At 38.4% G+C, this 1,153,433-nt stretch overlaps 1 protein-coding gene, 1 long non-coding RNA gene and 1 pseudogene across 16 annotated transcripts; 2 read left to right on the top strand and 1 right to left on the bottom strand.

Moving 5' to 3' along the window:
• The first annotated feature begins 83,350 nt into the window (after positions 1-83,350).
• Positions 83,351-115,885, top strand: LOC126066972 (uncharacterized). Of its 2 annotated transcripts, none has more exons than XR_007515296.1 (3): positions 83,351-83,460; positions 83,830-83,935; positions 115,698-115,885. It is a non-coding gene; the product is annotated as an uncharacterized LOC126066972 (long non-coding RNA). The 2 variants fall into 2 exon arrangements; XR_007515295.1 differs by lacking the exon at positions 115,698-115,885 and adding an exon at positions 101,805-101,883.
• A 262-nt stretch (positions 115,886-116,147) lies between these two features.
• Positions 116,148-668,878, bottom strand: CHRM3 (cholinergic receptor muscarinic 3). 14 transcript variants are annotated; one of them, XM_049868501.1, is made up of 6 exons: positions 668,125-668,878; positions 513,238-513,345; positions 426,302-426,364; positions 387,672-387,774; positions 124,625-124,736; positions 116,148-119,302 (listed from the first exon to the last, which is right to left on the bottom strand). In XM_049868501.1, exon 6 carries the CDS (start codon positions 119,281-119,283, stop codon positions 117,511-117,513), a length of 1,773 nt encoding a protein of 590 aa, XP_049724458.1. In that variant the 5' UTR covers positions 119,284-119,302; positions 124,625-124,736; positions 387,672-387,774; positions 426,302-426,364; positions 513,238-513,345; positions 668,125-668,878; the 3' UTR covers positions 116,148-117,510. The 14 variants fall into 14 exon arrangements, 10 of the variants coding, with proteins under 10 accessions (XP_049724458.1, XP_049724459.1, XP_049724461.1 ...); XM_049868502.1 differs by lacking the exon at positions 124,625-124,736 and adding an exon at positions 167,607-167,786; XM_049868504.1 differs by lacking the exon at positions 124,625-124,736 and adding an exon at positions 384,069-384,139.
• LOC126066971 (60S ribosomal protein L36a-like) lies at positions 285,409-285,740 on the top strand (annotated as a pseudogene).
• Positions 668,879-1,153,433: the final 484,555 nt, after the last annotated feature.

Consider the following 1,153,433-nt stretch of genomic DNA (forward strand, 5'->3'; position numbering starts at 1 on the left):
ATGGTATATTTGATATTCTTCGCCAACACCACAATTCAAAAGCATCAATTCTTCTTCTGTCTTCTTTAGTCATCATCCAGCTCTGGCATGCATAAGAAGCAGTCGAAAACTCCTTGGCTTGGGTCAGGTGCACCTTACTCTTCAAGGTGACATCTTTGCTTTTCAACACTTTAAAGAGGTCCTCTGCAGATTTGTTCAACGCAGTGTGGCTTTTGATTTCTTGACTGCTGCTTCCATAGTTGTCGATTGTGGATCCAAGTAGAATGAAATCCTCGAGAACTTCAGTCTTTTCTGTTTATCATAATGTTGCTTGATGGTCCAGTTGTGAGAATTTTTGTTTTCTTCACGTTGAGGTGTAATCCATACTGAAAGCTGTAGTCTTTGATCTTCATCAGTAAGTGCTTCAAGTTCTCTTCATTTTCATCAAGCAAGGTTGTGTTATTTGCATAACACAGGTTGTTAATGAGTCTTCCTCCACTCTTGATGCCTCATTCTTCTTCATGTAGTCCAGCTTCTCAGGTTATTTGCTCAGCATACAGATTGAATAGGTATGGTGAAATGATACAACCTTGACACACAACTTTCCTGACTTTAAACTACGCAGTATCCCCTTTTTCTGTTCAAATGACTGCCTTTTGATCCATGTACAGGTTCCTTATGAACACAATTAAGTGTTGTGGAATTCCCACTCTTTGAAATGTTACCCATGATTGTTATGATCCACACAGTGGAATGCCTTTGCATAGGCAATAAAGCACAGGTAAACATCTTTCTGATAGTCTTTGCTTTCAGCCAGGATCCATCTGACATCAGCAATGATACCCCTGGTTCCATTTCTTCTTCTGATTCCAGCCTGAATTTCTGGCAGTTTCCTGTTGTTATACTGCTGCCGCTGCTTTTGAATGATCTTCAGCAACATTTTACTTGCGTGTGATATTAATGACATTGTTCGTTAATTTCTGCATTCAGCTGGATCACCCTTCTTGGGAATAGGCATAAATATGGATCTCTTCCAGTCCATTGGCCAGGTAGGTATTTTCCAAATTTCTTCATATAGATGAATGAACACTTCCAGTGCTGCATCCATTTGTTGAAACATTTCAATTGGTATTCTGTCAATTCCTGGAGACTTTTTTTTCATCAATGCCGTCAGCGCAGCTTTGGGACTTATTCTTTCAGTACAGTCAGCTCCTGGTCATATGCTACCTCCTTGAAAGGGTTGAGCATTGACTAATTCTTTTTGGTATAGTGACTCTGTGTATTCCTTCCATCTTCTTTTGATGCTTCCTGCATCGTTTAATATTTTCCCCGTAGAATCCTTCACTACTGCAACTCCAGGCTTGAATCTTTTTCTTCAGTTCTTTCAGCTTGAGAAATGCTGAATGTGTTCTTCCCTTTTGGTTTTCTACCTCCAGGTCTTTGCGCATGTCTTTATAATACTTTGTCTTCTTGAGCAGCCCTTCGAAATCTTCTGTTTAGCTCTTTTACTTGATCATTTCTTCCTTTCACTTTTGTTACTCGAGGTTTAAGAGCAAGTTTCAGAGCCTCTTCTGACATCCATTTAGGTCTTTTCTTTCTTCCTTGTCTTTTTAACGACCTCTTGCTTTCTTCATAAATGACGTCCTTGATGTCATTCCACAACTCATCAGGTCATTCATGTTCAATGCATCAAATCTGTCCTTGAGATGGTCTCTAAATTAAGGTGGAATATACTTAAGTTCGTGCTTTGGCTCTTGTGGACTCGTTCTAATTTTCTTCAGCTTTAACTTCAACTTACATAGGAACAATTGATGGTCTGTTCCAGAGTCAGCCCCTGGCCTTGTTCTGACTGATGATATTGAGCTTTTCCAATGTGTCTTTCCATAGATATAGCCAATTTGACTCCTGTATATTCCATTTGGTGAGGTCCACATGTATAGACACCATTTATGTTGGTGAAAAGAAGAATTTGCAATGAAGTCATAGGTCTTGCAAAATTCTATCATGTGATCTCTGGCATCATTTCTATCACCAAGGCCATATTTTCCAACTACCAATCCTTCTTTGTTTCCAACTTTTGAATTCTAATCACCAGTAATTATCAATGCATCCTGATTGCATGTTCCATCGATTTCAGACTGCAGCAGCTGATAAAAATTTTCAATTTCTTCATCTTTGGCCTTAGTGGTTGGTGCGTAAATTTGAATAATAGTCGTATTAACTGGTCTTCCTTGTAGGTGTATTGATATTATCCTATCACTGACAGCGTCGTACTTCAGGATAGATTTTGAAATGTTCGTTTTGACTGCGGATGCAATGCCATTCCTCTTCAAGTGGTCATTCCTGGCGTAGTAGTCCATATGATTGTCCAATTCAAAATGGCCAATACCACTTCATTTTGACTCACTAATGCCTAGGATATCAATGTTTATGTGTTCCATTTCATTTTTGACGATTCCCAATTTCCCTAGATTCATGCTTTGCACATTCCACATTTTGGTTATTAACGTGTGTTTGCAGCTGTTCCGTCTCGTTTCGAGTGGTGCCACATCAGCAAATGAAGGTCCCAAAAGCTTGACTCCTTACAAGCCATTCATGTCAACTCACTTTGAGGAGTCAACTCTTCCCCCCAGTCGAATTTTGAGTACCTTCCAACCTGAGGGGCTCATCTTCCGGCACAATATCAGACATTCATATTCATAATAGCATATTCAGACATGCTATTCATAAGGTTTTCACTGGCTAATTCTTTTCAGAAGTAGACCACCAGGTCCTTCTTGCTAGTCTGTCTTAGTCTGGAAATTCAGCTGAAACTTGTCCACCATGGGTGATCCTGCTGGTATTTGAATACCAATGGCATAGCTTCCAGCATCGCAGCAACACGCAAGGCCCCACAGTACAACAAACTGACAGATGTGTGAAAGATAAATGAATAGTTCTAGTAAATAGATAAATAAAATGTAGTATATCTGTACAATGCAACACTATTTGGCAATAAAAAGGAATGGAGTACTGATACCTGCTATAGCATGAATGAACCTTGAAAATACCTAAAGAAAAGAAGCCAGGCACAAAGAGTCACATATTGTATGATTCCGTTTATATGTAATGTCCAGAATAGGCAGATTTATAGACAGGAAATAGACAAGGGGTTGTCTCGGGCTGGGGTAGCGGTGCGATGAGACAGTTAGAGAGTATTAAGACAAAAATCATATTAAGCCAATAACATAAATCGACTGAAATTTATTTAATATACAATTGCAAATTGAGGTAACATTTCAACTAGGAAGTAAAAAATGTTCCAAAGATGAGAGAACGGCTAAAGGTTCTCATACCCCATTTTATCATCATTGTCATGGAAAAAGGGCCAGAATAGAACTGATAAACAATTTGTGGTCAGGAAGGATTTTATACAGCCTTGTCTTGAAGAACAATTAAAATATTACTGACTTACCCTAAAACATAGCTGTAAAAAAAAAAAAAAAAAAAAACCCGTTTGGGTCTAGTTGATTCCGACTCATAGCAACCATATAGGACAGAGTAGAACTACTCCATAGGGTTCCTGAGGAGCGGCTGGTGAATTTGAACTGCCGACCTTTTGGTTAGCAGCTGTAGCTCGCAGTAGCTCTTAACCTCTGCACGACCAGGGCTAGGTGTAGTCTGACTGGATTCTTCAAAAGAGCACATACTCAAGGCAAAGTTTTACTAGTTTATCAAGACCATTGTTTGACTCAAAGATGATTTTTAGAAACCAGTTTCTTCAAGGTGCAAGGTTCAAGAGGACATCCAAGAAGCAGACTGCCACACCTTTCTCCTGCAGAGTGGCTGGTGGGCTTGAACTGCTGACTTTTCAGTTAGCAGCCAAGCACTCAACCGCTGTACCACCAGGGCTCCTTCCAGGAGCTGTAGGGAACATAAAATATCTTAGTCCCTAGCAAGGAATCTGTGCTGAATTAGTTATTTAACTTTCTTCTTCATTGGTCTGGAAGAGATATTGACCATAAGAAAGAAGGGAAAAAAGCAGTCTTGGGAACTAAATTCAAACCCAAGTTTTAACTGTTTTCTAATCCCCTAATCTGTTTTTTTTTTTTTTTTTTAATCTGTACTCAGTAGTGGTTAATAATTTCAAGTGTGTTTACAAATAGTTTTAGGGAAACTGTGGTTGCAAGAAATCAGAGCCTACTCAAAACCCACTGCTGTCCAGTCGATGCTGACTCATAAAAAAAAAAAAAAATGACTCATAGGGACCCCATATTACAGGGCTGTAAATCTCTATGGAAGGAGACTGTCACAGCTTTCTCCCCCAGAGCCGCTGGCAGTTTCAAAGTGCCGACCTTTTGGTTAGCAGCCAAGCGCTTTAACCACTAAGCCACTTGGGTTTCTTAAATCCTACTCAAGGAAGAGGTAAAGGATACAGTGGCATTGGAATGGGCTTCCAAGGACAAGAAACAAAGAACCCTGGGCTGTATACAGTGTTTTAAAAGTCATCAGACAGCTACTCTGTCTGTCTGACTGTCTCCCTTAACTGTCTCTTGCCTCTACTTCTCTCTGTGTATCTGCTGCAATCTTCTGACTTCTCTGCTTACTAAACGACATGTGTATGACCTAAAATAGCTGAGCAAGGCCAGGCTCTACATAATTTTTCAGTTCAAGTACTCAGCACTATTTGACTCATTCCAGCTAAGGATTGCTTCATCAATGTCCAGAGTCCACCTTAAGCTGAGGCCAGGAGAGAAGGGTCATAAGATCTGTCATGGCTATAGAGGCCTGCAAAGGTAGGCAGATGGGGTTGTGATGGTTCAGGGATAGAATTCTTGCCTTGCATGTGGGAGATCAGGTTCACTTCTCAGCTGACGCCTCTCTTGCACAGACACCACCCGTATCTCAGTGGAGGTTTGCATGTTGCTATAATGCTGAACACCTATCAACAGAGCTGCCAGACTAAGACAGACTAGGAAGAAAGGCCTGGAGATCTACTTCTGAAAATCAGCTAATGAAAACCCTATGAATCACATCGGTCTGATCCACAATCGATCATCAGAATGGTGCAGGACCAGGCAGAATTGTAAATGGCATCACCATGAGTCAGGGGCCAACTGGACAGCGGCAAACAAACAACAACAGCATGATAGGCAGCATAATCTCCCTCCCCCCCAAGAGATTCACACTCTAATCCTTGGAAACTGTAAATATGTTATGTTACGTGGCAAGAGGAGATTAAGATTGCATATGGAATTAAAGTTGCTAATCAACTTACCTTAAAATAAAAAGGTTATCCTGGACTATCATAGTGGCCCCAATGTAATCACAATGGCTCTTATTCTTGAAGGAGAGAGGCAGGAGAGTGAGAGTTAGAGAGTGAAATGTGCAGACAGAAGCAGAGGACAAAGTACTGCAAGGAAGAGGTCATGAGCTAAGGTATGCGAGCAGCCTGTAGAATCTGGAAAAGGCAGCAGAACGGATGTTCCCTTAGAGCCTCCAGAAGAAACAGCCCTGTGGACAACTTGATTTTAGAATGTCTTATCTCTAGAACTGTAAGATAATACATTTGTGTTATAGCCACCAAGTTTGTGGTAAACAATAGGCAGCATTACAAAATTATTAACAGTGTTTTATAAAACAAAATCTCCATGTTGCATGGATTTACCTCTCAGTCACTGCTGTAGAGTCGATTCCAAATCAGTTACCCTGTAGGACAGAGTAGAACCGACCCATAGGGTTTCCAAGGCTGTAATCCTTTTTTTTTTAATCCTTACAGAAGTAGACTGCCCACATCTTTCTCCCTTGGAGTGGCTGGTGGGTTTCGAACCACCAGCCTTTTGGTTAGCAGCAGAGCGCTTTAACCACTGCACACCAGGGCTCGAGGTTTACCTCAGAAGAACTTTAAATTTAGCCTTCAGGCCATGCTCATTAGTGAATTTTACACAGGAGAAAGTATTGTTAAGAGAATATTGGGAAAATGTGCTACTTATCTCATCTTCCCATGCTGGGCACCAGAATCTTGATGGCAACTGTTCATCTGGAGTACAGCTGATTCATACATCTATATAAAATAACACATAAATTTAGTACATTAAAATCTAGGACAAATTGAGACTGAGTTAGCCATACTAACTGGTCTACTTAACAGTTAAAGAATAAATAATATACTGCCAGGTGCCAGGGAGTTGATTCCTACTCATAGTGACCCCATGTGACATGGTGGAACTACTTCAGGGTTGTCTTGGCTGTAATCTTAATGGAAGCAAACTACCAGGTCTTTCTCCTGAGGAGCTGCTAGGTGCGTTGGAACAACCAATCTTTCAGTTAGCAGCCAAGTATTTAAACAGTTGGGCCAATGGTGTCACTAGGGGTGTGTGTGTGTGTGTATGTGTGTGTGTGTGTGTAGACCACACCTTCTGACACTGTCAGAGGGGGTGACACCAAAATGATCCCAGGGTCCTTGGTGGCAGTGGTGTCACTAGGGTTGGTGTCACCCATCACCCAGTGTGGTAACTCTTCAACCCCCTCTCAGCCACCAGTCACTAGGCTTGATATTACCCAGTGTGGGTAACTCCTCACCTTCTACCCCCCTTCACCAGCTAGTCAGGGTGTGTGGGCAGCAGGGTGAGGCTACCTTGGGGGAAGTGATGCCACTGACCAGGGCTCCTTAAATAATACATAGCCTTTGCTAAAGTTAGCTCCCAGTGGATTTGAACTGCCACCCTCTTGGTTAGCAGCCATAGCACTTAACCACTACACCACCAGGGTTTCTAGTCCTTTATTAAAAGTTTATAGTCCACTCTAATTCTCTTACCTTGGGTCTTAATTTCTCCCTATATGGTGATGACTCTATCTCTGCTCTCAGCCCTAACTGTAACAAATCCAAAAATCCACTTGCCTACTTAAAATTTTCTCTAGGATCACTCAAAGACATCTCAAATTCAACATGCCCAAAATAACTCACCAACTGTGCCCTACTTTGCCCCAACATCATGCTCTAACTTTTATTCCCTGACTTACAGGGTTGTCAGTGAGTTAGAAGTAGGAAAATCATACTAAATGCATTTTTTTCCTAGATTGTATTTATTTTGTTTTTGTTGTTAAAAATATATACAGCAAAATATACACCAATTCAACAGTTTCTATATATACAATTTAGTAACATTGATTACTTTCTTCTAGCTGTGTAACCTCTTACCCTCCTTTCCTGAGTTGTTCCCCCATCATTAATATAAACTCACTATCCCCTGAGGTTCCTGTCTAATCTTTTGAATTGCTGTCGTCAATTTGTTCCTGTATGGATAGTTCTTAAAAAAAGCACAATGCTCAAGGAAGGTATTTTTTACTAGCTAAGCTAAACTATTGTTTGGTTTTAAGAAGATCCAAGGGGATATTTTTGGTTTAAGGTTTAAAGATTATTTGGGGGCAATAGTTTCAGGGGTTAATACAGCCTTCACAGCTCCAGAAAGTCTAGAGTCCATGAGAATTTGAAATTCTGTTCTGCATTTTCCCTTTTTTGATCAGGATTCTTCTATGGAATCTTTGATCAAAATGTTCGTAACGGTAGCTGGGCAGCATCTAATTCTTCTGATCTCATGGCAAAGGAGGCAGTTGTTCATGGAGGCGATTAGCCACTCATTCTGTATCCTCCTACTATTCCTCACTCTCATTCTTCTTCCGTTGCTCCAGGTGACTAGAGACCAATGATATCTTGGATGGCTGCTTGCAAGCTTTTAAAATCCCAGGCACTATGCAACAAAGTAGGAGATACAGTATAATCACTGAACAAGTTATTAGGCCAATTAACTGCGATGTTTCACTAAACCATGACCTCAAACCCCCAAACCAAGGAACCAAATCTCATGAGGTGTTTGGTTGTACATAAGCAGTCTCAGCAGCTACTTTTTTTTCCCCCCTTTTTGTCATTCTTCTAAATATATCTATCATGCAACTTTTGCCAGCTCAACTTTTTAAGGTGTACAACTTATTGACATCAATTATAATAATCGGCTGTGCAAACTTACCCTTAATCAATGTGATTTTCCATCACCATTAGCCCTCTTTTTCCCTCTCCCTCTCACCCCTGGTAACCACTAATAAACTTTGGTCCCTGTATATTTGCCTTTTCTTGTTTTTTTTTTTTGTATAAGCAAGGTCATATAATATTTGTCCTTTTGTGATTGGCTTATTTCATTCAGCATAATGTCTTCAAGCTCCATCCATACTGTAGCATGTATCAAGACCTCATTTCTCCTACTGGCTGAGTAATATTCCATTGTATGTATGTACCCCATTTTGTTTATCATTCATTTGTTGATGGGCTTTTAGGTTGTAACCATCCTTTGGCTATTGTGAATAGTACTGCAGTGAACATTGGTGTACAAGACTCTTTTTGAGTCTCTGCTTTCAAATCTTTTGGGTACATAGCTAGGAGTGGAATTTCTGGGTTGTATAGTAGCTGTATTTTTAGTTTTTTTGAGGAACCACCACACTGTTTTCCACAATGGCTGTACCATTTTGCATTCCCACCAGCAATGGATAAGGGTTCCAGTTTCCCTGTGTCCTTAGGAAGAAAAGTTTCCCTGTTCCCATAGGAAGAAAAGACTACATAGTCATATAGTGTAAAAGTAAGTGGCACAGAGTAAAGTGTAACAGAATTTTAGAGAGAGGAGTGATGAGTGCTTGGTGGGGTGACGGGAGAAGATCAAATGAAGACTTGGAACCTCACATTTCCTCCTCACTTTTTTTTGCAGTTCAGGACCAACAGCACTTTTTCAGCCCTTTTTTTTTTTAGGGCAAGGCCGTGAACTATTTATTTAGCATCATTTTTTTCATAGACTGGGAGCCTGCCATATGACCTTAGTTTGAAGTGAGTCTAAACCTTATAATTTCTATCGATTATAATTGTTTTTGCGTTTAGTTGGTATCTGGTCATAATGAATATAGACAGATACAGAATTTCAATTTTTGGAAACTGCATGAATCTTTACTGCAGCAAATAGATGACAAGTATTTCCCCTAAAAGCTAGTTTGGGTCTGACTGAGACTAGAAGGACCCTGGTGGTCATGGCCCCCAGACCTTCTGTTGGCCCAGGACAGGAACCATTCCCAAAGCTAACTCTTCAGACAGGGATTGGACTGGACAATGGGCTGGAGAGGGATGCTGGTGAGGAGTGAGCTTCTTGGATCAGGTGGACACTTGAGACTATGTTGGCATCTCCTGCCTGAAGGGGAGATGAGAGGGTAGAGGGAGTTAGAAGCTGGTGAAATGGACAAGAGAGAGTGGAGGCAGGGAGTGGGCTGTCTTATTAGGGGGAGGGCAATTGGGAGTATGTAGCAAGGTATGTATAGGTTTTTGTGTGAGAAACTGACTTGATTTGTAAACTTCCACTTAAAGCACAATAAAAATTTTTTAAAAAGCTAGTTTGGTAATTTCCCTAGTTGAAAAATACATAATAATAATGTTTGCATTCAAAGAGATTTACAGACATACTATTTCATTCAATTTAAGTCTTAAATACTGTAGCGAGTGAAACTGAAACTACCCAAGGAGACTAAGTCAGGCATTCTCACGTCTGTAATATATTTTTAAAAAGTCTTTTAGAAGGTGGACTTGATACTTTTATGAAATAGTTAAAAAGTGCTGTTAGTAGTGGTTATTAAAATATTATACTAAAAGTGTAAATTTCCCATAAGTGTGAGAAACAGTTTTGGTTCTGCTATCAGTGCTCCATATGACCATGTTTATTTAACATATACTGCTACAGTTTCCCTGATTATTTCTGAAAAGAAAGTACCCAGACAAATTTGAGGCTCCATGTAAAATCTTCCAGAGGTAAGTGAATTGATGTAAAAAAATTCAGGGACAACTAAGAATGTGACATACAGACACAAAAGCAGAGACGCTTTACAAACGAGAAAGCCCTTTTGGGGACATGATTTGCAGGAGGGCAGTGAGGAGGCTTATGAATGTCGTGGGAGGCAGTTCTGAGCATAAAGGTCAACGAGAAACAAGGAATGGAGTTCGGGAGTGGGCGAGGAGACAAAGCGTGCAGTCAGAGGATGGGCTTGGGCAGAGCAGGGAGCAAGCCCAGTGTAGGAGGGTGGAGGGTCAGAATGTGTGCAGATGCCAACTGAGTAGCCAAATCTGTAGAAAGCAGGAGGATGCCAAGAAAATGAAGCAAATAAGAAAGCAGCAAAACAATGAGGAGATTATTGGAGCAGGTGATCTGCAAAGGTGGGCAGTGGGGATGAGGTGATGAGTAGGTCACAATGCTATTGTTAGCCGCCGTGGACTCATGGTGACCCCACGCACAATGGCACAAAACATTGCCCGGTCCTGCACCATCCCCATGGTCGTTTGTGGATCTGGCTGCTGGGATTTACAGAGTTTTCACTTGCTAATTTTTGGAAGTAGAACACCAGGCCTTTCTTCCTAGTCTGCCTTAGTCTGGAAGCTCTGCCGAAACCTGTTCAGCATCATAGCAACATGCAAGCCTCTACTGACAGGTGGCTGGTGGCTGTGCATGGGGGCATTGGCCAGGAAAGCTTACAAACATGGAGCGTGCACATTGATTTAGTAAGGTGAATTCTGTATGTTCTTTAGAGAAAATAGCTATAGGGTTTAAGAAGAGCATAAAGTAATTTGTAAAGCTGAAAAAAAAATCACAAACTTTGCAAACGAGAAACATAAGAAGTATTTTTTTATGTCAGTTATAGGCTGGATAAAGTTGAGGGATTTACTATAGACCAAAAAGAAGCTATATTAAACGAAGAAAAAATTTGTACTGATGAATGAAGAAAATAAGGTCCCATGTACACTAATTTACCATTTAGCAAGTTTTCAGTATAGAAAATTTATGAATTGGACTAAAACTAATAAGATGGTCATTATTTTGCATGTCTGTATAGCACACATCTAGGCTTATAAAATACCAGCATTGGAATATTAAATATATTTTGGACTTGAAATAAAAAAGACTACATTATAGTTTTGTGTTCTTAATAAGAACTAGCATAAATAAGCATTCTTTATAGTTTCATCCGGAGGACTGCATGCAGGTAATTCATATTTGACACCTCAAATGCAGCCACCTAGGTGGATAAGCAAAGAAGTAAATATTAACTCCTTCCCCGAAATTATTTGCTTATGAGGAACGAGGCTTAAAATATTGAAATCGTCTGCATTTTTCTATTGTGCTTTAGAAAGTAAGTTTCAGAATCTATGGGGTTGAAAAAAAAATTGACTGGCAACAAGTGGAAGAGTTCTTTCCTGGAAAGAAAAAAAAAGTATGCTGTAATGTATGACATTTATAAAATACTTTTGTTTTTTTAAGATGCTAGAAAACTTGCGTTCAGCTGATAGGTTTAACTGTCTTTGCAGGCATTGTAATGTGTCGATAATTTGGGGAAAAAAGATCACGGAAACTGTTGAAATGAGACAAACTTTTAAACACAAAGAATATTATTGTAAATTCTTGAAGCACTTTTTTAGGAAGGAGCTAAGTGTTTTACAATCATTTCAGTTAGCTCTTGTCGCAGGAGTTTAGCAGTCGCTATCTTTGTGTTACCGATGGAGATGTTGAGGCAAACTCACGGCTACTGATCTTATGCAAGGTCACCGGATAAATCAGTTTTAGTTGGAGGCTAGACTTCTAACCTCAGAGCCACTGTGTGCAGCCTGTCTCCTGAGCTACTGTGCCATTAATTGGTCCTTTAAATACTTTAGGTTTTCACATCTGGTTTAAAAATTCAATGTGATGAAAGCATGAAGATGGACTCACGCACGCATACACACACACGTACATGCACACATACATACACATACAATTTATCTACTTCGCAGCATCGATTCATGCAGAGTAAAAATCTGGAAGCCTTCGAATCCAGCCCAAAATATGAATCTTTCCTTGAATATAGCAGACACTACTGTCTATCTAAAATACTCTTTGTGCCCTACTTATGATGTACGCTTACTGGTATTAATGACTTATGTGTACTACTGGTTTACCTTTACCGAAAGGGCCTTCCCTATCCCTATCCTTCAGGGCAACTTCCTACTTAATTTCTTATCAACTGCAATATCACTTCTTATGTAAAGAAATCATCTCCACCCCCAACCTCTCCAAACAGAGTCCATCACTTTGTCCTCTATGATCTATTGCAGCACATAGAAAATTGCTTTACGGTGATTTGGCTGTTTATCTACCCACCCTATACTCTCCCCCATTGTGTCATTTGCAGCTTTGATCTCTGGATCTGGCTTTATTTTCTACCCTCTTCTGCTCCCAATTACCTCTGATAGGACACATCTCCCCTTCTCCACCACCAAGATCAACACAAGGTCTGACTGCTAGGCTAGCACTTTGCCCAAACCAGCTTGGCCTCCTGAGAAAGGAGGATTGGAACATTGTCCTCTAAATTGCTGGTTTCAGGAAACCTACCACATACCCTTGGCACATAAATTTGTCATGATGCATCCACCTCTGACCCTGAGAAATACGGCACAGACAGAATCCTAATATTTGATGCCCGATATGTTGTCTAACTTATTAAATACTTGGTTGGAACTGCTTGGTTGCTGTTCACGAACATAAGATCCCGGTTTCATTCCTACTCCCCACAACAAAAAGTTTCATGGTATTCAGCAAACCACTGTGTAACTGTGGTTTTTTTTTTAGTAAACACTCAGAGCTCATCATTTGTGCAGAAGCCACAAAGCATGGTGTTTCCATGGTCTTACTCATCTGCAGAGGCAGAGGCAGGGGTACTCTGCATTTGGTTGGAATAGTCCAAAGAGCCTTTTGCAAAACAGACTTTTGCTTGAAAGTGGATGTACTTGTTTGAAGGGAGTGTACACACCCTTTCTAATTCTTGGTTTCCCCTAAAGTGGGGATAGGAATTAATAAGAAAGACAGAGGGAGAATTGATGCATTCCGGTTGAGGTGTTAGCAAAGAAATAACCATTGGATTAGCTGAAAACACAGCCAAGATTTTTAAAGACAATGTAGTTTGTTTAGATGCACTTAACACAAGCCACAGTCTTTTCAATTGCTTCACATGCATGGGAAAGCTGGACAAGGAGAAAAGAAGACAGCAGAAGAATTGATGCATTCAAATTATAATGCTGGTGAAGAATATTCAGTATATCATGGACTGCCTGAAGAACTAACAAATCAGTCTTAGAAGAAATACAACCAGAATGCTCTCTAGAAGTAAGGATGGCAAGACTTTGGCTTGCTTACTTTGGACATGTCATCAGGAAAGATTAATTGCTAGAAAAGGACAAATGTTTGGTAAATACAGGGTCAGTGAAAAAGTGGGACGCCTTCAATGAGATGGATTGGCACAAGATCCTCAACAATGGACTCAAACATACTGACAATCACGAAAATGGCACGGGACTGGGCAACATTTCATTCTGTTACACATAGGGTCGCCAGGAGTTGGAGCCAACTCAATAACAAATAACAACAACAATAGCAGAGTTGCTTGGCATGAGACTATCACTTTCCAGAAGGGGTAACACCACCAGGCAGTACAACTGTACCATCTTAGCTTTAAAAAGGGGACATAGATCTTCAGTCAAGAGTCAGCAAAACTGTTTCTGGGCAACTTCAGAGCATGTTGATCATGAGGAGACTTGAGGCTCTGCTTTTAGCCTTCACTGAACCCAAAACCATCCACTGGGTTGGGTGGGAACCCCAAACCATAAGCAAAATGATGTCTTCTGGCTATCATACAAGGTCTGCCTTTAAATCTTTACTGAAGTGTATTGTTGGAAGTTGAGATGTTGCATAGACAAAGCCCTGGTAAGTTATAGCCCGGCTATAACTCAACCCCGTGCGCTACCTGTACTTGATAGTATACAAATGGGAGCCCGGTATTAGAATGCACATTACAGACACACACACAAAAAGCTAACTTCCCTCCCTGCACCAACCAACAACTTGAAGAAGATGATGTGCCCTATCATGTACTTCCTGTTTTTGGCATTGTACCTGGTGTTTCTATGATTTCACCGTTTCTAAAGGAAGCATTCACTGCTAGGTAAAGTTGCAAGTACTGCCTCCAGGTCTGAGAATCTCCTGTTGCACAGCACCATCCTCAGTTCTCGGAATCGTGACCAAGTATGGCACCCATCTAGAGAAATTTCAGAGCATAAATCAAAGGGTTTTCTCACACTGGAAGTACAATTGCTGATTAACCCAATCAAGATTCATAGCTGATGATCCTCGGAAGTAGTATATTTGTTCTAGTATGTGATTTTCAGATACTTTTTATTAAAAAGTATCAGAATACCCAATTAAAAGTAGCTTAAACTCTTAACAAAAGGTGGAAAGGAGTCACTGTATAATTGGTTAAACAGAGGCAGAGCGTTTTTTTTTTTTTTTTTTTTATCAAGGACTTACGTGGATTCTGTGTTCCCATGCTGCCATCTTTGACCCATCCCCTCATATCCCCAAGATGATTGTTACACTGCTAGGCATCACATGAAGACATGGCAATCAGTGACCTTTCAAAACAAATGTTTTTGTTTTTGTTTTCCATGTATCTTTTTGGGGGGGTTGGGAGGAGGAAATCCTTCCTAAAAAATTCCCAAGCAATCTCCCGCCAGGTCACATTGATCATGATTGGATCTCATGCTTTGGCCCAACCTACAAGAAGAATATAATACCCATACTTAGTCAGAATGGAGGAAGGAATATGGGTGATAGAGTAGGAGGAGAGGGGGATGGCTTCTTTGAAGGCAACCAACAGTATCTGCCCATCCTCCAAGAACACACAGTCATGAATCAATGGTGGAAATTCATGGTTTCTTCAGTGTCTCCCAGTGGACCCCCGTGTTCTTGGTTTGCACTATCAGAGAGCTTTGGCTAACATTTTTTGACATTAATTACTTGTTTCTTACCTCCTCTTATTCTGATCTGATTTCTGTCTAGCTTTAAACTCTAGACTCCATACTCACCCCAATCTTGCCTTTGTCTACTGCCATTTGATGTTTGAGCTAATTTCTCTAGTGTTTGACTCACAGCTCTTTCTCACACACTTACAGCTTAGATTTACACATCGGACTTCTCCTCCTCCAGACTACCTTGATAAGTGATTTAGGTTGCTGGAGACCCCACCAGCAGCTCTGGCTGTGCAACCAGCAGGTGAGTTTTACATGCCCTCCCATCTCCCACAGTGTCAGCAGGGAACAGGCACTGTCAAAATGGGACAACAGTTCTTACTGATGGGGAACATCATGGAAAATCAGCTAGAAACTGTCCTCCCTCCTACTACCATCTAGGATAGAAGTTAGGAAGGTAATATTTAGGAAACAGAAGGATTCCAAATGTTATAATAAGAAAAGCTGTTAAAACAAGAAACTCACAATGATATAAAAGCAGACTACTGCTCTTTTGCTACCCCTTCTCTCAAAACAAAAAGGTCCCACGTATTGTATCATTCCATTTATACAAAATTCCAGAATAGGCAAATTTACATATACAGAGAGTAGTTTAGTGGTTGTCAGGGTCTATAGGGGAGGGGAATTGGGCAGAAATGTGGAGTGATTGTTAACGAGTATGGATTTCTTTTTGTAGTGATGAAAATATTCTAAAATTGATTGTGGTGATGATTGCACGACTAAAACTATTGTACACATAATTGTGCATTTTAAGTGGGTGAATTGTATAGTATGTCAATTATATCTAAATAAGGCTGCTATTTTTGGAAAAATAATTTACCTGAAGTTGAAAAAAAAAGGTCATATGGATTCTGGTGGTACTGCTGCTTCCTACCCCACTTTGGCAGCCCGCCAATTCCTGACCAGTCACTAAAGAAGAAATGAAGAATTGTCTGCACTCTTGTGCAACAGAAGAATTTCTGCTCCTCCACATTCAAACCAAGGAGTCCTGAAGGCACAATGGTTAAGTGCTTGGCTTCTAATCATAAGGTCAGCGGTTCAAACCCACCAGCAGCTTCCTGGGAGAAAAGACCTGGCAATCTGATCTTGTAAAGATTACAGCCTAGGATATATTAAAAAAAAAAAAAAAAAGCAGGATATACTATGGGGCAATTCTACTTGTCTCATAGGGTCACTATGAGTCGGAATTTACTCGATGGCACACAACGACGTGTTCAAACCAAGGTCTGTACATCACTTGATTGAATAGGAAAACATAATATTCATTGAGTCAACATTCTCTGTCTTGAGCACACTCCATTGCCCCATAGATCTTTGGTTGCTACCGACGTGATTTCCAGGATAAAATAGAAACCTCCATAATTAATCCTTAATTCCTGGACTAAGTCAATGAGTTTCCATCATTAACACTGAAATACACTCCATAAAGTGTTTAGTTTGTGGCATATTAACAAGGTCGGTACACTGGGAGCTTTTTCAACCTATAACAGATCAGGAAAAATATCACCTTAATAAACGAGAATCATTTTTCCTTGTTTGAAACTGAATGTTCCGATCTAGTTTTTGTTTGTGATTATCATGGTAACCTAACTATGCGGAGAAGTTTATATCTTTTTCCTAACATATGGTATTATCTTTAATATATAAAGGGAACATGTTATAGTAAGAGTCTCACAAGCCTTCCAGTCTTTTCAACAATTACCACTAGGCGAATGCCTCTGGAGAGCCAGATCTTTTACTCTCCAAGCTTCAGAGTTTAAATTGTTCTTCTGGTAGTTCTAACCCCCTTTATACTATAATATAAAATTGCTAAAGTGTTCACTGGATAGAATAGATCCTTCACTGTATACAGCAGGTTCTTTAATTTTTTTATATTCTCTATTAAGTTACAATAATTACAAATTATTTACTTATTGTATATATATATACTTTTGATCCCAAACTTAGGGAGGGTAGATGTTGAAAAGTAACATTTAATATTTTGCTTAATTTTATCTTCCTTAAGTATTTAATTTGAAAAATAAGAGATATGGAAAAAAGGTAATGTCTTAATTACCTAGTGCTGCTGTAACACAATTACTACCTGTGGATGACTTTAAGAAATAGGAATTAATTTTCTCTGAGGTCAGTGTCATGGATTGAATTATGTCCCCCAAAAAATGTGTGTATCAGTTTGGTTAGGCCATGATTTCCGGCATTGTGTGACTGTCCTCCATTTTGTGGTTGTAACTTTATGTTAAGAGGATTAGGCTGAGATTGTAAAACCACCCTTACCCAGGTCACATCCCTGATCTAATGTAAAGGGAGCTTCCCTGGGGTGTGGCCTGTACCACCTTTTATCTCTCAAGAGATAAAAAAGAAAGGAAAGCAAGCAGAGATTTGGGGACGTCACACCACCAAGAAAGCAGCACTGGAAGCAGAGTGTGTCCTTTGGACCTAGGGTCCCTGCGCCTGAGAAGTTCCTAGACTAGGGGAAGGTTGATGACAAGGAATCTTCCTCCGGAGCCAACAGAGAAAGCCTTCCCCTGGAGATGACACCTTGAATTTGGACTTGTAGCTACTAGACTGTGAGAAATAAATTTCTCTTTGTTAAAGCCATCCATTTGTGGTATCTCTGTTACAGCAGCACTAGGTGACTAAGACAGCCAGGAAGGTAAAAATCTAAATTTAGGGCCTGTCTCTAGGGGTAGGTCCTTTCTATCAGTAGCCCTGGAAGTTCCTTGTAGTTCCTTGGCTTTCATTGGTATTCCTTGGTGTTCCTTGGAGTTTTTCTTCCTGTGCTTATCTCTGTGTCTAATCTGCTCTTTTTATAACTTGGAAGTGATTAGATTTAGAACCAACCCTACTTTGGTATGGTCTAATTAACATAAAAAAGGAGACTGTATTTCTAAGCTGGATTGCATCCATAGGAATAGTAAATAAGATTCCAACACGTATTTTGGGGTGACACAATTTAACACATAACATTCCACCCTCTGCCCCCTGCAATATCCATGTTCTTCCCATGTAAAAAACACATTCAGTCTATCACATCATCCCAAAAGTCTTAACCCATATCAGTATTAAGTCTTAGTCCAAAATTTCATCTTCCAAATCATCTAAGTCAGGTATGGGTGAGACTTTGGGCATTTTCCATCCTGGGGCAAAATTCATCTCCATCTGTGGACCTGTGAAACCTAGAATACCAGTTATCTGTTTTGAAAATACAGTGGTGAACCAGGTACAAGGCAGACATTCCATTCTAAAAGGAAGAAATTGGAGATGAAGAAGGGTCATGAGTACTAAACAAGTCCAGAACCCAGCAGGGAAAATCATATTAGCTCTCAAGGCTTGAAAATAATCCTCTGTTTTCCAGGCACATATGGGCAATTGTCCCTGCCTCCAGACTCTGGACACTGGCCAGCTCTTAGGATTTACGGTGTAGCTATCTAGGGCCTAGACATTAGTCCCAACTTCCAGGCCCACTGCAATGGCTATCTCATCCTCTCGGCCTCTTTATCCTGGCACATTGGCATGGCAACCTCACTCCCTCAACTCTGGGCAGTGGCCCCATCTTTATGGTCCACCAGAATGGCTGCCCTACCTTTTGAAACCTAAGGGGTGGTAGCTGTACCCTTCAAAACTAAGGATGTGGTGGCCCTGCCACCTGTGTCCGTTTGACAGTTCAGCTGGTCTCAGAATTGTTCCTGGGGTGGCCTCTTCCTTTTCTTGGAAGACAAAAAATATTCTTAAGCAAGTTGCTCCATTTAACCATTTCCTGTCTGCATAATTCCAGGAGGCAGGCAGCTTTCCTTCATTTCATCTTGTCTCTGTTCCTTTCAGGCTAAACTGACAGAATTTCTGCTGAGGTTGTTGATTAGATCCATTGGTCATAGGCCTAAATTGTTTAGCAAAGATTGTATAGGTACACCTTTCGTGTCAGTTTCAGAACACACTCTCTTAGGTTTCACAACAGAATTTTCCAAATCTTTGAGTTCTAGTTTCTTTTTGGCATGGTTTATGTCTTAGTCTATCTCTTTCTGCATTTTATTATAAGTGGCAAGGAGAAATCACACCACCCCTTAAAGATCTTGCTTAGAAACCTCCTAAGTGAAACATCCAAGTTCATCACTGACAAGTTCAAACTTCCACCAAATATTCAAACATAATTCAGAACAAGTTACTTGCTACTTTATAACAAGGATTACCTTTCCTCCAGTGTCCAGTAACATGTTATCATTTCCCTTTAAAACCTCACCAGAAATACACCTAGTGTCCACATTTCTAGCAACATTCTCTACTGCTCTCAATTCTTCCTGAGTCCTCATCAGAATCACTACTAATATCAATAATTCCACCAACAGTCTTTTCAAGGTAATGTAGGCTCTTAAAATGAAGTGAATCAAAAACCTCAAAAACATTTGAGGTTGTTACTTTGTTATAACAGTGGAGTTTACTTACACTGGCCAGAATTGCTCTGTCTAATATGGGAGCTATTAGCCCCATGTAGCTATGTAAATTTAAATTATACTAATTAAATTAAATACAATTGAAGTGATGTCACCAAAATGGCAGAATAAGAAGCTCCATGCTCTCATCTTCCAAAGAAACATCAAAAGCAGGTACAGAGATGGTCCAAGATGGTGGCTTAGTCACACACACCATGCCGTCCCCTTACAGCAAAGAAAAAAGAAACCAAGTGAAACAGATACAAATGACAACCTGGGAACCCAGAACAGCAAACAGAAGGTTGAAGTATTAGATCTGAACACTGGAGGGAAGGAGAAACTGAAGGAAAACAGCGAAAGAGGAGAGTTATGTGGGACACCATCAAGAAGAATAATTTACGTGTAATACGGATTCCAGAGGAGAAGGGGGAAAAAAGCACAAAGAAGAATTTTGAAGGCTTATTAGCAGAAAACTTCCCAGCCTGGCACAATGTGGCCATCTTGAAACAGAGTGGGCAGCATTGCCAGGTAAGGAGCACAGGAAGGCAACTTCACAGAATCCCGAGTAGGATACAGTGACACTGTGTAGATAAACCAGAGCAAAGCAAGGTGAGTAGAACATGAACTGGATCCAAGAAGGGAAAGCACAGTAAGGCAGGCAAGAGCCCTAGGGATCCAGGCAAACATAGAGCAGGGAGGGAGCCAGAAAATAGGGACAGAACTACTTAGCAGTGGTCCCTAATCATTTGGACGGGTGGCATTGGTGGAGTAGGGGACGCTTGGAGTGGCAGCTAGAGATCCTCCCCTTTCAGACTCTGGACAGCCCCCCCCGCCCCTGCATTTAGTCTGGGCTAGGTCCCAATTGCTGGCTGCACTCTTCAGAGAGTGCCCTGTCGCCCACGCAAGAGACTGGAGGAATACACTTCACCTCTCATCTCCCCCACCCTTCCGGTTATCAGTGGTGGGTCCCTCTCCCTCTTCCTGGCAATCCACAGTGTGTGCTTCTGCACTGTTGGATCTGCAATCAGAGAATTGTACCTGCTCCACCCATCCCCACACTGCCCCACTAGTCCAGTGATGGCCAACCTGCACTCCTGCCACGAGACCAGTGACTGATAGCATGAGACCCTCCTCCCCTGCCCTGCTGCCCTGTCTGCCAGTGACTGGTGGTATGAGTTCCCATGACACCCATGCAGTGACCAGTGACCCATGCACCCTCACCCCAACCACCTGACAACTGGCATGCACACACAGCACCCAACCTAGCAACCAGCAAGAGTGCTGTCTGTACCCACACCCTGGTGACTGGATGGACAGGCATATCACCTCATCAGTAAGGACAATCATATCCTGACAGGCACCATCGGTAGCTCTCCCAAATGACAAGCAGAAGAACTTAGTGCCTACATCCAGCATCCTCCTGGCTGCAACATCGCACATCCCACACCCAAGCAATTCCTGCAGGCCATCTGCCTTTGCACTGAAACCCCATAATACACCACAACCTGCTGAGACTCCAATTTGTGCATGCACAGAGGACCTACCCCATCCATTTGGGTAGCAATCCCGCACTGCAGATACGGAGACATCCTGCCCTGACCTCTGGGGAATGCACTAACTTCTAGCACCAAGCCAAAAGGGCCTTATGATTCCACAAAGGCTGTGGAGGGACCCTGACCACCCAACATCTGTCATACAATATCAGGGAAAGAGCCTGCTCCCCCATCTCCACTCAATTTGGTAAGGGAAGACATAGGAAGACATAGGTCTGACCATAGAGAATTTGCATGTGGGTAAGACCCACCATACCCACTGTTGTTGTTGTTGTTAGGTGCCATCGAGTTGGTTCCAACTCATAGTGACCCTTTGTGAGGAAGAATGAAACACTGCCCAGTCCTGTGCCATCTTTACAATCATTGTTATGCTTGAGCTCATTGTTGCAGCCACTGTGTCAATCCGCCTCTTTGAAGGCCTTCCTTTTTTCCACTGACCCTGTAACATACCCACTAGTGAGAGAAAATCACAACTAGCTAACAGATACCTCCAAAGTCACACATAGAACAGAGACACAAAACAACAACAATTAAAATAATACAAAGGAAGAAAGACATTCTAAACAGAAAGAGTAGACAACAAAGTTTCAGACACATCAAAACAAATTTTAAAAAATCAGCACAAAAGAAGCATACAATAAATAAATATATAAAGAAAGAAATGAACACTTTAATGCCTTGGAGACAACAGACAATACAGCAAATCATATAAAGAAACAGGATAAGATGGTTTAAACAAGTGAGCAAAATAAAGAGATAGGAAACCTTCCTGAGGAAGAAATGGTAACAGAACTACCTGATAAGGAATTCAAAAGACTTAAACACAGGCTCCTCAAAGAGATCAATGAAAACAGAGAAAAACCTGGAAGAATTCAGGAAAACAATACAAGAACAAAGCAACAAAACTGATAGACAATTAGAAACCATACAAAAAGAACAACTAGAAATCCAGCAGATTAAGAATAGAATATCAGAAATAGATAACTTAATGGAAGGACATAGAATTGAGTCAATGGAAGAAACGATGAATAGAGGAAAATTCCCTTGACAATAATTTGTTTGAAGAACAATCAAAAAAAAAAAAAGAAGAACGAAAAAATATGAAGAAAGCATAATAGTTACTTGGAACGCTATCAAGAGGAATAATTTATGCACATTAGGAATTCCGGAAGAGGAGGGCAGAAAAAGCACAGAGAGAATTTTTTTAACTTTTTTTTAAATTGTGCTTTAAGTGAAAGTTTACAAACCAAGTCAGTCCCTCATACAAAAACTTATATACACTTTGTTGTATACTCATAGTTGCTCTCTAATGAGACAGCACACTCCTTCCCCCCACTGTCTGTTTTTGTGTCCATTTGGTCAGTTTCTGACCCCCTCTGCCCCCTCATCTCCCTTCTAGACAGGAGATGCCCACATAATCTCATGTGTTTACTTGGTCCAAGATGTTCACTCATCACCAGTATCATTTTCTATCCCATAACCCAGTCCAGTCCCTATCTGAAGAGTTGGCTTTGGGAATGGCTCCAGTCTTGGGCTAACAGAAGGTCCAGGACCATAACCTCTGGGGTCCCTCCAGCCTCAGTCAGACCATTAAGTCTGGTCTTTTTACTAGAATTTGATGTCTGCATCCGACTGTTCTCCTGCTCTGTCAGGAATTCTCTGTTGCACTCCCTGTCAGTCTTTGGCCATTTTTTTAAAAAATAATTTTTATTGTGCTTTAAGTGAAAGTTTACAAATCAAGTCAGTCTCACACAAAAACCCATATACACCTTGCTACACATTCCCAGTTACTCTCCCCCTGATGAGACAACCTGCTCTCTCCCTCTACTCTTTTCTTTTCGTGTCCTTTTCGCCAGCTTCTAACCCTCTCCACCCTCTCATCTCCCCTCCAGGCAGGAGATGCCAACATAGTCTCAAGTGCCCACCTGATCCAAGAAGCTCACTCCTCACCAGCATCCCTCTCCAACCCATTGTCCAGTCCAATCCCTGTCTGAAGAGTTGGCTTTGGGAATGGTTCCTGTCCTGGGCCAGCAGAAGGTCTGGGGGCATGACCACTGGGGTCCTTCTAGTCTCAGTCAGACCATTAAGTCTGGTCTTATGAGAATTTGGGGTCTGCAGCCCACTACTCTCCTGCTCCCTCAGGGGTTCCACACAGATAATTTTTGAAGATTTATTGGCAGAAAACTTCCCTACTATCATGAAAGACAAGAAGGTTTCCATCCTAGAAGCTCAGAAAACTCCATACAGGATAGACCTCTCTGAAAAAGTCATCAAAACATATCAAAATCAAGCTTTACACAACCAAAGACAAAGAAAGAATTCTGAGATCAACTTCTGAAAAGTGAAATATCACCTACAAAGGGGCACCAATAAGACAAAGCATCACCCATGATACCAACCCAGTTAAAAATTCACAAAAGTAAAATAAAGCTGCAAAACTGAAAACAGGGAACCACAGATGTTAATCTGTAAATGACAATAATGTCAAAACAAAAAGGTGGAATAAGTGATGTAGTCATAGAACTTCCATATGGAGAAGAAAGCAAGGTGTTACTAAGATATAACAGACTTCTAAACATAGGACGATAAAAAAAATTTCAGAGTAACAGCAAAGGAAATTGATAAATTACTCACCAAAAGGAAAACCTGGTGGTGTAGTGGTTAAGTGCTACAGCTGCTAACCAAAGGGTCGGCAGTTTGAATCCACCAGGTGCTCCTTGGAAACTCTATGGGGCAGCTCTACTCTGTCCTATAGGGTCACTATGAGTCGGAACCAACTCAACGGCGCTGGGTTTGGCTTGTTTTTTTTTGGTTTACTCACCAAAATAAAAAAGAACATAAAAAAGACTCAGTAAACATGAAATCAACAACAAAGGATAGGAAAAGAAAACCCATAAATAAAAAGAACTCACCACAGAAAATTAAATGGAACAGAGAAACTGTTTACATCATACACATACACTGAAAAAAAAAAAAAAAGCATTAAAAATGGCAGCATTATATTTATACCTATCCATAATCACAGTGAATGTAAATGGTTTAAATGCACCAGTCAAGAGACAGTGGCAGAATGGATTTAAAAAAAAAAAAGTCTATCAATATATTGCCTACAGAGACACAATTCAGACATAAAGACTATAGGTTAAAAATCAAAGGACACAAAAAAATATTATCAAGCAAACAGTAATCAAAAGAGAGCAGGATTGGCAATAATAATCCCTGAGGAAATAACCCTTAAGTCAAAATCCATTTAAGAGACAAAGAAGAGCATTATATACTGATTAAAGGGTCAAACAACAAAGAGGACATACACATAATAAATATCTGTGCACCCAATGACAGAACTCCAAAATACATAAAACAAACTCTAACAGAACTGAAAAGAGAAATAGACAATTCTACTAAAATTGTTGTTCTTAGGTGCCATCACGTGCGTTCTGCATCATACCGAAAAAAACCAAACCCAGTGCTGTCGAGTCGATTCCGACTCATTGCGGCCCTATAGGGCAGAGTAGAACTGCACCATAGAGTTTCCAAGGAGCGCCTGGCAGATTTGAACTGCCGATCCTTTGGTTAGCAACCATAGCACTTAACCACTAAGCCACCAGGGTTTCCTCTGCATCATAGTGGCCCCTTTATACAAGAGAAGGAAACACTGTCTGGTCCTGCACCATGCTTACAATCATTGTTGCTATATTTGATTCCATTGTTGCAGTCACTGTGCCAATCCATCCCATTGAGGGTCTTCTTCTTTTTCACTGACCCTCCACTTTACCAAGCATAATGTCCTTCTCCAGGACTGGTCCCTCCTGATAGCATGTCCAAAGCACATAAAATGAAATCTCACCAACCTTACTTCTAAGGAACATTCTGATCATACTTCTTCCAAGACAGATTTGTTCTATCTTTTGTCAGTCCTTGGTATAGTCAATATTCTTCACCAACACCATAATTCAAAGGCATCAATTCTTCTTTGGTCTTCCTTATTCATCATCCAGCTTTTGAACTCATATGAGGCGATTAAAAGTACCATGGCTTGAGTCAGGCACACCTTAGACCTGAAAGTGACATTTTTGTTTTTTAATACTTTAAAAAAGGTCTTTTGTGGAACATTTGCCCAAAGCAATAAATCATTTGAGTTCTGAGGATCCAAGGAAAATAAAATTTGACTGTGGATCCAAGGAAAACAAAAGCTTTGAAAACTTCAGTCTTTTCTCTGTTTATCATGATGTTGCTTATTGGTCCATTTGTAAGGATTTTTGTTTTCTTTATGTTGAAGTGTAGCTTTTGATCTTCATCAGTAACTGCTTAAAGTTCTCTTTGCTTACTGCAAGCAAGGTTGTGCCACCTGTTAATGAGTCTTCCTCCAATCCTGAGGCCCCGTTCTTCTTCATACAATCCACCTTCTTGGATTATTTGTTCAGCATGCAGATTGAATAAGTATGGTGAAAGTATACAACCCTGACACACACCTTTCCTGATTTTAAATCACATAGTATACCCTTGTTGTGTTCATACAACTACCTCTTGGTCCATGGACAGGCTTCTCATGAGCACAATTAAGTGTTCTGAAATTCCCATTATTCACAATGTTATCCATAATTTGTTATGATCCACACAGTTGAATACCGTTGTATAGTCAATAAAACACAGGTAAACATCTTTCTGGTATTCTCCACTTTCATCCAAGACCCATCTGATATCAGCGATGATATCCCTTATTCCACCTCCTCTTCTGAATCTGGCTTGAATTTCTAGCAGTTTCCTGTTGCAACTGCTTTTGAATGATCTTCAGCAAAATTTTGCTTTTGTGTAATATTAATGATATTGTACAATAATTTCTGCATTCTGTTGAATCATCTGTCCTCTGAATGAGCATAAATATGGATTTCTTCCTGTCAGTTGGCCAGGTAGCAGTCTTCCAAATGTCTTGGCATAGATGAGTGAGCACCCCAGCACTACATCTGTTTGTTAAAACATCTCAATTGGTATCCAGTCTGTAATGAGTTGAATTGTGTCCCCCCCAAAATGTGTGTCTACTTGGCTAGGCCATGATTCCCTGTATTGTGTGATTGTCAACCATTTTGTCATTTGATATGATTTTCCTATGTGTTTGAAATCCTGCCTCTAAGATGTTAATGTGGCAAGATTAGAGCAGTTATGTTAATGAGGCAGAACTCAATCTACAAGATTAGGTTGTATCTTGAGTCAATATCTTTTGAGATATAAAAGAGAGGAGCGAGCAGAGAGACGGAGGACCTCATACCACCAAGAAAGCAGCATAAGAGCGTTCGCATCCTTTGAACTCAAGGTTCCTGTGCTGAGAAGCTCCTTGACCAGTGGAAGGTTCGTGAGAAGGACCTTCACTCAGAACTGATAGAGATAGGAAGGCTTTGCCTAGAGCTACCATCCTGAATTTGGACTTCTAGCCTTCTAAACTGTGAGAGAATAAATTCCTCTTTGTCAAAGCCATCCAGTTGTGGTATTTCTGCTATAGCAGCACTAGATAACTAAGACACTGTCAACTCCTGGAGACTTGTTTATCACCAGTGCCTTCAGTGCAACTTGATCTTCTTCCTACAATACCATGGTTCTTTTGATTATATGCTACCTCCTGAAATAGCTGAACATTGACCAGTTCTTTTTGGTACAGTGACTGTGCATTCCTTCCATCTTCTTTTGATGCTTCCGGTAAAGTTCAATGTTTTGCCCATAGAATCCTTCAATATTCCAACTCGAGGTTTCTCATTTCGAGTCGTGTCACAACAGCAAATGAAGATACCAAAAGCTTTATTCCATCCCTGTCATTAAGGTTGACTCTGCTTTGAGAAGGCACTTCTTCCCCAGTCATATTTTAAGTGCCATCCAATCTGAGGGACTCATCTTCTGGCACTATATCAGACAATGGCCCTCTGCTATTCATATGGCTTTCCCTGGCCAATTTTTTCAGAAGCAAACCATCAGGTCCTTCTTCCTAGTCCGTCATAGTCTGGAAGCTCCACTAAAACTTGTCCTTCATGGCTTACCTTGCCGGTATTTGAAATACTGGTGGCATAGCTTCCAGTATTACAGCAACATACGGACCACCACAGTATGAAAAACTGAAAGACAAGTGGTAGTCTACATAAATAGTAGGAAACTTTAACACACCACTTGCAATGATGGACCCAACAACTAGAAAGATACTCAACAAAGTTACAGAATATCTAAATAGCACAATAAACCAACTCGACCTCATAGACATACAGAACACACCACTAACAGCAGCACAGTACACAATCTTCTCCAACGCACATGGATCAGTCTCCAGAATAGACTATATTTTAGGCTACAAAGCAAGCCTCAGTAGATTAAAAGACAATGAAATAATACAAAGCATCTGCTGTGATCATAACACTATAAAACTGGAAATCAGCTACAGAAAGAACAAGGAAAAAAATTAAATGCATGGAAACTGAATAACACCTAACTTAAAAGCTACTGGGTAATAGAAGAAATTAAGAAATTCTTAGAATCAAATGGGAATGAAAAGACAGCATACGCAAATCTTTAGTACGAAGCAAAAGCAGTGCTCAGGGGAGAACTTAACAGCAGTAAGTGCACGTATCAAAAAAGAAGAAAGGCCAAAATCAGCTGCTTAAACCCATAACTTGAACAAATAAAAAAGGGCACCAAAAGAAGTCCACAGTCAACAGAAAAAAGGAAATAAAGATCAGAGCAGAAATAAATAAAACAGAAACCTGAAAAGCAATAAAAAGAATCAACAATCAAGTCTAGAAGTTGGTTCTTTGAGAAGATCAATAAAATTGACAAACCTCTGGCCAAACCAAAAAAAAGAAAAAAATGAGAAGATGCAAATAACCAAAATGAGAAATGAGATGGGTGACATTACAACAGAACCAAATGAGATAAAAAGAATCATGACACAATATTATGAAAAATTGTATTCCAATAAATTTGAAAACCTAGAAGAAATAGACAAATTTCTAGAAACACATTACCTACTTTAACTAACACAAATGGGGGTAGAAAATTTGAATAGACCTGTAACAAAAGAAGAAATTGAAGAGGTCATAAAAAAAATTCCCAACAAAAAAAAAAGCCATGGCCAGATGACTTCACTGGAAAATTCTACCAAATATTCAGTGAAGAGTTGACAACAATTCTCCTCAAACTATTCCACAACATAGAAAAGGAAAGAATACTCTCTAGTTCGTTCTACAAAGCCAGCATAACCATGATACAAAAGTCAGGTAAAGACACTACAAAAGGAGAAAATTACAGGCCAATATTTTTTCTTACCCCTCACGAATATAGGCACAAAAATTCTCAACAAAATTCTTGCCACAGAATTCAACAGCATAACAACAACAAAAAATCATAACCAAGTGGGATTCATACCGGTGATGTAAGAATAATTCAACATTAGAAAATCCATCATAATTTACCACCTGAATTAAACAAAGCAAGAGAATCACATGATCATCTTAATTGAGGAAGAAAAGGCATTTGATAAAATCCAATACCCTTTCCTAATAAAAACTCTCAGCAAAAGAGGCATAGAAAGGAAATTCCTCAACGTAATTAAAAGCATATATGCAAAATTAACAGCCAACGTTATTTTCAATGTAGAAAGATCGACAGCATTCCTTTTGAGAACGGGAAGGAGACAAGGATGCACTTTATAACCACTCTTATTCAATATTGTACTGGAAGTCCTAGCTAGAGCAATAAGGCAAGAAAGGGAAATAAAGGTATCCAAATTGGAAAAAAAAGAAGTAAAACTATCCCTATTCGCAAATGACACAATCTTATTTGTAGAAAATCCAAGAGCTTCCACGAGAAAGTTACTGGAACTAATGGGAGGATTCAACAAAGTGTCAGGGTACAAGACAATACACAAAAATCAGTTGAGTTCCTCTACACTAACAAGGAGGACTCCAAAAAGGAAATCAAGAAAACAATACCATTTACAATAGCCCCCAAAAGGGTAAAATACCTAGGAATAAACTTAACCAGGGGCTTAAATGATTTACCATATTTTTATCCAAATAATGCGTGCCTTCTGCATTTTTTGCTTGATGTGTCCACCCTCCATGAGGCACCCTCACAAGCACCACCATGTTGCTGCGAAAAAGTTAGCACAGAGTACTTACAAAAATTCCTTGCAGGAGGAGGGAGAGGCTCGCAAACAAACGCAGAGGTGGGTGTTGTTTGGATAAAATATGATATACAAGGAAAACTGTACAACGGTACTGGAAGAAACTAAAAGAGATCTACATAAATGGAAAAACATTCCATGCTCATGGATTGGAAGACTTAACATTGTGAAAATGTCATTACTACCAAAAGTGATCTATACATATAATGCAATCTTGATCCAAATCCCAACAGCATTCTTTAATGAAATAGAAAAACTACTCTCCAAGTTTATATGGAAAGGAAAAAAAAAAAATTTTTTTTTTTTTTTTTTTTTATGGAAAGGAAGGAGGCCCCAAATATCTAAAGCAATACTAAAGATGATGGACAAAGTAGGAGGCCTCACACTTCCCAAATTCAAAACTTTCTTTACAGACACAGTAGTCAAAACAGCCTGGTACCAGTTCAATGAGGGACGCATGGACCAATGGAATAAAATTTAGAACTCAGAAGTAAATCCATGCATCTATGGGCAGCTGATCTTTGATGAAAGGTCAAAGTCCATTCAATAGGGAAGAGATAGTCTCTTTAATAAATGATGCTGGCAAAACTGGATATCCATATGCAGAAAAAAGAGTTAGGATCCATATCTCACACCATGCACAAAAACTAACTCAAAATAGACCGAAGACCTAAATGCTAAATGTTAAAGGTAAAACTATAAAGTTCGTAAACTGTAGATAACATAGGGTCAAAGCTAGAGAACCAATTTTTGGCATAAATAGTCTATCAAAAAAAAAAAAAACTAAAAATGCATGAGCAACAGAAGATAAATTAAATAACTGGGATCTCCTAAAAATTAAATATTTACGCTCATTAAAAGATTTTACCAAGAGAGTAAAAACAGAACTTACAGATTGGGAAAAAAATCTTTAGCAATGACATATCTGATAAAGGTCTAATCTCTAAAATATATAGAAAACTTCAACAACTCGACAACAAAAAGACAAAGAATCCAATCAAAAAACGGACAAAAGACATGAACAGACACTTCATCAATGAGGACACTGAGGCAGCCAACAAATACATGAAAAGATACTTGTGATCATTAGCTGTTAAAATCCATCGCTGTTGAGTAGAATCTGACTCATAGCAACCCTATAGGATGGAGTAGAACTGCCCCATAGAATTTTCAAGGAATGCCTGGTGGATTTGAACTGCCAACCTTTTGGTTAGCAGCTGTAGCACTTAACCACTTGGGCACCAGGGTTTCCCTCATTAGCTGTATGAGAGATGCAAATCAAAAGTACAATGAGACACCACCTCACCTCTGAAAAAATGGCAATGATTTTTAAAAAAAGGAAAAACCAAACAAACAGAAAACAACAAATACTGGCAAGGTTGCGGTGGGACTGGAACTCATATATTGCTGGTAGATTGTAAAATGGTACAACCACTATGGAAAACAGCATAGCGCTTCCTCAGAAAGTTAGAAATAGAAAAACCTTATGATCCAGCAATCCCACTCCTAGGTATATATTCTAGAGCTATAAGAGCCATGACACAAATAGATATATACACACCTATGTTTTTTGTAGCATTATTCACAATAGCAAAAGTGGAAACAACCCGAATGTCTATTGATCCATGAATGGATAAACAACTTTTGGTACATACATACAATAGAATAGTACTCTATGATAAAGAATAATGAGGAGTCCGTGAAACATCTCATAACATGGATGAATCTGGAGGACATTATGCTGAGTAAGAAATAAGTCAATCGCAAAAAGACAAATATTGTATGATTCCACTATCATAAAAAGTCAAGAACGGACATACACACGGAAAACAAAATTCTTTGATGGTTACAAGGGATGGGAGGAAAAAGGAGGAAGAACCACTTTCTAGATAGTAGACACTTGTTACTTTTGATGATGGAAAAGATAAGCCAAAATACGTCACCACAACCTAAGGTAAAAAAAAAAAGGTAAATAAGGCACTAAGAAATACATGAGAAAAAGGGACGGTTTTGGTACATGCTGTAACATACACAACTTTGCAACAACAGTAAAACAACCAAAAATATGTGCGTGGTTATGTAGGTAGATATTGATGCTTATATGTGTATAGGAAGGCATATGCCAGTAAATCACATGCATGTATAGGTGTATCTTAGGCATATGTATACACACATTTGTGCGTTTTCCATACATACCTACATATATAAAAAACCACATGGGGGTTCAGTTAAGGAGTCTTCCTAGACATTTCCAAGCAATTCATGGGATTGGATTACTGGATCAAAAGTCTCTGGACCTTAGTTTCGGAAGACAAGTCAGTTGGCATAACATAGCTCACAAAGATAATGCTCTACATATTGGTCTGGTGAGTAGTGTCTGGGGTCTTAAAAGCTTGAGAGTGGCCATCTAAAATACAACTATTGGTCTCTACTCATGTGGAGTAAAAGACAATGAAGAAAATCAAAGGCTCAAAGAAGAAACTGGTCCACAGGACTAACAGTCCACACAAACCACAACCTCTTCTAACCTGAGACCAGAAGAAATAGACGGCGCTCTGCTACCACTACCAAGCGTTCTGACCAGGGACACAATAGAAGGTGCTGGTTAGAGGGGTAGAAAAATGTAGAACGAAAGTCAAATTCCTACAAAAGTCAGACCTGTTAGACTGATAGAGATTAGAGGAACCCCCAAGATTATTGCCCTAAGATACACTTTGAACTTGAAATTGAAGCTGTTTCTGCAAGTCACCTTTCAGTCAAATAAAAGATTGGCTTATAAGATAAACAATATCACCCATGAGTAATGTGCTTCCTTAAGCAATTAACTGTATGAGACCAAACAGTTCACAGTTACCTAAAAGCAACGATGAGAAGGCAAGGAGGGGAAGGGAAGCTAGGTCAATGGGAACAGAACAAACAGAATGGAACTAACGAGAATGCTGACGTATTATGAAAACTGTGACCAATGACACAGAAGAATTTGTATAAAAATTGTTAAAGGGGAACCTAATTTGCTGTGTAAACTTTCATCCAAAACACAGTAAAACATTATTAAAAAGAAAAAAAAAAAGCAAGTAGAAACAGTAAGAATTAACCTTCTCAGAGCTCTGGTAAGCTGTGAAAGGTTCACAGCAACCAAGCCAACACTGAATCAAGAAAAAGGTGATGTCAAGAAAACAATGGGAAAGTTTTGTGGCCTTTTATTATGGACTATGCTTCCCCCCCTCCCTTTTCCTCTCTCCCCCACTCCCCTCTGGCTTGACAGCTAACTTGAAGCTGTGGCCTGTGTTTCCAGTTTGCTAGTCATTAGTTCTGAAAGGAGCAGACCATACTTTATGCACAAATTACTGTGTTTTGTCTGCTTGAGTCTGTCAGGTCCAAAGATCCATATTTTTGCCCATTCCAAAGAAAGGTGATCAGATGGATTGCAGAAATTACTGAATAATATTATTAACATCACATGCTAATGAATTTTTTTTATTTTTTACTGTTAGATGAATATAATTTTTTTTTATTTATTTTGCCTTAGGTGAAAGTTTACGAATCAAGTCAGTCTCTCATACAAAAAGTTATACACACCTTGCTGTGTTCTTCTAGCTGCTCTGCTCTTAATGACATAGCACACTCCTCTCCACCCTGTATTCACCGTGTCCATTCAACCAGCTCCTGTCTCCCCCTTCCTTCTCATCTCACCACCAGACAGGAGTTGCCCACATAGTCTGAAGTGTCTACTTGAGCCAAGAAGCTCACTCCTTACCAGTATCATTTGCTATCTTATAGTCCAGTCCAATCCCTGTCTGAAGAGTTGACTTCGGGAATGATTCCAATCTTGGGCTAACAAAGGGTCCGGGACGATGACTGTCAGGGTCCCTCTGGTCTCAATCAGACCAGTAAGCCTGGCCTTTTTAAAAGAATTTGAGATCTGCACCCCACTGTTCTCCTGCTTCATCAAGGATTCTCTGTTGTACTCCCTGTCAGGGCAGTGATTGGTGGTAACCGGGCACTGTCTAGTTCTTCCAGTCTCAGGCTGGTGGAGTCTCTGGTTTATGTGGTCTTTTCTGTCCCTTGGGCTCATCTTCACCTTATGTCTTTGCTGTCCTCCATTCTCCTTTGTTCCAGGTAGGTCGAAACCAATTTATGCATCTCAGATGGCCACTTGCTATGCTAGCAAAATTTTGCTGAAGATAATTAAATAACTACTGAAGCTGTACATTGATGGGGAACTGCCAGCAGTTCAAGCCAGATTCAGAAGAGGTCATGGAGAGGAACCCCCAACACTGTCATCCTGAGATACCCTTTAAACTTTCAGCTGAAACTACTCCTGGAGGTCACCTTTCAGCTAAATAACAGATTGGCTCATAAAATAAACAGTATCACCGGTAAGTACTGTGTTCCTTTAAAAAGTCATCTACATGAGACAAAATAGTCAACATTTACTCTAAAGGAGAGAAGGTAATGGAGTGTAGGGAAACTAGATTAATGGAAATGGAACAACCAGAATGGAAATAATGAGAATGTTGACAAATTATGAAAAATGTAACCAATGTCACTGAACATTTTGTGTAGAAATTGTTAAATGGGAACCTAATTTGCTGTGTAAACTTTCACCAAAAATACAATGATTTTTTTTTTAGTTTTTATTGTGCTTTAAGTGAAAGTTTACAAATCAAGTCAGTTTCTCATACAAAACCTTATATACACCTTGCTATAGACTCCTAGTTGCTCTTCCCCTAATGAGACAGCACATTCCTTCTCTCCACCCTGTGTTTCCGTGTCCATTCAGGCAGCTTCTGTCCCTCTTGGCCTTCTCATCTCCCCTTCAGACAGGAGCTACCCAGATAGTCTCATGTGTCTACTTGATCCAAGAAGCTCATTCCTCACCAGTATCATTTTCTGTCTTGTAGTCCAGTCTAATCCTTGTCTGAAGAGTTGTCTTTGAGAATGGTTCCTGTCTTGGGCTAACAGAAGGTCTGATCTTTTTATGAGAATTTGGGGTCTGCAACCCACTGCTCTCCTGCTCCTTCAGGGATTCTCTGTTGTGCTCCCTGTCATGGCAGTCATTGGTTGTAGCTAGGCATCACCTAGTTCTTCTGGTCTCAGGCTGATGTAGTCTTTGGTTTATGTGGCCCATTCTGACTCTTGGGCTCATACTTACCTTGCGTCTTTGGTGTTCTTCATTCTCCAGGTGGGTTGAGACCAATTGTTGCATCTTAGATGGCCTCTTGCTAGCATTTAAGACTCCAGACGCCGCTTTCCAAAATGGGATGCAGAATGTTTTCTTAATAGTTTTTTTTTTTTTATTTCAATTGACCTGGATGTCCCCTGAAACTGTGGTCCCCAAACCCCCACCCCTGCTACTCTGGCCTTCAAAGAGTTCGGTTTATTCAGGAAACTTCTCTGCTTTTGGTATAGTCCAGTTGTGCTGACTTCTCTTGTCAAAAACACAATAAAATATCATATAAAAAAAGAAGAGTCATAGAATGAGGGATATCATTGCTAATGTCAGATGGATCCTGGCTGAAAGCAGAGAAAACCAGAAAGATGTTTGCCTGTGTTTTATTGACTATGTAAAGGCATTTGGCTGTGTAGATCATAACAAATTATGAATAATATGAAGAATTGGAATTTCAGAACACTTAATTGTGTTCATACGGAAGCTGTACATGTCTCAGGAGGCAGTCATTCAAATTGAGCAAGGGGGTAAGTGCATGGTTAAAAATTGGAAACGGTTTGAAGCAAGGTTGTATCATTTCACCTCACTTATTCAGTCTCTTTGCTGAACAATTAGTTCAAGAAGCCTGACTATATGAAGAAGAATGCAGCAACAGGATTGAAGGAAGACTCATTATCAACCTGAGATATGCAGCTAACACAATCTTGCTTGCTGAAAGTAAAGACAACTGGAATATTTACTGATGAAACTAAAAGATTACAGCCTTCAGTATGGATTACACTTAGACAAAGAGAAAACAAAAATCCTCCTACGGGACTGATAATATCATGATAAATGAAGAAGTAATTGAACTTGTCAGGAATTTCATTCTACTTGGATCAAAAATCAACGCCCATGAAAACAGCAACCAAGAAATCAAACTACATGTTGCATTGGGCAAATCTGCTGCAAAAGAATTATTAAAAAGCAAAAATGTTACTTCGATGACTAAGGAATATCTGATCCAAGCCATGGTCTTTTTCAATCTCCTCATATGCATATGAAAGTTGGACACTGAAAAACGAAGACGGAAGAATTGATGCGTTTGAACTCTGGTATTGGTGAAGAATATTGACTACATCATGGATTACCAGACTAACAAACAAATCAGTCTTAGAAAAAATGCAAACAGAATGTTCCTTAGACTTGAGGATGGTGAGCTTTGGCTTATTTATTTTGGACTACTACATCAGGAAAGACCAACTCGTAGTAAAGTACATCACTTTTGGTCAAGTCGAAAGCCAACAAAAACGAGGGAAACAGTCGATGAGATGGATTGACACAACAGCCACAGCTATGGACTCAAACGCACCAACAATCATGAAGATAAAGCAGAAGTAGGTAAAATTTTGCTCTGTTAAGCCGTCATGAGTCAGAGCTAATATTATGGCAACTAACAACAGCAAAAGGAGCCTTGGTGGCACAATGGTTAAAGCACTCGACTGCTAACTGAAAGGTGGGTGCTTCAAACCCACCAGCCACTCCACAGGAGAAAAGACCTGGTGATATGCTCCTGTAAAGATTACAGCCCAGGAAACCCAATGGGGCGGTTCTACTCTGTCCTATAGGGTCTCTATGAGTTGCAATGGAATCAATAGCACACAAAACAACAACAGATCTTGATATCAAGACCACATTTTAGAAGGCTCACATTCTGAAATAATTGTAGTAACACCTTTGATATTGACATTGTATACGCTGGGTTTCCAGATTACGAAAGCCTGATGTAGGATGTGTTACTCAGATCATCTAGGTAAAGCTTTCCATACCGGTCCTTACATTTTCTTAATTTTAAAATAATCAGATCTCCACCTAAGGGGGCCTCTTGGAGGATACTTTTGTTAAAGAGAAAACATGAGGAATTTTGAAAATTTGTCTTGTGGACTATAGACTTAGTAATTACATGAAAAGATAGAAGTAGAAATCACCAGAAAATGGGTTCTTCAGATGCTAACCAAAAGGCCAGCAGTTCCAAATCACCAGCCACTCTCCTTGGAAACCCTATGGGGCAGTTCTACTCTGTCTTCCAGGGCCTCTATGAGTTGGAATTGACTTGACGGCAATGAATTTGGTTTGTTTTTAACCTCTAGCAAGTTTAACAAGTGTAGGTGAAGTGGGCACTGAATGAAAACATGGTAATTTATAAAGCTTTTGAAGTTACTGCTAAAATTCTGTAAATGGAACTTGGAGTTAAAAAAAAAAAACAAAACTCTTTGCCATCAAGTCAGTTCTGCCTCATAGCAACCATACAGAACAGAGTAGAACTGCCCCATAGAGTTTCCAAGAAGCGCTTGGCAGATTTGAACTGCTGACACTTTGGTTAGCAGCCGTAGCACTTAGCCACTATGCCACCACGGATTCCAGAACTTGGAGTAGCACAGCCTTATTTTAATAGCAAAAATGCTATCATTCCTGCCCTCAACAATAAAATCTGAGTGGATTCTTTCTTAATACCATGGTTACTCTAGGTTCTAAGTTCTAGAAGCAAACACTTAGGCCATGGAATGGCTCTCTCTCTCATATTCCTCATATGCTCCTCTTTTGTTTAGATTATGTGTTAGAAGAGCTGTTTGTAAAGAATCAGAGAGTAAATCAGTCTTTGTGGGTCATAATGGTCTCTGTTGAAATTACTCAACTCCGCCATTGTAGTGTCAAAACATAAACAATTCATGGATGAATAAGAGCAGCTGCATTCCAATATTTACAAAAACAGATTGATGACTGAAAGGTTGGAGGTTTGAGTCCACCCTGAAGTGCCACAGAAGAAAAGTCTGGTGATTTATCATATTTTCACACAAATAACACGCACCTTCTATGTTTGCCAGCTATGCCTTCTCCCCGTGACACACCCTAACAAGATTAGCATACCGCGTTTACGAGAATACCTCTGGGAGGAGGGCGAAGGCAACAAACAAACTTGAAGGTGTACATTTTTTGCATAAAAATATGGCACTTCCAAAAAATCAGTCATCAAAAACCCTATGGAGCATAGCTCTACCCTGACAGACATAAGGTCACCATGAGTCGGAGTCGACTCGATAGCAACTAGGTTTTTTTTTTAAATTTTATTTTTTATTGTACTTTGGATGAAGGTTTACAGAACTAGCTTCTCATTGAACAGTTAGTATACATATTGTTTTATGACATTGGTTACCAACCCCATGATGTGTCAACACTCTCCTTTCTTGACCTTGGGTTCCCTGTTACCAGCTTTCCTTTCCCCTCCTGCCTTCTAGTCCTTGCCCCTGGACTGGGGTGCCCTTTAATCTCTTTGTTTTATGGGCCTGCCTAATCTTTGGTTGAAGGGTGAACTTCAGGAGTGACTTCATTACTGAGCCAAAAGGGTGTTTGGGGGCCATACTCTTGGGGTTTCTCCAGTCTCTGTCCGGCCAGTAAGTCTGGTCTTTTTTGTGAGTTAGAATTTTGTTCTACATTTTTCTCTAGCTCTGTCTAGGACCTTCTATTGTAATCCCTGTCAGAGGGGTCATTAGGGGTAGCCGGGCACCATCTAGCTGTACTGGACTCAGATTGGTGGAGGCTGTGGTAGATGTGGTCAATTAGTCCTCTGGACTAATCTTTCCCTTGTATCTGTAGTTTTCTTTATCCTCCCTTCAATGGAAATTAGTTTTGATTTTACAAAAACAGGCAACTCACTTGCCGGCCATACCTTGCTGACTCCTGGTTTAGATGAAGAACCAGAAATTCTGAGCTAGGTTTGAAACCCTCACAAAATTCTCTGTGGTATCCACCAACAGATATGCACAGTACTCTGGAGAGCAGCCCTCTCTCTGGCTCTCACACTTGGCCAGAACTTTCACAACTGCCCACTTTCCCTCCCACTCTTAAATGTTTCCGACATTTTTTTTCCCTCTTAGGACCTTATGTGAAGATGTATTCACAAAGCCAAGTCAGAACTTCTCTCTCTCCCAGGCTAAAAAGACAGGGTGTGAAAACCCATGTTTGAGATTTTGGGGAATTTCAAAGTGGCCAGTGGGATTGAATACAGAATTTAGAAGAAATAAATGATTCATCAGAATTTCACACTGAGTAGAAGAAAGAAGCTTTCAATGTCATGTATTAGGCACAGTCCTGAGATTGTTTACAATTTTTTACCTTCTTCAATTTGGATTCAAGAGCTTTTTATACACGTTAGCAAAAAGAGCAGATTTAATGAATTAAAAAAAAAATAGGCTATTAATAAGTTTAAGATTTGGAATGGAAGATTTTAGTGCTTTTTTTAGTCACCTTTAAGAAAACACAAAGCACTATGTATCAAAAATACACATATCATTTATTCCCAAAATGCATTTTCTAGGACTGTATCTGAAGCAAATCAGGTAATTGTTCAAAGATGTATGTGAAATGATATCCATTAAAGAGTGTTTTAATTTGATAAATTGGAAATAACATAAACGTCCAAAAATTGTGGCTTGTTGAAATACCTCCGGGCCCACTCTTATATTAAGTGACTATAGCACCCTTAGGAGCCCTGGTGGAACAGCGGTTAAGCACTCAGCTGCTAACCTAAATGTCAGCGGTTCAAGTCCACCAGCTGCTCCAAAGGAGAGAAGACCTGCTCTCTGCTCCTGTAAAGATTACAGCCTAGTTATCGGTATGGGGAAGTTCTACTCTGTCATATAGGGTTGCTATGAGTTGGAATTGACTTGACAGCACACAACAAGAACAGCAAAATAGCAGCCTGGACAACAGTGGATACCTCCGTGTCTATTCATGTGGGAATATGTTTATGCTGTATTTCCTTATCGGTAAATCCAAACCTAAACCAAACTGGTTTAATCAAAATAGATTTTCTTAAGTCCTGAGAAGCCTAGCTGTCAATCTGGCTTTGGGCACAGATGGATCCAGAGACTCATGTCTGGATCTAATTTTGCTGTCTGTCTCGATCCATCTTGGAGAGATGCCCCTGTCTGTGTTAGTGTCACCCCCACTCCCTCACTTTCCATGTGATGACCTGCAGCAAGTCTGGGCCTCCATCCTCCTATCTCCAAGGCCAGAGAATAACCAGCTTCTCCTTTTCAATTGTGTCAGCAAAAGACTTGAGCCTGATTCTCACAGGGTAAAAATCAGAACGTGTTCCCATTGCTGAAACAATTATTGTAGCTAGAGAGGTGGGTGAAGTTTGGGTTACATGCTTCCATTGGAGCTCGGGTGAGGTCAATGACACCCGGTCACAGGCCTGAGTGTGGAGAAGAAGTGACTGTCAACAGGAAAATGGAGGTGCTGCTACCAACCAAGAGAGAGGGGAATGGAGCTTAGGGAGGGGGAAATAAATAAATAAATAACAGCAATCCATTAAAATACCCAAGTAAAAGAAATACACACAAAAAAATCAGTTGCTGTTGCATGGATTCTGACTCAGGGCAACATCGTGTGTGCAGAGTAGAATCGAGGCTAGGAGGGTTTTTAATGGCTGATTTTTCAGAAGTAGATAGCCAGACCTGTCTTCCAAGGTATCTCTGAGTGGACTCAAACAGCCAACCTTTCATTTCCAGCTTAACACGGTATCATTTGCACTACCCAGGGACTCCAAAATAAGTTGGCTATACGTTATTATACACAGGAAGACACCATTAAAGGAAAGAAACATAAATGCCCTGAGGGCATGATCTTTGATGATCTGTTTCACCACCACATCCTTCGATGAGTCAGTCTATCAATGCATGAATGATGGAGAACACACGCACACAGAGCACACTATGCTAGGCTTCTTCTATTTTCTCCTCTAGAGCCACTTTCACCCCTCTCCACCCTGTTCTGCTGACTATGTCAGTGGCTCTCCTTGCCTTCTGGCTTCCAGTTGATTTGATCAGTGGAGAGCAATGGTGGAAGCTGGGAGAGAGGGGAAAGGTGTTGTCCCAGTACTTATTCCTGCCCACTCTTGATGGGATCACCACAGGCTGCCTGGGTCCCACCTCAGGATCACATCTCCTGACATAAAGCCCTCCCATGGTGTGCTCTTCTCTCTATCTTCCTCTTCACACCCCTCCTTTCCTCTTAAACTCCCCCCTCATTCACTCCTTCTCTCTCTCCCCAGGAAAACTGCCCCCTTTCTTGCCCACTCAGGGCCAGGAAGGTGTTGGAATCCTGCTCTTACCACACTTGAAAAATTACACTACCTTGTATGGTTTCCCTACACTATGCCACAGTGCTGACAATTTTCTAATAAACTTGCCTCAAAATACTTATTTTCAAAGTACTTTCTTATTATAAATGTGTGTCGGGATTTTGACACGGAACATGTCAAAATGTTAACATTTGCTATTTCTAGATGGCTGGATTTTACATGATAATTTATCTTTTTGTCTTTACTTTGGTGTATTTTCCAGCATTTTTACATTGAAAATAGACTGTATGTGTACTTTTTAAGTTTAAAAACTAAGAGTGCAAAGTATGCCCCCATATATTATTTCCTATCTTCATTTTATAGATAGAAATATCTAGAGCAGCTAAACAGTAGACAAAGGGCTAGTCTGTTGAAGACGTTTTTCAGTACAGTTCTTTTGGCACCCTGAAACAACGTCTTAGTTTAGTAAACCAACGTTACTACTCTAGTAAAACAAGTATTAAATAAAAATTAACATTAAATTGTACAATTTTTGTGGAAGAGACAGACTTACGGACCAGTTGAGACCAGATGACTCCCTGAGACTACTGCCCTGAGATACGCCATAAACCTTACACCAAAACTAACCCCTGAGGGTACCTTTTAGCTAAATAACAGATTGGCTCATAAAAAAAAGAATATTACCGGTGAGTACTGCATGCCTTTAAAAAATCATCTATATGAGATCAAATGGTCAACAATTACTCTAAAACAAGGATGAAAGGGTAAGGGGACAGGGAAATCAGATTACTGGAAGGGAATCATCTAGAAGGGAATTAATGAGAATGTTAAAACATCGTGAAAAGTGTAACCAATGTCTCTGAGCAATATGTGTAGTAATTGTTAAACGGGAACCTAACTTGCTGTGTAAATTTTTATTGAAAATACAATAAAATATTATTTAAAAAAATTGAGTTCTACATTTTTTGGTTTATAGAATATACCAAAATTAACTTATACCTATTCTGCAGATCAATACCAGACAGTGCACTTGAGTACATTTTATGCAATAATTTTACATAGTCTATCAAGCCTATTGATATCCAGAAACACTGGTCTTAGTAGTCCCTATAATTCCTTCTTCACCCTACTTCCTGCTAAGTTTGTGTATTCTGCACCAAAACCCAAAACCCACTGCTGATGAGTCGATTCTGACTCCTAGTGACCCTATAGGACAGAGCAGAACCATCCCATAGAGTTTCCAAGGAGCACCTGCTGACCTCTTGGTTAGCAGCTGTAGCACTTAACCGCTATGCCACCAGGGTTTCCAAACACAGTCAGTATAAATTTAGTGGACCACTGTGGTGAGCACCATATGTCCAGACTAATGACAGGTTAGAAAATATATCATGAAATAACTCAGTTCAAACCTGAGCCACTGTTTTGGGCTTTGGCCTGATTTAAGGACTATCAGAGTTTGACTTGGTAGCAGCATGAAACAGGGATCTAAAAATACTAAATATCATCAGCTGAGAGCTAGACAGTTGAAGAGCTCGGCCAATTCAATGTACCATCTGCAGACTAAAAGATTGATATTCTTCGTTTAGCTATCTAATGGTGCTCCTCTTATGAAACCAAAATGATAATGTTAGAATTCATGTAAAACCATATAGCATAGAAGTTAAGAACTAGAGTCTGGGGCCACTCACTTTCTGATTCTGTATTTGCGCTTCTGAAATAACATGAAATTTAAACACCACTAACAAATTCTACGTATAATAGTTCTAAAAAGGACTTGAAAAGAAAGGTGAAATTAATTTTAATACTTAAATATTTATACGATACAATAAAAAACACCATGGGTAGAGTCGATATTTTTCATTTCTGATATTGTGCCAAGGCTCTAACTGGTAATCATTATGTTTGTTTTCTCCACTGTTGTATCAGTTAGGAAAAACCAAAGACTGTGTTAAAGGTGAAGTCCTCTCTTGTTTCCATAACAAGAAGACCAGAGGAAAAAAACATTAGCATTATCTGGAGCACAGAGATGTGGTCTGAGCCTTGGTTTCTCAAAACAAGCTTGTGATTTACTGAGGACGGATGTGCTCCCTCTCAGGGGAAATTATACGGGTGCAAGGAAAGCAGGATAAGGAAAGGGCAGCAGCGAGGCCAAGATGCGGGTTCAAGAATTTCAGCCCAGTCCTCTATGGAGCTCTGGACCACAGGCGGTTTCAGAGTCATCCCACCACAGGTAAGGGGGTTTGCCTTTTGTTTCCAGTATCAGTCAGCCATTAGCTATAGGCTGTAACCTTCCAGTCATTTCCAGGTGAGCCTAGGTATATTTTCAGAAAATGAGTGCAGCTGTGAGCTGGTAACAGCCAGCAGTCACAGCAGGTACAGGGTGGTGCCCCGGTCCACTGAAGGGGACCCAGACTGATACCAATGGTGTCTAATACAGCCCTACCCTGTACCACTCAGATTCACTTGCAAGCCACTCAGTATTCTCATTCAGGCACAGATTCTCCAGGATTCAGGTTGATCACAATTTCCGGAGAAACTAAAAAGAGGAGTGCAATAAGTTTCCATTCCATAACTGATGTTTGTGATCTTCTTTGTCCACCACCCGTTCCACGTGCCCCTTACACTTGGTAAACACTTCCACTGAGGGTTGGGTGCACTGGCTGGGTAAAGGGAGCCTGGGCTGGGCACCAACGGTGTCCATTACAGACGCTGTCAAGGATCAAGGTTCTTTCCATCCTTTTATTTCACTATTGTTAGTGTGTTGAATTTTGTCCTCATACTAGTGTCCTCATGGACCTAAGAGATCTGCTACAACTCTAGACCTCAGTGTTTTGCACAGGCAGGATCAGAGACTGGGGAGGGATTAGCTTTCCTTTGACCAGGAAAAAAAAAATCTTTTTGCAGAAGTTTCCCCACAGCAGATTTCTTACTTTTCACATGTCAGAAGTGGGTCACATGGCCACTCCTACCCACAACAGAGACAGAGACAGCGACTCGTTGCTGCTAAGTAAATTCCAACTCATAGTGACCCTAGAGGACAGAGTAGAACTGCCCCATAGTGTTTCCAAGGAGCAGCTGGTAGATTGGAACTGCCGACCTTCTGGTTAGCAGCTGAACTCTTAACCACTATGCCACCAGGGCTCCAGAGAAAGCAAGACTGTAGCAAAAAGAGAATACACCCTATTAGCAAGGACTGCGCTGGGGATGTTGCTGCTGAGTAAGGAACCACCAATGTCTTCTTCTTTAGCTACGTATCTATACATAAGCTTCTTTCCATCTATCACTTTGAAAGTCGCTGCTCAGTCTTCCCTGATGTGTACTTACCCTGCCCCTAGAGAGACAAACCACAAATCTCATCCAATTTCTGCTTTTAGCTTGAAGCCCAGTTTCTGTGGGGATAAGCATTTCCCTCTATCAGGCCTGGAGTTAGCTTAATGACTGACCGAGAGCTAAAAGACCAAGTTGTCTGCTACAAACACACTCAAAATAAAATGCTGGAGAAAATAAGATACCCAAAGTGAAGTGTTTCTGAAAGGGGAAGACAGGAAACCACTCTCTGATTACCTTTAAGATTTTATCAGTCGTTTTTTTTTTTTAATCAATTTGATTTTGATGTGCCTTGGTGTGGTTTTCTTCATGATTCTTGTGCTTTGAGATCATTCAGTTTCTTGGGCATGACAGTTTATAATTTTTATGAGATTTGGAAAATTTTTGGCCATCAAATTTTCAAACTCTTTTGTGTCTTTGTCTCTGTTATCCCTTCCAGGGACTCAAACTACAGATATGTTAAGGCACTTGAAATTGTCCCAGGTATTACTAATTTCTTTTAATTTTATGAAATTCTTTTTCCCCTCCATGTTTTATAACCATGTTGGAATGTTTCTCTCACTATGTCTTAAAGTTTACAAACATTTTCTTTGCAATGTAAAATCTGCCATTAATCCCATCAAGTGTATTTTTCATCCTAGACATTGTAGTTTTCGTCTCTAAAAGCTTGATTTGAGCCTAGTGCTGTCTGGGCACCACAGAGTATCTAAGGCATTAATAAATTCATGGATGGCGAAGTTGGGAGCTATGTAAATAATCACTCCCAGAATGATCATATCTTGTAAAGAGTGAGAAGGAATTCTATCACAAAGGAATAAGCTAGAGAGTTGTGCTGCCACTTGACATAGTTAACCCTGACTGCCGAGGGTTATCCAAGACAAATTCAGAAGAGGACATGGAAAGAGAGATGTCATTACTGATGTCAGATAGATCCTGGCTGAAAGCAGAGACTAACAGAAAGATGTTTACCTGTGTTTTATTGACTATGCAAAGGCATTCAACTGTGCGGATCATAACAAATTATGGATAACACTGCAAAGAATGGGAATTTCAGAACACTTAATTGTGCTCATGAGGAACCTGTACATAGGCCAAGAGGCAGTCATTGGAACAGAGCAAGGGGATACTGCGTGGTTTAAAACCAAGAAAGGTGTGTGGCAGGGCTGTATCATTTCCCCATACTTATTCGATCTGTATGCTGAGCAAATAATCCAAGAATCTGGACTATATGAAGAAGAATGTGGCATCAGGATTGGTGGAAGACTCGTTAACAATCAGCGATATGCAGATGACACAACCTTGCTTGCTGAAAGTGAAGAAGACTTGAAGCACTTACTGATGAAGATCGAAGGCCACAGCCTTCAGTATGGATTGCACCTCAACATAAAAAAAAAAAACAAATATCCTCATAACTGGCCCAGTAAGCAACATTACGATAAATGGAAAAAAGATTAAAATTTTCTAGAATTTCATTTTACTTGGATCCACAACCAACAGCCATGGAAGCAGCATTCAAGACATCAAAGGACACATTGCATTAGCAAATCGGCTGCAAAAGACCTCTTTATAGTGTTAAAAAGCACAGATGTCACTTTAAGAATTAAGGTATGCCGACCCAAGCCATGATATTTTCAATTGCCTCATATGCATGCGAAAGCTGAGCCATGAATAGGGAAGACTGAAGAAGAATTGATGATTTTGAATTATGATGTTGGTGAAGAATATTGAACAGACCATGGACTGCCAGAACCACGAAAAAATCTATCTTGGAATAAATACAGCCAGAGTGCTCCTTGGAAGTGAGGATGGGAGACTGTGTCTCACTTTCTATGGACATATTATCAGAAGGGACCAGTCCCTGGAGAATGACATCATGCTTGGTATAAGGTCAACGAAAAAGAGGAAGACCCTCAATGTGGTGGATTGACACAGTGGCTGCAACAATGGGCTCAAACATGACAATGATTATGAGGATGGCTTAGGACGGGGTAGTGTTTTGTTCTCTCATATATAGGGTTGCTATGAGTTGGAACCAACTTGTTGGCACCTGACAACAACAACTACAGGAAAAAGAGTACTGGTGGCACAGTTAAAGTGCTTGGCTGCTATCTGATGGAGGTTCAAACCCTCCAGCTGCTCCAAGGGAGAAAGATGTGGCAATATGCTTCAGTAAAGATTACAGCCTTGGAAACCCTATAGGACAGCTCTACTCTGTCCTATAGGGTCAGTATTAGTTGGAATTGACTCAATGGTCATGGGTTTATGGTTCTATAGAACTAGATTTTGAACATAAAATTGTGAAGTGCAGATGGGAATGGATGCAGTTTACAACCAATTAGGTTTTTTTATTTGATTTTATTTTACATATAACTTAAGTTTGCTAGGCCATAAATCTTTACCTTGTAAAATTTTTAACAGCTAGATACTGGACTATTCACTTTTTTTTTTTTTTCACTATTATCATTTGTTAAATAGCTTTAATGCACCTGTCACTATATTTAAAAAAAAAATATATTAAGGGCTATGGAAAACACAAATACTGCTTTTCAGTCAGTCTTCAAATAGTTAGCAAAACCCAACATACCTATAGGATAGGGTCAGAAAATAATTCAAAGCAAAACAAGTGCTGTAGGTGTTCAACATTTAAAATTTGGTCAACTGAAATGACTAGTAGTCCTGGCTTATGACGTATTCGAGTTAAGACAAACTACACTTAAGACCGTCTTTTTTTTTTTTATACCTTATCATCATTAGTTATATAGGTTACTATTAGTAATATAGATTCTTAGTAATATACATACAATGTTGCAGCACATAATTTGCTGATGTTATTATTCTCAGATGTTCACATGCAGATACTCAATATTATGATTTACTATTTGAAACACCATGGTATAGCAGGCTATGGCCTGGTCCACAAAGAAGTCTGTATCAGTGCCTGTGTAGGGAGTTGTGATGAATAGAAAGTTGTGCAATGTTCAACTCTAACAACATACAACAATTGAATTACTCTTGCACCCAACAAAAACACTGGCAGGGTAGTGGTTAAAGAACGATGGCTGTTAACCAAAAGGTCAGCAGTTTGACTCCACCACGCTTTCTTTGGAAACCTCATGGGGCAGTTCTACTCTGTCCTATGTGGTCGCTATAAGTTGGAATCGACTCAATGGCGACGGGTTTGATTTCCGGTTTTTTGTGCACCCAACAGCCATTACAACTCTGACTTCATTGTTATGGCACTGGCGCCAACTGCATTGTAATATTCTTCAGTGTGTCTGGAACACTGTATCGTCTTGGTAGGAAGTTACAGGAAAATGCATACAGGGGATTTGGAAAAAATTGCTGAGTTACATGAACACACTGTAAGCATTTGATCAGGATAATGTAATGGAAGAGATCAGTGTAAAACTCATCTTTATGGCAAGAATGCTGAAATTAGAACCTGATACTGCCAATGTGGAACAGCTCGTAGATCATGAAGAAGGGAAATTTAACAGATCAAGACTTAAAGGATTTTGAAGAGGAAAGAAATGCTGAAAAGGAAATAATTAATGAGAAAGAGGAAGAAGAGAAGTTTAAAAAAAATTTACAGTAAGAGGATTAGCTAAAGCTTTTTCTAAACTAAATCAGGGTTTCAGTTGCTTGAAAATATACACCCAAATGCTGATCGCTTTGCTAAATAGGCAGACTCAGGAAGCAGTGAGATGTTACCACAAAATACATGAAGAAAAAGAGAAAGGTCAGCTTTTCGAACCCACCAGCTGCATTATGGGAGAAAAGACCTGGTGAGCTGCTTCCATAAAGATTACAGCCAAGGGAAACTTATGGGGCAGCTCTACTCTGTCCTATAGGGTCACCTGTGAGTCGAAATCCACTTGAAGGCAGTGGGTTTGGCTTGGTTTGGTTTCATCTTTATGGAAGTGAACTGCCATGTCTTTCTTCTGCAGAGAAGCTCGCATGTTTGAACCACTGACCTTTTTGTTAGCTAACAGCCGAGCTCTTTAACCACTTTGTCACCAGGATATATACATATATAACCAAATCCACTGCTGTTGAGTCAATTCTGACTAATAGTGACCCTACAGGACACAGTAGAACTGCCCCATAGGGTCTCCAAGGAGTAGCTTGTGGATTTGAACCACTCTTAGCCACTGAGCCTCCAGGGCTCCATATATATATATATATATAAACATGAATGTTAACTGAGGTGTGGTGTCATTGGGTGATAACTGGAGATTAGCACCATTTCCTAAAGTTATAAGAATAATGTTTCTGAGTCCGTTTGGCCAATGTCTAACAGTTTTCTGAAATGGAAATTGGTATAACTAAGAAAAATGAATTCATAAGCAGTTAAATAGTGAAATATGTAGCCTAATATACGGTGTTAGTGCCAAACACTCATGCTATACATTGCAGAATCTGGTTGTGGTTCCCTTCAGAATGTTCTTATTACTGAAAATAAGAAAAGGCTGTAGGATGAGTACAGAATGCCTTGGTGGCTCAGTGATTAAGAGCTTGGCTGCTGTCTTAGTCATCTAGTGCTGCTATAACAGAAATACCACTAGTGAATGTCTTTAACAAAGAGAAATTATTTTCTCATAGTTTTTTTTAGTAGGCTAGAAGTCCAAATTCAGGGCTTCAGATCCAGGGGAAGGCTTTCCCCATCAGCTCTGGGGGAAGGTCCTTGTTATCAGTCTTCCCTTGGCTGGGAGCATCTCAGCACAGGAACCTCAGGTCCAAAGGGTGCGCTCTGCTCCACGCACTGCTTTCTTGGCGGTATGAGGTCACCTACTCTCTCCTCGCTTCTCTTTAATCTCTTGTAAGATAAAAGGTGGTGCACGCCATACCTCAGGGAAACTCCCTTTACACTGGATCAGGGATATGACCTTAATTTTTTTTTTTTTTTTAAGGGTGTTACATTCCCATCCTAATTCTCTTTAACATAAAATTACAATCACAAAATGGAGGACAACCACACAATACTGGGAATCATGGCCTAACCAACTAGACACATATTTTGGGGGGACACAATTTAATCCGTGACAGCTGCTAACCAAAAGGTTGGCAGTTTGAATTCACCAGCCGCTCTTTGGAAACCTTACAGGGCAGTTCTACTGTGTCCTATAGGGTGGCTCTGAGTCGGAATCGACTTGATGGCAACGAGTTTTTTTTTTTTTTTGACCCAATTTTTAGCTTTTAGCTGGTAAAAGACCTGTAAGAATCTAGAAGAATGGGATATATAATTTATTATAATGTTTTTACAAGTTCCTATACCAAAACCAAAAAACTAAACCCAGTGCCCTTGAGTTGATTCGGACTCATAGCAACCCTACAGGACAGAGTAGAACTGCCCCATAGAGTTTCCAAGGAGCTCCTGGAGGATTTGAACTGCCGACCCTTTGGTTAGCAGCTGTAACACTTAACCACTACTCCACCAGGGTTTCCCAAGTTCCTATAGTGTTGCATAATCATGTGCAGCGTTTTTATTATTTTAGAGATTCCCTGCTGAGATTTTTTTTAACACCTGACAACTCAGCACGAATCCCAGCTATATGGTGGTGACTGCTGCCACCTATAGGCCGGGAAGGTGAAGTGACAGCCTCTTTTAACCAAAGTTAAGCAGAGGCTTTGAACCTGTCTGCCTTGAAATGTTCTATAAAAAGCCACCTTCAAGCAAAGGCTGAAAGAATTTCAGATGAAATAGCAAAGCTTCTAGAAGAGCATAAAAATGACTAATCACGTTTTCTGCCAACATCGCCCCTTGAGAGGATATCGCATACACAGTTGAAGAGAAATTCTAACGTACATTTCAAAACCAGACACACGTCTGATAATCGTGACAGTCTCTCCCCCTGAAAAGGAACAAAGTTAATCTTTTCTTTATTCACAGCTCTACTGCCTACTCCTTTCCTACGTCTACCCTGGAAGTATGAGAGGAGAATTCTATTTTGAAATAAAAATTTGCATTCACACTGATAAAAAAATACATATGTATTATATATATATATATCATAATGACATGTGCAAAGAGCTGGAGATGCAAAACCAAAGGGGAGGAACACATTCGGCATTTCTCAAGCTGAAAGAACTGAAGAAAAAATTTAAGCCTTGAGTTGCAATAGTGAAAGATTCCATGGGGAAAATAGTAAATGAGGCAGGAAGCATCAAAAGAAGATGGAAGGAATACACGGAGTCATTATATCAAAAAGAATTAGTCGATGTTCAACCATTTCAAGAAGTGGCATATGATCAAGAACCGATGGTACTGAAGGAAGAAGTCCAAGCTGCTCTGAATGCATTGGCGAAAAACAAGGCTCCAGGAATTGATGGAATATCAACTGAGATGTTTCAACAAACAGATGCAGCGCTGGAGGTGCTCACTCGTCTATGCCAAGAAATATGGAAGACAGCTTCCTGGCCAACTGACTGGAAGAGATCCGTATTTATGCCTAGTCCCAAGAAAGGTGATCCAAACAAATGTGGAAATTATAGAACAATATCATTAATATCACACGCAAGCAAAATTTTGCTGAACATCATTCAAAAATGGCTGCAGCAATATATCGACAGGGAACTGCCAGAAATTCAGGCTGGTTTCAGAAGAGGACTTGGAACCAGGGATATCATTGCTGATGTCAGATGGATCCTGGCTGAAAGCAGAGAATACCAGAAGGATGTTTACCTGTGTTTTATTGACTATGCAAAAGCATTCGACTGTGTGGATCATAACAAATTATGGATAATATTGTGAAGAATGGGAATTCCAGAACACTTGATTGTGCTCATGAGGAACCTTTACATAGATCAAGAGGTGGTTGTTCCGACAGAACAAGGGGATACTCATTGGTTTAAAGTCAGGAAAGGTGTGTGTCAGGGTTGTATTCTTTCACCATACCTATTCAATCTGTATGCTGAGCAAATAACACGAGAAGCTGGGCTACATGAAGAAGAACGGGGCATCAAGATTGGAGGAAGACTCATTGACAACCTGCATTATGCAGATGACACAACCTTGCTTGCTGAAAGTGAAGAAGACTTGAAGCACTTACCAATGAATATCAAAGACCACAGCCTTCAGTATGGATTACACCTCAACATAAAGAAAACAAAAATCCTTACAACTGGACCAATGACCAACATCATGATAAACGGAGAAGAGATTGAAGTTCTCAAGGATTTCATTTTACTTGGATCCACAATCAACAGCCATGGAAGCAGCAGTCAAGAAATCAAAAGACGCATCGCATTGGGCAAATCTGCTGCAAAGGACCTCTTCAAAGTGTTGAAGAGCAAAGATGTCACCCTGAAGACTAAGGTGCACCTGACCCAAGCCATGGTATTTTCAATCACATCATATGCGTGTGAAAGCTGGACAACGAATAACGAAGACCGAAGAAGAGTTGATGCCTTTGAATTGTGCTGTTGGCGAAGAATATTGAATATACCATGGACTGCCAAAAGAACGAACAAATCTGTCTTAGAAAAAGTACAACCAGAATGCTCCTTAGAAACAAGGATGGCGAGACTGCGTCTTACATGCTTTGGACATGTCGTCAGGAGGGATCAGTCCCTGGAGAAGGACATCATGCTTGGCAGAGTACAGGGTCAGCGGAAAAGAGGAAGACCCTCAACGAGGTGGATTGACATAGTGGCTGCAACAATGAGCTCAAGCGTAACAACGATTGTAAGGATGGCACAGGACCGGGCAGTGTTTCGTTCTGTTGTGCATAGGGTCGCTATGAGTTGGAACTGACTCGATGGCACCTAACAACAACAACAGCATATATATGAGAGAGTTAAGGACATATATCAAGTATGTATAGTGACTGTCATTTCTGAGTGTTAGAATTATGTATTATTTCTATTAACTTGCTTCCTTTTGCTTATTAATATGTTGAAAGAATTCTACAATGAACATGTGTTACTTGTATAGGGATTTCTTACAACTTGAAAAGTGAACTTTGAACATCAATGTCCCCATAACATAAACCATTTCATGTATTGTTTGGAAAAGAAAATTACTAATGCTTCACATAGTCTTAAAACAAACCTATTATTTTAAATATATTATTAAAAAAATTTATGTTATTTTTTTACAAAAAGCTTAGAAAAGTATATACAGCACTGTCTCATTGCATTACTGTTAACTACTTTTCATGGACTGCTGTGATAGTCTCGGATTTTAAAACCGTGGTGCTGTAGTGATTAAGAGTTTGGATGCTAACAAAGATGTCAGCAGTTCGAATCCACCAAGCGCTACTTGGAAACCATATGGGGCAGTTCTACTCTGTCCTATAGGGTCACTATGAGTCAGAATCGAATTGACGGCAATGGGTTTGGTTTTGGCTTTTTCTGCCCCTAATTTGTACTCTGAATTTGATTTTTCCGTCATTATCCTTTGTTAAAAGGACAGTCATTTGTAACAGATCACTCTGGTTTCCCTAGAATCTGAGAAAAATAAGTGATTTAGGCAAGCCTATAAAACCAGAAATAGAAGAAATGCAATTCTAACCCAGGTCAGTGTGGATCCAACGCCTGTGTCCTTAAAGACTAGGTTATACTGCTTTTCCACAATGCTCAGCCCAGGCCTGCCAGTTTTGCTACAGTCCATCTCCACTTCCTCGAAGTAAAATGCACCTACTCATTGCTCTCAGGGCGGTGGTGGTTTAGTTGTAGAATTCTCGCCTCCCATGTGGGAGACCCAGGTTCAGTTCCCACGATGCAAGCAGTACAGAGCCACCACTCACCTGCCAGTGGAGGCCTGTGTTGCTATGATGCTGAACAGGTTTCAGTGGAGCGTCCAGATTTAGACAGACTAGTAAGATATTCCTGGTGATCTATTTCCAAAAATCAGCCAGTCAATATCCAGTCATGATGATGATATGGGACTGGCCAGCATTTAGTTGTATTGTGCATGGGACCACCATGAGTTAGGGGTGTCTACAGGGCAACTAACAGCAACATTCAACAACACTCTAAAACACATTAGCTTGTCCAAAACCAATCCATATAAAGATGCTTATGGCTGACAAGGAAACCCTGGTGGCATAGTTGTTGAGAGCTACAGCTGCTAACCAAAAGGTCGGCAGTTTGAATCTACCAGCTGCTCCTTGGAAACCCTATGGGGCAGTTCTACTCTGTCCTGTAGGGTTGCTATGAGTCAGCATCGACTCGACAGCAGTGAGTTTTTTTGTTTTATGGCTGACAATTACTTAATCTAGGAAGATAATCTTTCTAGGACTCTGACAGACCTGTTTCTGATCCTAATTCAACTACTCAGCTTGCTTCCTTTTCCCTTTATCTCTTCAGAGATAAAAGGTGGTGCAGGCCACACCCCAGGGAAACTCTCTTTATATTGGATCAGGGATGTGGCCTGGTAAGGGTGTTACAATCCCACCCTAATCTTCTTTAACGTAAAATCACAGTCACAAAATGGAGGACAAACACAGAATACTGGGAATCATGATCTTGATAAGATTACTTATCTTCTCCAAGTCTCAGCTTTCTCATCTGTGTAATAGAGGTAGGATATCTATCTACTGAATAAAATGCCTGGTGCATAATAGTGATTATTTTATTGTTATTAACTTATTCAGGAACGTTTATTTAAACAAAGCCTCTTGGAGGTTTAATGGAAAAAGTGAATTTCTGATGGTGATATGTGGGAAGAGGTGTAGGGTAGTTGGAACTGTATTTCCTTCTAATCTTCAAGCTGGCTCTGCATTTAATGGATTCTTTGCCATTCTGCTTACACACTCAAAAATTTGTGCATAATAATTAACAAAGGAAAACAAAAAAACAACCAAAAGATGTCTTATCTGACCTGCTAGATGACTGTAGATATTTTCTGCACTTAGTTGAAGAATAAACTCTAATTAAGAGCTAAGTAGAGCTCAAAAACCTGCAAGGTGGAAAATAATGAGGGCCTAATCCTAGGAAACCCTGGTGGTATAGTGGTTAAGTGCTACGGCTGCTAACCTAAAGGTCAGCAGTTCAAATCCACCAGGCGCTCCTTGGAAACTCTATGGGCAGTTCTACTCCATCCTACAGGGTCGCTATGAGTTGGAATTGACTTGATGGCAATGGGTTTGGTTTCTTGGTGTTAAGATCCATAGGAGTAAAGTCACTACAAGATTTCCCTTTTCACCACTGTCTTAGTTATCTAGTGCTGCTATAACAGAAATATCACAAGTGGTTGGCTTTAACAAAGAGAAGTTTATTTTCTCACAGTAAAGTAGGCTGAAAGTCCAAATTCAGGGTGTCAGCTCCAGGGGAAGGCTTTCTCTCTGTGTTGGCTCTGGGGGAAGTTCTTGTCCTCAATCTTCCCCTGGTCAAGGAGCTTCTCAGGTGCTGGGATCCTGGGTCCAAATGATGCGTTCTAAGCCTGGCACTGCTTTCTTGGTGGTATGAGGTCCCCACTCTCTGCTTGCTTCCTTTTCCTTTCATCTCTTCAGAGATAAAAGGTGGTACAGGCCACACTCCAGGGAAACTCCCTTTATATTGGATCAGGGATGTGACCTGGTAACGGCGTTACAATTCCACCCTAATCTTCTTTAACATAAAATTACAATGACAAAATGGAGGACAACCACAGAATACTGGGAATCATGGCCTAACCAAGTTAATGCACGCATTTTGGGGGGAACATAGTTCAATCCATGACAACCACTTTGGGATAGCTGCTAAAAACTGAAGGGACTGATTTTGAGTCTTTGATAGAGCAAGAAACAAGTCAGATGTTTGTAGAACCTGAGGCTTCCTTGGCCTCTGCCTGCCTCTTCTATTCCCAGCTTTAGTTTTGGGCCTGTCCAGTCCCAGAGCTGATGAGAATGAAGCTTGGGTGTACAGTAGGGCCTCGTCTCTGAACACAGGTATCTGGCCTCGGTTTGGATGCCCTAAGACGGGTATCCTTTATCTGTGGAGCTGTAGTGCCCTATACAGAACCTGTAATTTGTGTCAGATGGTTGAGCTTCTACCCTGGTTCCTGGAAAACTTCCCTTGCCCTCAAGTTATTTGATTGAGGTCTTAGCATCTGCTAGCTCCTGCTGTTCTTCTCCATTGGGCTGGGCTATACTCTCTTTCTGTGTTCTATGCCTCCTGCAAGAGGAACTTTCCTAGAGCCTAAAGGAAGCCATCCATTATACATGACTAGTGCTTGGAGATTGCTCCAGCCATACCGTAAAGCTCCAAACTGCTTTGAAAATGATGGCCTGCCCTGAGTTTGGTGTATATCTTTGGGTTCTGGCCTTAGAATTAGTGATCCTTGCTGAGGAGCCAAAGGTCCTTGGGTGGCTCAAGAGTTTTGCACTTGACTATTAACCTAAGGCTGGGGGTTCAAACCCACCCAGCAGTGCCTTGGAAGAAAGGCTTGGAGATTTGTTTCCATAAAGATTACAGCCAAGAAAATCCTATGGAGCACAGCTCTGCTCTGTAACACATGGGGTCGCAATGATTTGGAATCGACTTATTGGCAATGGGTTGCTTGGGAGCCAGTTCTATCATCGGGTTAGTTTTCTCAGTTGCAACCTTATCTATTATGGTTTTCTCTGTTTTCCCTACTTAGTAGGTGCCTGAAGAGTTGAACCTGAGTTCCCGTCACTTGTAGTGACCAGGAGTGTTTGTTATCCATTTATATTCTTATTCTTATGACTCCATTCATTTTAATTTCTTCCAGTGTGCTTGAGTGTATAAAGCTACACCTCGGTGTTAATGAGAGATATATCCCGAGGCATTCTCAAGCCCCAACTTTGGAAACCACTTTGATACTTCACAGGAGGTATTATTTACACAAGACAAAATAGGAACCAACAATAACAAACTTGGGCTGAGTACAGGTGCTAGGTCTCTGTGTAGGTCTCCCAGCTAACCAAATGAGCCTTGCACACCAACTTCAGAATATTTGGAAATCACAACTGTGCAACTAAGAGCATGCAGGATGACTCTCTGTGTCCTTTCAGACCACTAAAACCCACTGCTGTTGAGTCCACTCTGATTCATAACTTCTCTGTAGGATGGAGTAGAACTGCCCTATAGGGTTTCCTAGGATGAAATCTTGACAAAAGCAGACTGCCACATCTTTCTCCTCTGGGGCGGCTGGTGGGTTCGAAACTCCTACTTTTCTGTTAGCAGCCAGGTGCTTAACCACTGTGGCTCCTTTTAAAACCACTAAACCTGTTGCCATTGAGTTGATTCTGACTCATAGCCCCTTAAATCAACATTTGCCATGTGTTTACATTTCGCTTTAGAGTTCTATTTTATATCTAAAAGAAGATAATTGAATTCATTCCCTTAAGTGTTTATCACCATTATTTGAATCCTGAGCAACGCATATGCAAAGATTTTGATTTACTACCTTTATGTGCAGTTTCTAGACTGAGGTTCCTCAGAGCAAAAATATTCCTACTATTTAGCATGTACAAAAATCTAGTGATTAAGAATACTGGTAATTTCCATTCTTTACACATGAAGTTACAAGGAGCCCTGGTGGCACTATGGTTAAAGCGCTTGGCTGCTAAGCAAAAGATGGGCAGTTTGAACTCACCAGCGCACTCTGACAGAGAAGGATGTGGCAGTCTGCTTCTGTAAAGATTGCAGCCTTAGAAACCCTATTGGGCAGTCCTACTCTGACCTGTAGAGTTGCTAGGAATCGGAATTGATTCGACAGCAACGGGTTACATATGAAGTTGTGGTTAAAAGGACCAAAGTGAACTCTCTTTGATGCTGTAGAAACAGTGTTATCAAGATGGCAGAGGAGGGCCCTGAGCAGGGAACAAATAGTAGTGATTTCAGTAGCTCTTCCAATTCTTAATTCTGGGGTTCTTTAGGAGCTTATCATGCCAACGGCTTTTGTTTGTTTTCCATCTTATGAGTTTTCATTTACTTCTAAGTCAAGCACAGAGGCTATATTCTTCTCTGAAATGATTTCCTTGAATTACATTCTACATTGTAGAAAGGCTTTGTAATGTTTCTACTATCTTATTAGAAGTTTCCATGTTAGGAATGTGGAAAATGTTCCATTTTTAAAAATCCAGTTTTAATAATGTGCTTCATAGTAACTTTCATAATATAGAAATGAGTCTAGATTTTTATTTTCTACTTCTATGCCTTCTGACTTCTCATAGATAGTTAAAAGCCACTTAAAATATTTCTGGCTAAATATCACCTCTTTAGGTACGTTCAGAATCTGAACATGAAATGAATAACTTTGGCCAGAGATGTAGAAAGAAAGAAGACTGAATTTAATGAAAAGTATCTGGGTTCCTACTAAACCCATTGCCATCTAGTCAATTCCAACTCATGGCAACCCCCATGTGTGTCAGAGTAGAACTACACCACACCCGTGATATTGTACTAGGTGGCTCGGGATGCAAATTTAATCATTTGTTCATTCTTCATTTATTGAGCACCTATGATGTGCCAGGCCGTGGTCCTAGGTCCTGCCTACACTGGTGGATATATCAGGCTTATAATCAACTGGATAATTAAAAAATACAATTAAATTATGGACTATTTATTATGTGTAAGCACTACAATTAATGCTTTATATGGATTGTTCTTTAATCCTCAAAAATCGTTGTTACCACTTCTTTTACAGACTTGAGAGAGAAGTTATGGAGCATACATGAGGCTACACAGTAAGTGGCAAAACCGGGCCTTGAATACTGACCGTATCATTTCAGAGGGCTGCTGAATAAAGGAGACAAGATGAGCCCTCCCTTCAATTGACTTGTTATCTAAAGAAGAAATAAAATAAGAAATAAGAAGGCCAGTATGCAAGGTATTTTCTGAGCTACCTAGACATTCCTGTGGATTAGTGAGTAGTAACTGGGAAAATGGAAAAGGAGGTGGGAGGGGGCAGATATTTGAAGCCTGGATCTATGACAACTCAATCTCTGGGAACAACGCAAGGATCAACTTGCTTTCTCTGCCCAACAGTGCGTGCACCATACGCATTATCCAGAGCATTACTTGCAATTTATTTCTCCTCCTCAACATGTTGCCTTTCAGAATTCTGAAGTGCCTCAGGGAGCAAAATCTCTACGGACTCGGTAAGGATCAGAGAATTGGGCTGTGGGAAACTTATACTGACCATCTGGAGAGCTCTATAAAGCACTGGATTCAAACAATGAGAAGGCCATTTTCTTTTTATGTGTCTCTTTTTTCTCCCTCAATTGAAAAGTCTGAGGCTGAAGACCAAAATGATGAATGGCGGGACCTAACATGCTTCATGTTTGTGCTGAAGACAAGAAATTAGAGTCATTCATCAGAGAGTAGAGGAGTGTCTTTCTTTCATGAGATGGTCTGGTCTGTCTATCTGACAGGAAAAGGGCACTGGAGTAGATTTTATTTATGTCCCTCATGTAAAAACATCACCTGACACCCTTCCACAGAAGCTACCAAGCTTCCTAGATGCCTCAAGAGATAACACTCCACCTGCTACAGTGGATTTGATCTTCCATTTTTATTTTTTTCCTAATGTGAGCAGACATTTCTTTTCAAGTCAAAATGTATTTTGTCCCTGACTTACTTAGTAGCCCATGAACTACAGGGCATAAACCTCTCAACACTAAAAGGAAATTGCACACTTTATTCAGTTCAACAAAACAAGATGGCAAGTTAAATAAACACAGAGCCTTCTATTATCCTTGAGATAAGTTGTTAAAATAAACAAAACAAAAGTGGGAAACCTGAATAAACTAAGTTTCCATTTATCACCAGAGCATAAGATGGATTTGGGGTTGATTATTCCAGCATTTCCCAACAGGTGAAGTTGAAGAATTTTTTCCCATATTTTTATGGTGTTGCCTGGTGGTCATATTGTCCATATGGCTGATGTTTGACACAGTAATAAGCAATGACCTTGCCTCACCTTTTTCATTCTTTTACTTAGAATTTCGGTTAAACTGTATTTAAATAATAGCCAGAGATTTCCTTCTGAGCCACTTCTAGTCCCTTTTATGAGTTATTCACCTTGCCCTTCAATTAGTTGTTCATGGAGGAGAATAATATATAAACTACTTATTACCAAGCACACACCAACATATCTTTTATGTACTTGCTTACCAGGTAGCAAATCATTTTGTTAGAATTCCTTATAAAAAGCTCAAATTCTAAATCTTAATTTTACATGTGCTTTAAGAAGATAGAGGGAAGTAGCTCTGTAAACCTTAAAGACATTAAGGGTGAAATGGTCAACCCAACTTTACTTAGTAAACATGGCTTTGGACAGACTGAGGAGGCCCTCAAATAATCTATCTCAGGAGAGGAGTTTGGAAGGATACCCAGTTTAAACCCCAAGGGGTCATTTTCTGAGTGCCATGATTCAAAAGAGGAACATAGTTATAACTTTGCTTTTAATTTGATATGAAGAGTTTTGGAAATGTAAAAGGAAGGAGAGAAGGTGTCACATTTCCTTTTTGCATAAGGAAGTGGAATTTCAGGAGTGCCAAAGATAAAATATTAAATCATTTTGAGATGCATTTGGATGGGCTCTTTAAAGGTGGCTGTCCTGGGAGCTATATCACAGAGGCTTTATCTTTTGTAGACAAGACAGCTTTTAAAACATTAGGGTTCTATCACTTTGCGAAACAGTTTGGTGGTTCCTAAAATGTTAAGCATGGTGTTACCACAGAGGCAACAATCCCACTTCTACCCAGACACAAGAGAAATGAAGCATATATCCACATAAAAACTGGTGCGTGGATATTCATAGCAGCATAATTCAAAACAACCAAAAAGTGTTAACAACCCAAGTGTCCGTCAACTGATAAATGAAGAGTATAGTATATGGATACAATGGAATATTACCCAGCCATAAAAGGAATGAAGTACGGTTATGTTACAACATGGATAGACCATGAAGACGTTGTTACGTGAAAGAAGCCAGTCACAAAATACCATATAATGTATGATTTCTTTTATATAAAGTGTCTACAAAATGTAAATTTATGGAGAAAGAAAGTAGATTAGTGCTTGCCTGGGGTTGGTGAGGGTGGATGTGTTGGCTGGGGAGAAATGGAGAGTGGTTGCTAATGGATACAGGATTTCTTTTGGGGGTGATGAAATCATTCTAAAATTGATTATGGTGATGGTTGCACAACTCAGTGAATATGCTAATAACCACTGAACTGTACGATTTAAATTGGTGAATGGTGTGTTATGTGAATTATATCTTAACAATGCTGTTAAAAAGTCGTCTGATAAAGAAACCAGAACTATTTTGGAGATAATGTTCATTTGTTAATTAGTGACATTATACAACAAGAAATACAAGGTCTGATTTTGCATTAGTACTAAGAAAATAATTCGCAAGAAATCTTTAAATGCTATTTCTCTATCTCTAGCTCCTAACAAGCCACAGTGCAATTTTCATTAGGTTGAAGAACTTAAAAGTCTATGCACTGTAATGTTAAATCACTGTGTGAGCTGTTGCTGGGGGCAGAAGGCTATTAATAGCCAATTTCATTTTTTTTTAAATGTATTCAGTATATTTTATTGCTGTAAAATATGTATACAACACATTTGCCAGTTCAACGCTTCTCAGGTGTGCAACTTAGTGATATCAATTACATTAATCCAATTGTACAACCATTACCATTAATTTGTGCTGAATTTCCCATCCCCATAAACAGAAACTCACTGCTTCCCAAACAATGGTTCCCACTCTTCAATTTCATTTCTTGACTACTAACTGAAAGGTTGGCATGGTTTGAATACACCTAGAGGTGCCTTGGAAGAAAGACCTCGTGATTTACTTCTGAAAACGCTATGGAGCACAATTCTCTGATACACACGGGGTCTCCATGAGTTGGAGTTGACTCGATGGCAACCGGTTTTAATCAGAATTCCCTTTTTGGGATTTCTTATATGCTTACATTTTTGATTGAGAATTAGGAATTTAGTGCTACGTCAGTTAATGACTACAGGGATTGAAAAGAACAAAGGCAATATGATGACTGCATGAGCTAGCTACTCTCTACAAGCTGTTGCATATCACATGTCCGTTAGAAAATATCCTAATACTATTTTCAAGAAAACTTACAGATAAGTCCTCCCACCCTTGAAATACAGTCATAAAAGTTTTAATTTTAAATTGCAAGTCGTTTTTATTCCTGACATTATAAGACAAAATATCAACTACCAGCCTTTCTTACCTGGGGTTCCAGGAGATAATTAAACCCTAATGGCCAAAGGCATCCTTAGCATTTAGAATGTTCTAGTCACATACCATCCTTGGAAGAGCTAAGAAAATAGTCACTCAAATAATTTTCTGCATTCTCTGCTTCAGATAAAGAACTTTGGTTGAAAAAAAATAGTTTTGTTTGCTTTCTGAGATGTGATCATGTAAATCCCAACTTTTCTAAAAGAGTAAGTTAATTTTTCTAATACATCATACAGTATACCAAAAATAAAAGGCACACAGTTCAGATTAGAATATCATCTTCTGAGCTTTAAATCCAAGTATGACAAATTAAACAGCCAACATTACCTCATTTTTTTAAGTTACTGTAGAAAAATTAGATATTAGCAGCTTTCAGAATTATCATGCAATACAGTCAATAAAATTCTATATTGCACAGTATACTAACATAATTGATCTCTGTTCTTTCCAAAGATCACATCCTTTAGAGTATCAACAGAAAAAAAAAAAGAAAGGGTAAAATTCACCAAGCACGCTCTTTTCTCAGAAAAACAGATTCATTTTAGGCCATCTTTTTTTAGGTTAAAATTAATTGTTCTGTGGAAACATTATTGAGATACAGCCATAAAAAGCTTAGTTTGCACATGTAATTATTGGTTTGTAAATTAAGTCCTGTCGTTAAGCTTTCATATCCTAGATTCTAATATCCTGAAAGACCTACCTTCTAACAGTGACATGAAGCTCTTTAATGTTCATAAATCTCATATTTGGAAATCGCCAAGAGAAAAAGTAAGCCTCAGAGACCATCTGAATTCAGCATTCTGGCGATGGATAAAGGCTCTCTGAAGCCTCTGCTTGTGTATGGGTTGGGCAGCAGAGCTGGCTTCTTGTTTTCAATTAATTGGTAAATAACATTACAGTCTGGGCTGCTCCAAGTGCAGCCAAGATTGTTTGAGTGTTGCTTCTCAGGGAGGAAGCAAAGCTAATCAAAGCTGTCGGCATAATTCTTCTCTGTTCAGTGTCAAAAAGAGGGACTTGTTTATTTCAAATCTCTGTGCTCAATAAATTTTCTTTTGTAAGGCCATCTCAAAACATTATTAAAATTGCTGAATATAATACAGTACTGCTTAGCTAAATTTTTTGAGCACTCACTATTTAAAAAGGACCAGCCAAGAATCTGTATACTAAGGTGAGTTCTCCTTTCAAGGTAGGTGACCATGAACCATGAACGACATTGGGCAAGGCACATCATTTCTCTGAGCCTTAACTGCCTTGTCTGTATAGTGGGAGGATTTGACAAGATGATTCCTAAGGTTGTTTTTGGGTTAAAGAGCATTTTGAAAAAAAAAAAAAAATGCACGATAACAAAGCTTGCTCTTTTCCACCACCCCCCAAAACGCTGATTTACTCCAAGTTCTATCTTTTTACACCATAGAAGTTATAAAGGAAAAGCATAGGTATATGATTATATTGCTTAAATTTTTCTTTGTAATCTGTAACCGAATATTGAAATTTATATACTTTTTTGCCATCAAGTTTTCTTATCCCAAGCCACAGGACTAATAAGCCACACAATTTTGTACTAATATCAGGAATAGGGAGCCCTGTTAGCATAATGGTTAAAAACTTGGCTGCTAACCAGAAGGTCGGCAGTTCATACTAAATAGACAATAGATAAGTGGTAACTTTGGTGAAGGGTAAGACAGTACACAATACTGGGGAAGCCAACACAACTTGATGAAGGCAAGGTCATGGAACCTCCATAGACACATCCAAACTCCCTGAGGGACTAAATTACCAGGCTGAGGGCTCTGGGAACCACGGTCTCAGGGGCCATCTAGCTCAATTCACGTTAACATAGCTTATAAAGAAAATGTTCTCCATTTTACTTTGGAGAGTAGCATCTGGGGGTATTAAAAGCTTATGAGTGGCCATCTAAAATGCTCCACTGGTCTCACCCCTTCTGGAGCAAGGGAGAATGAAAAAAAAAAAAGAAGACACAAGAGAAAGATTAGTTCAAAGGACTAATGGACCACAACTACCACAGCCTCCACCAGACTGAGTTCAGCACAAATAGATGGTGCCTGGTTACTACCACCAACTGCTCTGACAGGGATCACAGTAGAGGGCCCCAGAAAGAGATGGAGAAAATTGTAGAACAAAATTCTAACTCACAGAATAAGACTAGGCTTACTGGCCTGACAGAGACTGGAGAAACCCCGAGAGTATGGCCCCTGGACATCTTTTTAGCTCAGTAATGAAGTTAGTCCTGAGAGCCATCCTTCAGCCAAACAGTAGAAAGGCCCATAAATCAAAACAAGACTTAAAGGGACACACCAGCCCACGGGCAAGGACTAGAAGGCAGGAGGTGACAGAAAAGCTGGTAATAGGAAAATCAAGGTCCAGAATGGAGAGTGTTGACATGTCATGGGGTTGGTATCCAATATCACAAAACAATATTTGTACTAATTGTTATAATTGTTTAATGAGAAATTAGTTTGTTCTGTGAACCATTTAAAGTACAGTTAAAAAAAAAAAAAAAGAAATGTAGGCAGTTTGAATCCATCAGGCACTCCTTGGAAACCCTATGGGGGCATTTCTTCTCTGTCCTAAAGAGTTGCTACGAGTTGGAACCCATAACACATAACAACAACAATTAGGAATAGGGACTCATTTTCTAGGTGAGATGGAGTGAGAGTGTTTTCTTTCCTACAAATCTGTAGGCTTCTGAATCCCCAATTCCTGGTGATGATGTTGGAAGAGATGGGTAGGGGTGGGGGTCTACCTGACTAGTGTGGGCTCCCAGGGTCAGAGTGCAGGGTGTCTTTTTCCTGGAAGTACAGGTAATACCACTGCTGGGGGAGTGTGTAGCAGCAAGAGCAGGGCAATAGCAGGTCAGCCAAAGGGAGGGGATTCAAGAGTTTACCCAAGAGGATAAGAGGACCCCCTGAGGTTCAGAGTGGAGAACCACATCACAGAGGTCAAAATGTACAAGAGAAGTCAAAGCAGTACGGCGATCCTGGGGAAATACCTGGAACCAGGTAGGTCCTGACTGAGGGATGCTGTGGGAGGGCAATCGAAGGGCCAGGTCATTAAGCAGCATGTTTATGGCGACTTCCTACCCATGCTGTTAATTTCAAATAGTATTCTCAAAGCCATCTGATCTTGTGTTCCAAGTCCACTCTTTCAGCAGTATTTGGCACCTGTTATTTGCAGTGGTTAAGAGCTCGACCATGAACCCAAAGGTTGGCAGTTCGAATCTACCAGCCACTCCTTAGAAACTCTATGGGGCAGTTCTACTTTGTCCTATAGGGTCACTGTGAGTCAGAATTGACTTGATGGCAACGGGTTTATTTGCCAGAATAAGGAGCCCTGGTGGCACAGTGGTTGAAACTTGGCTGCTAACTGAAAGGAGGAAGATGTGACAGTGTGCTTTTGTGAAGATTACAGCCTTGGAAACCCTATGGGGCAGTTCTACTCTGTCCTATAGGATCGCTATGAGTCAGAACCTACTTCACAGAAATTTTTTTTTTTTTGGCCAGGTGCTGGCCTGGGGCCAGTGATCTAAGCAGAACGTAGGTATACATTCTGCTCCTGGAGAGCTGACTGTCTCTGTCAGTTGAGGGAGCCCAACAACAATTAATACAGAGTGCTGAACGTTATAGGAAGAATTTCAAATAACTAAAATCATCATCTTGTCTCTCAAAATTTTTAAGGCTACTTTTCAGCGTTCTGACTTTGGTCTCTTTTTAGGACGTAAAGAACTTTTGCGAAACTCCCTGGATGAAAAGAAAATCCAGTGCTTTGGAAATATTAGGCAATGTGTGCTAGATCTGGACTAGGCTAAAGGTGAGGTTTTCCACCTTGGCAGACCTCAGCCGAGATCTCTATTAGGTCTTCCGTTGCTTCATTTACATTCCTACTGACCTGTGAGCAGACAACCTGATACCTATCAAATCCTATCACCAGGAAGGAGCACCGGAGCACCATGATTGAAAATATTTCTAACCATACATTACATCTAATTGTCAAGAGATATTTTATTTAGACAGGTAGACAGATGATGATAGGTGGATGGAGGGAGAGAGGAAGGGATTGGAGAGTTGGATACATACTTTTATGTATCTGCATGCGTCTCACAGACCATCTTCCAGTTAATGGATTACCTTATATTTGTTTCTTGTAGGGAATTTTCATTAGTTTCCAAATGAAATTGAAGAATAAAAGCAAATAAGCATTTCTTAAGGAAATTCTCTAAGGTTATAAAACTTGTTCCTAAAGCTTTTACAGCAAAACTTAAAATAGGGCAGTGTCATGTCAGTGCAGTCAAGTACTGCCATCTGGTGGCGACATGAGAAAAATGGCATGATGCCACAGGGCTTCAGGCTTTTTTGTTTCAACCTCACATCTTTCACAGGCTTTCAGTTAGGTCAATACCAAATTCTGTAAGATCCTTTTTTTTTTTTTTTTGTAATTTCTAGTGGAAATAATTGTTTTGTCATTTCACACTATGTACAAGGAGACCTCTTTCCAAGCGCCATATCTCAGTGACTATTCACCCAGCACCTGAGTCAGGCCCAGTATTCCACGGCAGAAAGTAGAGAGGAGGTCGGTGTACTCAGCATTTGGGGTGGGACAATGTTGAGAATAGCTGATCTACCTTACAGCTTTACATGTCTGCTTAATGAAAATAGTATATACAACCAAAGCCTATCAAGATGTTTAGGGAAACTTTCTGATTACAGAAACAAAACAATTTAGAAAACTTTAAAATGATCATTCAAAGTATCTATTTTCTTCTAAATTTAGATATACAGTTTTTCCAAAAATGGAGCAGTCCTGTATTTCCAGTTGCTTTTTCCCTTAATATCGTAACATGAGTACTTCTCCATGTCATTAGAAGTTTTCTGAAAATATTTTATGGATACATAGCATTTTAAAATATATTTTGTACATAAATTATATACATTTCCATTCCATTGTTGAAATTTATTGCCAGGAAATGTTTTAAATTTTAACCTAAAGCTTTTCTTTTAAATTTATTTTAACGAGGACTCCTCTTGGAAACTAAAATTCTTACATAAGTAGGGACCAGGTGGTTGTACCCACCAGAGAGAGACAAGGCATGTGCTATTAACACAGTAAACTACACAGTGAGCTAATTAACTGGGGATTAGCGAATTTCACCCAAAGGGATACGTACTGATGCATAATTGATCAGGCATTTCTAGAAATGAAATTGATGAGCAGCTTACTAAGAAAAGTAATTCTAGATGCATTTATAGATTCTAGATGTAGTTGTTGCTATAGTGAGGAATCTTGGTCTCACACTTCTTTACAAGACCTAAGGCAGTGGTTACACCTGTGGATTACACTTCAACATAAGGAAAACAAAAATCTTCACAACTAGACCAATAAGCAACATCCTGATAAATGGAGAAAAGATCGAAGCTGTCAAGGATTTCATCTTACTTGAATCCACAATCAACACCCATGCAAGCAACAGTCAAGAAATCAAAAGACTCATTGCATTGGGCAAATCTGCTGCAAAAGACATCTTTGATGTGTTGAAAAGCAAAGACGTCACCTTGAGGACTAAGGTGTGCCTGACCCAAGCCATGGTGTTTCTCAAACACCTCCTATGTATGTGAAATCCAGACGATGAATAAGGAAGAATGAAGAAGAATTGATACCTTTGAATTGTGGTGTTGGAGAAGAATATTGAATATACCATGGACTGCCAAAAGAACGAACAAAAATATCTTGGAAGAAGTACTTTATGCTCCTTAGAAGCAAGGAAGGCGAGACTACGTCTCACATACTTTGGATATGTTACCAGGAGTGACCAGTCCCTAGAGAATGACATCATGCTTGGTAGAGGGTCAGTGAAAAAGAGGGAGACCCAAAATGAGATGGATTGACACAATGGCTGCAACATAACAGTGGCTTAAGCATAACAACAGTTGTGAGGATGACACAGGATCAGGCAGTGTTTCATTCTCTTGTACGTGGGGTCACTGAGTCAGAACTGACTCGATGGCACCTAACAACAACAACAACAAGGCAGTGATGGACTCAGAGCCCCTAGAACGAAGGAGGCCCGGAGCCCTTTGCAGGACCTCCCTGCAGTATGATAGCAAATGTGTGCTTTGAATCTTCTTCCCCAGCTTTCCCCAGAGGAGCCGAAGGCGCTTACCAGCATGACCATACTCTGGCCAAAAGAAAAAACACACCCTTTCTGAGAACATTTCTATACCGGTTCTGAACATATGCTGATTCCTTCAGGTCTGAAATGCTATGTGGTCCATCAGTTAGAGCAGGGACTTTTGGAGGTTTGCTGATAATGTCTTGGCCCACGTTCAACAGAGTTCGGTAGGACCATGGACTCATCCTGTGTTTATTTCCCCAATTTCAGGATATATAATGGTAGAGATATATTTAGCTACCAGCAGAATTCAGATGGATCATGGTGAATGATGGTAGATTTTCACACACTTAATTGGGCAACAATGGCAACTATAGCTGTTGTTCTGTATGTGATGTTTCTAAAAAAAAAAACCAGTTGCCATCAGGTTAACTCTGACTCATAGCACCCCACGTGCGTCAGAGTAGAACTCTACTCCATAGGGTTTTCAATGGCTGATTTTTTTTTTATTAATTTTTATTAAGCTTCAAGTGAACATTTACCATTCCAATCAGTCTGTCACATGTAAGTTTACATACATCTTACTCCCTTCTCCCACTTGCTCTCCCCCTACTGAGTCAGCCCTTTCAGTCTCTCGTTTCGTGACAATTTTGCCATCTTCCCTCTCTCTCTATCTTCCCATCCCCCCTCCAGTCAAGAGTTGCCAACACACTCTCCAGTGTCCACCTGATTTAATTAGCTCACTCTTCATCAGCATGTCTCTCCCCACCGCTGACCAGTCCCTTTCATGCCTGATGAGTTGTCTTCGGGGATGGCTCCTGTCCTGTGCCAACAGAAGGTCTGGGGAGCATGGCCGCCGGGATTCCTCTAGTCGCAGTCAGACCATTAAGTTTGGTCTTTTTATGAGAATTTGGGGTCTGCATTCCACTGATCTCCTGCTCCCTCAGGGGTTCTCTGTTGTGCTCTCTGTCAGGGCAGACATCGATTGTGGCCGGGCACCAACTAGTTCTTCTGGTCTCAGGATGATGTAGGTCTCTGGTTCATGTGGCCCTTTCTGTCTCTTGGGCTCTTAGTTGTCGTGTGACCTTGGTGTTCTTCATTCTCCTTTGATCCAGGTAGGTTGAGACCAATTGATGCATCTTAGATGGCCGCTTGTTAGCCTTTAGGACCCCAGACGCCACATTTCAAAGTGGGATGCAGAATGTTTTCATAATAGAATTATTTTGCCAATTGACATAGAAGTCCCCTCAAACCATGTTCCCCAGACCCCCGCCCTTGCTCCGCTGACTTTTGAAGCATTCAGTTTATCCCGGAAACCTCTTTGCTTTTAGTCCAGTCCAATTGGGCTGACCTTCCTTGTATTGAGTGTTGTCTTTCCCTTCACCCAAAGCAGTTCTTATCTACTGATTGATCAATAAAAAGCCCTCTCCCTCCCTCCCTCCCCCCTTCGTAACCACAAAAGTATGTGTTCTTCTCAGTTTTTTCTATTTCTCAAGATCTTATAATAGCGGTCTTATACAATATTTGTCCTTTTGCAACTGACTCATTTCGCTCAGCATAATGCCTTCCAGGTTCCTCCATGTTATGAAATGTTTCAGAGATTCGTCACTGTTCTTTATCGATGTGCACTATTCCATTGTGTGAATATACCACAATTTATTTACCCATTCATCCGTTGATGGACACCTTGGTTGCTTCCAACTTTTTGCTATTGTAAACAGAGCTGCAATAAACATGGGTGTGCATATATCTTTTGTGTGCAGGCTCTTGTATCTCTAGGGTATATTCCGAGGAGTGGGATTTCTGGGTTGTATGGTAGTTCTATTTCTAACTGTTTAAGATAACGCCAGATGGATCTCCAAAGTGGTTGTACCATTTTACATTCCCACCAGCAGTGTATGAGAGTTCCAATCTCTCCGCAGCCTCTCCAACATTTATTATTTTGTGTTTTTTGGATTAATGCCAGCCACATCGTAGTTTTAATTTGCATTTCTCTAATGGCTAATGATCGAGAGCATTTTCTCATGTATGTGTTGGCTGCCTGAATATCTTCTTTAGTGAAATGTGTGTTCATATCCTTTGCCCACTTCTTGATTGGGTTGTTTGTCTTTTTGTGGTTGAGTTTTGACAGAATCATGTAGATTTTAGAGATCAGGCGCTGGTCGGAGATGTCATAGCTGAAAATTCTTTCCCAGTCTGTAGGTGGTCTTTTTACTCTTTTGGTGAAGTCTTTAGATGAGCATAGGTGTTTGATTTTTAGGAGCTCCCAGTTATCTGGTTTCTCTTCATCATTTTTGGTAATGTTTTGTATTCTGTTTATGCCCTGTATTAGGGCTCCTAGGGTTGTCCCTATTTTTTCTTCCATGATCTTTATCGTTTTAGTCTTTATGTTTAGGTCTTTGATCCACTTGGAGTTAGTTTTTGTGCATGGCATGAGGTATGGGTCCTGTTTCATTCTTTTGCAAATGGATATCCAGTTATGCCAGCACCATTTGTTAAAAAGACTATCATTTCCCCAATTGACTGACACTGGTCCTTTGTCAAATATCAGCTGCTCATACATGGATGGATTTATATCTGGGTTCTCAATTCTGTTCCATTGGTCTATGTGCCTGTTGTTGTACCAGTACCAGGCTGTTTTGACTACTGTAGCTGTATAATAGGTTCTGAAATCAGGTAGAGTGAGGCCTCCCACTTTCTTCTTCTTTTTCAGTAATGCTTTGCTTATCCGGGTGTTCTTTCCCTTCCATATGAAATTAGTGACTTGTTTCTCTATCCCCTTAAAATATGACATTGGTATTTGGATTGGAAGTGCGTTATATGTATAGATGTCTTTTGGTAGAATAGACATTTTTACTATGTTAAGTCTTCCTATCCATGAGCAGGGTATGTTTTTCCACTTCAGTATGTCCTTTTGAATTTCTTGTAGCAGAGTTTTATGGTTTTCTTTGTATAGGTCTTTTACATCCTTGGTAAGATTTATTCCTAAGTATTTTATCTTCTTGGGGGCTACTGTGAATGGTATTGATTTGGTTATTTCCTCTTCAGTGTTCTTTTTGTTGATGTAGAAGAATCCAAGTGATTTTTGTATGTTTATTTTATAACCTGAGACTCTGCCAAACTCTTCTATTAGTTTCAGTAGTTTTCTGGAGGATTCCTTAGGGTTTTCTGTGTATACGATCATGTCATCTGCAAATAGTGATAGCTTTACTTCCTCCTTGCCAATCCGGATACCCTTTATTTCTTTGTGTAGCCTAATTGCCCTGGCTAGGACTTCAAGTACGATGTTGAATAAGAGCGGTGATAAAGGGCATCCTTGTGTGGTTCCCGTTCTCAAGGGAAATGCTTTCAGGTTCTCTCCATTTAGAGTGATATTGGCTGTTGGCTTTGCATAGATGCCCTTTATTATGTTGAGGAATTTTCCTTCAATTCCTATTTTGGTAAGAGTTTTTATCATAAATGGGTGTTGAACTTTGTCAAATGCCTTTTCTGCATCTATTGATAAGATCATGTGGTTTTTATCTTTTGTTTTATTTATGTGATGGATTACATTAATGGTTTTTCTGATATTAAACCAGCCTTGCATACCTGGTATAAATCCCACTTGATCAGGGTGAATTATTTTTTTGATGTGTTGTTGGATTCTATTGGCTAGAATTTTGTTGAGGATTTTTGCATCAATGTTCATGAGGGATATAGGTCTATAATTTGCTTTTTTTGTAATGTCTTTACCTGGTTTTGGTATCAGGGAGATGGTAGCTTCATAGAATGAGTTGGGTAGTATTCCGTCTTTTTCTATGCTTTGAAATACCTTCAGTAGTAGTGGTGTTAAGTCTTCTCTGAAGGTTTGGTAGAACTCTGCAGTGAAGCCGTCCGGGCCAGGACTTTTTTTTGTTGGAAGTTTTTTGATTACCGCTTCAATCTCTTTTTTTGTTATGGGTCTATTTAGTTGTTCTACTTCTGAATGTGTTAGTTTAGGTAGGTAGTGTTTTTCCAAGAATTTATCCATTTCTTCTAGGTTTTCAAATTTGTTAGAGTACAATTTTTCATAGTAATCTGAAATGATTCTTTTAATTTCATTTGGCTCTGTTGTGATGTGGTCCTTCTCGTTTCTTATTCGGGTTATTTGTTTCCTTTCCTGTTTTTCTTTAGTCAGTCTAGCCAATGGTTTATCAATTTGGTTAATTTTTTCAAAGAACCAGCTTTTGGCTTTGTTAATTCTTTCAATTGTTTTTCTGTTCTCTAATTCATTTAGTTCAGCTCTAATTTTTATTATTTGTTTTCTTCTGGTGTCTGATGGGTTCTTTTGTTGCTCACTTTCTATTTGTTCAAGTTGTAGGGACAGTTCTCCGATTCTGGCTCTGTCTTCTTTTTGTATGTGTGCATTTATCGATATAAATTGGCCTCTGAGCACTGCTTTTGCTGTGTCCCAGAGGTTTTGATAGGAAGTATTTTCATTCTCGTTGCATTCTATGAATTTCCTTATTCCCTCCTTGATGTCTTCTATAACCCAGTCTTTTTTCAGGAGGGTATTGTTCATTTTCCAAATATTTGATTTCTTTTCCCTAGTTTTTCTGTTATTGATTTCTAGTTTCATTGCCTTGTGGTCTGAGAAGATGCTTTGTAATATTTCGATGTTTTGGACTCTGCAAAGATTTGTTTTATGACCTAATATGTGGTCTATTCTAGAGAATGTTCCATGTGCACTAGAAAAAAAAGTATATTTTGCAGCAGTTGGGTGGAGAGTTCTGCATAAGTCAATGAGGTCAAGTTGGTTGATTGTTGTAAGTAGGTCTTCTGTGTCTCTATTGAGCTTCTTACTGGATGTCCCGTCCTTCTCCGAAAGTGGTGTGTTGAAGTCTCCTACTATAATTGTGGAGGTATCTATCTCACGTTTCAATTCTGTTAAAATTTGATTTATGTATCTTGCAGCCCTGTCATTGGGTGCATAAATATTTAATATGGTTATGTCTTCCTGATCAATTGTCCCTTTTATCATTATATAGTGTCCTTCTTTATCCTTTGTGGTGGATTTAAGTCTAAAGTCTATTTTGTCAGAAATTAATATTGCTACTCCTCTTCTTTTTTGCTTATTGTTTGCTTGATATATTTTTTTCCATCCTTTGAGTTTTAGTTTGTGTCTCTAAGTCTAAGGTGTGTCTCTTGTAGGCAGCATATAGATGGATCGTGTTTCTTTATCCAGTCCGTGACTCCCTGTCTCTTTATTGGTGCATTTAGTCCATTTACATTCAGGGTAGTTATAGATAAATAAGTTTTTAGTGCTGTCATTTTGACGCCTTTTCATGTGTGTTGTTGGCCGTTTCATTTTTCCACATACTTTTTTGTGCTGAGACGTTTTTCTTAGTAGATTGTGAGATCCTCATTTTCATAATGTTTAACTTTATGTTAGTTGAGTCGTTACGTTTTTCTTGGCTTTTTTCTTGAGTTATGGAGTTGATATTTCTTTTTGTGGTTACCTTATTATTTACCCCTATTTTTCTAAGTAAAAACCTAACTTGTATCGTTCTATATCGCCTTGTATCACTCTCCATCTGGCAGTTCAATGCCTCCTATATTTAGTCCCTCTTTTTGATTATTGTGATCTTTTACCTATTGACTTCCATGATTCCCTGTTATGTGTATTATTTTATTTATTTATTTATTTTTTAGAATTAATCTTAATTTGTTGGTTTTTGTGCTTTCTCTATTTGAGTTGATATCAGGACGTTCTGTTTTGTGACCTTGTATTGTGCTGGTACCTGATATTATTGGTCATCTGACCAAACAATCTCCTTTAGCATTTCTTGTAGCCTTGGTTTGGTTTTTGCAAATTCTCTAAACTTGTGTTTATCTGTAAATATCTTAATTTCTCCCTCATATTTCAGAGAGAGTTTTGCTGGATATATGATCCTTGGTTGGCAGTTTTTCTCCTTCAGTGCTCTGTATACGTCGTCCCATTCCCTTCTTGCCTGCATGGTTTCTGCTGAGTAGTCTGAACTTATTCTTATTGATTCTCCCTTGAAGGAAACCTTTCTTTTCCCCCTGGCTGCTTTTAAAATTTTCTGTTTATCTTTGGTTTTGGCAAGTTTGATGATAATATGTCTTGGTGTTTTTCTTTTTGGATCGATCTTAAATGGGGTTCGATAAGCATCTTGGATAGATATCCTTTCATCTTTCATGATGTCAGGGAAGTTTTGTGTCAGGAGTTCTTCAACTATTTTCTCTGTGTTTTCTGTCCCCCCTCCCTGTTCTGGGACTCCAATCACTCGCAAGTTATCCTTCTTGATAGAGTCCCACATGATTCTTAGGGTTTCTTCATTTTTTTTAATTCTTTTATCTGATTTTTATTCAGCTATGTTGGAGTTGATTCCCTGGTCCTCCAGATGTCCCAGTCTACATTCTAATTGCTCGAGTCTGCTCCTCTGACTTCCTATTGCGTTGTCTAATTCTGTAATTTTATTGTTAATCTTTTGGATTTCTACATGCTGTCTCTCTATGGATTCTTGCAACTTATTAATTTTTCCACTATGTTCTTGAATAACCTTTTTGAGTTCTTCAACAGTTTTATCAGTGTGTTCCTTGGCTTTTTCTGCAGTTAGCCTAATTTCATTTGTGATATCTTTAAGCATTCTGTAAATTAGTTTTTTATATTCTGTATCTGATAATTCCAGTATTGTATCTTCATTTGGGAAAGATTTTGATTCTTTTGTTTGGGGGGTTGGAGAAGCTGTCATGGTCTGCTTCTTTATGTGGTTTGATATGGACTGCTGTCTCCGAGACATCACTGGGAAACTAGTTTTTCCAGAAAATCCACTAAAAAAAAAAAAAAAAACGCAGTCAGATCCCTATCAGAGTTCTCCCTCTGGCTCCGGGTATTCGGATGTTAATGGAGATGTCTGGGGAGGGTGGGGGAGGGATCAGAGAGCTAGGAGTGTAGCACCTCAGAATATAGCCAGAGTTGTTTGTCTTACTTGGAATGACTCTTATGTCTGAGATTTCCGCGGGGCACGTCGCCTATATGTACTGGCTGTGTGGAGATTGCCCCTTGGGGGGTCTGGCCAGCTGGCGTCACGGTCAGATCCTCCGCTGTCAGCCCCACCCTCAAGGTTAAGGCTCCCCTACTGGGATGCCGCTCTCCCCGCTCCAAGACCAGCCACTGTGTCCTGGGGACTTCTTCCACCGGCTGCGCCACCACGCCACCCGCGCGAACCGGCTGGGACCGCCCAGGGGTCAATTCAGGGGGATGGAGCTGTACCCCACACTCACGCCCCACCTGCGCATGCCAAAATCCTGGTGGGATGGCTCCCCAGCTGGGATGCTGCTCTCCCCGCTCCAAGACCAGTCACTGCCTCCTGGGGACTTCTCCCTCCGGCCCGCCGCGCCGCTCGAGCGAACTGGGTGGGCGCTGCCCACGCAAACGGCTGGGCCCCCCCCGGGTCAATTTAGGGGAATGTAGCTGGTCCCCGCACTCGCACCACGCCCACTCCCCACCAAAATTCCAGCGGGACGGCTCCCTGGCTGGGACGCTGCTCTCCCCGCTCCAAGACCAGTCACTGCCTCCTGGGGACTTCTCCCACCAGCTGCGCCGCCACGCCGCCTACGCCAACCGGCTGGGCTCCCTCCCAGGATGAGTTTGGGGGCAAGGGCTGGGCCCCTTGTCTGTGCCGTCTGTCCCCCTGGGCTCTGCCCCAAATCGGGCTCCAAAGGTCACCTGACTGGTACGCTGGCTCCTGGCTCTGAAAACAATCGCTGTCTCCCTGTATTTGTTCGTTCTCCGTCTCTAAAGCTGTGTTTGTTGTTCAGAGTTCGTAGATTGTTATGTATGTGATCGATTCACTTGTTTTTCCGAGTCTTTGTTGCAAGAGGGATCTGAGGTAGCGTCCACCTAGTCCGCCATCTTGGCCCCGCCCCCTGATTTTTTTTTTTAAGTAGATTGCCAAGCCTTTCTTCCAAGGCACCTCTGGGTGGATTCCAACCTGCAAATTTTTGGTTAGCGCCCGAGCCTGCTAACCTTTTACACCACTCAGGTACTCTATGACAGCAAATCAATACAGGGTTTGCACCCAATAGACCATTATTATTCTAGCAAATATTTTCTTTTCCATTCTCATTAGTAAGGAAAATCAGAGGAAATTTGTACTTACATGGATGGGATAATAGTACCTTTTTCTTTTCTTTTTTTCCATAACTTTTTTTTAAATTGTACTTTAGATGAAGGGTTACAGACAAACTAGCTTCTCATTAAGCAGTTAGTACACATATTGTTTTGTGACATTGGTTACCAACTCCGTGACATGTCAACACTCTCCCTTCTTGCCCTTGGGTTCCTTATTACCAGCTTTACTGTCCCCTCCTGCCTTCTCATCCATGCCCCTGGCCAGGTGTGCCCCTTTCATCTCGTTTTGTTTTATTCTTTGGCTGAAGGTGAACCCCAGTAGTGACTTCATTACTGAGCTAAAGTGGTGTCCAGAGGCCGTATTCTCAGCCTTTCTCCAGCCTCTGTCAGGTCAGTAAGTCTGGTCTTTTTTTGTGAGTTAGAATTTTGTTCTACATTTTTCTCCAGCTTTGTCCAGGACCCTTTATTGTGTTTCCTGTCAGAGCAGTCAGTGGTGGTAGCCGGGCACCATCTCACTGTGCTGGATTCAGTCTGGTGGAGGCTGTAGTAATAGTGCCCTTTACTATGTTGTCCCAGCATTGTGTCAGGTCTCCTGCTTGTCATAATACAGATAGTATTGATAGATGGGAGCTTGATCGTCTTGATATTACACAGAACATGTGCTGGCCCATTACACTGATGACATAATGCAAAATGAACTTTATTGGTGAAAAGTAGAAGTACCTAGATGCCTTGCTAAGCCATAGGAGTACCAGAAGGGGGAGATTAACCCTGTGAAAATGTAGGGAACCGCAATATTAGCAAAGCTTCCAGGAGTTCAAATGCCTGAGGAAAGTTAAAATCGTCCTTCTAAAGTGAAAGACAAGTTGCTGCACCTTGCCTTATCCAGCACCAAGAAGGATGCCTTAGCTTCCTAGAGCTACCATAATGAAATACCACAAACTAGATGGCTTTGAAAAAGAGAAATTTATTGTATTGCAGTTCTGGAGGCTAGTGGTCCAGATTCAGAGTGTCAACAGGGCCATACACTCTCTCTTCACTTTGGGAGACCCTTCCTTGTCTGTTCTAACTCCTGGTGGCCCTGAGTGTTTCTTGGTGATCCTTGGCTTTTAGATGCATTTCAAATGGTGACTCTTCCTGCGTGACCTCTTTGTTTGTTATCCCCTTTTATAAGACATCACTCAGAAGGGACTAGGATCCACTCTACTCTGGTATGATCTTATTAAATTAACAGATCACATCTCCAAAGAAAGACCCTACATCCAAACAAGGTCACATTCACCAGTACAGGGGTTAGAGCTTCAAACATATCTTTTGGGGGACACGATTCAATCTATAACAAAGGAGAACATTTAGTGGGCCTCTTTGGATTCTGGAGGCCACTATTATCACAACCCAATAAAGACCAGGCTCAGATGCTTCAGAGAAGAAGTTTAAAGTCACTAACCAGGTTAAAACCCACATCTAGATAAGTGGCTAGGAGAAACGTTAAATGGAGGATTGAAAAGGCATCTGTGATTACCAAATTAAGCTTTATGATCAGCTACAGAAGCAATTACTTGAAGTGCTTACTGATGAAGATCAAAGATTACAGCCTTTAGTGTTACACCACAACATAAAGAAAACAAAAATTCTCACAACTGGCCCAATAAGCAACATCATGATAAACGGAGAAAAGCTTGAAGTTGTGGAGGATGTCATTTTACTTGGATCCACAGTCAACACCTATGGGAACAGCAGTCAAGAATTCAAAAGACATATTGCATTGGGCAAAGCTACTGCAAAAGATCTCTTTAAAGTGTTAAAAAGCAAAGATGTCACCTTGAAGACTAAGGTGCGCCTGACCCAAGCCACGGTGTTTTCAATCGCCTCATATGTATGTGAAAGCTGAACAATGAATAAGGAAGGCTGAAGAAGAATCGATGCCTTTGAATTATGGTGTTGTCAAAGAATATTGAATATGCCATGGACTACCAGAAGAATGAACAAATCTGTCTTGGAACCATAGCCAGAATGCTCCTTGGAAGTAAGGATAGCAAGACTTGGTCTCATGTACTTTGGACATGTTACCAAAAGGAACAAGTCTCTGGAGAAAGGCATTATCCCTGGTAAAGTAAAGGGTCAGTGAAAAAGAGGGAGACCCTCAACGAGATGGATTGACACAGTGGCTACAACAATGAGCTCAAGCATAACAATGATTGTGAGGATGGCGCAGGACTGGGCAGTGTTTAGGTCTGTTGTACATAGGGTTGCTATGAGTCTGAACCAACTCAATGGCACCTGACAACAGCAACAACATAAAAGCAGAGGTCACCATAAGTCAGGACTGGGCGATGGTACGTATATAGGAGCAAGGATAGCAAATTTTATTTTGTTTCATTTCTCTCCCTGCCCCTCACCTCATGTTATAGGGATGACATTGGTGCTGGCTAACATTTTAGTTTTAGGAGGAATAATGACTGAAATGAATTGGAATTATCCTAGGATGATATTGTAACTGGTGGAACTTCACGAGTTCCTGTGTTGAAGCGTAAACCTCGAGCCTCAATGAAGCACGAGGTTGGTTGCTGGCTTGTGAAAGGAGTGAACTCTGCTGATCAACTCTGAAACTATTCTTCTCAAGTTTCTCCCACCTGCTCTTTGCCCTGGACTCTGAACTGTATGGGCTCCCTTGCTTCTCAGTTCAGCTATTAGGGAGTTCCAGCAGGAGGTCAGAAGGAGAATGGGGTTAGGGAATTTGGCTTCCTGGCTCCCTCTATGGGTCACCTCAGAATGGCTATGTCTTGCCTTTGAAAAATCAGTGTTCCTCAAGGCAGTTTCCTTTGCGGGCCACTCTCTTTCCAGGGTCTGGTAACTACGCTTTTTCTTCATCTCTTTAGGTTTAGGGATGTTAGCAGACCAACTGTGACTAGGCTCAGGTAATTTCATATCCCTTTGTCTTCCCTGAATCCTGCCCATACTTTCTAAAATGGTACCTTTACTAAAAACTAAGCGCTTCTCAAATTATCCTAATTTGAAAATGCTTCATTTTTTTTTTCGTAGTCTAGCTGATACTTTTAACATGTCTCCAAACAAGATTGGCAACTGGGATTAAGAGGCAGTAAAGTCAGAAGAAGAAAAAAAAAAAAAAAAGATGTCTAAAAATGAAAATTAAAATGAAGATGCCTTATAGTTTTACCTGTATTCTAGTGAGATTACAATAAAGTGCACACATCTATTTCTGTTATTCTCAATGCAGCCACAACCCGAAAGGCATTTATGCTCGGCTGCTAACTGAAAGTTTGGAGGTTTGAGTCTACCCACTGGCATCTCGGAAGAAAGGCTTCTGAAAAAACCAACTGTTGAAAAGCTTATGGAGCATGGTTCTACTCTGACACACATGGGGTCACCAGGAGTCAGAGTCAATGCAGCAGCAACTGTTTTTACTTCATTACCGTCCAAAAAAGATAATTGGAATGTTTGGCTTCCTCTTAGGGTATAGAGAACTGCGAGAGAATGTCACTCCCACCCTACAGAGAAAAGTCCCATAATCTACAAATTCATAATTTTCAAGCTCATTAGAGTGCTGAGGTCACCAGACACTAAGTGGACTCAACTCCGATGAGTGGAAAGCCCTCTGAGGAGAAATGGAGCACACAACCTTCGGCAGAGTACAGAAGGAAGAGGTGGCCCTCATATAGGTGGGTGAGAAGAAAACAAGGAGCCCTTGTAGTGCAGTGGTTAAATGCTTGGCTGCTAACCAAAACGTTGGAGGTTCAAACCCGCCAGCAGCTCTGTGTGAAAAAAGACCGAGTGATCTGCTCCTGTAAAGATTACAGCCTAGGGTTATCTTTTAACTAGACCAATAAGCAACATCATAAATGGAGAAAATATTGAAGTTGTCAGGGATTTCATTTTACTTGGATCCACAATCGATGCCCATGGAAGCAGCAGTCAAGAAATCAAAGGATGCACTGCACTGGGAAAATCTGTTGGAAAAGACCTCTTTAAAGTGCTGAAAAGGCGAAGATGTCACTTTGAGGACTAAGGTGTGCCTGACTCAAGCCATGACATTTTCAATTGCCTCTTATGCATGTGAAAGCTAGACAATGAATAAGGAAGACCGAAGAAGAATTTATTTATGAATTACAGTGTTGGTGAAGAATATTGAATATACCGTGGACTGCCCTGGTGGTATAGTAGTTAAGAGCTACAGCTGCTAACCAATAGGTTGGCAGTTCAAATCCACCAGGCACTCCTTGGAAACCCTGTGTGGCAGTTTCACTCTGTCCTATGAGTAACTGTGAGTCAGAATCAACTTGATGGCAATGGGTTTGGTTTTTTAGTTTATGGACTGCCAGAAGAACCAACAAATCCATCTTGGAAGAAGTACAGCCAGAGTGCTCCTTGGAAGCAAGGCTGGCGAGACTTCCTCTCACATACTTTGGATGTATTATCGGGAGGGACCAGTCCCCGGAGAAGGACTTTGTGCTTGGTAGGGTAGAGCGGTCAGCAAAAAAGAGGGAGACCCTTGGTGAGATGGATTGACACATTAGCATCAACAAGGGGCTCAAACATAGCAACAATTGTAAGGACGGCGCGGGACTGGGCAGTGTTTTGCCCTGTTGTACGTAGGGTCGCTATGAGTTGGAACTGACTTGAGGGCACCTAACAACAACAAGGACAACAATCTTTATAGAAGCATATTGCCAGGCCTTTCTTCTGAGGTGTTGCTGCGTGGGTTCGAATCACCAAACTTTAGTTTAGTCATCAAGGGCAAACTGAGACTATCTCAACTCTCCACACTAATGGCCTGACAGAAGAGGTTCACCCACTTCTAAATGTAAATAGCAGTTACCTCAGTCTTGCTCTTCTATATAATTATATGCCAATAAAATTTGAAGTTTAGATGAAATAGACAAGTTCTTTGAAAGATTAAAAAAAAAACTGACACACTAATGGCTAGTGAATTTTTCATACTCAAAGAAATGACCAAAAAATGTCTATTTCTTCCCCCTCTCTAATCTTAGCAAGATATTTTACTTTATTTTTATAATTACAAGTGGCTTATTGTCACAGTAACTTTAATATTATCCTTCAGGAATCCAAAACTCCTACTAATATTCTTTGTTGAAGCCTATTTCCATTTTTCAAAGAGAGATGAGGATGCTGCTTTCAAGATGAAGACTCAAGTGTCATTGCTATGTAAGGAGAAGACTCATAGATGTTGAAGTTTTCTCCAACAGAGAGAAATGTTGTGGCAGACATGGCTCACTGTTCAGAAAAACTGATGTCTCTTCTTCCCAGGTACCTTGTTTTAGGCATGACTGTCATGGATTGAATTGTGTCCCCCAAAATATCTGTCAACATGGCTAGGCCATGATTCCCAGTATTGTGTGATTGTCCACCATTTCATCATCTAACAGAGTTTTCCTATGTGTTGTGAATCCTGTCTCTGTGATGTTAATGAGGTGGGATTAGCAGCAGTTATTTTAACAAAGCAGAACTCAATCTACAAGATTAGGTTGTGGTTTAAGTCAATCTCTTTTGAGATATAAAAGAGAGAAGCAGGCAGAGAGACATAGGGACCTCATACCACCAAGAAGGCAGCTCCAGGAGCAGAGCACTTCCTTTGGATCCCGGGTCTAGGTGCTGAGAAGCTCCTTGACCGGGGGAAGATTGATGACAAGGACCTTCCCCCAGAGCCAATGGAGGGAGAAAGCCTTTCCCTGGAACTGGCACCCTGAATTCAGACTTCTAGCCTCCTAGACTATGAGAGAATAAATTTCTCTTTGTTAAAGTCATCTACTAGTGGTATTTCTGTTATAGCAGCACTAGATGACTAAGACAAGGACCAAGTAAATTATCTCTGATATTTACAATAAAGTCCACATGACAAAGTGAGTACCAGCCAATGGAATGCGAGTGGAAGTGATGTGTGTCGCTTCTGGGATATGACTTTAAGATGTGCCTGTGCCTTCTCCATGCTCTCTTCATCATTTTGCTTCCTGAATTCTGACAATCACAAGACCCTAGAGGTTGATGCAGTAGTTCCTAGGTGGTACAAATGGTTAAACGCTGGGCTACTAACCAAAATGTTGGCAGCTCAAGTCCACACAGAGGCACCTTGGAAGAAAGACTTGGCAATTTACTTCCAAAAGGTCACAGCTTATGAAAACCCTATGGAGCATAATTCTACTCTGAAACACATGAGGTTGCCATGAGTCAGAATCAACTTAACAGCAACTTTTTTTTAAGAGGTTGGTACAAATACAAAATGAACAAAATCTTTGTCTCTGAATTACGCTGTGGAAGAAAATTGCCTGTCGACAGAAATATCTGCCTGGACTATTATGTGAATGGGCAATAAAATTCTACTATTTAAGTGAAGGAAATGTGGGGGCCTATTACTTCTAGCAACCAGCATAGCATTAATGTAACTACTATAGATGTTGGAGGAGGCCATATGGAATATTATTGTTGTTAGGTGCTGTTGAGTCGGTTCTGACTCATAGTGACCTTATGTACAACAGAATGAAACACTGCCTGGTCCTGCACCATCCTCACAATCATTGCTATGTTCGAGCCCATCCTTGCAGCCACTGTGTCAATCCATTTCATTGAGGGTCTTCCTCATTTTTGGTGACTCTCTACCAAGCATGATGTCCTTTCCCATGGACTAGTCCCTCCTGATAACATGTCCAAAGTACCAGAGATGAAGTATTGCCATCCTTACTCCCATGGAGCACTCTGGCTGTACTTCTTCCAAGACAGAATATTACTAATGTCAAGTGATTTACAGAAAAGAAAATATTTCCATGGATAATTCTTCTTATCTAGATGTGACTGAGGCTGCTAGTTTCTCTTCACCTATCACTCTCTTCTTCTATAGTAATAAGATGTCTGATTTTAGCTGGGTGCATGATGGCGAAGAATAATGACACATATTCCACCCTCGTTTGTGTGTCATGGCTGTGTCTATGTGGCCAGTTTTAGCCAATAGGATATAAGCAACAGAAACAACTTGAGAGATCTAGTGGGTCCTTCCTTAAGAGATAGAGGCTTTGTGCAGTGTGCCCTTTTCTTTTTGTCCTTCATTCTGCTCTCTGTAATGTGGATGTAATGGCTGGCATGCTAGCTACCACCCTGAACCATGAGGACAAGTGCCCTAGGAATGGTAGAGCGGTGGGTTAGAAGGAACCTGGGACTGTGAGGACTCGATGAATTACTTACCTTCAGACTTACACATAAGAGAAAAATTAAATTAATTTTGTATAAATCGTACTATAGTTTGGGCTCTCTGTTATTTGTAGCCATGTTGAATTTTAATCAAGATACTTGATCTTAAAGGATAAATAGGAGTTTGCCATGATCCAAAACTTTGAAAAGACATTGTAGGAAGAACAAACCATATTTGCTTAAGCCTCATTTCTTTAAAAAAAAAAAAAGGTTTTGTTTTTCTTATTTTGCTAAGAAGTGTAGTTTAAGAAACAAGTGAGCCATCCTTAGAGTTTCGAGAAGTGCAGTAAGGAAGCCCTACAGCTAGAGATGTGAAGTCGCAGAGTCGTACTGATTGAGTACTGACATTACAACATTAACAGATTCAAAATAATTTTTACTTTATTTTGACACTGCTAAATGTAGAGAGAAAAAATGAGGGTATCAGTTACTTGAGGGGTTTAAAGTGTGTATTTATGTTGCACTCATATTCTATGTGGGTCCTGGAAAAATGCAAAGGGGAATGAGAAACAGCATGTATCATCAAGGTATCTTCAGAACCAGAGAACAATAATTATTGCCACCAGCGAGAATAATCGATTTGCTGAAAGTGCGTTGGGGAGGGAACAAATGAAGAGATGGAGGATTTTTAAAACAAAAACCAGGACACATAGGCTTGATTTCAAACAGGACAGTGGAACACAACATATCAAGTCTGCACACTTGTTGAAAACCCAGGGCCTATATGGCCACATTTGCTTCTATGGAGGAAGTACCATTTAAGTAGGTATTAAAGGAAATCATCCGACAGACAGTGACGGAGTGGGGAGGTGGGAATCTCAGGGACAACAAATCACAAGACCAAATTCAAGGAGGAGTGAAGGACAGAAGGCAGAGTTGTTGTGCTGATTGCCTGCATGGGCTTCGGCAGAGGGAAACTGATAGACAGGCACTCACAGGGAGCCAGGAGAATGCTGTCAGGGCATGAAAGCCGCCCATTGTCTGCTTGACATTTACGCCAGCTTCAGAAAGGTCACCTTGCTATGAGGTAGATTTGGTATATTGTATAAATGTTTTCAAAGTTGCTTTAAGGGTAGATGGGACACCATTTTAGGACTAAGTATTCTCAAAATCTACCTTTCTTTTTATAGTACTTATTGGCTTGCTCCACTGGGCACTACTGGTTTCTCCCCAACATTCTATAACCTGAAGTCAGTAAGGTCAGGTAAGAGCTCCTCAAACTCTGACTGCAGAGGGATTACATAGGGTGCTTAAGGATGCTGACACAGAGGTGTGAGGTGAAGCACAGACATACACATATAACACCCTCTAGGTGGATTTTATGCTCAGCTGGGTTTGGGAACCCTAATTCCTTCGTGGCACTTGGAATTAGCTAACATGTTTGAGAGGGTGTGTGGGTATGATCATCCACTGTAAATTTTGCTACAAAGTTGGTCAGATAAGTAAATTGTTGATATGAATTATGGAATTATGGAAAACTGAAAATTTATAGTAAAATTTCTCTCTTCTGCTTATTTTAATTCTCTTATTTCTTTTCTTGGATATAAATGTAACTCAATGAAACCGAAAAAAGATGTCTTCTCCTGTGCAAATCTACTAGGTTTTCAGAGAAAGAAGAAAAGATGAAGAGAAAAAAGGGAGGGAAATCATCATTTAATCTCTACCTGCTACTGTGCCAGGTAATTTAAACTTCACTACATACTTTATTTATTGCAAAGTAGCGAATATTTTTTCAATTTTATGTAAAAGGTACCCAAAGATTAAAGTAGTTGAAAATACATTGCTGAAAGACCTAGAATATCCAAAATAATCTTAAAAGAACAAAATTGGAGAATTGATGTCACTTGATTTCAAGAAAATACTTACTAGAAAAGTGTAATTATTAAGACATGACATGTAGATGAATCTATTTCTGAACAGAGGCCAGAAATAGATCCACATTTATACATCAATTGTTTTTGACAAAGACACCAAGACAATCCACTGGGGAGACAGGAAGTCATATGTTTTGTACTCTTTTGTATCTGACCTCTTCTGCATAACATGGTGCTTTTGAGATTCATTCATTTTGTTGCATTTATCAGCGGTTTGCTCCCTTTATTGCTGAGTGGTGCTTGGTTATACAGTATATCACAGTTACTTATCCATTCTCGTGTTGGCAGATACTTGGGTTGTTGTCAGCTTGGAGTGGTTAGTAATAAAGCTGTGTTGAACATTCTGGTAAAAGTCACCTTGTTTTATTTCTCTTGGGTAAATAAATATTGCGGAGTGGAACTGTTGGATTATAGAGTTGGTATATGTTTAGTTTTGTAAGAAACTACTGAAGTCACTGTACCATTTACACTCCCACAAGCAATATTGGAGGGCTCCTGTTGCTGCCCATCCTAGCTGACATTTGGTGGTGGTGTTTTTTTTTTAATTGTTAGCCATCCTAGTGTTGAATATGGCATCTCTTTGTAGTTTTGATTTGAGTTTCCCTGATGATGAATGTTGAGTACGATTTTAGTGTTTACTTTGTGAAAGGTCTTTTCAAATTATTTACTTATTTTTATATCAGGTCATTTTCTTTGTTATTGAAGTGTATATCTACATCTTTATGTCTCTCATCTGTCTGTCCACCCATCCACCCACCCCCCTACCCATCCACCCATCTATTTATCTGTCCGTCCGTTCGTCCGTTCATCCATCTATCATCTGTCTTTCTTCAGAATTCAAGTTCTTTATCAAATATATATAACTCAACTATTTTCTTCCAGTCTATGGCTTGCCAATGTATTTTATTAATAATGTATTTTGATGGATGGATATTTTCAGTTTTGATGAAATCTAATTTATCATTTTATTCTTTATGGTTTGTGCTTTTGTGACTTGTATAAGAAACCTCTTCTTACCCCTAAGGTCATAAAGATAGTCTATGTTTTCTTCTAAAAACTATAATTTTAGCTTTTAAATTTAGTTTATAGTTCATAGCAAATTAATTTTTGTGTATGATGTGTGGTAGGGAGATTCTTTTTTTTTTTTTTTTTTTTTGATGCAGATGATGTACCTGAAGCCTGGAAATTTTTTTAAACTACTTAAAAAAAAATCTTTGTAACCACCACCCAAATCAAGAAGTAGAACATTTCTATCACTCCCTAAATTTCCCTTGTGCCCCTTTACAATCCATTTTCCAAATTCCTGTTGTATCATTCAGGGTTCCACCAGAGGAACAGAACCTGTAGTGTGTGCATGTATAAACAGATAGACACTTTGGTAGGTAGGTAGGTGGATCTAGATGTAGATCTATATATAAAGATTTAGTGGAAGGAACTGGCTTCCATGACTGTGGGGAGCTGGCTAGGCAAGCCTGGAATTCTTAAGGCAAGCCACCAGGAAGGGCTGTCTGGAAGCTTTTAGGCAGGAGCTGAAGCTGCAGTCCACAAGTGGAATTTCTTCTTCCTCAGGGAAACCTCAGTTCTGCTCTTAAGGTCTTTCAATGGACTTGATCAGACTCATGAAAGATGATCTCATTCACTTTTAAAATCAAAGAATTGTAGATGTTAATCACAACCACAGAATACCTTTATATCAACATCTTGATTAGTGTTTGAATAACTGGTAAAATGGTGTAGTGGTTAAGTGCTATGGCTGCTAACCAAAAGGTTGGCAGTTTGAATCCACTAGGCACTCCTTGGAAACTCAATGGGGCAGTTGTACTCTGTCCTACAGGGTCACTGTAAGTTGGAAATGAATAGATGGCAACGGGTTTGGTTTTGTTTTTTTTTGTATAGCCCAGTGGTTAAGAGATATGGCTGCTAACAAAAAGGTTGGCAGTTCAAATCTACAAGCCACTCCTTGGAAAACCTATGAGGCAGTTATACTCTGTTCTATAGGATCTCTATGAGTCAGAATTGACTCAACGGCAAGTTTGGTTTTTTTGTTTGTTTTACAGCCTAATCAAGTTGATATTCCTAGGAGTGGGATTGTTGGATTGCATATTTCTATTTCTAGCTTTATAAGAAGGTTCCATGTCATTTTCCATCGTGGTTGTACCATTTTACATTCCTGTTAGCAATGCATAAGTGTTCCAGTCTCTCTGCAACCTCTCCAACATTTTTATGTCCTGTTTTTTTCATTAGTGCCGGTAATGTCAGGGTGAGATGGTCTCTCATTGTAGTTTTAATTTGCATTTCTCTAACAGCTAATGATAGCGAGCAGTTCTTAAAGTACCCGTGAACCACCTGAATGGCTTCTTTGGTGAAGTGTCTGTTCATATTCTTTGCCCATTTTTTAATTGGGCTATTTGTCTTTTTGTAGTTGAGATATTGAAGTATTCAATAGATTTTAGAGATGAGACCCTTGTCAGATATGTCATAGCCAAAATTTTTTTCCCACTCTGTATGTTCTCTTTCTACTCTTTTGGTGTAGTCTTCGATGAGCATAAGTGTTTAATTTTTAGGAGTTCCCAGTAATCCAGTTTATCTTCTAGTGTTTATGCATTGTTAGTCATGGTTGCAGCATTTCATATATTAGGTCAAGTTGGTTAATTATGTTGCTGTAATTTTCCATATGGAAAGCCTGGTGGCATAGTGGTTAAAAGCTATGGCTGGTAACCAAAAGGTTGGCAGTTTCAGTCTACCAGGTGCTCCTTGGAAACCGAACTGGGCAGTTCTACTCTGTCCTATAGGGTTGCTATGAGTTGGAATTAACTCAATGGCAGCAGGTAAATCTTCCATATATTTACTGTTTTTTTGCCTACTTATTCTATCAGTTGGAGAGTTGTTTTAAAATTTTCAACTATATTTATGAATGTGTCTACTTCTATTGTTTTGAAGCTATTTTATTGTGTGCACATAAAGTTAGGATTTTTGTATCATCCTGTTGAATTTACTTTTTTATTCCAACAAAATATTCCTCTTTATTTGTATCTGGTATTACTTCTTTGCTATAAGTCTACTTTGTTTCATAGTTATATAATTGCATGGCTTTCTTTTGGTTAATGTACGCAGAGTATATCTTTTTCTATATTTTTATTTTCAACCTTTGTCAATCTGTATGTGCTACTTGTAAACAGCATGTAATTGAGTCTTACTTTTTATTTCTATCTGATAATCTTTGCTGTTAATTAGTCCATTTATATTTAATATAATTGCTGATTTAATTTTATTTATGTCTACCACCTTAAGAATTTATTATATTTGATCCATCTGTTTCTTATTCCTTTATTTCTTCTTTTATTTTTTTTTTGGATTAATTATTCTTATGAGTTGGAATTGACTTGATGGCAACTGACGACAGCAACAACAAAGATTTTAGTAATATCTGTATCATCTCTATCCACAATAAAATTATTATTATTTGTTTGGTGGCTATGCTTGAGATTTGCTTTTCCTGTTTTTAATTTTTTTTTGGATGAATTATTTTTAGAATTCATTTTTTTCTGTATTAGCTTTTAGTTCTCTATATATACGTATAAACCAAACCTATTGCTGTCAAGTCGATTTTTACTCATAAAGACACATAATTATTTTAATTTGATTGGTGGCTACCCTAGTGATTCAATATTTTACACAGACTTAAAAAATTTATAATAACCAAAAAAAAAAAAAAAACCTTTTGGCATTGAGTCAATTCCGACTCAGAGCAACCATACAGGACAGAGCAGAACTGTCCTATAGAGTTTCCATTGAGCACCTGGTGGATTTGAACTGGCAGCCTTTTGGTTACCAGCCATAGCACTTAAGCACTACACCACCAGGTTTTCCTGACTTATAATAGCGTAGCTTAAATTAGTACTTTTACCTCTTCTAAGCAACCCTCAAACCCTACGGCTTATTAAATTCATTTCCCTCTCCTGCCCTTTGAACTTGTACTGTCACATGTTTTACTCTTGCATATGTTTTAAAGTCCACACAATATTATTATGATTATTTTTTAAAGTTAATATTTACTCATATTCATCTATATGCTCGATATTTTGGTCCTCTTCATTCCTTTCTTCAATTCTCTGCTTTCAACTAGAAAAAAGTTTCTGCAGCCTAAGGAATTCCAGTTCTTGTCACGCTGAGCTACTGGCGATTTGATCTCCAGGTTTTGTGGGACATAGTTTTCCACTGTGGATCACTGTTTAGAAAACCCTGATTCATAACAAAAAAATGAGTCTAATGGTGGGCATTTTAGGCAATCTAGGACACTATTGGATAAGTATTTTGAATTAAGTAGGAATTTAATCACTTATCAAATCACTTTGGTATGGTTAATAGGCTGCTTTATCTACGTGTACAGTAGTCAAATATATTGGTCATGGTTTGTTTTAATAGTAATTAAATTAATAGTTTTGTTTAAGGTTTGATACCTTTAACCCTTATATAAATATTGATTTATTTAGCTGCCTTTGTTTGGTGATCTTAAATAGGGTACATGGCTTACAGCAGATACTCAATAAATATTTGCAGAATGAATGACCATGAAAAGGGGTTTTAAAATTAACAGTAAGTAAATGTGGCAACCTAAAGATAAATATAAGCACATTTCATCACTTGTCAGTTCCTCAAACACCATTTTGATAAGCAAGGGTTCCTGATAGGCAAAACTGACATCCACTACAATAGCCAAATGTTGAGTAAAGATGAAACATTAGCCCTAAACCACATATTTTCTGGTTATGACTGCAAAGGAGATGTTGGAGAAAAACTTTGAACATGTAAGATTTTAGCTTTCTGTATCATGACAAAAATCCTTCTATTTGATTTTGATTGATCAGAAGTGCATCAATATTACATAATTAGAAGCCATTGTTGTTGTTGTTAGTTGCTGTCGAGTAGATTCTTACTCAGGGAGGCCCCATATGTACAGAGCAGAATTGCTCCATAGGGTTTTCAAAGCTGTGACCTTTCAGAAGCAGATCGTCAGGACTTCCCTCTTGAGGTGCCTCTGGGTTGGTATGAATGCCATGAACACCCAACCTCTTGACTAGTAGTTGAACACTTACTTAGCCATTTGTGCCACTCAGGTATCTAGAAAAAATTTGAAACCCCAAACTAACTGCTATCAAAATGGAAATGAGTATATTTACAGAAAATGATCACAGATAAATAATGTCATAAATTGAAATCTCTGAAGGAAAAAATTATATTTAGAAAACTTGTAATTGTCAGAGGTACTCTTCATTTACACTTGCGTTTACATTCAGATAATAGTGTGTCATGTTAAGATATAGTTCGTTTCATTGATCTAAGCTAGATTTTCAAAATTCAATCCAGGGTGCCATCTTTATGGTAAACACAAATATATAATGTGACTTATTAATATAGAGATGCATAAAACACAAAGGTGTACTCATTTATTACTGTACTAAAGGACAGTTTCTTGACTTCAAATAGCTTTTCTTTTATTAAGTTAATTCATTTGGTTTTCCACTGAGTACAAAATTATGTAAAGAGAATTTTTTTTCTGAAAACGTTAGCTTTACTTTAACTTCAAAAATAACTATCTTTTGTTTGAGGAATTTATTATCCCTCAACTCTAGTGGCAAAATGACTCAAATTCAAGCCTCAAATATCATATTTCGTTAAATCTAAGTCATCATCAGTTAAAAGAATATTTTATATGCCATGATAAAAGAAAGAATCCTCCAATTCTTTAACCTAATGCTTCTTTTGTTTTAAACAAACTTTTTATTTTAGACAGCTTTAGATGTATAAAACCCAATGCTTTTCAACCACTAAAATTGTTATTGTACATTTAGTGAAAGAGCTCTTGGAGACTTTAGAGATGGATTTTTACTATGCACCCTCCTTATGCGTAAATGGAGCCCTGGTGGTACAGTGGTTACGAGCTTGACTGCTAACCAAAAAATCAGCAGCTCCAATCCACCAGCTGCTCCTTGGAAACCCTATGGGGCAGTTCTACTCTGTCTTATAGGGTCGCTATGAGTTGGAATTGACTCGACGTCAATGGGTCCAGTCTTTGGTTCCATGCATAAATAAAAGAGAAAATACAAGCAAAATAAATTGTTGAAGACATTCCCAAAGCTTGTCTATCTTCAGTGTCCAACTTTTCTGGACCACAGTCACTGATGTCCATTTTTTATTTTCTCTGCTCTCTGTGCTGCCTTGGTGTTGCAACAACTCTAAACTGCATGTCCCACTCTCATTGCTGAGATTTTCTTCCCAGTTTATACTCATTCTGCAAGCTTTACTGTTAGCCCTTTCTTGATTTTATCAGGTGTCAAAAAAGATTTCAGTCAACTAGAACACTTACTCCTTTCTCCAATGGTCCTTGAATGCTTTGGTGGCTTAGACATCAGGTGGTTGCCATTATTCAAGCAGGCCAACTCACATTCACAGGCAATGATAACCAGGTCACAGCTGGCACCTGGCCAACAGCATTTTTAAGATTCAAGACAATTTTAGGTATGTGTGAAGCTGTGAAAAAATATGAATCATAGAATTAATTCAATACAATAATTCATTCTTCATCTCATTCAATACAATCAAAAAGACAGCCCCTACCTAGATTGGGCTGAGGAAAATGTAAAACAATGAAACACACATATAATTTTATAATCTTATTTTAATATTAGGGAGGGAAGTGATTTAAATGAAAGTTTTCATACATTTTGAAATCATAGAATCTTTTACAATAAAGAAAAAGGCATCATTTTGCACTAGCTGAAACCCAGCACCATGCAGTCAGGGGCAGACAGGGCTTGCAGGGCAAGTGACTGAGACCTAGAAAGATTAATGTAAGCCAAGAGCACTTGATGATGAAGGGTGCAGCCAGCAGGGTAAGCCTACATATTTGTTGTCAGATGAGGACAAGGGTCAACTATGGGTATTACACAGACAAACAGCAAGGGGTCAGAACCCAGACAGAAATTTGCTAGCCTTGGATCAGAAGCTAGACAGTGAGACCGGTCAACAGGCGTGGGGACTCAGTGGTGGACACTAATCAAATGCCTTCTGAAACCGAGGCTTCTATATCTCATGCCCAGGGCACAGCCAGTTCCAATTCTATGACTCAGCACTCTCAAGTCTCATCTCCATTTGCACAGAGCATTTTGTCCCCACCAGACTTCGTTAGTAGGCCTTCCCATCAGTCCCAACTAGGGTTATACTGAATTCGAGTATTACCTAAAGAACACTGCATGGTATGTGTGGAGGAAGTGAAAGGGAGAAATGACAGAAATGGGTTAAAAAAACACCCAAACTCACTGCCGTGGAGTCGATTCCAATTCATGACGACCCTATAGGACAGAGTAGAACGGCCCCATAGAGTTTCCAAGGAGTGCCTGGAGGATTTGAACTGCCCACCCTTTGGTTAGCAGCCATAGCACTTAACCACTAAGCCACCAGGGTTCAAGAAAGCTAAAAAGATCCACTAACAAATAATGTATGATTTCTTTATGGAAGAAGTGCTAAAAGCCACTTTGGGATTTAGAGTCAGAGAGACCAATATTTGTATTCTAGGTCAACCATTTTATAATTGTGTGATTCTTCTGCAAATAACTTCTCTGAGCTTTGATTTCCCTTAAGTAGATTGTAGAAGGAAACCCAACAGTGTAGTGAATAAGCACTTTGCTGCTAACAGAAAGGTCAGTGGTTCGAATCCACCAGCCACTGTGCAGGAGTGCAGGAGAAAGACGTGGCAGTCTGCTTCCATAAAGATTACAGCCTTGGAAACCCTATGGAGCAGTTCTACTCTGTCCTATAGGGTTGCTGTGAATCAGAATCAGCTCGAGGGCAATGGGTTTTTTTTTTTTTTTTTTTAAGGATTGTAGAGGAAATTTCTTAGCATAGGATCTTGCCCAAAGCAAGCATTCAACAAAATGATCATTAGACTATATATATATCATTGATTCAAGTATACCTATGCATTTTTGAGGATTCTTCTATGAAAAAACTGGGGCTTATGCTAAGATGAACTTCTAAGGATTTAGGAGGCTCAAATGGCCTTTGAGAATATACTGGGCATCCAAACCTAATGTCACGTGTTATTTGAATTATCTAAGAAATCTATATACATTTATGTTATAAATCAGACAGCTACTGTGTAACCTAGGTTTGTAATGCAATATTCATATATAAAGTCAACTTCGTAATTAAATAGGTATTTTTAAATTATTATTCCCTGGGTTGGTCAGAAAAAGTATGCAACGGGATTGTATTCTTTCACCATACTCATTAAATCTGTATGCTGAGCAAATTATCTGAGCAGCTGGATTATGTGAAGAACACAGCATCAGGACTGGCGGAGGACTCATTAACAACCTTCGATATGCAGATGACACTACCTTGCTTGCTGAAAGTGAAGAGGACTTGAAACACTTATGGATGAAATCAAAGACCACAGCCTTCAATATGGGTTACTACACCTGAGTATAGAGAAGACAATAATGCTCGCAACTGGCCCAATAAGCAACATCATGATAAACAGAAAAAAAAGATTGAAATTCTCAAGGATTTCATTTTACTTGGATTAACAATCAACAGCCATGGAAGCAGCAGTCAAGAAATCAAAAAACGCATTGCATTGGGCAAATCTGCTGCAAAAGACCTCTTTAAAGTGTTAAAAAGCAAAGATGTCACTTCGATGACTAAGGTGTACCTGACCCATGCCATGGTATTTTCAATTGCCTCATATGCATGTGAACGCTGGGCAATGAGTAAGGAAAACTGAAGAATTGGTACCTTTGAGTCATGGTGTTGTCAAAGAATATTGACTATACCATGTACTGCCAGAAGAATGAACAAATCTGTCTTAGAAGAATTACAGCCAGAATGCTCCTTAGAAGTGAGGATGGAGAGACTTTGTCTCACGTACTTTGGACATGTTATCAAGAGGGATCACACTCCAGAGAAGGACATAACCCTTGGTAAAAGAGAGGGTCAGTGAAAAAGAGGGAGACCCTTAATAAGATAGATTGACACAGTGGCTGCAACAAGGGGCTCAAACATAGCAACCATTGCGAGGATGGTGCAGGACTTGGCAGTGTTATGTTCTGTTGTACATAGGGCCACTGGGAGCTGGAAACAACTTGACAGCACCTAACAACAGCAACAACATTCCTGGGTAGCACAGATGGTTAGGTGCTTGGCTACTAACTTATAGATTGACAGTTTGAATCGACCTAGAGTTTCCTAGGAAGAAAGGCCTGGCAATCTTCCACCGAGTCAATTCTGACTCATAGCAACCCTATAGGACAGAGTAGAACTGACCTATAGGTTTTCCAAGGAGCAGCTGGTGGATTTGAGCTGCTGACTTTTTGGTTAGCAGCCTGAGCTCTTAACCACTGAGCCACCAGGGCTCCAGAAGATCGTAGACATTGACAATCCTATGGAGCACAGTTCTACTCTGACACATATCTGGTTGCCTCAAGTCAAAATTGATTAGATCATTATTTTCTTACACAGGCTGAGAAGACCCCATCTGCCCTTAAGTTCCTCTTTCATATCCAGATGATGGCGTTTCTTGAGTTCCATCCTTAGCAATAAATATTAAAGACTTCTCTTTTAAAGTGCAGATATCTGTCTTTCTCGGGCAGATGGGGGAATGAATGACATATTACCAATTATGTAGTAAGTAGAATAATGGTCTCCCAAAGACATCCATGTCTTTACCCCTGGAATTTGTGACTGTTACCTTACATATCATATGGGAATTTACAGATGTTATTAAGTCAAGGATCTTGAAATAGGGATATTATCCTGGCTTATCTGGGTGCTATGAGTTGGACTTGACTCGAGGGCAATGGGTTTGGTTTGGTTTTTATCTGGGTGGGTCCAAGGTAACACAAAGATTCTAATAAAAAAAGAAGGGAAGCAGGTGAGTCAGAGGCAGAGAAGGAGATGTGAAAGGCAGAAGCAGAGGTTGGAGTGAGGTGACTGCTGGCTTTGAAAATGGTGGCCTCCATAAACAGGAAAGGCAAAGAAACAAACTCTCCCTAAAAGCCTACAGGAGGAACACAATCCTGCTGACTTCATTTTAGCAGAGTGAGGCTCATTTTGGATTTCTGACCTTCAGAACTGTGAGTCAAAGAAAAAAAAATTCTGTTGTTTTAAGCCATGAAACTTGTGGTAATTAATTAGAGCAATAATAGGGAACTAATTCACCACTCATACTTTGTTATGAAGTAATTTGGTAGATGCTTTCTTCCAGCTCAGTACACATCTGGAAAAAGAAGTATGTGGGAAAAAAGGCAGAAGAAGAAGAAAAAAAGGAGAAGGAGAAGAAAGAAAAAGCAGTGTGTGAATATGAACTTGACTTATTTTTACATTTTTTTCTTGTCTAGTAATGATGACATAAAACTACCAGATTAAATGTATGTATATATAGACATATGACATCTTACTTTGATTTTAGGGGTTTCTCTTATCCACGAGACCAAAAATTAATTGTAAAAACCCAACCCCAAACTGCAAGAGTATCAACTTGTTTTTTCACCAGGAACTGCTCTGCAGCATTGTCAATTTGTCTTTTCCACTAGAAAAGGGTAGTCAATAACAAACCCATTAATTTGTGATGTAATGAAAAAGACTGTGCTTCCTTAATTTTAATTTCAAGAGGTCTCATAGCTACAAATGGATAAAGAGCCAACGTTTCAGGAGCTGCTTCCTAATGCTAACTCAGTAACCGTTAAATACTTGGTCACCGTGGAAACTTGTATTCAGCAAGAAAAAAATATTTAAGCTTCTGTGAAATCTCCAATCCTTGGGAGTGTTTTTTATCCTTGAAAGGAGATGCACACATGCTCCTTCAATTCGCAAACTGTTTATTAAATCACGAAATAATCAACTATTATATTATTGTTTTAGGTGATTCAAAGGTTTATTTTTTAAACAATTGTTACTAGCCTACTTGGAGCCTTTTATTTTAAAAAACAAAATGATCTTCTTGCATGCATATCAAATAAATCTTATGTTTTAATCTCTTTGTGTTTTGATTATTTTTCACCAAATGAAACAAAGAAGACAAGAGCAAGCCTTAAAAAAAGAAAAGAAAAGAAAAGAAAGGGCCCATTTCAAACGATGAGGGTTAAGCAGCATCCTCATCTGGGCTAAGCCCCGCTTGAAAGGATCCATCTTGGCTGATGTATCCTTTTTATTTCATTTTGGGTTTCAAGGCATTAAAATTATAGCTTTTCTTTGTTCATGGAAAAACAAATTTTAATTGAATGGACTTTACTTTTTCAGATAGAAGAAAAAAATGTGTGATTCACACGCATTCCTCTACAAACAAGCAAGTCTAGGAATGTTGAGTCAATGGTAATGAAATACTTGGAAGATCAAGTCTCAGCTGGATGGGAAGTGTGGTCAATACCCTAGATGACTGAGTTTGGGGAGATTTCATTGTGACGCATTTCTGGAATCTGCTGCCTGAAGTTATGGCGTTGCAGTTGTTGTTAGGTACTTTCAAGACCTTCTGACTCACAGTTACCTTACTTACAACAGAAGGAAACACTGCCCTGTCCTGTGCCATCCTCACAGTCATAACTATGCTTCAGCCCATCCTTGTAGACACTGTGTTAGTCCATCTTGAGGGTCTTCCTCTCTTTCCTTGACCGTTTACTTTACCAAGCATGTTGTCCTTCTCCAGAGCCTGGTCCTTCCTGATAACATGTCCAAAGTATGTGAAATGAAGTCTTGTTGTCCCCGCTTCTCGGAAGCATCCTGGCTGTACTTCTTCCAAGACATTTTTTGTTTTTTCTGGCAGTTCATGGTATATTCAATATTCTTCACCAACATCATAATTCAAAGGTGTCAATTCTTCTTCAGTTTTTCTTATTCATTGTCCAGCTTTCACATGCATATGAGGCGATTGAAAATACTGTGGTTTGGATCAGGCACACCTTAGTCTTCAAAGGGACATCTTTGCTTTTTAACACTTTAAAGAGGTCTTTTGTAGCACATTTGCCCAATGCAATGAATCTTTTGATTTCTTGTGTGCTGCTTCCACAGATGCTGACTGTGGATCCAAGTAAAATGAAATCCTTGACAAGTTCAATTTTTTCTCTGTTTATCACGAAGTTGCTTATTGGTCCTTTTGTGAGAATTTTTTTTTTTTTTTTTATGTGGAGGTACAATCCATACAGATGGCTATAGTCTTTGATCTTCATCAATAAGTGTTTTGAGTCCTCTTCACTTTTAGCAAGCAAGGTTGTGTCATCTTCATATCTCAGGTTGTTAATGAGTCTTCCCCCAATCCTGATGCCATGTTCTCCATATAGTCCAGCTTCTCAGAGTATTTGCTCAGCATACAGACGGTAAAAGGATACAACCCTGGCACACATCTTTTCTAATTTTAAACCATGCAGTATCCCCTTGTTCTGTTCAAATGAGGTCTATGTACAGGTCCTTCATGAGCACAATTAAGTATTCTGGAATTCCTGTTCTTTGCATTGTTATCCATAATTTGTTATGATCCCCACACTTGAATACCTTTGCATAGTTAATAAAACACAGATAAACACCTTTCTGATATTCTCTGCTTTTTGCCAAGATCCATCTGACACCAGCAATGATATTCCTCTTTCCACATCCTCTTCTGAATCAGGCTTGAATTTCTGGCAGTTCCCTGTTGATACAGTGCTGCAATCAATTTTTAACTATCTTCAGCAAAATTTTACTTGTGTGCTATATTAATGATATTGTTTGATACTTGCTGCATTCTGTTGCACCACCTTTGGAATGGGCACCACTATGGATCTCTTCCAGCCAGTTGGCCAGGTAGCTGTCTTCCAAATTTCCAGGAGAAGGGAATTATCCTTTGGAGTGGGTCCTTATAAACATAAGAGGAAAGTGTGGAATACGACTGGTGTTTACAGTGATTACTATTGGTTTAGATGTTGAACTAGCAGCAAGCTAGAATGGCTGTCAGGCAGGAAAAATAAAGCAACAATTTGGTGACTTACTGAATAGTATAAAGTTTAAAGGATGAAAGGAAAAAGTAGTATCAAAACAGAAGTTTAAACAATGTTGTAAAAGGGAATAACTTCAGGTTTTTATGGCTGATATAGAAACAACTACATCAAATAATATATACTTATGTTTATACGAACTGGCATTAATATATGATAACAAATGACTCTATATGAACATTTTATACAGTGATACAGAAATCTTCCATATATGAACACATTTCAACATAAAATCTTGAAATGAATATAAAACTTTGTTTGGAGAGCCTAAACATATATACAGAGCATTAAAAAATTCATATCATTATCAAATAAATGATACTAAATATCTCCTAAGCTTTCAATGGAGCCCTGGTAGTGCAGTGGTTAAGAGCTACAGCTGCCAACGAAAGTTCAGCAGTTTGAATGCACCAGCCACTCCTTGGAAACCCAATGGAGCAGTTCTTTTCTGTTCTATAGGGTTGCTATGAGTCAGAATAGACTGGATGGCAATGGTTTTTTTTTTTTTTTAATACCTTTCGGTGTAAAGAACTGTTATTTCTGGGGCTCTGGAAATAAGAACAAAAATATTGGAAATCATAGCACATTCTGCAAAGAAAGGCCTTGACTTGCAGAGCAGAGAGAATTTATTTCACTGACTAGTGTGAGGGGTCTGAATTTCTTATTAAATTCCTTCATGAAGAATTATTGATCGTGTACTAGATAGAAAGCTACATATATTGAAAAAAATATTTCAGACCAATTGAATCGTTAAAGCATGAAAATAGGCTGTAGGGTTTTATTCATTTGACAAATATAGCATGAGTACCTGCCAAATGTCAAAGCACTTTTCTAGGTTCTGTACATATCAGGGAAAAGAAAAGAAAACAAAACATGAAAAACAAACGAGAACCCAGCCCTTATGGAGCTTACGTTTTAGTGAGGGGAGATAGGCAATAAACACATTTATAAATGTTTCAGAAGTTAGTAAGTTCTGTGGAGAAAATAAAATAAGGTAAATAAGTTGACAGTGGGACGGGAAGATCAGAAAGGACTTGGGAAGGCTGCTCTGATTAGTTGATATCTGAGCAGAGCATAGATGACACGCCATAAAGAAGTCACATGGACATCTGGGAGAGACCTGTTCTAGCTAGGAATCACTGTAAGCCCAAAAGCATGTTTCTGTACCCAGCTTCGTTTGTAACTAAGGAATCGCCTCTGTGCTTTTCCTCTCCTGTTGGTGATATTTTGGACTACTATGGCCCCAGCTTAAATTACTACCCTCCTAAAAAAAAAAAAAAAAAAAGAAAAACCCACACCCGTTGCCATGTAGTAGATTCCGACTCATAGTGACCCTATAGGACAGAGTAGAACTGCCCCTTAGGGTTTCCAAGGAGCACCTGGTAGATTCGAACTACTGACCTTTTGGTTTGCAGGCATAGCTCTTAACTACTACACCACCAGGGTCCCCAAGTCATCCTAAATCTGTTTCTCCTGTCTCCTGTTGGCTGGCATGGAATCCTGGACTCCAGAAAGTTAACATTCCTGCTGTGCTCTCTATCTTTCAAACCTCCTCTCAGAAAAAGATGAAAAAAGAGAGGGCAGGACATATATAACCAATACCTGAAGTATTGCTTCAACTATGAATGGGGAGCACTTGGGACAGACTTCTGGAGACCTTCCCTTTATTAGTAGTAAGATGAATTTGATAACAAAAAAAAAAAAAAGTAAGATTAATTTGATATCTCTTTTAAAATGTTATACAGCTAAACCAAACCAAACCCACTGCTGATGAATTGATTCCAACTCATAGCAACTCCACAGGACAGAGTAGAACTGCCCCATAGACTTTCCAAGGCTGTAATTCTTTACAGAAGCAGACTGGCCCATCTGTCTCCCACTGATCAGCTGGTGGGTTAGAACTGCGGACCTTTCGGTTACCAGCTGAGTGCCTTAACCACAGTGCCACTATAAAAAAAAAAAGCCACTAGGGCTCCCTTATTACACAGCATAAGGATAAAACTAGGGACCTTTCAGAAAGTTCTGCACTTCCCAGCGGAATACTTGTCATCAGAGTGAATCTGGAGAAGTGCCTGGGGCTGTGGGTACCAGCACTAGGAGAAATATGGTTATTTGTGGTGGTGGGAGGGGGGATCTACTCTGTAAAGAAGCTGGAAGCCTCTATCACACGGTAAACTTTATTGGTTGAGCTGAAATGGTGGAGGACTGCTGAATCAGGAAAAAACAAATAACAACAATACAAAGGTAGTTGGCTTCAAGCTGAAGTAGAAGGGACCTTCTACTTCAGACTTCAGGAAAATGTGGCTGCCATTGCCAATGTGAAGATTAGCCAAGATATTGATGGAGAGCACCCAAGTTCAGCGAGGGTTGAAGCCAGTCAATGATGGCCTGGAAATATACTTCAGCAAAATTAATAGGGCGGAAAGCAGTGGGAATGATATTTCCAAGGGCACGGAGGCAGATATTCTTGGGTAAAACCCAAGAGAAGTTTGAAAATTTCCAGAAAAAAATTTCTTTTTCAGGTTCCTGGCTATTACTTTTGAAAGTTATGATTTTTGTAGATCAGGAGTTAAGATTTTAGCTCTGTTCATTTTGCATCAGCCCTTCCTTGAAGGCAGTACTTGTAAAAATCTATAGTTCCTGTGTGCAGGATTTGGCCAGGGTTGGGTTGGTGGTTATGGTGGTGGTGAGAGAGAAGATACCTCTTAATATCTCAAAATCACATTTTTTTTTACCAATGTGTGATGTTACTGTGTATTTAAAATACTATAGTCTTATTTATTGGTACAGTTCATTTCGTCATGGGCTTCCTACCTTTCGTCTGTCTTCTAGTTATCCAGGGATGGATTACCCAATAAGCATGGGCTTACTTGTGCTTACATACTAATCTGTAGGGCACAATTTCACCTGTAGATGTGGTGAAAAACGGGTGAAATTGTGCCCTACAGATTAGTAAGGAATCATAATTAAGCCCCTGTGTACCATGCTTACTTTATGCCTGTGCGTACCTTGCTTACTGGTTAATCTACCTCTGTACTTACTGGTTGTATAAGGCAGACACAGTATCTCCTAACACATGAAATTAGCCAGAGTTTGAAAAATAAATTTTATTCAAGTCAATTGTTGGTTTATTAGAAGTAGATGTTGCACAGTTTTCTGTTGGCTGCTTGTCATGTAGGCGGTGAGGTTTGATGAACCAGATACTGAGCCTGAGTGTATCATGAGGGCTAGTTAGGTTAGAAACAGAGCTCCAGTTCAGAAAGGACAGAGCTAAGGCTTGCTAGGATTACTAATTCCTTCCAACCTCAGTGATGCCCTTGGACGTGCATTATAAAGAATAGCTGAGGTCATCAGGGAGATTTAATAACCCTTTCATGCCTGGCTGTACATATAGTGACCATGAATTTCTTCAGCCTCTGGGGTTTATTGAGAAGCTGCTGTACCATTGACAGTGCACGCAGCCACAAGGCAGGGGCCTTTATGACTGTTTGAAACCAAAGAAATGGGCATATGCCACAAATTACTGTTTTTACAGGGTATTGTATGATGTGTCTGAATTTGTGGTAGGAAAAAGAGAAATTTTGAAAATTTTTGTTATACATATGTACCAGTAGACCTCACTGGGGAGTCTGGGATATAATTGGTGGTACTTCATATGTACCGCTCAACACTTATGATAGGCTTGTTGGAGGGGGGCAAGACAAAAAAAATCCATACTACCTACCAAAAATTCAGAAACACTCAATGATTTAGAATGATTCCATTAATGAAAACACATGGTCTCAACAAAAAACAGAAAATAACTGGGTCACCAAAGTGTTAAAGTAGTAAGTGGTATAAGGAGAAAGGAGAGTTGTCTTCACATATTCAGAGAATTGTCATATGGCTTAGAGAGTTTATTACTCTGTCTTCTTCTAGACCAGTGCTTTTTAAGGATTTTTGCTCATGTACACCCAAGAATTGAGCCCTAGTGGTGTAGTGGTCAAGAGCTATGGCTGCTAACCAAAAGGTTGGCAGTTTGATTCCACCAGCAGCTCCTTGGAAACCATATGGGGCTGCTCTACTCTGTCCTATATGGTCCTTGTGAGTCGGAATCTACTCAACAGCAACAGGCTAGGTTTTTGGTTTTGGTATATGCCTTTTGCATATTTTTAATTTATCCTCTAAACAAATTTATCATAAGTTTGATAGCTCAAAGGGCGTAATTTCCTGCACATACTATGTTGTCTTTCTTTGTTAGATATATTTTTATCAAAACCTTGCAGTGCAGATTTGCTCATTCATTTATGGAAAATGTACACGATATAAGCCAATTGGCAAAGCCAGTCCTCATTGTCAAACTAATCAGCCAAATTATATTTACTTTCTGCGAGGGGAAAAAAAAAAAACTGACCTAATTCTTAAATTTAAAGAAAAGTGCTAATATGTGCTCTTACGACAACCATCTCAATCCTGAATTTTAATTCATAAAAAGATGAGTGGATGGATGAACAGATGGATGGATAGTTATATAGGTATATAGATAGATATGTGGGTAGATTAATCAATTGATAGAGGCATGGAGCATTGCCATGAATTTGGTCTCTGGATGAAATTAGGCGCTGCTCTCCTCAGTATTTCTTACTGAAACTCTATTTGCTTTTCTGTCACAGGACATTCTTTCATCAACTATGCACTTTAAAACTGTCTTTTTGTTTGTTGCCTGGACTTTTCGCACACTGGAGAAATGGAGCATTGTAAGTAAGATTCAGGCTGGGGGAAAGTATGTCATGTAGAATAGGAAAAAGGTGATTGTAAAGGAGGAAATTATCTTTTCAAGCAGGTCATCTTTGGGAAAGAGTGCCTATGGAAGCTGAGGGTATGGAAAACAACTTCCTTAAACTGACCATGCTCTAGTACCTTCTAGTCAGTCCTTATGTGTTCCTAGGGTACTCATAGCCCATTTTGAAAACCAACACCTTAGAAGGCAAGGATAGAACCAGTGGAAAAAGTATAAAAAAATAGAAAACTCTCTACACACAAATAGAGTGCTTCATGAAATGAGTTTTTTGTTGTTGGACTTATTTACACAGAATCTGGATGGTCAGTTGTCAAGGATGCTGAAGGTGAGATCCTTGCATTGAATATAAAGTTGACTGCAGATTACCTAAAGAGTCCTTTCCAGCTCAAGAATCTATGATATTCTAGTCAGGGTTGCCCAAACCTTGTAGTGCATTAGGATCTTAATCTTATTTTAGAATCCCAAAAGAAGCAAGAAATCCATTATCTCTTAATAAACAATGGGTATTTATTTTCTTTTCATTTATCTCTATCTCTCTTCACACACTGGTTCTACCTTGTGACATCACCTACAGTTTGGCACCTGTTACCTAACACAATGGGATGCAATTTGCTTAATAATACACAAATTGTTTTTACTTCAGAAGCAGGGAGGTCTTAAATTGGGCAAGAAGGCACACACAAAGTTTATATACTTGGTCCCAACAAGGCAAGACTTATTTCTGGGTTGAGAGACAAGTAGGGCAGAAGAAGAGGATTGGGGTAGTGTGGGCAGAAAGAGCAGAGCAGAAAGGATGGTATCTTCACTCAGTTCTCCCATTTCCATAGTGAAAGCCAATAGGTGTGTACTGTTTGTTTCTCACAATCAAAGAGGGAATAGAATTTTGGCAAGCTTTTTATCTGGTTTTCTGTGGAAGTCACTATTAAGTCTGATCTTGCAGCTGGTTGGGGTGTGGATTGGTATGGGAGGTGGGAGGTGTGTGGGGAGTCCTCTTATATCTTATCATTACCACCAACCCCACAATGACTCCCAGGACTAATTTAACAACTAAAGATAATGTCACTGATTCCATGGCAAGGGTGGGAATGATTTTACACAATGGTTATCTAGGGAAATATTTACTTCCGGCCTAGTGGCAAGGACTGGCCTTTTTATATTGTTCTGAACTTAACCTCAGAGGAGGCCCTTCCCTGAGAAGTCACAGTTAAAAGAACTCGCTGCAGATGATAGGTAGTACTGGAATTCCTTAATCTTCCCTGTTAATTGAAGGCCTTCCTCTGTATTTAGTCTAAGCACACACTGATTCTTTCCATTGCAAGCTAATATGGCAGCACCATGATGTAGTTAACAATCTACCCCTTGTAGAGAAAATCAGGTAAAGCAGCCAGGATTCCAAAGGTACACTGTGTTCCCGAACCCAGGGTGTGGGAGTTGTGTCAAGGGCCAGGTGTTCGGATCCATGGGCCAAGAATTTAATAAAATAGAATATTATGAAATCTACAAGAAGCTGAAGCAAAATTAGGACAAAAGGGCAACGGGTAAAAATGCCACAGAACGACCACAAGTAGACCAAGGAATTTCCACTTCAAAACAGCAGGTAGCTGCCCTCTCTTCATAAATTTGTAAATGCCTGAGACAACAGGATATGTTTTAGAATGAAAGAAAAAAAAAGTGCTATGGATATATAGTTTTCCAAACTCTTATATTTGTGGAGAATAACTTAGGAAAAAGATAATGCATACTGATAGCTGAAGTAATGATAATTTTTTCAATTGCATTTTTAAAAACAATGCTGGATAGTTTAAAAATACTATTATTTTCATTGGAAATTGATGACTATTTTTAGGAAACAGAAAACATCTGTTTCAAGGGTGAAATATACCCAGTTCGGTCAAATAAAAAAAAAAAATTGGTGAAGAAGATTTAAATAAATTGATTGGTTAATTAAGCAGAAATGACTAGTCCCATTTTCTTACTGAAACATAATTTAAGACTCCACAATTGTATCAACCAATTCACTCAGCTTGCATTTTTATAAGATTTAAAATTTTTTACTTGTATTTTACAAGTTTTATAGTACTGCTTTAGTTTCAAGTAACAGATACTTGAGCTAAAACAGTTTAAAACAAAAAATTAAATTTATTCAGTAAATATTGGGGATACACAAAAATATCTCAACAACCAAGCTTGGAAAAGTGTGGAAATGCATTTGGGTCTCAGGGAAACTGGGGTATGGCAACCCTCTCTTATCTTTGTTTCTCTCTGTGATCAGATTCATTTCACCTTTTCCTTCCAGACTAGCCTCAGATGCGCCTCTGTTCACATGGTTAAAACATGGATGCTGAGAGCGCCAGTTTCACAGTCTTAGCCACCTGGGAAGACAATGGCCCCACAGTCTCTATGTAATGAATTCAAAATTCTATGGGAAATATCTTGATTTGTTCAGTCAAATGCCAATCCTCAAATCAATGAAATGTGGCCAAGAGAGCAGAGTCATATTTTACAAGTTGCTTCTCCATAGTCACCAGCATGTCACCACGTCTGTCAGTTTGTCACACTGTGGTAGCTTGGTGTTGCCTTGATACTGGAAGATTACCACTGGTATTTCAAATGCCAACAGGGTCATCCTCGGTGGACAGGTTTCACCTGAGCTTCCAGACTAAGGCAGAGTAGGAAGAAGGACCTGGCAGTCTACTTCTGAAAAAACTGGCTAGTGAAAACCTTATGAATAACAGCAGAACACCATCTGATAAAGTGCTGGAAGGTGAGCCCCTCAGGTTGGAAGGCACTCAAAACACAACTGAGGAGGGGCTGCCTCCTCACAGTACAGTCAACCTTAATGTTATGGATGGAGTCAAGCTTTCAGGACCTCATTTGCTGATGTGGCACAAGCCAAAATGAGAAGAAACAGCTGCAAACATCCATTAATAATTGGAAGGTGGAATGTATGAAGTATGAATTTAGGAAAATTGGAAATAGTCAAAAATGAAATGGAGTTGGTGCCTGGCCACAATCGATGACTCCCCTGTGAGGGAGCACAATCGATGACTCCCCTGTGAGGGAGCACAATAGAGAACCCCTGAGGGAGCAGGAGATCAGTGGGATGCAGACCCCAAATTCTCATAAAAAGACCATACTTAATGGTCTGGCTGTGACTAGAGGAATCCCGGCGGGCATGGTCCCCAAACCTTCTGTTGGCACAGGACGGGAACCATCCCCGAAGACAATTCATCAGACATGAAGCAGACTGGACAGTTGGTGGGAGAGAGATGCTGATGAAGAGTGAGCTAATTATATCAGGTGGACACTGGAGACTGTGTTGGCATCTCCTGTCTGGAGGGGGGATGGGAGGAGAGAGAGAGTTGGAGGCTGGCAAAGTTTTCACGAAAGGAGAGACTGGAAGGGCTGACTCACTAGGGGGAGAGCAAGTGGGAGTAAGGAGTAAGATGTATATTAACTTATATGTGACAGACTGACTTGATTTGTAAACGTTCACTTGAAGCTCAATAAAAGTTAATAATAAAAAAAATGAAATGGAATGCATAAACATTGATATCCTAGGCATTAATGAGCTGAAATGGACTGGTATTGGCCATTTCGAATCAGACAATTATATAGTCTACTATGCCAGGAATGATAACTTGAAGAGGCGTGGCGTTGTGTTCATTGTTAAGAAGAACATTTCAAGACCTATCCTGAAGCATGATGTCTCCTGAAGCATGATGTCTCCTAAAGCCCATTGCCATCCAGTCGATTCCAACTCACAGAGACCCTATACAATGTCTCAGTGATAGGAAAACATTCATATGCTAACAAGGAAGACCAGTTAACAGGACTGTTGTTCATATATATGTACCAGCACCAACCACTAATACCAAAGATGAAGAAACTGAAGACTTTACCAACTTCTTCAGTCTGAAATTGATCAAACATACAATCAAGAAGCATGGATAATTACTGTGATTGGAATGTAAAAGTTAGAAACAAAGAAGGATTTGTAGTTGAAAAATACGGCCTTGGTGATAGAAATGATGCTAGAGATTACATGACAGAATTTTGCCAAACCAATGACTTCTTCATTGCAAATACCTTTTTTCAACAACATAAATGTCAGCTATTCACATGGACCTTGCCAGATGGAGCACACAGGCATTAAATCAACTACATCCATGAAAAGAGATGATGGAGAAGCTCAATATCATCAGTCAGAATAAGGCCAGGGTCTGCCCGTGGAACAGATCATCAATTGCTTATCTGCAACCTCAAGTTAAAGTTGAAGAAAATTAAAAAAAGTCCTTGAGGGCATAAGTACTACCTCGACTATAAAAAAAAAAAATTATTATCTCCCCTGAATTTAGAGACTATGCCAAGAATAGATTTGACCCATTGAACACTAATGGCCGAAGACCAAATGAGTTGTGAAATGACATCAGGGACATCATACACAAAGAAAACAAGGGGTAATTAAAAAGACAGGAAAGAAAGAAAAGACCAGAATGGATGTCAGAAGAGACTCTGAAACTTGCTTTTGAACATAGAATAGCTAAAATGAAAGGGAGAAATGATGAAGTAAAAGAGTTGAACTGAAGATTTCAAAGGGCAGCTCCAGAAGACAAAGTAAAGTATTGAAATGAGCAAAGACCTGGAGATAGAAAACTAAACATGCTTGGCATTTCTCGAGCTGAAAGAACTGAAGAAAAAATTCAAGACTTGAGTTGCAGTATTGAAGGATTCTATGGGGAAAATATTAAATGATGCAGGAAGCATTGAGAGAAGATGGAAGGAATACACAGAGTCATTTTACCAAAAAGAATTGGTTGACATTCAACCATTTCAGGAGGTAGCATATGATCAGGAATCGATGGTACTGAAGGAAGAGGTCCAAGCTGCACTGAAGGCATTGGCAAAAAGCCAAGTCTCCAGGAATTGACAGAATACCATTCGAGATGTCTCAACAAAAGGATGCGGCACTGGAAGCGCTCACTAGTCTATGCCAAGAAATTTGGAAGAGAACTACCTGGCCAACGGACTGGAAGAGATCCATATTTATACCCATTCCAAAGAAATGAGATCCAATACAATGTGGAAACTATTGAACAATATTATTAATATCACGCACAAGTAAAATTTTGCTGAAGAGCATTCAAAAGTTGTTGCAGCAGTACATCGACAGGGAATGGCCCAAAATTCAAGCTGGGTTCAGAAGAGGATGTGGAACAAGGGGTATCATTGCTGATGTCAGATGGATCCTGGCTGAAAGCAGAGAATAACAGAAAGATGTTTACCTGTGTTTTATTGACTATGCAAAAGCATTTGACTGTGTGGATCATAAAAAATTTTGGGTAGAATTGCAAAGAATGAGAATTCCAGAACACTTGATTGCGCTCAGGGGGAACCTGTACTTAGACCAAGAGGCAGTCGTTGGAACAGAACAAGGGGATACTGCGTGGTTTAAAGCCAGGAAAGTTGTGTGTCAGGGTTGTATCCTTTCACCATACTTATTGATTCTGTATGCTAAGCAAATAATCAGAGAAGCTGGACTATATGAAGAAGAATGGGGCATCAGGATTGGAGGAAGACTCATTAATAACCTGTGTGTGTTATGCAGATGACACAACCTTACTTGCTGAAAACAAACTTGAAGCACTTACTGATGAAGATCAGACTACAGCCTTCAGTATGGATTACACCTCAACATAAAGAAAACAAAAATTCTCACAACTGGACAGATAAGCAACATCACAATAAATGCAGAAAAGATTGAAGTTGTCAAACCCCCCAAAAACCAAACTCACTGCCATCCAGTCAGTTCTGACTCAGAGCGATCCTGTACGACAGAGTAGAACTGCCTCATAGAGTTTCCAAGGAGCGCCTGGTGGATTTGAACAGCTTACTTTTTGGTTAGCAGCCATAGCTCTTAACCATTACAAAAAGATTTCATTTTACTTGGATCCAAAATCAACGACAATGGAAGCAGCGGTCAAGAAATCAAAGGAGGCATTGCATTGGGCAAATCTGCTGCAAAAGACCTCTTTAAAGTGTTAAAAAGCAAAGATGTCACTTTAAGGACTAAGGTGAGCCTGATCCAAGCCATGGTGTTTTCAATCATCTCATATGCATGTGAAAGCTGAAGAATTGATGCTTTTGAACTATGGTGTTGTCGAAGAATGTTGAATATACCATGGACTGCCAGAAGAAGAACAAATCTGTCTTGGAAGAAGTACAACCAGAATGCTCCTTAGAAGCAAGGATGGCAAGTCTTCGTCTCATGTATTTTGGACATGTTATCAGGAGGGACCAGTCCCTGGAGAAGGACATCATGCTCGGTAAAGTAAAGGGTCAACGAAAAAGAGGAAGAGCCTCAACGAGATGGACTGACACAGTGGTTGCAACAATGGGTTCAAACACAGCAACAATTTGAGGATGGCACAGGACCGGGCAGTGTTTTGTTGTTTTGTATAGGGTTGCTATGAGTTGTAATTGACTGGATGGCCCCTAAAAACAACAAGAAGTCACCATTTCAACAAGGAAGTAGCATTCCCTCCAAAAGATATTTATCAGCTCCCACCAAAGCACCTTTCTGTTAAAAATCCACTGATATCTAGTTGATCTTTTCGACAATGACATATTGTTATGCTTTCTTAATTTTCTATACTATAAGCCATTGTTTTTTTGATAGCTACATTTTATATTAAATAAATTCATGTAGCAAGTTATGGAAGACCTTAACATAATGGAAACCTTTTCTTGTTTCAATCTCAGTATAAGTTCCGTATAAATATGCCTATTATCATAGGGTAGTGAGAACAACAGCTCATTTTCTGGTGACCTGCATTGATCTAAATGGCGATCATAATCCGATGAAATGGTAAAGCAGAGAGGAGTTGCCCCAGGCTTCTGAGGGCATATGTCCAGATTGGAAGCTGAGACTGAAGATTTAATGACAAACAGTTGGGCAAAGCACAAAAAAGCGGTGAGGGAGAAAGGGAGAAAGGGAGGGGAGAAGAGAGGGAGACAAAGAGAGGAAGAAAAAGGTGGAAAGAAAAAGAAAGAGACAGATAGACAAGCCAACAGACCAACGGACAGACAGACAAATAGATAGCTAGATGGTAGAGTGATAGAATGATAGGGTGACAGACAGATCTTGTTCTTTATTTGCCAGCTGAAAATCAGGAAGTCTCAGCAGAGAGAAGCAGGGGATTGGTTACTGTGTATGCAGGATATGAAAGACTAAAATAGCCATAAAGTAGCCAAGCATGCCGTTAAAAACTTTTTTCATCATTCTTGCCCAGAGTAACTTCAGTTTGTCCATGTCCTTACGACACTTGCAGTAATTTTAAACTCCGTGCAATGAAAATATGAAGTTTGATTTTTTTCTCCCCTCCACAGGTAAACACTTTCTGATGGATCCAAAAGAAAAGCAATTCTTAAAAAGGAAAAGCTAAGCATTTCTTTAAAAAAGAGAAAAATAAAACTCATTTTCAACGTATGTATCTAGAGATACCTATTTTTTTTCACGTGCGTTCCTGGAGTACGCACTACATGTGGTACAAACGGTTAAGTGCTTTGCTACTATCTGAAAGGATGGTAGTTCAAATCCATCCAGACAGAGGCATTTTGGAAGAAAGACCTAGGGATATACTTCTGAAAAATCACAACCATTGAAAGCCCTATGGATCACAGTTCTACTCTGACATTCGCGGGGTCCCGTGAGTTGGAATCAACTTGATGGCAACTGGTTTGGTTTTTCTGGTTTTATGTAGGTAAAGTTTATCCATGCTTACAATTAGTGTTTGGGGATTATAATGGCAGCAGTTGTTGAAGGGAGCTCTACTGTCTGTAGAAGAGAAAGGGAAATCAGTACAAAAGTCAGTCTGTGTCAAACTTTGCACAGACCATCACCCTCTGAGATTTATCCTTTCAATGTACTTTAACCCTATTAAAAAAAAAAACAAAACCCTATTACAGAACAAAAAAACTGCCATCGTGTTAGAGACATTGGATTAAAATGAAAGCAAACCACATTCTTTGTTTAACAATAATTTTATTTTCTTATTTCACTGTCAAACTTAGGAGATAATATTCACCACAAAGTTGCAGGCATCATTTGATAGTACAGACCATTGACTTGTTTTCAGAAGAAAGAATGAAAATGTCATATGACATATCTGAAATAACTATGGAGGAAGTACTGGCTACTAGGTAGTAAAAAAAGGTAAAACTCAGTGCCTTTGGCAAGGCGTGGACACTATTTTAAACAAAGCATTGATACACGTCCTTTGCTTACAAAGCAAATATATACTCATCTCATTTTGGACAGTGGTTTGTCTATACACCCTCATGGATAGGAAGGATGTGAGCATCTAAACGTTTCATAGAAATTTCCCTGAAAGCTTCCTGCCGTGAGAAATCAATGTGAAATCAATGATATCTCCAGCGGGGAAGCTCATTTTAATTTTAATTATTCCTCAAGTCTGCACCAAATTAGTGACAGGTTCCATGTGTGAGAAAAAGAAAGCCATTGTTCAAAATGTTCGCTTCGTATAGCTCTAAGCACAGGCCCAAGAGAAGTTTCTCTGAAGTGTTGTACTGAGGAGACTGAAAATGACCACGTACTTGATGAGGAATGAATATAAGAAAGGGCTTTTGTTTCATTGCTTGCAGAACAGGTGAATGGATACTCTCTTAACTTTCCATGCCAAGCAAAACTACATGCAAGGATGTTTTAAGCCAAACTACAGATCTCAGCTTGTGCAAACACCTTATGTTTATGGACTCTCCAGGCCCTCCCAATACTTCTCTGCTCAGGCCAGCAGGGACAACCAGGTAGAGTTTCTCCTTGCTGATCAATAGTAAAAAGTTTCCATTAATTTTACAGAGTAAAACTTTTTTTTTTCCTTTTCTGGACTCTAAATTACATATTTACTACTTCATATATATTTAAAATATTTCCCCTTATTACTTAGCACTATTTTATTAGGTGAGCATCCTACTTATAAGCCATGTTTCCATTAGGTTTTTTTTCTGGCTGAATGACTCCTGACTACAGTAGCAGCAGTATACACACTGTATTACACAGTAGTACATGTTGAAGTGTACATATTTTTGACACATATTTCTTATGTTAATTAATGAGGAGGCTATTAAACATTCAACAATATTGGAGTCCCTGGGTGGCACAAATGGTTATGCATTGGACTACTAGCTACGAAGTTGGTGTTGGTGGTTCGAACGCACCCAGAGGCACCTTGGAAGATAGGCCTGGTGATTTGCTCCTGAAAAGTCACATCCTTGAAAACTCTATGAGCACTGTTCTATTTTGCATGCAGGGGTCACCATGAGCCAGAATTGACTTGATGGCAACTAACAACAACAACTGGCGCTGACATCGTGCCAACCCCAGGGTACAGAGAGATGAATAAGACTCATTTTTTATCTTTAAGAACTTACATAATACAGGATAAAATAGCTTGAGATTTGGTATGTGAACTACGGATTTGCTAAGTATTTTGGACTTCATGAAGTAATAATAATAAACATTTATAATTTGTAGATAATCTTTTAAGTTTAAAATAGAGTTGTTATGTGCCATTAAGTAGATTCTGGTCCATGTGGCAGAGCAGAATTTCCCCTTAGGGTTTTCTGGGCTATAATCTTTACAGGAGCAGATTGCCAGGTCTTTCTCCCATGGAGCAGCTAGGTGGCCTCAAAGTGCTAACCTTTCAGTTTGCAGCCTAGTGATTAACCATTGTGCCACCAGGGCTCCTTCTTGGGCTAATGGATTCTAATTTGGGCAAGGAAAGTTTTATTAACACTTTGTTGCAATTGAGAGTATGGCCTCCTTTTCTGTTTACCTTTTACGTAGAATGTCTTGTGCAACTAAGGTGTAAGTAACTGGCTCTCTGGGTGATTATTTGGGGTGGTCCCAGCCCAGGCCAAGTTGGTAGGGTCAGAACTCTGTGATGAGTTTCTGTGGTTCCACTGGAGCGACCACAGGTTTAAAAAAAACAGGTTTACTGTTGTACGAAAACCTTTGGATGTCCCCTTCCATGTATCCAAGTACATCATTGTCTACATGCGTGAGGCTGTGAATGTAATGTACATTGTAATGCAATAATACTAACATTTTCCCATTTTCAAGACAGCCAACAAAACATCGTGCAGCTATAGACTTACACTGAATATAGTCATTTTATGGACTTGCTCTTCATTATTCATTTTCATTATCTCAACACAAGCCTCCTTTCTCAGCCAGTAGCACTGGAGCCAGAAAAAGAAAATGGAATTCTCCAGTTCTAAAGAGCCCTAGGTTGCCGTCCCTGGAACCTGTCTCTTAGGTTTGGAATACATTTCCTGACATAGCACTAATGCTGGTAGAGTCTGGATATTTATAAAATAGAGTCTTGGAAACAAAAGAAGAAAGAGTTTGACTTACATTTGTAGAGGGGATATGGTGACATTGTCCTTGAGCCTGTTTGGGGCTGAAACTGACACTGTTTAACCAAGTTTGTTGCCCTTTACGTTTGAGAAAAATACTTTTTCAGAGGAGGTAGTAGAAGTTGGGTTGCTTAGGATGAAGAAAGAATATTTGTTTTGAGTGCTGTACTCTGTACTAAGTCCTATTACAAGAGATGCCATTGTAAAAGCAAAGCGAACACCCCTATTCAGCAACTCTTAATAAGGGTGTCAGATCTCAAGTGATTGCTTCCAGATCAGAGTGGTATTTGAAACAATTCTTGGGTTACCAATGAATTGTGAGCATTCCTTAGATTTTGTTGTGTTGAAATATAACAGATAAATAATTTTTTTTCTAAATTTTATTTATCTTGTTGTTGAGAATACACACAGCAAAACATACACCAATTCAACAGTTTCTACCCATACAATTTAGTGACATTGATTACATTCTTTGAGTTGTGCAACCATTCTCACCCTCCTTTTCTGAATTGTTCCTCCCTCATTAACATAAACTCACTGCCCCCTAAGGTTCCTATCTAATCAGTCAGTAGGAGAAATGAGGTCTTGATACATGCTACGGTATGGGTGAAGCTTGAAGACATTCTGCCGAGTAAAATAAGCCAATCACAAAGGGACAAATATTGTATGACCTCATTTATATAAAAAGGCAAATTTATAGATGCCAAAGTTTATTTGTGGTTACCACGGTGGGACCTCATTTATATAAAAAGACAAGAAAAGGCAAATTTATAGATGCCAAAGTTTATTAGTGGTTACCACGGGGGGAGGCGAGGGGGAGGAGAAAACTCGCATTGATTAAGGGTAGGGTTGCACAGGTGATTATTATAACTGCCATCAATAAATTGTATACCTGTAAAAAGTTGAATTGGCAAAAGTTGTGTGGTAGATATATTTACAACAACAACAACAAAAAGAAGAGTAGCTGCTGAGGCCGCTTATGTACATGCAAACACCTCATGGGACTTGGTTCCTTGGTATGGGGGTTTAGGGTCATGGTTTCATGGAACCTCCCAGTTAAATGACATAATAATGTGTTCGCTGCTTCTGTTCTACCTTGTAGTTTGTTTCGTAGTGCTTGGGGTCTTAAGAGCTTGCAAGTGGCCACCCAAGGCACAACAATTTCTCTCTATTCACCTGGAGCAAAAGAGGAGGAAGGAGAGTGAGGAATAGGAGGAGAATATGGAATGCATGGCTAATTGCCTCCATGAATAATTGCCTCCTCTGCCATGCACCAGAATAGCTGGATGATGCCTTGTTGTCATTACTGAACATTTTGATCAAAGATTCCATAGAAGCATTCTGATCAAAAGGGGGAAAAATGTACAACAGAATTTAAAATCCTCATGGACTTTAGACTTTCTGGAGCCATGGAGGCTGGCTACACACCTGAAACTATTACCCTGAGATAATCTTTAAACCTTAAACCAAAAGTATTCCCTGAAGTCATCGTTAAACCAAGCAACAGTTTAGCAATAGTTTAGAAAGTTTAAGGTAAAGTGATATGCATACTTGAAGACATATAACTAGATGGTGAAAGAACTGGGTCAGAACTCAGGGAGGCTGTTCTAAGCCCAGTGCTTCTTTGACCAGCCTGTGATTTTTTTCACTTGTCCTCTGAAGTTACTAATGACAGACTGTCTAATTTGTCACTGTATGCCCTCATTTTTGAATCATCTATATTTAGGCAAGTATAGGACACCCACATGATCCCAGGGCTCCTTCTTTATCTCACTATGACCTACGTCAGGCTTCTCCACTAAGCATCACTCTTCCACCCTTGCGGCAGAACTGAGGCTGCTGACTTTGCATCAGAGTTCTGCCCTCCTACTTCCCTCGCTTATGCAAAGGGGTGCCCACTCCTCTTGGAGCCATGAGACTTGCACATCTGCAACACAGGAGGTGAACAGAGAAAACCAACAGACCTTCTAGCTCTTTAGCCACTGCAGCTTCTAATGCTTATGTTTTTTTCTTTGTTAGCGTCTAGGACTATTGTAAGCGAGTCAACAGAATTGGAACTTATTTTGAGAGCCAAGGTAGGGCTTTAGAGGCAAAGGGTGATTCACGTAGGAGATAGGCAGAGGAGAGCAAGGCCAGGGGATATAGGGGGCAAGCAGCTCACATCCCCACTCCTTCTGGCAAAACCTGGAAAACAAAGAATGGATGACTGATGTGTGTATGTGCGTGAGAGAGAGAGAAAGAGAAAGATAGAAAGGGAGAGGGAGGGAGAGAAAGACTCTACATGCGTGGTTTATTTCAGCTTTGATTATTTTGCTCTTTCAATTAAAGAAAATAATCTTGAAAGCTCTGAAAACCTCATTCATATGGAATAAAACCATTTGATTCCCAATTGGGAATAAAGACTTTTTGATCTTACGTAAATACCGAGCACCTTCTTCAGTCCCAGGGAGAAATCCATATATAACTAGTGTCTAGTCATAAACACTTGCTACCTCATCAATACAATTTTAAATTCTTTACATTCAAAAGAATCTGTTTTGCTTATTTTCCTTCTGTGAAAATGACCCAAGTGTTGGACAAAACTTTCTATAAACACAATCAATAGTCCTATTAGCCAATACTATTTAAAAGCAACTTTCATTCCTAAGAGGCTTAAAAACACCCTATAATAAAACCAGAAACACAAAAGGAGAGCCAGAAATCTTGGTTTGTTTCTTTTCTGCCATTGTCAGGATCATACAAGGACAAGGGTCAGGAGATAATTATGCTTATGTAGAAATTTTATGTAGAATTGTGGCCCCGCCAAAGCTCAGGGTTTCTCCATTTCTCAAACTTAATTCTCTCTAATGGTTTTTAAAAAATGCAGCAAGCAGTCCGTCCTTTTGGGAGGGAGGGAGGGCAAGAGTCTCAGAAAGGATGGGAATTACTGAAGTACCGGGAGACCGTTAATAAGCATTCACATATTTATTAGTGCCAGGCCAACTTGAATAATAAAATATAGATAGAGCAGTTGCTTACTAGACGTTTCGCAGGTGGATAACATACCATTCTTTAGTTTGTTATACACTTTAGAAAAGAGTCTCTGGTTTTTATTGTTCTTTGGTTGAATGTGGGCCAAAAAAAAAAAACTTAATTTCGCAAATTTGCTTGTTTTCCTTGTAACGTGATTTCAAACACAATGGTGGAGGGTTCTTTTGTTCAGTTCGCATCAGGTTTAACTAAAGACTGGTTTTTAAATTTGTGTTGATGTTACAGTTGGCTTTCTACTACCTAGAAAGTAGACGCTCGCTGATGCCAAGGGGATGACTTTTTTTTTTCCTCTTCTTAGCCACATGAAAGCTCAATATGCTCTATTCATCGTTCAAGTGGACCTTGAAGGTCACTTTAAAAGGACACCACGGCTGAAGACTGAAGAGTAATATTTATCAACATTAAATAAACACTTGGTGAAGTATGCATAAATATTTCTTCATATAAACATAACACGAAATTAAATAGTTCAGATACACAGACACCACTGAGTACACTTCCACTGTTGTCAAGGTCATCTGTAAACACCACCTCACACTGAATACAAAAGCAGCTTTTACCCCAGCTCTGGGTTCAGACACCAAGGCCCTGTACAAAGGCAAGGGTGTCTCTGCAGCCCTCCCACCTCCCTCCCCACCCCCTCCCCGCACAGCCCCAGCGAAAAGAAAAGAAAGAATCTCAACAACTACAGCAGCAACGATGACATAACAGCAGCATCCCAGCCCCTCCCCCCCAAGTACAACATGGATCATTTTGGTCAGTTCAAAGGATAACACAAAATTATTTTCCAAAACGTCAGGAAATCAAAGTGTAGTCCTTTCTTCAAAGGCCATGTCACTTCACAAACCCCACCTACTCCTGGGTGAACACCAGAAAGCAGTGGCCATGGCTCTGCTACAAAGGTTTAAGCCCTTTTTTCTTTTAGAAGGTTCCAGGTAGCAAGACCTCGAATACCGTGTTCTCCTTTATCCCCTGCTCACAATTTTTCTTTCGTCTTGCCATATATATTGCTGTGTAATGACATTCAAACGTGACACTATTATTAAGTTTCAAGCGGTGTAGGTAACAGAAATTTTGTTTTGAAACATATTCAGATTTGGACTATTAAATTCAAACACGTGGCTGTGATTCTTTGAGCTTAGCAGGGCCCCGCTTTAGCTTTGTTGAGGAAGACATCAACAAAGGAGCTTGCTTACACTCGGGTTCTGGTCATACCACAGTGCTGAACCTGGCTTTTGAGCCTGTCTGCTCTACAGAGACCTCCCAGGAAGGCCTGGCTGCTCTGTATAGAAAACTCCCCAGGGTGGTTTGTTGACAACACCTCCAGTTTCAAAAACATAAAACTGGGTTTATTTCACTTTTATGTCATATTAGGATCCTAGAGAACTTCAGTTACCAAAGGACTGGAAGCATATACTGCAGTGATAATTTGTCAGTTCAGTGTTCCCAGTATATTATATACACTATGTGTGTGCGTGCGAAACTCACACATATATATATACTTATGTATTTTTATTTGTACGAAACTTGAACTGCACAAAACAGTACTTTGCAAGAATCAAGTCCACAAAGAGAGTTTAACAACACACCAAAGAGAAGACAGGAAGCTGTATTGGGACATGAAGTTTCAGCTTTGCAACGCAGGAAATAATTTCAGAACCATGGATCCACTAGCCTGCTGGGTTCCACGTGGGGTCTGGACCAACACTTTGGGGATCCTTGGAAAGAAGGTGGCCACTGGGCCAGCTAGCTATGCTCATCTGAGATTCCAGAGCTCATGTGAATGAAAAGACCCAGGCAGGTCAATTTGGGTGTATCATTGCTGTGAAGCAATTTTTTTTCTTCCTCTTTAAGGAAAAAACACTTAAAGTCTATTTCATAATAAATGTCTTTATATTCAGTAGTATGTAATTTTTTTGCTGAATTTGTATTTGACTTTTTATATTAAAATTGGTTTATTCAAAGGATCGGTAAACAGGCAGCTTCTTTCACATCTGGGTGATAACACTGTTTTATCACCACCAGAAATCACCCCCACCCTCGCCTTACTCCTTCCTAAGGTGTGTGGGTTTGTGTGTGCGTTTGGTCACTGCTATTGTTAAAACCGAGTTCTACAAGGCCTGCTCGGGCACACGCTTGTGGAAAATGACGGACTGTCTTTGCTGGTACTGCTGCTTGCGCCTCTTCCTCTTGTCACATTGGCACAGCAGCAGCATCTTGAACGTGGTTCTGAATGTCTTGTTGCACAGTGCATAGCACACCGGGTTCACGGTGCTGTTGATGTAGCACAGCCAGTAGCCTAGGTTCCAATAGGCTTTGGGGATGCAGCTGTCACAGAAGGTGTTCACCAGAACCATGATGTTGTACGGGGTCCAGGTGATGATGAAGGCAAGTAAGATCGCACTGAGGGTCTGGGCTGCCTTCTTCTCCTTGATGAGGGACATTCTTTTCCGTTTAGTGATCTGACTCCTGGTCTTCAGAGCGAACCTCTTGGCCAGAGTCGCTTCTTTGAAGGACAGAGGTAGAGTGGCCGTGGTCTTTCCCACTGAGGAGCTGTCATCAGAGGTCTTGGCTGTGTCCACGGCTGACTCTAACTGGATGGGAAGCTTAGAGAAGCTTTTCTGGAAACTGCCTCCATCCTCCATGCTCTTCTGGGCCTGCAGCTTGCTGGCTTTCCTCTCCAAGTCTGCCTTCACCAGCTCCTCCTCAGGCACCTGCAGGTTGTCTGATGAGGGTAATTTGGTGGAGTTGAGGATGGTGCTGTGACCTGGAAGCTTGAGCACGATAGAGTAGATGGCTCTTGTCTCGGAGCCAATGTCCTCCTCATCGGAAGAGGCGGAGTTTTCCAGGGAGGCAGCAGCGTCATTGTTGTTCCAGCTGTCACTGCTGCTGTGGTCTTGGTCCATCTGTTCAGCACTGGGCTTCCAGCTCTTGGTTGTGAACCAGAAGTGGCAGCGGCCGTACTTCCTCTTGGCTGAGCGTTTCATGCTTTGCTGTTGAAGCTCATAGCTGCTGCAGCTTCGAGAGCTGCCTGTGGGGTGGACAAAGTTTTCTGTCTCTGCTTCTGTCCCAGAGGCTTGCAGCCCAGCAAGCTCTTTGGTACGTTTTTCAGTTTCCTTATAGATCCTCCAATATAAAATAGTCATAATGGTGACAGGCATATAAAAGGCAGCAATGGCCGTGCCAAAGGTAATGGTGGGCTCACTGAGGAACTGAATGAAACACTCCCCTGGGGGCACAGTCCTCTTCCCAACAAAGTATTGCCAGAACAAGATGGCGGGAGCCCAAAGGATAAAAGAGATGACCCAAGCCAAACCGATCATCACACCGGCTCTTTTTGTGGTTCGTTTGGCTCGGTACGTGAGTGGCCTTGTGATAGAAAAGTACCTGTCAAAGCTAATGACCAGAAGATTCATGACTGAGGCATTGCTAGCCACATAGTCAATGGAAAGCCAGAGGTCACAGGCCAAGTTCCCTAAAGCCCATCGATTCATAATGATGTAGGTAGTAAACAGATTCATTGAAATGACCCCAATAATCAGGTCTGCACAGGCCAGGCTTAAGAGGAAGTAGTTATTGACTGTCTTCAGTTGCTTGTTGACCTTAAATGACACTATGACTAGGATGTTGCCAATGATGGTCACCAAGGCCAGGGAGCCCGTTAAGAATGCAATGAAGACCACTTGCCAGACGGTGTGGCCTCCCAGAGGGTCACTGGTGGTGACATTTGGAGAGGAGAAATTCCCAGCTGCCCGAGAAATGTTGTAGCTGCCAAAATGAGTGACTGTTCCTGGGGGCAGTCCTGTGTCCGAGGGGCCATGTATCCAGGAAGAGCTGATGTTCGGAAACAAAGGCGAGGCTGTACTATTGTTGTGCAAGGTCATTGTGACTCTCTGACATAGTCTGGGGAAAGAGAGAAAAGAAGGAGTTAGCGAAGTTTTGGCCTTAATTTGAAGTGTCCTTTACATTGCATACTTTAAAAGGCATGGAAAATCTGTTATAGGGTGCTGATCTCTAAGACGCCCCAAATAATCAAGTCCATTCTCTAATTTATTATAAAATTGAAGAGAGTAGGGCAAGCAGAAATGAATTTGTTCAAAGTAGCATAATTAGTTTGTGGCAAACATTGGATATGTACAGTGCTTCTTTCACATTTTCATAATGCTGTGATCAAGCAAAATCTTCCTAATTTTGTAAAGGAGGAAATATTAGATACTTATACGATACTTATCTAATACAGCTTTATCATCACACTACGTTCTACATTAATTTTATGCATTAGTATTTTATCCATCCAGGTATTTACCTATTCTAGGTTTCAGACCTACCCAACTGTAAAGCAGTATCAGCCATGTAAGCCTCACTGGAACGAGCAATGCCAACTCAGATCAAGGGGAAAAATGAGTGCAAATCAATTTACATTAAAGCACAGATGCAAATTCTCTTTAAAACAAATGATAAAACAAACCCAATAAGAACTCCTTAAAACAAGGATACAAAAGTAATGCACTGATTCCCTGTAATGGCTGGTAATATAACTGTCTACAAGACATGCTTGGTAACACGCAGAAGAACTGCTACCAGAGTATTTTGGAGTGTTTGAACAGGTTTGATTATTGCTTATATTTAGATATTTTAACTCTAGTAATGAAAAAAAGTAATTTTTACTTTTAGCACATTACACATACACATACAGTTGAACACAAACAGCAACAAAACTGCCATTAGTCCTTTCAAATACTTGATGCCAAAATGTAGAAACAACTAAGAAGCATTACAGTTAATGTGTCACCAGCGAGACCCCATGGTGTCACTGCCAGCCTTGGCGTGACCGTACCATCCTCTTGGTGTTGTTGGGTTGTGCTTCCAGGAGACTACTGGCCCAGGAATTCTCACATCACCAATTGCTGTGAGCTCTATTTAGTAAATTATTCCATAAGGAGTACCATTCTACATAGCAAAAATCTAATTAGAATAATCCTGTTGTTTTTATGCTCTTGGTTAAAAACCATCTACAATTGCAAATTTTTACGTATAAATATGTATACACATGCACACGACAAGGGTCTTAGCTGAAGCCTTCAGATGTTGCATGCTATAGACTCTCTTGCAGCAGTGCAGGCAAATTCACAAGGAGCTTTTGGAAAGGCCTTATGTGTGATTGGAAGATGCTGGTATCCGAAAGGTCTAGGCTCAAACCTAAGTTCGACCACTTGCTGGAGGTGGACTCTTGGGTATTTTTAAACCTCTTTTGAGCCTAGTTTCCTCACTGGAAAAATGGGAATGGAAACTTTCTGTATACTGGAATAAATTATTGATAAGTTCCTCCTAGAATTCAATAAGTGGTCAAAGAAACTTTGTTTCATCAAAATGTTTTAATATATGTATTTAGGACAGCGCTAGCACATTCTAAGTGCTATATAAGTGTTTGCTATTATTAGTTATTATTCTTTTATCAAACAGTGAACTTACTTTGCTTTGGCTACCAGGTTGCTGGATGCTAAATTTAAATTTAGTGAATAGTAAATGATAACAGAGAATATTTATTGGATACTTAGTGTGTGGTACACATTGTGAAAATGCTTTCTATGTATAATGTCACTGAATCTTTAAAATTATCCATATGTGACAGGAAATTGGGACACAGAAAGTTAAGTAATTTGCTAAGGGCCCCAGTTAACAAGTGGGGGAGGGGAGGCAGAGATTCAAACCCATCAATCTGACCCCAGAGCCCCCATTTTTAACTGTAATGTTACATGGCTTTTCCACGAACTCTTTTCAGGTGTTGGATACCACTAAACCCAGTCCCATTGCCGTCGAGTCTATTTTGACTCATGGTGAACCCATATAACAGGGTAGAACTGCTCCTCAGGGTTTCCAAGGCTGTAATTTTTGCAAAAGTGGACTGCCACATCTTTCTCCTGGGAAGGGGCTGGTGGGGTTGAACTGCTAAACTTTTGGCTAGCAGCCGAGCGTTTAACTACTGTGCTACCAGGGCTCCTTTGGATATAACTAGCCTTTCCTAATTGGTTTAAAAATAATTATGCACCTGTTTACATTGGAATTGGCGTATATTTAAAAGTTAACGAGATACCCTTTCTCACATAAAAGACTGGCAACAATTTAAATGATTTAATACATCCAGTGTTAATGGTGATGTGAGGGAAATAGTCGACTTCATGGTCTTGGTTCAAGTGTAAATTGGCATTTGAAAGGCAATTTAGCAGCACACAAACACACCAAAATAAAACCACCACTTGCCTGTCAGTTTGTCATACAGTGGTGGCTTGTGCGCTGCACTGATGCTGAGTCACCAATAGTGGGCAGATTTTACCAGAGCTTCCAAATTAAGACAGACTAAGAAGAAGGACCTGGTGATCTACTTTTGGAAAAAAACTGGCCAGTGAAAACCTTACAAATAGCAATCATTTGATATAATGCTGGAAGATGAGCCTCTCAGGTTGAACCCACCCACTGCCTTTGAGTCGATTCCGACTCATAGTGACCCTATAGGACAGAGTAGAACTGCCCCGTAGAGTTTCCAAGGAGTGCCTGGAGGATTCGAACTGCCAACCTTTTGATTAGCAGCCATAGCACTTAACCACTACACCACCAGGGTTAAAGGCACACAAAATATGATTGAGGAAGAGCAGTCTCCTCAAAGCAGAGTTGGCCATAATGATATGGATGGAGTAAAGCTTTCAAGACCTTCATTTGCTGATGTGGTACAACTCAAAATGGAAAGAAACAGCTACAAACATCCATTAACAATTGGGAATGTATAAAGTAGGAATCTAGGATAATTGGAAGTCATCAAAAATGAAATGGAACCCGTAAAGATTGATATTCTAGGCATTAGTGGGTTGAAATGGACTGGTATTGGCCATTTTGAATTGGACAATCACGTGGTCTACTATGTCAGGAATGATAGCTTGAATAGGAATGGCATTGAATTCATCGTCCAAAAGAACATTTCAAAATCTATCCTGAAGTATAATGGTGTCAGCGATAGGATACTAGCCATACTCCAAAAAGGAAGACTAGTTGATACGATTATTATTAAAATTTGCACACCAACCAGTAAGGCCAAAAAAAAAAAGATGAAGAAATTAAAGATTTTTACCAACTTCTTCCCATCAGAAATTGATCAAACATGCAATGGAGATGCATTAATAATGTGAAAATTGGACACAAAGAAGGAGGATCAGTAGTTGGAAAATACAGCCTTGACGACAGAAATGATGCCAGAGATTGCATGACAGAATTTTCCAAGAGCAACAACTTATTCATTGCAAATACCTTTTTTTCCAACAACACAGAGACTATACACGGAGACTTTGCAGGATGGGATACCCAGGAATCCATTTGACTACATCTGTGGAGACGATGGAAAAGCTCAATATCATCAGTCAGAATAAGGCCAGGGGCCAAGTGTGGAACAGACCATCAACTGCTCATATGCAAGTTCAAGGTGAAGTTGAAGAAAATTAGAACAAGTCCACGAGAGCTAGAGTATCACCTTGAGTATTTCCCACCTGATTTTAGAGACCATCTCAAGGATAGATTTGACACATTGAACACTAGTGACTGAAGACCAGATGAATTGTGGAATGACATCAACGACATCATACATTAAGAAAGAAAAAGTTCATTAAAAGAGGTGAAAGACAGAAAAGACCAAAATGGATGTTAGAAGAGACTCTGAAACTTGCTCTTGAACGTAGAGTATCTAAAGCAAATGGAAGAAATGATGAAGTAAAAGAGCTGAACAGAAGATTTCAAAGGATGGCTGGAGAAGACAAGGAAATATGCAGATACCTGGAGTTAGAAAACCAAAAGCAAAGAACAAGGCTGGCATTTCTCAAGCTGAAAGAACTGAAGAAAAAATTCAAGCCTTGAGTTGCAATACTGAGGGATTCTATGGGCAAAAAACTGAATGAGGAAGGAAGGATCAAAAGAAGAAGAAAACGATAAAGAACAATGATGAATCCAGGAAACATCTCACAACATGGATGAATCTGGAGGGCATTATGCTGAGTGAAATAAGTCAATCACAAAAGGACAAATATTATGTGAGACCACTACTATAAAAACCCGAGAAAAGGTTTACATGTAGAAGAAAAACAGTCTTAGATAGTGTCTTAGTCATCTAGTGCTGCTGTAACAAAAATACCACAAGTGGGTGGCTTTAACAAAGAGAAATTTATTTCCTCACAGTACAGTAGGCTAGAAGTATAAATCCAGGGTGTTGGCTCCAGGGGAAGCTTTTCTTTCTCTGTCGGCTCTGGAGAAAGGTCCTTGTCCTCAATCTTCTTCCCCTGGTCAAGGAGCTTCTCAGGTACAGGGACCCTGGGTCCAAAGGATACACTCTGCTTCTGATGCTGCTTTCTTGGTGGTATGAGGTCCCCCTCTCTGCTCGCTTCCCTTTCCTTTTTATCTCTTGAGAGATAAAAGGTGGTGCAGGCCACACCTCAGGGAAACTTCCTTTACATTGGATCAGAGATGTGACCTGGGTAAGCGTGGTGTTACAATCCCACCCTAATCCTCTTTAACATAAAATTACAACCACAAAATGGAGGACAACCACACAATACTGGGAATCATGGCCTAACCAAGTTGACACATATTTTTGGGGGACACAATTTAATCCATGACAGATGGTTAAGAGGGACGGGTGGGGTGGGGAAGTAAAATCACTAACTAGATAGCAGAAAAGTGTTAACTTTGGTGAAGGGAAAGACAACATACCATATAGGGGAAGTCAGCACAACTTTACCAAGGCAAAGTCATAGAAGCCTCTTAGACACATCCAAACACCTTGAGGGACTGAGTTACTGAGGCTGAGGGCTGGGGACCATAGTATTGGGGGACATCTAGGTCAGCTGGCATAACACAGTTCATAAAGAAAATGTTCTACATCCTACTCTGGGGAGTAGCGTCTGAGGCTTTAAGAGTTTGTGAGCAGCCATCTAAGACATATCTATTGGTCCCATCCCAACCGAAGCAAAGTAGAATGAAGAAAACCAAAGATACAAAGAAAATATTAGTTCAGAGGACTAATGGACCACATGAACTACACTTCCCTCAGCCTGAGCCCAGATGAACTAGATGGTGCCTGGCTATCACCACGGACCTCTCTGACAGGGATCACAATAGAGGGTCTCAGGCAAAGAGGAAGAAAAATGTAGAACAAAATTCAAATTCAGAAAAAAATATCAGACTTACTGGTCTGACACAGACTGGAGGAATCCCCAAGACTATGGCCCCTGGGACACCCTGCTAACTCAGAACTGAAGCCACTCTGGACGTCCACCTTTCAGTCAATGTTCAGACAGGCCTATAAGACAAATAACACATGTGAGGAATGTGCTTCTTAGTTCCATCAAATACATGACACCAATGGGCAACACCTGCGCAGGGTGGAAAGGGAAAGAGGGAGAGTACTGACACATTGTGGGGATTGCAACCAATGTCACAAAATTTTTTTTAGGGGGGGAATCACAAATTAAAATTAAAAAAAAAAAGATGGAAGGAGTCCACAGAGTTACTCTACCAAAAACATTCTGTTGACGTTCAACCATTTCAGGAGGTAGTGTATGATTAAAAATGAATAGTACTGAAGGAAGAAGTACAAGCTGCACTGAAGGCATTGGCAAGAAACAAAGCTCCAGGAATTGATACAATACCGATTGAGATGTTTCAACAAAGGGATGCCAAGTTGGAAGTGCACATGTGTCTATGTCAAGAAATTTAGAAGACAGCTCCCTAGCTGACTGACTAGAAGAGATCCACATGTGTGCCCATTCCAAAGAAAGGTGATCCAACAAAGTGCGGAAATTATTAAACAATATCATAGGAAAGTAAAATTTTGCTGAAGATAATTCAAAACATTGCAGCAGTATATCCACAGGGAAATGCCATAAATTCAAGCCAGATTCAGAAGTGGTCGTGAAACGAGAGGTATCATTGCTCATGTCAGATGGACCTTGGCAGAAAGCAGAGAATACCAGAAAGATGTGTACCTGTGTTTTATTGACTATGTATAGGCATTCGACTGTGTGGATCATAACAAATTATGGATAACGGCGCAAAGAATGGGAACTCCAGAACACTTAATTGTGCTCATGTGGAACCTGTACATAGACGAAGAGGCAGTCGTTCGAATACAAGGGGATACTGTGTGGTTTAAAGTCAAGAAAGGTGTGTGTGAGGGTTGTATCATTTCACCATACTTATTCAATCTGTATGCAGAGCAAAAAATCTGAGAAGCTGGACTATAGGAAGAAGGATAGAGCATCCGGATTGGAGGGAGACTCTTTAACAACCTGCGATATCACTTTGAGGACTAAGGTGTGCCTAACTCAAATCACGGTATTTTCAATTGCCTCATATGCATGTGAAAGCTGGACAATGAATGAGGAAGACCAAAGAAGAATTGATGCATTTGAATTATGGAGTTGGTGAAGAACATTGAATGTACCATGGACAGCCAGAAGACCCAACAAATATGGCTTGGAAGAAGTACAGCCAGAATGCTCCTTAGAAGTGAGGATGGCTAGACTTCGTCTCAGGTACTTTGGAGAGTGCTACATACTGTTTGGGATACTCAGTTGCACTTGGTTGATAAAAACATGGTTTCTTCCAAGATATTTATATTTATAAGATCCATCTGTCCTTTCTCTTTCCACCCAGGTCCCAGTTTACAATACTTCCAAAGGTATTTGCCCTGATACCTCCCTCATCCCCACCTGCAACTATGTAGATGGATTAGAACAGACTCGTCTTCAGTCAGGCATGTCGGTTCAACCTCCTATCTCTGAGGTTAATAACCACTATACTATTAGTCAGAATTGACTCGATGGCAGTGGGTTTTTTTTTTTTTTTAATTGGGGAATCTAGGATGCCTCTCCAATGTCTACTACTGTAGATGCTCAGATAAGTGCTACTTTTGTCTTCTTTACATGGTCACCCTTATTCAAGTATTGCCCTTTTTCTTGTACCAGATCCTTGATAATTTCTTATATACTCTCTGAATAGCCTTTACCTTCCCAACATTTACTTTACTCCAAATATTCCTAGACACAGTAGCTAAGTTTCCTTTTCCATTGTTTGAATTTTGTGGCAGCTCTTTTATGGATAGGAAAGAATGTGAGAGACAGAGAGTGTGTGATGATTGTGATTTTGAAGCCCTACATCTAGTCGTTCCTGAAGCCAGTTATGTAAGCCAACAGATTTCCTTTGTTGCTGGGAGACTTGAGACAGGTTTCTGTCACCTGCAACTGAAAGAATGCTGACTAACATACTTGTCATCATCAATATCAATACACTATTGAGGCAAAGCCAACATGGTGCCCTAGACAGACACATCATGCCATCCCTCTTGTCACAAAGACCCAAAAAACTAAGAAAAACAAACACAAACATCAATCCTGGAACCCTAAGCATCAAATGAAGGGATAAAGAAATAGGTCAAACACTGACTAGAAGAAACTGAAGGAAAACAGATAATGAGGAGAGATAATGAATGGAGGTTCTCTACCAACTAACATGGTACAGCGTCACCATTTTGGAGCATAGCCATCAATGACCCTGGACAGGGAGTACAAGAAGGCAACTTCGCAGAGCTCCCGACAGGAGACAGCACACCCATAACCAGAGAAACACGTTTTCCCACACCTCACCCTTCTGCTCCATACTCCACCTCCACCCCTCCCGATAGGCCTAGCTGAGCCATCTTAGCTAGAGAGCTACTGGCGTGCTGCCAGCCTGGCTCTGCTCTACTCCTGCTTGCCAACTCCTGCCATGCCATTTTTTCCCCCTTTCCTCTTTTTCTATATCCCTTACTTCTAGCCCATACCTCATCTCTATCCCTTCCTGCTGGGCCATGCTGTGCTGCTCTGGCTGGACAATGCTAGACAGACATCGGCCCACCATCAGCCTGGGTCCATCCTACTCTCACCCTCCCCACCTGCCATGCCTTTTCTTTCTCTTTTTTTCCCTTTCTTTTTCTTTATCCTGCCCACCTAGCCCCGTATCCTACCTCTACCCCTTCCCACTGAGCTATGCCATGCCACTGCAGGTAGAGAGCTACTGGCCTGCTGCCAGCCCAGGTCCTCCCGCTAGCTCCCGCTGTGCTATTTTATTTTTATTTCACTTATTTTTCCCTTTCCTCCTTTTCTTTCTCCCTCCCACCTAGCCCAGTATCCTACCTCTATCCACTCCCAATGGGCCACACTGTGCTGCCTTGGCTAGAGAGGCAACAGCCCACTGTCACCCTGGGTCCACCCCACCCCCACCTGATGGTTCTCACTGTGCCATTTTTTTCTTTTCTTTTTCCCTTTTCTACCTTTTTTTCTCCCTCCCACCTAGCTCTGTATGCCACCTCTACCCCTTCCTACCAAGCCTCATTGCACCACTGCACGTAGAGAGCTGCTGGCCCACTGCTGCCGTAGGTCCCACCTGCCCCCACCTGCCAGCCCTGTCATGCCATTTTTTATCTTATTTATTTTCTTTCCCTTCCACGTAGCCCCAACGCCACCTCCCCACCTTCGCAAGTCCCCAGGTCCGCCCTACCCCCACCCACTGGCTGTTCCCCCTTTTTTTCTTTCTCTTTTCTTTCCTTTGTTCCCCCCACTGAGCTCCATACTCCATCCCCCTTCCTGCCAGTCCTTGCCACACCACCATGGCTAGAGGGTCCCTGGCTCAGGTCCATTGCTGCACCAGGCCTGCACTGCCCTTCCCCTCCTGCCACTCAACCAGCTGCTGAATAGAGGAAAGCATGCCTATACCACACTCCCTGTCCAACACCCCACTTATCTGGTGAGGGGCTATGAAAGCTCCCACACTCCTGGACCAATATTAGGAGGCAGACAATGCCCACCCAGTCTGCCCTAAGCAACCTTGCAAAACCAGTGTACAGCAAAGTAGGCTCACCCCGCCTGCTGCTGCCCTGCTTACTCAGACAGGGTGGTGAGAGTTATCATGTCTACAGATGAGCAAGCAGCAAAGCACGCCTGTCTCACCCACCCTGACATGTGAAAACAAAACAAAGAAGCAGGATGAAACAAACAAACATAAAGTCAATAAATAATGAAAATAATACCTTAGTGTCTCAAAGACAGAAGACAATATCAAAACATATTACAAAGCAGGACAAGATGGCTCTAGAAAGTGACCAAAATAATCAAATGAACTTCTGGTAGAAGAAAAGGCAGTGGAACTACCTGGCATGAAATTCAAAAGACTAATATTTAGGGTTCTCTAACAGATTAGGAAAGAGATCAAGGAAAACACAGACAAATCCAAGGAAAAAAAAAGACAAAATCATGGAAAACACAGATAAACCAATAGAATTCAGGAAAATAATTCAAAAACAACACATCAAAATAAACAAACGATTAGAGAGCATACAAAAACAGCAACTAGAAATCCAAGAGATAACAAAATTTCAGAAATGGACAATTTAATAGAAGGGTTTAGGAGCCAATTTGAAACAATGGAAGACAGAATTAATGAGATTGAAGACAAATCCATGGATGTCACTTTGAGGAAAAATCAGAGAAAAGAATGAAGAAAACCTAAGAATTACGTGGAACACAATTAAAAGCAAAAATCTGCATGAAATCGGAATGCCAAAACAGGAGGAGAAATAGGAAAACACAGAGAAGATTGTTGAAAATTTGCTGGCATAAAACTTCCCAAATATTATGAAAGACAAAAACTGACCATCCAAGAAGCTCAACAAACCCCACATAGGATAGACCTCAAAAGAAAGTCACCAAGACATATCATAATCACACTTGCCAAAACCAAAGACAAAGAAAGAATCCTGAGAGCAGCTTGAGGAAAACAAAAAGCCACTTACAAAAATGAAACAATAAGACTAAGCTTATTACTTGGCAGAAACCATGCAGGCAAGAAGGGAATGGGATGACATATATAAAATCTCAAAAGAAAAAAATAAACTGCCAACCAAAAATAATATATTCTGCAAAACTCTCTCTCAAACACAATGGTGAAATTAGGACATTTCCAGATAAACAGAAGTTAAAGGAATCTGTAAAAAAAAAAAAAAAAAAACTTGCAAGAAATACTAGAGTCATTTGTTTAGAGAACCAATAACATTAGATAACAACCAGAGTCTAGGACACAGGATAGATAGCATCAGCCAGATACCAACCTAGGAAAAGAACTCTCGGTAATAAAACAAAGCTAAAAGACTTAAAACAGGGAAACAGAGACATCAACCTTAAATGATAAGAACATCAAAAAAATAAAAGGGGGAATAAATGAACTTTAAAATGGAGACAAAGTCAAGGCGATATCAAATAATAAAAAAACTGGTTCAAACTTAGGAAGATAAAGATAAATTTCAAAGGAACTACAAAGAAAGTTAAAAAACCTACTCATCAGAATGAAAAAGAAGAAAAACACGAAGTCTCAGCAAACATAAATTCTGTAATAACAAAAGAAAAGAAAATCCACAAACAAAAGGAACTCAGCATAGAAAAGTAAGAGGATCAGAGGAAACATCAGCACCACACACACACACAAAAGGCACAACAATATGAGAGCAATAAACTCAAATCTACTGATAATCACACAGAACGTAAAAGGCTTAAATTTACCTGTAAAGAGACAGAGAGTGGAAGAATGCATAAAAAAGAATGACCCATCCATGTGCTGTCTACAAGAAACACATTTTAGAAACAAAGACATAAATACATTAAAAATAAAATAATGGAAAAAAAAATCATGCAAACAGTAACCAAAAAAGGGCATAAATGGTAATACTAATCTCAGATAAAATAGAATTTAAGGTAAAATCAACCATAAATATAAGGAAGGACATTATATAATGATTAAAGGGACAATCCACCAAGAACATATAACCTTAATAAATATGTACACACCCAATAACAGGGCTCTAAAATACATAAAACCAACTAACAGCACTGAAAAGAGAAATCGAAATAGGAGCGGTCAACACACAACTCTTGGTGAAGGACAGAATATCTAGACAGAAACTCAACAAAGATACAGAAGATCTAAAGGCCAAAATCAACCAACTTGACCTCATATATAGAACACTTCTCCCAACAGCAGCAAAATATACATTCTTTCCCAATGCACATGGAACATTCTCCAGAATAGATTATATTTTAGGCCACAAAGCAACCCTCAATAAAATCTAAAACATTGATATAATACAAAGCATTATCTCAGATCACAACACCATAAATGTAGAAATCAATAACTGGAAGAGCAAGGAAAAAAGAATCAAATACATGGAAATTGAACAACATCTTGCTTAAAAACAACTGAGTAAGAGGGGGGAAAAAAAAAAAGAATTAAAAAAATCCCTAGAATCAAATGACAGTGAAATCACATCATACCAAAACTGTTGGAACACAACAAACACAGTTCTCAGCGGTCAATTTACAGCAAAAAATGCACACATCAAAAAATAAGAACAAGTCAAAATCAAAATGTTAGCCCTACAACTTGATCAAATAGAAAGAGAACAGCAAAAGAAGCCCACAATCACCAGAAGAATGGAAATAATAAAAATTATAGCAGAAATAAATGAAATAGAGAAAAGAAAAATGATAGAATCAACAAGACCAAAAGTGGTTTTTTGGAAAGGCCAATAAAATTGACAAACCATTGGCCAAGCTTACAAAAGCAAAAGAGGAGAGGAAACGAGAAATGAGATGGGGGACATTATAACAGACCAAACTGAAATGAAAAATGATCTTAACAGAATACTGTGAAAAACTGTACTCCAACAAACTTGAGAACCTAGAAGAAATGGACAGATTTCTAGACACACACTTCCTACCTAAGCTAACACAAGCTGAGATAGAAAATCTGAACAGACCCATAACAAGAGAAGAGATTGAAGAGATAATTTAAAAACTCCCAGCAAAAAAAAAAAAAAAAGCTCTGGTCCAGTTGACTTCACTGAAGAATTCTACCAAACATTCAGAGAAGAGCTCACATCAGTACTACTCAAACTATTTCAGAGCATAGAAAAGGAAGGAATACTCCCAAATTCACTCTATGAAGGAAGTATAATTCTGATACCAAAGCAAGGCAAAGACACCACAAAAAAAAAAAAAAAGAAGAAAATTACAGACCAATATCTCTTATGAATATAGATGCAAAACTTCTCAACAAAATCCTAGCCAATAGAATTCAGCATCATATAAAAATAATAATAATAATACACATTACCAAGTGGGATTCATACCAGGTATGCAAGGTTGGTTCAACATGAGAAAATTGATCAACATAATCTACCACACAAACAGAACAAAAGAAAAGAATCACATGATCATCTCAATCGACAGAGAAAAGGCATTTGATAAAGTCCAACAACCATTCCTGATAAAAACTCTCAATAAAATAGGAAGGAAAGGAAATTTCTCAGCATAATAAAGGGCATCTATACAAAACCAACAGCCAACATCATTCTTACTGGAGACAAGTTGAAAGCTTTCACCTAAGAACAGGAATAAGATACTTTATCACCACTCTTATTTAACATTGTGCTGGAAGTCCTAGCTAGAGCAAAAACACAAGAAAAAGAAATAAAGGGCATCCAAATATTGGAAAGGAGAAGTAAAACTATCCTTATTCACAGATGATATGATCGTATATGTAGAGAATCCCAAAGCTTCCACAAAAAAACTACTAGAATTAATAGAAAGATTCAGCAGAGTAGCAGGATACAAGATCAACATACAAAATCAGTTGGATTGCCGTGATGGTTAAGATTGTGTGTCAACTTGGCTGGGCCATGATTCTCAGTGTTTATAGGTGATCACTCCCATGATAGAATCTGCTGTGAGTAGCCAATCAGTTGAAAGGGAGTTTCCTTGGGGTTGTGACCTGCATCCATATACAAGCAGATGTTCTGGCTTTTTTGCTCACTCCTGCAGCTGTCTCCTGTTCATCTAACATCCGGTTCTTGATAGATAAGCTATCAGCTTATCTGCCAATCTTGGGATTCGTTGATCTTCACAGGCTGTGAGCAGAAGCCCCACTTTTCAACCTGCTGATCTTGGGTTTGCCAGCCCCTGCAGCCACGTGAATCAGAAGCTTTGTGGTCTTGCCTGCCAATCTTGGGATTCATCTATCTTCACAGCCTGTGAGCAAGAGCCCTGCTCTCTGGCCTGCTGGTCTTGGGCTTGACAGCCCCTGCAGCTACGTGAATCAAGAGAAGCCTCTATCCTGATCCATGGACTTGGGACGTTCCAGCCTCTACAATTGCATGAGCCTTGATATAAATCTCTATCTCTATATATTTTATGCTTTATTGGTTTTGCTTCTCTAGAGAGCCCAGCCTAAGACAATTGCTGTACACCAACAAAGAGAACTGTGAAAAGGAAATTAGGAGAAAAATACAACTTATAATTGCCATTAAAAAGCTAAAATACTTAGGAATAAATCTCACCAGGGACTTAAAAAGACTATACAAAGAAAACTACGAAACACTATTGCAATAAACCAAAAGAGACTTACATAAATGGAAAAACATACCATGCTCATGGATAGGAAGACTCAACATTGTGAAAATGTCAATCCTACCCAAAGTGATCTACATATATAATGCAATCCCTACCCAAATACCAACAGCATTCTTTAATGAGAAGGAAAAACTAATTATTAACTTTAAATGGAAAGAAAAGAGTCTCTGAAAAAGCAAAGCATTACTGAAGAAAAAAGCAAAGTAGGAGGCCTCACACTACCTGATCTTAGAACCTACTATACAGTCATGGTAGTCAAAACAAGCTAGTACTGGCACAAGAACAGAAACATAGACGAATGAAATAGAATTGACAACCCAGATGTAAATCCATCCACCTATGGTCAGCTAAGCTTTGACAAAGGACCGAAGTCCATTAAATGGAGAAAAAGATAGTCTTTTAATAAAGCATGTCGGTGCAACTATGCCCATGTATAAAAAAAATGTAACAGGACCCCTATCTCATACCATACACAACAACTAACTCAAAATGGATAAAAGACCTTAATATAAAACCTAAACAATAAAGATCATGGAAGAAAAAATAGGGACAACACTAGGGGCCCTGATACATGGCATAAATACAATACAACCCATAACTAACAATGCACAAACACAGAAGAGAAACTATACAACTGGGAGCTCCTTAAAATTAAATGCTTACAACTCGTTGAAGGAAACCCTGGTGGCGCAGTGATTAAGAGCGATGGCTGTTAACCAAAAAAGGTCCACAGTTCAAATCCACCAAGTGCTCCTTGGAAACACTATGGGGCAGTTCTACTCTGTCCTATAGGGTCACTATGAGTCAGAATCAACTCGATGGCAACAGGTTTTTTTTTTGCTCATTAAAAGGCTTCACCAAAAGAGTAAAAAAGAGGACCTACAGACTGGGAAAAAAAAAATTTGGCTATGACAAAATCTCTAAAATCTATAGAATGCTTCAACACCTCAACAACAAAAAGACAAATAACCCAAAGTTAAAAAATGGGCAAAGGAATCGAACAGACCCTTCACCAAAGAGGACATTCAGGTGGCTAACAGACACGTGAGGAAAGGTTCACGATCCTTACCCATTATAGAAATGCAAATCAAAACTACAATGAGATACCATCTCACCCCAGCATTACTGACATTAATCAAAAAACAGAAAATAACAAATGTTGAAGAGGTTGTGGGAAGACTGGAACTCTTAGGTGCTGCTGATGGGAATGTAAAAATGTTACAACCGCTATGGAAAACGATATGGCACCTCCTTAAAAAGCTAGAACTAGAAGTACTATACAATCCAGCAATCCCATCCCTACGAATACATCTTAGAGAAATAAGAGCCATCAAATGAACAGACACATGCACACCCATGTTCACTGCAGCATTATTCACAATAGCATAAAGATGGAAACAACCTAAGTGTCCATCAACAGATGAATAGATAAAAAATTATGGTACATACACACAATGGAATACTATGCAACAATAAAGAACAATGATGAATCTGTGAAACATCTTGCAACGTGGACGAATCTGGAAGGCATTATGCTGAATGAAATAAGTCAATCACAAAAGGACAAATATTGTATGAGACCAACATTATAAAAACTCAAGAAAAGGTTTACACACAGAAAAAAAAAAATCTCAGATGGTTAGTAGGGAAGGGAGGGGTTGGGAGGTGAAATCTCTAATTAGATAGTAGACAAGTGTTAACTTTGTTGAAGGGAAAGACAACACAAAATATAGGGAAGGTTAGCACAACTTGGTCCAAGGCAAAGTCATAAAAGCTTCCTAGACACATCCAAATACCTTGAGGGACTGAGTTACTGGGGCTAAAGGCTAGGGACCATGGTATAGGGGGACATCTAGGTCAGCTGGTATAACAGTTGATGAAGAAAATGTTCTACATCCTACTTTGGTGAGTAGCATTTGGGGTCCTAAAAGCTTATGGTGAGACGATCTAAGATATATCTATTGGTCCCAGCACTTTTGGAACAAAGGATAATGTAGAAAACCAAAGGCTCAAGGAAAATATTAGTCCAAAGGACTAATGGACAACATGAATCACAGTCTCCACCAGCCTGAGCCCAGGAGAACTAGATGGTGCCTTGCTACCACCACTGACTGGTTTGAGAAGGATTACAGTACAGGGTCCAGGGCAGGGCAGGGAAAAAAATGTAGAACACAATTCAAGTTCACACAAAAAGACCAGACTTACTGGTCTGACAGAGACTAGAGGAACCCCTGAGACTATGGACCCCGGACACCCTGCTAACTCAGAGCTGAAGCCACTACCAAAGTCCAACTTTCAGCCAAGATTAGACAGGCCTATGAAACAAACAATAACACACCTGAGGAATATGGTTCTTAGTTCAATCAAGTATATGAGATACCAATGGGCAACACCTGGCCAAAAGCAAAGGCAAGAAGGTGGGAAGGGATGGGAAAACTGGATGAATGGACACTGAGAATCCAGAGTGGATATGGAAATGGGGAGAGTGCTGACACATTTTGAGGACTGAAATTAATGTCATAAAACAATTTGCACATTATATTTTTGAATGAAAAAATAATTTGTGTTGTAAACTTTCAATTAAAACACAATAGAATAAAATCAATACACTATTATTGAACATCTATTGGCTTCACGTTATTGCTACCGGTGCTGTTGAATTCACTGAGTCATAAACTCTGCCTTCTGTGAACTTAACTCCTCCTAGGTGGGGGATGAGACACGAATAAAATATTTGAAAAAACACAAATTTATTTTGGCAACGTCAAATGCTCCCTGTGGGAACTCACATTCTACTTGTACAAATTCAAAGGCAACTTAATGTGTGCAGTTGAGTGACATTAGTGAAAAATATAAGTAAAAAAATTGGAAATAAACTAAAGTCAATTTTTTTTCTTTCAGTTCATTTCATTCTGTGAATCCATAAGGCACCATAAAATGTTCAATATTACAGTCCAATTATGCTTTGTTGAAATATAAAAGCTGAAAGAAACTCAAATTGAAGAAAGATGCCTACGGATAAATCTAGCTCTCTATATTGGGCCCTTTCACTCCTGGAGTCTAGGGGCTTCTTGACTAATCATTAGAAAATCTTTGGATCACCAATGGCCAGACAGGTAATCTTTGGCCTGTATTCTTGGTATATCTACCATCGTTCTTGTTATAATTCAACATCTAATACCTTCTTGAAAGTCTCAGAGGTGTGCTTATTCTTATTTTCAAAATAGTCTCTGCCCTTCATACAATGGATGTAGATTTTGAGCTAGCAAAAGTTCTAAAGCACAAAAGAAGCATTGAGCACCAGTCAGCAGTGATGGAAAATTTGGCAATGGATACCAGTGATGGTTGTGTGACATGATTAACGTAATTGGTGTCACTGAACTGTACATATAAAAAATGTTGAATGTTATATATATATTTATCACAAAAATTTTAGAAGCATTAAAGGACAACGGCCTATAGTCACTTGTGTTACAGGTTGAATTGTGTCCTACCCAAATTCAGGTTGAAGTCCTAAGCCCTAATATTTGTGAACAAGACCTTGTTTGGAAATAGGATTTTTGAAGATGTTATCCACTAAATTAACATGAGGACAGACCAGAGGAGGGTGGGTCCTATTCCAACACTAGTTATTGCTGTTAGTTGCCAGGGAGTCAATTTTGACTCACAGCAGCTCCATGGGACAAAGTAGAACTGTCCCATAGGGTTTACTAGGCTGTAATCTTCAAAGAAGCAGATGGCCATGTCTTTCTTCTGAGGAGCCACTGGCTGGGTTATAATCATCAAACTTTCAGTCAGCAGTTGAGTGCTTAACCACTGCACCACTGGGGCTCAGTATGAGTGGTCTACTATAAGAGAGGAGAGGAGACACAGAAAGACAGATAGAGGAAGGAGGGTCAGGTGAAGACGCATTTATAAGCCAAGTACTATCTGAGGCTACTAGGAGCTCTTCCCCTGAACCAACAGTGAGAGAGAGAGCACGGCCTGGCCAATACACCGATTTGGGTTTCTAGCCTCCAGAACCGTGAAACAATAAATCTGTGTTCTCAGAAGCCACCCAGTTTGTGGTATTTTGTTACAACAGCCCTAGGAAATTAATTCACTTGCCTACACATCTGATGCAACAAACAAAAGACAATAATTAAGAAGTTAATAGTTAATAACCAGGCCACTCCAGATGACTAGACTCGGGTTCCAACTGCTAATAACCTCATGTATGAAAACAAAAAGAGGAAGTGAATCTGGTAGATGAACCTGACAATGAGAAAAAGAAAGCCTTTTGAGTAGGAAGCAGGAATTATGAGCAAAGCGCATGACTAAACCCGTTACTGCTTGTCTAGGAAATCACGGGCGCGCATCCGACGCTACGATGAATGAAATAAACGTACGCCACTTCGACTGATGAATACGCTGCTCTCATCATCATCGTTAAAAACTCTTCATTGGAAAGCAACAAAGTGCAGTGAAGAAAACATGGTCCTTGGAATCAGGCTGACCTGGAATTGAATCTGAGTTGGCCCAGAAGATGTACTGTTTGTTGTCAGCTACTGTGGAGACCCCCCACCCCCAGACACAACGGGATCAGACTGTTGTGATCCATAGTGTTTTTGGCAGTAGATTGCCAGGCCTTTCTTCCTAGTCTGTCTTAGTCTGGCAGCTTCACTGAAACTTGTTCAGGATTATAGTAACAAGCAAACTTCCACTGATGGACGGGGGCGCTGTGTATGAGGTTCACCGGTCAAGAATTGAACCCAGGCCTCCCACATAAAAAAAAAAAAAAAAGATTTTTGAGGGTATAAATTCTACCACTGAGCCACCACTGTCGTCAGAAGATGTATGAACTTGTCAAATTGCCTGGCTTCTCCGAGATGACATTTCTTCGTTTATAAAACTGGAATACCACCACCTACTCTGTAGGTTATGGAGAAGGTAAGAAGCTTCATGGTGTGGTGGGCTGATACTTTGACGTACTAACTGATTTGCCTCCCTCCCCCGTATGCTAGCTTCTTGTGTTCTCAGAGTTGAGCAGTTACTGCAGAAATGCCGAAAGAAACCAGTCCACACTCCAGTTTTGCTTTTTAAAATAGACCTTAAAGACCCTGGTAGAGATAAGAGCTTTAGAAATAATATCTTTTGAGATGTAAATGCTTAGGAGTTTTGAGTATTAAGAAATGGTGTACTGGCCTAAACATGAGGCAAATAGAAAGATTCTCCCCACCCCACCCAGACTAAATAAATTGATATCGCTATATAATCACTATAAAAAGGTGATTTGCCACTACCAATTAACAATGAAAATGTATATACACCATGACTCAGCAATGTAACTTCTAAATATTTACTTTCTAAAAAGTCTACAAACATAGATGAGGAAATAATGAACAAGGATGTCTGCTGAAGCATTTATGTTATGACAAAAAGTAGGAAAATCTAAAAGTCCATCAGTTGGGGAAAGGATAAAAAAGTATGATAATATACACAGGGAAGTATTATACAGCAGATAAAAGTAATGACAGAAAGAGAGTGCGAGAGAGGGTGCGCATGGGAGACTGTGTGAGCCAGAGAGCCCCCTGGTGGCATAGTGGTTAAGAGCTACGGCTGCTAAAAAAAAAAAGGTCAGCAGCTAGAATCCACCAGCTTTTCCTTGGAAACCCCATGGCACAGTACTATTCTGTCCTGTAGGCTCGCTATGAGTCAGAACTGACTCAATGGTAATGAGTTTGTGGGGCGATGAACATAACTTAGGTAACACTAAAACACATAAAACAATAGATACATTTTATGTAAATATATATTTAAAATAATCATTAAAATACAGAAAGATGCATTAACCAGTCACCAGCTGCCCTGGAGTTGACTCCTACTCATGGCTACATGGCAACATCAAGTGTGTCAGAATAGAACTCCACTCCACAGGGTTTCCAGTGACTGATATTTTGGAAGTAGATCTCCAAGCTACAGCTCAGGGGTCACTATGAGTTGAAATCAACTCCACAGTAACTTTTTTTTTTCCTTAGAGGAGAGAGTCGCTGCCTGGCATGCCTCTTCATGACCCACCATGTCTGCCTTCTCCACAGCCCAGGTGAGGCACGCATCTGGTCCTCCCCAACGTGGTCACACCAGTCTGTACCAGTAAACGGGTGTCCCTGTGTGGGCAGGAAACAAGGTTTACCTCCCCTGCTTCATTCAGCTACATGTACTGAGACATTTTCTACAAGCTTCTCCATGGCCCTTGTGCCACAGTGCCAAAATCACCTCATTAAAAGGATCCTTGCTCTTTAGAGGCTCAACAAGGGAGGTCTTTGGATGCGGTTCTTTCTTGACACAAAGAACCGCATCCGAAGAAACTGATGAGCAGGTCATAAAGAACTGAAAATAGAATACCTACAAAAATGCTTACTAGAAATGAATGTCACTCTTCATGCATCTGTCATTTCATAGGTAATATGTAACTTTCTAAGGACCAGGGCTTCCAGGGTAGACCCAACTGAAATGAATAATAAACCTGAGCTAAAAGCCCTCAGTTTAAGGTGCTTTTCTGAGGAAAAGTTATCATTTCTATGCTTAATACGGTTTTCTCATCGTGACGCAACATCCTATTTTCTATGTTGAATTATACTGTGAGGAGACCTAAAGGGAGTCTCTCTTTTTAATGCTCAGGAAGAAATGGGTAGTGGGAACAGAGGCCGCTTCTGAGCCTCCTGAATTTAGCACTTTGTAAGTAATCTCTCCCCTCAAAAAAAAACCCAAACCCGTTGCTGTTGCGTCAATTCCGACTCATAGCAACCCTATAGGACAGAGTAGAACTACCCCATAGAGTTTCCAAGGAGCACCTGGTGAATTCAAACAGCCAACCTTTTTGTTAGCAGCCGTAGCTCTTAACCACTACACCGCCAGGGTTTCCTTACATAATCCCAAGCATGGGATTCTCAGATTATAGCCCGGAGAAGGGTGAATGGGATGGTCGGGCAGGAACAGAACAGGGGCAGGTGGCTGGCTCTTGTCTGGGATCCAGAGCAGCTGGTTTCTTTGTCAGGTGCTACTGCTCCAAAATGATTAAAAATCCTGGAAATTGGGGCCTGTGGAAGATGGGTGGACTCTTCAGGGCATTGCTATTAAGTGTCCCAGCTCCAGATGTCAGCCAAGGAGTACAAGACTGAACGTAATCCCGCGGGTGGCCGTCCACACAGGCGACTTTGAAAGCACTGATGGATGCTAGGGGAGGGCCTTGAAAGTACTTCAACCTTAACCTTCCATGTTTGAAGATGTGGGTTAGTTACATCTGTGTTATGTATAGGTTGGCTCTTGATTTCATTTCTAAGTACATATTTTTCCAGACCACTTTCACTACATTACCTTTAGGAACAGATACAGAATGGATCCCCTCAAGTTTTTTAAAAATGCAAGTCAGGAATCCATTAGCTCATTCAACACCAGAATACAAAAGAAAAGAAATAAAATTGAATATCACGTATCTGAATGCATACCACCTAATGAGACTATGGTTTCAGTAGGCTTTGGTTTTACACACACACACACACACACACACTCTCATGTATACAGTCACAATGCAGAATGTATTTCAGTGCCTATTTTGACCTCTTTTCTTAATATTTAAAAGAAGAGGGTGGAACAGAAAATACAAAAAAAAAAAAAAAACAAAGAATTTGAGAGGATTGAGTTTAGGGGAAAGTGAAGGATAATTACGGAAAATTTACCCCTCCCTCCTAGTTTTTTTTTTTATGGAATAAAAGCTTTCCAGGGTTGTAAATCTGTAAAATATATAGATGTTCTTATCTTGTGCTGTTGAGGTGATTCTGACTCATAACGACCCCATGTGTTACACAGCAGAACTGCTCCATAGGATTTTTTGGGCTGTAGTCTTTATGGAAGCAGATCGCCAGGCCTTTTCTTCCCTGGTGCAGCTGGGTGAGTTGGAACTACCAACCTTTCAGTTACTAGCCAGGTGAAAACTGTTTATACCACCCAAGGGACCTAAAATGCATAGATAAAAACCAAAAGACCAAACCCACTGCCGCTGAGGAGATTCCAACTCATAGCGACCCTATAGGACAGAGTAGAACTTTCCGTACAGTTTCCAAGGAGTGCCTGGTGGATTTGAACTGCCCACCTCTGGTTAACAGCCATAGCTCTTAACCACTACACCACCAGGGCTCCCCAAATGTACAGGTAGCCTTTTAAAATAAAAAAGTGTAAATATCCACTGTGAAAACATATGTGGTAGTACTTACAAGAATCTAAAATGCCAATACAAAAGGGAGGTATTTTCGTTTTAATGAATTCCAGGAAGACAAGTTAAATTTTATTCCCTCTAAGTCACACTGGTGGTACCCATTGTGAAAAAAAGGATCGAGGGCTCTCAAATTCTAAACTACCTAAGCTGATTAAAAACGCGTAAGTTACTTTGTTTTCCAGAAATCTAAATTAATTCTACTTTTTTTTTTTTGTAAATCACTAAGGGAGAGGGTGAAATTCTTGGCAGTTTCCAATAATATTTTTTTCTTAAGGCGACTATTATGCTTTTTCCCTATTTGGAATCCAGTATCCATAATTTTTCAGGGCTTGTTTTGAGTCTCTTTTCCACTGCCCTCTTGCTAAGACTGTCTCTGTTTTCTGTCGTAATTCATTACCGCATCAACAGCTAAAATGATTTTCCAAAGGTTATTTCGTGATCGGTGAAAGGAAATACCAGGATCGGCCACTAGATGGCAAAGCAGACTCGGAGAACAACCTCTATGCGACCAGGCGGCAAAGCAGCAGCCTGTCTTCCCAAGCTGGTGACTGGGAGCTTCAGCTTAGCTCAGTCATGCAGTCCCTGGAGCGTATCAAAGAGGGTCAATAAAGCCTTTGCCATCAAATGTGTCTTCAAAGGGAATCAAACTTTTTCAAACCTGCTCAGTCAGAATCAAACTTGGTGAACTTGGCTCTTGCTATTCATTTCAAGCGACAAGGAGGAACAATGTGCCCTAATATGGTGCAATTGCTCACGTTGTGAATAGAACGTTGCAGAACGCCAAAACGGGAATGAAATCCCATTTAAAAGAGAGAAAGCTTGTTTTTAAAAAGTGGAAGCATCATGCTGCCTCCCTTCATTACTCTCTTTCATAGGTTTTATTCATTTCGACGACAGCAATGAAAGATGCTCGGAAACGTAGTTGCAGGAGTACTGCCTATGGAGAGCAGTTGCTGCTAAAATAACGGTTTTACCTCAAAAACCAAAAATCTAAATAGGATTAATGATCATCTGCATTAGCACTCCCGAGCCTAAAACGGTTTGTTATTAGAATTTCTCAAGAAATGGCAGGAAGTAAACAAATGTAAAACAATTAAAAACCAATTAGGCCATTTGCCGAGAAAGGGACCAGCTCACCGTCCCTGAAGTTAGTCATTTCTGAGGGAGAAAGAGGGAAAGAGTGGAGACAGAGTCCGTTCTACTGAAAATCTGAATGATCTAAGACTTTTTTATTATTTTCCTTCATTCCGAAGATTTATTTATTGCCATTTCTTTTGAATACTGTGCTTTTGTAATGGAGGATAAGGAATGATGCCTTTAAAATAACATTCTAGCTAATATACCTGTAGAAACAATTCTGGTTAAAAATCTTCTAGAGAAAACAGTCGTGCGGATTAAATATTTCTAACATGCCAGTTTATATACCGAAAGGACACCTGGTGAAGAAAGTTCTTTTGGCTTAATACTAAAGCTTTTTGGATTAAGTTACCTGAGTTATGGTTTTTCAAGGTCCACGTTTATCAGAGTACCTACTTTTATATCTGGGCCTATATCCCCATCTGATTTCCTTTTAAACGTCAATCTGCTCCCCCCACTTCATACATACAACTGTATGTTTGCAAAAGAAAGTAGAAGTGATGGGGGAAGCATGCAGAAAACAGCGTTTAACAGGCACGACCATAAAAAAAAAAATAAAAAAATTATTATTATTATTTTTTTTTTTTAGTGCGTGAGAATCAGGGAACTTTACAGGCTTGCCACATGGTCAAACGACCTAAGCGCTTCGGTCCTGGTTCCTCATCTATAAAACGGGGAATACCTGAGGAGTAGATAGAGCTTACTCAAAACAGTGTAGCCTGGCTGGTACGCACTGTATTTTCACGCAAATAACGCACACCTTCTATGTTTCTTTGCTAACCGTGCCTTCCCCCCATCAAGGTATTTTCACAAGTACTGCTGTGCCAATTTTTTCCTTTTACATGCTGCTGTAAAAAAATTAGCATAACACACAAAAATACCTGGTGGGGGGAGGGCGCAGTTGGCAAACATAGAAGGTGTGCATTATTTGCATAAAAATAAGGTAGCAATTTCTCAAAAAGGTAAGATTAATTTAAATTTTCTATGATTGATTGATTTTATAGAATAGCCTTTGTCATAGTTAACAAAAGCTAATATTTATTGAGTGTAAACCACAGGTTCTCCACTGGGGTGACTCTGCCCTCGAGGGGACAGTTGGCAATGTCTGGAAACATTTTTGGTTGTCACAACTTGGGGAGAATGTAATACTGGCATCCAGCAGATAGTGGCCTGGCATGCTGCTGAACAGCCTGCAAACACAGGGCAGTGCCCACAGCAACAAATTATCTGGCCTAAAAGGTAATAGTTCTGAGTTTGAGAAACCCAGGTGTAAAAAGAGATAATGGTTAGAGGTCCAGAAAAATGTGGCAGCTTTCAGTTTTCCAGAAAAATATGGAAAATGTCCTCATACTTATTAACCAGGCAAACTTTTAGTCTCTTCAAGAATCAGCTCTGACTTCGTTACTCTGTAAATCGTATTCTTTGCCCTCCCCCAAATGAGTCTCATAATCATTTCTTCAAACTTTCAATCATAATTTCAGATAATAATTGAGTTTGAGTGTTTAGACTGAGGATATAGTCCTTGCTCTCAAGGAATCACTTTTTGTGACACCATCAAGTAGTCAAAATAAGTGCAAGAGAAGGTCATTAAGTCCAAAAAGGAAATGCATACAAAATTCAGTAGTGTGAATAATTAGCTTGGCTTGATTTGGTGAGGATGTGGCAAAGGAGAGGATATTTTGTGAATTTTGAGGAATAAGACTTTGCCAAGAGAAAAGAGAGCACACCATTCCAAGTAGAGGGAATAGTCCCTGCCAAGGCCACTCCTTAGTGCTCCCAGAGCGCCTCGTATGCATTTGTGTTAGAGCACACAGTATTTCTATTTGTTTCTCCCATCACTCCATGGGCCCCTTGAAGGAAGGTTCCCTTTTCTCCTACTAACTCATACTCTAAGATTCAGTATAATTTCTTTTCTAGTAATGGACTCAGAAGGATTTCCTCCACTCTGTCCTTATTGAGATTACAGTTCTGGAAGGGGAGAACTGGTAATAGAAGTGCTCAAGGAGACAAAGTTGGAGAAAAGGTGGCAGAAGTAGGGGTCATATTTGATAAGTACTAACTTGAATGGCCACCACTCGTCTGTCAGTCTGTCGTCCTGTGGTGGCTTGTGTGTTGCTATGATGCCGGAAGCTCTGCCACTGGTATTTCAAGTACCAGCAGGGCCACCCCTGGTGGACAGGTTTCAGTGACGCTTCCAACTAAGACAGGCTAGGAAGAAAGGCTTGTTGATCTACTTCTGAAAATTAACCAATGAAAACTCCATGGATCACAACAGAATATTGTCCCATATGCTGCTGGAAGATGAGCCCTCAAGGTCAGAAGGCACAGTGGCCACAACAATGGACTGGAGCACATCAAGGATCATGAAGTTGACACAAGGCCAAAGTTCGTTCTGTTATACATGGGGTAGCATTGAGTTGGAGCTAACTCAAGGTCACCTAACAACATCAGGAGACAAGAGAGACAGTGTACAGTTGTTGAAGCAGCACAGACCCTGGGGTCTGGCAGGCAGACTTGCACGTGAGGTCTACAAAGTACCTTCTGGGTGTCTGTGGAGAAATGGACTAACCTTACACACTTTGGATAAAGGGGGATCTGACGTGGGGATAAACATATCATGTAATTGTTTTGAGGGTTAGAGGAAATAAGCTACATAAAGAACACAATGCATGGTGCATATCCCTTTCATGATTATGAATTCTAATTTTAATAACTTGATGAAGGCAACTAACAACAAAAACAACTTGGAAAGGATGGCACAAAGGAGTGAGAGCTCCAGAGGCAGGTGTATGGAAGGCTAAGAAGCTACTTGGAGGAAACTCAGGCACTGGGACTTATCCAAGAAAAGAAACAGTTCAGTGGAATCTGTTTTTCAAGACAGGAAGGAGGTATAACCTGGAAAGAGGAGTATTCCCTAGATAACTGGTCAGTGATCTAGCAACACCTTCGGTTACTTTCTATCACCACAGGGCAAGCAAGGGGAATTCACAAAGAACCCTGTCATTGTCACATCTCTTAGAATGGTCATCTGGTCATGGACCCAACACAGTTGAAGCTTTCTGAGGAAAACAGCATCACATATATGCACACATTACTTTGTAATCACGCTTGTCTGCCCTGAATTTACTCTTGGCCTTACACATGTAACCCATGTCACATGCCCCCCAGGGCACTGAGGGTTTTGAGAGGCGCTAGACAGCCTGTGGTTGGGTCCTAGTCCACCATTGACAAGCTGTGCGACCTCAGGTTATCAAAGCTCTGAGGTCCTCGGCATCCTCATCAGAAAATTAAAAATACAAATACCCATATGGTTGTTAAGAGGATTAAGTGAGATAATACATGATGCATCAGACACACTGCCATCGCTCAGTAGGTGAGCCCTCCCCTTGCCTGCTTCCTACATACAGCCAGGGTGGGGTCCCCTGGGATATGCCAGCAAGGTGGCCACAGCGAGGTGTCCTTGGCACTGGCAGGCACCTGTGCCCTTCCGTGGTTAAATATTTGAAACATCACTCCTTGCATATATATGTATTTTCATTTTACCGTTAGGTTTCAAGTCTTTTTAGGACAGTATCAAAGTGTTTTTTTTTTTTTCCCCCTTTCTTTCTTAGTTTCCCATTCTGCCTGAGAATCCCTAACTGGGTTAAAATAAAATAGTTCCTTAGTAGATAAAATATTTAGTGGATCAATATTTGATTCATAAAACCAAAACCAAACCCATTGCCATCGAGTTGATTCCGACTCATAGAGACCCTAGAGGGCAGAGTAGAACTGCCTCAGACGGTTTCCAAGGAGTCCCGGGTAGATTCGAACTGCCGACCTTTTGGTTAGCAACCACTAAGCCACCAGGGTTTCCATTTATCTGATGCACAGGGTTATTAATAATATGATCTAATTTTCCTTACAAAATCAAATTAGCCAAGAAAAAGACATAAGAATTGTGATACCTCTCAACACCTTGAAAACTAAAAACTTTTAAGATCAAAATGAATTCTATGGAAAAGAGAGAAATGGCAGAGGAGAAGGTAATGATGCTAAGTGGAAAAATACCACCAGAAATAGGAACAACGGAACTAGCAAGATGACTTCAGGATATTTAGTAAAGTATTTTATAAATGCTGAGGAGATACATTTTAAGAGATAAAAGAGTATTGTGGAGAGCACACGGAAACTATGGAAATGAAAATGAGACTTTGCAGTTTTATTTTGATTTCTACTGTGCTTTAGGAAGCTCTGGTGGCGCGGTGGTTAAGAGCTTGGCTGCTAACCAAAAAGTCGGCAGTTGAAATCCACCAGGCACTCCTTGGAAGCCCTAAGGAGCAGTGCTACTCTGTCCTGGAGGGTCGCTATGAGTTGGAATTGACTCGATGGCAATGGGTTTGGGTTTTTTTTTTTTTTTTGGCTTATTGTCCTTTCAGGGATGTGCTTTTTAACTTCTTTTTTTTATGATTTAAAGACAAACATCACAGTGACCTGAGAGCCCTGCAGGTTTTGTTGTCACTGTTTCCTTTATACTACTGTTACCACTAAGTGGTTAAATAACTTGTCCAAAGTCACACAGCTAATGTGGACCCAAGACGCCAACACAGGCTCCCAAGTCTTTTCCTCACCACTATCCTAGTAAGCAGATCTGTCATGAACAAGCAAACTTTTCAAACAATAGCTAAGTGTATAAGCAAAAACCCAGTCCTCTTGCCCTTGCCTCTCTCATTCCCAGGCCCCAGAGGTAACCGCTAGCAAAAGTTTATTTAGTAAGTAAATATTTGGATATGCCCTTCCAGAATTAGTTCTTTTGCAAAATTGTATGTGTGTTTTTTTAAGCTCTCACTATGTGCAGGCATTGTTCTCTGTGTTCACAACATATTAAGTCATTTAATCCTCACAAAAATCCTGTGAGTTGAGTCTATTATCTAATCGCCAGATAAGAAAGCTGACGCACAGAGACGTTAAGTGACTGGGCCAGGGTCACACAGTTACTAGGTAGCTGAGTAAGATTGAACCAAGGCAATTTGACTCAAGATTTTTGCATTTAACTACCCAATGTATATTATGTTCTCAAACTTCCTTTTTAAATTTAACAATATGCCATAGACACCTTTCTCATTCAGTGCAAATAAATCTATATGTCACACCTACTTTAAAAGGAGCCTAAAAACATAAGGAGTGTCCAGAATTCAGCAATTGGCATGTAATGTCCTAGGCTCAAATAGAATTTTAAGGGTAGGAAAGTACATGAGAAACTGTTTGGTGAAGACTCTTTTAGTGAAATGTTTCAGCGCTCAGCATCAGGGAGGCCAATGCAAATCTCTAAGATACTTGAAGAAATAAAAAAGCTGGTGTCCAGACTCATTTTCTCCACTAACTCTCCTATAATTTTAGTAATGAGTTAATGCCTCAGTTTACCAGTGTTTAAAGGAACTAGTCATTGAATATCTGTGAATTCTACACATCATGAAATTCTGTAGAAAATCAAACAAACGAATAAACGTGAAAGATGGCTCAGGAGCATAAATGACTTTTCTTAAAAAATTAAACTTCAAAGGCATTTGCAGATTTCTATTAAAAAACAAAGCAAATTAAATTCTTTAAACTTGATACACAGAGAAAAGATGGTAATTATATTGAAGGCGCTACCTATGAAAAGGAAACAATAAATTCAGAAATGGTTAGGATCAAAATAAAATCATAATAAAAAGTCTATTTTGGCACAGTTTGTATAACTACTAGAAAACAATGATCTCTTGTTTTGAATTTCCTGAAACCAAATGGAAACGAAAGCTCACATCACTGTTAATTCTGGCTTTACGGAATTAAAAACAAAGAGGCCGAGAAAGTTGAACCGGTCAAATAAAACAGTGCAAATCTTTATTTAAAAACACGAGAGGAATATGAATGAAAAAATTAAACACTGCAAGTATGAAATCAATACATAAGAAAGGATTTATTCAGGCAGAAGAGGAGAAATTATATTGAGGCTTATGAATAAAAACAAATGAAAAATGACTGCAGGTCAAATGTTGAGGTTTGGTGCCTGGAGTTATTTTCCGAAGTCCCCATCAAATTGCACCACCTCTGGGATATACTGCATGTGCTGCCTGGGACGCACCTGGGGATCTTGGCATGGAAGGTACCTTGCCCTGATAAGACAGATACATCATGTCCCTCCACCTGCCCCTCAGCAACCTGAGAGCAAGAAATGGGGCTCATATGGATATAAGCCAGTGGACCAGCTGGAGCCAGATTCACCTGGCTGTAAACTGTGTGCATGTAAGTTAGCTGGGCAGGCTAGTTTACCCTCTGAGGCTTGTATTTCCATTTCCTGGGGTGATGCAAATGGTTAACACACTTAGCTGCTAACCCAAAAGGTGCCTCAGAAGAAAGGCCTGGGAATCTACTTCAGAAAAATCAGCAGTTGAAAACCCTATGGAGCACAGTTCTACTCTGACACATATGGGGTTGTCTTCAGTCAGAAATCACACGACAGTAACTGGTTTTTTGGGATAATACATGTAAAAACATACATGTAAAGCATATAATTCAGTGACTGAGATATGATGGAGTCTCCATCTGTGGTAAATATTATTACCATTTCTTGCCAATGATAGAGCATCAGACACTTTCTAGAATTAACATGCCACAATGGAGTGGCCATGGTTCTCGGAAGGAATTCTTCTAGTAATTGTCAACTCCCAGATTCACATGATTTTTAAGTCTTCCTGACGCCAGTGACAGATTGAACATACCATGTCATACTAATATTTGAAGCTGCAGTGCACAGTGCTATGTATATTGTTAAATTGCTATATATCAGGGAGCACACTATGGCCCTGGTAGAACCAACTCTGTATAATAATCGTTATTATCCATCATATATTAAGCCTACTATGTGCCTATGAAATGTACGTTCATTAGATTAAATCCTTAAAAGAACTCCATAAAATACACATTGTTCTCAATATTTTATATATGTGGAAATTGAGGCTCAGACACATTAAGAAACTTGCCCAATGCATATAACAATTAGTTAAGGAGTATTTCTGGAATTATGGACTCTGTATGTCTGACTTTAATAAAACTCTTTTCACTAAAACACACTCACCGTTTTTTTTTTTTTTTTTTTTTTTATGGTGGGTTCTCTTGAGTTTGGCATGAATCAAATGGTTGTTGTTAGGTTCATACATGCCTACTTCTGAAATCAACACAGATTTGAATTCTCTTTACTCAGCAATAGATGAACCAGGACACAGGTCACAAAGGGATTCAAGATTAAAGGCCCTTCCTGAATTTGAATTTATACTCCTGGTTGCAAGCTTTGTCTTTCTCATTTTTACCACCATTTTTTTTTTTTATTTATTAAGTGTGATGCCTTTGGCAGGACTGCCATTTAGAATTTGCTAAATTTCTGACAGGGGTGACCAGCCTAGGCTCAGCACATCCCCAGCCCAAAAGCAGTAGTCGGGATTGACTGGCTCCAATATCACACTCCTTGAATGATCCAAAAAGTGGATGAATCAGCTTATAGTTACCAGGGGACAACGGAGATGTTGAAGCACCTCATTGCTCTCAGTTGCTGTACAGCTTGGCTGGAATCGGCCTGTACAAGCCACTGTGAGAGTGTGTTACAGACTGAATTGTGTCTCCCCCAAAATATGTGTTAGAATCCTAACCTCTACACCTGTAGATGTAATCCTGTTTGGAAATAGGTTTTTTTTTCTGTTATTAATTAGATTATACCCCAGGTGGGCTCTATATCTAATCATTTCTGAGTTAAAGAGCAGATCAGACACGGAGACACACACACATTGGAAGGGGAAAGGAGACAGAAGAGATGTGAGGATCTTCTACGAGACAAAGAATGCCTGGGACCACCTACAAGGAAGGGGTCTACACTGCCGAGGCCCTGATTTGGACTTTTAACCTCCAGAACTGTGAGAAAATACATTTCTGTTCTTAAAAGCCACCACTCATGGTATTCTGCTACAACAGCATTAGGAAAATAAGGGAGTCCCTGGGTGGTGCAGATGGTTAACTGAAAGGTTAGTGGTTCAAGTCCACTCAGAGGCACCTCAGAAAAAAGGCCTGGCCATCTACTTCTGAAAAATCAGAGTCCTGCCCTGAAGTGATGAGCTAAGTCCACTGAGCAGGCTTTACGTGAGAGAGGGAACTGAGATCCAGGTTTTTTCATTCCTTCTTTTGACACTAGCAAATTAGAGCAGCTGGCCGTGGGAAACTACTAATGAAGATTAACTGCTGAGGGAAGCTGATTGACACGTTTGTTGGCTTCTCCACGGAGGCTCTGACGATTACACTGGAACTATAGAAGGTATCTGACCCTGCCTTATCTAGTCTATCTTTTGTTGCCATTTTTATTGACATACAAGTGTTGGCATCAGAACATATGTGTCTCCAGAGAAAAACAACACAATGACGATCAAAAGTACCACATCAGCAACAACAAAACCTCTCAAGTATAAAAACAGGCTATGGGAGAAAAGGTCTTTTATAAAAATTTATATTTCAATATATTCCAATCAGGGGCAAATACAGATTTTTGTGGGGACTGACGGTTATACAATTCTGTGCTCTCCTTTAACAAAAGTAATATAAAATTACGAATATTAAATATCATAGCTTCCCTTGCCCCCAGGGGCACATGCAAATGAGGAGCCTTGAAGTGTTAGCTTTATAGTTTCACTCCTGATTTCAGTAAAAATTGAGATGACCTAGCTATTGTTGAAATGTTGAAAGTTAAAAAAAAAAAAAAAACTAGATAATTAAAGATGTACATATACTCATATTGGAGGCCTGGAACCCTGGTGACATAGCGGTTAGGAGCTATGGCTGCCAACTAAAAGGTTGGCAATTCAAGTCTACCAGCTGCTTCTTGGAAACCCTATAGGGCAGTTCTACTCTGTCCTACAGGGTTGCTTTAAGTTGAAATTGACTCCACACCAATGAGCATATGTATATATGTGTATGTGTTTGTGTATTTATATTCATATATTTAGAGATAATGAAATTCTCTTCAAAAACATCTCAACAAAAATATGCATATAGCATGGCTGGAAATTCTGATGCTGTAAGGAAATAAATTGAACTTTCTCAGGTGTAATGAATTCCAATCAGGGATATATTACCTGTGGGATACACTGTTTCCCACCTACTTTTTCTGCTCTGGGTTTCTTGGGACTCCACTTTTTCCTATGAAAGTATCCCCGAGCAGGGACCTGTTGAACAGTGAAAGGGGAAAGAAACGTTCATTGAAGCAAAATAGCTGGGGCATCAGGCTTAAAAGCGAGGTACTGCATCCAGGAAGAATGATTGGGTAAAAATTTTGTCTCTTTTGGCTTTTGCACAGCTAGATAAGCCTTGTAAGCATATTTATGGTTTCTTGTGTGATAGCTGGGGAGCCCTGGTAGGGGGTTTTGTGTGTGTGTTTTGTATTTGGAAAACCAGAGGTGCCCAATGTACACCTCAATGGAAAAGTGCCCCACAATACTTTCTGCCACCTGGGGTCCAGTGGGACAGACGAGCGCACATCAATCATGGTGCCCGAGAAACTCCTGAGTTTTGTGGTAACATGTATTCCCACATAATATTTCTCAAAACCCATATTAAACCACACCGGTTGCCGTCGAGTAGATTCCAACTCATAGTGACCCTGTAGGACAGAGTAGAACTGCCCCATAGGGTTTCCAAGAAGCGGCTGACCTTTTGGTTAACAGCTGTAGTTCTTAACCATTGCATCACCAGAGCATGAGTCAGCATGCTTCTATTAATGAAAACACATGGTGTCCAAAAAAATCCAATCAGAAAATTACTAGGTCTTGAAAGGGATAAGCGAGGTAGGCACAGACTTACTTGTATTTACTTACTAGTCTGTAGTGCACAATTTCACCTGTTTTTCATATCAGCGATGTGGTGAAACCTAAGTGAAATTATGCACTACAAATTAGTAAGTAAATACAATTAAGCCCCTGAGTACTTTGCTTACAGTAAGCCTGTGTGTACCTTGCTTACTGGTTAATCTGCCCCTGATTCCAGTGAATTAGGTTTCTGAACTTTTATTAGCTTTTAAAATTGTTTGACATTCTGCATCCCACTTTGAAATGTGGCGTCTGGGGTCTTAAATGCTAACAAGTGGCCATCTAAGATGCATCAATTGGTCTCAACCCACCTCGATCAAAGGAGAATGAAGAACACCAAGGCCACACGATAACTAAGAGCCCAAGAGACAGAAAAAGCCACATGAACCAGAGACCTACATCATCCTGAGACCAGAAGAACTAGTTGGTGCCCGGCCACAACCGATCACTGCCCTGACAGGGAGAACAACAGAGAACCCCTGAGGGAGCAGGAGATCAGTGGGAATTCTCACAAAAAGACCATACTTAATGGTCTGACTGAGACTAGAGGAATCCCGGTGGTCATGGTCCCCAAACCTTCTGTTGGCCCAGGACAAGAACCATTCCCGAAGACAACTCATCAGACATGAAAGGGACTGGACAATGGGTAGCAGAGAGATGCTGATGAAGAGTGAGTTATTTACATCAGGTGGACACTTGAGACTGTGTTGGCATCTCCTGTCTGGAGGGGGGATGGGAGGATAGAGAGAGTTGGAAGCTGGCAAAATTGTCACGAAAGGAGAGACTGGAAGGGCTGACTCATTAGGGGGAGAGCAAGTGGGTGTACGGAGTAAGGTGTATATAAACTTATATGTGACAGTCTGACTTGATTTGTAAACGTTCACTTGAAGCTCAATAAAAGTTAAAAAAAAAAAAAAATTGTTTGAGTCAAGACTTCCAACCAGTTTGTTCCAGGTTGAGCTCCTACTGAGAATATGCATTTGCAACAAGTTCCCCTGCTGAGAACTTGCATTTCCACCCCAGAGATACTGAATAGGAATCTACCTCTGAACAAGATCCTCAGGTGATTCTTACCTATCACTTGGGAACTTGTGAGACATGCAAAGTCTCAGCAGGGGTTCCAATTGGAAGGAATCAATTCAAAGCCCTGGTATGAGAACCCATGAGTTCCCACTGCTTGCCATCAAATTACACTCAAACAAGAAAAAAGAGGGAAGAGAGAATTCCCTTGGCTGGCAACCTGATGTAGATGCACAGCCAGAAAAAAGGGGCCAATTTGTAAACGCAGGGAACATCAAGGAGTTGAGAGCCACAGACGCAGTTGTTCAATGAGAGAACAAAGAGATCAGGACATGCAAACATGACTTTGGGCATGGGGGTGGAGGGGGGGATTTGGTTCTTCTGAGAATGATAAAGAAGAACAAAGAAGAGGTCACTCTGATAAAATCCTATGTCCCAGTAATGTTTATAGGAAAATTGTCCCCTTGCCTTTGGCACAATGTTGTTCCTAGAGAGGCACAGCTGTGCTCTTCGGAAACCGACTGGAATGTAATTAGCAACTGTCTTGACAAATGGTACCATACCCAGTTGCAGGCAGGTGTCTGCTGTGGTTCCTGAAGGAATGTTGGGTTCAGTCAACTTAAAATGCTTAATTAGAGATCTGGAAATGAATGTTAATAACATTTTCACACGGTATTAGATTTGCGACTACTGCCAGCTCAAGCAGACTTTGGAAATAGATGGACCTGCCTACAATGATGCAATTTATTTTAGGAAAACCTCTGACCAGATGTTATGTTAACCATGGCCACTGAAGATAGAAGACTCACAGAAGGACTGAGTTTAAACTGATTCCAGGAAATATTTAAATAAGATATGATAATAAGCCAGAAGAGCTAGCCCTGAGAAAATGTTTCCATGGGAACGTCTATTTTTTCTCCCCTGTGATATTTCAAAGTAGAATACATACCCGTCGGGGTTGGAAGCCCTCAGCGCACATATCAGAAAGTAGTATCAGTGGTTTTTAGCATCTCTCCTTTCCTGTGGTGGTCATCTGCCACTCAAGATCTACTTCTGTCCTGTTGACAACTGGAATCCAGAACTCTCCTTCCTTGTTTCAAAAGATTTGGATATGGGAAAAAGATGAAATTCAAGACTTGACCTCAACCAGCATCAGGAGTCATTCTAAATCTTCCTTGTGCCCTCAAAAGTATCATCATCGCGTGACTTACTCTGGCTTGAAATAATAAACAATGCACACTTACGAGAAATCAGAAGGCAGCTGAGGCAATACTAAATATTTTAATGGAACTTTGCTGATCACTTAGAAACAGTTACAAGATCATTTAGGAATAGCTTCCGAGAGCATTTTAATTAGCATTCCCCTCAACAGGCTAGTAAGGAATCAGAGAGGGGTTGGTTTCCATTTTTCAGATCACAGAAGGAGAAGACCTCATGAAAAATTTTAACTAGTGCATCTGGCTCAGTTAGAGTTTTAGATGAGAACGGCCTTTCACTCTATAATGCATCTAATCTAATCCGAAGCTGAAGATATCCTATGGGGCCTTTAGAGGAAAAGCCACGGCAGGTGTTGGGTTTATGAAGATTAACTGCTTAGTCACTGTACTTGGGAAGCACGGAGCAGGTGTGCCCTTTGCTTAAGGAAAGCACAAGGCACTGGCTGGAGTGCCTGTCGTGGAAGTAATTGTTTGGTACCAAAGTTTTCACCAAATACACCCATCTGCTGCTAAAAATATACTGAGGGCTTTAGCAGGAAAAAAAAAAAAAAAAAAATTAGTGATATTACTCTCAAGGTGAAAAAAATGATCGCAAATAACTGTCAACAAATCCATCAATTTAACTAATCACTATTTACTTGATGTAGATCAGTCTCCTAGGCCAGTGGTTCTCAGCTTGTGGTCCCTGGACCAGTAGCATCAGCGTCACCTGACAACTTGTTAGAAACGCAGTTTCCGGAGCCCCACCCAAGACCTGCATTATCAGAAGTTCTGGGGGTACGGCTTAACAATCTGTGGTCTAACAGGCCCTTCAGGTGGTTCCGATGCATGCTGAGTTTGAGACCCACTGTCGTAGATGAGTATCACGTGTCTTTCATCTTCCCTGTTTGCAAAATCAACACAAACTGGTAGCCCAGGCAGTTTGTCAGGTGTGGTATATATCATTTATTTTCAATTTCTTTTAAGATGCTTGCCTGTTAAAATTTTGTCAATGGTCTTAAAAACTATCAGCAGGGGTTTCTCCCGGTCCCCTCCTGTACCCCCAATTCTTATCAATCAGATTCTAAACAGATTGTAAGCACATTGGCGATAAGAAGGAACCAAGAACGGTGCCATGATTTATACCTTCTATCCATTTTTTTTTCTTTTATCCATAAAACGGAGCTCTGGAGGCGCAGTGGTTAAATGCTGGGCTCCTAACCGAAAGGTTGGTGGTCTCAACGTACCAGTTGCTCCATGGGAGAAAAATGTGGCAGCCTGCTTCAGTAAAGACCATAGCAGTGAAAACCCTAGGGGGCACTTCTGTCCTATAAAGTGCTGTAAGTCAGAATCGACCCGGCGGCAATGGGTGTCCATAAAACATTTGTTGATGGGGGCAACCAAAGCACAGTATTGTTTATCAGCCATTTAACAAGAATTCACTGTACACCTTTCTTATGAATTCAGCATGCTAAGGCTTTAAGGAATATTTAGCAAACTTCAAGACAGGCTTTTTAGCTCTAAGAATTATGGCACAACTGAAAGAATGAAAGAATCAGAACTATTTAAGTTGTAAACAGGCTTCCATTTTGGTTTCTCTCACAACGCCTAGTGCAGCCAAGGGCCAGGACAGACCTTCAGTAACCCCCTGTAGAATGACCTCCTGGGAAGAGTAAAACTGGCCAGGAAGCACTATCCACTCACTGAGTTTAATCTACATGTCTGGTGCATTAAAACTAGAGCAACTTAAAAAAAAAAAAAAAATGAAACTACTTCAAGATGCTTGTGGCAAGCTAACTGCTTTTCTTACCCTTTTCTGTCCATTTTCACAAGAAAGGGGAACCAAATCAGTCTCAAAAAAGCATCACTAACAAACCTAAGAGGCAGTTAGCGCAACTTTCAAGTGTTAGCAGAACGTTAACAGGTAAGTTTGGCTGTCCTCTTGGGAACAGCCCTCTTATCAAATCAGGGCTGATGTTTTCAGGTATCATGCTGACAAGGCTCTCTTTTCACGTAATAAACGTATTTCCCTTGGAACTCAGTGTTCTTCAGTGTTTAAGATTAGTCTGTTTTCATTTGCATTAGAACAATTTTAAGAGGAGAGGTACATTTTCAGCAGTACTCACTGTAAAACAAATGAAAACCTAAAGATTGGAGGTGAGAATGAATATAGATTTAGATATCGGAGCTTCTAGACAAAGATGAACTAGGAAGAAAGGCCTGGCAATCTACTTCTGAAAATTAGCCAGTGGAAACCCTATGATCACAATAGTATGCTCTGCAACCCATCATCAGGATACTGCAGGACCTTGCAGCATTTCCTTCTGTTGTGCGTGGGGCCACCATGAGACTGGGGGGGGGGTTGGGGGTGAGAGTGGGGGGTGGGAGGTAGGGGGTGGGATGGGGGACAACTTCAGCAGCTAACAACAACAAAAAGATGTTTGAAGTCAGGTGGAGACAACGCAGATGTAGTAGGTAGGAAACATTTCATTCCTAGTTCCTTTACTTACATCTCCATTTCATTAATTCATTCATATATTCCACGAATAAGAATTGAGTGTGTACATATTCATTAAAGGTAATGGTTAAGAGCACACACTCAGAGCTAGGCTGCATGGGTTCAAAAGCACATTCTAGGCTTTTTACCTTCGGGCAAGTTACTTAATTGCTCTGTGCCTCGGTTTCCTCATCTGTAAAACATGGAGTAATAAGAGCACCTGAATGAGGGGTTATAATGAGGATTAAGCAACACACTTAGAATGCCTGAGGACCAAAGCAAAAAAAAAAAAAGGGAAGCCACGCACAGGGTTGGTGGGGGAGCACTGTGGGCACAGAGAAGACACTTCTTGATAAAACAGCTGGTTCCATATGTTATGATGATGAGTCAGGAGGAGGGGCATTTATTCTATTGAATCACTTTTTAAATGCTGTTATTTGTATATTTCAACAGAACCTAGACTAGACTGGGTGGAAATGGGCGTGGAAGTCTCCTGAACCACAAAGAAAATATCCCATGTACGGAGAAATACTTAGACACATATTTCTTAACTCCCTGGAACAAGATGACTCTGAATCTTGAAAATAATTCTTTCAATGCAGAAGGGTCCTGAAATGGGGAGTCTCTCTGGATATAAATCACACCCACCAGTAAATCTGAATGAATTCACCATAGGTTTATTGAACACTCACTATGTGCTGTGCAGTCATTGTGCCCTACACCAGGGGCTGCAGGGACCCTACCTACTTTCCATCAGCTCACATCCCAAGATGAAAACACTAGGCCATGTGGTCTTGTAGTATCAGTCGCATAGTATTACCAAGGTATGTACATCTGAGGTTATAACTTAGCATAATTTCTATTCTTTCTTCAAATTTGCCATGCCAGTTATTGTTCCCATGCTCCTTGGCGACTGAGTCATTCTCAATTTTTCCTAATTAGTGATATCAACCATTTTGTCGCACTGTGGTAGCTTACATGTTGCTGTGATGCTGGAAGCTAGGCCATTGGTATTTCAAATACCAGCAGGGTCACCCATGGTGGACAGGTTTCAGTGGAGCTTCCAGATTTAGACAGACTAGAAGGAAAGGCCCGGCAACCTACATCCAAAACGTAGCCAGTGAAAACCCTATGAATCACAACAGAACACTGTTTGATACAGCGCTGGAAGAAGAGCTCCGTAGGTTGGAAGGCACTTCAAGTACACAGTGGCTGCACAAATGGACTTGAGTACACCAGTGATGGTGAACACGGCAGAAAACCAGGCAACATTTTTGTTCTGTTCTATATCAGGTCGCTGTGAGTCAGCTGACGCTAAGGCAGCTAATGATAACTAGTGATGTCAAAGGCTTCTGTACCTCAGTTTCCTCACCTGTAAAGTGGGGATGATGCTAGCACCTACCTCAGATGATTGCGACGGGATTAAATGAATTAACTGATGTACTTCAACCGTGTCTGGCATAGAGTCAGACTCAATGTGCCCAAAGATTACTGTTACTACTACTAGTATCACCAGGAAACCTCTTAATTCAAAACAAAACAGAATAAAACAGAACAAAAACTAACAATGAAGCTCCAGGAATAGCACTCTGGAGCAGTTCTACCACTAGTTAGCACATTACTTTGGGCAAGGAGTTTACTCCCTGTAGACCTCAGCAGTACAATGAGGACATTAGAAACGTTGAGTTCTTTTCCAGTTGTAACTTTGTAGAACTCTGAGTTTCTAAATTCCTCAGTTTAAGTCCCTGTACTTCATCACAGGTCAAATTCCCTTCTGTTTTGCAAGGAAATAACCATACAAAGGCTTGGAATTACAGTGGGGGAGGGGGCCTAACAAGAGGTTCTTTGCATTCAAAAGAAATTCAAAGATAAGGTTTTCTTCCAATGGTGAAACTTGAGCTCAAACAACTTACTTTAAATAGTTATTCGAAGGGCAAGTGAAGCAGATGGTTGAGAGTGAGCTCCGTGCTCATAAAACATGAGAAACTCTGGTGGATGTCATCTCTGGCCCAGTGAGGCCCTGATGGTTACCCGAATGACAGTCCAGGTATATTTGTAGATGCAGCCCAATCAGTTTGTCTTTCCGTTTTATTTTTTTCCCATTTCCTCGATTTTTTTTCCCCTTTAACTGTCTTTTCCCCTCTCTGCTTCCACTTGTTAGGCCCATTGGCGGCAGCTTTAGCCAGCACTAACTCCTGGTCCAGGAGTTGCTATTCTTTTATCTAGCAGTTGCCTGCTGTTGTCATTACTATTTTACCCTCTGCTCCCTCATCTGAAAAATAGGATTGCTGCTATGTTTCCTCTTCTGAAGAATATCACACAAATTAATAGCAACACAGATGCCTGAAATTGTCCATTATATTTTCATGGCCTCCAGAACCAGATATAACTCTGAGTATGTCTAATGCTGTTATTATGACTGGAAGGGAGGAGATTCTTATTGAAACAAAGCAACCAGACACCAAGAGATGCGAGCATGCATCTGGCTTCATGTTGAGCCAGCAAGGACTTCGCTAAGGGGATTGCAGGGGGTGATGGGTGGAGTGGGTGGGGGGCAGAAGGAAGAGGGCATTTTTCTCTCTTCTGCTTGAACAGAGTCCCTGGGTGGTGCAAACTTAACGGGCTTGGCTGCTAACCGAAAGATTAGCGGTTCAAGTCCACCCAGAGGCACCTCGGAAGAAAGGCCTGACGGTCTACTTCTGAATCATCAGTTATTGAAAACCCTGTGGAGCACAGTTCCACTCTCACACACCATGAGTCGGAGTCAATGCGATCGCAACTGATTTTTTTTTTCCTGCTTCTGCTGACATGCTCCTGGACCAGCCAGTTCATCCGGGAGCCCGATTTTCAATTAGATGACTCATGGCTGGCTTGCCTGAGGATTTTTCAGAACGAAAAAAATGAAACCTGACAGTGTTATGGATGTCTTAGTAAACACAAGCAATGTAAAGCGGGTTTCTGAGACAGCACATAAATATAAAAACAAAATTGAGGAAACCTGGAAAGCATAGCCAGGTTCTAAAGATGCAGGGGGGCTGTTCTGGCTGCGATGTCCAAAGCAATGGTTCTCTAGTGTGGTCCAGCAGCAGTAGCAGCGTCACCTGGGAACTCCTTAGAAATGCACGTTCTTGGGCCCTGCCCCAGACCTGCTGAACTCTTGGGGTGGGGCCAGCAACCTGTATTGTAACAAGCCCTCAGGTGAGTCTGATGCAGGCTGCAGTTTAGAGCCCCAGGGTTAAAGAAGTCTGTAACCCTTGTCTGTACTGCTCCTCTGCACTTCCTTGACCTGGAAAGTCCCGCCTCCCCTTCACTGTCACCTGGTCAACCCCAGGTAGATGCTGGGATGCCCCTCCTCCTCAGACTAAGTCAGGTGTCCTAACGGTCGGGCATAGAGTACCCAGCGTACATCCTCACAGGGCAACGATGAATGCAAACTGCATTTTAACTGGCGGTCTGACTCCCTGCCTCCTTGGTACCCGTGAGAGTCCATGGGTGGTACAAATGGTTAACGAAATTGTCTGCTAATTGAAAGGTTGGAGGTTCGAGTCCACCCGGAGGCACCTCAGGAGAAAGCATTGGTGATCTACTTCTGTAAATTTACACTCACACACACGGGGTTGTCATGAGTTGGAGTCAACTCCAAGGCAGCTGGTGATTTTTACTACTTGTGTTCATGTCAAGGGCAGACGCCTGTCTTAATCATCTCATTTCCCTTATGTCTAACGCACAGCCTGGCAGGGGCAGTGGACGGTTGGACATGGGGGTGCGGAGGAAAAAGAAGAGAGCTATTTTATGGAAATCTTATGATATAAAAATACTGAAAAGAGAGTCATCATATAACATTTTCTGTTAAAGAGAAATTTTCTGGGTTTTCCCTTCATGGGAAGAAGCATGGAACAGTTAGTTGAGCTCCCGGTTTGATTTCTTTCACAAAACTGCGTAGCTTTAGGCAATTCAACTCGCCCCTCTTAGCCTTCCTCTCTTCATCTATAAAATGGAGAGATTAGCTTTCTGCACAGCTCTGAAAGTTAGAGCGAATGTACAATAGCATCTAGTACATAATAGGTGCCAAATAAATGGCATCTGATGTTATTATCCAGAAGGTAGAGTTTATTTGCTAGTTACTTGAAAGCAATTTCTTTCTTTTTTTTAAGAAAAGGAATGTGGCTCCCACAAAACTCCCAACTTCCTCCAGAATGTTAAAGAGAAACAGCAGGGTGTTTCAGAATATAAACCTTTCCTATTAGGTTCTGAAGGAATGACTGTAATAGAATCTGTAACTGAAATCTAAATTACCTGAGAGTGTCTTATATAGATTAAAACTATAAGCAAACTCAGTAACTGTGTGTTTTTATGTCCGTGTTTCTGAGCCATAAACAGATGGGGGTAGGGAGGAGAGGAGAGAGATAGAAAGGGGCAGGGAGTGAGAGAGAGAAGGGTTTGGAGAGGGAGGGAGGAAGGGAGTGTGTGTGTGTGTATGTGTGTATGTGTGTGGGGGGGGGCAATTTTAACATAAATGTGCTTCATTTTCTGTAAACCCTTCTAATGGTGCAATTTTCCAGACATCTTGCACTTGCCCTCTCTGTTGAAAATATCAACTATGACTCATGGAAGGTGAAAACAAGATGATGTTTATGTCTTTCCCTAAGAGCTGTTCAATAAGTAAATGACTTCTTTCAAATGTGCTTTCTTTGTGAAAACTTTTTGGCGAACCTGCAAGCTAAGCTCATAGAACCCAGAGTCATGAAGCACGCGCTGAATAAACACTCCTGGGAACTGATTGTTGGCATAACCGAAACACAAATACGTATATATATATATATATACCCACTGCTGTCGAGTTGATTGTGACTCATAGCGACCCGATAGGACAGAGTAGAACTACCCATAGGTTTCCAAGGAGTGCCTGGCGGATTCAAACTGCAGACCTCTTGGTTAGCAGCTGTAGCACTTAACCACTACACCACCAGGGTTTCCAAATGTGTATATATATATGTATATATATATATATATACACGAGGGCACTGAGTTTTGGGATATATATACACATGCATCTATTATACACCAAATGTAGAATAACCTCAATAAAAACCTTCTTGGCTTCCTAGTTTCTTCTCTTTAACCCTGTCCCCACTGGCATGCTGATTGGCTAGGGTTGAGCTGATCAAGCCAGGTTCCATGATGTTCTCTCTCCTAGGAATGTTTACTTGGGAGTGAAAGGCAGTTGGTCAGTGTGAGGAGGCTAGACCCATGCACAGTGGTGATGTACACTCTGGGCAATGGGTGTCATCTTCTGTCCACCATCTACAAAGAGATGTAGACTGAGTTGGTCTCAGAGTGAGAAGACTAAGGCACAGCTGAAGATAGAGTCTTGTTCTGGTTCCAAATGGCCTCCAGATACCAGCTAGGGTCCCGCACAAGCCTGAATCTCTTCTGTCCCTCAGGTTTCCTGAGATACCTTATCTCAATATCCCCAATTATTCTGTTGGCTTACATTACCCTCCAGCTGGTTTCTCTAACTGATAACCACATGACCTACAACAATAAATGCATGCCAGTATTTTAACATCTAGGAATCAGATCAATGTTAAGGGTGTGGGGCTCTTTATCTCTGTGCATTACTCTGATTTGAGTTAAGCATGAAAATCAAGAAAAAAACAAGCCCATTGCCGTCAAGTCGATCTGACTCATGGCCACCCTACGTGTTGCAAAGTAGAACTGAGCTCTATAAGATTTTCTCGGCTGTAATATTTATGGAAGGAGAGTGGTGCCAAGGGTTAAGCCCTGGACTACTAACTGGAAAGTTGGTGGTTTGAACCCTCCCAGGGCCCAGTGGCATCTCAAAAGAAAGGCCTGGTGATGTGCTTCCAAAAGGTCAGAGCAATGAAAACCCTACAGAGCACAGCTTGACTCTGCAACACACAGGGTCACCATGAGTTAGAACCAACTCAAAGGCAACTGTCTCTCTCTTTTTTTTCAATCTTTACAGAGACAGGTCGTTAGGCCTTTCTTCTGCAGTGCCATTGTAAAATGAAGCTCATTATTTAAATAATTCCTATCTAATGAGCTAATGGTATTAAGATGAAAAAAAAAAGGGTAGAAACTGAGCAAATACCGCTTTCACCAGTATTTTGGTTTCGAATAATAAACTACCAAAAAGAACCAAAAACCCAACCCAGTGCCATGGAGTCGATTCTGACTCGTAACAAGCCTATAGGACAGGGTAGAACCACCCCACAGAGTTTCCAAGGAGCGCCTGGCGGATTCGAACTGCCGACCCTTTGCTTAGCAGCTGTAGTACTTAACTACTATGCCACCAGGGTTTCCAATGATGGAACTATTCAGCATGCTACTAATAGAAAGGTATGGAAATCAGCATTTTGATGCCCCCTAGCTCCAACAGGATTAAGAAGTAGTCAAGTATTGGAGATACTATATAATTCTACAACATTGTGTAAAACTACCTCCAAGAGTAGCAATAAGAGCTCTGATTTGGAGGTGAGGAGAGTGATTTAATCGTAAATCACTGTACTTTAATTCATTGATACTGTCTTAGAAGAACACTGGAGAAACCATGTTACCTGCCATCAAGTCAATTGGTTCTGACTCATAGTGACCCTATATGACAGAGTGGATCTGCCGCATAGGAGTTCCTAGGCTGTAATCTTTACAGGGGAGCCCTGGTGGTGCAGTGGTTAGGAATTTGCCTGCTAAGCAAAAGGTCAGCAGTTGGAATCCACCAACGACCCCTTGGAAACTCTATGGAACACTTCTACTCTATCCCATAGTATCACTATGAGTCGGAATCAACTTGATGGCAATGGGAATCTTTATGGGAGCAGATTGCCAGGTCCTTTCTCCCGAAGAGCAGATGGTGGGTTTGAACCATCGACTTTTTGGTTAGTAGCCAAGCTTTTGACCATTACACCATGAGGGCTCCTTGGAGAAACCATAAGAAGTGTTACATAGAAAAATATTAACTTTCAATTAATTTTGACTAATTGCTATTCATTCCACCCAATATGCTAAATCAACACCAGGATAAGACGACCAACAATTTAAGGCGGACTGAATGCAAAGTAGCAAGGGCAACACGATATTGTCTTATGATATAGCCCCTTTGATCATCATTGTCAATATTAGCCCAATTCCATAGGTCCTCCTTACTTTATGATCCTATAGAACAGGGGTTGGCTATGGAACAAATCTGGCACGCTGCCTAGTTTTGTAAGCTTGTGAGCTAAGAATGGTTTTTACATTGTTAGGTGGTTGGAAAAGAAATCAAAAGAATATCATTTTGTGATACATGGAGACTAGATGAAATTCAAGTTATAGTATACACAAATAAGTGCCCACAAATAATGACTATAGAGATGCTTGTTTATTTACATATTGTCTAGGGCTGCTTTAGCACAACAGAGTTGAATGGTCGCTACCAAGACCCTATGGTGACAAAGCCTAACGTATCTACTATCTGATCCTTTACAGAAAATGTTTGCTGACCCCTGCCATAGAATCATGTTCATTGGGGTTTTTTTTTTTTTTTTAATTGTGGTTTAAGTGAAAGTTTACAAATCAAGTCAGTCTCTCATACAAAAACTCATATACACCTTGCTACGCACTCCTAGCTCCTCTCCCCATAATGAGATAGCACACTCCTCTCTACCCTGTATTCCCCGTGTCCATTCAGACAGCTTCTGTCCCCCTCTGCCTTCTCATCTTGCCTCCACATAGTCTCATGTATCTACTTGAGCCAAGAAGTTCACTCCTCACCAGTATCATTTTCTGTCTTATAGTCCAGTCCAATTCCTGTCTAAAGAGTTGGCTTTGGGAATGGTTCCAGTTTTGGGCTAACAAAGGGTCCAAGGACCATGACTTCCGGGGTCCCTCTTATCTCAGGTAGACCATTAAGTCTGGTCTTTTTATGAGAATTTGAGATCTGCATCCCACTGCTTTCCTGCTCCATCAGGGATTCTCTGTTGTATTCCCTGTCAGGGCAGTCATTGGCGGTAACCGGGCACCATCTAGCTCTTTTGGTCTCAGGCTGATGTATTTTCTGTCTCTTGGGCCCATCTTTACCTTATGCCTTTTGTGTTCTTCATTCTCCTTTGCTCCAGGTGGGTTGAGACCAATTGATGCATCTTGGATGGCTGCTTGCTAGCGTTTAAGATTTTGGGGTCATTTTTGAGAAACTCATCTACTCTCTAGTCTTGTTTATTGCTGTTGGGCACCATCGAGTCGATTCTGACCCATAGAGGCCCCATGTGACAGAGTAGAACTGCTCCATGGGGTTTTCCAGGCTGTAATCTTTATGCAAGTAGGACGCCAGGTCTTTTTCCCCATGAAGCTGCTGGGTGGGTTCAAACCTCCAACCTTTCCATTAGCAACCAAGCACTTAACCTTTGTGTTACCAGGGCTGCTTTTTTCAAGTCTTACTGGTCCTGAAGGGCAGAAATCACATCTGCCTTGTTTGTGATGTTTACCTAGCACTTAACTTGGTGCTTGGCACATAGCTGCGTTCAAATATATTTGTTGAATGATTGACTCCTCATAAATTATCTTGTGGGTGTACAAAAGGAGGAGATACAAAAAGATTTAATAGACTGACCCTGCCTTTAGGTTTAAATTTAACTAGGGGCTTTGAAAAAAAAAAAGTATGTATATATATATGAAATTAAAGTTGCAAGGAATCTATGCAGAGGAAGCCTACCCACAGTGAAGCAGAAACAGACTATCTGTTTTGAATATATGATCCGTTCCATATATTAATGGTACCTTTGGAAAGTCACTTATCTTTCTGATCCTCAGTTTCCTCCTCTATAAAATGGGTATAGTAGCTACCTATTTGGGTTATTGTGAGGAAAAATAATATGAAGTATTAAATAAATGACATTCCTCACCAACTAAGAGTTCACTGATCACCACAGAGAGCAAACCCACGAGAGAGAGAGAGAGAGAAAGAGGGAGAGGGCATGATCGTTATGAGCAGAGAGGCTGCACTGAGCCGTGAAGAGGAGGAGGGACTTCAGCTCATGGATGGGAGAGGGAAGGCAGGGAAAGGAGGAGCTTGGCACATGCAGAGGAAAACCAGACAACGGTGGTAGCTGTGGAGGCTTCACGGATAAGGACATGTAAAAAAGACTAGAGAGGTAGAGAAAGACCAAACTGTGCAGGGCCCACAAGCCTGGTTTAGGCATTTGACTTGCACTTAATAATAATAAAGATTTGCTGAACAGGTTTCAATGGGATGTGTTAGGTGCTGTGATGGTGAATTTTATGTGTCCACCTGGTGAGGTTACAGTGCCCACTTGTTTGGTCAAACACTAGTCTAGATGCAGTTACGCTGTGGTTACAGGTGGTAAAATCAGCTGGCCTTAAGTAAATCAAATTACCTCCCATCATGTGGATGGGTCTCCTCCAAACAGTTGAAGGCCTTATGGGCAATAAGGGAGTCTTCCCTAGAGTGTATTCTGTCTCCAGACTATAAACAGACGTCTTGCCAGAACTCCTTCACTCTTTCTGTCTCTGGACCTACAGATTTCGGGAAACAAGACTGCAGGAATCTCCAGCCTGTTGCCTGACCTATGGGTTGTGGAATTGCCAGCCCCCCACGATCGCATGAGCCGAATCCTTCAAATAAATTACTTTATCTCTTTCCCATCTATAGCTCTCATTCTCTATATATAGAGATCCCTGAGTGGCACAAATGGTTTGCACTTGACTGCTGACTGAGAAGACGGCTGTTCAAACCCAGCCAGTGGATCTGTGGAAGAAAGTCTTGGCAGCCAAGAAAACGCTATGGAGTATAGCTCTACTCTGTAACACATGGGGCTGCCATGAAACTGAATCGACTGAATGGCAATAGGCCTGGGCTCTTTCTCTATATACCTTCCTAGTTCTGTTTCTCTAGAGAACCCTAAGAGAGGTGCAAAGCAGTGCTTAGAAAGTTTTCTTTCATATTTTCCTATTACCAGAGTGGGCTCTTAGCTTCTTCACAATTCTAGCCTTGGATACGCCTAAAGCCTACAAACATGTGTTACGACCTGATTGCACTTTCTGGCACCGTCATGACTTTCAGAACTATTTGGGGATCCCATGAATAGTTGTGCTTCCCCAGCAGTTCCTGTATCGGGGTCATTTCAAAAATATTTTCTGGAGATATTCTTCTCTGGCCCTAACTTCTGCAAGCAGTTTATGAAGAAAAAAATAATAACTGGAGGATTTTTCTGCCAAACTCTTAAGCTGAACGAGAGAAACTTTGACTAAAACATTGTCTTATGCAGGTGGCTTTATGCTCTCAGGGGTTCAGAGTTTGCTGGGTTTTGAGGTCTGTTCGTGACATCTATCACAGCATGTCAATTACTTGGAAAAACATACCCACTATGCTAAAAATACTCGGCAGTCTAGCATGACTGCAGGCTGTCAGAATGCCTTATTCTGATTTCTATACTTCCTGCTGATATTTGGACATATTCACAAGTGTAATGTTTACCACTATTTTGTTCTTCTTTATAAAAGTAGATGGCAGTGGACTGAGGCTTAAGGGCGGGTGCCTCGGAAAAGGATTTGTGCTGTATTCTGCCATTTCTCAGCTGTTCTGGATAAGTCATTTAGCCCCAACTGCTCCTTGGGAAGGTGATTTGGGGTTCAGCCTGTTTCACGCATGAGGTCGGTTAGTTTCTTTTGGGAGGAGGGCCACTTCTTACCTTAGCTTCTCCTCCTCTTGGCGTGGGCTGTCCCTGCATGTCTGCTAGCTATATGTTGGAGCCATGATTTGTCATAGAGTACCAAGGCTGGAAGGTAGCTCTGGAATATGCCAACCCATCACCTTGTTTTACAGAGATGAAGACTGAGGCCTCTAGGCTTTTAAGCGGATGTGTTCAAAACTGAAAAACAGCAGAAGACGAAAGTGCAGGTTATCTGACTACAGGATGGTTATGCTGTGACCACACAGTGTTGCTACCTTTCTAGACATTCAAGTCTTGCCTTGTTCTAGTGTATCAAAGAGTAGCTTCAAGTTGGGGGAGACTGGGCCACATCTATATGGTGAACCCCATCAGATCAATGTGACTAGTATGCGTGTGTCGGGGTAGGGGCGATTTACTAAAATTATCGGGACAAACACGGACTGTTTTTTATTTCTATTTTCAGAATTCGGTCAAGTGTTAAAAATAATTAGAGGATACAGCGTGTTTATAAATAGGGGCATATTTGTGGCCGAAAAGTTTTTTCCACTCTTAGACCAGTTAAAATGTTCTGGCACCCTCATATTTGGCCAATATTTGACAACATTGTCTTCTACTAACGAGGAGAGGAGAAACTGTCCCAGGTTAAGGTGGTTATTTAGGGTCTAAAGAATCAGCATTAGAGCTTCTGAATCCCTTTTATGCCAGAGAGCTATCTAGCCCCTATTAACTGCAATGACCTACACGAAATACAACAGGAAGATATTACGAATGAACAAACCAATTAAAAGCAGGGGAAAAAGAAATAAGCCACTGGTCATGTATTTGGATTCAAGTTTGCTCAAGTACTTATTCTCAAACAAACTCTACATAAGACACAGAAAATAATATCATAACACTAGAGGCTAGTCTATGGTGCTGCTCAGCCATCCTGCAATCTTTCAAACCCATATATCCTCTTTCTCTGTAATACTCCACCACTCCTCTGCCAGTTTGTCATGCTGTGGTGGCTTGCATGTTGTTATGATGCTGAAAGCTATGTGTCTTAGTTTTCTAGTGATGCTATAACAGAAATACCACAAGCAGGTGGCTTTAACACAAAGACATTTATTTTCTCACAGGAGGCTAGGAGTTAGAATTCAGGGCACTGGCCTTAGGGGAAAGCTTTCTTTCTCTGTCAGCTCTGGGGGAAGGTTCTTGTCTTTTCAGCTTTTTCTCTGGTTCCTTGAAGAGCTCTGTGTGGCTTAGCATCAATCTTCCCCCATCTCTGCTTCTCTTCCTTGCTTGCTTAGTCTATTTTATATCTCAGAAGAGATTCACTTAAGACACATCCTACACTAACCTTATCTCATTAACATAAAAAGGCAATCCATTCCCAAATGGGATTATAACCACAGGCATAGAGATGAGGATTTATAACATGTATTTGGGGGGGACACAATTCAATCCATAAGATTCCACCCTTTGGCTTCCAAAAGTTCGTGTCCTTCCCACAATGCAAAATATACTCCCCCCAACACATCATCACATCACATCATCCCAAAAGTCACCAAACTCCAATCATCGGCTCCAAGTTCAAAATCTCATCTTCTAAATGATCTAAATCAAATATGGGTGAGACTTTAGGCATATTCCATCCTGGGGCAAAATTTTTCCTCATCTGTGAACCTGTGAAATCTGGACTACAAGTTATCTGTTTCCAAAGTACAATGGCGGAACAGTTATAAGGTAGACATTTCTATTACAAACGGGAGAAATTGGAGGGAAAGAAGGAATAACAGGCACCAAGCAAGCCCAAAACCCAGCAGAACCATTTACATTAGCTCTCAAGGCTTGAAAATAATCCTCTGTTCTTTGGGACCATCTGGGCAATGCCTTGACCTTCCGGACATGTTGGCCATGCTCTCTGGATTCTAGGTGGAGATCCCTCAGCCCTGGGCTCAGCCTTCCAGGCTCAGTGGGATGGCCGCTCTGCTCCTTTGGCTTTGAGTGGACTCATTCTCCTAGTCCATCAGGGTGGCAACCTCATCCCCTCAGCCCTGGCAGGCTCCATTCTTTTGCCCCTTGCACATGGCAGCCCTACCCCCTCAGCTTTGGGCAGTGGCCCCATCCTCTTGGCCAAACTGAATGGCAGCCCCACACTCTGGAACCCAATTGGTGAAGATCTGACTCTTTGAAACCTAGGAGGCTGTGGCTCTGCCCATTGACACCCCAGAGGTTGTGGCCCTATACTTGGAGACCACAGAGGCTGTGCCCCCCCCACCCCCACCCCCATCCCCGCCACCTTTCAGACTGAGGCAGCTTTGCTTCTCATATTCCTTCCAACAGTTCTGCTGATCTCTGAGCTGTTCGAGGGATGGTTCTTTTCTTCTCTTGCAGGACAACAGTTGTAGCTCTTTTGGCATGTTTTCTGCTCGTAGAATTCCAAGAGGCAGACAGCGTTCCTTTTTTCTTTCTTTCTCTGTCCTCTTCTTTCTAAGCAGATGGGTTTTCTGCTGTGGTAGTTGGTTAGATCCATCAGTCACAGGCTTAGAAAAAAGATTGTGTAGCCATGTCCCTGGTGAACATTTTAGGACACGTATCCTTAGTTTGTATAACAGAATTTTCCAAATCTTTAAGTTTTGTTTTCATTTTGCATAGTTCATTTTTAAGTCCATCTCTTTTCTCTCACATTTTACTGTAAGTGGCAAGGAGAAATTACATGGCCCCTTTAAGATCTTGCTTAAAAATCCCTCAGCTAAATATCCAACTTAATCACTTACAAGTTCTATTTTCTACCAAACATTTGAGCATAATTCAGACAAGTTCTTTGGCACTGCACAAAAAGCCTCACCCTTCCTCCATTGTCCATTCACATGTTCATCATTTTCTTTTAAAGCCTCACCAGGAGCACATTTAACATCCACGGTTCTAGCAACATTCTGTCACTAGCACTGTATGTATTCTCTAAAACAACAGAGACTTTCTCTATAGCTCTCCTTACTTTCTTCTGAGCCCTCTCCAGAATCACCTTTGATGTCCATAATTTTATCAACAGTTTCTTCAAGGCAATCTAGGCTTTACTATTAGGCACCTTAAAACTCTTCCAGCATCCACCCCTTACCCAATTCCAAAACTGTTTCCACTTTTCAGGTATCTGTTAGAGTAGCACCCCACTCGTGGTACCAAATTCGGTCTTAGTTATCTAGTACTGCTATAACAGAAATACCACAAGTGGGTGGCTTTAACAAACAGAAATTTATTTTCTCACAGTTTAGGGTGCTGGCTCTAGGGGAAAGCTTTCTCTGTCGGCTCTGCAGGAAGATCTTTTTCTCTTCAGTTTGTTTCCTGGTTCCCTGAAGAGCTCTGTGTGGCTTAGCATCAATTTTCCCCCATCTCTGCTTCTCTGGCTTGCTTGTTTAATCTCCTTTATATCTCAAAAGAGATCAATTTAAGACACACCCTATGATAATCTTGTCCTATTAACATAACAAAGACAACCCATTCCCAAATGGGATTATAACCACAGGCATAGAGATTAGAATTTACAACACGTATTTTTGGGGGACACTATTCAACCCATAACACCCATAACACTATGCCACTGGTATTGTAAATACCAGCAGGGTCACCCCTGGAGGACATGTTTCAATGGAGCTTCCAGGCTAAGACTAGGATGAAAGGCCTGGCAACAGACTTGAAAATTGTCTAATAAAAACCCTGTGGGTTACAACAGAATATTGTTCAATATAGTGAAGATAAGCCTTCTAGATTAGAAGGCAACAGTGGACTCAACAATAGTGGTGATCATGAGGATGGCATGGGGCTGAGGAGCCTTTTGTTCTGTTGTACACGCAGTCAAATGAGTCAGAGCTGACTCAATGGCAGCTAACAACACAATACATAATATGTGTTTAAATAAATGCCATTATAATGCTCACTTTCCACTTCCGTGATCATGTATCTTGCTTGCAAGCTTGGGTTGATTCCACAATTCTAATTTAGCAAAACCCACCGGAAACATATCTCAAAGCAGGAATACTGTTAGGGGTGGGTCCAACATGATACCTTAGATTAAATGGGCAGCACAGTCACTGTGAGAATCGATAATACAGAGAAATAAAGAACAAAGTTGCCTCTGTAGTTTATCATTTTTTATCGCTGCTCAGTAGAAGTAAGTCTAGCTTTCATGTATGCCTCAAGTGAAAACTAATGAATGTTGTTTGAGACAAAAAGAGGATAAACAGGCCCAACACCTGCACGTGCTCACCTATTTAATGCACAGTGAGAAAGTAGGAAAAGCAGGGTCTCCTGGAGAAGTTCGTTTTGGGACAGCTTTTAATTTGAAGGAAGGTGGCGAACAAGGTTGACAGCTACTCTAGAAGCATAACCACAGCGTGAATGCTCATGGCAGAACACAGAGGAGGCCCTTTTTTTCCTTCCCAGAACACCAGGTGAAGTTTCGGGGAAAAATATTCGGAGAACAAACAAACCATAAAACCAACCCACAAAACTCTGAATCTGCTCACCTCTGAGACTGAGCCGTCTTGTCAGCTGATCCATTTTATGTTTGAATTGTTCGCCTGTCCCACAGGAAGGACTGGTGTCATATGTCTGCACATTGCTGACACTCAACAAACAATATTAATCCTTATCATATATATGACTTAATCGAAGGCCTGCACAGGAAACTAACAGACAAGGTTTCATCTGTCCTCCCTGCCTGGAAGGTGTAATTCTCCTTATTTGAACACCTGTAACCTACCTGGGAAACGGAAGGCTGCTCAGTGCTCCACTTCTTGCCTCTCTTCACTTCCCTATGTATTAACATGTGACCATTTAGAGATGTGGCTTCTCGGTCTGTTTCCTTCTGTCAGCATTGCACACAATGCCTATTCTTTCTCTCTTTAGATAATAAACTCCTTGTGTACACAGACTGTGCCATTTCTGCACTGAGAACCTTTCCAGGAGCACCTCCTAGAATGTGCTTTAATCCTATTTAGCTTCAAGTACCAAGGAATGACTCACTAACAAGAACTGCAGAACAGCCCCCAAACTTAATGGACACATGGAAGTTGAAACAATAAGCCCCAAAAGACCTGTTCTGAACAGGAGACAATGTACCAAAACCCCCAAATCAATGAGTTGAAAGTGACTCCAAGCCCTAGTTCCCTTCATAGTATCTCCCATTCTTTCCTGCTGACTTAAACCTCTGGCATGCTAATAATCAAATAATGAATGATCCAATCAACTAATAGTCACCAAACACCCACATAACGTATAGAGCAGAGAACAAAGCGTAAAAAGAAATTTAGACACAGACTGTCCCTACAGGAGTTTGTAATTTGGGGAAATAAAGACATAGGCACATGGAAAGATCATTCCTAACGAGAGGCAATAAATACTATAATAGGTACAAATTAAGAGCTCTAGGGGTCAGAGGAGGGAAGGAACACTTGACGGTTGAGAGCTGGGGTCAGGGGTGTGCTCATTCAGAGGGGTATGGTCTGGAGACTCCAGAGTGAGCCCAGCTGAGAGGGACTTTGCCTCCTGTGGTCAGATTCTGCAGCCCTGGCAGGGGGCTACATGGAGACGAACCTCCACTAAAGAAGCTGTAGGCCACAGAGTTAAATGCATTCAGTGTCCCACCTAACTGCTTAATTATCACGTTCCAGGTTTACAGGACTGTTTTTTGACTTCGGATACTTTCAAGAAGGAGAAGTTAAAGCCGGAAGCGAGAAAGAACTGTTGGCTTGTTCTCTGGGCTGGAATAGGCAACTCCTTGGCTTGCCTTCCCTCATTGTTGTCGGGATCAAGTGGGTCCTCATTTTTACCCCCTTCATCTTCGGTACCTCTGGCGGACTATCTGGGCTTTCAGTTCGTATCATACTGCCTCACACATGGTTGGCAGTCTGCAGGTATCGCATTTATACATCTTCTTTTAGTGGATGGAGTCCCTGGGTGGTGCCAGCGGTTAACACACTAGACTGCTGACCAAAAGATGCCTCGTCATGAAGGCCTGGTGATCTACTTCTGAAAAAGCTGCCACTGAATACCTTATGGAGCACAGTTCTACTCTGACACATACGGGGTGGCCATGAGTTAGAGTCGAACTCCATGGCAACTGGTATTTTAGTGGATGCTGCTGGTGCCCCACCCAGATCCCCATTTACTGGACGTACACACCCCTTCCCCCCACCCACCCTTGCTGTAAGTGACGGCTGGTATCAACTCAGAGCTGCTGTGTCTGGGGCCTCACCTGGGGGGACCAGCTCCAATTGATCTCCAGAGCTTCCTGGTGAAGCTAGGTTCCAGCCAGAACAGGTCTTGCTCAGTCTCATCCCTGCCTTCTCCTGCTCTCCTTATCCTTCTCCTGAGGTCACTCCCCTAGTAATTTCTTTAAACCACAAAGTCGTCTTTAAACCACAAGGTCAGGTTCCAAGAAGTAGAGCTTGTTTCATACTTGATGGTGCTTGAGAACTGACTTGAGAATGTCCTAGCTGTTGGACTGAAGCCGTAGGTAAGGGGAAACAGTAGCTTACAATGAATAGTAAAATGCACTTTATTTGGGGTGTCTACTTTGCGATATGTGTGTTTATCTCAACAATCATTTAAGTTGGGAGATGTCCACTAACTGAAAGAGCAAGAGAGAGAGGATGTGTGTGTGCGACAGAGACAGAATGTGCATGGGAGAATGTGTGAGAGAACGTGTGAGACAGAGAATGTGTGCGTGAGAGAGAATTCTGCATGTGTGAGAGAATGTGTGTGTGTGAGAGAATTGTGGGTGTATGAGAATGTGTGTGTGTGTCTGAGAGAATGCGTGAGAGAATTCTGCATGTGTGAGAGAATGTGTGTGTATGAGAGAATGTGTGAGAATGTGTGCATGTGTAAGAATGTGTGTGTGTGAGGGAGAATGCGTGTGTGTCTCAGAGAATGTGTGCGTGTGTGTCTCAGAGAATGTGTGCATGTGTGAAAGAGAATGTGTGCATGGGTGAGAGGATGTATGTGTGCCTGTGTGAGAGAATGTGTGAATGTGTGTGTGAGAGAGAATGTGTGAGAGAGAGAATGTGCGTGTATATGAGAATGTGTGAGAGAGAACGTGTGCATGTGTGAGAGAATGTGTGTGTATGAGAGAAAAAAATTTTTTTTATGAGAGAATATGCGTGTGTGTGAGAATGTGTGCGTGTGTGTGAGAGAGAATGTGTGAGAATGTGTGCATGTGTGAGAGAATGTGTGCCTGTGTGAGAGAAAATATGTTTGTGTGAGAGAGAATGTGTGTGTGAGAATGTGTGTGTATGAGAGAATGTGTGAGAAAATGTGTGCATGTGTGAGAGAGAATTAGAAAGGGAGAACGTATATGAGATAGAATATGAGTGAGACAGAATGAGAAAGGGAAAGAGAGAATGTGTACGAGAGGGAGAGAAGGAGAGAGAGAATGAGAAAGCAAGATAATGAGAGAGGCAGAGTGAGAGAGAGGCTGAGAGAGAATGAGAATAGCAGCTCCCGCACAGTCCCTGGGGGGCAATCCAGCTACACAATGTGAATAAGTAAATTCGGTGTTTAGGGATAGCTGTAAGATAAACATGCCTGGTGGAAATCTGTACAGGGCACCCTGATGCAGCATTATCATTGAAAGTCACAGGAGGCCACTTAACAGCGTCATGCTACAGTACTTCCCTTCTCTTCTCTGAAAGTACCCAAGGCTGTTGCTGAGCAATTTAATTTCTCCCCTACATAATAGTACTTTTCTGAGAACTACCTGTGAGGTTTGTGTTTCATATGTCTTTACAGTGCGTGGAAGACACCAGAAGAAAAGATAATAAAGCATTTGGAGCAGGGGTGCCCCGAGCATGGGGCCAGAGGTCTTTTGTCCTGGCTCATTTTCCCCTTCAGCTCGCCCATGACAGGCTAATGCAGACAGATGGCAGCAGTCTCCTTCAGACCATGCAGAATGACACTGATTACCAGGTGAATCTGGCCTGTCATCTCTGGGTGCTAGTGTCTTTTGCCAGTTATGCAGCTAATCTAGTGAGGGCAATGATGGCTCATGGGTAAAAGTTTCACTTTTCATGAAGGAGAATCTAACCTAAAAACCCAAATCCATTGCCACTGAGTAGATTCCGACTCATAACGACCCTATGGGGCAGAGTAGGACTGTCCCATAGAGTTTCTAAGGCTGTAAATCTTTATGGAAGCTGACTACCACATCTTTCTCCTGCAGAGTGGCTGGCAGGTTCAAACCACCAACCTTTAGGTTGGCAGCCAAGTGCTTCACCACTGTGCCACTGGGGCTCCTTCCATGAAGGACCAAAAAAAAAAAAAAAACTCAATTCCCAGGCAGTGCACCTCGTGTGCAGCCATCACCGGTCCATCAGTGGAGGCTTGTGCGCTGTTATGATGCTAAACAGGTTTCAGCAGAGCTTCCAGACTAAGGAAGAAAGATCTGACAATCTACTTCTGAAAACCAGCCAACGAAAACCCTATGGATCACAACAGTCTGAGGGATGGTGCAGGAGTGGGCAGCGTTTCATTCAATTGTGCATGGGGTATCTCTGTGGCAGCTAACAACAACAATACAGCTAATCTAGTCCTACCTCTGGTGGGGAGATGGAAGATAAAATAGGAGGCAGTGTGTTGTGGGCCCCAACAGGCAGGACTGTAGAAATATCCATAAGGACATGTGGTGTTTCTCTGGGAATGGCCTTAGGTTCTTATATCACCCTGCAAATCTGTTACACAATCTTTAGTGACACTTAGAAAATGCCCTAGTCCTGGTGGATATAGTCCTACATCTTAAAATCTGATTCAGTTTTCAAATATGCTGAACAATATCAAATACCCAATGAGCACTGGTTATGTAAAAGTATTGCCATCCTCAGCACAATCATTTAAAAAAAAAAATCCTCTCCGGTGTCGGAGTCAGGAAAAAGCTTTGTATTTATTTATTTTACAACTCTATTTGGATTTGAGCAATGTCCCTCCACACTGTGAGTGCCTGATGGACACTTAAGGTTTGAGCTCTGGGCTAGAAAATGTAGCTCCCTGTGTAAATACTGCTGCTATCAGGATGGGGGGAGGAGAAAAACCACAGGAGGCAGCCCACGCTGGGGCTGCAGGAAAGGACACAGCCCCCACAGTCAGGGAGATCCAGGTCTGCCGTGTGCTTCCACCACATGCTAGCCGTGTGATCTTTGCCAAAGTCTGTTTCATTGACAAGTATCCATTTCTCCTAACCATCAGTCACTGTCATCGACTTCGAATCATGGCAACCCATGTGTTTTAGAGTAGAACTGTGCTCCATAGTGTTTTCAGTGGCTGCGACATTTTGGAAGCAGATTGTCAGGGCTTTCTTGCCAGGTGTCCCTGGATACACTTGAACCTCCGATCTTTTGGTTAGCTTCTGAGTGCTTAATTGTTTGTGCACCCAGGGACTAAAGTGGGGGTACTGATATCAATTTTACAGTATGATTGTAGGGATCAAATGGCATGATGTATGCAAAATCCCAAGGAAGTATTTATTAATCCCAGGTGCTTAAGAAATGGTATTTACCGTTATTTTTAAAGGACAACACTTAAAAGTAGGTTAATATTTTATTCATCCTATCCAGTCAAGTGAATTTCTTTGCACACAATAATTAATAATATTTGTCAAATGAATGAAGGGGTATACTGCAATATTATTTCTTTCTTCTTAAAATACTTTCACATTCATTATCCAATTTAAAAATAAATCTAAAGATGTGACCCTAATATCTTAGTGTGCTGCTGTATTTCTTCTGAATCCTGGCTTTCCTTTTTATGTCCATTGCCACAATCCTAGTTTACAGAGGCATTTACAAACCTGTTGCAGTTGAGGTGATTCTGACTAATAGAGATCCTATAGGACAGAGTAGAACTTCCCCATAGAGTTTCCAAGGAGCGCCTGGTGGATTCAAACTGCTGACCTTTTGGTTAGCAGCCATAGCACTTAACCACTATGCCACCAGGGTTTCCAACATAGCTTAATGTGCTTTCATAGCATCGATTCTACAGTCAGACTGGTTGAAACCAAGCTCCAACCCTTGCTGCCTGTGACTTTGGGCAAGCTGTTTAATCTCTCCTTCTCAGACTCAATTTCTTTATCTTTAAAATGGGTACAATAGTAGAAGCCACTTCCTATGGCTGTTGCCAGGATTAAATCAGGTCCTACACGTAACATCTGGGAACAGTGTCTGGCACGTGACATTTGGTACATGCCTGACCCCTGCCTGCATCTCTGCTCTGCTCTAGGTACGGGGACTACATTGGTATAACAAGCCCAGATCTCTGCCTAAAGGAACTGATATGTAATGTCCTTTCCTTTAAATTCATTCCTCCTGTTGTTAACAGAGTACACCTTTTGTTGTTGTTGTTGTTGAGAATATACACAGTAGAACATACACCAATTCAACCGTTTCTACAGACATAATTCAGTAATATTGATTACATTCTTCGAGTTGTGCAACCATTCTCACCCTCCTTCTCTGAATTGTTCCCGTTCCATTAACATAAACTCACTGTCCCCTAAGGTTCCTTTAAGTTGCTGTTGTCACTTTGATTCCATATAGATAGTTCTTAAAAGATTATAATGCTCAAGACACTTTTTACTAGTTAAGCTAAGCTTAACTAGTGAAAACAAGGGATTTTTAAAATATATATATTTTTTTGGTTTAAGTTTTAAAGATTCTCCCAGGGCAATAGTTTCAGGGGTTCGTCTAGCCCCCATGGCTCCAGAAAGTCTGGCGTCCATGAAAATTTGAAATCCTGTTCTACATTTTCCCGTTTTAATCAGGGCTTTTCTATAAAATCTTTGATCAAAATGTTCAAATAGCCAGGCACCATCCAGTTCTTCTGGTCTCAAGGCAAAGGAGGCAGTTGTTCATGGAGACAACCAGCCACACATTAACAAATTACATTTTTAATGGAATGGTTGAGAATATGTCATTCGTTTAATAAAAATCTCCTAATGGTTTCCCATTTTCAGTCAGATAAAATGTAGCCTCCTCAAGCCTGGTGCCAAATGCCTTATGCAATGCTGTTCAAATATTTCTACCTTTGATTCTTGCTCCACTCTCTTTCTGGTTAAACTCTAGGTTCTGTAGTCTGCTGAATACCCGCACATTCTCAGCCCTGCTCTGGCGTTGCTCCTCTCTGCCTCCTGCCCTAAGTAACGTGTCCTTCTAAGTACTAGTGCTGGAAAAGCCACTAAACTCTAAGTTCTTACCATACTCCCCTTCTCCCTTCCTTAATTTACATTTTATTTGTTTTTTTTTTTGAAAAGGTAATACATTCAGATGGTTCAAAATTCAAAAGCCACAATGAAAGCATTTCCCTGACATCCTTACCCCCGTGACACTCTGTGCTCTGCCCAAAGCCAGCCAATGCCTTCAGTGTCTTATGACTCCTTTTAGAAATATTTTATGCATATAGAAGTTTATATATCCCATTTCCTTCTTTTTATGCAAATTGCAGCACACTGTTCACAGATAACCCCGTTGACGTTGAGTCGATTTTGACTCATAGTGACCCTATAGGATAGAGTGGAACTGCCCCACAGAGTTTCCAAGAAGCACCTGGTGGATTTAAACTGCCATCTTTTTGGTTAGCAGCTGTAGTTCTCTAACCACTACACCACTAGGGTTTCCGTTCGCAAATAAGAGTATACTATATTGTTTCCGTTCGCAAATAAGAGTATACTATATTGTATACCATGGAGATATTCCGTATGTGTTCACAAGGAGGTTCTCCTCTTTTATAACTGCATCAGCCGCTGCTGTATGGACGGACTGTGATTTAGTCAACTGGAGGCCATTTAAGTTGTGTCCATTTTTTTACTAGTATACACAATGTCGCAACATATATTCTTCATTTTGTATATATGTAACACATGTCACTGATATTTTCAAGTATTCCTTGAAGTGGAATTGATGGTCAATGGGCATATATACATTTATAATTTTGATAGATATTGTCACATTCTCTATCCTAGAAGACGTACAAATTTACACTCCCACCAGCAACAGTTCAGAGTGCCAGTTTCTTCACACTCTTGACAACATAATGTGTTATTACACTTTTTAGTCTTCATCTGGTAAGTAAAAAATGATATCTCAGGATAGTTTAATTTGCACGTAATTCTATACCTACATAATCCAAAAAAACCAACTGAAAAAACCCTTATATTTCTAATTTCTTTTTCATTTCTGATTGCAGTAACTTCAGAACAATTTTAGTAATGGGAATGATGACTATCCTTGTTTTATTGCTAAGTTTTATGGGAATGCTTCTAGTCTTTCCCTTTTAAACATGATGCTAGTTTGAAGGCTAAGATGTTATGTTTCTAGCTAAACATGTTCTTTAAATTTTTTTTTTTTTAATCCAGAATGGACTGAATTTTATCAAATACCTTTTCAGTATCTATGCAGAAGATCATATGATTCTTCTCCTTAGATCTCTTAGTACATTGAGTTGTATTAGTAGGTTTCACAATGGTGAACCATTCTCATGTTCTTGGAATAACTCTCATTGTTCATGGTATTTCCTCCAAGTGTGTTGCTGTATTGTGCTTCCTACTATTATAAATCAGGATTCGTCCACCAATTTTCACAAATAAAATTATTTGGTAGCTCGCTTTCTTTGGTGAGTTTTAAAACATTGTATCACATGCTTTCTTTGCTAAAAAGAAAAAAAAAAATTGGAAACTCTTCCTTTTCCCCCTACTTTTTCTATGCCCTGGAACCAATTTAAGAGCACTGAACTGGTCTGTTCTTAAAAGGTTTGGTAGAATTTCCTTTTGAAACTATCTAGGCCTGGACTTTCCATTGTCCTGTTCTAAGGAACTGACCCCTGGTGGCAGTTTCTACCTGCTATCCTGGCAGCTATTGAGTAGATGGGTTGGTTTGATGGGGTGACCATTGAAGGGCTGGACTTAGGCAGTTTGGAGCCAGGGTCTGGCCGATAAGGCCCTTCATATTGCAAAGTGACATATGGCCAGGTATAATCTTCTCTTGGGGATTCTGAATTTGAGCTGCCCACACAGAAAGAACAGAGAGAAAGTGACCCTGGCTGCTCAGGGCATTGCGGGATGACAGCTGGGGCACTGCAGGTGCTGAACCCTGAGCGTTTCTGGAGTTGTTGTCACAACCAGAGTAAAGACGAGCCCTTGTCCCATCCTCCCAGAGGACTGCTGAACACATCAACGTCCCCCTGCATCCCCACATTTGCTAAAGTAACAAGACCTGAGTAATATGTACTGTGTCCCTTCTGGGTAACTTGAAAGAACCTAAATAACAAGAGACAGTGTAGTATAGCCATTAGGAGTACAGGGGTTGGAGCTGAACAGGCCCAGGCTTGAGTTCTGGCTTGGGCCTCTATTAGCCACCCTCAGCTCATAGCTAGATTGTAAGCAAAACTCCTCCAAGTATCCTGAGGTTCAAGAATAACCCAACATCCACCTGAATGATTGGAAAGTTTGAGAAAATTTTCTATAGGCCTTTCATCACAACCTTTTCATTTAGAATTATAAGGCTGAGCATAAAGTAGAAAACTGTTGTGAACGTTTCTCTTAATTTCATTGGAATCTAGGCTTTGACCTATCATCAAACAAATGGAAAGAAGTTCTGTGAACGTAGGCTGCATTTTAAGTAATTCAGGCTATGACCTCTTTAATTTGTTCTCTATCATGAAGCAATTTGGGAGTCTTGTTGTTAGGTGCTGTCGAGTTGGTTCTGTCTGACTCATAGCGGCCCTATGTACAACAGACTGAAACACTGCCTGGTACTGTGCCATCCTCATAATCATTGTTATGTTTGAGCCCATTGTTGCAGCCACTGTGTCAATCCATCTCAATGTGGGTCTTCCTCTTTTTTGCTGACCCTCTACTTTACCAGCCCCTGGAGAAGGACATCATACTGGGAGTCTTAGTCATATTTATTTTCACATTGTACTAACAGGCAACTTATAGAAATCAAGTTAATAAATATGAATATATTAAATTTAATTATTTGCTTATTTTACCTGAAAATCTCTACCTTTACCTGCCATTTTTAAATTTCTGTTTTTATTTTTACGTTCTACTCCCTCTTGGAACTGAGCAAATAAAAAAAAAAAAAATCAAAATAACCATGTCATTGGAATTGCTATTTAATGACTTTCAAGTTCTAGCCATCGCTGTGCTGATTTCTTTGAAAAAACTGTGCTTATAAGTGTGTTTTTTTGATTTAATCTGTAAATGAAGTCAAAGGATGATGGTGGTCCAAGAAGTTATGCTGCTGGGATGTTTCAATTTTCTGACACATCTTCCTTCTAATAGACTAAATTCCTCACATAAGAGGGAAATACATGAGCACAAAAACTGTGCTTTCTGTGTCTGTATAATTATTGAGAAACTTAGCAGTCTTCCCCTTGTGTTTACAGGATAGATGATGCTCATAAAACCATGGGAGAATTCCATAGACTTCAGACAGCTTTGCAACTTCTTCCCTGACTTTGTAGTCCTAGTTAAAACAAGCAATCCTTTCTAAATGGAGAAACTGGTGTCTGGAGAGTCTCATGTCATTTACCTACTGCAAACCAGAGGGAGAAGCTGATTTACTGCAGACCAGTTACCAGTTGCCATCAAGTCCACTCAGACCCCATTGGCGTCAGAGCAGAAGTGTTCTCCATAGGGTTTTCTATGGCTGATTTTTTGGGAAGTAGATTACCAGGCCTTTCTCCCAAGGGCCTCCAGGTGGGTTCAAACCTCCAGCCTTTTGGTTAGTGCATGAGTCTGCTAACCTTTTACATTACGCAGGGACCCTATACCACGGTTACTACCATTATAATGCCTTGAGTGCCTACTCTGTTTCAGATACTCTCCTGGATCCTTTTCGTGCATTATTTATAGAATTTACAACAATCTTGCAAAGTAAGTATTATTTTATCCATTTTACGTACAAAGAAATAGAGTTGTCCAAGGCCAGGCTGCTTATGCTAGAACCAAGAAGCAAAACTAAGTCTGTCTGAGTCTGAGTTCTTGCCAATGGGCTCCTGCTTTTTTAATTTATACAATAGGATGTAAATACAAAAGATAAAAAAGGGTCTTAGTCAAGGCAGGCATCCAGTTCATACACAATGCTACAGCCATACCAGCTGTTCAAGGCCAGCATCTTTTTTGGTTGGTTAGTAACGAAGCCATGCCTCTTGGTAAACACTTTTACTCTAACCCCTGACGTTATGTACATACTATTATCTGTTCCTAGCTGAACTGGACATTTCTGAAAAATACTTGGTTGGTTTGGTTTCTTGAAAGGTCCCTGCACGTGGCAAAGCATGTATTTCTGGCTACTATAAATGGGCTGTGATAGGTAGATGGAACAACCACATTTTCAAGTTATATGTAAATACTAAAGAGAGAATAAAATAGTTATGTTCTCACTCTTTCTCAAAATTATTGGGTATGAGAAAAAGGAGGCCTGGATTTTCCCCATAGCTGTTTAAAGGAGTGACTGAATTTGAAGTCCTTCTCTTTATCTTGATTGGCTATAAAATCACAACAACTTAAAAACACTCTAGAACAACCCTGTCCAGTCCAGAGCTGGTTCTCTTACCCCCACCATGCTTCCTTTGCCTCCTAGACTGGGAATTCGAAAGAAAAAGGAAGGTAAGGGGGAGACACCTGGATAAGGAGTGCTGGGTCAAGACTCGATGGTATGTTTTCAATAAGGTCTTAACAGATCATCTATTTACAATGATAACTCCATATGCTGACCCTTCACCACACTTCCCTATACTCATTTTCCCCTTCCTTGCTTTCTTTTTCTCCGTTTATTTGCCATTACATGTTATACTATATATTTAGATAGTCACTGGAGTGTTGTTTGTCTTCCACTCCTGGAATGTAAGCTCCAAAAGGAAGATCCCTCTTTACTTGTAAGTTGGTATTATAAAGGTCATAGAAAAGCACCTGGCATATCATAGTTATAATACACATTTGTTGGATGAATGAATGAATGAATAAATGAACATATAAATAGAATAATGCTTCTTTCATGTTTATGTACAAACAAAAGCTTAAAAGCAGTTTTGGTTTACATTAAGAACAAAATCCTCAGTGCTGACAAATCAAAATTAGCTATAGTAAGTGAAGTGATTTTGTACTCATAGAGTATTCCAGTATGGCGTGAGGGCCGGAAAATTAACTTGGATATCCTTTAGGTATTTAATTACGAATGGAATAAAAATTACGATCATTTTATTTATCAGAAATGTTACAGAATGGTGTGAGTAATACGAAAAGGAAGATAGAGTTCTTTTCTATGCTTGTTCCTTCTGATTTTCCCTTCTAACTCAAATTTAGTATTTGCAAAGTACTGTTTAGATATTTTACATATAATGATACAATATCTATTTTGAAATTAAACAATTTAATGTGTGTGTGTGTAAAGTATTTATAACAAGGCCTGGCATGTGGTATGTACTACACAAGGATTATCTATTGTTTGCTCAATCAATCCTTGTTGAAAAATAGCCTGAGGCCAACAAGCACATGAAAAGATGCTCAAGGTCATTAATTATTAGGGAAATGTAAATCAAGACTGCAATGAGATACCACTTCACACATATTAGGTTGTTTGCCCATTAAAGAAAACAAAAGAAAAATAGCAATTGTTGGTGAGGACGTGAAGAAATTAGAACTCTCGTATGCTTCAAGTGGGAATGTAAAATGGCGCACCCACTGTGGAGAATAATCTAGCAGCTGCTTAAAGGATTAAACATAGAATTATTGTGTGACTTAGCAATTCCACTGCCAGGTATATACCTAAGAGAAATAAAAACATATGTCCACAGAAGACGTGCATGTGAATGCTTATAGCAATGTGGTTCATAATAGCCAAAAGGTGGAAACAATCCAAATGTCCATCAACTGATGAAGGGGTAAACAAAATGAGATATTTGCATATAATGGAATATTATTCAACCATAAAAAGGAATGAAGTACTGTGTAGGTGAAACACAAAAACATTATGCTAAGTAAAAGAAGCTAGACACAGAAGGTCACATTTTGTATGATTCTATTTCTATGACATTTATAGAGCAGGTATATCCATAGAGACAGAAAGCAGACTAGTGGTTTTCAGAGGATGAAGGGAGGAAGAAGTGGGAGTGGCTGTTTAATGGGTACAGAGTTTCCTTTGGAGTGATGAAAATGTCTTGGAATTAGACAGAGGTTATGGTTGCACAACATTGTGAATGTACTAAATGCCACTGAATGGTACATTTTAAAAATGTTAATGGTTAATTTTATGTTGTGTAAATTTTACCATAATTAAAAACAAAAAACTTACTCCAGATCTCTCAGCTAGTTAGAGGAAGAGCCAAAATAGAAATCTACGCAGTCTGATTTCAGAACACACACTCAAAAAAAAAAAAAATATATTTCTCTTATTATTCCCTCCTGAAATCCTCTGATTTGATACAAGTGACAATAAAAGCTAAGAGCCAGCTCTAAGGTGGAACTGTGGAGAAGGAAAGATATACACTTAGAATACATTCATGTGTATGACTCAAGAAAAATATCACTTGCTGTGCAATATCGTGAAATGACAACAAAGATGGAAGTTTGTGAGAGTTGTTGAAAACTGGTCAATGAATTTAGTTGGTGGTGCTTTTCTTACTATCTAATAAAATGACCCAATTAATCATCAAGTAAGTTAATTTGAGATCATCTTGCTTTTTTGGTGACCAATAAGAGTTATGATGAGCCACAATATGAATTATATAATCTCTACCACTTTTTTTTTTACCACATGTACATATTTATAGCCATATAACTATAGAATAAACTTTGTAATTATCATCTATATCATTTAAGTGCCTCTCTGAGGGACCACAGTAGACACTGTCCAAAGCAAGTTCAGATCACTTTATCACAGAACATAAGATTTCAGATAGGAGCAATAGTGGTAAAACACAATTAAAGACAAATGAACAAGTGAACGAACTCCTCTGTAGCTGATAAACTATCTTATCCTTTGTGTATGACTGAACCAGAAAGTCTAACTGTGAATTTTATTCATTATAATTACCCAGCTGCTTTCCAGGTCTCTTCATGGACCCAGTCAAGGTAAAACAAAGGCACTTTGAGTGATATTCCAAATTACCCCAAGAGAGTATTTTGGCATCACTAAATAAGAGAAATAATAACAAATGATTTATATGAAAAGAAATGGTACATGCTAGTTCAGTTTCCAGAGACTTAGTTTGTAACTTCAACATTTTTGGATTGTAAAATAAATTTTAGAACGATGTTTTGTTTTTATCTTGATTTTTATTATATACGTACAGAATTTTTGATTATTTTGTATTTTTTATATTTGCAAGCAATAAACCTTATCTTTTAGGGAACAGACTAATATTTTGCCTATTGATTGGAGTGCCATTAGAAATCAGCTTGGGAAAGGCTCCTTAGTTTTCATATACTAAATATGACAGATTTGGGGTTCAAATGGAAATACCTAAAAATAGTGTTATTCTGGCTCTTCCCTATGGGGTATGTGTTGGGACATTATAATTCTCCTTATAAATATTGGAATCAGTGACCGAAAGTTATGTGTCTGTTTTATTTACTTCAATTTTCTGCATGACCAAAATTTGCCACTCACTCATTTCTACTATTTTGGCTTCTGTCTGAATTTCAAGCCTCTTAAATAGCCTCCTGGAAACCCTGGTGGCACAGTGGTTAAGAACTACAGCAGCTAACCAAAAGGTCAGCAGTTCAAATTCACCAGGTGCTCCTTGGAAACCGTATGGGGCAGTTCTACTCTGGCCTATAGGGTCTCTATGAGTTGGAATTGACTCGATGGCAAAGAGTTTTTGGTTTTAAACAGTATCCTACAGAATAAGCTAAGTTTTAAGACACTCCTCAAATGTTGCTTGTTACTAAGAAGCTTTTTTTCAGCCAAAAAGATCTTTTTTATTGTGGTGAAATACATATGATATTTTCCATTTCAATGATTTTTCCATGTACAATTCAGTGACATCAACTACATTCATTATGGTGTGCAAACATCACTACTATCTGTTTCCAAATTTATTCATCACCCTTTGCAGGAACTCAGTCCCCCTCCCACCTGCCCCTGGTAACCATTTGTAAACTTTAGTCTCTATGCATTTGCCTTTTCTGAATATCTCATATAAGTAGGTTCATATACTATTTGTCCTTTGGTGTCCGACTTATTTCACTGGGCATAATGTTTTCAAGGTTCATCCATGTTGTAGTCTCCATTATTTTAGAATTTCATTTCTTTTTATGCCTGGATAATATTCCATTTTATAGATATGCCACATTTTGTTTATCCATTCATCTGCTGATGGACACTTGAGTTGTTTCACCTTTTGGCTATTGTGAATAATGCTGCAATCAACATGGGTGTACATGTATTTGCTTGAGGCCCTGCTTTCAATTTCAGCCAAGTTTTTTCCACAAAGGATACAAGAACACATGGGCCATCTCTAAGCAGATGATTTATTTCTATTAATGTGCTGTAGAGATTATGTTCAATTGGGGGTTGGGCTAAATCTTCCTACCAAGATGAGTTTTACCCACCCTCTTTACAAGACCCCACACAAATAAATGTAGCTCTTGCAAGAAGCCTCCATTTACCATCCTAGCTAGTGGTGACCAAGCTTTCTTCCCTCTCTTCTCTCTCCCTTCCTCCCTCCTTCCTCTCATGAATGTTTGTCAAGTGCCATCTGTATGCCGGACACTATCCTAGGCACTTCGTAACTATCCCCATCTTTCATGGTTTGTAATACTGCATGGCTGTTAACTGCCTTACCGTTTGCTATCTCATATCACCTACACAGTTATGAGCACCTTGAGTTCAAGAACTCTGTGTAATTCATGGTTGTATAAACAAGTTAATGTGGTGTAGTGAAAGGGAAAGAGATGGGGGCATACAGATAGGGCAATTAGCAGCAGGCTCAAGGGAGTAATGGTTGAAGACAAAGAGAAGGGAGAATATTGGATTTTTGCAGGTACAATAACTAGAATAAATTTTTGAGCAGCCTATAATATATATATATATATTTTAATGATTCCTTCTGGGAAACTTTTCTAAAAAAGCACAAAACAACAACAAAAAACTAGTGATGGTGATAGGCCTGTTGATGTATTTAGGGAAAGTGCACTGATATCTGCAACTAACCTGGGAATGCATCAAATAAAAATGATAGAGTGTTGGATGGATAGAGGGACAGGTATGTGATACAGCAGGTGTAGCAAAATGTTATAGACTCTCAGAGATGGGCTTAGGAATGTTCATTTTAAACTTCTTTTGATTTTTCTATATGTTTGGAAATTTTTATAATCAATGTTAGTTATGATGTAAAAGGGCATTAAAAAGAGGTATTTCCTTATTTTATCTACTGGTCAACCTAGAAATAGACTGTCCTGTCAAGAAAACTGTGTGTGTGAAAGAGAGAGAGAGAGCATGTGGCTGTGGGTGTGTTTTGTTTTGTAAATTTGAGAAAAGATCTACTTATTAGTAAACCCCACTAATGCTGAGTAGGTTTATGAGACATATTGATATATCAGACTAAAATGCATTCCTCTCATTTTTTTGTCTTGTTTAAGCATGATAAAGAAAATTGAGGGGACTGAGTTTTGGAAATAGTAATCCATGTGAAACTTAAATAAAAATAATTGATTTAAAACTGTGTTACCTAGTTTCTGAATGGGTTTCACAATGAAGCTGCTAATGGTCATGTTTTAACCTGAAAATCCCTATGCAATTTTTGCTCAAATGGTAAGAAATGGTTTGGGAATGTGTGATGACTCATGGTCATTTTGACCATTACAAAGGCATTATTAGAAAGCAAGGATTTATTCAAGGGGTGCTTGATGTTCAAGTCAGCATTTCCAAATTAACTGCTAGCAGGGTGCAATATGCTGAAGAGAGCCTGACACATTTAATGCATTTGCATCAATAAGATACATTTCAATCTGCAAAGCCAAGAGTGAAGGGCATTATCTGAAACAACTGTGTAATAAGGCTGTTCAATCATTGCAGACTATGAATGAAGCGACATGACATCTGATACACAGTAAAAGAAATATGTGACAAAAACTAGGAAATGGCTTTTACTCTTGATTCTGAGCAATGCAATTTATAAAATTAAGCAATTAGCCTTAAAATACCTTCCACTTATCTTCTTTTGAGTCATCCAGTATTAAGCTTTAACATAATGAATGAAACATGTTTGAGCTTAAAGTAAATGTTCTATATTTTCTCATGGGAAAATATTTCTGAGATTTCGAGTAGCCACAGTGATATAGGAGGAACAGGTTGGTAAAATCTTTTGGAAATAGATTTCTTCCTTGGAGATAATAGCAGCAGAGAGCCCACGTCTCATGTCGGATAGGATTCCATAGGCGTGAAAGACTAGGCAACCAGCAGTTTAGAAAAACTCAAGATTTAGCCTTTTTCATTTTGAACCCAGGTGGTCTATGGTCATTATCAAAGGGTGCCTGTACATCATATACGGGCTAAACAGAGCCCAGAAATGGTGAGCACTTTGCTATTTTCATTATTATTATTTAATATGCCGTGGAGGATTTTACACATGGCCAAAAAATGCAACCTGAAATGCTCATTGTCTCAATACATCTTGCCAAATGCCCTTATTATAGGGATGTGCCCGCCATCGCAAATGATGGTGTTTAAAGCCCTCAGACCATAGAGATGTTAGAGGTGCTTAATAAGAGAACAGATGATTTTCAAAGACAAAAGCCTTCAAATGCATTGACTACTCCGTTCGCTTCTTCACATTTGGACCTCTAGGTTATGATCAAGAATTCTCCAGCTGTCATCAACAAAGAGATTCATACATAGAAGAAAGTGTGATCTCTAAGGTAACCAGGAAACAACCCACTTAAGCCTTCATAAGCACTGACAGCTCACTTCATACCCTGCATGCATTTCAAATGATCAACCATTTTGGTTATTAAGGGCCAACTCTGTGCCCAGTGCTATGGTGAAATATAAAAGAATAAGCACACTGCATGGTCTTGAGGAGCTTACAATCTGGTTGGAAACAACTGGTGAAGAATAAAAGATCCAGTATAAAAGACTATTAATGAGGGTAACATAGACTACAGAAATTTATTGTTTGTGAGAGTTGGAAAGTGTACAGAATTGATATATTTACTTTAAACTCTCCCCTTCTAACAGCGAAGCCCTAGTAGTGCAGTGGTTAAGCTCTACAGATGCTAACCAAAAGATGGGCAGTTCAAATCCACTGGCCACTCTTTGGAAACCCTATGGGGCAGTTCTACTCTGCCCTATAGGGTCTATGATTTGGAATCCACTTGAAGGCAACAGGTTTGGTTTTGGTTTATTCTAATAGTAAGAAGGAGCCCTGGTGCCACAGAGGTTAAATGCTTGGCTGCTAATCAAAAGATTGGTGATTTGAATCCACCAGATACTCCATGGGAGAAAGATGTGGCAGTGTGCTTCCTTAAAGATCATAGCCTTGGAAACCCTGTGGAGAAGTTCTACTCTGTCCTATAAGGTCAACTGTGAGCCGGAATTGACTGGATAGCAACAGATTTGTTGGTTTGGTTTTATCTGAACAGTTATCAATGAATTACTGATTTTTGTAAAGGATAGACCTCTATGGGAATATGAGAGTTGGAAAGCTGGTGAAAGAAAGAGCTTAAACTGGGCAATACATGCATTAAGTAACTCACATAGGAACTGAATTGTCAAGTTTGTCTGTTGAAGGATATCTCCAGTGCTACATAATGAGAGAAAAAAGCAGAAATCAGGGAACTCAAGTTTTCAAATCATCTTTGTGGATTTATCATTATTTTGGCTCTTTGATGTTAACTGGAAAGGAATGATACATGAATGAATTTGCATTTGCTAATTTACTTTTACTGACTTTTATATATAGGTTCATATAAGATTGTGTAAATTTTCCAGCATTCTAAAAATGTAAAGTTATATTTTAATTACATTTATTTATTTCTTGACCCAATATTTTTCATTAAAAAAATCATCTTGAAAGTATTCTACTTTGATAAATCTGTTTGTGACTCAAATTACCCTTTAAATTACCCTTGATGATAAATTACATTGGTGTGATGTATTTTTATCTATATGTGTATATGTCTATACACATAATATATATGTATATTGTATATCTATACACATATTTATCCAACATATATGCTGAGCAAATAATCTGAGAAGCTGGACTATATGAAAAAGAATGTGATATCAGGGTTAGAGGAACACTAATTAACAACCTGTGATATGCAGATGATGCAAACCTTGCTTGTAGAAAGTAGAGGACCTGAAGCACTTACTGATAAAGACCAATGACTACAGCCTTCAATATGGATTACACCTCAACATAAAGAAAAAAAAAAAATTCTCACAACTGGACCAATAAGCAACATCATGATAAATGGAGAAAAGACTGAAGTTGTCAAGGATTTCATTTTGCTGGGATCCACAATTGACACCCATGGAAGCAGCAGTCAAGAAATCAAATGATGTGTTACTGCATTGAGCAAATCTGTTGCAAAGACCTCTTTAAAGCCTCAAAAAGCAAAGTTGTCACTTTGAGGACTAAGGTACCCCGACCCAAGCTAAGGTATTTTCAGTCGTCTCATACGCATGCAAAAGCTACACAATGAATAAGGAAGACCGAAGAAGAATTAATGCCTTTGAATTTCAGGGTTGGTGAAAAAAATTGAATATACCATGGACTGCCAGAAGAATGAACAAATCTGTCTTGGAAGAAGTACAACCACAATGCTCCTTAAAAGCAAGGATGGTGAGGCTTCATGTACTTTGGACATGTTATCAGGAGGGACCAGTCCCAGGAGAAGGACATCACGCTTGGTAAAGTAGAGCATCAGTGAAAAAGAGGAAGACCCTCAATGACATGGATGACACAGTGGTTGAAACGATGGGCTCAAACATAGCAATGACTGTGAGGATGATGTAAGACCAGGCAGTGCTTCATTCTGTTGTACACAGTGTTGCTATGAGTCAGAGCCGACTTGATGGCACGTAACAACAACAACATATCTATACACACACAATGTCTTTTTTGGTCAGTTTATTTTAGACCTTTCTCCTGAAATATCATTCTCTTGAAACATATGCATAACATTCTTAGTTCATTTTCTATTCCATATTTTCATCACTCATATCATGTTCTCCAGCATTCAATCCAAATGCTTTCCATTTTATCCATTTTAAGATTCAAGAAACAACAATACTTGTGATTGTTCTTCTTAAGCACCTCCAAATCCAACAGTTAGAATGAAAGTTTATGAAGATAAAAAAACAGTTTGTTTTCTTCTGTTTCCAGTGATCTTTCATTGCTCCACTGATTTTCTCTTCTCAGGACTCTGTTTCCTGGGTAAGTTTACTACTTATTTATCCTACCATTGCTGGCAATTATTTGTTCTTCTGTGTTCTTTTTTCTCACTTGTACTTTCATGGGTAAAGCTCTCATGATGTTGCACTTTTTAGCTCCTAGTTATTTCTTTCTGCTCACGAAACCACCTGTAAGCCCCACGAGGGACAGAGTGTTTCTTCTCTTCATTGCTGCATCACCAGTGCTAAGAACAGTGGCCGGCGTGTAGCAAGAGCTTAATAAGTATTTGACAAAGGAATGAATACTATAAATAAATCTGTAGTTATTCCATTTTTAGAGGGGCTGAAGATTAAAATCATGGAAGCTGTTTCTGATATAACGGTAGACAGTTTCTTCATTTAATATTGGCTATTATAGCCTGTGAGTTGGAATGGACTCAACAACAAAAGATTTATTATAGCCTATAGGGTCACTATGAGTCAGAATTGGATTGGTGGCAATAGGTTTTGGTTTTTTATTATAGCCCATGGAGCCCTGGTGGCCCAGTGGTTAAGTGCTTGGCTGCTAACTGAAAGGGTGGTCATTTGAACCCACCAACTGCTCCATGGGAGAAAGATTTGGCAACCCTAAGGGGCAGTTCTACCCTGTCCTATGGGGACGCTATGAGTCAGAATATATATAGGACGAGTAACACTGTTAGAAGCTGGCGCATCCTATAATTGGAAATCTATTCTCCATGATGTTATTATTGTTAACTGTTGTTGAGTCAACCCTGACTCATGGCAACCCCATGCACACTGAGTGAATGATCATTCCCATGACCGTTTGTGGATCAGACTTTGTGATCCATGGATTTTCACTGGCTGATTTTCAGAAGTAGATCACGAGGCCTTTCTTCCTAGTCTATCTTAGTTTGGAAGCTCTGCTGAAACCGATTCAGCACTATAGCAAAAGACAAGCCCCCAGTGACAGATGGGTGGCGACTGGGCATGAGGTACACTGGCTGGGAACTCGGGTTTCCTCCATTCGAGGTGAGAGTTCTACCATTGAACCATGCTACCACCTTCTGTACTCTCATTAGATGACTGGTTATAAAACAGATTTCCCAACAAATGATGTAAACATTTTGAAATTCTTTTATATTTCTTAGGTATTTTTCCAGGAACTTAAACATGTTTATATTAAGATTGTACTTCACGTGTAAAAAAGTGAACAGCTGCATTCCAATTAAAAAAACCCAAGTTTCATGAATTTAAGATATTCATTACACCTGTTATTAATATTAACAAGAATAGTTACCATTCTTTGGGCACTTCCCAAGACCTTTCCATATATTAACTCTTTTACTTCTCCCAAAAATCCTATGAGGCAGGTGCCATTATCATGCCATTTTATGGGTGAGTAAACTGAGGAAACATGGTGAATTCACTTGTCCAAAATCATACAAATAGCGTAAAGGGGAGCCCAGTGTTCATATCAAGATCGACTTGTTTCAAAAGCTTGTGCTTTTAACCAGTCCATTAGAATATGGGGAACATGCCAAAATATTTTAATAGGATTCTTTTGTCTTTTGCTGCACAATAAAGGTCTATATTTCATTTCTTGTAACTTTTACCAATTCATGTAAGAATTTTACCAGTACTCAAATAGGTGAAGGCCACAGCTCCAATATGCAGCCAGGATCTTAGGTCTGATTTAAGACTCAGCCCTCCTCTCCTCCCCAAGTGCAGGGCACCTGTAATAGGAACTGTCTGTAGATGAAATAATGTAGCTGTCGGTTTTATCTTTGTGCTACAACCATCCTTGAATCGTCCCCAGTAATAAAGAGTCCTGGGGCCAGTGAAGTCGATATGCAAAATCGGAACGGTATTCAGTATCTTCATTTATTGATGGGCTGGCTTTGCTGAAAGCTGCCCAGATTTTGCCAGATTTGTAAACACTAAGCACATATGATTGGAAGATACCTAGGGAACATATGTTAATTTTTGAAAAGCCCATTTATCCATTACTATTTTCCTTTATATATAATCAGCTGAAACTAGCATTCAACCTGTTTTCTTAAAATGGTTTGAAGTTTACCCACCATGACTTAGCCTCAAGATTCCATGGTGAAAATGGAATGATTTATTTAAAAAACTCTAACTATCCTGGCTGGTGCAAACGGCTAATGCGCTTGGCTGCTAACTAAAAGGTTAGAGGTTCGAGTTCACCCAGAGGTGCCTTGAATGAAAGGGCTGGCAATCTACTCTGAAAAATGAGCCACTGAAAATGCTATGGAACACAGTTCTACTCTGACACATTCGGGGTTGGCATGAGGAGTCAACTCGACGGCAACTGCCTGGGTTTAACTATTATTTAACAATAGTTTGGTGGAATTATTTGTAGATGGTCGAATTATTTTCAGTCTTATGGGGCTAAGGATGTTCTAAATTGCATTCCTGTATATCTAAAACATCACAGTGTATTTATATTGTAGTTAGCTTAATGAGTCAAGCTGCTCTCTACCTATCCTTGATAGTAAACAAGAGACATATTTTGCTATGTTATACATAAACCATTGCGTATTGAAATTCCTTTGCAGAAATAAATTCAAATAGTTATATATACTTCTTAACGGATGAATACATTCTCTTCAAAATCAAGGGGATACAGTGTAGGGGCTCAGAAATGAGGATCAAAGATTCCCCTGCTATTTCCTAGACGTGAACATTAGTCGAGTTATTTAGATTCTCTGTGACTCACTTTCCACTTCTAAAAGTGGGGATGAAATATTATGAAGATAAAACGAGATCAGGTGTAGAGACATTTAACACAATTCCTAGCAGTCAGCAAATGGTAACTATTTTCTATAATTATTTTTTTCAGAATCATTAAAATCAACTACATTATGAGAATATTCAGAAAGTAGTGATTACAAGTAAAGGATATTGTAATTTACTATGGATTTAAACCTAACAGAATAAATGACTGAGATAATTAGGAGATAATATTGAGGCCGACAAATGTTGGGACCTTTCTGAACTTCCCAGAAAAATTCTCAATGGCAGAAAAGATTTACCAGAACTTCTTCCTCTCCTTTGAAAAAACATTTGTGTAGTGATTTACTGCTTAGTTTGAGTCAGAGCTAATTTCATTACTGAATGACCTAAAAGCTGTCTGAATTTGGACAATGTTTGCCTAGTCATGAGTGGATGAATTCTGACTCATAGCGACCCTATAGGACATAGTAGAACTGCCCCATAGAGTTTCCAAGGATATAGCTATTGCAATTAGGCAAATTTATGCCAAAAAGTCTTAAAGATATTTCTAATATGAGGGAGAAGATGGTATTCTCTCCAAACTGGATTCCTTTTAAAAATTACTGTGTGCTTTATATCTTTCCTAGGAATTCATCATCATATTTACACATTAACATAATAACATGATAAAAACTCAGAGATATCCTAAATAAAGGAAAATGTTTGGCTTCATTACCTTGATGTTTTCTACAATTCTATGATCACAGATTTGTTGTTGTTGTTTTCCCATAACACTTATTAATATCCTCAGTTATTAGTATTTCTTCCACACAATGCACTATGGAAAGTGTCAATCTATGTTGATGTCCTTATGAATTAGCATTTATCTCAATCATCCGCATTACTCTGCCTTTTGCTTACTTGCTGCTTGGGGGATGGGTAGGTCTCTCAGTTTTCCTCAGAGGTTGGTGAAGCTGTCACTCCTGTAGTATTTTTCACTGTCTTGTCCATTGGTGAGTTAGGCTGAAAACTCGTTCCATCATTGATATGGAGGAGATTAGTGTGACTGAATTTAGATAAAGTATTTTGGGTCTGTAACAAAAAATTACTAGATCGCTACTAGGAATAATAATTTTTTCCTTTATGTCTAGATAAATGTTCTCATCTCAAACAGCCAGTAACAATAGTAGTCCCAGGAATATAATTTTTGTCATAGGCCTTTCAAGAGAAAGTATTTTCTGGAATTTACTTTTAGAATGATATTGACACTATCATCTATGTCAGAAACAAAATTCACAAAGGAAACAAAACACAGATTTATTATATCAACCAGAGCACAGGCCCAGAAAATGTCTACTAAATCTTTTTTTTTTTTTTAAAGTTATATATAACATTAACTTTAAAAGATAAGCCTATCAAGATACATTTTCTTTTTCAACAGATAAAATTTCATTAGTGTGCAAAAAAATGAAAAAAAAACTCCCATTCCTCTATTGACAAGTTGCTTTCTATCAAAACTTTATTCTGTAAAATCAATGAAAACTTAAGATCCATTTGCATAAAGGCAATGCATAAGAGCGGCCCTTCTTTGGAAAGCAAAAATAATTAAAAAAAATAAGGTTAAAAAGAGTAAGGGAGTCCTGGTGGTGCAGTGGTTGAGAGCTCAGCTGCAGACCAAAAGGTCGGCAGTTCAAATCCACCAGTGCTCCTAGGAAACCCTGTGGGGCAGTTCTACTCCGTCCTATAGGATCGCTATGAGTGGGAATCGGTTTGGTGTTTTTTTTTTTGTTTTAAAAAGAGTAAGCAAGTACCATCTGGAAGTGTATTTCTTACAGTGAATACATAAATATCCACTCTTGAAGCTTTAGCATATGTGTGTACAACAGGCCAGAAGCTACAATTTAGTATGCAAGACCTAAGCTTTTAACTGTTGTTTTTGTCGTTGCTATTATTCTTTAGATTAACTGAGCTTTTTTTTTTTTTTGTAATGCCTCATTAAGCAAAATTGCTTCAGAAATGAAATGATGTTCATTTAGTGAACTCCTGCAACTTTCAAAATATTCTTAAAGTTGGTAAAAATCATAGATTCAAGCTCAAATGACTACAATGCCTGGGCAGGTGATCTACCCAGGTGAAGCAGACAAAGTATAAGACAATAGGATATGGTGGGAATCTTCCGGACACGGCAAACTATTGTCCTGTGGATTCAGGCCCAGCAGTACCAGCGTTGACTTTATCCCGATTTTAAAATATTGAAAAATTATTTAAAAACAAACAAAAGAACACCCTAGCCAAGTAAAAATCAAATGAAACCTTAAAAAATCTGTCAGCTAATTCCTAATTTGGCCCATGAGCCACCAGTTTGATACTTCTAGTTTATATCATCCCATATACTCACTCATTATGTCATTGAGGAAGCATTTTTTTTTTTTAACAGTTTTCTAGTATTTCTTTGTTTATTGGCTCTTTCATAGGCATTATGCAGCTTTACACTAAGTAGAGAGTAAGGAAAGACTAATTGGGAATGAATTACAATCTCAAATCTGCCAATATCACGCCAGTTGGCCCTTGTGCGATCTCTGCCATTTTAAAATCGGCGTGTCCTCTAGAGGCAGATGAAATCCTGCCTGAATCTGGGGGTTGGAAGGCATTTTAAGACATCTTCTATAAGCCCCTTTCCTTTGTTTGAATTGTATTTCATCTACAACGTTTTCTGTTCTTCTTCTCCCTTCCTCTCTTCCACCCTCAACTAGCCTCCAAATGGATAAGAACGTGGGCTTGAAAGTCAGCTGCATGAGTGGACCATCTACTCTGACACTTACTCGCCAACTAACCCACGGTAACTTGGTAACTTACTCAGTCTCTGTGCATCTTAGTATTTTTATCTGTAAAATGGGCATGATAATAGAATCTATTTACTCAGAGGATTAAATGGAATAAAAAAAAATCATAGTTTGCCCTATCATAAAGCATTCACTAAATATTAGCAAGGGCTACCCATGTCATCATTATGTGGCTCTGATTCTCAGGAATTTCTTCTTTAATTTCAGTTAAGCTGCCATCCATGACCCCAGTGCTATGACTGGGGATGAATCAATGAAATTTCGCCCTTAATATAATCTCAAATTAAACAAATGTGGCTTGATTCATGTAGAGACAGGATTTATTCTCACTTCCTTTATTCTGTTGCTGTTTGTTGCTAAAGAGTTGGCTCGGACTCATGGCGAACTTAAGGATCACTGACAAAAGTTGCCTGGTCCTGTGCCATCTTCATGTTATTGGTATGTTGGAGTCCCTGGATAGTGCAAAAAGTTAAGTCTTGGTTACTAACTGAAATGTTGGTGGTTTGAATCCATCCAGAGGATGTGACGATCTACTTCTGAAAAATCAGCCACTGAAAACCCTATGGATCACAGTTCTATACTGACACACGTGGCATTGCCATTGGTTGGAATTGTCTCGAAGGCAGCTGGTCCTTTATTCTAGACACGGTATTTTTTTTTCCTGTAGTCCAGGATCACGCTGGCCATGAAGGAAACTAGCCACATCACATTAATGACTCATACTAAACTCACTGATATACCAAATCACTAAAAGTTGATTTTTATATCCAAGTGTATAACCTTATTTTTATCCCTCCCAAGCGCCAGTTAAAATATATATATAATTTCAGAAAAATTTGGCAAATAACTTCCTCTAGATATGTTGAAAGGGAAGAAACTAAAACTAGCACCTTTAGGCTCTGATTTTTAAATATTTACCTGCTTCACCTTCTTTTTGGCAGAAGGAGGGATACAGTGCTATCTATGTGGACAATTAAAGTTCGTTAGTTGCTAACATGTGGAAGTGCCACCTTAATCTTAAGATCCTTCACTTTCTATCAGAGTAAAGTGATGGATTAATCTAACTTTCAATGTGGGATACAGGCTCTTTTTTATTGATAACTAACTAGATCTGCTAGATTTCTTCTGCCTACGTAAAACCAGAGCTAAATAATTCATACCTCCAGGTAGTCTGCTATGTACAAGGCAAATGGTAAGACCTCAGAGGAATGCCAAGAAAGACGAGAATCCAACAGAGTCTATAATCTAATGGAGTAGGTAAGAAATATCCATAATAATTATGAGAGAAGTCAACATGGGGTCCTTGAGTGCTACAGAATTTTTAGCTGAGGTGGGTATCACATTCTACGTTTGTGCTAGGTTTTGAAGGATGGGCAGGAATTGGATAATTGGAGCTGTGGGAGTATGATAATGACTTTATAGGCAGGAGGATTTGGGTCACCAAAGGATAACCCTTGGTTAGGGGCAGAAAAGTGATATTAAATAGAAAGCAGTGGAGACAAAAAAAAAAAAAAAAAAAGACCTAAAAAGCAACAAAAGCAGCTTGAGACCAGAAAGCCAGCCTAATGGGTTTTGTCCTTAGTAAGCGGTGGGATTGGATCCACTGAAGTTTACAGAGGAGAAGAGTGAGATGATCTCAACAACATTTCAGGATGAATAACTTGGCTGTGATGTGAAGGATGGCCACAAAACATGGCAGGCCCGAAAGCAGGAAGACCACTTAGTTGCTGGTTTAGGGGTGATGAAGATCTGAATTCTGGAAGGTAGCCATGGGAATGAAAACAGAAGAGTTCTTGACATGTGGTGACACGGTTTGAACATTTTTTCAAATCTGCTCTTCGCCTTTGTGTTTAAAGTACATGTGTATCTGTGTACATGCTGGGGGTGGCCTAGGCGATCCATCTAACTCTAAGATGTTATGAAAATACTTGAAATCCTTATATCTCAAAGCCAGTAAAATTTGGAGCAAAAAAGATGCCTATAACACTCTGTACTCTTCTAATGTGTTTATCAGTCCCTCCCCTTTCTTCTTTCCTTCAGCTCTCCAGTAACTCTCTCTACCCATAAAGAAGAAAAAAAAGAAGAAAATAGGATTTAAAGGTAAAATATAATTCCATGAAATGCAATAACCGTAGAATTTGGAGACAGACGACATGGATTTAAATTCTAGCTTTGTTATTAGCTGTATGACCTTAAATATTTCATTATCTCTGAATCTCATTAGTAAAATGAGAGGTAGCCCATTTCAGCTCTCCTGCGGAGATTTTCAAACTATATAGGCCCAAGATTCTCCAACTCTTCCACGCCAATACCGACTCTGGCTGAGAATTCCCTGGACTGAAGGAACTCCAAATTTCCTTCAGATGTAAAATCTAATTGTTGTATAATTGTCTTTTGTAGACTTTCTTTCCAAGTCACTTCGTTGTTCTACCTTGCTTACTAAAGATAGCAAAAACTCTCTGAGACTTCTGGTTGATTATTTGAGGCCACCCTGGCATGGGAGAATATAAGAAACCAGTACACTCATGCCTTGAAAGCTATTGTTCAAGGGTCACATACCACTCATGAATTGGTGAAGAATGAGGAAAACCTAGTCAGCTCCCTAAGTCTTGCCTACCTCACTTACGGAATTCAATTTCCATCTTAATTATCAATGGATTTAGGATACTAAGTCCCATCACCTTTCAGGTTCCTAACATTGTGGAACTTCATTTTGTTGTGAAAAAAAGAAAAAAAAAAAATGAACCCTGTGGATTAATGAAAAATAGCAAGTCAACAAATAAGAGAGTTTTGCTCTTTATTTTTCCTCCTTAGAGACAGCTGGTGATTAGTGAATCTGCACACAATAAATTTCCCAGAGAATTCCAGTAGATCACTAGGAAACTAACACGATTCTCTTTTACCAAAATGCAACATCAGGTTCAGACACACCCCACCAAACCTACATTTCTTCTAAATTCATCTCCAGAGCACACTAGCTCAAGGCTTCTTCAGAAAGTTCTAGCAAACTGCCCCCCAAGTGCCAATACCTAACATACTACGTTGGTGTTACTCAAGAAGAGGCTGAATCCATGAGAAAAATCAGAGTTAAATGTATGGAGTCTCTATTGTATCTGAAGCCGTTTCTCAGTCCTTAAGGATCAGTGAAAGGTGAGACAACACATTCTCACTTAATCTTTGATCATTAATAAAGAAGACACCTCAGGTCAGGTTTACAGAAGACAGAGAGAAACAGGGTGTCTTGAAAGTACAATGTGGGTGGACAGCCCCTGAGCAATCTGCTCTGGTAACTGGGCCTTTGTAATTGGCCTAAAATTACGACGTTTTCTCAGTATCTGTGCTGCCCACACGTGCACAATGAATCAAGGGATAATCACTTCATATGCCAGGGTGACAGCAATGAATACTAATCACAAAGAAATGGAACAAACAGTGACTGTGCTCAATTTCTGAATAACATACTACAAGTTGAAATAATCTTGGCAGTTTTGAATAGAAAATACCATGATAACTCTTATGCTAACTGATGATATTCAAGTTATCAGAGGGCAAGACCAAAGCAAAAATGGGATTTCTATTGTATTCCTAAGGACTTTCTTTGGTTTGGCTTTTAAAATCAGATCATTAAAGCTTTATCTTTTTTATCTCAGAATAGCAGTCGAACCCTTGGTCAGTAATAATTCCAAATCTAACATTCTGCCATAGGTTAATGGTGTCCACTGCTGATGCTAAGGCAGTTTTCTTGAGGTCACTAAACCACATTTTAACATTAAATGCCATTTTCTGGCTCACAGGATTGGAATATTCTTTTGCCTGCTATCTGTCTCTTTCCCCCAAATGTCAGCTCATGAAGACTTAAACTGGTGTAGTAGAACCAGATTGCTTCTTTGGGCATGATGAAGAATACAAAATCAACGCTGTGTGAGGTGTATGTGTGCTGTTGGCCGGTGATCACACTTTTCAGTGGGTTATGGGGCATGGAGATCAGTTTACTAGGGTGAACTCTTTAACTGACACTGTCCTGAGGTAATTAACTTCTTAGTACCTTTCATGGGTTTTAAAACAAGGCTGGCAACCAAAACAAATCTCTGTAATTGTAAGTGTACATATAATAGCTAAACTTATAGACAACTGTCTGGATGGATAAACACTAAATTGATGAATGTCGTTTTCTCTGGGGAGGACAGTGAGATTGAGAGTTGGTCATGGGAGAAATCAGTTCTATCTTTCTTGTTTGAAGTTTTTATGGTAAGAATGTGTTCACGCATTATTGTCGAAATTAAAAATTAATAACATTTGTAAAAATTAGGCTGGATTGTGCTCTGTGTCAGGGAAGGGAGCTCCTCCTCGTGTGTGTTGGGATATGAGTCTATTTTTGCCTCCACTCCTCGTTCCCTCTCCTACTCGAGCTGTGAATGTGTTATGCAAACGGCCTGCTCACACCCCACTGAATTGAATACCAAATGTCCTCAAGCATTTATGGCGCTAGCTGGCCCTCCTGTATGCCATCCCACGCTTGCCTCTCTCTATATAAAGGATGCATATGAATAAGTGGACCTTCAGGAAGTTCTCACCGTTGACAGTAAATATTTAAAAGCATTTAACAGGGTATTTAAAAAGGTAACGTTGCTCCTAAGCATCATATTCTGAATTGGATAGCGGTTCTCAAAGGCCAAACAAAGATCTGCGCCATTAAAATCTCATAGATGTGGCTGACCAACACGCAAAACGACTGGAGTGAATTATATATCTTAAACCAAATATACAGTTCATAACAAGATCTTATTATTTAATCATCTCCGACACCCTCAGTGGTGAGGGAGATATGTTTCTGTTGTCCCTGGGCGGTGTCAAGTTGATTTTGACTCACAGCAACCCCATGTGACAGAACAGAACTGCCCCATAGGGCTTTCTTGGCTGTAATCTTTATGGAAGCGGATCACTAGGTCTTTCTCCCATGGAGCTGCCGAGTGGATTCTTACTGACAACCTCTTAGTTAACAGCTGAGCGTTTACCTGTTGCACCACCAGGGCTCCGTGAAGTAGACATAAAAACCAAGCCCGTTGCCGTGAAGCCAAGTCTGACTCACAGCAACCCTATAGGACCGAATAGAACTGCCCCACAGGGTTTCCAAGGAGCAGCCGGTAGATTCTAACTACTGACCTTTTGGTTAGCAGCCAAGCTCTTAACCACTGCACCACTAGGGCTCCTGAGGTAGACGTAAGGGTAGCGAAAGTGGCTTTGAAGTAATAACTAAAAGACCTACTTGAGTTCTAATCCTAGTAAGATTATTTACTAACGTTATGATTTGGGGCAAGTCAATTAGCTTTCGTACTCTCATTTGCCAAAGGAGAATAGCAATACTACCTTGTTTGCTTTACGGGGTTATTGGGAGGATCAAGTGTTTCGAAAATGCCCCGAAGGGTCAATCAAATGGAAACCAGTAAAACCAGTTGCTGCAGAATAAATCTCTACTCATGGTGACCCCACGTGTATCAGATTAGAACCGCGCTCCATAGGGTTTTCAATGGTTGATTTTTCAAAACTAGATCACCGAGCCTCTCTTCTGAGGCACCTCTCGGCAGAACCTCCAACCTTTTGGCTAGCAGCCAAGTGCCTAACCATTTGTGCTATCCAGGGGCTCCATCTAATGGGAGGGGGTATTTTTATAACATGAGTGTGATGTTCCTTTTCTTGTCCTCATAGGACTTCCATCCCCAACCAATCTTTAATTTTCTAGATGACATGCCATGCATACACCTTGCTTGACATTTTTCTTAATCTAATTTGAATTCTCTTAATTCTTCTCTGAATATGTGGACGAATAACTAGCTGCAATTTCAGAAGTGTCAGTTTCCCAGTAAAGACTGTTAAATTCCTGTAATAAGAGCTTTCTTCTTTTACTTATTATGCTTTATCCATGAAAGGACCCTTCCTATTTTACAGGGCTCGCGGTTAGCAATACAATGGAACTTGTGTGCTGCGTACCTGTCATACAATGGAAAATCACCTGGATCTGGAGGGAGAAGACCAGTGTCCACTTTGCCACTAACTAGTTATGTGACCAGATGATATATTACCCGCCCTCCTTGAGCATGGGCTTCATTATCTATAAAATGGACCTAAAAGTTTACGGAATTGTGTAAAGGAACAAATTAAATCATTTGCACACAAAATCAGCAGGGCAATTTTAAAGAGTTCTACAAATGTTAAGAGGAGCAATGAAAGGACTGTGTTTACCATGTGTGCTGCTTGCCAATTACAGCCAGCACGATACCTATATATCGCAGAACTGTCCAAAACTGCATGGGAACAGATGGTGTTAGTGATGTAGGTTGGAATCTTTAATCAGAAACATTTGTCTCTGATCAAATCACTCCTTCCTTTTCCAACTCCTTCGATGGCTTCCCACAATCTAGAATCAACTCTAAGCTCTGTTGCCTGGTATTTTCTGACTCTAAATTACCTTTCCAACCTTTGCCATACTTCCATTTATAAACTTCATTCTTTAGTCAAAATAAACTGCTTCCCACTCACCGCAAATTCCCTGAAATTCCCTCACTGTATCTACTGCTTAGTATGTCCTGTTCCATTTTACATGTCCTGGCCTTTAAGACTCATTCCAATGTCGCATCCTTCAGGAGCTTTCTCTGACTTCTGCATTCTGAAGGACACTCTTCAAAATCCCACAGGCTTTGCTATTTCACTATTTCTACCTCGTAGTGGAGTCCCTGGGTAGTATAAACAGCTAACGTGCTCAGGGGCTAACTGAAAGTTTGGAGGCTTGAGTCCATCCAGAGGCACCTCAGAAGAAAGGCCTGGAGATTTATTTCCAAAAAATCAGCCATTGAAAACGCTATGAGCACAGTACTATCCTGACACACAAAGGGTTGCCATGAGTAGGAGTCTACGCCTCGGCATCTGGTTACCTCGTAGCATTGTTCTCTATGTACACAATTTATCCTCCCAACTACAAGGTAAACTCTGGAGGGAAGAACTCAGTCTGCTTCATTCTCATAGTACTCACAGAATCTGGCTCAATGCCTTGCACTTAATAGAGACTCAGTGAATGTGTGATGAATGAATGAATGAGTGAGAAAGACTGAATTCAGTGGCTATAGATAAGAAAATATCAAAAGGAGACCTCAACTCCAACCTTCTTTAGGTGAGTAGAGATTTGAGATAAACAAGTGAAATCATCAACTTAAGAAATTCTGAAAGAGGGATGTCTAGTAATGATTACTAATTGGGTGGTTAAGCACTTAAGTGTGAAGATATTTTTCTGATAACCAAACTCACTATCATACAGTTCTTACTGCTGTGTTTCATGTTAAGTTCTTAAAACATATATAACCTAATGGAGGTGTTAAGCCTAGGACAGTAATTGGATGCAAATATCTGTCAGCAGAGGTGTATCTACGGAAAGTAGTGCTTATGGGAAGCACTGAAATTGCACCCCTGCCCAAACATCTGGCACTCATCCTTTAGATAACTTTACCATTAAAAAAAAAAAAAAAAAACTTTACCATAGTATCAGCTTAAAAATACAAGACAGGCTTGTTGATCTTTTAATTAACTCCTTATGGCACTACATGAAAATTACAACTGCACCTTCCTTGCTTTTACTGATGAAAATTGGTCCATGATGTGCTTAAAGTCATTTTCTTCAGTTTCTTCTCTTTCTACACTCAGCAGAGCAAGATCACACAGTCTGCCTTGACCCTGCCAGAAAACTGATTGCCACTGAGTCCATTCTGACTCATAGCGACCCTACAGGACAGAGTAGAGCTGCCCCATAGGGTTTCCAAGGAGCAGCTGATGGATTTGAACTGCCGGCCTTTTGGTTAAGCAGTCATAGTTCTTAACCACTGTGTCACCAGGGCTCCCCTTGACCCGTGGAGGCTCACAACTACGAAAAGTATTCATTTTAACATGCTGAATGTTCTCTCACAGCTGGCAGCAGAAACTGCTCAGTGGCACCCCCGCCCCCCTTTGAGTGGCGTCCAGGGCATGTGACATATCTGCCCTACCTTAGATATGCCTCTGTTCCTGTCAGGGTTTGCAGCTTGCCAATGAGAGCAGGGCTGAAAGAGAAACAGTGCAGACCTGTACCTGATCCCTGCTCTAGGGTCCCTCCCAGCTTAAAAGGCATCCGTTATGTCAGGAACATGGCGGTCTGGAGACAGGAGGTTGGATTTGATGATCTCTACAGCTCCCTTCAAGGAGGCCCCTGGATGGCACAAATGGTTTGTGCCCAACTACTAACCTGGTGGTGTAGTGGTTAAGAGCTACATCTGCTAACCAAAAGGTCAGCAGTTCAGATCCACGAGGCGCTCCTTGGAAACCCTATGGGGCAGTTCTACTCTGTTCTTTAGGGTCACTATGAGTCAGAATCGACTCGACGGCAACGAGTTCGGTTTTTTTGGTTTCCTAACCTAAAGGATGGCGGTCTGCACTCACTCAGTGGTGCTGTCAAAGAAAGGCCTGGTGATCTACTTCTCTAACGATTACAGCCACAAATTCTCTATGGAGCAGTTCTACTCTGTAACATGTAGGGTTACCATGAGTTGGAATCAACTCGAGGGCAAGTGGTAATAGGTTTATAGCCCCATTCTAATTTTGCATTTCTAGACTCTTGGATATTTCTCTGGCTCTGATGGGATCTACCATTAAAAAAAAAGAAAAAAAAAATTAAGGTTGTATCAAATGTATCATCCTACTGTCTCTAAACAGACTCTTGAAAAGGCTAGCATGGAAAAGCAAGAAAAGTCAGATGTGTTCTCTCTGCCTCATACATTGTGAGGAATGGCATATTCTCAATTCGTGGTTTAACTAGCATCTCAGTGGATGATTTATGAGGCATGAAGAAAAAGTCTTCCATTTCTTCTCCTTACAATCCTATTTATTATGCATTTCTGACAGCAGGAACTGACTTTTATTCATTGTGTGGTCAAGAGACCTTCCTCCCACCCCCATCCCCCATCTCAGTCTTGTCCTTTAAGAACCTTTCTTCTTCACACTGGCTCTTGCACAAGTTGATATGTTCTAAGAATCCTACGTGGCTCTGCTCTCAGGTGAAAAGGAGCTTCGACGATTGTGTGCAAGAAGAGTGGGAAGGGATTTGGATCCTACCCTTCTAGCAGAGCAGGATGTTAAGGGCAGAATTGGCTCCGATTACAGCTCACCAGTCCAAGAAAAATACTGGAATGGGAATAACATAATCACAGGGTTTCTTATAGTTTTGTAAATGGAGATGTATTTATATTCTGCCTGCTTTTTTTTTTTTTCTTGAAATATTTGATACGGTTTATTGGCAAATGGTGTACGTGCTTGCCTTCATTCAGCAAATGCTGTGCCAGGTTCATATGCTGGGTTCTGCAACAAATGCAGAAAAACACACTTCCTCTAAAGCTATACCCTTTCTTGGTCAGAAGATAAAACTTTGCTTTTGAACTAGCTAAAAGGGACAAGACTAAAACAACTTGCATTTCCTGATATTTTGGTAAGTGTTCCTGCTTCTTAATTGTGGATTTGTTGGATGGGGAACTGGTCACCAACCAGGAGGTTGGTTGGTATGTGCAGCCGGCTCCATCCATAAAATGCCCTTGTCGTACAAGGCACTGGCTTTCTTCTTCTCTACTAATTTATCTCTATCAACACACACAAAAAAGCCTTTCTCTAAATAACCCTGCCTGCCTGCATTCTTCCTGCACTGAATACATTAATGTGGATGTATGCATATATCATTTTGTATTGACTTTATGGGTTGTATATAGCAGATTGACTTTGCGCAGGGAAAATGAATTGGTTTCCAGGGACAGAGGCAGGGTTATCCGAATCCAAATGTGAGATGAAGGGTCTCGTATATGTTCTCTTTCTGGTTTTGCTCTTCTTAGCTAGTTTCTAACTTTGTTCCTAGGACTAAAAGTGACCCTTGAATTAATTTTTGATCAGAAAGGTATCCTATCTGCCTGGCCACTCCAACCACACATTCTCCACCTCTCTCACCTTCTCTGGGAAGCTCCCTGTGATACCACTTTGATAAGATGGATCATTTTCTCCTCTGCACCTGGCACATACTTCTTTTATTGCACTTACCGAATTGCATTTTACTTGGGTGATTTACCTCTCTCTTTCCTTGACTAGATTATGAGCCCTTTAAAGGCAAGATATATGTCTTATATATCTCTGTATTCTTAGTGCTTATTATTATCTTGAAAATCATTAAGTTTTTTAAGCTGTTGCAAAAGACCTGCAGGGGCCCTGGTTATTTCTTTAAGAATGATGAATGCATGAGTTTTACTTAGATACCCAAGAAACTGGACTGTATATAGATGTATACAGTACATGATATGTACAGAATATGACTGCAAAGAAAATATCAAAAATCACTACCTCATGGTAACGGAGTTATTGGTATTTTTCCCCTACATATTGCAGTGTAATATGGTGAACATGTGTTAGTGTGGTAGTTGTAACAAAGATAATAAACATTAATCATACGACTGGAGACATACGTGAGGTCTTTTCACCAGTGCCTTCCTGCTTGTTGTGAAAATAACAAGTGGAAAAGAACATTCAAAGAATTACTTCAACCAAGTCCAACATACATGACGGGATGCTTAGGGAGAACATTAGTAGAGAGTACCCTGGCCCTGGGACGGGAATTTCAAAGTGGTAGAAGTGGGACACATTTCTGGCAATTTGGATCCTTGACAGTAATTAGTTTGACATTGAGCTCTCCCCACTCCTACTTCTCTTCTAGCCTTCAATTTCTTAAAATCTGAATTGCAGTAATTTGTGTACACGCCCCTTGATCCCTCTGAATCAGTGGGATTTTAACTTCTTGGGCTGTGTCTTCCAGTAAGAATACACCCTATGTTGGGATCCAGTGCACGTATGTACACACCCAACTGAGAAACACCCCCAACTATATGGGGTGCACGCTGATATTTTCTCTTCTCTGTTATTGTAAATAAATACAAGTCCTGTTCCTGATCCACTAAGTTGATTTCCTGACCGGAAATTTGAAAGCCACTTAGAGGCAGAGATCTCTGTCTCTTATAGTACTTTCACATAGGGGAAAAAGTGAAGAAATTTGTTAAGCAAATATTTTATTTTTTTTTTCCTCAGTGGAAAGATTAAGCAGACAGCAGTGCCCAAATGATCTTTTGATTTTGCCCAAGGTGCTTCATGCAACACAGAGAACACAGTGAGCACTCGACGGTTACTTGCTGAAAAGCACAGAAACCTATCAAAGAGCCATACTTCATTGTCTTCATTGAAGGAAGGAACAGGAAAAGAAAACAATGCAGAAAGGCAGAGCCAACTCTGTTCATCTTCAAACAAAAGGTACAGACACATGCTGGCACTGAGAATCCGGAAAGACCGAGATCGGCCGAGCCTCATGCTGGCCAGTGAGAGCTCCGGGTGTTTATGTTTTATCATTGCTAGACAAAACACTGCTAACAGGGAAAAACGGTCACATCAAAATGGCAATTTAAGGTTCAGTAGCACTCCTTCCCTGACCCCAACCCTATCGCCTGAATCTTCAGCAAATTTGCTAACATCTCCAAGTAATGAAAATGAACAAATTAGCCAGAAACCAAAGCTTCCCCTTATCTTCATTCGCTTCTCCTAGGTGTTGACTTTAGACATACAACTGAGCACCTGTATTAACCTTCTGTTGTTGTGGCCAGCTGCCGTGCAGTCGGCACCCTACTCATGGCGATCCCATGCGCAACTGAATGAAAGGCTGCCTTGTCCTGCGCCACGCCATTGATTGATTGGAGGTTGGACTGTTGTGATCCACAGGATTTTCACTGACTGATTTTTGGAAGTCGATCACCAGGCCTTCCCTTCTTGTCTGTCTTAGTCTGGAAGCTCTGATGAAGCCTGTTCAGCATCACAGCAATATGCAAACTTTCACTGACACACAAGTGGTGGCTGCTCAGGAAGTACACTTGCTGGGAATCGAACCCAGGTCTCCCACATGGAAGGTGAAAATTCTACCATTGAACCACCACTGCCCCCATATTAAACTTCAGCCAAAGTATATTTAAGAATCTTTCCCTAATGGAACTTACTCAAGTTGTGCTCAGTAAGTGTCACTGAGAACCTTCTCTACGTTAGCTGTGGTGCCAGATGATGGTGGCAGAAAGGTAAGTAAAATCTGAAGACCTCCGCATCTCATTGGCTATTGTTAGTTGTCACTGAGCTGACTTTGACTCATGATGACACCATATGTGCAGAGTAGAACTCCTCTATAGGGTTTTCAAGGCTGTGATCTTTTGGAAGATTGCCAGGCCTGTCTTCTGTGGTACCCTGGGTGGGTTTGAACTGCCAGGCTTTTGCTAGCTGTCGAGCACTTAGCTGCTTGTGCAGCCAAGTAGACAGTAATCCATGCTACCATAATTCAAGTGCCATATCATAGGTCTAAACAAAGAGCCATGAAATCACAGAAGAGAAACCTACTCTTTCTGCTGAGAGTAAGAGGTAGAGTTCTGGGGGAGGACTCACAAAGAAGATGACATTTGAGCCGGGCTTTGAAGACTGAGAAGGAGTCACCAAGGGTAGAAGGGCAAAGGGCATTCAGGTTAGGGGGGACAAGATAAAACTGGTTGCCAGAAACATGTAAATGCAGTATACTTTGGGGATTGCTTAATGGGCTAGTATTTTTGGTGCTTAAGGTTTGTGGTGCAGGTGAGGAAGGAATGAGCTGGTATCAAGTTGAGAAGAAACTTGAGTATCATGGTAGGGAGTCTGGGCATTTACTGGGCATTTTAACATTTACCACTTTGTTTAATTCTCTAATTGTTGAATGTGTGCAAATCTCAGCCTCCCCAGGGAGCATGACGTGGAATTAGACAGCCAGAAGGGAACTTGGATTATGTATCCTCAAACTGCTAATTTTATACACGAAGAAACAGAAGTATAAGTCATTTGGTTAAAAGGGTCTTTTCCCAGGGACTGGAGAGAATTCAGCCTATTTGCATATAGATAGAAAGTAATCTTCCTGCTGCTGTTGTATAGACTGGCTTTTAGTCAAAAAGAAAAACAGCAGCATGCTGTTTATTTAAATTGAGCAGGAAGGAAGTGTGAGAGCAGTGAGTGTGCCCAATAATCTCACTATTCAGGACCCGGAGGAATGTGCTATAAAGGTAGCTTTGATTTGGACGCTTTCCAAGGGAACTGAACTACAGAACTATTAGAAGGACTTGGCAATGAGGCAGTTTTACACCAAAAGTAATTGCAAGCAAGAGCCTCCAGACTCCACCAGGGCACCTTTAACAGTCAGTTATGCTCAACACACATAGAAGGCCGAGCATTTAAAAAACAAAAAACACTCTCCTCAGCTGAACCAGTAAACCAGTTACTGACCAGTTGACTCCTACTCATGGCAACCCCATGTGTGTCAGACTGGAACAGTGCTCTCTTGAGCTTCCAGTGGATGGTTTTTCCAAAGTAGATTGTTGGCCTTTCTTCTGGTCTGCCTCTGGGTAGACACAAACCTCCAACCCAGTGGAGTCTGTTAACCGTTGACACCATCCAGGGATCCCTCTGTTGGTAACAATGAAGTTGGGATAGAGGCTGAATCCCACGAGCACACTGAGTCTGAGATCATCACCTCCTTGGATGTATCCTGCGTCAACCTCTGTTGGAATCATAGGAAGATGCCACCTAGGAAGAGGCTCTGGACAGTCACCACCAAGAAGGATCTGAGAAACTCTTCACCTCACTTGCCTTTCTTTCAGGTGACATAGCTCCTGATTTCTGTGGTCTTCAAACTCTGTGTTGTAGAGACCCCATTTGAACCTAGCTTTTTTGTATTCATCTTAGAAATGAGACAAGGCCAGGGTAGTTTTTCATGTGCAACCAAGAAATCTGCTGAGATGGAACTCATCCTTACTGAAGAAAGACTCCAGGTAAATAATCTGTATCCAAGAAAAACGTCTCATTTTTGAGGGGAACGGTCAAGTCATTTTGGCCTCTTGGAAGCCCTGGCTCGGTTCTACAACAAGAGAGGGGGATCCAATACGAAAGACTTGCTTCTCTGCAATCTCTGTGAGGACTGAGAACACAAGTCTTTGAAGCTTATGGAATCATGCCCAGAGTAACGGGCTGAGGAGTAGCTTCCCTCTTGGTAGGGAACAGGGAATGAGAAGGCTAGGGTGTCTTCTTAGCATGTTTTAGTAAGAAATGGATATGGGGCAGAGTGCCTCAATTCCTAAGAAGGAAAAAATAATTCAAAGTCGAAAAAATATCCATGAAATTCTAGATGTCCTCATGGGCAGCAACAGACTCCCATAATCATTTGTTTTTCACAAGATGTGACAGCTTTTTTCTGTTTGACAAAATTATAAATGAGGAACAAAACTATGACAAAAGGTAACTGGCTGGCAACTAACCTTTGGAGAGTCTTTCTTCCTGCAAAATTCAGGAATGATGTAGGGAGCATGCAGGTTCATCCACAGCAGTGTTGTCTCAAGTGATTCTGAGATCAAATGTATATAGTGCAAACAGTTGTTGCTTGACTACTAAGCAAAACGTTGGCATTTGAATTTACCCAGCAGTGCCACGGAAGAAAGGCCTAGTAATCTACTTCCACAAGATCACAGCATTGAAATCCCTATGGAGGGCAGTTCTACTCTGAAACACGTGGTGTCGACATGAGTCAGAATTGACTCGAGGGCAATGGGTTATATATATATATATAAAAATATATATACATATATAATATGTTGTTGTTGTTAAATGCCGTTGACTCAGCCACTGAATTGTAGCCACCCCCATATATAAGGGAATGAAAGGCTGCCCAGTTCTGAGCCCTCCTCATGATCCATTGCGGATTGGACAGTTATGATTCATAGGATTTTCACTGCCTGATTTTCAGATGTAGATTGCCAGGCCTTTCCTTCTAGACTTTCTTTGTCTGGAATCGCCACCGAAACCTGTTCAGGATCATAGCAATGGGTAAGCCTACACTGACAGATGGGTGGTGGCTGTGTATGAGGTGTGTTGGCCAGGAATCAAACCAGGGTTTCCCGAAGGGAAGGTGAGAACCCTATCATTGAACAACCATTGCCCTCTCTCTCTAGGAGATATATATATATATATGTATACGCGTGCGCACACACACACACACACACACACACACACACACACATATATTTTCCTATTGGTCTGTTTCTCTGGAGAGCCCTGACTGATACAACTTTGTTGAAGGAGTGAACCTCAGAGACCACCGGCTTCCCCTTTCTCCTCTGGTCCATCTAGGATGTGGGGTGGGGCCACGGGTGCTTACTCTGACTTCCACCTTTTAAAGAAACTTATAGGGAATCAAAGGATTATAGATGGAAAAAAGACCTTAGAAAACATCTCATTCAATATTTCGCATTTAGAGCCGAGGAAACACAGAAGTCAAGCGGCTCGTCCAAGAGCTTCCTGACGATGCTGGGATCTTTTTTTTTTTTTTACCTAAATTCCCCTGGCTTTGCACTTTTTGCTGTAAGCCATGCTGCCTTTTTGCGTCTCTGAGTGACATGTGACAGAAAAGCAATACAACGTTGTGTAGCATTACTACTTCTTAAACGGACTTTTAAAATACAAAAAACCCACATTATATTAAAAAAAAAAAAACTCAAATATGAAGAAAGACAATTTTGAAAATCCCCTAAGGAAACAAATAGGGGCATTTTCCTCCCCTTCAGTTTTTTTTTTTCAGCCAGTTGGTACTAAATGTTCTATAGTTAGGCAAGGCTGAAGGAATACTAAACAAAATGATGGTTATTGCAGGGTGGTGAGAGGCTGCAGCGTGGTCCTGTGGAGACTATGGGAGGAGCCACAGCACAGGGATATCAGTTGTCGTCCCCTTTGCCCACATGAACAATGGCGCCAAGTATAGTCTCATTTTCTTGTCAGCAACTCTCATCTAAGCATGCTTCACAGAAACATGGCAGTTCTGACTTTCAGGGCGATCATGTTGAATTTCACACATATATGTGCAATGAGGTGTGAAGGGGTAGAGAAGATTTTTTTCTGGCACTTTGCATACATTTCCTTTTTAACCCTGACAAGAGCCCTGAGAAGTCCATATTTTAATATCTACTTGGCAGATGTAGAAATTGCAGTTCAGAAAGAATTCACCAATTCATAGCACTAATAAGTAAGAGGGGCAGGATTAACTGAGTCATTCTGATTTGAAAACACCCACCTCCCCCCCTACCCAAAAAACCCCAAACCCATTGCTATCAAGCTAAAGGTACTTCAAAAAGGGCAGATATCACAAAGAGTCCATCTTAAACCATATTCCCAGGGCATGGGTATCATTTTCCCATTAAAAACAAATCCTTGCAAGGAACACAGAGGTTGAATGTCAAGCATTTCAAAAATTCTTTAGAAATCGAAGTGAGTGCAATAATTACAAGGAAGTCTTATTTAGCATTTTTGTGTGCCAGGCAATGCTCCAAGTGTTTATCAGGTATAAACTCACTTGATCCTCACAGCAATCCTGAGAGAGGTACTAGTGTTATCTTCATTTTAGAGATGAGGAAACTAAGCACAGAGAGGTTGAATAGGTTGCTTGAGGTCACACAGTGAGTAAGTGGCAGAGCTGAATTCCAAACCCAGTCAGTCTGACTGCAGAGACCTTGCTTTAATCACTCTGTTGTGTTGCCTTTCCTAGTCCTTCTATAACCTGCAGACAAAGAGAGTCAACCTGTTTTTAGTAAGCCTGGTACGAGAAGGAACACCAAAGAATGACGCACTAAAATTTATCTGAAAATGCATATGCCTTTTTAAATACAGAAAGTAAACTCTGGTAAAGGATAGCAGGAGTTTTAGAATCTTAAGGTTTCTGGAATAATTTTTGACCTCAGTGGAAACTACGCCAATCAACTTCAGAAATTCTAAAATTCATTGGTGACAAACACAAACAAACAAACTGCTGGAATGAGACTTAGAGCTGTTAGTTTTACCCATATCTACAGTTAAACCATCCAATTCACCACACAGGTTCATTTACGTCACTTTCCCTTAATCAGAAAGAGAGGGAGAAAATGAATTACATAAAAAAGGAAGAAAGGTAGAAAAATTAAGTAAGTTAGCTAGCTGACATTAAGGACATTTCCAAGAAAGCCAGCCCCTAACCTACCCACTGGGATAGGGCCCATTTGGTGTTGTCCAGCAGAACCTGTACCACCCTAAGTATGTCTAATCCATCAGCAAATCCTTTTGGCCTTACCTCAAAATACATCTAGAGCCCTAGTCCGAGCCATCGTGTAATGGTCTCCCTTTCCCATCTTGATACTCCTAAAATATAAATCAGATCATGTCACCCATCAGCATAAAATCCCTTCAATATCTTCCCACTTACTCAGAGCAAAATTCAAATTCTTAACATGGCTCCCAGCTACTTTCCTGATTTTCTCTCTCACCCCTCTGTTATGGATTGAATTGTGTCCCCCACAAATACGTGTTGTAAATCTGAACTCCTACATCTGTGGTTATAATCCAGTTTGGGAATAAGCTTTCCTTGTTATGTTAATGAGGCAGTATTAGTGCAGGGTGTACCTTAAATCAGTCTCTGCTGAGACATAAAAGCAGAATAAGCAAGCAAACAAGTACAAATGGAGAGGAAAATACATGTTACGTGATCACCACGGAACCTAGGAATGAAACCAAACCAAACCTACTGCTGTTGAGTTCACTCTGACTCACGGAGACCCAGAAGGACAAAGCAGAACTGCCCCATAGGGTTCTCAAAGAGTGGCTGGTAGATTGGAACTGCTGGCCTTTTGGTTAGTGGCCAAGCTCTTAACCAGTGCGCTACCAAAGCTCCAAGGAACCTAGGAACAGAAGCTGAAAAGAGACAAGGACCTTCCCCCAGAGCCAACAGAAAACCTTCCCCTAGAGCCAGCACCCTGAATTCGAACTTCTAACATCCTAAACTGTAAAAAAATAAATTTCTGTTCATTAAAGCCACCCACTTGTGATATTTCTGTTATAGTAGCACTAGATAACTAAGACACCCTCTGTGCCCCTCACCCATTGCTCTTTAGCCACAAAGTCTCCACTCACTTCTGTGAACACACCAAACATGCTCCCACCTCAGGACTTTTGTACCTACTGTCCTCTCTTCCTTGAACTGGTCTTTGCTTAAAAGTCATTTTATCTAAGAGTCCATCCCTAGCTCTACCATATGTTGTTTTATTCATGCTCTGGGCTCTGTAATAATTTTCCTTCATAGCAATTATCGTCCCATAACATTGTGTGTGTGTGTGTGCGTGTTTTCTCACAAGATTATAAAATGCATGCGAGCGTGGCTTATGTTTAATTCACCACTGCCTCCCTTGTGCTTAGAACAGTACCTGGAACATAGTAGGTACTTAATAAAAATGTGCTGAAGGAGGACTGAGTAATTTATGATCATAATAGTGAATAGAAAACACAAAGATGAGATTACATTACCTCCTATAGAGTCTGAAAAAGAATGTAAAGAATTATATGTTGTGCTTTATACTGATTTTTTATTTAAAACACATTAAAACGATCCTGGTATTTAACACTTAAACCAAAAAAAAAAAAACCCAAACCCGTTGCCATGGAGTGGTTTCCAACCATGGAAATTTTTGTGGTTCAGTGTGACTTACTACCTAAAGTTTCTGAAGAGTTGAGATTTTACTCCTAGGTGGTAACTGCATGGATCTTTTCAGTTGATTAAATATGTACTTTTTCTCTTACTTGTTTTTGTGTTAAAAAAAAAAAAATATAGTGGTTATTAGATTTATCTTCTAGTTTGGCAAAAATAATATGAGTGATGATAACATTTATTGAGATATGCTATTTCCAGCCACTGGTCTAAAGGTTTACCTAGACTAATTCATTTAATCCTCAAAAATCCCCTGAGATAAAAACTATTATTACCTCCAATTTACCAATGAAGAAACATGTATAGAGTTAAAATATCTTAAGCAAAGTCACACGGCTAATTAGCAGGGGAACCAGGATACAAATGGCAGTTTGTCCACTTTTCCATTTGATCATTTATTATTAGAAAAATAAACAAATAACATCAGAAACACCTTTTGAGAACTTACAATATGCCAAGTACTGAATTAAGTAACAAGGATACAAAATAATGATGTAAGCTCTACCCTTACGGTGATCTTAGTTCTGCACCAGAGTGGTAGACAAGGTGTCCCGGCTACTCAAGACCAGTTCCACCCGGGGAGGTGAACACCAGGAACACCTAACTGGGAATGCAGTCTTGCCTCTCATTTTTAATTCTCCTTTCAGCGGTGGGGAGCCCTGGTGGTGCAGTGGTTAAATGTTTGGCTACTAACCAAAAGGTTGGCAGTTCAAATCCACCAGCTGCTCCTTGGAAACCCCTATGGGGTAGTTCTACTCTGTCGTATAGGGTCGCTATGAGTCGGAATCTACTCGATGTCACTGGGTTTGGTTTAGTGGTGGGGCCAGTTATCCACCACTAAATATCCCGAGTGGGATTACAGAGTGATCTCAGATTTCCCCTTTTAGTCCTCTAGAGTCTTCTACTGAAGCCTGAAAAGAAAGGGACTGTTTCAGTAATAAGTTGCCTAATGCTTAATGTTTGGTTCTGTGGGTGGCCTTGGCTGTGTTATTTTACAGCCTGCCACTCTTGCTGCACTTCATCCAGGTTTTTCTTGACATCTGAAGAGGCAGTGTCTCCAGGGAGTATATTTTTGTATTTATCCATATGCTGCTTTTTGTCTCCTCACATATATTGCCAGTAAAACTTGTGAGTTCCACCACAGGCCAGCTCTGCAACTTATGTTGAGCACTGGCCTTGAAAGAAATATATCATTGTTTCCATTGATGCAGGTCTTTCCCTCTCTTTTAGAAACGACGTTTTCTTTCATTTCCCCTCAAAATATTGATGCACTTTCTTCCATCTTATTAGTTCACCCACTTCTCTCCTATTTCATCGGTTTCTTTTGTGATCATGCTTTCTTCCCCCTTTTATAAAAAATCTCTTTGATAAAGTACCTTATATCTATATTTATCTCATGGCTTTTCTGTTGGTTGCTCTACCTGCTTCTTTTCATTTTTCCAATCCTGTAGATTAAGGTAATTTTTAATTATTTGGTTGTTTTCCATCTTCCTTTCTTTAAGATTTAGGCTACAATGACCTTGGTTTAACCCGAATCATGACAGCCATATAACACTGCAACAGAGGAAGAAGGCCAGAGATGCTTTGGTGTTGAAGAAACTTCTCTCACTCGCTCTTACTCTAGCTCACTCTCTTTTAAGCAATGTCATTTTTGCAGTCCTGCTCAAGAATGTCTATCAGACACTTTACCTAACATCTTCAGTGTTTACAGAACATAACAACCAGGATTATAAGATAGCAAAGTGACAACCAGGATTTTAAGACAGCAAAAGGCAGGGTCCCTCAAATTCCTCACAACTGAATGGGGTGGGAGAATGATCACCACACACACACACACACACACACAAAGCAGTTTCTGTCGAGTCAATTCTGACTCATGGAGACCCCGTATGTGCAGAGTAGAACTGCACTCCTTTGGGTTTTCAAGACTGTGATCTTTTGGAAGCCGATCACCAGGCCTTTCTTCTGAGGCACTGCCAGGTGGGTTCAAACTGCTAACCTTTCGGTTAGTAGCTGAGTGCTTAGCCGATTGTGCCATCTCACTCCTATCATTAGCAGAAGTAATTCCAAAAGACTGAAAAGAACAGAATGACAACAGCATGTGTACACAGTGAAAACTTACAGCTGTACTTAAGTGCTAACAATGCTGTGGGAAGTACTGAATTGCCAGATGGCAACCTTGTAGAAAAGGGAATTGTTGAGTGGCACTTTCAAGGTGGCCAAGAGATAAGATTTGAAAGAGGAGAGAGAGGATTGTTGTACGCACAATACTGGCATGTCAGTATTGTGCACAAAAGAATCATAAAAGTCGAGAAATGTGTGGGACATTTTCTAGGCTAGAACATATCAAGGAGTAGAATGCCAGCTTATTGATATAAATCATCAAAGACGGTGATTTTAATGTTTTTGCAAAGCAATCAAGACAATCAAGAACTTTGAGTTTCTCAGGAATAAAGAGGCACACTGGGACTGTACATCCTATGAGGGCAGGCCTCGTTGATGTCTGCCAAGCTTACCACTGCACAAAGCCCAGCACAGGGCTTGCACCTGTAAGGGCTCAGTCAATATTTGTCAAACACATGAATGAATGAACAAACTCCACAGATGACTGTTGCTGATGAATATGGTCTCAGGGAGAAAGCTGGAGTTGTGGGAAGCTGAGGGTTTTGGTTTTGACTGGAATAGCCGTAAGAAATAAGAAAGGTATTGCATCTGAAATACATCAAAAGTAGAAAGACTCTGGGGGACAAAATGTTAGAACTCTTTGGTTAGGATTTTGTTCATATCTACTGCTAATACCAAAAACATGTCAGTTTGCCCCAAGTTACTGTAACTTTTTATAAGCTTTTATAAGTTTATAACATTTTATAACGTTCAGAACTTATTTACCAGGTGTTAATTTCTCTCCCTCTGCTGTGTTCTTAATTAGTACTTTTATTTAACAGGCTCACTTGTAGTCAATATTTTCACTTTGAGATACTCATAAGCATAAGGGATACAGAAAACCTAACAAAACCCTAACCAATGGATAAGTTGTTTTTTCTTAGTCCAGTCTGTATCTCTTACGGGGAAAACGAATCAGTACATTCAATCATTATCTTCTGTTCATCTACAAACAACAGAGGCTTTTATTTATTTATTTTACCAACCCTTTTTTACACTCCAGCAATCAATAGAATTCTTGCCTCCTATGCAGGAGACCCAGCTGCAGTTTCTGGCCAACCCATCTCACGCACAGCCGTCACCCACCTGGTAGTGGAAGCTTGCATGTTGCTATGACGCTGAACAAATTTCAGCAGAGCTTCTAGACTATGATGGACTAGGAAGAAAGGTCTGATTTTCTGCTGAAAATCATCTAATGAAAACCCTGTGGATTACAATGGTCTGATCAGCAATCAATTGCGGGGATGACACAGGACCAGACAGCACTCCCTTCCGTTGTGCACGGGGTCGCCAGGAGTTGAGGGCAGCTAACACCAACAATGTTAGCATTTTACAAGTATTGAATGTTGGGATTTGATGGTCTTATTTTTTTTTTTTATGCAATAAACAAAGGGAGGGAAGTTTAGTCTACACCTCCACAGTGAAACACCCCAGCTCAAGGCATCAAGCCCACCTTGAGTAATCTTTCTTCCTAAATGGAAAAAGATGAATATATGCTGATTGCTGTGCTTTGCTCTGTCTTATCACTGGCAAGAGTTTATTGGTGATAAAATTATATAAAGTCTTTTCATTTTCGATTCATGATATAAAACAAACGGACATATTTTAGAGTAGAGAACGGAGATGTTTTGACACATGGCATGAGGAATTAGAGTGAGATGATGTGAGATGATGTCTTCAGTGGTGTGGGTTGAGGGGGATGTGGGCAGCAGATGGCCACAGACATGCTCAGAGTCACAAGCATGGGGACACGGTTGGACTTCTCAAGCGATGCTAACCAGTTATTATTTGGGAGCTATTTTTTTTTTTTCCTTTGGGTGTTTTTGGGTGTTTGTGAAAGGTCAGCAACTGATCTGATTCTACCCACAGTTGAACCATGATAGTTTTCCTGACTACATTTGTCACTCTTTGAGCATCATTTGACGTTCTATCTTCTTGCCAATGTTCTCTTTGATTCCTTTGGAAAAACTAATTGTTTTTTGTAGTTTCTCCTTTTACTTAACAAAAAGTCACAAAAGGGTCTCCTGTGTTTTTGAGTTGTCCACTTGCTTTGCTTTTCCTATTCGAAAATCTTTTAGACTATAAAATCTTTAAATAAAATAAATAACTTATAAATTTATCATAAAATAAAAGAAATAAATTTATTCATGAAATAATCATTTATCTATGAAATTATAATTATGAAATAATTTATCTGTAATAAATTTATAACTACTTTCTGAATTGTTTCTTAGATGACCCTCAACTCATTAGTAAATGATTAAATTGGGAATATTTAAAATATTCATTTATAATGCATTCTTTTGAATATATTGAATTGAGGCTGGGAGGAAAAGGCGCAGGAGCAGCGGGGTTCTCTCCATATTCTGGATAAACAGAGCGCATATGAAGTAAGGGCAAGCCTGTGCTCTGCCTTGGGCATCACCTCGGAGGCCTTCCTAGACTCAGGCTGGGAGAATTTATCATCATCAGCTTGTCAACCTCCCTGGGAGCATTAGATTCTCTGCTGCTTAAAGGCATGAGGCATGACCATGCGGTACCCGGAGGCCTCTTTTAACTCTATTATTCCATAAGGCTATTGGTTTCTACATTCCTAGTTGAATGTGAATATGTTACCGATTCCAGATCTCAGTTTCCTGAGAGATATTGCTTAATCTACCTCCCTCACCGAGTTTCTCTGACAATCAGATAAGATGATGTATGACATAGCGCTTTGAAATTTAGAGAATGTTGTTCAAGTGTTACTGATTATCAGGTTATATAAAGGACAATTATCTCACTTTGACATAAATCTGCAATAAATTTTTCACCATTTGTTTGTTGTATCTCAAACGCAAGCTCCTGAGTAACTGGCTGAACAATTCTTTCTGATAGTGTTTCGTTTTTTGAAGACCAGAGTTCTGGTCTATTTCTTCTCCACAGTATAACTATGGGGAAAAACCACTGTTGGGTTTGGTTCTGCAAGCATGCCCATTCTTTCTGTAACAATGCTACTCTAAATACCTGTATTATTTAGGTCATGATGGAAACATTGAAATCCCCTGGGTTCCTTAAAGGCACAAGTGAATGAAAAATCCCTTTTCCATGTCTCACTTATCAACAATGGCATGAGTGTCCATAACATGAATTTAATTTCTACTAATTAATTATATTCTCTTGCTTGGCATTTTACAGCAAATGTGGAGTTAGATAATAGGAATCGCTTTGTTTACTAGGGTTATGATAATTTATTTAAATGTAACCAGAAAATTTGGCTTGCTCACTTTGGAGACGTCATCAGAAAAGACCCATTGTTAGAAAAGAACATCATGCTTGGTAAAGCAGAGGGCCAACAAAAGCAAGGGGACCCTCAATGAAATGGATTGATAGCCACAACAATGAGCTCAAACGTACCAGTGATCTTGAAGATGGCGCAGGACTGGACAACATTTTGTTCTGCTATACATAGGTCGCCATGAGTTGGAGCCAACTCGATGGAAACTAACAACAACCAGAAAATTACCTTCTTGGATTGATATCTAAAAGCAGGATCTGGGTCTCGGCCTAAATTCTTTAATCCGTGTCATTAATTTTCCCAGTTGTGAAAGTTATAGAAGAATAATGGTCGGCTTTCTGAAGAATAATGATTTTCTAATGTGCTCACATTTCATTTCGAATCAATCGTTACTGCACAGCCACCTTCCCAATTGCTGAAGTAGATTCAAGTGAAACCAATGCTAGAAAGTGCTAGATATGAAAGCCGTTCTCCTAGAACTACCCATGGCCATCAAGTCGATTCTGACTCATAGTGTCCCTGTAGGACAGAATAGAACTGCCCCATAGGGTTTCCAAGGAGCGGCCAGTGGATTTGAATTTTTGACCTTTTGGTTAGTAGCCATAGCACTTAACTACTGTGCTACCAGGGCCCCTCCTAGAACTAGTAGTACTCAGTTTAGTTTTCTTTATGCTAGTTCTCTATCCTGGTTTTAGAAATGCAAACACATATTACAAGACACTCTTCAGGAATCACAACATCAGAACTAAGAGTACAGTTTGTTGGTTATATATCAGGGCAAGGCGTACTAATTTCTAATTTAATGGTGTTGGTTGTGGTGCCATAATTTTTATGAATGATGTGACAATATAATGAATTAGATTTACACCCAGAAACCTTTCAGCTAATGCCTCTCCTCTAATCCATTATGTCTGTAATGTTCAAAATATATTCTAGAAAACTGTAATTTGACTTTGGAATTTTAAAATTCTGTTCCAGCAAAGTGTAACCTTCAATAAAGTAGTTTCAAATTTGACCAAGTTTTATTCTATAAGGAATTAAGTATCAGTGTGCATGGTGGGAGCGTGGTTTCTCATTTCGGTGTCTGGGAGTCTGCACAGACTTGGCCTGTTTCCCACCCCTAGGCCCCTTCACCACGGATCCTCCCATGGCCCCTGCCCAGGATCCCATTTTATGTCACTTGCTTCCTGTTTTCAAGCCTGCACTTGGTAGTTCATACCCTCTGCTGAGCCTGGAAAGTGGGTGTAGTCAGATCGTGCACTAGGAACTCTCTCCGGGAAGCATGTCCAGATGACTGATGTAGCTGAGAGTCACTTGAAGATCAGTGATAAAACCCAAGTAAAGAAAGCAGCTGGGGCTCCATTTGGGCCTGTTTTCTAAGAGGCAACTCAGATCTGCTGCATATGCTAAAGAAGCTTAGCTGGAGTGCAAGGCCCCAAGTGCCATTGTTTTTTTAGGTCAAACCAAGATCAATATTTATATGGCTGACTGCAGAGTCTAACTATACTGTCATTGAACCTATTGACCGACTTTACCCTGAATGTTGGAAATGCCATAAAGTAAGTGAAGTGCTTTGAATTTTAAAAACCATTGCGCTAGAGATGCTCTCTTCTAGTTTTGGAATGGCTACTTAACAAATTAAGTCCGAGCATGTGGCTCTTCTTGTTTTTCTCTTCCTTGGATGGTCTGGAGATATCACCACAGAGGCGCATCATAAAACGGTCATAACCTGTTGCCACCAAGTTGATTGCGAATCATCACGGCCCCATGTGCTACAGAGCAGAACTGCTCCACAGGATTTTCTTGGCTGTAATCTTTATGGAAGCAGTTCATCAGGCTTTTCATTTGTAGCACCACTGGGTGGGTTTGAACTGTCAACCTTTTGATTAGCAAACCTCTTGTGTCACCCAGGGACCTTAACAGAGTAACACGCCCACATAAATCACAATAGGTTACGATTTCCCTAGTCTGCCATCTAGGAAATTGTAAGAGGAAGATATATAAGGAGAGAAAAGAAGAACCCCCCTCGATGGCTCCAGTGGGAGAGGCCCAAACAAACAACATACAAACAAAAACAGTGCCATTTTTAAACAGTCATTTTCTGATCAGTATCAATGAAATTGTTTAAAGAAATACACAGTCTTTTCTGCAATCCAGAATAGCAAGGGCACAACTTTTGGCACCTTGTGCTGTACGTTTGTCTTGAAAAGGTACTTCGCTGTTTCCTGCGTGTTGGAGCTACTGCGTCAGAGCCCTGTAGAGGGCTGGGGGTTCAGAAATGCTTTATGTGAATCTGCTGCAGGCTTTAGCCAGGTGCTAAACACCGAGTGCGGCCTCAGTGCACTCTCACTGCCCAGGGAACACAGGGGCAGGCAGAGGTCTCGGGCCACTCCTTAGAGAGGCTGTGCCTAGACAGTGTGGTCAGTGAATGAAGCCATGGTCAGTGCTGGTGAGACTGTGAGGGGGGCAGTGAAGTGGGAAGGGAGTAAGGAGTACCAGACATAGTCATATCATCTCTTATTCTATGAAACCAGAAGATGATTGGCAGGGGGAAAAGCTGCACACATCTGTGAGTCTGCTCTGTACTTCACACCTCATTACAAACAATACATTCACAAAACATACGTGGTGTTAACTTCCATAAAGTTGACCCCCAACTCATGGTGATCCCATGCACAACAGAGCAAAATGCTGCCCAGCCCTGTGCCGTCCCCGTGGCCATTGTGATCCATAGGGTTTTCACTGGCTGATTTTTGGAAGTAAATCACCAGGTCTTCCTTCATAGTATGCATTAGTCTGGAAGCTTCGCTAAAACCTGTTCAGTATCACAGCAACATGCTAGCCTCCACTGGCAGATGGGTGGTGGCCCCTCATCAGGTGCATTGGCTAGGAATCAAATCCGGGTATCCCACACTGAAGGTGAAAACTCTACCACTGAACCAGCAATGCCCCCTATGTACATATGTACATTTAAACTCATGGTGATAGCACTTTACTGACATTTTTTGCCATACAAGTTTCTTCAGTGAACATTTCAATACGGCATATACTTCCATGGCCCTTACACGTCATTAAGTTTTCTCTTTATCCTTCCTACAGGCTTTTATACATTTATTTAACTTCCTAATTGACATTTCCCTGATTGTTTAAACATGTATGCAGCTAGTGCCTTTAACCATTTTTCTCAATATGGATAGAAAATAATAGAAAACTGTGGTGAGGTGCAGGCTGAGCCAGGCAAAGGAGAGCGGACCCATTTGCCTGCTACCTTTGTCTCTCTGAAGGAATGACAGGCACTAGGGTGATGCCTCTAGAAATAGGAGAAACTTCAAAATGTGGAAATTGTTGACTTGAGCACTTCATGTTCTTATGACAAATTTCTACCTTGACTTATTGTAGGGGCACGTAAGACACCCACATTTACGTGCAAGGTCCCTGACCATCAGCCTCATCTAGTTCAGGGTGATACCGGCTGGAGGGAGGGTGGGGGGTGGGAAGAATGTTGAGGCAGAGCCTGTATGGGGTACAGTCCATCAGCTTGGCCAGAAGCTCCCGTCAGGCAGGTGCAGGTGCAGAGCTGAGGTGATGGTTGACACGTGCCACATCAGGACATGACAGGCCCCCAGGAATACACCAACTGGTCTCCAGCTGTGGGGAGGTGGTGATGTGAGAGAGGCAGGGGTCTGGTGCTCACATCTCAGTCAATGGGCCACACTTGAGGCTGAACTCCAAGATGAGAGGCACACAAGCATTTGGTCTGAGAAGTAGGTGTGGGAGGAGCGCAGCAAGGGAGAGGGCGAACGTCACTTACAGTGCAACTACGGCACAAATACAACAGCCTCTGGTGGCTCCTTTAATTCTCAAGACCTCTTTGTGAGGCAGCCTTTATCATCTGTACTTTTTGTTGTGTGTGTGTGTGTAGAAACAGGCTTAGAAGAAGAAAGCAATTTGTCTAAAGTCACAGACATAGGAAGTGGTGGCTGACACTTGAATGGGGAAGGGGGCAGAAATGTAAAAAAAAAAAAAAAATTTTTTTTTTTTAGGAGCACAGTAATTGTGCTGAACCACAGTCCCTAAGTCCGGAAAGGGCAAGCTGTTTCCAATTTTAAGGTCTGAGCTTATAGATCTGGGTGCTTGTGTGGGGGGGGGGGGGTGGGGGGGTGGAGGAGCTGTGGGTTTGTGGGGGAGGGGTGGGAGTTTGCACATGGGTGTCTGCCCATGTGCCTTAGGCATCAGCTGGATGCCTAAACCCAAAAGGTAGAGCCACTGGGAGCTTTCACACGCCCTTGAGAAGTTGTCGGAGGTCCCAGGAGTCCTTGGGTGGTGCTAAGGGTTAAAGTACTTGACTGCTAAGTGAAAGGTTGGTGGTCTAAACCCACCAGAGGCACCTCGGAAGGCCTGGAGATGTACTTCTGAAAAATCAGCCATTGGAAATCCTATGGAGCACAGTTGTCCTCGTACATACATGGGGGTTACCATGAATTGGAGTTGGCTCTACAGCAACGGGTTGACTGGTTTTAGGAGACCAGGGCCGCAGGGGACACTCTAGCCCATAGTGACTTGCAGTGGGGCTGTGTTCTGTCTTGAAGATATGGGCAGCTCTAGGGGTGGGGAAATTTCAGGCCTCCTCTATTAGGGAATGTGAATTGTGGACGTAAAGAGAACAGGAAGGAGAGAAAGGTGGTTCTGCAAATGAGTTAAGGAAGGAGGCCTTGAAGGAAGGGCTATCCTGGGTTTAAATAGGTCTCAGGGTCACACCAAAAAAAAAAAAAAAAACCCATTGCCGACGAGTCAATTCTAACCCATAGTGACCCTAGGGGACAGAGTAGAGCTGCCCTGTAGGGTCTCCAAGGAGCAGCTGGTGGATCTGAACTGCCAAGCTTTTGGTAAGCAGCTTTATCACTTGACTGATGTGCCACCAGGGCTCCCAGGGTAACACAGACCCCTCTGTGGGTATCTTCAGCTCCAGGACTGCCTCAGGGCCTTTAGGCTCTGATATTAGGTGGTGGGTATCCTGCCCCAGTGGAGAGTAACAGTCATAGAAAAACCTTACATGGTACCATCTATGATCGAGGTATTGCGTGATGCTTTGGCATACATCAGCTTATCTAATTCACATAAACCTTTGTAAGGTAGATATTAATATTATTCCTAGTTTATTGATAAAGAAGCTAAGGGACAGAGAGGTCGGATATTGTTTCTGAGATCACGCGGCCAGCAAAAAAGCTTAGGCAGGATTTGAACCCAGGAGGTCTTACTCCACTGGTCTTAACCACTATATTATACCACCTGGTGGTTTCCTAAAGAAATCCAGTTTGCTCTGTACTTCCTGGGGCAGGAGAGGGCATGAGGAGGGATACTTAGGTACGGTGAGGGACAGTGAGGCATGGGGACAGACAAGTACAAGAAGGACAGTTAGGTACTGGAGGGATGGTCAGGCACTGGAAGGACAGTCAGGTATGGGACAGACAGGTACTGGAGGGACAGTCAGGTACTGGAAGGACAGTCAGGTAAGGGAGGGACAGTCAGCTATGGGAGGGAAAGTCAGTTACACGGGGGATAGTCTGGTAGGGGAGGGGACAGTCAGGCATAGGAGGGACAGTCAGGTATGGGAGGGACAGTCAGGCATGGGGAGACAGGTAGAGAAGGGACAGTCAGGTACAGGAGGAACAGTCAGGCATGGAAGGGACAGTCAGGTATGGGAGGGACAGTCAGGTACGGGAGGGACAGTCAGGTACTGGAGGGACAGTCAGGCACTGGAGGGATAGTCAGGTATGGGAGAGACTGGTATGGGAGGGACAGTCAGGTAGGGGAGGGACAGTCAGGTACTGGAGGGACAGAGAGGTAGAAAAGGGACAGTCAAGTATGGGAGGGACAGTCAGGGAGAGGAGGGAGGGTCAGGTACTAGAGGGACAGTCAGGCACTGGAGGGACAGTCAGGGAGAGGAGGGACAGTCAGGGAGAGGAGGGACAGTCAGGTAGAGGAGGGACAGTCAGGGAGAGGAGGGACAGTTGGGTACTGGCGGGACAGTCAGGCATGGGGGGCAAAGGCAGAGGGAGCTTGGTATCAGGGAGCCTGAGACGGAATCCTTTTTACTTTGCTTGTGTCTCAGTTTGCCTTTTGTTAAACAATGTCATTAAATACAGGTCCTACTTATAGACTCTCTGTGGGGATTAGGGAGGGAATGCTTAGAAGTTATTAATAAAGTTCCTCAGGGAAACAGGATTACGTGGATTAAAAAAAAAAAAGGACTAGCTGCACTGGAGTAGTAACACGACTGTATTAGGAAAGACCATCTCTTTGAAGCAACACACATTCCCTGAGCCTGAATCAGCTGCACGGTGAAGGGTGGCAGCAGACATCAATTGTGCTGGGGTGCCGCCTTCTCTGCATTCTAGATGCTTCTCTGCAGCTCTGCGGATCTGCCAGCTCCCAGGCCATTTGGGTGGAAGCAACTGGTGGGTGAATTCTCCAGTTAAATGATATCGGGAAGAGGGATCGAGGGAAGGAAGCTGGAATGGGAGCCTGCTTTTATTCAGAATGAGAAAGTCTTCACAACAACAGCAGAAAGGACAAACCAGGCTGAGATATATGATGTCTGATGAACGGCAATGACCTAGAGACACTGTCCAATTTGTCATTGAGATACAAGTGCCACATCGATTTTGCTGAAGTGCTGTCACTGCACATGACTCACCTAGAGAAGTGTCAATTCAGGGTGCAACGTAAAGTACATAAAACCAGACCTGAGGTGTAGGCTAGTCCAGGCACCACCTGCCCAAAGATCAAATACAGGTCGCAAGATGAAAACTTCTTCCACCTCCTCCCAGAGCCAATTTACTGCCCTTTTCCATTTCCAAATCTCATCATTTTATTCTACTTTTGCCTGCCTGTAGACTGAGTTATACCCATTCTGTGGTAAACATTCCCGCCTATTCTGTACACTTGGGTCTATGAACTCACCCCTTCCAACTTTCAAATTAGTTTTTTTACAAATGTAATCCTGCTGAAGGATTGTACTACAGCCTTGGTTTTAATTATTGTAATTCCCAAAGCTAGCAGAACGCTATTCAAGTGAAGATATGTATTTACACGTGGTTTAGGGTATCAGAGAAAAAGGCAGAAGGGGCCTTAGAGAGTCTTACACAAGCCCCTTCATTTTACAAATCACAAAAATTAATAAGAAATGCAAGAAAAGACCCCAACAAAACAAAGTCAAGAGCGTTTTAACACTGACCCCAAAGTCACACAATTCCCTTTAGTGGGTGAGTCATGAGAATGGGCAACCTTGGACTTGCTGCAACAGTGCAGAGGAAAGCATAGATAAACAAGCCAAAACCAAAAAGTCCAGTCTGTTGCCATTGATTCGATTCCGACTCATAGTGACCGCGTAGGACAGAGTAGAACTGCCCCATAGAGTTTCCAAGGAGCACCTGGTGGATTTGAACTGCCAACCTTCTGCTTAGCAGCTGTAGTAATTAACCACTACGCCACTAGGGTTTCTGATAAACCAGCAGTCACTGTTAATTTTATACATACATCTTTTCCAACTGGCTTCTACTGTCAACATTTACTCAGTCTCTGCCTTCTGAGAACATGCTAAACTGCTAAAATATCTAAAAACAGATCAATGGGAGATGACCTAGCAGTTCCACTCCTAGGTATCTGGCCAAAAGGACAGAAAGCAGGGACTCAAATAGATACTTGTACTCCATTGTGCATTGTAGCACTATTCCCAATAGCCAAAAGGGGGAACAGCCCAAATGTCAATCAACAGATGAATGGATAAACCAAATATGGTCTATATACACGATGAAGTGTTACTCAGCCATAAAGAGAGACAAAGCCCTGATACCTGCCACCACATGGATGAATCTTGAAAACATTATGCTGAGTGAAATAAGTCTGTCACAAAAGGACACATACTGTATAATTCCATTTATATGAAAGATCTGCAAAAGATATGTGCAGAGAGACAGAAAGTAGATTAGGGGCTATCGTGGGCTGGGGGTACATGAGAAGGGGGTGTTATTCCTTACTGGGTACAGAGTTTCTGTTTCGGGTAATGAAAATGGTTTGGAAATGGATGGTGGTGATGGTTGCCCAAAACAGCGTGAATAATACCACTGGATTGTGCTCTTGAAGATGGTTAAAATGGCAAATTTTATGTTGTGTGTAGTTTGCCACAATTAGAAAAGAAAAAGATTGATAAGTGGTTTGCCAGTGGAAAGAGAAAGAAAAGCAAATGGCCTAACTGAAAAGTAGTTCATCAGCTCATGAGTTAGCAAGAACCAGCTGCCAGCATAATAAACATTTCTGGTTTTTAATTGGAAATGAAGGCAAGGAGTCCGTGCCTTCCTTTAACGACTGTGCACCGTAACGTAAAAATTCAAACGGAGCTGCAATCATGTTTCTACCTCTGAGGCCAACTCTGTGAGTCACCTAAGAAACCACTTGGTGGGCCGAAACACGTATCATTTGTAGGATTATTGTGTGTTGCTTTCTGTGGAACTTCTTTCTAACTCACATAGTCACTAACCAGCTTGCCTGGTCTCTTGGAGGACTGAGGCAACCTCCTTGGCATCCATATTGCTGGAGGCATCAGCAGTTACACAGGGCAATTACCAGATAAAAGGAAAACAGGGGCCTTCCCTCCTGAGACGGGGGTGGGTAAGGTAGAGGAAGCTTTGGGCTTCTCTGAAATGCACATTATATTCACCTGCAGCTTTGATGTGACTCACTGCTCTTTCTCTTGCATGTGACTAAGGGTGAAAGTGCCCAGTGCTGTAAAGCAGGGAAGGCTAGGTTCACCCAGAAATACATCAAAGAAACTCTACGGTGCCCTTCTTAAAAAATGAGCTTCATTTTGTCTCCCGTGAGCAAGACCTAGATAAGGCGTATGAATTTTATGATATTTAGAGAGAGAGAAAGAACCCAAGGTAAACTTCATTCGCCCTTTGAAATTACCCATTTGATTTCTAGTATAGGAAGACCTAAAAATAATAATAATCCTTCATTTATTTTTGGACCTAAATTGCCAAAAACTGTCCAAACTGGCCTTCTGAGATGTTTCCTCATCGTTTTAAAAAAAAGTGAATACTTTTCACAGGATTCTTGTGAAAACTGGGTGAGAAGAAAATGAAGGGTTTTGTTAATAGTAAGGCAGTCCACCACTGTAGGGTTGATAGCTGCTACCTCATTTGGTTGGGATTTCCCAATGTATACTCCTCCTTGTCGGACAAGATTAGGGAGTAGGAGATAAGGTATTTGACAAAACGAGAAAGAATAATATTTGCCAAAATTAAATTTCATGAAAAAAAAAAAAAGGATTTTTGGTCCAACAAGATTCTGAAATGCTGGTTAGTCCAGATTATTTATTTTTCTCTTTTTATTTAACTATTTAGAAGTTGGAAACCATGGTGGCATAGTGGTTAGGAACGATGGCTGCTAATCAAAAGGTCGGCAGTTCAAATCTACCAGGTGCTCTTTGGAAACCCTATGGGGCAATTCTACTAGGAATTGACTCAGTGGCAATGGGTTTGGATTTTTTGGTTTTTATTTACAAGTTAACTTTTTAGAAGGTTTTACTTAGAATAATTAATATACGAATGCTGTGAATCCCTTAGCAGGACAATACAGTGGGTATCCTTTACAAATTTTTTGTTTGTTTGTTTTAGAGAATTTAGCGGCACCGTAACTTTCTGCAGGGACCCTCCAGGAAATGGTACAGTACTAGACAGTGGGTAGGTTTAGGAGGCGGACAGGTTTGAGTGCGGATCTTGACTTTGTTATTTCTGGCTCATGTGACCTTAGGCATTTTATCTAGCCCCTGTGAGCCTTTTGCCTCATTCATAAAATAAAATACTCTGTATCCTTAGATTGCTGGAAATAGTGTAGGTGTGCCTGGCAGAATGCTAGCACAGGAGGTACTTGGCAGATGGAGGCCACAGCATTATACTTATTTACATGGTGGATTTATTATTTACTCATTATGATCATACGATCATGTAGTTGAAAACAGACAGTTTTGCAGTTGTAGAAAAATATGACTAGTTGCTAGCTAAATGAGCCTTTCATAGACTTTTACACAAATTCACATTAAATGGAGTGTTTGAAAAGTAAGCCATCCTCCGCAGCACTCCTGGGGGCAATGGTGGTGCAGTGGTAGAATTCCTGTCTTCCATGTGGAAGACCCCAGTTCAATTCCAGGTCAACGCACCTTTATGCACAGCAACACCCATCTGTCAGTGGAGGCTTGGGTGTTGCTATGATGCTGAACAGGTTTCAGTGGCACTTCCAGGCTAGGAAGAAAGGCCTGGCAATCTACTTGCTAGTGAAAACACTGCGGGTCACGATGGTTGCATCCGTAGCCTACCATAGGGATGGCCCAGGACCAGGCAACATTTTATTCCCTTGTGCATGGGGTTGCCATGAGTCAGGGGCCAACTTGATGGCAGCTAACAACAGAAAGAGCTCCTACATTATACTTATACCAACCGAACCAAACCAAACCCGTTGCTGTCGAGTTGATTATGACTCATAACGACCTTACAGGACAGAGCAGAACTGCCCCATGGGGTTTCCAAGGCGCGACTGGTGGATAGCAACTGCTGACCTTTTGTTTAGCAGCTGAGCTCTTAACCACTGCACCACCAGGGCTCCATACTTACACAGTGGCCCCTCAAATCTCCTTGTACTTCTCTTTCACTTTAAGTAGCATTGAAGTTATCCTACGGAGTAGTTAGGGGTATCTTCTTTATCATTACCTCATGTGCTCATTGCTCCAGCGATGTTGGGTATTTCACTCAGCACACACTGAACCCTCTATAAAAAGCACGAAATTAGTATCTTTTTGTCTGTATAAGGTTTAACACTATACTCTCTCTATAGTTTCTGGGAAGCCTTACAGCGTACAACTAATAAGTAAACCAGTCCATGTTTCCAGGAATATTCTTCATTTGGCAAGGGAGGTTCAAACAAAAAGAGGTCAAGGGATTTCCCCTAGTTTCACCACCAGTTCTGACGGCACCTCGGTGTAACCCAGGCTCCTGTTCTCAGCAGTCACGGTCACCACTTGATTGCCCTTCCCATAACACGACTGCCCTTGAACATAACGGCAGAACCAGATCGTCTCTCCTCTGTGAGAAGTAGGGTTTCCATACACTTAGGTACAAAAAATTACAGCAAGAAACTCCAGGGGACAGGAATCCTTCCCTAGAAAGGTGGCAATCGGTCAGCTCAGGCATAATTGAAATGAAATCAAGCTTTGCTCCTTGTGTTGAGCCCAGGTTCTGTGTTGCTGAGGTGACAGCCACAGTTTCAGGCACCAACATCAAGCCTAGGTGTAGTTTCTACGGAGCAGATACCCAAAGACCTAAGAAAAACACTGAAAAATAATGCACAGATACAGTTGCAAAGAAACCAATATTATAAAACTTACTCAAAAGTTGTATTAGTATAAACTAAATTTAAAAGTTCAAATTTTGATGCATTAATTGATCCCAACCCACCTGGAGCAAAGGAGAATGAAGAACACCAAAGACACAAGGAAAATATTAGCCCAAGAGGCAAAAAGGGCCACAAAAACCAGAGACTCCATCAGCCCGAGACCAGAAGAATTAGCTGGTGCCCAGCTACCACCAATGACCGCCCTGACAGGGAGCACAACAGAGAGTCCCTGATGGAGCAGGAGAAAAGTGGGCTGCAGAACTCAAATTCTAGTACAAAGATCAGACTTAACAGTCTGACTGAGACTAGAGGAGCCCCAGAAGACATGGCCCCCGGATTTTTAACCCAGAACTAAAACCATTCCTGAAGACAACTCTTCAAAGATTAGACTGGATTATAATACACAAAATAATGCTCGTGAAGAGTGTGCTTCTTAGTTCAAGTAGGTACATGAGACTAAACGGGCAACTCCTGTCTGGAGGTGAGATGAGAAGGCAGAAATGGATAGGTGCTGGTTGAATGGACATGGGAAATCCGGGGTGGAGAGGAGCAGTGTGCTGTCACATCATACAGATAGCAACTAGGGTCACATAGCAATGTATGTATAAACTTTTATATGAGAAACTAACTTGAGCTGTGAACTGTCACCTAAAGCAAAATTAAAAAAAAAAAAGTTCAAATTTCAGTTAAAAGAAGTGGACTTCTTAAAGCTGTGGTTAACTGCCACCGACTCAGCCCCCGACTCATGGCAGCCCCATGCACAAAAGAGTGAAATGTTGTCAGATCTTGCACCATCCCCATGACTGGCTTCAGAACAAAACCTTGTGATTCATAGAATTTCCATTTGCTGATTTTTAGAAGTAGGTTGCCAGGCCATTCTTCCTGGTCTTAGTCTGGAAGTTCCACTGAAATCATCATAGTAACATGCAAGCCTCTACTGAAATATGGGTGGTGGCTGTGTAGGAGGAGCATTGGCTGGGATTCGAACCTGGGTCTTCCACATGGAGGGTGAAAATTCTACCACTGAACAACCACAGTCCCACCCTTCTTAAAGTAAGAAAGGCTTAAATGGGGACCCCACTACGGTTTGTGTCCTCAGTGTATCTTACATATTGTTCTTCCCAGGAAATAATATTTGCCCTGGTGGCACAGTGGTTAAAGCGCCTGGCTGCTAAATGAAAGATCAGTGGTTCCAACCCACCCACCACTCTGTGGGAGAGAGATGTGGCAGTCTGCTTCCGTAAAGATTTATAGCCTTAGAAGCCCTATGGGGCAGTTCTGTTGCGTACTATAGGTCACTACGAGTTTGGTTTGGTTTGGTTTTAGCTTAGGAGGGTAAGGACTATACCTTTTTCACATTTAAATCCCAGGGGTTCAAAAAGAATCTGACATATATCAGACTCTCATGACTTTTTTCTTAAGTAGGTAAATGTGTGCATAAATGAACATGGAATAGAAGGTGATCTGGGCCTTGTACTCCATTCCAGGTTGCTTACATGCGAAATTCATTCATCAGTTATGGAAGAGCTTTTTTGATTAATTTTGTTTCTTCCTCATATTGTAGCACCTTTTTCTGCTATAAATTCTGTCTCTTTTATCTGGTTCTTAAAAAGGCTTAAAATATCTATAAACTGTGTTTAAAATAGTATGGAACAACTCCTTCTCCCTAGAAGATTCCCCGGTGGCAACTGTTGATTTTATGTGACCTGATATCAGTTACCAGTTGCCTCCAAGCCACCTTCGACTCATAGTGACCCCACGTGTGTCACAGCAGAACTGTACTCCGTAGGGTTTTCAAGGGCTGGCTTTTCAGATGTGGATCACCAGACCTTTCTCCTGAGGTACCTCTGGGTGGACCTGAATCTCCAACCTTTTGGTTAGCAGCCAAGAGCGTTAATGGTTTGCACCACTCAAGGACTCCAGTTGGCCTGATAGTCATATAAAATAAGCAGAGCATTAGTCACCACGCAGGTCTCATTCCAGGGTATCCTTTCATAACTTCTGAAGGTTAGGTGGTAGCGTATCAAACTAGCAAAATGTCCTCAATTTTGGTGGACTGCACTAGTGAAAGGAAAGTATCAAAAGTGTCAGACAGTGTCAATGGATCCTGAGAACAGCTTTGTTTGGCTGGAGCCGAGGAGGTGGCCGAAGATCAGGAGAAAGCAGAGAAAAACTGTGATTAAGGCAGAGCCAAGCTGCAACAGCCAGAGTGAGGAGGCTTAGGCTAATATGAAGGGCTTTGGGAAACAGCAAGAAGCTTTCAGTGCAGAAGTGACAAGATCAAAGTGGCTGCCAAGGAAGATAATTTTCACAGTGTTTTTTTTTAGACTGCCTGAATGGGAGACAATGGGTCTTGTGGTCAGCATGCTGTCTGGTGCCAATTGAGCTGCCACATCGTAAGTGCTAAAATAAACTTAATCTCAGACTACCTGGGAAACACAAAGGCAAGAGTCTTATTGTAGAGTCACTCTCTTCACAGTTCAGGGACAAAGCATTCCCGAGACTCCTCAAAGTGCTATCCAGACATTGAATCAAGATGGCTTTTGCCAACAAAATAAAGTCACAGGCAAGTTCAAATTCATAAACTGTCTTTCACAAGAAACAAAACGACTTTTAATTCATGCATATATATTTGCAGTTTGATTGACCTGAATATGCAAGACATGAATACATCTATGCCCTTAAAAGTAAATTCTTAAGGTGATTCTAAGAATTTCTTCGGAAACAGTGGCTCAGTGAGAAGCCACCCACAGGTACAGGTACTTGGCAGTGAACTTTACACTTACAGATGTCAGTTTTCCGAAAGACTTCCAGATCATATTACAGACTGTGAACGGTCAGATGAGGACAACTGCTAGCCTCCAAGGGTTGATAAGCAGGTGGCAGTGTTTAATCGCAACTCAGGGGTCCAGCTCCATTTGTTAGCTCTCACTAACACATGATCAAGGTGCTTTTTGACTTGCCCAAGGACACACTAATGGCTTCAGATGATAATTACTTTTAACATTTATCATTCAACTTTCAGTGATAGCCGGCTACTAGGAAATGAGACTTCCAGTAAATCCCAGGAAAATAACATGCGAATTAAGTGGCACTGGTTTAAATTCGGAAACCCTGGTGGGGTCGTGGGGCTGCTATGAGTTGGAATCAACTCAACGGCAATGGGTTTTTTTTTTTTTTTTGGTTTAAATCCTGGTGTGCTACTAAACTCATGCTTTGAAAATCCCCCTCCTTCGCAATCCTTCAGGTGGTTCCCCTTGAATACGTTGGGGTGCGCATCCCTGAAGAGCCTTTTCTTTCTTCTCACCGCAGGAAGTTGACATGCCCCTGGTTAGCATTGCTGTCCCTGGGAAGAAGCGCAGTGCAGTCCCCTCGGCCATGTGCCTGTGAGCCCTTTCTGCAACAGAGCTTCCGCATACCCTCAAGTTCTGCAGCACCCCCTTATTGCTCGAGAATCCAAAGCAGCACAGATCCCTCTTCAGTGAGGATTACCTCACAGTTGGCACTTGATCACAGCCCCAGGGACTGCAAAATGGTATTTGCATGAACAGTCATCCCAGGCTGGCAGCTGCAGTGCACAGATCAGCTTGTGTCCCCCAAGCTTGTGGCTTGGCACTGGCTGATCACCACAATAATCACGGTGGCCACGTTCCACTCACCAGCCTCCTCTGAGCATATTTAATATGAAGGCAGATGAGGAAACTCTGTTAGTCCCCAAATCAACAAATCGCAGTGGCCACAAGCACCTGCTTCTCTGTATTTGCACAGCTACTGCCTACACCTCTCCTGAGTCTCTCTAATGGGCCGGGTGCAAGGGTACAGCTCCTTTATCTTCTCAATGGTATGCGGACTCAGTCAAAAGGGCCAATGAACTTCTGGTGAAAGGAAAAAGGGGAAGAAAACCAATAATAACAACAATGAGTAGGCAGAAGATTTACTCCTGGGAAGGGGACATGGAGGGGTGGTATGAGGAGGGAGGGAGAGAGAGAGAGACTGAAAAGACATATTGGCTTTACTGCTGAAATCCTAAGGGTTAAAAAGTTGAATTTCCCAAGACCTTGGGAGAAAGAAGGACTTTAGATTGTCAGACCCCTAGAACAAACCTTGATGGGAAGAGGGAGCCATCAACTCACAGAATTCCCTATTCCCCCCTTTTGTAATAGACATTTAATGCTTTACTGGGAGCTTGTCATGTTACTCATGGGAAAAGCAGTATTAGAAATAAGATTTTTCAATAACTGCTTGTCCACTGCACCAACACAAGAAGTCATCGACAATGGATTTTATAAAAGAATTCTGATTTTATTCTTTGTATAATCAGTGTATTTCTAGGAAATGCTTTTTAGAAAGGCTGTTATAAAGAGTTTATGTAAAGTATAAGGTTGTGAATACAATCGGTGGTTCACCCAGGTTCTTCTTCATGATCCACTTCTAGTTATATGAAATAGAGGGGCCAGCACTCTTGTCACTCTGGATTATTCAATCCTGCAGAGATGGTGAAGTGCCTATCTAGGTGACAAATAAGAGGCTTTCCTTTTTACTCCTTTAAACTTGATAGGCCACTATACCTAGTTAAGATCACTTGTATAGTTTACTCAGCATGTCATTAAGGCAGCATGAAGTTGTCTTCTTACCCATAGTACCATTCCAAGGCAAATTCCATTTGCCTCCCTTTGTTCCAATATCCATTGTGAATTCCCACCTTCTGTGCTGCAGATGAATCCTGCCCATAAAACAAACTGGCACTTTACTGAGTGATACCAGGGCCATACTGATTTACCTTGCCTCAAGGTCACATAGAAGGAGTAACAAGAAAAAGAATTACAATGTCTTTCTGCTCATCTGACTTCACCTATTACTTGTCATGGATGCATACATGCGTGAGAGCTGTCTGTAAGGCTGTCTTCCTCTTACTCCCACGGAGTGGGCACTTCAGAGGACTGCACCCAGTTCAATAGGACTTTGGGGCTACCAGATATGGGTCAAAACAACCAATTTCTCAAAATGGTAAAAGGTGGATAATTTTTGACAAAGAATTCAAATGAATTTTGGAGTATGTTTCTTAAAAAAATCTTCATTTTTTAAAAATATAAGTAATGCATATTCATTGCAGAACAGCTTGAAAACAGAGGAAAGAAAAGAATAAGTGAGATAATCACAACTGCTCATGATGCAATCACCAAGCAGTAACTACTTTTATCATTCTGGTATACTGCAGCATTTTGTGATGTGTGTGTGTGTGCGTGCATCTAAAAAATAAGAAAAGAAAAAAAAAACCCAACCCAATTACATTTGTGTCTAAAACAAAACAAAACAAAACAAAACAAAAGCTCAAGTATATGTTCCCCCCCATTGTCTTGCTGCAAACTTGCCTCTCTTACACGTACTAAAAGGTATAAATTAGATATTTTATTCAACGAAGTTGATGAGTTAAAATACAACAAAGCATGTAAAGATTCAAAGCTGAAGTGAGGAAAGCCAGAAAACATTTCACTTAAATATCTGAATGTAATGCATGATTACTAAGCCAAAGACAAACTATTTATCTGGCCTGAAGAAGGTTATTTAAAACTCAGGCTCATTCATGCTAAACAGAGGCAACATTTTCCATTCACTTCTCCAAGGCTTCTCTTCTCCTGGAAGTAACTCCCCTACTCTTCCCCCTTTAGCATTCCTGTTTATGGGCTTAATGCCCACAATTGAGAAGGATGAGTCTAGAAAGTGTTCATTAGCCAAGATGATGACATTTAAATGGTAGGTCAATTTTAAACAAGGTGATTTTTTTTTTTTAAGGTTGTGCCAGTCTATAAACATTATTCTTGACATAAAACTATAAACTAAAACCTACTAATAAAAAGGCCAGAAGAATAATTATTTACAATGATGTATTAAGGAGTGTGAACTACTTTTCTTTTAAGGAAGTAAAAAAAGAACCGAAATTTAAAAAACTAAAATCACAGAATCTTCTACCTAAATATGACTTTTATCTTTTTTCTTACTAAATATTCTTGATATTTCAACTTAATATTTGTAAAAGCCTCGCATTTTTGCTAGACACAACCATCCAACACTAACTTTAAATAAAAAAAAAAACAAACTTTTTTTTTAATAGGAGTTTTCTTTGTCATCATCAACAAGGAAACTTACGTGGAGTCACCACTATATGGAATATTCTTCCACCCCGGCTAGAGAAGTGACCCATAGGTGGTTCTGACCCAAGTCATGGTCTTTTCAAATGGCTCATATTCACTGTGAAAGCTGGACAATGAAAAAGGAAGCGAGAAGAAAAATCGATGCGTTCAAATTATGGTATGGGAGAAGAATATGGAATATACATGGACTGCCAAAAGAATGAATGACTTAGTCTTAGAAGAAATACAAACAGAAGGCTCCTTAGAAACAAGGATGTGAGATTTGGGCTCACTTACTTTGGACAAGTCATCAGAAAAGACCAATCCCTAGAAAAGGACATCAGGGTTGGTAATGTAGAGGGTCAGGGACAACAAAGGAAAGCCTCAGTGAGACTGATTGATACAATGGCCACAACAATGGGCTCAAACATACCAATGATCATGAAGCTGGCATAGGACCTGGGCAATGCTTCCTGCTGTTATACACACTCCCCAGCAACCGGCAATAAGAGCAGTAACGGGTGATGCTCTCACAACAGAATATATGCTCTTTTATATTGTTCTGGGAACAGTTTATTACCTTTATGCCTCAAAAGATAATGGAGGTGCAATTAATATTGCCAGATACTTCTTGTTTCCAGGCATTCTTTCAGGGTTTCTCCTTCCTATTCTCTTGCTAAGCGACTGTTAATGAACAAAAGGACCTAAAGCCTCAGAATTTCTACCAGCACTGCCTATTCGGAACAACTAAAGGGGAGAAAAGGTTAAAAATAACCCAGTTCTTAGGAAAGACAGTGTTTCCCATGACATGGATACTTCTAAAAGTGAACTCAGTCACGTGCCATTTCCCGGAGATAGCCCCGCCCCCCAGCACTTCGGGACACACTCACAGCCATTGCTCCTAAGGCCGGATGCATAGGGCTTGGCTTGCTAGTTCGATTCCCACTGCCAATCCTATTCTCTTGCTAAATACACTTATCTGCTCCTGACTGACTCAACAGTGATAATCTCTGGGATATCCGCAGATGTGTGTGCTACGTGCTTACTCCAGCTGATGTTGCAGGGCCTGGGTAACACCAGGAAGCTTACATGGTTTTACTAGTGAATGCCACCAGAGCACTTTCAGGCAGGTGGGGAGGACACTGGAAATGCAGACATTCTGAGGCTTTTGCTTCTGTTCTTTACACAGTTGCTCAAAGCTAAGCACAAGCTACCAGTGGAGGGGGGCAGCTGAGAGCTCATTACAGCATCTCCTCGAGTTTGTAGACAGGAGCAGGCCTTGATGTGGAGCCGGGAGAAAGGTGTTTGAGCAGACTGGGCTCCCCTACAGCCTAGGGAATAAAAAGCCTTCAAAATACAGAAACAAGCTCAGGGAAAGATCCTCTTTTCCTTTTTTCCTGGTAGTGAAATAGCATTATTAAGATTCTGGGAAGAAATGGACTGGAAGAAAATCTCTTTAGAATTAATCAATAAGGGAAATTAAGTACTTTGAAGTCAGTATAGTTAATAAAAATAATGATGCTAATTATAATCTTCCTTGGAGAATGTTTTGCAATCTAGGAAGCATTTTTAAAGTACCTTAGTTCCTTTAGTTCTTACAATAATGGGATCGGATGTACAGCACCAGTATTCCCGTTATTCAAAATAGGTAACTAAGGGCTATATGTGCAGAAGTGATGGCACTGGAACTCAAACCCAGGTGCTCTCTCCATTAACACTTACCTTGATTCTTAACCCTTTCCTTACAGGACACCACCCCTCCTCCTTTTTTTAACCTATTTGGTGCTTTTATGATGCATTTAGAATTTAACTGGGTACATTTACAGCTGAGGGGAAGAGAGACAGAAGGGGCCCACCATGCTGGCTGGGGTCAGTGTAGTATGACTTTGGACTACATAAGGACCCTGGTGGCACAGTGGTTAAGAGCTTGGCTGCTAACCAAAAGGCCTGCAGTTTGAATCCACCAGCTGCTCCTTGGAAACCCTATGAGGCAGCTCTACTCTGTTCTATAGGGTCACTTTGAGTCAGAATCCACTCGACAGCAATGGGCTTTTTTTTTTCCCCTTTGGTTTATGCCTGCTGTACATTTTGAATGAATCAACCTTGTGAATTTTTATACTTAATTAAACCAACTGTTAAAAAATAATCAAAACACCAAGAAATTACAGAGTTAATTTAAGCAGTTAATCTGCACACATACAAAGGGAGACCTATTTCAGAAAGACAGGAGGCCTCAATGTGGGGGAAGTTACAATGAGGTCCTTAAGGAGAAAAGGAGGAAATAGAGTAGAACATCAATCATGGGCTACTCCTGACCTGATTAATTGAATCATGCCCCCCTTTCTGAGATCACCTGACATCAGGTGACTAGGTGGTCCCAGTGGCCTGGCCAGGCCCCATTCATTTGCAGAATGAAGGCATCTCAATTACTCAGGAGACTTGAAAAATTTAGGGCTATCTTTTAAGGAAACAAGAGAAATTATCTAAAGTTAAATTCTTTGCATAAGATAAATGTTAAAGGAGTTTCTGGTTGACATATGTCTTGCTCCAAATTGTGTTTCAAAGTTTCCATCACTGGTCGATCTGGGCCTCATTATTATTAACACAATTTAAACAATTTTAAAATATATTTGTAGCTTTCTCCACAGCAGAAAGAAATATTCTCCACTTTTGTGGGGAGAGGATGGAAAAGACCAAGTCTACTCTTTGCCCAACCATTGTACAGTTCCTGCCAGCCCTCTCACCTGCCCCATTCATGGAGCTCTACCAGGTCAGAGGCTTCAAAAGCATGGAGGAACCAGATCCCCTTGTTTTTATTTTTCTTTCCCAGTTGCTTTGGTTGCCCTCTCTCTTTCTCTAACCCCCATTATGTCTACCTATAATATCTAAATTTCTGAGTTTCTCAAGAGAAATATTCAGTAGATACTCACTGATGGATTTGCAGTAAAATAAATGTATCTGTGTGAATAGATATGGGTCAACGAGTGGCCTTGAGTGAAACGGTGTGAATATTTCTCAAACTTCACCCCATCATGAAGCAAACATGTGCTGCTTCCTACACCAGGAGGCAGGTAAACCTGGGTGGGGCCAGCAGCCCTGCCAGCCAATCCTTGTATGAACCTCACTGGCTTTCACCCATTAAAAGTGAACCACACCATTCTCTCATTGGCAAGAATTAAGTGAGATAACAAATGCGAAGTGTGTAGCCCAGTGTGTCCTGAAATACAGTAGGTTTCAATGTATGGTAACTATTACTCTTGCCATCATTATCTATTTTGGGTCTAGAAAGCAAATCATTTAAGGAAACTGGCAGATGGTCATTTCAGATTTGTGAAGGAGTAGGAAATGAGTTAATGATCTTTGGGGAATATTAGTAGAGACTAAACATTAGAAATGTGAATATAAGGACATGGAAGAGGGGGTCACTGTAGAGAGAAGAAAAGTGCCTGCACTAGTCACATCCAGGCAGAGAGAAATTAAGGGAACAACATATGAGCACAAAAGAGACACAGAGAGCAAAGGATCAATGTGAGAGGCACAGGAAGGAGATTTTGAAGGATGATAGCTCTATCTTCTGTTGCCACCTCAGCACCAATTAGGAGGCTTGCATTTAGTTCGAGCTGAGTCACAGGACTTGGAGATGAACTTGCACATGATCTGTGGTCTGATATGACGGCATAGGAAGGAGTCGGTGGAGGGCATAGTCACTATCAGTTTGTTTCTCTTTAAAACCTGACTGAAATAAACACCCTTGAATACAAAGGCAGTTCTGATCCAAATGAAAACAAGACTTGCAGCAATAACCGGTGTCCTCCACCTATGTAGAATAAGAGCAACGTAGATGCCCAGTCCCCTAATTTGAGAATTTCTCAGGAGAGAATATCAATCAGAAAATACACGGGTCTTTATCAGAAGTCCACTACCTATCTGTCAGTTTGTCATATCTTGGTGGCTTTTGTGTTGCTGTGATGCTGGAAACTATGCTAGTGGTATTTCAAATACCAGCAGGGCTACCCGTAGTAGATAGGTTTCAGCAGTGCTTCCAGACTAAGACAGACTAGGAAGAAAGGCTTGGAGATCTGCTTCCAAAAATTAGCCAGTGAAAATGTTATGGACCACAACAGAACACTATCCAGCTGTCTTTCTTTGGATACATCATCAGCAGGGATCAGTCACTAGAGAAGGACATCATGTTTGGTAAAGCAGAGGGCCAGCGAGCGAGATGGAGACTCTAGGTGAAATGCATTGGTACAAAAACTACAACAATGGACTCCAGTATGTGGGCCATCATGAGGATGATGCAGGAATTGACAACATTTTGTTGTGTTGTACATAATGTAACCAGGAATTAGAGCTGACTGGACAGCCTCTGTCATCCATCCATCATCCATCCATCATCCATCCATCCATCCATCCACCCACCCATCCATCCATCCATCCACCTATCTTATTACAGGTAGAGCAACTTCTACACTGTGATCCACTGTGAATAAAAAAATATAATAAATGACATTTGAGTATACAATGAGATGAATCTAGAGAAAGAAGTCAATTTCCCTTCAGGATAATGACATTTAATTTTTTACTTCTGAGTTTGACTCAGATCTGCTTTATAACATGGTAACTCTTTCTTGTGCCATTGCCCTTGGAAATGTCTCAGAAGGCTACGGATTTTGTAAAAGCACCTTCTGTGGATTTTCACAGTAAACTGTAATGCTGTTATCACTAAGGAGAAAGAAAAGTTCCCTGAGAGGGTAAATTCGCTTCTCTCAGTTGCAACAAAGCCTACTACTCCTGGAGGTTATGAATTCTCTTATTGTTACAGTTTAAGATGTAAATTGGTTTGGTTGGCAATTCTTCCAAGTCTTTGAACAGCAAGATACCAGTGTGTCTGCTGATGTACCCAAGGCCATCTCCTCTAACTTAAATTCAGACAAATGTTGCTCTGACTTAATGCAGTTACCAGGATCTATAATAGGCAATTCTGAAGCAGTGGTTGGTGCCCTGTGTTTCTTCTCCATTTGGTGGGAGGCCTGCTTTTCTTGGGCAGGTGGCACATATGCTTGGCCTACCTGCAGCATGGGACTTGTTAACCCCGATCACCTACTTTTATGTCACCAAGACTTGATTTTAGTGGCCAAAACCATAAAATTCATACTAAGAAAAGTTGTACTACAAGAATTTCATCTATGATTAAGTTTAACACTGAAGTCATCAGGCCTTTGACCATTGGTGAGGATGGATAGAGAAATCAGGAAACTGATGAAATCCGAAGTTCTTTGTATCAGCACTAGCTGATAAAAAAAGGGAGCCATTTCCTAGAACTCTTGCCAAACACAGTGATATATAATATACTCTTCAGGGACACGTGCATCTTTTAAAAACAGGATTTGGCAAATTAATTCTTGGATTTGAAGGAAATGTGATCTAGGAGATGTCTGACCTGTATTTTTAAAGTACTTATTCTTTTAGTTTTTGCCAGCATAGCCAAACAAGTAAATATTATACAAATACATACACAGGTTCACCCGGAGGATGTGCTCTAAGGAAACTGTTATTTGAATTTGTTGCCTTGTGTTAGGCTTTTGTGATATAATAATGAACTATCAAATTGGACTGTCACAATAGAGACTTGACCTACCCCAAACTGGAAAGAAATGATATGCATGTCTCCTTAACTCCTTGTTTATTAGGAAAAGACATAGAGCAACCTGGTTTCTCTATGAAAAAACTATCTAAAAGTGTATTCAGACTGTGATGTGAGGAACTTCATGGGTTACCCTTCTCAGGGCTATCTGCATTTTAAAAACGATGGTACGAATATGGCAAGATTGGTGATTCAGTGGTAGAATTCTTGGCTTCCACGTGGGAGACCTGAGATCGGTTCCCCATCAATACACCTCATGCAGAGCCGCCCCCTGTCTGTCAGTGGAAGCTTGAATGCTGTTATGATGCTGAACAAGTTTCAGCAGAGCTTCTAGACTAAGATGGGCCAGGAAGAAAGGTCTGGTGATCTACTTCCGAAAATCTGCCAATGAAAACCCTATGGGTCACAACGGTCTGATTCACAACTGATCATGGGTATGGCATAGGGCCCAACAGTATTTTGTTCCATTGTTCAGATAAAGCAAGTACCTCTGTGAGTCAGGGGCCAAATCAAGAGTAGCTAACAAGAAGAAGAAACATGAATCATAGGGTGTATGTGGTGGATTTGGGGCTTCAGTAGAGGAGAGGTTTTCCCTTGGAGCAGCTCCTCCGTATCTCTCAAACCAAAGCCCCAGAGAGAGGACTACATGTGCCATTTACATGTAAAGACGTTCCTGTGACCCTCAGTTTCTTGTCCTCACAAATGATGTGTGTTGCTTTACTGCTGCTGTTAAACAACAGAGGGTGGTGCTAAGCTGTGAGTTGGGATCTTTGACTGTATAACTCACAGAGGTAGTGGGGGTTTGAATACCATGAAAAATACCACGGTGGTATTTTTCAACTCCTGTGGTCTAGTTTAATGAGCTATGTTAAAGTTTTACATATTCTTAGTCATTGGTATGGAAAGATATGCAAAAGAATATATTGTGTAATTCAGAACACCATTTTTATCTTTTGCATATGGTTTAATGGTGATTAGCTTCAAAAAGAGAGATGAAAAACTTGAGGTTTTCTGCTTACCCTGGGGTCTACCCACGGTGTCAGCAATGTTGGCTTTCATAATTTCAAAGACTGTTGGCTTTTTCTAAACCCAAACTTGTTCGAAGTCTCACTAATAGCAATGATTCAGAGTCTCTCATTTTTGGAAATGCCAGGGATTGATTAAAGGGAAGAGTGTAGGCTTAAGTCTACTTTGATAGGATGGAGACCCGTAATACAGAAGAGAAACTGGCTTGCCACTGGGGCTGGAGCTACTGTGCAAATGCTCTTGGTCACTGGGGATATCTGTGGTCAGTGGGCATTTTGTGCTTGTTGCAGGATGAGCTCAATGCATATTTGGGATTACAAACACAAAGATAATAGTATTGCAAACCTGGAAAAAAAAATTGAAGGATTTGTCTGGATAGCTTCTAGAACGCTGAGTCGAAATGCACAGAAGTAGAAAATTTATTCTTTATGATACCCCAGGTGCCACCTTTTAATATTTCATTTGTGTAAGAAATTAAACCCATTAATTGTCACCTAGTAATGCAATTTATAAAAGCTCACTAAAGACACACTTTTCATTTAACTCTGATTGCTGCTCAGCAGGAAAAGTACACATTAGTGAGAAAGAATTGACTTTTGTGAGCCTAGAACCATGGCTCAGGTAAGGAACAGAAAATGTAGCTAATCTGTTTATTGTTATCGTGAAAGAAACCAAGTAGGAGTAAATACGCATATTCATATAAGAAAAATTCCTGTAATTTTAAAAGGCACTCCTTGGAAACACCAGGTGCTGCTGAATCACATCAACCTACTTTATCTCAGCTCCTCTATAGAAAACACTGCCAGTTTGTCAAACGAGTCCGGGACAGGAGTGAGATGGTCTGGGTTCCAGCACTGGTTGTACCTACTTCTGGAGGCACCAAAACACTGTGATTGATAGCACTGATTTTGTCATCAGGTAGATAGATGTGTGTTCTGGGGCTGCTCTAAGCCTCAGTTTCCTCATTGAAAAAACTGGGAGCAATTGGACTCACACTTCCTGATTTCAAAGCATGCTATAAAGCTACCGTCATTAAAAAAGTCTGGTTCTGGTACAATGAGAGACATATAGACCAATGGAGTAGAATTGACAGTTCAGAAATAAACCCATATGTCTATGATCAGTTGATTTTCAAAATGGGTGCTAAATCCATTCAATGGGAGAAAAGAATAATCTCTCCAATAAGTGGTGCTCTGACAATTGGATTTACATATGCAAAATAATGAACTTAGACTCCTACCTCACACCATATATGAAAATTAACTCAAAATGTACCAACAATCTAAATAAAAGACCTAAAAGCATAAAATTCCCAGAAAAAAAAAAAAAAAGAAAGAAAACATAGGGGTAATGTTTCAGGGTCTAGTTTTTGACAATAGAATCTTAGATATGACATCAAAGGCATGAACAACAAAAGATAAAACAGGTAAATTGGACTTCATCAAAATGAAAAACTTTTGCTCATCAAAGGACTTTGTCAACAAAGAGACAACTTACGGAATGGGAGAAGATATTTGGAAATGGTAGGTACATCTGATAAGAATTTCATATATACAGTATACAAAAATATACATATAAAAAAGTACAACTCAACAACAAAAAGACAACTCAATCAGAAAATGGGCCAAGGACTTGAATAGACATTTTAATACAGAACTGGCCAATCAACACATGAAAAGATGGTCAACATCATCAGTTATTAGGGGAATGCAAATCAAAACTACAATGAGATACCTCTTCATCCTTACTAGGATGGATATCAACAGAAAAAAGGAAAACAACAAATGCTGGAGAGAATGTGGAGAAATTGGAACTCTTATCTATTGTTGGTAGGATTGTAAAACGTTGCAGCCACTGTTGAAAATTGTTTAGTTGTTCCTCAAAAAGTTACACATAGAATTACCATATGACCCAGCATTCCTCTCCTAAGTATAAACCCAAAAGACTTGAAAGCAGGGACTCAGACACTCATACAATAATGTCCACTGCAGCACTATTCACAATAGCTAAAATATGGAAATAACCTACATGTCCAACAACATATGCACGGATCAACAAAATGTGATATGTGCATACAATGGACTATTATTCAGCCATGAAGAAAAATGAAGTTCTAATAAATGCTATGACATGAATAAACCTTGAAAATATGCTAGTGACCCAAAAGAACACATATTGTATGATCTCATTTACGTGAAATACCTAGAATATGCATAGAGACCAGAGTTTATTAGTGGTTACCAGGGACAAGTGGGAAGACGAAAGGGGGAGTTATTGCTTAAGGGGCACTCAGTTTCTGTTAAGAGTGATAAATACATTTGAAAATGAATAGTGGTGATGGTTTCACAATATGGTGAATGTAATGTAAAAATGGTTGAAATGGCAAGTGTTTTGTTATATATATTTTACCACAATTAAAAAAGAATAAGAACAATAATATGTATATCAGAGGATTACCATGATTACTAAATGTGATAACATACTTAAAGAATTTTCCACTGAGCATGGCTCATGATAAGAACCCAATAAATGTTAGTCGTTGTCATCAATGTTATTATTAGGCTAACTAGCTATTTCTACCTCCCTGGGTCCCTGTTTCCTCATTGGGACTAGATTAGTGCTTCTACATCTTTTCATTTAAAGTACCTCTAATATAGGAGCCCTGGTGGTGCAGTGCTTAAAAGCCACAGCTGCCAACCAAAAGGTTGGCAGTTCAAATCCACCAGTTGCTCCTTGGAAACTCTATGGGGCCATTCTACTCTGTTCTCTAGGGTGGCTATGAGTTGGAATTGACTTGATTGCGACGGGTTAATAGCAGATGATCCAAAACTAACAACCAAACCCACTGCCTTTGAGTAGATTCTGACTCATAATGACCCTATAGGACAGAGTAGAACTGCTTCCAAGGTTTCCAAGGCTGTAATCTTTACAGTGGACTGCCACATCTTTCTTCCTTGGAGCAGCTAGTAGGTTCAAGCCATTGACTTTCAGTTACCAGCTGAGTGCTTAACTACTGTACCACTAAGTCTCCTTCAATCGCATATTATAATGAGTGCATTTTCTGAAGGCCAATTGGGTGTGTAACCTGGAGGGGGAGTCTTTAACTGTAAAAAATCTCTTTCAAAGCTTACATTTTTCTTATATTTCTTAGTCAAATTTTACATTCTACCTTCTAATAAATTGTTTAAATATTTTAAAAGATATAGTTCAGATTTTCTTCGACCACATCTGACATGCAGGAAGATGAGCTGTGATCATCCTGTGGGCGTGTCCTCCAGCCCACCTACAGTAGTAGACATACTCTTGGAGGTGCGCTTCACTAGATCCTGCTATTCAAAGTGCAGTCCCTGAATCAGCTGCACCAGCGCCGTGTTGAAGCTTGTCAGAAATACAGAATCTCAGGCTTCCCCATAGATCCATAGGATCGGAACTACATTTCTACGAAACTTCTGGGTTCATCAAGGAGCCCTGCTGGAACAGTGGTTAACTGTGCAACTGCTAACTGAAAGGTTGGCAGTTCAGGCCCACCAGCAGCTCTGAGGGTAAAAGATGTGGCAATCTCCTGCCCTAGAGATTTACAACCTTGGAAACCATATGAGGGCAGTTCTACTCTGTCCTATAGAATACTTATGAGTAGGAATCAACTCATAGCAATGGGTAAGGTTTTTTGGTTTTGTCCAGGTTATTTGTATGTGCTAACATTGAGAAACATTGAACCAGATGATCTTCAGGGAATTTCCAGTGCTAACATGCTATAATTAAGTTAGGCACAGAACTCAGAAACAGTCACTGGCATCTAATAGGAGCCTGGTGCTATGGTAGGTAATATGGGGGGGATATAGAGATGGAGGAGCCTCTGGGTGGTACAAATGGTCAGTGCTGCTAACTAGAAGGCTGGAAGTTCGGGTCCACGCAAGAGATGTCTCAGAAGAAAGGGTGGGAGCTCTGCTTCTGAAAAATCAGCCATTGAAAATCCTATGGAGCACAATTCTACTTTGACACACATGGGATTACCATTAGTCAGGATCGACGTGACGGCAACTTGTATAGAGATGAAGGTGATATATTCCTTCCCCTTGGGGGTCTACATATCTACGAAAAAACCTAATGTCTGTAGTTTCCCAGATGTTAAAAAGGGAGCAGCGGTGACTTGATCTCATGAAAACCCATCTGCCACATGAGCAGTAGTTGGTTTCTTACAGAGATTGTCTACCTTTAAAGAGAAATGAATGTAAAGGGGATCGATGACCTTAACCTCCAGATCTTAGAAAAATGACCATAATTCTCTTTTCCTAACATCACTTTATTTACCCCTCTACGTATGTCCAGCCCAATTAGAAAATTCTTCAGTGTTCTAGTCTATTATTCTTACATTACTACACATATCATTGCTGTTGCTGTTAGCTGCCATTGAGCTGACTCTTGACTCACAGTGACCCAATGCACAATGGAACAAAATGCTGCCTGGTCCTGCACCATCCTCATGATTGGTTGTGGATCAGATTTTTATGATCTGTAGGGTTTTTACTGGATGATTTTCAGAAGTAGGTCACTAGGCCTTTCTTCCTAGTCCATCTTAGTACGGAAGTTCCTCTAAAGCCTGTTCAGTATCATAGCAACAGGAAGGCCTCCACTGATAGATGAGTGGTGGCCACGCATGAGGTGTAGTGCAGCAGTGAAGAGAGGGACTGAGTTTGGACAGGTTCCATTGGCACCCGCTGACCTAGCCCCAGCGGACTAGGGATGAGACAGAAAGGAAGGGCTGGCTGGTCAGAAGTAAAGGGAGTTGTGTGGGGATGCCTAAGTTTACAGGTGGAACCTGTTGACCCAGCCCAAAGGGAGTAGGGATGAAAGTGTGTGAAGGGGCTGTCTGAAGTGCCTGGAGGTGTGTGTGAACTTTCAAACCTGAGGCTGCTACCCATTTGTGACCTAGCTTGGATGGCTAGGGGTGAGCTGACCAGAACCCAACTGAATGAAGAGAAAGAAGTTTGACACCATGAACTGGTGTAGACTGCTGCAATTTGATGGCTTACTCTGGACTGGACTTTGCTTATGGATGTAGATGCTCAAAGTTCCAACGGAACAGAAGATTCTTCAAGACCAAGGAACATGCTTGTCTCCTCAGAGCACTGGTGTGATAGGGATGGGCAATTTAAACATTGGGTATGTAAAACGGGGAAAGATAAAGGCATGAAGTGGCTGGTTTACATGCTTTCACGGTTGTGCTTACACTCAAAATGAGGGGGACAAGGAGGAGCCCACCACCACCAAGGAAGGAGAGACCAGCAAGAGAGACCTGGCAGCAGGAGATGGTGAGGTGGGCTTCCTGGCCCATGGAGAGAGACAAGCTGAGAGCCTTTGGGCAGAGACTGAGGGCCAGGGAGAGGTGTGTCTGAAAACATGGCTGGGAAGAGGCTATCCTGATGGAAGTACTGTATACTGAGTGTTCCTGATCCTGGATTGCAACTGTTACTTCCCTAATAAACCCCATAATTTTGAGTCTGTGAGTTCTGTGTGGGCATTGCAATGAACTACTGAACCCAGCGGAGAAGTAGAGTGCTGTTTGAGGGACGGTTGGTGTCAGTAAAGATGGTGGAGAGAGGAGGCTTGACTGGCCTCCATTACATGGGAGTCAGCATTATGCTGATAATCTTGGTTCTCCTCATCCCTTGTGTGGTTGGAGGAGGTCAGACACTGTCCCCAAGCCGTTTTTACAGGTGTACTGGCTAGAACTTGAACCTGAGTCTCCCCATGGAAGGCAAGAATTCTACCACTGAACTACTACACAGAGCATTCATGTAGAAAAAAAAAAAGTGGTATGAAGAAGAAATAAAAGCCCATTTTAACTCAACTCATAATGAGCAGGTTTCCTCAGGCAACCTTTAGGGTGCATGATGAATAAAATCAGTGTATTGCAGACACCTGTTTATAGTCTAAGCGTCTCATTTGGCTCTGTTGCTCATAATTCATGGGTTCGTTGAGAGCTGCTTTTTGGTATTTTGTGTAGCTTTCATTTTCTCCCCAATACAGTAGAGTGTGGAGCAGTAAAAGTTTGATCTGATGTTGTGCAGCGTGACACTTTTGCGTGAAGACAATGGGATCGGCACTGTAATGAAAGATTGTCAAGGCAGAGGAAGCATATAGTCAGCAGAAGCCCAATCTGATTTTTCTTCTGAAGTCTACAAGTGGAGCTGTGTCACTGGAAGTGACAATGGGGGCAGAGCGTCATCTGTGGACACAGGCATGTTGGAGAAAAAGAAGATGGCAACGGAACCAGTGGGCTACCTGAGAGGGCGGGCCTGAGGGATTCTCTGAGGAGGCCTCTGGTCCCAGGGCACCCGGAGCTCAAGGAGCAGGGTCTATCTAAGGAAAATAGCACCTATGGTAATTAGTTTTAAAGTGCTAAATGAGCTCTCACAGCTGGCAATGGAAACTGTCATGGCCAATAGAAACTGCTCATTAGCACCCCTCCTCAAGCCATGCCCAGGGCACATGCTCTACCTGCCTTACCTTAGTTACCCCTCTGGAAGGAGGGTGTTGTATCCTGTCCATTAGAAGTGAAGATGCCTAATTCTGGCACCACACCTCCACGGCATGTATGATGTCTTGCATTCTACTTCCTGTCTAGCTTCATGAACGTATTATCAGTACTGGCTGCTCTTTTCCATACACTTGGTTTCCAGTCCGTTCCATCTGGCTTATACCCTCCTGTTTCTTAAACTGCACTAAGTCCAAGTCCAATGGCCTTTAAGACCCAACAATGGCCTTCCTGTAGCTCTTCTACTAGATGTTACTTCAGTATTTGAATTTTTATTGTTGTTTTCTAATGCTCTCTCTTCCACTGGCACCTCACTATTCTGCTGCTTTTCAATATTATCTGTTCTCTTCTCTGTTTCCTTTGATGGCATGATCCCTTCCTTGTCTGTTAAACAGAGCTGCTTCCAAGGCCCAATCCCTGCCTCCCTCTAACTATATATATTCCAGTTGTCGTCGAGTCACTTTGACTCATGGCAACACCGTGTGTGTGAGAGTACAGCTGTATTCCATAGGGTTTTCAATGGCTGATTTTTTTGAAAGTCGATCTCCAGGCCTTTCTTTCAAGGCACCTCTGGGTTGACTCAAACCTTCTACCTTTCCATTAGCAGCTGAGTGCAATTAACCATTTGGACCACCAGGGGTTCCCTCTAACTACACTCCCATTTTTAGATACAGTAAGTTCCTGGATTAAGAATGTCTGACTCACCAATAACTTGTATTTGCACTTTAGTATTATGTAAATTTGCCCTCACTTTGAAATGACTGAGCCGACCCTGAGTCATAACAAATTCTTCATCGTAACCACCTTCTCTTGCTGCACGTGCAGCTTTTAGATTACTGGAAAGGCTTCGAGTCTTTTCTCACACTAAAAAACCCAAATAAACCAAACCTGTTGCGGTCAAGTCAATTCAGACTCATAGAGACCCTATAGAATGGAGCAGAACTGCCCCGTAGAGTTTCTAGGGAGCACCTGGTGGATTCAAACTGCTGACCTTCATGGTTAGCAGATGTAGCTCATAACCACTACACCTAAAATAAGGCTAAATAAGAACCATATGCACCTGTTCCTACTTACCTCCAAATCTGACTTAAAGGCACCCTTAGGAACAGATCTTGTTCCTAACCCTAGTACTCATCCACTCCAATAGCTTCAAATAATACTTACTGCAAATGCCTCCAAAATACACATAACAAAAACCTGAGTTTTTTCTGTATCAAATAATCAATCTCCCACTGCCTGTCAAACATTGTCATTATGATTGACGACCCTTTCATTTACCTGCATTTGTCTAGTCACACTCCCCATAATCCCAGGATGAGCCTAAGTCTTGCATGCATCATGAAGCCTTCAACAGCCTCTAAGCCAAGAATAAGTTCTCTAGCTGCTGAAGTGTGCCAGGTGAGATTGCCAAAGGAATAAAGGCTCTTTGGTACTCCGCTGAGCCATCACTCTCTCCCCAAACATCGCAGCATTGTGCAGATACAGCTTGATGTGCTGAGTGACATTTCTACCTTGCATTATTCACTCATTCAATAAATATTTATTGAGTGTTTACTCTGTGATATGCATTGTTCTGTGTACTAAGGACAAAACTGTCAACAGACAGTGTTTGCATTAAACCGCATATATTCTAGAATGGGAGAGGGAACCAGGCCAATAAAAATTATGTATAATTGGGTTTTGGGTTAATATAGTAAACCAAAACCAAACCCATTGCCATTAAGTTGACATAGCGACCCTATAGGATAGAGTAGAACTGCCCCGTAGGGCTTCCAAGGAGCGGCTGGTAGATTCAAATGGCTGACCTTTTGGTTAGCAGCTGAGCTCTTAACCCGGTGCCACCAAGTAGAGTAGATGGTAACAATAGCACCATTAAGAAAAATAATGACAAGTAAGGGGGAAGGAAATGATGTATTTGTAGTGGAAGTGCTATTTATTTAGGGTTGTCAAGGAGGACTTCTCTGATAGACTGATACTGAGCAGAGATCTAAAGGAAGACAGGGTAAGTCATAAAGACAACCGCAAGAAGAACATTCCAGACACTGAAAGAGGAGCATGCTTATTGTGTAGGGGACCCAGTGATGAAGCCAGTGTGGGCAAGGCAGTGCATGAAGGTGGTAGGAGGCAGCAGAGGCCTGATCATGGAGGGCTTCAGGTCCCAGAAAAGACTTTGGATTTTGTTCTGGGTGAGAGAAGACACCATTATAGAGTTTTGAGTGATGTGATTGGGGTTACGTTTTAAAAGGATCATGTTGGCTGCTGTGTTGAGGGTAGGCTGGGGGTCTTGTGTATTCAGAGGCGAAGCAGGGAGAGCAGTTAGGAGATTACCCAGATAGGTCCAGTGACAGGTGATGGTGAGTTGGACTGGGAGGTAGGTGTGGAGGTGGTAAGAATTCATTAGATATGCATTTTTTAAAAGATACAACCAACAACGGTAAGGGGGGGAAAAGAAACAAGAATGACCTCTGGGTCTGAGAAACTGGAAAAATTCAGGTGTTAAAAGATTGAAGGTGAAGTAGGTTTGGGGCTATGGGAACGTAGAGTTTGGACTTTTAAAGTTTGAGGAACATATTAGACATAAAAAAAAAATCAAGAAAACAATTTATTATATATGCCCTAGTTGCCTCACTCTTAGACTAATGCGCTGCAAATACAGCTTTTAAAAGGCTTTATAGCAAAAGGAAATAGATCCCAGAGGGGAAGGAATAATGCAGCTCACGCAAACTGCTACCCGTCTTCTGCACGCTACACTGAAAATAGCCATCCACCATAGACAGCGGCTATTACGTAAACGAACAATTCCTTCAAACAGGCCTAGCCATTTTCATAGTTTAAAATCAATATCCTGGAGCAATTCAGATCTTTTATTTTACTCTTGGTGTAAAAGAAAGTATCACTGTAATCTAAAGTAAAATACTCATACCAAAAAAAACCCAGTGCCGTCGAGTCGATTCCGACTCATAGCGACCCTACAGAATGGAGTAGAACTGCCCCATAGAGTTTCCAAGGAGCGCCTGGTGGATTTGAACTGCCGACCCTTTGGTTAGCAGCCGGAGCACTTAACCACTATGCCACCAGGGTTTCCAGAAATACTCATATAGTCCATAAATGCATTTATTTTGTTTGCAAACAATAGCAGATGACATGCTTTAATTGGTGATACCTCCAACTCTGAAATGGCTGAAGCATACTGGGAGCACATCTTCTCTACAACAATCAAGAGGAGGCCTCTGCGAAGTGGATGAGTCCAACGTTCTGACCCTGGCCATCTGCTAGTACAGGCTAGAGTCTCACTTAGAGAACTACTTGTACCAAAATGCACATGCAAAAACTGCTCCATAGGGTTTTCAAGGCTGTGTTACTTTTTGTAAGCAGATCACTAGGCCTGTTTTTCAAGGCAGCTCTTGAGTGGACTCAAACCACCAACCTTTCAGCTAGTAGTCCAGTGCTTAACAGTTTGTGCCACCCAGGGACTTCTAGTTTTCATTTATTATTTATTAAATTATTAGGAAGTTACATTGAAACTCTGCATATCTGATATATGTTCACTTAGGAGACCTCTGTCCCCTTAAAAATTGTTGTGATTTTTCTCTCCCATGTGACATACATACTGGTAAAATCATGGTTAACCACATCCCTTTTTCTCTGTGACTACCGTCCATTTAACTTCATTATTATTCTATTTTCTTTCTCCAATGCTCATAGGAAAGCTGGAATAGAGAGGAAGGAACAAAACATAAAAAAATCCAGCACCTTATATGTAAAAGGTGAAAAATATTTAATATACCATGGACTGCCAGAAGAACGAACAAGTCTGTTTTCAAAGAAGTACAGCTGAAGTGCTCCTTGGAAGTGAGGTTGGCGAAACTTCATCTCATGTTCTTTATACATGTTATCAGGATGGATCAGTCCCTGGAGAAGGACATCATGCTTGGTAAAGTAGAGGGTCAGCAAAAGAGAGGAAGACCGTCAAGGGGATGAACTGACACAGTGGCTGCAACAATGGGCTCAAGCACAGCAATGACTGTGAGGATGGTACAGGACCAGGCAGTGTTTCATTCTGTTGTACATACGGTTACCATGAGCTGGAACTGAGTTGATGGCACCTAACAACAACAACATATATAAATGCAGTGTTTGTTACTCTTGTAGTAAAATGAGGTTCCATTCAGGTGCATGTTTAATATATATTTGCTTAAAGCAGTGACATTAACAAGTGTTCTAGAAGGAGCTATAATAGAACTAAAAAAAAAAAGGATTTTCAATATTTTGCATTTCTTCGATGAAGCTAAAAATGTGCTTAGCCAGTCTCAAGAACAAAAAGACAAATAATCCAATTAGAAAATGGGCAAAGGATATGAAGTGACACTTCACCAAAGAAGACATTCAAGTGGCTGACACATGAGGAAACGCTCACAATCATTAGCTGATAGAGAAATGCAAATCAAAACTACCATGACATTATCATCTTACCCTTATATTACCGACACTATAAAGAAACAGAAAATAACAGATGTTAGAGAGGTTGTGGGGAGACTGGAACACTTATGCACTGCTGGTGGGAGTGAAAAATGGTACAACCACTGTGGAAAACGATATGACACCTCCTTAAAAAACTAGAAATAGAAATACCATATGATCCAGCAGTCCTACTACTAGGAATATATCCTAGAGAAATAAGAGCTGTCGTACAAATAGACATTTGAACACCCACGTTTATTGCAGCATTATTCACAATAGCAAAAAGACACCAACAACTTAAGTGCCTGTCAACAGATGAATGGATAAACAAATTATGGTACCTTATGGAATAGGTACATATGGTACACAATGGAATACTACACAACAATAAAGAACAATGATGAATCCGTGAAATATCTCACAACATGGATGAATCTGCAGGGCATAATGTTGAGTGAAATAAGTCAATCGCAAAAAGACTAATATTGCATGAGACCATTATTATAAAAACCCAAGAAAAGATTTACCCACAGAAAAAAAAAAACTTTGATGGCTATGAGGGAGAGGAGGGGTGGAGAGGGGAAATCACTAGGTAGTAGAGAAGTGTTAACTTTGGTGAAGAGAAGGACAACACAGGGGAAGTCAGTACAACTTGACCAAGGCAATGTCATAGAAGCTTCCTAGATATGTCCAAACACCTTGAGGGACTGAGTTGCTGGGTCTGAAGGCTGGGGAACACGGCCTCGCAGGACACCCGGGTCAACTGGCATAACATAGTTCATAAAGAATATGTTCTACACCCTACTTTGGTGAGTAGCATCTGGGGTCTTAAAAGCTTGCGAGCAGCCATCTAAGATACATCTGTTTGTTCCATCCTAACTGGAGCAAAGAAGAATGAAGAAAACCAAAGACGGATGGAAAATGTTAGTCCAAAGGACTAATGGACCACATGAACCACAGCCTCCACCAGCCTGAGCCTAGAAGAACTAGATGGTGCTACCACCGCTGACCACTCTGACAGGGAACAAAATAGTCTCAGACAGAGTGGAAGAAAAATGTAGAACAAAATTAAAATCACACACACACAGACAAAAAAAAAAAAAAAAATCAGAGTTACTGGTCTGACAGAGACTGGAAGATCCCCCAAGACTATGGCCCCTGAATATCCTGCTCCTGGAGTCTACCTTTCAGTCAAAGATTAGACAGGCCTATAAAACAGACAGTAACACACATGAGGAACGTGCTTCTTAGTTCAATCACGTATATGAGATCAAATGAGCAACACCAGCCCCAAAGCAAAGACTAGAAGGCAGAAAGGGACAGACAAACTGGATGAACGGACACAGGGAACTTGGACTGGAAAGGGAAAAAGGGGAGAGTGCTGACACAATGCGGGGATTGCAACCAATGCCACAAAACAATTTCTACCTAAGTTTTTGAATGAGAAACTAATTTGTGCTGTAAACTTTCACCTAAAGCATAATAATAACAATAATAATAAAAACTTAGCCAAAAGAATCTAAGAAATACCTTCTTTGTGTTCTCCACGCCAGAGTGCAAATGTCACCAAGAACAGTCAATGTAAAAATGTCAGCACAAACTCCCCTAATCGTGTGGGCGATGACAGTTTATTTATACTCAGCCCAGACTAAGATGAATTCGTTGGATCTAATGTGTTGTCAGAGCCCTGGTGGCTCAGTGGTTAAGATCTCAGCTGCTAACCAAAAAGTTGGCAGTTTGAATCTACCAGCTGCTCCTTGGAAATCCTATGGGGCAGCTCTACGCTGTCCTATAGGGTTGCTATCAGTCAGAATTGACTTGAAGGCAACTAGTTTTTTTTTTTTTCTTTTTGGCTAAATAGACTAGTCACTTACTAGGAATATTGGAAATACATTTTGGTAGTCTCGCTCTCCCCCAAGCAGCCGTGGTGGCATAATGGTTAAGCTCTAGGCTGCTAACCGAAAGGTTGGTGATTTGAACCCACCAGTTGCTCTACAGAAGAAAGACCTAGTGATCTGTTCCCGTAATATTTCAGCCCAGGAAGCCCTATGGGACAGTTCTACTCTGTCCTATAGCGTCGCTATGAGTCAGAACCAGCTCGGAGGCAGTGGGTTTAATGTGTTGTCTGGTAGGCAAATGAAAAAAAAATCAGTTATTTCCAAACACGATTCCTCCGAATCAGAAAGAAATACCTCCTGTCTACATAAACATAAGGATGACTGACTTCCAATAAAAACTGTGAGTCATTTCAACATTTTCCCAACTTTTAAAGCTACTGGAAATTCATTCAAGAGGTACATTATCATCACAGATTAATAAAGTGCATCATAGCAAGATGGAACCATACGCAGGAATTAAGGGAAAGACCTTCATTTTTATTCTGAAATGGGCAGTTGTTCCTGCCTGCCTCTCATCAAGCATGTATTTGGACAGTTAACAAGGCCTGAAAGACGGCCAACTTAGGCACATGGAGGAAATCTGGCTCACAAAAGATTGATCAGAAAACGTTCCCTGAGACACTGATGTACTAACTTACAGCAAAAGGGATTGAAATGACAAGCAATTGTACACAGGACTCTCAATGCAATTGAACTCCATTAGTGGATCAGATTTAAAGTCACACGAGTCAAAGACAAATATTCTCTTGGACATTGTGAGAAAAAATTACTTTTAAGATCATCAATAAAAATCTCCATTATCCCCCACCTACTTTTTATGGCAGCTCATTTTCAAAATGCTACTCAACAAATCAGTCAGAAGACTTTAAACACGTTAACTCCAGAAAAGCTAATATTTCCTTAACTTTCAGCAAAACAAAATGTAGCTGCTGCAGCAAATATGTATATTAATTTGTTTTCACAGAAAAAAAGACAAAAAAAATTAAAAAAGACAATTCCATCCTCTTAAGAATAACCAAAATAATAATATTGTAAAGATTTTGAGCATCAATAGTTCTCAAGTATGAGTTAAATGATGATTTAATAATCTATTCTCATGCATGGATAACATAAGTACCCTTGGAAATCATCCAATATCAGATATTTACAGAGATGTGATAACAAAGTAAATACTGTTATATGGCCTGTTATATGGCCAACATACTGGCTATTCTACTGTTCTAAAGACCTACTAATATCCCTGTCAGCAAGATCTCAAGAATATGTAAAGGAGGAAAACTGTGAAGGAAGTGAGATTGATCAATGTAAAGTTAATTACTTAGTTAATACCAAAGGTGGTTTAACATTCAATGGAACATCCAAGTTCATAAACACTCCTACTTACTCAAAAGGTGGTAATTAAATGCAGAGCCAAAAGAAATCTCTGGATCCATTGAGCCCAACTCCCACATTTTATTTGTGGGAAAATAAAAATACAGACATATTGAGTATGCAGTGTCCAAGTGATGCTAATTTAAACAAAAGACAGGTGCATGATTTTTGGTTTTTGCTTCTCTTCCTCTAAAGTCTGAGATCTTGCATATTATTGGTAGATCCATTTGGTTACATGAGATACAACAAATCAAATACAAATTACAGGTCAGCCCAAGGGAAAAAGACACAAAAGGAACAAGCTAATAAGTGGAAGAGGCAAAACAATAGTTTATTCTAAGAGGTATGCTATACTTGAGATATTTTCCCTAACCATGTCCATGCCATTGTTAGAGCAAAAAGTTAGCACATCGTTTATTCCACTGTGTGATGTACTATCTCTAGGCAGAAATCTTAGAGCGAATTGATTTTCCTGTAATCTCTATATGCTCCATTCAGAAGTATTTGCCCTGCAGAAAATACAAATTTTCTGACCTAAACACCTTACAGTGACAGCGGGTAATCTCCGAAGTATACACTGCTTACTTCTAAAACAAAAGATTGTGGCAAAGTGAAAATTCCCTGAACTCCTCAAAAAAGCTGAGGAGATATGCCAATTCCCCGCCATTTTCGTGTTGGGCTTTATTGACAGCTGATGAAATGTTATTGTGCTTATAAGTTCAAAACATGGGAAGAGCAGCTCCAGCAGCTTTGACTCTATGGCTCTTAATCTGATATGTGTAATTCTTCTGCCTGAGCACTTAGATAAAAATTGGATGTACTAGGAATCAATTTTTTTTCAAATTTACGGACTTACGGATTACTATTCATTTTCAAAATCTCTCCAATGGAGACATGCTCCTTCTCATTATTATCTGGAAGGAGAACTTGGTGAAGAATCAGAGGGGGCGGTTGCCATCAAAAGGAAGCCCGCAGCTCTTGCTGGTACCCTTCCTGACCACTTTATCCTGGCGAGTGATGGGGTCATTGGGATTTTATGTCTTCACTCTTCCAGGGGCAGGCAAAATCTTCGCCTCTTGAAATAAAAGACAAAACTATCTTAAATAAACAAACCTAAATTAATCCCTAGAGAATCTAGAAACTGGTATTATAGTACTATACCTTTTAGTATGGTTATTTATTTTAAAAGAACAAAGAAAAAACTAATAGTGGTTTACTGAAGTTCAATAACTTATATCACTCTAATATAGGGAAAAGATCCAAATATGCGACATATAATGAGAAGTGATTCATGGGCACTTGTAGTATTTCTTGAAAAATAATTCTGAGGCCAATCAAACTCTGTATCTAGCAGGGAAGAACAGCCAGCAAGTTCAGGATTTATTTTCCTATTGATACTTTTTTTTTTTTAATAAAAGATAAACATTTTATATTTAAATACATCTGTAATTAGGCCATTCACACACAAAGACTAGATTCTTGCTATAAAATGCAAATCACAGATGTATCATTCAAGTATGTCATAATTTTTTGAAGGCACTAGCAACACATAAAATGATGAGAAAACCTCAAGCCTCCACTCCAAGGCTTGGGTTTTAACTTGATCCTCTTGTCCATCAGATAAATGGCCTTGGGAAGAGCCATTTAGCCTCTCTGAGCCTTGAACTTTACCATCTTTAAAACCCATTCAACACCCTGTGACACTGTATGAATACATTTTGGTTTTAACAAATTGCTACAAAAGAGAGAACAATGAATTCGGAAGTCATTTCATTCATAGTATGTTGAATGCGTGGACACCTCAATAAAACAATGTCATTCATCTGTCAACAGTAAAATATTTGTTAATATTGAAAGTTGCTCAGCATTTGTCTTGACTGGAAATTCTTAAGGGCAAGAAAGTGACTTTGTCTCCGAATACCCCAAACCCTCGTCCAGAGCCTGGCAGATAGGCTTTCTTTAGCTGATGCATGGAAATTAATTCTGCAACTTGAAACTAAAAAAAAAAAAATTAACTGACTAGTAACTTTTTGCGGTGTGTATATAAATAGCAAAAATTTGCCATTTCAACATTTTTCCATGTACAATTCAGGGACCATTACTTCCATTATGTTGTGCCACTATCACCACTATCCATTTCCAAATTTTTCTATCACCCTTAATAGAAGCTCAGGGTTCCCCAAGCAATGACTATCTCTTTCGCCTCACTCCCACCCCTGGGAACCACTAATAGATTTCATGGTCTCTATATACATTTGCCTATTCTAGGTATTTCATATAGGTGGGATCATACGATATTTGTCCTTTTGGAAGCTTTTTGATGAATAGACTGCAAGTCCTCAGTGGGGAGGGACTTTCAGCTCATTCATCATTGTTTCTCTGGTGTTTTCTACAATGCCCAGCACATAATAGGGACTCAATAATAAACAAACAAATATAAGGGCGCTTTCACCCCTCCACTTTCACTTCCCCCTCCACTTCTCCCTGGCAAGGCAAGTCAGGGAGGAAGAAAGGGCCCAGAAAGAAATGGGATGTTCTTCCCATTAACCTTGAAACACCGAGGCTAAGAAACTCAGTGAGAGATGCTGGAGGACACAGTGTGAGCTGGGGACGGCAGCGGCTGTGAGGTGCACGTTGGGGCGGGGGAACCTCTTCTGCACCCTGACCCAGACAAGTGCCTCTCCTTCTCACCGAACTCAGTTTTTAAACCAGTATTCTGAGGAGGATTTATCAGACAGAAGACATATGTTTATACACACATACTCATGTTACCTACGAGTCCTTGTACCTGCCTACTTGTAACTGTGGTTCTGGTATCCATCCACGTACCCCCATCACCTTCTTATGTTCACAGCGGAATCCATAGTCTTTTTCATTCTCTCTTATTACCTAACTCCAAGAGGGTCTGTTTCCTCTTTCCCCCACACCGTCTTAGTGTTTTTACCCAATTCAGTACTTTGTTTTTGTTTCTTCCCTCAAACTCTCAGAACTGGCAGAGATTGTATTGGGTTTGGGCCTTCTCTTCAGTTTTGATCTCCCAGGACAAAGCAAGCCTTAGGATGGCAGAGACAATGTATCATTGTCTCAGACATCAGAAAATAAAAATGATTAGAAAAACTGAAATGCATTTTCTGCATAGCATTTCTATGGCTGCTAAAGATGCAAAGATGCCCAGCCTTGTCACTTTTCTCAATTCTCCTTGCTCAGCAGATCCTTTAATGATATTACTGAAATTGCTCAACTTGCTCCTTTTAAAGAAATTGCTATCGATCTTGATGAGCTGTAGGACCATGCTATCTTCTGCTCTTCTTCAGGAGAGATGCTTGTGGATATTTTCCTGTATTTTTTTGGTGGAATTTTGCTAGTACAAACAAACAAAATTGAAACCAAACCTGTGTAGTTAATCTGTGCATAACTGCACAGTGCATTTTCTTTTTAACAGTTTTTTTCAAAATTACATGTTTAGTGCAGTACAGAGTAGACGAGGCTTTACCCTGTGATTGACTACGACATCAGGAGAGCTATAGTTTGAGGCACAAGCCCAGACCCAGTTCTACCATGTTTGTGCTCTAGGAGGTTAATGTGACTTTAGCCACTAATATCTTGATATCAGGGAATTAACTTTCACCTTCAGTTCTGCTCCTAACCATTTTGTGGTTGCCTCTGCTTTCTTTTCTATAATTGCTAGGCTAGAGAAAGGATATTCATCTCCAGCAATCCTCAAAAGACTAATAAAAAATCTGCAAAATGGAACTAACTCTATTTTTCCAATGTGGCTGGGAATGTGGTATTCTGGTTAATGACAGTAAAAATATGCACCCTAATTCTTATCACTTACCTATTGTGGTGTAGACTGGCTAATCTTCACCCAATTTATTTTCTCTTTGTCCTGAGTATGCAGTAGACTACATTTCCCAGATTCCTTTGTAACTAAGTGTGGCCAGAGTGCTGAACAGTGGGATGTGGGGGAGTCATGTGCTTCACCCCAAGGCCTAGCCCATAGCACTCTCCCATGACCAATCTTACATGCTGTTTTCCTATGCCAAATGGTGCGGTGGAGATACCCTCTAGAGCCATCTTGGATACCATATTTGCAACGGCAGAGCCAGAAAATGGAAAGATCTTCAAATCATTGCTCAGAGAAGAGATGCCCCACCAGGAAGACCTAAAATGGACTCCCTTACATGAACAAAATATAAGCTAATTCTATTGTAATTTGCTGAGATTTTGGAGCATATCAGTTGCATCAGCTAGAATTACCATAAGTAATACATATTCAATATCATTTCCGAAGAAGTTAAATAAAATGAATGTACTTTGCAATAGAAGGAAATTTCCTCTTTCTTTGGTGATTTAATGTGTACTACAGTATCTTTCATTCAGGATCACTTGAAACATTCATTCCCTTGAAAGGACAGTCAAAGCAGACATTAGAGGAGATTAGAATAAAACCTGTTGACATACAAAATGGCATGGGAATCCAAATTAAAAAAAAAAAAGGGCCCGTGGCTGGAGCTCAGTGGCTGTCTGATTTCCCAATATTAAAATATTTGCCCGGCTTGGGATTCAAGGCAAAAGAAGCACTTAGCTATTTAAGACTTTACAGCGAAAATAACAACTGTTCACTTTAACAATGTACTTTATGTATGTGTACATGATTCTTTTACATACATTGTCACATTTGATGCTCAAAATATTCTTTGAGGTACAAATTATTAACTTTCCTGTTGGAAGACTACGAACAAGGTGTGTTACGTCATTTCTCTAAAATCAGACAACTCATAAATGACAGAGCTGTGACGTGAATGCAATTATCGCGTCTACTCCCATAAAAAGAACAGTCTGATATCATGGTTCCCACTTCTTCTCACCATGTGCTTGCATGCTACAATCTGGATTCTGTCTATTTCACTCCACTGACCTAGTCTAACATCACAAGGGGCTCTGAATGGCCAAATTTAACAGGAACTTTTTTCTATATTTTATCTCTCTCTCAAGAATCTCAATTATTGATCATGTCCTCCACTGCAAACTCTCTCTTGTTTTCGTATCTAAGACATGATTCCCTACTGGTTTTCCTTCCTCCGATCAGACTTCTTTCAAGCTTCTATACAGTGTCTGCTGTATCCTCACTGCTCAAGGCGCCATTCTCTACTCTTTTGGACTTCTCACTGCATACATGTGTGCATGTATCCACGCCTTTACCAACCACCTGTAGGTGGAACTCTGCGTCTTTAAATCAGGTGTCCTCTGAGTTCCAGACATGGCTCTTTAGCTGCCTGGTGGACACTGTTATTTGACGACTCTGGCACTTAAGGCTCTAGGAATCCAAAATGGAACACGCAATCCTTCCTTTTTAACCTGTCTTCCTGTGTCCTCTCTATGGGTTGTATGATACACCTATTTACAAAAGCCAAAATGATGGGTGATAGCCTGGATATGAATTTTCTCCTCATATTCCCCCTGGTGGAAACCCTGGTGGTATAGTGGTTAAGTGCTAAAGCTGCTAACCAAAAGGTCGGCAGGTCAAATCCACCAGGCGCTCCTTGGAAACCCTGTGGGGTAGTTAAGTCGGAATTGACTCGACTGCAGTGGGTTTTTTTTTTTTGGTATTCCCCCTGGTTTACTCCTATCACCCAGTAACTAGTTTTCCTGCCTGGCAATCATTCTCCACACTGAAGCCAGAAGGATCTTTCTAAAATATATATCTTGTCATAGGATTTGCTTGCGTAATCTCCTTCAATGGCCCCCTATAACGTCAAGCTCCCTGGTGTAGCTACAAGATTTCCATGACCTGGCATTCCTCTTCAAATTCTCCTCCTGCCACTCCATTCACTTCCTTCCATTTTGCAAAATGACTCCCTGAAGTCAAACTACACTATAGTGTTGTGTCTTTTCCCTCAAAAGCCTTATTCTTTTTGCTTGGCCTGCCACTTCCTATAGTAGTATCACCCTGTGTGGGAAGGCCTCTGCACCTGGGGGGCCCTCTGTACTCTTAGCACATCTCTGTAAGAACAATGGTCACAGGCACTGGCCTCCTTGCTGAGTTTCTTAGACAAAACCCATCTGAGAACCATTCAGTAGCACTTTAGTTTAGAGATTAGGCACATATTTCCAAGCTAGACAGCCTGGATTCTTCATCTACTACTCATTAGCTGTGTGACCTCGAGCAAATCAATTACTCTTTCTGTATCTCAGTTTCCTTATCTACAAAATGGGAATAATAACAGTATTTACCTCATAGGAATGTTTGTGAGGATTAAATGAGATACTTATAAAAGAATTAAAATGGTGTGTTTTGCACATGGTTAGTGCTTTGCAAATATTGGTAGTAATTAAACTTGGTCTTTGCCTCACCATAGCCTAGCACCCTGAACAGGAAATATTAAGACATTATACACAGCTAGGGGAGTGTCGTTAGGTTTCGTATTAAATAAAAAAAATGAAATCAGATGGCATCTTGACTAAAGTAATATCCAGTCCTCCTGAAATTAAATGGACATCAGCAAAACTACAGACATGCTACTGTAGATGAAAGAGGAGAAAATGGATTACAAGTGTAGACAATGAGCCTTTCGATTACAGTGTACTCAAGTACATCACCTGGGATAAAATATTCAAAATATTCGATAGGTCAATATCATTAAGCTACTTGAATGTACTTCTTAAGACCATTTATACCTACATGTTCACACACACACACACACACACACACACACACACACTCCATAGTATTTTTAAAATATGTATAATTTTATCCAAAGAAAACATTTTCACTCCTTTGCACAGGAAAGGCTCCTAAGTCTCAAGGCAGGGAGGATCTACAAGCAAAACCCACAGCCTACTGATGGCACTGCTTCTACCCATCAGTTTAGTACCCATTTCTTCATGAAGAAACAAACCCTGGTCAATCCCAGATGGTACACGTGGGCTTAGGGGAAGCTATCTATGGGAAAAAGGAGCTGAGAAATCCAGAAAACATCAATAGAGATAAGAAGAAAGGAGATGGACATCAAAAGTAAAGAAAGAAGAGAAAGGAGCAGGGCAAACCTGGAGAGAAAAATTAAGGAGAAGAGAGAAGTCACTGAGTTGGCAGCAGAAGAAAACAAGCCTTCTATGTGATCTTCCTGCAAGCCTGCAAGCCGACAGAAGCCAGGGGTACAAATGGTTTATTTGTCTATGTTTAAGTCCTCAAATACTCATCTCAACTAAATTCCAAATCTACTTAAAATAAGGCCGCCCTCATAGCTCAGAATTTAACTTTAAGAAGTCGCATAACTAGGCTTTATGTTTCGTATCTTCACTGAGCTGGATAAATGAAACCCTCCTAAATTAAGTCACAGGGAGTTCATCTATAATCATGGCAAGTGGGCCTTGGCTTCCCAGGGGAAGGAGCACGCTGCAGGAGCTGGAAGTCTTCCCTTGGCCCTTCCCCCACCCCCGGTCCTATTTATACCCAGACCCTCAAATCGTGCAGAAGGAGCAGTGGGGCTTGCTGAGAGGTTGCGAAGCTGCCACATGGACAGTGAAGATATTGCCAAATCAGCAAACTGACAGATGGCAAATTGAAAGAGCACAAGGGAATGTCAGAGACAATGGAAATGCTAGACAATTGGAGGACACTAAGCCACTTGGCTTTAATGAACAATTTAGCATGTGGATCTTGCAAGCAATAAAAGAAAAACTAAACTAAAATCACTGAAAAGTAGAGCTGGAAGGGACATTAGAGATCATTTAGTCTTCCCAATTTATCCAGGGAGAAGAAAGAGGTAGAGAGGCTCAAACGACTTGTATAAGGTCTTATTGCTAATAAGTTAATTCAGTTACTAAAAATATAAACACATTGAATGCAAAAAAAAAAAAAGCCAACAACCCACAAATCAAGATTCATTAGTAAGAAAACACTATAAATATGAAGAACGAAAGAAAAAAGTCTGCTTCTCCTTCTTTCCACCCAAGTCGTGACAAGAAAATAATGCTAGACTACCCTTTTAAAGGAATAAGAAGGGACATGGAACCACCAGCAGAAACATCACCTTCCTGAAACTATAAGTGAGTCTCTTTTAAGGATAGGACTTTATATGGTCATTGCAAGTGTTTATAATCAGTGAAGGAAAAGTTGGACAAAAAAGGCCAAAATGGATAGGACCTGGCATCCCCTGTAATTGTGGCTTTAAAGAGAGGAATTACAGGATTGCGTGTGGGTAATGTCCAAATCCTTTCTGAACCAAATCCAAGGCCCTTTGCTGCTATTGGGAAAACACTGTATGCGAACCAACAGATTCACGATCATCTACCTCAGAGCAAAGGACATGTGTTTCTTGTTATTGCCCCACGAGAGAGCTATAATGTTGCTGGAGCAGGGCCAGAGCAAGGCAGGTGAATAGATCATGACCAGGCTGGGCCTGTTAAACCTATATCAACTCTCGTCTGGCAAGATGAATGTGGAGGAGGGAGATGGTGGAAGTCTCTGAAATCAAAGGGCACAGGTAGGGTAAACACAGGCCTTTCAGTCATATGCTGTTTCGTCAGATTCAGGAGTTGAGGGAGAGGGAGGTGAGGTGATGTCTTGGAGAATTCAGAAGTAAATTGAAGACAAATCAAAGTACTACTGAATCAATATGGAGCACACTTTTGTCACTCATTACCTCAAGAATTGGTACAAATTGAAAATATTAAGCACGCCAAAAGATGATTTGGATAAGATCAATTCTAATGCTTCAATTAATTTTTTAAAATTTTATTCATTTATTTTGTTGTTGTTGAGAGTATACACAGCAAAACATGCATCAACTCAAGCGTTTCTCCAAGTACAATTCAGTGGCATCAGTTACGTTCTTCGAGTTGTGCAATCATTCTCACCCTCTTTTTCTGAGTTGTCACATTATAGCATGTTTTATTTTTAAGGCAAAGTAGTTTTGAGACTCTATGCCTATACTTTTGAGTTTAGGGATTTGGTCTTGCTCAGTATGCTGCTGTTAAGGAGAATACTGGGGTAGACGCCGAAGGTCAAACCCAGCTCAGCCTTTTTTATATTTATTTCCCTGAAGAAAAGAAACTGGCCAAAGGCATATTATATAGGTATCCAGAAATACAACCCTGCAACTATTGGAAGGATTGAGATTTTTCCTAATGTCTTATACACAATCCAGGATATGTTTGTTTTCCAGTACTTCATTTGTATTTGAATAAAAGAAATCATTAGTCAGCTGTTGTCATGGACTGAATTATGTTCCTCCCCCACCAAATATCTGTATTAATTTGGCTGGGCCATGTTTCCCGGTATTGTGTGATTTTCCTATATGTTGTAAACTCTGCGTCTATGATGTTAATGAGGGAGGCTGGGCAGCAGTTGTGTTAGTGAGGCAGGACTCAGGCTATAAGATTGGATTGTATCTTGAGGCAATCTCTTGAGATATAAAAGAAAGAAGTGAGCAGAGAGATGAGGGGGGTGGAGGGGGGCCTCTTATCACCAAGAAAGCAGTGCCAGGAGCAGGGCATGTTCTTTGGACCCAGGGTCCGCATGCACAGAAGTTCCTAGTCTGGGGGAAGATTGATGAGAAGGCCAACAGAGAGAGGATGTCTTCCCCTGGAGCTGATGCCCTGAATTTGGACTTTTAGCCTGCTTTACTGTGAAGAAACAAATTTCTCTTTGTCAAAGCCATCCACTTATAGTATTTCTGTCATACCAGGACTGGATGACTAAGACAGCTGTATAGACTGTCTGTCTGGGCAAAGAATAGGAGAAAGCTGTACGGTTAAGCCCTCACTTACTGAAAGGTTGGCTGTTTAAGTCCACCCAAAGGCACAAGATAAGAGCCATTAAAAGCCTTACAGAGGACAGTTCTACTCTAACACACACAGGGCTATCACGAGTTGGAATTGATTCACTGGCAATTAGTTTGTTATTTTTTTTGTTCCCTTGTTTTTTGCTCCCTTAACTTCTAAGAGGAGCCTAGGTGGTGTAATTGGTTTGCCATCGGCTACTAATCAAAGGTTGGTGGATTGAACCCACCCTGTAGAAGAAAGGCCTGGTGAACTGCTTCCATAAAGATTCCAGTCAAGAAAACCCTATGGAGCAGTTCTACTCTGTAACACGTGAGGTGGCCATGAGTTGGAATTAACTAGATGTGAATGGGTTTGGTTTTTTGGAACTGCTTTAAATTAAAGCTTTATGCTTTGTCCAAATTGGGGTCTTAATGTTTACTGACTTAAATATGATAGATTTAATGTTTTATCTACTTGAAGTCTTCAGTGCTATTCAGTTGGTTGTAACTATTCCACCCCTAATAACATAGATGCCATAACAGAGATTTGCAGAATCATCTTAGCATTCTTTTTATTTATTTTTTAAAGTGTTACTGAGCTAAATATCTACCTCACTGCATTCCTAAGCATCCCACATTTTCCCAATCATGGTACACTGAGAAACTTCACCAAATGTATTTCAAAAATCAAGATGTACTTGTCTATAGCAATGTTCAACTCTATTTGTCTGCTCTGTCAAATAGATGATGATGTTGGTTTAGTTTGACTTTCTTTTGGTGGTCTCTAGGTACATCTTTCATTTTTTCATTGTTCACAACCACCTGTTCAATAACCTTTTCTAGAATGCAAATAGCACAGTGCATTACATACAGTAGCTGGTGAAAAATCTTGGCTTTGAGTGAATAATAGCTGTGGTGGATTAATTACTTTTGTGTGTGGCATTTATAGCCGGGGTCTTATAACTCCCACCCAGGTGATTGTGTGATAGGGTAATTGTGGCCTACCGAAAGGATTGGTCAGTTTTGCCTTAAAAGAGAGCCAATTTCAGAGCAAAGAGGAGAGCCTACCGCCACCAAAGAAGAAGAGACCCTCAGGAGATGGTACAGTGGGCTTCCCAGGCCACGGAGTGAGAAAGCTGAGTGCCTTTGGGCAGAAACCAAGGGCTAGGGGAAGTCTACACCTGACCTAAGAATTTGGGACTTGCCAGCCTCCAAATCCTCATGCACCACTTCCTTTTTATGGTCTGTGAGTTCCGTGAGAAGTTTGTAAGAAATTAGGGAAGCCAAAGACAGGAGGGAGAGTACTGAGGTGAGACGGAGTAGCTGATGTTAGAGATGGTGGAATGGTAGAACAGCTTGGAAAAGTTAGACATTTGGGACATCTTTAATCTCTGTTTCATAGGAATTAGCTTTGTGCTGATTCTTATAAAAGAAATTATTTGTTTAATTGCTGTAGCTCATGGATGAAGGATCTGCTACATTACATTATTTCGCTCTATGATCAGTGCCCTGGCATGGTTCTCATTTAGTGGATCCTTTTTTCCAGGGGCAGATTCTTTCCTTCCTCTCATTCCCTTCCTTTCCTTTTCCCTCCCTTCCTCCTACAAACTTTTTGTGAAGGGTGAGAAATATGGAATATGGCATTTAGTTCTGAATAGTCACATTGAGGGAGATGAGAATATATTGAACAATCCTTTATATTATCCTATTTAATAATTGGTGCTGTGTTTTATCAAATTTATTTAATATTCACTTATATAATGCTTACTATGAGCTAGACATTATTTTAAGGACTTTACAGTCATAGATTCATGTAATCCTTATGAGGTAGGCACAATTATTATTCCCATTTTACAGATGAGAAGACTGTGGCACAAACAAATGAAAGTGACTTCCCTAGGTCCCACACAATTGCTAAGTGGTGGAGCCTGAATTAAAAACCATGAAGCCTGCCTCTAGGGTCTGTGCTTTTAGCCACTGTACTAGGCTGCTATGGAAGTAATAGAAAAAAAGTCCACAGGGGTCAAACCTCCATTTGATACCTCTCTCGACAGAGACGACAATACAAAGAAGGGAACAAGCAAACAAACAAAAAAGAAAGCAAGGATATTCAAAACCCATTAGATCTGTATTTCTAGAAAACATTACAGGACTTCAGGTCTAGAAATACCTACAGAAACAAAATCTCTCCCTAGGACTAGATGTAGCAACAGGAGAGTACAGCCAGATCAATCTTTCCTAGAAAGTGTTCTTATAATCTTACCTGTACTGAATGAGAAATGTCCTTTTCTGCCACTTCAGTCATCACTAGCAGCAGCCTTAAGCCTCAGGCTGCTTCTCTTCCAACCCTGCCATAAAAGAGTTTGTTTCTCCCCTCCATTTCACTGGATTATATAATGACTCCTGCAACATGCCACAGGCTTCTTTGTCTCATAACACGATGCTACTCTACGATTTATTTTTCACAATACCTTGTGTGTCCTTCCATCAGGCAGCCTAAAACGGAATCTGGATCAAGCGCTCCGGGCTCTGCCACAGTTATGCACCAGCCCCAGGAAAGCAGCAACGGTGACTCTGCGCTGAGATTTGGTAGTTCTTAAAGAGCAAGTTAAAGTTGAATTGTATTGTCTGTTTAAGGAGACCCCATGGCAGTTCTCTATTCATATTACAAAAGATAAAACGTGTTTTTAAACCTTTTTCATAGCAGAATTCTTTCAGGTTAACATTTTGAAAACTGAAAAATCCCTTTCATCTGGATAGAATCTTGAACATTTTCACTGACAATCCTGCACCTCTTGAAAAGCTGAGTGTATTAAACATAAAGAGTACCTGGAGTTTCCCAGGTAAGTGCTTTCCAGAGATTAACACCTAACTGCAACGCTGCAGCTCAAATATTCTCGATGTTAAGTGGGAAAACTTTCAAGCCCCCAACAACTTCTTCAACAGTAAGTATAAAAATGTTACTAGATTAAACCAAAAAACAAACCCGTTGCCATCGAGTCAGATTCTGACTCATAGCGACACTGTAGGACAGAGTAGAACTGCCCCATAGAGTTTCCAAGGGGTGCCTGGTGGGTTCAACTGCTGACCTTATGGTTAGCAGCCGTAGCACTTAACCAATACGCCACCAGGATTTCCGTTACTGGATTAGTAATGTAGATATCAAAGATAAAACTACTCTTTGAAATGTGAGTAATTCTCAAAACTAATCCGAACTCTTCAGTTGCTTGTTACATAAGTCTTCACATGGCCTACTGCATTTGTCCTGTCTCTTTATGTCTCTTGCAGTCTTTATAGGGACTAGTCATACTGGATTAAGACCCACCTTACTCTAGCACAATGGTTAAGAGTTTTGCTGCCCATCACAAGGTTCGGCAGCTTGAATCCACCAGCCGCTCCTTGGAAACCCTATGGGGCAGGCCTACTCTATCCTGTAGGGTCACTATGGGTTGGAACTGACTCAATGGCCATGGGTTTGATTTGGTTTGGGTTTACTCCACTATCAGGAGCCCTACTGGTGCAGTGGTTAAGCACTCGGCTGCTAACCAAAAGGTCTGCTGTTTGAACCCACCAGCCTCTCTTTGGGGGAAAGATGTGGCAGTCTGCTTCTGTAGAGATTACAGCCTTGGAAACCCTATGAGGCAGTTCCTCTCTGTCCTAGAGGGTCGCTGTGAGTCAGAATCAACTCAAAGGCAAAGGGTTTGGTTTTACTCCAGTGTGATCTCGTGTTAACTAATAACACCTTCAAACACCCTATTTCCAAACAAGCTCACATTCACAAGTACTGGGGGATAGGACGGCAACATATCTTTTTAGGGGACACAATTCCACCCAGAAGAGTAGGTATTTGGTTTTTTCAGATTCTTTTTCTCCATGGAACTTCACTATCTCTCCTATGACAAGAAGGGCTCCATGTCTACACTAAGTTTTAAGGGAGCCCTTTTCCCTTCGCCCAAATCCTTTACTCTCTGCATCCCAGAGTTTAAAAAAAGAAAAGAAAAATAAACAAACCTGTTGCTGTTTGTTAAGTTGATTCTGACTCATAGTGACCTTACAGGACAAAGCAGAACTGCCTCATAGGGTTTCCAAGGAGTGGCTGGTGGATTCAAACTGCTGACCTTGTGGTTAGCAGCTACAGTAGCTATGAGGAAATGCTTGATATTGATAAATGGTGTCCCTTACCTCGTGGAAGGAAAAACTGCCTGATCCTGTTGAGTAGCGGAAATATCTGCCAAAGTGGGAGTGAGATAATTCCTATTTCCATATTGAGGGACTTCCTCCACACCCTTCCATGATGCAATGAAATCCCAGGTTCTGGAGAATCCTGCCATTCTCTTTGTTTGGATGGACTGCTCAGGATTGTCAACACTATTCAGAAACATAATACAATCCCACAGACTCATTATTTTATTTAATACAATGCCTGTCATTACTGATGAATAGAAGAAATTTATTTTATCCAAGCTATTCATCCATTTTTTTTTTTATTCATGCAAGGGCTTCAACCCGAAAAGAGATTTCATTTTTCTTCGGTTTCTAAATTAAATTTCCTTTTTCTACATCCTGATCGTGCCCATCTTTCTTTTCCCCACCATGAAAGGTTATTTGGCTGTTGTGGTTAAGCAACACAGGAACTGTTGTGTGTTTCGAGCACCTAGGCCCTGTTTCTGAATATACACATTGCCTGAGTATCCCTATTCTCACTATTTAAATATATTCTTAGCATTTTAAAAACAACTGATTCATGTCTAACTGATCCAGCCACAACTATACAAAAAACAGTGATGCCAGTGAACTGACTATATACCACTACACCACCAGGGGTTCCATGTGGTACATATACACAAACGTGGACAGCTCTATGCCTTCACACCTACCCTATCCCTGCGATAACTCCTGTTAATAATTGGTTAACATTAATTTCTGATTTTTTTTATGCATACTGTATCATCTATTTTATCCATCTATTCTATTTATTCATATCTCTATCTCTGTCAGTCTATGTTTTTATATCTTTTTACCGAAGATAGAATGACAAAGAAAGACAGGATCACAAATACGGGGCATTTTTGCGGCGCACTGTTTTATTTGGGGGTAGTGGTGGTCCGCTGTTGGAATGCTTGCCTTCTGTGCTGGCGACTTAGGTTCAATTTCTGACCAATGTACCTTATGTGCAAACACGACCTGTCTGTCATTGGAGGCCTGCGTACTGCTGTAATGCTGAACAGATTTCAGCAGAGCTTCCAGACGAAAATGAAGTAGAAGAAAGGCCCACTGATCTCCTTTTGAAAATCAGCTAACAAAAATCTATGGATCATTTGTGTAACTCGATCATGGGGATGGTGAAGGACCTGGCAGCATTTTGTTCCATCATGCTTGGTTGGGAACACCATGAATTGGGGGCCAACTGAAGGGCAGCAAATGATAACTGCTTTATCTAAGAGTATATTACAGATACCTTTCCTTGTCAGCACATACAGATATACCTCATTATTCTTAAACCTGCACATTTCACTTGGCCAGATCCAGCATGCTGGTTTTATAATTAAAGCTCTACTGGAACATAGTTGCATCAATTTATTTATGTACTGGATACAGTGCTTTCTCTCTACAAGAGCAGAGCTGAGTAGTTGTGAGACTGTATGGCCTGAAAAGCTTAAAATATTACTACCTGGCCCTTTACAGGACAAGTTTGCCAACCCTTGGTCTATGTACTAGAATAAATTTCATTATTTTTGGATTGATGGACATTGAGGTCATCCAATTGCTTTGGCATAAATACAGCTGCAATGAACACCTTGATACATATAACTCTGTGCTCCTACATAGTTCTGTAGGAGAGTTTCCCAGAAGTGGATTTGCTGTATTAACAAACTTTTTCTTTTTTGGGAGAGCATCCTGGTGGCAGTGTGGACACGACCTGGAGCAAGCAACCTGAGGACAAACAGATCAATTAGGAGGCTATTTCTATAATCTAGGCTAGAGACGAGGAAACCTTAAAGGTGAGAATGGGCAGAGGTGCTAGAATTGAAGAGATATTCAGGAAGAAATATTGAGGATGACATCAACAAGGGAAGGAGAAGGTAAACATGATTCTGAGATCAAAAGCTTGAGGAATTTTGCCCACCGGAAGAAAAGGATAAAGACTATCAGAAATGTGAAAGTAAGGGATATTTCACATGAATGTCACTTTTTTTGACTCATGTGAGTACTTGTACTTTGCAATTTATTTATGAGGTAGGATGGCTGTGAACAGAGGTTCTTGATTCTTTATATTACCAATGTTAGTGTTTACATTTTAGTTGCAATAGTTCCAGATTTGACCTCACGATCCTGCTGTCCTCCCCACTTTCCTGTGCCCCCTGTGCCCTTCCTTGGCCACCCTGGCAGGCACATTTCATACCTTCCTTCCTCTCGTCCACTCTAACAGCAGACTACATGCCTGAGGCAACATCCTTGAATGCTTAAATTCATGATTATTGAAATGCTTATACAGGCTCCTTGCTTTCTTCTGAATCGTGTTTCCATGGAAAGTCACAAATTTCCTGTGTATATCCTCACATCACAGGTTACACATATTTACATATTTCCCTAAAATCATCCCTTTTGCTTGATGGCCAGTTTCCATAAAGAAGTAAATTTGCCATGCCAGAGGTATGGCTGGTTTAGCAAAGACTATCAGAGAGCCATGAAGCCACACGGAGATGCAAACGTGGACACCATCTAATCGTACCTGTTAGTCGTGAAGCCCATGCCATTTAGATTCAGGCTTCCATAACCTTAAGTGCCATTAATTTTGAGAACAGCAAAATGTAGTTTCAGCTAATAAATCTGGAAATGCCATAGGTCAGCTGTTTTCCTCAAGTGCTGTAGAATTTTCCACAGCGGCATATTCAAAGTGTTTTAATATACGGTTCTTGTGGGTATTAAACCAGACTGCGCTAAAATCCAAAAAAGTATTCAAATATAAGGTAATATTACTTCATTTGTATTCATGTATTCATTGCAATTTTTTAAGAGGAAAGGATAGCCTATAACAGAATTTGACAAAAAACAAAAACAAAAAACCTAAGTGTGGCCATGAAATGGATAGGTGGATCCTAAACAAATTTTCTGAGGAGAAGGCACAATGGACTAACAGAGTAGGCTAGAAGGAGAAGAGGTAGCACAACACAGCTGATAGCAAAATGTCACGATCCTCCTTGGAACATGGTGCTTAGACAACTGTTCCCTAGGCTGTGACCACACTACCAAATTTCACATTCTAAAGCAAAAGAACATCTTAGGGTTCTTTTACTCTATGAGATCCAGCAACTTCAATAGTAAAATTCTTAATTATGGGGACAAGACTTTCAGGTTTGACATAACAATTTCCTTGATGCTTTCGCCTGAAACCTTGGAGATCAGATCCAGGCAGAGCTTCGAGCATGTTCAGGTTTGAACCCCAGCTGAGAATTCGCAATTCTAACAAGTTTCCAGGAAGTTATACATAAGAATCACTTGGGGGTCTTGTTAAAATGCAGATTCTGATTCAGTATATCTGGGTGAAAATGCAAATTCTCAGCAGGGAACTTGTTAGAGATGCAAATTCTCAGCAGGGGTACAAACTAGACAGAACTGCAGATGGGGCCAACCGAAATTCTATTAGGCTAGCCAAGGTGGCCACACGCAGCAGTCGTCTGCCTCTGGTTGCCTGTGGTTCTCCTTATCCTGGGAGGGGAAAGCAAATGTATCACAGTTTCCATAAAGCATATTGAATTAAAGAACAAATTCAAAGCATGCATGTGGAAAATCATGCAGACCATATTCTAAGGCAAAAAAGAAAAATCGCTGACTTTCTAGCCTGGCCCCGATGGGGAAGTAAGGCAAAGAAGCTAAAGAACACACTTATAATATGGGAGAAATCTGGAAAATATTTTCAGCCCACTAAATCTCTGCACCAGCAATCACCACAGGCCTAAGAACTTCAAAAAAGGAAGAGTCAGATAAAGGAAAAGGAGAATTCCAAACTACCAACAAGTGCTTAGAATTACCCATTTCTCCCTCCACTGCTTACAGCATGTTTTTCTCTGCCTGCATTTACAATTTATTTAATTCAGTCCCACAGATGATTTTTTACCTGTTTGTTTTCACCAGTAGATTGAGCTGTCATTGAGGCAGCAGTTCTGTTTTTATGCATTTTTGTATCCACTATCCACTCACTTCATCCCAACTCCAGTATCTACCTGGCATATACTAGGCACACTAACAGTTATATAATTTTACCCTGCCTGAACTCTTCTAAGTATTTATGTCAGTTCTTTCCCCCAAAAAAGTACTACCTTTAAACAGCCAGCATGATCAAGTGTGATGCTTCCAAAGTGAACAATAATCCTGAGATATAATTTATGGGAAAAAAGTTCTATTGTCAAGTAGATTTGAAAAATGGAGCACACTGTATTCTCCTGCTGGAGAGTCACAATGCACATTAGCAAATTAAAGGCTCTGAGAAGACCTGCAATAAGGAAGCACTTCAACCCTGCTTAGCTCAGACTTTCCTACTATGTTGAACAGGAACACTTCTTGATTTCAGTCATTTCTACTGACATACTTGGAACCCTGGTGGTGCAGTGGTTAAGAGCTGGGCTGCTAACCAAAAGGTCTGGCAATACGAATACACCAGCCACTCCTTGAAAACTCTATGGGGCAGTTCTGCTCTGTCCTGTAGGGTTGTTATGAGTCAGAATCGACTCGAAGGCAATGAGTTTGGGTTGGGTTATTGACATACTCTGGGTTGGGTTATTGACATACTCTGGAATTACTGTTTTCTTAAACTTTGCTACTCAAAGTGTGGCCTGTGGACCAGCAACATTGTCACCCTCCAGGAGCTTGTGAGAAATGAAGAATCTCTGGCCTCGCCCTAGACCTCCTGAATCAGAGCTTGCACTTTAACGAGATCCCGGGGAACTCATGCACACATCAAAGTTTGCAGAACGCTCTTAAAGAAACTCTGGTATGGTTGAAAGGGCTTCAAAGGAGTTGTTTTCTTTGTAGGGACTTAAACTTTAGAGGAGCGTTGTTGTTGGGTGCCCTGGAGTTGATTTTGACTCACAGTGACCCCATGAGATGGAACAGAACTGCCTCATTGAGTTTCCTGTAATCTTTAAGGGAGCAGCTCCCAAAGAGCTGTTGGGTGGGTTCGAACTGCCAAACCTTTTGGTTAGCAGCCTAGGAATTAACCATTACGCCCTCAGGGTTCCTTTTTAGAGAAACAGGAAATCGCAGAATGTTTCTCTTTTGGTAGTTTTCCCCTTTTCTGCTGTAATAGCAATGGAGAACACAGAAAGGAATTCAAGTCTCACGTCTGAAATGTTCAGATTCCTGAGGACCACACATTTTATGCCATAAAATTAATATCCTTATATTTAATTAGCAATTCACCTTTCAATTTGTCTTAGGCATGTATAAACAATATCCATTTTTTTAAAAATCACACCAGCCTGATTTCCATGTTGCATGTAGCAGAGATTCACTGAACTATTATCCGAAAGAAAAAATACAAAAGTCTGCTGGGGAAGAGGTGAAAGTAAATGAGACGAAAACATCATTTGACTAGCAAGCAAAAGTCCTTTCTGTCTACATCTTGTATTTTCACTATATTGTTTGCCATTTATCCTTGAACTTCATTTGTATTTTGTACCCATAAATGCTTTAAATGGCCAAACCACATTTTTTCTTAAGATTATAAAGTTCTAGAAATTATGTGCTATACTTTATGTAATCTTTTTTCTACACTAGCTAAACATACGTTATATATAAGGAAGACTGAAGAGGGGCTGATGCATTTGAATTATAGCGTTGGCGAAGAATACTGAATATACCACAGACAGCCAGAAGAGCAAACCAATCTGTCTTGGAAGATGTACAGCCTGGATGCGCCTTAGACGTGAGGATGGCAAGACTTCATATCACATACTTTGGATATGTTATCAGGAGGGACCAGTGTCTGGAGGACATTATGCTTGGTAAAGTAGAGGATCAGCAAAAAAGAGGAAGACCCTCAACAAGATGGATTGATACAGTGGCTGCAACAATGAGGTCAAACATAGCAATGACTGTGAAGATGGTGCAGAGCTGGGTAGTGTTTCATTCATTGTACATAGGGTCACTATGAGTCAGAACCAACTGGATGCCACCTAAGAACAACATGTTATATCATATATGCATATACATATAACACACCTATATATTTGTGTACAGTATATGTGTGTATTAATATACATAAACACACATATATTTTTTAAAGGCTCAGAAGTTTCTTTCACAATTACTTTTCTTTAAATCTCACAGTATTCCCTAGAGGTAGCAGAAACGTATAGCATTTTTTTTTTTTAATAGGGCAAACCAGAGGCCTGGGAGGATTAAGTGCTTTGCTAGGGAACACACAACGTTTTACAAGCAAAGCCAGGATAAGAATTTAGGTTTTTTTTTGTTTTTTTTGGCATTCCATTCCTTTGCTAAACCTACTACTCCATCAACATTATGTCTTTGAAAAGTTTTGATTCTGAAGTGTAGGAGTCTGGTAGCCTACATGGTTGGAAGCTTGACCACATTATATACAAACCGTTTGCTCATACACCCAACGACGACAGTTAATTCATGTCTACAGGAGCACAGGTGTTCTTCCTTCTGGATTTTCCATACCCAATATCACAGAGAGATCACACTCTGTGAGAAGAACGGCCTGCTATTTTATAAGCTCTCTACAGCTTCCTATATATGTGTAATAAATGTCAAGTGAAAAAAAATGACATCAAGAGTTTACAACATCCTAAATTAACAGGGCAATATTTTACACTTCTTCATCCACAGTATTGTTCGTTTATTTTTACTTATTATGCTTAAGTGACCCTTGTCATTCATCTTGTACTTCACCAAGCCTTGTGACACACCACACTCCGAGACATCTACAAGTTGCTCTTGTTTTCCCTCCATTTTATTTTTCTCATATGGCATAACGTCTATCTATGGTAATCTTACATTTCATGATAAGCCCTCAGGGCTTCACTTATTTACACATCCCATTTCTTCTTACGTATCTCTCTTATTCCCAACTTTTTTTTTTTTTTAAGAAGATACTCATTCAATTCATAAGTTTATATTTCATCATTTATCCCAGTTTGACCAGATAAATGCATGCTAAATATACTGACCTCTCAAGGGCCTTTTTACATGTGTCATACATTCTTGGATCCAATGAAATAGGTAACATTATGGAGTTGGGCTTTTCCCCTACAAAGCCATTTTTTGTTAAAGAAGGAAGGAGGATTCAATTTTAATTACCAATCTGATGCTCACAACATCAAGAGATTCAGCTACTGGTCTTTTGTCCTAATAGCCTGTGTTCAGTTTATTTCTGTTATACTTCACAGACTGTGAAGATAAAGTCTGCACAGGTTCCTACCGTCCGTTGCTATGAACATTATCATTACAAACAACATAACTAGAAAATAATAAAGCATTAACCAGACCTGACCCGGAGCAGGACTTACTGCCATAGTGATGAGGCCTTAAACAGCAGGCGTAGCATAGGGACCAGTGACAAAGGGACCGCCAGTGTGGCCTGGGAGGCAACGGAGAGCAAGGGGGAGGACAGAGAAGATTCCTAGGCTCTTCCCACGGGAGAGATCTGCAAAGATACTTGCTGGCGTTCACAGAGCAAGATTAACCTCTATACATGAGAAGACTGGACGGTAGAACTGAAACACCACTCGGGCCTTCTGAAATACTCAGATTCAGGTGCCCCCTGCCTGGCACAGTTCCTCATGTCTAACACGATAATTTCTGACGTGTCCTTTTGGAAGAAAAACCCAGCAAACTACTTCCAAAAAAATCAGCCAATGAAAACTCTATGGAGCACAGTTCCACTCTGACACATATGGGGTCACCATGAGTCAGAATTAACTCAGCGACACCAAGTTGGTTAGAGGTACCTTTCATTCCCAGAATGTTGTAAGTCTCTGATTCCAGACACACCTGGTAATTTTCTTTCCTTCTGGAATATCCTGAGTTGCAGAACATGGAAAAGGTAGAGCAGGCTTCCTACAGCCATGTAATTTCACCTGAGGCTTTGCCAGTCAACTTCATAACTATATTCCTTCACATGATCATGCTTATTATCAAACAAAAGGCAATTTCTAGCTCACTGGCCCAAACAGTAATTATATGGAAGATGTCTTTACCATTTCAGAGTTTGTCAAGTCAAGAGATAAATATGATAAGAAGTGGCTAGGGAAGAGCCTCTAAACCTTTTTTGTCACAATTATTCTGTTAACTTAATGTAGTCTAATGTATCTAGCCGTCACCCTACAGTTGGATAAATAGATGTTCACATAATTACTTTTGGTTATGAAACACTGCAATAAGTATCTGTATGTAAACAGGGAAAGGAGATAAAGCAGTTCAGAGATACGGGGTTTTCCCCAGCAGTTATTTAGAACTCCACTGGATTTCCCGCAACTACTATTCAAATTCTCACTTTGCCCACACCCATATCCTAAGCCCAACACATACATTCTGACCAGGTGCCTCCCCTTGTAATCACTGAGAAAGCAAAGACCACAAATGGGGACTTGCTCAACGTCCATCTGCCACATAGTTTCTGTGCTCTTTCCTCTGTCCTTTCCTTTCCATGGAAGAGGAGACCCTTCTTCATGCTAAGGACAATTCTTCCAACTCAGCATCATTTGTACATTTTCTTGCTCAAATTTCCAACATCTACTTCAAGGGACCCTCTTAGTAACTTAGAATTTTTTAAGAGAAATACAAAGTAGTGTAAAAATCAATAAACCAGTGGAGGTAACCTGATGATGTAAACTACTAATTCTTGTGCAATGACAAAGGAGTTAGCAGCATCATCGGCTTATATGAATGCCATCTTATCCCTATTCCCTCAAAAGATTTAATGAGATACAAGCTCACTGAGGGCAAAGGTCTCAGATGATCTTTTCTGTTCCTATTGCCAGAACATGGAAAATAATAAGTGCTTTTATTCCCCCTAAATATTGAACGAATTCCTGGGAGTTCACAACAGCACTTTTTCAGGAGAGGGAGACCTCCAGAGCACAGATAATGATATTCATGACCTTACATTTTATAGCACATTGGTGCTTTCAAAGCACTCTCCATATAGTCATGTATATGGGATCACTGCTTGCTCTACATAATATTCTAAAGACCTCTACATTTGTCTAGGCTTTGCTACTAATTAGCTGCCCAACTTGAAACAAATGAGTTAACTTCTCTCGGACTCAGTTTTATCATCTGTACAATGGAAGTAATATTTCCCAGAATAGCTGTGAGATTTGGATGATATTCTAGATTCATGACGCACTGAAAAGTCAAAAGGGCTTTGAATGCTGGTCATTCTTTTGTACGCCTCAACAGCAGTGAGACCAGTGCCCATTGGAGCCCTAGTGAACGTTAATAACCATTTGTCATGTTTTTCATTTACTGATTCTCAATACTAAGGCTCTTGCTTCTTTTTCAGTTTAAGCCAGTGGTTGTTCTTTCTCTTTTGCTTTTTTTTTTTCTTTGCTACAACTTGCTAATTTTCTCATATGCACCTTTTTCTCACAGACAAATGAAAAAGAAAAAAGGAATAAGGTTTCCTCATGGGCTCCGTTTGCAGCATTTTAATAGCTTTCCTCTCAGAACCCTGTATGTCCTAATACTAAATAAAATGGACTTCCAAACCACAGCATTTTATAAGGATTTTTCAGTGATGACTATTAAAAGACAATCACCTTTGCTGTTCTTACCCAGCATCTTATAACAGCAGGAAATCTCATTTTTGACTCACTTTCAACTTTTTTTTTTTTTCAACTTGTGATGCATTATGGTTCCTACAATCTTACTTAAACCCAACCATATCTATCATGACATGGGGCTTAGTTTCCTTCTAAAATTTAAAACCTTCTAGTTTCATTGAATTTTACTTACTTTATTTGTGATCACTCATCCTGCTGGCCAAGGATATAATTAGCTCTAATCCTATGTTTTGGGATTATGATATCCTTTGGATTTTGGTATCATCTAAAGTTTTAATTAACACGTTTATTTATTATTCCGTCATTCCTGTCACTGGTAAAACTGTGGAGAAAGAATAAAGGGGAAAAGCAGAGCCAATGCAAATGGAGGCAAACGTATTTCATTTGTCTGCAGTGTTAAAAACAGATGCAGATTCTCTCATATTAATTAATTTTATCATATAATAAATAAGTTTTGAGGTATTTTATTCATTCATTCAACTGACATCTATTAGAGACAGTCTATGTACCACATACTCTGCAGTAGGGGGTTTAGCATGGCCACTGCTCTCAAAAGGCTTACAATGTAGAGAGATAGAACCTGCAGGCCTCAAGGAATAACACAAAATAGAACGAAAATGTGCTATAAGGCTAGATAGAATGGAGATGTGCTATAATGCTAGAGGAAGTGAAAAACTGAAGGACTGTAGATGAAGTAATAATTCTACTGGGGAGATGAGGAGTTTACAAACTTTCGTTAGGGATGTGGTAGTTGAACTAGGATTTAAAAATATGAAAAAGATAAGTTAAAGTTCTACTTTTGGCCACAATGGATTAAGATAGTCTGGATTTATTCTCCTGCCTTAAATAACTGGACAAAATATATGAAACAATGGTTTTCAGGCACTGGACTATAGATAGTACGGGACAGTAACCGCCAAGAGAAGAGCCCTACGATGGCCTCAGCATCCTGCCTGGAGATGGAGTTGAGAATCCTGAGGCCAAGGCAGCTAGAATTTGCAAGGCACAGCACCAGAGAGGGGAGAGTTGCAAAGAGAGAAGGAGTTCCAGAAAACTGTCCGAAGTCCCCTCCAGACTTCAGCTGTGACTCATCAGTGAACCCCGTGAGGAGATTACCTGAAGCCAAGACAGATCCGCTGGGACGGAACAGCAAGAACAACCCCAGAGCTCACACAGGACAGGAATAGTTTGGATTTCCACCGGCCAGAGTGGAATACTGCCTTACACACATGACATCAGGTAGAGTGCTCTGAAAAGCACTGCATCAGAAGTAGGGCCAAGTTAGCCTTAGATTAAAGGCTTTTAGGTCCCTCCTAACAAAGCTTATGGGGCAGCTCTACTCTGTCCTATAGGGTCGCTATGAGTCGGAATCGACTCGACGGCACAGAGTTTTTTTTTTTTTTTTGGTTTTAACAAAGCTTAACTAGGAAGAAAGGCCTGGTCATCTGCTTCTGAAAAAACAGCCAATGCAATTTCTATTAATTATGATGGTCTGATCACATTGTGCGTGGGGTCGCCATGAGTTGGGGGCCAACATGATGGCAACTAAAAACAGCAACAACAATTAAAAGCAAGACTTAAAAAGACTGAACTGTTTTTAGCCTAGCTACATCCCAGAACAAAGACTGGAAAATTAAAAAAAAAAAAAAAATCCAGTAGCTTTTTCCTTCTGGTGGTGCTCCCCCAATCATGGTGAATGCTCCTAAAATCTGGCAGACATTTTTTAAGAAGTGTGGCAAGTACCAACTTCACAAAGTGGACACAGTACAAGAAGGGAAAAGATTCTCCATATGCCCAGAGGAAGTGTTATGACAGGAAGCAAAGTGGATATCATGGGCAGACTAAGGTGATTTTCCAGAAGAAGGATAAAACTATAAAGAAGATTACATTGAGGCTTGAATGTGTCGAGCCCAACTGCAGATCTAAGAGAATGCTAACTATTAAGAGATGCAAACATTTTGAACTGGAAGGAGATAAGAAGAGAAAGGGCCAAGTGATCCAGTTCTAAGCTTCATCTTGTTTTATTATCAAGAACATAAAATCTTGAGCTTATGTTAAAAAAAAAAAGAAGAAGAAGAAATCCAGTACCTGACAACATAAAAATCACAATGTCTGGCATCGAATAATGAATAGAAAAAAAAAAAAAACTCCAGACATGCAAACAAGAAGGAAAACAACCGATAATCAAGAGGCAGGAGCCCTGTCATGACACAGACGACAACATTAGCAGACATGCACACTAAAAGAGGTATTACTCTAGGCACTCTGTGTATTCACAGAAGGTAAAGGCAAGGAGAAAATAAAAAGAACTGACTTAAACTTCTAGAAATGAAATATACAGTGTCTGAGATAAAAAACAAAAAAACAAACAAAAACACTGTTTGGGATCCGCTGCAGATTAAAAAGTATACAAGAAATGTTTACTGGAGACACAGCACTATTAACTACCCCAATCAAACCAGAGAGGAAAGGATTGGGGGAGAAAAAAAAGAGGAATACAGCTTCCAGTGAACAGTGGGACAATATCAAGTGACCAACTATATGAGTAACTGGAGAGGACAGGGATAGGGGAGGGGAAGTGAAAGAGACAAAATATTTGAAAAAAATAATGGCTAAACATTTTCCATATTCGATAAAACTACAAACCCACAAATTCTCAATGAATGCCAAGGAGAAGAAACATTAAGAAAACTATACCAAGGAAGAGCCTCATCAATTTGTTTAAAACTAGTGATAAAGAGAAAACATGCCAGTCAGAGAAAAAAAAAAATCACAAACATAGGTACAGAGGACCAAAGGTAACAGAGGTCTTTTGTTGGAAACAATGCAAACCACAATTTAGTAGAGTAACATCTTTAAACTATTCAAAGAAAGAAAGAAAGAAAAAAAACTGTCAACCTAGATAGAGTTCTATGCCTAGAGAAAATAAGCATACTTCAAAAATAAAGACAAAATAGAGATGAAAAGGAATTCACAGTCGAAGGGGAGAGTCTAAGAGAAGATATGGAGGTGGGAAAAGGCACTATGAATTCAGGCAGGAGACAGGAAACCAGGAGAAGATTGGCAGTGAATGGAGTAAATGGAGGGACAGGATTGGGTGTGAGGCTGGAATGATAAATTAGCAGCAGATCAAAGAGGTTATTGACTATTCTTCTACAACACCCACTGCCACTGAGTTGATTCTGATTCATAGCGACCCTATAGGACAGAGTAGAACCACCCTATAGGGTTTCCAAGGAATAGTTGTTGGATTTGGATTGCCAATCTTTTGGTTAGCAGCTGAGCTCTTCTTAACTAGCACATCACCAGAGCTCCTTCTACAATACCACTAAAAAACCCACTGCCACCGTACAGAAACTTAATTTTTTTTCCAGGCAAAATGGACATGTCAGTGAAAATTTTTAAATGGAGTGATATGATCCCCAGTATTTTTTAAATCTCTGTTTTTTTAAAATTTTTTCTGTTCTGAATAAAGAAGGGAGAGCTGGTTGGTGAGGTCAATTTTGGACAGAAGAATTACAAAATTATTTAAAATATAAGCGTTAAGTGCAAATATACTAATAGATATTAAAGGAAGAAGTTGATTATAAATTATTCAACTTAGCCTGTCCGAGTGCTTTAAAAAAACAATGTTTTACTCCTTAAATAGCTAATACACAACTTTTTATTGTCAGTAGAAAGGGCAGGGGCCCTGCACTCATTTGCTCTGCTACTTACTTTCTGTGCGATAACGCGCAGAACATGGCAGAGCCACACCCATTTTTCAGTTCCCAAATCTTGTAACTTTACAATTTATGTCAAAACAAATTTAAGATAACAATATGATTATTTTTGCTAAGTATTTTTGTACACAGACTGAAGTACAAATTTAGTAAATCTGAATAGACATGGTCAGTGCCACTTAGGTGATAAATGGGCCGTCTAACTCGGCAGTTTAATTCTTTAGTCTCTTTCATTCTGAGGCTGTATGGTTAAGATTTATGTGGTGTACCAAAAAGCCTGTTATTACTTTTGCTGAAGTTCTCTCTCAAAGTATGAATGGCATTCATATTCTCCCCCACTTGCACTTTGATAAATTAATCTAAAACTGAAATCCTAGGTAAAATTAAACAGATCATACCTTAAAGGGCTTGTTCCACAATAACATACTTGTACTGAGTTTAAATTCAGCCAAAAGTGTATATGCATATATTTTAAAATATGAGTTTCCTCTCTGCTAAAGCCTGCAGACATTCTCGATAATCCTTTTAAACTAAACATAGAGTTCAGAAGGAAAATGCCCAAGTTCTGGTTGGTCTTCCATCTCTGTCTTGGTGATTTAGGTATGGAGCCATTTAATAAATCTGGACGCTTGACTCCAAACACTGTAGAAAAACTCACAAATATAAGAGTCAAGTACCTGCTGATAAGACCAATCTGTACTGCGGATTCCCCGGCTTCTTAGAAAAGATGCCTCAGGATTTGAGTTTCCTGGCAGGGGGCCTTACAAAACCAGATGCACAAAATCAGACATCACCTCACTCTCCCACTTTATTTTCATGAAGTCCAGGCTACACCACGTGAAGATCCATAAACCAAAGCTGTCTACTTTGGAAATTCATTAATATCCACGATAATTCACCAAAAGAATCAATAGGTTCTGCAAACGAAGAGTTTTGCTGACTAAAAGAAAGAAAAAATCAAAGTACTATAAAAAATTATCTCTTCTTTAAGCCAGTTATATTCAGCACTGCTTTTAATAGACAAGCCAATCGAAAAAACATAAATGTTCAGACATTTAAAATTTCAGTTAACTCAAAAATTATGAAGCATGAAAACAACTCCTAAAATGTTGGATAAATTTGGAATCATTTACATATCTGCTATTTATATTGCTGTATTCCGATAAGCAATTGCCAACAATTTTAACGTAAATATGCTGCTTCTCCTACCAAAACCAAAAACCAAACCAATTGCCGTTGAGTCAATTCCGACTCATAGAGACCCTATAGGACAGAGTAGAACTGCCCCATAGAGTTTCCAAGGAGTGCCTGGTGGATCTGAACTGCTGACCTTTTGGTTAGCAGCCATAGCACTTGATCACGACACCACCAGAGTTTCCATACGATAGCATTAAAATCATTAGATACAACCTTACTTGCTGGCCGTGAGGATGGGAGACACCATTGCGCCTGACTGTTCAGGGATTCGTTCAACACCCATTTAAGTAGAGCTGTTTTATGTGCAAAGGAATCCCTGGGCGGTACAAATAGTGAAAGGTTAGCTGTTCAATCCCATCCAGAGACACCTTGGAAGAAAGGCCTGGTGATCTGCTTCTGAAAATTCACAGCCTTGAAAATCCTATGGATAACAGCTTTACTGTGACATGCCCGGGGTCAATGAGAGTCTGAGTCTCCTAGGTGGCAACTGGTTGGGTTTTGGCTTTGGTAACATGCAAGCGCAGAGCTAGACGCTGCAGAGAAATAGGAAGATGAAGAAAATACACTTCCTGCCTGAGTGTTACATGACATGTCTGCCCTTTTACCATGCTGAGATAAACTCAAATGATAAGCAGACATTTATTAAAAATATTGGATATAAGAGGCTCTTGCCTAATTAATACTTTTAGTTATTTACCTAAAGTTTTAAGAGCTATAATCCTTTGAAATAATTTCAGTAGGTCAAGGCAAGTTCCCTGACCTCCCCATCCCCACTGGGGACTCAAATCCAGATATTTGACTTTTTTATATTTAGAAAAAAATCTACATAATTTGCTACATTTTTGTATTCATTTTTTGGGTATTTTGAAAATGTAGTCAGAGCCTAAAGTTATATTGGTGATATGCAAGGGCAAGGATTGCTTTGAAATTTATCATTCTTGAATATAATGACCAATGAGACTGAGCGGTTTCAGGCATGTATGGTAAGTTAAGGACAGTTGTGTAAGAGACTCAAGGTTATAAACCAATATCAGTAATTGCTGTTTACACAACCAACTGCTAAGATCTAGTACTGCTTTGGTAGGCACGTTGGGAATTATTTAATTCTGCATATTAACTTGCATTTCTTAACCACACATAAGATGTTTGAAGTTGACTGCTTCTGCCCTACAGTCACTCAAGAAGAGTGAGTTGCATTTCAGTATCTTCATACCACCAGGATTAAGGGCTTAAATCACTGCTGCTTTTGTTAAGGTTCCTGATTCCTTTTGTCTGTTTCATGAGATGGGCAAACAGAATGCATTAACATTCAACATTCATTTACCAAATGTTTATTGAGCATTAAAGTAAGAAAAGCAAAGGATAAAAATGGATCGCTTATATTGAACTTCTAGTTCACACAGCCACTGGCAAGTGCATAAAAAATGCTTTCAGATTCAGACATTCTTAATACTGATGTCTTCCCTATAGCTGTTTTATTTTTTTTATTGTCCTTTAGATGAAGTTTTACAGAGCAAATCAGTTTCTAATTAAACAATTAGTACACATATTGTTTTTGTGTGTCAACACTCCCCTTCTTGAACCTTGGGTTCCCCACTTCCATTCCTCTAGCTTCCCTATAGCTATTTTAAAATGGGTTTTATATACCAAGTATAAATGTAATATACATTCCTTAATAAGACAAGAAAAGATAAGAAATGTAAACAGTTGAACTCGCAGCATTTCACTCCTTGGTTTAACAAGTAGATGAGGTTTGGGTATAAATACTACTTTATAACTATTTCATGGATGAGGGAGGTAAATAAAAAATTATAACTATACTTATTTTTGTACTAAAAACCTACAGCACTTTTGTCTTGAAAGCTTTTTACACATAATATTTGCAACATCGTAATGTGAGAGTAAAATGGTAAATTTTATTCTCAAATGAAAAATATGTGGTCTATTTTAGATTTAATTAAATAGACTATGCGTAATCATAAGACTTAGACAACTACAAGTTATTTAACGCTTAAAAACTGAAATGATAACAGATATCTCAGGATTCTCTCATAAACCTAATATAAACAATCCCTAAAATTTACTTCAGTGTGGTAAAAGGGCAGACATGTCATGTAACAAACTCGGGAAATAATAAGAAAGAAGAGGCGGCGTTGGGTAAGGAGACCAGATCACCTACACCGCCCACTGTGGGTATCAAAATTTTAATTACAACGGGATGACTCTATAACACAGAGCTTCATACAGAAAACAGGTCAGCTCCTTCTTCAACATGTTTTGCTCTTATAGGACCTGGTTCATTTCCTCTGAATACTTCTGTGGTTCATCATGACTTCAGTAACTATTCTACTTTTCTTCCTCATTACATCTCTTAAACAGCCAGTTGCTGCCCAGTCAATTTTTACTCATGGCGACCCAGGTACATCGGAGTAGATCTATGCTCTCTAAGGTTTTCTATGGCTGATTTTTTGGAGATAGATCACCAGGTCTTTCTTCGGAGGTGCCTCTGGGTGGACTCGACCTTCCAACCCTTTAGATGGCAGTTGAGCACTTAGCCATTTGCACACCAGGGACTCCTCTTCCTCATTAAATGTAAAACAATAGCTGTTGTTGTTGGTAGTTGCCATCAAGTTGATTCTGATTAATGGTGACCCCGTGTGTGAAGAACTGCGCCATAGCATTTTCAAGGCTGTGTGTCCTTTTGGAAGCAGATGGCCAGGCCTGTCTCCTGAGGTGCCTCTGGGTGGGTTTGAACCACCAACCTTTTGGCTAGTAGTTGGGTCCTTTGTCCAGTATATAAAAACATTTTATGTCATCAACATTGATCAATCCCTCTGTGAAACAAATGGATAGGCAGAGAGATCTGTAGGACAGAGAGACACATGCTTTTGGGGGCAAAATGAAATACAGATTTTGCTGTTTTCTGCTTTTTCAACTTTCAGAGCTGAATTTCTGAACTGAATCTCTTACAACTACCTAATTTATAGTTTTATTAGCATATTCTAGGTATTCTAAACAAGTGATTTTTTCCTCACAGTTTTCATTTCCCAAGGTTTCCCGCAAGCTTGTAATTTTTTAAGGTTTTGTTAATTCTTTTAATTTTGAGGGAAACCTTTTGAAATGTGCTACAAACCTCTCTTGCTCCTTACACTGTGAATATGATGAGAATCAATGACTGTCTCTGAGTGGGAATCAGCAGTGCTCTCAGGGACCACCAAGTTGGATGGACTCTTAATGAGCTGGTCTGAGACGCTTATGGTTTTGAGGCACCTCTACTGTTTTCAAATAAATGTCTAAATGTCCAGTACCTTTTCTCTCTACCTTCCATAGAAACAGGAACCCTGGTGGCAGTAGTGGTTAAGTGCTACGACTGCTAAACAAAAGGTCAGCAATTCAAATCCACCAGGCACTCCTTGGAAACTCTATGGGGGCAGTTCTACTCTGTCCTGTAGGGTCGACTTGACAGCAACAGGTTTGGTTTTGGGCTTTTTTTTTTTTTTTCCATAGAGACATAACTATGGCTGGGCTACAGACAGTCTCCTGGTCCTGTGGTCAACTGGAACTAAGTAAGTCTCCAGCTGGTCTTTTTCCATCTGCTGTGAGCTAGAGAACCAGCTAACCCAGTTTCTTAGACCTGTATGTAAACGAATAAATAGACTTCCCAAAGTGCCTGAAGCCTTTCCATTTTTGGCATTAACATCAGGAACTTTGTTGCTTGGGTTTACTGTGTCCTAGATATTTGAGGTTCACAGATAAGTCACTTCCTGATAAGTGAGGTTTTATTGTGTTACTGAAATAAAGCACAATGGTTTAAAAATTTAGCCTGGGGCTGTCTGACACACTGAAGGTAAATGAAATCTTTCAGAATGTTTATCATAACATCCCCAGTGGCTTTGGACAGATTTCCTTTAAAAAACAGGAGGATAGAGTCCTCTGGAATACTTAAAACCTGGGCAATAGAAGCATTGATAAGGCCATGCTTTGAATTCAGTTTTAAGAGAACAAAAAATGGACAGATCTCATTAAAAGGAAAGAGAATTCTACCTCAATAAAATAGGAAAGCTCTTACAAGCTTTGATGAAATGGGAAAGTCCCTTAATCCAATCCATAATCTTTTTAAATCAGGATAGGACAGCTTTGGGTCTGTACATTTTTAATTAATTCATGATCTTAACATGAGAATTAGGTTGAGTATTTTTTCCAGAAATCAGACAAATTATCCAAACAAATCTCCTGTCCTACCTTCAGTCTCTTACAGCCTCTGGAGGATTAAAAATTTGGATTGAAGTTTTTTCTTTCTCACTGTCTTCTGGGTATGGTTAAACCAAGGATTACCACTATCCTATGAATCGACTTGAAGGCAGTGTTTTTTTTTTTTTCTTTTTTATATGAACACAGTGCTAGTTATCATAGATTCTGGTGTGGGTCTTTTTGTCGTGTGCTACCTTGTGAGTGGATTGCCTTTTTACAAGCCTAGCCCAGTTTTTTTTTTTTTTTAAGCCCAGGCTACCACCACCATCTGTCAGTTTGTTGTACTGCGGTGGCTTATGTGTTGCTGTGAATCTAGAAGCTATACCACTGGTATTTTGAACACCGCATGGACACCTGCGGTGGACAGGTTTCAGTGGAGATTGCAGACTAAGACAGGCTAGGGAGAAAGGCTGAGTGATCTCTAGCCAATGAAAACTCTATGGATCACAACAGAGCATTGTCTGACTTGCTTGATGTGGACACATCGTCAGAAAGGATTTATCACTGGAGGAGGACATCGCACTTAGTAAGTGAAGGGCCAGGAGGGTGAGGGAGGCCCTTGGTGAGATGGATTGGCAAAGCGGCATCAACAATGGACTCAAATATGTTGGCAATTGTGAGGATGATGCAGGATCGGGCAACATTTTGTTCTGCTGGTACCTAAGGTCACCATTAGTCAAAGTGGACTCAATGGCAGCTAATGACAGCCCAGGGTGAATGTCTAAAGCAAGATCTTCAAAACACACTGAATGGAAAAAAAAAAAAAATGACTTGGGCTCTTCCAGTGCTTCTTAGTAGGAGGACTAATGATATTTGCAGTAGAACAACCCTCCCTGGTACCGTGCTGCCCTGTGTGCTGTAGGGCATATAGGAATCTTGGCCCCTTGCCCAGGTGTCATTGTGAGAATAGAAAATACCCCAACATATTTCCAAATCCCAGCTAGAGGATGGTACTGCCCTCAATTGAAAACCACCTTAGACACTTAGAAACCCTGGTGGCATTATGGTTAAGTGCTACAGCTGCTAGCCAAAAGGTAGGCAGTTTGAATCCACCAGGCGCAACTTGGCTCCTTGGAAACTCTATGGGGCAGTTCTACTCTGTCCTATAGGGTTGCTATGAGTCAGAATCAACTCGACAGCAGTGGGTTTGGTTTTAGACACTGCACTGAAACATCTAGAGAAACAACAATCACTATCTCCCCAACAGAAATATACAGGTAAAAACGAGGCCAGCACTGATGGAAATCCCATTCAATAGTTGCTTAGTTAATACGCAGAAGATATTCAAGTTGTAAGTTATTCGTTCATGTGCAACACAAATACTTACACTCTGTGGTCATCAGAGGCATTTTATTGAAAGAAATTTCCTTAGAACCTCTGTATTACATAGTTTACACATACATAATTGCTTGGTGACCTATCAGTATTTCTCTCTAAACTGTGTGTTCCATGAGGCCAGGGTCCTTGTCTCTTCTGTTTTCCAATGCAATCACAGTACTCAGCATAGTGTCTGGCATAAATAAATATTGAAAAAGCCAATAAATAAGTAAATGAATAAAGCAAGGTCTCTACTATCCAAAATGCCTAAAATACAATAGGAACAGGCTCTGTCACACATGATTTATGGTGTGCAAAGATAAGCACATGAAATTGTCTACTTATATTGAGTTACTTTTCTTACTCTGTCTCTTGGGAAATATCCATGTTGGGGCTACTATGGTCACTTACTAAATATCTTCCCATTCGGCAGCTTGCTTTTATAAACTAGGTGTCAGCTGAGGCCTCTCTGAGGCTCAGAATTCTGCATATATTCATTCAACAAAATATGAGGAATTACTATATATATATACACATACACACATATACATGTACACACACACACATATACATGCATACACACACACACACAAACCCAAAACCAAAACCATCACCATCAAATCGATTCTGACTCATAGTGACCCTATAGGACAGAGTAGAACTGCCTCATAGGGTTTCCAGGAAGCAGCTTGTGGATTTGAACTGCCAACCTTTTGGTTAGCAGATGAGCTTTTAATGACTTACACTAGGGCTCTGCATGTATGCAGAGCCCTAGTGTACATATATACACATATACATATATCTCTATATCATCTATATCTATGTCTATGCTTATGTCTACATCTATATATCTTATCTCTAACTCTATATATCTATATCTATAATCTATATTTATATCAGGCATCCCTCCCAATCCTGGGGCTATACCTTAGTGACAGGTATACTCTAGTCCTCAGGGAGCTATAATGACTTTTCTATACTTTCGACTCAAGGTCATGGCAGGTGCTAATCTTATTGGGAGAGGTTCATGCTCTCACTCTAGCAGATTTCAGAAAGCATGTAAATAATTTTAATCTTCTGCATACAAGTTTATGTCTTTGAAATCTTGCCCTCTACTTTAAGCAATTTCTCAAAATAGATCTTCCAAACAAATACTGTGCTGCCCCAAAGAGGAATTTAAAGAAATCACCTATATTCTTATCCTTAAATAGCAATAAGGAAACCCTGGTGGTGTAGTGGTTAAGTACTATGGCAGCTAACCAAAAGGTCGGCAGTTTGAATTCGCCTGGCGCTCCTTGGAAACTCTACGGCTCAGTTCTACTCTGTTCTGTAGGGTCGCTATGAGTCAGAATCGACTCGACAGCACTGGGTTTGGTTTTGGCTTTTGGGAAATAGCAATAAAAATGATATATCTCTCAAAGCATCATACTGTTTTTGACAAGATATGAAAAGGCTAAATTTTAGAATCCTTTTTCTTTGACTTCTAATGTGAATTGCACAATAGTTAAAACCTAATGGAAAAAAATATTAAAAAGGGTATATGTGTCACATTCAATAGATAATTATGCAGATTTCAGGAGCTTCGGTATCAGAAAAGCAGTTTAAGAAAACCTACATAATTAAAATAGTCTATGTGTTTAAAAATGTTTGAATGAATATACTTGGCAGTTGTTTCTCATAACCTGATTTAATGTTATTAATATTTTAAAGGAAACAAAAAATGAATCTACAAAGAACTTACCCTATATTTGTGTAGTCAGTTTTTTTCAATTGGGAAAAATATTTATCCGTGGTGGTATTTTTCTAACCAGTCAGTATTATCTAATTCTACAGTACTGATAACCGGAGGTGATTTTGGAAACTGTGTACTCCTACTTCCTCATTTAATAAAATGAAAACCATAAGATTAAGAACCGTAGACAGGATTGGCTCATAAACTCTGAAAGCAGGGCATTTTTGTAAGACCTGTATACGCTCTGGCAATCTCTCTTTGATGGCTAAAAGCCCAGGAAATCCATTCTTCTCCCATGGAAACAGAACTATGGCTGGGTATATGGCTGCCCAGCCACATGCCTTTTCCCAGCCTCCCTTGCAGTTGTGTGTGTTTTTCTCAAGTGCAATCCGAGTGACATGGCAGGTGTTACTTCCATGCCTGACCCCCAGATTTGCTCCTTCTTGCTCTTTTGCCCTTCCCATGAGCTGGAATGACACTAACCAGAGACCTTGAAGATGACCACAGGGAGCAGAACTCATGAACCTAGAACACCTACTGAGGAATATTAAGTGAATAATACATACACTACTGTATTCCTTAAGTTACTAAACTACTGAGCATCTTTGTTAAAGCAGCTTAGTGTTCCCTATTTAATATATAATCCTAATGAGCTCTTCAGCAAATTAATTCTATTTTGAATCTTCTCACGTACCTTTAAAATAATAATATATTAACATTATTATAGCTCCTATTTTTTAAATGCTTTAGACTGCGCTACACCCAATGCTTAGCACTTTACTTGGATCATCTTATTAATCACTACAAACCTGATCCTACTGTTATACCCATTTTGCAGATGAGAACATCCCTATTTTGAATAACTTGGTGGAGTCAATCTGAGTACCTAGGCTCTGTGTTTTGACCTGCTAATTCTTTGTTTCTCTGCAGTTACATTAGCTAGTTGTGCAAAGGATCAGTGGTCCACAGGTCCAGGATCTAAAAGAAACAATATTATGTGTAAAAACATTTAAAAAAAATGTTCATAAGACTTCCAATACAATATGAACTTTAGTTAGATGATCACTGTCCACTCAGCGGTACAAGTCAGGTTTAGATGACTGATGTAGGTTTAAGTTGCAGAGCAATACTGGTATGTTGCCACCTTTAGCTCAGAAACTTTACTTTTGTTTTGCCCTAGAACAACATAAATGATGCATATTGGATATGGTAATGAATATCACATCCTTAACTATCTCTTCAAGGAATAATCAGACAACATGATAAATCTTGATGTCAGAAGAACTTCCAAAAGGGCCCGTTCATCCTTTGTGAAGGGTAAGATGAAGCATCCATCAGGAGATAATTGGCGAGAAGAACATTTTTGGGGTAGTGGTGATATACATTTCTCCAGGGAAAAGTCTTCTCATGGAAATGGAATGTGAAGAGTTGACTAAATGATGGAAGCATGACAAGTTGGCAGGCAAAGAAAGTTCTAGATAAATTTCAAAAATAAATTTAACTACAATAAATACCTGTCATTGGAAATTTCCTAGAGCATTCACTCATCATAGGGCCCATATACGATATAATTTTTATTTTGTTGTTATAGCCTCTCATGAACATTCTTCCAAATGCATTTATATGTATCTGTCTATCATTATTCCACCAGCCAGGCTATACACATTTACCAAATCCTGTGCCAACCCAACAAGAAGGTTGCAAGTTCCATGCTGAGTTACAGGTACAATGATGAAGGTATATATGTAGTTCAGAGTAGTAGGAAAGAGGGCAAGTTGTAAGAGGAGGCATCATGAAATAGATAATGTTTAAGATAAAAGTTGATGGAACAGGATGAGATTATCCTCATTAAGAAAGGAGAAAACAAACCAAAACAAAAATCCTCCCAAGATTCAATCTATGATCATCTCTTAAGCATCAGCTACGGAGTATCCTAAGCTCTTAACTGAGACTCAGAGGCATGCCATCACTATCAAAGTTACACAACTGGTTAAAACTCAAGTATCTTCTACCATATGGCCAAAGAACATCTTCAGTACCCTAAAGGGACTATTTTATACTTTGAGATTGGGATTCATGACCTAGTTTTAATGTGCTTACAACAGAAACTCTCATTTAACCAAATACAGTAATTCTGGTTAGTGATTAAACTGCCCTTGTAAAAAGGAGCATTCAGCACCCTGAAGCTCACACAAGATGCAGAGAGACCCTCAAAACTTCGTGCAGAGCTCTCCAGAGTTTAGAGTGACAAGGGGAATACTTCTGCTGTCTGAATTGATCTGGAAGCTAAGCCAAGTACCATAGTCTGAACACAATCAGTCTTTTAAAAGAAAAACAACACACAAAAAAAGATTCAGTTTAAATTCACTAATACAAAGTACTGCAAGCTTCAAAAGGTAGGTTTTACCACTGGTGATGATCCCTCATTCTTTACCAAATAGTGCTTAACCCAAATTTTACCAAAAAAGAAAGCAGACATTGAGGAGAGAAAAATCAGTCTGTATTTGACCTTCTGAACTAGTTGGAGGCACAAGAGAGGCAGTGGTCTTGGTAACTATATTGCTCATTTCCTCAGGGTTTCCCTACCTGCACCTTAATGAGAAGCCATCTTTACTATTTCAGTATTGATGTTCATTTCAGCACCAGGATCACAGATTCAAATATCTTCACAGAAAGTTACGTAAAGGAGTTATGTAAAGCCCTTGTGGTTCACAGAAATAATTATCCCTCACTAAAGACATTTTTAAAGACATTCCCTCAATATGAAGGTCAAATAATCTCAGGCCTGCATAAATCTAGAGAAGAGCTAACCTATAAAGTAGAAGGCAGTCCAGAATTTGTATAACCTCCTTTGTCTTCTACAAATTATTCCTTGTTACATTAAGTTGGTGTTTAAAGACTAATTATATTTATCAACTGAATTAAATCCATTCATTCTGGATTAATCCCATATTCCCTGGCTATTCCTTCCTTCCTTCCTCCTATCTGCAAAAGAATCAAGATATATCCAGATTGATTCTAGTCAATAAGTTCATAGCTGAAAATTTTCTGACCTAGAAAATGACTTCTGCACAGAATTTACTACTCAACAGTCCCAACGTTTCATTAATTGCAAAGCACTGCATATTTTTAAAATTCTATGGAATTAAAAAGAGCCAAGTGCAGATGGGTATTATGACTTACTCTTTTTCCACCATGGAGTGGCAGTGATGGAGGAATGGTCAGAATTAGAAAGAAGTGCCAGTCAACTATATCCTTATAGTTCAACAAGAGAGTATCGATGTTTGAAAAACCAAAATAAAATGAAAAATGAGGAATGTGATTCCCAAAATGGAAATTACTGGTAAAAAGTAGGTAATACCCAAAAACAAAAGGTGATACCCAGTACACCCTAAATTACCTAAGATAGTGAGTATACGCTTTTTTCTTGAAAACTGATTCTAAAACATCCCAACATTTGATAATCCAGGCCAATTTTACAAAACGGTGAATTCTATAAGTGCCTATGCAAACTGTAATAAGATCTTTTCCTTGGTCCTATTTCGATAGTGTTCCTTTAAACATCACTTTCTAATGGATGAAAAGCATTATTCTACTCATAAAATTAAAATATTTTATGAACACACTTAAAATGCAGAGCAAACCACATACCCTCAAAGCAAGAATTCTCTGCTCTAAATTTTCTCAAGTTGCTTTCTGGTTTGACCAAAAGGAAGAGATTTGATAAGAAAAGAGCTTAAACTAGTCATTCTGGTCCAAGCATGGTTTTAATGGAGGGAGGAATTGAGCAGCTGCCATATCTTCCTACAAAAATTTCTCACTCAGAGATTCCTAATCATAATCGTCTGTGATGCTTTTAAAAAAAAACATACAAGTGTCCTAGGATTCTGATGGGACGTTTTCTGCGGCTTTAAAATGCTTCTTGGGTGATTCTGATGTATATCTTTGGTTGGACATACCGCAAGTGTAAACTACACGTATCCTCCAAAAAGGCAGAGATTTTTGCTTATGTTGTTTACTGTTCTCTACCTCGCTCCCCGAAGAGTATGGGGCAGACATGAGGAGCACAATAAACATTTGTCAAACAAACAAACAAATTACTGAGTTCTTTTATAAGAAAAAAAAAAAAGAAAACAACAGTAAAAATGGGCTCAAGAGTTAATTTATGTTTTAATTTTATCAATGATTCACCAAAACTAACCAAATACTTTATTAATGGATAGAAATATTCACAGTAATAGAGGCTAAGCCATAGCAAGGCTTTTAAAATCTAGGAAGGCACAGAGAGAGAAGTAATCTTATTAAAATATGTTTTTTTGATCCTTTGTACTAATACCTGTAGCCTGACCAGGGACAGAAAGAAATACTTAATACTTAATATAAATATTAAGAATTAAGAGATAAATAAGTCTTCATAACAGTATTCAAAACTTTCTATGGGGGAAAAAAACTGATAGGAGCCCTCTACCTGTCTATATATATATATATATATATATATATATATATATCAAGTAAATTTTCCTAAAACAAGCTACTTAAAAAAACAATAACAACAACAACAACAAAAAACACCAAACCTGTTGCCATTCAGTTGATTCCAACTCATAGTGACCCTATAGGAGAGAGTAGAATTGCCCCACAGGGTTTCTAAGGACTCAAACTGCCGACCTTTTGCTCAGCAGCCTGAGGTCTTAACCACTGTGCTACCAGGGCTTCTAAGCAAAGGTAAAATTGAAGTAACAGTCTCTTTGGGGAAGATATGTGCTTGTCCTTAGGCAAGTTATTGAACCCTCTGAGCCTCAATTTTTTTGTCACTTGTAAAATTATACCTGTATCATAGGATTTTGAAAATTCAGTGAAAACTCATGTCTCAGTGTCTGACAGAGTAGACGTGTGAGAAATACGGTGTTCCACTCGGTCTCTATCAACACCAAGAATAAATTCATGTTTGAATTATGAGGAATTCCTGTTAGCAAGTGTTCAGGTGTGCAGGTTCCTTGTCCCTACAGCTTGTTTTGGGGCTGAATGTTTCACTGTTTTTCCAAAATGGGAGGCAGCAATTTGATCACTATCACACAGGCAATGTTGTTCCAGAATGGAGAACAGGAGGGCTGCCATTTTTCTTTTTCACATATTATATCAAAATAGGATTTAATCAAAGTAAGGTCGATCTCTTTCTTTAGGAACCAAGCTAAATGATGAGTTACTGGGACACCTGAGTCTCCAGCTTTGGGGTTAGCAGATGTGAATATTTATGATGCCCTCACATTCCAAAGTAGATTATAACTTTAGAAGGAAAGTTACCAGGATAAGAAAGGCAGTCAAGAAAAGGAAGGCAGTCATATCAGATGATGCTGTAACCAAACTCTAAGAGAAAGAACATTAAGCACACACCACTATCTGTCCTTTAGGAACATTTTTTTCAATAGGAAGAGGCACATATACATTTTCCATAGCACTTGACCTACACATCTTTGTGGCCATCACTTTCAACCTTGTCGACAGTTATGTACATGACTCAGGTCTTTTCTCCACTCCAATTTAACCTTCCCCTCACTGCCAATTAATTTTCTAAATGATCATGTCACATCCCTGCTTAAAAACCTTCAGTGACTCCCATCCGAAATTCCGAAGCATGTCATACAAAGATGTTAGCAATCTGTCTCTCCAATTTGTTTCTCCAGCCTTATCACCACCCCCTCTCCCACGCCCTTTCTTCTCCTCTGTGTCCTGCAGCACAGTCACCTCTAGCTACTCCCTGCTCCTTCAACACCAAACCATTCCTCATCCAGTGTTGCTGCACAAAGATTATCTCTTTGCTTGCAATGTCCTCTTACCCAATTTCTGCTCTTTGAATTGATGCAAGTTCTTTAGGATCTAGCCCAAATATCATCTTTATGCACACTTCCCCCCTAAATTTGTTATTTTATTTCCTCTCTGACTTTACAGAGCTTTAAATACTCTTCATGTAAGAGTATGGCTTTGACATGCACATTAGCCCAGACATCATCCTGCCTTCCAAATTCTCATATCTATCTATGTGTCTCCCTCAACATCTCTACAGGGATGTTTAATAAGCATCTCAAAATTGAAATATTCTCCCAACCTGTTCTCTCCTAGTCTCAGTAAATCTCCCCTTGGTGGCTATCTTCCAACCACTGGTATCTTTATTCTTTTTTGAACAAGCCCTTCACGCTCCTGCCTCAGGACATTTGCACCTGTCTTTCCCTCTGCCTGGAACATCCTTCCTCCATAGTCACAAGGCTCCTCCCTCTTCCAGGTTGCTCTCATCTGTCACCTTCCCAGTGAAGCTCTTCTTGGCCTCCTTATCTAATCAGCAATCCACTGATTCCCCTACCCCACCCCATGCTTATTCCCTTTTCCTATTTTTCCCCTTGATCTTTGTCATTTACTTATGTACTATATAGTTTACTTACTGACTTGTTTTTTGTTTGTATTCTCCATTAGAATATAAGCTTCTTGATGTCAGGGCTAGGTCACTTTTGTTCACTGATGAATCCCCAGGGCCTAAAATAATGCCTTAGACATACAGTTTCTCAAAGAATATATGTTCAGTAACTTTGCCATTAAAACGGAGGGAACCAAGGTAGGTAGAAATTGAGTTATTCTTAGTAATGACTAGCCCCCCCCCCCAAAAAAAAGAGTAAAACATGGTGATTAAGAGTCTAGGTTTATATCTGGATTTCAATCCTGGCTCTGCCACATACTAGGTCTATGACCCTATGCATGTGACTTAGCTTCAGTGCCTCTGTTTGCTCATGTGTGAAGTGGGTGAAATAATAGTACCTCATTTGGAGGGTTGTGTGGGATATATGTGTAAAGTGCCCACATGAGGCCTGGCACAAAGTAAGTGCTCAGTCAATGTCAGCTTTTATATGATCACAATTGGCTCCCAGGACTCTTATTTTCTGGCCTCCCCCATTGTAACCATGCCATCTATTTCTATTGTTCTACTATTAAGGAGGAAGTCCTGGGGTGCAAACGGTTAATGCATTTGGCTGCCAACCAAAAGGTTGGAGGATGGAGTCCACCAAAAGGCAACTTGGAATAAAGTCCTGGTGATTCCTTTCTGAAAAATCAGCCATTGAGAATCCTGCGGGGCACAGTTCTACTCTGACACACATAGGGTCACCACGAGTCAGAGTCAACTCGATGGCAACTGGTAACAAGTGTAACATAAATCAGTTGTTAGATGTTGGAAACTAAAATTCAGGTGAGAAATGACCCTGCCCTCAGAAAGCTGACATTAGACAATGGCGAAGACCAACAAACAAACCAACAATTGGAGCACGGTGCCATGGCAGTTAGGCACATAATGAAAATGCAGGAAGGGATGGTAGAGGAAGTCTATTGGAAGGTGTGTTGCTGGACCTTATGTCTTAGAGGTGAGTAGCAGGTCCATATGTAGGCTCTGCATATCCCTGAAAAAATTTCATCACTTTTATGATCCTTAAGATCCCTCTTCTGCAAACTTTGGCTAAATGGGTTAACTGGTTGAAAGTGCAATCCAAAAAAAAAAAAAAAAAAACAAGCCCACTGCCTTGGAGTTGATTCCAACTCAAAATAATCCCACAGGGCTTCCAAGTCTATAAATCTCTATCGATGCAGACTTCCACGTCTTTCTCCTGCAGAGCCACTGGTGGTTTCAAATCACTGATCTTTCAATTAGCAGTCGATTGCTTTAACCACTGCACCACCAGGGCTCCTTTTGAAAGTGCGATGAACTAAAAATTAAACCTGTTGCCACTGAGTCAATTCCCACTTTTAGCGAGCCTATAGGACAGAGTAGAACTGACTCATAGGATTTCCAAGGAGCGGCTGCTGGATTTGAACTGCTAACCTGTTGGTTAGCAGCCGAGCTCTTAACCAATGCACTACCTATTTAAGGAGTGATCACCTAACCCCTTGCTATTCTAAAGTCAGCTGATGATGAGTAGATACCTAATAAACATTAGCTGCAATAGAAGCCATTGTTATTGTTTTCATCATTAGCTAAGTTAATAAAACCTTAAATAAATCAAACTGAAATTCCTTTAAGAAAGAAACAGGAAAGAGTTTATGAACGAAACCACTGTAGCCTGGGTCAGAAAAGAAAAGAGAAGCGAGAAAAGAAGAACTTAGGGGAACAGATCCAGACTTACTTGTTCAGCTGTCTCTAACAAACTGTTTTTTCCTTAAGGGTCTGTCATGTCTGGATGCTCAAAGCACAATTGTTTGTGATGTTAATTAAGCAGACTTATTCCTTCCAAAAAATTCAAGGAATGAGGGACTTGGATAGAAGGACATCGAATAGTTGTCATACCATAAGCAATAAAAGCAAGTGCATTTTAGGAAGGGAACATATGGATAAACCTTGAAAAGTAAAAGGTTAGAACTGTGACATATAGCTTTGGTGGAAAAGATATGCCTGAGTTAAGGTCCTAGTCCATCGATCACATACTGGCTCGGGACATAGAGTAAGTTACTTGGTGACACTGAGGCTCAGTGTTCTCATCTGAATCACAGGATGGTAATGGTTCTTCCCAGGCTGGCTGTGTCGATCTAAGTTAATTGTAGGATGCAAGGAAAGCACCATGTTCAGAGTCTGGCCCATGGTGGGCTCTCAATAGACGTGGTTGAATGAAGCAGAGATTCCTTGGCAATAGCTCTGTGCAGTTTTCTTGGTTATTGAATGAAATGAATATAATACAATGTTATTTCTCTAAGAACATTCTCCCTAATTATTCAGATTTAAGATAAAATATTCAGATTTTTTACTGACTTGAAATGACTTCTTACTTATCTGGACTAAAGTAGGAAACCCTGGTGGTATAGTGATTAAGAGCTATGGCTGCTAACCAAAAGGTCAGCAGTTCAAATCCACCAGGCATTCCTTGGAAACCCTATGGGGCACTTCTGCTCTGTCTGATAGGGTAGCTATGAGTCGGAATCGAAGGCAACGGGTTTGGCTTTTTTCAGTTTGGACTGAAGTAATAAATTTATAATCAAGAACACCTTTAATTTGGTGGTGAGAGGGGGAAAAACGCTTCTCAGCAAATAAATACATGGCTTGCTGTGATGTGTCCAACGGGATTTGAAGGACATGAGATATGTGACTTCCAATCCTGGCTTTCAAGAGGTCTGTAACTTCTGTTCTCATCCTCTGGCGCTGCCAGAAAACCCTCAGAAACCCAGATATCCTGCTGGTTGAGCCTTGTGGAGGAGAACTGAACCACCCACAGACGGCCCCATAACTGCTGTGCAGGTTCATGAGATCATCTTAGACCATCTGATCCCAGCTGAATCTCTAGATGCCTGCAGCTGCGTGTGTGACACCAGGTAAGATCAGCACAAGACCTGCCCAGCTGAGCTCAGCCCAAATTGCAGAAATGTGAGCAAATGAATGGCTTTTGCTTTAAGGTACTAAATTGTGGGGGTGATTTGTTAGGCATCAACAGATGATTGAGATGTCAACACTTCTGAGTAATTTATGCATTCAATGTCATAAATGTTTTCTAACATAATTATGTCATTTTGATATCAAATTTCCCTAGTATCAAGTTCAGTCCAAGCTACATAAATAAAAAAAAACTTTTGTTTTTTTTTTTTTAGGAGTAAAAACGTATGCATGCTTCAGTGGTAAGGTAAGCATCGTAACATTCTGTTCAGGACAAATACATATGGCAACTGTTTTGATCTATTATCCTTTTTTTCAGGAAAAAAATGGATTCACCACATCACCGAAGAAATTAAACACACTGGAGAAAATTTTCCAGGAGTGCACCATAAAGCCAACTTTTTTATTTGTTCTCAACTAATTGAAATTGTTAAGTACCTTTTAGGTACCTGGTAGTGTACCTTGACCTAAGAAGCATAAGACAGAATTTGTGCATACTTTTCCACATGATAATAAGAAAGAAAATAAAAGTACAGTTGCTGTCGAATGGATCCCAGCTCATGACGACCCCACGTGTGTCAGAGTAGAACTGTGCTCCACAGGGTTTTCGATGATTTATTTTTCAGAAGTAGATCATCAGGCCTTTCTTCGGAGGCGCTTCTGGGTGGATTGAAGCCTCCAACCTTCTGGTTAGCAGGCAAGTGTATTAACTATTCGCACTACCGAGGGACTCCAATTAGAAGGCACTATCTCATTATCACAGGAATAAATGATGCTAACAGCTAGGGCCCAATGGTCAAAACCTAAATGCAGGAAACTTTCAGAAGAATGAACGCCGTAGGGATTGGAGCAGTGTGAGAAAGCTTTAGTCACAGCAAGGGTGGCTGAAAAGGATGGCAAGGTGATAGAACCTTGATGGGAGGAAGGCAAAGGATTAAAAGATGTGCAGAAGCCAGAACTACCACAGTGTATGGGAATGACGTCGCCTGTTATGAAGCGTGTTTGGGGAATAGCTGAAAGTGAGGTTGGTGGGGAAAATGAAATCAGATTCATTTTCAACCAACAGGGCTTACTTGCTTCTAATCTACCACAACGCTAATAAACTCTGTCTTTGTTAAAGACAAAAGCAAATGTAGCTTCTGAATATAAAATGTATGAGTGTGTGCACTTGTATGTCTCTGTGTGTGCGTGTGTGTGTGTGTGTATACAGTATGCATGTGTGTAGTGTGGGTGCTGAAGTCCCTGAGTGTCACAAATTGTTAAGCCACTGACTACTAACTGAAATGTTGATGCTCAAACCTACTCAGGGGTGCTTTGGAAGAAAGGGATGGTGACCTGTTTCGGAAAGGTCACAGCCTCGAAAACCCTTTAGCACCGTTCTACTCTACACACATGGGGTCTCCATGAGTCAGAATTGACTTGATGGCAACTTTTGTGTGTGTGGGGGGGGGGCTCTTAATCTTAAAAATATAGAAAGGTCTTAACTGAGTGAATTCAGCCAATATTTAATTGGCTTCAGTAATGGAATTCTGTTCATTTGTTTTTTCAAACCAGATGCCTTACTAAAAGGATATGAGATGACTTACAACAACATACAAACAACCGAGAAGAAAATACGTGAATACATCAGAAAAAAAGACAATCAGGGAATGATAATAAGATGAAGCGGGGGACATGGTTTTAAAAAATAACAATGATTTATTTAACTAAACGTAACCTTCGCCCTCACCTCAGTGCATGTTTGTAAAAACATCCTCAAGGTTAACTTCCTTGGTAGACAGAGGTACCTCAGAGCAAGCAGCTCTCACGTTTCCTGCTTACGAAGCTCATTTTGAGCCTGGAACATCTTGTCAAAATTCAAAATGTTCAGCTTTGAAAATCAGTAAACAACAGTAAGGGAAAAAAAAATTACCTTTTATAAAATCCTAGGTACTTCACAGTATTATTTTGGAGACATTTCCAATTGTGTTAAAAGATAAAAATTTTCTTAACTTCAGTTTCAACCTCTAAAATTCTTGGACTAGAGTACATCCTATTCTTTTGAATTATTTTTACCCTGACGGGAAGCAGAAGGTTGTGTGACAGAAAGTGACCCTGCAAGGAATGTCCCAAATGCCCTGAAGCAGGCCGACAATTCTCCTTGACAGCTATCCCATCGTGTTCTGTACCTTTTGGAATATTTTATTTCTCTGTTGCTACTATTGCAGCTAGTACTTTTATTGTATTAATGACTATCGAAACCCTGGTGGCATAGTGGTTAAGTGCTACGGCTGCTAACCAAAGGGTCGGCAGTTCGAATCCACCAGGCACTCCTTGGAAACTCTATGGGGCAGTTCTACCCTGTCCTATAGGGTCGCTATGCGTCGTAATCGACTCAGCGGTGGTGGGTTTGGTTTTTTGGTTTTAGTTTACTAGTACTGCTGTAACACAAATGTCACCACTGGGTGGCCTTAAAGAACAGAATTTTATCTTTTCCTAGTTCTAGAGGTTAAAGGTCCAGATCAAGGTCTCAGTCATGCCAAATCCTTCCTTCTAGGTAATCCCTGGCTTTCCTTGGGTCCTTGGTCTGTAGATGATCCTCACATGACTTCTATTTTCAGTGTGTGCATGGCTCTGTGTCTCATCTGCTCTTTTTATAACTACAAAGTGATCCTCCTGGGTGAAGGAGCCCTGGTGGCGCAAACGGCTAAGTGCTCCGCTGTTAACCAAAAGGTTAGTGATTTGAACCCACACGGTCACTCTGTAGGAGAAAGACCTGGCCATCTTCAGCAAGGATTACAGCCAAGAAAGGCTTATGGGGCAGTTTTCCTCTGTCACATGGGGCCACAATGAGTTGCAATCGACTCCAGAGCACCCAACAACAACAAAAACTACTTGAGCATGATCTAATTAACTTACCAAAGAAAGATCTATTTCCAAACGAGGTCACATCCACAGTAATGGGGTTAGAATTCCAATATACATTTTGGGGGACATAGTTCAAGCCACATCAATGACCACAAAGAGTGAAGCCCCACACAAACACACATCTCCTTGGACAACTCTCTCAATACAAAGTATCTCAAGTCCTTTCATTAAGCTCAAAGACAAACAGCCAAGCCATATGGCCTCCAGGTGCCAAGCACCCACCAGCTAGCAGCAGGGTACAAGAGAAATTGAATGTATCAATATCTTTGAAACACATTACATTGCTAAAGAAAATAGACACTAAGTTTTCTGACACAGTTTTCATGATTTTCACTGGTGATTGGGACATGCCCTATTTTTTCAGTATAGTATTTACAACCGGCCCCCCCAAAATTCCTCCTGCATATGACTGTGGCTGTCTGAGTATATAACACGATGCTGAGCTCTTCAGAATAATACAATGCAGGCATCAGGGTTGCGTTGGCTGTTGGCTCTTTCCCAGGCTGGGTAGGGAACCTCAGCATTCACCGTCTTCATTCGCTATGAATCCTATAACACCCTGTACAAGAAGGAAGCTTCATGCCTAAAAGTCACTGTGATTTAGCTCACCTGACTAAAGTTTTAGCAGCTATGTGCTGTTACGTTGAAAGATTGCTACCATTGCTTTGATTGGTACTGTTGTGGAACAAAAAATCTTTCAGATTTTTTTCTCTGATAAAAAGGGCAATGCCAAGTACAAATCTTGAACTCCTATTAATAGTCCCTGCCAGTGCAGTAGCAAAGCCTGGTGCATGCCCGTTTTCAAGTGATTCTGAAATGACAGTGAACTTTCAAACACAACTGGGCAGTGCATTTTTCCAATACCGATGCATGCTGGTGCTTCTGTGCCCTGTCAAACACGTAATATTGAAAAGCCCGACTAGGCATCTATTTGCTTCAATGTTCTTGGTCATTTTCCACCCATCAAGTCTCAAGATAGAATCTGCTCAGAGCAGCAAGTCTATTCTTAGGCGTTTCCTGGAGTGAACATGAGCAAAACTATTGATATCTATGAAAACAGGTAGGAATGGTGTGTATGTGCACCTGTGTGTGTGTGTGTGTGCGTGTGTGTTGGGAGGTGCCTAAATCTCCCAGGGACAACCTCAGAAGAGACATTATATGCATCGTGCTTTATCAACGCTGTGCGCAGAAGGAAATCTTAGATGAGACTCATCCTTTCCAGGGCCATAGATGTATGGATTCATGTTAATTATTTTCTAATAGATATCCGGCTCTCTGAATAATATCTATTATTTACACAGTGCTTTTCCAAGAACACGAGAGTCCCTGGGTAGTGTAAACAGTTAAGCACTCAACTACTAACTGAAAGGTTGGTGGTTCAAATCCATCCAGAGGTGTCTCAGAAAACAGGCCTGGTGATCTGCTTCTGAAGGGTCAGAACCTTGAAAACCCTATGGAGTACAGTTCTACTTTGCATACATGGTCACCATGAGTTGGAATTGACCCAATGGCAACAGGTTTTGTTTTCTTTTTCCCAAGTGTACAGGGTATACCCTATGGACCCTCTGAGAGAAGAAAAGGTGCAAAAATTAATTTTATGTTGCTCCCAGTGCACAAGAACTGGGAAAAGGAAATCACAATCTGGTCCAATTGACTTTTGCTTACTCTCTCAATTTACTATTCTTGTCTAACCATCCATTTAAACCAGCTACATCCACTTACCCAAGATCAGTCTCAGTTTCCCAATGAGGATGAGGTTTTTTGGCCACCCTGGGATTAGGCTATCCCCAATCTCCCATTTATACAGGTCTCTGGGCTCTGAATCTTTCTCTGAGCCTGACCCTGGGGAATGAAATCCCCATCTGGCAGCTGGGATCACCTGCTGTCATGGTCACTAAGCCCCAGAGCTGACTGTAAGCCAAGCCTTTTCAAATAGAGAGACGGGCTCAGATGCCCATCCAGCTTCTCCCTAATCCTGTACAAACAGAGGTGGGTCCCCCAATTAAAACGGTGTTCACAGTGAGAAAGGAAGCGTGTGGAGGTGCTAGGGATGAGGTGGGGGCTGAGAGATGGGACCAAAAGCTTATTTCCAAAATGTAGATACGAGGTCTAGTCAAAGAAAAAAAAAAATTAACCACTCTGAGGCTTCTCTGCCAAAAAAAAAAAAAAAAAAAATGCCAGGGAACAATACATGTGACCTCAAACACCATTGCAGTATTTCAAGGTAGTTTTCATAATTCTTGCTAATAAAATAGACAAAGAAGCTACATCCATGAGTAATTATTTCTGTTCTTTGTTGTCACTCAGAGATTTGTATCACAGGAACAAAAGGAAGTAGTCAATCGAATCGACTGCCAACAGTTTCCGGGTTGTTACTTTTTTTTAATTGCCTGAGAAGAAAATACAGGCTATTTTCCCATATGTTTTGAAAGTCCAGCTTACTTCATCAACTGGCTCTTTGAGGTGTGATCCCAAAGGTACCCTAACAGGTGTCTTTGCAATCCATCACGACTCTCTCCTAGCCAGTATATTTTAGGGAATCTGAGTAATCCATGAGTTCAAACAAATCACAAAAACAGAGAGGGCAGCACTGCATTGCAAACAGTGCCAGCTCTACTCTGGAAAGCACTTCTCTGCCCCAGGTCAACCCTCAGCGGCAGATCTAAACAGCAAAGACACAGCGACACAAAGGTGCGGGAAGAGAGTGGGTATACGTTAACAGTCAGCAGCAGAGAGCATCTGAAAAAGCAAGCAAGGCACCAAGGACATAGAAGAGGTTTTTTTTTTTTTTTTTTAATACATGTTTGGAACTTGGAAAAAAATGGCATTTGAGATATCTGAAAACCTGTAGCTCTGCTTAAGGGTATTTTGTTTTTTCTTTAAAGGATTTATAGCAACAATCCCAACAGTAACATTACCACACTTTCTACATCTGATCTTGGATACAGTGGTTTGCTCAAAATTTTTTATGGAAAGTTAATTGGTTAAAACAGGTCATTGCAAAGTGGCTTTACTCAGTTATGGTGATATGGGATAATAATTAAACCATAAAAGTTATTCTGTCATTTTACTAAAATGTGGTAGAAAACTCTGGTAAATAATGTACTAAAGTGACTAAGACCTGGATGACTAGTGATATTAAGTGGCTTTAGGACCATCAGTCTAAATATGTATATTTTAGTGTGACACATTTAGAAAGTAACCTATATGTGGAAAAGGTAGATATTAAGTTAAATATATACTAATTTGCCTAGAAGTTAATTTCTGGGGCAAAAAAAAAAAATCCCTGAAATAAACCTAAAACAATAAACTATTTTAAAATATTTCTGCAGTGGCAGTATTCCATACAAATATAAATGTGCTATATAAGTATATTCACACATTTTCAGCAAGATTTAACTTTCAGGCAAAACTAAACTAAGAGCAGAGAATCAATTTCTGTGATTACCTAATGGGATATTTTAAATGAATTCTAAGTTACAACCATTTTTTATAGGCAAATTCTTTAAAAAAGTTACTTTATTACACCTTGTTGTATTTAAGGAAACAAAACATTAACACCATAATGCTGTCAATACAATACTAACCCAGACCAAAACAACGCAATACTAGAACTGTGAATTTTATTGGCATCATCTGTTACGCACCTATGGAAACCCTGGTGGCATAGTGGTTAAGAGCTACGGCTGCTAACCAGAAGGTCGGCAGTTTGAATCCACAAGGTGCTCCTGGGAAACCCTATGGGGCAGTTCTACTCTGTGCTATAGGGTCGCTATGAGTCGGAATCGACTTGACAGCAATGAGTTTGGTTTTTTGGTTTTGGTTATGGAACTAACATCAACAAGATCAGCAATTAATCTTGGAAAAATTTCAAAGGAAAGTTCAGACGGAATTGCAACCCCATGATGTTAACACCAAATCTGTAGCATTCTGCATTTTTTTTTTTTTTTTTTTTTGGTCATTACGTTCAACACCTGACAACATACCCTAAAATAAATACTTCAGTCCCACAGCAATAACTGTGCAAACACCAACGCCTCCTATGTTTAATGCAATTGAAGCAAGCGTCACTTGTTTTCAGGCCAGTATTAAAATAGAGAGGAATTTAAATATGTAAACATGTTTTAAATGACTGTAATTATTTGGCGATTAGTTAGGTTTCTTAAAAATTATTTATTTATTTAATTTGTTGTTCTTTGGTTGACAGTATTGAGAAGAGATTGACACTGTAGGGTTCAGATCAGACTACAGGGTTCAAACCCTGGTTCGACTTTGATCTACTAGTTTGTGGGTTTTGGGGAAATTCATTTCCTTTCTATGCTACCAGTTCCTTGTAGGACAGACACACCTACAATAATAAATAATAGGCTAGTCAGTTTAATTTTTTCTTGCCCTCTAGGCTCAAATCTCGTGGACGGGAGTAGTGAAGATGGGAATTACGTTATCATTAATTGATTTTCCTCAGTGTTTATAGGAGGACCCCTTAGTGCCGAGGCATGTGACATGAAAGTATTATGACTCATCCATGTATCTCCAAGAAAACTCTCCTGTGTGGTCTTGGTTGTTAAATTATTTCAGCAACACTGCTTTTCTAATGCGTTCCTGTTAGTGTAAAAAAATTGTATAAAACCCACTGTCATGGAGTTGATTCCAGCTCATAGCGTGCAACCTAACAGGACAGAGCAGAACGGCCCCATAGGGTTTCCAAGGCTGTAAATCTTTACAGAAGCAAACTGCCACATCTTTCTCCTGTGGAGCAGCTGGTGGGTTGGAAAGGCTGACCTTTCGGTTAGCAGCTGAGTGCTTTAGCCACTGCACCACCAGGGCTCCCATATATTGTAGAATAATGTTAATTTGTCAGCATTCTTTTGAGTGGGAGGGAGAGGGGGATTTTCTCTGGATGGCACATTCTCAAGGACCAAAGACATAATTGAACCCAATTCAGTCTTCAAGAGGCAAAGATCACATAATGTACTACATTTGGTCAAAAAATGAAAATGTGACAGCAATTTATACCTCTAGACGAAGTACTGCTTCATCTATTATTTACTGTTTTTATTCACCACCTTTATTTGATCCAAAAATAATGAATTCGTGTCTGGAAAGCAAAAGTTTGACAGTGACCTTTTTTGACAAAAACGGTCAAAATTATTCTATGATTTTAGAGTTGGCTTGCCACTTTTAAAAGGATAATAGAAGCAGGAAAAATTCACCTCTCATATAAAACTTGTCAGCTACATGAAACATTTGCAGTTGTAGCAGACGGTCACAGAGGCAACTGCTGAACATGGTCCTTTAGCAGTGCCAGAAACGGTCAAGGCAACGTGCTCTGAATACCCTATTTATGCACTGAGCAAAGGAGCACCATCTAAATATGAGCGCTAGAAACCATCTGACTTTGGCTTTGAAAGAAGACCCATGCTAAGACAGTACACAATATTGGGGAAGCCAGCACAAACTGTATAAGGCAAGGTCATGGTAGCTCCATAGACACATCCGAACTCCCTGAGGGGTAGAATTGCTGGGGTGAGGGCTGTGGGGACCATGGTCTCGGTGAACATCTAGGTTAATCGGCATAACATAGTTTATAAAGAAAATGTTCTACATTCTACTTTGGTGAGTAGTGTCTGTGGTCTTAAAAGCTTGTGAGTGGCCATCTAGGATACTCCACTGGTTTCACCCCTTTGGGAACAAGGAAGAATGAAGAAAACTAAAGACACAAGGGAAAGATTAGTCCAAAGGACTAATGGACCATATCTACCACAGCCTCCAACAGACTGAGACCAGTACAACTAGATGGTGCCCGGCTACCACCACTGACTGCTCTGACAGGGATCACAATAGAAGGTCCCAGACAGAGCTGGAGAAAATTGTGGAACAATATTTTAACTTAAAAAGAAAGACCAGACTTGCTGGCCTGACAGAGACTGAAGAAAACCTGAGAGTATGGCCCCTGGACACCTTTTCAGCTCAGTAATGAGGTCACTCCTGAGGTTCACCCTTCAACCGAAGACTGAACAGACCCATGGAACAAAACAAGACTAAAGGGGCGTACCAGCCTGGGGGCAGGGACTGGAAGGTAGGAGGGAACAGGAAAACTGGTAATATGGAAGCCAGAGTTGAGAAGGGAGAGTGTTGACATGTTGTGGGGTTGTTAACCAATGTTTTACAACAATGTGTGTACTAACTGTTTGATGAGAAACTAGTTTGTCCTGTAAACCTTCATCTAAATTTCAGTAAAGAAAAAAAAAAAAAGAAGATCCATGCAAGGCAACTAGAATTATACTTCACTCACACTGATCTTAGCCAAGTTGACATTAAAGATGAAAAACTCAAGTTACATTGATTTTATAATGTATTTTTCTGTTTCTGTCTCTGAACACATATATTCACATATAATCAGACCATTTTCTCACCAACAAGAATAGCTAAATAAAATGTATGATAATTCTTTTCCTGTTCTAACATAACAATACGTTTGGAGCAAATACAAATGCTCCATATTTCAAAGGAGTAGCTAGAATAGTGAAGAACTTAAATAATGAAAAATCTTCAACATACACAAATGTACACAGAATTTTGTAATGAACTCTATCACTCAGCTTCAGCAGTTTCCAACATATGACCATCTTAGTCCAACTTTTTCATCTCAGTTCCCACCTACATTTCTCCACTTCGAGTTGTTTTGAAGCTAATCCCAGATATCACATTATTTTATCTGCCAATTCTTAAGTACGTATCTCTAAAAGATAAGGGCTGTCTTAAAAATACATGACTACTACACCATGGATAGAAGGTAGATGCATTGCTTTGGGTGAGTCTGCTGCAATAGACCTCTTTGAGGTGTTAAAAAGCAAAGATGTCACTTTGAGGACTAAGGTGCATCTCACCCAAGCTGTGGTATTTTCAATCGCCTCATATGCATGCGAAAGCTGTATAATGAATAAGGAATACTGAAGAATTGATGCCTTTGAATTATGGTGTTGATGAATAATATTGAATATACCATGGACTGCCGAAAGAACGAACAAATCTGTCTCGGAAGAAGTACAGCCAGAATGCTCCTTAGAAATGCGGATGGTGAGACCTCATCTCAAGTACTTTGGACATGTTATCAGGAGGCACCAGTCCCTGGAGAAGGACATCAATTGGTAGAGGGTCAACAAAAAAGAGGAAGATCCACAATTAGATGGAAGGACACAGCTGCTGCAACAATGGGCTCAAGCATAACAACAATTATGAGGATCGCGTGGGCGGAGGGTGTTTCGTTCTGTTGTACATAGGGTCCCTAGGAGTTGCAACCGACTTGATGGCATCTAACAACAACAACAACATACCAGTATAACAGCTAAAAAAGCTAACAAAGATTCCCTAATAAAAGTTTTCTGGTTATGTGATGGTATTTTATAGCTGGTTTGTTCAAATAAGGATCAAAATAGGGTCTACACATTGCATTTTTGGACATATTTCTTAGTTCTCTTTTAATCTGTAAGTCCTTCTTCTTTTCTCCCTTTGTTGAAGCTCCTGATCTATTTATCATGTGTAAGTCTCTCATTAGCTTTCCTGCTAATGGCTTTGACAGTGATCGATGGTCATGGCCCAGGCTCATTCTTTTACTTAAGGCTTAGAAAGTGTGGTATTCTGAGTCTATCATTTTTTTCACCATTTATTAATTGGAATTCTTCTAAAAGGGAGATGTTTTCTCAACGATAACCTAGTACAGCCTGAGGTACAGTTTGCAAAGGAAAGGCAGGAAAAAATGATCAGTTCTTTCCCCTTATTTATCAGTTTTCTATTGAGTTGGTTTCCTAGTATTCTACAAAGGTTACTCATTTTCTTGTGTTATTATTTATAGAATCTCAACATATTTAATGTGCCTGGATACAGTGTCAATATTTGTTTTGGTTTTCCAATTGTTCCAACTTCCATTGATGGAAGTCATTTCTGGATGGCTCTGAGTCCTTGTTTTCTGGACCTTGAATATTTCCTGTCCTAGACTTGGAGACAGCTATTTTCCCAAGAAGACCTATTTCCTCTAAATGGTAAATGGTTTTTAGAAGTACAGCCAGAATGCTGCTTAGAAGTGCGGATGGCGAGACTTTGTCTTATGTACTTTGGACATGTTATCCGGAGGGACCAGTCCCTAGAGAAGGGCATCAAGCTTGGTAAAGTAGAGGGTCAACAAAACAAGAGGAAGGCCCACAATGAGATGGACTGAATGTTTGGGATGCTCATGGCTACTAGGTTGGTTGTCTTTCTTGAATATAAATTTCACTTTGCACAGTCAGATATGGAGGTAACGATAGTGCTATGGATGAAAATGATAACTGGCTAAAACCTTTCATACTGAGTAAAAGTTTGTCAAACGTCTCTAGTGTACAATAATTGCTGTCATTTGTAAAACATCTTCAATAAAAATAAAATTTGGATCTACAATGTCTAGAATAAAATTCTGTACAATTTAGTACAACTTATATACCCATTGCCATCAAGTCGATTATGACTCGTAGCGACACTATAGGGCAGGGTAGAGCTGCCCCATAGGGTTTCCAAGGCTGTACATTTTTATGGAAACAGACTGCCTGCCCCATTTTTCTCCCATGAAGTGGCTGGTGGATTCGAACTGTTGACCTTTCGTTTAGCAGCCTAGTGCTTAACCACTGCGCCAACAGGGCTTCTTGAAAGGAAATACTTTATATTAAATTGAATTACGTGAAATAAGATATGTAAACGATCTAGGAGTAGCTGACACATAATATATGCTTATTAAGAGTTTACTTCCTTTCCTTCCCTTTCCCCTCCCACTACATGTGGAAAATGTAGTGAAATCATAAACTACCATTTGTTTATACTTGCCTACTGAACCCAAAACTTGTAATTCCTATTTAATCCTTGTCCTTCAATTGTATTTCAAATTATGTTTTTCTCTAAAATGAAAATAAATTTTCTTTGCAATAAGGCTACAGTAGTTTTATATGCCCCTACAGAGGCTGATAGCAAAACAAGAATATATAAATAATCTCTAACTTATGAAAAATTAATTTTTAAATTACTACCTAACAATAATAGTAATGATAATTATGTAATATGTCTTGGATACTTATGTAAGTCAGACATATATTTACAAACAGCCACTTGTTCACAGAACTTTTCTGTCTAAATTCTCCCCTTTTGTTCTTAAGTCTTTTCAAGGAGGTATTTGCTCTCCTTTGAGACAGAGCTGGGGAAACCTTTGAAGTTTTCATTTCTAATCTCTGCATACTTTCTTACCCTTGGAGCCGCTAGGCAATATAATGTCTTCAGGGAGCTGTCCAGATGCTGGAACTGGACCCAGCCTCCAGTTTGGCTCAATGCTGATAGAGGTGATTGGTAGCAATGTTTGGGATCAGAGGACACAAAGAAGTCTGTAGCTCAAAAAGTATGAGAGATCAGGGATCAGAATAATTTGATTACCCTGATTAAATGACCAAGACAACAGCAAGTAAAGGGATAAGGTGCCATAAAATCTTTATTGAATAAAATGGCATCTAAGCAATGAAGACATCTGGAGAAAAAATATCCCTCCTAAGAATATAAACAATGTTAAAGTGACATTTGATCCTCTTTTTGAATAATGCCAGCCTTATCAAACAAACAGAATGCAACAAAAATGGAGAGATTAATTATGGCTGCCTAAACATTATACATTTTAAACAACTGTTTATTTGAATCATTGAATTTCACCAGTACATGGGTAGAAGGTAGACCAAGTGGACAATCTATGGAAGACAGCCCTCTACTCAAGCAAGCTGTCTCATCACTGTCACTGAGCATTTTATAGACTCTGAGTCTTCTAAATTAGAGCTAAAAATTACAGTTTGCTAAATAATTGTATTTGTGCCTAATTACTTACATTTACTGTTTAGATTTTTAGAAACACAATTCTCATAGAACAGTTTCATGCATATTTTAAAATACAGAACACAAAGCCGTATGGCTAATTACTGGTTAATTTTTCAGTTCTGGACTGTCATTTCTCTGCCAAGCCATCGAGGCCAGCAGTAAAGATTTTTTAGTGATTCTGAGAGAACAATCTTAATGGGTATTTTTAGACCGTAAATGGTTGGCAAAAGATGCATTTGAGTCTAAACCAAAATTAAAATGTTTTCAATTATCTAAATGCTGCCAGATATTTAAAAACGGGAAGGCTTGTACTAGAAAATATTCAGTTTCCATATACATTCACACTCTCTGCATGCTCTCCTCCCTCCCCTGTCCCCTTACTCACATACAAAACCGCATGAACACCAGTATGGTAACACCATATGACAACTAGCTGTGACAGAGAATCTGTCATCGAATTCTTCAGTAATGACCAGGCCATCAACTGAGATCTTCCCTAAGCTCACATTATATTAACTGACATTTGGGAAAAACAAAACAAAAAAAACACCGTACTTTAAATAACGCTCCGTGTACAAAGGCCTTGAAAAAATGCATTATTTCAGCTAACACATATCGAGTGATTTCCATGTAGGTCTGTTCTAAGCACTTTGCATACATTAATTCACTTGATCCTCACATCAGCCCATGAGATAGGGACTACTATTATCTCCATTCTGCAGATGAGAAAATTGAGCCACATAATTAGTTCAGGTCACACAACTATTAAATGTGTCTTGGGGGGCATGTTTGGATGTGTAAGGGCCTTGTGCTCAGTCGCAGTAAACGCTTTCCTGGACACCTTGCCATTTCCCCTGGAAATGCTCTCTGTTCTTTCACTCAAGGTGCCTTATAGAAACGATAGAGGAAAAACACACGTCTTTTAGTCATTATTTTAGGGAAAGGCATTTTTTAAAATTATTTTTATTGTGCTTTAAGTGAAAGTTTACAAATCAAGTCAGTCTCTCACATAAAAACTTATATACACCTTGCTACACACTCCCAATTACTCTCCCCCTAATGAGACAGTCCACTCTCTCCCTCCACTCTCTCTTTTCGTGTCCATTTTGCCAACTTCTAACCCTCTCTACCCTCACATCCACCCTTCAGGCAGGAGATGCCAACACAGTCTCAAGTGTCCACCTGATCCAAGAAGCTCACTCCTCACCAGCATCCCTCTCCAACCCATTGTCCAGTCCAATCCATGTCTGAGGAGTTGGCTTCGGGAATGGTTCCTGTCCTGGGCCAACAGAAGGTCTGGGGGCCATGACCACCAGGGTCCTTCCAGTCTCAGTCAGACCATTAAGTCTGGTCTTTTTATGAGAATTTGGAGTTTGCACCCCACTGCTCTCCTGCTCCCTCAGGGGTTCTCTGTTGTGTTCCCTGTCAGGGCAGTCATTGGTTCTAGCTGGGCACCATCTAGTTCTTCTGGTCTCAGGATGATATAGTCTCTGGTTCACGTGGCCCTTTCTGTCTCTTGGGCTCATAATTACCTTGTGTTGTTGGTGTTCTTCATTCTCCTTTGATCCAGGTGGGCTGAGACCAATTGATGCATCTTAGGTGTCTGCTTGCTAGCGTTTAAGACCCCAGATGCCACTCTTCAAAGTGGGATGCAGAATATTTTCTTAATAGATTTTACTATGCCAATTGACTTAGATGTCCCTTGAAATCATGGTCCCCAAACCCCTGCCCCTGCTACACTGGCCTTTGAAGCATTCAGCTTATTCAGGAAACTTCTTTGGTTTTGGTTTATTCCAGTTGTGCTGACCTCCCCTGTATTGTGTGTTGTCAGAAAGGCATTATATTTTAAGGCATTATCTTCAAAATCTTTTGAACTAGTTATCTACTTAAAATAAATATAGTGGTTATGTGATATTGAAAAAAATAAGATTATATGCATTACAATAACCATTATAATATCACTTGCAATATAATTCTCTTCTCCTGTGCATCCGTGCACTGTCAATATCCTCAGCCTTGCTACGTTCTCATTGTACACCCACTGCCTGGGTACTCTCAATCAGACCCGTGGCTTCAGCTGACATCTCTATACTGATGACTCCCAAATCTCTATGTTTTAGCCTCTGGGTTTCTCTTCACTAACAAATCTGTGCATTGAGTTGCCCACTGGCTATCTTTACTCAATGACTCACAGTTACAGAAAGCTCAAAATGTTTAAGTAAATTTATCAGCATCCTCATTTTCTAGTTTGTTCCATCTTCTCTACTCTCACTCAGAGAATGGCACCATTCAGCCAGCCATCTAAGCCAACAACATAAAGCTATTCTTTTTCTCCATCTTATTCATACTCTGCATTCAGTTTGCCACCAAGTCCCACAAATTCTGCCTCAGTAACATTGCTCAAATCCACTCCTTCATTTTCCTCCCCAATGCTACTGCCTTTGTGCAAGCTTTCAACAATATTCACTAAGACCATTGCTATAGAATCCTAAATTACTTCTCTCTTCCAGACCTTCCCAACCCCCATATGGACCTCTATATTACTGCTAGAATCATTGCTCTTAAATAGGGATCTTTCAGTGGCTCCCTGTCGTTACGACCATGTGCAAGTTCCACAGCTCTCAGTCTACTGCTCCACACTCAGCACCCATGAGTAGCTCATGCAACACAAATCTGCAGTTCCCAGAACATGGTATGCTGTCTTATAATCAGTTTCTTTGAACAGACTGTTCTCTCTACAAGAGTACTGGCCTAATATGTACCTGAACTTCAAGGTTCAGATAAACTTCAAGATTCAGATATAACAATATTTCCTTTAAGAAACCTTCCCTGTCCAACCTTGGTGAGTTGTTAATTTCTGTCTCTGTCTTCCATAGCCCCCTTTGTAGACTTCCATCATACAACCCCACAGATTGTATTCTTGCACTGTCTGTTCTGCCTCCTCCTATTAAACTGTGAGAGAGGAGACTGTGTCTTTGACTTTGCATTCCCACTATCTAAAACTCTGATTCTCAAAAGTTTTTCATCTCAAGTCCTCTTTACGCTATTAAAATTATTGACAGCCCTAAACAGCTTTTGTTTGTGGGGCTATGTATATCAATATTAAGATGTTAAAAATTAAAACAGAATTTAAGATGATATTTTAAAATAACAACAGCAAACTTATTAGCATGCTAACACAAATAACTCATTTTTAATGAGAAAACCTGGTGTCTTTGAGTCAATTGCAACTCATAGCAACACTATAGGACAGAGTAGAACTGCCCCATAGGGTTTCCAAGGAGTGTCTGGAGGATCTGAACTCCTGACCTTTTGGTTGGAAGCCGAGCTCTTAACTACTATGCCACTAGGGCTCCTTTTTAATGAAAAGTACCTATATTTTCTAAAACAAAAATTTAATGAGAGGAGTGGTATTGTTTTAGTTTTTGCAAATCTGTTTAACATCTGGCTTAATCGAAGACTGCTAGATTCTCATTTTTGTTTCTGAATTTAATGTTATGAGATGTCTTGTTTTGGTTGGTGTAAATGAAGGAAATCCAGCTTCATACAGATATACAGTTGAAAGGAGATGAATATTTTAATATCCTTTAAAAATAATTGTGTATATTTTACTTTGAAAATATACCCAAACTCAAAATAAAGTTTTTTATATATGAGATGCAATGTGGAATGTAAAACCATATCTATAAAGTTTTCAAACTACGCTTTATTACAATGCACTGGACTACCTTTTGTTTTGAATGAATCATTTATCCATATATGATTTTGTAACACCAAAAAAATTTTTTCTGGAAAATAATGGTTTACAGAGTCACTCAGATATTCCAAATTTTGTCACATTTCATTTTATAATATAAAAAAATAACATTCATTGCCCCACCAATCTCATCAGGAAACTCTTCAAATATAAGAAAATTGTAAAGCTAATGACGAGGAATACAACTTTTCCAAAAATTCTAATTTTTGCTTGAAAACTCGAATTTCATCATTGGCACCAAATATTGTCAACTGTCTTTCTTATAATGACAGCTCACTTCATTTATTTTTGAGAAAATGTATGCCAGATATCCAAGTCTGAGTAACGAGTGTTTGGTCTTTCAAGTACTTAATGGTGTGGCATGGAAAAAGTTCAGCTTGCAGGTCAAATAATCACACAAGTACTTTTCTTCAAGGCAATCATTGAACTTCAGTATGAAAGAGAAGTTCATGCTTACTTCACATTGTACAGGTAGAATATTAAAAAGATGTGAACTCAAGGACTGAGATTTAATAAAATTAATGAACTAGATTAGTTTTCTTGCTGCTTTATCAAGAAAATTCTAAAGTGAAACATGAGTAGGTGTGTATCGGTGAAGGATATAATGACCTCTAGTACAGTTTTGTGTCACTGCCTTGACTCCTGCTAAGGAATCAGCAGCTTTACTTACTTTTGCCTTTACACCAGTGCAAATATCAACACAGCATGTATAGTCTTAGTATTATCACGAAAACAATTTGACCTCATGTACTCCTTGAAAGAGTCTTGGAAACAGGGTTCAAGAAACCACAGTTCCAGAAATGCTGATCTAGACAATGCCTAAAACATCATGCAGGCCTAAAACATTTTGAATAAAGTATTGAATGAATGCATCCATATTGATTTCAGCTATAGCAATAACGATACGCCTTTTGATGGTTTAAAGAATAGATAGGTAGGTAGATAGACTGCATGTTCTCTGTGTGTATGTGTGTCTACACACAATGAAGATCTCACCTGCTTAATGAGAAGGTTTAGCAGACCCTTGATTCAAAAGTCATAATAATAATAATAAAAAAAGATTTAGTGCCCAAAATTTCCATTTTGATTTGGGAATATACAATGGAAGCCCAAAGAGAAAAGATCAAGTTATTCCATTAACTGCACCACCTTCAAGGGATTATCATAACATTTTGCTTCATTTTAGAGAGATCTATTAATTGAGGTTACTTTAATAATTTTGAAGAGCAACTACTTAAAACTCATAACCAAACCCACTGCTGTCGAGTCAATTCTGACTCATAGCAACCCTATAGGGTAGAGTAGAACTGCCCCACAGGGTTTCCAAGAAGTGCCTGGTGGGTTTGAACTGCTCACCTTTTAGTCAGCAGCCGTAGTTCTTTACCACTATGCCAACAGGGTTTCCATGAGCAACTACTTAGTCTACACAATATTTAACTGAACTACCATTGCATGGAAACCCTGGTGGTGTAGCGGTTAAGTGCTACGGCTGTTAACCAAAGAGTTGGCAGTTTGAATCCACCAGGCGCTCCTTGGAAACTCTATAGGGCAGTTCTACTCTGCCCTATAGGATCTCTATGAGTCGGAATCGACTTGACGGCACTGGGTTTACCCTTGTGCATCGATGACATAAGGGACAACCAAAGATTCAAAGTTTTAAAATGACTCTACTAAACCAAATTGAGTCAGGAATATTGAAGGACGGACATGGTGTGTCCTCTGGAGATCCAGTCTCCTACCCCCTAATAAGCCTATCTGTATTCGTTCCTTTATCAAAGATTAGGCCACAGAGTAGCTATGTCCTAAAACCTTACTTGACACAGAAATGCAGAACTTTGGCCAGCAACCCTGAGGCCTCATTCGCTTATATCCTAATCTCATTCTAATGCCATACAAGCCCAAACGTTAATGCTAACTCCAGCTTCTTTCTGTCTGTACGTGTGCCATAAAGTGTGTGCACAATCAGAGGAAACCATAGTGCTTATTCCACCGGTGGAAAATCCTCATCAGCACCGGGTGGAGAAGTGGTTAGCTCTGCAATTCCATTGACACTGTGTGAAAAGGAAGTGGATTACGTAAATTAACATGGCTGGTGTAGCCTCTCTTTCCGAAAGGTGTGTTTCTTAACTTGTATCCTGGTAGCATGACAAGTGTAAACTTGAAAAAGTTCAACAAGGAAACTTCAAGGACAACAAGGATTCCTGACAATAGAGTAAGTATATTTTGTGCAGGGCGCTTAGGTGCCCTTGGACCATGATTGCCAAACTGTCCAGGTACAAACTAAACAGATGTGAGGTGATCAGCCATCCTCTCTAGGAGAACACATGTGGAGAACTTGTCTGTCAGTGAAACCTGTTTGCAAAGGGAGGAGAAGTGAGATTTGCCATTGGCCTTAATGAAGCTTGCATAATTCGGTGCTGAAAGCAAACGGCGAGGTTGGTTTTCTCCCTCCCTTCTGTAATACTTCTCTCATGTACTCTTAAAAAAGTCGTTTTGACCCTTGCTGATCTGTGGAGGCAGAGTGCCCAATTAAATTACTTTCATTATAAAAGCACATACAGCCAAATACTTTTTATAGCACGCGGCTCTAAACCTATAATAAGCACCAAGGAAAAGCCGCACAAAAGCTTTTTAAAATTAAATGGAGACTTTTAGACAATTGGTGATACCAAAAAAGGTCAGACAGAGTGCCTCATGGTGCAGGGTTCAATCGGCAGAGAAATTATGAAGCTGACATTCTGAAATGAGAGAACATTTTAATATTCATTCTTTTGGGGTCAGGGGAAGGCGACTCAGAATAATAATTATATCCAAACAGAAGATGAAGAACTTCCAGGAAGAATTACCTTCAAAGCAGGGTATAGCCCTCCTCTAAATGTTCATATTAATACACGATAATAACTTGTATTTTCTGACTGTTGACTATGTGCCAAGTACATACTCAGTGCTTTATTTGAATTTTATCATTTGATTTTCACAATAACTCTATGAGGTAGGCATTATTATTCCTAACATACAGATGAGAAAACTATGCCTTATAGTTTATAGAATTTGCCTGAAGTTATTAAGGCATTAAATTACTCTGATGCAGGACAGATTTCAGTGGAGCTTCCAGACTAAGATGGACTAGGAAGAAAGGCCTGGCTATCTACTTCCAAAAATCAGGCCATGAAAACCATATGGATCACAACCAGTCTGATCCCATTGTGCTTGGGGTTGCCATGAGTCAGGGGCCAACTCAATGACAGCTAACAACAGCAACAAACATGGTGGAGACAGTATCCAAACCCAGAATCCCTAATTCTAGAAACTACATTCTTATAGTAGCTTCCTAGAACTTCTATGATATTCTATTGCTTTGTTATTAATTTAGACAATAAATATCTACTACTGCTAGGTATCAGGTACTGCTAGATATTGCCAGTATATGAACAAGAAATAGTTCTTACCCTTAATAAACAGTCTGTCTCATCAGCACATCATTTCTTGGAATTGGTTTGGTAAGATATTTATTGTCATGTCTCTTTTCACAGAAGGAAAACTACAATAGGGGATGTCCAGCACTTGACACTCAGTGGAAAGCAGAATTACTGTCCATTGATTTCAGCAAGTGTTCTGTCCACTAGACCTCACCATATGTCTTCTGGGGGGCCAAGAAAGTATCATTTGAGGATATAAAGAGCCCAAAAGAACCTGGTACAACCACTTGATAGACCTCTCTAGGTAGGGAAGCTACTTTAATACTTTACACTTTAACCCAGCCATAAGACAAACGATGATTAATTTTTTTAAAAGGCAAATTAGGATCAGTGAAAATATAAGAAAAGAAGGGGAAAAAAATAAATGCAGCCTTGTTTAGTAATACGTGGCACATTAACTTCATATTATGAATTAATCATCACTTTTTATTTAAACACCCAGTAACAACATGGAAATTATTTGTAATACATAAGTAAAACTCACAATTCACCAAAATTACAAATTAATATAACTACACCTAAACAAAAATAGTTACAATAGTTAATGTTCTAGATAAGAAGTCAGCAATGTTTTCCATAAACACTCTGGGAGTTAATGTTTTACAGTGTCTGTTGTAACTACTCAGTGTTGGTATAGTAGCACAAAAAGAGTCATTCATAGACCATATGTAAATAAATGAGTGTGACTGTGTCTCAATAAAACTTTATTTACAAAAACATTCGGAGGATCCGATTTGGACTGAGGGCCATGGTTTGCTGACTCCTATGCTAGAATAGTGGATTCTGAAGGAATTTAAAGACATTTACACTAGTGTTTCTAGTAATATTTTATAATAGTGTTTAACAATAAATTTTAAAAGGAGAAAATGTACACATCTCATCAATCAAGCTACACATTAGCTCACTTGAACTCAAACTATCAGCTATTTTTTCACTCAATCTACCTTTCTCCCTTTGAAATAATCTGCAAATTAAGGCCAAGTTTCAGGGCAAGGAATCCGTATAAAATATTCAGCTAGCCAGCAAAACTCTCACCCTTGTTGGTTAAACAATTCAAAATTCATGACCTGACCATCAATCAGTCAATTAACAAGCATTTACAAACCGGTTACAAAGTACATTGCTTGTTATCAGCACAGTGGGGATTCACACCTGTCAGGCAGTTTTCCTGCTGTCCGAGAAGCTAAAATCTAATAGATGACGTAACTGGATTGATTTTATTTATGTGGCGAAACACTGGGCACAAAAAGAGCAGCCATAAAACAACCAGCATGTCCAGTAACAAGAAGCAAAGAACTACCACGTTGCACAGGGTGGTAAAAATCTTCACTGCACCTATTTTCAATAGAAGTACATTCAACTTTAGTATATGTGTAAGTACGTATATATGTCTGTCTGTCTGTCTGTCTATCTATCTATCTATCTCCACCTAATATGCTTTATTTAGTATTAGAAGCCCTGGTGGCACAGTGGTTAAGCACTAAGCTGCTAACTGAACTGTCAGTGGTTCGAACCCACCAGCCGCTCCATGGGAGAAAAATATAGCAGTGTGCTTCCATAAAGATTTACAGCCTTGGCAAGCCTGTGGAACAGTTCTATTCTGTCCAGTAGGGTTGCTATGAGTCAGAATCAACTTGACAGCAACAGGTTACGGTTACGGGTTATGTTTAATATGCTTACTGATTGGACTTAGAATATTTTGGAAACAAATGACCAATAATTTACTGATTTCAGGTTCTTATTTAATATTAGTTTTCCAAGCTTCTGGAGTCCCTGGGTGGCACAAATAGTTAAGTGCTCAGCTGCCAACTGAAAGGTTGGAGGTTTGAGTCTACCCAGAGGCGCCTCAAAAGAAAGGCCTGGCAATCTACTTTCAAAAAATCAGCCACTGAAGACCCTACGGAGCACAGTTCTACTCTGGCCCATGTGGGGTCACCAGATTGGGTTCCATGATAACTGGTTGGGTTTTCTGTTTGTTTCTTTTCCAGGCTTTCATTAACCTTTATGATGGTAGCAAAGGGCATAGTCACTTGGTAAAGTATACCAATATCATACCACAAAAAATACAGGGAAATACATTGCCACTGGATAAGGCTAGAATTTTTCTAAAAGTAAAATAATTTAAAAATAATCATATACTAACTACCTTCCAAAGTGTAAAGTAGGCTGTGGGAGGAAATCAGTTGGCGACGGGGCTGCAGCTAAGTCAAGAATATACCACCCTAAGGTGGGCACTGAGGCTTCCACTTCTAGATGCCAAGAAGACTGACAGAATGGACACTGCTTTTGGAAGACAGTATTGATGGGGGGGGTGGGGGGCTGGAGTATGTTAGGCAAGATTAGTTGAATGAATAAGTAGTTGGCTGTTAAAAAATCAGGCCCAGAGATGATAAGGGCCTGAAATAAGAATGCAGAAATAAAATAGAATTAAGAATATTTACATACTCATGATCAGAATCAGATCGTGGTAATTAATTATATGTGAGGCATAAAACCAAAACCAAAAACCAAGCCCACTGCCCTCCAGTCAACTCCAACTCATAGTGACCCTACAGGACAGAGCAGGACTGCCCCATAGGTTTCCAAGGCTGTAATCTTTATGGAAGCAGAGTGCTACATCTTTCTCCCTTGAAGTGGCTGGTGGGTTTGGATTGCCAATTTTTGACTGGCAGCTGAGCACCTAACCACTGTGCCACCAGGGCATAGGGAATGAAAAATAAGCAACTACAAATTCTAGCTTAGATGATTTGGTGAAATGCTGAAGATCAAAAGGATTTGGGGGAGGGAGAAGATTAAGGAGATTTCTTTGTAAGGATTAGGTTTGAAGTGTGTTTGAAATATCCATGTGGAGGAAATGCTAGATATGTGAATCACTATTAAATTATTCTAAAATTCAGCATTTATTAAATGTGTTCTACATATCAGACACTGTGCTAAGCACTTTATATGTATCATCTCATTGAATCCTAACTTTTGCCCTCAGAGGGGAGGTTAAAGTAACTTCAAAGTATACACATTTAATGGCAAAGCCTGGATTTGAACTCGTTAATTCATAATTATAAAATGGACTCTTAACCACTGTCATATATTGCTACAGAAAAAAAGAAAAAGGCTCAATCTGAAGAATACTACAAAAAAAAAAAATCATTGCTTTTGTCAATACTATTTGGCCTTCATCACGTGTCTTTGCTCAATAGAAGACTTGACAGAGGGCATTACACTTTCTTCATTTCACTAACATCTAAGTTTGGGAGGTTTATAAGGCCCCGGATGTGTTCAAGTCCTCCTAAGTCAACATTCTTGCCAACTTGACCGTGATCCAACACGTACAACATGGCCAGCAAAAGCAAGGCTCTGGCTTTGGGTCAATATCAATTTGGGAACAGACAAAGGGGCAGATTTGTGGGTTTTCAGCCATGTTTGAAAGTAACCAAGGCTATATAGCTTGGCTGCAGTGAATATTAACTCAGGGCCAAAATATACCCATTCATAAAGTGGAGTTTGTTCCCCAACTTCTTGTGGTGAAAATCTCCGGGTTTTTGGCAGCATCCACAACCTGGCACTCAACTGAAATGGTGCTGCCAGGATGCAAAATGAAAAATTCTAAAGCCACCAGAGGCTCAGTGTTGAGAAGTCAATGGTCCCCAAAAAAGCTATTTTAGTCCTGGGTCAATTAAGTTGATCCATGGTAACTTCCAATCCAGCTGTAGAAATATCTTATATAATTTTCCCCAAAGAACAGGGATCATATTTAGTCACCTTAAATCCTACAAATGATTGGTGTAGTGAGACAGAGCGTATGAAGTACTAAGCACAGTGCCTAAAACACAGGAATCGTTCAACATATGCTAGCTGTTACTGTTATTAGTCGCAGTGCCAATATGGGAGCTTACAGAACGTTTGCTAAATTGTTGACCTTGCCAGGCCTTATTGAACAATTATTCATTTTAAAGAAAAAGTGGAAAACAGCAGCTCCAAAATAAGGGAAATCTAATTCTATTTGTATAGCATCTATTAAAGATAATATAAAATATTGACCTTTAAGAGAAAAATATTCACAAGACAGTACATTAAAAAAAAAAAATAAATAAAAGCTACAATTCAATTATACTTTAGAAAACACTTATTTTTCCCTTTTAGTCTCATAACAGAATATTTATAGAAATAACTTAAGCACTGTTTTATGCTTACTCAAGGGAGCTGTTTCATGCGTTTAGCATTTCTGGCATGTAAGTTAGTGAGGATGCCTTGTATAGGGATAAATAAATTGAAGTAATGGTCTCATCCTTCTGAAAGCAGATTTAAATATCATTGACATTCCAACTAAGTAATATTTCTCGCATTACACCGAGGAAATAAGAGTTAGAAAGTAGAGGATATTGACCAAATTCATAAGTCTCTATTGACTCTGAGTGCTAATCTAAATGTGATACACATATCAACAAGGAACTGTCAAGTTTTAATTAAAACAAATTAATACAGTTATGACACAATCAACGTAACTTTGCTTTTATTTCCCTTTTAATTTTTGTAATCCCTAATTGATATCGCTATACTTACCCTTCAAGATGCTTAAGAAACCAACATAAAACAAAGATGAGTTTCAATAAGGCACAAACATATTTATGAAAGTTCTCACAATAAATGCATAGTTTGTCCAGGCCAGGAAGTGTTGACTTGGTCAATATAAATGTCACTCTTGAATATGTTAGTTTAGATCTGAATAAAATGTATCATTTGTACACAGTTCTAATTAATACTTTAACATAAGACAAGATGTTAACTGACTTGACCAAAGTCACAAATCGTGTAGACAATGAAGCCAAGACTAGAATCCAAGTCTCCAAGTTTTGTTATTTGTGTCATTTTAACTACTAAAATATAAGAGGAAAGATTCTGTAAGTTGGTACGAATGACACTTAAATTTGTAAAAATAATAATACTATCTGTTCATGCAACTAACGGGGTGTAAGCGAGTGGATGGGCACATAGGGCCAATGGGATTTAAGTAATTTGATCTTCAGGTCTATTGGTTTTGTTAGCGACCAAGTGAACCTGATGGAAACAAAGGCACATTTCACAAGAGTGGAAGAAAATTGATTTCAGTCAATCCTTTTAGCATTTTCCAGGTGACTACATCTTCATAAAATCCCCTGGCAAAACCAAGTGGTTGCATTGCTTCACAGATTTTGGCTAAAACATTAAAGAAATGGAATGATTTATGCAGGAGAACAGCAAATGAGTTGCATGTATCTAAATACTTGTCCCTTGAACCAAAAGCTGAATGTGAATTGCCAAATTAATTATTTGTTCATTTTCTTCTATGATTCCATGGTCTGAAATCCCTTTCCCTACCCTTTGTTGAGGAGACAAATTTTACTCATCTTCAAAGTCCATCTTAAACGTATCTCATCATTCTGGAGTCCCCTCTTATCAGCTCTGGTTCCCTTCCTCATCCTCTGCAATGTTTATTTTTTTCATGCCACACTGTTATATTATTTTGTCCTATTTCATATTTTTTCTAATTGTTTCATGAGTGCAATCCCCATTTCCTCAACCAAATTATACACTTAACACTCCTTCTGAACTTCCCACACTGTAGAAAGATATTACACACTTTCTATTGCTTGATGAATTTATAATAAAGGGACCATTTCAGTGAAATGTCCTTCATTTGGATTGACACTATGTAAAAATAATTTTTCTGTCCTTCGTAGCCTGCTAGAAAGGTTGTTTTTTGTTTTCTTTTTTTCACTTCATTAAAATATAAACTTCTTTTTTGCTTACTTTAGCCTGAATGTTTCAACAGCCTGTTAATGAAAAATGCATTTATATTGTCCATTCCAATACAAATTCTTTGTTATGTCTTAGAAGCCGTGAAGACAATAATTATGCAGTTAAAATGTCATGCATCGTGTTTAATGCTATTCCTAGCACTTGAATGTGTTAGATTCTACTTGATCTTGAAATACATGGGATTCTGATCCACACAGAGGTATCTGAGCTGGGGGGAAGGTGACTCCCACAGTAAGGTGAACTGGAGAATGGTATTTCTTTCATATCTATCACCAATCTCATCTTCTGTATTCGGTGTTTCCTCGAAAGAGAATTTCACTCACAGAAGTAGGTAAGTGCCGGTTCTAGGAACTAAAAACTGTACTGGTTCTAAGCACTAAAAACTGACTGGGGTTTCTGAGAAACAGTCATCATTAACCCGCATTGACTCTGGATTTTTGTTACATTTCCAGCCTTTAATGGAGCACCCCTTTAATTGATTCACTTGAATAAAATTACGGTTATTTAAAATTTCAAAAAGAAGGAAACGTTATTCACCCAGAAAAAAGTGTACTCAGAGAGACCTAAGCTGGTATCAGTTATTTTTGTTTTCATTATGTTCAAGGAGATGACCAGTTGATTGTATGACAGGAGACTTAATATGCTCATTTTTAACATAAATTACAAAAACTTTGGTTCCTCTTTAAATTTAATAGAAAAATCTAAAAAAGCAAAACAAAACAAAACATGAAAGTTTCCCATATTTCTACAGACAAAATCCCTTTCAGTTTGGAATTCAGCAATTGAAAATATCAGGAGCATTTAAAATATGTTCATGCTTAAGTCTTTGTTTGCTTGGTAGCTATTTGCAACGTAGAAATATTCCGACTTGCTGAAGGTGGGGAGTTACATGGCCCGACAGCATTACTGTTTCATTTTAATAATCCGAGCTTAATCTTTCATACAATTTCCTATTCTATTTTTAAGCTTTTTTGTTTTTTGTCTCTGAATAAGTGACAAAATTATTCATCATCAGTGAATTTATTAACTTGGCAATATGAATAAGATACGAACAATACAAGCAAAGGAAATAGGCTGGGGGAAAGTTTCAGTTTTAGTGCAACATATGTTCTTACCCTATGTATTCTGGATGATCCTGATTGAAGCAACACAAAATATCTCAAAATATGAATAAGCGTGGCTCATTAGGCTACAGGCTTGGACATACGGCACGCCAAACCCTTCCACTGATCCACAGTAATTAGAATAACGACACAGATACAACACGGTCTGCAAGTGTCAGCTCTGCTCTTCAAAACTTGGTGCTATCGTAGGTCTCCTCCGGATGTATTTTTAGAGCCCACTTCCTAGCACCATTCTTAACAATGCTGCTGATCCCTGAGCTGGAACAAAAGCTTTCAGAAGCAATCCATTGCTCTTGCCCTTATGGGTGCCAAACACACACACAATGTCCTTTTATTTACAGAAATACACACACAGATCTACTCTGCATGTGCTCAGCATGCAACACAAATACCATCCCTTTCCCACAGGCAACAGGAAGGATGTGGTTTGAAGGACACGCTTGCTTCATCTGAATGTTTAGTTGTTCCTCAAAGGCCTCTTGTTTCTACGCCGAGTTGCTGCCACGCTACATACGTTTAAGAAGATACAACCTGGCCATGTCCCTTTTCATTTAACGGAATATGGTATTAAAGTAAAGCATGCAATTCTTCTTTTCCCCTTACCTTCAGTGGACACATGCTGAAAGCGTGTTCATAATTAAAAGACATTTCCGCGAGCTGATGACCCAGTAATTCTTTACGTATACAGGTCAGTTGCAACAAGACTGTACTAAAATCACCAGATGAAATGGTCAGAATTACCCAGTGGCTTGATAAAATCAGCTTACTTTGAGTCTAATCCAGGGATAAATATACAGAAAGCTCCAAGCAGTGGAAACTGTAAACATTGTAGAACTACCCCCAAAACTGTAATACTGGCAGGTTTGTCACTGCCAGGAAAATAAATATTTGCTGAATTATGGGACACTATCTTGGCTTTTTTTTTATCTTGGCTTTAAGGGATACTGGTGGCACAGCGGTTAAAGGGCTCAGCTGCTAACCGAAAGATTGGTGACTTGAATCTACCAGCTGCTCTGCAGGAAGAAGATACGATAATCTGCTCCTGTAAAGATTATAGCCTTGGAAACCCAATGGGGTGGTTCTACTCTGTCATATAGGGTCGCTATGAGTCAGAACTGACTCTATAGAAACGGGGTTTTCAGGGTGGATCATGGTTTTAGGAGCCCTGATGGCACAGTGCGTAAGCACTCTCCTGCTAACCAAGAGGTCAGTGGTTCGAACCTACCAGCTGCCCTATGGGAGAAAGATATGGCAGTCTGCTTCTGTGAAGATTTACAGCTTTGGAAACTCTGTGGGGGCAGTTCTACTCTGTCCTAAAGGGCCACTATGAGTTGGAATTCAACTCAATAGTAATGGGTTTTGGTTTGGGTTTATCTTGGTTTTACCTCAATGAAAACTAGGGCTAAATATTCACCAGGTGCCGTTTAAAGTGGAAAAGTGTAACACGTAGTACAGAGGACTAATTCAATTCACCCCACTTCCAACAACTCGGAACAAACAAACCACTAAACCTGGTTACTAGTTCAATAGATCCTGCATCCCCAGAGCCAGCCTGCTTCACTATTTCATGAACGCTCACGCTCTCTCACTCTGAATGTCTGATCCACAGTCCTGTACCCATTTTACTTTCTTTTCTGTTCCCAAGCCATCCCCTCTCTCCAGGTTGTTAATCTATAGATCTCTTCTTTGGAGTCTAGTACCTTGCATCTCCCTGGAGACCCAACTAACCCAATATTTCTTAGCCAATTTTTTTTTCCAACTTTCTGCAGATTAAAAGTCACCTTATACCCTTAAGCTTACCTTAGAAAAAGATGTCTTCACTTGCTTCCTGAGCTTTGCATACACAGCCTATTCCTCTTCATGACCCCCTTTAAAGTTACTGGTTCATGAGAATCCATAATTTGAAAAACAGCTTTGGTAACCCTGTAGGCAAGTTGCAGCTAGTGTTTCCTTCTGAATTACTAGACGAGGACTCTTTCCTTCAACCACTTCCCACTTTTACTAATCAGTACTATTCTGTGTGATATATGAATCTTCCTAGAACTACAGAAGTAGAAATTAAGAGGCAAAAAAAGGGGAATTAGATGAAAATATGTTATTGATAACATCAAACTGAAAATACCAGGTTCTGAAAAAGTGTACACAAGTCCATCTACCAGGTGGAACATTACTTTCAATCCAGGGTATTATATAAACATTTACATTTCCTTTCCCAAGTAGAAACAAATAGCTTTTTACCAAATGTCTGTGCCCCGGTCCTTCAGAAATCCATATCTGGCTCTAGGATGCCAGGAAAATTTCACATTGTGTCATGTTTCACATTGAGAAGTTTGTACAGCTCTTGTGTAAACCTTGGTCTCTAAGACACATTCCAAACTGAATTTATTTCAGATTCCAAACTGAGTTTATTCCATTCCACTCACTTAAAATTCCAATTGCGATTGGAAAATACACACTTCATTTACCTTCTGTGCAGTGTTCAATGAACCACATATGTCATGTTTTGCCCCGGTAGGCTGCATTTCAATCCCAAAGGCATCTGTGAATCAGCTGATTAAAGTTTTGCTATTTCTTGAAATGGGCATTATAATATGCACTGTCATTTTTTGAGACTGTAACATAAATCTGGAAAAGCATTATGATGGTTGCTACTCTTCCCCCACACCTATATTATTGACTTGCCAGCAAACAAAATCAAATGAACACATCAAGTTTCAAATGCAGAGAAATCAACTTCCCTATCCTGTTGCATGGGAGCCCTCGTGGCACAGTGGTTAAAGCATTCAGGTAATCAAAGGGTTGGGAGTATGAATCCACCAGCTGCTCTATGAAAGAAGGATGTGGCAATTTGCTTTCATAAAGACTTATAGCTTTGGAAACCCTATAGGGCAGTTCTACTCTGTATTATAGGGTCACTATGGGTCAGAATTGACTAAGTGGCAGCGGGTTTGGTTTGGTATCCTGCTGCATCTTATGCCATACTCTATATATTTGTTGTTGTTAGGTGCCATCGAGTTGGTTCTGACTCATAGTAACACTATGTACAACAGAACGAAACACTGCCCAGTCAAAATGAGACAGATCAACTGCTGGAGTTAAAAACAGATTGCTACCATTTAGTTAGTGCAAGACAAGTCACTTCCGAACATGGTCTCCAGGAATGTCAGTTCTAGAGGAGGAAGGATAAAACTCAAGTAAGGAAGCTTTGTTCAGTGTGGATGAGTTTCCTGGACAGGGTTTAAGCCAGAAATGACAGGATCCATTAAAGAGTAAACCATACCTTCAGAAAGCAAGATAAGCGCCCTTACCCAAATTTTTGTCTTACAAGGATCTTGCCACATAAGTCACTACTTAGATCTGAGGAATTGTAAGTCCAATCCCTTAGCCAATTGATGTTAAAGTCATTGTTTTTCTAACATAACAACAGTAAAAAATGTGTGTGCATTCTTTCTCATGTCCTGTATTAGTATATTCCAATGGTGATGGAACAATCTCTTAAGAAAAATATTTCAGTTTCTGCAAAAGAAATAGTCTCTACTCCCCTTTGTAACACTGGCTGTCCAGTAAGACTCCAGTTACTCAACAGGTTCTGCTAGACACTTTTCTGGTGCCAGCACAACAAAGTCAACACAGCTGGGTGCTTTCAAGGCCAGCCACTGACCAAGGCTGCTTCCTCAGCAAGGATACAGGTTTAACACATGTAGTATAAGCCTCATACAGGGTCCCATTTGTTTGCAGTTGAGAAGTGAATCCAAAAATACTATTTGAGCACCTCACAACTGACCTCGATCTCACACTTGCACTTTTTCTTTTCTGGAAGGTGTACTCATGGCACCTTTTTTTTAGGCAATAAATGAAGATGTTTAAAAACACCTATGCTTTTCTGGAACTGAAGACATTTTGATTATTTTTCCTTAAAAATGTGTCATTCGATAACTGTCTTCTGAAACATAAAGTCTTCAGATTTACTGGTATGTGTGATTCAAATCCAAACAAACCAATGAATCTAAACCAAGACACACACATACACACACACCCTCTTGTATATTTTCATTCCCCCCCTTTCTCTATCATAGCTGATCTGTGCTTTTCCTTAAGCATCTATGAATGTTTTCTAAAGTACAGGCTATTCAGTTTTTTAAGCCCCACCACCCCACTACCACAGCACTCACTGGTTGGATTTCTTCCTTGTTGCTGTTAGCTACCTTTGAGCCAGACCTGGCTTGTGCAAACTCCACGCACAACAGAATGAAATGGTGCCTGGTCCTGTGCCATCCACCTGATAGGTTGTGGATCAGACCTTTGTGATCCATAGGATTTTCAATGGCTAATTTTCAGAAGTAGATCACCAGGCCTTTCTTCTGAGTTTGTCTTAGTCTGGAAGATTCTCTAAAACCTGTTCAACATCATAGAAACACACAAGCCTCCATTGACAGATGGGTGGTGGCTGCGTATGAGGTGCATTGGTTGGGAATCACACCAGGGTCTCCCACGTGAAAGATGATAATTCTACCACCGAACCACCAATATCATCACTTACTTCATCAAATCCTCAAAATATTATTTATTAATCTCCCGTCAAAGTGCGCTTTGTAAAATTATCTCATTCAATTTTCCCAACAATCAAATGAAGTAGGTATTATCATCCTCACTTTACAGATTAGATAACTGGGGTTTAGCAGAATTAAATATTTTTTCAAGTCATGTTGCTAGAATGCAATAAACCATATCTGGAGACCAGATTTGTTGTCTCCAAAGTCTTGACTGTTAATTATTATGATGTACTGCCTTCATTAAGCCTTAATGATTCTGTTTTTTACTGCATCTCTTCACCACCACTAGCCTGTCTTGGTTCAGGTTCTCATGTTCTCTTGCTAGGATTGGTATAGAAGTCTCTTATTGACTTCCGTACATGTAGCCTTGTCCCTCTCCAGACCATCTTCTACATTTCAGCCAAAGAAAGCTTTATGAAAAGCAAATTTGATCATGACGCACAAAGTTGCAAGACTCAACTACAAGGTATTACTTAAGTCTCAACATCCCAAACTATTTTGATATCCTGTTCTCATCTAATTGTCATAAGACAAGGTCATGCCCCTATGGCTGGGTGGTTAGTTTTTCCTTGATGGAAGTGTTTATTTGCATAATCAATTATGGGAAAAGGGTGATTCTGGGAAAGTAAATGACGGCTGAGAACTTTGTAATAGGGGGAGAAAGACGTTGTCTTCCTGCAGAATTTTGGATAATTGGACCTTAACTTAAAGAAGCATCTACATACATGCGGTCGCTCCTCACGGATAAGGTAAGGCGACCCTTATAACATGGTGGCATTTTCTAGGCAAGCTGGGAAGTACCTTGTCATACAACCTATATAGGTACTTTTAAGTTACTCTCTGTGTTATAAATCTCTTCTACTTTCCCTGAACTTCAGTATAGTCTTGTAAAGGAAAGAGGTATGTCTCAGCTATTGTCCTGTCCCCTCTTGGGACCCCACTGGATGCCTTACAGCAGAGTGACCAAAAGGCTGGCATCAGATGGCTGCCAAGGGGGAAGGTGACAGGCAGCCAGGATGCATTTGTGAACTATGAAAACGCTCAAGGTAGTCATCAGAAGTCATGTTGGGCCCCTCCCACTTCTTTACCTCTGATCTAATCCATCATCATGACATGCAGAGTTTACCTCTTGAGTATCAAAATAAGTCTACTTCTCTCCTTTTGAAATCTTTCCTCCTTGTGCATCTCCAGTAAGAACTTCCCATGAAAGCTGCCTACCTTGTCACCTTGCCTAATCTGAGCTGCTATTTTCCTAGCACAAATCTGATCGCATCACTCCTGGCTGAAAACACTGCAGTTGCTTTCCTATTTATCTAGGTAATTCTACAGCCTCATTTCCCACGAGGCTTTCCCCACCTGCTGTGTGACAGCGACAGTGGCCTTTTCTGAGCAATTAACAACAGAGGAGAGAATCTACTACAGTCTATTTAGTAGGCAAGCAATAGTGTCCATATTTACAGTTCTGTGCCCATGCTCCCTCCTACCACAGGGCATTTGCACAAGCTGTCTTCTTCTTCTACTCTGCCCTCTTCACTCAGGTAATTGTGATTTATCTTTCTGATCTCAGCTCAGTTGGATCTTCCACAAAGAAACTTTCCCTGAGCATTCTTGACCTGCTGGCCTCTCTCCATTACTGCCTCTCAGACCACCATATACTTCCATTTCTGTTCTGAAGCATTATCAGAGGTGCAGCTTTGTGTTTCTATGATTATTAAAATCTGTTTCTATCGCTAGATGCTGGGCTCCACGGGGGACACACCTATCAGTTCTTACTCACCACTGCACCCGAAGGCTCATGCTGTGTTAGCACACAGTAGGCCCTTAAATATTTGCTAAATGAATGAATGCACATTCTGGGAATTTCCTCTGTAGGGAAACTCGTAGAGGACTAGATTTATTGCAGGCAACACAAAGCAGTGCTAAGCCAGGAAATCAAGGCTGTGATAGAAATATGACCTGATTTTGTAAGCACTGCTGGTTAGGAATAGACAGCTGAGCTACCCAAATGATACAAGAGGAAATCTGTTGTCTTAACATTATGTCTAGTTTAAAGAGCAAAGTTTAAAACCTTAAAGGGCTATATCTATTTCTCTAGTTTCATACTTTGTCTCCCCTCTATAAAAGCTAGAAGAGAATGTCATTATCTATACTTAAATAAGGTGACCACACAATTTATCATCCAAACTGCCTCATGCCTGTCAGTGAAAGGGGGTGCTGCTATTAACAATGATGGTAGGAAGACAGAGGGAAAGCGTGGAGGTCCCCAGCAAACTGGGTCACATGGTAGCTTTGGCTGACATAGCAGAAAGAAATAGGTAAATGCAAAATTCTCTGTCCATGGGGAACTATAGTTGGTGGCACTTGTCCCATTTATCACTTTACTTGATCTCCATAATAAAACTAAATTACTCAAAAGGCATTTTTTGAGCACTGGGCCAAGCACAACTGCACAACTGAAGGAAGAAAAACATACAGGCCATCTGTAGACAATCTACAGAAATCCTTGGGTGGTGCAAATTGTTAAGCGTTCGACTACTAGCCAAAAGGCTGGTGGTTCAAACTCATGCAGAGACACCTGGGAAGACGGGTCTAGTGATCTGCTTCCAAAAGGTTACAGCCTTGAAAACCATGCAGGGCAGTTCTATTCTGCACATGTAGGGTCACCATGAGTCAAAATTGACTTGAGGGCAACTAACAACAGCAGAGACTATACAGTCTATTTATGAGACAAGTAATGCTATCCGTATGTACAGACGAGGAAACTGACACCCCAAACTCATAAATGTTTTGGTGAAGATGATTCAGACAAAAAATGGCATAGGAATTCAGATCTCCTGACTTTCAGTTCAGTTAGTTCATTTCACTCAGCTGCTTCCCTAAGTGGAGATGACACACTTAAATGTGTTTTATGCTCTTGTCTACTGCCACGCAGACAAGCCTGTGAAGTACGTTTATAAGATCTCAGCAGAAGCAGGCTGTGCCCAGGCTCAGCAGGCAGTGTTTGTGCTGCCCGTGTGGACTTCCTTTTTAGGCTCTGTGAGCTGGCCCAGTGACAAGGATTCCGAAGGAGTTTTAGAATGCCAACCACATCTGTGGCTCTCTGATTGGCTCGTCATTGTATCATACCTATGTTTAGATCTGGGGTAAATCAGAAGGCCAGAAATATGTCCTTTTACTTTATAGTCAAATTCCACTTCAGAGGAGTAATGAAATAGTCCAGATATGGTCATTATCTTCCCAGGGATAACAGGCCATCTCTACCATGCAGAAGATGGATATTAGCCATGGTGGAGCATTTTACTTTACCATTAGCAGATGAATTTAATTTATCACTGCTTTGGGATCCTTTTTCAGTCTTTACAAAATAGATTAATCAATGTTCTCTGGTTCTTAAGGGAAATGGTTGCTGAGGTTTCAATTAGAGTGTTAATGGGAATGTGCCATCATGCTTATATCCTCCTAAATGCTGACAAGAAGAGCTCATTAAAATGTTATTTTCACTAGTCAAGCATACACCAAGTTACAAAGACCTCTGGGTTTTCATTCATTCTGACTACATGGATCTATTAATGTAAGATCTTATTGATAAAACTCAAAAGTGAGTTTTGAGACCTTCTTTTTTTTTTTAATTTTAAGTAATGCATTTCAGTAATGCAGTAATACGGAAACCCTGGTGGCATAGTGGTTAAGTGCTACAGCTGCTAACCAAAAGGTCGGCAGTTCGAATCTGCCGGGCGCTCCTTGGAAACTCTATGGGGCAGTTCTACTCTGTCCTATAGGGTCGTTATGAGTCGGAATCGACTTGACGGCACTGGGCTTTAATGCATTTCACTTATTTTAGAGAAATATTTCCTAAATAAGAGATGACTTGCACATAATCTTTTTTTTTTTTTCTCCTCTGATCTGAGAAGACTTTTGTAAAGGACAAAAGGAGAATTGAAATAGCACACAAATCGAATTAAGGTGTGCAAACCACAATCACAGAAAGAGATTAGAGATTGAGATAACTGAGACAATAGCAGTCCATAAAAGTTTCTTTGTTTTTGTTTTTACTAACATCTACCAAATTCTTGGTCCTGTGCTCATGACAAAGTGCAATTGAGATGGAAAAAAACTATTCTCTTTTTGGGCAATCTGCAGGTTTATCATACAGGAGACCTTTCTTCGTTGAGAACATTTCTGTGTAGGCTTGCTATGGCTAAGCTATGCTGAGATGTTTAGGAGCCTAATCCTGGGAGATCTGGCTTGTGTGAGTGACTGGGAAGAGTCTGGCTGAATCTTTTAAGAGGGGAAGGAGGGTATTGGGAAGACAGAAAAGGCGAGTGGCGAGGACTGAAGATAAGGTGGAAGGAGGTTTGTTGTGCTTGTGGCCCCCTTCTCAGAATCTTTTAAGTTTCTGTTAATCAATAAACTTATCAAAATGTGGAGAAAGTAGATATTTTCCCAGAAAATTGTGCAGAGGTTCAGTTCTAGGTGTGGGTGGCACAGCAGGGCTGAGACATATGGAAGTAGGAGTTGTGACATCGGTGGCTGCATACAAATATACTCTTGAGTAATTTTCAGGACTTGTGGGGAGAGCCCTGTACTCTTAACAGGATGAACAATTGAATGGAGGTGAATAAATTTTACCAAATCTCAGAAGAGCAGGGAAACTCCATGTCATCTGGGTTACTACACTATTCGCATATAACCCCAAAACCTCACAATGCGGTGGGAGACAGATGAGCGAACAATTACCCAAACCTATGTAACCTGCCCTGTGCCACAGCAGCTGTGTGAGCACAGTGTAACGGGAGCACCCGAGAAGGATTAGCTTATCCCACCTGGGGATTCAGGGGGCTGTCACAGGGAAGGTGGCACTTTCATTAGGTCTTGCAGAATGAGAATGAGTGGTCAGATAGTTTTGGAACTCATGACAATTTCCTTTCAGTTTCCTAAAATGTGGCTGAGGAAAACTGGAGAACAAGGACACGGGCTTTCTAGGTGGTACGCGCAGCATGAAGTCATCCAGGAACCCACAAGCTGTTTGGGAACAGACAGAGGTACAGGGTGCGCAGATGAGGACTGGTCAGAGGTGACACTTAAATGCTGTATGTGTTCTCTTTATGCCCAGGAAGAAGCTAATTCTCAAGGATCGATAAGAAGAATTTCTTAAATCACTTAAAATCTAAATTTGGTATAGTCATCAAATTATCTGCACTGCTGTTCCTCGTTAGGTGCCGTCAAGTTGGTTCTGACTCATAGCAGCCCCATGTACAAGAGACCTAAATATTGCCCAGTTATGTGCCATCCTCACAATTCTTGTTAAGCTTGAGCCCATTGTTACAGCCACTGGGTCAATCCATCTTGCTGAGGATCTTCCTTTTTTTCACTGACCCTCTACTTTACCAAGCATGACATCCTTCTCCAGGGACTGATCCCTCCTAATAACATATCCAAAGTATGTGGGACAAAGTCTTACCATCCTTGCTTCTAAGGAACATTCTGGTTGTACTTCTTCCAAGACGGGTTTGTTCATTGGCAGTCCATGGTATATTAAAAATTCTTGGCCAACACCACAATTCAAACTTGTCAATTCTTCAGTCTTCCTTATTCCTTGTCCAGCTTTCACATGCATAAGAGGCAACTGAAAACACCACGGCTTACGTCAGGCGTACCTTAGTCTTCAAGGTGACATCTTTGCTTATCTGCACTACACCTGGCTTAATGACTAAACGGTACTCAGTAAATTATTTTTTTTTCACAATACAAACATTATTTTACTTACTGTTGATAACAACTCTGTGGGGTGACTATAATCTGTTTTCTAGAAGAGGAAAATGAAAGCTAGAAAGTTAAAGTCACAACAGAACAGAATTTGAACCAGATTATTGTGACTTCTCAGTCCATTTTCTTCTTCTTCCTTTTTAATTGTTGAAAATATTCACAGCAAAACATAAACCAATTCAACAATTTTCATATGTGCAATTTAGCGACATTGGTTACATTCTTCCAGTTGTGTAACCATTCTCACCGTCTTTTTCTGAGTTGTTCCTCCCCCATTAACATAAACTCACTGCCCCACCCACCCCCAAGCTTCTTGTCTAACCTTTCGAGTTGTTATTGTCAATTGATCCCATATAGATAAATTTTAAAAAAGCACAACGCTTGGGGCAGACATTCTTTACTAATCAAGCTAAACAGTTGTTTAGTTTAAAGAAGACTTCAAGGGATATTTTTGGTTTCAGGTCTCAGCAAATTAAGTTCTTAATTGCAGCTTATGTCTGAAGTAAACCACAGGCCCTTTCATATCCCCTCCTCATATATCACATACACAGATCCATAAGACATCTATCTCTATGGTTTTAACAACCTTAATATTTTATAATGCTCTGATACTATTTAGATTGTCATAATGCCTTTCCTTGCATTATCAACTTCCCCACTGATAAGAAATTACTCAACTTCTATGAAATGTTTGTTCAACTTAGCTCAGGAAATCATGCAATGACTGCTCTCCACTTATATGAGTATCATTATAGATAGATAATATATCGACTGAGACAGATATCAATAGAATTTTTTTTTATCTTTTCATCTTTCATTGGGCTATTCAATTGTTTAATTCATAATGATTTGTTTCTGGGCTTCCGCGGCCAATTCAACAACATGAACTAGCCTCTAGAGTCAATGTTGGCAAAAAGAAATTGCCATTTTAAGCATCACAATCTGTGAGTTTCTTTACAGCAGTGTTTGATGACACAGTGACATTTCATGTCAAATGGCAGTATCATTTTTAACTTTTACAATGTGGGTACTTTTGAGACTTATGATATCTTCTTTTTTTTTTTCCCGAAAACATTCCAGCTTTACAGGCCATATAAAATAAGGTTATCAAGTAACATTTGCCGGTAATAAAGACTTTAGATATACCTTTGTTTTTCTATTTCAACTTATTTGGGATTTAGTTATTTAACTAGACCTTCAAAAGTTATAAGAAACTGTTAGAAATTGCCTCATAGGTCAGAGAGCTCAGAAGCCAGAGCAGGCTAAAGGGATCTGTATATCCCTTTTGGCAGCTCAATGGCTATAAGAAGGATTTCATTCATTCTTTATTTCAACAAATATGAGTCTTTTACTATAGAACGCAATCACTTTTTTTTTTTTAAAAAAAACCCGCACACATTCATATTAACTCTGCCAAGATATCTGTATACTTTGAAATATATTTTCTTTCTTGATTCTGAGATGTAGAAACCTGAATAATCCAACACAACGGATTGTACTCTAAATTGATACATATAATAGGAACTCAACGAAAATATTGAAACACAGAGCTTTATTATAAATGCCCAACCACAGAGAAATATTTAATTAAATAAAAGACTTTTTATTTGCTTAAATAAAAGTTCAAGTCATGATGCTAAATGTAAAATTTAAGTTTGAAAACTATAATGTAAAATTTTATACTCTGATTATAAACAGGAAAAAAAGGTTAAAATGTTAATAACGGAATGAAATTGGGAGTATTTCTTTTCTGTTTTCTAAAAGATGTGTAGTGTTGTCATATTGTTCACACAGTTTTTTTTTTTTTTAACCCATGAAGTGTTATCACATAGACACAGTATACTGCAGACAACATCCTCTCCCATGTTGCAGAATTACTACCTTCAGTTACTGCGATAGGCAGCCACTAGGGAGGTGAGTGGGTAATTCTCTTCGTGAAATATTCCAGAATATTTATTCACCAAGATAGAGACAGATTGAAGAGCCAGGATAATACACATAAAGGCATTTAAAGTCCATCACAGTGTAAAAGATTGCTTCAAGGCCAAGGATACCCCATATTTTTCTATATTAAGTTATCTCAAGGTATGTTTATTTTCAATCTGTGCTTCCGTTTAGTTACAGAGACAGGGATAAAGTAGGATAAGTGAAGGTATTTAATTACTGTTTTCTTTTTTATATTCTCTACAGAATAATTGCTGGCAAACCTTTTTGCCCAGAAAATGTCTACTGGAATAAGTGAGTGCAAAAAAAAAAAAGTCAAGGAAAAAAAGTTGAATGTTTTACTTACATCCTATTTCTAAATCACCCTTTAGTGTTATCACATGTTTTTGCAGGCCCAGTATCATGTATTTGCATAAAAGGTTAGAACTGTGCCTTAAATTTACTTTTAACCAACACAGTATATTCATTTGAAAATGCAGACTTTTATTTAACTCCAAAACAGATATCTCATTATTCAGAACATCCAGGTTTACATAACTAAACAAGTTTGAAAGAAACTTTATCCAACAGCAGCTGCCAGCTTTTTGAGATGTATCACAGTCTCAAGGAAATAGTTGTGGCTTTCTCTCTGTAGAAATTCTGACTTATTTTTTACTATCTAACTTTTTTCAACTTACGAATAAAATAGCAAATTAGTATGTGCATAAGTGTATGCTTGAATCTATGGGGAGACACTTCTAGAATCCTTTTGGTTATTAAAATCAGAATTTATAGTAATGAAAGGGATACGCATCATTAATTGTGATCTTTATATACCTTATTTCATCTAATCCTCAAGACAACTACATGATATATTTATGTCCACCTTACATCCCACTTTAACCATTTGTTTGTATGAATAGTTCATCTGTCCACCAAAAACCCAAACCAAGATAGTTGTTATTGAGTTGACTCTAACTTTTGGGGATCCCACGTGTGTCAGAGTAGAACTGCGCTGCACGGGGATTTCAATGGCTGATTTTTTGGAAGTAGGTCACCAGGCCTTTCTTCTGAGCTGTCTTTGGGTGGACTCCAATCACTAACCTTTTGGTTAGTAGCCTGAGTGTGTTACTGTTTACAAATCCAGGGCCTCCATCATTTGTCCACAGCTACCCAGAAAATAGTGTGTAGGCTCATACGTCAGTTGGCTTACCAGACCTCAGAGTCTCTGCTCCCCACTACTGTAAACTGCCTGTCTTTTCTCACAAGCATAAGAGAGCATATGTCTCAGCGCAAAAAGAAGACGGCGGATGACCAGGTAACAGTCATCAGCTGGTTGCCTTTAGGACTCTCTTTATTTGTACTGTGGTTATTTCCCACACTTCTCTCCAAAACAAAAATTAAAACAGTTTAAGGAATATTCATTTATGAATGTTTCCCTTAATACGACACTTCTCAAACATGACTGAGCCCTTGGAATTGACTCCCATTTTGCTTTTTGCCCATAGACACAGCGATAGTGAAAACTCAACTACCCAGCTCCGAGGATTTCCACATGTGGGAACATGTACTCTCCAGGCCATTTAAGAACTTCCTCTGTCATCTGAGGAACCAGGGACTGATGCAAACTTGCAAGAGAAGACAGCAGAAAGGAATTCCCAGGAGAGTACAAGTATGGCTTACCCACGTTGCTCTCTTTATTTGACCTTGGGCCCCATGTAGTGCATAACTAGGAACCGAATCAATATATTTTTGGGTGATGATACAAATTTAAATTAAATTAAACAAAATGTGATATAGGAGAATGAGATAACATGTAGAATTTTGGAAGCGTTCTGAAATGTTACCAGTTCACATATAACGATTGCTAAAATAAAGTATGACGCAGGGTAACAAGTTTACCTGATACAGGTTACTTCCTTTGAATGGAGGTTAAGGTCTTCTTAGAGATCTACCACTAAATGGATTCCGTTTGACTCTTAAGATGTTACTATGTAGGAAAATGTGGTGGATTTTATTTTTGTAAATGTTAAACATTGAATTTAATACACAATGCAGATTTCTGCTATTATAATACTAATTTTTTTGCCCTTAGACACATGACAAATGTTTATTATTGGATGCCACTGAGATTTTGTACCTATGTGTTAACGTAGCATTACTATTTTTTTAATTGTGCTTTAAATGAAGGTTTACAGAGTAAGTTAGTTTCTCCTTAAATAATTAATACACATATTGTTTTGTGACATTGGTTGCCAACTCTATGACATGTCAACACTCCCCTCTTCTAGATCTTGGGTTACCCATTTCCACTCATCCAGCTTTCCTGTTATAATACTAATAAAAAAAAATGGTATTCTTGTTATGGAATTAAAGTGAAAAACAAGAACTCAAAGAGCAAAAGTCAATGTTTGCTTTTCTAGACTTAAAGTGAAAACATGTGAGACATGTTGCAAAGGAGCATTTCTGAGTTAGTTCAGAGTAAACACCACAGTGGGATTTATTCAGAAAAGGGAAGAATTTATGTACAGAGGGTTTTTTTTTTTTTTTAAAAAAAGAACTACCTGTAGTGTACTCCTTGTTCAAAATGCCAGAACTGAATCGGAGATAGCCACATTTATGGGCTAAGCAGGCGGTTCTGCAGAAGTATTGTTAGAAGGGCTGGACGTAATTTGATTGCCCTAGAATATGATCCTCAGCCTGAAATTCCACCATCACTGACTAATTTCCCCACCAACCCAAAAACCAAAAAAACCAAACCTGTTGCTGTCGAGTCAATTCCGACTCATAGTGACCCTACAGGACAAAGTAGAACTGCTCCACAGGGTTTCCAAGGAGCACCTGGTGGATTTGAACTGCCAACCTTTTGCTGAGCAGCTGTAGCTCTTAACCACTACGGCACCAGGGTTTCCACACCATCTTCCTTTAAAGGCGAACATACCAACCAAGGGGTCACTGGATGGTACCGTTAACACATCTGGCTACTAACCGCAAAGTTGGTGTTTTGAGTCTACCAGAGGCACCCAGAAGCAATCTACTTTTGAAAAATCAGCTACTGAAAACCCTGTGGAGTACAGTTCCACTCTGACACACATGTGGTCACCATGAGTCAAATGATTCCATAGCAACTGGTTTATATCAACTAGAGGGCAATATTTACCAAGCATCAACATGCATTTAATGTTATTTCAGGAAAAGTGGTTTACACCACAGCATTAACTGGCATGACCCATTCTCAAGGAGATTACCCTGCAGCCCAGAAGCTAACTATTCTAACACAACTAGAACAATTAAAACTGAGGAAGTGGTAATAGAATAATTATTACTTGGACATCAGAAGTTGACTAAGGTTGATTACCGTATACCAGAGTGAATAAATGACAGAGGAAAAAGGATTGAATTTTTTCCTTAAAGAATGCACAAGATTTGGATAGTTAACAAGGGGAATGAAGAATGTCCTAGGTGGAAGTAACAGCATGATCAAGGGATGGGATGAAAACAAGCAAGTATGTATCAGGCTAGAAGAGGTCAGGTTATCTGGGGCAGCAGAGAACACGGGATGGGTTAAGAAGGAATGAGATGATTGACGTTATGCCCTCCATAGGGAGGAAACTATGAAGATATCATGAGTAGAACAGACATGATGAATGTGGTATTTGAGGAAAATGAACTGGCAGTGTTTTGCAAAATGGAGTAGAAGTCAGAGATAAGAGCCACTAGAAGGGCTAGGTGATTACTGGCAAAACTCTTGGCCTAACTAGATGAGGGACAGCTCTCTACCATGAGAATGAAGAGGAGAACCTGATAGACATTTTAAAGTCAGACCTTGCAGACCATGGTAACAGGTCCTGGGGAAAGAAGAATCAAAGAGGAGGCAGGAGCATGGAGAACCCAGAGGGAGGAGGAGGGCTTCCAGAACCTGCCTCTGGCACCTCCGGTACATCAGTGTATCAAGACATGATGGAGACTGAAAACCTTCCACAGACATCATTGTCCTGAAAAGGACTGACAGAACAAGGACACACACAAGTTCTCAAAGTTCTGTCTTGGTGGCCTGATTTTAGAACGAATATGCTCATTAGTCATATGTACAAAGTACTACTCTTGTTGTTGTTGTTTTTTAGAACGAATATGCTCATTAGTCATATGTACAAAGTACTACTCTTGTTGTTGTTGTTAAGTGCCATCGAGTGGGTTCCAATTCATAGCGACCCTACACACAACAGAACGAAACACTGCCTGGTCCTGCGCCTTCCTTACAATCGTTGTTATGCTTGAGCTCATTGTTGCAGCCACTATGTCAATCCACCTCGTTGAGGGTCTTCCTCTTTTCCGCTGACCCTGTACTCTGCCAAGCATGATGTCCTTCTCCAGGGACTAATCCCTCCTGACAACATGTCCAAAGTATGTAAGACGTAGTCTCGTCATCCTTGCTTCTAAGGAGCATTCTGGTTGTACTTTTTCTAAGACAGATTTGTTTGTTCTTTTGGCAGTCCATGGTATATTCAATATTCTTCGCCAACACCACAATTCAAAGGCGGCAATTCTTCCTCAGTCTTCCTTATTCATTGTCCAGCTTTCAAAGGCATATGATGCAACTGAAAATGCCATGGCTTGGGCCAGGTGCACCTTAGTCTTCAAGGTGACATCTTTGCTCTTCAACACTTTAAAGAGGTCCTTTGCAGCAGATTTACCCAATGCAATGCGTTTCTTGATTTTTCGACTACTGCTTCCATGGCTGTTGATTGTGGATGCAAGTAAAATGAAATCCTTGACAACTTCAATCTTTTCTCTGTTTATCATGACATTGACATTGCTTATTGGTCCATTTGTGAGGATTTTTATTTTCTTTATGTTGAGGTGCAATCCATACTGAAGGCCGTGGTCTTTGATCTTCATTAGTAAGTGCTTCAAGTCCTCTTCACTTTCAGCAAGCAAGGTTGTGTCATCCGCATAACGCAGGTTGTTAATGAGTCTTCCTCTGACCCTGATGCCCCATTCTTCTTCATATAGTCTAGCTTCTTGTATTATTTGCTTAGCATACAGACTGAATAGGTATGGTGAAAGAATACAACCCTGACGCGCACCTTTCTGGACTTTAAACCAATCAGTAACCCCTGGTTCTGTCTGAACGACTGCCTCTTGATCTATGTAAAGGTTCCTCATGAGCACAATTAAGTGTTCTGGAATTCCCATTCTTCACAACGTTATCTATAATTTGTTATGATTCACACAGTCGAAGGCCTTTTTCATAGTCAATAAAACACAGGTAAACATCTTACTGGTATTCTCTGCTTTCAGCCAGGATCCATCTGACATCAGCAATGATATCCTTGGTTCCAGGTCCTCTTCTGAAACTGCCCTGAATTTCTGGCAGTTCCCTGTCGATATACTGCTGCAGATGTTTTTGAATGATCTTCAGCAAAATTTTGCTTGCATGTGATATTAATGATATTGTTCTATAATTTCTACATTCAGTGGGATCACCTTTATTGGGACTAGGCATAAACACGGATCTCTTCCAGTCAGTTGGCCAGGAAGCTGTCTTCCATATTTCTTGCCATAAATGAGTGAGCACTTCCAGCGCTGCATCTGTTTGTTGAAACATCTCAATTCATATTCCATCAATTCCTGGAGCCTTGTTTTTCGCCCGTGCCTTCAGAGCAGCTTGGACTTCTTCCTTCAGTACCATCGGTTCCTGACCATATGCCACCTCTTGAAATGGTTTAACATCGACTAATTCTTTTTGGTATAATGACTCTGTGTATTCCTTCCATCTTCTTTTGATGCTTGCTGCATCATTTAATATTTTCCCCACGGAATCCTTCACTATTGCCACTCGAGGCTTGAATTTTTTCTTCAGTTCTTTCAGCTTGAGAAACACCACGCATGTTATCCCCTTTTTGTTTTCCATCTCCAGCTATTTGCACATGTGATTACAATACTTTACTTTGTCTTCTCGAGAGGCCCTTTGAAATCTTCTGTTCAGTTCTTTTACTTCATCAATTCTTCCTTTTGCTTTAGCTGCTTGGCGTTTGAGAGCAAGTTTCAGAGTCTCCTCTGACATCCACCTTGGTCTTTTCTTTCTTTCTTGTCTTTTCAGTGACCTGTTGTTTTCTTCATGTATGATATCCTTGATGTCATTCCACAACTCGTCTGGTCTTCGGTCACTAGTGTTCAATGCGTCAAATCTATTCTTCAGATGGTCTCTAAATTCAGGTGGGAATGCACTTATGGTCATATTTTGGCTCTTGTGGACTTGCTCTGATGTTTTTCAGTTTCAGCTTGAACTTGTATATGAGCAATTGATGGTCTGTTCCACAGTCGGCCCCTGACCTTGTTCTGACTGATGATATTGAGCTTTTCCATTGTCTCTTTCCACAGATGTAGTCAATTTGATTTCTGTGTGTTCCATCTGGTGAGGTCCATGTGTATACTCCCTGTTTATGTTAGTGAAAGAAGGTGTTTACAATGAAGAAGTCTTGCAAAATTCTATCATTTGATCTCTGGCATTGTTTCTATCACCAAGGCCATATTTTCCAATTTTGTTTCCAACTTTTGCATTCCAATCCCCAGAAATTATGAATGCCTCTTGATTGCATGTTAGATCAGTTTCAGACTGCAGCAGCTGATAAAAGTGTTCTATTTCTTCATCTTTGGCCCTAGTGGATGGTGTGTAAATTTGAATAATAATTCGTATTAACTGGTCTTCCTTGTAGGCGTATGGATATTATCCTATCACTGACAGCGTTGTACTTCAGGATAGATCATGAAACGTTCTTTTTGACGATGAATGCAACACCATTCCTCCTGAAGTTGTCATTCCCAGTCTGATTCAAAATGGCCAGTATCAGTCCATTTCAGCTCACTAATGCCTAGGATATCGATGTTTATGCGTTCCATTTCATTTTTGATGATTTCCAATTTTCCTAGATTCATACTTCGTACATTCCAGGTTCTGATTATTAATGGATGTTTGCAGCTATTTCTTCTCATTTTGAGTCGTGCCACATCAGCGAATGAAGGTCCCGAAAGCTTTACTCCATCCACGTCATGAAGGTCGACTCTACTTTGAGGAGGCAGCTCTTCCCCAGTCATCTTTTGAGTGCCTTCCAACCTGGGGGGCTCATCTTCCAGCACTATATCAGACAATGTTTCACTGGTATTCATAAGGTTTTCACTGGCTAGTGCTTTTCAGAAGTAGACTGCTGGGTCCTTCTTCCTAGTCTGTCTTAGTCTGGAAGCTCAGCTGAAAACTGTCCTCCATAGGAGACCCTGCTGGTATCTGAACACCTGTGGCCTAGCTTCCAGCATCACAGCAACATGCAAGCCCCCACAGTATGACAAACTGTACTACTCTTAGATTCAACAAATGAACTGTACAAACAAAAGATAATGAAAATGACTGACCAGGATTGTTTAAAAGTGCAAAAAAAACACAGGCACTTTAACTATTATTAAGACAACAGAAAGATAAATAAAAGTCAAGCATAAAAATGGTTGCTAAAAGTATCAATTTGATGTAGCCTAGTGGAATGTAATTAGAATAAAGGATGAGTCCGCTCTCTTACTCCAAGCTGTTCCGATCATGCCTACAGTACAGTGTTCAGCAGAAGGAGCTGCCTTTTAAGAAAAGCTGAAATGCTTCCAGGAGTCAGGTGACTTAGATGAGTAAAAACTTCCAGGAGAAATAAAATAGGAGATGGGTTAGAGGTGTGCTAAACTAAAGGAAAAAAGTCTTTCAGCTTCTTCCTTTTTTCATCCGGAACACTCGAGGACCAAGAAGGAGGCTGCTGACTACAAGCTTATGATCTCAGCTTCTGTTGGGACATCCCCACAATGGCAGCATTCTGGATGTGCAGGACAGTAATGGTACTCAAAACCACATCACACAGGGGACTGGAGATGGACTGACAGCATTTACCTGGGAGAAGGCTCACTTGACAGCTCTTTTCAAATTTCTGAGGAGTTACCAAGGGATAATGGAATTGGATTTTTTCTCCACGATCCCACCAGAGGGCAGTACCAGTATTCAAGGGTAGAAGCTTCAGAGTATTGGATTTTTTTATTTGGGGAAATTTCCCAACAGCCAGAGATGGATATCAGCAAATAAGACTGACTTGTGAGATAAAAGTTCCCTATCACCGAAGGTGATCATGCTGAGATTAAATGAACACTTGTGGGAGGCGTTATAAAGGGAATAATACATATTAGATGGGAAATTAGGGTGATTGGTTATAAGATCCATTCCAAATCTCAGATTGTAAGATTGGATAATTTCAAGGTTTCAAGTGAGGAGGGATGAAAGAGAACCTGGGTACCCTGACAGAAATGTACAGAGGTTGACGAGGAGAGAGCCCCCAGGTAGCTGTTATTTAACATTTCTTTCAGGACAAACTGCTTATCAGATATCAACTTCCTTACTTGAAAGAAAGAATGTAAAAACCCAAAGGCGTAGGGATCTGGGTTTTATTCTCCCTCTGGAATGAAAGAAAATGCAGTCCTGTCAAATGGGAAGAAATCTGAGGTAGGAGAAAGGAAAGATAACAGAAAGTAAATGTAAAGCTCATCCCTATTTTCTAAGGTTACAAACATAGTTGTAAATTTCTAGTTATTGTTCAGAGTTGTGGTCATGTTTACGTGTTCAGCGCTATGTCTGTAGTTTCTTTGGTTATGTAATTTGGTAGGACCGATTTGTAAACACTTAGCAAGCGGTCTTGTCAGTGACTGATCAAATAATTTCACTTCTAAGAATCTATATAAAGGAAGTAATGTGAAATGCAGAAAAACACTTTACATACAAGTATATCAATGATATTAATTGCTGTGAATAATGAGAAATGAACCATTGACATATGTTATAGCCATTCGGTAGTAAGTTTTACAAAGACTATGTGATAAAGTAGAATTTATTTGATACATTAATTAAAAGAGGATGCAAAACTTACACATTATTAAAATAATGGTAAAAAATGTTAGACATAAGAGCGAACAACAACAAAAACTCTTCAAAGGAAGCTGCCAAAATGCTAACTGTGGTTGTCTGAGCGTGATAAGGCTGTGGATGGTTTTCATTTTTGTCTTTTTAAACATTTTGTTTAGATTTTAGTAAGTGTATATGTACAGTTTTAAAACTGCATTTGAAGAATTAAGTTTGTGGGAACCTGTCCGCTAATTAACCATCAAGAGGAATGATACGCTTTGTGATACAATTGGTCCTAGAGGGCAAGAGAGACATGGACAGCCAGAACTGGTTATCTGTGGAGTTCGATACCACAGTCCACACACAGTAAGTAAAAGCTTGTGGAGCTCAATGGCTCAGGGCTACTGTGGACAATGGTGAAATCAGTAGGATTCCACTCTAACAAGACTCTGTGCTTTAGTTACTTAGGCTCTCCTCCTTGGAAAAATTAACTTTGGCCAAATGTGTGTATACTTGACTGGAAGTCAATTATTATTATTATGTTTTAAATCATATATACTGCTGAACAATTTAATAGCCTCGAAGTGATGTGTATTTCACTTTCAAGAAAAGAAATAGTCAATGAAGTGTTGAGTAGAACTCTTGAATGTGAGGTGCATTAAGTAGGCTTGGATCTGCCCTTTGAGGGATAACAATGAAACTTAAGTCGTGCCAGGATATAAAGAATAAATCCAATTTAAAATTTCAAGGTACTTTCATAGATGCTATACAAGTGCTGTAATATTTCATTTTAGATTGATGACTTAGGAATAATGGCCTTTGAGGAGGAAATAGGAGAGTGATTTCTGAAGAACTGAAATAATCTATTCTTAATTATGTAGTAATGGCAAGTACAGACATCAGAGCATTCATAAGGCCTGTCATGGTGCACGTTCCTACAAAATAATAATTACCTCTTAATGCCTGTTTTTATAAAATGAAGTTGACAATCCTGGTTTGTCATTTCTTCCTGGAAATCTTTTCTTTTTAATTGTTCCTGTGCCTGAATATTTCATTCTCCATTTCTGGACTGCATAAAGCCAGGGATAGCAAATTTAGTCATCTTCTCTTTCTAGCCTTTTATGCTGCCAGTTCTCCCTCACCGTCCATCAGGACAGTGGTTTTTGATGTCACAAGTATGAATTAAGTTATCTTTACTTGTCCTATTTTATTTTTCTTGGGAAAGGGCTGAAAAATGTTTTATATGTGAACCTCTTGAGTCCTCCACCTGCTGTTGTGGGACTATCTTTGTAAACCAGCTTGGGGGACATCCCTACCAGTATAACAGGACCATGGTGTGACTCCACCCTAAGCAAGGCATATATTTCATTTACACTTTGGAACATCAGAGACATTCTCAATCTTTATTAAAACCACCATAGCTTTAAATTTCTGTTGCTTCACTTTCCTCTTACAGTTCTGGAATTGCTCCCTTTCTGCTGGTTTCCACACTTAGGAATCCAAATCTTCCCCCTTTCAGACCGTATCATTGATTACCTTTATTTTCCCTGAAATTATTTTTGATCAAGTCCTTTCCTTCTAAAATACGCCAAGTACTTGTTATGTCCGGGGAGCTGGATTGCTGGTAATTTTTGTTTTCATCTTTATGCTTTTCTGCATTTTCTGAGCTTTTACAGTGAATATATCTTGCTTAATTAAAAGAAAAAATAAATACTACAAAACTAAAATAAAGTATTGTATTTGCTTTTTCTTCATACCACACATACTACTCCGAGCATGTACAACAAATGGCAACACAAAAATGGGCCAGTATGCTACCAACTACGTGTATGTTAAAAGAAAAGAATATTCACAATTATTTATTTTATACTCCCTACATGCCCGGTTCTTCTACAAGTGCTTTACATATATTTTCTCATTTAAGCTTCACATGGCCCCTGTGAGGTGGATGTTTTTATAATTCTCATCTTAAAGATGAAGGAACTGAAACTCACAGAAGCTAAAGATCTGACCCTAAGTCACAGGCTGATGAAAACAAGAGGTGAGAGGTAGACCCCAAGAGGTGAGCATCAGAGTCACCCCATGAGAGCTTGTATTTTTTATAGTACTTTACAGTTTACAAGGATTCCTGGTCACCAGTGGTTAAGCACTCAGCTGCTAACTGAAAGGTTGGCAATTTGAACCCGTCAGTCGCTCTGTGGGAGAAAGATATGGCAGTCTGCTCGCATAAAGATTACAGCCTTGGAAACCCTGTGGGGCAGTTCTACTCTGTCCTATGGGGCTCTACGAGTCAGAATGGACTTGAGGGCGACAGGTTTGGTTTGATTTTACAGTTTAGAAAATCTGTCCTTATATATGTGATATAAGGTTTCCATACAGGCCATGGGGCAGGTATCATTACCTCTATTTTAATAATGAAGAAACTGGAGTTTAGGAAGTTTAAGTGCTGTTCCAAGGTCAGGCATTTAGCAAGTAGCAAAGTCAGGACTGAAAAACCTTGTCTTCTGTCCTTAATCAAAATATGCACTTTCTCCTCTTTATTTGGTAAAAATGGTTTAAATGCTCTCTGTTGCAATTTTTTTTTTGGTGCTTTAGGTGAAATTTTATAGACCAAAAAAGTTTCTGGTTCAATAGTTCATACACAATTTGTTCCGTGACATTGTTTGCAATCCCTCCTATGTGTCAGCACTCTCCCCATTACCACAGTTTCCCTTTTCCATTCGTCCTGTTTTCCTGCCCCTTCTTGCCTTCTCATCTTTGCTTTTGGGCAGAGATTGCCCTTTTGGTCTCATATCATTCTAAGGAGCACTTTTCTTCATGGGTGTTACTGTTTATTTTACAGGCATGTCTATTATTTAGCTGAAAGGCGATCTCCCGTAATGGCTTCAGTTCCAAGATGAAAGGGCGTCTAAGGGCCACTGTCTCTGTAACTCATCCAATCTCTTTCAGACCAGTAAATCTGATCTTTTTTTTTTTTTTGCAAATTTGAATTTTGTGCTATATTTTTTTCCTCCACTCTAACCGTGACCTTCTATTATGATCCTGGTCAGAGGGTGGGTAGCAGTAGCTGGGCACCACTGAGCTGTTCTGGTCTCAGGCTAGCGGAAGCTGTGGTTCCTGCGGTCCATTAGTCCTATGGACTAATTGTTTCCTTGAGTCTTTGTTTTTTTTCACTCTCCTTTGCTCCGGATGGAAAGAGACCAATAGATGTATCTTAGACGGCCTCTCAAGAGCTTTTAAGATCCCAGATGCTACTCACCAAAGCAGGATGTAAAATGTTGTCTTTATGAACTACGTTATGCCAAATTGACATAGATGTCCCCTGAGACTACGGTCCTTAACCTTCAAGCCTAGTCTCATGAGGTGTTTGGTTAGGTCTAGGACGTTTCCATGATTGCACCCTGTTTGGTCTATTATATTTATGGCTATACATGTTTTTTTATATACATGTAGCACATACAAATATGTATGTAGAACTATCCACACCCAAACCTATATATGCACGTGGGTGCACTCCCATATGTCCACCCATACCTATTCAGCACACATATCTACCTAGTGTCTGCTCATAAATCATTGTTATTACTGTTGTTGCAGGATTGTATATCTTATAGTATATACCACGGTTGCCTTTTATTCTTGCATACTTTTGAGAGTCTTCTCTTGTCTTGGTTGTGTTGTGCTGACTTCCTCCAGGTTGTGTACTGCCCCTCCCCTTCACCGAAGTTAACACTTATCTATACTCTAGTTAGTGATTTTCCCTCCCTCCACCTCCCATTCCTGGTAGACATTGAAAAACGTTTCTGTGTGTAAACCTTTTCTTGACTATTTATAATAGCAGTTTCATATTTGTCCTTTTGTGATTGACTTATTTCACTCAGCATAATGTCCTCCAGATTCATTCATGTTGTGAGATGTTTCACAGATTCATTATTATTCTTTATCATTGCATAGTATTCCACCGTGTGTGCGTACCAGTTTGTTTATCCATTCATCTGCTGACAGGCACCTGGATTGTTTCCATCCTTTTGCTATTATGAATAATGCTGCAATGAACATGAGTGTACATAAATCTATTCTTGCCATGGCTCTTATTTCTCTAGGATATATACCTAGGAGTGGGATTGCTGGATCATACGGTATTTCTATTTCTAGCTTTTCAAGGGAGTGCCATACCATTTTCCATAGTGGTTGTGTGAGTTTACATTCCTGTTAGTAGTGTATAAGACTTCCAATCACCCCACAACCTTGCCAGCATTTGTTGTTTTCTGTTTTTTTGATCAGTGCCATTATTGCCAGGGTGTTTTTTTAGCTGCCTGAATATCTTCTTCAGTGAAGTGTCTGTTCATGTCCTGTGTCCATTTTTTAATTGGGCTGTTTTTCTTTCTGTTGTTGGAATCCTGAAGTTTACTGTAAATTTGAGAGATTAGACCTTTGTCTGATATGTCATAGTCAAATTTTTTTTCCCAGTCCATAGGTTCTCTTTTTACTCTTTTGGCAAACTCTTTTGATGAGTGTAAGTGTTTAATTTTTAGCAGGTCTCCTTTATCTAGTTTATCTTCTGCTGTTTGTGCATTTTTAGTTATGTTTGGTATTCTATTTACACCACATATTAGTGCCCCTAGCATTGTTCTCATTTTTTCTTTCATGATTTTTATAGTTTTAGGTTTTACATTCAGGTCCTTGATCCATTTTGAATACGTTTCCGCGTATGGTGTGAGGTACCGATCCTGTTTCATTTTTGTGCAAATGGATATCCAGTTTTGCCAGCACCATTTGTTAAAGAGACTTTCTCTTCCTCATTTAATTAACTTAGATCCTTTGTCGAAGATCAGCTGTCCATAGGTGAATGAATACTCAGTTCTCAGTTCTGTTCTATTGGTCTATGTGTCTGTCATTGTACCAGTACCAGGCTATTTTGATTACCGTAGTTGTATAGTAGGTTCTGAGACTGGGAAGTGTGTGGCCTCCTACTTCGTTCTTCTTCAATAATGCTTTGTTTAACCAAGGCCTCTTCCTTTTCCATATGAAGTTGGTTATTAGTTTTCCCACCTCATTAAAGAACATTGTTGGAATTTGGATCCCGGCTGCATTATATTTGCAGATTGCTTTGGGAAGTATTGAATTTTCACAATGTTAAGTCTTCCTATCTATGAGCATGGTATATTTTTCCATTTATGTAGGTCTCTTTTGGTTTCTTGCAGTAATGTTTTGTAGTTTTCTTTGTATAAGTCATTTACAACCCTAGTTAGATTTATTCTTAATTATTTTGTCTTTTTGAGGGCTATTATAAATGGCATTGCTTTCCTGATTTCTTTTTCAGTGTTCTCTCTGTTGGTGTAGAGGAATCCAACTGATTTTTGTATGTTGATCTTGTACCCTGCCACTTTGCTGAATTCTCCTGTTAGCTCCAGTAGTTGTCTTGTGGAGTCTCTGGGATTTCCTATATATATGATCATATCATCTGTGAATAGGGATGGTTTACTTCTTCCTTACCAATATGTATACCCTTTATTTTCCTTTCGTGCTTTATTGCTCTAGCTAGGACTTCCAGTACAATATTGAATAAGAGTGGTGATAAAGGGCAGCTTTGTTTGGTTCCTGTTCTCAAGGAAAATGCTTTCAGTTTCTCTCCATTGAGAATAATGTTGGCTGTTAGGCTTATTTGTGTCCTAAGACAAGCCACTCCTTAGAAACCCGTGGAAACCCTACTCTGTCCTGTAGGGTCACTGTGAGTCAGAGTTGACTGCGTGGCAACGGACTGTGTTTTGGATTTTTTTGGGGGGGTGCTTGATGTCACCTACAGAATCATGTTTAGAAAAATGTTGACAGGGTAGCAGATAAAACCAACAAGATGAAACTGAAATGAAATGTCTTTTTCACATTTATTGACCACACAGTTCCTTCAAAGTGTTTATATATGCCCTTAATTATGTTCAGGAATTTCCCTTCTATTTCTATTTTGCTGAGATTTTTTATTAAGAATGGGTGTTGGACTTCATCAAATGCCTTTTCTGCATTGATTGAGATGATCATGTGATTCTTGTTCTTTGTTTTATTTATTGGTGGGTGTTGATTGGTTTTCTAATGTTGAACCAATCTTGCACTCTTGGTATGAATCCCACTTCATCATGATGTGTTATTTTTGATATGCTGTTGAATTCTGTGGGCTAGAATTTCGTTGAGAATATATTCATTGAGGAATATTGGTCCACATATTCCTTTTTAGTGGTGTCTTTGCCTGGTTGTATCAGGGTTATGCTTGCTTCATGGAATGAATTCAGGAGTATTTCTTCCTTTTCTATGTTCTGGAATAGCTTGAATAGTATTGGTGTCTACTCTTCTCTGAATGTTTGGTAGAATTCTCCAGTGACGCTATCTGTGCCAGAGCTTGTTGTTGTTGTTGTTGGTGTTTTTTAAATGACTTCTTCAATTTCTTCTTTTGTTGTAACAGGGGATATTTTAATAATGTGGAGTGCATGTATGAAAAGGGTGGAGAAGATGTTTAATTTAGAAATAATCCTTATCATATATTATGATGCCTATGGAGGCAATCGATTTATTAAAAAAGAAAACAAGACAGATGATTTAGAAGTAATTAGGGTACTTGATCATCACACATCTGTCAGTTTGTCGTACTGTGGGGGCTTGCAGAGTGCTAGAGTGCTACAGCCAGAGTGCTCCACGGAAGCAAGGATGGTGAGACTTCGTCTTATGTACTTTGGACATGTTATCAGAAGGAACCAGTCCCTGGAGAAGGACATCATGCTTGGTAGAGGGTCAGTGATAAAGAGGAAGACCCTTGATGAGATGGACTCACACAGTGGCTGCAACAATGGGCTCGAATATAGCAACTAGTGTGAGGATGGTGCAGTACTGGGCGTGCTTTGTTCTGTTGTATATAGAGTCACTATGAGTTGGAACCAACTCCGTGGCACCTAACAACAACAGGGCACTTGAATTATGTATATTCTCTAGCATATTCCACAAACAGGAGAGGTTAAATAACCGTGTGTGTCAAGTGAAAATATAATTGTACAAGAGCAAACCTGAGATATTTCAAAGTTAATAAAAAAGTTTTCTCTGGTTCTTAAAAATAATTCTTAAGATGAGTTTCCATTCCTTTACATCTCCTGTAAATATGACTACTCTGAGTGGAAAAATCAGTTCAAGGAATATTTTAATACTTTGAATTTTTATCACTAGAGCTCATACTATGAACTTCACCCTTTTTTGCTTGCAGGGAATGACTGTAATTGAGTACAGAGAACTTCACTAAACCAAAGCCCTCACAGCAACCCTATAGGACAGAGTAGAACTGCTCCATAGAGTTCCCGAGGCTGTAATCTTTACGGAAGCAGACTACCACAACTTTCTCCATTGGGGCGGTTGGTGGGTTTGAACTGCTAACCTTTCAGTCAACCATGTAACCACTGCACCACCAGGGCTTCTACAGAGAACTTACGAGGGTGATTTTACTCACTGAATGTGACCCTAAAACTCCCCAGCATGTTTTCTCCTTTTCAGAATTGGGTGACTGAGAGCTTGACAAAACTAATGCCCTGGTGAACCCACAAGTTTTTATCCTTCCTCTGCTTCCTTCACGTACCTTTGTTAATGCCTTTGTTTTGACTTAATGTTAACGACTTTGTTCTGTCCGACCTCCTGTGACTTTAAACCCCACACATGGAGAGTAGAGCTCAGGTGTCTGATATGTATGTCTCTTGCCTGATAGAGAGATGTTCTGACATGTGTCTCTTTAGTCTAATAAAGAGTCTTTTGTTACTATCTTGTAATGAATAGCTCCTCTGACCAGGCCATCTGTGGAATACAAAGACAGTTCTAACTAAACTTTGTAAAATTCTATATAAGCTCTAATGCAAAATTGCTCTTTGAGGCTCCATAGAAACAGCCTGCATTGCTGTCAGGTCCCCGGTGATGTATACAAAAAAAAAAATAAATAAACTTTCTCACTCTTTATGACTTGGAGTACATTTCATTGGCTAGACTGCTACAGGGCTCAGACCCTAATCGGGTTATATCTCCCAGATCTTTAGTGAAAACGGGGCAGAAAAAATATGCAGGTAACGGCAATGAGTCAACATGCTGGAACAGTCAGCTAAGCTTGTCCAAATAGTAACAATCTACAAAATACTATTCGAATTTGTTAGTGGTTTGTATAGAAAGCAGCTTTACACAATCTCATTCAGAAAAATTTTCCAAAAATAAAACAGAAATACTCCATTTCTAATAGAAATAGTAAATCAACTCCAATGTTACATGCATCATCCTTTCTATGGCTTTCTTTTTTTAGTCTGCATCATAGATGACAATGAAAAATACATATATAACTTTAAATATATTGTTAATATTAGAAAATAAATAATATACACAGCTAATTTTAATAAAGCTATATTTTCATTTTCACCAATCTTTGCTTTTTTTTTTTTTTTACATTGAAGATGCAGATTAAGGTTAGTATAATAATTTTAGGATGGTTGGGTTTTTTTTTTATGTTTATGTTAAACACACATGATAGCTCCTAAGTTTTTTTGTCCAATTCCACCTGCATATCCTCATGAATATGCAAGAAAATGGAACATTTAATTCCTTCGATTTTAAGGCTAGAGTCTCGAGGTAAACAAAATAAAGCAAAAGTACTTTTCAAAACAGAGGGAGGGAAATCATCCCTACTATTCTAGCACTGTCTTAGTCATCTAATGCTGCTATAACAGAAATACCACAAGTGGATGGCTTTAACAAAGAGAAGTTTATTCTCTCACTGTCTAGTAGGCTAGAAGCCTGAATTCAGGGCACCAGCTCCAGGGGAACACTTTCTCTTTCTGTCAGCTCTGGAGGAAGGTCCTTGTCACCAATCTTCCCTTGGTCTGGGAGCATCTTGGCACAGGAATATCAGGTCCAAAGGATGCGCTCTGCTCCTGGGGCTGCCTTCTTGGTGTTATGAGGTTCCCATACTCTACTAGCTTCCCTTTCCTTTTATCTCTTGGGAGATAAAAGGTGATGCAAGCCACATCCCAGAGAAACTCCCTTTACATCGGATCAGGGGTGTGCCCTGGTAAGGGTGTTACAATCCCACCCTAATCCTCTCTAACATAAAATTACAATCACAAAATAGAGGAAAACCACACAATACAGAGAATCATGGCCCAGCCAAATTGATACATATATTTTTGGGGGGACGTAATTCAGTTCATGACAAGCACCAACCAATGAAAATCTTTTTAATTCTCTACCCTCTGCTCTGGCAATGGCAAATTTACATTCCATGAGCACATTTCACCCGATAATGTCAGACTTTTTCTTACCTCCTGGAATACCTAACCTTGTTTTAAAGATTCAGAACTTGAATGGACCATTTACATAAAACCACCTTGTGGAATAGCAGACACAACTATATGACTGACTTGATTGAGCTTCTACAGCCTGTGGCAAACGATTTGTGCCTTATTCTTTCTGACCCAGTGGCGCTCACATGAGCACTGGTGGAAAATGAGACAGAAGATGATCTTGCATTCAGTATATGACTACCTCCAGTTAAACCAGTGCCAACAAGTCAACTCTGACTCATGATGGTCTCTTGTGAGTTAGAGTAGAATTGTGCTCCACAGGATTTTCTATGGCTGATTTTTCAGAAGTAGATTGCCAGGCCTTTACTCCACGGTGTCTCTGGGTGGACACAAACCTCCAATCTTTGTGTTGGAAGCCGAGCGCATTAACCATTTGTACCACCCAGGCACTCCAATGTGATTTCGTACCTTAAGATAACATAAAGCTGTCTTCATTGCCATTATAATAAATTTTTGGTTATATATCGGTCTAGTTATTTATGAAGAAAACAAGTCTGCAAGGTAGAGAAACTCATGGACTGGTGAGGAGCAATACAGACTAGAACAATCATGGACTCACACTTCCTAGATGGGGACTTAACTTCCCCATCTGAAAAATGGGCATGATGACAATACCTACCACACTGGAGGACTACGATGAAGAGAAGAATTTTCCAGGGCTCAGTAAATGCTAGGCCTGAAGAGTCTCTAAATTTGCCCGATCATATTGAATCTAACTGATATCATTAAGAGTTTTCTACATTCAATTACAAGTTTCTGTAGCAAATCACTAGTCCTTGAGTCAGGTCTTAGACTGATATCTATTACTACCTCAGTCTTTCATTTTGGGTACTCATTCATAGAAGCAACACATTTACTGAGTAACTATTATAATCTGTACAAATACATAAATGTATGAACAGAACATTTTAAAGAGTGATGATATCCTGGGAGGAAAATATGGCCAAGTTCAAGTTCCATGTTTTCCAACAGTCTTCCAAATTGCTCTATTCCTTGCTAATGTCTTCTTTACCTGACCTCTATTGTCCTGGGATGAGTATCAGATCACTTAGGCTTTGATTGACAACTACACTTCTTCAATTATTTTTGATATGTAAATCTCCTTTAACTTGATTTTAAATTCCTCAGTGTCTATTCTTTGTCTTTAATACTCTTAAATGCCATAGATATCTAATGATCTGAAGTCTGCATACCATACAAACAGCACAAAGCTCACTGCATTCCAATACCCAGCAACTAATATATGAATTACTGCTATGGGAAAAGGTATTGGAAATCATCTTTCCGAAATGTGACTTTCTGTCATTTACATACTGGCCAGAGGCTAACTCATTTTTTTCCCCTCATATTGGAAAAATAAGCTCAAACTGGTATGAAATCAAAGAAAACCTTGTAAGTTTACCTCCCAATCTAATATCACCAAAGCATTAAAACGATCCAGTTTAAAGGATGTTCTGGCATGTCCCTTGTATGGCATAACCTGTCTCTGCTTTTATTCTAAGGAGAAACAGCTGAAGGAAGACTTGCCTCAGGCCTTTCTCAATGCCCTCACTGTGTCGCCCCTACCATGAGTCCCCCTACCCCTTACCTTTGTGGACACAATCATAAGAAAAGGCTTCTTGAATTTCTAAGTTTTTTTTTTCCTAATTATACCAACGTGAGACTAATAAAAGATTGTAACAGTCAAGAAACCAACTTTCCTCTGGAAAATCAAAGAACAAATGTGATTGTATGGGTAAAAAGAGAGGGGAATGGAGAGAGTCTGTTTGATGGCGTAGAGAGCTGAAGGCAACAACCACAATACATTTCTTACAAAGCCATGGGAAGAAGATAGGGAGGGATCAGAGTAAGCACGAATGGAGGTGGGGAATATCAACATTGAGCAGGACATCTGAAATTCTGCTCCCAAAGGCAATTAAGACTTATTTCTCTAGAGTACCAATGAGTAAAATTCATAAATTAAGGAGTCAATCTAAGCCACCTCTGTACTTTTGATCAGAATTTACTGAAGTCAAAAGAGACAAATGAAAACATGTCTTCCTCTCTCCCTGATTCTTTGAACAATTAAGCTTCACAATCTCTTTTAGTTCTCACTCCTGTTAATTCACAACTTAAGCCTTTTCCTGCCTCCAGTGCAAATTGCTGTTTTGTCCCTTGCAGAAGACAGCAAACAGGGCCGCATTCTTTTCTCAAGTATCTATTCATGAATTTAAAGACCGTTGTGTTTCCTCTATGCAAGTTGTTCAGTTTTCATAACTTTTCCTGCCTTTTGTTCTGTTACTCATCTTTATGATTATCCTTCAAACACTCCTCAAAATTCTCCACTTTCCGCTTAAATCATGGAACCAATATATTCATCAGGGTATCATCAGCATTGCGCCTAAAGGCAGGATTACCCTGAAGTCCCTTCGTGCTATTTTTGAAAAGAGCTGGCAAAATTTCAAAACTCGAGGCCCGACCATTCCTTACTTAACCTCAGCTGCTATTTCTTATTCAAGGAGAGTTTGTTTTGCAAAAGTGTAATGAACCACAAAGCTTCAATTATTTTTGACATGTAAAACCAAGTTCTGTTGAGGCGACTCTGACTCATGGTGGCCCCATGTGTGTCAGAGTAGAACTATGCTCCACAGGATCTTCAAAGGCTGATTTTTCAGAATTAGATCACCTGGCCTTTCTTCCAAAATGCCTTTGGGTGGACTCGAACCTCCAACCTTTTGGTTAGCAGCCGCATAAACTAACCATTTGCACCACCGAGGAATTCCTTTGATATTTAAGTCTTCTCTAACTAGATTATGAATTCTGGAGTTGGGTTTTGGACGTTAATTTGCATATACTCAATAGATATTGCTCCCAAATGGTTCAGTCCTTGCATATGCCAAGTTCCCCAGAAGGGTGAGTGGCACCATCACTGATGAGGCCAATTTCTTCAAAAGACAGATGTCCAAGCCTCTTGCCCCATTTATTTCAGCCTCTGAATATTTATCTTGAAGATTGTTACTGTTTCTCTTAAGATGTGTAAAAGCAATACCACCTTTCAGATTCAAGACACAGAACCTGGAGCAGATTCCAAATAACTAGCCTAAACGGAACTGACATAGGATACTGGTGACACTTGAAATTATTAATTAATTTTGAGATAGTTGGGTCCCCTTGGGTCTTTTGCCAGATGATCCTTGTCAAAACATTGAAATAAGTACTCTTTGATTTCATTACTTCACAATTGATCTTTCCAGACACTTGTTCTTTGGGGAAAAACCCTCAAATGCCACCATGCCTTAGGGAGCTGTACGCCTGGAGTCTGAGAGTGGACATTTTATTTTACATTAAAATATGGAGAGAGGCATTTCATCCACTATTTATATAGGCATCCAAATTAGAAGACATAGGCATGACTGAAGAGAAAAGGTGAATACAATGTAAAACATTTAGAATTCATTTAAAATTGTGATTGACTATTTTCTTCCCAGGAACAATATTTAAAACTTAAAATGGGTGTATTTCTATATGGCGAGATCCCCAGGTACACATGAGGGACATGGCTTAATGTCAGTCTAATCTATTTAAAGATAATTGCTGACATTTTACTTAAATTAAACTGAATACATGGACTATATTACCAATGCCCCTTGGCTAAATGATTAATGGCTAGTAGCCTCTGACCTTTAAAATTTTTTTTTTGTAAGAATCAGGAAAATGTTCTAAAAATGTGTTGAGTAATGTAAAATTCTTTGAGCACACAAAAAGGCATACAAATAATGATATTTAAAAAATGAGTCTTTGAACGTTCTCAATCATACCAACGCCCTCACTTTACAAGTCTGATGGGCTCCTACAAGTTTACAAGGAAAGCCAACTACTTCCTAGGAATGCCTACTCTTCCCTCACCTGCTTACTGCCCAGCTCTATGCCCCTGTATGACTTGTTACCTGGATGAGAAAATCTCCTGGCTTCTCAAACCTCCGAGTGGCTTTCTCCCACAGCACAAGGGCTCAGGCTGTGACAGCTCCCATCCAAACCTTGTAACCAGCCTTCCCTCCGTAGCAAGCAAATTTTCCCAAGTGATGCTGTTCTTTAGCTCCCTTGGTCCCACCTAAAGACCATTAGCTAACCAAAGGTTTCTGCGTTCTGCTGCCCTCGGCTGGGGGCCAAACATCAGAATTACTTCAACTTCAGACACTGCACTTTCTTGTCAGCCCTCTAGATTCTTGTCGCCTTAGATCACTCAGATGCTTCAGTAATTCTGTATTAGCAGATGAATGAGAAATAGTAAAATAGACATTTTAAAATTTTAGCCACCACAAGTCACACAGATATTTTGAATTTTAAGGAGTATTAACAAAAACAGCCACATGCACCTGTTCTAAATGATGGTCTTTTTACAAAGCAGGCAGGAAATCATTTATTGTGAAATTCCATGTCAGGTGCAATTTTTGAGAAGTAAAATCCTATTTCTAAGTGAATTTTTTTTCTTAAGATAAGAAAGTACTTATGCATGAAATAAGTTCAACTTATGTTAATGCAGCCCTTTTTTGGTGATTATTTTGCCTCCCATGGAATCAGTTTAAGGATTTCAAGTATTATATCTGCCAAAACTTCCTTTCACATTATGCTGGAGAGACATATTGGAACGTGAGTCCATGGGACTCTGCATGATATGGTTGAAAGGGGATGAAGGGCTTCGAAGAAAAAGGGCACTACATCCATCAACCTTCTCTTCCTCCGAGAGCTGGGTGACTCTCTGGGTTTGTTCTAGGACCATACGAGCTTAAAGTGTTGGTGGTCCTAGCGTTCTTTTCTCTTCTTATTCTATATGTTCTCCTTTGCCAATTTTGTACATTCCCAGGCCTTTAACTGATATATAGTAACATGAAATCTTCCCAAATATTTTACAACCAGACAATTTCTGAAATCCAAACTTCCATTAGGCTCCTCCCAAACATTTTGACGTAGAGTTTATATAAGCGTCTCATATTTTTCACATCCAAATCTTAACTCATGACCTCCCCTCCACAAACCTCGCCCATGCCCTATCTCCTGCTACTTGCAGACCTATTCTTTCTTCTTTTTCCTTGAAAAAGAAATCTTTTAGACATATAGCTGGTCACGTGGTTGCCTTCCTAGCAGTTAGGTCACCCACATGACTAAATTCTAGAAAATGAGATAAGAGCAGATGTTCTGTGGAACTGAAAAGGAAGGGCCGTATCATTCACTTGTAGTTTCTCCCTTCCCCAATGGCTTGGACAGAGTTGTGAGGTGGTAGTGCGCCATTGGTGAGTCAAACTCCCAGAGGATGGTAGAACAACAAGTTGGAAAGAGGCTAGGTTCTTGGATAATCTTATGAAGTGGAACAACTTACTATGTTTACATGAGAGAGAAATGACTTACATTTATTTTGGACCCTTTTGGACAGATGGCCCTATATCCTGCTTAATTCAACACCACCATCCACGTATTAACAGTTCCTTTTTGCTTAAGTCAGTTTTTTAATTTTTGCAACCTGAACTGGGCACGCAGAAAAAGCCTTTGAAGGGGATGAAAGACTTTTTCAAATTTTCTCCATCATTTGAAAGGAAAATTTGGTTCTTCATGGGCTTTCTACTCAGAAATGGGCCAATTAATCAGAGCATCTAAATAAGACTACCTGGGGGTGGCAGATTCAGTCCCAGCAGGGCCTAAAAAGACTAGACTGATGGAGGGAGGGAAGCTAGAAAAGACTGTCTCTAGCTAAAAAAGCACATGATTGTGTCTTAGAGTGAACATGTCCATGTTTTAATGGGTATATGGAACAACTGGAGTCCGAGGGTGATGCAAAAAGTTACCTTGCTTAGTAGCTAACCAAAAGGTTGGCAGTTCAAGTCCATCCCTCTAGAGGCACCTTGGAAAAAAGGCCTGGTGATCTACTTCCAAAAATTCCGCCATTGAAAACTGTATGGAGCACAGCTCTATTCTGACACACATGGAGTTGCCATGAGTCAGAATCAACTCAGTGGCAACTAGTTAATGTAACAATTGGTTGGATTCTTCAGAAATAGACTTAAGAAATACTGAGTCCATTTCTTTTTTCCTTAAGCCTTAGGCATGTCTGAGAATGAAACAGAGGAATTAAACCGGTTCAATTTTTTTTTTATTTGAATCTCAACACCTATTGGGATTCAAAAAAAAAAGGGGAGATAAATTTGTCATTAACTTTTTCGTTTATATTGTTGCCATTTTTGATACTTATCTAATGTTAAAAGAGAGGTGAGTATAAATAAGTAAATTAGTGAGTCTTTGGGGCAATAGTTCTAACTACGTTTTTAGGCACAGAGAACTCTGAGACCCCTCCATCTGTGGGGCCTTGGGCTGGTAAAGAACAATGATCATATACACACAAAACTTTTATACATTGTTTTTTGAGCTTTATGAATTCTCTCAGCATCCATGGTAAATCTGAATGTAAGCATCCCAATTTAGTGAACTTCACTGCCATCAAATAAAAGAGGATAAGGGGAAATGTGCAGAACTTCATTATATCCAAAACTCAAGAGTCAATTGCTCCTTTATATGGCACTATTTAAAGGATTCTGAGCCCAGGATTATAGCAGATGCATAATTTTCCTAAACAGAAATGGTTCATATATTTTCATGCACCAGACAGGGTCAGATCTAGATTTAAGAGTCCTGTAGCTTATATAATTAGGAACAAGCAAAAAAAAAAAGATGTAATTTTAAAATAAAAGTAAGGTATGTGTTTATTTAGAGCAAAAAAAGAACTTACAATGATTCCCTGTTTTCTGAGGCTTCCAGCATTTCCCAGTTCTCTTTATAATCTGTGCTACTCCCAACTTAACAAAACAAAACAAACAAAAAATAAAACCTACTTAAAACATCATACAAAACTCAACTCTCACTGGGGCTTGTACAATCAAGGGACTCTAAGGCTAAGGCTATGCAATATAGAGAAATTTTACTCCTAGTTCTCACACTGTCACAAGATAATGATCAATTTCAACACTCTTCCCCAGCTATTCTTCACAGAACAGCCAAAATGATGCTTCTAAAACGCCCTTGGAGCCCCTGGGAGGTGTGAATGGTTAAGCACTCGGATGCTAATCAAAAGGTTCCTGGTTCCAATCCACCCAGAGGTGTTTCCAAAGGAAGCCCAAGCAATCTACTTCTGAAAACTCAGTCATTGAAAACCCGATGGAGCACAGTTCTACTCTGAAACTTATGGGGTCGCCATGAGTTAGAACTGATTAGACGGCAGCTGGTTTTGATATTGGCAAACATCCTTTAACCCTTTAATGGTTACTAGTAGAGAAACCTACCACACACATTTTCTGCACTTCCTGGGCCATGTACTGACATGTACTGCTCATGTGATGTGCTTCATAGAACACGGTACCGATGTGGCTCACTCTAAATCAAACTCGTAACAATTTTATGTCAGCAAGTGCAATGTTTATTTAGTATTTTTTTTGTGTGTATTTTTGGAAAGTTGAGTAAGAGTTTATGGCTCAAGTGTAACCGGGAAGCGTGATGTACTTCCTGGGCCATGGTACCAATATGTACCATGTTTGTGATGTACTTCATGGGACATAGGGCACCCTGTTTTTTTGAACAATTAAAAAAAAAAAAAACTACCAGCAAACAATGATTCAACATCCATTCCATTAGTGAAAAATATGGCATCACCAAAAAAAATCCAAAATAATAATGATAACAATTCATTCATGAAAGGATTAAGTCCAATGGCTTCCTAGGTCACTTAGTATAGAATTCAAGATCCTTACAATGCTCTACTTGTCCTTGCCTAATCTGCTACTCCTTGCCAATCTCTGGTCTGACTCCATTTCTTACCATTCTCCTGCTCTCTACTCCAGGCCCACTGGCTCCTCTCTGCTGCTCCTTCAACACTCCAACACGCTCCTGCTTCAGTGTCTTTGTTGGCTCCTCTGCCTGGACTTCTTCTGGTCTGTCTTCAGTGTGACCTTACTAGAAAGAACTTTCTTGAGCACCCTAGGTAAAAGACCACCCTCCCCACCATCACCATGATTTTCCCTTCCTCTAATAGTCTTAATAAAACATCACTCTGGACACCATACCTGTTCGTGCACATTTCTGTACCTTCCCTTGCCCTCCACTAGATCATAACCTCTATAAAGGCACAGACTTTTCCACCTTATTTGTTGTCATAGCTGCAGTGCCTAAAAGGGTGTCTGGTGCAGAGTATATAGCCAATTACTACTTTTAGGATCTCTCAGAAAAAGAAAACATGCTCTCTTTGAAGACAGAGTATAGTATTAACGAAGCTTAGAAAAATCTTCTCACAAAATAGTTTTACTATATATTTGGGGCACAATTTTATATTATTTTATTGTAATGCAGTACATTATCAAAAATCTAATTCAGGAGCCCTGCTATTTTCAAATGTGTTTCATTTAAAAAACACTCTAATCAGAGAAATTTGCATTTTTTAATATTTTTGTTGAGAATATACATAACAGAACATACATCAATACAACAATTTCTACAGGCACAACTCAGTGACAGTGATTACATTCTTCAAGTTGTGCAGCCATTCTCACCCTCCTTTTCTGATATTGTTCTATCCCCATTAACATAAACTCACTGCCCCCTAAGTTTCCTATCTAACCTTTTGAGTTGCTTGTGGTCTATTTGATCCCGTATAGATCAATCTTAAGAGAGCATAACGTTCAAGGCAGACGTTCTTTACTGCTAAGCTAAACTATTGTTTAGTTTTAAGAAAACTTCAGGGGATATTTTTGGTTTAGGCTTTAAAGATTGTCTCATGGCAATAGTTTCCGGGTTTATCCAGTCTCATTTTTGTTTGTGTTCTTTTCACCTTTTTATGCAGACGTTTACACAGACCAAGCCTGAACATAAATTTTTCTGTAGACAAGAGATGTGCTCAAAGTCAAGGCAACAATTGGTTCCATTAATGTTTTGGTACCCATCATTCTCCCCGAATCTTAAATTTCTGACATTTCATTACAGAATCTTCTCCTGGGGAAAAACTGAGAAAAATCTCATTCTGCATTTTTTCAATATTTAAACAAATCATATTGTCATTAAAAAGTTCCATGGGAAGAACTGGAAAGTTTTATATGATAAATCATAATCCATTGCCATCGGATTGATTTTGGCTCATAGCAACCCTACAAAAAAAAAAGGTTTTTTTTTTTTTCTACAGGACAGAGTAAAAACAGTGTCTTCAACCTTGAATCTTTGCATTGCAACCTTTGTGACTATGCCAACTGTGAATTTATAATAATACTGGACTAAAATGATGCATTTTTTCATTCTAATATGAAAAAACAAATGAATAAACAAGATTGCCATGCACTTCTAACTATACTAAGAACAAACAATGATTTAAAGTACTTTACAAGCATCTATGTTCCTAAAAGTTGTTATGTTCTTTGAGTATCATTCTTTTTCTTACCCATTAACATAAGTTCCTCAAAAGCACCACTGTATTGACTTGATTTGTAAACTTTCACTTAAAGCACAATAAAAAATTTTTTAAAAGTACCACTGTAAGTATTTTGTTACCTGAGTCTGAGTTTTATGCTATGTATAAAACAAAATAAACACCAGCACAAAACCGTATTTCTTCCCGCTTTCAATTAATTTAGTACACATCAACAAAGTTTTATGTCATTGCAATAAAATAATCTTAAGAAAATAATTAAATATTTAAAATTTTAAAAAGAAAAAAATTGAAAAATATTGAGAAAGCAAAGTCTAGTGGTTTATAGACAAGAAAATTAAAGAAAAACTAAGGAAATTCAGTCATTGTAGAATTTTAGACTGTTAAAAAGAAGAATACAGTTAGCCTTTAGAATAAAAGCCTACTCAAAGGTATGCATTTTTTCCAAAAATTTGGTAGCAAAAAATAAAACATTAAAAAAAAAATGAAAGCAATGCTCAATTATGCAAGTTCATCCATTAAACAAACTTGTCTTGAATGTCTACACTACACTAAGCACTATTTTAAGTGCTTTTTTAAAAGTGTAAAAACAAGTAATATTGGATTCTTGCCCTTGAGGTGTGAGAGCAACAGAACCTCAGCAAAAAGACGATAGTTGGTCACACTCATGTGGTCCAACCATTCTTGTTACGTGCCCACTCATGAATTTAATACTCAACAGAAATTCTTAAAATTGTTGAATTGTTAAAATCTTCTTTAAATACATTACTACGCAACGTTTCTGAAGCTCTTACTATGCTTCAGAACGTAGAGCTTGCAAAGCTCAACGAGCCCTCCAGGAGCTCACAGGTCTGTAGGGGTGCTGGCCCTGGGGTGAGAAGCTCCTAAGCTGTGTGACCTAGAGTTAGACACCTCGCCATCTCTGTGTAAATTGTTTTCTCTTTCATTCCCTCCCATTGACATAAAATTGAACTATTAAGGCCCCCTGCAAGGTCCAAATGAAAAGCACCATTCTTTGAACTCTTAACATGCTCTAGACATGGTGCCAAGCCCTTTAGATCCCTGTAGCATTTAATTCTTGAACAGCCTGTAAAACGAGTCCTTTATCTCCACTGGGTAACAGAGAAAGCAAAGCATCAGCTATGTCAAGAAACATGCTTATATAGTCAAAAACCAGTTGTTATTGAGTTAACTCTGGTTTGTGGCGACCTCATGTGTGTCAGAGTAGAGCTGGGCACCACAGGGTTTTCAATGGCTGGTTTTTTGAAAGTAGATTGCCAGGCCTTTCTTCAGAGGCATCTCTGGGTGAACTTGAACCTTCACCCTTTAGGTTAGCAGCCAGAGTAAGGTAGACTTATATACAAATGAACATGATGTACTGTGTTAACAGGACTTGAATAATCTTAACGCAGAACGTAAAGTGCCAAAGATACTAAATATTTCATTTGATGATGCAGTTTGAAGTTAAAAAAGTCATTACATCTTTGTTGAAAACCAGCATGGTAAAATATTTTGGGAGGGAAAAATCCAAAGCAATGCTTTTAAGTTTAAAAAAAAAAAAAATTTTTTTTTTTAAGTTTTGGGGGACATAAATTTTTTTTTTTAGTTCCTCTGGATGAATGACAAAAATTAAACAGTATAAAAGAAAAAAGTAAAAGATGGTCTTAAAACTGTTAAATTTCTTTTTCAGATTAGCAGCTCCTTTAAGAGCAGGCAGTTTGGGTATTAACGTGAAACATGCAGATTTGCATTCAGTATCTGATGGTAGCAATAGAGTTGTAAACTCTAATGCATTAGCTTTTTGTGATATGAAGGACACAAGTTTGCTAAATTTGTTTAATAATGAAGAGTTTGAAACTTGAGAGGAACGGAGCTAACTAGGCATTGAGTTTTTACTCCCCTCCCCCACTTTGACCAAAGACCAGAATGTGGAAATTATAGAACAATATTATTAATATGCACACAAGCAAATGCTCCTTAGAAGCAAGGAGGGCAAGACTACATCTCACATACTTTGGACACGTTATCATGAAGGATCAGTTCCTGGAGAAGGACATCATATTTGGTAAAGTAGAAAAATAAAAAAGTAGAGGGTCAGTGAAAAAGGGGAAGACCCTCAAGGAGATGGATTGACACAGTGGCTGCAACAATGGGCTCAAGCGTAATGATGATTGTGAGGATGGCGCAGGATCAGGGGCAGGCAGTGTCTCTAGGACTTAGAACTGACTTGAAGGCACCTAAGAACAATCTCCTTTTTTAGTGTTTCTAAGTAGCAACATGATCTAATTTACTCAGAAAACCAAGCTTCCACAGTACTACATGATGGTGTTCTCTCACTCATAAATCAAAATCATGAATAATCTCTGAATCCCACACCAGGATCACAAAGGTAACGTCAGCTTCCTTTAAAAGGAATTTAAAACAAATGAATTAAAAGTCATAGGTCAAATATAAAACTTGTCTACGTTTCCTTAGTAAAAATGTATCAATTAATTATTAATTGGCATTAGAAGATTCATCTCCTTAATCTTCAAATCAATTACTATTATTATTAGAAATACAGTATCAGTAAAATAATAGTATTCCATATAATCTGGCACATTCAAGGCAACTAATACAAATCTGTTGAATGAATACATGAAATTTGACATATTAGATAGCTAGAAACAATGCCGGAGATCAAACGATGGAATTGTGCAAGACCAACGGCTTCTTCATCGCAAATACCTTCTTTCACCAACATAAATGGCGACTATACACATGGACCTGGCCAGATGGAACACACAGGAATCAAACTGACTACATCTGTGGAAAGAGACAATGGAAAAGCTCATATCATCAGTCAGAACATGGCCAGGGACTGACTGTGGAACAGACCACCAATTGCTCACATGCAAGTTCAAGCTAAAACTGAAGAAAATCAGAGCAAGTCCATGAGAGCCAAAATATGACCTTGAGTACATCCCACCTGAATGTAGAGACCACCTCAAGAATAGATTTGATGCATTGAACACTAGTGACTGAAGACCAGACGAGTTGTGAAATGACATCAAGGACATCATCCATGAAGAAAGCAAGAGGTCATTGAAAAGACAGGAAAGAAAGAAAAGACCAAGATGGATGTCAGAGGAGACTCTGGAACTTGCTCTTGAGTGTCGAGCAGCTAAAGCAAAAGGAAGAATTGATGAAATAAAAAAACTGAACAGAAGATGTCAAAGGGCGTCTCCAGAAGACAAAGTAAAGTATTTTAATGACAAGTGCAAAGAGCTGAAGATGCAAAACCAAAAGGGAAGAACAATCTTGGTGTTTCTGAAGCTGTAAGAACTGAAGAAGAAATTCAAGCCTCGAGTTGCAATAGTGAAGGATTCTATGGGGAAAATAGTAAATGATGCAGGAGGCATCAAAAGAAGATGGAAGGAATACACAGTCATTATACCAAAAAGAATTAGTTGATATTCAACCATTTCAAGAGGTGGCATATGATCAGGATCTGATGGTATTGAAGGAAGAAGTCCAAGCTGCTCTGAAGGCATTGGTGAAAAACAAGGCTCCAGGAATTGATGGAATATCAATTGAGATGTTTCAACAAACGGATGCAGCACTGGAAGTGCTCACTTGTCTATGCCAAGGAATGTGGAAGACAACTTCCTGGCCAACTGACTGGAAGAGATCCGTATTTATGCCTCGTCCCGAGAAATGTGATCCAACAAAATGCAGAAATTACCGAACAATTATCATTAATGTCACACTCAAGCAAAATTTTGCTGAAGATCATTCAAAAATGGCTGCAGCAGTATATCGACAAGGAACTGCCAGAAATTCAGGCTGGTTTTGGGAGAGGACGTGGAACCAGGGATATCATTGCTGATGTCAGAGGGATCCTGGCTGAAAGCAGAGAGTACCAGAAAGATGTTTACCTGTGTTTTTACTGACTATGCAAAGACATTAGACTGTGCGGATCATAACAAATTATGGATAACATTGCGAAGAATGGGGATTCCAGAACACTTAATTGTGCTCATGAAGAACCTGTGCATATATTAAGAGGCAGTTGTTTAAACAGAACAAGGGGATACTGCATGGTTTAAAGTCAGGAAAGGTGTGTGTCAGGGTTGTATCCTTCCGTTATACTTATTCAGTCTGTATGCTGAACAAAAAATCTGAGAAGCTGGACTATATGAAGGACAGGGCATCAGGATTGGAAGAATACTCCTTAACAACCTGTGATACGTAGGTGACACAACTTTGCTTGCTGAAAGTGAAGAGGACTTGAAAGACTTACTGATGAATATCAAAAACTACAGCCTTCAGTATGGATTACACCACAACATAAAGAAAACAAAATTCCTCACAACTGGACCAAAAAGCAACATCGTGACAAACAGAGAAAAGATTAAAGTTGTCAAGGACTTCATTTTACTTGGATCCACAATCAAACACCCATGGAAGCAGCAGTCAAGAAATCAAAAGACACATTGCATTGGGCAAACTGGCTGCAAAAGACCTCTTTAAAGTGTTGAGAAGCAGAGATGTCACCTTCAAGACTAAGGTGTGCCTGACCCAAGCCATGGTTTTTGATTGCCTCATATTCATGTGAAAGTTGGACGATGAATAAGGAAGATGGAAGAAGAATCAACACCTTTGAATTGTGGTGTTAGGGAAAAATATTGAATATACCATGGAATGCCAGAAGACCGAACAACTCTGTCTTGGAAGAAGTACAACCAGAATGTTTCTTACAAGCAAGGATAGCGAGACTATGTCTCACATACTTTGGACATGTTATCACGAGAGATCAGTCCCTGGGAGAAGGACATCATGCTTGGCAAAGTACAGGGTCAGCGGAAAAGAGAGAGACCCTCAACAAGGTGGGTTGACACAGTGGCTGCAACAATGGGCTCAAGCATAACAATGATTGTAAGGATGGCACAGGACCAGGCAGTGTTTCATTCTGTTGCACATAGGGTTGCTATGAGTTGGAACCGACTCAATGGCACCTGACAACAAGATAGCTTTATTTTTCTTGAGAGGTGATTATAATACCTTAGGTTTTTGCTAAGCACTTACGTTAACAAAATATGAAGCAAATAGAGGAACACCCTATTATAAAAAGTGTTAGCTTTCTAGGAGATGGCTACGTTACCTTTTTCAAAATAAAAAAGGGTGGCATTTAGAGATTGCTTGAAAGCATATTCTAGTTATTCAGCTGAGATGACAAGGTAACAGCAATATCAGGGCAATGGGGGAAGGAATAAAAAATAGAACACATTTCATAGAGATACCAAGAGCTAGAATTTTGTTTTGTTTTGATTATTGTTTCTGTCCATATTATTTGAGATGAGGATTGCAGAATGCAGAGGACTACTGGTTATAGCCCCTTCCCTTGAGAAAACCAATGAAATGCCACTTAAAGAGGCCTGAGGAAATAGTATGATATTTAAGAACTACTCACTTTGTGGTAGATATGTTTTTTTTCCTCATAACAATCCCAGTAATAGATTATTATTATATTCATTTTTATAGATAAGAAAACTGAAGCTCAGAAAATCAAAACATCTTTCCTCAAATTACAGAGCTGCCAAGGCCTTGGCTGGCGTTCTATGACTGGTACAACTGAGGTGTACTTGTAGGGTACGACAGAGCCACTAAAGAGGTAATGGTTCATGGCATTTGTTACAGCTTAAATGCCTTGTGAAATCAGAGAAGCTAGGCAGCGAGAGAAGCTCAAGAAATCCCAGGGAAATAGTGAGTGGGACTGGAGCAAGAGGAGGGTCCTACCAAAGGCACAAATGAAAGTAGGAAAAGCCCTGTTTTAGGAAATTGAGTATAACCCAAACAAGAAGTAGAGACTAAAAATGGAGACAGGCTATCTCTACACTTGTCTCCAACAAACGGGTGTGACATTCTTTAAGGCTGACATCAAGTCTTGTTTATCTCAGCATCCTTGTATTCAAGAGAGAGAGAGATAAAAGAAAAAAAAAAGAATCTCTTTCACGTCACTTCCCAAGTGTCTCTTCTTGTCTCCATCTGTACAGGCATCCTCTCTTAAGGCCCTTCCCCTGCAGCTTCCAGTCTCACTCTCTTCATTGTTCCTGCCTCAGTCTCACCCTCTTTCTATGCACCTCCCTTCCTACTCACATTTGTACCCTTTCACCCATTACTCAATATTTCCCACAATGCAATTATTTAGAGCACGGTTTCTCAACCTTGGCACTATAGACATCTTGGGCTGGATAATTCTTTACTGTACAGAGCTATCCTGTGCACCTTTGGTCTCTACCCACTAGATGCCAGTACACTCTCCTTCAACTGTGACAACCAAACATGACTCTAGACATTGCCAAATGTCCCCTGGAGGGCAAAATCACCCCTGGGTGAGAACCACAGACACAGAGATACTGGCTTTGTATTCGGAAAGGAAAAGGTCTCTTGGTGATCATGGTTTATCTTTCTTAGAAGGGAGATGAGGAATTATTCATGACATTTTTTGTGTGCGTGTGACATTTTTTTCTGTTTTATGTAAGGTAAGAATGATATTACCGATCTCACAGGGATGCTCTGAATGTTAAATTAGATAATATGAAGTGCGGATTGGTGTACAGGGCACAGGAGTGCACTGTAAGTGAGCTAGTTGAGTAGATTAAAGGGGAAACTCTATCACGTTCATTGCTTTGCTCGTACAAGCAATCAGTTTGCTTTAAAATTCTGTTACTTGGAAAAACGTTCCAGAAGGACAGCTTTCAGAACAATCGTGATGACATTTTGTTTACACCTTTGAGAGTGGCTCTGAAATTTCTTTATCTTTATTCTGAACAGGAAACAAATGTATTAGAACCAGAAGTTAAGGAATATGTTCAAAGTCATAGTCAACTAACAGAAGAAGAGTATGAATATGAGGTCTTTGACACTTATACTTGATCTTATTGGTCACCATTTTAAAAACAGTTTCTATAGGTCTGAATAGAGTACCCAGAAATAAGCTACACATTAATATACAAGCCATTTACCAAGACGAGAAGGCTGTTTTATTCATGACTCATCTTTTTTTTAAACATCTGCCTCTACTGCTTTTTCTATATTAAAAATAGTCTTAAATATTTTGGAGCCAGAATTCATACATGGGAATCCCTATACCCTTTTATTTTAGAGCATGTTGCTTACACAATACAGAATTCTTTTTTTTTTGTCCTTTTTAAAATGATCAAATTATGTGCCATGTTTTTGTGAGAAATAATAACAACAATTTTCACATTGTAATGAATTTTAGAGAAGATTTAAAATTGGGGCAGTCTTCAAAAACAGGATCATGCCGTAAAGTTGTGCCTTATTCCAAGTTGATAATATTCAGGAAGTTAATAGCAGTTTTCTATTCTTTGTCAATTCTCTGTCTTAATTAAAAAAGAGATCCACATATGTCCTTTTTCCCCAAAAGTTTAAAGAGTAACAAAATTAAAAACGCATATATCTTGTGGTACTCAATACAATAAATAAAAACAGTGCTAAACAATTTTATTTCAAATGAAATAAACTATAGGATCTGAGACAATAAAATAACCCCACTTTTATGAAAACCTATACACCGATTTCAAAACTATAGCTTCAATTTGATTCCATACAACATCATTTAAAATCTAATGTTGACTGTAGTACAGAACAGAAGATGAAATCGAGGTTCTGGGTCATGGAGGTTGAAAGGTTAGTGGAATTCAATATATAAAATCCTGACTTCAATGGGTTTCTTTCAACCGTTAGCTGACGAGACATGATTGCAAATATAAATAAAAAGTGGCTGGTAATAGATACTCATGTTTCAGGATAGCCCACGTCTCATTCCCATTACTACTGATGCTTGAATCTGAGTTCAGTGATCCTACTATATCCTCAGTATTCTTTATCCCTCCGTTCCTATCAGGTATATAATTTCTTTCTATTACAGAATGAACATTTTAACGCGAGGACAAGCTTTGCTTTTCCTGAAGATTTTTTTTTTTCCCCAAACAACAGAATTGTAAAACTAAATTTGCATTAGGGGCCAGGAAGCTTAGAGGTAAATCTGAGGAATCAACAATAGCAATTGTTATTCCCTAGGATCTGTTTTGAAGCCCTGGTGGCATAGCAGTTATGAGCTCAGCTGCTAGCCAAAAGGCTGGCAGTTTGAATCCATCACCCGCTCCTTGGAAATCTTATGGGGCAGTCCTATCCTGTCCTGTACGGTCGCTATGAGTTTGAATTGACTCATCACCAACAGGTTTTTTTTTTGTTGTTTTTTCTTAGGGTCTGCTTAGTTGGGATTTGTACCTTGACTTTCTAGTTTTATTTATGTTTGTCCTGTCCTGATGTTACAATAATTTGTAATTATTGTATTACATCCTCGTTGCAATTCATCTAAAATATTTTGTGTCATAAGGCAGGGTACAGATACATTTTATCCCAGGTAAATAGTAGAGGAAGAAAATATTTAAAGCAATAAAATGAATAACCAAATTAAATATGTTTGGACATTGTCATGGTCAAGTAAACTTGAGGAATGTTCTTGATTACAGAATACTTGTAATCAAAGTTATCTTTAGTCATATTACACCCATTCCTTACTTATCGACACTGTTAGTTTCCAAAGACCAGGTCATTATGCAAAAATGAAGGATGACTACATCATTATCACAAAACAGAGGATGACTACATCATACTGCAAAACGGAGGATGGCTACGTAATAATGTAAGTGCCAAAATACATCACTACACAACTGCCAAGTTACATCATTACATAACTGAAAAAACACTGAGAATTATGGCCTAGCCAAGCTGACCATAACCTTACCCATCACAACCAGCACTGCTCTTGCCTCGCACCTTGGAATTTGGTGCTGCCAAATATACTTCGTTAATGCACAAAATAGTCAGGTAGTTGATTTTTTACTATTTTTGTAAATGTAAAATATCAGACAATGAGATAGTTGATAAGTAAGGAGTAGGTGTATTAATATTTTGATGAAGAAAACTGGTTTGTTTTAAAATTCCTCCCCCATATGGGAATGTGATTTAAGAATAAGAAATATTTGAAGTAGTTATTCCCTGAGGCATCATATATTGTTATACCAAGAAACTCAATTTACTTTCTAAGTGGAATGATTTCACAATTGCTAGGAAAATAATTTTATATGTGAAGCTCTTATATTAATATTGATACGACCACCACATTCATTTGATTTATCTAATTTTTTTCTAAAATGCAAAAGTGAAGCAAGGCAAAGCATTTCATTTCAATTTGGGTTGAGCTTTGCCAATAACAGGTCAGAGATTTCATACATAAGTAAACAGAGGTATGGGAACGGTTCAAGTACTTCCCATGGAATTTACTAAGGTAACACATTACCTGACTAAACATCATTAAAAATGATTCAATTATTGTTCCTGTACCAAGTTAGTTTCTTCAGTGACTCTGTAGTATTTTACCTCTTAATGTTTATTCACATGACTACAGAAAAGTTGTTAAAGGTAAGGCTCCTCAATTAGGAGTCTTTAGACTAGAAAGTATCCTTAACAAGGCAAGGAAAACAAAACTTTAAACATGGAAACGATGGTGAAGAAGAAGAGCACTTTCATGGTCAAGTAAACTTGAGAAATTCTCTTGATTTATAGAATACTTGTAATCAAAGTTATCTTTAGTTATATTATACCCTCTCCTCACTTATTGACATGGTTAAGTTACAATGAGAAGGTCGTTACGTGAACATCACTGTTATGCAAAAAATGGAGGATGACCACATCATATCACAAATGGAAGATAACTATATTATTACATAACTGCCAAATTATGTAATTGTTCAGTATATAAAATCCTGACTTCAACGGTTTGTATTAAAATATGGCTGACATTTTAATATAAACAGGATAAGTTGCTAACTGAAATATTAGCTTTGCTGTTTCTTTAACTTTAAAAAGGATGCCCATCTCTCTGGTTCATCAGAGCATACCACATATAGTCTCTGATCTGATGAATTACCATTTTCATTGCTCATTACTTCACATATCAAGTTTATTGGCTAAGTCAGTTCCCTAGCTTTTGTATAATTTCATTTTCTTGTGTCTGAAACAAAAATGCATTTGAATTATTCATCCACTCATTCTACAAATATTTACTGAAGTCTAATATGGTTTCCAGAATTGACTTGATGGCAACTGGTTTGGTTTGGATTGGATTATGGTTCAAAGGTCCCTGGATGGAGCAAATAGTTTGAGCTTGACTACTATCCTAAAGGTTGGTGGTTTGAACCCACCCAGTGGCACCATAGGAGAAAGGCCTGGTTATCTGCTTCCATAAAGATCACAGCCAAGAAATCCCTATGGAACAGTTTTACTCTGTAACACATGGGGTCTACATGAGTCAGAATCAACTTGAAGGCAATGAGTTTGGCTTAATTTTCTTTTGGATACTGAAAGAATATGTCTTTTGCCCCAAAATAATTACTATAGAAAGTAAACACAAGGTACAAGATAAATGTCAGGGATAAGAAAAAGTATGATGTAATTGTGAATGTCTACAATTATGTATCTTTTGGGAGCCATCTGATATATTGATGCAAAATAATACCAATTTTCACAATCAGCTTGATGTTACCAAAACACTTTTTTTTTTACATTAGATTATTTTTTAACAAATCTTAACCAACCGTACATTCTGTTTGAAGGATTAAAGGGAGTTAATGACAAAGGAAAAGTAGAAAACGCAAGGTGAAGTTCGCTTAACCCAAGGTTCATTTTAAAAAAATTTAGACACTATTAATTTCCCTTCCAATAGCTATTTCATGTGGTGGTTATATGATGGTTTTTATAGAGGTTCTAATCTTCCTCTGTCCTGAACTCAGCTATTCAAGGGTACAGAGAATTTAGAAGAATGGCTTTACATTATTTGAAAAGCTTTGTTTGAACTACTGTATAACATTAAAATGTAAGGGGCACTGCTGTCAGAATCCTTTTAAAGAAATTCCTTACATGGAATGAAAAGAATCTATGAGCTTATAGCTTTACTTATCATGAAAAAAAATTGAACACAGGGCCAGTCTATCTTGATTCTAAAAGGAAATATAAAATGCATCTCATTAATATGCATTGTTCTCTATGTGCCTCTAGGGATGACACAGTGTTTATGTGTCTCTATTTTCTTCCCCTCTCCTTTAAAAAAAAAAAAAATTTAGGAGAAAATTTAATAGATCAACTGTTTTCTTAAATTTAGCATAGCTATGCTAAGGAATATTATCAGAGTAAATTAGTTCCCAGACACAATTTAAGTTCACTGATGAAGAAATTAGCTATGCCTCGGGCATTAATTTCATACCTAGGTAGCTGAGTTTATAACCTCTTTATTGGTCTCAACTACTTGAATGTCACACGCACATACTGATGATGTTCTCAAGCAAAGAGCCTTGAATTTTTATAGTCTAAATGGCGAAACACTGTTGCTTGCTGTAGGGCTGATTCTGACCCATGGCGACCTCAGGTGTGCAGAGTAGAACTGCTCCACAGGGTTTCCAAGGTTGTAACTTGTCAAAAGCAGAAAGCTAGACATGTCTTCTGAGGCACCTCTGGGTGAGTTTGAACTACCAATCTTTTGGCAAATAGTCTAGCACTTAACCTCTTGTACCACCCAGGGATTTCGGTTTTATATTGAAGACAAAATTTGTCTCTAGTATGAAATGAAAATTGATTATATCATGTACTAGGTGGGGGGCAGGGCCGATATGAATCCAAGTTTCCATCAACTTCCACACAGTTTGCATGTATTGATTTCTTTTTAAAACCTGAGTGAAATAACATCACTGTACCTCCAAGGGTGTCTTTTCTAAAGAAATCTTTCTGATGAGACCCATCTTCATTTCAATGGGAAGTACAGCATCTACAGTTATAAATGAGGTGGTTATCAGTCTAAAGGAGAGATTTCAGTGGCTAGAACAGTAGATCTATATAGTCACTAGGAGAAAAATGTTTTCACAGCAGTTCAAATAAACCACTGGATTTACCTTATTTGTTGGTGAAAAGAAAGGTCCTTTATATGGCTGAAGTAGCAGAAGAAAAGACCCTGGCTATAAAATCTCCCTTCTCTACTACTAATTCTGCTATCCTGCCTGGACATCTGCCACTATTAATTATTTTGCTCAGTGAATAATGCAACTCTGTAGTGATAATAAACTTTGGCAGCTGTGCAATAAAATTAATCTTATAATGGTTTTACTATCAAAGTATACAATCCCTTTGGTCCTGATAGTTAACTGCAATCAGGACAACTTGTTTGAAAAGTCAACAAGTTGTCTGACCACTGGGTCATTGTTTGGAGAAACAGATAAATCAGAAGGAACTGTCAGGTTGTGCAACAGTCAGAAAGGGGATGGAGTAAAACTGCCTTGGTACCGTCATCTATCTATGCCTCGCATGCTCATTCTCCATTTGTTCTTTCAACTTAATGCCTAAATGACTTGATTATTCAACAAAGCTTGAGCCCAGATTCTAATATCAGCCTATGTATAAATGTTCATTATCGGTTCTTACTATTATTATTGAAGAGGTTTAAGCAGAGAATTGACCTGATATTCTGTTTATAAACAATTGCTCTGGCTGTTGAGTGGTGAATGGCTGGAATTGGGGCAAGAACAGAAATGAGATGATGACTTAGGGACTACTGAGGAAACCCTGGTGGCGTAGTGGTTAAGTGCTACAGCTGCTAACCAAGAGCTCAGCAGTTCGAATACGCCAGGTGCTCCTTGGAAACACTATGGGGCAGTTCTACTCTGTCCTGTAGGGTCGCTATGAATCAGAATCGACTCGATGGCAGTGGGTTTTTTGGGTTGGGTGGAAGACTGGTGAGCAAAGAAAGCGATGAATATAATTAGGACCAGGACAAGCGCAGTTGAGACAGAGAGAAATAAAGATATTACAGCAGTGGTTCTAAACCTTGACTGCTTATTCGAAACAACTGAGGAGCTTAAAAAACGTTCTGGCACCTGAGCAACAACCTCAGAAGTGCTGACTTAATTTTCCAGGGGAAACCCTGAGCATCAGTATCTTTTTCAGTGAAAGCTGAGGACCACTGTGTGAGAGAGATGCTCCAGAGGACTGGACGGGCTGGATGTGGAGTGGTAAAGAAGAGGGACACATACCTGGTTTGAGGAACTCATTTAATTACAGTGATATTGATGGAGAAAGAGAAGACTGGGAACCAAATTTCTATGTGAGATCTCCCTATTTTTTTAATTTGTCTATGTTGTATATGGAAATCCTGGTAGGCTAGTGGTTAAGAGCCATGGCTGCTAACCAAAAGGTCAGCAGTTTGAATCCATTAGGCGCTCCTTGGAAACCCTATGGGGCAGTTCTACTCTGTCCTATAGGGTCACTATGAATTGGAATCGACTCGACGGCAATGGTTTTTTAATTTTTTTTATCTTTTATATATATGTATGTGCATATATGTTTGTATACACACATACACACACATACATATAAAAGGATCCCTCGTGGCACAGGGGTTAAGTGCTTAGCTGCTAACTGAAAGGCCAGGGTGTTCGAATCCACCAGCTACTCCACAGGAGAAAGATGTGGCAGTCTGCCTCCATAAAGATCACAGCCTTGGAAGCCCTATGGGGCAGTTCTACTCTGCCCCATAGGGTCGCTATGAGTCAGAATTGACTGGGTGATAATTATATATATATATATATAATTTTTTTTTAACACCATGCGTATCAGTTCTGCTTAGGCCAAGAAAACAAAAACAAAACAAAGATAGATGCAGCATGTAGGAAGTCATTTATAACTTCTGCTTTAAATCAGGGACGTTAAAGTCTAATTATAGATTTCCAACTCTGAAAGAATGTAGGAGAGAAATTCATTGGTGACCCCTGGAAACACATCTATTAATACCTCATGTTAACAATAAAGGCAACCTGGAGCACTTGGGGCATTGCAATTGTGGATTTATCTCCTCCCTCCCTTCCTTTCTTCCTCCCTTTGTCCCTTCCTTACTCACTCCCTTCCTTCCTTTATGTTGAAATTAAATAATAACACACTTCCAAGCAGTACAAAACTTTCTCAAGGTCATGGCTAATATGTAGTAGAGCTGGGTCTTGAGCTCACACCTAGTTAAGTCTCAAAGCTGTGCAACTTCCCAAGCGTGGTTTTCTGCACTCTTTTTTTAGGGGGGAAGAGGAAGGGAAGGAGAGGTCTTAGAGAACTTCACATTTGAAAATAAAATTTATATAGATGAGGTACTTCTCTAAATATGTACCAACATTTCAACAAGCTTGCTATATTCCTAATTATATTTAAAAAGTTGAATACAAACAAGTCATGAAGTACTCCTTAGTCACGGCACATCATATATAATATACATACACACACACTAACATATTTATATATGTATATACATATATGTATATACATATGTATAGAATATGTACATAATGTATATAACATATATATGTATGTATATATAATATGTAATGAGTATAAACCAGTTTCCATTGAGTCAGTTCTGACTCATGGCAACTCCACACATGTCAGAGTAGAGCTGTGTTCCACAGAGTTTTCAATGACTGGCCTTTTGGAAGCAGACTACCGGGACTTTTATTCTGAGGCACCTCTGAGTGGACTCATATCTTCAACCTGTTGGTTAGCAGCACAGTGTGTTAACCATTTGTACCACTCAGGTATAGTGATAGGTATATCATGTCTACATACAGTGCTCATCCACGTACAAGCTGAATTGGACTAACTCAAGAGCTACGAGGCATATATTAGTATGAAAGTGTAATTCTGGAATATTCCCTTCAAGGGGATTCATTCATAAGTCCTGGAAAAATAAAACTGTCAAAGAACTGTATTTTTTGTTTTTGGGTCACGTTTATCTCATGATACACCAAGGTAGTAATTGTCACAAAACCTTAAAGATCAAGGGGTCACTAGTTAACCCACTGGAGTAGTCCTTTAGCCCATAATTTAGTACTCAGTTTTGCCTAAGCATGGACTAATTTCTGGGGGGAAAAAAAAAAAGTCGAATTTCTTTCTGTAAGAATTGTAAACCACAGACACTACACTTAGAAACATACTAGGGTACCAATCATATTTCATATATTTGACTTCTGTAGCGTTGTAGACAGATCTTGTTATTTTCAGAAACATGAGCACAGGGTTGCTGCCTCCCCTGGAAAGGCCACATTCACAAGTGACGCAGAAAATGAAAAGGTTTGCAGGAGTCCCTGACATCATAATATGAGCCCGTATTTCTTACTAAGTAGAAGAGGCAAACTGCAGCGTATCTGGCACACGAGTTTAACGCCACAGAACAAATTCCATTCTTGGAAAACAACAACGAAAGTGGATTTATTCCCATAGGCATGATACAAAAAGGTTGGTAAGCGTATGCTGTAGGTTTCACGTACCTGTTCCAGGTAGGATCATCAAACCAATCCAATGTGTCAAGGACTGTGCTGTGTGCTGAATTTTATTTGTAGAAGTAAAGCAAGTGTCATATCACAGCGAAAGCTGAAAATCAAACAAATAAGAGGAGAGAAAATTAATCTAAAGCAAGATAAAAGAGCAAGAAGGATACTTGGGTCACTAAACTGTGAGACGTATCTCTGATTAAATGATAGGTTTCATAAACAGAGATTTATCCCAGGACTTTCCAAGTGAACTTCATTAAGAAACTCTTTTATTCTACAATGTGTGTTAACATCCTGCTGAAGGAGTGGTCCACAGCCATTACAGGGGAAATACCGAGTTTGCCAAACCTGCCTCTCCATACACATGGCATGTGGTCCTACACTTTCAGCTTGAGACTTCCAGTACTTTAAAAGCTTCCCCCCAACATGTGCGCATAATGTACATATGTTTATGTTGCATATATAAAGATTCTAAACGTGAGTTTACCTCACAAGTTTTATAGCAAATAATTTAAGAATCTCATTCATCTACTGATTTAATTTCTTATTTTATGGCAACAAACATTTGACGCGCACTCATTCATTGACTCAGTACCTATTGAGCAAATAACATGGACCAGGTATTGGGTTACAAAGGTGAGTAGGACTTGGACCTGCCCTCAGAAAGCCCAAGTCTAGTTAATTGGACAGGCCAGCCTGGGTACAGATTGTCCCAATACAGGGTGTTGAGTACTAAATAATTGCCTGTCTCCAGCATGTTGTTGTTTTTAGTTGCTGTGGACTCAGCCCCCGACTAAAGGCAACCCCACACACAGCAGAACGAAACGCTGCCTGGTCCTGTGTCAGTCCCATGGTTCGATGAAGGTGATACCCTTAGAATCCATAGGCTTTTCCTTAGCTGATTTTTAGAAGGAGGCCACCAGGCCTTTCTTCCTAGTCTGGAAGCTCCACTGAAATCTTACAGCAGCACAGTAACACGCAAACCTCCACAGACAGGCAGATGGTGGCTGCACATGGAGTACATTGGCCGGGAATCAAACCCGGGTCTCCCACATGGAAGGCGTGAATTCTACCACAGAACCATCACTGCCCCCATGCCTACAGTATACAGGGGGTATAGAAATTGGCATCACAGAGTAGAGGATCTTAAGCTGAATCTTCAGTGTTGAGTAGGACAGTGACAGACAAGGGGAGATGGGGACGGGAGAAAGGACGATATTCAGGTAGCACATTCAGGTGCAGGAAGCTGCACGTGAGGGAGAATAACATGTTCAAAAAGCCACCTTAACAGGGATTACAATAATGTGAAGGTTACAGAACACGCCCAGACAAAATGGCAGAAAATTTTCTTACAGACGTCAATTACTGTAAATCAGTCTAACTGTACAATCAAAAGCACCTATCCCAATATTTTTATGGAGTTTGAAACTCTTTTCAAAATCCTGTAGATGCTTTATCTCATTCTGGCTTCACAATCTCTCTGTGAGGAAGGACAGTGTAACATGACCTCCACCATGTCTTGGGGGAAACTGAGGCTAAGGGACTTGCCCCAGATCCTAAAGTGAGTTCATGCAGAGTGGGGCTAGAGGTTAAAGCTAAGGGCCTGTTCTCTTTCACAAAACTACTAGAAGGAGTGCAGTGACTTCAGAATTCTAGAAGTGTGTGTGGTACAAAGACGAATATGATGTGGCCATTCCAACCAGCATCCTATTTCACCGTCCTTTGCTGCTGTGTGCCGTAGTGTGGGCTCCGGGCGCTCTATCATCCTTCCTATTTACAACTACAGGAATGCAAGCATGGGTTGAGATGCAAGACTATAACTAGGTCCATATATTTTTACCTTATGAGTTTTTGATATTTTCCATAATAGACTGCTCTGCATAGCCCCATCGCACACACGGCAGACTATTGCGAACTGTCCAGCCACAGCGGAAAAAATGGTCCTTCTGTCTAAATTCAGCTATGATGCTCAAATATCCCCTGTGGACTTAATTGTTTCGTATGAGCTTCTCTCATGCCTGGTGGCTTTCGCCTCTGAAATCTCCAGTCTTTTAATAACTTTGCTGGCATAGTGTGGGGATAAGGGGCTTTGATGTGGGTAAGAAGCCAGGATTGTAATGTCTATTCAGATGGAAAAGGAGTCCAGCACTCATCTGTAGCTTGTGAAAAGGGGGAGAGCAAGCATGGAGATAGGGAAGAGCAGGTTTAATATTGCAAAAATGAATACACCTTGTCTTTGACACACAAAGGGAAGGCTTAAGTAAGGAAAGAAAAAAAAAAACCAAAAACTAAAGGAGCCTGTGAGATTTATCAGATCAGGTATATAGTTGCTGAGGCCAGGAAAGATTGCAAAGGATTTTTCCCCCTTCTTCTTCTTACTTTCCCCTCCCTGTTTTCTATTTTAAGTTCCTAAGTGGAACTGTTTAGAATAATTTTTACTCAGTCTACTTTCTCATCATGAAGGTGAGGGACTGGAATATCTTTTGATAACCTTCAAATTGCCTTGCCCTCATGAAAGAAGGCAGAAATAAATATTTTCAAATGCTTTTCCAATTGAGAAACTGTATGCCTGTTCTAAGCTTTCAGATACCTTATAATATATTAGAACTATTTGGGCTTTGAAGAAGAACGATGGCTTAAAACGGCAGTTCCTGCTACACGAGCCTTAAGACAGAAACCAATTTCAGGCAACTGATGAGCAATAAAGCCTAGACAACAGACACCAGGTATAAGACAGACAAAATCCGAATGATATTACCATCCAGATATGCAACTTGTGGCAATTATCTTTTCTTACAATGGCTTGACAAACTATACTCATTACCATAGTAAGTAAGCCTCTTTTTGTGGAGGGAGCAACAGCCAGAAGATTCAGCCAAGGCACTTTCTCAAACCAAAACAAAGAAGCACATAAACAAATTGAAATGTCATTGAGAAATCTCATGGGAGAAAACTTGGATAAAACATTTAAAAGAGAAATTGGACTATGCACAGAAGTTCTACAGCAGGCATTCAGGAAAAATAATTATTTTGAGTGTGTTTTCCATTTGGTTGTGTGAACACTTGAGATAATTCATGAAGTCCAATAGATCTGACCTAGTGATTTGCAATCTAATTCAACACTTGCTGCCAAGATAGAGATCAGGTCTCTAGAGCCTGGTGAAGAGAAAGGCGACACTTGGCACTTACGGGACCTAAAAGCTGGAGTGAGAACAGGCCCTGGAAAACTGTATACCTAAAGAACTTAAATGGATAATCCACGCAAAAAGTCAGGGGCGGGGGCTTGGTAGGTGAGGGAGGCTGAGGCAGAGGGCAGGAGTAGGAATGGTTTTCTGTGTGTCCACTAACATTCCAGGCATTGATCAACACGTCTAATCATTTCAGCAAAATTGCAGAGTAGATACTGTTGTCACCAGCTAATAAATGAAGAAATTATCTTTTTGAGAGTCTAATTCACTTAATACAGAATCAGAAAATGGCCTGAATTGAGACTTGAGGCTATGCTTGTCTGATACTTAAGTAATTTTCCTAACTAAGCCACATTTTCTATCAAAGAGTAAACAATATGTAAATACTATTTGATCTCAACAGCAAGTAAAGAAATCTAAATGAAAACAAAAATGAGACAGGCTGCATTGAGTGCAATTATAAATAACAACATACAAATGCAGATACAGAAAAAAACCCAATTATTATAAATAATAACAGATAAATGCAGATACAGAAGGAAACAATTAATAAACTCATATATTTCTGGTGGTATTATAGGTAAGTACAGTCCATTGAATCATCAATCTGACCACATGTCTATATTAAGAATTCTTAAAATAAGCTCATATCTTGTAATCTCACTCACAAATTATTCCAAGAAAAGGATTCAAAATTAGAAAATGGTGTATTTAGGAAAATGTTCTTTATGGCATTATATACAATAGAAAACAATAGAAACTGTATATCTAACAGAGGAACACTTAAGAAAATGTTGATATATTGACATAATGGTATATTAAGTAGCTCTTAAAATAATAAATAAGTAGTAGTATGGAGAATTATAATAAAATCAGGACATAAAATTATATGCCCCTATAGATACAAAATACATATGTAAATAAATATTGGCAGGGCAATCTGATAAAGGAAAATAGTTTTGCTAAGATAGAGTAAATTATGAATGCATTTAGAGTTTCTTAAATTCTATTTATATAACATACTTTTACATGCATTCATTTAAAATATCCATTGAATGAAAATATGGGCACATAAACCTGATATATACATGGTGTGTATTTACAATATTTTTTGTTACATCATTAACTATTTGGTACTGGAGGAAGGGGAAGGGAGATTACTTAGTATAGCGCCAGGATAAACAGAATAGAATGATGAGAGTGGGTTTCTTATATAAAACAGTTCATAGAAAAATAAGATTACAAAAATATGAAGAATTATTGACAGTGTTGATATTGCATTCAATTTAAAATGGATCCATGACCAACAGTATCTTCCACTCTGCACCACAGAGTTTCACCTTCTGACATTCCCTCTATCCAATTTTATGGAGGGGAAAAAAGCTAAAGAAAATGGTGGAGCTGCAGAATTTTCCACTCCTTCATACCTCTGCTTTACAGTATCAGCCCATACCCACAGCAGGATCTCCTCCATCTATGGGGAGCCATTTTATCCTTGGCTGGGCAGGAAGAAGGTACATTTGAAGAAACAGAAGTTAGTTTTGGGGTACTTGCTATTGTCTCAACTAAGAATAAGGGCAAGCTAGTGGACAACTCAGTCTTAGAAGAAATACAACCAAAATGCTCCTTGGAAGTGAGGATGGTGAGGCTTTGACTTGCTTACTCTGGACACATCATCAGAAAAGATCAATCCCTAGAAAAGGACATTACGTTTGGTAACATAGAGGGCCAACAAAAATGAGGGACCCTTAATGGGATGGCTTAACACAATAGCCACAACAATCGACTCGAACATACCTAGGACCATGAGGACGGTGCAGAACCAGGCAACATTTCCTTCTGTTGTACATAAAGTTACTATGAGTCGGAGTCGACTCAATGACAACTAACAACGACAACAACAAGTGGGTGTTCATCTGCCTCCTAAAGTCTCTTATTCAGCTCTCTTTAGCTCTGGTTTTAGGTAGCAAATTCCTAGCATCCACAGTCCCAAAATATCTCCTGTCTCCTAGAAGTGAGGAGAAGATGCAGAAACCGCATTGTCCCTGTCCTAGGTCAACAGTCCTTGGAAAGCAAAGGAACTTCCCAAGTTTATAAACCTCACAAGTCATCAGAAATTCACAAAACCTCATCCTTCCTCTCACCTTACTTTATGTCTATGCATGTATGTTTAAAAAGAAACCCTCAATTAAATGTAATTCAGTCACTGTTCAGTCTCTTTTGGGTAAATTAGCCTCTCTGCTAGCCTCCCTCTCCTAACTTTCTTTCCAAAATTGTATATGTGCGTAGTGGGGGAGAGTCACAGCTTACATGAACTCATGAACAGAAGAGTGTGCGCCTCCAGACATGACCTTCTCTTCCTCCTATGACCTGTGGTGTAGGGCTCCTTATCCATGTGGGTATTCCCAGCCCTGCTGACATTTATGGTGAAGTGTGGCCCTTATATACATGTCATCTACTTTTTCTTGACCTATTAGGGCTTGGTAGAACTCTGTTTAACTTAGTCTCATCTTACTTCCTTCTCCCACAATGAAACCTTTTCTGAGGTCTAGCTGTGAGACACATTCAACCCTGCAGTGCTGAATCCCCAGTTAAGAACCACTTTCACCTATATATGGCATCTCACCTCTACCAACAAGTTCTCCAGCTATCCCAGGGCCCTATCTATGACACCAAAACAAAAACCAAACCTGTTGCCATTGAGTTGATTCTGACCAATGATGACCTCATATGTTACAGAGTAGAATCTCTCCATCGGGTTTTCTTAGCTATAACCTTTATGGAAGCAGATTGCAGGTCTTTTTTTCTGCAGCCCCACTGGGTGGGTTCACGATACCAACCTTTAGGTTAGTAGTCAAGCGCAAACTGTGCCATCTAGGGAGTACCTATCTATGACACAGCAGAACCTAAATTTCAGGACTTCCCTCTGACTGACCATGCTGAACTACCATATTGGTGCAGTCTCCACATGAAGTAGCTCCTTGTCATGATAGCCCTCATTTTAGCTAAAACGCTTCTCATTATTGAGACTAAAATTCCAAGTGAAGAAATTTAGGTGGAGATCAGAGTCTGAGTAATCCAATAAGCACATGAAAAAGATGTTCAACAACATTAGTCATTAGGAAAACGAAAATTAAAACCACCATAACATACTATCACACACCCATGAGAATGGCTAAAATTAAAAAAGACTGACTCTACCAATGTTGGCAAGGATGTGAAGCAACTGGAACCCTCAGACACTGCTGTTGGGAATGTAAAATAGTACAACCACTTCAGAAAACTGTTTGGCAGTTTATCATATAGTCAAATATGTACTTACCATATAGGTCAGCAATTATATTCATAGTTATTTACACAAGATAAAAATATGTGTCTACACAGAAACTTGCACATGAATATTCATGGCAACTTTATTTATGAATTTGGGGTACTATTCATAGGTAAAATGATACGATATCTGACGTTTGCTTCAAAACAATCCAGTGTTTGTGGGAACCTTATAGAAGAAAAATTAGCTACGTTTTGCTAATTATTGAAGTTGGATGATGGGTACAGGGAGGTGGATTATACTATTCTGTTTTTTAATGTGTTTAAAATTTTGCATAAAGAGTTTTAAACAATCTAATGCATGGCATTTTTAAAAAATAAAATATCATCATTAGTACATTATTTAGAATTAGGTAATTTATTTTAACAAACATCTCCCTTCCCTCATTACCCCTTTGGTGTGTAAATTCTTTCTGGGTCTTTCTTACTTTTTCTATGTCATCCTTTAATTTTCTCTTTTTATCTCTTGACTGATAAAGATAACAGCTTTCATATTAGAGTCAACATGCATGACACATATAGGTCAAGAGCTGAATAATTTGAAGAAAAATCAGTTAAATCTACAAGTCTGTTTCCTTATATTAAACAAAAATGGATTTCAGTGCTGTTGAAGATTTCATCCAGCAAAGTATTAACAAAAATGAAAAAGGTATGGAGTGAGTCCCTGTTGGAAACAAATGAAACAATGATGCGAAGAGTACCTCTTTGTTAACTAGAGTGAATGACAAGTCTGCTCAAATTAACAAGTCTTTTGAAACAAACAGAACAAAGAAATCAATTCAACATACTGAACACAAAGAAAAGGACAGCACAAAAAATTAAAGAGGAGGGAAATCAGTCTTAATTATTCCCAGCCTACCTTTCCCTTTAGGGCATTAGAATTCTTGCCTCAGGCTCACAGCCACCTGAGGTTTTGGGTCCAGAGTGGTGAGTCCTTTCCTGGCTGGAAGCGCCAGTACACCCAGTGTGAACGGGTGCTCTGCTGACAGTGCCTGCTGACTTTTCTGTGAGAATGAAGCTAACTAAGGATGAAACCAGAACAGACATTGATTTGGAATGTAAAATGTGGTCTTCAACTACATAGGCAGGGATGCCCTCCACAGCAATTACTGTCCTTTTGTATAAATGGAATGTGGTATTCTCCAACCCACCCTTCTCCTCACCCCAATCCTATTTCTTGATCTACTCATTCTTTTAATGAATAAGTTCTCAAACTCTCTTTCTAATGAGCAAGACTGGACTATAAACATGAACTAATAACCAACAAAGAACAGAAGCTTCTGCCACCACACTTTGATTTAATAAATTAGAATTTTGCTTTCAAGAAGCCAGCGTGTTATTGGTGAACTGGGAATGCTTTTTAATGTTAATCTAGAACTGTAAAACAGCAGAAGGTTTAAAAGTTCAGCTTGTACAGAGGCGATACATAATCTGATTACTGTAGAAATCTAATTTCCCTTTTGACAAAATTCCTTTATATTTTAACTATATCTCCCATAAATCTTTTCATGCTTTAAGTAAGAGTTTTTGGAAAATTGACTCCATATGTAAAGGAAAGAGGCCTCAGATAAGTAAAGCATTATTGATGAAGAAGAACAAAGTAGAAGGCCTCGAACTGCTTGGCCTTAGAACCTACTATACAGCTGTGGTAGTCAAAACAGCCTGGTGCTAGTACAATGACAGACACATTGACCAATGGAAGGGAATCAATAACCCAGATATAAGTTCATCTACCTATGGCCACCTGATGTTTTACAAAGGCCCAAAGTTCATCACATGGAGAAAAGATAGTCTTTTTAATAAATGGTACTGGCAAAACTGGAAGTCCATCAGTAAAAAAATAAAACAAGACCCATACCACACATCACACACAAAAACTAATTCAAAATAGTTCAAAGACCTAAATATAAAACCCCAAATTATAAAGATCATGGAAGGCAAAATAAGGTCAATGCTAGGGGCCCTAATATACAGCATAAATTGGATGCAACCATAACTAACAACACGCAAACATCAGAAGATAAGCTAGATAACTGGGATCTTCTAAAAATTAAACACTTAGGCTCATCAGAGGACTTCAAAAGAGTAAAAAGAGAACCTACTGACTGGGAAAAAATTTTTGGTTACAACATATCTGACATAGGCCTAATCTCTAAAATCTACAGGAAATCCAACACCTCTACAACAAAAAGACAAATAATACAATTAAAAAATGAGCAAAGGCTATCAACAGCCATCTCACCAAAGAAGATACTCAGCCAGCTGACAGATGAGGAAATGCTTGCTATCACTAGGCATTAGAGAAACGTAAATCAAAACTACAATGAGATACCATCTCACACTGACATTACTGGCATTAATCAAAAAAAAAGAAAACCCAGAAAATAACAAATGTTGGAGAGGTTGCAGGGAAATTGGAACTCTTATGGGCTGCTGGTAAAATGCAAAATTGTACAACCATTTTGGATAACAATATGGTGCTTCCTTAAAAAGACAGAAATAGAAATACCATATGATCCAGCAATCCCACTCCTAGGAATATATCCTAGAGAAATAAGAGCTGTCACACAAATTGACATATGCACAGCCATGTTCATCTCAGCATTATTCATAATAGCAAAAAGATGGAAACAACCTTAGTGCCCATCAACAGATGAATGGATAAACAAACTATGGTACACAAACACAATGGAATATTACACAATGATAAAGAACAATGATGAATCTGTGAAACATCTCGAAACAGAGATTAATCTGGAGGGCATTATGCTGAGTGAGATAAGTCAATCATAAAATGACAAACGCAGTATAAGACTACCATTATAAAAGCTCATGACAAAGGTTTACACATAGAAAGAAACAATTTTTGATGGTTATGAGGGAGGGGAGAGGTGGGAAGGAAAACACTAACTAGATAGTAGATAAGTGATAACTTCATTGAAGGGTAAGACAGTGCCCAGAACTGGCAAAGTCAGCACAACTTGACCAAAGCAAAGTCATAGAAGCTTCACAGACACATCCAAACTCCGTGAGGGACCGAGTTACTGGGCTGAGGGCTGGACCTTGGCCTCAAGGGACATCTAGCTCAATTGGCATATCATAGTTTCTAAAGAAAATGTTCTATATCTGACTGTGATGAGTCTGGGGTCTTAAAACCTGAAAGCAACCATCTAAGATATATCCACTGGTCCCATTCTGGCTGGAGCAAAGGAGAATGACGAAAACCAAAGACACGAGGGAAAGATTAGTTACAAGGATAAATGGGCCCCACAATTACCACAACCTCAACCAGACTGAGCCCAGAACAACTAGATGGTGCCTGGCTACCACCACCAACTCCTCTGACAGGGATAGAGGGTCCCGGACAGAGCAGGAGAAAAATTTAGAACAAAATTCAAATTCCTCCCCCCCTCCCTCCAAAAAAAGAGCAGATTTGCTGGTCTGACAGAGACTGGAGTAAACCCAAGAGCATGGCCCCTGGACATCCTTTTAACTCAGTACTCAAGTTACTCCTGAGGTTCACCTTTCAGCCAAAGATTAGACAGGTCTTTAGGGCAAACAATAACACATGTGAAGAGCATGCTTCATAGTTCAATCATGTGTACAAGACTCAAAACCCTTGTTATACTTGAGCCCATTGTTGCAGCCACTGTATCAATCCATCTCATTGAGGGTCTTCTTTTTCTCTGAACCTCTTCTTGGCCAAGCATGATGTCCTTCTCCAGGGACTCAGTCCTCCTGATAACATGTCTAAAGTATGTGAGATGTAGTCTCGCCATCCTTGCTTCTATGCAGCATTCTGGTTGTACTTCTTCCATGACAGATTTGCTTGCTCTTTTGGCAGTCCAATATCCTTTGCCAACACCACAATTAAAAGGTATCAGTTGTTCGGTCTTCCTTATTCACTGTCCAGGTTTCACATGCATATGAGGGGATTGAAAACACCATGGCTTGGGTCAGGTGCACCTTAGTCCTCAAGGTGACATCTTTGCTTTTTAATGCTTTAAAAGGATCTCTTGCTGCCAATTTACCCAATGCAATGGGTCTTTTGATTTCTTGACTGCTGCTTCCATGGGCATTGATTGTGGATCTGAGTAAAACGAAATCTTTGACAACCTCAATCTTTTCTCCGTTTATCAGGATGTTGTCTATTGGTCCAGTTGTGAGGATTTTTTTCTTTACGTTGAGGTGTAGTCCATACTGAAGGCTGTGGTCTGTGATCTTCATGAGTAAGTGCTTCAAGTCCTCTTCACTTTTCACAAGCAAGGTTGTGTCATCTGCCTATCACAGGTTGTTAATGAGTCTTCCTCCAATCCTGATGCCCCGTTCTTCCTCTACAATCCAGCTTCTTGGATTATTTGCTCAGAATACAGATGGAATAGGTATGGTGAAAGGATGCAACCCTGATGCACACCTTTCTTGACTTTAAACCAAGCAGTATCCCCTTGTTCTGTTTGAATGACTGTCTCTTGATCTGTGTACAGATTCCTCATGAGCACAATTAAGTGTTCCGGAATTCCCATTCTCCTCAATGCTATCCATAATTTATCATGATCCACACAGTTGAATGCCTTAGCATAGTCAATAAAACACAGGTAAACATATTTCTGTTATTATCTGCTTTTAGCCAGGGTCCATCTGACATCAGCAACGATATCTCTGGTTTCCACGTCCTCTTCTAAATCCAGCTTGACTTTTTGGCAGTTCCCTGTTGATATACTGCTGCAGCCACTTTTGAATGATCTTCAGCAAAATTTTGCTTGCAGGTGATATTAATGATATTGTTTGATAATTTCCACATTCGATTGGACTACCGTTCTTGGGGATAGACATAAACAGGGATCTCTTCCAGTCGGTTGGCCAGGTAGCTGTGTTCCAAATTTCTTGGCATGGATGAGTGAGCACTTACAGCGCTGCATCCTTTTCTTGAAACATCTCAATTAGGTATTCAGTCAATTCCTGAAGCCTTGTTTTTTGCCAATGCCTTCAGTGTAGTTTGGACTTCTTCCTTCAGTATTATGAGTTCCTGATCGTATGCTATCTCCTGAAGCGGTTGAATGTCGACCAATTCTTTTTGTTATAGTGACTCTTTGTATTCCTTCTATCTTCTTTTGATGCTTCCTACATCATTTAGTATTTTCCCCGTAGAATCCTTCAGTATTGCAACTCAAGGCTTGAAGTTTTTCTTCAGTTCTTTCAGCTTGAGAAATGCTGAGTGTGTTCTTTCCTTTTGGTTTTCTATTTCTAGGTCTTTGCACATGTCATCATAATACTTTACTTTGTCTTCTTGAACTACCCTTTGAAATCTTCTATTTAGCTCTTTCACTTCATCATTTTTTCCTTTTGCTTTCATTACTCGACATTCAAGAGCAAGTTTCAGAGTCTCTTCTGATATCCATTTTGGTCTTTTGTTTGTTTCTGTCTTTTGAATGACCTCTTGCTTTCTTCATGTATGATGTCCTTGATGTCATTCCACAACTCGTCTGGTCTTCAGTCACTGCTGTTCAATGCATCACATTTATTCGTGAGTTGGTCTCTAAATTCAGGTGGCATATACTCAAGGTCGCATGTTGGCTCTCTTAGACTTGTTCTAATTTTCTTCAGTTTCATCTTGAACTTACATATGAGGAATTGATGGTCTGATCTGCAGTCAGCCCCTGGCCTTGTTCTGACTGATGATATTGAGCTTTTCCATTCATCTCTTTCCACAAATGTAGTCGACTTGATTCTGGTGTATTCCATCTGGTGAGTTCCATGTGTATAGTCACCATTTATGTTGGTGAAAAAAAGGTACCTGCAATGAAGAAGTCATTGATCTTGCAAAATTTAATCATCTAATTTCTGGCATTGTTTCTATCACCCAAGGCCATATTTTCCAACTACTGATCCTTCTTCATTTCCCACTTTTGCATTCCAATCACCAGTAATTATCAGTGCATGCTGATTTCATGTTTGATCAATTTTGGACTGCAGAAGTTGGTAAAAATCTTCTATTTCTTCATCTTTGGCCTTAGTGATTGGTGTGTAAATTCAAATAATAGTCTTATTAACTTGTTTTCTTTGTGGGCGTATGGATACTATTCTATCACTGACAGCGTTGTACTTCAGGATAGATCTTGCAATGTTCTTTTTGACGATGAATGCAATGCCACTCCTCTTGAAGTTGTCATTCCCAGTATAATAGACTATATGATTATCTGATTTAAAATGACCAATACCAGTCCTTTTCAGCTCATCAATGCCTATTGTATCGATGTTTATGTGTTCCGTCTCATTTTTGATGATTTCCAATTTTCCTAGATTCATACTTCATACGTTCCAGGTTCCAATTATTAACGGATATTTGCAGCTGTTTCTTCTCATTTTGAGTCATGCCACATCAGCAAATGAAGGTCCTGAAAGCTTGACTCCATCCTTGTCATTAAGTAAACTCTACTTTGAGGAGGCAGCTCTTTCCCAGTCGTTTTTTGAGTCCCTTCCAACCTGGGAGGCTCATCTTCCAGCACTATATCAGACAATGTTCCCCTGCTATTCATAAGGTTTTCACTAGCTAATTCTTTTCAGACATAGACACCTGGTCCTTCTTCCTAGTCTGTCTTAGGAAGCTCAGCTGAAACCTGTCTGCCTTGGGTGACCCTGCTGGTATTTGAATACCGGTGGTATAGCTTCCAGCATCACAGCAACATGCAAGCCCCCACAGTATGACAAACTGACAGATGCCTGGGGGAGGACAATACAGAGTCACTGAAATTTTTTGAGTAGAAGATTGAAGTGGTAAAGATAGTCTTTGTGTAAAAGGCGTCTAGAAGTGATGCTCAGACTAGGCATAAAGGGCAAGGAATGAAAAAAGTGGAAGCCAAATCAAATTTAAAAAAATACATTGACCTTAAGTGATGAATAAAAAACATTTCTATTTAGCATAAGGTAGTCAGGAAATTAGGTGGTACACAGTCTTCACAAATTCCAGATTTCAAAGCCATTCAACAGAAAACACTTATTGCATAATGCTTTAAATTCTAAAATAATGAAAAAAAGTGTTTATAATAGAGTTACAAAGCTGCAAGGGCACAGAGAAGGATGAGCTCAATTCTCATCAGAGATGGATAACAATGAAAGGTGTTCCCTGAGAGAGTTGGATTTGCACTGGATTCTAAACAGTGGGGTAGGATTTTGGGAGAAAGAGATTGGGAACAAGGGGATGCAGACACAAAGAAATAGATAGGGAAAAGTACAGAGACCTGCTGCAGAGAACGTATTGAGAAGTTTAACTAGTGCATATACTCTTACAAGAGGTGGAGCATGCCAAAGGAGAGAAAAAGGAGACATTTCTTTAGAGATTTACCTCTCCACTTTGGGTTTCAGTGTTTTATGGGATTCTAAATTGTTAAGTCACTACCCATCTGTCAGTTTGTTGCACTGTGGTGGCTTGTGTGTTGTTATCATGCTGAAAGCTATGCCACTGATATTTCAAACACCAGTGGGCTCACTCTTGGTCAACAGGTTTCAGGGAATTTTCTAGAGTAAAACAGACTAGGAAAAAGACCTGGTGATTTACCTCCAAAAACAAGCCAATGAAAACCCTATGGATGATGGAACAGTGGCTGAGACTTCAACTTGCTTACTTTAAAAAAAAAAATAATAATATTTTATTTATTTATTTTTATTGTAATTTAGATGAAGGTTTATAGAACAAATTAGCTTCTCATTAAACAGTTAGTATACATATTGTTTGGTGACATTGGTTGCCAACCTCATGACAGATCAAAACTCTCCCCTTCTTGACCTTGGGTTCCCCATTATCAGCTCTCCTGTCCCTTCCTGCCTTCTCGTCCTTGCCTCTGGGCTGTGTGCCCATTTAGTCTTGTTTTGTTTTCTGAGCCTGTCTAATCTTCTGCTGAAGGGTAAACCTCAGGAGTGACTTCATTAATGAGCTAAAAGGGTGTCTGGGGGGCATACTCTTGGGGTTTCTCCAGTCTCCATCAGACCAGTAAGTCTGCTAATATACATATATATATATATTTTTTGTGAGTTAAAATTTTGTTCTACATTTTTCTCCAGCTCTGTCTGGTACCCTCTATTGTGATCCCTGTCAGAGCAAAGACTTGCTCACTTTTGATGCATCATCACAACAGACCAATCACTGGAGAAGGACACAATGTTTGGTAAAGCAAAGGCAAGGGAAACCATCAGTGAGATGGACTGACAATGGCTGCAACAATGGACTCAAACATACCAATGATCAGGACCAGGCAATATTTCGTACTGTTGTATATGGGGACACCATGAGTAGGAGCCAACTGGATTGCAATTAAGAAAAATAACAACGACAATTTCTACAGTTTGGATTCACACTGAACCCATCAGAAAGTTGAATGATAATCAATCTGTACCTGAAAATGCTTAAGTAGGGAAATCGTGGGGAGTTGTTCCAAAGGGAATCACAAGAAAAGACAAGGTCTTGATGGCAGTTGGGAGATACTTGCAAGAGTCTAGGCACGCAGCAACAGACATGGATGTTGGAAGTCGGGGTGGAAAATAAGAAGTAATCGCCAAAGAATATCATGAAAGAAAACATTTAACTAGACTTCTTGACTGACTGAATATAGAAAGAAAGATTATGTACATACTTTTATTGGGCCAAGCAACCAGTAGAATAGTAATTCCTTTGTGATAAACAGGAAAAGGAAATGTGTACATGTGTATGGATGTGTGTGTGTGTGTATGAGTTTTGGGAAAGGTCATGAATAGTTGCGTGTTTTGAGGTATAAAAGAGCAGGTTAGGCAGAGAAGAGTGTAGACACAGGAGGAAGACCTATACTATCTGAAGATGATGGAGGCACACCAATCTATAAGCATGACTGGGGTAAGATAGATGCCATGTGGAGTCTCCAAGGAATGCTGAGAACTCTAGAAAAACTGAGACAAGGATTTTACCCCAGGTGGACAGAAAGAGCCTTTCCCAAGAGCTGGCACTTTGAATTTGGACTTCTAGTATCTTACACTGTGAGAAAATAAAATTCTGTTCGTTAAAGCGACCCATTTGTAGTATTTCTGTTATAGCAGCACTAAGAAACTAGGACATAAGTCTAGTGGTTATTGTATTGGACAGCACAGATATAGAGCATTTCCATCATCACAGAGAGTTCCATTGGACAGCACTGAGAAACAAAATCTAGGCAGGAGACATGCACCTATGAAAGTGGAGAGATGGAATGATAGCTGGTGGTGAGTAACAGAGAAAAAGCTTATCCTACAATAGGAGATACAGGTAGGTTTTTACGAACAGGGGAAGGCACAGGACAAGAGGAAGATGTTGAAATTAGGAATCTTGGGAACAACTAAGGTAGTAAGCTCCCAGGAGGCAGCTGAGGAGCTAATTTTGAGCCGAGGGAAAAATGTTTCTTTCTCCCCAGAGTCATACGGAGATGGAAATGTACAGAAACAGAGTGTGAAATAGAAAATACAAGAACTCATATCTACTAATATTGAATTGGAGAGAAAACAAGCATTGAGAAGGAAGAGTGAGACTGGACTAGAGTTTTCACAAAGTGGATATGGAATGAATGTAATTATTGAAAACCAGTTAAATTATTTTGAAGAAGATTTGAAGGTCCTTTTGAAAGTATATAGTTACTATTTTATGATTTGCCTACTTTTAGATGTTAAGATCTTTGTTAATTTGAATAGTCATTAAATCACCCAATCAATTATGATCACTTATTGGGTCCTAATACCCAATGGTTAAGTGCTCAGCTGCTAGCTGAAAGGTCAGTGGTTCCAACCCATTAGCAGCTCTACAGGACAAAAACTTGGCAATCTGCTCCCGTAGAGATAACAACCTAAGAAACCCTACGGGACAGGTCTATCTATATATAGAGTCACTCTGAGTCCAAATCAACTCGATGGCACACAACAACAACAATATACCAGGTACTCTGAGTGAATTTATAATCAAGTTGGAAAGTCTGCACTTACAGAAAGGACTTAGAGAATAATTATAACTAAGTGCTAAATACAGGCTACAGCTTAAAAATGTTATCTTAAATTAGGTATGGCATACCTGTAGCACTCAGGCTGTAGATATTGGCTCTTGTCCTTCTGTGATATCACAAATCAATCCTGACATTCTTTGCAGTTGAGTCCAAAGATGTCTCAGATCCTTTTCAACGTAACAGCCACTATTCCATTTATTAGTAATTGAAATAAAAACCATTTGTAAATCTGATACAAATAATATTAGATTTGTACAGTGAGTCATGCAGAGGAAGCCCATAGCAAAACTATAGATTTATTTTATGATTGTTGTTGTTAGGTCCTGTAGAGTCAATTCTGACTCATAGCTACCCTAAGTATAACAGAACGAAACACTTCCAAGTTCTGCACCAACTTCACGATCATTGCTGCTTGAGGCCATTGTTACTGCCATTCTGTCAAATCATCTCATTAAGGGTCTTTTTTGTTTCTGCTGACCCTCTACTTTACAAGTATGATGTCCTCCTCTAGGGACTGATGCCTCATGACAACACATTCAGAGTACTGGAGATGAAATCTTGCCATCCTTGCTTCTAAAGTGAATCCTGGCTATAGTTCTTTTAAGACAGACTTGTTTGTTCTTCTAGCAGTTCATGGTATATTCAATATTCTTTGCCAATATCATAACTCGAATGCATCAATTCCTCTTCAGTCTTCCTTATTCATTGTCCAGTTTTCACATGCATATGAGGAGATTGAAGGTACTATAGTTTGGGTCAGGCACACCTTAATCCTTAAAGTGACATCTTTGCTTTTGAACATTTTAAAGAGATCTTTTGCAGCAAATTTGCCCAATGCAATATGTCGTTTGATATCTTGACTGCTGCTTTCATGGGTACTGATTGTGGATCCAAGTAAAACGAAATCCTTGACAACTTCAATCTTTTCTCCGTCTATAATGATGTTGCTTATTGGTCCAGTTGTGAAGATTTTTGTTTTCTTTATGTTGAGGTGTAATCTATACTAAAGGCTGTGGTCTTTGACCTTCATCAGTAAGTGCTTCAAGGCCTCTTCTCTTTCGGCAAGCCAGGTCGTGTCATCTGTATATAGCAGGTTGTTATGAGTCGTCCTGTGATCCTGATGCTGCTTTCTATTTCATATAGTCCAGCTTCTCTGATTATTTGCTCAGCATACAGATTTAATAAGTATGGTTAAAGGATACAACCCCGTCACACAACTTTCCTGGCTTTAAACCACACAGTATCCCCTTGTTCTTCTTGAATGACTGCCTATTATTTTATGTACAGGTTCCACATGAGAACAATTAAGTATTCTGGAATTCTCATTCTTCACACCATAATCCATAATTTGTTATGATACACACAGTTGAATGCCTCTGCATAGTAAAAAAAAAAAAAAAAAAATACAAGTAAACAACTTTCTGGTAATCTCTGCTTTCAGCGAAGATCCATCTGAATTCAGCTTTAATTTCTGGAAGTTCCTTGGCAATGTACTGCTCCAACCATTTTTGAATTATCTTCAGCATAGTTTTACTTGCCTGTGATATAAATGATGTAAATGATTTTTTGACAATTTCCACATTGGATCACCTATTTTTGGAATAGACATGTATATGTCTCTTCTCTAGTCAGTTGGCTAGGTAGCTGTCTTCCAAATTTCTTGGCACCTTCAGCTTTACATCCATTTGTTGAAACATCTCAATTGATATTCCATCAATTCCTGAAGCCTTGTTTTTCCCCAATGCCTTCAGTGCAGCTTGGACTTTTTCCTTCAGTACCATCGGCTCTTGATCATATGCTACCTCCTGAAATGGTTGAACATCAACCAATTCTTTTTGGTACAGTGATTCTGTGTACTCTTTCCATCATCTTTTGATGCTTCCTGCATCATTCAATATTTTGCCCATAGAATCTTTCAGTATTGCAACTAGAGGCTGGAATTTTTTCTTCAGTTCTTTCAGCTTGAGAAATGCCTAGAGTGTTCTTCCCTTTTGGTTTTCTAACTCCAGGTTTTTGCACATTTCATTATAATACTTTCCTTTTGTCTTCTTGAGCCGCACTCTGAAATCTTCTGTTCAGCTCTTTTACTTCATCATTTCTTCCTTTCCCTTTAGCTACTCTATATTCAAGAGCAAGTTTCAGAATTTCTTCTGACATCCACTTTGTTCTTTTCTTTCTTTCCTGTCTTTTTAATGACCTCTTGCTTTCTTATGTATAATCCCTTGATGTCATCCCAAAACTCATCTTGTCTTTGGTCATTAGTGTTCAATGCGTCAAATCTGTTCTTGAGAAAGTGTCTAAATTCAGGTGGCAAATACTCAAGTTTGTACTTTGGCTTTAGTGGACTTGTTTTAATTTTCTTCAGCTTCAACTTGAACTTGCATATGAGCAGTTGATGGTTTGATCTGCAGTCTCCTCCTGGCCTTGTACTTGGCTGATGGTATTGAGCTTTTCCATGGTCTCTTTTCACAGATGTAGTCAATTTGATTCCTGTGCTTTCCATCCAGCAAGGATCACACATACAGTTGCCCTTTATGTTGTTGAAGAAAGGTATTTTCAATGAATAAGGAGTTGGTCTCGCAAAATTCTATCACTCTATCTCTGGCATCATTTCTATCTACAAGGCCATATTCTCCAACTACTGAGCCTTCTTTATGATAATAAACTCGTCTTTCTGTTTGAAGCTCAATAAGTCAACCATCCAGAACAAAACAAAACAAAACAAAAAAACAAAACTAGATCTCAATAGCTTGTCTTACTTCTCTTGGATATTCAATACCAAATCTCAGGAATTTTTCCTCATTGGAGCCATAAGCACAGCAAATTAAAAAACAAAAAAAAAAAAAACAAATTAAATTTAACGAGAAGAGCGCAAACTGAACCACATAAGAAATAACTCTAATACATTACATTCCATTTTTATCAGTTTTCAGGAACTATGCTATACAGCTGTGAGACTAAAATGATAAAAACTGTAATTTTTCTCAAAAGAAAGGTGAAGGAGTGAAGTGGATGTACTAGTTACTTAAAGCACAAATGAGGCCCACCAAATAATCAAGGGCACTGGAGACAGATGATGTTTTTAATGGGATTCTGCTTTCTTTTAAAAGGCAACTACCTAAGTAAACCTTTCTCGAGGTCCAGTGACATACCTGTCGGTACTTCAAAACCACAGAATCAAAATGGTGTTAAATGGTTTTTATCAGGAGATTTAGTATTTTTTTTTTTTTTTTTTTTAGGTTTAACGTATTTCTGACTAAGGTAAAAAAAAAGTCAAAGTATAAAAAGGCAATTAAGGAAGAAAAGAGCTTCTCAAATGCCTGTTCTGGGACGGATTTATTCAAGAGTTCACTGGTACATGGCATACCTCACATAGAAACTGCTGACTCTTCCAGGCTGAGTCATCAGGGCCCATAACCACTGAGCTCACCCTGTTAGCCAGGCACCTGGCTCCCGAAATTTCTGGCTTTGCAAGAGAGAAATCTGGGAGGGTGTTTGGTTGTACCTGGCAAATCTCAATTTACGTCAAGTATTCCAAATTGAGTACAACAGTATTAAGAATATTGTCTCCACTTTCCCCAATATGCTATGTGAAGCTGGATAATTTTATAATGGAACGGCTATATAGAGAGAATTGGTAAATTTTGGGTATTCTGGCTCTTTTTCACATCCCCTGTAAAATCACTGTGCCCCAAACAATTCTCGGCAATATAATATCATAAAACAGAATTTAATTGGACTAGAAATGGTATATATGTATATGAAAGCACCATATATGTATGTTTGTACAAATTTTCCTGTTGGCCTTTCCTGTGAAGGGCATTTCTTTCCTCTGTTAGTTTCTTGTGGATACTGTAACAAATTACCACAAATTTGGTGACTTAAAACTGCAGAAACTTATCCTCTCACACTTCTGTAGACCAGAAGTCCAAAATCAAGGTGCTGACAGGGCTATACTAGGCTCTAAGGGAGAATCCATTCCTTTTGCTTAGCTTGTGAGCACATCACTTTGATCTCTGATCTCTGACTCTTTGTTTACATTGTCTTCTCCCCTCTGTGTGCGTCTAACATCCCTCCAGCTATCTTTTATAAGGACACTTGTGATGGCATTTAGGACCCACCAGAATAATCCAGGATAATCTCATTTCAAGATCTTTTATCGCATCTGCAAAAACTTTACCGTAATAACTAACATTCACAGATTCCAGGGATTAGGGCCTGGTATCTTTGGAGAGGGGTGCCCTTGAGGCCACTACAGGTCCTCTGTACTGTTACAATGGTTTAATATCCTTTCTTGTAAAATGCTGGCAGTAAAGAGTAGTTGTTTTTGTCAATGACCCTTATTTTCAAAACCAAAAATCCGTAAATCTGTATTGGGCTCTTAAGCTATTTTAAAATCCAAAAGTTTGGGAACCATTAATATAGAAGAAAATAACTCATTAATACGTTTTTAAAAAGTGAAATACAGAAGTAATAAAAATGATGTATGATGACAATGGTTAGGAAATTTTTTTTTCATTACAAGACTTTTTTTAACTATATAAAAAATTTGTTCATTATGAAGAACTTGAAAAAAATAAAAATGCAAACATTAAAAAAATCACCTTTAATGCATACCAATATTTTTATGTGTTAAGCTCTTTTTTTTCTTTTTTAGGGTTTATTTTTACAAAGAAAGATGACAATGAGTCAACTGTTCCATTTCACATTACTTGGGAAAACCTTTAGAAAGACCATCCATTTAGATAATACATTTCAAGCTTATATTATGCCTGAGTCTGCAGATTAATGAACTAACTTTAGGGATGGGAGTCAGTTGGGCACCAAACCCTGACCAAAAGTGAGCTCTGAAAGCAGTTCACTCTTAACCCAAAGAATTACACCAGGATAGAAAGCCTGACCTAGAGCCATGTGCAAGAGGCCATCCAAGAAAGTTTAATTCTGGACACTAAGAAAATATCTTGAAATCAGGGATCTCATAAAGCAGAGTAGAACTGCCCCATAGGGTTTCCAAGGAGTGGCTGGTGGATTTGAACTGCCAATCTTTTGGTTAGCAACTGAGCTCTTAATCATTATACCACCAGGGCTCCGTTAGAAAGGCAGACATAGAACAAAGTAGGGTTATCCTCCATTCAACAGATGGAAAAAAACAGGCTCAGCCAACAGTCTAGGAGGTCAAAGAAGGGACTAAAGTTTCTGATTCGGTCTTGAGTCCTATTGTTATATGTTGCAAATTTTTGTAAGAAACATGAAACTGACTTTGCTTGGCCTTTTGGCCTGCAAAAATACTAAGGCAAGCTGACATTTCGGCTACAAATTTTGCAGCTGTGTAATCACCAGGGTCTGGGAGCTCTTACTATACTTGGTTCAGGTCTCGAATTCCTTTCCAGGCCAAGACAATAGAACTTATAATTAGCAAACTACCATAAGTCTCAGAGTATGACACATGAATAGAACTCTTCCTTTTTCTCTTTCCCCTGTATAGGGACATAAAAATAGAACAAGTAACTAGTATATAAGCACTTTTACTCACACCAACTTAAAAAAAAAAGTCCAAAGATGGAACTTGGTAAAGGCAATGCCCAGTATGAGGTGAATGAATGATTTTATTTTCCTGTAATATTGAAACCTATCGCTGACATGAAAGAGTCAACGTGAACCTGTTAGGAAGACATATGTTTCAAAGTGTCCCATTCATAGCAGCCCCATTTGACAGAGTAGAACGACCCCATAGGGTTTTGTAGGCTGTAATCTTCAAGGGAGCATATCGCCAGGTCTTTCTCCTGGGGATTGGCTGGGTGTGTTCGAAATGCCAACCTTTCAGTTAGCAGCCGAGTGCTATATCAGATGATATTCTGTTGTGATCCAGAGGGTTTTAACTTTCTAATTTTCGGAAGTAGATCTCCAAGCCTTTTTTCCTAGTCTGTCTTAGTCTGGAAGCCCTGCTGAAACCTGTCCATCATGGGTGACCTTGATGGTATTTGAAATACCAGTGGCATAGCTTCCAGCATCATAGCAACATGCAAGCCACCACAGTGTGACAAAGTGGCAGAAGGGTGGTGCATCTGCAATTAGGGTTCCCCTTCTCTCTGCCTATCAAAGCAGGGGAAATAAAGCCGTATCAGTCATTTATACCATGCTTTCCGAAGGGAAAAAAAAAAAAAAAAAAAACTCAGAAAGATTATTAGCTCTACTTGTAAGTCCATTCCTGAAGGCATATGATATTTCCTTTTAGAATGAGGATCAGGTAGGGAAAGTGCAGAGAAATGTCACACTGAGAATTCATTATTCCTTTTGGTCCTTGTTATACTGAGAGGAATTTTTTTTTTTTTTTTTGAAGAAGGAAACATTTGTTGAATGCTTACTACAGGGCAGCAACTACATAAACTCTCCATATAACTATATCACTAATCTTTCAAAGTAATACCTGTGAGATACCTGGAAGTACAGAATACAGAAGAGGTATTGAGATTGCAAAATCAACTCATCCAAGGTTAGAATGGGGATTTGAGTTCAGATCTGTTTGCTTTAAAACCCACATTCCTGATCTCTATTCCAGTGCTTCTCAAAGTTTAATGTCTACATGAATCATCTGGAGAACTCGTCAAACGCTGATTCTGACCCAGTAGATTCTGCATTTCTAGCGAGTTCCCAGGTGATGCTGCTGCTGCCGGTCCTCGGATCACACTTTCATTTCCGGTTTCTTTATACTGCCCTTCACCAAGTGCTGGAGTTAGCCACTCCCATAACTGGAGTTCTAATTCTAGGACTGGCCTGAGCAGAGAAAGAAGGAAGGACAGAGGATCCCCGACTCTGTCTCAGCCCAAGTCTACCATTCAAGATTATCTGAACACCCCCGTCACTGTTCCAGTGTGAGGCTCTATCACCTCCAGCGTTAAGTATTCCCTTCCGTATTGTTTAATACGTATATTTTCATTCAGAAGCACATATGATATCATTTCAGGTAATACTTAGCAATATCATTTTGTACTATAACCTCCCTTTTCTCTCTAGAACAATTCTGTACATGCTTGCATAATTTGCATTGCCATCACTGTTCAACTCCTACAATGTACAACGTACTTCGCTAGGTTTGCCCCTATGATCTATAGCTGTATCGTTTCTCTTTACTTTCCCAACCCTACACTCACTCTGGAAGGGAAGGATATATATATATATATATGACACACATATATATATACACACACATATATATATATACACATATATATGTGTGTATATATATATATATAAAACCCAGTGCGACCCTATAGGACAGAGTAATATATATATATATATATATATATATATATATATATATATATATATATATATATATAAAGAGAAAGGGAGCCCTTGTGGTGCAGTGGTTAAAACACTCAGCTGCTAACTGAAAGGTCGGCAGTTCAAACCCACCAGCCACTCTGCAGGAGAAAGATGTGGCAGTCTGCTTCTGTAAAGATTTACAGCCTTGGAAATCCAGTGGGGCAGTTCTACTTTGTCCTACAGGGTTGCTATGAGTCAGAATTGACTTGATGGTAATGGGTTTTACGTAGCCTGTCGCCATCAAGTGATTCCGACTCATAGTGACCCTATAGGATAGAGTAGAACTGCCCCCATAGAGTTTCCAAGGAGCGCCTGGTGGATTCAAACGGCTGACCTTTTGGTGAGCAGCCATAGCACTTACTTAACCACTATGCCACCAGGGTTTTACATACACATGCATATATATGTGTTAATTATATATATGTTGTTGTTAGTTTTAGGTGCTGTCTACTCAATTTTGACTCATAGTGACCCAATAGGACTGAACAGAACTGCCCCATAGGGTTCCTTGGCAACAATCTTTACAGAAGCAGATCGCCAGGCCTTTCTCCAGCAGAACTGCTAGGCGGGTTTTAACTATCAATATTTTGGTTAGCAGCCAAGTGTTTATTAACTGTTTGCACCACCAGGGCCCCATACATATATATGTATATATACGCATGTGTATATGTATATTATGTATATATATGTGTGTGTGAATATATATGTATATACATGTGTGTGAATATATATGTATATATACATATGCATATACATGTATCATTAATACTATATATATACACACTGTTTATCTTTTATATTATATGCAAGTTATGAAGTGACTTGTGTCCCCAAAATGATGGTTCATAACCCCTATACCTGTGGCTGTAATACCATTTGGGAATAGGGGTTTCTTTGTTATGCTAAAGGTGTCACATCAATGCAGGGTGTTTCTAAGCCAATCAGTTTTGAGATATAAAAGAGCAGATCAAGCGCAGAAGAAAGGAAGCACAGATGGGGGAAGATAGGTGCCAGGTCACATGAAGGTAACCGAGGAACAGAAGCTGAAAAGAGACTATGACCTTCCCCTAGAGCCGACAGAGACGGAAAGCCTTCCTCTAGAGCCAGTGCCCTGAATATCAACTTCTAGCCTCCTAACTCTGAGAAGATAAATTTCTGTTCCTTAAAGGCACTCACTTGTAGTATTTTTGTTATAGCAGCACTAGGAAACTAAGACAGCAAGGTACTACCCAAACCAAAAAAAAAAACAAACCCAGTGCCATAGCAAGGTACTATGGAACATAATAATTCAGTTAATTAAATACATTTCGTTTACTTAGTTTTAACTGTGTTTTGTGGGTTTCCAAGATGATGTGGTAATTATGTCACTTTCCAATATAAAATCTCATTGCATTGAGTTAGCATCTCCAGATATTTGCCCTAAAATGTGCCCCTGCATGCATAAAATCTCCCCTCACCTTCTGTGAAGTGAAAATGAATCAGTTTTATTAAATTTACCAGCTTCGAATGAAATGTCTTTCCTTAGCCACACCACCAGGGCTTAATTGGCTTCCATTCTCTTATAAACTAAGTTTTTAAAACTTTGCCTTCAAACTGCAAATCACTTTCTCTTTTGCAATCTTCTTTAGATATTTACTAATTTCTGTTGCTACACAGGGAAACCATCCCTGGTACCTACTTGCACTTTTTCCCTTTCCATTTATTTACTTGCTTTTTTTTTTTTATGCTAGGAACTTTAAGTGCAATTTCTTTTTTATTCTCGCACATGGCAGGTGTAGTACCGTCCCCATTTTACAGTTAGAAGCTAATGCTTAAAAAAATGCTTAGAGAGCTTAAATAATAATTGCTAACCTTTACTGCCACCACCTGTCTGACAGTTTGTCTTACTATGGTGATTTGCATGTTGCTACAATGCTGGAAGCTGTGCCACTGGTATTTCAAATAGTAGCAGGGTCACCCATGGTGAACAGGTTTCAGTGGGGCTTTCAGACTAAGACAGACTATGAAAAAAGGCCTGGTGATCTACTTTCAAAAATTAGCCAGTGAAGATCTACAGCTCACAACGGAATATTGTCTGATATAGCGCTGGAAGATGAACACTCTAGGTTAGAAACCCATTGCCATCAAGTCGATTCCAACCCTACAGGACAGAATTTCTTAGGAGCACCTGGTGGAGTTGAACTGCTGATCTTAGTGTCTTACCCAGCTTGGACAGACAGCTGGTGACAGAGCCAGGCCAGCACAGGAGTTGAGTCCAGAGCCTGAGTTCTTACCCATTTTTTTTTTTTTTATACCTCCCAGGGACCTTGATGAGGGCCCCCCTGCTAGAAGGCAGGTGGTGGAGCCAGGACACACGCAGAAGCCAGGACACAATACAAAGCCCCTGAGCTTATTCACTGTGCACAAAGCTTTCTTTCTTCAAAGCCATCCTTCTAAATCCAAACAACAGTTAAAATTTTTACCTTATGTGAACTCAATGTAGTACAGGGCCCTGTTAGTCAGTCTCTCACAAATGGGGGGAGAGGGGAGAAAAGCAATAATAACTTGAGAACTACCTCCTTTTCTGACCATCAATATCTAGCCACCCACTGGCATCTGTGCCTGTGTTCTCTGCCCTCCCTCCCTGCACACACTGAGGGCCAAACTCTCCCGCACGTCCAGATCTGTCTTTGTTCCTTCTTGTCCTCTCAATCCTCTCAAGGTCTTGTTAATTTATCTTCCTTTCCTGGATTATCTCCATTAGTTTTGACCAGTAAGCTTTAATATATCTTAGCTTAAAAAAAGCCTTCATTTGATCCCAGGTCTCATCTCCTCCATCCCTACCACAACCACTACCACACAATTTTTCTGCCTTGTAAAGTTAAGATTGATTAAGATGTCTGTATCAGCTGTCTCCACTTCTTTGCCTCCCGTTCAGTTTTTTACCCTATTTAAAATCAGATTTTTTTTTATTGCCATCATTTCTATAATAAATTTGTACTACTTTTATAATCAGAATATGTAAAAATGTGTAAAGATATATACATATGTATGTGTATATATGTACATATATGTATACAAACATTGGTTAAAGTGAAGATGTGAGGAAAAAATTGAAGGCTCTTGGTAGATTGTTCATTGATTAGAGAATCCATAACGCACATATATGGAAAGCATGGTGGCATGCTGGTTAAGAGATATGGCTGCTAACCAAAAAGGCTGGCAGTTCGAATCCACCAGGCGCTCCTTGGAAACTCTATGGGGCAGTTCTACTCTGTCCTATAGTGTTGCTATGAGTCCGAATCACCTCAGTGGCAGTGGGTTTTTAAGGCATAGTACAAGGGACTAAACAGGGCCAGAGAGAAGGGAGGAGAGTTCGTGCTGACCTGACTATAAATTTGGAAGAAGAGTCAAAAGAAGAGGGGTCTTTAATCTCAAGAATGGAGAAAGTGCAAGAGTGAAACATAAATCAGTATGACATATAAGAATTAGAGATAATCACATTGACACATGCACACAATCTACGTATATATACATAAAAAAAATTTTACATACATATATATATATACACACATATATATGTTTGTTGTTGTTGTTGGATCCCGCCGAGTTGGTTCCGACTCATAGCGACCCTGTGCACAACAGAACGAAACACTGCGCCATCCTTACAATTGTTATTATGCTTCAGCTCATCGTTGCAGCCACTTTGTCAATCCACCTTGTTGAGGGTCTTCCTCTTTTCCACTGACCCTAAACTCTACCAAGCATGATGTCCTTCTCCAGGGATTGATCCCACCTGACAACATGCCCAAAGTATGTAAGATGCAGTCTCACCATCCTTGCTTCGAAGGAGCATTCTGGTTGTACCTCTTCTAAGCAGATTTGTTCATTCTTTTGGCAGTCCATGGTATATTCAATATTCTTCGCCAACACCACAATTCAAAGGCGTCAATTCTTCTTCCATCTTCCTTATTCATCGTCCAGCTTTCACATGCATATGATGTGATTGAAAATACCATGGCTTGGGTCAGGCGCACCTTAGTCTTCAAGGTGACATCTTTGCTCTTCAACACTTTAAAGAGGTCCTTTGCAGCAGATTTACCCAATGCAATGCGTTTCTTGATTTTTTGACTCCTGCTTCCATGGCTGTTGATTGTGGATCCAAGTAAAATGAAATCCTTGACAACTTCAGTCTTTTCTCCATTTATCATGATGTTGCTCATTGGTCCAGTTGTGGGGATTTTTATTTTCTTTATGTTGAGGTGCAATCTATACTGAAGGCTGTGGTCTTTGATCTTCATTAGTAAGTGCTTCAAGTCCTCTTCACTTTCAGCAAGCAAGGTTGTGTCATCTGCATAACGCAGGTTGTTAATGAGTCTTCCTCCAATCTTGATGCCCTGTCCTTCTTCATATAGTCCAGCTTCTCTGATTATTTGCTCAGCATACAGATGGAATAGGTATGGTGAAAGAATACAACCCTGACCCACACCTTTCCTGACTTTAAACCAATCAGTATCCCTTGTTCTTTCTGAACAACTGCCTCTTGATCTATGTAAAGCTTTCTCATGAGCACACTTAAGTGTTCTGGAATTCCCATTCTTTGCAATGTTATCCATAATTTGTTATGATCCACACAGTTGAATGCCTTTGCATAGTCAATACAACACAGGTAAACATCCTTCTGGTATTCTTTGCTTTCAGCCAAGATCCATCTGACGTCAGCAATGATATCCCTGGTTCCAGGTCCCCTTCTGAAACTGGCCTGAATTTCTGGCAGTTCCCTGTCAATATAGTGCTGCAGCCATTTTTGAATGATCTTCAGCAAAATTTTGCTTGTGTGTGATATTAATGATATTGTTTTATAATTTCCACATTTGGTTGGATCATCTTTCTCGGGACTAGGCATAAATATGGATCTGTTCCAGTCAGTTGGCCAGGAAGCTGTCTTCCACATTTCTTGGCATAGATGAGTAAGCACCTCCAGTGCTGCATCTGTTTGTTGAAGCATCTCAGTTGATATTCCATCAATTCCTGGAGCCTTGTTTTTCACCTCAGATCTTTGTTTTAACCTATGTTTGTCTTTTCCTTGCTATCACTATGTTCCCTTTTGCTTTCTCATCTTTAGCCATCAACTTCTTCAGCAGTCCCAGACACAACAGAGGCAGGGCTAAGAGAACTGACTCACCTCTACTTTCAGGGCCATCTCTAGATGTACACCTGGTATAACCTACTGCTAATTTTCTTTCGTTTTTCACACCCTACAGTTATACTTTTCTCAGGATCATTCCCATCTAAAGATAAACAGTGCATCCTCTATTGTCAAGGACTTCTAGTATAGAGAGGCAGAAAAAGATTCACAGACAATTCCAACGTAGAATTAGCCATCTCTAAGATAATGGTTCTCTAAAAGCACATGTGGTGCAGTGGTTAAGCATTCCGCTGCTAGCCAAAAGGTAGGCAGTTCGAATCCACCAGTCACTCCTTGGAAATTCTAAAGAGCAGTTCTGCTCTGTCCTATAGGGTTGCTATGAATTAGAATCAACTTGACAGTAATGGGTTTGGGTTTTTTTGGTTAAGAACACACAGAAGAGAAAACTAATTTAGACTTGGGGAGAAAGAGGAAAGAAGAGCTATCCCACATACACTTTGGAGGATTGATGGAAATTATCAAGGCTAAGTCGTGATCTAGTAACAGGAAGGTGTCCCAGCAAGCTTGTGGGCAAAGGCTGGAATATGGAATCACAGAGGATCTTGAAGAGTAGAGAATGGGGTGGAAGTTAGTAAATGTGAGAGAGGAAGTTTGAGAAGAAGGCAAAAATCAAATAATAAAGATTTCATGTTATGCTAAGGAAACTAGGTTTTTTTTTTTTTTTTGGTTTTAAGGCAATGGGAAATCTAATTATTTCAAAAAATGAAATAGTTAATATTTATTGAGGCCTTACAATGTTTTAATTATAATCTCCACAGCATTCCTCTGAGGCAGGTACTATTATTATTCTTCCTATTTCATAGATAACAAGATTTAGAGACATAAAATCTAAGTACTTGCTAAAGGTCACACAGCTAGGAAGTGGCTCAATTTGAATTTTCATTTCTGAAAGATAGAAAGATGTAGAGTGTTTCTGGATTGCATCTGCATGATCCACTTAAGGCTTGCATGGAGAGATGGAGAAGTGAGGAGGAACAAAGGAGTTCCATTTTGACATCTGATTTGGAGTGTATATTGAAAACCCATGTGGAGTTGTCTGGTTGGATATATTGGTGTCGACTACTTAAAGAGGTCTGGGCTGAAACAGATTTCAGAGTCATTGGTATAAATAAAGGTCACAGTTTAAGCCTGATAAGAATGATGAGCAGAACTGCTGGGGTGGGGGAGATTATCACTTAAGCAGTAGATGGATGAAGAAAAGGAAAAAATAAACTGATAATAACGGGAAGAGGGGTAGGAGGAGACTCAGGAGAGTGAGGTTCCTTAGAATCCAAGGAGGGAGAACACTTCAAAAAGATCAGTAGTAACAAAAAGGTCAAGCTGCAGAGAAGTCAAGAAAGTTAAGGACCAACAATTCTTTGGGTCCACCAACTAGGAGATCTTTGCTCATTTTTGCAACTGTACTTTAAGTGGTGAAATTGGAAGTCAAACCCAGAGGGCTGAGGAGAGAAAGGGAAATGAGGAAATGAATGTAAGAAATGGAGGCCTGGGGGGTGGGAGGGATAAGAAAGAGAGAAACCCAAAGGAGAATCTAGGTTGAGGTTTTCTTTCTTTTCATGATTGGAACCCATTTTATATTTACATATGGAAGGTGAATGATCAAAAAACACAGAGCAAATACAGAATGGAGGAAGGAAGAAGATCCAGACTTTTTCATGGTGTCTTTGAAATCTAGTCTTTCCTCTGCACTCCTACTGGCAGCTTCCTTGCTTACGCCTTAATCTCGTCCTCCCTGAGAAAAGTGGCCTCTCTACGTATTTATCCACTCCCTAATTTTCTTCATGCTCTTTCTCTGCCCAAATATTTTCAGGGATATTCTGCTACTTTTAAAATGAAATCCAAGCTCTTTTAAAAATACATTTAAAGTCCTCATTCTGTTCTTAACGTATCTTTCCATCCTTATATACTGCTTCCCCCATGTCTACACACATCTTAATTCTGAAGATGTCACATGTATTCTATCTCATATGTATGCTCCTTTGCAATGTTCTCTGGTTTCTTTTTCCCCATCTAATTCCTACCTTTTCAATCCTCATAATATGTCTCTCCTTCTTACAGACAGGTATCTCTATATGTCCCTGAAGCCATATAATAATGTTACCTTTGACCTTGGCATGTCATTCACACATCATTTTCATAAATATTTTCCTAAAGCTTCTATGTGCCCCTCACTCTCAAAAGCATCAGGGATTTCCCCCCCAAAAAACAAACCTGTTGCCGTCGACTCGATTCCGATTCATAGCAACCCTACAGGACAGAGTGGAACTCCCCCATACAGTTACCAAGGAGCACCTGGTGGATTCGAACTGCCGACCTTTTGGTTAGCATCTATAGCTTTTAACCACTACACCACCAGGGTTTCCATCAGGGATACACATATGATAAAGATATAGAGCAAGACAACAATGGGGTCATGATCCATTTGATACTTCAAGTGCTTGGTTACATCACTTATATCTAGTCATATTTATTACTTATGACATTTTTTTAAACATATATGTGCTTGTCATCAAAACTGGACTGTAAGCTCCTCAAGGATAGAGGCTGTGTCTAAAAGCATTAATATAGATCATCTAAAATTTCCATCTCAGGAACATGGAGCAGGAACTGAGTAACTATTTTGCTGAAAGGACATGTCACAACTGGATAGGGTTTGCAGTCTCAGAATAATAGGAGATGGTGTAAATAGAATTTTTTTTTCCCTCTGATATGCTGGATGTAAATACAGTACTTTCCCAGCTTTTTCCTTTTATTACATTTAAGCTTTCTGTCAAGGCATTCTTACACGTGCTTTGAATTTATTTCTTCTTACGCTTGCATTGTCTACTGTGTGTTGTTTGGCAGGAAGGTTGTGCCTCTAATTTTCACCTCCATTTCTAAAATTTTTTCATTATGGGCCAATGATCTCTCTCACTTCTCCTGGAAAGTAATTTAATTTCTCCGTGTTATGGATTTGCGTTAAAATACCCTCTTCTGTTTAAAAAATATTACCTATAAACTCCAAACTTGGATTTGTATGAAATTAATCACCTATATTACTTCACCTAATTACTCCTGTTTTTTTGTGGCTGCTTTTTTGTTAAAAATTATTATAGTCACTCCATAAGATTTTTTTATTTCTGATGTCCGTAGTTTGATACTATTTTTGTTTTAAACACTATGCTGTTGTTAGGTGCCTTCGAGTCAGTTCCAACTCATAGTGACCTCATGTGATAGAGAAGAACTGCCCCATAGAGTTTTCTAGGCTGTAATCTTTACAGAAGCAGATCGTCAGGCCTTTTGTTGAGAAAAAACACAGATATTTGTTTTGGAAACATTTCTTTTCTTTGAAAATTCTGTCCATATAATTTTCCATTACAGTTTTTGTTTCCGGTTTGGATCTTCTTTTCCTTTTAGTCCAAATGTTCTTTGGAGAATTTAAGCATCATTTCTTTAAAATATATTTTGTTCTGGGTCATTTCTGAAATGTTTAATTTTGCTTTTTAATCTATTCTCATGTAATATATTCTAATATTGGTAGAGAACTATTCGATTATCTCTGCCTTCTTTGCCTTTAGAGGAGCCCTGGTGGCACAGTGGTTAAGTGCTCTGCTGCTAACCAAAAGGTCAGTGGTTCGAACCAACCAGCTGCTCCAAGGGAGAAAGATGAGGCAGTCTGCTTCTGTAAAGATTTATAGTCTTGGAAACCCTATGGGGCAGATCTACTCTGTCCTATAGGGTTGCTCTGAGTTGGAACCAACTCAACGGCAGTGGGTTTAGTTTTTGTTTACTGTACCTCTGGAGTCGCTGGGTAGTGGAAGTGGTCAGTGTGCTTGGCTGATAATAAAAAGGTTGAAGATTGGAGCTCACCCAGAAGTGCCTGGAAAGAAAGGCCTGGCTACATACTTCTGAGAAATCAGCCACTGAAAACCCTAGGAAGCACAGTTGTGCTCTGACATACATGGGGTTGCTAAGAGTTGGAAATGACTCCACGGCAACCTGTTAACATGCCTTTGTGAACCTAATTTTAGGGTTCCCCACATGTTGTGTCACAATGTCCCAGTGTACAACGGAAATGCCAAAACCCTCAGAGGGCAGCATGGCCAGCAGAATCTGGGTGGTGGTCTCCCAGGTGGGTTTACAGCCAGTCCTCAGCAGGAGGTGTGGGCTGAGTGAAGGACCGGGTTATACCCTCAGTCTGGACAGGCTGCAAGCATGGTGGGGGCACTAGGCAGCTGCCGCTCCACTGCACCTGGTGTAGAATCAGGAATAAAGACTGGGAAGGCCAGGCTGGGGCTTCTGGGTGAGAACAGCTCTAGATGGTAGCCCCATTTCTCTGTCGTCATCTAAAGCAGATACTTCTGCCCAGTACCTCCCCGATACCATGGCCATGTGGACTCCTGCCTGGCCCTGCGCATTAGAGTCTTGCTGCTCACAGTGCATCTGCATCAGCCTCATCTGAGAGATTGTCAGGAATACAAAACCAGGCCCAGCCTCACCGCTTCTGAATCAGAGTCTGTACGTCAACACGTGATTGTACGCACATTCGTATCTCAGATGCTGTGGTATCTGGTGAGGTCCCTGGAGGTGCAGAACAGAGTCAGGGGTGGGGAGGGAGAGTGGACCCAGGACTCCATTTGTATTCTTGCTCCAGGTCCCGTAGATTTTAGGTCCAAGCCCACTTCTGTCTGTTTATAGCTGATATGCCATTCTTATTGGGTCCAAACTACATGCAAGGTAATGGAGGTACAAAAATTATGTATTGTCTGCAAATTTTTGTGTTGTTACTTGATGTCGAGTCAATTCCAGCTCATGGCAACCCTATGTACAACAGAATGAAACATTACCCAGTCCTGGACCATCCTCACCATCGCTGGTATACTCAAGTTCATTGCCATGGCCATTGTGAATTTTCAGCATCTTCTAACCTAGGGGACTCATCTTCCAGCGCTATATAGGACCATGTTTTTTTGTGATGCATGCAGTTTTCATTGGCCAATTTTGGGAAACAGATCACAGACAGGTGGATTCCAAAACCATTTGCTTTATCCCAAGAAATTTTAATATTACACTTATCAATGAAAGAAGAGTAATAGCTGTTAGATTCTTTAAATATAATTTCAACTGCTGGAAACTTCTGAATGGCTCTAAAAAAGGTTTAAATTTTCTATTTTCTGCTTGTTCTTACAAAGTATCCCACCAACGGTGAAGAGTCAACTGATAAAGAACTATGGGACACCATTTCTAACATAATACCTGAAAATAAAAAATTATATATAAACTTACATTTCACACTGGAACATATTAAAAGTATTTTATTTGAAAATTCTATATAAATTCAATGCTTAGTAATCTTCCCACTTTTCTTTTAATACAAAGCATACTTTTTTTTTCACAAAACTACATATAGATACCCCCAAAATCCATCTAATTTTCTCCAAACAAATATCATATTCCTATGTGTGCCATGAAGTGAAGAATGGTGAGAAACATGCATCCATTTAGACAGAGCCAATCAGGAAAAGCTGACGCGCCTAGGACAGGCAGGGCTGGAAAGGGTATTCCTTCAAAATATATATGGTCCCTGGGTGGCTCAAATGGTTTGTGCTCTGCTACTAACTGAAAGGTTGGTGGTTCAAATCCACCCAGAAGCACTGCTGAAGAAAGGCTTAGTCATCTAAAGATTACAACCAAGAAAAGTCTACAGAGCACAGTTCTACTCTAAAACATGTGGGGTCACTATGAGTCAGAATCCACTCACAGCAATGGGGTTGGTTTGGTTTTTTCACATTATATACAGTATGTCTTTGGATCACAAATATCTATTATTTCTGACTTTCATCACAAGTATATCCTTTAATAAAGTGGGTGTCCTTCCTTTGTAACTTTAAAAAAACAGATTTTTCAACTCAATAGAGTAGTTTCAAATTTTTTAACATTTTCCTAGCATATAATTATCATCTTCCAAAGACCCAAAAGTGCTGTCAATGTGACTGAAATCAGAAGGTAAATATTTTATAAACAGCTGTCAAATTTCAATTGGCAAAACAAAAAGCCCCCGAATTGCTGCAATCTAACCATGAGGCTAGAGTCATTTAATTGACAGATAAGACATTTTTCTAGTCTCGGTTTTCCTGTCAGCATTTTTAATACATTAGCACGGTGTGCTATTCTGGATATTCACTGTGACGATTCACTTGAAGGTGTAATCAACTCTGAAACGCTCTAAGGGAAACGTCTAGCGTGGTGGCTGAATTGTATTTCATGGAGCATTTTTACACTCACTGTATTTTGAACGTCTCTTGCTAACATGGACTAAATACTGGCATCCAGGGAATATAATCATAGCTATTTAAAAAAATGAGGGAAATTTTGCTCTTAGCAGTTCAATAATTTATTACTGCACGATGCCAAGTCTTCATTCAATGAACATTTCTGATTGTGTGCCGGGTTTAGCCAAACAATTGGTCCCTGTCAACTGTCATCTTAGACCAGAAATGTCACCAAGTAAAAACACCCAAGTGGTCCCTCCTGAGGATTCAGTGCTCTCTTCTGTCTGAACCTCTGTCTCTTCCCTTTGTCTGTCTTCTCCAGCTTTTTTTTTTTTTTTTTGGTGGGAAATATACATATAACAAAACATTTGCCATTTTGACATTTTTAACATCTTCTCATCTATTTTATTCCCTTCCTTCTTGTCTATGCAATAGACATCTCCAAGCACTGTGCAATCTCTTTTGAGGGATTTGGTCTATGACATTTTCTGACCATTCGTTCATTCAATAATATTTGCTCAGCCTCTGAAGGGGCCAGCCATTGTTTTAGGCAAAGTGGTTTCACAGTAAAGAAAACAGACAAGGACCTTTGCCCACGTGCAGCTTAGATCACACTATGGCAATAGAATATAAACAAATCTGAAGAATTCTTTATGTCTTGCCTAAATACTTTAAGCTATATATGCAGGAAGTATTTTGTTAATATGGGGATATTTTATTATGCTTTAAAAAAAAAACAGAAACTTCCAATTAAAAAAAGGGTGCTTGGACTTACACTTGGACGGTACAGGGCTCTTTGAGAACTAGTGATTACAGAGGTCATAGCAGCTGAGAACTGAATGGGAGGGGCCAAGTAGTGGGCAGGACCAGGGACAGAGCACTGCAAGCCAGGGGGCTGCATGCCGTGCAAGGGTCCGAAGGGGAAAGAACAGTAACATTCAAGGAATGGGGAGAGACAGTGAGGCTGGAGTTTAGGAAGCAAGAAAGAAATGGTACAAGTAGAAGCCTGATCATATTGGGCTTGTAAATCACGGTAATCCATTTGGGTTTTACTCTAAATGTAGGGGAAGGGCATGAAGGGTCTGGAGAAAGTTGCAATCAGGGGAGTAACAATATCTGCTTTATGTTCCCCAAAGATGACCCTGGTTGTTGTGTGCAGAATGCATTTTGCTGTGGCAAGAAAGGACCCCAGGAGAGCAGTAGGAAGGGGATGCAGCTGCCCCAGCAAGAGAGGATAACGACTCGGACTAGGGTCATACCAGAGACGGAAAGATATGAAGAGAGTCAGTATGTACTTTGGAAGAAAGTGTGGGAAAAGGAAAATAACGGGTAACTCCCTCCTTCAAGAAAATTTTGGCTTGAATACGTATCAGATTATCTTCCTGCTTTAGCCAAGGAGACTCAAGGAGGCAAGCTATTATTTCACAATAACAGAATATCAGAGGCAGAAGCTACAGTTAAGGCCATTCAGTCTTACACCCTTAATTTACAAATAAAGAACAAAGGTCCAGAGAAGTGAAATGGCTTTTTTTTTGAAGCCACGAAACAGCTGGCTTATCACCTGCATTTCCTGTCTCTTATTTTCCAGCCCAGGGATTTTTCTATTATCCACCACCTCCTTCCTCTCTCCTGACTCAGCTCAGTACCTGACTCAATGCCCCGGGATGCTTTCTTTGGAAATGAATTTCATTATATAACGTATCTTTTACCTGCATTACTTTTTTCCCCCCTCTGAACCTAATAAGCATGAGTGAAATAATGGAGATGTTAGAAGAGAGCTATTTAAAATAGAACTATCAGTTACAAGCTGGGCTTTTGATGGGCATGCTTAAACCATTCGATCTAAGCTTTTATTTCAAAAGCACAAATAATAATAGAAGTTCAAAATTAATATCTGCTTCACATGGTTACACAGGCAATTCCAATTCATGGCAATTCCCTCAAATCAGAGGTTTCTCTTTCCCCTTTTCTTTTTCATATATGGAATATCCTCAGTTTACTTAGCACGCTAAATGGATAATTAGATGGAAATTCTGAGCTACTGAATAGTATTCAAGGGCTAGTGAGCTGAGACTGCCCACTGACTTGCTATAAAATATATCCAGCGATAGCATAGGCTCGTGGGAGGCTACCGTCAAAACCAGCTGTGAGGCAAGGAGCTCAGGGAAGCGTGCCAGACAGACAAACCTTGCCTTTGCCACTTTTCAGAGAACCAGTTGCCTCATCTGTAAAATGAGGGTGATAATCCTTACCATTATAGAAATATCGTAAAGATTAGGTAAAGTACATAAACGTGTCTAGCATGATGCCCAGATAATTAATGCTAGTGAATCAGCTAAAACTATGTTCAGCTCTTTGTGACAGCTTAAGTTTGGGGTTCGTTGGTCTCTTGCAATGAGACATTTGATAGTAGGCATGCCAGAGCTCAGAAATGCCATCATTTATCTTCCTGCACCGTTCTTACTGGTTGTGGCTTTTGTCCTTGTGATTGTAAGATAGAGGTGTGCTTTCCAGGTAGGAAGATGGGGTAAGAACAAAGGAAAAGGTTTCAAAAAAAGGTCTCCTCTTGAAGCTCTGCTCTTTTAGTTCAGGAAGAGAATTATTCCAGAAAGGAAAGTCCTCCTTAGGCTCATCACCTAAATGGAGCTCACTGGCCAGAACAGCATCACATGGCCAGAGAAAAGGAGTCTGGGAAAATGAGGATTTTTTAACTGGGCGTATCACTGCCCTTCAGAAACATCAGAATTTTGTTAGGAAGGAAGAAGAGGAGAACAGATGTTACATAGGCCATTAGCAGTGTCCACTGAATAGAGAAAGTATTATTACAATGAAAATTTTAAAGGTTTGAGCCTTTTCACAACATTGCTATTTATGTTTACAATCAGATTTTGTATAGCATTCTGAATGATGGCAATATAAATCAAAGGATAATTAACTTAAGGCAATGTAAATTAAAGGAGAATTAACTTCTTAATTTAGACTTCTAAGAATAATCTATAAGGCCCAACAAAAATGCTAACATTTCAAATTTTTTTTCATTATTACGACAAAGCCCACAATGCTACAGTTTAAATGCAAATGTGCATTTGAAATAAACCTTATTTCAAATTTCAGTGAACATGCTTTCACTGTAATTTTGAATCTGATGAACAAATGGGCACACTGTACCTTTAGTAAGTGACATAAAAACTAGATCATAACCGCATACTTACATTAAGATGCACACAGTAGCAATTGAAGATCTTGTTAAAAATACCAACTTATACAGGCTTATTCTCATTCATCTGTCATCAAAGATCAAGCCATCAAACCTTTTTTAAAGCAAAGTATTCAATCAGAAAAAGGATCTTACCTTACAGTACCTTAGCTGAAGTTCTGCATATCATTTATTTGGCCACTAATCAGAACACAGGTACTGGAAAAGAATAAGAAAATGGGATTAATGTACAACCAGGACCCTGGAAAATGGAAAGTCAATAGTGATGTAAAATGACTTGAGGGAGTGTAAGAAAATTACAGAATTTTCAAGTTGAAAGGGACCTCATAGATCACGGTACTTAACCGCCTCCTGTTACAGATGAGGACAAAGAGGGTCAGAGAAATTAAGGTACCTGCAATGGCGGTAGAAACTTGTCTATTGACTTTCTATGAAAGGCTCTTTCTGTAGCACCACTTCTGACATTTTCCTAAGCTCTAATAACAAAGAAACCAAACCCATTGCCATCGAGTTGATTCTGACTCATACATGGCACAGGGGTTAAGAGCTTGGCTGTTAACCAAAAGGGTGGCAGTTCGAATTCACCAGCTGCTCCTTGGAAACACCATAGGGCAGTTCTACTCTGTTCTATAGGGTCACTAGAGGGTTGCTGTAAGTTAGAATAGATTCGACGGCAACTGGTTTTGTTAGTCACAAAGAAGGGACATACAATGAGAAGAAGAAGATAAAACAAAATAATTTGCTCATACTTTAATTCTACATTGTGGTGATGGGCGGTTTTCTTTTTTCAAATCCCTTAGTATGGTCTACTTTCAAAGGGAAGGCATGGGGTGCGATCCTTTAGAAGATCCACCTGCCTAACTTCTCCCAGACAGTCCAATTCTCATACAAAGATAGAATGAAATCTTAAAGAATATCTCCTAGCACCATTTTGGGCACTGACATTTATCTTTTCAAAGTGTACAAAGCCAGACAGGTAGGGTAGAAGCTCCTTTAGAAGCTGACCTAGTGAAAGGAAAAGAGGAGCCGTGTGTGATACCACTTCCCCAAACTCATTGGTGCACTACTGGTCCTGACAGTAGCCTCCCACGAGCCTGTGCTATTGCCAGATATATTTTATAGCAAGTCAGTGGGCAGTCTCAGCTCACTAGCCCTACTGTTACGAAGGACATCGACTGACAGAGTCAGGAAGCAACAGGAGGTGCTTGGGAAGAACTTGAGGATGAGATTTGGTAAGGAATTATTGGATGTTAGAAAAGAGGACCTTGAAGTTGCCACAAAGTGGTGGAGCTGAAGTCAGACCACACAAGGACGAGAAGGGGCTGCAGGGCGAGGAAGCGCAAAGAACCCAGAGGTGCATGTAGAGGGATTTCCCTCAGAAAGGAGCTGAGGAACTTAGGGCAGGCTCAGAGAATGAGGGCAAAAGTTTAGAAAATTTTATAGCAATTTGGCAGTGAAATTTTCATGTCTGTTGAAGCTAATAATTAAAAAATAGATTTGTACTTTTTTGTATTAATCTGCAAAAGATTGGGAAAAAATAAAAATTCATTGATCCTTCACCAGTTTGAGATGCATTCTTAGTGAACACCGGCTGCTGTTGCCTTCCCAATATACCATCCTCCTTTTTGTTTTCTCTGCCATTGCTTGCAGTGTTGGCAAAACATCAGTCAATGCACCTCTCCTCCTCTGGCAAAGAAAGAGCGCCTGACCCATGAGAAGCCTAGGGGCTCGTCTTTTTCCAGGAACCCAGTCTGAGGAGTCTGTCCTAAGGAAAGAAATGGCTGATGCTTGCTGATCATTTCACAAGAGCTGTTAACTTTAAGTGTGAGGACACTAAGGCTGAGGTATAAATGACCACTGGCCAGAACTAGAATCCAATGTGTCTAACTCTTTCCATGAATCACCTTGCCTACTTTAGATATGAACACATCCTGATGAAATAATATAGGTACAACTGGAACTTTTAAGAGAGAGTGCACCCATATCAACATTCCCATCATTACCAGAGGAAGGGATGGGTAAGTCACATACAAGTAAGAAAAGGTGTCAAATGATATGTCAGTGGGAGGATACGGTCATTTCTCTGCCTTATCTTATCTAACAAATAGACATTATCTGCTATACAAAACCAAAGCAAACCTGTTGCTGTTGAGTTGATTCCGACTCATAGCAACCCTACAGGATAGAGTAGAACTGCCCCATAGAGTTTCCAAGGAGCACCTGGTGGATCTGAACTGCTGATCTTTTGGTTAGCAGCCGTAGCACTTAACCATTATGCCACCAGGGTTTCCTTCTGCCACATAGGGAATGCTAAGGAGCCTAGAATTCACCTTTCACTCTTGATATGCTTATAGAACCTAATGAGCAAAACGCAAGTACTCATTAGGCACCTGTCAATCCTTTCACAACAATCTACTAAGTACCTTGCACATTTTAGCTGCTCAATAAGTATTTACTATGTAGATTTTATCATTAAAATGGGTGAATGTCTAAAACACGTGTGCCTCATTTGCAATTAGGGGTCCCAACATGGTTACATGTTGAGATTCAGATAATTTTAAATAAGTAAATACATATATATCTCAATAATACATAATTAAGTAGCATCTTTAATGTTAAAATAGAAACAAATGCCATTCAGTCATTAAAATGTGTGCTAATATAACTATCGCTAAATTCACTGGAGAACAAAAAATAAGGTTGAATACATTGAAGTTTCTCCGGTTAAGTTTCTGTAATATTAGACTCTGGAGCCGCATTCATTTTGAAAACCAGCAAAGAAACTGGCTTTCATCCCAGCTTCAGATTTGTTCTATTGCAAATTAATTGTCCATGATATTCATTTAAGGGTGATCCTTAAATCTCTGAGTATAGGCAACAGGCCCCTCCAAATCTCAATAAACGTAGTTCAAAAGGTTAGACAATCCAAATATGATTGGTGATTCCAGATTGTTGTCATGATTGTGCAGTTAGCCAAATAAAGAGGAAACCATAGTTAGAGAGAGAAAAATAATTGTGATGACGGAAGGTCAGCTGAGAGGCATGTTTCAATAAGCTAAAAAATATTACTTTCCCTCAAGACGCATATAGAGAAAGATAGGATATTTTGTTAGCCTCTTTAATGCCGGTTTCTAATTGACAGACCATCATGTACTTATGGAGTACTGACTCTGAGTACAGTATTCAATGAGGTTGCAGTTTTGGACTATTAGTCTGATAATACGAAAAGTCCCCTTGCCTTAAAACTTCCTTAAAAAATCATATTTGCCTATTTCTTAATTATTTTGTGAGTGCATTTCCTCCTATTTTTAGGAAAATGAAGAACATAGGAGCCAATGTATTTTATTAAGTGGATGAGAAGTGAAACTGCACCCATCTGATCAGGTAGTGTTACACCTGTTCACAGTCTTTTCTGTGTGTCTGGCAGGTTATTACTCTCAATTTGTAGATGAGCTCAGAGGTTAAATAATTTTTCCAAAGTTGTCCAGTAAGTAATTGGCAAATCCGGTATTCAAACTTAGATCCTTTTTATTACCAAGCTCAGATAATAGTAGTAACAACAACAACTAACTTACTCAGTGCTCACATATCTCAGAATTATACCATGGAATGCCCAAAGAACAAACAAATCTGTCTTGGAAGAAGTACTACCAGAATGCTCCTTAGAAGCAAGGATGGCAAGACTGCATCTTATATACTTTAGACATGTTGTCAGGAGGGATCAGTCCCTGGAGAAGGACATCATGCTTGGTGAAGTACAGGGTCAGCGGAAAAGAGGAAGACCCTTAATGAGATGGATTGACACAGTGGCTGCAACAATGGGCTCAACCATAACAATGATTTTCAGGATGGCGTAGGACCAGGCAGTGTTTCGTTCTGTGGTACATAGGGTTGTTATGAGTGGGAACCAACTCGATGGCACCTAACAACAACAACGACTAACGACACCACGTGTCTCGGGCCCCATTCCAACCATTTTACATACAACCAGTCCTTTAGTCATCATCATTCTCGGAGGTAGTCACTATTGCTGTCTGCATTTTGTAGATGAAGAAACACACAACTGCATTCTCAGTGTATGAAATACACAGTTCTACTGGAATGATAGAGATAAAACTTGGTGCTGATTCTTCATTCTCCATTGCACTATTATCCTCATTTCACTTCATCAAAGTTATAAAGTTAACACAACTCTGGGTTTGAATGAGTAGAGGGCAAATGGTCCAGTAATCTCTATAACATTTTTGAGGACCTGTTTCCTGCTCTTGTGCTATTCACAATGGGCCTTAGGGCAGCTTAAAGGGGACCTTCTTAGTGGACACCAAGGGTCTTAAGATAGACAGGCTCTACCCGGGTATTCCTGAGAGTACACCACTGAGTAGGGAGGGAAGACGAAGAACATGGGAACAGGATTCTGGAGCTGAAGGAAATTACCCAGTTTGGGGATGTGCTATTAAGGCATGCTGACCCCTGACTGCAGTGTTTAAGGAGACATGGCCAACTCAAGCTGATGTTCAATGGACTAGTCTGGTGGATGGGGAACACAGCTTCCGAAGTCTCCGGGCAGATTCAATACTTGTCATTACGATGGTGGCGGACTCAGTGGTTCATACAAGCTGACAAGCTCTCAGCAGCAGTGGGAACACAGGAATTGTTTAATATAATGAGGTGAGTGGTTGGTCATGGTGAATCAGATCATTAGGGCCTCTGACCCTATGGAGAGGTGGGGGTATATTTTAAAAAATACTGGGAAGAGAAAGACAAGGATTTGAGGAAGGTGAACCACAAATCTTAACTGGCTCACCACAACCCATGCCTTAGATCTTTGAGTTTACACACTTTCCAGAATCCACCAGCCAGAGAGGACGAATCTCATTTCCTGCCGGAGACTGAGCAGGGCTGAGTCTGCAGGCTGATGGCTTTCAGTTCTTGTGGCTCCCTGAGGCTGAGGCCTGCAGGGTGGACACTGAGATTCTTATAAAATCTAATTACGCCAAGAGTTCTAGAAATTTGAGGTAGCATCAACAGGCAATAAATTGAAATGTATTACTCGCCACTCCAATTTTGGCAGAAAGCAGTGATAGGAGAAAACGTTACCCCTGTCCACAGCAAGACTGTGTGTCAGTCCAATATCAGTTTACCTAACTCATACTGTTGGAATAAAGGCTGGAGGGTAATCGAACTTTACAAAATTGTACTAGATATACAAAACAGTGTGAAGACTGTTACCAAAACTTTGTAATTTTATATTTCATTCTATGTGCACAAAAAAAGTGACTAAAAGGAACTTCAACAATATTAATGCTTGTTGGCTGGCTGTGTAATTACACATAATTTTTGTGTTCTACATTTTAACTTTTTATAAATCAAAAAAACTTATAAAATACTTAAAAATCAGTATTTTTACAGCTCGTTAAAATAAAAAAACAGAAACTGACATTTAGCCACTTCCTTCAGTATTAAGCTATTTTAACAGCTAAATAAAATTTTTAACAATGACATAGCATTAAATATCACTCTTTGGAAATACATCTGCATATATTTCAGATATTATGTTAAGTTCAAAAACACTTTAACAATTGAACAGAATAATGAATGACCTTAAAATGAGACTCTGTAGGTTATGCCTACTGGCTTGAGTCGGCAGTTAAATGCCACTTCAATTTATTGGTTTTACTAAAGTAGTCAGTGAAAACTTAGAAAGGAGAAACTTAGCATAAAATGAAATATACACGAATTTAGTACCCTGTAGTGTCCTATCTCTTATTTTCTTCCCAATGTGACATGCAGTTCTAATGTGAACGAAAGCCTATTGGAGATTATTTCTAGCTTCACCTGTAGTTTTGCCTTTGATTTTGCTTTAAAAGCATAAAGATGTAAAATGTTGGTACTAAAAAGACCTTAAGAATTACCTAGTCCAAGTCCTAGTCTTTCCAAATTTTGTTCTTTGGTTATAAGTGGTGGATTTAAAACGAAATTCAAACTTTAAGTAGGCTATGTATGATAGGAAAACCTGGTGGTGTAGTGGTTAAGCACTACAGCCAAGACGTCGGCAGTTCAAATCCACCAGGTGCTCCTTGGAAACTCTATGGGGCAGTTCTACTCTGTCCTATAGGGTCTCTATGAGTCGGAATTGACTCAACGGCAGTGGGCTTTTTTTTTTTTTTATGTATGATAACAAAAAAGAAACAGAGATCCTCCTATTTACTAACATCTTTTACTATACAGATCAAAACCTAAAACACCAAAAATCAAACAAAATTCTCAAACTTTAGCTCCTCTTATAGTTAATTTGACTGTAATTCATATCAAGGCACATTATAGGACCTATATTTGAATTAAAGGAGCCATGATACTTCTAAAACTGGTGAGGGAAGGTAGCTAATTGGTGCTGCTGGTAAAAATGAAGTGGGAAGAAAAAGCAACCTCGGGTTTACATAGTTTCACATCGTTTTATATAGTAAAACTATGATTTTATGCCCACTGGATATAGAACAATTTATGAGATCAAATATGCATTTGTGGGTTAGCCTAGAAGACTAACTTATTTATAATTCTAAGTAGGCTATGGAAACAGAGAGGAGAAAATACCAGTGGACAAGAGACTCTATTGTTTAGCCTGGCTCTGCCATTAACTTTTTGTTCTTGGGCAACCCAACAACTGAGAAACAGAGCTTAAAAAATGACCAGTAAGCTATAATAATCCTCACAACTGGACCAATAAGCAGCATCATGAAAAACAGAGAAAAGATTGAAGTTGTCCAAGATTTCCTTTTACCTGAATCCACAATCAATGCCCATGGAAACAGCAGTCAGGAAATCAAAGGATACATTGCATTGAGCAAGTCTGCTGTGAAAGACCTCTTTGGAGTGTTAAAAACCAAAGATGTCACTTTAACCTAGATTAAGGTGCACTTGACTCAAGCCGTGGTGTTTTCAATCACCTCATATGCATGCGAAAGCTGGACAATGAATAAGGAAGACTGAAAGAGAACTGATGCCTTTGAATTACGGTGTTGGTGAAGAATACTGAATATACCACGGACTGCCAGAAGAACAAATGAAACCGTCTTGGAAGAAGTACAGTCAGAATGCTCATTAGAAGCAAGGATAGCAAGACTTCAAGACTTCATCTCACCTACTTTGGACATGTTATCAGAAGGGACAGTCCCTGGAAAAGGACATCGTGCTTGATAAAGTAGAGGGTCAGCGAAAAAGAGGAAGACCCTCAAGGAGATGGATTGACAGAGTGGCTGCAACAATGGGCTCAAGCATAACAATGAGGATGGCGCAGGATTGGGCAGTGTCTCGTTCTGTCGCTCTGAGTCAGAACCCAGTCAATGGCACCTAACAGCAGCAAGTTATAATAATACGTAAGAAAATGCTTTTTATCTTTTCCCTATCTTAATTACAGAAGTAATACAACCTCATCTATGGAACCAAAAAATATCTGGTTATATACAAGAAAAAAAAAAAAAGTTCTTCCCTTTCCCCCACTCTCATTCCCAAACTCAATCCCTCCAATATTAAATGTGATGTTTATCCTTCCATATGTTTTCTTTTACCATTCAAATATACCCATTTCCCTTATTATTAAGTTATTACCGTTCATATGGCTATGCACATGCTCTTCTCATTAAACAATACAGCACATCTTTCTTGTCAATTCAAATGGATTTAATACAACCTTTGTAAGAGCTCCAGAAATTACCTCAGCATGGAGGTACCCGAATTTATTCAGTCCTTTCACTATTTACTGGATTAAGGTTGATTCTTTTTTTCCTATTATAAATGACATAGCAATAATAATCCCTGTGTATAGGTACATTCATCTTTTTAGTTCCGTGTTCCTAAAACTATGGTATATGGGTCAGAGGGTATTCACATTTTAAATTTTAGTAGATATTGCCAAATTATTTCTTTAAAAGGTTGTAGAAAGTTTGTTCCTCACTTTCTTTGCCATAATGGGATGCTCTCTCTCTCTTTCTTCCTTTAACCAGAAAATTCTATTCTCAGCAGATCTTTATTATCCGTTGGGCCTCAGAGATAGCCTTGTGCTGAGAGAAGACTGGAAGCAATCTTTGGCCAATGTTCCCATGTTGTGGCATAGACTTTCGAAAGTCATTTAGAAAAACATGCTGTAGGGAAAACATCAGTAACCACTATTTAGAGAAAGGATTTTAAAGGCTTGTGTTGTATTGAGTGAAAACTACTAAATGCTCCATTCAGTAAGTTGCTCTACATGGAAAAACACCTTCTGACCTAAAAGCCAATGCTGTTATTTTTCCCATGAAAGTATAATTTAAAAAATGTCTAACCCACCAAATGGTTTCTTGTAATCTTTAAAAGTTCAAAAAAAAAAAAAAAAACTACAACAAAGCAAAAGGTCTAGCCTTGAAGCTCCTTAATTTTATAAATAATAAGGGATCTTTTTTTTTTAAAATACTACTCTTCAGCCAGATATGGCTCAGATCAGATGCTCGGAAATGTTAATCACCCTTTTCTTCATACAACCTTTCAGTAGTTCCAACCCAGGTGGCTTATAATTATAGTCCTTAAATCTGTGTCTTTCTCTCCGTCTCCCCTCTCGCCCACACCACACACACCACACACACACACACACACACACACACACACACACACACACACAGTCTGAAGTTATATCATCATAGGAATGTGAAAGCCAGGAAGGAGTATTTCTTATTTTTGGTCAAACCAGTGAACTGATTTGAAAGAAAGAGAACAAATGTACCTCGAGTTTAGAATCTCAAAAAGATACTCTTTTGGGTGTTTCAGTAAGGAATTAGAGAAATGCCTTCAAGTACCACTAGCGAATTTTGTCCCCCAAGATTTGTAACTGAACAGCTGTTCTCATCAACTACACTTTGGAATTAATTATAGGATGAAGAATTAGTAATCCTGTTGGCTTACTTTACAACACCTTAGGCAAATATATTCCTAAAAATAATACTGATAATAAATAACATGGGTAGATTTTACTTTATACCTAGGATTTTGCTTTTTTAGAAAATATTTTTCTTTTTTTTAACTCTTTATTATACCGTTGTTGTGTGCCTCTGAGTCAATTCTGACTCATAACAACCCTATAGGACAGAGAAGAACTGACCCATAGGGTTTTCTAGGCTGTAAATATTAAAAAAATAAATAAATAAATTAAATAAAATTATTATACTTTTTTTTTTTTTTTAAATATTTACAGGAGTAGATTACAGGGTCTTTTCTCCCAAAAAGCACTGGTAGGTTTGCCCCCCATCCCAGCACTTAACCACTGGGCCACTACTGATAGGAAAGTTCCATGTTGAACTGTCAGCAATAGCTGAGTCTGGACTTGTAGCAGTCAGTGGATTCCGTGTCTTGGATTTCCCACTGAAAGTCTTAAGTTACAACCACCAACTCACCTTAGAGGGATGATAGAATAATTACACCTTTAAAAAAAGAGAAAGGAAATACTATATCTAAATGTTAATGTGGCTGTCTTTTAAGTGATGGGAATGTGTGTTATTTATTTATTTTCTATCTAAGATTCTTGTTTTCCAAGGTTTTTCTTTTTAATGGCATAAAGCACATTCTAATGAAAAAGTAGAGTCTCTAGGTGCTGCAGCAGTTAACTTGCTGGGCTACTAACCAAAGGCTGGAGGTTCTAGTCTACCCAAAGGAAAAAAGAAAGCCTAGAGATCTACTTTTGAAAAATCAGCCACTGAAAGCCCTATAGGGCATAGTTCTACTCTGAAAGACTCTGAATTGGCTCGACAGCAACTGTTTGGTTGGCTGGTCGAAGTGAAAAGTGTCTTAAATAATCACCTATGAGATGTAGCCCGAGCTACTGTCCATGTTAGACAGGCCCCCATGACCTATGTCCTGAGCTCCTCCTGGCCCCAGAATCTTCCTCTGTGCTTGCAGGTCACACTGTGGCTTACCACTCCCCCGTTATTACAAATTATTCCCATTTATCTATTCATGTGTCTATATTTCTTCACAGGATCATGGTAAGAACTGTATTCCCCAAAAGTACCCTAAGTCCTCATTGCTGCCATTGTAGACATATAGGGTGGGCCAGAGCATACAAAGAAGCTATGCCTGGAAAATTCTTTACTATGGGCACTTTGCAGAATGTACCGCAGGAAACTTGAACTCTTTGGGAATAGAGTTGATTAAGAAAAAAAAAAAGATAAAAACTGCAGGCAGAGACTGAGTTGATTTAAAAATGGTATTATAAGATACAAGATAAGCAGGGATACTCAGGGATACTGCCATGAAACAGCAGTAGTGGGGGGCATAAAAGAGATGGTGGCAAGCTATTCAATACAAACACAAAAGGAACCCCATCAAACCTTTAAGGTGGCCATCTGATCTACAGATTGTCTCAGAAGGCTCACAGTATTTCAGAACAAGGGCTTTGGTGCTCAAATAAAATTCGGAAGTACTGGGTTAAATACCGTCATGCCGCCATCTTTGCAACAGGGTTATTTAGAAATGTTAAAACCAAGATGTACGTTATGAATTTCCTCACAGCAGTTATATTCTGACGCTTGTGTTTCCCAACCTTGTTTGGTCAGGTCAAGTTTTCTTAGGGGATCTGGGATAAATGCCGCATTTCACAAACAGTCTGGAGTTCTTCTCTACTTCAGTACAGAAGAAAAAGCTATTTTTCAGAGGCTAACCGAGCTTGCAAATGAATTTGCTCTTGAGTCTGGAAAAGTCTCTAAAGTTCATAGACTCTATAGAACCATGAAACATAAATCTACCTTTGCAAAAAGAAAACACTGCATGCCATGTTGCACAAGAAAAACTTAAAGTGTTAATTGATTTGAGATACAAAAACTATTCTATAATATCATTGAGAAATAATGTATTTTCAAATACCATATTTTGAAATCCCACTATGACATTGTTAGATCTCTTGAAAATTCAGTGAGGTCCTGAAACTGCATTTAGCTAAAATTTCAACCTCTTAAATGTTTGGGAAGGTCAGTTTTGATGTGATGAATTACAATTTTGGCAACTCCTATTGTAGAATTATTCTGAGGAAATAGAATACTGCTAGTGGTGTAAACAATATACTTAATACGTTTCCTTGAAGTTTTTCTTGTTAAATATATTTTAGAAAATGCTAAAATGTCTTGAGTTAGTAGAGCTCTCTCCTGCTAGCACAAGGAATCACCCTTGGCTGGTAAATGATGAACACATACTGCTGAATCCAGGACACCCCAGATCTATAAGGTAAGAAGACACCCTTAAGAGAAACCTTCAATTAAAAATTACGTCATTAATGAGGAGATCATGGCAAAGTATCCTTTATACTATGGTACGTGAAGGACAAAAACTGTAAAGTTGTATGGACAATAATCTTATAAACACAAAGATATGCATAAATATTCTTAAAAGACACACAAAAAATTCCAGGCTTATCAACATGAATTTGCTGGTTTGTGCAGGTCAAAAAGAATCACGTAGCAGCAACTTCATGTAGTTTGACTAACAGATCAATGTATTGGTGGTTATCTGTTGACGTTGTGGGACTGGCAACATATGTCACAAAAAAAGTGTGTATTAATTGTTTAATGAGAAACTAACTTGTTCTGTAAACCTTTACCTAAAGTACAAAAAAAAAAAGAAAAGAAAAAAATATTAGTGGTTCTCACTGCGGAGCAGAATAATGATTTCGTTTTATTTCTGTTCTTAACATAGATTCACTTACTTTCCAAACTGTTCATAAGTATTGGATGGTTTTTAAATAATACACTTCTGATATTCTTTTTTTAAAAATTAAAAACACACACACACAAGAAAGAATAGTAATTAGATTAGGTTGCATTTTGGAGTGCAAGAGAAGGCACTAGAAGGAAGGCTCTGGCCTCGATTTAGGTATCACTCTCGAAATTGTACATGGAGCCCAACACCTCACTACAAAAGTGAGAAACTGGCATGAGAGAAAGAATCTTGTCCTACCAGAGTTTAATGAAAGAAACATTTATTGCTTCCAGTCTTAAGGACTGTCCTCAGTTTGAGCCCAAGTCACTGAGCAAAAGGACATCATCAACGATATCATGTATTAGGCATTACGGTAATAGAGATTTTATACTATTAGTGTATAACCATTGTTCTTTCCCACCCAGGTATTTTGAGTATCTTCTGTTAATCTGTGAATAAACCAAAAAAACCAAACCCTGTGCCATTGAGTCGATTCTGACTCATAGTGACCCTGTAGGACAGAGTAGAACTACCCCATAGAGTTTCCAGGAAGCACCTGGTGTATCTGAACTGCCGACCCTTTGGTTAGCAAATTTGTGAATACTAGATTAAAATTACGAAAGCATCTACTGAAGATGTATATTGTTTTGGCCTGTGTTTATGGTTGAATGATCAATGCATTCTAATGACTAACGCTACACCTTGGTCTTTCCAAAACAGAAGCTTTCTGGAATAACCCTACAGTCTCAGTGCTGGAAGAGCAAAGAGAGTTCTTTCCAGAGAAGAAGTGTCATTTCTTCCACTGGGAGCCACAACGCTGGGTCAGGGGAAGAGCCTTTTCCCCATTTACTGCTGATAGTGGGGAGGTATATGCACCCAACCTTATAGAGGTCCCCTGGATTTTTAATTTAAAAAGCTAAATTTTCCAAAGAAATAAAATGTGGGGAATTACAAATGAATGATAAGTGTTTTTCTTTCTCACCCAGGCCTTAAAGAAATCATACTTTGTAAAATAATATACATTTTAACATAAAAAATCACCAAGAACACAACCTGATAATAATAGATTATCCTTTAAATTTTAATACATTTTGCTTTACGAAAAACTATATAAATTTAAAGTGGAGAATTAACCAGGTCAGAATACATCAAACTCTTTCCATTAATGATGCCTCCATCTCCCCTACTAATAAATCTATCCATTAGGAAAATGGGGTGAATGTTCATTCATGCAAAGAAGGGTTTGGGGATCTTCCACTTGTCTCCAGGTCCACTCTCTTCCCCTCTATACTGCTCTGAGCCTCTAGATGGGGATGATCTTCCCACAGTACAGGTGACTCCCTTGCTTTCTGCCTGCCAGTTGTGTTTGACCATTGGAAAGCGTCAGCAGGAGACAAGAGGGAGGGAGGAGAGGAGGCCCAGGTGTCCACTCCCTGCTGGCTCCCTTTTGAAAGTTAGCAGAGCCCCTCCTCCCCCTCTTCACCCTCCTTCCTGCTCCCCTCTCCCCCCTGCCCGCCTTCTCTCCTCTTCTCCCCTCTCTTCTTTCCTTTGGATTGTTCATTCTAATAATATTATCCATTTGATACTCTGATTTGTTTCATTCTAAGGAATCAATATGATTGCAAATATTTAGAAAACGAGCAGTCACTTTATCAGCTTCTGCACTTCTTCAAAAGTCAGATTCTCTGGTAGATTAATTTTTGATAAGTATAACTCATCAGTGTGAGCCACAATACTTGGTCTTTAAGAAAGCATAGGGCAGACGGAGGGATATTTGACCTACCCTACTCTTTTTTTTCCTTCTTTTTCTCTTAAATGTGACATTGCATCATTCTTGATTGTTGCTGTCATCTCTATACATTTCTGATTGATGAGTACAGTCATTAAGGTGGGATGAGTACGTGTATGTGAATGTGGGTGAATGCGTATGAGAGAGACACAAGCAAGTAGACAGAAGAACAGAGGGAGACAGAATGAGACAGAGACATAGAGAATAAGACACACACAGGAAGAAAAACTAACAGAGGGAGACAGGCTGAGGCAGACACACACACACACACACACACACACTCATTTGTTTTCCTTTTCCAGAAACACTGAATCTATGGTCCTTTTGCTTTCATTTTCCTTGAATCTACAGACCTTTCACCATCTAACATCGACCATTTTGAGGCCTGTAACTCCTTAGACTTTTACTTTCTGGATGTGTGTACGAGGCTGAAAATTCAGCCACTGAAAACCCTATGGGGAAGCCATGAGTTGGAGTCCACTGGATGACACTGCTTATTGGAGGTAGGAGGCTTAATATAAATTAAGCTTTATTTTGCAGTACTTTAGAGGCTTTTCAAATGTACAAGCTGTGTGATTCTCATTTTTCTATAATTGCAAATCCTATATTTAAATATGAATAAAGATGTACATCGTCTTAATTCTATTTTAAAAAGCACACCCAGTAATTTGTTGCTCAGGAATTGCTTGTTCTACTCCAAGTCATTATTTGCTCCTTGGAGATAATCTGTAACATGGCAGAACAGCCTTACACAACCAGCCTTAGCTTGTGCGCCATATGTGCAGTTTGGCTTTGGCTTAGCCAAATCCTGGGCTTCATGAAATACCACATCAGCTCTTCACTCCCTGCTTAGGTTCTCCTAGGAGGGGTGGGGGAGCCACATGGAAGATGAGAGGACACCCAGTTCACACCAATCTGCTTTGTAATATAGCTTGTGGCAGCCTCCTCTTAATCTTGAGTTTAGGTCAAAAGAGAAAAACAGCATACATATATAAACACTTATGCCAGGCAGTTTTCATGAAGTACCTGATGTAATTCTAATGATATCTATAGTGAGTGCACTAATATTATCATTTCAGTAATACAGAACAGAAAACTGAGGTATGGAAAGATTAAGTAGCTTTCCCAAGGTTGCACATTCAGTAAGTGGTAGTGGCAGCATTTGGACCTAGGCAGTTGAGCTCTAGAGCAGGGACTCTTAACCACCATGCCATTCCATACTGCTGCTTAGGTAGTTAATCCCACCTTACTCCACAAGGAGACATACCGTCGGGAGTAGGCTGCATGGTGGGTCCAGAGGTACAAGTGTGAGACAGTGGTCAATGTTCTTCTACGTAAACAAGCCTGGCTGCTAAATGAAAAATTGGAGGTTCAAGTCCTGCCAGAGGTGCCACAGAAGAAAGGACTGGCAACGTAGCTGCTTAAAACCCTATGGAGCACTGTCCTACTGTGACACACATGGGGTCACCATGAGTCAGAGTTGGCTCAACACTAACTGGTACTGTAAAAAAAAAAACACTAACTGGTACTGTAGGGGATGGAAAATGAAGTATTGGAGAAGAAAAAAAAACTAGAAATGAAACTGCTTCTGGGAGTTCTAGAATGATAACCTGTCCAACCACACATTTCTCAGCGCTTAATGAAGAATAAGGTTGGCAGGCAGTGAGGAATAGGGCCAGTTTCTGTTTATCTGTGGGTTTGATTGCTTCTTCTTATCTGTCTGAAGAGGAGGGCATGCAATTTACTGAAGGGGGAAAAACATATTTTCTGATGTAAGGAAAAGTTTTAAATCGTAAAGAGGACTTTGCAGAGCTCGGAAAATGTTGATATCTTTGGTTTATGGAAAAGGCTGTTCAATGAACAAAAGTGCACACTGCGGCAATATATTAATTAATAAAACTACTTAATAACATTAAGCAATAGCTAGCAGTTTACTTGCATGTGGTATTATGTCTTATGACATCATAAAAATTTCATTATCTGGCTCATGTCTTCTAAGAGTCCGCCACCTAAGCAGGTCAAAGCAGCAGACATTGTGATTGTCCCTTTGATATGATGAAATGCGGAGACAGATGATTGAAAAAGGGCACAGTGTTTCCATCTTTGAATATCTTCAAGAGAGAGAAACATACTGCCAGGTTTATGAGGAGAGGATGGAGGCATGGAAACCCTGGTGGTGTAGTGGTTCAGTGCTATAGCTGTCAACCAAAAGGTGGCAGTTCAAATCCACCAGGTGCTCCTTGGAAACTCTATAGGGCAGTTCTACTCTGTCCTGAAGGGTCACTAAGAGTCGGAATCAATCTGATGGCGATGGGTTTGGTTTTTGGTTTGGATGGAAGCAGAGAGCCAGATTAGAGAGCCACGAGAGCAATCCTAGCTCTGTGACCCTGTGGTTAAGATGTTTTATGAAAGAGTCTATGGGTATGAGAAAAAAAACCTCACTTACAAATTCAGATTCTGTAAATTGTACTGAAAATTATTAAAATCTTTTAAAAAAATTCCCTTCACCTTATTTTTCATCAATGTCATGAGTTTCCTAATTTTAACCCAAGGAAAGTAAGTTTTAATCAGACTCATCTGAATTTTCCATGTTACAGAATTTTGGCTATAGCTCTGCTACCCTCCCATAGGAATTTCTCTGTCCAGAAATGACCCATTTTAAAGTTTTCCCTTAAATGGAAAAAAATGTCACTGGTAAAATGTTAGATTTAATTAGCTAGTATTTAATGGGTTGTCTGTTCAGATGGTATTGTACTCTTGAAACTCAGGTTCTAAAAATGAGGTATCAGAATGTATCACATTCAAAGAACATAATGAATAGGAACTCAGATTCTAATTTAAAGGGTTTTCCCTAAGTTTAACTTTCTCTCCTTTTGTCACATCTATGTTGGCAATTTCATCACTTAGAAAAGAAAATATAGTAAGAACTCAAACGTATTTAACTTGTGCAAAGGTTTAACTGGAGGAAATAATTAAGACATATTATTTGTTAGTCAATTTTTATTGTCCAGAGCATTTTTTAAGAAAAATAATGAGCTTTTAGCAGAAACATCAAGACTGTGGTACTGGAGCCAGACAGCCTTGGTGTGAATCTTAGCTCTGCTACTTACTCACTTTTGACCTTGAACAAGTGTCTCCGTTTTACTCGTCTTTAAATGGAATAACAGGACACATACGCTTTTCAGCAGATCAACTTGTTTAACCTTAGAACTGTGCCAAAAAAATAAAAGTGCTATTTACTCTTAGCTATTTTTTTTTTCTTTATTATTGTACCCACAGAACACTATAAGGTTTTACAAATGTATTACAGCTCAGGAACAGCATTAAAGAGAATTTGATAACCATTACATATTTACTCAACGACAAAGTGAGAAATGGAACCTTTTAGAATATATTGCTGAAACACAGAATTAAAAAAATTAAAATCTAGTGTCAATACAAGACATATACATTAAAAATAGGAGGCATAAATAATAAAATAGTTCTTGGAGCAGGGCCATTGTTATGGATTGCATTGTGTCCCCCAAAAATGTGTTGTAAATCCTAACCACTATACCTGTGGTTATAATCCCATTTGGGAATGATTTTTCTTTGTTATGTTAATGAGGTAATATTGGTACAGGGTGTGTTTTAAGTCAATCTCTTTTGAGATATAAAAGAGATTAAACAGGCAAGCAAGTGAGCAGAGATGGAGGAAGACAGATGCCATGCCACATGAAGAAACAAGGACCTTCCCCTAAAGCTGACAGAGAGGGAAAGCTGTCCCCAAGCTGGCACCCCGGAATCCGACTTCTAGCCTCCTAAACTGTGAGGAAATAAATTTGTTTGTTAAAGCCATGCACTTGTGCTATTTCTGTTATAGCAGCACTTTGGTATAACAAAGACACACATGAATATCAGAATGGACTCACATTTTGGATCATCCTTTTAAGCTCAATTTTAAAGGACATAAAAATTTATTTTGAGGAACTATGTGGATTTTTAAAAGGTGTTTTAAACAGTGGCACTCCAGCTGTAAGTTTCAGTTTATAGTGTTTTTCCTCTCTATATAAAGAACTTGTGCTTAAAATATATAACGGACACTTACAATTCAATAATAAGAAGGCAAACAACCCAATAGAAAACACGAACAAAGGTTTCAACAGAGATTTCAATAAAGAATGTACACAGATGATAAATAAACATATGAAGAAAAACATTCAACATCATTAGTCATTCCACTGCCATCGAGTTGATTCCGACTGATAGCGACCCTATAGGACAGAGTAGAACTTTCTCATGTGATTTCCAAGAAGTGGCTGGTGGATTCGAACTGCCCACCTTTTGATTAGCAGACAACCTCTTAACCACTCTGCTGAAGGACTCCTTGTCAGCCAGAAGGAAAATGCAAATACTAACAACAACAATTACCACTATGTGTCCACTACTGTGGTTATTAGCTGCCATGGAGTCAGCCCCGATTCATGACGACCCCATGCACAAGAGAACAAAACACTGTCTGGTTCTGTGCCATCTCCATGATGGGTTGCAGATTTGGGCGGTCGTGATCCATAGGGTTTTTACTGGCTGATTTTCATCCTACTCTGGAAGCCGTGCTGAGACCTGTTCAACATCGTAGCAACATGCAAGCCCCCACTGACAGGTTATGGAGGCTGCGCCTGAGGGGCACAGGCTGACAGTCAAGCCGGGTCTCACCTGCATCAAGCTGAGGTTTCTAGCACTGAACCACCACTGCCCTCAGATATATCCACAATAAAGACTAAAATCAAAAATGCCGACCACACCGAATACCGGCAAGGATGGAAAGCAACTGGAACATTTGTAAAATGCTCTGCTAGGAATGTAAAATGCTACCATCATTTTGAAAATGGTTTGGCTGGTTCCTGAAGGCTAAACACACGCCTACCACATGAACTGGATGTTCGATCCCTTGGTAATTTAATTGAAAGAAATGAAAGTATTTGTCCAATACTAATCTATACAGAGAGAAGGCATATCAGTGGTGGCCAGGGGCAGCGAGTAGAGGGTAGAGGATCACAAAGGAATTAGAAATGATGGACATGTTCAATATCTGGTTTGTGTTGATGGTTTCAGAGGTCAAAACCCTTCAAATTGTAGGCTTTGAATATGTGCAATCTATAGTATATCAATTATATCTCAATCAAGCTGTATAAAACCCCAGTCAATAAGCTGAACGTTCCAATTTAGAGTATTTTTGATTATCCTGCAATGTATAAGAAAAGAAAATTTCAAACCAAAAAACCCATTGCCGTCTAGTCAATTCCAACTCATAGCAACCCTAAAGGACAGAGTAGAACTGCCCCATACAGTTTCTGAGGAGCAGCTGGTGGACTTGAACTGCCAACCTTTTGGTTAGCAGCCATAGTTTTTAACCACTACGCCACCAGGGTTTCCATACAAACAACAAATTAAAAAAAAAAGGGGGGGGGATTTGGCAGGAAAATTGACTTTAGACTGAACTGATATATGTAACATGTCTGATTTATTTGTGAAGTTAAAATTCTTTCCTGAACAAACACTATGTCTAATAGGTCCATATTGAAACCTTTGTCCCACTGGAAATTGCCACATTTTCCTCAGAGTTAAGTAACGGAACTCATAAACGCTGACTCTGGTTTATATTTCTGTGTGTGTGTGTGTGTTTGTGTGTGTGTGTTTGTGTGTGTGTGTGTGTGCGTGTGGTGTGCTGCTGCCTTAGCAGTACCATTTTCATTCCGCAGCATCTGCAAGGGGGTGCTCCAGCATACAGGATGAATTTGCCGATTCTCTAAAACACAGAACTCTCAAGGGTTTATGGTTTTGGGGTTTTGGCAAGAATCGCTACGGCATTTCCTTAAGTGTAAAATTATTCATGTTGCTTATTTTTGGCCAAAAATAAAATCGGAGTCTACACGGGAAGAAATATTCTTGCAAACAAAAATTTGATCAGAGCAGCTCTGTTTTCAGAAACTCTAATTTATTAAAAACCACAAATAGGTATGTGGAGAACATATTCAAAAGCAACCTCTGAACAACAGAGGAGGCGTATAAATAAGCTCAGAAGGACTCAGGCTGCAGACGGCTTGGGTTATACCCTAATTCTACTATGATGCTTGTCAAGAAATCCAGCCAAAAACACATGAATTTGATTCATTTCTAACTAAATCATTTCTAGATAAAATCACAAATACACTTTCAAAATTTATTATATCAAAAATTATATTTGATATGGGATGTGGGTGTAATTTATTATGATATGGGTGGGGTCGATAAAATAACAGTACTTAGGACCTCAGAAAGTATGAAAGCAACTCTGCTTATTAGTAAAAACTTGGGTATTTCTTCCCATAAAAAGACATTTTTCTTTTATAATACATAAGCTCCTAGCAGGCAATGGGTAGTTACCTATTAAAGCTTTACTTAATGCTGAATGCAAACCAAATAATGCATACTATGTCACAATCTTAAACCAGAATGTAGGCTATACTATGAAAGATTTATTATTATTATTATTATTATTATTAAGGGAATAGAAACTAAATGCAAGCATTATAGTTGTAAAACATTACAAGCAAGCCTTGCATTACAAGAAAAAAAAAAGCATTTAAATTTAATTTCTTAAAGGAATACAAGTCAAGTTCTGGACATTTTTCAGGTCAAGTAACAAATTTCCAAATTAATTTCTGATACACTTACTCACATATATGTATGATTGAATGATGAATTTAAGTCTTTTTTGTTTTAGTTTTTCATGTATTAATGACCATTTAGTGAGATAACTTACTTAAATGTAAAATAAAGAAAGAAAGAAATTGCCTAGGACAAAGGAAAACCTAAGTGAGGATTTTTTTCATTTCATTTGCAAAAATTCTAAAATTTTGGAGAAACTGACCCCATCATTAACTTCAGTTGAATAAAAAAATCAGTTGAATAGACACTGTTTATTCCCCAAGGGCATAAAAACAAGGAATACAGGCAGCCTCCAACCAGGAAGCAGTTGTTCCAACAAGATGCTATACACGTTAAATACATTTTGAGAACTATTTTTTTTAACATAAAAATTCTAACACCCTTTTATGCAGTTACATGCGCTAGGCGTTATCTAAGCACCTTAAATGGGTTAACTCATTTAGTTCTCACCACAATCCAATGAGGCAGGTACTATTACTATGCTATTATTACTCTTCTTTTGAAGAGGAGAGAGTTTGGGCACAGAGTGACTACATAATTTGCCTCAGGAAAGAAGGGGTTTAGCCTGTCAGGTTTACTTACAACAGATGAACTTGTACTACTACTCTTTTTATGGGGAGTTTTTTTTTTTTTTGCTGATTTAATTTAGAAAATCATGTATTTTCAACTAATTGAAACCTCAGGAGCAAGAGGGAAGAAAGGTCACATCAGTGAAATTAAGAATCCAGTATCCCTTCCAGGTCGTTGTTGGGTGTCAAGCTGATTTCGACCTATGTGACAGAGAATTGCCCCATAGGGTTTTCTAGGCTGTAATATTTACAGCAGCAGATTGCTAGGTCTTTTCTCCTGAGAAGCCATGGGGTGGGTTTGGACCACCAATCTTTTGGCTAGCAGCAGAGCACTTAACCGTTGTGCCACCAGGGCTCTTCTCCCTCCTAGGAGGGAGTGTATACAGGATTGCAGGCAGGGTGCTTAAATCTCGGCTGCTGACTATTTTATCTGGTGATATACTTTTGATGGCCTTAAGAGCCTTCTATGGTGCACAGAAGACACCTCTTGGATGTTTATTTTGGGTTTTAAAAGTGAGTATTCAATTCATTAATTTACAAGTCAAAATCAGGGTTTCCTCTGGCTTTTAAGTTAGCTAGACCATTTTATAAGTCTGGCAATTTTAGCAATCAACTGAGGGTAGTAGGTCTCAAGATTTTAGGCTTCAGGATCCCTTTGCACTCTCAAATATTAAAGGCTCCATAGAGTTTTCCTTTCTGTAGATTGTACCTATGGATATTTACTGTATTAGAAATAAAATTAGAAATTTAAAAATAGTTATTTTAATTCATTTGCATTAAAATAGTAAGCCTATTGTATGGTAACCTAAATCACATTTTTTTTTTTTTTTGAGAAATAGTTATGGTTTCCAAAGCAAAAAAAAGAAAATATATAGTGAGAAAAGTGGCATTGTTTTACATTTTTGCAATTCTCCTTAGTGTCTGGCTTAATAGAAGACAGCTGGATTTTACAGGTTTCTGCATTCCATGGGTTGTGATATCATACTTCATGTAGCCTCTGGACAAATCCACTGTACACTCTTGAGATGGTATGTTATGTTGGTATTAGGTACAGCTGAGTCAGTTCTGACTCACAGCCCCTCTATGTACAATGGAATGAAACACTACCCGGTCCTGCGCCAACCACACCATGGTTGCTATGTTTCAACCCATCGTAGTGGCCACTGTGTCAATCCATCCTATTGAGGGTCTTCCTCCTTTTTGCTGATCCTCCACCTTACCAAGCATGATGTCTTTCTCCAAGGACTGGTCCCTCCTGATAACATGTCCAAAGTATGTGAGACAAAGTCTCGCCATCCTTCCCTCTCAGGAGAATTCTGACTGTGTATTTCTTCCAAGACAGATTAGTTCATTCTCTGGCAGTCCATGGCATATTCAATATTCTTCACCAACACCATAATTCAAAAGCATCAATTCTTTTTCAGTCTTCCTTATCCATTGTCCAGCTTTCACATGCATATGAGGTGATTGAAAATACCATGGTTTGTGTTGGGCACACATTAGTCCTCAAAGTGACATCTTTGCTTTTTAACACTCTAAAGAGGTCTTTTGAAGCAGATTTGCCCAATGCAATAAGTTGATTGATTCCTTGACTGCTGCTTCCATGGGTGTTGATTGTGGATACAATTAAAAGGAAATCCTTGACAACTTCAGTATTTTCTCCGTTTATCATGAGGTTGCTTATTGGTCCAGTTGTGGGATTTTTGTTTTATGTTGAGGTATTTCTTGAGATAGTGAGGGTGAAAACTTAAATACTGTCTCGGCAGTATTAAGAAAATAGTTTTGACCACATGACACTCCAGAAAGGGCTGTGGGAACTGAGCTTTAAAAAAAAAAAAAAAAAAAATTTTTTTTTTTTTTTGAGCTTTAGGTGACCTTAAATGGTGCTTGTTACCAAATGATATGCATAATTCTACTAAGTGTTATAAATGCCTGAGTGGAAAATCTTTCTAAGTACTTTGTAGTTCTCATATATCAAATACATTAACCTTACAAATGCCATAAACAGTAATTTACCTTAAATGGAGAACACAAAGTTACTGAGATTTTTGCTCAAAATCCTAAATTTAAATGAATTATATGATTACACATTTTAACTGGGAATTATCAGACTATAGTTCTTAGTTATCTAGTGCTGCTATAGCAGAAATACCACCAGTGGATGGCTTTAACAAAGAAAAAAATTATTCTCTCACCCAAAAAAACCCCAAACCCATTGCTGTCCAGTCGATTCGGACTCACAGTGACCCTATAGGACAGAGTAGAACTGCCCCATAGAGTTTCCAAGGAGCGCCTGGTGAATTCAAACTGCCAACCCTTTGGTTAGCAGCCATAGCACTTAACCTCTATGCCACCAGAGTTTCCTCTCACAGTCTAGGAGGCTAGAAATCCTAACTCAGGGCGCCAGCTCCAGGGGTAGTCTTTCTCTTTTTGTCGGCTCTGCAGGAAGGTTCTTTTCATCAATCTTCCCTGATCTAGGAGCTTTTCAGTGCAGGTCCCCTGCCTCTCTGCTGGCTTCTCTCTTTTACATCTCAAAAGAGATTAACTTAAGACACAACTGAATTTTGTAGAATGAGTCCCACTTCATTAACATACCTGCCTCTAATCCTGCTAATTAACATCATAGAGGTAGGATTTATATCATCTAGGAAAATCACATCAGATGACAAAACGGTGAACAATCACGCAATACTGGAAGTCATGACCTAGCGAAGTTGACACATATTTTTGTGGGACACAATTCAATCCATGTAAACTCTAATAGAAAATATTATCTTAAAATTACATCTGTAAATTACCAAATATGTACAGATTCTCCTTAAAACAAAAATATTCGTATTTATGGTCTTGATTATTTTAAACATTTCTATACTTAATTCTAGGAAACCCTGGTAGTATAGTGGTTACAAGCTATGACTGCTAACCAAAAGCTTGGCAGTTCAAATCCAGCAGGTGCTCCTCGGAAACTCTAAGGGGCAGTTCTACTCTGTCTTATAGGGTCGCTATGAGTAGAATTCACTCAATGGCAATAGGTTTTATACTTAAATCTACATCTTGTCTGGGTTTAAAGATGACTGCCTTCTAAGGAAGACAGTTATCTTCTTAGCCAATTGGTATTCATTTTACCGGCTCTTCTGGCCAGGGCTCTCATGGGATTTTATTTGGTGATTTCATGATAATCACAAAACCCCACGTGGTCATTCCATCAATGACTCCATAGTGTTAAGAGGGGAGAAAGCATATATTTCATGGCCTTAAATTCAACTATAAAGACCAAAACCAAACCCATTTCCATCAAGTCAATTCCGACTCATAGCCACCCCACAGCATTTCCAAGGAGCAGCTGGTGGATTCGAACTGCTGACCTTTTGGTTGGCAGCCGTAGCTCTTAACCGCTGAGCCACCATGGCTCCAAATTCAATTATGGAGACTACTTATTTTTTCTTTTATACTTAAACAAGTCTAGAATTCTCACTGTGGTTGGTTGCTTGATTCGATTTTACTGCCTCTTAAAATATATAAATGTCTTCTTACCTAAAGACCTTTGAACTTGACACTAATTCTTCATTCATTCATAGTATCTGGGCTATACAATACATGTAGATACTTAAAACGTTATCCCATTGAATTTTGGATAGCTGTGTGGCACTTCCTGGCACAACAACCAGTGTAACTCAATCCATTAATGACCTCAACAGCTATATAATCCATTTTATAAGATGGATTTATAAAATAATATTAAATCAAGTTTTTTATTAAAAATCTTATTCACTAAATATGGCATTTGGATTGAAAATAAGGAGACCTTCAATGAAATTAATGTATATAATCACTGAATAAGAAAGTAAAATGGAGGAAACTTCCTCTTAGAAATTAAGTCAAGAAATAGTGTAGCAATCTTTAAAAAATATAGAAATTCAGAAATGTCAGTTGGTCTCTTTCTTCACAGCTTCTGCCACTTCAGAGATAAAATATCTGCAAATCCCTAGATTAAGGAAGCAATGAAAATATCTAAAAATCCTCAGGTTGAAATGTTTCAGATGACATCTATGTTGGGACCTATTTCTCTTGGATTATTTGAAAGCCACAGGAAATGAGCCCAGCTACCGGAGAGGCACAGCCTTTTACTTCATTAGAGGGCACTTGCTATCTGACACACTGGGTGTAAGGAGCAGGGCCAGCTGCTGATATTCACTTGGCTCTCGACTAAAATCTCAGAGAAGTAAGTAGAGTGTTAGGCATGCTGTCAGAGATGGTAGAGAAATTTTCCTTCTTAATTATCTCAGTCCCAGCCTAAGAGAGATGAGAATTGTGCTCAAGAATTCATCTACCTCAGGAAGTACAGGAGTGGGGGATATGTCACAAATGGGTTGGAAGAAGATCATGGCAGTATAATAAACTTGTATTTAAAAACTTAATTTTTTTTTTCAGATTGCCTTTTATGGGTACCATGAAAATATCCAGCCTCAGTTTCTTAGATAGGCTAAGAGTTCCCTTAATCCATTTAAAGTTTTTTTTACATTTCCAATTTAATAAATGTTACTTCTTTGACCAAGAGGTAGTTGCTCAAACAGAACAAGGGGATGCTGCGTGGTTTAAAGCCAGGAAAGGTGTGCATCAGGGTTGTATCCTTTCACCATACTTAATTTCAATCTGTATGCTGAGCAAATAATCTGAGAAGTTGGACTACATTAAGAAGAACGCAGCATCAGGATTGGAGGAAGACTCATTAATAACGTGCATATGTGGATGACACAACCTTGCTTGTTGAAAGTGAAGAGGACTTGAAGCACTTACGATGAAGATCAAAGATCACAACCTTTAATATGGATTGCACCTCAACATAAAGAAAACAAAAATCCTTACAACTAGACCAATAAGCAACATCATGATAAACAAAAAGGATTGAAATTGTCACCGATTTCATTTTAGTTGGATTCACAATCAACACCCATGGAAGCAGTAGTCAAGAAATCAAAGGATGCATTGCATTGGGCAAACCTGCTGCAAAAGGTCTCTTTAAAATGTTAAAAAGCAAAGACATCACTTTAAGGAGTAAGGTGTGCCTGACCCAAGCCATGGTGTTCTCAATCATCTTATATGCATGTTAAAGCTGGACAGTGAATAAGAACACTGAAGAAGAACTGACTCCTTTGAATTATGATGTTGGCAAAGAATATTGAATATACAGTGGACTGACAAAAGAATCAACAAATCTGTTCTGGAAGAAGAACAACCAGAATGTTCTTTAGAAGCAAGGATGGTGAGACTACGTCTCACATACTTTTTACATGTTATCAGGAGGGACCAGTCCCTGGAGAGGGACATCATGCTTCGTAAAGTAGAGGGTCAGTGAAAAAGAGGAAGACCCTCAATGAGATCGATGGACACACTGGTTGCAACAATGGGCTCAAACATGGCAATGATTGTGAGGATGGCACACAACTGGGCAGTGTTTTACTCTGGTGTACATAGGGGTTGCTATGGGTCAGAACCAACTTTGACAGCACTTAACAATGACCCAAACCAACCCAGTGCCATCGAGTCAATTCCGACTCATGGCGACCCTATAGGACAGAGTAGAACTGCCCCATAGAGCTTCCAAGGAGCGCCTGGTAGATTTGAACTGCTGGCCCTTTGGTTAGCAGCTGTAGCACTTAACCACTATGCCACCAGGGTTTCCTTAACAATGACAACAACCTTTTTTTCTAATTGGTCTTAGGACTGCAAATCTCTAAAAGGGCCAGAAGTTTCTCTAAAATGCATGTCCTTTAACTGGCTCTGACCTCTTTCCCTCTACGTTTATTACTCATTAAGTACTGCCAGACTTTCACACATATTGACATTTGTTTTAGGAAAATACAGTTTGAAAACCACTTCCTTCACAGGGGATCAACAATTATTTGCTTGTTTTATGGATCAGGAAACAACCTAACATTGCCATTACTCATATCCCCATCACTCACATTTCGTGCCTCTCTAAAACCACCCATCAATCACCAAGCAGGAGGGCCTCACACATTAACTTGAGGAAGACACAGATTCCAGATGGATAAGAGGGGATCTGGCTGAAAGGAATGTTCTAGCACCGGATTCAGTCTCTTAGGGTAATTAATACCGTTCCTGAATGTGAAGGTCCACTTAAGAAATTACATAATCCTCACCATCTGATCCTCAAAGCTAAATATTTCAAATTAGAAAGATGATTCCTACCTTCTATTTTGGGTTTTAAAATTATTCTCCTTTCTCCCTCCCTCTCCCCAAACTGATTTGAAATCAATGGGTTTAAAAATATCAAATACGCACTACAATGAAGGAAAATATAGTATTATTTAACGTATGTCCAGAGAGTGATAGGAAATGAAAAGTGGAGTCTAGAGAAAGAAAGGAGGAAATAAGGAAGGAAGGAGGGAGAGGAAAAGAAGGGAGGAAGAAAGAAAGAGAGAAGAAAAGAAAGAAGAGAAATGCTACTTTGATAAATTCAGAAGTTGTTCCATACATAAGAAAATACATTTTTCTTAAGTTCTGTGAGTAACCCAATATTTTCCCCTTCTTGTCTTTCCGAAAAATAAAATATGCCTTATATCCAATTTAACAACTTCTGAGGACAAAAGCTATCCATTGGAGAAATTTTGTTCCCACCCCTTTTCTAGGATATTAGCCTTAGTGACACACACTGAAAGACTACCTACCCATCCACATGGTGGTACACATGGGGCGAAACATACAAGAAGGTGCAAGAGTATGGTCAAAGGCTGAGCCTCCCAGAGCTGCTGCACAGGGCTCCCCTACTGATTCAGATTTGCCAGTACTTTGACATTAATCAGTTCCACCCTCACTCCATTCCAGCCAATGAGCACTAAACATATGCAGAAAGAATAAAAAATTCTAACTCATGATTTAAGACAATTTGACATACAGCATACTGGAGATTTTCTCTTTGATTTGCTGAAAATTGCTCCCATTCGTTAATTATACTTTTTTTTCCATTTCCCCTAGGTCAGCACACCTCACATAAATCTACATTCCAGCTAACATGAGAGACGTCAAAGGACCCTAGAGACGACTGTAGAGAGGAGTGTCCATCAGCTCCACAAAAGCTAACAGAGATAACATACAAGTAAATTTTGCTTCTAATCAGTACGACGGCTTGGTTAACATTTGTTGAGATACTATGATGCACAGTGCCTAAAACAGGTACTGGGAAAATAATCTCAAGGAATTCACTGCCTAACACCTAGCTAGCTATACCCTCCTGACTATCCTTCCTGCCACCTGACTTGGGAACAAGATGGCTCAGATCTGAACAGTTTAGATGGGAGGCCATCTAGTAACACTGCAGAGTGGAGGTCTGCCAAGGTCACCCTTTCTTTTGGTGAGCAGATAGCAAAACAGTTAAGAGTTGTGCTCTGTAATCATAAAGAGGTGGTTAACCATTGCTCTACTATCTTCGAGTTTTCTGACCTCAGGCTTAACTTATTCTCTCCAAGCTTGCTTTTTCTCATCTGAAAAATGGAGATAGTGCTTCTCACAAAGAGGGTTGTCAAGAGCTTAAATGATTTAACTTAAATGGCACAATTCTGGTATATAAGTGCTGACTAAATGTAGTTATTATACAGTGATTAGAAAAGTAGGAGAGACTACACAAAAGCGAGGGGTGGGGAGAAGACAGAAACTTCTCAGAGGAGGTAATCTTGAGTTGAGAATTAAAAATAAGTCAAAATGTCCCCAGCAACAGGATGGAGGAAGTGGAATGGAGGATAGTTAAGACTATAGTAATAAAAGCTGCCAAGTCTCAGATGTTAGGAAGCACGGTGTGTTCGGAGGATCATAGGCTGCTTTCTGAGTAATAAAACGTGAAGGGGCAAGTGGTGGAATAGAAGCTTGAAGAGGTAGCAGATCATGCAGGAAACATCATGCCACACGAGCTTTTATTCTCGGAGTGAGGGAAGTAATTGTAGGGTTTTAAGTAGAAGGGTGACATCAGATTTACATTTTAAAAGTTCAGAGGAGAGATGAGCCACATCTGAGCATGTGTTATATAAAGTTTAGGAGAGTTGGGGTTGTTCATGCCTGGTGGCCCCTGTGCAGACCTTGATGGCAACACTGGAGGAAGGAGAACGCAATGAGTCCACTCCTTCCTAATTCACACCTCGCCACCCACGCTCATATGTGGTGGTAGTCGTTAGCTGCGGTCAAATCCCACTTGACTCATGGCGACCCCACGCACAATGAGATTGGACTGTTGTGATCCATAGGGTTTCCATTGGTTGAATTTTGGAAGTTGACTGTCAGGTCTTTCTTAGTTAATCTTCGTCTAGAAGCCTCCCTGAAACCTGTTCGGCATCACAGCAACACATAAACTTCCACTGATGTCTGTGCGTGAGGTGCGCTGGGTGGGAACTGAACCTCTACCTCTCGGGCAGAAGGGAAGAATCCTACCACTGAACCACCACTGCCTTCTCCAGACTCACATAAGCACTCTCAAATTTGGAAAAAAGAGACAGGAGAGGGGAAAAGGGAAAGAGGAGCACTTTAATGGGCATGGGAGAAAAGTTATTTTAGAGCAGTTTGTATATATTCAAAATTTGGGAACCAAATTGAATTAAAAAATTGAAACCATTGTTGCTGCTAGTCCAAAAAGTCAGAGGGTAACATTCCTGCTCTGAATTACCTGGACTCAGTTTTTGAATCACATTTATGTTTTCCCTTAACTAACACCTTGTAATCAAGCAATCCTACTTTTAAATTTTGGGGCTTGGCTTAAGTAAACACAGGCTGACATCGCTTCAATCAAAATATAATTATGAAGGCATTTAAATCCCAAGCTAGACTAAGACAAAATTGCAAGCCTAGGCTTAGAATCGGAGTCTCTGGAGCCCTAAACCAGCAGTCTTTTCATTGCACCATGTTTACAAGAATATAAATGTAATGGGCACAAATGCATCTGAAGGCGTATCAAAAACGCAAGGGATCCAAGGAATGACACACTTCTTATTTTCTCTGAATCAACATAGATCTAATGTTAAGCCCTCATTCTGTTGGGCTGGCAGGAAAATCTAAACTCAAGAATAACTGAAGCCCTTCTAAGGGCCTGGGGTCTTACACAGAACCAAAGCACCAGGGAGCCCCTCACCCACCCAAGAAGTCATTTGTCATTTGTCCACACCGGTTTTCTTTTAGGGCAGGGGCTCCACTGTTCTGTGGTATGTTTAGGCATAGGAATTAAATTTATGACTAGGAACTGAACAGCTACCCTCCTCTCCCTGGAACCTCCTGTGAAGTCCTGCCATGTCCCAGGGCACCGCCGCTGGGTTACACGTGGAGACCCTGTTCTTAGAGACCCCAGGTATCACAGTTGTTCATTTCTGTCTTTTTTTGCAGGCTGAGTGCACTGACAAATATTTTTTTGTTTGTTTCTCTCTTTCTTTCTTTCTCTCCTCTTACTGCCCTCAAAAACACACAGTAGGAAAATCCTGTCAAGTTTAGGCTTCTGAATAAGGAGAGGTTTTCATTGCAAAAAAGAAAAAAAATCCAGAAGTGAGAAAGCACCGAAGCATGGCTATATGCTTGAAATGGGGCAAAGGGAAAGTAGGGGGAATAAAATCATTTGACCCGATGTTAATAAGAGATGAAACACAAATCCAAAGATAAAATTTTAAACAATTCACGATAAGAAAGCTAACTGCACTCATTTCATTAAAATAAAGTGACAAGGTCAGAAATTACAGAGTCCACGGTTTTTTAGGTGATTTTAGTTTGCATCTTGGATGAAAACTGGCAGGATTTGGTACAGGTATAGGTTAGCTACTGATGATTGTGCTATTAAATGCCACGGTAGCATTCAGAAATAAATTTCCCTGTTGACAGAACCACTGAAAACAAAAATAAAGGTGCAATTTTTTTTTCTATAATACAAAAAATCAAAATAGACTAGAATCACTAAAGGTAGAGAAGATACCCTATTCCTCCTTGTGTCTCCAGTGCCCGGCTCATGGTAAATGTCCAAGAATGCTCACTGATGATGATAATACAACGGTAACCCATTGCCATTGAGTTGATTCCGACTCATAGTAACCCTATAGGACAGAGGAGAACTGCCCCATAGGGTTTCCAAGGAGTCACTGGTGGCTTCGAACAGCTGACCATTTTGTTATTGTTGTTAGCAGCTGACTCTTAAACACTGCACCACCGGGGCTTCAATAAAGTGGTAGGATGATACAAAAGAAAAAAAAAATTAAAAATAAAAAAAAGTTGAAGTGAACTATTAACAGAATTTTAGTCTTTTGGTTTGTTTTATTTACGTAATTGTACTTTTTTATTTTACTTTTTGTTTTGACTCTTCTGTTTAAACTCTGAGCTATTGGGAAAATCAAATAATAGTCACTTCCTTTGTGAAAATGTTCTTATTCTCAGATCTACCCCCACCCCACCCATGGAGACACACATAGAAAACGAAGCTGCTTTTGTTTTCTGTGCCTTCGATCTTGTTAAAAAATTTTTTATTTGGTTGCTTGTGAAACATGTACAAGTGCATATATAGTATTTGTATATACGTGCAGTGGCTCAGGAAAAAGTAAAAACTCATTTCGGTGTCCACTTATCCATTAAATAGTAGCCTATTTTAAAATCATCTTGATCTCAGAGTCTGCATCTGTTTCCTCAGGATGTGTTTTATATTCTAGATCCCTACAATAGCCATTGCTGCAAGAAAGCACCCTTCTCAAAACATGATGCCTGGAATGGGAGTCCGTTTTCTGATTTAAAATTCATTTATTAATTAAAATTAAAGTTTGCTAGCTGTTACATTCACACTTAAAAAAAAAAACATTTTTATACATCAAAAAGAAACAGCAAATATAGGTATATGTGATTTGTTACATCCTTCAATTTAGCAAAACAATGGTTTATTATTTTTGCCAAGAATTTCTTAAGCAATAGAGTTGGTTAGCTACTCCCCTCACTGTAGGAGCTGCTTTCTGTCCCTCCTCTCATATTCGCAGCTCTCCTCTCACTCAAAAAAATAAAATCAAACTTTTAGGGACATATGGCTTTTCTTCCACCTCCATGTTTCAAATTTACTTCAAAACACCTACACAGAGTTGGAGGTTCCTGAAGTGTCAACAGCTGAAACGTCCGAGGAGCTGCAAATGTTTTCAAGTGGAGTCAGAGATGGAAAATGACTAGATTTAAAGAGTGAAATGGAAGGCAGGAGAGAGGTTATCCCAACATCGATTTATTTCTACGTGACTTCAAATGGTCTTAATGAAAACAGAGATGGGAGAAACACTGGGTATTAAATGGCTTAAACTTTGAATTTTACAAATCCATCCAGGTGAAAAATACTTTAAGGTGGATTTTACCTGCTGTAATTAAAACTAAGAAGCATGAACTAAAACTGACGTTTAGTACAAAGATACTATATGTTTTAGGCAAGTCCTGTCTTTTGAAAATAGCATCTAATAAAAAAGACCAGTTTAATTTAACATTTAAAATTCTGGGACTAGCTACAAAAACTTTCAGTTTTCTAAAAATAACCTTTAAAATTAAGGAAATAAAGAATACGATAGAAAAACAGGACGAAATTTTGGTGCTGATGTTTAAATCAGAACTTAGTTCTCTTGATCCACAATTCACTTTTCAACAACATGAAGCTCATTTTACAATTTTAAAGTGAAATGGTTAAAGTAGGTTTAGATTTGTTTGTCTAAAGAAAATCCTAACCTCTTCCACCCAAATGAACAAACATTCAACGTCGTTACAAAGATTACTTGCAGTGCTCACAGCTTTTGAGGAATTGGGAGCTCAAAGAGAAGTTTAGAAACTGCTCTAACAGACAAAATGTTGGCAAACATCTTGGAAGCACATGGTTTCCAAATACGTAAATCAATCCAATGATTTTGTGTTTCATTGAAATAATGGGTAGATAGGTGATTAAGAAAGTAGACGTATAGTTGAGTATGTGGTTGCCTGAAGTTATGTAAAATATTGCTGAAGACATATCCTTTCAGTTACTCAAAATAACTGTACTTCCTCTCTTGAAAGACTTTCTTTTAATCGTCTATTCCAGCAGCTTTCTGCATTCCTCTGGCATTCTAGCCATCAAAATGAAATAGAGAGACTCGGATCAAACTGTGAAATGGCCCCAAATGTACCTGGAATTGTACTTTTTCCAAAACCTCTTAAAAGTTTGAAACACGGGAGACAGTTTCACACAGACTTTGAACTTAAATGAACCTCTTCACCAACGACAAACTGATTCCATAACAACAAAATAAAAGCTTTCGACTGGAATCTGTCTACAGGTATAATAATACCATTACTACATCCACAAGGACAGTTTTGTACGCATACAAACAGTGCGTCTTATAAACACAAACACCCTACAAAACGTATCCTTTATAACGCGTCTCGTGATATATACCACATAAAGAAACCAAACCGTTTGGGAGAAGGCTTTCCTGCTGCCACCCTTTAGCCTCCTGACAGAAGTCAACAAACTGCCAATTTTGTACAACTGTGCTTATCAAACGGGTCTGGCTTTAGTAAGGCAGTTTTGTTCCCTTGCTGGCTCATCAAACTAGTCATTTGAAAAGCACTTGACTTCTGATTTCCAAATGTTAAAGCTAATTAATGTTGAATGGTGTCATAACACCAAAAACAAAAATAATTTATGCTTAGCAAAATAACTGAGACATTAAATGGCAGGAGAAAGGTTAGCCATTTATACCTTTTAAAATACTTTCTATGTATTCTCTGCCTGATGATACTCATTAAAAAAAAAAAAAAATTTTTTCGTAGCTTAAAAGGAAAAAAAAAAAAAGATGCTAGTAATACAGAAAATACCTGAGTACTATTGAAGTGGTTATATATAACAGCAAATGATGAACTTATCTTTTAGTTGATGTGAACATCAGGGTTTAATTACAATTCTGAAGATTTATTTACAATTTTAACGGCAATTGCTTTCGAGTAAGGATTAGAGGAATGCGAAGGATAGACAGTGAACAACCTTGTAATCAACTGTGGTACTGTGTCAGGTACATAATGACTTCTAACTTTCCTCAGGTCTGAATGAGGACCTCTCTCAGTGTATTCTTTGATTAACCTGGTGGTTCACTGAAAGCCTGATACTGTCTCCTCAACTTGAGAAATACCATTTTACTGGGCTACTCATAGTTCTGGTATTATTCATCTTTTTAACTCAAATTACCCCAGATTTGTGCCTCTGGAGAAATTCTGAGACCATTAAAGAAGGCTCTCTACCATGAGGTTACAAACAGGCAACAAGTTCAGATGACTATCTTGTTTATGGGTTAAGGGCCGCAGGTGGCATAAATGGTTTGTGCTTGACAACTAACCTAAAAGTTGGTGGTTCAAACACACCCAGTAGTGCTGTGGAAGAAAGACCTGGTAACCTGCTTTCATAAAGATTACAGCTAAGAAAACTTAATGAGGCAGTTCTACCTGGGGCTGCCAGGAGCGGGCAATGGGTTTGATTTTTTGTTTGTTTATAATTTTTTAAAATAAAAAGTACGTACTTTTAAAAAATCCGCAAAATTAAGAGAAATAATATAAAAACATGGAGATTTGTTTCTGAAAGAAAGTAGAGAAAATTTGGAGGCATCTGTTCAAATAAATACTGCTTTCCTAGGTGGTGTGAATGCAATATTGAATTACAACAGACTAGTAAACAGATCACAAAATTGATCTTGGTCAAAAGAAATAAAATATTTGAGCTTTTTTATTTTTTTAAGGAATGGTCTAAAGTAAGAAATAAATCCAATGAATTTAATTATTACTTTGGTCTGATATTCAAACAGATTGGAAAAGCTAACAGAGAAATCAGACCCTTGAGGCATTAGGCTGAACATCAATAATAATAATAATAATAAAAAAACCCAACAGATTCTGTTGACCAAAAAAAAAAAAAAAAAAACAACCCAACAGATTCTGTTGACCAAAAAAAAAAAAAAAAAAAAAATGCAGCAATGCTGCTATGGGGGGAGAACTGATATTTTGGGTTTTAAAGTTAATCATGAGGGGCTACTTGATGCTGAAATCATAAGGGTACATATTTCTAGACTAGCTATATTCTCAAGGAAAACAGCTAAGACCTCTTCAGCGAAATGGTGATTTCTGAGAGTAAGACTCACTTTTAAATGCAGCTAATGCCCCTATAATGTCTAGGACATGAAGGGAATGTATTGATGTCATGTATCAGGAACTCCACCTATTTTTAGTGAAGACATAGTGAGAAGGCCTAATTCAAATGAATAAGCTTCGCTTGAAGAAAGTAAGCCGCCTCACAAGAGAGACGATAAAAGACTGGAACACTGGAACCACAGGACCATTTTTCCACCAGCTTAGAACTTCAGTCAGGGATCTGGGTGTACAGAGTGGACCAGCAATGAAGGGCCTGCCAATCAAGACCTTTGAACTTTTTCTTCCTGGGCCTAAGCTGAGGCAACCATCTCCCATATCACTTGCAATGTTCTCACTTGAGAAAATGGAAATGGCACCCCTCTCCCTTATAAAAACAAAGTGCTGCCATTTTTCAGAATATAAAATTTGGTAACAGGTTTTAGTTACTTAGCTAAAACTTCAATCTGTGTTACTTTACTACATTCTCAGGCTCCAGGCCCAATAACATGCTTGTTAGGAACTCAGTTATTCTGAACTTTCAGCTGACAACCCATACAGTCACTTAATGGTTATAAAAATTCCAGTTTGGAGTACTAGTTGAGGGTAATTTTCTGTCTTTTTTTCAATAAAAGACTGCATGAATGGTGAATTTTGCTATAGACTTTAAAATGAAAAAGAATCACACTTTCTAAGCAGTAAATTTAAGTCGTTGTTCTAGCATGTGAAGATGGTGTGACCACACTCTTTCGCCTTAACTGTGGATAGAAAGCAAGAGACACAAGAACAGAGTGATTAAAGCTATAGGCAAGACAGTGAGGTACATAAGCCTTATAAGGACCACAGAATGTCAAGAAAGCAATGCCCACCTCTGTAATGCCCCCTTTGACAGGGTCTTTGCCCTATGGAAGAGAAAGAGATAGCTAGATGCATCCTTATACTCCTTGTCTAGAATATCCAGAAAGAAAGGGAGCCTGAACAGGTATGATGATTATAAATTCTTCATCTCAAAAGATCTAGCCAAGAAGGATAGGGTTCAAGAAATAGTTTTTCTTGAAGGCAGGAATTTTTCTCCTGGTTTCTATGACTGTAAGCTCCAGAAAACTGAGCAGCAGTACTTTGTCTACTCTATGGAATCCAGGTCCATAGGGATCTGAGACTTAAACTGTCACTCTATGCAAGTCACTCAGCTCCTTTGATTTCTCAGTATGCTAATTTGTGTAGTGGGGACAATGGCAAGACCTGAACCCATGCCATGTTTCTGTTCTACTTATGGGCATCATCTCGAATTTCAGGGGTGATAACTTTGCCATTCATTTGACAGACAAAATAAGGTGAAGATTAAATGAGTTAATGGATGTGAAGTCATAGTACGTATTAAAGTCATAGTATGTATTAGGACTTAGTAAATATTAGCTATTACAATGCTGAACTAAAGACCTCATGTCTTCATCCCTTCCCTTTAGCTAAGTTCATGGGCACGTACTCAGTTTGCCTGGTCTCCCTGATATCTTTCCTCTAGAATTGCATAAAGACAAAGTAATCCTCAGTTTGATTAAGTTGTGGTGGGAAATTCTTTGAGAATCCAGAATAAAACTTTTGTTTGTCTACATTCAGTTACCCTAATTTTAGGATGTTCCAAGAATAAATAATTTCTAGGATTCAGACGAAAAAATAAGGGAAAATGAGAACAATGTACAATTAGACAGGTGTTTAATTCTCAAAAGAATCCCACAAGATATAAATGAGTACTGCTGTTGTTAATTGCCATCGAGTTGATTTGGACTCATGGCAACCCCGTATGCGCAGAGTAGAACAACTTCATAAGGTTTTCAAGGCTGTGACCTTTCAGAAGTGGATCGTCAGGCCTGTCTTCAAAGGTGTCTCTGAGTGGGTTTGAATCACTGACCTTTTAGCTAGTAGTGGAGCGCTAAATCTTTTGAGCCACCCATGGGCTCCTTGATGCGTGTTTAAAGGTCACAAAATCCAGCTTCTGCCTGTGTGGGAATCACATGTGGCATATCCCTCCGTCCTCTGACACCTGCTTCAACAGGTAACATATTTTATCACTTAATAACTTTAGTTATCGGAAAGCTCTCTTTTCCTGTCCTCCCTTTAGACCTAATCTTGTCCCCCGGGGTAATGAAATAACCCTTCTCTTTCTCCCATATGGAATCTTTCAAAATATCTGAAGACAACTCTTGTATCTTTTCTACATTGCCTCTTGGCCAGATTAAATCTTCTGTTCCTCAACTTAAAAAAAATTATAATTTTTTTTTTTTCAACTTAGCATTTCTCAAAGTCTTACTGGAAAAACACTAAATCTTTTGCTGGTACTACTGAGGAATTAATATTATAAAGGATAGAGAGGGGGGCTGACAAAGGAATGGAGCTCCTTGAGATTCCTCCTGTGTGATGAAAGATTCTACCAACAGGAGTGTGTTGCACTTTAAAATTGTGTGAAAGCAGGGAAAACAAAAAACAAACAAACCAAAAAAAGGCATTGTTTTAGTCCAGAACAGAATTCTGATGTCAGATATGTTTAGGAAATTATTGTATTAAACGCAGTTAATCAGGTTTCTTTCCGACTCCAAATTTTCCTCCAAAACACTTGTACAACCACATAAATATATTTTGGAGAATGTTCCTTAACCTATTTCTCCTTTGTGAAGAATGTTAGACTCCTCTCCATCAAGAATCTTTCAATCAATACGAGGTCTCCTCTAGGTGATACAGAGATGCTGCCTGACCTCCAAGAGCTTATTTTATCAAGATGGGTAATAATAAATAGTCAGGAAGATATATGGTGCTATGTAGTCTCAAAAGGGGGCACACTTGCTTCTTGTTAATTAGGAGGAGGCATCAAATGGCATGCCAAGGAATTGAGGAGGAAAGGCTGGTGAACATTGGGGAGATAGTTCAGAAATAGAAAATACCGTACTTACCCGGGTTGAGCATGTTACGACTGTCAAGGGCTGTAATGGACATATAGGGCCACCATACTAGATTTACGCTATATGTTATTATTTCCTGTTGAATTTCAGGGTGATGGCTGTGATTCATTCATGCTGACAGAAAGTCATTTAAATGTTTCTTGTCAACAGATTGATCCTACTAGATTTGCACTGGAGACAATCTGACACCAATGTGAAAGAAGAAATTTATTTGGAAGAGATAGGAGACCTGAGCTCATCATAAATCTACTTCAGCCCTCAGAACATAAGGTCATAAATGCAAAGGTAGGAGCAGATGCAAAAGCAATGACCTCCAAAGCATCAACAGAGCTTTAGAGACTGCTTGGGAATTAGAGGCAGAGGAGAAGGAGGCGTTAAAGAAAACTACCATTTTCTGTCTGGGTGGATATGAGAATGGTGGTGCCAGTAAGGAAAGCATGCACTGCAGGGAGGAGAGCCGTTCTGGGGAAGGAGGATCAATTCAATTTTGGAGACGGTGAACTGTTAGGAAGTAGTACGAGAGAGATGCTCAGCAGATGGTTGAAACCGAGTTTCAAGATGGAGGCCAGAGCTGGTCTAGAAATGTATATTTGAATCTTCTCTTCATACCGAGCTTTCAGGTTTGCCCATCATTTTAAATGTGACACACTTAATGATTTTTAAACTATGTCCTGACCAGCTCCTCGTATAATGAACCTAATACTCATTGTGATGTGGACAGTTTCCATTAATGCCAACTGAGATCAAGAGATTGCATCAGGTTTTTAGCAGCCACATCCTACAATGGGCTTATATTTTAGTTTGTAGCCGATTAAAATCCTCAGACCTTTTTTCCATGTACATCAGTGTTTCTCTTGTCTTTTATCTGTATGATAACATTTTTAATTTAAATATAGGATTTTATGTTTATTCCTGTTACATTTAATCTTTTTGGTTTAGGTCCAGCAACTCAGCCTGCCAAAAATTTAGATTGCTAAATAAGGGATACCAATTGGTTGTTTTCTATCTTCCCTGGCGAAACCAAGCAACTTTGAGTTAAAAATGTATCATGAAGGATTTGGGTAAGAGAAAGAATTTCCTAAACGGAGGGTCAGAGAAGCTGAAATAGGTATAGAAAAAATTTGGTCTTTACTTTTTGACTTATTTTTCTTTTAAATCATGAAGATTTGTTTTATTAAAAACAGTTAGAACACAGTCCTCTAAAAAAAAAAAAACACAGTCCTCTAAGGGAGCCCTTATTTCTGTCTCAAGGAGAACTGGCTACATTTAGTTTGGGTTCCAGGAGTCTTGGTGGTGCAATGGTTAAGCACTCAGTTGCTAACCGAAAAGTCAGCAGTTGAAACCCATTAGCTGCTTCCTGGGAGAAAAGACCTGGAGATCTCCTTCTGTGAGTAAACATTATAGTCTAGGAAACCTATCAGGCAGTTCTACTCCATCACATAGGGTTGTTATGAGTCAGAATGGACTCAGTGGCACACAACAACCAACAACTTTGGGTTCCAAATGAACCTTGGTCATAATACCTGTAAAATATATTGCTCTTTGCTCATTTGTCTTTTTCTGTTGGACCATAAAGACCCTGAGGATAGGAATCATACTGGTCTTTATATCCCAAGATATATAATGAGCACTAAATGTTTTGATTTAATAAATTAATTAATGAATCAGAGGGAAAGTATGAGGGGGAAGGAATTCAGTCATTTCATCAACATACATTAAGTACCTATTATATACTAGGCCCACCACCCATTGGTCAGTTCGTGTGGTGGCTTGCAAATTGTCCTGATGGTAGAAACTATGCCACCAGTATTTTGAATACCAGCAGAGCATCCAGACTGAAACAGATTAGGAAGAAAAACCTGGCAATTTACTTCCAAAAATTAGCCAATGAAAACCCTGTGGATCACAACAAAATATTGTCAGATATAGTGCTGGAAAATGAGCCCTCTGTGTTGGAAGCCACTCAAAATACACGGTGACCACAACAATGGACTTGAGCATTCCAGTCATCATGAAGACAGTGTAGGACCAGGCAATGTTTTGTTCTATTTTCCATGGAGTTGCCATGAGTCAGAACTGATTCCATGGCAACTAACAATAATAATATACCAGGTAGAGTTAAAAGATCTAAATGGCAAAAGCTAGCCTCTTATCTCCTTGGGGATGACAAAAGGAAGGGAGTCAACCAGGCCAGATGATTTATGAAGGTGACCTTGAATCTTGTGGATCCATTATAGGCATGATTTCAGGGCCAAGACCATTTTCTTTTAAACATGTTAATATGCCTCAGAGAGAAACCTAAAACCTAAAATGTGGGTTTTCAATATAAAAATAAAATCTATTATTTTATATTTATCATTATCTTCATTATCTAGTGCTGCTATAACAGAAATACTACAAGTAGACGGCTTTAACAAACAGAAATCTATTCTCTCACAGTCTAGGAGGTTAGAAGTCTGAATTCAGGGTGCCAGCTCCAGGGAAAAGGTTTCGCTCTCTGTCGGCTCTGGGGGAAGGTCTCGGCATCAATCTTCCCCTGGGTCTAGGAGTTTCTCGGTGCAGGGACCCAGGGTCCAAAGGATCAGCTCTGCTCCTGGGTTTTCTTTTTTGTTGGTAGGAGGTCCCTCTCCTTTCTGTTCAATTCTTTAATATCTCAAAAAAGATTGACTCAAGACAGAACCTAATCCCGTAAATTGTGTCTTGTCTCGAATCCTGCCTCACTGTTATGGATTGAATTGTGTCCCCCAAAATGTGTGTCAACTTGTCTAGGCCATGATTCCCAGTATTGTATGATTATCTACATTTTGTCATCTGATGTGATTTTCCTGTGTGTTGTAAATCCTACTTCTGTGCTGTTAATGAGGCAGGATTATAGGCAGTTATGTTAATGAGGCAGGACTCAATCTATAAGATTAGCTTGTACCTTGAGTCAATCTCTTTTTAGATATAAAAGAGAAGTGAGCAGAGAGACAGGGGGACTTCAGGCCACCAAGAATGAAGATCCAGAAGGAGACCTCATCTTTTGGACCCAGGGTCCCCGCACTGAGAAGCTCCTAAGCCAGGGGAAGATTGATGACAAAGACCTTCCTCCAGAACCAACAAAGAAAGAAAGCCTTCCCATGGAGCTAGCACCCTGAATTCAGACTTCTAGCCTCCTAGACTCTGAGAGGACAAATTTCCCTTTGTTAAAGCCTTCCACTTGTGGTATTTCTGTTGTAGCAGAATTAGATAACCAAGACACTCATCAACATCATAAACCCCTTGCAGACTGCCACATTTTTCTTCTACAGAGTGGCTAGTGCTTAACCACTGAGTCACCAGGGCTCTGCATCAGAAATACATAGTCATATGCAATTTTCACACACTAATATGTGATTCTTTCATGAACGGTGCTTGCATTTAGCACCTTGAATCATCTGTGGCAGAAAGATGTCTACACATGCAGGAGACTGTTTTCTCTCAGCTAAGTGATTTAGTCAAATATTAAATTTGGCTCCCCACGGTAATCAGACATTGACTATTCATAAAAGTTAAGAAAATTTTCAGTTCTCACTTAAAAAGATGCTTCAATGACTCACTAAAGGCAACAGTGTTACCTTCTCATAACACCTGCAGGTTTAAGGTAGATGTATAAACTGTGACTTCACTTTGAAAAGTGTTTTGGGTGTTTGTGAAATTTCCTAAATATGTGAAATATATTTCCTTTCCACTGTTCTAAGTATCCAAAGCCTGTGTGCACTGCTCCATAAATGGCAATGCTCCACACAAGTATGAATTATAACTGTTGTTAGTTGTAGCTTTTTCCCCAGCTTGTGCACTCTGTGAGGTAGGTCCAACTAGCATCACAGTCCCTTTGTCACAGAGCAGGACATTGAGGCACAAGAAAGCTACAAAATATTTCTCAAGGTGCCTCACTACTCTTTCATGTTCTCTTGATTTCCAAAACTGTGTTTCATTCACAGAAGTAAGACGACTGTGTACTGAGTCAGTGCAATATAACATCTGAAAAAAATGAAAATAAAACAGACAACTACATGCATCTTTTGGGGACTTGTTTCTGGACACACATTGAATTAATGAAAATTCATTCAGTCAACAATTATTTGTTGAGCTTCTTCCACAGGCCATGCCCTGGGCTACATACTGGAGGTCCATGAATTCTAGACGCAGACATTTTGTTAATAATAAAAATACCACCATGTGATAGAGAGACACTTTATGATTTGCAAAGCACTTTCAGATGCATTACCTCATTTCCAACAGACCACACAGTAAATTGGACCGTGTGAAGGCTGATCAATAGTCCAACCTAAAGTGTCATAAATATTGTCCCTAGATTGATCTACCCACTGGGGGCTGCGGGGGATGGGAGCCTAACTAGCAAATGAAACAATCTGCATACATGCTTAAATCAAGTTTCTGTAAAATTAGAAAATGATATAATGTATTCAAAAGTTTTCATGCAGTATTCACAAGAAATTAAAAACCTGCCACATGCTTTGAATTAAGAGAACAGAGATGTGAGCTCATCTATTGGTCTGATAGAATGTTTAAAAACCAAATTCAGAAATCTTTGTACTTAAATAACAAGAGAAGAAAATCAGATTCTTAAGCTTATTTACTGGTCTAATAAAAGTATAACTAGCAAATGTGAGAAAACTCTATCGGTTAAATCAGACCTGTAAAATTTAGGTAAATCTGAAGTGTCTTTCGTTGGGTAGCAAATGAAAATGTTTCCTTCTATCAGAATTGAGAAAATGCTTCTCTTTGCCAGAGCATGCTTTTGTAACTGTGTTTCTAATTCCAGAATTAAGCCCTAGAAAATGACTTTCTTGCTGTTCAGTGGTTAGAGAAAGTGAAAAAGGAGGAAACAGTACAGAGAGACAGGAAAGTAAACAGAAAAATAACACAATGACTATTAAGTGTCTGTAGGCAATTGAAACAGGTTTTCCAGCTGCTCTATCCTTAACTGCACAATTGGCTGAAAATTTCTCATTCCCATGTGCTGCATGGACAACCTTTCTACTTTCCCTGGATGCCTGTCTTAGCCAATAAATGAACACATGTCTTTCGGAGAAGAAAATTCTTTTCTGGTGTTGGGGGTGGATGGTAGAGGGATACTCTCTTTCTACCTCATATCCCCCTTTCTACCATATTTTTCATAAAAAAAAAAAAAAAAAAAAGAGTTGCAGTAAACAGCCTAGTAAGAGACTGCCCTCTCTATGGGGATTTACTATTTATGAGATGAAGGGCTCAGTTTACACTCAGGTGGGAAGCAGGGAGCAAGTCTCTGTTTCTCCTTCTTTGATATGCACCATGTCTCTTCAGGAAGGGACCAAGCCAATGTGCTGTACCCTTTGGTACATGTTGGTCAGGCTCTTGTGGGAGGGTGGCCAGGAGAGTCACTTCCCTCTGACTCAGGATGGCCTGTGAGGGAATGTAAGGGACTCTTTGGGATTTTTTATGGGAGGGAATCTGAGGTCAAGAATTCCCTGGCTAGCATAAGAGGATGTGTCTCAAGACAAAGAAGGCTTAAGACACACACACACAAAAACAAATAACAAAATGGAAGAAGTAAGTCATTTCTTACCAGTAATTACAATGAATGTAAATGGACTAAATGCTCTAATCAAAAGGCAGAAAGTGGTAAAATGGATTAAAAAAAAAAAAGATGATCCAACTATATGTTGTTTGCAAGAGACACACCTTAAATCCATGGACACAAATGGGTTGAAAGAGAAAGGATAGGAAAAACATTCCATGCAAATAATAACCAAAGGACAGCTGGGGTGGCAACCTTAATATCAGACAAAGTAGACTTAGGACAAAATCTGTTAGAAAAGATAAAGAATGACACTAAATAGTGATAAAAGAGTCAATAAGCAAGAAGATTTAACAATCATAAATAAGTATGTACCCAACATTCGGGCACATAAACATATAAAGCAAATATGGATAGAACTGAAGGGAGAATAATTGTTGGAGACTTCAATACACCACTTTCAATATTGAACAGAACATCTAAAAAGATCAACAATGAAATGGACTTAAATGACATTATAAACCAATTAGACTTAACAGACATATATAGAACGCTTCACCCCAAATCAACACAATACACATTCTACACCAGTGCACATGGATCTTTCCCTAGGATAGTCCACATGTTAGGTCACAAAGAAAGTCTTGATAAATTTAAAATAATTGAAATCATACAAAGTACTTTCTCTGACCACAACGGAGCGGAGCTCGAAATCAGTAACAGAAAAAAAAAAAAAAACCTTGGAAAATACACAAACATATAGAAATGAAACAACATACTATCAAACTACCAATGGATCAAGGAAGAAATCAAAAGAGAAATCACAAATTTCCCAGAGTCAAATGAAAATGATAGCACAATATACGGAAACACATGGAATTCAGCGAAGGCAGTACTCAGAAGGAACCTTACAGTAATAAATGTCTGCATGAAGAAAGAAGAAAGATCTCAAACCAAGAGCTTAACCTGACAACTCCATTAACGAGGAAGAGAAGAGCAAGCTAAGCCTAAACCTATCAGAAGAAAGGAAATGACAAAGATCAGAGTGGAAACAAATAAAACTGAAAATAGAAAAACAATAGGGAGAATCAATAACACCAGAAGTTGGTTCTTGGAATAGATCAATAAAATTGATAAACCTTTAACTAGACTGATAAAGAAAAGAAGAGCAAAGATGCAAATATCTAAAACAAAAAATGACAGAGGGAACATTACAACTGACCCAATAGAAATTAAGAGAATTATGATACAACTTTATGAACAACTATACAGTAACAAACTGGATAACCTAGATGAAATGAACAAATTCTTAGAAGGTACCAACCTACCCAAATTGACTTCAGAGGAAATATAAACTGACTCAACAGACCCATAACAAGTGAAGAGATTGAACCTGTAATCAAAAACCTTCCAACAACAACAACAACAACAAAAGTCCTGGACCAGAAGGTTTCACTGGGGAATTCTACCAAACATTTAGAGAAGAATTGACACCAATACTGTTTAAACTCTTCCAAAAGATACAGAAGGAAGGAATACTCCCTAATTCATTTTATAAAGCAAAGATAATCCTGATACCCAAACCATACAAAGACACCACAAAAACTACAGGCCAATATCTCTTACGAATTTAGATGCAAAAATCCTCAACAAAATACTAGCAAACAGAATACAACAACATATTAAAACAGTCATACACCATGACTAAGTGGAATTTACTCCAGGAATGCAGGGATGGTTCAACATTAGAAAATAAATCAACATAATATACCACATCAACAGACAAAGGAAAAGAGCCATATGTTCATCTCTATGGAGGCAGAAAAAGCACATGATAAAAACCAACACCTTTTCTTGATGAAAACCCTAAAGACAATTGGGATAGAAGGGAAATTCCTCAATATGATTCAGGGAATACACGAAAATCCAACAGCCAACATTATACTTAACAGAGAAGGACTGAGAGCTTTACCCTTGAAATCGGGAAGAAGACAAGGACGTCTGCTCCCATCACTTCTATTCAATATTTTATTAAAAGTCCAAGCCAGTACAATAAGATGAAAAAGAAATAAAAAGTGTCCAGATTAAAAAAGAAGTAAAATTATCTCTATTTGCAGATGATATGATCCTATACATAAAAAATTCCAAAAAGTCCACAAGAAAACATCTAGAGCTAATAGAAGATTTAGCAACATTATAGAGTACAAAGTCAACAAACAAAAATCAGTTGGGTTTCTATACACCAGCGATGAGAAATCTTAAAGGGAAATTAGGGAAACAATTCCATTTACAATAGCATCTAAGAAAATCAAATACCGAGGAATAAATTTAACCAGGGAAGTGAACAACTTATACAATAAAGAGTATAAAATACTGCTGAAAGAGTTAAAAAAGACTTAAATAAATGGATTCTATTCATTGCAATCCTGATCGAAATTCCAACAGCCTTACAGAAATGGAAAAAACAATTCTCAACTTTATATGGAATGGCAAGTGGCCTCAAATAGTCACAACAATGTGAAAAGAAAAGAACAAAATAAAAGGAATCACATTTCCTGATTTTAAAACATACTATACAGCTACAGTAATCAAAACAGCCTGGTATTGGTATAGCCATAGACACACAGACCAATGGAATAGAATTGCAAGTCCAGAAATAAATCCACACATCTATTGTCAATTGATTTTTGCTAAGTAGATTCAATGGGGAAAGAAAAGTGTGTTCAATAAATGGTGCTGCAAAATTGGATTTCTACATGCAGAAAAATGAAACAAGATCCATGACTTACACTATACACAAAAACAAATTCAAAATGAATTAAAGATGTAAATGTGCAAATTAAAATCATAAAATTCTTGAAGAAAAAGCAGGAGCAGTGCTGTCAAACCTAGCTTTTAACAATGGATTATCTAATATAATAACAAAAGCACAAACAGCAAAAGACAAAATAAATAAATGGGACCTCATAAAAATTAAAAACTTTTGTTTATCAAAAGGCTTTATCAAAAAAGTGAAAAGACAAGCCATCAACTGAGAAAATATCTTCAGAAACCATATAGCCAACAAGAATCTAATCACCAAAATATATATAAAACTTAGACAACTTAAAACAAAAAAGACAACCCAATCGTAAAATGGGTAAAGGACTTGAACAGGCATTTCATCAAAGAGGTCATCCGAAAGGCCACCAAACACATAAAAGATGCTCAGCATCATTAGCCATTAGAGAGATGCAAATCAATACCACACTGAGATACCACTTCACTCCCAGTAGGATGGCCAAGATAAAAACAAAAACAAAAAAAACCCAGAAAATAACAAATGTGGGGAAATTGTAATCCTTATCAATGCTGGGTGGAAATGCAAACTGGTACAGCTGTTCTGAAAAACAGTGTGGAGATTCCTCAAAAAAAAAAAAAAAAAAGGCAGAACTACCATATGACCCAGTAATTCCACCCCTAGCATATACCAAAAGACTTGAGAACAGAGACTCAAACAGAGACTTGTACAGCAATGTTCACTGCGGTACTGCTCAATAGCCAAAAGGTAGAAACAACCTAAATGCACATCAACAGATGAATGGATAAACAAAATGTGGTAGATACATACAGTGGAATACTACTCAGCCAGTAGGAAAAATGAAGTCTTGATACATACTGGAATATGGATGGAGCTGGAAGACATTCTGTTGAGTGAAAGAAGTCAATCACAAAAGGACAAATAGTGTATGACCTCACTTATATAAAAAGACAAGAAAAGAAGAAAAGGCAAATGTATAGAGAACAAAGTTTAATAGTTGTTACCGGGGTGGGAGTGAAGGGAGGGGTGGTTAACAGTGATAGAAATATGGTGTTGATTAAGGGTCAGGTAGGATTCTATGGGCGACATATTGAATGATGCAAGAAGCATCAGAAGAAGACGAAAGGAATACACAAAGTCACTGCACCAAAAAGAATTAGTCGATGTTCAATCATTTTAGGAGGTAGCATATGATCAAGAACCGATGGGACTGAATGAAGACATCCAAGCTGCACTGAAGGCACTGGTGAAAAACATGACTCTAGGAATTGACGGAATACCAATTGAGATGTTTTTACAAATGGATACAACACCGGAAGTACTCACCCATCTATGCCAAGAAATTTGGAAGACAGCTATCTGGCCAACCAATTGGAAAAGATCCACATTTGTACCCATTCCAAAGAAAGGTGATCCAACAGAACGTGGAAATTATCAAACATTATTATTAGTATCACACACAAGTAAAATTTTGCTGAAGATCATTCAAAACGACTGCAGCAGTACATTGACAGGGAACTGCCAGAAATCCAAGCTAGATTCAGAAGAGGATGTGGAACAAAGGGATATCATTGCTGATGTCAGATGGATTTTGGCTGATAGCAGAGAAGAGCAAAAGATGTTTCCCTGTGTTTTATTGACTATGCAAAGGCATTCGGCTGTGTGAATCCTAGCAAATTATGGATAACATTGCAAAGAATGCAAATTCCAGAACACTCAATTGTCCTCATGAGCAAACTGTACATAAATCAACAGATTAAGGGGATACTGTGTGGTTTAAAATCATAAATGGTGTGCATCAGGGTTGTATCCTTTCACCATATTTATTCAATCTGTGTGCTATGCAAATAATCCAAGAAGCTGGACTGTATGAAGAAGAATGCGGCATCAGGATTGGAGGAGGCTCATTAACAACCTGTGATATGCTGAAACAACCTTGCTTGCTGAAAGCAAAGTGGACTTGAAGCACTTACTGATGAAGATCAACGACTACAGCTTTCAGTATGGATTGCGCGTCAACATAAAGAAAACAAAAATTCTCACAACTGGATCAATAAACAACATCGTGACAAATGGAGAAAAGATTGAAGTTGTCAAGGATTTTATTTTGTTTGGATCCACAATCAACGCATATGGAAACAGCAGTCAAGAAGTCAGATGATGTATTGCATTGGGCAAATGTGCTGCAGAAGACCTCTTCTAAGTATTAAAAAGCAAAGATATCATTCTGAGGACTAAGGTGGTCCTGATCCAAGCCGTGGTATTTTCAGTCACTTCATATGCATGTGAAAGCCAGAAAATGAATAAGGAAGACCGCAGAAGAATTGATGCCTTTGAATTATGGTGTTGGCAAAGGATATTGAATATACCATGGACTGCCAAAAGAATGAAGAAATCTGTCTTGGAAGAAGGACAGCCAAAATGCTCCTTAGAAACGAGGATAGTCAGACTTCGTTTCATATATTTTGGACATGTTGCCAAAAGGGACCAATACCTAGAGAAGGACATTATGCTCAGTAAAGTAGAGGGGCAGTGAAAAGAGGAAGACCCTCCCCAAGATAGACTGACACAATGGCTATAACAATGGACCCAAACATAGAACAGTATGTTCGAGGATGTGAGGATGGCGCAGGAATGGGCAGTATTTTGTTCACTTGTACATAGGGTTGCCATGACTCGGAACCAGTTGACAGCACCTAACAACAACAACAACAAGGGTAGGGTTACATAGGTGATTATTGTAACTGCTGTCAATACGTTGTACCCCTGTTAAAAATTTCACTTGCAAAAGTCGTGTGATTGATACATTTACAACAAAGCAAAAAAAAAAAAAAAAAAAGAGAGAGAGTAGCTGCTGAGTCTGCTTATAAACAGCCAAAATCCTCATGATACTTGGTTTCTTGGTTTAGAGGTTTAAGGTAATGGTTGCACACGACATCTCAGTTAATTGGCCGAATAACAGGTTTAGTGCTTCTGTTCTACCTCCTAGTTCATAGCTTAGGGCCTGCGGTCTTAAAAGCTTGCAAGCAGCCATTCAACACACCACTGTTCTCTATTTGTCTGGAGCAACAGAGGAAGAAGGGGAGTCAGGGAGAGGAAGAGGATATCTAATGTGTGGCTAACTGCCTTCATGAACAACTGCTTCCTTTGCTATGGGACCAGAAGAACTTGATGGTGCCCTGCTGGTTCCTATAATGGAGCATTTTGATCAAAGACTGCAAACCTTCATCTAAAGCACACACACATGCTACACACACACACCCCACACACGCACAAGATTCTATAGACGAATCCTGATCAAAAGGGGGAAAATGTGGACCAGAACTTAAAATTCTCCTAGACTGCAGACTTCCTGGAGCTATGAAGGTTAGATGAACCCCTGAACCTATTGCCCTGAGATAACCTTTAAACCTTAAATTAAGAATATTCCCTGAAGTTTTCTTAATACCATATAATACAGTAGCTTAACTAGTAAATACTATCTGCCTTGAGCATTATGCTCTTTTAAGAACTATCCATATGGGATCAAACTGACAACAGAAACTTGAAAGATTAGATGGGAACCTTAGGGTCACTGAATTGTTGTTCATAGGGAAGGAACAACTCAGAAAAATGAGGGTGAGAATGGTTGCTCAACTCAATGTAATTAATGTCACTAGTACATGCAGAAACTGTTGAATTGGTATATGTCTGACTGTAAATATTCTCAACAACAACAAAATACATAAAAAATAAATAAATAAATAAATACAGGATATGTCCCCAGCTTTCTCCATAAGCATCCAGATTTGAGGAGATAGCAGGAAGTCTGCTTTGCAGCTCCAGATTTCTCTACCAGTCCTGTTTTTGAATTCAGCTTCATCAGGAAGACTTGTATTTTGGGAGATGCCAATATCCACCATAAATGAAGTTAAAGCTTCAACTCTCCTTTTTCAAGTTATCTCTACTAGATAGAATCTAGGAAGGAAAAGGGATGGGAAATTGGTATCCTAAACATCTAGTGTCAACCCTAGAGCCGGCTGTCGCCTAGGAAGTGGCACATAATATGCAGGAAAGTGTTTTTAATTTACTCAAACATTTTAAGGAGTCTCATAGCACATTCTTCTGTCTGATTGTCAAAATTAGCGTTTTCACACAGAAAGAAGAAAAAAAGCACACAATGTATCTGCTTAATAACATCTAAAAATACAAAATGAAAAGAATTTAAATGTTTCCACAAGTGACAGCTGAACACTTTACCAATGAATTAATGGTGGAATAAGAATAATCTCTTGGAGACATTGAAGAACGGGAAGGGGATTATTTTTTGGCCTCTAGCATTGGTTCTAAGAGGTACCTAAAATTTTTATTTATGTCTGTGTTTTGATTCATGAGTATTCAAAGCCCAGACTTTTGCTTTGGGAAACTTTCATGCTGCAAAAAATAGGCTGCCGTCGGAGCTCACCTCCACAGTTTTCACCTAAAGGCCTTTATGGCCACATATACCACAGTTACAGTTTAATAGGCTTTGGTGTAATTCCAGAGCTAAAATCCTCTAAAAGGTAGCCACAAAAAACACCTACATAACTTTCAAGTCAATTCTGTTTCTGCCTAGCCTCAGGTATTATTTTATAAAGAATTTAAACATCTTTAACACATTCATCCACAGGTGTCAGAGGTCACTGGGGCTGTCTACTTCCCGAAGGAGAGAAACTCTTCTTCCCAAGAGAGTCAGCATGGTGGAGCACAATTAGATGTCAATCAATCACATCAGGATTTGTTTGTTCAGTGCCCTTAGGCAAGATGACTTTTTCAGCTGGGACTCAGTATTCTCTCCTCTAAAATAGGAATGATAAATAAAGCCAACATTGCAGAGGAAAAATAAAATAAGCAAACCTGTTGCCATTGAGTTGACTCCAACTCATGGCGACCCCACATGTTTCAAAGTAGAACTACTTTCCAAAGGATTTTCAATGGCTGTGATCTTAAGAAAGTAAATCACCAGGCCTTTCTTCCATTGAGCTGCCAGGTACATTCGAACCACCAATCTTCGGGTTAGCAGTCAGGCGTAAAACGTTTCTGCCACCCAAGAATCATAAATGAAGCAAAGTGACTGGGAAATAATAAGTGCAAATTAACAGCTAGTTCTTTTCCTTTCTCCTTGTGAAATTTGATATAAGATGGTTACCCTATTTTGCAAACTAAATTAATCCTGACATGGCCATTTAGAATTTATATTGTATCTTTCCTCTTACAGTAGAATGACTTACTTAAATGTAAATCTTCATTGACTTTCATAACATTTAGCCTGAAAAGGAGAGGAATTATCCACTGCCAAGCATTTATATCACCTTCAGCTATGATTGGTAGATACAGGTTACACTGGATCCATTCAGAGAGTGTTTACTCTGTGAGACTGCTATGGAGGCAAAGGTTGATGACTGCCATCTATGACCAAACCAAAACCAAACTCATTGCCGTCGAGTCAATACCGACTCGTAAAGCCCCGATAGGACAGAGGAGAACTGTGCCACAGGTGTCTACGGAGCGCCTGGTGGATTTGAACCACCAACCTTTTGGTTAGCAGCTGTAGCTCTTAACCACTCAAAGCTGAGGTGTTTCTCCTACAGATCCACACACCACTGAAGGTTCACGATACATCACATCTTCACTTCCCTTAATAATCAGTTACTTCCTTTAGTAAACGTCAATATAATATCTCAGAGTCTTTGCTTATTTACTTCAGATTCAAACATCTTTCAATTTGCACCAATTCGAGACATGTTTCTCTCCTGACCAGAGCCCTGGTGGCACAGCGGTTAAGAGCTTCGCAGCTAACCAAGAGGTCGGCAGTTCGAATCCACCATCCACTCATTGCAAACCCTATGGGGCAACTCCACCCTGTCCTACAGGGTTTCTATGTGTCAGAATCGACTTGATGGCAAGAGGCTTGGTTTTTTTTAGTTTTCTCTCCTGACCAGCCAGTTGACTCTCATAAAAATATTAAACATCTACCATTTTTCCAAGACAGCTCATCTGGATAATCATAGGAAATAGGAAAGACAGTCGTCTCGTATTCCAGAGAAATTTCCAGATTATTATTCTTTTAGCATCAAAAGTCACTAATCTGTGTTTGTGTGTGAATATGTACATGAAAGTATTCACGGATTCATATATTTTTACTCTATCTCTGTGCAATTATAAATATACAATTTTTCAAGTTTTATTTTGCTGGCTGCATAAATAACTTGTACTTTTCGTAGTTGTACGTCACAGGCCTATGTGACTCACTCTAACCAGAACCTAGTTCAAAAGTTCACACAGTGACTTCAGGATGATAAAATTTATGCCCCAGTGAACATGAATTTGAGGTCTTAATGAGTAACCAGGAACTACAATTTATGTATTGCTGGTTAACACGATGTACACACAACCAACAGGCACTTTTCAAACTGGAATTTTGACTGGTAATATAAGAAACACACCCTGAACTGAGGGGAAAAGACTTTTTTGTACTTGGTACTTCGTGGAGAGCTAAACGTGGACAATAATGATCTGGATGGGGAGATGCTGGAAGGAGATGCCACTAATCCCAAGCCTCCCTGGCTATAATCTGAAGACAAGGTTTTGTGCTCTCTCATTTATTCTCAAAGAATTCATCTTTTTTCTCATAGCTAGTATTTTTTTTTTTTTTTTTTTAGTCTATTTGAAAAACTCTTATCATAAAATCCTCTGGTCTTATGTACGATCCTAAATACCATCGAGTCAGCTCCAACGAATGGTTATCCCATGTATGTCAGAGTAGAACTCTGCTCCGTAGGGTTTTCCATGGCTGACTTTTTAGAAGCAGATTGCCAGGCCTTTCTCCCAACATGCCCCTGAGTGGATCTGAACCTCCAACATGTTAGTTAGCAGTCGCATGTGTTAACCGTTTGTCTTACCCATGGACTCCTATGCTCTTAAATACACTACGAAAATACTGGAATTCAGTTTAACAAAAGTATAATACTTATTTTTTAAAACCTCAAGAGTTTGAAATAGACACTAAATACCTTTATAGTTCCTTGTTTTCTAGCTCAGCCACCAAAAAAGATTACTCCAAACAAACCTGAGAGAACTACGGCCTTGCTCTGACGAGCTTCTGCAGAGCATGGCTCTGGAAAGAGGTGAGGGGCCCTGGGTCCAGCAGGCCTCAGCTGGCAAGGGGAGAAGCAGATATGGCCTATGACTTAAGGCTTAATCTAATGGAGTCATGAGGCTTAAGTCTGTAGTGTGTTCACTGGTCAGCAGGCTAAGAGAGAACCCACAATTTAAAACATTTCTTCTAAATAGTCACAAGATTTTTGTAAAACTTCCCCGGCTAGAGTAAATAAAAATGAATGATTAGTAACCATTGTGACAATAAAAATGTGCTGGGTGATAGAAAATAAAACAAAGTCCTCTTATGGTGATTACACTGATGACTTTATACTGTCTTGGTGCCAAGTGAAGGAAATTAAATAAATATTATATTTCTGCTCTGAAAAGTGTGTGTGAGGGTGGGAGGGGGGAGAGAGAGGAAAGCAAGTCATAGTAAAATTACTTTCAAAGCAGTTCTCAGCGAAGTAACTGATCGGTAAGAATAAATCCTCAGACCTAGTGTCCAGATTTTGTGAACCTGCTGCACAAGGCCACTTTAAAGTGTTAAGAAGAAAAAAATGTCATTTTGAGGATTAAGGTGCATCTGACCCAAGCCATGGTATTTTCAACTGCCTCATATGCATGGGAAAGCTGCACAATCAATAAGGACAATCGAAGAAGAACTGATACCTTTGAATTATGGCATTGGTGAAGAATACTGAATATACTATGGACTGCCAGAAGAACAAACAAATCTGTCTTGGAAGAAGTACGCCAGAATGCTCCTTAGAAGGGAGCATTCGCCTCATGTACTTTGGACATATTATCAGGAGGGACCAGTCTCTGGAGAAGGACTTCATGTTTGGTAAAGTAGAGGGTCAGTGAAAAGAGGAAGACCCTCAATGAGATAGACTGACACAGTGGCTGCAACAAGGGGCTCAAGCATAACAACATAGGACCAGGCAGTGTTTCCTTCTGTTGTACATGGGGTCACTATGACTTGGAACCAACTTGATGGCACCTAACAACAACAACATAGTGCAATTTAAGGCCACTTTATTTTAAAGTTCTCAAGTAACAAAGCACAAGTGAAAAACCAGTAAATGTCTATAGGTTGGCATAATTTGTATTAGCCAATAGTATTCTGAGTTCACAGTATATGAAGTATGGTTTTACTTAGCACATGGTTTAGCTTCATTGTGCTCTCTTATATGAAATTAAAAGTTTAGTTTTTTTAAATGTCATTTATTTGCAGAGTGCTTAGGTTGAAAGAGCCTACAAATATTGAATATTTACATATATCATTTCATATTATTGTCTACATTATGGCAGAAATGAAAAAGGACCAAAAAAAAAAAAATCACAAGGTTTGTAAAATTTGTTTTTTACTTTGTCTTATGTTATAGTTTAAATACAAAGTTTTCCTCCTAATTCCTTTTCAGAAAAAACAAAGCAGTTAGGCACATAGGCTTTGGAGTCGGTCAGGCAACCTAGGGTCATCTTGAATGCTACTTAGTACCTAAATGCTATTGTAACTGAATCTTCTAAGCCTCAGTTTCACCATTGGTAAAATAGGGATGTTATCTACCTTTTAGAATTATTGTGAGGATTAAATGAGATAAAGTACTTAAGCCATTAGCATAGTGGTAGTCACAGATAGATGACCCAATGCATAGTTAACCACTGTAATCTGTATTCAGTTAACCACTGAGTCTGACTCATCTCTGTACTTATAAGGTGACAATGAACAAGGGACTTCAGCTTCACAGGTCTGCAGTAAATGTCTGCTGCCAAATGGAAACTTGGCATGCCTTCTCCACACAGACACAGACACACACACCACACGCAGAGGCTAGCCTTACTAGTAGCACCCCTAAGAAGAAAGACCATTGGTGTCAGATAGGCCTGGGTCTGACTTCTAGCTTTGCCACTCAATAGCCTGTGACCTTGAACAAATTCTTACTCTATAAACTTTGATTTCTCCATCTATGAAAAAAGGATAACAATATCTACGAGTCGGAATCAACATCTGCTTCACAAGGATCTTTTAAAATTTAAATCAGATAACTTATTTTATAATCAGTGCTCAACATATTCTTCCTTCTCTCCTGCCCCTTTACCCTCTTCCTGAAATGTTCTTCTCTATCTCCTTTTTCTTTTTCATATTGTTAAAATTATTATTTGAGAAACATAAGCATGCATAGGAAACCCTGGTGGCACAGAGGTTAAGAGCTTGGCTGCTAGCCAAAAGGTCGGCAGTTCAAATCCACCAGGGGCTCCTTGGAAACCCTATGGGACAGTTCTACTCTGTCCTACAGGGTCTCTATGAGTCAGAATTGACATGACTGTAATTTTTTTTTTTTTTAACCATGCATATAAAAGTGCAGGGTCTATAGTGCAATATATAGTCCATAATCTTCTCTACCAAGAAATGCCAAATTAAAATGAACATTAAGAGTTGTCTTGAGGTGGTTAAGTAAATAAATGGATAAATAAAGAAACAGGCGGGAAAATACAACTTTTGAGTTGCCTGAGGTCTGTAAAAAGGGTGAGATTGTTAGCATGCACACACTCGTGCAAAGGAGCCTGTCACTTGTGGTGGTGTCACACACACGGGCTATCTATCTTCCTGTGTCCTGCCAAGCCCTCTGGGCTGCACAGCTAGATTAGGTCCCAATCCGCATATTTTTAGTTAGGCAATGCTCTATAGGTATCTGACTCTGCCTCTAACAGTGGAGAGATGTGCTAATCTGAAAACCCAGTCAGAAGGAACCCTAACACTGACAACCTCTTCATGTACAAATGAATGCGAGATACATGCTACAATTGGGCAAAGTGGCCCATCTGCAATCCCATACCCAGAACAAGAAGGAACACTGGTGAATGTTCCTCCGGTAGGTTTGGAGGTCAGATCAGAAACACTCAATTGCACTATGAGTTTTGATAAATTAAAAAAAAATTATAGATGACTACAAATCAGTCACTTAACAGTTTTTTTTTTGTTGAGTGAGAATAACAGTGACTTCCCAACAAGGAATAAACAGTTGCTAAACTCTTTTGCCAAAATAGAAGATTATATAAATAGTTGAAAAGTGAGAACAGAATGGAGGAATTTTCGTTTCCTTCCTGGTTAGATAATAACATTCTAACAATTTGGCTAAGGGAAGAAAATATGCAAACCAATAATAATCTTCAGTTGAATATATTTAAAATTTAGTCAATCAGTTTTCAATTTATTACATGTTTTATGTTTGTGTGTGTGTGTATAAAACACACAGAACGCATCTGGTTCTAAGAGACTTGGGGAAATATGGGAAAAATAATAATGTTTTTGTATTCACAAATTCTTCTAATGACAGAGGAAGGGGTAGGTAACTAACAAAGCCAACAGGGATGCATAACGCATTCTTCAAGAAATTTATATAGTAATAAGATATGGACAAATGGTTCATAGCTGAGGATGGATGAGTAAAGAGATAGTTGGGCATAGTAGCTCCATAGTCTGGAGCCAGACTGTCGAGTTCAAATCTCAGTGCCAACATCCGCAATCTGTAGGACCCAGGGCTAATAAATTACTAGCCTTCTCTCTGCCTTGGTTTCCTCCCCTCTGTAAAATGGTGGTAATAATAGCACCTACCTCACAGTGTTCAAGTAAGTGAAGATCAAAGGGGAAATACATATCAAATACTTAGAACAATGATTGTTACACAGTGAGCCGTATTTAAGTGTTAGTCATTGTTAAGGGTTTATAACAAAATTAAACAACAACAACAATAAAAAACAACCAAAAATCCAATATGAGGTAAAGTGCACAATAGTTAGGAAAAAGTAAAGGCAAGAAAAATTCTGTTTGGAGTAAGAAAGCCCAAATGTACTGCCTTTGGCCAATGTAGCTACGGTACCGGAAGAAAGAGATCAAGTGAAAACTCTCCAACTCTTAATATATTTTTTGTCTTTTTCTGTCAAGAAGAATGAGCTTCTAAGTGAGTGTAAAGATTGCTAAGGTGAAATCTAAACACCAGTTAGGTGAATGCAGGGATTATAAAAGACCTGCTCTAAGGTCATTCCAGTAGTCTGATCTCAGATAAATTACCTTAGTGGGTACTGAGAGAATCCACAAATGAGAGTAATTAGCTATGGCTTGTGATCTTAAAATCAATATAAAGAACACTAAGAGGTCCTATAATTCTGGAAAATCATTCAAGTTGTTCCAATTTTCTAAAAGTACCACCATTTGCAAATATTGAGATCAATGTGTTTGATATTCCAGAAGCAGTTTTACAATGGATTAGCATAGCAATGGACATCATGTAGAGAGATTGGGGGATCCCTAAGAACCAGTGGGGTTTAATAAAGTAAATACATGTCGAACTAATGTCATTATTTTCTTTGGAAGGACTGGTACATTGGAAACCTAGATAATGTGGCATAGAATGAAACTGGGAGTCAGGGAGACATCTAACAAGGCCTCCCGTGATATCTCATTTATTCATTTTATCATTCATTCAACAAACAGTAAGTATCAAAATTATGCCAGAATAGAACCTGATTCAGACAGGAGGAAATCTGTATGTATGAGAGGAATGCTGAGACATTCACTCCAATAAATGCAGTCACGGGACAGTGACATATTTAATGTGTAAAATCAGTAGTATTTAGTAACGCAATAAAAGGAGGGTGAGAAAGTCTAGGGTTACTTCAAGTTTCTGAACTAGGGCAACCGTGTAGACTAACGAATGGTTCTCAAAAGGCCATCAATAGGTGCTGAGCTGGCTGCATATGAATCACGTGAGGAGGTAACTACAAATATGTATTCTTGGGTGGGAGACTTGGAGATTCTAAATCAGGGAATTGAACAGAGACTTGTGATTTCTTAATGTAAAATGCTCTTCAGGAAATTTTGATATCCATCTAGGTTTGGGAACCACTGAAAATATAGTAATTAATGAAAAGCTCAAGCAGGGATAATGAGATTTTTTTTTTTTCAATCTAACACATATGTATGATCTATATATTCTGGCAAATCAAATCCTCTTTAAGATAGTCACATAGAAAAGGCTATATACTAATGCCAAACACAATATCATTTGATTAAAATAAGATAGAGTGCCTCTTTGGAAATTCCTGCAGATTCTACAGTGTGATCTTTTGAATGTTGCCCATGGTAGTAAATCTCGAGCGTTATTTACAGATTTGATTTTTGGAAATCGTTCAAGTTATTTGCAGCTAGACAAGACCAATAACGTGCATGATCAAGCTGGTAATATTTTTTTCTGAACAAAGTGACATCACTGAAATATATGTAATGCCTCTATAACATTCAAATAATATCTCTGATAAACATAAAAATGTACACACACATACAAACATATACCAGGCAATGCATTTCTTGTACAAGAAACTGCAAGGTTACAAGGCACGTTCATGAATGTATTTAGTATAACTGCGAGCACAGATGGAGCTATAAATCACTGGAATGCAGCAAAAAGCTTCGCTGGCCTACTACATACAATCATCTGTACAATATGACTTCAGGGGTTCTTGGGACCCTACACCTTACAAAAAAATCTCGTTTCCTTGGTCCACTGTAGACATTTAAAATCGAACCATTAGTGCTCTCTTCCTCAGGCTTAGAGCATTGACCAGTACAAAAATGCACGTTCCCTGGAGAGGAATGACATAATAAGCCCTCTCAGACATTAATGTCTTCACATTAAGAAGTCTGTCATTTCCTTCATGAACAAGGCTTTGCTAGAAGTCCAATAATTCTTGAAAGGGATCAGCAGACCTGTGATGGACACTTGAGGCGTGCACGAACGACAGGGTAAAGTGAGGGTGCTGCCAACAGGACTCGTCTCCTTCAAGATAATGCATAGCTTGAATGTATTTAAATGGTAGCCGATATGTAAATCTAACAGGAAGTGAGTGACTTCATTTGGGAACATTTTAGGATGTTGCATCCAAATTTCACAAATTTTATGTAGAATTTTGCAATGAAATAAACACCAATGAAAAATTATTAAGCACTGTGTACCCCTGAAGCAATTACTCTGAAACTCAAGTGCATGTTGTCGATATTTGTAATAGTTTATAAAGCCAATCATTCTACAACTGCAAGGCTGGGGAGGGGACAGCACATGGTGGTGGTGGAGAAAACTTGCCATTTTCCTCCCTTGCATGAGAAAGTCAAGTGTAAATCGCAATGGAGCTTTCCTAACAGGTCTGCCCCATTCCTGTCTTAGCCATGAGGATTAAATTCACTACGTATTTTCTCTGAACAGCTTGTTTTCTACCATTTTTAAAATTGAATTTGAAAAAAATAAGGCACTTATTATTTAAACTAAAATTACAGGGACATGGGTCAGAGCATAACTTTATCATCGAACAAACATGAAAAGAAAGAAGGGAGGGAGGGAAGGAGGAAGAAAGGAAGAGAGGGAGGAAGGAAGGCAAGGAGGGATAGAAGAGGAAACGAGAAGAGTAAGGGAAGGGAAGGGGGAGGGCAGGGGAGAGGAAGGAAGACAAGAGCAGAACAGAACCTAACCAAACCAAGCTTGCTGCCGTTGAGTAGATTCCTACTCATAGCGACCCTACAGGACAGAGTAGAACTGCCCCATAGAGTTTCCAAGGAGCACCTGGTGGATTTGAACTGCCAACCTTTTGGTTAGCAACCGAAGCACTTAACCACTACGTTACCGGGGTTTTGGAATAGAACCTAGTCATTTAGAAATCCATTAGCAGCCTTTGGATTCTGATTCTTTACAAATTTTAGAGAAGAAATCACCAACTGATAAAGTTTCAAATATTTCATTTTCACCTTGAAGACCTCAAATGTTCTTGAAAATTCTGGGATGTTTGGGAAAGTTTTTCCCCGCTTTGGAAATATTTTTTATGGAGAAATAAATAGCACGGTTTTGAAGTTAAAAGCTCTGTGGGTGTAACCTTCACTGAGAGGGACTGTGTGTGTGTGTGTGTGTGTGTGTGCACATGTGTGTTTTTCAGAGTGACATACAGATAAGCTGTTAGTCTCTGTTATGATGAAGCACTTATGGCCATGGTCGTTGTATAGAAATGGTAAACTATCATATCACTTATCATGAACCCAACTGCTCATCGCTCACTTCTCTTATCCTTGGGTTAAAATGGAAATTATTCTAATGCTCTCTCGGATGTCACTTTTTGAAAATCTCAGTCACGTCGTATGAGTGCTGTGATTTCATTTACAAACACCATTAGCTACGCCCTCTGGAAGGAGGCGGGGCGAGGTGGGGAGAGACAGGTTAGGAAAGCTCCAGCTTTCGTTGGTTCTAGCTTCACAGGGTTAAACACACATGGCCGATTGGCAGTGCACGCGCACACTTCCAGACCCGGATGTCATTGCACAGTTGTCCTGTTCAAGCACTGGGTGTGATTATCACTGATCTGAGCACCTCGCTCCTTCATGGTCCTCTCTGATCCTGATACTTCCTGGTTCCCATACTTCTAGAATGGAATCTTGCTTTTGCATAGCGCACAGATAACTGAATAAACAATAACAGTATGTTCCTGGCTTGGAGACTTAGGGGTAAACATCAACCCTTTTACAAGATAGCACAAATCATTCAGGACTCTCAAACCCACATCTACATCTAGTGAACAGTGACCTAAATCAGGAATCAGAAGCAATTTTGTGTCCTGGTTGTGATCATTACTCTCAAAGGTTTTCTACTTTCTTTGAAGGTATTCTACCTTCTCTAGAGGCACCGTGGTGATACACAATGAACCCAGAAACACAATAAGTAAAACCAATATTCTGGTTCCTGTTCCAAGATTTTTGTAATATATCAGAAATAAAATAATATGAATTATTTTGCTCATCCCTGGGCTCTATTAAGACACAGAATTTCTTTCTTTTTATTCACAGTAGGCTGATGACTTTGGTCAAAGGGAGGTGTAAGAAATGCCTCAAATACCATTAGCATGAAAAGAATATGCCTATTTAAAAAACAAAAACTTGGGTCTCCTTAATTTAAGCCTTTTAACCCTTATTTAACCCTTAATCAATGTTCATGGAATCAGTAGGCAAGAAATCAAACAACATATTGCACTGGGCAAATCTGCTGCGGAAGAACTCTTTAAAGGTTTAAAAAACAAAGATGTCACTTTGATGACTAAGCTGATAAGACAATGGTCTTATCAATCATCAATCAAAGTAACTTTCTACAAGCTTGCCTTGACTATATTTCAGCATCCTATTACTCAGTATCTCATCTCTGTGATTTTCATCATATAGAGGCACTTGGTAAAACTGGTTAGCTATCATCACAGCATCCTAGAAGAGAAGGGGGAACAGAGATAGAAAAACAGAAGGTGGCAGCTCAAGTTGGGTAAGAGTTGGCACTGAACAGCAGTAGGAACTAGAATGTTGCAAAAGGAGGAAAGCCTTGTAATGGAAAGGATTGTGGAGTGCAAGAGGAAATACAGTGGCCATACATGTCCACTGGAGTACTGGGTCAAGCCAACACCCTTAGAATGTCAAATTACCCTCAAAGCTTGGAGAAAAGATGTGAGGATAAACAGTATCCATAAAAAAAAAAAAAAAATCTTTTTTTTTTTTTTATTAAGTGAAGTAGAAAGTAAAACTTTTTAGAGAAGAAAGAGTATTGGAAGTGAAAGCTCAATTCATTTTTAATCATTTATAATCACCAACAAGGGAGGCCTACATGTAAAATACAAAAGTTAATTTTTCCAACTCTTTACTGTGAATTTTTTTCTGGAATCCTTAATAACATGATTTTTTTCTTCTCTAAAATAAAAATAATCACTTACTTAGAAGTTTGAAACAACTGATATGTGTATATATCATGAATTCCAGATCAAATCCATTAAGAACTGGCATTAGCTGCCACTTATTTACTTAGCTATTTTGACCAGGAGACCATCATTATGTCAAAATGGTGTATGAGAACCTAGTAATCCTTGGGAACAAGGAGCTGATATATTAAATACTTAATGAAAGCAGAGATCACGACTTAAAGAACAGTGACAACAAAAATCTATTAATTTGCACATTGCTGATGATTATTAATTATGATGGACAATGGCTGGAAAACATGAAAATTACCCTGATACAAGTTCACACAGAATTAGGAAATCTCACTCATGATCTTCATCAATATCACATTTCTAACAAAAATATACTTGCACACAAGTCTAGAGATTATGACTCAAGCTTAGTTTTGCACACACACACACACACACACACACAAATCAGTATTCCTCACTATCCGCCTTAGCACCTTTAAAAGATGACTGAATCTTTGAAAAATGAATACATTGAATCTTTTTCTCCCTTTCATTAAGGTTGTCCAGACATTTCAGTAGGCACTGTAGAAATCCCCTGGGGCTCCAAATTATCATGGGTAAATGAATATATCCTTCAAGTACCTGCATCTAAGATTTCAGTGCACATGTGTAAGTCCTAAATTGCAACTTGCATGAGCTTCTTATAACAAAATGGCTAAAAATACAGCTTTTAAGTCAAATCCAAGTTAAAATTCGGGGCACTGTACCTTCCCTATAGTGTGTTTGTAAAGATTATTTAGATACATGCAAATCACTCAGCCTGGTACTTGACACATGGTAATTTTATAATTAAATGTTATCCTGACAGGACATATTGGCTGAGACAGAGGCTGAAATTCAGGAAAATCAACTTTACTCCAATACATTCACCAGTCCTGAGAGGTTGAATTCTGTTGGGAAAATGCCCACACATCTATTTTCATTTATGAATTTGTGCAAGAGTTAATTCTAAGGAAAAGGAACTGGAGCTCTGAGCATTTTTCTAAAAAGTTTTACACACCGGTGACTTCTCTGATGGAATGGGACTGCCCTGACCAGGGCAGGAAAGAGTAATGAAATGTGCGAAACAGAAATCACTGTGAGAGTAAGCAGAGTTAAAAGCAGGATTGTGACACTGCCCAAAGATGTGAGAGCCACAGGGAAGGTAGGACAGCTGGTGCCAGACCTTGTCCTGACCAACAGCCATCCTAAACACAGGCCATGTCCACTGTGGTTCCTAGAGGCCTAAGAGAGGACGCATCTTCAAGACTGCATTACACCCAGCTCAAATGGCCCAGGCTCCAAGGTGCTCTGAAATTTCACAATCCTATGCCTCGCTATGGATTTTAATTAAAGTTCAGGATGGTTGGTGTACCTTTCCATCTACAGTCTTATGCTCTTTAGCTCTGGGAAATGTTCTTGTATTATTTCTTTGTTAAAAACCTCCCCCAATATTGTCTCTGCACCAACTCTCTGGAATACTTACGGTAGCGGCATTCTCAAATATCTGGTACACCTTGGCTGTCTGTTCTTATTTACATGCAAAGCCCTAAACAGTGCTTGGAAGATCTGGCTTGTCTACTTCATGGTAGGAAGAGCACAGGATTGGTCAGTTTTTTCACTGGTCATTGTCTTTGTTGTTTTTGTTGTTAGCTGTCAGTGAGTTGGCTCTGGAATCATGACAGCCCCATGCACAGCAGAATAAAATGCTGCTTTATCCTAGTCCCATGATAGGTTGCAGATCAGACCATTGTGATCCATAGGTTTTTCATTGGTAGATTTTTGGAAGCAGATTGCCAGGTCTGTCTTCTAGTCTATCTTAGTCTGTAAGTTCCACTGAAACCTGTTCAGCATCTTAGCAACAGACAAGCCTGTACTGATGGAGAGATGGTCACTGTGCCTGAGGTATACTGGCCGGGAATCATACCCAGGTCTTGTCTTTTATTTGAGTAAAATCAGTTCACCTAGAGAAAGATTCCCCAGCCTCCCCATTTCAGTTGGCTGTTGTCATCTGGTGCTGGGCAGAAGAAGAAGGCTGAGCATGGGAGTCTCAAAGTTCTGTCTGCAGACTTTTCTATAACCCAGTTAACTCAGTGCCCTCGAGTTGATTCCAACTCATAGTGACCCTATAGGGTGGAGTAGAACTGCCCCGTAGAGTTTCCAAGGAGCGCCTGGTGGATTCGAACTGCTGACCCCCCTTTATTTAATCCAGCACCTGCTTGTCTTCCCATTTTCCCAGAATTATGGATATCTCCTCATTTCATAGAAGATGAAGTTTGAGTTTATTTCTTGTTCTTTTTTTTTTTTTGCAAGTGATTTTCTAGATGAAGGAAGTGGAAACATTTTTACTCCACCAGAAAACTAGTGGTTCAGATAATCTAAACAACCATGCTGCATCTGCTAAGGTGGCTTCTATCTAAGTCACTTACTCCTCTTCAGAGTTTATTTAATATTAAACATACTACCTCACATTTTCTATTAAGCTACATAATTTAAGAGAAACATCCTATGCCATTTCATCATTTTTATTTGAATGGCGTTTTCAATGGTCAATTATTTGAAACAATGGACAAAATCACTGCTCAGCCTCAGCAAATAAAACCCATCTGCAAGCAATAGTATAGATTTGAGTACAACACTGAAGTGGCCTTTCACAAACCACCATGCCATTTGATGTCAGTAACAAACATGAAGAAAATGAAAGGAGATTTTCCACATTTATCACCATCTCTGACCTCCACCCTGGCCCCAGAGAGCAGGGGCCCTGATCTTTTCATTTTAGTGAAGCACCGTTAGTGGGAGAAATCGTACATCTACAACCCATTGCCATCGAGTCAATTGTGACTCATAGAGGCTCTATAGGACAGAGCAGAACTGCCCCATAGCATTTCCAAGGCTGTTAGAGAAGCAGACTGCCATATCTTTCTACCACAGAGAGACTTGTGGGTTCAAACCACTGACCTTTGCTTAGCAGCCATGAGCTTCAACCACTGCATCACCAGGGCTCCTTTATATCTACAAAAATCATCTTAAATTACAATCTGCCAGGCTTAAACTCAGTCCCTTCCCTGATGCCTCCCCTGCACCTTCATTCAGACCCCACCCCTGTGGAGAGAGACCTGACCCAGTCCAGCCTTGTCTTCCGATTCCCAGATCCAGTATTGGGAAACCCACCTCACCACCAATACAAGACAACATGTTCCTGCTTCCACTTTATTAATAACAAAGAGAGTTTTTTTTCTTCTTTTTGTCAGTTATCTTTTCTTACTTCTTATTAGATTCGGGAGTCATATTGGAAAGATGAGCAGACTTCTTAAACCCCAAGAGATATTGTCTTAGCCTGGGTTATCTAGAGGAGCAAAACCAGTGAAATATATGTGTGTGTATATATATATATACATATACATATATACTTAAAGAGATTTTTCTCAGGAAAATCACTCAGGTAGTTGTGGAGGTTGGCAGGTCCCAAAATCCATGAGTCAAACATCAGGCTGGAGGCTTCTCCTGAGTCACATGGTTGCAGGGTCTGACGAACCCAAAATCAGCACATCAGGCAGAGTGCTGCTGGCTCATGCGAATCCCAAGATCCGTGAATTAGGTGGCAGGTTGCTGGCTCACGTCTCAAGAACCAGAGATCAGAGGATGATGAGTCGGATGTAGGATTTAGGGAGAGCTTTGCCAGAACATTCGTATATACATTGGATGCCACCGCCCCCTCCCCGCCAAGGAAACTGATTTGCTTTCAACTGATCGGGTTGTCAACTAATTGGGTGCTCACATCAGATCACAAAATGGAGGATGACCACATAACATCTGCCAACCCACTGAGAATCGTGGCCTAGCCAAGTTGACATATAACATTAACCATTACAGATACTATCGGTTTCTAAAGGTACAGATTTGGCAAATTGATTGAAACGATTAACCTACTGGCAATACATAAATTTACTTCCTAATAATTTGCATTATGGTGGTATTTATTTTTTTTTAGCTTCAAAAAATTAAAGACTTGGTAGTTTTTCTTAGGCAGTCACCTGAGTGATTATTATATAATGAGTTAACTGGGCCTGACTTGTGAAATGAGTTACACAGAGTCAACAAAAAATCATTAGGAGACCTACATCTTTAATGCTCTTGAAGCCTTTATCTGTTTTTCATCTACTAAACCCTGTTTACCTTTTAAACAACAATCCTACGATGTATGTACTTTTATATCCATATCTTAGAGAGAGCAAACTGAAGCTTACAGAGTTAAGCATCTTTCTTATAGTCATATAGCTTATAGATGACGGGACTACTATATTTGCATATGTGTATAGAAACATAAACACACATGCATATATTTATATGTATTGCACACATATACATATGTCACATATATATTTAACTCACTGAGATGCGACTGCAAATGTTAAAATAATGTATTCTACTTTTTTCTCCTCTAATTACATTCCAAAGCAACCTTTTCCTTTCTGCCCAGAGCAGAGAATGGCAGAAACTTGATCATCTTTAGCAAGAGACACTGAGAGCCAGGCATTATATATAGAGAAAATACTTGCTAAATTCAATTAGCTTTCATTTAATCCATCAAGAAGTAAGGAGGGGGACTCAGATCCCTGAGTTCTCCCAGGTAGTAGAGACCATGCTCCTATTCTCCCTTGACAATTAATTATTAGACTTGTATCCAGAAGTATATGATCTAGGAAAAAGCTGCCTTTTTGTGGATCCTTGGGAATACTGGACTCATAGGGTGGCTATGAGTTGGAATCAACTTGACAGCAACGGGTTTTTTTAGGGAATACCAGGAGAAGAGGGGAGACTGAGGAAAAAGGAGAAGAGGCTAAGAATGAGAGAGATGTGTTCTAGTTTTTCCTTCTCTTGACTTTGTCCATGGGATGGGAGGGTAGGTTAAAGAAGAGAGTGGATCACTAAAGGCCAAGGGGGCTTTTGCCCTGCCTCTCCATTTGGGACTCAGGAAAAAGACAGCCTCAGAGGCTGCCCATGCCAGCCTGCACTGGGGCCACATAAATGCCAATGTGGCTGTCCAGCACAACTGGGCAAGGGAGACTTTGAAGCTTGTGTTTCCTGAACCCCGCTCAGTTCTTGTGAGTTGGAGACAGGATCCACGTGGCTGCTAGGCTGCCTGTAGACGACGAGCCAGAACACACCATCAGAGCAGGCAGAGCAGCCGCAGAGTGAGAACATCAGGGACCTGGATGAAACAAAGTGCAGACCACACTGGGGAGAGTTCCTACCAGCAGGTGCCAAAGAGAGGTGGAATCAGCCACAGAGAGCCACTAGGCTTTGACCAAGCCAAAACAGACCAGCCTTGATGTTGCCCCTTATCCAGATTTCCCCCTAAAATGCTAATAGGGCAAATGGGGTAAAAGGATAGCATCTTGGAGTGCAAAGTTGACAATCAGACATTCCTCATGCCCCATCATGTGCACTGCAATGTCATGGAAGCTATACACTTCCCTCCATAAACAGGAACAATCTTGACCAGTGGAGGTGGACGCTGGCTGGAAATTGATCTTTCCTCCTAGAGAATTAACAGTACTTAAGATACTGTTTAATTGATAACATCAAAATAATTTCAAAATAAGTTTTATACATGATAAGTCTAAAAGTTAAAAAAAGGTTTTCCCCTTAACCAGTAGTTTAGAGTCAACATAAAGGAAATGTATTTTACCTGCATATTTCTGTTGTATTGAGAAAGGAAATTTAAATTGCGTTACACATAGAATTTTATCATGTTTCTGAAATTAGAGAACGAGTGACAAAGCAGAGTTTATCAGTTTTAATGAGGTGATGTTATCATTGTTGTTGTCGTCATCAAGTAGGTTCCGGCTCCTGTTGGCCCATGTATTACAGAGTAGAACTGTCCATAAGGTTTGTTTGTTTTGTTTTTGCTGTAACCTTTACAGAAGCAAATTGCTAGGCCTTTCTTCCACGGAGATGCTGGGTGGGTTCAAATTGCCAACCTTTAGGTTAGCAGCGGAGCACAAGCCATTTTTATCACCTTGGGGGATTAATAAGGTGACATGGCTGTTGTTTTTAGGTGCCATCTAATTGGTTCTGACTCATAACGACCCTACATACAACAGAACAAAACACTATCCAGTCCTTTGCAATCCTCACGATAATTATGTTTGAGACCACTGTTGCAGCCACTGTGTCAGTCCATCTCCTTGAGGGTCCTCCTCTTTTTTGCTGACCCTCTACTTTACCTAGCATGATGTCCTTCTCCAGGGACTGTTCCCTCCTGATAACATATCCAAAGTACCTGAGACAAAGTCTCACCATCCTTGCTTCTAAGGAGCATTCTGGTTGTATTTCTTTCGAGACAGATTTGTTCGTTCTTTTGGCAGTCCATGGCATAGTCAATATTCTTTGCCAACACCGTAATTCAAAGGCGTCAATTAATTCCTTATTAACAGTCTAGCTTTCGCATGCATATAAGGCATTTGAAAACACCATATCTTAAATTGCTCCTAACAGTAATTAGACATATCTTTGATATGATAATTACAACTTCATTTATTGATAGGAAAGGCACTCACAAAATTTTAGCAAAGAATTAAATTAAGTTCCTGAAATGCTTACAAAATCTATGACTACTACATTTGAGCATTCAAATACAATTATGTTCTCTTTAGAAGAGGCTCTTGTAGTCATTCTGGAACACAGGTCCAGATCCAGTTAATTTAACTGTACATAAATTTGACAAATTTCTGCACAGAATTTGTGAATCTATCATTGAGAATACACTGGCACCAAGACACATCATATACATCCTTAGTGAAAGGAGCCATATTTGTGATCAGGAGATAGCTGACCTTCATGAGCATCGTTTTGGGGAGTCTTTTCTGACACCGGACCCACCATCCTCTAAGGCTGTGGGGCGGGGGGGTGCTGGTAAAGTGGAGGGGCCCAAATCTCAATTAAAAAAAAAAAAAAAAACCATTGCCGTCGTGTAGATTCCAACTCCTAGAGGCCCTATGGGACAGGGTAGAAATGCCCCATATGGTTTCCAAGAAGTAGATGGTGGATTCAAAGTGCCGATCTTTTGGTTAGCAGCTGAGCTCTTAATCACTGTACCACCAGGGCTCCCAGAGCTCAATACTGCAGTGAAAACATCTCTATGAAACCTGGGTCAAGGGAGTAGGGGAGCTTCTTCAAAATTCCCTTAAAATCTACATTCCTAGAAGAGATCTTCATGTCCCTTAGGGAATTAATGTCCCATACTATTTTACAGCAATTTCATGTAAAAAGTAAGTAATTAATCTGGGGACAAATGATTCTTCAAAGGAAATGAACATACACAGAAGAGTTTTAATCAAAAGGAATTGAAATTGGGGATCTAAGAGGGACAACTCTGATACAAAAGATACATTATGTTGTCATAACTACAGTTTTCCTCTGCATTGATGCTGTTAGGTGCTATCGAGTCGATTTTGACTCATAGCGACCCCATGTGACAGAGCAGAACTGCCTCATTGAGTTTTCTTGGCTATACTCTTTATAGAAGCAGATAGCCAGGTCTTTCTCCAGGGGAGCTGCTGGGTGGGTTCGAACCACCAACCTTCTGGTCAGTAGCCAAGCACTTAATTGTTCAAGACTCCATTAGCAAGTATAACTGCTGACACTTAAGGAACTAATATGCCATCTCTACCTTGTATTACTCTGACAAATTGCCAGTGGAAAGCATTCCAAAGTGAGTAATGTCTTGCTGGGCAATGGTAACTCACTTAAACTGATTAACATAACAACAGACGCAATGACATAACCTCCGGATTCACATTAATATCTATAGCTTGGCCTGCGCTTGCAGACTTGTTGCTGAATCAAAATTGAAGATGCTTGGAATGAAAACAGTGCTTTCTCAGCGTTTTTTATTTTTTAACATATATTTTCAGTTGGATATGTTATAAAACAGGGACAGATCAGAGCTGCTATTTTATCTTTAGTTTCTCTACTATGTTAAAAAATTAACTGAATATAAGGAAAAAATTTCAGCATAAAGCAAAACAAAAACAGGAGAGATGCATTCACTTAATTGTGGAACTTTAAAAAAGTCCTATAGCAAGCACTCCAATCTACTCCCAATACACTTCACAAGGACGATTTAAGCAAAGCACATCAAGAAATCTTGTAAAATAAATTTCTAAAAAGAAAAGAAATTGATCCTTACTGAAACATTTAAAAAGTGATCTCCACAGCAGTTAATGAGGACAGATGTGGTCTCAGTAATGAAGACCTGATGAAGTATTTGGAGTCAAAAGTAATTTAGGTTAAAAAGCATTTTTTTCTTTTAACTCTAAATACCTTCTATCCTGGGCTACTACAACTACGGTAGTTTTGATTAGTTTTGTTTTAAAAAGTTTTAGTTAACACCTGAATTTCAATATGTTTCACTGTATTAGATTTAAAGCCACTTGAGAACAGGAAACTACCTGTTAAACTATGTAGTGGGCTGAGTGGTGAGCCCAAAGATCAACAGCCAAAACTAAACAGAATCCGTTGCTGTCAAGTCGATTCCAACTCATAGCGACCCTATAGGACAGAGTAGACCTGCCCCATAGGGTCTCCAAGGAGCAGCTGGTGGATTCGAACTGCCAACCTTTTGGTTAGCGACCATAGCTCCCTGTAGCTCTTAACCATTGTGCCACCCGGGCTCCAAGATATCAAAATCTAATCCCTGAAATTTGCGCATCTTACCTTAAATGGCAAAGTCTTTGCAAATATAATTAAATTAGCAATTTTGAGATGAGGATATGATCCTGGATTATATACCACCACCACCACCCATTGTCACTGAGTCAGTTCCGACTCATAGTAACCCTATAGGACAGAGTAGAACTGTCCCACATGGTTTCCGAGGAGCAGCTGGTGGATTTGAACTGTCAACATTTTAGTCAGCAGCCAAGCTCTTAACCACTGCACCACCAGGGCTCCTGGATTATATACACACCCACACCCAATGCCATCGAGTCTATTCCGACTCCTGGATTATATAGGAGGGCCTTAAATGCAATCATACGTATCCTTATAAGAGGGAGCCAGAGGATGACCTGACTTCACATAGAGGAGACAATGCTGTGAAGACAGGGACAAGGACAGAGACTGGAGTGAGGCCTCTACTAGCCAAGGAAGGCTGGCAATCACTAAAAGCTGGAAGAGATGGAGAAGGTCAGAACCTGTGTAAGGCAGAAACCTGTCAGAGAAGGAAAAGTGGTAAGACTGCCCCGTCAGAAACCAGGAGCTTTCGAGACCTGGAAAAACAAGGCAGTCCCACCAGGTTCTGGCTCTCACAGGTTTCACTGTAGTTTGTTGCAGCATTTTGGGATATATAGTTATATTCATGACCCTGAGGCTAGACCATGGTTTTAAATACTTATGTAATATTTTGCATGGATCGAAGAATTAAGTTCTCTAAATAACGGGAATTTGGGGGGTCTTTATAAATTTTTTTTTTTTTTTAATAAAGATTACATTTCTAACACTTGGAATAATTTTTTAACAAAAGAGACAATTCTGCCTATAGATAACATGTTGCACTAAAATATTTTTCCAGGGCTCCTCTACATATATTTTTAAATTGTATGATTTAAGTCTGTTTCTTTTGTCTGGAGTCCTTGTATCTTTTTGGGATTCCAATGGAGTCCTACCATTTCATTATTTGGAATAATTAAGGGCAAATTTATCAAATATCTATACATTCTACTTTACAATATATTTCTGAATGGCTTTTTTCCCATTTTTAACTTAAATCTTAATTCTTCTCTAAAACTAAGGCTCATTATTGAGTTCAATGTTACACCAATGTAAAATTTTACATGAGTGATGTAAGCAGAAATTTATCTCCTATTATCTTCATCCTGTTTGAAATTTTTTTTTTTAATTCTTATATAACTTCCAAGTGACTAAAGTTACAAATATATGCATTGTCTCTCAATTTCCCAAAGGGCTATGAATTGAGCTTCTGAAAATTGTTTTTTGCTCTTAAATTTTTATAGAAATCTGTTACAGGAACATCAGCATGCTTTCTGAACCATTTCCTGTCCTTGTTACAGTGCTCATGGAAAAGAGGAACGCTTTAGCTAAACCAGCTGCTGGATTTCCTAGAATAGTAAATTACTCTGAAGCTCCTATTTGATGTGATCCTGCCACGCTTTTTTCAGCAGGATTTCCTCATCTTTCAAAATTATTTGTTTCCACTCTTAAATTAGCTTCCTACAAATAGCCTCTTGTCAAATGTGTCCTTAGCTTTCTACAGTTACCACAAATAAAAAGACCCCCAGCTCACTATACCCATCTTCCATTAACTAAAAAGTCACAAAACACAACTTTTTCAGTGAAATTTGGCCTTCCTGCCATTGAACCAGACCTGTTATACTATAAAAATCAAGATTCCATGAACCTATGTGGAACTTTTTAAATGATTTTTGAATTATATTATTAAATGTTCTGGATTAAAGAATGGTAATGACAAAAAGGTCATTCTTTCCTATATTTAGAGAACTAGTATAAAATCAATTTGAGCTGCTCTTTTTTTTTTTTTTCCGCTTAAGCCATCCTTACCACCTTTCATCATTTTCCCAAATACTGGCTATTCTAGTGACATTCTGATGAACCTTTATTAAGTTAGCTATTTGAGCCACTTAAGCAATTTTAGCACACTTTGAGCTGACCTCATCTTCATGGTACAGGGTAAGCCTTTTCTGTGATGAACTTACATGTAAACACAAATAAATATTCACAGTTTTGATTATGTAAGAGAATTTGCACCTGCACATATTTCTTCATTGTTTCTCTAATTGTTGCTTCACGTCAACCTTAGAATAAAGAAAATTTTACTCTTCTTTGAGAAGGTAGTCAAGTTGGATACCGTTAAACTCTTCTACAGAATAATGTAGATCCCATCTGTGCTCATTATAATAATGTGGTTATATTAATGGCATAAATAAAACGTTTGTTGAAACTTCCAACAGTAGTTTATTGTTCCTTTGTCTATATGAGTGATGAAACCCAGTGTCTTCCAACTCATTCCTGGTGAAACTTTCCTTTGTGTGGTAAAACAAATATTTGAGTCTGTGGAAACCTTTTTAAAGGAATGTCACTGGTCTCATTTCAAATGATCTGAATAGGACACTAATAACCAGAATCTGTTTTAAAACTTATTAACTTTGAGGAAGTCTGGATAATAGACATGAACCTTTTGTTTTTTTATCTTGTGTTCATGGTTTGGGCTTAGGCATCAGTCAGATTTGGGCGTAGATTTCACTTCTGTAACTTATTAGCTCTGTGGTCTATAACCTCTTGGAAGCTGTCTCTTCATCTGAAAAGATGGTTAACATTTATTGTATAGGGCTGTGTAGAAGATCAAACGACTTAATAAATGTAGATACATAGTTTGGCTCCTAGCAGATTCTCAAAAAATGTGTCTCCATTCCTTTTGCCCTTCCTTTGAGAAGTGGTCAGATACATGTGGGCTGCATGGATGGGTGGGGAACGACGGTGGCTTCTGATAAGGAAGATTTCTCAAACTTCAAAAGTCATTGGCCTCATTAGTAGACACCAATATAAAAATTAAACCATTGATTAAATATTGCATACTGAACTGTCAAAATAAAATTTATGTATGTAAAGTCGGATAGGGAGTGCAACAAAACTGACCTTGTCATGCCATGTTGGTGGGAAGGGAAATTGGTATTTTTGGATATGGAGACTATAGATTAACAGACAAAATTAAAAAAAAAAAGTTTGACCTAGAAATTTTGTTTACTGAATTTATATTAAGTAAATCTTCATTGAATTATTCATTCCTTTAGTAAATATTTAGTTTCCATTATACCGCAAGCACTGTTCTAGGATCTGGGGATAGAGCAGAGCATGAGCAAGATAATCGAGGTCTTTTCTCTGCTTCCACATAGATGACATTCTAATGAGGAGATATATAATAAACAAATGAATAAGTAATTAGAGATATTCATGCTATGAAGGAAACAAATGTGGTGGTCTATTTGAGAGGGACTTTAAGGGACAGACTCCTTTCACACTAAGGGCTGAGAAGCCTCTGAGAGGAGTTGATACCTCCACTGAACCCCAAGTAAAGAGGGAGCGGCAGCCAGAGTCTGAGGGAAAGGCATTTCAGGCCACCAGAGCAGAAAGAAGCCTGTTTGGCAGATACAGAGTGAAAGAGGACGTGGGTTAGGAGAGGAAGGGAGAATGCAAGGCTGGTCATGATTGCACGGGACCCTGTGGGACATGGAAGAAGAGTCTGATTGTGTCCCAGTATTCTGGATGGCGTTGAATGATTTTAAGCAGAGGAGTAACATGGTCTGATTATGGTCTTCCAAGATCGCACAGCTGCTCTATGAAGAATTAAGGATGACGCTAGAGTGGAAGTAGGGAGAATATGAGGGAGGCAAGGACAGCAGTCCCAGAAAGACTAGCTAGACTAGAAGGTCCTGGATAAGGCTGGAGGAAAAGGACAGATTCGGGATGTGTTTTGCAGACCGATTCAATAAAACCTATTGATAAACTGAAATGGGAGGTATTAGGAAAGAAGAAAAATAAAGTATAACACACAGATTAAATTAGAGCTCCTAGGATAGGGTTGGGGCCTTTTACTGAGATGAGAGTGGGTGAGAAAAGCCAGTTCTGTTTCGGACTTGTAATTTATTTCCTATTGGTGTTCAAGTGAAGATGCCACCCTTGTGTACAGAGTCTAGTCTTCAGAGGAGAGATCAGGGCTGGAGCTTTCATATGGGGAAAATGAACCCAGACGTAGTCAAAGATTTATCTGCAAAGGTGTTTTTTAAAAAATGCTGTGATGCAGAATGGATGAAAAGAAACTAAATAGTCATGAATAGATGATAAATACATTTTGGTACATTCATATAATACAATGTTATGTATCTGTTCAATTCGTTTTGGAACAATATTTACTGGAATAGAAAAAATGGGAAAATGGAAATATATTGTTATATTATTAAGTGAAAAAAGGTGTGAGCAATGTGATCACACATTTGTGTCAAATATGTAAATTAAAAAAAATTTTTTAATTATAAGACTTATTTTGGAGTTTTTCAGAGGTAAGATTATGTCTTTTGTTTTACTTTTTGTATTTTCAAAATTAGAAAAACATGAATAAGTTAATAATCATAAAATTAAATAACATTAAAAACATCAATGAATCACAATAAAATAGCTGAAGACATTAAAGAAAGACAGCAAAAATGATGAAACAATAGCTCATTTCCTAAAATTACTGTAAACTTATTTTTTTTTTTAATTGACCGAGAAGCATGTGGACATACTGACATAGTTTCTAATTCATATATTCACATAATGGTATTCTTTAATATTTTTTTACCAGACAAAAATTCTTTGTATGTTTATTTTCCTGTTCTTTCTATACATAAAAATTCATGGTCTCAGAGAATTTTGCATAAAAAGTGCCATACTTTCTCATTTGTATCTTTTATGACGAGTAAAATATAATGTATTATGAATCAGTAGTGGTTGGAATCGACTTGACGGCACTGGGTTAGTATACAGGGAGTCCATCCATCACTCTTAAATTTACTTGGTAAAATGCAGTGGGACACCCACTACTATTAATCTCAAAACAAATCGACAAGGGCCCATTTCCTGCAATACTGCCTTTCCTCTCAACGGTCCATTTGAACGACACACTGGAAATGAATCACTGTGTGAGAACTGGTCCTACACTGACAAAATAAGAGGGGGAGAGCATGGAAAAGGCATGCCCTAATCATTGGAAGAGTGTTTTATGGAGCTAAAGATGCAGAATTAATGCAGTTTTTCCCCTTCACGTGTAGGTTTCTCGTCACCATCCGATGAAATGCAACAATTCAGGCACAAGTTAGTTAGCTTTCAGCAACTCTCAGTAATATCTAATTTGCTAGATTAAACCAATCACTGTACTCTCTTGAAATCCTGCCCAACATTCCCTGAAATCTTATGAAGGAAATCTTACACTTAAAAAAAAAAAAAAAAACTGTCAGAATTTGAAGCTAAAATTTGATATAGTGGTTAATTGTCAGTTGTTCACATTCAATTAAATTTTTTGACTCTCTGTAGTGAAGCAATTAGGGAAAATACAAATTATCAGGCTATGCCGAAAGCCAAGGTTCAATTCTAAACACAAGTATTTAAATAAGTATTGAAGGCATATTAGACCATCCCTGTAGGAAATATGCTGTAAGAATACTTTTACCAGACATATGAACTGGTGAACCCAAGCAATATGAGCCAAGTCCAGAGCATCACTTATCAACAGCTTCCTATAGACTATGGACGATGGAGACAGACTGCTTTGCTCATATGACCTTTTCACAGGTGATAAAACTTATAGCTGTAGGGAAAGGAAGTCAAAGGACAAGTGATGTGGGGATGACTGTTGTTCATGACTTACACTAAGTCTAGCAAGAATCTGTATCAATGATAAGGAGTGTGGATAAGGAAGGCCATAACATTGGGGTAGGACTAGTAGATGTTCCTGGCCACAAGAATTCACTCGGCACATACTTGCTGGGCATCCTCCAAGTCCCAGGCACTGAGACAGGTGCCATCTAGGTTTACAAAAGAGAATTGCCAATACATATGCAAGAGGAGCTCAGAGTTCACTTAGGGGCAGAAGGATGAACATGTAGACAGTAAATGATTTCAGTTCCATAAACGCTTACTAAATAACAGCAGAGGAGCTGACTCAGGTGGTTGTGAAAGAGTTTTGACAAGAGGAGAAAATTATTGAGCGGTGTGTTAAAGGATGAGTAGGTTTTTGCTGGGGGGAAAAGAAGGGCAAGACTTTCTAGGCAAAGAGTAGAACATGGGCTAGTCCAATGGCCCAGCAACATAAGGGTGTTTGACTGTTTAGAATGCCAACTGAGTTTGAATGTTAGGTGTGTGAGGGGCCATGACTAGTTATGAGTGAGAATTTCTTGAAATCAGGTATTGAAGTTTCACTTACTTTCATTAAAATGTTTCTGGGCACCCAAACTCCCTGAGGGACCAAATCACTGGGCTGAGGGCGGTGGGGATCATGGTCTCAGGGAATATCTAGCTCAGTTGGCATAACATGGTTTATAAAGAAAATGCTCTACATTCTACTTTGGTGAGTAGCGTCTGGGGTCTTAAAAGCTTGTGAGCAGCCATCTGAGATACTCCACTGGTCTCACCCCATTTGGAGCAAGGGAGAATGAAGAAAACCAGACACATGGGAAAGATTAGTCCAAAGGACAACTGTCACAGATTCCACCAGACTGAGTCTAGCACAACTAGATGGTGCCCGGCTACCACCACTGACTGCTCTGACAGGGATCACAATAGAAGGTCCCAGACACAGCTGGAGAAAAATGTAGAACAAAATTCTAACTCACAAAAAAAAAAGACCAGACTTACTGGTCTGACAGAGGCTGCAGAAACTCAGAGAGTATGGCCCCCTAGACACCGTTTTAGCTTCAGTAATGAAGTCAATCCTGAGATTCAGCCTTTAGCCAAAGATCAGACAGGCCCATAAAACAAAATGAGACTAAATGGCCACACCAGCCTAGAGGCAAGAACTAGAAGGCAGGAAGCTGGTGATAGGGAACCCAAGTTCAAGAAGGGAGAGTGTTGACAGATTTTGGGGTTGGTAACCAATGTCACAAAACAATGTGTACTAATTGTTTAAAGAGAAGCTATTTTGTTCAGTAAACCTTCATCGAAAGCACAGTGATGATAATAATGTGTCTGAGTTTTAATCTCAGGGTGAAGGGAGTGTAGCTATGGGAAATATTTATACAGAGAGTAAAATATTCAGATTGAGTTAGAAAGAAGCCCCAATGTCAAGGGAAAGGATTTACCAGACAGAAGAAATGCTGGAATCAGAGTGTTACAGGGAACTTATTGCATTAAAACTGTTCCATGTTTTATTATACAGAGGATTTAAAATTTGACAAAAGAACCAAATATTTGGGATTTTCTTCTCTTCTTTCAGAGTAACTGTAACAATTTATTTCCTTCCAGGCCTCATACCGTTCAAGTTTTCTGTACCCTAATCACTACCCTTGGTGTAATCTGATGGCGTGCAAAGTGGTCTTGGGGATTTCTCTTTTAGATTCTAGAACACCTACAAATTCTATTAGTGGATAGAAGGAAAATAAAAGAGGAAACACATGAATCATTTTAAACAAAGACCAAAATATTTCATCAGAATTTTCATTCCTGGAAATGATCAATATATGACGTTTTGGTGAGTCAAAATTTCAAGCTTTGAAATCTATAATTATGCTTTTGCTATAAATAGGAGTTGCTTTTTATTTAAAATTATACATGTTATTTACATATATATGTATATCATATATAGAGAGACATGCACATACACACACTCTCACACATTACTCCCCCTCCTTTTTTCTCTCGCCACCCCCCACCTCCTCCCCGCAACCAGCTGCCTAGATACCAAAGTCCCTGAGTACGGGGACTTTATCTGTTTTGTTCACTGACCCAGGGCCTACTGCAGTAAATATTTGTTGAATAAATACATTTCATTTAAATGAAATACCTGAGTTCCCTTGCTTCAAATATTTAGAGTTAAGTCATATAAAACATGATTTTCAAATAATTTACTACCCTCAATTGTCAAGTGACTTCAAAATATTACACTTAGCTTCATTAGAAAGCAGGTTTTAAAACTACTGCTTCTTCAAAAATGTCTCCCCTTCGTAGGTTTGTTTGCTCTGACATTTATGTTTCCATCGTTAACTTTGTTTTCAACTGATTTATGCTGAAAAGAGAGAGTTAATGTGAAAGCATCTAGCATGGTGCCTAGCACACAGAAGATACTTGTGGAAACCAAATATCTTAGTCTCCACTGAATGGCATCGATCAATAACATGACACACACACACACAATTTATGGCATTCACAGTCAGCATTAAAGTGAAAGACATAAGACATCAGAAAACACGTAAAAGGAAGACATTATTTGATATCTGCAGATAAACTGTCAAGTCTTAAGAAATGGCGAATCCATCCTCCCGAAAGACACCCTGTTTGTACCTGCTACTGAGGCTGTATCTCAACTAGGTGCAGTCTCATTTTTACTTATATCAGTTGCTGCAGCAGCATAGAAGGGGAAATCTTTAATTATAATTTTATAGGTTATTTCTTCTTTAGGATATTAAATAAGCATGGCTTAAAATCAGAAGCATATTATATTTTAAAAATTAATAGCAATTCCTGATTGCACATACAAAAATACTGCATGTCTCTGTATTTATGTATTTATCCTATAGTGGTAAGGCTGATCTTCTAATTTAGTCTTTGAAAGTCAGCATTACACATTTTAGGTTATATAAGTATGGGTGTAGTGTACACCACACATTACACCAAAAAGAAACCAAACCCATTGTCGTCAAGTGGATTCCAACACATTGCAATCCTATATCCCCTGGTTTCTAAAAAGGAGATTATGACGCCTACTTTGCAGAGCTGTGGTGAAGATGAAATGAGGATGTGAGGAGGTAACCCCATTGCCCACTTACTAGCTAAATAAACGGTATCCATTATTATTATTAAATTTTGGCATACAAATATAATTTCTTTAGCTATTTAGTTCTAAAAACAACGTTAGGAAATAGTCACCAAGGCATTCTAAATATTTAAGTACACAAACCAGAGGCTTACATTGTCATCAGGAAACAGCCTGGTATTTTGTCAAGTTTTACTTTGGGAATAATAAAAAAATGCCTACTTCCTTCAAGAATATGTTATTGCTGTATTGCTCTACCTACCTGAGCGTATCAAAGCTTTAGTAGTGTGATAATAACTACATTACTCCATTGTATTTCTGCTTACAGAAGTGGATGGATATTCTTGATATGTGATTCAATCAGACATTATCCCCCTTGCTTGGTGCATGTCAATCTAAAATTCCTCATGCATTGAAAACACAGTTGGCCCATTTTTCTCTCTTAAAAATGACTTCATTAGCTCAGTGCTTTCCACTCACCTATCTACACCCACTTATGGAGTGGAATCACTGAGATAATCCGTGCTACTTAAAACTCTAACGAGTTGGCTCTTACTGATGTCACTGTACATGAGGATGTAAACTAAGCAACAACGGTGAGTACAGAGGCTTTAAAAACTTGTTTAGTGGACTTAGAGGCTTTTCCTATTTAAATGGTAAAATTCAAGAAAAAATATTTGAATTAAATAATTTTTAGTCCTCCTTGTGACATACAGCTACTAAAATAAATTTTAGATAAAATTTCATGTGGCTCTATAATTAGATTTTCATTTATTTACTTAGCAGGATTTTTTTTTTTTTTTTTTGGTTCAGTTGTTTTTGCCTCTACCTTTTAAAAAAATTGCTCAAATCGATGGCAATTTTTAATTACACTTTACATACATATTGTGTACCTCTCTCAATTCAGATAGATAGTAGGGACTTTACACACACACACACACACACACATGCTTTTATATGTATAATTTTTAATAGTTTATGGTGAATTCAGGTCTTGAGTGTTCAGCAAAATTGATCAAAACAATAATAATGATTATAAAAAAACCTTAAAAACCATGTTGTTTCTTACCAACTCCTACGGGGGAAGTTATTCCACCCTCAGTTAACATGAGGCCAAATGATTTCACGTTATTGTTGAAATGTTGTTCTAAAAATAATGTACTTTAGTGATAAACTAATATGGAAGTCAGTAGAGTCTGTTATGTATTTTCAAAACCACCCTTATCTTTTGCTAAAAATATTAAAAATGTATAAACATCATGGTATGTTAAAAATTGCCAGTTTTTTAATTTTGTGTTATACTTTTTACGGATTTACGTTACAACAATTTTAAGTTACTATTCATATTAAAAGACACTTCGAAGTTTTCTTAAAGAATGTATACAGTGCAGAGGTGGGAAAAAAAGAAAAAAACAACGAAAGAAGAGTCAATTTTAAGAGCAGGAGAGAGCATGTAAAATGAGTTTTGAAAGAAGAGTAGGAGTTTGAGCAAACCTATCAGGCACTCAAGGATGTGGAGAGACATGACATCATGACACTCAGAAAAGACTGGGCACATCTAGGTGGGGCTTGGTTGACACAGATGCAGAGATCTGTAGCAGACAAATCAGACACGGTCATATAAACCTTTCATAGCTCATTTAATTCTACTTCCAGTCACTCTTCAGCAGGCACTGGGTGCTTATGAACTCATCTTTTGCTTTTCCCACAATACAATGTGCTCATTCACAACTGTGTTCCTAGGCTTATATTGTCCTCCTTACCATGATTATGTTATGCTTAAGGTTTTGGCCTACAAAAAACAAACAAACAAACAAACCAGTTGTCATCAAGTCAATTCCAAATCATGGTAATGCCATGTGTGTCACAGTAGGGCTGCTCTGTAGGGTTTTCAGGTCTGTGACCTTTCAGAAAGAGTTCATGGGTTATACAAACGATTAAGTGCTCAACTACTAACCAAAAGGTCGGTGGTTTGAACCCACCCAGAGGCACTTCAGAAGACAGTGATATGTTTCCGCAAGGTCACAGCCCTGAAATCCGTAGGGCAAGCAGCTCTACTCTACACACATAGGATTGCCATGAGTTGAAATCGACTTGATAACAATGGGTTTTGTTTTTCTGTTTTGGTTTAGACCTTTTTGAAGCAGATCACCAGGATTTTCTTCTGAAGTGTCTCAGAGTAGATTCCAACTCCCAACCATTCAGTTAGTAGGCCAATTCTTAACTGTTCGCACCATCCATGGACTCCTTGTAGTATCCAATAGGGTTTCTTAAATACAAACTGTGTACTACTAATAAAAAATAGTTCAGCCCAGCTGAGTCTACAGTGGAACAATAACTTAATTCTGAATATACATGTGTATGTATACACATATGACACATAAAAAGTTATCAAATTATTTATATAGTTCAGATTCTTACTCCATCTTGTCTTCCCTAGGGAAAACCTTTCTTAGAAATACATAAGCATGATGTCTTTGTCTTGGTCCTCTCTAGGTTTTCTTCTTTTAATCATCCTGGTATTAAAGCATTGTCTAATATTTTTCATTGTTGCACTTTCCATGTCTGTCTGCACAGGGACAGTCACTTTCTCATTTCACGTCCTTTATTCTAATTGAAAACAAAACTCTCAGTTTGTCTGCCTGCAATTTTTCAAAATTCACTTATTAGTTACAGACTTTATCAAATATTTATATCGCTGTACTTACTGCTACTGAGTTTTTTTTTTTTTTTGCCAATTGTGATACCCACAAGCAGAAGTTTATACTAACATCCTTTGAATTAAACTCAGTGCAAAAAGCTAAGATCAAGAGACCAGGCCCATGAAACAGGCAGACAGATGGATCTCTAGCCTTAACCCCCTCCCTCTAATTCACTGTCCTTTTAGCCTGCAAGCCTCCCTACCACTCCCTCTGATGTGTTGCCTCTTCTGTGAACCATTCTTTCATCCAGGTCCTTAAGTGCTTCTGTTCAGTTTTCCTAACTTGTCCTGCAATGGTGTTTATGCTCCATGTGGTCACGGCTGGGATGGGGGATAGGGTGTTACCCAATAGGTACACACTTGGGAGCCAGCCTACCTACATGTGCCCTCAGACAAGGTGCTTAATCTTGTCTTCAGTTTCCTTAGGTATAGAATAAGAATGACAATTGTAATTGCTATTGTGAGAATAAATGAAGAAACTCATGTACAGTTCTCCATGCACAGTAAGCACTCAATAGATACTAGTTATTGCTGTTATTCAGTCTTGCACACCTTGTCTTGAATTTTCCTTCTTCAACTCAAGGGTAACCCAACCCTCTTCTAGAGTTCATTTCTTATTCATTGCTCTGTATTTGGCAGCCTAGAAAGTAAGAAGGACTGTTAGGGTAAAGAGGTGGAATGTATATCAGGAGAAAGGGGTCCTAAGGTTTCTGGCAGACCAGGGATTCTGTAGCACTATTCCTTGTTAATGCTGAACTAATGCTTAAGTCTGTGCTATGCTGGAACCTAAGGACATTCACCATCTTTCATTGCGGTCTCTACAGTAACACCTCTACGGCTGCTTATTTCCTGACGTCAATCTGTCTGTAGATATTTCTCTTTTGCGTGGGTATGTAGATGCAGAAATCACTGAAGGGACAAGCCAAGTGAAAATGGCGTGATAGTGTTAGCTAAGGGAAGGCTATCAGGGACTGGACTTCCACCGGACAGACATTATTATCTTTATTTTACATGTTAAAATGCCAAAGCTTGCCGAGGCTGAACCAATTACCTACACTTGCTAGTTTTATTAGTTTATTTAACCTTTCTAAGCCTATTTCCTCATTTGTAAACCATGTAATACCTACTTTGCAGATTATTTTAGGGATTGAAGAAGATAATATCTGCACAATACCTGATATAGTAACCGTATGTGTAGAAAAAGTATGTGTATAATAATGATTTCTAAGCTCTAAGCAATGACAACTCCTGTGTCTTTTAACTCCAGATTTTACCAGGAATTAAATTTAAGCAGTCTTTGCATTGATAAATTAGAATACTCCCAAAAGGATGAAGTGTTTTTTGTTTTTCAAATTGTGCTTTATAAGTTTACAGCTCAAGTTAGTTTCTCATACAAACATTTATACACACACTGTTATGTGACCTAGTTGCCATCCCTATAATGTGACTGCACATTCCTCCTTTCTACCCTGATTTCACACGTCCATTCAGTCAGCTCCTATCCCCTTCTGCCCTCTCATCTTGACTCCGGACAGGAGCTGCCCATTTAGTCTCATGTATCTACTTGAACTAAGCACGCTCTTCATGACTATAATTTTTTGTCTTATAGACCAGTCTATTCTTTATCTGAAGAGTTGGCTTCAGGAATGGTTTCAGTTCTGGGTTAGCAGAGAGTCCTGAGGCCACGTCTTCTGGGGTTCCTCCAGTCTCAGTCAGACCATTAAGTCTGGTTTTTTTTTACTAGAATTTGACTTCTGCATCCCACTTTTCTCCTGCTCCGTCAGGGATTCTGCTGTGTTCCCTGTCAGGGCAGTCACTGGTGTTAGCTGGGCACCATCTAGTTCTTCTGGTCTCAGGCTGATGGGAATACCTGGTTTATGTGGCTTCTCAAAAAGGATGAAATGTTTTGAACATAGCTTTACACAGTTTTTTTGTGTTGCCTGGTCCTGTGCCATCTTCATGACCCTGGCATGTTTGATCACATTCAGTGGCATTAGATAAGATTATAATCTAAACTATTAGCAAGTCAGATTACGCTTACATGTGAAAGACTCTCTGGATACTAATTATGTATGGACAAATAGATAGGCAAAATTAAACACTGTCATTTTTTTTCAGATGGTTTATAATTAACAGGTGAGTGAGCTAGTCTTAGCTTTCTGGTTTCAATGATACACATGAACCATGCAGTAGGCCAAACTAGAGAGCTGGACATAGGCCATGAATTCACCCTTTTGTCTCAGGTTATTGCCCCAAGTTATCAGTACCTCCCACCTTGGGAACAAATTATGACTCATTTGCAAAACTCCACCCAATATAACCACTGAATTTTGTCCAATACAATCCCAAAGGACAAGACCTTAAGTTCATAACAAGTATACAACATGATTTAGGATGCATAATTACAAAAATGGAAATTCAAGCCCATTCTCTCCAACAATGTAACACATAGTGTACACTTCCGCCTCCCTTCTTCTTTTTCCTTTTCTATTCTTAACAAAAGTCTTTTTTTTTTTTTTTAAATGGTAACAACCCAATCTTCATAGCAAAATAAAGTTGGATACTATATTTCCTGATAGGCTTAAAAAGCCAATAGATTTTTGACATTTCTGTTTTTTTAATCAGGACATTCTATTCAAGGTATGTCTGTATTTTGTAACTTAAGTTATTTGTCTTTTTTTAAATTCTGGATCTAACAAAACTAAATCTTTTAATTGGGCACATTTCCAAAAGTCCCCTAGGTATAACACACTACAAGGGCATTTTAAGATTCAAGGAATCTCTTGCTTACATTAAAATCGAACTACAAAATAATTTGTGATTATATCTTTCCAATTCAATTCAAAATGATAGCTAACCATTCATTGCACAGATGCTGTGTTAAGCCACCCTAACAAAAGCAGTATGGGGTATATAATAGTTATTTACTTCCCAGTAATTGAGACTTAAAAGGTTCAGGAACTTACTTTAGGTCCCACAGTTAGTTAGTAAATGGTTTTTGAACCCAGGGACTTCTGACTCGAAAATCTGTGCTCATCACCATGATCTCATTCTTACCCAGTGAATAATAATAATCATTTACTGTCACACAGTGCTCCTAAGCAGTCAGTTGTATTGACTCATGTAATCCACACTGAGTACAGCCCTCTTAATATTAGCCCCATTTTACAGATGTGCAAACGAAGGCACAGAGAGGTTAAATGACCTGTCCACTGTAGCAAAAATGGAAAATAGTGGAAATGTGTTATAACCTCAGGCAGTGAGACTCCAGACCCTATATACTTAAGCACTATGCTGCAATATTAACAAGCCAATATACTTTATTTCATTTCTATGAAAACATTTTATTTGTGCAATAAAATATCACCTCGTCAATGAAAATCATTATCTAATCTCTTGAAAAGAATCTGCAAACCAATTTCATTCAGTTGGCCTGGTTATATAATAACTTGTTTAATTTAGTGGAAAAATCTCTCAATGTTATTGAATATATTTGCTAAGATTTTTGTTTTTGGTCTTTTATGTAATCTGGCTAGTTGTATTCTGGCAGATAAAGAGAATGGTCTTATAAGATATTAAAGAGATTTGAGTACACAAATGAATTAAATTTTATAATAAATGGAATGAGTAATGTTCTGATCTAACTTCTACATTGTTCCCTCAGTATCCTGACATTATACATAGAGAAGTATATAATGTGTCTTTTCGTCTCCAAGTGTAAATAGCTAATAAATAATATCTACTAAAAGAGTAATCATGCCGGACAGCACAGGAAAAAACCTAAATCTTAGAATGATGTGTGCCAGTATGCATGATTAAAAGAGGTGTTTTCTCATATTTTATTTAAATATAATTTCTCAAATACATGAATTTAACTTAGGTCATGAATTAAAATTAAGTATGATTTTATCATTTTGCTCATAGGTCAATATCATATATTAGATGACTTTTATTATTAAAAAGAAAATTATGGTCACAACTTCTTTGCAGCTCCCTGCTTATAGCATTAGTCAACCACTTATTAGTCAACCATCTATTTTTATAGGATTTTACAGTTAATTAATAATTTCACATTAACTAACTTATGACCTTCAAAGTATTTCTACGAACCAGACAAGGCAGAAATTATTCCTCTCATGCTTCACGTTAGGAAACTGAAGCTTAGAGGCTGAGGGACTAGTTAGATAATATATTTTTGAGCAGGAAGTAGGGTTTCTTGACACTGGCTATAATTCTCTTTCCATGATACCATAAATATTATATCTTTTGAATAATATGTCAAACACCTATATGATATATGTGTAAGCAGAAGTACAGCAGATACCCTGTTGGATAAAACTAGAGTAAGATTAAACTGCTTTAAAATATTAAGCTAGGTAAACACTTTAAGCTTATATTAAAATCTTACCTATATGATATTAAAGAACTAGAAGATGGCTTTTTTTCAGTTTAAAGAGAGGAAAAATTCTCTAATTCTTAAATCTGTTTATGTAGATACATATATACTATGATACTAATATACATACTGGTACATAAGTAGATATCTTTCAATGTGGTCCTATATTTTTCAATTTAAACACCCTAAATCTAGTCATAGATCATACCAGCAATATGAACACATATATTTTGCATATTTTCCACTATTAATGCATATCATATTAAAAATCACAACTGTGTAAACGGTATTGAGTAAAAATACCTACTAGTGAAGAGCCGGGGTGCTGTACATTATGTGGGGATGGGTAGAGTTCATTCAATCCACAGTCCATGGAGCAACTCATAACCAAAATATGTGCCATCACCGTCCATATCTACATAGAAACATAAGAAAATGACAAAATCAGTCAGTAAATATTGCATAATATCATTCACAGAAAAGTATCTTTCCAATATGTAGCATTAAAAAAAAAAAAAAGGTATTTGACAAGCAATCCAATGAAAAGACCTTATTTTACGCGTGTTTTTTGTTGTTAGCCACTGTCCAGTCAGCCCCCGACTCATTACAACCCTAAGCACAATGGGATCAGACCGTCGTGATCTGTAGGATTTTCACTTCCCAATTTTCAGAATTAGGTCACCAAGGGTTTCTTCCTAGTCCTACTTAGTCTGTAAACTCTGCTGAAATCTGTCATATACCAACATGCAAGCCTCCACTGACAGATAAGTGGTAGCTGTGCTGTGTAACTAAGAGGTTACTCAACTGGGAACCAAACCCGGGTCTCCTGAACGGAAGGCAAGAATTCTACCACTGGACCACTATACCCTCCTGTTTTCTACAGAACACTTACTACAGTGCTAGGAAGACACTACATATCCAGTAATTGTGGATTAAGTCTAAATAAGAAGTTAATTTAGTAGTAAACTGGTATAACATTTCTAAAAGGTTATAAGTCTATTAACGAGAAATTTAAAAAAATAAATAACAAATATCCTTTGACACAGTAATTCTTCTAGGAATTTATCGATATGAAATATTTAAAATTACAAGTAAGTATTTATCTGAACACATTTTTCTGCAGCATTATTTATAACAAAAATCTATTATGTTAAACTTATGTAAGTTATGTCATTAATTCATTAAATAAATATCAGTATATAAAATATTTGTTGTTCTAGATATTCATATTTTATTGACTTTATAAATGTTAAAAATGTCAACAAAAGAATCTCATTTCTTAAAAAAATATACATGATGAAGTAAATTAAAATATACTTTAAAAAGTAATACTAGGCAGAAAAGATGGGAAGGAAATGTGTTACAGCAATAACACTAATTTGACATTATGATGACATTATGAGCATTTTTTTTCTTTTTTATACCCCTTTTGGTATTCTACAAATAACTGCTTATATATATGCATCAATTTTAAAAGTATAGCTTAATGTATGCTAAAAAAAAAAAAAAAAACCCAGTTGCTCTTGAGTCATTTCTGACTCTGGTGATCCCATGGATGTCAGAGTAGAAGTGTGTTCCATGGGGTTTTCAGTGGCTATGATCTTTGGAAAGTAGATTGCCAGCCTTTTTTTCCAAGCATTTCTAGGTACTTGGAAAACCTTCAGTTAACAGCTGAGTGCTTAACTACACCACCCAGGGATTCCCAATGTATATTAGTAGCAAACAGTTAACAAAGGCAGAGATGGTAGACAACATAAATAAGCCCTGGCATGTAGGGAGAAACAAACAGACAAGAACGTTAAATGGATGGAACCCACATATGCCGTAAATACTATAAACACCATTTAGTTCACATGAAAAAAGGAATTGCTACTCTTTATATATATTTTTAAAGGGTATCCAGTGTTGAGAAAAATTAACAGATTTACTTCAAACCAATGTTAAATTACAAAAATTTGTTCACTGGACTATGTTGACCTTGTACTGTTCTTCTTGAAATACCTTATTTTTTAAATAATCATCTTGAAGTGTTTTCTATTATGTGCCAAGCTATATATGAACTTTGTACAGTTCCATGTTTTAAAAATACCCTTTAGAAATTAAAAAAAAAAAAAAAAAAACTTAGATAAGCATTTCAAATCTGAGAATTCTTTAACAGGCTGAATATTCATTAAGATGATGTTATAATTCTTCTATTTCTATTATTAAATATAATTTTTCACTAAAACAATAAATACATGAGAAATTTCAAAAACACAAGTTAATAACAAATATTGTATGAGACCACTATTATAAGAACTCAAGAAATAGTTTAAACACAGAAGAAAATATTCTTTGATGGTTAAGAAGGTGGGGAGGGAGGAAGGGAGAGGGGTATCCACTAATTAGATGGTAGACAAGAACTATTTTAGGTGAATGGAAAGACAACACACAATACAGGAGAGGCCAGCACAACTGGACTAAACCAAAAGCAAAGAAGTTTCCCGAACAAACCGAATGCTTTGAAGGCCAGAGTAGCAGGGGCAAGGGTTTAAGGATCATAGTTTCAGGGGACACCTAGGTCAATTGGCATAATAAAATCTATTAAGAAAACATTTTGCATCCCACTTTGGTGAGTGGTATCTGGGGTCCTAAACACTAGCAAGTGGCCATCTAAGATACATCAACTGGTCTCAACCCACCTGGAACAAAGGAAAATGAAGTACACCAAAGACACAAGGTAAACATGAGCCCAAGAGAAAGGGCCACATAAATCAGAGACTACATCAGCCTGAGATCAGAAGAACTAGATGGTGCCCGGCTACAACCAATGACTGCCGTGACAGGGAACACAACAGAGAATCCCTGAAGGAGCAGAAGAGCAGTGGGATGTAGACCTCAAATTCTTGTAAAAAGACCAGACGTTTTAGTTTCAGGTCTGACTGAAACTAGAGGGACCCCAGAGGTCATGGTCCCTAGACCTTCTTTTGGCTCAAGACTGGAACCACTCCCAAAGCCAATTCTTCAAACAGGGATTGGACTGGACTATAGGATAGAAAATGATACTGGTGAGGAGTGAGCTTCTTGGCTCAAGTGGACACATGAGACTATGTGGGCAACTCCTGTCTGGAGGCGAGATGAGAAGGCAGGGGCAGGGGCAGGAGCTGGCTAAATGGATACGGGAATACAGGGTGGAAAGAAGGAGTATGCTGTCTCATTAGGGGGAGAGCAACTAGGAGTACATAGCAAGGTGTATACAAATTTTTGTATGAGAGACTGACTTGAATTGTAAGCTTTCACTTAAAGCACAATAAAAATAAAGAAGTAGGCATTGGCATATATGTATACATGTTTTTTTCTTTTTTACCTAAATCACACTTTTTTTTTTGTCAATTCTTTAATTTACTGCCAAAGGTTTCTTTCTGTTTGTAGCAATCTCAGGAGGATAGAGTAGAAATAATAATCTAAAAAACCATGTGAATAAAGCTCAAATACATTAATTTAAAAAAACAGTATACACTAGTTAGAAGTCAGATGAATTTAGATCAACTACAGCCCACTGCTGTTTTTGTACAGCGTGTTAGCTACAAATGGTTTTTACATTTTCAAGCGGTTGGAAAGAAAGAAATGAAAAATAATGTTTTATGACACGTGTAAGTTATATGAAATTCAAACTTCAGGGCTCTATAACACAGCAGCATCCACTCATTTACGTATTGTTTATCGATGCTTTCAGGCTATAAAGGGGGAATTGAGTAGCTGTGACAACATCATATGACCCCCGCAAAAAAAACAAACCCACTGCCACCAAGTTGATTCTGACTCATAGTGACCCTGTAGGACAGAGTAGACCTGCCTCATGGAGTTTCCAAGGAGTGGCTAGTGGATTTGAACTGCCAACCTTTTGGTCATCAGCCTTAGCTTTTAACCTCTGTGCCATCATGGCTCTCCAAATGACCCAAACAGCCTAAAATATTTACTATCTGACCCTTTACAGAAACCCTTTGCTGACCCCGGGTCTAGAGAACCTGTAGCTGGTGATTTGGAGGGCACAGTGGTTGAGGAAGGATAAGTGCTTCAGGGCAGGCTGGAATCATGTGGACCCCCTACAGAGGATCAAAAGCCTCAGGGGCCATACAGGAGTTACACTGAGTAGGGTAGGAGCTTCCTCTAGGGCAGTGGGGCTTTTCCCTGGAAGGGGCACCAGAAAGGAGGGCAGACTCAGCCACATTCTGAATCTGGCAGCAGATTTGATCAATGAGGATAAATGGAGAAAACTGACCACCAGGATAGAGCCATTTCCAATCAGCCAGGATGAAGTCCTCTTGAAGGAAATCTCCAGGTCTCTTTTTCCCTGTATGCGCCAGCCTCCAGAAAAAATTGTAAGAACAAACAGAACAACCCCAAGGGGGTTAAATGAGACTACATCCACCCACTGAAGGACAAATAGTAGGAGGTATTTAAGGACGAATAAAAAGGTGAAGAAGTAAAACAAAACAAAGCATGCAAGCTACAAAAAAGAATCCGCTCCATAACACAGGGAAGCTTAGCCTTCTTGATGGTGAGGAAGGTTTATGTTTGAAAGACATCAGAGGAAATTAAGGCAAGCTGTAAAAAAAAAAAAAAAAAAAAAATTTTTTGTGTGTAACAGGAGCTTTGTGATCTCAATAAAATTAGAGACAACACAGCATGAAATCCCAAAGATTTATCTTCAAATCAGAGAAATTAATTAAACCCAAACAGACAAAGAGGCACTCAAGGGGTTTCTCATTAACTATTAACTGCATCTTGGTGAAAAGAAAATGGGTTTTGATCCAGAAGGCTTGGCTCTGAACACCAACATCACCATTTTCTTGCTTCATGACCCTAGACAAGTTACTTACTATTCAAGCTTCATTTTTATCACCTCAAAAATAAGATTATTTTGAAAGTTACCCGACAAAATATGCATGGAATCCATAGCATACTGACTGTCACATAACACCAAAGCAAAACCAGTTGCCTTTGAGTTGATTCCAATTCATGGTGACTCCATGTGTGTTAGGGTAGAACTGTGCTCCACAGGGTTTTAAACAGCTGATTTCTCAGAAGAAGGTCTTCAAGCCTTAGGGATTTCCTATCAGGTTTCAGGTTTGGCCCCAGCTTAGTTTCTCATGCTCATCTGCAAACGCTAATACACGAACCATAGTTCTTACAGCTATAGGCATGGTGAACCCAGGTGGTGCAGTGGTTTCAAAGCGGCTGCTAACCAAATGGTTGGTTGGTTCAAAACTACCAGCAGCCCTTGGGAGAAAGATGCAGCAGGCAGCTTCCATAAAGATTGACAGCCTTGGAAACCTTATGGGGTCTATATGAACCGGAATCCACTTGACAGCAGTAAGTTTGGTTTGTTTGGTAGAGACATGGTTGCCAGGTCTGCAGATTTTTCCCAAGCTTTTATACTTCACTTGGTACCTTCTGTTTTCTCTGGGTAGACTATACCTTTTAACTTTGGACCCTTCTCCATTTAACTGATAAAGTAACTGGTATTCATTTGAAACAAAACATTTTAGAAGTAAATTCTGTAACCATCTTTAATCCTTGGGCAGAAGTATTCAGCCACAACACTTGGTGAATAATCGTATTACAATACATCATATTGTATTATTATCTATTTTACATGTCTGTCTTTCCAGAAGGTGCCATCTTGGTCATTTATATGATGTAATATGATACGACATGATATATTAAGTTCATCGATATGTGGCCAATAAGTTCATCAATATACACACCACCCAGACACACACATGCTCACACACATATTTGTATCTGCCTATTCAGTGGCCTAGCAGTGGACACTGCACAGGAGTCATTTGGCTCTTGTTGAATCTGTGAAAAAGCGAGGGAACTGGTGGTACAAATAGATGGCACCTCCTTCAAACCTATTGCGAACCGGGGTCTAACAGTGCTTCGGAATTGTTTGACTGATGCACAACAGGCTCTTCAATATTTGTTGAAAGAATAAATGAAGAATAAAAGAAATAATTAGTCAGGGTTTGGTACACAAAAAATTAGCACTTATTGTTTGGTGGCATCAACCATTTAATTATATCAAATATCCATTGAGAAATATGCACCAATTAGTATAAAACTCTGCACTTTGCAGATTTGGGTTAAGTCAACTTTAGAACTAGTTCCTAGTAACAACCTTCCACCATTTCTTGAACACCTACTATGTGCCAGACTCAGTGGTAGATTCAACCTCTAAATCAGCTACTATTATTTTTTTCAGAGGAAGACATTGAAGATGAGGAAACAATAGTTTTTTTCCCCCCTTGAGTAAAGTCCCACAAACAATAGAAATCTAAGTATATCAAATTCTAAAGTCTTTGCATTTCCATGTAACAAACTAAGCTTGTTCTCCACTTTGTTGAAAGATGCTCTTAACAGCAGCATCTATTATGAAAACGGTCAATAAATGGTAGTTGTTATACTGCTATTAATGCCATAACCCAACAAAAAGGAAACAGTTTACCTCCCAGAAAGTTAAACTGTTAAATGTATACAATGCTTTATTGCTATCATAAGTATGGAAGTTATGCTGACATAAAGAAGCAAAAGGTCAGCAGTTCAAATCCACCAGCAGCTCCTTAGAAACCATATGGGGCAGTTCTACTATGTCCATAGGGTTGCTAGGAGTCAGAACTGACTTGAAGGCAATGGGTTTGGTTTTTGGTTTCTAAAAGTACAGAGTGTATTATGTACAGGCTAATTAAAATTACAATTTTATACATAGAACATTAAAATTAGGAGACAGTTGTGTTATTATGGTTACATTTGAATTTTTTTTTTTTTTGAGAGTGCAAATTTGCATGACTTAAAATTTACATTTAAAAAAAACCCAACAGATAATGTGTGTAAATTTCTAACAGGGGTGCTAACGTCCCAGACCTTCTTCACATTTGAAATCTCAGTTCTTCTCTGTGCAAGATAATACATTACTGTTGTTTTGGCAACAGCTGTTTGTCTATTTATTTATTTTGCTGTTGGGATTGAAAGCATTTACAGGCAAATTAAAAAAAAAAAAGAATTATGAAAGTGAAGTTTTTTCTTTGAAGTAGAGTCATTTAAATCATCTACTTCAATTAAAATAGAGTTTATGGTAATGTTTCCCAATTCGCAAAAGCAATTAACACGCTATGATGTAAACTCCTGAGCCAGAAGGTAAAATATTATGTTAACATTTTGTCAAAATGAAAAGAGTTAACTTATGCTGAAAAGAAATTTATTTCATCATCCACACACACACACATACAGTGCTGAACTAGCCAAAACTAACCAGTTGCTCTTGACTCAATTGCGACTCATGGCAACTCCATGTGTGTCAGAGTAGAACTGTGCTCCATGGGGTTTTCAAGGCTATAACTTTTCAGAAACAGATCTCCAGGCCTGTCTTCTGAGGTGCTTCTGGGTGGGTTCAAACCACCAACCTTTCAGTTAGTAGTCAAGTGCTTAGTAATCCTTTGCACCACCTAGCGACTCCTGGGAATTGACACAATGACAATTAAGAATTGGGAAAGAGACGAAAAAAAAGAGAGTGAGTGAGCTATTTTATCAGAAGCACAAAGGGAAAAGGGACAAATGTTATTAACCAAAAAGCATAAGAATATTTGACAAGAGCAACAATTGAGACTCAAAAATGCGTTGATTTGTGCTCAGATAATAACCCTCGAGCTACCCCTGGTAGAGGGTCTCCAGCTCATCTTAGCTTCAGGCTTTCATCTGAAGGTGGTTGTAGCCAGTGCACCTGACACATAAAGCAGCTGATGTTCTCTTATTCTCATCCCACTATAACAGAACAAAGGCACAAAGAATGGAAAGGATTCTGTTTAATCAAAAGCATCTTCTGCCAAAGAAGGTACAGAAAAGCGACCTTGATTTGATGGCTATCAAACCCAATTACCAGGGAATCAGGAGCAGCTCCTTCAGCGTCAGTGGGTGGCTTTTCTTCCCTACGAGGGCTACATCCACTTTCATACCTGAAATATCCATGGTTTCAGCATACCAATGACTAGGCCTGGGGCAAATGGTGGTATTCTGGGTGAAAATGCACATTTTAGCTAGGTTTTCCATAATTTAAAGGGTTACCTGAAAAATATTTCTTTTCTCTTTTAAGTTCATAAAGTTATTTTTCATTACCACTGCCAGCTACTATTGAGTAGATTCTGACTCATGCCGCCCCCAAGTGTGTGCTCCACAGGGTTCTCAATGCGAAATTTTTGGAAGTAAACCACCAGGCCTTTCTTCCAAAGCATCTCTGATAGTCTTGAGCCTCCAACCTTTTGCTTTGCAGCTGAGTCAGTTAACAGTTTGCTCCACCCAGGGATAACGATTTTGGTACCAATATCTGATAGCCACTTGGTAAGGTAAACCAAAACCAAACCAAACCCATTGCCGTGGAGGTGACTCGAACTCATAGCCACCCTATGAGACAGAGTAGAACTGCTCCACAGGGTTTCTGAGGAGCAGCTGGTAGATTCAAACTTCCAGTCTCTTGGTTTAGCAGTGGAATGCTTAACCAACCACTGTGCCACAGTAGAAAGCTAAACAAAACAAAACAAAACAAAAAAAAAAACAAACCCGTTCCCATCGAGTCGATTCCAACTCATGGTTAGGACAGAGTAGAATTCCCCCATAGTTTCCAAGGAGCACCTGGCAGATTTGAACTGCCAACCTTTTGGTTAACAGCAGTAGCTCTTAACCACTACACCACCAGGGTTTCCACAGTAGTAAGATAGGAAATAATAAATCAAAGAGAAAGCTAGCCTTGGCGAAAAATGCTTAGGCATAATGAAGGTAGGAGTATACTTTTAAGTTTGTTTTAAATAGCCCCTGGGTAAGTTTATACATATATTTACATTTGTAATGAAGCAACCATCACTTGTATTTATATTTATTGGCTGTTAAACTTTAAAGACCAGTTGCACTGAAAATTAACTTCCATGTTCCACGTTTGTTGTCCTGGTGTTCCAATTACTCTTAAGGCCAGTTAAATTAACTAGATGAAAATCAGTGGATTTTTTTTTTTTTCCATTTACAAAATACAGACAGAAGCCTCCAAACCTATTTAAACTTTAAGTCTAACTCTGAGATTGTCTAATTGGGCTGAAACATCCATTTGGCAGGGAGTAGCTGACCCTCTCTCTTATGAACCAGAGCTGTCACGACAGTACAGATGGAGTCAAGCTCCTTGACGAGCGGCACAGGGGAGGTAAGCTAATGCAGAAAGCAGGTGAATAGTTAGGCAAAGGGCCAATCCAGAGAAAGTGGGAAGCCGCTTCTATTGGAATCTTCTTGAAAAATTTTTGGGGAAAAAAAAAAAAACTTTCACAGAAACTCTCATCATGCTTTGTCATTATCACACTAACAATAAGAATCATGTCTACAGTAACGGTGCAATGGGGGGGGGGAACACTCCAGAAAGGCTAACCCACACTATCGTTCACTAGAGTCACTGCACGCTTTTGCTGCTTCTCTTTCTTTTTCTTTCTCTTCCTTCTGCTTCTCCCTCTTCTCCATCTCATCCTTTTCTGCTTCTTTCTCCTCAGAGACCATTGCTCACGTGCCTACCAACGTGCCAAGAATTTTCATGACTGCATCGTCACGTTTTCACAGTCTTCCAAAATGGTGATTATTATCCTCACTTCACAGAAACCAAGGTTTCTATAGATTAAATTTCAAAGCCAAATAGCCAGTGAGTAGGCAAAGGTAGGAATCAAACCTTAATCTGTCTGACACTTTTATGAACAAATGGAAGATTCCCTGGAGTAGAACTTCGTATAAATGCAGAACTAGTGTAACATCATAGACGGTGCTCCTGTAAGACATCAGGATGTGGGTATGGGGTCTACAGGGGGAAACAGGAGGAGTTTGGGGGACTGAATTGTTACCCTTCAGGGGGTAATTCCCAATTATAGAGCTACTGGATTAAACATTCTCAAAATAAAAGCAATCGAATAAATACTTAGGAAAATATGGAATTAATTTCTGAACCTTAAGATTAGGAGGGACCATAATTACTACCAAAGACCATGATAAAAAAAGAGAAAGACAACAAGAGAAGCACAATTGTCACTAGACTAGATGTCTACACTGCGGAGTTAAGAGATATTTCTTTTCCAAACTGTAACAAAATTGGCAATCAATCTATAACTACCTCAGCCATTTGAAACATGCTAATGATACCAGGGACCATTCACTGGAGGACATTAAGCTTGGTGAAGTAGACCAAAACAGTGAAAAAGAGGAAGACCCTCAACGAGACGGACTGACACAGTGGCTGCAACCATGGGCTCAAGCATAACAACAATTCTGAGGATGGCGCAGTACTGGGCAGTGTTTTGTTCTGTTGTACACAGGGTAGCTATGAGTCAGAACAAACTCAGCAGCACCTAACGACAACAATACCAGAGGAAGAGCTCAAGAAAAAGCAAACTTAGAAGTCATCCTTGAAGCCTAAAAAATGAAAGAAAAGCAAGTTAAATTATCGTATTAGGATCTGATAGATCCCACTATTGGAATGCTGAAGTTTTCTATTAGAACACATCAACAGCAGCAAAATATGCGTTTAGATTGAAATACATACATTTCCCTCATAACCTCTTCTAAACTCTCCACTAAGAAGTGTTATGACTTTCAAGCATTCAAAAAAGGCAGTGCACTAGATGATCCCAAAACCTGAAAAGATACTGATGATCCTGGAAGCACAGAAAAAAGGGAAGATAGCCAGAAGAACACAGAAAACATTAAAACTGGCTTCTTGTTTTTCACAATACCAGCTTAGATATTTAGACAGTTATCTTCATGAAAAAGAGGCCTGGTAAGCAAATGGTTATGCACTCAGCTCTAAATATTTTTTTATTTCCCTTGTAATTTCCTATTTGACCCTTGGGTTATTTAGAAGTATTTTTGTTCAATTTTCAAATATTTGGGCATTTCCCAAATTTCTTTTCATTGTTGGTTAACAGTTTAATTCTGCTACAGTCAGAGAAGGTATTGTGTGACTTGAACCCTTTTAACTGTATTGAAACTTGTGTTATAGCCTAATATATGGTTTATCCTGAAGAATGTTCCATGTGCACTTGGATAGAATATGTATTTCACTGTTGTTGAGTGAAGTGTTCTACAAAATTCAGTTATTTCAAGCTGTTTGATAGTGTTGTCTACATCTTTCTTGATTTTCTGTCTCATTGTTCTGTCAATTATTTAGAGCAGAATACTAAAATCTCCTACCAGTCTGTTACATTGTCTGTTTTTCCTTTCAATTCTGTCAGTATTTGCTTCATGTATTTTGGAGCTCTGTTTTTAGGTGCTTATATGCAAAGAATGTTGACTGTTGACTACACCATAGACTGCCAGAAGAATGAACAAATCTGTCTAGAAGGAAGTACAGCCAGAATGCTCCTTAGAAGGAAGGATTGTGAGATTCTTGTCTTGCTTACTTTGGAACAACTGCTGGAGAAAGGCATCATGCTTGAAGTAAAGACTCAGCAGAAAAGAGGAGACTTTCAATGAGATGGATTGACACAGTGGCTGCAACAATGGGCTCAAACATAGCAATGCTTATGAGGATGGTGCAAGACCAGGCAACATTTTGTTTTGTTATACATAAGTTCTCTATGAGTCGGAGCCCACTCAAGGCACCTAACAACAACAATATATTTTTAATTATTATATCTGCCTGATGAATTGACCCTTTCAGTATTATAAAATGCCTTGTTTGTCTCTAATAACATTTTTTTTTTTGTCTTACAATCTATTTGGTTAAACTACTTTCAATATTTTTCATCTTTCAATAGTTCGACTATGATGTTTCTAACTGTGTATCTCTTTGAATACATCTAACTTGGAGTTCATTGCACTTCTTGGATGTGTTGTTGTCGTTAGGTCAGCGGTTCAAACCCACCAGCCACTCTGCAGGAGAAAGATGTGGCAGTCTGCTTCCATAAAGATTTACAGCCTTAAAAACCCTACTGGGCAGTTCTACTCTGTCCTATAGGGTCACTGTGAGTTGGAATCGACTGGATGGCAACAGGTCTTGGATGTACACATTAATATTTTTCATGAAACCTGGAAAAATTCTGACTATTATTTCTTCAAATATTTTTCTGCCTTCTAGTTCTGTAACTCCCATATATTTGTTTGCTTGATGCTGTACCACAGTCCCTGAATCTTTGCTGAATTTTTTTCATTTTCATTTTTTTCAAATTGGATAATTTTTACTGATTGATCTTTAGGTTTACTGACTCTTTTCTCTGCCAATTTTGGCTATTATAATTTTTAACTCCAGGATTTTTATTTGTTTTTCTTAAATATAACTTATATGTCTTTTTTGATGTTAACTATTGGGCGTCTTTGTTAGAGCTGCCATAACAAAACAGCAAAAAATGGGTGGTTTTAAGGAACAGAAATTTATCTCCTTAAGTCCTAGAGGCTAGAAGTCCAAGTTGGGCTCTTAGCTGAATAAATTCCTTCCAAGAGCTTTGAGAGAAGAACTGTTCCATGCCTCTTGCCAAGCTTCAGGTGGCAGCCAGCAATCTTTGGCATTCTATGTATCTGTCTCCATTATCACATGGTATCTGCTATTCTCTCGTGTGTGTCTATCCATGCTTATTCTTTTCTTTTCCAAGATACCACTCAGAAGGGAACAGAATTATGACCTGCCCTATTTTGATATGATGTCCTTAACTGAAAACATCTGCAAAGAAAAACCCTATTTCCCCAAACAAGGTCACATTCACTTGTGCTGGAATCAGGACATAATGTTTGGGGGGGGACACAATTCAGTCAATAACTGTGAGACATTTTTCACATACTTTTCTTTAGTTTTTAAATCATAGTTTCCTTTGGTTTGGTGAACATTTTTATCATAACTATATTGAGGCATTTATATGCTAAGTTCAACACCTGGGTCCCCTCAGTGACAGTTTAGATTGCATTCTTCTTTTTATGTAGCATGGATCACAATCTGGAAGTCTCACTAGTCCCATTAATATTTTTAATTTTTATAGAAACACTGATTTAATAATATGTTTAAATTTCTAATGCCAACATTCATTTTGAGCAATGTAGCTCAAAATACACTAGTTTTGGTTCATTTTCTGAAGTAAAGAGCTGATTTTGAGAAGAAGAACAGTTCGTAGCTGACTTAATAGTACAACCAATGAATTTGGAAACCCTGGTGGTGTAGTGGTTAAGTGCTACGGCTGCTAACCAAAAGGTTGGCAGTTCAAATCCGCCAGGTGCTCCTTGGAAACCCTGTAGGGCAGTTCTACTGTGTCCTGTAGGGTCGCTATGAGTCAGAATTGACTCTAGGGCAATGGGTTTGGTTTTTGGGGGTTTTATAATAACACAGAAAAAAAAGAGCAACTAACAAGCCTGGCAACATCAGTTGAAGAACCACATAGAATTGTTTGAGATTTGAACTGACGCTTGCTCTCTCTTAAAGAAGAGAGCAAATATTTCAGACCTAAGGAACAGCACTGGTGGTACAGTGGTTAAGTGCCACAGCTGCTAACCAAGAGGTCGGTAGTTTAAATCCACCAGGCGTTCCTTAGAAACTCTATGGGGCAGTTCTACTTTGTCCTATAGGGTGGCTATGAGTCAGAATCGACCTGACGGCAGCGGGTATTGTGTAGTGGGTAAGGAACAGTACGTGGGAAAGTACAAGCAGGAGGTCAGTAGCTTGAGGGAAGGTAGGTGAAGATGGCTGTGAACAGGAATAGAGGAGTCAAATGTAGCTTGAGACCAGATCTTCTAAGGGCCATGCATTGTTTTTGTTTTTTAAGAAATCTAATTTTCATAACAACGATTAACAGCTCAGGCTCTGGGAATTAAATAATTCTAGATTTGCAACCTAGGTCTGTCATTTATTAGATATATCACTTTGAGCAGGAAACCTCATTAACCCATGTGCTTGCATCCGAAAAAAATGGGCATAAGAATTGTAATTGTTTCACAGGTTGTTAGCAAGAAAGGAGATAGCACTTGTAAAAGCCTTATTCTGGTATATAAAGACAAAAAGGATCCAGTGAAAGTTAGTTATTTTCATTATTATTCACGTGGTGATTATGATCACGAAAGAGACAGACTTGGTTTGCAGCTGGAGGAAGATGAAATGTATTTTTTTTTAAAAAAAAAAAAGTCCAATAAATGAAAAAGGGTTTTTTTTCCTGCTTCAGGAATTGGTCTATCAGATACAACAGCAACATGGGATGCATTGACCTGCACTCCATAGCAGCAAAGCAGGAGTGTGTTTTCTCAGACCAACAAAACCAAAAAACCAAACCTGTTGCTGTAGAGTTGGTTATGACTCGTAGTGACTAAATCTTAATCACTAATACTGCGGCAGGCCAATCCAGCTAGAGGTCTCTAACCAGTACTGGTTCTCGGGCCAGCACTGGTACTCACCACGTTCAGGGGGCAACACGTGACCAAATGGCAAAATCCCTGAAATGAAGTGGAGTTGTTGTGACTCTCAAGCGATTACCCATTTTCAGTATAACTTCAGCTAGGGTTCTGAGGTTCAGGAAGCAGGATTCAGCTCTACAAAGCAAAGAACTGGAGAAAAGCAAGCATGTAGGAGATGAGGTACTGATCAGGCTCATTTATAGGGTCATTAAGGTCAGGAGACCTGTCTTATGGCCTATTCCAACACGAGGAAGCTGAGAGGGGCAAGGATGTGAAGCCTAAGAGAAGACTCAGTGCCAAAACAGGTTCTGCCTGGCGGGCTTAATTCTGACTGCCCCTATGATGGACCTAAGATTATTTCTCTCCTCCTTGTCTTCCATCAAACCCAGCTGAGACCTCTGGATCAGTCTAGCCCCTTGGTCCTCAAACCTAGCTGTCCAAGGAATCATTTGCAAAGCTTGAAAACACAGTGATGCGTGAATTCCACTGCCAGGGATTCTGGTTTAATTGGAATTGGGGTGGAGTGGGCACTGAGGTTTGACAAAGCTCCCCTATTGAGCCACTGGGGTAGGAGATCCATTTTGAACAGTATTCTCATCTCTTGCCTACTTGCTATTGCTCCAAACAATAATAAAACAGACTAGAGAGCGATTACAGGTTTACAAATTTACTCTATTTGAAGGCATTAAAAAAAAAAAAAAAAAACTGTCATGAGACAAACCAAAAAAACCCAAGCCCATTGCCATCGAGTCAATTCCAACTCATAGCGACCCTATAGGATAGAGCAGAGCTGCCCCATAGAGTTTCCAAGGAGCAATTGGTAGATTCCAACTGCAGACCTTTTGGTTTGCAGCCATAGCTCTTAACCACTACCATGTATACGCATGTATTACCAATCAGTTTTTTCCCCAAAGAACAATCTGGGGATGTTTAATTTGTGTTCTTCAAATTCAGATTAAATCCCAAATTAAAAAAAAAAAAAAACATTCTGTACGTAACTGTTCATACTACGTATGATTAAAAGTAAAAAAAAAAAAAGAGAGAGAAAAGCAAAATGCTGAACATTTTAATAACCACTATCAAATTAGGATACAGCAACATTATATCATGTGGCTATGAAACTAAAAATTGGTAGAATATCTTAGTAAGTAGAAATTTGCATAAGAAAATTAAAGTAAAACACAAAATAATGTATTCTGATTAGTACTTTGAAAATGATATATAGGTTCATAGATTAGAATCCCTGAACTAGGTGTTTTTCACTCTATGGAAACCCACTATATTAGAAAAAGTGCTTAATTTATCCAAATACTAAAATAGGAGATAATTAGTTTTTACCCCAAAATGTGCCACAGAGCTGCACTGTATTCTTTAAATTATTACACACACACACACACACACACACACATATCCGTTACTGTAGAGTTGATTCCAGCCCATAGGGTTTCCAAAGAGTGGCTGGTGGATTCAAACTGCTGGCCTTTTGGTTAGCAGCCCAGCTATATACATATGAGATACCTATCACATGAACTAAAAATTCATCTTACAGGATAAGATAGCAAAAGGAAAAGCACGGTTGTTTCAAGGGCCGCACTTATTTCAGAAAAAAATGGTAACAACCAGGAATCTGTCCTCCTAGTTCCATTTGGATAATCCATAAATGTTCACCCACTCAACATATACATTTAATTATTGAAGTCTTGAGAAATTTACAGTAAAGAAACTTAAAAGGGAGCATGCTGCATGCTTCCAAAAAATTATACATTAAAAAAAAAAAAAAAAGAGCAGTGACTGAAACAATCCTTCTCGATTAGGTCTCTGACATAAGCAGGACCACTGGGAAGAACACTGAAAAATCTTCCACTCTAAGAACCAAATTATCTTCAGCAATTTCATTTTTCAAACCTTTTATATTTGTTTAGAACTTTAACTTATTTTTATTATTAGGGTAAGACATGGTTCACCCTGATTAAAATTTTAAAATGAAAACAAAAACAAAAACCTGTTTTTTTATGCCCAGATTATAAATTCAGTGTTTGAAAGCCATTGGTTATATTTAATAGAAAATCCTCTCCAATAACAATTTTTCTTAGTCACATTTATCAAATTTTAGGTGGCTATGTAGTTTTTTGTTTGTTTGTTTGTTTATGTAGTTATCCAGCCCTCAATATGGACTTACAAATAATTGAAAGCTCTGTCCATATTTTCAAAGAGACATTAGTCTATGCAAATAAACACAATTTTTCTGGGATGAGAGCTCAAGTCATACAAAATGGAGGATTAAAAAAAAAAAATCCGTTGCCATCATGTCAATAATTCCGACTCACAGCGACCCCTTAGGACAGAGTAGAACTGCCCCATTGAGTTTCCAAGGAGCACCTGGTGGATTCGAACTGCCGACCTTTTGGTTAGCAGCTATAGTACTCAACCTCTATGCCATCAGGATTTCCAAACGGAGGACAGGTTACTTAAATCAAATCCCAGATTGCTAGGAAGAGCAATGACAAGGCGCTGTCTTCTTGAGGAGATAAAAATATATGCTGTCAGTAGAACTTGTACTTATTTTAAAAACTACAGAAGGTCTGCTTTGCAAAAAGAATAAAAAGGCAAATGACACTATGAAAAATGGGAGTATATGTGTTTTAAATCAGCAACAATATAGAATTAGCCTCAGTGAGATTGTTGGTTTCTGTAACTGTTAAAAAGGTGGGCTGCAAGTATTTTGTTGGAGTTTATGGTGGGCTTAATACTTAAAAAGTGACAAAGATAGATTTAAATGTTTTATAGGAGGACCAGACTCAGAACTTCTTATTACCTATTGTGCCCTTTAGATCCGACTTTCTAACAAAATTAATTTGGCATACTGTGTGTGGTTTTATATCACAAATATTTCATTCATTATTTTTTTTCTTTTAATTATTTAATTTCCTGGCTTAAACACTCCTTTTTTGATTGTAACTTCTGCACTAACTCATAACAATCAAAAATAAATTGTTTTATTTGACACCATTGTACTGCTGTGTCCGATTAATTTTATCTGTATCTTCTGTCACTTCAGGTCTGCTTTCGATCCTTCGGAAACATACTGTTCTACCAAACACGCACTATCTGCTCCCTAATTTTAATTGGGTGACTCGATGGTACACTGTTTTTGCTCCTGGTTCTCTTTAGATCTAGAAAATAGACTGAAATCAGAATCACAACATTACAATAACAGAGTAACATCAAATGGGAAGTGTTAGAAATTACAAAACATTTTCACACACTGGGGACTACGGATTGCGATTTTATTTTTATCTTAAACCACATCTGTCGCTCTGCTTACTTGCATTCATCAGCTTATCTGTAAATTTTAAATAGTATTTTCATTTGCAAAACATCACTGCTGCGAAATGAATTTCTTATTGCAGTGCCAGCATCTGAGGTACTGGCCTGAGAGCCAGGGAACCTTGCTTCGGACTAAAATCACTAATGCTGTGTTGTCCTTGGCAATTCCTTTACCATTTTGGATATCAGTAACCTCAGTGGAACCCTGGATGGTGCCATGGGGTAGGAGCTCAGCTACTAATCAAAAGGCCGGTGGTTCAAGTCATCCAGACGTGCCTCAGAAGAAAGTCCTCGCAATCTTATTTCTGAAAAATAGCCATTGAATGCCCTGTGGAGCATGGTTCTACTCTGATACACATGGGGTCACCAGGGGTTAGATCGATTCCAGAGCAACTTTTTTTTTTTACCTTCAACTGTCAAATGACAAAGTAGAAACGAAGTGTTTACAAGGCTACTTCAAGCTTCAAGGTTCTAGGAGTCAAGGGTTCCAACTGTGCTCTCGCTTCTATAGTCAGAGCCGACAGGCCAACATACAGCAAAAATGCTTGGTTCACTGTAAAATATTCTAAGATAGGCCAGTCACTGAAACAGTGGGCTCAAATAAAAGCCAGGCATTCGTTAAATCCCCAAATATTTACTGAGCACCTACCGTGTATGGAACCCTCTGCTAGGAGCTAGGGACGTATCAGTAAATAGAAGGCACTTTCCCCTGTTGTTGTGGCGCTGACATGCTATTGAGCGAGATAGACAACACACAAGTAAATAAAGACAGCAATAGTTTATTACACTGTGATAAGTGTTAGGAAAAAAATGAACAGAGAGACCCAATAAAGCAGTGGAGGTAAGGTAATTTTAGGAGAATAGTCGGGAAAGGCCTTTCTAAGGGGTGACCTCTGGGAGGGTCCTGAAGGATGACGATGAATGTGAAGAGGCAAAGGAAATGCCGTGCAGGAAATGGGAACTTGAACAAGTACACAGACCTGTGTGTCTGTCTCTATGGTTCTGTCTTCAATCCAGTGTCATTCTAACTGCCAGATCCCATAACAGGCTCCAGACTGGAAGGTTCAGGAATGCAGGCAATACAGAAAAATAAAAAGATCTGTAGAATTGTCCCAAACTTCTTAGGGGAATTAGCTGATGTCGTTTTGATACCCTGAGTCTATAGAGACAGTGAGAATACCCCAAATGTAATTGTTAATTTGCAGCTCTTAACTGTTCTAAAAGTTACCTTCTAGCACATTTGTACAAGGAAACCATGGAGCACCCAAAACCGTGCTGAACCTGTGCTGGGAGCCAGCAATGATGAAATGAAAATAGCACAAAACTTCCTGTGAGCAATATCCCATTTGTTCCATCACAGAATACATAAAGATAACTGCAGCAAGCTTCTGGACAATGTTTGCATAGCTGTATGCAGTTATTATCATATTTTTAATATTTAAAACAAATTTCACTATATTTGCTCCTATTCGAAATCATTAGAGAATGAAATGTTTTGATCAAGCACTCCATTAATAGCAAGTTGTTATATATGGATAAAAAAAAAAAAACCTCTTGCCTTCCAGTTGATTCTGACTCATAATAACCTCACAGGACAGAGCAGAACTGCCCCGTAGGGTTTCCAAGGAGCAGCTGGTGGATTAGAACTGTCGAACTTTTGGTTAGCAACCAAACGCTTAACCACTATGCCACCAGAGCTGATGTCTTATTTTCCAATAATTTGTAAACCTGGAATATATAAAGCAGTAAAACTAAATGACATAAATCCTTAGATGATTCTGAAGGAATCAGCATTCTGAAGGAAGGTCCCCATCAGGAATGTATTATCAATGTCTGTGCAGTTGGCAGTTATGGCTGTGGGGTAAGACGCCTTCTATGATCTTCTCTCGAAAAGTTAACCTGGAGTATTTCTGACACAAAACTTTCCATGTGTCTTTTCGACATGCAGTCAACCCTTCAACAGGTATTCTTGGATGTCTAATATGTGTTAGGCAAAATTATACTATATAAAAAAAAAAAAATTTTTTTTTTTTTTTTTACAGAATAGTTTATTAAAAGAGTTCAGTGGTCACAGTTACTTCTTCAAGCTGCGTGATCCATATTGCTGAGGCACAGTGGGGAGATTTTAAAGCTGAACAGTTCGTTGCAAGTCAGAGCTATGATATTTACTAATTGCTGAAATGGGCATAGTGCTATTACTTGCTTGGCTGCAGTTCCTTCATCTGTAAGTATCCCGATCCACCACCTCTCTGTCAGTTTGTCTTCCTGTAGTAGTTTGTATAATGCTATGACACTGGAAGCTATGCCACCAGTATTTCAAATGCCAGCAGGGTCACCCATGGTGGACGGTTTCAGCAGAGCTTCCAGACTAAGACAGACTAGGAAGAAAGGCCTGGCAATCTACTTTGGTAAATTAGCCAATGAAAAACTCACGGATCACAACAGACCATTGTCCAATATAGTGCTGGAAGATGAGCTCCCTAGGATGGAAGGCGCTAAAAATACACAGCGGCTACAATAACAGACTCAAGCATACCCATGACTGTGAAGATGGCACAGGACCAGGCAACATTTCGTTCTATTGTACTTGGAGTTACCATGAGTTGGAGCCAACTCAGTGGCAACTAAGTAACAAGTTATCAGGATATTGGAGAGACTGAGGCAGCATGGTAATCTCTGACAACCCCCTGCAAATGGTTATATATTGTATATTTTAAACGGTCGGTACATGGTTTATATAAATGTGTGCATATGGCCAAACATACGTTTCTATACACATATATATATTTAATATACATATTATCTAAATATACAATCAACTTGACTTTGGTCATCTTTTTTTACTGCTACTTCTCAGGTGAGTTAGAGAGCTGGGAAGATCAGAGGTAACACCGTCCGTCCTCTGGGGGCTAGGATAATTCTCTGGTCCAAACAGTACGGACTCCCAGTCTTACAACCACAAGGCTGGAGCAGACACAGTTAGTCTCAGCAGAGCCTTCCTGGGCCTGGGAGTCCACGATGGAGGCCTACGGCTGGAGTGGCAGTGTGCGCTCAAGGAAGGATTGTGCCAGGTCTAAAAGGCTCACGTTTGCTAGGCCACTTAACTTTTCTCCTGTGGGCTTATATGACCATTCTTCATGATGACTTAACACGAACAATGCATGAACTTTTGCAGGAGAATGTTTACAAACATTGAGATCTCCTTGTTCCTAAACCAAGGTCAGCATCTGCGAGGCCACATTTTTCTTGGTAGGAGGGAGTAGAGTCAAAGGCTAAAGGCATCTGTCTGGACAATGTCTGCAGCTCCTGACTTTCAGCAGCCCAGAAAGCCCATTTCCCTATATGCACAAAAGTGGAAATATAATGAACATACTTGACGGTCTAACACCAGAGTCAGTTATGTGTTATTAAATAAAATAGCTACCTCAAAACATAGTGGCTTAAGAAAAAATAATTTATTATCCCTCATGGTTTCTGTTGGACAAGAACTTGGGAAGGGTTTGGCTGGGTGGTTCTAGCCTGGGTTCTTCATGCAATTGCTGCTGTATGTTGGTTGGGCCTGGAGAATCCACTAAAGTCTTGAGTGGGCCTGGAGCCTTGCACATGGCTGACAAGTTGTGCTGGTTGTTGGATGAGGGCTCAACTCCTCTCCACATGGGCCTCTCTCTCCCTGAAGTTGCTTCATTGTCCTCATGCCATGGTGATGGCTCCCCCAAATGTATACAACTCAAGACAGCAAGGGGTGTCAGGGTAGATTTTTTGGAAAGTAGATCACCTGGTCCTTCTGAGACACCTCTGGGTAGGCCCAAACCTTTCATTTTCAGTTAGAAACCGTTCACATTAGCTCTTTGCATCACCCAGGGACTCCTTGTATCAAATAGGGACTGGGCTAAATTGAGAAAGGTCCCTGGGTGGCAAAGATTGTTAACCACTCGACTACTAGCCAGAAGGATAGTGGTTTGAACCCACCCAGAGGTGCTCCAGAAGACAGGCCTGGCAATCTGCTTCTGAAAGGTCACAGTTCTACTCTGCACATATGGGGTCACCAGGAGTCGGAATCAACTTGACAGCAACTAATAACAGCAATGACAAATTCAGAAGGAGAAGGAATGGAATAGGGAAGACCCCTTTAGACAGGAAGACATGCTAGTGCCTTAGCAGCCCAACAGCTATCCTTCTGTCTTTTAGACAAGGAGACAAGTACTGACACAAACTTCCCCTCCTAACAGATTTCCACATGATGGCTCTGAATCAGGCTAGCGTTTTAAATGTATTTACAGGTTTTGTCTAATACTGGTTTACTTCCTGGTAATAGCCTCTACTTTTACCCCCCAAATATTTTATTATGACAAATTTTAAACTCATAGAAAAATTGAAAGGGCCTTTAACCCTCGCTGGAAAATGGTCTACATTTGGTCACACTGGCTTTCTCCATCCCCCGCCAAGAACACCTGGAGAAATACGTCTTTCATGGATCTCAGACTGTGCAGCATGATGTCAATGAACCCAGTGCACCACTCTTGTACTTACATTAGGCACCCAGTCCACGTATAGACTTGAAAATGACTTGCAGTGATGGAGGGGGTAAATGAGGTTAAATGAAGATGACTGGACTTAGATTCATACCCACGTTCCTCTGATTCTCTTTTTATAAAATGGGTGAAAGTCTTGACGTGTATTTACTATTCCCCTGCATATATTTAATGAACTGATAACTTTTGCTTATCACAGATAGCCTAGAAAATTTATCGACTATTTAATCTTCCCTTGTGCTCTTTGAGAAGCAATGAAATTAAAACGTGTGTGGAATTGTCTTTAACTCATTAGACGGACTGATTATTTGTCCCCAGTTTGCCATATTCAATTTTAAGGATGAATATACAAGACATGGACAATCACAATAATGCTTCCTAAAATGTGTTGTTCAAAAATGCCGATTCCCAAAGATAAATGTAGCCTCTGGGGAAAAAAAAATTCACATGGTAAAGTTTTCTTAACGCCATGACTCTGCTGGAAGGTCTTGAAAGAGACTGCCATTAATACTGGGTAACTGAACAGCTCGTGCTGAACTTCACTAAATCCTGGAACAACTTTACAAGGTGCATTGTAGTCGTCAGTTGCCATCAAGTCCACTCTGATTCATGGCGACCCCATGTACAACAGAACTAAATGTTGTTCGATTCAGCACTTTCTTTACAATCCTTGGTATGACTGAGGCCATTGCTGTGGCCACTGTGTATTTTGAATGCCTTACAATCTAGGGGGCTCCTCTTCCAGTGCTATATCGAACATTATTCTGTTGTGATTCATAGGGTTTTCACTAGCTAATTTTCAGAAGTGAATCACCAGGCCTTTCTTCCTCTTCTTAGTCTGGAAGCTCTGCTGAAACCTGTCCACCATGGATGACCCTGCTGGTATTTGAAATTCCAGTGCCATTGCTTCCAGCATCACAGCAATATGCAAGCCACCATAGTACAAACTGGAGACCTAGTGGCTCAGTCATTAAAAGCTTGACTGCTAACCAAAAGGTGGGCAGTTTGGATCTACCAGCCTCTCCTTGGAAGCCCTGTGGGGCAGTTCTACTCTATCCTAGAGGGTCACTATGAGTCAGAATCAACTCGACAGCAACAAGTTTGGTCTTGGTTTGGCATAGTACAAACTGACAGATGGGTATGCTATATTGATGAGAAAGCCATGTTGTTAATTTGCTATGGTCTAAATGAGAAAGAAAAGAGCAATGGCAACTGATGTAAAATAAAAGGAAAAGTGAAGGTCTGGAAACAAAGGAAAGTAACTCTGCTTAGTCACACATCAACTGTGAATTTAGTTGGGCAACTTATTTAGCCTCTCTGTACCTCAGTATTCACATCTATGAATTGAAGAAAATAATTACCCCTAAGTATCAAGGATTTATTGAGATATTACTATTAATATTATGGATTGATTTGTGTCCCCCAGGAAGATATGTTAAAGTTCTAACTCCTGGTAGCTGTGAACATGACTTTGGAAACAGACCTTTTGAAGATGTCATCAGTGAACACAAGGTCATTCTGGAATGAGATGGAGTATAGCACCATACCTATATGGCTGGTGTCCTTACAAAAGAGGAGAAAACAGAGAGACAGAGAAAGGACAACCATGTGAGATGAATCTACATGTCAGTAAATGCCTGTGGCTACCAAAGGCTGGGAGAGACAAGAAAGGATTTCCCCCTAGAGACTTTGAAAGGAGCACTGCCCAGTAGATGATTTATACTTCTAGCCTCTAGAACCGTGAGACAATAAATTTCTGTTCTTATAAGTCACCCAGTTTGTGGTATTTTATTACGGCAACCCTGGGAAACGAATACAGCCAGTAACAACAACAGCTAGCATTTTTCAAGCACATACTATGCACCAAGCCTTGGAATAAAGACTAAATATAAAAAAAAAAAAATTTATATTTATACTCTCTCTTTAAGGAGACCTGGTGGTACAAGAGTTCAAGCGCTAGGCTGCTAACCTAAAGGTCAGTGGTTCAGACCCACCAGCTGCTCAGCAGAAGAAAGATGTGGCAGTATGTTTCTGTAAAGATTTACAACCTTGGAAACCCTGTGAGGCAGTCCTACTGTGTCCTACTGTGTCCACTATGAGTTGGAATTGACTCGACAGCAATAGGTTTCGTTTTTGTTTTGGTCAGTTAATCTTTATGGAAAGATCTCCAGGTCTTTTTCCAGAGGAGTTGCTGGATGGTTTTTGAACCTGCCAACCTTTTGGTTAGCAGATGAGCATTTAACCACTGCTCCACCTGGGCTCCTTAAACCCGTGCTGTTGAGTTGATTCCAACTCATAGACTAGAACTGCCCCACAGGTTTTTCAAGGAGCTGCTGGTGGATTCGAACTTTCAACCTTTTGGCTAGCAAGTGAACTTTTAACCATTGTACCACCAGGCTCCTTAAATTCCCTCAATTCTTTATTAATGAAGAGAAGGAAACAATACTGTAGTAGAACACCTAGCCTATTGATGGTTGTTACAAATAAGCACACAAAGCATCTCTGAGCTTTCTGGCAAACTAGCCCAAAAGAGAGAAAGGCAATGAGTTACATAGTTCTTGAGAACTATTCAAATGAAGCATACCAGGGATCATAAATCCTATAATTCATTCAACAACCAGGCCAAAGAGCAGCAGAATCATAATTTTATAGCTTATTTTTCTAAGAAGTTCAGAGGCTTTCATCAATTTCTTTATCTTAATAAATAAAAAAGTAATAAACATAAAATGTAGTGCATTTTAGATATCTGCTTATTAATGGTATTCTTTTTTAATTTATTGTGAAGTAAATAAATTATAGTCATTTTGTACCATCTTGGCAAAATGATGAGCTTGAGAGTTCAGCCTATTCCTTCATATTTTATTCAATCAAGATGCAGATTTCTGCCTGCCTAAAAATATGATGCTAGGAGTTAAATACATTGTCACTTCTCATTTCTCACAATAATTGTTTGTCTGGAATGCTTTTGAAGCCATGCATCATGCTTTTCAAAAAATGAAGTTAAGAGTCCAGAGGAATAATTCCCTCTTTGTTTATGGCAGAAAAATGGGTTTGAAAACAGACATGGTTCTTCTCGAAATATAGATATTGTGAAATTCTTTAAGAGAAAATAAAATATTCTCCCTCTATCATCCTTACACCAGAATTAAACAAATATACATATATTATATATATATATGAAAAAAATGAGTAACTGAAAATTATTCTAGATGCCCCATTAGAAGTTACAATGATACAACATATTTTCTGCCTTTGATTCATACAGTTTTATTTAAATGACTTAACACTTGTTTGTAAAGTCAACATAACACTTACAAACCAGATGAATTCTTCTTGGATTTTTAAACAGAATTTTATATATTATTGCAGTAAGTACTTAAAGAATTTTGGACTTGAATAGTTTATTTCTACACAGTCAGGAGCCCTGGTGGCACAATGATTACGTGCTTGGCTGCTAACCGTAAGGTAGGCAGTTCGAAATCACTCAGTGGCTACACAGGGGAAAAGAGCTATCTGCTTCCGTGAAGTTTACATTCTAGAAAACACTATGGGACAGTTCTACTCTGTCACATGGGTTTGCTATGAGTTGTAAATCGACCTATGGCACCTAACCACGGCAACATAAACATGGTAATCAAACATTGGCCACCTTTTAAGAATTAAAAATGTGACCTTTAAACACATTTTTAATAGAGGAAATCAATATACTTTCATGCACAATTTAGCATGATATTTACTAATATTTCTGTTGAACAAAGAAAATAACCTATGGAAATGAAGACTGACTCTTTTTATTCAGCTTCTTGGGCACCAACACAGATGATGTTGATAAGGGAAAATATGTGCGTGTTTTACAATACTCAATGGACTAATTAAAATCTTCATTTTTTCTGGGTGATATTTGTGTTTAAGGAGCCCTGGTGGCACAATGAATAAGCACCTGACTGCTAACAGAAAGGTCAGTGGTTCAAATCCACCAACGCTCCACTGGAGAAAGATATGGCAGTCAGCTTTCATAAAGATTACAGTCTTGGAAACCCTATAGGGCAGTTCTACTCTGTCCTATAGGGTCACAATAACTCAAAATTGACTCGACAGCAAAAACAACAACTCTAACAACAACAATATTTGGCGAAAGATACTGACTTCCGGAAGAATAAACAAATCTGTCACAATGCTCCTTAGAAGCAAGGATGGCAAGACTTCATCTCACACATATTGGACTGTTACCAGGAGGGACCAGTCCTTGGTGAAGGACATCATGCTTGGGAAAATAGGTGTCAGGGGAAAAGAGGAAGACCCTCAAAGAGATGGATTGACACAATGGCTGCAATGATGGGCTCAAACATAGCAATGATTGTGAGGATGGCACAGAGCTGGGCAACATTTCGCTTTGTTGTACACGGGGTTGCTATGAGTTGGGACTGACTTGACCACACCTAACCAACACAACAAAAGACAGATTGAGAGTGTTTCAAATCTCAAAATTTTATTTCTGCCATGATTCCATATGAAATATTTCTGCCAGCAAATTTTCTTCCAGATCAACTTCATCAGACAGTAGACAGAATGGATAGGACTGAATTAAGTGATGCAAGCAGAACATTTAAATTCTAGAAATGGAAATTAATCAAAACCAATAACCTCAAAAAAAAAAAAAAACACGTAATAAGTGAGCTGTAACTTAAGGCACAATTTCTAACAATATCATTGCTTTAATTCACAAAACAAACTCTAGTTGAACAAAGTAGGTCATGTGCTTGTTTCAGAAGACTACATGTGGTCTGATATCAGGGAGTTTGTTCACAGCTGAATCTCAGGGCCTAGAAAAATGTCTGCCCACTGCCATATAACTGGGACATGACTGACTGATGAAATTAATGAATGGATTAATAAGTACCTTAAATAATAGGGGAACGATTTATAAAAATTATAAAATTTAGAATTTTTGTATCTCTAGTTTGGAGAATTTTTTTAACTTATTGTTAGAAATCTAGAAACTTTGTAGGAAATAGAAAAATTAGCATAAATGGATCAATAAACTAATCACAGATGTTATTTTGAAAACAAAGACAAACTAAAATAGATTTAAGCTAATTTAATTAAGACAAAAAAGGATCAGGTTAAAATACCAAAAGGTTAACAGTGTGGTCTGATTCCTAGCTTCTTGTATCCTTTTACAACACCCAGAAACTCATTTAAAAACATATCATTGGAAAATAAGATGTTATTTAGCTAACTTTCAGAATCTGGATTTCTGACATCAGCAATATGACTTAAAATGTAGAATCTTTCCTACCAAAAATCACCAATCAATTGTGGGGAGAAAAAAAAGACACTCATTTCTCAAATGCACGGCTTACTACAAAGGGAAATCACCAGAGCCAAGAGTGAAGAGGAAGCTGACAGCTGGGCTGTTAAGCAAGGCACAGAATCTATGCTACCCTAGGCCATCTACCTTTCTCTTTAACCAAGGGTCTCAGTTCTAATAGTTTCTCATGAAAAGAGCTTAAGTCTTGGGCCCACGCAAGTATGAATTTGGAATTGAAACTTGCACATAAAGCCAGTTCCCTTAGAGCAATACACCTTCAAGTAAAGGGAGCACTAGAAAAAAGTCAACATCTAAACAATGAAGCAGAGAGAAGTTTAAAGTACCTTAAAATGATGAAAGACAAAATGAAAAAAGCATAACTGCTGAAATCCCAAAAAGCTTGTAAGATGAATTTTCTGTATACTTTACAAATCATTAAAATAAACAGGAAGTGAGGCTATTTAGTGGATGCTCTATTTAGGGAATTGCCCTTTACACTATTCTTTAGGAAATTACTAGGCAATTTGATACAAACCAAACCCATTGCCATCAAGTCGATTCCAACTCAGGGCAACCCACCCTATAGGACACAGTGGAACTGACCCATACTGTTTCCAAGGAATGGCTGGTGGGTTCTAACTGTTGACATTTTGGTTAGGAGTCAAGCTCTTAGCCACTATGCCACCAGGGCTCCAGCAATTTGTTAGAGGCGTGCAAAAAGCTGGAGTTCTTGGGTGAGGTCATCATGAGTTGGAATTGACTGGAAAGCAAATGGTTAGGTTTTGGTTTAAGAAAAGAGCTACAGAGTTTACTGAAGAATGGAGAAAGTATTTTTCCAGGGAAGGAAGCAAAGTTTCATTTTGCAATCATGACTGGAACTGGCAATGGAGAGAAGCATGAGGAATGGTGTTGCTGACAGTTAATAAAGCCTGGAAGGTCCTAGTGTGCAGAAATGTAGATAATGTAGAATATAAATGAGAGGGTTTATGTGAGCACCACATACAATTTTTTCTGGGTGGTATTTGTATATAAGGAGCCCTGGCGGCACAGTGGATAAACACTTGACTGCTAACAGAAAAGTCAGCAGTTCAAAACCACCAGCTGCTCTGCTGGAGAAAGACATGGCGTAGGGTGCAAGGGTGAGGATGGGAGAGGACAGGTTATGACATCTGGGGAATAACCAGGAGAAGTGGGCCCATGTCACAGGGTGAAGAGTCTTCTCAGTCCTGGTGAAGAATCTGTTGTTGTTAGCTGCCGTCCAGTTGGCCTCAACTCATAGCAACCCTGTGCACAATGCACAATAGAACAAAATGCTGCCTGGTCCTAGGCCTTACTGGGTTGCTGATTGAACTGTTGTGATCCATAGGGTTTTCACTGGCTGATTTTCAGAAGCAGATCAACAGGCCTTTCCTCCAAGTCTGGTTCAGACTGGAAGCTCTGCTGAAACCTGTTCAGCATCACAGCAACACACGTCTCCATTGACAGGTGGGTGGTGGCCATGCTGAGGTGCAGTGGCCAGAAATTGGGAATGGGAAGAGAGAATTCTATCACTGAACCACCGACGCTTCATAAGGTGAAGGTATTTTTGTTCAATGTAGTCAGGCTGAAGAGGTAGGGAAGATCTTAAACAGGGGAGTGACAGATCCAGTTATTTGTTTTCTACCCTGACTGCAGTAAAACCTATGTAGATAAATGACTGCACACAGAAGCCAGTTCTAAAGTATAACCGTAATATTTGCTGACGACTTAGATGCAGAAATCAGAGACAATGAGGGAGTCAGCATGTTCTCACTTTTCTGGCTAAATTAATAACTTTAGTTGGAAGAGAAGGTTTCCCATAAAAGATAATAAGCGTAGTTAGGATATGTTAAATTTGAGATGTCTCTGGGGCTATTAGGTGGTCATGTTTATTAGACAGTTAGAGGATAGCAGACAGATGCCAAATAAATGGAGATCAAGATATAAAGGTGTTATGGATAGATTTATGTCTCCCCAAAACTTATGTTAAAGTCCCAACTGCTGAGAATGTAACCTTGGAAGACAACAGGGTTTTTACTTTTTTATTAACTGAATGAAATCAGGTCATACCAGAATAGGTTGGGTCCTAACCTTAATCCCTTCTGAATGGTGTCTTACAAAAGGAAAAATAGACACGGAAACAGCCTCACATACACAGGGGGAAGACAGATACCACGGAATGATGGATACATCTACAAGCACCAAAGGAACACCAAAGATTGCTGGAAGCCGCTAGAAGCTAGGAGAGAGGCATGGAATAATAGTTCTTCCCTCGCAGCCCTCAGAGGGAGTTGACATGATCAAGACCCTGATTTAGACTTCCAGTTTTCAGGACTGGGAGAAAATAAATTTCTGTTCTTTAAAACTACCCACTTTGTGGTATTTTTCATGGTAGCCCTAGGAAACTAGGTTAGCAGGTCGTCAGAAGAAGGGAAAATTGCTCAGAAAGGCCTCTGCTCTGTATTGGAGAATACCCAAGAAAAAGTTCTTAAAAAGATCCTTGATGTTCTTGGCAGTGAAGGAGTCTGCAAAGGAGAGTGAGGTGGGATGGTCAAGAAATACTCCTGAGGTTCTGATCTTCATGCTTCACTCTCCTTCACTTTTGGCCACTATCCTAGGAGATTTCCTAAACAGATGAAGCATTTATTCAGCTAAAATCTGTTGAACTGGGCTGAAATTTTTTATCTATCGCCAGAGTTCAGATGGCTTCCCAATCTGTCTTGAACATTCTCCTGACTGCCAGCCCAAACTCCACCTGCAGTGTGAAAACATAGACTTGTCCATCCCACTGTTACATCAAAGTCAGTGAAAGACTGAATTGGGGTTGCCACCAAAACCATGCCCTCTCTGCACTGCCCTTTCTCTGGACTCCTATTTCTCCCTAACTCATCCCCCTGCCCACATGCAGTATGTCCTGCCATCCTGTGCCTCTCACACTGACCCCTCCCCCTTGCTGCCATGCCAACGTCCTAATCCAAACTCTCTTCTAGAACAAGTACCTTCCTCCACCTTCTTTCTTTCTGTCTTATCCCTCAAACCCACATACTCATCACAACCAATTAATATGCCTACAGTACACCTCTCTTTAAATAAGTGATTTTAAAACGTACTTGCAATAAAAATTCCATGTTCACTTCATTACAATTTCCATTGCCTTCAAAAAGCTTATTTTGCTTCCTCGATCTGCTCATTTGTTAATGGTAGGACTTTCATTTTTGTGCTTTCCCTCTTAATTTCCCATGATACATTTCATTCTGATCAAGAAGGAATTCTGAAAATAAGTATCCCTCTGTACGTCGTGGACTTAAACTTAATCAAAATAAAGATTTAATTTGTTATATACTAGGCAAAAATCCTCCAAACTCTTTTCCCAATACAATCTAGCCCCAACCCCAAACTAATTAAGCCCGATTTATTTTTTCTATGGCCCATAGTTGAAATCATTTAACAAAGTAAAGGTAAAAATGGAAGAGACATATCTAATCTTTTGGAAATTTAATTTTAGGGAGAAAAATAGCCATAGAAATCAGAGCTGACATTTTTGGCTGTGAATTCTCTAAAACACTTAATCTTACCAAAGGAAAATGACCATTTACTTTCAATTATGTAGTAACAAAACCACAGCAACGATTCATGAATGTTATCTTTACAATGGCTGGATCTTATAAACAGCTACAAGACAGTAAACATTGAAAACTGGAAACAACCAATAACCCCACAGCTGTAGATGATTTAATTACTGTGTGTAATTAATTTTTAGAAGATATTATTAGCAGTATCTAGAAAGTACCACCCATGGTTCTAACAGGTCTTCATAGTTGTTAATAAAATAAAACTGCATGCAATCCATTTGACTCAACACCTTTCTCTAATACCTTTTCATTACAGTGCATAACAACAAGAGGGGGTAGTTTCTTCCTATTTCTCCTTCTGATGAGCATGAAAACTTTCCAGAAGTCTCCATCTGATTCTGCTCATCTCTCATAGGCTTGATTACTGCACATGCTTGATTCTAAACTAATTATTGGTAGAAGAAATGGAATTACACTGCTTGATTTAAACTAACAACCTGGGTGCAGAACAGATTTTAGGGAGTCAACCACAATGACAAATACAGCTTCTTCTATGGTATCTCAGAATGCCTCCAGAAGGGTAAACATCATTTACTTCCTAAAACATTTAAATTATAGACTAGGCAAATAAAACTCATCAACACATACAATTCCTAAGCAAAAATTAGTGTTCAGGCAGGCATGTAATACTTATAAATATTTTTATTCACTGAATTTTGTCGAAAACACATGAAAAATACTCAATGTTATTTTCTTATAGGCATTGCAGTAGCATAAACCAAACCAAACCCACTGCCTTCGAGTCGATTCCAACTCATAGTGACCCTACAGGACAGAGTAGAACTGCCCCATAGAGTTTTCAAGGAGTGCCTGGACGATTTGAACTGCCAATCTCTTGGTTAGCAGCCGTAGCACTTAACCACTACACCACCAGGGTTTCCTGCAGTAGCATAGATATGTAAAACACAGAAAAACATGCTGTTTTTAAAAAAACATTTCTGTCACCTATAATATCAACATCTCTATATTAACAGGCATGGTTTCACATAATTCCCAGAAGCATCGGAGTTTCTCGACTGAAGTGATCACGTGGAAACCAATTCCAGCTGCACCTTGAAGGAAACATTTATACAGTGATTTTCTGGGAGTCAAAACACAGACATTGTTGGATGGAATTTCTAAGCTAACTTCCTCTTTGCATAAAGGAAAAGAACATATAGCTAGGTATTATAATTAATGTAATTTATTAAAACAAAATCAAGACCATAACAGGATACATAATTATTCAAGAGTTTAAAAAGAGAAAAAACAGAAAACAAAAAGCTTGCTATACTGCATCCTGAAGAAGGAGTACTAAGAAAGAATATTTCTCAATAAACAATATTAATCAAATATATTTACCCTTGTCCTGCAAATTTTCACTGGATGGTTTAGTTAATCTAAGAGAGTAAAATATTGGCTAGATTCTGAAGAACTTGTGGGTAGCCCATGGGACAAATTCCTTATCACTATAAAATTGGTTCAGACAGTCATCAAATGTTTGTTATGCAGGAGACATATTTCACAATGCGAGGCTGATACCTAGTTCTTTCACTGTTTATCCAGTATATTTATATGGAATATTTTCTTTTGAAATAAATTCATTTCCTCCATTCTTTCCCGCTGCTTACAATTCATGCAAAGTTGATCCTTTTTTTTTTTTTTTTACATTTCCCAAGCCATCATCTCACAATATACATTTGGAAGAATCCCCAAAAGTACACCGTTGAATAGATGAAAAAACTGAAGGTGAAGGAGATTGAGTGATTTACCCCATCTCACAACATAACTGGTCAGAGATAGAGATGGATTTAGAACAGAGCTCATTTGATATTTGATTCATGGTTCAATTAATCAATAACTCTATACTGAACACCCACTATGTCAAAGCACTTTGCTGAGATCTAGGGCTGATTGTAGAAACATTATACAGTTGCTTGTGCATTTAAGGAGCTTGAAATAAGCAGATACAGAAAGAATACAAACAGAAGAAGAGTATCTTAAGACAAATAAAATAGCCAGCTCAAACCACACATGATTATTTTGCCATATGGGTTTGAAAGGTCCTAGGTACTAACAATGTGGAGGAAAAGGTTAACTATGAAACAGAGAATTAAATTCACAGGAAGAAGAACTTCAGGGAGGTATATAAGGATAGGTAGCATACAAACAAGTGAGAGGGAGGCGTGAGTTAGATTAGCGAAGAAGAAGAGTGCTTTCAAAGGCTTAGGGTCTTCACTACTTCTCAACTCATTTTGGAACTCCTACGTCAGAATTCCTTGAGTGGTATAAACTATCCAAAGAGGCTGCTAACTAAAACCTTGGTGGTTCTAATCCACCCAGAGGTACCTCGGAAGAAAAGCCTAGCATCTACTTCCAGCAAAAATCAGCCATTGAAAATCCTGTGAAGCATTGGTGTACCCTGACACACGTGGGGTCGCCATGAGTTGGAATTGACTTGATGGCAATTGGTTATGTCAGAATTTCCAGAATTGTGGTTCAGGGGATCAGGAGTGAGGCCTAGAAATTTGCATTTTAAATAAGCATCCCAGATGATTTTAATAAACACCAAATTTAAGAACAGCAAAATGTTAGTTCCAAGACACTAAGAACTTTGCTTGCCTTGTACACCATTACTTCCCTCCGTACCAAAACTGTACTGGTACATATTGACATGTTCAATAAATATTTCTGAATGATGGTGGGCACAGGAAGGAGGGGAAGTATGATCGCAGAAGATCATTAATATAACTTATGTTGCTTTTACTCATAAGAGGCCCCATAACATTTTGCTTTCATACTTCAGAAATAAGTATTAATACGGCACACGGTAGTCCTTGAAAGCTTCTAGCACTTTTCATAAGACTATGTCCATTGGATTAGATAAACGGGAGATTCTTAGTGATTATATTTTACGTGAAGTCAAAAGAGTAGACAACAAACTTCAGCAACTAAAGAAAGAGAACAGAGACCAAAGGTGTAGAGTAACTTTTATCCTAACCTTAGGATAGACTATTAAAAGTCTAGTGGAGCTTCATTATTCTTGGATTCCATATTTGTAAATTTTCCCACTCCTTAAAATTTATTTTTAACCCCATAATCCATACTCTCAGCACTTCCACGTCCATACATGTTCAGAATAGCGACAAATCTGAGTTGCCCGACAGGCACAGTCACAGCTGAGATCAAACGAGCCATTGCTCTGCCATCTTGTTTCAGTTCTCACACTGTAAGCAAGCGTCCTTTTTGCAATCTAGCTAGTGCCATGATTTTCACACTTTTGTGCTTTTGGTTGACGATTTCACTGTTTAAAATGGCCCCCAAGTATAGTGTTTAAGTGCTGTCTAGTGTTCCTAAGTACAATGAGGCTGTGATGTGCCTTAGCAAATACACGTATTAGATAAGCTTCCTTCAGAAGTGAGTTGCAGTGCTCTTGGCTGTGAATCCAATGTTAATGAGTCAATATTATGGTAAAACCAGAAAAAAAAAGAAGAGAAAATTCACCAATCTGTATGTGAGGTTGATCTGGAAAGTGCTAAAGTAACATGTACAGTGTGTGATGAAGCTATAGAAGAGATGTAAAAGTGGATATATTTATGGATTCATGAGATGACATCTGCTAGAAAAAGCACAATGGAAAGCCATGTTGTGAGGCTGAAAGCCAAACAAATGGACAGTCCTGTACCCCAGTCACGAAAATGCTAAACCTTTGCTAGGGTTTTAATATAAAGAAATACTGCATAGAATTATTTGTTAGAAATATACATTAAGTAAAGGCCTGTTGACCTACTTCCAAAAAACTAGCCAGTGAAAACCCTCTTATTCACAGCGGTCCGATCTTGTATATGGGGTTGCCATAAGTCAGAAGCTGACTCCACGGCAGCTAATAACAGCAACAAGGGTGTCTTTAAACAGAAACACACATAAAACAAGGTTATGTTATTGATTGATTGACAAAAATGTTGTGACCACAGGCTCACGGGAACCTAATCCTGATTTCCCCCTAGAGCAATGGCTCAGTACTCAGTAATGCAGTACTTGCAGTGACTTTATAGAACATAACTACTGTGAGTAACGAAAATTGACTATTTTTTGGTAAAAAAAACAAAAATAATCAAAGCATGGCTAAAACAGAGCTAGCGATGTTGTTAAAAGATAAATGCAAGGTATTACTTTATGTGCATATTTGGTGCTTTAATATATTATTTGCACGTTAATGAGAATTTCTGACATTAATGAGCATTCACACAAACTCCAGAAAATATGAAAGTGGACAGTTAGAGGTCCCATTTCATTGTATATAACTGCCCACCTTCCTAACTGTCCTTCCATAGTCAAATATTTACTTGTAAATGGACAATGTGTCCTTCACCTCTCATTTTTCTTTGAATACTAAGTTAGGAGAGCTGATCTAATTCTTTTCTTTGGAAAGTGAATTTGAATATAATTAATATTCATTTCCAATGACTCTTCAAAATTTAAAGGAAAAGCTTGTTCTAGGATCACCTTTGCTTTGAACTCTTCCTCTAGCTTCTCAGTCAGAATTCATATTTTCGGTCTCAGCATTTTGCTGGAAATATTTATTGCGTTCTGCCTTATCAGTCATATGCCAGGGAGATTTTATCCAATTATGTATTCAATTATCATTGAAATCCCTGCTTTTCTCAAATGCACAAATCTCATATTTTCAGTAACTTCTATATAAATTATAGGGATATCCCTTCACATCCCAAGGCCATATGTCTGAAATAGAATTTACCATTTTTACTCTAATGCCTGCTCTTCAACAGTCCAACAAGCACAGCTGTGCTTGACATACAAGTGAGACCAATTCCTTGAATTTATTGAGTTTCATCTAGTCACATAAACACACTCATAAACATACAGAAAGTATAATATGGTAAGTGTTTAGTTCATATAGAGGCCATCTCTTTATGTTTTCATCACCCTCATCATCATCAGGAATATCGCCATCATCACCTTCATGATCAACATCTTCAGGGACGGACTAACCAGAAAGCAAAGCACGTACGCGCATACATTGAGCAAGGTATGCACGGGCTTACTTGCACTTGTTTATGAATCTGTAGTGCACAATTACATTTCATTACACCTTTGATGTGAAATTATGCACTACAGATTAGTAAGTAAAAGCAAGTAAGCTCGTGCATATAGATGTGGTGAAAAACAGGTGAAATTGTGCACTACAGATTCGGAACTAAGCACACATAAACGTATGGGTACCTTGTTTTTGGGTGATCCGTCCCTGATCGTCTTCATCATAGCAGTTACTGAGTAGTTGGTATGTATCAGGCACTTTTCTTTATCTTCATTCCATTTGTTCCTCATAACGCTAAGAGGTAAGTAGTAGTATGATCCCTAATTTAAAAGCTGAAGACACTGAGGCCAAAAAAGGTCAAGAATTTTTCCAAAATACACAGCTGGTAAATGGTGCGGTCAAACTTTGAACCTAAAAATAGACAACTGAACACCCATACTCTACACTGTTCCTCTGTATCACCACTCTGTTTAGCTTAAAACTTAATTTACATTTCCACCTCCACCCTTTTCTATAGCAACTTAAATGTCAAACCCTGTGGCATCCCTCTCCACAATCAATCTAGACACACATCCTACCTTCCATTCCATATTTACCACTCTAAAGTTTCTTGCACGCATCCATTTCCTGGTTTCATACTCCTCGATAAAAAAGATCATTGATAACTTCCCTCTACTCCAAATCTGCTCATAAGCTATCATTGGCAAATTAATAAACCCAGATTTATTCTTTGTATTCATAACTTGTATCAGTTATCCACTGTCATATAGCAAACCAACCCAAAACTTGGTAGATTAAAAGAGTGACAATCTTTTATTTCGATCACAGATCTGCAATTTGGACTGAGCTCAGTGGGATGGCTTATGTTTACTCCAGGTGGGATCAGAAGGAATAGCTTGATTAGGGATTGAAGGATCCACTTTCCAGAGGGTTCACTGAAATGACTGACAAGTCAGTTGCTGGCTGCCAGCTGGGAGCTCAGCGTGGGCTTTGGGTTGAAGGCCTTGCTCCTCTCCACGTGGGCTTCTAAGGCTGCTTTCGAGTTTCTTCACGGCATGGTGGCTGGTTTCCAAGAGTGAGTATTCCAAGAGAATCAGAAGTGCATGGCATTTTTATGAGTTGGCCTTGGAAGTTACTTCCATTATATTCTACTGATCAAAGCAGTCACAAATCCTCCCCGGGTTCAAAGACAGAGACATAGGCTCCACCTCTTGATGGAGGTGTAAAAATGGCGTTTTTTTTTTTTTTTTTTTGGCATCTAACCTCTTCATAGGGTCGCTATAAGTCGAAATCAACTTGACAGCAGTGGGTTTAGTTTTTTTTTTTTTTTTAACCTCTTCATCTAAATTCACAAGGGGGTAGGGTCATTATCAGCATCAACAGCCCAAGGCTGATTTCTATGAGGCGGTGGTCAGGCATACACCCATCCTCTAACCAATTGTAACACCAGCCATCCCTCCTACAGCATTCTCTACTTCTCTGCTGGGTTAGGTAATTCACTGCAGTGGCCACACAGAACTCACAGACAATACTCACGATTATGGGGTTTATTAGGGAAGTAACAGGTTATAATTCAGGTAAGTGTTAAGTACTTGGAGGCACTCCACTCCACCAGTAAGCCTCCTTCCCAAAGGAGGAGGGTCAGAACACTCACTGTAACCGCCTCACTCCACGGGCCAGGAAGGTCACTGTGCTATCTCCTGTCAGTCTCCTGGTTCTGCTACCTCTTTTGCTGCTATTTCTCTATCATTGCTTCTTGCCATCCCTCACCACCACTGGTGTTAACAGGTCTGTCTCCTGGGTCTAGGAGTTTCTCAGCACAGCGATCCCAGGTCCAAAGACACACTATACTCTTAGCTCTTCTTTCTTGGCGGTAATGAGGTCCCTTCCTGCTCTGGGATTGGCTCTCACTTAAGCCTGATGGGATGACAAAACTGACCAATGCTATCTTTAGGGTTCCGAACACCTTATTTGCATGGTCTCAGAACCACAACAGTGCCATGCACCTTATTTGTATTATTAGCAAGATGTCCAATTCTCTCGGTGCACCACAAGCACCTCATCTGCATAGTCCCACTCAGGCATCTGGTGGGAGTTACAAGACCACAGAGAGAAAGAACATATAAAAGTGATCCATCACACCACAGGAGGAGTGCCAGAGTTCAAGAGGAGCACATGGGAAGGGTGATATCTTTTGGTCTATCTTTTGAGAACACAGTCTTCCTCAGAGCCTTGCATAATCATGTCCCAATTTACCTTTCTAAATTTAACTCCAATCTTAGCCAAGTTAGTCAAAATTAATTGTTGTATCCTTGCATATTTCTACGTATTTTTCTTTTGCTTAACATATAGTAAGTACTCACAAGGTTTTTCTGAGTGAATGAATGAATGAATGACTCTTCCCTCTGCCTAAAGAGACTCTCTCCACTGTATTCCCAAACCCTGCATGCCCAAACTGACCTATTTTAAAACCCCAGTTGAAATACTATCTCCTCTGAAAGGCTTATCTTCATGCTCCAGTTGGAAATAATCCCCCAGTCTGAATGACAAAAGTCCTTTATCTATACCTGCTTAAAGACACAAGATATTATCGCATTATCTCCTAAATCAGAAGGCAAATCTCTTCTAAATCATGGGATCATCAGGTCATCCCACTTTGTTGCTAGCCATTCTCCAATGTGGCCTTCTCACCATACAAGGCTAGAAGATGCCAGCCATGAATGAAATGCAATTTAAGCATTCCTTAAAAGTCTTCCAAATGTAAGGGATTTTGCTCAGCATTGAAGAAGCTATAAAATAAAGATTTCTGAATGAAAATATCTTTACATTTTCTAGATGTCATGGATAGAACTGTGTCCCCCCAAAATGTCTGTCAACTTGGCTAGGCCAATGTCATGGATTGAATTATGTCCCCCCAAAAATGTGTATATCAATTTGGCTGGGCCATGATTTCCAGCATTGTGTAGCTGTCCTCCATTACGTGATTGTAATTTCATGTTAAAGAGGATTAGAGTGGGATTGTAACACCCTTACCCAGGTCACATTCCTGATTCAATGTAAAGGGAGTCTCCCTGGGGTGTGGCCTGCACCACCTTTTATCTCAGGAGAGATAAAAAGGAAAGGGAGGCAAGCAGAGAGTTGGGGACCTCATACCACCAAGAAAGCAGCACTGGGAGCTGAGGGTGTCCTATGAACCTGGGGTCCCTGTGCCTGAGAAGCTCCTCGACCAGGAGAAGACTGATGACAAGGAATCTTCCTCCAGAGCCAACAGAGACAGAAAGCCACCCCCTGGAGCTGACAGTCTGAATTTGGACTACTAGACTGTGAGAGAATAAATTTCTCTTTGTAAAAGCCATCCACTTATGGTGTTTCTGTTATAGAAGCACTAGATGACTAAGAAAGCCATGATTTCCAATACTGTGTGACTGTTCACCATTTCGTCATCTGATGTGATTTTCCTTTGTGTTGTAAATCCTATCACTATGATGTTGATGAGGTGGGATTATCGGCAGTTATGTTAATGAGGCAGGACTCAATCTACAAGATTAAATTGTGTCCTAAGATGTAAGAGAAGTGAGCAGAGAGACATGGGGACCTCATACCACCAAGAAAGTAGTGTAAGGAGAAGAGTGCATCCTTTGGACCTGGGGTCCCTACACTGAGATGTTCCTTGACCAGGGGAAGACTGATGACAAGAACCTTCCTCCAAAGCCAACAGAGAGAGAGAAAGCCTTCCCCTGGAACTGATGCCCTGAATTTGGGCTTCTAGCCTACTAGACTGTGAGATAATAAATTTCTCTTTGTTAAAGCCATCCACTTGTGGTATTTCTGTTATAGCAGCAGTAGATAACAAGACACTAGGGAAGAAAAATCTATATAAAAAAGAACACGCTAAATTAATTAAAGTAGGCATATCATACTGTTGGTGGTGGGGGTGGGTAAGAAACAGATATCAATGTATATCAAAGATGTAATTGTATGCTAGCATTCCAAAACTGAGGTCCCTGGCATGCCTAGGGTGTCTGGCTTCTGCATGCCTGAGAATGTAACCTTGACTTTCTCATATGCATATGGCCCTGGGCCTCTGGCTGGGTGGAACCAGTAGGCTAACTTCTTCCCATTTGTCTTAGGCAGGATTCTATAAAGAAGCAAAACCAGTAAAGCATGTAAGTATACATATATATAGAGAGAGAGATTTATACTAAGGAAATGGCTCACACAGTTGCAGGGGCTGGAACATCCCAAGTCCATGGGTCAGGTTTTCCTGATGCACGTAGCCAAGCTCAGCAGGTCAGAGAGCAGGGCTCTTGTTCACAGGCTGTGAAGATCTATGAATTCCAAAGATCAGCAGGCAACCCTGCTGCTAACTCAAGTTCCAAGAACTGGAGATCAGGTGAGCAGGAGCCAGCTGCAGGATCCAGCTGCAGGATCCAGAACAAGCAAAAGCCCACAAGCCTTGCCAGAATATCCACTTATACTCAATGCAAGCCACATGCCCAAGGAAACTTACTTTCAACTGACTGGCTACTTAAAGCGGATCCCATCATGGAGGTGATCACATAATATTAAATCTCATCATGGAAGTGATCACACCATCATATGACTATCAAATGACTGAGATAACTGCCCAGCCAAGTTGACACACAACCTTAACCATTACAGTCCATCCCTTGACAACTTGGCATGTTACACATCTCCTCAAACCATACATAATCTCTGAATAAAGGCAACTATAAAATCATACTTGCCCCTAACATAATACAACGAATACACATACAAAGCAAAAATACTCGTAACAATTACAGTCCTCATTTCTGCAACTGGTCTCGTGGCCATAACTGCTATTTAGAACTACCTTCCTCCACCACCCATTCTGTATTTCCTTTGCCTTCAGCAAGCACCTCAGCTGGTCATGGTTCTGTGCCTGGTGTGGTGACTCAAACCTTCATTCCTGAAGGGCTTTGGGCCATGTCGGAATTGGGTTGCTACAGTTTTCCATTGACTTTAATCACAGGGCATTGTAGTACTAAGAGACGCCCTAAGGAATCTCCTGCATTCCAGACATACTCTTCTTTACCTCTGTTATGTAATATCAATCCAATTTCCTCTTGGTAATCAGGATCAATCATACCAGCCAGTATGGTAACTCCCTTCTTTGCCTGTTGATCCAGAGGCTTAAGGAGCCCCAAGTGGCCGGGCGGCATTCTTAGCTTCCAGCTCAGTAGAATAAGTGAGTGATTTGTCTCCAGGTGGGAGCATTCCTTCCTTTGGAACTAAGACTTCTAGACCTGCAGGGCATAAAGCCGTGGGGACAGGAAGCAAAAATCTTGAGGGTGAGTCACTAGGGGTAATAGTGAGTGGTGCCACTCCCACTTCCACCCCTTGATTCCTGAAGCCATGAATCCTGGCTATGGGAGAAACAGCACTATATACTGGATACTGGCTTAGAGCATATACAGCCTCCTGGAGAACACTGCCCCAACCCTGCAAGGTATTGCCACCTGGCTGCCACCATAATTGTATCTTTAGAAAGCCATTCCATCGTTCTATCAAGCCAGCTGCTTCTGGATGGTGGGGAACGTGGTAAGACAAATGAGTTCCATGAGCATGGGCCCACTGCTGCACTTCATTTGCTGTGAAGTGAGTCCCTTAACATCAGGCAATGCTGTGTGGGACACCATGACGGTGGATAAGGCATTCTGTAAATCCAGGGATGATAATTTTGGCAGAAGCATGGCATGCAGGGAAGGCAAATTCATATCCAGAGTAAGTGTCTATTCTAGTAAGGACAATACACTGCCCTTTCCATGATGGAAGTCGTCCAATATAATCAACTTGCCACCAGGTTGCTGGCTGATCACCTCGAGGGATGATACCATATCAGTGACTCAGAGTTGGTCTCTGCTGCTGGCAGATTGGGCACTTGGCAGTGGCTGTAGCCAAGTCAGCCTTGGTGAGTGGAAGTCCGTGTTGCTGGGCCCATGCATAACCTCCATCCCTGCCATCATGACCACTTTGTTCATAAGCCCATTGAGCAATGACAGGAGTAGCTGGGGAAAAAGGATGACTGGTTTCCACAGAATAGGTCACCCTACCCACTTGATTGTTAAAATCATCCTCTGCTGAGGGCATCCTTTGGTAAGCATTCACCATTCATCAGTAACAAGCCACCATTCACATGAGACACAAGTATCTTCACTTCTTTGGCCCATACAGAGAGGTGTATCCACATACGTCTTCCCCAAAATCCTTGTCTCCAATTTTCCAATCATGTTCCTTCCAAGTCCCTGACCATCCAGCCCAATTGCGCATCTGACCATTTCTCCTTCCAAGCAAAGTAAACAAGCAGGTGCACTGTTGGAGGATTCACCACTGTCCTTCAGGGACGTCCCAGAAAGGGGCTGTAGTGCTGCCGCTGTCCACTTTTGAGTGGTGCCTGCACATCACATAGAACCTTTTGTAAACCAGGCATGAGTTTTCTCTTCTTCAGTCAACTGATAATAAGGAACTCCCCATGAGACCACAGGTACAGACTGGGACACAGAAGGTAATGTGACAGGTATGGAGACATGGGCATTTGGGCCACTTCCTCACGCAACTTGTGCCTTCAGGTCGTGCTCGGGCCCTATCTCGTATATATCACTTTCATTTAATGACGGAGTGATGGGACTTTATGACTCTGTGGGTCAGACAACACCCAGTTCACGATGGGCAGCTCAGGCCACGTGGTGGCTTAGTGTCCAATGGTTAAGTGTTCAGTCTCTACTAAGGCCCAGGAAAAAGCCAAATGTTGTTTCTCAAAATGAGAGTAGTTATCTGCAGAGGATAGCAGAGGTTTGCTCCAAAATCCCAAGGGTCTGCACTGTGATTCACCAACAGGGGCCTGCCAGAGACTCCAAACAGCATCTCTATCTGCCACTGACCCTTTGAGTACCATTGGATAAGCAGGATCATATGGCCCAAGTGGCAGAGTGGCTTGCACAGCCTGAACCTGTTACAGAGCCTTCTCTTGTTCTGGGCCCCACTCAAAACTACCAGCTTTTGGAGTCACTTGATAAATAGGCTGGCGTAGCACACCCAAATGAGGAATGTGTTGCCTCAAAAATCCAAAAAGGCCCAATAGGCGTTTTGCCTCCTTTTTAGTTGTGGGAGGAGCCAGATGCAATAACTTACCCTTCACTTTAGAGGAGATATCTCGACATGCCCTTACACCACTGGACCCCTAGAAATTCCATGTAGGCTGACACCAACCTCAACCATTACACCATTCACATGCATATCACCTTTGGTCTCTGGCTGGGTGGAACCAGCCAGCTGATTTCTTTCCATTCACATGAATATTACCTTGGGCGTCTGGCAAGGGGAATCAGCAGGCCCTAGGCCCCATCAATCATACTGTGACGCCCTTGCAAGCACATACTTCCACAATTATGTGAATGCATCCAATTCCCTTAACCCACATATACTCTGTTGCCCAACCCCAACCAAAGCCCCGCTTCAAGATATCCCACCTTTCACTCTACTGATTGCTCACTTATCAATCAGAATATTCTAAGCTAAGTTCCTGATTCAACCCTATGACTATGCCTGCGTGATTGGAGCTTTTCAGAGAGCTGGTTTTCACTTCGTGACATCCAACATGTCCCCATACTCTGTTTAAAATGCTCTCGCTCTCAATAAATCCCTTTACTTTCATTTTAAACAGAGTACATGTTGTCACTCGATGACACTTGTAAATGTGCAAAAGCTGAAACTAATCTATAAAGTTTTATTAGCTATCTGCTCACATTTTACATGCAATACTCAGACATTAATTTACATACAAAAATATATCATGCTTTGCCAGACACCTACATTTCAGCTCATGATACTAAAATGACACCCTTTGAAGCACTCATTAATAATTAATTTACTAATCAGAGAGATGCAGTTTTCTTGTCAGCTCTCTGGTTTATGTTCCTCTGTTCTGCTTTATTAATAAAACAAAGTTGTGGACTTTTGTGGATCCAACCGTCCTTAGACTGCACACAAAAAATGAGATGCAGGATTCATTAGGTTGACATTTAATTTTACCTAAATCAAATTTATTTTTCATAGAATAACTTTTCAGCCTAGTTTTATATAACGAGAAAAAAAACTAGGTAATCTTAAAAAAAATACTGTGACTATAAAAACCCAGGATATATGTGACTAATAATAATATTTCACATGCTAGGTATTTCAAAATCTCTGTATCACAGGACATCTTGCAAATGGAATTACCACTGTTCACAGTAAAAACTTAATACCTGCAAAAATTGTAGTTCCACCAGGCAAATACCTTGATATGTAATTACATATGATTAATAAAATAAAGTTGAAAGAAAAAAAAAAAAAAACAGATACTTCCCCAAATTGACAGTGTTCAATTTCAATATTTTATTAACAGTTCCCATCACTGCACCCTCAGTCTTACTCCACTTGCAATGCTAGATCTGAATATTCAATTAGTATGTGTTGGTCTAGCCACACCAGTTAGTAAATTATTAAAACACGTTGGTGGAGTCCCTGTGTGGTGAAAATTGTTACTGCGCCCAGCTACCAACCTCAAAAGGCTGGAGGTTGGAACCAGCTAGTAAATAGCTGCCAACTGACTTGAGCGCCCCATCTGTTTCCCTGCTGCCCAAACTACCTGGCTCATATCCTACGAAGACCAAGAGCCTTTCCACTGAGTGGCATTAAGGGGCCTTCCATCCCTGCTCCAGCACCATGGCCACACCCATTCTGGCTGTTTGCTGCCTTCACTGTTCTGGCTGTTTTAAACTATGTATGTATATCAAAAAAAAATTTTTTTTTTTTGTGTATATCCAGTACTCCATTTCTCTTACTGATCTTCTCAAAGCACTGACAACAGCCTCATTCCTTGCCACATTCTATCACCATTACTCATTTTCATCCTTTATATGCTCATTTTACTTGTCTCCTATCACCTCTGTGAGATAAATAGGTGACAGAAAAGAAAAGAAAGTACAAAAATTGAGTAGCTATCAACTTTGTTATTTTTCCAAGACACTGAGTTTTAGGAAAGGAAAGGAAGGCCTAGAACAGATGCTATGATATAATTCTATCTGATCCAAGAAAAGTGCTGGGGAAACAGCCAGTTCATGAGCAAGCAAAGGAATGAGAAAAAGAAAGCAGCATGGATCCACATCACAGCAAGGTCCGGGGCCCACTGTGGAATTGCAGAGGCCCCAGTTTGCAGGTAGAGAAAAGACAGTGCTGCTAAGCAGAGCGCCCCAGCTTATTCTGCCCACATTTCTAATCAGCTGTCACTCCTTCCCCGGAGGAAAGAGTGAGGGGGCAGAGTGAGGCCAGGAGGGTTTAGACAAAAATACCTCTTCCAGGCAATTGGGAATAGAGAAGAAACATTTCATTTAACAAATGGAACTGTAAATTCCTGCCACGTCCAGCTGCAAGGAAGGAGGTTCTGTGTTTAGAGAGGATCAGTGGGTTAGTCCTATTTATATTAAGCAGCCCCTCGCATTGGAGCTAAAATGCTTTCTTTCCATGATGGCTCTTTGTGATCGATGAAGCTTGGATATAGTAAAGACACTTGGCATGTGCCAGAAACTGCATTTAAGATATGCCAAAATCAACCTAACATGGGAAAAAAATGCGTAATCAGAGAGAGGGTGGAAAAAGTTGTCAAAGGTGAACAGAAAGAAGTCAATGAGGAATGACTGAGTTCACAAGGTTAGGATGTTATCCCCGTAATTCTTGGTTGTTGTTGTTGTTAACTGCCACCAAATAAGGCCCTTGACTCATGGAACCCTATGCACAATGGGATGAGGCCATTGTATTCAGAGTCTTCACTGGCTAATTTTTGGAAGCAGATTTCCAGGCCTTTCTTCCTAGTCCATCTTAGTCTGGAAGTTACATCAAAACCTGTGTCCAGAATCATAGCAACATGCAAATGTCCAATGACAAGACAGGTGTTGGCACAGGTGGGTGGTAGCTATGCATGAGCTGTACCGGCTGGGAACTGAACCTGGGCCTCTCTACCACTGAACTACCAATGTCCCTACTTCTTGGTAGTGAAAGGTAATATAGCTGAGTAGCTAAGAACACAAATATTGCCAGGTTGAAGTTGTCTTCCAGCACTTATTAGCTATGCATACTTCCACAAGTTATTTTACATCTTACTATCTTCATGTGTCAGTTTTCTCACTGGCAAAATGAATCTAATTATAAAATCCATCTCACGGGCAAATCTGTTGCAAAAGACCTTTTTAACGTGTTAAAAAGCAAAGATGTCACTTTGAGGATTAAAGTGCTCCTGACCCAAGTCATGGTATTTTCAATCGCCTCATACGCATGCGAAAGCTGGACGATGAATAAGGAAGATCGAAGAAGAAATGGTGCCTTTGAATTATGGTGTCGGCAAAGAATATTGAATATACCATGGACTAACAGAGGAATGAACAAATCTGTTCTGGAAGAAGTACAGCCAGAATGCTCCTTCTAAGTGACGATAAGTTAAGACTTTATCTTGCTTACTTTGGACATATTATCAGGAGGGACCAATCCCTGGAGAAGGACATCATGGTTGCTAAAGTAGACGGGCAGCGAAAAAGAGGAAGAACCTCCACGAGATGGACTGACCCAGTGCTGCAACAAGGGGCTCCAGCATTAATGACAATTATGAGGATGGTGCAGGACTGGGCAGTGTTTGGTTCTGTTGTACACCGGGGTTGCTATGAGTCAGAACCGACTCGAGGGCATCTAACAACAACATCTCATAGGTTTGTTGTGTAGATTAAATAAATTAACGCACATTACACACCTGATGTATGTAAGGGTTGGCTCTTTTTTTTTTTGCTGTTGCAGCGCTTGCTTCATACCAACTGCTCTGAGCTCCCTCTTACATGAATTTCAAAACAAACTACATGAAGGCTTTCAGAGAAGGACTGCATTTAAAAAGCAACAGAAATAGAATTCAATTCAGTAAATATCCATTGTTCATCAGGTATTATACTCCATACTAAAAGTACGGCACTGGCTGTCAGTGTTTGCCTCCACTTTGCATGAAGAAGACACACAAATAAACTGACAACAGAGCAGAGTCGTCTCCAGGTTGCTTTCACTGAGGCCTGAATTTTGTTTGCTCCTTTTACTTACTTTATAAATACATTTAGGAACTTTTAATAAAATTGGTATTTCGCCAAGTGGTATGTTTCGGTAATATTTAGTATATTAACTGTTAAACACACAGTAGATGTCGGTTCACTCTTGAAGGCACAGTAATAACAACCAAAACTGTCATATCTAGAATAGGCAATGTAGAGAGACCAAAGTTTACTCGTGGTTACCAACAACAGGAGCGAGGGAGGAGGGAGGAAGCACGGTGTAGGACACACTGAGTTTCTGTTTACGGTGATGGAAAAATTGGCAGTGGATATTCGTGATGGCTGCCCAACATCACTGATCATCAGTGAATTGCACACGTGAAAAATACTGAATTGCAAATGTGTTATCTATATTATTAAAACGATAAAAAAAGTTAGAGATTAAAAAAGTTAGGAAGTGATAAAGCAGTAAAAGGAATACTAATCATAGCACCCATTGATTGAGCACTTACACGTACTAAGAGAGGGCAGTGGTGGGTCAGTGGTAGAATTCTCACCTTCCATGCTGGACAGGGCTCCTGGCCAATGCACCTCATGCACGGCCACCACCTATTTGTCAATGCAGGCTTGCATGTTCTCAAGATGCTGAACAGGTTTCAGACTAAGTTGGACTAGGAAGAAAGACCTGGAGATCTACTTCTAGAGATCAGTCTGCAGATCACATTGGTCTGATCTTCAACTGATCGTGAGGATTGTGCAGGACTAGGCAGCATTTTGTTCTGTTGTGCACGGGGTCCCCATGAGTCAGGGGCAAGTCCACGGCAGCTGACAACAACAACATGTGTACTAGTACTATTCCAAGTACTTTACTTGTACTCACATACTTAAAACCCACAACCATTTCATGAGATAGATTTATTTTCATATGCTACAGATGAGGAAACATGAGCAGTGGGGCTAAATAACTTGCCAAAACTCATACCAGAAGTAAGGGAAGAGCTGGGAACTGAACCCAGGCAGTCCACCTTCAGCATCTGCTCTCTTTAGCACTACACTCTAAGGTTTCGGAAGAGATCAAAACGGATTCTTTTGTCCCCTTCATTCTCCTGGAAAACATTCATATGCTAAATCAGGAACAAAGATAGAACCATTGCCACCTCTTGTTAATGTGCCACTAGTAAGTTGTGGGCACATGAGTCAAAACATGGAAATACCCTGCACCAACCCTTCTAATTTAAGAAAGCTAAACAATGAAGGAAATGGCCTAATTGCACTGTTATTGTTAGCACTAATAGCTGTATGTGTTCCAAAGCCATTCTCAGAGACAAAAACAGCAAAAAACTATGAAGTATCGTTAACTGAGACAACGATTGACAACAGCTGAAGGTAAACTTCCTGGAGGTAGAAAATGTCTCATCCCTCCAGGTAACTCATCCTTTTCATCTAAGTGGTCTTCAAACCTTGTTGAAAATATCTATTTAGATTAGGCTCATTATAACAATATGAACTACACCCAGGATAAGAAGCTGGCTTTTATTAGCTTAACCCCCAGAATTTTTTTCACTGAAAAGCAAGGACTCAAAAACCTTGTCCCTAGCAGCAAAGGGTCTAGAAAAAGCTTGACAATCTTTATCTGCAACAAAACTTTTATTATAAAAATAGCATGTGAATATAATTTCCAGCATACATACAGGCATAAATTTAGATATTACAAATTATCCATATACTCTCCTAACCTCATATCAGGAAGTAGCTAGAGATACGGGCTTTTTTTGAAACAAATTCTTCTGAAAATTTTTGCATATGAGATACAAAATAACTGGTACAGAGGAAACTGTGATTTACACACAGTTCTGTATCTTGCGTTCTCTACTTCACATTTGGAAAATTGGTCTAATTCTTTTTAACAACTTCATAATATTTTACAATAGAGATTTTACCGTAATTTAACTGATCCCGTGTTCATGGCCATTTAGGTTGTGCCCACTGTTATTTCAATAATATCTTTTGCACCTTTCCTAATACCAAATAGGAAATCTTCTAGGAGGGGAATTCGACTTCTAGGAGTCATCAAACGGTAGGTACCGCTTTGTATTTTGAAAGTGAGCCAAAGGGTTTGCACTCACTGACACTACAGCTAAGAGGAATAGGAGTAGCTGTTTACTGATACGCTGGTCATCAGGAATTATCAAACTTTAAATTTTTTGCCAATCTTGTAGGTTACAAAGTACATAATTTTAATGTGCATTTCTTTAATTAGTAACGAGGGTGAGCTTTATCTTCTTTTTTTAATATGGTTAAAATAATTAAAAAAAACATTGCAGTCAAGTCCATTCTGACTCATGGCGACCCCATGTGTTACGGAGTAGAACTGCTCCACGGGGCTCTCTTGCTTGTAATTTTTATGGAAGCACATCACCAGGCCTTTCTTCCAAGGCCCTTAGGAGTGGATTCCAATTTTCAACCTTTCATCTAGCAGCCGAGTACATTAACTGCTCACACCACCCAGGGAGTAATACAATTTTTCCTTTATAGATTACGATCGATAAATTGGATTTGGTCGATGCATTTGATACTTACTAGCTTTTTTTTTTTTTGTAAGCATTTTTAAAATATATATCTTTTTTTGTTCTTTTCATTAGGAATGCAACATGGTTACAGGTTGATTCATGAGAACTGACATTTTCACGATACCAAATCTTTCTATCCAAAAACATGCCACATGATTCCATTTGTTCAGTGATTCTTTTATGCCCACAGGGGAAGTCGGAATTTTTTTTTTCATTAATATCCTACACATTCCTATGAAATTTAATGATAAGTATTCTATCCTTTTGTTGGTATTGTGCATAGGAGCTTCCCCCTCCCAAAGCTAAGTGTGTATATGTTTGTATATGAAAACTACTAAATTCTGTACAATTATTTTTAATTAGACCCTTTATTATTTTCTTCTTCTTTTTTTTTTTTCCAGTTGGTTTCACTGGAATATCAAGGTTTACTGGAGATACTTTCATCTGAAATTAATAATGGTATTGTAGTTAAATTGAAAGGTTAGGAACATTTTTATTGGTGTTTTGAATATTCTTCACCCAAACTATCACACATGAAAAGCACAGAAAATAGCTTTTCCTTTTCTTTCCTTCTTTAACGCATTAAACAAGAGTATTTTTCTCAAGTCTACTTGAGTTTATTGACTCTACACAATTCTGTATATGATGGCTTCGCTTTTCCTTATTGACCTTCATACTCGAGAAGCGAGAAGAACAGCATATATATAACAAGGATTTAGTGGTCCCTGCAGCAGTTGTTAATGTTGCTTTTTCAATGAGTTCTGCCTAGAAGGTGGAAACCGCAGCACATGTCAAAAGTAGAAATTTAAGAGACATCGAGCAAATGGCTCTCCATTTTTTCATTCAATCAATATTTTTGAATACAGAGGATAAAAAGAAGAAAGAAATGTGTCCTTGTCATCCAGGAATTTGCCATCTTGTTAAGGAAGTAACAACTTCATTACAGTAGGCAGCAATGGAGCCGAATGTCAAGGTGATCAGACACAGAAGATCATTTCTGATGGTGGAGATGACAAAGCATCACAGACCAGGAAGCTCGAGACACAGAGGTAGGGGAGGATATTCTAAGTCTGAGTTTGGCAAACTATAGCCTGTGGGCAGGAAACCCTGGTTGCGTAGTGGGTAAGTGCTATGGCTGCTAACCAAGAGGTCAGCAGTTCGAATCCACCAGCCTCTCCTTGGAAACTCTATGGGGTAGTTCTACTCTGTCCTATAGGGTAGCTATGAGTTGGAATCGACTCGACAGCAGTGGGTTTTGGTTTTGGTATCCTGTGAGCAGGCCACCAGTTTTGTAAAATAAAGTTTCATTGGTATATGGCAACATTATTTCACTTGTACATTGCCTATGGCTACTCTCACAGTGGTTAAGAGCTCAGTGGCTAACCAAAAGGCAGCAGTTGGAACCCACCAGCAGCTCCTTAGAAACCCTATGGGGCATTTCTACTCTGTCCTATAGGGTCGCTATGAGTCTGAATTGGCTCAACAGCAATGGGTTTGGCTTGGTTTATGGCTACTTTCATACTACAACTACTGAGCTGAGCAGTTGTAACAAAGACCATATGGGCTGCAAAGTCTAAAATATTTATTATCTGGTCTATTACAGAAAAAAGTTTCCCAAACCCTGTTCTAAGTGAATATCATGTCACAATAAAGTTCCCAGAAATAACAAGATATTTTCCATTGACTCTGTGTGTGTGTGTGTGTGTGTGTGTGTGTGTATGGTTAGGGTAGAATGGATTCAGAGTGGACGGGCTTTGTGGGGGAGCAGGAAGGAAGCTAAGGTAGATGGATGCTTTGTCGACAGTAGACACTACAATGAATGTAGGCTGAACAAAAGGACAAACACCGACCAGACTGAGTAAGGTCTTGTGTGCCAGACTAAGCAAGTTAGATTTTATTTGATAGCAGGGAGGATTTATAGATGTTGGTAGGGTTGGGTGTCTTGGTTTCCTCTAGCGCCGCTGCAACAGAAACAACACAAATGAGTTACTTTAAAGAACAGAAATTTATTTTCTCACAGATTAGGAGGCTAGAGGCCCAAATTTAGAGCTTGAATGGAGGAAGGTTGTCCTTCTTTGTCTATTTCAGTTTCTAGTAGCTGCCAGCAATCCTCTGAGTTCCTGGGCTTGTAGATACATCTGTTTCCATTGTCTGTCTTCCCTTGTGTGTGTCTCTGTGTCTATTCTGCTCTTTTTATAACTCAGAAGTGATTAGATTTAGAACTCACCCTACTCAGGTATGATCTAATTAACATAACAAAAAAGCTAGTGCTGCACTAACAGAAATACCACAAGTGGGTGGCTTTAAAGAACAGAAATCTTTTTTCTCACAGATTAAAGCCAAACCAAACCAAATGCTGTCAAGCCGATTTCGACTCATAGCAACCCTTCAGGACAGTGTAGAACTGCCCCATAGAGCTTCCAAGGAGTGCTGGTGGTGTAGTGGTTAAGAGCTACAGCTGCTAACCAAAAGGCCTCACAGATTAGGAGGCTAGAAGTCTGGCTATAGGAAAAGATGCTTCCTCTGTTGGGCTCTGGAGGAAGACCCTTGTCTCAGCTTCTACAACCCCACCATTCCTCAGTTCCTTGGTGATCTCCAGATGGCCTTGGTGTTTCCCTGTTTGTGCTCACTCCTGTATGTAATCTGCTCTTTTTATGGCCCAGAAATGATCAGGTTTAGGACACACCTTATACTGATATGGCCCCATTAACACAATAAAAAAAAAAAAACAATAAAGAAAGATTATTCCTAAACAGGATCACATTCACAGGCACAGGGTTAATATTCTAACACATATTTTGGGTGGACACAATTCAATCCATAACAGTGGGGCATAATCAATGTAGAAATTAAAAAGGAGAAGTCTGATGTCCACGTAGGGGTATTTGCAAACCGAGACAGTTGCACAGGACCCAGTGTAGAAGTTTAGACTGAAGATCTTCCGGTCAGGGAATCTCACTTATTCTGCTGTGTGTCCCAAGCATCTCATATGGCATCTGACACACGTCGAATTTCTCTCCTTGAATGAATTAAAACTAACAAAGCTATTCCATTAGGTGAGAAGTTAATGATGGTGGCCCTAGGTGAGTGTTAGTGGAGATGATAAGGGAAAGATAATTTGGAGAATATTATGAAGAAAAAATAGAGGGCTTGCCTAACAATATTGAAGAACTTGAAAATGAACCTATAAGAGTCCTGTGGGGTCATTAACAGAAATAAAGACATTAGGAGGAGAAGCTGATTTTGGGCATTCAGAAGGTATTCAGTTTAGCATTAGTGAAATGAACTTCCAGGTGAGAGCAAAAGAGGGCTCAGTGACAATGTCCACTTCGCTGTTACAAACGCAGGGCCAGAGAGTCTGGGAATAAAAATCTAAGCAGAGTTTCTTCATCTGTGACACCACATGATTTTTTTTTGGGGGGGGCAACCTTTTAAATTCAGGAGATTTCAAATGAAACTTTGATTTCTGCCTACTCTGGATAGAATCAGGAGATTTGGCCACACCATGCCCTGTTCAGGTGTGGCAGTGACAAGTGGGAGTCCCTCAAGACGAGCATGTGCCCCAGTATGCCACAATCCCCACCATTCCCTGATGCATTCCCAACATTGAGGTCAATGCAACTTGACACTTACGAGTTGGAATTTATGTTTCTCTTTAGTAGGGAAATATTTTTCAATTCTCATATTTCTCATCAAAATAGAGAAAGGAAAAAGACAGGCCAAGATTGCTGCCTGTTTTGAGAAAAAATGGGTAGCAACACATATTCTGGGACTGAAAAAGCTAGCCTTATCCATTCAGTAGCATACACCTGGCCCACACCATAACTTCTGTAGGTATTTGAGCTTCTGTGCGCTAATCCTATTAAAGCAAGACACAGCTAAGAAATGGGCAAATGTTGGGGTCCCATGCATTCTGAGAGTTAATTCAGCTTACAAAGTTAAGTTTTCATAGCTTGCTATTAAATATATATAAATATGTGTGTGCACGTGTATGCATAAATATATATGTACACACACACACACACAGGTATGTGGCTGTAAGTGCCTTCAAGCCTGTTCTGACTCAGAGCAGCCCCATTACAACAGAAAGAAACACTGCTCTGTCCTGCACCGTTCTTAAAATCTTTTCTATGTTTGAGTACACTGTTGCAGCCACGCTGTCAATCCATCTCGGCAAGGCTCTTCCTCTTTTTCTCTGACTCCCTACTTTTTACCAAGGATGATATCCTTCTCCAGGATCTGGTCCCTCCTGATAATATGTCCAAAGTACATGCGACAGTCTTGCATTCCTCGCTTCTAAGGAGCATTATGGCTGTACTTCTTCCAAGAGAGATTTGTTCATTCTTCTAGCAGTTCACGGTATATTCAATATTCTTCACCAACACTATAATTCAAAGGAGTCAATTCTTCTTTGGTCTTCCTTATTCATAGCCCAGCTTTCACATGCATATGAGGCGACTGAAAACACTATAGCTTGGATCACCTGCGCCTTGGTTCTCAAAGTGACATCTTTGCTTTCTAACAGAGCTTTAAATAGGTCTTTTGTAACAGATTTGCTCAATGCAATATATCATTTGACTCCTTGACTGCAGCTTCCATGGTCATTGACTGTGGATCCAAGTAAAATGAAATGCTTGACAACTTCAGTATTTTCTCTGATTCCATGATGATGCTTATTGGTCCAGTTGTGAGAATTTTTGTTTTCTTTGTGTTGAGGTGTAATCCATACTGAAGGCTGCAGTCTTTGATCTTCATCAGTGTGTTCTTCAGGTCCTCTTAGCTTTCAGTAAGCAAGGTTGTATCATCTGCAAATTGAAGGTTGTTAATGAGTCTTCCTGCAATCCTGATGCCTTGTTCTTCATATAGTCCAGCTTCTTGGATTGTTGGTTCAGCATACAGACTTAATAAGTATGGTGAAAGGGTGCAACCTTGACACACACCGTTCTTGATTTTAAACCATGCAGTATTCCCTCATTCTGCTTGAACAGTTACCTCTTGGTCTAAGTACGGGCTCCTTATGAGCACAATGAAGTGTTCTGGAATTCCCATCCTTTACAGTGTTATTCATAATTTGTTATGATCCACACAGTCTAATGCCTTGGCATAGTCAATGAAACACAGGTAAATTATCTTTCTAGGTTTCTCTTCTTTCAGCCCAGATTCATCTGACATCAGCAATGATAACCCTCATTTCCTGTCTTCTTCTAAATCCAGCTTGAATTTCTGGCAGTTCCCGATTGATTTATTGCTGTGACCGTTTTTTAATTACCTTTAGCAAAATTTTACTTGCATGTGATATTAATGATTAAAAAAACCCAAAAAACCACTGCAGTCAAGTCAATTCTGACTCATAGCGACCGTACAGGACAGAGTAAAACTGCCCCGTAGAGTTTCCAAGTAGCGCTTGGCAGATTCGAACTGCCGACCTTTTGGTCTTAGAATAAATACAGCCAGAATGTTTCTTAGAGGGAGAGGATGGAGAGACTGACTCACTTACTTTGGACATGTTATCAGAAAAGACCAATCACTGGAAAGGACATCATGTTTGGTAAAGTAGAGGGTGAATGAAAATGAAGGAAATAGTCAATGAGGTGGATTGATACAATACCAACATAATGGACTCAAACATGCCAAGATCATGAAGATGCTGCAAGATCAGGCAATATTTTGTTCTGTTATACATAAGGTCTCCAGAAGTTGGAGCTGACTCAGTGGCAAGTAACAGTAACAACAAAGTTCCAGAAGAGTAAGAAAATACTGAGGGTCTACTGATGAGCCTTACGGTCACAATAAACAGGAGAAATGTTCAGGAAACATCAACTTGATTTCAAGATTGCTAATAAACATAGGTGTGTAATGCCCTCTCTGCTTAACAAAACAGTGTAGCTTGCAGTATAGGTTTATAAAAACAGATAAAATGAATTTTATGTATAATATTGCTATTTTATGAGAACATTGTATTTGTTACAAATTCCTGTAGATTTGCCTTTGCTTTCTCAGAACATGCAGTCTGAGGGACAGGGATCACACTGTGAGTCTCAGACCTGTGTCACTGGCTCTTGTCACCAATTCTCAATGCAGGATGCCCAGCCATGTTCAACCTGTCCCCTACCCCAGTGTCTAACTTTCTTCCATTCTAATCACCATGTTCCTATGCTGGAATTATATCCTAGAAACACTTTGAAATAGAGATCTTTTGGAGATCTTGAGGGTATGTTTCAAAGCCAAAAGACCACACATTAATTTCCTTAATGACATTATGTTTTCTAATGAAGTCCATTGTAGTTATATTATTTTTTTCCTTCCTGTACAAAATAAGAAGCCAAGAGAAAGGTAGCCAAATTAGTAACTGCATTATAAGGAGACAACAACATCCTGGCTGCATAAAATCCACATCTTCTGTGATACCAGATTATTATTTTAGCAAATTTGAAGGTGGACAACAATAAGAGTAATGGTTTGCCAACAACCTAGTTAAGTAGCCATGGAAGAGTCATGATTGGCCTCATCAGTATTAATGCTCCCTTTTTTCTGTTTACTTAGACTCTGACTCTAAGGTGCTCAAACAATTTTACAGACAGTATCCAATTAATCTCTAGCTACGTAGGTGGCAGCATTTCAGATTAAATTATCTTCTAGTCACTTCCTCATTAAAAAAAGGAATAAGATGTCAAGCATGTGACAAAGCATCTTGTCAAAACGATTTCACAGTTGAAGAAGCTTTGCAAAAGAAGGGCGAGCCATCCCCTTTTGCTCATGCAAACCTTTTTGTGCCCCTACCCCTATGCTTAAGGGACAACCATCTAGGCGATTTGAGCTCAAACTGATGGGAAAGTCCAACAATGAATAGCCTTCCAGGATGGGATGGTGGGGGAGGGGGCAGGGAATGAAGATCCAAAATTGAGAACCAATGAGAGTGCGATTAGCTAACTTTACAAAAGCTAGAGGGGAGCAGTTTGGAATTACAATGACAGCTTCGTACAATGAGAGCTTATTATGGCTCCTGGAGAGGGGCATTCTTTACGATGGCAACATTTTCTGAGTCTCATTTCACTCAGTACATTTTTAATAGCTCCCAATATAACGAAGGTTAGAATAATTAGAATGCAGAAAATGTAGGAAAGACATGCATTAGTTGAAAGATGTGTAATACCCACTTCCTGTGAAGTAATCTTTTTAAACACTAATGTGTCTTTTAATTATTGCTATGTTAACTAAAAAAAGAAAAGGAAAAAAAAAGGTTGCCACTGAGTTGATTTCAACTCATGGTGACCCCATTTGTGTCACAGTAGAACTGTGCTCCATAGCATTTTCAATGGCTGATTTTTCCAAAGTAGATCACCAGGCTTTTCTTCCAAGGTGCCGCTGGGTGGACTTGAATTTCCCACTTTTAGGTTAGCAGACAAGTGTTAACCATTTGCACCACCCAGGGACTCCATGCTAATACTACTGTCATCAAAATACCCACATTTTTCCCTTCAAATTTACTTTCAGAGGGTGATGAGTGAAAATAAAAAGCAACCTTAAAAAAAAATGTTGGATTTATATAATTTTTTTTACAAATATGATTATAAATAAGCAGCAAAGACAATTTAATGTCTTTCAGAGGTGGGGAGGAACAATACTTTATGATCACATGAACATAAAAACAATGTTAAGGACATGGAAAACGTTCTGAGTAATTCAGTTTAATGAAAACAAGAATGTGATACCTTCCTATGTTTTTATATCATATTACCATTCATTCACTAATTTTTTCATTTGACAAATGTTAACTGAGAGTCTACTACACTGCAGTTATTAAGCTACGTACTGGCCATACAAAGATGAATATGACAGAGATGATATAAGACTTAATGAAATTTATAGCCTAGTGGAGAATGCAGACAATACACCTCAGTGAATTAAGAAAATTGTACAATTCCAGATTAGGTAAGAGCACACAGGAGAGACTCATACCCAGGTGTGGGATGTTAGAGAAAGCTCCCTGAAAGAAGTGATATTTAGTCTGAGATATGAAGGGTGAAGAGGGAGGGGCTGGTAGGTGAAGGAGAGGTGAAGACAAGAAGGGTATTTCAGGCAAAGAGGTTATTTTGTTTTTGAAGATAAAAGAAACTGGGGCTCAGTCAGGGTATGTGGCTTTTCCAAGCCCAGACCTGTTACTTTCCAGTGGAGTAGAACATGGGAACTGTTGTCTTTTGTTGTTTTGTTTGGCTTCAAGTCTTGTAGGTGCCCCCCATCCCCCGCCAAGGAACTATGGGGTTTCCTGTCAAAGTTGCATGTCCATGTGGACAGAGGTTAAAAAAAAAAAAAGCACACGAAAAAGAGAAATGATACATTCAACAGTAGTGTGAGAAAATATTTGTTCTATGAGTAACCAGAGTAATTTAGGAAAACAAGTGGGTGTCGCTGGGCTGTTACTGCCATGCCCAAAGCACAGGCAGCATTGTCAGAAAAAAAGACGGAGAGGAAAAGAAGGTAGAGCAAGACATAGGGGGACTGACTGGGAGAGTCTGAAAGAAGAGAAAATGAAACAATTCTTTATGGTGGAAAAGAAGACACCCTTCAAAACAAAGAACTCCTTGCCAGATTAACTGCCCTAAAGCACTATTATGTCTGAGGTACCCCTTATCCAATGACTCCCACTTCACAATCTAGCACCAACTTAGCTTTCCCAAATCAACATTTCCCCAAAAGACTCTATTTCACTAACACTGTCTAGAGTGATATATCTAACAGTATAATATCCATCCAATAAGTATCTGTGTAAGTATTATCTCATACATTAGCTATTATTCTGAGAAGTGCTGTTTATTTCTGTCTGTCAGTGGCACTATTATTTCAACGGAGATTCACTCTTTAACATCACCAGTGTCCTTCTAATCGCAAATCAACAAGTACTAGTTCCTATATACCGTGGTACTGTGCAGGCACAAAGGAAAGAAAAAAATAAAATATGGGCTCTGTCCCTAGTGCTAGTCTTATGCTGTGAGTCCACCATCAATTTAGTGTAATGGAATTAGCAAAAGTCTTTTTAATTTAAAAACTAGGCTTTTTAGAATTGAAACAAACCAACAAAACTCTAGGACATGGTAATAACTTAAAATCAAGTGCGTCAAGAATAAGAGCCTGTGGTTAAGAGCCTGGTTGCTAGCCAAAAGGTTGGCAGTTCGAATCCACCAACAGCTCCTTGGAAAGCCTATGAAGGCAGTTCTACTCTGTCATATAGGGTCGCTGTGAGTCTGAGTCAACTCCATGGCAATGGGTTTGGTTTTTTTGGTTCTCCAACCCTGACTCTCCACTTCTGTCTAGATTCAAACACCATTAGTAGTTCTCACGTATTTTTGGAAACCCTGGTAATATAGTGGTTAAGAGCTACAGCTGCTAACCAAAAGGTCAGGGGTTTGAATCCACCAGATGCTCCTTGGAAACTGCATGGGGCAGTTCTACTCTGTCCTATAGGGTCGCTATGAGTTGGAATCGACTTAATGGCAACGGTTTTTGGGTTCATGTATTTTTAAATCAATAATCTGTCTATATATGTGTGTGCATAGGCATCTTCGTATTTTTGTGCATAAAGGCATAAATGTATACACATATCCATATGAAAATACACTATTCTCACTATACTCAACCTGATTTTTTCACTTAAAAAGATATCTATTGGATACCTTTCCAAGTCAGCACATGTCTTAGTCATCTAGTGCTGCTATAACAGAAATACCATTAAGTGGATGGCTTTAACAAAGAGAAATTTATTCTCTCACAGTCCAGCAGGCTAGAAGTCCAAATTCAGGGCGCTGGCTCCAGGGAAGGCTTTCTCTCTCCGTTGGCTCTGTAGGAAGATACTTGTCATCAGTCTTCCCTCGGTCTGGGAGCATCTCAGTGCAGGAATCTCAGGCCCAAAAGACTTTCTCTGTTCTCGGCACTGCTTTCTTGAGGATATGAGGGCCCCCGTCTCTCTGCTCACTTCTCTCTTTTATATTTCAAAAGAGATTGGCTTAAGACACTATCTAATCTTGTAGATCTCATCAAGATAACTGTCACCAATCCATCTCATTACATCATAGTGACAGAATTTACAACACAGGGAAATCACATCAGATAACAAAATGGTAGACAATCGTTACAATACTAGGAATTATGACCTAGCCAAATTGACAGATTTTGGGGGGGACACAATTCAACCCATGACAACACATTTACATATACCCCAACCTATTTAACAGCTGTATAATACTCTGTTGGATGGCACACCATAATTAATTACACAGTTTTACATTGGGTTGTTTCCTTTTTGTTTGTTCATAAACTTGTTCACGTGCTTTTGAACGTATAAGAGCAAGGATTAAAATTCTTACTTTGCAACTTAATGACTGTGGAACATTTGACCAGTTTTTTCAGTCATCTAAGTCTCATATTTCTATTCAATAAAATATGGGCTGTTTAGGATTACATGAGTTAAAATGTGTAAAGTATATGGTACCTGGCACACAGAAGATACTGAATAAATGATATCTTTTATTTTTATAGGGTTAAGTAGTATCTGAGATGCTGCTCATATGCTATAAACCTCACAGTACACTGATCCTATATTACTATAAGCTTTAAACAGTTTAATATTACACACACACACCAAAAACAGTTTTTATATATGGATTTATCCTTTCTGCTGCTCTATATTTTCTATAAATCTGAGCTTCTATCATATCTCTCCATTCTAGAACACTTCTTTAGTATTTGATTTAGTACAAGTCTGCTTTTGGCAAATTCTCTTATTTTCTGTGTATTTGGAAAAGTTTTATTTAATACTTATGTTTAAAGGATATATATATTTTTTCTAGATGTAGAATTATACACTGACAGAATTTTTCTTTCAGCACTTTGAATACATAGTTCCATTGTTTTTTTGGTGTCCATTGTGTCTGATAAGCTGTTAGCTGTAATTCTTATCTTTGTTCTCCTGTAGATTATCTGTCTTTTCTGGTTGCTTTTAAGATTTTCTTCTTATCTTTGGTTTTAAAAAAGTTTGACTCTCATGCATATTAAGTGTGGTTTTATTTGTATTTATCTTGCATAGGTTTACTGAGACTACTGAATTTGTGGATTGCTGTCTTTAATTTTGAAACAAACAAAAAAGCCCACTATTAATTGAAATACTTCTTTTGACTAAATCTGTCTCTCTTAAAGAGATTCCAATTATACTAATTTCAGTTTTAAAAATCTATCTGAAAATCATTGATCCTTTCTTGGTCTGTGTCAAAACAGCTGATAAGCCCATGGAATCCATTTTTCATATCTTCTATCCCATTTTTCAAGTCCAGCATTTTCATTCTTTATTCCTTCTATTGCTCTGCTGAAATTCCAACTGTGCTGATTAATGTTGTCTATCTTTTTCACTGTTGCTGTTGTTGTTAGTTGACATCAAGTCACCTCTGACTTGTGGCGGTCCCATGTACAAAAGTATGAAATGTTGCCTGGTCTTGTGCGATCTTCATGATTATCGGTGTGCTTGAGTGCATTGTGGTGGCCACTGTACATTTTGAATATCACCACCTGTTAGTTTGTTGTACCCTGGTAGCTTGTCTGTTGCTGTGATGCTGGAAGCTATGCCACCAGTATTTCAAATAACAGCAGATTTCAGTAGAGATTCCACGTTAAGATAAACTAATAAGGCCTGGTGATGTACTTCTGAAAATTAGCCAATGAAAACCCTGTGGATTATAACAGAATATTGTCTTTTCCACTTGATCCTTTGCAATATTTATTACAGCAATTTTTAACTCTTATCTAGTAATTCTGACATCTAGATCATTTCTGGGTTTGTGTCTACTGACTGTTTACTTCTTTGACCATCAGTCATATTTCTTTGTTTCTCCAACATTTTATAATTGTCTATTTTATGCAAAATGTCAAGTGCAAAGGATAGTTGGGACTAAAGGTAACAACATATACTCCCAGAAATTGCTCTACCTCTTCTCCTGTCAGGCTGCTAGTGTGTGCAAATGTGTCAATGTTATTTGAATTTCAGCTTTGTTTGGGCTTTTTTATAGCTTTGGTCCAGTTAAACACTGAGGGTTTGATCAGGACTTTCAGCAGGACTTGGGAACTCGGCATCAGCAAAACCCTACATAATTACTTTTGCTTATAGCTTAGCTACCTGATTTCCACACTTTTGGAGAGCTTTCTCTGCTTTACAGCCTTGCTGCCAGCTCTGTGTGTCACTGGGGAATTCACTTGCTTTCCAGTACTACTCCTGATTTACTCCACCTTGTGAAATCTCTTTCTGACCTGCCCCAACTTCACACAGCCTCTGCAGTGCACGCAGGGAAGACCTACAAAGCCTTAGGAGAATTTCTCTCAACTCACCTGCTCCCTTAAGACTCTTATGGAGTCACTACTTGCACTTGGTGAAGCCCAGAGTGCTTCCAAAGGACTTTTCTCAATTCTCCTGTCCTCTCCCCTTCAGTGTCCACTGTTTTGCACTCAGTGAAGGCCTAGGTTCTATAAAGAGATTTTTCTGTTTTTTTTTTTTTTTGTCTTAGATCTCTCGGCTTTCCAGCCATGCCCTTAGCATTGTGCTCAGAAGGCTCGGTATAAGCAGGGAAGGTCCGTAAAAAGAGTAGGTAGGTAGATATAGACTTGTTTTGTAGTTGAAGTTCCTTAGGATTCTAAACCACCAAATAAGTTCTCACACAGCTCTTAAAAAAATTTTATCGGAAGTTTAGCTGGTTTCTTCATGGCCCCTCAATGTCAGATTCCCTGACCTCTTGCTCATTCCTTAGGGTTGAAAGATGCAGGGCATTCTTTTAATCACTTCTCGAATTTTTAGCTTATTTGAGTTTCTTTGCTTCCTCGGATCTTTGGTGGGTTTAAAAACCTATGATATGACATACCTAGCTTGTTCTAATTGTTAGGGTGGTAGCAATAGTCTCTTATTATTCTCTAAACCTTAAATAGAAGTGGAAGTTCTACAGACACTTCTCTTAAGTTCTATGCATTAATTTACCCAGTTTCATGACTTTATAGATTACTAGACTTGCCTCAAACTCAGAGCTGAAAACTGAATCACAGAGAGGTTAAATAACTTGTTCAATTCATATAGCTAATAAGTGGTTGAGTCAGAATTTTAACCTAGTGGTGTATTAACTTAATCCACTATTATTCTTGTTTTAATCATAGCTTCTGTCATGGAAGCTTAGCTTAGCTTTCATGAGTTCGTCAAGATACTTTACCTCAACATCTTTGTACATGCTGTTCCCAAAACTCAGATCACCCTCCACTGAACTATCTGCAGGTCTAACTCCTATTTATTTTAATACCTAAATTACTCACCATATTCTCTTACTAGCCTTTTACATCCTCCATTCCCTTGCAAATTATTTTATTTTCTCTATTTCCAGACTTTTTGATTACTCTTTAATATATTATAGGAGTGCCTGAGTTTTCAGTTAAATGATTGAACCAATGGATTTAAATTCGGAGGTAAACCAAAACCAAACCCAAACCTGTTGCCGTTGAGTCGATTCTGATTCAAAACAACCCTACAGGACAGAGTAGAACTACCACACGGGGTTTCTGAGGAGCAGCTGGTGGATTCAAACTGCAGACCTTCTGGTTAGCAGCCGAGCTCTTAACCACTGCACCACCAGGGCTCCGATTTAGAGGTACTTACTCCGAAAAAGGAGATGGTGGTACAGTGGTTAAAGCGTTTGGCTTCTAACCAAAAGGTTGGCAGTTCGAGCCTACCAGCTACTCCGCAGGAGAAAGATGTGGCAGTCTGCATCTGTAAAGACTTATGGTCTTGGAAGCCCTATGGGTCAGTTCTACTCTGTCCTATAGGGTTACTATGAGTTGAAATCGACTCAGTGATGGTGGATTTTTTGGTGGATATCCTAAAGAGATATCTGGAGTCTGAAGAAAAACATATTGACCATATTATTTGAAACTGTAATGGACGTACTTTTTAAAATATAAGTTTATCTTGTTTCTCAACTTTGTCTATAGAAAATTTTATTCATAACTACATCCACATCTTAATTGACAGGTTTCAGGAACAAAGATCTTTAACTTAGAGGATTTCTGCAAAGTGACAAAATTGCATTAAGTCACTCAGCTTATTACTAAGAAGGCTCCCTAATGTGAAAAACCAGTAATTTTGTCTTCTCACAATGCAGGTCCTGGTGATAACAAAACTACTAATTGGACCTGACTTATTTCCACTGTTACTTGATTAGGAGAAGAAAAAAAAGTAAGTGTTTAGTTGCTACTGTTTTTTTTTTTTTTTTAGAATCCAAAGAAATCTTATTTCCTTTACTACGTTTAGTATAATACATTAGAATGAATGGCCATTTGTAAGAAAACTGTAAATCATGATTGCGAAAGATCAAAGAGACGATATCCCCACAGTCCTCAACCACAGAATTTCATATCCCATGACATTCTTTTCTTTTTTTGTTTGTTTTCATGACAATGTGTCTTTAATACCTGACGACAACGCCATCTTATGGATGTGGCCTCATCAATTTTTCAACTCCATGTTGTTTGGGATTTAGAGTGTGTCAGATACTAATTTTTTTTTTTAATTTTTTATTGTGCTTTAAGTGAAAGTTAACAAATCAAGTCAGTCTTTCATACAAAACCTTATATACACCTTGCTATTTCCTCCTAGTTGCTCTCCCCCTAATGACACAGCATGTTCTTTCTCTCCACCCTGTGTTTCCGTGTCCATTCAGCCAGCTTCTGTTCTCCTCGGCCTTCACATCTCCCCTCCAGACAGGAGCTGCCTAGATAGTCTCATGTGCCATGACATTATTTTCAATATTAAAGCTAACAAATTTTCACTATACATTTAAAATATCATGGGCACTCTAAACCACTTCACAACTTGTTGTTAATATAACTAGTAATTTTTGACAGACTTTCTAAAGAACCATTTTACATTTACAGAAAAGTTATGAAGATAGTACAGAGTCGTCATATACTCCCCACCTATTAGTATCTTAAAAAACAAAAAAAAACATAGCTGTTGAGTAGATTCGGACTCACAGCAACACTACAGGACAGAGTAGAACTGGCAACGTAGGGATTCCAAGGCTGTAATCTTTACAGAAGCAGACCGCCACATCTTTCTCCCAAGGAGCGGCTGGTGGGTTTGAACCCCCGGCCTTTTTTGGTTAGCAGCCAATCACTTTAACCACTGTGCAACCATGGCTCCTTATTAACATCTTACATTAGCGTAATACATTTGTTACAGTCAATTCACCAATACCGATAAATTACTATTAACTAAAGTCTGTAGTTTATTCAGATTTCCTTAGCTTTTAACTAATGTCTTTATCTTTTCCAAGATACCACATTACATTTAGTGGTCATGCCTGCTTATCTCCTCTTGTGCGACAATTTGTCAGACTGTCCTTCTTTTTGATGACTTTGACTGTTTTGAGGAGTACTAGTCAAGTAATTTATAGGATGCTTTTGTATTAGAATTTGTCTGATATTTTCTCATGATTAGACTGAGGTTATGGGTTTCTGTTAGGAAGACCACAGAGGCAAAATGTCAATTTCATCATAATGTAGCAAGGGTAGATTATACTAACATGACTTATCACTGCTGATGCTGATGCAATGAGTCGGTCTTACAATTTGTTCCTAATATAGCCCTTATTATCTTCATGTCACATTCTCACTTGTATCTACCCTTCACGGATATGACACGGATAGTTTATTCTTAGTTACCCATTCACAAGACTACACATGGTTTTGTTAACTTAGTTTTACTTAGGAATTAAATCATCCCATTTCCCTAATTGTTTTGTTCTTCACAGAGTCTCCTCTTAATTGTGTATATCTGTCTGGTTCTTTGGTGCCCCCAGACTAATACAGAAGTATAGTTTTGTCTTATTTTTGTGATTAGGCAGCATCGCTGGCTCTGCTTGTATCCAAAATAGCATAGGATAAGTATTATGAACTTATTTAGATGTCTAGCTAATTTTTGTTTGATTCTAACATGCTCTAATACTGTAATATTCTATCAGTGTATGCTTTTCAAAGAAGGTAATACTTAATACCTACCTATCTAGTCTATCCAAATAAAAATGATTTTAGATAATTTTTGGAAGGGGAGCTATTTTGCTTATATTAGTTTCTTTGTATGTAGTACATAGGTCGCTATGAGTCAGAACTGACTCGACGGCAACGGGTTTTGTTACCCCACCTTCTACAAATAGGGTGGAATAATTTTTAACGGACGTTGACTTTTAATTTTCTTCTTCTTTTGTATTTTAATTATATAATTAAGTATAATAAAACTATGTATATAATATTTTTAAAAATCTCTACCCAACACCTTGCCTCCTTGAATCTTAACATTTGGCTTAGTTTCATTTTCCTTTTCTAAATAAACAACACAGATTCTATTAAAGCCATCCCTAACACCACCTCTTTCTCTGTCACTTTCCTCAGAGTACTCACTACCCTGAATTTGATACTTACCGTTTCCAGACATTTTAAAAATGTTACTACATAAATGGTATTGTATATATTCTGCAAATTCCTTTTTTTTTTTTTTCCTCTTTGCTACACATATCTCCTACATATATATTTATTCAGGAGATATATTCATCCATATGGATATAACAGCACAAGTTCATTCATTTATAGTATCCCACAGTATTAATATACAATTTATTTATCCATGAACTTAACGAGAGTCATTTAGACAGTTCCCATGTTTTCATTATAAGCAATATTGCTATTAAAAATCAATGCTTAGGAGTAATATTGCTTTACTTTATATCGCCAAATTACTCTTCAAACTAGTTATACAAGTATATTCACCTGCCAACATTTCATGAGGGCCCTGGTTGCATCACATTTTTGCAGCCATTTAAATTATGACTTATGTGAATTACCTATTTTTATCCTGTCCCTAATTTTCTATTGGATTGATTGTCTTTTTCTTGCTAAATTTTGTATACGTTAGGAATACCAACCTTTGGTTGGTTATGTGTGTTGCAGGTAAATTTCCTCAGTCTATGACTTGTCTTTTCAGTCTTTTATGTATTTTTTGTTTGTTTGAATACATTTAAATTTAATTTAGTTAAATGTATCACTCTCATCCTTTATGGTATTCTTTTGCATCTTGTTAACTAAATTCTTCCCTTTGCTGAATTCATAGTGAGATTCTCTTCTATTCTTTTCACATTAAACATTTAGTACTTCAGGTACTTGAAATTTACTTTTAAGTTGGTGTGTGGCAATGGACTAATTTTATTCTTTGTCCTCATGTACAGCTGTTGTTCCAGAACCATCTATCGAATTGTCTGTTCTTTCTAAATGCCAACTTGGTATACATCAAGCTTGATTTTATATATGAAACTATTTTTGATCCTTTGTTTTTTATTTCATTAGTTTATTGTTTTTTAACCCTGCACCAATGCCACAGTGCTTTAATTACTCTAATTTTCTTATTTGGTGTCTAGTGAAGCAATGCTGGTATCTGCTCTTCGTTTACAAAAAAGTTGTGGGTGGTCTTGGTACTTCAGTCTTCCGTATTTAAAGGGAATTACTATTTTTATGATATTATATTTTTCCATCAGTGGATATGGCCCATCACTCATTAATTCTTTTCCAGAGTTTTAGTAAAGTTTATGATATTCTCGATTAAAATATCTTTACAAATATTTTGTTAAATATACTCCTAAATTCAAATAATGTTTTTAAAAAATTATTTTTCATTTATTTTGATGTAACTGAATATAGTGGATTTGTGATGGATTTCTGCATAAAAAAAAAAAGCATACTGATTGTATATTCAGCTACCTTGCTTTAACTCGCTTATTAGCGCAAAGAATTTGCTATCCATTATTTTGGATTTTGTATGTTGCTAAACGTGTTTTTGAATAATTGCAACTTGTTTCTGATTTTACAAATTTTATACCTTTTTTTAATACCTTTTACTTTGTTCTCAAAGGTAGCAGTAGTAGTAATCACTTCAATGTGTGCTTACCATGTACAAAGCACTGTTCCAATACTTTCATATATTAACTCACCTAAATTTCACAAAAGTGCTATGAGTAGACACTTCCGTTACCTCCACTTTATGTACTTATACTCTCAGGCCCAGAGAGATAAAGAGAATTTCACATAACTACACGACATATTTTCTTCTTGAGTTGACTGTTAATTAAATAGTTATTAAAGGATATATGGTAAAATAAAGCCTTTGTACCACTTTCCTAAAAGTCTTTTAAATTATTAGAACTTGTGTGTTCATTAACATCACAGAGTTCCTGTGAATTCCTTTCTAAGGGCTACTGTACCAAAATATCACAAACTGAGCAGCTTATAAGAACAAAAATTTATTGTATCACAGTTCAGGGGGCTGGAAGGCCACATCATGGTATCAGCCACATGGATTCCTTCTGAGGGCTATGAAATAGAAACTGTTCCATGCCTGTCTCCTGGCTTCAGGGATTCCACGGCTTGCAACTACAGCGTCACATGGCACCTTCCTCTGTCTTCATGTCTCTGTGTATCTTTACCTCTCTTACAAGGACACCATCACACAGGATGAAGACCCACCCTACTCCTTTACAACCTCATGTTAACCTAACTGGTAACACCTGCAAAGATCCTATTTCCAAACAAGGTCACGTTTACAGGTACTGAGTCTTAAGACTTCCACATATCTTTTTGGGAGACACGATTTAATTTATAACATCCTGGATGCTAATACTAGAGGGAAGCCCTATACCTTGCTCAGTTTTGTTTGAAAAATTCTTGCTTCTATGTAAAAATGACCTGGGGAAAATCAGTGTTTCCAGCAACAAGGACTTCCTATAGAATTAGGCTTTAAGAAGGAGAAAGTTCATCATAGAAAGTACAACAATAGGTTACCACAAACACCAGTGCATAAGAAAAATAACATCATTACAGAACTAAATTAAGATAAAGTGAGAGGAAAATTTCTCAGTACCTACACTTGAAGAAAGGAACCCTAGTGGCACAGTTGTAAAGTGCTTGGCTGCTAAGGAGAAATTCAGTGGTTCGAACCCATCAGCCATTCCACACGAGGAAGATGCAGCAATAGGATTCTATAAAGATTACAGCCTTGGAAATCCTATGGAGCAGCTCTACTCATAACAAAACTGTTTCCAAAAAGGATCACTTTCACAGGTATAGTGGCCAGGACTTCAATACATATTTCTGGGGACACAGTTTAATCCACAACGACCCCCACAACAAAGCTGTAAAATAGGCTAGTCTTAGGGAGAAGACCCTGAGATCCAGGTTGAATAAATTATCCATATTTCACTGCTGGGTAGACATGAATGAAAGACTAGAACTCAGTACTTTTGACTCCTAATATAATTTATATATTTTTTTCTCACATGCCTCTCACAGAAGTGAATGGCTTCTGGTTTACTCCATGAATTTTGGCTTTCATAATCCCTCCTGTAGGAAAATATTAGTGAGTTGGTATTGTTTACTAATAATGGTCTGCTAATGAATTTATTGGACTTGTGTAGAGTTTCCTCCTGCTTCATTTGGTCTTGTCATATCTTTCTGATCTGGCTAAGAGTGTGGACTTACGCACATAGTAGACACTTGAGTTTTGCAGTCTGCAGTCTACACTTATATTCCCCAGGGATAGAGTTCTTAAAGTGACAGGGTCATGCTGCATCCTTGCAGAGTTCTTTGTACATGAGAAGACAGAAAGTCGTGATATATTAATCATTTACATCATATTATGACATGAAATTTGGAGAGGGTCAAAGGGAAGATGCTCAGTTTTCATTGCCTTTTAATTTCAATGTGTCAGATGCTAAGAAATAAAACGGAATCGATCCAAATATTTGAGCATGCCATCTAAAACAAAGAAATTAAAGACATCACTGCTGCTTCTAGGAGCTAACAAAAATTCCTACTAAAATAGCAAATTGCATTCAGATAGGATTGACAGCTATCACACTCATTTTGCTAAAACCAAATGCCGAACATTAACTTCAGCAAAATGAATTTTCCAAAGGAGAAAAACTATACTTTAAAATTAGAACATACTGAGTCATGATTCACAGAAAAAATATATTTACCATTATAATAAATTGAAATCTACTCCAACAATACAGGCAGCTAAAGACTTCTCTTTATTTTTCACCAAAAACCCAAAGCTTCAGAGAAAAACCTAGGAATAATTTTATACCTTGTATATACCTTATTTCTTTTATCAATAAAACTGGAATCATGGCCACTTTTCCAGAAGCAGCCATGAGAGTTTAGGAAATCAGCATTTCTTTAGGACTGATCCAAAATCGACACTTTACTCTGGAGCAGCAGTGAGTCGAGGTGAGGAGAAGTAGAAATTTCTTCCTGCCTTACACAGGAATCACAGTTTCTTCCATCACTAAGACTAAGATGGGGAGCTTTTTAGAGAAAAAATATAAAAGGCCATGTGCTTTTTAGCATAATTCCATCTGTTTTCCCACTCAGAGTTCTTTAACACCCCCAGACTTTAAGGAGACAAATGATCACATGTTGTCATCTTTTCTTCTTGGAATAAAGTTGGGAGGGAGGAGGGAGGATTGGTGGAGGAGATGATGATTTCTATTTTAAGGGTGCCACTCAGAGAAATACAGAAAATAAAAGTGATCCAGTCACCTAAGCCTGGGAAGCGCATGGGCAGTAATCAACACTCGCTTTCATCCAAGATCCAAATCATCTCACCAAAAATGGTGGGTGCTATTCGGTGTTCACACTATAGCTCCACACTTTAAAATAAAGCCCAAAGGTAAGGCTAGTAATATGTCTAATCCACAGCAATAATGCAGCTCAACTTTTTTTTTTTCCTCCCTTAAATTTCTGTGGTCTCCGACTCAAGATCTAAGAGCATTTAAGCTCAACAACTTGTGGTCACTCACTGATCAGTGGAGCCCGTTCATCACAGAAAATAATACAAAATACAGCAGGCACTCTATGCTTTTTGCAAGGTATGTTTTTCCCAGTTGTTAAGTGTATCATGTCACAGGAAAAAATGCATAATCACCAGGGACGAATTTAGTATATTTAATCACCTATTCAGAGAGGGCAACAACGAAACACTGCTTTATTATTTCTACAAATTAAATCTTAACTACAAATTAAAATGACTCTTTCTCCAGGATTGTATTACCATTCAGTGTGACTGGCAGTGTATTGGAAAAGCCCCCAGAAAAGGTGTCTGAAGACCTGGACTTTATTTCTAATTCTCCACTTAATTAGATCAGTGAGCATGGAAATTTTTTTACAGTTCGGATACCATCCTCCTACCCATATTATGAAAATTTTATGAAAGCAAGTATAGAAATGTGGTTAATAACAAAATAATAAAATATCACATAATATTTTGTTGAAAGTAAAGAATTCTTTTCAGAAATAGGTTTCAGCAGATTCCAAAGTTTATAACTACTCAACAGAATCAAATATTACCTGAGTCTAAGTTACCCGGTCAGCAGTGTGGCCAGGGTGTAAGGAGGGGCCTCTAACATTACACAAAGAAGCACTAATGGCACAACAGGTAAGGAAGCACTCAGCTGCAAAGGAAAAGGTTTGTGCCTTGAAAACACCCAGTCACTCTGCAAGAGAAAGACCTGCTGATCTACTCCCATAAAGATTATAGCCTAGGAAACACTATGGGGCAATTCTACTCTGTCACGTAGTGGTGTCACTATGAGTTGAAAATGACTTGATGGCACTCAACAACAAAGTTATACAGAAGTCCGTGAATGGTGCAAATGGTAACATGCTTGGTTGCTAACCCAACGGCTAGAAAATTCAAGTCCACCCAGAGGCACCTAAGAAGAAAAGGCCTGGAGATCTACTTCCAAAAAATCAACCATTGAAAACCCTATGAAGCACAGTTCTACTCTGACACACATGGGGTCACCCTGGGTTAGAATCATGCTTTGGTTTTGGTTAACATGACACACCTCCTAGTTTGGTTGTGGAAGAGAAGACAAGCATAATGCAACAAATGGCAAAGAAAGACGAGGCCACCACATAGGGACACTGATGAGCAAAGCACCATCAATATCACTTCTGGCATCCTGCTAGAGCATCTACTTGGCTGTGTCAAAAATCGCTTTGCATGTGGAGAGACATTTAAACTTCTCATCCTGTCATTCCAGACTCCCTACTTCTATCTCATCTTTCCAACTTTAGTTTGCATTTTTTGCTACACATACCCTATGCTGTAGCCAGAATGAACAACTCATCAGTTTATAAATGTCTTATGCCATTTTCAGATTTTTGCTTCTCCTTATGCCATCCCATACGCCTGGAAAGTTCTCTCTGTTACCTTACTTACCTCCAGAGAGCACAGAGCTTAAGCTTTCACTAATGGACTCTTCCCTGAGGGGTGGGGGCAACATCTCAGACAACTCTGTCATCAGCACCTAACACAGTACAGGTTAGCCTATCATGGGTGTTCAAAATTTATTTGTTCATAGCATAAACATCAAACATCTATTTTACATTTTGATATTACAGTGAAACATTTGTAGAGAAAATTTTGTAGGCACCTAAAGCAACGGAATTAGATTTGGGGAGGACAAATAGAATTAAAGGGAGAGATCTGGAATTTCAAAGCATAGAGAGAATGGCTGATGCTCTGAGAATTGAATTCTTTGAGAAGAGACCTTAGATCATCTCTCTTTTTGTGCATTCCCCACATTTCAGGGACTTGTAACACAGCACTACAAGTTAAATACATGTCTTCTTTCAGGAAACATGAGTACACATGTACACACATAAGTCCAGGATGGTTTAGGCCCCTGAACTTCAAACTTTATTTTAATAACAGAGCTTTATTATTTAAAAAAAGATACATATTTACAGTTGTATATTTAAACATACATTATAACATACGTTATTTCTCACGTACAAATAAAATATGCCCCAAGTACAATTTTTTAAGTGTTTAACAAAAATAAATAACAATGTAAATTCTCGTATTTACTTCCTATACTCAAATAGATTGTTATGTGCACCATACCACTTAAAGAAAGTCTCAAATAAAAATTTAAGATAGATTCAGAAACCCATTACAATTGTTTCTTTTACAAAAGGACACAGGACTTAAAAAAAAAAAAAGGTTGCCATTTTTGTCAAAAATCCGTTAATAAAAATCAAGCACATTCTGTTATTTCTTGTGCTTCCTAAAATTCTCATTGTCTGTGTTTCCCAATTCCTGTTATTTCAACTGATTCCAAATAAGAAGGAATTTGTCCCTAAGGACTTCAGTCAACATTTGTCATACATCTACTAGGTGTTACGATACTATGCTTCATTCTAAGGATATAAAGATGAATCAGGCACAATCTCTGCCTTGAATTGGTTGGCCCTGTGTAGAAAAGAGTATAGTAAGTCAGCATGATGTGGTTTGTGGTATTATAGAGTGGAAGTGTGGCCTTCTAACTCTGTAACACGTGGAGTGACCATGAGTCAGATTTGACCGGATGGCAGCTAAAAAAAAAACATTTTCAAACCAACATCAGCCTTTTTATTCCTATAATCTAATTTTCACATATTTTTTTTGGTGAGGTCTGAAAGTGTACGCATTGAAAGATTTTCATGACAAAATTCCATCCTGATTCTCCTTCCTCCTCCTTGTTCATTCCTTCCCTCTATTCCTAAATGAACTGTGCTTTCTGTGGTAACCCATTATGATGGTTAAGGTTGTGTGTCAACTTGGCTGGGCCATGATTCTCAGTGGTTTGGCGGTTATGTAATGATGTAGTTTGGCAGTTATGTAACGATTAATTTGGCAGTTATGTAATGATGTAGCCATCCTCCATGTTGTGATCTGATATGTTTTCTTCTCTCCCTTATTCCAATACTTATTATAAAATGTAAAAGTGGTTAGTGCTTTTTTGGTTGTACACATGTTAGTTGTATCATGTTAGGTGCAAGTATGACTTTGTAATTGTCTTTTTTAGAGATTGTGTACAGTTTAAGGAGATGTGTACAGATGCCAAGTTGATAAAGGATGTACTATGATGGCTAAGGTGTGCCAACTTGGCTGGGCTTTGATTCTCAGTGATTTGGCAGTTATGTAATGGCATAGTTTGGCAGTCATGTAATGATGTAATCATCTCCATTTTGTGATCTGATGTGAGCAATCAATCAGTTGAAAAGGGATTTTTCAACCCAGCCTAAAAAGACACCCATTAAATGTTGGGGCCAAAGCACCCTAGCTGAACTTTCAGAATCCAGGCTTTCACAGTTCTAATCTATTCTGTTGTATTCATCTTTCTTAAGTATTGCTTTCACAAAGCCTCTTCTCAGCAAATAAAAGTTCAAATACCACCTATGTGCCCTGTTAGAATCTAAAAACCAATCTCTTTTATTTTCCGACTTCTCATCAGCATCCATTCTTTATTTCTGTCTGGCTTATCTGCTTCTTATGGGGTATTTATCTTCCCACTACTGTGTACTCATATGGCCTCCATTTTCATGGGTACACTTCTCTCCTTGTCTGGGATGTCCTCTATTTTTATTCTCAAAGCTATATACTATCTTAACTCTGCTAAAACATGATCATACTTGCAGTTCTGTATTAATTTTTGAATGTGATGGTTTAAAGATGGCCATACATTATCTGACGTTCTTCCCATGTCTATGTTCCCCACCCTTGAATATGGGGGTGGGGGTACTGTGACTGCTCTGACCTACAGAATATGGCAGAAGTAACACTGTGCCAATTTCCTGGGCCAGGACTTAAAGAATGGACAGCTTCCACATCCTTTCCCTAGAGTACTGACTCTTGATGCCTAAAGCCACCAGGTAAGAAGTATGAGTACACTGAGACCACTATCTATGGGAGCCCCAAACTACATGGAGAGGCCCTGAAGGATGTAATATCATGTGGAGAGAAAGAGTGACCGAGGATCTCAAGATGTAAACATGTAACTGAAGACAAACATCTTGGAAACAGATCCTCTATTACCAACTGCTCCAGTTGATGTCACACAAATTAGAGACAAAGTATCAGCTGAGCCCTGCTTGAATTTTAGACCCACAAAATCATGAAAAAAATAAAATAGTTGTTTTAAGCCATTAGTTTTAGGTCACCACGTAGTGCAAAATACTGAACTCTACACATTAAGTGGAACAGTAAGAAAACTATTCAGAGATAGACTCAAAAATATTATAGATAAATTACAATGGAATAATAAGAGCATTCAAGTAAATCCCAGAAAGGCAGGAAAGTAGAAACAGAAGGATAAAAAAATAGAGTAACAAGCAGAAAAAAAAAAATAACCTATCAATAATTACATTAAATGTAAATGATTAAAACAAACCAATTAAAGGACAAAGATTTTCAAAACGGATAAAAGGACATGACCCAATTAAATGCTGTCTACAAGAAACTCACTTAACACAGATATGGGAAGGTTAAAAGTAAAAAGATGGATAAAAGATACACCCTGCAAACTTTAAGTAGAATATTGATGTCATGGATTGAATTATGTCCCCCTGAAAATGTATATCAACTTAGTTAGGCCATGATTTCTAGTATTGTGTGGTTGTCCTCTATTTTGTGATTGTAATTTTATGGTAAAGAGGATTAGGGTGGGATTGTAACACCATACCCAGGTCACATCCCTGATCCAATGTAAAGGAAGTTCCCTGGGGTGTAGCCTGCACCATCTTTTATCTCTTAAGAGATAAAAAGGAAAGGGATACAAGCAGAGAGGGGGGACATCAAACCACCAAGAAAGCAGTGCTGGGAGCAGAGCGTGTCCTTTGGACCTGGGGTCCCCCGCACAGAGAACCTCCTGGACCAGGGGAAGATTGAGGACAAGGGCCATTCTCCAGAGCCGACAAAGAGAGAAAGCCTTCCTCTAGAGGTGATGCCCTAAATTTGGACTTTTAGCCTATGTCACTGTGAGGAAATACATTTCTCTTTGTTAAAGCCACCCACTTGTGGTATTTCTGTTAAAGCAGCACTAGATTTAACTAAGACAATTAACTAACCAGAGAGTATTCAAAAATGGCCAGTGAGGAAGATAAGATTCCCAGAAACCAGGGGTTGAAAACTTGGGTATGATTATCCGAGATGAAAAAAAAAAAAAAAAAAAACATGATGTAAGTGGTTGTCTCAGGAAGGCTCTCCAGAGAAACAAAATGAGTGAAGCATACTATATATATATATATATATATATATATATATGTATTGCATACAGAGAGAGATTTATCTTAAGGAAATGGCTCACATGGTTGTAGAGGCTGGCAAGTCCCAAGTCCATGGGTCAGTTGTCAGGCTGGAGGCTTCTCCTGACTCACGTAGCTGCAGAGGCTAACAAACCCAAGATCCACAGATCAGATGGCAGGCTGCTGGCTCATGGGCTATGAAAGTTGATGGATCCAAGATTAGCAGCTAAGATGGCAGGCTGCTGGCCTAAGTCCCAAGAACCAGAGGTCAGATGCCGATGAGCCAAATGTAGTATCCAGAGCACAGGAAAAGCCAGCAAGCTTTGCCAGAAAGTCCACACATATTGGATTCAGGCCAGACCCCCAAGGAAACTCCCTTTCAACTGATTGGCTGCTCATAGCAGATCTCATCATAGAATTGATTACATTATATCTAATCATGGAAGTGATTACATCATTATACCACTGCCAAACTACATTATAACTGCCATACCACTGAGAATAATGGCATAGCCAAGTTGGCACACAACCTTAACAATTGTTGTTCTAGAAGATAAGAATCTTTTCAATCTGTGAAAGGATGTAATAGGGACTACTAGACAACAAATGAAATTTTCAAAGAAGCAGGATTCAGCTCTATATAAAGAGGAAGTATATAATACTTAAGGAATCTAGAGTCATCTAATAATGAAATTAGTTCCATTAGTTATTATGCCTCAATTATCTTTATTTGCCCAAGCATAAAAGGGGCGACTTCTTTCTTTCTTTTTTTTCCAAAATATATTTGTTGAATCCCTACATTATTTCAGGTACTGTTTCAGATGCTAGAGAATACAGTTTAAACAAAATAGATCAAAAAAAAAAAATACTATTGTCATGGAACTTATATTCCAATTAAGAAAAATAAATAAATAAATAAAATGAAATATATAGAATAATGGACAGTAATAAGACCTAAGAGGAAACATAAAGCAAGGAAGGAGGACAGAGAATGCTGGTAGGGGAGAAAGTTGCAGTTTTGAGACTAGCCAGGGGATACCCATTTAGAAAGGAACATTTGAGTAAATACCTGAATGACATGAGTGAATGAGTTATGTAGGTAACTACAGAAAGGATATTCCAGACACAGGCAGCATTAAATGGAAAAATCCCTGAGGTGAGAATAAATATATGTAAAAATAAACAACAGCAATACCACTGTGGCTGGAACGATGTGAGCAAGGAGCAAGCAGTAGCAGTTGAGGTTAAAGAGTTAGGGTTGGATGTCAACTCATGTAGGGCCCTGTACGCCATTTTAAGGATATTTCACAGTGAATTAGAAAGCCATTGTGAAATTTGGGCAGAGGAATGTCGCAACTTGATTTACATTTTCATAGGTCACTTTGGCACCTGACTTAAAAATAAACTGAAGGGAGCATAGGCAGAAGCAAAGAAATCAATTAGAAGTCACCACAATAACCTGGCAGGAGATGATTGTGACTTGGACCATAGTGGTAGTAGTGGAAATAGTGAGAAGTGTTTGAAATTTAGATATATTTCAAAAATAGAGTCGATATTGTTAAGGATGTTGTAAAGACAATATATGAATTAAAGAGATGTTAGGCGCGCATGACCAGATAGTTTAAAATCCAAAACAAAACTAATCTCGTATCTCCTCCATGTCAGATACTATGATTCTAGTTTTCAAACCTCAGCGAATCCTACCTTCTTTGGTCCTACAAGATCTCACCTCTTTGCTCCTACAAGATCTCACCTCATTGTAATCTTCTGTAACCTCATAATCTATGCTGTTCAATTTACTAGTTAATTATACACAATCTGGAATCATATAAAAATGTAGCCATGCATTTTAGCTACTGAAGATATAAATAAACTGGCTTTTGTAGAAATTACAATTCTTAAATTTTCTCTATTCATTCCAACAGTCACTGACCTTTGCTGGTTGATGATCAGAGAATTAAATTTGCCATACTGAGTCAGGAGAAATGTAACACCAATTGTCCAAAATTGATTCCATAAAATGCCTGAACAAATACAGTAAGTTCATTTCAAAGTATGGAATTTTAAAACACTGTGCTAATGTAACTGTCAAGAAAAAGACTTCAGAAATAGTTGCCAACTAAATTTAAGAGACAAATCTAAAACCTCCCAAAATTATTTTTAGCTTAAAACACATAAAGTACGTAAGATTGTATTTTACATATTTTAAAGTTATCTCCTTTAGGGTACATCTGAGTAGTTTAATATCAATCATCTATTTGATATCCTTTTTAATCTGCCAGAAAAGTGAATTTTAGTCAAGTTATTTTTACACATACACTGCAAGCAGCTGTAAAAGTGTGAATGTAAAAAAATGAAATGTTGACTGTCTTTTATATCCCCGGGATGCATTATATCATAAAAGCAAAACAAAAAAGTATTTATGGTCTGGCATAAGAAGATAAATATGAAAAAGTTTTTCCTTTGATGACTGTGAGGTTATCGAACAATATCATTAATATCACACGGAAGTAAAATTTTGCTGAAGATCATTAAAAAGCTGCTGCAGCAGTACATCAGCAGGGAACTGCCAGGAATTCAAGCTGGATTCAGAAGAGGATGTAGAATGAGGGCTATCATTGCTGATGTCAGATGGATCCTGGCCGGAAGCAGAGAACACCAGAAAGATGTTTACTTGGGTTTTATTGACTATGCAAAAGCATTCAACTGGGGATCATAATAAATAATGGTAACATTGAGAAGAATGGGAATTCCAAGACATTTATAGTCATGAGAAGAGGCAGTTGTTCAAACAGAACATGGGAATAATACACGGTTTAGTATCAGGAAAGGTGTGCATCAGGGTTGTAGCTTATTCACTGTACGCTGAGCAAATAATCCAAGAACTGGGCTATACGAAGAAGAACCGGGAATCAGGATTGGTGGAAGACTCATTAACAACCTGCATTATGCAGATGACACAACCTTGCTTGCTGAAAGTGAAGAGGATGTGAAGCACTTACTGATGAAGATCAAAGACTATAGCCTTCAGTATGGATTACACCTCAAAATAAAGAAGACAAAAATTCTCACAACTGGATCAATGAGCAACATCATGATAAATGGAGAAAAGACTGAAGTTGTCAAGGATTTCATTTTTCTTGAATCCACAATCAACAGCCATGGAAGCAGCTGTCAAGAAATCAAAAGATGCATTGCATTTGGGCAAATCTGCTGCAAAGGGCTTCTTTAAAATGTTAAAAAGCAAAGGTGTCACCTTGAAGAGTAAGGTGTGTATGACCCAAGCCATGATGCTTTCAACTGCCTCATATGCATGTGAAAGCTGGACAATGAATAAGGAAGACCAAAGAAGAATTGATGCCTTTGAATTACGGTGTTAGTGGAGAATATTGCATATACCACGGACTACCAAAAGAACGAACAAATCTGTCTTGGAAGAAATACTGCCAGAATGCTCCTTAGAAGCAAGGATGGTGAGATGATGTCTCACATACTTTGGACATGTTGTCAGGAGCGGACCAGTCCCAGGAGAAGGGCTTCATGTTTGGTGAAGTAGAGGCTCATTAAAAAAGAGGAAGACCCTCAGCCAGATGGACTGACACAGTGGCTGCAACAATGGGCTCAAGCAAAACAAGGATTGTGAGGGTCGCGCAGGACTGGCAGTGTTTCGTTCTGTTGTACATGGGGTCGCTATGAGTAGGAACCAACTCGATGCTACCTAACAGCAGAAACAACATGAGGTTTAAGAATCATGCCTTTAGAAGCAAATTAATTTTTGGTGACAAAAACTGGTCCTTGTTAGTATAGTAACCTGGTGTAACCCAGTGCATATTTTTTATTTACTCAATGTTATTTAAAAAAGATTAACGCTTCTGCTCAGGTGAAAGTGTTTGTGGGAAATTGAAATGAATACAGACTAAGTTCTCAAATTTAGTAAAAACAAAACAAAAAAACCTGTTTCCATCAACACGCTTCTGACCCATAGTGATCCCATGTGTTAGAAAGTTGAATTGAGCGCCATAGCGCCATTACAGCTCTTGGCTGTAATCTTTACAGAAGCAGACCAGCAGGCCTTTCTTCCAAGGTGTTTCTGGGTGGTTTCAAACTGCCAGCCTTTAGGCTACTCATGGGACGCAAACCATTTGCACCACCCAGAGACCTTCAAATTTAGTTAACATCCCCAAATTACAATCCCCACTTTGAGCAAACTCAACACTTACTGTGTTTCACGTTTCAGAGAAAACAACAAAAACTTTCACAATGTCTTACCAGTAGAATGTATACAGGAACCAGAACATCGATTATAACTAAATTAAGCATACTTTTAAAGAAAACCAAAAAATTCTATTTTGCTGTGAAACAAATGGTATTATTGGGAGTTGACCGCCCAGGTTCATCAGAGGGTTGATTTTTTTCCTTTGCTTTACTTATTTACCTTTGAAAATGTGAGAACATTGAGAATGCTGAAGGGAAAGAGTTGGTAGAGAAGATGTTGAAGAAAATGAAGGGAGAGTATAACCCATGAAGATGTCCTCAGAGGGGACAGGGAGAGGTGGAATAAGCTGGGGTCCCAGCAGTAGTGGGGAGTGGGGAGGTAAGGAGGGGGAAGAAGATGGTATTAGTGACTTTCCAGAGGAAAGGGCATATGTTTGCATATGCTGGGTGAAATTACTCTACAAATCAACCGTAACTACCACCTGACGAGTGCATTCTGTCCGGGAATTATATTACTTTCTGCATATATAAAACCAAAAACCAAACCCAGTGCCATCAAGTCGATTCCGACTCATAGCAACCCTATATATAGGCAAGCATATTCTCTTTGTAAAGCTTTGCTTATGTGGAATCAGCATTAAACATACACAGAAGGAAAATAGCTGTAACGGCATCGTGACAGTGTAAAAAAAGCCAGCCCTCCCACACTGTACACTTGTAAAAAATAAAGTAAATAAATAAAAAAATAGTATCAGCTTCTGCAAATTCTGTCATCTTTAAACTATTTCTCCCTGAGATGGCTTGGACTTCAAACACAATTATCATTTATGCATATTTACCCAAAATTTACCAGTTTATATCTTCTCTCAGAAGAAGCCATATACAATTTATACTTTATAATGCTTTCATTATGCACTAAAGGGGAAAATGAGCATTTAATTTAATATTCTTGATCAGAACCTATAATCCATATAAGTTCATGCATACATCATACTTAGACTTCAAGCATTTGTCAGAGAATAAAATCTTAAGCTTTCTTCTCCAAATATACTAAATTTTATCCTTGAATTAAGCCAGGATAATAAGGATCTGGGCACACAAAGCACAGCACGCTGGCCCTTGCCAGAGTAGCTTTGCTTGGATTTCTCTTGGATATTACGCTACTGATTATATAAAGGCCATTTTAAGAAACAGTTCAGTGGGTTCCATTTTTGAAATTACTTTCAGTATCGCAGATGACACTCATTACTTCACACAATGTTCTCCGTATGAGGAACTATAGACGTTTGGGACTAGTGTAAGAAATAATCACACGTCTCTTAAGAACCTCTTTGTAATCCAATCCACTAAATTTTATTTCATGTCTTCCTTTTGTGTTTATTGCTGGGAGACTATAATCCTATTTACTTCCCCCCACTTTTCATAACGGTGCTATTAATTTATTACCAAACCAAAAAGAACAAACCCAGCCAGTGCCATCAAGTAGATTCCGACTCATAGAGACCCGATAGGACAGAGTAAAACTGCCCCATAGAGTTTCCAAGGAGCACCTGGCGGATTCAAACTGCCGACCTTTTGGTTAGCAGCCATAGCACTTAACCACTACGCCACCAGGGCTTCCAGTTTATTGCCAGCTTCTGCAATGTATATACCATATTTTTACACAAATAATGTGCACCTTCTACATTTGTTTGCCAACAGCTTCCTCCCCCTACAAGGCATTTCCATATTGCAGTTAAAAAAAAAAAAAGTTAGCATAGCACGCTTAGAAAAATACCTCATGGGGGGAGTTGCGGTTAGAAAACCAACATAGAAGGTGTGCGTTATCTGTGAAAAAAAAAAAAGATATGTAAAGGATTTATATTAAATTAAGGAAGGATGTTTTCCTTCAATATAAGGATCAATAACATATAAAGACAGAGGAAAGCTATCTAAGCAATATACAAAGAGAAAAGAGCACAAGATACACCCTTTATCTATTAAAAAAAAATTATCTATTAGTTGCTACCATATTAATATGTCCCAGGTATTAGATTTAGCTCTGTTTCCCAGTTACAGACTATATCCCTAACCCAGCCTCTCATCTTATAAATATGGGCCTTTGGATCTAGTGGCTTGAACATGCCTGGAAAGGCCATCAAATCTATTCACTATAAAGTTTATGATAACCCTTATCACCTTAAAAACAAGGCCTTCTCTCAGTTTTATTTTCCCCCATGGAATTTATCACCACCTACCCACACATTGTGGTTAAGCGGTTGGCTGCTAATCAAAAAGTCGATAGTTCGAATCCACCATTTGCTCCTTAGAAACCCTGTTGGGCAGTTCTGCTCTGTCCTGTAGGGTCGCTATGAGTCAGAATCGACTCAATGGCAACGGGTCTGGTTTGGTTTGGTTTGGGTTTAACATACTACAGATTGGCATTGGTTCTTCAATGATAGAATTCCCGCCTTCCATGCAGGAGACCCAGGTTTGATTCCTGGCTGATGCACCTAATGGGCAACCAGCATTAGTGTATCAGTGAAGGCTCCTGCGTTGCTATGATGCTGAAATGTTTTTAGGAAAGCTTCCAGACTAAAACAGACTAGGAAGAAAGGCCTAGTGACCTATTTCTGAAAACCAGCCAACCAAAACACTACGGATCACAACGGTATGACCTGCAACTGAATCTTGCGATGGCACAGGACCAGGCAGCATTTCATACCATTGTGCACGGGGTCACCGTGAGTCAGGGGCTGACTCGACGGCAGCTAACAACAGTAAAATCCTCTATATGCTACTTCATGCACTGTGACCATTTTCCTTTTTCTCCCAAGCAGAATGTATGTAAACTTCTTGAGTGCAAGGTTATTTCTGAGCTGCAAATCTTGAAATATCATTGAAGCATGTTATTTACAGGCTAAAAGAGGGCAGCATAACTGAAATTTAATTGATACCAAGAAATTTATGCTTTCACGTAAGGAGTAATTTTGCTCCTGACAGTGACAAAAATTACTAGTCGGGTAGTTTGCTTCCTTTTATCAACCTTGGGACCCTCAACATTTATTTTGTGCCTCAGAAATATTAAAGATAAACATGTCAGGAAACTCTGGTTTTGCTTGCAAATGGGAAAAAAAAACCTTAAATATAAAATTCACAGCACTAGATAAGGATCTAGTTTGGTACTTTATAAATCTCTAATATCATGTGTTCTATACCTAACATTAAATTGAAGCCTACAACTGGAGCTCTCAAAGCAAAGCTTATCAGCTCACGTGAATGCAAAACATATGGCAACCCAGTTATTTCTGGATAAGTGTATAAAATGTATACATAACTGAAAAAAAAAGTTTTTTTTTTTGACTGAAGCATACCCAAAATTATAATCACAATCATATTTGCTAATATTTTAAGTGTTTCACACATGGCAAGCATCACGTTGAGAAGTTTATATGCATTCGCTCATATAATCATCACTTTAAATCCTCATCGGTATTATTATTCCCAGTTTGCAGTTGAGAAAACCATGGCTTAATATGTGTCTTAATTACCTAGCGCTGCTGTTAACAGAAATACCACAAGTGGGTGGCTTAAAGGACAGGCATTTATTTTCTCACAGTTCAGGAGGCTAGAAGTCCAAATTCAGGGCATCAGCTCTAGGCAAGATCCTTGTCTCTTCCAGCTTCTGTAGCCCTGGCATTCCTTGGCAATTCTTACATGGCATCTGTCATCCCCATCTATGCTAGCTTCTGTGTCTAACCTGCTCTCTTGATAACTCAGAAAGGATTAGGTTTAGAACACACCCTACAGATATGACCTAATTAACATAACAAAGAAAACTCTTCTCAAACAAGATTACATCCACACGTACAGGTGTTAGGATTTCAACTCATATTTTCGGAGAAGACACAATTCAAACCACAACTACATGTTAGATAACTTGCCTATGGCCACACAAGTAGGAAGCTGAATTCGATCCCAAGCACCTCACCGGTCTGAACTGAGATAGGATGATGCAGTGTCACAGATCCGTGAGCTGAGGGTGTCTGCAGGAGACCTGCAGCGAGTCGTTTAATCTATTGCTACCTATTGCCATGGAGCTGATTCCCACTCACGGCTCTCCCATGTGTTACAGAGTAGAACTACTCTATAGGGTTTTCTTGGCTGTAATCTTTACAGAAGCAGATCGCCAGACCTTTCTTCCATGGCACTGCTGGGTAGGTCTGAACCACCGACCTTTATCTTAGCAGTCTAGTGCAAACCATTTGTGCAACCTAGGGACCTCAATCTATTGCTACCTTTCTGAAATGAGATGACATCAAACCACAAAGTGAAGATGTACATCTATAAATAGACATTAAGTAAGTTAGAAGTAGATAAACTTTCAAGTGCTGATGATGTGAAAAACATGTATTTTTACCTTTTTCATTTTGGTTAGTAACATTGTCAAGGAGGTGCCCCACTTAGAGCTCCCTTCAAGAGAATCTGCTTTGGGGAGGGTAGTTACCTGACAGCCACACTCCCCTCTATCAGCCCCAGGCCCCAACTATCTCATCCCGGCTACTCCCAGCATGGCAGGGGACAAAACCCAGGCCTTTCCTGCCCAATACTTTGCCAGAGCCTGGCTGAGACTTTCTCCAACTGCACTGCAATCTTAGGCTCTTCTACCCAATCATCCTTCCCCTCTCTCTCTCTCTTCACAAGTGTCAGACCTGCATTGAAGTCTGAAAGCCCTCAGTATCTACTCCTGTTCCCTCCCCTTTATCCTTCACAGGGAACTCCCCAGATAAATTTCTTGTACATCTAATTCTGTTTCGGTGTCTACTTCCAAACTAAAACGGATTTGCTCATGAGAAGAACACTTTTAACTGTTTCAGAATCTTTGCAGTACCTAAGATTGTTTAATAGAGTGCATAATAAATCTCTGGTGTAATAGAACGCATAATTCATGTCCTTTGTGTATCCTTTTGTTATGGGAAGGTTTTTAATAGCTAAACTTGTTCATTCATATTGGATTATACCCATTTTCATTGTGCAGAAATACAAATAGGTCACATTCCTTCTGCCCCACCTCCCATTTTTTTAAATATTTTATTGTGATTTTGGAGAAAATTTACATAGTGAATTAGGTTCTCATTTAACAATTTATATATATATATATATAAATTATTCAGTGGCATTGGTTATACTTTTCACAATGTGTCCACATTCTCAATATTTTCATTCTGGTTGCTCTGTTTCCATTAATCTAGCTTCCTTGCCCCCCCCATCTTCTCATCTGTGGTCTAGAGTAAATACATGTTCACTTTTAGGTCCACATATTATTTCTAACATGACACAACAAATTATGAAAAACTATGCAAAGATATAATTTACAATAAAACATAGATGTTAGTGTAGACATTAGCATGTATTTGGATGAAATCACCTAACTTTAAATAGATTTATTTATGAAAACAGGCCTTTTAGCTTAGCTTTTGCTACCACAGAAACCCTGGTGGTGTAGCGGTTAAGTGCTGCAGCTGCTAACCAAAAGGTCAGCAGCTTGAGTCCACCAGGCGCTCCTTGGAAACCCTATGGGACAGTTCTACTCTGACCTATAGGGTCGCCAGGAGTCAGAATCAACTTGATGGCAACGTCCTTGGGTTTTTTTGGTTTTTTGCTCCCACTTGGGCTAGCAACAAATCCATTTCCATGTATTATTCTGAATTAACTATAATTGCATATTGGTAAACATTGTGAGGTAGAAATAAATGATAACTAGTTAAAACATTTTCTCTTTCTCATTTCCTAAGAGTGAAGCTGAAATAAAATGGAAATGTTAAATTATCTTCAGGAGAGCATATTAAGCTTGAAGTTTTAAGATCTTCTGAGCTGATTCTCTGTCCTCCAATCACTCTTATCATCCCACATAGTTTAATTAGAATCACGATTAAACTAAATACAGAAAGAGTATGCTTCATCTTTATAACTTTCAGTGCTTTGTGGAATTTTTAACCATAGCTGTCAGATATTAATCTAGAGTTTTGGTGCAATTTATGCCTCCTTTGGGTAATGACTGACACATCCATGAATGCTCTGTTTGCAGACATCAAGCAGTAGACTCTGAGTGATCCTGCATTGTTATGGTGATCCTAAATCTGGGTAAAATATTTTGGTTACAGTGAAAATTGGTACTGGAACATATTTAGAAGCTCAGTGGTTCTTAGAGGGGAGATCTTTAAAATAGGAAATCATCTTTAAATTCTGGGCTTAACGAAGCATTACTTTCTAGTTTTCCTGAGGTCTTTTTCTCACTATAGTCTCAACCCCCTGGAACTGTCATCAACCACTTATCTCCATGGGTATCCATGGTTAGGTAATAACAGTAATTGTCACTTGTTTAATAATAAATACTATCATCTTCTTCAAGGAAACAAATCAAAATTAGCTTCCATAAATGCCCAGTGAGTTCTGCTACATTAGTGGGAATTCAAATCTAAATTAAAAATAATTCAAACATATATACTGATATAATTTTAGCACGTGGATTTTCTTTTCTTCATGATTTTTCTAAATCAGTGTAGAACATAGGGTCTTTGAATCACAGCAACTGAATATCTGTTTATATTACATATTTTGAGAAATGGATAAACACCATCTTGTAAAGAATAGGTATAACATTTTATGAAAAGTATTTTAAGCAATATTTATAACAACACAAATATAGATACAAAACAGTGTATCGAAGTAGAATATTTTCTTTAATTTTTAAAAATATATTATATTACTATTATTTAAATAATAGTTTAATTTTAAAAATCACCTAAAATAAGTTCTAAAGTATGCTATTCACTTTAAAAAGGCAATAGAATTTAGGAAAACAAGGTGAAACATTTTATGTACTTTGAACAACCTTCTCTGCACTCAGTAACACTGCATTTTAAACTGTATTTGATTTTTCCCATCCCTAGCCTGGATCTTTTCAAATTGTTTACTAAATTACATTTATGAAAAAATATTTTATTGAAGTTTGGAACCCTGATCCAGTGGAAAATGGGAAATACAGCTTAATTAAAAATATATATATATATTTAAATTCGTAAATGTGTGTGTGTGTGTGTGTGGAAACCCTGGCGGCGTAGTGGTTAAGTGCTACAGCTGCTAACCGAAGGGTCGGCAGTTCGAATCCGCCAGGCGCTCCTTGGAAACTCTATGGGGCAGCTCTACTCTCCTGTAGGGTCGCTATGAGTCGGGATTGACTCTACAGCACTGGGTTTTCGGGGTGTGTGTGTGTGTGTGTGTGTGTGTGTTTGTGTTCCAGGCACTGTTTTAAGTGCTGTGTCTGTGTGGAGTCATTTATTCTGCATGGTGCCTGTGAAGGGTACTATTATTATTTCTTTAAACCAAGGAGGTAACTGAAGCATAAGCAGAAGAGCTGAAGCATGACCAAGAAGGCTGTAAGTGCCAGAGCCAGAACCTGAATCAGAGCAGCTGACCCCTGAGCCTGTACTCTCACCACTATGAGGTGCCAGCTCTCACACTCTTCACTGGACAGGGCCCTTCTTGCCTTAATACTCATTCTCGGTACTGTCTAATAGAGTGACAAATTTAAGTCTTAAATTATAAAATACAGGCTGTTTTATTTTACTTTAAATTCTGACTATTATAGGGTGTTTCTTTGATTTGTTGAGTATTTATTGGGCCTATTTTTTATCATAGGCAGTGCCCAAATTTTAAAATCACGCTAGTACCTGAACATTGATTTTATCTATAGGCTCTTCGCTGTAATGTAATTTCTAGGATCAGATCCATGAATGTCCTAATATTTTATAATAAGTATGTCAATACTGGTTTAAGAAGTGTGATGAAAAGTCTTAAGGTCAGACGCCTAATTAAAGATAGACTATCAGGATCATAGAGTTCCATATGACAGCAACTGTATACATAACCAATGTGGGCATTTGCAAATCTGAGCTACCTGGGACAAGTGCATTGCCAGCATGAGATGTCTGTGCATTACCAAGGAGTCTACAACTTTTTTTTTTCTTTTCAAAGATGTTTTTATATCTACCTTCACAAATCATTTATCTAAATACTCTTAATTGAAGGTAGAATAGGTACAAACTCACTTGGCATGATCATCTTTATTCTCTTATCTGCTAACACTGTTTGGAAGAAGAAATCTCATGTCTTGAGCCAGAACAGAGCCAGTCCTAAAATGAACATACTGAAATCACAAAGTTGTTCAATGAAGTGGCAGAAATGGCAGAATTTCACATTTTTTAGAATATCATCTACACCTCATTAAGAAGCAATTGATAGAAATGTAAGCTAAAACAAAGAACTGGAAACAAAAAGTTGGAAAACAACAGTTTACAAATACTGACTCAGCCCTTAGTTTTCACGGCAGGCTCTATGCTAGACCCTATGATTCAAAATGAGTAAGATACAGCTGCAGTCCCCCAGGAGTTTGTGGTCTAGTGGGAGAGAGACAAGTAAGTCAGTCATTAAAATACAGCATGATGAGTGCAGCTCTTCTAAGAGGAGACAGTGGAAAATGGGCACTGCCATACAGTGTTGGCAGAGGGTACAATGACACGAGCTCTCTAGAGGTCCATTTGGCAGTACAGTTCAAAAGTATGAAAAATATGCATACCCAGGAATCCTTCATCTAGGAATTTACTCTATAGAAATAGTGTTAGATATGCACAAGAATTACCTATAAGGGTGTTTTATTAATGCTTTGCTTATAAAACCAAACCATCTTAAGCAGTCTTAATGGCCAACGAGAGGAACTATTGCATTAATTATGCTCTATGTATGTGATTCCACCATGCGTGTGTCTGTTTGTCCTACTGTGGTAGCTTTTGTGTTGCTGTGGTACTGGAAGCTTTGCCTCCGGTATTTCAAATACCAGCAGGGTCACCCTTGGTGGGCAAGTTTCAGTAGAGCTTCCAGACTAAGACAGACTAGGAAGAAGGGCCTGGTGGTCTACAGCTGAAAAAATTAACCAGAGAAAACCTTATGAATAGTAGTGGAACACTGATATAATACCAGAAAATGAGCCCCTCACACTGGAAGGTAATCAAGATACGACTAGGAAAGAGCTGTATCCTCAAAGTGGTCGACCTTAATGGTGTGGATGGAGTCAAAATTTCAAGACCTTCATTTGCTGATGTGGCATGGCTCAAAATGAGAGGAAACGGCTATAAATATTCATTAATAATTGGAACATGGAAAGTATGAATCTAGGCAAACTGGAAGTCTTAAAAAATGAAATGGAACACATAAAGATCTATATCTTAGGCATTAGTGAGCTGAAATGGACTGGTATTGGCCATTATAATCAAACAATCATATAGTCTACTATCCCAAGAATGATAGATTGAAGAAGAATTGACGCCTCTGAATTATGGTGTTGTTGAAGAATACTAAATATACTATGGACTGCGAAAAGAATGAACAAATCTGTCTTGGAGTGCTCCTTGAAAACGAAGATAGAGAGACTTTGTCTCACTTACTTTGGACATGTTATCTGGAGGGACCAGTCCCTGGAGAAGGACATCATGCTTGGTAGAAGGTCAGTGAAAAAGAGGAAGACCCTCAATGGGATGGATTGACACAGTGGCTGCAACAATGGTCTCAAGCCTACCAACGATTGTGAGGATGGTACAGGACCGGGCACTGTTTCGTTCTGTTGTACACAGGGTTGCTATGAGCCAGAACTGACTGGACAGCACCTAACAACAACATGTATGTGATTATTGGTTCAGCGGTAAGAATTCTCACCTTCTGTGTTGCAGACCCAGTCGATGCACCTGATCTGCAGCCACCACCCCATCTTTCAGTAAAGGCTTTACGTGTTGTTATGACGCTGAACAAGTTTCAGCAGAGCTTCCAGACTAAGACAGACTAGGAAGAGAGGCCTGGTGATCTACTCCAAAAATCAGCCAATGAAAATCTATGAATCACACCAGTCTGATCCACAACCCATCACGGGGATGGTGCAGGACCCGGCAGTGTTTCACTCTGTTGTGCATGGGTTACCACGAGTGGGAGATGACTGAACAGCAGCCAACAACTTTTGTGATGGACTAGTATGTAGTTGCTGTCCTTGGGTACCATCAATTTGATTCCAACTTAGAGCAACTTCATGTGACAGAGTATAAGTGCCCCACTGGGTTTCCTAGGCAGTAATCTTTGCTGGAACAGATTGTCAGGACTTTCTCCCATATAGTTGATGGGTGGGTTCAAACTGCCAACCTTTTGGTTAGTAGCCAAGCACTTAACCATTGCACCATGAGGGCACCTTTGAGCTGCTATGAAGCTATTAAAATCAGGTTTTCTAAGAATATTTTAGGGTATGGAACATGTTCTAATGTTAAGTGGAAAAGAGAGAACATAAAAGTATTCAGATACTTTTCTACACCAGTTCTCCAGGCTTATTTTTCTTGTGGTAGCTATTTTTTTTGTTTGTTTTGGTGGGGAGGGTCTTGAAATGCATAAAATAAAGATGGGGGAAGAAATATTCTAAAATATTTTCACCTTTTTATTCTCTGTATTTATCTACAACATATTTGTATTATTTTTGGAATCAGTAAATACTTTTTTTTTTTTTTTTTAAGCAAAAGCACAGTTAACTACAACTGCCCTGGAGAACAGCTTTAGAGCAGAGGGGAGATCTGAGATTGGCACTGATGGATGACAAGACTCTAGCCCAGAGGATCTGGAGGGAAAGATGTTCTTGACAAAGGGAATGACTAGAGCAGACAGAAGCGCAGTCCTGACATGCTTAAGACAGGTGGGATCTATTTGGCTGGGGGGAATTTAAAGAATATTGGCTTGAAAGGGCACCAAATTATAACTTGTTCCTTGTATTACTAGCCAGCCCAGGATACTCATTTTCTCCATTCAGTTCTGAGTTAACAGAATTTGAGAGCCTGAACTAAGCCCCTAATAATTTACTTTGCTTATGTGGCCATCTACCTAACATTTGTCTGAGCAGGAACTTAAATTGGGGCTTCTTATTCCAAACCCATGTTTCTTTCTACTCCATTTTGCTATCTTGCCTCTCTGTTACAATGACATACAAACCAGAAAGCAACAATTCATGTGAAAGAATAGAAAACTGAGAAAATTAAGTTGGGGTGGGCAAATGCTGTAAGTAACTACATTTTTGTTTTCGTTGCATTTACTGGGTTGGTACAAATGGTTAATGTGCTCAGCTGCTAACTGAAAGTTTGGAGGTTCAAGTGCCTTGGAAGAAAGTCCTAGCAACATACTTCTGAAAAATCAGCCATTGAAAACCCCATGGAGCACAGTTCTATTCAGACACTCACTGGGTCACCCTGAGTTGGAGTTGACTCGATGGCAAGTGGTTTTATTCTACTTAATACAAAAGAGAATCTGTAACCATCCGCAATCTCCAACCCCCGGCCATTCCTCTTGAACTTCGCGTCAGAGCCAAAATTGCTAAATATATCTGCTTATGAGCAGGAGTATGAACGATTATCTTTTAGATATTACACACCTTTCCATTTTTTAATTTTCTTCAAGCTCATGTAATTACCTTTATATTGACCTTCTTTGAAAGTCTGATGTATGTTGGATTATATTATTCAGGCTTTTCTCCAGTAATTTTGAGTGGTCACTGGAATCACTCTAATGTTTGTTCTTTTTCTAAAGGATCACCTAAAACACCCTTTCCTTTAAAAAAGACCTGGTTGATTATTACATTACTAGATACCTAAATAGAGTTAAATATGCTAAACTTATAATAATAATAATGTCTTTAGGGTTGACCAGATAAACTAAATTGAGCTGTCATAAATGTTCTTAATTTATTTGCACAGCAGAACTATAAATGCAGCAGAAAACAGCTTACTGTAATGTAAACACAGCTTTCCACGCACTGCGCACAGGACAAGTTTATTTAACGTAATATATTACACTCACCCATCATTGCTACCTTTCAGTTTATACTTTTATGGTAACAAACGGTTATAATAAACAGAGCCGTTGTGTTAAAATCAAATAGAAGACTGAGTACTCATCCTCTCGTTGAAAAGAATCTGATATTTCTCAACTCCTTCTTTTGTGATACTAAAGACTCATAGACAGCAGTATTTGAAAACTACAAAGGTCCTCAATTCCTGATATTGATCTACAAAGAATTCTGGCCTAAACTTTTTACAGCTAGTTTTCCATCAAGTACTTATTTCCTGGTTTTTTAACCAAAGTGGAAAAAAAAAAAAAAAAACCTCTTTGCCTGTGATAAAACTATCCTGATGTTTTATAGTAATGCTTATTACCAAAATTTCTGTCTTCCTTTAATATTATAAACAACAGCAACATTTTAGTCATGAAGACAGAATCACTTAATATATCATTTGCAATGTTTATAAAGAAACATTTATTTCAAATTTTAGACAATTTAGGGAACTATTTCCCATATGAATTAAAATTGGGCTCAGTCTCTGTTTTTCACATTTTTAAAAAAGTTAAGTATTTTTACCCAACTTTATAGCAAACATGACACGTCATAGTAACTTGGCACAGTAATTCACTGACTTGGGAAATTGTTTAATGAAATATAGGCTTTACTCTAACCTAATAATAAATTACCAAGCAGATTTCACTCTATAATGATTTAAGTTTAAATAATTTGATTAAACCTTCTATGATGCTAATCCAGAAAGTGAATTTCATAAGAACACTGCATCCACCTTTTTAGGACCAAGACCAGCTGATTCAGGGAAGACACATTTCTTGAGCACTTTTTATATGTAAGACCCTGTGCTAAATATTTTTCTACATTATGTCATTTAACTCTCAAAAACCCCTTTATAAGGCACTGCCTTCGGTTTAAAAACAAGGTCACGGAGGCTTAGAGAGTTCGAATCATTCGCCCAAGATTGTGCAGCAATAAAATGGTAGAACCCTGAGTGAAATCCAGGTCTGTCTGACCTGAAGTGCTTGTTTTCTCAAGGGGACTGTGAAAGGTTGGATTTACACTTAGCAACGTGGCTGGGATGGATCTAGTGTTGAATGTGATACATCAAACCCAGCCAAAAACTAAGAAGATATTAAAAGGGATGTGGACGCCAAGACAAACACTCTAATTCATAATGTCAACTCTGACAATGCCATCTCGATAAGCTGATTCCAATTTTCAGGCTCTCTTTTCCTACCTGGACCAAAAGTTCCTGCCACAGTGCTAAGTATCTGTAATTTCTTTATCTTCCTGGCATCCAAGTGCTTTTGAAGAAAAATGCACGTATTTCTTTTCCTCCAGTACTTTCCCTTCTGTTCTTTCTTCTCTCTCCCACACTTCGTGGAATTTTTCTAAGACAATATACATAGAAACTAACTTAGAAAAGCTTTCTATTTAATCCTCTCTGTCCATATCCTTTGTTCTATAAGAATTCTTCAGAGTTTTTCTAAAATAGTATTTTTAATACTCCTAAAACCAAACCCGTTGCCATCGAGTTGACTCTGACTCATAGCAACCCTGTATTAGGCATTTCATAAATTTCAGTTTCCTTAGCTCTAAAATGGGAAACATACTGCAAGCCCTATCTAGCTTACAAGGTGTTCTGAAAACTCAAAACTAAACAATTTAGTGCCTGTTTAATATTCCAAATCAAATAAAATTTGTAAAATATAAAAAAAAAAACTTCAAAAAAGTCACTCGTAGACTGTTCCAGGCTGGGTTCTCTAGAGAAGCAAAACCAGTAAAGTGTATAAAGATTTATATAGAGAGAGAGATCAAGGAAACGGCTCACATGGTTGTAGAGGCTGTAGAGTCCCAAGCCTGTAGGTCAGACTGAGGCTTCTCTTGGCTAACAGGCTGTGGAGACCAGCGAATTCCAAGATCAGCAGGCAAGACAGCAGAGAAGCTGCTAGCTCAAGTCCCAAGGACCAGAGGTTAGACAAACAGGGCCAGCTGCAGGATCCAGAGCAAGGAAAAGCTCAGGAGCCCTGACAGAAAGTCCACCTATATTGGATGCAGGCCACGTCCCCAAGGAAACTCCCTTTCAACTGACTGGCTGCTCACAGCTGATCCTGTCATGGAGGTGATCACATTATATCAGATCTCATCATGGATGCAATTACATCATTATACAACTGCCAAACTACATAATAACTGCCAAACCACTGAGAAGCACCGTCCAGCCATGCTGACACACAACCTTAATGATCATATAGACCGAAGACAACCATTAACGATTTAAAAAAAAAATCTATTTTTTCAATACCTATACTTTAATTCAATTTTTAAATAAATAATTTAAAGTCCTGCTTCATTTAATAATGTTATGTAAGGAATTTCCGTGCTATTAAGTAAACATCTCTAACAACCTTCTAATTGGCCCCCTGGAGCCACTGGTTGCTTAAAAATTCCCACTTCTAGATGACTATTAGACTGTTCCAGTTTTCTCTCACTTTAAGCAATGCTTAATAAAAGCCACATTGCCTTCATCATACTTAACATTATTTCAGTAGAACAGGCCCTCATATGTAGACTTACATGTGTCCACTTGTTTTTTCCAAGTACTGCATCATTTATACTGTTGTCGGAAGTGCAAGCTAGTCCACATCGCTGCACAATGACAATCACTATAAATTTCAGAAAAACATGTATCTAATTTACAAAGTAAAAAGTAAGCCCATAATTATTTTAATTTGCATTTCCCTGACAGATTTTAAAATTGTTTTTAGTCTTTTATAGACATTTTGATTACTCTTTAGTAAATGGTTAATCACATACTTTGGTCATTAATGTATGAGGTGCTTACCAATTTCTTAACAAATTAATTGATAACATTATATACTAAAGACAGGTTCCCATCCTTGAATTTTCTACACATCATTTTCAGAGTTTATTTGGCTCCTAATTAGATATACAGGTTGTAAGTTCCAATGCATTCAAGTCTATTTTTGTCCTTGCTACCTCTTCTGTCTTCTAGGGTTAGAAAGTCCACACCATTTAAGAGATGCAGTAATTAACTCAAAACTTTTTTTTTTTTTAACAGATCAGTACCCTCTGATATCTGCAATCTATAATCTATAAAATAAGGAGTTATGGATAACATTTCAAAGAATGGGAATAACAGAACATTTAATTGTGCTCATGCAGAACCTGTACACAGACCAATAAGCAATTGTTCAAAGAGAAGAAGGGGATACTACCTGGTTTAAAATCAGGAAAGCTGTGCATCTGGATTGTTCCTTTTCACCATACTTATTCAATCTGTATGCTGAGCAAATAATCCAAGAAGCTGGACTATATGAAGAAAGAGACATCAAGATTGGAGGAAAATTCATTAACAACCTGCAATATGCATATGACACAATCTTGCTTATTGAAAGTGAAGAGGACTTGAAGCGTTCACAGATGAAGATCAAAGACTACAGCCTTCAGTCTGGATTACAACTCAACATAAAGAAATCAAAAATCCTCCCTACTGGACCAATAAACTACATCATGATAAACAGAGAAAAGACTGAAATTGTCAAGGATTTCATTTTACTTGGATCCACAATCAGTGCCCCTGGATCCACAATCAATGCCCATGGAAGTAGTTGTCAAAAAATCAAACAACATATTGCATTGGGTGTTCAAAAGCAAAGATGTCACCTTAAAGACAAACCTGTACCTGACCCAGGCCATGGTATTTTCAACTGCCTCATATGCATACGAAAGCTGGACAATGATTATGGAAGACTGAAGAATTTATGCCTTTGAATTATGGTGTTCATTGAAGAAAAACTGAATTTACCATGGACTGCCAGAAGAATGAACAAATATGTCTTGGAATAAGTACAGCCAGAATGTTCCTCAGAAGGAAGGATGGCACGACATCATCTCATGTACTTTGGACGTGTTATCAGGAGGGAAAGCCACTGGGGAAGGTCATCATCATGATAAGGTAGAAGGTCAGCAAAAAAAAGGAAGACCCTCAACGAGATGGCTTGACACAGTGGCTGCAACAATGGGCCCAAACATAGCAACGACTGTGATGATGGCATAGGACTGGGCAGTGTTTCATTGCTGTTCATCGGGTTGTTGTGAGTTGGAACCGAGTAGAGGGCGCCTAACAACAACAACATCCTCTGTAGTCTGCTCTGCCTTCCTTCCACTAGATTATTCCTTAATGACAGGCTCTACGTCTTTCATCTCTGGATTCCCCAGTGCCTAGTAAACAGTCCTTTATATTTACTGGCTCTATGGAGGATGGATGGAAGACAATGGTCATAATAATGGCTAACAGTTACTGGACTTATTAAGCACTGTTCTAATCACTATATATATATATTAACTCGTTTATGCACTAAACTCTCTCCTATTAATTACATTTATAAAGCAATCTCAGAGAAAGGGAAATCTACTTTATATTGTCTGCTTGTTTAATGAACGGGCATTAGGGGATAATTGTGAAACTTCTACCTCTACTTCCACTTCTTAGATGATGGCTTCACTGCCCACAACAATTGTAAAATAAAACTGCATGTTAAGTGTTATAAATATTGATGACATCCTCTGGTGGCACAGTGGTCAAGAGCTCGGCTGCTAACCAAAAGGTCGGCATTTCAAATCCACCGCCGCTCCTTAGAAACCCTATAGGGCAGTTCTACCCTGTCCTACAGGGACACTATGAGTCAGAATTGCCTAGATGGTAAGGTCAGATGCCTTAGTCTTGAAACGTGTGTCATAAGAATGATGATTCTTCCTTAAGTTCCCTGTGCCCTTTTCCTTCATCAGTAGAATGAAAATCACAATACAATATACCTCATAAGGGTGTCATGAGGAGTAAGTGGGAAAGAACTTAGGGTAATGCCTGGAACCTGGTAAGTGCTGACTAACTATTAGCCATTATCACCAACATCATTATTATTAGACCAGTTACCATCATCCACTTGTATTTATTCCTTCTCCTCTGCCAAGCTAAACAGGCTTCTGAAAAAAGACTCAAGAGCCATCTTTGTTCTTTCCCTTTCCATCTACTCCTAAAAGTAAATAATTATCATATCAAATCCCTTCTACCTTCCTTTGGACTCCCTATCTCTTAGTTCATGCCCTTCCTCAAGTTTCACTGGGAAATTTGCAATATTCTATGGTTGCTTTGATTTGTTTGTTTTTCTTCTAAGACATTTCTTTTTTTTTTTTTTAATCAGTGTTACAATTCTGATTATACCACTCAGTTGATTTTTTTCCCCCAAACATCTCTAGGAACAATTGGATTAAACATATACCTTTTAGCACGATATTCAGGTCTTCCACATTCTGATTCCAACCTCCTTTCCAGTTCTCCTTCCTTCTATTCCTTCCTATTGATCCAAGTTTTATAATATGTACCTTCTCTCCTTGATAGACTCTTCCAGTCTTTCAGAACCCACCTTTTCCACCAGGGCCTCTAATGAAGTCTTTTCTGATCCCTCCAGTGCAAATTAATTTGCTTCCTCTTTTATAAATCCCTAGTATTTTATATACTCCATAATTTATTTAAAATATTATTTTATTACAGTCGTGTGTGAAATGTCTGTCTCCCTTACCTTATTTATTGTAATATGTCTTTTTTAAATTATATTTATTTTGGTGTTGAGAATATACACCACAAAACATACACTAATTCAACAGTTATTACCTGTACAATTCAGTGATGTCTTATTGAACACACATACACACACACCCATGTGTGCATATATATAATACAGACATATACATATATACTTATTAAGCTCTTTTCAGTCTCATTTTTTTTTTTTAAAGAAATAATTTAAAGTATATAGAGAGAAGCCTGGAGAAGTGAAAATATGACGTGATGGACTCTCATATTTCCTCTGGTATATGCTTATGTGTGACTCTTAAGGAAACACCCACAAGCAGACTAAGGCTTCTTTTCTCATCGGTAAAACAGGAATATGAATAACTAAGCTGTAGGGTGCTTGTAAGAATCAGAGATAACATACGTGCTTGGCTCTTTCTACCCAAGAGTCATAATGGCCAATATTAAACAGAAATATCTCCTGAGCTATTTGTTATTATTTTTTTACAAGCATTAAATAAGACAAAAAATGTAAAACAACTTTGAAAGTAACATAAATAGGGTAAGGAAAACCTTGGCCAACGTTTGTTGGATTGACTCTGCTTTTATTGTCTCTCAAATCCTGATGACTGATTTCATTCAATTAATTTTGGCTTTATCTTGCCTTCCTCTGAGGAATAAAAGAGTGACTAAGATAAAACTTTTTATAACATTCTCATTTCCTAAGCATTTCTTCAGATTCTTCATTAAATAAGCCATTTTTATGACAGCATACTCTGGATTTATTATACACAGCCTTCAATGTCACAGTCACCTTAAACAACCTGAAAAAATTATCCTAGCGGTAGTTATTCTTCACAGACACTTGGATATGATCTTTGCAATTCTAACTTCATTTGTGCTTACAAAAATGTGGTTTATTGGCAATTTTTTCCAGTTTTGATGTTCTCATAATTATTTTGAGAAATTGAAACCAATTTTATATTCATAACAGTACAAAGAGAAGCTTTCCTTAGTAAACTTCAGAAGGCTTGAATAAGAGATACTCATTTTCATACCTTAATAGGAGACTAGATGACTAATGACAAATTACACCATCGTCAGATTACTCCTCTTACACACGACTATTCCATAAATGACTTCCCTACCCTGTGAAGCCAAAAACTGAACGTCACATATGAGAGCAGAAAAATATTATCAATTCACTTCGAACATCTTTATATATGAGTACAATTACATCATGCTTGATGAAGTACAAAAAAACCCATTGCTGTCGAGTCAATTCTGACTCACAATGACCCTGCAGAACAAAGTAGAACTGCCCCATCAGGTTTCCAAGGAGCACCTGGTAGATTCAAACTGCAGACTTATTGGTTAGCAGCCACAGCTTTCACCAGTATACCGCCAGGGTTTCCTGGTAAAGTATAGGGTCAGTGAAAAAGAGGGATATCCTCAAAGAGATGGACTGACACAGTGGCTGCAACAATGGGCTCAAGCATAACAATGATTGTGGGGATAGCCAGGACCAAGCAGTGTTTCGATCTATTGTACGTAGTGTTTCACTATCAGTTGGAACTGACTTGACAGCACCTAACAACAATAGCAACAATTACCTCAGAATTCTGTAGTTTACTATTAAATAGTATAAAATATGCTATGTTATAATAAATTAAATAAAGCCATTAAGCCATAATACTTCGTACTATAAAATAAAAATGTTAGGGATAGGTGGATCTGTTAAAATTGGCATTTTATCCTTATTTGTAAATATATATATTTTTAAACCCCAGACTTGATTAAAACACAGCCAACATTCCTTCTACCCCACAGCCCAAAGATTTGCGCAAAGTGACAACTGATGTTTCCACTGCCAGGGAAAGGCAACCATCACAGAGAATTTTCTAGAAAGCAACCTACATGGTTTCTAAGTACGAAATGAGCATTTTTATTTTCTCCTTCTGTGCTTGTGAGTCTTGTAAGAAAATCTAAGCCTCTGATACCTCCAGACCTCTGCCAAATTCAAACTAAAACCTGGGTCATAAGCTTACTCAACTTTTAAAAATGTCCTGCTTATAACTGGCTCTTTTTTCTATCTCTACTCACAGTGAAATACAATTGTGACAGTTATGTTCTTTCAGAGCAACCTCAATGAGTTCAATCCAAATTCCCCAGTTATGCTTCAAACTACTTGGTAGGGTGGAAAAAAAAAAAAAAAATACAACTGATTCTTGCCCCAGACATATTTGCTTCTAAAGTCCGTATCTCTCAAACTGAAAAATTCTTCAATCTCAAGGACACAGAGAGAAAAACTAGTTGTCTCTACATGTGCATGCATGACATCAAGAGCTAACACATATGTAATCTGTGTTTAATGCTAAATGATCATCTTAGATGATGTGATATTCAGCCCTCTTACTTGAAAGAGAAGCATTTGAGAAAACATACATATTACATACACTGTTTGAAAATCGGTATATGAGCTATCCCTTTTCTAGGAGTACAACAAATTTCAAATAGTATTGTATGCTAAAAGCAAACTATACACTTGGAGTTTTATTTTAATTTCTATTAAAAACATTTAGGTATAAAGGATTTAAAAATTCTTTACCTGTGCATAGTAAAATGAAGCAATGGTTCAGATGGTGAAAAGTATATGGATTCTTATATATATAATTTCATAATCGAATTGGTCATGGCTAGATGTGAAGAGGAAACCCTGGTGGCGTAGTGGTTAAGTGCTACAGCTGCTAACCAAAGGGTTGGCAGTTCGAATCCACCAGGCGCTCCTTGGAAACGCTATGGGGGCAGTTCTACTCTGTCCTATAGGGTCACTATGAGTCGGAATCGATTCGACAGCACTGGGTCTGGGCTGTAGATGTGAAGAAGAATCTTGTTTTATTTAGAACTATTAGCTTCATCTAACAAAAACAAGTAAACACGCTGACCTCTGGGGAAAGACGTTACCAGTCTCCCTCGTGGACTTATTTTAAGGAATATTCATTATTTTATCTTCTCCCAGGTCAGAAACTACTTACCATTTACACTGCCCGTGGTACTTTTCAAAATGTGTCAGCAATTGGTTTTGAGTGGTCCCCGTAGCGTGAACCCCTCTTCCCGGCATTTGAGCAGGCCCAGTCTATTGGTCTGCAGAGAGGTGTGCCTAATTATAAATCTGCTAATACCCACACCCCGAATTTGCAGATTCAATTCTACTCAAGTATAGAGAAATACTGGAAGCTCCAAATGAAAAGTGAAGCAGTAGAAATGTTAGCTCACTCGAGATTCATTAAACATCTTAGCGGACATTGATGAGAGGTGCAAGTACACAGAAAAGCATCAAAACTAGTTCCAACTTGGGTAATAAGTTTTCATTTGTTTGTTTGCTTGTTTGTTTTGTCTTACTTTTGTTTAACTTAGCCAGGAAACACTAGCTCTAATATTTTTTCCCAATTATAAATGCTCCTTCACATTTTTTTCCATTTCAGATCTCTTTATCAGCAAGTGAACATACATGCTTAAAATAAAAACCAATAGTTCTGGAAAGCTTTACAAACTCACCCACTAGTTAATAATCATTAGTAGCAAAATCAGGCTTTTTTTTTTTTTGCTTATTTTTCCACTTCTCCCCTTGATCTGCTGGCTTACGAATTTTGTCAACATTGAGTACTAAGTACAAAAGTACAAAAGATTGTTAACGTGAAATGCCACCCAGAGTAATTTCTGCCTTATGAAGTGAAAATGCAAATTAAATCATCCATGACAGACTGAGATGTTTATGTAGTTTAATCGTAAAGATGTCTGATTTAATGTTGCAGGTTTTCCAGCAAGTGTTAAAATATTATTTAATTAGGCACAATTTGGAGGTCTACCATTTTAGCTCTATTATAAAGAATAAATTTCTTGGTTGGCTGAAGAAAAATTGGACACTGAGAACTGCTCTCCTAAAATGAATAATTCATTCAACAAATACTGAGTATTTACTATAAGACAGGAACTAAGTGAGACCCAATTAACCCTCACTTTTTAATGATAAATATTCTCTGTATTCCTCTAACCTCCAAGTTGAATAGCTTAAAACCTGCATAAAGCGTCAGTCCTGTGCTCCATACTAGTATTTCTCCTAAAAAGGATAAAAAAAAAAAAAAAAAATTACGCATATTATTCAAGACTAACTGTTCGGTCTCTTAGATGAACTTTCTGATCTCCTATTGTCTTTCCTTTGTGATTCACTTTCTACATTTTTCAATTATGTCTAACGTTACCATGTTCCTGGTCCCTAAGTTTCTGGTCTTAGAATGAGGCTTTTTATGCCTCCTGATATCAACTTTCTGCTTACACACAATTTCCTAAAATCTAAGGGCCTTGATGCTACTCTAATAAAAGGCACAGTGGCTGTCCATTGCTCCCTACTGACCATTTCCTGTACTGACAGCCCCACATTACGGTTGGTTAGAGCTCTGTGCTCTGGACATGCCCCGTGCTCAGTCTACACCATTCAGTTACAAACAAAGATCTAGACATAAGGATGTTTCAAAGACTATAACAGAAAAAACAAAAACCAAACCTGTTGCCTTCGAGTCGATTCATACTCATAGTGACCCTATACATGGTATATTGGCCTCCTTGACCCTTCTTTGTACCACATATCAATTTCTCCCCGTCATCACTCATCTCATACTTCCAGATGTCCAGAGTCCTGTGCTGCCCACTAGCAGTCCAAAGCTCTGACTCCAGTCCCACATCAGTGCTACAGTCTTTAAAAGTGTCTCAAATCCTAATATTATTTTCTCCTTTCTTGATTTTATTGACATTTTCCTATGAGGAGCTAAATAGAAAACTATAAAGTACTGACATTATTATTATAATGATGTCAGCAGACATATTCAGATATAGATGTCAGAAGACAAGCTCCCATAGTGACGTGACCATCAAGGATAACCCAGGAGTTCCCATCCAACACAAACTCAAGGAACATGTTTAAAAATTGTATTTTTACTGACCCCACCTAGTAGACTTCAGTGTCACTGTTAGTGAACCCAAGGTACAAAGGGTTTTTTCGGTGTGCATCACTAACTTGGATCCCTAGTGGCACAGTCGTTAAGAGCCCAGCTGCTGTGCAAAGAGGTCAGCAGTTTGAATCCACCAGCCGCTCCTTGGAAACCCTATGGGGCAGTTCTACCCTGTCCTCTAGGGTCCCTATGAGTTGAAATTGACTTGATGGCACTAGGTTTTGTTTTTTTCAATCACTAACTTATCTCAACCTGTAGGCATTCACACTAAATAAGCCAAAAGAAAATACTGCTGCAACTATTTAAGAACTTGGATATGAAGCCAGGCCCAACTTGTACAACTATTGAGGAAGTGGGGCTTATTATGTTTATTAAATATATTTTCAGTTGAGTCTGCACTTTGACACCATATGAAATATTCTTTGTGTCCAGAATCTTTATGATATCTTGATTTGGCTTTCTGTCCTTTAATGACTGCTCCACATTTGAGCAACATTTTGCTTACTGATATCAGAATTCTGCAATAGGTCTCAGAAGCCCAAGAGCACACTGAAAAATCTTTTTCTTAGATAGAACATTTAATCAGAAAGCCTCAATGTTCTTTGCAAAGAATTCATAACTTCTTAAAAATAAGCATTATCTCTTCTAGAAGATAAATCTTCTAAAGCTTTTGTAGCTCAGTAAAACTTCCTGAATTGCAAAAATAATGACTTAACAATCCCATCAAGTTCACAGTAATCACTGGGTTCATTGTGACTCCGTATCACAAGGAAAATCTGTAGCAAGGAGATGATATGACAGGCTGTGGTACAGCAAATAAAACTTAGAATGGACTCCATCAGAGTCAGCATGCTAAGATACAGCAACATCATGTCCTGTTTAGCTTTACCAAATCAAAGAAGAATTTTGTTCTTCTGGTTAGTTTTTACAGCCCAACTCCATTTTCAGCTGAATATGATCTTGAAATCAAACACTAAGCTAGCTATACTTGAATGTATATATGCATATGTGTGTGTCACAAATTATCAATATTCAGAGATAACTTCCGTAAGTTTTACATCTCAAGACTTTAGCTATAGTTTTAGAAAGTAAATCTTTCTTAATCCATTGCCATAGAGTCAGTTCTGACTCAAAGTGACCCTACAGGACAGAGTAGAATTGCCCCAGAGGGTTTCCAAGGCTGTAAATCTTCATGGGAGCAGACTGCCACATCTTTCTTCCATGGAGCGGCTGGTGGATTCAAACCGCTGACCTTCCAGTTAGTAGCTGAGCGCTTTACCACTGCACTACCAGAGTTCCTTTTAAATATTTCTTAACTAGTAAGAAGACACCCTGGTGAGGAAATTAATGCAAATATGCTAAAATGTATTGTAAGGAAAAATGGTTTATGTGAGAGCTTTGGCATGTTTTACTATGTTTTAAAATTAAATGCCATTATGGCTGAAGGAGTAATGAAGTGAACGAGCCCATTAATAGGCGTTAAATTCTATGGTTATATCTGTCACTTCTTTTCTATGTGACCTTCACCCGTGGTTCCTCCAGTCTCTACACAGATGACCCCCAGTGGAGACTGTAGTTACTCACCAGGTAAACCATTAGGAACCTAAGGCCTTAGAAATCTGTAAGTATAATTAAAAAATGTTTCTAGTATTTATCTTAAATACAGATAAGATGCTTTATTCTTTTAGTACCAGCTAAAAAATGCTATCAATAGACTCCTATCAAGTTTCAGATTTCAGACTCAGATTCCCTGAGTGTTCTGGCAAACTTTTTGAACTCTTTTATCTTGTCAACTTTTTCTACTTCTATGGTATACACACAAGTCTAAGTAAGGCAGGCTGTCAATGTCAGTCACAACCCCAGAGTCCCCAGCTCCACCAGGCCAGCAGAGACTGTGGCAGTATTTCAAAGCTCTGATAGAAAGACAACAATGGTATCAAAAATTATTTAACTGGAAAAGAAATAATAATTCTCATTATCAACTAGATTGTAAACTGTGAAGCATTTATTTAAAAAAAAAAAAAAGTTCCTGTGTGAGATATTTTATACATTCATGCCTTGGTCTGGAATTAGAAATCCCACAAGAGGTCACTTCATTGGAAGCAACCTTAACAGTAAAGTCAAACAGAAAATGGGTAGGCAAAGGCACAATCCCCAGTAAAGACGAAGTCATAGTAACACTCAGGACAGGCTCTTATTTAGGTAGGGAAAAGAACAAGGTATAAACAAAAATCTCCGCTTGCTATTAAAATTAACATATTTGCCCTAGAAAAAGTAACTCTCAATATCTTTAAAGTTCTTGAATGTAAATAAAGCATTTGGGGTAGAAGGCTATAAGATACACCATACAGAAAAAGTATCTAAGCACAATTAATAAATGTGAGAGAAATCAGAATAGGGACAAGTGACTATTTCCTTGCTGGTTCTAGCAGGTTGGTGAGATAGGTGAACAAGTACAACAGTCAATACAAAGGAACAAATACGACCGTGTTATCTCTGGAATGCACACAGGACTGTACTGCCTGACATTAAAATGCTAAGGAGCAGGAACAACCCGCCCACTCGTTTACCAATGGTCCAGTGAGTGCAGCAAAGGACACCAACCCTGTTTACAGTGAGGAAAACATGAACACACCCCTGCTCCTGACCCTCAGGGCCAACAGTACGCCAAGGCCTTCAATTTCCAAGAAGCCAGTGTTCCCTAGGGAGCCCTGACGGGGCCGTGGTTAAGAGCTCGGCTGCTAACCAAAAGGTCGGCAGTTTAAATCCACCAGCCACTCCTTGGAAACCTTATGAGGCAGTTCTACTCTGTCCTATAAGGTCAGTATGAGTCGGAAGCGACTTGATGGCAACAGGTTTCGGGTTTGGTGTCCCTCTGACTCCACAGCTCAAAAATGCCTTGACTGATGAAAACTGTTATCTTTTAAATTAACATGATTACAATCTGCTGGAAAACTTTCCAAAACAAATCGTATTGCCTTTTAAGGTACAAAGCTAAATAACCACGATTTCTCTCCTTCTCTTTCCTACACGCCCATGAGCTGCACACACACATACAGATTTATTTTTAGAATATCTGTCTAGTATAGTTATTATTTAGAGTATACTTCAAAATCATTAAAAAAAAATATCACTTACCTTCACTTCTTAAAAGAGAAATGCGATGCTCCTAGCAATATCTTTTATATAGCACTAAAGTAGCAAAAAAAGGTGTATGGGTGTGCATGTGTGTATATATATATAATATACGCACACATACATATATGTATACATATGTATATATACACACACGTATATATCTCACTATGGAAATGTAGAAAAGGGAAAAAACAGTATAAAATATTTTCCTGGCGAACCAAAAGTTCACCTGTGTTCAAGATTAAATGTAGGAACTGTTTCTAAAAGTGACAGAATTTGTTCCCACTAGGACATTACCTATAAAGCATGGAAAACACTGAAGTACATTTTTAAAAGTGTAGGCACTTACCAAAAATAAATATGAAACTTCCAAATGCCTGGCCTACATCAAACGTTGACTTGGAGGAAAAGCTCCATGCAAAGGCATTCATTTACTTCTTTATTCAGTATTTCCTCAGGATAATACCAGTGACAATCCCACCAGCAATAGTGGGAAAACTTTCCGTGACACCCTTAAAAGCACTGAGCATTATTAACTAGTCTGTTTAACTGCTGAAAAATCAGATACCTGTTTCATATAATTTTCCTTACTGCAAATTTTATGAAAGATTTATTAATAGGAAGTAAATGGGAACAATATTGATGTCCACAGGCAGTAGAGTCCTATAATGAAGCCATGAAACAACAGGCAACGTGAGAAGGAAAAGCTCTTCAGCAGACCTCACGTGGGTCTACTTTCCCTTCCATTGGCCGACGGTTTGGAAATCTCAGATTCCTAAACAGAATACCCATTATTGTTTCTGTTCAAAGTAATCACAGTCCAACAATCCAATTTCATTGTACCTTCCTTCCTTCCCTCTTTTCTTCTTTCTCTCCCTCCTCTCCTCTTCTTCCTCTCTCTCTCTCTCTTTCTCTCTCTCCTTAGGTTTCTCTCTTTCTCTCTCAACACCAAGCAAATGTTACATGCTGGAATATAAACTCATGTATGCAGGGATTTCTGTTTTGTTCATGGATGTATTAGAAAGACATAGTGCCTGGCACATAGTAGGTGCTCAATAAGTATTTGTTGAATTGAATTGAATAGATGCATTACTGGGAAAAGAGTGGTAAACAAGACATGGTTCCTGCTGTCAAGGCAGCCACTATCTCTGTGAGGTAACAGACGAGATTAGCATATAAATATATGTGGGAAATTATAAGAGGCATGGACAAAATGTGCTTGTCATACAGAAGAGCCGCACAGTAACTCTACTTCCAAATAGATGGAGTATCTCAGGAAACAGCTAAGAAGTGATGTTTACCTTGAGTTATGAAAGAGGAATAGGAATTAGCTGGACAAACAAGGCAAGAAAGGGCCTTGCAGGTAGAGGAAACAGGATGTGCAAAGACATGGAGGAGTATGAGAAAACATAATGCCTTCTCAACTATAGAGGCGTGTTTTGAGATGATGGTGCAAAGTTATCAGGCATTAAGGCTCAAGTGTAACTGGTAGGAAACCATGGAAAAAAATAAGGCTGTAATCTGATCAGTGTGTGATCTTCAAAAGAAAGGTATAGGGTAGGGTGGGAGTGGGAAGACTGGAAGGGATTAATTGTATTTGGTTAGGCAAGAAATGAGAAGAGCCCAAACTAAGGCAGTAGAAGTGTTTTTGGAGAAAGGCAGTGGAGAAAGAGAGCTATAGGAGATAGAATTGGCATGGTTGAATGACTAACTGGAGGGAGGGGGTAGGGACAGTGGGAGAGGGTTTATGCTGCCTCTGAGTTTTCCAAATTGGGCGATAGAGAAGCTTTTAGTTCCATTCACTGAAACCAGGCATAAAGTTGGACATATAGGTTTTGGTATTTGGGGAGAAGTTGGTTTGGGTTATGAGTTTGAATTAGGGATTTGGTTGTCTGATGGAGCCAGGAGTAGACAGGCAAGATCACAGGAGATGTGGACAGAGCACTGGGCTGGCTAGAAAAGCTGAAAGGTTTCAGTACAGAAGACCTGACTGAAGCCTTAACTGACAGAGTCAAGAAAGGGGACAAGGTATGCAAGACAAAGTGAGAAAGAGACAGAGAAAAGACAGATAAAGACAGAGGCACAGAGAAAGAGAGAAAGAGACAGAGACAGAGAGGCAGACAAAGAGGATGTGAATGAGAATGCATAAAGAAGATGACAGCTCAATAAATAATGTGAAATTAATGAAGCAACCAAGAATATTATCCTAGGAAGCATCAATACTCAAAAATAAAGGAGCACACGAAAAGAGCTGAGAAGGTCCTTTTAACAGATCCTTATTATCTGTGGATTGAAAATGCATTTGACTAAATTTTACAGTTTCTCTTTCAATTTTGAAATAAGAAAGGAACTCAATCTTCTATTTAAATTGGGTTACTAAATGACACCATAATTGGTTTGCATAAATCCTTCTATCTTGTGTTTCCATCACATTTTTCTACCATGTGTACCAAAACCAACTTTCAAAGTAAACTGTCCTAGCACAGCACTTACAAATGACATATTTTAGGGTTATTTCACTTTCACAAAAGCAACTCTGTTCACAGTCTACATATAAAGCATTTTCCTCATTCACTCTTCATATAACACATAGCAACAGCGCACTAGCAACTAGTTTAAATACAAATGAAAACCAGGTCACTAAAAAGTAGGGGTAATCTATTTCAATGTAAACACAGGATATGAATTAATTTTCAAATCTATCATATAAAATCAGCAGGAAAACAGACCAGCTCATTTCATACCCCTTAAGAAGTTACCAAACAATAGTAAGATGTTCCCAGGATTTTACCAGGATGAGAAAATCGCTTAGGAAGTGCCTGAGTGGGCAATACCCAAACAGGCCACGTCCAACTGGCGTTTTACATTTAAACCTTTCATGGTCCTTCTCCCCTTCCTCATCTCTTCCCCTGATCTTGCCTTGATGAAGACGGCTTCTAAGAAACTTACAGGCTTAAAATATATAATCAGAATACTAAGACCCCTCTGCATAGTCACCACCCACACACTATTTTAGGGTGACATTTTCCCCTTCACAACTGCTCTCATTTCGACATTCTTCAAGGATGAGGGAGATAGGCACAAAGTACAGGGCATGTTGTGTGACAACACCAAGTACCCCTGTTCCCCAGTCTCCATCCACAGGAGGGGTTTGAGGGGGTTTTCTGTGAGGGCCATAGTTTCTAGCACTCTAGGTGACTGACCCCAAGCAGGAGCTTACATTAGTCTTAAGGGAAAGTATCAGGATCCAACAATATGGAAATAAAATTCGTTTAGGATTAGAGTCCAGAGGTTTAGTTAGCTAATTAGCATTTCGAAATCCCTGAGATAGGAAAAAGGTGTCCTGTGAGCTTAATTACTTCCAAGGGAGGCAAACACTTCTCCACTCCTTTGTACCTCTCATAGCACTTTTTAATAAGCGCTAAATGAATGAAAAGAATCATTGAATACTCAAGTGCCACTATCCTTGACTGTAATTTACAGAGCAAGGGAAAAGCAAGGACCCTCGAGGAGCTTACGCCAACAGTCAGTCTCTCCCTTCTAAAAGCAGTGTCTGACTTTGGACACTGAGTTTATTTTTGCTCCAATGTAAGTCCATACCTTGTAAATTTCAGGGGTAATATTTATTTCCTTGTTAATAAAGAGGTTATGGTGTCAAATGGATTCGCTGAACCTTAGAATTTCATTATTTAGCATGCCTAGTTATAGCCTTAGACATTTTCATTGCTTTTTTATAGTCTTTAAAAATCTCTTTCCTGAAAATCAAAACCAATGAAGCAGATTTGAAAATCTGTGAAGGACTGATCAAACAAACAAATGTTATGTGATCCTTACGAACCTTATAAATTTATTTTAGAGAGGAAATAAACTAAGCTGCAGAGATTTGTTATATAAGTTAATTTTACTCCTTATGTCACCCAGAGACTTTTACATCCATAGAAAGCGCTTATAAATATTTATCAAACAAGTGAATAAATGAATGAATTCCATTAGAATTTTCCAAAATGTGAGAATGATGATGGTCCTACTCTCTCATTCACACAGAGAAGTCTGACCCCATAGTATAATGTTGTACAGATCAATGGCAGAGACTAGCTGAAAAAGAAACTCTCACGTCAAAAATGATAGATGTTATTGTTTTCAATTTGTAGAAAATACCTTTCTATTATTCACTTAATATTAGAAGTAACTAAGATCTCTTTTGCCATTATCCTCTTTTCATGTCTGAAAACTCCAACCTTACAGCAAATTTACCCATTGCAGACAAATCAGTGTGCCAGGCAACTTCTTGACACAAAAAAAGAAGAAATTGCTAAAAAAGAAAACATCAAGGAGCTAAACTCCAATCAGCCTTTTGAGATATATATGCATTATATATGTGTGTGTATGTGTGTATGTGTGTGTGTATGTGTGTGTGTGTGTATATATATATATATTTAGCCTTTTGGAATCCCTCGTGGTATAGCGGTTAAGTGCTATGACTGCTAATCAAAAGGCTGGTAGTTCGAATCCACCAGACACTCTTTTGAAACTCCATGGGGCAGTTCTACTCTGGCTTGTAAGGTTGCTATGAGTCAGAACTGACTCGACGGCAATAGGTTTACACAGCCTTTTAATAGATAGATATATAGATGCATAGATATTTATTAGAATTTATCATGTGCTATTATTGAGAAGTTATCTTTGTTGGTGAGAATAAAAATAAATACTACCACCGGGGTTATCCCTGAGTGTTAAATTTAATATTACAGATAGTGAGTATAGACTTGTTATTTTAGGCATGTAAATTACTTTTAAAAATTGGGTATAACAAGTTCAATGCTTAGCTAGTTATCTATATCAATATTTTATCAAGATTTAGCTGACTATGGTCTCCTATAAGCACATTAACCAATGGAAAAAAAAAACATATCCAGTGGACCAATGAAAACTGTACCTCTTAACTTGCATATGTTGAACCAATCTTAGACAAGTGTGTAGTGGTAATTGGTGAACTATAAGCATTTTGGACATTTATTTACTTAATTTTGGGGATCAATGAATGATAAAATTTGAAAAATGTGTTAAATTATGCATTTCACTTACTTTTTAATACAATAAAAGATGTTTAAAGGGATGTGTGAGTGTTTACATACTTAGTGAAATGGTTTTAAGCAATTTGAGCACTTATTTATTTTTAACCAAATGTTTAACAAGTTCAAGAAGTATAAAAATGACAGAATCCATGTGTAAGAAGTCTGAGAAACCCTAAAGGACTACTGAGATGCTAGAGGAGGGAAACTCACAATGAGAAAGATGGGCAGATCATATTGACAGAGGGAGGGAAATAACTAGAAATGAAGAGAAGACAATCCCATCAGATGAATCAAATAAAAACACCAGATATGAAAAATTAACACACTGTCATCTGTATAAAAAAGCAAAGCACAGAAAATACGTACCACACACATGAGCTGTGCAATGTAAAACGCTGGGGCCAGAGTTAAGCATATTCAATAACTCTTTGTCAGTAATGATTACGGATATTTCCTGAGTTTATAGCATGTGCTACACTGGCTAGGGCTACTAGAATACAGCTAGCCTTTTTGGACTATTTTGAAGTACTATAGTAAATCACAATTGAATTGAAATTAGCCATGAATAATAACTGAAGAGTCATGCATTAAAACCCCACTTGGCAAATTCAATTCCATCTAATAAGTATATGTCATCTTAAAATTTGTACTCAAGTGATAATGGGTTTTAAGCCATTTTGTAATTTCCATCTCACCAAGAACTTCTTTGCATGTAGCAAAGATAAAAACGACTAGGTTTGCTTAGCCGAGGAAGTCATTACGGGCGAAAACTGAAGAAATTAAAATCATACTCATTCAAAGGCAAACTTAAGAAATAGTAATAGAAGGGAGGAGGGCAAAACTTTGTCTCACACACCTTGGACATGTAATCAGGAGGGATCAGTCCCTGAAGAAAGACATCACACTTGGTAAAGTGGAGGGTCAACGAAAAGAAAACCCTCAATGAGATGGAGTGACATAGTGGTTGCAACAATGGGTTCAAACACAGCAATGACTGTGAGAATAATGTAGGACCAGGCAATGTTTTGTTCTGCTGTACATAGGGTCACTATGACTCAGAACCAACATGATGGCACCTAAGAATAACAACAACAAAAGAGATTCCCAGAGAAACAACCCAATACACAGAAGGAAAAACTCTGGATGGAAGAAGTCTCATCGTCTGCATAGTTACAAAAGTGAAAAACATAAAATGACATAAATACCCTAAAACAGGACAACAACTGAGAAGACCACAATGTACCTACTGGATAGTCTATTATTCAGCCACTAAAATTATGGTTTTAAAGTAAAATGGAGAATGCCTATCTTATAAAGCTAATAAAGAAACACTGGATATAATGGCATATGCAATATGCAGAAAAAGTAGACATAATATAAATGTCTGGAAAGAAAATTATCAAAGTAGTAAATATGGTCATACTAAAATTTTTTTTGTTTTGTTAAGGGAGTTATATTTTCCTAGTGGAAAAAACAAACTAGGAAAACAGGTGCGATGTTACTAATTCTTTGGTGAGATGAAAACATTTTCTCTATCAAGTGTTCTTATAACTAAAGTTTATTGCCTCTCTCTAAGTTTTATTTTTATTCAACAATCATTTATGGAGTATTGACTATACACTGTTCCCTTCTCAATATGCACTTCACTCATACTCCAAAGTGCTCTTCTCCTGACAACCACTATTAAATACAAAGACTTTATCTTTTTAGTTGAAAGTATCTCCTATGCTATGGCTCCAGAGTCCTTGCTAATTCATAGCAAAATCATACTTTGCACTCTGAAATGCCTACTCTAACTGTGGCAGACCAAGACTGAAGTTCTTATTTATGTAAAGGAGCTCACCACCATTTCTGAAATGGAAAGGAAAATGCTTGAACTCTTGCTCTGTTGTCTGCTACTGTCAGATTCCAAGAGAGCTGCTGAGAGGAAAAATCTTCTGCTTTTACTGTTGTCTCTGCCTTCCTTTCTTAGATAACCCGGTGGCAGACTGAAGTTCATGAGTACTTTCTCTCTTCCCAAACCCTTGTGGAGTCAGGGTCAAATGGGCACCAAGAAGAAATACAAGGAATAAGGAGAAAACCGCACTATTTAGGATAGAAAACTATCCCTCTCTTCATGTTAGATACACGAACAATGGTATTAGATCTCGTGCCTGTGGCTACCATCAATTTAATAACTTTGCTTGTGCAAATCATAGCATGAAATAAAAGCAGTCACCAAGGACCAGAGGTGGCTAATCTGCTAGGCACTTTTTGCCCCTTTGTTCTGAGACTTTTCTCTCGCAAGTGACAATGTTAATCATTTCCCCTTTCTTACAACGTTCTCCTTTTCAGAAAAGCCACTCACTCCTGGTTTTTCTCCAGTCTTTTTGGATGCCACTGCTCAGGCCCCTTCCTTCTACCTGCTACTTAAATGTTAGTGCTCAAGGTTCTGTCCTGTCTCAGTCTCTTCAGATCATCTCACTGGTCATTTTCCATGTGCCATTTCAAATCCATTATCCACCCTTCTCCCTTTGGCTCTGTGTTGGATTTGGCCAATGAGAGTCGAAGACTGGAAGGAAAGAAGAAAGGGAGGTCATAATATGTGTGTCCTGAGGCTCCTTTCCTGCAGGTCATAGCCTGGCAGTGGCCAAGTTTTTATGCTGACAGCTACAGGTACTCTTGGTCAATCTGCTCCTACAGTCACACCTACAGATTCCAAAGGAGTTGAGGAGTCCCTTCCCTTAGCCCTCCAGGTCTAGGAGTGGTGATAGCTCTCAACTGTTGCTAGCCCCACTGTGTTTCATCATTTCTTGTTGGAGTCCTTACTCCTGCCCACAACCTTTATGAATAGTCTCATTACCACCCTCCCTTTAACTCTTCCACTTGAGTATGAAATCTGTCTCTGGCTGGGACCTTGAGTAATACTCCATCATATTCTCACTCAGATTTAATCACCACGGCATGATAATGACCTTCAAATCACTATCACCAAATTTCTTTCCCATTTCCAAACACATATTTCAAAGTGCTTTCTAAATATTCTAAAATAACTTCTAATTGACATGTCCCAAATTGAACCCATCTCTTCCACCCACCCCTGTCTGCCCGACCCACACCTTCCTTCAACCTATTTCTCTGTCTATATTCTCATGTTCGAGAACAGACAACCATCCACCTACCTGCACAATCCAGAAAGCTGGCAATTATCCTCTAATCCTCACTCTCTCACCTGCTAATACACTCTCTCACCACTAATACAGTTCCTTAAATCCATTCTCTCCTCTCTGTTTGCATGGTCTCTAATTTAGAATCCATTCCCATTAAATTTTACAAAAAGCCCTGGTGTTGGTCTCTCAGTAACTAGGTGGCGGCTAATTTGAAAGAGACGATGACCTCAGTGTGTGCTATATGCATCAGTAACTGCTATGGTTGAGAGAATGAATGACTGAATGAAGTGCAAAATGAATATGAGAATAAAAAAGAATTCACTTTTTCCAAGGGTCTTAAAACTGCACTGAATCACTGCAACCTACATATATATATATATATATATCTGTTTAACAGCAACATCAGCAATTTTGTTTTCAAAAGTTTCTCAGCTTTGCAGTCTTTAATTGATTTGAACTCAACTGAACAATCATATATCATGTGCTTATGCCTTGTGACTCTGTTCTGGCATGAGGAACCAAATGTGAAAAAGAAGTTCTTTGTCAAACAACGAATAATGAAGTAGAATGACTTAATATTTGAAAGTACACATAACATGTTTCATCCACATGGGGGAAGGATCGCATTTCTAATTGGGAGAACATGAAGTGCATTTGGAAGACGTGACATTTAGGAGCTACATTTTGCTTGGTAAGAAAAATGTATCACAAATTAAGAGATAGAGAAAAGGGGAATTGAGGTTATCAGCTGTACTGGGTATAGTGCTTGGCAGATAGCAGGCACTCAATAAAATATCCACTGAATGAATAAATGAACACGTAATCAAATTAATGATTTGATGGATAAATGATTCAGTGAAAGAGTTAAAGGGAAAATGTGGGTAAAATCAGAGATGTGAAAGAGCGTGAAGTTTTGGGGTGACGTATTGGGTTTAACAGGCTAAGTCCTTCATCACTTGGTCTCGATATCACCCATTCAACTTTAATTGTGAGTACTCCTAAACCGCTTGTGGTGAAGGTATCAGTTCTTTTGTATCCATAGCTTGTCTCCATTACTAGCACCCTTGACCAAGCCACGTTCTCTCAACTGAGTATCTGCAACAGTTCTTTACCCTCAATCAGAATCCCCTCTGGTCCTGCTGCAGGGCATTCTCCCTGCTATGGCCAGTGTGATCTTCTCAAGATGCTATTATGAAAATCTGATGCCTTCCCCCACCTCCTACACTGCTTATTTAAGATTTAGGATTTCTTCAGTGGTTCTGACTGTTAACAATAAAGCCAAAATTCTTAATTTGGCCTACAAGGCCCTATATGATCTGGTCTCCATTGACTTTTTCAGCCTAACATTCCACCACCCTCCCCCTCAATCCCACGGAATCAGCCTCACAGGTTTTTTTTTTTTTTTTTTTTTAGGCCATCCTATTTGCCATCCATAAGGTTTTCAAGTTTTCAAAATCAAAGATGTCATTTGGATAATCATAGTTCACCTGATCCAAGACATAGTCTTTTCAATTGCCTCATATACACGGAAATGCTGGACAATGAAAAAGGAAGACTGAGAAAGAAATGATGCATTCGACTTGGGGTGTTGGCAAAGAATATCGAATATACCATGAACTGTCAGAGAAAGAATGAAGCAGTCTTAGAAGAAATACAACCAGAATGTTCCAAGGCTGTAAATCTTTAAAGGATTAGACTACCACATCCTTCTCCTGTGGAGCAGCTCATGAGTTTGAACCACTGACCTGTCAGTTGGCAGTCAAGTGCTTAACCACTACGTAGCCAGGGCTCCCCAAAACAGATAGAGGCCAACAAACATGAGTGAAACCCTCAACGAAACCCTCAATAGCCTCAAAAATGGGCTCAAAAATATACCAATGATCATGGAGATGCTGCAGGATCAGGCAATGTTTCATCCAGTTACCCATAAGGTCACCAGGAGGAGCCGACTTGATGGCGACTGACAACATCTTGCCATCCTTTCATCCATTAAGTTTACACAGGCTATTCCTTTTGGTAGGCATCCTCTTCTCTTTCCTCATCACCTAATTTCTCGTATACTCTGTCTCTGTGACTAGATCAGACACTGCCTCAGAGCATAGTGTGCCTCCTTTTGCAGAATTTATCACAGTTCTAAATGCGTCCTTACTCTTTTGACTATTTGATTAATGTGTATCTCTCCCACTAGTCTGTAAATTCCAGAGGGAAAGACTATATCTGCTTTTACTCAACATCTGGCACAAAAGAGCTGCTTAATAGGTGTTTGTTGACTGGACGAGCAAAATGCGACGCTCATTTCAATCTCCACATCTTTAAAGACTGTTCCCATCCCTGAAGAGACCTCACTCCCCACCCCATCAGTGCAAATCTAATTACTTCTTCCCATACCCAGCTCAACACCCATTATTTCTTCAACAAATAATCAATCATTAGCAAATTATAATGCTTCAGGTCCTCTGTTCAGGGCACGGACAATATGGTGGCGTAAGATCTTAGCAGGTTCCCTGTGGAATACCTATTCTAGGCAGGAGGATACACAACTAATTGTCATGTTACGTCTGAAAGACAATAATAGAGGTATGGCTGAAATCTATGGAAACACAGTGGGGAAACAGATGAATAGCACCTGAACATTCTATAATGCTTCACAAAGGAAGAAGAATTTAGCCTGGGTTTTAAAGCCTTTCTTCTTGAAGCTTTTCTGGTTTCCTAGAAAAGAAATCATGATAATAATACTTTTTGAAAGCCCTATTACTTCTGGGGCTGATGTTCTGTGCCAGGCACTCTGACTGAGGCTTTGTATAAATTAATTTATTTAATCCAACCTCATAATCTTTTCTGACTCTAAATTTTTGTAATATGGTTTTATGATAAAATACCACTTAAATATACAGTACACATTGTTATTTAAATTGTTTCATATAATGACTTGGCTCCCCAAAACACTGCTCAATTGCTGCAATCTCATATTATTTGTTCTGCATTCTCACTCTCCATTCTCCTCCACAGTGCTGTGTGTAGACCCAGGCTAAGTGGTCTAGGCTTTTGAATGAATGGACTCCAGGTGGTTTCTGAGGATATGCGGTAGACAGGTTCTATTCCAGTCCAAGTGCTCCGTAAACAAGTTATCATCATCATGAGAACTGTAACTTCTTAATTGCATCTGATTTTCTTTTAAATGAAAAAAATATGACGATCAACATTTCACACCTGCTCTAGATTTTTTTTTTTTTTAATGTGCATCCTGAAAAGACCAAGTAAAAATGAGGAAGAAATAAAATGTCTTTGGAATTTCAATTTCCCAGGAGTTCCCTAGGTATGGGTGGTGTGCAGGTGACTCTAATTTGCTTTAATTTGTTTAGTATTGGCTACTGAAAAGCAATGGATGCAAAGATACCATGAAGATGGTGCTGGGCTGGGCAACGTTTCATTCTGTTGTACTCAAGGTCACCATGAGTTGGAACCAACTCTACAGAAATTAACAACAACAACAATAGCCTTTGAGATAAACAGTGTTATCTCCATTTTACAGGTAAGAAAACCAAGGATCAAACAAAACCCATGAAACTTGGCCAAGATAAACATGGCTGGCATCCAGAACTTCTGGTCTCAAAGCCCATCCTCTCCTACCATATTTCCTTTACCACAAAACTAGCTCCCCGATGACTTTTTCTATCTGACCATTGATTTTACGTGTTAGATGGATTTAGTCCTTGTTAAAGTGTTTCTAAACAAGTTATTATCACTACAGACATTATCGTCTTATTTGCATGAGATTTTCTTTTAAAAATAGAAATGTGAGGCTTGACCCAGTACACGTGCAATGCATATTTTTCCAGTGCTCATTCTGAAGAAACAAAGTAAAACAGGAAAACAAAACCAAACACAGTAAAAGAAAAGTCTTTCTCTCAACTTCCCAGGAACTCTGAAAATGGATGCACCGGGCGAGTTGCTTCCACAGGATTGACGGGGTCCAGAACATTAAGTCACAGCACAAAGTAAACTTCTCAAATCGCAGCTGAAGTCTGCCACAGAAAAAAAGGTAGTCTATTCCCATATATTGCAATCTTGACGCTTCCTTACAATAAAGTATTGTTGAAATCATTGTTTGTTCTTGCATTAAGTAAAAATATTTTATAAAATAATAAAACAAAAGTAAACTTTCACTTTTTTTTTTTTTTTTGGTGTAATAGGTAAGCTCTTTCTTGCATCATTTGTTATGTCTTGTCTAAGGCATCACATGGCCCTCATTTTTCCTGTAATGTTATCTGTGTTATAATAATGGTAACATGCCATCTAAAGAGCATAATTATGTCTGGATGCTTTGCAATTACTGAATTTTGCACACCCCACAGTGCAATATAAATTATAACTTGTATTTCCCACAAATGAAAAAAAAAAACTAAATAAATTAAAAAAGAAAGGATGATGCATATCTTTTATTCTGATTAAAAGTCTGACCATCAGATCAGCATGGTGTGGTTGGGCAATGAAGACTAGAGACTGTAAAACTAGCCTGATATAGAGAAATGGGGAAAGAGTACACCAGACATGAAGCATTCCACTTTCATACTGATAGCTGGGATTTCTGAATAAAAGGTTAAGTACACTTCAAATTTCTTAAACCATGCTTTGGCAGTCAAATACAGAATGATAAATCAGTTAATATCTTTCAAGAACAAAGAAACTACAACATTAACAGCAAGTCAAGGAACACACGTATAAGCTGTACGTAAGTGCAGTTTAAAATAATTTTATTTACGAGGTATTCTGAAGTGTAGTTTCATGTTTAAATTTAATTAAATAATAGTTATTAGCAAGTAGCTAGGTAAGCTTATAAAACTGAGTGCTAATTTATCCACCCCACCCCACCCCCGTCCCAAGTGACTTTAATGAGAAGGTCAATGGCCCCAAATAAAGAACTTAAAACATTGTAGTATTTCATGCAAGCCGAAAAACTCAATCAGTTGCTATGGAGCCCATTTGGACTCATGGAGACCCCATGTGTTACACAGTAGACTGCTCCATAGGGTTTTCTGGCCTGTAATCTTTACAAAAACAGATGGCCAGTCCTTTCTTCTACAGACTGGCTGGGTGTGTTCCAACACCCAATCTTCAGGTGAGTAGTTAAGTGCAAACTGTTCGTATCACCCAGGGACCTATTTCGTACAAAGTAGTCAAACAATTAAATGGAATTGAGACTGGACTACTTATTACTGATGATGCCATGTCTTTATGATAACTGCTTACTACACCTGAAAAACAAAAAAAGTGTTAAAGTTGGGAAGAAATCTTTATATTAGACAACCTGAACTTCTAGGAGAATGTTGCCATTTATTAATTTATGACAACCCAATATATAAGTATGGAAACCCTGGTGGCGTAGTGGTTAAGAGCTACGGCTGCTAACCAAAGGGTCAGCAGTTCAAATCCACCAGGTGCTCCTTGGAAACCCTATGGGGCAGTTCTGCTCTATCCTATAGGGTTGCCATGAGTCGGAATCAACTCGAAGGCAGGAGGTTTGGTTTAATGTATAAGTATGCCTTATAAATCCACAATAAACATTTCCATTTCTATAAAACAAAATCTCTGCTTCTGAAATCCTACAATTCCTTCAAGGTCTATTTTAAGCAATGTGTTCATGCTTAGTACACACTGGATTTTCTCTTTCCTTCCAATGAACCACATTCCATTAAGGATGGGGTCGCTAAGAGTAGCACACTGCTGGCACTGTACCAGTGTTCCATGAAGCACTGGTAGGGAAACTCACCCTACAGATGACTGACTAATCATTGGTGATGTTTTCTTCTTAAGTGTTATGTTTTATCCTACTGCACTATCAATATCAACATAATTTCCCCTTGAGAACACTATTTGATGGCAAAAGGAAGAAAACAGTAAATCTCAATCCTTTTGCTTTTCTAAGAAGTAAACAAATGTTTCAGAACAGTGTTTTTAATTTTTAAAAACCTGTCAAGATTCTCTAGAAACTAAGAAGATAACCGTAAATCATGGATCATGCACAGATGTCAGTCCCTAGGTGAATGCCCGTCACACACAGTCTGACCCACAGAAAAGTTTTCTTTGCCCAAGTGGTGATTTTTAAATTAAAAATATAAATACATTAAGCAAACTTTAAACATTGGTGCAATTTATGTTAAAAACTCGTTCTTCTGTGTCTCTTAAAAACAGAAAGCCTGGCACCAAAGGGTTGGCTTCCTTGATTTGTGAAGTCAGACTCAGAGTTGGCAGTGCCTCGCCTTCAGTAGAGCACTGTGTGGCTGGGTCCCTGCCCTCTCACAATTCAAGGACCTACATTTGCACATCCACTTAGCCCACTGCTTCCTGATGCCAGCATCTGAATTCAGTGCTAAGTTAGCCCAACCACTAAGTGTATATACATTGTAGCAAACATCTACCAAACATTTAGTTAACAGAGAAGGCATTACAGTCTAGAAAATCTGATAGCTTTACTTATTATCAACAATATGTTAGCATCATTTTTCTTTTTTTAGAGGGTTCAGTTTAGAAGCAAATATTTGGAGATAGTAAAAAATCAGTTGAGGACAAATAAAAATCTGTTAGAATTGGTAATCTGCTATAAAATAGGCACAAAAAAATTATAATTTGGAATATTATTTTCTTCATAGAATTCATTTGTCTGGGGTCAAAGGCTTGCTCTGTTTTTCAAATTGCTTTCAGTTAAAAGAGGGAAACTGGAATTCAAAAGTAATAAAATAACCCCTTCTGCACTTTAAAAATTTTAATTAGGAATATCTGAAATAGATGCCTTTAAATAGTCAAAAATAATTCCTAGTACCAAATTACTTTTAAATATTTACCTACACATATATGTATAAATCATGAAAAGAACAGAAATCAAGTCAAAGTATTGTACTCAGTTTCTCAATCTCTTACATTTCACTTAAAAACATTTAATTTCTGAGTGTCAAGATTAATACACATGCCACCATATACCTATTATTTATTGTTCATTAGGAAATTAACCTGCTAAAACAAGAGATGAGATTTGTGGCCTGGAGGAGATGGCAATTCAGAAGGTCATGAATGAATGACTGCTGTCCCTTAGAGAATCAAATGAAGCAAGCTCACGGTGTACCCCAAAGCACAGGCCACTTCCTCTAAAATGTACTAGAGTATACACTTTCTGCCATCATGAAGTCTACAAATCTCCTGTCATAAAATTTATCTCCATTCACACACTTTTTCTTTGAAAACAGCATGTGTGAGCAACACATATTCACAGCTGAAATTGTTTTCTTCACCTCTTAGATGGATGATGAAAGGTTCACATGCGTTCTGCCTCCCAAAGCTCAGAAACAGATGCTTTGGCTTATTTCAAAATAACCTAGTCAGTCTGTTATTAAGTAGCCTCTAGTATCACGGGAATCTGTCTTTTTCAGGCTTTCTTTCCATCCTACAAAAGAAGCCTAAAATTCTCATGACTTTATAGTCTATCCCAGGGTGTAATACCTGAATCCATGCATCTAAGAAGCAATTTTTGCAGCTACTTTCCTTCTACTGGTTCTCCCACCACCTTCTCCAACAATGGCCGTGACCTGGTACCAGTGTTGCACGAAGCAGTGGTAGGGAAACCAACCATACAGATGATTGATCATTGGTGATGTTGCCCTTCTCAAGAGTTACTTTCCCTTCCTATTCATCTTCATATCTAGAGAGAAAGCTAATGGAGCTTACTAGCTGGCAGTAATCTGCTAAACTACATCCACTGCTAATTTATTGGGAGAGAAGAAGGGTTATATATAAACCCTTCCGGAAAGTCTCCTAGTCTAAGAGCATATTTCTTGTTAAATGTTATACATTTTCATCTTAAACCTGTTTTTCCTTGTCTTGACTTACAAATCAGTAATCCTTGACATCATTTTCTGAAAAAGGGAAAATATTAATTGGCAGCAAGAAGAAAAAGCTCGGAATTCAGAACTGCTACTGACGTTGCAGTCATTAACCCAGACCAATATATTCTCATTGCAAAGAAGACAGAAGTATATTTCATTCTAGTTCCTATTGCTGAATATTATCCTTCAGAACAGTAAGACACAACAGAGTGAATGAACTGCCTGTTGGAAGTTCCACCCCTAACTCCAAGATCCAATAATATTGGTCTATAGAATCTTCTCTCTCTTTGTCAAGGCAGGGAAGCCCTCTATTGTACATGTCAGTGCTTAGTTCCTTTACTGATAATATATTGTTATTTGCTTGAATGTAAACTTCAGAGGAAAAATCAATAACAGGTAAAAATTAGTCCACAAAACTAAACTATTCTAAAATAAGTTATATATATATATATATATAGTTTTTATATAATGCTCATTAGAAAAGCTTATGAAATGTGACCTCTAAGGCTTTATTTCTCTAAAATAGACTTTGAAATTCACATCAAATATGTTTTCTCCACAATACAAATCCTGTTACTTAAGAGCCTCTCATTTATTCCTTGTAACAGCTGACACTCATCAAAATCTGCTTTTCTCCTCTTAATTTTTGCCTGCTTGGAAAATCTATGACAAATATAGGAATTATTTCTCCTTGCCATCTTTTATATTAATGAGGCATTTTTCAGATAAGCTCACTAAATCAGTATCCAAGTTGTACAGATTAGTTGTAATGTACTAGACTGCCCAGCGCAGATTAATAAAATGACATACGTATCAGAATCTTGCTATAACTCTAACTTTAAAGATGATTTTTTTCTCTGGCTGCTGCTTAAATAGTTACATGTCTTTCTTGCTCTAGCTTCATTTGCTAGTGAGAATTGACTTTTTCGGGCGTGTCATGGCAATGTAAAAAAATAATTATACTTTCAGATTTATCAAAATTTTCTCTCTCCAAATTTGAGTCTCTTATCTGTTCATCACTTAATTTTTTTTTCCCTTCAGTTTCTTTTATTTTCCTACTTTTCATATTTTTATCCTGTCCTTAATTTAGCTTTTTTAAATTTAATGAGTTGTTCTTGTGACCTGTAAGAAGGAATAAAAAAGTGCCCTCTACAAAAATACATTCTTAGTATCAATGAGATTTTTTTTTTTTTCAGTCCAGAAACTGTAAACTATTTTAGCCAGAATTAGAGTCAGTCATGTGTAGGCTGGAAACCTGGCTTGGGCAAATTGTTTAATCTATCTGTGATTTATTACACTCATCTACAGAAAAAAGAGATAGTACCTACCTTGTAGTATTGTTTTAAAGATTAAATGATACAAGAGAAGCCCTTGGAGCTATTCTGACACAGAGTAAAGACCCAATAATTTTTATAAACATTAATATTGATATTTTTACTAGTGAATTATTCCATATGGAAGAGTCTACAGAACTGTGGTTTTATATAACCTAATACTATTTCCACTTTTAGCCATATGCACCTTCGGGGTAGGAAAGCTCAAGAAAGTGATCACCATGCTTTGCATACAATATACACTCAAGTTCTACTCCATATATTAAAAAAAAAAAAAATTGCCTTCGATTCTATTCTGAACAATAGCAACCCTATAGGATAGAGTAGGACTTCCCCACAGGGTTTCCAAGGCTGTAAATCTTTACTGGAGCAGCTGGTGGGTTCAAATACGCCATACTTTAGGTTAGCAGCCGAGCGCTTAACCACTGAGCCAACAGGGCTCCTCATACATTAAATTGTTGTTGTTGTTAGGTACCATCGAGTCGATTCCAACTCATAGCAACCCTATGTACAACAGAAACACTATTCATTCCTGCACCACCCTTACAATCGTTGCTATGTCTGAGCCCATTGTTACAGCCACTGTGTCAATCCATCCTCCTTAATCTTGTTAAATTAACACAAGGAAGTATATAAAATAAGGCAGACTGTCTACGCCAGTCGAGGTATGTCATCTGATCTAAAGTATTTTTTCCTGTTCCAGATTTCCTACTACCTGCTTTGGAACAAACATAAGGTAGGGGTTGATGTTGTTTATTTAATAACATATAACACAGACAAACTGGAAAGGAGCTCCGGGAGACGGTTTGTTCCAAATAACATCAAGCTGTTGTAAACACTTGCCTAAGAGTAGATGCAACCTAACTGAATATTCAAAGTTATTTAAGTTTATTGAAATCAAACTGAGGAAGGGATTAACACCTTCAAGAAATGTAGGGCACTTGTATGATTCAGTACAGAATTATTCTTTTCATTTATGTCAACCAAAAGCATCTAACTGTCATCAAAGCCTGTGTGTTCAATACAAAATTAAACGTGAATAGGAAGAAGGCAAAGGAGCAGATGAAACAAAGAACACAGCAGTGATGAGGCATACCAGCGCCTTAACATTCAGACACAAACACATTTAGATGTTGAGCTGTACAGACCGCACCTGTTCCTAACCTCAAGTGGCAACATGGGATTGCTTATAAATTTACCAGGGAAATGCACAAATAACAAGGAACCAGAAAAGTCTAAAATTCAAAATCTTTTCATCAGGAATAAGCACTACTTGGGTTCATATTATTCTGAAATCATCTATGTGACTTAAGACCACAAAAGCAAACACTTACAGTGATGATAGAAAACAAACATTTAGTTATTGAAAAAAAAATTTGTATACATAGCTGTAAGTATCCTCTACACCCCACAACCACATTGTTTGCAAAGCAACAACTAAATCCACTTGACCTTGAGCTTTTTCACCTAATAAATAAAACAAATAGCCTGAACAAGAGAGTTTTCTATTTCAAAAGAGCCACTCATACTTTGATGCCTCATAGTTTCATTTACCGTAATAGAGAAGAAGCTGATTGAAGCAAACAAGATGGGGAATATTACTAAAATGCACAAACACATAGTTTAAATTCCGGTATGGTTCAGTTCCCAGCTTCATGGGAAATGGGCTTGGATTGTCAGGGCAAGAGTGTAGAAAGGTGTAGACAGCAATGATTAATCAGCAAGCCTCAGAGAGAACAAAAGGACCCTCAGGTGATATCTGCTCTGATTTAGCACTGAAGTTCTTGGGTGGTGCACACGGTTAACATGCTTGGCTATTAACCAGGAGGTTGGAGGCCTGAGTCCACCAGAGAAAGGCCTGATGACCTACTTCCGATAAACCAGCCATTGAAAACCCTATGGAGCACAGTTCTACTTTGACACAGATGAGGTTGCCATGAGTCGGCTCAACAACTATTTAATCCAGTAATTATGACTGCCTAATGACCCTGCAGGGCCCTGGGTGACACTAACAGTTATGCGCTCAACTACCAGCCAGAAGGTTGTCGGTTGAAACCCAAGCACAATCACCTTGGAAGACAGGCATAGCGATCTCCTTCCGAAAGGTCACACACAGCCTTAAAAACCCTAAGGGGCAAGAATCAGTTCCACTTTACACACCCGGGGTCTCCATGAGTTGGAACTGACTCGGCAACAACTAACAATAACAACAAGCACCCTGCGAAGCTCTTATTCCACAGTAACCACCTACTCTACTGCTTTATCCCATAGAACTATTTCTGTGAGGTAAGGTAATAAAACAAATGTTAAGAGCAATAAAAATAGTATTTGTAACAGTAATAATAATAGTTATTATTGTCTTTTTGGATACTTGCTGTATGCCAGGTCCTACTACGTAATTAGCACATATACGCATTTGATCTTTCTAAAAACCACTAGAGGTAGGTATAATAATTAGTCTTCCAACTCTACGGATAATAAAACTGAGGAACTCTGAAGAACAGAGACAACGTTAGAGGACAGGAAAAAACTTTTTAAAAAGTTACTGAATAAATTCTGAGAATAAGAAAAGATACTGTAAACATAAAACAAGTACAAGAAGATATAAAGAAAGGAATATTCAGAGAGGAAAAGGAGCTCTTAGAAACTAAAACAGGACAGCCAAAGTGAAAATTTCAGTAGAATGGTTGAAAATGCCAGAGAAATAGGAAAATGAGAGAGCGAGATGAGGATTTGGAGAGGAAAAAAATCAGAAAACTAGAGGCAAAATATTCAAATAATAGGAGATCCATAATAAAGAACAGAGAAAATCAGAGGCGAAAATTAACAAAAAAAAAAAATATGCAAATAATTTTCCAGAAACCAAGTACATTTCCCTGGACTGACTCTCAGGGGATACACTGCCAAACTTCCAGTGAGAGACAGAGAGAAAGTGACAAGGAGGGAGAGGGAAGAAGAGGGGGAGAGAGAAAAAGAAAGCCGACTGGACAGACTTCTTGATATGTTCGATAAGGCTACTCTTCTGTTAGAGATTTACATTCCTCTCAGAGAGTCTGAGGGTAAATGACGTACAGATACCAAACCAAACACAAAACCAAGGACTGAAAAACATAAGACAACTATTAACTCCAAAAATAGTACCAAAAAGAGAGAAAATATCTGAGTTCACTAAATGGTCCAGCAATGAGTAATATTTAAAATTTATATACCCCAAATTTATAATTCTATTGCGAGTATAGGAAAAGAGATTGATAACAGCTAAAATCTCATCTTCCTCAGCAGGAAGTTAGTGGGTAAATTCTAAAAGCCAAAAGGCAAGACTTACCAGTATAAGCATCACATTTAGAAATACGCCAGTAGGTAACAGGGGAAAAAAAAAAGTCTGAAGAGTTGAAAATGGCTGCCTTTCAGGAATGGGCTTCCGGGTGGAGTGAGAGGCCAGACGACTGCTATGATTTTATTATAAGCCCAGTGAACTATATACATTCATTCATTTTATAACATTCAGATTAAATGTGAAAAGATACAAAGTAGTCAATTAATGGCACAAACACTAAAAACAATTAAACCAGGGTAAAATAACTCATTTTGCGTGTGTGTGGAACTTTCGCAGTTAGAAAACGAATGTAACTTATTTGTTTGCTGTCTAAATAAATTGTCTCAAGTAAAACAAAACATTATGGTCAAAGTAAACACACAAAGGTATAAGAGCAGATACAAAGGGCACCCAAACCAGAGAGGGCGCCAAGCAGGAGGAACCTGACACACAGCAGGCAACCCCCTCAGTTTTAGTTGCATCTCTAAACAGAAGACCACTAGCTTCGTGCCTGTCACAAGGAAGAGGCTCAGTACATTTTTATTTTCTTTCCCCTTGCTTCTTTTTCCAAATCTAACAATTGTATGTGTCCAAACTAAGGTATTGGTGATGTGAAAGAGAGTAGACATACCTAGGTGGCACTTCATGGCAAGTGTGCTTTGGTGATGAAAACAGGCAGATGTGCCAGTCAGCGCAAACTGAGTTTAAGGACTCCCCCAGCAACTGAGCTGAGGAAAGCAGTAAGAAGCTCAAAGATAAACGAAATCATGCTTGGAATGTTTTATTTTGCCTCAGAATCATTTCGACTGCTCAGAAACTAAGTGAGCAATGTGGTCGATGTTTTAAGGGAAATTCTCTCAGGGGGACAGCAGGTGAGTCATCTCAGGAGCCAAATCTTGAAGGATCAGAAAGATTTCAACACAGAGATGGTAATGCAGGGAGGCGGGTGAAGAAGGTGCACTGCTTGCTTAAACAAGAGAATGGAGAGGATCTTAAACAATGGTGCCCAGCCTCTGCAGAAAGGAATGAATGCTGGGAAGGGACTGAAGGGTAAGGAGCAATGAATCCCTTCTCTTTCACCTTGACCAGAACACACGGGTCATACAACATGTGTCTTCTGTGTTCGTATTTCCCTGGTAAGTGACTGAAGCATGTGTTCTCAAAAGGGTCACGCAGTATCAGGCCCAAGGGGGTGAAAATGGGTCCTTGGAGAGCCAAGGACCAAAAACATCTTAGATATTGCAACAGTTTGTGATTCTCAAAAAGGGCCATGTTACAGATAATAGTATATGTGTGGTATTAAAATTTCACAGGGTGGGGAGATGATCAGGAAAAAAAAAGTCTAAAAGGCTCCTTTGTTGTTGTTATTGTTAGTAGCTGGGAGGGAGATGCTTAAAGAAAAAAATACAGTTGAGAAATACTGGATTAATGAGGGTAAATAATGGTTGGAGAACTGTGGAGTGTAAATTGGTAAGGATGGAGAAGAATTCCATAGTCCTGGTACCATGGGAGCATTTTTCGACTGAAAACCAGTTTCAAGATTAATATCAGAACATCTAATACCCTACACCAACATGATCTTAAAAAAGAAAAGAGAGTAGATATCCCAAATCAAAATTGCTCTATCATCTAGATGACTGATTTTGTTCTAACAAAAAAGGTAAGTCCATTCCGTGAATTCCTTGATACCAACTCCAATCATTCCATCATCTATTAGAAATCAATAAAAGTCAAGGTCATGACCATCCCAGATTCTATTTGACCACTAACCTCCATGTAATCCCAGTAAAATATCTTCTGATCTTTCTAAATACGGACTTTGAATCCTCCACACCTGTGCAGGCATCGCTTCTGCTCTGATTCAGAGTCCAGGCAGACAAAAATGTTCACATAGACAGATGTTTTTAAGCTGTGAGCTGGGAAAAATTCAGGCTTTACTGAGGTCTCATGCTCTGCCAAAACAGTTCGTTTGCTTTAATGTGTGTGCTTTGGTGGTCCCCAGGTTCTAAAGAAACAATATTTTCAAAATTACAGTCTTGGAGATGTTGACCTTCTCAGGATAAAGCCTACTTCAGCATCCCTCAAGCTAGATGAGTGCAACATGATCTATCTAATTTTAACGCTACCTCTTCACAGCCAGGAAAATTAGTTGGTCCACTTGAGTCCCACTAAACCTCAAGCTCCATGAGGGCAAGAGCATGTCTTCTTCCTCATCACTGTGTCACCAATGTGCAGCGGCATCCTGGCTTTAGTAGCTGCTCCATAAACATTTGGTGAATGAAAAAAAAATTAATAAATAAAATTGTCTGTCTTCAAGTATGCTTAGCAATATTTCAAGGCTTAGGTTGCTATGTGCAATGATGTCAGAGTATAACATTTAGTTATTTTAAAGTGCCTCAGAATAAATGAACCCCTAGAAATCATATTATCTGAGTAATGTAGCAAAATTTCAAAGTATTATGTGGCATATCAAGAGCCATCCTGGGTTCACCTACTCTTGAAGACCTACTACATTATACATACTGGTGCACAGTAGGTACTCAACTGTTGATTGCCTAATATAAGCCACAGAATCATAAGTTCAGGATAAACCCAGCTCCATCTTCCTCTTCCATTTTGTGACATGAGAAACGCCTTTACTTCCTTTATAGTGCTTATATACACAATTACATAAGGTACAGTTATGGAAAGATCCTTTTAAAATTTTTGAAGGTAGTAAGTTGGTTCTCTTTTATATACTTCTAATGAAAAAAAATAAGATAAAATAGTATTATTTAAAATAATGCTCACCTCTAGGAATACTGAAATCTGTTTGATTGAATATGCTAATTTATTTTCATTGCCCCCCAGGTCTACAATTATACAATTCATTGTAAGCAATTATATTAGTGATGATTTCAGTACGGATGTGGAAAGGAAAAGGCACTGGGTGAAAAGACAACACGGGGTGAGTTTATCAGTTTTTCTTTCTGCAGCAAGGAAAACGAAAGTGCTGTTGAGTTTTCATGTATTCAATAAGCATTTGTTGAGAGCCTGCCCTGGGCCAGATAGTATTCCAGGAACTGATGATTTAGCAATTAAAAAAGAAAAAATAGATTGTCCTTGGTCTCACAGAGTTTGTATTCTAGTTGGGCTAAACATAACAAATGAAAAATAAAAGCAAATGCATATTATGTCCGGTGGTAATAAATGCTAGGAAGAAGAATATAGCAGTTTAAACAGATGGTGAGTGATGGAAAGGATGCACGCTATTTTCAATGATGTCGTCACAAAAGGCCTGCCTGGCAAAATAACATTTGAGGAAAGATCTAAAGGAAGTGAGGAGCAAGCCCTACAGATGTACAGATAAAGAGTGTTCCAAACAGATACACTAGTAAGTGCAAGGTCCTGAGGTGGAATGCTCTCGGTATAGTCAAAAAAGGGCAAGGAGAGCTTCATTGGTAAGGTAAACTTTGCCTAAATATTCTACCCTGTATCTCCATCTATGAAAATCCTACCAGTCCTTTAAAGTATCTCTCAAGTGAAAATCCTTAAAAAGAAAAAATTCCTGATATCCCTCCAACAAGATTTGGCTTCTCCACCTCTTGAATTCCAAGAGCAACTTGGCTCAGATAACTCTGTTTTACAACTTACCATGTTTGTAGATTATAAACACACACCTAAGGGTCAAGATTTCGCCACAAATTTTTATAGCCCCTGCTAAACCTAGCTGCTTCACACTATCTTGGTCAAGCTACTTAGGAAGTTAAAAGTAGCATCGGTGTTGATATGGGCTTTCCAGAACCTTAAGGATTTGGTGGGCACAACTGCTTTACAGAATCTGGTGTGGATTCAGGAAACACACAACGTGACACACATCAGCCTTCCAAAACTCATGCTAAGCTTCTTGCATTGATTAATTATTTCTTTGCTAAGAAAGCACTGGACTCCTCAATGATGGAATTTGGATCAGCTCTTGGTTCTGTGGAGCCCTGGTGGTGCAGTGTTTAAGAGCATGGCTGCTAACCAAAAAGCCAGCAGTTCAAATCTACCAGTTGTTCCTTGGAAACCCTGTGGGGAAATTCTACTCTGTCCTACAGGGTCACTATGAGTGGAATTGACTCGACGCCAATAGGTTTGGTTTGGTTTTTGGTTTTTTGGTTCTGTAATGGTAAAAAAAAAAAAAAAAAATTTTTTTTTTTTTTTAATGGTGAGGAAAATTTTGGTCTGTAGTGTGATTTGTCCAGTATAACATTAGTTCATACTTCAAGTTTTCTTTGGGCTTTTATAACTAATAGTAGGTCAAATTAGTAGTCTGGCTGACAGTATCTAGTACCTTTGTTTCTTCTACCACCACAGAAGGATAAAATATTGTTTTTTTACACATCTGGAAAAGTAACACACTCCTGCAAATAACCAAGTGTGTATTAATCTGTATCTCAATTTTCAAAGCATATTTTAACCTTTTTCATATAAACAGAACACTGGTAAAGGATATGGAGCCCCGGTGGCACAGTGGTTAACAGTTTCGCTACTAACCAAGAGGTTGACAGTTCAAATCCACCAGCCATTCCTTGGAAACCCTATGGAGCAATTCTACTCTGTCCTATAGGGTCGCTATGAGTTGGAATTGACTAGGTGTCAGTGGGTAGGTCAAGGTACATTGGAAAGTTTCTGGTATGTCACACATACCTTCAGAAATACATGCAACTTTCTAAAAGGGCATCTTCTTGTCCTCCACAGAAAAAGGAAGAGAGCAAGGGGCCAAATTGAAAACCAAATGTCAGGGAGGAAAAAAGTAATTGTATATTAAAAAAAAAAAATGGTATATAGAGTATAACTATTTCATGGTCATCAGCACAAAATATTTTTGAAGGGGTAACAAAGGAAAAAAAGAAAGGAGAGTTAGAGAACTCATTTATTTCCAGAGAGTCTTCTGGAATCCATGGAACATAAGAACAACTCCTATGTCTCACCCAAATGAAACTGGTAACATTTTTTCATTCCAAGTGGTTAATTTTGAGCCTCATTAAAACTTGACTCCTTCATTGGACACATGAATGCAGATGTCTGCCATCTAGTGGCAAGAATTAGTACCATCAGTCTAATCACTCTAGAAAGCTGAGTTAATATTTTTGAGAAACATTTTATCTAAGCCTCATGTTTAAGATGTGGGGGAAAAGTAAGGCATAAGGAGGATCAAAGGCTATGATGAAGTTCACATGTCTAGTTGGCCACACTATCCTAATACACCCCTCTCTTATAATTCTGGACACCAAATGGGGTCAAGCCTGCTTAGAAATCCTCTTGGGAATACCATTCCAGGTCCTATGGGGTCCTAGTTGGCGCTAAGCGTTAATGTGCTGGTTGATAATCAAAAGCATGGGGGTTAAAAAGACCAGCCTTAATGGTCTGAATGAGACTAGAAGGACCTCGGAAGTCATGGCCCCCAGACCTTCTGTTGGCCCAGGACAGGAACCATTCCCAAAGCCAACTCTTCAGACATGGATTGGACTGGACAATGCGTTGGAGAGAGATGCTGGTGAGGAGTGAGCTTCTTGGATCAGGTGGACACTTGAGACTATGTTGGCATCTCCTGCCTGAAGGGGAGATGAGACGGTAGAGAGGGTTAGAAGCTGGTGAAATGGACACAAAAAGAGAGTGGAGGGAGAGAGTCGGCTGTCTCATTCGGGGGAGAGTAATTGGGAGTATGTAGCAAGGTGTATATGAGTTTTTGTGTGACAGACTGACTTGATTTGTAATCTTTCACTTAAAGCACAATAAAAATTATTAAAAAAAAAAAAAAAGCATGGGGGTTAGAGTCCACCCAGAGGTAACTTTGAAGAAAGGTCTGGCTATCCGCTTTCAAAATATCAGCCTTTGAAAGCCCTATGGTGTATAGTTCTATTCTGACACGTGTGCGGTTGCCATGAGTCGGTTTGGTGAATTACCACAAGAATATAAGTTCCATGAAAGCAGTATCTTGCCTTGCGTGTTCATCTCTTTATCCTTAAAAACAAAACCCACTGCTGTCGAGTCAATGCTGACTCATAGTGACCCTACAGGACAAAGTAAAACTGCCCCATAGGGTTTCCAAGAGCAGCTGGTGAATTCATACTGCCAACCTTTTGATTAGCAGCCGAGCTCTTAACCGTTGTACCACCAGGGCTCCTCTTTATCCCTAGCACCTAGAATAGTTTCTGACACAATTTAGGAACTTATTAAAACTAACGAAGCAGTACATGGCAAGTGGTAGAGCTGGTTAATAGACCAGAATATGGGCCAAGCATCTTTTCTACCATAGGCATTTCTAAAATTCTAAGAACACAGAGAGAACTGTTAGTTTTAACTCTTTTAAAAAGTAATACAGTCATTTTCCTTAAATTTGTGACAAAGTATTAATTGTATGGTATATGCTTGTTCTTATTTATTCATTTATAGAAGATCTAAATAGCATGCATTTTATTTGATTGCCAAAACCCATTTATGCTCATGTTTTAGAATGTTCACAATGTTCAAACAGGCAGCAGCAGCTCTAGACTCTTCTGTCTTTGCTTTCTTGACATTCGGTTGCTTGTATCAATAATATGTGATGTGCTTGCTCAGGAATGTAACCCCTAAATATAGCATGATACATATGCAGAAAATGGGCTGCCTTATGATAGTCTGCTCTAGCATACGACTCAGGAAATAAGCAAGAAATATTAAGGACTGCCTATGTTTGGGATAATTTTTTTTAAGGGTGCCTTGTGAACTTGGCTAACTATATTTTTCAAATATATATATATATATATTTAGATATAGTGTAGTACATCTGATGGAAGCATTTATATCTTAACTCTACACCTGAGTCCTCAGTCCTTGCTCAATGTGTTTGAATTCCAGTAGGAAAGAGTACTCCACCCTTCCTCAAAGCCTAAGAAACACCCTAAGTTGAAAATGATTCATTTTACCAGACAGAACAGCCTAAAATAACGTGCCCCATTCCTATCCAGGCTAGTAATCTCAGAGGAAAAAAGAAAATCTGAATCTCGCTGTCTTTGGTTAATCTTCAACCAGCGGGCCTTAAAATTTCACGACCATAAGTATCATACAAAGTATTTAAAATGCAGATTAACAGACCCTCCTCCCTTTTAAAAAAAATTTTTGTGGTAAAATATGCATAACACAACATTTACCATTTTGATCATTTTTACATGTACATTCAGTGACACTGATTATGTTCACCATGTTACGCAACCATCACCAGTATCCATTTCCAGAATTTTCCATTACCCTTGAAAGAAACTCAGTGTCCCTTAGGCAATAACCTCCCTCCCCCTTTTCTCCTGCCTCCAGCCCTTGGTAACCACTAGTAAACTTTGGTCTCTGTGCATCTGCCATTTCTAGACATTCCACCTAAGTGAGATCATGCAATACTTGTCCTTTTGTCTGACTTATTCCAAGGTTCACCCATGTCACGGAGTGTACATATCAGAACTTCCTTTCCCTTTATGTCTGAATAATATTCAGCTAAATTAAAACTGGGGAAGGATAAATAAAATGTTGTATACCCTCCCCAAATTTTGGTTCATCTGGCCTGGTTTGGGTCCCCGAGACTGCATTTTTATAGCCAACCCATGATTCTGGCGCACTTGATCCTGGGCCATGTTTTTCGAAACATCCCTGTGATAGAAACCTTTCCAGTAGTTACCGGGAAGCTCTCAGGACAGCTGTCTACTTTTGGCAACTGATGACTGACTAATAATCACTACTGGGATAGTACTGGATGTTAGAACTAATTTGTAGGACGTGTTTGAAAGGACTATGTCTCTAACAAAAGCTAGGGTTATGAGTGTAACCATTATAGCCAAACAGTGAAGCTCTGCATCCAAATTAAGGTAATTATGTTCTGTATAGACTCATCAAGTACAGCTTACTGTTTAGTAATATATAACATAATTTATCATCATCAAGATGTGTTGAAAACTGCTAAACTTCAGATGGCTTTTTCCCACCAAAAGGAATAGTAAGAGGGAACTCACTCAACACTGAGAGACTATGATATGCCAGGCACTGGTTTAGGCTTTTAGGATAATATCAGTAAAACAGACAGACAAAAAAAATTGCCTTCACAAGGATCTAAAGCAGGATTCAATTTAGTGAGCTTCCATGCACAGGGAAATAAAAAATGGGTGGCTCCTGACAAGAAGCTCAAAATCTTTAGGAAATGACTGTTATTTACATCATTTATTCTAATACAAATAAATATGGCAAATGTGATAACTTACATGAGAATAATATACTATAGGGACACGGAGATTTAAAAGATGAATTCTCTTGAGAAAAGCTGGCTGGGATTGCTACAGGCAAAGTTAGAGATAGCACATTTCAGAAGATGTGAAGAGGGCCTCAAAGAAACCTAGAGGCAGAAGAATGTAGGCATATTCAAGGAACTTCAACCTCAAGTTGGCTAACATGGCTACAGTGCCACAGCAGAGGGATAAAGGAAGATGGAACTGAAAGTCATGTAGAGGTGAAATTGTTAATAACTTTGATCTTATTTTGGTACAGGTAAATGCAAAAGAAGACTGGAAGCAGGGAGACATGTTAGAGGCTATAGCAGCCATCCAAGGGGGAGTCAGAAAAGAACTATCTCGAGGCGTGGCATCGGGACAACAAAGGAAGGAACTGATGAAAGATGTTTCAAGAAAATCCAATAGGATTTAGGGATTGAATATGAGTATGAAAGGAAATAATGATCAACCTTTTTGAAAGGTTCAAGTGTAAGTTCCTAGGATGATAGTGATACAATTACTCAATACAGGAAAAATAGAACGAATGGTATATTCTGGAGAAAGGATGATAGGTTCCAGTATCCTGATGGTACATCCCCGAGGTCCCTGATTGATATTCTGTGTGGAACGTCTAACAGAGTACCAGAGATGGATATCCAGAACTCAGGGGAAGAGGGGTGAGATGAGAGAGCTCTACGTCTACTCACACTTGAAGCTTTAAGTGCAGCCAAGACCACCAAGAGAGAATGTAGAGTGAGAAAAGAGGAGAGCTGATAACTGCAAAGTGATTTAGCATAAAAGAACAGAGAAACCTAGACGTGGAGTCAAAAGATTCAGACTTATTAATACTGTGGCCCTGGGTGAATCATTCAATCTCTTGGAATCTCAATTTCCTCCACTATAAGAGGTTCAACCTAACTACCTAGCCATAGCCGTCAAGTTGATTCCAACTCACAGCAACCCCACAGGACAGAGTAGAACTTCTCCATAGTTTCCAAGGAGTAGCTGATGAATTCAAACTGCTGACCTTTTGGTTAGCAGCCGTAGCTTGCCATAGCTCTTAACTACTACGCCACCAGATGATCAAAAAAAAAAAAAAAAAAATCCCTTTAAAGTCTAAATTTATTGATGATTTGAAGGATCTGTATTTGAGATAAAGAAAAAAAAAGAAATGGTGGAAAAAACTAAAAAGAAGCAGTCAGAGGCGAGGAAGCCACAAGAAGTCAGTATCTTAAAAAAAAAAAAATAGGATCCTTGAAATCCTTGGGTGTTGCAAATAGTGTACTTGGCTACTGACTGAAAACTGGAAGTTTGAGTCCACCCAAACAAAGGCCTGGAGATACACTTTCAAAAATTCTGCCACTGAAAACCCTACAGAGCACAGTTCCTACTCTGACACACATGGGTCCACCATGAGTTAGAATTGAGTTAACCACAGCTGGTTTATACCAGAACCCAAAAAGTGAGAAGTAGAGAAGTGAGTGGAAGTGCTGTGGAGAAGGATGAAGCTGGATACGCTGTGGAGAGGGCAAGCAGGGGTGTTTTGTTTTGTTAATTGTATTTTGTTGGTGTTGAGAATATACACAGCGAAACATACACCAATTCAACAGTTTCTACATGTACTATTTAGCAACAGCGAATGCGTTCTTCTAGTTGTGCAAACGTTCTCACCCTCCTCTTTTGAGTTGTTCCTCCCCCATTAACATAGATTCACTGGTTCCTATCTAATCTTTTGAGTTGTTGTCAGTTCGATCCCATATAAATAGTTCTTAAAAGAGCATAATGTTCAAGAAAGACATTTCTCTGGTTAAGATAAACTACTGTTTGGTTTTAAGAAGATTTCAGGGGATATTTTTGGTTTAAAGTTTAAAGATTATCTCAGGGTAATAGTTTTAGTGGTTCATTCAAACTTTATGGCTCCAGGAAGTCTGGAGTCCATGAGAATTTGAAGAGCTGTTCTGCATTTTCCCCTGTGTGGTCAGGATCCTTCTAAAGAATCTTTGATCAAAATTTTTAGTAATGGTAGCCAAAGCACCATCCAGTTCTCTTGGTCTCATGGCAAAGGAGGCAACTGTTAACAGAGACAATCAGCCACACATCCCATATCCTCTTCCTATTCCTGACTCTCCTTCTTCCTCTGTTGCTCCAGGTGGATAGAGACTGTTGTGCCTTGGATGGCTGCTTGCAAGGCTGGGGATTTTTACCTTTGGAAATGAGTGTGTTAATGGAAGGTTTCAGTCGGGTAATGAACTCCAAAGGAAGAGTTACAGAGGAGCTATATCACATGGAGTTGAAAAAAAAAGGAAGGTATTAAAAAGAGAGGGAAGAGAAATTGAGGGATAAAGAGAAGACAAAACATAAAATGGTAACTTGAAAAGTTGCAAGGTTAAGGAAATTTTTTTTTTTTTAAGAAAGCCAAACATGTCACAGACAGAGGGGAAATATCTTGCAGAGAGGAAACGACAGAAAATACGAGAAGGGAAGTGGAAGTTATGAGGGGACATAAAGTGTCATTAAGCACAGATTGTTTTTCATGATGTAGCTGGGGGTTGCCCACAGATCGTGTCACCCAGCACACTCTTTTGCCATGGGTGGGTAAGTGCTATGACTGCTAACGAAAAGGTTGGCAGTTCCAATCTACCAGGTGCTCCTTGGAAACTCTATGGGGCAGTTCTACTCTGTCCTATAGGGTCTCTACGAGTCGGAATCGACTTGACAGCAACGGGTTTGGTTTGGTTTTCTTTAACAGTTTATTTTCCAGATTGGTCTGACTTGTAGGCCTAACATGGCTAATCAGTATTTCAACCCTGGTTCAAACAGGGATAGTGCTGTTGCTAAGACTTTGGGAATATTTTAATCCCTCCCAGAAAATACTTCCTAATTTTTTCATCAAGCATAGTCTCCTCGGCCATTCTTTCTTGCCTGGTTTCTTGCTTCTACTGAAAAAGGCATGTCTATACGTTATGCCCAAATACATTGTGTCTAACCCAGACAACAGAGATGTCATACTGTTTTAAAGCTGAAGCCCCTGTTGTCTGTTATTCCAGTTTTCAATTTCTTCTCCCTAAGACATAGCCAGCCTTGCCAGTATCTCTAGGTTCCTCAAACATACTCCTGGCCCTCCTTCTATCTAGGGAGATGATCTTCCAGAATGCTACCACAAACTTGATTTTTATAAAAGAAAGATATGGTTGCAATGACAAATGTTCACTGTTATTAAAGTTATTTCCTTCAAAACGAATACAGGAACATTGATTTTGATTTCAATAGGGATTATTCTTTTCAACAAAAGCCTTATCTTGTGCCTTCAATTACTGGCATTCTAAGACACAGCACACAAGATGTTTCATTTTTGTTGTCTGCACTGCTTCTGTGTTGTAGTTTTGTTAAATACTATAAAAAATTTTTTTTTGTTCCATCTTTGTTAAAGATTTTAAGTGTTGTTTCATTCCATGTTTATGTTTATTCAAGAAACAAAAACTAACATATATATATATATGCATATATTTTCCAATTTTTTTTCATCAAGCTTAGTCTTCTGGTTTGTTCTTTGCCTGGTTTCTTGCTTTTACTGAGAAAGGCACGTTCCTTGCCTGGTTTCTTGCTTTTATTGAGAAAGGCACGACTATATGTTATTCGCATATATACTGAGTCTAGCCTAGACAACAGCAGTCTTATACTGTTTTAAAGTTGAAGCCCCTGTTGTCTGGTAATCTAGCTTTCAATTTTTCTCCATAACACACAGCCATCTTTGTATGTGTGTCTATGTATATACACATACACACACATGCGAATATATACTTTGTGTGTGTGTATATATGTATACTTTGTATATTTATATATATACATATATATACTTTGTGTATATATATAAACATATACATATGCTTTGTGTGTGTGTACAGATATACATACAATTGAATCTGTGGGAGCAGAATGCCATAGGACTGCCTTGTTTTTCCAGGTCTCACAATTTTTCCGCTATTGTCAGGGTACAATCTTATCACTTTTCTATCGTTCCTTTTATTGGAAAAAAATTAAGTTTTCCTTTTCTGATGTGTTTCCACCTTACACAGGTTCCAGCTTTTGCAGGTTTAACTTGTAGATATGTTAGATAAACACATGCACATTCAAATTTCAAAATGAGCCATCTGTCTTTTACGAATATAAAGAATGTAAATGCTTGCACTTTAGAATAAAATTCAGCAATCTGAGAGTTCATGCCACCAAACCTGATGATTTTAAGGGGGCATCAAGGATGAGTGATCACGACCTCTTCATCAGTCCATTACCAGACGTTAGCATGAAGGCATGAGAACAGCTGGCACCCTCCAGGGCAGTATTTGTGTCTTATTCTTACAAACCCAAAGTGTCCAGCACAATCCTAGGGCCAGAGAAAGTGCTGAATAAAGGCACGACTAACTGATGAGAAATTCAAAGTAAACATATTTCTATAATGCTGGGCTAATTTAAGTGGATCGATTTTTATGAAGTTAAACTAGTCAGGCTTTTGGAACACACTGCAGATTTTAAAAATAGGGAGATGGATTTACATTTAAATACAAGTTGCAAAAGTCTATTATTATCCCCATTTTGTCTGAAGTAAATGTTAGAATGTGTACAGAAAAACCTTGGATACTACACACCAAACTGTTAACCATAGTTATCTTGGGGGGTGTTGGGCATGGTGAACTTTTATTTTTCACGTTACATGTTTCTATAATTGTCATACATTATATATTGATTTTATAATGAGAAAAAAAGCCGAACACTTTATGTTCATATTTTATATGCCAATATGTATATGGAACATTTGGGGGGGAGTCTCTCTTAGGTACTTTAGGGCAAGCAAAGACAACGCATGCCGTCTTAAGTCAAGAATTTCACAGTCTAATATTTAAAATATTATATGAACACAAAAACACCAGAATGAATGTGATCAGTGTCTGAGATTCAGATAACGTACTAGACAATTAATTCATAGACAGCAGTACCATTTCAAGCAGTCCCTGGCAGACGCTAAAATTTGGACCCGCGAAGATGTGGATGAAAGGGTATTCTCAACAACATGATAAAATGTGAAGGGTCAAGAAAATGGCAGAGGGAATATGGAACAGCAAGTACTGAGGGTAAAGGGAAGGGCAGCCTAGAGGATGGAGCTGAATTTAAAATGTAACGGCAAGCCACAGAACGAGCTGAATGCTGGGGTAAGACATTAAGTCTTTATTCCACAGGTAATGAAAGGGGATGCTGAAAAAGGTTTTTGAGCATAAAAGAAAAACGATCAGATTTGTTCTTCAGTAAGATCAACCTGGAGATAATGGATTAGAAGGAGAGAAGTATTAAAAGTCAGTGAAAGCATCAAGGAAGCTCAGAGAGTCTCTAAGAGAAAGGTATAAAGGTATGACTTTTACAAGCTTTCTACTCAAGTGTGGTCTCTGGACCAGCAGCATCAGCGTCCCCTGTGAGCTTGTCAGAAACAAAGAATCTCAGGTCCCAAACCCAAACCTAAAGAATCAGTATGTGCACTTTAACAAGATCTCCATGGGAGATGATTGCACTTTAAAGTTTGGGAATCACTGAATAAAGGTGCTGTTTTTTTTTTTTGGCGGGGGGGTGGGGGGAGGGACACGGGAGAAGCCAAAAAGTTTAAGATATTACTTAGCTGAATTATTAGAATTTGGTATCTGACTAAATGTAGGAGGCAAGGGAAGAGAATAAATCAAGATTACTCAGAAATGTTGAGCTATTCATAGAAACAGGAAATACAGGAGGGGAGCAGTCTGAGGAAGAAGCAGGTGAAGGCTATGCTATCCAGGGAGCACATGGAAATGCTCCTTACAAAAACCAAGTCAGGCTTGGAGGTGAAGAAATGAGTGTGAGCCATAGTGAAACGGTATTTGAAACCATGAGAGCAAACGAAGTTATAAAAGGAGATGGGGGGCGGGGGCGGGAAGCATGGGGGACAGCCAAGGAGAAATTCTTGGAGAACCCCACACTGGGCAGGAGATGGGGGCAGGAAAGCTGGGCAGATGGAGTGGGACCAGAGGAGAGATGAGCCAGGGAAGTACAACTTTTGAAAATTAAGAGAGGTTAAAGATGTTGCTAAGAGATTAAAGGGGCTATCTGAAAAAGGGCCCCTCATTGTGTGACTAAGGGGTCAGAGATGATTGGAGAGAACGGTTCCTGTGAGCCTTGTGAGGACGCAAGTCAGCAAAAGTTTAGAGTCGGGGTGGTGAGATCAGGGGGTTGAATTCTACTCATGGAATATAAATAAAAAGGTTAGGAATGAACACGAAAATTCATAAATGACACGTAAGACCAGGTGGAAACAGCTTTAAACTATTTTAAATTTTAGAGTTTTTTTTTTTTTTTTTTCCTCTAATGGAAGAAAAGTTTTATTAGGAAGGCAAAAAAGGATCAAACCAAACCAAACCCACATACCATCCAGTCTCATAGTAATCCGATAGGACAGAATAGAACTGCACTATAGGGTTTCCACTCTATGGGGCAGTTCTACTCTGTCCTATAGGGTCGCTATGAGTTGGAATCGACTGGACAGCACTGGGGTTGGGGATAGGGTTTCCAAGGCTGTAAATCTTTACAAAAAGAGACTGCCACATCTTTCTCCCACAAGCAGCTGGTGGGTTCGTATTGCCGACCTTTCAGTTAGCAGCTGAGTGCCTTAACCACTGCACCACCAAGGCTACTCCAAAAAAGCACAGTGGGTAAAAGTTAGATTTGTGGCTCATGTACAGAGGATGTGCCTCTCCCCACCCTCTGAAAATCAAATGAGCTGCCTTGTGATCATAAAGTTTCTCAACGCCTAGGGGCTGCGCGGTTTGAAAATGTCTGACAGGAAATCACAAAGTAGAAAGTTGCTGCCTGATGGCCTCTAGGAATCCCTGGGTGGCGACAAAGAGTTAAACACTCAACTATCAACCAAAAGGTTGATGGTTCTAACCCACCCAGAGGCACCTCAGAAGTAAGACTAGTGATCGCCTTCTGAAATATCACAGCCTTGAAAACCCTATAGAACACAGTTCTACTGCGCCACACATGGGTCACCATCATTTGGAATTGACAGCAACTAGGTTTTTGTTTTTCCCTTGGGGGTGGGGTGTAATAACCCCCTACAGCTTTGAGATTTGTTGAACCCCTCTCTTAAGTTGATCAGATGCCCAGAGTCCCTGATTCATGTTTCCTTTGTATCCAAAGCAGAATGTCCACAATGCCTGGCACATTAGATAACACCGACAGGATAGAGTTACCCCAGAGATATACACCACACGAGATAGACAGATATATAAAAATAGATTGATAGATATTTGTTAGAATTTATTTATCACATACTACTGTGAAGTTACCTCCTGTCATGGATTGAATTGTGTCCCCTGAAACTATCTGCCAGCTTGGCTGGGTCATGATTCCCAGTTTTGTATGATTGTCTACCATTTTGTCCTCTGATGAGACTTCCCTATGGGTTGTAAATCCTATGGCTATGATGTAATGAGATGGGTAGTGGCAGTTACATTGATTAGATCTACAAGATCAAATAGTGTCTTAAGCCAGTCTCTTTTGAGATATAAAAGAGAGAAGTAAGCAGACAGACAGGAGGATCTCATACCACCAAGAAAACAGCACTGGGAGCAGAGGGTGTCCTTTGGACCTGAGGCTCCTGTGCAGAGAAGCTCCTAGACCAGGGGAAGATTGACGACAAGAGTCTACCTCCAGAGCCAATAGAGAAAGCCTTTCCCTGGAGCTGACACCCTAAATTTGGACATGTAGCCTACTAGACAGTGAGAAAATAAATTTCTCTTTGTTAAAGCCATCCACTGTTACAGCAGCACTAGATGACCAAGACACCTCCATTGGAGTGATTCAAAATAAATACTACCAGCTCGGTTGTCCTCAAATTTAATATTAAAGATAATAAAAAACCCATACCCATTGCCCTTGAGTCAATTCCGACTCTGTACCTACAACCCAAATTCAGAGGACATGGCCATGGCTTTCAGTTGCTTAGTCAGGTAAGTTTTCAGTTTCTAATATTCAAAATAAGATGTTTATATCACAGGGAAAGCAGAGCATTGGCTGTGGTCAAGGAAAGCTGAAAAAGTTGTCCAGTTCTTCGTAATGGAAAGGATTCTGGGGTACGAAGAGAATAAGAAGAGTTGTTAGGTTTGTTAGGTGCTGTCGAGTCCTTTCCGACTCATAGTGACCCTATGCACAACAGAAAACACTACCCAGTCCTGCACCATCCCCACAATTGTTGCTATGCTTGAGCCCATCGCTGCAGCGACTATGTCAATCCATCTCGTTGAGGGTTTTCCTCTTTTTCACTGACTCTCTATTTTACCAAGCATGATGTCCTTCTCCAGGGATTGATCCCTCCCGATAACATGTCCAAAGAACGTGAGACATAGTCTCCCCATCCTTGCTTCTAAAGAGCACTCCGGTTGTATTTCCTCCCAGGCAGATTTGTTCATTCTTTTGCCAGTCCATGGTATACTGAGTATTCTTCGCCAACACCACAATTCAAAGGCGTCAATTCTTCTTCACTCTTCCTTATTCATTGTCCAGCTTTTGCATGCATATGAGGTGACTCAAAACACCATGGCTTGGGTCAGGTGCACCATAGTCCTCAAGATAACATCTTTGCTTTTGAACACTTTAAAGAGGTATTTTGCAGCTGATTTGCCCAGTGCAATGAGTCTTTTGATTTCTTGACTGCTGTTTCCAGGGGTGTTAACTGTGGATCCAAGTAAAATGAAATCCTTGACAACCTCAATCTTTTCTGCTTATCATGATGTTGCTTATTGGTCCAGTTATGAGGATTTTTGTTTTCTTTATGCTGAGATGTAATCCATACTGAAGGCTGTGGTCTATGATGTTCATCAGTTAAGTGTTTCAAGTCCTCTTCACTTTCACCAAGCAAGGTTGTGTCATCTGCATAAAGCAGGTTGTTAATAAGTCTTCCTCCAATTCTGATGCTGTATTCTTCTTCATATAGTCCAGCTTCTCAGATTATTTGCTCAGCATACAGATTGAAAAGGTATTGTGAAAGGATACAACCCTGACACACACCTTTCCTGACTTTAAAGCATGCAGTATCCCCTTATTCTGTTTGAAAGGCTGTCTCTTGGTCTATGTACAGATTCCTCATGAGCACAATTAAGTGTTTCAGAATTCCCATTCTCTGCAATGTTATCCATAATTTGTTATGATCCCTACAGTTGAAAGCCTTAGCATAGTCAATAAAACACAGGTAAACATAAACATCTTTCTGCTATTCTCTGCTTTCAGCCAGTAATCCATCTAACATCAGCAATGATATCCCTGGTTCCCATATCCTCTTCTACATCCTGCTTGAATTTCTGGAAGTTCCCTGTCGATACACTGCTGCAGCCACTTCTGAATGATCTTCAGCAAAATTTTGCTTGCATATGATCTTAATGGTATTGTTTGATAATTTCCATGTTCGATTGGATCACCTTTCTTGGGAATAGGCATAAATATGTTTTTTTCCAGTTGGTTGGCCAGGTAACTGTCTTCCAAATTTCCTGGCATAGACGAGTGAGCACTTCCAGGGCTGCATCAGTTTATTGAAACATCTCTATTGGTATTCCGTCAATTCCCGGAGCCTTGTTTTTCGCCAATTCCTTCAGTGCAGCTTGGACTTCTTCCTTCAGTACCATCGGTTCCTGATCATATGCTACCTCCTGAAATGTTCGAACATCGACCAATTCTTTTTGGTATAGTTACTCTGTATATTCTTTAGGTCTTCTTTTGATGCTTCCTGCGTTGTTTAATATTTTCCCCATAGAATTCTTCACTATTGCAACTGGAGGCTTGGGTTTTTTCTTCAGTTCTTTCAGCTTGAGAAATGTTGAGTGTGCTCTTCCCTTTTGGTTTTCTATCTCTAGCTCTTTGCACATGTCATTATAATACTAATACTTTGTCTTCTCGAGCAGCCCTTTGAAATCTTCTTTTCAGCTCTTTTACTTCATTATTTTTTCCTTTTGTTTAGCTACTCAGTGCTCAAGAGCAAGTTTCAGCGTCTCTTCTGACATCCATTTAGGTCTTTTCTTTCTCTTCTGTCTTTTTAATGACCTCTGGCTTTCTTCATGTATGATGTCCTTGACGTTATTTCACAACTCGTCTGGTCTTCAGTCATTAGTGTTCAGTGTGTCAAATCTATTCTCGAGATGGTCTCTAGATTCAGGTAGAATATACTCAAAATTGTACTTTGGCTCTTGTTGACTTGTTCTAATTTTCTTCAGTTTCAACTTGAACTTGCATATGAGTAACTGATGGTCTGATCCACAGTAGGCCCTGGCCTTGTTCTGACTGGTGATATTGAGCTTTTCCATCATCTCCTTCCACAGATGTAGTTGATTTGTTTTCTGTGTATTCCATCTGGTGAGGTCCAGTTGTTTTTGTTAGTCGTCACCAAGTTGCCTCTGACTCATGGTGACCCCATGTATAACAGAAATAGAACTGCTCCATAGAGTTTTCCTGGCTATATTCTCAATGGAAGCACATCTCCAGGCCTTTTCTTCTGCGGTACCACTGGATGGGTTTGAACTACCAACCATTAGTTTAGCAGCTGGGCGCAAACCATTTACATCACCCAAGGACCTTCCACATAAAGAGACATCCTGGCATTTCCAAAGTTCCCCTTATCTTCTCCCTTCTCAAAGGATGGTGCATGTGTCATTATACATGTGAGAAATCACAGACAGGGAGGACAGGCCAATCTTCACATTCATTTTGTGTACGAGACCCTCTTTTCAAGGTATACTACTTGAGAGACCTCCACAGGAAAGAAGTTGTGCTTTTAGGTTACTCCAATTTTTTTTTTTTAATTGAAAATCACAAAAATTTCTGTGAGTTCAATAACACTGTTAAATGAATGTACATAAATACATACACAAAAGCAGTTGCTGTTGAGTTGACCCCGTATGTGTCAAAGTAAAACTGTGCTCCATAGGGTTTTCAGTGGCTGACTTTCCAGAAGCAGATCATCAGGTCCTTCTTCCGAGAAGCTTCCCAGTGGACTCAAATATATGTAATTCTCACATATATACATACATTTGAAACACAGAAGCTAATCATACTTGAAATACATGGCTTCTCAAAGTCTGCACAGTAATGCTGGATTAGGATCTAGTGGAGGTGAGACTTGGCTTGATGAAACTTCACATAGCCAGGGACAAGAAGTGGCTCTTAGTGAGCAGTAACCAGGTTTCTCTCCAGACTGGATCCCACGGGCAATTCTAGTGAGAAGGAAATGTATTCTACAGTGGCAAGCTTAAACATGTACACGAAGGTTGTCAGTACATCTCTTTTCCTACACCTTACTAGCAGGGTATTTGTGTAGGAATATAATTCCATGGCTTCAGTGCAGGAACATCAGAGCACCTTAACAACTATAAATACAGGGCCCTCTGCAGTGGACATCTGGAGGCCACATCCCTTCTAAAACAGGCTGATCATATTTGACTTCTGTTTAAACTCACCTGCATTTTATCTGAAGAACAATGTGTAGAAGGTGACAGTAGTTGGAAGATATCCTGCCTGAGCCAGAATATCTATGCTAGCACTACTTCCTCTGGTAGAGGTGACCGAAGGTAGACTGTTTCGTGGCTCAGCTGGTATGCTGGATTTCAAGAAACAGTGTGGACAGGAAATAGGCTAGAACAAATGACCTAATGAAGGATTAAATCTGCAGTGGATAGTCAGGAACTCAAATTACAGTGGCCAGGAGGGGTGTGGAGAACTGCGATTTGATCCTGCCAACAATGACAGACAAGGAGTTTTTATTTGTCAAGTGGAACTTGGCACCACCAGTCTTCAGGAAGAAATGATACAGTGTCAGGAGGTTGGCTGCATTTTAGTTCTGGGGGTCTGTCCACATTTAAGGTTGAATCAGAGTCTGAGAATAGAAAGAATGGAGCTTGCTCCTGGAGAGAAGTTCTTGGCAAGAACAAGGCTGACTGTCAAGGTCATAGCTAAGGTCTTTCCAGGCAAGACTTTAGGCCAGTATTGAAAATGCAAATCAAAATCACAAGGGAAGCTTAGTCCTATGAAATGGCAAATACCACAGGAGTTAGAGACTTTGGGAGTCCCTGGGTGGTGCAAACAGTTAATGCATCTGGCTGCTAACCAAAAGGTTAGAGGTTCGAGTCCACCCAGAGGTACCTAGAAAAAAGGCTTGGTGATCTACTCCAAAAAATCAACCATTAAAAACCCTATGGAGCACAACTCTACTTTGACACACATGGGGTCGCTATGAGTTGGAATTGACGCCATAGCAACTGGTTTCCAGGTTTAAAGAATCTGAGCCTAGACGGGCACGGAGATCACTAGAGTGCGCCAGGGTTACGGCAGGTGACCAGCCTCAGACTCTCGTCCTCTGTGATCAGCACTGGTTGAAAATCCAGGAAGGCTGGGCCCCCAGTCTCATGCTGAGCAGCGCTGGGGAAGGCAAAGCCTCAGAGCCCACAATGCATTTGCCAACTACTCTTTGTCTAGTTTTATTCAGTAGCTCTGTTTGTTTTGTTTTGTTTTGACCATTGTTTCTTCCCAAAGTGCTCATCTTCCCCTTGGCTTCAGGATGAGCTGGCACCATTGGAGAGGAGAAGATGGTAGTGGCTCAGAATATTCCTCCTGTTGGCTCCCTATAATCCTTAGCAGATCACGGTGGCCAGCTACAGTTGCAGCCTCCACCATGGCAGTCTAAGAATGGGCAATTCAGCCAGAGTACTTGCCCCCCAGGAGGGGGTGAGCAGAAGTTCCAACAGGTGGGAGAACACACATTGCCAGCCTGGAGGGGAGAACCTGCCAGATGCTAGAGGATTCTGCAAGCTGCCAACATTTCTGGGCAAAAAGGAACACACAGCAGCCAAAGGGACACCTACGCACGGGCTCCCTGTGCTCTACCTCAAGGGACAGTGAAGCAGGTGTGGGTCCAAATTAGGCACAGCATTTTTAGAGTTTTAAAGTCCATTCAAAAATGTCCACATGCCTGCAGTCATCTGATCTTCAAAACCACTCCACAATGTCAAAAGGCAAAATACTATTACTTCCACTTGTACACTGGGGAAAGAAATGCTTGAGAAGACACCACCGTTTCATATAATGCATATTGTAATCCCATATTTTCAGAAGCTTCACTGCAGCAAATCTATTTTCATTTCTTTGCTTGAAGATAATGCAAATGCAGATCAATACTACACAATATATGCAACTTTTAGCCAATGCAGAATTCAAATAGAGCCACTAGGTGCTGTGTCTCCAAGTGAAGGCTGTGCCTTTCCCACCTGCACAGGCTTTCCGTGGAGGGCTGGTGAAGGGAGAAGGACAGTGATGACAGATTTACAATAGAGGGTCTGCGGTGGATTTGATCAGAACAAACGATTGCCAGACACCAGAAATTAACCTCTAGTTTGACTGGTTTTGCCTCCTGTCAGACACATTCGATGATCTCTTAGTATTTCCTCCCGAAATCAAAACTTTCTATGAAGGTTGAAATTATATCCCAAAGTTCTAAAAGACAAATAACCAGGATATTTATTCTGCTGGACAAAAGGCGTCCACCACTTATCTGTCAGTTTGTCATCCGTGGGGGCTTGTATGTTGCTGTGATGCTAGAAGTTATGCCACCGGTATTTCAAATACTGGCAGGGTCACCCATGGTGGATAGGCTTCAGGGGAACTTCCAGACTAAGACTACAAAGGACATAGCAGTCTACTTCTCAAAAACCTGGCCAGTGAAAACCTTATGAATAGCAGCGGACCACTGTCTGATATAGTGCTGGAAGACTAGCCCCTCAGTTTGGAAGGCACTCAAAATACGACTAGGGAAGAGCTGCCTCCTCAAAGTAGACAGTAATGACTTGGATGGAGTAAAGCTCTCAGGACCTTCATTTACTGATGTGGCATGACTCAAAACAGGAAGAAACAGCTGCAAACATCCATTAATAATCAGAAAGTGGAATGTATGAAGTATGAATCTAGGAAAATTAGAAGTTGTCAAAACTGAAATGGAATGTTTGAGGATAGATGTCCTAGGCATTAGTGAGCTGAAACAGACCAGTATTGGCCGTTTTGAGTCAATCATATGGTCTACTATGCCTGGAATGACAAAATTGAAGATGAATGTCATCATATTCACTGTCAAAAAGAATATTTCAAGCTCTATCCTAAAGTACAACACTGCCATATGCCTAAAAGGAAGACCATGTAATATGATTTTTATACAAATTTATGCATCAACCACCAATGCCAAAGACGAAGAAATCAAAGATTTTTACCAACTTCTGCAGTATGAAATTAATCCAACATGCAATCGAGACACACTGATAATTGCTGGTGATTGGAATGTGAAAGTTGGAAACTAAGAAGGAACTCCGATTGGAAAATACGGGCTTGGTGATAGAAGCGATGCCAGAGATTGCATGACATAATTTTGCCAAGACCAAGGAACGATTAATTGGAAATATTTTGTTTCTTTACAATACAAATGGTGACTATACACGTGGCCCTCACCAGATGGAATACACAGGTATCAAACAGACTACATCTCTGCAAAGAGACGAGAGTGAAGCTTAATATCATCAGTCAGAACAAGGCCAGGGGCTGATTGTGGAACAGATCATCAATTGATCATATGCAAGTTCAAGTTAAAGCTGAAGAAAATTAAAACAAGTTCATAAGAAGGAAAGTACAACCATGACTATATCCCACCTGAATTTACAGGCCATCTCAAGAGCAGATTTGATGTGCTGAACACTAATGACTGAAGACCAGACAAATCGTGGGATGACATCAAGGACATCATACATGAAGAAAGCAAAAGGTCATTAAAAAGACAGGAAAGAAAGAAAAGACTAAAATGAATGTCAGAAGAGACTCTGAAACTTGCTCTCGAAAGTAGAGTAGCTAAAGCAAATGGAAGAAATGATGGAGTAAAACAGCTGAACAGAAGACTTTACAGGGCAGCTTAAGAAGACAAAGTATTATTATGAAATGTACAAAGGCCTGGACTTAGGAAACCAAAAGGGAAGAACACGCTAGGCATTTCTCAAGCTGAAAGAACTGAAGAAAAAATTCAAGCCTCAAGTTGCAATATTGAAGGATAACCCTGTATAAAATATTGAATGACTCAGGAAGCATCAAAAGAAGATAGAAGGAATACACAGAGTCACTGTACCAAGAATTGGTCGACATGCAACTATTTCAGGAGGTAGCATATGATCAAGAACCAACAGTACTGAAGGGAGAACTCCAAGTTGTACTGAAGGCATTGACGAAAAACAAGGCTCCAGGAACTGATGGAATATCAATTGAAATGTTTCAACCAACTAATGCAACTAATGCACTCTAGCTATGAGTCGGAATCGACTCGACGGCAGTAGGTTGGGTTGTCTATGCCAAGAAATCTGGAAGACAGCTACTTGGCCAACTGACTGGAAGAGATATATATTTGTGTTCATTCCAAAGAAAGGTGACCCAACAAAATGCAGAAGTTATCAAATAATATCATTAATGTCACATACAAGTAAAATTTTGCTGAAGATAATTCAAAAATGGTTGCAGCAGTATATCACCAGGGAATTGCCAGAAATTCAATCTGGATTCAGAAGAGAACATGAAACAAGGGGTATCCTTGTTGATGTCAGATGGATGTTGGGTGAAAGCAGAGAATACCAGAAAGATGTTTATTTGTCTTTTATTGACTATGCAAAACCATTTGACTTTGTGAATCATAACAAATTATGGATAACACTGTGAAGAATGAGAATTCCAGAGCCCTTAATTTTGCTTATGAGGAACCTGTACATAGGCCAAGAGGCAGTCATTCAAATGGAACAAGGGGACACTGTGTGGTTTAAAATCAGGAAAGTTGTGTGTCTGGGTTGTATCGTTTCACCGTATTTATTCAATCTGTATGCTGAGCAAATAATCTGAGAAGCTGGATTATATGGAGAAGAACATGGCATCAAGATTGGAAGAAGACTCATTAATAACCTGCAATATGCAAATGATACAACCTTCTTGCTGATAACTAAGACAATTGAAGCACTTACTGATGAAGATCAAAGACTACATTCTTCAGTATATATTACACGTCGATACAAAGAAAACAAAAATCCTCACAACTGAACCAATAAGCAACATCATGATAAACACAGGAAATACTGTAAATTGTAAAGGATTTCATTTTACTTGGATACGCTACCAACACCCATGGAAACAGGAGTCAAGACATCAAATGACGTATTGCATTGGGCAAATGTGCTGCAAAAGACCTCTTTAGAGTGTTAAAAAGCAAAGAGGACACTTTAGGACTAAGGTGAGCCTGACCCAAGCCATGGTATTTTTAGTGGCTTCATATGCATTTTTTTTTCATATGCATGCTAAAGCTGGATGATGAATAAAGAAAGCCGAAGAAGAACTGATGCCTTTGAATTATGGCATTGGTGAAGAATACTGCATACACCATGGACTCCAGAAAAACGAACAAGTCTGTCTTTGAAGTAGTACAGCCAGAATGCTCCCTGAAGCAAGAATGGCGAGACTTCTTCTCAGGTACTTTGGATACGTTACCAGGAGAGACTAGTCCCTGGAATAGGATGTCACGCTCGGTAAAACAGAGGGTCAGCGAAAAAGTGGAAGACCCTCAAGGAGATGGACTGGCACAGTGGCTGCAACAATGCGCTCAAACAGATCAAGAGATTGGAGGATGGCACAGGACTGAGCAGTGTTTCTTTTTGTTGTAGTCGGTGTTGCTATGAGTCAGAATCGACTTCAGGGCGCCTAACAACAACAACAACAACAAAAGGAGTCCCTAAGTGGCACAAATGGTTTAGAGCTTGACTACTAACTGAAAGGCTGGCGCTTCTAATCCACCCATCAATGCCACAGAAGAAAGGCCTGGAGATCTACTTCTGAAAGATCACAGCCACTGGAAACCCTATGGAGCTCAGTTCTACTCTGAAACACATAGGGTCACCATGAAATGACAGCAATTGGTTTGTTTATTTTTTAAAGGAGTTTTATACGTGAAACATGCTGCCAAACTTCCCTGACATCACATCTCTGAAAGCACTCCATTCAACAATTAAGCATAAGGAATATTTCATTATGCTGATTATATTTTTTAAGAAAACACGGTGGAAGGTTTTGAGTAATTACTTAAGTTGGAGCCATATATATCTTTTCAATCTTCTTCCATTAAAAAAAATGTATTTTAAACTTGCAAACGTACTGTAGAAAAGAAAACATTTCCAGTTTATCACTGGTACTTCAAAAGAACAACGTCAGAATAATTCTATAAGTCATAATATATTACGGTACAAAATTAGGTTCCTTTAAGTGCAGGACAGATGCATTTCTCTGCATATCCATCAGAGTTCCGGCTTCGTAGGCTTCACAGTCCATTCACCGCATCAAACTCAAGTGCCACTACATCACAGCTGTTCTCAATGTAAACTTCCCCCCGCTGCAAACAAGCCCCAGTTTCTTAGTACTTACAACACCGCAAACGTCCAGTCCATTTAGGCGTAAGGAACTAACTCAGCCAATATTTAATAACATTATTACAAATATGTTGGCTCAAGACATTACAGAGGAAATTATAGGTGAAAACCTGAAATAAATTTATTGCTTTACAATTTTCAACTACAAAAGGCAATTTTGCTTTTAATCGTATCTTTTCATTGTCTGTCTATTCAAGTTACTGGGTTGAATCCAAGCAATTCTCGTACTGCCAATTTCCTTCCCCTCCCCTCACTACCCCTCCCCGCCCTAGGCTCATTTTCAACAGGTTGACTGCAATTAAAAGCTAAAAGCCCATAAAGGAAGTTCATATTTTTACACATGGTAGCTTAAAATAACAAATTTTCAGAAGAAAATAAACCACTTGTCTTTATAAGGAAAAGAAAATGAGAAGGTACATTTTCAAGAACTTTGAAGCATGCCTGAAGAATCTCCTGAGATAACAAGACTTAAGAAGTGACATTTTACTTTTTCCTCCAGGAAGAAAGATAGAGTAATGAATATTCATATGTTTCTCTAAACTTTAAGTGAAAGTTTTCTTAATAGGCTTATATGTAGGTTTAATACAGGGCTACTCATTATAATACTCTCAGCCCTGAGCAATTCCACACGCTTTTCCTTCTCAAATTACACTTTCCTCTTAAAAAAGATCTACATGGTGAGTTTTCTTTTTTTTAATTTCCTTTTTATCTGATTTTCATTTTCAAATTACCAAGTCCATTTGAATAAATATTGGCTAATATTCAAAAAAAACACTACTTCGATGCAGCTATTCTCAGGCTAAATTCAGTCTCGTAGCTTCTCTCCAAACACCCTACAGAAACAGTCTAAATCAGAGCTGCAATTTATTTTAGTGATTTAAGCTAAAGTTATATTTCCATATGGAAGCCATTTCAAAACTAAAGTGCTTTCTAACTCAACAATAGCTAATTATATATTAAGCTAATTGAGACAAACCATGTAAACAAATCTAAAGATGGTTTACTCAGTGGGAGGAGTACATCATCTAAAGCCCGTTTCTGCAGCAGGTTGGCACACATACTGAAGAGCCTTTGATCAGCAGTCATGGTCTATGCACACTGAAACCTCGCAATACCGTCTCCTGTAACAAGAGGGTGCACCCAGTGTAGCATTTATCCCAAGGTATTTGGAACAGCGAACCTTTTCAGGTTTTTCATTAACACGCTATTCTCCACGATGCGGCTTATGTGCCTGTATTTGTTTTAGATTTAGCTCTCTGAATTGTGTATTCTTGAGCAGAGTGTCTCTCTTAAGTAAATACATGGGCATCATTTTAAACACAGGAAATAGTGATGAACGGTTCATGCAATCGGGTTTTCACAATATAAAAAATTACTGGGGACTACATAATCATTAAACACACTTTTTTAAAAAAGATTATTCTCAACTAGTAACCCCCAAAGACGGCCAAAAGGGGGGATTAGGTCATATGATTAGTTGGAACTCAGAGGCTAAGGGAAAAAACCAAAGGTCTGTGCAAAGCAAACAGTGAAATAACTAGTGTCCTTACAACACACTCGTTCTTATAAAAGCGTCGCCCCTCCCAAGGAGAGCCATCCTCTCACACTGCAAACATCGACAACGGGAGGGAAACGACTCCTCATTGCCAGCGGATAGGTTGGAATAACACTCGCAGGCACACGAATCTTTGCAGTCTTGAAGTCTGTCCATATGGACGCAATTCCCTATCCCTGCTCCCTCTACCACTTTCAACCTGCCTGTAAGGAGAGTCGCGCACACACACGAGCAAGCAGAGCAGGATTATAATTCCAACACGCACACCGCCCAGCATACAAATGAATTCAGCTACACAAGCCAACGGACCCCCGCGCCCGCCCTTTTGGAAACACGCAGAAAGGAACCTTGTCCGCGGCGGCTGTACTCAGGAGGGTCCCAGCTCTGAGGTCCGGGGCGGACACGCAGCCGCGGCTCCGCGCGTTTGCACTCTCCCTGGGTGAGCAAAGACGCGCACCAGGGCCGCGTACCTTTGCCCAGGTGTTACGTTAAGTGCCACATTGGCCTCTTAGTTTCCTGACACGTAATCCAACAAAGCGACCCCGCTGCGAGGTTGGTGGGTCCCTCCTTTATTCTTCTTAAAAGAGGTAGGGAATCCAGCGAGAGAATACACACACGCACATCACACGCGACACACACACACACACACACACACACACACACACCGAGCCGAGCAGCACTTGGGGACTCGGATCTGGCGAAAGAGAGAGAATCGAGGTTGAGAAGAGCAGGGTGGGGCGTCCCCTCTTTTCTGGGCGCCGCTCGTATATTCCTGTCCCTTTCCCGGTACCTGGTTGTCACCCCAGCATTCCCACCCTCAGCCCCCCGAGCTCCAACTCCCCACCAGATAGCTTTCGAGGTTCAAGTGTCGCTCCCCCAAATCGACAGGCGAGCCTCTCTGGTCTCTCCCCAGTCCCCTCTTTAAACTCCAAAAGCAAAGACATTTTCTACCTGCGCTGAAAACTTTTTCCTCTTTTCGCCACGCGAGAAGGCAAGAAACGAGGTCAGCCGCTACCGCCCCGGGTGTGCCCAAGCGCCCGGGTGGCTGGGCGCCGTCTTTACCTGGCAGCTGTGCTCCAGGTGGCTGTGCCCCGCTGGTCCTCCCAGACTCCCCTATGCGAGGAGGCGCCCAGCCTGCTGTCCCTCGGTCACCTCCTGCTCGGCGTCCAAGGAGCGAGTGTCCTAGGAGCGCGCGCCCCAGCCCGGAGCCGCCCTTCGGTTCATCGCCCGGCTCTCCAGAAGCGCGGCTGCCGCCCGGTGCACGACGACGAGCGGGGAATCCGGGATCGCACAGACTTGGCCCGCGGTGTGCGCGCCCGGGTCCGAGCGCGCTCCGCCCGCGGGCAGCTGCGGCCGCGCGTCACATGCCGCCTCCGGGCAGCGGCGGCGACACCTGCCTTAGCGCAGCGCTCGCGGCTCGGCGCCTTCGCCCCCGCGCCTCCGGCTCCCCTGCACGCTCCGGCCCTTACTTGGCCCCTTCTTTTTTTCTCTCTCCCCCCTCACTTTTCCTTCTTATTCTTTCAGTCTCCTTTATCTCGTATACTCTTTTTCCAAAAGCAGACACAAGGCGCTCGAAGTGCAAGGGGGATCTTTTCCTCCCCACAAACTCTTTCTCTGCCTGGTGGTGGCGGTCGTGGCCACTGCTGGCCGCTCCTCCTCCCCTTCCTCCTACTGCTTCTCCTCCTCCTCCTCCCAGGGCAGCGAGCGCTGGTGTGATGCACTAGCTACCGGGGAGAGACCCAGACCGGCCCGGCCGCTGAGCATGCCCAGTGGCCCTGCGGGAGCCTCGCTGACGCCCCCGTGCCTGCTCCACGCCGCGTCTCTCCGCCGGGCAGAGGGCGAGGCCACCCGGCTGTGGGAGATCCCAGGGGCCTCCCGGCGGTGGGGGAGGGGCTCTCGGAAGGTGGGAGACCTAGCGGGAGAGAGGGGAAGCCTCGCCCTCCCAGCAGGGCACACGTGTTCCCAAATCATGCCCCCGTGCTTCAAGGACAGATTTTGTTCTTTAGTTAGTTTTGTTTTGCTCTCTTTTGATTTGATTTTTCCTGGACTGCTTGGAAAGATTGGAAGGAGGGCGAGTCTGTGAGTATAACCTATTGATCAGAGGAGAACCTCAGCTCGTAATATTCGACTCGATCGAAAACCTTTCTCTGAAGAGGAGCCTGGTGCGCCTTTTTTTCTTTTCTTTTTTCTTTTTTTTGTGACAGGTTAAGTGCCTTTACACAGAACAATGTAGTAAAGGACTTCTTGGCTTTTACTCTTTTAGAAGTTCACACCTTAGGAGAAAATGAGAAAAGTAGCCATGAAAAAGACGCAGGCACCAAGCACGCATGCTTTTTTTTTTTTTTTTAAAGCAGACCAATGATGTCTTTAAAGCTCATATATAACTCAAGAGAAATGAGAAGCTCAACATTTTTTTGTTACTATACTGTTGTCAGCTTATAAAGAAAAAGTGGAGAGATACCAAAGTTGCAAAGACAGTAATAGGTTGCCCCAGAGCACTCGAAAGGCTTTTAACAGAGCGTGTAAGGAAAAATGATGGACTCACGTAAGGAAGAAAAACACAACAGTGGCAACTGAAAAACGAAAACCCGAAAGAGGGAGCGAGGGAGGGAGAAGTTAGACAATAGGATAAACTGAAAGTTTTACCAATATTAAATACAGTGTAATGATTTTGTTAATGTTATTTGGAGCAAGAAAATAAGCAGGAAAAGAAAGTGTTCTTTTTGAAAACAAGTGATTTAAATAAAATATCAAAATAGAAGTATTCAAATTCCTTTGAGTGTATATTCTCCTCTAGATAGAACCATCTGTAGGAGGGAAGAGACTAAACATTGCCTAGGGAGAATTGAGGTCACAATATGAAAAAAGTTAGTGAGAAATCATGGGACTACTTAATGCAGCTATCCAAGCTCCGGTGAATTACTACCTGCCGGCTACTGGAATGATAATACTAAGACTGAGGGCTGCTATCCTCGTTGGACCCCTCTCAGGTGGCAATACAGTATTTGCCTTCATGTATTTCCTAATCTTCAAAACAAACATTAAAACAAGTATTTTATTCCCTTTTAATAAAAGATAAAGGCAGAAATGTAAAGAACTGAGTAAATTGCCTATTATACTGCTAGTAAGAGGAACTTGGATTCAGAGGTAACATATCTTTCCCACTGCATAGGATTGCTATTGCCCTGGAAACAGGAGTACCTTTGATAATATTTGGTAAACCCATGAAGAACAAAGGACCAGAAGACTGAACATATGGAGATGTTCTGCTTTTCAAAAACAAAGCAAAACAACAACAACAACAGAAACCAAAATCTAGATTCTGGTACACACTGATTAAGTTTGAGATTGACCCCAGGCAATAATCTAGAGAAGATCATGAAAAAAAAAAAAAAAAAAAAAAAAACATCCGTGAATATTCAGGAAAGAGAAGGAAGCAACTAGGATTTAGCAAAAATATCATATTGGATTAATTTTATTTCTCTTGTACATAGCCTCTAAACTTGTAGATATGGTTATTTCTCAATTCCAGCCATTATGATTACGGGCAAGATAAATGTAAATCACATGTTGGTATTGAACAAACTTCAAGCTAAGAATGTCAATCCAACACAAAGAAGATAAACTGGATTTGGAATACATTTTAAAATCCTACATTTTAGGTTTTTTTTTTTTTTTTTTAGTCATAGGATAAGGGTAAAAAAAATTATTCAGTTATTAAATCAGATTCTGGTTACAGCCAAGACAGGTAGCTAATAGCACACTTATCCTTCTACTGTAAAATAAGTACAAAATCCTGACAAAATATATAAAACATTTGCAGTTATGAACAACAAACAACATAAGGCTGCAATTTTCATGTGAGAGAAGGCATATGAGATGAGCCTATTCCCCTAGAATTTTTTCTTGGGGACATTTTTTTCTAGTAGAAATACAGGGAGGTCAAGATCAAGAAGGGAGCTACTTTAGTAACAGGTACTAAAGGTTTTTTTTTTTTTTTCTATAAGCTACTTGAAGGTAGAAAATAAGTTTTATTCATTTACCTACCTCCAAAACTTAGTCAAGACCTTATAATGATAGTCAATAAAAAGGAGTCCTAATGAATAAATAAGAATACAAATTAATTGAGAAAGAGCAGAGATTTTTTTAGGACTTTCAGAAGTAGTGGCACTTTCTCGGATACTTGCAACATGACTTTTTAAACCTTAATAGTTTATAATTTTTTTCAGCCCTGTATTTGTGCTTCTGCAAAGGAACGGACATACTTTTTAACAAGTGTACCTCTTAGTAAGTATGTATGGTGTCATAGATCACTTTTGTGTGGCCTTTCTAGCCATGGTCTTGTAGCTTCCACCCAAGTGATTGGATGGGACTGTGTGATAGGGTAATTGTGGCCCACCAAGCGGATTAGTCAGTTTTGCCATTTGAAATGAGCCACCCCAGAGGCAGACAAGAGAAGAGCCCACCACCACTAAGGAAGGACAGACCAGCAGGAGAGACCCACAGGAGATGGCATAGTGGGCTTCCCGGCCCAAGGAGAGAGAAAGCTGAGTGTCTTTGGGCTTCTAGCTTAACTGGAAAGATGGTGTCCTGATGGAAGAACTATATCTTTGAGTGTTCCTGAGCCTGAATTGTAACCTGAATTGTTACTTCCCTAATAAACACCATAATTCTGAGTATGGTTTGTGAGTTCTGTGTGGCCATTGCAACAACAAATTATCGAACCAACCAAAGAAGTGCCATGGGAGGGATAGTTGATGTCAGAGTTGGTAAAGAAGGCTGAGAGGGAAGGCATATCTGACCTCTGCCTGATAGAAATCAGCTTTGGGCTGTTGATCTTGATCCTCCTTCCCTCTCGTGAAATGACAGGCTATCAAACACCGACCCCATACTATTTTTATAATATGTAAGACTACATAAGTACTTTGCTGCTAATGCATGTCAAAATTAACCTTCCATCACACCAAAGATTAAAAAAAGTACACAAACATATGAAATCAGTTCCTTATCTCTGAAATCTCCTGAGTTTAGTTAAGTCATGCTACCTTAGGACTTTTTTAGAGAAATTTTTTTGTGGATTCATTTGTGCCATTGGATGGTACAAATGGTTAGCTGCTTGGCTACTAACCTAAAGTTTGGCAGTTTGAGTCCACCCAGAGGTACCTCAGAAGAAAGGCCTGGTGATTTGCTTCCAAAAACAAAGCCATTGGAGACAGAGCCAACATGGCCGTATAGACAGAAGCACCACACTGACCCTCCACAGCAAAGATCTGAGAAGCTAAGTAAAACAAAGACAAACATCAATCCTGGAACCATAAGTAACAAAGGAAGAGATAAAGAACCAAGCACTGAATGGAATAAGAAGCTGACAGAGAACACAGAGCAAGGAGAGATATGAGCGGAGGTTCCCTATAAGTTAACACAGCAGGGATTAGCCATCTTGGACTCTTGTTGGAGATTTATGGACAGGGAGTAAGGGAAAGCAGCTTTACAGAGCTCCAAGCAAGAGACAGAGCACCTGCTGGACCTGCCCTAGTCAGCAAAGTTGAAGACAAACACTTGGATACAACTCTGTTTGAGGAAAAATCAGAAAAAAGAACAAAGAAAAATGAAGAAATCCTGAGAATTGTGTGGGATACAATCAAAAGCAAAAATTTTTGAGCGACTGGAATTTTAGGAGGGGGGAGAAAATGGAAAACACAGAGAGGATCATTGAATTGCTGACAGAAAACTTCCCTAATATTATGAAAGATGAAGCGGACCATCCAAGAAGCTCTACAAACTGCATATAGGATAGACCCTAAAAGAAAGTCGCTGAGGCATATCATAATCACACTTGCTAAAATCAAAGACAAAGAAAGAATTCTGAGGGCATTGCAGCTTGAGGGCAATGAATAGTCACATACAGAGGGGAAGCAGTAAGACTAAACTGTGATTGCTTGGCAGAAACCAAGCAGGCAAGAAGGCAATGGAATGACATATGTAAAACCCTGAGAGAAAAAAAAATTGCCAAACGAGAATAATATATCCTGTAAAACTCTCACTAAAATATGATGGTGAAATTAGGACATTTCAGATAAACAGAAATTAAGGGAATATATAAAAACCAAGCGAAATTTACAAGAATTATGAAAGGGAGTCCTTTGATTTAAGAACAAACATCAGACCATAGCCTGAATCTAGGACACAAGATCACACCACCCATATACCAATCTAGGAAATGAACTCTCAATGATTATTCAAAAGATTTACAACAGGGAACCAGAGAGGTTAATCTGTAAATGACATGATGTAGGTATAGAATTTTCTAAAGAAGAGGAATGCAAGGTGATACCAAGTAATAATAGACTGGTTCAAATATAGAAAGATAGGCGTGAATTTCAAGGTAACCACAAAGATAGTTAACAAACCTACTCATTGAAATAAAAAAAGCATAAAGTCTCAATGAAAACAAAATCTACAAAAACAAAAGAAATGAAAAAAAATCTATGAACAAAAGGAATTCAGCACAGTAGAGGAAGAGAAACAAAGGAAATGTCAGCACCACACACACAAAAAAAAAAAACCAGTATAAAATGACAGCAATAAACTCACACCTATCAATAATTACACTGAACGTAAATGGCCTAAATCCACTCATAAAGAGACAGAGAGTGACAGAATGGATGGAAAAACAGAATCCATCAATATGCTGTCAACAAGAGACTCATCTAAGAAACAATGACATAAATTTATTAAAAATCAAAGGATGGAAAAAATATAATGAGCAAACAGCTACCAAACAAAAGCAGGAGTGGCAAAACTAATCTCAGATAAAATAGACTTTAAATCAAAATCCACCATAAAAGATAAAGAAGGGCACTATATACTGATCAAAGGGACAATCCATCATGAAGTAACCATAATACACATCTACACATCCAATGATAGGGCTCCAAATTATATAAAACAAACTCTAACAGTACTGAAAAATGAAACTGACAGTTCCGCAATAATAGTAGGAGACTTCAACACACCACTCTTGGTAAAGAACAGAATATCTAGAAAGAAACTCAACAAAGATACAGAGGATCTAAAGGCCACGATCAGCAAACTTAAACTCATAGGCATATGTAGAATACTCCACTTAACAGCTGCAGTGTACACATTCCTTTCCAATGCACACAGAACGTTCTCCAGAATAAACCACAACTTAGGCCACAGAGCAACCCTCAACGAAATCCAGAACACTGAAATAATGCAAAGTATCTTTTCTGACCACAATGCCATCAAAGTAGAAATTAACAACATGAAGAACAAGGAAAAACATTTAATTACATGGAAACTGAATATCACCCTGCTTAAAAACTGCTGAGTAATAGAAGAAATCAGAGATGGAATAAAAAACTTCCTAGAATCAAAGGAGAATGGAAGTACATATACCAAAACCTTTGGGGCACAGCAAAGGCAGTCCTCAGAGGTCAATTTATAGCAAAAATACACACATCAAAAAGAAGAAAGGCACAAAATCAAAACATTAGCTACACGACTTGAACAAATAGAAAGAGAACAGCAAAAGAAGCCCACAGCCACCAGAAGAAAGGAAATAATAAAGATCAGAGGAGAAATAAATGAAATAGAGAATAGAAAAACAATAGAAAGAATCAACAAAACCAAAAGTTGGTTCTTTGAAAGGTTCAACAAAATCGACAAACCACTGGCCAAATTGACAAAAGAGAAACAGGAGAGGACACAAATAACCCAAATAAGAAATGAAATGGGGGACACACAGCAGACCCAACTGAACTAAGAAGGATCATAACAGAGTATTATGAAAAACCATACTCCAACAAATTTGAAAATCTAGAGGAAATGGACAATTTCTAGAAACACACTACCTACCCAGACAAACACAAAATGATGTTAAAAATCTGAACAGACCAATAACAAGAGAAGAGATTGAAAAGGTCATAAAAAATACTCCCAGTAAAAAAAATCCCTGGACCAGATGGCTTCACTGGAGAATTCTATCAAACATTCAGAGAAGAGCTTACACCAGTACTACTCAAACTATTTCAGAACACAGAAAAGGAAGTGATACTTCTGAGTTCATTCTATGAAGCCAGCATAACCCTGATACCAAAACCAGGCAAAGACACCACAAAAAAAAGTAAATTACAGACCAATATCTCTCATGAATGTAGATGCAAAAATTCTCAATAATTTTTTTTTATAGGATGCTGAATTCTATTAGCTTGAATTCTATTGAGAATTTTTACATCTACATTCATGAGAGATATTGGTCTGTAATTTACTTTTTTGAGTCAGAATCGACTCGACAGCAGTAGGTTGATGGTTGTTATCAAAAAAATAATACACCATGACAAAGTAGGATTCATACCAGATATGCAAGAATGGTCCAACATTAGAAAATTAATCAACATACTCCACCACATAAATAAAAGGAAAGAAAAGAATCACATGATCATCTTAATTGACTCAGAAAAGGCATTTGATAAAGTCCAACACCCATTCTTGATAAAAACTCTCAATAAAATAGTCATAGAAGGGAAATTCCTCAACATAATAAAGGGCATCTGTACAAAACCAACAGCCAACATCATTCTTAATGGAGAGAGGCTGAAAACACTCCCCCTGAGAACAGGAGCAAGACAGTGATGCCCTTTATCACCACTTCTATTTAACATTGTGCTGGAAGTCCTAGCCAGAGCAGTAAGGCAAGAAAAAGAAATAAAGGGCATCCAAACTGATAAGGAAAAAGTAAAACTGTCACTATTTGCAGATGATATGTTATGATACTATACATAGAAAAACAAAAAAAAACTCCATGAGACGACTCCTGGAACTAATAGAAAGATTCAGCAGAGTAGCAGGACACAAGGTAAACATACAAAAATAAGTTGGATTTTTATGTACCAACAAAGACAGTGATGAAAAGGAAATCCAGAAAAATACCCCAAAAAACTCAGTGCTGTTGAGTCAATTCCGACTCATAGCGACCCTATGGGACAGAGTAGAACTGCCTAATAGAGTTTCCAGGGAGTGCCTGGTGGATTTGAACTGTGGACCCCTTGGTTAGCAGGCATAGCACTTAACCACTACGCCACCAGGGTTTCCAAAAAAAAAAAACTTAGGAATAAATCTAACTATACAAAGAAAACTACAAAACACTATTGCAAGAAACCAAAAGAGAGCTACATAAATGGAAAAACATACCATGCTCATGGATAGACTCAACATTGTGAAAATGACAATTCCACCCAAAGCAATTTACAAGTTCAGTGCAATCCCAATCCAAACACAAACAACATTCTTTAAAGAGATGGAAAAAATTAATCTTAACTTCATATGGAAAGGGAAGACGCCCCAGATAAGTAAAGCACTATTGAAGAAGAGTAGAGTAGGAGGACTCCCACTACCTGACCTCAGAATCTACTATACAGCTATGGTAGTCAAAACAGCCCGGTACTAGTACAACAGATACATTGGCCAATGGAACAGAATTGATAACCTAGATGTATATCCATCCACCTATGGTCACCTGATCTTCCACAAGGGCTCAAAGTTCTTTAAATGTGGAAAAGACAGCCTTTTTAACAAATGGTGTTGGCAAAGCTGGATGTCCATACGCAAAAAAATAAATAAAACAGGACCCATACCTCACACCATACACAAAAACTAATTGAAAATGGATCAAAGGCCTAAAAATAAAACTAAAAACTATAAAGGTCATAGAAGAGAAAATAGAAACAATGCTAGAGGCCCTAATACACAGCACTAGCAGGATACAAACCATAACTAACAGCACAAAAACTCCAGAAGATAAGCTAGATAACTGGGATCTTCTAAAACTTAAACACTTAATGCTCAGTCAAAAGACTTCACCAAAAGAGTAAAAAGAGAACTCACAGACTGGGAAAAAAATGTTGGTATTACAAATCTGACAAAGGTCTAATCTCTGAAATCTACAGGAAAATCCAACACTTCTACAATAAAAAGACAAATAATCCAATGAGAAAATGGGGACAAAGGAAATGAAAAGACACTTCACCAAAGGAGACATTCAAGTGACTAACAGACACGTGAGGAAATGCTCTTGATCAGTAGCCATTACAGAAATGCAAATCTAAAACCACAATGAGATACTATCTCACCCCAGGATTACTGGTATGAATCAAAAAACAGGAAATAACAAATATTGGAGAGGCTGCAGGGAGATGGGAACACTTATGCACTGGTGGTGGGAATGCAAAATGATACAACCATTTTGGAAAACCATTTGATGCTTCTTTAGAAAGCTAGAAATGGAAATACCATATGATCCAGCAATCCCACTCCTAGGGATATACCCTGGAGAAATAAGAGTCGTCATGTGAATAGACATATGTACGTCCGTGTTCACTGCAGCATTACTCTCAATAGCAAAAAGATGGAAACAACCTAGATGCCCATCAACAGATGAATGGATAAACAACTATGGTGCATGTGCACGATGGAGTACTACACAAGGAGAAAGAACAATGACAAATCTGAGAAGTATTTCATAACATGAATGAGTCTGGAGGGCATCATGCTGAATGAAATAAGTCAGTCACAAATAGGCAAATATTGTATGAGACCACTACTATAAAAACTCATGAAAAGGTTTACTCACAAGAGGAAACAATCTTTGATGACTACAAAGGAGGGGAGAGGAGGGGATGGAAAAACACTAAATAGATGATAAGTGGTAACTCTGGTGAAGGGTAAGACAGTACACAATACTGGGGAAGCCAGAACAACTTGTACAAGGCAGTGTCATGAAGCTCCATGGACACATCCAAACTCCCTGAGGGACTGAATTGCTGGGCTGAGGGCTGTGGGGACCATGGTCTTGGGGAACATCTAGCTCAATTGGCATAACATAGTTTATAAAGAAAATGTTCTTCATTCTACTTTGGTGACTATTGTCTGGGGTCTTAAAAGCCTGTGAGTGGCCATCTAAGATACTCCACTGGTCTCATCTTTTCAGGAGCAAGGGAGAATGAAGAAAACTAAAGATACAAGGGAAAGATTAGTCCAAAGGACTAATGGACCACAACTACCATGACCTCCACCAGACTGAGTCCAGTACAACTAGATGGCGCCCAGCTATCACTATTGGCTGCTCTGACAGGGATCACAATAGAGGGTCCCAGACAGGGCTGGAGAAAAATGTAGAACAAAATTCTGACAAAAAAAGACCAGACTTACCGGCCTGACAGAGACTGGAGAAACCCTGAGAATATGGCCCCTGGATACCCGTTTAGCTCAGTAATGAAGTCACTTCTGAGTTTCACCCTTCAGCCAAAGATTAGACAGGCCCATAAAACAAAAAGAGACTAAAAGGGCACAGCAGCCCAGCGGAAGGACTAGAATGCAGGAGGGGACAGGAAACCTGGTAATAGGGTACCCAAGGTCCAGAAGGGAGAGTGTTGACATGTTGTGGGGTTGTTAACCAATGACATAAAACAAAATGTGTACTGTTTAATGAGAAGTTAGTTTGTTCTGTAAACCTTCACCTAAAGTACAATTAAAAAAAAAAAGAAAGCTGTTGAAAACTCTAGGGAGCCGTGTTCTACTCTGATACATATGGGATCCACAGGAGTCAATTCAACAGCAACTGGTTTTCTGTGGCTTTTTTTTTTTTTTTTGCATTAGACATCATCTGTGTCATTCTTTCACATAGACTCAGGTTTTTTTTTTGTTTTGTTTTGTTTTTTAACTTTGTTTAAGTTTGATATACCTTTAAGTTTCTCCTTAAGAGATTTAGGCTTTAAGTTTTCCCAACATTTCCACGTTTGTTTCTCAGATTCTATAACCAGCCTCATTTTCATGCTGTACTCAACCAGAAACTCATTATATTACTGGTCTCTTCCCAATTTTTAGCATGTATTTTATTCGTGATTTCTTCATAATATTCAGTGCCATATTGCTCCATTTTTAAGGTTGATGAGTGAATGGAGTCAGTAGAGAATGAAATTTACCAGACATATTGATTTCTTGATATGAAACTTTGACCAAATTGGACCAGATGAATTTTCAGAATTGTTCCTACTAAAAAGTTATTTTTTTCCCCAATATTACTTTAATGGCCAATAAATGGTACACTGAAAGAAATTGAATTAAATGTCAGAAGTCATTCATTTAATAGACAAATGTTTGTTGAATATCAGCTATGCCCAGCACTATTCCTGGGGATACTAAAATGAGCATGCAATTTGTGCCTTAAAAGAAAGGGAAAGAGGGAAGGAGAGGAGGAGGGAAGAAGAGACAGAAGGAGAGACAGACTATACAGCAGTGATTAACAGCTTAGGCATGGTAGTTATATAGTGTACTTGTTCCGTTGAGTCTGATCCTACAGATCAGAGTAGAACTGCCCCATATGGTTTCCAAGGAGCAGCTGGTGAATTTGAAATGTCAACCTTTTGGTTAGCCACCGTAGCTTGCTGTAGGCCTTAACCACTGCACTGTCAGGGCTCCTAAGACAAGAGTTCAAATTTACTATATCCCACATGACAGCTGATTAAGTTATTTAATTATCCTCTTTAAGTTTCAATCTCTTAAATCATCCCTTAGAAATGGAGATGGTTGATTTGAAAGGGTGTTTAATGAATAATTTATTGTAAATTTATTACCATAGTACCATGGTAAAAAAAAAAAAAAAGTAGATACTAAGAATAAAATAAATTGAAATCCCAATGGAACAATTGGTTATAACACAATGAAATAACGAGTAGAGTGACTTAGCTCAAACTTGGGTACTTGGGGAGCACTGAAACGGCTACTGAGCCCAACGAGAGTGAGTGTGGTGTGGCTGAGGTGGTTAGTAATAAAGCAAGGCTCCATGGAGTAGCTAAAAACCCAAAACCCAGTGCCGCTGAGTCGATTCTGACTCATAGACACGCTATAGGACAGAGTAGAGCTGCCCCATAGAGTTTCCAAGGAGCGCCTGGCAGATTCGAACTGCCGACCCTTTGGTTAGCAGCTGTAGCACTTAACCACGATGCCACCAGGGTTTCCTGGAGTAGCTAAAGCCTCTTCTAATTCTGAACAGAGAAACAGAAGTTACTCAGAGAAGTAGAAAAAGAAAGCGTTACAGGTAGGAAGGACAATGGGAATAATGACCTGCTGGCAATATGCACTCAATCGACTCGACGGCACTGGCTTGGGTTGGCAACATGCAGCATGGTGTATGTGTGGAACTAAAAGCTGCCAGAGTGGAGTGTTTGCAGCAGAAAGCAAATGTAGATGTTTGCTACCAGGGTAGATAAGAGCAGGACTTCTGGAGATTTTATACCTTGATTACCATAATAGAGTGTTCGGGTTTCACCTTGTCTCTTATATAGAGAGCCACGGAAGGGTTTTCAGCAGGAGAGTGAAAATGGGCAGCCATGGTGTAAAAGATGAGTTTGAAGAAGACATGACTGGAAGCAGAGGGGTTACTTAGGAGGCTGATTCTGTAACATAAACAAGAAATGATGAGGAACGGATATAGGGTGATAATAGTATAGAGAAGAGGAGGGTATGAATGTATCAGTGATAAATATAGAGAGAATGTACAGAATGGAAATTTGGCAGAGCTTAGTGATTAACTGGATCTGTGTAGTGAGGTGAAAGGAAAACTCAGGGGTGATTCCTGGGTGACAGGTGGGTTTCAAACTGAGGCTGTTAGTGGTGGAGGATGGCTTTGTTTAAATATGGAGGTGGTGAGTTCAGTTTTAATTGGCTGCATTAAGTTTTTTTTTTCCTGGGGGTGGTGAAAATGGAGATGTCCCCTAAGCATTTGAAAGCAAAACTCTGAAGATTAGAGTAGTTCTCAAGCTAGGGATGTAGATGAGGGGGTCATCAGCATATGGTTGGAACAATGAGAGCCAAGGACAATACTCAGGAAGATTGTTGAGACTGAGGTGATCTGTTAGTGGAATCCTAGAAAATAACCACAGTTCAGGAATCAGAAGAGAGAGTACATACAGAAGAAAGCAAGGGACTACAGTGTCACAGAAGCCAGTGGAGCTCAGGAATTCAAGACATGGGATTCATCACAAGTATCAAATGCACCAGAGGCGTCTAGTAAAGTAAGGATTTATGTTTTATGTTTGCTTTTGGCGATTCAAACATTAATGAATAACTTAATGAAGCTATTTCCCTAAAGTGACATGGCTAGAAATAAGATCAAAATGGGTCAATAAATAAACAAGAAACAAGTGCACAGAATTTTAATACATTTATTGAGGTATAATTGATACACAATAAAGTGTACATATTTAAAGTATACAATTTTACAAGATACCTATCTATCTGCCCATCTATCTATCATCTATCAAGAGAGACATAACCATAATCAAGACAACGAATTTATCCGTCCTCTCAAATGTTTCCTCTTGCCCCTTTATAATGCATTCCTCACCTACCACCACCCCCAGGCAACCACTGATCTGCTTTTTGTCACTATAGATTAGTTTGTGTTATCTATAATTTTGTGAAAATAGAATCGCACAGTATGTACTCTTTGTGTGTGTGTGTGTGGGTGTGAGTGGGTGGGCTTGTTCTGACTTCTTTCATCCAGGAAAATATTTTGAGATTTATCAATACTCTAACATTTATAAGTAGCTAATTCCTTTTTTTTTTTTTTTTTTATTGCTGAGTAGCTAGTCTGTTTGTCCATTCACCTGTTGACAGGGATTTGGGTTATTTCCAAGTTTGGGCTATTACAAACAAAGTGTCTCTGAGCATTTGTGTACAAGTCTTCTTATGGACATATGCCTTTATTTCTCTAAGTTAAATACCTAGGAAGGAACTGGCTTGGTTATATAGAATGTGTATGCTTAAGGTTTTAAGAAACTGCCCAGCTGTACCATGTTACATTTCACCAGCAGTGTATGAGAGCTCAGTTTCTTCACATCTGCTCTGACCTTGGTATGGTCAGTCTTTTTAACGCTGGCCATTGTCATAGGTGTACACTAGTATCTCACAGTAGTTTTAATTTTCATTTCATTGGGGTTGAGCGTATTTTCATGTACATATTTGCCCTCAGTATATCTTCTTTGATGCAGTGTCAATTCAATTATTTTGCCAATTTTTTAGAACTGTTTTATTTTTCTTATTACTGAGTTTAAAGATTTCTTTATATATTCTGAATATAAGGGTTGACAGGAGGAGTCCTGATGGAGTTATTTATTGGAGATGGAAAGGCATGTGGTCAAGGGTAAGGTTGGTTGAAACTAGCTGGCATAATTTTCTTCCAGAGCTAGAAGACAGAGAACACAGATATGCGTAGATGTAGAAACATAAGTACTTATAGCATCTCATCACCCTCGTTCTATTCTAAGAAGGAGCCTTTCTTTGCTCATTCTATCACTTGCCTCAGGGAACCTTTGTGGTGACAGATGGGCCAAGGTCTCCATGAACTAAATTGAGTTATATGAGGACAGGTATGGCGTTAATTCAGGGGAGGGAGTCGCAACACATCTAAGTGAGGAAGGCACAGGCTAACTTTGTTTCAGAGAACCAGAGAAGAGAATCTGGGAATTTAGGGAAGTTTTAGGGAATCTTGCTATTTGTAGAATCCTGTTATTACTTCCTCTAGCGAATTTAGCATGGACTTCTATTGCTCTTCAGTGTTTTTGATGTAAAAATCGTGTTTCCTTTGGATACAGAATTCCTCTAGAACTGACCAATTCTTGGGCCAAGAATTACATACACACACACACACACACACACACATACACACATTTGTAGTTGACGAGGTGGATATGGTGAGAAATCATGCATCATGACCAAACTGAACGCATGTGAAGTAGGAGGCAAACATCCACTGATAGCATGGAGGGGAGGATTTGAATATGCAGTGTAGGGTGAGGAGTCAAAAATAGGGAGCTTTGGGAAAGTCACTGAGGAATCGGAGAAGATAAAAATAATGAAGTAAAAGTTTTACGGATTGCTTTGAGGTCTAACGTAAGATAAACACTATGCAATTTTACGGTTAGGTATTTATTTGTACCGACTCTCAGCTTCCCAGGTGTGGTAGCTAAGAAGTTAGAGCACGGATGGCGAAAACATGAGCGCAAAGGAATCAGGCTGACTAGGAAAGAAAGAGGCAAAGAAGAAGGTGAGACTACTGGAAGTAGATGCTAGTGAGGTCAGAGTGCCTAGATCTACAACTGAACTTTATCCTCGAACTTAGCTTTGTCGAAATAAAGGTACTCTTTTGACCTTCCCTTTTATTGATCCTTCTTTCTTTCCTTCCCCCATTTCTTCCTTCTGTCTTTCCTTTCTTCCTTCCTTCTTTAGTCCTTCTTTCTTATACCTGGGCAGGGAACAAGGAATTCAATACACCCTATCTTCATATTACTTTGGTAAACGTTTACCGAACAAATACTACACTGCGAGCATGTGCAATACGCTAGAAATACAAAGATAACCAAGGCTGATAGTGTTCTCAGTCAGCACTTGCATTTATTTTACAAGCTCTAATCTTATTATGGGAACCCTGGTGGTTAAGTGCTACGGCTGTTAACCAAAAGGTCAGCAGTTTGAAACGACCAGGTGCTCCTTGGAAACTCTGTGGGGCGGTTCTACTCTGTCCTGTAGGGTTGCTATGACTCGGAATCGACTCAACAGCAATGGGTTTGGTTTTTTTGGTTTAGTCTTACTACATCAATGGTTCCTAACATTCCTTAAATGCTTTTTGACTGCTATTCTTGCATATGACCTAATGTCTGCTTCTTTGGAGGACAGTTTCTCTACTTTACATTTCCATAGTGTCAGTAAAACAAGATACCTATTTTATGAAAGAAAGATTTAAAAATATCCATTCTGGTGCCCCATAAAATGCCAACTGTTTGAAATTCTGTCACAGAAGTCCATCTTGTTCTTCCTCTATATTTACAGTTTTCTTTCCTTTTGGTGTCGTTCACTTATGTTTCGCTAATACTATTACAGCCCTGGGATATGAAAGTATGTTTAATTGCTCCATTAACCCACACCTTTGGGCTTGCAAGAAACAGGGCTTCCAGCCAAATATCTGTACCACTCAAGTCATTTATAGATGGGCCAATAAAACATACCCTGACGTGTCTTCATTCTATAATGGAAATCGTAGCAGACATTTATATAGGGGTTTTCTTCTTGCGATACCCAAAGCACTTGGCATGTTTTTGCCATCAAACCTACAGAATTTATGTATAGCAGAGTCAGGGGCAGATTAACCACTAAGCAAGGTATGCAAGGGCACACATTAAGCAAGGTACACATGGGCCTCCTTGTGTTTTCTTACACATCTGCAGTGCACAATTTCACCTGTTTTTACCACAAACTTGATGTGATGAAAAACAGGTGAAATTGTGCACTACAGATTAGTAAGTAAGCACAAGTAAGCCCTGCATACTTCGCTTATTGGGTAATTCATCCCTGAGCAGAGTCGTTAACGCCTAGGCAAGGAAATTATTTCTAAAATACTAAATTCAGAGAGTAGCTAAAAAGGCTCTAATTCTATGTAACAATGATATTGTCTATCACACAGGAAAATGTGGGGTAGAAACAAGATTACCAAAATGTGCTCTGATGGGTTTGTGAAAATACAGTGTAAAAGGATGCGTTTGTGAAGTAGAAGAATGGGTTTGTGTTACAGAAGGAAATGAAAGGAATATAGGGAGAGAAATGAATGTTTCTGTCTTTGCACATTTTGCACACTTTGACCCCTGCCCAAGATATTGTGACAGTTCAGATTCCAGGTGCAAAATAAAATTCCTGGGCTTGTTCAGTGGGTGTGGTCAGTAATACTGTTACAGATTCAATTGTGTTCCCCCAAAACATGTGTTATAAATCCTAACCACTATACCTGTGGCTATGATCCCACTTGGGAATTGGTTCTTTGTTATGTTAATGAGGCGTTATTAGCGTAGGGCGTGTCTTAAGTCGGTCTCTTCTGAGATATAAAAGGAGCAAATGAAGCAAGGCAAGATGGGGGAAGATGGATGACATGCCACATGAAGATCACAAGGAGCCAGGCACAAGGGCCTTCCCCCAGGGCCAGCAGAGAGAGAAAGCCTTCTCCTAGAGCTGGTGCCCGAATCCGAACTTCTAGCCTCCTAAGCTGTGAAAGAATAAATTTCTCTTTGTTAAAGTCATCTGCTTGCGATATTTCTCTTATAGCAGCACTAGATACGTAAGACAAATACTAAACATTTAAAAGTGATGAAGCCTAAAAGCCAGAAGACAATATCCCCTTTCTTCTAGTTTCACTTGATAGACAGTTAATTTAGATCCTTTGGTTTCACTGGCAAGGACAATGGTGTTGACACAGGAATTTCACGTTTAGACAAGGTATAGAAATTCAGATACACAAAAAATATGCTTCATTAGTAATGGGAGAAGACTGCCTCCCAGGTTGAATACATGACACAAGAACAGTTTAGAAGTGTCACAAGAAGAAAGAGAAACATTCCTATTTTGCCCAGTAAATCGATAAAAAAGTATAGGAATAAAAAAAAAAAAAAGAGGAATAGGAAATAAAAATCTAGATGTTATTTTTCTTCCTTAAATTTTGATGGGGTAGTTGAACTAATTAATAAACAATTTCATACATTATGTTGAACTTAAAATAAGTTTAGATACATTACTGAGTGAAAGGGAAAATCCATATCAATTTTTGTACTGAAGGAGAGGTTTGGAAGACATTTCATGCTTACTGTTGGACACTTCAAGGTACCTGGCCAGTCCCCTGAGACCCAAATGCACTCTCCTCTGTCTTACAGGGATTTGGCAGTTGAATTTTACTGCTCTAGAGAATAGGTTGTAAAAAGTGTCCTTGTAGGACTTTGACCACTAGTTTGGATTTACCAAATTGTTGATAAATCTAGTTAATACTATTTGGAAGTTAAAAAATAATAAAAAAAGTTAAACGAAGTATTTTATTGCAACAGAGCAGCACCAGTGACTCTCCACATAATGGCCTCTAATAAAGCTTGTTTAATCACCTGCTGTGAACAGGAATTTCCTTTCAGCGTTTCTAGACTCCGAACAAAGGAACTATTTTACTTTCTCATTTTAATGCTTTTTGTCAGAGCCTGTCCTCAGTGTAGCCAAATTGGCAACCAGTTCCGTGGGATGGTTTGGAAAGTGCAGTAAAGCCTTTCCTGCAAGGAGCACCACTTCACCTCTCAGTATCCTCCTCCCTTTGGCTCAGAACTTCGTCTTTGGAGTCGCTGTTGAGCAATAACTCAAAGTCAGATGACCTGTATGGAGAAGGTCAAGCTCACATTCATGTGTGTTACCTCGGAGGATTGTATAAGAAAGGGGGAGGAGCCTGGGGTCTGCCTGGGACTTGTGGGCTTGTTCTACATATTTCATTTCCCATTAATATGATTTACTTTGTTATATTAGTTATTTATCACTTTTAGAAGCAGTTACAGCCTTCAGAAGACATGGGCCTCTGAGGCAAAGGGCAGGTTTGGATTGGGTGCCGGTGAGGAGTTGTTCCAGGCCTGAAGATGGCAGGTCTCAGGTGCAGGCAGTGCTCCAAAAGCAGTCCACCTGGCAACATGTCCAGCTGACAGCTCTGTCTAAAGCAGGTCTGCTTCTTTTAATGTCATGGGTCATAAAATCAATGACTTGGAATAACCTTCCGCATCAACTTCTTCACTTCAGTAAATCAGGAAATGGAGGCTTAGACAGGTAAAATGACTTTTATATCGTCTCCCTGCTAGAAAGTACAAAATCTGGGATTAATGTCTGGGTTTTTTGGGTTAGTCCTCTTCCTTTAAACATGTTTTCCAAAACATAAGTAATCAATGCCGTCTAAAAAATCAATGTAAGAAATCAATGCTAAGTTAAAAAATTTTGTGGTAGTAATTTTCACTCTTGTTTTTTTTAGATAGAAGGTCACAATTACACTCACGTATGTTACCTAAGAACTGGATCCTGCAAAAGATGTTGATAGAAACAGTAAATAATAATGGCATACCATTTGTTAAGTGTATGTCATATTTTGATTCCCACAAAGGCAGAGGTGAGGAAAGGAACTGGGTACCGGTAATTTGTTGGCGAGGAGATGCCAGGGAGCAAATGTTTGGGAGGTCAGGGGTGTGGAAAGGAAAAGGAAGAGAAGACAACTATGTGTTTTGATAATCTGATTACCATGAGGCTCCATCCCATCATGGATCCGTCAAGGAACTGTATGGAACATGCCTTGCCCCATTAGATGACGGGAAGCCTGGGGCATTCGTTAAGACTCCCGTTTATCACTATTTGAGGTTTGCTCCCAGGAGGTTCATACCTCTACCTTTCCAGGTTAAGTGAGTTCTTATGAAGTTCAAATTAATCTCTGTTAGGGCTTTCTTGAAGTAGACTTGGGTGGTTCTATGAAACTAGACCATTAAGCATATGTATCATTCACTAAGAAGATGTAAAACTCCAGAAAGAAGCTAGAGTCAACATTAATAAAAATAAAACTTATTTGAATTTATGTAAATGTTTTGCTATTCTCAAAATCCTTAGCATGCATTTTCTCTTTTTGCCCTCCCAAATCTCTCACCATTCACCGAACATGCGGTTTCTTTTTGCTTCACTTCTCTTGTGACATATAAATCCCTCTTCTTGAAATGCCTTTGTTTAAAGGTAGGTAAATGTTTAAAGACGGAGGTCAAATATCAGTTCCTTTAGGAAGTCTTCTCTGTTTCACTAGGAAAGCTGAATTAGGTGCTTCCCACTCTGGCTCTCAAGGTTTTTTGTTCTTCAGTATGCTAATTCGGACAACATTCTATTCATTGCCTACTATGCTGATTAATACTTAGAATAAAATTAATAGCCAGCATGAATATGGGGATATAGAACACTTTTAAAGAATACTATTTTAAACTTTTTGAAAGGTGATATTTATCAAGAATCTTGATTGTTAATAAGAATCTCATTTTTTGAAGTTGATTATAGAAAGCTTCTGGTGTAAGATGGCAACTTCACAATATTTCCGCCTTCTTCATGAGGTAGAAACACTGAATTCATCTGTTATTAAATTAGGAGACACCTGTAATTCTGAACCACAATGTACGAAGATGGAAAGAAAATATAGAAATGCTAAATTACTTACCAAAGAAAGGCATCTATATATATATATATATCTCACTTATACATATGAAAGTTGATTTGTTCTTTAGAATACTGGAAAGACTTATGAAGCTGAGGCACCACGATAACTACACCTTCCAGGCTTTGCAGTAGCAATTTCTGTAGAAGTTGAACCAGAGAGGCTCAGATGTTAGGAGATCAGGCACTGAAGAATATAGGAATGAAACCCAAGAGTAAAACAGAAACCCGCCCACTAAATGTTGAACTTTCCCCTCTCCATTTCTTCCCCCTACCTGGCTACAGAACTCTAGCAGTCAGGCTTATATGCTAGATCTTTAAAATCCAATGTGCTTTTTAATTTAATTTACTGTTATTCTATTTCTCGTTTCAAATGTCCTTACATCGAACTCTGGTGTCACTTTTCGAGGTGATCCTTTGTATAAGATCTGTCATTTCTCTTTGGGAACTTTTATGATCTGATATTTAAAACTGTCCCCAAATGTGTCTTGTTTGAGTCTTTCATTCAGCTCATTATTCTAAACATTTCATTGATCCACTTCAATCTGAAGAATCCTGTTCTCTAGTTTGGAAATTTTCCCTATAATTAATTATTTCCTCCTCTCTAATGTCTATTTTCTCTCATTCTAGAATGTCTATTATTTGGGTATTGCCTAGATTGTACCTACAATGATTGTCCTTTTTTTCCTTATTATCAATTCGTTTACCTCTATGTTCTAACTTCTAGGTGTTTTCCTTGGTCTTAACACCAAAACTGTTTTGCTGTTTTTCAGAAATTTTAGCTACGGTACTTTTAATTTCCTAGAGCTTTGACTTTGATCTCTATTCTTTATTTGTAGCATTTTATTCTTCCTTCATCAGTCTAATATCTTTTCTTATGTCTGAGTAGATTCATTACAATTTCTTTGAAGTTTTCTTTCCTTTCGGCATTGCCTCTGCTCCTTCTGATCTCCTTGTTTATTATTTGTTTGTTGGTTTCTGCTTTTCACAGGAGAGACTTTCCTCAAATGTTAGTTATCTGTTCATATATAAAGGTGCTTGTAAGCTCTGTGTGCACAGCAGAGCTTCCTGACTGATGGGCTTTACTATAAGATGATCAGCTGGCCATTGGAGAGCATTAAATAGCAGCACTGGGCTGGGTAACCTTTTTCTCAGGAATGGGTCAGCTTGTCTAGAGAATTATTCCCCAAACATTTACCACCAAAACCAAACCCACTGCCGTTGAGATGATTCCAACTCAAAGCACCTCTATAAGACAGGGTAGAACTCCTCCATAAGGTTTCCAAGGCTGAAAATCTTTATGGAAGCAGACTGCCACATCTTTCTCCTACAGAGCATCTGGTGGATTCGAACCACCTACTGTCTGGTTAAGAGCTGAGTGCTCTAACCACTGCGCAACCAGGGCTCTTTCCAAACACAGCACATCTCAATTCAAACTGGCCTCATTTCAAGTGATCAGTAGCCATATGTGACTAATGCCTTCCATATTGGACAGTGTAGCTGTACAAGATTTAGCCCTAATTACTTCTCCCACCTCAGCTATTATCAGTCTCCACAATTTTGATCATACTCCAGCCAGACTGACCTTCCTTCTGTTGTGCCAGTGTGCTAAGTGGCCTTGGATCCTTTGCACTGTAAAATCCCTTATGGAGATTGTGATTTTCCAGAGCTGCTTCTCCTTCACATCATTCAGATATCAGTTCAAATGCTACCTTCTCCGAAAGGTCTTCCCTTACTGTCCACTCTAAGGTAGCACTCCCTTCTCAGGCCCTCTTAGTCCCATTAATCAAATTTATCTTTTTCATAGAATTATGACAATCTGAAATTTTCTTCTGCATCTTATGTATGAGTTTAATTATCATCTGTAGCCCTGCTTCACTGAAATGTTATCTGTGAGTGTAGGGGCTTTAAGTATCTTGTTCACAGATGTATCCACAGGGCTTAAAACAGTTCCTGGAATATTTGTTGAATGCATGAATGAACCAATACATGAATACAAGGATAGTCATTAAACAGTTAACAGTAGTAATGCAAACATTGGGATATTCTGCTGTGTTTGCTAAATTTGCTTTAGCAAACATATGTTACCTTTGTATGTATGTTTAAAATATACACATTGTATTTAATTCCTTCGGAATTAAAAAAATAACATTAAAAGGCTTTGTAATAAAACAACACATGTGAAACCACTGGATGTTGTACTATCCGGTATCAAAAAGAGTGCCACCTTGGTAGTAAAAGTGAAAGTGATTTCCTCTAAATAAGATACATAGCTGCTTTGCAATATGTATGCAACAGAATGTTCTAATATTTGATCCTGACTTGACCAAGGATATAGTATATCTCAGAGTTGCAATATCGTTTGCTTTGGCTTCACAGCACTCAACAACGATAGTGCTAATTATTTGATTCTATTCTTGGTATTTGTTATAAGATCAAATTATAGCACCTGTATGGTAGATACATTTGATAAAAAATCTCTTTAGGAGGTATGGAAGAAAATGATTGAGGAGTTCAAAAAGCTCTTTGCCTTAACAGACTCTTGGCAACCCCTGGGCTCTACCTAAACTCTGTAGCCGAGCATGTGGCTTCACAAGTGTGTTTTTTTTTTTTTTTTTTGCGGGTAAATGGTTCTCATGCAGGAGGGTCTTGAAAGCATACAAGCCTAACATGGCACCCTGAGAATCTGCACTGCTAAAAATTCATTCCAGGAGATTCTGCTGCCCTTCGTTGTGGAGTACTGCCCAAAGTCCAAGCTCTACTCTCTTTCACAGTGAAATTCTCTTGAGGGGAGTGAGGTGAATAATTATGAGCTACTAACAATTTTTCTTTACTAACAATTTAGAGGGTGAGATTTGTAGATCTTTTCTAATTGGCAGCTTGCTGAAAGCAGAGTTTATAGAGAAAAGGGTAAAGATTTTTGTGGAGTCCAACGACTTCCCGGGGAGGGTCTGTTATAGCGGACTTCTCTGAGCCACAGGGGCTCAGGAAGTATAAGGAGACTGGGCAGGTATTGGTCAGCGAGAAGATGGAAAGGCACCAAAGAAAAGTGTGTCCACCACACAATTTTGCCAAAAGGTGCAATCACACTAGGAGAAAGCAAACAAACAAAAAACCAGGACCCTTTACACAGACAGACACTCAAATCCAAACAAAAGGGAAGACAAATATTTGTCCTTTAGGGTATGGACCTACAAAGAGCACAAATCCCTAGACCCCTGTTAGAAGCTCATTTTAGAGATTTACGTAGCCAAGGTGGAGAGAGATGAAGTGTTTGGCAGGAAACGCCAGTAGCCTATCAGAGGTGAGAAACGAAGCTTGAATCAGGGCCCTTCAGGACTCTGAATCACCTGGCTATTAGCCTAAAATGAAATTAAGAAACAATTCTATCTTTTCTTTCCCTGTAAGGCTTGGGTTTAGTGAACCAGTTTACACCTACCGCTGATGAATCATCATTATAAATGACCCTGCTAAATCATATGCAGTTAATTATAACAATTTTAGTGATATGTTTTGTGTGTGGGTTGCAGATTACCATTGCCTGACCACATCCTCAGTAAACCTTAAATTGTCATCAGACCACAAATAAAACAGTGAATTCTTCAACCTCCGTAGCTGCAGAGAGAAAGGAAAAAAAAAAAAAAAAGTAATAAACTCTCATATCAGGATAATACTCTACTCCAGCCTGTCTGCTTTCAGACTCCTGGTCTCACACAGCTAACCCAGACTTCCATCCAGGTTTCTTTTGTGTTTAGTTACTTTAATCATCTCCTTTTCTGAGTCCCTTGGTGTGCAAATGGTTAATGGACTCAACTGCCTGCCAAAAGATTTGCAATTCTGGTCTACCCAGAGGCACCTCTGGTCTGGTGATTTACTTAAAAAAAAATCCACCATCGAAAGCCTTATCAGCACAGTTCTACTCTGATACACCCGGGGTCTCCATGAGTTGGCACTGACCCAATGGCATCTGGGTGTTTTGTTTTTCCTTTGTGGGCAAGTATGTCTATGGAAATAGAGCAAACATCTTGTTAAAAAGTAAATAAATCTAAGAGCAGGAAAAGAGTATTACTTAGGGAGAAATACAGGTTTCTGGCTAGATGAGTTGAGGGGCAAATTTTATTGTTAAATGACACACTGGTTGATGAAGACAGATGAGCAACCAAAGACATGCAAAAAGTATCTACAGTATATTCATCTCAGAATGAAAACTATTGTTCATTATCATAGAGAATTAAAGCAGAGCGTGGCCTATTCAAGACTAGATTAGATACTGAAAGCCTGAGGAAAAAGTAATATCTGTGTTAAAAAATTGTTCTGGACGTAATTTTTACTATTTGCCTCCCAAACCAAAAATTCATGTTAAATAATTCAATTTGCAATTACCTCATTTTATCTTCCATTACAATATAATATGGCATTCATTTAATGGCAAAAAAGCAAAACCAAAACAAAAAATCTTTTTGTGTGATTTCCCATTTGAAAAACTTTTTAGCCTGCTTAGCACTTTTTTTTTTCCTCTTCAGCATTTCTTTCTTTTTCATTGAACAGTTAGTACTCATATAGTTTTATGACATTGGTTAACGACCCCACAACATGTCAACACTCTCCCTTCTCAACCTTAGGTTCCCTAATACCAGCTTTCTTGTCCCCTCCTGCCTTCTAGTCCTTGCCCCTGGGCTGGTGTGCCCCTTTAGTCTTTTTTTGTTTTATGGGCCTGTCTAGTCTTCTGCTGAACAGTGAACCTCAGGAGTGATTTCATTACTGAGCTGATAAGGTGTGCAGGAGCTATACTCTCAGAGTTTCTCCAGTCTCTGTCACTCCAGGAAGTCTTTTTGAGTTAGAATTTTGTTCTACATTTTTCTCCAGCTCTGTCTGGGACCCTCTATTGTGATCCCTGTCAGAGCAGTCAGTGGTTGTAGCTGGGCACCATCTAGTTGTACTGGACTCAGTCTGGTGGAGGCCGTGGTAGATGTGGTCCATTAGTCCTTTGGACTAATCTTTCCCTTGTATCTTTAGTTTTCTTCATTATTACTTGCTCCTGGAGGGGTGAGACCAGTGGAGTATCCTAGATGGCTGCTCAAGCTTTTAAGACCCCAGGCACTACTCACCAAAGTAGAATATAGAACATATTATTTATAAACTATGTTATTCCAGTTGAGCTGGGTGTCCCCTGAGACCACTGTTCCCATAGCCCTCAGCCCAGTAATTCGGCCCCTCAAGGAGTTTAGATGTATCTATGGAGCTTCCATGACCTTGCCTTGTACAAGTTGTGCTGGTTCCCCCAGTATTGTGTACTGTCTTACACTTCACCAAAGTTACCACTTATTTATTGTCTATTTAGTGTTTTTCCAACCCCACCTCTCTCTTCCCTAGTAACCATCAAAGATTGTTTCTTTTTGTGTATAAACCTTTTCATGAGTTTTTCAGTAGTGGTCTCGTATAATATTTGCCCTTTTGTGATTGACTTATTTCACTCATCATAATGCCCTCCAGATTCATCCATGTTATGAGATGTTTCCTGGATTCATCCTTGTTCTTTATCATTGTGTAATACTCCATTGTGTGTATGTACCACAGTTTATCCATTTATCTGTTGATGGGCATCGAGGTTGTTTCCATCTTTTTGTTATTGTCAACAATGCTGCAATAAACATGGGTGTGGCACATATTTTTTAAAAGCCTTTTTTAATGCAGGACAAATGTAAAAAAAAAAAAAAAATTCCGCTTACCTATAGTCTAAATGTCCATGTAGAGTTTTAGTAGCAAGCACAAACATTTCCTGATTGTGGTAAGACAATGTATGAAGTTACATGCCCATCATGTCAACTTCCGGTTATTTATGTGAAACATAGCAAAATAAAATAACCAAACCCTTTGCTGTCGAGTGGATTCTGACTCATAAAATAAAATACATTAAAATTCTAATATGTTATTTGTCATAGAAGAGAATCTAAACTGCGGAATCTTTGATTTTGTGAAATTTATTTTTGAATCACTCCCAAATTGATTTAATCTTAATTTTTATTATTTACTTATTACAAGGGCATGTTTTGTAAAAAATAATGCATCAGTTGTAGAAAGATCTAAGAATACCGACAAAAGGAAAGCTGTATCTATCTCATCAATTCTAAATGGTTACATTATATTTCACTGTTTGATGTAGCATTTGTTTAACCAAACCGCTGGGTGTTAGGCATTTTCCCTTCCACACTTAGCCTTAATAATCAACGTTACAATAAAAACTTTTATTCAAGTACTGCTTGGCACTTGCCTAAGTGATGAGTCAGTATTGACTTGATGGCAATGAGTTTGGTTTGGTTTTTGTGCCATTATCCAGCACCTACAAGAAATCATGTTTTTCTTTACATTTCTCAACAGACTAAAAAACAAAACAAAACCCATTGTTGATTCTGATTAATAGCATCTCTCTAATGGCTAATGATCATGAGTATCTCTTCATGTGCTTGCCACCTGAGTGTCTTCTTTGGTGAAGTGTCTGTTCATGCCCTTTGTTCATTTTTAATTGGATTGTTTGTCTTTTGTTGTTGAACTTTTCTATGAGTTTGTAGGTTCTCTTTTTACTCTTTTGGTTAAGTCTTTTTTTGATGAGCCTAATTGTTTAATTTTTAGGAAATCTCAGCTATCTAGTTTATCTTCTGCTGTTTGTGTATTTTTACTTATTTTTGGTATTCTATTTATGCCATATTTTAGGGCCCTAGTGTTGTTTGTGTTTCTTTGTCCATAATCTTTATAGCTTTAGGTTTTACATTTAGGTTTTTGATCCATTTTGAGTTAGTTTTTGTGCATGGTGTGAGGTATGGCTCTTGTTCCATTTTTTGGCAAATGGATACAGAATTTTGCCAGCATCATTTGTTAGAGGGTACCTCTTCTCCATTTAATGAATTCTGAACCTTTGTTGAGGTGGATAGATTTACTTCTGGGTTCTTAATTCCATTTCATTGGTCTATGTGTCTGTATTCATACCAGTACCAGACTGTTTTGATTACCATGGCTGTATAGTAGGTTCTGAGTGTGAGGCCTCCTACTTTGTTCTTCTTTTTCAGTAATGCTTTGCTTATCCGGGGCCACTTTCCCTTCCATATAAAGTTTGTGATTAGTTTTTCCGTCTCGTTAAAGAATGATGTTGGAGTTTGGATTAGGATTGCATTGTATTTGTAGATCGCTTTGGGTAGTATTGACATTTTCACAGTGTTAAGCCTTCTTATACATGAGCATGGTATGTTTTTTCCATTTATGTAGGTCTTTTTTGGTTTCTAACAGTAGTGTTTTGTAGTTTTCTTTGTATAACTAACTAATTCTGGTTAGATTTATTCCTAAGCATTTTATCTTTTTGAGGGCTATTGTAAATGGTATTAATTTTCCTGATTTCCTTTTTGGAGTTCTCTTTGTTGGTATAGAGGACTCCAACTGATTTTTTGTATGTTGACCTTGAACCTGGCACTTTGATGAATCCTTCTATTAGCTCTGGTATCTTTCCTGTGAAATCTCTGAGATTTTCTATGTATGTGATTGTATCTTCTGCTAATATGGACAGCTTTACTTCTTCCTTACCAATTTGTATTCCCTTTATTTCCCTTTCTTGCCATATTGCTCTAGCTAGGACTTCCAATACAATGTTGAATAAGAGTAGTGATAAAGGGCATCCTTGTCTGATTGTCGTCTTCAAGGGGAATGCTTTCAGTCTTTCTACATTGAGAATAATGTTGGCTGTTGGTTGAAGTATCACTCTTGACGTAAACTAACAAATACTCACTCGTATATACACACACACAAAAAATAGGAGAGATTTGTAAAACATATTGAGCTATATTTATTAAAATGGAGTATAAGATATAGTAATTAAAATGTGGTAGTAGTTATTTCTTTAGCTTTGTCTAGCATATTGGGTTATCTGACCTGTCTCTGTGTGTGTTTAAATTTATTTTATTTTTCTAGAATTTGATTTTGGTTTTGTCAAATTCGTTAGGTCTTTCATAATACCCTGTTCTTCCCTAGTTCATTGGCCTTTTCCTTAAACCTCTGTAAATATTTTGAACATAACCATCTTTAAAGTTGCCTTCATTTTGATCTGTTGTCTGTTGTCTGTAATTTTTAGATTCAAATTCTCCTTTTACTTGAGCCTGTGCACTCTCCCTCATGAAGACTGAATTTTTTCTGAGACCCACAACTTTTAACTGTGGTCTCAGCTCTAGCAGGAGCTGTGAGCTTTGGGAAGGACTGCAGGGTCTAGGCTGTGGATGCACAGGGTGAGATCATATTAGCCTTTGCAGAGGCCCCATAGGCTTTAACTATACCTGATTAGTTTGTTTTTTATATTTTAACGAAATCTTAGATTTGGAGACAAGTTGCAAAAATTTTATAATTTCTGTATGTGTTTACATCTTTCCTAACATTAAAGTTTTAATAATCATGGTAAAGTTTACAAAACCAATAGATTAACCTTTGTACAACGTTTTTAACTAAGCTATATACTTTTTTTTATATACTTTAGATTTTATCAACTTTTCCACTTATGTCCTTTTTTGTTATTTTCCAAGATCTTGTTCAGCATTCCACATTATATTTCGTTGTTAGGTTTTCTTAAACCCATTGCCATTGAGTTAATTCCTATTCATAAAGACCCTATAGGATAGAGTAAAACTGCCCTATAGGGATTCTGAGGCTGTAAATCCCTACAGAAACAGAAGGCCACATCTTTCTCCTGCGGAGTAACTGGTGGGTTTGAACCCCCGAGCTTTCAGTTAGCAGCTGAACCCCTAACTACTGCACCACCAGGATTTCTTTAGTTTCCTACTTTCCTCCAATCTCTGATAATTCCTCAGTCTTTCCTTATCTTCTAGGACCCTGACATGTTTGAAGACCAATGACCAGTTATTCTGTAGAATGTCCTATAATTTTGGTTTGTCTGAAGATTGCTCATGATTAATTTAAGACTTTACATTTTTGTCAAGAATAACACAAACGTGGTGCTACAATTGTTGAGAGAAGGCTGAGTTCTTATGTGACCAGGAATGAAGGAAGGCCAGAAGACAGAGGTTCTGAACACGTGATGGCTGGGTTTTCACTCCTTCCTTAAACATGAGTCAAGGTTAAGGCATTTTACTTCAATCCCTCTGTCCCCATTTCATTCTGGCCCCAGGAGGAATATCATTCTATTTGTCACATTTTGTAGGGATACTGTCCTATGTCACATTAAAATGCTGACCACGTGGTTCATTCAAATTCCCCCTTCGATTCCACAACCTTAGAGGTGACACTGTAAGAAGTGCTTCTATGTGGAAGCTGGCCTTGCCAACTCTGTTGTCATTCTCCCTTCTTCCATTTCATGTCTGAGTGGTAAGAGCGCCAGTACCTGGCACAGAATCTCTCTCTCTTTCTCTCCTTCTTCTAAATGGCACCCGAGTACAGAACAATAAGAACAAAAAAGGTAAATGGAAGCAAAGGCCATTTCAAAACAAGATGGATTGATACCAACTACAGTATAGTAAAAAAAAAAAAAAAAAACACTTTTTACACAGTATAGTAGTATTGGTGCAGTATTATCAAAAACTGTGAACTGGGATTCTGCACACTTTGCAGCAAGGAGAGGTGAGACCAAGGCTCCAAGTGAAGTCTTTAAAGGCCTGGGGGTCTGCACAGACTGCAGGCTTAAGAATACTAGATAGCGGCTTATGTACATATTAAAGATGCCCTCTGTCATTTGTAGGCCACATTTTTCAAAGTTTTGACCTAGGAGCACCTTCATTAAAATTATTCAAGGTGCATTAAAAATTTAGAGTCTTTGGAAGAGAGATGAAGGGGTTAGATCACTTTTTAAAAGACATGTACCACGGATCATTCTTGTGTGTATTCAAGTCTGGAAAGGATTGTTTTCTTGTCTTCCAATTACCATTTTGTTTTTTTAAATGAAAAGGGAAGTTCTCATATGGCCTTAAATATTTGTGAGAAAATGCTCTCTGTTCTCCAGATGAGTTGGGTTTTTATACCTTTTATCTGCTTCTTCCTGCTTTTTTATTTTTATGGGATTTTCCATGTCTGCAACACGGTATACTGAGTTTCCCTTTTGCTTCTCCAGTTTTGGAAACAAAAGTGAAGATGGAGAGAATTCCCAAAGTAACTGTGACAAGGTGAATATCTTTGCTTTATTCTTACTCACTCCCAGTTCCTCACAAAATAAGTGATTACATTACTTTACTGATTTGTGCAAAATCCTTTGGTTAGGAGTTAGAATTTTTCCTGAAGCTATCCATATCACCAACTGCACGGCAGTGTGGAAAATAGTTTATGTAAACACTGTGTCAGGAGAGTAATTCTAAATCATCAAAGGACAAGAGTGAGCTCTTGTTTGTTATTTTCCCTGCATACTGCACAGTGATTATCATGTAGCTTATTACCAATAGTGTCAATGAAGTTTGATGGGACTAACGAATGTAACAACTGGGAAAGTCCAGGCATTTATTTATATTGTGTAAAATATTACACATTATTTTTAATGATTAAATGGTACTTGACTTTCTAGACTATTCAACTTCAACTACGTAAACACTATATAAAATACTTTTTTTTTTTTAAGAGACAGAACCTTTAAATTCTGAAGGATTAAACTCTGGTGTTATGGAGAATGTTCTCTTGGCCCTCAATCAGGAAGGGAGTAAATAAAAAATCATTTAGGGGACCTGTTCTGAGGGCCAAGGGCCTTATAGCATCATTGATATTGATAACCCAATTATGGCAGGTAGTAAATCAAATAATTCTCCCAGAGCTTTTGAGAGCTTCACAGCTACAAAGAGATGTAAAGAAGGGAGATTGTCAAGGAAATTTGAGTGCCGGTGATACCGCTGTGCAAATAAACACCTTTTTGTGCAAATAAACACCTTCCTACATTATTACCATGTCTAATCATTAACAAGTAGTTATAAACTTTCCAATTCTTCACACCTCACTAGGGTTGGGGCTCAAGGAAACAGCAGTAAGCCGTCTCTTTTTCCCTACCAATCTTTGCCTGGGGATTAGCTATGCCTTTGCCTTTCAAAACTTACTAACTCTTCTCCTTCTCAGACAACAAAACTGTTGAAATCACGTCAGCCTAAAATAAAGAATAATAAAAAAAAAATCAGATACACAGACATGCCTTCGCTTACATTGCTGCCTCTTCTGCCATTGTTCCCTTTCCCTTCTTTCTTTCACCACCCACTTAACAGGAGAAGAGAATATTCTCAGCCATTCAGGAATCCCTCTTGGTTCTTTCCTTTCCTTGACTCTTTAATCTGGTTTTGCCCCACTCTTACTCCAACAAACTTGTCTCTAAGTACTAAATACAATGACCCCTTCTCAGCCTTCATCCTTTGCAATCATTCTTCACCCTGTAACAATGTGTTCTATATCATCTGGAGTAGATTGTTTCAATAATAGCACTTGATGACTCATGCCTTTCTCTACTGGTGCCCTTGTGTGAACCACTCCTACTTTACTCTGGGGTTGCCCAATAAAATTTTAATAAACATGATGCCAGCAGATATTTGAAAAAGATTTTTTCAAAAGGGATTGTTCTCTCTTGCTATTTTTGCACCACTGAAATCTTAAAAAAACAAAACACAATTACAAACAAAAAGCCTGGGCTAGCCTCCTGGAGGATGAGAGAGAAAAAGGAGGGAGAGGCCCCAGTCATCCTAGCTGTCCTGACCTGACAGAGGACCAGACGCAAGGGTGAACAGTTACAATCTTTTCCAGCTGAGCACAAAGTGCCCACCCATAGGTTATGAGAAAATGCATGTCTGTTATTTTAAGCCATTAAGTTTTGGGGCATTTTACTCCCCAGACTAGTTGTCATCATCTCCCTTGAAACATATTTTCCTCGGTTTCCATTTTATGATGTCTCTCCTCTTGGTTCTGTCTCTTCCCTTTTTAGTGATAATTCATCCCCCCTCCGTTTTATTGTCCCCCTCCAAATGTAGCAAATTGGATGCATTAACTTTTGTGAGGTTAGCCCACAAAGTAGAAATAGTAAAAAAAATATCACTAACCAGTTGGTTCTTCTCTATTTCTGCAAATTACCAGTGGCTTTTAGGAGCCCTGGTGGCACAGTGGTTGGCAGTTTGAATCCACTAGCAACTCCGTGGAAATCCTATGAGTCAGCTCTACTCTGTCCTGTAGGGTCTCTATAAGTCAGAATTGACTTGATGGCAACGGGTTTTTTTTTTTTTTTTTTTTTTGGTTTTTGGGTAGTAAGGAAACGCTCTTCTTTGTGTCCTAAGCTTGCAATGAGAATGGCATGTTGTTTCTAAGCTTTAGATTCACTTAGTGTTCATTTGGAAGAAATTATAAAGGTTTTAGTACATCGCTTCTGTGGATTATTGACACTCTATGCTGTAACAAATCTGTCTTGGAAGAAGTACAGCCAGAATGCTCTTTAGAAGCACGGATGATGAGACTTCATCTCACATACTGTGGACATATTATTTATTAGGAGGGACCAGTCCTTGCAGAAGAACATCATGCTACGTAAAGTAGAGGATTAGCAAAAAAGAGGAAGAAGTTCAATTAGATGAACTGACCCAGTGGTTGCAACAATGGAATCAAATACAGCAATGACTGTGAGGATGGCGCAGGACCTGGCAATGTTTCCTTCTGTTCTACATAAGTTCGCTGTGAGTCAGAAATGACTCAACAGCACCTAACAACAATACTGTAACAAGAAAAATTGAATAATTTGGCTTCTGATTTCCCACACTTATTTTGCACTATTTGTTGCTACCAAAGTGGCAAATATACATATAAAAAAAAATTTTTTTTATACTGTGTATATAATCAAAGGTTATTTATATAGCCACAATATATAGTGATAGCACTTTTAATTATTGTGCCTTTTTTTATGATTACTTATGTGTAATAGTAAAAACCAAGGCTTTATATGTTAAATAAGTTTTAGTGAAGATGTATAATTGACCAAGAGAATATTTAATTAAATAGGAAGAATATTTTGAAGCCACTCTGAGTGCTATGTCACATTTCTGATGTTAGTAATATCGCATGACAAAATTATATCAGATTCTGGCAGACAGGCCTGCCTACGTATTCTTTCAGAAAAGAAGTGAAGTTAAATTCATTTGTAAATGTGGTGTCTTCCTGTTGGTTATTTCACTTAGCATTTCTTCCTGACATCACCTTATTCTGGGTTTAAGACGTGGAAGGACTACTTTTTGGCTGGGTCACATGGAAATATTCCATAGTGATTATACCAAACCAAATTCATTGCCATTGAGTAGATTCTGACTCATAGCAGCCCTATTTAGGACAAAGTAGAGCTGCTCCATAGGGTTTCCAAGGAGCAACTGGTGGATTCTAACTGCTGACCATTTGGTTGGCAGCCTAGCTCTTAACCACTGCACCACCAGGGCTCCATGGTCATTATACAAGTACTAACTGCAGCATGGTAAACACTGGTCATTAGTGTTTTCTTAGTGTTATGAATTGAATTGTGTCCCTCAAAAATGTGTATCAACTTGGCTAGGTCATTATTCCCAGTATTGTGTGATTGTCTACCATTTTGTCATCTGATGTGATTGTCCTCTGTGTTGTAAATCCTAGCTCTATGATGTTAATGAGGCAGGATTAGAAGCAGTTATGTTAATGAGGCAGGACTCAGTGTACAAGATTAGGTTGAATTTTAAGTCAATATCTTTTGAGATATAAAAGAGAAAAGCTAGCAGAGAGACAGGGGACCTCATAACACCAAGAAAGCAGCAGCAGGAGCAGAGTGCATCCTTTGGACCCAGGGTTCCTGCATGAAGAAGCTCCTAGACCAAGGGAAGATTGATGACAAGGACCTTCCTCCAGAGTTCACAGAGAAAGAAAACCTTCCCTTTGAGCTGGTGCCCTGAATTCACACTTCTAGCCTACTAGACTGTGAGACAATAAATTTCTGTTTGTTAAAGCCATTCACATGTATATTTCTATTATAGCAGTACTAGGTAACTAAGACACTTAGTTTACGAAGTACTGCCAAAGCTTTATTTTTATTCTTCCAGTAAGCAAAACACAATATTTATTAAGTTAGAGAATGCAAAAACATGCTTACATTAATAAAAAAGATCACTACTTCCATTTAGTTTTTATCTGAAATCTAAATGCATGCTGGATAACATGATATGTTTTGGCTAATATTGCACAAAGAATAGTAAAACCAACATATATATTTTTTATACCATTGAGTAGAACATTTGTTTAGTTTCCTATGGAATATTGCAACACATTTGGGGAAAGTTACTTTGAAAGGGGATTATGTAAATATCCTAAATTGTCAATGCCCTGCACATGACATTGTTCAGGAAGAAGTAGCTTGATGACATTCATCATTATTGTCTTTGATTTATAGTCTTATATTAACAAATAATACTTCTTGGAATTAAATTATAGCTTTTGAAATAAGCCAGAAACAGAGCAAATGCTTTTTAGTGAGGAATAATATATATATATATTTTTTTTTTCCCCCCTGGGTTTTCTGGATTTCAATCCTTGAATGTTTTTGGTTACCTTTTATTTCCAAACATATTAAATCAATCTTAAACAGTTCACAATGCTTAGCCCAGTCACACATGGAGGTCTTCCCCATCAGCTGTGACTGCTGGTGAATATCTGACTCTGATTTTCATTGAATATCTTACTTTCTAGAGCAGAGCTGCTTTCCCACCCCCCTTCATTTTAAGCCTCGCCTGAATAATATAACTTCTCCAGAATAATTTTTTCTACCAATTCATGCTTTGTCTACTTGTTTTCTTTGTCTAATTGCAGTTGAAATAGTTGGATAGAATTGATACTAGAAATGAAGTTTACAGTGGCCAGTGTTATATTATTTTCCCTCTTTAGATTTGAAATAGACCTTGGCCAAGAATACAAACTATAGAAAAGATATGGATACTTCAGCAGAATTGTAATTTGAGCCCCTAAATTAGTGCTGACAAACACAAATTCTTGATATATAATCTAAATTAAGAAGATAATGTCAAGTATTCTACTAGAAATGCAAATAGGTTTGACCTAGTTCAAATTGTATTATTTTCCAAGCTATAAAAGAACTATTCTATGATTATGTTAGAAAGTACACAAAAACAAAATCTAAATAACTACTTGTCTTAGTTATCTAGTGCTATTATAACAGACTTACCACAAGTGGATGGCTATAACAAAGAGAAATTTATTCTTTCACAGTCTAGAGGCTAAAAACCAAAAACCAAACCCAATGCCGTCGAGTCAATTCTGACTCATAGCGACCCTATAGGACAGAGTAGAACTGCCTAGAAGTCCGAATTAATGGCATTAGTGCTAGGAGAAGACTTTCTCTCTCTGTTGGCTCTGGGGAAAGGTCCTTGTCATCAATCTTCCCCTGGCCTAGGAGTTTCTCAGCAGAGGAACCCTATGTCCAAGGGGTATACTCCACTTCTGGTGCTTCTTTCTTGGTGGTATGAGTTCCTCCTCTCTGTGCTTCCTTCTCTCTTCTTTTCTCTCTTGTAAGATAAAAGGTGATGCAGGCCATACCCTAGAGAAATTCCCCTACGATGGATCACGGCTATGACCTGAGTAAGGTTGTTGCGTTCCACCCTAATCCTCTTTAACATTACCTAGTCTTACTTCATTAACAACAGGCAGAGATTAGGATTTACAATACATAGGAAAATTACATCAGATCACAAAATGGAGAACAGCCACACGATACTGGGAATCATGGCCTAGCTAAGTTAACACATACTTGGGGTACACGATTCAATCCATGAAACTAGTTATTTATAAAATTTCCCACAATTATAAATTTTGCAATTGTTTTAAAATTAATTTTATGGTTGTGAGAGATTTATAATGAGAACTCACTGTGTGTTATAACAGTCAACTTTGCAAATTGCTCCTGACCACTTCTTTCTCCTCAAAAATATAAACATATTTATTTTTTATTTTAATATTTTTTTCTTCTTAAATTAAATGTCAGCTTCAGAGATATCCCACTATGAAGACTGAAAGTAGTTTCCAGGTCTTGAAATGCTGATATTTGCTGAGGTTGCCCATTTCAGTCTAGAATAGTGATTATTCTGAAATCTGAGCCCAAGATTATTCTGAAATCTTGGCTCTTTTATGTAATTGTGTGACATTTGGCAAGTCAATTTTCCCCTCAGTTTCTCAACTACAGTTAATTGGGTAATTAACTATTACTAATTGTGTACAGCCACCCTGTCCTATAGGGTCGCTATGAGTCAGAATCGACTCAATGGCAGTGGGTTGGTGGGAATTGTGTTAGCACTTATCATTTAGATCAATGACCAGGACTTGATAGGAGCTATGAAAATAATTATACTCTTATTATTACTATCCCTCACATGTCTGTCAGTTTGTCACACTGTGGGGCATAGGTGTTGCTGTGATGCTAGAAGCTGTGCCATCTATATTCAAATACGAGCAGGGTCGTCCATGGTGGACAGCTTTCAGCAGAGCTTCCAGACTAAGGCAGACTAGGAAGGAGGACCTGGCAGTCTATTTTTGAAAAAAACTAGCCAGTGAAAGCCTTAGGAATAGCAGTGGAGTATTGTCTGATACAGTGCTGGAAGATGAGCCCCTCAGATCCGAAGGCACTGAAAAGGTGACTGAGAAAAGCTGCCTCCTTGAAGTAGAGTCGACCTTAATGATGTGGATGAAGTCGAGCTCTTGGGACCTCCATTTGCTGATGCGGCAGGACCCAAAATGAGAAGAAATAGCTGCAAACATCCACTAATAATCGGAATGTGGAATATATGAAGTATGAATCTGGGAAAAGAGGAAATCATCAAAAATGAAAAGGAATATTTGAAGATAGATATCCTAGGCATTAGTGAGCTGAAACGGACTGCTATTGGCCATTTTGAATCAGAAAATCATGTGGTCTGTTATGCCAAGAATGACAAATTTAAGGGGAAAAAAGTGGTGTTCATAGTCAAAAAGAAAATTGCAAGATCTCTCCTGAAGTACAACACTGTCAGTGACAGGATAATATCCACACCCTTACAAGGAAGACCAGTTAATACGACTATTACTCAAATACTATTGTTCAACCACTAAGGCCAAAGATGAAGAAATTTAAGGTTTTTACTAACTTCTGCAGTCTGAAATTGATCAAACATCCAGTCAAGACGCATTGATAATTACTGGCGGTTGGAATGCAAAAGTTGGAAACAAAGAAGGATTCGTAATTGGAACATATGGCCTTGATGATAGAAATGATGCCAGAGATGGCATAATAGAATTTTGCAAGACCAACAGCTTCTTCAATGCAAATACCTTTTTCAACAACATAAATAGCGACCTACAAGTAGACATCGCCAGACGGAATACACAGGAATCAAATAGACTATATCTATGGAAAGAGACAATGGAAAAGCTCAATATCATCAGTAAGAACAAGGGCAGGGCCAACTGTGGAAAAGACCATCAACTGGTCTTATGAAAGTTTATCATGAAGCTGAAGAAAATTAGAACAAGTCCACGAGAGCCAAAGTATGACCTTCAGTATATCTCACCTGAATTTAAAGACCATCTCAAGAATAGATCTGACACACTGACCACCAATGACTGAAGACTAGACAAGTTGTGGAATGACATCAAGGACATCATAAATGAAGAAAGCAAGAGGTCATTAAAAAGACAGAAAAGAAAGAAAAGTCCAAAATGGATTTCAGAAGAGATTCTGAAACTTGCTCTTGAACACAGAGCAGCTAAAGAGAATGGAAGAAATGATGAAGTAAAAGAGCTGAACAGAAGGTTTCAAAGGGTGGCTTGAGAAGACAGAAGAAAGTAGTATAATGACATGTGCAAAGACCTGGAGATAGAAAACCGAAAGGGAAGAACAGGCTCAGCATTTCTCAAGAACTGAAGAAAAAATTCAAGTCTCAAGTTGCAATATTGAAGGAGTCTACAGGGAAAATACTAAATAATGCAGGAAGCATCAAAAGAAGATGGAGAGTCACTGTACCAAAAAGAATTGGTAGACATTCAGCCATTTCAGGAGGTAGCATGTGATCAAGAACCAATGGTGCTGAAGGAAAACGTTCAAGCTGTACTGAAAAAGGCATTGGTTAAAAACAAGTCTCCAGGAAATGACGGAATATCAATTGAAATATTTCAAAAAATGAATGCAGTGTTGGAAATGCTTACTCATCTATGCTAAGAAATTTGGAAGACAGCTACCCGGCCAACCAACTGGAAGAGATTCGTATTTGTACCCAAGCCAAAGAAAGATGATCCGATAGAATGTGCACATTATCCAGCAATATCATAAATATCAGACATAAGTAAAGTTTTGCTGAAGATCACTCAAAAGCAGTTGCAGCAGTACATCCATAGGGAACCGCCAGAAATTCCTGCTGGATTGAGAAGAGGGTATGGAACGAGAGATACCACTGCTGTTGTCAGATGGAACTTGGTTGAAATCAGAAACTACCAGAAAGATGTTCACCTGTGTTTTATTGACCTTGCAAAGGCATTCATCTGTGTGGATCATAACAAATTATGGATAACATTGTGAAGAATGAGAATTCCAGAACACTTAATTATGCTCATGAGAAACCTGTATGTAGATCAAGAGGCAGTTATTGGAACAGAACAAGGGGATATTGTGTGGTTTAAAGTCAGGAAAGGTGTGTGTCAGAGTTGTGTCCTCTCACCATACTTATTCAATCTTATGCTGAGCAAATAATCCAAGGAGCTGGACTATATGCAGAAAAGTGGGGCATCAGGATTGGAAGAAGACTCCTTAACAACCTGAATTTTGCAGATGACACAACCTTGCTTGCTAAAAATGAAAAGGACTTGAAGCACTTAATGATGAAGATCAAAGTCCAGGGACCTCAGTATGGACTATACCTCAATATAAAGTAAACAAAAATCCTCACATCTAGACCAACAAGCAACGTCATGATATACACAGAAAAGAATGAATTTGTAAAAGATTTCATCTTGGTTGAATTCACGACCAAAGCAGCAGTTAAAAAAAGTTAAAAGACACATTTCATTGGGCAAATGTGCTGCAAAAGACCTCTTTCAAGTGTTAAAAAGCAAAGATGTCACTTTAAGGATTAGGGTGAGCCTGACCCAAGCCTTGGTGTTTTCAGTCCTCTCATAGGCATGTGAAAGCTGGACAGTTAATAAGGAAACCAAAGAAGAACTGATGCTTTTGAATTATGATGTTGGCAAAAAATATTGAATATACCATGAACCGTCAGAATAATAAACAAATCTGCCTTGGAAGAAGTACAGCCAGAATGCTCATTAAAAGCAAGGATGGTGAGACTTCATCTCACATACTTTGGACATGTTATTAGGAGGGACGAATCCCTTGAGAGGGACATCATCCTTGGTAAAGTAGAGGGTTGGTGAAAAGGAGTAAGACCCTCAATGAGATGGATTGACACCGTGGCTACAACAATGGGGTCAAATATCACAACTATTTTGAAGATGATTCAGAACTTGGCAGCATTTTGTTCTATTGTATGTAAGGTCGCTATGAGTAGGAGTCAACTCAGCGGCACCTAACATAAACAACAACATCTTATAAAAGAGATGTTATGAAAGTTTGTAAGATAGAAAAAACCAGGTCAGAGTTCTCACTGAAATCCACATCATTTAAGCCACCAGGAGTTGTGGAGAAATCTAATCACTATGTGCTTTTACTCTTGGGTTTATCAATATCTCTCTCTCACACACACACACACTCACACACTTTGGGTTTTACAATAACATAAACACACATGTATTTGCTCTGATATATAAGATGAATCCTATAACTCAGGTTAGCATTCAAGAATTCAGTTCACTGTCATCAATGATGATCATAGCCTCCTGTATATTAGGGGAATTTGAACCATTGTAATAAGGAATGGCCTTTAGGTTGTTATTCTAGCAATGGAAATGGATTTGAGTTTGTCCAAATCTATTCTGTTGCCTTATATTCCCCTAAACCAATGGTAAAATTATCAAAGTCACCCTAGTTGTCATAAAAGACCAGGTTTGCTAAGAATGCTCACTCCTCCAATATTTAGTGGTTGAATGCCCCCCAAGTATCTTTGACATTATAAAAAGGTAATATTAATTTTCTTGCTGACTCTATTTTTTCCACTTCAATTGCTGCTTTTGATTGCTTAATTTTTGCTATAATTATTATCCAACAAATATTCATTTTTCTTTTTATTAACTATTTATTATTAATTTTCCTTAAGAATCATTGACCTCATGCTTAAAGAACACTGACATCTCTATTTGAGGTAATTTTAGAAAAACCTACAGAATTTTCCTTAGAGAAAATAGTCCACAAGTCCTAAAAATATCAGCTCTGTTTTTTTTCTTTTTTTTTTTGTTTTCAGAGGGCAATTTTCATGGAATTATAAGATTTTTTTTCAGTTTTATTTAAGTTTTTCTCTAAGTTTTAATTACCTACAGAGATGGGTTTACATTTTATGAAGAAGTCTTTGATTCTTATAATTTCTTTATTTGTAAATTGTTTTACTATAGACTGTGAATCTCAGCACTTTGGTGAATAATTCATTGTTTTTTTTTTTTTTTGTATACTGTCAATTATACAATGTATTTTTTTGAGTGTCATTCGAGAATGATAGGGGCAGATTTGTCCAGGAAAACCACTGAATCTACAAAAAGAAAAATGTTTATCCTGAAATTAGTGCTATTTTTGTTGCTTTTTTGCCCTTGTCAAATATGAGATTTAGCATGTTGCTGTGTGGTAGATCACTTTTGTGTAGCCTTTCTAGCCACGGTCTTGTAACTTCCATTCAAGTGATTGGGTGCGACTATGCAGATATGATAATTGTGACCCACCAAAGAGATTGGTCAGTTTTGCCATTCCGCTGGGCTTGAGGTGAGCCATCTCAGTGGCAGGAGAGGGAAGAGCCCACCACCACCAAGGAAGAAGAGCCAGCGTGTACTTTGGACCCAGGTCCCTGCACTGAGAAGCTTCTGTACCCAGGAGATACACATACAGAATTATAACACCAAAGACAGCAAGACCTGGCAGCAGAGACCCGGCAGCAGAGACATGGTGAGCTTCCTGGCCTACAGAGAGAGAAAGCTGAGTGCCTTTGGGGAGAGGCCCAGGGAGAGGCATGCCTGCACACATGGCTTGGAAGCGGCTGTCCTGATGGAAGAACTGTATCCTTGGTGTTCCTGAGCCTGAATTTTAACTGTTCCTTCCTTAATAAAGCCCATAATCATAAGTATTGTCTGTGAGTTCTGTGTGGCCATTGCAATAAATTATTGAACACAGCAGAGAAGTAGGGAGTGCTGTGGGAAGGACAGTTGGTGTCAGAATTGGTAAAGATAGCAGAGAGAAGAGGCCTGTATGACCTCTGCCTAATAGGAATCAGCCTTGGGCTGTTGATCTTGATTCTCTTTCCCACTATTGAAGCTAGAGGAGGTCAGATCCTGCCTCTGTGCCATTTTTACACGTCCTACAATTTACCTTAAGTTCTCTAATTTATTTTGCCTATCAAAAGGCAAAATAATTCCAGCGTTCTGAAACATAGTCCTCATTATTTGAAGCCTCCCTACACTTACTTGCCTAAATGTCCTACATCTATTAGGTTATAATGAATTCCTACGTGGGGAGTGGGGACTCATTTATTGAAGTACCTTCACAGCTAAACATCATTGACTTGTACATTTGGAAGGATCCTTGGAGACCCTTCAGTTCAAATCTTCATTTTATACTCAACATGTGTGAGACCAAAGGAGTGAAGGGACTTTACCAGAGCCATGCAAATTCCTCTTCAGTTACAGCAAAAGCAGAAAAATAATTACAGGTAAGGGAAGGACTAAAAACTGAAGTATTTGGCTCTTTTCATTCTTGTTCTTTTTGTTAATTTGTTGTGAGGAGGGGGTCGCAATGACTATTCTAAACTATTCTAAACGATTTGTGTCTCATTACAGTGTCCTTATTAGTTATTAATATTATAGGCACAGAGGTTCTTGGCTACGCCAGACGCCAGAGATCTCAATTCACCAGAGAAAAAGAGAGGGAAAGCAAGCCAGCTTAGGGCAAATGAGGGCGGTTGTTTGAGCGCTGTTGTTTTCCAGTCCAGGCCAATGTCAAATCAGTCTCGATGCATGAGAATTTCTCGTGGATCTCTATCACATCTCTTGAGCACAAGGGCGTATTATCCCTTAGCTCTCAACGTGTAGCCGAGGCAACGTGTATTGGGTCGGGAGTGAACTAAGAGTAAGCCCGGACGAGCTGTCGCAGCCCACTGCTTCCTAGCTCACTGAGTCTCGACCCTCAACGTATGACCGAGAGAGCAGAGCAGCAAGAAATGTGTTTTAGACTAGAAGAAAGGTCGAGAGTAAGCCCAGGAGAGCTGCCACAGCCCACTGTTTATCGACCTCTTGGGCCCTAGTCCTCAACATAAGACCGAGATAGGCAATGTCTCTAGGACTTGGGAGTAAGCCCAGGCGAGCTGTGGCAGCCCACTGCTTCCCAGTAGGCACCCTATGACCGAGTTGGCGCTGGTTATGACTCCGAGCAATGCTGAGTCTTAGCATCCCTTCTTTTATACTCGTTGGAGCTCTTTGAGCCCATTTGGTTGGTATTGATAAGTTCTTGTTTATGACTTTGTTGATCTCAGTGTCTTCTGTTGATAAGGTTGTTTTTCTTCTCCAGGTTGTAGCATCTTCTTTATCTCCTTTCTTCACAATTTGTTTACTTCTACATTTGTTTCCAGCGTCTGCTCTCTGCATACCTGAACCACCAAGATCTGCCAAGTGTTCTCTTTATAATACCCCCCCAGTCTGCCCTTCCTTCTCATCACTACCACCAAACCAGTCATTTTGCCTATAACTTGAACTTCATCTCTTTCAATGTCTTTTACTGAAGCTCTTTGCTCAATTTTTGCTCACTGTAATCCAAACCATGGTACCCAGAAGACCTTCAGTTAATTCACAGGGCTGCCTCATGTGTTACTCAAAGTTATCTTCTTCTGAAATGTCTTCTATATATATCTAGTTTTTTTTTTTTTTTTTTTTTTTATTGCAGAGGCCTAATTCAGTCATAGGTAACCAAATCATCTTTCATATTTGTTTAATGTCTGATACCATTTATGTAAATACTTCTCATGGTTTAGTGAGAAAAAAGCAGAGCTTTTGCGTACAACAGACCTGGTTTTGAATTTCAGCTCCATCACTTCTAGCTGTATGGCCTTAGGCAAATCACACAGCCTCTCTGAGCCTGTTTCTTCATCTAAATTATTGAAATGTAAAGGATTGTTTAAAAAAAAATTGATGTGAGGATTGAACAATATAATGTTTACAAATGCCTAGGACTACCTATTACATAGTGGACATAGTGCAAATTAAAGCTATTCTTACTACTGTCTTGTATCATTAGTTACCTTCTTTTTTGTATGAATGCATTCTCTCCAACTGTGACCCTGAAAGTCATAAGGTTTATATAAGGTTCTGTATCTCCACTATTTGAAGCAGGGGAATGGAATATAAAAGACCCTCAATTAAGATTTGTGGTAGGAATAAAATATGGTTTCTAGTTGCAGCAGTTTGATTTGGATTTTTCACTTTTACCATGAATTGACTTTTGCTCAAGCATAACTTGGTTTCCCAGCTAAGAAAATTATGTTATGAATGTATTTCTTCAGGATAAATTTTAATTAGATCTTTTTTTTTAAAAAAATTTTGGATGATTACAGTTACAGAAAATTCTTAGAGTCAGTATGACTCTTTTTATCTGCTGTTCCAATATCAACTATAGTCTTGGCAACCATCTCTATGGCTTTGGATAACATTACACCAGTACCTTGCCAGCCCTGTAAGATGTACGTAAGCACTGCTGTGCCTCCTCCCCCCTCACAAGAGAATGTGAGAATTATTAATTCTATGCAGAAGTGTTTAAGTCTTGAATGCAAAGACATCTGAGCCAACACCTCAAGCACGTGGGTATCAAATTGTTGAATGTCAGGAATGCACATCATATGTTCTATTCCTAAATTTGACAGTAGAATTGAGTAGTTTACTTTTTTTTTTTATTATATCATAGTTTAGGAATTTGTCCACACTGTACATCTGCTATCATTATATCTTAAGTCTTGTCTCCAGAGTAAAATTTTGTTCCAGCTCACTTTGTTCTCCTTTCATGTCCATATCCCCAAATTATGCATAAGATTTGCAGGTGAAATGCGTGCTTATGTTCTCTTTTCAACATGAATGCTGGGAATAGTCATGTTGATAAAGTACTAGAGAAATGATTCAAGAATATTTTGCATGCTTCCTCGGTTCTTCAGCAGTAAAGACAGTCCACTCAACCAGACACTGATCACACATCTTCTATTTTAAACAAGTTGTATTTCAAATATTTGGCAAAAACACTCACCTAGAGCGTGATACTTTACTAAATGGAGAAAACTTGTGATCTCTATAGCCAGCAAAATAATTAATCTGCTTCCAGAAATAGTATCAGGTTTTAGGATGTAAAAAGCAACAATTTTTTAATCTTTGCCAAGATACGTGTAAGTCCTCTCTCTGTCTGTCTCCCCCCTTTTCTCTGAATTCTGACAATAACTCTGCAGTGTAGCTATTAGGCCCTCATTTGAATGACGAGGATATTAAACATCCTAAAGGTGGGGTGATATGCTCAGGGTCTTACAGTTTATTAAAGACAAATTTGGCATTCCAATTCAATCTTCTGCTAACAGATTCAATTTCTATACTACGTCATAATCTATATACACCATAATTATTAAGACTCTAGAAACAGTTTTGCTGTTCTCTTGCTACTTACTCGTATACCATTTTTTTTTTTTTTTGGTGAGGATTATATGCTAAACTGTTTTGAAAGCCATAATGTGGTCTACAAATATATTAACAAAAGTGCTTACTTTTCCTATTCTGTATTATACGTGTAATGTAAGTCTAGCTGGATAAGGTGTTTTATGACTCTCTGTATCTCCAAATGCAAAGGAGAAGGGTAATAACTTCATTAAGAAGACATATTTTAATTACCTATTCAGCATAAAACACTGAACTTGGCATAGTGGTAATAGTAACTGTATCATAAATGATTCAGCAAGATATACATTTAACTATAAGCATGTTAGTAAACTCTTGTCTCGGTTATCTAGTGCTGCTATAACAGAAATACCACAAATGAATGCTTTAACAAAGAGAAATTTATTTTCTCACAGTCTGGTAGGCTAGAAGTCCAAATTGAGGGTGTCAGCTCCAGGGGAAGGCTTCCTCTCTCTGTCAGCTCTGGAGGAAGGTCCTCGTCATCAATCTTCCCCTGCACTAGGAGCTTCTCTGTGCAGGAACCCTGGGTCCAAAGGACAGGGTCTGCTCCCAGCACTGCTTTCTTGGTGGAATGAGGTCCCCCTGTGTTCTCTCTGCTCTCTTCTCTCTTTTGTATCTCAAAAGACATTGTCTTAAAACACAATCAGATCTTGTAGATCACTTCAACATAACTGCTGCTAATCCATTTCATTAACAGCATAGTGATAGTATTTACAACACATAGAAAAATCTCATCAGATGACAAAATGGTGGACTATTACAATACCGGGAATCATGGCCTAGCCAAGTTGACAGATATTTTGGGGGAACACAATTCAATCCACGACAGCTCTATTTCCCTTTTTTACTCATTAGTCAGTACTGAGCTCAAATTCTGTTAGAAAGAAACTTCTCATCCTTAGTTTTCTCCTCTTCTTTTACAAATCTTTTATCTTTTTTTTTCCATAGTATATGGGTTGGATTTCTCATTTAGACCATGAGATCCTTGAGGGTCAGGATCTGTTTAGGAATCCCCCTGCCCCATCAGCATTTGGTGCAAAAATATTCATTGAAATGAATAAACAGACTTTTTACATTACAACTTGTTTCTCAAGGAAGTGAAATTTCTAAGACTATTTGGTATGAAATTCATTTCAGTTTCCTTTTCTCTGATATGAAACTCACTTTAGGTTCATTTGCTCTGACAGTCTTATTAGTTATGTAAATTGTATTTCCTAATTTAAAAAAAAAAACAAGTGATGTGATAAAATCAAAAAGTGAACGCACAAAGCTGGCCAGCATCGCCAGTCTTTCAGGTGTTGTAGGTCAGATTCAGTGGACGTACTGATACTGAACAATCCCATACATTCTTAGAGCTTTCATATTTACCTTATTCTCACTACCGGTGAATACAAAAGAAAGCTGCCATTTTTTGTCTCAGTTAATTTTCTTGTTCAAAACTGGATGTTCTCATGGGTGGTATATCTGAAACGCAGGCTACTGGATCCTAATGTCTAACCAAAATGTTGGCAGTTTGAATCCACCAGCCGCTCCTTGGAAACCGTATGGGGCAGTTCTACTCTGTCCTATTGGGTTAAAAAAAAATGAGTCAGAATGGATTCCACGGCAACGGGCTTGGTTTTTCACTTTTTTTACTGAAGTTTCTGTGTTACCATTAGAGCAAGTTGGGAGGAATAAAAAGGAATGTGGAGAGAAGATAAAAATAAATCCCTAAACAAATGATAACATCTCAGCTCTTTATGCACATGTGTATATGCACACATATGTTTTTAAATCACATAGTTAAAATTTATTCCAAATATTTCAATTCTGATTTCATCAGGTAAGAAGATCTTTTTTTTATTTACATATTTAAGTATATAATATTTGTGCCCTTAGGAATTCAAAAGCCATTATTTTGATTTTTTCCCACTAGTCTTAGAGCAAGCAGTTTGGTATAAATGGATGAATTTGCCCACTGAGAGTGATAAGACCAAGACAAAAGCACTGCAACATTATACAATACGTCACAAGTTGGCAGACTTGGTTTGTGAAATATTGACTCATTTGGCAAGATTAAAGAGTTTCCTACCAATTATTGTACTGTGAAACCAGGTTTGGTCTCTGAGAATAAGCAATTTCAAATGTATGACTTGAATTATATATTTCTTCTGCTCCCTATGGGTTCACAAAGCTGGTGACAATACTATTTCATCAGCAGCAATCTAAAGTTGGGACTTCAGAGTCAGACGGATTTGGATTTAAGTCTTGGCTCTGGCACTTAGGCATTGTCTAAATTTGGGCTAATCACTTAATCTGTGAGAGTTGCAATGTTTTCAACAATAAATTTGAATAACGATAACAATTTGCCTTGTTTTAGAGAAGATTGTACTAATGCATGTGACCTACTGGGCAAGGAGCCAGGGATACAACAGGTGATGAGCAAATGATAGCAAGAAAAGGCATGGAATTTTTCCCCCAAGATGCCTTTAGGAAACTGGAAAATGCTCACACACCCATGTGAAACAATTAACAAACAATACAAGGCAATACATAGATGAGTCCTAAAATGTGAACCCTAAATTCTTATCATCAAGGAGCCCTGGTGGTTCAGTGGTTAAGAGCTTGGCTGCTAAGCAAAAGGTCGGGAATTTGAATCTACTAGCCGCTCTTTGGAACCCTGTGGGACAGTTCTACTCTGTGCTATATGTTCATTATGAGTAAGAATCGACTGGACAGCAATGGGTTTGATTTGGAAGCTCTAATCAATAATGATTTTCTATGATATGCTAAATGCCATTTGGAGAGGATTTCAGGAAAGAATGAAATGATTGAAGACAAGAATTAGTTTGAGAAGATCAAGGAGGAAGGGGTTTCTAAATAGGCAATATTTAGATAGCTAGTGGAAATGAGAGAAATGCTGACAGGAGAACAATGTGAGCAGTTATAGAGGTAGGAACAAACCTGAGATGTTTTGTAAGCATTTGGGGAATTAGCTGTAGAAGTGCAGAGAGGGAGTTGCAGAAGATACACTCCATAGGTATGCTGGGGCCAGATTTCAAAGGGTATTGAAATGGGGAAAATAGGAGTTAATTGCAATGTCTTAATATGAAATTTCCTGGAAACCCTGTTAGCATAGTGGTTAAGAGTTACTGCTGCTAACCAAAAGGTCAGCGGTTCGAATCTACCAGGCACTCCTTGGAAACCGTATGGGGCAGTTCTACTCTGTCCTGTAGGGTCGCTATGAGTCAGAATCGACTCGACGGCAACGGGTTCTGGTTAATATGAAATTAATCAAGTTTTTGGAGGAGCAAAGTACCATAATAGAAACATCTTTTAATAAAAATTAGGAGAGATGAGAAAGCGTATAGTCATGGAGGAGAACCAGGAGTGGAAGCATTAATGGTGGAATCATTTGGAGAGTAAAAGGTGAAGAGGAGAAAGAGGAAGTGTTTGATTTTAGTTGCATTGATTTAAAAAAGCAGTGGAACATCTAAATGAAAATGGCCAGTAGGAAGTACCAGAGACGGGGATTTCGATGTTCATTTAATGTTTTACAGCTAAAAGTTACCTTAAAGATAACTATTCCACACTGAGAAATTAAAAAATTGTGGCTACGAGAAGCTGAGAAACTAAACTCAAATTTAGGTTCAGGGATTAGTCCTGAATCCCTGTCCAATACCATTTTCATCAAAATGATAGCTTAGCAGTAAGAATGAATGCACTCCCCAAAAGAGAGATCACCCAGACAAGAACGCAGGAGGATGGGATATATGGAATACAAATATTTAGAGAGAAAAGAGGAGGAAAAATCAGTAAAGAACAACAAATTAATGGTCATAGAGCTAGAAACAGAATCAGTGTATCATTCATGGAAACTGAGGGAGGAAGGAAGTTTGAAAAGAAAATGGTGGTCAAATGCTTTATATGATGCAAAAAAGAGATGGACAACAAAAAGAAGCCAATGTATCGGGCAGTGGGAAATGAATTGAAAATTTAAATGTGAGTATGGGAGCAGAAATCTGATTGAGAGAAGCTAGGGGCCAAGAAGGGGGCAGATAAAGTTGGTGAGAGTTTTTTAAGAGGAAGGAGTCAATGGTTATCTTTTGCAAAATAAAATAATATTAGACAAATTTGAAGATAGAGGAAAAGCTGTTAAACCAGTGACAGAATTCACTTAGCCAGATGTGCAGAGCTGTGGGAAGAGATGTACTCTCCAACAGGAAGAAATACTAGGAAGACACAGCTTAGCTTTAGCAAAGTAAATGGCAATTTTTGTTTCAGGATTGAAGGGAAGGATGAAAGGGCATTACAGTTACAAAAATGCAAGCAGTTTGTTTGTTGTTGTTTGTTTGTTATTGAGTAGAATAAGAGCCAAAAGCTCACTTATACGGAATAAGGCCATGGTGGGAAGTGGTAAGTTGTTACTTCTGAAAGAGTAGAAGGTCTATACAACCTGACGTGTGTAGGGTTGAATTAAAGAGATTAATACAGTTATCATGTTAGTGAGAAATGTGATGAGATAAAAAAACAATAGCTGACTATAATGGCTATAGCTCCCATTACAAGAACTATAGAGGTAGGTACTTTCAGGATTGGTTCAGTATGGATCAGCTTCCATGCATTTCTCTTGGGCTCTTCCCATGGTCCACTTGCAATATCTTCACAAAAAAAAAAAAAAAGCTAGAAGGAAGGTGTTATTCAGTTTCTATGTACTTAATGTTTTCCTTGCTCTTTCAGTCATTGATTTCTAGTTTTTTAGTATTATGTTCAGAGAAGATGCTTTGTATTATGTCGATGTCTTTGAATTTAGTGAGGCTTGATTTGTGGCCTACAGTATGTTTTATTCGGGAGAATGATCCACGTGTATTGAAGAAGAATGTGTACTGTGCTGTGTTGGGTGGTGTGGCCTGTATATGCCTATGAGGTAGATTCATCGATTGAGTTATTTAGATCATCTGTGTCTTTATTGAGTTTCTTTCAAGTTGTTCTGTCCATTGTTGAAGGTGATGTTAAAGTCTCCTACTGTTATTTTGAATTGTCTATTTCTCTTTTCAATTCTGTTAGAGTTTATTTTACGTATTTTGGAGCTCTCTTATTGGGTGCATAAATATTAATTATTGTTATGTCTTCTTGGTGATTTGACAATTTCATTATTATCTAATGGCCTTCTTTATCTTTTATTATGGATTTTGACTTAAAGTCTGTTTTGTCCAAAATTATATTGCTACTCCTGTTCTCTTTTGGTTACTGTTTGCTTAATATATTTTTTTCATCCTTTGATTTTTAACTTATTTATGTCTTTGTGTCTAAGGTGTGTCTCTTGTAGGCAACATATTGATGGGTTGCAGTTTTTTTGTTTGTCTTTAAACCTATTCTTCCATACTCTGTCTCTTGACTGTAGGACTTAATCCATGTAAATTCAGTGTGATTAATGCTACGTATGAATTCATTGCTCTCCTTTTGTTATACTTTTACATGTGTGCTGTTAACAGTATCCTCTTTTTATTGTGAGTTCTTTTTGTATATGGATTTTCTTTTCTTATAATTGTTTTTTGTGTGTTAACTGAGTCTTTTTTTATTTTCTTATTTATTTCAATGAGTAAATTTATTAATTTCTTTGTGGTTACACTGAAATTTACCTTTATTGTCCTAAATTTAAGAGTTTGTTATATCTTGAAATTGCCTTGACTTCCTCTCCATATGGAAGTTCTAAAACTGTACCTTTTATTTCCCCTTTTTGTTTTGAAGTTGTCCTCATTTATAGCTTAACGCTTCTGGTTCTATGTAGTAAGTTTTGTAGCTTTATTTTACTTTTGTGAAATCTTTTTCTGGGTTGGTATCTGGTGATGTGGTGGTGTGTCTTTATCTCAGGTTGTTATCTGATGTCCTTGACTCTCTATTTGAAGGATACCCTTTAATATTTCTTCTAAGGCTGGTCTGGTTTTTATAAATTCCTTTAATTTCTGCTTATCTAGGAATGTCTTAGTTTCACCATCCTTTCTGAAAGACAATTTTGCTGGATATATGATTCTTGCTCAGCAATTCTTTTCTTTCAGGATTTTATATATGTTATCCCATTGCCTTCTTGCCTGCATGGCTTCTCATGAAAAGTCAATGCTTGGTCTTTTCTGTGTCCATTTTTAAGTGATATTTCATTTTTCATGAGGTGCTTTCAGAATTCTTTCTTTGTCTTTCATTTTAGAAAATTTGTTTAAGATTTGTCTTGGTGAATTTCTTTTGGTCTCTATTTTTTGTGGGGTTCATTGGGCTTCTTGAATGGAAACCTTCTCATCTTTTATGACATTTGGGAAATTTTCTGACAATCCCCAACACAATATATCTTCAAAAATTCTCTCTGTACTTTTTTTCTCCTCCTCTTCTGGAATTCCTATTACACATAAATTAGTCCTCTTTATGGTATCCCACATAACGCTTAGGCTGCCTTCATTTTTCCTCATTCTTTTTTTCTGGTTATTCTTCAAACAAATTAGTATAAACAGATTTGTCCTCTATTTCACCGATTCTTTATTCCCTTTAGTCAATTCTACTTCTGTATCCTTCCATTGCACTGTCTGTTTCTGACATTTTATTGTTAATCTTCTGAATTTATAGTTGTTTTGTATGATTTCTAATTGAGATTGTCAGTTTGTTCTTGTATTTTTTTTCCTGAATTCTTCTAGGTTTTTTTCTGTGTTTCCCTCGATCGCTTTGATCCTAAATGTATCTTTGAATTCCTTCACAGGTAGTTCTATTATCATTTCTTCCTCAGGAAGGTTTTCTTTCCTTTTATTTTGTTTACCTGTTTGAGTCATCTTATCCTGTTTCTTCATATGATTTGTTATTTTCTGCTGCCTTTGAGGAATTAAGGTGTTATTTTATTTATTCATGTATTTTATCCTTTGACTGTATGCTTGTTGGTTTTGTCCTGATTTTTTGTTTTAATATATAAGGGAGGGTGGGGAGAATGCATTCCATTGATCACTGGTCTGACTCCACTGGATTGCTTGCCACTTATTGCCATGTGGGCGGGGTGATGGTGGTGGGGAGATGGCAGGGGAAGTGGGGTTTGTGTGCATGCCAATCACTGGGTGGGTGGGGGTGGCGGTGGGAGGGTCAGAGCTCACATATGGTGCCCCTGAGCATTGGTCTGGTGGCACGGGAGGACATGCTGCTGCTTATTGAGTAGGCAGAGCACTGTGGGGGGCAGGCGGGGTGGACACACACCATCACAAGTCCTCGGTCTGCTGGTGCTATAGTGTGCACTGCTCCTAGCTGGGTAGCAAGGTAGAGGGAGGAGGGGCAGGTGGGCCAGATGTGTGTCACCAATTGTGGGAGTCAGGGCTAGGTGGGAGGTTGGGGGGGAGCTTGTACCACAGTCCCTGGGTAGGTAGGGTAGTGGGGGTGGGGGATTCACACAACTAGTCACCAGGAGGTCAGGAAGGGAGGGGGAGTGTGCTTCTCTGGTCACCAGACATGGGTGCTGGGTCACTCCCTGTACCCTGCAGCCAGCAATTAGGACCTGGCCTTAACCACATGCAAGGGGTTAGGGTCTGGGACCTCCTGCTGACACTTTATGGATCTACTACTCTGTGAGTGCCATCTACCCTAAAGGTCAGGGACTGCTGCTGGTGAGTGGTCCTGTCTTTGATTTCTGCCTCCCTCCCTGCTCTGTGGTCACTGGGAGCCCTGGAGCCGTCACTCACCTTCCTAAACTTTCCCTTCTTGGATCTGGTTTAGGTCCTGCTCACCTTGCTTCACTCTGGGATTTTCTAAACAGTTTCTCTGTTTCCTATTGGGAATTCCGTGATGTTGCCTTCCTGTGCTTCTCACCCAGGGTCACTGCTCACTTTGTCTCAAGATTGCCACACTGCACAAGGCCACCTGGCAGGGCACCTATGATTCGTAATTCTCCTCGTTTGCTGTTTTTGTTCAGTTTCTCCTCCCAATCAGTATTGGGTCTAACTTTTCATCTTTTTTTTTTTTTTTTTTTTTTTGCTCAGTGTTCCAGGATTGTCAGCTGTGTCTGTTTTGCTTGGTTTCTTGGGTCTTTACAGTAGGGAAATGGCATGGTATATCTGACTAAGCTGCCATCTTGGGCCATCTTTTCACCACGATGTTTTCAAGATTTCTCCATGTTGTGGCATGTATGAAAACTTCATTTCTCCTTATGGCTTAATAATATTCCATTATACATATATAGCACATTTTGCTTATCCATTTATCTGTTGATTGACATTTGGATTATTTCCACCTTTTGGCTATTGTAAACAATGTTTCAATGGGCTTTTGTGTATAATTGTCTGTGTCCTGCTTTCAGATCTTTTGGGTATATACTTAGGAGTAGAATTGTTGGGTTATATGTTAATCGGATATTTAATTTTTTCAGGAACCACCAAACTGTTTTCATAACAGCTATACCATTTGACAATCTCACCAACTGTGAATACGGGTTCTAATTTCTCCACATCCTCTCCAACACTTGTTTTTGTTTTTGCTTTTTTTTTTTTTTGATGACAACCATTCTAGTGGGGTAAAGTGGTATCTCACTGTGGGTTTAATTTGCATTTTCCTAATGACTAATGACATGAACTACTTTTCATGTGTTTATTGGTAATTTGTATAACTTCTTTGGAGAAATGTCTATGCATGTCCTTTGACCATTTGCAGATTGGACTGTTTGTCTTTTTGTTATTGAATTGTATGTGTTCTTTGTATATTATGAATACTAAACCCTTATCAGGTATATAGTTCTCAAATATTTTCTCTTACTCTGTAGGTTGTCTCTTGATTTGTTGATAATGTTCTTAGATGCAAAAAGATTTTAATTTTAATGAAATCCAACTTATCTATTTTGTCTTTTCTTGCTTGTGTTTTTGGTGTCATATCTAAGAATCCATTGTCAAAAACTAGGTCCCAAAGCATTTCCCTGTATATTTTATTCTAAGAAGTTTTGAATTTTTGATGTAGGTTTCCTTACACATGAAAAATTCTCGTTGACAGTATTTTTTATTTTTCTTTAAACTTCTTTCAGGATTTTGAATATATTGTTCAATTGCCATTTGTTCCCATTGTTCCCAATGATAAGGCAGCTATCACTCATATTTTGTTCCCCTTTATCTAATGTGTCTTTCTTCCCCCTTCTCTCCCCACTGGCTCCTAGGATTTTTCTATTTAGCTCCAGTTTTAAATATTTTGAATATCATGCACTTAGATCTCATTCTCTTTTTGGGAATTGCTAAGTTTTCAGTATATCTAAGTATATTTTTTAAAATCGTATTTGTAAAGTTTTGGTCATTATTATTATTAGTTTTTAATGTTTTATCCTATTCTCTATCTTTTCCAAATGTGTTTTTAGTAATCACAACTGTGCAGTGTTGGCAGAGCCATAATTTAATTATCAGTAAAAGCAACCAATAACAATAAACTTTTCTTCACCGTATGGAATGGAGAAGAGACAGAGAGAAGTGTATGAGGAGGTACAGAAAAGAGGATGAGAGAAATGAGGAAAACTATTTATATTCTGTCTCCATTAATTTCCTATTTTGATGTAAATTTTTCATCAAGTGTCATCTGAATTGTAAACCCCTAACAATTTCCCAACCTAATACTTTATTTCCTCTTAATTGATAGTGGATCTGCCAAGGGATGATTTTGTCTTTTCCTTGACTTTCCTTTTATTTATCAAATAAATTTTCTTTCAAGTTCAAACAGTCACATTATATGACCAATCTAACTTTCAGACTATAAACTATATTAGAATAAAAAGTAAAACCTAAGGTTTTTTGTATTTTACCAACAAAAAAGCAGCGGATAATTTTAGTATGACTAATAACATTGAATAATTTTAATGTGACTAAATTTATTTAAGTGTTTGATCAATTAACCAAGGTATTCTTTGAAAGAGCCATAGTAAAAATAAGTTTTTTTTTTTCCTTTTTTTAAATAACAAAGCAGATTGACCCTAATAAAGTCTCAGAACTTCACACAGGTTTAAAACCAGCTATAGAAGTCAATGATAAGTCCTCAAAATGTATTTTGGTAAATTATGGTGGTTCAAAAAATCGTTAGTATATAAATTTATCCATGTAACACATATCATTCATCATTCTTACAAGATGGACTTTGGGTCAGAGGGATTTATTTCAACTCCTGGCTCTGCTGCATACTAACCACCTTCCCAGCCACCACACAGGGATGCCCGTTATAGCAAGGGGACTCCATCATTAGACACTCTGGGATGGACTCTTTCCTGGAATGAATTTCAAGGGAGACAGTTATGCTTCCTGAGGAAGCTGCACTGGAACCCAGTGGGGTATCTGCAGATATAGAACGTTCCATATACTGAAGCCAACTTGGATGCTATCCAGGCTAAGAGAGGCAGCTGGACATGCCTGCCCCAGACCCTGGTTAAAGACAATAAAGAACAGAAGACAAAAGGATATGTGGTCTGTCTTTTAGAGGGGACTACAGTCACATAAGCAGACTTCCCTTTAGCCATAGTAGAAAGAGCGTGAAAGGAGAAGTGAGACCAGAGGTGAAGACCTTGAGACAGGGAGGAAGTAAGGCACCGTGGATAATTATGGAAATAATAATACTTGAATTTGACTGAATATTTACCCAACGGAAGCTATGTTTTAAACTAAAAGTGAGAAGAATACCTGGAAATGTCATGATTTTGTTAACCCTTGGGCATTGTGAAGGAATGGGGGCTTGAGAAAGGAAACTGAATTCATATAAAAACAAAGAGAGTATATTCTCTGCAAACTGATTCTACTGTCTAATTTATACCAGTTAAAACGGCAGTCAAGTACTACTTTGATATTCAGGGTACGTTCCTGTGAAATCACCATGCTTTGCTATGTGACCTGATAAACTAAATAGTGAACTATGAATATTCTAATCATAATCTATTATGTTATTTTATCCTGGCACTAACTGAAATGGGGAAGGATGGCATTGATATCTTTTAGTATGAATACATATTCTCAGAAATGTGGTGACTTTTGACACATAAGCCAGTGATTATCCTGCTACCTCTCACTGCCTATTAAGGATCAGGGATAAATAATTATCCCCTATATCAGAATTAAGGAAGCCTGGTGGAGCAGTGTTTAAGTACCTGGCTGCTAACCAGAAGATTGGTGGTTCAAATCCACCTACTGCTCCATGGGAGAAAGATGTGGCAGTCTGCTTCTGTAAAGATTTACAGCCTTGGAAACCCTATGAGGTAGTTCTACTCTGTTCTATAGGGTCTCTATGAGTCAGAATCAATTTGAAGGCAAATGGTCTATCAAAATTCTTAAAGTTTGGTTCCAGTTCACCCTGCATCAGCGTTGTTTGAAATACTTGTTAGAAATATCCATTCTTGGTCCTGCATCTGACTCACTGAATCAGAATGTATAGGAGCAAAGCCTAGGAAAACAGAATTTTAATCATGTCTTTCAGGTTATCTTACGCTCACTAAAATCTGAGCATGTGACCCAAGACATGGTTTTTTCAATTGTGTCATATGCATGCGAAAGTTGAACAGTGAAAAAGGAAGACTGAAGAACAGATGTGCTTGCATTGTGGTGCTAGTGAGGAATATTGAATATACTGTGGACTTTTTTTTACCAGAAGAATGAAAAAATCAGTCTTAGAAGAAGTACAACCAGAATGCATGCTCCTTAGAAGTGAGGATGATGAGACTTTGATTCCCTTACTTTGGACATCTCATCAGGAAAGACTAATCCCTAGAAAAGAATATCATGGTTGGTAAAGCAGAGGGTCAGCAAAAATGAGGGAAACCCTCAGCGAGACGGATTGACCCAATAGCCAGAACAATAGACTCAAGTATATCAACAGTCTGAAAGATGGCACAGGACTGGGCAGCATTTCCTTCTGCTATACTTAGTTCACCATGAGTTGAAGCCCACTTGATGGCAACTAACAACAATAACAAAATTTGAGAATTACTGTAAACAACATTACTTCCCTGACTAATGTGTCATCTTGAAATGGACTTACGGTTCAGTTCTGAATGGTGTGTAAAGGGTACCAAAGTCTGTTATTGACTTTGGTAATTAAGACCATACTTAGGAATCCTTTCCTTTTACCTTGGAAGCATACACATTAAAAAAAAAAAAAAAAAAGGTAAAATCGAAGACCTCAGCTCTGAGAGGTTGTGACCAAATCTTTCATATTCTAAAGTGCTTTAGCTTACAGCTTCAATTCACTCAGGCAGAAGGTACTGTAATGTGCCAAATGACTTTTCCTCCACACTTTAGGTAATTTGTTTTTCTATGGTCATTCTTAGCTTCCTTTCTATTTAGCTTCAGACCTTTAGGCCATCCCTATCTGGCACTGAATATCTTTGTACTTTCTTCATTCATTGCTTCTAAGAGCCACTGCCACTGCTTTTTGGGCAGATATGTGGATAAGTAGTTCATTGGAGTCCCGTTTCATTGATGATCTTGACGTTTTTTTCATCTGCAAGTAAAAAACAAAAACTGTTTATAGGTTTCTTAAGAAAACAAAAGAAAGGAGAGGGTTAAGCTCTGTGAACATGAACGTGTATTTATTAAAAAAAAAAAAAACAAAAAAACACAGGGAGATCCCTGACCTATGGGTGGGGTACGCAGCTGAGATTTACGAGGGATTATGAGGGAACTGGGATATGACTGCTATGAGGGATGAAGACTTTCTCTGGCTCTTTTTTTTTTTTTAATCGTGCTTTAGGTGAAGGTTTACAGAGCAAATTAGTTTCTCATTGAACAATTAATACACATATTGTTTTGTGACATTGGTTGCCAACCCTGCGACCTGTCAACACTCTCCCCTTCTTGACCTTGGGTTCCCCATTTCCATTTGTAAAGCTTTCCTGTCCCCTCCTCCCTTCTCAACCTTACCCCTGGGCTGGTGTGCCAATTCAGTCTCACATACATGGCTGAGCTGTGTGTATTATTGTTTGTTTTATGGTCCTGTCTAATCTCTGGTTGAAGGGTGAACCTCAGGTGTGATTTCAGGAGTGAGTTAAAAGGGTGTCTGGGGGCCATACTCTCAGGGTTTCTCCAGTCTCTGTCAGACCAGTAATTCTGGTCTTTTTTTGAGTTTGAATTTTGCTCTACTTTTTTTCCAGCTCTGTCCGGGACTCTTTATTGTGATACCTGTCAGAGCAGTCAGTACTAGTAGCCAGGCACGATCTAGCCTGGTGGAGGCCGTGGTAGTTGTGGTCCATTAGTACTTTGGACTAATCTTCCCCTTGTGTCTTTGGTTTTCTTCATTCTCCTTTGCTCCAGATGGGTTGGGACCAATAGGCTTATCTGAGATGGGTGCTCAAAAGCTTTTAAGACCCTAGACACTACCCACCAAAGTAAGATGTAGAACATTTTCCTTATAAACTATGTTATGTCAGTGGAGCTAGATATCCCCAGAGACCACGGTCTCCAGCCCTTAGCCCAGTAACTGAGTCCCTGTGGGAGCCTGGATGTGCTTATGAAGCCCCTTTGACTTTGTCAGGCTCTTTATTCTTAAAGTTGAGTGATCACTTTTTCTTCTCTCTGCATAACAGTTTTTTTTCCCCCCTATTTTGGGGGCCAGGTCTGTTCTACAAGCATGGACGCCCCACAGTTGCCTATTCTATAAATCTGCACTTTTAATCACTTACAGAGTTACAGAGATGATCCAAATCCAAATTCCTGGAAGTTTTGACCAGCCCAGCTTGTGAATATCCCTATCTATTTAGTTATGGCAAGAGGGCATGGGCCCACCATAACAAGGCACCAGCAGCCCATTCCTGAGAATCAGGGCCATTCTGGGCTGTCACATCCAAAGACATGTGGGTGGTCATCTTGCTTGTTTCTCTCTCTCTCTCTCTGTTTCTATCTCTCGATGCATACAAATATGCTCCTATCGAACATTATCCAACTATCTTAGGAACAACTCAGTTGCACTTCTCCTAATATGAGACATTCTTTTTCAGTTTATGCATTCAGTTTATGTCATGGGGCTACTCTGAAAAAGTCATAGTATCTAAGTTATGGCCATCACTTTTTTAATATGGCTTTCAAAATGATCTCATTTCATACCACATCTTATGAAAAAATATAATTACCTTCGACATACAATATACAGAATTTACCTGAATAAATATGGTAGGAAAATAAGTCAACAACAAAATCCCTGTTAGAGTACCATGTGTTGGTTACTGTGCGGAACACAGACTTCCTGCTTCATGTCTTTGATTAAATATAATCTTCATGAGCCTGCTTTGCCTTCTCTATTTCAAATTGCAATTCCTTTGCAAACCTAACCCCATTTCACAATTCTTGTCCTCCTCACCTGCTCTATTGTCTCCACTGTACTTATTATTCTAATGAGAAGAAGACTGAATGAGGAGGCATGCAGGCTTTCTTCTCTAATCTGCCTTGTGTTGTTAAACTTCACTATGAGAAATATAATCCTGTTAGTTACCACCCAGAGGGTAGTACTTGGAAGTCCTGGAAGTCAAAGGCACTAAATTCTTTAGCAAGCTTCAGAAGTCTCTAATCTCACTTTCACAGCATCAGTGTTCAACCAGAATATAGAATTCATCCATACTGGAAGCGAAACTAAGAATCGGGCCATGGTGATTCAGCAAAGCACACTGTAGAACATGAGTAGGTAAGGTCAGCTGATGTGGCAGACAGCCCTGCTCACCTCTGCTTCTAGCCAGAATATGTTTGTATTGTGCAGTATGTAACTCGAACCTGGGATTAGTTGATCTCACCTAGCCCAATCGAGACAAGTAGGTAAAAAAAAAAAGGGCAACTTATGACAAGAACAAAGCTTTGAAAATAATACTGTCATTCTCCTCATACCTTCTCCCAGCTCATGTCATCTTCTACCTCTTTCCGTGCTGCAAATTCTAATTTTCTTCTAGTCTATAAATGCCTTCATTGGCTTAATCCTATTCTGAATCCACTCTACCTTGCTTCCTTCCCACACTTTGCTCTTTTTCTCCTCAACCTATTAGAATATAAGCTTTTATATTTAGAAGGCAAAACTGATTAGTTTATCACTGAGAACATCTTTCTCTTGGAACACTTACCTCCCTTGACTTACAGGTAGAAATACCTTGACAGAATCTGAGCCTATCACTGACCATTCTCTTTTTTAATTTTTGGCTGTTTTTTCTATTTTTGTCCTTGAAGTTTATCCACCGTAGATGCTCCTATATCACCTCTCTTATTTCTATATAAAAATAAAATTCATAATGCATGAACTTAAATTGATATTTTCTCCCAAACCTGTTTTTGTTCCTGACTTCTACTAGTAATGATATTGAGAAACATGGAGAACTTCAAGGATGAAAAGAGGAAAATGAGCTAGAAAATGTGGAGTGAGACTGGTCAGAGATATAGGAGAGGTGGCTTTCAATATATTTCTATGACTTATAAGTCAAAGGAAGTGAATGTTTCAAGAAAGAGGGTATTCTCAATGTTTGATTTTTCAGTCTCTAGGATAAAATAATTCAGGTTATTTTTGATTTATTAATCTCTCTTCCACTTGATATTCAGTTAGTTATATTATCTTATAAATCTTTTCCCTCTGTTTACCTTGATCAGTCCATGGAAAGAGTTGGCACATCTAACCTAACTATTAGCCATGCTGAGAACAAAAGAATGAGCAAACCTATTGAAGTTGTAGGAACTAACAGAAATGCCAAGAAAGAAAGTCCCACTGCCCAGCACTAATCTTGAATTCTCTAAGAGTTCCATCAGAACAGCATATGGAAAAAATGAGCAGGATTCATTTTCTTAGGGAATTGGGGTGAGGTAACACGCAGGGAGAAAGAAATTGGGGAGAGACTATAAGACGACTTGAGATATCTAACGGGATTTCTCCTTGGGTAGCTAGCAATGTCCTGGGGTACTCTAGGGAAACTAAAAAACTTGTTAGAAAGCAATCACCCACAGGATCATCAAAATAATTTACCAATCTCTTAGGGCTGTAAAGTCCCTGTATGGCACAAATGGTTAGGCCCTTGGCTACTAACCAATAGGTTGGTGGTATGAATATACCCAGAGGTGCCTCAGAAGAGAGTCCTGGAGATCTACATCCAAAAGATCACAGCCATTGAAAACCCCATGGAACATAGTTCTACTCTGAAACACATGGGGTCACAGTGAGTCGGAATTGACACAATGATGTCTTTTTTTTTTTTTTTTAGGGCCATAGGTTTGTTTTAACTATGTTAAAATCCCTGTAGAGGGATTACAATGACTGACTTTTTTTCTGATCCACTGAGGGAAAGGAAAAAAGGACATATCTTTCACTGTACATTAGGGCCAAAAAGAGAGGTGGCAGTATTCCTCTCCGGTAGTAATAACAACAACAAAAATATTAATAGTAGTAGTAACAGTTATCTATTATCACTATTTTTTACAGTTTGATTCATGCTATTCTCAACAGTCAAATTTACTTTCCTCAGAGTTTTGTTTATTTTTTACTTAATCTCAGCAGTGAATTTCCATTATCTTCTGAATAACATGCAGCCTCTTTAGATTGACAAGTCGGGACCCTCTATAATTGAATTTTGGTTCACCCTTGGACCTTGTGTCACACCCTTTTGCCATGGTTTCATCAAAATAGGTGGCTTCCTAGTCAGTGATTGTGCCATGTTCTCCTCATATTCTTCATGCTGGTCTTTTTGCTTGGGATTCCCAGTTCCTTATCTCACATGTACAAGTGCTAACCACCCTCCAGTTCAAATATCACAACTTCTGGGAGCCCTCTGCGGATCTTCCAATTAAAAGTTATCATTTCCCTTCTGTGTACATCTGTACTTTATTTTGCAGATCTGAAGTCATAGTGTTCATGTATATAGCTTATTTTTCATTATAAATTATAAGTTCCTTGAGGGTTGGGACCACATGTTATATATTTTGTGTCCTTCAGTGAACCAGGTCAGTGCCCTGCACAGCAAAACAAAAAATCAGTTGCCATCAAGTCAATTCCAATTTATGGAGACTCTGTGTTGCAGATTAGACCTACACGTCATAGGGTTTTCATGGCTGTGACCTTTTGGAAACAGATCATCAGGCTTTTCTTCTGAGGCACTTTTGGGTGGATAAGAACTGCCAACCTTTCGCTTAGCAGCTGAGCATTTAACAGTTTGCACCACCAGGGACTCTGCCGTGCACATAGTAGATGCTAAAGAAAATATTCGAACATGAGAAATTAGAAAAAAGAAAGCACATACTTAAAAAAATAAATGAACCATCCATCATGGAGCTGAAACGTACAATTCAACATCCAGTTTACTTCTGTCAAAATTATTGCATAATATTTTTCAATCAAAAATTAGGGAAAGGAGAGATATTTTTCGTTAATAGCTGCAAGAATTCATTAGGTTGCCAATGGGCTTTTGAAGAACACTGGGATTTTTATGCAGTACTATGGCGCACTGGAAAACCCTGCTGGCGTACTGGTTAAGTGCACTGCTGCTAATCAAAAGGTGGGCAGTTTGAATACATCAGGCACTCACTGGAAACTCTATGGGGCAGTTCTACTAGGTCCTATAGGGTTGCTATGAGTCAGAATTGACTCAACGGCAATGTGTTTATTTTATTTTATTTTTTGGTTTTTATGGAGCACTGGGACACCCTATAGAATAGAAAGTTCTATGGAGAATAAAAAGGAGCCCTGGTGGTACAGTGGTTAAGTGCTCAACTGGTAACTGAGGGGTTGTCAGTTTGAACCCACTAGCTACTTCGTGGAAGAAAGATGTAGCAGTCTGCTTCCGCAAAGATTCCAGCCCTGGAAACCCTGTGGGGGCAGTTCTACTCTCTCATATAGGATCACTATGAGTTGGAATCGACTCAAATGTAGTGGGTAATGAGTGTGGAGATATGAGCTGTATTTCAAAGTTAAATGATCTATTTTAGTAAGAGAATTATTCAAAAATTTGAAAAAGCTTTGCTGTAGAAATCAGTATCTAAAAATAGATTATTCTAAAAAACATCCTTTTGCCACAGTAAGGGGTAGGGCAAAAAGACAAAAAAAATAAAATGCCATCCAAATTCCCCTCCAGCAGGCATTGCAGTTAAAAAAAAAAAAAAAAAAAAAAAATCTAAGAACAAACATGTATCTAGCCTGAGCTAAGAGGAATGAAACACAGATGGGAATACCTTCCTAAAAAAAACCTTTGGAAATGATCTCTCAGTGAAAATGTTGACAGAGGGTCCAGTGTACCAAAATGCTAGAAGCCACCATAAGGGCCAACTGTCAAGTTTGGCTACACAAGCAACTACAGTGCAATCAGTGGTCAGGGGTCATAGGATAAGAGAAGCTATACATATATATATATATATATATATATATATATATATATATATATATATATATATATATAGTGAGAGAAGCAGAGAGAGAGGGGGAGAGAGAGAGAGAGGCAGGAGGAGGGTGCTTTCAAGAACCAATAAAAACTGTCAGATTAATGGCATCTGATTGAATTTAATTGCTTTTGTGGTATTGGTAACTGAGCCACAAAGTAGTTCATCCAGCCCATTTGACTTCCTTCCTGGGATCAGTCAGCCTGAAGGTTTTGCATCCCTTGAACAAAAAAGGAAGAAAATGATCAAGGCAGACATCTGAACAAACACATGCTGTGCTTTCTAGAGCTGATCCCTTACCTGATTTGGCATATCAATTATTTGTACCTTTCTGCCTCCTCTTACGTAAACCCAAAGCTGTGCCATGCTTTGCTGATTTACTCTGATAAGGTTTCACTGACTGTCTTTAACAACTATTTCATGACCTTGGGAAATTCATTCACATTGTATCAATATGCGACATAGTGTGCACTACCTAGGAACTTTAAATTTCAAAATTGAGTCCTCAAATGGGAATATGTGTGATATAAAATAAAAGTTAGGGAACATTAGCAATTTGGACAAATCAATTCTAAAGGAAGAAATAGGTCTAAACTATATTGAGATATAATAATTTTGTATATGTCCATATATACTATAATTTATTGTATATATAATACTTCAGAATAGAAATGATTCTTACAAATGAAGATGAAAGACTCAAGTAATTTCAAACCACTCTCTTAACCGTGCACTTACTGGGGGCACCTAACAAAACAAAGGCCTGATGATCTATTTCTGAAAAATCAGACATTAAAATCCCTGTGAAGCACAGATCTACTCTGGGACACATCGGGGTGTCATGAGTTGGATCAATTAGAGGGCAGCTGGTTTGACTGGTCTCTTAACCACATATTTTAAATTTTCTTTCACAAATTATTCCACAAAAGCAGATCGGTTGTCACCATGGTCAAGTGGTTTCATTGAATTCATCAGGTGTTAGGAAAAAGACATAGGCAAGATTAAAAATAATAATTGCCACTTTTGCACACAAAGTATATTATTGATTTAGTAATAACAAAGGAAGAGAATAAGAATTTTTAGTAGAAGGGAAAGGTTAACATTACATATCAAAATACGAATTTTATAAAGGAGAAAATATGGTTAATAGAAGAACGCAGAAGACCGTATTTTTATGCAAATAACATGTGCCTTCTATGTTTGCCAACTGAGCCCTCCCTCTCCAGAGGTATTATTGTAAGATGCTATGCTAATTTTTTTTTTTTTTTTACAGTAACATGTAAAAAAAAACTTGGCATAGAGGTGCTTACCCAAATACCTTTTGGGGGAGGGCGTGGTTGTCAAACAAACGTTGAAGTTGCGCTTTATTTGCATAAAATGCGGTAACATCCAAATACTAGTTCTCGTTTCGGTAAGTCCTTCTCCTGTTTTCATTTCCATCTTATTTTAATACATATGCTATATCTTTGTGAACATAAGGTAAGGTAGCATGTGGTGGGATGCAGCAATGACATACAATTTTCTCGTGGTGCAAATAAATGCATGGGATAATGTATGTGAAAGTACATTCCCTCCCACATGGTAGAAGTGTAATAAAATTTTGTTGGGTGAATATTATAAATGAATAATTTTTAATATATAAGTTGATTATAGCCTTCATAACAGACATGTCCAATATCTCACAGGAAAGTTTGTCAGTATACATTGTTTTACTGACAATTTGATTGAAAGCAATGTCTGTATAGAATCAGTATTTCATGAGTAGTATGTTTTCAGTTCTGGAAATGTAGTCATTGTTGATTTAGTATAGCATGGATTATTTACATATAAAAAGTCATCTCTTCCCCCCCCCCTTAGAGAAAGGTTAAACATTAGTTGAAAGTATTTCTTAATGTTTTAGTTTGTTTAATATAATTTTAATAATACCAAAAAACCAAACCCATTGCCATTGAGTCAGTACATTTTAAAGTATTAATCACATAATGCATTGGGGTAAAATTCTTTGGACTTAACCAGTTGGAGTAAAGTTGATTCCAACTCAAAGTGGCCCAGTGTGTGCCAGAGTAGTGCTCCATCGGGTTTTCAATGGCTGATTTTTCCAAAGTAGATCTCCAGGCCTTTCTTCTGTGGTGCCACTGGGTGGACTCAAACCTTCCTAAATGGTGTGTGTGTGTGTGTTACTTAAGCAACAGCAAATCACGTTGCTTAGGATTTGGAAGGCTGTTTCATTCCCCAAGAAATCCCCCATCTCTGAGGGTTTCTCTTCAGTAGAGTTCCCCATTCCCCATCCGCCTCTCTCCTCACCCCCTTTCCTGTAAGTGACATTGCAGTCAGGCCTGTCCACTTGAGCTATGTGTGGTGCTCCAGACAGTTTGTGCTCCCTAACAAACCCTTCTTGATTTTTGCCCTGTGCCTATTTTACCTCCTATTGATAAGGCTGGTTTTGGTTATCAGTTCATGCCATTTCTCCACTGAAATTCTTTGGACCATAGCCAGGTCTTGTTGATAAGTGGAGTAGAGCAGGCATGCAATTATCTGGGTAATTTAAGCCACTGCTGTGCTTTGTGTCTATTACCTGAAAAATTGACTTGCTAGGAAGTCAATGCTAAAGAGATTGTTAACTTGCAATTACACAGGCAATTCAAGTCAAAGCCATATTTTGCTTGAAATATCCAGATAATCACTTCAAATCTATATTGTGTTTTGCTAATTGAGAGCTAACCTTGGAAAACTCGGCATAAGGCCAACAAGCAGCCTGAGGGATTCCAACTCATCCCTGAAACTTTTATTAGCAGGTGATTTCATTATATTTTTATAAGGTGAATACAACATCTAACTTCCTGTAGAAGGAACAGGTAAGCAAAATGCCTAGTGTGACTGTGGATAAACACAAAGCTGCATCAGCTTACTAGACCATCGAAGAAACCCTGCTGCTTCTGTAACTGCCCTTGGTCAAAAGATTGAGAGCAAAAGAAGACTAAGGATGTCATCGCATTCTCTGCAATCCTTGGCCTCTAATTACACAGCTTATGTCGTGGTTCTTTGTGGTTCAAATTAAAGTGGTCCACCCAGATTTCCTAAAGAAAGAGGGCATCTATTTTTAAGATTCACACAGTCTGAAGTTGAATTGGGAACCTGCATCTGGAAGAGGCGTCCTCTTCTCTGTTGCCCTCTTAGGATTCTGTGGGAAGTTCACTCAGGGAATATTGGCACCTCTCACCATATCTGCTCATTGCTCTTACTCTTGAACTTGCTGAAGACTTAGAATAGTTGCCCCTTCTCTCAGTCTACCTTAAGATTGTTCAACTCAGCTAATGATTTCCATCCTATTATGGATTTCCATTCCATTCCATCTTCCAATTTCTAAACTCTCAAGAGAAGGATATGATTGGCTCTGCTCATCTTTTCAGTTCAGGTGGAATGTAGAGGAAAATCATGGGTCCAGTGCTAAATCAATCAGCTGCTACAGGCCCTAGTTTAGGTGGTACAGAAACATGCTATGTATGCTTACCTGTGGTGGTACAGAGAACATACGCTCTTAGAAGGATATGTGGTGAGGAGTAGGCAATGACTTAGTTCTACAATGTGGAGCCTTAAATATATGCCCTAAGGGTGTTGCTGAAAATTTGCAGAATTCAATTTTTTTTCCCTTGTTCAAATTATGTTAACATGTAAAAATCAAAAATATCAAATGCATATTGTTTTGAATAAAAGTTCTAAGGACTAATAAGTATTATTATGTAAACACCTATGGAGCCTCTATCTGTTCCAGGCATGATTATTATTACTTTAACTTATTATTATTACATTAATTTATTATTCTTATTATTGGTGCCTTGGAATTCAACAGTGGGCAAGGCAGATGACATATCCCATGGAACTTAATTTATACTGGGTGTTATAAGATAATAAACAATTTATGTGTAGGGCAATGGCTTATAGTGATAACTGCAGTGGGGAAAAAATAAAGGACAGAGAATCCTTAAGAGTCCTATTTAGTTGAAGTGTTAAAGAAGAACTTTCTGAAGAGGTATCATTTGAGCAGAGCCTTGAAGAAAACACGTGGCTGTCAGGGGAAGGGTGTAACAGACAGGAGGGATGGCAAGTGCAAAGGCTCCACATTTGGAATGTACTTCCTGGCATCCTCCAGGAATATGAGGAAGGTCACGGTGGCTGGAAAGTAGGGTGCTAAGGGGCAAAGAGTGGTACAGGAGCGAGGCAAGGGAGGAAGGCATAGGTGAGGTTCATGTGATTCTTTAGGCCTTGGGAAGGAGTTTGGACTCTAGTCTAAGTGTGATTGCAGGGCTTTGAATAGGACAGTGACACTAGCTCTTTTATATTTTAAAAGAATACTCAAGTTGCTGTTTGGGTTATGGATAGTAGTGGGTCAAGAGAAAAAGCATGGAGACCATTTAAGACACTGTTGTAGTTTGTGGGTTTAATTAGAACGATAGGAGAAGAATGGTGAGAAATGTCGAATTCATGGATTCTGGATACATTTTGAGGGTAAAGATATAGAATTTGCAGATTATTTGGGTTTGTAGTATGAGTGAAACAAAGGAATTAAGAATGATTTCAAGAACATTAGTTTAGATGAGTGAGTGAATGGTTGTACCATTTACTAACATGGGGAAGACTCAGGGAGCCCAGGTTTTGGGTGCAGGGAATCAAGAACTCATTCTTGGACATGTTGGTTTGAGGTTTTTATTAGTCATCCAAGTGTAGATGCTGAGTGGGCAATTAGATGTCTCCTTCTGGAGTTTAAGGGAGGGACTGGACTGGAGAATAAATGATATATTTAAATGAAGCCAGAGATTGCATCATTGAAATAGTTGTGTTGAAGAGAAAAACTGCCCTTTAATGAATGCTGTTTTCAGTTACTGAATTGCCTTATCTCTCTTTTCTTATCTTTACATCTGGATAAGTTCCCAACTTCATCAGAATTACAAATACTCATCCTGATTATAGTACTTTAATTACTGCATAATTCCTTGCCCATAATTATAATCCTCTGCTCATAACTATTCCTACCATTTTTGGTCTTGCCTTCTTTAAAATTAGCTTTCCACATTAATTCCATGAGACTCTGACCCAGCCTTTATTCTGCACCCCCACACCACTGCACGCCATTTGTAATATATTGGCTTTATACTTCATTCAACAAGTATTTTTGATGAAATGTTATGTGCCAAGTATTGTTACTTTGTTGCTTTACAAATGGTCTGATTTTTTTTCTTAATATCTATCACAATGTTTAGAATACCATCTTGTAGATAATGTTATCACTATTGATCGTGGTAATAATCCACATGTTTAAACAGTGCTTTACTCTGTGCAAAGAGTTTTCATATATATATTATCTCAGTTAAGCCTCTCGATAAGCCTGTGGGGGAGATACTATTGTTATCTCCATTTTATAATCATTTATATTGAATATCTATTATAGCACCTGCTCTAGGAAATAAAGTAGATGTAGAGGAGAAGGGTGGAAGATGACAGTTTCTTTGGCTTATAATTAGAAATAATATTTACATTTAATTAGCTAGAAGAGGAGAACAGACCAAAGGTAGAGTTGTGAAGCAATCAGAGGTGCAGTGGCCGGTTTTATATGAGCAAACACTGTTAACTGTGAGGACAAAAAACTAGATTTCCAGCAGCTCCTTACACCAAAATCACAGTTGTTTCTATGGGTATACTAAATAATTTCTCAGTCATAGGTCATTTTCTTGTTATATCTAAAGATCAAAATGAGAGTGAAAGTGGGATTATACCATTGTGAATTATTTTGTCACTTAAGAAAAAATCAGTAATATGAATATACAAAGTCAAAAGATCTTTATTAGAGAGGAAAAGCACTCCTACATGAGATGACTGCAGTCGTTAGGGAGTCAAGGGGGAAAAAAAGAATTACTCTATTTTCTTTTACATAAAGCCTTTCCAAGTGAAACCACAAAAGGCTACACAAGATGAAAAATCAGAGACTTTCTCTTTTTGTTAGGGACATGAGCATTCTCATTGTGTGATTGCTTCCAACAAGCTTTTGGTCTACATTGTTAACTCAAAGAATTCCTTCCTCATTATGAAAAATTACATGAAAGAAGGATGGGACCCTACTGGATTCTCATTTTTCTGTATTAAGAAGTTATTTTTAACATACTGCAATGCCTGTGGTCTGAAATTGATGGTTTTGTTCAAGTAAATTTCCTTAGACTACTTTATTTTTTCTCTTGATTTTGACTAGCAACCTGAAAACAAGATGTGTAGTTTTAAAAAAGTCATCTACTTCTTCAGTCCTTAATTGCCCCAGCTATGAAGTGAGTGAGGTAGTTGAGCTGTATGATATCTATTCTTAGTTTAATTAAAAAATTTCATGAGTCTAGGGCATGCATAATAAACTCAGCGCAATACTATACCTGACCCGTAACTTTTGGTGCTTCGCAAGGTTTTGATCTTGTCTGTCATTTGTCCATGAGTAATCTTTGTAATTGCAAGGGTTTGATTACCACATGAATATCGATTACTTCTAAATATAAATCTCCAGCCCAGCACTCCCCAAACTGTGTTTGTGAAATGCCAGTTTCCCTCAAGATATTAATAGTAATTCAACCAAAAGAGGTTTCTGTTCAATGTAAGTTTTAGGATTTTGTTTACTCTGTCCCCTACTTGGTGAAAACAAAGCACCCAAAGTGTATTAGGTGTTTTGAAAAATTCTACAATATAAACATTTGTTTTAAGCTGATATTTCCAGAACTTTTTGGGGATCTCAGCTGGTGTCTTTGTTTACCTATCTTCTCTTGAATATTGTAAGTCCTCAGTGTGTACACAACATAGGCCTCCTGATACTGGGGTAAGTTACCTTGGGTTAATTCCTTGCATGGTTGTTCAAAAGAGTTAGTGGAAGACTAAATACTCACCATATTTCTCAAACTGCAAATACTTTTTACCCTTTTTCTTTCCAGCAGTGAAAAACCTTCACTGTAGTTCAAAATATGAAATTGGTCAAAATCTAAGTGATTGCTTGAGTCAGACCAATGAAAGAAAGAAAGGAAGGAAGGAAATGTAGAAGGAAAGGAGGGAGAGAGTGGGAGAGGGAGGGAGACAAAAAGAAGGTGGAGGGAGGGGGAGGGCGAGGGAAAAAGAGAAAGAAAGACAGACACACACGCAGACGCAGACAGAGAAAGAAAGAAGTTGGCAATTCAGGTTCCCCATTGAACAAATGCTACAATATTTATGATTTTCTTATTGTATTGCTTTGGTAGTATAAAAACAGATATTGAGGATATTTTGAACGGTTTCACCGAATGCTTACTGTGGAATGCAAAAACAATTGAGATGTTGGGATGTAAAACGTTTATAAGATCAACTATTTCAGGTACGATATGAAATGCATAAGACATTGTTTCTAAGTCGCTTTACAAAGGCTTATTTTAGTTCATATAAGGAAGTAAGTTGGAGGATATTATTTTATGAAATCCAAGCATGCAAAGTAAAACTTATGACTGATCCTGTCAGAGAATAATAAATTGTTTTTTGTAAATATTAGAATAAAGTTGATGAATGGCGTAATTTTTGTGTGCACATGTATCTTAGTACTTATTTAGAACTTATTCTAATCCTAGAGCTACTTAAACATTACTGCTCACCTGTGAAGTGTATTATTAAACAAGGTCATTCTTATCACACGTCACAATTGCAGCTTAGCTTAGTTAATTGTTAATAGCTTAACCCTGTGGCTTTCAGTAACCAAGGTATCAGGTCAATGCTGTGTGGGGCAATTACTTGAAATGAAACTAATTCCTCACTATCCTTATTCTATGCATTAATCAAATTACCTTCTATGCGAAGAGGTCAAGTGCATAAACTTAAGTTTCAAGAGAATAATTTTTTCTTGTGAAGATAATGGTCTTAGAAAACAGGGTTATATCTTCCAACATTATTCACAGTTGAGACTACTTATTCTATGACTAACGTTTGGTTTAACTTTTATTTGCTTTTTATTGTGGTAAAATATATATACAATAAATCCTTCACCATTTCTACATTTGTCATGTTCACCATTCAGTGACATTTCGTTGTATTTATCATGTTGTTCAACCGTTACTGTTATCCATTTCCAAATTTTTCTATTACCTTTAACAGAAGCACAGTGAGTTTCCTGAGCAGTGAGTCCCCCATTTCTAAGGTGTTATCTTAAAAAAGAGATTATTATTACATTACAGTTTCCTTACTTCTTTAATCTTTGCAAAGAGTTAGTTTTCTTCAGGGAGAATGCTTTAGGAAAACAAATGAGATGTGTATGCTGTTTAATAAGCAAAAGTGAGAGATTTCAATAAGTTGAGCTTTTCCCAATCTTAACCCAACAAATTCGAAGGCAAGTTTAGCATTAAAGGTTATGTGGCCAGAAGAAATAATTTATTGAATGTATCCAGCTAACTAGGAATAACAGGAAAAGATGTCAAATGTATCGTAGCTTTCAAGCAAAAATCAGTGATGCTTATATATTATAATTTCTTTTCCCCTACCAAATATATATAACTAGATACTCAATATTATTTAGGAAATAGGGTGGGATCTTACAATTTTTTAAATGCTCAGATAAAGATGATTTTTTTTTTCTTGATTTGAATTACTGATTGCACAAGGACAGGGTTGTCTGAATAAAATTGTGAGGTTTTTATACTAAAAAAAAGAATAATTTTCATAGAATGGCCAAACATTCCTTTGAGTGTGTCTTAGTTATCTAGGGCTGCTATAACAGAAATACCACAAGTGCATGGGTTTAACAAAGAGAAATTCATTCTCTCACAGTCTAGGAAGCTAGAATTCTGAATTCAGGGTGCCAGCTCCAGGGGAAGGCTTTCTCTCTCTCTGTCAGCCCTGGGGGAAGGTCTTTGTCATCAATCTGCCCTGTTCAAGGAGCTTCTTAGCACAGGGAAAAGGATATGCTATTCTCCTGGCTCTTGCTTCTTGGTGATATGAAATTCCCACTCTGCTCACTTCTATCCTTTATATCTCAAAAGAGAATGATTTAAGACACATCCTTGTAGATTGAGTCCTGTCTCATTAACATAACTGCTGCTAATACCACCTGATTAACATCACAAAGGTAGAATGTACAACACCCAGGAAAATCACGCCAGATTGCAAAATGGTGGACGATCACACAACATTGAGAATCATGACCTAGCCAAGTTGACACACATTTTTGGGGACACAATTCAATCCATAACAGGAGGTTGGAAAACAAAACTCAGTAATGGAATAGTATTAAAATATCAGCTTAAAATAACAACAAAAACAGTTACCATCCAGTCCATTCCAACTCATGGCAACCTCATGTGTGTCAGAGCAGAACTGTGCTCCATAGGATTTTCAATGGCTGTAATCTTTCAGAAATAAATCCAAGGCTCCTCTGAGTAAATTTGAACCTCCAACATTTCTGCTTGAGTTGAGTGCTTGACCATTTGTGCCCCTCAGGAATGGAGAATGTGTATTGGCTTTTGCCATTTTTAATTTCCCTTTGATTTTTCTCAGATTATAGCACACCAAGCATAAGATTTGTTCAATTGATATTCGCTGATTACAATTGATAAGCATTCCTTGATAATCACTCCTTTGGTCCACTTTGTTCTCAAGCCAAGAGAGGCCTTTTCAAAAGGCACCTTTGTCTCACTCAACATGAGATGGTGCTGATGAGTTCACAAGGAGAGGCTGGTTCCAATGTCCAGGTAAGGGCGACCCTCAGTTTTTCTGTTACAATCTAAATTGTGCCCATTTTACTACTATAAGAAAGGGCTCTGAAAATTAGCTAATAAATCAGAGATTTTGATAAGATACTCTTTCCAGGCTTGGTTAAACTGGGCAGGAGGATTAAGCACCTCGAGACGGATATTTGAGTACCTTCTCTTCATCTTACAATCCCAAAACCTGAGGCCCAGAGAGGCCATGTGACATGGCAGAGATCTAAAACTCTGACTTGAGTCAGATCTTTTGAATCCAAGTATACTACCTGGAATGCTTCCTCTTTCGAGATAATCACTAAGCATTTATTGAGTTTTTACAATGAAAGGAACACAGAATTCTGACTCTGGAAACATATCTAAGAAATGAGATCCAATGTAGGCATTTTTCAAAAATTCAACAAGAAATAAAAATTATAGAACAAAAAATAAAGAGTTGAGCAATTATTCAATGAGCTAGCCATGTTATTTATCCAAAGCTTATCTATGTAATTCTTGTCAAATTGACATCAATAGTGAAAACGAGGAGCAATGAAGGAAGTGATAAGCAATCTTTGCAATCATTTCAGGTACTTCTTTAGCCTGCTCTAAGTTTCTAAGGGTTTATTTATACATTAAGGCAGAAAATTTTAGTGAGAGACTATTCTAAACCTTGACTCCACACTGCTTTGACTCCATCACTGTAGTGATGTTTAAGAGTTGTTCCAGGGAAACATTCTGGATATTATCTTTCATTTACTGTATTTAGATACAGGACTAATGTTCATCTTAATGTTACTCTCATGGACTTATAAGGAAAAAATACCAGATGGACCCCTACACCATGAGAATGTGGGATGCAGATGGCTCCAAAACTGCCACCTTACCTTGCCCTGATATCTCTCTCCAGTTTCTTTTCCCTGCTTAGTTAATCTTAGTGCCATATAATCTAGTGTGATGCCCTCGTAGGGGATGGAGCAAGATGGCAAAGTCAGTAGATGCTCCCATTTACTCCCCCAGCAACTAACCCACTGAACAATGAATAACAACACAGACTGAGATCTCAGAACTCTAGATGACGGCTAAAGTGTTGCAGAATCAATGTAAGCCCAGAAACAGGTGAGAGGAGGAGAAGCTAGGAGTACCTACCTGCTAACACTGGGAGTGTTCACTCATCACAGCCACATTGGGACAGGGCTGGGTAACACCTAAAACAGGGAACACAGAAAAGGAGCTAATTTGAAGAAGCTGTAGCATGATTTTTTAAGGCAGTGCAAATTGCCCATAGGAGTTAGTGGGCCACTTAATTGGAAGGGGGCAGAGGGAGAGCATGGCACTGTGAGAGAGTTGTAATGGATTGAATTGTGTCCCCCCAAAAATACGTGTCAATGTGGTTAAGCCACGATTCCCAGTATTGTGTGGTTGTTCTCCATTTTGTGATTGTAATTTTATTTTAAAGAAGATTAGGGTGGGATCCTAACATCCTTACTAAGGTCACATGCCTGATCCAATGTAAAGGGAGTTTCCTTTGGGTGTAGCCTGCACCACATTTTATCTCACAAGAGATAAAAGGAAAGGGAAGCAAGCAGAGTGGGGACCTCATACCACCAAGAAAGCAGTCCTGGGAGCAGAGCACTTCCTTTGGACCTGGGGTTCCTGCATGGAGAAGCTCCTAGCCCAGGGGAAGACTGATGACAATGAACTTCCCCCAGAATTGACAGAGAAAGCATTCCCCTGAAGTTGATGCCCTGAATTTGGGCTTTTAGCTTACTAGACTGTGAGAAAATAAATTTCTCTTTGTTAACAAGCCATTCACTTGTGGTATTTCCAATATAGCAGCACTAGATGACTAAGGCAAGAGTGCTGCTGAATCTCACTGAGACTTGAGACAGATGGGCACGAGGACCAGGAGGAACTGCCAGGGCAGCAGGGTGAGGGGAACACTTCAGACTGACAAGTGACCAAGAGGGAAATGGCCCACAATGGGTTACCATGGGAAAGCCTGTGATGGGTGCCCTTGAAGGAAAGACATAGAGAGCCCTCTACCTTTGCCAAAGGAAAATTGAGCCCCATCATTGACATCAGTGTCTGCAACCAGCTAAATCCCCCTCCTGCACATGCGTATTGATCAAACAACCAGAACCTCTGAATCAGCACTCAAAAAACCTAAGGATAAGAGTGCCCTCTAGGGGTCCTCAGGGGAAAATATCAAGCCCATTGCCCCTCAGTGGGTTCTGACTCACGGCAACCTTGTGGGGCTGAGTGGAGCTGCCCTGTGGTGTTCGTAGAGCTGTGAGTCTTTGTAGAGGTGGGCTGCTTTATTTTTCTTCCATGGGGCAGTTTGTGGGTATGGACCCCAGCCTTTTGGTTGGTAGCTAGTCACTTGGCGACTGTGCCACCAGGGTGCTCAATCAGAAAAATTTCCCACAAAAGCCAGAATACAAAATTCAAAGTTAAAAAGGAAACAATAACAAATTGGTCCAAGTTCAACAAAAAATAGTAAAACACACAAAGTCACAAGAGAAGAAGGATCAATCAAAAACAAAACATGAAGAAAAGGCGATTTCTCCTATGGTTGTTTTGTTGCTACTGTTGTTGTTTGGTGCTGTCAAGTCAGCTCTGACTCATAGGGACCTTATGTATAACAGAATGAATCACTACCTGGTCCTGTGCCATCCTCACAATTGTTGCTATGTTTGAGCCCATTGTTGTAGCCACAATGTGTCAGTCCATCTCATTGAGGATCTTCCTCTTTTTTGCTGGCCCTCCACTTTACCAAGCATAATGTCTTTCTCCAGGGACTGGTCCCTCCTGATAACATGTCCAAAGTACGTAAGACAAAGTCTCTCCAACCTAATGCAAATAATTGATAATTTTCAGACTATGGTGCTAAATATGTAAAGAAAGCAAAAAGCACACAGGAAACAACCTAGTGGAGATCAGGAAACAAATTGGAGGGACAAAATGAGAAACTCAACAAGAAAATTGAAAACATTAAAAAAAGAGAGAGAGGGAGAACTACTGGGAGTGAAGAATAAAGCAACTGAATTAGAAAAAGCAGAAAAAAGCAAGAGAAACATTCTATAATAGAGTTGAACAGACAGAAGATAGAATAAATGAACTAGAAGACAAAATAATTGAACTAACCAAGTCTCAAGAGAAAGAAAAGAACAAAGAAAAGCAAATGAAACTAAAAGGAAATGTGAGATTCAATTAAGAAATACAACATTAGAATTATTGGAATCCTTGAGTACCATGACAACAATAAAGGCACAGAAAAAATTTCCCAAGAGATAATCGGAGAGAATTTTCTAGACCTCAACAGGGAACGAAGCCTGCCTATACAGAAAGCTACATGAACACAAGTCAGAAGAGACACAAAAAGATCAACTCTGTGCCATATCCAATAAAATTCTTGAAAATCAAACACAAGGAGAAAATTCTGAAAGCAGCAAGAGAAAAATGCAATATAACATACCACAGGTCTTTCATAAGAATCAATGCAGATTTCTCCCCAGAATCTCTAGAGGCCAGAATATTGAATGAAAGCAATTGCCAACCAAGAATTCCTTAAACAGCAAAGTTGTCATTCAAAAATGAGGAGGAAATCAAGACATTCCAAAACAAACAGAAGCTCTAGGAATTTGCCACTATCAGACCAGTTTCGCAGGTGTTACTCAAGGGCGTACTCCAAATGGAAAGGCAAGAACATTAAAAAAAAACTTGTATCTATACACATGGAAAATAAACAAATAAATAAATAAATAAGAGAGATATCCAAAAAACACAACAACGTGGGCAATAATAAGGACCAAGTATATGATTTTTTCAGGGAATAAATTCAGTAATTAAATCCTGCAAACACTACCTCAAGTTTGTAAGAAATAAGTACAAAGTAAACTTATTGAATATAGGTTGTATATTGATGTCAATGGAAACACACCAACAGGGACAGGGAGAGAGGAGTATATCAGGCATAGATTTACTATGTTAAGGTTGCTTGTTAGCTGTTTGTTCCTATGTTAAACACTGTTACAATTGTAAGTTGTGTTATGGAATATATGTGGTAACCATGAAGAAATCACCGCAAGAAAAAATTCAGAAGAAAAGAAGGAAGAAAGAAAAAGTCTCATCAGAAGAAAGGGGACAAATACAAACAAAAACAGAAAAATCAGAATTAAAAAAAAGAAACACTCAAAAAAAAAAAAAGCAAAATTAGTAAGGTAGACTTAGTTTTCATTAATAATCTTAAACGTAAATGGCCTAAATGCAACATGCAAAAATTAGAAACAAACAAAAAAAAGTGAACCATCCTTTTGCAGTCTATAAGAAACACACCTTAGACCTAAGAACACAAACTGAAAATAAAAGGGTGGGAAAAAATATTCTACCCAACCAGTAAACAAAAAAGAGCAGAGGTGGCCATTCTGATATCAGACTTTAAATCAAAATCTATTACAAGAATTAAAGAGGGACACTACGTAATAATAAAAGGGTCAAGAAGGCATAAGAATTATAATGTATATGCACGTAACACCAATGCAAGAAAATACATAAAACAAATACTGATTAATATGATAGGAGAATTGGACAACTCTCAATAGTATTAGGGGACTTCAGCACATCATTTTCCGTTATAGATACAACATCTAAAAAGATGGTCACTAAGGAAGTTGAGAACTTGAAACCATAAGCCATTTGGACCTAATGGACATATATAGAACACTCCACCCAGCATTCAGAACAATACAAATTCTTCTCCAGCTCATGGGGATCATTTCCCAAAAAGGACCATATGCTAAGACAAAACAAGCGTCGCAAAATTTAAAAAGACTGAAATCATACAAAGCATCTTTTTTGATCATCACGATATGAAGCTAGAAATCAATGAAAGGAAAAATAAGGAAATAAATAGATAAATGAGAACTAAATAATACACATTACTAAAAAATTGTTGGATTATAGAAGAAATCAAAAGTGTAATTTAAAAAAAATTCCCAGAATCAAATAACAATGAAAACACAACATATCAAAACCTTTGGGACACAGCAAAAGCAGTGCTCAGAGGGAAATGCAAGCAATAAATGCCTACATTAAAAAGAAGAAGGAGCCGAAATTATTAACTTAAATTAACAACTTGAACAAATAGAAAGGAAGAGGAAAAGAAGCCAAAAGCTACCAGAAAAAAAGAAAACAATAGAGAGCTGGGCAGAAATAAATGAAATACAAAATAGGAAAACAATAGAAAGAATTAACAAAACCAGAAATTAGTTCTTTGAAAAGATCAATAAAATAGCCAAACCACTGACTAGACTGACAAAAGAAAAAATCTAGAAGAGACAAATAACCAAACTAAGAAATGAAATTGATGTAATTACAACTGATCCATGAAGAAGATCATAAGATTACTATGAAAAACTGTACTACAAAAAACTTGAAAACCTAGGTGAAATGGACATATTCCTAGAGTCAAACTATCTACCCAAACTAATACAAACGGAGGTAGAAGTTTTAAACAGACCCATTACAAAAGAAGAGGTTGAAAATATCTTTACAAAAACCTGCCAACTACAACAAAAGAAGCCCAGGACCAGATGGCTCCACTGGAGAATCTTGCCAAATATTCAGAGAAGTGTTGACACCAATCCTACTCAATCTCTTCACCAAAAACATAGAAAGAAAGGAACACAACCGAACTCTTTCTCTGAAGCCAGCATAACCCTGATACCTAAACCAGGCAAAGAGATCACAAAAAAGAAAATTGCAGACCAATATCCCTTATGAACACAGATGCAAAAATTCCAAGAAAGTTCTATTTTTTGATATGTAGACTTCAGAAACATTAAAAAAAAAAAAAAAAAAGCACACACCACGATCGAGTGGGATTCATACCAGGATTACAAGGGTGTTTCAACTTTAGAAAATCAATCAAAGTGATCCAATAAATAAATAAAACAAAGGAAAAGAACAACATGGTCGTGTCAACTGATGCAGAAAAGGCATTCAAAAAATTCAACACTTTCTCCTGTTAAAAACTCTCAGCAAAATAGGAACAGAAGGGCAATTTCTCAACACAATTAAAGGCATATATGCAAAATTAGCAACCAACATTATACTCAATAAAGAAAGGCTGAGAGCCTTCCCTTTGAGAATGAGAATGAGACAAGGATGCCCATTATCACTACTCTTATTCAACATTGTACCGGAAGTCCTAGCCAGAACAATAAGACAAGAAAGAGAAATAAAATGTATCTAAATTGGAAAGGAAGAAGAAAAACTATCTTTATTTGCAGATGACATGATCCTCTACATAGAAGACCCTAAGGATTTCACAAGAAAACTGCTGGAACTAATAGAAAAATTTAGCAACATTGCAGGGTACAAGATCAACACCCCAAAATCTTTTGAGTCCCTCTACACTAACAGAGACTACTGTGAAAAAGAAATCAAGAAAACTATACCATTTACAATAGCCACAAATTGATAAAATACCTAGGAATTAACCTAACTAGGGAATAAAAGATTTATACAATGAAAATTATAAAACACTACTACAAGGACTACAAGACACCTACAAAAATGGAATGACATCTTGTGCTTACGGAATGGAAACTTAAAAAAAAAGTTTTTTAAAAAACCCCAAAACCCAGTGCCATATAGTGAAAATGGCAATTCTGCCTAAAGCAATCTATAGGTACAATGCAACCCCAATACAAATCCCAACAATATTCTTTACTGAAATGGACAAACTAATGACCAACTTCATATGGAAGAAACGAAACCCTGAATAGCCAAAGAAAAACTGAAGAAAAAGAACAAAGCAGGAGAACTCACACTCCCTGATATCAAAATATACTATCTGTCCCTTGAAATAAAAAATCCTGGTATTTGTTCAGTGATAGACACGTAGACCAGTGGAATGGAATTGAGATCTCAGAATTTAGCTCAGCCGTCTATGGACATCTGAATTTTGTGAAGGGATCAAATTCCATTTAGTGGGGCACAATCAGTACCTTTAATAAATGGTGCTGGCAAAACTTCATATCCACCTGAAGAAAAATGAAACAGGACCATACAAAAAAACTAACTCAAAATGGATCGAAGACCTAAATGTTAAAACTAAAACCATAAAATTTCTGGGAAAAAACTTTGGGATTTGATCTTGTAAAAACAGGATAGCAAATATAATAACAAATGCACAGAGCAAAAGACAAAATAGATAAATGGGACCTCATTAAAAAAAATGCTCATCAAAAATCTTCACTAAAAGAGTAAATAGACAACCTGTAGATTGGCAAAAAAATCTTTGGAAATAACTTATCTCAAAAGGGTCTGTTATGGATTGAATTGGGTGCCTCCAAAATGTGTGTCAACTTGGCTAGACCATGATTCCCAGTATAGTGTAATTGTCCACCATTTTGTGGTCTGATGAGATTATCCTATGTGTTGTAAATCCTAACATCTATAATGTTAAAGAGGCAGGATTAGAGGCAGTTATGTCAATGAAGCAGGACTCATTCTACAGGATTAGGTTGTATCTTGAGTCAATCTTTTTTGAGATATAAAAGAGAATTGATCAGAGAGGAGAGGGACCTCATTATCACCGAGCAAGAAGAGTCAGGAGCTGAGTGAGCCCTTTGGACTCAGAGTGTATGCTGAGAAGCTCCTAGACCCAGGGGAAGATTGATGACAAGGACCTTCTTCCAGAGCTGTAGAGAGAGAAAGCTTTCCCTTGGAGTTGGCACCCTGAATTCAGACTTCTAGGCTCCTAATCAGTGAGAGAATAAAGTTCTGTTTGTTAAAGCCATCCACTTGTAGTATTTCTGTTATAACAGCACTAGATGATTAAAACAGGGTGTAATCTCTAATATCTACGGAAACCTGCCACAACTTAACAACAAAAAGACAACACAATCACAAAAAGGACGAAGGACATGAACAGAACCATCACCAAAGAGAACATACAAGGAGCTGACAACCCATGAAAAATGTTCACGATCATTAGCTATTAACCAAAAAAACCAAACCCACTGCTGTAGAGTTGATGCCAACTCACAGAGACCCTACAGGACAGAGTAGAACTGCTCCATAGAGTTTCCAAGGAGCACCTGGTGAGTTCGGACTGCTGACCTTCTGGTCAGCAGCTATCGCACTTAACCACTACGCCACCAGGGTTTCCTCATCAGCCATAAGGAAGATGTGAATCAAAACTAAAAGGAGATACTGTGTTACCCCAGCTAAAATGGCACTGATAAAACAAAACAAAAAACAGATAACAACAAATGTTAGTATGCAGAGATTGAAACCCTTTTCTATTGCTGGCGGAACTGTAAAAGGTACAACCACTATGGAAAATAGTATGGCACTTTCTCAAAAAACTAGAAATAGAACTATCCTATGATCCTACAATCCTGCTAGTAGGTATATACTCTAAAAACAAACAAACAAAAAACATTGCTGTCCAGTTGATTCTGGCTCATAGCGACCCCATAGGACAGAGTAGAACTGTCCCATGTGGTTTCAAGGAGTGGCTGGTGGTTCCAAACTGCCGATCCTTTGGCTAGCAGCCTGAGCTCTTTACCAAAAACTAAACTAAACCAAAACCAAATCTGTTGCTGTCGAGTCAATTTTGACTCATAGCGACCCTACAGGACAGATTAGAACTATCCTATAGGGTTTCTAAGGAGCGACTGATGGATTTGAACTGCTGATCAGTGTGTCAGCGCCATCAGACAGCCCATTATTACACTATCTTGTGAAAGAAATACTGTGTCATCCAGTGGGAGTGATCTGTTTACCAGGCTCCCCTTTTGGTGCTGGTGACTCCTCACAGTACCCAATACCAAAGGTGTGAGTGCTATAACTTCTCCTTAGGGCATCTGATTGACCCCACATGGGTGTGTAGGGAAGGGAGAGGTGGGCTGATGGGATAGGGTTGGAGAGTGCCTCAAAAGGGAGAAATGGGGACTAAGGCCCAAATGCTCCTGGCCTGGGGTACCCCACCCTGACGACACTCCAGGCCCTAGTCTGGAGAAGGACTTGAAAAGTTTCAAAGAAGTCTTGCTTGCCCTCTAGAGTTGGGAGTGTGCTTCTAACCCTCAACATCCTTTGTTCTCAGGGGGCAGGCACACTAATTCAGGAGAAAATTCCTGGATTGCAGTGCAAATGTGTGGCTTATTCTTTATCTTTTCTCAAGATGAAGTTATTTATTTAGCTATAAATTAAGAGATAGCAAAGGGGAAAAAGATACAAGTTCCTCTAAATTCTCCTCCCACGTGGAGCTCAGGCCTGCTACCGTTCTTGAAGAAGAAAATGAAGAAAAAAAAAAAAAAGAGTAATAAATGCAAATACATCATGGAGAGATTTTTGGAAAAGATTAGTTTATAAGAAAAAATTAGGGCACCTGAAATATCAAAATAAACCTGTTCCTCACCAGCCAGGACTCTGATGAGCAGTGCATTATGTAATAAGTTATCTGGTGAATAACAGAGCAACATTTGTGGGAACGAACATAACCATCCAGTCATTTTCTCTTAAAAATACATACCACTATTTAAAATATTTCAAAGATTTATTTTTCAACTGAAAATTGTGTGCTTGGAATGAAAAATGATGAATTAAAATATTGCTAAGGTGTTTACAGGAGCCCTGATGGTGCAATGGTTAAACGCCGGGCTGCTAACCGAAAGGTTGGTAACTTGAACCCATTCAGCAGCTCAGTGACAGAAAGACCTAGCTATATGCTTCCGTAAAGATTATAGCCAAGAAAACTCTATGAGGCAGTTCTACTCTGTCATATGGGGTCACTATGAGTTGAAATTGACTCCATAGCACGTAACAACAATAACACATTTCTAGAATATATTTTAAAAAAAAAAGAAGTTGTTCTAGCATTTGGATAATAAAGAAAGCTCTGTGGCTTGAAACTAAATGTTACGTAAAAGAAGTACCTTTTCATGTATTTTGCTACTTCATTTTTTCTAAAACCAGTTATACATAATAAAAGTATTTAGTTTCAATTTATCCGAACAGTTTAATTAAACTATTTTAAATGCAAAGATGACTTCCAATTTTAAATACAAAGCTAGATTATCTCAGGGGATATATCTTTCCTTGGAGATTTATCAGAGGTTTTTAGACTCCCTCAGGTTACCACTAGAATCCTTCCTTTCAAGGAGTTTGGTGTAGAGCTCAGGTTTCCAAAGCGAGAGCAACATCCCTATGCTCTAGAAGAAAGAGTGACCTGTCCTGTTTACTGTGGGCAGACAGATATTCTTTGAACAACCATCCATTTAACACCTTATACAAGACAGTGGAGGATATAAAGCTTTCTCCCCACAAGTAATTTTGGATTATGACCAGGAAATATTTCCCCACGGAAATATCCGTAATAAAAACAGAGAACAATGAGAGCCTAAGAGAGTTGGAAATGAAACTACAGAATTATAGAGTACTAATTAGAAACATTGTGCGTAAAAGTTTTATTGAGAAAAATAAACAGAGGGAACAGAATGGACAAAAATGTCAAAGGAATGACTAAATTGAGTTTAGAAAATGCCTAACAGTTCCGTTTGGCTGAAGCATGGAAGAAGGTGATAGGAGTGTGCTCTGACTGCGAAGAACTTAGTCTGGGATGTTGGTGAGACAGGAGGGAAGACACAGGTTCAGGCAGCTGGGAATACAGACGTTGGGCGTGGAGGAATCACTAGGCTGGGGATAGGCATCCTCATGTCACCTGCATAGAAAGGATAGTCAGGGGTACAAGAGGCTCACAAAGTAAAAAATCCAGAGCATACAAGGTGGAGGAAAGAACCTGGGGGACACTGTTGCTTAGAGGATGGAAGGAGAAGCAAGAATCACTGACAGAATAGAAAGAAGTGGCATACAGAGTGGCTGTGGAGGGAAGGTAAGAAAATGACAGCCAACAAGGGTAAATGAGTCAAAAGAGTAAGGAAGGCATAGACCTAAGAGACCTTGGGATTTGGAGATTAGAAAATTGCTGGTGATATTTGAGCTAACAATTCAGTTGACAGGAGAGGCACAAACCTTCAGCACATACCCACTGAAATCCGTTTTAAATGCAACAATTGTTTCCTAAATGATTCCTGCCCGGCAAGAAAGAGTTAAGGAGCTTTTCAAAAGTGCATAATTCACCATTGCAGAATAATTTGGGCTCTGTGAAAAATCTTCATCCTCAGATGGGAATTAAGCACGCCCCAAATCTGCATATGCAAAGTCAAGACAGTGAGAGTCCTGGTCAACTTAGCTCTTCAGGTTTTGTAAGAAAGTTGAATTCCGAGTTATTCAGTACGTTGAGGTATCCGTCACTACGAGAGAGAGAGAGAGAGAGAGAGAGAGAGATTGGTGCTCAGCAACGCAAGCTGTTAAATCAACTTTTTAAAACAATTGAATCTCTATTTCTGGTTAATTGTGAAAATAGAAATGTGTTCCTGGGCGTGGGGGAAATACATTTTACTCTTAATGAAACATAAAAACCTAAGAAGAATGAAACCGATATTTAAATGCAAGGAAAAGTAAGTAGTTTTCTTTTAAAAAGAAAGAAAGAAACATGATACGAAGGTCAATTTTCTTGGTGATCAAGTCTTAACTGGGATAAGCATTCTTTAAGAGCTAAATATAGGCATTAAAAGCAGCTGGTTTCTCTACGAATGTTGAGCCCTTTGCTCCTTGGTGTAAATATGTCCCAATGGTTAAGAGCTCAGCTGCTAATCAAAAGGTCGGCAGTTTGAATCTACCAGCCACTCCTTGGAAACCCTATGGGGCGGCTCTACTCTGTCCTATAGGGTAGCTATGTGGCAATTGGTTTTCTTTGGTAACTAAGCTCTGCTACTGATTTGTCATGAACTACAGATATGGTTGTAACTAAAAGGATTTGTACAAGAGTGTTATGTACATGATATCTTTTTTTTCTTAAGTCGTGATTCTTCAAAATGAATTTCCTTAAAATGAGACACACCTTTGTGAGATTTATGACTTTTCAATGAAGCAGTATGAATGCACCTTTCTAACTAGCCTTAGAATTTAGTAAGGTGATTTTAATTAAAAAGGCAGTGTTCTGATTATAGTGTTGGAGTATTTCTCAAGTTAAAGGAACTGTATGGTGTGGGTCTTTCCAGCACTAAGATTATACAAGTAAAGGAAATAAATAAAAATGTCTATCTTGAAAAGAGACTATTATTTATTTACCTTATACAATAATAACTTTGGTATATTTTGAATGCTTTTCAAAATCATTTATATAAAAATCAAAATCATTTATATAAAAGATAATTAGTTTTTATCTCCAACCAGACGATTGCATGATCCTCTTACCATTTGGTTTTAACATCATTCCAGAGTTAAACTATAATTTCTATGTGGTAAAGAGCATTCATATTTTTTTTCTTTGTACTTAACTAAGTTTTATTGGAGGAAGAGGACACTAATGTAAAGAAAATTCCATTTCTAATAAGGAGGCCTGAGAAAGACAACCTTCTTAGTCGAAAAGAGAATATTTCTAATCATAATGCAACTCAAGAACCAAGAGCAGAGGACCCCAGGATACTGAACATTTTCTATTTAAAAACTTGTGGCATTTATCCATTATTTAGAATCACTGAGGTGGGTTGCATTTAATCTGTCACTTAGCAACTATATAAATTTAGTAAATATCTTATTATTCAGGATTTAAGTAAATGTATTCTAATTCAATGGAAATCACAACAATTTAGTTGGTAACAAACATTAAATCCTGAAACACACTTTTTTCCTATTAGGTTCACAGCAACCAAAACCTAAATCAGTGTGGTTTTCTTGAATGAATATATATGTTTTAAACATATATATACTTGTCTGAAGTTTAATCATGCTCAATAATATTCATGCATCATAGTTCTGTCATCAAAAGAAGGATTTCATTATTTGCCTTCCATGGTTTTCGATTCAAGCAGATTTTCTTTATATCTGAGTTCTGTTCCTTACCCAGTATGATCTTGAACAAGTTACTTCCTTCTTTTAGTCTTTCATCTTCTATAAAATAGAAATAATTATACACATTTCTTAGTTTAGAGGTGATAAACTAACAGCCTGACTGGTAGTTTAGCATCTTTTTGTAACATGAAACATTTCAGGATATCTTCATTCTCCCATCTTTTGACATAGGATCAAATCCCTTTCTTTGAATAGACATCCACCCATAGACTTCTCTTAGTCTTTCTTGCTTAAATCACATTCATAATGCATTGCTGAAAAATTTCATCTTTAACATTTTAATGTAAAGTGATAGCTGATAAATACTTGTGAAGCAACTTGAGTGAAGAATTCATCAATATTTTTGCATTTTTTTACTCACGTGTTTAAGTTTTTTCTCCCACAACTAATCCTACAGATGTTTTGGAAGGAAGTGATAGGAGAGAACAAGACCTTGCCTTTACTGTTTCCACTCTATTTAATTTACTTTTATGATAAGAATCCCTTTCTTTATAGACCTATGTTTTATTGGGTTTGCACTGCCTAATGAAAATACATAATAAAAACAATGAGTAAAAAGTATAAACAGACAAGGTCAGAAGGGTCCCAGCATTTGGTGACTAGGTCTGAATTCATGTTTTTACAAGGAAAATGGAGAATTCCAGGTAATTCTGAGTTAATCAATCAATTCTCAGTCAAAGAGCTTCTACAGTATTACTGCCCTCAAAGCATCTGCAAATACATGCTTATGAAAGTAAAATGATAGTTTAACATTTTACATGATTTGAAGGATAAGATTGGCCTAATTATTCCATATCCACAAAGCCCTACGTTTCCTATTTTTCAATTTTCTTTTATAGGCTTTTCATACTCAGTGCACAAGGTGGGTACACAATGCATCAGCCCCTTCGCCTCTAGCTGGGGAGTTGTGGTACTTAGGAATGACTCTACGCCTTTGGCCCTTATTTCCTCAAGCTTTGTTGATCTGATCGTAGAATTTGGGGAGGATGGAGTGGGAAGGTATGAGGCTGGAGCTACTTCACAGCAAGTCATAAAGGCCCTTTTGACTTTGTACCACAATGACCTGTTTTATATATATATTTTTTTTCTCCTCTCTATTTATTTATTTTTTCTCCTCTCTAATCCATGATAACTGTGGATTCGTAGTTGAGATGTTGGTTTCGTGAACTCTGCCCGAACACTTTGTTTTTACGCAATCATATTTGCTCTTTTACTCCTTAAATTTCACATTCAAGTAATGTCTATTCAATTAGTAGCTTTCTAGGATTTTAAGCTACAACATTCCCTTCATTTAAATTTAAAAGAATTTTCTTGTGTTTAAATTGTGTTTATTTTCAATAGCTAAATTTGCCCATATTTTGTTATTTTAAAGCTAGTCATTTTAATTAATATGTACGTACAATTAAACCAAACCCATTGCCGTCAAGTCAATTCTGACTAATAGCGGCCCTACAGGACAGAGTAGAACCATAAGGTTTCCAAGATGGTAAGTCTTTACGGAAGCCGACTGCCACATCTTTCTCCTGCAGAGCTGCTGGTGGGTTTGAACCACTGACCTTTTGACTAGCAGCTGAGTACTTAACCACTGTGCCACCAGGGCTCCTTATGTACAATTAATTGAACATTAAATCAAAATGTCTAAACAGCACCCAATAAAAACACATTTTCAAATTTTATCTGATTTTTTTTTTCTGACATCTTTTGGCTATACCCCTAAGAATTATGCTGCTTGTGAGTTTATGAACAAAAACAATGATTTAATAAAAGTGATAAAGTCCAGCGTTTTCATCCTTTTATATTCAGAAGAGGTTGAACTCATTTGGCTCAAGTACTGTAGGCATTTACTGCATTATAAAAGTGACTACAGTAGACAATATGGAAACCCTGGTGGTGTAGTGGTTAAGTGCTACAGCTGCTAATCAAAGGGTCGACAGTTCGGATCTACCAGGCGCTCCTTGAAAACTCTATGGGGCAGTTCTACTCTGTCCTATAGGGTTACTATGCGTTGGAATCGACTCGAAGGCACTGGGTTTGGTTTTTGGGTTTAGAGTGGACAATAACCACTGTAGTAGCTAGGATTGTGCTCAGCTACAATAGAAAACCAAGTGAAAATTTACAGAAAAATCGGTAAAAGGAGACCATTGTTTTTCTCACATAACAAGCAGCCCAGAGGTAGGGTGCCCAGAACTGGTAAGGTGGCCTCAAAACTTTTCTTGGATCTCAGCCTTCCTTGCAGTTGTCCTTCCCATGTGGCTTTGTCCTGACTCACCTCCAGTGTTACACTGAGTTTCAGGTGGGAGAAAGGAGAAGGCAAACAGACCAGGTCAGCTGAATCTCCTCCCTCCAAATGAGATTTCCCTGAAGCCTCACACAATGCTGTTATGCACATGTAGTTAGCCAGAAGTCAGTTACCTGAATTGCAAAGCAGTCTATAATTTTATAGTTTGTTATCTGAGCAAGTCGTATTCCCACACAAATGGGGCATTTGTTAGGAGGAAGGGAAGAATGGATACTGGTAGGCTGATATCAGTGTCCCACACAATCTACTAAAACCCTTATAAAAACCAGTTTCCCTAGAGTTGACTCTGTGTCATGGTGACCCCATGTGTGTCAGAGTAGAACAGTGCTCCACAGGGTTTTCAATGGCTAATTTCTCAGAAGTAGTTTGCCAGGCTTTTCTTCCAAGGTGTCTCTGGGTGAACTCAGGCCTTCAAACTTTTCATTCGTGAGCTAAGAGCGCCGTTGCATCAACCAAGAACTCCAAGATCCATATGCTGTTGTTGTTGGATGTGGTCAATTCCAACACATAGTGACCCCATGTGACAGAATAGAACTGCCATACTTCCCTCATATTAGAGTTCTCCAATCAACTACATAATTCTCTTTTCATTTCCTTGCTTCTATATTTGTATTGGGAATGGAAAGCAAGGGAAAGTTAGAAGTGCTACCTCCTCAAAGATGTTTTTCTCAAGCTTGGAGTGAAGCTTTAGAAATCCCAAGTTCTGTGCATGTGAGGAAGAGTAGTTTGCTAAGAGACAGTTAGGATCCTATACTTTAATACAAGCTGTGACACCAAGGAGTGAAGTTGGGGAAAAGGACAGATGTTGAAGTAGAGAGAAGTGCCTAGGAGGAATCTCTGAGAAATAATTTTCAGTTTGATAATAGCATCATCGAATTATGAGAGGATTGCAAATCTTCCAGACAGAATTTTGAAATTAAAATGCCCATGCATTTTAGTGTTTTATTCTTTAAGTCTTGAGTGAACATTGTTTCTTTAGATGTTAAAATATGATATAAAATTTTAATACATTCATTTAAAATGTTATAAAACTTTTATGTGGCCAAATATGTAATTTTTTTTCTCATTTGTTTTATTTTATTGTGCTTTAGGTGAAAGTTTACGGCTCAAGTTAATTTCTTGTTCAAAAATTTATACACATATTATTTTGTGACATTGGTTGCAATTCCCACTATGTGATAGCACACTCCCCCTTTCTATCCTGGGGTCTCTGTGTCCAGTTGACCAGTTCCTTTCTCTTCCTGCCTTCTCATCCTGCTTTTGGACAGAAGCTGCCCGTTTGGTCTCTTATATCTGATTGAACTAAGAATCGTGTTCCCCACTTGTGTTATTTTTTGTTTTATATTTCTGTCTAAGCTTTGTCTGAAGAGGAGGGTCCAGGAATGGTTTCAGTTCTGTGTTAACAGAGTTTTGGGGGGCTTCAGGGGTTCCTCCAGTCTCTGTCAGATCATTAAGTCTGGTCTTTTTACCTGAATTTGAATTCTGTTCTACATTTTTCTCCTGCTCTGCCTGGGACTGTCTGTTGTGTATCCTATCAGGGTGGTCATTGGTGGTAGCCGGGCACCATCTAGTTCTGGTCTCAAACTGGTAGAATCTCTGGGTCATTTGGTCCTTTAGTGCTTTGGGCTAGTATTTTCCTTGTTGTCTTTGGTTTTCTTCATTTTCCTTTGCTCTGACTAGGATGGGACCAATAGATGTAGCTTAGATGGCTGCTCGCAAGCTTTTAAGACCCCAGACGCTACTCACCAAATTAGGATTTTGAACATTTTCTTTATAAACTATGTTATGCCAATTGACCTAGATGTCCCCTGAAACAAGTAATTTTTGAACCCCTTAGTCAGTATATACATTAAAAATCATATGCATTGTGCTCTTTCAAGATCTATATATATGGGATCAAACTGATAACAGCAACTTGAGAGATGAGATAGGAATCTCAGGGAGCAGTGAGTTTATGTTAGTGGGGGAGGAACAACTCAGAAAAGGAGGATGAGAATGGTTGTACAACTAGAAGAATGTAATCAGTATCACCGAATTGTGTATGCAGAAACTGTTGAATTGTTGTATATTTCGCTGTGTATATTCTGAACAAAATAAATAAAATTAAAAAAATATACGTATATCATCAGCAGTAAACAAATTTTACTTACGATATTGTCTTGGAATATCTGAGATTTTTTTTGAAGAGATAGATGCTTTATATAATACTATATTCTACTTTTTATTAACACAATTTGAAATGGACGTTTACATATATTTATGGATATATCCTTGTATTTGTTTGGAGTGAGAAAGCTAAATGATGTTTTTTAAAAAAGCTGTATTTTTGTGTAAATGTAAGTAACGTTTATTAAAAGTTTTGATAGTGTCATTACAGCTTCAAAGTGGGACATTTAAAAACTAAAGTTCCCATATCAATTTTTCTCCATTTTTGAGTTGAGCAGATCCAGATATTCTAAAACACTCTACATAATTTTTGCCAAGATAACATAAACACTTCTCAAAAACAACTTGCAATGGCTTTAAAAATTATTCCCTGCAGCTTGTAAACAATACACATAGAACGTTTGTAACTAAACTTTTTATGTGTGCGTCAGCTAAAATTCAATTTCGTTCTCTCATTTTCCTATTTCTAATCATAACTTCAAGAAAAACAAAGACTAGTTCTGGGAATATAATACCACAGATTCAATTATCTTTCAAAACCAGGTTTCTCTTTTTGAAAACTGAATTAGTTATAGCTTTATCATTTGTGAAAGAACATAAAATCATTTATAAGGAAAGGTGGTTATTTTTTAGTTTTTCAAAGATTTTTCCTTAGTATTCTTATATTTTGATGAACTTGGTGGAGAGAAGTTGTACATATTATGAAGAGTTTTCTCATTAAAACTTTTTTTTAATTGTACTTCCTTCCCTTCTCCTTCCAGGGCTGGTCCAGAACAATTGTCACTGTTGTTGTTGTTAGGTACCGTCAATTTGGCTTCGATTGATAGCAACCATATGTACCACAGAACAAAACACTGCCCAGTCCTGCGGCATCCTTACAATCCTTGTTATGCTTGAGCCCATTGTTGCAGCCACTGTGTCAATCCATCTTGTTGACGCTGATCCTCTACTTTACCAAGCAGGATGTCCTTCTCCAGGGGCTGATCCTTCCTAACAACATGTCTAAAGTATGTAAGATGCAGTCTCGCCATCCTTGCTTCTAAGGAGCATTCTGGTTGTACTTCTTCCAAGACAGATTTGTTCATTCTTTTGGCAGTCCATGGTATATTCAATATTCTTCGCCAACACCACAATTCAAAGGTGTCAATTCTTCGGTTTTCCTTATTCACTGTCCAGCTTTCACATGCATATTATGCAATTGACAATACCATGGATTGGGTCATGTGCACCTTCATCTTCAAGGTGATATCTTTGCTTTTCAACGCTTTGAAGAGGTCCTTTGCAGCAGATTTACCCAAAGAAATGCATCTTTTGATTTCTTGACTGTTGCTTCCATTGGTGTTGATTGTGGATCCAAGTAAAATCAAATCCTTGACAATTTCATGATGTGGCTCATTGGTCCAGTTGTAAGGATTTTTGTTTTCTTTATGTTGAGGTGCAATCCATACCTAAGGCTGTGGTGTTTGATCTTCATTAGTAAGTGCTTCAAGTCCTCCTCACTTGCAGCAAGCAAGGTTGTGTCATCTGCATAACACAGGGTATTAATGAGTCTTCCTCTAACCCTGTTGTCCCATTCTTCTTCATATAGTCCAGCTTCTTGGAATATTTGCTTAGCATACAGATTGAATAGGTATGGTGAAAGGATACACAACCCTGATACCATTCAGTATTCCCTCGTTCTGTCTGAACAACTGCCTCTTGGTCTCTGTACAGGTTCCTCAAGAGTATAATTAAGTGTTCTGGAATTCCCATTCTTTGCAATGTAATCCATAATTTGTTATGATCTACACAGTCGAATGCCTTTGCATACTCAATAAAACAAAGGTAAACATCCTTCTGGTATTCTCTCCTTTCAGCCAGGATCCATCTGACATCAGCAATGATATCCCTGGTTCCGCATCCACTTCAGAATCCAGCCTGAATTTTTGGCAGTTCCCTGTTGATATACTGCTGCAGCCGTTTTTGAATGATCTTCAGCAAAATTTGGCTTGCATGTGACATTAATGATATTGTTCGATAATTTCCCCATTCGGTTGGTCATCTTTCATGGGAATAGGCATAAACATGGGTCTCTTCCAGTCAGTTGGCCAGGCAGCTGTCTTCCAAATTTCTTGGCATAGACAAGTGAGCACTTCCAGCACTGCATCTGTTTGCTGAAACATCTGAATTGATATTCCATCAATTCCTGAAGTCTTGTTCTTTGCCAGTGTCTTCAGTCAGCTTGGACTTCTTCCTTCAGTACCATGGGTTCCTGATCATATGCTACCTCTTGAAATGGTTGAATGTCAACTAATTCTTTTTGGTATAATGACTCTGGGGATTCCTTCCATCTTCTTTTGATGCTTCCTGTATCATTTAATATTTTCCCCATAGAATCCTTCACTATTTGCAACTTGAGGATTGAATTTTCTCTTCAGTTCTTTCAGCTTGAAAAATGCCGAGCATGTTCTTACCATTTGGTTTTCTATCTCCAGCTTTTTGCACATGTCATTATAATACTTTACTTTGTCTTGTCAAGCTGCCCTTTGAAATCTTCTGCTCAGTTCTTTTACTTCATCATTTCTTCCTTTGGTTTAGCTGCTTGACATTTGAGAGCAAGTTTCAGAGTCTTCTCTGACATCCATCTTGGTCTTATCAATGACCTCTTGCTTTCTTCATGTATTATGTCCTTGATATCATTCCACAACTCATCTGGTCTTTGGTGATTAGTATTCAACATGTCAAATGTATTCTTTAGATGGTCTCTAAATTCAGGTGGGATTTACTCAAGGGCATATTTTGGCTCTCGTGGACTTATTCTGATTTTCTTCATTTTCAACTTGGACTTGCATATGAGCAACTGATGATCTGTTCCACAGTCGACCTCTGGCCTTGCTCTAACTGATGATACTGAGCTTTTCCATCTTCTTTTTTCCCAGATGTAGTCTATTTGATTCCTAGGTAGTCCATCTGGCGAGGTCCATGTGTTTAGCCACCGTTTATGCTGGTGAAAAAGGCATTTGCAGTGAAGAATTCTTTGGTCTTGGAAAAGTCAGTCATGCAATCTCTGGCATCCTTCCTATCACCAAGGCCATATTTTCCAACTACTGATCCTTCTTCTTTGTTTCCAACTTTCCTTTCCAATCACCAGTAATTATCAATGCATCCTGATTGCATGTTTGGTCAATTTCAGACTGCAGAAGCTGGTAAAAATCTTCAATTTCTTCATCTTTGGCCCAGTGTTTGGTGTGTAAATTGGAATAATAGTCTTATTAATTGTTCTTCCTTGTAGGCATATGGATATTATCCTATCACTGACAACATTGTACTTCAGGATAGTTCTTGAAATGTTCTTTTTGACGATGAATGCAACACCATTCCTCTTCAAGTTATCATTCCCAGCATAGGAGACTACATGATTGTCCAATGCAAAATGGCCAATACCAGTTTATTTCAGCTCTCTAATGCCTAGGATATCCATGTTTATGTGTTCCATTTCATTTTTGACAATTTCCAATATTCCTAGATTCATACTTCGTACATTCCAGGTTCTGATCATTAATGGATATTTGCAGCTGTTTCCTCTCATTATGAGTCATGCCACATCAGCAAATGAAAGTCCTGAAAGCTTTGTTCCATCCATGTCATTAAGGTCGACTCTACTTTGAGGAGGCAGCTCTTTCCCAGTCGTCTTTTGAGTGCCTTCCAACCTGGGGGGGTCTCATCTTCTGGCACTATATCAATGTTCCACTGCTATTCATAAGGTTTTCACTGGCTAATTCTTTTCAGAAGTAGGCTGCCAGGTCCTTCTTCCTAGCCTGTCTTAGTATGGAAGCTCAGCTGATGCCTTTTCTCCATGGGTGACCCTGCTGGTATTTGAATGCCAGTGGCATAGCTTCCAGCAACACAGCAACATGAAAACCCCCACAGTATGACAAACTGACAGGCATGCAGGGGCCCAGAACATTAGTCAATCTTTCATTTCTTTGCTATGTCTATTATCTCAGTGTAGGCTCCTTGGCATTTTCCAGAAGTCCAACTTGTTGCATCTTAATGGCAGCATAAAGTATAATATGAAGCCATTATCAGCTCTTGGCCTGGAGGAATAAGAAGAGATAGTATTAACTGAGCCTAGAAGCCATGCACTGAAGAATCTGCTTATTCTTGAGTTTTCCAAGCTACTAGACACCATAACTAGGGACCACCACGAGGCAGAATTTCCCATTTCAATCCTTCAGGCAAATCCCCCTCCTCAACCTCGAAGGTAGGATCCTCTTTGGAGCCTGTTATTTCTTGTCATTACCAACCATCTCCATTCTTCTCCTTTATGGAAGCTTAAAAATCATCCCCTTAAAGCATTCTGATAAACTTTGTTCAAAGTTTGCATTTTAGGCTATGTTGCCTGTGAATGACTCCATGATCTTTTCATGGGTGGGAGTGAGGGGTGGTTTATATACTCATCCCTGGCTTTAGATGAGCAAAAATTGTCTTCTGATTCCTGTGTTAGCAGAAAACACACTCAGTTAGCCATTTCCCTTTTGGCTATTTCCTAACTTGATCAGTTTCACCTTTGACTCCAGACTTTGGAGAGAAAGAAGCCACCTACTTGCTGTCTCAGTGAGGGCTTCAAGGGGCCTCTGTTTTATGACCACTAATGTGTGATTTCAGTTGCGTTCCTATTTTTAATAGCAACGCACTACGGATCTGAACAAGATAGCCCCAGATATTTATTTGATTAATCTTCTGGATCATTAGCTCCTTGAGGGCATAGGCTACTCAATTAATAATTGCTGGTCGATCAGTCATATTCTTTAGTATTTGTCAGTGTCTTCAAACCACAATCAAGTGCACATGTCCACTTATTTCCAGAAATAGTAAGAGGTTTACATACACTATGCTTCTCATCTTGTATTAGTGGCACAGATAAATGCATCTTCAGCCTTCATTCTACTAAAATTCTGATAAACTAACTTTTGTGAAGTGAAGGAAATATCTGGAAATGTTTCTGACATACTCAGCTAAAGTAAGATTATACATAAAAGTAAGTAGAAACATATATGTAGACAGACAATGGGTATTTCTCCGATAACTTCTAAACAGTTTTTCATTTTCATTCTCTGAGAACAAAATACGGTCTCTTCTAAGAGGAACTGGCTTATTTTATTGGACTTATTTAGCAGTGATTTAAATGTAAATGTCTTCTCACTTGGTAGAATAGGCCAAACAGCAAAATAAAATGGAAATAAAGGTCAGCATAACTGACAGATGCCAACCTAGTGTGTGGATCATTGTTATTTACAAACAAAGAAAGTAGGTGGCAGGGAACTTGGAAAATGAAAAGGAAAATTCAGTGCTTGTTCTGAAATAAAGAATCGCATAAGCTGTCCAAAACAATTCTCTTTTTCCTAAATCAGATGTGAAGACCAGAAAAGAAAGTAATATTGTATATTACTTTGTCCTTTTCCATTCATCTTCATTGTCCTTTTTCTCATTTTAACTTTGTCCTATTTGCCCAAGCTTTTCTTTTGTTTTGTAAATGTTTCCTGCGTTACTTATCTATTGTAGAAATAGAGTTAGGTCCTGGGAATTATTTATTAATTCATTCATTCACTTGTTTTATACTTTTTTACAATCTCTACACACACTTGTTGAGTTCCTTCTATGTATCAAGTACTTTTCTAGGTGGTAGAAAAACAACAATGAACACAACAGACAAAATATCCCTGCTTTCTGGAGCATATTCTAATGACAAGAAAGGGACAATAAATTAATTAAATAAGAAAATATAAAAAAAAAAATTTTTTTTTTTTTTGAATATGCTATATTTGATGGAATGAAATAAAGCAGGAAGCAAAGTAGAGATGGTTAGGGAAGTTTGAACTTCTTAGAGAGGCTCAGGGAAGACTTCTCTAAGAAGATAGCATTTGAATAAAGACATAACAAAAATGAGAGAATGAGTCACATGAATATTTGGGAGAAAAGTGTTCCAGGCAAAGGGAAAAGGTAGTACGAAGGATTATGACTGGGGTGTGTGAACAACAGTAAGGAAGCCATCATGAATCAGAATAGGCAAGGAAGGGAAGGGAGGTGGAGATACATCCTAAAAGACCTTATAAAAACCAGTTGCTATTGAGTTAATTCCAACTCCCAACAACCCCTTGTATGTCAGAGTAGAACTATGCCCCACAGTATTTTCAATGGCTGATATTTTTGGAAGTAGATCACCTGGGCTTTCTTCCCAGGTGCCTCTGGGTGGAGCTGAACCTTCAACCTTTCAGTTAGCAGCCAAATGTCTTAACTGTTTGCATCACCCATGGACTCCAAAAAGACCTCATTCGTCACTGTAGTAAGTTTGGCTTTTACTCTGAGTGAAATGTAAAGTCATGGGTGGATTTTTAGCCAACTTTAGCTGCTCTGTTGAGAATAGGCTGAAGGCGCAAGGACATTTGCTAGTAGAAGAGTATGGAAGCTACTACAACAATCCAGGTAAGAATGATAGTGGTTTGCCCACTGTGACAGCAATGGAGGAGGATTGATGCATGTGGGTTCTGAATGTATTTTGAAGATAAAGCTAAGAGGATTTGCTAATGGATTGTCTACATTATATGAGACAAAAGAGCAGAGTCAGCAATGACTGCAGGGTTTTAGCCTGAGCAAGTGGAGGAATTGGCCTATTGAAAAGTGAAATCCATGTTAGGAGAAGCGTTGGGAGCAGGAGAGTTTGAGGGTTCCTTTGAGGACAGGTTGGGATTGGGATTCCTATTAGACACAATTCAGTCCATAATAGACATGCAAGTGGAAGTGTCAATTAGGCAGATAGATACAAGAGCCTGGGACTCAGGGGAGAGAGATCTGTACTAGACATATAAATTTGACAGTTGTCAGCATACGGATGGTTTTTAAAGCCATGGAACTAGTTGAGGTAGAATAGAACAGAACAAGTTCAAAGGATTAAGCCTTGAAGACAGGGCTGCCATATCCAGCAGCAAAATTGTGTGCTTTTCAAGTCCAGCAGGTGCCATCCACCTTGACTACAAGGAGACTGAAAAGCAATGGCCAGCTAAGAGAGTGGTGCCCTGAAAGCTAAATGAAGAAAGTGATTCAAGGAGGAAGACCATCGACTGTGCCAAATGCTATTGCGAGTTCAAATATGATGAGGACTGAGAAACTGCCACTGGCTTTACCATACAAAAGAAATAAGACACAGCCCTTCCCTGGATGTAATTTACAGTCTAGCAATCTCCAACAGGCAAAGTTTTACACCAGAGTTATGGGCAAAGTGCCAGGGCAGCACAAAGGGGGTGAGTGGCAATTCTGACTGAAAGCAATGGGAAAGAGTGTGGAGAAAATGTGATATAACCATGTAAGTGTTGATACGAAAAACTGTTAAGAGCTAAGGCAAATATTTGAAAATATTCTGCAGCAAGTGATCAAGAATAAATTATTTCTCTTTAGTGGAGGAGACTGAACAGAAACTTAGTCTGGAAGATGCTCTTTTCCTGCTAAGCTAGGGCTGACCTCATAATACCTCCCTCATGAGTGTTGCTTTCTGTGCTGCTGAATGCCCATAGATAGAGACAAATACTGTCTTGGAGGCACTGGCACTAGGCTCTGGAATGTTTTGTCTTATATAGGCCCATGTAGTCTCAACTATTGTTGCTTTTGTTAGTTGCTGCCGAGTCAGCTCTGACTCATGGCAACCCTATGTGTAGCAGAGTAGAACTGCTCCAAAGGGTTTTCCTGGCTCTAATTTTAATGGAAGCACTTTGCCAAGCCTTTTCTTCTGTGGTACCCCTGGATAGATTTGAACTGCCAACCTTTAGGTTAGTAGTAGAATGCAAACAGTTTATATCACTCAGGGATCTTTTGCAGTATCAACTAGACACAGGGATGCTGGAAACCATATGAATGATCCATGTGTATTAGGATATAGACATTGAGCAGGCAGAGATGGAAAACACTCAAATTAGCTTACTAGGAAGAGCTCATTCTATCCTTTACCACAAGGGAAAAGAAAAGGTTTAGAAAATAATGTAAACTATGAGTGTTAAATTAACAGGCTCCAGAGACCAACACCCCCACGTGTCTGTCCATTAGTTGTACTGTGGGGGTTTGTGTGTTGCTGTAATGATAGAAGCTATGTCACCGGTATTCAGATACCACTGGGTCTCCCATGGCAGACAGGTTTCAGCTGAGTTTCCAGACTAAGACAGACTGGGAAGGAGGACCTGGCAGTCTACTTCTGAAAAGAACCAGTGAAAACCTTATGAATAGCCAGGAAACATTGATATAGTGCCAGAAGATGAGCCCTCCAGGTTGGAAGGCACTCAAAAGATGACTGGGGAAGGGCTGCCCCCTCAAAGTAGAGTCAACCTTAATGACAAAGATGGAGCCAAGTTTTGGGTACCTTCATTTGCTGATGTGGCATGACTCAAAATAGAAGAAACAGCTGCAAATATCCATTAATAATTAGAACCTAGAAGGTAACCAGTATGAACTTAGGAAAATTGGAAATCATCAAAAAGGAAATGGAACTCATAAACATCTATACCCTAGGCATTAGTGAGCTGAAATGGACTGGTACTGGTCATTTTGAATCAGGCAATCACATGGTCTACTACATTGGAAATGACAACTTGAAGAGGAATGGCATTGCATTCTTCGTCAAAAAGAGCGTTTCAAGATCTATTCTGGAGTACAATGCTGTCAGTGATAGGATAATATCACCTGCCAAAAGAACGAACAAATCTGTCTTAGAAGTACAACCAGAATGCTCCTTTGAAGCAAGGATGGCGAGACTGCATCTTACATACTTTGGACATGTTGTCAGAAGGGATCAGTCTATGGAGAAGGACATCATGTTTGCTAAAGTAGAGGGTTAGCAGAAAAGAGGAAGACCCTCAAGGACATGGATTGATGCAGTGGCTGCAACAATGGGCTCAAGTATAACAACAGTTGTGAGCAAGGTGCAGGGCTGGGCAGTGTTTCGTTCTGCGTTACATAGGGTGGCTATGAGTAGGAACTAACTCGACAGCACATAACAGTAGGAACAACAAAGACCAACAAGACAAAGACATTTCACTTAGTGCTACCTGGCTAAATGCTCCACCAATTTGTCCGTGAAGTAGGTTTAGAAATTCCTGTCAAAACCATACTAGTGCTAGTTGTAATTTGTTGAATTGATAAATAGCAGGTGTTATAAATAAATGAGACCTCTGAATTTAGACTATTTGGGTTCACATTACAGCTTTCCCTTTCACTAGCTATAAGGCTTCGGGAAAGCTACTTTACCTCTTTAAGTCTCACTTTACCTGTTTATAAAATGCAGAGAATACAAATTAATAACTAAACATTTTTCTGCATTAAACGAGATGACACATGTATATGATTCAGGACATGAGCATTCCATAAAATTTAGCTACTATCATTATTACATGTATGCCTAATATAATTGTTTAATATAATCATTTTATATAATATAATCCTAATATAATCCTCTGTAATGTTCATTCCTAGTGATTATGCGAGTGATTCCTAGTCATTATCAACTAATATTTTTTTATTACCTTTAAAAAAACCAAAGTAAAGAACGCTTTATATTTTAATATGGGATAGACTTCCAGTGGTTGTTGACATGCCAACTTTGCACTCAGCGTGGGCGAACCGAGTGAGACACACTCTGAAATATTTTTTACAGGCTTGGATGAGATCTGTGTGTGGCATTTCGATTACATTTTAAGGAATAATTAGATATTTGCCAGTTAAGTAGTAAAGGCTGCTTACAAAGGAGGCCTAGATATGAAGGCGTGATGCATGGGAATGTTTCCTATGGCATAGTCGTCCTAACGCAATGTGATTGGAGCGTAGGATGATACCATGGGAAGTAGGGATTAGGGCTACACATGCAGGAGAGACCAGACGCTTTTATAACAGATTGAGGAACTTGGACATAGAATTTTAGAAAAAGATTTGTAATAGCTTAATTAGGGATGTAATTAATGTCCAGTAAACAATCTAGAGTGTACAGTTTGATAAGTTTTGATATATGCTCATAAAAGCATCACTGCAACAAAGATAATGAACATATCCATCACTCCTCAGACCCCATGCCACTTGGTCATTCCTCCCCCCTGCAATGCCCTCACCCCCTATTCCCACTCAACCACAGGTTGGCTTCTCTTAGGAAGGATTCATTTGTATTTTTTAAGAAAATATAAGTATAATATATGTTTTTTGATCTGGCTTCTTTCACTCAATCCAAGAATGTTGAGATTTATCCATGTTGTTGAATATATCAATAGCTCAATGTTTTTTATTGCTGAGTAATATTTTCTTGGAGCCCTGGTGGCTCTAACCAAAAATGACAGCAGTTCGAGTCCACCAGCTGCTCCTTCGAAACCCTATGAGGCAGTTCTACGCTGTCCTATAGGGTCGTTATGAGTCAGAATCAACTTTGATGGCAATGGGTTTGCTTTTTGGCATTTCCTTGTATATATACATATATACACCACAATTTGTTTATTATTTGAACTATGGATGTATATACGGGGTGTTTCCAGTGTTGAGCTATTACAAAGCTGCCATCAACGTTCATTTAGAGGTGTAAAGATGTATGCTTTCATTTTCCTTGGGCAAGTACCTAGGAGTGTAAAGGCTAGGGCATATTATAAGTGTTTATTTATATTTTTAGGAAGCTATCAAATTGTTTCCCAGAGTGATTGAATTCATTTCCATTTAGCAATGTATGGGAGCTCACTTGCTTCACATCCTTGCCAAAAGTTGGTATGGTCAGCCTTTTTAATTTGAACATTCGCATACTTATATATTGGCATTTGTTATAATTTCAATTTGCATTTCCCTAATCACTAATACTGTTGAGCATTTTTTCATAGATTTATATGCCATCCGTATATTTTCTGTAGTGAAGGATTTGTTCAATTTTTTGTCCATTATTTTAATTGGGTTGCTTGTTTTATTATTGTTGATTTTGAAAGTTCATTATATATTCTGGATACATGTCTGTTTCAGATATGTGATTTATTTACTTATAATTTAATTCTACTGTGATCAGAGAATATACCTTGTATGATTTAAAGTATTTTAAATTTATTGATACATATTTTCTGAAACATTTTTCTTAAATGTTCCATGTACACTTAAGAAGAAAGTATATTTTGCATTGTTGGGTAAAGTGTTGAAGTTGGTTGGGATAATGTTTAACTCTTTCTATAGCCTTATTTTTTTATTTGTTCTATCAATTTTTAAGAGAAGGATGTTGAAGTTTCCAGTTATTACTATGGATTTATCTATTTCTTCTTTCAGTTATTATCAGTTTTTGTTTCATGAATTTTGGAAGTGTATTATTAGGTGAAGGAGCCCTGGTGGGTTAAGCACTCAGCTGCTAATTGAAAGTTCTGTGGTTTGAATTCACCAGTACTTCCTCTGGAGAAAAGACCTAGAAACTCTTTAGGGATGTTCTACTCTGTCCTACAGAATTACAATGAATTAGAATCGACTCAATGGCACACAACAACAACGCCGTTATTAGGTGCATAAAATTTAAGATTTTTGTGTTCTTTTGATAAATTCACGCCTTTATCACTAGGAAATGATTTTCTTTATCCTTAGTAATGTTCTTTGCTCTGAAACATAATTTGTCTGATATTAATATAGCCACTACAGTTTATTAGGGTTACCATGGCAAATCTTTTCCCACCCTTTGTTTTTAACTCTTTTGTGTCTTTATATGTATTGAAAATGGTTTTTTTCCTAGCAGCATATAATTGAGTATTGATTTTTTTTCCCAGTCTGAAAATCTTTGTCTTTTAATCGGCGTATTTAGCTCACTTACATTTCATGTGATTATTGATATGACTGAATTTAAATATATCATCTTATTATTTAATTCTTACATTTTCTATGTGTTTTTGTTCCATTTTTCTCTTTTTCTCCCATCTTTTGGATTCATTGAGTATTTTTTTAATGGCTCCATTTTATGTCCTTCACTGATTTTTTATGTGTTACATTAAAAAAAAAAATTTTATCGTGCTTTAAGTGAAAGTTTACAAATCAAGTCAGTCTCTCACACAAAAGCTTATATACACCTTGCTACATACTCCCAATTGCTCTCCCCCAAAGAGACAGCCCACTCCCTCCCTCTACTCTCTCTTTTCGTGTCCTTTTCACCAGCTTCTAATCCCCTCTACCCTCTCATCTCCCTTCCAGAAAGAAGATGCCAACACAGTCCCAAGTGTCCACCTGATCTAAGGAACTCATTCCTCACTAACATCCATCTCCATCCCATTGTCCAGTGCAATCCCTGTCTGAAGAGTTGGCTTTGGGAATGGTTCCCCTCCTGGGCCAAAAGAAGGTCTGGGGGCCATGACCACTGGAGTTCTTCTAGTCTCAGTCAGACCATTAAGCCTGGTCTTTTTACGAGAATTTGGGGTCTGCATCCCACTGCTCTCCTGCTCCCTCAGGGGTTCTCTGTTGTGTTCCCTGTCAGGGCAGTCATCGGTTGTAGCCAGGCACCATACAGTTCTTCTGGTCTCAGCCTGAAGTTGTCTCTGGTTTTTGTGGCCCTTTCTGTCTCTTGGGCTCGTAATTACCTTGTGTTTTTGGTGTTCTTCATTCTCCTTTGATCCAGGTGGGTTGAGACCAATTGATGCATCTTAGATGGCCGCTTGTTAGCATTTAAGACCCCAGACACCACTCTCCAAAGTGGGATGCACAACGTTTTCTTAATAGATTTTATTATGCCAATTGACTTACATGTCCCCTGAAACCATGGTCCCCAAACCCCCACCCCTGCTACACTGGCCTTAGAAAGATTCAGTTTATTCAGGAAACTTCTTTGCTTTTGGTTTAGTCCAATTGTGCTGACCTCACTTGTATTCTGTGTTGTCTTTCCCGCCACCTAAAGTAGTTCTTATCTATTATCTAATTAGTGAGCACTCCTCTCCCACCCTCCTTTCCTCTCCCCTCTTTTAATCATCAAAGAATATTTTCTTCTCTGTTTAAACTATTTCTCGAGTTCTTATAATATTGCTCTAATACAATATTTGTCTTTTTGCAATGACTAATTTTACTCAGCATAATGCCTTCCAGATTCCTCCATGTTATGAAATGGTTCAAAGATTCTTCACTGTTCTTTATTGATGCCTAGTATTCCATCATGTGAATATACCATAATATATCCATTCATCTGTTGATGGAAGCACCTTGGTTGCTTCCATCTTTTTGCTATTGTGAACAATGCTGCAGTAAACATGGGTGTGCATATATCTGTTCATGTAAAAGCTCTTTTTTCTCTAGTATATATTCCAAGGAGAGGGATTGCTGGAGTGTATGGTAGTTCTATTTCTAGCTTTTTAAGGAAGTGCCAAATCGATTTCGAAAGTGGTTGTACCATTTTACCTTCCCACCAGCAGTGTATAAGTGTTCCAATCTCTCCATAACCTCTCCAACATTTATTGTTTTTTTTGTTTGTTTTATTAATGGAAGCCTTGTTGGAGTGAGATGAAATCTCATTGTAGTTTTGATTTGCATTTCTCTAATGGCTAATGATCGGTTGCATTTCCTCATGTATCTGTTAGCTACCTGAATGTCTTCTGCAGTGAAGTGTCTATTCATATCATTTGCCCATTTTTTAATTGGGTTAGTTGTGTTTTTGTAGTTGAGTTTTTGCAGTATCATGTAGGTTTTAGAGATTAGGAGCTAATCGGAAATGTCATAGCTGAAAACTTTTTCTCAGTCTGTAGGTAGTCTTATTACTCTTTTGGTGAAGTCTTTGGATGAGCATAGGTGTTAGATTTTTAGGATCTCCCAGTTACCTAGTCTTTCTTCTGCATTGTTATTAATGTTTTGTACACTGTTTATGCCATGTTTTAAGGCTTCTAACATTGTCCCTAGTTTTTCTTCCATTATCTTTATCGTCTTAGATTTTACATTTAGGTCTTTGATGAGCACGTTTTTGTGCATGGTGTGAGATATGGGTCTTGTTTCATTGTTTTCCAGATGGATATCCAATTAAGCCAGCACCGTTTGTTAAAAAGACTCTTTTCCCCATTTAACTGTTTTGGGGCCTTTGTCAAATATCAACTGCTCATATGTGGATAGATTTATGTCTCAATTCTGTTCCATTGGTCTTTGTATCTGTTGTTGTACCAGTACCAGGCTGTTTTGACTACTGTGGTGGCATAATAGGTTCTAAAATCAAGTAAAGTAAGGCCTCCTACTTTGTTCTTTTTCAGTAATGTCTTACTTATCTGGGGCCTCTTTCCTTTCCATATGAAATTGGTGATTTGTTTCTCCATCTCATTGAACAATGTCGTTGGGATTTGGATTGGAATTGCATTAAATGTATAGGTCACTTTTGGTAGAATAGACATTTTTATAATGTTAAGTCTTTCTATCCATAAGCAAGGTACGTTCTTCCACTTATGTAAGTCTCTTTTGGTTTCTTGCAAAAGTATACTGTAGTTTTCTTTGTATGAGTCTTTTACATCTCTGGTTAAGATTTATTCCTAAGTATTTTATCTTCTTGGGGGCTTCTGGAAATGGTATTGATTTGATGATTTCCTCTCTGATGTTCTTTTTGTTGGTGCAGGGGAATCCAACTGGTTTCTGTATGTTTATCTTGTATCCTGATACTCTGCTAAACACTTCTATCAGTGTCAGTAGTTTTCTTGAGGATTTCTTAGGGTTTTCTGTGTATAAGATCATATCATCTGCAAATAGAAATATTTTTACTTCTTCCTTACTGATCTGGATGCCCTTTATATCTTTATCTAGTCTAATTGCTCTGGCTAGGACCTCCAGCACAATGTTGACTAAGAGTGGTGATAAAGGGCGTCTTTGTCTGGTTCCCGATCTCAAGGGAAATCCTTTCAGGTTCTCTCCATTTAGGATTATGTTGGCTATTGGCTTTGTAAAAAAAAAAAAAAATTGGCTTTGTATAAATGCCCTTTATTATGTTGAGGAATTGTCCTTCTATTCCTATTTTGCTGAAAGTTTTTATCATGAATGAGTGTTGAACTTTGTCAAATGCCTTTTCTGCATCAGTTGATAAAATCATGTGATTCTCGTCTTTTGTTTTATTTATATGGTGGATTACATTAATTGTTTTTCTAATGTTGAACCATCACTGCATACCTGGTATGAATCCCACTTGGTCACAGTGAATTATTTTTTTGATATGTTGTTGAAGTCTATTGGCTAGAATTTGGTTGAAAATTTTTGCATCTAAGTTCATGAGAGATATAGGTCTGTAATTTTCTTTTTTGCGGTGTATTTACTTGGTTTTGGTATCAGGGATATGGTGGCTTCATAGAATGAGTTTGGGAGTATTCTGTCCTCTTCCATGCTCTGAAATACCTTTAGTAGTAGTGGTGTTAACTCTTCTCTGAGAGTTTGGTATAACTCTGCAGTGAAGCCGTCCGGACCGGGGGCTTTTTTTTTTTTTTTTGGTCGGGAGTTTTTTGATTACCTTTTTGATCTCTTTTTTTGCTATGGGTCTATTTAGTTGTTCTTCCTCTGTTTGTGTTAGTTTAGGTAGGTAGTGTGTTTCTAGGAAATCATCCCTTTCTTCTAGTTTTTCAAATTTGTTAGAGTACAATTTTTCATAGTATCTGATATGATTCTTTTCATTTCAATTGGGTCTGTTGTAATATCACCCAACTCATTTCTTATTCAGGTTATTTGTTTCCTCTCCTGTTTTTCTTTTGTCAGTTTGACCAGCAGTTTATCAATTTTGTTGATTTTTTTTAAAGAACCAGCTTTTGGTCTTGTTAATTCTTTCAGTTGATTTTCTGTTTTCTATTTCATTTGGTTCTGCTCTAATTTTTATTATTTATTTCCTTCTGGTGCCTGTGGGTTTCTTTTGTTGCTCTCTTTCTATTTGTTCAAGTCGTAGGGATAATTCTTTGATTTTGGCCCTTTCTTCTTTTTGGATGTACGCATTTATTGATACAAATTTGCTTCTGAGCGCTGCTTTCACTGTGTCCCAAAGGTTCTGATAGGAAGTGTTTTTATTCTCATTGGATTCTATGAATTTCTTTATTCCATCCTTAATGTCTTCTATAATCCAGTCTTTTTTGAGCAGGTGTTGTTCAGTTTCCAAGTCTTTGATTTCTTTTCCTTGCTTTTTCTGTTACTGATTTCTACTTTTATGGCCTTATGGTCAGAGAAGATGCTTTGTAACATTTCAGTGTTTTGGATTCTGCTCAGGCTTGCTTTATTAGCTAATATGTGGTCTATTCTAGAGAATGTTCCATGTGCACTAGAAAAGAAAGTATACTCGGTTGCTGTTGTGTGGAGTGTTCTGTACATGCCTTTGAGGTCAAGTTGGTTGATTGTGGCATTTAGATCTTTCGTGTCTTTATTGAGCTTCTTTCTGGATGTCCTGCCCTCCACCGAAAGTAGTGTGTTGAAGTCTCCTACTATTATTGTGGAGCTGTCTATCTCAGTTTTCAATGCTGATAGAGTTTATGTATCTTGCAGCCCTGTCATTGGGTGCATAAATCTTTAATATGGTTATATCTTCTTGGTATATTGTCCCTTTAATCCTTATATAGTGTCTTTCCTCATCCTTTATAATGGATTTAACTTTAAAGTCTATTTTGTCAGAAATTAATATTGCCACTCCTGCTCTTTTTTCATTGTTGTTTGCTTGATATATTTTTTTTCATCCTTTGAGTTTTAGTTTGGTTTCGTCTCTAAGGTGTGTCTCTTGTAGGCAGCAGATAGACGGATCTTTTTTTTAATCCATTCTGCCACTCTCTGTCTCTTTATTGATGCATTTAGTCCATTTACGTTCCGGGTAATTATGGATAGGTATGAATTTAGTGTTATCATTTTAATGTCTTTTTTTGTGTGTTGTTGACAGTCTTCATTGGTTTTTTAGCTAGAACTGTTTGGTTTTTGTAGCAGTTGTTTTAATGTACATCTTCAATTTTCCACAATCTATCCTCAAGTAATATTATGCTATTTCTCTACAATAACTTTACAAGGCTATACTTCCGTTTCTCACTTGCTGTCTTTTGTGCTTTTTTTCCCACGTTTTACTTCTGACTGTGTTATTAAAATTCAAAACCCACTATTATTATTTTTGCCTTGAACGGTAAATTATCTTTAAAAAAGGTTTAATTAATTAAAAAAGTCTTTTATGCTTACTCCCACCCAGAGATGCCTCAGGAGACAGTCCTGGTGATCTGCTTCTGAAAGGTCACAGCTTTGAAAATCCTATGGAATAGTTAGTTCTATTCTGCATACGCGGGGTACCCATGAGTCAGAATCAACTCAATGGCAGCTAACAACAACGACAACTCATAGTTACCATTTCTCGGCTCTTCATTTCTTGGTATAAATCCATATTTCCATCCCAGTCATTTTTCTTTCCTTTAATATATTGTGTTGTGCAGGTCTGTTAGTGATGAGCTCTTTCAGTTTTCCTTGGTTGATAAGTGTTTATTTTTCCTTTTTTTTTTAAATTATATTTTTTATTGAATGTAAAAATACTTGGTCAATGGAATTTTTTTTCTTTCAGTACTTTTAAAACTTTGCTTTAATGTCTATTGACTTGCTTTCCAACAAGAAATCTGTCAGCCATATCCTTGTTCCTTTGTTTGTATTTGACATTTTTCCTCTGATTGTTTTTAAGATTTTCTCTTCATCCCTGCTTTTTAAGCAATTTGGCATAGTTTCCTTTACATTCTGTGTACTTGGAGTTTGATGAGCTTTTCTGAAGTGTTTATAGATCTGAGTGTCTCATAAAGAATTTATAACTTTTTCCACATATTTTTCCTGACCTCCCTTGTTTTTTTTTGGGGGGGGGGTCTAATTAAACGTATATTAGGCCATGATGAACCTGGACTTATTATAGTTTACGAAGTTTTTCTTACAATTTTCGTTTTAGAATGTTAACAATTCTGACAGCATTTTGTAGAACAGTCAACGAATGGGAGAGGTTAACGATTGAGTATAACAATCGACAGAATGTAGCAACAGTATAGGTGATAAGTATTGAGACTCTAAACATTAGCTTCAGAAAAAAAAAAATTAGAAACAACAAATGGAATGATATTTACAGGTTGGATTTACTGTTTTGGAAAGGCAGGTGAGAGGTAGAGTAATCTAGGAAGCTTTATTTGCCTCTAGTTTGGGCTTTTGATGAGTATTCCATCAACCAACGTATGGAAAAGTGGGAACAATAGATTTGAAGGAGTAAGAGAGATGATGATTCTTGGTGTTCATTTGAGTGTCAGACAGGCTATTCAGGTTGAAATGCATATTAACTACTTGATATGCTTGGCTGGAGAGTTGGATTTGGGAGATAGCAATGGAGAGGAAGTTATCCACATTTATGGGAACTTATGATATTACTCATTTAGAACAGATAGAGTGTAAATTAAATATGGGATGCTAGACCATATTTATATCTAAGAGATAGACAGAGAGGATAAGCTAATCAATGAAAGAGAATAAAGAAGTTCATCAAGTTACATATGAAAAATGGTCCTATGTACTCAAATGTTCAAAGGAAAGACTTTCAAGAAGGTAAGAGAAGAAAAACGTGTCATAAAAGAGAATAGTAAATTTGGCAACTGATCATTTTTAATCTTTTAAACAGACATCTCAATAACGTGATTGGAGTTTGAACTGGCTTATAGTAACTAGAAGGATGCTGTTATGGATTGAATTATATTCCCTCAAAATGCGTGTTTTAAATCCTAACCTCTACGCCTGTGGTTATAATCACATTTGGGATTGGGTTGCCTTTGTTATGTTAATGAGGCAGGATTAGCATATGGTGTATTTTGAGTCAATCTCTTTGAATTATAAAAGATATTCAACAAACAAGCAGAGGAGGAATGGGGTAAGATAGATGTCAAGACACATGGAGATCTTCACGGAAACAGGAAGCAACAGTTGAAGACTCAAGGCCATTCCTCCAGAGATGACAGAGCTGATGCCCTGAATTCAGACTTCTAACTTCCTAAACTGTAAGTAAATTTCTGTTTATCAAAGCCATACACCTGTGGTATTTCTATTATAGCAGCACTAGTTAACTAAGACAGATGCATAGGAACTAATAGAGACAAGGAAAATGACTTGCCTTTTGAGAAAGTTGGCTGTGACAAGAAGAGATGTATTAAGAAAACAGCCTTGTTTATGTCTAGGTTTGTCACAGAGTAGATAAGAGAATAATTGGGATAAGAACAAGATAATGATAAGGAGATACTGAACGTATTGATAGAAACAAAAGGGAAGGAACTGCTTTGAACAATGCAGAAACTAAGAGCCAAATATAATTGAAGTTCTCGGAACAGTCTTAATTTCAGAGAGAAAGAGATGTATAGGAAGGAAATGGAAACATATAGGGCCTGCTTGTGTACAGTGTTAGTTGCATAACACATATTAGGTAATTTATAATGTTCTTTACAATAAACACTTTATGAGGTACTACTTACTATCCTTACTTGAAATTGAGAAAAAGAGACTCAGAAAATTTTAATATCTTGCCCATTGTCCCATAGCTATTAGGTGACAAAAGTGAGATTCAGTCTCAGGTATATCTAAATACAAACCTAATACACCTTTTACTCTACCATGTCCAGCAGGGGAATGGGCTTCCCTTGAAAATGGGGTACTTTGTGTTTATCTATGCCAGACAGAAAGTAAGTAAATATAAGTTAATACAGATGTTTTTATGACCCAAGGACATAAGGAAATCAAAAGGTTCATATCTGATGGCCTATTTTATCTGCAGATGAGCATCCCTGCAAGTATATAACTGGGGGCTTGGTGCTAGTAATGAAGGTTTATATCAGTTATCATAGGAAATAAAGATAGCTGACTAGAAAAAATTATGCTTCATTGTCTTCTAAATACATTTAGGAGAACTTCTTTGATGTTTTATTTGTTTCTATTATTAGAAGATGATGTATATTAAGTTCTTAGTAAGAAATCAAACCTACTGACTATAACTGGAATATATGTATATTATGATTTGGGAATAAAATTTGACTTAGCGCTTGATTGTTGGATATAAACTCTTTGAACTTTATCAGGAAATATCCTGGAAGATACTGAGTTTACTTTATTTTTGAAGTTACAAATCTTCTGAAAGAACAACAGATATACATCCACTTGGAATTTTTCACTAAATTCAATATCTTTTTCTTTCAAAACCTCTTTGAATTCTATTCTTACAAGAATAAAACTGGTTTGAAGTATGTTAAAGTCAGAGGAGAACTGGTTTGAAAAAAATAGACACATTTTCCCCTCTATTTATGAAGACCAGTGATGTTACAAAGATAATTTTTTAAGCAAATATTTCAAAATACATATTTTAAACACAACGAGGCAGTAGAAGTTAATTTCACTTATTTGGGGCAAAATAAATGTATCCACAAAGAAAGTATTGGAAAAATTCATGATGATTCTTTTGTCTTTGTTCACGAAACCAAATAATAAACAAGCCAGCAAGTATTGAAGTGTTTGTTAAGGGGATAGATGTGAGACGTTATTAAGACTGCTTGGATTTTGGTTAGGAAGGGAAAGGCAAATGCGAATATAAGGAAAAGCTTCAGAGAAGACCTGGAATTTGAGTGACTCCTCAAAGTGATACCAAAAAGGAGTCTCTGGGTAGTACAAATTGTTAGTGTGCTTGGCTGCTAATTGAAAAGTTGGAGGTTTGTGTCCACCCAGATAAGCCTCAGAGGAAAGGCCTGGTGATCTACTTCTGAAAAATTTGCCATTGAAAACCCTAAGGAGCACAGTTCTACTCTGACACACATGCAGTCGTCATGAGTTGGAATCCACTTGACAGCATTAATTTTAATAGGAAAAGAATTGGTACACCATAAACAAAGAAAATAGTAGTTAGCATTTGTGTCAGGTACCTCCTAAGTACTCTGTATATAATATTTGAAGCAGGTGTTTTTATTTTCATTGTTATATATGTAGATGAGGGAACTGAGGTAAGGAAGTTCAGTAACTTGCAGAAGTTTTCATAACTAGTAAGTGATGAGCTGGGATTCAAACCCAATTTCCTAGCCACTATACTTACCTCTGTAAACATAAAAGGTGAAAGATTAAAAGAATAAATGAATTATTCTACAGTAGTCTTCAAGGAAAGTGTCTCAGATAATTAGACTTCATGCAACAGTCTGTGAGGTAAAGAAAACAAGAATTATTATTCTCAGACTGTAATCTTATAGCAAAAACATAACTTAAACAAGAACTCCAGTCTCAAGGTTAGCATTTATTCTCTTTTGTTTGAAAGTTGACCATGTGCCATTCAGTGATCATTTATTTGGCCACCAATATATGTATATATATATTCATTGTGCTTTAGGTGAAACTTTATAGAGCAGATTAGTTTCTCATTAAATAGTTAATACACAAATTGTTTTGTGACTTTGGCTGCCAACCCCACGATGTGTCAACACTCTCCCCTTCTCATCCTGCGTTCTGTTTCCATTTATTCAGTTTTCCTGCCCCTTCCTGTCATCTCATCTTTGCTTTTGGGCTGGTGTGCCCATTAGTCTTGCATACATGATTGAACTATGAAGCACTTTCCTCACGTGTGTTACTGGCCAACAAATATTTATCCTTCATCTTATATGTTCCAGATATTCTTCTTAGAACTGGGGATTCAATGAAGAATGAGTCAGATAAGGTCCTCTCATGAAGGTTGCCTTTTACTAGGGATAGAGAATAAATACATGTGTAAACTAGAGAATAAACACATGTGTAAATATGTATTTACATATATATGTGTGTATATATATATATATGACAGTGATAAGCCTGGGAAGAAAAAGAAAATAAAGTAATAGCAAATGACTGGAGAAAATTTAGACTGGATGGCCAGGGCAGGATCTCTGAGGAAGTGATGTTTACTCTCGAGGATGAATGATGATGAGAAGGAAGGGACACAGATAAGCAATCTAAGCAGGAAGAACATAGCTGTTGAGACCTTTAGGCAGAGATGAGGGAAGCATGGTCAGGGAACAGAAAGCAGGCCAGCATGGCTGAATCTAAGGAAGGGAGCGGAGAGTAGAAAGAGATGAGGAGAGTTATTCAGTTTATGAGTAGTTGGAGGCCTCGAAGGAGTCCCTGGGTGCTGCAAATGATTAATGCCTTGGGCTGCTAACCCAATATTTGGAAGTCCCAGTCCACCCTGAGATGCCTCAGAAGAAAGGCACGGTGATCTACTTTGAAAATTCCAGCCATTGAAAACCTTATGGAGCACAGTTCCGCTCTGACACATGTAGGGTCACAATGACCTGGAGTAGACACAAAGGCAGTGGGTTTCTGAAGGCCCTGGAAAGGAGTTGAGGTGTTTTTGTAGTGGTAGTGGGAAAGTTCTGGAAATTTACCATTTAGTGTGCATTTCTAAGTCACCATTTCCCAGGGCATACCTGCTAAGATTTTCAGGGAATGCATGCCAACTCTTTTTTTCATGGCTTCATTCTTTATAGACTTTTATTTCTATAAATATTTATGAAAGTCAAAAGTAATTCACATATCGTTACGATCAGCATACAGAACCCAAGAAACCAAAATGTACCTTAGTAGAATCTCCAGGAACTGGACAAATTCTAGTAGAGAATTCAGTAGGACATTAATGTGTAATCATGCAGATGTGCAGTATTCTGGAAATACTGTAGAGTTTTAGGCTCTAGTGTATCGTGAAAAGATTCATAGAATCATAATGTGAGAGCTGGAAGGGAGCTCAGTGATCATTTCATTTTATAAATGAAGAAATTGGAACCCAGCCAAGTTATTCACTTGTCCGGGGTCATAAAACTCATTAAATAGAGCCAGAATGAAATTATTCCTGTAAGTAAGATGCCAGAGAAGGGAAATATAAAAATCTCTCGTTTTTATTCATTGACGTTGCCAAAGCGTTTCATTCTGTACTACAGTAATTCATTGAGGTTGAAGCCAGCATTTTGTGTAACTCCACTATCACCCCATCCGTCTACAATGCTTTTCTGCCCTTCCTTTGCCCTAGGGAGACTGACCATGTCCTCATTGTCCTCTCATTGAACACCAGAGATGCTGCTATACCCTCTATTAGACTTTCTCTCACCCATTTTTTAACTCTAGCCCTTGTGTGGTCACCACCATACAGGTGTAACCTACAGCACTGTGCCTCAGCTGTGTCACATAGCTCTTACTTTTTGCCCTGGCAATTCTCTGCCACCCCCACAAGCCTGCAGGGACCCACTCAGCCCTTCTGAGGTAAGTTGTTGTTGTTGTTAGCTGATGTCAAGTCAACTCCCAACTCATGGGGACCTCATACACAACAGAAGGAAACGATGTGGGGTCCTGTACTATCTCCATGATTGGATGCGGATCAGACCGTAAGGTTTTCATCAGCTGATTTTCAGAAGTAAATCTCCAGGTCTTTCTTCCTAGAAGGTGTCAGTCTGGAAGCTCCAGTGAAACCTGTTCAGCCTCATAGCAACACGCAACCCTTCACTGACAGATAGGTGGTAGCTCTGCAGGAGGTACATTGGCTGGGAATCTAACTGGGTCCCAGCATGGAAGGCTCAAATTCTATGACTGAACTATCAGTGCCTCATCTGAGGTAAGTAAAAACCAGGAAGTTTGAGGAAACACTTGACCAATGGAGAAGGCAGGGTAGACATACAAGTACACTGTGCTTCCATTGTTAAGGCAGATAACTCAGAGGCCCATTTTGCATGATTCTTCAGTGAGTCCCCAGGGGAACTGACCCTCCAATTGTCCACAGAGGTAATCGGTTTAATAACACACCCTTGAATTGAATTCCCTATTTCATGTTTCCCAGCCCTATACTTTTGTTCCTCGGAATTACTTGCTGAAATAAACTACCTGTGGACAACCTCTTGTCTTAGGTTGTATTTTTGAGGGAATCCAGGGTGAAATGTTAGTCATTTGTTTACATGCCAGTTTATCCTCAGTTTATCCTTTGTACCCAAAAAGCCAAGCTTATTGGTGGCATACAGTACAAACACAAGCATAATTTCTTAAATATAAAAATATAATTTCTTCAAATAAAAAAGATATTTGTTGAATGAATACACTATAGGAATGAGGATAGTAGGCTGCAATCTCTGCCCTCATTCATTTTATGAGGTATGTGGAAATATACAGCATAAGCACACACTGTAGGTCATCAGTTAGAAAAAGAATTAAATGGCAAAATGACTAATATTGAAAGAAGTGATTCGGGAAATAATGCAGGGTAATGATAAGACCTGGCAAGATTTTCTAGGGAAGAATTTATGGATTCATAAAAGTTGTTGTTGTTAGGTGCCAGTGAGTCAGCTCTGACTCATAGTGATCTATGTACAACATAATGAAACATTGCCCAGTCCGGGACCATCCTCATAATCATTGCTATGTTTAAGCCCATTATTGCAGCCACTGTGTCAACCCATCTCCTTGAGGATCTTCCTCTTTTTTTCTGACCCTCTACTTTACCAAGTATGATGTCCTTCTCCAGGGATTGGTTCCTCCTGGTAATATATCCAAGGACATGAGACCAAGTCTTGCCATCCTTCCTTCTAAGGAGCATTCTGGTTGTACTTCTTCCAAGACAGATACAGATCTAGGTGTGTATGAAATGTAAGATATATATATACACACAGAAACCGTGGTGGCATAGTGATTAAGTGCTGCGGCTGCTAACCAAAGGGTCGGCAGTTCAAATTCCCCAGGTGCTCCTTGGAAACTCTATGGAGCAGTTCTACTCTGTCCTATAGGGTTGCTATGAGTTGGAATTGACTCGATGGCACTGGGTTTGTTTTTTGGGGGATATATATATATATATATATGTATATACGTATAATATACATATAGACAGATAGATACAGGTGTTATATCTATGTAGATATATATAAATGTTATACAGAAAAATAACTATATCCCACAAGAATTTTAACTTTGACTTCATTAATCCCATGCTTTAACTGATTGAAATAAGTAGCAACCAGTAGTAGTACCTTGAGCATTTTGCCCTACCAATAAGAAAGCAAATAAAAAAGCAAAATGGAGAAAGCAATAACTTTTATTGATACTTGTACATATACATTAAATCTATATAACATATATGTATTTTATGTAGATACAGCTATATAACATTGTGATAAACAGAGAAAAGGTTGAAGTTCTCAAGAATTTCATTTTAACTTAGATCCATAATCAATGCCCACGAAAGTAGCAGTCAAGAAATCAAACAATGTACTGCATTGGGCAAATCTGCTACAAAAGACCTTTTTAAAGTGTTTAAAAGCACTTTGATGACTAAGGTGTGCCAGACCCAAGCTGTGGTATTTTTAATTACCTCATATGCATGTGAAAGCTGGACAATGAATAAGTAAGACTGAAGAGAAACTGATGCCTTTGAACTATGGCGTTGGTGAAGAATATTGAATGCACACATGGACTGCCAGAAGAATGAACAAATCTGTCTGGAAGAAGTACAGCCAGAATGTTCTTTAGAAGCAAGAATGGCGAGACTTTGTCTCATGTACTTTGGACATGTCATCAGGACAGACTAGTCCCTGTAGAAAGACATCATACGTGGTAAAGAAGAGGGTCAGCAAAAAAGAGGAAGATCCTCAAGGACATGGATTGACACAGTGGCTGCAATTATGGGCTCAAATACAGCAATGATTGTGAGAATGGCTCAGGACCTGGAAGTGTTTCTTTCTGTTGTACATAGGGTTGTTATGAGTTGGAACCAACTTTAAGGCACCTAAAAACAACATATGTATATGTATATATACAATATTATATTTATGTACATAAAAATGTTATAGATACATTATATATAAATATTATATATACATATTATTTATGTATATATTTCTACCCACATTAAGACATTTAAGAAGCTTTTCAAGTATCCCAGACGTTAGAATTTGTTGCCATTACAGTACTTTCTTTCAGTGGCTGCAGAAGGGTGAGTTATTTTCTTATAGCTATCCTCTAAGGCATGTTTACTGCTTTTTTCTTCCTTTAGGTCCTCAAAGTTCATCCTGGAAACACCCCAGTTAATGTTAAGTACATGGCATACTATGCAGCAATTTTTTGTTTTGTGAACAATACATTGTGAATGGAAAGTATATGCATAAAACTGATAAAAAGGAAATTTTATTTTAAATGTAAAAAAATACATATATTTTTCCACTCATTTTAAAATAAATATTTCCATTGTTAAAGCTAAGCACAGTTTTTTGTACTGTGGGGACTTCTGTGTTGCTGTGATGCTGCTATGGTGTGTGGAATAAAATTTATCTCAACTCAAACTATCCATATATATCAGCTTAAATTCTATGAAATGAATTTTAAAAAAATTCTGAAAAGAAAACAATATATTTTAGGGAGAAGAGGATGAACTAATTTGCATGCTTACATGGACGATTTCATGATATCTAAGTCCAAATCAAATAGGTTCATGGGAAAGACAGCGATAGGCTTTTTGCCTGACATTCTAGAGCCAAGACCGTTGAACAACTGAGGACAAAGCTGTTCTAATATTGTTGTTGTTAGATGCTGTCAAGTCTGTGCCTGAATCATCGTGATTCCAGGTACAACAAAACAAAAGGCTGCTTGGTCCTGCACCACACCCATGATTGGTTGGGATCAGACCATTGTGATCATAGGGTTTTCATTGGCTGATTTTTGGAAGTAGATCTCCAGGCCTTTCTTCCTAGTCTGCCTTAGTCTGGAAGTTTCACTGAAACCTGTTCTGCATCACAGAAACACTCCAGCCCTTACTGACAAACAGGTGGTGGCTACACATGAGATGCACTGTTTAGGGGTCTAATACAGGTCTCCTGCATGGAAAGCTCAAATTCTACCACTGGACCACCACTGTCCTTGGCCCTGGTATTAAGAAGAAGGAAATAATATGAGATGGAAAAGATCTAAGGCTCCTCTGCTCATCCTGGGGCCCTGGTTTATGGATCACGGAGAAGGCATAACCAAGTGTGATGATGTACTTTAGTCTTTTCTATGGGGAAAGTTAATAATAATAATAGGTACGATCTATTGAGTACCCATCATAATCATGAAATTACAAGACAGATATCATCTGAATTTCACTGATGATTTTCAGAGCTAAATAATTTGTCAAAGGCTACAAAACTAATGTTGTTATTAGGCACCATGGAGTAGGCTGCAACTTATAGCAACCTTACGTATAACAGAATGAAACGTTATCTGGTTCGGCACCATCCTCACCATTGTTGCAGCCACTTGTCAATCCACCTCATTGAGAGTCTCTGTTTTTTTTTTTTTTGCTGACTCTTTACTTCCCCAAGCATGATGTTTTTCTCCAGTGATTGGCTCCTCCTAACTGACATGTCCAAAGTAAGACAAAGTCTTGCTATCCTCACTTCTAAGGATCACTCTGGTTGTATGTATTCCTAGGCAGATTTGTTCTTTCTCCTATCAGTCGATGCTATACTCAATATTCTTTGCCAGCATCACAATTTGAATGCATCAATTCTTCTTCTGTCTTCCTTTTCAGTTGTGAAGGTAATTGAAAATAATATGGCTTGGGTCAGGCACACATGAGTTATCAAAGTGACACCTTCACTTTTTAACACTTTAAAAAGATCTTTTCCAGCAGATTTGCCTAATGCAATACATTGTTTGATTTCTCGACTGCTGCTTCCATAGACATAGATTGTTGACCGAAGAAGAATGACATCCTTAATAACTTCAATTTCTTTGCCATTTATCACGATGTTATGAGTCTAGTTGTAAGGATTTTCATTTCTTTATGTTCAGGTGTAATCTAGGCTGAAGGCTGTAGCCCTTTACCTTCATCAGTAAGCGGTCCAAGTCCTCTTCACTTTCAGCAAGCAAGGTTGTGTCATCCTCATGTCTCACATTGTTAATGAGTCTCCCTCCAATTTTGATGCCTCATTTATTCTTATTCAAATAGTCCAGCTTCTCAGATTATTTGTTCAGCATGTAGATTGAATAAGTAAGGTGAAAGAACACAACGCTGACACATACCATTTCCAATTTTAAGCCATGCAGTATCCCCTTGTTATGTTCAAAAGACTGCCTCTTGATCCATGTATAGGTTTAACGTAAGTACAATGAAGTGTTCTAGAATTCCCATTCTTCACAATAGTGTCCATAATTTGTTACAATCTACACAGTAGAATACCTTTGCATAGTCTGTAAAACACAGGCAAACATCTTTCTAGCATTCTGCTTTCATCCGAGATGTGCCTGACATCAGCAATGATATCCCTCATTCCATATCCTTTCCTGCATCTGGCTAATAAGGTTCTTAAATTTTCTTTCTCAGGGATTATGTGATATGAGGATGAAAGAATCTTGTTTGCGTTACTGTTGTAATTATTATCTAAGCCTTAGCTGTCCCTTAACACACATTCCAAGACTTGTTCAGAGGAAAATATAAACGTAAATACAGAAATACACGTGCATTTAAAATTCTTTGTTGCAGAGTGTAGAATATTTATGACAAACACATTTGCTTCTCTCTCAAAGAGAATAACTGACGGTTCAAGTGGCTGAAATGTAAAGATGTACAGTGGGTGGACTCCAAGGAAGGCCAGTTAGGCTGTCTTTTAGCTTGAAAGAGTGGAGATGGGAAGGTTCCTGAAGAGCTGGAAGTACTGAGAGAAATAAAGCCCTCTGTCTTTTGCGGTCCTGATTAAAGTTGATTCAAATGACGCTGGAGGACCAGGTAAGTACGGTCTGCTTTAAAGAAGTCCAGCTAATTCCCAGCCCACAGGTGTATCCAGATATACAAGCTAAACCACAGGTGGGAGAGGAGAAAAATCAGAAAAGAACTATGAAGGAAATTCCTTTGGAAAACTGGCACACCCAGGTTTGATATAATCCTAAAACCACTTGTCTGCTTTCTTTCCCTCCCTCTCTCTCTCCCTCCCTCCCTTCCTTCCTTTTTCTCTCTCTTCCTTTCTTTCATTTTTTTTTTTAAACAAATTTAGTTGGTTCTTTTCTCTTTTCTGACCTCCTTCACAATGGCTTAAATGTTCAAACAGCAAAATTGACATTTCAAGAGAATGAACTATGGACAGTTTGCTTTAATCTCCCCAAGAGGCATTAGAGAAAGGATCATTTTTGTTGGGAGTGTTGACTGAATATTTTGGTTTTACAAAGGCAAACTAAGGTTTTCAGCATATCTGAAACAGGCATGCTAAAATGAATGAGTTATTGTTACTGAAAGTCTATTAAATATTGCATGTTAAAGCCAGTAGGCCACAACTGAATAAAAATTGAGAAAATTTTTATGGTTAATAATAAATTATTGTTCCCTCATGAGCCTATCAATTGTCCACTTATATTAAAATCTACTCTCTGCACAATATAAATCTGTGATTATGTGCCAATAAGCTAACTCTTCAGAATATAAATTATGATAATATTCATAAAATGAAGTAAATCTCAGAGTACAGACATACATAAAACCATCTCTCTATAGTGATGTCAAAAACTCAAGATCTAGTTGATTCATAGTAAGTATAAAGCGATCAAAGGAACCTATTTTGTTCCTTGGGACTTGTGCTACTCTATTCAAATTCACTACTGACGTCGAAAGGACTGATAATTTTGTTTATAATCATATATGTTGTCTTTTGGCAGTTAAGGTATAGAGGTTAGCTCAAATTTACACTTAGAATTGCAAGTCAAGTCATAATAAGATCCTAATATTGGAGTTTAACAAAGATGAATTCAAAGAAGAGAGACACAATGTACGTTTAAAGGTACGTAGAAAATCTAAGGATAGGACAAAGGGAGATGAGGTATTATTTGAAAAGGCATTTCTTGTTATTTTATTTTTATTTTAGAATTTGGATGTTTCTCAAGTTTAGAGAGTTGAATTTGCATACTCCTCAGACAGAGTATATCATCTCATTAGATTGTGTAAGGATGCTAGCTTGTGATATTTTCTCGTTTCTTTTATGTTTTTCCTTTTTTCACTCATACCAACTCCCATCCCTCTCCCAAGAGACGTATCCTATAACGTTCTCAGTATCTATAGTATTTTGTACATATATGTATCTTTTATATAAATGAAGTGTCATTTATATATGCATATACTGTAATATGTATTGTATTTGCTACATATTTTACTCTGTTTTGTACTTTTGATACTCAATTCTGTTTTGGATTTCTATCCCTGCTGTTGTACTCACCAAGTTCAATACTTCCTACTGCTACATGCTCTTCCATCGCATGCATCCTCCACATTTATCAATTTTCCTAGTTACGGACACTTGGGTTGCTTCCAAATAATCACTACCACCCTCCCCCTGCCCCCCCAAAAGAAAGTTATGAGCTTCTATGTACACATCTCCTTATGAACCTTTGCAAACATTCATTGATATATATGTTGTCAGTTGTCATTGAATTAGTTCCATGTACAACAGAGCAAAACATTGCCCAGTCCTGCATCATCTTCATGACTGTTGGTGTGCTCCAGTCCGTTGCTATGGTCACTGTGTATTTTGAATGTCTTCCAACCCAGGGAGTTTATCTTCTAGTACTATACTGAACAATATTCTTTTGTGAGTCATAAGGTTTCATTGGATAATTTTCAGAATTAAGTCACTAGTACTTTCTCCCTATTATGTCTTAGTCTAGACACTCCACTGAAACCTGTCCACCATAGGTGACCCTTCTGGTGTTTGAATTACTGGTGGCATAGCTTCCAGAATCATAGTAACACTCAAGCCACCACAATATGATGAACAGACTGATGGATCATATACATCTCAGCAACTAAGATAATCTATAAATGTAATTTCACACAGTAATGGAATAAAGGAGAAAAGATTATATGATTAGTTAAATAATATACGAATAAAAACCAATGCATATTTTCGATAAAAACTCCTGAGTGTGATGGGTAACATTAAAAATATTTAATATTTCAAAAATTATGGATATGAATGAAATAGACTTAAAGCTTTCCTTCTTATTGTCTACCTATCGTGGTTTTGATATCAACTTATACAAGCTTTATGTACTGACTTGATCAGATATGTCTTTCTCTGTTTCTCAGAATTTTGGTAAAAGTCATTTAGGTCAGGGGCCTTCTGGAGCAGCAGGCAGAATGAAAATTGTTTTTCATTGCTGTTATGGCTCAACTTTAAAAAAAAAATTTTTTTTTAAATTATACTTCAGGTGAAGGTTTGCAGAAAAAAACTAGCTTCTCATTAAACAATTAGTACACATATTGTTTTGTGACATTGGTTGCCAACACCACAGCATGTCAACACTCTCTCTTTTTGACCTTGGGTTCTCAATCACCAGCTTTCCTCTTCCTGCCTGCCTTCTAGTCCTTGCCCCTCCTTTTGTCTTGTTTTGTTTTATGGGCCTGTCCAGTCTTTGGCTGAAGGGTGAACCTCAGAGCTGACTTCGTTACTGAGCTAAAAGGGTGCCTGGGGTCCATACTTTTGTGGTTTCTCCAGTCTCTCTCAGACAGTAAGTCTGGTCTCTTTTTGTGAGTTAGAGTTTTGTTCTACTTTTTTTTTCAGCTCTGTTCAGGACCCTCCACCATGATCCTAGTTAGAGCAGTCAGTGGTGGCAGCTGGGTACCATCCAGCTGCACTGAACTCACTCTGGTGGAGGCCGAGGCAGTCATGGTCCACCAGTTCCTTGGACCAATCTTTCCCCTGTGTCTTTAGTTTTCTTCATTATCCTTTGTTCCTGGAAGGATGAGACCAGTGGAGTATCTTAGATGGCTGCTCACAAGCTTTTAAGACCTCAGACGCAACACACCAAAGTAGAATGCAGAACATTTCCTGTATAAACTGTGTTATGCCAATTGAGCTAGATGTTCCCCAACACCATGGTCCCCACAGCATGTCTCAACTTTTTAATGTTTATTGATCCCATTCAAATTTTCTATTTCTTCTTGCATCAATTTTGGTGTTTTATATATTTTCTAGAAATATATCAGTTCTGATTAGATTATTAAGTTAATTTACATATGTTTAGTATTATTTTCTACTGTTTTTTTTAACCTCCCCAAGCTGCACTGAAGGCACTGGTGAAAAACAAGTTTCCAAGAATTGACAGAATATCAATTTGAGATGTTTCAACAAATGAATGCAGAGCTGGAAGTGCTCACTCGTCTATGCCAAGAAATTTGGAAGACAGCTACCTGGCCAACTGACTGGAAGAGATCCATATTTATGCCTATTTCCAAGAAAGATGATCCAACTGAATGTGGAAATTATCAAACAATATCATGAATACCACAGGCAAGCAAAATTTTGCTGAAGACCCAAAAGTGGCTGCAGCAGTATATCGACAGGAAACTGCCAGAAATTCAGGCCAGCTTCAGAAGAGGACATGGAACCAGGGATAGCAGTGCTAATGTTCGATGGATCCTGGCTGAAAGCAGAGAATACCAAAAGGATGTTTATCTGTGTTTTATTGACTATGCAAAGGCATTCGACTGTATGGATCATAACAAATCATGGATAACATTTTGAAGGGTAGGAATTCTGGAACTCTTCATTGTGCTTGTGAGGAACCTGTACACAGATCAAGAGGCAGTTGTTCGGACAGAACAAAGGGATACTGAGTGCTTTAAAGTCAGGAAAGGTGTGCGTCAGGATTGTATTCCTTCACCATCCCTATTCAATCTGTATGCTGAGCAAATAATCTGAGAACCTGGACTATATGAAGAAGAATGTGACATCAGGATTGAAGGAAGACTCATTAACAACCTACGTTATGCAGATGACACAACCTTGCTTACTGAAGGTATAGAGGACTTGAAGCAGTTACTGATGAAGATCAAAGACCACAGCCTTCAGTTTGGATTATACCTCAACATAAAGAAAACAAAAATCCTCACAACTAGCCCAATAAGCAACATCATGATAAATGGAGAGAAGATCAAAGTTGTCAAGGATTTCATTTTACAATCAACACCCATGGAATCAGCAGTCAAAAAATCAAAAGATGCATAGCATTGGGCAAATCTGTTGCAAAGGACATCTTTAAAGTGTTGAAAAGCAAAGATGTCACCTTGAAGACTAAGGTGTGCCTTACCCAAGCCATGGTATTTTCAATCGAATCCTATACATGAGAAACCTAGACAATGAATAAGGATGATTGAAGAAGAACTGAGGTCTTTGAATTGTGGTGTTGGTGAAGAATATTGAATATACCATGCACTGCCAAATGAACAAACAAGTCTTAGAAGAAGTACAACCAGAATGCTCCTGAGAAGCAAGGATGGTGAGACTACGTCTCGCACACTTTGGACGTGTCAGGAGGGATCAGTCCTTGGAGAAAGACGTCACAGTTGGTAAAGTACAGGTCATCAGAAAAGAGAAAGACTCTCAAGGAGATGGATTGACACAGTGACTGCAACAATGGTCTTAAGGATAACAACAATTGTGAGCGTGGCACAGGACTAGGCAGTGTTTCGTTCTGTGATACATATGGTTGCTATGAGTAGGAACCTACTCGATCACACCTAACAACAATAACTGAATCTATAATCGTACCCCTTCCACATTCCTGTATATTGGTTGTTGGCACTTTTTTTTTTTTGTTCCTCATTGTTAGAAGTTTGATGCCTTATTGATCTTTTTGAAGAATTAAGTTTTCAGTATGTTACTGTAGTGTCAATTCTTTGATTCTCTAGTTTGTGTTTTAGTGTTATACTTAGTATTTCCTTTAATCTTATTACTATAAAAACGAACCAACCCGTTGCCATCAAGTTGATTCCGACTTATAGTGACCCTATAGGACAAAGTAGAACTGCCAGGTAGGGTTTCCAAGGAGAGGCTGGTTGATTTGAACCGCCAAAATTTTGGTTAGCAGTTGAGTTCTTAACCACTGTGCCACCAGGGCTTCTCTAACCTACTACACTGTGAGAAAATAAATTTCTGTTTGTTGAAGCCATCCACTTGTGGTATTTCTGTTATAGCAGCACTAGATAATCGAGACAGAATTCATTTAAATATTTTCAATATTTCTTGTTTTCTGGTAAATACATTTAGAATTATATGTCAAGCTATAAATATGGTTTTTGAAGTTTTCACAAATTTTGATATGTAGTCTTTTCACTTACAATTACTTCTACATATACTTTCCTTTATGACATCACCTTTAACACAATTGTTATCTGGTATTTTGTTACAAAGTGATAGACACATGGTATTTTATTTTGAGCGATTCTTTGGCTATTCATTTTTAATTTTATTTTATCGTGATCACGGAAGAAACCTATATAACATTGATCCACAGGATTTTATTGACGTGTTTTTCTGAGAACTGTTTCATAGTAAAATTTTGTGCATGTTCCATGTATGCTGGAAAAATGCACATTGCTGATTGTGAATTTCTCTTCCCATATTTTTTGTCTTTTCTATCAGGTTCTGAGAGTGTGCCTTTATAGTTTTATCACTGTTTTTTTTAATATGAAACTATTATAATTTTCAACACCACTGGTCTGTCAGTTTGTTATATTGTGGTATGATATGGAATGCATAAAGATCAATATCCTAGGCAATAGTAACCTGAAATGGAATGGTATTGTCCATTTTGAACCAGACAATCTTATAGTATACTATGCAGGGAATAACAAATGAAGAGGAACGGCATCACGTTCATTGTCAAAAAGGACATTTCAAGATCTATCCTGAAGTACAGTGCTGTCAGAGATAGGATAATATCCATATTCTTAGAAAGAAGCCCACTCAATACAACTATTATTCAAATATAGGCAGTAACCACGAAGGCTAATGATGAAGAAACTGAAGGTCTTTACAAACTTCTACAGTCGGAAATTGATAAAATATGCAATGAAGATGCACTGATAATTACAGGTGACTGGAATGCTATAGTTAGAAACAAAGAAGAAGGAATGGTAGTTGGTGAAAAATATGGCGTTGGTGATAGAAAAGATGCTGGAGATTGAACGATAGAATTTTGTAAAACAAATGACTTTTTCGTTGCAAATATGTTCTTTCAACAACATGAACGGTGATTATACACGTGGACCTCATGGAATGAAATACACAATAATCAAATCAACTACATCTGTGGAACTAGACAGAGAAGCTCAATGTCCTCAGCTGGAACAAGGACAGGGGTGATGGTGGAACAGACCATTAACTGCTCATATGTACTTTCAAGTTGAAGCCAAATTAAATTAAATCAAGTACAAGAGAGCCAAAGTACAACCCTGAGTATATCCCACCTGTATTTAGAGACCTTCTCAAGAATAGATTTGACATATTGAACACTACTGACCAAAGACCAGACGAGTTGTGGAATGACATCAAGAACATCATATATTAAGAAAGCAAAAGGTCATTAAAAAGACAGGAAAGAAAGAAAAGACCAAAATGGATGTCAGAAGAGACTCTGAAACTTGTTCTTGAACATACAATAGCTAAAACGAATGGAAGAAATGATGAAGTAAAAGCGATGAACAGATTTCAAAGGGTGGCTAGAGAAGACAAAGTAAAGTATTATAACGAAACGTGCAAAGATCTGGAGTTAGAAAACTAAAAGGGAAGAACACCCTCAACGTGTCTCAAGCTGAAAGAACTGAAGAAAAAATTCAAGCCTCAAGTTGCAATAGTGAAGGATTCTATGGACAAAATATTGAGTGATGAAGGAAGCATCAAAAGAAGGTGGAAGGAATACACAGAGTCACTGTACCAAAAAGAGTTGGTTGACATTCAGCAATTTCAGGAGGTATCGTATGATCAAGAACTGATGGTACTGATGGAAGAAGTTCAAGCTTCACTGAAGGCATTGATGATAAGCAAGGTTCCAGGAATTGATGGAATACCAACTGAGATGTTTCAACAAGTGGATGAAGAGCTGGAGGTGCTCACTTGTCTCTGCCAAGAAATTTAGCAGACAGCTACCTGATCACCTGACTGGAAGAGATCTATATTTGTGGCCATTCCAAAGAAAGGTGATCCAACAGAATGCAGAAATTATCAAACAATATCATTAATATCACACAAGTATAATTTTGCTAAAGATCATTCAAAAGCAGTACATCGACAGGGAGCTGCCAGAAATTCAAGCCAGGTTCAGAAGAGAATGTGGGATGAGTGAAATCATTGTTGACATCAGACGGGCCTTGGCTGAAAGCAGACAATACCAGAAAGATGTTTACCTGTGTTTTATTGACTATGCAAAGGCATTCGACTGTGGGAATCAAAACAAATTGTGGATAACATTATGAAGAATGGGAATTCCAGAACACTTATTTGTGCTCTTGGGGCACCTGTACATAGACCAAGAAGCAGCTGTTCAAACAGAACAAGGGAATGCTAAGTGGTTAGAAATCAGAAAATGGGTGTATCATGGTTGTATGTTTTCACCATACGTATTCAATCTGTATGCCAAGCAAATAATCTGATATGCTGGACTGTATGAAGGATTCGACACCCAGGATAGGAGGAAATCTCAGAAATAACCTGCAATGTGCAGACAGTGGTGGGTTTTTTAATGTGCAGATGATACAATTTTGCTGGCTGAAAGTGAAAAGGACTTGAAGCACTTGCAGTTGAAGATCAGAGATCACAGCCTTCAGTGTGAATTACACCTCAATATAAACACAACAAAAATCCTCACAAATGGACCAATAAGCAATATCATGATAAATGGAGAAAATGTTGTAGTTGTCAAGGATTTCATTTTACTTGAATCCACAACCAATGCCCGTGGAAGCAGCAGTCAAGAAATCAAATGACACATTACATTGGCCAAATCTGCTTCAAAAGACCTCTTCAAAGTGTTAAAAAACAAATATCTCACTTTGAAGACTAAGATGTGCCTTACTGAAGCCATGGTATTTTCAATCGTCTCATATGAATGGGAAAGCTGGGCAATGAATAAGGAAGACCAAAAAAGAACGGACACTTTTGAATTATAATGTTGGTAAAGAATATTGAATATACCATGGATTGCTAGAAGAATGAATAAATTTGTGTTGGAAGAAGTATAGCCAGAATGCTCCTTAGATGCAAGGATGGCAAGACATCTTCTCTTGTACTTTGGGCATATTACCAGGAGAGACCAGTCCCTGGAGAAGGACATCATGCTTGCTAAAGTAGAGAGTCAGCGAAAAAGAGGAACAAAGCTCAAGGAGATGGACTGACACAGTGGCTGCAACAATGGGCTCAAGCATAACAATGACCGTGAGTATGGCGCAAGACTGGGCAGTATTTCGTTTTGTTATACATAGGATTGCTATGAGTTGGCACTGACTTGATGATACCTCACAATCACCATTACATTTTTCACACAAACACACAACCAAATAAAATTGTCATCACATTTCTATTTTCCTTTTACCAGTATAAGTGTCCTTTTTTATCCTGTGTCTTTTTAAAGTTTGGATGCTATGTTGCCTGGTATTGAAATTGCTGTACAGCTGATGTAATGCCTCGGTTGTCATTAGGAATCTGGAACTTAATATATCCCAAATCCAACACTTTATTTTCCAACTTTCCATCTTTTCTACCCTGTGTTTCTTCAGGTCAGTAATTTACAACTCCTTTCGTCCAGTTGCTTATACCAAAAACTTGGAGTTCTCCTGAACTCTTTCTGTTCACCTACATTTTGACCAGTGATGTGGAGGGACAAGCAATGTTCCATCCAGGACAATGTTGTGCAGACCAAGGAACACAATTAAAAATTGTCACCCAGCCTATCTCCTGATGTTGGCACTGGACCTTCCTCTGCTCTGAGCCAGGTGTTTTTGTTACCACACTAGATCACAACTGATCTCATCGTCCCTGGGTTTCCGATGGGTTCCTGTTTTGTTGATTGGTTTTTCTTTGGTTCCTCAGATTCATATATATTCCTTTTATTTCTGTGGCTTCTCCAGGGTTCGCCAGGCAAGGAACCAGCAACCTGTGCTAGTTCACCATCTTGTCAAGATTCTAAGATTTCTATTTTAACAAATTGTTAAGCTAGCGCCTTGTAGTAAAGACAGACATATGGCATATGGAAGGAATGAACACACACTTCTCAAACAGTCAAATCTAACTTTAACCCAAATCCACCTGTGACTAGCTGTAGCACCTTGGGAAAGTCACTTACATTTTCTGAGCCTCAGTTTTCTCAACTGTAAAAGATGGGTAATAATATCTCCTTTGCAAGGATGTTTACATGTGTGAAGAATTCTGTTAAGTGACTTGTCTTATAGTAGGTACTCTCTAAATATAAGTGGCCTTTATTAATACCTATTTTTTGGTTGAGTACTTTCCACCCGCCCCCCCTACTTTCTGATGTGAATAAATAACCTTAGTTCCAAATTCTAAAAGCCACTGGAAGTTGTTTTAATGATAATTTTTTCTAACACTGAACATTCTCCAGTATGAACGCTCTCCCTGTCAGCACTGAGCTTGTGCTGCTCCTGGGGTGTTTTAATCAAGGGCAAAGTTACTAGAAGGAAACACACACATCCACACACACATTCTCTTCAGAGCTAGACCTGATGACCTTCATAAATTCTTCCCTTTCAACTCCTACAAATCTAACTCTTGTCTTCCTGAGATCTGTTAAACTGGAACAGCTAAGCCCCAGCAACTTCCAGCTTATCCCTGACCATTTCCTGAAACAGTTCTGTTCAAGTAGTTTTACCTTAAGAGTAAATGAGACCTGAAATGAGTCTTACAGTTTTCAGTGGTCAGGGCTGATATCTGTAGAACAAAATGCTCACTAAATTTTCTAATTTCTGGATCTCAACCAAACTCCAACTTACCTGATAATGTGCTAATGCTTACTAGCCCCATCCTCTGTGTTGGGAACCTCTGGTGGAATCTCGTTCAAACGCGAACAAACTATGGGGTAAAACCATGGCACTAAGGTGGATACCTGGAGATTCCAGCTTCTTTCTCTGTCTCATTTACCTCATTCCTTATATATTTGCATGCTTCAGTGTGTATAAGAGGTGAGAGTTCACAGGGAAAGGGAGTAATTTATTTTGTTTTTTTTCAAATATATCTATTGCTCTCCTCTTCCAAGATTGTACTGTATTATGCCTTGGCTGGGACCTAGTGGAAGCATCGATATATTCAGCTGTGTATAGTCACAATTTCCAGATGTCAGCTCTGCAGCGATGCCATATGTCCTACTTCCTGCTGACTCTCAATGCCAGAGCTTCACCTGTCATACAAGTTAATCGATATTAGTTCAAACTTGAATAAGTTAATGAATAAATGAATACTGATGCCTGTAGGGATTAAGTCTGAGCTAGTTCTCTGCACATACAATTCTAATTTGGACTATTGGCCATACCTGTTGAGGGCTAGTCCTATGTCAGATCGTTTGCCCCATTCCTAACGTCTTTAAATTCCTGCTAGCCTGTTGTGCTGAAAGTTCAGCCAAAATGCCTGAGACTGCACAGGCCCCTTACAATATGTTAAATGCTTTTCCTTACTGCCAGGTTGACATTTGTTTTCCAGTAAACATTTAATGTTTGGTTAATATGTGCTGATGCCATATGTTTGGTGATGATCTGTCACCCCCTACTTATGGGTGAAATTACAAAAACAGAGTAGATAAATAATCAGTGAGAAACTACGAGTGTTGCAGAAATCACAGCCCAGTTAGCCAAGCTGGCAGATTTTGGTCTTCTCCATCCTTTTAGGTGCTTTTTTCTTATTTGGCACAGATGGTGAGTTGTGGTTTGTATTATCCCAGGAGAGAAGAACAGAGAATTTCAGAAAAGGATGGGTCATTCAGACAAGGACTGCTACTAATTAGCACGCCCACTGTCTACAGCGTTCCTCGGCTGCAATCAAGTGGCGCTCAAAAGTACGAGATTTTCTTCTCTGACTTGAAAACAGAGATAATCAAATAAACTACTAATAATCGGTCCCTTTATTTTAGTGGTTCCTTTTGTGTGTACGCTTCAATTTTATTTATTTATTTATTTTTCTTTAAATTAATTTTTATTGTGCTTTAAGTGAAAGTTTACAAATCAGATCAGTCTCTCATACAAGAATTTACAAACACCTTGCTATACACTCCTAATTGATCTCCCTCTAATGAGGTAGCACAGTTCTTCCCTCCACTCTTTCTCCTCATATCCATTCAGGAAGCTTCTGGCCCCCTCTGCCCACTCATCTCCCCTCCAGACAGGAGATGTCAACATAATCACATGTGTCTATTTGATCCAAGAATCTCATTCTTCACCAGTATCATTTTCCATTCCATATTCCAGTCCAATCCCTGTCTGAAGAGTTGGCTTTGGGAATGGTTCCTGTCTTGGGCTAACGGAAGGTCTGGGGACCATGGCCTCTGGGATCCTTCTAGTTCCAGTCTGACCATTAAGTCTGGCCTTTTTACGAGGATTTAGAGTCTGCATCCCACTGCTCTCATGCTCCCTCAGGGTTCTCTGTTGTGTTCCCTGTCAGAGCAGTCATCCGTTGAGGCTGAGCACCACCTAGTTCTTCTAGTCTCAGGCTAATGTAGTCTTTGGTTTATGTGGTCCTTTCTGTCTCTTAGGCTCATAATTACCTTGTGTCTTTGATATTCTTCATACTTCCTTCATTCTGTTGGGTTGAGACAAACTAAAGCATCTTAGATGGCTGCTTGGTAGCGTTTAAGACCCCAGACGCCACTCTCCAAAGTGGGATGCAGAATGTTTTCTTAATAGTATTTATTATGCCAGTTGACTTAGATGTCCCCTGAAACCATGGCCCCAAACCCCACCCCTGCTATGCTGGCCTTCAAAGCATTCAGTTTATTCAGGAAACTTCTTTGCTTCTGGTTTAGTCCAGTTATGCTGACCTCTCCTTTATTTTGTGTTGTCTTTCCCATTACCTAAAATAGTTATTATCTACTATCTAATTAGTGAATACCCCTCTTCCTCCCTCCCTCCCCCCTCTCATAACCATCAGAGAATATTTTCTTCTCTGTTTAAACTGTTTCTCGAGTTCTTATAATAGTGGTCTTATACAATATTTGTCCTTTTGCAACTACTTTCACTCAGCATAATGTCTTCCAGATTTCTCCATGTTATGAAATGTTTCGTGGATTCGTCATTGTTCTTTATCAATGCATAGTATTCCTTTGTGTGAATATACCATAATTTATTTATCCATTCATCCGTTGATGGGCACATTGGTTGCTTCCAACTTTTTGCTATTGTAAACAGTGCTGCAATGAACATGGGAGTGCATTTATCTATTCCTGTAAAGGCTCTTATTTCTGTAGGATATATTCCAAGGAGTGGGATTGCTGGATCGTATGGTAGTTCTATTTCTAGTTTTTTTTTTTTAATAATTTTTATTGAGCTTTAAGTGAACATTTACAAATCAAGTCAGTCTGTCACGTATAAGCTTATATACACCTTACTCCATACTCCCACTTACTCTCCCCCTAATGAGTCAGCCCTTCCAGTCTCTCCTTTCGTAACAATTTTGCCAGTTTCTAACCCTCTCTACCCTCCCATCTCCCCTCTAGTCAGGAGATGCCAACACAGTCTCAAGTGTCCACCTGATACAAGTAGCTCACTCTTCATCAACATCTCTCTCCAACCTATTGTCCAGTCCCTTCCATGTCTGATGAGTTGTCTTCGGGAATGGTTCCTGTCCTGGGCCAACAGGTTTGGGGACCATGACCGCCGGGATTCCTCTAGTCTCAGTCAGACCATTAAGTCTGGTCTTTTTGTGAGAATTTGGGGTCTGCATCCCACTGATCTCCTGCTCCCTCAGGGGTTCTCTGTTGTGCTCCCTGTCAGGGCAGTCATCAGTTGTGGCTAGACACCATCTAGTTCTTCTGGTCTCAGGATGATGTAAGTCTCTGGTTCATGTGGCCCTTTCTGTCTCTTGGGCTCATAGTTGTCATGTGACCTTGGTGTTCTTCATTCTCCTTTGATACAGGTGGGTTGAGACCAATTGATGCATCTTAGATAGCCGCTTGTTAGCATTTAAGACCCCAGATGCCACATTTCAAAGTAGGATGCAGTATGTTTTCATAATAGTATTATTTTGCCAATTGATTTAGAAGTCCCCTTAAGCCATAGTCCCCAAACCCCCGCCCTTACTTCGCTGACCTTTGAAGCATTCATTTTATCCCAGAAACTTCTTTGCTTTTGGTCCAGTCCAGTTGAGCTGACCTTCTGTGTATTGAGTATTGTCCTTCCCTTCACCTAAAGTAGTTCGTATCTACTAACTAATCAGTAAAAAACCCTCTCCCACCCTCCCTCCCTCCCCTCCTCGTAACCACAAAAGTATGTGTTCTTCTCAGTTTATACTATTTCTCAAGATCTTATAATAGCGGTCTTATACAATATTTGTCCTTTTGCCTCTGACTAATTTCACTCAGCATAACACCTTCCAGTTTCCTCCATGTTATGAAATGTTTCACAGATTCGTCACTGTTCTTTATCGATGTGTAGTATTCCATTGTGTGAATATACCACAATTTATTTAACCATTCATCCGTTGATGGACACCTTGGTTGCTTCCAGCTTTTTGCTATTGTAAACAGAGCTGCAATAAACATGCGTGTGCATATATCTGTTTGTGTGAAGGCTCTCTTTTCTCTAGGGTATATTCCGAGGAGTGGGATTTCTGGGTTGTACGGTAGTTCTATTTCTAACTGTTTAAGATAACGCCAGGTAGATTTCCAAAGTGGTTGTACCATTTTACATTCTCACCAGCAGTGTATAAAAGTTCCAATCTCTCCGCAGCCTCTCCAACATTTATTATTTTGTGTTTTTTGGATTAATGCCAGCCTTGTTGGAGTGAGATAGAATCTCATCGTGGTTTTAATTTGCATTTCTCTAATGGCTAATGATTGAGAGCATTTTCTCATGTATCTGTTAACTGCCTGAATATCTTCTTTAGTGAAGTGTGTGTTCATATCCTTTGCCCACTTCTTGATTGGGTTGTTTGTCTTTTTGTGGTTGAGTTTTGACGGAATCATCTAGATTTTAGAGATTAGGCGCTGGTCAGAGATGTCATAGCTGAAAATTCTTTCCCAGTCCGTAGGTGGTCTTTTTACTCTTTTGGTGAAGTCTTTAGATGAGCATAGGTGTTTGATTTTTAGGAGCTCCCAGTTATCGGGTTTCTCTTTGTCATTTTTGGTAATGTTTTGTATTCTGTTTATGCCTTGTATTAGGGCTCCTAATGTTGTCCCTATTTTTTCTTCCATGATCTTTATCGTTTTAGTCTTTATGTTTAGGTCTTTGATCCACTTGGAGTCAGTTTTTGTGCATGGTATGAGGTATGGGTCCTGTTTCATTTTTTTGCAAATGGATATCCAGTTATGCCAGCACCATTTGTTAAAAAGACCATCTTTTCCCCAATTAACTGACACTGGGCCTTTGTCAAATATCAGCTGCTCATGTGTGGATGGATTTATATCTGGGTTCTCAATTCTGTTCCACTGGTCTATGTGTCTGTTGTTGTACCAGTACCAGGCTGTTTTGACTACTGTGGCTGTATAATAGGTTCTAAAATCAGGTAGAGTGAGGCCTCCCACTTTCTTCTTCTTTTTCAGTAATGCTTTACTTATCTGAGGCTTCTTTCCCTTCCATATGAAGTTGGTGATTTGTTTCTCTATCACCTTAAAAAATGTCATTGGAATTTGGATCGGAAGTGCATTGTATGTATAGATGGCTTTTGGTAGAATAGACATTTTTACTATGTTAAGTCTTCCTGTCCATGAGCAAGGTATGTTTTTCCACTTAAGTATGTCCTTTTGAATTTCTTGTAGTAGAGCTTTGTAGTTTTCTTTGTATAGGTCTTTTACATCTTCGGTAAGATTTATTCCTAAGTATTTTATCTTCTTGGGGGCTACTGTGAATGGTATTGATTTCGTTATTTCCTCTTCAATGTTCTTTTTGTTGATGTAGAGGAATCCAAGTGATTTTTGAATGTTTATCTTATAACCTGAGACTCTGCCAAACTCTTCTATTAGTTTCAGCAGTTTTCTGGAGGATTCGTTGGAGTTTTCTGTGTATAAGATCATGTCGTCTGCAAATAGAGATAATTTTACTTCCTCTTTGCCAATCCAGATGCCCTTTATTTCTTTGTGTAGCCTAATTGCTCTGGCTAGGTCTTATAGCACAATGTTGAATAAAAGTGATGATAAAGGGCATCCTTGTCTGGTTCCCGTTCTCAAGGGAAATGCTTTCAGGTTCTCTCCATTTAGAGTGATGTTGGCTGTTGGCTTTGCATGATGGTGGTAGATGCCCTTTATTATGTTGAGGAATTTTCCTTCAATTCCTATTTTGGTGAGAGTTTTTATCATAAATGGGTGTTGGACTTTGTCAAATGCCTTTTCTGCATCAATTGATAAGATCATATGGTTTTTGTCTTTTGTTTTATTAATATGGTGGATTACATTAATGGTTTTTCTAATATTAAACCAGCCTTGCATACCTGGTATAAATCCCACTTGGTCATGGTTAATTATTTTTTTGATATGTTGTTGAATCCTATTGGCTAGAATTTTGTTGAGGATTTTTGCATCTATGTTCATGAGGGATATAGGTCTGTAATTTTCTTTTTTTGTGATGTCTTTACCTGGTTTTGGTATCAGGGAGATGGTGGCTTCATAGAATGAGTTGGGTAGTATTCCGTCATTTTCTATGCTTTGAAGTACCTTTAGTAGTAGTGGTGTTAACTCTTCTCTGAAAGTTTGGTAGAACTCTGCAGTGAAGCCGTCCGGGCCAGGACTTTTTTTTGTTGGGAGTTTTTTGCTTGCCGTTTCAATCTCTTTTTTTGTTATGGGTCTATTTAGTTGTTCTACTTCTGAATGTGTTAGTTTAGGTAGGTAGTGTTTTTCCAGGAATTCATCCATTTCTTCTAGGTTTGCAAATTTGTTAGAGTACAATTTTTCATAATAATCTGATATGATTCTTTTAATTTCAGTTGGGTCTGTTGTGATGTGGCCCTTCTCGTTTCTTATTCGGGTTATTTGTTTCCTTTCCTGTATTTCTTTAGTCAGTCTAGCCAATGGTTTATCAATTTTGTTAATTTTTTCAAAGAACCAGCTTTTGGCTTTGTTAATTCTTTCAATTGTTTTTTCTGTTCTCTAATTCATTTAGTTCAGCTCTAATTTTTATTATTTGTTTTCTTCTGGTGCCTGATGGATTCTTTTGTTGCTCAGTTTCTATTTGTTCAAGTTGTAGGGACAGTTCTCTGATTTTGGCTCTTTCTTCTTTTTGTATGTGTGCATTTATCGATATAAATTGGCCTCTGAGCACTGCTTTTGCTGTGTCCCAGAGGTTTTGATAGGAAGTATTTTCATTCTCGTTGCATTCTATGAATTCCCTCATTCCCTCCTTGATGTCTTCTATAACCCAGTCTTTCTTCAGGAGGGTATTGTTCAGTTTCCAAGTATTTGATTTCTTTTCCCTAGTTTTTCTGTTATTAATTTCTAGTTTTATTGCCTTGTGGTCTGAGAAGATGCTTTGTAATATTTCGATGTTTTGGATTCTGCAAAGGTTTGTTTTATGACCTAATATGTGGTCTATTCTAGAGAATGTTCCATGTGCGCTAGGAAAAAAAGTGTACTTTGCAGCAGTTGGGTGGAGAGTTCTGTATAAGTCAATGAGGTCAAGTTGGTTGATTGTTGTAATTAGGTCTTCCGTGTCTCTATTGAGCTTCTTACTGGATGGATGTCCCGTCCTTCTCCGAAAGTGGTGTGTTGAAGTCTCCTAGTATAATTGTGGAGGTGTCTATCTCACTTTTCAGTTCTGTTAAAATTTGATTTATGTACCCTGCAGCCCTGTCATTGGGTGCATAAATATTTAATATGGTTATATCTTCCTGATCAATTGTCCCTTTTATCATTATATAGTGTCCTTCTTTATCCTTTGTGGTGGATTTAAGTCTAAAGTCTATTTTGTCAGAAATTAATATTGCTACTCCTCTTCTTTTTTGCTTATTGTTTGCTTGATGTATTTTTTTCCATCCTTAGAGTTTTAGTTTGTTTGTGTCTCTAAGTCTAAGGTGTGTCTCTTGTAGGCAGCATATAGACGGATCGTGTTTCTTTATCCAGTCCGAGACTCTCTGTCTCTTTATTGGTGCATTTAGTCCATTTACATTCAGCATAATTATAGATAAATAAGTGTTTAGTATTGTCATTTTGATGCCTTTTTATGTGTGTTGTTGACAATTTCATTTTTGCACTTACTTTTTTGTGCTGAGACGTTTTTCTTTGTAAATTGTGAGATCCTCCTTTTCATAGTATTTGACTTTATGTTTGTTGAGTCGTTATGTTTTTCTTGGCTTTTATTTTGAGTTATGCAGTTGTTATACCTCTTTGTAGTTATCTTAATATTTACCCCTATTTTTCTAAGTAAAAACCTAACTTGTATTGTTCTATATCGCCTTGTATTACTCTCCATATGGCAGTTCTATGCCACCTGTATTTAGTCCCTCTTTTTGATTATTGTGATCTTTTATGTATTGACTTCCATGATTCCCTGGTATGTGTATTTTTTTTTAATTAATCTTAGTTTGTTTTTGTGATTTCCCTATTTGAGTTGATATCAGGATGTTCTGTTTTGTGACCTTGTGTTGTGCTAGTATCTGATATTATTGGTTTTCTGACCAAACAGTTTCCTTTAGTATTTCTTGTAGCTTTGGTTTGGTTTTTGAAAATTCTCTAAGCTTGTGTTTATCTGTAAATATCTTAATTTCTCCTTCATATTTCAGAGAGAGTTTTGCTGGATATATGATCCTTGGCTGGCAGTTTTTCTCCTTCAGCGCTCTGTATATGTCATCCCATTGCCTTCTCACCTGCATGGTTTCTGCTGAGTAGTCTGAACTTATTCTTATTTATTCTCCCTTGAAGGAAACCTTTCTTTTCTCCCTGGCTGCTTTTAAAATTTTCTCTTTATCTTTGGTTTTGGCAAGTTTGATGATAATATGTCTTGGTGTTTTTCTTTTTGGATCAATCTTAAATGGGGTTCGATGAGCATCTTGGATAGCTATCCTTTCGTCTTTCATGATGTCAGGGAAGTTTTCTGTCAGCAGATCTTCAACTATTTTCTCTGTTTTCTGTCCTCCCTCCCTGTTCTGGGACTCCAATCACATGCAAGTTATCCTTCTTGATAGAGTCCCACATGATTCTTAGGGTTTCTTCATTTTTTTTAAATTCTTTTATCTGATTCTTTTTCAGCTATGTTCGTGTTAATTCCCTGGTCCTCCAGATGTCCCAGTTTGCATTCTAATTGCTCGAGTCTGCTCCTCTGACTTCCTAGTGCGTTGTCTAATTCTGTAGTTTTATTGTTAATCTTTTGGATTTCTGCATGGTGTCTCTCTATGGATTCTTGCAACTTATTAATTTTTCCACTATGTTCTTGAATAATCTTTTTGAGTTCTTCAACTGTTTTATCAGTGTGTTCCTTGGCTTTTTCTTCACTTTGCCTTATTTCATTTCTGAGGTCATCCCTGATGTCTTGAAGCATTCTGTAAATTGTTTTTTTATATTCTGTATCTGATAATTCCAGGATTGTATCTTCATTTGGGAAAGATTTTGATTCTTTTGTTTGGGGGGGGTTGTAGAAGCTGTCATGGTCTGCTTCTTTATGTGGTTTGATATTGACTGCTGTCTCCGAGCCATAAACCACTACTGTATCTTAAAAAAAAAAAAAAAAAAAGATATAGTAGTGGTTTATTCTATAATTGCTCACTGAGTCTTATCTTGTTTTGTTTTCTTTCAATATATGTGGGTGGGCTACTAGATTCTGCTGTCTTGTTTGTTGTAGCCGTTGACTTACTTATGACCTATACCAGCTGGTTTGGGCTGTTGCCAGATATATATGCCTGAGTCTATTCACTATTCTTGAGTAGAATCTGATTTTGGGTCATCAAGTGTGTGCTGCACCCTAACACCTATCCACCTTGAGAAGCAGTGGTGATAGTTGTGTGCACCAGATTCTATTAGCAGCTGGGGTTCACCCTCCAGGGGGGGCAGGATGCTGACAGGCTTTCCCCAAGTGTCAGTGAGGTAGGTGTGTCTCTATTCCTATAGCACCTTGGTGGGAGGGCACTGCAGCTGTACCTTAGGCCTCCAATGTAAGTACCTCTACTGATTGGTAGCTGTCACCCTCCTTAGACCCCTAAGGCAAGAGGCTAGGTGGTCTGGGGGGAGCTTCAGCCCTCAGTTCCCTGTTGTGGGTCAGTTAGGACTCTGTTGAATAAGCAGAGATATCAGACCTGGGAAACTTGTTTTTCCAGTAAATCCACTAAAAAAAAAAAAAAAAAATGCAGTCAGATCCGTATCAGAACTGCCTTTGGATTATAACTGCCACCTTGTTCCCTGTAAGGATGAAAGCCCGAGATTTGGATCATATATGCTTGGCTGGAGCTGGTTCTGTGTTTTTAGTCCAATTAGGGAAGGATTTTTGGTCTCTGGGTTTTTTGTGGTTGCTTTTTCTCTCAGGCCAGAAGAATGGGTTAGGAAACGACCAAAAATAAAGGGAAAAGCAAAGCCGCCACGGAGCCGGAGCCATTCTCCCTCTGGCTCAGGAAATTCCAAAGTTAATGAAGCCGCCTGGGAAGGGGAGAGGGGGATTCAGAAAAACAGGAGAGTAGCACCCCGGAACATAGCCAAAGTTGCTTATCTTGCTTGGGATGACTATTTTATCTGTCGCCTATGTGTGCTGGCTGTGTGGAGATGGCCCCTGAGGGTCTGGCCCGCTAAAGCCTCAATCAGATCCTCAGCTGCCAGTCCAAAGCCCCGTGTCAAGGTTCCCCGGCTGGGACGCTGCACTCCCGGCTCCAAAACCAGTCACTGCCTCCCGGGGATTTCTCCCACCAGCCCTGTACCCACGCCGCCCACTCGGACCAGCTGTGCTCCTTGTTTGTGCCGTCACAAGATTTTGTGTTCATCTCTCCTGGGCCCAATCCTAAGCCCAGCACCAAGGTTACCTGACTGGGACGCTGGCTCCAGGCTCCGAAAACAGTCGCTGCTTCCCCGTATTTGTTCGTTCTCCGTCTCTGTCATTCAGGTCAACTCTTTAAATCTGTGTTTGTTGTTCAGATTTCGTAGATTGTTATGTATGTGATCGATTCACTTGTTTTTCCGAGTCTTTGTTGCAAGAGGGATCCGAGGTAGCGTCTACCTAGTCAGCCATCTTGGCCCCGCCTTTCAATTTTATTTTTAATTATTTTATTTAGTTATTTATTTTTTGGTGAAACTACACACAGCAAATTATGTACCAATTCAATCATTTCTACAGATAAAATTCAGTGACGTTGATTATATTCTTCAGGTTGTGAAACTATTCTCGTTACTCATTTCCAAATTATTCCACCACCATTACGATACACTCGTTGCTCCCTAATCTTCTCATCTAATCTTTCAAGCTTCTATTATCAATTTGATTCCATATAGATAATTCTTTAAAAGAGCACAACCCTCAAGGCAGGCATTCTTTACTAATAAAGCTAAGCTCTTGTTTGGTTAAAGAATCCTGGTGGTGTAAGGGCTAAGAGCTTCGCTGCTAACTGAAGGGTTGACAGTTTGAATTCACTCAGTTGCTCCACAGGAGAAAGACCTGGTGATCTGCTTACATAAAGATTCCAGCCTAGGAAACCCAATGGAGCCCTTTTACTCGGTCACATGGTGTTGCTATAAGTTGGAATCAACTTGACAGCACCTGACAACAACACATTTTTTGGCTTAAAAATGACTTCAGTGGGTAGTTTCAGTTTAAGATTTAAGGATTACCTCAGGGCAATAGTCTCAGGGGGTAATCCACCCTCAGTGGCTCTAGAAAGTCTGGATTCCCTGAGAATCTAAAATTCTATTCCCTATTTTCCCCCTTTTGATTAGGATTCTTCTATAGAATCTTTGCTCAAAATGTTCAGTAATGGTAGCCAAACACTATCCAATTCTCAAGGAAAAGGAGGACATTGTTCATGGAAGCAATTAGACACATATTATATTACAGTTCCTCCTCAGATTCCTGATATCCTTTTCCTCTGTTCCTCCAGGTGATTGGAGACCAATTGTTGTACCTTGGATGGCTGCCGTCAAGTTTTTAAGACCCTAGGCACAATGCAACAAACTTGGAAGTAGAACAGAAAAGCCAGAAACAAAATTATACCAATTGACTGGGAAGTCCCATGAAACCATGACCTCAAATTATCAAACCAAGAAAAAAAAAATCCCATGAGGTTTTAGGTTGTACATTAGCAGCATCAGCAGCTCCTTTTTTTTTTCTTCCAAATATATATAACAGAGCTTTTGCCAATTCAGTTTTTCGTATGTACAGCTCAGTGATACCAATTACATGAATCATGTTTTTCAACTCTTACCCTTAATCTTTGCAAAATTCCTTGTCTGTCAGTTTGTCATACCGTGTACTGTGGTGCCTTGTGTGTTGCTGTGATCCTTGAAGCTATGCCACAGGTATTTCAAATACCAGCAGGGTCACCCTTGGTGGACAGGTTTCGGCAGAACTTCCAGACCAAGACAGACTAGAAAAAAGTACCAGTCTATTTCTGAAAAAATTGGCCAGTGAAAACCTCATAGATAGCAACAGAACATTGATATAGTGCTAGAAGATAAGCCCCTCAGGTTGGAAGGCATTTGAAATAAACTGGAGAAGAGCTGCCTCCTTGAAGTAGAGTCAACCTTAATGACATGGGTGGAGTCCAGCTTTCAGGACCTTCATTATCTGATATAGCACAACTCAAAATGAGAACAAACAATTGAAAATGTCCATTAATAATCAGAACATGAAATTTATGAATCTAAGAAAATTGGAAATCTTCAAAAGTGAAATAGAATGCATAAATATCTATAAACTTGGTGGCATAGTGTTAAGTGCTGGGCTGCTAACCAAAAGGCTGGCAGTTTGAATCCACCAGGCACTCCTTGGAAACCCTATGGGGCAGTTCTATTCTGCCTTATAGGGTCACTATGAGTTGGAATTGACTTGATGGCAACGGGGTTTTTTTTTTTTTTTTTTTGGAAGCATTAGCTGAAATGGACTGTATTGGCCACTTTGAAACACACAGTCATATGGTCTACTATGCCAGAAATGACACATTGAAGTGGAAAGGTATAACATTCATTGTCAAAAAGAACATTTCAAGATCTACTGTAAAGTACAATGTTGTCATTAAAAGGAACATATTCATAAGCCTACAAGGAAGACCACTTACTATAATGATTCCTCAAATTTACATACCAACCATTAATGCCAAGGATGAGGAAATTGAAGATTTTTACCAACTTCTACATTCTGAAATTGACCATACATGCAATCAAGATGCATTGATAATTACTGGTGACTGTAATGCAAAAGTTTGAAACAAAGAAGAAGGATCTGTAGTTGAAAAATATGGCCTTGAAGATAGAAACGATGCAGGAGATCTCATGCTAAAATTTTGAAAGACTAACAACTTATTTCTTGCTAATACATTTTTCAACAACATAAATGGCGACTATACACGTGAGCCTCACAGGTTGGAATCCACTACATCTGTGGAAAGAGAAGAAGAAACAGCTCAGTATCATCAGTCAGAGCAAGGCCAGGGGCAAACTGTGGAACAGATTGTCAATTACTCATATGGAAGATTAAGTTGAAGCTGAAGAAAACTAAAACAAGTCCATGAGAACAAAAACACATACTTGAATATATGCCACCTGAGTTTTGAGACCAACTCATGAGTAGATTTGACACATTGAACACCAATAGCTGAAGACCAGACGAGTTGTGGGGTGACATCAAACATGAAGAATGCAAAAAGTCATTAAAAAGACAGGAAAGAAAGAAAAGACCAAAACGGATGTCAGAAGAGACTCTGAAACTTGCTCTTGAACATAGAGTAGCAAAAGCGAATGGAACAAATTATGAAGTAAAACAGCTGAACAGAAAATTTCAAAGGGCAGCTCCAGTAGGCAAAGTAAAGTATTATAATGAAATGTGCAAAGACCCGAAGTTAGAAAACCAGAAGGGAAGAACACACTTGGCATTTCTTAAGCTGAGATAATGGGAGAAAAAATTCAAGCCCAATTTGCAATTTTGAAGGATTCCACGGGCAAAATATTGAAGGACAAAGGAGGCATCAAAAGAAGATAGAGAGAATACACAGAGTCACTGTACCAAAAAGAATTGTTCAATATTCAGCCATTTCAGTAGGTAGCATAGGATCAGAAACTGATGGTATCGAAGAACGAAGTCGAAGCTGCACTGAAGGCATTGGCAAAAAACAAAGCTTCAGGAATTGAGAGAATACCAACTGAGATGCTTTAACAAACAGATGCAGTGCTGGAAGTGCTCACTTGTCTCTGTCAAGAAATTTGGAAGACAGCAACCTGGCCAACCGACTGGAAGAGATTCATATTTGTGTCCATCCAAAGAAACATGATTCAACTGAGTGTAGAAATTATTGCATAATAACAATAATTTCACATGAAAGTAAAGTTTTATTGAAGATTATTCAAAAGCTGTTGCAGTAGTACATTGACAGGCAACTGCCAGAAATTCAGGCCTTATTCAGGAGAGGATGTGGAACAAAGGATATCATTGCTAATGTCAGATGGATCTTGGCTGAAAGCAGAGAATACCAGAAAGATGTATACCTGTGTTTTAGTGATTATGCAAAGACATTCTACTGTGTGGATCATAACAAATTATGGATAAATTGCAAAGAATGGGAATTCCAGAATACAGAACCGTGCTCATTAAGAATCTGTACATAGACTAAGAAGCAGTCATTCAAACAGAACAAGGGGAAACTATGTGGTTTAAAGTCAGAAACGGTGTGCTTCAAGGTTGTATCTTTTCATCATACTTATTCAAGCTGTGGAAACCCTGGTTGTATAGTGTTTAAGTGCTACAGCTGCTAACCAAAAGGTCAGCAGTTCAAATCCACCAGGCGCTCCTTGGAAACTCTATGGGGCAGTTCTACTCTGCCCTATAGGGTCACTATGCGTTGGTGTTGACTCGACGGCAATGGGTTTTTGGGTATTCAAACTGTATGCCAAGCAAATAATCTGAGAAACCAGAATTTAGGAAGAAGAACATGGCATTAGGATTGGTGGAAGACTTATTAATAACCTGTGATATGTAGATGACACACTCTGGCTTGCTGAAAGTGAAGAAGACTTGAAGCACTTACTTTCAAAGATCAAAGACCACAGTCTTCAGTATAGAGTACACCTCAACATAAAGAAAACAAAAATTCCCACAACTGGACCAATAAGCAACATCATGATAAACAGAGAAAAGATTGAAGTTATCAAGGATTTCATTTTATTTGGATCCACAATCAACACCCATGGAAACAGCAGTCAAGAAACAAATGATGCATTGCATTGGGCAAATCTGCTGCAAAAGACCGCTTTAAACTGTTTGAAAAGTAAAGATGTTGCTTTGAGGATAAGTTGTGCCTGACTTAAGCCTCATATGCATGCAAAACCTGGACAATGAATAAGGAAGACTGAATCTGAATTGATGCCTTTAAATTATGGGGTTGGCAAAGAATATTGAATATACCACGGAATTCCAGAAGAAGGAACAAGTCTTTCTTGGAAGAAGTACAACCAGAGAACTCCTTAGAATCAACAATGGTAAGACTTCATCTCAGGTACTTTAGACATGTCATCAGCAGGAACCAGTCCTTGAAGAAGGACAGCATCCTGGGTAAAGCAGAAGGTCAGTGAAAAAGAGAAAGACCCTCAAGAAGATGGATTGACACAGTGGCTGCAACAATGGGCTCAAATATAGCAATGATTGTGAGGGTGGTTCAAGACTGGGCAGTCTTTCATTCTGTTGTACATAAGGTCTCTGTGAGTACGAACTGACTCAGTGGCATCTAACAACGATAACAACGTGCCACGTTCCATCATCATAAACAGAATCTCATTGCCTCATAAATAATGGCTGCCCCTCTCATCCTCCCTCCTGTCCCTGGTAACCACTAATAAACTTTGGCCTGTACATACTTGCCTATTCCTGTCCTTTCATATAGTGAGATCATACAATATTTGTCCTGTTATGATTGGCTTACTTCACTTGGCATTATGTTTTCAAGTTTTATCCACGTTGTAGCATGTGTCAGGAGTTCATTTATATTTGTGTCTGAATAGTATTCCATTTTATGTCTGTACCACATTTTATTTATCAATTAATGGATATTTAGCTTGTTTCTACCTTGTGGCTATTGTGAATAGTGTTGCAATGAAAATTGGTGTACATTTGCATGTTTGTGTCACTGCCTTTAAGTCCCATGGGTATATGCCTCGTAGTGGGATTTCTGAGTCATACGGTAGTTCTAATTTTTAATTTTTTGGGTAACCACTACACTGTTTTCCACAAGGATTATACCATTTCGTGTTTCCACCAGTAATGGATAAGGGTTCCAGTTTCTCCACATTCTTGCCAACACTTGTTATTTTCTTTTTTTTAGCTTAGCCATTCTAGTGGTGGTGAGGTAGCATCTCATTGTGATTTTGATTTGCATCTCTCTGATGGCTAAAGACATTGAGTGTTTCTTGTTTACTGTATTATATTGTATTTATTTTTATGATGGGCCTTTTAAAGAATCTTTGTGACACATACAGCTTGCTTTTTTTTTTTAAAACTTAATTCCATTATTATTGTAGGGCCTAGCACAGTGGCTAAGACCATGGATACTGAAGATAAACCACCTGTAGACCTTCACAGCTCCTCTGCTTGATGGCTGAGACTATGGGGAAGTTACTTCATCACTTTATGCCCCAGTTTCCTCATTTGTAAAATAGGAGTAATGATATTAATGTATATATTTGTGGTGGCCATGAGAATGTGTCTCACAGATCCCTACCTACAGATATAAATGGCCAAAGGTCCTAGGTGCTGTGTTCTGAAACCTTTCGCTACGCTCCCCAACCCCCACTCTCTGTCACATGTGTTTCCATGGATAAAATTCTTACACCTTTGATACTGACTTGGGATCACCCTTAAGAGAATCCACACTAACACAAATGATACCAAGCATGGTCCGAGGAAATAGGCAGCAAAATGAGGATGTGCAAATGGCTCACCCACCACCCAGCAAGTGAAGAAGAGTACACTGTCTTAGTTGGTAGGTGGGCTACAGATAATCCCTGGCACAAGATGGAGCCTCAATTGCTAAAGATTTTACTGGTGGTAGTTTGGGAAAACTTGCTTGCTGAAAGTGAAGAAAACTTGAAGTACTTACTGATGAGGATCAAAGACTACAGCCTCTAGTATGGATTACACCTCAATATAAAGAAAATAAAAACCCTCACAACTGGATCAATAAGCAACATCATGATAAATGGAGAAAAGACTGAAGTTGTCAGTGGTTTCATTTTACTTGGTTCCATAATCAACACCCATGGAAGCAGTGGTCAAGAAATCAAATAGCAAATCTGCTGCAAAAGGTCTCTTTAAAGTATTAAAAACCAAAGACGTCACTTTAAGGGCTAAGGTGCATCTGATCCAAGCCATGGTGTTTTCAATCACCTCATGTGCATTGGACAGTTGGGCAATGAATAAGGAAGGTCAAAGAAGAATTGACACCTTTGAATTATGATGTTGACAAAGAATATTGAATATACCATGGACTGCAAAATGAATGAACAAGTCTGTCTTGGAAGAAGCACAGCCAGAATGCTCCTTAGAAGCAAGCATGGCTAGATTTTGTCTCATATGTTTGGACATGTTATCAGAAGGAATCAGTCTCTGGAGAAGAACATCATGCTTGGTAAAGTAGAGGGTCAGTGAAAAAGAGGAAGATCCTCAAGGAGATGGATTGACACAGTGGCTGCAACAATGGGCTCAAGCAGAACAAAGATTGTGAGGATGGTACAGGTCCAGGCAGCGTTTTGTTCTATTGAACATAGAGTCACTATGAGTTGGAACTGACTCAATGGCACCTGACAACCACAGTCGAGGAAAATGTTCTGGATGGAAGAGAAGCATGTGGCTGGCGTGCTGATGCAGACATTTAAGTAATATGGGAGGAACAGTGCTTGCTAAGACAGTGAAGTTGTATTGATGCCTTTAATAAGGATAATCAAACTGAAGTCTGTCAGTAAATAGTTACTGACTAAATGTGAGAGCCAGAGAATCTCTGAAGTAGTCTACAAGGAGGCTTATCTCTTACAGTGGAAGAGCAGAATCAGTAGAGCAACAAGCTTAAGGCTTAACTGTTGGAGTCACAGAGCTGCAGAGACAGTTGAGTACACAACCAAGCAGAGCTGTTATGTGAAGGTCTGGATCCTAGTGGGGACCTGAATTCTTAAGCATTGGACTATGACATCTAGATGGATATCCATGAGTATGGTGAGTCTGCAACCCGACCTACCTCCCCTGATTATCTGGCTCATATTTCTCCAGTAAGAGCTAGCACTCTTGCTGTGCTAGAAGATGCTGAGAAGCCTCTCCCCAACAAGGCAACAGATGCCCCTTCAGGAGTTCCTAACATAACCTAACAGAACAACATAACATAATCGAACTTAGCATAAATTCTAGCATAATCTGGTAATACCAAAAAAAGAGGAAAGAGGCTGATAAGAGAAGAAAGAGACCTAAAATTTGCAAGAATTAGCTGGGAGTACCAGCATGAATCAAGAGTATACTCTTTCGACTGGATTGGCTGGAAAGTAAGTTGTATTCTAGAATGGACAAGCAAGAAAACATTGTGGCGTGGTGTTAAACAAAAAACAAAAAACTCATTGCCTTCGAGTTGATTCCAACTCATAGTGACCCTAAAGGATAGTGTACAGCTGCTTCATAGGGTTTCCAAGGAATGGCTCATGAATTTAAACTGCCTACTTTTTGGTTAGCAGCTGAGCTGTTTAACCACTGGGCCACCAGGGCTCCAGAGTGGTGTTAGAAGCTTGTATAAAGTAATGGCCAGTCTTCAGTGAAATGGAAATGGCTGAGCTGTCCCGTAAAGCAGTAAAGAATGAAGAGGATGAAGGAATTGTACATTCTGGAATGGATATAACGTGTTAGGCCAGCATCCTCCAGAGAAGAACACTGACAAATCAAAAACAAGATGACTCAGCCAGTTGACGTCAGCCAGACATCATTGTAGGCTACCCCATAACTGGTAACTGAATTACATGCACAGAGTTACTATGGTGGCAGAGATGAAGGCTGTGTTTAGACCTGACAATATAGAGTCTCACTTACCAAAGCTGGTTTAAATCCTCTTCTGACTGTACAACTTGTTAGCAACGAAACCAAACCTGAGCCCCCGATATGGCATTAGTCTTTGAGAAGAACAACCAGCTATCCTAAAACAATCAGTGATTTATCCTCAACAGAGATAAATACCTATTCCAGATAGAAATTTTTCTTTCCTGCCTGCAGAACCTCAGCCATCACCATTACCCGAGGACTAACAGAATAGCTGACCCATAGGTGTAGAATTCCTTATAGCATAGAACCTGAACAGCAGGGCACTTTGTAAAGGAAAGGGTATGGGACTGAGCCTATGACCATGTGATCTATTGATCATTGCAAATATGCTACCATACTGAGGCAGCTAGCTTTGGAGAATTGTAGGAAGGGCTTCTAAAGTCACAGCTGAAGTGTCAGCTTGAAGGAAACATTATGATAGGATAGGGTGCCAAACTTCAGGATACAGTGTATTTATTAAATATGGTGCTATTTCTTCAATAAAATGGATATATGGGCCCAGGAACCAAGGAATTGAAGCAGGAGTAGCTCTGCTCACCATTATTCCCAATGACCTTCAGGAAATTTGTGTGCCCCATACCTGTAATTCCGGGCTCTGCAAGGTTGCAGGCCCTGGTTGTCAAAAAGAGTACAAGTGACAGAGGAAGTATCCATAGAAATATATGTTAGGGCTTCCTTCTGACATGTTGGGCATCTTCTGCTCAGGGATCACCAGGTAAAAGAGGAAATACCATCCATTAGAGATAATAGATCTACTCAACAGAATGAGATATGGTCGCTTTTATACAACGCAGGCATTGAGGAATATCTGTGGGGCCCAAATGATCCACTGAACTCACTTGCCACATTGTAACTGTAAATAGAAATCTCTAGCAACCTGGTTTTGAAGGATTTGATTATCGAGAGTTCAGAAACAACAAAAATGAAGATTTGGGTCATATTACCAGGTAAGCCACCAATACTAGGCAAGGCGACAGCTGAGGGTGAAGGGAAATTAGAATGGACAGCGGAGGAGGGAAAGAAGTACTATTTGCCACTCCAAGATTAAGTGGCTTACGGTGGCTGTAGTTCATTTAGCTAACCTCTCTTCAAGAAGAAAGGACTACAGAAACCATAGAAAAATGGCTCCTTTAATGTGTGTGGAGAAGTATATGGATGCAATGCAAGGGTGGATTGTGGTGGCGATGGGAACGTACCTCCATAAATCTCCAAATACAGTGAATGTAATTGACCAAGGGCCCCAAATGCTGTGCTCTGAAATCCTTAAGTGTGACAAGGATATTAGGAGGGCTCATTTCTAGAAGATACAAGACTTCTTCACGGCCAGCTTTGGCTAGAGTACTTCCCAAAGGCCATGCCAAACCTTTCTTAGGGTGAAAAGTGGTCTAGGATGCTTCCACTCAACTTCCGTTTCCTCTCTCTTTTGCACTCAGAATCAGTCTTGAATTCTGGTCTGATAGTTCTTCAGCCTTCCTCCACTCTCACATCATCTCTCTCATTAACATTTGACCCAATAAAATCTTTGCTTGTATAATCTTGTCTTTGCAAATGCTTCTTGGAAGACTAAGAGTAACAGTGTCTTAGTTACCTAGTGTTGCTGTAACAGAAATACCACAGGTGAGTTGTTTTAAAGAACTGAAATTAATTTCCTCACGTTCAGGAGGCTGTAAGTCCAAATTTAGGGCACCAGCTCTAGAGGAGGCCCTCTCTCTGTCAGTTTTGAGGGAGGATCCTTGTCTCCTGCTTCTGCAGCCCTGGAGTTCCCTGGTTCCTTGGTGATATTCATATGACATCTGTCTTTCCCCTGTTTTGTGCTCTCTCCTGTGTCTAATCTGCTTTTTTTATACCTCAAATGTGATTAGGTTTAGAACACACCCTACACTGATATGGTCTCTCTAACGTAATGAAAACTTTTATTCCTAAATGGAATTACATACAGAGGAATAGGGATTAGGATTCCAATGAATATTTTTTGGGGGATACTATTCAATCCATAACACACAGTAACTCACAGAGCTGCTTAGAGGATTAAACATGTTTAGCCACATTGTAATAAATATGTGTATGTGTGTGTGTATGCACGCGTGCACATGAATTCATGTACGTTTTATTTGGCAATATATGACAAACAGAGATGGGTTTAAAAGGCAGTGTTTTAAATTGTACACCTGGATAATATTGAATTGGCAAATATGTTATATATTTTTATAACAACAGAAAAAGGGTAGAGTCTGAGTGGTATTATTTGCTTGTTTACTTGTTTTAACCTACAGCCTAAGAGTGCCTTGCTTTCATGATCCAGGCAGTTGAAAACTTTTCTGGTCTTCCAAGTAAATGGTTTGGAAGAACTTAAAAATAACTGTTGATAGCCCGGCTCAAAATGTTGTTCAAGATCAGAGAGGAGGATAACCCTCTAAACAGGTTCTTTAATTATTCAAAAATTACAAGAACAACTAACCTTTAAATCATCCACAAGCTGACTTGTAACTGCTTCATCACCTACAAGATTTCTAATAATAATTTACAATTCTTATTAATACTACTTTCAGCCCTACTAGTGGCTATCTTGCTAGAATTCCCTTCAAATCTGTAACTGACTTGGTTTTTAACTAGTTGCTTATGTTTTTATTGGAATTTGCACATGTAAGAAACACAACAAGGTCTTTCCTTAGGTTTCATATTATAAAAAATGTTTGGGAGCAAACAGCAGTTATAATGTAGCCTTAACACAACCCTGGACAGTGAAGTACATTTGAGGAGGTTCTGGTGCACATTTTAATACACCCGTGTGGATGCACACTCATCAACATTCTTTACACCTTTGTCTCTTTGAAGGAATGTCATGATTCTAGATGCTTTGTGGGTCTCCTTGGAGATTCTGGATGACATTGAGAGCCACGTCAAGGTTTTTATTATTTGAGAATACCAAGATTGTAGTACAAATATTCGCAATAAGAACCAATTGAGATTTAAAAAGATTTTCTCCAGACATGAATTTGACAGAGCTAACATATTAAAATTAGAGGTGGGAGATGGCTCATTTAGCAACTCCTGTGGTGTTTACCCATTTCAGTTATGCCGTTGTTGTTATTAGGTGCCATCGAGTCATTTCCAACTCATAGCCACTCTATGTACAACGGAACTAAATGCTGCCTGGCCTTGTGCCATCCTCACAATCTTTGCTATGTTTGAGCCCATTATTACAGCCACTGTGTCAATCCATCTCCTTGAGGGCCTTCTTTTTAGCTGACCTGCTACTTTACCAAGTGTGATGTCTTTTTCCACGGACTGGTCCCTCCCGACGACATGTCCAAAGTATGTGGAATGAAGTCTCACCATTCTCCTGTCTAAGGAGCATCCTGCCTATACTTCTTCCAAGATGGATTTGCTCATTCTTCTGGCAGTCCATGGTATATTCAATATTATTCATTTTAGTTATAGAAGGCAGGTATACATAAGATAACTTGTGCAGGATGCTCAGTGTACCACTGATCCTTCCACATTTTTCAAAACTTTTGCTCCATCCTAAATACTTTCTTTTTCATTTAAGTTTGCATCTTGGGATCCATTATCAACATGCCTCTTTCTTCTGCAAGAAACCAACCAATCCCTTTAAAGTGGGAGATGATAACTAATACTCATCTGCTTGTATTATATAGCTCCGAATATTTGACTGTAATAAAAAAAATCACAAATAATGAATAATATTCAAACTTCAAAGGAATTAAGTAATCAATATCTACTAATGAAACAAGAAGATAATTATAATCGTTATAGACAGGGGAATGTCTAAGCTGAAGCATATAACAGGAGTTATTAGAATGGGTAACTTTTATCATGTCAAATTTTTCAGGCTGGTAAATAATTTTGTGAGCCTCTGTATTTATTTAATTAGACCTGGCCTGGATGCTGTGAAAACTGCCAGCTATTTGGTGGCTACATATTTTTAGCTTCTTCTTCTTCTTTTTTTTTTTTTTTTTTGTCATATCTCATTATTTTCAGTGAATTTGGATGAGAAAAAAACGTTTAAAAATGTTTGTTGTGGAGTGTGGTTTCAGGATCTGATTCAACCCATTGGGAAGCTATGCACTTCCTCATTTAACTTGTATGCTTGAACACATCTAAGAGGACAGTCCTTGGAAACTCTGTATTCTGCCCCTGGGAAACAATTCTTTTCTGTACGTTGGGCAGAAGAATAGTGTAGGGTATGCCTATATCTAAGAGGGCTGCTTTCTCTCTACTTGAGTGACTCTATTGTTAGACCCAGTGGGTCTGGTGACTAATTTTGAGCAGATGTCAAGTTGTCTTAAATGACTCAGGCACATTGCACCAAGAGGACTTAGACACAAAGTAGCTAAATTTTAATGAAGGAAGGCATATGTGGGGGGATTTGAAATCTGTAACACTTTTCGTTGTCTTGGCCAAATTGTTGCTGATTTGGGATCTCAGACGATTTGTTATCCTGTTGGCATGGTATTAATTCAAAGCCCGGGGATTTTGTTTCTACATTCATACATATATTTCTTGCAAAACAGGTAAATCCAAAGTAATATCATTCTTTCCATGATAGTGGAAATGTGTATTACTTGTAAAAGAGCTTTACGCTTAACTGCCTAATCACATGTGAAAAATATAAATAAAATGGCAATGATTTCACCAGCATTTGCTTTACTCTATTTTACTAATTTTTATGATCTATATATTTTACACTTTAGCACAGGGATAAGTAACCTATTTATGATTAATAGCCAATACCTAAAAGAAAAAATATTTAATAAGGCCATGAAATATGGGATAAAAGACTCATGTTTCCGAAAACAGGCACACAGGCACATACATAAAGTTTCATGGATGAGGAAAGACATACAAATATGGTGTTAGAAATAAAGGAAGCAGAGCAAAAGGTAAAGTCTTTGCTCATGTATACAATAATTTAAAATTATATGCATATGTGTGTAGTTGTTGTTGTTAGGTGTCATCCATTTGGTTCCGAGTCATAGTGACTCTATGAACAACAGAAAAGAACATTGCCTGAGCCTGTGTCATCCTCAAAATCCTTGCTGTGGTTGAGCTCATTGTCGCAGCTACGTGTCACTCCATCTTGTTGAGGGCCTTCCTCTTTTTCATAGGCCCTCTACTTTACCAAGCACGATGGCCTTGTCCAGGTACTGGTCCCTCCTGATAATATGTCCAGAGTACATGAGATGAAGTCGTGCCATCCTTGTTTCTAAGGAGCATTCTGGCTGTACTTCTTCCCAAGAAAGATTTGTTTGTTCTTCTGACAGTCCATGGTATATTCAATATTCTTCTCCAATACCAAAATCCAAATGCATCAATTCTTATTTAGTCTTCCTAATTAATTGTCCAGATTTCACACGTATATGAGGTGATTGAAAGTATCATGGCTTGGGTTAGGCATGCCTTAGTCCTCAAAGTAACGTCTTTGTTTTTAAACGCTTTAAAGATTTGCCAAATGCAACATGTCCTTTGATTTCTTGACTGATGCTTCCACGGGGATTAATTGTGTATCCAAGTAAAATGAAATCCTTGACAATTTCCATATTTGTCATGATGTTGTTTATTGGTCTAGTTGTGAGGATTTTTGTTTTCTTTATGCTGAGGTGTAATCCGTACTGAAGGCTACAGTCTTTGATCTTCATCAGTAAGTGCTTCAAGCTCTCTTAGCTTTCGGCAAACAAGGTTGTGTCATCTGCATATGGCAGGTAGTTAATGTGTCTCCTTCAATACATATGTATGTATTTTAAAATGACAATGTCTTACCTAATATAGTCTATTCTTGTTATTTTTGGTAGTTATGTTCTGTAAAGTCACCATCAACACTGAATTGGTAGATACTGAAGCATTGCTCCTAGGGGAAATACACGGTTACTTCCTGAGAACCTATGGTCATAATTTAGTCAATAGATCAATACATGGAAACCCTGCTGGTGTAGTGGTTAAGTGCTACAGCTGCTAACCAAAAGGTCAACAGTCCAAAACCACCAGGCTCTCCTTGGAAACTACTCTGGGGCAGTCTACTCTGTTCTCTGGGGTCACTGTGAGTAGAAATCGACTCAACAGCAATGGGTTTGATTTTGGTTTTGGATCAGTATGTAACCTTGTTTTATATGTGTGTTTCTGTTTAAATATATATAGTTGATTCATTAACATGGAGCTTACAGCAGAGGCTGGCTTATATGAAGCCTGAGGGCTTCTCATTGAGCATCATTGGCTTGGGTTTTATGTTGGAAAGCTGGTTGGGGACATTCTTCACACTTTCACTAAGCTCTTACACTGTCTTAGATTACAATTTCTTAATTAGCTATGTTTTCTGCCTTAGAAAATAACATTTTATTTTTTAAAAATATGTGTGAATAGGCTTTTTATTTCAGAGAAAAGAGAAAAGTAACAGAAAAATCACACAACCCTATCTCTTCCATTTTTAGACATTTTATGAAACAACTAGTTATTTCAGACCAGTGTATTAGGGAATAAGTACTTGTATTTTTGACATTATCTACAAGCTAAGGGAAATGTAATATCTGTTTCTCTGTATCTACATTACAATTGTAAAATCAGTTGGAAAGACAAAAGAACTTCAAAATATTAGATGTAGCTTGAGGGAGGGGGGAGTGGGGAAAAAATAAAATGGATCTCTAACCTCTCCACTATAAAGCATTATGATGATTTTCTTGTATTTTCTTCTAGTCTTTTTCTCAATAATATACATTACATAGTTAAACTATATTAGATCAAATTTATATTGAACTTAGTGTTGGAATATTACACATTTTACTTCAGAATTTTCTGTTGGGTAATATTGCAGCAATGTTTGACCATAATAAAATTTTTATAACCTATTTTAAAATTATTATTTGCAGTAATTTTAACAGAAGTTAAGATAGACAAATATGTGTCTGTTTCAATGTTCAAACAAAACCAAACTTGAAGTTGCTTAAAATATTAAGAAAATATATAATGAGTATTTTTTACAACTTAAAATGATATCCAGATGCCAAAGGAAAGGATGATGAATAAGAGAAATAAAATTTGAAAATTATCATATCACGGAAAATTACCTTAAAAAATAAAAAGAGATGTAACAATATGGGAATATTTTTTATAGTTTCCTATTACAAAGAACACTGATAAATGATAATAAAAAGCTGGGCAAAGATATGAACAGGAATTTTGAAGGAAAAGTAAATACAAATTTTGATGAATAAATTCATATTTATAAAACCTTCATAAAATTTATAAAATATTATCCACAAAGTTAAGAAATCCAAAAAACTAGGGAAAAATCTGAATATGTATTTATATGGACTTGTTACATAAGTTATGATGCATCCATGCATGAAACATTAATCAGTCACTGAAAAAATATCAATCTATGTGGACTGATACAGAAATGAGCCCTAATCTATTGAATGGAAAAGGATGATGCAGACCAATTTTTATAGAATATTTAGATCCACTGCCGTTGAGTTGATTCTGACTCATAGTGACCCTATAGGGTAAAGTAGAATTACCCCATAGGGTTTCCAAGGCTGTAAATCTTTGTGAAAGCAGGCTGCTACATCTTTCTCCTGAGGAGAGGCTGGTGAGTTCAAACTGTCTACCTTTCAGTTAGCAGCTGAACGCTTTAACAACTGTGCTACCAGGGCTTCTTATAGTTACAATTATCTAAAAATATATAGTCATGCAGAAATTTATACTTAAGTATTAAGAAAAATTAATAGAAGAAAAAATTATGCGCCTTTCATGGAGGTTACCTCTGGGAAGTGTTCCTAGTGGTAGGGATGTACATGTCTCTCAATTACACATTAGTAATGCTATTCTTAGAGACCATCTCAAGAATAGATTTGATGCATTGAACACTAATGACTGAAGACCAGACGAGTTGTGGAATGACATCAAGGACATCATATAAGAAGAGGTCATTAAAATGACAGGAAAGAAAGAAAAGACCAGTGAGAGAAGAGACTCTGGAATTTGTTCTTAAATGTCGAGTAGCTAAAGCTAATGGAAGAAATGATGACGTAAAAGAGCTGAACAGAAGACTTCAAAGTGCAGCTCAAAAAAACAAAGTAAAGTATTGTAACGAAATGTGCAAAGACTTGAGCTTAGAAAACCAAAAGGGAGAACACACTTAGCATTTCTCTAGCTGAAAGAACTGAAGAAAAAATTCAAGCCTCAAATTGCAATATTGAAGAATTCTATAGAGGGAATGTTCAACAACTCAGGAAGCCTCAAAAGCAGATGGAAGGAATACACAGAGTCACTGTACCAAACAGAATTGGTTGATGTTCAACCATTTCAGGAGGTAGCATACAATTAATAATGGAATGGCATTGAAGGCATTGGAGAAAAACAAGGCTCCAGGAATTGGCAAACTACCAATTGAGATGTTTCAACAAATGGATGCAGCACTGGAAGTGCTCACTCTCTATGCCAAGGGATTTGGAAGACAGCTACCTGGCCAACAGACTGGAAGATTTCCACATTTATGCCCATTCCAAAGAAATGTGATCCAATTGAATGTGGAAATAACCAAACAGTATCATTAATACCACATGAAAGTAAAACTTTTCTGAAGGTATATCAACAGGGAACTGCCAGAAATTCAAGCCAGATTCAGAAGAGGATGTGAAATAAGGAATATCATTGCTGATGGCAAATTGATCCTGGCTGAAAGCAAAGAATACCAGAAAGATGTTTACCTGTGTTTTATGGACTATGCAAAGGTATTCGAATATGTGGATCATCACAAAATTATCGATAATATTGAGAAGAATGGGAATTCTAGGACACTTAATTGTGCTCATGAGGAACCTGTTCATAGATCAAGAGGCAGTCATTTGAATGGAACGAGAGGATGCTGCGTAGTTTGAAGTCAGGAAAGGTGTGTGTCGGAGTTGTATCCTTTCGCCATACTTATTCAATCTGCATGCTGAGCAAATAACCTGAGAAGCTGGACTATATGAAGAAGAACAGGGCATCAGGATTGGAGGAAGACTCACTAACAATTTGCATTCTGCAGATTGCACAAGTTTGCTTGCTAAAAATTAAGAGGACTTGAAGCACTTACAGTTGAAGATCAAAGACTACAGTCTTCAGTATGGATTACATCTCAACATAAAGAAAACAAAAATCCTCACAACTGGACCAATGAGCAACATCATGATAAACAGAGAAAAGATTGAAGTTACCAAGGACTTCGTTTTAGTTGGCTCCACAATCAACAGCCATGGAAGCAGCAGTAGAGAAATGAAACAACTCATTGCATTGGCAGAGCTGCTGCGAAGGACCTCTTCAAAGTGTTAAAAAGCAAAGATCTCACTTTAAGGGCTAAGGTGTGCCTGACTCGAGCCATGGTTTTTTCAGTCATCTCATATGCATGAAAAAGCAGGACAATGAATAAGGAAGCCTGAAGAAGATTTGATGCCTTTGAATTATGGTGCTGGTGAAGAATATTGAATATACCCTGGAGCACCAAAAGAACAAACGAATCTGCCTTGGAAGGAGTACAACTAGAATGCTCCTTAAAAATGAGGATGGTGAGACTTTGTCTCACATACTTTGGACATGTTATTGGGGGACTAGTCCATGGAGAAGGCCATCATGCTTGGTAAAATAGAGGGTCATCATCAAAAAAGAGAAAGACCCTCCATAAGATAGGTTGACAGCATGGTTGCAACAATGGGTTCAAGCATAACAATTATCATCAGGATGGCTCAGGGCTGGGCAGTGTTTCGTTCTGTTGTATATAAGGTCACTCTGAGTTGGAACCTACTCTAGGGCACCTAACAACAACAACAGTGCTTATAATTGGTACAAGGTTTTGGAAAGCAATTCAGCAATGCATGTAAACAACCATAAAATGTTCATGTCATTTAACCCATGCTGAGAATTTTTCTAAGCACATATTTAAAACATTAAGACAAAGTAGTAAGCTCAAAATCCTCACTGTATTGTTGAGGAAAAAAAAAAAAAAACTTCATGTTTTTTCAACATTTAGGAAAAATAATTTGACCAATGAACCTGAAAAAATCTTACTCAGCAGCATTATAAATATAGTAATGGAGGCAATAGTTACTGTTGTTGCTGTTGAGTCAGTTCCTACTGAAGGAGACCTTATGTATAACAGAGTGAAACACTGCCTGTCCTGTATCATCTTCATGATTGTTGTTCTGAGTCCGTTGCTGTGGCTATTGTGTCTGTCAATCCATTTCACTGAAGGTTTGTTTCATTTACGCTGGCCTTCTACTTTACCAAACATAATATCCTTTTACACAGATTGATATTTCCTAGTTATGTGCCCAAGGTAAGCGAATTGAAGTCTTACCATCTTTACTTGAAAGGAACATTCTGGTTGTATTTCTTTTAAGACTGATTTGTTTGTTCTTTTAGCAGTCGGTGGTATACTCAGTACCCTTCACCAACACCACAGCTAGAATGCATTAATTCTTCTTCTGTCCTCCTTTTCCATTATCCAGCTTTTGTATTCATATGAGGTGATTGAAAAGACCATGACTTGGGTCAGGTACACTGTAGTCATCAAAGTGACATCTTTGCTATTTAAATCTTTAAAGAAGTCTTTTGTAACAGATTTTCTCAATGCAATACTTTGTTTAATTCCTTGACTGCTCCTTCCATGGATATTGTCTATCCAAGTAGAATGAAACTGTTGACAACTTCAATTTCTTCAAGACAGTACCATAGAAAAAGTTCATAATATGTCATATAAGAAAAACAATTTGCCAAAATACATACACTGTGTTTGCAATTGCATAAAATGTACATAGGACTATTTTTCTTTTCAGTTTGAAGAAATAGTACACTGATTACATATGCTATCCTCAACTTTTAGCAAAATGATTGTTTCGTTACTGTTGTACATTTAATACAGATCAATATGTCCTGAACGTTTAATCCTAACATTCTGATGTTTTATTTGAAAATGTAAAAAGAATACACCAATAGAGTAATTGAGTTTTGCATCATAGCTGTTTGGGAAAATATCCTGTCCCTTGTAGTGGTTAAGAGCTAGGCTGCTACCCAAAAAGGTTGGCAATTGGAATCTACCAGCTGCTCCTTGGAAACCCTATGGAGCAGTTCTACTCTGTCCTATAGGGTCGTTATGAGTCTCATTCGACTCCATGGTTTGGTTTATGTGGTTTTGCTATAAAGGATTTTTGAGAATAGATGTAGTAGAGAGAATTCTGAGATGACCGCTAACATTTCTGCCCCCTGGTGTACACACCCTGTTGTAATTCTCTCTCCTTTCAATATGGGTAGGAATATATAGGGGCAGCCATTCCCTTGGTTAGGTTAAATTATGTAAGACTGTCTCAGCAGACTGGAAAGAGATTCCAAGCAACAGACTCTCCTGTTGGCCTTGGGAAAGTAGCTACTATGTTGTGAGAGGGTTACATGGTTAGATCTCAGGGCGGCTTCTAGGAACTGAGAGCTAGCCCTAGCAAAAGATCAGCAAGAAAGTGGGAGTCTCAGTCCAGCGAGTCCAAGGAACTGAATTCTGACAACAACCAGTGAGTTTGAAAGAGAACCCTGAGCCCATATGAGAACACAGAGTGAGCCACCACCTTGGTTTCAGCCTGGTGAGACCTGAGCAGAGGAACCAGCTAACTCGTACCCTTACTCCTAACCCACAGAAACTGTGAGATAATAAATTTGTGGTGTTTTAAGCTGCTAGATTTATGGTAATTTGCTATACAACATAAGGGGCCAGACATCTCCTCATTCTTTGAAATTCCCACAGGGTCTGGCCTAGTACAGCATACTTAGAAGTTTGTGAAGAAATGTTGTTCAAATAAATAAGTGACCAAGTATGACTTTTTTTTTAAAAAAAAAAAAACTAACTTTTGGATATTTTACAATAAAGTCTAAGGTTCTTCTAGCTCTGAAATTCTATATGATTCATAAGAAAAAAAAATCCATTAAAATCATCACTTGAATCCAGGGTGAAAAAAATAGAAAACATTGAGAATAAATTACTGAAATTAATTTCCATAAATCACCTGAGGTTTTTTTTTTTCTTACTTTATTGTATTACAGCCATACCAAGTATTTTGGAAAGAAAACAGAGAAAAGATTATGAAATATATCTTTGGTTTATGAAATAGGAGAGAATATCCAGTAAATCAAATGACACACTTTCAGCTGACAGAAGCTTATTTTGTTTGCAGTAATTCATAGTTACAGAAATAAAAATGATGTTATACTCCTTGTTTTCTTGATAACAGCAAAAACTAAAATCACAGCATGAAGTCAATCCATTCTTAGGATCAACCATAGATCTATAAGACTTTCACATCCTTCATTTATCCCTTTTTGCCTTGAAAATGCATTTTCAGTTTTAATTTATTTAGTGAGAAATCTCAATATGATGAGATGTAAGCCAGAAATGGATTGATTTGTTGCAGTAACTGCTCTTCCCCAACCATTTCTGAATGTTATTTCTTGCCGAGTACAAGTTTTCTCAATAACATCTAGGTCAAATTTTAAAAACTTTTCATTCACTTTTAATCTTCAGAATATTTTCATACTGGTAAGTAAACTAATTTCTTGCAAAATTTAGTTGTCTCTTTTAGCTGACAGCCCAGCTATAGATTTCTGCAAGATCCCTCTGGAATATGCACCACTTTTAACAACTCCTTCCCACTTTTCCAATGCTCCATCAGGAGACATTGGAATGGAACCCTTGGATATCTCATATTAGGGATGAGGACTTTGAAAATCCTTAGAAAAACATATACTGTTAAATTATCCTTAAAAAATTATATACAGAAAAAATATATTCCTGAAAACATATGTTCTGCTGTTTATTGTTGTTAGTTGCCATTGAGTTAGGTTCACATCGTGATAACCCCATGTAAAACAGAATGAAATGTTGCCTGGTCCTGAGCCATCTTTATGATTGTCAGGATATTTGATGCCACTGCTGTGACTACTGTGTATTTTGAGTGTCTTCCAACTTAGGGGGTTCATATTTCAACACTATATTGGACAATATTCTGTGGTGATCCATAGAGTTTTCATGGGCAAACTTTCATTGGGAGTAGATTGCCAGGCCTTTTTTCCTATTCTGTCTTAGTCTGAAAGTTCTGCTGATACCTGTCCACCAAGGGTGACCCTGCTGGTATTTGAAATACTGGTGGCATAACTTATAGCATCATAGCAAAAGCTGGCACTACAGTACAGCAAACTGACAGATGGTCACCATGAGTCCTAACTGATTGGTCGGCAACTAGTTTTTTATACCGTTATTTATTCCCATGAAAACAAATAAAAATAATAAATTAGCTTTAATGGTCAACAATCTAGAAGAATTCATATTTCTCTTGAAAACCAGGATCTCAAGGTAGCAATGGAGGTTGGGGGATAGCAATCCTGGGTTCCTTGATGGTTGTTCAGTTCTGTCATATTATCTCTTACCAATTATTATTTCATGTTCTTAGGTAGCAGATGGGTATATCAGAAAATGTTCTTATAATCAGAAATTGAGCCTGGCAAAGGAAATTCCACCTTATTTTCCTTATATGCACACCCAACCTTTAAAAGTGACTCTGTTGGAGCTCCCCTCTCATGTATCTATTGAATAACCTCTTTCATTGCACGTTGCACTTTCCAGAAGATTCAATCATATTATCACCATTCTATTATTTTCTTATATTACCTAGACTGGGCTGACACATTAGAATAAACCATGTGGTTCTTTGAAATAGCCTGCAAAGAAATAAGATGAAAAGACTTTCAAAAATAATACCTTTGATGTCTCCCAGCTGTCCAAAAACATGAGGTCAACACCCTCTCTAACAATCCCATCAAGTTACTTTTAGCAAAAGAAAACAGTAGAAATTCAAAAAAAAAAAAAAATATGTATGCTACATTTAGACTCCTCCCCCCCCCATTGGAATGCATGTCAACATTTACAACATTTTATTCTCTCAAGAGGGTTTTAAGAAGTTGATCACCGAAGGGAGTTAATTTAAGAATGAAAATACTGTGCCAGCAGTCAATCCTGCTATCTGTCATTTTTCCAATAAGGCATCGCATTATTTCAAGGCCAGGAAATGAAAAAGACAGGTAAAATATGACTAAAGTGGCCATTATGAAATTTGGCTAAAACTTGAGAACATATGTTTTTACTTTTATATTAACTACCAGAGGACTGGGAAAATAATATGGTCACTGTCTTGGTAGTAAACTTCATAGAAAACATGGAATTCTGCAATAATATTTAACCATTTATTCATATTGAGGAAAATTATTTAATTTCCTAAACTTCATTCTTAATCTGCTATAATCCATTCTCCACACAGCAGCAACAATTAACTTAAAAATTATATTGGGGAAACTTACAGGTGATGCAAATGGGCTTGGCTAAAACTTCTACTTCAAACAACCAGAATCACTGGGTAAATTACAACCAACAAATAAGAACAGTAAATTCCCAGATGTTAGAGCTGGGGAAAAGTAGAAAACCAGATAAATAAGAGGTGAGCTGATGTAGTTGTGGAAGGTCTAAGGAACAGTTAGAATTCATCTGACCAGTAACCAGGAGAGAAGACAAATCCTTGAGTGCTTTTAAGGCAGGAAATGTAACCAGGAGGCCTGTATTAAGGTGAGACATTTTGAGTGCCGCACTCTGAGTAGAGGAAATCCATCCAAAGTCTAGGATGTTGTCTCCTTTAAAAGAAATAGAATCATTTTACTGTGTCTTACATGGATTTACAATAAATTTACACTAAACTAAATTAGTCAGGATTTCTTAAAGGCAAAAATAAACATTAAATTGCTTTTGGGCCAGTGAGACACTGGGAAGAAGCATTCATAAAACTAATCCGAAGGATTTTTCGTAACCCAGGCCTTGAGGTATTTCCACAGAAGTAAACAAGCCCTACTGCAGATAAAGTATGACGAAATTGCTGACAACATGAACGAAAGCATGTGGATACATGAAGATTAGAGTCTAAGAACTTTAACATGAATAATAAAAAAAAAACTATGCATCAATTATGTCTAAAATTATATTATAAAAGAAATAAAAATTCTAAGGAAGTACATAGACAGTATTGACAAAGGATATGATGATTTGAGAAAGAACTTTCTCAACCAAAAACAGATATAACCATTGGCATTAAAATATTAATGAATGAGATAAAAAGCATAGATAGATACATAGAGATGTAATTGTTAAGCTTTAAAATAGATTTTAGGAAATTACACATAATTCAGTCCAAAGAGGTAAAGAGATAAACACTACAAGAAGACAAAAAAAGAACAAAATAAGACCAAATACATGTTTAATTATAGTTCAAGGAGAGAATAAAGATGATGGATAATAAGGAATATTCAAATAATGTTTAAAGTAATTAAATATATGAATATTTGTATGAAATATTAGGATAATAAGGATAAATCTACCACTAGACATATTTTTTTTGAAGTACAGAAAGCCAATGACAAAGAGAAGACAATTAGAAAGGAAAGATAGATTTACTATAAAGAAATAATGACTAGATTGATACTAGATTTCTAAACCCAACAATAAATGATAGAAGTGAGTAGAATACTATCTCCAATGTACTGAAGGAAAGCAACTGTTGGTTTATAATATACAGATTGATAGATAAATATTATAATGTTAAATATTATTCAAGGATGACTGTGTGTTGCAGAAATAAAGACATTTCACACAATGAAGAGATATTTTACCGATTTCAGGTACTCATGAAAAAAAGTAGTGAACTGTGTTTTATTTGAGAAAGAAGAAAAAAATTAACCCCATTATATTGGAATTGAATAAAAAAGAAAATATGAACTAAGAAATTGGTTAGTCATAAAAGTATGTCCTCATCAACTTAAAAAAAAATAATATTAACTATTCCAAGGGGTTAGTTACAAGGTAGAAATAGAATATGAGATTAAAATAGCATGAAAAATGGTAGTAGAGTCATCAGAGATAAAGTGTTCTAAGACCTTTAGGAGAAAGTTGGAAATGGCAATTGATTTTATACTTTGGAAAGTCAAGTGTACATATTAAATATTTAAGATAACTACATAAAAGAGGAGCCCTGGTGGCATAGTGGTTAAGAGCTCTGCTGCTAACCAAAAGGTCAGCAGTTTGAATCCACCAGCTACTCCTTGGAAACCCTATGAGGAAGTTCTCAACTAACGTATCGAGTGGCTGTGAGTTGGAATAGACTCAACAGCAATGAGTTCTACATAAAAAAATAAAAATGTTATTGTATACCAAAAATAAGAGGATAAAATACGTTTAAACCAGTAGAAGACAGGAAAAGTAATGAAGAAGAAAAAAGAAAAAAGCAGAATAACTAAAAAAATTAGATGGCCAAAAACGAAAATATTCAAATAAATAAAAAATATAAAGCTTACTAGTGAATGTAAGATCAAATTCAAAAGAAGGATTTAGGGGATTATCGAGTGACAACCTCTGAAAACCTGCTACTCTATAAAAGCATCAACAACGGTGGCAAAAAAAAAAAAAATAATAATAATAATAAAATTGTCAAATTCAATTTTTTCAGAACTCTTGGAAATTTAAAGAAAGACTTTTAATAATCAGAGGACTGTTATTTAAGAAAATCACCAAATCTCCTTAAGACAAAGAGGTGTGTGTCATTTTCTCTTACCCTATTCCTAGCCTCCTCTACCCAGCTCTATGACAGCTTTTAAAAATAGCAGTCTTGCAGTCACAGTGACTATATAAATTGATAGCCTAGCAGCTACTGGAGGGGGCAGACTGTGCGTGGGACTCCCCGAAAAGTCATTGTCCAGAGGTTTGTCATTAATTAATCAGTCTGACAGTTCACTAGAAAAACACAATTCATACAGATAGTCCTTATTTGACCTGACTATGAGCTCACTAAAAGGGAAAGCTCTATTCCCAGGGTGTTTTTCTTAAAATAATCAGAAGCAGTTCTTTGATATTGCAGCTGCCTGAAGCAGTGATACCAGTTTGGACAAAAAAGATGCTGGTCAAAAATTTAAAGGAATATCTGAAAAATTATCAAGTATACAGAGAACTTTCAAAACCTCTGAAATATTTCTGAGAATCTACGAAGAAAAGCACATGTACAGGGCTGCACAGATATCCATGAAAGGCCTGAGAAGGTCCTAATCTCTCACACCTAGCAGACATTGTGGCTCTACACAAGCAAGAACTGAATGCCAAGTCAAAGTTGTAAACTGCCTGAGTGCTGAATATTTTACCCAACACACACACACACATTCATATGCACATGTACACACACAGAGAGGCTCTCAGCAGAGTGTGGGATCTTTATTCTTTCAAAGGTTTTTAGTAAATATCTCTTCAAACATTAGCTGATCTTCAGCTAGCTGAAGAGGACATCAGTGGCTACACATGACAAAGAATAAAGATCACATAGAACTAAATTTTGGAAATTCACTAAACAAACATCAGCAGTAAAAACAATAAACAGCAACAACAACAACTCTGGGGATGAGGAGAATCTGATCTAAGATTTGCCACATAAAATTCCAGTTTTCAACAAAAAATTATGTGATGTAAAGAAACAGGAAAGCATAATCTATAAATAGGAAAAAAAGCAGTTATTAGAAACTGTGCCTGATGCGCACAGATGTGCACAGTTGTTTGACTTACTAAGTGAAGACTTTAAATATGTTTAAGGGACTAAAGGTAACTGTGTCTTATTAATTAAAAGGATATGTATGAACCATGTCTAATTAAATACAGAATACCAATAAAGTGCATGAAAAAGAACCAAATGGAAATTCTGGAGTTGAAAATTAAAGTAACTTAAGTGCAAAATTTATTAGTGGGGCTCACAGCATATTGAGGTTGCAGAAAAAAAGAATCTTGAATAGCAATGTAAGAACACTGAGACTATTCAGTCTGAGGAAAAGTGAAAAAGAATGAAGAAAAATTAACAGAACATCAGAGATTCTTGAGCTTTGTCGGGCATACCAGAATACACATAATGAGCTTCTCAGAAGAAGGGGAGAAAGAGAGAGGACAGGAAGAATATTAGAAGAAATAATAGCTAAAACTCTTGCAAGTTTGATTAAAAAGAAAAAAAAACATTAATCTACATATCCTAGAAACTCATCTAACTCCAAGTGGGGTAAACACAAAGAGATGAACATCTTCTAAGCCAAAGACAAAGAGGGACTCTTAAAAGATGCAAGAGAAAAAACAAATTATATCAAAATAGATCCTCAATATGATTAACAGCTGACTTCTCATCAGAAACCGTGGAGGCCAAAAGGCAGTGAGATGACGTATTCAAAGTGCTAAAAGAAAAGATTGCCAACCGAGAATTTTATATCCAGCAAAAGTATCCTTAAAAAATGAAGAAGGAATTAAACAGACTGAAAGAATCCATTAGTAGCTTATCTTTTCTTCTAAAATTAATAAAGATATCCTTTAAGGTTAAAAATAAAAGATCATTGGACAACTGAAATCCACACACACACACACACAAAAGATCATTTGTAAAGGTAGCTACATGAGTTATTGTAAAATACAATATTAATGCGTTTTTATTACCTCACTTAAAAGCCAGCTGCATAAAGTAATAGTTATAAAATTCTTCTGATTGGCTTATAATGGCTAAGAATGTAATGTATATTACAATAATAACTCAAAAGAGAGGAGGAAATATACCTAAATTGAATCAAATATTTGTATAATATTGGGTAAGTTGTAATTAACATCAAATTGATTGTTTTAAGTAAAGGTTTTAATTAAAACCCCAAAATAATCACTAAGAACATAACCAATAGTTTATTAAAAGATACCAGAGCAAAACAAATGGAACACTAGAAAATATCTATTGAACACAAAGGAAATTGTTGAAGAATGAAGAGGAACAAAAAGCACATAAGATATATAGAAAAAGAGTAGCAAAATGGCAGTGATAAATCTTACCTCATCAGTACTTACATTAAAAGTAGGGGGATGAAACATTCCAGTCAAAAGATAGAGATTGCAAAAGATTATATAGGAATCTTAGGGGGCGGTGAACAACTCAGAAAAGGAGGGTAAGAATGGTCAGACAACTCGAAGAGTTTAATCAATGTAATTGAATTGGTACATGCTTTGTCACGTATATTCTCAACAAAAACAACAAAATAAGTAAAAATTTTAAAAAAGAATAGACTGGCATAATAGACAAAAATATGTGATTTACCCATATGCTGTCAATAAGAGACACATTTTAGATTTAAAGACACAATAGATTGAAAGTAAAAGGATGGAAAAGGATATATCATACAAACTGCTACCAAAAGGGAGCTAAAATGACTATAATCATATTGTTGTTATTGTTTTAAGATGCTGTGGAGTCAGTTCTCACTCATGGTGACCCAAATACAACAGAATGAAACACTGCCTGGTCCTGAGCCATCCTCAAAATCCTTGTTATGCTGAGCCCATTGGTACAGTCCATCTCATTGAGAGTTTTCCTCTTTTTCACTGACCCTCTACTTTACCAAGAATGATGTTCTTCTCCAGGGACTGTTTCCTCTTGACAACATGTCCAAAGTATGTAAGATGCAGTTTTGCCATCCTTGCTGCTAAGGAGTATTCTGGTTGTACTTCTTCCCAGAGAGATTTTTTTTGTTCTTTGGCAGTCCATGGTATATTCAAAATTCTTCACCAACACCACAATTCAAAGGTGTCAATTCATTTTTGGTCTTCCTTATTCGTTATCCAGCTTTCACATGCAGATGAGGCAATTGAAAACACTATGGCTTGGGTCAGGTGTGCCTGAGTCTTCAAGGTGACATCTTTGTTTTTTTAACACTTTAAAGAGGTCTTTGCAGCAGATTTGCCCAACTCAATGTGTCTTAATTTCTTGACGGTTGCTTCCCTGTGTGTTGATTGTGGATCCAAGTAAAATGAAATCCTTAACAACTTGAATATTTTCTCCACTTATCATGATGTTGCTTATTGGTCCAGCTGTGAGGAATTTGTTTTCTTTAGGTTGAGGTATAATCCATACTGAAGGCTGTGGACTTTGTTCAACTGTAAGTGCTTCAAGTCCTTTTCACTTTCAGCAAGCAAGGTTGTGTCATCTGCATAAAGTAGTTTGTTAGTGAGTCTTCCTCCGATCCTGATGCCCCGTTCTTCATATAGTTCAGCTTCTCGGATTATTTGCTCAGCACACAGATTGAATAGGTATGGTGAAAGGATACAACCCTGATGCACACCTTTCCTGACTTTAAACCAATCAGTATCCCCTTGTTATGTTCGAATAACTGCCTCTTGATCTATGTATAGGTTCCTCATGAGCACAATTAAGTGTTCTGGAATTCCCATTCTTCGCAATGTTATCCATAATTTGTTATAATCCACACAGTCGAATGCCTTTGCATAGTCGGTAAAACAGAGGTAAACATCCTTCTGGTATTCTCTGTTTTCAGTCAGGATCCATCTGACGTCAGCAGTGATATCCCTGGTTCTACATCCTCTTGTGAATCCAGCTTGAATTTCTGGCAGTTCCCTGTCGATATACTGCTGCAGCCACTTTTGAATGATCTTCAGAAAAGTTTTACTTGCATGTGATATTAATGATAAAAAAAAAAAAAATTTTTTTTTTTTTTTTAATTTCCTCATTCGGTGAGATCACCTTTCTTGGGAATAGGCATAAATATGTATCTCTTCCAGTCAATTGGCCAGGTAGCTGTCTTCCAAATTTCTTGGCATAAGGAAGTGGGTACTTCCAGCACTGCATCCATTTGTTGAAACTCCTTAATAGTATTCTGCCAGTTCCTGGAGCCTTGTTTTTTGTCAATGTCTTCAGTGCAGGTTGGACCTCTTCCTTCAGTACCATTGGTTCTCGGTCATATACTACCTCTGGAAATGGTTGACTATGGAACAACTCTTTTTGGTATAGTGGTTCTTTGTATTTCTTCCATCTTCTTTTCATGCTACCTGTGTCGTTCAATGTTTTCCCCATAGAATTCTTCAATATTGCAACTGGAGGCTTGAAATTTTTCTTCAGCTCTTTCAGCTTGAAAAATGCCAAATGTGTTCTTCCGTTTTAGTTTTCTAACTCCAGCTCTTTGCACATGTCATTATTATACTACAGTTTGTCTTTTTGAGTTACCCTTCGAAATCTTCTATTCAGCTCTTTTACTTCATTTTTTCGTTTGTTTTAACTACTCAGTGTTCAACAGCACGTTTGAGAGTCTCTTTTGACATCCATTTTGGTCTTTTCCTTTTTTCCTGTCTTTATAATGACCTCTTGCTTTCTTCATGTATGATATCCCTGATTTCATCCCACAGCTTGTTTGGTCTTCGGTCATTAGTGTTCAATGCATCAAATCTATTCTTGAGGTGGTCTCTAGATTTAAGTGGGTTATAGTCAAGGTTGTACTTTGGCTGCCTTGGGCTTGTGCTAATTTTCTTCATCTTTGACGTGAACCTGCATCTGAGCATTATTCATAGTACTTAAAAATGAATAAAGATAAAGCTGCTGTAAAAATATAAAATTTAACAATACTTATTTTTACAAACTTTGTATCTTTCATACAATAGAAATATTGGCAATATATTAAGAAGTCTTACAAATTAATAAGAAAATAAAAAACAGTACAAGAGAAGAACGTACAGAGGCATGAAGAGGCATTTCTCAAAGAAGAATCACAGAGGCCAATAAACAAGAGGATAAGTTCAACGTCATCATTTCATGATGACTGAGCAAACCATATTATATTCATTTGACTGATTAAAATATTTTTTCAACAATATCAAGAGTTGTAGAATATGTGGATCCACATTCTTCATTAGTGGAAATTTAATAGTGCAAATACTTTATACAGACATTTGAAGTTATTACCTGTAGTTGAACATTTTCATAAATAGTGGTTTCATTGATAGTTATATATTCAAGAAAAATTCTCATAAATGAACAACAGAAAATGTGCATAAGAACATTTATAAAAGCACAAAATTAAAAGCCTAAAAACCATCCATGTGACTACATTTAGAAGAGTGGGTGAAAAAATTATAATATACTTATTAAATGATAAAAAAGGTTAATTGGTGCATGTAATGATAATATTTTTGCAATATCACATTAAGTGAAAAGAAGTACCAAAAAATATTACACACACCATGACTGATACCATTTTACAAAGCTGCTACTAACCAACATTAAAAAGATATAGATTACAAGAAAAAAATAAATAAATAAAGGTATAGATTACATCTCAGAAAATGGCAGAGTACTTTGTATTGGATTAACTTTCTACAGGCAACCATTATAAAGTCTGAACAAAATATATTTAAAAAATAATTGAAGGCACTAGATGGGGACTGAAATCAGGAGAACCTGAGGGAAATTTAATCTTTTAACCACACTCACTGGATAACATTCAAGTTTGTATGGCTTTTCCAAGAGCACTCTGCAATCTTCACATTGCTGGGCAAAGAGACCATAAACAAAAAACCACAGCTGGAGTAGTGTGAGGGATCAGAGCATGAAGTTTGAAGGTGTTAGGGCAGGAAATGGAGGGACGAAACCTTAAAAAAATGAGAGTGACAGATGGGAGAAACCCTTAATCTGTAAATAAGTTAAATTCATGTCATTGGTTTACCACTGATTTTAATTCATGGGGAATACTTCAAGAGCTAAGGAGAAAATAATGCCTGGAATAGTGAATAATGCATCTGACTCATAGAGAAAAGAAAGAATTTTAAGTTTCAATGTGGTCAATTTATAGGCATTTTTAATACATAAAGATTTCCAGAGAACTTCACTGAAAAAGCATCAAAATAAATCTACACAAGTACAACATGGTCAGTCATTAAATTCCTTTTGAGAAAGAAAAAATAAATATAGGTCAAAGAAAGATAATAGAAACCAGTCTCTACAATAGATTGTCTACAATGTCTAATATACAATAAGAAATTACTAGACAAATTAAGAAAGAGGAAAATGTGACCCATAAATGAGCAAAAATCATTAATAGAAATTGACAAGATGACTCATATGTTGGATTAACAGAAAAGGACTTTAAAGTAGCTGTTCTAAATACGTGACCAAGTGCTTAAAGCAGGAATCTGTTGCCTGTTTTTGTAAACAAAATTTTAGAACACAGAAATATTCTTTTGTTTCCATGTTGTCTATGGTTGCTTTTTTGCTACAAGAGCAGAGCAGTTGTGACAGAGACCCTATATGGCCTGCAAGACTGAAATATTTACTATCAGGGCCTTTAAGAAAAAGTTTATTAACCTATTGCTTAAAGGGGAAGATGGTCATATGAATGAACAAATTGGAGATCTCACCTGAAAACTGCAGAATACTCATACTTTTCAAGGTCAAACAGAATGTTCACTTTGATAGGGTAAAAGATGGACCGTAAAAATACATCTCAATTATTTTTGAAAGCTGCTCTTAAAAACACATTCTCTCATCACAAAATAAAATTAAAAATCAATAACAATACACTATCTAGAAAATCTCTAAATATTGGAAAACAAAAGAGCACACATCTTAGAAATCCTTAGGATAAAGAAGATAATCAGAGATTACAGAAATATTTTAATCTGGTAAAATACATCAACTTTTGTGGAATACAGCAAAGTCAGTATTTAATAGAAAATTAGTAGCTTTATATGCATATACTCAGAAGAAAAAAATTTTCAATCAATGATCTAAATTTTGACAATAAAGAGTTTGAAAAAGAAGAGTGAATTAAACTCAAAGTAAGTAGATGGCAGGAAGTAATAAAAATCAGAGCAGAAAGCAATGAAATAGAAAACACATAAATAATAGACACAATAAGCTAAAAGTTGATTTTTAGAAATATTAATGAAATTGATAATTCATAGTAAGGTTGAACTGAAGAAAGACAAAATGTGTATTATCAATGTCAATGTCTAGAGAACAAGCTTGCTTGGACCACTGATTCCTACACTGTTTTCTTTTCTGAGAGCTCTTCTAACTTGTTAGCTTCCCCCTTTCTTCTGACATTTGTTGCATGCAAGTGTCTCCCAAGTTTCAGGTACTAAAGCTTGAAGATGTCAGTAAATAAAAATAATTACGGCTGTTCTTTCTTTGTTATTGCTTTGGCAAGGATGCTTGTCAAATAGTAATTTGCTGATTCATTGACAAGATGAAATAAGTGAAAAAAAAGGGAAAACTCATCTTGCTGCTTAATCACAGAATGAATAAGGTGGGTAATGAAAGGTAAAACAGATCAGGCAGTGTAAGGCAACACATGTCTCACAGTGCACCAAGGTTTGCCTTTTTATTTTTATTGTGTGTGTGTGTTCACTTTGATACGAATAACCCAAACGAGCCAGGGATGAATACATTTATACTGGCTATGATGTCCTCAGGAAAAAAAGAGGAGCACAAAACTATAAGCGCTTTACCTTTCCATCTAGTTAGTTTCTCTACCCATCAAAGAAAAAAAAAATCCTTTAAAAATGTCTACATTTACGCTTCCTTAGCGCCTAATCTTTCTTAACTTTATTACACTAAAATTTTCAGCCTCAAGCGTCATTGAAATATCTTTTACTCTCATCTTTTTTTTTTTCTCATCTTGGTTAGAAATAACCAGTGGATTTCTAAATAGGATAAAAAATAGACAACTCTAAATAGGATAGTTCACTCAGTCAACATCAAATGATGGCATTGAACATGTTTTCTTGTTTATTGGCCTCTGTGATTCTTTGAGAAATGCCCCTTCATGCCTCTGCACTTTCTCTCTTGTACTGTTTTTTGCTTTTCTTATTAATTTGTAAGACTTCTTAATATATTGTCAATATTTCTATTTATGAAAGCTCTAAAATTTGTTAAAATGCGTATTCTTAAATTTTATATTTTTACAGCAGCTTCATCTTTATTCATTTTTAACTATTATGTATAATGCTCAGTAGTCTCTCAGTAGAATCTAAGAAAACTTTATTATCTTTCTTGACATTTTCTTCCAGGATAACATCCTTCTTTGGGTTTGTCTTAGTTTGCTGGCTGCTCCTTTACACTCACCTGCGTTGATTCGTCCTCATCTTCCTGACCTCTGTACATGATAGTGCCCCAGGATCAGGCACTATCATGTACAGAGGTCAGGTCTTCTGAGTTATTCTGACCTGGCACTTTCATCCAGTCCCATGACTTTACTTACCATTCATTTGCTAATATGTCCAAATTTTGTATTTTCCAGATCTCTCCCCTGAGTCCAAATTCATATATCCTGTTACATACTGAAGGAACCCTGATGGCACAGTGGTTAAAGTACTCAGCTGCCAGTCGGAAGGTCTGTGGTTTGAACCCCAGCCACTCTGTGGGAGAAAGATATGTCAGATTAACAGCCTTGAAAACTCTATAAAAAAACCCACTACAGTTGAGTTGATTCTGACTCATAGCGACCCTATAGGACAGAGTGGAACTGCCCCATAGAGTTTCCAAGGAGCACCTGGCAGATTCGAACTGCTGACCTTTTGGTTAGCAGCCATAGAACCTAACCATTACACCAACACGGTTTCCTGAAAACTCTATGGGGCAGCTCTATTCTGTCCTATAAGGTTACTATGAATTGGAATCGACTTGATGGCAATGGGTTTGGTTTTTTTGGCTGTTACATACTGGACATCTTCAGTTGATGTCCAATAGACATTTTAAGACATTTGATCTGTGCCTGTCTTCAAATCTGCTCTTCCACGAGAATTTTCCAGTAAATGGCATCTTAATTGCTCCTTCACATACCACATCCACACCACCAAATACTTCTTGGCTCTTGTGTTAAATTGTATTCATGACCCAACCATTTCTCACTACTACCCCTGCCACATCACCATCCCTCTGTCGACACTGCTCTCCTTTCCAACCTACAAAGAGTCCCGACTGGCTTCCCAGCATTCCTTCTAGTCCACCATAGTTAATTCTCCAAATGGCAGCCAGTATGATTCTTTTAAAATGTAAATCATAGCTTCTTATTCTTTTCAGGTCCCTCCCTGGCTTGCCATCACATTTAAAATAAAACTTTAAGTCCTTACCATGGTCTATGCAAGTTGAACTGATTGAGTTAATTTTCCTTTATTTTTCCTCTTATTCCCTTTGTTTCAGCCACAGATGTCTTGATGATGTCTCTCAAATGTATTGGGCATATTCCCACCTCAGAGACATTTCACTTGCTATTCCCTCCTCTAGAATGCCCTTTCCCCAGATAGCCACGTGGCTAACTCGTTAACTGTAAGGCAATTATCTTTCTCTCTCATTGAGAGAGAGATACTTGAACTGACAAAAAGAATATTACTAAGGTTGAACAACAAGGCCACTATTATGAGTCAAATGTCTTTCTCCCTCACTGAATCAAGCCCCATGTCAATCAGCACTTTAAGAAATGAGAAATAATTTTAAATGCATGTCTATAAAATGCTGCTCCATTGAGTCACTTATGATAACTTTATTAGATATGCTTGTCTAATGTATTTAAAGTTAATGGAATAATTAAGGTGAATGGGTTTGTAAGTCTACCCATTATAATATTTCAATTATGAGAAGAGTTTGGGTAATATATTTTTAAAAATGTGATTGAAACATTGTATCACAATATTTTGAATCAAGAAGGATCTAAGGTGGATAATCACAGGCCAACTGCTTTTATAATGCTGACTGCAGAGAAGCAAATGACTAAAAATCCTAAGACAGGCAATTTATTGTCTAAGAATGTGCTTATCAACCATATACCTTCTAATTAATTTGTCCTAATATTAAGTCACTGTCATAATTGCTTGTTTCAACAGTGAACTTCTTGAGGTCAAGAAGCTGATCTTATAAGTCTCTGTAAATCTCATAGTACCAAATACTGTGCCCTGCAATACACTAGATGGCAAAAAATAAAGCAAATGTACAATTAAAAATAATTTTTGATCATTCTTAGAGATGTACCATGAGTGACCAACAATCACTGTAAGCAATTTTATTGCATAAAATTCTTGATGACGTCACAGAGCTTGCTTTTTCTCAGGCAAAACAATGCTAACTTGTTTAACAAACATTTATGAACACTCACTATGGGGCCAGTGCTAGGGTCTGTGGAGAAAAAAAAGCAGGTATAAGACACAGTCATATTTTATACACATACGAGTTTATGTTGATTTATCTGGTTCATTGTTAAGGCAGTATACAGAGATTTAAATTATTTTTCTTAGTGACAACACAAAAGAACTACGTAGAATAAATTCACTTTACTGCTCCTTTTTAACAACATAAGCTAAACAGTGAGAAACTTTTGCTATGAAAAGGGATGGAAAAATACCTGTGTTGCAAAAGAAGTATTTGTTGTAGTCATTCAATTGAAGTAAAAATATATTGAAACAAATTCTGACAGGTTTGTGAGAAATTCTGTTTGTCTCAGACAATAGACAATAAGCAACTATATGATTTAAAGAGCAGTATTTTTTTTAACAGGCAGTGGTAACACACAGTAAGGAATCTTATGACCTTCATTGTCTTTCTGGCACTCCTACGACCTACAGACTAAATAAGCTGCTCTGCATGCTCCACTTTTGTGTTCTTTCTTACAGGGTTGGTCTACATGTCCCAGTCTATGTCAGTCTGTGTGACTGGGTTCTGGTCAATGGAATGTGAGCCAGAGCGATCGATGCCTGCCATAAACAATTCCCACGGGTATGGTTTATGTTATTTTGCGTACTCTGCTACATGAAATAAAACAGAGCTCTGACTTCCTCCTACCTGTAGGACCCACCGTGCTAACTGGGAACCACCATAAACAAGTAAAACCAAACCTGTTGTGTTCGAGTCAATTCTGACTCATAGCAACACTACAGGACAGAGTAGAACTGCCCCATAGGGTTTCCAAGGAGTGGCTGGTAAATTTAAACTGCTGACTTTTTGGTTAGCAGCCAAACGCTTAACCACTTCAGCACCAGGAATCACCATAGACTGTCAAATATATGAAAATTAAAATGTTTTATTTTGTTCACTCGTTCTATTTCTGGGTTCATCGTTACTTTAGCCTAGCCTTGCCTTAATTCTATATCATATCACAAAAACACAACAGATCCATTGCCTTTGAGTCGATTCCAACTCGTAGTGACCCTACAGGACATAATAGAACTGCCCCATAGGATTTCCAAGGAGTGTCTGGTGGATTCGAACTGCTGACTTTTTGGTTAGCAGCCAAACGCTTAACCACTGTTCTACCAGGACCCCATATATCATATATCCCCACCCCATATATCATATCAGGCATATGAAAACACATCTTTGTTACATATTTAAATATTCTGAATAAAATTTTGAAAGAACTTCTATGCCCATGATTTCAAAGATATGTCTACATGAACACTTTTAATATACCATTGGCAATATGGTCTCTGTAATTGCAGTAAAATCCTGGCAATTTTTGTACAGTAAAATTTAAACTACAAATTGCTGGCAAATACAATTAAATTTTCATGAATACAAAATTGACAACCACAGGTAACAATATTTCATTCAATAGCTATTTAAATAAATGCAAATTTTGATTTTGTGATTTTCTTTCCATGGCTTGGAGGCACTATATTTTCACCCATGGGCCTACAATGCACAGCAAATTACTGCTCAAATAGATATCCGCTCACTGCCTGTAAAGGTACAGTTCCATTCCCAAAAGAATAGAAAATGGCTGTACATGTGTCTCTTATTCTCTGCAGTTCATCCAGTGCTTAGCATACACTACCTGGCACATAATAAATTCTTGGTGAACAGTTGTTTCGAGAACAGTAGAGAGGTTTTCAGTCCTAATGAAACTTGAACAGCAGGCAGAAGAGACTGACTTAGCCACGTAGAAATCCCATAATCTTATAGCAATCAAAGGTGCAAGACAGAAGACAGACAGAATCCAAACCTTAGTGCAAACTAGGATCAGCACAAAGATTGAATGATGTGAACATTGAGCTCTTAAATTAACCAAAACTTCCACTATTAAGAACCTAGTTTGGGCCTAGCATATACAGGGAAATTTTAGTGGTCTCAAATGTATAGTTTGGGAAATTTTGCAGTAAGGCAAAATATTTTAAAGGAAACTTGTCAGTTTTCACCTTTAAAAAAATAATGGCTTCCAGTGTTAACCTACTGTTTATTTTTTTTCCTCCAAATTCACTTTAAACAAGAAGACTTGTTTCAATACCGTTGCTTAGAAAGGCTTTTCTTTCTCCAATGAATTACATTGGCTTCTATGAACCTCTATTCTGTTATATTGATCTGTTTGTCTATTCTTCTGTCAATAAAACGCTGTCAAAATTAGTCTTACGTTAAGCATTGTAATTAGGAAAGAATTGTATTTTATAATACAGTATATTAACTTGAATCCAAGTGGTGAAAGTCTTCCAAATTTGTTCTATTTATTTTTTAGATTTTTTTGGCTAGAGTAGATCCTTTTCAATTACATATAAATTTTATTATCACCTTGTCAGTTTCTACAAAAACAGACCAGGCAGGGATTTTTACATAGATAGTATGAAATGTATGAAGATGGAAAGAATTCATACAGTCACTGCACCAAAAAGAATTAGTCGATCTTCAACCATTTCAGGAGGTAGCATATGATCAAGAACCAATGATATTGAAGGAAGACATACAAGCCGCGTTGAAGGCGTTGGTGAAAAACAAGGCTCCAGGAATTGACAGAATACCAAGTGAGATGTTTGAACAAATGGATGCAGCCCTGGAGGTACTCACTTGTCTATGCCGAGAAATTTGGAAGACAGCTACCAGGCCAACCAACTGGAAGAGATCCATATTTGTGCCCATTCCAAAGAATGGTGATCCAACAGAATGCTGGAATTGTGGAATAATATCATTAATATCACACATAAGATAATTAAAAAAACAGTTGTAACAGTACATCGACAGGGAACTGCTAGAGATTCAAACCAGATTCAGAAGAGGACATGGGATGAAGGGCATCATTGCTGATATCAGCTGGTTCTTGGCTGAAAGCAGAGAACACTAGAAAGGTGTTTACCTGTATTTTATTGACTATGCAAAAGCATTTGACTGTGTAGATCATAACAAATTATGGATAACATTGTGAAGAATGGGAATTCCAGAACATTTAATTGTGCTCATGTGTAACCTGTACATAGACCAAGAGGCAGTCTTTCAAGGGGATACTGAGTGGTTTAAAATCAGAAAAAGCGTGTGTCAGGGTTTCACCTCACTATACTTATTCAATCTGTATGCCGAGCAATTAATATGAGAAACTGGACTATATGAAGAAGGATATTGGATCAGGATTCGAGGAGGTCTCATTAACAACCTGAGATATGCAGATGACACAACCTTGCTTGCTGAAAGCGACGAGGACTTGAAGCACTTATTGATGAAGATCAAAGATCCCTTCAGGAGGGATTATACCTCAACATAAAGAAAATGAAAGCCCTCACAACTGGACCGAAAGCAATATCATGATAACCAAACCAAACCCATTGCTGTCAAGTCAATTCTCACTCATAGCGACCCTATAGGTCAGAGTAGAACTGCACCATAGAGTTTCCAAGGAGCGTCCAGTGGATTGGAACTACCAACTTTTTGGTTAGCAGCTGAGCTCTTAACCGCTACACCACCAGGGTTCCAAAACATTGTGATAAACAGAGAAAATATTGAAGTTGTCAAGGATTTCATTTTACTTGAATCTGTAGTCAATGCCCGTAGAAGCAGCAGTCAAGAAATCAAAGGACATATTGCATTGGGCAAATCTGCTGCAAAAGACCTCTTTAAAGTTTTAAAAAGCAAGGATGCCACTTTGAGGACTACAGTGAGCCTGGCCCAAGACATGATATTTTCAATCACCTCATAGGCATGAGAAAGCTGGGCAATGAGTAAGGAAGACTGAGAAAGAATTGATGCCCTTGAATTATGGTGAAGAATATTGAGTATTGAATATACATGGACTGCCAGAAGAATGAACATGTCTGTCTTGGAAAAAGTACAGCCAGATTGCTCCTTGGAAGAGAGGATGGTGAGATTTCATCTCACGTTCTTTGGACATATTATCAGGAAGGACCAATCTCTGGAGAAGGTCATCTTGCTTGATAAAGTCAAAGGTCAGCAAAAAAGAGGAAGCTCCTCCATGAGACGGATTGACATAGCTGCTGCAACAATGGGCTCAAACATAGCAATGATTATGAGGATGGTGCAGGACTGGGCAGTATTTCATTCTGTTGTACATAGGGTCATTATGAGTTGGAACCTACTCGAGGGCACCTAACAACAACAACAAATCAAACGCATAGTTTAATTTGAGAGTTGATATCTTAACGACATTAATTCCACTTTACGGACATGCCACATTTCTTTATTTAAGTCATTTTAATATCTCTCAGTGTTGTTTTGTATATTTCATGGCAGAGCTCTTCATATTTTACAATAAATTTGTTCCTAAGTATTTTATGATTTTCTGTCTATATTAAATGACTTCAAGTTATTTTCTAATTATTTGTTGGTATTATTGTATTTTTATGCAAATAAGGCATGTCTTCTACCTTGGTTTGCCAACTGCTCCTACTCCCTGCAAGGTATTTTCATAAGTGCCTCATGTCAATTTTTTTTACATGTTGTTGCTAAAAAGTTAGCATAGCGCTCTTATGAAAATGCCTCTGGGAGGAGGGAGCAGTTGGCAAAAAAATGTAGAAGGTAAGTGTTTTTTGTGGAAAAGTACGGTATGTAGAAATGGAAAGAACTTTGGTAAGTGAATCTTTTGTTTCCTGACCTTTGTATTTAAAAAACATACGTACCTTTTTTTGTGTGTGTGATCTGAGGAGCTTCCTTTTGCGTTTTTTTAAGTTGTTCTTGCTGCTAATGAATTCTCTCAGCTTTTGATTATCCAAAAATTCCTTTACCTTGCCTTCATTTTTGAGGGATATTTTTACCAAATATTGAAAACATAAAAACGTAGTTGACTTAAAAAATAAATTTTGTACATTAAAAGTCTCATTTCATCATCTTCTGAATTGCATTGCATCTGATGAGAAGTCCATTATCATTCTTACTGTTTTTCCCATCTATACAATGTGTCTTTTTTTTCTCAGTCTACATTCAAGATTTTTAAATTATTTCAGGTTTTCAGGAGATTGACTTTGATGTTCCTACACATTATTTTTATATTTATTGAGCTCAAATTTGTAATGCTTCCTGGAATATATGTTGATATTTTATATTAAACATAGATCATATTTAGAAGTTATTTCAGTTTTTTCCTACTATATTCTCTGCTTCTGGGATCCCAATTAATTCGATGTTTGCTTGTCTTTGTTATGTGTGTGTGTTTCATTTTTGCTTTTTTTATTATGATAAAATACAAATAACATAAAATATATATTTTTACCATTTTTAAGTGTATAATTCCGTGATGTTAAGTATATATTCACAATGTTGTGTAACCATCATAACCATCCATTTCCAGAACTTTTTCATCATCCCCAACAGAAACTTTGTATCCATTTATAATCCATTTATAATAACTCCCTGTTTTCTGCCTCCCCCACTCAGTTCCTGGTAACCCATATTCTACCACTTTTCTCTATGAATTTGCCTATCTCATATATTTAAAATCTTACCATATTTGTCCTTTTGTGACTGACTTATTTAACTTAGCATAGTGTTTTCAAGGTACATCTATTTTTGTAGCATGCTTCAGACCTTCATTCCTTTTTATGAATTAATATTTTAATTGTATGCGTATCCTACTACATTTTGTTTATTCACTTATCTCTTAATGGCACTTGAATTGTTTCCACCTTTGGCTGTTATGAATAAAACTGCTATTAACATTAGTGTACAAGTACCTGTTTGAGTGTCTGCTTACAATACTTTTGGGTGCATGCCTCTTTTCACTTCCATTTTTTTTTTTTCCTCTGTGCTTCAGCTTAATTTCTATTGATCTGTCTACAAGTTCTCTGAAGCTTTCTTCTGCTGTATCCAAAATGTGTTAAAAACATCACAAAGGATAGGAATGGAGTGAATTCAATTATACTGCTTTAAAGTTGTTATTTGAAATACTATTTTCATTTCAAATACTGTATTTTTAAGATTTAGAAATTTTACTTTATTTTTTATACCTTCCTTTTTATTTTCTGTAATTCCCCATGTTTTCACTCAGTTTGTATATTTTCAAAATGTAAACTCTTTTTACATATGTATTATATTTGGTATGCCTCTATTAACTTTCTTTTTTCCTGGCTATGGTAACATTTTCTGTTTACTTTCATATTTCCTTTTTAATCTTATATTGGACGTTTATATAAAAGAGTAGAGATTGAAATACAGTTTATTTGTTGTTGTTTTGTTATTATTTTTTGTAGAGTACAAACTTATTATTTTCTCAAGGTGTTAGTAGTACAATGGACTGATTTTTCAGATTCCATTATGTTTTTTTGAGTTCGTATGGCCCATAACCTTAATTTGTGTTTACCTGTGGTTTCAAATTAGGATTAGGCAGTCCCTATGCTCTTCAGGTAGTCTCTCTGATCTTGTCAGGGTTTGAGCTGGAAATGGATTGGGCTGTAATGTTAGTAGTTTTGTTTCACTTTTGGCTTCTACTCCAGCTGACAGTGGTATGCAAGCCCTATGTAGCTATACGAGACTACATGAAGACTTTCTGCTTTTCACCCTCACCTCACTGCCTTTACCTGGCAATATTCTTAGAGAGAAAGGGAATAAATTCTCAGGCCATTTTTTTTTTTATTGGGGATTTTCCATATTCCAATCTGTCATTATACTATGGCTAGGTTTACCTTATCTCTGCAAGATCTCTGTCCATGGCAGGCCCGTTCTTCCACCCACCTATTCCCACTCCAGGCCCTTGACCCAGGTGCAGTAATGACACTTTAATCATCTAGAAAGGGCTCATTCCTTTTTGATATTTAGTTCGTTTAGAAGTATTTGTGTCCACTGCCTCTTCAATAGGTTTTTAAAAAATTTTGCTTTACTATTTTTGTCTTGCTGCTACCATGGGAATGAAAGTTCTTCATATCCACCTACAAACTAATTGAAAGTCACACTCCAGTTAACCTTTTCCAGAAATAAAAAGCTATCTATTTTATTCACTCACTCAGTATATAGTTTGCTATATTTGCTGCAATATTTAGGATAACATCCACATACTTTTTGCCCCATTTATTTGGTCATCTTTAGGCAACTCTATTTGTTAATGATATAAAAAACCACATTGTTGACTGCATGACAGTAGCCTGCATATTTTTGAAATTATGAGCTTTGGTGTTGAAAGATGACTTTGAGTCTAACACTATTTTATACTAGTGATGGGGACATGATGATAATAATCATAGTTTCTTCCCTTAGTTGTTATGAGAATTAAATAAGTAAATGAATATAAAAACATGTGTGGTCTGCTGTTAAAACATGGAAGATCTTTGGATATCAACGTGCCATCTACTAACCATCTCTAACTCAGTATGACAAAGGTGTGTGTCCGGGTTGTAGCCTTTCACCATACTTATTCAATGTGTATGCTGAGTGAATGATCTGAGAAGCTGGACTGTGTGAAGAGGACAGGGCCATCAGGACTGGTGGAAGATTCATTGACAACCTGCGATATGCAGATGACACAACCTTGCTTGCTGAAAGTGAAGAGGACTTGAAGCACTTACTGGTGAAGATCAAAGACCACAGCCTTCAGTATGGATTGCACCTCAACCTAAAGAAAACAAAAATCTTCACAACTGGCCCAATAAACAACATCATGATAAACAAAGACTGAAGTTGTTAAGGATTTCATTTTACTTGAATCCACAATCAATCCTCGTGGAAACAGCTGTCAAGAAATCAAACCACACATTGCATGAGGCAAATCTGCTGCAAAAGATCTCTTTTCTAAAGTGCTAAAAAGTGAAGATGTCATTTTGAGGACTAAGGTGCACCTGACCAAAGCCATGGTATTTTCAATCGCATCATACACATGTGAAAGCTGGACAATGAATAAGAAGACCAAAGAAGAATTGACGCCTTTGAATTATGGTGCTGGCAAAGAATATTGAATATACCATGGACTGCCAGAACGATGAACAAATCTGTCTTGAAAGAAGTACAGCCAGAATGCTAATTAGAAGGAAGGATGGTGAGGCTTCGTCTCATATACTTTGGACATGTTATCTGGTGGGTCTGGTCCCTAGAGAAGGATATAATGCTTGGTAAAGTACAGGTCAGTGAAAAAAAGAAAGACCCTCAAGGACATGGACTGACACAGTGGCTGCAAAATGGACTAAAGCATAACAATGATCATGAGGACGGCACAGGACCAGGCAGTGTTCATTCTGTTGTACATGGGGTCGCTATGAGTCTGAACCTACTTGACAGCACCTAACAACAACAGGTGAGTCTGACAGATGATACTGATGAATGCCAACATCAAAAATGGTTGCAATGTTTAAAATTTTTCCACACAGCTAATGTCTTTAATTCTCCATCAAAACTCTGTTTTAGTGAACCACATGATGATTTAATAATAAATGAATGAATGAATGAATTATTCAGAGAATATAATAAAGATTGATAATTTCAGGTGATTATTTTAGAAGCAAAAGCATTTGAATGTCTACATTTTACGAAAGCAAATGCAATGAAATGATAATATCATTCATAAATTGGAAGAATATTCAACGCATGACAATGACTTTATAGCTGCCACACATTCTGGAAACAATGTAATGAGTGTTAACATTTGTCATACTTTGTACTGAATTACTAAATGTGTTGCTTAATGTATGCTATGAAGTTTATTTTTGCTATTTTTTTGAACACCTACATTGCACCTTCATAAGAAGTTAATTTGCTTTATATAGAAGCAAATTAGGAAAACAGAAAAACTATTCTAGTTCTTCATTATTTTTGAACTTGATAGTAGAGACCTTTTTTTAGTAGAGACCAGTTATTAAATTTTGAGGCATGTAAAGTACTATGATAAATTCCAAATATTATATCAAAATGCATTAAATTTGGAATTGATCTGGCCAAATCACCAGAATTATATATATATATTTTTTACAAAGTCCAAAGGCAATATATATATTTTTTGACTTTGTCAAAAAATTAATTGACATATATATGTTGGTCTATTTCAGGACCTATTTTATTTTATTGATCTACTTGTTTATTTTGATACAAAAGTTGCTAGGGTTCTGAGCTGACTTGACAGCACCTAACAACAACAACCATATTGTCTTAATTATTGCATATTTATAATAATTCCACATGAATTTTAGAATTTGCTTGTCAATTTCTTCAAAAAAGCCTGCTGAGATTTTGATTGAACTATGCTGGATCTATGGATTTTTTTTTTTTTTTGAGCATTTATTTTTTTGACGGATCATGTTAAAATTACTGAATACTATGATTTATGAACATCATAGATCTCTTCATTTACTTAGGCCTTTAATTTATCTCAGTAATGTTTGTAGTTTTTAAAGTAGAGAATTTATACATCTTTTATCAGATTTAACCCTTTTTATTTTATATTTTTATTGTAAATTTTTAATTTTATTGTAAATAGTATTTGTCTAAATTTAAATTCATGAGTTTTAATTGCTGGCATATAGAAATAAAATTGGGTGTTATATTTTGATCTTGTCTTACAATCTGGATAAACTAACTTTTTTCTAGTAGTTTTTTTTATAGGTTCTGTGGGAGTTCCTACGTAGATTATCACAGCATTTCCTGCAGTGCTTGTCTGATGGTGATGAATCTTTTCTGCTCTTGTATGTTTGCAAAATCTTTATTTCCCCTTCATTTTCAAAAGTTTTTTTCCTCTGGGCATGTAAATCTAGATTGATGATTTTTTTTTGCAGAACTTATTAAATGTGTTGCTCCGCTGTCTTCTACCTTGCTTTTGATGAGTTGTCTTCTTTCATTTTATTTCTCTGTACCTAACAGCTCTCTTCTGGATACTTTTAAGAGTTTCCCCTCATCCCGGTTTTGTACAATCTGATTATGATGGGTCTTGTGTCATTTTTTAATGCGCCCAGTGACTAGAATTTGTGGAAATTCTTGGATCTGGGGATTTATACTTTTCATCAAATTTGGTAAATTTATGGCCTTTATTTTTCCAATTTTTTTTTTCCTGTTTTTGCTTCTCTCATTCAGGGACTACAATTACGTGTATATTTAGTTCCTTGAAGTTCTCTTACAGCTCACTGATGCTGTTCTATGTTTTTTCCAGTCTTTTTTCTCTCTGTTTTTCATTTCAGATGTATTTTTTTTTCCTATCTTCAAATTCACTAATATCCCTATAGTCTTTAATCTGCTTTTAATCCCATTCAATGTATTTTTTTTTAATCTCATATATTACAGTTTTCATCTCTTGAAATTTAATTTGGATCTTTTAAATCTCTATGTCTTTACTTAACATAGTTGTTTTTTTCTCCAGTTTCTAAATATATGGAATATATTTATAATAGATGTCTTTAAGAGCTTGTCAACTAATTCTATTATTTGTGTAATTTCTGCATTGGTTTTTATTGATTTCATTTTTACTTTCATTGTAAATTACGTTTTCCTGCTCTTTTAAATGCCCATAATATTGTATGTGTGTGAGACAAACTGAGAATCTGATTAGGCACTGAATATTTTTGTATTGTAAGTATTTCTGAACTTTATTCTGTAAAGCAGTTATGTGGAAACAGTTTATTCATTTTAGTTCTTGCATTTAAGCTTTGTTAATAGGTATGAGAACAGCATCTAACTGAAGGTTAATTCTGCTACTCCAATGAGGCAAAACTCTCTGAGAACACTATCCAATGCCCCTTGAATTATGAGGTTTCCTACCCTGGTTGGTGGAAACATAAATTATTACCAGATTTATGTGATCGAGAAGTTTCCCCTCTAATCCTTCTACATGTTTTTTCCTAGGTCTCCGGTAGTTTCTTCACATGTGTGTGTTGACTGGTAATTGGCTAAAGACTCTGGTGGGGTGGAGAACCCTCCGTAGACCTCTGCAGCGCTCTCTCTGCACAGCTTCCTCTTCTTTGGTACTCTGTCCTATGAACTGAAACCTCTTCATTCCTTCAGAATTTCAGCTTCATCTCCTCTATTCAGGGAGTTTTCTGAGCTTTGCCTATCTTACCCGACTCATACCACAGAATGCAAACTCCCTTCAGACAGTAAGCTGTGGAAATCATAAAATTCACCTCATTTCTTTGCAATCTCAGGGATCACTGTCTTGTTGCCTGATGTCCAAATATCATGAAAACTGATGTTTCATGCATTTTGTACCTTTTTCAATTGTTTCAGACTGGAGGGTAATTTCAGTTCATGCTAGCTGATCTTGCAACTCTGCTTTTTAATATTTTCTGAGAAAAGTTGAAAGACAGATTGCTTATAATCTCTAAAGATTCCCCAAATCCTGATAGTCTTACCCCTTCTTTTTCAAATATAATTATACATTATTTGAAAAAGAAGGGGACATTCAGCAAATGTGCACTGTTTTCATTTGGTTTACAACTTCAGAATACCATATCAGACAATACAGAAAAAAACAAAATAATCAAAACTTGGACAGCTCTACTTTGCTTTCATCTTAAGGCACGAACAAGAAGTTAGCCAGGGAGCCCTCCTCCTTGTCTGTTCTCTTGGAGAACACAGTTGCGATGACCATTTCCCCCTAAGGCCTAATGCAGCTCTTGCCTAAACTAATTCTTAATACATTGGGCCTTTGTACTGGGCCGCATGGTTTACCTTCCAAGGGTAAGAACACCTGCAGGAAGAAGTAATCTTCAAGCCTGCCTTATCATCGCTGCAGTAAGAGACGGAAAGAACAAAAACTACAAGAAGGAAGGACACCGGGACCTCCTTTGATCTTTGTCCTATAGCCCTGTCCATTGATACGCTGGTTGCTTTGAGAACTTCAATTTGCCCTAGTTCCACCTATAGCATTTCTTCCTGAAGACGGAATGAAATGAGCTCCCCCAAGAGGTTAGAAGGTGACCAGCAACCAAACAATTTCTAGGTTTTTTTTTTTTTTTAAACTTATTACTTTGAGAGATGCTCCATTTAATTTTTTTTAAAGTGAAAATTATTAGAAATTACTGCCTTAGAATTTGTCTCCAGTATTATCTAATCACTCACTGATTCTTGATCTATATCCTGATGGTACCTACACAAAAGTTTTTCCTCATGGAACTCAATCAATTATTTAAACTTCTGTGGTTTAGGCAATAGGAACTTAATTTCTCCAGTCAGTTGTCCAGATTTCTCAACCAGCTTGATTGCGTAGGTGGACAAATGATAATTTCTGTAATTGTTTACACCATACAATATAAAAAAGATTGTGTGCTACCATCTCTTTCAAACCACTTTGTTATAAAATCATAAATTTATATAAAAATATAACATAGATATTTGTTATTGCCATTGACAAGTGTTTTCAAGCTGCTTCCAACTTATGGGAACCCCATGTACAGCAGAACAAAAGACTGCCTGGTCCTGCGCGACCCTCACGATCACTGTAATGCCTGACTCAACTGTTGCAGCCACTGTGTCAATTCATCTTGTTGAAGGTCTACCTCTTTTTTGCTGACCCTCTACTCTACCAAGGCTGATGTCCTTCTCCAGGGATGGGTCCCTCCTGATAACATGTCCAAAGTATGTGAAACAAAGTCTTGCCATCCTCGATTCTAATGTGCACTCTGGTAGTACTTCTTCCAAGACAGATTTGTTCGTTGTATTGGCAGTCCATGGTATATTCAATACTCTTCACCAACACCACAACTCAAAGGTGTGAATTCTGTTCAGCCTTCCTTATTCATTGTCCGGCTTTCACATGCATATGAGGTAATTGAAAACACCATGGCCTGGGTCAGGTGCACCTTAGTCCTCAAGGTGACATCTTTACTTTTCAACACTTTAAAGAGGTCTTTTGCAGCAGATTTGCCCAAGGCAATGCATCTTTTGATTTCTTGATTGCTGCTTCCCTGGGTGTTGACTGTGGATCCAAGTTAAATGAAATCCTTGACAACTTCAATGTTTTATTCATTTATCATGATGTTGCTTATTGCTCCAATTGTGAGGATTTTTATTTTCTTTATGGTGAGGTATAATTCATACTGAAGGCTGTGGTCTTTGGTCTTCATCAGTAAGTGCTTAAAGTCCTCTTGACTTTCATCAAGTAAGGTTGTGTCATCTGCATAATACAGGTTGTTAATACATCTTCCCCCAATCTCGTTGCCCCGTTCTTCTTCACAGAGCCTAGCTTTCTCAGATTATTTGCTCAGCACACAGATTGAATAGGTGTGGTGAGAGGATACAACCCTGAGGTACACCTTTCCTCACTTTAAAATATGCAGTATCCCCGTGTTCTGTTCAAAGAACTGCCTCTTAATTTATGTATAGGTTCCTCATGAGCATAATTAAGTATTCTGGAATTCCCGTTCTTTGCAATGTTATCCATAGTTGGTTATGATCCACACAGTCAAATGCATTTGCATAGTCAATAAAACTCAAGTAAGCATCTTTTTGGTATTCTCTACTTTCAGTCAGGATTCAGTTGACATCAGCAATGATATCCCTGGTTCCCTGTCCTCTTCTGAATTCAGCTTGAATTTCTGGCAGCTCACTGTCAATATATTGCTGTACCCACATTTAATGATCTTCAGCAGAATTTTACTTGTGTGTGATATTAATGACATTGTTGTTGTTGTTGTTAGGTGCCGTCGAGTTGGTTCCAACTCATAGAAACCCTATGCACAACAGAAAGAAACACTACCCAGTCCTGAGCCATCCTTACAATCATTGTTATGCTTGAGCTCATTGTTGCAGCCACTGTGTCAATCCACCTTGTTGAGGGTCTTACTCTTTTCCACTGAACCTGTACTCTGCCAAGAATGATGTCCTTCTCCAGGGACTGACACCTCCTGATAACATGTCCAAAGTATGTAAGACACAGCCAGGCCATCCTTGCTTCCAAGGGTTATTCTGGTTGTACTTTTTCCAAGAAAGATTTGTTCGTTCTTTTGGCAGTCCATGGTATATTCAATATTCTTGCCAACACCACAATTCAAAGGCGTCAATTCTTCTTCAGTCTTCCTTATTCATTGTCCAGCTTTCCCAAGCATATAATGTGATTGAAAATACCATGGCTTGGGTCAGGCGCACCTTAGTCTTCAAGGTGACTTCTTTGCAAAGAGGTCCTTTGCAGCAGATTTACCCAATGCAATGCGTCTTTTGATTTCTTGACTGCTGCTTCCATGGCTTTTGATTGCGGATCCAAGTAAAATGAAATCCTTGACAACTGCAATCTTTTCTCCATTTATTGTGATGTTGCTTCTTGGTACAGTTGTGAGGATTTTTGTTTTCTTTATGTTGAGGTGCAATCCATACTGAAGGCTGTGGTCTTTGATCTTCATTAGTAAGTGCTTTAAGTCCACTTCACTTTCAGCAAGCAAAGTTGTGTCATCTGCATAACGCAGGTTGTTAATGAGTCTTCCTCCAATCCTGATGCCCCGTTATTCATATAGTCCAACTTCTCGGACTATTTGCTCAGCATACAGATTGAATAGGTATGGTGAAAGAATATAACCCTGATGCACACCTTTCCTGACTTTAAAGCACTCAGTATGCCCTTGTTCTGTCTGAACAACTGCCTCTTGATCTATGTAAAGGTTCTTCATGAGCACAATTAAGTGTTCCGGAATTCCCATTCTTTGCAATGTTATCCATAATTTGTTATAACCCACACAGTCGAATGCCTTTGCATAGTCAATAAAACGCAGGTAAACATTCTTCTGGTATTCTCTGCTTTCGGCCAGGATCCATCTGACATCAGCAATGATATCCCTCGTTCCACATCCTCTTCTGAAACCAGCCTGAATTTCTGGCAGTTCCCTGTCAATATACTGCTGCAGCCATTTTTGAATGATCTTCAGCAGAATTTTGCTTGCATGTGATATTAATGATGTTGTCCTATAATTTCCACATTCGGTTGGATCACCTTTCTTCAGAATAGGCATAAATATGGATCTCTTCCAGTCAGTTGGCCAGGAAGCTGTCTTCCATATTCCTTGGCATAGACAAGTGAGCATCTCCAGTGCTGCATCTGTTTGTTGAGACATCTCAATTGATATTCCAACAATTCCTGGAGCCTTGTTTTTTGCCAGTGCCTTCAGAGCAGCTTGGACTTCTTCCTTCAGTACCATCAGTTTCTGATCATATGCCACCTCTTGAAATGGTTGAATGTCAACTAATTCTTTTTGGTATAATGACTCTGTGTACTCCTTCCATCTTCTTTTGATGCTTCCTGTGTCATTTAATATTTTCCCCATAGAATCCTTCACTATTGCAACTCGAGGCTTGAATTTTTTCTTCAGTTCTTTCAGCTTGAGAAATGCCAAGCATGTTCTTCCATTTTGGTTTTCCCTCTCCAGCTCTTTGCACATATCATTATAATACTTTGACTTCTCAAGAGGCCCTTTGAAATCTTCTGTTCAGTTCTTTTACTTCATCAGTTCTTCCTTTTGCTTTAGCTGCTCGACACTCAAGAGCAAGTTTCAGAGTCTCCTCTGACATCCATCTTGGTCTTTTCTTTGTTTCCTGTCTTTTCAATGACCTCTTGCTTTCTTCGTGGATGATGCCCTTTTGGTTTTCCAACGCCAGCTCTTTGCACATGTCATTATAATACTTTACTTTGTCTTCTCAAGCTGCCCTTTGAAATTGTCTGTTCATTTCTTTCACTTCATCAATTCTTCCTTTTGCTTTAGCTGCTCGACATTCGAAAGCAAGCTTCAGAGTCCCCTCTGACTTCCATCTTGGACTTTTCTTTCTTTTCTGTCTTTTCAATGACCTCTTGCTTTCTTCATCTATGATGTCCTTGATGTCATTCCACAGCTCTTCTGTTCTTCGGTCACTAGTATTCAATGCTTCAAATCTATTCTTCAGATGGTCTTTAAATTCAGGTGGGATGTGCTCAAGGTCATATTTTGGCTCTCGTGGACTTGCTCTGATTTTCTTCAGTTTCAGCTTGAACTTGCATAGGAGCAATTGATGGTCTGTTCCACAGTCGGCTCTTGGTCTTGTTCTGACTGATGATATTGAGCTTTTCCATCGACTCTTTCCACAGATGTAGTCAATCTGATTTCCGTGTGTGACATCTGGTGAAGTCCATGTGTACAGTCGCCATTTATGTTGGTGAAAGAGGGTATTTGCAATAAAGAAGTCGTTGGTCTTGCAAAATTCTATCTTTCGATCTCCAGCATTGCTTCTAACATTAAGGCCGTATTTTCCAACTACTGATCCTTCTTTGTTTCCAACTTTTGCATTCTAATCACCAGTAATTATCAATGCATCTTGACTGGATGTTTGATCAATTTCAGACTGCAGCAGCTAATAAAAATCTTCTGTTTCTTCATCTTTGGCCCTAGTGGTTGGTGCGTAAATTTGAATAATAGCCGTATTAACTGGTCATCCTTGTAGGTGTATGGATGTTATCCTATCACTAACAGTGTAGTTCTTCAGGATAGATCTTGAAACTTTCTTTTTGACAATGAATGCAACTCCATTCCTCTTCAAGTTATCCTTCCCAGTATAGTAGACTATATGATTATCCTATTCCAAATGGTCAATACCAGTCCATTTCAGCTCACTAATGCCTAGAATGTTGATGTTTATGTGTTCCATTTCATTTTGGATGATTTCCAACTTTCCTGTATTCCTACTTTGTACGTTCCAGGTTCTGATTATTAATGGATGTTTGCTGCTGTTCCTTCTCATTTTGAGTTGTGCTACATCAGCAAATGAAGGTTTAGAAAGATTCACTCCAACCACATTATTAAGGTTGACTCTACTTTGAAGAGGCAGCTGTTCCCCAGTCATCTTTTGAGTGCCTTCCAACCTGGGGGCTCATCTTCTAGCACTATATCAGACAATGTTTCGCTGGTATTCATAAGGATTTCACTGGCTAATGCTTTTCAGAAATAGACTGCCTGGTCCTTCTTCCTAGTCTGTCTTAGTCTGGAAGCTCAGCTGAAACCTGTCCTTCGTGGGTAACCTTGCTAGTATCTGAATACTGGTGGCATAACTTCCAACATCACAGCATTTGGCAAGCCTCCACAGTAGAACAAACTGACAGACATGTGGGGGATATTAATGATACTGTTCAATAATTTCTGCACTCCGTTGGATCACCTTTCTTGGGAATAAGCATAAATATGGATCTCTTCCAGTTGGTTAGCCAGGTAGACATTTACTTTGTACAAATACAAACCAATTCAAAAAATTTAATGTATGTCAATTGTAAAAATAAAATACATAACTAGATGTGGGCAAGGAACACATTCTATAAATGGCCTTATTTTATAAAAAAAAAAATAATGATAATTCAATAGTTAATCTTCATTAAATTTTCTTTTTAATATCTATGTTTCCATTTCCTTTTAATTTTCCATCAAGGGACTACTTTCTTGTGTTATTTGATTTAACATTAAGAATTCACTTGTAAAAGGGCAGCTTTTTTGCTGATTTTGGGGTTCTGGTTGTGATTTAAAGAATTACTACACTTTAACTTGGGTGAGGATAGCCTTTAAGGTTAAACCAAGTAGACAAGAAATTGTCTATGGTGGTTCATGTTTTCTTAACTGCAAACTAGGTATGATTGCTTGGTAGCAATACCAAATCCTATGCTCTCCAGTGGATCATTCAATTTTACCTATACTACTAAGATTTTTGCAGCTTGCTCTTCTAGCTAATGAGAGATCACAGTCACATCTGAATCTGAGAAAGGAGCATTTTGAGTTTAAGTTAACACGTGTGGAAACATGGCCCTCCATTGAGGCTGAGAGAAGCCAAAATTTAGATTTCTAAAAGTGCAAAGGAGAAAATGGAGTGTCACTCCAAGGGTGGAACCTCTTCTAACACAGATTAAAAACTCTTCAGGAGACTAAAAGCTTTTAAGGAAATTAGAAATATTTCCTGTCACCACTGCTGAGGCCAGGCACAGAATCTTTCTTATTCATCGTGTTCAGACGGAATGTTAGTAGCCACAAACCAGGCATTCAGGGTGATTTGGATGAACCCAGGGTAAAATTGGACACATGGATATTCAAATTTTTTGACGGTTGCCATCAAGTTGAGTCTGTCTCATAATGACCCTGTGCATGCCAGCGTACTATTATGATCCATAGGGTTTTCAGTGGCTGTAATCTTTTAGAAGTAGATCTCAAGGTCTTTCTTCTGAGGTGCCTCTGGGTGGACCCAAACCTCCAACCTTTCTGTTAACAGCAAAACATGTTAACCATTTGTACTACTCAGGGATTCCAAAATCTACCTAGACATTACAACTAGGCTTCTGCCTTGGCTTCCTGCTTTACTTTCCATTCATCTTTCAATCACTGCAGTTATGGATTGTGCACCAGTATCTCTTACACTTTTATATGCACACACACACTCACACATACTGAAGTCACTGGCATTGAGTTGATTCCGACTCACAGCTACCACATAGTATTTCAAGGCTGTAAATCCTTATGGAAGCATACTGCCACGTCTTTCTCCTGTGGAGCTGCTGGTAATTTCAAACCACCGACCATTCAGTTAGCAATCAATCACTTTAACCACTGTACCACCACCACGGCTCCTCAATATGTACAACAGGTCACATGAAAATGAAGTTTCTAATTTAGAATGTCTGAGATGGGGCCCAAGTTTCTGCATTTCTAAGAAGTTTCCTGGTGATGACAATGCTAATGATTCAGGCACCACACTTTGAGTAGCAAGACTCGGCATCATCACTGTCCAAACCAACCAAACCTACTGCCCTTGAGTCGATTCCGACTTATAGTGACCCTATAGGACAGAGTAGAACTGCCCTATAGAGTTTCCAAGGAGCGCCTGGCAGATTTGAACTGCCGACCTCTTGGTTAGCAGCCGTAGCACTTAACCACTACACCACCAGGGTTTCCCATCACTGTCCAGATGGTGGAAATGTACCTTATCTACATTGTCTAATGCAATAGCCACTAGCCACATGGAGCAACTACACCCTTGAAATTGGGTGAGTACAACTGAGGAACTGCATGCTTAATTTAAATTCTTTTGATACATTTAAATAGAAAGCTGGGGCTAGTAGCTACTATATTAGACACTGCAGCTGTAGATAACTTGGCTGAGCTTTTGATACTCTGAATATTCTTTTCCAACATTCCCAGGCTCCGGGTAGGTTCTATTCTAAACAAATGACCGTGCACATTAATAATTGTTGTTCACCTCACTTCAAGGATTGTCACTGCCCAGGGATTTCTGATCCTTTGTTTCACATAAAGGATCAGACCTCCTAGGATATAACCAGGGCCTATGTTATGACTTCTAATAACACCCAGCTGGTTGCCAACTCTAGAAGTCATCAATGTGTTCGGCATGGCTAAGCTTTCAGACTTTCTCCTAAATGTTGCTTGAGAATCAGCATCTCCTGAGGCTGAGTTGGTCTGAGATTCAACTGTAGTTTGGCAATTCACTGCGTTGCTCATTCTACATCCAGATTACATTTGTGCTTATTTTTTTCACTTCATTTGCATGATAAATCACAGCTTCTACAGCAAGGTGCTTAACGTGGCTAAAGGACGGGTGTTCAAAGACATACACAGAGGGGGAGGATAAAAGCAGTCACGCTGGGATTATATAATTTCAAGGATTGCATTTATATATTAAGCCACATATTCTTACTATCACCAAAAGGAAGATGTGTGAAAATAATTTATTGTACTTATTTAACCTTTTATATTTTTTGCTTCTTTTTATTTATTTCACTGGAGTTTAGTCTCTGTTCAAAGGCTTATTCATCTTTGTAACAAAGCTATCCTTTTAGGTTACATTTCTCATTTTTCACTTGTTAAGTTTCGCTCTTGATTTCCATTGTGCATAGACATCTGAAGATGTGCAAATACTAAGATAAACTCTAAGGAAGGCTTATAGACATATACATTAATGTATAACACAGCGAAATAAACACTTATGTTAAAGGGGCATTAATGGAATAATAGAGTTGACTTGGTAAACATTTAACTTTAAGCAGTACTTAAAATGAATCTTTGACTGGAACAAAATCTGTTTGTCAAGAGTCTCACGTCACATTACCCAAGTCACCTCTCCCAAGCCAAATGGTTTGGGCTTGAACGATCCTTCAGTTTTAAGAGATACATCTTCTGATGATTGTCGGAGTTATATGATACTTAAATTGATTTTATCTTTCTTTTTCATCAAATAGATTTTCAGGAGACTTTAATTTCCTAATGCTGATTTTATTTTTCAAATGGGAAATACCTGATATTACCATACCATAAATACCTGTGAATTCTCTTTTTAGGAGGACTAGAGACTAAAAGTCAACCTCAGGTGTGATTATTAGTAACAAATTTTGACCATATTTCTCACATTTGTTTTTAAGACATCCCTGGAAATTGTTCTCTTGGTAATGAATGAAATACATTGGAACACTTTTTTAAACAAGGATGAGGGGAATGGATTTTGTTTAGTAAGAAGAAAACTAAGAACTAAAGGAAGTGTTGCAAATGAGTAGAGACTAAGATATTTTGAAAGAATAAAACTAAAAAATGTTCACATGGCTATAAAGGGAAGGAAAACTTACTGTTGTAGATGGGAAGGTGAGAGATAATTTGCTATTTTAATTTAAAGAATCAACAGTGTGATGAGAAGATAAGAGTAATCCTATGAAGTCCAAAGGTGGAAGCCACAGTTCTGTTCATGTAAGTGTTATGGTGCTAAAGTATCTTAGCACTCACCTGGTCTTTTACATATTGGGAGACTGACCTGGCTGATACATGCTAACTTTCTCATAAAACTGGGCAAGGGCAGAGCCAGGGGAAGGGCTGAGGCCCACAATTCTCCACTAACCACAGGGTATCTCTGAAGGTGCACTCCAATGGTTATAACCTTGGAACCACGTTCTGTTGCTTCCCACACGGGTTTCTTTTTTTTGTTCTGAAATGGACACCTGTATTCTCACCGTCTGGTCAATATTTCATGAGTTAACTCTTCCCCTTCGATCTATTACCTCACCACATTCTTTTCTTCCATCTCCACACTTTTCAGACTGGTTTGACACAAACATCCATTTCTTCATGAACTACTGACGTGTTCATTCTTACATTGAGAAATACTTCCAGCATACGCTGAAGTGTAGAGAATAATATCCTAAACAACCATGTAGCTGTATTCATATTTAAAAACTTAATATATTACTACTTTTGTTTCAGGGCATTCATAGATTCTGCTGATGTGCCACCTCCTACCCCCTAGCAGAATGCCATCCCCTTACCTCTCTTCCTGGTTAATCTTGATCCTGAATTTAATGTTTAACATGCCAAACCTGTTTTTGTACTTTAACAAATTTTCTTATATTCAGAAACAATGCATCATACTGCTATGCCTGTATTAAACATTTTTGTACCTATGTCAATGCGCACCTGTGTGAAAGTTCAGGAGTTGAATCCCGGGTTAAAGAATACGCACAGGTTCAAGTTTACATATTTCTTAATTGCTCTCCAAAGTAGTTGTACACATTTATGCTCTTACAACCAGCGTATTACTATTCCCATTGCTCTACATCCTTGACAACACTTGGTATTATCAGACTTCTACATTTTTACCCATTTGATGAGTATGAAATGATGTTTCATTATTGCTTTTATTTTAATTTCTCTAATTGCTAATGAGGATTCTATGTACTAGCCACTTGGATTTATAATTCTGTGAAGTATCTCTTCACATCATTTATCTATTGGGTAGTACTATATTACTTTTTGGCTGTTTTATTTATCGTCATGCTAATGCAACCTTCGGTATGGATTACACCTGAACGTGAAAAAAAAAGAAAGTCCTCACAACTGGGTGATGTCTGGGGTCTTAAAAGCTAGCTAGCAGCCATCTAAGATGCAACAATTGGTCCCAACCCACCTGGAGCAAAGGAGAATGGAAAATACCAAAGACACAAAGATAATATTAGCCCAAGAGACAAAAGGGGTCGCATAAAGCAGACACTCTACCAGCCTGAGACCAGATGAACTAGATGTTGCCTGGCTACCACCAGTGACTGCCCTGACAGGGAACACAACAGAAAATTCCTGATGAAACAGGAGAAAAGTGGAGTGCAGAACTCAAATTCTAGTAAAAAGACCAGACTTAATGCTCTGATCGAGACTGGAGGAACCCCAGATGACATGGCTCTTGGACTCTCTGTTAACCCAGAACTAAAACCATTCCTGAAGCCAACTCTTTAGACAAAGAATAGACTGGACTATAAGACAGAAAATGACACTTGTGAAGAGTGTGCTTCTTAGTTCAAGTAGATATACGAGACTAAATGGGCAGCTCCTATCTGGAGGCAAGATGAAAAGGCAGAACGGGATAGGAGCTGACTGAGTGGACATGGGAAATGGGGGTGGAAAGGAGGAATGTGCAGTCATATTATAGGGACAGCAACTAGGGTCACATAACAATGTGTCTATAAATTTTTGTATGAGAAACTACCTTGAGCTCTAAACTTTCACCTAAATCACAATTAAAAAGAAAAAAAAAAAAATGTCCTCACAACTGGGTCCATAAACAATGGTGAAGAAAGAAACTGAAGTTGTCAAGGATATCATTCTATTTGGATCAGCAATCAACAATACATATCCACGGAAGCAATGATCAAAAGACATATTGCAATGGATATAACTGCTTCAAAAGACCACTTTAAAATCTTTAAAAGCAAATTTGTCACTTTGAAGGCTAGGGTGCACTTGACTCAACCCATAGTATTTTTAATCTCCTCATATGCATGCAAAATCGGGACAATGGGAAAAGGAAGACCAAAGAAGAATTGACACATTTGATTGTGATGTTGATGAAGAATGTTGAATATTCCATGGATTTTCAGAAGAAAGAACAAATCTGTCTTGGAGGAAGTGCGACTTGGCATGCTTCTTAGCAGCAAGAATGGCAAGACTTGATCTTAATTACTTTGGAGACATCATTTGGAGAAGGATATCACGCTTGTTAAAGTGGAGAGTCAGTGAAAAAAAGGAAGACCATCAACGAGATGTATTGACACAGGGACTGCCAACAATGACTCAAACATAGCAATGATTGTGAGGATGGTTCAACACCAGGTGATGTTTTGTTCTGTTTTACATTGGGTTGCTATGAGTCAGAGCTGACTAGATGGTACCTAATAACAACAATTACAATACGATGTAAGTTATACATCTATATTCTTCTACATGTTTTATTTTTTATGTGCTAATTTTTTTTTTTATCAACTTATTGTGGCTACTCCCAAATCTTATATTGAACTTTAAACTCTTCTTATGAAATAATCTATTGAATCCACTTTTTTTTTCCCCCCTTGCAGCCCTGCTTGAGGAAGCCTCTGTCCTCTGGTTCTTACCTGGACTGATTGTTTTCTAGTTAAGACACCTCTGTTCTCTGACTGTCATTCACATACTGGTAAGTTCCTTTTGCTTCAATCCTGTGTTGAAACCTCCCTTTCCTGGATTCTGTAATCTTGGTAGACTGACTCTTTTAGTGAAATACATTTTCCATTGACTTCGTGAGAATGACTGTGGTGCCTAGGAGATTTAAATTTTTGAGAACCTGATTGTCAAAATATGCACCTGTTCTATCTCCTATTTCTCTTTTTTTTTGGATCTACTTTTTGGGTGTTTTTCTCAGCAATGATTTTATGTAACTTACTGAATTATTTAATTCTAACCATCATATTTTTTAGTTTAAAGAATTTTTCTTGATCTCTGTTCCTTTTTATTATCTCTTCCTATCTTCTCTCACTGGTATGAGAATATTAATTCTTAATTTTTGAAATTTTCTTCTTGTATTGTCATTTTCTCTTTGGAGATTGTATTTGACCTATTTAATTTGATTCCTTAAATTTTCCTCAAATATTTGTCATTTCTTGGACTGAAGCCTTATATAGAAGACTGGAAATTTTATGTGCATGAATGGCACTTGTCAACTGATGAACTTCACTGTCCAGTGATAGGTGACCTGGGCTTTTCTCTGTGAATACCTAAATGTAATATCTGTAGATATCCTTTAATGGTCTACAAAGTTTTCCATGGTGAAACCTTCTAATCTTTTGCCTGAGAATTATTAGCAAGCCTTCCAGTAACCTTTGAACTAAGCATGAAATTACGGCTGGGGTAGGGTAAGGTGTCACCATTCATCATATGTGACAGATGCATAGAGCCTCTCAGTTCAAATTCCCAAGAGAATAAATGCTGGTTCCTGCCAGGTTATAGGAAGAGAACTTGAAAGCCTAACTGACCCTTTATTCAGACATCTAACAAATTATCCTAATTCCAATGCTACCTCTCACTGATGCATTTGGGGGTGATAACTGGATTTTCCTATTCTTTATCTTTTTCCAGGGTCTGTGGCATGAATCAGCTTGCATCTCTTTGCATTCCCTTGTTTCAACTTTATTCTGTTAACTCAGTTTCCAGTCATTTACCAGATTTCCAAACTATAAAAATTTGTTGACAGTTTTCATTTACTGCCTTCATTTTTGTTCTCTTTATCTTCATTGGTTTATACATTTTCAAACAATTTTACTGAGATATATAATTCACATAATTAAACTTTTTAAATAATTTTTATGGGGTTTCAGTAGAGAGTAGAAATAATCATGAATGTTTATACATTTTCTCTTTCTCTCTGACTTTTTCAATTTCTCCTGCAGAGTTTTAAAAATTCAGATGTAATTCATATACCATAAATTCTACCCTTTAAAGTGTACCATGCAAAAGTTTCTAGTACATTCACAAAGTTGTGCAACCATCACTATCTAATTCCAGAACTTTTACATCATCGCCCCCAAAAAACACCATACCCATTAACAGTGACACCCAAATTCCACTTCCCACCAGCCCCTGGAAACCATTAATCTACTTTCTGTCTCAATGAGTTTGCCTATGCTGGGCATTTACATGCCTTATGTGACCACCTTTTGTGCCTGATTTATCTGACTTAGCATAATGTATTCAAGGTTCATTCATGTTTAGCATGTATCAGTACTTTATTCCTTTTTACGGATGAACAATATTCCATTGTTATGTATATACCACATTTTGTTTATCGATTCACCAATTAGTGGTCATTTTGGTTGTTTCCACTGTTTGACTATTACAGGTAAATCTGCTTGGAACATTCATGTAAAATTTTTTGCATTTCTCTTGAGTCTATCCCTAGGTGTGGAATTATTGGATCATGCAGTAACTCCATGTTTGACTTAGAAACTACTGAACTATTTTCCAGAGTGGCTGCACCATTTTATATTCCCAGCACCAATGTATGAGAGTTCCAGTTCCTCTACAGCCTCACCAACATTTGCTATTTTTCCATTTTTTTTTTTTTTTTATTATCACCACCCTAGGGTGTAAAATGACATCTTATTTTGGTTTAAATTTGAATTAACCTACAGGCTAACGATTTTGAGGACCTTTTCACAGCCATTTCTATTTAAATCTTTGTACTTTTTAAAAAAATTTTATTTGGGTTACTTGATATTTGGTTTTGAAGATTTACACCTATGTTTTCTCTAAAAGTTCTATAGTTTTAGCTCTGAGAGCTATAGCTTTGATCCATTTTAAGTTAATTTTTGTAAATGGTATGAGAAAGGTCCAAGATAATTCTTTTCCAAGTCGATATCCTATTGTTCCCATACCATTTGTTGAAAAGACTATACTGTCCTCATTGAATTGTCTTGGTACTCTGTCGAAAATCACTTAACCATAAATGTATGGGTTTATTTCTGTATTCCCAATTTCATTCCATCGATCTATATGTCTATTCTTATGTTGGGACATAACTGTCTTGATTAATTTAGATTTGTAGTAAGTTTTTAAATCAGGAAATATGAGTTCTCTAACTTTGTTATTTTTCAAGATTTTTTGGCTTTTCTGGGTCCCTTGCATTACCATATCAGTTTAGGATAAGCTTGTCAATTTCTGCAAAAAAAGGTAGTTGGAATTTTGATAGGGATTGCATTGAATCTATAAATTAAATTGAGAGATGTTATCATCTTAACAATATTAAGCCTTTCAAAACATGAATAAGGGCTCTCTTTCCATTTATTTAGGTTTTTTTTTTAATTCCTTTCAACAATATTTTTTAGTTTTCATTTTATATGTTAAATTTATTCCTAAGTGCTTTATTGTTTTTGATGCTATTGTGAATGAGATTGTTTTCTTAATTTTATTTTTGGAGTTTTCACGGCAAATGGATAGAAAGAGCAATTGCTTTTTTATATTGATCATGAATCTTGCAGATTGCTGAATTTTGTTGCTTCTCTAATAGTTTGTGTGTATTTTTTTTTTTTTATGTGTGTATTCTTTAGAACAGGAGCATACATTTGCAAACAGAGATAGTTTTACTTCTTCCTTTACAATTCCATAGTTTTTATTTCAAGTTTTTTGCCTACTTTGTTAAATTTATTTCAATGCATGTTATTCTTTTAAATGCCATTGTAAATAGAATTTTTTGCTTAATTTCATTTTGATAATGTTCTTTTCTGGTGTATAGAAGCACAGCTGATTATTATGTGTTGATCTTGTACCCTGAAACTTTTCTGAATTCATTTATCAGCTTAATAGCCTTCTTGTGGATTCTTTGGAACTTCCTATATATATAGCATCATGTCATCTGCAAATACAGATGGTTTTACTTCTTTTCCAATTTGGATACCTTTTGTTTCTCTTTCTTACCTAATTTCTCTGGCCAGAAATTTCAATACCATGTTGAATTGCAGTGGTGAGACTGGGTAACCTTGTCTTGTTCCTGATCTTTGGGGAAAAGCTTTCTGTCTTTCACAATTTAGTATGATGTTAGCTATGGGTTTTCATAGATGCTGTTTTTGAAGTTGAGGAAGTTCCCTTCTATTCCTAGGTGGGTTTTTGTTTGTTTGTTTAGTGTTTTTATCAGGGAAGAGTGTTGGGTTTTGTCAAGTCCTTTCTCAGTGTCAATTAAGATGATCACGGATTTTTGTGTTCTAGTCTATTGATATAATGTAGTAAGTTAATTGATTTTTCTATGGTAAAACAACCTATCATTTCTGCAATAAATCCCAGTAGGTCATGGTGTATAATTTTTATGCTGCTGGATTTGATTTCCTAGTAATTTGTTGGGGATTCTTGCATATATATTCATAGGGAATATTAGACTGTATTTTTCCTTTTTTGTGATGTCTTCTTCTGGTTTTGGTGTCAGGGTAAAACTGGTCTCACAGAATGAATTGGGAAGTGTTTCCTGCTTTTTGATTTTTTGGAAGCATTTGAGAAGGATTAGTGTTAATTCTTCTTTAAATGTTTAGTAGAATTTACTGGTAAAGTCATTTTGCTCTGAGTTTGTCTTTGGTGAAACTTTGCAATTGTTTATTATTTCCTTTTACTATAGATCTATTCAGATTTTCTATTTCATCATGACTCAGTTTTGGTAGCTTGTGTCTTTCTAGGATTTTAACCATTTCGTCTAGGTTATCAGGTATTCCTCTATAATCTCTTTTATTTCCAACTTTGGTAATAATGTCCCCTCTTTCATTTCTGCTTTTATTAGATTAAATCTTCTCACTTTTTTTATCTGGTTAGTCTCGATAAGATTTATCTACTTTGATGATCTTTTCAAAGAATCAACCTTTGGTTCCACTGATTTTTCTCTATTATTATTTCCTAGTTATCGCCACTTCTATTTTTATTATTTCTTTCTGTTTGCTTTGGGTTTTGTTTGTTGTTCTTTTTCTTGTTTGTTAATTTGGAAGGTTAGATTGTTATTTTTATAATATTCATATTCATCTTTTTTGGTATAGACATTTACAGCTATTCATTTCCCTCTAATCACTGCTTTCACTGCATCTGATAAGTTTTTTTTGGTTTGCTTTTGTCGTTAAGCTTTGCAGTTAATCTATTGTTGCCCCAACTGTTATCTATTACTTTCTGCAGTGTGAAGTTAAAACACTTTCTGTACTTGCTTTTGACAACTTCCCCTCTACCCCTCATGAAAATTTCTTTTAAAGGTGAATTCTGAGTCATGTCAACTGCAGATACCCTATAAGTGGGTCTTCCAGGAAACCATCACCTGGTCAAATAATGATGATTCTTGAGAATAAGGCTTTGAAAGAGCTCCAATTCTGTTCTACTCCCTCTGATGACTGCCAGACTGCATCAGGATTGTGGGCTGTTATTTTTCAAGGCTACCACAGGGATGGACAGCAGGAATTAGTAATAAAAATACTTCAGTTTTAATAGTTTCTGGATGTCTTTTCTGTGTCAGAGTCAATTTTTTTAGAGGAAAACAACAAGCTGCTAGCTTTACCTTTGACATTAAAAATTATTATTTTTTTCCTAAGGGGTTTTAGGCTACTGAAGACTACTGCCCAATAAGCTCTTTAAAGGAAATAATTAATGTGATGTGGCCACGATTACTTTGCTCTAAATGGGGCCATAATATAGAACTCCTCCAGAGCCAATGTTAACTGGAATGATAATCTTAATTTCACTACATTCTAGATCCTCTGACCTAGCCTGAGTGTATGCCTCTAATTTTATATAGGAATGCTAACTGTACTTGCTCAAATAATGAGGGCTCAGTGGTTACTTAGCCCTCACAAATTGCAGGGGCTTGATGCTCCTTATAAGGAGCCCTGGTGGTACAATGTGCTCGACTGCTAACTGAAAGGTTGGCTGTTCAACTCCATCTGGTGGCTATCCAGAAGAAAGACCTGGCAACCTGGTTCCATAAAGATTACAGCCTTAAAAAACCCTATGAGTCAGCTCCACTCTGTTACATGGGGCTTTTATGAGGCAGAATCTGCTCGATGGCACGCAACAACAACCATGCTTCCTGTGGGACCTGCGGGTGGGGAAGGACAGCCCATATCACTGGTCCATGCCATTCCCATAGTTTCCACAAGCTGGCATCTATCAAAACCATGCTTGAGTAACTCATGCTAATGCTGCTTATTGGGAACGTCTGTGTTTTCTTGTGTGGCTGTACTTCTGGTATTACTTTTTTTTTCTGCTTAATGATAACCACTTTCCTTAGTCATAGAAAAGGTTTATATCAACTTATGTCCCTGCCTTGCTCAGGGTTTTTGTGAACTTTCTGTGCTATATATGATCAGCCAAACACAAAATTTACAGTTTTGTATTTCTGTCTTGATTAGTGCCATTAGTAAGAGCTTAGAACTGGATCAACTCTCTAACGCTCTCTCTCACCTTCCTGTTTTCTTCGTGTGCCATTTACTTAAGTTCTGTGTGTCCTGGTAACAACCCAGGAAGCCTGAGGCACCATGAGTGTAGAAGATCCATAAACCTTGCTTTCTAAATTCCTGTCACTTCTCCTGAATCTTTCTTCACTGGTAAACATGGGATCCTTCACTAGAGGAAATGCACTTAACATCATTAGTTCCTCTGGCTCTTCTTTAGGCCACCTATGATGGCCCCTCTCCCCAACAAGAACAGTGGTGTTCTCTGTACCTCCCAGATTATTCAGTAAGTTCTGTCTATAGCAGGTTGTTATATCTGTTCCTTGAAGGGAGTTTGCAAAAAAAAAAAAAAAAAAAGTTATGCCAAATTTAAGATCTCACCCCTGGATGGTAACTCCTAGGTGGGATGGAGGCATTGATTTTAACTGTAGAACAGAATTTCTAGCAAGCTCATTTCACACTCTGACTTTGTGGGGGTCACGAGTAATCAGATTCCTATGACTTCATTACCAGATTGAAACTGCAACTCTCCTTTTAATTGTTTCCCTCTATCGACTCAACGGCACTGGGTTTTTTTTTATCAAAACTGAAGTAAAGGCAATAAATCCATTAACAAGGCCCTAATTTTACCCATGCAAAGTTCCAATATACTACATCTGCCTACTGGCAGGAATCTGGCTGTAATCCTAGATATGGAGTGACTTAACTCCCTGATACCATCAAATGACTTAAAGTCATTGGTAAGACCAGCTTCTTATTTCTTGGCTCTTGTGGCATGGATGATTCAGAAGCACCAATTCAGCACCTCAGGAGACTGGCCTGACCTAGAAAAGCATCTCCCTGGTGGCGTAGCGGTTAAGTGCTATGGCTACTAACCTAAGGGACGCAGTTCAAATCTGCCAGGCGCTCCTTGAAAACTTTACGGGCCAGTTCTACTCTGTCCTATAGGGTCACTATGAGTCTGAATCGAAGCGATGACACTGGGTTTTTTTTTTTTTTTTTCATCTGAACAGAGGGCATCTAAAGCCTTATATATGCCACAGTCTGGGGTGATAGTACCATTCCTGACCAGATTACCATATTTTTACACAAATAATGCAACCTTTTACATTTGTTTGCCAACCCTGCCCTCTGCTTTTGAATATTTTCATAAGTACTACTATGCCATTTTTTTTTACATGTTGTTGTAAAAAAAAACTAGCATAGCATACTTAAGAAAATGCCTCCCTGGGGGAAAGGTGCAGTTGGCAAAAAACCATAGAAGGTGCTCGTTATTTGCATAAAAATACGGTATGTTAACCTAGATTTATTATCTGCCCTGAGCTAATTCTTACCAGACCATTACCAGGAAACTTATGTATTTGTATGTATTCTTACTCCTAAAATGGGTGTCAGTACAGAGTCATTTTTGCATAGGTTTTGAACCTGTTGTCTGTGTCGGTTCCTTTTACACGGGAAATGATGTTTGTAATTGGCTTCTCCAAAACAGCATGTCATGCTCTAAACTGAATAAACTACCAATCAAGTAGCCCTGTTTACTTGTGTGTGTGTGTGTTTACTCTAGGGATAAAACTGCCTTGTAGGGTTTCCAAGGAGTGGCTGGTAGATTCGAAGTGCCTAGCTTTTGGTTAGTAGCCAAGCTCTTAACCACTGCACCACCAGGACTTCTGATAGAGGTGTGTATAGATAGATAAAAACACTTATGTTAAACCATCCACTTTTGTTTTATAGGTTTGTATGAGTAAATAAGAAATTATAGAACTTTATGATCTGTTTAATTCCTTGTGAATACATTATGGTCATTGTGTCTTATAGGATAATAATTTATCTGCATATTACAGGATAATAAAAATTTATCTGGAGAAATATTCAGCAAAGTATTTCCATTTAGAGAAAAGAAGTATAATGCACTGGAAAGAGAGAAGAAAAAAAATCAAGCATTTCAGAGTTCCTGAGAACAGATCTAATAATATACAATGTGCTATTTGAATTTTGCATTCTAAATTTTGTAGTTGAACACCTGGAGCACTTTCATAAAAACCCAGCTTTTTTCAGGTTTCTACCATCCTGAAAATAATGTAAATGAACTAATAACTCCTACAGATTGAATGGTTATGCATATGGCTGGACAACATGGTTATACAAATAAACCTTGACAATGAATAAGCCTGTTGTCAACTCAGTGTAAGTGAACATCTGTTGATGGTGTAATATGATAATATAACACATTTAGGGTGACTGGCTTACTCAGAGCATTGGCAAAAGTGATAGGACTCTTAAACTCTAAGTAACACTAATTTGACTAACAATGAAAATTAACCACTATAATATATTCTACTTGTTATTTCTGCTAATTTTTGTTATGGGCTTATCAAAAGACTTCTATTGAGTGCTATGAGTTTGGGTCATTTTAAAGGCTTATGCGTAATACAGCACCTCTCCACCAGAAATTTTAGAATGTGGTTTAGACAAAGCTAGACATGAAGAATAATTGGGCTTATTTACTTAGGAAATATGAACAAAAATAGCAATGTCTGTGCGTTTTTTGAAGAAAAGTCCCATTTAATGGTTGATTTTTCAGATGTCTTTACCATGGGACGGGATTTTTTTGCCATATGCATTAGCCAAACAAGGGAATAAGGTTGCTTTCTCTACTTCCTTTGAAATAAGGACAGGAATAAATAAAAAAGAACTAAAAAGAAAACTGAATGTTAACGAATTGATTGCAGAAGAGTTAAGGAAGGCTATCTCTGCACAGGTGGGGTGAATATTGAGTAAAATCTTGGTTAAATAGCAATCAGGAAATAAAGGAGGTTATAGAAGATGAATGAAAGTCTATAGAATAGGAAACCAGGAAATCAGGTTTAGAAGTCTTAATGCAATAGAAAGAGCAAAGAGGAACTAGAGATGACGTTTTTAGGTTATTGTTGTGACATGATTATTGTTGTGAATATTTGCTTACCTAATGGAAATGACCATCTCAAATAAAGAGAACAAAATGCTAGTAAATCTTTATGACATTTTACAAAAGGTAATACTTTTCCTGTGAGTTTTTGCTCACTCACTGTCAGTTATGTACTGTTTGCAAAATACTATGTTATGTACACGGTCCCCAGGTGGTGCAAATGGTTTGTGTTCTACTGCTAACTTAAAGGTTGGCAGCTGAACCTACCCCATGGCATTGTAGCAGAAAGGCCTGGCAATATGCTTCAGTTAAAATCACAGCTGAGAAAACCTGATGGAGCAGTTCTCTTCTGTAACACATGGGATTACCATGAGTCAGAATCTACTCGATGAGAGTGAGCAACGACAATGTTATGTACACGCATTATACACATATGAAAAACACATGGATCTTGACATAAACTTAAAATCTCTGGGTGTATTAAAATAAACAAGTAAATATAATAAACGCAGATTGTTTTAAGTTTCATAAAAATAATAAAGGCTCTCAATTTAAATTATAGAGAGATAATTCCAGAAGAGCTCAAGGTAGCTTTCTATGTCACTAGGACACTGAACAGAAGAAAATCCGCTCTCCATTTAGTATTACTCAAAATATGAAATAAAAAGGAGTTAGAATCCTGGATCCAGCATTCAATCGTTATGTGACTTCAAGCAAGTTATTTAATAAATTTAGGTATCAGTTTCCCCATTTGTCATAGAAGGATGTTAAGTGTGACTTCCTTACTGTCTGAATCAACTGAGATAATTTACTTAGCTCAGTGAATGACACGGTATAAGTACCCATTAATGGTTACCTTTTCACATGTTGGTATCTCATGCATTAACCAAATCAGAGAAGAGTGTTGCTTTCTCTACTTCCTTTGGAATAATTTCCATAAAAATTCTCAAGTAAAAAATTTAAGCATTAGGATGAAAATTATTCTCACAGAGAGATTTGCATCCTAAACCTAAATGCTGTTGAACAGGTTCCCCTTACATTGGCTGCTTTCAGAATTTACAATATCACAGCTTTACGGAACTCATCAGAGTTCACCACTACCTTGGGTTGATTGCTTAGAGTGGACACTGCATTGGTATTTATTTAACGATTTTATTGACAAAAATAAAATACTAGAGGAAAATCTAAGTTGGATATACAGAATTCCAGGTACCAGTATATTCATGATCGTAGATTTTCCAACACTTAGACTCTCTGTATTAGATAAGACAGTCAATCTCTTTATATTCATATATGTGTGTCAAATGGGGCTCTCAAATTAAAACTGGATGTATTTTGCATTTTTACTAAAAGGAGGCATTGTAAAAACAAAGATCATCATAAAATATTTTGGTATCATATTCATCTATTCTGTCCTTAGGAGTTCACAAGTAACTATCTCTTGTAGCCTGTCATGAGGAATGCATATTAGAAGGTAAAACAGAGCATTATAACTAGCATTTATAATAGATGAACTCCACAATACAGCAGTATTTGCAATAGATGTGCAAGGAGAAACCCTAAAAAGGGTCATAACTCTCAGTCATTAACGTGAAGTGTTAGTGAAATTCTAGGAATTAGAGAAAATCCTGCTTCATGCATTTTTAAATAAGCATTTGAAGTGAGCTTTCATTCAGTTTTAATTTTTGATGACACAAACTATGAATTATTGAAAAGAAATGTAATAGATGAGTCTTAACCATTTATTTATGCCCAGTGAAAGAGAACATCAATGACTCTTTTCTTCTCCCTGTCCCCAACAAGGTATGTCATTCTTTTTTGCAAGGCATCCATTCTCCATAGCTGTAAAAAATTCTGTCTCTGACAGCTGAGTGACTTTTCCTACCAAGAGAGTATGAAAGTATAGGAGTTGTAAGGCTAACATTTGCAAAAGGTAAGACTAAGATGAATGCCACCACCCCCATGACTTCTCCAATTTTGGCTCCATTGCCTCCTCAGTAGTCTCGGTGGTCAGTGGTCAAAATCCTGCTGCAGAAAAATCTCAGGAGAAAAGCAAAATGCCAAAGAAACCAATCATGGGAAGACACAGAGATGCAGCTTCATTACAAGTCATCTGCTTAGAGAGAAGGGTATTTTACACTCTAGCAAAGTTTCATCATTAACTGATGGAAACTCTTTTCCTCTAAGTACTGGCAGCATTTCTCTTCTTATCTAATCAGCTTTCACAGTACCAGTTGCATAGAAAACAGAATTGATTTTGGTGACCACATTCAAGTAAATTTGCCAATTTTTTTTCGTTGCTGAAGCTTGAGGTAGTTATGCATACATGTCTTTCACCATGAATGAGTCAGTCTTTGTTCCTTTGTAAGCTCCTTTGCATTCGCTATGCCATTGTGACCATAGTCACATGAATCGGCCTGAGCTTTTATCTTCAGAGACTTTGATAAACTTAATCTCTTATACAAACTGGACATGAGCCAGTATTCATAAGTCTCTATAGCAGAACAGCCTGTTATAACAAAGCACACAGCAATATTTTCAGCCAATTGATCACAAAGCTTATGGATATTTTCCCCTATTTGGGAGATTTTTACAAGAATGGAAAAGTGTTCATTTGGAACCTTGTATGTTCAGGCCGTATTGCTCCTTTCAATATCTTGGGGCATTAGTTGTGGCAATCGATATTATCCACTTATTACAAAACTCAGCAAAATTGACACAACATTTCTAAGGAACGTGTTTCAGCCATTGGGTTAAGGACTAGAGACATAAAGAAGAGTAGGATTGCCAAGAATAACAACAACAAAGGATGATGGGAAAATGAGTGATGGCAAGAGTTATTAACATATTTGACAATATAAATGTCAATAAGTTTAAAATTTTAAAAGATTTTTCTCTAACTTCTTTTGCAGTTGTATTTTATCATATGTGGTCAACCTATTCTTACTTAGTATTTCCATTTGGAACCTAATGTTGGTTTTTCAATATAGAAAAATATTCTCATTTCCTGGCACTATTATCTTTCGTGCTAAGTTATTCAAATTCATAGACATTCAGTACTTCAGGTAGATTTACCAAATATAGCAACTAATGATGCCTTTTGTTCTTAACTTGGTGGTTAATTCCATTTATTTCAATATACCTATTTCAGTAGACCATAAATTTTAGAAATGTCTCTGGAAACTATATTTTCACTTGATCACTGTAGGGTTAAATGCTAACAGTATATGTCCTTTCATTTTTATCTGTGTCTTCATTAGTGGAAACAGAATGATGGAGTGAAAATGGTGAGAGTAAAAGACTAGGTTTTTTTAGGTCATGCTAAAGTTGAATGCCTTACACATCTGTCAGTTTGTTGTACTGTGGTGGCTTATATGTTGTTGCAATGCTGGAAGCTATGCCACCAGTATTTCAAATGCTAGCAGGCTCACCTATGATGGACAGGGTTTAGCGGAGCTTCCAGGTAAAGACAGATTCGGAAGAAGGACCTGGAAGTCTACTTCTGAAAAATTGGTGCTGGGAAACCTCACGAATAGCAGCAAAAATACTGCCTAATATAGTGCATGGGTAATATAGTTCAGGAAGTGAACCTTCAGGTTGGAAGGCACCAAAACCACGACTGGGGAAGAGCTGCCTCCTCAAATTAGAGTCAATCTTAATGATGTGTATGGAGCAAAGACTTCAGGATCTTCATTTGCTGAGGTGGAATGACTTGAAATGAGAAAAAACAGCTGAAAACATCCATTAATTATCAGAACATGGAATGTACGAGGGAAGAACAAGCTCACCATTTCTCAAGCTGAAAGAACTGAAGAAAAATTTCAAGCCTTGAGTTGCAGTATTGATGGATTCTATGGGGAAAATATTGAACAATGCAGGAAGCATTAAAAAGATGGAAGGAAAACACAATGTCACTATACCAAAAAGAATTGGCCGACATTCAACCATTTAAGGAGGTAGCATATGATCAAGAACCAAAGGTATTGAATGAAGAAGCCCAAGTTGCACTGAAGACAATAGCAAAAAACAAGGCTCCAGAAATTGATGAAATACCAATTGAGATGTTTCAACAAACAGATGCAGTACTGGAGGTGCTAACTCATCTATATCAAGAAAATTGGAAGATATCTTCCTGGTCAACCAACTGGAAGAGATTCATGTTTGTGCCCATTCCAAAGAAAGATGACTCAAAAGAATGCAGAAATTATTGAACAACATCATTAATGTCACACACAAATAAAACTTTGCTGAAAATCATTCAAAAGCTGATAACAGCAGTATATCTACAGGGAACTGCCAGAAGTTCAAGCTGAATTTAGAAGAGGAAGTAGAATGAGGGATATCATTGCTGATATCAGATGGCTCATGGCTGAAAGCAGAGAATACCAGAAAGATGTTTACCTGTATTTTATTGACTATGCCAGGGCATTAGGCTTTGTGGATCACGACAAATTATGGATAACACTGCGAAGAAGGCGAAGTCCAGAACACTTAATTGTGCTCATAAGGAACCTGTACATAGAACAAGAGGCAGTTGTTTGAACAGAATAAGGGGATCTGCCTGGTTTAAAGTCAGGAAAGGAGTGTGTCAGTTTTGTGCCTTTCACCATACTTATTCAATCTGTATGCCGAACAAATAATGTGAGAAGTTGGACTATATGAAGAAGAATGCAACATGAGGATTGGAGGAAGGCTCATTAACAGTCTGTAATATGCAGATGACACAAAGCATCAGGACTGGAGGAAGGCTCAATAACAACCTGCGATATGCAGATGACAACCTTGCTTGCTTGCACTTACTAATGAAGATAAAAGACCACAGGCTTCAGTATGGATTACACCTCATACAAAGAAACAAAGATCCTTACAGCTGGACCAATAACGATATCGTGATAAATGGAGAAAATATTGATGTTGTCAAAGGTTTCATTTTACTTGGATTCACAATCAGTGCCCATGCAAGCAACATCCAAGAAATCAAAAGACGTATTGCATTGGGCAAATCTGCTGCAAAAGACCTCTTTAAAGTGTTAAAAAGCGAAGATGTCACTTTGAGGACTAAGGTGTGCCTGACCCAAGCCATGGTATTTTCAATTGCCTCATATGCTTCGGAAAGTTGGACAATTAATTAGGAAGACTAAAGAAGAATTATGGTGTTGGTGAAGAATACTGAATATACCATGGACTGCCAGACGAATGAACAAATCTGCCTTGGAAGAAGTATAGCCAGAATGCTGCTTAGAAGCAAGTATGTTGAGACTTTGTCTCAAGTATTTTGGACATGTTATCAGGAGGAAGTAGAAGGTCAGCAAAAAAGAGGAAATCCATCCATGGGATAAATTGATACAGTGTCTGCAACAATGGGCTCAAGCATAAAAACGATTTTGAGGATGGTGCAGGACCAGGCAGTATTTTGTTCTGTTGTACAAAAGGTCACTATGAGTCAGAACCAACTCGATGGCAACTAATAAAAACAGCAATGTTGAACAAAGGAACCCTGGCAGTGTGACAGTTCAAAGCTTGGCTGCTAACCAAAAGATTGGCAGTTGGAATCCATCAGCTGTTCCACGGGAGGAAAGACCTGGCAATGTGCTCCTGTAAAGATTAAAAAAAAAAAAAAGATTACAGCCTAGGAAACACTATGGGGACAGTTCTAGTCTGTCCTATAGGGCCCCTATGAGTTGGATTCCAATCGGCAGCACTCAACAAGAACAAAGTTGAATGAGCATAAAAACCAAGTGTGAAGTATTGAAAAGTTATCTCTGCACATATTTTTATATATTTTATGATTTTCACAAGATCACTTAGCTGATTCAACTAAGATATTTAATATTTTAATGGACTCATAAGAAAGGTCATTGTGTAGTGAAAGAGTTCTGGATTTGCAGTTTTAAGGATATGCAGATTTATGGATCTGGTTGATCATCAATTTCCTTCCGATTTACAAATTTACTGAGCAGAAGATTTTCTTATCATATCCTGAATGTCAAACTTGGTAAAGGAAATATACAAATATTAGCAGCAGATGTCATATCTTGGCGAACATTATCTTTGTTCAGGTATGTACATTAAAATGCTTCATTTTGTACTTTCCAGTCTTCATGCAAACTAGTTAATTTTTTTTAAATTTATTTTTACTACATTTCTCCAGGTTGCACCAATAGTTTTCTTTCCTTTGTTGCATTGTTGATTCCAAGACAGCAGGATAAGATATCTGGACAGAATATTAAAAGACCATCCATGCATCTACATTAACTAAAACAACTCAAAGCTGTGCTTTGAGAATGGTGAGCATAATTTATAAAAGTTACGTGTATGTTCCAGTGGTGGAAGCTTCATGGAAGTAAAATAATTGTATTTGATCTGGGCCTGTATTTGAATCTACCTGTTTGCCATTTGCAACCAAGGTATTTTAATCTCACTAAGTCTAGTCTCTAAAGCAGATAATACAGTATCTTCCTCAAAGGGATATTCAATGGGATATACTTGAAAACATTTTTTAACATTAGGGAATGTTAACCTATCTACACTTTTTAGTAGGTGAGTGTTTGGTTCTGGTTTTGAGAATAAGATTTATTGTTCTGTGTTCACTCAAGAAAAACCTGGATGAATACTATCATTAGGTGTAGCTTCTTGATTGTGTGTAGCTTCTATGTTCATGACAGGCAGTAATCTCTTGACTAGTGGAGAACAAATTTCCCAGAGTATACTCGAGTCCCTGAAAGTACAAAGTTAAACTCTCACAAAAGTACTACGGGTATTTGGGATGTTCTTCTTTCTGAAAATATGATTTCTGATTTATGCATGTGGACTTCAGCATTGTGTTCAATTAAGGAATTATGGTATTTGCAGAGAATAACATAGTTACAGCAGCTTGATATGTGTAGCTAAAAGCTTCCTGTTGATATTCTGATTAAGACCCTGACAACACCTATATGGGACTTAAATCTTACACCAAAATTCATCTCGGTTTTCCCTGAGATCTTATAGTTGGCCATGGCTCACCTATAATATTGCTCAAAACTAGAGAATTATATTTTGAATATATATGTCTGTGGTCAGATTATAGGATTTAAGATCTTTTGAATATTAACACTAGGAAACTTTCATCATGAATTAAAAATTTTTGTGTTAAGAAATAGGCTTGCAAAAGGGAGAGAAAAGTTGATCTAGAGGAGTAGTGATTATATACCTTGCTGTGAAGGTGCCAAAACAGATGATTGGTTTGATGCGTAGGAAGTCTGAGGTTTCCTTTATAAAATTTAGACCACTCAGGCTCATTAGTCAGTGGGTACCTCTCAATATAAATAGACTACTGGGCCCTTCTTCCTTCTGAAAAGCATTAGCCAGTGAAAATCTTATGAATAACAGTAGAACATTGATATAATGCTGGAAGATGAGCCACCCAGGTTGGAAGGCGCTAAAAAGATGACTGGGGAAGAGCTGCCTCCTCAAAGTAGAGTCGACCTTAACGACGTGGATGGAGTAAAGCTTTCGGGACCTTCATTTGCTGATGTGGCATGACTCAAAATGAAAAGAAATAGCTGCAAACATCCATTAATAATCGGAACCTGGGATGTACGAAGTATGAATCTAGAAAGATTGGAAACTGTCAAAAATGAAATGGAACGCATAAACATATTCTAGGCATTAGTGAGATGAAATGGACTGATAGTTGCCATTTTGAGTGGGACAATCATATAGTCTACTATGCTGGGAATGACAACTTGAAGAGGAATGGTGTTTCATTCATCATCAAAAAGAACATTTCAAGATCTATCCTGAAGTACAATGCTGTCAGTAATAGAATAATATCCATATGCCTACAAGGAAGACCAGTTAATAAGAATATTATTCAAATTTACACACTGACCACTAAGGCCAAAAATGAAAAAATAGAAGATTTTTATCAGCTGCTGCAGTCTAAAATTGATCGAACATGCAGTTAAGATGCATTGGTAATTACTGGTGATTGGAACGTGAAAGTCGGAAACAAAGAAGAAGGATCGGCAGTTGGAAAATATGGCCTTGGTGATAGAAACAATGCCGGAGATTGAATGATAGAATTTTGCAAGACCAGCAACTCCTTCATTGCAAATACCTTTTTTCACCAACATAAACGCCAACTATACACATGGACCTCGCCAGATGGAACACGCAGGAATCAAATTGACTACATCTGTGGAAAGAAATGATGGGAAAGCTCAATATCATCAGTCAGAACAAGGCCAGGGGCTGACTGTGGAACAGAACATCAATTGCTCATATGCAAGTTCAAGTTCAAACTGAAGAAAACCAGAGCTAGTCCATGAGAGCCAAAATATGACCTTGAGTATATCCTACCTGAATTTAGAGACCATTTGAAGAAAAGATTTGACGTACTGAACACTAGTGATGGAAGACCAGACGGACTGCGGAATGACATCAAGGATATCATACATGAAGAAAGCAAGAGGCCACTGAAAAGACAGGAAAGAAAGAAAAGACAGGATGGATGTCAGAGGAGACTCTGAAACTTGCTCGTGGACATCAAACAGCTAAAGCAAAAGGAAGAAATAATGAAGTAAAACAACTGAATAGAAGATTTCAAAGGGCGTCTTGAGAAGACAAAGCAAACTATTATAATGACATGTGCAAAGAGCTCATGAGGAACCTGTACGTAAATTAAGAGGCAGTTGTTTGGACAGAAAATGGGGATACTGAGTGTTTTAGAGTCAGGAAAAGCGTGTGTCAGGGTTGTATCCTTTCACCATACCTATTCAATCTGTATGCTGAGCAAATAATCCGAGAAACAGGGCTATATGAAGAATTGGGCAACAAGATTGGAGGAAGATTCATTAACAACCTGTATTATGCAGATGATACAACCTTACTTGCTGAAGGTCAAGAGGACTTGAAGCGCTTACTAATGAAGATCAAAGACCACAGCCTTCAGTATAGATTGCACCTTAACATAAAGAAAATAAAAATCCTTACAACTGGACCAATAAGCAGGAAACGGAGAAAGGATTGAAGTTGTCAAGCATTTCATTTTACTTGGATCCACAATCAACAACCATGGAAACAGCAGTCAAGAAATCAAAAGACATGTTGCACTGGACAAACCTGGTGCAAAGGACCTCTATGAAGTGTTGAAAAGCCTGACCCAAGCCATGGTGTTTTCAATCACGTTATATGCATGTGAAAGCTGGACAATGAATAAAGAAGGCCGAAGAAGAACTGAGCCTTTGAATTGTGGTGTTGGAGAAGAATAGTGAATATACTATGGATTGCCAAAAGAACGAACAAATCTCTCCTAGAAGAAGTACAACCAGAATGATCCTCAGAAGCAAGGATGGCGAGACTGCTTCTTACATACCTTGAACATGTTGTCAGGAGGGACCAGTCCCTGGAGAAGGACATCATGCTTGGCAAAGTCCAGGTTCATTGGAAAAGAGGAAGACCCTCAATGAGGTGGATAGGCACAGTGGCTGCAGCAATGGGCTCAAGCATAACAACAATTGCAATGATGGTGCAGGGCTGGGCAGTGTTTTGTTCCGTTGTGCATAGGGTCGCTATGAGTCAGAACCAACTCTATGGCACCTAAGAACAACAACAACAAACTCTTCAAGGGCAATAACTATGTCCTCATCATCTCTGTGTACCTACCCCCTGACTCACTGTAGCAGTGCAGTAAAAAAATTGTCCAGGTGAATACACTGAGAGCAGGTATACTCCACCCAGGTGGACTGTGATTGATAGCTTGTTAGGTTTATCTCTTCCAGTTTTTTGTTTTTCAATTTTCTTGTTTTGTTCTCATTGTTTTTCAATAATTTCACAACACTCATTGTAGTTCTGTGGCTCTGCAGAGTGACAGCCAAGGGACTGTGAGAAATTAAAATGCATGTATGTTTGAGCCATCTGCTTCCTGAACTGTTAAGCTAGATACAAACATGTGTAATGAATGATGAAATATACATCGTCCATGTGTTCTCTTGCTTTACTATCAAACTTTCCTTACTGAGAATTTTTAAGTCTTCTACTCATGACTAGCTAGAGGACAGCTCCCAGACTGGGCCTGAGCCTGGCTGACTTTGCTTTGCTTTGCCCCCTGGTTGAGTTCCATGCTTGTCTTGGCAGGCCATTGCCCATTCATGTATAAATCTCTATAAAGATGTGCTGACTGAAGGAATGCTGCAGGCTTTTAAGGCTTCAAATTACAAGACTTTTTGCCTAAAATTCTGTTGCTCCTACTTTGCTGCTGCCTGCCTCTCCTACTCATCTCCCACATGGTCAACCACCTCATAATTTATGTTCCAGCAATATAAGCTACTTAGAATCTCCTGACACACTGTATTGTTTCTTGACTCTGTTCCTTGGCACCAGCTTCCTCCTGTGCCAGGAATGCCATTCTCAGTTCCTGGCCTATCTGGCAAGCATTTAAGTCTACCTGGCAAAGCCCTACTCAAGACAAAATGCCTTCTCTCATAACTTCCCTAACTTGCAATCCATATTTACCATGACCTAAAACAAGAAAGGACAAAATCCAATCAACTTGTCTGGCCATTCAATATCTTCCACAATACATCCCAACTTATTCACTCATTCATTTGTTCATTTAAAATTTATCAAGCATCTACTATGATTTAAACAATATATAAAATATAGAAGATAGAAACATGTTTAAAACACAGTCTCTGGCCATAAACTGTTCACTGAGGAGTCAAAAAGACCCAAAACCAAACAATCAAAAACAAAATACATAATAGGCTATAACTATATATGTGTATATATATGTATATGTATACACACATCAAATATAAATATATATTTGGAAATATATTTATATTTGGTATATGTATTTGATATATATACATATTTGAAGAATATGAGAACATGCAGCAGTAAGTAAATAATGTTGGCTGGTACATAGCAGGTTGTCAACAATGAAAGGGAGGAAAGAAGTAGGGAGTGGAGCAAGAAAAGAAAAAGGATAAAGAAACAAGAGACAAAAGAAAATAAATTTTTTAAAAGTATTATTGAAAAGAAATATTTTTCACATAAAGACTTAATTTTTTAGTTAAGTTTGAATGATACAGGGCATTCTCCAGGCAGCTAGTAACAGGAGGGAACACCAGATAAAGAGAATAAAATTTATGTCAAGAGAATGAAAGGCACTAGGTTTACTAGTCACGGCACATATAGGCAGAGCCGCCCATGAGAAAGCTCAGGTTCCAGCTTATACAGGATTCTATATATATGGCTCTGTTCTAAGACTTGCATAAGATATAGAAACAAACAAACAAAAAAAGCATAGAACAATTTGATCTCTGCCATTTTGTATGTATAAAACTAAGTAAACAAAATGGTCAGACATAACAACAACAATGCTACATGGATATTTAAATCAACAAAATCTAGCATCTACAGTGGTTTGTGACTATTAATCTAGAGTGTAACTTTTTTGAGAGCAGGAATATTTTTCTATTTTGTTCAATGCTGAATTGCTATCATCTAGAATGGTGCCTGGTGTATAAGAGATACTCAATAATATTATTAAAAATAATGCCTGCATAAGTAAATATACCCAGTTGGAAATAAAAGGGAGACAAAAGCAAATACATCCATCCAAAGGTCTAAGTTCAATAAATCAGTTCCTCCTTTGCAAAATCCTTAATTTCCTTGTCATTTTATCCTTCCACTACAATCAAAGCCAAAATGGCAAAACTGAATTAATTCTACCACCTGCCTTCTCTGTAGCAAATCCACAACTCTGGAGAAGAAAAATATTCAACCGGATCAGTTGATTGTACTTTATTCAGCTGTAAATTTGTCTCCTAGAAATATTCAGATAGGAACTTTCACCAATAAACCTAAAAGCCTATTCTTTCTTGTGTTTATTTTCTCCTCCTTTCCTATTTCATGGAAAACCTGGTGGCGTAGTGGTTAAGAGTTACAGCTGGTAACCAAAAGGTCAGCAGTTCGAACCCACCAGGTGCTCCTTGGAAGCTTTATGGGGCAGTTCTACTCTGTCCTAAAGGGTCACTATGAGTCAGAATTGACTCAACAGCAACAGGTTTGGTTTCCTATTTCACTGGATAAGGTACTCATTCTTCTATCAAAGTTCAACCCTAGAAATTCTATTCTGAACTGATTTGTGGTTGTTTTTAGGTGCTATCAAGTTGATTCTGACTCATAGCTACCTTATGTATAACAGAACAAAACTCTGCCTGGTCCTGCTACATCCTCACAATCTTTGTTGTGCTTGAACCCATTGTTGCAGCCTTTGTGTCAATCCATCTCATTTAGGGTTGTCCTCATTTTTGTTGACCCTCTACTTTGCCAATCACGATGTCCTTCTCCAGGGGCTGATGCCACCCGATAACATGTCCAAACTACATGAGATGTAGTCTTGCCATCCTTGCTTCTAAGGAACATTCTGGTTGTACTTCTTCCAAGACAGATTTGTTCATTCTTTTGGCGTCCATGGTATATTCAGTATTCTTCACCAACACCGTAATTCAAAGGCATCAAATCTTCGGTCTTCCTTATTCATTGTCTAGATATCACATGCATATGACGGGATTGAAAACACCATGGCTTGAGTCAGGCACACCATAGTCTTCAAGGTGACATCTTTGTGTTTCAACACTTTAAAGAGGTCTTTTGTAGCAGATTTCCTCAACACAATACATTGTTTGATTTCTTGACTACTGCTTCCATGGTTGTTAGTTGTGTATCCAAATAAAATGAAATCCTTGACAACTTCAATCTTTTCTCCATTTGTGTGATGTTGCTTATTGGTCCAGTTGTGAGGATTTTTGTTTTCTTTATGTTGAGGTGTAATCCCTACTGAAGGGTGTGGTCTTTGATCTTCATCAGTAAGTACTTCAAATCCTCTTCACTTTTAGCAAGCAAGGTTGTATCACCTGCATGAGGGCAAGTTGTTAATGAGTCTTCCTCCAATCCAGATGCCCTGTTCTTCTTCATATAGTCCAGCTTCTCAGAGTGTTTGCTCAGCATACAGATTTAATAAACATGGTGAAAGGATACAACCCTTACACACACATTTCCTGAATTTAAGCCACGACGTATCCCCCTGTTCTGTTTGAATGACTGCCTCTTGATCTATGTCCAGTTCCTCATGAGCACAATTAAGTGTTTCTGGAATTCCCATTCCCAATGTTATCCATAATTTCTTGTGATCCACACTATCCAATGCCTTTGCATAGTCAATAAAATACAGGTAAACATCTTTCAGTTATTCTCTGCTTTCAGCCAGGATCCATCTGACATCAGCAATGACATCTCTTATTCCACGTCATCTTCTCAATCCAGGTTGAATTTCTGGCAATTCCCTGTCAATGTGCTGTGGCAGACACTTTTGAATGTCCTTCAGAAAAATTTTACTTGCACGTGGTATTAATGATACTGTTCGATAACTTCCACATTCGGTTGGATCATGTTTCCTTGGAATAGGTGTATATATGGATCTCTTCCTGTTGATAAAGAGATGATGGTAGAGCTTAGCATCAACATTCATAACAAGCCCAGGGGCTGACTGTGGAACAGAACATCAATTGCTCATATGCAAGTTCAAGTCGAAGCTGAAGAAAATTAGAACTAATCCATGAGAACTGAAGTATGACCTTGAGTATATCCCATCTGAATTTAGATTCCGTCTCAAGGATAGATTTAATGCATTGAACACTGAAGACAGGAGGAGTTGTGGATTGACATCAAGGACATCATACATGAAGAAAGTAAGGGTTCATTATAAAGACAGGAAAGAAAGGAAATATCAAAATGGACATCAGAAGGGACTCTGAATCTGGCTCTTGAATGTCAAGTAGCTAAAGCGAATGGAAGGAATGATGAATTAAAAGTGCTGAATAGAAGATTTTAAAGGGCGGCTGGACAAGAAAAATAAAGTATTATGATGACATGTGCAAAGACTTAGAGATAGAAAACCAAAAGGGAAGAACACGCTCTGCATTTTTCAAGCTGAAAGAACTGAAGAAAAAATTCAAGCCTCGAGTGGCAATATTGAAGGATTCTATACGGAAAATATTAAATGACATAGGAAACATCAAAAGAAGGTGGAAGGAATACACAGAGTGACTATACGAAAAAGAATATGTCAAAATTCCACCATTTCAGGAGGTAGCATATGATCTGGAACCCATGATGCTGAAGGAAGAGGTCCAAGCTTCACTGAAAGAACCGGTGAAAAACTAAGCTTTAGAAATTGACTGTATAACAATTGAGATGTTTCAGTAAATGGGTGCAGAGCTGGAAGTGCTCACTCATCTGTGCCAAGAATGCTAAACCCTACCGACATCTTTTTCTCAAGGACGTGAACTTTGTGTCATATACTCCTTATCTTCTCACCCATCCCTTTTACCCTACTGGATTATTCTTCTGAACATAAAGGTGTATACCTATATCTCCAAGCTAAAATGAATGCATATGTTATTCCAAATCTCTATTCTTTATTTTCTTTCTTCAAAGCATTTATCAAAATGTGTAATTATTACAGTTATTTGTTGGAAATTTCTGAATTACCAGCAATGTTCTAGTTCTTGACCTGAGTGTTACACCGCTGATATTTTATTGGGCACAGTAGTTTTTTATTCTTTTGTGTAATTTTTGTATTTGTTTTACACTTCAGAAAATTCTATTTTTAATTTGCTAAATAGGCTTCTATCATATTTAATTTATCACATGGACCTCATCTTTGTTCAATGTGAACATTTCACTTTCAGTAACAGTGGGACAAAAATTCATTAAAACTTTCCGTTGCTGGTGTTAAATTGCACTGGTTACATTATTTTGTGTTCCAATCCAGGGTCCTTATTAATTACTAATTTGATAGAAAAAAAGAGAGACTAGGAGGCAATTTATCATAGTCCCAGAAGAAGAAAATAGAGATAATATAGGAAGGACACTATTTCAAGAAATAATGCCCAAATATTCCCAAATCTAATGAAGGACATAAACCAAAAAAAGAAAACAAAACCAAACCCAGTGCCTTTGAGTCAATTCTGACTCCTAGTGACCCTCTACAACAGAGTAGAACTGCCCCATAGAGTTTCCAAGGAGTGCCTGGCAGATTAGAACAGCTGACCCTTTGGTTAGCAGCTGTAGCACTTAACAACTACGCTACCAGGGTTTCCAATGAAGGACATAAATCCTTTAATAAAAGAAACAAATTCACAGATGCAGGAAGCACAACATACAAGCAGAAAAATTAGAAAGAAATTCTACACCTCACCACCTTGTAGGAAGCTTTAGAACAATAGACAAAAAGAAGGCCTATTCTAGATAGTGAAATCAGGAAAGCCCCTCTAAGCAGATATGATTTGAGCAGACAACTAAATGGTGGGAAAGAACAAGAAATCTAGAACACATATGGCAAGAGGAAGAGTGTTGAAAAATGTACTTGGAATTTTGACAGGGTCCAAATCATATAGGCCTTTCAGAACTTGGGAAGTTTTGTTTTGTTTTTATTTTTTTTCCCAAATGTGATGAGAAGCCTTTGGAGAGTTTTGAGCATGTGAGTGACATGAATGAATTAATGATTTAAACTGATCACTCACTGTCTTGTCAGTAATAGAGTGTATTAGGTCAAAAATGAAGGCAGAAGAGCTGGTTAGTCAGTTGTGTTGCCACAACCTTAGCCGGAGAGGAGAGTGGCTTGGGATACTGTGCCAACAGAAGAGATGTGTGACTGTATTAGGGCTAAATTTTAAAAGAAAAGCATATAGGGCTTGTTGACAGATTTGGACATGAGAATTAAGGGAAAAAGAGGGCTAAAGATTGAATTCTATGAGAAGGAAAAATCCAGGGCTACAAAAGTTGTCTTTTGGAAATATTAAGTGGAATGGTTTTATAGGCAGTTGAATAAATGTGTCTTAAGTTTACGTTAACATCAGGTTGATATTTAAATTTTAATATCAGTTAATTTGTTTTAAATGCCACAAATAATATACGCAATTTATCAGGAGACCCCTGCTCTGGAGAAATCAGTCAATTTTTTTCCCACAAAATCTATGTTGTTGTTATCTCTTATCTGTTAGTTGTTGAGGGCTCCAATTCACGGCAACCTTATGTATAACAGAACAAAACGTTGTCTGGTCCTGTGTCACATTCATGATCATTGGTATATTTGAGTCCATCTTTGCGGGTATTGTGTCAGTCCATCTCACTGAAGGTTTCCCTTGTTTTCACTGACCTGCTACTTCACCAAGCATGATGTCTTTTTCTAGCGATTGCTCTTTCCTGATGATGTGACCAATACAAGCAAGCCAAAGTCTCGCCATCTTCACTTCTAAGGAGCATTCTGGTTGTTATTTCTTCTAAGACAGATTTGTTTTTTCTTCTGGCAGTCCATGTTATATTCAACATTCTTCACCAACACCACAATTTGAATGCATCAATTCTTCTGTTTCTTTTTTTATTGTCCAGCTTTTACATGTATATGAGGCAACTGAAAAGACCCTGGACCCATACATAATATTAATACAACCAAAAGAGATTTTTATGAGAGCCAATTTATTTATTTCAACCGCAACATTTTGATCATGCCTTGAAAGTTTTTTCAGAGCTGCAAAGTAATTAAATTCAAACAGTGCTATAGAGGATTTCATTTTTACTTAACAGTTTTTGATTATTTAATTATGCTTATTGAGTAATAAATTGTATCTACTCCAATTTTGAATATTTGTTGGTGTTTGTTTACCCAAAACGTCTTTCCTCCAGGCAGGCCTGGACTGATCTATGGACAATCTTACAAAGAGAAAGAAAAAAATACTGAACCAGCCATTCCTTTATCCCTTAGGGAGACACTGCTTTTACTTCCTTATTAGCCAAAACTAAAAAAAAAAAAAAAAAAAAAATGAGGCAAAGAGATTGAGTTTAATCCACATAACCTCAAACTGGGGAAAGGAGCAACTTTCAGTGGCACGACAGCAAGATGACATTGGGAAGCTGCTCGGTCTCATCAACTTCACAAGCCAATCTGCCAGGAGCATCTGGTTGTAAATCTGCCAAAAATGAGGAAGGCTGGGATATACCTCTTGGAATCACAGCTTTACACGGTTTGTGTGTTCAGTATGATCTTTCCTATTTTTCTGATCATGTGCCAGCTTTCTGATTTTTTAGAAGCTGTGAGGGACATTAGGAGGTAAAATGACAAGAAACACAAGCCTGGTTCTTTCAAGGACTTGCTCTAGCACATTGGAATAGTCACTTCAATGTCCTTACTTATGTTGTTGTAGCTGTTGTTCTTAGGTGCCCTAGAGTCAGTTCTGACTCATAGCAACCCTATGCACAACAGAAGGAAACACCTCCCGGTCCTGCTCCATCCTTACGATCGTTATGCTTGAGCTCATTGTTGCAGCCACTGTGTCAATCCACCTCGTTGAGGGTCTTCCTCTTTTCCGTTGACCCTGTCCTTTGCCAAGCATGATGTCCTTCTCCAGGGACTGATTCCTCCTCACAATATGTCCAAGGTATGTAAGATGCAGTCTCGCCATCCTTGCTTCTGAGGATCATTCTGTTTATACTTCTTCCAAGACAGATTTGTTTGTTCTTTTGGCAGTCCATAGGAAACCCTGGTGGAGTAGTGGTTAAGTGCTACAGCTGCTAACCAAAGGGTCGGCAGTTCAAATCCACCAGGCTCGACAGCATTGGGCTTTTTTGGGGGGGCAGTCCCTGGTATATTCAATATTCATCACCAACACCACAATTCAAAGGCATCAATTCTTCTTCGGCCTTCCTTATTCATTGTCCAGCTTTCACATGCAAATGATGTGATTGAAAATATCATGGATTGGGTCAGGCGCACCTTATTCTTCAAGGTGACATCTTTGCTTTTCAACACTTTAAAGAGGTCCTTTGCAGCAGATTTGCCCAGTGCAATGCGTCTTTTGATTTCTTGACTGCTGCTTCCATGGCTGTTGATTGTGGATCCAAGTAAAATGAAATCCTTGTCAACAATCTTTTCTCTGTTTTCTGCTTATTGGCCTAGTTGTGAGGATTCTTGTTTTCTTTATGTTGAAGTGTAAACCATACTGAAGGCTATGGTCTTTGATCTTCACCAGGAAGTACTTCAAGTCCTCTTGAGTTTCAGCAAGCAAGGTTGTGTCATCTGCATAATGCAGATTGTTAATAAGTCTTGTTCCAATCCTGATGCCCTCTTCTTCATATAGTCCAGCTTCTTGGATTATTTGGTCAGCATACAGATTGAGTTGGAATGGTGAAAGGATGTAACCCTGACGCACGCCTTTCCTCACTTTAAACCACTCAGTACCCCCATGTTCTGCTCGAACAACTACGTTTTGATTTATGTACAGGTTCCTCATGAGCACAATTAAGTGTTCAGGAATTCCCATTCTTTGCAATGTTATCCATAATTTATTATGATCCACACAGTTGAATGCCTTTGTATAGTCAATAAAATACAGGTAAACATCCTTCTGGTATTCTCTGCTTTCAGCCAGGATCCTTCTGACATCAGCAATGATATTCCTGGTTCCACATCCTCTTCTGAATTTAGCCTGAATTTTTGGCAGTTCCCTGTCGATATACTGCTGCAACCACTTTTGAATGATCTTCAGCAAAATTTTGCTTGCATGTGATATTAATGATATTGTTTGATAATTTCTGCACTCGGTTGGATCACCTTTCTTGGGAATAGGCATAATATGGGTTTCTTCCAGTCAGTTGGCCAGGAAGCTGTCTTCCATATTTCTTGGCATAGATGAGTGAGCACTTCCAGGGCCGCACCCCTTTGTTGAAACTTCTCAATTGATATTCCATTTTCAATTCCTGGAGCCTTGTTTTTCATGGATGCCTTCAGTGCAGCTTGGATTTCTTCCTTCACTACCATTGGTTTTTGATCTTATGCCACCTCTTGAAATAATTGAACGTCAACTAATTCTTTTTGGTGTAATGACGCTGTGTATTCCTTCCATCTTCTTTTGATATTTCTTGCTTCATTTAATATTTTCATCATAGAATCCTTCTCTATTGCAACTCACGGCTTGTATTTTTTCTTCAGTTCTTTCAGCTTTAGAAACGCCGAGCGTATTCTTCTCTTTTGGTTTTCTATCTCCAGGTCTACGCAGATGTGATTATAATACTTTACTTTGTCTTGTTGAGCCACTCTTTGAAATCTTCTGTTTAGTTCTTTTACTTCATCATTTCCTCCTTTTGCTTTAGCTGCTCGAAGTTCGAGAGCAAGTTTCAGAGTCTCCTCTGACATCCATCTTGGTCTTTTCCTTCTTTCTTGTCTTTTCAATGGCCTCTTGCTTCATGTATGATGTCGTTGATATCATTCCACAACTCATCTGGCCTTCAGTCATTAGTGTTCAATGCATCAAGTCAAATCTATCCTTGAGGTGGTCTCTAAATTCAGGTGGTACATACTCAAGTTTGTACTTTGGCTGTCTTGGAGTTACTCTGATTTTCTTCAGTTTCAGCTTGAACTTGCATGTGAGCAATTGATGTTCTGTTCCAGTTGTCCCCTGCCCTTGCTGTGACTGATGATATTGAGCTTTTCCATCGTCTCTTTACACAGATGTAGTCAATTTGATTCCTGTGTGTTCCATCTGGTGCAGTCCATGTGTATAGTCACAGCTTATGTTCATTAAAAAAGTATTTGCAATGAAAAAGAAGCTGGTCTTACAAAATTCTATCGTTCAATCGCTGGCATCGTTTCTATCACCAAGGCTGTATTTTCCAACTATGGATCCTTCTTCTTTGTTTCCAACTTTCACATTCCAATTACCAGTAATTATCAATGCATCCTGATTGCATGTTCGATCAATTTCAGACTGCAGCAGCTGATAAAAGTGTTCAATTTCTTCACCTTTGGCCTTAGTGGTTGGTGCATAAGCTTTAGTAACAGTTGTATTAAGTGATCTTCCTTGTAGGTGTATGGATATTATCCTATCACTGACAGTGTTATACTTCAGGATAGATCTTGAATTGTTCTTTTTGATGATGAATGCAACACCATTCTTCTTCAAGTTGCCATTCCTGGCATAGTGGACTATATGATTGTCCCATTCAAAATGGCCAATACCAGAGTTTATTCAACTGGTTTCTGACTGGAGACTCTCTCTGATTTGAGAAGCACCTTGTAAAAAGACGTACTGTTATTTGGTTTAAAAGCAAAGACCTGTGTTAAAGAATGAGGCCTTTCATGACTCTTTAATATATAAAGATGTATTATTAACTGACACAAACAAGGAAACAAACAAAAAAGAATGGAATATAATATAATAACATACATTCGTGTGCCCCTCATTGAGGTGTTTAGCTTGTGGATATTTTGCTAAATATGTCTTAGAAATGCTTTCTTTTTTAAAAAAGAGTTATTAGAACGAGGTAGAATCCACAGGTGAAGTTGAAGGCACTCCCCAATTTCATTCAACTTTTTCCTTCCTCAAGATATAATCATTAAGCTGTATTTATCTTTTCCATTTTTGTTATATCTTTACTAAATATGTACATATCCAAAACAAATATATAGAATTTTACTGCTTTTAAAATTTATGTTAGATATCAGACATACACATTTATTTTATTTACAGTTCTGCTTAATGGTCCATTTGTAAACATATCATCATTTATTTATCCAGTTCCTTATTGATTCTACCCATCATTTCTATTTGGATGCCTTCCTTTTCCATCCCATATCACCCAATGCATCTCTACTATTATTTCTACTAAACTAGGCTAAAATGTTCCTTCTTGATACCTGAATGCCTAACTGGACTGTGGGTATTCTCAGGACAGAGAATGTTTATAACCTCTGCCACAAGTACAGTATTTGGTCAGTCATTCACCAAGTGTTTGTGAGTAAGTATTTGAATAACTAAATTAATGCATCTATCCTCCCCTTCCAGGCAAGGATGGGAGACTCATTGCTCCATGAGGTTAAAGAATATGTTGATATTTCCCCCTAATTTGCCTCCAACCTGTAGCCATAAGAAAGCAATAGCAAGCTTTCAAATTATATTGGCTGGATGAATGAACACAAATCTTAAAAGGGTAGAGTCCTCAGGGGGAAAAAAGTTCCCAAAATTCCCTGACAGCATTGGGAAACCAAAGAGCCAAAAGTCATGTGTGTAGATGTGTTTCAAAATGTAGGTTCTGAATAGGTGAGCTGCTGATGTGGAGTAAAACATTTCTGGAATGAAGCTGGAGTGTTTCCTTAAAGCAGCTGAATGCAAGGGAGAGAAAGCCCGTTGTTAACACTATGAGGAAGTAATGAACCATGTCGGAAAAATGAAAGAATGAAAGGGCAGCTTCAAGTCCACTAACGAGGAGATGTGGACCTTGTAATTTAAAGTTCTCATATGCATTAAGATAGAAATTAAAAAAAAAAAAATTGTAGAAGGCTGGCAATCTCCAAAATCTATATCCTCAGCCAGAAAAAGTTTAAAACAAAACAGATCAAAATTCACTCCTTCATTTATTCATTCAAGATTTTTTTATACCAAGCACTGTACTATTTGCTACAATAAAAAAAAGTAATCTCATGGCTAATAATTCTTTGGTCTCTGTGTAGGGCAACTGGGCAAATAAATGATCTATTAAGATGTTCAAGTTGTACTAAAAGTAATACATTTATATACAAGGTGATTTCATACATTTTCAAAAGTATACCAACGACCAAAAAAATCGTATCTCTAATACATCTAAGTGTGTTATACAACGGGCAATTTTTATTTTAGGGGAAAGAAGTAATTCTAATTGTAAGAATACTTATTTTATTTTTATTACTGTTTACAAAGTCTGTTGGCATTAATATGCACTTTTGTTCACCTTTCCTTTATTACTCTGTGAACGCTACAGTTTTAAAAAGCTCAATTTATGTGTATTTTATTAGATATAATTTTAAGATAATTGTATTTTTATTAACCTCTGGACTTTCTGCCTATAATCCAAGTATTACGTTTTTTCTTTTTTATAAGAGTTACAACATTTGTTCTTAATTTCTCAAAATAATATTTTATAGTTTTTTTGCAAAGACATGTGATAGATAGAATTCAATGACTGGAGTCCCAGAGAGAGATGTAATCTCCCAGGAAAATTCTATAGATTTAGACAAGAAGGTCCAGGTAGGCAATCACAGTGAATACCGAATTCTCAAGGTCAGGAAGAAGTCCTGGAAAGAAATGGCTTCAGCTGAGGTTTGGAATGGAGATTTCCATTTCTGACTCTGGAATTTAGCTTGCATTAAATAAACCATCAAAGAGAGAACACCTATAAAACCTGGAAAGAATTAAAAAAAAAAATTAAAAAGTCAGGAGGCGTCAGTGATCTAACCAAGATGTAAAGATTTCAGGGTCTCAGACCTAAGAGAGAGCCCTGGTAGTACATTGGTTAAGAGCTATGGCTGCTAACCAGAAGTTGGTTGGCAGTTGAGATCTACCAGCTGCTCCTAGGAAACCCTGTGGAGCAGTCCTACTCTGTCACAGAGGGTTGTCATGAGTTGGATTCGATGGCAATGGATTTTGGTCTTGGTTTTGAAGACCTAAGAGAAAGAGAAAAGGCAAAGACATATTCCTGATATTGCTTTTCCCATTGAGACATTTTTCAGTTTGTAAGTGGCTACCAAGGGTCCAAGAAACCAAAAAAAAGTGGTAGCTAAAAGGCTAAAAAACAAGAGATTTATAAATTACCAAGTAAAAAATGAGGCAAAAAATGGGGATAAAGGCCATCTGTTGGTAATCACCCAGGACCCTGTGAGGGTTTCACCCTAAGAATAAATGCAAAGCTTTAGATAAATCGGTTCTCACAAACTCATTCAGAGCTTCAAATTATCGCTACAATATTTCATGCAAAATGTTAGCATTCCAACCACAAATTATTTGTCACATGAGGAGACAAAATCCTAATGACCAAAAACAAAGAAAAAAAAAGATCACAAGATTCAGGCACTGGAAACCTTGGAAATAGAGGTTATATTAACTGCAATTATCTCTTCAAGAAAATAGACAACAACATCAAGAATTTCAGTTGAGAACAGAGTCTTTGAAAATAATCAAATAGAAAATCTAGAACTCAGAAATCTGAACTAAAATTAGCATCTCAATAGATAGATTAATTAGAAGATTAGATATAGTGAAAAAAGATGATTAAAAAACTAGGAGGTAGGTCGTAGAAAATATCCAGACTGAAGTACAAAAATCAAAAAAAACTTTGTTGTAGTTGCTGTTGTGTCATGGCAAACCCTTGTGTGTAGAACAGAACTGCTCCATAGGGTTTTCAAGGCTGTGTGACATTTTGGAAGCCAATTGCCAGGCCTGTCTTCTGACGCACCTCTGGGTGGGTTCAAACCATGAACCTTTCACCTAATTTCCATCGTTTGCTGATAAACATAGTTCATTTTGCCTAAATTGTTTGTGCAAACAATATGGTTTATGCTGAACACCTGCTTTTCTTCCAGGAGTTTGGAATTTTGGGATATGCCAAGCAAAGAATATCTATGGGACCAGCTCCCAATAAAAACCCTGAACACTGAGTTTCTAATGAGCTTCCCAGGTAAAGAACTCACTGTGTGGCCAGAACTCATTTCTAGAGGATTTAAGCACATTCTCTGTCACTTCACTAGAAGAGCCTTCTTAGAAACTAGCATCCGGTTTCCTCCAGACATTGTACCCTGTGCTTTTCCCTTTGCAGGGTTTGCTTTGTATCCTTTCACTGATATAAGTCCTAGCCATGACTATGTATGCCGAGTCCTGTGCATCCTCCTAGAAAATCACTGAACCTAGGGGTGGTCTTAGGAACCCCCAACACAACATCGAAGAGAAGTTGGATTTTCCCAGAAATGAAAAGCTTCTTAACATTTTAAAGTCAGCCAGTGTGATGCACCATGTTAAAAGGAAAAAAAAAAAAAAAAAAGGCCATTAGGGTAGATGCAGAAGAATTTTTGAAAATTTCCCTGCTCATGATTGGGGGGAGAAAAAAAAAAACTCTTAGCAAAATAGGACTAGAAGGGAACTTGTTTAATTTGATAGAGAATATCAACATAAAAACAATAAAAACCCAAACTCATTGCCATCAAGTCCATTCCAACTCACAGTGACCCTATACGACAGAGTAGAACTGCCCCTTAGGGTTTCCAACGAGGGCCTGGGGGATTTGAACTGCTGACCTTTTGGTTAGAGCAAAGCTCTTAAGCACTGCACCAAACATCTGCTCACGATTAGGGAGGAAAAACAAAAACAAAAAATCCTTTTAGCAAAATAAGACTAAGAGGGAACTTCTTTAATCTGATAGAGGATATCAACGTAAAGTTATAATAAACCTACTTAATATTGAAATTGTGTTTAATTTGACCCAAAGGGGTCTGGGCCTGTCAGGTTTGGCACAAGGAAGTGAGACTTAGGCAGGAGGGCCAGAAAACATATAGAATTTATTACTCAGAGGTCCCAGAGACAGGGAGGTACAGCACACCTTGATGTAGGTCTACACAGGGGATTGCACCTGGGAACAAGATAACAAGTTGGAAATGTAGGAATGGGATCATGCATAGCAAGCAGGATGGGGTTAACCTGGTTTTGTAGATTTTCTGGGGATTGAGCATTCTGAATAATTTTGCAGGCACGGGGACTAGGGGCTGTTGCTGGGTGCACAGGTGTGCTATAATCTCTCTTACCTTCTCCATAGCTACTAGTTGACATAATTGCTGCTAATGGACTTGAGGAAATCCTGGTGGTGTGGTGGTTAAGAGCTACAGCTGCTAACCAAAAGGTCGGCAGTTCAAATCCTCCACTGGCGCTCTAGGGGCAGTTCTACTCTGTCCTGTGTGGTCGCTATGAGTTAGAATAGACTCCATGGCAATTTTTTTTTTTTTTTTTTAATGAACTCGAAGTAAAGTACGCGCTTTAGGGGAAGGTGATTGCCATTTGAAGAAACCTAGAACTCTGCTAAACTATCTCGGTGGGATAAAGGGGGAGGGAATGTGCCTGACACCATTAAATCTAGAATAACCATCAGGAGATGGTCACCACCCTGAACAGGGGAAATGAGTAAAGTCCACTGCCTGCAGGGGGCCTTCCACTTTTATTACTCCCTTTTCTTTTTGGTACCCATTTCTCCTCCTTGCTCTCTGTACATGCTGTTTGGCACATAGATACTGCTGCTTGCTAGTGTACTAACCTCAGGAGGGAGGAGCTTCCGTGTTCTTCCATGGTGCAAACTGAAGCATGCGTTAATGTAACGTACCTTTACACCCTGGAGCAGGAGCCTAATTTGGGTGAACCTTGGCTGTTGATGATGTTTGCCATTTTACTCATCCCTATCCTATTTATTCTGTGAGTAATAAACGCCTACTGACCACGCCATTGTAATACTGCCTTGTCTGTGTTCTACCTCAGTCTTCACTAAGAAGTTATGAATATGGTACATTGCAGCTGTCTCTTGTTGGATACCTGGCTCAGGGGTGAATAGGATGGGTGCATAGTGTCACAGGGGTGGGAGAACCAGATAAGGGGAGTGGTTGGAAAGTGGACTTAGTTGCTCAAGAAGGGGAACAGAACAGCCTCTACCCAGGGCCTCAAAACTGAGTCAAGACAGCGTTTAAAGGAAACAGTATTATAAATATTAAAACTTACCTCCTTACGATACTTAATGAGACAAGAACCCGCTATTGCTACTTCTTTAATTCATATCCAGGCCAATAAGGTAAGAAAAGAGATATACATGTTTGAATAATTATGCTATTATTCATGGATGACACACTTGCATGTACAGAAAATCCAAAAGAATCAACAGATTACCTATAAGGAGATGTTAATGAATTTGACATGGTCATTGGATACAAGGTCATTATATAAAAATTAATATATATACCTAGATTTCCGGAATAAACAGAAAAAAAGTTTTAAAAACATGATGCCATTTACAATACCACCAAAAACAAAATATCTAGGAATAAATATACCAAAAGATGTACCAAAGCCTGTGTTAGTTTTTTATTGCTACGAAGAAAATTGCTACAAACTTATCAATTTAAAATAACACGAATTAGTTAGCTTACAGTTTTGTAGAAAGCTGTGCATGCTGTGGCTGGTTTCTCTGTCACGGTTTCAACAAGGTCTGTCTCAGTCAAGGTGTCATCCTATCTGAATTCTTGCCTGGAAGCTGTGGGGAAAAAGCCACTTCCAAGCTCATTCCTATTGGTGGAATTCAGTTTACTGTGGCTGTAGAACTGAGATTCTCCATTTCCTGGCTGGCTGTCAGTCAGGGGCCACTTTTTGCTCCCAGAGACCACATGCATATTTTGCCTTATGGTCACTCAAATGTGATGACAACAATGGCTTACCGAATCCTTCTCATAATTTGAATCTTCAACTTTCCCCTTCTCTGAATTCTGACCCAGATTGAAAGGGCTTGTGTAATTAGCCTCACCTGGATAATCTCTCCACTTCAAGGTCAATTGATTTGGAACCTTAACCAGAGGCAAAACAAGGGTTGGGGCACTTGTCCCCAGGTGCAAGTCCTATGCCGCCCCGACCTTAACTGCACCTGCAAATTCCTTTGCCTCATAAAGTAATAACATCATGAAAGTGATAACACATCACATAGGCAAAGTCTACCCACATTCAAGGGGAAGAGATTATACAAAGGAGGGAGACATTGAATTCAGCCTACCACAGGCCTGAGTATAATATATATATATATGTATAAAACTATAGATATTATTTTGAGAAATTTAGAAAACTTAAATAATCAGAGGAATAGATTATGTTCATTGGTAAAAAGAAGCTCTATTACAAATTGATCAGTTCTTTCACATTTATCTATAGATGTAGTTCAATCACAAAATCACACCAGAGAATGGAAAATAAAACAATCACCAGAAAATTTATTTGCAAATATAAATACATAAGAAAAGTCAACATAATCATGAAGAACAAAGTTGGAAAACTTACGCTAACAAATAGCAACTAATACAGTTTGGATAGGAGAATAGGCCAAAAGAATGTAATAGAGGGTTCAATGACACTTCCACACATAGTTAGATATTTGGTTTATCCCAAAGCTGCACTCTAGAAATATAAAGAAAAAAAAAAAGAAACAACTGTTCTTACAAAATGGTGGAGTGTCAATTTAATATTCAAGTGAAATAAACAAACAATTAACCTTGACCCTTTATTACACCACACACAAAATCAATTTTAGATTGGTTGTAGTGTTGGTGAGAATGTGAAATAACACTATTTGGGGAATAAGGCTGTCACAATTGCTTTAGAAAAACAGCATCTATTTAGTAAAGCTGAACATATGCCTAGCCTATGATTCAGCCACCCTACCCCCTCAAAAAAAAAAACAAACCCATTGCTGTTGAGTTGATTCTGACTCATAGTGACCTCACATGACTACTCCTGAGTAAAACCCAAAAGAAATGTATATATACTTATACAATACACATATATATACATGGTCACAGCAACATAATCAAAATAGATACAAACTGGAAATAACCAAATTGTCCGTTAACATGACAACAGGTAAATAAATTGTAGTATATTTTTAAAATGAAATACTACACCTAGGTAGAAATGAATACAATGCCTACATACAACATCAATAAATCTCCCATACATAAAGGCAAATGAGAGAAGTCCAGTCTTTCAAGACTACATATTGTGTAATGCAATCCTGTACTGAAGATACCGAGATGAAGAAACTTGACACGCATCCAATATTTCTATTTTCTAATATTGTTCATTGTGTTGTATGTTGGGGATCAATATTCAATAATAAAAATGTGGAAGCCAAATCCATTTGTGATTTTCATTTTGTTTTGCCTCCAAAGCTTATGATATTAATCACTCTACCTTCTCCCCCCAAAAAAAGAAAAAAAAATTGATAATTGGATAATTTTATACCGTGAGATTACCATACTCTTCTGATAATCACTCTTAAATTACAGTCAAAAAATGATTTCTTCTTCACAATAAAATATCAACTAATTAGTAATTAACTTTGCTCAGAGACACATACAAATGTATGAAATTAAAATTTATTGAAAATATTGAAGCAAACAATTTTATGTTATTGTCAGGTGCTGTTAAGTTGATTTCAACTTATGGTGATTCCATGTCTACAGAGCAAAACTATATGCCATAGGATTTTCAGGAACCCTGGTGGCACAGTGGTTAAGGGATACTGGCTGCTAATCAAAAGGTCAGCAGTTCAAATCCATCAGCCGCTCTTTGGAAACCTTAAGGGGCAGTACTATTCTGTCCTCTAGGGTTGCTATGGGTCAGAATTGATTGGATGGAAAAGCGTTCAGGGTTTTAGAGGCTGTGATCTTTTGGAAAGAGATCGCCATGACTGTTTTCCAAGACCTCTGGGTGGGTTGAAATTGCCAACCTTTAGGTTAGTAGTGGAACACAACGATTTATGACACCTGGAGACTCAAGCAATTACATGGAGAAATATAAAGTTTTACTTGAGATATTTCAAATGTATCAATTCTTCTTAAATTTCTTTCTTTATCAAGCCTCAATCAAAATTAACATAATGTTTTTAGAGAATTATTAATTTGACAAAACATATAGATTAGAGTATAGGAGACTGACTACCAAAACAAAAGAGACAGCTATAGTTGATTGGCTCAATTATATCATAATATATTACAGCAAAAACCTATAAAATTGACTGTGCTGGCAGGAGATAAGTTACGTTGGAGTATACAAAAGTATTTGAATAAATATAGAGATATAAACATTAGGATAAAAAAATCAATTTCATGTATAAGATATAAGAAAATCTAAAAACAACTAGAAATAAAGACTTTCAGTGACTTTGATGTTGGATAAGTAAAATGAAAAAAACAATTGTTTTAGTCATAAAATTGAAAGGGAATTTTAGTTATAATTAAAATGCAAAGAATTGGATATGTATTGAAGTAACTTGGATTGCACTGATCTTGGTAAAGAAAGAAAATCTTGTATATATGCTGCTCCAGAAAAAGCATTTTTTAAATTTCTTATAATATACGTTGGAAACCCTGGTGGCGTAGTGGTTAAGTGCTACAGCTGCTAACCAAAAGGTTGGCAGTTCGAATCTGCCATGCGCTTCTTGGAAACTCTATGGGCCAGTTCTACTCTGTCCTATAGGGTCACTATGAGTCAGAATTGACTCGACGGCACTGGGTTTGGTTTTTGGTTATAATATATATTATATAGCAATTTGAGGAAATTAAAAACCAGTTATATCCTATGATGCCTAAAATAAACTATAAGAAAAATCTGTCTAATGTTTTCGACAGTTTAGACTTTCCAGTTCTCTTGTTGTGACCACATTTTCTAGAGAATTTTACCACCACTATTTCACTGACTTATCTATGCTACCAAAAAAAAGTTTTAAATATTATTTTTAATCAATTAGGATATGTCAGCATTGTATAATGGGAAGTGTCCCAGGCTGGAAATCAAGATATTAAAATTGTATAAGTTTCTAAAATAAGTCTTTCAATATCTCTGAGCCTCAGTTTCCTAATCTTTAGCTAATAGGATAGATCGTATTTTTCTACTTCCTAAATGCAGTCTAGCCAAGAAACCAGGTGACTAGAGCCTCTCTTTGATACGAATTACTTGGGGACATTTGAGCATACTTTTAACCCTCATAAGACTTTAGAAGCTTCACTGACTTTGTTTTGCTTTCCTGTGAAATGAGGCAGTTGGACTAAGTGATGCTTAAATTATTTCCATTTCTAATATTCCGTATCTCTATCTTGCTGCCTCTAACTGACAGATGATTCATGATTTAATCACTTAAACAGTTCTTTGATATTCCAAGATCAAAGAACTATGAAATCATAACAAATATAACATCTTAACACATTCAATTCCTTAATGTCTTTTCTTAACTTATCCTTTCCTCAGTTTGTAGCCAAAGGCATTTTCCTGCTTGGGCAATTTTATCCTCTTTACATCTTACTCAACCAAAAAAGAAATCTATTCAATGTATCCAAAAGAAATATTTCAAATAGACCTTATGCCTTGTTTTTCTGTTTATCATGTAATTCAATGATTTCTGTCATTTTAAAATCTCATGCATTAAATTTTTTGGTTTGTGAAATTGTCTAGAGAGAACAGAAAAGTTTTAATTTTTATTTTCTCCACAGAGGTTGTTCATATTATTATTAATTCCTATATACTTTGTAAGAAGTGTTTTGTTTTGTTCGCTATTGTGAGAAATGGCTTATTTGAATTGCTCTATGGGCAGTAATGGAGGCAGGCATCCTAACTGGTGGGTCTCATGGTTATTAGGTAATAAGTTGGTGGGTCTGCAATATTGGCACATGAAGAGCTTTTGGGGAGGAAACTTTCAGTTTCTCAAAAGAAGAATCCTGAAACCTTAAGTCTTGGAGGCCTATGCCTGCTAGGAAGGAGAAGGCATAAGACAGCTCATGGCTTACTATGGGGTAGATCATTTAACCATGCTGTTTTCATCCTTGTGCTAAACATACACTGTCAACTGCCCCTAATATTGCTTAGCCCAGAGTCTCTGTGGTTAAATTTCTACAAAAATTAAACATCTGAGCTCTTGTTGGAGGCAAGGCACACTGGGCTTACACACTGGTATTTGTAGGATGGCAGAAGGTTTCTGGCTTTCCAGCTTTTTTGCGTTGGTACTCTCTTTATTCTCGAGCGATTACACCTTTTTGTTTATGTAATTTAAGGGAGATTTTAGAAAGGACAGGAGTAAGATGTATATAATGATTCCACCGTGTTTAACAGAATGGTAACTGTGTGACCTTCATCAGGTCAGTTAACCTCCCCTTCTTTTTAAATTTGTATTTCAGTATATGATGAGGGTGATATTAAACAATTTAGGGAAAAATTGTGAAAGTCTTTGAAAAGTACCAAAAAGATACGGGGTGTCTTCACAAGAAAACTAGGCACTGTCTGAGTTACGTGATTCCGTGGCATCTTCCATTGTATTAGAACTATTTTGGTATCTAAAATATGTAAAATGAATCTGCATTTCTAGTACAAATGAATCTTGTCCATATCGTTGTTGGTGTTAGGTTCCATTGAGTCGGTTCCTACTTATAGCAACCATATGTACAACAGAACAAAACACTGCCCAGTCCTGCATCATCCTCATAATCGTTGCTATGTTTGAGGCCATTGTAGCAGCCACTGTGTCATTACATCTCATTGAGGGTCTACTTCTTTTTCGTTGATCCTCTGTTTTACTAAGCATGATGTTCTTCTTCAGGGACTGGTCTCTCCTGATAACATGTGCAAAATGTATGAGATGAAGCCTTATATACTTCTTTGCTTCTAAGGAACGTTCTGGCTGTACTCCTTCCAAGAAAGACTTGTTTGTTCTTCTTGCAGCCTGTTGTATATACAATATTCTTCTCCAACACCGTGATTCAAGTGGATTAATTCTTCTTCGGTCTTCCTTATTCATTGTTCATCTTTCACATGCATAACAGATGATTGAAAATAGCATGGCTTGGGTCAAATGCATCTTAGTCTTCAAGGTGACATCTTTGCTTTTTAACACTTTAAAGAGATCTTTTGCAGCAGATTTATCCAATGCAGTACAATACATCATTTGATTTCTTGACTGCTGCTTCCATGGGTGTTGATTTTGAATCTGTGTAAAATAAAATCCTTGACAACTTCAACCTTTTCTCCATTTATCATAATGTTGCTTATTGGTCCAGTTGTGAGGATTTTTGTTTTCTTTATGTTGAGGTGCAATCCATACTGAAGGCCATAGTCTTTGATCTTCATCAGTAAGTGCATCCAAAACCAAAACCAAACTCATTGCCGTCGAGTTGATTTTGACTCATAGCAACCCTATAGGACAGAACAGAACTGCCCCATAGACTTTCCAAGGAGCACCTGGCAGACTTGAACTGTTGACCTTTAGGTTAGCAGCTGTAGCACTTAACCACTACACCACCAGGGTTTCCAGTAAGTACATAGAAAGGCAAATTTCCATAGAGATAGAGTTAGTTATTAATCTGTTGCTATTGGCCTGTTTTGCATCTATTAGACAAATTAATTTCAGATTGGCTGCCTATATATGTGTCCAGAGCCCACGTGGTACAATGGTTGAAGCTCTTGGCTAGTAACCATGAGGTCAGTGGTTGAGACCCAAAGGTTGGTGATTCAGTTCACCAGCCACTCCATGGGAGAAAGAGGTCCCAGTCTACTTCCATAAAGATTTGTTGGAAACCCTTTGGGGCAGTTCTACTCTGTCCTGTGAGGTCATCATGAGTTGGAATCGACTAGAGAGCAGTGGGTTTGGTTACATATGTGTCTGCTCTTTGGATTCTCCTTTTAATCTTTTGTAACAACTTACTGGTTCATATATTAATTAATGAGTTAAATAAAATATTTGATGTCCTTATTTTCTATTTGTGTGCAGTAGCATCACTAGGGGGTGAGAGCGTGCAGACCACACTGGGTGGCCTATCAGAGGGATGACACCAAAATGACTGCTTATAAAATTTTGGTGCAGTATTTCAGTAGAAATTTATTATTTTTTTAAATAAATATATCCCTGTAGTTAGTTATAATATATATATATATATATTTTTGCAAATTCTAACTTGTCTGTATCAATATACCTACAAGGCTAAAACTCTATGCTAATTTACTTTTTGAACCTTCTAATGCACTCCAGTCAGGGCTGTCATTATTACCCAATTACAGTGATGCTTCCAATCACGTGGTTTGGTCTGCATTAACTATAAGCATGTGCTGTTATTTTTGTTGCTGCCACTGTTTTTATAGTCACTGATTTTGTCAAATTTTCTGATGTTTTAGCTACAATATCATGGTAATTAGCATGAGGGATGGTAACACCATAAGTTACCACACTGAGTGACACCAACCCTAGTGGTGCCACTGTTGATATGAGACATTTTTTATCTTTAAAATATTATTCATTAGGCAGGGCCAAGATAGTGGAGTAGTCAAATGTTTCCTGTGGTCCCTCTTATAGCAAAGACCTGAAAAAACAAGTGAATCCATTATATATGACAATCTAGGAGCCCTAAACATCAAAGGCAAAATTGAGAACTCAGGCTTAGTGGCAGGGGGAGGGAGAGATGGTTCAGGTGTAGCAAGGAGTTTCCAGACCTGTCCCAGTGGGAACTGGCACCCTGAAGGCCAGATCCACTTGAGCAAACACGGTGAGGCAAGCAGTGGTGTTTGGGACATGTTTTCCACATTAGGAGAAACCAGGAAGTGGAGAATCCCTTCATGCCTCCAGAAACAGTGAAATGTGGCGTTCAATCAGCAAAAGATAAGTACGCGTATCTGGCCTACCACATGGATCAAAAAACACCCCTTTGGGAAAAAGCTCTCTCCTACTTACCTGCCCCCTTCCCACTCTGCACTGGGTCTGAACCAGCTTCAGAGATTGCCACATGCTCTGGGTTCAAAGTAGGACCCATCACGTGCCCTGAGCTATTCTCCTGGCCTTGGAGAGGGAAAAAATTAGCAAACAGGGAAAAAATAATCTGCCAGCTTCCCTAAACCAGGAACTCTGGGCAATCACAGAATCTTTGCTTAGCCACAGGCATAAGAGGTCCATGGACTTTGAATGCCTTTCACCCCTGTAAAGACCTGTGTGGGCCCATTTCAACAGCTGTGGCAAGTTTGTGACATTTGATACCACTCTGCCTATTAAGCAGAGTCCTCACCTACCCACATAGGGAGCCTGAGGACTGGTGGCTCCACCCACTTTTTTTTCACCTACCCACATAGGGAGCCTGAGGACTGGTGGCTCCACCCACTCCACCTAGCCACTCAAGAAAGCGGTCCAAGAATAAGCAGTGCCTCCAAGTCCTTATAGCCTACAGCATTGGATGCCCATACTCTGGCTGCAAAACCCACCCACCTACATGTTCTAGGGAATAGGGACACACTTTCTTTCCAGACACTCAGGGGCAGCAGTCAGCTACCTGCCTTTCTCAGTGCATGACCCCCTACTGCAGCCAGACACCTGCGCCTACACCAATAACCCCTGCCCATCTAGGACTATAGGTTAGAGCCTGCACCACACACTTGGTGACTGACTACCTAGACAACTGAGCTGAATCCATACAAGAAAAGTAAATGGAATCCTGGCCTCATGTAACTAGTAACAGCTCTAACCACCTGGTGACAGGATGTTAGAACTTCAAAAGAACCAATAATCAAACTAGCTCACATGAACAGCCAATGTAGGCATATCAAAACAAAACAAAGCAAGAAGCTAGGACACAGTAAGCAAACATAAAATAAATGTGATAACTTATTGATGGCTAGGAGAAAACAGTCAATATCAAATTGCATAAAGAGGCGGATCATGATGGCATCAGCAAGCTCCCAAAGCAAAGATTCAAGAAATATTCCAGATGAAGAGAACTTCTGGAATTATGGGTGGTGGAATACAAAAGATTAATATACAGACCTCTTCAAAAGATCAGGAAGGAGATCAGACAAAACACAGAGTAAGCCAAGGAGCACATACACAAAGCAATAGAGGAACTTAAGAAGATCAGAGAAGAGCATAATGACAAATTTAACAGGTGGCAAGAATCCATTGAGAGACGGCAAACAGAAATCCAGAAGATTAATTATAAGATTTCAGATTCAGACAACTCAATAGAAAGTCAAAGGAGAAAAATTGAGGCAATGGAGGTCAGAATTAGTGAGATCGGAGACAAAGCAATTGACACCAACATATTTGAGAAAAAAATCAAATAAAAGAATTTTTAAAAATGAAGAAACTCTAAGAATTATGTGAGACTCTATCAAGAGGAATAACCTATGAGTGACTGGAGTACAAGAACGGCAGGGGAGGGGGGATAATGGAAAATATAAAGAGAATTGTTGAAGATTTGTTGGCAGGAAACTTCCCTGATAATGTGAAAGATGAGAAGATATCTATCCAAGAAGCTCATTGAACCCCACAAAAGGAAGATCCCAAAAGAAAGTCACCAAGACATGTTATAATCAAACTTGCCAAAACCAAAGATAAAGAGAAAATTTTAAGATCAGCTAGGGATAAATGAAAAGTCATTTACAAAGGGAAGTCAATAAGACTAAGCTCTGACTACTCAGCAGAAACCATGCAAGCAAGAAAGCAATGGGATAACATATATAAAACCCTGATGGGAAAAAGAAAATTGCCAGCCAAGAGTTACATATCCAGCAAAACTGTCTCTCAAATACAATAGCGAAATTAGAATATTTCCAGATAAAAACAGAAGCTCAGGGAATTTGCAAAAACCAAACCAAAATTACAAGAAATACTAAAGAGAGTCCTCCAGCTAGAAAATCAAAAACATCAGATAACAGCCCAAGACTAGAACACAGGACAGAGCAACCAGATACCAAGCCAAGTAGGAAAATCACAAAAATAAATCAAAGCTAAAACACTGAAAATAGGGAAACAGAATTCATTATGTAAAAGATGACAACATTAAAACAAAAAATAGGAACTAAAAAATGTAGTCATAGATCTTTCATATGGAGAGGAAGTCAAGGTGATATAAAGAAATAAAAGATTGGCTTAAACTTAGAAAAATAGGAGTAAATAATTAAGGTAACTACAAAGGAAACTAACAATATTTACATATCAAAATAAAAAACAAGAAAAACAAAGAGCAAATACAAAATCAACAGCAATGAAAAAGATGAAAAGAAAACACATGAAGAAAAATGACTCAGCAGAGAAAATTAAGTGGAACAAAGAAACTGTCAACAACACACACACACAAAACATCCAAATGACAGCACTAAACTCATATCTAGAATGTAAATGGACTAAATGCACCAATAAAGTGGCAGAAACTGGCAAAATGGATTAAAAAAACATGATCCATCTATATGCTGCCTACAAAATACACACTTTAGACTTAAAGACACAAACAGGCTAAAACTTAAAGGATGGAAAAAAATGTATCAAGCAAACAACAATCAAAAAAGAGCAGGAGTGGCAACATTAATTTCTGACAAAATAGACTTTAAAGTAAAATCCAACTCAAAGGGCAAGGAAGGACACTATATAATGACTAAGGGGTCAATACACCAGGAGGACATAACTATAATAAATGTTCACACACCCAATGACAGGGCTCCAAAATACATAAAACAAATTCTAACAGCATTGAAAAGAGAGATAGACAGCTCCGAAATAATAGCAGGACACTTCAACACGCTTCTTGTGGGGAAGGACAGAACATCCAGAAAGAAGCTCAATAAAAACATGGAGGATCTAAAAGACCACAATCAACCATATACAAAACATTCCACGCAACAGCAGCCATGTGTGCTTTCTTTTCCAGTGCGCATGGAACATTCTCCAGAAGAAACCACATATTAGGCCATAAAGCAAGCCTTAACAGAATTCAATGCATCGAGATATTACAAAGCATCTTTTCTGACCACAGAGCCAAAAAGGAGAAATCAATAACAGAAACAGCAAGGAGAAAAAAATCAGACTCATGGAAACTAAACAACACCTTGCTCAAAAACGACTGGGTTATAAAGTAATTAAGGACAGAATAATGAAAGTCACAGAATCAAATGAGAGTAAGAACACATCCTATCAGAACTTCTGGAACACAGCAAAATTCAGTGCTCAGAGGTCAATTTATAGCAGTAAATGCACACATCCAAAAAGAAGAAAGGGCCAAAATCAAAGTATTAACCTTACAACTTGAACAAATAGAAAGAAAGCAGCAAAAGAAGCAAGAGAAGACAGCAAATAATAAAAATTAGAGCAGAATTAAGTGAAATAGAGAATAGAAAAACGATTGAAAGGGTTAACAAGATCAAAATCTGGTTTTTTGGAAAGATCAACAAAATCAATAAACCACTGGTCAAAATGACAAAAGAAAAACAGGAGAGGAAGCAAATAACCTGAATAAGAAATGAGATGGACGATATCACAACAGCCCCAACTGAAATTAAAAGAATTGTATCGGATTACAATGAAAAATAGTACTCTAACAAATTTGAAAACCTAGAGGAAATGGACAAACTTCTAGAAACACGGTACGTACCTAAACTAACACAAACAGAGGTAGAACAACTAAACAAACCCATACCAAAAGAAGAGATTGAAAAGGTAATAAAAACCTCCCAACAAAGAAAAGCCCTGGCCCTGATGGCTTCACTGGAGAATTCTACCAAAGATTCAGAGAAGAGTTAACACCACTACTGCTAAAGGTATTTCAGAGCATAGAAAAGGATGGCATACTCCCAAACTCATTCTATGAAGCCAACATAACCCTGATACCAAAACCAGGTAAGGACACCACAAAAAAGAAAATAACAGACCCATATCACTCATGTGCTTAGATGCAAAAATCCTCAAAAAAATTCCAGCCAAAAGAATTCAACAACATGTCAAAAAAATAATTTACCATAAAGGAATACACGGATGTTTCAATATTAGAGAAATAATTAATGTAATCAATCATGTAGATAAAACAAAAGACAAGGATCACATGATCTTATTAATTGATGAAGAAAAGGCATTTGAAAAAGTCTGATATCCATTCATGATAAAAACTCTCAGCAAAACAGGAATAGAAAGGAAATTCCTCAACATAATAAAGGGCATTTATACAAAGCCAACAGCCAACATCATCTTAAATGGAGAGAGTCTAAAAGCATTTTCCTTGAGATCGGTAACCACAGGGGATCCCTTTTATCACTGCTCTTATTCAACATTGTGCTGGGAGTGCTAGCTGGAACAATTAGGCTAGGAAAAGAAATAAAGAGCATCCAAACTGGTAAGGAAGAAGTAAAAGCATCTCTATTTGCAGATGATATGATCTTATATACAAAAAACCCAAAAGAATCCATAAGAAAACTGCTGGGACTAATAGAAGACTTCAGCAAAGTTTCAGGATACAAGACAAACATACAAAAATCAGTTGGATTCCTCTATACCAACAAAGAGAACTTAAAAGAGGCAATCACCAAATCAATACCATTTACAATAGCCCCCAAGAAGATAAAACACTTAGGAATAAATCTGACCAGAGATATAAAAGACCCATACAAAGAAACTACAAGACACTACTGCAAGAAACCAAAAAAGACGTACATAAGTGGAAAAACATACCTTGCTCATGGATAGGAAGACTTAACATTGTAAAAATGTCTATTCTACCAAAAGTGTTCTATAGCTACAAGGCAATTCCGATCCAAATTCCAACAACATTCTTTAATGACATGGAGAAACAAATCACCAACTTCATATGGAAGGGAAAGAGGACCCGGATAAGTAAAGCATTACTGAAAAAGAAGAACAAAGTGAGAGGCCTCACTGTACCTGATTTCAGAACTTATTATACCACCACCGTAGTCAAAACAGCCTAGTACTGGTATAACAACAGATCAATAGACCAATGGAACAAAATTGAGAATCCAGACATAAAATCAGCCACTAATGAGCAGCTGATATTTGACAAAGGCCCAAAGCCCATTAATTGGGAAAAAGACAGTCTGTTTAACAAATGATGCTAGCATAACTGCATATCCATTTGCAAAAAAATGAAAAAAGACCCATACCTCACACCATACACAAAAACTAACTCAAAATGGATCAAAGACCTAAATATAAAATCTAAAACAATAATGATCATGGAAGAAAAAATAGGGACAATACTTGGAGCCCTAATACGTGGCATAAACAGCATATAAAACATTACTCACAATGCACAATCACCAGAAGAGAAACTAGATAACTGGGAGCTCCTAAAAATAAAACACTTATGCTCATCCAAAGAATTCACCAAAAGAGTAAAAAGACAACCTACAGACTGGGGAAAAAAATTTTGGCTATGACAAATCTGATCAGTGTCTAATCTCTAAAATCTACAAGATACTGCAAAATATCAACAACAAAAAGACAAATAGCTCAATTAAAAAATGGGCAGAGAGTATGAACAGGCACTTCAAGGAAGTAGACATTCAGGCTGCTAACAGATACATGAGGAAATGCTTACAATCATTAGTCATTAGAGAAACGAAAATCAAAACTATGATGAGATACCATCTTACCCCAACAAGGTTAGCATTAATCCAAAAAACACGATATAATAAATATTGGACAGTTTGTGGAGAGACTGAAACATTTATACACTGCTAATGGGAAACCCTGGTGGCATAGTGGTTAAGTGCTACGGCTGCTAACCAAGAGGTCGGCAGTTCAAATCCACAAGGTGCTCCTTGGAAACTCTATGGGGCAGTTCTACACTGTTCTATAGGGTTGCTATGAGTCAGAACAGACTCGAAGTCAGTGGGTTTGGTAATGGGAATGTAAAATGCTACAATCACTTTGGAAATCGATTTCGTGCTTCCTTAAAAAGCGAGAAATAGAAGTACCATATGATCCAGCAATCTCCCTCCCTGGAATGTATCCTAGAGAAATAAAAGCCCTCACAGGAATAGATACAGGCACACCCACGTTCATTGCAGCACTGTTCACAATAGTAAAAGATGGAAACAACCTAGGTGCCCATCAGTGGATGAATGGATAAACAAATTGCTGTATATTCACACAATGGAATACTACACAATGATACAGAACAAGGATGCATCCACAAAACATTTCATAACAGGAATGAATCTGGAAGGCATTATGCTGAGTGAAATTAGTCAATAGCAAAAGGACAAATATATGAGTCCACTGTTGTAAGAACTCAAGAAAAGTTTTAAACACAGAAGGAAACATTGTTTGATGGTTATGGGTGGGGGAGGGAGAGAGGTATTCGCTAACTAGATAGTAGACAGGAATTATTTTAGGTGAAGGGAAGGAGAGCAGAAAACACAGGGGAGGTCAGCACAACTGGACTAAACCCAAATCTAAGAAGTTTTCTTCATATAACCAAACACTTAGAGGGACAAAGTAGCAGGAACCAGGGTCTGGGGACCATGATTTCAGAGGACATCAAGGTCAATTGACATAACAAAGTTTACTGAGAAAAGGTTCTGCATCCCACTTTGGTGAGTGGCGTCTAGGGTCTTAAACGCTAGCAGATGGCCCTCTAAGATGCATCAGTTGGTCCCAATCCACCTGGAGCAAAAGAGAATGAACACCAAAGACATAAGGAAAATATGAGCTCAAGAGACAGAAAGGGCCACATAAACCAGAGACCCCATCAACCTGAGACTAGAAGAATAGACGGTGCTGGCTACCACCAATGACTGCCCTGACAGGGAACACAACAGAGAGTCCCTGATGGAGTGGAAGAAAAATGGGTGTGGAACTCAAATTCTAGTAAGAAGACCAGACGTGATGGTCTGACTGAGACTGTAGGGACCCCAGAAAACATGGCCCCTGGAATATCCGTTAGCCCAGAACTAACACCATTCTGGAAGCCAACTCTTCAGACAAAGTTTAGACTGGACTTGTTATTGTTGTTGTTAGGTGCTGTTGAGTCGGTTCCAACTCATAGCGACCTTATGCACAACAGAACGAAACACTGCCCAGCCCTGTGCCATCTTTACAATTGTTGTTATACTTTAGCTCATTGTTGTAGCCACTGTGTCAATCCACCTCATTGACGGTCTTCCTCTTTTCCACTGACCCTGTACTCTGCCAAGCGTGATGTCCTTCCCCAGGGACTGATCTCTCCTGACAACATGTCCAAAGTATGTAAGAAGCAGTTTCACCATCCTTGCCTCTAAGGAGCATTCTGGCTGCACTTCTTCCAAGACAGATTTGTTCGTTCTTTTGGCAGTCCATCGTATATTCAATATTCTTCACCAATGCCACAATTCAAAAGCTTCAACTCGTCTTCGGTCTTCCTTATTCATTGTCCAGCTTTCACATGCATATGATGTGATTGAAAATACCATGGCTTGGGTCAGGCACACCTTAGTCTTCAAGGTGACATCTTTGCCCTTCAACATTTTGAAGAGGTCATTTGCAGCAGATTTGCCCAATGCAATGTGTCTTCTGATTTCTTGACTGCTTGCTTCTATGGCTGTTGATTGTGGATCCAAGTAAAATGAAATCCTTGACAACTTCAATCTTTTCTCCGTTTATGATGATGTTGTTCATTGGTCCAGTTGTGAGGATTTTTGTTTTCTTTATGTTGAGGTGTAATCCATACTGAAGGCTGTGGTCTTTGATCTTCATTAGTAAGTGCTTCAAGTCCTCTTCACTTCCAGCAAGCAAGGCTGTGTCATCTACATAATGCAGGTTGTTAATGAGTCTTCCTCCAATCCTGATGCCCCGTTCTTCTTCATATAGTCCAGCTTCTCCTATTATTTGTTCAGCATACAGATTAAATAGGTATGGTGGAACAATACAACACTGACGCACACCTTTTCTGAATTTAAACCAATCAGTATCCCCTTGTTCTGTCCGAACAACTTCCTCTTGATCTATGCAAAGGTTCCTCATGAGCACAACTAAATATTCTGGAATTCCCATTCTTCACAGTGTCATCCATAGTTTGTTATGATCCACACAGTCGAATGACTTTACATAGACTGGACTATAAGACATAAAATGATGCTGGTGGAGAGTGTGCTTCTTGGCTCAAGTAGATACATAAGACTAAATGGGAAGGTCCTGTCCAGGGTCGAGACAAGAAGGCAGGATGGGACAGGAGCTGGTCGAATGAACATGGGAAACACAGGATGGAGAGGAAGAGTGTGCTGTCACATTGTAGGGAGAGCAACTAGGGTCACATAACAATGTGTGTATAAGTTTTTGTATGAGAAATTGACTTGAATTGTTAACTTTCACTTAAAGCACAAAAAAAAATTCATTGACAATATAAAATTTGTAAACTGTAAAGTCTGAAATTGATCAAATATGCAATCAGTAAGCATCGGTAATTACTGGTGATTGGAATTCGAAAGTTAGAAACGAAGAAAGATCGGTGACTGGAAAATGGGGCCTTGGTGATAGAAACCATGCCAGAGATTGCATGATAGAATTTTGGAAGACCAACAACTTCCTCATTGCAAATACCTTTTTTCGCCAACATAAATGGTGACTGTACACGTGGACCTGAAAAGATGGAATACACAGGAATCAAATTGGCCACATCTATGGAAAGAGACGATGGAGAAGCTCAATATCATCACTCAGAACAAGGCCAGGGGCCAACTGCGGAAGAGTTGAAACTGAGGAAAATTATAACAAGTCCATGAAAGCCGAAGTATGACCTTGGGTATATCCCACCTGAATTTAAAGACCATCTCAAGAATAGATTTGATGCATTGAACACTAATAACTGAAGACCAGACCAGTTGTGGAATGACATCAAGGACATCATACGTGAAGAAAACAAGAGATCATTAAAAAGAGAGGAAAGGAAGAAAAAGACCAAAATGGATGTCAGAAGAGACTCTGAAACTTGCTCTTGAATGTCCAGTAGCTAAAATGAATGGAAAAAATGAAGTAAAAGAGCTGAACAGATTTCAAAGGGTGGTTCCAGAAGACAAAGTATTATAACGACACGTGCAAAGACCTGGAGATAGAAAATCCAAAGGGAAGAACACACTTGGCATTTCTCAAGCTGAAAGAACTGAAGAAAAAAAATTCAAGCCACCAGTTGAATTATTGAAGGATTCTATAGGCGAAACACTGAATGAAGCAGAAAGTATCAAAAGAAGATGGAAGGAATACACAGAGTCACTATACCAAAAAGGACTGGTGCACGTTCTACCATTTCAGGAGGTAGCATTTGATCAGGAACTGATGGTACTGAAGGAAGAAGTCCAAACTGCATTGAAGGCATTGGTGAAAAACAAGGTTCCAGGAACTGACGCAAGACTAATTGAGGTATTTCAACAAAGGGATGCAGTGCTGGAAGTGCTCACTTGTCTGTGGCAAGAAATCTGGAAGACAGCTACCTGGCCAACTGACTAGAAGAGATCTATATTTATGCCTCTTCCAAAGAAAAGTGATCTAACTGGATTTGGAAATCATCAAACAATATCATTAATATCACATGGAAGTAAAATTTGGCTGCAAATCATTCAAAAGTGGCTGCAGCCATACATCAACAGGGAATTGCGAGAAATTCAAGCCAGATTTAGAAGAGGACACGAAACAAGGGATATCATTGATTATGTCAGAAGGATCCTGGCTGAAAGTAGAGCATACCCAAAAGACGTTTACCTGTGTTTTATTGACTATGCAAAGGCATTCATCTGTGTGGATCATAATAAATTAAGGTTAACATTTTAAAAAATGAGAATTTCAGAACAATTAATTGTGCTCATGAGTAACCTGTACATAGATCGGGAGGCAGTACTTCTCACAGAACAGGGTGATACTGCATGTTTTAAAGTCAGGAAAGGTATATGTCAAGGTTGTATCCTTTTGCCATAATTATTCAATCTGTATGCTTAGAAAATAATCTGAAAACCTAGACTATATGATGAAGAAAGAGTCACCTAAATTGGTGGAAGACTCACTAACAGCTTGCTTATGACGATAACACAACCTTGCTTGTTGAAAGTGAAGAGGACATGAAGCACTTACTGATGAAGATCAAAAACCATGCCTTTCAGTATGGATTGCACCTCAACATAAAGAAAGTGAAAATCCTCATGACTGGACCAATAAGCAACATCCTGGTAAATGGAGAAAAGATTGACATTTTCAAGGGTTTCATTTTACTTGGATTCTTAGTCAATGTCCACGGAAGCAGCAGTCAAGAAATCAAAAGACGCATTGCACTGGGCAAATCTGCTGCAAAAGATCTTTTTAAAGTGTTAAAAAGCAAAGATGTCACCTTAAAGACTAAGGTGAGCCTGACCCAAGCCGTGATGTTTTCAATAGCTTCATATGCATGGGAAAGCTGGGCAATAAGTAAAGAAGACTGAAGAAGAATTGATGCCTTTGAGTTATGGCGCTGGTGAAGAATATTGGATATACCAAAAGAACGAACAAGTTTGTCTTTGAAGAAATTGTAATAATTCTATTAATCTCCCATATCTCTGAGTACAAATATCTGTACTCAGAGATATGGGAGATTAATAGAATTCTTAGAAGCAATGATGGTGAGACTGTGTCTCACATACTTTGGACATGTTTTCAGGAGGGGTCAGTCCCTGGAGAAGGACATCATGCTTGGTAAAGTAGAGGGTCAGTGAAAAAGAGGAAAAACCTCAATGAGATGGATTGACACAGTGGCTGCAACAGTGGGCTCAGGCATAACAATCATTATGAGGGTGGAGCAGGACTGGGCAATGTTTTGTTCGTGTGTATATAGAGTCATTGTGAGATGGAACTGACTTGATGGCACCTAACAATAACAACAACTAAGTACTAGAAAGTTGTAGTTTTATTATGGCTTTATGAGAGTGAAATTGTATTTTTTATTAAATGGTGATTATGAAATAGCTAATATAAATGAAAGTAAAGAGCATTAAGACGTCATAAGGAAGAAACTTTGCTGTGGAGACTTGATAGCGATGTCATAAACTCAGGAACCAGACCACCCTCATTTCAAAACCTGAACCTCACTCGTTACTGGTGGAATGATACCGAAGGGCAAAGCAATTTTCTTATGTCCCAATTTTTCAACTAGAAAACAAAGATGGAAATAAAAATCACTGCAATGGTTTGTTGTGAGGGTTAAATAAAATAATGTATGTAAATTACTTAACAGGTTACCTGGTATGTAAAAAAAGTATGTAGTTAGCATTAAATAACTGATAACTGTAACAGACACGGGGGACCTAGTGGCACAGTGGTTAAGAGCTATGGCTGCTAACCAAAAGATCGGCAATTTGTATTCACCAGCTGCTCCTGGAAACCCTAGTGGGTGGTTCTATTCTGACCTATAGGGTTGCTACGAATCAGAATCGACTTGATACCAACGTGTTTTGTTTTGTTTTTTGTTGTTCACACACACCAAATATCTGTACTCAGAGATATGGGAGATTAATAGAATTATTACAAAAATCACCTGAGTTTTTAAAGGTAAAACATCCATGATATTTGACAATTTCTCCCAATATGTTGTAAAAATATGATTAATGCCATCTTATTATTCTGCATTACCAAAATGATATTAATATTTTGCACTGACAGGAAATTAACTATTAGACTGGGTTTTTTTCCCCTGAAAAATAATAAGCAGAACAATCATTATTATATTAAAAAGCATTTTTTTTTATATTATACACTTGATATTTTGTGATCATTTCCACGAAGGACCATAATAATCTGTCACTTTTGTGCAAGGCTGTAGAGTGTTTTCTCTTGTTGCAAAACTCTTCACACTCTTTTCTTTAAATTGTACCTGCTTTTATGCATGCTGACGTTGAGAGATGATAGTAACTACTGCTCAGGAGAGGTAAAAAAATCCAGCCATTCTTTCTTCTTAGTGAAAGGATTTTCAGTGATATTGCCGCTGCTGCTGCTGCTCTCGATGCTCTTGAGGATGGTGATGATATGCGTAAAATATTAAGTGCAGATATTTAGCTAACGAATCAGGGTCACAAACATTCCCACCAGATAGTCTTGTGATCTTGTGGTGATCCCTGACAAACAAATCATTCTCAAATATTAAAATCTTAGTTCCTGTTTGGATAATTTAGACACTTTATCTTTTCTCCTTATTTCGATACAAATGTCTGATTTTTTTTTTTTTTTTAAATAATGTACAGTTTTAACCAGAACATCAGAAGATATCTGGGAAGAAGAGGAGAGAAACAGAAAGGAGAAAAAGTTGTTAAATTTCTAATTGTGCCCTTCTTGGAAAGATGGTTTGTTTTGCAGGGAGGTTGTAACAAAGAATGTTACGAGTAATTTATGATTTCAGTTGTTTCGATGTCACTGGTTGTTCCCATAGGATAAATAACACAAAATGAACCAAATTTCTTCTGTCCTGATGTCCTGAATTCTGAAAAACAGAAACCAAAAAAGGACAATGCCGGGGGGCAGTGAAAATGCTAGTACTAGCGTCAGTCACCGAGTCACTGGGTGTTGTGAATGGCTAAGGCACATTCTGCTAATGGAAAGGTAGGAGGTTGGAGTCCATCCAGAGGCACATTGCCGGAGTAAAGGCCTGGCAATCTACTTCCGAAAACTGAGCCATTGAGAATTCTACGGAGCACAGCTCTACTCTGACACACGTGGGGTCACCATGAGTAGGAATCGACTCATTGGCAACTGGTTTTTAGTGCTAGCCACAAAGATTTTAGTCAGAGCCGTGGTGGCAAAGTGGTTAAGAGATCGGCTAAAGGTCAGCTGTTCCAATCCATTAGCCGCTCCTTGGAAACCCTACGGGGCAGTTCTACTCTGTCCTATAGGGTCACTCTAAGTTGGAATAGACTCAACGGCAAGGGGTTTAATATTAAAATAGTTTTTGCCCTCAGTGTTTCTTAAATGAAGAGAAATTGGGCTGAATTGGATAGAAACAAAATATGGGGCTTAATGCTCAAAAAAGACTTTTTTTTTTACTTTTTTCAAATGGCTACTCTGAGACACACTTTTTCACAATGTTATCGCATCCAGGTGTCAAAATAAAAAACTAAGTTAATCCTGCCTTCCCGCCCCCCTCCTTTTTTGAGGAAAAGACTGAGACTCAAAAGACTCAAAGTGTTCAGAACAATTTTCTTAAGGTAACCAAAGTAATAAATGGAAGAGCTGGTATTTTAACTCAGCCCTGCATTGCTTCAAAGACTTTGTGGTTTCTAGAGTGCACATTAACTTAAGGTGGAGGAAGAATGTGGGCAAGCCTTAAAGCTTGGCATGAGAAAGCTGGACCTAAAAAGACTTAGAAACCACAAGAATGAGTCTGAGCCATAATTCTTTGTTTTATTTCAATTTTGAACAAAAGGATTAAGGATTATTTTCTCATGATATCCATCTCGAGACTGGTTAAAATAAGTGTTCTGTTGTTCTTCATAGATGAAACCCGAGGGCATCTTAGATTTGGTTCGTATTCAGCATTTTCAGGCTCTCTGCCTGACAGTGAGATATTCTTCTGGTAGTCCCAGTCCCTTGGGAATATGTGACTTCTCTCCATCTCCAACTAGGGCTATTTCAAGCATCAGGAAGGACTAGATTTTCTCCTCGATATTCTTCTAGAGAGTATATGGTGTTTATTTATTAACCTATGTGTTCTTCATGAATTAATTTTTAAGTATGTTGTTAGGAAGAGGTGAAGTTTAAATTAACTGTCTAGTTGTTCACTTATTTGACAAATGGTTTAAGAAGGAAGTCGAAATAAGGAATTTGACAGGTTAGGGGCTTAGGAAAGTTAAATGACTTCAAGATGCATGTTGTTAAGCGGTGGAACCAGGACTAATCTCAGGAAGTCTCCCCCTGAAACTTGTGCTTTAAATCACTAAGGTCTACCCCTTTCATTGGATTATTGAATTTGTGGTAAAGAATTCATATTTTCCTCTGTTGTTACAAATGCCACCATTTTAACATACATACTTAGGCGATTTCTAGATTTTCATTGACTTGTTTGTCTCTAACTAATACTGTAGTGTTTATTTTTTTTAAAGATGGTCGCAAAAATAATATTTATTTGAACAGCTACTATGAGGTATAATCAGCATACCAAAAGCTGCACCCCGTTTTCCCCCTAATCTCTGGTCCTTTGCTCAAGAAATCTCTGCTGTCCTCTGTTATCATTGATTGATTACTTTCCATTTTATATAAATGGAATTAAATAGTGTGTTTTTTGTGTGGCTTCTTTCACTCAGCACAATTATTTTAAGATGCATCCGTGTGTTATCAAGTATGGTAATAGGTACAGGTTGCTCATAGATAAACCTTAAGTTGAGAAATGAATATTTTCTTTCTAGTTTAATGATAGTTTTCAATCACAAATGGATGGTAGGTTGTTTAAACGATTTTTCTACCTCTCTTGAGATGAGCATATTTTTGTCTTTTTTTTCTATTAAAATGGTGTTAATGGTAATAATATTAGTATCAATAAATTTTCAGCTATTAAAACAAACTTTCTTGGGTATACATTCCACTTATTCATGTTGTATAATTCTTTTTGTATGTTGCTGGACTTGATTTGTTAATATTTTTTAATAGACTTATTTTTTAGGTTAAAGCTTATTGGGAAAAAATGAACTTTTAAGCACAGAGAGTTCCCTTATACGATGTTTCTCCTATATTTAACATCTTGCATTTGTTCGGTAATTTGCTACAATTGACACATTGTTATTAACTGATGCTCACAGTTTACACAAGGGTTTGCTCTTTTTATTGTGTAGTCCTAAGGCTTTTGACAAGTACATAAGGCCACGTGTCCACCATTACTATATTGTACGTAATAGTTTTTCTGCCCTAAAAATGCCCCGTGCTCTACCTACTGTTAATCCCTCTCCCCTTGAAATTCTGGCAATGACTAATCTTTTTTCTGAGTCTATATTTTTGCTTTTTCCAGGATGTCATACAAGGGCAATTAGGCAGCAGGTAACTTATTCAGACTGGCTCCTTTCACTTTAAAAAAAAAAAAAAAAAAAAAACCCCACTGCCGTGGAGTCCACGTAGAAGTATGCATTTAAGATGGCTTCTTTTTTTTTTTTGGTGACTTAATACCTTATTTCTTTTACAACTGAATAATACTCCATTGTATGGATGTACCACAGTTTTTGTATCTGTTCACCTACTGAAGGACATCTTGGTAGCTTCCAATATGTGGCAATTAAAAACAAAGCTGCCACGACAAAAAGGCAATTAACTCAATCAAAAAATGGACAAAGGACTTGAAAAGACATTTCACCAAAGAGAATATTCAAATGGGCAAAAGACCCATGAGCAGATGATCAACATTATTAGCCACCAGAGAACTGCAAATTAAAACCACAATGAGATACCATTTCACTCCCACTTAAAAATGGCTAAGATAAAATAAACAAACAAACAAAAAATGAAAAATAACGAACATTGGTGAGGATGTGGGGAAATTGGAAACCTTATCCATTACTGGTGTGAACGTAGGATGGTATAGCCGTTGTGGAAAACAGTGTGGTGGTTCCTCAAAAAACTAAAAATAAAACTACCATGTGATGAAGCAATTCTACTCCTAGGTATATATACAAGCTTAAAAGCAGTGATACTAACAGACATGCATACACCAGTGTTCACTGCAGAGCTATTCACAATTGTCAAAGGTGAAAAAACCTAAATGTCCCTCAAAAAATGAATGTACAAACAAAATGTGGCTCAAGCATGCAATGGGATACTACTCAACCAGAGAAAGAAGTGGAGTCCTGATACATGCTACAACCTGGCTGAACCTTGAAGCCATTGTACTGAGTGAAATAAGTCATTCCAAAAGCACAAATAGTGTATGACCCCACTTAATTTAAAATGACAAGAATAGGCAAATGTATAGAGACCAAAGTTTATTAATGGTTACCTGGGCGGGCAGGAAGAAGGGGGATTCATGTTCACGGAGCACTGAGTTTCTGTTGATGGTGGTAAGAAATTTGGCCTTGATCAAGGGTAATGTGGACAGCTAATTAAGGTAATTGATGCCAGTAAGCTCTACACCTGTAAAAAGTTGAATTGGCAAATATTGTGTGATATATATTTCTACAACAAGAAGACCAGCAACAAAGAGGAGCAGCTGCTGCTACTGCTTATGTACAACCAAACATCTTATGGGATTTGATTTCTTGGTTTGGAGGTTTAAGGTCATGTTTTCATGGAACATTCCAGTTAATTGGCCTAAAACAGTTTATAGTGCTTTCTGTTCTACCTCCTGGTTGGTTGCATAGTGCCGGGGTCTTAAAATCTTGCAAGCAACCACCTAAGATACAACAATTGGTCTCTATTCACCTGGAGCAACAGAGGAAGAAGGAGATACAGGAATATGAGGAGGAAATGGAATGCATGGCTAATTGCCTCCATGAATAATTACCACCTTTGTCATTAGACCAGAAGAAGTCAGTGTTGCCTGGTTACCATTACTAAATGTTTTTATCAAAGATTTTATAAAAGAGTTCTTTTCAAAAGGGAAAATTTCAAATTCTCGTGGAATCCAGAATTCCTGGAGCCATTGAGGCTAAATGAATCCCCAAAACTATTGCCCTGAGATTATCTTTAAACCTTAAACCAAAAATATCCCTGAAGTCTCCTTTAAACCAAAAAAAAAAAAAAATAAATTTATTGTTTGGTTTAGTTTAGCTTAATTAGTAAAGAATGGCTGCTTTGAGCATTGCACTCTTTTAAAGAACTGTCTGTAAGGGTTCAAATTGACAACAGCAACTTGAAAGGTTAGATAGGAAGCTTAGGGGGCACGAGTTTATGTTAACAGTTGAGGAATAATTCAGAAAAGGAGGTAAGAATGGTTGCAAAACTTGAAGAATGTAATTAATGTCAATTAATTGTACATGTAGAAATTGTTGGTGTATTTTTTGCAGTGTATATTTTCAGCAACAACAATAAAATAAAATGAATTATTAAAAAAATAAAGCTGCTATAAACATTTGTGTCCAGATTTTTATGTGAATATAAATTTTCAACCCATTGGGTAAATACATAGGTGCATAACTGCTGGATCATATGGTAAGCCTATGCTTAACTTAAGAAAAAAAAAATTGCCAGACTGTCTTCCAAGGGGGCACTGCCATTTTGCATTCCCACTAGCAGTGAGAGAGGTCATGTTGTGCTACATCCTTGCCAGTATTTGGTTTTGTGGGTATTTTGGATTTTAACCATTTTAATAAGGTGTGTGGAGTCCCTGGGCGGTACAATATAATAATGACCTCATTACTATCTGGGAAGTTCAAAGTTTGAGCCCACCCAGAGGTACCTCAGAAGAAAGGTCTAGTGATGTACTTCTCAATAATCGGTCATTGAAAACCCTATGGAGCAGTTTTGTTGTGACATATATGGTATCAGCATGAATTGGAAGTGACTCAATAGCTGCTGGTTTTGGTTATTTAAGAGGTGTGTAGTGGTACCTTGTTGTTTTAACTTGCAATTCCCAAATGACATATGATGTTGAATGTCTTTTCATATACTTATTTATCACCTGTCTATCTTCTCTGGTGGGGTGTCTGTTTAGATCTTTTGCCCATTTTGTAATCAGATTCTTTTCTTTTTGTTGAGTTTTAGGAGTTCTTTATATATTTTGGATACAAATATGTGTTTTGCAAATATTTTCTTTCAAGCTTTGGCTTGTCTTCTCATTCTCACAATAGTGTTTTATTGCAGATCGTACTTTTTAAATTTTAATTCAATCTAATTTATCCATCTTTTCTTTTACAAATAGTGCTTTTGGTGTCATATCTAAAAAGTCATCAAAAACGCAAGGTAACCTAGATTTTCTCCTACGTTAACTTCTAGAATTTGTATAATTTTACACTTTACACTTAGGTCTGTGATCCATTTTGAGTTAAGTCTTGTTACACATGTAAGCTCTGCATCTAGATTTATTTTTTTGCATGTGGTTGTCCAGCTGTTCCAGCACCAATTATTGAAAAATTTTCTTTCTCCGTTAAATTTCCTTTTCTTTTTTGTCGAAGACAAGCTGACTATATTTGTGTGAGTGAGTCCACTTCAGGATCCCCATTCTGTTGTACTGACCTCTTTGTCTATTCTTTTACCAATACCACACTGTCTTGATCACTGCATCTTTGGTAAGTCTTGAATTTGAATAGTGTCTGCCCTTCAACTCTGTTTTTCTTCAATATTGTGCTGCCTATTCTGAGACCTTTGTCTTTCCAATGAAATTTAGAATCAGTTCGTTGGTATCCACAAAATGGCTTGTTAATAATTTATTGAGTATTTTTGTATGTAATATCCGTGGGGGAATAGATTTTTTTTTTTTAATTTATTCTGTTAATTGAAGCATTTCATCCATTTAATTTAGTATAACTACTGACATGGCAGGATTTATGTCTGTCATTTGGCAATTATGTTATGATTTATAACAATCTAGTTTGAATTAATATTACCCTAATTTCAAAAGTATCCTGAAACTTTTATGCAATATAGGTCCATTTCCTCCAGCCACCTTTGTGGTGATATTGTCATATAAATGACACCTGGGATTTTTTTTTTTTTCTGTATACATATTGTGTGCCATCAACACAAATACATAATTATGTTTGAGGTATGTGTGTTTTAAAAAAGACAGAAGAAAAATAGTGACAAACAAAAAATTGCATTTATAATATATATATTTATATTTACATATGTAGTTTCCTTATACTGGTGCTCTTTATTTCCTCCTGTGGACTCAAGTTATAGTTAGCGCCCTTTCCTTTCCGCCTGAAGCATTCTTTTCTTATACGCTAGGTCACTTACAAATTCATTTTCTCAGTTTTTGATTATCTGGCAATGTCTTAATTTCTCCTTCTATTTTGAAGGAAGTTTTGTTGGGTATAGAATTCCTGGTGAAATTTGTTTTCAAACCTTTTGAAAGGTCATCTCAATGCCTTCCATAGTTTCTAAAGAGGATAAGAGAATCCTTGCTGAGGATCCCTTGTATGTGATAAGTCGCTTCTAACTTGTTGCTTTCAACAAGATTTTGTTGTCCTTATGAGTAGATTTCTTTAAGTGTATACTACTTCAAGATCTTGAGTTATTGTACATGTATATTAATGCTTTCATTAAATTAGAAAGATATTGGCCATTATTTCTTCAAATATCCTCTCTACCCTTTTCTCTATAGTCTCTTTTTATGGAACTCCTATTATGCATATATTGGTATGCTTGATAGCACCCACAGGCCTCTGATGCTCTGTTCATTTGACTTTGTTATTCTTTATTTATTTATGCTGTTCCCCAGGCTAAATAATGACACTTGATCTTCCTTAACTTTACTGATTCTTTATTGTGCTTCTTCATATGGGTTGATGAGCCTAGCTGGTGAATTTTCTGTTTAAATTATAATTTTTGACTCCAGAAATTCAATTTTTTCAAGTATAATTTCTATGTTTTAATTTATAGCCTTTATCTTTAATTCCTCAGACATGGTTTGTTTGAGCTCTTGGAACATATTTAAAATAGTCAATTCAAGTTCTTTGTGTGGTAAATCCAATGTCTGCCTGCCTTCAGAAAAAATTTTTTTTAATATATATTTTTCTATGAATGAATCATAATCTTGTATTTCTTTGCCTGTGCCATAATTTTTGTTGGAAAATGGTCATATTTAATAAGATTTTATGGTAATTACAGACATCAGATTCTTCTCTTTCCCTAGTGTTTGTTACTTTTGATGTTTTTGTAATTGTTGTTTGGTGACTTTTCTGACCAAATTCTCTAAAGTCTGTATTTTTTTGTCATATGTTGCCATTAAAGTCTCTGTTCAGTTAGCTTAGTAGCTTAGTCGTATTTTAATGATTCCATAAATACCTCTTTTGGTCACAGAACCAATAGGTCTCCCAGTCTTTGCTGAGAGCGTTATGTGTGTGTATTGGCTCTTGCTTTCAACATACAGTCAGGCAGGTGATTCACTTCCTGCTTTAGCAAATCCCTAAAGTCAGTTACAGATGAAAAGTTAAAGCCTTGTCAGGTCTTTCTTCAACATGTGCACTATCTTGTTTATGTTCACGGCTTTGGGCATGTACTTGACCTTTAAGATTCCCAGAAGCATGTCTGAGATTTCAAAAGCCCTTTTTATCTCATTCCACACATTTTCCTTTTAAGCTATTTTGTCATTCTGTTGTTTGTCCCAGTTGTTATCCAGTACCCTGGGAAGCTTAGAAGTTAATTTATTATCTGCAATATTTTTCAACAATCTCCCTTTGAAGAAAGTCTTTTTGCCCTGAGCAAGCTCCAATATTTTTCAACACTCTCCCTTTGAGGAAAAGTCTTTTTGCCCTGAGCAAACTCCAAATCAGGTCAAATACACACAGCCTTGCAAGTATAGTCTTTGAGGGAACCACTAGACAAGTCAAATAATGAAAATTATCTTGTAATGAGGCCTTATAAGAGTTCCAGTCTCATTCTGCTCCCTCCTGTGGCTTCCAGGCTACAGATTTCAGCACAAAGATGGGGTGTTATTTTCAAGCATCTATGAAGCCCTGGTGGCACAGTGGTTAAGAGCATAGCTGCCAACCAAAATGTCGGCAGTTCAAATCCACCAGTTTCTCCTTGGAAATACTATGGGGCAGTTCCACTCTGTCCTTTACAGTTGCTATGAGTCAGAATCAACTTGATGGCGGTGGGTTTGGTTTTCAGTTATACAGAGCTGAACAGTGGGAGATGTGACTAGGGAAAATTAAAATGCTACAAACTAGCTGTTCTTAGAGATTCAGCCGTTTTTTCTCGCATATATTCTCTGTGAATTTCTTCAAAACTGTGTCTATTTTTCAGAGTTCTGCAGAAGATGATTGTGATATCCCAGAACCCAAAAACCCAGTGTTATCGAGTCGATTCCAACTCATACATTCCCCCAATTTTCTTGTTGCTTTTATGTAGGAGTTTTCAGAGTCCTTCCTGTGCATTTTTTTTTTTAATTTCACCTTCATCCCTTTGCTTACAATCTATCTGTATATTTGAGTCTCACATGCGTCTTTTGTAGGCAGCATACTTTTGAAACTTGTTTTTTTTAATTTTTGCTTTTACTTATTTATTTTTTCATCCAGGCTGGCAATCTCTGCCTTTCCCAGGCTGGCAATCTCTGGTTTTTGCTCAGAGTGCTTAGTTCATTCACATTTAGTATAATTATTTATATAGTTGGATTTATCTCTGCTATTTTGCTGTTTGGTTTTTGTATATTTTATTTCTAGTTTAGTTCTTGGTTCTTCTGTCCCTCTTTTGGTGACTTTTCTTTGGCATAGCAGACCTGCCTTTGCTAAACGTTTACACATCTCTGGAGATGCGACTCTATCAATTAAGTCTCCCACCTGTCTTTAGGTTGCCTCTGCCCTTCTAGTGAAGGAAATGAAGGCTTTTTTTTGTAAACCACAATAGAGGCCTCATGGCTCTCACATTCAGCCGTTAACAGTTTGTTAACAATCCTCAGTCTCTCATTATCCTCTGAGAATGTCAATAAAGTTTAATAGTTATCAGCCAACTCTGCAATCCCTGTAGGCATTGTTCCCCCCACCTTTTTTTTTTCCCCCCTAATGCCTGCATTATTAGACTTTACTCAGCATTCTCCTCCACTGGAATATTTCCCAAGTTTATCAGTGGTAAAAATCTTTAACAGATGAGCCACCACCTTGTACCAGGAATTATCTGTATCCCACAAACCATCTCATCCAAAAGAAGATTTCATTGTCTTTGCCAATTTCGTTGGTGAATGCACAAATCCTGAACTCTCGTCTAACTCCTTGTTTTCTTCGATAGAAGTAGCTTAAACTGTGAAGAAATTTTAGAAAAATTTGGCAAAATCACTGGGGAGTCCTCAAGCCAAATGACCAATCACAGGAGTCCTGTACCTCCCCAGAATCGGCCTTCCTTAGTATCACTGTAATGCTCAGTTTTTCACCAAGAGAAGTCCTTGAGAAGCACGGCCACAGTGCATATGAACTGATGAATTTCAGAGCACAGAGCTGGGGCCTTAAGTCTGCTTACAATCAGAGATCTGAGGTGTGCATTCTCCTGCTCCAGGGACTCAACCTCATCCCTGTACAGCAGTCAAGGAAATGCCTACAGGCAGTAAGCTTTGTTTCCTTTCTCTCAGGAATCCTCTTATCCCTGTCTGTTGCCCAGCATCAGATAACAGATTTTTTTTCTCTCTTTTTTTTTTTCCATATATTTTATCCAGTTTTCTAGTTTCTTAATTTTGTGTGTGTGTGTGTGTGTGTGTGTGTGACAAGAGGGTATATCCAATCCTACTTAAGCCATTAAAACTTTAGGTGGAAGCCTTTTCATAAATTATCTACTTTTGCTTTTGAATTGGCAATATCAATAACAAGAAGATTTGTTTCTTCAGAAGTCGTTATCTCTTTTTCTGAACTAGAACTATAACTTGCTGGAAAGATTATCTACAGAAAACCTAATGCTTCTGGTCACATCTTTCTTCCCCACATTTCTTATTATAGTTCTAGTAAATGCTGGAAACCCTGGAGGCGTAGTGCTTAACAGCTATGGCTGCTAACCCAAAGGTTGGCAGTTCACATCCACCAGCTGCTCCTCGGAAACTCTATGGGCAGTTCTACTCTGTCTACAGGGTCACTATGAGTCAGAACCGACTCAACGGCAGTGGGTTTTTTTTGGGGCGGGGGTTAGTACGATGCTTACCATGGTTCATTCTATGACAAAATACAGCCATGAGATGTCCCATTAAAACCGTGGTGTGATTAAATATTTCGGGAAACCCATGCTAAAATTCCCTCTTGGTTGTTCAAAATGCAAATTAGCATATCTAAAGCTATGAGAGGTCTTGCATCTTTAACTTGGCCTTTCGTATAGTGATGGCAATAAATTCTATTAATATTTCATGGAATTTATGTTTTGTAGAACACTTCTTGAGTAATACTATTATCCCTGTGGAAAAAACTTAGAGGCCATGTAGAGTTATGTTAGCATCCTGCATTCAGCACATATTAATTGTTTGACTAATTTTATGGTAAACACTTTGAGCTTCATTTTGTCACATGATAATAACACTGTTGAGTATCAAATGCATATTATGCATACTAATATACCTGACTCATAAGTGAACATTCAAAACATGTTCGTATTCCTCTATGGTTCTTCCCCAAATACAAGAAATTAAAATTTTTTTAATGCTGTAAAGTAAATGATCCAAAATGTTATGTGCTTCTGTACTCATCATTTTAAAAATCTGTAACTTTATATTATAGGTGCTAAATAAAGTGGGCTATGGGTTTTTTGTTTGTTTGTTTATGTTGTGTTTAGTGCCTGGCAGAGTCTCTATGATACAATAAGTAAATATTTCAATACATCTTTGTCTTAGTATCAAGTAATATAGTCCATTGCATTTTGTTTTTAATGCCCTTTTCCTGCCTGGTAAGTTTATCGAGAAGTTTAATTATAGAAATAGAAGTATACGCTTTCCCTTTACACAAACAAATTTTAGTTGATCTCTGTGGAATCTGAACAAGTATTGGAGCTAAATATAACCAGATCCAGGAGACTCATTAGAATCATTGAATAAAGTTTACTGCCAGAAAACCGAGGCATCAGAATCTGCTTCAGCAGAAGACTAAGGGAGGGAGTTTGCTGGTTTAGGGTAGCAACAGTGCCCTAGCTTCCAAGGCTGCTGATCAGCCTCGCATCTGTGGAATTGTGTCATAGCACTCTGCTCTGTGTCCTGTACATATAAATCTAGAAGAGATCTGCAATAATTTATTGCAGCTTTGTTTTATTATTTGCATGTTTCTTTTAATACGCGGTTATACCCACCAGACAAGAGTTATGTTCTATTTTTGTTTGTCTTCTTAAGACATAATGGAGTGTTTGACAAGAAAGAAGTTCTTAATACATTATGTTAAATTAAATCTTTGTATACTCCCTGTGAAATTAAGACTGGTGTGATTTAGCATTAAAATTTTTATCTCAGCTTTAGAGTTGCTCTACTCCAATTAGAAAATAGATCAAATAGAAAAAATAAATTTACTTGACAATATTCATTGTAAGCTAATTGAGAACAGCAACAATATCTTATATATCTGTGTGTTTCCTCTGCAACTGGGATAATATACTTCGTACAGATATCATCCAATAGATGCTTCTTGAACTATGACATTAAAACTTTGGGGAAGGGATCCAGGGAAGATGGCAGTGTAAATAGACCACTGTTCTGACCCTCCCTCACAAATACAACAAGAAATAAAGGAAACAGCACTCAGCACTGAGGTACTCTGAATCAGGGAGCAGAGGAAAGCAAAAATCAACAAATCAATAATGAGTCTCACAGGGTAGGGAAACTGCTTCTCCCACCATCCTTTCCCCTCCCCCTAGCCATGCAGGCCACCAGCTGCTGTGAACTGGGGAAGTAGCCATAGGAAAGAGACAGCTTCCCTAACCACCATATCCCCTGACTGTATGAAGAGACAGGACCCCAAACTTCTGCTTTAAAATCAACAAGGCAGACTTTCCTGGGGGTCTATTTGGACTGTGCCAGTACCTACCCTATGTGGACACTGTTGGCTGCAAGCCTACTATGAATTGCTACAGAAGGTCCTTGCTATGGAGTCTGCTCTCATAATCTACATGCTATCTACTTCTCTGCATACCCATAGCTCAGGCCTTTAAAACCAACAGGACAGGCCTCCTGGGAAGTCAGTTCTATTCTATCTACTCCCCTTTCTGGTTGGTACTGAAGAAAGCTGACTATGACTGCTGTGTGCTAGGAAGCATGAATCTTGAGTGGAGGCTACCTACAGCCAGCATACTATGGAAGGGGGAAAGGGAAGGAACTCTGAAAACAAGGCAGGCCTTCCTGGGGTACTGGTCAGAATGTGAAAATTCCACTTCCAAGCAGAAACTGTCACCTGCAAGCTGGCTGTGAATTGCTACAGATGGCCCCTGCAGTGGAGTCTTCTCCCAAAATTAGCACTCTGTTTGCCTCCTTATTCACCCCATAAATCAGGCCTCTGAAAACAAAAGGACAAACCTCCTGTGGGATCGGTTTAGGTTAGTCTGCCCCTGCTCCTGGCTGGTGCTGAAGACTGCTGACAGAGTCTACTGTGTGCTAGGAAGCAGGCATCTTGAATTGAGACTGCACTCATAGCCAGCAATCTACCGGGGGCGGGGGGCGGTCTCTGATAGCAATAAGGTAGACCTCCCTGGGGATCCGAAAAGAGCATGACACACCTCTCTCATCTGGTAACTGTTGATTGCAAAGCTATTGCAAACTGCGGCAGTAGACCCCTTCAGTGGTTTCTACTCCCATAGTCAGCACTGTACCTGCCTCCCTATTTACCCTGTAGCCCAGGCCTCTGAAATCAACAGGGCAGACATCCCTGGAGGACACACTGGGTCTGTCTGCTCCCCTTTCTGGTTGGTGCTGAAGACTGCTGACTAAGACGTCTGTGTACTAGGAAGCAGGCATCTTGAGTGGAGGCTACACCAACAGCTACCATAGTATGGAGTGGGCTCTGATAACAATAAGGCGGACCCCCCTGGGAGTTCATTCTGAGCATGGCAACACCTTCCCCACTTGGAAACTGTCAGATGCTGGGCTGCTATGTACTCCTACAGAAGATTCCATGCAGTGGAGCCAAGTGGAGGATAACTTAAATGGAAATTGCTTCCCCCACCACCACAGAGCCACTGGGGTTCTGAAACCAACAAGACAGACTTTTTGGACGTCTTTCTGAGAAATGCCAGCCCCTCCCACTCATGAAATGGAGGAAAGTCTACCTATGTTTCCGCTGAATGCCAGCTCAGATACAAGCAGCCCCCACAGAGCAGGGAAGGAAGCCTTGGGCAAAACAAAAGGGAAACAGCCAGCACAGAAAGAGGCTCACTGGGATTGGGTTTTCTGAAAGAAAACATGGTTACAGAAACAGAGAAAGGAAGGGGCTAATTACTAGAGAGAGAGTGGACTCTGGCCCCTGGTGGAAAGATTGATTATTGCATGAAATCTCACCTGAGTGGCAGGGTCCATTGGTGGACAGAGCTGACTATAGTGTGTTCACTGATGTGTATGAGAGGCACTGAAAATTGAAAACTTACATCTGGAACTTTTGAGTCCTAATTAAACCAGGGAAGGAGAAGTAACTATCACAGAGAGAGAAGAAATGATAAGCAAATGCCAAAAGCTTTGCCCACCTAAGAGTTTTCTGCAGAAAGTAGTGAAGGAAAAAACACCAAATACTGAGAAGGTTAACACCCTTAAAAATTATAATGCCCCAACAAAAAAAAAATTGCAAGACACACAAAGAATGGTAAAAAGATGGCCCATGAAAGATGGAATGAACGCACATCTAGGGATGACCAAGTAATGAAAAAAAACAGAATAACGTAATATGAAAAGGTTAAACGTAATTAAAGAGTTAAGGGAAAACATAAACAAAGATCACAAATGAGTAAAGAAAACAATGAAATAACAAAATGCGGATCTAAAAAGATATATTACAACTAAAAGAGATAATAAATGAAATGACAAACACAATAGAAGGATTCAGCAACAGGTTTAATCAGACACAAAGAATCTGTAAATTAGAAGAGAAGACAGTTAAAATTACTGAGCCTGAAGAGCAACAAGAATGGAGGCTCAGGAAGGCTGGGTACAGTTTAATGGAGTTACGGGACAACAACTAGAGACTTAATATGAGCGTCATGGGAATTCCAGAAGGAGACGAGAGGGAGAATGGGACAGAAAGAATATTTGAAGTAATAATGACAGAGAATTTCCCCAATCTAATGAAGAACATCAATCTACAAATCCAAGAAGTACAAAAAACCTCAAATAGGATAAATTAAAAGAAATCTACGCCAAGACATGGTGTAGAATAAATCTGTTCCTGTCCTTCTATTGTGTTTCTCATTACGTTTATTGTCCTTTTCAGTTGTAAAATCCTTTTTTTTAGATCCTCATTTTGTTCTTGCATTGTTTTCCTTATTTCTCTGATATCTTTGTCTATGTTGTCCTTCAACATTTTAATTATGTTTAACATTGTTGTATCATAGTTAGGCTCTCATACAGTAAAGATAGAGAATCCTGCAATCAGTGAGAGAGAAGCAGTCACATACAAAGGATTCCCCAATAAAATTAAGTGCTGATTTGTTCCCAGAATTATCGGAGACCAGAAGGGAATGGAATGAAATATTTAAAGTGTTGAAAGAAAAAAAAAAAAAAAAAAACTGTCCACTAAGAATATTATACCCAGACAAACAAACTGAGAGAGTTCATATCCACCTTGGCTCTACAAAAAACACAAAAGGAAGTTCTGTAGATGGAAGGAAAAAGACACTAGAAAGGATAAATTCTCAGAAGCATATGACATACCCAAACTGACTCAAGGGGAAATACAAAGTCTCAACAGACCCATAAAAACAGAAAAGATGGAGAGACTCAGCCAGCGCAAGCAGGCTGCACACTGACAGGGCTAAGGAGAGAACTAACAACCACGGGGAAGCAGCGACTGTTTTCGGAGCCTGGAGCCAGCGTCCCAGTCAGGAAACCTTGGCGCCGGCCTTTGGACTGGGCGCAGGGGAGATGAGCACGGCATCCTGAGACAGCACAAACACGGGGCTCAGCCCTAGCCCCCTGAAGTGACCCCGGGGGAAGCCCAGCCAGTGCACACAGGCAGCACGGTGAGGCAGCTAACAGGAGGAGAAATCACTGGGATGCAGCGACTGGTTTTGGAGCCTGGAGTGCGGCATCTCAGCTGGGGAACCTTGATGCTGGGCTTTGGACTGGGAGCGGAGGAACTAACCACAGCTTCTGAGACAGCACAAGCACGGGATGCAGGCCCGACCCTCGGGGGCAATCTCTACCCAACCAGCACACACAGTAGACAGGCCCCTCGGGAATCTCAGATAAAACAGTCATCGCAAGCAAGATAAGTAACTTTGTCTATATTTCTGGGTGTACTCTCTCCTATCTATCTGATCCCTCCCCTCCCCTTCCCAGGCGGCTTCATTAACATTGGAATTTCCTGGGCCAGAGAGTAAAGTGCTCGGCGTTTTTTTTTTTTTTTCTTTGTTTGTTTTGTCCTTACCTAACCCATTCTCCTAGCCTGAGAAAAGCAGCTACAAAAAACCCAGGGACCAAGAATCCTTCCCTGACTTCCCAAAATTGGACTAAAAATACAGAACCAGCTCCAGCCAAGCCTTTGTGATCCACAGTCTTGGTCTTTCATCCCTACAGGGAACAAGGTGGCTATTATAATGCAAAGGCAATTCTGATAGGGATCTGACTGTAATTGTTTTAGCAGATTACTGGAAAGACAAGTTTCCCAGGTCTGATATCTCTGCATATTCAACAGAGCCCTTATTGACCCACAACGGGAAACTGAAGGCTGAAGCTCCACCCAAACCACCTAACCTCCTGCCATAGGGGTCTGAGGATAGTGACATCTACCAATCTGTAGAGATACATGCATTGAGTGCCTATGGTACAGCTGCAGAGTCCACCCACCAAAGTGCTTTAGGAATAGAGACACACCTACCTCACTGGCACTTGGGGGAAGCCTGTCAGCATCCTGCCCCACTCTGGAATGTGAGCCCCTGCTGCTACTAGAATCTGGTTCACACAACTATCACCACTACTTCTCTAAGCGAATAGGTGACAGTCTACCCCACACACTTGGTGACCCAAAATCAGATTCTACTCAAGAATAGTGAATGGACTCTTAGGCTTATATTTCTGGTAACGGCCCAAACCAGCTGGTAAGAGGACATAAGTGATTCAAAGCCTACAACAATCAAGACAGCACAATCTAGTAGCCCATCTGCATATACTGAAAAAAAAAAAAAAACAAGATAAGACTCAGTGAGGAAATATAAAATAAATCATTATAATATCTTATAGATGGCTCAGAGACAACAGTTGATATCAAACCACATAAAGAAGCAGACCGTGATTGCTTCTACAACTCCCCAAATTAATGAATCAAAATCTTTCCCAAATGAATATACAGTCCTGGAATTGCCAGATGCAGAATATAAAAAAACTAATTTACAGAATGCTTCAAGACATCAGGGATGACCTCAGAAATGAAATAAGGCAAACTGCAGAAAAAGCCAAGGAACACACTGATAAAGCACTTGAGGAAATCAAAAAGATTATTCAAGAACATAGTGGAAAAATTAATAAGCTACAAGAATCCATAGAGAGACAACATTCAGAAATCCAAAAGATTAACAGTCAAATCACAGAATTAGACAACTCAATAGGAGGTCAGAGGAGCAGAATCGAGGAATTGGAATGCAGAGGGGGGAGGTGGAGGATAAGGCAATTGACACCAATATAGCTGAATAAAAATCAAATAAAAGAATTAAAAAAAAATGAAGAAACCCTAAGAATCATGTGTGACTTTATCAAGAAGAATAACTTGCATGTGATTGGAGTTCCAGAACAAGGAGGGATAACAGAAAATACAGAAAGAATAGTTGAAGATCTGTTGGCAGAAAACTTCCCTGACATCACGAAAGATAAAAGGATATCTATCCAAGATGCTCGTTGAACCCCATATAAGACTGATCCAAAAAGAAAATCACCAAGACATATTATCATCAAACTTGCCAAAACCAAAGATAAAGAGAAAATTTTAAAAGCAGCCAGGAATAAAAGAAAGGTCTCCTACAAAGGAGAATCAATAAGAATAAGTTCAGATTACTCAGCAGAAACCATGCAGTCAAGAAGGCAATGGGATGACATACATAGAGCACTGAAGGAGAAAAACTGCCATCCAAGGATCATTTATCCAGCAAAACTCTCTCTCAAATATGAAGGCAAAATTAAAACATTTGTAGATAAACACAAGCTTAGAGAATTTGTAAAAATCAAACCAAACCTACAAGAAATACTAAAGGAAGTTGTTTGGTCAGAAAATCAATAACATCAGATAACAACACAACACAAGGTCACAGAACATCCTGATATCAACTCAAATAAGGAAATCACAAAAAGAAACTAAGACTAATTTTAAAAAGGTAAAAATGCTCAAAACAGGGAATCATTGAAGTCATTATGTAAAAGATCACAATAACCTAAAAGAGAGACTAAAAACAGGAGGCACAGAACTGCCATATGGAGAGGAAAACAAGGCAATATAGGATGATACAAGTTAGGTTTTTACTTAGAAAAATAGGGGCAAATATTAAGGTAACCACAAAGAGGTCTAACAATTCCATAACTCAAAATAAAAACCGAGAAAAACATAACGACTCAGCAAACATAAAATCGACTACTATGAAAATGAGGAACACACAATTTACAAAGAAAAATGCCTCAGCACAAAAAAGTAAGTGGAAAAATGGAATTGTCAACAACACACACAAAAAGGCATCCAAATAACAGCACTAAACACATTCTTATCTATAATTACACTGAATGTAAATGGACTAAATGCACCAATAAAGAGACAGAGAGTCTCAGACTGGATAAAGAAACACGATCCGTCTATATGCTGCCTACAAGAGACACACCTTAGACTTAGAGACACAAACGAACTAAAACTCAAAGGATGGAAAAAAATATATCAAGCAAACAACAATCAAAAAAGAGCAGGAGTAGCAATATTAATTTCTGACAAAATAGACTTCAAAGTTAAATTCACCACAAAAGTTAAAGAAGGACACTACATAATGATTAAAGGGTCAATTGACCAGGAAGATATAACCATATTAAATATTTATGCACCCAATGACAGGGCTGCAAGATACATAAAACAAACTTTAACAGAACTGAAAAGTGAGATAGACATCTCCACAATTATAGTAACAGACTTCAACACACCACGTTCAGAGAAGGCCAGGACTTCCAGTAAGATGCTCAATGGAGACACAGAAGACCTAATTGCTACAATCAGCCAACTTGACCTCATAGACCTGTACAGAACACTCCACCCAACAGCTGCAAAATATACTTTTTTTCTAGTGCACATGGAACATTCTCTAGAATACATCACATATTAGGTCATAAAACAAACCTTTGCAGTATCCAAAACATCAAAATATTACAAAGCATCTTCTCAGACCATAAGGCCATAGAAGTAGAAATCAAAAACAGAAAAATCAGGGAAAAGAAATCAAATACTTGGAAACTGAACAATACCCTGCTGAAAAAAGACTGGGCTATAGAAGACATTAAGAAGGGAATAAAGAAATTCATAGAATGCAATGAGAATGAAAATACTTCCTATCAAAACCTCTGGGACACAGCAAAAGCAGTGCTCAGAGGTCTATTTATATCAATAAATGCACACATACAAAAAGAAGAAAGAGCCAAAATTAGAAAACTGTCCCTACAACTTGAACAAATGGAAAGCGACAACAAAAGAACCCATCAGGCACCAGAAGAAAATAAATAATAAAAATTAGAGCTGAACTAAATGAATTAGAGAAAAGAAAAACAATTGAAAGAATTAACAAAGTCAAAAGCTGGTTCTTTGAAAAAATTAACAAAATTGATAAACCATTGGCTAGACTGACTAAAGAAATACAGGAAAGGAAACAAATAACCCAAATAAGAGACGAGATGGGCCATATCACAACAGACCCAACTGAAATTAAAAGAATCATATCAGATTATTATGAAAAATTGTACTCTAACAAATTTGAAAACCTAGAAGAAATGGATGAATTCATAGAAAAACACTACCTACCTAAACTAACACATTCAGAAGTAGAACAACTAAATAGACCCATAACAAAAAAAGAGATTGAAACAGTAATCAAAAAACTCCCAACAAAAAAAAGCCCTGGCCCGGACGGCTTCACTGCAGAGTTCTACCAAACTTTCAGAGAAGAGTTAACACCACTACTACTAAAGCTATTTCAAAGCATAGAAAATGATGGAATACTACCTAACTCATTCTATGAAGCCAGCATATCCCTGATACCAAAACCAGGTAAAGACACCACAAAAAAAAGAAAATTACAGACCTACATCCCTCATGAACATAGATGCAAAAATCCTCAACAAAATTCTAGCCAATAGAATTCAACAACATATCAAAAAAATAATCCACCAAGTGGGATTTATACCAGGTATGTAAGGGTGGTTTAACATTAGAAAAACCATTAATGTAATCCACCATATAAATAAAACAAAAGGCAAAAACCACATGATCCTATCAATTGATGCAGAAAAGGCATTTGACAAAGTCCAACACCCATTCATGATAAAAACTCTCAGCAAAATAGGAACTGAGGGAAAATTCCTCAACATAATAAAGGGCATCTATACAAAGCCAACAGCCAACATCATTCTAAATGGAGAGAGCCTGAAAGCATTTCCCTTGAGAACGGGAACCAGACAAGGATGCCCTTTATCACCGCTCTTATTCAACATTGTGCTAGAGGTCCTAGCCAGAGCAATTAGGCTACACAAAGAAATAAAGGGCATCCGGATTGGCAAGGAAGAAGTAAAATTATCTCTATTTGCAGATGACATGATCTTATACACAGAAAACCCTAAGGACTCCTCCAGAAAACTACTGAAACTAATAGAAGAGTTCACCAGAGTCTCGGGTTATAAGATAAACATACAAAAATCACTTGGATTCCTCTACATCAACAAAAAGAACATCGAAGAGGAAACAACCAAATCAATACCATTCACAGTAGCCCCCAAGAAGATAAAATACTTAGGAATAAATCTTACCAAAGATGTAAAAGACCTATACATAGAAAACTACAAAGTCCTACTGCAAGAAACTAAAAGGGAAGTACATAAGTGGAAAAACATACCTTGCTCATAGATAGGAAGACAACGTAGTAAAAATGTCTATTCTACCAAAAGCCATCTATACATACAATGCACTTCCGATCCAAATTCCAATGACATTTTTTAATGTGATGGAGAAACAAATCACCAACTTCATGTGGAAGGGAAAGAAGCCCCGGATAAGTAAAGCATTACTGAAAAAGAAGAAGAAAGTGCGAGACCTCACTCTACCCGATTTTAGAACATCTTATACAGCCACAGTAGTCAAAACAGCCTGGTATTGGTACAACAACAGGCACATAGACCAATGGAACAGAATTGAGAACCCAGATATAAATCCATCCACATATGAGCAGCTGATATTTGACAAAGGCCCAGTGTCAGTTAATTGGGGAAAAGATAGTCTTTTTAACAAATGGTGCTGGCATAACTGGATATCCATTTGCAAAAAAGTGAAACAGGATCCATACCTCACACCATGCACAAAAACTAACTCCAAGTGGATCAAAGACCTAAACATAAAGACTAAAACGATAAAGATCATGGAAGAAAAAATAGGGACAATGTTAGGAGCCCTAATACAAGGCATAAACAGAGTACAAAACATTGCTAAAAGTGACGAAGAGAAACCAGATAACTGGGAGCTCCTAAAAATCAAACACCTATGCTCATTTAAAGACTTCACCAAAAGAGTAAAAAGACCACCTATAGATTGGAAAAAAATTTTCAGCTATGACATCTCTGACCAGCGCCTGATCTCTAAAATCTATATGATTCTGTCAAAACTCAACCACAAAAAGACGAACAACCCAATCAAAAAGTGGGCAAAGGATATGAACACACACTTCACTAAAGAAGATATTCAGGGCGGCTAACAGACACATGAGAAAAAGCTCTCGATCATTAGCCATTAGAGAAATGCAAATTAAAACTACGATGAGATTCCATCTCGCTCCAACAAGGCTGGCATTAATCCAAAAAACACAAAATAATAAATGTTGGAGGGGCTGGGAGAGATTGGAACTCTTATACACTGCTGGTGGGAATGTAAAATGGTACAACCACTTTGGAAATCTATCTGGCATTTTCTTAAAAAGTTAGAAATAGAACTACCATACAACCCAGAAATCCCACTCCTCGGGATATACCCTAGAGAAATAAGAGCCTTTACACAAACAGATATATGCACACCCATGTTTATTGCAGCTCTGTTTACAATAGCAAAAAGCTGGCAGCAACCAAGGTTCCATCAATAGATGAATGTTTAAATAAATTATGACACATTCACACAATGGAATACTACGCATCGATAAAGAACAGTGACGAATCTGTGAAACATTTCATAACATAGAAGTACCTGGAAGGCATTATGCTGAGTGAAATTAGTCAGATGCAAAAGGACCAATACTGTATAAGACCACTATTACAAGTTCTTGAGAAATAGTATAAACTGAGATGAACACATTCTTTTGTGGTTACAAGAGGGGGGAGGGAGGGAGGGTGGGAGAGGGTTATTTACTGATTAGTTAGTAGATAAGAACTACTTTAGGTAAAGGGAAGGACGATACTCAATACACGGAAGGTCAGCTCAACTGGACTGGACCAAAAGCAAAGAAGTTTCCAGGATAAAATGCATGCTTGGAAGGTCAGCAGAGCAAGGGTGGAGGTTTGGGCACTATGGCTTAAGGGGACTTCTAAGTCAATTGGCATAATAAACTCTATTATGAAAACATTCTGCATCCCACTTTGAAGTGTGGCGTCTGGGGTCTTAAATGCTAACGGGCGGCCATCTAAGATGCATCAATTGGTCTCAACCCATCTGGATCAAAGGAGAATGAAGAACACCAAGGTCACACGATAACTATGAGGCTGAGACAGAAAGGGCCACATGAACCAGAGACTTACATCATCCTGAGATCAGAAGAACTAGATGGTGCCCGACCACAACCGATGACTGCCCTGACAGGGAGCACAACAGAGAACCCCTGAGGGAGCAGGAGATCAGTGGGATGCAGACCCCAAATTCTCATAAAAAGACCAAACTTAATGGTCTGACTGAGACTAGAAGAATCCTGGCGTTCATGGTCCCCAAACCTTCTGTTGGCCCAGGACAGGAACCATTCCCGGAGACTACTCATCAGACATGGAAGGGGCTGGACAATGGGTTGGAGAGAGATGCTGATGAAGAGTGAGCTACTTGTATCAGGTGGACACGTGAGACTGTATGGTTCATCTTCTGTCTGGAGGGGAGATGGGAGGGTAGAGAGGGTTAGAAACTGGCAAAACCGTCACGAAAGTAGAGACTGGAAGAAGGGAGCGGGCTGACTCATTAGGGGAAGAGTAAATGGGAGTATGTAGTAAGGTGTATATAAGCTTATATGTGACAGACTGACTTGATTTGTAAACTTTCACTTAAAGCACAATAAAAATTATTTAAAAAAAAATGGAAGAGATGGAATCAGTGATCAAAAACCTCCAACAACAACAACAACAACAAAAAGTCCTGGGCCAGATGGCTTCACTGGGGAATTCTACCAAACATTTAGGAAAGAATTGACACCAATACTGTTTAAAATCTTCCAAAAGTTAGGGATGAAAGGACTACTCCCTAATTCATTCCATGAAACAAATATAACCCTGACACTAAAACTGGACAAAGACACTATAAGGAAAGAAAATTACAGGCCAATATTTCTTGTGAATATAGATGCAAAAATCCTCCACAAAATACTAGCATACAAAATCCAACACATATTGAAGGCATCATACACCACGACCAAGTGATATTTATTCCAGAAGTGCATGGATGGTTCAACATTAGAGAATCAATCAACATAATAACTACATCAATAGAACAAAAGAAAAAAAAATAAAAACACATGCCTTCTCTATGGATGCAAAAAAAAGCATTTGATAAAATCCAACATCATCCCTTGATGAAAATCCTAAGGAAAATTAGAACAAAGGAGAAATTCCTCAATACGATTCATCGCATATATGAAAAGCCAACAGCCAATATTATATTTAGTGGAGAAAAGCTGAGAGCTTTCTCCTTGAAATCAAGAGCAAGACAAAGGTGCACACTCTTACCACTTCTATTCAGTAGTGTATTAGAAGTCCTAGCCAGAGCAATAACACAAGAAAAATAAATAAAATGTGTCCAGATATGAGAAGAAGCGGTAAAATTATCTCTATTCACAGATGATATGATACTACATATAGTAAATCCAGAAGAAAATCTACAAGAAAACTTCTAGAGATAAGAGACGGATTTAGTAAAGTTTCAGGGTACAAGATCAATAAACAAAAATCAGTTTGGTTTCTATATACCAGCAATGAGAAATCTGAAAGACAAATAAGGGAAAAAATTCCATTTACAATAATGTCTAAGATAATGAAATTTCTAGGAAGAATAAACCTAACAAGGATTGTGAAGGACTTACACAATGAAAATTATAAAACACTGCTGAAAGATGTTAAAGAAGACTTAAATAAGCAGAAATTGTTCCATACTCTTTGGTCGGAAGATTTAATATTGTTAAGATGTCAAGGCTACCCAGAGGAACCTATAGATTCAAAGCAATCCTAATCAAAATTACAATGGTCTCCTGAAACTATTTCCCTGAGATAATCTTTAAACCTTAAAACAAAAATATTCCCTGAAGTTTTCTTAAAACCAAAGAACAGTTTATCTTAACTAGTAAAAAACGTCTGCTTAGAACATTATGCTCTCTTAAGAGCTATCTATATGGGATCAAACAGCAACTTGAAAGATTAGATAGATAGGAATCTTAGAAGGCAATGAATTTGTTAATGGGGGAGGAACAACTCAGAAGAGGGCGAGAATGGTTACACAACTCAAAGAATGCAATCAACGTAGTCAATGGTACATGTAGGAACTGCTGAATTGCTGTGTATGTTCCCCAAAATAATAAAATAAATAGAATTATATATATATATATATATATAATTCCAACAGCCTTCTTCACAGAAATGGAAAAAACAATTCTCAATTTTATGTGGAATGGCAAGAAGCCCCAGGTAGTTAAAGCAATATCGAAAGAGAAGAACATAGTAGGAGGACTCACGCTTCCTGATTTTAAAACTTATTATACAGCTACATTAATCAAAACTACCTGGTATTGGTATAACAAGAGACACACAGACCAATGGAACAGAATAAAGGGTCCAGAAATAAAGGCACATATCTATGGTGAACTGATTTTTGACAATGATGTTAATTCTATTGGACGGGGAAAAAAAGATCAAGTCTTCAACAAGTTTTGGGAAAACTGCATTTTCACACACAGATAAATGAAAAGGAATCCACGCCTCACTCCATACACAAAAACAAATTCAAAATCGATTAAGGACCTAAAAGTGCACACTAAAACCGTAAAATTCTTGGAAGAAAATTTAAAGGCAACGCTGTTATGTCTAGCTTTTATAAGTGGATTATCTAATATAATAACAAAAGCACAAACAGCAAAAGACAAATAAAATAAATTGGACCAAGAAAATTAAAAACTTTTGTTCGTCAAAAGACTTAACTAAAAATGTGAAAAAACAAGCTACAAACTGGAAGAGTATCTTCAGAAACCATATATCTGATAAGAATCTAATAACCAAAATATACGTAAAACTTAACAACAAAAAGACACAAACAAACAAAAACCACAATCATAAAATGAGCAAAGGACTTGAATAGATATTTCACCAAAGATGGCATTCAAATGGCCACCAAATGCTTGAAAAAATGACCAATATCATTAGCCATCAGAAAGATGCAAATCAAAAATATAATGAGATATAATTTCACTTCCACAAGGATGGCTAAGATAAAAAAAAAGAAAATAACAAATGTTGACAAAGATGTGGAAAAATTGGAACACTTAATCCATTGCTAGTGAGGTTAGTAGGTTTAGTGGGAATGCAAAATGGTATAGCCATGTGGAAAACAGTGTGGCAGTTCCTAAAAAACTAAAATACAGAACTACCATATGACTCTGCAATTCCACTCCTAGGTACATATCCAAAAGATTTGAAAGCACAGACTCAAACAGAGACTTGTACACAAATGTTCACTGAAGCACTATTCACAACAGGCGAAAGTTGGAGACAACCTAAATGCCCATCAACAGATGAATGCATAAAAAAATATGGTACAAGCATACAATGGAATACTACTCAGCCAGTAGAAGAAATGGAGCCTTGATACATGCTACAATATGAATGGAGCGTGAAGACATGCTGAGTGAATTAAGTCAATCACAAAAAGACAAATATTTTGTGACCTCACTTACATAAAAATATAAGAAATGGCAAATGCATAGAGACGAAAGCTTATTAATGATCACCAGGGGTGGGAGAGAGGGGGAAGGAAGGGGTCAAAGGTGATTGATTGATTATGGGTAGGGTTGCACAGTGTATTATTGTATTTGCTGTCGATAAGTTGTAGACTTGTAAAAAGTTGAACTGACTAAAGTTGTGTGATAGATATTCTTATAACAACTACAACAAAAGAGTAACTGCTGAGGCGGTTCACGTACAATCAAAAACCTCATGGGATTTAGTTCCTGGATTTGGAGGTTTCACAGTACATCCCAGTTAATCGGCGTAATAACGTGTTTGTTGTTGTTGTTAGGTGCCACCAAGTTGGTTCCAACTCATAGTGCTCTGTAAGACAAAATAGAACTGTCTCATAGGGTTTATATGGTCACTATGAGTTTTTTATGAGTTGGAATTGACTTGATAGCAATGTTTTTTGTTTTTTGTTTTTTTTTGGTATAGGGTTTCCAAGGAGCTCCTGGTGTTTGGACTGTCCATCTTTTGGTTAGCTGTTGAGCTCTTAACTACTATGCCACCAGGGCTCTAATAACACATTTAGAGCTTCTGTTTTACCTCCTACGTTCGTTGTATGGTGCCTGCAGTCTTAAAAGCTTGCAAACACCCATCCAAGGCACGAAAGTTGGTCACTATTCACCGGGAGCAACAGAAGAAGAAGGAGAGTCAGGAACAGCAGGAGGATATGGAATGTGTGGCTCATTGCCTCCATGAACAACTGCCTCCTTTGCCATGAGACCAGAAGTCGATGGTGCCCAGCTACCATTACTAAACATTTTGATAAAAAATTCTATAGAAGAATCCTGAACAAAAAGAGAAAAATGCAGAGCAGAATTTCAAATTCTCAAGGACTTCATACTTTTTGGAGCCATTGGCTAAGTGAAGCCCTGAAATTACGTCCCTGAGATAATCTTTAAAACTTAAATCAAAATACCCCCTGAAGCCTTCTTAAAACCAAACAATAGTTTGGCTTAACTAGTAAAAAATGTCTGACTTGGACATTATTGCTCTTTTAAAAACTATGTATATGGGATCAAAGTGACAACAGCAACCGGAAAGATGAGGACCCTTAGGGGGCAGTGAGTTTACGTTAATGGGGGAGGAACAACTCAGAAAAGGAGGGTGAGCTGGTTGCACAACTCGAATAATATGATCAGTGTCACCGAATTGTACAAATTGTACATGTGAAAATAGCTGAATTGGTGTATGTCTTGCTGTGCATATTCTCAACAACAGCAACAAAATTAAAAAAAAAAAAAACTTTAGAGAGGCATGTACTAGAAGTTAATATACTCAAGTATATAATGATGTCAAAGAACCTTCATAAGGCACTGTATTATAAATGCTAAAAAATAATGTTTTCTTTTTCTATTAACTATTTTCTAATTTTAAGAGGTAAATTACCTTTACATTTAGAAACTTTTTTTTTTTGCAGACCTTGCAAATTTATTTCCACAAATTATTATTAAAATATCCACAGCATTTTATTTTCAAAAATGTTCTCATTTTCACTTTCACTATCAGGTCTTACAATGATCCTGAGCAAAAGATCAATTCTATCTCAAATATAAGGAGTTGAATGAAAGTGAAAATAATTTTAAATGATTTATATTTTTCTCATAATGCATCAAATACACCTGGACTCTATCCCAAACTATTATAAAGTCCTGATGCAAAGTTCCTCACTCCTGGAAAAGAACGACTATACATCTTAGCCAAATGTGTTTGCATGTGGTTTTCATATATACCAGTTAATTATTTTTCTCCCTTGTGCTGATCTTCCGACAAATCCAATTTTTGTTGTCAGAATTATAAAATGGGTTTTAATCCAACACCCCTTAGGAGGAAATATTAGTAGCAGAAATATTATTTGAGGATTATTGTATATGTGCTAACTATTGTTGGTAACTATAGCAATAAAGAGGGTTATGTTTAGAAAGAAGTCATGTTATGATACTATACTCATGCTACCTTGGAAGTCAATATTGTACACAATCTGAAGTATGATGCTCATTGGTCTATTCAAAAGTGTGTAACTGAAAGTCGATTTGCATTTAATTCTGATAAACATCTTATGAAATATGGCACTTAAAATCACCTAGTACCTGACATATTTTGACGAAGATTACTTTCTCTTTATGAACTGTACATTATATTTAGCAGCAAGATAGATAATATTCATGTAATAATAGAAACTGCCTAACTCTATAAACTGATCTTCACTTAACAAATGTGCCAGATTACTTAATCCTCCCACTTTTCTTAGCAAAACAAAATTTTGCATGCTCGTCACATGTGGAATGCTCATAATTGTTTTCTTTTGTCCCTATACTTTCATGCTCCCAACTGAATGTCAGTTATCAGTTTACTTTGTTTTTGTAAAACTTATTTATGCCACTTGTAATTATTACTCTAAGTAGATTATTTAAAAAATATTTTTTAAACCAGTGTAACAAAAAGAGTTTTTTTTCTATGAAAGCTAAGTTGAATGCTTATTATTAATGCTCTGATTGTGATCTGCTATAAAAATTACATTCAGATTAGAAGGGGCAAGATAGCTGTAAAAGATTGGAAAAATATTCTACAAATTGAAGACTTCTGCACTTAGGTTGCAATTGTTGTTTTACAGTCACTGAAATGTATAAAGTCATGAAAAATCAACTTAGAGTACAAAAAAAAAGAAATTCAAAGAACTCACATTCAACCGGAGCTCTGGTGGCACAGTGGTTAAGAGCTATGGCTGCCAACCATATGTTGGCAGTTCGAATGCACCAGCAGCTCCTTGGACACCCTATGGGGTGGTTCTACTCCATCCTACAGGGTCACTATAAGTTGGAATCGACTCAACTGCAATCGGTTTGGTTTTTGGGTTTTTCATGTTCAAAGAAAAATTGTTTTTCCCTTTTTAAATAATGTCCAAATTCATACATGCATGCTAGTTTTAGATGGAAAGAAAACAGATATAGTACAGTACAAAATGTTTACATATTTGCTTATTTTAGGTATTTTTTTTTAACTCACCAGCTACAAGTTACCATACTTTGGTAAGATTTTTTTTTCTCATACATACAATTAAAGAAAAGGAAATAATACATTGTAAGCTCAATGTTGATTATTTTGCCATCCTAAGTTAAACTCAAGGAACCCTAGTGGCTCAGTGGCTAAGTGCTCAGCTTATCTATCTTCTATAATTATATCCCATCTTCTATAATATCCTATATTCTATAACAATATAAATTTCTTTATAATTTACCATTAATCATATTGTATATTAACTTCTCTCCTTTGTGTATTATTATATTGGCCCCAAATTCCAAACAATGATAAAAGTGTGATGGAAAGGAAAAAAAAAAAAAAATCCTCAAAAGTAAAAATTACAGCAGAAATTTTGTCCTTTATGGAGCCCTGGTAGCACAGTGGTTAAGAACTATGGCTGCTAACCTAAACGTCAGAAGTTTGAATCCAACAACCACTCCTTGGAAACTCTACAGGGCAGTTCTACTCTGTCCTAAAGGGTTGCTATGAGTCAGAATTGACTCGATGGCAACTTTTTTTTTTTTGGTTATATGAAATAAAGGGCTAAATCAAAGTCATGAAGAAGTATGTGTCTATTTTGCTTCCATCTTCTTGCCAGCACTAGTACGGGTCAATGTAAGGGAACATGAGATTTTAAAGCCCCTACTATGTTTTCCATCAACCACTTATCTGTTGGTTTGTCATACTGTGGTGACTTGTGTGTTGCTATGATACTGGAAGCTATGCCATGGGTATTTCAAGTACCAGCAGGGTCATCCATGGTGCAGAGGTTTCAGCGAAGCTTCTATACTAAGACGGATTAGAAAGGAAGCCCTTGTTGTCTACTTCTGAAAATTAGCCAGTGGAAACTCTATGGATACCAACAGAGTATTACGCAATATAGTGCTGGAAGATGAGCCCCCTAGGTTGAAAGCTACACACACAATAGTGCAATAATGGACTCAGACATACCAACAATCATGAAGATGTTTCAGGACTATGAAGATGGCACAAGACTGGCCAATGTTTTGTTGTATTACACATAAGGTCACCATGAGTCAGAGCCCACTTGTCAGCGACTAACAACAACAACAACACTTTTTCCATGCTTGTAAGTGATGGGCTCTGGGATAACCCTCATATTAAATAGCAGAACATAATATACCTTTAAATATGGAAAGATAGTTACAGATATGAACAAGGTGAAAATGATTTAACCTTGTATATAAAAGGAGATAAATTTACTTTCACCCCTGGAACCTGGGGCAAAATAATAGCAAATACTCCATGAGAAGGGTGGCAGAAAACTTTTAAGAATAGAGATGTTTAATTAATTTTCAAGTGTGGGATTTTTACAACATGGAACTCAGACATAATTTATTGATAACTCGGTATGCTAAGTGAAGTCTTGATGACTTGTGTTAGGTGGAGTGAGACAGCACAGTGGGACCATCAAGTCCCAGAGTTAGTTTAGCAGATGTATCCATCCATCACGAGACCACTTACGAGGTGGCAAGATCTCAAACGAGGAAGGCAGGTTGGCTCCCTATACTGACAAAAAAATAAGAGCTGTTTTTCTGTGGATATTACTGGGAATTTCCAAACTGAAAATTAGCCTTGATAGAATGGTGTCACCATTAGAGCCTTCTACCTTCAAATGGTCTTCAAGGGCCTATCAAATGTGACCATGATAGTTATTAAAGGCTTCCATCATTTCTCCGTGTACATAAGTCCCAAAGTTCTGGTACAAACTAAGGAACTTATAACAATCCCTGGAAAAGATTGATACTGGAATGTTTGATACCTTTAGACAGTGGGTACTTGAGCTGTATTTTCTATGATTTAGAAAAACTCAGCTATGTGATATTTTTTACTTTTACTAAAATTTTGAAGGAATTAGTATCTACTTAAATTACTAAGGAAACCCTGGTGGCGTAGTGGTTAAGAGCTACTGCTGTTAACCAAAGAGGTCGGCACTTTAAATGCACCAGGCACTCCTTGGAAACTCTTTGAGGCGATTCTACTCTGTCCTATAGGGTTTCTATGAGTCAGAATCGACTTGACAGCAATGAGTTTAACCTATTAAGGAGAGAATGGTATGTTCCTCCCATTTTTTACAGCTGTAGTGAAACACACAAATTCTAGTTTGAGTAGGTAATAGGAAGACTTCAAAAATGCTTTGTTTTTTAAAACATCTGTTCACTCATTCATTCATTCAAAAAAGAAGTGTTTACTGAAATCTGTTTTGTTCTAGGCATTATGATCACTATAAAATAAATAATGTCTCTTCCCTGCTCACTTTGCTTACAGTATAGTTGGAGTGGAAAATCATAGCAAAATGAAATACAAAATAACAAAACTAGATATGACTAATTCAGTGTATAATTAAGTGACAAATACCTTTTATAGATCATGAATACTTAGCCTAAACATTTTTGACAGTCTTAAGCAGTTGCAAAAAACTTTGGAGTTGTTTATTTATTTTGACAGAAACCGTTTCTTCAAGGAAATTTCAATAAAACCCAAACAAAACTTGTTGCCGACAAGTGGACTCTGATTCGTAGTGACCTTATAGGACAGAGTAGAAGTGCCCCATAGGGCTTCCAAGGAGAGGCTGGTAGATTTTAACTTCCTACTTTTTGGTTAACAGCTGAATGCTTGACCACTGCACCACCAGGGCTCCAAAAATTCCTATAAGAAGACCAAAAAAAAAACAAAAAACTAAAGAGATCGGAACAGAAATTCTTAAATTACATACAGGTGGAAAATGAGTATTTTTGGTTAAAACCTTACTCAGACCCTTAGGATCCTCTGATTAAGCCTTGCTCTTCAAGAAACCTAACTGGAAAAATCTTACAGTTTAAGTCATGTCTCTGTCATTTTGTAACTCAGGACTTGGGCAAGGCACTTTAATTTCACCATGTGTCAAATTAAGAGGTGGGTTTAAATAATTTCTGACTTCATTTATTTTTACGACTTCAAAATTTTTTCATTCTCCTCCGAATTCAAAGTATTGAGAACTCTCTGTAGGGTTGAGTTGTGAGGGAAGAATATATTCAAGAAGCAGAGTCGTCATTCTCTAGAAGGAAGAGAACAACAGGAAAATATTAGGCCAATGAAACGACATGTGTTATTTAGGACCACTCTGTTAGGACAAAACTTTTAAAGTAAGAGAACATGTCGGTCAGGATCACCTTGAGAAAGATTTTGAACCCAGACAAGGGTTTGGACTTTATTTTGAAAAGTATTTGCAAGTCTGTGAAGATTCTTTTTTTTTAGAAGGACATATGTATTATTTACGTTATACCTTAAAAGAGCTTGAGCTTCCTCTTCTCTATTTTTCTAAATGTCCCTGTGAGGTGCAAATGGTTAGCATGCTCTGCTGCTAACTGAAAGGTTGGAGGTTCAAGTCTACCCATATGTACCTCAGGAGAACGACCTGAAGATCTACTTCTAAAAAAAAATCAGCCACTGAAAACCCTATGGAGCACAGTTCTACTCTGACACACATGGGGGCACCAAGAGTTGGAGTTGATCTGAAGGCAACTGGTTCTGGTTCTAACTTTTAGTGTAACATGGGCTCCACTGTTAGTCTGGGAAGGTTTATGGATGCCTTTTCAAGATGAATAATTTAAATGAATATGATAAAAATGCATTGAATAATAAGTGAAATTAATTATAAGTTATATATCTATCTTTATATCTAAATGTATATCTAAGGAGCCCTGGTGGCACGTTGGTGAAGAAGTTGGCTGCTAACAAAAAGGGTGGTGGTTCGAACTCACCCAGAGGCACCGTGGGAAAAAGACCTGGCAATCTGGTTCTGTAAAGATTACAGCCAAGAAAACCCTATGGGGCAGTTTTACTCTGTAACATATGCAATTGCTACGACTCAGCATCGACTCAACGGTACCCAACGACAACAACAACATATGTGTGTCTATATATCTATCTATACATACATACACACATTTGTAAGCCTTTGGAATATTGTAATAGATATGTTTATCAATCCATTAACGGAGGTATCTTGCACATCAAAGATCCTGTTGTCTATCCATTCAACATAAATTCAAAGAAGTGACTAGCATAAATAATATTTTAAGATATCTCTAATATGATATTAAAATATCTGTGTTTCTATTGGTGACAAAGTCACATGTACTTCTATTATTACTACTGTAGTTTGTTGACTGACTCACAGTTGAAAAGAATGATAAATATCAATTGCAGGTTAGTGAAAAGCTATCCTGGTTCATGAACCTCCTGAAATCTTTTTCTGGAACATCATGTAAAGAATGCCTGTCTTAATAGAGTAAATCAGGATTGTGGAGTTGGAAATGTGTTATGTTTAAAGCCTCCCCAATGAAAGATCAAATTTGTTTCCTTTTAGAATGCTTGAGGTAGGTACATAGGGTTTTAGAGAATTAACAAATGTTACAATCACCCTCAGAACAATGCTAAAATACGTTATTTTTCTTGAAAAAAAATCCTTTTAATTAACTCTGTAATACTTTTATCTTAATATGGGCATAAACCTGTTGGTGTCAAATTAATTCCAACTCATAGGGACCCTACAAGACAGAGTAGAACTGCCCCATAGGGTTTCCAAGGAGCAGCTGGTAGATTTGAACTGCTGACCTTTTGATGACTTTTGATTAGCAGCTGAGCTCTTAACCACTGTGCCACCAGGGCTCCAATATGGGCATAACAATTCATTAGTAATTACAAAAAACTTATTAGACAAAAAAAAAAAGATATATTAGCAGTTCTATGAGGCATTGTCTAGAAGACTTAGTAGAATGTGTGCTGAATTCTAAAGATATTTGCCTGCATGATCATCTTCTAGAAAATGTCTTGGAGAGTAGGAACACCCAACGGAATTTACTACACAAATATCTCATGCATTAAAATGGGATCAATTTCACTGTCAACAAAACCTAAAATACAGGCTAATTTTATATATTAAGTTTACTTCTTTAAGTATCTTGTGGGTGGCATGATGTAACATACTTTATATCTAAATTTTTGCAAAACTGTAGGAGATTAAGATAAAGCCTTTACATGCTTTTGTTATTAACCAAATAAATGGGTTGCTTTGAAGGAATTGTATGTAGTGAGAACGGCCTTTTTGTTCTTCTTAAATACATAGAATAAAATACTAACAGAAGGTAAAATTATATTTTATTTTTAATTTGAATTACATGCTTTCTGACAGAAAATAAACTATGCTATATTTAGTGTTGTAATTAGGAACTAAATTACTATCTTTTCTTACTGATTTTGATGCAAAGGTCTTTGCCACAAAAAGAGAAGAAAGTGTCTCAGTTAAGATCTGCTATGAGAATCTTCCTATAAAACTGCCTTTGTTGCTCGTTTTGCAAATTCTCATTATTTATATACACCAAATACATGCTATTCTTTCCCCATGTAGAAACATTGGAAACATAGCCGTTATGTTCTTAGAAGAAACAATAATGAGAAAACAATAATTTCAATATTCAGTGAGTTGACTTCTGTAAATTAGAAATTTTTTGTTACAAGTGATAGATAAGTTATTAATTTTAAATATTAAAAATCTGCTTAAAAGAAACCCATCTGCCTCTAGCCTGCCTACACTTCTCAAAACTGTGATCAAAGTCAAATATCTAATGGAATTACATTGTAAATCAAGCCAAGTGTTACGGGAAGAAGAAAGGAGAGGTGTTACGCAAAACATAAAAATGTTCCAACATCCCAAAGGAAGATACAGAAAAGAGGCCCATCGACTAATTTTTCAGAACCTCCACTCTATGCATAACCATGCGAAGTCCTCTGAGGGATTTGGAGTTAAAAAAAAAAAAAAAGGACACTGTTCTCACCCTTAGGAATTAGGCAGGCCAGCTGGGAAACAAACATGTCAACATAGCTGCAGGTTGGCTGCTGGGAGATCCTCGCTAAATAAGCCAAAACTGCAGAAATGGGGCATGCTGAGGTATCTGAAAAATATCTGGTGTCAGAGCAAAAACCCAAAAACCAAACCCAGTGCCGTCTAGTCGATTCCGACTCATAGCGACCCTACAGGACAAAGCAGAACTGCCCCATGGAGTTTCCAAGGAGCGCCCGGCGGATTCGAACTGCTGACTCTTTGGTTAGCAGCCGTAGCGCTTAACCAGTAGGCCACCAGGCCTTCCAGATATCAATAAATAAGGATGGAATGTGTAAATTTGCATGATTCCAATTTCAGAGCAAGCCAAAAACCCTATCCAAACCAGTCTTAGGAGAAGTACAACCAGAATGCTCCTTAGAAGTGAGGATGGCGAGACTTCATCTTACTCACTTTGGACACATAATCGGGAAAGACCAGTTGCTAGAAAAGGCTGTGGCTGGTAAATTAGAGGGTCAGTGAAAACAATGGAAACTCTCAAAGAGAAAGGTTGACACAATAGCTGAAACGATGGATTCAAATATGCTAATGGTCATGAAGATGGTACAGAACTGGGAAACATTTTATATTGCGTATTCATACATGCATTGCCTACGCCTAAGGTCATCACGACTCAGAACCACCTCCATGGCAATTAACAACAACCAAAACATCCAAGGTCCCAGCCCTAGGATGTAAGGGCAGTAGTATCTTAGGGAAATGCAGTAGGTCTCAATGGAGCTCTAAATTCACATGAGTAAGTAGTAACATCTCTCAAGGTACGCAGAACACAGAAGACCTAGCCATAGAGGCTTGAGACTCATCAGTGGAATGGGATTGCTAAAGAAAACGCTGAGTGTCTCCATGAAAACTCAGCATCTGGCAAAAAATCTCTTTGTACTATGTCCGTGTAAGTACACCACTCAGTTCACCTGCAGGGGAATAAGAAAGGCCAAAGAAGAATTGATGCCTTTGAATTGTGGTGTTGGCAAAGAATATTGAATATACCATGGACTGCCAAAAGAATGAACAAATCTGTCTTGGAAGAAGTGAAACCAGAGTGTTCCTTAGAAGCAAGGATGGCGAGATTACATCTCACATAGGAGGGACCGGTCCCTGGACAAGGGCATCATGTTGGTAAAGTAGAGGGTCAGCGAAAAAGAGAAACCAGATGGATTGACACAATGGCTGCAACAATGGGCTCAAGCATAACAATGATTGTGAAGATGGTGCAGGACGGGGCGGTGTTTCTTTCTGTTGTACATGGGATCACCATGAGTCAAACCCAACTCGATGGCACATAACAACACAACAATGTACATCAGTTAAAAAAAAAAAAAAGCTCTTCCTTCATGTTAAGAGGCCTTTTGCAAATCTCATGATGGGGGTGGGGGAAGAAACTGAAGAAATATGGGGGAAATGAATTGATGTGAGAACAGAATGACGTGACAAGTGATGATTTCTTCCATGGACAGGAACTGACTACCATTTAAGTTTGCATTTGCTTTCCAGACAGCTGTTGGAGTCGGGCATTAGGGCTTTTTTGATAATAATACATTAATCTCTCCACATTTCTGAGGTAAGAATTTGAGCAGAGTGCCTAACTTTGAGTTTTTAAAGTTGGAAACTGAAGGTCATGGAAATTAATTGGCTTGTTCCTCGTTACCCAACCTGATTCCAGCAGACATCACGTGCATCTTGTCAGAATGGGTACCGCCAAATACATTTTCTTTGTGAATCGTGAGTCTCTTCTTCTTCCTAAACCAACATTCCTGAAATGCATTTCCTATAAACCAAGTCCTTTTTCAGAATCCAAAGCTTTTAATGATTGTCCCATTCTTGTAGTCACCCAGGGATAAACCGTGTTAATTTTGTCCCTGTCTCTCAGTCTAGTCATTTGCCTACTCATACAGATCTTATAGCTGCAGTATTTATAAAATTCTACCTATTATTTTACTGCTTATTTGTTTTCACGGCAGAGATCCCTATATTAGTGCTTCCTAGTTTGTAAGGGAAAGTGTAGAAAAGTGCTTAAGAACATAAGCATTGCAGGGGATTATTGGTTAAAGGAACAGGTGTCAACACCAGAACTCAGAGTTAGAAATGGACACCTGACAGAAGGGGACTTAAAAACTGGCTCTTTCATTTACTAGTGTTGTGAGTTTTAGATATTTAACCTCTTAAATTCTTGACATTATCTTCCCTATACATACAGATCATAAAAAATATTACATATTTAGAGAACTGTTGAAAGATTAAAGGAGATAAGGTACATATATTGCTTAGCATTCTTACTGGCAGTTGTATATATATATATATATGTATATTGTTGCTATGGAGTCTCTGGCTGGTGCAAACGTTTAACATCCTCAGCTGCTAACTGAAAGGTTGGAACTCTGAGTCCACCCAGAGGTGAAGTGCCTCAGAAGAATGTCCTCGTGGTCTGCTTCTAAAAATCAGCCACTGGAAACCCTACGGAGCACAGTTTTGCTCTGACACACGTGGGTCGTCGTGAGTCAGAGCTGACTGGACGGCAACTGGTTTAAAAGTAGGTGAATTGGTCTGGATGAGTTACGTCAGAGCATTTTGGTAGAATATTCACAAAGAGGTCAAGCTCTAGGTCTCCTGCCTCCTTTTTCTCATCTGCAAAATGTGGATGACAATGGTATTTTTATTGGTGGATTGTTGTGAGGATTAAATAAGATTAGTTAACAAAAGAACGAACCAAACCCACCCACTGCCGTGGAGCTAATTCTGACTCATAGTGGCCTTAAAGGACAGAATAGAACTGCCCGACGGGGTTTCCAAGTCTGTAAATCTTTACCGAAGCAGACTGCCACATCTTTCTCCCACAGAGCAGCCGATAGGTTTGAACTGCTGACCTTTGGGTTAGCAGCCGAGCTTTTTAACCACTGTGAACCCAGTAATACATACAAGCCAGAGATTGTTGTTTTGTTATAAGTATCACCCTCATTATCCTTTCTATTTCCATTCAGATCCTTAAAAAGTTAGTCGAATTTCAGTACAGAAGAGATGTCCTCTATTTTCTACCCCACAGACTGAGAATAAGGTTGCTATTAATTATTTGTAACAGATACATGCTTCAACCAAAATTATCTGCACCTTCTTCAGTGGTTTATAATGGGCAACCTATAAAAATTGCAAAATATTTCAAACTTTTATGGTTATTTTTAATAGACATTCATATGCAGTTTTAAAACATGACATCCACAATGAATGTGACTTTTTTTTTAGAGAAGAAAAAGTATAACATTTAAAGGTCATATTGTTTATATTCCTAATAAATACAGTAAAATAAGAATGCCAATCTGAATATTTCATTAAGTAGCTATGTTTGTTATGCTGTCATTCTCAGAATTTCATTTAGAAGAAAACATCTGCATTTTGCTAGTATGCTAAATCTTAAAAGATTACAAGTACTGACTATGCAGCATGTCAATTTAATGCAGAAGAAATATTGGAAGGCATAAGCAGTATTATTCTTGAAGGGTGGCAGCTTTGTGGAAAAAGAAAACACAGAATACGTTAAAAAAAAATAAATCTTCTTTTACCTTGTGGGCTAGAATATACAGTCATCGGAGCCTGAGCTTGATCCAGATATTTGGATGATTATTCAATTGTAGGAGAATCACTAAATGCCATGGATTGAATTAGCCACCTCCCCCCCTCCCCAGCCCCACCAAAATGTATGTGTCATTTGGGCTCAGCCATGATTCCCGGTATTGTATGATTTTTCTATATGTTGTAAATCCTGCCTCTAAGATGTTAATTAGGGAGAATGGGCGGCAGTTGTGTTAGTGAGGCAGGACTCAGCCTACAGGATTGGATTTTGTCTTGAGGCAATCTCTTGAGATACAAAAGACAGAAGCAAGAAGAGAGACCGGGGGATCTCATACCACCAAGAAAGCAGTGCCAGGACAGAGTGTGCCCTTTGGACTTGGGGTCCCTGCACAGAGAAGCTCCTAGTCTGGGGGAAGATTGATGAGAAGGCAGGCAGAGAAAGAAAACCTCCCCCTGGAGCTGGCACCCTGAATTTGGACTTCAGCCTACTTTACTCTGAGAAAATAAACTTCTCTTTATTAAAGCCATCTACTTGTATTTCTGTTATAGCAGCACTAGATGACTAAGACACTAAGTTATGCCATTTATACCTGCAGAATATTTCCAGAGACTTGCAATTTATACATATGCCATGAGTTTGACAAAACTATCAGCTTATTGCCAAATGGATTCAAAATTAGTTATATAAAAATAAATCCCTATTATGTAATTTTAGAGTTCAACATAGACTACCAGACCAGACTATTCAGTTAACCCCAATAGATTTGCAGTGTTTGGGACAACCCACTTCAGCATAAATTGGTCACAGTTTTTGTCAAAAATAAAAATTTCTTTGGCCACCTGAAAGTTTTATATTGAAAGAAAACCTATGCCATCAAGTTGATTCTGACTCATAGTGACCCTGGTGGCCAGTAGTTAAGAGCTCAGCTGCTAACCAAAGGGTCTGCAGTTTGAATTCACCAGCTGCTCCTTGAAAACTCTGTGGGACAGTTAGTTCTGCTCTGTCCTGTAGAGTTTCTATGAGTCGCTATGAGATATCTAAAGAAGTCTTGTTAAAAATTGGAAGAGTAATTGTATCACGTTGTATGTGAACCTATTAAGTTATACACTTATAATAATGATAATAGTAATAAACTAATGATTAATATGATAATCATAACTAAGGTTTTTTAATACTTCTGTACACCAGGCATTTCGATAAATGGTTTTCACACAATATCTCCTTTATTTGAATCCTTAGAGTGCCTTATTAGCTGAGTAATATTATTAATTTATTTAACAAATATTCAGTGAGTGCTGATAAACCATGCACTACTTTAAAGGTTGGGAATAGGGAGATTAAAAAAAATACTTACATTCTCCAAATATAGGGTTTGTTGTTTTATGGTGCTGTCAAGTTGGTTCCAACTCATGGCAACCCTACATAAAACAGGAACACTTCGAGGTTCTCTGCCATCCTCACAATCATTGCTACGTTTGATCCTATTGTTGCAGGTACTGTGTTAATTCATCTCATTGAGGGTCTTCCTCTTTTTCTGACCCTCTACTTTACTGATCATGATGTCCTTCTCCAAAGACATAGTCCCTCCTAGTAACATGTTCAAAGTGTGTGAGATAAATCTTACCACCCTTACTGCTAAGGAGCACTCTTGCTGTATTTCTCCCAAGACAGACTTGTTAATTCTTCTGGCAGTCCATGGTATATTCAATGTTCTTCTCCAACACCATATTCAAAGGCATAAATACTTTGGTCTTCCTTATTCATTGTCCAGCTTTTGCATGCATATGAAGGGGTTGAAAATACCATGGCTTAGGTCAGGTGCACAATAGTCCTCAAAGGGACATGTTTTCTTTTTAACACTTTAAAGAGGCTTTTTGCTATAGATTTGCCCAATGCAATGCATCCTTTGATTTCCTGACTGCTACCCCTATGGATGTTGCATATAGATCCAATTCAAATGAAATCCTTGACAACTTCACTCTTTTCTCCATTCATCATGATGTTGCTTAATGATCCTCGTGTCAGGATTTTTGTATCCTTTATATTGGAGTGTAATCCATACTGAAGGCTGTAGTCTTTGATCTTCATTAGTAAGTTCTTCAATTTCAGCAAGCAAGGTTGTGTCATCTGCACATAGCAGGTTGTGAATGAGTCTTGCACCAATCTTGACATCTCTTCTTTTTCGGGTAAAGTTTATATGATATTATATTCTTATCATTAGACATACAATGCTCTTAAAGTTTAGATAAGTTATCCAAGGTTTTACAGTGTGTGTAGTCTTAAGTGCCCATTCCTTTCAGGTACATTAAAGATGACTTTGCCTGCAGTAGGCCAAAGAGTAGAAGATTTCTTCCCAAATAAGCTCTACAATGTGTGTGCAAATGGTATATTTCAAAACAAAATATGTCTTACATCTAATAGCCTCCTCCCCTGTTTTTTCTATTAATCTATTAGCTTCTGCCTTTGTCTTGTTCATGATTTTAATGTCCTAATATTAATTAAGTGTAACACTTTCTTACTGGCTAGATACTGTTTGGCCACTGGTTTCTAAGAATTTATATTTTAAGTCATGAATGAGTATAAATATTTTCAGATGACAATAATGGGATGAACACATCTTTTTCTTCTTTCTTTAATCAATTGAAATTGAATTGGATTAATTGTTTTTCTAAAGTCAAACTGTTTTTGTATTGAACATGTCATTCCCAAATGATACATTTAATAAGGATATTACCCTACAGCCACAATACTATTATCATGACTTAGAAAATTAACATTTATGCCCTCACATCTTGAAATAACTAGTTCGTGTTTAAACCTGCACATTTTCCTAAAATAGTGTGTATGTTGTTTTTTAACCCCTCCCCCAAACCAGGACCTAATCATCATCTTTGATTGCTATCTCTGTTAATTAGAAAAGTCCCTGACTTGTTTCTTTCATTTCTTCTTTTTTTTAAAAAATTCGTCATGTTAAAATATATGTAATAAAACAGTTTCCATTGTAACCATTTTTAAGTGTGCAATTCTGTAACATTATTTACATTCACCATGTTGCACAAATTGTTATATATTTCCTAAAGGTTTTCATTATCTCAAAGAGAAAGTCAGTCTCCCTTAAGCAATAACACCCCATTATCACCTCACAAAGCCCATGGTAACCACTAACAAACTTTGATCTCTATGTTTTTGCCTATTCTATTCTTTGTAAGTGTAATCATACAATATTTGTCTTTTTGTGTCTGACTTATTTCACTGATAGTTGTTTCGAGGTTCAGCCTTGTAGTGGCATGTGTCAGAGCTTCATTTCTCTTTATGGCTAAGAAACATTGCATTGTATGCGTGTATCACATTCTGTTTACCCATTCATCTGTTTCTGGACACTTTTTTTCACCCTTTGGCTATTGTGAATAATGTTGCAGCCATGGAAGCAGCAGTCAAGAAATCAAAAGACACGTAGCATTGGGTAAATCTGCTGCAAAGGACCTCTTTAAAGTGTTGAAGAGCAAAAATGTTACCTTGAAGACTAAGGTGCGCCTGGCCCAAGCCGTGGTATTTTCAATTGCATCATATACATGTGAAAGCTGGACAATGAATAAGGAAGACCGAATTGTGGTGTTGGTGAAGAATATTGAATATACCATGGACTGCCAGAAGAACGAATAAATCTGTCTTAGAAGAAGTACGGCCAGAATGCGTCTTACACACTTTGGACATGTTGTCAGGAGGGATCAGTCCCTGGAGAAGGACATCATGCTTGGCAGAGTACAAAAGTCAGAAAAGAGGAAGACCCTCAATGAGGTGGGTTGACACAGTGGCTGCAACAATGGGCTCAAGCATAACAACAGTTGTAAGGATGGCGCAAGACCGGACAGCATTTCGTTCTGTTGTGCATAGGGTTGCTATGAGTCGGAACCGACTCAATGGCACCTAACAACAACAAATATTGGTGCACAAGTATCTGTTTGAGTCTCTGCTCAAGTCTTTTGGATATATTCTTAAAATGGAATTTCTGGGTCCTATGATATGTTTTTTTTTTTTTTTTTTTTTTTTTTTTTTTATGATACGTTTAACTTTGTAGGAATCACCAAACCTATGATACATTTAACTTTGTAGAAATCATCAAACTTTTTTCTAGAGCTGCCCACCATTTTACATTCCTACTAGTGATGAATGAGGGTTCCAATTTCCTCACATCCTTGTCAACACTTGTTATTTTCTGTTTTTCTATCAATAGCCGTCCTAGTGGGTGTGAAGTGGTATCTTATTGAGGTTTTTGCTGTGGGTCAGAATTGTCTCCACAGCAACATCTTTTTTTTTTTTTTTTTCTGTAGTGACTGAAAACCTTGAGCATCTTTTCATGTGCTTACTGGCCATTTCAATATACTCCTTGGAGGAATGTAAGTATTTCTTGGACAATATGTCTACTGTATACCAGTACCGTACTGTTTTGATTATTGCAGCTTTATGGTACATTTTGAAATCAATAAGTTTAAATCCTCCTTCTTTGTTCTTTTTCAAGATTATTTTGGCTACTCAGGGCCCCTTACAATTCAGTACGAATTTGAGGATTGGTGTTCTCATTTCTAAAAAAAAAAAAAACAAAAAAGCTGCTTGAATTGTTATGGGGATTACATTGAATCTGTTGATCGCTTTGGATAGTGACATCTTAACAATATTCAGTCTTTCAGTCCATGCATGAACACGGGATATCTTTCCGTTTATTTAGAGTCTTAATTTCTTTCAGTGGTTTTATAGTTTTCCATGTACAAGCCTTTCACTTTAGTCATTAGATTTATTCCTCGGCATTTTATTCACTTTGATGCTACTGTAAATGGAATTTTTTTCTTAATTCCCTTTTTCAGATTGTTCGTTGCAGGTGTATAAAAGTTCTATTAACTTAATAATTTTCTGTACTGAAGTCACTTGGGATTTAAAGTTCATGTTCAATCATAATATAAATTCACAGCCCAGGCAGAAGTCTGTTTCTTTCCATAATCAATAAGCAGAGTTTTTCCTACTCTTTTCTTTACAGACTACTCATTGCTCTAAGTTGTCTAGATCACATTTGCAGGCCATTTTAATAATAAGCCTATCTCTAAAACCTCATCTGGTGAGTTTGTGTGGACATTCAAATTGTGTCTCCCAAAAGCTGGACTTTCATGCTGATAAGCACATGAGACTTTTGAATTCAACTTCTGATTTCCAGATTTGGGGTATCTTCTTCAATGATCATGCTTGAATGATTTTTCATCCTGCTTTGGGACTCAAAAAAATATGTCTCTTTTTAAATTAAGTATTTTATCCAATATTTTGTTGGGGTAGTGGTAAAGGCTGCTTGACCCATCACCTTAGTCTTGTATGTTATGTAGAATTCTTTTTTTCTATTTTTACTAAACCTGAGATTTACAAATAACAAGTGGGTAGTCTTTGGTAAGGAGTCCTGTTTGGTGCAAACAGTTAACACACTGGGCTGCTAACTGAATTGTAGAAGAGTGGATTCCATCCAGAGGAACCTTGGAAGAAAGACCTGTCAATCTACTTCCAAAAAAAGTCAGCCACTGAGAACTCTAAGGAGCACAGTTCAACCACAACACACATGGGCTCACTATGAGCCAAAGTCAACCCGAGGATGACCTTTTTTTTTTTTTTTTTTAAACTCTTTGGTAAAACAGAATATTTTTAAGTGAAAAGAAAGCTTCCTGGGTTAAGATGTGTGAACAGATAATTTATCGGGTAATAAAATTATCAAATAAACACTAAACTGCTTCAATGCCATGACAATAGGATTATAAAAAATTACATTTTACCTCTTTGATGATTTAAGCCCTACTCACATAAAAAATTAACCTAGTGCAATTTAGTGTTTGAAATTTCAGTGTTTGTGTATATATACACATTCACGTGTGTATTCACATAAACCAGAAACCAAACCCACTGCCATCGAGTCAATTCCAACTCATAGTGACCCTATAAGACAGAGTAGAACTGCCCCATAGGGTTTCCAAGGAGCTCCTGGAGGATTTGAATTGCCAACCTTTTGGTTAGCAGCTGTAGCTCTTAACCACAATGCCACCAGGGTTTCCTCAGAAATTATAAAAAAATTGATAATAAAAAAAAGATTTTGTTGAGAATTCAATAGAAATTCAATTCATCTATTAGTCACCATGATCACAATCACTAAATTTAATAAAATTCCCTCTCTTTTGTTTTATTCATGTTTTCTTACTTCTACAATCAACTTAAAGGTGCATTTGTTTGGAAACTTTTGATTATATGCTTTCGGCTTAGCCAGGTATACTGTGGAAAGAAACAACTGAATATTTACCTTGAGCTAGGACATTTCTGCATGCAGCAGCTATATGCTTTAGAATTTCATAGGTGGATAATGGGCTGTGAAGGATGAAATACAAATTAAATGTAATGAAGCTTTTACATTTAATGGTCTATAATCACTTATATATAATTTTGTTCTTTGATTCATTAAAACAAATTGCACTGACTACTGCCCTTAAAGTCTTATGCCAGGTGAATAGACAACTGGACAAATGCTCGATGTTGGGATCAGGATTCTCTAATTTTCTTAAAATGCATTTTGGAGATAGTGACAAACACCCTGAGCCACCTCATTTAATTGCACCTCTTTTTTTTTCATTTTGGTTTTGAACATGTAATGGAAAGCAAAACTTCAAAGCAACAAACCTCCTCAGGAGTCTTCTGACTTTCCCCACGGCCAGAAGGTTCTGGAAGAACACCTGCTCAGCCACAGGATACAGACATTTGATACCAGCATGACCCTAAAGTAATTGGCCTAAAAAGGGTTCAATTTGAAGGCTATTTATTAAAATCATTGTTTTTTTCCCCTATTAACTCAGTTCAGGAATGTTAAAGGTAGGCATGCTAAGAAATATTAATTTAAAATTCATTTTTTTGTTGACTAAGAAAGAGCATTGTATGTCTTTCACATACTAATAGGCTGTTTTTTTTTCCTTCCAGTAAGATTATAATCAGAAATATGAATAATGAATTAAAATATAATAAAACACTATGAATATGTTAATGTATCAATGCCACAACTCCTGTGGGAATTTTGTATTTGTTAGTGAATATATATTTCCCTGAGTTTACAGTGACGTTCTGGCTTCTTAACTGGAAGAGAATTTATTGCTTATTTGTCTAATCCCCTCATTTTCCATTTGAGGAAACTGAAGTGCAGAAATGTTGTGACTTGTACATGGTCGCAAGGCTAATTAATGGCACACAGCAGGACAGTTTCCCAGGTCTCTTGACTCCTTATCAAGTGTTCCTCTGAAGGCCAGCCTGTATGAGATAGTAAAAAGTTCATGTTTTAAAAGCTTGCTGTTAGCATCAGAAATAAAAAATAAATGAAAAGATTTGCTTTGCTTAAACAATGCATCCTGCTGTTAACAAAACATTCTAACCAGAACCTTGTTTAATAGTTCTTAGATACGATGCTGTTTTGATTTTTGCCAATTTAACTTAGGTAAAATGTTGCAAAACCTCAAGCTATAAAGTAGCTGGCTGTACTTAAGCAGTAAGATTCAAAATATTTTTGCGAGTGAACTATGTACAATTCATGAAGACCAATAGGGTGTCTCCTTTACTTCGATCTGCAATGTTACTTTATTATCAAGACATGGTAAGTCCAGGATGGAAGTTCTCCTTCTAATCCCCCATTGTATACCTCTCCCCCAAAGCCATGGTAAATATTTCTTATCAGCCTTGGCCAACTTTTCTACTGGATCTGGATAGAGCCCCAGACACTTTCTCAATGTGGAGCTCCAGTAAGTACCCAAGAATGAAATGGAGTTGGCAAATGAAATGAAACTTGTTTAACATCCTAGTACTAATCCCTTTCACTCGCATCCTGGTAGTTATTATTTTTTTTCTTCCCACCTCAACTCCCTTTTTCAGAAAGATACCACAATATTTATTTTAATAGCTTGGAATTTTCTTAGAGTGTATAGAAGATAGTTCAATTTTTTTGATATAAGGGTATTACAAACAATCATCATGACACAGCATGGCAATTATATTTTAATTTATTGTTTCCTTTTGCTTTATCCACTTTCATGTCAATTTTTTTTTTTCTGTTGGTGATCAGACAATCAATATTCTCTTCTCCAATTTGTGTCTACACTCATCCCCAATTTTTTCAGAAGTAGACTGACAGGTCCTTCTTCCTTGTCTGTGTTATTCTGGAAGCTCAGCTGAAACCTTTCTACCACGGGTATTTGAATACGAGTGCCATACCTTTCAGCATCACAGCAGCATGCAAGCCCAACCGACCGGCCCATGGAGGCCATTCCCCTAAAAACCAAAAAACCCAAACTCATTGCTATAGAGTTGATTCCGACTCATAGTGACCCTGGTGGCGTAGTGGTTAAGAGCTACGGGTGCTAACCAAAAGGTTGGCAGTTCGAATCCACCAGGCTCTCCGTGGGAACTCTATGGGGCAGTTCTACTCTGTCCTATAGGGCTGCTATAAGTATAATTCCCATAAAGTGGCCTGTTTTTCTATCAATAGAATCAGTTTCACAGATGACTTGGGGTTCTGCTATGAGAACCCAGATTTAGGGCAGAACTATGGACTATTTGTCAGCACATATTCATAATTCCATCCTTGCCAGCACCTGATTAAGAACCAAGAGGTTGAGTTGGCCTGTGGCCCAGGCTAGGCTGCATGGCCTTCGTTTCATATGCACAGCGGCATGACACTTACACCCCTGCTCAAAGGGAGCAGCTTACTGGGACTTGATTTTCACCTTCTCAGTTATATTCTTATTCAAAATTAACCTCTATTTCTAATACATTAATGAACTCAATGGTTCAGTCACTCAAAATATCTCCCTGGAAAGTTGTCAGTGCTGACCATGGGGTGATAAATTGCTGTTATCCTGATAATTCCTTATCCAGAGCGATGAAGTCCATAATCACCTCCACCTTGCACGTTGTAATTATATTCACAGGATGTTTACTGGTTTTATTGAGAAAAATCCTGGCAGTCAGACAGGCTTTCCAAATCTTTCTTGATAATCGTCATCATTATCGGTATTATGTTCTCTGTCTTACAGAAATTGTGAGCAATGACTATGATTTTCTGGAAAAAAAAAATGTGTTTCTGACACCCTTGGAGAGTTACTGTGGACAAGGTAGCTAATGTGCCTTTTATTATTCTGAGTCACTGAAGGGGGCCCCTAGTTGTTGTGCAGTATCATCTGGATACATCCAGATAGTTCTTGTTTCTTCCCTCTTCTAGATATAAGGGGAAATACCAACGATATTGGTGGTGACTACAGAATGGGTCTGAGTCGAAATGGATATCTTCACACCATGTAGAAGATCTGGAACTCAGGGTGCTCTTTAAATGCTTACAATTTTAAGGCATCTCTTATACCAGGGCTTGCATTTGCTCTCCATCACGTCAAGTGTCTTGCTGCCGCAGCCTGGCTGACATCAAAGGCTGCATACGGCAGGTCTTACCACACACAACAGTCATGGACCAATGGAAAAACTATGAGCTGGGCTGTAGTGGCAAAGCGATTAAGAACTAGGAATAGGATGCACACCATTAGGGTACAAGCACAGAGTTTTAATAATTTGAGATCCTTTATATGTTTATCTTCTGAGACAATTCCCCTATACGCACTTTTACAGTCTCAACAGTGGAATAAAGCATTTTATTTCTCCTATATATGGGCTATTACTCTCTCTAGGTTTTTCTCATTTCAATCTTAAACACAACTGATAGTTTAAAAAGCCAAAAGCTCAGGCAACAGGAACAAAATCAGGCAGGCATATATGGTTTACCAAAACCCATAATTAACTCCTTAGTATGGTTTACAAGGAAACCCTGGTGGCGTAGTGGTTAGGTGCTACAGCTGCTAACCAAGAGGTTAGCAGTTCAAATCCGCCAAGTGCTCCTTGGGAACTCTATGGGGCAGTTCTATTCTGTCCTATAGGGGTCACTGTGAATCAGAATTGACTCTACGGAAGTGGGTTTTGTTTTTTTTTTTTGGATGGTTTGCAATCTTATCCAGTTTGTACTCTTCAGTAAGATAAATGATAAAAGGAAGATTTTTAAAGAGGCATTATTTTTAGACACCACACCACAACACCCACATGCCCAGTGCTATGGGTTGAATTGTGGCCCCACCAAAAGATCTGTTCATGTCCTAACCCCCAGTATCTGTGAATGTGACTTTATTTGGGAATAGTGTCTTTGCAGATGTAATTAGTTAACATGAGGTCAAACTGAGTAGGGTGGGCCCTAAACCTGTGTGACTGGTGTCCTTGTGAAAGAGAAGAGATAGACACATAGGGGAGATGGTCATGTGAAGATGGAGGAAGAGATTGTGTTATGCTGCCACAAGCCAAGGAATGTCTGGAGCCGCCAAAAGCTAGAAGGGACAAGAAGAATCTTTGTCTATAGCCTTCAAAGAGAGCATGGCCCTACCAACACCCTGAATTCAGACTTCCAGCTTCTAGAGCTAGGAGGGAATAATTTCTATTGTGTTAAGCCACTTAGTTTGTGATACTTTGGCATGGCAGCCCTAGTAAATGAGTGCACTCAAGAAGAACGTTGTCCTTTAGTAAAGTTAGGCTGCATCTCAAGAGGTTGGTTTCTTCATGGCCCCAAACCCTTCCCTTCCCAAAGGTCCATAACAGAGGCAAAAGCCCTGGCCAGAGAGAAAAGTTCTCATGGGTAATGTACAGGACTTGACTTTACACAGTCCTGTAGGTCAATAAGGGACCAGGATAATAATTAGCCAGAACTCTGCATGTTGAGAAAATTGTTGCTCTTTTTCTGGGATTGATCTGCACAGACTTTGGGGTTTGCTGCTGCTTCTTACAATCACCAGCTTCCCAGGGCTGAGACTCTGTTGGACTTCCATGATCCACTACTAGGCTTACATCTAGACTTTCAGGGTTAACCCAGAACAAATCAAACCTGTTACTGTCCAGTTGATTCCGACTCATAGTGACACTATAGGACAGAGTAGAACTGCCCCACAGGGTTTCCAAGGGGTGGCTAGTGAATTCAAACTGCCGACCTTTTGGTTAACAGCCATAACTCTTAATCACTGTGTCACCAGGGCTTCTTACAGTTGACAGCTCCTTGTTAATCAGTGCTACATGGCCAAGGACTCTCCTGGCTGGCTATAAACAATGACACTCAAATTTAGCATGCCAAATGCACCATTTATTTCTTTCCTAATATCCATCCTCCTCCTCCCCTTCAGCAATATCGCCAAATAAATCAGGGTCTTAACATTCCCTGTAAAGGGACAGTGTTTGCTAAATCAGATAAACCATGACAATGGCAGGGTCCTGCCATTGACCATAGACAATAATCCTTTAAGAAAAGATTAAACACATATTTTCACCACAATCCTGAGGCGCCTTTTTACATAAGAGCTGATCCTAACTCTCTGACAATTTTAGAGCTCATGAGAAATGTGTTTAAAACCAGAAAACAATATTCTGTGTGAGAGAGAAAAAAATGACTGTGTTCTTGTTACTGTAAGAAAAATAACTGTTATATATTTTAGCAACTCTAATTTGGATTATTATAAACTGCTTTAGTTCAGTTGCTTTTAAAAATATTGAATGTATCTGACACAGTTTATCTCATATTTCTGGTAATATTTTGGGACCATCTGCCAGACTCCATGCTGCTACAAGCAAAGGTATTTTGTTTTTCTCAAAAGATCAAGTTAAGAGCCTTTGCTTCAGGGATAGTTTAATCCTCCTTGGGAGAATTTGGCTATACAAATTATTTTGGTTTGTGAAGTACACTTTCTAAATCATTATTTTTTTTGATTTTCTTGTGCAAAGTTCACGCAGTTTAAGTATCAATTATTTTTAGAGTCAATTCTACTTTTAGTCATTTTTGAATTATGACATTCAGTGTGCCAAATAATGAGTTAGTAATAAATGAATTACTGAAAATTTGCATTGAATGACATATCTCCAAAGAAGGCAAAATGTATTTCCTACTGATATTTCCTTACTAACAGATACTGATTTCTTTCTCTAGTTGGTCAGTAATAAAAAATAGAGCTGATTAATAAAGAACACCAAAAAATAAACTTAATTTTTGAGGAACCATCATAAACAGAGTGATTTGTAAGAACTTTAAAAGAAGATTGAGATGAAAATCAGGTTTGAGGTATAGAGAGGACACTGCCGATGGGGAGAATGTACTGGGCAGGAGAAGGTGAGATGTTGACAACCTGTGGTGGGTATATGATAAAGTGAATATTTATGCCAACTGGCAGAAAGTAGATTTTTATTCAAGAAAGTTCACTGGCTGAGTAGGAAAATCTACTAGAAAATGTAAGATTCTGAAAAAATAAAATGACTTTATATTCTTCTGAAAAAAAAAAAAGATCTGCACCTCATACTTTGTATTTAAATACATTTCAGATTATTTAAAAATTTGAAAGAGAAAAATAAAATAATAAAAGTGCTGGACAGAAATATAAGTGAATAATTATTTAACTTTAAGTTAAGGATGATCAAGCTAGGCATGACATCAAAGGCAAAAATCACCAGGGGAAAGATTTATATATTAGATGATAAGCATTTTTAAAACTTTCGTTTGGCAAAATGGCAAAAAACAAACAAACAAACAAACAATAATCTATCACTCTTATTTATCATACTTCTGATTGACTAAGGGTTAATATATCTTTTCCCTTTACATGAAATGTTCTGTTATTTTTCACCCAGCTTTCTCTTAGTTACTCTTCAATCTCAGCGTACATCATACTTCCTTGGGTGGTCTTTAATTATCCCTTGATCATCTGAATCTCTGATCTCTCTTACCACATACATATTGTGCCAGAGAATTACTTATCAATACATGGTGTAGCCAAAATTAATAGCTGTCTTCTTTGCTAGACTCTAAAATCTGGATTACACAAAGAAGAATGTGACATCAGGATTGAAGGAAGACTCATTAACAACCTGCCATATGCAGAAGATGCAACCTTGCTTGCAGAAAGTGAAGAGGACTTGAAACACTGACGAAGGTCAAAGACCACAGCCTTCAGTAGGAATTTCATCTCAACATAAAGAAAACAAAAATCCTCACAACTGGACCAATAAGCAACATCATGATGAATGGAGAAAACATTGAAGTTGTCAAGGATTTCATTTTACTTGGATCCACAATCAATGCCCATGAAAGCAGCAGTTGAAAAATCAGAGGACGTATTACATTGGCCAAATCAGCTGCAAAAGACCTCTTTAAAGTGTTGAAAAGCAAACGTGACTTTGAGGGCTAAGGTGTGCCTGACCCAAGCCATGGTATTTTCAGTTGCCTCATATACATGCAAAAGCTGGACAATGAATAAGGAAGACCAAAGAAAAATTAACGACTTTTGAATTATACTGTTGGTGAAGAATACTGAGTATAGTGTGGCCTGCCAGAAGAATGAACAAATCTGTCTTGGAAGAAGTACAGCCAGAATGCTCCTTAGAAGCAAGGATGGTGAGACTTTGTCTCACATACTTTGGACATTATCAGGAGGGATCAGTCCCTGGGAAAGGACATCACACGTGGTAAAGTAAAGGGTCAGTGAAAAAAGAGGACAACCCTCAATGAAATGGATTGATACAGTGGCTACAACAATGGGCTCAAGCATAGCAGCAACTGTGAAGACGGTATAGGAGCGAACGGCATTTCTTTCTGTTATATATGGGGTCTGTATGAGATGGAACCAAGTGGACAGCATCTAACAACAAGAGGCATTGGAGGGAAGGACCATGTTTCATGCTCACCATGGCATCTGCAGCTCCTGGCACTTGTTATCTACCATGTAATAAGCCCTCAATAAAAAAAAAATGTGTACCACTGAAATTAATGACTATTTTAAGAGCCCATTGTGAACTAAATTGATAAAGAATTTGAACAGGCAATTGAGAAAGGAAAGCAGTAAAAGTGCCCAAAATGAAAAATTGTGTTGCTTCAATAATAAACAAATTCAAATTAAGTCATAGAGGTATGTATCTATTTATCTATCTATAGGAGTCCTTGGTTGGTGCAAATGGTTAACACACTCAGCTCTTAACCAAAAGGTTGGAAGTTCAAATTTACCCAGAGTCGCATTGGAAGAAAGTCTTGTCAATCTACTTCTGAAAAATCAGCTATTGAAATCCCCATGAGGCATATTTCTACTCTGATACACATGGAGTTGCAGTGAGTGGGAATCAAATCAATGGCAACTGGATTATCTTACTATGTATGCGTATATGTGTGTATTTCTTGTTAGAAAATCTAATAAAATAAATTATGGCATCAATTGACTGTTAACCCTTTGATGGAACATGTATCTCATATACTAAACTTGAGGATCTCAACTGGTATGTATTTTCTGTACAATGTAAATACAATCAGCCAGAAATTTGTATTAAACAATAATTTATTTAATTGAATGAGGGTATGTGCAAACTGATGCTTCTGACAAATCATTTTGTAATAGTAAATGAAAATTACATGTTCGTTAATAACAGTTTATTTTAAAAACCTAGGCACAACTATCAAAACATTGCAATGTTACCTCCACAGCTGTGAGCATTATTGCAGCATCTAGAGTTATCGAAACAAAGACACGCGCACAGCACAGTTGTTAAAGCACTCAGCTGCTAAGCAAAAGGCTGGTGGTTTGAACCCAACAGTTGCTCCTCGGGAGAAAGATGTAGCAGTTGTTTCTTTAAAGATTACAACCTAGGAAACCTTATAGATCAGTTCTACTTTGTCCTATAAGGTTGCTATGACTCAGAATTGATTCGATGGCAATGGGTTTGTTTCTTGTTTTGATAGTTTAGTTGAAAAATAGGCTCCTAAGATACATATGTGTATGTACGTGCTCATGGCTATGTTAATAGCTGTTAATCGTTGTTGAGTTGGCTATTACTCATGACAACTTCATGTATAACAGAATGAAGCATCGCTCAGTCATGCGCTGTCTCCAGGATCATCAATACGTATGAGATCATTGTTGTGGCTGTTTTACCAACCCATCTTGTAGGGTTTCCCTCATTTTTATTGGCTCTCTACCAAACGTGATATCTTTTTCTAGCATGTGTGATAGTAAAATCCCATTTTTGTAAAATTACATAGAGATGGACAAGGATTTAAATATCCACAGAAGAATTCTGGAAGGATGTGCCCAAAATAATAAAAGTGCAATGTCTATGGAATTTGTTAGCATATTTTAATAATTATTCCTACCACCCATTAGTCAGTTTGTTGTACTGTGGTAGCTTGAATGTTTTTATGATGCTGGAATCTATGCTACTGGTATTTCAAATACTAGCAGGGTCACCCACTGTAGACAGTTTTAGCAAAGCTTCCAGAATAAAGACAGACTAGGAAGAAAGGTCTTGAAATCTGCTTCTGAAAATTAGCCAATGAAAACCCTGTGGATCACAACAGAAATTGTCGGATACAGTGCTGGAAGATGAACTTCCTAGGTTGGAAGGCAAAATACACAGTGGTCGGAACAATGGACTGGAGCATACCAACTTAATGAAGAAGGTGCAGGACTGGTCAATGTTTTGTGCTGTTGTACAAGTAGTCAAAATGAGTCAGACCAACTCAATGGCAAGTAACAACAACAATAATAATTATATACTGATCTACCGAATTTTTACACAAATAATGCATGCCTTCTACATTTGCCTAATGCACCCTTCTCTATGGAGGTATTTTGGTAAGCAAGCTATGCTAATTTTTTTACAGCAAGAGTAGAAGGTACACATTATTTGCATAAAAGGTGTGGTGTGCTTTCTTTCAATCCAACTGTTTCAGTCTAAATTATAAGGTCCTTGAGAAGGATGGGAAACCCTGGTGGTGTAGTGGTTAAGTGCTACAGCTGCTAACCAAAAGGTTGGCAGTTTGGATACACCAGGCATTCCTTGAAAACTCTATGGGGCAGCTCTACTCCATCCTTTAGGGTAGCTATGAGTCAGAGCCAACTCGACGGCAACAGGTTTTTTTTTTTGTTTGTTTTTTGAGAAGGATGAGTGGCTAGATGAAAGACAGAGAGGTACATAGAGGCACTAATACATGGAGGGATAGACTTCTTATTTGGGGTCCTCCCAAAGGTAGAATTTGAGACAAAAAAAAAAGTTATGTGCAGATGGTTGATTTTAGAATACTATCCCCGAGAGGAGGAATGAGTGCTGGGGGAGTGAACCAGGGAAGGAGATAAATCTAATTAAAGCCTATGTTATCAATTGGATCACCAACCCTGGTGATTCTTAGACCTCAGGGACTTTGAAGGTAAAACTAATTGTATCTTCCAAGTAGTAGATGAAAACCTAACCTTCATTACTCCTGTTGACTGCATATGTCTCTGTGAGGTTTGGGGACTTTAGTGTCCAGCCCGTCAGGTGGATGTGAAAGGAATATTTTGCCCCTGAGCTAGTTGGAAGAAAATAATGAGAAAAACACAAAGAATTACTGTAATTGTTAATTTTGGAGTGAAAATTTCTGTGATAATAAAATCCTTGCAGTAAAATTGGGTTTAAAAGCATTCCTCTGAGAATATCAATTACCCTTTGGGAAAATTGCCTCAGCAGTCCATAGCAGTTACAGCTGTGCTTCTCTGTTTCTGAGGACAGAGAAAATAAACATGAGGAAAGATAAAGTTAATCTATTTTGAGTTTCTAGCATGAAGTACTAAGAGTTCAGATTAGAAATTAAATCTAGAGAACAAATACCAAATTTTGGCAGTGTAAAGTAAGCAAGGGCATGTCCTGTTAAACATCTCTCTACCAATTATGGGTTCGTTTGCATCCAGAAAACATTCAAAATTTTTAACCCTCAATAAGAATTTGATAACTGAGGTAAACCATCCTTTGGTGTGTGTTTTTGATTTAGGATGAAAGGGTAGGGAATATTTTAAGGGTTAGATACTTTGGGTTGCAATTTTGAAGCAGTGGCAGAGTGTGGCCTGCTGACAACAATTAAGTTGTCTCTCAATAGTTCCTCATCAACTCTAGCAAACTTCCATTTTTGGTATAGAAGAGAATACAACGTATAAGAAATATTTTTAGGAATGTGTCAAGGAAATAATAAAATAATATAAAAAGCCTTTTTTTTTAAGGTTTAAATTTTCAAGAATATTTTCTGAAGATGGCATTGGAATCTCATTTGCTCAGCTGTGGGGAGCAAAGTGAAGCTTTCCTTATGTACTGATTTAGTGACTTTACATTGAGGAGCGGACGTATTTGCATATGAAAGATGTGACAAAGCATGAATGGAAAATAGTGTTAGAAATTATCGAGTCTCAGGATTAAAAATGAATGGGTCTTACCAGATCCAAGCTCTTACTATTAAGAACTTAATATCATTGAAGACCTGACAAAATTAGAAACATTCTAAAACGTCACTAATTGCCTCTTCCAGATGAAGAACAACGTGGAGGTGAGGGCTTTTTCTTTTCTTTAGTTAAGCCGTAGTCATTCATTTTAACTGTTTTATATTTTATCCAATATAATTCACTTAAGTCAGAACATGATTCAGAGGCAAAGAAGTAAGCTACAATAATTTGTAACGTACTGGTCAGACTGTCTCACAATTATGCTTGACAATGTTGGTGAATTCATTTAGGCTTGCCCTGTAAACTCTGAAAAATCTACAGAATGTTTAAAGAGGCAAAAGCCATCTGTTAAGCATTGCTACTTGAAGGAAGAAAAATGGAAATAGAGTATTTATGTCCACCAGCTTGAATTTTTCTCAAGCCCCCTAAATCACATATTTTAACAGACCTATGCGGAGATTGATATTCATTAGTTCAATTGATTGGCTCTTGTACAATGCCCAAATGCATTTCTTTCTCCTCCTAATGACCTGGAACCTTCACCCAAGGGAAAACAGCTGGCACTTCTCTTCTCCTTTACTTTTATTCCCAACTTATCCTTTTTCTGACCAATTCAGCTTCTACTAAGTCCCACACCCTTCCCCTACCAGTGGCTTTAATTGTATCTGTTGGAAAAGTTCCTGTAATACCAAGAGGTTTCCTCGCATCCTTAATGTTGACCTGAATGTCCTCTATGGCAGACTGGATTATTGATCTCATCTTTCACTTTTTCAGTAGAATGACAGAATCCTATTTCCCCACTCATTGGTTGTTGGACTTGGTCATGGGATATGCTTTGTTCAAAAGAATACGAACAAAATACTAATTTATCAATTCCAAGCTAAAGTCTCTATGGTAGTTGTAGTGTTTCTACTCAAACTTTTACCCTCCTGTCATCTCGATAGGACGTTGCCTCAGGTAGCCACAGCCCCAAGGAAAAGTAAGATATGAGTGGAACAGACTTGAAATTAATTCGAAGTCTAGAGGCAAACCTAGAAGATTTGCAGGCTTAAGCAGAGCAGCCCCAGACAAACCCATAAAAAAAAAAAAAAAATTTTTTTTTTTTTTTTAGGTTGGAAAAATAAATGGTCTTGCTTCTGAATTGCTGATTTTTAAGGTGGCTTGTAATGTAGCATTGATTTGTTGATAGATAACTACTTTGTCCTACAGGGTCACTATGAGTCAGAATTGACTCGATAGCCCTGGGTTTTTTTTTTTTTTTTTTTTTTAACTAACACACCTTCCATTTGCCAACTCAGATTAACTGAAACCTGACACCTCTACTCCTCTATCTTCACTTATATAAAGTGGCTATTTTCCACATAGCCTTTTTAAGGTTATTGAATTCATTTGGACAGGTGTAACCATCCTGGAGTTTGAGCTGAAATCATCTATTCAAATTCAACATGTATAGATGAGTATGTTCACTTAAGTGTTATTTGTGTTGCGAGAAGGTGTACACACGTATTACGTTGGGCGAATCTGTTGCAAAAGACCTCTTTAAAGTGTTATAAGCAAAGATGTCACTTAGAGGCCTAAGGTGCACCTGACCCAAGCCATGGTATTTTCTATCACCTCATGCGAAAGCTGATTAATGAATAAGGAAGACTGAAGAAGAATTGATGGGTTTGAATTATAGTGTTGGCAAAGAATATTGAATATACCATGGACTGCCAGAAGAATGAACAAATTCATCTTGGAAGAAGTACAGCCAGTACGCTCCTTATAAGCGATACTTCCTCTCACATACTTAGACATGTTATCAGAAGGGACCAGTACCTGGAGAAGGACATCATGCTTGGTAAAGTAGAAAGTCAGTGAAAGAGAGGAAAACCCTCAGTGACATGGACTGGCTCAGTGGCTGCAACAATGGCCTCAAACATAGAAATGACCACAAACTGTTTTGTTCTGTTGTATAGAGAGTTGTTATGAGTTGGAACCAAGTGGATGACACCTCATAACTGTAAATTATATTACTCTTTTTAAGATTATGAAAAAGGTAAATTTGAATTTAATTAACTGAATTATTTTTCTGATTTTTTTTTTATTACATCAGCTTGAAGATTGTTCCTACAATTTCTTGATAACTTAATACATTGGACTGATATTAAATTGAATAAATTAATTGATCATATTTGACACCTGGAATATTTCTAAGTGAGATAGAATACTGAATCACTGATTACCAAGAATAATTTTAAATTTTTATGATTTTGCCTCTTATTTTCATATGCCGGAGAGAGGCTATACTGTGTTATGTTAAAGAACATGGTCATTTTTGCAAGTTTTATAAAAGGATCCCTGAGTAGCACAACAGTTAAGTGCTGGACTGCTAACTGAAAAGTTGGCAGTTTGAACCCACCCAGCTACTCTGTGGAAGAAAGACCTGGCTATCTGGTCCTATAATGATTTAAAAAAATAAATAAATAATGATTAGAGCCTAGAAAACCCTATGGACAATTCTACTATGTTACAAGGGGTTGAATTTTCAGGTCACAGAAGACACAGAGGACAATCTAAAGATTAATTCTCTACTTCCAACAAAAATAATGACTCAGCATGCAGATGTAACCATTTGACATTAACTTTCTGCTTGTATTATTTTTCCTTTACTCATTTATAGTGAAGTGGAGGACTTGGACCACTCAATTTTGGGAGGTATGCACACAGGCGCAGGGGGCTTTCTTCAAACTGAGAATCTAACCCAAACGGAAGGGTATTCTGGCCCTTTGTATAATCTTTCCAGGCAGAAATTACTGGTCAAGACAAGCTTAGTCATACCTTCCTACCCTTTTTGAGGCATTTTTAATGGATACATCCTCTCTGCTGTTTAGTAGTATCAGTGTCATGATTTTGGACAGAGATTTCTCAAATGAGTTTATTATTTGCATTACGCATCTGATTTCTAACAGTAACATGAAATTTCGCTAAGACGCACGAAGGTATTCATGTGACGTTATCTGAGAATGATAGTTAGCAGTCATCATCATTATTATTATTTCTATTATTATTTGCTGAAGAGAAAACCATGAGAAATTTAGAAAGTGTTTGGAGACTTCAGGGATTTGACCAATAGTCATCAGGAATACCAAATGCAAACAAACAAACACAGAATAGCACTTTTGGGGCCACACTCACCCAGAAGGCTATAGGCAAGGACTTGTCTGTGTCATGCTTTCCTGAAAACTTGGAGATAATCGAGAATATTCTCATAGCCAAAATAAAAACAAAATAAAATTTAATTTTAGACATGCATCTTCTCCGTCCCTTCCCTTTTAGGAGCTAGAAACAATGGACAATTCAGAAAAATTTCTTTCTAGCTGTACCTCCAAAAGCTAGTTAAACTGCTGTACAGTACTGTGAGCTGCCTTGTCAGTGCCTGTCTCTCTCTCCTCAGTTATAATTGCAACAAGGCTATAAAGCAAATAAAGATACTATCCTTCTGGTGATAAACATTCTCTTCCATTACTCAAGACAAAAGGGCAGTTTTGGTGTTTTGGTTTAAGTAACAAATCTTTCCTGGTTATACCAATGCAGTTTTGTGTTTATATTTTCATTTCTTCATTTTTCTTTGTGGTTTTGCTTTTTTTTTCTATTTTATTTTTAAATGTTTAGTATATTTCCTAAGTGTTTCATATAATCAGCATATAGCTGGATTTAGTTATGTAAATTGAGTAATACTCCAATTTATATTTCTTTTTTTTTTGACTACTGGGTTTACTCGATTGTTTCCCTCTCTCTCCTCTTTTACACATTCTGTATATTTCAGAAGTGTTTCTTATAATCAGCACATATTTGGGTATAATTTTATAAAGTAATTTGAGCAATATAACAATTGAAGGAAGGAGGTATCTGAGTGCACCCAACCATTTTTGAGTTTGTTGTACTGTCATGACTTGTACATTGCTATGATACTGAAAACTATAATACCCATTGCCATCAAGTCTATTCTGACTCATAGGGACCCTATAGGACAGAGTAGAACTGCCCTATAGAGTTTCCATGGAGTGCCTGGTGGATTTGAACTGCTTACCTTTTAGATAGCAGCCGTAGCTCTTAACCGCTATGCCACCAGGGTTTCCATTGAAAACTAGGCCACCAGTATTTCGAATACCAGCAGGGTCATCCATGGTGGACCAGTTTCAAAGAAGCTTCCAGATTAAGACATACTAGTAAAAAAAAAAAAAAAGGTCTGGTTATATACTTCTGAAAATTAGCCAGGGAAAACCTTACTAATCACAACAGAACATTGTCTGGCTTGCTTGCTTTAGACAGGTCATCAGGAGGGATCAACGGCTGGAGGAGGGCATATCATGTTTGGTGAAGCAGAGGGCCAGGGACGGTAAGGGAGACCCACAATGAGATGGATTAGCACAATAGCCACAACGATAAACTTGAACATGCAAGTGATTGTGAGGATGACACAGGACAGGGCAACATTTCATTCTGTTGTCCACAAGGTATCCATGAGTTGGAGTCAACTCGATGGCAGCTATCTATCTAGCTATCTGGGTCCACTGCTTACAAATGTATATGATACAAGTTCCCACCACTCTTAGTGTTCTTTTCACCACTCTTAGTGTCCACTCAAAAATATATATATATATATATCTCCAGTGCATATTAAGATGGATGATCATTTCTTTTGTTCGGTCCTTAGCACTCTACTGTTAACTTCTGGCATTCATCCATTCGTGACAACGATGTGGTTATCCTGAGCCCATTCTGCCTCTTTCTTTGACTTAGAGGATAATATTTTTCTGCATAACCTGACACTCTCTAAGCTTCCTCTGTGACTGTAAGCAATTTATCGAGCACTTCACAGTTCGTAATGCATCAGCAGTGCTTCCACCAACTACAGCTGGCTTCACCACCAGGCACACTAGACTCCCACCATTCTATTTCTCACCTTTTTAATGGGAAGAAAAGGCAGTGGGCCTTGAGCCTCGTGAAAGAGAAAGCAGGACATCCTGTGCAAGTGACTAAACCTCTCAGATTTCTGTTTTCTCCTCAACTGGAAAATTGATACAATAATAGTACCTGTATCATGAGGTTTTTAATAGGATTAAATATGGTGATTTATGTACACATTTCCTGGCACATAATAAATAGACGAAATATATAAGCAATTATTATTACTACTGAAAAATTAGTTTTGCTATATATTAAGAGCTTTGATTCCTGGGCTAATGTGTATGGAGCCTCTTGAGTGGGCTGGCACTTTAAGAATCATTATGGGTAGGAGAGATGAGGTTGTGCATGAAGAGACCGAAAAGGGAGACAAAAGTCAGGAGATATGTTGCCGCCGAGTCATTTCTGACTCATAGCAACCCTACAGGACAGAGTAGAACTGACCCATAGACTTTCCAAGGAATGCCTCGTGGATTTGAACTGCCGACCTTTTGCTTAGGAGCCGTAACTCTTAACCACTACATCACCAGGGTTTCCAATTCTTACCAGGGTTGAGGCAAATCAAGATGAGTGACTCCCCCTCATTATCAGTCTTGGAAATTCCCAAGAAAAAGGAAGCATAACATCGGGGAAATGGAATAATATCTTGGGGTTTACTTCCACAATTTTTTTTTTTTTTAATATCCTGTATAACAATGGGGAAGTAATTTAACTTTAGTCATGTCAAGCATCCTTATCATTAAGATGGGTAATGGCAATATCTATCTAAGAAGTTATGCTGGAGTCCTGTAAGATGCACTATCTGTGAAGAGCTTTCATTATTCTTGGAAAAGTCTCATAAAAGGGTAAGAAATATTTTTCACATCACTTTTTCCCTCCCCATAGAATAATTTCCTGGGTTTTTATTTTCCTTCTTAAATAGGAACTTCCTTTCTATCTAATTATGCTGCATTTTACAGTTTCATCAGCTATCAGCAAAATCAAGCTGTCCTCATTTGACTTGGAATATCACAGAAATGATAAGCTAAACAGCTTAGAATAGTACAGAATGGGGAGTACAATGTAATCCTCTAAATTTAGCATCTAACTCACCTACAGATTATGTTAATATTTAAGAACTGATTAAAATCACATATCCAAATTGTCATGGTTGTATCAGACAGCATTTGGTAAGTTCTCAATTAGCATGTGGTCTTCTTCTCAGCAGTGTAAAAACATAAAGGAAATCTAAAGTATGACCTTAAAATTGCCTTCAACATGGACTTGAAGAATTAAAAAAAAAATCATCAACTTTCCAAATTTTAAACCTAACTTGCATGACCTGGGGATAGTTTGTTTCTCACCTATCATAATATTTGCTATTTAATTGGCATGCCTTCCTGAGAAAGGTGATTATCAAGAATAACATTTTAAAATGTCAAGGAGTTCACTTTTTTGCTGTTTCATTCTGTTCCACCGAAAAAGCATTATGTTTTCTCAGACAATTTTCAGGCCTATATTAATGAGCATTATCTTCCCTGAGCCTTCAAGAAGGTGATTTAGGACGATACGTGCACAGACATATTTAAAAATACTTAAGGATTTGAGGTGTCCAACCTTCACCATTAAGGGTTAGAACATTTCAATACCTCACATGCTTCTTTGAAGAAAGACATCTGCGAGTTCCCTCTAAGATGTCTTGTTTAGATCTAAAGGGATGAGTCACTTAGAAAGAAAGTCCACTGAATTTTAATCCACATAACATCAGAGGTGTTATCCCTGGCTTAGTTCTGTATCTTTCTACCCCCCAGCCCAACTCACCTAATCTCTGAGTCCAGGCTGGTAGAAAGTCCATGAAATGGGTGGCCCTGGTTTCAAAACATACTTCCCCAAAGCCTACAAGAGAAGACCTAGCTGCACTCTGTGCTAATTTTTTAAAAAATCCAGACTGCTTTTGTATTCCTCATAAAGTATTCTATAATTTACCTTAGCAAAACTGAGTTCAAAATGCCTAGCATTGTCACAAAGACATTGCACTTTCACTACAGACTTTCATTCTGTAGGGACAGGCCTTGACAATTAAACAAATAATCATTTTGCTGATTCCCAGATTCATGTGTGACTTATGACTCATCCAGCAGCACTGAGGAAACGTCTTTGGGAGCAGCAACAGCTGTTTGGCATTAAGCATCATTACTAAAGTCATCTTTTTTTTTTTTTTTTTAAGAGGATATGCAGAGAATAATTCCTTTATCTTGAATTGTATGTAGCTTTTAAGGTTTAGAAGGCTGAATTTAGTGAGGGGCTTATATTTTACTCTACACAAATAAATATTACAAGCTAATCCCTTCCATCCCCCCAAAAGGCATTGTGGAGCAATGGCAAGGATAAGAGGTAAGAAGCTTGGGCCCCATTTCTATTTGGATTTGCTAAGCACTAGCTGAATAACTTGAGAATCTTCGATTTAATGGGGCATTTAAATTCTTTCCCAATAATTAGGAAAATGGCACAGGACTGGGTAATACTTCTTTCCGTTATTTGTAAGGCCGCCACGAGTAGGATCCAATTAGATGGCAAGTTACAACAAAGCTTTCCAGGTAGACTAACTGTGAGCCTCCTGGATGTAAGCTCATAATTCTCTAGATACACAAAGCACTATAAATTCTGGGCAAAATGCCATAGCTGTTATCAGATTTTCAATAGTCTTTGATCCCCACCAGGCTAAGAGCTGCTTTTATATGTGGTGATTAAAACTAACGCAGGTCCATTGCATGAATTTTTTTTCCCTAACAATCTTTATTTAAGGACGATGGTACTATATCAAAATAACACATCAGGACCAAAGAAATAGACTTTATTTTCATAAAAAACAGTGTAATTACGGATTTTATTGCTATAGATTATATTCTGTAAGCTCTCTGGACAGTGCTAATTTGTGGGTCAGTCACTGAGAAGACAGACTTTTTTATTATTATTACGATGCATTATGAAATTTATCTACACGAATGGACCTACGATTTTCTTACTCTTGAAAGATTCTATGTATTAAAACCAAAAAAACAAACCCATTGCCATCAAGTCGATTCCAACTCACAGCTACTCTGTAGGACAGAGTAGAGCTGTCCCGTAGAGTTTCCAAGGAGCGCCTGGTGGATTTGAACTGCCGACCTTTTGGTTAGCAGGTGTAGCACTTAACCACTATGCCACCAGGGTTTTCAGATTCTATGTATACTGTTCTTTAAAACACAGGGAAGAAATCAAGTTGGCACTTAATTATCTAATTTATTATAACATGAATGAAAAGTAGTTCTCCTCTATCTCAAAATGTCTTACTGCTAGCATATGGGGACAGCAGGAAGTCCAGATTTTATGCCCATAAATTTGGAGAGATGAAAATTTCCTTTGCTCTCACCTCAAAGCTCACTCTGAGAAGTGGTCAGGTAAGCGGTCACCCCCTCTGGTAATGTAGGCATCTTTAGTCCTGTGCTACTGGAACTCTCAGATGGTGCTTTGGAAGTATTTAATGTTCTTCCCTTCAGACACACTGTTTTACCACGGTTCTCCAGATTATGGCAGGTATAGATCAAATGTCACTCAAGACTCAATGGAGAATCAGATATTTTTGGATGTTGCTAGTTTTTTTTCCCCCAACGGAGCAATATGATGAGAATAAAAGAGAATTTAGCCTCAATGAATTCACTTCATTATTCCTCATGAGGATTAGGGTTGGGTTTTACATCTACTCAAACCAGGTTTTTTATTTTTTCATGTGGATGTTGTTGTTTTTAGGTGCCACGGAGTTGGTTCTGACTTATAGTGACCTTACATACAACAGGACAAAATGCTGCCTGGTCCTGAGCCATCTTTACAATAATTGCTATGTTTGAGCCCATTGTTGCAGTCACTGTGTCAGTCTATCTCACCAAGGATCTTTCTCTTTTTTGCTGACCCTCTACTTTACCAAGCATAATGTCCTTCTTCAGGGATGTCCTGATAACACATCCAAAGTATGTGAGAGGAAGTCTCACCGTGGTCACTTCTAAGGAGCATTCTGGCTGTATTTCTTCCAAAACAAATTTGTTCTTTCTTCTGGAAGTCCATGGTATATTCAATGTTCTTTCCCAACACCATAATTCGAAGGCATCAATTCTTCTTCAGTTTTCCTTATTCATTTTCCAGCTTTCCCATGCACATGAAGCCATTGAAAATACCATGACTTGGGCCAGGCACACACTGTCTTGGTCATCTCATGCTGCTATAACAGAAATACCATAAGTGGATGGCTTCCAAAAAAAAGAAGTCTATTTTCTCACAGGGTGCTGGCTCCAGGGAAAGGCTTTCTCTCTCTGTCAGCTCTGGAGGAAGGTCCTTGTCATCAGTCTTCTCTTGGTCTGGGAGCATCTCGGCACAGGAACCTCAGATTCAAAGGGCGTGCTCTGCTCTAAGCACTGCTTTCTTGGTGGTATGAGGTCCTTCTGTTTCTCTGCTGGCTTCTCTCTTTCATATCTGAAGAGAAACTGGCTTAAGATACTATCTATTCTTGTAAATCTCATCAATATAACTGCCACTAATCCATCTCATTACACCATAGTGGTAGGATTTACAAAACATAGGGAAATCATGTCAGATGACAAAATGGTAGACAACCACGCAATACTAGGAATCATGACCTAGCCAAGTTGACAGATATTTTGGAGGGACACAGTTTAATCCATGACATGAACCTTAGTCCTCAAGGTGACATCCTTGCTTTCCAACACTTCAAAGAGATGTTTTGAAGCAGGTTTACCCAATGCAATATATTGTTTGATTTCCTGACTGTTGCTTCCACGGGCATTGATTTCATGTGGCTCAAACCAGAAACCAAATCCACTGCCATTGAGTCAATTCCAACTAATAAGGACCCTATAGAACAGAGTAGAACTGCCCCATAGAGTTTCCAAGAAACGCCTGGCAGATTTGAACTGCCGACCTCTTGGTTAGCTGCCGTAGCACTTAACCACTATACCACCAGGGGGTACCCTCTTTTTAATCCCACTCTGTTTTCTCAGAGGTGACTTTGAGGCCTTTCAACTTGAGCCTCTCTCTGCTTCCTCTAATGATTTATTCCCCTCTGGAAACACTGGTGGTGTAGTGGTTAAGAGTTGGGCTGCTAAACAAAAAGTTAGCAGTTCAAATCCACCAGGTGCTTTTTGGAAACCCTATGGGGCAGTTCTACTCTGTCCTACACGGTTGCCATGAGTTGGAATCAGCTCAATGGCAATGGGTTTTTTTTTTTTTTAACCTTAGTTATCTAGTGCTGCTATAACAGAAATACCACAAGTGGACGGCTTCAACAAATAGAAGTTTATTCTCTCACTGTCTAGTAGGCCAGGAGTCCAAATTCAGGCTGTCAGCTCTGGGGGAAGGCTTTCTCTCTCTGTTGGCTTTGGAGGAAAGTTCTTGTCATTAATCTTCCCCTGGACTAGGAGCTTCTCAGGCGCAGGAACCACAGGTCCAAATGGTGTTCTCCTGGCACTTTCTTGATAGTATGAAGTTGCCCACCTCTCTGCTCACTTCTCTTACCTTTTATCTCTTGTAAGATAAAAGGTGATACAGGCCACACCCCAGGGAAATTCCCTTTACATCAGATCAGGGTATGACCTGAATAAGGGTGAATCTCACCCTAATCCTCTTTAACATAATCTAATCTTGCTTCATTAACCACAAGCAGAGGTTAGGATTTACAGCACACAGGGAAATCACATCAATCAAAAAATGAAGGGCAACCACACAATACTGGGAATCATGACCTAACCAAGTTGACATGTATTTTGGGGGGACACAATTCAATCCCTGACACTCTCTGCAGAAGGAAGATTTCTTTCCTCTGTGTTTTTCTGCATGGCTAAGCTTTGGCTTCATGCTTATTACACTTCTCCCTCCAGGGGATTGTTCCCTGTGGAAGGAGAGATGCATGTCTGAGTACCATGAGGGAGTGTGCTGTGTAGCCTCAGGTATCCCTGAACTGTCTTCCCTGGTTCCCTCCCTCCCACGGCAGCAATTTTTTCTCACCAAAGCCTCCCAGAAGCCATGCGCTTTGTGGTTGTCTCCTGAAAGGTCAAAACCTAGGTCAAGAGCCTTATTATTCACATGACTTTGACATTGTCTACTGTAAAACCATAACCCTGGTGTTTTTAGGACAAAGGATATTTGATATCTTTTTTTGTAAATCTTGACTCACTCATTAAGAGTCATCATACAAGCTGTAAATGACTCTCTTATCCTTTAAAATGACTTGTACCATCACTAATTAAAATCATGTTCATTCCAAATACCCTCTTCCCATAAAGAACCAGAAGATGAGATGGGAGGTGAAAGGTGGATTTATTTCACTCTAGGGTTGCTATGAGTCAGAACTGACTCAACTGCAATGTTTTTTTCTTTTTTTAATTTTTTTATTGTGCTATACTCAGATTAAAAAATATATATATTGCTTGTAGAAGGTTTATATGTCTTCCTTTCTGCACCCCCTGTACTGACTGGCTTTATTAATACTCATGGAGTTGATTTCAATCAAAATCTAGAGATAAATAAATGGCCATAATAAACAAAATTCCTTATTGGGTAGTAGATTTCCTATGAGTCAGTCATTTAAATACCTTCTTCTCTCTCTTCAAACGTCTGACATGTCTTCTTCATTCTCACAACCAGCTAATGCTCATGCTTCCTACTTCACTGAGGAAATAGAAGTAATCCAAATATAAATGCTCTCATTTATCTACCTTCCCTCCTGTTAGTATAAACAAAGTCCCCTTGCTTTTAGTTATGGCCAATTTAATCCCTTATCCTTTGGATCCAGAGGACCTTATGTTTCAAGTTGTCCAGGACAGACTTTCCTGGATTTTCACAGGTCACCTTTGCACTGGGGGGGAACGAAGAACTGATGAGGTATGGGGGCTCATGGGATGAAACAACTGCATTTGGCTGTTCCTGCCACTGTCAAGGAAACCCTGGTGGTGTAGTGGTTAAGTGCTACAGCTGTTAAACAAGAGGCCGGCACTTCGAATCCCGCGAGGCACTACTTGGAAACTCTATGGGACAGCTCTACTCTGTCGTATAGGGTCGCTATGAGTTGGAATCAACTCGACGGCAGTGGGTTTGGGGTTTTTTTGGCCATCGTTAAACATATGTTATTGTATATCTCATTGAATCTCCTCACCTTTACCTCTCTACCTAGCAAATCCAAGCTGTCTTGCCAGTGAGAGTATAATTCCTTCTCAAATTTGTAAAGGGTCATGTGTTGGCACATCTAATTCATCTTCATCTTCTGTTTTATCTTTTTAAATTTTGACAGATAAAGCCTCTGCTACCTTTACAATTTGACTTTGGAAAAAATACACTGAATTAAGCAAAATAAAACAAAAAACAACATTGTTTAACTGACTTCACTTCGCTCTTAAATAACCTGGTTTCCATTTGTAGAGTCCTTGGCTGGCGCAAATGGTTATTGTGTTTACCTGCCACCCAAAAGGTTGGAGATTTGAGTCCACCCAGAGAAAGGCCTGCCGATCTCCTTCCAAAAAGCCAGCCAGTGAGAACCCTATGGAGCACAGCTTTACTCTGACCCACATGGGGTTGCCATTAGTTGGAACTGATTTGAGGGTACCTGGTTTTTATTTGAAGATACTCCTTAATTCCTATACTTTTATTTTGTACCTTTATTTAGATTCTTAACATGTCGTTTTTGTTTTATTATGTATTTAGTTAAACTAAATTTCTTGAGGGGAAAAAAAAAAAACATTTACTGGGTGCTTGGTTCTAGGTTTTATTACTTTAGCATATGCATTTTTCCCTTTTATTTCTGCTATGAAAGCTGTGAGGTAGAAATTATTATTCCCATTTTACTGATGAGGAAATGGAGGGTTAAAAGTTAAGTAATTTGTGCAATGTTACACAGCTGGTAAGTTCCACATCTGGGATTTAAACAGAAGTATGTTTGTCACCATTATACTGTGTAGCCAGTTCTAATGGAAACACTAGTTAATATAATGGTTTTAGCAAATACCACAAACCCGTCCAGAAGGAAATGGAATGGCTTAAAGACTTGCAAGTTTTACTTTCTAAATAATCTTCCAACCCAGGTTCTCTCCATTCCTCCCACCATTGCTCTAATTCACTCTGCCTTCCTAAGGGAGCTGTGTGTTTCCAGCTCGTGTTTTATTTGTTTTTCAAATTTACTCTTCCCACAGATGCTAGACATACCTTCTCAATGGAATGTTGATTATATAATTTCCTTCCTTAAAATCTTTTGGTAGCCCACCCTCACCTACAACAGCAGTTTTCAAAGTGTTGTTGGCAGGTACTTCAGGGATTCTGCAAATGCTCCATTACAATTTTAGTTTAAAATAGTTCTAATGTTCTATACTCTTTTAAAAGATCAAATATATTTTAATAAAATTTATTTTAAAAATCTCAAAGGATGCCCAAGTAGGAATGGTCCCTGTTATGGATTGAATTGTGTCACCCCCACCCCAAAATGTGTGTCAAATTGGCTAGGCTATGGTTCCCAGTATTGTGTGATTGTCCACTATTTTGTCATCTGTTGTGATTTCCTTATGTGTTGTAAATCCTACCTCTGTGATATTAATGAGGCAGGATTAGAGGTATTTATGTTAATGAGGTGGGACTCAATCTACGAGATTAGGTTGTATCTTGAGTCGATCTCTTTTGAGATATAAAAGAGAGAGGTGATCAGACAGACGGGGGTCTTCCTACCACCATGAAAGCAGAGCTGGGAGTGGTGTGTGTCATTTGGACAAGGGGTACCTATGCTGAGACACTCCTAAACCGGGGAAGATGAATAACAAGGACCTTCCCTCAGAGCCAACAGAAAGAGAAAGCCTTCCCCTGGAGCCAATGCTCTGAATTCGGACTTCTAGCCTACTAAACTGTGAGAGAATAAATTTCTGTTTGTTGAAGCCATCCACTTGTAATATTTCTGTTATAGCAGCACTAAAGAACTAAGACAGAATTTGGAACCCAAAGAGTAGTGTGCTGCTCTAACAAATACCTGAAGTGTGGAAATAGTTTTGAAACTGTGAATGCGTAGAAGCTGGAACAGTTTTAAGTGTACTGGGCACTGAGGGTAATAGCAAAAGCCTAGATTATCTTGAAGATACTGTTGGTGGAATTATGGACATCAAAGACAATCCTGATGACAACTCAGAAGGAAATGAGGAGAGCTGTTACACTGGAGATGGCAGAGATGGCAAGAAAGAGCAACAGAGAAATGGCAGCAGCAGAAAAATGGGAGCAGCAGAACCTGGGGACTGTTGCAAGACAATGCTGGAGCTGACCCATGGAATGAGGGAGCTGAGTGCCCTTGTGCAGGAGGCTTCCTGGTGGAATGGGGTGCCTTCATGCCCCTATTGACAAAGCTAGGCTTGTTGACTCACGGAGCAAGAGAGCTGAGTGCCTTCCTGCTAACATTTACTGGCAGAGTGGGGTGCTTCCAGGCACTTATTGGTGGAGCTAAGGAACTTTGGAACACTTCCCCTAGCAGAGCAAACATGGGCTATGAGGCCCGAGGGGCCAAGGGGCCAAGAAACCAGGAAGCAGAAGCTAAAGTGACAAGGAACACAGGAAGCAGGGCTGCCTCAGTCTCAAAGAGTAGGGCCATGACCTTTGGGGTCTCAAAGGGTGGAGTTCCCACTCTGATGGACTTGGAGAATGGTGCCACCAAAGCCAAAGGAGCAGAGTTGTCCTTCCAGTAGACCTTCACTCAGAATCTGGGGAATGCGGCCAGCACCCAGAGTCCAGAGGACATGGCCTTTGCCTAAATGGTCTCAGAGAACAGAGGATTATTTTCAAGCCTTGAGGGCTAATGTAATGTGTTCTGCTGACTTTCTTGGTGCCTGTTATGCCTTCTTTCCCTTCAATTTCCCCAATATGTAATGGAAATGTCTAGCTTGTGCCTGTTCTGTCATTGTACTTTGGAAATAGACAACTTGTATTCTAGATTTCATAGATAAAGAGGAATTTTTGGATTTTGGACTTGGAGTTGATTTAAGACTTTGCTATGATATGATGAGGTGAACGTGTTTTACATGTGGCAAGGACATGAATTTTTGGGGACCAAAGGGTGGAATGTTATGGATTGAATTGTGTTCCCAAAAAATGTGTGTCAACTTGGCTAGTCCATGATTCCCAGTATTGTGTGATTGTCACCATTTTGCTATCTGATGTGATTTTCATATATGCTGTAAATCTTACCTCTATGATGTTAATGAGGCAGGATTATAGGTAGTTATGTTAATGAGGCAGGACTCAATCTAAAAGGTTAGTTTCTGCCTTAAGTCAACCTCTTTTGAGACATAAAGGAGAAGGGAGGAGAGACACAGAGGGACCTCATACCAGCAAGAATCCAGAGCCAGGAGGGGAGGTATGTCCTTTGGACTCAAGCTGTCTGCTTTGAAAAACTCCTATGACAGGGAAAGACTGATGACAAGGGCCTTCGCCCAGAGCTGACAGAGAAAGCAAGCCTTTCCCTGAAGCTGGCATCCTGAATTCAGACTTCTAGCCTCCTAAACTGTGAGAGAATAAAGGTATGTTTGTTGAAGTCATCCACTTGTAGCTATGTTAAGTACGTAACTACATAACTTGTGGTATTTCTGTCAGAGCAGCAGTAGATAACTAAGACAGTCCCCAAACCTCCCTATCAAAGGTAAGCATCCTATGAAGCCAGTGAACTCAGAGTTTTACAAAGGACCCCTTGTATCACCAGCAACATGTAAATTCGCTCTCCTTCCCAAAAAGTATTTAGTGCAGTAAAACAAAAAGAAAACAAAAGAAATAAACAATAACAACAAAAACCAGTTTTCACTTATACTAACCTCTCTTTCTTGAATATTTTTACAACTGGCACAGGTGAGGTACATAGCCCAATCATTGTTGCAAATGGACATAGTTGATGTGATTGCTAAGAATTAACAAGCATTCTTGAAGATATGGTCACCCTTCAATCAATAAGAGTAGATGAAATTTGTAGGTTTCCAAACCTTCACTCTTGTCATCATAAAAACAAAACACAACAAAACAATGCTGTTTTCACTGAGTCAATTCCGACTCACGAAGATCTCATGCATTATGGAGTAGAACTGAACTTTCTAGAGTTTTCTTGGCTATAATCTTCATGGAAGCAGATCACCAGGTCTTCTTCTATGGAGATGCTGGGTGGGTTCAAACCACCAACCTTTCAGTTAGTAAGCAAGCACTAACTGACCATAGACGGTGTTAAAATGAATGTGAGCCTTGGACCAAATTCTACCACACCTAAAAAGATCTGTTAGCAAGAAAAAAAAAATCATTTCAGAAAACTCGAAGTCCTAGCTCTCTGTCCTTGCACTTCACACAAAACATTTGCTCAAGGCAGATGGAACAATATTTTAGCAACAGAACTCAGCTAAACTTCTGGTGAGTCACAGGAAATGTTTCTCTGATTATTTGCTGCAGGCAGGTGTAGTTCCAAATTCTAAGCCTAGAGCTCTGCTCCAAAATGTGTAGAACACTGGGCTTGATGGATACAAAATAAAACTGAACCTAAACACCAGCCTCACTAAAATGAAATTGGTGAGATCCAAAATATTCAGTCCCACAGTATAGAGGTTATCTAGGGATATTGGGAATATGGGGAAGCAGTCTGCTCTCCCAAATAATTAGAAATTGTATCCATTAGCATAGCATTTGGGAACAAAAGTTGAGCAGAACATAGAAGAAAATCAATAACCAATCCATATTTAAATGTGGATTTTCATGTGATATTTTATTGTATATATCGAACAGTCTACGTTAAAGAAATATTCAAAATAAATCAACAGATTATCATTATTTGTCTTTTTCTCTAAATCTAAACTATATGATCTGCTCTTTTATTTGCACACTAGGAATGTACAAGCATCTTCTAGGTCTTATGGAATACAGAAGATTCAAGGAAAGGCCCCTCCACCCATATTGGTAATAGCTAATATGTAGTCAGAGTTGTCAAGGATTTCATTTTACTTGGACCCACAATCAACAGCCATGGAAGAAGGAAGGAGTCAAGAAATCACACGATGCATTGCATTAGGTAAATCTGCTGCGAAGGATCTCTTTAAAGTGTTGAAAAGCAAAGATGTCACCTTGAAGACTAAGGTGTGCCTGACCCAAGCCATGGCATTTTCAATTACATCATAGGCATGTGAAAGCTGGATAGTGAGTAAGGAAGACTGAAGAAGAATTAATGCCTTTGAATTGTGGCATTGGCAAAGAATATTGATTATACCATGGACTGCCAAAAGAACAAACAAATCTGTCTTGGAAGAAGTACAACCAGAATACTCCTTAGAAGCAAGGATGGCAAGATTGCATCTCACATACTTTGGACATGTTGTCAGGAGGGATCAGTCCCTGGAGAAGGACATCATGCTTGGCAAAGTACAGGTTCAGTGGAAAAGAGGAAGACCCTCAACAAGGTGGACTTACACAGTGGCTGCAACAATGAGCTCAAGCGTAACAACAATTGTAAGGATGGTGCAGGACCAGGCAGTATTTCGTTCTGTTGTGCATAAGGTCGCTGTGAGTCAGAACCGACTCGACAGCACCTAATGATGACAATAACAAAGTCAGAGTTATAGTATCCTGTGAAGCCAGGTGTTTCTCTGCCTCTGCACAAAACCTAGGCATTTTTTCACTGTAACCAGGGGAACTGTCATCTGCTGACTAAACCTCCTAAGTTGTTGTGGGAAGGAACAGAAGATAAATCCCTTCTGTTTAAGCAAAACTACCATTCCCTTCTGAGTTTCTACCTTCTAAATCACCTGCCTTCTACACTCCAAACTTCAAGGGCAATGTTCTCATTCTCTCATTATCGGTATTGATTGCTTCCTCTCCCACTCCGGAAATCTTAAGGTAAAGATCATTCTTCTTCCTTCTCACCCCCAGAGAGACAAGACATGACCAAGACATCACCTGAGCTCAGCTAATCAGGCATCCATGTCCAGGCTGGGTTAGGAATCCCCCTTGGATCATCTGTAGTGTCCCACCTGGAGAAGCCCTCCGGCACATTGACTGCGTTCTGTCCAGATTGTTCCTGCTGAAAGTACTGTTGGTACTTTTCTTGATTTTAGAACTTTAGAGTGGTCTTAGTTCTGGACATTTTCTAGGCAAGGTTTATACCTTCCAACTATTGCTCGCTTTTGCTTAAATGGCTGTCCCAAAGTCATGGAAACTGTGTTCAGTTGCTAGCTGAAAGGCACCTGGAAAGAAAGGCCTGGCAATCTACTTTCAAAAAATCAGCCATGGAAAACCTAGAGAGTACAGTTCTACTCTAACACACATGTGGTTAACATGAGTAGGAGTCAATCCAAAGGCACCTGGTATTGGTACTGGTTTGCTTAAATACTCAGATTTGGATACTCTTAATGTCTAATGAAAATTTTTGGATACAAAGAAACAAAGTGTTTCCTAAAAGACAATCATTCCTCCCACTGCCATTAATAAATGTTAAGCAAGTATTTAAAGATTGTCGTCGAAAGATGAAAGCTACCTGGGGGCTCTCCTGAACGCTTCATCCCTGGCCAGCTCATTCACCTCGGTCTCAGGTTTGCGAATACTCAGTCTCTTTTTCTCTCGGTTCGTATGCCAAAATAATACCCCTCTTGCCACTTCTGTTTAATAAAAGTTAAATTATCATTTCAAAATATTTGTATTCATGAGTCAAGGCTTTTTTGTGCAACTAAAAATTAGATTTAGAAATAAATTATATGCTGTGAGGTTTTTAAAGTTCATTGAAGTGACGTCATTGTACTTAAACCCTGGCTATACCTAAGTACATGCCCTCGACTGGAGCTCATATATTTATACCAATAAGAGACTCTTCTTTTTTTTTTTTTTTCTGGTTTTTACATATTAGAACTCTAGGTAGATATGGTTTGAACAGAAAGTTAAAGCCCAGTGACACAGAGTCGATTCCAACTCACTGCAAAATATTGAAAAGCTATGACCTGCAGAATATGCTTCAAATATTTTAGAATGGATTTATAAGGCCCTCTGTGATTTGGGCCAACTGTCCTCTTCAGCCTCATTTGTTGCTACATAATGATTCATTTTTGATTTCTTGTGACAACTGCTCAGCTTGTAGTGGCACTTCTTCCCTCTCACACACTGTGTTGTCTTTGCCTCATGTTTTCCCCTCTGTCTGCAATGCTTTCCCCTCTCCTGGGAGTTGGCTAAATTCTGCTCATCCCTTAAGACTTACCCTTAGCAATGTTCCCCTCTCCACACACACCCTATGACACCACATAGGCATAGATCTTTTTCCTTTGTGTTCACTGTGCTTTTGCAATTGTTTGTTCCCTGCCTATCGTAATCCCTCTTGGCAGCAGCTGTAGTGTCCCACCCCGGAAAGGTGCCCTCCAGCACATTGACTGCATTCTGTCCAGATTGTTCCTGCTGACAGTACACTTGATATTTTTCTTGATTTAAGAACTTTACAGTTGTTTTAGTTCCAGACATTTTCTAAGCAAAGTTTACACCTTCCAACTATTTCTCCCTTTTGCTTAAATGGCTGTCCCAAAGTCCCTTGAAGGAAGGGACATCAGAATGTTTGCCCTCTAATGAAGATCCCATAAATGCTAATGTTATATTAATTTTTTTTAAATAACAAAAAAACCAAATTTCTCCCATGTTGTTGTTAGGTGCTGTTGAGTTGGTTCCAACTCATAGCGGCCATATATACAACAGAAAGAAACACTGCTCAGTCCTGCAACAACCTCACAATCTTTGCTATGCTTGAGTCCATCATTGCAGCCACTGTGTCAATCCATCTCCTCGAGAGTCTTCTTTTTTATCACTGACCCTCTACTTTACTAAGCATGATGTCTTCCTCTAGGGACAGTTTCTGCCTGATAACATGACCAAAATACATGAGAAGTCTTGCCATCCTTGCTTCTAAGGACCATTTTGGCTGTACTTCTTCCAAGACAGATTTTTTATTCTTCTGGCAGTCCAGGGTATATTCTGTATTCTTCACCAACACCAAAATTCAAAGGCATCAATTCTTCTTCCTTCTTCCTTAGTCATTGTCTAGCTTTCATGTGCATATGAGGCAATTGAAAATACCATGGTTTGAGTCAGGCTTACCTTAACCCTCAAGGTGACGTCTTTCTTTTTTAACACTTCACACAGCATTTTGCAGCAGATTTGCCTAATTTGTCGTTTGATTTCTTGACTACTGCTATCATGGGTATTGATTTTGGATCAAAGTAAAATGAAGTCCTTGACAACTTCAATCTTTTCTCCATTTATCATGATGTTGCTTTTTGGTCCAGTTGTGAGAATTTTTGTTTTTTTTTTTTTACGATGAGGTGTGATCCATATGGAAGGTTGTAGTCTTCGATCTTCATCAGTAACTGCTTTAAGTCCTCTTCACTTTCAACGAGCAAAGTTGTTTCATCTGCATCTTCCTTCAGATCTGATGCCATGTTCTTCACTATACAGTCCAGCTTTTCTGATTATTTGCTCAGCATACAGATTGAAAAAGTATGGTGAAAAGATACAACCTTTACACACACATTTCTTGATTTTAAACCATGCACTATCCCTTTGTTCTGTTCAAACAACTGCCTTTTGGTCTATGTAGATTCCTCACGAGCACACTTAAATGTTCTAGAACTGCCACCCTTTGCATTATTCATAATTTTTTAGGATCCACACAGTTGAATGCTTTAGCATAGTCAATAAAACACAGGTAAACAACTTTCTGGTACTCTCCGCTTTCAGCTGAGATCCATCTGACTGCAGCAATGATATCCTTCATTCCATGTCCTCTTCTAAATCAGGCTTGGATTTCTGGAAGTTCCCTGCTGATACACTGCTGCAACCACTTTTGAATTATCTTCAACAAAATTTTACTTGCATGTGAGATTAATGATATTGTTTGATAATTTCCATATTCTGTTGGATAACTTTTCTTTGGAATGGGCACAAATATGGACTTAGGTATAGTGAGTCTGCATATTTCTTCCATCTTCTTTTGATGCTTTCTGTGTCCTTCAATATTTTGTCCATAAACAAACATACCAAAAAAAAAAAAAATGCCATCCAGCAGATTCTGACGCATAGTGATCATATAAGACAGAGTAGAACTTCCCTACAGGGTTTCCAAGGAGCCTCTGGTGGATTCAAACTGCTGACCTTTTGGTTTGCAGCCATTGTTCTTAACCATTGTGTAGCTGAGGTTTCATTTTGCCTGCGGAATCCTTCAATATTGCACCTTGGGGCTTGAATTTTTTCTTCAGCTCTTTCAGCTACAGGTGAAATCTTTTTGGCTTTCTAACTCCAGGTCTTTGCACATTTCGTTGTAATACTTAACTTTGTCTTCTTGAGGCGACCTTTGAAATCTTCTACTCAGCTCTTTTACTTCATCATTTCTTCCATTTGCTTTAACTACATTCAAGAGCAAATTTTAGAGTCACTTCTGACACCTGTTTTGGTCTTTTCTTTCTTTCCTTTCTTTTTAGTGACCTTCTGTTTGCTTCATGTATGATGTTCTTGGTGTCATCCAACAACTTGTCTGGTCTTCAGTTGTTAATGTTTAATCCATCAAATCTATTCTTGAAATGGTCTCTAAATTCAGGTGGGATATACTCAAGGTCTTATTTTGGCTCTTGTGGACTTGTTTTAAGTTTCTTCAGCTTCAGATTGAACTTGCATATGACCAGTTGATAGTCTGTACAACAGTTGGCCCCAGGTCTTGTCCTGACTGATAATATTGAGCTTCTCCATCTTTTCTTTCCACAGGTCCAGTGATTTAATTCTTGTGTAGTCCATCTTGCTAGGTCCAGATGTGTAGTCACTGTTACGTTGTTGAAAAATGTATTTGCAATAAATAAGTTATTGGTCTTGAAAAATTCTATCATGAAATCTCTGGCATCTCTTCTGACAAAGGCCATATTTTCCAACTACTGATTTTTCTTCTTTGTTTCCAACTTTCACATTCCAATCACTAGTAATTATCAGTGCATTTTGATTTCATGTTTGATCAATTTCAGACTGCAGAAATTGGTAAAAACATTCAGTTTCTTCATCTCTGGCCTTAGTGGTTGGTGTGTAAATTTGAATAGTTGTATAACTGGTCTTCCTTGTAAAAAAAAAAAAAAAAAAAATCTGTTGTCGTCGACTCACAGTGACCCTATAGGGCAGAGTAGAACTGCCCCATATCATTTCTAAGAAGCGGCTGGTGGTTTCTAACTGCTGACCTTTTGGTTAGCTGCCAGGCTCTTAACCACTGAGCCACCAGGTCTTCCTTGTAGGCATACGGTTATTATTCTATCACTGACAGCATTATACTTCAGGATAGATCTTGAATTTTTTTTTTTCACTAGAACATGTCTCTATTCTTCAATTTGTCATTGCCTGTATAGTAGACCATATAATTGTCTGATTCAAAATGGCCAATACCAGTTCACTTCAGCTCACTAATGCCTAGGATATGAATCTTTATGCACTCCATTGCATTTTTGACAACTTCTAATTTTCCTGTATTGATACTTTGTACATTGCACATTCCAATTATTAGTGGACTTTTGCAGCTGTTTCTTCTCATCTTGAGTCATGCCACCTAAGCAAATAAAGGTCCCAAAAGCTTTACTCCAGCCACATCATTAAGGTCGACTCTACTTTTAGGTGGAAGCTCTTCCCCAGTCATACTTTGAGAGCCTGCCAACCTAAGGGGCTTATCTTCCAGCACTGTATCAGATAATGTTCCACTGCTATTCATAAGGTTTTCACTGGCCCATTTTTGAGAAGTAGATCGCCAGGTCTTTATTCCTAGTCTGTGTTAGTCTTGAAGCTCAGCTGAAACCTGTCCTCCAGGGTTGACACTGGTAGTATTTGAAATACAGGTGGCATGGCTTCCAGCATCACAGCAACATGCAATCTACCACAGTACTACAAACTGATAGATGAGTGGTGGGTTTCTCCCATAAAAAAAAAAGGTATTTATGCCTTACAATACATACATATGTAGTAAAAATGAATGAAAGTATGCTTTATGTTCTATAACTTAACATCCTTTTCCTGCTTTTGTCTTCCCAACTGAATTACAGTTTGGAGCTTTTGCCATGTATTTCCTTATAACTCTGTGAACTTGAGCTGTGGTGTTGCAGATAAGCACCTCAGAGCCATTCCCATTCTCATTCCTTTATAAACGTGAGGTTTTGTTTGTTTATTTGCTTTCTGTTTATATTGGTGTTGTGTTTGCACGTGTGTATATGTGTGTCTGGGAGCTTATAGCCTTTCGACTTCTTTGAATTTAAAAATTCTAACAGAATGTGTGTATGTGTGTGTTTCCCAAAATATTTTGTCAGCTCCGAAAGTTTCTCATATACAATTTATTTGGTTTGATTCTTAAGTTTCATCATTTTTTTTCTTTTTATGTATTGATTAATGTGTGTTGGCTTGTCTGGATATGTCAAGCACATATTTTATCTTTAGTTGTTTTATTTTTTGTTTTGTTGGTCTTCACAAACTTAGTTTCTAGAAATATGCGTTTTGTTATTGAATTATTATTGAAGTACTGATTTTTACAACCATGATCTCAATTTCTAAGCACTCCCCTTGTAGTCTGATTGCCTTTCTTTCTTTGCAAGTCATTTATGCTTTTATCACTGCAATTCTTTTAGAAATATGATTGAGAATACAAAGTAGGTATTTTTAAGTCCTCACTTATTTCTTTTATTAATTCTGTTTTCTTTGATGGATTTCCTCTCACTCTAGAGTTGGGAGTTAACATTTTTGGCTGCTTTTATTCTGATATGCTCAGTATTGTAAACTGATTGCTCATATTTAAAAAAATGAATGGAGAACACCTAGTTTGAGAAACTGATTCTGGCTCCTCCAATGATTCTGTGACCCAGTGTTAATTTATCCTGCAGGGACTGTAGTTCCAGGTCCCCATGTCCCTTATTGTCTGAGTGCAACCTTGCATGGTGGCAGCAGTATTGGTGGTAGATTCTGTATCCAACCTCTTCATGTTCAAATATTTAATGGAGATTCTGAAGAAGGAAATGGTCTTAGTTTTTCCTAAAGTTTGGTTAATTGACCCTCGACTATTTATGGATTGGCTTAATTCCCATTATTTGTAACGAAAATTTAGTTATATGCTAAATTTGTGTAAATAGGAGTTATAAATTCACATAAATAAGAGCTCTAAGTTGTATTTCTTCACTATTATGATCCATCAACATTTTAGTGTGAATAAATATCCTATCTTTTAATTATTGAAATTTCAGGGCCCTTCTTTTTTGCCTTCTTATTAACAATTGCCTGGGTCATTGAAAATTTCACTGAAATTTGCAGTGTTGCTGTAATACATCAAATCAATCCCTACTGAAATTTATTTGGAATTACACAGAACTATTTTGGTTTTTTTTTTTTTTTAATTTAATTGAAGAATTAGTACTTTTAAGGTAGTCCTTCTAACTACTCAGGTGCATGTATATTTTTACATTCCTTCAGTCAAGTCTTTAATATGTGACGCACACCTCCTGGTAAAATACACCTGAGATTTTTATATTGCTTGTTATTTTGATGAAGATGTTTTCTCATTATTCATTCTAACTGGTTAATACTGGTACCTATGAAACACCTGATGTTTCATATAATTATTTGCAAGTGTTCATCTGATGAATTTTCTCATTACTTTTATTAGGATCACAGGTAAATATTGCATCTTTCATTCAAATAAGTGTTATTTCAAACACATAAAAATACAACAAACACCTTGTACTCAAATTGTGAATAAAATTTAGTGATACTTGTGCTGGCTATTTAAAAGATTATAGAGTTGAAAATCTGTTTATGACTTTCCTCAATCCTACTCCCTTCCCTTCATTCTCAGAGTAAACTACAAATATGAAGTAATTGTGTATCCTTCTTCTTTGTGATTTAATGATTGTTTTACTTATGAATTTGCTGATAAATAATGTTCAGTATTATTTTCTGTCTTTTAACATTTTCATAAATCATAATACACTGAGTATATACTTTTGAAAATGGGTTCTAATACTAACATTCTATTTCAACATTTTTTCTCATGACCAGTCACCAATTCAAAGGGTGGAGAAATAGATTCCAATACTTGAAGGGAGTTGCTGCAAAATATTGTGGCCATTTAAAAAACAAGTACTACAACACAGAAAAGCATTAATAAACCACATAAAAATTATACAAATAAGCCTTTTGTTTCCATGGTTAAATTTACTCTTAAGTGTGAATAAGAACTGGAATTAATGGAATTAATTCTTATTAATGGAATTAATTTCTTATTTTCCTTTTAGAAATGTTTGTTGCTAGTATACAGAAAGACAACTGCTTTTTGTGTGTTGATCTTGTACCCTGTAAATTTGTTGAAAATGTTTATTAGCTCTAGTAACTATGTGGTGGATTCTATGGAATTTTCTATGTATGTAGTATCATGTCATCTGTGGATAGGGATAAATTTACTTCTTCATTTCTAATTTGGATGCCTTGCCTTCTCTTTTCTTGCTTATTGCTCCTGATAGAATTTTCAGTATAATTTCGAATAGCAGTGGTGAAAGTGAGCGTCCTTGTTTTGCTCCTGATATTAGGGAGGGAACTTTCAGTCTTTTACATTGAGTATGATGTTAGCTGTGGGTTTTCCATAAACATCCTTTATCATTGTGAGGAATTTTGTTTCTATTTCTGAGTGCTTTTATTGTAAAAATATGCTGAATTTTCAAATGTCTTTTCTACATTAATTGAGCCAATCGTGTGTTTTTTTCTTTTGTTCTGTTAATATGTGTAGCGCATTGATTGATTTTCTAATATTGAACCACCTTTGCATTCCTGGGATAAATCTCATTCAGTAATGTTCTAAATCATATTAATATGCTGTTGGATTTTGTTTGCTAGTGTTTTTGGAACATTTTTGCATCTATATTCATAAAGAACATTGGAATGTAATTTTTTTTCCTTGTGATATCTTTATTAGGCTTTGGTTTCAGAACAGTGCCAGCCTCACAGAATGAGTTAAAAAATGGTTCCTTCTGTCCTATTTTTTGGAAGAACTTGAGAAGTATTGGTGTTAATTCTTTAAATAATTGGCAGAATTCACCAGGGAAGTCTAAGGTCCTGGGCCTTTTGTCGTTGCTAAAAAAAAAAAAAAAAAAAAAAAATTTTTTTTTTTTTTTTACTGTTGAGAGGCTTTATTGACTAACTTAATATCTTCACTTGTTATAGGTCTGTTGAGATTTTCTATTTCTTCTTGAGTCAGTTTTGGTAATTTGTGTGTTCCTGGGAATTTTTCCATTTCATCTAGCTTATTTAATTTGATGGTACAAAATTGCTCATAGCATTCTTTCATAGTCCTTTTTTATCTCTGTAAGTTTCCCACTTTGCTCTTTGATTTCAGTTATTTGCTTCTCTCTTTTTCCTTTGTCAGTCTAGCTAAATATTTTTCAACTTTATTGATATTTTCAAAGGGCTGATTTTTTTATTTTGTTGATTCTATTGCTTTTCTATTCTCTATTTTATTTATCTTTGCTTTATTATTTTCTTTCTTCTGGTAGCTATGAACTTGTTTGCTCTTCTTTAGTTCTTCAAGGTATAAAGTTAGGTTATTTATTTGAGTTTTTTTTTTTTTAAATATAAGTGTGCACTTGAGATGAGTATTTTTTCTGCCATTGTTGAATAGATCATTCTGTATATGTCTGTTAGGTCTAATGATTTATGGTGTTGTTCCAGCCTTCTATTTCCTTACAGATCTTCTGTCTAGATGTCCTGTATATTATTGAAGGTGGTGTATTGAAATCTCCAACTATTATTGTGGAATTGTCTGTTTCTCCCTTCAATTCTGTTAATGTTTTCTTCCTATATTTTGGTCTAGTGTAAATTATCTCAGCTTTTGTTTATCTAGGAATGTCTTATTTCTCACTAATTTAAGGGACAATTTTGCCAGATATAGAATTCTTGGTCAATAGGTTTTTTTTTTTAAGCACTTAAACAAGAAGCCCTGGTGGTGCAGTGGTCAAAGTGCTTGACTGCTAACTAACTGAAAGGTTGGTGGTTTGAACCCACCAACTGCTCCACGGGTAAAAGATGTGGCAGTCTGCTTCTGTAAAGATTACAGCCTTGAATCTCTACGGGGCAGTTCTACTCTTTCCTACAGAGTCGTTATGATTCCGAATCAACTTCACAGCAGTGGGTTTGGTTTGGGGTTAAGAACCTAAATATATCATCCCACTGTCTGCTGGCCTCCATGGTTTCTGATGAGAAATCAAATGTTAACCTTATCAAGGATACCTTGGATGTGAGGATTCTCTTCTTTTGGCTGATTTAAAAATTCTGTCTTTATCTTTAGTTTTGAAGAGTTTGATTATAACGTCTCCACTTGTATCACTTTGGATTTATCTTACTTGGAGTGCTTTAAGACTCTTAGATGTGTAGATTTATGTCTATTATCAAATTTTGGAAGTTTTCAGCCATTATTTCTTCAAATATTTTTTTCTGCCCTTTTTCTCTCTTTTCTTCTTCTGAGACTCCACAAATGCGTGTGCTGTTCTGGTGGATGGTGTCCCACAGGTTTTTCTTTTTTCTTTCTTCCTTCTGTTCCTCAGACTGGACCATATCAATTCTCCTATCTTCAAGTTCACCTGTTCTATCTTTTGCCAGCTCATATCTGATTTTGAGTCCCTTAGTGAATTTTCATTTCAGTTAATATACTTTTCAGCTCCAGAATTGTATTTGATTCCTTTCTGTAATGTTTTATCTTTTTATTGTTATTCTCATTTCATTCATGCATTGTTTTCCTGATTTCCTTTGTTCTTTGTCCATGTTTTCTGTTAGTTCTTTAAGCATATTTAAGACAGTTTTTTTTTTTTTTAAATGCCAGTGTCTAGGCTTTGTCAGTGACTGTTTCTGCCACTTAATTTTTTCCTTTGAATGAACTCTCCTGTCCTATTTATTGGTATTCCTTTATTTTTTTTTTTTAAACTGGATATTTGAATAGTATAATGTGGTATTTCTGAAAGTCAGGTTTCCTCCTTTCTCGAGTGTTGGCTAATTTTTAAGAAATTATTATTATGAAAGGCTGTAGTAATCTGTTGGTTTAGTGACCTCCTCAAATTATTTTTTCAAATACTATTCTTTATCATGTGTAGTCACTGAAGTCTCTGTTTCTTTAGCTTGTATTTAGCTGTTCTTTTGGTAAATATTTCCTTAAATACCAGGAGGTAAGAGAAAACAAAGAACAAAACAAATAAATGAACAATTGAAATAAAAACAAAACAAAACACCACACCCAGCCTTTGTAGATTGGCTTGATGCTGAGGCAACTCCTTCAACACCTAGCCAGGCCTACACTGAACTTAGAGATCAGCAAGAGGTGAAGTCTTAGGATTTTATCATGTCTTTTCTGAGCATGGGTATTTTCCTGTATTTCTCAAAGAAACTCTCCTCAGTTTTTCTTCTCAGGCCATAGGCTGTCTATTGTATATCTTACCTGTGCTTTTTTTCCTGGATCCCTATAGCTTGACTGTTCTGCTTAAAGAATTCTGCAGCAATCACTGCCACTTTTATGTCCTGAGTGAGTTCCAAGGTAAGCAAAGCAGATACTAGCTCCTTGTGTCAGTCCATTAGGTAGTCAACAGACAGGTTAGAACAAACTCAGTAAATTGTGAATCAGGCCTGCTTCCTCCCACTCAAGCCCTTGGAATCTGTGACCAGGATTCCAGACTGGGAAAGTGGGCTGCTTTCTTCAAGCTGGCTGCCAAGCTGGGAAGGGCTGGGTGCTGGCAAGTAAAAAAGCCACAAATCCTTTCTATAGTTTTGAACTTGACTTTTTCTTGATTTGTTATCCACTGGGTTGCTATAAACCTTTGACTGATTTCCAGAGTTCTGACAATGTTGGTTCTGACAGTTTCTGCTTGTTTTTTGATGTTTCTGTGGTGAGATGGAAGCTTGGCACTGCCTACTCTGTCATCTGCTGATGTGTGTCCAAAATCACAATTTTTGAATTTTTTTTTTTCTTATAAACAGCCCTGTTTCCCTCTATAAATGTTGAACTCTTGTTCTCTGCCAGCTGCAGAGAATGAGGATACTTGGTTACCACACTGTTAAGGATTTCACTTTTGACTGTTTTTTTAAAATAGTCTGTCAAATTCATAATGCAATATATTTATTACTAATTTTTAAACTCCTGTCTTCTGTTTATCATTGCATGCCATATGAATGTCTATTTAACATCCTGAAAGAGCGTGTCATGCTTACTATTTACTAACTGGAAAAATTACAAAGCATGACTTTGGAAGAAATTATTAAAGACAATGTAGAATCATCTACTCCTTGGATTTTCCTCCTTTTCATGGGTTTTATGCCCTTAATTTCAGTGGTAGAAAAAGCTATCAGAGACGTTGTTGATCATAATTTAGAACCTATACCTCAAAAAATGTATTTCCTGTGGATAAGCCACAGCTCCCAAGGAAAACTGGACACAATAGATTCAGAAAGTTTAGATTTGACTCCTGGTGCTTCCCCTTAGGTCCAGTGTCCTTGGGTGTCAGGGAGGCTAAAGAAATGTTTCTTGAGTGAAACGAATCAGCCAATGTAACTTAGTTCTCTTTTTTAGATTATTTTTAAAATGTAAAGTTTAAATGAACTTAAATGTAAATATACAAAAATCCTGGCAAACAGTAATGGCTTGCTAATGGTAATAATATTTGTTGCTACGGTGGTGGTTGTTTTTATTGCTATGAAGGTAACAACAGCCCTTTGATCATAGGTAATAGATTACAATCATTTAGTTTGAGCCTAATATCTGGGGTTACTTAAAGCCTCTTTCTAGTGAACTTAAAAACCACACCTACAAGGTATTCTCTTTCAATAGGTGTCATATTCTTTAACACTTAAAAACTTCCTTGTGATAAACGGCAAAAGAAAAGATATTATTTATTCTAAAACATTTTCACAACTTACATACATGCTTTAAAATGAAGTAGAGTTATTTTTGTCCTCCATATGTATGTCCATGGGTTTAACACTGTGTACTTGAAAAATAATTTAGGTATTATAGGAAGTAGCAGAATATGGGATAATAAAAAGAAGAAACTTCTATTACTATAAAAACTATATGTCTAAAAGGATGTTCAAACCGAGCTTTACTTCCAAGTAATACTTGTCTATTTCTTCTGACACTGAAAAAAGTCATGTGAATTCAAATTCTATTGGAAAAATATTTGTCAGATATAGAATGGAAACATAGGTATAAAATTGGTAATCATAAAAGATTTCAAACAGTGAATATTACTGAAGATTTGCGTGTAGCACGTTAATTAGTCACTTCTATGTAATTTGTTTATCTTTAGTTTATAGTACCTTGGTTCTTTTATTGCTCTCTTTCAATTACATTTACTTTGATTCATAATAACTGGAATAGCAAGCTTATTAGCTACCTAGCTCTTTCATTGTTAGCAGTAAAGTATTACAATAATAACCTCAGAGATAGCTTCTTATGTGTAAGGTGTGGATTTTGAAACTTTTAGCTGGAAGAGTTAATGTTTAATGGATACTTGCAACAACTGGCCATGTTTAGTTTGTGAGCTGATTTTGGAAAGCTTTTGAAGAAAGAGTGTATCTAAAGGTATATGAATGCCTAGATCTCAAAGTCTTTCAGCTCTATGCAGGGAGCATGTTTAAAGGTACTCCTTAACTATTAAAATGACTTCTACCTCATTGCACACATAAACATAACCACACTGACACTTAAAATTATTATTATGCTTGAGTATACCACTGGATTAATTTTAAGTTGAATGGAAGTTCCATGGAAAGACAGTGGTGATACAAAGTTCATCATGGCAATTTAAAAATCACCAGATCATCCAGTTATTTCACAATACTCTATTTTTGATATTCCAATGAATGTTTCCATTTTCATCAAAAAACCTACTGCCTTGATTTTTTTTTTTTTCATCAATGTCTTTTCTTTTGCCTTAAGGGCAAACTCCTGCTGAAAATATTCAGTTAATAGGGCTGAATGAATTTAGGTATTAAAACAACTGAAAACCATAAATGTTGTTGGAATTAAATTCATTATAAAGTAACAAAAATCATGATTTGATAATGAGCTATTTCAGGACAACAATCAGTAATAAAAATACTTAGTATCAATTTTCCAGGTATGATTTTGTTCAGCTGTATAGATTTTGACATGATGCATTCTTTTTTCTATACTACTTTTGTAAATAGTGTGCATTTTCTTCTTTGATCCAAGAGTTACCTGGGACTGCATTTCTTAATTCCTACACAGTGGAATTATGTTGCTCTGCTTTTTATAATTTATTTCTAAGTTTATTGGTTTATAATAAAAATGTGGCTTATATTTTTTTTCCTCTCTAAATATAATCTGTTATATGAGTATGGTTGTATGTGTGTGTGTGTACATACATGTTGTTGTTAGATGCCATCAAGTCAGCCTCTGATTCATGACAACTCAGACACAAAAGAGCAAAACCCTAACTCGTCCTACACCATTCCCATGATCAGTTGCAAACTGGACCATTGTGATCCGCAGGGTTTCCACTGGTTGATTTTTGTAAATGGATCACCAGGCCTTTCTTGTTATGTATGTGTATATATGTATGTACATACACACACATATATCAAAGACTGTAGATTATATTATTTAATCTTTTCACTATATGCTTTTTTCTTTATCCAATTTTTTAATATATTCCCGGTATCAGCAGATAGTTGGCTCTGGAAAGGTAGGTTGCTTGAATCTGACATGAATAAAAAGTTCCATTTGGGGGAGGGGAGCAATAAGCCCTTTCTCATGCACCTTCCTTTATGAGAATGGCCTCTATTTCCCACATGAACCTAACTATCCTTAGAGAATGAGTTCATTTCTCTCCTTCCATAAAGCTTTCAACTATACACACTGATCTCTCATTTGGATGTCTCTTGTTTTCATCCTCTCTTCCATTTGGGCTTGCCATTTAGAAACCTAACCTATTTTACTTACTGGCTGTAACAGTGCTTGACACATAGCTGTAACTCAATATATATCATGTGATGAGCAAATAAATGAATGAATTCATGGTACAGAGAGTATCTTTTATGCAGAATCAAATATGGAACATTTATATATGTCACAGCATCCAGTACTGTGTGATATACCTGATAAGGGAAAATTAGTATTTCTGAGCCTTTTGTAAGGATCAGAAAATGGTTGATCACTGAGAATCATTTCTTTTATTGATCACTTCTACTAAATGTCAAGGTGTTTGAATAATTTTACAGAAGTGTCATTGGCAAAATGCATAGACTAAAAGTGTTGAAACCATCTCAGATGAAATAGTGTGTCTTAGTCATATGTTTTATTTTCAGTATTTAGTACAGGACATTAACTTCCCCACGTGTCTGTCAGCTTGTTGTACATGGGGGCTTGCGTGATATCATTTATATCACACGCAAGCAAAATTTTGCTGAAGATCATTCAAAAATGGCTGCCGCAGTGTATCGCCAGGGAATTGCCAGAAATTCAGTACGGTTTCAGAAGAGGACGTGGAACCAGGGATATCATTGCTGATGTCAGATGGATCCTGGCTGAAAGCGGAGAATACCAAAAGGATGTTTACTTGTGTTTTATTGACTATGTAAAGGCATTCGACTATGTGGATCATAACAAATTATGGATAACATTGCGAAGAATGGGAATTCCAGAACACTTAATTGTACTGGTAAGGGACTTTTACGTAGATCAAGAAGCAGTTGTTCAGACAGAACAAGGGGATACTGATTGGTTTAAAGTCAGGAAAGGTGTCAGGGTTGTATCCTTTCACCATACCTATTCAATCTATATGCTGAGCAAATAATCCGAGAAGCTGGAGTATATGAAAAAGAACGGGGCATCAGGATTGGAGGAAGACTCATTAATAACCTGCATTATGCAGATGACACAACCTTGCTTGCTGAAAGTGAAGAGGACTTGAAGGACTTACTAATGAAGATCGAAGACCACAGCCTTCAGTATGAATTGCACCTCAACATAAAGAAAACAAAAATCCTCACCACTGGACCAATGATCAACATCATGATAAATGGAGAAAAGATTAAAGTTGTCAAGGATTTCATTTTACTTGGAACCACAATCAACAGCCATGGAAGCAGCAGTCAATAAATGAAAAAATGCATTGCATTGGGTAAATCTGCTGCAAAGGGCCTCTTTAAAGTGTTGAAAAGCAAAGATGTCACCCTGAAGACTAAGGTGCACCTGACCCAAGCCATGGTTTTTTCAGTCTCATCATATCCATGTGAAATCTGGACAATGAATAAGGATGACAAAAGAAGAATTGAAGCCTTTGAATTGTGGTATTGGTGAAGAATATTGAATATACCATGGACTGCCAAAAGAACGAACAAATCTGTCTTAGAAGAAGTACGGCCAGAATGCTCCTTAGAGGCAAGGATGGCGAGACTGCATCTTACATACTTTGGACATGTTGTCAGGAGGGATCAGTCCCTGGAGAAGGACATCATGCTTGGCAAAGTACAGGGTCAGTGGAAAAGAGGAAGACCCTCAACAAGGTGGATTGACACAGTGGCTGCAACAATGGGCTCAAACGTATCAACGATTTGTAAGTATGGCACAGGACAGGGCAGTGTTTCGTTCTGTTGTGCATAGGGTCTCTACGAATCGGAACCGACTCTACGGCACCTAACGACAACAAGAGTACAGGGTAGGCCTCTGATATACGTAAAGTTCTTGTGGACAAGAATAACCTAGGGCCTTGTAAAGTTGAAGATTCCTTTGCTCCCTCATTGAAAGTCTGATTCAGTTTGTGAGGTGGAGCGCAGTAAATCATATATGAAGATTAACAAGAAAAAAGAAAGGACAAATTAACAACTGTGCAGTTATAGTGTTGTTCACTTTAGTTACAAGGCTGAACTCTTTTTGGGAGAAATTCCTATAAGGAAATCTTACAGATGTCAGAGAAATTTTATATTCCAATCTGATTGTAAAGGTTTCTGAAGCTTTGTTGAGCAAGTGTTTGGTCAGTAGAGCTGAGGTACCAATTGGGATGGTGTACATCACAATCAGAAGGAAGAATTGTATTTGCCACATAAATAGGCCCAATATGCCCCCTGTCTCCCCAGTCCATGTTTTTGTTTCTTATGGTCATGCAGAGAAATATGGAAATAGAAAAGCCTTGCTCAGCTTCACTGTGTAACAATAAAAACTGAATTTCATTTCTTGAACCTGTTAAACTTTTCCTATTGATTTACTTGATTTCTATGTCATTTTTCAAGAATCAGCATCTATCTTCCTCTTCTGCCTTTCCATTCTCACGAAGCAAAAGATTCAGAAGTCCGCAACTTTTCTTGTAGCTTGACATTGAGTGGCAGAACCAACAGAAAAGAAAGATGTTTTCAGGCAAGCAGTGAGCAAAGCTAACAGTCTTCTTTTGTTAGCAGTTGAGAAGCATTTCTTTGTGACTTTGAGAGACAGCGACTGGAGAGAAATGGCAAGATGTTCTTTCAGAGTTATTTTTTTTTCAAAATTGGTAGTAAACATTCAAAAGATGCAGCAAGCCATCTGAAACTCTGTGTGTGTGTGTGTGTGTGTGTGTGTGTATGTATGTGTGAAAGAGAGAATGTTACATTTTCTTTAAACTAAAGCACAATAATAAATAATAAAAAAAAAACTCTAGCTGAAAGTAATAAGAAATTTGATACTATTCTTTACATATTTTATTGGAGAAAAAACTTTAAAAATAAAAAAGTAGATTATTTGTACCATTTGTAATCACAGAAAGATAATATTAAGTAGGTTATATGGCGTAGTACTTGGAATATAGGAATAAATGAGTTTAGAAAAAGTTTTCTTTAATATGGGCAGACCCATATTGTTTATTCAACAGTCATGTGATTTACTGAAGAAGGCATAGAAACTTCCAATTTTATTTCTAGAAACCATGCCAAATTGAAGTCTCAAAGTGATGGTTAGAAAATAACAAACAGATTGATAACCCTCTGGTCGATCATTCTTCCATGTTTGCAGTTGTTTAGCATATTAAGTAGACTAGCTCTCTCATGCAATGTTACATAGACCAAGAGTGACTGTATATTTGGTGAGTAACTATGTATGAAACCAAAACCAGACCTGTTGCCATCAAGTATATCCTGACTCATGGCAACCCCACGTGTTGTAGAGCAGAACTGAGTTCCATTGGGTTCTTTTGGCTGTAACATTTACCGAAGCCAAGTCTTTTGTGGTGCTGCTGGGTGGATTTATCCCACCAACCTCTCCATTAGCAGCCTTTCATACAGTGTTTGCAACACTAGGTGACTCTTTTCCTTTCTATTATATAATATTATATGTACAGAAGACATATAATGTATAACATCTACTGTATATCTAATATATGTGTATATATATTATATTACATAATAATTATATCCATATTATATGGAGTAGCTATATATTAGGAGCTCCAATGTTACTTAACCCAGTGGTTAAGCACTCTGTTGCTAACGGCAATGTTGGTGGTTTAAACCCACCAGCTCCTTCACAGGAGAAAAATGTGACAGTTTACTTCCGTAAAGGTTACAGGCTTAGAAAACTTATGGGGCAGCTTACTCTGTCCATAGGGTTGCTATGAGTTGGAATTGACTCAACCACACTGGGTATAGGTAGCTACGTATTGATATCCATCTAACCTTTATCCTTGGTTTAAACACACTTCAAGGCATTGTATTAGCTTTGTTTATCAAATATACGTTGTAGTAAAATTAATTTTGTTCAAAGTCTACATAGGTTTGGAGTCCCTTGAAGGTGATAATGGTTAATGTGCTTGGCTGCTAACCTAAAGGTTGGAGGTTTGAGTCCATCCAGAGTTACCTCATAAGAAAGGCCTGGAGATCTACTTCTAAAAACTCGGCAATTGAAACCTCTACATTGACACACATGGGGGTGTCTACAGGTCATAATCTACTCCACAAAAACTGGTTTTACATAGGTTTGGGTAAATAGAAGCATTTTCATACTTAGCTGGACCACTGCAGAGGACGTAGAAAGTATAAAGGGATTCCCATCCCCCTTCATAGCATATAACCTATACCACTATGGAAAAAAAAAATCATAAAGCAATAATAAGACTGATCATAACTGCATTTCTTTAATGCCTGCTCCACACCTGGCCTTTTGCTAGATGCTTTATGTGTATATTCTACAATTCTGTTTATAACACTGTGAATTAAATGTTATTATTGTTCTTCTATGCATATGAAAACCAAGGTTCAATAACTTGCTACAAATAAAATACTAATAAGTGGCAGAGCCAGGATTTAAAACTATGTCCATTTAGTTCTTCTTTCCATAATGCACACTTACTTCTCAAATTAGTTAAAGAAATGCATGTTTAATGAAATAAATATTACCGAGACATTATTATCTGCCAGGCACCAGGCTGAAAGCTGAGGTTACAGAACTGAGCAAGGGAGATACGAACTTGCCATCTCTCTGAGGGTTTCATTCAGTCCTCCCCTTTCCCAGACTCACATCTCCTCTGCCTTCATGGTCCATCCTTTATTGAAATGCATGTTGAACCATAACTGTAAGTCAAGACTAGGGAATACAATAGTAGGTCACTGTCTCTATCCTTTACTGCAGCCTACTAGTAAGACAGACAATTACAGTATTAGTGATATGTGCTTTTGTTGTTGTTGTTAGGTGTCGTTGAGCTGGTACTGACTCCTAGCGACCCTATGCACAACAGAATGAAACACTGCCCGGTCCTGAGCTATCCTCACAATCGTTGTTATGCTTGAGCTCACTGTTGCAGCCACTGTGTCAATCCACCTCGTTGAGGGTCTTCCTCTTTTACGCTGACCTTGTACTCTGCCAAGAATGATGCCCTTCTCCAGGGACTGATCCCTCCTGACAAAATGCCCAAAGTATGTAAAGCGCAGTCTCGCCATCCTTGCTTCTAAGGAGCATTCTGGTTGTACTTCTTCTAAGACAGATTTATTCATTCTTTTGGCAGTCCATGGTATATTCAATATTCTTCGCCATCACCACAATTCAAAGACTTCAATTCTTCTTTGGTCTTCCTTATTCATTGTCCAGCTTTCACATGCATATGATGCAATTGAAAATACCATGGCTTGGGTCAGGCGCACCTTAGTCTTCAAGGTGACATCTTTGCTCTTCAAAACTGTAAAGAGGTCCCTTGCAGCAGATTTACCCAATGCAATATGTTTTTGATTTCTTGGCTGCTGCTTCCATGGCTGTTGATTGTGGATGCAAGTAAAGTGAAATCCTCGACAACTTCAATCTTTTCATGATGTTGCTCATTGGTCCAATCATGAAGATTTTTGTTTTCTTTATGTTGAGGTACAATCCATACTGAAGGCTGTGGTCTTTGATCTTCATTAGTAAGTGCTTCAAGTCCTCTTCACTTTCAGCAAGCAAGGTTGTATCATTTGCATAACACAGGTTGTTGATGAGTCTTTCTCCAATCCTGATGCCCCCTTCTTCTTCATATAGTCCAGTTTCTTGTATTATTTGCTCAGCATACAGATTGAATGGGTTTGGTGAAAGAATATAACCCTGCCGCACACCTTTCCTGACTTTAAACCAATCAGTATTCCCTTGTTCTGTCTGAACAACTGCCTCTTGATCTATGTAAAGGTTCCTCATGAGCACAATTAAGGTTTCTGGAATTCCCATTCTTCGCAATGTTATCCATAGTTTGCTATGACCCACACAGTTGAATGCCTTTGCATAGTCAATAAAACACAGGTAAACGTCGTTCTGGTATTCTCCGCTTTCAGCCAGGATCCATCTGACATCAGCATTGATATCCCTGGTTCCATGTCCTCTTCTGAAACTGGCCTGAATTTCTGGCAGTTCCCTGCCGATATACTGCTGCAGCCACTTTTAAATGATCTTCAGCAAAATTTTGCTTGCATGTGATATTAATGATATTTTTCTATAGTTTCCACATTCGGTTGAATCACCTTTCTTGGGAATAGGCATAAATACGGATCTCTTCCAGTCAGTTGGCCAGGAAGCTGTTTTCCATATTTCTTGGCATAAACGAGTAAGCACTTCCAGCGCTGCATCTGTGTGATGAAACATCTCAATTGATATTCCATCAATTCCTGGAGCCTTGTGTTTCAACAATGCCTTCAGAGCAGCTTGGACTTCTTCCTTCAGTACCATCGGTTCCTGATCATATGCCACCTCTTGAAGTGGTTGAACATCGACTAATTCTTTTTGGTATACTGACTCTGTGTATTCCTTCCATCTTCTTTTGATGCTTCTTGCGTCGTTTAATATTTTCTCCATAGAATCCTTCACTATATGTGCTATATATATTATATGTGCTATAATAGACAAATACACAGGACTTTGTGAGTGGAACCCTGGTGGCACAGTGGTTAAGAGCTAAGGCTGCTAACCAAAAGTTCGAATCTACCAACCACTCTTGGAAACACTACAGGGCAGTTCTTCTCTGTCCTATAGGGTTGCTATGAGGTGGAATCGACTGGACAGCATTTTTTTTTTTTTTTTAAAGCATGTAGCAGCTACATAGAGGGAGAAAGGACATCAGAAGAGTCTTGTGTATGCACTCCAGCAAGGAGCCACCTCCCCCGCTGGAGTCCTTCCTTCTATCTAGCACCTATAACACGTGTCCTCATGATGGGGTTGAATCTCTGTAAGAGCCTTAATCTTCTAATATAATTCAGAAAGACACATTGCTTCCCTTTCTTCTCTGTAACACATTTTTCTTACCACTAAGCCTCCTGGTATTGAGTTTGAGTCTTCTATCCTAACTCAGAACATTTATCTTCTGCTTTTTCATATTTCTCAATTAGTTCTATTAAGAATAGCTTCATCTTCTCAAATAAGCAAATCATTAAATAAGAATTACTTAAAACGTTTCAAAGCCAGCAAGGAAAACAGCTGGTAATTTAACACACATAGAGCCATTGATTCTGATGTGGAGAGAAAACAGACTCGGTCACAGGATGGCAGAGTTTTAGCTGGGAACACTGTGCTTCGGATCTTCCCTATTTTGTTTTCAGGGTGAATTCCTTTAACTCTGTTCTCAAGTCCCATGGACAGTGGTTTGAAAGGAACCAAGCCCCACCCTTCCTCTGCTAGCTCACAGGATTTCTTACTCAGATTTGAGAGATTATCTCTGAGGGCCACATTGTGACTGTCCCAGTGATAATTATAGGATGAAAATATTTTACCATTGGTCAAAACACGTGAAACATTTATTCTTTCATTTATTAATAAACTGACTTTTGTGTTTATTTAGCTATCCATATTAGAAATATTAATCATATAAAATAATATTAAAAGCATAATTCAAGTGTACACCTTCAAAAAAGAAATAAAGGCATATATTCTTAAATTCAAGAGTGTCAATAAGGACATTGTAGGGAACTACTAGCAGATAATGAAGAGAATTGATTTTTATAATATACTTTATTTTTTAGAACAACTTTAAATTTACAGAAAAATTGAGGCCATGGTAGAGCTCTCATATACCCACACATTCATATACCCTGCGTCCAGTTTCCCTTATTACTAACAATGGAATCAGACTGTTGTGATCCATAGAGTTTCATTGGCTATTTTTTTTGGAGTGGATTGCCAGGCCTTTCTTCCTAGCCTTACTCTGGAAGCTCCACTGCAGCCTATTTAGTATCATAGCAACACGCAAGCTTCCACTAACAGATGGGTGGTAGCTGTGCTTTAGATGCATAGGCTGGGAATTGAAACCAGGTTCCCCTGGATGGAAGGCAAGAATTCTACCACTGAATGTACCCCTAACATCTTACATTCTTATGGTACATTTATTACCATCAGTGAACTCATACTGACACATTATTATTAATGAAATCCTATAGTTTATTAATCTTTCCTTATTTTTACCTTATGTAAAAGATGTCCAAGATACCACCTTATATTTATTTGTCATGTCTCCTTAAGCTCCTCTTGGCTGTGACAGTTTTGCAAACTTTCCCTGTTTTTGATGACCTGGAAAGTATTGAGAAGTACCGGTCAGGTACTGTAGGATGCCCCACAGGAATCTGTCTCATGATGAGAATGTGGGTTTGTTAGGAGAAAGACCACAGAAGTTAATTTCCATCTGGATCACATTATGTAAAGAATACTGTGGCACACTGGATACTTTACATGGCCTTTCTGACCCCGGGCTGTAATTCTACCAAAATGATAGGAAAGGCTGCCATCTTGCAAGCAACTGGTCAGTTTATTATCTGATCAGCAACTTGCAAGTCATTTGTCAGTTTCTGACCCACTCTGTAGTTGACCTTTATGGAATTGGCTGCCCCATGTCCCCAGTCTGACCTTTACCCAAATTGTTTAGGGAACACGGCTTGTAATTAACAAGGGTCGCTGTGAGTCCGAATAGACTCGATGGCTGTGGGTTTGGGTTAAGCTCTGAGTCGGAATCGCCTCGACTGCAACGGGTTTGATTTTTTTTTTTTTTTTTTGACATGGGCTAGACTATAAAAACCTTAAAACAAGGGACCTCAAATGGGACTTACTGATTGTGGACAGCCAGGAAAGGAGCCGCATCCTTTGGATACCGGGCTCTGAGCTACGGCGCCCTGCGCTACCACCCTCCCAGGCTATGCAAACCTGTGAAGGTGTTGGAGGTAGTGGCTGCAGCAGTACCAGAAGTGGAGACGAGACGGGACAAACAGAGTGAAAAGACCGAACCCCAGCTGAGAGCTGAAAGGAACAACCAATAGCCCGCCCATGGTGTCACTAAGCTACCTGTTTGAAAGCTTCCTGATGGATGAGAAAGAACACAGGTTTTCAGGAAAGATAAGCCAGTCACCTTTGAGATGTAAATGGGTCTCATTTTAGACACCGAGGCCCCGTGGGGGGATCCCACCTAAACATTGCCCTTTGCATATCTTCCTTTTGGTTTATATCTTTCTGCATTAAAGTTGTTGTTGAAGTTAGGTTGTTTCCATGAGTTTCCTGTGATCGTCAATGAATTATCAACCCAATAAACATGGTGAAGGGTGAGACACACACAATACTGGGGAATCCAGCAAAAAATAATAATAATAATAATCAGAGTGCTGTGGGGGAATGGCTGGTCCCAGAAATGGTGGAGAAGTTGGAGAAAGGGTGTATGCTTGACCTCTGCCTTATAAGCAGCAGCTTGGTGCTGATTCTTACCGGCAGAGTTACTATTAGAGGTCCATACTATGAAAATAATTTATCACTGTTGATGGTATTTGTCAGGTTTCTCTACTGTAAAGTTAGTCTTTTTTCTTCCCTTTTCCATATTGCAGTCTTTGGAAGGAAGTCACTATGTTCACTTAAAGAATGGGGCTTTATGCTACCTCGCCTTGAAGGTAGAATATCTACATAAATTATTCAGATTTCCCCTGCAAGTGCGATTTGTCTCTTCCCTATTTATTTACTTATTCATCATTTATTTATGCTATTATTTATAATAAATAATATGTTTATTTTATAGTATAATTCAACACTATTTTATTTACTTTGTTGCTCAAATTGTTCTGGCTTTGGCCACTGGGTGTATTTTAGTTGGCTCCTGCATCCCTTTGGCATGCCTCCATCAATGTATGGCTGTTTTTGTTATTATCTTTGAGCATTTCCTTACTTTCTGGCACTACAAGATATTCCAGATTCACCCTGTTTACTCCCTGCCGCAGTCCTAGGTTCATCCATTTCTCCAAAGAGTGTGGATCCTTTTATTGGTGAATGCTGTTGGAAACCAAGATTTGGACACAAAGTGTGCTCGTTGCTTGCTGCTGGAGTCTCAGTGCTTCTCAGCCTTCTGCTCACAGAGTAAGTAAATATAATCCATGAATACTAACTTGTGCATATATACAAATCGATAAATATTTCCATATTTAAACATCTGTATGTGTATGTATGAAGCTCAAAATTAGTTTATACAACCCACATTCATTACCATACAGACCATTCTAGCCTCTTCCCCTTGTTTGTCTATAAATCCCCACTCCAGTGGTGAGATACCTGACTCCTACCATCTGCCATCCATTTATGTGATTGTTCAAAGCACATAACAGAATTGTTAAACTGTACCCTTACCAGAAACAATTTCATCAACTACAGCACAGCATTTATGTGAAGTTCTTTTTGCCTTTACTTTTACAGACTCCACTTATTTCCAAAATCTTTGAGGCCAGCACCCTTCCCCAAACTCCATTCAATCAGGTTGTTTCATGCAGTTGTAATACAGTTAAATTATTTTTTTTCCAATGTTCATTCCTTCCTAAAATCCTCCAAATGTTTAATTAAAAAAAAAAAAAACCTATATTAAGGTTTATCTTTCAACTATGAAGTTCTATGGGTTTCGCTAAATGCATAGTGTTATATATTCACATTACAATATTATACAAAATAAAAATTCCCCATGTTTCACCTTATTCAACACTCCTTCTCTACTGCCCTCCCTGAACTGCTAATGACCTTTTCATGGTCTCTATAGCTTTGCCTTTTTCCAGAAGGTCATGTAATTGAAATCATACAGCATGTAGTCTTCTCAGACTTCTATACATTTAAGTTTCATTCATGTTGTTTTATTGCTTGATAGCTCATTTGCTTTATCACTGAAGACTATTCCATTATATGAACATACCACATTTGGTTATCCACCCACCTCTTGAAGGGCGTTTCTGTTGCTTCCAGTGTTTTGGCAATTATGGATAAAGTTCTTATAAACATTTGTGCTCAGGTTTTTGTGTGGGCTTAATTTTTCATATCAGTTGGGTAAACACCTAGGAGTGGTATTGCTGAATTTCATGGTAAAATTTTATTTAGCTTTGTGAGAAACAGCCAAACTGTCCTCTAGAATGCTGTACCATTTGACATTCCCACCGGCAATGACTTAGAGTCCCTGTTTCTTTGTATCCTTGCCAAAATTTGGTGTTATAAGATTTTATTTATTCTAATAGGTGTGTAGTACTATGTCATTGTTGTTTTCACTTGCAATTACCTAAAGGTAAATTATGTTGAGATTCTTTTCATGTGCTTACTTACTCTCTGTATATCTTCTTTGGTGAGTCGTCTGTTCATATCTTTTGTTCTTTTTAATTGGCTTGTTTGTGTTTCTATTTTTAAGTTTTAAGATTTCTTTGTATATTTTGGATACAAGTCCTTTATCAGATATGTGTTTTGCAAATGTTTTCTCCAGTCAGTGGCTCTATTTTATTTTCTTGGCAGTGTCTTTCACAGAGAAGAGGTTTTTAATTTTAATGAAGTCCAACTTATTACTTTTTTTAATGGATCATGCTTTTGATGTTGTATCTAAAACATTATCACCAAACTGAAGGTCGCCTAGATTTCTACTGTATTTCCCATTAGAAGTTTTATATTTTTGCATTTTACATTTAGGCCCATGATCTGTATTGAGTTATTCTTGCTGTTTTTCCAGTTGTTCCTTCTTGATTAAATGCATTTTGTAATTACAAGGATAATTACTTAAACTCATTTCATATTTTATGCACATATGTCAGTAAATATATTGTTTAAAACATGGCTTTAAAAATTTTAAATAACACATTGTGTTCTGTATTTGTTCCAAAATTTCTGTATTCTCTTTCAGTTTCAAGTAGATCATTTATACAACAGAACAAAAAATATTAACCTATCTTACTGGTTGGCTATGAGGAAAGGCTGGTAGAATTGAGGGCCAGACACTCCACAGATAAATACTGCCAAAGGCAGCTTTGATAATACAGGTTTTAACCCTCAACCCAAGGCGTACTACACTTTCATGCTGAAAAAATGCCTGTGTTCTTATTCATAATTATACCAGTCCAGTTAGCAACATTTTTACTACCTACCTAGATTTATTGGAGATGTGATTTACTGTTCAGTTCTCAAATTGTCATCAGGACACTCCAAACTAAAAAATGCAGGTTGAGTAGAAAAGTCATCATCAAAACTAAATTTTGCATCTGCTTCATAGAGGGTTCACCTGGTCATCAAACTTGATAATTCCTCTCTCACTTGTTCTATATCATTTCCTTCTTTCTTGTCCAAGGCAATTATCCATCTACTTCCATACCTTTGATTCAAAATGATAAAAATGGTATTTTTTAAGACTAGAGCTTCTGAGGCATATGGCATATCAAACACACTACACATATCTAGACACATGAGTAACATATACAGTGTAGCCTGGTCTGGGGAGGGATAGTTTATTTTAGACAATACACACACAGAAGAGTGGAGTTTGCCTTTCCATCATTTTTAGGTCTAAGTGTGTTGACTGGGAAAGACTCCCCCCATCTGAACGTAATAGAGAACTAGACTCACAAATTGTGTGTTTTAGTGTTCATATCAGGGGTACACAAAAGTGATAGAACACAATCATTTGTGGAATTTACAATTATTTTAAAATGTATAGTCTGATAGCAAGCAAGAATTTTGGAAGACCAATGACTTCTTCACTGTAAATACCTTTTTTCAACAACTTAAAAGGTGACTATACATGTGTGTCTTGCCAGATAGAATAGACAGGAGTCAAATCAACTACATCTGTGGAAAAAGATGATGGAAAAGCTCAATATCATCAATCAGAACAAGACCAGGGGCCGACTGTGGAGCAGACCATGAATTTTTCATATGGAAATTCAAGTTGAAGTTGAGTATGAACTTGAGTGTACCCATCTGAATTTAGAGACCATCTCAAGAATAGATTTGACACATTGAACTCTAATGACCAAAGCCCAGACAAGTTGTGGAATGACATAGAGGACATCATACATAAAGAGAGCAAGAAGTCATTAAAAAGAAAGGAAAGAAAGAAAAGAACAAAATGGATGTCAGAAGAGACTCTGAAAGTTGCACTTGAAAGTAGAGTAGCTAAAGTGAAAAAAAGAAATGATGAAGTGAAAGATCTGAACAGAATATTTCAAAGAGTGACTTGAGAAGACAAACTAAAGTATTATAATGAAATGTACAAAAAGCTGGAGATAGAGAACCAAAAGGGAAGAACATACTCAGCATTTCTAAAACTCAAAGAACTGAAGAAAAAGATTTAAGCCTTGAGTTGCCATATTGAAGGATTCTATGGGGAAAATACTAAATGACACAGAAAGAATTAAAAGAAGAGGGAAAGATGACACAGAGTCACTGTGCCAAAAAGAATTGTTTGACATTCAACTATTTCAAAAGGTAGCATATGATCAAGAAATAATAGTACTGAAGAAAGAGGTCCAAGCTACACTGCAAGCATTGGTGAAAAACATGGCTCTAGGAATTGATAGAATATTAATCGAGATGTTTTAACAAATGGATGCAGCACTGGAAGTGATCACTTGTCTATGCCAAGAAATTTGGAAGACAGCTACCTGGCCAATTGACTGGAAGAGAGCCATATTTGTACCCATTCCAAAGAAAGGTGATTCAACAGAATGCAGAAGTTATCAAACAATATCACTAATATCACACACAAAATTTGGCAGAAGATCATTCAAAAGTGGTTGCAGCAGTACATCAATAGGGAACTTCCAGAAATTTAAGCAAGATTTCAGAAGAGGACATGGAACCAGGGATATCATTGCTGATGTCAGATGGATCCTGGATGAAAGAAGAGAATATTAGAAAGATGTTTATCTGTGTTTCAACTATATAAAGGCATTTGGCTATATGGATCATAATAAATTATGGTTAAGGTTGCAAAGAATGGGAATTCCAGAACACTTAATTGTGCTTGAGGAACTTGTACTTAAACCAAGAGGCAATCATTCAAATGGAAAAAAGGGATACAGCATGATTTAAATTCAGGAAAGGTACGGGTCAGGGTTGTATCCTTTCACCATACATATTCAGTCTGTCTGCTGAGCAAATAATCTGACTGTATGAAAAAGAATATGGTATCAGGATTGGAGGAAGACTCATTAACAACCTGAGACAGGCAAATGACACAACACTGCTTACTGAAAGTGAAGAGGACTTGAAGCACTTACTGATGAAGATCAAAGACTACAGCCTTCAATATGGATTACACCTCAGCATAAAGAAAACAAAAGTCCTCGCACCTCGACCAACAAGCAAAATCATGATAAAAAAAAAGAGAAAATATTGAAGTTGCCAAGGACTTCATTTGACTTGGATCCAAAATCAATGCTCATGGAAGTAGCAGTCAAGAAATCAAAGGACGCATTGCATTGTGCAAATCTGCTGCAAAAGATCTCTTTAAAGTGTTAAAAAGCAAAGATGTCACTTTTAAGGACTAAGGTGTGCCTGACCCAGGCCATGGTATTTTCAACTGCTTTCAGGCGAAAACTGGACAATGAATAAGGAAGACTGAAGAAGAATCAATGCCTTTGAATTATGCTTTTAGCAAGAATATTCAATATATCATGGACTGCCAGAAGAACAAACAAATCTTTCTAAGAAGAAGTGTAGCCAGAATGCTCATTAGAAGCACGAATGGTGAGAGTTCTTATCACATACTTTGGACATGTTATCAGGAGGAATCAGTCCCTGTAGAAGGACATGATACTTGGTAGAATAGAGGATCAGCGCAAAAGACAAAGACCCTCAAGGAGATGGATTTATGCAGTGACTGAAACAATGGGCTGAAGCATAACTCTGATTGCAATGATGGTGCAGGACCTGGCAGTGTTTCGACCTATTGTACATAGGGTTGCTATGAGTTGGAACTGACTTGACGGTACCTAACAACAGCAACAGCAAGCAGTATCTTAGCAAATTATTGTCATGAAGTATTTTGGAGGCACAGTAGTGTTATTTAACACTTTCTAATTTTAAGATTATGGTAAGTTTTCAACAGTGGCCACTAAGAATACCGGACTTAGACTCATTCACTACCTGAGGGAGGGATGCAGTAAATTTAACAGTCACTTTCTATATTTAGCTGCTTCTGAAATTTCCACATGATGACTTTGCCTTGTGTAATGGTTAAGATTGTGTATCAACTTGGGTGGGCCATGTTTCTCAGTGTTTTGGCAGTTGTAGAAAGGTGTGATCACTTCCCTGTTGAAATTTGATACATGATCACCTCCATGATGGAATCTACTGAGCGGTACAGGTGGGGGCAGGGCCTGTGGCAGCTCACTGCCCCCTCAGCCTTCATCTCTCCACCCTCCTCTGCCTACTTCCTTCCTGCTCACCTTGCCAGGGCTTTTGCTTGTTCTAGATCCTGCAGCTGGCTCCTGTTCATCTGACCTCTGGTTCTTGTGACTCGAGTTAGCAGCTTGCCTTCTGATCTTGAGATTCATCTCTCTTCACAACCTGCTACAGCTCTGCTCTCTGGCCTGACAATCTTGGGTTCCCCAGCCCCTGTGGCTACGTGAATCAGGAAAATCCTCTTTCCTACCCCACAGACGAGGGACATTACCCAACCTCTAAAAATGGAATGAGCCATTTCCTTGATCTCTCTCTCTCTACATATACACTTTACTGGTTTTGCTTCTCTAAAGAACCCAGCCTAAGGCAGCATGCAAACTCTACATTTCTTTCTTTGGACAAAAGATATAGCAATTTTTGGGGAGTAAGTGTACATAAAACCTTAGCCATCTTACTGAAACTCATCACTCTAACTCTAGAAATTTTATTTTGATGATTATACAGTTAAATAAATAAATAGATATATAAAAGGTTCCAATGAAGAGAATAAAATATTTTAAAGACAACAGCTTTTTTGTTTTGTAAAACAAAAAAAATGTGAAGAAGGCTACTTGATCATATTTGAGAATTTTCTGATAATTCTAAATCATACATCTATATTGAATCAGAATTGTTTATTGCTGATCTTTATTAACCTCACCTTTCCCAACTCTCTTCTATCAAAGAAAGTTAACTGGAAACTGTATTTCTCAGACTTTCTTACCAGCAGTATTACACATAGATTCTGCTAACAAGAGACATCGGAGAAAGACGTAAATTTGGAAGGGAAGGGGAAGCTATTAATCTCCAATTATTACAAGGTTCCTAGTTAGATTATCCAGTTTTAATCTGAAATCCTCAATACCATATCGAATGCATGAAACAAAAGAAGATATGTTCCTCTTTTTGAATATTTTCATTACATCATGGTGTATTCTCAGCGGCTGTGAGCTTATGCTCTGTGCATGCTTGACTAGGTGGATCCATTTTTTCTCTGAAAGTTTCTTGATCCAAGTGGAGGCAAGATCTTCTAGAGCTGATTGAGATAGTGTTTTCCAAGTGCCCAAGGAAATCTGCTGTTTACCATTAGTTGATACTGTCCCAGGAAATGAAACTACAATTGAAACCTCAGTAATGACTCAAGGATGAATCCTTACAACTACCTATAATAGAGAGTTGATTGCTCCTAGTTTCTGATAACAGGAACTGGAAAAGTATAACCACAACATTTTGTTGTGAGGCTGTCATTTTATGCTTTGCCACCCACATGTACAAGAAGTGACTAATTCTATTTTTCCCATTTGCCGAGTGAAAAAACGTATAGATGAGACAAAATGACTGCACCAGCTTTTGGTAAAGCTGAGACTAAAACGTTTTGATAAAATGTGGGAAAAAAAAAAAAAAAACTTGTTTTCTAAATCCTTAGTTGACCAAAGAATTCCATCTTGCCCCCCACCCCCAGCTCCTTTTCTTCCAGAAATTCTCATATTTGGATATGGATGAACTGGGATAAATGCATGCACGTTCAAGGCTTATTCTACTTTCCATAGTTCAAAGCAGGCTATAAAGTGGTGGTAGCAGGGAGCTATGACTGGAGATATTTTTCTGATATCTCAAATCTGATTTGAAAAATTAAGTTTGATGGTCATTATGTAGCCTGTTTCACTATACTTTATTCTCTTGTTTTTCTTGAAAAACAAAATTTTTAAAAGATTTTGCTTCTATCGTGACCAATTATGATAACCAATCAACTTTGTAAACAAAAAGCAGTCAAACTTTGGTAACGGATAAGTGGATTTATCTCTATGTTTATATCTATATCTACCTATATTTATATCTAAATCTCTCTCTCTCTCTGTGTTTTGTGTGTAAAGCTTTCTATGCTATTGCTAACAGGCAGAAGTAAACTTTGTCTGCTCAAGTATTGTTTTTCCTTTTTCTTACTTATTTTCCTTTCTGCAAATTCTAATCTGAAGCTTCAAGATTCTAATCTGAGGCTTTTGTCCACATTCAAAACAACACAAACAAACAAACTGTCATGGATTGAATTGCGTCCCCCCAAAATGTCTGTCAACTTGGCTAGGTCATGATTCCCAATATTGTATGATTGCCTAACATTTTGTCATCTGATGTGATTTCCCTATGTTGTAAATCCTATTACTATTACTGCAATTATGTTGATTAGATAAACAAGATTAGATTGTGTCTTAAGCCAATCTCTTTTGAGATATAAAAGAGAGAAGTGAGAAGAGAGACATGGGAGCCTCATACCACCAAGAAAGTAGCGCTGGGAGAAGAGCGCGTCCCTTGGACCCGGTGTTCCTGTGTGGAGAAGCTCCTGTTGTTGTTATGTTGTTAGGTGCTGTCGAGTTGGTTCTGACTCATAATGACCCTATGCACAACAGCACAAAACGCTGCCCAGTCCTGAGGCATCCTTACAATTGTTGCTATGCTTGAGCTCACTGGTGCAGCCACTGTGTCAATCCAACTCATTGAGGGTCTTCCTCTTTTCCGCTGACCCTGTACTCTGCCAAGCATGATGTCCTTCTCCAGGGACTGATCCCTCCTGACAACATGTCCAAAGTATGGACGACCTAGTCTCACCATCCTTGCTTCTAAGGAGCATTCTGGTTGTACTTCTTCTAAGACAGATTTGTTTGTTCTTTTGGCAGTCCATGGTATATTCAATATTCTTCACAAATACCACAATTCAAAGGCATCAATTCTTCTTTGGTCTTCCTTATTCATTGTCCAGCTTTCACATGCACATGATGCGACTGAAAATACCGTGGCTTGGGTTAGGTGCACCTTAGTCTTCCAGGTGACATCTTTGGTCTTCAACACTTTGAAGAGGTCCTTTGCAGCATATTTGCCCAAAGCAATGTGTCTTTTGATTTCTTGACTGCTGCTTCCATGGCTGTTGATTGTGGATCCAAGTAAAATGAAATCCTTGATAACTTCAGTCTTTTCTCCGTTTATCATGCTGTTGCTCATTGGTCCAGTTGTGAGGATTTTTGTTTTCCTTATGTTGAGGTGCAATCCATACTGGAGGTTGTGGTCTTTGATCTTCATTAGTAAGTGCTTCAAATCCTCTTCACTTTCAGCAAGCAAGGTTTTGTCATTTGCATAACGCAGGTTGTTAATGTAGTCCAGGGGAATATTGATGAAAAGGATTTCCTCCAGAACCAACTGAGAGAGAAAATCTTCCCCTGGGGCTGACACCCTGAATTTGGGCACTGTGAGAAAATAAATTTCTCTTTGTTAAAGCCATCTACTTGTGGTATTTCTGTTATAGCAGCACTAAATAGCTAAGACACAAACAAACAAAGTAGAAGACAATAAAAAGCACACAGCAGTGCTTTAAAAATACTTAATTGTTTATTAGTAGTATAAAATTTAAATGATTTGAATCCTGCGATTGCGTCCTCACTTTTGTACTTTTTGTGACTGTCTTTATTCCTTGAATATAATGACTACTCAAAAATTTATTTTGAATTGGAATAATTTATAATATCTCCAGTTGACTGAATTCTAATTTGGTTACTTAATAAAATATTTAATGTCCATGAAGCATATTCTTATTAATTTGTGGTTGCTTGTCTATTTTTCCTCTCTTTCTTCATTTTAGTGTACTGATGATATATTAATGGGAACAAATACTGATTATTAAGATGGGTGATTTACTCTCTGTATGTATACTATTTTCCTGAAACCCAAAACAATAATAACTCTGTGAAGCTGGACAAAATAATAATAGCAATAACAGCATCAATGAAACTACTTCCTGATAACCGTTGAACCCTCGGGAAAGTACATGTTTCAACTGTTTCACTCTACCTATGGGGAAAAATGCGTGAGAGAACTTTGTTAAGAATTTGATTTAGAATCTGTTGTATTTGTAAGGATTTTGTTCTTGTTAGTTGCCTTGGAGTTGGCTCCAACTCATGGGGACGTATGTAAACCAGGATAAAATGTTGTCTGGTCCTGTGCCATCTCCAGGATCTTTGATATATTTGAGTCCATTCTTCAGGCTATTGAATAAAGGAGAGAGACCCAGAATACATGATCTTTTGCTTGCACTATCTTGAGTTTTGCGTGATTAAGTTTGAAGAAATGGAGAGCTAAGCTGCTCTGAATAAGACTGTAATGGTTTGGAGCAGCCAGCCAAAGAGGCATGAATGATGCAGAGAAGATTGTTGTAAATGAGAAGACAAGGAAGAATATGGTTTGAGAGAAGATGTCCATGACTGCAAATGACCAATGAGCTTTAAAACAATCAATTCCTTGAGATTAGGGACTATGTCTTATTCACCTCTTTATCTCCAGCTCCTAACCAAGTGCTTGGCCTAAATAAATGTTTGGTAAATTGAGTCAATTAAATTACCTTGTTCTATTTGTGTAGTGGCCCTAATACATCAGTGGTATTTTCTATTTACATACAAATGATAATATCAAGGATTAAAAATTAACTAACAGTGGCAGACAGGGAGGAAATAGGATTCCAATGTAGTCTTTATGAATTTAAAACCCATAATATTTTCACTATACCAAAGTTTTTTTTTTTTTTTTTAATATATCCTTATTCCTCTGAGAAAGTCTAAAAAAGAAGAGTTCTCTGGTCACAGATTTTTGGGAAGTCCTTTACAGATTGTTGCCCCTTTCGGAGTTTCATAAGGCATATTAAAATTCCAGATAAAACTTTTAGTTAAGCAATTGTTTTAACTTTGTTTACATCAGTATTTCTCAAGGATGGTTTATTGTAGTTTTCATACCCATTTTAGGTAGGTTGTTTTTTGAAGGGCAGGGGAAAATGGCAAGTAATATTCACTGTCCATCAGAACAAAAGAGTTTATTTCAATAGCTAAAATATAAAATAATCAATAGATGGTAATTGAGCAGCTATTGTCATTATTATGTTTTCAGGTTACTGAACTAGATTAATTTTAGCATGCAAAATGTCATGTTAGAAGCTTGGTTTCAGAGAGGTTTGCTTGGGGAGACAGTGTTTGACACACATTAGCCACTCAAATTATTGTTAGGTGAAAAATAAAAACATAAAACTCAAACCTCCAACCTAGCAATAGAAGAATGCAAAGAGTAATTATTATGGAATCCAGAATAGTGTGCTATCAAAGTGGACTGGAGCTGTAAAAAAATTACATGTTTTATATTATGAAAACATAAGGAGTTCTCTTACCCATGGCTGTAATGGTCATCTTGTTAAATATTGTTAAAAATCTATGCAGTCTAACAAATAATCTTTTAGCTATGCGATAAACTAACCTTTAGAGGAGCTTATTTGTTCCACATAATTGTTTCTAGGTGACTAGGCCCACTGAAACTAGAAAGGCTTGTTTCATTATTCACTAACTTTCATATAAAACTCAAAAAACAATTGAAATTAATAAACACATTCTGTTTTCAAGATTAATAAACATATCCTATTTTCAAAACTAATGAACATATCCTGTTTTGGAGATTGATGAAAATATCCTGTTTTCAAAAACTTAGGGGCCTTGTGAAAAAGAATCACTGATCTTGTGGTTGTCTTTTAATTGTTTACCTAAAGTAGTAAATGTCAACCAATCAGAAATTTTGTTAAAAATTCCTGATAACTTTGAATAAAAACACTTTTAAGAATCCTGATTAATTGGAGCACTCATTTACTGGGTAAATGTTGTGCTGCTCAACTATAAAATTGTCTATTAAACCTGCATAGCAATCTATTAATGGTATTCTGAGTTGTTTATTTTTTGACAGTCGTTTGGTGTCAGAAATGGGATTATTGAAGAAGACTCCTTACCAACCTATGAATGATGAGTAACAGGGTACTGATACTGATAGGACCCCTTGAATTCACTGAATCCTCTCCAGCCCCAGAATCTGAGGGGTAAATCTCTCCCAGGCCCGAACAATGCTGTCTTTGCGTTTTGAGCTTCCATGTTTATTGAAGCAACTCAGGCTAGACATGACAGACTTGGAACCTAGAAGTCATCTTGGCGATAGCCCTTTTGTTTTGTTTAATTCATGTCCCTTCAGACTGCCATTTAACAGGGACCTCAGCTCAGCTATAGTCATCTTAGGAATTCTAAGCATGAACTCCTGTTCTAAATAGTCTTTGCCTCTCCTTCCTAAAACCCCTGCTTCTTACCTATCTTCTCAGTATGGAGCGGGATGTTGTGGGTTTTTAAGTAAGTGGACTGATGATACCAAAGATTACTGGGGTTTGTAATGGCTGCTGTGGGGGATTGAGTTCACATTTACTTTGCGTTTTTCACTCTAGAGTTACAAATTATAATTTCTTAGAAGTAGATAAATTATACTAAAGATTAAACCTGTGGTGGCCATTTTAAAGAACTTTCGATTGATGTTTGGGCTTTGTTGTTCATTCCTATTTGCTTTATTCACACTCTCCTGGGACTGGGTCAGAGGGGAATGGGACTGAGTCTGATAAAGAAAGTTGGACTGAGTCCAACAGAGGCCTCTGGTAGGTTTTAAAATGGGTATCTGTTTTCTTTTATTTGAACATTCTCCTTGGACTGGGTCTAGGGAGTCAGGTTGGGTCCAACAGAGGACTTGAAGTTGCTGTGCCCACTTTAGAGAACTGAGTTTCCATTTGTTTTGTTTTATGTTGTATTGTCTAAAAGTGTTATGCTTCTGTTTAAAATTATTGATTGTCTCCTTCTGTTTCTTTCTTTTTTTTTTTTTTTTGGCCCGAAGAGCTTGACTTTAATCTAGAGAGAGAATTCTGTCTGACAACAGTAATTATATTTTGTGGTATTAAGGCTTAGAATAATTTTTAAGATGTTTAGATAACTTAATACCTTGGACCAATAAATACCAAATTGAATTAATTAATAGATATTCATTATAATTTAAGTTTAGGTACTTTTGATTTTATTTAATACGCTAAAATGAGGATATGTGTACATTTGAGTCTGCTAATGTGCTCTTTTTTTTTCTTTTGCCATTTTAAAAAGTTGCACGATAAAAAATGTTATTTCTTATAGTTAAATCCAAGATTTGACAGGTTTATTTACAAGATTTTTGAAGAGTTTTATATCAAATAATATACAGAACTAAAATTTAATTTTCTCTTTTGTAAAGTGACAAAACTTTCTTTAATTACTAGGTTGCTCTTAAGAAAAACTGTAAAGGTTAACTTTTTCTTCTCTGTAATCTGCCTAAAAGGTTAGTTTCATTATTCATTAACTTTCACTTAAAACTCAGAAAACAATAGGAACTATTAATCATATCCCATTTTCAAGATTAATGAACATATCTTGTTTTCAAAACTGATGGGCATGTCCTGTTTTCAAAACTTTAGGGGCCTTGTAACCAAGACTCATGATCTTGTGGTTGTCTTATAATTGTTTAGCAAAGTTATGTAAGTGTCAGCCAATCAGAAATTTTGTTCAAAAGTTCCTGATAACTTTGTATAAAAGCATTTTAAGAATCCTGATAAATTGGAGTGCTCATTTACTGGGCAAATGTTGTGCTGCCCAACTTTAAAGCAGTCTGTTAAACCTGCATCCAAACCCACTGCCATCGAGTCAAATCTGACAAACAGCAACCCTATAGGACAGAGTAGAACTGCCCCTCAGAGTTTCCAAAGAGGGCCTGGAGTATTTGAACTATTGACCTATTTGTTAGCAGCCATAACACTTAACTACTACGCCACCAGGGTTTCCTGCATAGCAATCTATTAATGGTATTTTGAGTTGTTTATGTTTTGATATAACACATGAGAAAACCTTAGCTAGAAGTGGGCCTTAACTTGGATGTTAAGAGTGAGAGGATGTTTATATGTGGGAAGCAAGAAAAACTTCAGAAGACAGGGACTAGTGCTTAAAGGAGAGGATTCAGAGATAGAAGTATACATGGTATGCTAGAGGAAGGAGAGGAGATGGCAAAGGATGATTCCTGATTTGATGGGAGAGGAGGACCTTTGTTCAGAACCTGAAATTATAAATATATTATGGAGCTTTTTAGAGGAATTTGAAGGAAAGGTAAGGAAAATCTAGTAGGACATGAATTTTAGCCATTGAGTATTTTTACCAGGGATGGGGTCCAATCCCATTCATTAAGTAGTGTTGCATAAAAAAATAGTGTTGCATAGGCTATATTAAAGCTTCGTGAAGCACCAGACAATAGATAGGTTAAAGAAACCCTTTTGGAAATGCAAGCCTGATGTGAATGAAGGCCTGGCATAGGGATAGAACAGAGCGAGAAAGGTAGTAAAGAATAAGAAAGAAACAGATGTGAGGCTATTTCAAAAGAAATTTCCATAGAACCCCAAAATTATTACTATTGAATAAATAATTTAGCAAATTTAGTGACTATAAGATCAATATAATGAACTTCATTTTTACTCATATTATTTTAAAATATCACATAGAAGAACCAGTTGCCGTCGAATCAATTCAGACTCATGGTGATCTCATGTGTGTGAGAGCACAACGGTACTTCACAGGGTTTTCAATGACTGTGATCTTCAGGAAGTAGATTGCCAGGGTTTTCTTCCCAGGTGCCTCTAGCTGGATTCAAGCCACCAACCTTTCAGTTAGTAGCCAAGTGCTTAATAGTTTGTGTCCCCCAGGGAATCTTATCACACAGAACAGCAAAATACAATATACATGAGAGTACATCTGGATGCTATTAAAATAAACCAATGTTATTAAACAAAAATACCACTTTGCATAGAAACAACAATAAAAGCTACCTAAAAATATATGTGTACTTGGTTAGATAGTGTCTCTTCAAAATCCGTATCTTAACCCCAAACCTGTGATGTATTTTGGAAACAGGGTCTTTGCATATGTAATAAGTTGACTTGTGGCCATACTGAAGTAGGTGGGCCCTAATCCAACATGACTGGCATCCTGTAAGAAGGGAAGAAGAGACACAGAGACACAGAAACACAGGGAGAAGGCCATGTGACAACAAAGGCAGAGATTGGATTGATGTATCTACAATGCCAAGAATTGTAAGCCTCACCTAAGTGAAGAGAAAGGCATAGAACCCATTCTCCCCCAGTGGCTCCATGACTCTGCTGACACCTGGCTTTAGCACTTCTATTCTCCAAAACTATGAGAAAATAAATTTCTGTTGTTTTAAGCCATTCGGTCTGCGGTCATTTGTTACGGCAGTTCTAAGAAACAATATGTAACAGATACGCAAAACCTTTATGGAGAAAATCATAAAATTTTATTGGAAGGTATTAAAAAGAACCTAAGTAAACTGGAGAGACATGTCATGCTCAAAAGATACCTTCAATGTGTCAAGTTTCCTGAAAATTAGATAGAGTCAATGTAATTCCAACCAGAATTCCAATAAGGTCTGTTTTTTTTAGCTTGGAAAACTGGCTCTAAAATTTATATGTAAGAGTAAGTGGAATTTTTCCTACAAGGTAACAAAAATCAATAAAATATTAGCAACCAAGGCAGTAGGCTTTTGGTTAAATGATAGAGAAAGAAAAGGATGGGACAGAACAAAGAACCCAAGATCTGATCCATGCACATACAAGAATGTGGCATATGAATAAGGTGATATTGCAGACCAGCAGTGAATGAGCTGACTGTTCTGTAAGTTATCCATTTGTGAAAATATTTTTGATGGAATCCTTATCTCACATCACAGTAACACCATAGACACAAATAAATTCTAGATGTGTTAAAGACTTAAATATGAAGGACAAAATGTTAAAAATTTAGCAGGCAATTAATCAGATTTAGGAAAGGCCCCTAAACAAAACAGAGATTCAAATGTCATTAAAAGAAGTACTGATAAATTGAATTACATTCCAATTAAAACTTTCATTGAGCAATAAAATTATATGAAGGATGTATAATAACTCTTAAAATTTAATAAGGAAGTGATAATAAGCCCAACAGGTAGAAGTAGAGAAGAAATAATCAGGCATTGCATAGAAAAAAATTTGAATGACTCAAAGAAATATAAATACTCTCAACATTAAGAGATATGAGAGGAATAAAATGAGACACCAGTTTATATCATATAAATGGGCATAAAATAACAAGTCTAAAAATGGTAGGGATATGGCACAAGAGAATTTTTGGACCCTGCTGTAAGAACATGAATTGGTACAATGACTTTGAAAAACATGATAACATTACCTAATCATTTATACACGAGCCTACACCATGATCCAGCAGTGTTACTGTTAGGTATATACTGTATGGTAACTATCATTTGTGTGCACATGGAGAAACACCCAAGCATTGTTTATAGTAAATTAGTAAATTAGAAACCACCTATTGTTGCTATGATGCCAAGCAGGTTTCAACAGAACTTCCAGACTAAGACAGATGAGGAAGTAAGGCTTGGTGATCTCCTCCCAAAAAATCAGGCAATGAAAGCCCTGTTGATTGAATTAGACCAATCCTATTATGCATGGTGTTGCCATGAGTTGAGGCCAACTGGATAGCAGCTAATAACAACAACAATTCTTTATAAATGAGAAAATGGATACAATCATCTTGGTAAGCTCATATAATGAAATAATACAGAGTAGAGAAATTGAATGAACTGTAACTACACATAAGGAGCTCAGGTAGTGCAGTGCTTAAGTGCTCAGCTGCTAACCAAAAGATCAGCGGTTTGAACCCACCAGCCGCTCCATGAAAAAAAGATGTGGCAGTCTCCTTCCTTAAATATTTACAGCCTTGGAAACCCTATGGAGCAATTCTATTCAGTCCTACAGTGTTGCTATGAGTTGGAATTGACTCGATGGCACACAATAACAACAGCAAAACTACACACACCAACAGGGCCTTAGGAACGTAACAGTGAATGAAGAAAAAGCAAATCAGTGAAGAATATGAGTATATACACTTAGATTTATGCAAAGTTGAAAACAAGCAAAAATTTAAAAAAACTTTGTTTAAGAACACAAACCTAGGGAGAAAAACAACGATGAGAACCAGGCAATGACAAACTTAAAATTCAAAATAACGGTCATCTTTGATGGGTAGAGAGGAGGATAAAATTGGGGAGAAACACTCAGAGCTAACAACAATATTGCTAATGTTTTGTTTCTTAGGTTTGATAGTGGCTTTTCATACATAGCCTTTTGTATACGTTAAATGCTTTACGAAATGTAGACCATCCAAAACAAGCAAAGAACCAACCACCACCAAGACACGATACGAAGCAGCTATGAAATGATGAAAAGCGGGAGGAGTCAAAGATGACTCCTGAGTTTTAAGCCTGGTTCAGAGTGCAATACTGAGCCACTGACGGTCAGAGAGAGCTCATATTTTGAGGTGGAGCACTCATCTCACTGTGGGGTCAGGACATAGTGATTTGCTTTATACATATAGATTTGAGGTGATGGGAAAATAATAATTGTATAACGGTTCATATATTTACCCTGATGTTTTTGGAGATGGTCAGGAAATTTACATAGATGTCACAAATATTACTATAAAGTTGATAGGATTCCGTAAGAGCAGATTGCCTGAGCCTGTGGTCTCTGAGAAGTGAAACTGTGATGCCTTTTTTTCCTCCCCGCAGGTTGAATGGCTGGCTTCTTCATATCCTTCTAGTTCCAAATCCTCCAAGGAACTTGCCCCGTATAAGCTATCTAAGTGTACTCTTTCCCTGTAATCATTTGCGTAGGTTCTAATTTGATTAATAAATTTTATTTTTGTATTGCCTCATTCTCAGGTTGTAACTCCATATTTTGGTTGATTGTTTACCTGTATATAATCTCTCTCATGAGACAATAAGACAGTAAGGAAGAAGTTATCTGTTTAATTTACAAGTGAATACCTAAATTAAAGCCTGTACATAGAGATTTCTGAATAAATATTTATTGAATAAATGAATGAAGACAGTGATCAACAAGCGAATACCAAAGAGAAAAGAGAGAACTTTTAATTGCACCCATCAGTGAAAGCAAGTCCCGAATAATTGCCTGAAGGCTAGTATTTTACTCCTTGAAATATATATGCATTTGTATCATGAATGGAGCCCTGGTGGTGCAGTGGTTAAAAGCTTGGTTGCTAACCAAAAGGTCGGCAGTTCAAATCCACCAGTAGCTCCCTGGAAACCCTATGGGGCACTTCTACTCTGCCCTATAGGGCCACTTTGAGTCACAATTGACTCTAGCAATGGATTCTTTTGTTGTATCATGGATGACCCAGTACCAGTAGGTAACGAGGAATCACATACCGGCCACATCGTATTGCTTTCTTGCACACCATACCCCTTTGTTGACTGAGGTTAGAGGCAGGTCCTTGTTTGAACAATAGGGTTAGTCACAGTAGTTTTTTTTTTTTTTTGTCACAACTTTACCAGAATTGCAGTAACTCTTAGACCTTCTTTTGTTTTTAAGTACGGGGGTCAGAATATTGGATTCCGGAAATGCCTCACATTTGCTTTCTTCTTCCATTAATAGGTATGCACCCTTAGCTCCTTGAGGTCTCAAGACAAGTCAGTCCATTAACCATGGCCCAGATTTGTCAAGACATTAACTTATACCTGCATTGGGCCTCAGTGTCCACAGTCCTGAGTATCACGCCCATATTTTCCCCTGAGAAGCGAATTCCGTTTCCAAATAAAAATACAGACCACACCACCTCCAGCGTAATTCCCCCGTCTGTTTCACTGAGAAAAACTCCAGCCTTCGGAGATTTAGCCTGGACTTGGTCTCACTGATACATAGGAGTTAAAAGTGATCTCTTTCTTCCCACTACTGGCTGGGTCATCACAGTTCTCGTTCATTTGGCTATCTGCAGTTGCATTTCTCAAGTGAAGTTCCTTTACTTGCTCCCCAAACTTGCAACATCCTGTGAGTCTATTGCCTTGTACAAGGGATTAGAAGCACTACTGATAACTTAGACTACTATAGCAAATATCCTGCTATTCCAAGGTTCCCCATAGCTAGCTAGAAAGATTAGGCCAATTCCTAAAATCACTGTCATAGAGTGGAATTGCCATGTGTATACACAGACCGTTATAGCACAGAAGGAGGAAAGGAACCAGGAAGACTTTTCCATGTTCTTTGTTGCCTTCATAATGTATTTGACCTTGAATATGACAATAGAACACAAAATTAATACATTTTAAAAACTTTAACCTTATTATGCTGTAGAAAAGGAGCCCTGGTGGTGCATAGTTAAGCACTTGGCTGCTAAACAGAAGGTTGGCAGTTTGAAACCACCTAGAGGCTCTGCAGAAGAAAAGACTTGGTGATCTGCTTCCATAAAGATTACAGCCTAGGAAACCCTATGTAGCAGTACTGCTCTGTCACATTGGGTCGCTATGAGTTGGAATCAACTGGATGACACTTAACAACAATAATATACTGTGGAGATATTCATGCATATTTATAAAATTTAAACAGAAAACTTGCAAAAGTCTGAACCTGTATGAGGCGGAAACCTGTCAGAGAGGGAAAACGCAAATATTTGCCACTAAAACAAGCGATAAAAAAGTGGTAAGACTGCAGTCTGTCAAAGACAAAGCTTTCAAGACTGGGAAAACAAGGCAATCTCATCAAGCTCCGCCTCTCATAGGTTTCACTGTAATTTTAAAAATTAAAAAAAAATAGCAGTCATTGATGATGTTATAGTAAAACGAGTTCTTTCTTTTTGCTTAATTCATCACTTTTTTCACTCAGCCAGTGTTATAAAATAAAAATGGATTGGGTGTTTTCCTGAGTCTCTCCAACCTGAGGAGAGATGGGAAAGTAAGTATGCATTGACACCCTATAACTTTGTAATATTTACTAATAATTAGCAAATGGCTTGGACTTACATATACATAAAAAAATGCAACCCAAACAACTTATTTGGGAGATAAAGTCAAATTATTTTTTTCTGCTTATGGGAAATTATATCTATAAAATGAGATGTGATCCTAGAAATACACTGTTTTGTGTTCTATCTATTTAAGATAAAACCAAACAAACAAAAAAGTTTTTACCAAATATTTGCATTAGTAGCAGAGCTTGGAGCTCAAAATTGATTGAAAAATGTTAACTTACTGATTTTCAAATAATACTTTTTTTTTTTTTTGTGGTTTTGAAGCTTGTTTCTTGGCTACTGATGTTCTGCCTCAGGGCTCCCCACCCTTGAGTTTACATCTGCTTTGTCTGTGGGGCTTCTAACATTTATGACTATCAGAGCCCACCGCTGGAGCTTTAATTCAGAGGCTTTAAATACTATGGACTTTAACATTTCTTATTTTAGGAAGTTCTCTAAGCTTTTCTAATACAAACCCAATTGAAAATGATTACAATCAGTAAGTTATTTATTGTCTTACATGATTTCCCTATCCGCCTAAATATTTTTTGCACGAATGAAATTGGGTCAGGTATGTAACGCAATGCATGATGAGCTTAGCTGTCAAATCCTATATAACACCAGGTAAGGTGGTCCTTATGAAGGAAGCTGCACGTGAAATGTCAGAGCGTGTGATGGCAGAGAGCTGAGGAAGCAATGAATTGTGAATGGACTGTTGTTGTTGCTGTTAGGTGTGCTTGAGTCAGATCCAGCTCATAGTGACCCTGTTTACAAGAGATCGAAACACTGCCTGGCCCTGTGTCATCATCACAATTGGTTGCTATGTTTGAGCCTATGGTTGCAGCCTCTGTGTTAATCCATCTCATTTTCACTGACCCTGTACTTTACCAAGCATAATGTCACTCTCCAGGGACTGGTCCCTCCTGATAACATGTCCAAAGTCTGTGAGATGAAGTCTCACCATCCTTGCTTCTAAGGACATTCCAGCTGTACTTCTTCCAAGATGATGTGTTCGCTCTTCTGTAAGTCCATAGTATATTCGGTATTCTTCGCCAACATCATAATTCAAAGTCATCAAGTCTCCTTCGGTTTTCATTATTCATTGTCCAGCTTTCACATGCATATGAGGCAATTGAAAATACCATGGCTTGGGTCAGGCACACATTTGTCCTAGTTTTTCGACACTTTAAAGAGGTCTTTTGTAGCAGATTTGCCCAGTGCAATACGTACATCCTTTGATCTCTTGACTGCTGCTTTCATGGGTGTTGATTATAGATCCAAGTAAAATGAAATCCAGAATATCAACATTTTCTGTTTATCATAATGCTGCTTATTGGTCCAGTTGTGAGGATTTTTAATTACCTTATATGGAGGTGTAATCCATACTGAAGACTGAAGCCTTCTATCTTCATCGATAAGTGCTTCAAGTCCTCTTCACTTTCAGCAAGCAAGGTTGTGTTATCTGCATATCAAGGATTGTTAATGCATCTTCCTCCACTCCTGATGCCACATTCTTCATATAGTCCAGCTTCTCGGATTACTTCCTCAGCATACAGACTGAACAATTATGACGAAAGGGTGCAGCTGTGAGGCACACCTTTACTGATTTTAAACCATGCCGTATCCCCTTGTTCTGTTTGAATGACTGACTCTTGGTGTACGTCCAGGTTCTGCGTGAGCATGATTAAGTGTTCTGGAATTCCCAGTCTTCCTAGGGTTATCCATAATTTATAATCCACACAGTCAAACGCCTTTGCATAGTCAATAAAACCTGGGCAAACATCTTTCTGGTATTCTCTGCTTTCAGCCAAGATCCATCTGAAATGAGCAATGACATCCCTTGTTCCACATCCTCTTCTGAATCTGGCTTGAACTTCTGATAGTTCCTGGTAGATGTACTGCTGCGACCACTTTTGAACTATCTTCAGTAAAATTTTACCTGCGTGTGATATTAATGATATTGTTAGATAATTTCTGCATTGGGTTACCTTTCTTTTAAGTGGGCACAAATGTGTATTCCTTTTGGTTGGTTGGCCAGGCAAGCTGCCTTGATAATTTCTTAGCATGAACAAGTGACCATCTCCAGCACTTCATCCTTTAGTGAAATATCTCAGTTGGTATCCTGTCAATTCCTGGAGCCTTGTATTTCACCAGTGCCTTCAGTGTAGCTTGGACTCCTTCTTTCAGTACCATTGGTTCTTTCTCATACGCTACATCCTAAAATATTTGAATATCCACCAATTCTTTTTGGTAAAGTGACTCTGTGTATTCATTCCATCTTCTTTTGATGCTTCCTGCATCCTTCAATATTTTGCCCATGGAATCCTTCAACACTGCAGCTAGAGGCTTGAATTTTTTCTTTCACCTTGAGGAATGCTGAGCATGTTTTTCCCATTTGGTTTTCTAACTCCAGGTCTTTGCACATTTCATTATAATACTTTCCTTTGTCTTCTCGAGCGGCCCTCTAAAGTCTTCTGTTCAGCTCTTTTGTTTCATCATTTCTTCCATTTGCTTTATCTGCTCTACATTCAAGAGCAAGTTTCAGAGTCTCTTCTGACATCCATTTTGGTCCTTTCTTTCTTACCTGTCTTTTTAATGACCTTTAGCTTTCTTCATGTACGATGTCATCCCACAACCCATCTGGTCTTCCATCATTATCGTGCAATGCATCAAATCTATTCTTGAGATGGTCTCTAAATTCAGGTGCGATATACACAAGGTTATATTTTGGCTGTTGTAGACTTGTTTTAAATTCCTACAGCTTCAACTTGAACTTGTATATAAGCATGGATGGTCTGTTCCACAGTTGGTACTAGCCCTTGTTGTGATGATAATATTGAGCTTCTCTATCGTCTCTTTCCTCAAATGTAGTCTGTTTGATTTTTGTGTATTCCATCCAACAAGGTCCATTTGTGTTAGTCACCTTTTATGTTGTTGAAAAAAGGTATTTGCAATGAATAATATGTTGGTCTTGCAAAATTTTATTATGTGCTTTCAGGTGTTGTTTCTATCATCAAATCCATATTTTCCAACTACTGTCCTTGGTTTCCAACTTTCACATTCCAATCACCAGTAATTGTCAATGCATCTTGATCGTATGTTTTATCAATTTCAGACTACAGAAGCTGGTAAAAATCTTCAATTTCTTCATTGCTGGCATTGTGGATGGTGGGTAAATTTGAATAATTAGTCATATTAACTGGTCTTCTTTGTAGGCGTATGGATATTATCCTATCACTGACAGCATTGTACTTGAGGATAGATCTTGAAATGTTCTTTTTGACAATGAATGCAACACTATTCCTTTTCAATTGATCATTCCCATCACAGTAGACCATATGATTGTGTGTCCCTGGTGGTGCAGTGGTTAAGCCTTCAGATGCAATCTGAAACATTGGTGGTTCGAACCCATTGGCCATCCCGTGGGAGAAAGATATGGTATGTCTGCTTCTGTAAAAATTTGCAGCCTTGGAAACCCCATCGGGCACTTTCACTCTGTCCTATAGAGTCATTATGAGTTGAAATCCAACTTGATGGCAATAGTTTTTGTGAATGGATTAGAATTATGTGAATGCGAGGCATACCACTTTTAGGCTATAAATTGTGTTTTATTCAAATTCATATGCCTTTAAAAAAAAAAAAAAGCCTTTAAGGGAGAGTAATTAACATTTATTGAAAATTAATTAAATATCTGGCCATGGTGCTAAGCATCTTATATAAAATATCTCTTCGAAGCCTCATGAAGACTCTGCGAAGGTGGACTACATATTATGACCATTTTACAGGTGAGAAAGAGGAATCCCTTGGAGGTTAAGTAATGTCCCCAAAGGTTTTGTAGCTAATTATTATTATAGCTATATTTCAGAGCCAGTTCTGTAAGTTTCAGAGCCTGAGAAATTATCCAACATATGCAATAGGCATTCAATAAATCTGTATTTAAGCAAAATTTTCTTCCTCAGAATCAATGTGTTGAGTTGTAAGTTGAGAGAAAGGATGGGAGAAGTAAATTCAAAATTTTAGATAATGGTAGAATAATTATATAATGAAATTTGAATTTCTTAGAAAATACAAGACTATGATGCCTGTGTATGTGGCTTGTATGTGTGTGTCCTTGTAATTTTCAGTGCCTAGTATTCATTTTTTTTTTTTTAGTATTCATACAGTTTTTTCAATATATATTATAAAATATAATTATGAGACATGTAAGTGGCAAAGCAAAAAGCATTTTGTGCTCTGTAGTTGAAAAGGGGGAAGAAGCCGAATTACTTTGAAATGAAAATATTCACATCCTTTAAAGCTGGTCTCTCAGTTTCCAAGTGAACTAATAATTTGCTTCATTTCTTTCTTTTATCCTAAAGCTACTGATGAATTGATTAAAAATTGTGTACAGTACAGCAGGTGTTCCCTGTTTTTGCTTTGGGATAATACTTATAAAGAGCTAGTAAGAAGAATTACAAAGTATGAAAAATCGTAGAATAACAAGTGGAGCTCTTTCTTAAGTTAGGTCTCTGTTTTCATAAAGGCATTATAGTTGCATGAACAATATACTGAGGAAACAAAAAGCTAGAGAATAAACTAATATTAAATTGTGTGTTTTAAACCATGTAAGTTCATGAAAACAATACATTGATTCATTTCACTCACTTGATTTTTTTTGTTTGTTTTTGAGTTTCCATTTTCAAACTCAGCTCATCTTAATCTTTTCTTCTTTTTTTTTTTTTGTGAGGGTCATATTTTCCCACCCTAAAAAAAAAAAAAAAAAACCTTCCATTTTTGTGTAATACTGATTTTCACATAAGGACTTGGTCTTTGGAACATAACCATGTCCCTAAGTGAGGAGTGGGTGTGCTATAAAACAAACAAATGTCTCAGCTCCATCAAGGCCAAGGGATGGAAGATTTCCAGAGCTCCAGAACCCTTGATTCTTCTCTTCTTTGAGGTAACAACAATCTTGAAATTTCTGATCTTTTTCATTTCTTTCTAGTTTTACTACCTACTAGTGCCTGACTAATTATATTAACTAATACAGTTTAGTCTATTTTGGCATTTTATGAATGAAATCATGCAGTATGTACTCTTTTGTATTTGAGTCTTTGTCCTTAGTATTATTTTTACGTGATTCATTCATGTTGCTGTATTCTTTCATTTTCACTTTGGTACTAATCTACTATAAGACTAAACCATAATTTGTTTATCATTTCTTCTGCTTTGAGGTATTTGGCTTGTTTCTGATTGAAATACATTGTGGATAATATGAATGTGTACATTTGTCAGCCCATATCTTGGTTTTCTTGTGTGTGCATTCTCTGGGTAAATAACTAGTGGCTCAATGGGTTAGAGCTCAGGCTGCTAACCAAAAGGTTGGCAGCTTGAATGCACCAGCCACTCCTTGGAAACCCTCTGGGGCAGTTCTACTCTGTCCTATAGAGTTGCTATGAGTTGGAATCAATTCAACAGCAATGGGTTTGGTTTGGTTTTGGTATACTGTAGTTGATAGATTCCAACCAATAGTGACTCTAATGGAGAGTAGTACTGTCCCATAGGGTTTCCAAAGCTGTAAATTTTTACAGAAGTAGGCTACCACATCTTTCTCCTGCAGAGTGGCTGGTGAGTTTGAACTGCTGGCCTTTTTGTTAGCAGCTGAGTGCTTTAACCATGGTGCCAATGTATTTTATTGTACACACTGGAACAATTTGAGAATTAAAGAATTATCTAAAACAGTTAAGAGTATACAATTAAAGTAGATATTTATTGACTGAAAAAGAGGTGTTAATATATTGGTTGGTCATTTACCATATTTTTACGATAATAACTCGTGACTTCTGCAATTATTTTCTGGGTGAGCCCTTCCCCACCCCACCAAGATATTTTCATAGGGGTCTCTATGCCAGTTTTTTTTTTTAACATGTTGCTATGAAGAAAAATTAGCATAGCACACTTGTAAGGATACCTGGGGTGGGGGTGGGAGGGATGAGAGGGCACAGCTGGCAAACAAACTCAGAAAGCATTCATTATTTGCATAAAAATACAGTATTCTAAAACTATTTTCAGAAATCAAATTATTTCTATAATTCATCTATGTGTATTGAAGAAAACTGAAAAAAAAGTATTATTTCAATTTTCAAATAATATAAGCAAAATAACGTTGGATAATATATATTCACCCACATTAACCCATTTATCAAACTCAGCAGTCACTACTTCTGTGTTGCTGTTGTTGTTAGTTGCCATTGAGTCAGTGCCAACACATGGTGACCTTATGTATAAAAGAATGAAACAAAACATTTCCTGGCCCTGAGCTATCTGTGGCACTGTATCAGACAACGTTCTGTTGTGATACAGAAGGTTTTCATTGGCTGATTTTCAAAAGTAAACCACGAGGCCTTTCTTCCTTGTCTGTCTTAATCTGGAAACTCTGCCGAAGCCTGTGTGCCATGGGTATTTGAAATAATGGTGATTACAGCTTATGGCACAGTGGTAACGTGCATGCCACCACAGTATGGTAAACTGACAGATAGTGGATTTTTATGTGGAATGTACTTTTATTCCATATGGTTTTAATACTATTGATTTGTTTTGTAAAATCGCCCTAGTTCTTCTTTAGACTTATTTTGTGGGTTAATATATTAAAAGTTTTTTTTATTCTGCTTTGTAATTGAGAAAAAATTCTCTCTATAGATGTTAATTTAAAACCTATGCTCAGAGAAAAATTTTCTCTTGAATGATATTGTGTACTGAATACTTTCAGTTTTAACCAAAATATTTTCACATATGTTGTCTTTTGGTCTCCCTTAAGTGTAACTTTCTTCTTTTTTCACAAGAAAAAAGAAATCTTAAAATAAGTTGTTTTATTTATATTGCAAAATCATAGGTTTCTTAATTTCATTCCATTCTGATAAATAATAGTAATTAATTCTGTTAAAAATAGAAATTCCAAGAAAAGTTCTGTGCTGTAAGTCATTTAGAAAGGGATTATAGAATTTAAACATTAAATCTTATAAAAAGAATACAAACTTTTTTTAAAATTTGTTCAATTCCTCCCTTGATTTTGTAGTTTCTTTCTCTTTGCAAGCTTTGTTTTCAATAAGTAATTTACCAATAGTATCTAAATTTGATATTTTTGGCTTTATATTTATTAAATACTTTGAGGAGAAATATTTAAATGGTCTCAGAAAAATGAAGACTACCCAACGTTACGGGGTCCCTTTCCAAAAATGTTCAATATAATCATAGTATACTTAGGTTGATTTACAAAATAATTCTTCAAAGCTCAGACATTTCTAAAGTCCAATGGTTGATGAATACTGCAATACTGAATATTTTTGTTTCTGATCACAAAACCTTTATATTTCAGTTACATCAATTGTGTACATTATAAAATTTGGGAACTACAGCTTCTGTTTAGATTGATAGAATATTAAACTTGTTTGGATGCAATTAGGAATTTTGCATCCACCACAATCAATGTATAATTCTGTATCTTGGGTTTCTTTGTTTAAAAAGAATGTTGTTTTTACCATAATGTTGTACTCTACCAAAATTTGTACTTTTATTATCACTTCCAATCGAGGAGTTTTATCTTCAGTATTAAAGTTTTTAATGAACTTACTAAGGCGTGTATTATAATGCCGGATGTTTCACCTTCGTCAGAATAAACTTATAAACACATTACTTTGACTCCTTGAATTCAATGAAAAAAAAAAGTTATTGGTATTAACTGATTCCTATTTTCAGCATCTGATGAAACCAATAAAATCAGGCATCTTTTAACCATGATTTTTTTTTCTGCTGATGAAGTTAACATGTTAACAAGTATCATTTCACTTTTCCCCCCTTTTTTTTATTAACTTTTATTGAGCTTCAAGTGAACGTTTACAAATCAAGTCAGACTGTCACATATAAGTTTATATACACCTTACTCCGTACTCCCACTTGCTCTCCCCCTAATGTCATTTCACTTTTTATTTATTCACAATAAATCTTTGATATAAACAAAAGTCATTTAAGAGTAAGTTATTTGATCTAAATGAAAAGTCACAGGTCAATGAATGATTATAAATATATTTTCTTCGGGTTCATGTGTTAAAATTACCATTGTGGGGGTAGTCTTTTTTAAAATTAGTAACTTTGAAAGTGCATGCTAATTCTACTTAACAAGTTTGTGTCCTTTTTTTCTTTTTTTAAATGTGAACACCAACACCACTACAGTGCATAGGAAGGTCCTACGTATTTAAAAACATTTTGTGAAATGCCTGTGCATTTCAGCTGTCTAAGAAATACAAATACTTAAGTTTTTTCAGTTTAAATGTGCTTTCAGTTGATATGCATTTTTGAATTTTGACCCCATTTCTGTTGAAGGGGGTTACTATAAAATAAAAAGAGTATTATCAAATAATATAAATAGCTGTAGATATACATCATATGATAGATATGAAAAATATTGTAGCAAGAGCATTAAGCACATTCTCTAGAAATTGTACAGCAGGATAAAGTTACGTAGCCTCTATTTCGTATGTGCTTTACATTTCTGTTAACTGTCTTTCAACTATAAAGTCCTGTATTCTTCTATTTCCCACTGATTTTACCAACTGGTGGCCTGGAAGCTTTAATCAGACTGTAGTACCGATTTAGGAACAACTGGCTGCTTAGCCAAGGGACTGACAAAGGCATCGATGTTGAATAACACTCTGACACTGCCCTAGGCAGAAGGAGTTGGCTGCCAAGTGCATTTGGTTTTATCAGTGACCACACTTCATGCTGTCATTGAAAGCTAAATCTGAGCTATATTGCATCTGGAAAGAGTTAGAAAAGAGAAGTAAGTTATCTTTGATTATATTTCTCAGATTTCACCCTGTGTTAACATAAGAATTCTGTTGCTTGCTAAAGTGTCTCATATACTAGTAGAAAAGAGCGTAAGAGAAGTTGGAAGAACAAAGTGAAGTTCTACCAAATCAATGCAACTAGGAAGCCCTGGTGGAGTAATGGTTAAGAGCTATCTCTGCTAACCAAAAGGTCAGCAATTTGAATCCATCAGGCATTCCTTCGAAACTCTATGGGGCAGTTCTACTCTGTCCTAGAGGGTCGCTATGAGTCGGAATCCACTCGACAGCAATGGGTTTGGTTTTTTGGTATTAACAATACTACATTGTTAAAAATAGAGAAAAACTGGGACAAATGTTAAATGGAAAAGGATGCTGGGACAACAGAGGTAAAACAGGACTGTCTTGGGAAAACCAAAATATGTATCATCATCATTAATAGCTAATGGTAGAGTACACCTCAGTGAATGTATAAAAGTGTTCCCATTGTTTCATGTTTTCTTTGGTGGAGTGGAATGCAGGCTTGTTTCATTAGCGTTTTGTTTTTCATCTTATCACTTAAGAGTTTCATCTTCTTTAGCAAAGAAAGACACAGGTTTAATTTTAATTTATTGATGTGGAATTCAAAACATTAAGATATACCAATTAATACAATGGCTTAGTAGTAAGAAGAATGATTAATATTATCAGTTATTGACAAGTGTGTAGATTATGACAGTCTTTTTTGGAGGACGATCTCACAACAAATGCTCAACTTAAAAATGTGTATGCTGTTCATACAAGGATTGGGCTTCTTGCTGTCCATCCTACAGAAATATGCATCTATTGTTTACTTTTTTTTTATTAAAGTTATAATATGATGATTTAATTAAAAAAGTAAATGGAATATTTAAAATGAAGTGTTTGAACCAGAATACTTTTTTTTTAAATGGAAAGATAACCAATGTAAATTTTTCAGTGACAAAGCAAGCTGATGAAAATACAGCCATATGGATTTACCATGAAGCTAATGAAGCATAAGATGCAGAATTATTCACTTTCTGAGCTAATTCCAAGTCCTTGTATTCAATTTTGTTTCACTCTGCACAAAACCCGGATCTGTCCCTGAACCTATCTAGGTTATAATACCACATAGACAAAAAAGGCTGTCACAAAACAAATATGCATTTCTGTGTGTTCATGTATAAATACATCTATAGTGTAACAAACAGATCAGATAAAATTATACATTGAATGCATAAAAAATGAATATTTTTGGAGTTAAGAATTAACTTTTAGTGGGATAGAGGCAAGAATAGTTTGAGGGAGATTTAACTTTACCTTAGTTTTTTGTAGAATGAGTTTTTATTTTTATTTATTGTTGTATTGCCTGAACTGCAATTTATATATTTTTATTTAAAACGTTAATATATAGATATTAGAATATCAGGAGATATTACAATCTCTGAAGAATTATAAAGCAAGATAAGAGAATGTAGTTAATGTAAGAATGCTAATTTATACAGGATAGTCCTTTCTGGCATTTGAGCAGAGAAGTGAATGGGTGAGGGTATGAGGTGTCTTTGGGAAGAGAATTCCAGGGAGCCAACACAGCCAGGGGAAATCCCTGAGCTCATTATAGCTTGTCCTGTGTGAGGTCATCCAGAAGGCCAGAGTGGTCAGAGGGGAGTATGAGGGTGAGTTGAAGGAGGTAAACCAGAGAGGCAGCCAGGAGGTACACATTAGGTCTGTAGGTCATGATGTGGACTACGGACCTGATGTGTACCACCTGGCTGCCTAGAATTTTATTCTAGGTATGATGGAAAATCAAGGGAGAGATTTGAGAAGAAGAGTGACATGATTTGACAAAATATTTTCAATGATCACTCTGGGTGCTGAGAGAAGAATGAAGTGTAGGGGGCAAGAGTGGAAGCTGGGAGGTGAGTTTGGAAACTGATGGTGCAAGAATCCAGGCCTGTGATGACACAACACTTGCCTTCCCCTTCAGCTTTACCTCACAACTATCTGCCCTTTACTCATTTGAATAAATAAGCATGTATTTGAAGGCTATTGTTAAAAAGGTCTCTTGCCCTTCCATTCAAAAAGCCAAATGTTTCTGGCACTTTCTATACTAATTTTATTCTCATTATTTAATCATTTGACTTGCCTTTCTTTGAATTCTCTCCAAATTATGCACATTTATCTAAAATTGTGGGCTGTAAAAATAGAAGCACAGCTCCATGAGTGTCCAAAGTAAGATAAAAAAAATTTCAGCCACGATACAATTTTTTCTATCTTGAAGTGATAATGAAATGTATTCCAATTATTCATAAAATTGTCTTTTTCTTAATGATTCTGTTTTGGTGGTTTTGTGACGTGTATGAAGGAATTGTTAATTTGATAATTCAATCTATAGAAAGGCTGCTGTCTTAGGTCAGGCTCCATGAGAAATAGACTCTGAGATGGAGATTGTGGGCGGGAGGTTTATTGTGGAGTACTCTTGAGAATAAGGAGCCCTGGTGGTGCAGTGGTTAAGAACTCAACTGTTAACCAAAAGATCAGTAGGTTGAATCTACCAGCTGCTCCTTGGAAACCCTGTGGGGCAGTTCTACTTTATCCTATAGGATCACTGTGAATCGGAATTGACTTGACAGCAACTGGCTTTCTTAGGAATAACACCTATAAAGGAGTGATAGGAACAGGCCTGGGCAGAGGGAGAAGTTGACCTGCAATGAAATTAAAGAAAAAGTCTCAGCAGTTTCATCTGTTCTAACTTGGAACAAGACGTGGTCTTCATACTCTCTTCACCCCTGGTTGATGGACCCTGGGTGTCTGTGGGTGGAATTATAACCTTGAGCAAAACAGCTTCTTTGACCTAATGGCATTACCTGGAGGGGCTGAGCCATGAACCTTCCCATTTGGATGAATGATATCTTAGTCCCTCCTTAAGAGGGGAACTGGGCAACACAGAATAGTATTAAGGCAACTAGCAGAGTTTTTGTAGTTTCAAGCAGCAGTGATAAATAGCATATGTCCTTTTGTGTGTCTCCATCATTCCAGAGCTGTTACTCTGAATCTGACCATGAAAAATCACTCTGCTTAACCATCATTTTTTACAATTTTCCAAGGCTCAACATCGTTCTCAATTCTTTTGTAGGTTCTTTCCTAATCATATATGTGCAGTCCACCAAATTTAACATGGCCTTCTTCTCTGAACTGTACTGTACTTTGCTCCTTTAATTACAATAAGATGGAACCCCAAACCAAAAAAAATAGTGAAAGGTCTTTTTACATTAAAAACAATGCATTAGAGGTGGAGCCAACGTGGTGCTATAGACAGAAGCAAGATGCCATTCCTCCACAGCAAAACCTGAAAACTAGGTAAAACAAAGACAAAAGTCAATCCTGGAACCCTAAGCATCAAATGGAAAGATAAAGAACTCAGCCAAGCACTGAATGGAATAAGAAACTGACAGAGAACAGAGAGTGAGGAGAAATATGGAGTGGAAGTCCCTATCAGCTAATACAGCACTGATTCACCATCTTGGACCCCTCAGCCACCAAGAATGGTGGACAGAGAATTTGGGAAAACAGCCTCAAGGAGTTCCCAGCAGGTGATAGAGCACCCGGTGACCAGCAACACACGATTTTCCACCCCCTGCACTTCACCCCCCTGCTTGGCATACACTGCCTCTTGGAGGGCTGCTTTTGCTGGGCAGGGGAGATGCCACCTCCTTGCCACCTGAATTTGCCCTGCCACACCAGCCAGCTCCTTCAGTGACATTTTTTTGTTGTTGCTGTTTTTGCTTTTTCCACCTTCTTTAGGTTTCTTCTATCTCTCTCACCTCTCTCCCTTCCTTTCTCTCAAACACCTAGCTCCGTGTGCCATCCCCACTCCTTTTTGACTGGCTGTGAAGCTTTGCTTCTCTGGGGAACCACTTCCCTTGTCTGTGCTGCCACACCACTGGGATCCCTGCGGGCATTTTTTCTTTTCCTTTTTTTCTTCATTTCTTAGTTTCTATGTTTCTGTACTTCCCTTCTTTCTCGGTCTCCTGAATACCTGGCACTGTGTGCCATCTCTGCCCATTCTAGATGAGCTGTGCAGTGCAACAAGGTTGGGGGGGGGCACTTCCCTGGTCCACACCACCACACTGATGGGTTCCATTGGGACTTTTTCATTTGTTTGTTTTTTCTCTCTTCTTTTCTTTTTGCAGTTTCTTGTCTCACTCTACCTTTCTTTCATACTGTTCTCCTGAACACCTGGCCCTGTGTGCCATCTCCACTCCTTCTGGAACAGCTGTGCTGTGTTGCTTATCTGGGGACCCACTCCCAGTGGGCTCTCTTAGGTTTTTTTTTTTTTTCCTTCTTTCTTCTTCTTCTTTTTTTCCCCTTGGTTTCTTGACTCTCTCTACCTTCCTTCATTTCCTTCTTCCCAACCACCTGACATCCTTTTTTTTTTTCCCCTCAGTTTCTTGTCTCTCTCTACATCTTTGCCAGTCCTTTCTCTCAACCCCATACAGGATAGACCCCAAAAGAAAATCACCAAACCATATCATAACCATACTTGCTAAAACCAAAGACAAAGAAAGAATGCTGAGAGCAGCTCAAGAAAAATGAAAAGCCATATACAGAGGAAAAACAATAAGACTAAGCTCTTATTGCTCAGCAGAAACCATGCAGGCAAGAAGGCAATGGGATGATATATGTAAAACCTTGAAAGAAAAAAATTTCCAACCAAGAATAATATATCCTGCAAAACCCTCACTCATACATGATGGTGAAATTAGGACATTTCCAAATAAACAGAAATTAAGGGAATATGTAAAAATTAAAACAAACTTACAAGAATTATTGCAGGGAGTCTTTTGGTTAGAGAACAAACAACAGCAGGTGACAGCCTGAATCTAGGACTCAAGACAATATCAACCAGATACCAACCTAGGTACTGAGCTCTCAAGGATTAATCAAAGCTAAAAGATTTACAACAGGAAAACAGAGAGGTTAATCTGTAAATGACAACAACGTCAGAACAATAAAAGGGAATAAACAATGTAGGTATAGAACTTTGAAGTGGAGAGGAAGTCAAGGTAATATCAAATGATGAAAGGCAGTTTCAAATTTAGGAAGATAGGAATAAATTTCAAGGTAACCACAAGAAAAATTAACAAACCTACTCATCAAAATAAAGAAGAAAAACATAAAGTCTCAGTAAACACAAAATCTTCAAAAACAAAAGAAATTAAAAACAAAAAACCCACCAACAAAAGGAATTCAGCACTGGAGAGTAAGAAGAACAAAGAAAATGTCAGCACCACACACACAAAAAAGCGCTAAATACAACAATAAACTTATACCTATCAATAATAACTGAATGTAAATGGCCTAAATGCACCCGTAGACAGAGAATGACAGAATGGATTAAAAAAAAAAGAAAAAAAAGAAAAAGGATCCATCAACATGCTGTCTACAAGAAATGCACCTTAGAAACAAAGATATAAATATATTAAAAATCAAAGGATGGCAAAAAATATATCAAGCAAACAGCTACCAGAAGTGGCAATACTAATCTCAGAGAAAATAAGCTTTAAAACAAAATCCACCATAAAAGACAAAAAAGGGTATTATACAATGATTAAAGGGGCAATCTATCATGAAGACATAACCATAATAAATATCTATGTACCCAATGACCTGGCTCCAAAACACATAAAACAAACTCTAACAACATTGAAAAGAGAAATTGTCAGTTCCACAATAATAGTAGGAGACTTCAACACACCACTCTTGGTAAAGGACAGAACAGCTAGAAAGAAGCTTATCAAAGATACAAAAGATCTAAAGGTCACAATCAGCCAATCTGAACTCATAGACCTATATAGAACACTCAACTCAACAGCTGAGAAGTACATATTCTTTTCCAGTGCTTACGGAATAGTCTCCAGAATACACCATGTCTTAGGCCACAAAGCAACCCTCAACAAAATCCAAAACATTGAGATGATACAAAGTATCTTCTCTGATCACAATATCATCAAAGTAAAAATTAACAACAGGAAGAGTAAGGAAAAAAAATCAATTACATGGAAACTGAATAACACCCTGCTTAAAAACCACTGGGTAATTGAAGAAATCAAAGATGGAATCAAAAAATTCCTGGAATGAAAACACATTATACCAAAACTTTTGAGACACAGCAAAGGTTGTGTTCAAAGGTCAATTATAGCAATAGATGCACACATCCAAAATAAAGAAAGGGCAAAATCAAAACATTAACTACACAACTCAAATAAGTAGGAAGAGAGCAGCAAAAGGACCCCACAGCCAACAGAAGAAAGGAAATAATAAAGATCAGAGCAGAAATAAATGAAATAGAGAATAGAAAAAAAAAAAATAGAAAGAATCAACAAAATTGGTTCTTGGAAAGGATAAACAAAATAGACAAACCATTGACAATTTGACGAGAAATAAAAAGGGAGCGGACGCAAACAATGCAAATATGAAATGAAATGAGAGACATTACAACAGACCCAACTGAAATAAAAAAGATCATAATGGCGTACTGTGAAAAAACTTTATTCCAACAAATTTGAAAACCTAGAGGAAATGGACAAATTTTTAGAAACACACTACCTACCCCAACTAACACAAAATGATATTGAAAATCTGAACAGACCCATAATAAGAGAAGAGATTGAAAAGGTAATTAAAAAAAAAACTCCCAACAACAACAAAAAACCCTGGCCCAGATGTGTTCGCTAGAGAATTCTACCAAACATTCAGAGAAGAACTTACACGAGTGCTCTCAAACTATTTCAGAACTTAGAAAGGGAAGCAAAACTTCCAAATACATTCTATGAAGCCAGGATAACCCTGATAACAAAACCAGGCAAAGACACCACAGAAAAACTATGGACCAATATCTCTCATGAATATAGATGCAAAAATTTTCAGCAAAATTTTAGCCAAGAAAATTCAGTATGATATGAAAAACAAAATAGTAATAATAATATGCCATGACCAAGTAGGATTCATACCAGGTACGCAAGGATAGTTCAACAGTAGAAAATCAATCAACATAATCCCCCACATAAATAAAATAAAATCACATGATCATTTTATTCAAAGCAGAAAAGGCATTCAACAAAGACCAACGCCCATTCCTGATAAAAACTCTCAATAAAATAGGTATAGAAGGGAAATTCCTCAACATAATAAAGGGCATCTATGCAAAACCAACAACCAACATCAGTCTTAATGGAGAGAGGCTGAAAACATTCCACCTGAGAACAGGAACAAGACGAGAATGCCCTTTATCACTGCTCATATTTAACATAGCTAGAGCAAAAAGCCAAGAAACAGAAATAAAAGGCATCCAAACTGGTAATGAAGAAGTAAAACTGTCCCTATTTGCAGCAAAAAAAAAAAAATTCAAGAGAAAACTACTGGAAATAATAGAAAATTCAGCAGATTAGCAGGATATAAGATAAACATACAAAAATCCATTGGATTCCTATACATCAATAAAAAGAATGATGACAAGGAAATCAGTAAAATAATAGTATTTATAATAGCTCTGTGGAAACCCTGGTGGCGTAGTGGTTAAGTACTACGGCCGCTAACCAAAGGGTCAGCAGATCGAATTCGCCAGGTGCTCCTTGGAAACTCTATGGGGCAGTTCTACTCTGTCCTGTAGAGTTGCTATGAGTTGGAATCGACTCCATGGCACTGGGCTATAATAGCCCTTAAAAAAATAAAATACTTAGGTGTAAATCTAACCAGAGACATAAAAGACCTATACAAAGAAAACTACAACACATTACTGTAAGAAACCAAAAGAGATCTACATAAATGGAAAAAACACACCATGCTCATGGAGATGTAGCCTCAACATTGTGAAAACGTCAATTCTACCCAAAGTAATCTACAAATACAATGCAATCCCAATGCAAATATCAACAGAATTCTTTAAAGAGATGGAAAAATTAATCATTAACTTTATGTAGGAAGGGAAGAGGCCTTGAATTAATAAATTGAAGAAGAATAAAGTAGGAGGACTCGCACTACCTGACCTCAGAACCTAATATACAGCTACAGTAGTCAAAACAGCCCAATACTGTTTTAATGACGGATACATTGACCAATGGAACAGTATTGAGAACCCAGATGTAAACCCATCCACCTATGGTCCCCTGATCTTTGACAAGGGCCCAAAGTCCATCAAATGGGGAAAAGACAGTCTTTTTAACAAATGGTGCTGGCAACACCAGATGTGCATCTGCAAAAAAAAAAAAAAAGAAACAGGAACCATACCTCACACTATACACAAAAACTAACTCAAAATGGATCAAAGACCTACATATAAAACCAAAAACTCTGAAGATCACAGGAGAAAACATAGTTTCAACACTAAAGGCCCTAATACACAGCATTAACAACATATAAACCATAATTAGCAACAAACAAACTCCAGAAGATAAGCTAGATAACTGGGATCTCCTAAAAATTAAACACTTATGCTCCTCCAAAAACTTCACCAAAAGAGTAAAAAGGGAACTGACAGACCGGGAAAAAAAATTTTGGCTATGACAAATCAACAAAGGTCTAATCTCTAAAATCTACAGGAAAATCCAATACCTCTACAACAAAATGACAAGTAATACAATCAAAAAATGGGCAAAGGAAATACACAGGCCTTTCACCAAAGAAGACAGTCAAGCAGCTAACAGACACATAAGGAAATACTCGCACTCACTAGCCATTAAAGAAATGCAGATCAAAACCACAATGAGATACCATCTCTTCCTGGCATTACTGGCATGAATCAAAAAAACAGAAAACAGCAAGTGTTGGAGAGGTTGTGGGGAGATGGTACTCATGCACTGCTAGTGGGAATGCAAAATGATATAACCATTTTGGAAAACTATATGGTACTTCCTTAGAAATCTAGAAATAGAAATACCATATGATCCAGCAATCCCAGTCCTACAAGTATATCCTAGAGAAATAAGAGTCATTACATGAATAGACATATGCACACCCATGTTCATTGCAGCATTGTTCACAAAAGCAAAAAGATGGAAACAACCTAGATGTCCATCAACAGATGAATGGATAAGGGAACCACGGTACCTACGGACAATGGAGTGCTATGCAACAGTAAAGAACGAAGACGAATCTGTGAAGCATCTCACAACATGGATGAATCTGGAGGACATTATGCTGAGTGAAATAAGTCAATCTCAAAAGGACAAACATTGTATGAGGCCAGTGCTATAAAAAACTCTTGAAAATGTTTACACACAAAAAGAAACAACCTTTGACGGTTTTGAGGGAGGGGAAGGGTTGAGAAGGAAAAACACTAAAAAGGCAATAAATAAGTGGTAATTTTGGTGAAGGGTAAGATAGTACACAATACTGGAGAAGCCAGCACAACTTGTCCAAGGCAAGGCCACGGAAGCTCCGTAGACATATCCGAACTCCCTGAGGGACCAAATTACCGGCCTGAGGGCTGTGGGAACCATGGTCTCAGGCAACATCTAGCTCAATTGGCATAACATAGTTCATAAAGAAAATGCTCTACATTCTACTTTGATGACTAGCATCTTGGGTCTTAAAAACTTCTGAGCAGCCATCTAAGATATTCCACTAGTCTCACGCCGTCTGGAGCAAGGAAGAATGAAGAAAACGAAAGGCACATGGGAAAGATTAGTCCAAATGACTGATGGACCAAAGTACCACAGCCTCCACCAGACTGAGTCCAGCACAACTAGATGGTGCCCAGCTACCACCACTGACTGCTCTGACAGGGATCAAATAGAAGGTCCTGGACAGAGCTAGAGAAGAATGTAGAACATAGCTCTAACTCTCCAGAAAAAAAAAAAAAAAGACCAGACTTACTGATCTGACAGAGACTGGAGAAACCCTGAGAATATGGCCCCCCAGACACTCTTTTAGCTCAGTAATGAAGTCACTCCTGAGGTTCACCCTTTAAGCAAAGATTAGACAGGCCCATAAAACAGAATGAGACCAAAGGGGCACACCAACACAGGAACAAGGACTAGAAGGCAGGAGGGGACAGGAAAGCTGGTAATAGGGAACTTAAGTTCAAGAAGGGGAGAGTGTTGACATGTTGCAGGGTTGGTAACCAATGTTACAAAACAATGTGTACTAATTGTTTAATAAGAAGCTAGTTTGTTCTGTAAACCTTCATCTAAAGTATAATAATTAAAAACCAAACCAAACCAAATACAATGCGTGAAATAACATATCAATCACATTCATTTTTTTTTTCCCTTCTTCCAAAAATTTTCCTGAGTTTATTTGTCATAACAATCCTGAGCTCTACAGCTGTTATTTTTTTTATTCTATGTTGGTTCTGGAGTAGCAGGGGCGTGGACAGATAGCAGAGGAGTCTAGATAGCAGCTTACTCCTGAGCCCCTGTTGGGAAAAAAAAAATTGGGAGCAGCAAGCAAATATTCCAGCAAAATGCAAACATATTCTAATCATTATTTACATTCCTTTGGGCATCAATTGTGGTTCCTGAGGAAATGAATACATGGAATCCTCACTTATCTATGTGGTTATGTTCCAAAGGCCAGGTTGTTACATGAAATTCAGTATTATGCAAAAATGGAGGATGACCACACCAGATAACAAAATGGAGGATGACTACCTCATTACATAACTGCCAAATACATCATTACATAGTTGCCAAATTACATCATTACATAACTGCCAAACTACAGAGAATCATGACCCAGCCAAAATGACACATAACCTTAACTATCACAACCAGTGTTACTCTCGCCTTGCACCTTGGCATTTGTTACTGCCAGACATATGTCATTAATGTGCAAAATAGTCAGATGGTAGATTTTTTTACTATGGTTGTAAATGCAAAATATTGGATAACAAGATAATTGATAAGTGTGGAGTGAATGTAGGCCCCTAGGTGGTGTAAATGGTTTGCTCTTGGCTACTAAACAAATGGTTGTTCTTTGGAACTCACCCAGTGGCATTGTAAAATCCTAGTGATCTGCTTCCATAAAGATTATAGCCAAGAAAACCGTTTAGAACTCAGTTTTATACTGTAACACACGGTGTCATCATGAGTCAGAACTGACAGCAACATGTTTTTTTTTTTTGTCGTTTTTTTGAGGTAATAAATTCCAACAGTGTTTTGATTTTGGACACCAAGGACAAACTTCTTTATTATCACTACACATAAATAAACAAGCAAGCAGAATTTTAAACAGATGGTTTTCAAGTGAGGGGTGGTGATATCTGCAATGGGTAAAAATATGAGTAGTTTTGTAGAAAAGTTTTCACAACTTGCTTATAAAAATTATCATTATTTTTCTATTACTTTTATATGCTCCTTAAAGCAGGACATATCCTTACATATTGCTGTCAAGAGTATCAGGCCCAGTTTTTTAAATTTTCCCAACATCCGCCATCACATATCACCAGGAAAATAAGTATCTTTCTCTTTGAGTTCTGATAGTCATTGTGATTACGAGTCAATATCATATAGTAGTAAGAGCAACATATTGGTTATCAGGAAACCTGGTATGAATTGGGTTTCTGCCAGTGAATTACTTCTTACATGGTTTGAGCAAGGTAATGTGGAAGAGGTTTACGTTCACCCAGAGGCACCTAAGAAGAGAGGCCCAGTGATCTACTTCCAAAAAATCAGCTATTGAAAATCCTTTGGAGCACAGTTCTACTCTGAAACACATGGAGTCACCATGATTCAGAATTGGCTTGACAGCAAACGGTTGGTTGGTTAATGTGGAAGACGTTCAGACAGAGCACATTAAGAACAAGCCTTTATTCAGAATGCTGTGGCACGACGAGAACTCCAAACCAGTGTTCTACCTTTGGGAAAAGAATGTGGAGTTTTTAATTGAGCCTGAGCTAGTGTGGTCAGCTGAAGTTCAGCTACTTTTAGGAGTAAAAAAAAGTAGTTGGTCAAAAAATGGGTCATGGAAGATGATGGCATTACTCTTGGAGTTTAGCAAATGTTGGTTGAGCAATTTGGAATTAGCCAGAAATGTGAGGATAAATTACTGTAGTGGCTAAGTTCATGTGCAAAAAATGGAGGAAAAGAAAAGCTGCAGGTGTCAAAGAAGTGAAATCCAGTAGAAATTTTTAATCTTTCGGGATCCATTATGGGCCCTCCTGCTGGTCCACAGAAAAACTGTTGCTTTGTTCTCTCTTCTAGAGTAGCTGCATCACTTGAGTCAATTGTAGTCTCTGACTTCTTGGTGATGATTGCCACCAGGGCTTCTCGTGAAATTTTTCTTTGTACTTGAATTTCAGTCAACAGGTACAGGAAGTATCTAGCAGAAGCATTTAAGAATCGGGGGAAACACACGTGCAGAAACCTGAAAGGAACAAACATTAATATGGGAATTATCAGAACGCTTGGGACAATTCCTCTTAGACAAAAATCTACCCCAGCTTGGATCAGCCAGGAGTGGAGGTGGCATTCATACCTGGGATCTATAGATAGGGCAAGTTTGATGTTCATAGGTTTGTATTTAATTCTTTTCATTTGCCTAGAGCACTAAGACTAAAAGAAGAACTTTAAAAGCCTCATTTTAGCAATCAGACACTTAAAGGCAAGAGAGAGGGGAAAATGGCCACGGAAAGAAGAAAGAGAAAAAGTCTAAAAAGGATGAGATATGCAAAAGGCTGGCATATGTACACCTGAAGCCCAAGGTCATAGGCAGAAGCCGTCATGACTAACAGTCTGCTCCTTGATCTGAACTTCTTGGTTAAGCTCTTTTCCTCATGATGAAGTTTAATTCTGTTTTAGATCTTCCATTAATGTAGATGCCTAGGAGGTAGAGGTAGGAAAGTTTTTAAACTGGGAAACAAGAGCAAAAACTCTTAAAAAAAAAAAAGTGGAAATGACTTTAAAAATAAAATCGAATACTATGCAATACTTTATTAAATAAAAATGAAGCTATTCTTCAATCTTGCGACCATCAATCCTCCCCCAAGTCCCTACATTTCCATGTAGTAATCCCTGCGATATTCTGCTTGGATCTTGGGTTCCTTTGAACACACCTTTAAAAACCACAGAATGGACAACAGAAGTACCCACACACACATAGTATTATATGTGTATATATGCATATGTGTGTGTATAAAATAAAAGCAGTTGAAGAGGGAAATATTACCTAAAATTTGAAGATGAAAATATACACGTAGGGATATGCATCATATAAGTTTTCCTTCAAAATATGGGAAATTTGATAATAGTGAATATAATAATAGTAACAATACATGCAGTGCTTTCTTCCTGCCACACATTGTTCCAAGGGCTTCATGTACACTTGCTTGCTTACACTTTGAAAGGATTCTATGAGAAGGCATTATAATTATCCTCATTGCAACTTATGTACAGGAATAGATGGGCACAAAGGCCATCCCTGGAAAAGGAACAAGATGTTTGGGAAAACAAAGTCTCAAAATACTGTTTACGATTGTTAGAGCAATTACAAGGCCCAGTTTGGTGGAAACAGAGGGCGAATGGAAAAGTTTAGTGAAAGACAGTTTGAAGACAGTTTTTGGAAAGTCAGGTATGCTATGCTGATAAGTTATCTTGTAGACAAAAGTGAGTCCATTGAAAGTGTTGAATCAGGGAATGAAGTGATTAGAGTTGTCCGTTAGGAAGGTTTCTATGGCAACACGGTGTGGGATGGCTTGGACAGGGAAACCCTGGAGGCAATGGGCCAATTTAGAAGGTATTGCAATAGTCCAGGTAAGGTAATGAGGGTAAACTAGTGAGGTTTCAATAAGAATAAAAAATAAGCAATATATATCAGAGAGATTTTAGAAGTAGGACCCTCCAGGGCTTTCTGACTAATAAGATTTTGAAGGAATGAGGGAAAGGTGAATTTAAACATGATTCTTAGTTTTAAAACATTGATACCCAGAAGGATAACGGTCCCATTAACAGAAATAAAAGCAAAAGGAGTAAAATCTCATTTGGTGTGTTTGGAAGATTTGCCAAGAGTTTGATTTTGAGCATTGTGAGGCTGGCATCTTGTCACTATTTAGTTCTCAGTGGTAAATTATACTATCAAATAGAGTGCATCAAGTCAGTCCTTTTGGTTATCCTACATTTGTGAAATTAGTATTAGGCCTGAACTGTCTGTAACATTATCTTCTGGCGATTTATATCTTAACAATAAATTTCATAATAACTTTTAGGAGAGCTAACAGGGCATCATGCACTAAAGGTAAGGCTGCAAAGCCATTGAGCCTAACAAACTTAAAAGCTCTGAAAGGTTTAAAAAATCTCTGTATTCATGTGAGGAATAAAGTTGATGATAGAAACACATACGAGTCATCAAGAGTTGGAGATGACTCATGGCAACTAGTTTTTGATATTAAATTATACATGCCTCAGTAGTCAAAAAGAAGTACAGTCAGAATGCTCCTTAGTAGCAAGGATGGTAAAACTTTATCTCAAGTACTTTGGACATGTTATCAGGAGGGACCCGTCCCTGGAGATAGACATCATGCTTGGTAAGGTAGATGGTCAGCGAAAAAGATGATTATCTCCAAGAGATGGATTGACACAGTGGCTGTAACAATGGGATCAAACATAGCAATGATTGTTCGAGGTTGGTGCAGGACCTGGCAGTGTTTCATTCTGTTGTACATAGGGTTGCTAAGAGTTGGAACTGACCTGAGGGCACCTAACAACAACAACAGCCTGGATAGTAGATTGGGCAATTTCTAATTTATCTTTTTAGAATATACACTGGCACCAGAGCTTAGTATGTAAACATTTACACAAAAGTTCAGGATGAAGACCATCCCTACTACTGATTTTATTCATAGAGGGCTCCTAAAATCTGTACTCTGAGATATTCAATTGCAATCAACTGTCTTAGCCACAAAGAAGATTTATCCTAGATGAGTACCGGATGAGTTATGAAACATACCGCCTGGCAGAAACAGACCCTTAAATTATTATTGTATTGAATAGAATGGATTAATTATGCATGGGAATGTGAGTTAAAAGGTTTGACATTTTCCTAAAATTGTTTTCACTTAAAAGTATTCTGACCTTCGCATTACTGTGTTTATAAAATTATAGTACGTGCTTAATTAGCATACATTATTAATTGCTTTAACTACCTTATCTGGGCTTCTTTAGTAATAAATAAATAAATAAAATAGAGGGTGATAATTATTTAAATGGCTCATCTTCAAGCTCTACTAATTAATCAATTAGCAAATATTTAAGTTCATTGGGAGCCAAAAAAGAGAGGTGCTGCTAGATACAAGGCGAAGGATGTAAATGGACTTCCTAAATTGCAAGTACTTTCCTCTTTCTTGTATGTTTGCACTTGGACCTTGGATTCCACTTTGAAGATATTGGCAGTTTGGCAATGACTTGATCCTCATTAGATCTAGATATTAGGAAAGTAAATCTGAGGCTGTTCCTACAAGGCACAACATCAACTTTCTTGTGAAATAACAGATAAGTGAGATTAAGACTGATTTGTATTATATTGATAATTAAGATAATATAAGGAAAATGGACTATACTCTCTCTATATTAACTGTAAAATAGACACAGTGAAAAAGTATCTTTATGTATATAAAATGTTACCTTTGAGAGTGCAAACATTTTCTTCTCCAGCTCCACTGAATATAAAACCGCTCAACTTTCTTTGTAATATTCTTTTGTTTATGGTAAATGCAATAATTATTCTTTGAAAATTAAGGACATACTAAAATACAGAAATCAGGCATATGTTCACCACCCTTAGTAAGCCACTATTCATATTTTGTAGCACTTCTGCCAGTTATATCTCAAAAGATTCTCCTATGTCATTAACAATCTGACAAACTTAGTTTTAATGCCTGTGTAGTATCCCAATACATGGGCGTATCCAGCATGTATATATGCGTGCAGGCTTGATTCCTAGAACTGAATGTACTAAGAACCCGTTTATGATTTTGATGTGTATTGCCAATTCGCTATTTTCCAGTAAGTCTCCCAATTTACAGCCTTTTTAGAAGTATAGGAAATTACCGCCTAGATATGTATGTTTTTTAAAATAATACTGATTGTGTTTTTGGTTAAAGGTTACACAGCAAGTTAACTTCCCAATTGACAATTTCCACACAAATTATTCAATGACATTAGTTACATTTTCCACAATGTGTCAACATTCTCTTTAATTGTGTTCTGGTTGTTTCCTTTCCAGTGCTCTAGTTTCCCTGCCCCCTTATGTTCTCACCTTTGCCTTGGAGTAATTGTTGACATTTTGGTCTCCTATAGATAGTTTTTTAATGGAGCGCTGTACTCACAGGTAATACCCTTTATTTTATGTGCCAATCTGCTGTTTTGCTAAAATGTAATCTCAGGAGATAGTTTCAGTTCAAGGTTTAAAGGGCGTCTCAGGGTGATAGTTTCAGGGAGTCCTCTGACCTCAGCTGGTCCAGTTAGTCTGGCTTTTTGTAAGAATTGGAGTTTTGTTCTACATTTTTTCTCCCATTCCATCCAGGACTGTCTGTTGTGATCCTGACAAGAACGGTCAGTGGTGGTAACTGAACATCGTCTAGTCCTTCTGGTCTCAGGGTGGATGAAGCTCTGGCTCTTGTAGGCTATCAGCCTCATAGACTTGTTTCCTCTCTGAGATTTTGATTACTTTTTTACTCCTGACAAGTAGAGACTGATAATTGTATTTTACCTGGCTGCTCGCAAGCTTTTAAGGCCCCAGATACTACTCACTTCACTAGGACGAAGAGCATGGACTGTGTGACTTATGTTATGGCAATTGACAGAGTTGTCCCATGAGATGATGGTCCTAAGTCTTTAAATCTAGAAAACTGGTCTCAAAAAGTGTTTGGTTATGTCTAAGGAGTATCTGTAATTGCGTCTTCAATGACTATATGTGCCTGCACATACAGGTCTGTATTTACACATACATATAGATACTTCCATCTGTTGTCATGTATGTACACACCTGTACCTACCCGTATATCTATATGTCAATCCCCATCCATATGTGATGGTACACTCATTTCCTGTTTTTTATTGGAGTTGCTGCCATCTTATACATGTCCAATTCTTTAGTACAGGCATCCTTTTCTCTTCAGTGCTTCTTGGTGACACCGTTTACTTTGGTCATGCTATGCTCACTACACTCACATTCTGTGCCACTTTTCCCATCACCAAAAAGACAAGTATCTACGATCCAAAAACCTGCTTACCTCTTCCACCCTCCTTCTCTCCCTGGTAACTACCGGTGAACAGTGGTCTCTTTATATGTACATGTCTTGTGTTCTTATAAAAGAGGGATCACATAAATTTGTTTTTATGTGTTTGACTTATTTCACTTAGCATTATGCTCTCCAGGTCCACCAACGTTATAATATGTTTCATAGGCTCGTCATCATTCTTTATAGCTGTGTAGTATTCCATCATATGTATGTACTACATTTTGCTTATCCATTCATCCCTTGATGGGCACTTTTCCTTTTTTTTTGCTGTTGTGCATAAAACTACACTGAACATAGGTGTGCATATGTATGTTTGTGTCACTCCTTTTAGGTCTCTAGGGTACAAGGGGGATTGCTGGATCATAGGGTAGGTGTATTTCTAGTTTTTTGAGGAATTGCTGTACCGTTCTCAATAGTGGTTGTGGAATTCTACAGTCCCACCAGCAGTCTTCCCACATCCTCCGTCAACATTTATTATTATCTGTTTTTTTTTTTTCAATCAGTGCCATTTTAGCAGAGTGAGATGGTATTCCATTGTATTTCTTATTTGCACCTTTTTAATGGCTAATGGAGTCACAGAGAGGGGCCTGTCCACACCCAGGCCTGGAGGGGTGATCTTGGACACTCCACAGGCGCCTGGAGGTTTCCCATCCCCACAACGCAGGTGGCTCAGATGCAGACCTCACAGCTGCACCAGTCACCTGGTTCCCCCTCCTGACGGCTGCCAGGCGGCAGACACCGCACAGCACTGGGCCAGGGGGCTGGAGTCTGGGGGACAGTGGGATGACAGGCAAAGCATTTACTAACTCTTGATTTCTTGACTGCTGCTTCCATGGCTGTCGATTGTGGTTCCAAGTAAAATGAAATCCTTGACAACTTCAATCTTTTTTCTGTTTATCATGATGTTGCTCATTGGTCCAGACGTGAGGATTTTTGTTTTCCTTATGTTGAGGTGCAATCCATAGTGAAGGCTGTGTGTGGTCTTTGATCTTCATTAGTAAGTGCTTCAAGTCCACTTCACTTTCAGCAAGCAACGTTGTGTCATCTGCATAACGCAGGTTGTTAATAAGTCTTCCTACAATCCTGATGCCCCATTCTTCTTCATATAGTCCAGCTTCTCCTCTTATTTGGTCAGCATACAGTGTGAATAGGTATGGTGAAAGAATACAACCCTGAAGCACACCAGTAATTATCAATGCATCTTGATTGCATGTTCGATCAATTTCGTACTGCAGCAGCTGATAAAAATCTTCTGTTTCTTCATCTTTGGCCCTAGTGGTTGGTGCGTAAATTTGAATAATAGTTGTATTAACTGGTCTTCCTTGTAGGCATATGGATATTATCCTATCACTGACAGCATTGTACTTCGGGATAGAGCTTGAAATGTCCTTTTTGACGATGAATGCAACACCATTCCTCTTCAAGCTGTCATTTCCAGCATAGTAGACTATTTGCCTGTCTGATTCAAAATGGCCAATACCAGTCCATTTCAGCTCACTAATGCCTAGGATATCGATTTTATATGTTCCATTTCATTTTTGATGATTTCCAATTTTCCTAGATTCATATTTCGTACATTCCAGGTTCCAATTATTAATGGATGTTTGCAGCTGTTTCTTCTCATTTTGAGTCGTGCCACATCAGCAAATGAAGGTTCCAAAAGCTTTACTCCATCCACGTCATTAAGGTCAACTCTACCATGAGAAGACAGCTCTTTCCCCAGTCATCTTTTGAGTGCCTTCCAACCTGGGGGGCTCATCTTCCATTACCCTCCCTGATTCTGATGTTATAGTTGCTATATGTATCATATATACATATATTCTAAACTTCATTAGAAAAGTTACACTTTTGCTTGAAACCTATAATTTATGAAGAAATAAACATAAATAAAAACTAAAAAGAATATATATATATATTTTGCATTTTCTTACAAATTTGTAATTTCTGATGTTCTTCATTCTTTTGGGTGGATATGAGTTTCTGTTTGGTATCATTTTCCTCAGCCTGAAAAACTTCCTTTAGCATTTCTTATAAAGAAGGTCTGCTGGCAACAAAATTATATTTTCTTTTTTCAGAAATTTTCTTTATTTCGCCCTCATTTTTGAAATGTATTTTTTTAAATAATTTTTATTGAGCTTTAAGTGAAGGTTTACAAATCAAGTCAGTCTGTCACATATAAGCTTATATACACCTTACTACATACTCCCACTTTTCTCCCACTAATGAGTCAGTCCTTCCAGTCTCTCCTTTCGTGACAATTTTGCCAGTTTCTAACCCTCTCTACCCTCCCAACTCCCCTCCAGACAGGAGATGCCAACACAGTCTCAAGTGTCCACCTGATACAAGTAGCTCACTCTTCATCAGCATCTCTCTCCTACTCATTGTCCAGTCCCTTCCAAGTCTGATGAGTTGTCTTCAGGAATGGTTCCTGTCCTGGGCCAACAGAAGGTTTGGGGACCATGACCGCTGGGATTCTTCTAGTCTCAGTCAGACCATTAAGTCTGGTCTTTTTATGAGAATTTGGGGTCTGCATCCCACTGATCTCCTGCTCCCTCAGGGGTTCTCTCTTGTGCTCCCTGTCAGGGCAGTCATCGGTTGTGGCTGGGCACCATCTAGTTCTTCCGGTCTCAGGGAAATGTATTTTTATTAGATATAAAATTCTAGGTAGATTTTTCTTTCTTTTAGCACTTTATAGTTGTTCCACTCTTCTGATGGTCATCATTTCTTACGAGAAGTGAGCTAGTAATTTGTTCATTGTTGCCCTGTGTGTCATGTGCGTTTTCTCTTGCTGCTTTTAAGATTTCACCTTTATTTTTTCTTTCAATAGTTGACAAATGGGGAAATCTGAGAAAACAAGCAAGCCCAGTCACTGAAGAGGGGCCACAAAAGGAAGATTACAGAGAGTTCTATGGGAAGCTTGCCTCTGTGTAGCTACCTCCAACCCCAAAAGAGTAGTAAAAGGCAAGGAAGGTTTTCAAGCAGGCAGGGAGGTATTTATGTTTTATAGATATTGCTCTGGCTTTCTTGTGGAGAATGAATGGCTTGGAGGGGCAGAAGTGTTACATCCCACCTGTGCGAGCAAAAGCTAATGCTAGTTAGGACTAGGATTGCAACAATATAGGAGGTATGAAGATATCATAGTGAAGGGATATTTTGAAGGTAGATTTAATAGCACTTGGTAATAGATTGGGTGTGAAGGAAAAGTAGGAGTAACGAGTCAAGGATGATCCTTGAATAAATGAGTGGATGGTGGTAATAGGAGGTACTGGAAGCAGAGTTTTTGGGAGACAGGGAACAGGGGAGAATGGATTTGGGGGCATAGAGGGTTAAGTTGCTTGTGGCACAACCACATAAAAAGGTGCCCTGGGTAGTAGAATCTAGGGCCAAGAGCTCAGGGCACTATGCTTAGATGCAGATGCAGATCTGAGAATCAACAGCACACTCACAGTAACTGGAAACATGCCTATTACCATTGAGTCGATTCCAACTCATAGTGGCCATATAGGACAGAGTGGAACTGCCCCAAAGGGTTTCCAAGGAGTGGCTTGGTGGATTAGAACTACCGACCTTTTGGTTAGCAGCTGAGCCCTTAACCACTGCACTCCTGAAGAGTGAGGAAAAAAAAATACTAGAGTAGAATTTATGAAACAGGTAGAAGGAACAAACTAATGAGGCTGAAATGGAGTGTTGCCTTTTGGACAACAGACACTTATTGTTGGTGATGATAAAGATTAAGAAGTCATACTCTGACTCTTCCATGGAACCCTTACTGTATTACTGTACCCAACACAATGTAGGTTCATCTTAGTTATGTTATCTGTTCCACATTTTATCTCGTTCCAGCAGAATTATATAAAACATCTTGCTAACAAATACATAAAACATATTTTACTACTCTATATACATCAAACTAACACAGACAGGTGACTGTGAGGATTTTTCTCCAGACATTTCCAATTACATGTTTCCTATTAATGATGCGAATTGTACCTGACAGCTTTTCCCCAACTGCAGTCTCACTTTAAATTGCTATCATTTTATCAGTGGAGAGGAGAGACAAGAGAATAAAAAAGTACAAATGACTAGCTGCTTAGACAGCTGTGGCTTTTGACTTCCACATTCTAATAGCTTGTGTGGTAAATGGTATTAACCACCATATCCATTAGGATATTTACTAAATACAAATAATCTTAAAGGAACAGAGATTGTGTTGTTCAAATTCAAACTTCCTTGAAACAAACTTCCTATCACTTTAAAAATGCAACTGTAGGTTACTGTTCTTCATGGAATTGCTTAAGCAGTTTCCATTTCTATCTTGCACTTTGTAATTAGAGTTCAGAGATGAAAGATAAGTGATTACCAGGATTCACTATATCAAATATGCAACTGTCTTTCTGCAGAATTAAGCTTTAGATGTTTTTACTCTGTGGCCATTGTCTCTTTTGTCTTTTCAATAATCATCAATTTATTATGAAAGAAAGGTTTCAAATACAACCACTTGATGGCTTTTTTGTGCCTCTCTAGAATCCTTTACATAAAAAAAAATAGTATTCAGAGAAACATTTTAATCAGATACTATGAGATAATTACCTTTAAGTAACACAATTCTACTGACAAAATCATTAAGAAGGCTATAACCGTGCTCCTCTCTCTGTAGAACTTAGGTAGCACTTGTTACAATACAAAGTGCTGTAAACGCCAAAATTTGGGTAAGATAAAATCGTCATCATCTGTAGTCTCGTGTAGGTAGTAGAGCTGACTTTATGTTCTTATAAACGCAACTCAGTTGATGCTGTTTATTTTTAGTGTGTGAGCCCTCAAAGTAAAGTTTAAGGATAGAAAATAAAATGCCTTTGTTTGGCATGTTTTGCCATATTGCTTGATTTATTTATTTATTTTTTAATGTGCACGCTTTCAGGTAGAAGCGCTGGTGGCACGGTGTTTATAAGCACTTTGCTGCTAACCGGAAGGCGGGAGGTTGAACACACCAGCTGCTCAGCAGGAGAAAGATGTGGCTGTCTGCTTTCTTAAAGATTTACAGCCTCGGAAACCCTGTGAGGCAGTTCTGCTCTGTTCTACAGGGTCGCCATGAGGTGGGCTTGACGAACGGCAAAGGGTCATGATTTTAGGTGGAGTATGCCCTCCCCAGTTCACTGCTGACTCCTCCCTGCACTCCCTCCTGCAGTTCTCATTTAAATGACTGGTCGTTATCCTTGCTCAGCATTTAGTTTTATCATTTGTTGCTGCTAGATTCAAATTGCTGATGTTTTGGTTAGCAGCCTTATCTCTTAACCACTGTGCCACCAGGGCTCCAATTTAGAGAGTGGCCTATATTAGTGGAATGCTCCTTAGTAAGAATAGGTCTGCTGTGGCTAAAGGGATGCTCTGTAGTAGTTTGATGCTATTGTATTTTGACACCCAAGCACAGCTCTTTGTGGTCTCTCATGTTGTTTGTGTGCCCTCCACAAACTGGACTAGGATTCTCTCTTCTTTATAAAGACAACATTATTTACTAGTTGCAGAGATTTCTCACACTATGCACATGTAGCTACTCAAAGTAAAGATTTTTCAATATTGATTTCTCTTTAATTATGTTATTTACAAAGTCATCCCATTCATAACATCCCTGACGCTATTTACTTACTGCCTGGAAATGTTCCTCTCTGTTATCCTGGCCCTATTGCCTTCCTCTTAACCGTGACCATCCCTCCTGCTGCTGCTGCTGGCGCAGTGGTCAAATCTTAATAGTGGGTGAAATTTTAATTTGCTCTCTTTGTAGGGAAAATAAATTCGAGATTGAGTTAAAGCTGAAAAGTATCTCCCCATTGAGGAGCAGTATAGATTTCATGGCCCGCTCAAATATTCATGCTGACTACAGTCATTTGGGGTTTAACTCTTTGTTTTACTCATGTGGTGAGCTAGGGCTGCTAATCAGAAGGTCAGCAGTTCAAATCCACCAGCTACTCCCTGGGAACCTTAAGGGCCAATTCTGCTCCATCCTATAGGGTAGCTGTGATTTGGAATTGACTGCGATGGGTTTGGATTGGTTTGGGGATTGTGCAGAATGTAGCTATTATGTTTGAGGTAACTTTAGTCTTTTAATACCTTAACTATTTCGTCTGAAATGACACGTACTACTTCCGTTAAGCGGGGTATATTTAGTAGCAAAAAAAAAAAAAAAATTCTTCTAACTCAGAAAAATATAATTATATTTAGAGATTAAAAAAATAAAAACCAAACCCATTGCTGTTGAGTCGATTCCGACTCATAGCGACCCTATAGGACAGAGTAGAACTGCCCCATAGAGTTTCCAAGGAGCACCTGGCAGATTTGAACTGCCGACCCTTTGGTTAGCAGCCTTAGCACTTAACCACTATGCCAGTGGGGAAATAAAAAATAGCACGAAGTAATTCTGAAAGGGAGCCTTCCAGATTGAAATTGCATTTGGCTTCTTTGTTTTATATGCTTGAGATATATATTTTAAATATTAGGAAGATGGCATGCAGTCCTCTGTTTTTACTCCTGCCCTGAGCCTTTCCAATTTCAGGGGCTCAGCACCTGGTAAGTAAGGAGCAGGAGATAAGCCACAGTTCCTCACTGGGGTTAGCAGGCTATGGAAGTCAGAGAGGGAAAACAAAGGCTGTGGTGCCAGTGGGACAAACCACACATAGTCATCACATGGAGCTCAGATCTGATGAATCAGAGGAGGTCAGTAAGTTAACAAACGTGACAAAAATAACACAAGTGGGTGGCTTTAAACAACAGCAATTTTTTGTCTCATAGTTCTGGAGACTAGAAACCCAAACCAGGGATTTGACTCCAGTGAAGGGTCCTTCCTTTTCGGTAGCCCTAGGAGTTCCTGTGTTCCTTGGTGTCTGTCTTCCCCCTGTGTGTCCCTGTGTCTATTCTACTCTTTTGTAATCCATTTCGTAGTTTACGAGACATTTCTTAGATGGGATTAAGTTTAGGACTAACCCTATTCTGACTTGATCTCATCAACATAATAAAAGAAAACTTGTATTTACAGGTATTGGGGTTAGGACTTCAACTCATATTTTGGGGCCACAGTTTAATGTATAACAGCAGAGGAATAAAGGGCAAAAATAAAAGCTATGTTTTATCTCAAAGGATGAAGGTATAAAGTTTGAGACTGCGACTAAGTTGCTGCTTTTAAACTATACAATTTAAGGTTGCTTGTGCCCAACATCACTGCAAACAAAACTGATTTAAAGGGATTATCTAGTTTTGCTGGGATCTTGATCATATTTTTATTAGGCTAGATTTCCTATGAGATGCTTCCCGGTCTCTTCTTTAGTGGGTGCATGGAGGGGAGCCACCCCACCCATGCCAGCAATAATGGAGCACATTAATTCCTTTATAGTAGAGATATACACGATAGGCCCTGTGACATGGATTCTGCACAGATAATTGTGTAGCAAATATGAACCAATGCTTATTGAATCTTTGAATTATGACCAAAAGCACAACTAATTAACTATTAAGTATCTTAGTAATGTTGGAATCAACTCAATGGTACTGGATGTCTTAGTAACTGTAATCCCTAGATGGGGCAAAGGGTTAATGTACTCAGCTACTAACCAGTAATTGGAAGTTAAAACCCACTCATAGGTACCTAGGAAGAAGGGCCTGGTGATCTACTTGCAAAAAATAAGTCATCGAAAACCCTATGATGCACAGTCCTACTCTGACACGAATTCAGTTGTCGTCAGTCAGAATCAAACTCATGACAGATTTATCTCAGTAACTAAATATTGCAACATTCACAGTTAAGAAAATAAACTGGACTCAGGCAGACAAATTCAAGTGGTGTTTCTTCCACACATCACCGTATGACTTAGAAAAAGTGACTTAGTCTTTTGGTCTCATAATTATTATTTCTGGGAGAATTTCCGGATTCCTAAAGCGGATTGGGTGGTCTTTGTGTCTGCTTTCATAGTATCTCCTGCTAATGTTTTAGTAACATGCAAAGCCATTACAACCACGACGAGCAAACGCACTTCAATCAACACCGTGTTCAGTGTTTTTCTTCACTCCTACATGTACACCCCATGAGAGCAAGAGAGAGCAAACATGCTTGTCATTACAGGACCCTTAGAAAGTAACATGAGGCTCAGTACATGGAAGAAACTCAATACTTCTTGGTTAACCGAATGACAGACAAATTGAATTGTTGTTGTCTTTAGGTGCTGTCAAGTCAGTTTCCACTCATAGTGACCCTAGGTACAACAGAAGGAAACACTGCCCGGTCCTGCGCCATCCTCACAATCATTATTAACTTTGAGCCCGTTGATCCAGTCACTGTGTCAATCCATCTCATCAAGGGTCTTCCTCTTTTTCAATGACCCTCTACTTTATCAACCATGAAGTCCTTCTTGAGGGACTGGTCCCTCCTGGTAATATGTCCAAAGTATGCGAGATGAAGTCTCGCCATCCTCACTTCCAAGGAGCACTTTGGCTGTACTACTACTTCTAAGACAGACTTGTTTGTTCTTTTGGCAGTCCATGGTATATTGAATATTCTTTGCCAACACCAACATTCAAATGCATGAATTCTTCTTCTGTCTTCCTTATTCATTGTCCATCTTTCACATGCACAGGAGACAACTGAAAATACCATGGCTTGGGTCAATCGTGTCTTAGTCCTCAAAGTGACATCTTTGCTTTTTAACACTCTAAAGAGGTCTTTTGCAGCAGATTTCCCCAATACAATGTGTTGTTTGATTTCTTCACTGCTGCTTCCATGGACTTTGATTGTGGATCCAAGTAAACTGAAATCCTTGACAACTTAAGTATTTCCTCTATTTATCATGATGTTGCTTATTGGTCCAGTTGTGAGGACTTTTGTTTTCTATATGTTGAGGTGTAATCCATACAGAAAGCTGCAGTCTTTGATCTTCATCAGTAAATTCTTCAAGTCCTCTTCGCTTTCAGCAAGCAAGGCTGTGTCATCTGCAGATTGTAGGTTGTTAATGAGTCTTCCTCCAATCCTAGCACTGTGTTCTTCATCATGTAGCCCAGCTTCTCTGATTATTTTTCAGCATGCACATTAAATAAGGGAAGTTTTTTTGCTTATCTTGGGATTATAGATAATACAATACTTATCTAAAAATTTTGCTGTAAGAGTCAAGTGATAGAATACATGAGGTACCTAACCCAGTTCCTGGTTCTTTGCAGATAGCCCCTATGTGCTAATTATTATCCTTTCTCTCAACAAACTGCGCACATTAAGAGTAATACTACCTTTACCCTCTTGATAAGGTGTTTTCAAAATGTAATTACTTTACATAAATATTTTAGTGAGGTACTTGCTTAGAAATCGATCTGATGAATCTTTGACTCGAACTTTTGTTTTGATGATAACACCAGCCACGTTTGCTAACAAATTATGTTTGTCTGCAAATGCCACGTTAATTGAACTAGTTGAGAAGTGCACATTTGGAACAGGAATGTCCCTTTCATAACAGATAAACAATCTGTTGTTTATCTCTCAGCTTCTGTGAGCCTGATACACGTTTTCACCACCCCAGGCAGAATACCCTTCACTTCAAAGGACAGCTTTCCATTCTGCACAGACACAAGCCATTAAAGGACAATGCATTCCTTCCTTCTATCATTTAAACACAGTGCACAGGTCTTAATCCAAAATCCAATTTTTCATTTTAACGCAAAAACATTAATATTTTATAAAAATACTTTTTTCACACAGGAGAAATTCTACCAAAGGAATAGTATTACAAAAGGAATAAATAATAACAAAGAAATGAAGAGTTGGAAAATTGGGCTCGTTTAACTTAGTGCTCTATCTCTGTCAGTACCACCGAACCCCAAGTTGTAGAATTACTTGAGTTTGGTGGAAGTTCACACTTAGACATGTTTCTAAATCACCATGTTGTTTTTATTATTTGCCATTGAATTGGTTCCAGCTCATAACAACCTTATGTATAACAGAACATTGCCTGATTCTGTTAAAAAAAAAAAAAAGTATTGCCCTGTCCTGTGCATGTTCATGGTCATTAGTATATTTGATTCTATTGTTCTGGCCACTGTGTATTTTGAGTGACTTCCAACCTAGGAGGCTCATCTTTTAGCACTATATAGGGCAATATTCTGTTGGGATCCACAGGATATCATTGGCTAATTTTCAGAAGTAAATTGACAGGCCTTTCTTCATAGTCTGTGTTAATCTGGAAGCTCCACTAAAATCTGTCCACCATGGGTAACCCTGCTGGTATATGAAATTCTGGTGGCATAGCTTCCAGTGTCATAACAACATGCAAGTTACCACAGTAAGACAAACTGACAGACAGGTAGTAGTCTAAATCCCCTTACTTTTCTTAAATATATTTACAACAACAGCCGCAAAAGCAGCTGCTGATACCTTTTACGTACAACTGAACACCTCATGGGATTTGCTTTCTTGGTTAGAAGTTTTAGCGTCATGGTTTTGTGTGATATTCCAGTCAATTGGTGTAACACTGTTTTAGTGCTTCTATTCTAACTCCTAGTTTGTTGTGTAGGCCTAGGGATCTGCAAGCCAGTGAGTGGTCATCCCAGGTACAACAGTTGGTCACTATTCACCTGGAGCAACGAAGAAGAAGGACAGTCACAGGTTGGAGGAGAAACTGGAATGCATGGCTAATTGCCTCCATGAACAACTGCCTCCTTTGCCATAAGGCCACTACTGAACATTTTGATCAAAGATTCTCTAGAGAAATCCTGTTTAAAAGGGGGAAAACATGGAACAAAATCTCAAATTCTCATGGAATCCAGACATTCTGGAGCTGTTAAGGCTGGATAACCCTCTGAAACTATTCCCCTGAAGCCATCTTTAAACCAAGCAATAGTTTAGATTAATTCGTAAAGAGTATTGTGCTCTTTTAAAGAATTATCTATATGTGATCAAATTGACAACAGCAACTCAAAAGGCTAGATGAGAAGCTTAGGTGGCAGTGAGTTTGTTACTGGTGGTGAAATAATTTGGAAAAGGATATCAAGAAAGGTGGCAAAACTTGAAGAACATAATTAATGTCAATGAAATGTACATGTAGAAATTGTTGGATTGGTGTTTGTTTTGTTGTTTATGTTTCTACCAAAATTAATTAATTAATTAAAAAGGTTGGATGGTTCTTTTAACAGTTGCTGCTGGAAGATTCTGGCTCACGGCAACTCTATGTGTGTCAGAGTAGACCTGTGCCTCAGAGGGTTTTCAGTGGCTAATATTTCAGAAGCAAATCACCAGGCCTTTCTTCTGAGGTACATATGGATAGACTTGAAACTCTGAACTTTTGGTTAGCAACCAAGTGTGTTAATCATTTGCACCACTCAGGGACTCCATGGTTGTTTCGTTGTTGTTGTGTGAAGAAGAGTTGATTCTGACTCGTAGCGATCCCATGGGACAGAGTAGAACTGCTCCACAGGGTTTTCTAGGCTGTAATATTTACAGAAGATTGCCAGGTCTTTCCTCCCATAGAGCAGCTGGTGAATTTAAATCACCGACCTTTTGATTAGCAGCTGAGGGCTTAACCATTGTGCCACCAGGGATCCACCTTTTATAAATTAAGGAACTTGTTAATATTCATATAAAACATGAACCTAGTAATTTTCTGAGGCATTTATTTTTCCTTATGAAAGGCTATTAAGAAAGAAAAAAAAACAGATTTCATAACTGTGCTCAAGGACCATAAAATTGGAATCATTTTATTAGTTTTGATACAAGTTTACTCTGAGTTTAAAAGGGAGTTAGTTGGTGAGTATTTAGAAAATAAACATACTCAAAATGAATACACACACACACACACACATATATATATGTATATATACTTACATACACTTAAACAGTTGAGTTATTGTTAGGTAGCAAATATAATTTTTTTCAATTATTATGATGCCAAATAATTTTATGGGATCATTCTTAGACATTTAAATTAATGCTTGTGATATGTTCCAAATTATATTGTATTAAGAGAAGAAATATTTTAGGAGCCAATCATTTTGTGTTAATATTTATTTCAGATTTTTAAATGTTCTCATTTTACTAATTCCTAGCCTTCCTGGAGCTTCATAAAATTTGATTTCTGAATATCATTCAAAATGATATTGCTGTGTTACGGCTGTTAGGAGCTGTCAAGTTGACTTCGACTCATAGAGACCCCAAGTATAACAAACAGAACGAAGTGTTGCCCTGTCTGGCACTATATGTTCTGTTGTTATCCAAGAAGTTTTTATTGGCTAATTTTTTTTCAGAAATAGATAAGCATGTGCTTCTCCTAGTCTGTCTTAGTCTGGAAGCTCCATTGAAACCTGTCCACCTTGGGTGACTCTGTTGATATTTGAAATGCTTCTTGTATATCTTCCAGCATCTCAGCCACATCCAAGCCACCATAGTATGACAAGCTGACAGACAGGTGGTAGATTCAAAGTAATAAGGACAAAATAATGTAGCACTTTTTAATTGCATTTTCTTCAAAATATTACAAACCATCTTTCCACAATATATTATTCATTAGAATTTGAAGAAGCAAGGAAGAAATTTTTCTACATCTAAAATTCTGATAATTTTTCCATGAACCTCTTGTGACCTAGTGTTCACCATTATCTACTTAGTGATTAAACTTTGACGTCTTTTCATTGTTCTTGCTCTAGGATTGACATCCCCTTCACAAGTAAACCCATTGCCATTGAGTCAATTTTGACTCGTAACAACCCTATAGGACAGAGTAGAACTGCCTCATAGGGTTTCCAAGGCTATAACCTTTACAGAAGCAGACTACCACATCTTCCTCCCGCAGAGTGGCTGCTGGGTTCGAAATGCTGACCTTTTTGATTAGCAGCTAAGTGCTTAACTACTGTACCACCAGGGTTCCTTCATTCATAAGTATTTATACATTAATTAAGATAATGCTAAGAATAATATTTTAACTCAATTTTTTTTATAAAACACTCTTAATTGTTATTTAATTTAGTTACACTTGATTACATTAATTTATATTTTCTCTTCTTCATTGTTGAAATATGACTTATCTTTTGGATTCAAGGAAACCCTGGTGGCATAGTGGTTAAGTACTGCGGCTGTTAACCAAGAGGTCAGCAGTTCAAATCTGCCAGGGGCTCCTTGGAAACTCTATGGGGCAGTTCTACTCTGTCTTACAGAGTCGCTATGAGTCAGAATGGAGTTGACGACAGTGGGTTTGGTTTTTTTTTTTTTTTTGGATTCAAATTGAGTGTTACCCCCTTAGGACTGCCGCCTCTGACCCCCAGAGTCTTCTCCTATGTGGACTGATTACACTTTTATTTCATACTGCAATTGATTTATTATCTACTTATTTGTGCTGGTTTTTGGTGATAGTTTGTAAACTCTATGAGAGGAGGGCTCTTGTCTTCTTTTCACCACTTCACCCTCATCCCCTAGGGCAGTGCCCAGCACATAGGTGACAATTAGTAAGTTGCTATTTAAGGCAATAAAGGATCAAAAATAATAAATGAATTGACTAATATCACGCATGTGATAGAGCACATATCTTGGAATTCCAAATCCAAGACCTCACCACTGGGACCACAGCTGCATTCTCCAACATTAGGAGCCAATCAGCATACACTGACCAGTTAAGGAATGTCTATCCTGAAAGAAGAGGTGCCCAGGTGGTGCAGTGGTTAACAGCTAAGTAAAAGGTCAGCAGTTTGAATCTACCAGCCACTCCTTGGAATCCCTATGGGGTGGTTCTATTCTGCTCTATGGGGTCACTATGAGTTAGAACCGACTTGACAGCGCCTAACAACAACAACAATCCTGAAAGACTTGACCTTGAGTGTAACATAGCAGAAATTTGAGAGGGATTAATTGAATCATATAATCATGGGAACTCCGATGAGACTAATGGCTGAGGTGAGATAAGGAGCCCAGCAGAGCATCTGTTTACCTGCAGCAGACATAAACTAACACCACTAAATAATTAAGCTGCTAAGAAAATGTAGGTAGAAATACTTAACAAGTTTCTAACGGCCCAAACTAGCATAAGATTGTGAAACCTCTCTGGCAGCAGTCATAGAGGGATCCTCACCCTCTGGCAGGCCTTTTTCCAGTGACCTCACCAGATGCTCACAGGGAAGATCAGAGAGAATCTAAAGAGAGCTTCCCTGTGATACTGGTTGGCCAAAGGGAATTGCGGGCACTACCAAACTGAGCAAGTCTGCTGCAAAACACCTTTTTAAGGTTTTAAAATGCAAAGATGCCACTTTGGTGACTAAGGTGCATCTATCTGACCCACACCATTGTATTTTCAATCACCTTATATATATATATGTGAAAGCTAGACAGTGAAAATGGTGACAGAAGAATAATTCATGGCTTTTTTCTAACTGTGGTATTGGCAAAGAATATACCATGAACTGTCAAAAGAACGAACAAATCAGCCTTAGAAGAAATGCAATCAGAATGTTCCTTAAAAGCATTGATGGCAAGACACCAACTTGCTTACTTGGACATGTCATCACAAAAAGACCAATTGTTAAAATGGGCATCATTTTTGGTAAAGCAGAGGGTCACAGAAAACAAGGTAAACCCTCAAGGAGATGGGCTGGCAAAATAACCACAACAATGGGCTCGAACATATCAACTATTATGCAAGTAACAACAACTCAGATCTACCGAGGCCTAGTTCCTTATCCCCCTTACAGACCAAAAGCCCCCTCCCTCTGTTATTAAGTTGATTTCTTAAATTCATCATAGTTCAGGAAATTAAAAAAAAATTTTTTTCAAAAACAGAACAGCAAGTCGTGTAGTTTTCAGTGTTACTGCTTGTCAGACAAAACCTTAAAGTAGCATTGTATGTTTCTGAAATACTTTATCCAATGAGGCAGCCTTGTTTCTGAATTGCTGCTACTCTGATTGCTCATTTCGTATTCCCAGTCTGATACTTTTTCATACTTAATATATAATATCCTCATATTAATTTAAGAAAATATTCACTTGATTTGTACTTTATGTACAGAAATATTTGTTTTTTTCTTTAATACTCCAAACTGTGAGATGAAGTGCCCTGGGGCATCACAGCAAACTTACAGGACACGGTGGGCTATTTTAGAGTTTTAACGAAACACTGCGTTACTAGACAGTTTTTGGATGCTCTGTGAATTATAAACATAGCGTAGTTCAATATTTCAACATTAGAATGTTCTACATTCCTTTAAATGAGAATATCTCTTTGTAAAGCTGGTTTTTGACAGCTGGAGTGAAAAATAGCAAGGACCATGCAAGAACTGACATGGAATAGGACACGAGGGTGGTGATGTCCGATCTGCTTCCAAGGTTTGAGAAGTTTGTAGATGGTGGACAGGTACATACACTCTGTAAGTCAACAATTATGACTTCTTAAGAGTGAAGTTAAAATAGTATTTTCTTCCAATTCATGTGTATTACTTAAAAATCACTATGAATTTGTTAAAGTGTACATATTATTAAGTTATTAAATCTTTCTACTTAATGAATGAAACAGATAAGTATTTGTTTTGTTCCATGGTTCCGTGAAAGAATTACTGAGACTAAAAGGAGATCATAAAATGAAAATGTATGGGAACCTCTGTACCCTTCTTTCAATGGGCCATAGTAGCAATAGTAATAACATTGAAAGTAGGGATATATATATATATATGAATATAATATATAATTATGTGAGCATATATGTATATATATATATTTATAAAACCGAAAAAATCCATTTCTGTAAAGTGATTTCAACTACTGGCGACCCTAATAGTACAGAGTAGAACCGCCTCATAAGCTTTCCAACTCGATGACCTTTACAGAAGCAGACTATGACATCTTTCTCCCATGGAGCATCTTGTGGTTTCAAATCACCGATCTTGGGGTTAGCAGTTGCATGTGTAACCACTGAGCCTCCAGGGCTTCTCAAGCACTCAACTACTGTCCAAAAGACTGGTGATTCAAACACACTGGGGGTGCTTCAGAAGACAGGCCTGGCAATCTGATTTCAAAAGGTCAAAGCCTTGAAAACCCCATAGAGTGCAGTTCTAACATGCAACACATGGGTTCTCCATAAGTTCGAATCTACTAAATGGCAACTAACAACATCTGTCTATCTGTCTGTCTGTCTGTCTATCTTGCAATCTATCTATCTCTCTATCTGTCTGTCTACCTGTCTATCTCGCTACCTATCTGGGTATCTATCGCCCCCACTGTCTGTCAGTTTGTCATACTATGGTGACTTTCTCGTTACTATGATACTGAAAGCTATGCCATTTGTGTTTCAAATGCTAGCAGGGTTACTCACAGTGGACAGATTTTAAAGAAGCTTCCAGACTGATGCAAACTAGAGAGAAAGGCCTGGTGATCTACTTCCAAAAATTAGCCAATGGAAGTGCTATGAATTGTAACAGAGTATTGTCCAGTATACAACTGGAAGATGAGCCCCCTGGGTTCAAAGGCACTCAGAGTACATAGGGATCACAACAATGGACTAGACCGTACCAGTGATCGTGAAGAAGGTACAGGAATGGGAAATATTTTCTGTTGTACATGGGTTGCCATGAGTCTAAGCCAACTCCACAGAAATTAACAATGACAACTATCTAGATAGACAGATGATGAGCAGACAGACACACACACATATGATTCAGCATCTTCCTGGTAGCAGGAACGCTATATACATCATGTCTAATGTACACTCTAAGGCTGTCATGTTAAAATCATGTTTAGATTGAGAAAATTGGGACTGTTTTCCTTAACTATGTACTTATGTTAAGCGTTAGGTGCCTGTTCTAAGTTTGAAATCTAATGGTGTCTGGAAAAGATATTTTGCTGTATTTATTCTGACCAAAAATAAATAAATATATATAAATCACATAGTGTAATAATTATATAAACCAGTTGCCAGGGGATCAGCTCTGACTCATGGTGACCACACGAGTGTCAGAGTAGAACTGTGTTCCATTGGGTTTTCAATTGCTGATTTTTTTTGGAAATAGTTTACCAAGCCTTTTTTCGAAGGTACATTAACCTTTTATACCGTGGAGAGACTGCAAATAGGTCTGCAAAAATTAGAGTTATCTGCACTTACTTTTTAGTTTTTATTTTAATATTTGTATTTGATTTTCAAGTTAAAAGTGAATAATAAAATATTCTTGAGGACTAAGATTATGTAGGGTATTAAATTTCTATTCATCCTTTTCGAATTCCCAAGGTATCTTCTAATGTCAAATTACCTCCACTTTTTATTCAGCCTCATAATTCATGTTAGCTTGTGTGAGTACTGACAAATAAAAGAGCATTAAGTTTAAAAACAGTGTCTACTTATTTAGATCTATGTAACACTTCTAAAAAAATGTTTGAAGTAGTAAAACGTGGTAGGAATGGAAATATAAGGAAACTTTACTACACCAATCGATGAAATACAGCTTTGTCTTATTTGAGCTAGAGAAGCAACACACTATCTGAATTAGTGGAAAAACACAATTACAGATTTTTACTTAAAAGAATTTGTTGTCATTACCTTCAGATACATTCACAAGCTTAAAATAGACAGTTACAACATTATCAAGTAAAGGCCGTTTGGTTCCTAAATTGAATAAAAAAAAAAATTGAATATAGGCATATAAATTGTTTTTAGAATAATAGTTATTTGCATGTCAATGAGTAGTTTTTTAAACCTTCAAATCTTCTGAGTCTTTAATAAACAAAACATTTTCCCTTGAAGAATTTGTGAAGCATATTAACTACAAAAATGCATCCAAATGAGATTTTATTGAATAAAAAAGGATACCCTAATGAGATTGTTCAAAACTGTGCTTTGTTTTCCCTGTGCTATGTGCCTCAATGATTTAATGATTAAAGAAAGTGAATTATGAAACACAAAATACATAATTGAGTTTATGTTTCTTGAGAGGAAGTCAATCCAAAGAAATGAACACACGTTGACTCATTTTTGGTTTTTAAAAAATAAATTGTCCATAATTACAAATAGTAAAGTGCAGAGATCATAAGTGTACAATTTGATGAAGTTGACAAATGATTACTCTCCTTCCATAAGCCCTCTAATAAAGGTATAGAATATTGTTGTCACCATAAAAATCCCTCATACTTTACTCTAATCAATCCCTTTACCTTAAGAGTTAATGACTATATCTAGGCATACCCACATAGATTTCTTTGCTATCTAGATCTTCATAAATTGAACCCTACTGTATGTTCATTTTAGCATTGGGCTTTTTTCACTCAGTGCTATATTTTTGAGATTCAGGTATGTTGTTGCATTGCATCATTAATTAATTTATTCTGCAGGTAAGTAGTTGATTTTATAAATATATTGTTATTTGTTTATCAATTCTGTTGGGATATTTGTGTGGTTTCTTTTTTTGTTATTATGATTATAGCAATATAGTTGTAAAGAATATTCTAGTAAAGGTCTTTTGGGGCCATACGTTCCTTTTCTTTTGTGTAAATTCTGGATCCTACAGCTGGCTCCTGTTTGTCTGGCCTCTGGTTCTTGGGACTTGAGCTAGCAGCTTACTTGTAGTCTAGTCTGCTGGTCTTGGGATTCTTCAGTCGTCACAGCCTGTGAGCTGGAGCCCTACTTTACGACCTGCTGATCTTGGGTTCACCAGCGCCTGTGGCTACGTTAATCAGGAGAGGCCTCTATTCTGACACACAGACTTGGAACGTTCCAGCCCCTGTAATCCCTTGGGCCATTTCCTCGCTATAAATTTCTCTCTATATATATTTATATGCTTTACTTGTTTTGCTTCTCTAGAGAACCCAGCTTAAGACAAAGACTAAGGTACCCCTGTTCCAAGCCATGGAGTTTTCAATCATGTCATATGCATGTGAACCTGGAGAATGAATAAGGAAAACCAAAGAAGAATTATGGTATTGGCAAAGAATGTTAAATATACTATGGATTGCTAAAAGAATGAACAGATCTGTCATGGAAGAAGTATAGCTAGAATGCTTCTTAAAGCAAGAATGGTGAGATTATGTCTTACATACTTAGGACATGCTATCAGGAGGGATGAGTCCCTGGAGAAGGACATCATGCTTGGTAAACTAGAGGATCAGCAAAAAAGAGAAAGACCCTCAACCAGGTGGATTAACACAGTGGCTGCAACCATGGGCTCAAGCATGGCAACCACAGTGAGGATGGTGTAGGACTGGACAGTGTTTCATTCTGCTGTGAGTAGGGTCACTATGAGTCGGAACTGACTCAATCACACCTAACAATAACAGCAGCAGTTTACTTTTTATTTCTTAGTCTGGAAACTCCATGAAAACCTTTTCACCATGGGTGACACTAATGATATTTGAGATACCATGGGCTTAGCTTTCAGAATCATAGCAACACCATTTCAACAACTGGTACTGAATGAAGAAGTACAAACTGCTAAAGGCATTGGCAAAAAAGGAAGCTCCAGGAACTGATGAAATATCAATTGAAATGCTTCAACAAAAGGATACTACACTGGAAGACAAGAAATGTCAAGAAATTTGGAAGACTGCTACTTGGCCAACTGACTGTGAGATCCGTGTCCATGCCCATTCCAAAGAAAGGCAATCTAACAGAATGCAGAAATTTTCAAATATTATTAATATCACATGCTGGCAAAATTTTGCTGATGATAATTCAAAAACTACTGCAAGTGTAAATCAACAAGAGACTGCCAGAAATTCAAGCCAGATTCAGAAGAGAAGAGAACATGAGGTGAGGGATATTATGGAAGTTCCTGGGGTTAATTGGATACATAGGTCTAGAACTCAAAAGTTGCTGACCTGAAACATGAAGTTTAGAGAGATCATTGTATAGCTGAAGCCAAAGGAACGGGTGAATTCACCCAGGGAGGGTACGGAGATCAATTTGGCACTGAATTTGAGGGAAGAGAGAGCATGATGAGGTATAAGTAATGAGACAACTGTCAAGAGGAGAGTGAATGGCATAGGTTAGATGAAGAGCATTCAAAAGTACTTGTAGCAGTACATCGACAGGGAACTACCAGAAACTCATGCAGGATTCAGAAGAGGACATGGAATAAGGGATATCATTGCTGATGTCAGATGGATATTGTCTGAAAACAGAGTACAAGAAAGATGTTTGTTTACCTGTGTGTTTTTTTTTTTTTTTTTACTATGCAAAGGCATTTGAGTGTGTGGTTTAAAATTGGAAAAGGTATGTGTCAGGGTTGTATTCTTTCACATAAATTATTCAATCTAAATGCTGAAATATAGTCTGAGAAGCTGGAGTATATAAAGAAGAATTCAGTATTTGATGCCACTGGTATCTCAAATACCATCAGGATAGGCAGAAGATTCGCTAATAGTCTGTGCTAAGCAGATGGCACAACTTTGCTCGCTGAAAGGGAAGACTGCTTGAGGCACTAACCGATGAAGGCAAAAGACTACAGCCTTCATCAGGTATTACACCTGAACAGAAAGAATGCAAAAATCCTTTCAGCTTGACCAGTAAACAACATTATGATAAATGGAGAAGAAATTGAAGATGTCAAAGATTTTATTCTACTTGAATCAACAATCAATGCCCATGGAAGCAGCAGTCAAGAAATCAACTGACTTATTGCCTTGAACCAATATGTTACAAAAGACCTCTTTAAAATGCTAAAAACTAAAGATCCCGCTTTGATGACTAAGGTGAACCTGACCCAAGCCATGATATTTTCAATCATGTCATATACATGCAAAAACTGGAAAATGAAAATGGAAGATCCAAGAAAAATTGATGCGTTCAAACTGTGATGTTGGCAAAGAATACTGAATATACCCTGGACTGCCAAATTTGTCTTGGAGGAAGTACAATCATGATGTTCCTTAGAAGTGAGGTTGGGAAGATTTCTTCTCACGTACTTTGGACATGTCATCAGGGGTGACCAGTCCTTGGAGAAAGATATCATACTTGGTAAAGAAGAGAGTCAGAGAAAGATAAGGAGATCCTCAATGAGATCAATTGACATAGTGGCTGCAACAATGGTCTCAAACATAGTAACCATTGTGAGGATGGTGGAGAGCCACTCGTTGTTTTGTTCTGTTCTAAGTAAGGTCACAATGAGCTGGAGCCAACTTGAAGGCATCTAACAACAATAACAACAACAAAGTTAAGTTTATAAGAAACTGCCAAATAGTTTTAAAATTAGAATTCACATCCCAACCAGCCTTATAAAGAGTTGGAACACTTGATATTGTCCCACTGGTCTCTGAGGGTCGGCAATCTTTTATCTTGCTGTTGCTTTGGATAAGATAATTTTTTATTGATCTGTCTTAAAGAACATTGATCCTTCTGTCATGTCAAAAAATATTTTGAGCCTATTTTTCTCATTTCAGTTTTATTTTTAGTTCTTAAGTATCCATTTTGATGTTTGTAAAATATTTTTATTTTGACATTGTCTGAATACTAATTAAATATGTTCCTTTAATTTATGTTAATAATAGCTGTTTTGAAGACTTTGACTGTTAAATCCACCATCTGAATCCACTAAACATCTATTCCCATTCACTTCTTTTCTTACCTGTGTGTAGTTTATATTTTTGTGTGTTTTATGCACAACAGGTGATTTTGGGTTAAAAATAAGATATTGTACATAATTACTTTAGAAACTCTGGAATCTCTTTTGTTCATTTAAGGATTATTATTTTTAAGTTCTAGGATGAAGTTATCTTGAATTCAACCTGTGAAATCTGTCTCCTTCACAGTGCACGCCAGCTGTTCTACTTACTGTTACTGTGCAACAAATTTTCCTAGAACTTAAAACAACCAAGTTACTATGATTATGGATTCTGTGGGTCAGCAGTTTGGGAAGATTGAGCTAGGATGGTTTATAATTGCTCCATGAAAACGGGTTCTTATCTGTAAAGACTCAAGATTGAGTGGCTTGATGACTAAAGTTTGGAAACAGGTAATGACTGTATCTTGCACCTGGGCTGGGATAACTCAAACTTTAAGATTTTGGATGAAGTGCCCGAACGTGGCCTCTTCCTGTGGTTTGGATTTCTCACAGCTTAGGAGGTTCTGCCTTACATACTTTGGACATGTTGTCAGGAGGGATCAGTTCCTGGAGGAGGACATCATGCTTGGTAAAGTACAAGGCTAGTGGAAAAGAGGAAGACCCTCAACAAGACGGATTGACACAGTGGCTCCAACAATGGGCTCAAGTATAACAGTGATTGTGAGGATGGCGCAGGGCTGGGCAGTGTTTCATTCTGTGGTACTAGGGTTGCTATGAGTCAGAAATGACTCGATGGCACCTAACGACAACAACAACAGGAGCTTCAGGGCGGTGAGACTGTTATGAATTTGAGTTCCAAAGTAAGTGACCCAGACAACTAGATAGAAGTCACATGTCTTTCTCCCCTAGCCTCAGAAATCATGCAGAATCGCTGACATCACATTCTGTTTACAGGAGAGTCACAAGCTTACCAAGATTCAAGTGGAGAGGTATAGCCCTACCTCTTGAGGGAAGAGTGTCAAGGTCATATTGTATAAAAGCATGATGGATGCCATTGCTGTGGCTACAGTTGGAAAATATAATCTGCTTGCCATCTTTTCTTGTAAACCCTTGAACATATTTACTATAATTATACAGTTATTTTAAAGGCATGCCTGATAATTTCAATACCTGGATCATTTGTGGGTTGGTTTTTGTGATATTTTGACATTCTTTTCTCAACATATTTGTATGATTTTCATTTCTTATCATATTTGATAACATGCAGTTCTTTGTGTATAGAAAAACAGTGGAGATTTTTCTTCTTTTTCCCCAAGAACCTGAGCTTATTCTTTATATCTGGCAAGAAAAGTCAGGGGGCACTTTTTCAGATTTCACTGGATTCTGAGCTTATTTGGAACTGGCCTGCTGCTTTAAGGAGACTGAGCTATGTGAGTTCTCATTGCCTTGTGGTCTAAAGGCACTTGCCCTTTTCTCAGCAAAATTCACAGGCAGACTGTGAAGAGAAGAATTGGAATACCAATCAAAGCATTGTTATAATTTGGGGCTTTTCAGACTCGGCCTATTCCATTACCAGTAGCTTGGCTGGTATCTTCCTTATCTTCAGTAACACTGCTCTTTTACCTGACTTGGTGTTTACTTGCCAGAAATGCTATAACTTGCTGCTAACCTTTGAAAATCAGTTTATGAAGGTTTATTTGCATCCTCTGCTCTTTGACAGTCCCATTCATAAGGCTACTTTTTAAAATTTTCCCTGATTTCTTTTCTTGATGTTACTATAGCAGTGAAAATCTGCATCCTCTCACATCCAACTGGAAGAAAAACCTGATTATTTATTTTTAATGTGATGAATTCTTTAGAGTTGGATATAAACCTGCAGAAAAGAAATTACCAGAGAGTTTATCAAATCCACACTTACCTTCTAAATCATCCAAAACTAGTTTTGCCGTTTTTTAAGTAGTAAATGAGAGTCCATAATATTTGCTATGTATTTTTTCTTCAGATAAACCAATAGAAATGTTTCTAAGTATAACAAAAAGCTGGAAACAGCCAAGGTGTCCATCAACGGATGAATGGTTAAATAAATTATGGTATATTCACACAATGGAATACTACGCATCGATAAAGAACAGTGACGAATCTGTGAAACATTTCATAACATGGAGGAACCTGGAAGGCATTATGCTGAGTGAAATTAGTCAGAGGCAAAAGGACAAATATTGTATAAGACTACTATTATAAGATCTTGAGAAATAGTATAAACTAAGAAGAACACATAGTTTTGTGGTTACGAGGCGGGGAGGGAGGGAGGGTGGGAGTGGGCTATTTACTGATTAGTTAGTAGATAAGAACTACTTTAGGTGAAGGAAAGAACAATACTCAATACACAGAAGGTCAGCTCAACTGGACTGGACCAAAAGCAAAGAAGTTTCCGGGATGAACTGAATGCTTCGAAGGTCAGTGGAGCAAGGGCGGGGGTTTGGGGACTATGGCTTAAGGGGACTTCTAAGTCAATTGGCAAAATAATTCTATTATGAAAACATTCTGCATCCCACTTTGAAGTGTGGCGTCTGGGGTCTTAAATGCTAACAAGTGGCCATCCAAGATGCATCAATTGGCCTCAACCCACCTGGATCAAAGGAGAATGAAGAACACCAAGGCCACACGATAACTATGAGCCCAAGAGACAGAAAGGGCCACATGAACCAGAGACTTACATCATCCTGAGACCAGAAGAACTAGATGGTGCCCGGCCACAACTGGTGACTGCCCTGACAGGGAGCACAACAGAGAACCCCTGAGGGAGCAGAAGAACAGTGGTATGCAGACCCCGAATTCTCATAAAAAGACCAGACTTAATGGTCTGACTGAGACTAGAAGAATCCCGGCGGTCATGGTCCCCAAACCTTCTGTTGACCCAGGACAGGAACCATTCCCGAAGATAACTCATCAGACATGGAAGGGATGGGACAATGGGTAGGAGAGAGATGCTGATGAAGAGTGAGCCACTTGTATCAGGTGGACACTTAAGACTGTGGTGGCATCTCCTGTCTGGAGGGGAGACAGAAGGGTAGAGAGGGTTAGAAACTGACAAAACCATCACGAAAGGATAGACTGGAAGGAGGGAGCGGGCTGACTCAGGGGGAGAGTAAGTAGGAGTATGGAGTAAGGTGTATATAAGCTTATATGTGACAGATTGACTTGATTTGTAAACTTTCACTTAAAGCACAATAAAAATTATTTAAAAAAAATGTTTGTAAGTACTCATCATGTAATATGCTTGTACACATACAGATGCAAAAATATGCTTTAATTGGCCATGACATTCAAGACTATAATTTATTCTGTAAAATGAATTTTCAAAGCAAAAATAAAATAATATCTGAGCAGTTGGACTATTTAATCCAGGTCATAGAAGCGAATGCCTGGAAAATAGACTTTTAAGATAAAAAAAAAGTAGCAGAATAAAGAGTTAAAGAAATTTCTTTATCTCAAGACTTGTAGTGTGCTAGTAATCTTGTAAAGCTCCTCTAAATAGGTTTAACATTCAGGATTTCTAATTTGATTATAGAACCCGATGTTGTGGAGTTTGGGAAACCAGTGTTCCCAGAAAACACTTTTTAAAAAATGTTCTATACGAATTCTGAGAAACATGATTGTGAGCTGGAGTAATCAGCAGGAATTCCTTGATGAAGTGGAATTTCAGGTGAACTTTAAGAAAGTAAAGTGTTTTGGAAGAAGTGAAAGGGAGAGGTTAGGAAAATTCCTAATAAATTTTGTGTGGGAGGGAGTAACCACAACCGAGGACAGGCAGGATCACGTAGGGAAAAGACTAGAGTTCATCTAGATCGGATGCAGGTTCTGTCACTAGCTGGTTTGATGGCCATCAGTGATTGAAATTCACTGAGAGTTATGTAGTCTGAAAAACAGGCAGTGCCACTGTCTTTGCAGGCTATTAAAAACATTAAGTAAGATCTAAGGGTAAACTTAAATCAAATATTAACATGTTGCTGTTGTTAGGTATTGTGTAGTTGATTCCAACTCATAGTGACCCTCTGTACCCCAGAACGAAATACTGCCTGGCCCATGACTTCCTCACAATCGTTGTTATGCACGAGCCCATTGTTGCAGCCACTAGGTCCGTCCATCTCATTGAGGGTCTTCCTCTCTTCCACTGATGCTCTACCTTACCAAGCATGATGGCCTTCTTCAAGGCACTGATCCCTCCTGATAATATGTCCAAAGTATGTGAGAGGAAATCTTGCCATCCTTGCTTCTAAGGAGCATTCTGGCTGTACATCCTTCCAAGACAAATTTTTTGGTTCTTCTGGCAGTCCATGGCATATTCAATATTCTTCACTAACATCACAATTCAAAGGCGTCAATTTTTCTTCTGTCTTCCTTATGAATTGTCCAGCTTTCAAATACATATGAAGCAATTGAAAACACCATGGCTTGGGTCAGGTGCACCTTATTTCTTAAAGTGACATCTTCCCTTTTTAACACTATAAAGAGATCTTTTGCAGCAAATTCACCCAAGACAATGTGTTGTTTGATTTATTGACTGTTGCTTCCATAGATGTTGATAGTGGTTCCAAGTAAAATGAAATGCTTGACAACTTCAGTGTATCCGTTTAACATGATGTTGCTTATTGGTCCAGTTGTGAGGATTTTTGTTTTCTTAACATGTAGAGCCACTCAAAAAGATGTTAATTTACTTCCTTTCCCAGTGAGACAAAAGGATCAAAAGGTGGGAAAATGGAAATTAGGCAGGAGTTGGAAATATCCTAAACATATTGTTATCATTTTTTTTTAGAAATTTTATTGCTGACCCTAGACTTATATTACAATAGGAACAGTCTAAATATTCTCTTTCTCAATTCTAAAACTTTAAATATTTTACTCCTTGTCTTAGTTATCTAGTGCTGCTATAACAGAAATAATGCAAGTGGATGGTTTTAGCAAAGAGAAGTTTATTTTCTCACAGTAAAGTAGGCTAAAAGTCCAAATTCAGGGTGTCAACTCCAGAGGAAGGCTTTCCCTCTCTGTTGGCGATCTCATCAATCTTCCCCCAGACTAGGAGCTTCTCTGCTCAAAGGACCCAGGTCCAAAGGACACACTCTGGTCCTGGCACTGCTTCCTTGGTGGTAGGAGGTCACCAACTCTGCTTGCTTCCATTTCCTTTTATCTCTTGAGAGATAAAGGATGGTACAGGCCCCACCCCAAGGAAACTCCCTTTACATTGGATCAGGGAGGTGACTTTAGTAAGGGTGGTGTTACAATCCCACCCTAATCCTCTTTAGCATAAAATAACAATCACAACATGGAGGACAACCACACAATACTGGGAACGATGGCCTAACCAAGTTGACATATATTTTGGGGAGACACAATTCAATCCAAGAATCTATGATACTTGAACTCTAGTGTTTCTCTTGATTTGGACTCTAACACATATGCCTGTACCCACTCCACAAAGATGAAGTGGCACAAATCCAACTTTGTTCTGTCTTTAATTTCTGAACAACTTCATCTAACCTATACTATTCATTCTCCTCTTGACAGTTATCTCTTTACTTACACCCTCCTCATACTCTCTTCCCTCTGATTCAGTGATGAATTGATCTCCTTATCCTCTCTGCGTGACTTCATCTATTCCTTTGTCTTCAGCTATACACTGATCTCTCTAAACTTCATATTTCCTCCAGCAACTTTTGAGTTCTAGACCTATGTATCCAGTTAATACCAGAAACGTCCAGCTGTAAAACAGAGGTGCATATCAAATGCAACATAGATTGAATTTGTAATCTATAACCTCCCTCCCTCTTCTTCCAAATCTGGACATGGTCTTATTCCTCATTAACAAATAGCAATATTATCTACCCAGTAGTTTAAATCAGAATTCTGTAAGTCATCTGTATGTTTCCCTTTCTTTCCTAGGAGCGTATTTCATACATATAAACCAACCACTGCCATTGAGTATACTCACCCTTAATTAGATCTTAAGTCCTGTTAATTCTACTTTTTCTATAGTTCTTAAACTTATTCTTTTTTTTTTTTTTTTTGCTACATTTGAAGCAGGAAGTGAAATTTTATGTAATGGAAAGAGTTACTGTAGATTGATTACATTCTTCACCACTTTGAAGATTCTAGTAAATGGTAGAATGGATATTAATAAATTTAAAATGAGAAAATTCCTACCACGAGTACTAGAATCCCCTTTTGGTTTTTTCTTTGGACTGTTCAGAGATTTTCTTCTTTTGTTTATTTATTTTCCTTTAAGTATATTCACACCACTTTCTATATCAAAGTTTAACATGTAAATAAGGGGAGGCTGGCTGGCTCTACATATGACTGACAGACTCAGAAGTGACTTACTTTGTTAAACTCAAGTTATTACTTAGCCTAGTGGTTTTAGAACTGGCCGAATCCTTCCCCTATGTGTTACTTTCATAGTTTAAATATCAGAGAGCAATTTTTTTTTGTTGTTGTTGTTTACAAGGTTTTAGGGGATAACATGCAATGCTCTCACATTTCAGATCAACTTACTTAAGCACCGCCCCTCTGATTTCCATGCAGTCTCCTGTCAGATCTCCCTGTAAACACCTTGACACTCTCCAACTATTTCGTTTTTTTTCTATGAAACCACAATAAACTTTCTGAAATGCAATTCTGGCCATGCAACTTTCCTGCTGAAACCTCTTCCATTACTTCTTATAATCTTCACAATGAGCCTGCACTGTAAGATCAGCAGTTTGAATCCACCAGGCACTCCTTGGAAACCCTGTGGGGCAGTTCTACTCTTTCCTATAGGATCGCTATGAGTTGGAATTGACTGGATGACAATGGGTTTGCCAGTCTTATCTTTCTAATCCACCCTCACTGATGTGTGTTTTTTCCTCACTAAAACACTTACAGCTTGCCACAAAAGTGCCATTTTCTGATTTGCCTACGGTCTTTTTCTTTTTTTTTTTTTTTAACACAATGACTCTTTATGGTTTCAATGTCCTGATCTTTTAATTTAGGGCACTCCTGCTCATCCTTCAGGACTCCTTCCAGGAGTTTTCTCCTATAGAAACCTCTTCCTGACCACCGGGCCCCTGATGCCACCCTAGCCCTCACTGGGATGAGTACACCCTATTCCCCAAGGAAAGTTGTGTGTTTCTCTGCCAGTTCATCTCTCTCTAATGAAGAACCCTCTTTAGTACCTGACTCCCTGAGCACAGATTCAGTGTTTTTCCCTGTGGTAACCCTTCTGTTTATAGAAAGCCACCAAAGTTTCCATAGAAAGCCTGGTATATAGCAAATATGTGACAAATGTTTGTTGAGTAAATGAAGAAATACATGAATAATCACTCAACACATAAATCAATCACTGTATCTTTATCTTTCAAAATAAGAATTTGTTTCCCCTTACTATGATTCTACCCCACCACATGTCTGTTAGTTTATGTCTCATAGTGCTGGAAGATGAGCCCCTCAGGTTGGAAGACACTCAAAACATAACTGGGAAAGAGCTGCCTCCTTGAAGTAGAGTTGACCTTAATGATGTGGTTGGAGTCAAGCTTTCGGGACCTTCATTTGCTGAGGTGGCACTGTTCAAAATGAGAAGAAGCAGCTGCAAACATCTGTTAATAATCAGAATGTGGATACTGCATGGCACTAACTAATCATTCAAAATATTTCTTTAAACTGTACTTTTAAAGTTCAAGGTCCTAAATTATCCAATATTAACTAGTAATATTCTATTCCTCCCCGTAGTCCTTCCCCATCTCTAATTATTGATCTGTGTCTTTCCTCCATCCCACCCTCATCTAATCTCATACCATTTTCGCCTCCAGAGTTTAGTTGAGTTTATCTCTATTTGTTCCTTGTGTCCTCTTAAGTAGATTTCAAATTCTTTGAATATCTTATGTTCCTTTTGTATCACTGATAGTGTCTAGCTTAGTGTTGAGCATACAGTAACTTCCTAATTTCCAGGGAATACATCAAAATGTCATATTATGCAATTTTCTTCATCAATTCAGCATTTGTGGATGTGTTTAATTCAGACTGTGCTCTTAAGACTAACAACATGAAACATGAATACAAGCCTGAAAGACTATATGTTCATATTTTTATCCATCTGAATACTGGATTCAATAGTTACATATTCTTTATTATTAATTAAATAGTAGCTATTCCCATAATGGAAAACCAGGTGGTGTAGTGGTTAAGAGCTATGGCTGCTAACCAAAACGTCAGCAGTTCAAATCCACCAGGTGCTCCTTGGAAACCGTATGGGCCAGTTCTACTCTGCTTAAAGGGTCGCTATGAGTGGGAATCGACTCAACGACAATGGATTATTTCCATGATAGAAACTCCTGAATTGCATCATCTATTCTACAACTATTTAATTCCTACCTCTTTTGTACATATTGTTTTTGTCCAATATGGAAGAACAATTAGCAGATTAATAAATGGTCTTTATTTGCACTGTTAGTTTAAATCATGCTTTATGGTTTTATAAAAAGTAAGGCATTTGCATTTTGTATGTGAAATGGGAGACTGTGAAATCAAATCACACATAGGAAATTAAAAAAACTTTATTAATGAATTCTAACGGTCTTTAATTAAAAATAAAGCTTTTTGGAAAGTAATGTGTAGATCATACATAGTTAATGCTAATAACGCCTCAGTAAAAGGAAAATGGGCACTATACAATCCCTGCAACGATGAACTCAACCATACCAAAGACTGAGACGATAGCACAGGGACTGGCAACATTTCCTTCTGTTTTACATAAGGTCGCTATGAGTTGGGCCTCTAACAACAACAAAAGTAAAACAGAAAAAAGCAACTATCATATCAAACATACACATACACGAAAAAAATAACCTGTTTTCCAGAATAGGTTTTTCTGTAATTACTTGTATAAATTTTCTATTGCTGTCATTATGAGTTACAGAAAAAATTAGTAGCTTATTAACAAAACAAATTTCTTATATTACAATTTCTGCAAGTCAGACATCTGGGTGAGTTTGGCCAGGTCTTTTGCTTAGTGTTTTAGAAGGGCAGAACCAAGGTGTTGTAAGGATTGGATTCCTTTCTGGAAGCTCTGGGAATAAATCCTCTTCCAAGCTCACTGTAATTGGTGGCCAGATTCAGTTCCTTTTGATTGTAGGACTAAGGTTCTGTTTGTTTATTGGTTGTCATTCTTGGACGGGTCTTTGCTCCTGGCCTTTGTCCATATTTCTGCTCCTGCTTTCCAAGTGGCCCATCCAGTAAAGGGGGTTGAGTCCTCCTCATGCTCTAATTTCAGTGGTCTTACCCCAACCCCATCACATCTCTTTGGCATCTAGCTGGACAAGGTGGTTTGATATTGAGGACTCCTTTGATTAGTCTGGGCCCACCAGGATAGTCCAGGACAATTTCTCCATTTTAAGATCCCTAATCTGAATCGCATCTGCAAATCTCCTTTTGTCATGTAATAACGCAAATGTACAGGTTCCAGGGGTTGGGGCATGAACATCTTCAGGATGTCATTATGCCATGTAACCTGTGACATTAGATATGGAATGAAAAGCCTTGCCACGGCTTGAACTCTCTTAAGCCTTAGGAAATTGGATGATAGGGCCAGTGGATTATTTTTTAAGGAATATACATTTAGCTTTAATCTATCATTTCTATTAATATTTCCATTTAAATATTTAAATGGAGTTTTTGAATTTTAAATTTAGAAATCGAGTTTTCACAAGCTGTATCCAAACATAACTAATATCAATAGAAGTATTTAAAATTTATGTATAACAAGGAGTAGACTAAAATATGTATTAGTGAGACTCATTTTGTGTTAACTGGTTTGGCATTAGAGAGGCGTAAGTAAATGTTAAAGTGGCTAAAAAGGAACAAGCCTCAAAATGTGGGGAGATAAGGATCTGAACATCCTACAACTCAATAGGTGGCATCAAATAGATTTTGTCTCATTTTCCTGTATCCAAATACACAAATGTTTTAAGTTACAATTTGTGAGAAACATCTACTAGGGAAAAATCACTATTAATTAATTACTTCCTATAAATACATCCTTTGAACTTTTACTTCCTTAGTAAAAATTTATCTTGAAAAGATACGTGTCTGAACAATCCTATCTTTTCTTACAAATTTTCACAAATTCTTCAGAAGAAACTAAATCAGCTTTCAGTGGTCAGTCTTGCAGGAATTGAATACATAAAGGTGATAACTTTTATGTCTAATTTGATAGAATTAATATGTCTACCACACATTTGTCAGTTTGTCATATTGTGTTGGCATGCATGTTGCTATGATGCTGGAAGCTATAGCACTAGTATTTAAACTATCAGGAGGCTCACCCATGGTAAAAAGGTTTTAAATGAAGACAGACAAGGAACAAAGGCTGGCTATTTACTTCAAAAAATAAGCCAATTAAAACCCTATAGATACAACAGAATATTGTCCTGGAAAATGAGCCCTGTCTTTTGGAAGGGACACCAAATACATAGTGACCACAACAATCTACTTGAGCATACAAATACTCTTGAAAATGGCACATGACCGGGCAATGTTTCATTCTGTTATACATGAGGTTGGCATGAGTTAGAGCCAACTCAATGACACTAACATCAACAACAATATAATATGTGAAAATAATCCAGCAGAAACTGCTACAATCTTTTATTTATCATTTGTCTATCTTTCCAAATAAAACTTACCTTGACGCAACGGGTAGAACGAGTATGTGCCTCAAGTCCTACCCACGGTTTTCCCACGTAGATATCTTAATCTAGCAGTGTACGTCCACCACGTACCACATCTTTGTAAGCCTGTGAGCATCACCCATTCTATAAATGAATGGAACCAACTTGTTGGGGATTCATTGGGTTCTTAAAAATGCAATTTCATTTGAGATTTGTATCTGAAATATGTATCAGAAATTTCATGATAGGACAGACATAACTAATTTTATATTCAACGATTTCAAAGTATCTCTGAATGTCAATGTAATATTTTCTTAGGTAAGAGGACATAAACTGAATTAAGAGAAACAGAAATTGTCACTGTAGTCTACAAGGGGTGTAATCGAGATACTGTTAGTCAATAGTAGGAAAGTGCAAGAAGTACCATCACAAATGCTGGATATTCTTTTGGGGTCCTGCTTGGGAAAATTATTGGTTAATAATCAATATTTTACAACTCCTTTCACATAAAAAAAGGAAGACTTGGATTTTTATTAAGTCACCTAAAGCACAAGGAGCTTTTTAGGAAGCAAAAAGGAAAGGGGAAAATACATCAAAGTTCGCACCCTAAGACAACTTTATTAACAAACTCCATGCTGTTCACGTATATATATATACCTTACCTTGTTCCACATCACAGCAGTGTATGAGATAGCCTGGGATTTCGTCCTCAGGCCAGGTTTAGATATTCAGATTATTTTCATTTATACTAACATGAAAGCCGAAAACAACATCTCATTCTTTAAATTATATTCATTGCAATGTATTTTTATGGACATATCTTTTTCTTAGTGACTTCTGCTTCTGCTTGTGAGCCATATTTTCCTATAGGCTCTTTTTCTACTGGGGCATTTGTTATTTCCTTACAGCTTTTTAAGGTGTCTTTATTTATTGAGGATATTAACTTTCACTAGTATAAGAGTTGCAAATTATGTTTCCTAGAAACTTGTTTATCTTTTAGTTTTATTATGGTATTTTATACTTAATTAGTTGCACATTTTTACTTTTTCAGGTTTATTAAAGACTTTTGCTTTTTTTCTAGCTTTTTAATTATGCTCAAAAAAGACCTTTTTATTACAATATTCAAAAATTTACATTTACTTCTACTTTTAGGTCTCCATATCTTTTATATAAATCTTTAATTTGTCTGGATATTATTTTAGTGTAGTTGTTGATACATTTTTTCAACATAGCCTAACTGAACACTCTTAATTAAATGCCTTGACAAATTTATCAATGCCTTTTGGTTTGAAATGGCAACATATTGTATACCAAAAATTTATATATACTTGAATCTGCTTCTCCACTACGTGAGCCATTAACCTATTTGCCACTTCTGAAGCCAAGTCCATGGTCTTTTGAATGATTCACTTGATAGTTTTTTGAAACAACTGCTAGGGTCTATTCCCCATTATTGAGTCTAAAACTTCAGAAATATCCTAACTTTTCTATCATGTTTATTCTTCCATATGAATTTAAACTGTATTTTTTAAAGGTTCATCAATATTAGACTGAGGTGTCATTTGAGATTATCTGAAATTTTTAGATGGATTTTGGGGAGCATTAAGTCCCTGTCTTCACTACTCTCATCTTTCTGAGAAACATCTTACTTCCCCATTGCGGGACGATTTTGCTTACATATTAACATGATATTGTACATCTCTTCTGCTCATATTTATTTGATTAAGGATGAATTTAGAGCAGCTACTTTCATAGAAAAGTCTGGCAATAGCTTAATTAAAAAAGAAAATTAAAACCTTGCATTTGACAGGTTTTCTATTTTCATCAATAACTCTCTTGGTTCTTGAAATCAAATAATTTAGTCGTTATAAATTATAGGTGCTACTTGCTGATGATTAATTTTAATGATAAATTCTTTCAGTTCCTACAGTTTAGAAAGATTTGTATTACTGCTATTGCTGTTTACAGGAATTTTGCATCTGGTCTTACCTCTATGTGTTGGCTTTTCATTGCCTGTTATCCCCCATTAACAGTTTCTTTCTAATGGTTTTCACATTTTTCTCTCTTATGTGTGTGATTTCTTCAAAGCTGTTCTACACACATCATTAACCTACATTTCAGCAATGTTGGCTCTGTTCTCAGTTCTTTTTTGCCATTTTCTTCCATCACTTTTTTTTTTTTTCCTGTTTTTTAAAATCATCTCGTATTTCACTAAGTTTGTGAATCTTTCTCAGTTCTTGGGAAAAATATGTGGATAAATACATGTGTTATAACCATACAATAAAATCACTTATATATTCTAAAAGAATGAAAACTAATGATCCTTCATTGCAATGTGCACTGATAATGCAATAATACTCAATTAAATATAGAGATACGAGTGAATCAAAGCTTTTTAAAGGATGATATCACCCTCTTCTCCCACACATCTATCAAAATGCCAATTAAACTGCAGGATGTGTATTTATTTCACAGAAAATAATGAGTTACTATAATTATCTCCAGCATAAATCATTCATCTATATAGAGCGTTTTACCAGAATGGCAGAAATCCTCTTGTCTCTGGGTGACTGCATTGATATCATGCCCCAGACTGAGAATCTGACATAAAGAATCCGTTCTATAAAGTATCCTAACACTTTTATAAAGGTCAGTAACCTTTTCATAAAGCTCTACGTATAAAAATAATTTCACATGCAGTGTACACTTTGAATTAATCTTAAAAAGACTAAAATGACTCTCATTGTAAATCTTATCATTTTCGCTTTTCAAATGACTAACTTTGAAAATGTAGGTTCAAACTTGTATTTATTCTAGGTAACTCAGCTAGTTTAGTGACAGGATTAACGTTCAAACAAATGTCTTCAGAATCTGAAATTAGTACCCTTTCCATGACAATACGCTGCTTCTAAATAAAGATAATGTTGTCAGTTTTCATAAGTTATGAAAACTTACATACTTTTTATAGGTGAGAAAATATATTTTAGCAAGTACAACACCACTCTGTCCCTTATGACTGAATATTCAAATGCTCTCTGAAAGCAGGCGAAGATTGGAGACTATAGAAAAGTAGAAAATTAGCTGTATCTTATTAGAATTTTAACCTTACCTTCATTAACTCCATGCTTTAACTAACTGAAATAAGCAGCAACTAGAAGTATCTTGGCATTTTGACCTAACAATAAGAAAGCAAACCTGAGAAAGCAATAGCTTTCAATAAAAAAACAAAGTAGAGAATAGAACAGTTATGCCTAGTCAGTTTTAAAAAATTGGTTTTGTCTTTATATTATCTTTTGCCCTGCCTAAGTCATTTAGAATTTCTCTCTTTAAAATAAAAATCCTGTGGGGAAAAGTTTGTCATTGTCAGAAAATAAAACCTTGAAAGAGCTTACCACGCTCAATGTGAGTTATTTCTCTGATAAACACTTCAGTAAAATGTCCCTATAAGCTCTAGCTCAAAGAAAAATGCAAATACTTTGGACAGTTAAATCCTATTTTCTGACCTAAATGCAATTTTCGGAACTTCCTGAAGCTTTTATTTTTAAATGTGGAAGGGTTAGCTGGCTTGGGAAGCAACCCAATAGGTTCAACAGAGCTAAGGACAGCTATATTAAATCTGTCAGAGGGACACAGTAAAAACAGCCAGAAATCTTGAAAAGTTTCCACTCATCCAATACATAATAGCTGAAGCAATACTGGGAGTATATTTTTTGGTTCTAAGAACAACTTATATTCTTTTTTTTTTTTTTAGGAAAATTTTAAATTAGCTACTTATATAATACTTATTATATTGTTCCTGAACTGTTTTATCCATGACTTTATATTTGAAGGCTGAGAATTTAGATGGCCACAGAAAATTCAGTCTTCCAAAGATAGACGAATAAAATATATCAGAACTAGAGGAAAAGGAGCTGACTCAATTAGTAAAATCAGCATTAATTTTCCTTGCTGAGGTAAATCTATTGGTTAAAGAAGGTAGAGCAATCTTTCAGAAAAGCCTAAGGAAAATAGAACTGAAAGAAGTCACACATACCAGGAAGTTTGGCTTGGTTTCCCTGAAGTTGTTGGCTTTATAAAGATTACTGTTCTAGAATCTTATTGTTCACCTGCAAAATAAAAATAAGCTTTTTAAATTTAAATTAATTTCTACATAAATAATGGCTAGGCTCCTGGTGAAAGTTGTTGGGCTCAATAATTTATACATCTGTTATTGGTAAAAAAAAAAAAAGTTACAGTAAAGTCCATTCTGACTCATAGACTGCCTCATAGAGTTTCCAAGAAGCACCTGGTGGATTCAAACTGCCGATTTTTGGTTAGCAGCCACACCCTCAACCACTACTTCACCAGACCTCCATGTTGTTGTTAGGTACCTTCAAGTAGGTTCTGATTCATAGAGACCGGATCTACATACAACAGAAGGAAACACTGCCTGGTCTTGCGCCATCCTCACAATAGTTACTATGTTTGAACCCACTGTTGCAGCCACTGTGTCAATCCATCTCATTGAGGGTCTTCCTCTTTTTCACTGACTCTCTCTTTACAAAACATAATGTCCTTCTCCAGGGGCTGGTCTCTACTGATAACATGTCCAAGGTATATAATATGAAGTCTAGCCATCCTTGCTTTTAAGAAGCATTCTGGCTGTACTTTTTCCAAAACAAATATATAGATAGATAGATAGGTAGGTAGGTACATAGGTAGGTAGGTAGGAAGATATAGATGTTATATCTAAAAACCCAGTGCCCTGATGTATGTATAAATGTTATGTAGAAAAATAACTGTATCCCACAAGAATTTTAACCTCAGCTTTGTTAATCCCATACTTTAACTAATTGAAATAAGTAGCAACCAGTAGTTATGAGTATTTTGGCCTACCAATAAGAAAGCAAATTTAAAAAAAAAATATGGAAAAAACAATAACTTTTATTACTACACTTATATATATATGTTCTGGAGCCCTAGTGGCACAGTGGTTAAGTGTTCAACTGTTAGCCAAATGGCTAGTAGTAGGAATCCACCAGGCCCTCCTTGAAAAGCCTATGGGGCAGTTGTACTCTGTCCTATAGGGTCACTATGAGTTGGGATCAACTAGATGGCAATGGGTTTTTGGTTTTATGTAATACTTTATATTATAAATATGTTATAATTCCGATGGCACTGGGTGTAGATATGTCTAGGTATCTATATAAGATCCATAAAAGCAGCGAAAATATTGAAGTTGCCAAAGATTTTATTTTACTTAGTTATACAATCAATGCCCGTGGCAGCAGCAGTCAAGAAATAAAACAATGTATTGCATTGGACAAATCTGCTACAAAAGACCTCTTTAAAGTGTGAAAAAGCAAAGTTGTCACTTTGAAGACTAAGGTGCACCTGATCCAAGCCATGATATTTTCTGTAGTCTCATATGCATGTGAAAGCTGGACAATGAATAAGGAAGACAGAAGAATTGATGCAGGCATTGGAAAACCATAGTTCATGAGCAAATTCTGGCTTGCTGTCTGTTTCTGTAAATAAAGTTTTGTTGAAATGTAGTCACACTCATTTATTTATGTATTGTCAATGGAAGCTTTTAGGTTACTACAGTAAAGCTGAGTAGTTGCTACAGACATAATATGACCTGCAAAGCCTAGAATGTTACAGAAAATAAAAGGTTGCTAAATCTTGTTTTAGGATATAGTCTTTTAGAGTTTTAATGCAGAGCATGGAAGGTTAATGAAATTTTCCTCTTTGGTATAATCTGAATTCCAGCCCTGTCCTCCAGCCCAAAGAAACTGTCAAAATCACTGCTCAGTATCTCAGCCTCTCATCTGCCTCTTCAGGAAATGGCAGATGACCTTTATGGAAAAGCTATCCAAAACGGTAGGGTCAACTCTTAGCATTTCTTTTTTCTCTTCATTGCTTTGTAATCTTTATTGCATTGTGATATACTTAGGTCTTCAACGATATTTTTAAAATATACTTTATCAATATTCCTCACTATTCTCATTAAAAGCAGTTGTTGTTAGCTGCTGTGGAGTTAGCCCCCCGTGCATGGCAACCATGTGAGAATGGAGCAAACCCTGCCCAGTCCTGCACCGTCCCCAGGATCAGTTGCTGATCAGACCATTGTGATTCACAGAGTTTTCACTGGTTGAATTTTGAAGTAGATTTCCACTTTCTTCCTAGCCCCTCTTAGTCTGGGAGCTGTGCTAAAACTTGTTCTGCATCATAGCAACTCCCACTCCTGCACTAACAGATTGGTGGGGGCTGTGTATGAGGGGCATTGGCCGGGAATCAAACTCAGGACTCCTGTATGGAGGTGAGAATTCTACCACCAGTGCCCTCAAAAACTCTGGTACACGTCCCATCATCTGTCATGACACAATTTTCTCTTTGTTTGCTTTGTTTTTTAAGTATCTGGGTGGATGTTTTGGAGCTCTGGTGCCACAATCGTTCAGAGATCAGCTGCTAACCAAAAGTTCAGCCGTTCAAATCCACCAGCTGCTCCTTGGAAACCCTGTGGGGCAGTTCTACTCTGTCCTATAGGGTCGCTATAAATCGGGATCAACTTGACAGCAACGGGTTTGGTTTGGTTTTGTTTCCACTGTGAGGCGCCACATCCCTTTCATTTCTACCAATGTATCTCCAGGGTCTAGCACAGGCTTCGCATTGGGTTAAGTAAATGGGTGTTGGGTCATATAAAACTGTAGACCTCAGGAGCAATCATGAGCCAGGATTTGGGTTACTTAGGGCATTATTTCACTAAGTTGAACTTTCTTCCATCCGAGGCAGACAGAACATAGAAGAAATCAATAAATGTAATTTGTATTATAAACTATTAATAATCTCAAGCTGTAATAAAGTGGTACTTTCTTTTATGAGTTATGTAAAAATGAATTTTATTGGTTAAACATTCAAATTTATTAAACAGCTTTTGGTTGTTAAAACTCAAGAAATTGCTTTGGAAAAGTGTCTTTTTCTGTTTCTGGGAATAGATCTTTCATATAAATACAAAGTAGGCTTAATGCTTTCCCTCAGAGAGAAGACCCAGATGTCTGTAGAATACAGCTTTAGTTCCAAATAAGATTCCTTTTTCTGAGGGCCTATAATTGTCATTCAAGAGCTTTTGAGTTGATTCCTTACTGGAATGCACAGAGGCCAAAGAATTTACTTATAAATAGCTTCTTGTTAAAAGGTTGTAATTTATTATGAGGTGATCATTTATGTTATAGTGTCAGTTAACCAATCATTATGATTTAGAAGAAATGATGTCATGTGTCTGTGTGTACTATCATACATTTATCAGAAAGTTCTGAATGATGTGGAATTTACTATTACCATGTATTAACAGTGGTTGTTAAGCTATACATATTAGAGAGAAGAGGAGAGATATTTTTATATATTCAGTCATGCTAAAAACACTGTGGTTTAACATTTTTCTCTGTAGTTGACCTGAGCAGAACTTCTAAGGTTGTTGGGGAAGAAATTCACAAAATTAAATTCAGTTTAATTTTTTTTAATCTTACTTTGGCTTCTTAAAGAGACCCCATAGGTACTCATTTCTTTATACCAGAGGCTTAGGGTTTCATACTTCTTCCTCTTCCTTTTCTTTTAAGAGAGTGGTAGCTGAGAGAAAACCAGATCCTGAGATCCCTGCAGTTTTCACTGCTGTTCTAGGTACTCTGCCTTGAAGAAGCTTGGATGATCGGTCACATGACTTCTGGGACTCTGAAGAATAATCACATCCGTTTGGCTATTTGGGGTTGGGAATACTGGGTTCTGTTAGTGCAAATTAAGCTGTAACCTCTGGTCCATTACATCTGCCCTCTACAAGGATTCAGCTGCTCTGCAACCTAACACATCACCTCTGTGTCACATCACAAAGAAATCTAGGAAGTTCCAGGATTCTTGCGTGCCATGTACAGACCTTTGAAAACTAGGAATGCAACCTCAGGTGATCGATCTACTTTCCTTCTGCTAACCTTCTCACACCGTATTTCGTGGGACACAATCAATTGTTTATTTATATATTCATTGAGCAAAATACGTTTGAGTTTCTTTTATGTGCAAGGAAGTATTCTAGGCCCTGGAAATGTATCTCTGAGCAAACCACCAAAAATTCCCTATTTCACTGAAGCTTTCAATTTTAGAACAGAACAAAAAATAAAATAAATCATTAATATTAAGATGATGATATGGGTACTGTACAAACCTGAAGGCTGTTATTTTTAACTAGGGTGATCAGAAAAGTATTTACTGAAAAAAATGGTATTTGAGAAAAAAATGTGAAGGAAGTGAGGATTGAGCCAATGAGATATTTTGGGCAAGAATATTCAGAATGCTAGGTTCTTGATCTTGGGTTCATTGATGTATTTCGGTTTGCCCATAAGCTTGAATGGGAACCATTATATCTTTGTTTTCCATGACTTAGGAGCCAGGCAGAGAAGAGATGGAGGCTGCACAGAAGTCAAAAGTAAGGCATCCATTCTGCACTTACAAGGGTACTGCTTTTTGAAGCATTCAGATAGCTGACTTCCAGAAGGAAATGTGGTGGTAATGACTGGAGGATTATATCCCAGAAGTAATGACACAAATAGTTAAGTGTTCGACTACTGGCAGGAAGGTTGGTGTTTCGAACCTACCCAGAGACATCTTAAAGGACAGACCTGATAATCTGTTTCTGAAAGGTCACAGCCTTGAAAACCCCATGGAACCGTCTACTCTGCACACATGGGGTCTTCATGAGTTGGAATTAACTCGATGGTAGCTAACAGCAACAGAAACTGGGTTTATATATTGCCTTCATTTCTTATTACTGCTATAACAGAAATACAAGTGAGTGAACTTACCAAACAGAAATTTATTTTCTCACAGTTGAGGAGGCTGTCAGTCTGAATTCAGGGCACTGGCTCTGGGGAAGGCTGTATCTGCATGCTTTGGAGGAAAATGCTTGTCTCAGTTTCTGCAGTGTTCATCTTGGTGTTTCTTGAAGATCTTCACGTGGCATCTAACTTTCCCTCATTTGTTCATGCTTGCTTCTGGGCCTAATCTGCTCAAAACTGGTTAGGTTGAAAACACACCCTACACTCCTGTGGCCTATTAACATAACAAAGAAAACCCAATTCCCAAATGGGATTACATCCCCAGGGTATAGGGGTGTCTTAGGTTGGGTTCTCTAGAGGAGAAAAACCAGTGAAGCATATATAGGAGGCTGGCAAGTTCCAAATCTGTGAGTTAGGCAACAGGCTGGAGGCTTCTCCTGACTCACGTGGTTGCAGGGTCAGACAAACTCAAAATCAGCAGGACCGAAGGCAAGCTGCTGGCCCACATTCCAAGAATCAGAGGTCAGAGAATGACAAGTGGGATGCAGGATCCAGAGAGGGTGAGCTTTGCCAGAACACCTATATATATTGGATGCAGGCTACACCTCCAGAGAAACTCCCCTTTCAACTGATTGGCTACTCATATCAGATCACAAAATGGAGGATGATAACATAGTATCTGCCAAACCACTGAGAATCACGGCCTAGCCAGTTGACACATAACCATCACAAGGGGTTAGGATTTATAACACATAGTTTTGGGGAACACAATTCAAACTATAACATATGTATATCTATGTATAGTAAAAAAAAAAAAAAGGAAATAAAGAAAACTAGAAGTGTATACATTAACTACTAAATTGTTATCTCTGCATAATCTGATTTTGCTTTTATATTTTCCAGTATTTTAAAATTCCTGATAAATGTATAAAAATGGTGTCTTCATTAGTATATAAAAAATTATAATTAAAAAAATCATTTTCAGTTTTTCACCTAACAAATCAGAAAATATTATACCAATTATCTTTGTACATAAACCAAAAAAAAAAAAAAAAAAAAATCCAAACCTTTGCTGTTGAGTCGATTCTGACTCATAGCGACCCTATAGGACAGACTAGAACTGCCTCATAGAGTTTCCAAGGAGTGCCTGGTGGATTAGAACTGCCAACCTTTTGGTTAGGAGCCATTGCACTTAACCACTCGATATATAGATGAAATTTGAGAATTGGGTGAAGATAAATTGTACTGATAAGAGATCAGGCAGGAAGAATTGTTTTGATTCCCTCACTTTTAATTAGAAGGTACATCCACTAGGGAATAATTTCTTTCATTACTGGGTAGATTAAAGAATTGTTTTTAAGGTTTTATGGAAAATTTGCAAGGTGGTAGTTTGACAATCCCATCAATGTCATAATGTCAATAACACATTAATGATATCTTGTGGATAGAAAGAAGGAATAGTGATACTCTCCTGGATGGAAAGTCTTCCGTTCAGCTCTTTTACTTCATCGTTTCTTCCATTCGCTTTAGCTGCTCTACTATCAAGAGCAACTTTCTGAGTCACCTCTGACATTCATTTTGGTCTTTTCTTTCTTTCCTATCTTTCTAATGACCTCTTGCTTTCTTCATGTATGATGTCCTTGATGTCATTCCACAACTTGTCTGATTTTCAGTCATTAGTATTCAATGCATCAAATCTAATCTTGAGATGTTCTCTAAATTCAGGCAGGATATACTCAAGATCATACTTTGGCTCTTGTGGATTTGTTCTAATTTTCTTCAGCTTCAACTTGAACTTGTATTTGAACAAATTATGGTGTGTTCAGCAGTCGGCCCCTGGCCTTGTTCTGACTGTTGGTACTGAGCTTTTCTGTGGTCTCTTTCCACAGATGTAGTCAGTATGGTTCCTGTGTGTTCCATCTGGCTAAGTCTGTGTGTATAGTCGCCATTTATGTTGGTGAAAAGGGCATTTGCAATGACGAAGTTGTTGGTCTTACAAAATTCTATCATTTGATCACCGGCTTTGTTTCTGTCATCAAGGCCATATTTTCCAACTACCAATCCTTCTTCTCTGTTTCCAACTTTTGCATTCCAATAGCCAGTGATTATCAATGCATTTTGATTGCATGTTTGATCAATTTCTGGATGGAGAAATTGGTAAAAATCTTCAATTTCTTCTTTAGCCTTAGTGATTGAAGAGTAAATTTGAATAGTTGTATTAGCTCATCTTCTTTGTAGCCATATGAATATTATCCTATCACTGACAGCATTGTACTTCAGGATAGATCTTGAAATGTTCTTTTTGAGGATGAATGCAATGTCATTCCTCTTTAATTTGTCATTCCTGGCATAATAGATCATAAGATTGTCTGATTCAAAATGGCCAATACCAGTCCATTTCAACTCACTAATGCCTAGGATATGGATGTTTATGCATCCCATTTCATTTTTGATGACTTCCAATTTTCCTACATTCATATTTCATACATTCAATGTTCCAACTATTAATGGATGTTTGCAGCCTTTTTTTTCCTTTTGAATTATGCCACATCAGCAAATGAAGGCCCCGAAAGCTTGACTCCATCCACATCAGTAAGGTTGACTCTGCTTTGAAGAGACAGCTCTTCTCCAGTTATATTTTGAGTAACTTCCAACCCGAGGGGCTCATCTTCCAGCTCTATATCAGACAGTGTTCTACTGCTATTCATAAGATTTTCACTGGTCAATTTTTTCAGAAGCAGATCACCAGGTCCTTCTTCCTAAACTTAGTCTGGAAGCACTGCTGAAACTTATCCAACAAGGGTGACCCTGCTGATTTTTGAAATACTGGTGGCAAAGCTTCTAGTATCACAGCAACACAACAAGCCCCCACAGTACAACAAACTAACAGACATGTGGTGGGAGAGCCCTGATATAGAGAATATATTAACTGCTATGATCCTAGAATACTCAAACTAAACAGGAAAAAAAGTTTGTAAATTTTTTTATTTTTTAAATAATTTCACACTTTATAAAATTTGTAAGAATAGTGAAAAGAGCTCCAACATACTCTGTTGTCAAATTTCCCTTTTTTTAACTATCTTTGCTTTATAGTGTTCTCTCTCCATATATATATACATTCAATATAAATATAAATATTATATAGTTATATATACATTAGTGAAAAGGAGGAAGACCCTCAACAAGCTGGATTGACATAGTAGCTGCAACAATGGGCTCAAACATAGCAACAATTGTGAGGATGGTGCAGGATCAGGCAATGTTTCCTTCTGTTTTAATTGGTCACCATGAGTCAGAATCCACTTGACAGTGCCTGTGATAATAAAGAGTAAGAGCAAGTACTATGCTTATACTGTGAGTTTTGGGCATATCTGAAATAAAGTCAGTGAATAAGATAAAATTGCAAAGTTGTGTGGAATATGTAATTACTATTTTTTAATTAATTTTAATGATTATTTTAAAACATCCTTTGGCTTCTTTATCTTAAAGCATCTTCTATGAGATTTTCAGCCTCCTCTTACAAGTTGCTTTCAGAAAACAGAATCAAATTGCATAGAGCAATCTAATATTGAAAGAGTCTTCAATTATTTTGCTATCTTCTGGTTTACATAAAACAAATTTTCACATTAAATTAAATTTGTGATTGATATTTGATAGATTCTGGCACCTCAGCTTATACCTAAAAATTAATATGAAAATAATATTACCTAAAATAATCCTTTCCCTTTGCAGGATTTTATTTCAAATGAAAGTTTTTCACACACATGCACACAAATTCTCCCTCCAGTTTTGCTTGTCTTAACACGTAAGGGTATTTATTCTTTTTTCATAGGAAATACTTTAGAAAGCTAAGTCTTAAAGAATGTGTAACTTTATAGAGCTAATATTCTGTCAAATTTGAGCTTATTTATTAACAGGTCTCTGAGTCATTATCTTCCTGAAAGAGACAGAAAAGAATCCCGGGCCCCATCATTTATAATATTGATGGTGTACAAGGCTACACTTTAGAAAACCTTTTTAGTGATGAGGTAAAATAACAAACCAACACTAAGAAAATATCACAAGTTTCTAATAAAACTTTATCTAAATAAAACAAGTGTTCTAATGTTCTATCTTTTTTTTTTTTAAGTAAAATATTTGAGCATTGTTTCCCAAAGTATGAAAACATAAGGTTTTGAATGGCTCAAGAAATATCTTGAGAACGTAGTTGCAGATAAATTTCTAAAGAAGATCACTTCTCCTAGATTCTTTACCAAGACTTAGAAGTTCATGCTTTGTTTGGTCTGCTAAAATCAATCAAATATAAAAAATTTAAAAAGCTTCCTCTATTTCATGATCAAAGACCTTAGTAGCATGTTAGTTTTCAGACTCAAATCTCAGATTCAGATCTTAAACCAAAAAAAAAAAACCCAAATCCATTGAAGTCAAGTTGATTCTGACTCAGCGATATTTTCTATGATTGTTTATTGTAAGGAACTCATCCTTAAAAGATACAGCATCCCAACTGAAATATCTCTGATTATGTAAGAAGGATGTTTGGTTGTTAAATTTAAAATTTTAATATTAAACATTTAAGTAAAAAAGCCTCTTTAACTTAAAATTTCTTGTTCAGTAACTTTCATTAGTCATAACTATTTTAACAACTTGTATTTTTTATTCATTTTATACTTACATAGGAAATAAATAAAACTTAAAGATTTTTCTCATAATAATAGATTTACTTTCACTGAAATTGCTTCTCAATAATATGATTGTAAGGTCTACTTATTGCTAAATTTAATTTTTTAAATGAATACCATGGCATCTACTTAAATATTATTGTAGATATTTAATGATATGTGATGTGTGTGGTGTCTTTATATTGATTTACACGTATTACCCAAAAGAAATTGGTTAGAAAAATCCTCAGGAAATTGTGACCAAGAGACCGGTCTCAGTTCCCATCTGTCCAGACTTTTCTTCTTGTATCAGATTTCTCTTCAAGTTGTCAAATCCTTCCAGCCTTGGGGTATCCAAAACTGTTCCATCCCATGCTGGTCTGCCCTGAGATCCACACCTTTATAAGTATGGCCTTTATAATTATAAATAACTATTTCTCAGTCTTTGTGCAACTATTCAAAGTTTAGCCATAAATATCAGAGATCTTTTAAAGTTGTCCTGTTAATATAGTTTTATTTTTCTCTAAACAGTCCTTATAAAACATTCATGTCAATCAATTTCTTTTGATTCAAATGAGTTTCTCTTTTATTTCCATATCCTCTTACCCACTTTCACCCTGAATCCACTCCACATTGTGTATGACGTTTGAGTTCTTATGACATTAGTATTAAAGTTTCTGTAACTTCACTTGAAAATCCTTGAAAGCATACTGTTGAAGTAACTAATTTGTTTTTCTCATCCTCAATTAGAAAGAATTAAGGGAGGGAGGAACAAAGTATATAAAATTTACTACTTTTATTATTAAAATAAAAGTTATCACCCACTGATAAGTATATGGCACCAAAAAACAAAAAGCCAAACCCAGTGCTGTCAAGTCGATTCTGACTTATAGCGACCCTATAGGACAGGTGCCCCATAGAGTTTCCAAGGAGCACCTGGCAGATTTGAACTGCTGGCCCTTTGGTTAGCAGCCATAGCACTTAACCACTATGCCACTAGGTTTTCTGGTATGGCGCTGTACCTTGATATATAGAGGGTTTTTTTTTTTTTATTTCCACATCCATAAATAACTGAGTACTAATTGAGATCTATTGAATTGTAACTGCTGTATAATTATCTAATTCAGCACTATTGTTGATTTAACTCAATTAGGTCTAAAATACTTGAAATTTGTTTTTTATATATATGTCTGGCAACGCCAAACAGATAATACTGTTTTGTTTATTGTGTTTGTTTTTTTTTACTCATAAATTTTGGCAACTAACTCCTGAATCAGAACGTTGCTCTACTTATAGTGTAGTTCACTGAGTATCATTACTTACTGATAGTGAGTAGTGATGTTGGTTTGATACCTTGCTTTTTCTTTCCTGTCAAATTTATTGCATAGTCCATTACTTAGCATAGTAAACTTTCTCCCCCTGCTGAGGTACTGATTGTATGTTGGAGATCCATGACACAGCTATTCACATTAGGGATGAGGCATAACTGTTCCTCACCCTGACCTGCACAGCAAGAATGACCCGTTGACCTGTTGGTAAATGTCTTCGTTATCTAGTGCTGCTATAAAAGAAATACCGCAAGTGAATGGCTTTAACAAAAAGAAATGTATTCTCTCATGGCCTAGGAGGCTAGAAGTTCAAATTCAGGGCTCTGGAGAAAGGTCCTTATCATCAGTCTTCCCCTGGTCTAGGAGCTTCCCAGTGAAGGAACCCCAGGTCCAAAAGACGCACTCCCTTCCAGTTATTCACTCTTCATGGCATGAGGTTTCCCTGTCTTTCTATTGGCTTCTTTCTTTTATATCTTGAAAGAGACTGACTCAAGAAACAACCTAATCTTGTAGATTGAGTCCTGCCTTATTAACATAACTACCTCTAATATTGCCTTATTAACATCTTAGAGGTAGGATTTACAACACATTGGAAAATCACATTAGATGACAAAATGGTGGGCAATCACACAATACTGGGGATCATGGCCTAGCCAAGTTGACGCACATTTTTGGTGGACACAAGTCAGTCCATAATAGTAAGGTCCTTTTTGTTCAAGTATTACTGTGACCAACCAAAAACTAAACCCAGTGCCGTTGAGTCGATTCCGACTCATAGCGACCCTATAGGACAGAGTAGAACTGCCCCATAGAGTTTCCAAGGAGCGCCTGGTGGATTTGAACTGCCGACCCTTTGGTTAGCAGCCGTAGCAATTAACCACTACACCACCAGGGTTTCCATTGTGACCAAATGTTGGGGGAAAAAAAAAAGAATTAATTTTAAATAACTGTTTTGTATTGATTTGTGTCCCCAAAAAATATGTCATAAATCCTAACCCTTATACCTGTGGTTATAATCCCATTTGGAAATGGGTTTTCTTTGTTATGTTAATAAGGCAGTATTAGTACAGGTGTGTCTTGAGTCAATCTCTTTTGAGATATAAAAGGAGAAGATTTAAGAAAGCAGAGGAAGGTAGATGCCATCCACGTGAAGATCACTAAGGAACGAATGAACAGAAGAGGAAAAAAGAGAAAGACTTTACCCTAGAACTAACAGAGAGAGAAAGCATTCCCCTAGAGAGGGCCACCTGAATATGGACTTCTACCTACTAAACTGTGAGAAAGTAAATTTCCGTTTGTTAAGATGGTGGCATTTCTGTTATAGCAGCACCAGATAACTTGGATAATAACTAGAGAGGATAATGGTTAGTCATATTGTATCATCTATTTACAGACATATATGTAACATATATATACAGATACAAACTATATATTTAACCCTGAAATGTGAAGAATAACTATTGCATATCTAACTGGAATGTAAATTTTACTTAAAATCTGTAGGAAATTATTATATATATGCATAAAATACAAAGAGGTATGGCATTGACTTGGATGTTACTTTGAAGCCTTTCATTTACTCAGCCTGGGGTCAGGGGGAGGGCACTCAGCCTCTCACTTTTCATTTTCCACATCTGTACTATAAATAGTATAATATTATTTGCATTAATAAGTATTTTGTATTTCAAAGGTTTTTGAAAGGATTAAATGAGATAATGAACGGAAAGAGATATAAGTGCCTGAGCATATGAGATGTTAAGCAATGTTAAGAAAAAAATGATCATTATTAGCAGCTGTTATTGTGTAATAAAATTTGCACGACTGAGAAAAATGAATAATTCAAATACATTTCATGTGTATTTTTGTACTTCTAACTATGACCACACCCTACCTATAGCTCCCAACTTCACGCTACCCTCATTTTGACCTCCTAGACACCAGGTCAATGATTTCACTGATCATATGTATATCAAGAGTCCTTCAGTAACGGACAATTTGGATATGCATTTATGTTGTGATCTCAGGAAAAAAAAAAATAGTCTAAGTGGCTTGACTAATTCACAACACTCTTACTCTGATTTTGGCTCATGTGAGATTTTGAGAAAAAGGAGTCACTTCCTGGCAAAGAGAAATTGTGACGTTTCCTCCAGTAGGGAAAAACAGAACAGCGAAACAAACAAATCAAATCAAACAAACAAAAATTATGCACTGTATGACCTTTTATTGCCTATCATTTATCTTTTTGTTAACTCCTGGGAGATATAGTATCCCAACCACTGTTTATACCTCTGGAGTTCTTTTTGAAGGCTGTAGTCTCATTTTAACGCATTTAACCTCAAAGTGGGAGCCTTTTGAAATTAGTGAAATTCAAGAACCCTGAGTTAGAGCCTCATTATTGTTTAGAATGAGCATTGTGTTAGGGAATGTCTCCTGAGTGTGTGAATTTTGTAAACTTTTGACAGTTTTGCCTTTATTTCTATAAGTCTCCTCACTATGTTTCCCAGTTACTATGTTCTCAGTAGTATGTACTTATCGCAAGAAGGAGCTATTCTTGGTCTTCCTTTGGAAACCCTGCTGGAGTAGTGGTTAACAGTTCAGCTGCTAACCAAAATTTAGGCAGTTCGAATCCAAGAGGTGCTCTTTGGAAACTCTATGGAGCAGTTCTACTCTGTCCTGTAGGTTCGCTATGAGCCAGAATCAACTGGATGGCAATGGGTTTGGTTTGGTTTTCAGTCTTCATTCAGTCATACGGGTTGTTTTCTCCCTGATGCCATTCACTGTTGCCCAGTATTGCTGGCCCCTTGCTCTGCTTTGAGTCTTTGCTCTGCAATCTTTCAGCACTGCTCTTCTAGCTCCTGAACAGTAAGTAACGCCTTTGCAATAAGGAATAATGCATTACAGTGGTACTTTTCAAGAGGCTCAAACTCTTATAAGCTATTCTTACCCCACATTCTTACCCCACTCTGAGTAGGTCTGCAATATTCCAGGGCAGCTTCTTCTGCTTCTTAGCTGTTAGTACTGCTTTTGTTATAATGAAGAATACATAGCAGTGCTCATTTTTCCAAGATTCAAATTCCTTAATTTTATTTATCTGGACTATAAGTACTGCTATTTCTGTAATGAATAGTGCATTGTAATGGTAATTTACTTGAGATAAAAAAATTCCTTGGCTTTATTTAGGCTGTAAATACTACTTTTGCAGTAAGAAGAATACATTGTGCTATGTTTTGAAAAAGTTTCATGAAAAATAATAAAACGACTAAGAAAAAGGAGACTAGAATAAAATGTATGTGCAGTCATCGCCAGGTGCCTTCAAGTTTTACCTCATGTTTTGCAAATTTTCAAGAAAAAAAATTAAAAAAAAAAGAAAGATTTTATGATTGACTCATGTTGGTAGGATTTACTATGTCAAGCCTCCACTGGGACATGTATGATCCCAGATAATGGATATCAAAATCTATAAATCATAACACAAATTCTGAATTGGTCCTTAAACCAACATGCCTTCCATTAGTGAAAACACATGGTATCAATGAATAATTCAAAGGAGAAAATAACTGGGTTACCAAAGGGTTAAAATTAATGCCTGTGTATGAGCTGAGAACAAGGTCTTTGGACTTTCTGTATTTTTCTTTTTTTAACAGTTTAAATTGTTTGTTATTCTCATATGAGCATCTACTTTTGTTAATTTTAATATTTTGGGAAGAGAATAAGGCTGTGGAGAAGTTAGTTCCAACAGAAGAAGGATCAGACATATATAATGATAAGACTGAAATTCAAAGATACATTCATTACTTTAATTTACCTACCGTTTCCGTCCCATTAGACAGCTAGTTGGAGCCCTGGCGGTGTAGTGGTTAAGAGCGATGGCTGCTAACCAAACGGTCGGCAGTTGGAATCCACCAACCATTCCTTCGAAACTCTGTGGGAGAATTCTACTCTGTCCCATAGGGTCACTATGAGTTGAAATCAGCTCGACAGCAATGGGTTTGACAGCAAGTCATGAGTAAATGATGAGCATTATCAGTGAAAGTTTGGTGTGTTTCCTCCTTTCTCACACTACTCAACATATTACATTGCATAAGATACTGGACTAACAAGACGATATTTGTCTAAGGATTTGTGCAAGGTTTTATCCTAGCTGGGAATAAATGTTTCAGATCTTGCTGCATACAATTTAGTTTTTAAGAATGATTATTTTTCTTTCCTTAAAAAGCAAAAAATAATTTTGAAACAGCTTTGTTCCTACTAAAATTCACAGACTCGGTGAAGGTGTCTGTAGATGTCACAGCCTCTGTGTGATACCTCTTGCGCACAGAGATGGCGGATGTCTTGGGAGCAGTTGAAGTGCTTCATGGAGACTGCAGGGGGCTGAGTTCTGGAGGAACCTCAAGTCTCTAAGAGCACCTCATCAGGCAGTCTGTGCATTCCTAGGGGGACTGGATGGCAGTCTGCCACAGCATCTGTGCTCATTTTCCACTGAGTCACTCTAATCTCCCTGAAACTCACCCACTCTTCTCTAAATCCCTCATTTCAAAATATGTGGTATACTTAGGAGCAGTCCTGAGTGAAACAAATAGGAATCTGCAGACTAAAAATAATAGATAATATGGTATGGTAATTGTCAGCCTACTCAATCTTCGCAGGCTGTTCTCTACTGCTTTTAAATACTTGTGTGTGTGTGTCTATATACATATATATATATATTTTTTTTTTCCTCCACCATCTGCTCTGTCCACTGTGAGTGTTTCCTCCTGTGCCTCTCCTGCAAACCCTCCCATGCCCGCTCTCTGACATTCTTTCAGATCCTTTGGAAGAACTCCTGTTTTCTCTTCAATGTCCCTTCTCACCTTTGCCATGACTTAGAATTGCCCACCATTCCTTCCAACACTGCAAAGAGGTCCAGCCTTTCAGGCTTGCTACTGGCAAAATCCTATAACTATGCCAATATGTTTTTTTGTGTTGTAGTTGGAAATAACATTATCTGGCACAAAGAAAAAAAAATGATGTGAGGATTAAGAATAAAATTTCAAACAAAATAAAACTAAACTTTGAAATGTTATTAGTCACACAAGGAGATAGAAAGCCTTAGCTTTTGCATCAGCTCTTCCGGGAAACTTCCACAGATCTCCCCATTCCATAGGTTCAGATGCTTCCTCTCTGTTTCCTCAATTAGTCTCCCAGTACACACACCTGTTAGAACATTTCACCACACTGAGCCATTTCTGGAAGTTTCATTATCTCTCTTTTATCAGAATGGAAGTTTCCTGTGAATAAGAATTCCCTGGTTCATCATGGGTGCTTGGTACATGATATGATATATTCAATGTATGTTTTACAACGAAATAAATAAGAGAAAATTGTTTCTTTTATATATACTGTTTGCATAAGAAGAAGAAAAAATTTTATAGGCTAGATTCATCTCAAATTTAAGAATTTTATTATTGGTATAAATAAATTGCTAATAAACTTAGGAGGTAAAAAAGGCAATGAGAATTTTTCTCCATCATGTGAACTAAACCATTACAAGAAGACGAGCTCTACAACCTGCACCTTTACAAACTATTACTGGAAACAAAATGCATTCAGACGTCTGTTCTTGACTCAGAGGGGCTGCACAGAAATGATCTCATGTTTGATGTCTAGGTTCTAAAGCACTTACTGTCAAGTGATTGAACCCAGGTGTATCTTTACCTTAATTGCTCTCCCATTGTACCATTTCTTTTACGAAAAAATAAGCAGCTTGAAATCTTTCTCATTTTGCTGAAATAGAAGAATTACATGTTAAGTTTTATATACAAATACATTTCTAACTAATTTTAAATAAGTGTAAAATGACCTATTTTCTGAAAAATAATTAGTATTTTTAGTAACGTACAACACTTGGAAAAATGTTCAGAAGTTACAATGGGTATACAAAGAAAAGTAGGACTTCTTCCCACTTCAAAATGTCCCTGTTCGCCCTGCACATGTACCCACTTTTGTTTACCATATTTATCTCAGAAATGCTCTATTTATATTGAGACATTATTTGCATACAATACCGTATTTCTTGTCTATTGCTGCATAACAAATTACCACACAGTTGACAGCTTATGAAAACTCTCATTTATTATCACACAATTTCTGCAGATCAGGAATCTGGGCACAGTTTAGCTAGATCCTAATTCATGATCCCTCACAAGGTACTAGACAGGGCTGGGGTCTCATCCGACGGCTTCACTGGGGAAGGGTTGGCTTCCAAGCTTATATGTTTGTTGGCAGGATTTAGCTTCTTGTGGGCTATTGGACTAAGAGTGTCAGTTCCTAGTCGGCATTTTTCAAGAGGGCACTCTCTGCTCTTTTCATTTGGGTTTCTCTGAGAAGGTAACAGAGAGAGTCTGAAAGCAAGACAGAAGTTAAATTTTTATTTATTCTAATCATGTAAGTTGTATCCACTCAACTTTGAGGTATTCTATTGGTTAGTAGCAAATTGCTCAAGACCATGAATACCAGGAGGCAGGAATTGTTCATAACCATCATAGAAGCTGCATGCCACAGCCTCTACTCTGGCTTGTAAATAATACACTTCACTTCCAAATGCAAAACACATTACTCCCTCCCAAAGGTCCCCAAGAGTCCTACCCTATTGTAGGATATTTTCCAAGTTCAAAATCTCTTCATCAAAATCAGGTTCAATTGTGGATGAGGTTTCTCAGGTATAGTTTGCTAATTAGAGCTCCTGGAACACAGCTCTGCTTGACCTGTGGGCCTGTGAGACTGCAGAACCGCTGAGACTGCAGAGGCAAGTCAAATACCCTCCACATGCCCAACATGCAATGGTGGGAGGGGAAGAGGATACACCCCGTTTACACATTGTGGCTGAGTCGATTCTGACTTAAAGCAACCCCATAGGACAGAGTAGAACTGCCCCATAGGGTTTCCAAGGAGTGGCTAGTGGATCCGAACTGCTAACCCTTTGGTTAGCAGCCAAGCTCTTAACCACTGTGCCACCAAGATTCCATTCCTGTATAAAGCAATGGAAATAAGAGTTAAAAAAGAAGTCTGGTCCATAGAAATTTTGAAATTCAGCTGAGCAAATGTTGGATGTTCCTTCATCATGGTTCAAGGGTATAGAATAATTCTCTGTGGCACTGGCCCTGCCTTCTGGGGCCTAGATCTCACTCTCTGAGTCTTTTTTTTTTTTTTTTTCATGATAGGTAGCATGTGTTTGCAGCTGAGAAGTTTCCTGAGTATGCTTCCTGCTGGTAGAAATTCGAGGGATTCCAACAATCTTTTTTTTTTTTTTTTTTTTTCTGTTCTCTTTTCCTTTCAGTCAAAACAGACAATTTTTTGAGTGATCTAATTTTCTCAAAAATTTGTTGATCTGTGAATTTCATTAGGGGTTGCTCCATCAGATAAAAGCCACAGCCACAAGTCTCTTCTACATAAACTCTTTTATCTTGAGCTCCTGCAGAGATAGCTGAGGGACAAAGACCTTAAGCTTCCTAGATGCTGTAAGATTGGATGGAGAAGTCCCTGAGAGGCACCCTTAATCTCTTTAAATGGGCCTTTGAATGACTGAATACTCTGACACTTTATCTTTCTCAGGTTTTAACAAAAGATTTGTACAGTTACACAACTTTCTGTCTAGACCTGGCCTTATCTCTAGAACATGTTTTTTTCTTACAGCTCTTGGAAGCCATTTCTTCTAGCAGCTTTCGCCCTCTGAAGAGGCTGAGAATTTTCAAAATCATTAGTCCTGTTTTTTGTTTGTTTTTGCTCAGCAGTTCACCACTCAATTTATCTCCCTTCTCTTGTATTTTACTGTAAGCAATGAGAAGAAACCAGGTGGTATCTTTAAAACTTTACTTGAAAATCTTCTTAGTTCGGTAATGAAGTTCACCACATACATGCTCTGATTTTCACATTATTGAGATGAAATTTTGCTAAACTTATTTCCATTACATTAAAAATTTTACCCTTGCTTCAGTTTCTAATAAAATGTTCTTCACTTTTTTTGACCCCTCTTTGGCAACATCCTCGAATTCCAAATTTCTATAATAGTCTGGTCAAGGGAATTTAGGCTTTCTCTCATTCTTCTCCAAAGTTTTCCAGCCTCTGCTCACTGCACAGCTCCAAACTCACTCCCATATGTTAGGTAATTATAACAGTAGCAGCCCAATTCCAATTACCAAATTATGTATTAGTTATCTAGTTCTGAATAGTAAATTATCACACAGTAAGTGCCTGACAGCGATGCACATTTACTCTCTTGGAGTTTCTCTGGGCCAAGTATCTGGGCATAACTTAGCTGGGCCCTCTGCTTCAATGTCTTTCATGAGGCTTCAAAGTGTCAGTCTAGTCTGGAGGTTCTTCTAACTCTCAACTGAGAAAGAATCCACTTTCAAGCTCATAGAATTTTTTGGTAGGATTCAGATCCTAGCTGGTTGTTGACCAGAAGCTTCCCTTAGTTCTGTGCCATGTGGACCTCCCCCACATGGCCACTTGTTATATCAAAGCATGCAAGCCATAAAAGAAACAGAGTCTGCAAGCAATATAGCTGCTACAGTCTTAGGTTATCTCATAACTGAGGTAACATCCCACCACTTTTGTCATATTCCATTAGTTAGAAGAAAGTCATAGGTCCCATCCACACTCAATTAGTGTAGGTTATATAAAAGCAGGAATACCAATCAATCCATATAAGCATATACAGATATCTCTTTTTTTTAAAAAGTCTTCTTAATATTCTTATCTACTACCAAGTATTCCAACCCACACAGAGCTGCTGTGAAAGAAAAGTCTGGCAATCTGCTTCTGTAAAGATTAAAGCCAAGAAAACCCTATGGAGTACTTTTACTGTGTACCACATGGGGTCATCATGAGTGCAAACCTCAAACCACAATGATAACCTAGATCAGTGTTATTATTATAAAAAATTATGATGTGCAAGTTAGGTATATGAAATCTATTAATGACAAAGTTTTATAACTCTATAACGAACAAATTGTACTGAATTTATTCTACTTTATAGAGCTGTTTTTAAGAAGTGCTTATGCTCTTCTCCATAATAAAATCCATTGAAAATGAAATGTGACAAGGCCTTTGTTACTTTTCATTTATTGTGTCTTTTCATCCAGAGTTTGATTTAACTGCAGTAGGCAGAAATTAAGTCTTGGCAATATTCGTAGCCTTATATGTTGCTTACTAAAGATGTAATCATATGACCACAATGAAGTCAAACCTAAAAATGATAATAATTATATTAATCTAAAAGGACTACTAGGTATTATGAATTGAAATGTAGAGCCAGTCTCACCTAGTAAGAAAGAGAACACGCAGACATTTCTCTGAGTCAAATACGTGAGTTAAATCACCTTGAAAGCATGACAGGGCAAAAGACACTTTGAATACCTCATAGGTTCATTACACTTATAAAACCTGTTTCTGTATCCTACTCCCCCTCAAATAAGTAACATAGCTTTTTGGCTTATCTAACTTTTTAGGCCCCAAACCTTTGTTTGACCATGTATTTCATGTGTATTTCTGTTAAACACAGTTGAGAAAGATGACACTTCAAGTGAACAGCAGTGTATTTCAAGAATCTCTTCAGAAATCTGAGAATAAAAATTATATTTGATCTCAGGAATAGGGGAGGTAGTAAATTGCTAATATTACGTTTATCCGCTTACCCAGGTAAGTAAGTGGCATAAATGGTTTGCACTCGACTACTAACATAAAGGTTGGTAGTTCCAACCCACCTAGAGCTGCTGTGAAAGAAAAGTCTGGCAATCTGCTTCTCTAAAGATTAAAGCCAAGGAAACCCTATGGAGTACTTTTACTTGTGTAACACATAGGGTCATCATGAGTGCAAACCTCAAACCACAATATTCCCTCACTCAAAAGGAGTAACACATATGTAATTTATAATCCAGAAATGTTAAAGCAAGTCCCTTATGTATCAAAATGTCACCTTTATTTTAGCATTCTCTTTAAAATTCCAAGAAAATCTACATGTTAATAGGACTTTATTTTGATGCTTATTTGATAACCAATATACATTAGAGGCTTTGCAATAAAAATGACTATGCATTCCTGTGCATAGCAAGCATGATTGACTTGCATTGCAACCAAACCTGGTAAAATGATTTTATAATTAAGCCTTGACCTAAATGACCTTAAATCTCTGAATAATAGTCTAAACTCTAAAGCTAATACAGGCTTTCAATACTTTTTAAACAGAATTGAAATTTATAGCGTTTTCATCACAACAGTAACAGAATATGTATTTAATGATTTATCCTTAATTTAAACTATTTAAGCAGCATATTGTGGGAAATATGCAGTTGATACCATATTATTTTGCTAGTTAGGGCTGCCATAACAAATTACAAAATGATTGACTGAGAACAATTTATTTTCTCACAATTCTGGGGGCTAAATGTCTGAATTCAGGATATTGGCAAGGTGGTGCTCTCGCTGACAGCTCTAGGAAAAGGTCTTCCCTTCTCTCTTCCAGCTTCTGGTAGCCCCAGGCATTTCTTGGCTTGTGATGTCATCACTCCAATGTCTGAATCCATCTTCTCGTGTCTGTCTCCCCTCTCTGTTTCTTTCCCTCTTTTTATAAGGACACCAGTCATATTGGATTAAGGTCCACTATACTTCCGTAAAGGAGCTCTGCTGGTGCAGTGGTTAAAGTATTTGACTGCTGACTGAAAGATTGGTGGTTTGAACCCACCAGCTACTCTGTGGGAGAAAGACGTGGCAGTCTGCTTCTGTAAAGATTTACAGTCTTGGAAGCCCTATGGGGCACTTCTACTCTGTCCTATAGGGTCTCTATGAGTTGGAATCGACTGGATAGCAATGGGTGTAATTGATTATACTCCAGCAAGACCTCATGTTAACTAATTACATCTGCAAAAAACTTATTTCAAAATAAGTTTATATTCACAGATACTGGGGGTTACAGCTTCACCATATATTTGGGGGGGACACATTCCAACCATAAAAATTACCTTATTTCTTCCTCCTTTTTTTTTTTTTTTAGCACTGTCTCGTTATAAAATTTCTGATCATAGAGTACGTTTTTCCAATTAAAATTTTATGTTGCTACTTCTTTTAATCAAGGAAACACCAAACATATGTTGGCATGGTGCTTGCTAAATTTGGTAATCAATTACCTTTTCCTGAACAGGCTTTACCTGTTGTAAAGAAAATGTTATAATAATTTTCTTTAGAAAACATAGCTTTTAAGAGTTGTAGATTTTGACATTATCACATATTAAATTTCAAATGGAAAAATTGACAGTATCACATAGATATTATTTTGAACTGTGGCCACGGTAGCAAGTCCCAAGAACGTTACTGTGTATTTGTGAAAAAATGCTCACATTTTGCATTTTTTTGTCAACCACACCCCACACCCCAGGTGTTTTTGTAAGTACTTGTTGCTGTTAAAAAATTACCATAGCCCACTTAAGAAAATTCCTCACTGGGGGGGCGGAGGCGAGGGATGGTTGACCAAAAAAAAAAAAAAACCAGAATACGCAGTTATTTGCATAAAGATAATTGTATAACCTATTCTATACAGTACTAGTAGGGCACATGTATTCTAGTCTCAGAAATGGGTTTGTGTTGTGACTTGATCAAGTCTCTCACCTTGTGCGATTTTCTGTTTATGTACATCGGATTGATGCGACTCTTAAAATGGATGAAGACATATTAAATGCTGAAGAACCTCATACCGATAATAAACACACCTTATACGTTAGGTAGAAACCCTGGTGGCGTAGTGGTTAAGCACTACAGCTGCTAACCAAAGGGTCGGCAGTTCGAATCCGCCAGGCGCTCCTTGGAAACTCTATGGGGGCAGTTCTACTCTGTCCTATAGGGTCGCTATGAGTCGGAATCGACTCGATGGCACTGGGCTTGGTTTGTTTTTTTTATATGTTAGGTACCACTGTTAACAGTAATAAAGCATGTCGATTACATACCACACCTAATTCACTTAACAGTCTTTTTAATTTTTAAATTTTATGCCATGGTATTGTAAAGAACCTTCTCCAGAAAACTAAAATTTCTAAACTTGCAAGTTGTATAGCAATGGAAGTTAGCGTTGTTAGTTATGTTGTTCTGAATTTCAGTTTCAGAAGCTGTTGGTGATTAATTCATTGTATTACCTCTAGGTCCTGCTAGGCAGCTGGAGAGGGATTAAACAAATGTAATATTACACCCAGTTGATATAGTTCGTCTGCCCAAATAAACTGCAAAATATTTACAAAGGCTGCTTATGTTTTAAAGACAGTTTTATATGATTTTACCTAACAATGAAAGTTCACATGAAGTTACTCCACTTTTTCCCTCAACTTGTAGATTTTCTCTGATGGAAGACCCAGAATCAAATCACTAGTCTGAGGACAGACTAATTACCACACTACTGTTTCTGCAGGAGCTGAGTGTTTAGATGGGTATTTAGGTTTCTCCTATTTAATCACATCGTGGGTGTTCTGAAACTCTATTATATTCACATCTGTTCAAAATCCAATGGTGGAATATTCTAAAAAAAAACCCAGCGTGTATGTTGCTGCTTCTAATCAGTTTTATTAATTGTTTCCTAGTTTTCAATAGAATAATTGTCATTGCTTTTCACGCAATCCTTTTATATTTTCATTTGTTGGGCCATTTTTAGTCAGTGATAGAGCACAAATCAACAATCTACTATTAAGGTGTCATTGTCTTTATTGGGTTTTTTTTACTTTTCAAAAAATGACCTTCATAGTTTTGAGGTCTGGGGGTGATGCTGGTTTTATTAGTGATTACCAGCAAGTATACAAGTAAAAAACACTTATATCAGGAGTCATTATATACCAGCACTGTTCTTAGCACTTTAGATATATTAATTCATTTAATCCTCACAATAACTCTAAAAGAATAATACTCATTTTATAGGTGAGGACATTGGGCACAGTGTTACGTATATTAAATTCAAGTTATGTTTGTACATACAAACTGATATATTCTGTACGTGATATGAAACTGCAAAGTGTTCTTATCCTAAATCCAGGTAGTTGATTAATGTCACTCTGTCAATCTAGAAGACAGAGCACATAATAAAGAGCCAGATAATAAATATTTTAGGCTAATCAACTATGCCAATGACAATACATAAGTGAATGGATGTGGTCAAGTTTCGATAAAACTTCATTTACAAACATAGGCAATGGGGCCAGATTTGGCAATGGGCCATAGTTCACCAACTTCTGGTCTAGAATTAATTTTTTTAATCACTTGCATAGTTATTTATTCATTTTGTTGAAAAAATGTCCTGAACTCCTACTTTGTACAGTATATAGATTGATTTTCCCTAGAGAACACTTCAAACGCCTTTGTAAGGGATTGCCTTGCCTTAAAAGATAAAGATTTTCATCAATTTACACTTTTAGTGTTTATGGTAAATGTATCCCTAAACCCAGGAGTAAATGCAATCTGAAAATAAATGCGCACTAATCCAAAATGCACATTTTCATACTTTAATATCTTTGAAATTGCAATTTGTCTTGCAATTTATGGCATCTTAGATTTAAAGAAATACAGAATTTGCTCAGTTTGTTATACTGTCAATGCTCTCCAGCCAACAACCATCAGGATTGAAGATATTGTTGAACAAATTGTATTTTTTATTCATTTTAGGGAGGGAGAAGGTACACATCGGCAAAACAGTGTTTAAAATGATTTGGGCTCGTGCTAGGTGATTTGGGGGATGATTTTAAACAGTGGAGGTTTGTCCTGGATTGGATGATGTCAGGACATGTGGATAATTTCATGATCGGGTACCTTAATAAATCCTGTCCCATAAGATGGGAAGCGTAGATCAAGGCTAAAGCTGTAGTGGGCAAAGAGGCGGCAGTCACTCATATTAGCCAGAATGGGGGGAGAGGAATAGGTCATTTTTTGTGGCTTGGACAATGTTCACGTTTTGTCTTTGTTCAGATATAATAAGACTGGTCGTGTTTTTTGTCTTGATCTTTCTTGGTCACAGAGTGGTCTTCTCTAATGTGAATGTCCTGTAACATTGTTAACATTCACCAAGAGGACACCAAAAACTATTCACCCTGGAGGACAAAATACAATCCTTAAAAAAAGACTCCAATAACTGTAATTTCTAATGCTTTTGACTAGAGAATCATTGAGTGATTTACTGTGGTTACTTATCCTTTCTAAGTCTTTGTCCAGAAACTCATAGTTTCACAAAATTAGGGCTTGAAATGTTCATTTCCCTGACTCAGAATAATAAGAGAGGAATTAATTTTAAAAGAAACATAGTAACCATTCTAAATAGGATATTATGCTGTGTGAGTTTTCTGCACTAATGATGGGGCTGTTGAAATCATACAAACCCCTTGACTTACAATTTATGGTTGTGTGCACTGTTCTTTCCTAACGATTCTTAAAATGTCATCTTTTTCACAGCAACGTCATTCTCATAAATAAAATGACAAGAAACTTGTTTCCAAAAGTGTCATCTTTTAACACTTACCGAGAACAGAGGGCTATAAAAAAAAAATAGAAAAATTTCTTACATAAATGGGGATGTTTGGTATTCAGAACCAGGGAATTAAGCAAACAATTTCCTGAGAAAACTTCTAGAGAGTCTCATGTGTATCTTGTTTGGTTGGAGTTTAGTTCTGATTTATAGGCTCACCGAAACACTTCTTAACTTGTCACTCACAGGCTACAAGAGTAGAAAAAGCCATTACTGATTTAATTAGGTCTTTGGGGCTCTGCAGTTTAATAGTGGCAGTTGCCTACCTGTGGACAAGAATGCATATTATTGTTATTTTAATGTTATTAAATTTAAAGGTGATGCATAGTGATTGCACACAGTTAACCTTGTTTTTTTTTTTTTTTTTTTTTGTGGCTATGGCCACATTTACATCTGATGCCTCTCTTTTATGGAACATGTCTTTATTAAATTCAGCCTCTTGAAGTGTTTCAATATGGCATGGTCTCAAGAAGAAACTGGAAAAGAGTTATAAACAATAAAAAAAGAGAGCCTGTACTTTCTGGAGTGTAAATAAATTAATAGAGCATGAAGCCCTGGTTCAAAAAGCATTCTTGCTATTAGATTGCAAATTCCTTGTGGGCAGATGTTTTATATCTATCAAAACACCTGCCTAGCGCAGATTCTCACACAGAGTTAAATACTCATTGAATCTAACAGTTTTGTACAATCTCTCAAGAATTTTATTGAAGGCAACATTAAGGATTCATTTCTAAGGTGTTACTTGTGATAATATACATTGCCTATTTCAACAAGTAAAATTTATCATATGGAGTTCAAGATGGGACCACTTCATATGGAATTCCAAGCTTCAATGGAATTGAAATTTAGGGATATAATCAATCTAAGATGTCTACACTCAATCACTGATTTCATTCTGGGCAAGATCCTTGACAGCAATAATTTTAACATCATTCCTGAGAGCAGCTGTTGGAAAGATACGAGAAAACAGAATCTAGAGGTCTTGGTAATTAAGGCATAAATGCCCCCAAGAGATACCAGCATGGGAGACCTCTCCATAAAGTACAGGAGAGAATGGACTCCCTTTCTGAGCGCAAAACTGTCTAGGAGGTTACACCAAAGATTTTATTCTATAGCATCATACTCAACATATTTCTGGGTGTAGGGGAGAATCATTGCTACCAGACAGGCCAGTAATTGAAGATCTCTTGTTAAGTGTATCCCTGTATGACTTTTGCAACCTTACTGAATCTCTTCTAGAGGCTGACATAACACTTCTGTGCTATTTACCAAAAAAAAAAAAACAAAACCTGTTGCTGTCTATTTGATTCCAACTCATAGTAACCCTATACAACAGACTAGAATTTGTCCCATAATGTTTCCAAGGAGTGGCTGGTGGATTCGAACAGCTGACCTTTTGGTTAACAGCCCAACTCTTAACCATTATGCCACCACGGCTCCTCTATACTATAAAAAAAAAAAAAATTAATCCATGAATTTAGTGATCTCCTCTGATTAATAAACTCTTCCCTGTGAGTCTTTGTACAAAAGTAACCTGAATATATTTACTAGTTTTTCCCATTATCCACTGCATTTGAGTTGATTCTGACACATGGTGACCCCATGTGTTACAGAACGGAACTGCTTGCTCCACAGGGTATTCTTGGCTGTACTCTTTACAGAAGAAAATCACCAGGCCTTTCTTCAATGACACTATTGAATGTGCTTGAATTGCCAACCTTTAGGTTAGTAGTCAGGAGCAAACTATGTGCACCACCAAGAGACCATTTGCTAGCTGAGTGGTCCCAGTTTTGACAATATACGTTTTTGAAAATCTGTCACCTCCTTCTTTTTAAATTCAATCAGGTCCTCTTAGTCAACCATCATTAAATTTTTCAGTTAATAGTAGATAATATGTAAGGTAGACAAATAGGAGCAAATAACCAATTTTATTATTTTCCTTCTTTAAATTTTTAAATTTAGAAACAGCACATAGATTGTCTATTTTCTCAAAAATACAGTCAATAATCAAATGCATATATAGCAGCATGTGAAACCCAGGTATACCTCGAATAAGAAGGCAGTCTCCATTCTTAAGAAAAACGTTTTGCCATCAAGTCAATTCAGGCTCATGGCAATCCAAATGGCTCATTACAGAACAAGTAATACTGAGAATTAATAGAATGTTGTTGTGTGCCGTCGAATCGATTCCAGCTCATAGAAACCCTGTAGGACCGAATAGAATTGTCCCACAGTGTTTCCTTGACTGCAATCGCTACAGCAGCAGATCATAAGGTCTTTTCTTCCACAGACCCATTGGTGAGTTTGAATGTCTAACCTTTTGGTTAACAGCTGAGCTCTTTAACCATTGTGCCCCCAGGGCTTCTTAATAAATAAAATAGATGAACTCAATATGTAAACAAAAATAACAAATTAAAAATAAAAAGTGTGTCTGAAGGTATTGAAGAGCAAGCAACGAGACGTAGAGGTGTTAAGATCTTGTAAAACAGAAGCTCAAGAGGTTAACTCAATATTCGGCACCACATTTTTTACTTGAGACATTCGTTGATTTTAAAACTGTAGTTAAAAGATTAAGAAGCTGAGAAGTAACTAGTGGTTGAGACAGTAAGTAGTCCTTTCGGCAAGGTAACAGGGATAGAGGACAGAAATAGAAGTTCAGGACCACCAACTGAGGAAGGGCCATCGTAAGTAGCTAAAGCTTAGAGTTGGGGCCTTTGAAGGGAGACCCTCTAGAAGAAATGGTGAGCAGGAAATAGGTTGGCCTTCACAATGAAATTCAGCTTTAAATCAGCTCAGTCACTGATTCAATGAAAGTAATCTGCTTTACATAACTATCTTGCAGAAAGAAAACAAAAAAAGTAAATTCTCTTTAGAGTAAACCATAACACAAAGCCTTAAATTATTGCTATAATGTTTCATTCAAAATATCCTTATTTAAAAAAAATTATGACATGTTGTAAAGAACAAGAATTAACGACTGAAACCTAAGGAAGCAAAACAGACAATAACAATTTCTTAAGTGATACATTCGCAGACTTAAAAAACACAACAACAACAAAAAAAGTTGTCACTAAAATGTTAAAAAACAAATTGAAAGACAAGAATGTTAGCAGACTGATAGAAATTATGAAAAACAATCAAATCCTAGGCCAGATTAAATAAGTGAAATTAAGATTACAATAGATGATAAAAATATAAGTGTAAATTTCTGCAAAGCCAGCTGGGAATTTCATTTTTGGATTATTAATTGTTAGTGCATAGAAATTCAAAAAAAATTTTTTTTTGTATTAATCTTGCAACTTTCAACCATGCTGAACTCAGTTATTTGTTCTAGTAGTTTTTGTTAGTATGTTTTTTTTTTTTTGTGGATTCCTTAGGGTTTTTTATAAACAAGATTCTGCCATCTTTGAATAAAGGTAATTTTACTTCTCTTTCATTCTAGATGCCATTTATTTATTTATGCATCTATCTATCTAGCCTAATTGTTCCGGTTATGACCTCCTGTACATGTTGAATAGGGATGAATAAAGAGGATATACATGTCTTGTTCCTAAGATTAGGAAAAAAAGCGTTCACTCTCACCAAAAAATATGAGGTTTGTTGTTGGATTTTCAATATATGCCCCATCAGTTTAAGGAATCCCTTCAATTCCAAGTTAGTTAGCTGTATGCTGGATTTTGTAAAACACATTTTATGCATCTATTGCAATACCTTTTCTTTTTACTCTATCTGATTAGTCTATTCTATGATATTAAATAATTTTCACATTTTAAAACAAGCTTGCATTTCTGGAATAAATTCCAAACTGAGGAATGGTGGATAATCCTTTTTACGTGTTACTAGATTCAATTTCCCAGTACTTTGTTAAGAATATTTGCCTCTATATCCATAAGCGGCTTTGTTCAGTAATTTTCTTTATTTGTTGGCTACCATCTGGTTTTAGTATCATTGTAATAATGGCTTCAAAGAATGAGCTGTGAAAGATTGTTTTCTTCTTTAAGGATTTGATAGAATTCACCAGTGAAGCCATCTGGGCCTGGTCTTTTCCTGTGATAATTTTTAATTACTAATTCAGTTTCTTGACTTGCTATAGTTCTATAAAGATTTTCTATTTATTCTTCATTCAGATTCAATAATTTGTTCATGCCTAGAAATTAGAGAATTTTATACAGATAATCTAATTAGTTATCATAGAGTTGATTGCAGTATTTCATATTTCAAATGTATTATATGTATTTTTTTCTATAAAGTGAATCTTGATGCCTTCTCTTTAGCCTGATTTTAATAATTTGAACATGTCAAGATATAAATTATCAATATTGTTGACCGTTTCAGACATTTTTAGTTTTATTGATTTTATTTATTGTCTTTCTTTTCTCTATTTCATTTACTACGTTTGAATCTTTATATTTTCTCCCTTCTTGCTAAAGATTTAGTTGGTTATTCTTATTCTAATTTCATAAGATGGATGAATAGGTTTTTGTTGATTTGAGATATTTCTTCTCTTTTAATGTATGCATTTACAGCTATGAATTTTCCTCTAAGCACTTCATTAGCTGTACCCCATAAATTTTGGTGTGTTGTATTTTCTTTTTTATTTATCTCAAAGTATTTTCTAATTTCTCTTGTGATTTCCTCTCCCACCCATTGGTTATATAGGAATATGTTTCTTAATATCTACATATTTGTCAATTCCCCAAATTTCCTTTTGTTCATAATTTTTAATTTTGATCAGAAAACTTTATGATTTCAATATTTTTCAAAATTTATTGAATCTTATTTTATGGTCTAACATGTGTTGAATCCTGGAGCATGGTCCATGTTCACTCGAGAAGAATGTGTATTCTGCTGTTAGTGGTGGTAGTGTTCCATAGATGTCTGTTATGTTTAATTAATTTATAGTGTTGTTCGTAGACTTTCTATTCAGCCTTCTTTCTAAATTCCTTTATTTTAATATTTTATCTGTGATTCTTTTACATTTTCTAGATACATAATTGTGTTCTTTGCAAAGAATGATTGTTTAGCTTTTTCTTTTCCTAATCACTCACATTCTTTTTTTGTTGTTGTTTTTGTCTTAAAAAATATACTGGCTAAGGTTTTCAGAACAATACTGAGTTGTAGTGGTGATAGTAGGAAGCATTGTTGTGTGCCTCATCTCACTGGGAGAATCCCTCAGTTTTTCACCAATAAGTACGAGAAGATCATGTTAATTTTCTCCATTTTTCTATTCATACAATGAATTATATTGTTTTGATGTTAAGCTTTAAAATAAGATTATGAAATGATTTAATTTAAATAAACATTTCCTTTTTGGAATAAATCACACTTGGTTGCTATATATAATTCTCATAATAAAACACTGAATTTGATTAGTAATATTATGTTTAGGGTTTTTGCATCTGTATTACTGAGAGAAATGTGCCTGTAATTACCCTTTCTCTTTTCTCCCTTGTTTGATTTTAATATCAAAGTTATGCTAGCCTCATTGTAGCCACTAGAAGATGTTTAAGTTTTTCTGGGTTTTTTTATAAGATTTGTATTATTTTAAAAAAAGAATAATGTAATAAAACCATTTTGACCTGAATATTATTTTGAGGGAAAATTTTAAATATTTAAGTAATGAATTTTTTTAGAGTGCAATTCAAATTTTCCATTCCTCATTCTGTCATTTTATTAGGCTGTGATTTTCTTGGAAATTTTCATTATTATTGTCATTTTAAAGACTTTCCTCCCAATTAATTTATGTTGCTGTCAGGTACCATCAAGTCAGCGACCCTCAGAACAGAGTAGAACTGCCCCACAGGGTATCCAAGGAGTGACTGGTAGATTCAAACTGCCAGCCTTTTGGTTAGTAGCCATAGTTCTTAACCAGTACACTATCAGGGCTAGGTTCTATGAAAATTCCTAAGCACTACTTCTGGAGAAATTGACAAACTGAATCTAAAATTTACATGGTGAAACAGAAGACCACTAGTAGCCCAGATAATATGGAGAAGGAAGAAAAAAGTTACTGGATTTACAAGAGCAGATCAAGGCAATTATAAATTTACCTTGTTCTTGTTGTTAGATGTCGTTGAGTCGGTTCGACTCATAGCAATCCTAAGCACAACAGAATGAGACACTGCCCAGTCCTGAGCCATCCTTTCAATCTTTGTTATGCTTGAGCTCATTGTTGCAGCCACTGTGTCAATCCACCTTGTTGAGGGTCTTCCTCTTTTCCACTGACCCTGTACTCTGCCAAGCGTGATGTCCTTCTCCAGGGACTGATCCCTCCTGACAACATGTCCAAAGTATGTAAGACGCAGTCTTGCCATCCTTGCTTCTAAGGAGCATTCTGGTCGTACTTCTTCCAAGACAGATTTGTTCATTCTTTTGGCAGTCCATGGTATATTCAGTATTCTTCCCCAACACCACAATTCAAAGGCGTCAGTTTTTCTTCAGTCTTCCTTATTCATTGTCCGGCTTTCACATGCATATGATGTGACTGAAAATACCATGGCTTGGGTCAGGCAAACCCTAGTCTTCAAGGTGACATCTTTGCTTTCCAGCACTTTAAAGAGGTCCTTTGCAGCAGATTTGCCCAATGCAATGCATCTTTTGATTTCTTGACTGCTGCTTCTATGGCTGTTGATTGTGGATCCAGGTAAAATGAAATCCTTGACAACTGCAATCTTTTCTCCATTTATCATGATGTTGCTCATTGGTCCAGTTGTGAGGATATTTGTTTTCTTTATGTTGAGGTGCAATCCATACTGAAGGCTGTGGCCTTTGATCTTCATCAGTAAGTGCTTCAAGTCCTTTTCACTTTCAGCAAGCAAGGTTGTGTCATCTGCATAATGCAGGTTGTTAATGAGTCTTCCTCCAATCCTGATGCCCCGTTCTTCATATAGCCCAGCTTCTCATATTATCTGCTCAGCATACAGATTGAATAGGTATGGTGAAAGAATACAACCCTGACGCACACCTTTCCTGACTTTAAACCAGTCAGTATCCCATTGTTCTGTCCAAACAACTGCCTCTTGATCTATGTAAAGGTTCCTCATGAGCACAATTAAGTATTAACTTTATTATATTCTTTTGAGAACACACACTCAAACAAATGGAACAGAAAAAGGATCAAGAAACAGGCCCACATATATATTGTCAATTGATTAATGACAGAGCAGAGACTATTGCACAATGAGTAAACATAGTCTTTTCAATAGATGGGATTTATTGAATGGGCCAATTGGATCTCCATTATGGAAAAAAATAATTCTTAATCCCAACCTCATACTTTAGGCAAACCAAAATAAAAACAAAACAAAACATTAATTGGATTATATTAAAATTAAAACTTCTGTTCATTCAAAAATTTCATTAAGAATGTAAAAAGGAAGCCAGCATGGGAGAAGATATTTACAATTAATATGTGCAGTAAGAATTCTTATCCAGAATTTATAAGGAATTGCTACAAACTAGAGACTAAAAACCAGAAATTACAATACAAAATTTTACCAAAAAAATTGAATTGGCATTTCCAAAAAGACAATAACAGAATGAAAATATTTCAACTTCACTGGTCATTAGGAAAATGTAATGCCCCTCCATATTTATCAGAAAGGCTAAAATGAAAAAGATAAGTAATGCACATAAATTTCTGTACAATTGATGAGAGTGTAAATTGGTTCAATTGCCGTGGAAACTATTTGATAATACCGACAAACATAAACGAACACTTATCATATTATCCACACTTCTAATCTTAGGCATATATTTATTAGAAATGTGTGTATATGTTTGATAAAATTTTGTGTATTAATATTTATAGCAGCTAAAAAAAAATTTTTTTTTATATTTCAATAGTCCTTAAATGGAAACATAGAGTAGATAGATAAAATGTAGCATAAGTCTAAAAAGAAAGGAATACTATACAACCATGAGACTAAATGATGTACTAACAAATTTACACACTGAAGGAGACATAGAAGAATATATACTAAGTGAATCAATTTGTATAAACTTCCAAAATAGTGGTTAACTTTCAGGGATAGGGGAGACAGTAAAAGGAGAAGATACGAGGGTTGCCACTGTGATGTTTTATTTCTTGATATAAAAATGTTTAAGTGAGTGGATTCACCTTGTTTTAATTAATTGAGATGTACACATATAATTTGTATAGCATTTTATTTTAAAAGGACATAATATCAAAAATTTTGAGATGACAATGAAAGGAACAATAATGTGGTGCCTTTAATTAAGGCACAAAATATGCCCCCAAACAATCTCAATTAAAAAATATTTTCCAATTTAAACAACTGCTCATAATCTGTTTTATTGTCAGGTGCCCTCAAGCGAGTTCCCACTCATAGCAACCCTGTGTACAACAGGAGGAAACGCTGGCCAATCTTGTGCCATCCTCACAATTTTTGTTATGTTTGAGCCCATTGTTGCAGCCACTGTGTCAATCATCTTGTTGAAGGTCTTCCTCTTTTTCACTGACTCTGTACTTTCCAAGCATGATGTCCTTCTCCAGGGACTGATCCCTCCTGATAACATGTCCAAAGTACGTGAGTCTCACCATCCTCGCTTCTAAGTAGCATTCTGGTTGTACTTCTTCGGAGACAGATCTGTTCGTTCTTTTGGAAGTCCGTGGTATATTCAATATTCTTCACCAACATCACAATTCAAAAGCATCAATTATTCTTTGGTCTTCCTTATTCATTGTCCAGCTTTCACATGCATATGAGGCTATCAAAAATATCATGGCTTGGGTCAGGTGCACCTTGGTCTTCAAGGTGACATCTTCACTTTTAAATACTACAAAGAGGTCTTTTGCAACAGATTTGCCCAGTTCAATGGGTCTTTTGATTTCTTGACTGCTGCTTCCATGGTTATTGATTGTGGATCCAAGTAAAACAAATCCTTGGCAACTTCAATCTTTTCTCTTTTTATCATGATGTTGCTTATTGGTCCAGTTGTAACAATTTTTTTTTCTTTATATTGAAGTTTTAAGGGCTGTAGTCTTCAATCTTCTTCAGTAAGTGCTTGAAGTCCTCTTCACTTTCAGTAAGCAAGATTGTGTCAACTGGGTATTGCAGGCTGTTGATGAGTCTTCTTCAAATTCTGATGCTGCCTTCTTCTTCATATAGTCCAGCTTCTCAGAATATTTGCTCAGCATACAAATTGAATTGGTATGGTGAAAGGATACACACCTTTCCTGACTTTAAACCATGCAGTATCCCCTTCTTTTGTCTGAACGACTGCCTCTTGATCTATGTACGGGTTTCTCAGGAGCACAAGTGTTCTGGAATTCCCATTCTTCACCCTGTTATTCATAATTCGTTATGATCCACACAGTTGAATGTCTTTGCATAGTCAATAAAACACAGGTAAACATCTTTCTGGTATTCTCTGCTTTCAGTCAGAGTCTATCTGACATGAGCAGTGATGTCCTCTTCTGAATCAGCTTGAATTTCTGGCAGTTCCCTGTCGATATACCAATGCTGTCGATTTTGAATGATCTTCAGAAAAATTTTACTTGCTTGTGATATTAATGATATTTTTCCATAATTTCCACATTTGGCTGGATCACCTTTCTTGGGAATAGGCATAAATATGGATCTTTTCCAGGCAGTTGGCCAGGTAACTAGCTTCCAAATTTCTTGGCCTAGATGAGTGAACACTTCCAGTGCTGCATCCATTTGTTGAAACATCTCAGTTTGGTATTCCGTCAATTCCTGGAGTCTTGTTTTTTACCAACGCCTTCAGGGCAGCTTGAACACCTTCCTTCATAACCATCAGTTCCTGCTCACGTGATGGCTCTTGAAATGGTTGAACATTAACCAACTGTTTTTGGTGTAGTGACTCTGTGTATTCCTTCCATCTTCTTTTGATGCTTCCTCTGTAGTTTAATATTTTCATAATCTAGTGGAAAATAAATTCTTTAATTAGTATTTAAATAATTGTACTGAAGTCCAGAGGTTAGAAAACTTACTTTGTCATTGGAGAGATATATGAAAGTTTCAAAGAAAAAGTCATGTAACAGCATATTTTCCATAGGTGAGTAAAAAAGTTCCAGGTGAAGAAGTGGAACAAAATTTTTAGCAAAAGGAACAGACTAGATTGGCAGATATTCAAAATACAACTCTCTGACAAGGTGAAGTCTGGAGTTATGGAGAGCTTTAACATGACCAAAGCATGAAGGACAATGCTCAGTGTAGTTGGGTTATATCTCTTGATGATAAATAATTCATATCTTGGAATGATTTTATGTGTTCTCCTTGGATTGTTGACCCCTTTAATATGGTTTCTGTAAATTAAACCTAATTTTATGCCTCTCTAAATATCCTCATGCTATGACTGACAACATATTGAATCATACATCAAAAATTACTTATGTTTACAAGACAGAGCGTGCAGTGTAAGAGTGTTGGTTTGAAATTCAGTTTCTGGAAAGATGGGAGATGTTTAAAAAATAGCCTCTTAGGAATTTTAAATAAAACAATTATTTTACAAATATTATATAACACACAGGTGATGGGTATTTAAAAATAAGAGTATGAACCAGAGACCAGAAGCACAATAAATGGCAGCTCTACAGGGGCTAGGAGCTCTACAGCAAATGTTTGTTTGGAATGCATTTGCCAATATAGAGTGTTCTGGTGTCTGAGTGTTAGTGATCACATATGAGTCCTAGAAGAGAAAAAGGCTGACAAAAGCAAGGTACAAGCTCAAGTTGGAGGTCCTATGAGTAACACTGAGACAAAAAAGTATAGTGTCTCTCTCTGGTATATAAACTTGTAAAAAACAAATTTAAAAAAAAAAATGTATGCTTCAGAAAATAACTTGCGTTTCCAAGCCTTGACTCAAAATGAATAAAAAGTCTCTCTTAGAAAGCCTTGATGGGTTACAGGATTGAGGTCATTTTCACTCTATCTTTTGGGATGCTAAACTCTAAATTTGAGATTTATATAAAATATGTTCTGAATCTCTAGGGCTGCTAGGCATTGACAGAAAAGAAAAATTCAAACTCTGCTTGGAGAAATGCAAGTTAAGCACAACCAAAAAAAAAAAAAAAATTGCTATCAAGACCATTCCAACTCAAAGCAACGCTGTAGGACAGAGAACTACTCCATAGGGTTTCAAAGGAGTGGCTGGTGGATTTGAACTGCAAATATTTTGACTAGCAGCTGAGCTCTTAACCACTACACCACCAGGGCTCCAGTTAAGTATGGGCAGGCCTCATATATTTCCCAAATCTAACATCAAAGATAAACCCAAACTCAAAACTCACTAAAAATATTAAGAAACAAAACAACATGTCCGCAAATTGATGGAAACAAAAATCAGCAGAATCAGTTTTAAAAAGCTTGCAGATACTAGAATTATGGGAGAAAATGTAAAATAAATAATTTTAAATATATAAAAAATGGAATTGAAAGCATGAGAAAAGATTATCAAACCCGACTAAACAGATTTGCAAAAACTGATATGAACCTTCATAAAATACTTATACATCTATTTATACGTAATTGAAATTTAAAAATTTTAAACATTGATATATTAAATTTCATACCAGAAATAGCTCAAGAAAGAATTGGCAAATTGGAAAATTTATCTGAAGAAATAACCCAGAATTCAACACAGAGAGATAAATACAGTACAAAAGCGTAGTTTACAGTGGCTGGTAGATTTGAACCATTGACCTTTTGCCAAGTGCTTAACCATTATGTCACCAGGGATCCTTAGGTTGCCCATACACAAATGATTGTTTGACAGAGAGCAAAAGTGGAAGTCAGAAGAAATTAAAATAAGATCTTCAAAATTCTGAGAGAAAAAAATGGTTTATCTAGAATTACATGTCCCCCCAGTGCCATCGAGTCAATTCTGACTCATAGTGACTCTATATGACAGGGTGGAACTGCCCCATAGAGTTTCCAAGGAGTGCCTGGTGGATTCGAACTTCCAACCCTTAGGTTAGCAGCCGTAGCACTTAACCACTACGCCACCAGGGTTTCCATGTATGCAAAAATTGTCTTTCAAAATGAGGACAAAATGATAGTAAGATTAGACAAATAAACCCTGAAATACTATATTATCTGCAAGTGTTGAAAAAAAGAATCTCTCTCTCTTTTAAAATAATATTTTATTGTGTTTTGATGAAAGTTTACACGGCAACTTAGGTTCCCATTTGACAATTTCTCGCAAATTGTTCAGTGACATTCATTACATTTTTCACAATGTATCAATGTTCTCTTTAATTGCATTCTGGTTGTTCCATTTCCAATACTAGTTTCAAAAGAGATAATTTCTAAAAGATGTATTTCAGAAAGAATAAAAATGATTGCTAGAGAAAGGTTAGATGAAAAAAGGAATGATAAAATATGTATTTTTGTGTAAATTTACACAAACATTTCATATAAAACAATAACAAAACTATATAATTGGTGAGGTTTAAATTTCAAGATAGTATAAAAACCCTTAAGAAAATAGCACATAAATCACACAGAGGGTAATAGGACTTTAAAAGTTCTAAAGTCTTTGTTTTGTCAAATTCTCTGGAGTTCCCACTAAAGGATTAGATATATAGTGTATAATTTTCAAAATATTACAAGAAAAACTGAAAGGAGAGAAAAAAAGTGGATGAATTTTAAAAGGTTTAAAAAAAAGAATAGAAGAAAAAGCAACATAAGATAATAGAACAAATGGAATACACAGCATGGTGGTAGAAATGAATCCAAATATATCAGTAATTATCATCAGTGTAGCGGGATTAAGTCCTCCAGTAAATGACAAAAACTGTCAGAAAAACTTTTTAAGAAGTCCAGTTATATGTTGTTGACAGGAGAGGTACTTCCTGATTTTCACCGATAAATAGCCACACACAAGGCTTTAATACTTAACAAGCAAATAATATTAGAATAAGAAGGACAAGTTCACTCACAATCATGAGAAAAGATGTTCAACTCTCCTAGTAACTGACAAATCAAACTGAGGGAAACTTGGTATGTATGCAAGTGAATTATTTAACAGATATAAGAAGCTTGATCTAAGAAGCATATGTACAACACTACATTGAATAACTGGAGAACACACCTTTTTTTGGCAAGCTTTTCAAGACAACTGAAAAAGAGGAAATATTGCCTAACTCATTTCATGAAACTCATTTCATTACTCTCTTATCAAAGCCAGATAAGGACATTATGAGAAAGGAGCTTTTATTAATATTGATGAATCATTAATACAGATGGGAAATCACACATATTTGCTAATTGAATTCAACAATGTATGAAAATTAATGTGTCTTGATGAAGTTGGATCTATCGCAGGTGTGCAAAGATGATTTAATATTTTAAAAGCCATACTTTTTTCTCAGTTTAAAGAAGAAAAGCTATATGCATCAAGAGAGATGCAAAGTGTTTTCCAAAATTAAATAGTCTTCAGAATTTCAAAGTAGAAAAAAATAAATCTTATGAATAAAAATGAGGAAGAGACTATCATTAACCTAATGAACCATGTCTATGAAAGGGTATATAGAAAACTACCTCATCCTAAATAAAGACATAAGAAGCATTCTCTTTAAAATCATGTAGTAAAAATGATTAACATCATTACCTAGGACATCAATATATTGGAGATCCTGGCCAGGGTATTTATGCAAAAATAAATAAGGAAGGAAGGGAGGAGGGAGGGAGGAAAGAAGGGAAAAAGAATTGTCAGAGTAATTCTCAGAAACATGAGAGATTAGCAAGTTGACAGGTTATAAGACTAATGATCAAAAATCAATTGCTTATGTAAAAAAAAAATTTTCCTTTTTATGTACACACCATTAGCAAAAAAAAAAAGAACATAAAAAAGAAGGCCATTTATAATCATATACAGTGTTTAAATATCAAGAAAGGAATGTAAAGAAAAGGAGATACAAGACTTATAAAAAGAAAATTTCACATTTACGAGGAGATATAAAGATCTACAATGTCTATAGATTGAAAGAATTAATGTTGCATAGATTTCGATTATCTCATGTTAATCTGAAGATTCAATAAAATTTCAATCCAAATCCCAACACAGATTTTATGAAACATGATAATATGATTCTAAAAATCAACGATGTGATGGATGACTGTTTACGGCACTTTTGAATTTGAAGAACAAAGTGGGAGCACTTGACCTACCAGTTATTTGGATGTATTCTGAGGCTGTTATTTATAAGAGAGATCGGTAAAATCATGAGGACTGAGAAGTTGGCAAATGCAATAGAAACGAGAACAGAGAAACAGATTCACCCTTGTAGAAAACTTTGGTACGTGCCACAGATATTTTATTAGATTAGTGGGGAAAGGAAGGACTGTTTAATAAATGCAGCTAGAAAAAAAAAAAAGGTTATTAATATAAGAAAAGTTGAAGCAGGGGCCTATTAACCACTATAGTAAAAAAAAATCCACTCCAGATATACAAAGAATTTAACTGACCACAGCAAATTTTGGGATTCTTAAAGGAAAATAAAGATGACAATCTTTTAAAACTTGAGTTAGTAATAGATCTTTTAAGACTAAAGGCATTTTTCATTAAAAAAAAAAAGATTGGTTAATGTCACTATATGAAAATTGTTTTATTTCTGTCAAAAGCTGCCTCAAAAATGAGAAAACATATTACAGACTGATAAAAGATATTTTCGATTACCTCAAAATTCAGGTTAATGGTTAACTGTGGGCATAAGAAAGGAAGATGCAATGAATAAAGAACACATTCGGGGCTTTAATCTACTAGTAATATTCAGTTTATTAAGTTTGCTGTTAGTGGCTATCAAGTGGACTCCAACTCATGGTGACCTTATGCACAATAGAATAAAACATTGCCTGGTCCTGCATCATCCTCACAATTTTTATATGTGAATATATATGCAGATGATAGACAGATAGATAGACAGAGACAGACAGACAGACAGATAGATGATGGATGGATGGATGGATGGAATGGATGATAGATAGATAGATGATAGATAGACAGACAGACAGACAGATAGAGAGATAGATAGATATAAAACTTAGGCCAATCTACCTTCCAAAAATTATATGTAGGTGGAATAACTAGAAGAATACAAACCCAAAAGGCACCAATACTGCTGAGGGTCTTATTTTTAGGGGAAATGAGCAATGATTAGAAGAAAATTGTATGGATAAAGAAAAAGAAAAAGTATATAATTTGAAGAGAATTCAGCATTCATTCAAATAACATCTATTTGATAACTACTAAAAATTTTTTTTTCTTTTTTTTATGAGTAAGGATTTTATGGTTTTAAAGACAAAAGAGAAAATCATGTCAAATTAAGTCTGACACTGAAAAAGGGAAAAAAAATTTAGAGCCATAAAAATAGCCAAATTTTTATTGCTCTCTGTTTTGTTACCAAGTGCTTCTGCAACAAAAAATACCACAAGTGAGGGGTAGGCTTTAAAGAACAGGCATGTGTTTCTCATAGTTTAAGTTAGAAGTTTGCATTTAGTGTGTGACTCTAGCGGGAGGCCCTTCTTTGTCTATTTCAGCCTCCAGTAGCCGGCAATCCTTGGTGTTTCTGGGTTTACAGATGCATCCTCTGTGCGTCTGTCATCGTAGGGACTCTTCCCCCGTGTGTGTCTCTGCATCTATTTATCTCTTTTTATAACTCAGACATGATTAGGTTTAGGATCCATACACTAGTATGGTCCATTAACTTAACAAAAGGAAGACCTCTATTTCCAAACAGGATATTTACAGGTATGGGGCTTAGGGTTTCAACAAATATTTTTGGGAGACACAACTCAATGCATAATACTCCCTCTCCCACAGACATATTTGAAAAGTAATCATTTGGTGTTAGGGTATGACCCAGTCTAGTGCCGTCGAGTCGATTCTGACTCATAAGTTAGGGTATGAGAGGGTGCAAAACTGTGTAGACTGCCTTCAATGGAAGCAATGTGTGTATTTTCTGAATCTTCTAGGTTGAGTCCAATGAGCTATGTGTAAATGTAATCAAATCATCCAAATTGTCTTCATTATCATCAAAATCTTTTCTTTTTTCTAAGCAAGAATTTCAATAAAAAGCTCTTATTTTTCCTAAAAAAAAAAAAAAATTCTCTTTAATGATACAGTCAGATGTTTTCTGAGACAAAATCCTACTTTCTTCATAGAAATTATGTTACAAAAATAATGGCCATTTGGAGTATAATGATAGCAGTTTTATCAAAATACTTTCTGAAGTATCATCCTTCAATAAAATAGTTCGATGAATTATATTAAGAAGCTCACCAGCGGCAAACATCCTTAAAGGGGTACTGATATTATCAGGTCAAATGCGTAGAATTGTTATGTGTCCAACATTCCACACCATATAATTTGAGGAAGGAGCATGTGCACAAGGTCAAATGTACAATAATGAAGTACTTTTTCACTTTTTTTCTCTTCCCTTACCTGTCCCTCCTTTTATAGAAGTTGGCATATTAAATATGGCTCTTTGGGATTTTAGTGTTATTTGAAGATTGAATGGCAGCAAGTAATTTTCTTAGGAAACACTAAGAATGTATTGAAGTATTAAGAAACTTGGAAAGTGCTGGATTTCAAATCCATTATTCTCTAAAGTATTTTGTGTATATATGTGGATTCAGAATAAGAGGGGGAAAGAGTAATCTGACTTAACTAATTAATCCATATGGATATGACGGTGAGAATGGTAGGAGCTTTCTAATCTGTTTCCAGTGTGCCATGGGCTGTGTAAGTAGGAGTGGGCATAAGAAGGGGAGGACCTAGTGTTGTGGGAGGAAATTTGCATAATCAAGTAAGTTTAGAGCAAAATATTGTACCTTGGCATCCTGGCTAACTGAGGCTACCTAAAAAAAAAAAAAAATCTGTGTTTTGTGTCTTCTTTGCCATCCATTCACTCATTCCTTTTCATTGTAAAAATATAACTTGATATTGGAGGATACAATGAGAATAAAACAAACACGGCCCTTACCCTCATGGAATTTAGAATCTGGTTGGAGATGGGGTATCCTATGGGGTAAGGCATGCGTGAGGGGTAGAAAATAATCAGATACAAAAATATAATCTCTTTCCGATAAAAAAAATGTACAGAAAATTAAGAGACCAGGTAAGAATAGTAAGTTAGCTAAGCCAAAATTCAAAACAAACCTGTTGCCATGGAATGGATTCTGACTCATAAAAACCCTGTAGGACAGAATAGAATTGCCCCATGGGGTTCCCAAGGAATGGCTGGGGGATTTGAATTGCCAACCTTTCGGTTAGCAGCTGAGATCTTAACCACTATGCCACCAAGGCTCCAATTTAGCCAAGAGGGACTTATAAAACCTTTCCTAACATAGAGACATTTGAACTATGACCAGAAAGGGAAGTGGGAGTTAATTAGCTCAACAGAGAAAGGTCTTGGAAAGCCCATTATAGGATTGGGTACTAGCATTTTCAAAGTTCTGAGGCAGGAAGGAACATGGTGCATTTGATGAATTGAAAGTTGGACAAATTAACTGGGACGAGGAGAAGAAGGAAGAAGAATTGCATACCACCGTGCCAGAGAGATTGACAGGGACCAAATTTTGTCCTTAAAGCCATGGGAAGTTAGTGATGCATTTTAAACTGAGGAGTAGTGCATGATTAGATTTATAGTGAATGAAAGACCCTTGTGACTGCAGTACAGAAACTGAAATAGAGGGGTCAAAAGTAAATGTGCAAAGACTAGTTAGCAGGTTAATGCTGTAACCAGAGAGCCTTTGATGGTCATATAGGATTAGCGATGGTGAAAAGAGGGCAGGTTTCTGAGATATTTGGGGAAGAAATATCAGGCTCTGAAAATTTGAAGAATGGTTATACAGGGGAGAGATAGTGAAGTCTAAGATGTTCTAGTAAAATCTGAAGTACTACCAGTTTATGGTAAGGGGTTGTTTTATGTTTTATCTATTGAGTTTGAGGAACATTTAAACTGTACAAGTAGAAATAACAAATAGTAGTTAGATTCGTTCAATTGGAAATGCAGGATATATCTTGGGCTAGAGGTTTAGATTTGGTAATCACAATCATATGTAAATAGTGCCTGAAGCTGTGTGAAGCAAGTACAAATTGAAAGTAAAAAAATCACAACAGCTGTTGAGGAAGAGTTGAAGATGAATGGCTAAAAGAGACAGGAAGGGAGAAGCAGAAAGTTGGAAAAAAAAACCCATGGAACAAAAAGAACACATACATATATATTTTTTAGTTGGAAGGGGTAATAAATGACATGAAAAGTTGCTGATGCAAAGACAAAAATGTTCATTATTAGGAACAAGGAGGGTCATAGAAGTTATTGAAGTCTTTGGCAAGAGCAATTTTAGTCATATGGTGACCATGAATTACTTTGGGTTGCCGAGAAAATGGAATATGAGGAAACCAAAAGAGAGAGGGAAGACAGTGTTGTCTTGGGAAAGAGGAGTTAGAAGATGAGAAAAATTGGGTCCCCCCATTGATGATGGAAAATAATTGAATGTGTTGAAACACTGAGAAGGAGCTGGTTGAGAAGGAAATGTTGCATAAACATAGAAAAGTATTAGAAATCACCTTAAGCCAATAATACATTTAACTAACTCAAAGCTAGGGTGCAATTCTGGTATGGTTTGTCAAAGTCTGCTTTGTCCTATCTTGTAAGGTTCACATTTTCAGGGATACCTGCTGTTTTATAGGACTCCTATACTTTGGTATGATCCAATTGTCATTTCTTAATTAGCTTCAGACTACTGAGGACTCTGCTCTGCTTTTTGTGGCTCTTTGGTTTGTAACATCTTGCTTTTCCTAGCACCACACTCCAGTTTTTGTCCCACCTTCCCTGCGAGGTTACCAAAAAGCTTGCTGTGCTTTAGCTTTTTTGCTGCATTCTTACCACAGGTCTAATCAGCCTCTAGCTATATGCTATATAAAACATCCAGAGCAGAAAGCAGCTCACATAATATCAGCTCACCTTTCTGGAGTTCCCTTTTCTCTAAGATCATTGCCCCTCAAATGCTGTTTTCTTCAGAAACACTACAATGTATTTAAACGAATTGATTTTATATTTTGTCTGACTTTTCTGAGTGTTCTCAGTGGGAGCATGACTTAGCCGAAAGCTACTCCATCATATTCCAAACTGGCAGAGTTGGTTCATATAAATACAGCGATTAACTCAATAAACATCTCAAAAATTATCCTGAAGGTGTTCTCTTTTTTTATACAGATATACCGTTATGGTGGCAATTCGTTCAAGTTTCTGATTTTGCATAGAATCCTTTGTTTCTGATACCCAAGGTAAAAACACAGTTACTTAACTGAAATAACTTTTTGTCCCTCAGGGACAGTGGAATCTCTCAAGATTGATAAACAAGGACCAAAGTTTTGGGTTCAATTCACAATTCTCAGTCCATGGATTTTAGAATGACCCCTGAAGAAGGGAAAACATGTTTCCTCATTCTACTGATTGATTACAGGCACAAAAGTGCCAGACGGGGCTTTTAGGCTAGCAATGCTCTCTTTAATTTTCATTGTTTTTAACAGAGAAGCGTTTATTTGGCAAAAATTATAGGATTAAATTATGAAATAGATTTTGTAAATGCTTCAGTTTATTCTCAAAGAATTTCCTGATCTATCGCATCTCGTTGTTGTTGTTAGCGGCTGCGACGTCGCCCGCATTCATTGTGACATCCTGCACGTTGGAACAAAACTCTGCCTGGTCCTGCGCAACCCCCAAGATCGGTTGTGCATCAGACCGTTGTGATCCATAGGGTTGTCATTTGTTTTGTCGGAAAGTAGATTGTGGGGCTTTTCTTCCTAGTCTGTCTTAGCCTCAAAGTTCTAACGAAACCTGTTGAGTATTGATAGCAACATGCAAGCCTCCACTGACAGATGCCTGGTGGCTTAATGTGAGGTGAATCGGCCTGAAATCAACCCAAACTCCCGCGCGGAATATGGGAATCCTACCGCTGAACCACCACTGTCTTTTTTTTCTTTTCTTTTCTTTTTTAAGCTTCATACCCAAAAAACCAAACCCACTGCCGTCAAGTCGATTCCGACTCTTAGCGACCCTATAGGACAGAGTAGAACTGCCCCATAGAGTTTCCAAGGAGCGCCTCGTGGATTTGAACTGCCGACCTGTTGGTTAGCAGCTGTAGCACTTAACCACTAGGCCATCAGGGTTTCCTAGAGCATCATCGGAGGCAATTTAATAGCATCATTCCCCGTGAAGAGTCGAATTGAAATAATTCATTTGATTATAGAGAAGAACTCCGTATTTGGTTTATTTTCAAGCCAATAACCCAAATAAATCCTCCTTATTATTAATATTAATCTTATTAATAATTGGACATAGTCCTTCCTAGAGGTATGATAGATATGAACTATTCAGGGACTTGTCTTTTAAAATTCTGTACTTCCTGTCCAAATTTCCAAAAGAAATCAAAGAGAAAATTATCTTGTTCCCAATAGACACCTAAGCATTTATTTCTATATTATATTCTTTTAAATTTTTTGATGAGTTCTTTTTTTAAAATAGACAAACTTCTGACGTTTCTTTGTAGATACCAGAGAGATCTTTTTTTTTTTTTTTTTTTTTTTTTTACCTGCTAAATAACCTTAACATCAAGATGGTTAAATCTCTCACAAGTTTTGAATAGTTTTTCTCTTGGCTTCTTTGTTTCTATCGCTACAGCGTTTAACAAAGGAAAATCAGGTATAGGAGAGAGGATATATGTTTCTTTTGACTATTGAAATGTCAACTCCAAAGAATCTAATCACCAACTTATGAGTTTATGTTGACATGTGTCTAAGTTGGTGTGAAGAATGAGCCATGGTGTATTGTTGTTAATTGTTAGTTTTGGTCAAGTCGGCTCTGACTCATGGTGACCTTATGGACAACAGAACAAAATGTTGCTCAGACCTGCACCAAAAACACAAAATAATAAATGTTGGAGAGGCTGCGGAGAGATTGGAACTCTTACACACTGCTGGTGGGAATGTAAAATGGTACAACCACTTTGGAAATCTATCTGGCGTTATCTTAAACAGTTAGAAATAGAACTACCATACAACCCAGAAATCCCACTCCTCAGAATATACCCCAGAGAAATAAGAGCCTTCACACGAACAGATGTATGCACACCCATGTTTATTGCAGCTCTGTTTACAATAGCAAAAAGCTGGAAGCAACCAAGGTGTCCATCAATGGAGGAATGGTTAAATAAATTGTGGTATATTCACACAACGGAATACTACGCATCGATAAAGAACAGTGACAAATCTGTGAAACACTTCATAACATGGAGGAACCTGGAAGGCATTATGCAGAGTGAAATTAGTCAGAGGCAAAAGGACAAATATTGTATAAGACCACTATTATAAGATCTTGAGAAATAGTATAAACTGAGAAGAACACATAGTTTTGTGGTTACGAGGGGGGAAGGGAGGGAGGGTGGGAGAGGGTTTTTTACTGATTAGTTAGTAGATAAGAACTACTTTAGGTGAAGGCAAGAACAACACTCAATACACGGAAGGTCAGCTCAACTGGACTGGACCAAAAGCAAAGAAGTTTCCGGGATAAACTGAATACTTTGAAGGTCAGCGGAGCAAGGGTGTGGGTTGGGGGACTATGGCTTAAGGGGACTTCTAAGTCAATTAGCAAAATAATTCTATTATGAAAACATTCTGTGTCCCACTTTGAAATGTGGCATCTGGGGTCTTAAATGCTAACAAGCGCCCATCTAAGGGTCATCAATTTGTCTCAACCCACCTGGATCAAAGGAGAATGAAGAACACCAAGGTCACACGATAACTATGAGCCTGAGACAGAAAGGGCCACATGAACCAGAGACTTAATCATCCTGAGACCAGAAGAACTAGATGGTGCCCGGCCACAACCAATGACTGCCCTGATAGGGAGCACAACAGAGAACCCCTGAGGGAGCAGGAGATCAGTGGAATGCAGGCCCCAAATTCTCATAAAAAGACCAGACTTAATGGTCTGACTGAGACTAGAGGAATCCCGGCGGTCATGGTCCCCAAACCTTCTGTTGGCCCAGGACAGGAACCATTCCCGAAGACAACTCATCAGACATGGAAGGGATGGGACAATGGGTAGGAGAGAGATGCTGATGAAGAGTGAGCCACTTGTATCAGGTGGACACTTGAGACCGTGTTGGCATCTCCTGTCTGGAGGGGAGATAGGAGGGTAGAAAGGGTTAGAAACTGACAAAACCATCACGAAAGGAGAGACTGGAGGGAGGGAGCGGGCTGACACTTTAGGGGGAGAGTAAGTGGGAGTATGTAGTAAGGTGTATATAAGCTTATATGTGACAGACTGCCTTGATTTGTAAACGTTCACTTAAAGCTCAATAAAAATTATTTGAAAAAAATACATTTTTGGGATATTTATTGTAGAAAATACAGTGTAAGGAAAGTGTGAGTCCCTGCAAATGTTGTCTAAATGCTTGTGAGAATCCATTTCTATTTTGTGGAAAGCATAACTTTAAGGTTCTATAAAAGAAAAGAAAAAGAAAATACAATGGAGAAATTTGCCCCTGGGAAAACAAAGTAATAAAACACCAGTGATATTTAGGAAAAAAGCACAAATTTATATTCTGTGGTTGTTTCCATATGTATAGAATGAAAGTGTTTCTATTCATTTCAAGAGAAAGGCAAAGGTAATTTAGGAGCTGGAATGAAGAACTTGAGCCTCTTCTGTTAAACCATTAAATGAGAAAGTAGTATATTACATTCTTGAAAAACATTTTTTTTCTATCGGAGTAATGTTAGTGGTTAATGTGCTCAACTGCTAACTGAAAAGTTGATGGTTTGAGTCTACCCAGAGGCACCTCAGAAGAAAAGCCTGGCAATCTACTGCTGAAAAATCAGCTACTGAAACCCCTGTGGAGCACATCTCTACTCTGACACACATGGCATCGCCATGAGTAAGAACTTAACTCCATAAAAAATAGCAACTGGTTTAGTGCTTACCTTGCCAGAAGTGAACACTGGGATCCGGACCAGGCCTGATGGCCTCACAAAGCATCAAGAGATGGAAACAGGGACAGGGGCTCCCACGTGTCCCAGTGTGCAGAGGCCTGGGGAAGCATGCTTTGTTTTTTTATTTCCCACTTGTGAAAATCCAGTTATGAAGCTTTGTCCTCCCTTCCCCTTTCCCTGTCCAGTTCTACAGGAGGGTGGCAGGGGTAGCTGAGAGAGGGCAGGGAAAGCTGTAGAATACACATGTTAATATCTGTGCACACAGGCACAATCAACACAATACAGATAACTAGAATTCACAGACAAACAGTAACTGGAAGAGCACACCCTTAGCTGCCAACCCAACAAAAATGCAACAATGACTCTGTTCATTTTGGAGATTTGTCTGTGATTGCCTTTTAGCGTCTGCAGGTTTTCTTTCGTCTCAAGTGCTTTTGAATTCCTTGGCTCAAAGATTTCCCAATCTCTAGGATAACACAGCCAATGTCGTAGGCAAAGTCTCATGATTTAAAGTTCTGCTTCGGTATTTTTCTTCCTAGGCTTTCCTGCTTCAGTTGGCCCGTTATTATTCTGAGCAGCATCTTCTTAGATGCTCTGTGGTCTTACAGCTTGGCACAGGCCCAGCCTTGCACTGAGCATGAATAATGAAAGATTGGATTTCTCTAAGGAAGCTATTAATCCTATTGTGCTCATTAACATTATGAAATACTTATGAAACTGCAAAACACCTGGGGTGGAAAAACAATATTTTGCCACAAAGGAATCGTAGAACTTACACACACAAAGTACAATAAAAGGTGTGCTGTGTACATATTGATATAAGCCTGATTCAAAGGCATGTATTATACCCCTACAGAGTCACAAAGCACTTTAGAAGAAAAGACAGATTAAAAGGCAAAGTCTCTGCTTTTAAGGAAATGACACAAACAAATAAATAACTAGTTACATGGACATTGAGCATGTTGTTTTTGTTATGATGGAGTGGTCTGTATAACCATAAAGAGTATAATGGTAAGAGGAAACTTCACAGAAGAGAGAGCATTTGAGTGGGGTCTTGCAAAATTTGAGCTGATAAAATGGGGGTTTAAGAGAGCATGTTGTTCAACACAAGGAAACAATGTGAAAAAAGGTAAATAAATAAATAAATAAATGACCAGAGAACTAGGAATAGTCCATGTGTTCCATTTTTTTTTTTTTTAGCAAATAGTCATTGAACATTTACAGTGCTTAACAAAATAGCATGGGCCTTGCTGTCCAGGAGTTTTAGCCTAGCATTGAATATAAATGCTGAATACATTAAATAAATGAATAATTGTAATCATGACAGATGTCACAGAAAATCTGCAAATGTGATTTAGTTGGTACTTAGTGTATTCAGGATCAGAGTGAGCAGAGAAGACCATCTGATGAAGAGATTTTTTTTAACTTTTTTAAATTAGATACAAAAGTTGTTTATATTTTGCCATATTTATTTCATTCTTGCCAAATTTTTGAAAGTAATTTATAGGCATTGAAATTTCATGCCTAAATATTTCAGCAGGCATCTGTACAATATAAGAACATTTTCCACATAATTTTAAAATCATATTACAACTAAGAAGGTACCAATATTTTCCTTGTTGCTATTGCTGTTGTTAGGTGCCAGTCATTGAATTTATTTAGGATGTATGAAACAGGGAAGACCTCAGTTCCTAATCATTTGAACCTCCCTAAAGGGCTGCTTAAGGGTACAAATGACTTGGTAGCTGGCTTATCCCAGAATATAAAAAAAACCTGAAAAAGCACTACGGAGTCGATTCCAACTCAGAGCAAACCTGTGTACAACAGAATGAAGCACTACCTGGTCCTGCACCATCCTCAAAATTATTGCTATGCTTGAGACCATTGTTGCAGCCATGGTGTCAGTTTATCTCATTGAAGGTCTTTCTCTTTTTTGTTGACCCTCTCCCAAGCACGGTATCCTTCTCCAGGGACCGGCCCCTCCCGATAACATCTCCTAAGTACATGAAACAAAGTCTTCCCATCCTCGCCTCTAAGGAGCATTCTGGCTGTACTGCTTCTAAGACAGATTTGCTCACTCTTCTAGCAGTCCATATTGTATTCAGTATTCTATGCCAATATCATAATTTCCCTAATATCATATAATTCCCAAGCAAATTTAAACTTCTCAAATTGTCCCTTCAAAAATGGTAAAAACATTTTTTTTTTTTTTAATTTAAGCCAGACTGTAGTCAAGGCCATGCATTACTTTGGTGCCTCTCAATTGATAACAAGGGCCTGGTTGCTCAGTGGTTAAGAGCTCAGGCTGCTAACCAATAGGTTGGCAGTTTGAATCCACCAGTGATTCCTTGAAAAACCTATGGGGCAGTTCTACTCTGTCCTATAGGGTCTCTATGAGTCAGAATGGACTTCATGGCATGTGACGATACTACAAATGAGTAGTTAAATTCTTCACTTGATGAAACAATTTCAAACTAGGAAATAGTAGAAGAAGATGCAGAAACCACACCAGGAAGAAAAAGTAACATTGTTCAGAGTGTATAGTTGGAAAGAATACTATTCACTAAAAAAAAAAAAAAAAATTTTTTTTTTTTTATTCACTAGCAGACATAAAAAAGAATGGGGGTGAAGAGAGGACAGGGAAAGTGAGTTAATGCTAGAAGAGATGAGGTCCTAATGGTAGCCTTATAACCTACAGTAAGTCTTTTAGCATTCATTTGTATGTAGCTACATAAGCATTGAATGATATTCAATATTTATTCAAATTACTCACCAACCACTAAGGCCAAAGATGAAGAATTTGAAGATTTTTACCAACTTCTCCAGTCTGAAGTTAATCAAACATGCAATCAGGATGCATTGATAATTACTGGTGATTGGAATGTGGAAGTTGGAAATACAGAAGAAGAATCGGTAGTTGGAAGATAGGGCCTTGGTGATAGAAACGATGCTGGAAATAGCATGATAGAATTTTGCAAGACCAACAACTTCCTCGCTGCAAACATATTTTTTCAACAACATAAACAGTGACTTTTTATACACATGGACACCACCAGGTGGAATACACAGGAATCTAGTCGACTACATCTGTGGAAAGAGACAATGGAAAAGCTCAATATCATCAGTGAGAACAAGGCCAGGGGCTAACTGTGGAACAGACCATCAACTGTTCACATTCAAGTTCAAGTGGAAGCTCAAGAAAATTAGAACAAGTCCACAAGAGCCAAAGTATGACCTTGAGTATATCCCACCTGAATTTAGAGATCTTCTCAAGAATTGATTTGACTCTTTGAACACAAATAACCAAAGACCAAAGAAGTTGGGGAATAACATCAAGGACATCATACATGAAGAAAGCAAGAGGTCATTAAAAAGACAGGAAAGAAAGAAAAGACCAAAATGGATGTCTAAAGAGACTCTGAAAGTTGCTTTTGAATGTCACGTAGCTAAAGCAAATGGAAGAAATGATGTAGAAAAAATGCTGAATGGAGGCTTTCAAAGGTGGCTCAAGAAGACAAAGTAAAGTATTATGATGACATATGCAAAGATCTGGAATTAGACAACCAAAAGGAAGAACGCACTCAGTACTTTTCTAGCTGAAAGAACTGAAGAAAAAATTCAAATCTCAGGTTGCAGTATTAAAGGATTCTACAGGGATAATATTAAAGGACGCAGGAAGCATCAAAAGAAGATGGAAGGAACACACAGAGCCACTATACTGAAAAGAATTGGTCCATGTTCAACCATTTCGGGACGTAGCATATGATCAGGAACCGATGGTACTGAAGGAAGAAGTCCAAGCTTCCCTGAAGGAATTGGGGAAAAACAAAGCTCCAGGATTGATGGAATGCCAATTGAGATGTTTCAACAAGTGGATGCAGCACTGGAAGTGCTCACTCATCTATGCCAAGAAATTTGGAAGACAGATACATGCCCAACTGACTGGAAGAGAACCATATTTATTCCTGTTCCAAAGAAAGGTGATCCAATTGATGGGGAAATTATCAAACAGTATCATTAATACAACCATGTGAGTAAAATCTTGCTGAAGATCATTCAAAAGTGGCTGCAGCAGTACATTGACAAGGAGCTGACAGGAATGCAGGCCAGATTTAGAAGAGGCCATGAAACCAGGAATATCATTGCCGATATAAGATGGATCCTGGCTGAAAGCAGAGACTACCAGAAAGATGTTTACCTGTGTTTTACTGACTATGCAAAAGCATTTGACTGTGTGGATCATAACAAATTGTGGATAACATTACAAAGAATGGGAACTCGAGAACACTTAACTGTGGTCATAAGGAACCTGTACATAGATGAGAATGCAGTCCTTGCAACAGAACAAGGGGATACTGTGTGGTTTAAAGTCAGGAAAGGTGCACATCAGGATTGTATTTTTTCACAAACTTATGCAATTTGTATGTTTAGCAAATAATCTGAAAAGCTGGGTTATATGAAGAGGAGTGGGGCAACAAGATTCAGGAAGACTCATTAACAACCTGTGTTATGCAGGTCACACAACCTTGCTTGCTTGAAGCATTTACTGATAAAAATCAAAGACTACAGCCTTCAGTATGGATTACGCTTCAACATAAAGGAAACACAAATCCTCACAACTGGACCAATAAGCAACATCATGATAAACGGAAAAAAGAATGAAGTTGTTAAGGATTTTGTTCTACTGGGATCCACAATCAACAACCATGGAAACAGCAGTCGACAACTCAAACGACACATTGCTTTGGGCAAATCTGTTATAAAGGACCTCTTTAAGGTGTTAAAAAGCAAGGATATCACCTTGAAGACTAAGATGTGCCTGACCTAAGCCATGGTGTTTTCAATTCCCTCATATGTATGCAAAAGCTGGACAATGAATAAGGAAGACTGGAGAAGAACTGAAGCCTTTGAATTATGGTGTTTGTGAAAAATATCGAATATACCATGGACTGCCAAAAGAACGAACAAATCTGCCTCGGAAGAAATACAGCCAGAATGTTCTTTAGATGCAAGGATGGTGAGACATTTTGTCAGGAGGGATCGGTCTGGAGAAGGACATCATGCTTTGTAAAATAGAGGGTCAGTGAAAAAGAGGAAGATCCTCAATGAGATGGATTGACACAGTGTCTGTAACAATGGGCTCAAGCATGACAACAATTGTGAGGATGGAGCAGAACTGGGCAGTGTTTTTTTCTGTTGTACATAGGGCCGCTGTGAGTTGGAACTGACTGGACGGCACCTAAAAACAACACATAACCATCCAAGGATTACAAACAGAGTGAAATGTGTATAAAATTCATTATTAATGTAATTCCAGTTTTTCTTTATATCTATGTTTGAGTTAAGGAAAAACATTTAAATGACATTCACAAATTCTAAGTGTACAGCTTAATAGTTTTTCTCATATACGTTTATGTAACCACCACCTTAATCTCGATATACAATATTTCCAACACCACAGAAGTGTCCCTCATGCCCTGTCTCAGTCAGTGCCCCCATGATAGTCAGCCTTCAAGATGGACACCAGTGATCCCTGCCTGCTAGTATACACACCCTTGTCCAGTCCCCTTGTACAATAAATAAGGTTGTTATTCATTGCAGATAAGACAGATGGTGTGTGACTTTTGAGACTAATGATTTCTAGTCATTATGGTTTCTCTTTTGTTTTCTTGGGTTACAGATTTTGGGGAAAGCCAGCTACCATGTCATTTGGATCCTCTAGCAGACCTGTGGGGAGGTCCACATGATGAGGAATG

Source organism: Elephas maximus, chromosome 24 (assembly GCF_024166365.1).
Source record: "Elephas maximus indicus isolate mEleMax1 chromosome 24, mEleMax1 primary haplotype, whole genome shotgun sequence".
NCBI classification, from domain to species: Eukaryota; Metazoa; Chordata; class Mammalia; order Proboscidea; family Elephantidae; genus Elephas; species Elephas maximus.